The sequence below is a fragment of the Peromyscus leucopus genome, chromosome 6 (assembly GCF_004664715.2).
Source record: "Peromyscus leucopus breed LL Stock chromosome 6, UCI_PerLeu_2.1, whole genome shotgun sequence".
Classification (NCBI taxonomy): Eukaryota; Metazoa; Chordata; class Mammalia; order Rodentia; family Cricetidae; genus Peromyscus; species Peromyscus leucopus.
In genome coordinates this window covers 127,649,326-128,802,758 of record NC_051068.1, presented here as the reverse complement: position 1 = coordinate 128,802,758, position 1,153,433 = coordinate 127,649,326, and the positions used below count along the sequence as shown (strand labels likewise).

Genomic DNA, 1,153,433 nt, shown 5'->3' with positions numbered 1-1,153,433 from the left:
ATAATCACAGGTCATTGTGGGGATCTTATTTTCTTAGAAAAAATAGCAAACTATGTATCTTAAGCATTATATATTTATTGTCAGGTTTTTGTTTTTTTTTTTTTTTTTTTTTGGATGTGGAAAAGTTAGCACATACTATCTCTGCCTGTGATCTATGCTAGCTTCGAAAAATCAGAATTGTTATACAAAGTTACCCAACTGAAGGGACATTGATTCTGGGGTTTTGTACTGTATTTTTACTAATACTCCATGTTTTGAAGCATACACAGACACACACATATGTATTTTCCATGTTCAAAGAGATGGTAGACTTGAAATTATTTCTCAAGTGAAATGACATTGCAATCAACAATTGATCACTTTGAGAAGTTGGCTGTAATTTTAGTACTTCACACATATTTTCTTTAACAGTTAAGGTATTCAGGAAACTAATGGATACAGGAAAAAAGCTGAGACGATTAGGGCAGCAGAATGAAAAGTCAGCATTCTGAACATGTTTTGAATATATAAAAAAGAAAGGCCAATTATTCCTAAGATACAAACTCCAGGATTTGGCTTCTTGTTATGTGCATTTCCCAAAATGTCTAGGTGTTACGATCATCCTGATCCCAGAACAGAACCCCACAGTGCCTCCTGAGACAGCATCAGACCATTATGCACTGCGATTGTTTAACTGAGCTTATATTCACCAACCAACCTGCACTGTACCCTATTTTATGGGACACCAGGGCCTGATAGATTTCTCACACAAGTAAGGAGTTGAAAGTGATACAGTTTTGACATGAAATGTGTTTATATTTTGAGAGCCATCAAACAAGGCTTGCTGTGGGGTGGTCTGTATGTCAAATTGCTCTGATTGGTCAATAAATAAAACACTGATTGGCCAGTGGCTAGGCAGGAAGTATAGGCGGGACTAACAGAGAGGAGAAAAGAAGAAACAGGAAGGCAGAAGGAGTCACTGCCAGCCGCCACCATGACAAGCCACATGTGAAGATGCCGGTAAGCCACGAGCCACATGGCAAGGTATAGATTTATGGAAATGTATTAATTTAAGCTATAAGAACAGTTAGCAAGAAGCCTGCCATGGCCATACAGTTTGTAAACAATATAAGTCTCTGTGTTTACTTGGTTGAGTCTGAGAGGCTGTGGGACTGGCGGGTGACAAAGATTTGTCCTGACTGTGGGCAAGGCAGGAAAACTCTAGCTACAAAGACTTGTGTACTTATACTTTTCTAATAACATGAAAGTCCTTCTGTGGAAGGCCATTTAAAAAATATACCATAGAATTTTAAGTGTGTAGGTCTCATGACATTTTTTCCAATTTCCTTGTGACAGTTCTGGGTACTCACATGCCACTCAGGTTACAAAGGTTTGGAACTGACATTCTCCTCACTGTTGTTCTACTTTCCAGGGTCAGCTACTGCACATAATTCAGTTTTGTTTAATTGAAAAGGATAAAATTCACAAAGCTCAGTTTATTTAAGTTAATATGGTAGAAGAGGTTAGCATGACCTCCTGAATAGTTCACTAAGTGCTGTTCTCCCAATTTAAATCATCCTGACCCACACTTCCTACAGAAGAGACTTCCATCAGTTTTCAGGAAGATCATACAATTTGGGGTTTGGAAGTTGTGGTAGTTTTAATAAGAATGGCCCCCAAAGGCTCATATATTTGAATGCTTTGTCATTACTGGAGAGGAATTGAGAGGTGTGACCTTTTTGGAGTAGGTATGACCTTGTTAGAGGAAGTGTGTCACTGGGGGTGGGCTTTGGAGTTCCAAAAGCCCAAGCCAGGCCCAGTGGCTTTCTCTTTTTGCTGCCAGTGGATTTGGATATAGAACTCTCAGCTACTTCTCCAACACCATGTCTGCCTATGTGCCACCATATTCTCACCATGATAATAATGGACTAAACCTCTGACACTGTAAGCAAGGTCCAGTTAAGTTTTTCCTTTTATAACAGATGCCACAGTCATGGTGTCTTGTCACAGCAATAGAACACTGATTAAGACATAAGTGAAATTTAAAGGTACTCTCTCCTGAGTTAATGCTTATTTGCAGGGCTTTTCTCTTATGTATACCTGCATTTGGTTTTAAGAATATTTTTCTTTATTTAAAACACTTTTATAATTTGATAATTCCATACATACACACAATGTATTTTAACCATATTCAACTGTTCTCCTCCCCCTAATTCCTCCCAGATTATACCCTGCATCTCCCAATCCCCTCCAAACTTGGTGTACACACACACACACACACACACACACAACACACACACACACCACACACGCCACACCTTTGAAGAAAACTGACTCTCCCTCTCCAGAAGCATCAACTGTCAATAGTCCCTTAACTTGGGATGGAGGCTGGTGAGGCTCCTCCTCTATGGAATGTTGGCTGGTTTAAGCATGTAAAGATCTTGTGCAAGGAACCACAGCTGCTGTGAATTCATAAGTATTGCAGTCCTGTTGTATCCAGAAGACATTGTTTTGCTCAGGTTCTCCCTGACCTTTTGATCTTACAATTTTTCTACTTCCTGTTCCAAGATTATCCCTCAGCCTTTTTGGGTGGGTGTGTGATGTACTTGTCACTTTGTGGCTAATCACTCCACAGGCACTTATCCTCTGCACTTTGACCAATTGTCAGTTTCTGAGTTAACTGCCATTTACTGTGCAAAGAAACTTATTTAATGAGGTCTGAGAGCTGGACTAATCTATGGGCAGAGAGAGTTATGAATTTAATGGGTAGTATGATACTATGTCCACTGAGCAAATTAATAGAAGTGGGAGCCTACAATGTCCCAAACAATAAGTTATTGGCCAGATGTATAGTATCAGGTATCAAGCATGTATTTCTTCCTTGTACCAGGCCTCAAACCAATCAGAAAGCAAATTGTTGTCCCCATAACATTACTTTCACTATTGTACCTATGGCTGTGTCTTAACATGCTAGTTGTTATTGTAGATCATGAGTTCATATCTGGTTAAGACTGTTTATATATATATATATATATATATATATATATATATATATATATATATATGTCTTTGAGTAGCCTGCATAGCACCTTTTCATTCTAGAAAAGCTAGCCAGTAGGGAGGAAGCTTCTTGGTCAGTACCAACTTGATTTCTTCTTGGCCTGTGACCATTATATATGGTGTTTTCAGTAACTGGATCTTACCATCAAGTTCTGGTAGGCAACCAAGAGCAATGGCAACCATCTGTATTGTTTTGGGATTCTCTCAGACACCCATGACTAATAACTTGAGGGAAGGTATACCACAGTGGGTATGGGCCTTTTTATTTATCAAACTAAGGTCACTTGGGAAAGCATTGTCAGCTGTGTAGGGTAACTCAAATTAAACAAACATATGCATGTACTTTAATGTATATGCACACACATACACATGCACACACACAGTTTATATAATAGTAAACTTCCTTTGACCTCAGTGTTAGTGATCCCTCTGCCTCATCCTCCCACCTCTCTGCACACTTAAACTTCTTTCCCCATTTTTTTCTCCTTTACCCTTTGTATCATCCATCTTATATTCTCCTCACACCCTTAAGATCTTTCTTTCCTACCAATGGCCTATTTCTTCTTTCCTGTATTCTACAGTGCTCCAAGCTGCACACACAGATCTAAAGATTCCAATGGTAGGATCCACACATGAGTGATAATCATTGTTAATGTTTAATGATAACAGGCACCATTAAGTTACAGTTCCTTCATTTGTTTACTCATCTCAACAGACATTTATGAACCATCTCACATGCACAGCAGATTCTAGGAACCATGGCAGGGACTGTTAATGCACAATGAATACTTCAGTATGTGTATCTCTTAGGAGGATCTTAGGCCTGAGTTGGGAAGACAGACAAGTAAATTAATAATTATCCATAGGTGATAAGGGCTATGACATATTTGTATATACTATGGAAAAACACACAAGGGAGCAATCTGTCACTTGGGGTTCTGTGGTGACAACAAATTAGAAATCACATTTGAGTTGGGCCTTGGATTTGAGCAGGAATTCTCACAAGATAAGAGACAACTCAGGATGTAAGAAAGGCAATAGATGCAGAGGCAAAGCATGTGAAGCATGATAGTGTAAGACAGGGGAAGGCAAGAAAACAGAGACAGAGGCAAGAAAGCATGTGTAAGATGGGGGAAGGCAACTAGCTAGGACCATAGAAGACCATAGACATCAGACACTCAAGAGCTTGCAGGGTTTTTCTAGGAAATAGGGAGCTACTAACAAGCCCTGAAGGTGCTTCAAAGGATGTGGCCTGATACATACATTGAAGAAGTTATCCCTGGAGATGATATGAAAGTTAAACTGTTCTAGGAATGGGCAGCATGTGGTATGTTCAAGTCCTGTAGCATCACATTGGAGTGATAGTGAAGACAGACAAATGTTAAGATGTATTTTTAGAAACTGAAATGACAAATCTTGATGGTCAGTTGCTAGGGAGAGGCAGAAATTTAGGAGAAGAGAGAAGTCAAGATTACTTAGCTAGATCTAGGTCACATGATTATTACTGAAGTTTAGATAGACATTTACTGGATCATCTTCAAAAGCTTCTGAGAATCATAGCATGAGGCTCTCCAAAGTCATTGCCAATGGGAATGCTGTGGACTGTTGTGTCCTCAGACCATATGCTTAGTTCTAATCCCAACACAACAATGTTTGGAGATGGACTGTTGAGGAGGTAATTAGGCTTAAATATTGTCATGGCTTCTCACGAGGGGATTAGCGTCTTTATAAGAAGAGGCCAGACAGACAGCTCTTGCTCCAACATGTTAGGATCCAACAAGAAGGTGGCTGCCAAAAGAAGGTCCTTGCCAGAACTAAAATGTGTTGGCACTGTAACCCTGCATTTCCAGTCTCCAGAAGTGAGGTGTGTGTCATTTTGTCACAGCAGCCTGAGCAGAATAGAATATCAAATTGTTAGTAATTTATGGAGGCCACACATTCTCTGACTGATTGTGAAATCTAACCTCTTCACTGTTCTGCATTTAGTTCTGTATCTTGTCCAGGAAATATAGGAGGAAAAGCACACTTTCTGGGGAGGATTATGTGTCCTTTTAACATCTTGAGGTTGAAGGACCTTGTAGGTTAGGCAGTATATATATTCAGAAGAGAATGGGAAATAACCCGGTTTTGAATCTTGTGAAATTAACAGAGTCAGAAAGTTCAGGTTTAAGAGATAGTGAATAAAGTCAGAATAGTAGAATAGTGACCCAGAAGGCCCAGGAGGTAGACTTATATAGAGAAGAGAAGGGAAGAGAATTGCACTGAAAATTCTTGAGGCTGTGGAGCAGGAGGGGTCAATGGAGGAGAGACCTAGAGAGAACACATGGATTGGAGGAAAACTCCTTGTAACTGTGACACACATTCACACAAGGTTGTGAAGATTTACTTTCTCTTCCTTGAGCACATGTTGAGCAGAAGCTTGGACCAGAATCTTAATTGTCTACTATTTCTGTAGGAGCCTTATTATAACTTAAAACTCTCATTTACAGTCTCTCTTCCCATTGAGTTCACTCCACATAGATCTTATAGTCATTGGAGGCCACAAGCCAACACCTCTGTAACGTGAATTCTGATTGGTCTTAATAATATAAACCTGGAGTCAGATATCAGGGTAAATGCTGAAAGATCAAAGAAGTAAAGGAACTAGCCAAAGTCACCTCATACCTCTCCAACTCCTTAGACTAAAAAGGGCTGAGCTCCTGTCTCCTGCGCTTTATATTCCTCTCTCTGCTCAGCCATATCACTTCCTGTCTCTGCCTCCCTAGTTCTGGAATTAAAGGCATGTGTGCCTCCCAAGTACTGGGATCAAAGGCATGAGATCTCAAGTCCTGGGGTTAAAGGTGTGTGCCACCACTGCCTGGCCTCTGTAGTTAACTTGTGGCTGGTCTGCACTCTGATTTCCATGCAAGCTTTATTTTTTAGAACACAAGCAAAATGTCACCACTCACTTCTTCAATGGTCCTCCAAGCCTCACAGGAGTTACTTGGTTACATATGAGCTGGTTTCCCGGCCACCATTTTCACGTCTGTGTGAAAGCTCCACTTAGGAAATATTTGTGTTTGAAATTCCAGTGGCAGAGCATGGCATATCTCTTCCACTCCCCCACTGACTTCACTCAGAGTTAACATAGTTTAGATGAATTATTGATATCCTGTGACTGCAACCATGCCCCTCATCAAACATCTCACAGAACAAGAAGGAAACATACGTCCATGTGTGATTAATGAAACAACAGTGGTGTATTATAGGTGCTATGCTGTACAAAGTTTGAGTACTTGTACCCGAGTTAAAATGGGAACTGTATCATTTATAAGTTTATAGCTTAAAGTTTACGTGAAAATTTAATGGCTTGTCTTATTCTTAACAGTTCTGTAGCTGATTGGGATCCATCTTCAAGTGTTGGGTGTGGTTTTGGTGCTCTGTGTAGACTCCCTAAATCTTCTTGATCATATTCCTCCAGAAAGGCAAACATTCACATCTTCACTGAGTTAGGCTGGAACTGGAATTATGTCAATTTCACAATTATTATTGTGAAATTGTTTTTGTAAAACTGTTGGTTTGACCAGCATCATTTTTTTTTCTAGGATAAAGGTGTGTGTATATAGGAAGGAAGAATATTAGGAACTTTTCCTTCTCTCCTTTCTCACTCCTTCCCTTCCTGTTTTACTGGATGGCAGTTAACCACAGGGGCCTTTAATAAGGGAGGTCTTAGGTGAGTCTTGAAGGCTGAGACAGGCAGTAGGGAGTGGGGTTAAGGAAGGAGAAGTTCTTTAGCAGGAGGTAGCAGAGCAGTGGATTCGCCAGGACGTAGGAGGCATGGAGAGGAAGGCTAAAGATGCCCTCAGAGAGGTGATGTTTGGGAAGGCATCTGCTTCTCACCCTCCTGATTCTCCTCATGAGTGGGCTTGTTCTTAATCAATGAAAGTCTGCTTTTGTTTCCTTTCTTTTTAAGCTACACAGGCAACTGGGGGTCATTGAGTTAAAACTGTCGCTGGTACCCTTAAGACCCAGCACCATCTAGACCTCCCTCTCATTCTGTTGTCCTGTGGTCCGTTGAATAGCCACTCCACTTCTGTTCTGATCCTCAGAGCAGGCATTGAGCACTGATGGAGCAGGTCTTACTGTTGATGGCCTGTGCTGTCCTTATTCTTTCCAGCTTCTCTTGTGCTCTTAGAAATTTTTAATCAGGTCTTTTCACCCATTTTATCAGTAGATGTACAATCTCATCATGTTTTAAGCTTTGTGCGTGTAGACCATTTTTCTACCTCACCAAAACAGTCAGCATTACACGCTTTCCTTTACATCTCTGCCTCAAGGTTGTTTACTCTCATGGTTCTGCCCTGTTCCCTTTTCTCCTTGCCGACCTCATCACTGTGCCAAGGTGTATCTGACCTCCTTGCCTCCTTTGAGATGACTTGCAGCTCTCATCATCATTATCTTCTGCCCTCCTGACACAGTCACTCTGCTTTCTTGACTTTTGCTCTCATCCTCAAACTTCTACCTTTGGCTCGTTATTGCTCTGAAATTATGCCATTTATTATGTGCTCAGTTTCTTTTTACACCTTTCTTTTCACTCTAAAGCATGTAAAAGTATTCTCTATCCTAGAAACATCAATGTTCTCTCACACCCTTTGCCTATTCCTTCTTAGTTCATATTTACTCCTTAGCAGCCTGGCATTTGACTTAAAGTCTTGACTGAACACTAACTGATCCAATTCTTACACACAATGTACATGCATATGTGTGCAGTAAGGAACATTTTACAGTTGTCCATACTGTGGTAGAGCTTTTGTCCCCGTCTTACTTGTATTGGAGGGAGGAATACAAATTCAGTGGTAAGGAACCTGCCCCCGGAGCAGTGGGAATTTGCTAAACCATACTTACATGAGGAGTGAGGTTGGCAAAATGGATGAAATTTTGAACTCCATGGGTTTCTTTCAAAACTCAATTGCATTTCATTGACATTTGATTTTCAAAGCCTGTGCTGCATCATGGGTCAGTGAGTTGAATATCCCCGTCTCTCTCTTTGCTTGCTGCTGCTTCTCTTGGCATAGGCACACTTTGGGAATTGTACCACTGTGTACAAATCATCATTATTTTATGCCCTGTATGAAACATGGTGCTTAGTTGGTCCATGAGAATCAAAGACTTTTAGAGACTAGACTTTCCTCTACAACAGACAGATTTCCAAAGCAGAAACTTGGCACAGAGGAGGTGATCAGAGACTTTTTATGGGCTGTAGAGATGAATATTTTTTATAGATGACACAGGGAATTTCTTGCACACACATACAAAGTATATTTCTGATATTTTAAAAAGATATTTGTTATTATTTTAAAATTTTTTATGTGTCTGAATGTTTGTCTGAATGTATGTCTGTGCACCACCTCTGTATCTGGTGCCTGAAGAGGCCAGAGGATGAGTTAGATCCCTAGCACTGGAGTTAAAAGTGGTTGTGAGCCACCATGTGGATGTTAGGAGCTGAACCCTTGTTGTTTGGAAGAGCAGCAGTGCTCCTTACTGCTGAGCTGTCTCTCCAAACCCCATCTCAGATATCTTAAATCAAATATGCAATCCATTGTTATAGCTGAGAATGGTCTAACATCCTGACTATTGTGCTGTTGTTATTGAAAGGAAAATATAATCAACAAATCAGGACAGCAATTCACAGGATTTGTTTTCTCTGTTAAATCTCATGTGAGAATGTCGTTTAAATGCAGTCTCCCCATAAAACACACATAAACTCATGAGGAGTTTGAACCACAGCAATAAAATTGACTGGCCCTCACTGTATGTAACGTTTATCTTGTAGTCCGTGAGCTTATTTAACAGTAGGGGGGCTGGGATCTCAATCCCCCTTCCTGCATCCCTTTGGGAACTTGCTCTATAATGTTGCCATTCAATACAGCCAACCTGACACTAAAATGAGCCATTATCCAGCACCAGTGCCGTGTCTTCCATTCTCCTCACACTCCAGAGCCTGGTTGATGCTTCCTGTGGGTCGAGCATGCACACACAAAGCACTACATCAACAATTTTCTACATTTTCTGTTAAATTGGGTTTACTCTTCTTACAAGAATTTCCCCTAGGTACTTTTTTCAAATAATAAAGTATTTGAGGTGAACTAAAACTTTTTAATAAGAAAGTTTATGATTATAAAGACCGAAGAAAAGAATATTGAAGCACTTAGGAAAAATTGTAAAGCAAAAAAAAAAAAAATTAGTCTAAATATTAAAATAAAAATTTCCAAGAGCCAATATTACTTAAGTGTGACTTATACGTTGGTGCCTACTCCATAAAGTAGCTATCTTCCCATCAAAAGCATTAAGCAGAGGAGCTGGGGAGCTGGTTTGGCTGGTAAAGTGCTTGCCATGAAAGCAAGAAGATGTGAGTTTGAATCCCCTGCACCTCCATGAAGAGTTGGATGGAGCACTGCTCACCTGTCGTCCTAGAGTAGAGGGAGGCAGAAACCGGAGGTCCCTGGGGTTTGTTTGTCAGAGAGTATAGCCAGTCAGTGAGCTTCAGACTCAGGGAGAGACCTTGCCTCAAAAAATAATGTGCAGAAACAATTGAGGAAGCAAAACTGACCTCTGACTTTTAATGCATGCATACCCCAATACATGTTCATGGGCAAAACACACATGAGAGAGAGAGAGAGAGAGAGAGAGAGAGAGAGAGAGAGAGAGAGAGAGAGAAAGAGAGAGAGAGACACTAATGGTCTTTAGTCCTGGATATTTCAGTTTTTATAGAAATAATGTTATGCTTATTTACTTAGAATTCTCTCTCTCTCTCTCTCTCTCTCTCTCTCTCTCTCTCTCTCTCTCTCTGGTTTTTTGAGACAGGGTTTCTCTGTGTAGTTTTGGTGCCTGTCCTGGATTTCACTCGGTAGACCAGGCTGGCCTTGAACTCACAGAGATCTGCCTGCCTCTGTCTCCCGAGTGCTGGGATTAAAGGTGTGTGCCACCACTGCCCTGCTTGAATTCTCTATTTTTTTTTTTAAGGTTTCTCTGTGTAGTTCTGGCTGCCCTGAAACTCACTCTGTAGGCCAGGCTGAACTCAAAGTCAGAGGTTTGCCTGTCTCTGCCTCCCAAATGCTAGGATTAAATGTGTGCACCACCACTGCCTGGGGAGAATTCTCTATTTTTTTCCTTTTTTTTTTTTTTAAACTGAAAATGAGTGCTTCCTTTTCAAGCCTTATTCTGTTGCCATTGTAGAATTTTTGAGTTACCAGGAAGATTGAAGGGCAATTTCAAGCCAATGGAAAGCTTAGGATATTTTATTATTATAGATGATAACTTAATTAAAAATTTTCATGTTTGAACTTTAATGTAGTCCTTGCTTCTTTTTAAAAATTTACTGACAATTTAATATATATATATATATATATATATATATATATATATATAATGAATTTTAGCCATTTTCATCCCCATTACCTTCTCTCATACCCCCTTCTGCTGTAACATATCTTTTCCCCAAGAAGTCACCCTCCCTTCATGTCTTTTTGGTGTGTGTAACCCACTGAGTTTAATTATGTTTCATTCATTAATTAGTTTAATTAGGGTTGTCTGCGTGAGCATGGGTGGGGGCTATTTACTGGAGTGTGGGTAACTTACTGGAGTGTGGGTAACTTCTCACTCAGTAGCTTCACCACCAAGGAAAGTTACATTGTTTCCCTCAGATGTCATTAATTGCCAATAGTCCCCTAGGGCAGGGCGGTGCCTCATGAACCTTCCCCTCTGTGGTGAAATGTTGAGGGGCTCAATCTTGTCTGGTAACTGTAGCTGCAGTAAGTTCATGAGAGCAGAACTTGACACATCCAGAAGACTGGGTTTCACAGCATCCCCTCCCCCTGCAGCTCTCATGTTGGTTCTTCTGCAGTGTTCCTCAAGCCTTGCAGTGGGTGACAACAACAACCTGTTTAGGACCAAGCACTCCACGGTCCTGCACTTCCACTATGCAAGAGTCTCTATATTAACTGCCCCCAATAACAAGATGCTTCTCTGATGAAGGATAATAACTTTGTTTTGAGGGGTATCTAAAGTGCTGTTTGCCTTAAAATATATTCAGTCTTTAAGAACCTGTGAACTCTGTCATCATTTTGTTTTAATGCTCCTGTTTTCTTGAGTGATCTGATTACAATAAAATATGTATTCATAGGTTATGTGTGTGTGTGTGTATGTGTGTGTGTATGTGTGTGTGTGTGTGTGTGTGTGTGTGTGAGAGAGAGAGAGAGAGAGAGAGAGAGAGAGAGAGAGAGAGAGAGAGAGAGAGAGCCAATAAGAAGTGGAATCCTAGCTAAGTAAATGAGACTAATCAGAAGGATTTTGGTGTAAAATTGGAGTAAAAACATTGTCAGAAAAGCACATAATTCTCTGTGAAAATGGCTCAGCTATATATGTGAAGATTGAGCACTGCAGCTTTTCAGTTATGTATTCAGAAAGTCTAAATGAAATGTCTAAAAGTAAATGACAAATGCCTCTCCTAGTCGATACTCACAGTCTCCGTGACAGGCATCTGTTTCTTGCCTCTTGCTACTACCATCACCTATCCTTCTGTGTATTCCCTGATAGAGGATTCCTTTAGTGCTTTTGAGACACAGTCTCAGGAGAGGGTGCTACAAGATGTTATAGGAGGGACATCAGGACATCTGCTGGAGCTCTGCCTGTGCTGTGCGCTCAGGTCTGGTCCTTCAACAAGCTTGCCGAGTTATACTGGGGATGACCAGCCTGCTGTGCTCTTAATATGGGAACTGTCACTCCAAAGGTTTCCAGTCTTCATCAGCACCATGCCTTTTTAGATCTCTGCAAACCACATGTTCCCTGGAGACATCCAACCAAGCCCTCTGTAAGCCCTGTGTGCTATCTACAGTCAGAAAGTGCCACACACCCTCCCCATTGCTGACTGTCTACTTCTGACCTGCACTGGAGCCTTGCTTTTAGATTGCACAGCAGCCCTGGCTTGGGAAAATCCATTCCTTTTAGGGCCACATCAATTTATTTGTTTATCTATCATCTATCTATCTATCTATCTATCTATCTATCTATCTATCTATCTATCATATACCTACCTACCTGCATGTATCTGTGCTTCTGTGTCTGTCTGTCTGTCTGTGTCTGTCTATCTATCTATCTATCTATCTATCTATCTATCTATCTATCTATCTATCTATCATCTACCTACCTACCTGTATGTACCTGTGTTTCTGTGTCTGTCTGTGTCTGTCTGTCTATCTATCTATCTATCTATCTATCTATCTATCTATCTATCTATCTATCTATCTATCTATTTATCTTTTATCTTAACCACAGTTTCCTCTCCCTCTTCTCCTTCCAGTCCCTCCCCTACCCCAACTCCCCCATTCACTCCTGTTTCTTTTCAGAAAAGAGCAGTCCTCCCATTGATATCAAGCAGCTATGGCATATCACATTGCAGTAAGACTAAGTACCTCTTCTCCTATTGAGTCTGGACTCTGTTGGAGGAGCGGGTCCCAAAAGCAGGCAACAAAGTCAGAGATAGCCCCTGCTCCTCCTTGTGGAGGAGCTCCACAAGAAGATGCTACATAACTGTAACATGTGCAGAGGGCCTAGGTCAGTCTTAGGGCCACATCTTAAAGGGTCTTAAACACAGCCTTGGAGATGGGAGCCTACCCCAATTTGTCCTTGCTTAGGCACTCTCCTTCAACCCAAGGACACCAATGAAGTCTTCTTACATTTCATAGTTATTCTCTTATCATAGTTGACAATTTGTTGTGTGAAGCTTTCCTTGTTTGTCTTTCAGTGTGGCTTGTTTCCAGATTGGATCTAGACTGACAGATTTGATGTCAGGCTTCCAAATGTATTACTGAGATCAGTGTCCTCCTGGCTTTGCCTCCCTTGGGTTGTGGCCAGCTTAACCAAATGTGGTTTCACATTTATTTTATGCCTTTGAGGGGGTCAATGTTCCTATTTCACAGAAGCTACAAATTCCAACAGTTTGCTTTGGGTTCCATGCATATCACACACCCACTCTGTGAGCCAAGGACTGGACTTCTCCCTCTCTGCTTATCTGGGCTCCGTGAGAACCACAGTTCAGGCATGTTACTTATAATATACTACTTCTAGCATCAAATTTTCCATCAGTTTTGAGCTTTACTGTTTCAAGTAGCATTAACTCACCTTAAATCAAAGAGAATTTACTGGTTCATGACCCTGAGAAATCCACAGGTGAACCTGGATTTATATGCTGTTTGATTCTGAGCTCAGATGATATCTAGAGGCTCTTCTGGGCTGTTCCTCTTCTCATGCTGACTTTCCATATGAACACAAAGGACAGAACAGATCCAAGCATCTGAGCTTCAAGCCCAAAGCAGCCAAGTCAGAGTTTCCCTTTATTTGAAGTAGATGTCTTGAGGGTTGCCATTGTGGCTAAAATGTAGACTATTTGTGAATATTGCCCAAGTAGTGTGTGGAAATTGCATATACCAGTGTGTCAGTGTGTGTCACCCATGACAACTTTTACCAAATGAACTTTGGCTTCTTATCAGTTTGTGTGCCAAGTATTGTGGTCCAGGAGACGGAACATCCAGACTATTTTAGAATTTTCTTTCTAATCTAAAGAGTTCTGTGATAGCTAATTTTGTGTCAGCTTAACTCTACTGTAGGTATCTGGGTATCTGGTCATGTGCTAATTTTTGTGTGTCTGGTAGGATGTTTACTAATAGCCTACCTTTGACCTGGGGTAATAATAAAGCAGATTGCCCTCATTGTGAGCATCCCCAATACAAGTAACTAGTCTCCAACGGGATAAAAGGCTAGCTCTATGCTGGTAGGAAGGAATTCTTTCAAGTTGATGGCTTCAGTAGGGACATCAGCTCCCACTGTCTTTGGACCATAATTGAAACCGTAGTTTTTCATAACAAGCCTGATCCTAGGCCCAGACTCAGACTATAGGTGCTCTCTGGCTTTCTGCTACAGTCATGTGGGCTTCTCAGCATCTATAATGTGATTTAATTCCTCACAGTACATTTCTTTATATGTAGATATATCACATGTGTATGTACATTGTATAAGTGTGAGTGTGTGTGTGTGTGTGTGTGTGTGTGTGTACTCTTGTTGGTTCTATTTCTTTCTGAAGAATTTTGAAAAATACAGAAAATCAATAAATGCCCTTAGTAATCCCCTGAAAGTAAAAAGAAGAAAGGAGGGAGATAGAACAGGAATGGCAGTAGAGAGAGGCACAGGAAAGTTGAAGAAAAAAAAATGTACAAATTCATAATTTTGTCTTGTCCTGATAGTGTGCTCACCAGGTCCAGGCTTCCTGTCTTTTCTTCTGTCATCAATAGATCAGGAAAATAAGAATTGTATAGCTTTTCACTACTTGTCTAGTGGTTCATATGTCAGAACCAAGAAAACACTGGAGGGAACTTTTTGTACCTTTGGCTGGGATGGAATTCAGTCAAGATCATAAGGAAGTGCTGCCTTAATTAGCACTACCCATTTTGGATTCTGTATGCTTGTCAGTAGGTAGTGTATGTTATTAGAAGCTATGATCTACATCTGACTGAGGACATATGGCATTTGTCTTTCTGAGCCTGGATCACCTCAGCTAATAAAGTGTTTTCAAATTCTACCTATTGTTTTCCTGAGAACTTTGTAATTTTACTTCCTTTTAGTTGAAACAATTCCATACTGTGCATATACCATATTTTTATTATCTATTCTCTGTTTATGGACATGCAGCCTGACCCCATTTCCTGGCTACTGTGAAAGAAGCAGCAATGAATATGAATATGAATGAGCAAGTGTCTTGGTGGTAGGATAGAGTCTTTGGGACATGTTATTTTGTGTCATTGATGGTTAACCTTGATTGTTAACTTGATTGGATTAAAAATGCAGATTAGTGTGGGTAAGAATGCATTTACAGAGAGGATTAACGAGAGCAGTAGATCTATCTTGAGTGAGCTTGCTACCATCCCATAGGCTGGAGTCCCAGTTAAACTGGAAAGAGGAGGAAGCTGGCCAAGCACAAGCATGCCTCTCTGCTTCCTGTTAGTCATGGTATGAACTTGTCAGTTATGGTGTGAACTGCTTGATCCAGGGTGTCCAATTCCAATAGTTTGAAAGCTTTGCTCCAAAGCAAATGTCCCTCTCCCAGGTTGTTTTGATGAAGTCTTAATAACTACTAACAATGTTGCTTCTTTCAGTGCTGCTCAGGTTTCCACATACTCTTGAGAAATCTGTAAGTTCACTTCTTTCATTGTTTTAGAATATTGTGATATACAATTACACCACAGTTTATTTATTCAAGCATTTTGTGTGTGTGTGTGTGTGTGTGTGTGTGTGTGTGTGTGTGTGTGTTTGGAAATTATAGGATAAAGTGCATTATAGATACCACAAATCCACTTTTCAAAAAGATCCTATCCATAAACCAGCACCAGCAGTCTGCATGAGTTCTTACTGCTCTACACATTCTCAGAATATGATGTTTTCAGGATTTTAATTTTAAGGGTAGGAAATTTGCACTAGGTCTTGTATCCAACACCAGAGTTTGAGTTGGGAAGCCATGTGAACATGGCAGATGCTGCATTGGACTGAGGGGAAGATCTGAGGTAGGAGGTCATTTGGGATGCTGTTATGATAAGTTCATAAGAATAATATGGTAGTAGACTAGCATTAAAAAGAGGTACTAGAAATGGTGTTGAGATTAATTCTATAGCATGCATTTACAAAGATTGTCAGTGAGAAAAGTATGAAGTTAATGCAGTTTCATGCTTGTACTTAGACAGCAGTCGGGATAAAAATTTAGTTGACCCAAGAAGATGGAAGAAAGTTTATCGAGACTGTTTTGATTCTAAAAGTCACTACTTGGCATATTAAACCACTTACCAGCTTAGTATTTGAATTTGTGACCCTCCTTTTTTCCAAGACTTATTTTCACTGTTGATGTTGGAAGATCATTCTTGGTACATGTGGGGTCTTTCTGGGAAGAAAGACCTAGGGCAGTGATGGGCAGTTAAAACTCCTCTGCCTCAGTGAACTCAGTTAGAAGAGAAGCCTTGCTATTATCCAGACCTGATAGTCACAGTGTAAGGAGTGACTATGGCTTGGAATTACCTGGTCTGGGTGCTTTTTTCTTACACTGACATGAACTGTGGCTTCTCCTGTTTTTGCAGAGTACTCACTGTTTAGAGACAAATGCAGAGGGGAAACAGATCTGCCCCAGAACCAGCACCCACCTCTTACCTGAATCACATCACAGCACAGGTGTGTTATTGCTCTAGCTGCTTTGTTTGTAGACACTCCTGGGTTGCTTGTCTAGAGGAGCCCATAGAATCATCCTGTGGGTCTTGTGTGCATTTCAGTACAGCCTTTTAAGATAGAGGCTTGGTTTAATATCTAGTGATATTTCATCTGCCACTGTATCTGGAAAAGTATGACTACTCATTAAATTGTTTATATTGCTTCTTCCAATGGGATGGCTTTGACAAATGCTTCATCTTAAATTTGTACTTTCCAGGACTGTGACTATGCTTTCATAGCTCACGGGTGACACTAACAAGAAATAGAATTAATAGTATCTTATATTTCTAGCTACTTTAAAATTTACAAAGCACTTTTTACATCTATTATCCTTCATTGCTTTATGAGTGAGGTGTTATTACTTTGTTTCACAGATCAAGAAATGCAGGATCAAGGACATACACAGTGTCACAGCTACTGATTTGTGGAGATCAAATCCGATTTCCTAGTGTGAGGCTCAGTGCCATTTGGCAGTGGCTCTGCCCGGATTGTCTTTTGTATCTGGCTGCTGATTTCCCTATTATCCCTCCACTGTTAACCAGAAATATATTCTTGCCAGGTAAGGATTATGTGTATATTGAGTATATAGCATTTCACAACAACAGCAATTCTCACAATTAACAGGTTAATTTACTAACTGAAAGCAGCCACATGTTCACAAGGTTCATCTTCCGGCATAAGCTGTGGCTGTTATTGTCTTCCCATTTGCTTCAGTCATCCTTGGACAGTATCAGCATAACTCTCTGGGCAGCTAGGGTTTGGGCACCTGTCACAGCTTCTACATGGCACTGATAAGAGCTTTAACCACAGCCTGACTATGTAATTAAAGAGTTGGTTTTCATCCTAGTCTAAGAATGGAGTCAACACAAATGTAACAGTTTTTTTTTTATCTTTTTTTAAAAATTGAAAATAGATTCTTCTCTCATACAATACATCCTGATCACAGTTTCCTCTCCCTCCACTCCTCTTAGCCCATCCCATCTCCCCTCAGTCCAGGATCCACTCCCTCTCCATCTTCCTTCAGAAAAGAACAGACCTCCAAGAGACAACAATGAAACATGACAAAACAAAATACAGTAAGTCAAGGCAAAAGCTTTCACACCAAGGCTCTACAAGGCAACCCAATAGGAGGAAAGAGTCCCAGAAGCAGGTAAAAGAGTCAGATACACCTGTTCCCACTTATAACAGTTTTCTTGAGTGAACTAAAATTATTCTTTTGGTTTTGTTTTGTAGATCATGATATTGTATGAGTTTTTGAATATGCTGTCCATTAGTAAATAAATTAAAGATAATAATAATTTTAAAGACATAAAATGTCACAGAGGCAGGTGGATCTCTGTGAGTTCGAACCCGGCCTGGGCTACAGAGCAAGTTCCAGGACAGGCTCCAAAGCTACACAGTGAAACCCTGTCTCAAAAAACAAAAAAACAAAAAACAAACAAACAGAGGCATAAATATCATTAAGTGTCAGTACACATTTAATTAAGAGGAAAGACTGAGGTAAAGTGAAAAGTATGCTGTCTATCACTTTATGAGCAACTTGTGCTGCTTTCACCCTTAGGAGGCTTCTGAATAAGACAATGTAGTGGAACGCTGACGCTCTCTTGAGTGCTGTTTGAGGCTCTCCTAGTGAAAGGATATTTTTAGGTGATACTTAGATTCAGAGAAAGGCAGTAATGAGATGTCCTTTTCCAAGCACTGCTGTGTCCATCTGAAAGAACAATGACATGAAGAGGAAAAGGTAGACACACACACTCAGGTTCCTCAGCAGTGGTGTGGGCTTCTAGGTCTCCACTTACTTGGATGTTTTGCTAAGGTTTACTTCTTGGCTAAGTGGGAGCCTCTTCAAATTTAACATTGATTCCTAAATTTATGAGTGAAAGTAAACTTCCCCACTTGGATGGTGTGGCTATTCTCCTCCTCCTCCCCTTCTTCCTTCTCCTCCTTCTCCTCTTCCTCCTCCTCCTCCTCCTCCTCCTCCTCCCCCTCCCCTCCCCCTCCTCCTCCTCCTTTTAATAGGTTTTTCAAGACAGGGTTTCTCTGTGTAGCTTTGGTGCCCTTCCTGGAACTCGATCTCTAGACCAGGCTGGCCTTGAACTCACAGAGATCTGCCTGCTTCTGCCTCTCCAGTGCTGGGATTAAAGGCGTGTGCCACCACTGCCCAGCAGTTATGGCTATTCTTGGTGGTCAAATTGACTATATCTGGAATGAACTGCAATCCAGAAATGGAGGGCACACCTGTTATCAGGATCTTGAGGCTGGAAGAACAGGCTTTTGATCCAGACCTTCAATCTGGGCCATACCTTCTTCTGGAAACCTATATAAGAACAATGGGAGAAGGAAGGTTTGTCCATTCTTTGCCTGCTTGCCCCCACTTTGTCAGCAGTCCAGCCAACATTAACAAAGTGGAGACAGACATTTCTGTAAATGTCCAGCATTCCCCAGGACAGTTACAGAAATGCTGTTCCTGCCCTGGGCTGTGGGCAGCTGGGAGCCAAAGTCGGGATTGGCAACAGTAGACTTCAAACACCTTAGAGGAACTACAGGGCAGTAGGTTGGCTAAGCCAGCAATCGGGCAAGCCATTCCTGTGGTGAACAGTTGATCACTGTACTACCTCCTCCTTTGACAGTGCTCGGGAATATGAGTCAGAAAAGCCAAACGGGAGCTGCTGCCTGTGAGGTCCCAACCAGACAGATAATTACTGATCTTTTCTTAAATGGATGTTACCTGGTGTCCTGTCATCTGACACAGTTAAAAATGTTTAATAGCAAAAAAGTCGCAAATGCATTCAGTTAATTTCTCTAGAAGATTCCACACAATATTTGACAGACCTTTAAGTAGCTAAACCAGTGGTTTTGGGGATTAATTTGCTAATACAGTCATAGACTCAGAATAAGAAACATTTCAAAGTGGTCCTGCTACTCTTGGCGTGGGAATCCTCTCTGTCTTCCATGGTGTACTAGCCAGGTTCTCTTCTGTGTTTACTTAGAACAGTCCCTCATCCCACTCAGTAGCCCTCATTTATGATTTATTTATAGCAGCATTTGATCATTTTCTCTACTGCCTGAAGCTCAGTGTCACAGCCAGTCAAGGTCCTGGCCCCACCACCAGCAAGGGTGTTGATGAGACCCATGTTAGATCTAGTATAGTATTCAGCATTTTCCCCCGTGAGAGACTTTGCCCCTTTTTCCTCCTTTCATATTCTTTAAATGAATCGCCCCAGCTTTTCTTATTACCAAACCAATTCTTCATCAATTCTGTGCATGTCAATCAACTGGGGAATGTTTTTAGGAATGAGGATTCCCACTCGCCCTTTTGAAGTATGTAGTTTAGCCGCTTAGGGTGGGCACATGAAGCTAAATCACAGCACACTCTAGGTGGCATGGATGCAGCCACAGTCTGCATTGACCTGAAAACCACTGTTCAGATGCTAGAAATCAATCTACTGCAAGACCCAGCTATACCTCTCTTGGGCATATACCCAAGGAATGGTCAATCATATCACATGGACACTTGCTCAACTATGTTATTAGCAGCATTGTTCATAATAGCCAGAGCCTGAAAACAACCTAGATGCCCCTCAACTGAAGAATGGATAAAGAAAATGTGGCACATATACACAATGGAGTACTACTCAGCAGTAAAAAAAACAATGATATCATAAAATTTGCAGGCAAATGGATGGAACTAGAAAATATCATCCTGAGTGAGGTAACCCAGACTCAGAAGGACAAACATGGTATGTATTCACGGATGCTAGTATTCATGGATACTAGATGTAAAGCAAAGGATAACCAGACTGCAACCCACATCTCCAGAGAAGCCATCTAACAAGGAGGACCCTAAGAGGGATGCATAGATCACCCAGCAATGAAGAAATGGATGAGATCTACATGAGCAAACTGAGGTGAGGGGGTTAATGGAGGGCAAGGAATGGGGGATGAGAACATAAGGGAAATGGAGTTTCGAGTTGGAACAGGGACAGAGTGGAAGAGCAAGGAAAGAGATACCATGATAAATGAAGACATCATGGGAATAGGGAGAAACAGGGTGCTAGGGAAGGTCCCAGGAATCCCCAAGGATGACCCCATTTTAGACTACTAGCAATAGTGGAGAGGGTGACTGAACTGGCCTACTCTGGTAATCAGATTAGTGAATATATAACTGTCATCATAGAGCCTTTATCCAGTAACTGATGGAAGCAGATGCAGAGGTTCACAGCAGGGCACCAGGCTGAGCTCCAAGAGTCCAATTGATGAGAGAGAGGAGGGATTCTATGAGCAAGGGACATTGAGATCATAATGGGGAAACATACAGAGATGGCCAGCCAAACTAGTGGAAACTCATGAACTGTGGACCAATAGCTGTGGAGCCCCATGGGACTGTACTAGGCCCTCTGGATAGGCAAGACAGTTGTTTGGCATTTTCAACAGCCTTCAAAGTAAGTGGACTATTCTGTGTGTCTTTATGTTCCATATTCCTCCAAAGTTTACAATTTGGAAGTTTTTTATTATAGGCATGTTCCTTCCTATTGGTTAAAAGCAAAAGTAAAAGTAAAACTAGCAGTCTCAGCTCTCATTAGTTGTATTTAGGAAAATAATAATATTGAGTCATACTAATCTACTAGATTTGAAGAAAGATTTTCTTCCTGAGTTTTGCTTCTCACGTAGCTCACAGATACACATAGATACAGTAGGGCACCTGAGGGGCTGAGTAAGATGTGATGACATTCAGAGGCATCATTTTAGAGAGTACAGTTAAAAAAAAGTTTATGTGAAATTAGGCCCAAACTTCACGCTTTTGGAAGGTTATTTTAATATAAATCAATGATCTTAAATTTGAAGATATCCCTTATATCTCTTATTGACCTCTATAATTTCTCTTTCTAAAGTTAAATAATTTTAAAGTATACGTTCTATAGATGGTTTTAAGTCCTAACACAAAAACTTGATTATCTCTTAAAAAGAATCTGTTTAGGTTTAATCAAAGTCCAGACTAAAACACTTGAACAGATTCATCTGCAACAGGCATTGTATATTCCCTGTGCCTAAAAGTCCTTTAGGGATTTTCACCTTCCTGCTGTAGAAAATGTATGTCCATGAAAAAGAAATTAAAATTTGTGACCATGAGAATGTGGATGCTAACATTTCTTCGGAATTAAAACTTCAGTATACTTAAATAATACACAATATAAACCACATAAGTACTTTTGAATTCATATAAACATAAAAGTTTATTTCAAACATACATCCATTGTTCTGACAGTTGGGCTATTTTTGTTCAATAAACATATGCCTCTGAATATCACTTATTGCTAGAAGGAGACAATGACAGCATCAATCTACTCTGTTTCTTTTTATGTGGGTATAAGATCTGAGGAGATGCATTTCCATAAATAAGTAGCTAGGAGTGGAGCCTCGGTTTAGCAGAGCCACTTAAACAGTTGAACTCCTTCCAAGTCATATGCCCACAGTCACATCACTATCTATCATCAAAATTATTTTTAATGATCTACCAGCTGTCAGCTCAATTAGGACTTCTTTCAACTTTATTAAAGACAAAGAATTGAAACAATTTCAGAACTATTATTCAGTTATTAGAGTCGTTTTCTTTCTCAGCACAGTTCCAATATTTTGAGCTGTGCTACTGTTTGCAGCTAGAGATTTTTCCACTTGCTGTCAATATCCATTAGTAAAGTGGCCAAGTGTACAACAGATTCCATCCCCTCCCCCTTTTTTAAGTGTGACAAAGACAGGAGCAGCCAGAATGAGTATTCTCAGGAATGCATTTTAAGTTCAGAATGTAGACGTTATTTTTTGAAATTACTCACACATCTATAGTATACAGATCACAATTTGAAATACGCTGGTCTGAGTACAGCCCCTTAGAAGATAGTTATTACTCATACATGAAAACAGAGATACCTGGGAGCCTGTATATGTTCCTGAGGAGTCAAGATCTCCTTTTTCAGGCTCCTCAGCACGAACTGTTGCAAGCCCTTGCTGTAGAGAGGTAGAATCCATCCTTCCGTGCTTTGGATTTGGGTGTAGGTTGTCTGTGGAAGATGTGGTGCTGTTTGACTGGCTTGTGAGGCTGTCATTAAAGGAAAGTTCTGTCTAGCCTTGGAGTCATACTGCACAAAAGTCAGTCTGCACAGAAAGGATGCAAACAGGTCTGTTGAGTAAGTCTCCTTTGAGATGTGACACAGTAGGGGCCTCAGGGACTCGTTATAGATCTCCACAGACTCAGAGGACCTGAGCAAGGACCTCAGAACTAAAAATATATAGACATAAAATGATTACATTGTAAGGCATTACATTTTAGGATACCTTATTATGTAATGATAACAAAGACTAGACTTAATAGAATATACAATAACCAAAATAATTTCAATGTCGAGTATATTAAAACTTATAAAAGTTTTATCTACTTTTGGTTAAAATTTATTTGCACGTTATGTGAATTGTGAGGCACAGTTGTAAGGTATGGGAGCATATTGAGCAGTTGTTTTGTTTCTAAAGAAAAATACAGCTTGACCTTTACAAATTTCAGTGTATTATTGTCGTTATTTTATTGATTCTGGGGATGGCCAACAGCAGCCCTAGTGCTGCCCCGGCCTTCCCGACATGCTGCTCACAGTGTTTTGAACCTCAAACCAACATGGATTTTTGGTTTTTGACATGGTTTGTTCTATTTGTTGTTGGTTTGTCCTGCTTGTAAATTTTAGACACTATTTTTTAGTTACATCAAAACTCTGCATGTTTGGGAGTCACTTGGACTACCCTAATCAACCACTGAAAGGGGATTTTTTTTCATGCCTGGTACTGGGGTTTTCATTAGAAAACTGTTATCAACTGATAGTTCTTGGAAGGGAGCATTGTCAAGCCAAGTGACATAACATTATATATATATATATATGTATATATATATACACACACACACACACACACAGATATACAGATATACATACATATACATACTTATCCACAGTATATGTAGTTTTAGATAAATAAAAACAATATTGCTGTGGGATGGTCTTTCTGTATGCTATGAATATGTGTTGCTCTCATTGGTTGATAAATAAAGATGATTTGGCCTATAGCCAGGCAGAATAAGGCTGGGTGGGAAAGCCAAACAGATATAGGGAGAAGAAGGGCAGAATGGGGACAGACGCCAGCCAGCCACCCAAGGAACAAGATGCCAGAGAACTAGTAAGCCATGGACCATGTGGCAAGAAATAGATTATTAAGAATAGGTTAATTTAAATGTAAGAGCTAGCTAGTAGTAAACCTGAGCCATCGGCGAAACATTTACAATTTATGTAAGCTTCTGTGTGTTTATTTGTGATTGAGTGATCAGGACAGAAAGGCTGTACCTCTGGTTACACAATATGATTCCTTATGGCCTTTCCCAGACATCCTTAGTGTTACTTTACCTCCCTTTCCTTTTGCATTGACTCTCCCTTCTCCCTCACCAATTAAAGGACCCCTTTCCCTCTTTGTCCTTCATATTACTTAAATCCTGTTATTCCTCTGTTTATTGTTCTCCCCATTTTACTTTCCTGGTTTCTGCTGTTCTTCCAGGTTATATACTCACATCTGAAGGGTTGGAGCTAGGAGCTACAGATGAGAGAGAACATGCTATACTTGTCTCTATGGTTCTAGGTATTCTCACTCAATATGATGTTTTTTAGTTCCATTCACTTACCTGCAAAATTCATGATTTCATTTTTGCTGCTGAATAGTATTCCATAGTAGATATGTACCACATTTTCATTATCTGTTTCTTGGTTTTAGGACATTAAGGTTGTTTTTCCTTAATGTCCTAGCTATTGTGAATAGAGTACCAATGAACATGGTTGAGTAAGTATCTAAATCTTTGGGCATGTGCCATGAAGTGGTATAGCCAGGTCATATGATAGATTTATTTTTAGTTCTTTGAGAATTCTCTACACTAATTTCCATAGTGACTGCAATGCATCAGTTTGCAATCCCTTTAACAGCAAATGAAGGTTCCATTATCTCAACATCCTCTTCAATATTTGTTGTTGGTTGTTTTGTTGATTTTAGACATTCTGATTAACCTTAAAGTTATTTTGATTGCATTTTCCCAATTGCTAAGGACAGTAAACATTTTGTTGGATATTTATTAGCCATTTTTTGAGAATCTCTGTTCAGATCCCAGGACTGGTTTTTTTTTTATTGTTGTTGTTTTTTAGTATGTAATTTTTTGACATTTTGAGTTCTTTATATAGTCTGGATATTAATCTTTTGTCAGATGATATACAGCTGATGAAGATTGTCTCCTGTCCTATAGGCTTCCTCTTTACCCCATTGATTATTTCTCTAGCTGTGCCAAAGGTTTTTAGTTTTATGAAGACCCATTTGTCAGTTTTTGGCCTTAATTCCTGAGCAAATGAAGTCCTGTTCAGAAGGTACATCTGTTTCTTGTAGGGTATTACCTAGGTTTTCTTTTAGAAGTTTCAGCTTTCACATTTAGGTCTTTGATCAATTTGGAGTTAGTTTTTGTGCAAAGTGATAGATAACTAGTCAACTTTAATTGATTCTATGTTCACAACTTAATTAAAATGCATCTGGGGATAGAATTTTATATTAGAAATAATTTTTCTTTAGAATTTAGAAAGCCTTTTCTCTTAGCTTTGTCAGCTTTATATACCTACCGTCTAGGGAGGCCTAGATTAAGGAACTGTGGTTGTATCTATGGGGCAGTGTCTTGGTTGCTAACTAATTTAAGTGGACCCAGCCCACTGTGGGTGGCAACATTTCTTAAGCAGGTGGTCCTGGGCTGTAGAAGAAAGCTAGCTGTGCATGAGGCTTTGAGGGAGCCAATAAGTAGCATTCCTTCATGGTTCCTGCTTGAGTTCCTGCCCAGACTTCCCTGGGTGGACTATGACCTGGAAGTACAAGCCAAATAAATCCTTCCCTCCTGTAAGCTGCTTTTATTCTTGGTGTTTTCACAGCAAGAGAATGAAATCAGGACAACCTGCTTTTCTGGGTTCTGCCCATCTCTTCTTACAGTTGTACAGTCTGATGCTAACTTGGATATCTGATGATTGGTTTCCATATATGGAACTTTTTGTGTCTTATCTTTCATGTTTTGAAATTTTACAAGGAGCTTTGATGTTGGTCTTTTATATTTTTGGTTGTGAGCCTAGCCTTTAACGGCTGAGCCATCTCTCCAGCCCTGATGTTGGTCTTTTAATCAGGTACTGTGTTCAACTTAAGTGGTAAACTTTCAGTGTGAAAAGTTATATTCATTGTTTTTGAAAATACGTTACTTTTGTTAAGTTTGATAACTTTCTTTTTTCTTTCTAGTAAACTTCTAGTTGGATGTTGGGCCTCCAGCAATAATTACCAATTGCCTGACTTAAAAAATATATATTTTATTTTTCTACTTTCCATCCCCTTTCCTTTACAATTTCAGAAGAACATCCTTAATTTATCACCCATCTTTTTTTTTTTTTTTTTTTTTGGTTTTTCGAGACAGGGTTTCTCTGTGTAGTTTTGCGCCTTTCCTGGGACTCACTTGGTAGCCCAGGCTGGCCTCGAACTCACAGAGATCCGCCTGGCTCTGCCTCCCGAGTGCTGGGATTAAAGGCGTGCGCCACCACCACCCGGCTATCACCCATCTTTTTATTGAATATTTTCAATTATTTAAAAATTCCCATAAATACTTATTTTCTGCAATACTTTTCCTCCTCCTCATCATCTACTTTAAAAATCATTCTGATGCTATGGACACCCTCATTCCTCTTATCCCCCTAGAGACATTTGAAATTTAGAGAGCATTCTTGTTTTCTCTGATTTTTTTCATTCTTTTTCTTTACTTTGATTTCTGTATTTATTTCTAGAAACTTCTTCCTGGTATCTCTTCATGCTTTGGCATTTAAACCTGTTTGAGGTAGAAAGATCTGAATAAAAAGTTCTCTGTGTGTAGGGAGCTTGTAGATGACTACAGAGCCATCTGCCTGGGGGGCTCTAAAATGTCAGCTCAGTGGATATTTTCTCTTAGGCCGCTAAGTTTTCCTGTTGGAGCGTCTTCCACATCTCCCGGAGGGCAGAGCCCCACAGGGCTCATTCTGACAAATTGGTTTGTTGTCTGCTGGGGGTCTGGTGTGCCAGTGTGTTGTAGGAAACATGCATTTTATCACCACCTCCAAAACAGACTTCGTTCCTAAAGCCAGCTACACATTGTTCTCAGATGTGGAGATGCAGGCTCGTCTCTAACAAATGACACAGGCCTTGCGGCACAGCAGCACATGCAGAGAAGCAGGTCTTCCGAGCATGAGCTCTGTCACGGTAGCACAGCAGCACCTGGTTTGGAACCTCCCGGGATGTTTGGGAGTTCTCCATTTAAATCTTTGACTTCAGATGTCAGTACTTGGCTGTAGCTTTCCGCAGTGTTATGTCTCTTGCCTGCAACCTCCACTGCCTCATTCCCTCTCCTTTTCTTTGTTTTATTTTGTATATTCCTCATTCTTGTGTTTAATCATATTTAACTCATATTCTGAAGCTTTTCAGTGTGTGCCATTCCATTAATTAGATCTCTGTAAGTTGCTTTTTAAATCATAAGATTTTGAAGTACTCAGGAGTCAAACCTAACAGAAACACACATCTTCATTCTTGTGTCTTGATTCATTAGTCTTAAGAATGGTTAGAAAGATGGCTTAATATTCAAGAGCGTTTGCTGCTCTTGCAGAGGACTCGAGTTCAGTCCCCAGCACCCCCACATTGGGTGACTGACAACCTCCTCTAAGTCCAGCTCCAGGAAATCAATCTGTAACAAAAAAGAAAGTGATGGTGTCTTTTGAGGAAAATGGGAAAACGTTTAAGGAACTGTAATGACACCACTGGAACTGAAGGGACAAAAGGGAGGCTGTGAGCTTCTTTGCTCCCCACCAGTCCAGCTGGGTCACTCTGGACTGGGTTCCAGAGCTAGAGGTGACTGAGATCCTGCTCCCCTGCAGCTGTCACATCCCTTCCCAGGCAGCCACAGAAGTGCAGGGTGTCCTGTGACTGGGATTAGGACTCTCTTTGCTTCTGCTAGAGTCAGAGCCCAGGGCTTTACCATGCCTCAGCAGAAGGAGGTACCAGCTGCCTGAGAAGGAACTTCAACCTGTGCTTGCCCTGAATCTCAATGGTGCTTCTCTGCACTACCCTAAGCAGAGCACATGTGCACATGCATGCACACACTCACACACTAACACACATGAATACATACTTCTATACTCACATATACAAATTCATACAATTCACACTCATACATACATTTACACACACTTCCATATACAAACACTTTCACACACATACACATACTCACACATAAAACACACCCCACTATGCACACATACTCACACACATACACATACTCATGCACACTTATATATGCTGTCTGGGAAGGACCTGTAGCCTGCATTCTTCATCATCTTTCACAGCATTCGGAAGACACACATGCATTTACACATTCGCACACACAAGTACACATTCATACCCATTTCTATGCACACTACCAAACACACACTGCTCTGCACTCCATGGCAGAGCTCCATGGGAAAGCAGTTGGCAAGGAAGCCTGTCAGATGCAGTACTGGGGCTCCTAGCCCATACTGTGGTACAGAGGAATTCCAGAAGGCTGGGAATACTTCAGGGAGCCAAATGACACCTAGCCAAGGCAGAAAATTTAAAGGAAAAGGCAGCTACTGACTTGTGAATCTTACTTTCCATGGAGGCACGTCTACCTGGTGTTTCCTCCTAGTGAGACACATTTCTCAACACATTGTTTTTTTGTTTTTTGTTTTTTTCTCAAAGTCAGGGAGACTTTGAGAAGAAAGTCTTAACTGCTTGTGGCACATAGGTTTGGTACTTTTCCAATTGTGGAAAAAAATGTTACTGATGATGATATTTCATTGATTATTTTAGCATTTTCAACACTTTTCTCATACAGGCTGTTTTTATTGACATTTATAGGATTTGGAGCAAGCATATCAATTTAATAGGTTGTTAAATGGGACTTTCCCATTGTCTCAGATTTCAAGTGAGGATTAAAAATTGAGTTTAAGAGTTGCTATACTCAAGCTGGGCAGTGGTGGTGCTTGCCTTTAATCCCAGAACTTGGGAGGCTGAGGCAGGCGGATCTCTGTGAGTCTGAGGCCACCCTGCTCTACACAGCAAATTCCAGGACAAACCAGGGCTACCCTGTCTCAAAAAACCAAAATAAGAAAAAGAGAAAAAAAGAGGTGCTGAGCTCCTCATATTCTAAGATCACTGCGAAGGCAGCCAAAATTAGTTTCAGAAGTGGGTGGGTTCAGAGAGAGGGCCAGGTGAGGCCAAGGCTGTCAGCAACCCTATGCCTCTCCTGTCCCAGAGCGTCCTCCTCTAGCCTTGAGCACACAGATAGTGGAAAGTTTTCCCTTGAGTTTTGTTTTTGTTTATTTGAGGCAGGGTCTCTGTCTAGGCTTGTCTGGTCTTGAATTCACATATTCATCGGCCTCTACTTTCTGAGTTCTGGGATTATAAGTACCCAGCAGTCCATTTTTCTCTCTTAAACCTGTATATCAAGGCAAATATGTTTTTTTAGATGAAATGTGTGTATTTTTATTACTTAAATAGATGGTGAATAAAATCCTGTTTAACCAGTGTGTAATCTTAGAAAATAAGAGTATCAGTGTGGGTTCCTTGCATTCTGCCCTCAGGGAATTCTGTCCACCACCTTCCTGGTGAGAGGCTAGTGTTTTGAAAAGGCAAAGGGGGCACTCAATTTTACATATATTTTTTGATATTATAATTACAACATTTATCCTTCCCTTTCCTTCCTCCAAAGCCTTCCCTCTCATGTAGCTCTGTCTCCCTCTCTCTCTCCCTCTCTCCCTTTAAATTTCAAGATTTCTTTTACTAACTGTATTACTTCCATTTCTTATCCTTATGCTCTCAGCAAAGGAAGGAAGGCTGTTAAGAACTGATATCAATGTGATAAACTGGTGTGGTTTGGCCCAAGGCTCATGGTATCTATGTCTTACCTTGTAGTCACCACCCTTCCCTTCAGCATTCCCCCAAGTATTTGTCATACACTGGCTAATAAGGACAGCTAAGCTACACTTACCAGCTGCTAGGGCCTTATTTTCAAGCTGTACATATGAACCAAAGGGAACTAACTGGGGCCCCACAGCACAGGCCCTGAACTATATAGAGACCTAATGTCTGGGAACAAGGCCCAGGCACTGGTTCTGATGCACATTTGGACTAAGCACTCACATGTGTTGATATTCTCTACTCACTAGACTACATATGTGAGGCAGGAGGATGACTAGAGACAGAGTATGGTCAGCTGCCATGTGAAAGAGAGAATGTCTCCTTCATCCTTATTGCAGCCAGGGCATCTCACCAGGGGATGAGATCACATGTGTGTGGGCCTTCACCTCTTTCCATACTCTACTGTGATCCAGTTCAGAAACCAGAGTTTGACCATCAAGGCCAGAGGGGCACACTGTGCTCAGATTGGATATTAGAAGGTATTTTCTAAGCAACGCTACTGTCTGCCAATGGAGCAGTTGAAAATTCCAGGCTCCCCTGTACAGGGGAGTCCAGGGGTCAGTGGAGTGCAATCCTTCCTTCTCCCTACCATGTAGAGAATATTCCCACCTTGAAATTGCTGTCTTTTTGATGCTGCTTTGTCTGTTCTGTGACTTCGAACTTCCCATGCTCCAGTGTCTGCTCATGTCTGGCTGAGTGTCTTCACTGTGCAGTGTGTTCTGGATTTCTAGAAGCCACTGAGTCCCACTGGGTCAGGGCCCAGGAAAGCCTGGTGAGGATGTTGCCTGGTTTATGGTAGATACTTATGGGGTTCACTATGAGACTTTCCAATATCACTTAAAAAATGAAAACTGCCTTCAGATTCTTGTTTTGAAAAGGTTCCTTAATACTTTTCATTTTGGAAAAATTGATTTACTGTTTTTAATTGGATTAAGTACCTTCTTTGCCCTCACATTAGAACTGTAGACAGAAGCATCCCAGGTAATATCCTTTCTGGACTGACATGGTATCCAACCAAGAGGGACCACAAGCTTTTGTTTTAGGGAAATTCAGCCCAGGCCATTGAACCAGGATGACAGGCTGTGTCCTAGGAAGGTTCTCTCTGATGATTAGGTCAGTCTCCTAAGCAGTTTTGCAGAACTAAGCCTCTCTGCAGCAAACTCTATAGTTTTTTTGGGGCTCCAAAACCCACAGAAGTTAGCCACTTTCACATATTCCCCCATGCAGACGACTGGATCTTTTGTTTCTTTCCTCTCCTGGTGAGTTTTGGCTTTCCCTGGGTCCGTCCCCTCCTTGGGCTGTTGCCACACCGTCATCTGAATTGCCAGCAGATTTGGTGAGTCAACTAGGATTTCTTAAAGGGAGGAATTAGTTAAAAGAAAGTATTTTCCCACATAAAAAAATGGGAAACACTGTTGTGATGGAAGGCATTTGGTCTCTGTTTGACTGTACATTAAACGATGTGAAAATGGAACAATTAAATGAGAGGATAATTAATGTTGATGAGATAGATGTAATGTCAATTATAAATATTATTTGTTTGATCATTTTTGTTTTATCATTAGAAAAGTTGGTTAATATGAGTGCAAAGATAAAAGTTTTAGAAAAAATGTGTTAAGACAGATCATAGAGATATTCAGACCCAGACAGAAGAATTTAAAGGTGAACCAATCTCAGCTTTGCATTATAAGGTTACAGAGAAACAGTCTAAGGCTTTCAAACAGCCAACCTTAATCTATCCAGTAACCTTATAGGAACTACCCAGTGATAGATATCCTCAATGCTTTGTAAGAGCTGACTGGACTCCTGTGCAAATGTTAGATTTAAGAGATTCAAAGAAGCAATAGTCTTGTATGGCATTCACTCATCTTTCCTGAAGCAGATGTTAAACTTGTGGTCAATTTGTAATAGAATTATCCCTCAAGATTGGAGAGATTTGGTTAAAGCAGTTTTAGATGCTGTTCCCCAATTACAATGGAGGTCTTGGTTAAAGGATGAGGCTAAGACCATGAACAAGGAAGTAGACCTAGAGGTATGAAAATTTCCCAATATCAACTTCTTGGAGAGGGCAATTATGCTGATATGCAAAGACAATCTTTATATGATGACCACACGCTGGCTTTATGTCAAATGGCAGCCTTGAATGCTTGGGACAGAATTGAAGAAGTAGGAAAGAAAATTGAGTCATTTATAAGAGTTATACAGGGCCTGAAAGAAACCTTCACTGATTTTTCACAAAGATTGACTTCAGCAGTAGTAAAATGATTCAGAAGCTAGACAGATAATAATTGAATCTATGGCTTTGGAAAATGCTAACACACAATGCAAAAAAGATAATTAGGCCATTAAAGGCAAGATCAGCACCCTTGGAGGAATGGATATGAGATACAATAAATATTGAATCTCATCATCGTGATGATGTATGGATAGAAGAGAAAATTTCCAGAGATTTGAAGGAAAATAGTAATGTCAGATGTTTCAATTGTGGTAAACAAGGTCACCTAAAAAGGGACTGTAAACAGGGCATTCCTAGAAATAATGTTTTCTCAAGGAATAATTCCAACAGAATGTCCCTCCCTTCTGGATTATGCAGAAGGTGTGGAAAAGGTAGACATTGCACTAATTACTGTAGATCATCAAGGGACAGACAAGGTAATCCCTTGACTTTGCCATTGGGAAACTCCCTGAGGGACCTCTCACAGGCCCCCATGTCAAATTCAGTTCAGTCCTTTCCTGTCACCATGGAAGAAACTTCTTCCCAGAGCAATTAAAGAACCTAATGCTTATTGTAAAAAACCCTACTGCTTGGGATGATAGAAAAGCTATAGAAGAGAGAACAAAAATTTCAGAAGAAATCATACAGCGAATTTTTTGGCAAACTTCTATAAATGAACAAAGACCAAAATTAAGAATACAAATAAATGACGTCATTGAAGGTCTTGTTGACACAGATGTGAATGTAACAATAATTATACCAGAATTTTGGCATCCAAATTAGCCTCTTCAGGAAGTAAATGTTCAGCTTTTAGGGGTTGTAGCATTATCTCAAGTGAAACAGAGCATGAGATGGGCCAGAAGGACAGAAAGGAAAATTAAAGCCGTATGTGACTAATATAGCTGTGAATCTGTGGCAACATGATTTATTACAACAATGGGATACCCAGATTAACATTCCTCCAATCTCAGAAACAAACCATAAACTAACATATGTTTCTGAGAAAAATATTAGGAGATATTATAAAGAACATTCACTGACCATCTAGATTATACAAGAACAGGGCACAACAGCTGCTGTATCTTTCAAAGACACCAACAGTCCTACCTTTAAAATGGTTAACAGAGAAGCCCTATGGGTTCAGCAATGGCCTTTAACAACAGAGTAACTACAGTCCTTACAACAGCTGGTTACAAGAGCAGTTAAATGCTCAGCATATTGAAGAATCAACCAGCCCTTGGAATTCTCCTATATTTGTTATTAAAAAGAAATCTGGTAAGTGGAGAATGGTAATAGATCTAAGAGCTATTAAAAAGGTAATTCAGCCAATGGGCTCTCTACAATCTGGAATTCCCTTGCCTACTCATCTACCTAAAAGGGTGGCCTCTTAATAGTTATCAATTTAAAAGAACGTTTATTCTTAATACCTTTACAAGAAAAAGACAGAGAAAAATTTCCCTTCAAAGTGCCTATTATAATAATTCTCAGCCTGTTAAGAGCTATCAATGGAAGGTTCTCCCACAGGGAATGTTAATTAGCCCAACCCTGTGCCAATATTTTGTATGACGGCCATTAGAAGTAATACGTAAACAGTTTCCCCAATCTATAGTTTACCATTTTATGGATGACATTTTACTAGCTGATTCAAATGTAGAAACTTTAGAAAGAATGTTTGAAGAAGTAAAGAAAATTTTGCCTTGTTGGGGATTACAAATTGCTACTGAAAAGATACAAAGAGGAGATTCTATTAGTTATTTAGGATATAAAATAGGTCTGAAAAAAATTAGACCCCAAAAGGTGTAAATTAGGAGAGATCGATTACAGACTTTTAATGACTTTGAAAGATTATTTGGAGACATTTTCCATCCATGAACTGTTGTTGAGGTAAAAAATGATGAATTGAGTAATTTGTTCAAAACCTTAGAGGGTGACAAGGACTTAAATAGTCTAAGAGAATTATCAGCTGAAGCTGAGAGAGAATTGGCTTTGGTGGAAAAGAAAATGCAGGATGTATGTGTGGATCATTTGGATTCAAAGCTTGATTGCATTTTGGTTAATTTACCCTCTAAGCATTCTCCTACAGGAATTTTAATGCAGAGGGAAGATATTATGTTGGAATGGATATTTCTACCAAATAAACAGAGTAAAAAATTAAAAACTTATGTGTAAAAGATCTCTGAGTTGATTTTAAAAGGAAAATTGAGACATGGTTGTAACATGAATCTTAAATAGTCTTATTAATAAAAAACTCAGTGCCAGCTATTGGGGTAAATTCTGAAAGATCAGGGAGACAGAACAAGCCACAGCTAACCTCACCTCATCAACTTCTCAGCCAATCCTGTTTCCTCAAACTTGAACTCTGTGTCCTCATCCAAATGAATCTCAGCTGAACTGCTGCTAAAAGCCTAAGAGCTTAAAAGCCCCTAGTTCCCGGTCCTCATGCCTTATATGCCTTTCTTCTTCCTTCTGCTTCCTGCCATCACTTCCTGGGATTAAAGGCATGTGTTTGTCCCAAGCAAGACATGAGATCTCAAGTGCTGATATTAAAAGTGTGTCACCATGCCTGGCTGTTTCCAGTGTGGCCTTGAACTCACAGAGATCTGGATGTATCTCTGCCTCTGGAATGCTAGAATTAAAGGTGTGTGCTACCACTGCCTAACCTCTATGTTTAATATATGGCTGTTCTGTTCTCTGACCCCAAGATAAGTTTATTGAGGTGCACAATCAATCATACCAATTGTCAATTAACAGGAATAGACCCAGCAGAAATTGTAGTACCTTTAACTAATGATGAAATTGGCAAATTATAGGCAGAAAGTGAACCTTGGCAAAGAGCTTGCAATAACTTTTTGGGAGAGATTAACAACAAATATTGTAAAATTAATAGAATTAAACTTATAAAGAGAACTTACTGGATCCTACCTTGCATTGTATGGAAAACACCAATATCTGGAGCCCCTACATTTTATACAGATGCAAACAAACAAGGAAAGGCAGGTTACAAATCAGAAACATTAAGTGGTTCAATGTCCTTATAATTCAGTGCAAAAATAATAATTATATGCTATTCTGATGGTATTAATGATTTTTCAGAACCTCTCAACAAAGTTACTGACTCTCAGTATGCTGAAAGAGTGGTCTTACACATTAAAATTGCTGAATTTATCCCTGATGAGTCAGAATTAACATTGTTACTTATTCAGTTACAAGAAATAATCAGGAATAGCAATCATCTCTTATTTATAACACACATCTGATCCCATACAGGTCTGCCAGGACCTCTAGCACAAGCTAATGATGAGATCAATTAACTATTGATAGGAAATGTGCTGGAGGCCTCAGAATTTCATAAAAAACCATCATGTCCAATAGTAAGGGTTTAAAAATGGATTTTTCCATAACCTGGCAACAAGCCAGGGAAATTATAAGGAAATGTCCTACTTGTTCTTTATACAATCTAACTCCACTACCAGCAGGATGTAACCCAAAGGGTACTCAGAGGAATGAAATCTGGCAGATGGATGTGTTTCATATTGTAGAATTTGGAAAATTAAAATATGTACACCACACCATTGATACTTATTCAGGATTTTGATGGGCAACTGCTCTGAGTTCTGAAAAGGTTGACTCTGTAATCATGCATTTGCTAGAAGTTATGGCCATCATGGGCATACCTATACAAATTAAAACTGAAAATGTTCCAGCACTCTGGCAAAATAAAGCAGTTTTTTTGCTTGTTACAATATAAAGCATATTGCAGGTGTACCACACAATCCTATAGGCCAAGCAGTCATAGAAAGATCAAATCGAACTCTAAAAGATATGCTGAATATACAAAAAGGGGTAACAACCCCCCAGAAATAGATTACATAATGCTCTATTAACTTTGATTTTTCTCGATGATAATGAGAAAGGAACAACAGCTGCAGAGAGACATTAGATAATAGAAAAAGCTACAGAATTAAATCAGCCTGTATACTTTAAAGATGTGCTGACCTCTGAATGGAAACCAGGATATGTATTACATTGGAGATGAGGTTTTGCTTTTGTTTCCACAGGAGAAGAAAAGATATGGGTACCATCAAAATTGATAAAGGTTCGATTTGAACAAGAGAGACCTCTTAATTAGCAGAGGCAATAGTTCATCAACCAGCGTGACCATTCAATTTAAATTAACTTATATGACTAACAAAAGCTTTTCATTTGACCAGATATAACTTGCTGAAAGGGAACCTCCCCAAAGTTAGGGTTAGGGTAGGGTTTTGTTTTTGTCTTTCAGGAGAATGAAGTCTAAGGAATCTGAAGAACACTGGACAAATGAGACATCTGAAGAAAAAAAGACAAATAATCCAGAAAAAAATGTCCCAAGTAAAAGAGTAAATTGGCCTATTGGTATATCACACATAAAATTTCATAAGTTGTAGCATGAATCTTAAAAGGTCTTATTAATGAAACAAACCTGAAGCTGGGTATTGGAGTGAATGCTGAATGATCAGAGAAGCAGAACAGGCCACAGCTACCTCACCTGGCCAATTCCTCAGCTGGTCCTGTTTCCTCAGACTGGAAGCCTCTGAGTCCTCATTCAAATGAATCTCAGCCGAACTGCTGCCCAAAAGCCTAAAAGCTTAACCAGTTCTAGTTCCTCGTCTTCACACCTTAAATACCTTTCTGCTTCCTGCCATCACTTCCTGAGATTAAAGGCTCTTGTTACCATGCCTAGCTATTTCCAGTGTGGCTTTGAACCCACAGAAATCCAGACAGATCTCTGCCTCTGGAATGCTAGGATTAAATGCTTGTGTGCCATCATGTTCTGGCTTCTATATCTAGTGGCTGTTCTGTTCTCTGACCCCAGATAAGTTTATTAGGGTGCACAATATTTTGGGGAACACAATATCACCAAAATAAGTCTTCTTAAATGTTTGTTTCTGCTGTTCTCTACAGACACATAATGCAAATGGTGTTTATGTATTCCCAGTTCAATTAAAAATTAAAGCTGGCTTTGGAGTTCGAGCATGGCTCCCTCCTCCTCTGAACCCAAGCATATTTTTTAAAAGGAAAATGCAAAATCTTTGTATCATGTCAGAAAAGCCATCTGATATGGGACAGAAGAAAACCAAAATTAAGGGACTATTCTATTGCTATTAATCTCATGATCCTTTGGTTTTATTTTGACTCTTTAAAACTCTTTAAAACCTTTCCTTAAGGTATGAATTTCATGTCAAAATTTATAAGATTAATATATATATTAAACTTTTTTCATGATATTAATGGTCATATAGAGTACTAACTAATTCTAGAAAAAAGGCTTCATCTAGCTTCCTGTACATGATTTCAGGTTTGAGTCTCTATTAGTTTTCTGCAGTGAACCATGACCATAAATAACAGTGACTTTGAAGTCTCCAAAAAGATGAAGGGGCCCCACAACAACAATTCCATCAGGACTACGATAACACCACCAAGCTGACAAATACCACCCCCAAATTGGCTTTGGACTATAAACTGCTCAGGACAATTTCAAGATGGCTAGCTGAGATGATACAGCCTCACAGACTACTTAAGCAAGGACTTGAGACAAGCCCTGCATTTTCCCATTATGCAGACACTGGACAAATGATATGGCTAACTCTCCCAGGACTTGACAATTAAACCTAAATTTTTCTTGTCAGGATCTCCTGAAGATGCTTTCGCCCCTCAGACAGCAGGAAGTAATTTTAAGAACATGACGCCAACACTCTTAAGAGGTGGGGTGGGTGGCTTTTGGCCTTTCAATGGGTTATGGATAATTGTCATTGTTTTGGATGGTTGGTTACAAATTGTTAATTGATAATGGTCAGGAAAAAAGCTAAACAAAGGAGATTAGATTCAGGATTCTTATTTGAAAAAAAAAGAAAAAGAAATAAAAAAGAGAATATACATAAGAGGTAGATTATTGAATCTGAAAAAAAGATATAGAAATGATAGGATAAAAGGGTAGATTATTAAATCTATTCTGAAAAGAAAAAAGGGAGGATATGGATAAGATAAAAAGTAAGATTATTGAATCTACATTTAAAAAGCAACTACTAGTTTTAAATATTTTACATTGGATTGGATTTTTGTATATTGTATACAAATTATGTACATTGCTACAAATTTGAGATTGATTTATATAGATATGATAAGATAAAAAGATAAATTATTAAATCTACTTTTAGAAGGCAACTACTAGTTTTGAATATTTTACATTGGATTGGATTTTTGTATATTATATACAAATTTTGTATATTGATAAAAATTTGAGATTGATTTTGTTAGAAAATACTGTATATTTATTTCTAATCTTGTCCGAGGTGTTATATCTATATAGTTCATTTAACAATGTAATGTAATTTTCTAGTTCATGTAAATTATTACCAACTATTTAGGATAAAAAAAGAAATTCAGGTCAATAGTTAGTCATTACAATCAACTTGTAGTCATATTAGGTATACTTTCAAGGTCAAGCAGAGACATATTTTAGATAGATAGGTCATCTTCAAACACTTCAGAGATCTACAGAATATGGCATTTAAGATGTTCTAATAACAGATTTTTTTTATGACTATGAGACATGTCTGCTCCTGGCAGCGCCAATCTACTTCAAAGAAGATGATGGGCATTGAAGAAACTCCATATGGAGTTTACTCTCATTGTGGCAAAAGTTAGCCACTGGGCAAGAAAGTGCCATCACATTGACTGCTGACAGTATGCTGTTCAAATGAACAAGCAGGACACAAAAGAAAGGACTGATGAACCTTGCCAAGACAAGGTAGGAAAGCTCTTTAGAAAATCCTGCTTCACAGATGAGTCTGTCAGATATGCTAAGCCTTTAGTCCAAAGGTGGATGCCCCAACATTGCAGAGGAACCTTGGATGACTGTCCAGTCAGTTGTTTCTGTCATTTCTCACATTTTTTTGAAGTCACTTGTTTGTACTTCCTGCTTACTCAGTAAATATTATTTCCTTCTTGGGTCTCTGAGAGAGTTGAAGATTAGATAGTTATAATTTTCCTTATTAACAAATTCAGAAAAGAAACTCACTAAAGAGATGTAAAATGTGTAAGTTTGAAAGACATCAAAAGATATTATTTGATTTGTAATACAAATAGGATAGAAAGTGATTTAGGAACAATATTTTGGACTCACCAAAAATACAAGAGATAATGGAGTATTTTCTCTGAATTTGTCAAATGTTTATTGACTGGACATTGTTAATGTAATTCTTGACTGTATATATTGTATATAGTTATTGTACTTATTGTATATAGTTTTTCTTATATTAGTTATAACCTTTTATAATTTTAGACAAAAAGGGGGAAATGTGGTGATATATTGTGTACCCTAATATACTTTGCCCGAAGATCAGAGAACAAAACAAGCCACTAGATTAAACATAGAAGCCAGACAGTGGTGGCACACACCTTTAATCCTAGCACTCAAGAGGTAGAGATCTCTGGATCTCTGTGAGTTCAAGGTCACACTGGGCTACATGAGATTAACTCAATCTAGGAGAGAAACAGAACCAGGCAGTGGTGGCACACATCTTTAATCCCAGTACTTGGGAATCACATGCCTTTAATCCCAGCAAGAAAGGTATATAAGGCATAAGACAGGAACTAAAGGCTTTTCAGGCTGAGGATTCCTAGAGGTAAGAGGTGATTTGTTCCTTTGTCTCTCTGATCTTTCAGCATTTACACCAATATCTGGTACTGTTTTTTTTTTTTTTAAGACCACTGAGGAATTCATGTTAAACTAAGTGAAAAAAAAAAATAAAAGGAAAGATTATATGTTCTCATGGTCAGTATGCTATGCTGTATCACCTCATTTCACCCATTCTATTTCTCTGTAAGTGACACAATGTTATTATCTGTAGTTCATAGGCCAGATGACTGAGGCTCAGAGGATTTAGGGGTCTGTCCACCTCCCCCCATGCCAGTTATGGCAGAGGTACGATGTAAGCACATTGCACTTGACTCTCTGGCTCATAACCCTGATTATCTCCACTGTCCTCTGAAAGCTGAGAAATGTCCTTGGCAAGGAGAAATAGTGCTTTTAAGAGAAAGCATGGCCTTAGTTTCAGAGGAATTTTGGGAAATCTGAATCTGTGCTTTGCAAGTGGGGCTCACAGCTTTTGGAAGTTTGCTTATCACTCTGCACTCCTTTGGAGAGGTTTAGAAGCCCCTAAGACGGTACAGGCTGTGTGGTGGAGATTGACATATGCTTACTATTGGGCCTGATTTTCATTTTCTGGTGAGAAGAATGACTCACTTGAGTGTATATACACATATATACACACACTTGAGACCTATGATTGACTTATTGTTGGAAACAAATTTTAAACTGTTGTAATAAAGTCAGGCGTGGTGGTGCGCACCTTTAATCCCAGCTCTCAGGAGGCTAAGGAAGGCAGAGGCCAGCATGGTCTACAAAATGTCTTCAAGGATAGCCAAAGCTGTTACAGAGAAAACCTTTCTCAGAAGCCCTGTCACACACCCCACATATTGTAATAAATGGAGACAGTTTATTTTGAAGGGATTAAAAACCCTGGATCAAGTGCAATTCTACTAGGTTTTTTACATATATGTGTGATTTCATCAGGACTTTTTGTTTTGTTTTGCTTTGGAGTAATGAATGGAATTATTTTAACTGAATGCTAATGTGGTGAGTGCCAGGTGAAAAATCCAACTGAAATGCTGTCACAAGATTCTTTTGTTTTAATGACAGGAGGTGTCATGTTCTCTCAATTCCTGATGTATGGAGTGTGAACTGATAAATAGTTTAGAGATGAAGCCGTCAGTCACCATTATTACACTCAAGCAATTATCTTTTCTGATGGCTTGCAATGTTAGCCATGAAATTTAGGTTCTGAGTTGTGGAAGCAAAGAAAAAGTAAATAATAGTGATGATGTTGATGATACGGATGTGATCAGAAAATGAATAAGAAGGTAGGGAAATCAAGGGCTGCACAATAGGCAGAAGGACTTCCTGGTGTTTTAGAGGCCATTAAAGGAAACAAAGCAAGAAAAAGGTGGACTAGCTTCCTGACCTGGTGGAGACTGCAGGCGAGCCTGTAGGGAGACTAATGATGATGGGATTTCTTGTATGGCCACAAGCAACATCTCCCAGATTTTCCACTTTGGCTTCTCTCCCACTGTATTTCTCTTGCACTTTTTAGTCCTGTGGGAACCCCATGCATGTTTTTGAGGTGAAGTTAAGGATATGTAAGTGGAGTATATATCTTATTTGAGTTCAGTGGAGGTACATCTGTGTATTTCTCATCATCCCTGCCATATATTTAACTTACTACCTCCTCACCATGGCACAGCAATGCTTTCAGGCACATTCATATGGCCAACTTGATGAGTGCAATTACTCACTGGGATGTGGCCAAAGTGATGTAAGTATGTGACATTAGTACATCTTCAGGCTCTGAGCGAGCGATGAAGGCACAGGTGTAAGCAGTAGAAACAAGGTTTGAAATGAGCAGAGCTAGAAGCTAGTCTATGGAAAATCTTTCTTATACTTGGATATAAAAAACTGATTGGATTCATCAAATCCTATCAGTCAATACCCTCACCTGTCAGGCACATACTTAATAGTGAGCTATGAAAATTTATTGTATTCTTGGCTTTTGAAGGAGATAAGGATTTATATGAAATACAATCTGTCAGTATGGCTACAAGCCACCTTGACTCCAACCTGAGGCTGAAGACATCAGTTGGAACAGGAGTGGCAGAACTTTGGAGGTGCACAGTTGGGACCTGGCTTTCATCTGTGGAAGGCTGTCTGCACTTGAATTTGGAATGGGCCAGTGATAGAGTATTGTCAGCATGATGGCAGGAGGTGAGTTTATAGTTCTCAGAAAAATGAGCTGTGCACAAAAATACCTTCTCAAGGAAGTCAGGACAGGGGCAACAGCTTGGTGGAATGCAGAAATGGGAGACCATGGAAGAGAGCAGGAAGGGTAGTTCATATTTCCATATACTTCTGCCCCCATTTACACATCTCACTACTGAGAGCAGCCTTCCCAACTTACCTGACACTCCATCACCAAATCCTGACCTCGTGCTAGGAGGGATTCTCCCATGTTCACAGGCTACCTATAGGTTGGTCCCCATGGAAGCAAGGTTCAGTATGCAGCACCTTGACCCTTCTACCCTAGGCTTTCCCATACAGATTTAGACTCTATGTATACCCGAAAGCCACACCAACCCTCACTGACCCAGGCTAGATCCTCTCTAGGCCAGGACAGTCCTTGTGGTTAGAAGGTATAGGTTCACCCTTGAAGACCTGATAACCAAGCCTACAGTAGACCCATAATGGCAACCATAGCCCAAGGCTGTAGCCAGTTAGTTCTTTGTGGCCCTAAACTCAAGTGAATTCAAGGCTGAGCTGCTATGGGAGATTTTGAGTCCAGGCTCCAACACAATGGACTCCAGTGTACCAGGGCATGTCCTCCAGGACTAGGCTTCAGGATCACATATAAACTGCCTCCCTGCAGACCCCACCAGCAGCCCACGTAGACTCCTAGGGTGAAGTTGTAGGGCAGGCAATTCAGTGTTTGACCACAAAGTGATGAACGACACTAGCCAACTAACAGAATAAACCAACTTAAAAACATACTCCTATACTTTACCTGACAAAATCTACAAAAATATATTTTCAAGAAGCCTGGGGAGCTAGATAAGAACATTGACAACTAGGTGAAATCAGGTCAATAGTACACAAACATAGTGAGAAATTAAAAATGCTAAAATCATATGACAGGACCAAATGACTATTCTGGAGCTGAAGGTTATATTGCAGGGATTGAAACTACACAGAAAGTTATTTGTTGCCTACTCAATTGGCAGAAGAACCAATAACTTTGAAGACACATCACTTGAAATTGCCAGCCAGGAAGGAGGACAGAAAGAAAAAAGAATGAAAAAGTAAAGAAAACCCACAGAATATGTGTAAATATGGATTGAAAACAGACTTCACCATAATGGAACTCAGAAGTAAGGACAGAGAGTTTCAAAAGCCAGAGGAGAAAAAGTCATCACATATGAGGGAATGGTCAGCAAAAATCTTACCACCCACAGGCAGAGAGGGATGATATAAAGTACCTAAAGGAAGGGTTGCCAGGGAAGGCCACTGATAAAGTGGTCAATCCAAGACCCTGTCTTAGATAAACAAAAGCTAAGACAATCTATGGCTACTAGACCTGCTGACAAGAAATGCTAAATGGATCTCTAGTCAAAATGAAAATATGTTGAAGATACTAAAAACCATGAAAATAAAGAACTCATTTCAAAGGCCAGAGTCAAATCAAGTTCAGAGCATCCTGATACTGGAGGGGTGATGTCTTTATTTATTCAACTTTTAACCCTAATGCAAAAATTGAAAGACAGACATATTAAAATAACCAAACCCACAATAGCTTATCAATAGATATGCAGTATGTAAAAGATATAAATTGTCGGTTGGTGGGATGGCTCAGTGGGCAAAGCTGCTAACCGCTGGCCTGACGACCTCAGATCCCTGGGAAGGAGAGAGCCAATTCCTGCAGCTGTGTCTGGTGTGTCAGGAGCCATGTGCTTGTGAGGAGCTTGCAATGTAGCTCTGGACAAACTGTTCCTTTTGTAGTGGAGTAACACAAACATGCCATACAGTTTGAGGAACTATGTAATCATGTGTGCTTCCTGCTTAGAAGTGTGTCTTGAATGATTGTGAGGAGTTCAAGGAGAGTCAAAGCCTGGAGTTCATACACAACAAACTCTCCCAAACTGTAAATGGGGGCTGAATTATTTAGGAACTTGCCAATCCATTTAGTCAGGAAAATTGGATCTCTTCCTGTCACATTTAAAAGAAAGATCCTTACTGAAGGCATGGTGTCCTTTTTTTTTTTTTTCTTCTTTTAGTTGCCTAAGGAATTAAAAGAAAATCTAATTTAGGAAAGCTTTTTGACTTAAGAAAAATCAAACTCTCAGTATGTTGGAAAGCATCTTTGAAAAGTGATCTCTATCTGCATTACAATTTTATTGAAAATATCAAATATTGAGATTTTATGCATTTAATTTACAGTCTACCCACTCTATAGAAACAACATTACAATATATGTTAAATCTAGTGATTTGTTTTTCTTCTAGGGATGAATAAATTATCCTTGGGCAGTTGCCTTGTGGAGGGAAAACACCTCAACTTTGTATCAAAGCTATAGTTTAGAAGAAGAGTTCATTTTAAATCCTGTCTTTAAATTTGGTAGTTAGTTGAATGCTGTGATTTAATGGAATATTTCTAAAAATACTCAGAACACAAATCAGCTTCTCATTTTGTTTTGAGTGAGTTGCATGGTATACTAATGACTCAAGGCTTTGCTGTTTACATTCCCTTGAGATTTACAAGTTATAATGAGAAACTTCATATTCTCAAATAGCCTTTCCACTTGATAGTGGTGAGACTTTTGCTGATTTCACAGACTCCCCACTTGGTTGTCCACTGGAAGATATTTTGTTCTCTTTTTAATATTATTATTTTTTCTTCCTCATCTGAAATGCAATGTAGTGTTTTTATTGATCCATTTCCTAGATTACTCTTTTATTGACTCATCCTTTTCTTTATAAAGTAGAGAATTTCCTTTACCTTTCTCTTCTTGCCTGACTAGATGAGATTCCTCCTGCTTTGGCTTTTATTTTGAAAGGTGGTTGAACCAAGATAAGCATATCTGTCTTCCTTTCCCAGGTTGGTCTTCAGACAGTAGCTTCTATTCTAGCACCCTTTGCCTCCAGTCATATGATATAACTACAGTCAGTAGTGAGGCAGTCACATACTCTATCTTCTTACTGCTCTCCCCCAAGTGGTCCATCTAGTCACACAAACAGCTCACACCTCTGCATTGTTCCTCCAGTTTCACCTCAACTCATCCTGTTCATCCTGCATCATCATCAGCTCATTCCTCTCTAAAGGTGATGTTTTACAGAACAAGCTATAAAATAAAATAGATGAATTCCATTAAGATTCATAAGTACAATTGCTCTTTGAGAGACATCACTCATAAGATGAAAAGATAGCCTATTTTTCAAAGGACTTGTAGCTAGGACATATTAACAGTCTTTCAACTCAATAAAAGAAACACTATTGAACAAGAAAGTAGACAGACTATTTGATTATATACTTGACCAGAAAGATCTACAAATGACATCACTAATCATAAGGATAATGAGGATTAAGATCACAATGAGTTATTAGTGTGACTGGACATGCTTATATTATTATAAAAATGAAAATCATCAAGAGTCCTGAGTGTTCAGCAGTGGAGTGACTGGAATGCTCAGACAGTGTTTGATGGGAACATATATTGCTTAGTTCAGATTTGGAAAGCAACTTGGCAGTGTTAGTGAGTGCATGCCACCATACTGAGAAATTCCACTCCTAGTTTTCCACCCAAGAGGAAGATAAGTGCATCCCAAAGTTCTTACCATTTTTGATGATAGCAGAAAAAGAAAAGAAGAGGATTGGAGAAAAGAAAGTAGAGGGAGATGGAGAAGGAAGACAATTAAAGAAAATGATTCAAACAAACGTCTATTATTGCTGAGTAAAAGCACCGTGCTACCTCCATGCCATCCAGTCCTTCTGAACAACAGCAAGGAAGGCGCCTGGCCCATCTTAGGACATCTTACTGGGTCAAGAAGCCAGACAGGAATCTGTGCTGTGCAATCTCATTTACATCACATTTTTAGAGAAGGTAAAACTGTAACAATGGGAAGCAGATTCATGAGCAGGGGAACTGTGGGGCCCAAGAGCACTAGAGAGCTCTGGGGAGATGGAATATTGTACAGTCTGAGTGTGATCATGATCACCCACTTTATACACTTGCCAGAATCTATTCAACTATATCTTTAAAACAAGTAAGTTTTTTTCTACATTGCTCCTTCCTGAAGCTGTTTTGATAAAGGAATACTTATCATGGATTATTTGGGAAACCTGGAAATACAATGTATAAAAGAGAACTTCACTTTACTATTGTTTATAGGATAGAATAATAATAGAATTCTACAAGAAGTACAAAATCAGTTTGTGCAGCCCAGTAGATGCCCACACACCTGTGAGGTGGTGACTCAGATGGAGGACCTGAGCACAAAAGTATCACTTCCTCACCTGCCTTCTACCAAACACCCCTGTGATGTGACAACACAACTTTCAATTTTGGTTTTGGCTTCTCAATTTTCATTCTTATCTGTGGAATCACATGGAAGCTTCATTCAGTACTTGGTTCCTTGAGTCCCATACCACTGGGCAGGATTTGTTCATTTATTGTCTGAAAGCCCTCTTGTGTATTATTCATAGTATTGATTGCTGTTCAGTGCCCTTGGAATCAGTGCAATGGTCTTGCTTTCATCTCTGTAACCTGTTCTATCTTTCTCTTTCCCTTGCTTAGTGTTATGACTAGGGGTTTTTTTTGGCTTTACTGTCTTTAAAACTACATTTTGGTTTGTTGATTTATTTTTGCCATTGATCTATCATTTATAAGTTGTGTTTTCATTTTCATTGACTATGTATTTAAACTTTTGTTGAGATTTATCATTTGAGTCTCTAAGTGAGGCAATGCCCTAGCAAAGACTTTCCCTGCATGAAAAAGATTTCATGGTGGAAACACTCTCAATATATGATCAAAGTGATTGCCACAGTATTTTGAATTTAAACCCATATTGTTGGTGTCTCCAGGACTGTGGTCCAGGAGCTTTCCACTTTTGCTAGCCTGCACTTAATGGAGTTAGCAAAGTCATTTCTACCAGTGGACCAGCAAGGCTTCCAAGTTTATGCTCCAGGCAAGGAGATCTCAGTTGAGGTTCTTCCTACCCACTTGACTCTTTATGATCCTGGGACCATAGTTCAATGATGGGACAACAAAAGCCCATTGCTTTTGGTTTGGGTAGCTTCTCTCTTATAATAAGAATGGGATGAGAACTTTCAAGCTCAGCCTATCAGAACTGAGCTGGCACACACACACACAGTAATCATGCCTGCTGTCCTCTGTAAAGTTTAGACCACAACTTGCTTGTTTAGGTTCGAATTTATATGACTGTAGGTTTGCCATAAACCTAAGTTATGCAGAAACAAATGAACATCTCTGGCTTGTGTAGCTAGAGTTTTCCTGCCTTGTCCACAGTCAGGACAAATCTTTGTCACTCACCAGTCCTACAGCCGCTCAGACCCAACCAAGTAAACACAGAGACTTATATTGCTTCAAACTGTATGGCCATGGCAGGCTTCTTGCTAACTGTTCTTATAGCTTAAATTAATCCATTTCTACAAATCTATACCCTGCCACATGGCTCATGGCTTACTGTCATCTTTTCATGCTGCTTGTCAGGGTGGCGGCTCCAGGCAGTCTCCTGCCTTCCTGTTCTTTTATTTTCTTCTCTGTTTGTCCCGCCTATACTTCCTGACTAGCCACGGCCAATCAGGTTTTATTTCTTGACCAATCAGAGCAACTTGACATACAGACCATCCCCCAGCACAGCCAAGTGCAGACCATCTCAGACACCTGCACTCAGGCCCGTGGTCCTAATCATCCTCTATGCAGACCTGCTGGGTAAAACCATGAGGAACCCGAGAACGGGCTCCCACAGGACATACAGAACATCCCACAGCAGGCTTGTTCCAGTATCTCAAATGTTTCTGAGTTTGATCGGAATTCATTGCTGACCCTTGAAGTAGCACCCTTGGGGATGAAACTCTACCCACCCATCTCTGATGCTGATTTTCCTTCTTCTCTCATTCTTCTCTCCCTCCATTCCTTCCTCCCTCCCTTCCTCCCTTCTCCCTCCTTTCCTCCCTTCCTCTCTCTCTCCTTTCCTTCCTCTCTCACCCTTTCCTCTGCCCTTCCTTCCTTTATTTTTTCTTTCCCCTCTCTCTTCCTTCCTTTCTTCCCTCCCTCCTTCCCCCATTTTCTGTTTCTTTCTCTCTTTCCTTCTTTCTTTCTTTCCTTCTTTCTTCTTTCCTTCTTTCTTCCTTTCTCTCTTTCTTTCTTTCTTTCTTTCTTCTTTCTTTCTTTCTTTCTCTCTCTTCTTTTTTCTCTCTCCCCCCCTCCCTCCGTCCCTCCCTCCTCTCTCTCTCTCTCTCTCTCTCTCTCTCTCTCTCTCTCTCTCTCTCTCTCAACAGAATTTCATTGTGTAGCCCTGGATGTCCTGGAATTTGCTTCATAGATCAGGCTAACCTTGAACTCAGAGATCCACCTGCCTCTGCCTCCAGAGTACTGAGATTAAAGGTGTATACCACCACACCTGGTTCTTTCTTTCTCTATTTCTGCAGCATTGCCCCTCTTATTATTAAATTTCACTCCTGTTCTTTACCCTACAGAGATTCCTAGAGGGTAACTGCAGTATGTCATGCTGTGTCTATTGAGACTCTGAGGCCATCCAGCTAACCTATGGCATCATGACTCAGATCTGACAATGGGCCTGACTTAACTATTATTCCAGTATATTCTTATCTGGAATATATAGCTTATAAATAAATAAACATCAGTGTTTTCTCTAGGAAATTATTGATTGGTTCAGAAAAATTGTTACCTCATATGGGTAAAGTGTTTGCTATCTAAAAAGAGATTTGTTGTTGTTGTTTGGTTGGTATTTTGGGGCAGTCACTCTATATAGCCTTAGTTGGCCCTTGGAATTGCAGCAATTCTCCTGTTTCAGCCTCCAACATATGGGGATTGCAGGCATGTTTTACCATGCTAGGCTCCCAACAAGAGTTTTCATTTTATTTAAAAAATACATATTTTTAAGGATTTAATTTATTTTAATTATGTATATGTGCTTGAGTCTGCATGAGGACATGTGCATATGAGTGCAGATATTATCGGAGGTCCTTTGGAGCTAGAGTTACAGGAAGTTGTGAGTCACCTGACATGGTGTTGGAAATGGAACTCTGGTCCCCTGGAAGAGCAGCAAGCATGTTTAACTGTTGAGCCATCTTCTTTTTAAAGTTTTTAAAAAGCTCCTTTTAAGAGCCTTGCCTTATTGCTGAATTTATCAACAATTAGACTTGCCATTAATTAATTTGGCAAATCCTAATCATCTCCCTACCTGGAGAGACTGACTGAGGACCTCTACTTTCTATGTGTATTTTCTTTTCTGTCCTCCATTCTGAGAGTCACTGATTTTTGTGCTTGAACTTCTTCTTCTTCTTCTTCTTTTTCTTCTTCTTCTTCTTCTTCTTCTTCTTCTTCTTCTTCTTCTTCTTCTTCTTCTTCTTCTCCTCCTCCTCCTCCTCCTCCTCCTCCTCCTCCTCCTCCTCCTCCTCCTCTTCCTTTTTTGGTGTTTCGAGACAGGGTTTTTCTGTGTAGTTTTGCGCCTTTCCTGGAACTCACTTTGGAGACCAGGCTGGCCTCAAACTCACAGAGATCTGCCTGCCTTTGCCACCCCAGTGCTGGGATTAAAGGCGTGCACCACCACCGCCACCCAGCTGGCTTGAACTTCTAATACTATCAGAACTTCTACAGTAAAATATATTGATTATATTCCACTGTAATCTGCAAAAACACTCAATTCGTCTGAAAAAAAATCAAATAGAACAGATGGGTGAGATTTTTTTCCCCGAGTTGGATTTCACTACCTGCCTGTACCTGGCTAATATCCGTATTCTGAGTTCCATTATAACACACCACTAATTCTGAAACTTCTTATGAATAAGGACATTTCTTATCTCAACCCTACAGGTAAGGGAGCTAGAGGGACAGAGGCTGCCTGACTTGGTCAAGGTCGGTAAGTGAACTGAAGGTCTGGTTGGCTGGGATACAGCCCAGGTCTCTTGGTCATGGGTCCTATGTGCTAGCCCCACTCTGCCATCAGCAAGTTGTTGACCCCACTGTCACCATAGCTGGCAGAAGACTCCTGGGTCAATGTCATTTCTGTGGCTTTTATATGAATTGTGTTGCCATTTGGCCAACTTAGCAGCAGAGAAATATTTTCAGGATATGGAAAAATCTAGTATAAAATGCTAGTATAAAATAGATGGGATAAGAGAATCCATAAAACATATCAAGTCTTGCAAGGTGTAGCTTCACAATAACAAAATAACTCAAATGTGCTTCAAAATGGAGCTGAAAACATCTAAGATGTACACACTCTACCACCCATTATAGATTTTGTGAGGCCAAACCAATGTTTCTTCCGAGTGTGTCAATTATAAATTCTACTGTAAATATTATGTCCTCACATAAACTCATTTGGTTTAATGAAAATATTTATTATGGTCTCAATGTAAAATGTCTCTCTAGTGCTTGGCAAATTTGTTCAAAGTTGGTGGTGTTTGGGAAGTCTGTAGCACCTTCCTGATGAGGGGTGCTTCTGGAAGGTGTGTCACAGGGTTGGGCCTTTGAGGAATGTATCAGGCTGTACTCCTGGTCTGAGCTAGCTGCTGAAATGGGAGGAGCCTCAATGGACAGCTTCCTCTTAAGCTCCAAATCACAACAGTGTTATTCTCCCTCACCTTGTTTCTGTTGGGTATTTTGTCGCTGGAATTGCAGCTTCTGCCCATCTCCACCCTGCAGTGTCTCCAACAGTGCCACCAGCAATGATTGTTTATTGTAGGTTCCACTCTGTTTTGCTTTGACTTCTCATTCTTTGTAACTTAGGTTATTCACAACAATTCCAGGCCTAACTAAGCAGACTGCTGTTCAGGTCTACTGAGTATCTGACTGTCGCCACTCACCTCAAGTTAACAAGATGAAAACAGTCATTCTGAAGAAGTTTCTGAAGCTTCACAAGGGTGATGAGAAAGAGCTTTTAGTGAGCTACCAGCAAGGCTGTTAACCTTAAACAGAACTCCTGAGGGTCCTGGGTGGCATGGTTTAGCTCCCCAGTTAAACCAGATGTGGTGACAGCTTGATTCAGAGCTGAATGGAGACCCAATGACTGAAGACTTGTTACAAAATTTCTGGATTGTCAGAAGTTTAGGCCATAATATTCTCTAATGGAGAAAACTGATTTGTCCTTAGTCTTTCACTTAGTACTTCATGAAAAGCTTTTCTATCCCCTCCTCTTATCTATATCTATCTATCTATCTATCTATCTATCTATCTATCCATCTATCTATCTATCTATCATCTATTTATTTGTTTATCTATTTATCTATTTATATAGCACATGTATATGAAACACCACTTGTATGGAGGTCAGGTGGTAAGTACTGTTACCTAATGAGCCATCTTGCCAGCTTTAAAAGCTTTTCATTTACAACGTTTTTGTTATTTCTTTACAGAAGATGGGTAACATCTTTATACAGTGTCCATATGAATCAAATAATCTCTGGATGAAGAAATTTAGAAAATGGCCTCAGGAATAGGGAACAGGAAAGAGCTGGCCCTGAAAATGAATTCATAGGATGGCAACAATAACATGAGCCAAGAAGGAAAATGTGAATGGAGTGTCAGGGTAAACTAGGCACTGTACCAATTACGGTTGGCTTGGATTGGATGCTCTCAGAACTGTAGCATGAATCTTAAAGGTACTTATTAATAAAATCAAACCTAAGGCCAGTTATTGTGGTGAATGCTGGAAGATCAGAGAGACCGAACAAGCCACAGCTTCCTCACCTTGCCAGTTCCTCAGCTGATCTCATTTCCCCAGTCTGGAAGCCTCTGAGTTCTCATCTGAATGGGTCTCAGCTGAACTGCTGCTCAAAAGCCTGAAAGCTTAACCAGCCAAATGCTTCTAGTTTCTGGTCCTTACGCCTTATATACCTTTCTGTTATCTGCCATCACTCCTTGGGATTAAAGGCTCACTTGTTGGGATTAAAGACATGTGTCACTCTGCCTGCCTATTTCCAATGTGTCCTTGAACTCACAGAGATCCAGAAGGATTTCTGCCTCTGGAATGCTAAGATTAAAGGCATGTGCTACCACTGCCTATCCTCTGTTTAATATTGTGGCTGTCCTGTTCTCTGACCCCAGATAAGTTTATTAGCATGCACAATATTTTGGGGGAACACAATACCTCCACACAGAACCAATAGACTTATTGGACCTGGCACACCACTGCAGTGGCTGAGCAGTATCAGGACCTGCCGTCTACCAGGTGGAGACTTGGGAAAGCCAGTGATGTAATCAGCCTGGGCACCATGACCTGGAAACCAAAGAGCTAGTAATGTCACCCCAGTTCAAAGACAGGAAAAATCAGGAGAGTGTGATGTTATATCTCAGGCTGAGGGACAGGAGAATGTGGCAGGTGGTCAATTTTCCACTTCCCCTTTTATTCCACTCAGTCTCTCAGTGACCTGGGTGGTGCTACTTTGGAGGGGATGACAGTTTGGTTCTTAGATGTGGTGAAGACTTCGATCCTGGTCTCATGCTATTGGAGTGGGAGTGGAAGCTTTAAGAGGTGGGGCCTAGTGAGAGACATTCTAGTCATTAGGAACTTGCACTTGAAGAGAGTTTTAGAATTCTGGTGTCTTCTTCATTCTGTTTTCTTCTTTTCTTTTCCTTCCTTCCTTCCTTCCTTCCTTCCTTCCTTCCTTCCTTCCTTCCTTCTTTCTTCCTTTCTCTCTCTCTTTCTTTCTTTCTTTCTTTCTTTTTCTTTCTTTCTTTCTTTCTTTCTTTCTTTCTTTCTTTTTTTGGCTTTCTGGGCATGAAGAAGGGGGTGTTTGCTGTACACTTCTGCTATGATATGCTGCCTTTCAGAGACATGAAAACAATAGGACCAATCAGCCATGGACTGGAACTTCTAACAATCTGAATCAAAATAAACCTCTCTTTGTAAGTTACTTACCTCAGGCATTTTGTTATAGTAATAGAAAATTAACTAAGAGAAGCCACCAATTCAAATGCTTATCTCACCCAAGTATCTTCATAGATGTACATATGTGGTGATATTGTGTTCCCCAATATATTGTGCACCCTAATAAACTTATCTGGGGTCAGAGAACAGAACAGCCACTAGATATAGAGGCCAGAAAATGGTGGCACACACACCTTTAATCCTAGCATTCCAAAGGCAGAGATCTATCCGGATCTCTGTGAATTCAAAGCCACACTGGAAACAGCTAGGCATGGTGACACATGCCTTTAGTCCCAGGAAGTGATGGCAGGAAGCAGAAAGGTATATAAGTTATGAAAACCAGGAACTGGAGCCTGGTTAAGCTTTTAGACTTTTGAGCAGCAGTTCGGCTGAGATCCATTTGGATGAGGGCACAGAAGCTTCCAGTTTGAGGAAATAGGATCAGCTGAGAAGTTGGCAAGATGAGGTTAGCTGTGGCTTGTGCTGCTTCTCTGATCTTTCTGCATTCACCCCGATACCTGGCTCTGAGTTTATTTTTATTAATAAGACCTTCTAACAATTCATGCTACATACATACATAGAGATCATGTTTGATCTGGACACTCCACAGCCCACTCAAGTTGACATGTTACCTCACAAGCCCATCCTTTGTTAGACACACACACACACACACACACACACACACACACACACACACGCACACTTCTCTTTTAACCATACATAGCCCTTCAAGTTAATACAGTAAACTCATCGCTTCACCCAGATGATACAACTATCCTGCATGAGTTAAACACAAGGGACCCTTCTCGCAGAAGCAAAAGCAGAGTCCTCACATGGTGGTCACTTCTCTATTTGATGTCTGTTAGTTAGTTTTTTACAGTGTAGAATTAACAATACCCAGATGCTGTAGGCATAAAGCGTTATACATGCATGTTACATGATGATAGGCCAAGAGAAGACAGAAAGTAAAGACACAAGGCTGTACATAGCATCAGGGCTTGATCTGAGCAACTGGCCAACAGAATACTGCTCTTATTTCAGGCTACCACAAGAAGAACTTAATATGATTGTGTTTGGAAGTGTAAGGTGATGTGTGTAGAAAAGTTGACTGGCCTTCTCTCTCCAGAGGTCTCTTTCTTTGGCTTGTAGGTGGCCACCCTTCTGCTCTTAGCTTTCCCTCTGTGCACACACATCCCTGGTTTCTCTGTGTGTTCTGATGTGCTTGTCAGATTGAGTTAGGGTCAATCACCTCTCTAAACGGCCTGTCTCTGATAACAGCCATGTTTGAGGTATAGGGGTTATGCCTTCAGTGTTTGGATTTGGCGGGCAGCATGATATCCTCTAACACAGTGTGGCAGGTCTCTGTAAGATAACACAGGCGTATTCCCCACCAAGGGACTCTTTTCCTCTGTAGCTGAGAAAGAGTGACGCATGGCAGCTCAGACTGGGCCTCTGAGACCAGTAGCATGGGTTGATGTTGTCTACACTGCTCACCAGGTTTACATCCAAAACAAAAACCTCAGCTTCCATGTACAGGAACTAGAAGTGCCAACAATAAATGTCTCCATGGGTTGCTGAGAAGTTTAAGTGGGCAAATACATGTAATGTGGTTGAGGAAAGCACATAATGTATTCTCTGTCAGCATGAAGTTTAAAAAATAGCAAAAATTGGTCATAAAATTCTATAATTTGATACTCATACATGATAGTGCTTATAAATAAAGATTTGTATTCTGTAGAGTTGTCTCCATTTTTCATCAAATGTCATAATCAAAAAGGAAGATGTATAGTTCAAGATGAATACCACAGCTACTGTTTGTGTCACTCGCTGTTCACACACTCCCACACAGCGTACATCTGCCTGACCATCTGTGTTTCTAAAATAAACCCAGTGGTATTTCAGACACCTAATATTATTAATAACGAGAGCTCTTTCTTTTGCTTCTGTGATGATAACTCCAGGCTTTGGCCTGATATTTCAAATTCACCCTCCATGTAAGCCTTGGTTGCCTTGTCCAACCCCCTTACTAACACACAGCATTAACTGTGTGGTTGACTGGCCTCTAGGCACTTTCCACATCTTAAATCATTCAGCTCTTACCACAGTTCCTGACATTTTATAGATATGCAAACTGAGACACAAAGAGGTTAAGTTACCTGCTCTTCACATAGCGAGTCAACAGTGGGGCCATCAAACAAACCTATGTAATCCTGGTCCAATTTTAATTCTCGGTTCTCTATTTTCATTTGGCATATAGAATTCTACAGCCAAACACAACCTAAGGACGTTTTGGTCAATGACAGATCACACACACTGGTTCCTTAAGATCACAATGGACTCCAAAAGTTTTTGTCACCTGATGACATTGAAGTTGTATAGTAGCCTAGCACTGGGTATCATTCAGGCAGGTAAGCCCAATGTATGGTCAGGCTTTAAAGAACAGCATACAATAGTGATGGTGAATAACTGTGCTTCCGTTTAAGAGTAATTACCATATGTTTATCATTTCCTTGTAAAAGCTTGCAGTACAAGAGCAAGCCTTTTTTATGTAGGCTACAGCCATCCACATCTGGTCACCATCATCATCAGGTACATTGAGGTTACACTGAGTAGCCTGTAACACCCAGGATATGTTGCTGTCTTAATTTGGGTTTCTATTGCTGTGAAGAGACACGGTGATCACAGCAACTCCTATAAAGGAAACATTTAATTGGGGTGGCTTACAGTTCAGAGGTTTAGTCCATTATCATCATGGCAGGACACATGGTGGCACGCAGGCAGACATGGTGCTGGAGAAGGAGCTTAGAGTTCTACATCTTGATCTGCAGGCAGTAGATAGAGACTGTGTATCACACTCAGTGTAGCTTGAACATATGAGACTTCAAAGCCCACCTACACAGTGACACACTTCCTCCAACAAGGCCACACCTCCTAATAGTGCCTCTCCCTGTGGGCCAGGCATTCAAACACATGAGTCTATGGAGCCATCCTTATTCAACCACAAAGTTGTATATGCTATGATGCTTCCATGGTGAAGAAATGACCCAAAGATGGTGATCTCAGAGTGGTGTATCCCTGTTGCTAAGTTACAGGTGATGGTTCTCATTCATCCTTTCTCATCTCTCCTTAACCTGGCTTATTCTTCCTTTTTAGCCAAGATAGTTCTAGAACATTGGAGTAGCCCAGCACTCTACTCTTGAGAAACACATTTTCCTCCTCCAAGCCCTTTCCTACCAATTCTTGGGTGAGGCTCACTCTAAGTCCTAGTGGGTCTTTCATCTTTGTCTCTAGAGTTGACTTTTTCCTGAATTGAATATGGATTTAACCAGCTGTTCAGGCACCTCTTTGATGCAGAGCAAGCACAAAGCTGACCCCCCACATTGGCCTGCTTGTTCTCCATTGCTTCTTCTCTCTCCTCTACTTCTAAGCCTCAGATAGACTCAGGTGGATTCTGTTTTGCTCTTTTGTATGTACTCTCTGGCAAAAAGCACTAGTGATTCTTTCAGCAAGTAGCTCCCAATGCTGTGGTTAGCTCATCTACCAACACCAATGCTATAGCCGAGCCTGTCTAGTCAGATACTTGAAGGTTTTTCTGTTACCTTATCCACTAGTGATTTTTACTTGCTAATTGCTGTCACTGGAATTAGTTCATGTTAGGGAGCATTCCCTGCAGCTTGAGGTATTCAGTCATTGCTGTGAGATGTCTTTCTGTATGCTGTGAATATGTGTGGCTCCCACTGGATAATAAACAAAGCTGCATTGGTCTACAGCAGGACAGGATAAGGTTAGGTGGTACATTCAAACTGAAGACAAGATGAAGAAGGGTGCAGTTGGGCCCACTGCTGAAGAAGCAACAAGATGTCAGCAGACTGGTAATACCATGGCCATATGGCAACATATAGATTTATAGAAATGGGTTAATTTAAGATGAAAAAGTTAGCTAGCAAGAACCTGAAGCCATAGGCCATACAGTTTATAATTAATAGAAGTCTCTGAGCGATTATTTTATAAGTGGCTGTGAGACGGTGGGGCCGGGCAGGACCAGGAAACGTGTGGCTACACGTTGTTCCTGCTGCTTCTCCAGTGTCCCACACCAGAGGGACTTTGTCTTGGGAGCTACCTCTACTTTCTTGCTAGGAGAGAGTTCTGTTTCCATCTCATCTCAGTGATGTTTTGCACGAGTGCAGTTCTTTGAGGATCAAGGTTTTGCGAGTTTTAACAATAGGTGGATGTGTCATTTCCTCACTGAACCATCGCCAGTGCACAAACAGAGGATGGATTTACAGGAAGGACTAGCACCTTTTCCTTTGGACTGGTTCCCTCATCTGTGAAATCTCTCCAAGGAGCGTGTTAACCATATTGTCTGTTATCTCCCACTGCAACTCTCGCAGCAACCCCCAAGAATCTGTTTCTACTCTTAGCTCACCTTCAATACTATCCTCCTATAAATGGGGATAAAGGTCTGCTGCCAACATAGTAATCAAACATTTGCTGACTCAGGGAGTTTGACAGGTCACTGGACAACAACCTCTCAGACTCTATCTCCTTCCTAGCCATGGTGCCCAAACTCAAGTTCTTACAGCACACACCTCCACACATGTGTTTTTCTCTTTCTCTGATACTATATGTTTCTTTTATGTCTAACCCCCCCCCCCTACACACACATTTCCTGAATTCCTGGCCCTGATGACTTGTGGATAAAGACAAACATAATGACATTAACCTTTGACCATTTGTGTTGGGCTGGAACAACTTTGTCCTCCTGACCAGAAGCCTGGATGCTTCTCACAGCAGTGTGACCCCTCCCCCACTTAGGCTCCTTGCACACATGTTTTAATTATCATTTCCAATTCTCCAACTTCAGATTCTATGACCTGACTTTCTTTGCTAGTTTTTGGATAGAGTTTTAGTTCTGAGTATGTCCTTGGGGTTGTTGGGCAATCCCCACATAGGATAGAGCTTTGATTCCAGACTCAATCAGCTGTGCAGACATTTCTATCAGTCCAAAGGAGGGTACCAAATAGCAGAACTATGGGTCACTGCTTCCTTAAGGAATGCCTGGGAATCCTCTACTCATGCCTTCACTGTGATGTCTCTGTTTACATCCACTGAGTGCCTAAGGGCACAGAGCCAGAGTGAAGAACATGGTTTAACTTTTCTGAACTCTACTTTTCTGGGCAAAGTGAACATTCTTCCCAGTGCTTCCTGCATTTGTCTTAGCTCTGCTGCCCATTTGAGGTGTTGTGCTTCCCTCAGCCTGCCTGTACCTGACATTGTTTTCAAAGGATGCCATCAGAAGATTGGGATACTATGCCCAGAAGCCCATAGATCTAGAAATGCTTGGGAGTGGCTTTGATCTCAGGTGGCCCTCAGCCAATGACTGAACATCAGTGAGCATCCCCAGGCATAGGTCACTGAGGTTTCGGTTGATACTTTTTGTGGAACTTCACTTGAGGTTTTCTTGTTTCTTTTCCTAGCCTTGCTCCCCTTCCTTGGATATATCCTCTTAGAACCTTCCTAATAATTTAAATGCATTGGGAGCCTTGGCCAGGCTGGTCTTTGGAGATCTTGACCCAAGATATTGCTTACTCTCTATTTCAAGTATGTTTGTTCAATCACAGGAAGATTAAGTAAATTCTGAGTACATTTAGTCAGTTCAAATGTCATAGCAATCAATCCTGAGTTTTCTCCTTTAAGTCTGTCTCCAAGTTCTCTGTGATAGTCTTGATGTTGTTGGTGTTCTCACATGTCTTGAGGAGTGTGCCTTGGTGATCCCAGCTGTCAGATGTATCCTAATGGCTTACCATCCAGTTATGTATTTTCATGTTTGTTCTCATCATTATGAATGCTTTACAATGCTTAGGTCTCCTTTTCCTCCTACCCACTTCCCTTCTCCTTTTCTCCCATGTCCATCATCCTTAATTATATCAGCAAAATACTAACAAAGGAATAATAACTGATGGTTCAAAGAAATAACAATACACCATGGTTTTGAACTAGCATGAGTGTGCTAGTTTCATAGACTCACAGATAGTAAACAACTGAGGCAGAGGAAATAATTGGTTTAAAATAGCAGAACTTAAATATTAGTCTCCAGTTCCATGTGAATTTTCCCATATCACCCATCCTCACCATCCTAGATTTCATGGTTGCATCATTGTGCCTAGTATTCAGGGACTTCATGGTTTATGGAAATCTAAACCATGAAACCAATTACAGGCCTCATTTTCTATGCCTCTTAGGCAAGAGTAGAGTCATCCACAACCTTCATTACTGCTGGAAATGAAAGCCAGCACCCTCCTCCTTAAATATGTTCATCATCCCATCTTTCTTTCACAGAGGAACTTGCCGTGCTGAAGCTTTTACAGGAGGCCTTTCTAGGAGATGATTACACATCAGTTCTGATATCATTTTTATTTGTTGGTAAGTAATCTGCTGGGAGGGAGTGTTTCTGACACAGTGGAAGAAAGAATTTAGTCTTTAGAGAAGGTATGTGCTTGTAGCTTGAATCCACAAAAGCAATGGTGATTTATCCCACACTGGTGATGGAAGAGATGTATTCTGTGAAGGTTTGTATTATGGACAGTACTCCTAAATTATTGATATCACAATGAGCAAAGGTCTCAGCCTAGTACCTGTTCACTCTTAGGAGTTCAAGTCCTTTAGAACAGTATTGTCTTGAAGCATTTAAAGGGCATCTTAGACATCTTAGAGGAGTGGGGGAAGCATGACCTTGTGTCCCTGCATGTGTGCAGACTCTGGACCTTGGTTTTGAGTGCAGGAGCTATGTGAAGGACCTCCTCAGATATTTTGCCTGGCAGGAGGGAAGAGTGGTGATTGTAACGGCAGCATGGTTTAGTTAATATGCTGTTCTGTCTCTCAGGCACATTAGGGCAGGTCTTTTGTTATTCTGTTAATTTCCCCTGACAAGGGCGTGATGTGACAGTGTGGTAGGGAACAGCATGACTGTTTAGAAGAACACTTACCATTTTAAAACTTTTAACTTGAATTAATGTCATGAAGAGTATATTTGTTTTAACCTATTGACTCTTAGCACTTAAACACCGCTGGCAAGATTAATTTGCATATATAGAACCTGGAATCATTTGCAGTTTGTTAATGTGTCTCATTGCAGCATTTTGAATGCTATTGTGAATTAAACATGGTAGTACCATCTTATATTCCACTTTGAGATCTTAAAGTTGACATTTGTTTTTTGCAAATAAATTTCATAAAAAAAACTTGGTCAAGTGAAGAGTGCTTCTCTGCCTTGCACACCTATGATTCTCCACCATGCACATCTATGTCACTTTAATCTTCTACTTAAAACCCCAAACAGTAACTTGGGGACAATCCTTTCTTCATGTATATATGCCCGGGAAGAAGAGATGCCTGTGATAGGGAACTTTAAAAGGTAAATAGTAGTTGTCACTTTTAGGACAGCCTCCAGATAAAACTTTGGGCTTAATGACAATTGGTCCCAGCTGACTTATGTGGTGTTTCTGTGTTGCTGCTGTCCTCAAGATGGCTTGTTGCCTTGCCTCACAGCAATGTGGGTCTCCTCTGTGACAAGAAGAGGCATGCAGCCTCCTCTTTTAACTGTCTAAGGACTCCTACCTGTTGGAGCCTGTGCAGGAAGAACTGGGAGCATGTGCAGAGTGAAGTCCTCCCCTTCCAGTTCAGCACTTCACTCACGATAACATTAGTCTAGATGGGTCTACTTTAAAATTTTTAATTGCATTTGACACAGTGTTGCTTGAAAATTTATTGTCTCATTAATGTGTCTCTGTCCTGCTTTTATTTTTTAAACCAATAGAGTAAATACACAAGTTTGGTTTACATGCTGAAGGTGGATAGTACTACTGGTCTGAAGGCCAGGAGACTTTTCTTACCTGATAGCAGAATATAGATATATGTGTGCTCACTTGTGCACAAGTGAGTGTGTGCATTTGGATATACATGCATGTGGAGGTCAGAGGATAACCCCTGGTGTTGATCCTCAGGGAATTCTACCATTTTTTGAGACAAATCCTTTCATTGGCCTGGAATCTCATTGGGAAGGCTGCTCTGGGCCTCTGTTTTCCATCTTGCCTACTAAGGATTACAAGTATTCACCATTATTCCTAGGTTGAGTGTGACTCATGAGGATCAGAACTGAGATCCTTACAGATGGGAGGCAAGAGTTTTACTAGGAGAGTCATAACCTAGCCTAAAGTTTAGCTTTTGTTCTTGAGAAATGGCCTTAGGGAGTCCTGATTCATAGATAATCTTGATTCATTCTGTAAATTTAGAAAAGTGCCTACTGTGTGATTTGAACTATTTAAGGCATTTAAGGGGTAATGGTAAGCAAAGCATATTGGTGAAATTATTAAGGCCACTCAACGTAGTTAAAAGGGAGGTTTATTTTGTGGGGTAACTTAAAAGTGAAGGGATAGGTAACAGGGTCTGGGAAAGGTGTGGCGCAGTCTGGCGGTGTTCTCTGGAGAACTCTGCTCGGTCTACCTCCAATGTCCAGGGTCCAGGAACCAAGAGAGATGGCACATCTGGATTTCGGGTCTTCAGGGTCCTCTCTCAGCCCTGCCTTGTAGACGTGACAGTTACTGAAGCCTCAGTGGGGGTTGGAACTTGCAGGCCAAAGCTGGAATGGCTACCCACTACAAAAGCAGACAAGGTTCAAGCTCACACAATTTATACTCTGGTGGGGTTGGGGACCAGGTTCAAACTCACATACAGTCATGTGCTGATGGAGTAGAGAACCAAGTTCAAACTTTCATACAATGGTGTGCTGATGGGGTGAGGGACTAAGCACAAAACTTTGTGAGCAAAGAAGGAGAATATTAAGGAATATTAAGCACAGGGTTCAAACAGAGGCTTTGAGTATGTTTAGAGTTGACATTGGTAGTCAATGTGACAGGATCTGGATTCACTTAGGGAACATGCCTCTGGGTACATCTGTGGCAGAGATTCTAGATTGGGTTAAAGGTTTCTGACTGAATAAAGGGGAGAAAGTGAGCTGAGCACCAGCATCCATCTCTCCTGTCTCCTGATGGCAGACATGAGTCATCAGCTGCCTCACACTCTGCCTCCAGGACTTCCTTGCCATGGTGGATGTTGCCCTCAAACTGTGAGCCAGATAAACTCTTTCTTCCTCCTTAGGTTGCTTCTGTCAGGTTTTGTCACAGCAATGAGAGTAACTGTGACACCCACTGACCAGAGATGACCATTGTTTACATGAAACCTGCTTCTCACTAAGTCTCCACCATCACCAGAGCTCTGGCAACAGTGATGGGGGCACAGCGGCAGGCTATGAAGCAGTCTCTGAACACTCTCACTCCACTCACTCCCCACGGCAAGTCGTTAGCACTCGCAGTACAGCTGTCTTCAGCTGTTAAGAATGTCACCATCTCTGCCTCATACAAGCTCCTTAGATTTTATTAGGAAAAATCAGCTCTATTATAAAAACCATTTCTGTGGTTTGATTTTCCCATCTCCTGTCAATGCAACTATAAAAGCTATTTCACAAAGCTCATCACTTAAATCCTCACTTCTGAAGCTCATTCACCCACTGTATCCTTAGGTAGCTCATCAAAAGATGCCATGAATTGACCTGTAAAACGATTAGTGATATATCAGACCGTTGCCTCATACTTGGAAATCAAAGCCATTTAGAGTCAATTAATTATGATGCATATAAATACTGAAGTAATCTTACATTATGTGGAAGCTTCGTCGACCTTAGAAAAAAATATAATTTTATGGGCTTTAATTTTCAAGTTTATTTAAGCAAGAAACAATAACAAAAAAGCATATTTCAGAAGCAAGTTTGTTGCTGCAGCTGTAACAGTAAAGCCCACAGATAGCCAGTTGAGGCAGTGAGGCTCACATAGATTAAGGAAAGACAGTATTTTGTGCTAAACACCACCAAGCAGCCAGCAATATGTTGAATACTAAGAAGGGAGTGTGATCTAGTCCTCTGATCACAGGGTGAGAAGAGTCCAGGATAGCAATGCCTCCTAACTGCCTCAAAAGAAAAGCATTGAGTTCCAAAGCAGAGGGCAGGTCAAGCTAAAATGATTTTCTAGGGTTATGGACTTGAGATATTTTAAAATGGAAATTTTCTTAGGGAATGGATCTCATAGCATCTCCTGTGCACACGTGTGTGTGTGTGTGTGTGTGTGTGTGTGTGTGTGTGTGTGTGTGTGTGTATGTGTGTGTGTGTGTGTGTGTGTGTTTACAGCCAGAGGTGGGTGTCAGTTGTCTTCTTTGTTTCTGTTTCTTTTTGAGGCAAGGTCTCTCTGAACCTGGAGCTCACCTCTCAGATCCACATGCCTGCTTGACACTTGACTGAGTCATCTCCCCAGCCCCAGGAGTTCCTGTGAAGTGTGCAGAATGTTCATTCAAGAGTATGAGCTCCTATTTTTACAAGTATAGAATGAAAATACAGTACTAGAACCAAAAGGAGAAACCCTCTTCTACCTCCTGCCTGAAACCACTTGAGGAAATCTTAACCAACGCTGTAGAGGAGTGAAGAGGGCGCTGTAAGCTTCACAACCTGGCCCTTAAACTCAAGGGATGGGCAACTGTATATAAAAGAGAAAAACAGGAAAATCACTGGAGCCACAAAATACCATTAGAAATTTCAATGGGAAGAGAAAGGGTGAGAATTCAGAAAACCAAGTGACACAGACTTCTGTAGTGCCGGAGCAGCAAGATGAGGTGAGCATGAAAAACAGTGTGAGGTCAAGGAAGGGGTAGCAGGAAGTAGTATTTAACCCCAGAAATGATTGTGAGGGTTTACATGTCCAGATGTAGTGCTTAGAATAACTATAGCTGTCTCCAATAATAACCACATCCTGTATGTTCCACACTGGTATCTTTGTTGTTCTGGAACCCAAGGGGATGGTGTCATCACTATGGAGAAGGTCAAGGGACCAGAAAGAGAATGAGGTAAACATCAACTTCATGTTTCCGGTTGTGTCTTCTTCTAGGAAGTGACACATGACTTCATTTTCATTCTGTTGACCGAAGGAAGTCACAGGGCTGTGCCATGGGCAGCAAGAGCAGTCCCTGGTGTCTGGAAACAATAATTTCCATGGGCATGTTTAGAACTAGGCTAACCAGTTAATTGTCTAGTGCCAAAATGTTATCCCTGAAAATTTTACATATATGTAATGTTATATGGACTGAGCAGGTTATATTTGTGAATATACATGTATACACATACATTTATGCATACTGTAACAATTAATGAAAGAATAGGCCATGAATTTGAAGGAGAGGAGGGAGGGATGTATGGGAGAGTTTGGAGGGAAGAGAGAGAAGGGAGAAATGTTGTAATTGTGTTATACTCTCAAAAATTAAATAAATAAAAAAAGAACCAGGCTAACAGTTTGGGTGACTGAAGAAGGACTTAGCTTAGGTTCTGGATGTGTTTGGAATAGAAATTTAAAAGAAACATAATGATGCCAAGTGCCTCACGTGTCAGTGTGATGTTCAGGGGCAGCCAGGAGTGTTTAAAGTGTTTCCTGGGATGTGTGAGACAGCAAAAGGAAAGTATCTACTCACCACAGCTTCTGATGCAGTGTTCCTGCCCTCACATTATTCTGATTTGGTACAGGAAGTAGGCTGACTAATTTTTGCAATATGGCTTCCTACATACCCAGGGGTATGCACTCTAAACGTTAAAACTGTATGAACAACTTAGAAAGGCTGCCTGGCACCTTGCTTAGATCTGGATGTTGAAACAGGAAGGTGTGGTGGCTTGAGGGAAAAGGGTCCCCACAGGCTAAAATGCTTAGTTACCAGGAAGTGGAACTGTTTGAGAGGGATTAACAGATGCAACCTTGTTGGAGAAGGTATGTCACTGGGAGTGTTTGGAGGTTTTAAGAGCCTATTCCAGGCCCAGTCTCTGGCCTGAAGATTAGGATGTAAGCACTCAGTCCATGCTTGCCTGCCTGTTACCGTACATCTTGCCATGTTGATAATGGAATAAACCTCTGAGCCTGTAAACAAGGCCCCAACTAAATGCTTTCTTTATAAGAGTTGCCTTGGTCATGGTGTCTTTCACATTAATAGGACAGTGACTAAGACAAAGGTTTTAATGTATATCCAGGAACAAATGTCAATTCCCAAGAGTGGTTCTCAACATTGGTGCACATCAGAGCTGTTTGAACTCGAAAAAGCATACAGGTACTTGAGCTCTACTACAATATATTCTAGTGTATTCTATCAGATTTGCAGTGGGTATGGCATATGCACAGTGCTTTGGGAGGTTTGTGGGGCACATTATAATCAGCATTACAGTTTGACAGACACCAGTCTTCAGAGCATAGCATGGCTTAAGGTAGACAGAAAAGCCAGACCACCCCAAGAGGACCTGTGTTCAAATCTTCCACCCCAATACCAAGAAAGTAGGTATTGGCATATGGCCAGTAGAGAGTTCACTTCAATATGAATAAATAAGGAAAAGAACTTGGAGATGCTTGTAGTTCCAGTGAGTGCTCTGGGTAAAGGCTAGAATCAAAGAACAGTGTTTGGCATTATTATTTTGATGATAAAGATACAATCCATGTTTCTTTGTACTCTAATTCATCCTGGTTAGTCCAGAGAATAATTAAAAGTTAGGTGGGTGAGACAAAAGGTGAATTTGTCGTCTGAGTATATGCTCCAAAATTGGTACGTTTTAGGTAACATTTTGAAGGTAAATGGAGACTTTTATATGTAAACTTTGATGAGGAAATGTTAAAGGAAGCTGTTTAGAAACAGAAAGTGATGGTGTACAGTGCTAGCTTTTAAATGGCTCACTTTTCTGCCAGTCAGTGTGAAGCTCAGTGTTGCTTCCAACCTGGGGTAGAATGCAGCTCATCTCTGAAATAACCTTCTATTCCACTGCCATGAGCAACAGAGAATTCCTGACAGGACCAAATGCTGTGAATTCACTTTGAAAAGTGGTATAGGTCAGGAGTGTGAGCAGGACCTGCCTGGGGCTGAGGGAGCATATGCATGTGCCTCCGGTGACCAAGAGCACCCTGTGCTTGATGTGAAAGAGCAAAGTAGCATGGAATGATCTAGAATGCTCAGCTTTGGATTTGCCAGGGGCTTTATATGCAGCATCCCACTTAATCTTCATAATTACCCTACTGTGCCAGTGTTATTAACTCATTCTTCAAAAAAGAAAATCAAAGCAGAGTGATGAAATAAATGTCGCTGTTCTAGTAGCTTTAATTGTCAGCTAGACACAGCCTAGAGCCATCTGAGAAGTAAACCTCAGTTGAGGCATTGTCTAGGTCAGATTGGTCTGTCGGCATGTCTGTGGGGGATTGTCTTGATTATAAAAGAATACAAGAGGGCCAAGCCCAGGGTGGACAGCACCAGGCAGGTGGTCCTGGGCTATATAAGAAAGCCTAGGAGTGAGCGAGCAAGCAGAGCAATTTCCTCCATGGCTTTTGCCTCCATGTTCCTGACTGAAGTTCTTGTCCTGACTTTCTTCAATGACATAGCCTGGATGTATAAGCCAAATAAAAACTTTCTTCCACAAGTTTCTTTTGGTCAGAGTGTTTTTAATCCCAGCAACAGAATGATACTAGGACAGTCATGAAAGGAGAATTTGAACCCTGGTCTGAAAGCCTCAGGAGCCATGCCTTTGCCGCCATAATGCATTGTTTAGAAGAGAAAACGAGAATACACAGAATTTGACATCATGGTACTATTGTCACTAGGATTTGCCCAACACTATATGGTTTTATTAGATGGCATCAGCAGCATCAATGTAATGCACAACAGTTCCAGCTTCAAAATTATGAAGGTCTCTGAAATAGAATGTGCAAGTTTTCACTAACCCAGTAAGAAAATATGATAAGTTCTCAAGTCAGCTTTCATCTCCAGGCTGAAGTGAATGTGAGTAAGGGTGAGTAGATTCTGGAGTGGTAACCCAGGGAGAATGTTAGGACAATGGAGAGCACAGGTTTATTTGTAAACTTGGAGGTCCATCTGACAGTTAAAGTAGGTGGCAGAAAATACCCCTGCATGGTTGGTAAGTGGGCATGGCTACAGATACACCAACAGCTAGAATGTCCCTCTCCCCAGCTTTCCATGAAGACAGAGTTTTCTCACTAGACTTCTCCTGATGATATTTCAGAGCCTTTTATCCTCAGATGTGATGTATCACAGCCAGTATCACCCAAGTCCAGCAGAGACCTCTCACAGTTTAGGTTGCCTTCTGCACTAATTAGCTTTCTGTCATCATGAAAAATACCTGACACAATCAACTTTTAAGGAGGAAAGGCATTTCATGGCTTTAGAAATTTTGGTTCACAGACATTCATCCCTATCAGTTTGGGCCTATGGTGCTAAAGTCATCTTGGTGGGATTGTCAATGAGAGGAGGTCTGTCTACTTCATGGTTGTGAGGAAGCAAAAGAGAAAATGAGGGAAGGCTGAGAGTCCCAAATATCTACTTCATTGGCATGTCCTAAGCTCAGAACCTAAATCATGCTCTAAACATAGGACCTAAATACATGCTTCAGACGCAGGACAGTGACTACACTTACCTCTTATAGGTTCTGCCACCTCTCACTGGCATCATGAGCCAGTATTTGAGCCTTCAATATGTGTGTCCATCAAGAACAGTCCAGATCTAACCCATATCATCTTCTTTAAAACTTTCTTTTTTTTTGAGACAAGTTTTCTCTGTGTAGTTTTGGTGCTTGTCCTGGCTCTCACTCTGTAGACCAGGCTGGCTTTGAACTCATAGAGATCCGCCTGGCTCTGCCTCCTGAGTGCTGGGATTAAAGGTGTATCGCCCAGCTCCTTTAAAACTGTCCTTCCCATGACCTAGAGACCATGGCTGGTGGTGTCATTTAGGTAGGGTGCCACATGACTAGATGAGCCACAGTAACACAGTACCATTTTTACATTTGAGGTCATCCTCTCTGACCTATTCACTTGATAACTAGTTGTTCTGAGAAACTCTGGAAGCTATGAAATGAGACCATCTCAGAGTTGTGGACTGTATTCAAGGCCAGAATAGAGGCATGGGGAAAAATGCTCCTACTGGCCAATATACTGTTTTCTATAGGATCACATGACAATATGTGCATGGTTCTTATAAGTGCCATGAGATAAGTCCAAGCTATGGCTGCAGACAGACGTGGGTCCAACTCAACTCCTAGTTTTACTGCATATCCAAGTTTGTGCATCAGATCTTATACAACTGTGGCTCAAGTCTTTGACCTTCAGCACTAGAAGACTATGGGGATAGGGTAGACATCTCTAATCCTGTGTACACTGTATTCTCCCCTGAAAACCAGGGCACCCACCCTGGATGTCTGAGTGTTCTGCATCGAGTAACAGGCAGTCTTCCTGAGGCAACCTCCCTTACCTTTTCTGAGGGTTCTCTAATCAATGTCTGATTCTGGTCAGTGACACCACCATGTTCTCCCTAGGTAATCTTGGTTTGTACTTGCTCAGTGATGGCCATTCTTTTGATTAATGGTGTCATTCCTTTCACCTTGCCTGTAGGCTCTTCAGGTGATCTCCCTGTTGGTGGTATGTGGAAGGCAAAAGTGGCAAGCATCCAAGGAGACCACATTGGAAATACAGAAAAATGATGTAAGTTCATCAGGAGACATGGTTGAAAAAGTGTGTTCCTCCATTTATATTATAAAACTTTGAACAATGAATTTAATTATCAGACAATGAATTATGATACATATCTCTCTCAGAATTCTGGGTTAAAACCTCATCTGTGACCATCATCACTGAAACATGCTTTGAGAGAGTCACCGGAAGCCAATATTCACAGGTGGCGCGATGAACGATGGTGTTATTACATGACTAATGATATAACCAACATTAAATAAATGGCATTGGAGAGCTGTAGAGGCAAGAAGATCTATCATGTTTCACCTCAAAAGGCACCAAAGAGCCCAGCACTGTGAGAAATAACAGCATTGGTACATTTTTCTCCTACCTAGAGATGTGAAATTAACTTGGGTCAGAGCAATCAAAATAAGAAATACAGGAAGTATATTTCTGGACTTAAATAAGAAGACCTGATCCTGGACACTGTAAAGAATCTTACAATGCTTCATTGAGACAGAAATATATTTCTTCCCTCTCTGATGTTATGAAGATAAGTAACTATAGACAACATGGGCTTGCGAATTTCTAAACATATTTGAAAGTTACGTTGTTTTATTGTATATAAAGAGTATTTCACAATGGCAATACACAACTCAGGGCCTTCTGGAAGTGACCAAATAGTCCCACATAAAGCTGGAGGCATCACAGGAACTGATACTTGGCCTCAGCAAAATACTGTGATGAAGAGTACTTTATTGGGATAAAGGAGCCTAAATGTATCTATTTTGTTATAAAAACAAATGCTTTTGGAGAGAATCGGTGACACCTGATTGGTAAGCTTATGTGTGGTATGAAGAAAGTGCTGCCAATCATGCACCAGGGAAATTAAATGGAAGCAGGACTCTTAGTGCCAGGAATAAAAGTATAGCATCACTGTGAGTGTCTGGTATCCACAAGTGCTCATCTACAGCAGAAGTAGAGACAAGGTGCAGTAATAACCCAGACACTGCTTACTTTTCCCAATGAGAGCATGGAAAACTGACAATGTGAGACAATTCACAGTGTCACATTAGCTTTGTTTTTCAATCTCTTTCACAACTGGTCTTCATAAACCTGCTAATGAGTAGTAAATTTGACAAGTTTTACTCCAATCTGCTTCTTGTGCTAATCTTTAGAGAAATGGCCTAGGCTATGGTTGTCATGGACAGCACATCAGGGCAGGACTCAAGTGGCTCAGGTTAGTCTGGGATGTGTAGTCCATCATCTGTGTGGCTCTAGACAAGGAGAACAGAGGGGTTAGCTATTCACAGACATCTACTAGGTGCACTCACTCCAGATCTAGGTAGGACAGGTTGACAAAGGTCTAAGGCCTCGAAATTCCCAAAGACTGACATGTAAAGAGATAACTGAAAGATGTTCTGAGAAAGTCATTATAAAGTCATAAGTAGAGGACTGTGGGAGTACAGGACATGGAGTGATTATCACGCAGTGGGAACAGTGACAAGGTCATATGTCCTCATTGTTGTCCTCAGTGAACAGTACAAGCCACCCAAGTCAATTTCCACATTTTTAGGTAACACACCAAAAATGGAGAAAAGGCACAGATGAGATTAGCCTCAATGTGTTTTATTAAACCTTATAGGCAATGGATACAAATTGTATTTCAATGTTCAATAGATACCAAGTTCTTGATTGATGAGATAGCTTACAGTCATTTTTTTCCATTTATAACACATCTCAGATTGGAGGAATCACAAGTACTGCCAATAGCATATAATCAGAGAGCCTCCTGAGCAACAGTGAATCTACACATCTTTCCCAAAGGCCTCCAGGTATATGTGCGTGTTCAGCAAGGACCCCAATTTTAATGTGGGGAGTATACAGAGAAGGCCTGGAGACTTCAGTGTTTGGTAGTACTGGTTCCAGTTCATGCCTTCACAGACTGGTACTGGACAGACTTCAAGATCCTGGGGGACTCTGTATTATATAAAATAACTCTGATTATTCCAGGCATATCCAAATTGGGGATTATCAGTCAATCACCTGAATAGGAGTTATCTGTTGAAATCAAACCAGCCATTGTGCATCATGCTTCTCTCAGGAAGGTCTCACAATGCTGTGTCCTGGCTGTGTATCACTGCCATCTGTGCAATTGGAAGAACATCTTTCGTGGATTATTCTCAGATTTACTAACCAGAAGTTTATTGAAAAGGGCCCAGATCTCTTGTTTACATACCCCAGGAAACACTGTGTGTGGACAGACATTTGGAACACGATCCCTTGCAGATCCCTGATTTGACATGTAGGCTATGTTTTACCAAGTGTGTGAATTCATTATTTACTATGTCTGAGCCTGTTTCCTCATCAGAAAAATGGGAATTCAACACATATCTCTATCCACAGTACGCTGGAACCCATCTTTTGTTCTTCCTCATGGCCACCACTCTTCATGAGCTCAGCTAGTTTGTGGCTCTAAAAAGCCTCTACAGCAAATGACTCAAAATTAAGTCTCCAATTTTCCTTTCTTTCCTATCTTTGCTGATTGTGCCTACCTTTGTACATAGCATCTCACTGATGCCTGAAAGGGTCTCTCTCACCTGTCATGACTAACTAAACCCCAGTGTAAAAAGCCAGTTTATAATTCACTGCAGAAAACAGAAATGTTACACAAGCATCTGAACATTCAGGCCACAGGCTTGATCTTGTCTGTAGTCATAAGTTTCTCTGGTCCTGTCTAGCCCCACAGTCCCACAGCCACTTATAAAATAATCACTTGGAGGCTTATATTAATTACCAACTCTGTGGCCTATGGCAGGCTTCTTGCTAGCTAGTTCTTTCATCTTAAATTAACCCATTCCTATTAATCTATATATGTTGCCATGTGGCCATGGTGTTACTGGTCTGCTGGCATCTTGTTCCTTCTTTGGCAGCAGGTAGGTATCTTCTCCACTCTCCTTTCTTTTCCTCTCTCTCCAGCTCAAATGTACTTCCTAACCTTATTCTGCCTCACCATTGGCCAAATAGCTTTATTTATCAGCCAATCAAAGCAACATATATTCACAGCATACAGGAAGACATCCCATAGCACTTGTCTTCAGTAGTGAGTCTGAGGGGAGTTATACCACACAAAAAGCAAATATTTTAAGAGAATATTTACCTGGAATGTTGAATTCTTATTCCTATGGGACTTGTGCTAACTCAAATTTATGCTTAAATTCCCATTTTTCCAATTCTTAATTCTAGTGGACATTGTTGAACTTAACACTTGGTCTTCCATCTATAAGAATTTTCCCCCTCATGACTCACATGGTTATAGAAGAAGCTATTGTATTAGTAAAGATATGATCTTAGCCCTGTAAATATGCTGGGATTGGGGGTGAATTTCTTCATCACAACCACTGTTTTCCTGTATAGTTTTGACTTGGAGCTAAGAAAGCTGAATCAGATATATGCAGGAACTTCTTGAGTATATACAGGGACTGAATTATATCTGTAGAAATCCCTAACCTCTGACACCTACCAATGTGACTTAAATAGGAACTTCTCAAGGACAGTGAAATTAAACAGGAGGTCTACAGAATAGAGGAACCTCAACACAAGGAAATGATACTTCCAGGACAAGAGGAAATAGAACAGACCTGGCGGAAACCAGTTTATTTTTTCTTTAGCCATTACTCATAGTTCCTTGCCCTGACTTTTTCAAAAATCCCAAAGTAAGCTTACAGTAAGTCTCCAAATTAGTTTCAGTTGGATTTTGTTAGTTGCAATCAAAAGGATCTCAGTCAATGTATGCCTGTCTCAGAGAGACTTCATCTGTAGATAAACTTTTCCTTGAGGAATTTTCCATATTTAAAAATATAACCCTCTTGTACTGTCTGGATTAGCAAAACTTAAGCCAAACAGCACTGTTTTATATACCAAGACCCAGGACAGACCATCTGTGTGAAACTTTAATGCCTTTCCATTTGTAATACCTCTGCAGAGAGAGTCTGTGCCATCTGTAAACATTTTTTTATAAGTTGGTCATCATTAGAACTTCTCCAAGTAGCTCAGCTTCTTCAGAGGTGCTTGCACATAGATAAGGCACCATAGCTTTCTCAGGGATTTGGTGAGACATTCAAACAACACATTAAAAATTAGCATGAGACAGTCATGGGGCAGACGTCTAAAACTCACACACAGGAGGCTGAGCAGAAGATGGTGGAGTTTGAGGAAAGACATGGTCTAAAAACAGCAAAAGCAACACAAAATCATTTATAGCAAGAAAATAAAACAAGAGAGCAGGACTAAGTATGTGGACAGTACTGCCTCCAGTGGCTCAAGGGAGTAAGATTATGGAGAGAGTCACTGACTTTTGTTAGATGGAGAAAGCTGGTCTACCTAACTGCAGAAAGCCTAAGTGAGGTTTCCCTGTTGAGCACTCACCTGGCTTTCTTCTCTTATCTCCACTGGACTGTGGGGTCTGTGAGAGCAATAATCACTTTGAATCCTCAGAGCTTGCCATTTGTTTTGTTTGGTGGAGAGAAGTCAATAAACGTGTTCTGCATAAATGGACACACTCAGTTATGTGAGTATGTATCACATAGGATGGAGCAGGAGGGCCAGTCTCTATTTTTGTGATGTTAAAGGCTGTCAATAGACATTATTCTTACAACTTTACTCTTACATCAATGTAACTAGCTGGTCTCATGTTTCTTCTTGTCTGCTTTAACTAGCAAATTATCTCTATTGCTCTCTTTACTCCAACAAAGAAAGAATGAAAGAAATAAACAAACAAAAAAGAATTTGGCTGATTGGCCCATCTTTTCCCATTGGGCCACACAGTTCATTTAGTAGGTGGGTGTCAATCATGCAGAGCTACATGAATGTTCTGGAGTCCAAGCAGCATGATTTAGATTGAAATAGCTTGACTCAGAGAGACAATGAATGATCCTTCTAGACTATTCTTCCTCACAAGAGCCTATGTATAAGCAAAACAAAGCCAACCTATCACATTAGTTTTGGTCCATTAGAGTCTAGTAGAGAATCCTCAGTTAATCAGTGGATAAGCTGGCCAACCAGGATAGAAATACTAGTTGAGAGATCAATGTATTCAACATAAAACCTGGCTTTAAACCCCGTTCACTCTTTCTCACACACATAAGATATTTTCTTTGTGTTTAACCCATCTTCCATATTTTCTACTTCTTATTCTCTGAAAAGGGGATTTTTTCCCTCTGAAAAAGAACAGTTTCTTTCTAGATAAATATATTTTCATCATTTTGCATAATGATAAAAACATCAATGGCATTCTGAACTCATACATTAGTATATGTTCAGTCTTTTCCTTTCCTGGCTATATTTTGCGACATAAACACATGCAGTTTACACTCTGGTGTTTGTTTGTTTGTTTGTTTTTTCCCCGGAGCTGAGGACCGAACCCAGGGCCTTGCGCTTGCTAGGCAAGCGCTCTACCACTGAACTAAATCCCCAACCCCTACACTCTGGTGTTAATATGGTTCTGAGTATGAGGGAGTCCAGACATTCACATAAGTGACTGGAAGTCTCCTTCCAATACCACCACTGTGGGGAGGGACTCCAAGTGACCACTGACTGTGTGCAAGTCCCTATGGCTTTTAGTGATGCTTGTCTGATGCTATCATGAGGTGAAGAGGAAGCTAGGTTGCTGATTGACACACTGAGAAGCACTTGAAGTCCATCAGGCATGCTATTTCTGCCCCAAGTTCTCGGGTGACTTTTCTTTTGTCAAAAGTCTCATGTATCCCAAACTGGCTTCAGACTTGCTATGCAGACAAAGATGACCTTGAACTTTTGACCCTCCCTTTCTACTTTCTGAGTTCTGCGATTATAGGTTAATATGATGTGAGAGATTGAACATGTGCTAGGTAGCCACTTGGACAACTGAGCATCCTCTGTCCCTTTGAGTGATTTTTATAAATCACCTTGTAGCCTACTGCCAATAAGGAAGCAAAACCAATTTCCTTAACCTTGGCCTGAGGCAGCTTGGTCTGGAGTTGCAGTGTTTGATTGGCGGACGTTTCACAATTCTGTTTGACTGTGTTTGAAGACCGCTGCTTCCCAATTCTTGCTATGTAGACAGACTCAGGGTGAGATAATCATCTCTGTCACTTCTACTCACATAGACCATAACCACAAAGAAAAAACTGAGATGTAAAAGGTACAGAGTTAGGACTCTTCCCACTCCTACTGTAACTTGGGACAGTGGCACTGATAGGCTTAGGTTAAGCTTTTATCAGGATAATTTGAATTCCACTGACTGTGCTCTGTAACTATAGATGCCACACTGGAACAGTGCTGTGGAATTAATATATAGTTAATTTTTTTCAGTTGTTTTCTTCTATTTGATTTTGAGAGAGTTACAAATGAGGACATCAATGCATTTCTCTTCTCTGAGTTCCCCATTTCCTCTTGTCTCCAACATCTCACTAGACATAAGCTGAGCTGGATGTTTCTCTTAGACAGATATTTTAGTTAGTATTTACCCTTCAAAAACAGGTAGGACAGAGGAAGTTTTCTATGAAAACAAGGTCTCAGGTGATTTGTAAAATTTAATCTCATTTTATCCTCACAGGATATTTTTAATGTAATAGTGCTGGCTTTATTTTTGTACTAAATAGATTGAAAAGGAGGTATAAAAAATAAACTGTTTATTGAGATTATATATATATATATATATATATATATATATATCTGAAGTATATATATCATAAAGATACAATCTGATGCATTTTCACAGTGGAATAATCTATATAAGCAGTCCTACCTTGAACATAGAACATTAATTTGGTACATCAGAGGCCTGTTGACCTCTCTCTAGTCTCTGCTCTTCTCATCCCCAGTGACTACCCGCACATACCACAGAAACATTCCTGGCTGTTGTTCTTTCTCTATTGAACCTTAGAGCATATGCTGTTTGTATCATGGCTTTTTATCCAGTATTTTGTGAATTTTATCCATATTATTTCATGTGGTTTAAAATTTATTATTTTTGTTGTTCTATAGTATTTCATTGAATGAAATTTCTTATCAATTTCACCTCATGTTCTTTAAAAATGTGGCTTAAACTTCTGGGACTTTAGTAAAGGGACCTCTTCCACCAAGTACTGAAACATTCACACCCAGCCCTTTCTGAGGAGATAGAATGCAAGGTGGGATGTTCATCCTATATCTCACTGATTTTAAAGTTTCACTATATTTTTCCTGGACTGTTTTTTTTTTTCTGACTAAAATCTAAGTAATCATCTCCATGTTTAGGAGACAAGACCCTCCTTAGATATTACTTAAAGCCCATCTTTGTGGTTTTTTTCCTCCCCAGTGCTTGACTGGTTCCAGCTGCACAATTTCAATTTTAAAACCCATGAAAAAGCCCAGGAAAACCCTTGTAATACAGTGATGTCTTTGCTGTTCAGGAAAAGGAAGACAAGGCCTTCTAATTCTTAGAGGAATGGGATAGACAGAGGAGGGGAGGCAAAGCTAAGCTGTTACTGTTTTCTCTCCACATTCCCCAACTGCCTGATTCAGACCATTCTCAAGAGAGGGGACAGTTAAGTAAGTATAGAACATAGACTCTGTGGATGGTGTTGACATCAGAGCAGCTGGGACAATGTGGTGATATTGTGTCCCCCAATATATTGTACACATTAATAAACTTCTCTGGGGTCAGAGAACAGAGCCTCTAGATAGACATAGAGGTCAGAAAACGGTGCACGCACACACACACACACACACACACACACACACACACACACACACGCGATACCTCAGTAAAACCCCCCACTCTATCCCCTACAGACAAAGAGAAACTTAAACCAGGATTCCTAAGTGTAGATAAGAACTTAGACCCCTTTTCCCCAGGTGGCTGTATCTCTACAGGGACTTTGGAAAACACAGTCAGGATATTCGACCAAAAGACTAAAAAGGGAGGCGGGTTAAAATAAATTATATGGTCTGTGCCTTTAAGAACTAGCCTCACAAAGAAAGGGGAGCGCTCCTTCCAACCTCCCTGCTGTGAGTGAGAGATTTGGAAGAGCCTCCCTGGAGGCTTGTAAACTTAGAAAACACCTGTACCTAAAGTCTCCAGTGGCTCTGGGGATGTGATCTAGGCACAACAAGACCCTCACTCTATTGTTCCAAAAAGGGGGCCTTAGACAAAGATATCTCAATATAGATAGACCCAGGCCAGTTTCAAGTCCCCAGAAATGATGGCGCCAGCCCCAGGAACAAAAGAACAGAGTCAGGATGTCTGATGGTAACCAATTAACCATAGATGCCCCTCTCCGGAGATAACATGACCAGACCCCGGAGAGGATTGTAAAACTCCTGACAAGGCAAACAGACAAGCTAGAATAAGATAAAGTCCAGGCCCAGGAAAAACTGGACCAATCAAGGATGGACCCGTACTAACCCCCTCCCCTCTAACAAATTTTATGGGTTTTGCCTATAAAAACTAACTTCCCCAAGAAAGAGTAACTCTTCTCTGCCTCACTTGAGATGGCTTGAGTTGAGTTCCCTGTCATGACTTGTAACAGATAAACCTTGCTTTTGCATTCTGGTATGCTCGTCCTTGGTGGTCTCTTTGGGGGTTATGATCTGGGCACAACAACACACACCTTTAATCCTAGCATTCTGGAGGCAGAGATCCATTCAGATCTCTGTGAGTTCAGAGCCACACTGGAAACAGCCAGGCCATGGTGACTCATGCTTTTAATCCCAGGAAGTGATGGCAGGAAGCAGAAAGGTATATAAGGCATGAGGGCCAGAAACTAGAAGCTTTTGGTCTGTTAAGCTTTTAGGCCTTTGAGCAGCAGTTCAGCTGAGATCCATTTGGATGAGGACACAGAGGCTTTCAGTTTGAGGAATTGGCGAGGTGAGGTTAGCTGTGGCTGGTTCTGTTTCTCTGATCTTCCAGAGTTCACCCCAATACCTGGCTCTGGGTTTGTTTTTTATTAATAAGACTATTTAAGATTCATGCTATAGGACAACTAAACCCCACATCAACCTTGGTGTGTAAATGCTATGCAACATTATTTCTTGGGAGAAATGAATGTGTATCTCCTCTGTTCTCATAGTGAACTGGTGACAGACCAAAGTAAGGACACCATAAGTCTAACTTGGTTCTACTGAGTTTGTTGGGATTACTTACAGGGGTATAGTTGAGGGGTGTGCTGGCTTCTTTTTATGTCAACTTGACACAGGCTAGAGTCATTTCAGAAGAGAAAACATTGGTTGAGAAAATGCCCCCACTATATTTGTCTACATGAAAGGCTTTGAAACATTTTCTTAATTGATGATTGAAGGGGGAGGACCCAGTGTGGTGGTGTTATGTTCCCCAAAATATTGTGTATCTTAATAAACTTATCTGGGGTCAGAGAACAGAAAAGCCACTAGTTAGGCAGTGATAGCACACGCCTTTAATCCTAGCATTCCAGAGATAGAAATCCCTCTGGATCTCTGTGAGTTCAAGATCACATTGGAAATAGCCAAGCATGGTGACACACGCCTTTAATCCCAGAAAGCGAGCCTTTAATCCCAGGGAGTGGTGGTAGAAAGCAGAAAGATATATAAGGCGTGAGGACCAGAAACTATAAGCATTTGGCTGGTTAAGCATGTGGCTGGTTAAGCATTTGGCTGGTTAAGCATTCAGGCTTTTAAGCAGCAATTCAGCTGAGAGCCATTAGGATGAGGACACCGAAGCTTCCAGTCTGAGGAGACAAAACCAGCTGAGGAATTGGCAAGGTGAGATAGCTGTGGCTTGGTCTGTCTCTCTGATCTACCAGCATTGACACCAATAACTGGCCTCCGGTTTTATTTTATTAATAAGAACTTTTAAGATTCCTTCTACAACCCAGTCCATCATGGGTGGTGTTAAACTGTAAGATGAATTGCTAAATGGTCTTATTAATAAAAAACCCAGAGCCAGATATTGGGGTGAAAACTGAGAGACCAGAGAAGCAGAAAGAAGCCAGCCACACTATTACCCTCTAGGAAATCCTCAGCCCAAGAGAGACCTACATCCTGTATACCTATGCCTATATGCCTTTCAGTTCCTGCCCTGTTACATCCTCTTTCTGCCCAGCTACATCGCTTTATCTTTCTGCCCAGCTCTATCACTTCCTGCCTGCACAGACCTCCAGGCCTCCAGGTTACTTCTGGGATTAAAGGTGTGCACAACCACAACAGGCTCTGTTCCCAGTGTGGCCTTGAATTCACAGTGATCTGGATGGATCTCTGCCTCCCAAATGCTAGGATTAAAGGTGTGTGCTACCATTGCCTGACTTCTATGTTTAATATAGTGGATGGCGTTTTCCTCTGATCTTCAAATAAGTTTTATTGGGATGCACAAATAAAATATCACCACATTAACCCTAGACTAGTGGTCTGGGATGTATAAGAAAGCAGACTGAGAAAGCCCTGGGGAACAAGCCAGAAAGCAGCATTCCTCCATGCCTTCTGCTTTGATTCCTGTCCAAGTTCCTACCCTGGCTTCCCTCAGTGATGGGCATATAAACTGTAATATGAAATAAATCCTCTCCTCCCTTAGTTTATTTTATTCTTGATGTTTTATCATATAACAATAGAAAACTCTAAGACAAGGGGTTACTTTCAAGTAGCAGGAATGACTCAAAGAAAGATGCATCAGCCAAATTTCACCCCAGCATGGTGACTGCTCATGAAAGCAGGAACCCTGGAATGCACTGTATAACTTTCAGGCAGCGTAACAGGCTGGAGAATGCCTCCTTCAGATAGTTAAGCTGGTCTCTGCCTCTTCCTGGAAACTTGGTTGGTCTATGAGTGTCTCTGATGAGTCCTTCCTACTAATACAAGCATCTAGAGGGAGGGGCCTAGTGCATCTTGTCAGTTTCAGAACCTTCCAGGAGCTTTTGAGTTGTTTGCTTCCTGAGTTTTAAGGAGTTTCCCAGAAACATAAACTATTTCTCCTCCCTTTGGAAGAACATCCTGTGTCTTAACAAGCTTCCCTCTAAGATGCATTAAAAAAAAAAAAACTAGGAATAAATTTCTATACACTAGGAAGTGAGTACTATCTGAGAAAATGCTGGAGAAGTAGTATGTCTGTGTAGGGAGAGGCTGGAAAAGGGGCATTGATCTTGTTCCCAAATGGCATAAAAGAGCAAAGAAGAAGCTAAAAATAGAACAGTCAAAGAGAAATAGAAGCTATGGTGATATTTTAGTTGTACTGAAATGTGATTTTATTTGTATGTTAATAAATAAAGTTGCCTGGGGGTCAGAGCTAATAGCAAGCCATAGCAGAGCTGAGCGTTCGTGGCACATGCCTTTAATCCCAGCACTTGGTTGGCAGAGCTAGGTAGATCTCTGTGTGGTCAAGGATACACCCAGCATTGGAGACATACGCCTTTAATCTCAATACCATAGAAGACCTGGAGGGCTGTACAGACAGGCAGTGACGAGGCAGTCATGTGGTTGGGTTTACAACCAATGAGAAGGCAGAACAGAAATTCTATATAAAGACAAACAGACAAGAAGTTGGTCTCTTTCGGAGAGGTCTCTTGGCTGAAGAGGCTAGCTGCGGCAGGTGGGTAAGGCTCTTAGCTTTGATCTCTTGGCTTTCTTCTTTGCATTGGTTCTGGGTTTCTTATTTAATAAGACGGTTGGTTACATCTACAAGAAGCTTCAAAGAGAATGTGGCATGATTGGGAATTGGGATATGGGTGGAGTTAAGCAGGTAGATTCCCAGCCATTTAGAGATACAGCCCAAGTTTCACAAGCCATGAACATAGGCAGCTGATTCCAGAGGGGTTTACACAATCAGAAGCAAGGAACATTGTTGTGTAGGACTATACAGTTCAAGATACACAACCATCTGATTTCAGCTACTTTCATCCCTCTAACCATGATGATGTACATGGATATTTAGCTATGTTGGTTTGGAGACTGGATGGGAGAATATCTTGACAGATAACAGCAGAGACAATGGGAATCTCACCATTTAAAGGAGACATGTCTGAGTCACCTCTTACAAAATTTACATGTTACCTTGCTGTCTAGTGATATGGTGGCTTTGGAACAAAAAAGATCAGCAGTAGAAAGTGAGCCCATAGTTTTGTTTTGTTTTTTTACTTCCATTCAATGCTACATGGATGCCTAGTCCTCAATATGTATGTCTTGATTGTGTGGTTTCTAGGAAAAAAACCAGTTCTAGGAACACTAAACTTTGTCTCTAAAGTTTAATTTTATAGTTTTTGTCCAGTATGAGCTTTAGGAGTTTATCTAGGAGATTTGTTAGGGCAGACACAGAGCATCTGTGGTTAGTGGCAGGAAACAACCTTGAACAGGAACCTGTGTAGGGCACAGCTCATGGAGCTCTGCAGATGTGCTGAGAAAACCTAGGGACAGATCTGCGTGTGATCTGTTTCTCTCCTGTGGTGCTGAAGGGTGCTCTTTCCCTACACCAGTCCTCCTTCCAGGATGCTGGTGCAGTGGCTCCACAGCACATGGTAAGTTACAGTCTCCCTTTGCTGTGACAGGGCAGCCATCTACCTCTAGCTCTGAAAACCTACTATGGGAAGCTATCTCCCTATTTGTCACTTTTCTCTGTATGATGTTGTTAGTCAACAATATAGTTGTGTATCTTTGCCTTGTGCAAGGTGAATTCCTCATGCCTTCTCTCCTAGTAGCTATAATCATCAACTTGACACAACCTAGAGTCATCTGAGAGGAAAGCCTTGAAATTGAATAGTTTCAAGCTCAGATTGGCCTGTGGATATATCTGTGGGACAGTGTCTTGATTGTTAAGGCTCAATCTACTGTGGGTATCACATCAATAGGCAAGTGGTCTAGGGATGTATAAGAAAGCTAGCTGAGCTTTTGCCTTTGAGCAAGCAGCAAGCAGTGTCCTCCATGGTTTCTGCTTCAAGTTCCCTCCTTGAGGTTCTGTCTTGACTTCCCTCAATGATGGACCATGACATATATATATATATATATATATATATATATATATATGCTATATAATATATAATAACACACATATGTATCATATATATGCTAGATAAATCCTTTCCTTTCCTAAATTGCTTCTGGTCAGAATGTTTTATCACAGCAACAGAATGAAATGATAACACTCCTCATTTCAGAAATAGAATACACATTAACAAACATTACTGAATACTTACTTATGGTTGGTGTCTCCTTAGTCACAGAGGATACAATCAAGCAAGTGATGGCCACATTTTGAGGACTTCACATTTCAGTTGAATCAGATCTCAGAACATTCTGCAGAGTAAATTGAGCATAAAGGTAATAACGAGGGTCCATAGCACTAGTTTTTAGACTGCTCTGCATTTTAAATGTTTTACTGCTTGCTCTTGTGATGATTCATTTTTGTCCACTTGACACAAATTAGAGTTACCTGGGAAGAGGGAACCTCAATTGAGAAATTGACTGTAACAGATTGAGCTGTGTGTATGTCTGTGGGGGGCATTTTCTTGACTGATAGTTGATGTGAAAGGTCCCCGTGGGCAGGTGATATACAAAAGCAAGGAGTCATGAGGAGTACATCAACAGCATTCCTCAACGGTCTTATCATCAGTTCTTTTTTAGAGTATTATTTTATTTTATATGTATGGGTGTTTTACCTGCGTATACAATGGTGCATCACATGCATGCCTGATTCCCACAGAGGTCAGAAGAGGGCATCAGGTCTCCTGAAATTGGAGTTACAGATGGTTGTGAGCCACTGCGTGAATGCTGGGAACTGAACCTGGGTCCTCTGGAGGAGCAGCCAGTGCTGTTAACTGCTAAGCCATCTCTGAAGCCACCCCACTCTGCTTTAGTTCTTGCTTTCATAGTCCTGTCATGAATTCCTGCCTTGGTTTCCCTTGGTGAGGAGATGTGACCTGGGTAAACTGAAGTAAAACTTTTCTTTCCCAGGTTGGTTTTGATCTGTGTTTATTAAAGTGACAGAAAGTAACCAGGATGGCTCCTGTCAGGATCTTGCAATAACTTACTATTTGTTTGAATTTTAATTAAGAAGTTTACATTGTAGGCATATCTCATACTCCTTCATCCATTCCTCAGCTGAGGACACTTAGGCAGTTTTCACATCTTGACCATTATAAACAATACTGTGACGAACACAGGAATGTATGCATTTCTTTAATATCCTGCTTTCAGGGCCAGAGAGATGGCTCACTGCACAAAGGCACTCGATGCTGAGTTCAATCCCTGGAATCCATGTAGTAGAAGAAGAAAAACTGATTGCTCAAAGCTATTCTCTGATCTTAAAATGTTTCATGTGCACCTCAACACACAGATAAATGGAAACGGTGCTGGGTTCAGTTATTTTGGATGTATTTTCAAATATAATTTATGGATTTTTTGAAAATAGATTTTCTGTACAAGATATTTTGATTAGTTTCCCTTCTCTCAATTCCTTCCAGATCTTCCCTACTTCCCCACCCACCCAAGTCCACACCCTTTCTCTCTCTCCTTCATTAGAATACAAACAGACTTCTAGAAAATAAATAAAATAAGATAAAGTAAAAAAAAAATTCAGAATAGCATAAAACAAACAAAAAGAAAAAAAAGTGGAAAAAAAGCACAAGAAACGCATGCCAATGCTAGGACCCATACATACAGTCACTTGTCTGGGATGTTTTTATTTTATTTTATTTAACTTACAGATCTTTTGCTTATATATTATGGTTTCTGATTTCATGTAATTTTAATTTATTTTGTGGAACTTCAAACCCTTTTCCTAGTGGATGCACCATTTATATCCACATCCCCAGTTTACAGGTGTCTTTTTTTGCTCATGTCCTCACCAACACTCATGCCTTTGATGATGGCCATCCTAACAAGTGTGATGTGGCGTCTTGCTGTGGCTTTGGTTTTCATTCTCCCAATAACTGTAGATGCTGAGCATCTGCTCTGTACCTTCCAGCCATTTGCATATTGTCTTCAGAGACAATTCAAGCCACTTGCTCATGTCTTCTTGGGGCTTCGATATCATTTTGCTGTTGAGCTGTAGGCATTCCACATATGGTTTGGCCACCAATCCCTGACCATATACATGGTTTTCAGAGTTTCCACACCTTCTGGTGCCCTACTGTGTGTGGTTGTTTCCTCTGCTGTGCTGGAGCCTTTGGATTTAAAGCCATCCTGCCCACATAATTTTGCCTTTTCTATAACATCTCCATATTGTTTGTCAGCCCCATGTATGAAGCTTTTCACTTGCATTTTCTTTGAGGAATTTCACAATTTCCATTCTTGTATTTAGAATTTTTAATATATTGTTGTGTGTGACATAAACATAGTGTTAAATTTCATTCTTTTATATAAACATTTAATCTTCCCAGAACACACACAGTTATAAAGCAAAACAAGGTAATCCTCCCATACTTAATATGGTGGATGAACCTGGAAGACATTATGGTAAGTTGTTGTAGCCCAATAGGTTTCCTAGTGGCTGTACCCAGCACGACTGCATAAAAGGTTGACTGGACCATGGGCCTGGGTACCAGGTGTTTGTAAGGGTCTACACTTGACTGTAACTAGCAAGGGGGAGGTCTTTTGCTCCACCCCTTGGCATTGTTATAAATAGACTTTTGGGATAAAGTTCTGGGCCGGTGGATAAGGATCCAGGCCCACCCGAGTCTGTCCTGTGTTTTCTCTCTGTTTCTCTCCCCTCTATTTCTAACTAAGTCTCTTATTTCTCATTCCTCAAGAGTCTCTGGGGGTAAATAATGGTGGAGGCTAGTCCCCCATAGGAAGTGGAATAAGCCAACCCCAGAAGGATGAATACAGCAAGATTTACTGCATATGAAGTATCAGAACAGCCAAATCAAGAAACAAAGAGTGGAGACAGCTGGACTGGCAGTGGAAAGCAAGGAAGTGCTATCCATGGTGTGCGAGGTTCAGTTGGTGAGGTGAGTAACTTGTGCAGATCTGCTGGGTGGTGAGGTATTCTTTTTCAGCAGTGAGCCACGAATTTAAAACTTTAGGAGTTGGGTGTCATTGCTAGTGAGCTCACACAAAACATGTATGTTGAATGAAATAATTAATAAGTTAATTAATTATCCTACACTTAAAGATATGCATGAGGGTCTGCGCCTATAATCCAAACCCAAATATTATTGTTCTTACTGTAACTTATCCAACCTACCTTGAAAAACTAAAGCTATAACTCATAATGGAATGCATAGATCCATAGAACTCAAGGAAAACATATTAAAGAGACCTCACTGGGGTGGAGAACAGTTAGAATAGAGGTGAGTTTCCAAAGATCAGAAGAGGAGTTGCCCATGATGAAGCATTTGCTGCAGAGTTGGATTCGTGGCCCAGAGATGATGTATCTTCACGGGGCTGAGAGACATCATTTCTGAGCTCAGCCTATTGAGAACTTCATGGTTTCTCTGTCTTTCTTCTTAGATCTCGGAGTCCCATAGTGCCTACCCTCTAGACATTAGCACCGGTATAAGTGGTGAATTTATAGACAAATAGAAGCAATGCATACTAAGTAAACCAAACTTCTGTTTTGCTTTGTGCTTCCCAAGTACAGGGTAGAGTTGGATGCATACAATTATGTGTCCAGCAGGTGTCAGCATTGGGCTGCTTCTACTCATTCAGTTGACTCCATAGTATCTTCAAAGGACCATCAATATTCAGCATGGAGCATACTGAGATGTGAAATAGCAGGTGCAGCGAATCTGTGGTGAGGATGCATTTAATGGGTGAAGGATTCAATATTCCATCCACTAAGCAAACAACTGTATATAATATCCCATCTGTAGCTTTTTTTTTTAACTATGTCCATTAAAAAAAAATCAATTTATTTCAAAATACCAGTATCCTACTTTGTAGAAGATAGCTTTATACAATTAGGTGACAAAATGGATTAAAGCCATTGACAGAAATATAAATATTTGAGTAATTTTAGGTTGCATCTGCTACATCAGAAAGAAACACAGAAGGATAAAAAAAGTCTCTTTAAGATATAATTTCAATCATAAAGTTTTTGGCAAAATAGATTTCTTAAAGTCACTCTTCCCTCCCAATACTAAGAATCTCTATCATTTTGAGCAGATTAAAACCACTTCTGGTAATATGCATCAATGAAGCTAAACGGATGGTTGACCAACTTCAGGTGAAATGTTACTGGATAATTCAAACCCACTGGATTGTTTTGCAGGTAGTCAGCACATAGAACACAGCTGTCCTGGAACACATTTCAGTCCATGGCTGTGCAAGAAGGTCAGGCCTTGCACCAGATGTAAATTGACTAATGTGTTCCTTAACTGGTGAGTCTGATGGGCCCAGCCTCTGTAGAATCACTGTATATAAGCCTATAGCTGTGCATACAGCACCTTCATATGGACACCAAGAACCAAAGAGGCAGAGTGACTGGCGTGAGGCTCAGAGTGGGTATGGGGTACCAGTCTGCTTTCCATGGTCCCTTATTTTGGAACAAAAGATAAGACATGAAGAAATTCTACTGTTGGTTACAGGAAGAACTAAAAATTATCCTTGCACCCAAGGACCTTAGATAGAAGGATATTTGAGAAGCAGAAGCAGTTATAGTTCCTCAAATGACATTTTCACAACTCCAGGAGCCATGGTATTCCTGAGGTATAGACCAGGGACACTTGGTTATCAAGCACCTTCATAGCTCTTATATACTGAGCTGTTTCTTGTTTGAAAACTCTTTCAGGAACCTTGTGAGTCAAACTCAGAAACAAAGCTTCATGACTAAAGTCAAACTGACAGGTATACATTTACATATTTTGCTTTTCTTTTTCTTAAATTTGAGGATAAATCTATCTCAATATTTACCAAGTGCTAGTAGTGTTTGTATCACAATTGTCTAAGGGATTAGGATTCAGAAGATTTTGGGTGCCTAAAGAAAAGAAAAATAAACAACAAAAACATCAATTTCAGGCACAAAACCAAAGGGGCAGCTGATCTATCCTACAACTACAGTGTCTCACCATGAGACCAATAAAATGCACTCTGTTACTATGATGAATGTGACTTCAGCCTTGTAAGAGAATCACATTAGATAGTTCATATAGAAATCAAAACTGTAACCACAACACCATTTACAGTCTTTCCTCATGCACAAAACCCTTAACAATGTGCAATGACTCCATTCAAAGTGAGTGAGTGACTTGAGGCATCAGCAGTGTGTATCTACAGTCATATTACTATGTTAAAAATGACATTCAAAGCATGATCCACTTCACATTTTGTTAGGTGCATTTCAATGATCATGTAATATACTGTTTTCTAGAAATGATGGCTTTGTCAATCTTTCCCTTGCTTTTATCTGAATGATGGCAAAGAAGACCGTTTTTATGGACACTATGTAATATTCCCCACCATCTTTTTTCATCTCCTTGGGGCACTGCCGAGAAACACATTAGGTCATAACTCAGTACTGGAGGAAAATTCTGATGATGAACCTTACTTTTTCAAAGACTCACTGACATTAATCTGCCACATGTGATCACTGTGTGTGAGATTGAAGATGGTATTTCAGGTCTGTGTACCAGAACAAGCCCATCATAGGACTCCCTCAAATCACAGGAGAGGCCTCTCAAGGCCTCAAGTAGGAGCAGACATGTGGGAAGGTTCCAGGGATGAAAATTACCTGCTTTTCCAGTTCATTGTGCCAGGATCAGTGACAAAAATTATTTTGTATTTCCTGGATTTCTGTGGCCTGGATTTATCACATCTGTGGGAAGAAGAAAATGTGCTTTAGGATCCAAATATATTTGCATTTGGATTATCTGGGAAGCATTCAAAATGATACCTTTGGCACACATTCAACACTTTAGCACTTGCATGCTCAGGAAGAAGAGTGTGGGTGGAAAGACAGGAGATGGTTTTGTAGCAGTCACTACCCTTTGTGTGATGGGCTTTAGAAACAAACCAACTTCACGTTTGAATGAAATCGGGCAGATTTTTTTCAGACTTATTTTATAGGCTTTAAACATTTAACAGCTAGGTTTTCTGTATTTGAGTCTCCACTTATCCTTTCCAACATGTGTCAGTGTATGTGTGTGTGTTGTGTGTGTGTGTGTGTGTGTGCAGTCATGTGCCTGCAAATGTATATTTATGTATAGGTTTATGTGTGTGCTTGTGTGTTGCATGTGGTGTGTGTTTGTATAGGCCAGAGATCAATCTTTGATGGTGTCATCAAAATCTCTCACTGGGACCTAGGACTCACCCATTAGGCTAGGGTGGCTGGCTGACTGGCTGGCTGGTGAGCCCCATGGTTCCTCCTGTCTCCATCTCCCAGCACTGGGATTACAAAGGACAACTTTCATGTGTGTTCTGAGGAATGAACTCAGGTCCTCATGAAAACACTTTACCTACTGAGCCATCTCCCCAGCCACCAACACAAATTATTTCAAGAACTCCACCAGTCTTGTCTTGCTGCTTTTTATACAGGACACTTTCTTTGGAGTCAGAAACCCACAAATTGTCAGAATAATTAGAGACTTGGGAGTTAAGACTTCTGAAAATCAAATATTTTCTTACTTAGAGCATGAATTCCACTTTTTATATTAGATTTTGATCAGCTTCTCACATTCTTTCTCAATGGATATTGGATATTGATTATAAGGTTGACAGTAATGATGGGATGTAATAGATATAGTCTCATGAGAAGAATGTGGGTCAGTGCTCAGTGTCTCACTGTTATCTAGAGAATCATCTAGATACTGTTGTGCTGTTGGGATATATTCTGTAGGGTCAGTCTGTTGGGTTTTTACTGTTAATGGAAGTGGCCTCAGAAGATGGTTTTTGTTTTTGCTGCCATTCACTGAGGAATGTGTATGTGTGTATGTGTCTGTGTTTGTGCATGCATCTGTTTGTGTGCATATGTGTGGTGTGTGTTTGTATGTGCATGTGTGTAGGTATGTGTGGTAAGTGTGCATGTGTGTTTATGTGTGCATGCATTGGCCTTTGTGTGTGTGTGTGTGTGTGTGTGTGTGTGTGTGTGTGTGTGTGTGTATTTCTGTGTTGAGGCTTGGGGGGTTTAGGACATCTTATGTATAATATATTCATCATAAAAGCAAAAGGTACCTGCCTACATTTGTATTTGGCACTAATTTTTAAAAGCTTGATTTTCTTTGCAAATCTCCGATCAGTACTTCATAATAAAGATCAAGTGGCTGACTTCTGCACAACTGTCCAGATTGCTGTAGTGGATTGGTGTGGCTATGCCTTTATAATCCTGAAGACTCTACTTAGAATCATAAGGAAAATAAATAGATTTTAAATATATTTTTGCCATGTTCTTCAAATGTTGCTTTAAAAATGACAAATGATAAAATATCCACCTAGCTATGGCTGCTTTTGGTTCTGATAAGGTGCCCTTCTTTAATACCCTGCTTCTCTCCCTTCTCTCCCTCTGCTCCTCTGTTCCCCTCTACTCTCTCTCTGCAGAGCTCATTATGACAGCAGCCAGGAGACCTGGCTCTTGAAGACAGCACCGTAATAAGCACCAAAGGGCTGTTCTAAGAACAGTTCTACACAGTGAATACTGGAGTGGAGGCCTGTTCTGGGATTTTCCTATGTATATTCTTTTACATTTTTTAACATGTGGAGATTATTTTCTGTGTTTGAATGAGACCAATCACATCTCCACCTATGATGAACACATGATGATGATCATTTTGGAATCATTTTAATGTGAACATGAAATAATTATTTACTAAAAAGATAAACCAATGTTGCATAATTGTTATTATTATTTATTTAAAATACAAAGAAAAGGTGACTATATTTTTTTAAATAAAAATTAACAATTTCTTACTAAGGGGTAAACAGTGATTAGAGGTTTACAGTCAAGTCTAAGGCACTGTGTGTAGACTGCTTTCAGTCCCAGTCAGGGGATAAGCCCAGATGTCATTGTTGGGAAATGAAATATATTCTAGAGTCAGTCATGTGGTTGCCAAGTCATTAGGTTGCCAAGAACACTCCATGTCAACTGTCACACAGGCCTTCACAGCATGGAGGAGGTGAAGGAAGACCCCCCCCCCCAGCAGCAGGCAGTGGTGCTTCTTAAATACAGGAAGCAGAATTCAGACACTGGTGTGTTTGGTTCTGGAAATCTTTCTTAATAAACAACAGTGATAGCCATTAACACCCCTTCATTTTAAGTCAGTCTCCTCATCTGAGTAGTGTAAAATTCCATGGGAAACTTTACAAGAAGTGATAACTTTAGAGGAGATACACCATTAAGTACCACACATCCTTAATCATTTTATCCTTTGCAATAATAATTCAATCTCTCAAGCAACATTCATCAACATCAAAGACCCCTAATAGAGTTCTGTTTGCCCTGGAATTGTAATGGTCTCCTGTATGTTTCTTAATCATCTACCCTCAACCTTTCTGCCAGGAAACTTCTCTACTTGAATAGCTTCTTGAGAGTGAAGCTTTATTGAGATATAGATTTTTCTCACTAAGAAATTAACAGTAATTAATTTTGCTCATTAAATACTTTGCTATTCTGTCTATTGGGTTAATCTGAATGTATACATCAAATTTAAACTTTCTTAGCCCCAAAGGAGGCTCTATGCTTATGACTTAAGTTAGTTCATGAGCTATTCACTATTCATGTTCCACCCATGGACCAACAAACTTAAAATGTAAAATTTTAATTTTTTGAATACAAGAGACAGAATAGACATCCATGATTCTGTAGGAAGACGTGTCTTCTATAGTACAAAAAGCAGTCAAGCAGCCTCCAGACCTTCTCTTCCCAGGAGAATGTGATACCAGGCATCGAATAGAGCTGATTTCACTTACTTAAGCTCACATTTTGTGACACTGCCATGTTTAAAGTTGTTTATAGTTAACAAGCTTGGGGATGTTACAGAGGTTGTGTATACCTCAGTACACATGTTCTCTCACACATGTGGTACTGTAAACACTGCACCTCATGCTCATTTTCATTATAGCTGTTTTTAGCTTGATGCTGTGGATGGTGATTCTTTGTTCTGTAGTTAGGATTATTCTAAACGTAACTTTCTCTAGAGCCAAAGACTCAAGGGTAATTCGCTCCTCAGTGGATCCCAGAAAACATTCTATGGACATGAAAAAAGCATTAGACAAAGCCAGTGTATAAAATCCAGCTTCGTCAAGCAAGTTACCACTCTTTGTAGTTGGGTAACTGTAGGGACATGTGAAGCATGCACCCCAGAATTAGCCTCTTGTCTGTTCTGTCCTGTAGGTCCTTATTATCAGTGCCTCTGTGGTTCATTAATTCCCCTGTACATCTGGCCAGGCCCCATGCATAAGCCTGGGGTTAGGGTAACAGATGCTGCTGGGAGTGGACAGTGAATGTAGACCACATATGGGAGGTCACAGACAGCATCTGCTTCCTTAGGTCAGAGAGGTAAGGTTCAAAGACCTTGGCTCCATTTGGAATCAGGATAAAATCATGGTTTATACCAAGGTGAAGTCTCACAGCCAGATTATAAGGCGAATGTTACATAGAGCAGACTTAACTTTGGAAATATGTAAGGAAGATGTCTTTTTAGATATGGGAACACAGCTTTTTAACAGATCCAGCTTCTGGGTTCATGTTCAGGATGGGCACACTGTACTGTTTCTGTCCCCAAGTTTTGAGGGACTTGCCTTCCTTCCATATAGGAGCAATGTTATGTGAAGAAAACTATATTTGAACATTAAGATCACACTCATTTTTTGAGATGCCCATGAGACTTGAGACTGAAGAAACACCATAACTCTTGTTTTCACACTTAATTTAGGAGGTGCTTCTTGGGTGCATGGTGAGTGGAATCACCCTCACTGCTTAACTTCTTTCTCAAGGGGACTGAAGTAATTAGATGCAACTTAAATATGCATATGATGTGACTATATATATAAACAGACTTAATATATATACATATATATTATTTTTTATATATTGTATACACAACAAAAACATATATATACATATATATATATATATATATATATATATATAAAACAGACTTAATAGAATCATCAATGTTCACTCTTTGGATGTAATTGGAAATAGTTGTGTGCTTGGAAGTGGAATGAATTCTAATCACCTCTGCTATTAATAGCAATCAGTTAAAACTCTTTTTGACATCATAAGTTCAAGAACTAAACATGTATAATGGTTTAGCCATTAAGAGGTAAACTTTAGACTCTGCTCTTCACAATGTAGGAGAAGGATTAGGAATTCAAACAGTGCTCATTTCCAGTGAGATGTAGAAGCAACTGCAGGTTTTAAGAAAATCTTATTTTCACGAGTGGACATTACAGCAAGCTAACCAGACTGGAGTAGGAGTAAGAGAAAATGAAGAGAGACAATCAAAGAGAGAAAATACTTCAGATGCTCAACACCTCACAAGGGCATCTGTTGACCTGTTATTCAGAAGTGGAAACTAAATTGTTGTAAGGAGAACAAGAACTAATTGTTGTAAGATCCTCATATAACTGCCTAATAACTTTCACTGTCCTCAGCAGTAGACATCTACTCTGCTAGCTAATTTTACTCTGGATGGATTATTAGGATAACGGAGTGTGCTGGGACTCTGGGATGCACATCACCCAGAACCCTTTTGGTGTTCCTAGGTACCAGAGCAGTGTTTCTCAAAATGTGCATTAAGACACTTTGGGGGTTGAATGACCCTTTCACATGGGTTGACTAAGACCATTGGAAAACACAGATATTTACATTGTGATTCATAACAGTGGCAAAATTACAGTTATGAAGTAGGAACAAAAATAATTTTAAGGTTGGAGTCATCACAACATGAGGAACTAGGAAGGCTGAGAAGCACTGTACCAGAACAATGTCTGCTGTACAGGGGGAGTTAATAGTTAGCTTTTGGTTGGTGTGCTAAGGAGACACCTTGCTGAGTTCCTCAACTTCCAAGTTCTAGGGGCTGCTTTTGAAAGATGTCAGCACCTGGCCATAGAAAATGAGGTTCTGAGATCTTTAACCCAGTGAGTTAATGCAATGTGGAAAAGTATAGTGGAAGCTACATTGGGTCATGGAGAAAAAAATTCTGTGAGAGGAAATAAATGATTCAGTTTTCCAAATTCAGCACTAGTCTTGAGTGAAGATGGTTCTGCAAGAACGTGAGACAGAACCTGAAGGCATTTTGTACCCCTGGGTGTGTCTCTGGGCCTCTATTCTGTGCCATTCAAAATGTGTCACCCAACTGTCATTTTTAAAAATTCTCTTTATTTTTTGAGATTATAATATAATTACACCATTTCTACCTTTCTTGCCACCTGTCCCAATCCCCCTTCATACCCCTTCTTGCCCTCTTTCAAATTCATGGCCTCCTTTTCTTCCATTAATTGTTGTTACATGTATATGTATATGCTTGTATATACGTATATATTCCTAGACATAACCTTCCAATTTATATAGTGTTACTTGTATGTATGTTTTCAGGGCTACTTTTTGGTACTGGAAAACCAGTTGGTGTGCTCTTCCATGGAAAAGAATATTTCTGGGGAATGCCATTATTTTCTTGTATTCTTACTTTTGACTCTTGAGATAACATTCCAGGACCTGGGCACAAAGGAGGTGAGTGAGAGAGTCCTCTAGCCACTTTCTAGATTGTATATAGATACTTTCCATGAGGAGGAAGTGATAAACTTCAAGCAGGTTCTGCCTTAGCAGGTGCCCTGCTGCTGTGCTTCAGCTCTGCCCTCTGCCTGGGGAATGCAATGGCTCCTCTGTGGCCTCTCTGCCTTAGGACTTCTTCTTGGGCTCTGGCTGTCCACTGCTTACTGTGCTGTCCTGTGACACCATGCTGGTGCTTGGTGTCTCCAAGGCTGGTGGCCACCACACACCTTTAGATCCTGTGACAAATGACTCCCAGGCTCACTAAAGAATCCCCCACAAAGTGCTCCAGCACTCAGGTTCTATCTTATATGATATGCAAAATGGAGAAAGCCTTGGACTTGGGTTCAGGTTTGAGTATACGCGCTATCTGGGCACATGCCTTCATCCCTTCTCAGAAACCTGTATCCATGCCATCCCCAATTCACAGCATAATCTTTGCATGTGGCTTTTCTGGTAACAGTCCTTCTGCTTCTGTCTCAGCAGTAATGATGAGGACTAATGCTTAGAAGTACCTCAGTGCCTTGAAGCATTCATCTATAGAAATAAGAGCTATGGTTTCCTAAGACTTAAAAAAGGAGAAGTTTTCTGATCTTGAGCAAATGGTTACCTTCCATGTGTTACCTGGTCAATGCTAGTGGCTTGTTAAAAAAATAAAGGGCAAAGGAAGGTTAACAGTATAGAAAGGACAAGGAGATGCTCTGACTTTTCAGTCTTACTGCCAGTTGGTGACAGAGGCAGCGCCGGCCCATGAGCTTAGTTTCCTTTAATAAATAGATAATTAATTTTAACAGTTAGAACCTTTCTTCATTTCTTAATGGGTGGCAGGTTCTGTTATGAGTAATGCTAATATCAGATATGGTGGAGGCCAAAAGACAGGCCCAGTCCAGTTCTTAATTCCCTCTAGTTCTCTACTACATCCTGGTGTGACCTTCTTGTGGGAGGGGCTTGCTTCTCTACACTTGATTGTGTCTTTCCTTGGTCAGTGACTGGCAGGTGAAGAGGCCAGTGTACTGTCCCTAAACATAAACCAGAAAGGCTTTGAATGATTCTGTTTCCTTGGTGGTGCCCACCAGCACCACAGAAGATGCTCTTCAGGAGGAGTGACAGTCCATGAACCTGCATCCCCTCTGACAGCAGCCTTTAGGAGTATCCGCCACCACAGCTGGAATCAGGAGCACTTCTGCAACCAGACCAAGGCAGCAGCCCTCACTACTCACGATTTTCACTGAAGCCTAAGAGTTGGGATAGGCAGTACTGCATTGGTAATAGCTTATAGATGCACATAGGTCATGCTATTTAATATTTCTAGTTTATGGATCAGGAGACTTTGAGGCATGGAGGCCAGGCCATCTGCAGTTGCACAGTAGTGGAAAGTAGGTTCTAGGATTTGAATTCAAGCATACTGTCTCTATGGGGAAGAGTTCTTCATTTGTCATTTATTAAAATTAATTCTAAGCTAAATTTAATTGTTAAGGAAGTCTTTTTGATAATAGAAGTAGAAAGGCACAAAGGCACACGCTGTATAAAAAATCTGCAGGATTTTAAAGTTATGTGTTCCTGGATTTGAATCTCAACTCTCACACATTATGTGAATTTTCTGATGACTGCTAACTGCTCAGAAGAATGACAAGGACGTGGACTACTTTATGAGTATTAAATAACTCCCACCCATTGGACATCTGATCAGTGAGATGTGGCTCTAGATGCTCAGCATGCTGATATGAGTAACACTCACTAAAATTACACAGTCCAGAGCAAAAGCAGGTGGTGCCCAGCAAGTAAAGAAATGGAGAATGTGTGGCATCAGGGTCCTAATCCACGTGTTAGTTAGAACCTTGCAGGCAGCACTTTGCTTGCTTGCTTACTGTAGAGATTGGCTCATGTAATTGCAGGGCCTGAGAAGTCTGTACTCAGCCAAACTCGAGATGTAGAAGAGATGGTGGTGTGGTTTCACCGGAAGCCCAAAGTCCTGAGAACAGTGGGTCTCATGGTGTGAGCTCCAGTCTGCATCTGAGCCTCATGTTCCAGCTTCAGACACTGTCCCAGAAATCCTGTCTTATCCCTCTATCCTGATCACTCTGCATGAAGTCCCATTGCATGGAAGAGAGAAATATACACTGGTGAGTTTACAATTCAAGTGTGAGTCTTGCTTGGGCCTGGGCAGATGGATCAGTCAGCAAAGAACTTGATGTACAAGCTTGTGGACCCAAGTTAAGCCTTCCAAAACACTGAAAAATGCTGGATTGTCAGTACACACGTATAATCCCAGCTCTGGGGAGGCAGAGACAGGGAGATCCCTGGAGTTTGCTGGCTAGTAGGTCTTGCAGAATTGGTGAGCTCTAGGTTCAGTGAGCAACTCTTATCAAAAAATAATAAGAGGGAGCAATTGGGGAAAACACCTGATGATCAGCTCTGGCTTCCACACACAAGCATGGATACACATACACACCAAAACTCAAATACAAAAGTCAACCTTACAACAAACCATTACAGCCACATGCAGAATAATGTTTACCCTGACCCTCTGGCTTCCCTGTGGCCCATGCAGATTGGCATGCAGAGTGACATGTCACTCTTTGACTTGGGAAGTCGCCTGGAGAGGGTTTCCAGAGGGAGCTGAGAGTTATACTGAGTTTTAGAGAAGACAGCATGGATGAAATATTGGGTGGCATGTATTGAGTACTCAGTAAAGACTGGTTTCTCTCCTATCACCTTTACAGGTCATGAGAATAAATACTATTTACTGCCAAGCAAGAACTCTCTGGGACACAGAGCATGGATGATTCCCCTGCCTTCTATGTCAAAGGAAAGAATTGCTGATTCCTGTTGAGGGGGAGGTGACTTCTGTGGTTTGTTTATAATTGTTCAGCATAGTTCCATCCCAAACAGAATGCTTTCTGGTGTTTTAAAACCTCAAATTGCTTTTTACTTATGAAGAGAATTTACAGTGAGTTATGCTATAATGTAATCTAACCTGCTGAGGACATTCCCAGACACATCTTTGCTCCCTTGAGGGGAAGCTGTGAGGGTAGACTGGTAATTGCTGTAACAGGATCAGCATGGGGGAGATTGATCACACCTAGGAAAGTGACCTCTTCTAGGAACTTTGCAAAAGGCACACCTTTCCTGTTGATTGATTACACATCAGGGTGACCAGCCCTGGCTGAGAGGCTCAGTGTGTTACTCACCTTCTGCTGGCACATGCACTTTTTTTTTTTGTTGTTGGTGTTCATGCAAGATTGATGTGGAGCAGCTGTAGTTGGAAGGGCCCAGAAATTCATACCATGAAAACACAGCTAGCTTTGAAAGGAAAAAGGAAAAGAGATTTATTATCCACAAATACAATTACAATAAGCTCCATTTAAAATGATGATTAAATTTTTATACATCTATAGAGAGTGGTCCTCTTGCTGAGAAAGGGAGCAAGAGTGCATTCACGAAAGAAAGTCTGCTTCCTTCTACATCCTGAGTACACAGCTCCAAATCTGTGTCAATGGCCAGTCTTGAATCACCAATTCTCATTCCAGATCACAGCTCCCATTTTACTATGGAAAGTCTGTTTACTAAGGCTGCCTCTATCTTGTACTCCACATTGTGTCTCCCTCTGTAACTATCCGAAGATCTGACCCTGAAGTCCTCATGTCTAATCCATTTCCTCTTTTCCTTCTCTCTGTCAGCCCCTTTCCTGCTCCCAAACAATTTGTTGCTCTTTTTCTCAGATCCTTTGTTTTGCTATCCAACACCTCATCCATGTGAAAACCTTCAACTTTAGATCAGTCTGACACCACTTTCTTTCCCTCCTCTCTGCTTAGGAGCTGAGCATTAAAACTAAAAATCAAACAAACATACACCAGATTTCCATTCTGGAAATTAGCGTGATTTGCCTGTCATCAGGAGCAATGAACTCCATGCTTCCCAAGCTTCAGGGAGTGATGCCATCTAACTCCCCACCTATGGATTTCTCATCACCTGTGCTGGATAGTTTTATGTCAACTTGACACAGCTAGAATTATTTGTAAGAAGGAAACCTCAATTAAGAAAACACCTCCATAAGATCCAGCTGTTAGATCAAGTTCAGGCTGCCATGATAAAGTACCATACATGGAGTGGCTTAAACAACAAAACCTTTGTTCAGTGTGTGAAGTTCAAGGTTATGGCAGAATGTGCTGGGGGAAGGCTTTCTCCAGGCTTGTAGATAGCTACTATGTACCCCTCCCCCACCCATGGTCTTTTTTCTAAACACATGCACTTTTCCTCCTCCTGGAACATCATCTCTAGGTAAAAGTGCTACCTTCATGATCTCACTTAATCTAATAACCTCCTAGTGATGGCGCCACCAAAGACAGTGGCACAGGGAGACTGGAACTTCAACATGTCCGATAAGGGGCAGAGAGTCCAGTCCTCAGCAGATCCTAAGTTGAACCAACCAGTTGAGATTAAGTTCCAAATTCAATTAAAGCGAATACTTTACAAAGCAATATTACTTCTGAAATGAGAGAGAATAAGTTACATGTGAAGGTGGAGATGCCCCATGTGGTTGGTTCTTCAAGGAAGGCCCAGCTGCTGAGCGATGCTTGAAGATGGACTTAGTTTAGCATCAGTGCTTTTTCTGCTGAAAGCCTCTTGCTTTAGGGATACTCAATTCCTAGGGTGGTCAAAGTTCAGAAGCACAAGAGATGGCTATTTGGAGATGGCATATGATGGCTCTAGAGGATTCCCAGTGGGTTTATGATCTCATCTCAGCATCTGCTTTCTAAAGAATTTAGCCTGCAACTGGTTTAATCTAGTGTCACATGACTCATTGTCACATAATTATAAAGGGTGATCAAAAATGAAAGAATACAACCAGTTTTGCATCCTCAAAAACACGAGTGCTGCAGCCTGACTCGTTGGATTTATCATTGTTTCCAAGAATGTCTACATTTTTAGTGTAAAAACTCACAATCAAAATTTTGTAAAATTTACATGTGTACATAGCCATTTGTTTACATGCTCTGATTAATATTAACTTGTTTCTTACTCACTAGTGCATAGTTGCATGGTATGTAGACAGTTTCCATATTCTTTTTATTCTCCTCACTACTTTTTTAGCTTTGTCAATGTTAACTTGACAGATACAAATCTGTGTATATTCAGTGTATGCTACTTCATGTTCTGCTTCATGTATATGTGTGTAAGGATGATCATGTAGATTTATATCCCACCATCTCATGTCATAACTTGTTTATTTGTGAGTGATGAGGATATTTAAGATCAACTCCTCAGCCAAATTCAAGCACACAACATATTTCTACTAACTCTACACAGCAAATTGTCATAGGTCTGCATTAGTTATCCATCCTGCAACTGACAGCATGGGTCCTTTGATTACCACTTCTGTACTGTCCCCTAGTCCCAGATCCTGTACCTTCTGTTGTCTTTACTTTGGCTTCTTCAGATCTTTCACATAAGTGAGATCACACAGTGTATACCTTTCTGCTCAAGTTTTCACTCATCATTAGCACCTTCTGGGTTCATCCACATTGTCACAAATAACAACCTTTCTTTTTCTTTTCTAAGGCTAAAAGATATTCTATTGCATATACACATATTTACTTGTGATAGTTCTTTTATCAGTTTACTCATGGACTGACATTTTATCTTTCTCTACTTTTGTGAACAATATTACAATGAGCATGGTGGTGGAACTATTTCTTTGAGGTAACAGTCTTATTCCTTTGGACAGACATACACAGGATTGAGATTGCAAGATAATGTGGTATTTCTGTTTTCCAGTATTTGAGGAATTTCTCTATTGAAAGCATATATTGGCATTCATTGCACACATCCTTAGTCTTTGGGGGCAGTTTAATATTGCCCTTTATACTCTTCCCTAGGTTCTTTTGTCTTCTATGAAATTACCCATTCTTTAAAGTCTGAGACAAATTGTTTTGCAGAATGGAATTCAATTCAGATTTGTTTCTGGTTATTTCTTCATATTTAGTTAGTATTAATAGATAGCACTGTGTCTCTTTGACAATGTTAATGACTAATAGGTCTTTCCACAATAAAGGTTCTTTTACATGAAGCAGGTTTTTTTTTTTTGTTTTTGTTTTTGTTTTTTCGAGACAGGGTTTCTCTGTGTAGCTTTGTGCCTCTCCTGGAACTCACTTGGTAGCCCAGGCTGGCCTCAAACTCACAGAGATCCACCTGGCTCTGCCTCCCGAGTGCTGGGATTAAAGGCGTGCGCCACCACCGCCCGGCTACATGAAGCAGGTTTTGATGAAGATTTACAAAGATGGAAGCTCTTTCTCTCCTATCTGAAGAAGTTCTTTGCTTTATCTCTCAGTTTACCTCTTCAAGTCATTCCACCATCTCCTGACATGTGATGGGGACCTTATCAGAAGATCTGGGGTCAATGAACTTATAAATGGGCATCCATCCCCAATGGAAATGCTTATTCTTAAAAGTAAAAGTTTGTCCTTATCTTTATATTGTGGCTGTTTTTCATCTGATGACATGCAGTCTGACTTAAAATACTTGGACCTTTTCACCCATGGATTTGAGCATGTCTGACCTCTTGCAAACTGTGATATTGCTTGCATCTGTACGTGTCCTCCACAGTATTTAGGAAGTCAAAGGTCAGATGGGCATCTACATCACATAGATCCTTTGTGTCCCTAGAGACCTGTGAAGCAAACCTTAGGAGATGAGAGGCAACACAATGCAGATCACACCTATGGCCTGCACTAAGCTGGGGCTATAAGGATACTGCAGATGGTTGGCACTGATAGAAGAGATGGAAAGAAAAGGCACACATGGTATATGTGGACCTCGAGCTCCTGGCCATCCCATCCCAATGCGAGTAGACTATTTCCTTTTTAAAATTTTATTAAGTTTTTCATTTATTTTACATCCAAATCACAGTTTCCCCTTCCTCTTCTCCTCCTACTCCCACCCCTGCCTCTCCTCTGCCCCATCAATTCGCTCCTCTGTTTCTATTCTGAAACAGGCAGGCCTCCAATGGATGTCAAAAAAGCATGGCATATTAAGCTGAGGTGGAACTAAGCTCCTTCCTTTGTATTAAGGCTGGGTGAAACAACCCAGTATGAGGAATAGGTTCCCAAATGCCAGTCAAAGCATTAGAGAAAGGCCCTGATCCCACAGCTATGAGTCTGGCAGACAGACCAAGCTACACAACTGTCACACATATGTAGAAGACCTAGGTCTGTCCCATGCAGGCTCCATAGCTGTTGGTCTAGAGTCTATGAGTTCCTATTAGTTCAGGTGAGTTGTTTCTGTGGGTTCCCCTGTCATGACCTTGACATCCCTGGCTCATACCGAAGCTCTGGTCAGTACTTGACTGTGGATCTCTGCATCTGTTTCTATCAGTTACTGGATGAAGGCTCTCTGATTGCAATTAGAGTAGTCACCAATCTGATTACCAGAGATGGCCATTTAAGTCACCTTCTCCATTTTTGCTAGGAGAGACTGAATTGGACTCAGTCATTTGGGATTTAAAGTTCTGACTCCTTCCTTTTTATTGCTATTTGGAGCTGGACATAATACTTACTAATTCAGAGACTCCTTTCCTCATCCCCTAGACAAGGATAATAGCACCCACACTGTGTGGTTGGAGTACATGCTCTATTCCTTGTTCTAGTAAATATCAAACATGAACCAGTACTAAAGAACCTTTCTATGGTGTTTGCAATGTACAGATAATATTCACATCACATCACATTTAAATCTTGCAAAATCTATAGTGATGTAGTCATCACATTTAAGTTTTGCAAAAACTACAGTGGTAAGTGGATTAGTAATATTAGCAGATTGCCAAATCTTGTGTGTACAGAGGATCAGCTCTGACACTCATCCTGTTCATTAAACTCCCAAGAATTAGCTGAGTCATGGCATAGTGTCATCTTCCTGCAGGAAGTTGTTTACTATCCCTGAAGTAGATAAATGATTGCACACTTTATGCAAATGCTGACATCACTGAAAGGAAACCACCAACTCCAAATCAAAGAAAAACAAACCATTAAATGGAATTGTAAGAAACAATATTTCTTAGATGTAAACATATCAATACTGTATCACAGAGGACATGGTTTAAATAGGATAAGTAATGAAAAATTTTTGTCTGAATCTGTCAAATGTTAATTGACTAGACATTGTTAATGTAATTCTTGACTGTGTATATTGTATATGCTTATTTGATATAGTTTTTCTTGTATTAATTATAAGCATTTTTTATTTTTAGACAAAAAGGGGAAATGTGGTGATATTGTATTCCCCAAAATATTGTGCACCCTAATAAACTTATCTGGGGTCAGAGAATAGAACAACCACAATATTAAACATGGAGGTTAGGCAGTGGTAGCACATGCCTTTAATCCTAGCATTCCAGAGGCAGAGATCCATCTGGATCCCTGTGAGTTCAAAGCCACACTGGAAACAGCCAAGCATGGTGACACACACCTTTAATCCCAGGAAGTGATGGCAGAAAGCAGAAAGGTATATAAGGCGAGAAAATCAGGAACTAGAGCTGGTTAAGCTTTTAGGCTTTTGAGCAGCAGTTCAGCTGAGATTCATTCGGATGAGGACTCAGAAGCTTCCAGTCTGAGGAAACAGGATCAGCTGAGGAATTAGCAAGGTGAGGTAGCTGTGACTTGTTCTGCTTCTCTGATCTTCCAGAATTCATCCCAATACCCAGCTCCAGGTTTGTTTTTATTAATAAGACCTTTAAGATTCATGCTACATCATGGTCCTCCAGTGTATTTTCAGATGGAACTGCCATTCCTTTGTCTTTTCTAAGAGCTACAAGATAGTATCAGGAATGAGTATTAGGTATCCTAGCTTTGCTTGGCAGTTTTTCATGCTTATTACAGAATCAACTGTTCTACTTGGCTCAGTGGGCACTTGTTTATACAAAGAAGAATTAATTAATTATTCAAGCAATTATACAAATATTTCAATACATATATGCTGGCCTGCACTTCTGTAAAATTGCTTGTATCTATATGGCTTTTAAATCTATCAAAAGGCAAATAGATAAAAAATATAAATAAGTCAATTTTTAACCAAGCCTCTAACTGTGTTTTTGTGCTATGCTCAGCTGGAAGTGAAATGTAGCTAAAGTGATTGCAGCTCATCAAAGAAAATATGAATAGACAAAGGTGCTATGTAATGGACAAAGTACAGTGGCAGTTAACTCATGACATGTACCGTAGAGTAAGATGCTCACATTGCCTCAGGACTTTAGAGCATTGGGTTGGGTAGAGAGCTACTTCTACAAGTAGCTGTGGGAGTCAGTAACAGAGAACAGCCACTGTGTGAGGTGTGCTCTTTGGGTGCTTCCCTGCCTGTAGTCTTTTCTCTGTTGCTAGGAGTGAGTTTCCTGTGGAGAAAGCAGAAATGACTCTAATCCAGGCTGAAGCTGCCTTGCTTTATAGTCAGGAAACCTTTGGTTATGTAACTTCTAAAAGCTTCATCAAGTTACTCACCTTTGCATTGGTACCAAATAAGATAATTGTTTCCATAGCAAGTTTTAGGTCTCTTGATTTGCTTTTCAAATAGGATAAGGATGGTATTGGATGAAGGTGCTCACTGCATATGAAGTGTGTTCTGAGGGCTGGGGCTGCAGCTCAGTGGATGAACACTCAGCTTTTGTGTTCAAGGGAAGAAGGCATTCTGGTGTCTGGACAGAGTGATCCCTTCTGTATGATTTTTGTCCCCAGTCATGCACTTTGACAATCTGTCAAAAAATTAGGATTTATATGTTGTAGGTCTTAAGAGTTTATCAAGTACATTTGTGGATTACCCAAGCTGTCTAAAAGGGAGAATAGTATGTAGAGTTGATAAGATAAAAGAGTAGATTATTGAATCTACTTTTAAAAGAACTACTGGTTTTAAATATTTTACATTGGAATGTATTTTTGTATATTGTATACAAATTATGTACATTGCTACAAATTTGAGATTGATTTATATAGGTATGGTAAGATAAAAAGATAAATTATTAAATCTACTTTTAGAAGGCAACTACTGATTTTGAATATTTTACATTTGATTGGATTTTTGTATATTGTATACAAATTATGTACATTGCTACAAATTTGAGATTGATTTTGTTAGAAAATACTGTACATATATTTCTAATCTTGTTCAAGGTATTGTATCTATATAGTTCATTTAACAATATAAATGTAATTTTCTAGTTCATGAAAATTATTACCAACTACTTAGGATAATAAAGAAATGCAGGTCAGTAGTTAGTCATTAAAATCAACTTGTAGTCATATTAGGTATACTTTCAAGGTCAAGCAGAGATATATTTTAGATAGACAGGTCATCTTCAAACACTTCCAGAGATCTACAGAATATGGCATTTAAGATGTTCTAATAACATAGATTTTTTTTCTTTTTTATGACTATGAGACATATCTGCTCTTGGCAGCACCAATCTACTTCAAAGAAGATGATGGGCATTGAAGAAACTCCATATGGAGTTTACTCTCATTGTGGCAAAAGTTAGCCACTGGGCAAGAAAGTGCCATCACATTGACTGCTGACAGTATGATGTTCAAATGGACAAGCAGGACACAAAAGAAAGGACTGATGAACCTTGCCAAGACAAGGTAGGACAGCTCTTTAGAAAATCCTGCTTCACAGATGAGTCTATCAGATATGCTAAGCCTGTAGGCCAAAGATGGATGCCCCAATATTGCAGAGAAACCTTGGTTGACTGTCCAGGCAGGCAGCTGTTTCTGTCATTCTTCACATTTTTGTAAGTTGCTTGTTTGCACTTCCTGTTTTACTAGGTAATATTATTTCCTTCTTGGGTCTCTGAGGGAGTTGAAGATTAGATAGTTATAGTTTTCATTGTTAACAATTTCAGAAAAGAAACTCACTAAAGAGTTATAAAGTATATAAGTTTGAAAGACATCAAAAGATATTTTGGTAATGCGAATATGATAGAAGGTAAATTAGATACAATCATTTGGATTCACAAAAGTAGGATAGATAATGGAGTATTTTCTCTGAATTTGTCAAATGCATATGGACTAGACATTGTTAATGTATTTACTGCCTGTATATAGTTATTGTACTTATTGTATATAGTTTTTATTATATTAGTTATAACTTTTTTATTTTAGATAAAAGGGGAAATGTGGTGATATTTTATTTGTGCACCCGAATAAAGCTTATCTGGGGAGTCAGAGGACAAAGCCAGTCACTATATTAAATATAGAGGTCAGGCAGTGGTAGGACATGCCTTTATTCCTAGCATTCGGGAGGCAGAGATTTATTTGGACCTCTGTGAGTTCAAGGCCACATTGGGAACAGAGCCAGGCATGGTGGCAGATGTCTTTAATCTCAGCACTAGTTAACCATAGAGCTCTGTAGCTCTGTACAGATGGACAGGAAGTGATAGAGCTAGGCAGAAAGAGGGAGTGATGTAGCTGGGTGGAGAGAGGAAGTAAGATGGCAGGTCACAGAAAGGTAGTTGTGAGTATACAGGAAGTAGCTCTCTCTCTGGAGGCTGAGGAGTTGGTAAGGTAAGGTTGGCTGTGGCTTATTCTGTTCCTCTGATCTCTCAGTTTTCACCCTAATATCTGGCTCCAGGTTTTTTATTAATAAGACCATTTAGCAATTTGCCTTGCATAGAGCCTTTACTCTGATAGATGGGGAAATGGAGAAAAGTCTTATTAATTTCAATGACAACTACATAGAGGAAGGCTGAGCTGAGGACAAACCTCACTCAGGCTCCCAAACCCTTGCTCTTTCACCCCCACTCCCTCCAACTCACCCCTCCTTCCCTTACTCCCTTTCTCTCTGCTCTTCTTTGCCATCCACACTGGGTTCTTCATTGCCATTCCATGCTTGTCCTCTTTTCTTTATTCTCCTTCATGATCATCTGCTTGGGGTATTCGACTAGATTGCCACTTGCCAGATAAGGGCAGGGGCCCCATCAAGCTGTCCCACCCCATGGTTTGAATCAGGTTTCTAACTTACAGAAGCATGTGGGGTGGGGGTGGGGTCATGCTGTAAATAATAAATTAGCATATGTGAAACATAAGGCACCTTCTATTTCCATATCCATACTCTCTATCACTTTAAAATAAGCACTTGTTGAGATTTGTGTTTGACACTATTTTTGGAAATAACTGGTGCAGGCAAGAGCTTGAATAACATGCAGCCCCATCTCTCCAGAGTTCTGGAATCATCTCCCCTGGAGCTAGCAGCTCATCTCCCCATCTGTGCATTTGGTCCCCAGATACCAGTGCACTGCCAGGAAAGGAAGATTCACCTCAGGTACCTCTGTCCTTTTGAAGACTAAACCACTGGACACCAAGCTGGGAAAAGTATCTGGATTCTGAGTCCAGGTTGTGCACCCTCAGGTCCTGGATGAACAATTGTTTCTCAAAGATAAGCTTACTTCTAGGTAAAGAGCCTGGACTAAGACATGGCACCTTCTGATCTGGCCCTTGGGTAGATGTGAACTGTGTTCCTGCTTTTCTTTCACTGTCCTCTGCAACAACATTGTGAGAGAACAGATGTTTTCCCAGACTGAGGAATGACAGACCAAATTGCTGCAATAATATTGCTTTACCATTCTATCCCGGGCCATTAAGTGTCATTAAGCACACATGTGCCATGGGTTTTGCCCATGTTGTGATGCAACTGTCCAGGCACTGTTTCCTCCCCTGACAAAGCTTCCTCAAGCCCATCATTTGAGTCAATGGAAGTGTGAAATTTATTTTCAGGTCACTTCTGGAGGAGACCACAAGGTCATTAGCTGTCATGGAGATGCAAGCTGAGGAAATTGAGGCACAGAGCAGAGAGAGGAGAGGGGATGAGTCCCACTACATTTACATTTAAACAGTTCCCCGTGGTTCTACATTCAGTTCTGCTCTGCTTTTAATTTAAACACTCTCTAGCAGGTAACTGAGTTGTGCTTCTCTCTTGGGTGGTTTTCACCATCCTCTCCCCTTGTGTAGGCACTTAGCTCCCATTAGTGGTAATGGGCGCTGTGCATGTATAGCACCCATTAACAATAATGGAAGCACTGCCTGTGCATCCAGAGGCCGTGTGCCCTCAGTTCTGGAACATCTTCAGGAAGACAGCTCCTTCTCTGGCATTTGCTGTCATCAGGTCTTTACTGTGGTGACAGTTTGTGCTGTCAGGAGTGACCATGGTGTAAGACACTACCAGCTTTTCCATGGGAAACCTGCACAACAGACTAAAGAATCTTGGTTTATTTTATTTTATTTTTATTTTATTTTATTTGTGTGTGTGTGTGTGTGTGTGTGTGTGTGTGTGTTTGTGTGTGCTTGCCTGCATGTGTGCATGTGGACAGTCAAGCAAATAGTGTTAAGAAATATAAAACAGATCCAAATTCCTTAATTCAGGGCCAAGAGTGGGCTACATCGAAAACTTTAAGGCTGGGAATTAGGGCAGATAATATTGTCTCCTTCCAGGTAATAAATAGCACAGATTTGAACAGAGGAGAAAATAATCCATTAAAAAAATAACAGAGTGCTGTTTATGCAGTGGTAATGACTTCTCTGCAGATACAGGTGCCTCAACCCATAGAGACGATTTCTACCACAACACTTTGCTGAAAAATGGTGGGCAAAGGGTGATTTTACACGGGACATGAATCACCAGCTCATTACATTTAGAATGAGCTATGCAAAAAGAGGATGATTCATCACTGTTTGTAGGAGTGTCAGATGCACCAACATCAACACGTCTCAGTGGTCTGAGCATTCATCTCTGCTGCAGGCGTTTCCCCTGGTCTGGTGGAGATGGATCACGCATTGGGGTTTGGTGCTGGGAGACAGAGCTATGAAGAGCCTCTGAGTGATTAAGAATGCAAGCCCCGGGAGGCTCCCACCTGTGCCCACATGTCGCCCCAGCCTCAGGGGATCTTATTCCACTTCTGAACCCATGTCATCTTGTTTGTGAAATGAGGATTTTAATTCTCATCTTTTGGGTGTTGTGAGGATTAAATGATATCGAAAATTGCATTCACAGAATTGTTATCAGCAATTACTTATCTGGAGAGATAAACTTCTACAGTACTAGAAAGCCAGATCACATGAACACCAGTTGTTCTAATCTGTTGTAAATTTTAAACACAATTTTAATTTTTAATTGTTTAACCATAAACATGCCTGTCATAGCCCCTGCTTCTGTTTTCAGGGAAAGATCCTAGGTAAAGAATCCCAAAACTTAGGTTGATGCCTGTCCTCTACTCTACCCACTATGTTATTTCCAAGCTAGCCAGAACTTAACAATTTTGATACATAAGTGTTTTGAACGTGGTGAGAATTTGTATCTTCTTACTTTCCGTACTGTCATTGTGATACTGAAAGTGCAAGAGATTTGTAAACAGTGAGGTTTTTGAAAATTTGTTCCATCATTGCTCAGTCCCTGTGGAGAATGGGTACCAAGATTCCTCTCCCTACCGTGAAGATGCTCCCTTCTCTTATACAGAGCAAGACAGTATCTAAGTGCAACCCATACACATCCTCTGTGTGCTGTCCATCACCTTCGGTTTATTCATGATCCTGAATACAATGTCAGCACAGTGTGAATAGCTATCAAACTGCATTGTTTGAGGGAACAGCAACAAGAAAATATCTGTGCTTACTTAGTACAGATGCTCCTCAAAATATATTTTCTATCATTGCTTAGTTGAACTAATGGATGTGGAACTTATGGGAACAGAGGGAGCTAACTCGTGTGTGTGTGTGTGTGTGTGTGTGTGTGTGTGTGTGTGTGTGTGACATGACATGTGTTCTATATAATATATATAGCATATATATGTACATGTATGTACATGTTTAGTTACTGCCTTAGAAATATTGAGCTGTCATTTAAAAATATAGATTGAAGTTGGGCATGGTGGCACACAACTTTAATCCCAGCACTCAGGAGGCAGAGGCAGGCCTGCCTGGGCTACAGAGCAAGTTTCAGGATAGCCAGGGTTACACAGGAAAACCTTATCTTGATAAACCAAAAAACTATATATATATATATATATGAATATATATATGAATATATATATTCATGGAGATCCTTGTTTCTCAGCTTTTTGAAAATTGTGACTACAGGTGTGAGACATCATGCCCGGCTACTCAGACTGTTAGCAGTTGGCCACTGAGCATAAGATAGTGGAAAGTTGGCTACAGGCATGACCTTTGGTCTCTGTAAGCCCAAGTCTCTCAGCCTGCAATATGAAGACTATATGTCAGGGTTAGCTTGAGCAAATTCAATTCCAAATAATACAACAGTGTCCTTAGCAGTTCTGATTCTCTAAAGAAGCTCTTGAAATTGAAGCAAGCAGCCTTGATAAGGTCCCAGTCTCAGCTGCTGTGGAGGGAAGGGTGAAGGGATAAAGGGTTGTGAGGATGAGGAAGGCTCTAGAAGGTGGCAAAGGGCATGCATTTGACTGGCTACTTTTTCTTTTCTTTAGGTCATCATCATCAGCTGTAATCAGTGCAATCTAAATTTTAGATGATGCCGCCTGAGTTTCGAAGGGTGAGGCTTATCTTCAGAACTTCTCTGCTTGGTCCCATGATAGATGGTGAATAACTACTTTATCATGGCAATGCACATTAAACCCCTCAGTTTTGGAGAGACAGATTTTTTTCTACCAGGAAAATTGCATCTATTGGCAGTGATTGGGGTTTTTCCTTTTCTGACATGCCTATTTGTTGAGCAGGAGTTATCAAGTTCAAATATGACTTCTACATTTGATGCAGTCTGTTTTAAGATGTTTGCAAAAGAATTAGATGTGGGAGCCCAGCTGGGATACTGGCTCCCACATTTTACAACAAGGTACTCTTGAGGCAAGAGGGATAAGAGATATTAGATAGAAAGATAGAGGGGGGAGAAACAGAAACATAGGATAGCTTTTAGAGGGCCTGGATCCTTATCCACCAGCCCCTTCTGTCTAAAGGGCTATTTATAGAAATGCCAAGGGGTGGAGCAAAAGACCTGTCCCTAGCTAAGTCAAGTGTAGACCCTTCCAATCACCCAGAAACCATGCAAATGGTCAAGCAGTCCTCTAACGCAGCTCGGCTGGGTAAAGGAAGATCAGCTCTTACTAGGAAACCTTTGTGGATCTCCATGGTTAGAATTTTCTTTTAGGAAATATTCAATTTATGCTTTTCTGTTTATTTATTCATTGAAAACACTGAATGTAACTTTTGCATCTGAGAGTCCAGGCTTCTGACTACAGCTCACAGGTTTCTGAGTGTCATTGCTGTGTGTGCTGACCTGCTCAGGAGGAAACAGCGTCCCCCCAAGACAAATAATTGCTACCCCATCTCCTTGTATTACCTTTTGACTTTTCAAAATTAAATTTTGTTCAGACAAGGTCTCACTGTGTAGCACCTGCTGGCTTAGAACTTGCTGTGTAGATTAGGCTGATTTGGATCACTGACTAGCACACAGTAGGTGATTGGTTTTCTGTGGGGTTGTGTTTATATCATGGCACAAGAAACTGACTCAGTCCACTGGGCAGATGCAGGTGTGAGACTTGCCTTTCCCATGAGTGTGTAGATATGTCAGTTAAGCCCCACAGCCTCCTTCCTCTCCACAGCACTGACTTCCCAGGTCTCTACAGACTCTGCTGCTAATCTCAGTCTGGTGAAGCCTACATTTAACAGCTGCATTTATCTTATTCCAGAAGCTTTGCCTGGTTATGGCTTTGCTCTAGTGAAATTCACTGAATTACAGCACTTGCAAGTAGACAGCAAGTCCTGACGGCTTCATCTGATCTCATAAGTGTACACTGTTCCTTCTTTTGAACCATTTTAACGTTCACTTTTAGACTCTTTGGCACCAGAGCAAAGATTTTTTTCAACTTTACATGACTCATAGTAAATGTTGGAAACCTAATAAGTTCATATACAGTTCTCTATCTTTTGTTCTATATGCTATTTAACAACTGTTTTATTTCCTTTCTAATTTGTGAACATTGTATAGTTGTAGAATATTTTAACTATGTAAAGATGTGTTACATTTGTTTATACCTTGGAATATTACTTTAACTGTGTAAAGGAACATTACATTTGTTTATGCTGCATTTGTTTAACTATTAAGGATGTATGTTTCATTATGTAAAGATGTGTTGTATTTATTTCACCTTGCCTGCCTAAGGCACCTGATTCATCTAATGAAGACCTGAATGGCCAATAATAGCTAGGTAGACAGAGAATAGGCATGGCTGGCAGGCAGAGAGAATAAGTAGGAGGAGAAATCTAGACTCAAAAAGAATGGGAGAGAGAGAAGAGGAAGAGAACAAGGAGAAAAAGGAGGGCATACCCAAGGCAAGAAGACGGGCAGCCACTAGCAGGCCAGACATGAGAATCAGTGAAAGAAAGAAGGAAAGAAAGGAAGAGAGAAAGAAAGAAAGAAAGATAGATAGAAAAAAAGCAAAAGGCCCCAAGGCAAAAGGTAGATAAAGAGAAACAGGTTAACTTAAGTTAAAAAAAAAAAAACTAGCCAGAAATGAGTTAAGCATTCATAACTAATAAGAAATCTCCATGTCATGATTTAGGAGCTGGTTGGGGGCCCAAAAGTAAAACCCTGGTACATTTGGCACCCAACTTGGGGCCCAAATTTCCACATAGGGTCTGAGAAAGCTTAAAAAGATACGGCTTCTTTAAGAGTCTCTGCCTTACAGCGGAGCATTTAAAGAGCCTTTTTTCATGCAGAAACAGCAAGCTAAGTAAAAATGCCTGCTGCAGCATAGTCACAGGTATTCCAGAACTGAGGGGTTGAATGCAGTTCCCAGCCACACACCTCTGGACAGGTCTGCAAGCTTAAGGCTGGGCTCTCACAAACTCCAAAGCTGCAGCAGAAGACCCAGAAGTAGCTTAGCAGTTTTATATTTTGCCCATGCAGACAGAAAAGGCTAGAGATATGTAGAAAAGTAGGTTCCATTGGACAAAACCTCTAAGCAGGTTACATCGTGTTTTAAAATGTGCATACGCTTAAGAAAGAAAAGAAAATAGATATAGACAGTCATAGAAACAAGTATACAGTTTATAAATAATAATAAAGAACAAGCTACATAGACATAGGAAATACACAGCAAACTTAGATTGCTGTGGAATGATCCTCTTGTACACTGCAATATTTGTCACTTGAGTTGGTTTAATAAAATGCTGATTGGCCAGTAGCCAGGCAGGGGGTATAGGTGGGGCAAACAAACTAAGAATGCTCGGATGAAGAAAGGTGGAGTCAAGGAAGCAAGATGAGAATGTCATTTTGAGAAAAGTTACCAAGCCATGTGGCCAAACATAGATAAGAATTGTGGATTAATTTAAATGTAAGAGCTAGTTAGCAATAAGCCTGAGCTACCAACTGAGCATTTACAAGTAATATTAAACCTCCGAGTCAATTATTTGGGAACAGGTAGGTCAGAGAGAAACTTCTGCCTACACTGGATCCTGTATAGTGTTGTTCTATCTTTGGATGTTTTGAATGCTGATGAGAAAATGGCAGCTGCCGATCAACATGGAATTTTAACAGGGACTGCTAAATTAAATCAGCCTAGATGCTTTAGGAATGCTTTAACTTTAAAATGGAATTCAAAAAATTTATTGTTTTGGGGAAGAAGTTATGCTTTTGTTTCCACAGGAAACAAAAGGCTATGGGTTCATTCAAAGTTGATAAAGATCAGGTTTGATTGGGGAAGATTCTCTGAAAATCCAGGCTACAGATATAAAGAAATAAACCTAGAAAAAGTGCAATACAGCTGTTGTATATTTTACCTGCTAAAACATAACACACACACACACACACACACACACACACACACACACACATACACACACAAAAAAACCCCATCATTTTTGGCTGGCTTGTGTACAACTCACAGCCCATACTTGTGATAATACAGATATGTATGTTACCTTTGAAAGTTTGTGTGTTTTCATAGAAAGGGAATCAGACACCAATGAAAACAGATGGTCCAGGTGATCCAGCCTCTCAGAATTCTGCATCTAGGACAGCTTCGAGGCTGCTGGCTGAGATGGCCCAGCCTCACAGACTATTGTAGCCATGACTGCAAAGCCTTGTGCTTTCGTATTGCACAGAGATTGGACAGCAAATGTTATAGCAAGTTTTCTAAGGAATTGACCATTATTCCAATATTCTTGGGTTCACTAAAAAGATACCTTTGCCCACAGACAACAAGAAGCAATCTAGACAACACAACATTCACATTCCCAAGAGGTGGGTGATTTTTGATTATTCAGTGGATTTTGAATGTTTATCATCATTTAGGGGGAATATAGGAATATAGGCTAAAAAGACAACTATTAAACTAAAATATTTTTGCATTGGTATGGACATTGGTATATTGATACAAATTTAAAGTCATTTTTGTTAAACTGTATATATATTTCTACACTTGTTTAAGGTATTATACATATGCAGTTCATTTTAAAATGTAACATATAATACAGGTTAGTAGTTAGTCATCTATAATAAACTTATAGTCATATTAGATATGTTTTCAAGGTTAAACAGATATATTTAGACAGATTAGATAGATCATCTTCAAATACTTCAAAGACCTACAGAATATGGTATTTAAGATGTTTAATAACCTAAGGTTTTCATGAGAGTGAGACATGTCTGCTCCTGACAACATCAGTTTACTTCAGAGATGATGATGGGCATTGAAGAAACTCCATATGGACTTTGCTTTCATTGTGGCAAAGTTAGCCATTTGGGCAAGAAATTGTCCTTGTCTTAACTGCTAACAGTGTGTTGTATAAACTGGATAAGCAGGACACAAAGGAAAAAGACCGTTGAACTTTGCCAAGATAAGGTGGGATAGTCCTTCAAAATTTCTGCTTCACAGAAAGATCTACCAGACATTCTGCAGGATATACAGGAACGTGACTGCTGAACTTTGCCAAGACTAGGCAGGAAAGTCTTTCAAAATTTCTGCTTCATAGAAGAGTTTGCCTGATATTCTAGGCTGTAGGCTGAAGATGGATGCACCAACATTGCAGAGAAACCTTGAGTGACTATGGTGATATATTGTGCACCCTAATAAAATTTGCCTGAAGATCAGAGAGACAAAGGAACAAGCCACCTCTTACCTCTAGGACTTCTCAGCCTAAAAAGCCTCTAGTTCCTGTCTCTTTATGCCTTATATACCTTTCTCTGCCCATCCATCACTTTCTGGGATTAAAGGCGTGTGTGCTTCCCAGTACTGGCATTAAAGGTGTGTGCCACCACTGCCTGGCTCTGTTTTCTGTCCTAGACTGAGTTAATCTTATGTAGTCCAGGGTGACTTTCAACTCAGATGGATCTCTACCTCTCAAGTGCTAGGATTAAAGGTGTGTACCATCACTGCCTGGCCTCTATGTTTAATCTAGTGACTTGTCCTGTTCTCTGATCTTCAGGCAAATTTTATTAGGGTACACAATATATCACCACAGGTGACTGTCCAGATAGCCAGATATCTGAATTTTGGAAGTGGTTTGCATGGCACTTTCTGTTTACTCAGATAGTATTATATCCTTCTGGGGTCTTTGATGGAGTTAAAGACTAGGTAGTTATAGTTTTCTTTAGTTATAATAGAAGGTAAATTAGGTATAAAACTTTGGACTCACCAAGGTAGGATTAATAATGGAGTATTTTCTTTGAATTTGCCAAATACAAATAGACTGGATGTTGTAAATGTAATTCTTACTTGATAACTGCTCTTGTTGTATATAGTTTTACTATATTAAAATGAAAACATTTATTTTTATTTAGACAAAGGGAGGAAATGTTGTAGAATAGTATGTTACCTATGTAAAGATGTGTTACATTTGTTTATGCCATGGAATATTACTTTAACTGTGTAAAGGTGTGTTAGATTTGTTTATGCTGCATTTGTTTAATGATGTAAAGATGTGTGTTTCATTATGTAAAATGTTGCATTTGTTTCACCTTGCTTGCCTTAGGCACTTGACAAATCTAATAAAGAGCTGAACAGCCAATAGCTAGGTAGAAAAAGGATAGGCGGGGCTGCTGAGCAGAATGAATAAGTAGGAGAAATCAAGGCTTAAAAAGAATGAGAGGGAAAGAAAAGGGAAGGAGAAAGAGGGGGACATTCCCAGGGCAGCCAGGCAGCCACCAGCAGGCCAAATGTGAGAAGCAGTGAAAGTAAGACACACAGAAGGGCAGAAAAGTAAAAGCCCCAAGGCAAAAGGTGGATAAAGAGAAACAGGTTAACTTAAAAGAGCTAACCAGAAATGAGTGTAAGCTAGGCTGAGCATTCATACCTGATAAGAAGTCTCCATCTCATGATTTGAGAGCTGGTTGGTGGCCCAAAAGAAAAAGCCTGGTACATTGTATTTTTTACATTAATTTATTGTGTGTTGTATGTGGCATGCGCACCACTACATGTCTGAGGATGGCATGGGAGAATCTGCTCTCTCCTTCCACCATGTGCGTTCTAGGATGGCACTCATGTCAGACTTGGCATCCAGGGCCCCACCCCTGTGTTCTTCTCCAAGATTTCCTAGATGGGGTACACAGCCCACATTGCAGAGTGGTGTGTGTGTGTGTGTGTGTTGTATGTGTGTGTGTGTGTGTTGTGTGTGGGGGTCACCATCTTTCTTTGCTTACCACCATTTAACTCTTTTTCTGATAATTTTCGACATGTTCTGTTCATTTTGTCTTTAACTAACAAGGCAACCTCTTCCTCCAGGAAAGTGTCCTTAGTTCTTGATTTATTTAGATATAGCCACATCATTAGAGATTTTAAAAAATGAAACAATTATGAATGGCAATAATTTATGCTTTTTGTGGATTCCTTCCCAAGGTGGTGTTTCAAATATTTTATAGAATACATTTAAAGTCATTTCCTTAGATGTTTCCTTGAGTGCTTCCTAATCAATCTTAGTTAATTTTAGACATGAGTAGGATGAGACAAACTTTCATTTAAAGACTTTTTTTTACAGAAAAGTAGATTGTACAACAGCTGGTAGAAAAGAACCCAACATAAAGAATTAAAATATCACAAATAGAAAGATTGCTTGTTTTCTAATAACTTGTTTTGGTTTCAAAATGAGCTTGCACTTCTTCTAAATTCAATCACTGGAGGAAAAGACACCAGCTGCTTCAAGGGCTTCTGTATGCTGAAGTCAGACTCATCTCTGATTGTACTTATGTCGGTCCTTAAGTGGGCCACCTATTTAATATCCCTGTCCTGAGATTTCTCATTTGTGGAATGGGCTATCATAGCTGCATCTACTTTCTTGTGGGATTTCTGTGTTTTAAACAGTGTTTGGGGACAACAGTACCTGGCACAGGATGAGCATATGCTACACCTGTAGAGAGATCCTACCAGCCAGCTCCAAACCCACTCCACTTTTTTTTTTTTAAATGTTGAATAATGCCATATCAGCTGTGGCTCCTTCTGAATAAGGAGCATGAGTTTCATTAACTGCACTGTTTCCTGGTGTCTGCAGGGCTCTCTGTGAACTAGGGGAAAATGTGGGAGGTTTAGCCATAATCAACATCATAAGGAGGTCATGAGCTTGTGCTCTCTAAAGTCTTGTGTTAATTGCAGCCTTGTGCCTGCGTGTGGGGCAGCAGGTGGGTCTGCCTTAGCTCATAGTCAAAGACTCACGCACAATATGGTAACCAGATGCCATGGCTACAAGTGGCAGGGTTAAGTTTTAGAAGGAGACAGAAGTCTAGTACTCTTTATTTGTAGCTTATTTATTCATTTATCTAATGTTTGTTGGGGACCTTCTGTGTTCTAAGTGCTGTAGGTGCCTAGATATACAACTTAACAAAAAGGGGCAGAATTACCTGCTGTGGGAACTAAGATGTGTAAAGATAGGTAATCAGAAAGAGATGGGGGGTGGGGGGGTCAGGGAGGTGGGTGAAAAGCAGAGCAAGAGCAAGAGGGAGCACCTTAGCTACAGCCATGTGGAGTCTCTTTATTTTAAACAACATGAGTGTTATTTAAAATAAGTAGGGAGGAAGGAGGTAGAGCTGCTGTCTGTGGTGGCTGGCACAAGCACACTGGAGACAGGGCCCTGGAGGCATGCTAATATTCTGTCACCCCTTGGAATGGACATTTAAAAAAATGACTTGCTCAATATTTATTTCTGTGGGCCAGGGGGAAATTGACTTTTCTATTAAGAAAAATTATATGCAAAATGCATTCAGTTAGTAATTCGCCTCAGCTGGGTCAAAGCAGGGGCGAGTGTAGAGCTATTCAACAAAATATTCCTAGTTTTCTTCTCATTCTTCAGTGTGCATGCATTTTCAACTAGGGAACTTTTTGGCAGCTGCATTAAAAAATGAACAATTTGATAATGAAACATATTACTGGCCACTGATGAACACCACCATGCCACAGGTTATTTGGTTTTAAAATCCAGCTTAATGTCAGTTTTCACCAGTCACTCTAGGTTTGTTTTGCCGAAATACTAAATGAATATGTTTTGGGGGACTAGTGGGATAGTTTTATTGACTTTTATGGGTGCTGAAGCAACGCCAAAGTAAATTTTGCCAGTTAAATGCAAGTATAGACTCAAGTTAGCACTCCAGCTTGTCTTGACCCTCAATCAAGTTCTTAAATAAGGTTTAAGAACTTAAGGCCATAGTGGGAGCTGGGTAAATGGAGCCTGGCTACCAAGTGCCTTGTATGACGTATGTGGCTTTTACCATAAAAAACATGAGACCACTGAAGGGTGTGAAACAGAAATACTGAAACAAATCCTGTAGAAAGATCTTGCTTGCCTCAGAGTGGCCCAATCTCTGAAGGGAAGCTAGACTTTTAAAGGGAAGGTTCTTGAGAGGAACCTAGGAATAAAAGATGGAAGAAAGGACAGTAGGTGATATGTGGAATCCAGATGTGTTGATGCGTAGAGCGTAGGGCCAGAAGAGGGCCTCATCAAGTGAAACCACAGGCTGGTAGCAAAGCTTCAACTCTCACATGGGAGTTCAAAGCAAGACCCCTCTGTTTAGATATTCACACTGAGATGATAAACCTCCAGCTGGTTCTTATAGGAGCCCTGTAGTGGACTGGACACACCAGGTGAAGATTTGGTGAGATCTGGAATCACCTGGGTGTCAGGTTCCGAACATGCTGTGGGTGTCATTAGGTTAATTGAGGTAGGAAGAACTGTGCACTCTAGGTGGCACCGTTATGTGGGTGGGCTGTATAAACAGCAGAAAATGAGCTGAGTTTAGCATTTGTTTGGCCTAGGCTCTGGCTGTTGTACCTTTCCTGCAGTGATAGACCAGAATCTCACACTGTGAGTCTAAGCAACTCTCCCTTCCCTAGCTGCTTTTTTCAAGATCCTTTGTCATAGGGACAGAGACATAATCAAGACAGACTTTCAGGAGAAAGTGAGGAGGAAGCTCTAGGTTTGGAGAGGATACTCAGGGGAATCTCTGTCTGAGGACTTCATGGGTCACATTCTTGTATCAACAGTTTGAAAGAACCCAAGAGACTGGAACATTAAGAGCAGATGATGGTCAAGCATTGTATACACACAGTCTTTGCTTTCCTCCACAGAGCAGCGAGAATTGCTCAACAGCACCTGATTTTTCCCTTCCTCTGATCTAAATGACTGGGGGTCTCTGCTCCATCCATTGGGCTCAGTCCACAGTATGTTCAATGGCATCTTTACAGTTGGTGCCACTGTAAGATATTCTACATTTTAAAGTGTTCAGATGTGGTATTGCTTTGCATGTGTCAGAACCCTACTCTACCTTCTAAATGTCAGTCAAAATCCTGCCTCCTCAGGATATTCTCTACCCACAGCCCTCTCCACTTTCATTTATAACTCTTGGAGTTGTAATTAATCATTTTAGAAATGAGTCCTTCACATCTGTCTTCATGAACAGACTGTAACCCACTCTCTTGGTCTGTTTTCTAATCCTGTGATAAATACAATGACTGTGGTGGTTTGAATGAGAATGGCTCCACAAGCTCATCTGTTTGTATGCTTAGTCCCCAGTTGATGAACTGTTTGGGAAGGATTAGCAGGTGTGGCCTTGTTGGAGGAGGTGTGTCACTGCGAGTGTGCTTTGAGGTTTCAAAAGCTCACACTAGTCTCAGTCTCATTCTCTGCCTGTTGCCTGTGCATCAGGATGTTAAGCTCTCAGCCGCTGCTCCAGCTCAATGCTTTCTGCCATGATAATCAAGGGCTAATGTTCTGAACCTGGACTAAATGCTTTCTTTTAAAGAATTGCCATGGTTATAGTGTCTCTTCACAATAGAACAATAACTAAGACAATGACCAAAAGCAACTTGAGGAGGAAAGAATTTATTTCATCTTGCAGTTCATCTTGAAGGGAAGTCAGGAAAAGAACTGAAGGCAGGAACCTGGAGGCATGAACTGAAGCAGAGACCATGGAAGATGCCACTTACAGGCTTGTTCCCCATGGCTTGCTCAGTTTTCTTTTTCTTCTCCTTCTCCTTCTCCTTCTCCTTCTCCTTCTCCTTCTCCTTCTCTTCTTCTTCTCTTCTTCTTCTTCTTCTTCTTCTTCTTCTTCTTCTCCTTCTTCTCCTCCTCCTCCTCCTCCTCCTCCTCCTCCTCCTCCTTCCTCCTCCTTCTCCTCTTCCTCCCCCTTCTTCTTCTATTAAAATATATATGTATGAGTGTTCTGTCTGCATATATGTCTGTATGCCACATGTGTGCCTGGTTCCTGGGAAGGCCAGAAGAGGGTGTATGATCTTCTGGAACTATAGTTACAGATAATTGTGATATGTCATGTGGCTGCTAGGAATTGAACCCATATCCTCTGGAGGAGTAGCCAGTCTTTTCAGTAGTGAGCCACCACTCCACTCCCCCAGTTTGCTTTCTTATATACCCCAAGACCATAGGCCCAGGAGTGGGACCACCCTCATAGTGTGCTGGGCCCTTCCACATCAATCATTAGTCAAGAAATGCCTCACAGACTTCCTAGAGGCCAATTGACCAGACTAATTTTCTCAGTTGAGGTTTCCTTTGTCCAGATGTCGCTATTTTATGTCAAGCTGACAGAAAAACAACCAGTACAGTCACCATGAAGGACCCGTGTTTGCTTATTGTCAGCCTTTCACCAGGGTAGTGTATGGCTTGTGTCTGTCTCCAATAAATAATTCTTAAAGGAATAGCCGAATCCTTGTATATTTTTGTATACATTATAGCCATGCTTTTCCCTAGATATTCCTTTTCATTGACAAGGCCTAGGGCATCATCATCAAAAGCAAGCACTCTGGGTATGGGCTTTTCCCTGCAGACATTATTTTGGATCAGTGTCCAGCTGCTTATTTCACCTAAGCGGAATGTCTTCTCTGTTGCACAAAGAACAAGCAGATGGCTAAGATAGAAACGTACCTAAATCTAAAGTTACATGCTGAGAAGAGAGTGGGCAAGAAACTGTATTTCTTGTTTTAAAGTAATGATATCTCTAAATGCAGATATTCCTGAGCTGAAGAAAGGCTTTGGTCAGAGAGCTTGCTAGTATGGGTAATTTTTCCTGAGGTATTGATTTTTCCTTTTAAACTCCATGACTCTGTCCCTGACTCCAGTGGATGACAACTTCAGCAACTCCTTGGCAGGCTTTGGGCAATGGTTTCTGGCTTCAGCTTCCCAGAGCTTCCAGCTTGATCCACATAATAGAGTTTGAATAGAGGGCATTGATGTTCCTGTGTGAGGCCAAGAGAGACAGATGACTCCCCATGAGGTAAAATTGGAGCTTTCTCATGGTCTAGGTTCTGTGAGCAGAGGGGCCTCTTCCATGCCTACAGTCAGCAGACAGTCATGTGAGGAACATTGGGTAGTGAAGAGGAAGCCTTTGAAGGAGGAGGACTTTGTTTTGCCCATGAGCTACTTCAATCTTTGTCATAGATGTGTTTAGAATGAGACTGTTGCTGCACCTGATTAACTTGTCTGTCTCACATTAAAATGAGAAATGAATGGATGAAAATTCTGTAATTATTTTAAAAGTGATAGTAGAATACTTAAATAAAATTTAAACATAATATTGCACAAGCAATTGACCACAATCCAGTTTCCTATTATCTATTTTGAATCATGTCTCATGGAAAGGGACATTGTAGATTGTAGACATTGTTCTGCCTGATCTTTGTGGATTATAAAGCATTGTGGCCTATTTGAATACATCATCTAACTCTCTAATTGGAAAATCATACGATGCAGCAATACTGAGCCAACAAGTTTTTATATATTCTCATCACAATTTATTGCCTATCCTACCAGAGATAAAAGACAAATACTGACAAATACTCAGAGAAATGGGAAGTGAAAGGTTGGTTTTATCCAAAAATCCCATAGGCTTCTAATTACACAGAATGCCACATGTTCTAACTCATTAGCAAAGAGGTAGGATTTCATTTGCTCTCCAGAAAATTTGTGTTCTGGAATGCTTGTCAAGGGAACTACCAAGTAGAGAACTAGGTAGAGGGTTCTTGAAGCAAGAGATAAATTGAGCTCCAAAGGATCTTTATATTCAGAATATGGTTTTGGCCCAAATCTTATCTAGTTAATTTTGATGCTGATTAGAAATTTGTTCTGGTAATTCTGTGTTTTATTTGAGTGCTCTCTACTAAAGAGATTCCCCAAAATGCTTCAGGTTTCCTGTCTGCCACAGACCCCATTGAGCTTCAACCTTTCATGTTTAGAGCCTGATTAGCATGAAGACTCACTTAGGAAGACTCTGGCCTCCCAGGGTAGGACATACAGATTCCTCAGGCATTGCTTCCATAAAAGATTGTTCCCTTTACTCTAGGTTTCTGGGGTCCTGGTCTGCTGCCCATTCAGACCCCACTGTCTCCTTCCTGAAATTTCACTGACTTCACAGTTTTCAACTCTATGTATTTCCTTTTGTTCAACAATACCAGTTTTAAGTGCCTTCCCCATTAAGTCTGAGAAGGAAGATGTTTAGACAGAAAGAGCCTGAGAAAGTGATACCTGTAAATTTATTTATAGAATGAAGCAGGTTCCTGACAACATTGGATTGCAATGTCAACATAATTCATGCACTGGGGATAAATATCATTCCCACAGGTATAATGTTTCCAGGGTTGACTCTCTTGGACTAGGCTCAGCTGAGAGAAGGAGGCTGGCAATGTTATTTCTACCCACAGTCTACAAATCTTGGGAGAATAATTTTGTTTTATTATTTTTATTCATTTTTATGTGTTATTTTTAGATTTCAGTGCTGAAGATGCCACTTTTTAATAGGAAGAGAATGGATGTTTGTTCCCTTATAGCTTGACAAATTACAGGTAGTGGGTTAGCTGGTCTGAGCCTGTTTGTTATGTGGGAAGTGGGGGGACCTATGAGCTGAGTGCGATGTGTTCTCAGTTTTAAAGAAATCATACTTAGCATAGAAAAAAAAGTCTACTATCTAGTATTGTGCAGTTTGCTAACTTTTGCATTAAAACAACTGTTATAGGAATGGGGACTTTGTTCAAGGATGACATTTTGCCCAGCACATTCAAGGTTCTGGGTTAAATCCCCAGACCACCAAACAAATAATCAAAAGCCAACAATATAAAAATTTAACAATTTTCTGCACTATATGGGATCTCACATATATTTACTCAGTGAAACTTTATAAAAGCCAGTAAAATAATTAAAAGAGCCCCATTTTATGTATGAGAAAACCAGGATAGAAGGGGTTAAAATCATGGGTGTTCTGCCTGTCAGAGTCTAGGCACTGATTAGTCAGACATTTGTTTGTTTTTAGTCAGTGCCACCTTGGACATTGATCTTCACAGTCAAACTAGATAATAGTAAAATATTGCTCATGTGTGATATGAGCGACACATAGTCTTATAATCATGGGAAAGACACCATTACCACATACAAATGGGCAAAGTTATTCTGTGATCACAGCAAGGTTATATGCTGGGTAAAGAACCCCCACTCTGTTTCCTCACTCCTAGAAAGTCATCTGACTAGGTGGTGGCTCTTTGAGCCACTGGCCTTTACTCTCCCCAAAGCTTCATATCTTATGGTCCCTTATGAGTCTTTGCTATAGAAACTCATGCCTGGATGCCCAACATTTGAAATGACTATAATTGAAACTGCCCATTCCCAGAGCTGTTGGAGGACTTGGGGGGATTCAAGGTCAACTGTAGATCTGTCTTTCTTTTGTCAAGTTAAGGGCTCAGTTCAGTCTTAGGCATATTCCTGCTGTAGAACTATCTTTGTATATTGTAAATATGTATTACTCTCATTGGCTAATAAAAGGGCTGACTGGCCAGTAGCTGGATGGGTAGAGGTTAGGCAGGACTTGCAGACAAAAAGAGAGCCTGAAGAAGAAGAAGAGGAGGAAGAAGAAGAAGAGGAGGAGGAGGAGGAGGAGGAGGAGTCTAAGGAATCATGAGGAGACATGGAGAGAAGCAAGATGAATGTACGCTGTTGAAAAAAGGTACCACCATGTGGCAGAGTGTAGATAAGAAACATGGGTTAATTTAAAATGTAAGAGCTAGTTAGTAACAAGCCTGAGCTATCAGCCAAGCATTTCTAAGTAATAATAAGTCTCTATGTGGTTATTTGGGAGCTAGCTGGCAGGACTGAGCTGATCAGTGGTCCAGATGGAAAAACTTTCCCTACATATTACTGAATAGCCAGAGGGCTGATCTTCTCTGATAGCATTTCTTCTCTTATTGTCTGTGTTAGTTCCCTTCCTGTTGCTGTGATTGACAACACCCTGATAACAGCAACTTAAGGGAGAAAGGGTACATTTTGGATCATAGCTCCAGGGTAGAGTCCATCATGGCAGAGGAGTCCTGGATTAGGATCCCAAGGCAGCTGGTCACTTGGTACCTGATGTCATGGAGCAGGAGATTAAAGTGCTAAACTCCATTTCTCCATTCTCAGTTGTGGTCCCAGCCCATGGGATGGAGCTGCCCCCAGTTAGAATAGAGTCTTCCCTCCTCAGTTTATTAAATGTAGAAAACCCCTCACAGATGTGTTCAGAGGCGAGTTTCTCAGTGATTCTAAAAGCAATCAAGTTGACAAGCTTAACCATCACATGATTGATCTCTGCCTGCCCATTCAGTAAGAAATTGAGGTTTCTCATACAGAGCTTGCACCCTGCTACCATCTTCTCTGATGTCCCCAGTATATTTCTTTGTGAGACTGATTGATTTACCTGCCTTTGGTTTTTAGTTTTGTAAAAGCCTTTATAAATTCACTTTTTTATAGAGTTATTTCAAGGGCACTTTGGAAAGAAAACAGAAATAAACACATGTATACTATTGTTAATCTCAAAGGTGAGAATAAGACCACAACTGCAATTTGGATCAAACTTGAAGCGAGCTTGATTTTTATTGGAGTGTACTCAAGAGCTGGCCAGCAACTGCCTTCTAAGTCAGGTTAAAGAGCACACCCCTGAATCCATTTCTTGGGCCTCTTTTAAGAAGTAAAATCATAAGTAGTTTACAGAAAAGAGACAATTGGGCAATAAAGAAATACAGAAAAAACAATCTAAAAAAAAAACAACCAAAAAACCTAAACCCATCATGTAGTCACCATGTGATTAGGGAGGGCTTAGGGAGGGTCAGGGAGGGTAAGGGTATTCTCAAAAACAAACTAAGGTCATGTGTTGGGGAAGGTCAGGTTCCAGGAAACAGAGAGCAACTCAGCTCTTATAGCAAATAGAAACTTGTTTTTAACAATACAGTATAATGGCTCCTGCCTTCAAAAATGGAGTCAGGCAGGTTCCACACTATATCCAGCATTGGTGTTGCTAGAGTTTTCCTGCCTTGCCCACAGTCAGGACAAATCTCTGTCATCCGCCAGTCCCACAGCCACTCAGACCCAACCAAGTAAACACAGAGACTTACATTGCTTACAAACTGTATGGCCATGGCAGGCTTCTTGCTAACTGTTCTTATAGCTTAAATTAATCCATTTCTATACATCTATACCTTGCCACGTGGCTCATGACTTACTGGCATCTTCACATGTGGCTTGTCATGGCGGCGGCTGGCAGTGACTTTTTCTGCCTTCCTGTTCTTTCTTTTCTCCTCTCTGTCAGTCCTGCTTATACTTCCTGCCTAACCACTGGCCAATCAGTGTTTTATTTATTGACCAATCAGAGCAACACATTTGCCATACAGAACATCCCACAGCACATTGGTATATAGAACTCATTGAAATTTTTGTTGCCAGAAGATAGATATGATTATACCAGCAGGTTTCTACCAGTTGTACTTTATTTTATTTCTTCTCTAACACTTCGGGAGATTTTCCATCATCTCTGAAATTATGAAAATTAGAGTATGCAAGCAAGGGGCCATATGTAAAGCAGAAAACTTTTGGGAAGATACTGTTAGAATTCCTAGCCACTTCCCCAGCCATATGACTGAGCATGTGCTGTCCAGTAGCCAGGTAAGATGCTTAGTCATCCTAGGGCCTTATGTCCTATGTAATTCATGTGCTGTGTGATCATGTAATCTGCATGCAGCATGATCATGTGTGATCATGCACATGTGTGGTATAGCTACATAAGCCTATATGTGCATGTGCAGGGGGGAACCTATAAAAGTGGGTTCCACCTATTCCTTCTCTCTCTCCCTGCACGGTCATTCCATAGACCTATGCACATCTTTTCTATTCCCTTCCCTTAATAAACTCTTATAGTGGGTTTTTTTGTGACTTGTGGCTTCTCTCACATGATAAACAGCACCGCTTAATAAATAACAGATACTTTTTTTTTAAAATCAAAAATAGATAGAAGTCCGTGCAGTGGAAAGGGGAGAAGAGACATAAAGGGTATACCATGATGTCACCATCAGGCCAGTCTAGCATCTCCAGTGGCTAATTCCCTGGGGTTATAGGGACTTGTGGCTGAAGCTTGGCATCTTCAATCTCTGCTCTAATGAGTTGAACAGCTCTTCATAGTTTTTTTGTTTCATACCCATGAAGATTGCTCATGGGTAGCAGTCAGTAGGTGCTTGTGGATCTCTCAGAAAGGTTGGAGCCCTGAGATTTTGTTTACTTTTTAACAGATTCAGCCAGAGGAAGTCTGTAGTGGGTAGCTGTTCCAGCTTTGACCTTGAAGCACTGCCCCTAGTCAGGCAGCAGGTAACTGCTATACCTATCTATGATCTGCTACTGGGGCATGGCCTCTTTGGACCCTTAAGACCTGAGAGGTGTACATGCTTGCTCTCTTGGCTACCTTGTGATCCTAGATGCTGGATCGCAGACCAAGTCAGAGTTCTCCAGAGAACTGCATTGGACTGCACCTCACCTCTCCTGGATCCTGTAGCCAATCCCTTTGCTGGTTGTAAGTTTACCCAAAATAAACCTCTTTGACTATCAGATCAACTATGTGGAACTGCCTTGTTAATTGCCACTTTAGGAGTCTCCTTGTTTTCATGGCCCAGTGTGGGCTTTGTACTCACTAGAGAGCTAAAGTAAGTATAACCGTAGATCAGTGGCTTAGCAGAAAACAAGTGGTCCACTTAGGAGGTGAATATTTAAAGAGTTTTACACATTTTTGAAGGCTTGGACAAGCTTAGGAGAAAAAGTTCACAGAAGATAGCAGCAGCAGGCTTTACTATTGAAGAGCTGAGGGGTCAAGGGAAGGGGGGTTCCTGGGAACCTCAGGAGGGAGTCAGGGATCACATGACAACAGCTAGTTTCAGTAATCTGCCCACACTTTCCTTAACCCTCTGAACTTCCTAAAGTCAATTCCTGCCAGGACTGTTTATTTTAGGAAAGAAACATCACACAGCTTTAAACTCTCTCTCATAAGATTTGACCTAGAGAAGTCCTTCTTGTTGTTCAGTTTCCAACCCACTGAGGATGAAAGCCATTGTAAAATTAAATAAGAGAAGAAACAGGCACATGAACAAAGGCTTTGAGTGTTTTTCCAGTTTGCATGATTGGATTCATAGAGACAGAATCACTCTGAAAATATTACAAAACACACTCATGCAGCTTGTAAAGTCTGCTCTCGGGAACATTTGACAGATCGTACAGCAGGGCCCAGCAGTGGCATTTAGACAGGAGACCATAGCAGGATAAAACAAAATCACCAAAAGAGGGTCAGAAGCAGTGTCACCAAAGGCTGATGTTCACTTTCTTTATCAGTATTCTTAGAAACACAACAAATTCCTGGTTTGATATAAATACCACAGGTAAGTCCTTTTAAAGTCTACAGCAGTCACCTGTACAGCAAAGGTTCTGAGAAGTCTAGCATTGAAGAATTTTTGTTTAAAACCAGCATTTCTCAAACTTATGTAACTAATGCCTTTATTTATTTGTGTTTATTTTATGGAATTAAAACCCATTATGAGCTTTAAGAAATACCAGGATACACATACTCCTGCATAAGAAGGGAAACTAGGTGATTTCTCTTGGCAGTATTCCTAGTTTTATGCATCTATGAAATGTTCAGAATTAGATCTGTCATCAATCGATCGCCAATTTTTTAAAAGCAAACTTGTTTAAACTGAATTTTCCATTTCTTATTCTACACTTTGTATGCTTGCTATACTGGGAACGAATTGAGTCAGATATTTGTCAATGCAGCAATTTTCTAATTCCTCATTATCGTTTCTTTGCATAGGAAACCTGTGATTTAAATGACAGCTTCAGATATATTAGAAAAGGCTTGTCTGCTGGTGTGCTTCATATGTGTCCAATTCTGAAAATTTATCTTTTCATAAATATCTTGGCAAAACAGAACTGTCAAAATAGCAGTGAAGGGTAACTCATTCTCATCCAGCTAGACATACACCAGCATGTGGCTCACCTGCACAGAGTAAAAGCTCTCAGGTTACGTGGGAGCTCTCAAGTCAGATAGGAATGCTCAGGTCAGGTGGGAGCATTCAGGTCAGGTGGAAGCACTCAGGTCAGGTGGGAGCACTCAGGTCAGGTAGAAGCACTCAGGTCAGGTGGGAGCACTCAGGTCAGGTAGGAGCACTCAGGTCAGGTGGGAGCACTCAGGTCAGGTAGAAGCACTCAGGTCAGGTGGGAGCACTCAGGTCAGGTGAAGCACTCAGGTCAGGTGGAGCACTCAGGTCAGGTGGAAGCACTCAGGTCAGGTGGGAGCACTCAGGTCAGGTGGGAGCACTCAGGTCAGGTGGGAGCACTCAGGTCAGGTGGGAGCACTCAGGTCAGGTGGGAGCACTCAGGTCAGTAGTCAGGTGGAGCACTCAGGTCAGGTGGGAGCACTCAGGTCAGGTGGGAGCACTCAGGTCAGGTGGGAGTACTCAGGTCAGGTGGAAGCACTCAGGTCAGGTGGGAGCACTCAGGTCAGGTGGGAGCACTCAGGTCAGGTGGGAGCAGAGGATAAACCTTTGCAACCAAGTTCAGTCTGCTAATGCAGAGATGCAATCAGAGGATATTTGGCTCTGATTCTGCTAGTTACATCTTAATATCCAACTCCTCTGGGAATAGTCTTGGTTTAAAACCTTCAACACATTTCATCTTAAGTCTCTTTTGGGCTGCTGTAACTATTACTTCAGACTGAGTAATTTATGAGGATCATAAATTATTTTCTTACAGTTTTGGAATCTAGGTGTGGGCAGACTCTGTATATAGTAAGGATCTCACTCTGCTCACAGCTTGGCATGTGGAACACTGTACCCCTTGGGGGTTGTCACTGTTCCCCAACATAGCAGAAAGTGAAGAAAAGGAATACATTCTCAAAATTCTCCTCCCTTAAGACAGAGCGGGCATTAAAATGTTTTTAAATATATTTCCCCCATTCCCTTTCTTCCCTCCAACCCATGTAACCCATCCTGCTCTTTCAAATTCATGGCCTCTGTTCTTTAATTGTTACACACGCACACACACACACACACACACACACACACACACACACACACTACCCAAGCATGTTTTAAAGTCAAGAAATTACCTGAGATAGGTGGAGGCTTTATATTCTGTTCACTTAGATTTCTCTTACCTACTCAATGCATTTATTCTGGTGGCTGAATTTCAACATGAATTGTAGAGGGACAGATGGCAAACCATGGCAGTCTCCTTTGCTGTCTCTATCCTAAACTAGAAATTCTATTAAGATTTTTTAAATTTTGATTTGTTGTAGTTTGAATCCAAAATGTTCTTTGCAGGCTCATATTTCAAATTCTCAGTCCCTAGCAGGTAGTGCTACTTTGGGAGACTGTGGAACCTTTGGGATTCAGGGGTGTCTAACAGGAAGAAAATGGATCTCTAATCTGCTTTCCGTTTTCTGTCCCCCATGACATGAGAAGCTTTTACTACATGGTCCCACTGCCATGAGCTGCACATTGTCTCCCTGCCACGATAGACAGAGCTTTCTGAAGCCAAGACACAAAATGAATGGTTCCCCCTAAGCTTTCCATGTCAGGCGCTATGGTCACAGCAACACAAAAGAAACTGACATCGTTTTCAAAAATATCACATTGAAATGTCAGTTTCTCCCTTGCTCAGAAAGGCCATCTTAGGGGCACTGCAGCCACTTTACTGACCCCTATTAAGCCATGCTTTTACTTTATTTAGGCACCTGTAAGTCTGCAGGAAGACCATGGAAAGTATGTTTATTTACTTTAGTATGTGACTTATAAGGACGTGTGAATCCTTAGACCAAAGGGGTGAAAGATTATATGCAAGTTATTATTGTGGGAGAATTGTGCACACTGCAACCCTGCTGTACCAATAAAGTCACTTTGAATCAAGGATGGAATCAGCGGTAGTCTGACCAGGATCAACCATAGAGTTGTTGGAAGACTGAGGAAGTCAAAGAGAGGGACAGGAAGAGAGAAGGAGGAGCTGAGGGGAGATTCCCAGGGCTTTAGGATGGGAAAAACATGGAGAGTTGGCTTAAGGCCCTTATGATTCAGTTAAAAAATCAGAAGTATTTGCTATTCTCATGGTATTATTAGGTTTTCCAGAACCTCTTAATATAGTCACTCTCTCTCAGTATGCAAAAAGTTATTTTATATATTGAAACCATTGAACTTATTCCAGATTATTCACAATTAACTTTGCTATTTCTTCAATTACAAAAATAATTAGGAATATAAACCATCCCTTATATGTAACACATATCAGATCCCATATGGTTCTACCAGGCCCTCTAGCACAAGGTAATAAGGAACTTGATCAGCTGTTGGTAGGAAATGTCCTAGAATGTAACACGAATTGCTAAATGGTCTTTTTAATAAACAAAACCCAGAGCCAGATGTTGGGGTGAAAGCTGAGAGATCAGAGAAGCAGAACAAGCCAGCTACAAGTTCTTACCACTAGGAAACCCTCAGTCTCCAGAGTGTGAGTTCCTGTTTCCTCATGTCTTATGTACCTTTCTCTGCCCAGACATCACTTCCTGGGATTAAAGGCGTGTGTCCTTCCCAAGCAAAGACATGAGATCTCAAGTGCTGGGATTAAAGGTGTGTGCCACCATGCCTAGCTCTGTTGCTAGTGTGGCTTTGAACTCACAGAGATCCAGATGAGATCCAGACGGATCTCTGCCTCCTGAGTGATAGGATTAAAGGTGTGTGCCACCACTGCTTGACCTCAACATCTAATTTAGTGGCTGGATTTATCCTTTGATCCCCAGATAAGCTTTATTGGGGTATAAAATACATCACCACACTAGACTCCTCAAAATTTCATACCTCAAAATTTCATAAGAAACACCATGTTATAATGAAGGTTTGAAGAAAGATTTTTCTATCACTTGACAATAAGCCAAGAAAATTATAAGGAAACATCCTACTTATTCTTTGTATAACCAAACTCTACTACCTACAGGAAGTAGTCCAAAGGGTACTCAAAGAAATAAAATTAGACAAATGGATGTGTTCCATTTTGCATAGTTTGGAAAATTAAAGTATGTGCACCATACTATAGATACTTATTTAGGATTTCAATTGGCAACTGCTTTGAGTTCTGAAAAGGCTGATTCTGTAATTTCACATTTATTAGAAGTTATGCCATATTGGGGTAACTGTACAAATTAAGATTGACAATGCTCAAGCATATGTCTCTAGAATGAAACAGTTTTTTTCATATTACAATATAAAACATATTATAGATATACCACACAATCCTACAGGACATATCGTTATAGAAAGATATAATCTCTCTTAAAAAGAAATGCTTAATAAACATAAAGGGGTAATAAAGATCCCTAGAGATAGATTATACAATGTCTTATTAACTTTAAATTTTTAAATGCTAGTGAGAAAGGAACAACAATTGTGGAGAGATATTAGATAGTGGGAAAAACTGTTGAATTAAATCAGCCTGTGTACTTCTAAAGATGTGTTGACTGCAGCCAGAAGTTTTTCTCTGTCCTGCCAGGCCCCTGAAGTCCCATGGTCTGCTTATAAAATAATCACTCAGATGCTGTGGATATCACTCTATATAAATAAAACACTGATGGCCAGTGACCAGGCAGGAAGTATAGGCAGGACAAAGAGAGAGGAGAATTGGGGAAACAGGAAGAAGGGGGAGAGACACTGCAGCCACTGCCAGGAGAAGCAGCATGTAAAGATGCCAGTAAGCCACCAGCCACGTGGCAAGGTATAGATTTATAGAAATGGGTTAATTTAAGATATAAGAACAGTTAGCAAGAAGCCTGCCACAGCCATACAGTTTATAATAATATAAGTGTCTGAGTGATTATTTTATATGTGGATTGTGGGACTGTGGGGCTTGGTGGAACCTGAAGAGAAGCCCTCCAGCAACACTCAGAAGCTTATATTAACTATAACTGCTTGGCCATTAGCTCATACTTATTGACTAGCTCTTAAACTTAAACTCAGCCCATCTGTTAATATGTAGCCACATGTTCCATGGCTTCACCTGTGTGCCATTATATGCTGCTCCCTAGATGGCGGGCTGGTGTCTCCTGACTCTGTCCTTCCTCTTCCCAGAATTCTCCTAGTTGCTCACCCCACCTAAACTTCCTGCCTGGCTACTGGCCAATCAGTATTTTATTAAATCAATTTACAAGAGCATTATCTCACAGCATTTCCCCTTTTCTGTCTAATCAAAAATGAAGGTTTTAACTTTAACATAGTAAAATTACATATAATTGAACAGTTATTAAGCAGGAATTACAGTTACAATACTTGTATTTTGTAAAATTAAAGAAAATATTCTACGTATCCTATATTTGTGAGTCTAAGGTTTCAAATCTAATTCATCTTTTATCATAACCAAAGAAAATTATAACTATCTAGTCTTCAACTACATCAAAGACCTTAGAAGAATAATTACCTAAGTAAACAGGAAGTCATTGTAAGCACCTTTCAAAAATCTAGAAAGACAGAGACAGCTGGGTCCTGGACAGTCATCCAAAGTTCTTCAGCAACATTGGGGCATCTGTCTTCAGCCTACAGGTGTAGAGTCTTGCAGTTGCTTCTCTCTGTGTGCTGTAGAATGTCTGGCAGTTTTCTCTGCGAAGCAGGAACCTGAAGGAACATCTTGCTTTGTAAAGTTAAGTGGTCACTTTTCTATGGGTCCTGCATGTCCAGTCAATATAACACTTTTTCAAGCAGTCCGGGCAAGAACAGTTTCTGGCCCAAATGGCTATTTTTGCAAGAAGAAAATATACTCCATATGGAGTGTCTTTGGGGCTCATCATCTTCCTTGAAGTAATTGGTGCTACCATGAGCAGACATCTCTCATTGTCCAGAAAGTCTAAGTTTTTAAAACATTTTAAGTGCCATATTCTGTTGGTCTTTGAAGTTTGGGTTTGAAGATTACCTACCTAATTGAATTATATCTATGTATATCTAGAAAACTTAACATGACTATAAGTTTGACTATCATAGAAGACTAATTGTTAATCTGTATTTCTTAATTATCCACTATAATTTCAAATGAGCTGCACAAACATATCTTAAACATGAGTAGAAATATACATACAGTGTAACAAAATTAACTTTAAATTTATAATAAACTAAAATCTATAGCAATGTAAAACATTTTAAACAAGTTGCTCTTTAAAAGTAGATTCAATAATCTACCTTTCATCCTATCATATCTATATCTTATCCACCTTTTTTCTTTAGAAAGAAATTTCCTATGACTAATAACCATTTGTAACCAACAACCTAAACAAAGACAAATATCTATAATACATTTTTTTGGGGGAATGTGGGCATAGTTTTCTAGGCTACTTCCTGTGATAAAGGGTGCTGTATTCTTATGGGGATCCTGAGAAAATTCGAGATAATGGTCAAGTCCTGGGAAGACCAGCTATAACCATTGTTGATAGGTACCATCTGTTAAGGTTCAGGAGGTCTGGCTTGATCAAATCTGATCCATCTTAACCAGGAACAAATCCATAGCTTCTTGCTTCCTGTGGAAACAAAACAGAGTCTCCTTTCCAAAGCAACATATCCTTAGATCCAAATTTTGAAGTCAAGATATCTTTAAAATATACATGTTGGTTTAATTGAGCAGCCTTTACAACGAAATGTCTCTCTTTGTAGTTAAAAATCCCAAAGACAATATAATCCAGACTTTCTGTGTGATTTCCATCTTTAAATGGCTTATTTTTTTATATTTACTTTTACTTTCTCTTTAAAGACTTTATTTTTTTTAAATTTTCTATTTCTTTATATAGCTGTTTATATTCCTTTTCCTCTCTCTTCCAAGCCTACATACATTTTTATAATATTGTAAACCATTTAGCAGTTTATTTCATCTGAATCTATTTTATTGTGAATCTATTGCTTTAAACTGCAGCTATCTTTAATTAGCCAATCTCTGTGAGTTTGGCAAGTGAGTTAAAGCTACACAGAGGGCAGCATTACTAGGATTGAATTGGCAACTTTGCTGCTGACTCTGCCCACTTCAGCTTTCTAACATGGCAGAACTACATGCTCATTGCTGACTCTGTGAAGCAGTGGGTCTATGCTTCCATCCGGTAGTGTATTGCCCAAAACCCTTTTCTTCCTTTTTTTTTTTTTTTGTCTGTACTAGCAAAGACTAAATTCACCACGCACCACACTGTACAACTTGGAGACACCTCTGTGTACTGTGGCAGGAATCCGCAGCCATGCCGATTCCTTAGCTCATGGTGGCTGGAGGCCAGCTCCATCTCACATGCAGCTGTCAGGAGACGAGTCTGCACTCCTGCTGGCATGAGACTGTGAGACTAGGAAGCCCAGTGTGGCTCCATTTCTGTGCATTCAGAATCTTTAAACTTTCTCAGGTCTATATGGCTCAGTGCCTGATTGTGAGCACCAAATGTGGCCAGAAGTTTTTCTCTGGTCCCACCAGGCCCCTGCAGTCCCATGGCCTGCTTATAAAATAATCACTTAGAAGCTTATATTAATTATAACTACTTGGCCACTAGCTCAGACTTATATTGACTAGCTCTTAAACTTCCCCAGCCCATCTGTTAATATGTAGCCATGTGTTCCATGCCTTTACCTCTGTGCCATTATATGCTGCTCCCTGGACAGCAGGCTGGTGTCTCCTGACTCTGTCCTTCCTCTTCCCAGAATTCTCCTAGTTGCTTACCCTACCCATACTTCCTGCCTGGCTACTGGCCAACCAGCATTTTATTAAATCAAATTACAAGAGCATTATCCCACAGTAGTTGACCTCAGAATGGACATCAGGATATGCATTATGTTGGGGAAGAGGTTTTGCTTTTGTTTCCATAGGTGAAGAAAAACTATGGATACCATCAAGATTGATAAAGATTAGATTTGAACAGAAGACACCACTTGATTAGAAAAGGTGATAGTTCCATGGGCCATGGCATAGGATAGCAGATAGCAATTAATATTCAAGGTGTCCAGAAGATTAATTCTCTGATGGGAAACCTCATTAGGCATGGCGACAGGGCCACAGCCTCCAGAATTTCATTTGCTTCTGTCTTTAATATTCACATGTGCTGTTGCAATTTTTCCCTAAATGGCTATGAGAATTCCCCCATAGCCTGTACTATAATGTGATTCTCTCATGAATGCAACCCGATCTATTGGGATCCTTATCTGTGAAAATGACTCCTCCTTAAGCTGTATTGTCCATTTGATGGCAATAATGTTAGCTTACAGAGTTTTGATGAACAACTGAATACAAAGTAATGCTATATAAGTCAGGAATTGTAAGTCCCTGAGAGCTGTTTTATATCATAGCTCAGGTTGACATAGGAAAATAGTTGTATTTCCCCAGCTACTAAGACAGCTGTATACTACTGGCTGATTTAATTCTTCAAAGTAACTTTAGATTAGACCAGGTGTCTTGCTAGTGGCTCCTAAGATGAAAATTTCCCAGGAAAAGCAGTTCATTTCACAAGGACAGAATATCCAGCTGTCTGATTTGTTGAATCAAAGTTATAGTTCCAAAGCAGCCTAATTACTGTGCCAGCCTCTCTAAGTCTTGCTGACATCTAGGACAGTAATTAACTCTACACAAATCCTAACCTATGTTTTATGATACAGGCATGCAATCTAAAGTCTCAAAGTTCAGGCAAATAGCTGTTTTTCTTCTTTATGTTGGATCCTGAATCTGTGAATGACAGGGAATGATTTATAGAGTTCTGGGGACAAACAGTTTTCATTCAGAGACGACTTGGAATTTTTTTCTAACTGGCCTATACTAGAGTATAATCTGGCATCTTAGCCCTGAGTAAGAGTTGCAAGTTTCCTTTTTTATGGTCTAAAGTTACATGCAGGACAGAAAAATACATTTTAAGATTTAAGGACTTTTAGTGTCACTGTGCCTTTCGAGTGAGCTTAGCTGTGATCATGTCCCCCCACCCCCAGCACCTTACAGCTTGTACACTGGGGGGCCTCACAGCCATGCTGTGGCTGCAGTCTCCCTCTCTCACTGTAAACACTTCTAATTTGAGTAGTGCAAGAAACCCTGGCATTTTTACAATTGTTAATCACAAAATGTTAATTTAAAATGTTACTATACTTAGGAAAATGGAATATAATGCATGATTTCTTTATTTTTCTTAGACTCCTCAATAGTTGAGCTTTATAACTCTTATAACCCTTTATAAGATTATCTCTTTAGTTAGATAACATAATGATTTGTTTCTACTTTGCAGCTACAGCTGCACTTTACAGCCCCATCAGTTAAGAAGTTCAGATTTATTACAAGTGTGTTGTGGTGATATATTGTGCAACCCAATAAAACTTATCTGGGGATCAGAGGACAGAGCCAGCCACTAGATTAGACATAGAGACCAGATTGTGATGGCACACACCTTTAATCCTATCACTCTGGAGACAGAGATCTGTCTGAATCTCTGTGAGTTCAAGGCCACACTGGAAACAGAGCCAGGCATGGTGACACACACCTTTAATCCCAGTACTGGGAAGCACACATGCCTTTAATCCCAGGGAGTAATACGACAGGACACAGAAAGGTATATAAGGTGCGAGGAAACAGGAACTCGCTCTTTTTAGACTGACGATTTCCTGGCAGTGGCAGTTCAACTGAGACTCTCAGGGGTGAGGACTCAGAGGCTTTCAGTCTGAGGATTTGTGGAAACAGGATTGGCTGAGGAGTTGGTGAGGTGAGGTTGGCTGGCTTGTTCTCCTTCTCTGATCTTTCAGCTTTCACCCCAATACCTGACTCCAGGTTTCTTCTTCTTCTCCTCCTCCTCCTCCTCCTTCTCCTTCTTTTTATTAATAAGACCATATAGCAATTCATGTTATAGTGTGTTGTTGGGATGACTCCATTTCTTATTAAATGAAATGTGACCTGTAAATGGAACACTTGTATTTAACATGAAAGTTTCTGTTGGGTATATATAGCTGTGTAGAACAAAGAAAGAATATATTCAAAATGAGAGAATAAAGAAAGTAAACACCAGAATACATGAGAATTCATTCAGTCCTCCCCCCCCCCAAAAAAAAATCCCTCAGATAAAAGTCCTAAATTTTGCTACACTGTGGCTTTTTCTTTGAGCCCTTCTGCAGTCTGGAGCTGGTCACCACAGGCTGCAATACAATAGTTTGTAACAGAATTTGCTAAATGGTCTTATTAATTAAAAAACCCAGAGCCAGATATTGGAGTGAAAACTGAGAGATCAGAGAAGCAGAAAGAAGCCAGCCACATTCTTACCTCTAGGAAATCCTCAGCCCAAGACAGCTACTTCCTGTATACTCACACCTATATACTTTTCTGTGCCCTGCCATCTTACTTCCTCTCTCTGCCCAGCTATATCACTTCCTGTCTGTCTGTACAGACCTCCAGACCTCTATGGTTAACTAGCACTGGGATTAAAGGTATGTGCCACTATGCCTGGTTCTGTTCCCAATGTGGACTTGATCTCACAGAGATTTGAATGAATCTCTGCCTCGTGAATGCTAGAATTAAAGGGTGTGCTACCACTGCCTGGCCTCTATGTTTAATATAGTGGCTGGATTTTTCTTCTGATCTCCATGTAAGCTTTATTTCTTAGAACACAAATAAAATATCACCATAGTAGTTCATCAATCACATGGCCATTCCATCTAAATTAACTTAAAAGACTGACAGATGTCTTCCATTTGATAAGACATATCCTCCCACAAAAGGGAAACTTCCCAAAGTTAGGGTTGGGGCAGGGTTTTGTTTTTGTCTCTCCAGGAGAATAATAGCATCTAATTAAAGAATCTGAAGACCACTGGACAAATAAGGCACCTGAAGAAGAAGAACAAATCATCCAGAGGAAATGTCCCAAGAAAAAGGGTAAATTGGCTTAATGTTATAACACATTTCCAATAGGAAAAAATATCATGTCTTCCCAAATGTTTGTTTCTACTGTTTTCTACAGACATTTATGGCAAATGATCTTTTTGTCGTCCCAAACTTAATTAAAATTTAAAGCTGACTTTGGAGCTCAAGTATGGCTCTCTCTTCTAAACCCAAGTGTGTTTGTTAGAAGAAAATCCAAGGTCTCTGTCTCATGTCAGAAGAGCCACCTGGCATGGGATAGAAGAAAACCAAAATTAAGGGACTATTCTATTGCCACTAATCTCATAATCCTTTGATTTTATTTTGACTCTTTGAAACTTTTTGTAAGGTTTAAATAATATCTCAAAATTTGTAACACACATATGTATAAACCTTCTGTCATAATATTAATGGTCATATAGAGTACTAATTCTATAAATAGGCTTCATCTAGCTTCCTGTACATGATTTCAGGCTTGAGTCTGAAGCAGGTAACTAGGAACTAAGTTTTTGTACCCCAGATGTATTTAAGAGAGTGTGGGCCTTTAACCTCTCTGAGGTCTGCTGCATATGGCATTTAAAATGTCTACATTTTCAACAGTGAACTGTGACCACTCTTAACAGTGACTTTCAAGTCTTCAAAAGGATAATGGGGCCCCACAATGATGATTCCACCTGGATTGTGGTAATGCTACTAAGCTGACAAACAACACCCAAAGATCAGCTTTGGACTACAAACTGCTCAGGGCAACTTCAAGGCAGTTAGCTCAGTTTAGTCTATCATCATATACTACTCCAGCCAGAATTTAAGATAAACCTTGTACTTTCCCATCACATCAAGACTGGAAAACAGCCAGCTCTCACAGGACTTAATCTTTATCTCACTTTTTTCAGGGTTCTCTAAAGATGCTGTTGCCCCAGCCAACAGGAATTAATTTAAGAACATGATACCCACATTCCTAAGAGGTGGGGTGGGTAGTTTCTGGTCATACAATGGATGTTTGTCATCACTTAGGGTTATTGGTTACAAGCTGTTATTGATCATGGTAAAGTAGGAAACTAAACAAAGAATACTAGATTCAGGAATCTCATTCTGAAAAGAAAAAGGAAGGATATAGAAATGATAGGATACAAAGGTAGATTATTGAATCTGCTTTCAAACCAAAAAAGCAATTACTGGTCTCAAATATTTTACATTGCTATGGATTTTTATATATTGATACAAATTTAAGGTTATTTTTGCTATACTAATTATATGTTTCTATTTCTTGTTTAAGGTGTTGTACCTATGCAGCTCATTTAATAATATAATGTAAAGTTCTAGTCCTTGAAAGTGATTAAGGATAATTAAGAAATGCAGGTTAGTTGTTAGTCATCTCATACATCTTATACAATCAAACTAATAGTCATGTTAGGTATGTTTTCAAGGCCAAACAGAGACATATTTTAAGTAGATAGCCTTCCAACACGTCAGAGGCCTACAGAATGTGGCATTTAAAATGTTTTAATATCATTAGCTTTTCATGACAGTGAGACACATCTACTCCTGGCAGCACCAATTTACTTCAAAAGAGGATGACAGGTATTGAAGAACCTCCATATGGAGTTTTCTTTCTTTTGTGATAAAGTTAGCCACTGGGTAAAGAAACTGCCCTTGCCTCAACTGCTATCCAATTTGGACAAGCAGGACACAAAAGAAGGCAGTCACCAAACTTTGCTAAGGTAAGGTAGGACAATCCTTCAAAATTCCTCATTCACAGAGAAGTCTGTCAGATATTCTAGGCCCACGGGCTGAAGATGAATGCCACAACATTGCAGAGGAACTTTGGGGTGACTGTCCAGACAACCAGATGTCTCTTTCCTTTCTGAATTTTGGAAGTTGCTTGCTCTTCACTTCCTGTTTAATCAGATAATATTACATCCTTCTCCAGTCTTTGATGGAGTTGAAGCTTAGATAGTTATGAGTTTTCTGTAGTTTTGATGGAATATAAGAAAGGTATACAACACTTTGGACACAGCAAAATAGGATAGATAATGGAGTCTTCACTCTCATGGTCCTCTCTGGCCACAAAGAAGAAACAGACTCAGAAGCTCTGACAGCAATATAGTATAACTAGATACCTGGATAGTGATGTGCTTTTAGTATTTATTACCAACCTTTAACTTTTCGAAGTTAGCTCTGGATGTCAGACTCATGTCTTATAGCTAGCTACCGTGGCAAGCACTTCTACCAGCTGAGCCAACCTCTAGCCCTTCTTACATTTTTAATATGGCATTTAATTGTAGGCTTATATAAATTTTACTAACTGCTATGTCTGACATACACCCTGGAACATTCCTGAAAACAGTTTTCTCCAAAGGGGTCTTCATACATCATTGGGTAAGAATACAAGGCTGAGGTTAGACATGATTGAGACTCTGCCACTTGGTCCTGTGCAGCCAGGGGAAGTCTCCATTTCTTCTTTACAACTTAGTTTTCTTGTGTGTGAGATGAGAGCAGAAAGTGAGCCTTTGGGTTGTCCTGAGCATTAAAGTGCATTGATCAAACCTGCTCTTCCTAGAAAGTGCAGCTCCAATGCTAAATATTTCACATAGCCTGTGCTGGAACAGTGCTCATGATGCATCTTTTTCTTTTTTATTAATGAAGGAAGGAAGTCTTCATAGGCCTGTGCTCTGCTCTACATAATGATGTGATTTGCATAATTCAAGGGAAGAGAGGGTTTCTTAAAGGCTGGAGACTGTGTTATCTCTGAGAACAAATATTTTTCCTCAGGATGTGTTCAATTTGGTTCCAACAAGGTTTTCTTTTTCTTTTAGAGTTAGAATTGTAAAGGTCCTAATTATTGGAGAATTTACTGTTTGCTAAGACTGGAGACCCACAAGATCCTGCGCCTGCCTCCTTCATGAATTTATAGAAAATAATTAAGATCTGAGCAGGAACAATGATCACCTTAGAAAAGGAAAGGGACAGCTTGAAGTCAGGGAACAAGATGAGGCACATACAGTCAACACAAGAGGAACCCAGGGGAGTTTTCTGTTCCTGGGTGTTGGGTTATTTCCACAGTTACAGAGTGTGGTTTTCATAGGTGTTGGACTTGACTTGTAAAATCAGTAAATGAATATTCCTCATATGCTGGTGAGTTTGTGTATTGAATGATTCCCCTTGTCCCTCAGGTTTCCATCCCAAGACATAGCTAATGTGTCACTATTTGAAGGTACTGTGGATATCAAGGGGCATAATGGGAAGTCCTTGTGATTGTGAATGTACCTGGAAGGGGACTGGGTGACTCTGGCCCCTTCCTCTTGCTCTTTCTTCCTGGACATGAGTTGAAGTTTGTCCTGCTGCACACTTGCCATCATTGCCACCTGGTTCACCCACCACAGAAAAAAACTTAGCAGTTGCCTGACTCACTAAGTTGAACTGAAGCCTCTATACAATGAACTAATTAATATAAACCTTTCATCTTTATAAAGTAATTTTTACAGCTATATAATTATAATGACAGAAATTTGACTAATATGAACCTACTGTGTTTTATACATGGTGAATAGTAGGAAGGACACTTGATTCTAGTGAACAATGAATGACCCTCACTCATCTGCACTGAGCTTGAATATATTAGAAAAGTGGATTATCAGCAATTAATTTGAAAAATAGTAATTGCAAGCAGTATCAGGTGCTATGAAGAAGAAAGATTTTGTAAGATTGTGAATCATTTTTTTTCTAAGAGCAATGAAAGTCTCTGAACAGTTTTAAAGATGCCCAGGACATTGATATAGATGTTGTGCGAAGAATTGATTAGAGGGAGCATTGTTGGATATACAGAGGCAGTAAGAAAACTCTTGCTGGTTAATAAAGAATTGACTGGCTGGCAGCCATGCAGGATATATAGGTGGGACAGTGAAACTGAGAATGATGGGAAGAAGAAGAGTGGAGTCAGGGGAGTTTCCAGGAGGCACAGAGGGAGCAAGACATGCTGGAGGACAGGTAAAGCCACCAGCCACATGGCAATACATAGATTAATAGAAATGGATTAATTTAAATTGTAAGAGCTAGTTAGTAATAAGCCTGAGCTATTGGCCAAGCATTTACAATTAACATTAAGTCTCTGGGTGGTTATTTGACAGTGGCTTTGGGACAGAAACTTCTGCCTACACTTCAGGCATGAGCAATGGTTCTGGTGAAAAATTTCATGAATATTTACCAATAATGAAACATCCCCATTATAAGGAATATTAGTCTACATAATTTATCTTTAGCTCAATGCAATAGTGTCTGTTCCATAGAGAAATGATTTTACTTAACTCTGTATAAAAGTATAAAAATACATTTCAAAATTATTTCCAATAACTTACTAGAAAATCAAAGTCTAAATAGAACAGAGTGCTGCTCAGATATTTTGCAAACAATAGCTGAGATGATTATGGGCCCAGATTGGCTCTTCCCACAAGTAGAGGTTGCATTATTGTTGTGTTAAGGTTTCTTTAAAAATATATTTTTTAAGTTTATATGCATGTGTGTAGGTGCCTGTGGAGGCCAGAATTAAGCAAAGATTCCCAGGAGCTGGAAACACAGGCTTTTGTGAACTGCCTGATGCAAGTGTTAGGATCTGAACCTCATGATTGAGCAGTGAGGGCTCTTACCTGCTGAGCCACCTTGCCAACTCCTGGTTAAGCTGCTTGTAAGGACACAGGCCAGAGGGGCTTCCTTAGAGAGAAGAGCTTCCAGGCTAGATGTGTAGAATCAGAACCCTTGCGAGTCCCAGGGACTCTGCAGAACATATGAAATCCTTATTTACCTGGATCACAGGTAAATCAATCACAATGCCTCTCACCTCTTGCCTGTTTTGAATAATAGATAAGCAGGGATGAGTATCCTGTACAAGGATTAATACATACTAAAATGGTACACACCCTGCCAGAAGAAACAGAGGACTGGATTTCTTCAATTTAATAATTTTGATTCTGTTTTTAAATTCACAGTTGGAAAAATACCAAAATGGAAAAAGTAAATGTTACACACCCAACACAATTCAAGAATTATTAGTAATTATAAAAATATATATGAAATGAGCTAGTAAACATAAAGACACAAAATGTCAGGTCAGTGTTTCAGAACTGAACACAAAACTTAATTGTAAACTCCAACTGAAAAACTCTTGCACATGGAAAATGCCAGCAAAACAGGTGTTGCAGCTTACAAGTAGAGCTCACACCAGCAGGTGTAAAGCCTGGGTCATCCCTGCCCCACCGAGAAAAAAACAGAGGAAGAGGAGGAGAGGAAGGGGGATGGAGAAGAGGGGGGTGTTCTGTGATTTTAAGTTCAAAACAATGGACAAGTTAGACGCCAGCTACCAGCTGTTAGAGGCTGAGGGTGTAGTGGGCATCTAGGAAGCTGTTCAGAAAGGCGAGGGGTGGAGGGTCAGGAAGGGCTGGTTCCTGAGCAATCTGCAAGCACACTGGCATCCTGCTGCTCAATTCCTTCATCATCAGAGGTGAAAAGATAAAGAGAAGACCTTGTGATTTGGTCTGGAATTGCTGGTGGCTTCAGTTTTAAGAGTCATTCTTTCTTTAAAGCTTTACTTCAAAGATGCAGTATTTCAAGCAAGGAAACGTTTAAAATTTTATGTATGTGTTTTTCCCCCAGTAAGTCTCAACAAGGATTTCTGTCATTACCAAGAGGCTTGAGCTTTGCATGTTAGTTTTTAAAATCAACCTTTTTTTTTCCCTAAAAGTTTTATGTAACAAACTTATCTAAACAGCTGATGAAGCTTGATATGCCATTTTTACCATGCTGTTGAAAGCATTCTTGAATGTTTCAATAAAATAAGCAAGAAAATATAGCCTCTTGATTGGGGAGTATGTAAGATGCACCATATTTTACCATCTAAATTTTCTTTAAAATATTGAAAAAAAAATTCTGAAAAAGCTTCAAGGAATTTGACAATAGGCTGAAGGATGCCATTCACAGGTGATTCTCACACTGAGAGTAAAGATGGAGTTCCCACCATCATTCCAAGCCCTTTTGGCTCCTCTGCCATGCTCTACCTTTGAGCTATTTCCTCTCCCCAGCTCATCTCAAATGCTGGGGAAAATGAACGTAAGAGGTAATTACCTCATGATGGAAACTAATGTCACCTCTTTCCTTCCAAATGGTGACTGCCACAGTGCCAGCAGGACCCCCAGACACAGACTGAGGTCATCACCAGCCTGGCCAATTACTAACTGCAACTTTTTAGTCACAGACTGTTGAACTGTGGTCTGTAAGGAAGGCAGAGCTTACATGTCTCTGTGGGTATATGTTACCAAGCCTAATGCCCTGAGTTTGATTTCTAGGATCCATGTGGTGGAAAGGGAACCAACTCCTGAAAGCTGTCCTCTCACACAGCGAATAAATAAAATATAATCAACTGAAAAGAATTTAAGAAGTAGGTCAGTATTTGGGGATTTTTCTACCATATTATAACCCAGTCACACAGGTGTGTCACAGTATAGAATGACACCAGTGTGTTCTACATGGCACTCAGCCACTTGAAAATGGGCTGTGGCTCTGAATGTAACCATTTGTTTAATACTCTTTCTCTTGTTACTGCCCAACCCTTGCAGGTTAGTTAGCCTCTAGCCAAACTTAGGAAACATGTTTTATACCATGCTCCAGGCTCATACCAGAGAAATGGGGGAGAAACTGAAATTTCCTTCATCAAATTGAATACATAGTCTATAAGCAGAAATAGCTATGGCTAATTATAACTTACTTTGCAGTTAAAAATCAGTTTCTTCAATATTATAGAAACCAGGGTGCGTATCTGAGAGGGGGGAAAATGGGCTGCCATGAAATTCACGAAATGAAGATAATTCTGCAACTGAGGTGATCCCACCGAGTTCCCTGCTGTGATGCTGTCCTCAGGTATAGGAAATAATCAGGATTTCATATGCAAAAGCATTTGCAGACTCCTGGGATGCACCTGGCAGACTGAGGAAGTGTGAACTGAGCGCTTTGTTTCCTGAGTGCAGGAAAGAGCTTGATAAAGAGCCTGTGTGGTGTGGTCACGAAGTGTGAGAGGATGAGGTATGGGAGAGTCTTCACCACTTCATTCAGTCCATCTGACACACAGATGCTCAGTAAATGCAGGTCTGTATGTTGAACTGAGCTGTATTGATTGTGCCCGTATATGAGGCTTCAGTGACAGAGAGAGAATGCTGTGTCTGGAGGGAACTCTCTGGGGCCAACTTGTCATGTCACTGAACATACCTCCACTCAGACAGTTTACCAGTCCTCCCTAAGACTGAAATACGTGCCCCACCTCACTCTTTATACATAACTGGGTACTTTAATTTCACCAATTTGGTGAAAAAATTAGTCACTTGGTGCTTCCTGGGGAAAGGTGAATAAATGTCCATTTACCCAAGACGGGGTACCAAGGACAGAACAGAGAAATGCTTCCACTCCAATCTAGCTTGCTGGACCAAGGAGTTTACCGTGGTTACTTACAGGGCATTGATGAATGGGTCAGCTTCATTACCCAATCACAGAGGTTGCATCCCAGCAGTACAGCTTGCAGGCAGTTCTAGGGCAGACTCCACCCTCCCAAGTACTGTTTATATAACCTCTGGAGATGCCCTCTTGCATCTAGTCTTGATTTTAGTTTCCTGGATGAACCTCATGAGCTTCCCTCTTCCAGGAGGGAATGTTTCAATTCAGAGGAAAAAAGCTACAAAATATACTCAAAAAAGTTATATAACCTTACCTTTTCAATTAACATTTTGGATAATTAAAAAAAAACTTTAGCATTGGATATAACTGCATTTAATATTTCTGTATCCATCACTTTATAGTTATGCAAACCAAGACACATTTCTTAGTTTGCATATATCAAATTTTCTTTGTTACGTGACAATTTGCCACAAAATTAGAGGCTTAAAGAACACAGATGCCTATGGAACAAGTTCCTGTGGACAGAGTGGAAGATGAGGATTGCCAGGTAGGGTGTCTGGCAGGCTGTATGGAAAGTTTCAGCCAGGGTTGGGTTCTCATCAACCCTTCCTAGGTAGAGATCTAGTTACAGAACTTATCAGGTTTTAAGGAAGCAGTGAACAACTTGTTTGTAAAAATGAAATTAGGAAGAAGGCCCAGATAACCATGGAAAGGAGCTTTGCCATGTGCAGAAGTCTGAGGGGCTCAGGTCAATTGTTTTGTGTGGAGATTATGTTAAACACCGGTTAGGTCAGTGTTTCCTTTTTATTGTGATAAACAAGCACAACTTTCAGAAATCCTTAGGGACCTTTATGGGGGCTTCTGCCCTTGACATGCATGACACGAGGGCCTTAGATTGTCATCCCTAATGAGTGCATGTGGATTCTTTCACCCATTCATTCATCAGGTTCTTAATCTTTCCCTGGTGATGTCTCATCATGTGTAAACTAGGACCTCAGTTCTGACAAGGGGATCTCCAGAGTGTCAAGCAGCACTGCTCTCTCAAATTCCTCAGAATCTAAAGGCCTCTGTCTTGTCAACAGGACAGTAGTGAGGTGGTTAAGATAACATTAGTTGTCAAAACCTGTCTGATGTAGAACTCAGTATCTGAAACTTCTTACCACTTCTCAAGTTCACCAGTGTTCTAAGGAGACCAACCACGACTACCCCACAAGAATTTACACAGCTGTGCACACCCCACTTCCTCTCTAAGGGCTGCTGACCACTCTCCAGTTCCTCGTTAGCCTTTCTTGACCATGCTTCCCTACACTTCACCTGTCTGAGTCTATTCCTCCTTGGGACTCTTTGGTGAAACCTTTTGCTCTTGCTGCAAGATAACCCTGTGATACAGCAAGTGTTAAGTTCCTGCCATCACTTTTAGTGATGTTTTTATTCTTGGTCCTGGCATAGGTACAGTGACAAGAGTTAAATTTGCTGAGGAAAATAAAGCGGGGGCTTCTGCCTCTGTATGATTCTATGTGAGTTTAACTAGTGTGTAATTTCCACTTTATCTTCAGTTTTCAGGAACTTGAGAGCACAGTCTCCATGTTATATAGTTTTTAACACCCTTCTAAACTAGCGGCATTATATATTTATTAGCTAATGGATTTCTCATGGAATATTGTTCACCTTCTGCTGTCTGCTAAACCTTGCATAGGCTCCAGGGCTAAGCACTGTGGCTTGGGAATCAGAACCCAAAGTCATGCTTGGCCTGCATGTACTAGTCCCGACAGTGGTGTGCTCCCCTGAAAGTAAAGGTCTTCCTTACCAGCTGAACAGTAAGATGTGGAATCACTCCCTTACCTGCTGCTTGTCAATAACTTCTCATTGCTCTGTACATGGCATTCAAATCGCAGCCACCTTGGGACTCCATGAGGATGGTTCCAGAGTCCCTGGGTACCAAAAATCTATAGATGTTCAAGCTTTACATAAAATGGCACCCTATCTGCATATAATCTATAATCCTCTTGCATACTTTAACTTTTATCTGTATTATTTATAACATGTAATACAATATACATCCTATGAAAATGTAAAATGTAATATGCATGGTATATAAATATTTACTATGCCATATTGTTTATGAGATAATGTCCAGAATAGATCTGGACACTACACACATGTTTGGTACAAAATGTAGCCCCCTCCAAGCACACATATCTGTCTTTGGTGAATTGAATTCCAGAACATGGAACCTGCAGGTTAGAGGGCCATCTATGGGGTCTTTCCATTTCCATGTTGGCAAGTTATAGCTGGAACAATGTAGGTTTTATTTTTTCCACCAGGCTCTCCATTTTAGTGTATTAAAACTACCACCCACAGTGGTAGCAGGAGCCTTTTCCTTGCTGATCTCTGTGGTGATACTTTCTTTGTGCATCCCAATAAAGCTTATCTGAGGATCAGAGAAAGAAGCCAGCCACTATATTAAACATAGAAGTCAGGCAGTGGTAGCACATGCCTTTAATCCTAGCATTTAGGAGGCAGAGATCCATCTGAATCTCTGTGAGTTCAAGTCCACACTGGGAACAGAGCCAGGCATAGTGACACATGACTTTAGTCCCAGCCCTAACCATGGATGTCTGTACAGACAGACAGGACTGATGTAGCTGGGCAGAGAGAGGAAGTAACAGGGCAGGAACAGAAAGGCATACAGGCGTGGGTATACAAAAAGTAGGTCTCTTTTTGACTGAGGATTTCTCAAGGTGAGAACATGGCTGGCTTCTTTCTGCTTCCCTGATCTCTCAGTTTTTACCCCAGTATCTGACTCCAGGTTTTTTTATTAAGAAGATTGTTTAGCAGTTAGTCTTATAGATTTCTCACACTGGGAATGTGCACCAGCAGAAGTTGAATAAGAACTTTAATTTTATTTTAAAATAAGGAAATAGAGAAAACAATAGCCTGGTGTTTTGTAGATAATAGACTGCTGTTAGGGTGTGTATCATCTCTTGATATTTTGAGATTGTTAGCTTTGCATACATACTAGCTGGAAGATCACATAGAGTGAGGGTGATAGGACACTGTGACAGTGGCCTCTCTGAAAATGATAGCCTGAACTTGTAAGAGTCACAGAGAATCTGTGCTGGGACTCTGTGAGGGGTAACTGGCCACTTGAAAGAATGCAGGGAGAGGAAGGGCTGCATGAAATCTGGGTAAACAATGATTTCAATCAATTAACCTTTAGAAGAAGTGAGATCAGCCATAGCAACTTGGCCCTCTCAGATTATCAGGCAATAGATTTCCTATGACTGACTTCACAAAGAGTTCTTCTGCCTCAGAAGAAGCTTAAAAGAAAATCCCACAATAAGAGGACGTGTATTGCTGCAAGGCCAGATTTCAGGTAGTAATTACTACAACAATTACAACATCTTCTGGAGCAGACAGTGGACAAACAGCAATGTCGGAGAAGGTGAGGGGCTGGCAATGGTGGCTGAGAATCACTTGGTGTATAATGAAAACTCTCATGTTCATTATCTTATTAATTCACAGAACAAATGCAAAGGTAATGAGTATATAGCAGAGACAAGGGTGTGAATCAAAGGGATCCTTTTCTGAAGCTACATTCTGAACCACAATATCTGTCCTAGTTAGGGTCTCTGTTGCTGTGATGAAACACCATGGAAAGGAACTTAGGAAGTAAAAGGTTTATTTCACTTCCATTTAACAGTTCATTATAGAAAGCAGTCAGGGCAGGAACCTGAAGGCAGGAACTGATGCAGAGGCCATGGAGGGAGGCTGCTTAATGGCTTGCTCCTTATGGCTTCCTCAGTCTGCTTTCTTATGGAATCTGCGACTACCCACAGTGACCTGGGCTCTCCCACATCTGTCGTCAATCATGGAAATGGACCACAGGCCAATCTGAAAAAGGCTTTTCCTCAGTTGACACTGCTTCCCAGGTGACTGTCAGGCTGACATGGAACTGGCCAGCACACTGTAATATTTCTTCTGCCTGCCTGCAGCACTGGTTTTGGTGAAGTGTAGTTATCAACAATCAGAGCAACATATCTTCATAGCATGTAAAAAGACATTCCTCCATCAATGAAGGGGTTAAACTCTCCCACTTTCACAACTGAGTTTAGGTTTCAGTTCTCAGAGAAGGGCAAAACAGGTGTCTTTCCCATGAAGGGCCATTTATCTACAATACCCTTGCATTCAGGAGAAAACAAACCAAGGCCTAAGTCAGGTCAGCCTCATCATGCCTCAAGGATAAATCCAGCAGCCCCTACTGAGTCACATCCAGACTTGCCAAAGCTTTTGCAAGTATGTCCAAAAATAATAGGACTAAATCTCAGCCAATTGCCAAACACCCTAATAGTTGTGCCAGAAACCCCATCCAAGGACTGAGGAATCTAGATGCAGACATCCATGGCTAGGTGTAGCTAGAGTTTTCCTGCCTTGCCCACAATTAGGACAAATCTCTGTCACCCGCCAGTCCCACAGCCGCTCAAACCCAACCAAGTAAACACAGAGACTTATATTGCATACAAACTATATGGTCGTGGCAGGCTTCTTGCTAACTGTTTTTATAGCTTAAATTAATCCATTTCCATAAATCTATACCTTGCCACGTGGCTGGTGGCTTACCGGCGTCTTCACATGCTGCTGGTCATGGCGACGGCTGGCAGTGTCTCCCTGCCTCAGCCTTCCACTTCCCAGAAATCTCCTCTCTCCTTGTTCTACGTACTTCCTGCCTGGCCCCTGGCCAATCAGTGTTTTATTTATTGACCAATCAGAGCAATTTGACATATAGACCATCCCACAGCAGCTAGGCCCCGGGTAGAGCTCCGGGAGTCTAATTAGCGAGAAAGAGGAGAGTTTATATGAGCGAGAATTGTTGAAACCAAGGTTGGATAAAGCACAGGGACAAATAACCAAACGAATGGAAACACATAAACTATGAACCAAAGGCTGAGGGACCCCCAACTGGATCAGGCCCTCTGAATAGGTGAGACAGTTGATTGGCTTGATCTGTTTGGGAGGCATCTAGGCAGTGGTACCAGGTCCTGGGCTCATTGCATGAGTTGGCTGTTTGAAACCTGGGACTTATGCAGGGACGCTTGGCTCAATCTGGGAGGAGGGGACTGGACCTGCCTGGACTGAGTCTACCAGGTCGATCTCAGTCCTTGGGGGAGGCTTTGCCCTGGAGGGTGGGCTGGGGGGAAGGGGAGGGGGGCAGGAAAGGGGAGAACAAGGGAATCTGTGGCTGTTATGTAGAACTGAATGGTATTGTAAAATAAAATAAAATAAAAAAATATTTCATTAAAAAAATAAAAGTATACTAATGTAACTGCTGCTTGCTTAACCAATTATGTATGAGATGACTTAACTGTACCTGAAACTTCCCTTAGCTGTGCTTAAAAGGAGCCTACATGCTCCTGTTGGGGTCATTGCCATTTTGTGCTGTGGATATCGCTCTATATAAATAAAATGCTGATTGGCCAGTAGCCAGGCAGGAAGTATAGGCGGGACAAGCAGAGTAGAGAATTCTGGGAACAGGAAGGCTGAGTCAGGACATGCTGCCAGCCGCTGCCATGAGTACCAACATGTAAGATACTGGTAAGCCACGAGCCATGTGGCAAGGTATAGATTTATAGAAATGGGTTAATTTAAGCTGTAAGAACTAGATCGCTAGAAGCCTGAGTCATTAGGCCAAACAGTTTATATAATATAAGAGTCTATGTGTTTATTTTATAAGTGGGCTGCGGGACTGCCGGGGCTTGGTGAGAGCTGGGGAGAAACTCTCCAGCTACAATTTTGTATAGGTAAATGACTCTGCATATGCTGGTATAATAAACGCTCTTTGCTTTTACCTACTGTTTGAGTCTGGGGTCTTCCTTAGCGTTTTCTCAGAGCTTTACACTGGGTGATGCAAGCCTTTCCCCACTCTGCAGCTAGAGATCTTTCCCTTACGTCCCCTGAATCCAGCCAAGTGTGGAAATACATGCTCAAAACTAGAGAAGTCTGGTGTTTGGGTGTCCCACAAAGGAGAGGGCTATGATGCCTTATACATGGCACCTTTGAAAAGTCCTCACCTCACAGCTTGTGTCTGTCAATGGTAAGAACATTTAGGTGATGAACATAAGAGCCACCTACAGCAAACAGAAGAGAGTAGTCTCGAGAGAAACCCCGGAAACTTTCTTCTCAGGCTTACTCTGTGCCCATCAGTCACTTTGGGCAATCTGAGCCCTCAACTGTTAAAGACAAAGTCAATGTCTGTTCATATTATGAATCCCCTTGGGGTTGCCTGGCTGGGATGAGATTCCACTGACTGGCTCTCCCTCTGCCTTTGCAGCCATCAAGTCTAAGACACTGCCGAGAAATCACCATTCTAGATTCCTTCTTCCCTGGTTATTCATTCTTTCTCAGAGTGCTGGCCATCCTTCTGACCACTCAACATCAGTCCTGCCATGCAATCCATGTCTGTGTATATGTCCAAATCACAGTATGTATAGAATGGCAATGATTACAGATGTGTCTCACTCTGTGCCTTTGCCCACCTGTTTACCTGGTCATGTAAGCTGCTGTAATCAACTGGTGAGTCTCAAGATTTTTCTGTCCACAACTGGGCTCTGCTGATAGTATGAGCTCTACAAACTGCAATCTCACTGTGAGTTGGGGGGAAGGTGATTCCTTGAAGGAACAAAACTGAAGGGTGCCATATCCAACCCTCCCTCTTCCCTACCCCTCTCCCCAGTAGCTGAGATATCCTAGGTTTTATGGTTGGCAAGCTGGAGACACAGGACAACCAATGGCATAGAAACAACTGAACACCAGTAGTCTTGGAACATGACCTAGACAAATCCTGTGCTTCTTTGAATTCTAGATCAGGACACATCTCTGCCCTGACATAGTTAGACAGGAATAGCCCCCTTAATGTGCAGAAGGGCTTGTCTTTCTGTTCTCCCTAGGCCTTTAGCTGGCTGGCTGAGGCTTGCATATTAGAAAGGGGAAGATAGTGAATCTAATTGTGATCTTATGAAATTTCCTTCATAATATCTGACCAAACATCCGGGTACCCTGTGGTCTAATCAAACTGATGCATAAATCCACCCATTATTCGAACTATGTGCTCTGGTTCTCATCTCAAATGGATAAATTTGTCCTCAAGAGAAGGAAAACATTTCTTTAAATCCAAAGAAAACCTGCCACTTGGATCAAAGATGTAGAATGGCACTCCATCGTGGAATGTTAAAACCATGAAGCAGAGATTTCCAAACCAAACAAAAGCTCAGGTAAGGCGTAGTCATCCAGCAACAGATATGAGGAAATGGGATCTTCCAGGCTGTGCTGCTGTCACCACCAGGAGGTGTAGGATCAGGCTAGGCGCACATACGTGTGTTTGCTGGTTGGCCTTCCCGGAAAGGAGGCAACGCTCACACTTCCAGCGTCTTATGGAAAGTTCCTGAAAGCTTTTGCATGCTTCCCTTGCTGACTGCATGCAACTGTCAACACGTTGTAAAAATGTGGTCTGTGGAATGTGGGTGTATCCTGATCAGCAATGAATACAGTTTAATGTCAAGGCTTCTGTTACCACAGGAACAAATTGTGAGCAATCTGTTACAGAGAATCTCTCTAACTAACACTGATTTTTTGTTTTGTTTTGTTTTTTTGAGACAGGGTTTCTCTGTGTAGTTTTGGTGCCTATCCTGGAGCTCGCTCTGTAGATCAAGCTGGCCTCAAACTCATAGAGATCTGCTTGGCTCTGTCTCTCAAGTGCTGGGATTAAAGTCACTGATTTTTAAGGACAAACAATCCTGAGGCCATTCCCAAGGGAAATGGCACATTTTTCTACAGTTAACTGAATTTGTCCCTAGTACAGGGCATTTAACATATTTTAGGATAGTAAGATGCTAATATTATAGACAATTAACTAATTATTTTGTTACTATTAATGATACTATTATTAATAATTTATTATTACTAATTTCTTAAGTAGTTCACAATTTCTGCCATACCACCATGTGCATTATACATGACCTACTGGCCTCTGGACCACAGGAAGTGTGAAGAAGAAACAACTGACTTCAGGTCCCGAGGAAGGAGTCAGAGTTACCAGGACACTGTGAGTGGAAATCCACATCGTTAGAAAATGAAAATAAAACCAGCAACAAAGTAGTGAGAAGCTCATGCAATGAAGCCATTTAAGAATAGAATTAAGTTAAATAAAAGACCACAGAGAAGATGCCAGAGCAGCAGAACTGGACCAAAAGTGAGCCCCCACATGGGAGGAAGTGAAGCCAGACTCAAAACCCGGTTGTTCAAACAACTAAAGTTGCCACAGATGTGAGCGGAGCTCACCTGCACCAGGGAGAGCAATACGGGCATCCCCAGTGCAAAGCACCTGGTAAAGATACACGTGCATGGCAACGATGGATTAAAAAGCTCTGCAATTATTAATGATCAATGATATTATTAATGATTACATGTCATTATTATTAATAGCATATTGGTTTTATATAAGCAAACACATTCAGGGGTTAATTCAGGGTTGTAACTTAAAATGTAGAAAGTCATATATAATGCTTTCCTGTTTGCAGTATAATACATTGACTATATATTTCACACAGACAAATTTGGGGATATTTTGTGTCATATAGCTCTATTGAGGATATGAGGAGAACCACATTCCCTGTGGTTCTCAAATGTAGAGACTAACTTCAGAGGAATGAACTCCTTTTTGCCTTTTTAATTATTATTTTATATTTTTTGAAGAAACAAGCTTGGAGAGTGAAAGCTTGCATCATTTGACATTTTGAGGTTTTCTTTTTCTGACTCCATGTGAATAGTGAGCTACCATGTTAGTACTCTGAGATTCCAACAGTGGGCGAAGACCAGGGTGGGAGATGCCTGTGGCCTGAACGGGGACAGCAACCTCCTTGTTCCTCCTGACATTTTTGTCCTCCCACACCTTCCTCTCACTTTTCTTTAGATTACCACAAATGTCAAGGCACTCATGTATATTTAGGATAAACAAGTTACATTATTTTGCTGGCAGAAACTATTCTGAACAGAAACTTGTCTTGGTGTTTCAGATGCACCTGTTTGTCTATATGCATGTCGTTTATTCATATAATGGAAAAATATTTTGACACTGTTTTTCTCATTTTTTGACTCCTTGAATCATTTCATTACTAGGATGACTGTTCTCCAGGCTTCTATATAGCTCTTGGTGCCTGTGTTTTTCTGCTCCTGGGTTTCTATTTTTTTTTTTTTTGTAAATTGAAATAATATGGAAGTGACTTATTTAGTCTGATTTTCAAAGCCCATTCTGGATGGTTGATACATCTGAATGTTCAAATGCACATATTTAAGACAATCAAATTTAGACTCCTGTTGTAAGAATCAAATAAGCCAGTCATTTTCAGAGCTGAGTCAGGTCATTCAGCAGAACAGACTCCCTGGCCTATGAGATTCTCTAATGTGTTTTCTCCACCGACAAAGGATGAACAAAGTGAAGGAGGCTTCAACATGCACTCAGGGGTGGCACCTGTTCTCCCTCTCCCAGAGATTTTAGGTGGAGAAACAGCCGTCAATATGTGAACTTAGGGATAGATTTTAGAAGCTTTCATCTGTTAGGTCACTCACATTCAGAGGCTAAAATCAGGCACTCTCACCCAGGCTGTTTCCACTGGTGGAGATGCGGCACATCCTCACCCATTGTACAGCCTACGTCCTGTCCCGTCACCATTCATTCTGATGAAGTGCTTCTGCTTCATTTGTGTTTATGTGTTTTTGGCGGCATGTATTTTGTATGTCAGAGGTCAGAGGCCAACTTTCAGAAATCAGTTCTTGCTTCCCCTGTGGATCCTGGAATATTGATTTCAGGTCATCAGACCCAGAGCAAGTGTCTTGACATGCTGAGCCTTCTTATAGGCTTTGAAAAAGCTTCTGTCTAAAGGTACATTTAAGTGACTGACACAGAAAACTCCAAAGTCCTGTCTTAGTTACCTTTCTACTGGTGTGAGGAGACACCAATGACCAAGGCAGCTTATTTCTCAAAGTGTTTAAATGGGGGCTTACTTACAGGTTCAGAGGGTTAGTCCATGATCATTAGGATGGAAAACAGGCAGGCATGACACTGGAGCTGTAGCTGAGAGCTCACATTTGATCTGCAAGTTGGAGGCAGAAAGGGAGTAAGACTGGACCTGGTGTGGGCTTTTGAAACCTCAGTAACACATCTTCTCCAAGACCACACATCCTAATCCTTCTTAACAGTTCTATCAACTGGGGTAGAAAATATTAAAATATATGAGCCAATGGGGGCCATTATCATTTGAACTTCCACAGGTCCAGAGACTTTTGGTCTAATCAGTCTCCCACGTGGTCTTCCAGAAGCACCTTGGCAACCATTGCTGCTGGGGGACGTTCAGAGAGGCAATGGGGACAGGATGCTTGACATTTGGCCTATAGAAAATACAGGAAATGGAAGTGCAGAGAGATTTTTATCAGGCTTTATTGAAGCTGCATTTGCTATAGCTGCAAGATTTTAGAAGTATTTTCTAAGACATCGATCTTACACAGACGAGCCCATTTTAAATTGGACTCATTAAATCATTCCCTGTCACAGCCAACAGCTGTGTGGAGGCTCGTTAACAAATGAAAAATGAGCCTTTCGGACTTGTTTACTTTATATGGATGCTTTTTTTAAATTTAGTTTTTCTTTTTTATTGTTGTTTCTTCTTTTCTCTGATAACACATCTACACAGCGATCTTGTTACACTATTACCTGCAAGAATGAAAAGTGTGAACGTTGGAGATGCTCTCTCTGTTAACTTTTGTTTACAGTCTTGGCATTGCTTGAGATGACAGAGAATCTGAGCCTACCTTCTACTTTAAAGAAGGAAGCCAGTTGAAATCTCATTTACCTTGCTGAAAAACTCAAGAAACACAAGACCCTTGGCATAGGAAACAAAAAGTGATGATTCCGCATACATTTCTGAATTTTTTTCCTCCAAGACCTGGGCCTGGATCATTGCTGATCAGGGTTTTTGCTCATTGCCTCCTCCATTAATCAATGCTTGTGAGAGTTGTTTTTGATAGTGTGGTGTTTCCTGTTTCCCTTCACTACCTGTGATAAGTTAATCTGGTTTGATGCTAGCCTAGAAGGTTCTGCCGCCCTCGGGTTCTGGATCTTGCTTCTTCCCTCTGCTCTCTTAGAGGAAACATGTACTCACTTCTAGTTCCACTTCTCCTTTCAGGAGTTTTGCTTAAAATTTCTACTCAGCCTTTGCTCTCAGGTGGTTAGAAGGATATGGCCTCAACTCAGACATCACCTCTGGTTTTCAGTAGGAAGAGAGATCTTCTCCGGAACACTGGAAAAGTCTGGCATCCTGATCTTCAGGATATCCCACTTCCTCTTCTAGCCTCTATACTCATGTGCATGCCCACAAACACATATGCACAAAACTGAAGATAAATCTTAAAAGAGAACTGATGACCTCATCTTGGTTTTAAGCTCATATGGGTGGTTTAATGTACCTGGTGGTTGATAGGGCTGCTTGATGGCAGGAAGGAACATCCATGCGTGTGTTACTAACAGCTTGGTATGTGCAATGGTAGCAGCTTTGTTTTCTCTCAGTTAGCACTCCAACCCTGGTGATGCCAACCAGACTGAGTCCAAAGAGCTGGACATGAGGGAGATGTGTGTGTGTGTGTGTGTGTGTGTGTGTGTGTGTGTGTGTGTGTGTGTGTTTAGGGGTGATGAGGGAAAAGGTACCATACCCCGAGTCTCAGGAATGTTCTGGAATGATTAGCTGCCTCTGTGCCCTTCCCTGCATCTTGTTCTGGCTGGAGATGAGACACAGCTGGCTTGTTTTTCACAGTCCATTAGCCTTGCATGTTATCCTATCCCAGTCTTTCTGATCCAAACAGCTTCAAGGTTTGAGTCCTCTGTTCATTGGTGTTTGTGGTGATGAACAATAAGAACCCGCCATTCTGATTACATATTGTGGAGTGTCACCTACATTTGAGGAGATGCACTTTCAACTCCAATGTCACACAAACCCTCCTTTATCTCTCTGTTCCCAGTGCTTACCAACATTTCTGATGAAACGTGAGTGTTGCTGGAGGGCTTCTCTCCAGGTTCCACAAAGCCCCACAGACCCACAATCCACATATAAAATAATCACTCAGATGCTTCTATTACTTATAAACTGTATGGCCATGGCAGGCTTCTTGCTAACGCCAGATGTAGATGTAACCAACCATCTTATTAAATAAGAAACACAGAACCAATGTAAAAGAGAAAGCCAAGAGGTCAGAGCTCAGAGCTAAAATCTCACCCATCCTCCTGTGGTGGTCCTAGCTCTCTGAAAGAGACCTATTTCCTGTGTGTATGTCTTTAAAAAATCTTTCTGTTATGCCTTCTCATTGGTTGTAAACCCAAACACATGACTGCCTTGTCACTGCCTGTAAGTACAGCCCTCTAGATCTTAAAGGCATATGTCTCTAATGCTGGCTGTATCCCTGAACACACAGAGATCTATGGGATTAAAGGCGTGGGCCACCACCGCCATGCTCTTTCTATAGCTCTAATAGCTCTGACCCCCGGGGCAACTTTATTTATTAACATACGATTAAAATCACATTTCAGTACAAATAGAATACCACCATACGTGAGCTCACTGCTTGAATGACAAGTGGATCATACAGAGAATTTTTGTACTTCTCTATTGACTTAAAAAAGAAAATTTGTTTGAAAATGATAATTATAGACCACCCAAATAGTGTGAAGAGGAAATTGCCAGTTAGTCACAGCCTCTGGCAAAGGTCTTATGAGTGAAGATTTTGGCCTGTGTTTTTAAAGTTTGGATTCTTTTTGAATTTGAATTCTTTCACCTTCTGGGTTGAAAATAAACACTGCATTTCCTATGGCATTTCAGGGAATGAACTTGATAATTCCTGGCAGTGCTGTTTTGCTCTTTGAAGGCATTCAACAGCAAATACACGCCTGTGAATAAATGTCACCATGCTTAAGGTTTCTATCTGGATTCAGGGCTGGTGTCAGGAGAAGAAAGACTGTACCTGGCAGTTCTTCATTGACCTGCTTCATGATGCCACTTTGCTCATTTGATTCTGATGGTGCCAGCTGCCATGATGGCCTTCTAGGGGTTAACTGCTTAATTGAGATATCAGACAATGTGTTAAAAAAGGGTCAATGGTCCTCAACTCACAAGTGGATGAGAGAGGACAGAGCAATGGAGGCTATGTTCAGAGGAACGAAGAGATTGTGGGAAATGTAGCATTTAAAACTCCAGAGAATCTTGTTCCCCTATTTCAGTTCATTCTCTGTTGATGAAGGAGATTGGTGAAAGGAAGCATGGCCCAGGACACACCAAGACCAAGTTCTCAGCACAAAGGAGATTTATTTGCCCCAGGGGAAAAAGAGCAGGAAATAAGAGACAAAGATGGGAGCCTGGGGAAGGGGAAGAAGGGAAGGGAAGAGGGGAGAGGGGAAGGGGTATTTGTCCGGGAGGTGGGAGGGCAAAGGACTGCCTCTGGATAGAGAGGAGACAGCCATGGCCCACATGCAAATGACAGTTCATAAAGGAAAAAAGGGGAACCCTGTGTTAGGATGAGTTGGTTAATTTTATTTGGGCATATTAATCAGGATAGCCAAAAGGAGCCTTTTAATTGCTGGATTTGAATACTTTGATAGATCTTGGTAGTCATCCTCTGGAAGTGGCCAGATAAGGAAGTAGACCTTGGTGGCTAGCTTTAAGAATGTAACCTAATAGTTTGGCAAGACAAAGGCATGGAGAAGGATAAAAGGCAAAACCGTCAGCACCATGACATACGGGCCAAGTAGGGCCCTCCAATGGGCACTGTGCTTTGTTGTGTTTATTGGTGTTTTAAGGACCCTTGTTCTTTCTAGTCTGTCTGTCTCAGAGTGCTGGTGTCGAGTACACACACACATCCTTATGATGAGCACATTGCAGAGTCTACACAGTACATTTATCTGGATGAACATTTACAAAACTGATTTATAGCAGAACAGACACTGACTGATCAGAACAATAAGCAACAGCTTCACAGTTAGCAGTGGTCCCAAGGGCCCACAGGTGCGCAGCATAAATCACTACAGTGTTCCTTAAAGGACCTCCAAAACTTCTCTTACTGTCTTGTTAAAAAGCACCATTTACAATTCAGCAACATAATCAGAACACTCATTAATGAAACACTTAAAGAAACAGAAATCAATTAAGTGTGTGAATATGTGGAGTTAGTGATCAGCATTAAAGGGACAGGTTGTCCCTTCATCAGTACATGTTGAAGCTGGAAAGAGGACAATGTGGAATACTTGTAGGTGAGAAGGGGAACAGAAAGCCACTTGCTGACACATCTTGTTCTCGCCTGCCCCTGGGTCTGCATTTCTTGCTGGGCTTTGCTTCCATAAGGGACACTCAGGGGTGGGACAAGGGCCACAGAGTGAGGGTCACTTCACCTGCACTCTGTGTTTCCTTGCCCTTGAAGTTCCCCCCAAGGCAGAACCTTCTAAGAATGACTTTGGAACTATATTTGAACCATAGCCCAACTACTTATTAGTCCTGTGACTTTGAGCAAAGACCTTAAATTCGCTGACATTTGGTTTTTTTTTTAATCTATAAAACAGAAGTAATGATTACTATCTTGCAGAGAGTTTGTAAGGATTAAGTAGGATGTAAAAATTCCTTTTATATTATAAAGGTTGGACCCCAAAGAGAAACCATTGCATAGTGCATAATTACAGGAGTGTATTGTACAGGGAGTCAAGTTCAGAGACCAAAGTCTGAGTCAATTCTTGTTTTTAAAATGTTTTTTTTTTTAAATTCCCTATCAATTCTAAATGTATTCCTATGCATTTAATAAGACTTCAAGAACATTGGTTTGAAATTTGAAATGCAAATCTTATTTTAAAAATTATGTCAGTGTCTTAAAAATTGACTACACAGAATCACAACATTTTTAGTCTAAATTTAATATACACTTAACAACTTGTCTGTCTCTAAGTACAGAGGACCCACAGTGTCTTTGGTTATTATTAGAATGACAGAAAATGAAGAAGACATCTATTTAAAAGGCATTTCTGCAGAACTCAGGCTGAACTGGGAGCAGAGATCAGCAAACTGAGCAGGGAGGGTACAGAGATGGGGCCCCCAACAGCTCTTGCCCATGTGACCAGTGGTACATGAGCTTCTCAATGCCCTTCACCAATCCCAACACTTTCCCATGCATGGTACTGTGCTGAGAGGCTGGGTTTATGATTTCTGAAGATTTTGACTTCTTTGAGACCAACATGAATTTCAATATAACAAACATACTTTCTCATCATCATGAGGCTGAATGAGAACAGGTTTCTTCATCCTGTTCAATCTGTGGCTACATCTGTAGTGAGAAGAGCAAAGTAAATCCCCCCTTTCTGCATACAGTGCCCATGGCAGGCAGCAGCATGTCACAAAGAAAATGAAAACATAGGAAGAAACAGATCAGAGGTAAATAGCACTTGTTGCTTTTGCAGAGGACCCAGATTTAGTTCCAAGCATACACATGGTGGTGTGTCAGGCACAAGGACAGAATCTCTAGTTAGTGGAAAAATACAGACCCCCAATAAGACAGGGAACTAGATCATCTTACAGTCAGGTTGCCTAGCAACAGGACATTGAGTCAGAGCCCTTGACCCTCTCACCCTGTAAACATCCTATACACACATTCTGTTAGCTTGCCCCACCTTATGCAGATGACAGCTTCTTGCTCCCCCCCACCCTGCTGAACTATATAAACCTTTCTGGAAAAAAATAAAGTGGCACCTTGATCAGAATCTGGACTTGGTGTGTTTTCCTTTGTATCTCCTGTCCCTACATTCCCTCCTTAGGGTGGTCGAGAACCCATTGTAGCCCTACAGGCGGGGCAGTGGTGCACAATGTCCTGTAACTCCAGATCCAGGGGATCTGATGTGCTCCTGCCTCCATAGGCACCTGAAGTGGGGTGCACACATACAGACAAAAATCCACATAGATAATAAAATTAAAACTTTAAAAAGTATAGAAAGGTACAGGAATAAGTATTTAAAAAAAATTAAGCAAGAATAGCAGCCACATAATAGATACTAACAAATATTTGCTTAATAGGTGGTAATAATTTCTCCAAATCTAGACCATGATGATTATACATTAGTTAATAGTTATAAAATGACAAGAAAGAAGCATTAAGAACTAGTCAAGACCTGTAGTGGTGGTGCACACATTTAATCCCAGCACTTGGGAGGCAGAGACAGGTGGATCTCTGTGAGTTTGAGAGTTTGAGGCCAGCCTGGTCTACAAAGAGTTTCAGGACAGCCAGGACTACACAGAGAAACCCAATCTCAGGGGAAAAAAAGCTAATCAAAGTATGTGTGGGGGAAGTTATAGCATCTTGTCCATCACATAACACAACTAACACATTAAGTTACAGGAAGTTACTTACTTTTGTGTGGGTCTTTCGGTTTGCAGAAACTGGGCCTCATTTATGCTAGAGAAGATCCTACCACTGAGGAACATGCCCAGCCCTATGCACTGGGTAACTGGATGTTGGGATTGTAGAAGTACATTGTCCAAAGGCAATCAACAAACAGTCATGTATCTAGAGTTTTCCTGCCTTGCCCACAGTCAGGACAAATCTCTCTCATCCACCAGTCCCACAGCCGCTCAAACCCAACCAAGTAAACACAGAGACTTATATTGCTTACAAACTGTATGGCCATGGCAGGCTTCTTGCTAACTGTTTTTATATCTTAAATTAACCCATTTCTATAAATCTATACCTTGCCACGTGGCTCGTGGCTTACTGGCATCTTCACATGCGGCTTGTCATGGTGGCGGCTGGCAGTGTCTCTTTCCACCTTCCTGTTCTTTCTTTTCTCCTCTCTGTTAGTTCCGCCTATACTTCCTGCCTAGCCACTGGCCAATCAGTGTTTTATTTATTGACAAATCAGAGTAATTTGACATACAGACCATCCCACAGCAATTCCCCTTTTCTTTCTTCCTTCCTTCCTTCTTTCCTTCCTTCCTTCCTTCCTTCCTTCCTTCCTTCCTTCCTTTCTTTCTTTCTTTCTTTCCTTCTCTCTCTCTCTTTCTTTCTTTCTTTCTTTCTTTCTTTCTTTCTTTCTTTCTTTCTTTCTTTCTTTCTTTTTTAAAGAGGAAGGTTTTAACCTTTACACATCTCCAAAGCCAGCTTGGTATATTTGGGAATTTGGGCATAGCTTCTCTTACTACTTCCTGCTGGAGGGGGGGCACTGTATCTTATGGGGACATAAAGAAAATTTTAGGATTATGGAGTAGTCCGTGAGGGTGTATCATCTGAGCCAGTTGCCTTGAAACCATTCTGGATGTTGGATCATCTGGGCCATGGTGTCATCTGACACCTTTCAGGGGGTCTTGGCTGGTCAAACCTGATGTATCTTAATCTGGAACAAATCCATATCCTCTTGCTTTCTGTGGAAATGAAAGCAGAGCCTCCTTTTCAAAGCAACACATCCTTACATCCAAATTTTGAAGTCAAGGTATCTTTAAAATATACATATTGGTTTAACTAAACATCTTTTATGATCAAATGTTTTTCTGCAGTTAAAAATCCCAAAGACAATACAATCCAGATTCTCTGTGTAATATTCATCTTTATGTGGCTTATTTTTTATGTTAATTTTATTGTCTCTTTAAAGACTTTATTTTCTAAAACTATGTGTTTATATAACTGTATATATCACCTTTTTTGTCTCTTTCAAGCCTACATATATTTTACACACATTGTAAGCTATTACATCTGAATCTGTCTTATTGTGAATCGCTGGCTCCGCCCACCTCAGCTTCCCAACATGGTGGTGGTATGTTTACCACCAGCTCTGGGAGCTATCATGGGTCTATGCTTTTATCCAAGAAGTGTGTAGCCCAGAGACCTCTTTTTTTTGTTTTGTACTAGCAAAGGCTAAATCCACCATGCAGCTTAATGTGCCACTTGCAGAGGCCTCATTCCTGCCATATTCCAGGTCCAGCGAGCTAGGAACCCTGGCTAGCTCAAACTGGCAAGCTGCCGCTCATTTGAGAGAGACAAGTAGGAAGCTGTTTTTAGCTCCATTTTAGAATCTTTTCTCAGGTTTTAGGTGGAAACTCTTGCCAACTCATTGGGCGCCATTTGTAGCTAGAGTTTTCCTGCCTGGCCCACAGTCAGGACAAATCTTTATCACCCGCCAGTCCTACAGCAGCTCAGACCCAACCAAGTAAACACAGAGACTTATATTGCTTACAAACTGTATGGCCATGGCAGGCTTCTTGCTAACTGTTCTTATAGCTTAAATTAGTCCATTTCTATAAATCTGTACTTTGCCATGTGGCTCGTGGTTTACGGGCATCTTCACATGTGGCTTGTCATGGTGGCGTCTGGCAGTGTCTCTTTCCACCTTCCTGTTCTCTACATTCTCCTCTCTGTTAGTCCCGCCTATACTTCCTGCCTAGCCACTGGCCAATCAGTGTTTTATTTATTGACAAATCAGAGTAATTTGACATACAGACCATCCCACAGCACAGTCAAGACTTTAATTCCAGTGTCCTTTGTCCTCTCACCAGGCTTGCTCTACACACTCAGTGCTGAGTCGCCCTCTGAAGCCTGGCTTCATTCAGGATGAATGAATTCTCTACACATCACTGCATATGCTCATCTTCACGAGAAGAGTATGCCTTTCCAGCTGCAGATCATTGGTCTGTTCCCACTGTCATCACCACAGCACTGATGGTTACAAACTTTCATACAAAAGCATATTCAGATGCTTATGGAAAACAAGTAAGTTTGATAGACACAGGGTGCAGTTCTGTTTCACTTTACAGGTTTTCCTTTGCTGCTTTCATAATGATTATGCCTGGTTCCTAAAACTTCCATCAGACACCTGTAAAACAAGGGTCACAGAGTGCCTCTCATGTGGCCAGTGTGCCGGAATCACGCCGATCCAGGCAAGGTGATAGGGCTTAGGCGCGGGTAGCTACAGAGGGGATCCCGAGGATTCTAAGGTGCATTGCCCTGGAAATGTGTGGGAAGGTAGATCTTAGCTGTTTAGACCTTTGTAGATGTGGCTGTTGGGTGGTGACATTTCTGGAGTTTTCAGAGGCATTGTGCCAGTTGCTCCTTGCAGCTTTCATGATTATTAGGCAAAGGCATACAAGTAGTAGAACCAGGGCTTTACCTTCTGAGTGAGTCTCTAGGCGGTTTAGTGTGGTTTAACAGGAGAGGATATCGGAGCTAGTTGTACTAAGCCTAAACAAATTGCAGTAGAAATTGAAATGGTCATTCCTGGCTCCATCTGTGTCCCTGGATTAAGACAAAATATCACCAGTGTCCTGGGGAAGAGGACAAGAGAGTTGTAATCTCAGTTTCAACCAGTCTGCCCCCAGAGACCTCCATATGGAAAAGAGGGAACAGATATCTGCTAAGGAAATTCCAGTGAGCAATGAAACCCAGGGCAGCAATAAAATAAAGGATAGGGAAAATTATTTGCTATCTAAATCATAAAATTGTGAAAATCTGTCGTCAGGGAAATGACCCTCCTCACAGAATAACAAGCCTGTTTGGCTCTCTGTCACAGCTTGCACTGAGTAAGCCAAGCTCACAATGTTTCCAGAGACACATGTTATATTATTTATTTCTATGACTGGTGAGTAAATAACTTTTCCATAGTCTGTATGGCCTTATTTAGTACATATGTATTAATGCCTTAAATTATGTTTCTGCTGCATATTCAATGAGTACATTAATAAAGTTACAGCCTCTTCAGTGACCTTGAGTCTGAACCTCAGTCCTTCACTGGCAGAATCCAAAACTGAATGGAGGAAGCACGGGGAAGATGGCCCAGGAATAGCTGATTCAAGGCATATGCTTATCTCTGGGAATATATGCTCCTGAAATGTTCGTATTTAAATACACACTTTCTGAGAGAGCCACTCTCTAATACTCTGTCAGATAGGAGGGTTTTGCAAGCTGCCAATCTACCAGTTAGACCACTTGACTAAGCTAATGTTTGTCAGAATGACTGCCAATCCCCGGACCCTTGAGTCTCCGACGTGATTTCCATGTACAGCCAGGACCTTCATGTAGTCTTCTGAGTGCTGGTGAGAGAGGTAACAAGTGACACCGAGTGACCCGTCCTAGATCTGCAAAGGTGCACAAGGGCCAGGGCCAGGAAGTGAAAAACCAAGAAGCTAGTGTCAGAGAAGCCATCTTCGGTTTCTGGTCATTGAGGACTGGAGCAGACAGGTGGAAGCACAGATGCCATTTACCTGCCTTGCACTGCACTGTCTTATGGGGCTGCTCTTCATCCCAGGACCTTGAGAGGGAGGTGCCTAGGCTTGGTCCGCAGCTGCTGTAGCACACAGGAGGTCCTGCATTCAAGTCATGAATGTTACTCAAACCAAAACAACAGGAATAACAAAAACCAGGGCTAAGGAACCTCTGAGGTGGAGATGGATTTGTTTCTGCAAAATTCCGTCTAATGAACCCGAATCCACTGTCACTCGGCTCGCAGGAAACACTGGAAACAAAAGAACCACTCTGCAGATCCTCCTGCTAGGGAAGCAATGCAAGTGTGTGTGTGTGTGTGTGTGTGTGTGTGTGTGTGTGTGTGTGTGTGTGTGTGTGTATAGCACACGTGAATGCATCTGTCTGTCTGCCTTTGTATTAAAGCCAGCTATAACCTTGACTCCCTATCTTTCCCCAGTCCTAACACTTACACTGGGGAATTTTGAAAAGTGAGCAGACAAAAAAGTACTTTCTTGATAGTTGGTTTTATTCCATCTGCTGTTTTGAAGAAAATGACAACAGAACAAGAGAAAAGGATGTTTTTCAATTATTTGCATTTAGCTAAAACATTAAAAACTAAGTTATGTTCTGTTTGATTGAAGTAGACAAGATGGAAATAGAACAAGAAATAAATTAACAAGATCTATATTTGTCAAAGAGGAAGGAGACTGGAGAAAGAGTGAGCAGTTTGGGTACTAATGTGCTCTGCTTCTGGAAAATTCTGAACTGAAACCTCACTGACTATTTCAGACCTAAAAGGGGAGCAGATTTTGTATGATAGTATCTTCATTTGACCACAGGATTCACAGCTTTTTGAAACTCAGTGTTACCAATATTGGAATGTTGCCGACAATCAAAAATATCCTATTGACTTAATGTTTCAGATTTATTATAGTGATCTTGAGCATCATGAATGAGAAATCAGAATTCCTGGGGAAGAATGGTTAACCACCTAATTCTTATTTTCCCTATATGCTGATTTAAATAATGTTATATGACCACAATAATAATTAGTTAATTCTTTTTTAAATTATATTTATTTATTTACTGGTTTCATAAAACAAGTTTGGGGCCCTTTCTTCTTGTTCTACCCAATGGATAATGTGAGAAGTATTTGTTAATCCTTTGGGATCCATGTAGAATCCACGGAGTTCATCTTCATCTCATCCGGGCTTTTCTCTTACTTAGTTGGGAGATCTTTTATTGCTGCTTTAGTCTCATTGCTGACGATGGAACTGTTTAAATTATTTATAGCATCTTGGTTTAATATTGGCACATTGTATGCATCTAAAAATTCCTTCATTTCTGTTGGATTTCCAATTTCACAGAACACAACTTTTTAACGTGTCCTTATGAATTTCTGAATTTCATTGGTATCCTCTATAATGCCTCTCCTCTTCTTTTCCTTGGCCTTGTAAACTTTCTTCTTCAGTTACCTTCATTGTGCCCCATAGACTTCATTACATTGTATCCACTTTCATCAACTGCAGGAATTTTTAAATTTTCTCTCTTGATTTCTTCAGTGAGTCAGTTATGCTAACCTCCATGCGTTTATGTTCTTCCTGTAGGTTTTATTGTTGTTGATATCTGCTTTAATTCACTGTGGCCAGATAGCATATGGGAGGTTCTTTCAATTTTCCTATATTTGTTGAGAATTTCTTTGTGTGCTAATATGTGATCAATTTTGGAGAAAGTTCCACATGCTGGGAGAAAGATGTGCATTCTTCAGTGTTTGTGTGTAATGTCCTGTGCGTGCCTGCCAGGTCTACTTGCTTTATGACACCATTTGACTCCAGCATTTCTGTTTCGTTTTGTCCAGGTGACCTGTCTATTGGAGAGAATGGGGTACTAAAGGAGCCCATTAGAACCATATTTGGGTTTGTCTGTGTTTTTTTTTCTTCTAATAGATTTTTTTTTTTAAAAAAAAAAATTGAGTGTACATGTGTTTGGTACATAACCTCTTGGTATATTATTCCTATAATGAAATTAAGTGGATTACTTCTTATGCTTTTTGACTGTTTTTGGCTTGAAGTCCATTTTGTTAGGGATTAGAATGGCTGTTCCTGCTTTTTCACTAACTCTGGAAAACACCTTTCCATCATTTTACACTAAGATGGAATCTATTGGTGATGGTGAGGTATATTTCTTGGAGACAGCAAAAAGATGGATTCTGTTTTCTGGTTTATTTATTAGTCTGTGAGTTTTATTGAGAACTTAGGCCATTAATATTGAGTTATAATTTAAGTTGTATGTTATTTTCTATCATTTTGTTAATTTTATGGTGTTTTTTAGACCTCTGTTGGTGGAGTATCTTTTGTTATTTATTTATTTATCATTCATTCATTCATTCATTCATTCATTCATTCATTCATTCCCTGTGACCTCTTGAGTGTGTTTATCCTTCTCTTCTGACTGGTGTTCCTTCTAACATCTTCTGTAGAGCAGACTAGTGGTCATAAATACCTTCAATCTATTTTTACCTTAGGAGGTTTTCCTTTATCCCTCAATTAAAAGATAGTTTTGCTGATTATAATAGTCTGGGTTACAGCTGATCTCCCTGGACCCATCTGGCTTTAAAAGCTTCTGTGATAGAATCAGTTGTCATTTTGATGCATCTGCCTTGATAAGCGACTTGACCATTCTTGGCTTCAGCTTTTAATATCCTTTATTCAGCACTTCAGAGATTTTTAAATTGTAATATGTAGTAGGGACGTTCATTTCTAGTTATATTTGGAGTTCATACATCTATTAAACCTAGGTGAGTATCTCTGTAAGTATAGATACTTTTCTTCTATGGTTTCATTGAAAACAGAGTTCATGCTACTATATGTCAATTCTCTTCCTTCTTTTAAGGCAATAATCCAAAGATTTGGCCTTGTCATTGTATCCCAAAGCTCTCCCATGTTTGAAGGAGCCCACAGAGGTTTCCTGGTGAGATTTGAGCTTGCTTTACCCAGCAGAACTGCATAAGTGGATGATTAGACTACGGGCCTGGGTACCAGGTGTTTGGAAGGGTCTACACTTGACTGAAGGGTCTATACTTGTTGTATGTAGCAAGGGGGAGGTCTTTTGCCCCTCCCCTTGGCATTGTTATAAAAATCCATTTTGAATAAAATTCTGGGCCAGTGAATATTGATACAGGTCCTCCTGAAGCTATACTGTGTTTCTGTCTTTCCTCTTCTTGGCTAGGCCTATCATTCTATCTACAAGTTCCTTATTCCTCTCTCCTCCTCATAGAAACCCTTTAAAAGGTGGGAGCAGGCCTCCCACACATGTTCTGTTCATGGAATTTTCTACTATTGACTTTTTCTGAAATGTTAATTTCCTCATTTTGTCCTCTCAGTCCTATACCCTGCTTTCTACATGATCCTTCTACTGGGTCGGTTTTCTACCAAGATTTGTGTTGGCTTATTGAGTTTTTAATTCAAGCATCATCTCAGCTCTGCTTTAGTGAATTCTGTTTTCACAGCTTGTGCTGACATCCTTATTTCATGCATCTCTGAGTTGTTTGAACACAGTTGTAATTGTCCTTCTTTATTCTTTGGAAGTTCCTCCAGGTTGGCGCTGGAGCAAGCAATGTTAAAACTTTTCTAGCACCACAAGAACTGCCAGCTCTGTTCCAGCTGACAGTGGCATTTACACCGAGAGTTCTCTATGCCAGTGCCTGGCCGTGCTACACCACAGAGTTCTGCACTGATGAGATCTTAGTAAACTCTCATTCCCATACCATGGGCAATGAGGATGGCTAACAGACCCACTGATGTCCAGGGCAGATGTAATGGATGTGACCGGAACAGTTTACATCAGAATCTCATCACCTGGAGTTTTTTTGAAATGGGTGAGGACCTCAGACTGCAATTTAGCTCCTAGCCCAACATTCGATACAATGTAGAAAGGAAAGCTTGTAGCACGAATTTTAAAAGTTCTTAATAATAAAAAACAAACCTGGAGCTGGGTATTGGGGTGAATGCTGAATGATCAGAGAAACAGAACAAGCCACAGCTTCCTCACCTCGACAATTCCTCAGCTGATGCTGTTTTCTCAGACTGGAAGCTTCTGTGTCCTCATCCAAATGGATCTCAGCTGAACTGTGTTGCTCAAAAGCCTAAAAGCTTAACCAACCTAGTTCCTGGTTTTCATGCCTTATATACCTTTCTACTTCCTGCCATCACTTCCTGGGATTAAAGGCGTGAGTCACCATGCCTGGCTGTTTCTAGTGTGGCTTTAAACTCACCTAGATCTGGATGGATCTCTGCCTCCAAAAGGCTAGGATTAAAGTGTGTGTGTGTGTGTGTGTGTGTGTGTGTGTGTGTGTGTGCGCGCGCGTGCGCGAGCCACCATTTTCTGGCCTCTGTGTCTGCTTAGTGGCCGTTCTGTTCTCTGACCCCAGATAAATTTATTAGGGTGCATGATATATTTTGGGGAAAATAATATATCACCACAAAAGCTTTCTTTAAAATTTGTTTTTGTTACTGGTTGTATTTGTGAGTGTGTATTTGGGGCACATGTGCCTTCACTTGTGTGTGGGGTCAAAGGACTCGTGGAGTTGGTTGTTGTGGGTTCTGAGGATTGAACTCAGGCCCAGGCTTGTGTGGCAGGTTCCTCCACTAGCTGTGCCTGCTTGTAGACTCCCTTCCCTCATTTCTTCCACTCCTGGGTTCTCTTGTATTGTTTTCATTATTTTGGTTGAGCATTTTCTTGGGTAAAGATATGGATAAGGAATCAACTCTTAATGGTCAAATTTTGTTAATTGTGACCAAAACTTAAGAAGGAAAGAGTAGAAAAGAAGTGAGAAGAAACAAGGGGAGGGAAGGCTAGACCATGAGAGAGGCAGTCTGTGAGTGAGAGTCAAGGGGAGAAAGGTTAGACCATGAGAGAGACAAAGCCTGTGGACAGGAGTAAGAGGAGGGAAGGCTAGACCATGAGAGAGACAAAGCTTGTGGACAGGAGTAAGAGGAGGGAAGGTTAGACCATGAGAGAGACAAAGCCTGTGGATAGGAGTAAGAGGAGGGAAGGCTAGACCATGAGAGAGACAAAGCCTGTGGACAGGAGTAAGAGGAGGGAAGGCTAGACCACGAGAGAGACAAAGCCTGTGGACAGGAATAAGAGGAGGGAAGGAGTTCACATTGAAGGAAAGAAGGAGGTCAGTCTCTCTGCTTCGTAGGAAAGACTTAACTAACAAACAAGTGAAACTGCTTCAGGTGCTGTTTTATTGGCTCAGAAGACACTATTTCAGTGTCTATAGTGCTTCTAAAACATCTTGCACTAATTCAGAAGCTCTAGGAAACCAGTCTATATTTTGGAGGTTCAAACAGGAGCATCCCACAAAGAATGGTGGCTGGAATCCTGAGGCTAGGAACAGTGCAAAGATTTCATCCTGTTGCTGACTGTCATCAGTCGGTCACTCAGGTCCTCCACAGACAGTCACCTCTGGGCGTGGAGACTAAGCTTCTGGAGAGGGGGTAGGCTGCAGAGAGTCAGCTGACCAGGGGCTTAACCCTCTCAGGCAGCCTGTACCCAGCCTGAGGCAGGTCACTCTTGACAGGCAAATCTGTGAAGCTGTGTCAGGCTGGTATCTCAGATTCTGTCTACCCTGGATCTGTTTCCTCTTCATATCCTCCACATTGATCTCTAATTTGCATCCCATATCCACAGTTTCTAGAAACAGAGACTACCCTGGAACACTTGATCTGGGGAAATATCACTGGCTTTTGGCACCTGCAGTTTCAAGGATTCGCTTGCTTTTGCGAAGCCCATGGCATTCCTATTCAGGGAGAAATTTCTTTCTTCAAACTTTGAAATCTAATGTCAGAATAATTAATCATGTTCTGAATGTAAGAGTTAACATAAAAAAGAATATTGGAGTTGGCTGGGGAAAACACTAGAATATTCAGTCTTTTATTCCTTAAGCATTGATTGACATCAGTTCCACACCTACCTAATGCAGCATTCCAGGCAAACTATTAAAATGTAACTTAGTCACTACTATTTGAATGACTTTAACTGCAAAATGAAAGCCTCAGGAACAAAGAGAAGGATTTTGCTGAGAGAAACTGGGAGAAGAAATGACAGGGGCCCATTCATCCTGGGAAAGATTTGGAGGATTCTGGGTGCGGAGTGCAGGGTGCTCAGAGGCTCCAAGCTCAGACAGGGCGTTGCTGCCAGGCAGTAGCAGGCCACTGGGGATGATGAAGGGCAAGGGGAGCTTGGTGTGAGCCAGGTGGATGCCTTCTCCTGCCCGAGGGGAAGGTGGCTTGTTCTGCTCAGGAGCTGGGATTTCTCCAGCAGCTGATGGAGGTCCCACTTTTGCAAGGGGGACCCATGAAGCTGATATCTGAGTGCTAACTCTCAGGCAGTTTTTAGATTTTTTCTTCTGTTGCTGTGGATTCTAATTTTCCCTTTATTAATCATAGATTCTTTTCTCATACAATATAATCTGAATACTTTACCCTCTGTCTTAGTTAGGGTTTTTATTGCCATGAAGAGATGAAATGACCATGACAACTCTTATAAAGGAAAACATTTATAGTTTCAGAGGTTCAGTCCATTATCATCATAGCAGGGAGCATGGCAGCATGCAGACAGACATGGTGCTGGCTACATCTTGATCAGAAGGCAATAGGAAGTGGACTGTAACACTAAGCAAAAGAGACCTCAAAGCTTGCCCCCACAGTGACACACTTCCTTCAACAAGAAGGCCACACCTCCCAATAGTGCCACTCCCTCTGAGCTCATGGGGCCAATTATTTTCAAACGACCACATTCCAATCCCTGGCCCCTATAAGTTTGTTATAATATCATAATGCAAAATGTAATTAGTCTAACTTCAGACATCCCCATAGTCTATCACAGTCTCAACAATGCTTTAAAGTCCAAAGTTGAAAGACATTTCTGAGATTATATAATCTCTTAACTGTAATCCCCTGTAAAATAAAAATCAAAAAGCAGATCACATACTTCCAACATATACTGGCACAGGATATACATTACCATTCCAAAACTTAGGGAAGGGAGCATAGTGAGGAAATACTGGACCAAAGCAAGACTGAAAACCAGCTGGAAAACTCCAAACTCTGCATATCTAGGTCTGATGTCAAAGCACTCATCTGATCTCCAACTCCTTTCAGCTTTGTTGAGGGCAACACACTTCTTGTTTTTGGGCTGTTTCTACTCCCTGTTAGCAGGTCTCTTTAGCAGGTATCCTGTAGCTGGAGAGTTTCTCTCCAGCTCCCGCCAAGCCCCACAGTCCATAGCACACTTATAAAGTAAACACACAGAGACTTATATTGCTTACAAGATGTATGGCCACAGCAGGCTTCTTGTTATCTACTTCTTCTATCTTAAATTAACCCATTTCTATTAATCTATACTTTCCCACGTGGCTTGTGGCTTACCAGTACCTTACATCTCGCTTGTCATGGAGGCAGCTGGCTGTGCCTCTCTGCCTCAGCCTTCCACTTCCCAGAATTCTCTTCTCTGCTTGTTCCACCTATATTTCCTGCCTGGCTACTGGCCAATCAGTGTTTTATTTATTAACCAATCAGAGCAACACATTTGACATATAGAACATCCCACAGCAGTATCCCATGACTCTGGCATCTCTAACAACTTGGGTTCTCTAAGGCAATCCAGGCTTCAACTTCACAGCTTCACTCAATGGCCTCTTTAGGCCTCTATTCAGGAATGCATGCCTGGCTCAGCAGCTTTCTTTAGATTCAGATGCAAATTCCATAGCCCCTTTCTTCTATCCTTAACTCTAAAACAAGGACCATGTGGCCCAAACTGCCAAGTTCTGCTGCTTACTGGGGCAGGAAAATGGTCCCCTCATTCAATTACATCTTCATCAGCTTTCTGTCCTAAGCTTGGCTGTCCTGAAACTGGATCTCTAGACCAACCCGGCTAGTGTTAAACTCAGATTGGCCAGCCTCTGCATTCCCAGTGTTGGGATTAAAGACATGCACCACCACACTAGGCTCTCAGCTTTTCTTTAGTCCCTTTTCACAAGTTGGAAATTTAGCTGGGTGGGATCTTGCTCTGAAGTCACCACTCCCTTAATTCCATTTCTCTTTTTTTTTTTTTTCCTGAGAAAATTTTATTGGCCTTTTGGATAAAATTTATTTGCTAGGAAGGATGATCCCACCACACTTCTGCTGGAACCAGCGTATGGCCTCCTCTTTGCTGATTCTGTGCTTGGCCCCAATGCAGCCTGTCCTGCACTTCTTGTCTGCGGTGCTGAAACCTGGCCTACCCAGCACCACATAGAAGTCCAGGCCGGAGATCCCAATGCTTGGGTCATATTTGATGCCCAGATCAATGTGTTCTTGAATCCCAAAGACAAAGTTTCCAGTATCTGAGAAGTTATTTTTCCGTAACTCATACTCCCACACCTTCAGGCCTTTCTCCAGAATCTCTTCTGCCTTGACTCCACGGACAGTGCAGTGAACAGCAATCTTCTCATTTCTCTAGATGCCAAAGGACCTGATGGTGTATCTAGCTTTGGAAAACCGGGTGTCTGGCCTGTGAGCTGCTCCCACACCTTGGCTGCCCTGGTCAGTCTGTCTCTGTTCTCCCCAACACAGATATTGAGGCAGAGCTTGCGGATGCGAAGCTCCCACATGGGGTTCTCCTTTTCACCTTGATCTTGCGTCATGTAGAAAAAGGAACTTCTGGCCCCGTTTTATTCCATTTCTTAATCTGTTTATCTACTTGAACATGGAATTTAGCTCTATTCCACTTCCTGGCACCCCTTTTCTCAATCTGTCCATTTTATACTTTTATTTGCTCAGCTTGCTCCTTTTTATTATAAATTTTCATCATAATTAACACTAATAACCACATGACAGAGTCTATACTAAGCTGTTTTGAGATTTCCTCTGTCAAAAGAATTATATCCACAACTCTTCGCTTTAGCCTCAAGCAGACTGTTTGGACAAGAGCAAAAGGCCACTTTTACCAAAATGTCACAAGAAAGTTATCTAGGCAACATACTAAAATTATTCTTCTCTGAAACCTATTGAGACCCTACTCTTCCTCCTAGTTTCTCCTACCTCCTCTCCCATCCAGATCCACTCCCTTTCTGTCTCTCATTAAAAAAAAAAAGCACGCTTCTAAGAGATAATAACAAAGCATAACAAAATAAAGTATAATAAAACAAAGACAACCACATCAAAGTTGGACAAGGTAAACAAACAGAAAAATAAAAAAGCCCCAAGAGAAGGTACAAGAATCAGAGACTCACTTGTTTACACAATCAGGAGTCTCATAAAAGTACTGAACTGAAAGCTATAGTATATGCACAGAGGATCTGGTGTAGACTGTGTAGACCCTGTGCTTGCTGCTTTAGTCTCTCTGTGTTCATAAGAGCTTTGCTCAGTTGTTTTAGAGGTCCTTGGTCTCCTGGTGTCCTCTGTCCCCTCTGTCTCTCTCATTCCTTCTGTGTCTTCTTCCATGATGGTTCTTTCATCTCTGAGTGGCTTACAGTCCAACTAATCCAATAATGGCTCACTATGAATAGAGAGTCTAAGAATCCAGTAGTTGCTCAGTCCCATGAGGCTAGCTAGTTGTCTCAGCTGGTTTTCTGTACATGCTAGAGTCCCAAAGTAGGCTCCAATGCCAGTGAAGGAATGGATGTGATGGCAAGACAAGGGCAGGAAGGCAAAGAAGGAAATCTTTCTTCTTCCATTGTCCTGATATAGGCTTCCAGAAGAAGATGTGGTCCAGATTAAAGGTGCATCTTCCTGCCTCAAGACCTGGAATAAAAGTATGTGTCATCAAGACTCAGGATCTGAATCAAAAGCCTATGTATTCTAGCCTCAAGATATAGATCACAGGTGTGCCCTTTATTTCTGGATTGTAGTTCATTCCAGATATAGTCAAATTGACCACCAAGGATAGCCATCACAAGGCCCAAGAGTGGTTTAGCTGAATCTTGATGTAAATCGATTCCCATCTTTCTGAGGAACTGCCATGTTGATTTCCATAGTAGCTGTACAAATTTGCACTCCTACCAGAAATGGATGAGTGCTCCCCCTGTTCCACATCTTCATCAGCATGAGCTGTCATTTGAATTATTGATATTAGCCATACTGATGAATGTAAAATGAAATCTTAAAGTACTTTTGATTTTTATTTCCCTAAAGGGTAAGGATGTTGAACATTTATTTAAGTGTTTCTCAGCCATTTTAGTTTTCTCTATTGAAAATTCTCTGTATCTGCACCCCATTTTTAATTGTGTTATTTGGTTTTTTGATATCAAGTTTCTTGAGTTCTTTATATATTTTGGATGTTAGTCTTCTATCATATATGTAGTTGGTAAAAATCTTTTCTCATTCTGTAGGCTGCTGCTTTGTCTGAATGGCAATGTCCTTTGCCATGCAAAAGATTTCCAGTTTCTTGAGGTCCCATTTATCAATTGTTGATCTTAGTGCCTTTGCTATTAGTGTTTTGTCCAGAAAGTCCTTTTCTGTGCCAATGAGTTCAAGGTTATTCTCCACTTTCTCTTCTATCAGGTTCAGTGTATATGGTTTTATGTTGAAGTCTTTGATTCACTTGGACTTCAGTTTTGTGCAGGGTGGTAGGTATGGCTCTATTTTCATCCTTCTACATGCAGTCATGCCAACACCATTTGTTGAAGGTGCTTTCCTTTTTACATTGTATAATTTTAGCTTCAGTGTCAAAAATCAGGTGTCTGGATTTATGTTTGTGTCTTTGGTTAGAGTCCATTGATTCACTTGTCTGATTTTATGCCAAATACCATTCAGTTTTTATTACCATAGCTCTGTAGTACAACGTGAGATCAGGAATGGTGAGACCTTCTACAGTCCTTTTACTGTTCCAGATTGTTTTGGCTATCTTGGGCTTTTTGCTTTTCCATATGAAGAGAATTGTCCTTTCAGGATCTATGAAGAAGTACGTTGCAATTTTAATAGAGATTGCATTGAATCTGTAGATTGCTTTTGGTAGGATTGTCATTTTTACTGTGTTAAACCTAATGATCCATGAGCATGGGTGATCTTTCTATTTTCTGATATCTTCTTCAATTTCTTTTCTCAAAGACTTGAAGTATTTAATCATACAAGTCTTTTACTTGCTTGATTATAGTTACCCCAAGGTAATTTATATTATTTGTGACTATTGTGAAGGGTGTTGTTTCCTTGATTTCTTTCTCAGTCTGTTACTGTTTTGTTTTGTTTTGTTTTTTTGGTGTGAGTTAATTTTGTATCCAGCTACTTTGCTGAAAGTGTTTATCAGCTATAGAAGTTCCCTGCTGGAATTTTTAGGGTCACTTAGGTACACTATCATATCACCTGTAAATAAAGATACTTTGACTTCTTCCTTTCCAATTTGTATCCCCTCAATCTCCTTCAGTTACCTTATTGCTAAAACTAAGACTTCTGTATTAAAAAAGCATGGAGAAAGTGGACAAACCTTGTTTTCTTGTTCCTGATTTTAGTGAAATTGCTTTGAATTTCTCTCCATTGACGTTTATGTTGGCTCTGGGCTTGCTATATATTGTCTTTATTATGTTCAGGTATGTCCCTTGTATCCCTGATCTCTCTAGGACTTTTATCATGAAGGGGTGTTAGATTTTGTTAAAGACCTTTTCTGTATCTAATGAGATGATCATGTGTTTTTCTTTCAGTTTGTTTATATTATGGATTACATGTACTGATTTCCATATATTGAACCATCCCTGCATCTCTGGGATGAAGCCTACTTGATGATAGTCAATGATATTTTTGATGTGTTCTTGGTTTCAGTTTGCAAGTATTTTACTGAGTATTTTTGCATCTATGCTCATAAGAGAAATTGGTCTGTAATTTTCTTTCTTGGTTGGGTCATTGTGTGGTTTGGATATCAGGGTAAATGTGGTCTCAGAGAATAAATTGGGTAGTGCTCCTTCTGTTTCTATTTTCTGGAGTGGATTCTAATTTTTGTTGTCCTCTGGATTTGATAATACCTCCATGGTTCTTTAGATCCCTAAAGAACACATGCAAAAGTGTCTGTCACCTCAGGTACAGGCTCTCTGAGCCTCTCTTGATCTTGTTCCTGAATTGTAGTGAGGCTCCATATGTTTACTGGTCCTGAAGAGTGATGGGGAAGCAAGAAAAGCCCTCTGACATAAAGAAGCCACCTCAAGACAGGAGAGAGAGTCACCCATCACAGGTGAGCCACAGCTGGGAAGAAGCTTTGGAATCAATTTCCCTTTGCTGTCCTGTGACTTTAATGATGTATCTTCAGTTGCTGCATGTATCTGTGTGTCTGGGCTGAATAGTTCCCTCCCTGGGGCCATCTGGGAGACCTGAGACCTAGAGGCACCTGCTAGAGTCCTTCAACTGTTCTGGGAAGCTTCTTTCTTACTGCAACATGTGCTCACAAACCTGCACAGATGTTCCTCCACATCCCCCAGTTTGCCCATGTCTCAGAAGCCCACAATAAAGTCTATAAGCTCATCTACAATTAGGGCTCATTATGGAGGCAGATGATAGACTTGGGGCAGGGGCTGGCTTGAAGACATGGGGAAGAGTAAATGCTTATCAATACAGCATCTTTGGCAGAAGCCACATTCAGAGTGGGTGGACTCAACTGGACCAAGGGCAGCAAGGGTGCCAAATGATATAGGAAGGAAAGCCTAAAGTTCCCCCAACACTGCATGCCAGAGGTGTCCTCTTCCCAGAACTGTGAGGTGCTCAAACTAATATGGTCTTGTCTCAATTAATCAAAAGATCTGTCCCAAGAAGAGGTAGAGGAATCCACAGTTAGACCTAAGTGTGAAGCAGGTACTAGGAGGCCAGGGCATGGAACCACACTGGGGTGTCTGGGGAGACCCAGAGCATCTGAACTATGCTAGATGGGTGGATGCTGGAGCAGTAGAGAATGAGCAGATATGAGTGGCTACAGCAGGTCATCCAGGCAGAAAGCATGAGGAATAAGTGAGGCAGAAAACTCAACACCACTCTGCTGTTAGACAATGACATCATTGAGGGATGCAGGAAACCAGACCAAGGAACATGGGAGAGAGCTGCATTTGGGAACAGCTTCCTGGAGCAGGTTTCTGTGTTGTGTGGACTAGTATTGGTGTGGGAAAACACCAAGGGTGGTGGCTGATGAAGAGTTAGTACTGTAGATGACTAAGAATAGAAGCTGGGAGAATGTAGTTAAGAGTGATAAGAAGCCTGGGCATGAAAAGGATGAAGAAGATGTAGGGAAAAAATAAAGGGTAAAGCAGAGGGGGTGAGATCTGGCACTGTGTGCTCTGTGCTTTGTGCTTTGTGGAATTAGGAAATTGTATCTCAGAGATATTGCCCATTGAAGGGAAATCCTAAGAGCAGGGACATCACTGCCTGAGCCTATGGTCAGTAAGACCAGAAGAACGTAAATATCATTGCTGGTCCATGTTCATACACAGTATTGGAGAACCCAATTGAGTTTCAGAAACCATCACGCATGAAGATATTGGCCATGCAGTTGCTTGTCCTAGTGGCCCATAAAGGGGGTCTGCTCTTAGCATCTTGGACCAACCTGAAGAAATGAACACAATGATTAACAATGGGCAGTGGTGAAGTGGCACACCACAGCCACCCACCCTGTTCTTGACACTGTCTGAGGCAACTGCATGGGGGGTTCTGAGGGAGCAGGTGTGCAAAAGCTGTCCCAGGAGGCTTTACCATGCACCCTGTGGCTGAGGCTGAGGTATTCCTGCTTTAGGGCTGCAAAGCAGCCATGTCTGACATTTGAGGTGTGAGCACTATCAGGGCAGCTGGGACCCCAAGCAGCAGGGAACACTGGTGTCAGGCAGGACCTGTCTTGGGTGATGATCCCTTCAGCTTGGCTGAGAACCTTCCGGGCATGGGGCTCCCATTGGCCCACACAGCTGCATTCCTTTTTAGGAAAAGACCCAGCTTCTTCTCCTTGGTCCCTTTTCCAAGTCCTGTGTCGGACCTCCTGTGCTTCTGAGGAACTTAAGTAGAAAATCTGGGGACTTGCCTATGTTCATCTGCATCCATCCTTTCCTCGTAACACTCAGGCACTCAGTTGCTTCACAGAAATCCCATTCTGATCTTTGTTTTTGTCTTCTTGGGGTTTCAGGGAACAGCCCCATTCTGTGTGCTTCTTGTTCTATCAGGCGCACAGTAGGGACAAGAGTAGGCTGGGCTGAGGAAGGACGCGTACCTGTTTCTTGTTCAAACATGAGGAAAAGGCCACTTGTATTTTCCACCGTGTAGCATTTGAATAGCTTCGCTTTTCTTGCAAATGATGTTTTAGCCAGTTTTCAAACTGTACCATAGCAGAATTTATTAACATTTTCTGTCTTCTTTTTTAAATTAAGGCTTTGTTTTCAAACACAGATGAGACATCTGAATCTATTAATAACTAAAATATATAGATGCTATCATGAATGAGCACAATGTAAGCAAATCTGTAACAAATGACCCTAAAGATACAGGAGAACAGCCTGATAAAAATCAACCAAAAAAGGTCAGAAGTGTCACTCCTGAATGGAAAGAAAATCTAATGTAGCTGGTGATTAAAAAGTCATGGGCAGAGCAGCCAGTCTTTAGCTGGGGGTTTAGGCCCAGTGGGTTCTCTACAGTGTTTTTAAATAAGAAACTCCTTACCAAGTAAAAGAGACCCTAGGAAATATACAGAATTAGGTGGAAAAGAAAACAATTTCCTTGTTTATAATGAGGAAAGAGAAGAGTGGTCTTCCTGCCAGTTACTCACATTACTGGCTGCTTTCATTAAAACTGAGCTGATTTCAGTGTCTGCAAGAATTTTTCATTTGTGATAAGAGCCCTCTCTTCCTTCTCCAGCTCATGGGGGCACAATGGAATGAATGCTATAGAAATGCTTATACTGATTTTTAAAAAAAACGGTATTTTAACTTGATGTTCTATAAAAATGTTCCTCTGTAATTTCTCTTTTTCTTTTGTTGCTTCTCCTCTCTCTATGTTCCCTCTTTTCCTGTTCTCGTTTCTCCAGTTATTTTTTTAAAACATATTTATTTTTATTTTTGGTGATGCATGTCTGTGTTTGTGTGTATGTGCACATGAGTGCAGTTTGGGCAGAAGAGGGTGTCAGAGATCCCCTGCAGCTAGAGTTACAGGTGGTTGTGTGCTGCCTAAGTTGGGTGTTGGGAAGTGAATGCAGGTCCTCTGCAAGAACAGTCATGCTCCTAACAGCCTATCTATCTGTCTCACCAGACCCTTAGGCCCTTATTTCATGTTTTTAAGAAGGCTCCTGGGATAAAGCACAGGTTGGCAGGACCAGGGACTCATGAGCCCACTGTTAAGCATCAGGATTTTCACGTTCTTGTGTCTGGGTTCGGTTATTGAAGGAGGAGCTTAGAGGTGGCCAGGCCTCAAAGCCAAAGAGGGAAAAGGGCTGAAATGAAGTCCATAGTGACCTTTTATGTGCCATTAACACAGTACACCCTTCTTCAAAGTTCATATACCCACCACCGAGAGCTTTTCAGAGGGAGTTCCCTTGGCTGGATGAGTGGATGAAGCTCTGGTAGACTGAAGGCCACCAGTCCTTCCCGTTGCTGCTCCCTTGCCAACCTCTGGAACCTTCTCCTCTATGGTTCTGGGATCTCCTGCCTCACCGCTGCCTGGACACCTTAGTGCTGGAGTTGCACGTGCTAGAACCATTTCACTTGACTTCTTCACTCTACAGACGTTTGCCGGGGCTTCACGTTTTCTAGGCACTACGAGCAGAATTCAGATAAAAAATAAAAAAACAAGCAAAATAAAACCACTCTTTTGTTCTATGCCAAAAGCTACCAGTAAAGCAATTTTCCTGTCAAAATCGTGTGAGATTATAACTTCTTTCTATCTGCTTTTCCTGCTGAAATACTTTATCATAAACATATTTTCACTTTTGACAAAAGAAAATAGGTTTAATTCTCACCACTGACAACTCTGGAGCATCTTCTAAGGCCCTGGATTTGTTTGCATGTGGCTGCTCATTCTCACAGCATGCTTAGCTCTGGAGGGAAGCGCCTTGTCTTCCACCTTCCCCATGGCATTATTTTGTTTCTCTCTTTTCTAGACATTTTACTGAGACTTCACCTGGCTGAAGACAATCTTATTGATGGGCATGGGGCCAGGGTCTAAAATCTGTTGATCTCTCTAGTCTCTTAATCAGATGCCAACAACAGCCACAATAGAAACTGTGTAACCCAGTGCCTCCCGCGGACTGCTGAGGACTCCAGATACCTCTTTAGAATGTGCAGTGGAAAGAAAGCAACTTCAGTTTCATTAGGGGGAGGGGCTAACACACCAAGCTACATGCGGGCTGGCCATAAGAGAGGCCAACACAGTCCCATGGCAAGGGGTGGGCTTTTTTCTCAGCTCTGACCTCAGTGGTGACTGTTACACAAATATGAGGAAGCCTATTACAACAATTCTTCAGGAATGAAATGGCCCTCTAGGCAGTGGGGCTATTTTCTCTCCGCAGAATGCGCTAGTGTTGGGCTCAATGGGAAAGACAAGGAAATTGGACTGATTCTTTATTTTAGCCTCTGTTAGATGATTGCAATTCATTTTTGTTAGATCACCTGAGGGTGTACTTCATCAGCTGGGATGGGATGAATCACCAAGCAGAGGCTCTATCTCTGGGGATCCAGTTTCTCATCCTACGCCCCGCTTCCACCCCCTAAGAACTAGCACATGTCAATACTTAGATTTTATTAATAACCACAGAATTCAGGGTCCACTTCTTTTTCTAAATTTGTTGTTGTTGTTGTGTGTGGTGGTGGTTGATTGTATCTGCTGGCTTAGTCCTTCCACATCCGGCCTTTGTTCTGCCCCTCAGCACGTAGCCTTTAAAACCACAGTGCATTTTACTAGCATATTGAATAAAAGATAGGAAACGATGCTTGTTTTCTATTCTGCTGGGCTTACACAGGCAGCCTCTTCAAAACTCTGCTAATTTTCACCATGTCCAGCCAGATTTCTAGTTGTTTGTGTAATTATTTTCTACTGTATTAAAAAAATAAGTCAGATAGGATATGGATTTACCGTTGAAGACTTGGATACCCCAGAAAATACCATAATGTTCAGTCTCTCAATTCTCAGATGCAAAGTTATTTTACACACTGAGGATCCAAAGAAACAACCCATGTAGAGTATGTGATTTTCAGGAACACCAGGTTCTGTCTGGTTCTCATTCACAAACTAAAGATCAATGACAGCATTCTTCTGAAATATGAGCTGACAGACTTACAGGGCAAAAAGAAGGGTAGTTGCTTTCAGCTAATCTGAAGGCTTTTAGAAAACACTTATTTGGTTTAATTAATTAACTATTAATTAATTATTGTGTATATGCATGTGTGCCTGTGTGAATTTATGTGTATCACATACATGTGGATGGCAGTTAGAGGGTGTCTGATTCTCTAGAACTGTAGTTATAGCTGTTTGCAAGCCATGTAGGGTTGGTATTGAGAACCAAACCATGGTTTTCCATGAGAGCATTAAATGCTTTTAATCACTGTGTTCTTGGTCCAGAGGTTGGGGGTGGGTTTTTTAATGTAGTGAGTAGTAAAATGCAATCTGTACTGATGGCTATTTGAAAATGTTGTTTTACCTGAGATTTAGAGACAAGTTGTAAGATGATTAGAAATCTAGAGAAAGGTTGCTGTGCTGCAGAGCTGAGAATAGAACTCATAATTTCAGTATTCTGCAAATACTACAAATTGCTCATTGAAAATGATGTCATAGAAGGGTTCAGCTGTTGACCATGTAGCAGTTCTAAATAAAAAAATAAATAGCCGTGAATAAAGAACTTTAAGAGAATCAGAAGTCAGAGTGAAACACTGAAGGTCACTCAGTGCATGGTATCCCAAGCCTATTTTCTCAGAGGAAAAGCACAGCTGCATTTTGTAGAATTTCCTTTGGGAACAGGACCCACTAACTGTACCTGTGTGATGCTTGGGTTCTGATTTACTCTTCTATTGCTGTGATAAAATACTATGACATAAAAAGGCAAGAGTTTACATAGATTTGTAGTCCCAGAAGGTTAGAGTCCATGAAAGCAGAGCGAGGATAATGACAATAGAACCAGCTGAGAGCTCACATCTCAACTGCAAGCAGAAGGGGAAACACACTGGCAATGGCATGAATCTTTTGAAACCTCAAAGCCCCCTCCCTCAGTGCTACTCCAATAAGGCCACACCTCCTAATTCTTCCCAAGCAGTTCAACCAATTGAGAACCAAGTAATCAAACATGAGCCTATGGGGTGGGGCATTCTCTTCAAACCACCACAAGTCAGAACTGAGCTGTGAGGGAAACAGCACAGTTCAGGCCTTTGCTGGAAGAGGTAGCAAAGCTTAAGCAAACAGGAGTCAGCTGCTGTGGTGGTGACTTGACCCCTTGACTTCAGGACTCAAAATACCCATGACACCTTGCACCTGCACTGAGGCACTACTTGTCTAGAGTGGCTGCCACAGGGCCCGTGCTCTGCTGTGGTGGTGGCAGCATCTCTGTTATGTGTTTGGGCATCATCTATGTTCCTCAGCCAGGAGTTTCACTGTCAGCTTCTGCTGTGACTAGTCTAATGGAATTAAAGTTCCCTGTGTGCCACACGTAGTTGCTGGGAATTGAACTTAATAAAAAAAAAGTTCCCTGTGTGGGCCTCCACGGCAAAGCTGTGTCCTCCTCACCCCACTTTATCTACCAACAAGATAGTTTCTATCCTGATTTTAAAATTTATCATTTTCATAATATACATTTCAGTCTATGTATAGTTCCTTAAATACTCAGTAGATATAAATATTATCTTATATGGTGCTATTTATATATAAAGGACAGCATCCTCTAAGTACTCACTTTCTCCTTATGTTAGTATTTTTATGTGCTTAGTTTTGCCAACTCAATATGTACTCATGTTGTTTTATTTTATTGGACATTAGGTTAGTACTCTCTAGTGATTATTGAGGTAACCATCCAAGAGAAATTCTTGGAAAATATCCTATTTTATCCTTCATTTTTAATTTTAATGTTTGTGATTTTTAAATATTCTGGTATATATATATATATATATATATATATATATATGTAGTTTTCTGTTATATTTTGTTGTAAATATGTCTTCCAGCCTTCTCATCTTTAAATGTCTTTTGACTCATGAAAGTTTAAAAATTATAAAGTTACTAAATTTATCTATAACTTTTCTCTGGCTTTGTGTCCTTTAAAAAAGTTTTCTCCCTTGAAATCATGATAGCCTCTATATAACCCTCTGTAAATTCTACAGCTTTGGTTCTCATATTAAATTTGTGTATCTGTTGGTATAGTCGGAGAAGCAATGTCACTAAAAATGTTAGAGTAAGGGATTTATTTAGGGATCTTACCTGTGTCATTATGGGGACTGATAAGATAGTCTACATCTGATGTTGAGTCAAAAGTCACAGGACAGCCATGGATGAAAGGCAGGAGAGAGTGCGGGAGGAGGGGAGGCAGGAGGGAAGGGGAAAGGAGGAATGGGGAGGGAGGGAAGGCAAGAAAGAATGGGAGGGAGGGTGAGGAGAGGGAGGGAGGGAGAAATAGATGAAAGCTTTCACTGTGAGAAACTATCTATCATCTACCTTTGTTTCTCACTGGGTCAGCACTGGTTTTGCTACATCTCCAAGCCTCTAGTCTTATAGGTAAGGACGTCCTAAAGGAGATGTGATAGTCATCCCTCCACAAAGTTCCAGTGAGGAAGGTGGAGGGGGCCATCCCATGGGGTTTGGGGGCTACTCTGCTGATGGCCTTGCCTGTAAGGCTGGCCAGCAATTGCAGAGAATGGCAGGGACCGTAGGTGGACATGACTCATGGTGTCCTCTGGCTTCAGGCAGTGATAGGGCACCGCTGCTTTCCTTTTCTCTATAGTCCTTAGTGTCTAGACTTAACTACCAGGAATCTACAAAGAAGGAATTCTGGGGGATAGTTCAGCTTAGCCAAGTCTGGCTTTATAAAACCACCCATGAGATTTATCCTGTGTATTTAAATGCCAATTAAACTATTTTCCAGATATGGAATGTTTCATTTTATACCCAGCTCATCTGCAAGCCCATTTTTGTCTAACATTAACATTCACCTGTGGGCTGGAGAGATGATTCCAAGGATGAGTTCCCAGATTTACTTGGAGCCTCACAACTGAAATGGATGTGATGCTCTCTTCTGGCCTACTTGGGAACACATACACATACACACACACACACACACACACACACACACACACACACACACACACACACAGACACACACACACATCACAAATTTTAAAAGAAGAAAGTCCATTATATTTTTGCTCTTCTATATGTTTATTTTGGTTCATCCAATACTTGTTGAATTCTGTGCTTTTGAATCTATTCTACCTTCTTAAAAATATTTATTTTTAAAAATGTTTATTTATGTATATGTATGTCTATACATAGATATGTGCACCTGAATGCAGTGCTCACAGAGGTCAGAAGAGGGCAACCAATACCCTGGACCAGGAGTTCCAGGTGGTTGTGAGCCACTGACACAGGAATGGAACCGCGTCCTCTGGAAGAGCAGGAAGTACTCAACCCCTGAGCCATCTCTCCAGCCCCATCTGCGTTCCCTTTAAAATATTACATTATAAATGCAGCACTTTTAGTAGCAAGTACTGAATATTGATTTTCAAATATGTGCAACACTTTAAGTATGTAGAACAAATTGTTTCTAAGATTTTTTTGACCTTACAGAGACATATGTAATAAAAAGCAACAAACCATGTTTGTTATAAGTTTTACAAATTTTTATCCTAAAGTGTACTTTTATGCACTTTAATAAACAATTTGAAAATAATTTACAGTAAAGTCTATGTTTAACACTCACAGTAACCACTGGATTTGGAGACTGGCAATATTTTACCAATACCACATTATTTGCTGCTGAAAATACATGTTTATAAAAAGCTATATTTTACTTCAAGTTTGGAGCTGATAAATTGTACATGGTTCACTCAGTACATCCTTTTAAGTATTAAGCATCACTCTGAACACATGGCATGCTGACCCTCTTTGTATCTAGAGAAGCAATTAAAAATAATGGCCTAAATATTCAAGTCGTGGAGAAAGTTGCCAGCCTGACTCCAGCACTATCCATTTGACCTCGTTTTGTGGCTTGCAGAAGTACAGCTTGTTTTTAAATGGATGGTGTGTTTAAGATATGAAGTCATGTTGTTTTCCCCGACAATTATTAAGATAAAGAAGGAAAGTTTCATGAAGAGAGATTTCCAGCTGAGCTACTGTCCACCAGTCAATACCCCCCAGGCTCCCACAATGTAAATATGCTTGAAGCCCATCTCCAGGGACTGGGCCAACACTGACATTGCATAAGCAGAGTTTTGTATTGAGTAGACAGACCATGAAGAAAAAGTGTTCTGTAGTTCTTCACAGAGACTCTGGGGGTTGATATTGAGATTTGTAGATACAATTTATTAAAGATGTTAGAAGAGAGGACTTTGAATGTTTCCTTATAAGGATACCATACGTGTTTAAGAATTGTGCTAACACCCTGACACAATTATTACTCATTGTGAACGTGAACTGAAATGTCATATTGTACTTTGTAAGTATGTAAAATTACACATCCATCAGAAAACAAGAAAAAAAAAACCAAGCATGGTGGGTCATGGCTTAATCCCAGCACTTGAGAGTAGAGACAGGAGGATTAACTCAAGGGCATCTTCAGCTGTGTAGTGAAATGAGGGACAACGTGGGCTACATGAGGGAAGAAAGGTTGCCCAAGGGTTCTGTTACCCTAGAACCCTGGAGCATTCTGATTAAACATCTTCCATCACTCATGCATCTAAGACTTTCTGATCATTTATTTAATGTAAGCCATTTTATATTCTTATATCTTGTCTCTTTGTTTTACAGTTTACCATGATTTAAATGTATTTTTTGTTTTGTTTCTGATTATTTGAATAAAGCATACATGTATCTAGTTTATCTATCCATATAACTCCAAAAATTAGTAGAGTGGTTGATTAATAAATATATTGAATTGATGAAAAAGGATGAGTAAACAACTGGTGTTCTTAACTGAGAAGTAGTTTCTCTCATTGCACAAAACCCCACTGCAGGTGAACTTCAGTATCGAGGAAGGCCTTGTGTAGATGTGGAGCAGCTTCTAGAACCCTTGGGCCATGTAGCTCAGATGGGTGGCTTGGCTGGGCAGTTGTCCTCCTGCCTCAGCCTCCTCATGCTGGAATTACAGGCTTGAGCCTCCATGACTGGCAACCTGAGCTTTTTGAAAGGTTTGTTTTCTTTTCTTCCCCTCTCCCAATCCTCTTCTTGTCCCCTCCTTTCATCCCATTTTAATTTTGAGTGGTCCAAAATTTGATCCCATGGTCAAGAAGCCATTTTCCTAACCAAGTCATTGTTTGTTATTTGAAGAAACAAAAAAAATAGGAAGCCACTGAGTCCTGGTATGTTCTTTAGCATCCTCGTCTCTCTCCTGTCAGCTTTTACTAACAGCAAAGGACACTACTCTGTCTTAATTTCATTCCCTCACTTAGTTCTCAGACATATATTCTTCCTACATCAGAGATGGTAAAAGCTTTGCTGAAACTGCCTTCCATTGCAAGGTAGGAGCTCTAACCACTAACAGTTGATGCGTTTTCTTCTGTTCTTTAAGTGCCCATGCAGCCTCCTTAAAGCCATGCACACCCTCACATGTTTCTTGGGGCATTTGCATCTCATTGATACTGATGTTCTCCTCAAGGCCTCCCATCTCTCAGCTCCTCCTGCACAAGTACACGTTTGTACATGGTGTTTAGTGACTCATCTGCTTCACAGATTAATAGGTTAAAAGTAGCAGAAAATGAGCAGATATTATCTTGCTTCTCAGTAAATCTGAAGAGAGATTCATGTTGGGGCTTTGGAAGTTCATTACTGTGCTGCTGAAAGATATCTATTTATTTAATTCCTTTAAGGTAGTCCAGTAGGAAGCCTAGGCTGGCCTCAAAGTTGTGATTCTCCTGCTTCATCTGACAGAGTACTTACAATAACAGATGTGTTGCCCATGCCTGGCCTTAGGATGATACTTAAATTTATTCTGAGGAATTGGATTATTTTTAGCCATAGAGATATATGAATTATAATCAATTATTTTAGATCCACTTTGTCCATAGGAAGGAAGTCAGAGAAATGCAAAAGCATGTTTTGTTTGCCAAGAAGTAGAGAACCATAGGTATTATTGAAGATTAAACTTTATAACTTTAAGAAAGTCAGCATTCATCTTGTCTGCATGGATATTAGATGAGTTGATGACTGTGTTCCGTCTGCATTTGCTGAAGGAAAGCAGCAGGGATCATTTGATAAGAAATATCCAGTGGTTTACTGAGAGAATGACCAGGAGTTCAATGCAGCTTTTTGATTCTGGATTTGGTCATCGAAGATGAAGGCATGGATAGGATGGAAGGGAATGATGCAGCTCATCTAATTAATTAAATTTAGAATTACAGCAAACTCTTTGAAGAGTTAGTGCAATGCTGGTCTTTTGTCTGTCTTGATGCTGAGACACCCTGCAGGAACTGAATAAGAACAATAGGTAGTTCAGGCTCATCTCATCTATACTTCCATCTGATGGAACGGGAAGATTTAATTAAAGCTGGACTTCATTCAAAAGGAGGAACTATTGTAACAGGCATAATTAAGCTGCTTTCCCAGGGTGCACAGGTCAGGCATTCCTCCCTTTATTGTGTTTTACCTTTAATATTCCTGATTGCATATTCATAACAAACTATGAATTTTCTACTTCTGTACCAGGTGTTATTCACTAGCACCAGTAAAGATCTCTCTAATGATATTCTACCTTTAGAAACTTCTAGGACCTTTTCTTCCCTAATCATTCTTATTTTTTTTAATCAAGTAGTAGATAAGAAATCATTTTTTGTTGCAAAAAGCATGTGTTACAAAGTTAAATAATGCATTGTGCTTAGTTTTCTTTCATCAAAATAAAAATTAAGTAACCATGGATGTAACTAATTAATCCTCTTACTTTCACAATGAATAGTTACTAAAAACAAATAAAAATAAGGAGATGTATATTAAAAATTTGAGTTGTTTGAAGGTGTGGAGTACAACTGTAAAGAAAAATATTAGATAACAATACAACTAGATCAAATAATGATGTCTTTTAATTGAAGTAATCTTGTCAGAGCACATATGTATGAAATAACTCTGTGATGTGGAGCATGGCGTTCCATCTGGCTGCTGGTCTGGGGCTGGGAATGGGTTGCACTCCTGATCTTTCAAGGTCAATGTTGGTTGTTTATTATTTTCTTCTCTGTTCACAAGTCCTCTCCTGAAAGTCATCTTCATGAGAATTTCTTACTTCAAGTACTCAGGGGTTTTAATTATTTAATTTGGAGTAAAACAAGTTTAAAAAGATAACAGAAGATACTCATAGTCTCCCTAACTGCTCATCACATCCCCATTACTGTTTGACTCCCTCATAATCAATACAATGACGCCATTCTCAGTGAACATGGCTGTTTCAACCTTTGTAAATTTGGTACTTCTTTTTGGCTAGGAGTATTTCTTAGAAAATTAGAGTTATGAATGTTTGAAAAGAACATTAATGAGTACATAGTAATTGGTTTTGTTAGTTTAAAATTGTCTTAGCATTTGATATTAGACATGCTCCCTTGACTGCATTAAAATATGACAATTATTTCTCTACAACATACATTTTTATTGTGGAATGTGTGTGTGTGTGTGTGTATGTATATGTGTATGTGTGTGTGTGTGTATTTGTGTGCCTGTGTACCTGTGCCTGCATGTATGTTAAATGTAAATTAAAGATGGAGGAAGACATTAGAATTTTTTTCTGTTTAGAGAGATCCTGTCTTATTGACTCTAATGTTTAAGTAAGGAGGTCCCTCCTATGGACATGTCTGAAGTACATAGACAACATTTTAACATCTTTTGCCTTCCAGTGATGTTCATTGATTTGGCCAATAAGACATCAGCAGGATGGATGCAATTTAAACTTTACCTCCATGATGAGTTAGTAACCCAAGATGGCTGTCTTTGGGAGTTTGGGCACTATATGTTAAGAAAGTCTCCACTCGCATGGAAATGTAGTCCCAAGAGAGAGGCTTCCAATGAAACAAAACTGCACAGTGCCTTCCAACAATAAGAATAATTAGGGCCACAGGCTTCTCAGTGCCAAGGGCCTAGGTGTGAGAAAGAGCATCTGGAACCTTCCATCAGCTTGTTCTACACTCTATAGTCCCAGAGTGAGCCCAGTGCTCAGAGCAGAGCACACGCTACAAGAGCTTGCAGAATCATGAAAAATAACACATTTTTATTTTAAGTTTTGCGTTTCTTGTTATATGTAAAAATCCTGTAAAAAGAAGTTTATTTCAGGACACTAGGAAGATTTTCTTTCTCACCTAAAGTCATTATTATGTAGAAGCCAAAATGCACACTGCATTCACTCTACAAAAAAATTCATTTCCAAAGTATGTGAAAACCGACATTAAAGTGTGAGCTTGAGACCTTCTCCATACCCTTCCCTTCACCAAGATATATTAGTTGTAATGAAATCATTTGGCAGAGCTCAAGTCATTCTTTATATTATTAATTTGATCTATGTAAAGTGCTATGCAAATGTTTGCATTAACTCAGAATGGTCACTAGAGGATTTATATTCTAAACTGGAGGAATAATGCCAGACTGTGACTTGGGTCCATTAATGAAAATTTGATCTTTTGTAATCTTAAAAAAAACAAAACAAAAACAACCAAAGCCAAACCAATAGCAACAACAAAAACTTCTGCTCTTAGAAATTGTAACTATGTTGAATAATTTCTCAAATGGTGGAGGAATCCTGGACTGTAGGGTTGGCTACACCTGGGGTGTGCTCATTCTGCTGTGTCATCTTTCACTATTGAGTGGTTCATGGTAAAGCTTTGCCAGTGCTGTCATATAATTAAATTGTAATTCACATCATGTAAAGGCCACACATGTTAAATATACAAAAGCAAATGCTAGGTGTATTTAGGGTTCTACTCACTCAACACTGAAGCCCTCTAGAGCAATGAAGAAATAGTGTAAGTTACAATTAGTTTTTCTAGTACTGGAACAAGATTTTGTAGAGTTTTGTTATTCTAAAGAAATATTATAGAGTTTAAAAACATGTCTCTATTTCTTGGGATAACCCACTTAGCTATTTTTATCCTGTTCATGAATAAGATTGATTGCTCTAATTTGTATCTGTTGTTTTCTTATGAACAGTTTTCTCTATTCTGCCATTTTTTTTTGTGTGTGTATGATTTCTTGAACAGCAGAACTATTCTGGTAAACAGGTCTTTATATATCTTTGAATGGTTGTAGCTGATCAATTCTTTGAATTTTGTTTCTTAAGTGACATAATAGATTCAAACTGTTTGCTTTGAAATATGTCTCTCTATAATCTTGGAGCCTGGGTACTGAAGGGCTTACCCAGCTTGGAATTGTGTTAGGTGCTGTCAGGACAGTTACTCAAAAAGGGTCTTGTTGAGCTGGAGAGATGGTTCAGATCCTCAGCCATGTAAAGGCTAGGTGTGGTGAGTTGTGTTCCTGGGCTATCGAGTTCTAGATCAACTTGATACAAACTGGAGTCACCTGGGAAGAAGGAAGGATGCTCAGTTGAGAAACTACCTCCATAGGATAGTCCATGATTAAGCCATGAGGAGCAAGCCAGTAAGCAGTGCTCCTCCACAGACCCTGATTCAGTTCCTGCCTCCAGGCTCCTGACTTGAGTTCTTTTTTAAAAATATACCATTTTTATTGGCTGTTTTGGAATTTCACATAATGCACCCCAATCACCCTTACTTCCCAGTCCTTCCAGGTCCACCCCTGTCCTTGTGTCACGCCCCGCCTCCCCCCCAAAAAAAGATGAAAAGAAAAAAAAGTTCAGTTTGTGTTTTGTGTTGTCTATATAGTCACTCGAGTATGGTCAAATTTCTGGTGGCTAGTCTCTTAAAGAAAAGTGAGTCCTTCCCTACAAGTCGCCATCCATTGTGGAGAGCTACAATGTAGCATGAATCCTAAAGGTACTTATTAATAAAATCAAACCTGAGGCCAGTTGTTAGGGTGAATGCTGGAATATCAGAGAAGCAGAACAAGCCACAGTTACCTCACCTCGTCAGTTCTTCAGCTGATCCTGTTTTCTCAGACTGAAAGCTTCTGAGTCCTCATCCAAATGTGTCTCAGCTGAACTGTTGCTCAAAAGCCTGAAGCTTAACCAGCCACATGCTTAACCAGCCAAATGCTTCTAGTTTCTGGTCTCCACACTTTATATATCTTTCTATTTTTGCCATCACTCCCTGGGATTAAAGGCTCACTTCTTGGATGAAAGGCATGAGTCACCATGCCTGGCTGTTTCCAATGTGGCCTTGAACTCACAGAGATCCAGAGGGATTTCTGCCTCTGGAATGCTAGGATTAAAGGCGTGTGCTACCACTGCCTATCCTCTATGTTTAATATTGTGGCTGTCCTGTTCTCTGACCCCAGATAAGTTTATGAGTGTGCACAATATTTTGGGGAACACAATACTACCACACTACACTTCAGCATCCTTATCAATATTTAAGAGGGCTTTTCTGGGCTGTGACTTGAATTTTTATCTTGACTTCCTTACATGATGGACTGTGATGTGGAACTATAAGGAAAGTAAACCCTTTCCTCTCCAAGTTACATTTGGTCATGGTGTCTAGACACAGCGATAGGAACCCTAACTTGACAGTCTCTTCACCCCAGCACTAAGACATAGGAGCAAGAGGATCTATTAGATTCCATGGGCAATCAATCTAGCCAATGAGTGAGCTCCAGGATCAGTGAGAGACCCTGTCTCAAAAAAATAAAGTGAAGAGCATCTGAGGATGATTCCCAGTGTTGATATGTGCCTCTTGAAACACACAGATGCAACACAGACACAGACACACACACACACACACACACACACACACACACACACACACACACAGATTCTTGTTAAAATGTTGTAGTTTTTTTTTTAAAGAATATTCTGAAGTTGGCCAGATGCTGATACACAGTAATCAGGTGGCTCAAGCAGATCAGTGATCTAGAAGATCATCAGGAAGCTGCTTATCTGTGCATTTAGAACATGGTAATTGTCTCAGAGTTCCTTAATAGCCCAAGTACACAAACTTTCACTCAATGATGAGCATTTTCTATCAGAAGGTTTCCTAGCTAGGGAGTTCTTGATATGGCCTTCTAACTCAAAGTCTTAGGTACATATCTTCATATCTGAAAAGAATGTTCAAAACATCATGAAATTCTCAAATTAAATTATTAAAGTAGTTGACCTTCTACTCAAAGCAGATGTCAAATACTCCATTTAGAATGGCCTTATTCTAATAATTAGGAGAAACTGGAAAGCTCTGGTGGTTTGAATGATAATAACCCCTTTAGGCTCATATGTTTGAATGCTTGATCACCTGGTGGTGGAACTGTTTGGGAAGGATTAAGAGATATGGCCTTTTTAGAGGAGGTGTGTCATTGGGGGCAGGCTTTGAGCTTTCAAAAGCCCACTCCATTTCTAATGAGTTCCTGCTGTCTCCTGCTTGCATTGAGTTATGAGTTCTCAGATGTTCCTGATGCCACCTTCACTTGGCCATCATGGACTCCAACTCTCTTGAACCACAGCCCAATTAAGTTCTCTTCTAATTTCATCTCTGAGATTTATCACACCAACAGAAAAGTAACTAAGGCAGATAACTAAGGCAGAAGTCAAACAAACTGAAATCTACAAGTAGAGAAAACCTTTACATTCAAATAACTTTGAAATTGTTACAACTGTTATTGAGTATTATTCATGAAATTAGTGAAAAAGATTGAAAGTTGCAGAAATGTGTCAATCTATAGCATGACTGCATTACTAACTTTTTTCTCTTTAGCTCTAATTAAGATGGAGACAAAATGCTCTGTATGTGATCTTCTCAGAGGTTTTGTTTCACTGAAAGTATTTTATCACTGACTTATGGCTTAAAGATCACCACAAAAGAAGCCTCATCTGTATCACAAGTGATCTCATCGCTTGATCTCCTCTTGCTTTACTGCTAATGACAACTCTGGATGTTCATTTCTTTAGCCTCTTCCTTGGAGTCATTCAAGCTTCACCACAGACCCAACTTCTGCTGTGGGTACAGTAGTATCTGTAAGGCACATACCCCAGAAACATTCCTCTTCTGCCTTTAATCCATGTCTCATCACATTCATTTGTTCAGTGTGACCTCTCTCTTGGACCTTAGTGTTCAGGCAGAGACATAGTGCTGCCTTCTGTTGGCTGCTGTGAGCCCTACCAGCGTGATGCCGACACCCAGTACAGAAGTCCTCAGCCCAGCAGATTGATCCCTGAGCACTTCTGTTTCCCCTTGATGCTCCTGTTGTTGTAGAGAATATGACGACAATTTGAGTGGAGTATTTGATTTGAGAAGTCTGGGCTCAGCACTTTGGTGACAGATGGATCCCACCACTTCATGTTCCTCTAAGACATTCAAAACCAGGAGAAACTATCCACCATAACCTTGATTAATTGTGACCAAGGCATCAGAAAGCCATAGAATAAAATCTGAGCAACACCCATACCTAGAATAGCGTTTTCAAGTTCTTTGCATGATAGTTTACCAATTAGCACCTGATTAAAAGAAAGCCACAGCCTGTTTCTGCACTTCTCACTCACCACGTGGAGACTGTGCTGGACAGGGGTCAAATAGTGTTTCTAAAGGCTGAGGTCTCTGCCATGCAGGTAAGGCCATGGTTTGGTTAGAGATATCTGAAATTTTGCTGTGTTCGCTTGTTCTTTCTACACATTTTTATTTGAAGCTACACTTTTAATTAAATATAAGGATTAGTTAAAAATATAAAGCAAAAGGGACACAAGTAGATGCTAAAAATTATCCAGAAAATTCAAATGTATCATTTAAAAAGTATTAAAAACATCAAACCAATTTTATATAGTATACACAGCCATTTTTCTTGTTTTAAAGCTTCTCTAGGACACAACGCTCCTAGTAGGGATTGCTAGTGGAAGTGTATCTGTAGATGTGAAGCAGACGGGTTGGGGCTCACTCTTCTCTTCTCTGTAGCATTGTTTATGTCAAAATCCAAGCTACACAATTTTCAACATTTAGTGAAGAAAATATTCCACAAAATACTCTTAATTACTGAAATGTTTCTTTAAATGATGCTTCATTAGGAAGATTGAGTATTTCTGGGTCTTAAACAATTTTGGAGTTAATGCACTAGTAGTTTATATGGGAAAATATATTTATATGTAACAATGGGAATTTTGACAGAATATAAGATGGTATTTTTTGGATAGACAATGTCATCTCATACTAATATCAATATTTTGTAGAGACCTTCCTAACAACAATGTTCATAACAATTAATAAATGAATAAAACTTCAAGTTTAAATACACTTTCCTGTAAGACAGCAGCCCCTTTGTTGTGAAGTTGCAATATATTTCTGTTGATTTTCATGTTCTTGACATTTTAAATCTTTGTGCCTAAGCTAGGCAAACTACAGATTCACAGAAATTCTTCCCTTGCTTGGTAACCATTCTAACCATGCTGTGTATACAATGAGGGTCAGAGGGATGTGTCAGCGGAGGAGAGCATGGGGTGTGTGCACTGCTGACAGTCCTGTCTTAGAAGGTTAATATGAACTGAAAAACTGATGGTTAAAAATTAAGGCCTATGCCTAGAATAATGTCTTAAAGTTCTTTACAAAGCACTGCACTGTTTAATGCCCGATTTGAAGAAATCATAGCCTGCCTCTACACTACTGACATGGATTCTGTTTAAGGAACAGACATCTTTCTTTTTGAGCTGTTTCTGGAGTTAGGTGAGACATTTTTCCATCCTCTATTTGACAATGCAAGGAGGCTTGCTTGTTATGAACAGTTATTTCTACAGACAGAAAATTATTCCCATTGTTTGTCACGTGACTGCAGCCCTGAGTTCAGAAAGGTCGGTGTAGAGAGATGTAATAACAGCTATGATGAAGTGAGTGTTCCTTCTGATAACAACCCTGACTCTTGCTGTCCAAACTCATCAGCGGTATCCCACCCTAGACATATACTGTTTCTTATACAAAAAGGTGTCAGCTTGCCATGGTGGCCACCATGTAATAACCCCAGCACTCAAGCTATCCTGATTGAAGTGGATGATCCTGCCTCAGACCCTCCCCACAAATATAATAATAATAACTTAAAAAATTAGTCTTTTGATTCACTAATTAAATTGCTGTAAACTTCCAGAGGTGTTAATTAGTCATGATTCTTCCTTGTGAATTGTGAATCTCTGGAAATAGTGGGGTCTCACTCATATAAGAGGTTTCTTAATGCACAACCTACTCTGGAGGGCTTGGTCCTCATTGCTTTCATGCCTGTAGCTCCAGGTTCTGGCCCTGGGAGCTGGGGTTGAGGCTTGAGACTGTTTCCTACTTTACTGAGTCATCCTAATCCCGACTCTTTGCTTTATCTTCACTGTTACCTCATTCTTGGCTCTTCCTCTCTACTCTCCTTGGCACAACATAGGTGTTCATTCTGAACTGAAACACTCCCTCCTGGAGGAAGAAGGGAATGTATATGATTCAGGAAATGAATAAAACTCCAAATCTCCGGAAGTTCATGAAGTTACAAATTCACAGGGGCCCTCCCCCAGAGCACACTGAGAAAGCAATTGTAGGGAGAGGAGAGTCTCTGGTGGTGCTGCCTACAAGGTGAACAGTGTGGTGATATATTGTGTATCAAACAAAGCTTGTCTGAGGATCAGAGGACAGAGCCAGCCACTAGATTAAACATAGAGGCCAGGCAGTAGTGGCACACACCTTTAATCCTAGCACTCGGGAGGCAGAGATCTGTCTGGATTTCTGAGTTCAAAGACACCCTGGACTACATGACATTGATTCAGTCTAGGAGAGAAAGAGAGCCAGGCAGTGGTGGCACACACATTTAATCCCAGTACTTGGGAGTCACATGCTTTTAATCCCAGCATTTGAGATCTCATGCCATTGCTACCAGTATTTGGGAAGCACACACGTCATTAATCCCAGCACTAGGAAGGAGGTGGAATGGCTGGGCAGAGAAAGGCATATAAGGCATGAGGAGGCAGGAACTAGAGCTCTTTCAGCTGAGGACTCAGAGGCATTCGGTCAGAGGATTTGTGGAGTGGTGAGAAGTTTCTCTAGTGGTTTGTTCCTTTCTCTCTCCAATATTTCAGCATTTACCCCAATATCTGGCTCCGGTAAGATTTGTGTTACAGAACAGCTGTCCCAGGGCTGCAGCTTTTGTAAGTTGTCACCACTTTTAATCATCCAGCTGTCTGAGTCACACATGCTCCTGTAAGAAACCCAAACAAGCTTATTGGCTAGCCAAGCTTTGTCACTGGTGCCATGTTTGGGGTGAATAAATGTCCCTTAACATTTCTATTCCTGTCATTGCTAGAAGAATCTCACAGAACACACTCCTAAGTAAGTTACTACCTCTCTTATAAGTCTTGCATTAAAAACTCTCATGACCAGTCCATATTTTTGCTTAGGTAAATATCATCTTAAATAAAATTTTGTAATGAATAAAATATAAATCTACTTAGTTTCTGTAGTGTGACTTGGGAAAATATTGGGTGGGTCACAGTAACAAGCAAAGGTATTTGTTACATTAAACATATCTGTGGAGGAAAAATGTTGATTTTCCTTTTCAGTTCTTTAAGGAAGTGCAGCCACCATTTCGGTAAGATGGTAGCATGTTGTTTAATTTTATACTTGGCAAGGAAAACTGGATCTCAGTCTGGTTATCTGATATAAGCACTTGCAATATCCATTAAAAAGTCATTCTGCTAATGACAAGAAATGTGAAAATGCTACTTTGTTTACAAATGATGAAATGCTTGTGATTATCTCATTAGCTAGGACTCCAAGCAGTTTTTATTTCGTGTTCTTAAAAACAAAACAAAACAAAACAAAAACTACTGCTAATTCAAGACCAGTCTCTCCTGGACATCTGTGAGAATTCTACAAAAGGAAAGCTTTTATTGTCTTAATGGTGGTAATTAATCACCCTATTTAAGGTGTTCAACTCAGACTTGATTTTTACAATGGAATTGATGAAAATTAACATTATTATTGAAACATAAAAATATAACTGGTATCAATACTAACTTACAGCACACTGTTTCATTAGACCCTTTAGTAATAATAACAAAAAAGCAAAAAAAGTCCCTTAGTGTTCTTAATTCTTGTCATGACTTTAGTTTTATATCTGACTGACATGAAGTGAAAGTTGTCATTGCAAAGTAAAATGATCTTTATTTTTCTCCTATCTGCTTTAAAACCATGGACATTTGATACTGAGAGTTTTGGGGCTAGTGAAAAATATGGTGATCTAGGGTTGTGCCATGGTGCTGTGGGAATGGTAGCATTGAACTTCCATTTAAATTCCCAAATTTACATTTCAATTTCACTTGTTGATATATTTCCCTGTGTATCTAGAGATATAACAAAGCAGAAAGCATGCCACTCTAGCTGCCACACAGTCGCCACCTCCACCAATGTTCCTGAAAGAAGAAAGAACGGCGTGCGAGTTGACTGCTATTTATTTTGCCTTCCAGTTGTTGCACAAACAGTGAAAATCATACTATAGTTATGAAGGCATTTTATACAAATCTAAGCCTTACATCAATTCTCAGTCACATTTATAAAAGAAGACCATGAGTCTTAAAATTATATATATAAATATTTAATGTTATAATTACATGGTATTTACGTGGCATTTATTGCATCACATTTCCATTGTGTTCCTTTTCTTAAATGCTAATAGAAAATTGCACACAGAATACACAGCGGCAGCTTAGGAAGAGAGCAGAGCTCAGTTTGTGCCTTGGCAAGGAATTCTGTATTATTTTCCAGGTGTCTGCTCAAAATAACAAATGTTCAGTCTACTTTCAAAACTCTTGGTTTCTAAAACTTAATTTTAAGACAAAGAACCACATAATGGTTCATTTAGAAATGAAAACCACTGGGAGTAGACTGTCCACTGCTCAATTCAACCAAAGAAATTCTTTCTAAAGAACAACTAAAGAAACCAGGGAAGGAATGTGGAAACAAAGAAAGCTTGGCTTTCTGTCCCAGGGTGTAGGCTGTGTTGGTATGAAATCACAAAAGTGTCTCTGCTCATTTTTAAACATGAGTGGTCCTGAAAACCAGTAAGTTTCCAGCACTTTCAAGAATAATGGCTCAGGATAAGGTGTGCTCATGAATCTGGACCCTGCTAGAGAGGGGCCAAGACAGCTGAGCACACAGGGATACTGGTGGTGGTTGTGGTGGCAGTGATTGTGGTGGCCGCAGTGGCCTCTGTGGGTGTCCAACCTTGACAAGCCCAGTGTGGCCTCTGGAACTCAGCTGGTCTGAGAACCATTTGTCATCATTCTTAATAAGATAAGAACAGAGGTCAAGTGTGGGCACCCATAGCACCATAACTTTTTGGCAAAGTCTGAATGTGACCAGTGGGTTTTTTGTCATTGAAAAAAAATTGAAACATTTTAATCGAATAACTAAAACATCTATCTTACTTTGCATTTTCACTTCATTTGGTAGCAAGTTATTTTCATCACATTCCAATATAGTGGTTATCAGAGTGTTGGAAATGAAGAGAGACAAAAAGAGGGAGACAGAGAGACACACACAGAGTGAGACACAGAAAGTTCTTCAGTATAGACAGTTTGAGAAGAACTAATCTAATGCCAAATACTGACAATTCTGAAACTGTCTATTCATAGTCTAGTGGAAGTGTCAGGGTTGTACACTGAAACCTTGGCTGGCTGGCTTTATGCAAGCTGTTGCTATGGTAATAATGGGAATTACCAACCCTGTAGTTTATCATTTCTTCCCAGCTGATTTTGGGTAGAGTTTACCCTAAGTGATGGTGGGAAGTGCTGGATGGAGTAGGAGCCCCATAGTCCGGGCCAGCCCTCTCTTCCCAGTTTATTATTAAGGTTCCACATCTGTGGCATCACCTATATAGGGTGCAGTGAAGATCAAGGCAAGGATTTCCCAGAACCTGACACACAGCAGGGAGGAGGAAAACACCACTTTCTCCTCCTTTCCTGTTTTAGCATACATAGAATGGTCAAGGCTGAAACTGGCTCAAATAATTCATACTAACAACTTTTACAAATGCCATTGATTTCTCTTCTGGTAGAAATACTATATTTTCTTGTTTTTTTTTTTTTTTTTTTTTTTTTTAAAATGGCAGATTGCTGAGAATACACAACTGAGGGAAAGATTCAAATCTGTTAGACTTTGTTTCTACCTGCTGAGCCCTACTAGAAAGCTATGACAACGGACAGGGATAATGTCATAAGCCTTGGCTGTGATCTCATCAATGAAATGATATATAATGATTGTGGGCAAGCTGTGTACTAATGATGAAGTCATCCATGCAGCCTGTAACAGCCACATGTGGTGAGGAGCTGCATCCTACTGTTCTTCACCTATTTATAACTCAATTATCTGGTGTTGCTGGCAAGGGGGGCTGTTTTCTGATTGAGCAATAACTGAGCTATGCTGACGGCAAAAAAGAACCTGTAAAAATGCATTTATCTGTTGTCTCACGTTTGACTCTGCAGCTCATGCATTTGCTTCATCAATGAACTGGATTAAACAAAGTGTTTGATTTCCTTTGCTATTTGCATGTGAGAAGGATGCTGAAATCTGGTGTCACCAGTAACAAGTTGGGCTGCTTGATCTGGTCAAGGAATGATTAGGATCTGGAGGAAAAAAACACACTTTGTCTCTGGCTGCTGTCGTTACCACGGTTGATGCCCGCAGGAGGGTTGGTGCCTCAGCACAGTCCTCACTCACTTCTTCAGTGGCTCACTGGACATGGAGGTGGGCAAACGTTCACTTCCATTAGCTCCAGCATTGTATTTCCCTTTAGTCTATTGTAAGTCTGTGCACAGTGTAATACAGAGAAGTTTCATTCTTAAATTTTTTGTAACTGTAAAATCTAGGATCCACAAATGAGAAAAAACATGATGTTTATACTTCTAACACTGAATTTCATAATATCCCCAGGTACACTTATTTTCTGACAAGTGATGTGACCTCATTCTTCTTTAATGCTGACAAACATCCCATTGTGTGTATTTGTTTTCTTATCCATCCCTTTATTGATGGGCATCCAGGTTGCTTCCACAACTTAGCCCTTGTGAATGGGCAAGTGCTCCATGGTGTATTGACTTAGAGCTTTTTAGATGCATATGCAATGTGTACAGTTGGGTCATATAGTAGCTGATTAAGAAAAAAATTGACAACAAATGCTGGGAACAAATGATGTGGGCTGAAGAAAGTTCTCGCACCTGTTGGTGGGGATGTGAACTAGTTACTGTGAAGGGTCCTGAAAAACCAAAATAGGTTTCACACATTTAACAATAATTTAACAATACTAACTTTGAGCATTAACAAATTGATTTTTTTAAAAAACTGTCAGCTTTAATATTTTTCTATTCTATAAAATTATTTGGTGTGATGCTGAGCAGCAGCAGGGTATGTGAGAGATGGGAATGCCTGGAGAAGGCTTTTCTCAGAGAACAGCATGGTCACTCAAGTGCCTTGTGCTGACGGCACTCAGAGAAGCCATCTGTCACTGAGGCACCCAGTGCCACTTTGGTCTCATAGAACGTAGCTGGAGGAAATGCTATAAAGTTTGTCATACAAACAGGTCCCGGTGGCACAAGAGTCTGACCCAGAGAGGAAACTGCCCTAGTTGGGCCATTAACATCAGTTAACTAATGACTCATTCATCAAGCTTTAAATTAGAATACATTTAAATAATTTTGTGTCATGGAAGTGTTTAATACATTAAATAAATGATGTTTAAGTCCTTTAAAGTTTACTTAAAATTCCCCAAGAAGTAAAACACTAATAAGGAGCAAAGTTGGAAACCTGTACCCATTACCAAAATGATAAATGAATCAGCTAATCAAAAGTTCTAAAGATTTTAAAAACAAATAAATGACTTACTTTAAGCTTTGTTCTGCCAAACTCAAAGGGAAGGTCATCATTTGAAAGAACTAAAAAAGGTCATTTAATGTCCCCTAGACATTAATGGACCACATGTGAAGTCATGGCCTCAGCCAGGCCTCAGCTCAGGCCGATGGCAAGCAACTTCACAGAGGGGTCGTGTGTAGCAGGAATCTTAATAGTTCTTATTAATAAAATCAAACCTGAGGCAAGTTATTGGGGTCCATGCTGGTAGATCAGAGAGACAGAACAAGCCACAGCTATCTCACCTCGCCGGATCCTCAGCTGGTCTTGTCTCCTCAGACTGGAGGCCTCTGAGTCCTCATCCGGAATGGGTCTCAGCTGAATTACTGCTCAAAAGCCTGAATGTTTAACCAGCCAAAATCTTCTTGTTTCTGGTCCTCACGCCTTATAAATCTTTTTGATTTCTACCACCACTCCCTGGGATTAAAGGCTGGCTTTCTGGGATTAAAGACGTGTCACCATGCTTGGCTATTTCCAATGTGGCCTTGAACTCACAGAGATCCAGAGGGATTTCTATCTCTGGAATGCTAGGATTAAAGGTGTGAGTGCCACCATTTTCTAGCCTTTGTATCTAGTGGCTGTCTGTTCTCTGACCCCAGATAAATTTATTAAGGTACACAATATTTTGGGGAACACAATACCACCACAGTCGTGGAGTAGAGAAGAGGTACATCTGCCCAGGGCAGGGAATGGACTTGGTGTGAGGAGTGGCCGTGAATTTACCCCTTGGGTTCTTTCCCTCAATGTCTGCACCGTAGTTGGGCATCTGCTACAGTGACCATGGGTTTTGGAAAGCTCATGGTGACCTAGACCCATCTTGTAGCAGCATACCAAAGACCACTGCTGCCCTGAAGCTCCTCTCTCTGCCTGTCCCTACCAGCCTCTGGGACTTAAACATCTTCATGGGTTTTTTCTCCTGGACTCTATATGGTTAGGATCCATTACACTTGGCCTTTTGAGATTGGCTTCTTTCACTTGGCAATTTGTATTCAACTTTCCTCTATATCTTTTCATGACTGGGTAACCTGTGTGTGCTGTGTGTGTGTGTGTGTGTGTGTGTGTGTGTGTGTGTGTGTGTGTGTACATTTGGAGGGGAGAGGACAAAAATTGGATATGGTACCTCAGGAGCTGTCTACTAGCAATAGAGTCCAGGGGGGTCTACCTGTTTCTGCCTCCCCAGGAATGGGAGTATAGGCATGAGCCATCCCCAGTTTTGTTTGGTATTTTTAAATAGATGATTGTAATTTGTTAAAAATGATAATTTAGTCTTGAATTTTCACAGATAGCATTCAGCTAATGATACTGATTTGAAATACAGCACACACACAAAATTGTTCTAATTTCTTTCAAAAGTTTGCCCATGAAGTCTAAGCTATGCAACCTCAGCAAACATCATTTTAATTATAAACATATTGTTCTTATTAAACAAAGTACCTGATATCAACTGAAGTTTGGTGCACTAATGTGAAAAATGTGCAATCAGACAATGTGAAATAATTAATTGTCTCATACCTTGACTGGAAACAGTGGAGGAAAACAGCATTCTGTATTTACTCTTTCATTTGTGAAAAGGTTCATATTGGGTTAAAAATGCAATTACATTTTATAGCAATGAAATGATTTCAACAGGACTGTTAAATCACCTCACAATGTAACCAGGGCACTTTACTGCTAGCAACAGCTTGTTTTGCAATTATCACATGGGGCATTTTTCCTAAACTCTAATTCCAATAGATATTGGTTTAATTTATCAGAATTTCCCATTATAGAGCTTCCAGGTAGCTCGTCAAGTTATTACTCAGACACAATGGTGTCTGGATTCTTAAGTATTACAAACTGAATGAGCAGAGAAGAACAGGATCATATCTTATCCTAATGGAAGCAGCAAAGCTTTTCTTCTTTCTTGGCATCCTGAGGGAGGCCACAGTGGCCCGTGCTCTGCTCTCTATTTATGTAGTTAGTTAATCCAAAGGAAGCATTCATTAACTTTAATTTTTGGAGTCTGTCTAGCTTTAAAGTTCTCTCTTAAGATCACATTTTACTTAGAACTCAAGAAGTTGATGGAGAAACCAAATATGCACTTAAGAGGGCATCGATAAATATCCCCAAGTGTGGAGATTTGTACATTTCTCTCTTCCAAGTCCTTTGCTCTCTTTGGTTCTGTATATAATACAGGTGGGACAGGAAACTTATGTGATTGTTTGTAGTAGCTGTTTCACATCGACTACCCTGGGTGTGGTGGTGTAAATGATGCAGGTTTGTCTCTGTCTGTTTTTTACAGTTACAGAAGTCCAAAGTGACAAGTGGGTTTCACTGGGCCAACCTCAGGTACAGTTAGGGGTGTTCCTCCCCAGAGGTACAGGGAGGGAGCTGTTTATTAGATTTCTAAACAGCATTAAAGTAAGAACATAAAAGAAATTAAATGGTAACCTTTGATTTATTTTATTTTATTTTATTTTGGTTTTTGGAGACAGGGTTTCTCTGTGTAGTTTTGGTGCCTATCCTGGATCTCGCTCTGTAGACCAGGCTGGCCTACAACTCACAGAGATCCACCTGCCTCTGACTCCAGAGTGCTGGGATTAAAGGCATGTGCCACCACCGACCAGCTCTTGCCTTTAATTTTAACAGTAATTTTTTTTTTTTTAACCAGAAATCATGATCTGACAGAGTTTCAAAGATTCAGAAGTTGGACACTGGTGTTGTGGGTTCTAATGCAGAATAATTTTAGATTCACTAATGCAGATTAAGACAGTGTTGAACCCACTACAATTTGACATCTTGTGGGTGAGGGTCCACTCTTCATCTCTGGTCTCTATGAATGCTGACCTGGCAGTTACATATGACAAGTACCTTGTCATCTCGTGAAAAGCTCTGTCAGTGTCAGTTCCTAATATCTGTGACAGATTCCACCAGAGAGAAGAGTGGGTGACTCTCCTAAGAGTCAGGCCCTCCAAAGGTGAAGTTGCTGACAAAGTTCTCTAGGCGACATGGTGAAGCAGCAGGTTGGGATTTGTAGGTCAGCCTTGCAAGGTCTAATACCACCCCATCCACACTTGAATGAATTCTTTGCTGTGTGTTTGCCCACTACAGTAAGTTCATGAGTCCCCTGGAAGTAATAATTCTCACCAACCTGTGGCTGAGATGCCAGCCCTCAGCACAATAAAGTGAACTGGATCAGCCTCATGATTATCTTAGAAATGTTAGGATTTACAAATGTCTCTTAGGAATAAAACATAGATTAGCAAGATGGAGAATTGTTTTGCCTGCTTTAAATTGGATTAGTTTCCCTGCCCAAGCCTTAGAGTCTTTATATCTTAGGACTCCTCTTAGGAGATTGTGAGGAAAAGTGAAAGGAATTGCCTGTGCTTTGTAAGGACTTCATTCCAAAGGGTTAACTACTATTTCCACATGCAATTCAACATTATTCTGTATGTTTAATCTAAAACCAGACAATAATCAAACTTATGTTCAAGAAGAAAACAGTGTAAACTTTTCTTTCAGTTATAGAAACTCACAAGCCAGAAGTAGCTGTTATTTTTAAGACACCAGTGTTTAGGCAGAAAACCCCAAGAAGAAAAATAATAACCATGATTTTATTGTTAGAAGTAGGCAGAGAGACAAGATGTTCTTAAATTTCATTAACAAAATATGTGCATGGAAGAGTTCAAAATTTTAATTCACTAAACTTTGGCTTTCATACTCAAGTCAGCTTTTGCTTTTACAGAGTATAAATTTAAAAGATATTTGCTTACAGAAGTTGACTCTAATAGTACAATCTGTGTCATTTTGATGCCAGGTGCAGATACTTTTATGGTTAGTACTGCATCTAAGTAGCAAGTGAGATTCTAGTGGTGTGAACACTTGCAGATATGTGTCCTTAGCCAGATAATGGCATCAGGGAAGCAGAGGGAAATATGATGTGTGCTGTGGGATGGTCTGTATGTCAAATGTGTTGCTCTGATTAGTCAATAAATAAAATACTGATTGGCCAGTGGCCAGGTAGGAAGTATAGGTGGGACTAACAGAGAGGAGAATTGAGAGAACAGGAAGGTGGGAGGAGACACTGCCAGCCGCTGCCATGACAAGCAGCATGTGAAGATGCCGGTAAGCCACGAGCCACGTGGCAAGGTATAGATTTATAGAAATGGATTAATTTAAGATGTAAGAACTAGATAGCCAGAACTCTGAGCCATTAGGCCAAACAGTTTAAATAATATAAGTGTCTGTGTGTTTATTTTATAAGTGGGCTGTCGGACTGCTGGGGCTTGGTGGACCTGGAGAGAAAACTCCCCAGCTACAGATGTGAGGTCAGTCCAGAATCCAGATTGCCCTGAGGCTTGTTCATTTGTAGATAACCGTCATTTTTCCTCATCTTCCTGCCATGGCTCCCTTTCTGTTGCTGCGATTAACACCCCGGCAAGAAGCAATTCAGAGGGGGCAGAGTCTGTCTGGCTCATGATTCCATGTTACAGCCCATTGTTCTGGAAGTCAAGGTAGGAACTTGAAGCAGCTAGTACATCACACCCACAATCCAGAGCAGAGTGTAATGAATTGATGCATGGATACTTATTCATGAAGTTCATTTTCTCTCTTTTATATTCCAGTCTAGGCTCCATGAAATCATGCATCCACATTCAGGTGGACTTTCCCACTTCAATAAACACAATCAAGACAAATCTCCCATAGAATAACAAAATCTAGACAAATCTCTCAGTGAGTTTCTCTTCCACGTAATTCTAGATTGTGTCTGTATTGACAACTAAAACTCACACTAGAACTGTGCTTTCTGTGAGGTGCCTGGGTGCTGTCCTGTACCAGCCACATCTCCTTCCTTGTCCTTTTGATAAAGTAGAAAGGTCACTCTCAAGTTTGTCATGAAGAATGATTTTTTTCCATATGGCAAAGTCAGTTCAGTATCTTTTTATCATAATGTAATAATGCTGTTAAGGAAGATATGATGAATCCCATTGCTAATAGAGAGTGGCGCCCTCAACACCAAGAGCAAAGGCATCTGGGAAAGGGTGGCCTGTCTGTACAGAGCTGAGGTTTCAGACTGCTTCCACATGGTGCTGAGTTATACTATGCTCTTCAGACTCTGTTCCTTGTGGATAATGTAGCCATGGAAATTGATGTTTAGACAAAGAAGACATATGGGAGATGACATTCTTCTTTGGCAATAGTAGACTGCTCTGGAGAATTATTGCAGTATAAACCCCACGTGGAAAGAAAGTTATGGGTCACTATGAAGACACCTGTGGGTGTCTGTGAGTTTCTATCATAGGTTTTGTAACTACATATTGTGACTCTCTTAAAGCATAGTTATAATTTCTTATCTTCATAGGGCACAAGCTACACTTCTATTTGCCGTGACATATCTGGGCCTCCTAGGTGGATGGAGATCTTTGAATGTGCATCTTTCTGAGAAAATGCCTGCTGTACATCTCAAGTTTATGTTGTCCCCATTGGTAACTTTTAGTGACAAATTAAAACTTTCTAGAGAAAAGTTACCAGAAATTGTCCTGAACACTGATATCAAGTGCTTAATTAATGAGAAGCTGAAACTGCAGTGGGCATATGTCTGGTATTCCATTTTTAACTTCTGAAAAAAAGTTTTATGACAAGTTCTTGTTATACTTAGCTCACCACATAATTTCATTTCATCTGTAGTGATGTTTTCAAATATTAAACAGGGCTTGGCTTGACCCATGTCAGATAAATTTCACAAGCAGTACTCTAACAATGCAAAAAGCAGGCTGTCTCAATGTTTGTTCCGTCTCCTCCTTCTGGATACCCCTTCCTCTCCCCTTAGATACTGAATCTTGCCTAATTTTTTCCAGTATTGCATTTGAGTTGGTATATCTATAAATAATGTGCACATATGGTTCATGCTAATACTGAGATTTGTGATGATGTAGTTATTTATTCTGTAGTTTTCTGTTGAGCAGAAACCTTCCATGTTCACTTATTACTTCATCAAAAATAATCAGAAGATTATTTGGAACCTTGGCTATATGTGTTTCCCAGTAAATAGTCAAGTTATTGGTTTTGATTTGTATTAAAACAACTTGTCAATATTTCTACTTTCATCAACAAATTAATATCAGTTCTTGAACATAGTCATTGATTTTTTTTATATTTTATTTTATTTTTTATTTTACAATACTATTCAGTTCTACATAATGGCCACAGATTCCCTTGTTCTCTCCCTTCCTGCCCCCCTCCCCTTCCCCCCAGCCGACCCCCCATTCCCACCTCCTCCAGATCAAGGTCTCCCCCGAGGACTGGGATCAACTTGATAGACTCAGTCCAGGCAGGTCCAGTCCCCTCCTCCCAGATTGAGCCAAGCATCCCTGCATAAGTCCCAGGTTTCAAACAGCCAATTCATGCAATGAGTCCAGGCCCTGGTACCACTGCCTAGATGCCTCCCAAACACATCAAGCCAATCGACTGTCTTATCTATTCAGAGGGCCTGATCCAGTTGGGGGCCCCTCAGCCTTTGGTTCATGGTTCATGTGTTTCCATTCATTTGGTTATTTGTCCCTGTGCTTTATCCAACCTTGGTTTCAACAATTTTCGCTCATACAAACCCTCCTCTTTCTCACTAATTAGACTCCCAGCGCTCCTTCTTTCTCCTCCACATTGATTTAAAATCCCACCTTCACATTCTACTCAAGTATTTACATGTACACTTGGGATGACTCTTTCAAAGTTGGTGATTTGCCTTTCATGCCACTCACAGTGTCCACATCTGTGAAATTAGCAGAGCTGTGTGGTTCTGAGAATATTCTTCTTTGAATCTATCAGTAGGCACATAGGTACATCAGAGAAAAGCAACCACACAAGTCTAGACACTTGGTCAATTGGAAGTTCATGAGTGGTAGCACAAAGCAGATGTCTTCTGGTACCTGCTGTCTGTCAGGTGCCCTGGCGTTGACATCAATGGATTGGCTTGGCAAACAGGCCAGTGTGAGCTCCAGAATCTAGATTAATATGTTCTCCTGGCACCAGAAACATGCTATTTGTATCCTTTCATTTGGAGAACTAATTGCATAGACTAATTCTAGGTATTAGTTCTTAAAAGAACCTTCACGTATAGGAAACTGCCAAGCTATTCAGTTCACATGTCAGCCCTAATTAAGACCCATCTCAAAGTCATTAAAATCTGGCCCAACTGTTTAACATCTTTTTCAGTAGTTCACCTTTAGATGAAAAACATTGTGCTTTCTATTTTTTTGATTTTCATTTTTGTTGTCTAATTAATAGGAACCATTAGTTTGGAAAGATGAATTTAAAAATGGAATGAGTAGTATAGTCTTTGTGTAATTTTTTGAAGTTTTTTCCATGCCATGATCAAGGTGAAAAATGCTTACTGAAAATGTTCTGGATGATAGAATTATATATTTAAAACCATGAAGTCTGTGTTAACTAGTGAAAATAAAATGTATAGTGAGGATAAAATACAATAGACAGGGTTGGGGGCTTACTTAAATAAAATGTTTTCTGTGCAAGCATGAGAGCTGGAGTGCAGATACCCAACACCCTTGTACAAGATGAACAGGCATGGTGGCCCTCCTGTAACCCCAGGTCACTAGAGGCAGAGACAGGGCATTCCCAGAGTGAGCAGGATCGCTAACTTGTGGAACCAGTGAGATATCCCGCCTCAACACAGAACGTGGAGTGCAACGAGGAAGACAGCTGAGGTCAGCCTCGGTTATGAACATGCACACATGCATGTACAACACCACTCGGGGGCATGCACATATGCATACACACATGTACTCACACATATGAATACGCACAAACACATGTACACACAGACGTCAACTACACAACACACACACACACACACACACACACACACACACACACACACACGAGGAAAAAAGAATTTGGAGCCCCTTCCTGTTCTTCATTTTCTTTAGTCAAAAGGAACGAGCTATGTGTGTATAGGAAGAGTCTTCAGGACATGCATTCACTTCTTAGATTGTCCTGGTCATCTTTCACTAAAATGCTACTAGGCACTAGAAGCTAGACCCTCCCTTCTACATTGGAATCCATACAAGGACTCTAACACCCTGATACCCTGCAGCTCTGTTTCCTTCTCAGGCTACTCTCAGCCTCGGTTTCTTGTGTTGTATGGTGAAGGTAAGTACACCTTGTCACACTCAGTTTTTTTTTTCCTGTTTTCACTTTTTTTAAAATTTATTTTTCGATTATTAGCTTGATACAGTATAAATTCTTATCCTAATTGTGAAATGTTTCATTGAGGCTTAATAACAGTCAATGTTGGAGAGGATGCAGAGCAAAGGGAACACTCCTCCACTGTTGGTAGGAATGCAAACTTGTACAACCACTGTGGAAATCAGTATGGCAGTTTCTCAGAAAATTGGGAATCGTTATACCTCAAGACCCAGCCATACCACTTGTATACTGAGGCATATACCCAAGGAATGCTCAATCATACCACAAAGATACATGCTCAACTATGTTGATAACAGCACTATTTGTAATAGCCAGAACCTGGAAACAACCTAGATGCCCATCAACTGAAGGATAGATTAAGAAAATGTGGTACATATACACAATGGAATATTACTCAACAGAGAAAAACAATGACAACATGAAATTTGCAGGCAAATTGATAGAACTAGAAAATATCATCCTGAGTGAGGTAACTCAAATGCAGAAGGACAAACATGGTATGTACTCACTCATAAGTGGATTCTAAATATAAAGCAAAGAACTGAATGTATTATGAAAAGAAAAAAGAGAGAATATGGATATGATAAGATAAAAAGGGAGATTATGGAATCTACTTTTAAAAAGGAACTACTTGTTTTAAATAAGAAAAGTAATGAAAATTTTTTGGTCTGAATTTATCAGATATTACTGGACTGGACATTGTTAATATATATGGAGTTTTTATCTGAATGGAGTTTTTATCTGAATCTGTCAAATGTTAATGGACTAGACATCATTAATGTAATTTTTGGTTGTATATATTGTATATACTTATTGGATAGTTTTTCTTGTATTAGTTATAAGCTTTCTTTAATTTTAGACAAAAAGAGAGGAAATGTGGTGGTATTGCTTTCCCCAAAATATTGTGTACCTTAATAAACTTATCAAGAATAAACTAAGTTTATATTCTCCTAATTTGTATGTTGAAAACCTAATCCCTAAGGTTATAGTGGGTGATACAAGACATTGGCAGATGATTGGCTTAGAGGGAGAAGCCTTCTCTACCTACATATGTACCATAGAAACACCGAGAGACTTGTGCTTGCTGATTCCTTCATGAGAAGTCACAGTGACAAATGTATGTGAAGCCACCACTGCCAGGTCAGCCTTGATGGTTGCCAAGCCGTGAGGAATAAGGCATGGTGGCATACAAGCTCTCCATTTTACGATCCTCTGTTGCAACACTTCTGAAATAAGACAGGGCAGAAACATACGGTTGTAGAAATGACAGTGTTGTGTGCGAGGCCAACTACTGATGTCTATGTATTTTTTTCATTAGGGTAAGCAACGCTAATTAGAGATGTAAATACAAATGAAATGAGTGATTGATGAGGCTAAGCTGAATAAGGCTTTCCAGATGATAGAAGGAGAATTGAGAACATCTTTCATGGCAAGAATGCCGACATCTGTTAGCCTCCAGGATGGCTCTCTGCATGTCCACTCTCCAGCTGGAATTTCAGCCTGAGCAGAAAGTGCTGGAGAATTTACATTCTAAGGACTGCACTTTGTCATGTTGTAATTTCGAGAAAAATAGGAAACATTAAGAAACAAACAAACATTAAGAGGAATGATCAGAAAGATAGGCATGTAGGCTCCACGGGGGTCTTTGTGAGATTTGTCACAGGAGATTGTGAGCTGTTGGTGGCTCCTGCTGCTGACAGGTAGAAGAAGAAAGTCTAAGAACTTGCGATTGGATTGGAGATAATGCTGAGTTTTGCCCAAGCAATGATGACAGAAACCTGGCTGGAGTGGAGTCCGTGGGGATAAGGAGAAAGAAATAATGGGGGGTGGGGTGGGGCAGTAGCTTTGCATTTGATGACACGAGGAGTGGTGTCCGGCCATAAATTAAAATGAATTTCACTCTCTTGACACATGCTGGTCCAAATGAAGACTCCAGATCATGTTTACCAAATATTTATTATAGTTCACAGGGCCAGAAAACAGTTGTATCATAAGATCTAGTATTTAATGTTACCTCTTCTGTGAAACTCCTCCTGCCTCCCAGATGGTTGGTTGATCATTATTCTCTGTCCCCAATGCTTCATACACACATTTGCAGAGCTGTTTTGTGTTGGAATCATTTATTTATACATGGATCCCTCTGATTCCACACTGAGAGTCCCTCTTTCCACATCAGCCCAGTGTCATACAGTGTGGATTCTGCACTGTGGTGATGGAGGGAATGGATGAGACTCACATTTTAAGTCAGTCTAAGTGACACAGGGCAACACAGATGGGAAACTGACTGACAGAGTGTTATGGATGACAGGTAAGTGTGGTGTCCTCATTCACCTTTTCCAAGATAAAAATCTTGTGACTTGGGGAAACAGGGAGGCCTATTTTTCAAATGTAGCCTTGTGTTGTCTTTTTCAATATAAAACCAAGGCAAGAAGCTGCCACCCAACTAATCTTGGCTTTACATTACCAAGTTCACAATTGTCCTCTTCTCTTTGTGACATTTGTCCACCCCAACTCACCATACATAATAATGGAGAATCTAGATGAAGACATGGAAATCTGGAATTTGGCTCATACAAACTTTATAGACTTCTGTGTTTTCCAAATGCCTCAGCATTTAAACTAACATGTCTGTAACTTCACTTTAAAAAGACAATTGATTGGAAATGTGATGCTGCTGTATGAAGATACTTTTCTAAGGTGATTGTTTTTCTATGTTAATTTGAACATTGAATGTGACTTTTTCTTGCATGTGATTTTGTTAGGTATACAAAATTTTCTCTAATAAAACATAGTTATTAAATTTATGGAATCCTTTCTGAACTAAAAGCCAAACTGCTCCAAAGAAAGGCCTTTCCAGGGCCTCAGGGATGACTTAATGGTTAAAAATACTATCTACTCTTGCAGAAGACCTCGAGTTTCAGTTCCAAGCCCCCATAGAACTTCAGTTTCAGGGGACCCAATGCCCTCTTCTGGCCTCTGTGGGTACCAAGTGATGTATATAGTGCATAGATACATGCAGGTAAAACACACATACACACACTTACACGTACACACAAAACTTTTCTAACACTATGTTCATTCTGTCTGTTTACATATCTATATCTATCACTCTATCTATCATCTATCTATCTATCTATCTATCTATCTATCTATCTATCTATCTATCTATCTATCTATCATCCATCTATTCTCTGCCATTTATTAACTATATATTTTTGAAATTAAAATGTAAGTCTTTATAAGATGTTAACTTTAGAATTCCTATCAGTTTTGTTTTCAAGTTTATATCACATAAAATGTAACATTAGGATGAAGTGCTCAATGTATTTATTTGATGAGCAGTCAAAGAATTCATATGTAGAAAGCAGTAAGAGTAAGCATATAGGTATCATTGAATCTTTTTCTCCAAGTATGGTTTATAAAATTGTTACTAAATGATAGAAACGCAAATGTGTAGTGACTTTCTGTGTTTTTCTACTGAACAGCCACGTGCCTTGGGGATGCTGTAAATAGCTAAATATTAACATACGTGGACATTTTGGAAGTGTGTGTATCTTCTAGCAAGAAGGGCTACTATCCTCATCTCTTAACCTCACTGAAGAAATGGAAATTCGACCTCTTTCATTATTTCATGTGACACACGAACTGTCTCCATATGTCCTTTAGAAAGAGGTATGATGACTGACTTGTCAAGATCTAATTTAAGATGAATTATGAGACTTTCAGGAGACAAGGAGTGACAAAACAAAATAGTGACTAACAGCTTTTATTCATGTCAATTCATGTCACCACATTTACTGATTATAATCGTGGAAATTGAAGGCACTTCGCCAAGAGAAGCCATTGTTTTCCCTCATTCATAGCCAGGCCACTTAACACTCCCTCATTCCTCTGTTCCCTCCTTCCTTCCCGTCTCTCTGTCCCAGTCCCACCCTCACTTCCTCTGTCTTCCTGCCCTCTTCAGCTCGTCACTCTTCACTCTTTAGTCTTAAGATGAACTTGCATTAGAGAAGCAGTTGCTTTTGTCTTGATGTTTATAGCCCATCTGCCAGTCCACCAAATCACCTTTGATTGTCTCTGAGTGAATGAATGATTGCCACAAGAACATTCCAAGTTCTGAGAGACGTTAAGTCCATTTTCAGTCTGTTTGTCAGGGTTCTAGAGTAACAGAACTGATAGAATTAGTCTATCTGTCTGTCTGTTGGTCTCTCTGTCTAAAGGGGTTTTATTAGAGTGGCTTACAGGCTGTGGTCCAGCTAGTTCAACTATGGCTGTCCAACAGAAAGCCCAAGAATCCTTAGTTGTTAGGTCCACAATGCTGGGCATCTTAGTTGGTTTTCAGGCTCTAATGCCAGAGCAGGAGTGGGCTTGCTGGTGAGAGTGAGGGCGAGCAGGCAAAGAGCAAGCTTCCCTCCTTTATGTCCTGTGTATAGGATGCCAGCAGAAGGTGTGGTCCAGAGTAAACGTGGATTTCCCACCTCAAAAGATCTAGATTAAAAGTAGGTCTTTCCATCTCAAAAGATCTGGATTAAGGGAAATTGGTGTGTGTGAGGGTGGATACTGGGAAGAGGGGAGGTAGGTGGGATCTAGGAGAAGTGGAGTGAGGGGAAACTGTGGTTGGGATGTATTATAAGAGAGAAGAATCTATTTTCAATTAAGAAAAAAATCCCTTGGATTGGGGGATCCTTGATCTGGAGGAGGTGGGAATGGGGGGTGGGCTGGGGGGAGGGGGGGCGGGAGGGGGAGAACAGGGGAATCTGTGGCTATTATGTTGAACTGAATGGTGTTGTAAAATAATAAAAAAAAGAAAAAAGAAAAAAATCCCTCACAAGTGTATTCAGCTGCTTGGGTTTTAGTTAATTCCAGATGTAGTCATGTTGACAACCAAGAATAGCCATCATATAGTCTAACTTTTAAAAGAATTTCCAATATATTGGCAGAGTGTTTCTGAAATGATGCCGGTCTGGGAATGAGTTCATAATGACAACAGAACAGTTACAGGAGGCCTTGTGTTAGTTATATGCAAACTAGAAACCTTTGTTACCACATTGCAATAATTGAATTGTGAGAAACAAGAATTTTTGAGCACACACACTGCTTCATCTTGTAACTTAGATATATACATTTCCAGAAAAAAAGACCCCACTCAAAATATAATGAAAACACAAACTCAGTCTTCTTTCTTGACACGATTTCAAGGCATTAGACTGAAGATGTCCCAAACACAAGCCAGTTGTCTAACCAACAGGAAAGACATATTTCCAGAAATAAATTTGATTCCAATTTTTAAAAAGTCTGCTTTTCTCCACGTCAGTACTGACAGCAGGTGCTGCCTTCTGATTAATTAAGTCACAAGATGTTCCTAATGCTAAAATCTCAGCAAAGGAAAGAAAAACAGAAACTGTAGTTTGTGTGGTTGCAATTTCTTCTATTTATTTATTTGAAATTCCCCAGAATACCACATGTGCTGCTTGCAAGCTTGTCTTCCAGACCACCGAAGGCAGTGGGACTTTTTTGTGTATGAATTTTGTTTTGTAAAGGATAACAGCGTGAAACAGTTTCAAGTCTCCACCAATCATTTCTTAAGGAGACTATTAAAAAAGAGCTATTGACCCCATTTTTGCCAGGTGACTCGTCAACTGTGTCACAGGGAGGTGGGTTTCTAGGCAACCACTGTCTACATCAATGAAGCTACTTAGAAAGCTATTCAGGCGTTCCATGGCCCTATTAGGTGTTTTAGAACAATCAGAAAACCTTTTGTTCTTTATTGTTACCTTGTTACAGTCTTCAAAGATAACTTATTTGACAAGTTATTTGTCTAAGTTAAATCCCCACAATCTCTTAGGAATTCACTGGGCCTGCTGTACTTGTTTAAACACAATTCTGAGCTGCAGGAAGTGTGTCTTGGTTAGTGTGAAGTTAACATTTTTTTTTTTTTTTTTTTTTTTTTTAGTGTAAAAAGGTCAAAATTAATGAAGCTAGCAAATCCCCAGTTCCACCAAGTAACTCTCCCTCATGCTTTTAGTAATCCACTTGAAAGGAAGGAGATAAGCACTTGGGTGGACCCCATGTCCTCATGTGGCTCTCCCAACTTGGAATATGTGAGTTCATCAACCTCTTTAGCCAAGCAGCCTCTCAGCTCCTGTGAAGGAGGCTTATAATGTCCTCATCATTGCACTGGAATGTGGGTGAAGAAGTCATGTTATCTCATCTGTTAGTTCATGTTTCTTATTGATGTAAAATACCTACTTCATTAAGAACTAAACATCCCCAATACAAATGCCCCCAAATGAACTTACCTGTTGGTTTTTTTTTTTTTAAACAGAGCAGGCCCATGAAGTGATACAGTCCTTGTAGTATATTTTTAAACCCCTTTCCACATGCTCCAGACTGCTGAGTGGTGGTTTGTGAGATAAACAAACCAGAGTCCTTAGACTACAGAGATTATGAATGTCAGATATATGAATAACCTAGAGTTTGGTTTGTCAGTTACTGAAATAGAGATTATATTTTCAAAGCTCAAATATTGGCAATTTAATTCAACTGGTTTAACAATTTTTTTGAGCCAGAGTCTCACTATGTAGACCACTCTGGCCTTGAACTCACAGAGATCTATCTGCCTCTGCCTATGGAGTGCAAGGAGTAAAGGCGTGCGCGACCATGCCCACTTGCTTTAAAATGTCTTATATCTCATAACTTTAGGAAAAATTTGCTGCAGTGAATATGCCTGTGTTACTTAGTGATCACCACTTTGACTCACCCGAACTAAGATTTATGGGGTTTCTGAACCTTTCCTGGCATTTGAATTCTTCCAAGTTTTGTATAAAAGATGTTGAATCTCTGTTATATGTAGAAGCAGCTGCCCCTGCTGTGATCATGGTTCACGATTCACCTGGACTCTTTTCACTCCAGAAGAAGTAGTCTTTAGCATTCATTAGTCAGGCTTCGGTCACCAGCATATTAATTTAAGTAATTTTGACTATGGAGGTATGTTTTTGGACTGTCCTGTTATCTGGCTATAACTCTTCTCTATATCTCTCAATAGGGAATTAATATGCTCATTCCATACATGCATGGAACCATGTTTTGCATGACTTCTAAATAAAAGTGACATCTGTGGGATTTACATCACATTCATATTTTGAGGAAAAAACATAAATGTATTCCCCCACATTGCATATAGTATGTCTTTAAGCCTCAGACCTCATGAGAGCTTTGGAAAATGAAAGAATAGCTTGTAATCTATAGATGCATACACAAATAAATTTATATATGGGTGTATAAATAGGATATATATCTAGATGCTTGTATCTTTTCCTGTTCTGAGGCTATTGGGGAGTAACCTACATTGGAGAGATTTGCAATCCACATGTGGCTCTAACACTCCATTTAGTAGACAGTCTATTTCTAGCAACCTGAAATGATAATGGTGTTTTATACCTTAGATTATTTTAAAGCATTGTGAAAGCCACGGCATTGATGTCTGGTGAGTGTCCTTATAAGAACTTAAAGCTCACTAGAAACTTGCAGGTAAACAGGAAGCTGCATCACCTGTTTTTCCAGCAACTGCCTTGCCTGGCACTTCTAGCTTATCTAAGGGATGGAAATTACAGTCCTCCATGTGAAGTTATGAGATGTCTCAGAGAGATAAGGGGAATCTAGAGCTCCAGGTTACATATTAAATGAGGCTATGAGTTATATGGAGCATGGAACCCAGGTAAATTGTAAACTGAGTGACAGGGTGGAGATTTTGGTTGGGGGCTGTTGTTTATATGGTTATTTCACTGGGGGCTGTTGTTTATATGGGAATTTTTTTTCCCAAGACAGGGTTTCTCTGTGTAGCTTTGGAGCCTGTCCTGGAACTCGCTCTGCAGCCCAGGCTAGCCTCGAACTCACAGAGATCTGCCTGCCTCCACCTCCGAGTGCTGGGATTAAAGGCGTGCGCCACCACCACCTGGCCTTTATATGGGAATTTGACTAGAGGCTGTTGTCTTTATGGGGATTTCACTGGGGCTGTTAATAACAGGTGATCAGCAAGATGGTACCTCCCTCAAGTTCCCAGCCAATGAGGAAGAGGGAGCAGAGAATTATGATTAGCACTTTATCAGAGCTAGTGCCCAACAATGCAGTATGTTAAAATAAAATCCCCTGGTTAGACTACTGAGTCTCCAGAGCTCTTACTGTGAAGTGAGGATCTCAATTCTGACAACATAAAACAAAAAATGGGTGTTAGGCCAGTGGGTCTGTCGCTGAGAAGGATGAGTATTTTGTTCTTGGAGCAGGTGATTCTTCTAGAGGGTGGCATGGACCCTGTTTGTTGTGTGTCCAGACTCCTTTGGTTTGCTTGCCAGTTTAGTATATGGCTCCTAAATACTTTCTTAGGAAGGTCAGATAAAGGATGTCTGTCTGGTACTTGGATATCTTAGATGAACTATTCTTTGAACTGTGTCCTTTTGCTATCCTTTCTTACGTTTCTCTTGCTAGCTGAAGTGAGTTTTTATTTCCTGCTGTGTGCAGGCAGTTTTGGTGTGCAGGTGTTGTGAGCGGCTGTATTCTTCGTGGTGTGTCCCAGGCTTGGTGTTTGCAGCTTCCGTTTCCATTTTATAATTGAATTCAGGACAAATGTCCAAAGGGCAAACAAAACAAAGCAGAGGAAAATCAGAGATGTGAGTATTACTTTTCATGGGAGGAAAGTTTGGTGGTGTTTCTCCAGAACTGCAGTGATACCCATGTTTCTCAGTAGCCTATTAAACCAGGAAGGGTCTTTTCCATGATTTGATGTTTTGTTTGACCCTTTACACAGTTCCAATTTATCTTTAATTTTTTAAATAAGTATTTTATTTGTGTGTGTGTGTGTGTGTGTGTGTGAATAGGCATCTGCGCGTGAATTCAGTACCCAAGGAGGACAGAAGAGGGTACCAGATCCTTTGAAGCTGGAGTTAGAGATGGTTGTGAGACATCCATTTGGGTCCAGCCCCAACATTGCAGTTCAGTTGGTTGTGACCACAGATAGGCAGACATAGGCAGAGGGCTTAAGTCACTCTTGTGGAATGGCGTCATTTACATATTGTAGTATTCACAGACCAGGTTTTGTTTAGAAAGCAAGATGTGTAAAAGAAATTTTATTTAGATTCTCTGAAGGGTGTGCATACTCTCCACTGCTTTATACCCATATTTCTTAAGAAACCAGGTGAGCCTCTACAGGCATTTGGATTGTCAGGTTGCATGACTGTTGGATTTTATCCCCAGGCTTTTCTCCAAAAGCAGTGTCACTTCATGTAAAAACTCTAAAGAATGATATGTCTCTAAAAAGTTCTTTTTAGACAAATGTCGTGCATATTGTCAGACCTTTAGGGAATCATAACAGATCCAGTGTGGAGCCCTTGAGAGCCATAGCATCCAAGTTCTCCTACCGTGTTGGTATGCAGTGCAGGAGAGACGTGAGACAATGGAGGAACAGGCCTAAGCTGCCATGTTCTCTTAAACTAAAAGTTTAAAATGAATCAAATACATATTTTAATTGATAAACTGACTTTATATTCACCTATTGGAAACAGTACAACATATTTTACATCAGATTATGAAATATGGATGTTTTACTAAAGACAGGAAGGGCGTTTTCCAGTCTTTAAAGTAAGTACATTTCAGAGGATCTTAAGGCAATACCATTTATCCATATTCATATCTATTGAAATACTGTACACCCACACACTTCAATAAATAGTTAGAAACCTGACCTCTTTTTTTTTTAAATCATTTCTGGATTTCAAAAACAAAAACCATTTTTATTGAAAAGATTAAATAGGTAACTTTCAGCTGTGTTACAAAGCTAAGCATAATGGGTAAATTAACAATTATTCAGTAATTTGATCAATATCATTGATTGATTTTGATAGTTCAGTTGCTCAGAGTGTTCAGACTTCACAAATTGGTATACTTCTCTATATATGTGCAGTTTTGTCCTGAATTATCTGAGTAATTCTTAGCTCTCCATTCTACTTTCTAGACATAGCATAAATGTTATGAGAAGATAATTTTTCAGCCAAGTTATGAACCTCAAAGTGACTTTATGTTTGAAATACTCTCTCTCAAATATCAGTGTCTGCACAAAGCACTCGGTACTCTGGCCTGGGCAGTGTTGATCATTAAATGAATTTCTACCCAGCAGGACCTTAGGGCATAACAGGATTTGGAATAAGGTCATTGGGAAAATATTAGGCCATTTGCAGTTAAACCAAGAATGCAGACCAAAAGATTCATCAGCAGAAGTTCCAGCTCTTCCTCATTCCCCCTCCTGTCTCTTCCCTTTCTTAAATCTTTTTTCCTTATCTCCCATTATTCTTTTTTCTTCTCCTCCTTCTCCTTTCTCAATCACAATTTTCTTTCCTTCTTTCTTTGAAAATTTAGGGGCAACAGAAGGAATCCCACAAATGGGTATTGTGGAAAACATAACGCTGAAATGAACAGCTAAAAAATTGTATAGATCAGAAGCTAAATTAACTTCATAAAACTGCTATTCTGAAATTGCAACAATCTTGTACAGTCAGGACTGATAAAATGGAGTAATCAGACATTTCAGATGCCTGTAAATGTAAAATCACCTACTTGAACATTATATGCAATACATCCACACAAAAAAGCAAATACTGTAGCCTTATTTGAACAATACTGAACTCATAAATACTCATGATTTCACTCTGTCCAGGAGCCTAAGGACTATGCTGCTGTAATACAGAAAAACATAGCGGATGCCTCCTCTATTAAAATGTCACTCAAGAAAGTCTCTTCTAACATAAAGGCAAATACGTGTAGCTACTGAGCTATGACTGTCCTTTGTCACACTCTATGGAAAAACACTGGACTCCACGAATTCGGAATCATGACAACACTTAGAACTAATTATTTGGTTCATCTGTATTTTATACCTCAGTTTACCTCACATATACCCTACACACCTTACACAGAGGAGGCATTTTTAACTCTAGGGAAACGGTCACTGTATAATACGCATTCTCCATCTTCTTCTCTCCCCAAACAATGGTTCAGGTGGCCAACACTCCATGGTAGCACCGCTATCTCTAATAAGTAGGTTATTGTGGAGTGCGTTACTTTAAAGCTGCAATACAAAGAAAAAATTCCGTTGTTTGCTCACTAATTCCACAAAGAACATTTTTAGTAGCAAATCACCCAGAAATTCAAATGCCATATTTTTCAAAGCTTACTTTTAATATATCAGTCAAAATGACATAAATTTATTACAGCTACTAAATTTAATAGCATTATGCCACATTATTGCCATTTCATGGGAAGACTATGTATATATGTCCCCTCACTTATGATTCATTTTCCTAATTAAAATAGATTTGTGGTGTCTTTTGGGTCTAAATTTTATTTAGAAAAAAAATCACAATTTTAAAGCCATCCTTCTAGGGCAAACCATGAACTATCTAAAATAATCACTGTGAAAGTTCTTGCACGTGGTTTTGAGAGTAGGTCTTTAGTTAGTGTGTGCAGAAGGTCACTGTAGAAACTTCGGCGTGCTGAAAGTGGCAACTTCATCAGACCTGAAAAATGGCTTTCAAGGCTCAGGTCTTTCTTTGGTCAAAAGCAAGACCATGAGCCTATTCCTGTAATATAATAGTTAGACTAACAGCATTTTCCTTCAAAAATGTATTTTTGTTCTTTAAATAGAAAAAATGTAATATTCACAATCGTTTAGTGGTTAACATATCCCATGATGCCCTCCTTCTGGTGTGTCCATTTGACCACATCTCACATGTGTCTTGTAAGATGCAGGGAAGCATGGTGAGTCTTCAGTTTTGGCATCAGTTTAAATGGAAATGACTACCAAGATTTTTGGTGAAGAATTAGTTACTTCAGGGCAGATCTGTTGTGCACCATTGCACAATATTTGTTAAAATGCATTTTGGAATTTTAAAGAAAATAACATGCATTCCTATCAACCGAATGACAGAAAATCAGATGGAAAATCAGGGTTTCTGTCACACTAACTTACTGATGTCAAAACCAGATTCATCTGAGCACTCACCACCTCACATCTACTTGGTGATAGGACTGCAGGTCCATGTGGAGAAGCTGTCTTAGGACATCAGCTGCAATGGTACAGGAGACCGCTGCATTGCTGGGGTCTCTGACAGGCAGTGCTGTCCTCTAACAGCTCATGCTTTCCCACAGTGCACTAAGATTTAACCTCAGCCTCATCAAGGAGACTGAGATGCTGTGGGCAAAGTTCTCAGGCTTAGTTTATCAGTGTAAATTACTTTTGTTTCCAAATTGCAAGGTTTAGGAAAACATTATGTATTTGTCAGAGACAAAGAGAAGATTATTTTGTGAAGGCACACCCATGCTGAACTTAGAAGGAGAAGCACAGCGAGTTATATTACAAGGCTCATTTCCAAAACCTGGATGTCATGCGAGCAGGGACATCTAGATATGTGTTATATTTTGAAGAAATGATCTGAAGGCAATATTATTTGATTTTTTTTATCAAAAAAGAAAAAAAATGCATCTTTGTAAATGTGGGTTGACTCTTATTGAAATAGGGCACTGAAGCCTTGTATTGCAGCCTTAAAGAATCATGTGTTCACTGCAATATTTGTCATGTAAACTACAGCCGGAAGCCTGGCAGACCACGACTGAATGCTTTTGAAAAGTTGTAGATTACAAACATGAAATCACAATTAATATCCTCTAAAAGTAAGTTCAGAGCTTTCACATCTTAAAAAAGGACAATGTGCAGTGCTTCACAAGGTCGTGTGTCTAATCAAAAGGAGAGGAGAATGAAAGTATTTACACAACCAGCCATTCCAAGGACGGCATCACCCTCGTACGGACAGCCGAGTGTGTCCCGCGCTGCTTCCACCCAGCTGCACCAGGTTGGATCCAGCCATCAGCACTCTCAGAGACTCCTTAAAAGCCTTTCATGGGTCTTTAAATTCATTGTAGGATGGCATTCTTCAGGTAGAATATACTGATGATGGAGGACATTGTCAACACAAGGCTCCAGCAGGAGAAAAGGTCGCAGGCACTCCCTGTGATTCCATACTGGGCTGTGCTTGGAGCTGGAAATGAATGGAGGAGAGTCAGTCAAATATAATTCTCATCTTCTGATATCCTTAACAGTAACCAAATGGTAGTGGGTGTTATGGGGGTGATGTCGGGGGCAGGAAGGGTTAGGCTCTCAGTGCCTATTTGGATTAACCTCTTGAGATCTCCTTTCTCAAGGGCAAAAGATTTAGTCCACCTGGCAGAGCTGTGGTGTGAACTGCAGATGGAACATGCCACACTGGTGTAAAACCAGAGATGAAGGACATCACACTGGACCAGAGAGCTCCTGGACCCAACAAAAGCTACTGACATTCTTACTCCTCTTACATGTACTATAAGTATTTGCATTCATGGACAATGTTCACTTATGCACACATTTTGTGAAGCTTTCATCAATAGGCCAAATGCTACCATTAAATGCTGGAAAAATAAACAAACAAACAAAAATAGATTCTCCTTTCCAAAGACTTTGTTTTGTGTGTGTGTGTGTGTGTGTGTGTGTGTGTGTGTGTGTAAAGACAAACAATTGTAAATATCATTACAATACCGTACAACATTAAGCTTGCATATGCAAATTCTACAAATAAGACTTGTATCATATGAAGCTGCCTAGGCAAGGGAGAGTTGCTATAAAAAAGTTTTATCCAAGGGAATTGCTCTTTGGACGCAGTGAGTAACATCATAACAGTATGAAGAAAGAGACTATCGGCAAAATGCTGGAGGCTCGATATAGATTAGTCTTGCTGGGCTATGAAGTTCAAGGCCTGAAGGAGGTGGGACTGGAATAGTGCCTGCAATGACAAGGGCGCAGCACCACTGAATGTACACATTGGAGATGTCTAGGCTGCATAGACACATTAGAAAACACACGAGCCCTGAAGAGTCACCAGGCTTAGGGCATAGCTGTTGTCTACCAAGCAGGTCTATGCAGCTCCCAGGAAAGATGTTGCTGCTGGCTGTGTGGATCATGCTCTTCTTGAACCTGAGCATCACAACTGCTTGGACTGGCCTGGCACTAATTCTTGATCATCACAATTCAATAGCCAGAACAATATGCCTGCCAGTTTGCTTCTAAGTACCTTCTGCTAATGAAACCTGCATTTCAGGTTTTATGTTTCTGTTGAAATTGAATCCTGTAATAAAAACATACATTTCATCCCTAAGTCTACAGCTCAAACCCAGGAGCAGTTTCCATGGCTCTGAGTTTGAATCACCAGCAGTACAGTTTGAATGAAACCTTAATGAAGGTCTAGGTCACCATGTAACAAGAACAATAATTATGCTCTTATACTTTTAAGACACTGATCCCCAGAGAGGGAGCTAGGTGCAGCCAATGTTGGTTCTTGGGGATGAGTGTTGGAGCTGGAAGCAGAGGGCATGACGAGAAAGCAGCTACTGGGGTGAGCATGTCCATCAAGCAGGTGCTTTTAATGAAGAGAGGAGGAACACGGGTCTGCTGCTAACAGAGCTTTTCACTGTCTGATAACTAAGATATCGAATGTAAAATCATAGAAAACGTTATTTTCTCTTGATGAAGACCTAGAAGAGAATCTTAAAATATCAATATTTAATTGTTAACAGCTACATTAAAGGTTTTTTTTTTTTTTTTTTTTTTTTTAGAATTTTGAGTGTAATGAAACTACCAGTGAAGGGACAGTAATGAACAAACACAGAAGGTGGGTTTTGTAAACAAGAAAAGAATTTAAAAGCTAATCACACAAAGTAAAGGTAAGGTATTTTGTTATCATTACATGCTAAGGAAGGACCCGCCTAGAGTGTGAATGACCCTCAGAAGGCCTGTCTCCTATCTCGCATATCAAAGCTTTCTTGCTTGACGTTTGGCCACCCTTTCCATGTGGCATCATATACAGTCCTCTACAGGCCCACTGTCGTCATCATTGAAAATATTTGTTCATATATCTATTTCTAGCATCATTCATATTTCATTTATGTTTCTATTGCTTAAAACAAAATCTGGGCACATAATAGATGCCTCAAAAAATTTCAGTTTCAGTGTGTACTTTGGTCTTACAAAATGTGCTCTCTTCTGAAGCAGGAGACATGCCTATGTCCTAGATCATAAATAAATGTGCTTCCCTTCATTAATTCAGTATGTTTTTTTTAACTGAACAGGCACCAAAGAAAATATTAAGTGACTGGGATATAATAAAAACCGCTATAGACACAGCCCTGTGATTAGTTAACTCTATGGACTCCCATGTGCATTCCTATTTTGGTATCTGTCTGTGATGCCATCTTTCTTCCTAATACCCCTTCTCTTATTCAGCTCACATCACATTTTTCTTAAACATAACAAAATATTACCAATCATATAATTTTTAAATCAACTAGTTTACATTTAAAACAACATACTTTTACACACCCTTTATGGCACATAGCAATACATTTTTTACTTTGCTTGTGAATGAAATCATAACATGATTCTCTCTAGAATAAGACAGAGGCAATCCTCCTTGTCCTTTCAATCAGAAAGGCAAAAATGGAGGGCAGTTAGCCAAGGACTTTGAAGCATCATTCCTAACTGTACATGCTGATATCACCATTCACACCTTAGACTAAGCCCAGAATTTCTCTCTGTCTCTCTGTCTCTGCCTCTGCCTCTGCCTCTCTCTCTTCCTCTCCCTCCCCCCCTCTCTCTCTCTCAATTATGCTAGGATTGAGGCACATGAAGCAATGTGTACACAAAGATATGTAGACTCAATTCTCTCCTTCAAGAACGAGTGCCTTATTCTGGCCCTAGTGAGCTCAGAGGGTAAAAGCTCTTGCTGCCAAGGCTGATTACCAAGTTCATTCTCTGGCACACACATGCAGAAGGAGGGAACAGACTCCCGTAATTTGTCTTCTGATCTCCACACTTGCTCTATGGAATGGGAGTGCACACACACACACACACACACACACACACACACACACACACACACACATAAAAAAACCAAGCTTATTGCTATTGCTCATTGAACTTAAAATGTCTGCATAGAACACACCTAATTTTATTAATAGTGAGAGGATAGGTGTACTAGATGCATTTGGGGGGACACAGGCTTTGTCTTATGTAGACTCTCTTCTTCTAGAAGGTCACCCAGTCAATCACAAAGGAGGAAACCTGCACTTCATAAAGAGTTTCATTGCAAAAGACAGTGGGTCACCCAGGGCTGGCATTGACCTGGATTCTGTTGCGTCACCCGGGTGCCTCTGGTCTAGTGAAGGATACAGCAGCTTACTAAGGAGAGAGGTCAAGTGATCAGAGGCTGAGCTGGGCTGGAAAGAGGGCTCTGATTTATGTGAGAAGCCATGGGAGAGGTTATTCTGTTAAAAATGATGATTTTATGACTGAGGTTGGCAGGTTTACTGCAGGAAGCAAGAGCCCAAGGACACTTTAACTTAAAATCTCAGGATTCCCAGTGCCTCCCAGGAGAAGCCAAAACTTTTCCCTCTTTCCCCACCTCCTTTCCTTTTTTTCTTTCCCCACCTCTTTCTTTTTTTCTTGATGGTAAGTGGACAGGCTCTTACTAGGTCTAAGCCAAAGCTGTGATCCAGAATTAGGACCATAGGCCTCTGACACACATCCAATGCCTGTCACTCAAGCCTTTTTTCTGAATGTGTGGGCTGTCTTATCACCCCTTGCAATGTGCACAGGTTGCAGCATTAAGCCTGCACCTTTATCCCCTCCTCCACATTAAATACCAAAGGCCACCTCCTGTCCCCATCAGACTTTCTGCTCAGCTCATACCCTTCCTCAGAACAAGCACATTGCACTTCATTGCTAACCTACATGGGTTAAGTCAGTGTTTTAACAAAACTGTTCTCTGCTTTATCGTACAAAAAAACAGCAACCCTTTGAGTTTGTTTTCTTGGATTCTTTGGGTTTTGTGTTAAATGGTGCCCATTAGCCCAGTTAATCATCTCCCCACACTACAGGTGTGGCCCATTCTGCTCTGGATTCCCTGTTTGCTATAGATTCCAGCACATGGGCTTTTCAGAGAGTCACCCTAGGCTGGCAACTCTCCCAGGCAGGGGGAGAAGTGCCCAGCTTGTGTGGTATGTGGACTTGGGGGTCTCTCCTGGTGTGGACAGAAGACCTGATCTAGGTTCTAGCTCATCCCAACGACATATCTGATTTGAATGATCAGACACAATCAATCACTTTGTCTGCTTTGTTTTATTTTCAGCCTCAGTGGTTTTCCCTTGTATTGCTCTAGTTTTTATTTTAAGGAAAGAGCAGATGTAGGTATAAAATATTTAATTTTGGTTTAATACCAATTACTCACTTAGGCAATTTTTTTAACTTACTGAACTAGCTTTGAGTAGATGTTTAAGATTCCTGTGGTAACCTTAGGTAGGATTACTTAAGTCACATGAATTCAGCTTGTGCAAGACAAAACTGGTCTCAACCTATCTATTCCTGAGGAAGTTACAAGTTAGTGGGAATTGAACGATTTATACCTAATAGGATCTCATGCAAAGGAGAATGATTGATGGGTACCCAAAGTAGAGCATGCATCAGACACAGAAAAATCATACTCCATTGGGTAGGTCATCCTGACAGCATGACCCTGTCTCACCACACAGAGTGCTGTTTGCTCAAAAGATACCTTTCTCCTGTCCTAACCAATATCCATGCCTCACACCACCAGTGGGTGTGGGGATATCTGGAGGTTTTGATTACAACTGTTTGCCACATGCCTGGCTAAACAAGGCCTTCTCACACTTCACCTCACAGCTGTGACACAGTGACCTCCAGGGTCAACAATGCACATCCTGCACTGTAGAACCTCTGGGTCCTTCTAGATATTGATGTTTGGGAATTGTACCACTGTAAGACAGTGGCAGGGTGGTTGAGCAAAAGATGGCTAGATTTCCAGGATGGATTTCACCCAAAACACCATCATTATACTACTTCCTGTGCTTGGGCATGCAGAGGTCCACACACCATGTACCGCTTTGCAAACAACTCTTAATTTGTCAGAATATAGCCTAATTTACAATCCCTAGTTTACCACAGAGGGCTCCTCTGGCATCTAACAAGATAATTCAAGAAAGAGACATATGGTCAGTGATTCCCAACAGCCTCCTCTGGTGTAGAAGGAATTGGGATGACAAGGTAGTGCTGGTGTATTTTTTTTATATTAGGGGCCTCAGGTCATGGGAAAAACTTCCATAGATTGCCTATAAGATGCCTTAGATTTTTGTTTTCCAAGTGTCCATATGGCCAGTAGACAAATTTTCCTATAGAAATCCTCTGTATTAGTTACTTTTGTGTCTCTGTGACAAAATCTGAGGGCAACTTAAGGAAGCAGAGTTCAGCTGGTGGTGGAGGAGGGACTGGACTATGTCCGTGGGGGTTGGGAAGGCTGAGCTTAGCTCATGAATGGGGAGGGGCTCGGCTTATGGTGCAGGGCTGAGGGCCTGACTCAGCTCATGTGGACCAGAGATTGTGATGAAAGGCACGCACATGACAGCACATCAGAAAACAGGGAAAGGAACCAGAACCCGGGGAGTTTAACTTCAAAGACCTTCAGTGACCTAGCTCTGAAAGTGGCCAGCACAGCTTTCCACACAGTCTCAAAGTCAAGGGCCAAGTGCTCAGAGCAGCAGCCTGTGGGAGACATTCAGATTCACAAAGTACGTTCTCAACGCTGCACTGAAACGACATGGAGAAAGTTGGGGGAAATCATCCCATTCCTCTCTGTTCCCCTCTTCCTGAGTTCAGAATTGCCCCAGGCTTGCTCCTGGCAGTTTATGCATTATTGTGTGTCAGACCACTGTCCTTGAATCCCATTCTGCCAAAGTTCCTGCTACATCATCCTGTCTCCTGAACTTCAGTTATACTGTGGTTTTAAACACAAACTCATCTGCATTATTGCCCAATTTCAGAAATATGTCCATTTGTACATAAATACTTTTACCTACTCAGAGCCATAGGAAACTCTCTTAGTCCACTACCTCTAATTTGGGATAAAGAGGATTTTAAAAAACAACCAAACATCGACAGGTTCTGCTTATTCTATCTACTCTAGTCATGGAAATAAAATCTCAAGAGTTTGGATTTCTCCACAACATCGTCTATTTAGGTTGGAGTGTTTGTTTACTCTGCTTCCCCCAAACCAGAAGTAATTTATGTGGGCATGCCAGCTCTGATGTGAAGTGTCCGTCAGTGTGGATTGCTGTGCATCATCCTAAAGTGGCTCTGAAATTGGTGTGGTCTGGCTATGCAGGCTTATGCATCTCAGACTGGCTTGCAAACATCTTCTAACTATGCTGTACATATTTTGCAGTGTGTACATATGTGCCTGAAAAGCAGTCTTTATTGTGTAAAATGTACACATACAAAATACAATATGAATTGCCTTTAGTACTTCAGTACATAGGCTGGAGTTTGGGCCTTTAAGTCATCATCTTGCTGAAAAACAAAAACAAACAGAAGATGGCTTTACAGAGATAAAAATAGAAGCCCAGCTGTGTTCTTAAGGTCGCCGATCATCCTGCCACCAAGCTGTGTCTTCATTGCTTTTATGGGAAGAGTTGGTAGAAATTTCAAACTGGCAAAGAAATGTTCAAATTTAAGGGATTTTTGAGATTCTTTATATACTTATAGCTTTCTGGATGTGAAATTATTTAGGTTATTATATAGTGTTTCTGAACATGGAGTCTTGATCATGACATTGCCTTGTTTATTACGTTTTATCCTTGGCATCTCATAGTAGGGCTTTCCAATCCAAACCATGACCTGTTCAAGAGCTTCATAAGGTTTGATTTTGATAGTATTTTCTTTCTTAAAGTATCCTTTACTGTGGTGATATATTGTGTACCCTAATAAACCTATCTGAGGATCAGAGGACAGAGGATTAGACATAGAGGCTAGGCAGTGGTGGCACTCACCTTTAATCCCAGCACTGGGAAGCATACCTGACTTTAATCCCAGGAAGTGATGTCTGAACAGAGTAAGGTATATAAGGTGTGAGGAAACAGGAACTCTTCCTCTTGTGGCTGAGGATTTCATAGAGGTAAGAATGTGGCTGGCTTGTTCTGTTTTTCTGATCTTTCAGCTTTCACCCCCAATATCTGGCTCCATGTTTCTTTTATTAATAAGAGCGTTTAGCAATTTGTGTTACACTTCACCTTCTGTGTTACTTGTGGTTTTTCAAAATCCAGGAAGGGAAGTGACAGCCTGAGCTGTGGTTCTGATTTATTGTTCCCTTCCTCATGCTCAGGACAGACTTTTAGTTTTTCCTAATGATTTTGTAAAAATTTCAGAATCTTTTGGTTAACACAGTCCTAATGCAGTCTAAATGGCGTGTAGGGAATCTGAGGTCTAAACGGTGTGAGGGGGATTTAAAGTCACCTGGAATCTTCTGAAGCCACTTCTCCAGCTTGACCCCCCTGTCCCCTACCACATTCTACAGGGAACACACACTGGAAAACTCTCCACATTCCTTACAGGCAGCTTTTGTCTGGGTGAGTTTCTGTGTTTGGAACTACCAGCCCTCTCCAATGACACTTGCTAACATTGTTAGTATGTTCCAGAAGTCTAAGGAGTTCACCTGCTACAACTCTGAAGCTTTGCGGACAAGGCTGGGGGGTTCAGTTTGTGTCACAGGGAGGCACGTGGATTCCGTGTTTCTCCCTCTGCACATGCTCCGTGAGTCACACCTATGCTGACTGAAATCAGTCTGCCCCCCCCCCCTCGCGCTGTGACTTGTCCACATATCTCCTTTAGGAGAGAGCCTGTGTTTCTTGAAAGCAAGGGTCTTAACTTACTTTTGATCAATTGCTTGGTGATATCAAGCATTTATAACAGGGAACAGATGGTTTCTGCACCTCCATGAAGCTTTGCCACAGAGCTCAAGCAATGTTGAGAGCTCAGGGTTAGGGAGGTAATCCCCACTGAAAAGGAAAGTCCTGTTTTCTTGCTTGCCTGTAAGGCTGTCATACGCTAAATATACAGCAAATACTCACAGCAGAAACATTGAAGACTCACTCTGGCCTATGATCCTGTTTGATTATGTGAGTAAGGAGTGGAGACTTTATTTCTCAACCTCTGGGCAAGCCAGGGACATTCCATCTCTGCACCTGTTTTCTTGGCTGACTGCAGCAGACATAGAAATGGCCTCTGGTGTTGTGACAGTCAAGCCAGAAAACCGAGGACAGTCCTTAGCTAATGTCAGCTCTCGAAGTATATCAATATTTAAACATTTAAGAAGGATCCACATGCCCTCTCACAGCTCCAAGAGAGACATCTGCTTTTTGGAACAGAGTCTTTGTAGCAGAATGGTCTAGGAGTTTGAGAAAGAAGCAGTTGCACAACCATGGCCTTCAGAACTGTCCATACATCTTCTGTGTGACTGCCTTGCTCTCAGGAACCCAGGCCAGGCTTGCATCTGTGATCCTTAGTGCTTTCTCTGGAAGCATTCGCATCTCTGGCTGTCCCTCAATATACACTTTATGCTTTTTTTTTCTTCTTATCTTCGCTGGTGGTTTTGACAGTGAGTGTGCATGGAAAATAATAATAAATAACTGTTCTCTGTATGTCTGCTTTTACCATTTGCATCTTGCCTCAGTCTCACGGACTTAGTGCTTTAGCTGTTGCTATGTCAACCAGCTACATATGGCATGTGGGAGGGAGATTTGAAGTAAACTCACATAGTTCTTCAGAGACCCCAGAAGAATGGAGCCTGGCAAGCACCAGTCCAGCAACACAGATATGGAATGGATTTTATTCCTTCTCCATTTTAGTGAGTCCAGTTTCCTACCCACGTGGCTTAAAATTCTTCCCGAGTTGTTCATCTTGGGAAAAGTTGGAGTCAGCTCCAGCTGTCAGGTCTACACAGTCTAGAGTCACTTGAGAAGGGAGTCTCAGTGAGGGGCTGCTCAGATCAGATTTGGCCTGGGGTGCATCTTTCGGACAGTGTCTTGGTCATTGACTGATGCAGGAAGGCCCATCCCACTGTGCAGAACACCATCCCCTGGGCAGGTGGTCCTGAGATATGCAAGAAATCAACAGTACACGAGCCTGTGTGAGCCAGCAGTGTCCTCCACAGCTTCTGCTTCAATCTCCTGCCCGAGGCCTGTCCTGACTTTCTTCATTGATGAACTATGACCTGGATGTATAAACCAAACAAATCTTTTCCTTTCCTAAGTTATTTTTGGCTGAAATTGTTTTATCACAGCAACAGAATGAAACTAGAATAGGAACACTCAGAAAAAGACAACACTCTTGCATGGCAAAAAGTAAAATGATAGATTATAAACACTGTGTCTTTTGTAACTTCTTACCCTCCCCATGGTAAATTAATTTTGTTTAACTCAATCAATTGAAATAAACAATTATCTGCTCCTGGACAACAGTCTCATTGGCTAATGATAATCTTTATAGTAGTAACCTCATTTTTTATGAGGCCTACATTAACAATGCCCTTAGTGGGCACATGCTCTCAATTATGATGACAGAGTCTTAAAATTTTAATTAAATCTTATTTTTCCTCATAGTCTTTATCCCAAGAATATCACCCACTGTTTTACGCTGCATCTCTTTGGTTCCTGCTACCCCAGCAACATTGACTAATGAAAATCTTGTCTCTTGTTGTATTTCTTAAATATTTAAAGGTACTCGGTGGTTCTTATACTTTTTATGTCTTCAACCATAAAATGCTCCTTTCCCACAACCTTCAAATGCTGATTCTTGAAGGCTGCTTCTGCCTACAGGGATGAGACTTGTAAAATGGGAAATACAGTGATTAGGGAGGGAGCTTGGCGACATACACAGGAGTCATGTTAGGCAAGTCTCATCCAAAGAAGGGGCTGAAGATGAAGAGAAGAAAAGATTAAACTTATCCAAGACCTGCAGCAATGAGCAGTTCACACTGTGGACTGGAGCTGGTTCCAAGCATGCCCAGTAACTTCTGACAGAAAACAGCTTGTGTGCAGATCATGCTTTCCTTGGGCGATGGTCAGGATTTAGTAACGGTAAGAGAAGGGCCTGCCTTTCATGCTTTTGCACTGAGTGTCATTATTCTGAGTTGTCTTTGTGGATATTCAATTTGGAGGTTTACAATACCATTTAGAAGGCATTTGGCTGCATGTCCTACATCAGGTCTTCCTGGCTCCTGCCTTAAGCTTTGTAACTACAGTTCCTTTAGTCACAGACCATGAGGACAAACCATGATCTTTTAAAGGTTTGTTTCATTGACAGATGCCTCTACTTTAGGGTTTATTCAATTATCCTTCATCTAAATGTAATTTGGAAATGGGGCTTTTAGTCTTATACCAGAAAATCTTCCTTCAAAAAATGGCTGCTTTTCACACCTGTGATGGCACCATGTGTTTGGGAGTACTTATTGGACACACACTGTCAGGCTGTGCATGCTGTTGAATGTAGAGACAGACCAGATTCTTTCTTGGCTTTAAGGAACCTAAAGTCACTGGAGTAAAACACTCTTCACTAGAAGAAAAGGAGTCATTTATCCCAAATCATGTGTTCTCAGAATTCTAGAGTTGTAGTGGGTAGCTCTTCCAGCTTTGACCTTGAAGCACTGCCCCTAGTGAGGCAGCTGGTAACTGCCATGCCTGTCTATGACCTGCCCCTGGGGCATGGCTAAGATGGGAGCTCGTAAGACCTGGGATCCATACGTGCCAGTCCTCTTGGCGCCTTGTGATCCTGGATGCTGGATTGCAGACCAAGTCAGAGTTCTCCAGAGAACCATGCTGGACTGTACCTCACCTCTCCTGGATCCTGTAACCAACCCCTTTACTGGTTGTAAGTTATCCCCAAATAAACCTCCGTTTTACTACCGGATAAACTACGTGGAGTTGCCTTGTTAAATCCCTGCTTTATAGAGTAGAAATGAACTTTGAACCTATTCTTTGTCAAAATACAACTAGATCAGAAATCTAACAAGAGAAACATAATCTAGACATATGTCCTGTCCAAGCCATCCTGAGACCTGAAGTGGAAAGTTTCTGTCTGGACTTGGGGTTTGGAATCCTTTCCGGTCTGATGCACCTCCCATACTAACTTATTCAGTATCTTATTTCAGGCTTTCACAACTCTCATTGTTTTTAATATTAAATGTTAGTAAATAAATCTTAAAGTACCTCTAAATCTAATATGATCAAAGTAATTTTCCATCTTGTAAATTATCCATCAGATGCATCTTTAGAGATTTTTAAACTATAAATACAATATAAAATGAGTTTGTTCTGCATACTTATATCTTCCTGATGAATTTAGCTTGGACCTTTTAGCATCTCAAACACAGGAAACCAGGAATAAGTCTTTTCTGGTAAGGTAAAAGCAATAGCTGAAGAGCCATCCTACTGGATTTTTTAGATTCTCAATTGTCAGGAAGAATTTTCGTTGTGTCAGAGTAGGTCAGGGGCACAGTGCTGCGTGCCTTGACTGTCTGATTCGTCTGTCTGAAGCACAGCAACACATGATCCCCAAAGTCAGCATGGTGTGCGCGCCCCACACAGAAGATACAGCTGCTTTCCGTGTTTGTTGTTTTCAAGTGAAGGAGAAACTTTGTTTTATTATTCATGATGGAGGTCATGATGTGAGAAGCTGAAGAATGGAAAAGGGATTAAGGGAATGGTATATTCTGGGGAGGAGAACATAGGTGTGTCATTCTGGTTTAACTGCAGTACTTTCTACCTCCCAAGACAGCCACCTCTAAGGAGTGTCTAAGGGTAATCACTCCTGAAACCAGAGCCAAGTTAAAACACCTGTTTTAATACTCTCTTCATTTCCCATCACTTTAACTAAATTCATATTTAGAGGGGGCATTTGAAATCATAATTGTTGAAAGATATTTCCAAAGTTCCCTGCAAGTTTATTTGCAAGACTTAAAAGAAACAAACATTTCGGTATATTCTCGAAAAACACGTCGTTACAAAAAGGTTAGGATTACATCTTTGTATTTGAGTTAACTATTTTAAATCATGAAATTAGAATTTTTCTCCCTTCACCAGGAAGGGAAAAGATGTAAATGTTAGCATGTCATTGATTTAATCCCACCCCCACCAAAGATAATAGATGTAAGAAGGATACAATCTCACTCCTATCACAGGTACAGGATATAAGAAGGGTGAAAGACACCCTGGAAATTTCTTAACAATCTTCTTGAAATTTCCTTTGATATTAAGCTATTTTTTTTGTCTATGATATTTAAATCACTCTTTGGGTAGTCTCATAGAAATAGGGTGATTATGAATCTCTTGCAATGTTTAAGCATTATGGCACCTATCTGCTTAGAAAGAAATAGTGTCTTTATCCACAGGTATGAACTAGGAACAAAGTATCACCAATAACAGAAATGGAGTTTTTCATCAAGTAATATTCCTGCTTATACAGACCAACATTTTCTTTAAACTTCAATTTAACACTGAAAACGAATCCCAATTTCCCCCTCTCTTTGACACAGTTGGTGGTACTGTGCATAATGTGTAAAATATGGCACCAATGTCAATTGTTACTGAACTGCCTTATCTGTGTATAGTTCTGTTACACTTGGCATGGTTAAGAATGTTCAATGAGATGCACAAACTGACTAGTTCACTATCCTTCAATTGGCCATTATTGTTTTGTGTATTTTTCTTAAGATTTTCATAGAACAATTCCTTTCCCCCCCTTTTTTTCTGTTTTGTTTTTTGTTTGTTTTTGATCCTCTAGGAACAGGGTGAAATCTTACTGCTAAAATTGCTAAGGAAAGGCTCTAGTGTCAAGTACGAAGTCTTTTCTAGCATCAAGCAAATCACAGGTTGAGTCGAGACACAGCCGCTTAGGGTTTCGCCCGGGACAGACCCTGTATTACTGTCACTGACCCTGAAATGGTAGTGGGTGTGAGAGTGCCCGGGAAGGGTTGTGTTGCATGAAATATTGTGGCAAGAAGAAAAGGACGAGTATGGAAAGATTGGACTTGGGAATCTGGGAGACAGGAGATTCATGATTGAAAGCTCCATCCGAAACAACACACTCATTTTGTATCCCTGTAATTACAACCTTTCATGCTGGGCATTCTGTGTTCCTACTCATTGCTATGTAGGTGAGCCTACTAAGTGTAATAACTTTGGAAGTCCTAAAAACACCCCACTCTATTGAATTATACATGGATGGACATTGTAGATGTAATTATAAACCATATTATTAAATAAGAAACACAGAGCCAAATAGAGTTAAAAGTTCAGAGATCAGAGTAGTATCCAAGAGCTAAGACCGTCTTATCTTACCTCTTGCTGCTGTCCTCCCCCTGAGAGAGAGACCTTCTGCCTGTGTTCTTCTCATTGGCTCTAAACCCAACCACATGACTTCCTTGTAACTGCCTGTCTATACAGACCTCCACGTCTCTATGGTTGGTACTGGGATTAAAGGCATGTGTCACTATGCTGCCTGGGTCCTTGAACACACAGAGACTCTGCCTGTCATGTGATTGGATTAAGGGCGTGTGCTAGCACTGCCAGACTTCTGCTTATGGCTCGCTCTGACTTCTGATCTCCAGGTAACTTTATTAACATACAAATAAAGTCACATTTCAGCACAAATAAAATATCACCATATTTCCCCCTTCCATTCTAATATAAAGAAAAAAAGGAAAAAAGTTGTAACTAATGTAAGAAAAACTATATACAATAAGTACAATAACTATATACAATATATACAAGCAATAAATACTTAAACAATGTCTAGTCTATTTGCATTTGACAAACTCAGAGATAATTCCATTATCTATCCTATTTTGGTAAGTCCAAAATTTACCTGATTCACTTTCTATCCTAACTTATATTACTAACAGAACTATCTCGGCAGCGAGTGGTAAGATAAGGTGGTCTTAGCTCTTGGCTACTGCTCTGATCTCTGGGCTTTTAACTCTTTATTTGGCTCTGTGTTTCTTATTTAATAAGACCATTTAGAATTTCATCTACAGGACATTAAAGGTTTAGAGAGGAATTCTGATCATAATATAAACCTGTTTTTACATCTTCATCACTGAATCATGAAAATAAAACTAGATTCCAGCTATTTTAAAAATAAAAACAAAGCCACAAAATTCATAGAAGAACAGTGAATTTTCACTTCTTTGGTGCCAGTTTGTTTGAGGATGCTGCCTCTCAGGCACTTCACCATAGAGTAGAGCCTGGGGTCGTTTTCTCGGTGGTAAGACAAAGATGCTGAAGAAACTGGGCTCCTTTACTTCATATTATATTCCTGAGGAGACAAATTGTCTGTGTTGAGTACAGAGGTAGAACAGCTGCCACATTTAAAGTTGGGCCTGTAAAGCACACTGCAAAATAAATTATTCACTTCATTTGCTAGTTCTAGACACACACTCTCTCCTCTTCTTCCTCTTCCTCTCCTCCTTCTTCTTTGCCAAAATAAACTTATGTAGAAAGTTTTAAATATAAAATAATTAAGAACAATAATTAGCACCTTTAAGTTGCTCTGACTAGGGAAAGTATTTGTGTCCATTTTTATATATAAAGTATTTTATAAAAGAATCTGATCCTAGCCTGGCAGTGGTGGCACATGCCTTTAAATCCCAGCACTTAGGAGGCAGAACTAGGTGGATCTTTGTGAGTTTGAGGCCAGCCTGGTCTACAGAGTGAGATCCAGGACAGACACCAAAATTACACAGAGAAACCCTGTCTCGAAAACAAACAAACAAACAAACAAAAAGAATCTGATCCTAGTGTGAAATTCTCAGGTGCTTATAATTGGGACTTTGAAAGACAAAAGTCCTCCTCTTTAGTTTTTTTCCATTTGACTAGGGTTCTGGTTTCCCTTGGCTGTCCAAGGGGGCCACTTTCTGCTCCTGAGTCAACTGCATTCCTTAGGATCTGGTCTCCTGTCTCTCTGCACTTTTAGTCTTTAACTTTGGCTACCTAAGAAGGAAAGGTCCATTCTCAAAGTCACTCATGTAAGGAAGGTGAGCCCTCTCCTTGTTTTAAAGACAACTTAGATGTCTGTAATTACAGGGAAACCAGGACCCTAGTCCCACAACCACATGGAATTGGTTCCTGACAACAGACAGAGTGAGCAGGAAGTTGAGTCCACAGAGAGGAGTAGCCAGGCCTGTGGAACAAAGATCTGATCAAACTGTGAGCAGATGGCCTGTGGTGATGACAAGAACTGGACGTGATGGCACGTCTGGGGTGGAAGCAGAAAGGTCAGAAACTCAAGGTCATCTTCAGCTACACACCAAGTTCCAGGTCAGCCTGGACTACATGAGACCTCATTGCCACACAGCACACAGTAGCTCTTGGCCCTCAGAAGGAAGTTTTGCTACAGACTGCCAATGCTGAACAATTCTTCCTACACCAGAGACCTCAACACCTAAGGAAGTGTGGCATGGCAGATGTTCTTAAGACTTAAAAAATGCTCCATAGCCAGGACTTTGTTTAGATAACATTCTACAATTCTGGGCTGTATCAATCACTCACATTTTCTACAAACCTTTCCCCATCCATGAAAATGATAACCATGAAGGAATCTATCAGAGACTCAGATCAAGGCTGATGCTCTCCTGAAAAGAAACAATTATAAAGCAAAGCTTACTCTGGTCCCTCCCCAGGTCTGTGCCCTGGAAGACAGAATGTCTCCACATACACATAGTTTTTGTGCAGAATTCAGAGAGGAAGCTTGACTCAAACCTCGTGAACCCACACATGCCTGCTTCACATAAGATGCCCACATCTGAACTCTGCTCAATGAGGAACTAACTAATCCTGGTCAGGACACAATCATGTTTGTTTTTCTAACTCTTTTGTGGTCAGATAGCAAATACAGATGATACAAAAAATAAGGCACCATGGCAAATTTGTGCAAACAGAATTTAGAAAGAGTGACAGAAAGCTTAGTCAAGCATGGTGCTCACAATACATAAGGCAAAAATCAGGACAGAAATCAAACATTTCCCAGAGGCTCATGATTGAAAAAGAGGGTCCTGTGGATCCTCTGGTACAGCATTCTCTCCTTTTCCCAGCAATCACAAGCATACAGCTAAAAGGTGCTAGGTTTGGAGCACTTATCATTTACATAGCTACTAAAGCATCCGTATACAGTGTGAAAGAAATAAGCAAGTCCTCAGCTCCATCCTCCACCAAGGTTGCTATCTGATTGCCTTCTACCAGGGGGAAAGGGCACACACACACACACACACACACACACACACACACACACACACACACACCTGAAAGACCTGTTCTTTCTACAAAGGGGGAAAAGGGTGTACTGTACACACACACACACACACACACACACACACACACACACACACACCTGAAAAAAAAAAAAAAAAAAAAAAAAAACAACACACACCTGAAAGACCTGTTCTTTCTACAAAGGGGGAAAAGGGTGTACTGTACACACACACACACACACACACACCCTGGTATCTAAGCCATCTCTCTGTTTCCACTGCTCTTTGACACTTTCTGGCATGCATAGAACAGAGATGGAATGAAAGAATTAAGTTTGGTTCGCAGTGTTTGTGCCACGTAAAGTAACAGCACATAAACCTCACAGAGAGAAGGATGGAATCAACCCAAACCTTTTTGTGGTCTTCTTTAGAATTGTTGCTTTCGATTATCACAGTGATTTCTAAGTCACCGTGACAAATCGGCTCATAGTTTATTTTGAGAAGTTAAATTAGAAGACAATGCAGTTCTCTGTAGGTGGCATTTTCATCTCATCATAATAAACAGTCTTCCCAAACGTAAAAGATACTCTTGACAGTAGAGTTCTGTAAGCAAGCAGAAAATTATGTAAATCTGATTTTCTTACGGTGTGCTTGCTCTCTCTTTAAGCTTACTAAATCAGATCCAGGTTTGTAAACACAAAAGCACTGGATCCAAGATACATTTGCTTTGCAAACACTCAGAATGAGAACAGGTATTTTGTGAGGTATAATTGAAAAATTCCTATCAGTTTTCAAAAGCTAACAAATCAAGGGTTGTGTGAGATGGAAAAACAAAAACAAAAACAAAACACAACATCACCTCTTAACTTATCACAGGCTTAATTGCCTCTCATAATGGAGTGTGACAATGGAATTGCAGTCAGCACAGCACCTGCTTTGAAAACCATGATCAAAGAAATACAGGCAGGAGCTGCACTCGACTTCTCTCCAGATCCTGCACCCATTGGCACATATTCAACTGGGCCTTGCTGTCCTAGTTTATCTGAAATGTCACCCCTGCCTGGGCAGAGGCATATGTATGGAATCAGGTGTCTTTCTGAGTCTCCACTCATGTATGCAGTTCTCTGACGATACCCAAGTCCCTGCCAGAGTGGAGGGGATCGATGGAGAACCAGAGACACAAGCTTACACCATTGATCGCAGAGCAGAAGGGACTGTCCTCAGGCTCCCTTTGCCCTGGAGAAGGAAGTCTTTTGGTGCTTATGCTCATCCATTCAGTTTAATGCTATTTTAGGCCTGAACCAATATATTCTAGTTAATTGTGAAATTTGTGTCTTATCTTTTGTGTTCTTCTAACACTAACCTCTTCTATGTATTCATAGGAAGGCAGAGAAACCTTCACTTTTTCTATAAAGTGCTGATCAAGCACATTAATCAATTAGTTTAAAGCATCCTGAAACTACTAGCTTTATTTTAGTTAATTCAAATACATAATGTTTCTTGTTCCTGTGACTAGTGGGATAAGAAAGCAAATGTTCTAATTCCTGGTGTTACCAGTGTGATTAAGTGTGTGTTAAGGAAAACGTTCTTATTCAGTAAACTCAGGAAGCAATACACATAAATCTGGTTCTATTTTAAGCCATTGTGCCAACTATAAAATGAGACTATGACATTCTAATTTGAACATTTTGGAATTTAAATTAATAGACAGATAATGGCATGTACAGAACATGTAAAGACAGCATATTGGGCATGGTATGGTTTGAACTGCCAGAGACGGGAACCTGCAGACAACAGGACACAGCAATGAGAGATGGTTCCCATGCATGATGTGCACATTTGTACAGGGGACACAGGAAGAGCAACACCAGACAAACCCACATCCACACACATGCATGACACACATACAAACACACTCACAACACACACACACAGACATACACATATGCCAACTCTTCAGACACAGGCAAGGTGAAGACTGTGTCTTCAGACACAGACATGACTGAGGGCAAGATGGATCTAGACAGTCACAGAATGCGAGTCACAGGAAAGATCTCTAGAGCATGGCAAGAGCCTTCCATGTTCACTGCAGAAGGAAGGATAGTTGGAAGGTCTACCCTGATGCACAGCCTTCTGTCAAGGGGCTTGGAAGCTGAGGGCCATATCTGTTCTGAGGGCTTAAGGTTTCCCACTGGATACCCACACAGCCTGTGTTAAGTCCCATCTAATAAGTGTGTGTACACTGCCACTTTTCAAGTCAGTGCTTCACAAAACAAAACCCAGCTCATTTTCATTTGCCTGTAATATTGCCCTTATGCCAGGTCAGTGGGGATAAACTCTAACAAGCCTGGGTATCAGGCATAACGTTAGCACATGCTCAGTGAAAAGAAGATGTAGAAAGATAGATGACTGATTGGAGGCCGCTGGCACTAAGAACAGATTGACCAGGCAGTTCATCTTACAGAAACTATGTACTCAAATACTAGTCTAAGAATTCTGCATATATACATGCATTTATTCCTCAAAATCCCTTGTACAGACAGGGAAAATTGAGACATGTGGGTCTCAGATTTAATACATCCATTGTGGCTTTGAGATCTCTGTCTTTTTAAACCTCTTAATATGCTGATCTCTCAAGGAAAAGCAGAAAAGATAAAAACCTTAAAAAGTTAGAATGAGATTTTTTGTTTGTTCCACTCCTGTTTCGTTTGCCGTGATAAAGCACCCTGACAAGAAGCAACTGAGTGGGGAAAGGATTTACTTTAGCATACAATGTGGATTCAGTCCATCCTTGTGGGGATGTCACAGTGATAGGAGCATGAAGCTCTGGTCCCACCACAGCCACAGTGGAGAGCGGGAGAAATGCATGCATGCCTACTTGGTTGTGCTTGGATCGTTTCCCCACTCTACTGCAGTCCAGTATCACTTGCTTTGGGGATGGTGCTGCCTGCAGTGGACAGGATCTTCCCACGTCAATGAACTTAAGACATGTCTGTCCTCCACAGCCCGGTCTAGACAGTTCCTCATTGAGACTCTTTCCCCAGGAGACTCTGGGTTTTGTCATGTTGACAAAGATAATGACATTATTGGGTAATTTAGGGAAAGTTTTCATAAACAAAATCCGGTTATTTCCAATGAACTCAGTGAAAAATGGTTTTCTAAGTAAAAACAAGCCCATACTTTGTATTTAAATCACTGTATGTCAGAACCACATGGCTTTATGTGCTATAGTAAATTTTCTTAGTTTGCAAAAAGAACAATTAAGACCAAAAGGAAAAATTTAACAGTTAACTTCAAAGTCTAAATTGCATTTCATCTTAATTCAAATACTCTGTGGATTGCAGGATGAAATTCTCACCGATGAAAGGTTGTGTAAAACATCTCTTTGCTAGCAGCCTGAGCCACCACCCAGAGCCAGCAGCCTCTGAGTAGGTCTGTCCAGAGAGTCACCCATCAGAAGTTCTCCATTTGTTAGGTCCTCTTTACAGCCCCGTCCTTTTTCCTCACCCTGGGAACTTTCCAGCCTGTTTGCAATCAAAGCTTACTCTTCTGCAGCCAGACAAATGGCAGCAGGGATAGCACACCACGGTTCATCTTAAGGACCACTTCTTTGTGATAACAGCGTTTGGAGACATTTCTCTTGGGCTGAGGAGATGGCTCAGATGGTAAAGTCCTTACTTTGCAAGCACAAGGACCTGTTTGTCTCCCAGAATTTCCATTTTTTTTTTTTAAAAAAAAGGTTTCAATAAAAGCACTAGGAGTTATTCTAGAATCTCAGTGGGTTCTTATCACTGTAAATGGTTCAAAGGCAAGGAAAAAATGTGCTAAGGGTAGGGAATATATTTACCTGAAAAAGCTTAATCAGAAAGATCATTATGAAACCTTACAATTCCTTGTCTATGGAATGTGCAGTACAAGCCAATCTATAGAGGCTGGAAGTTAGTGATCTGTTGCTTAGGGCCATGAGGAATGTGGGGTTGGGGACATTTACAGAGAAAATAGTTCTTTTGCAGGTGATGTTCCAAATTAAATGCTGGGGATGTTTGCATAACTTCATGACTAAGTTCACTGAATTGTATTTTTTAGTGGGTGAATTATAGGCATATTATATCTCAATAAAACCACAGGCACTGAAAATGGAAAGCTAATAGATGACTCCTCTCGATCAGAAATCATAGTGATGGCACAAGCATGTGTTCTTAAGAGCTGGCACATGAGTCTAGTGCTTATACCAGATTGTTTAGAACACTTACAGACTTCCTGTCCACTTGGTGTTGGTGGATCATTGTGTCCACACATTCTCCACTTGAGGAAACATGAGTGTGAGGGCCCAGCCAAGCATGAAGTATTTGGAAAGAAGGAGGCTGTTTATCTAAGGTTTAATTAAAAGTTTTGTTCGACACATACTCAAAGCCACAGCCAAGCCACAATCACTGACTAAAATGAAGGATGAATTCCTATCAAGTTAAAGGTAGGAGAGTTAAATGGAATATGGACTTCATATTCTAATTATATTTTATTTCTATCTTTTTCTGCGGTACTGGGAATTGATACTTAGCTCTGTATATGTCAGTCAAGTACTCTGAACCAAATTATATCCTGAACAAGCATTTCATTAAGCAACAGTATTTCAAGGTGTGGGTAAGATTCAAGTCAGCAGGGTGTTCCTTTTGGAGAGATTTTTTTTTTTTTTTTTTTTTACAAAGGCTGCATGCCTTGCAGCACATGGCTGCTGAGTCCAGTTCTGGTAACTATGGTTACTGATCTGTGCTTCTAACCAGGCAGCTACTAAACTATATTATACAGTGAGGTTCATTGTTAACAGATAAAACCATGTAAACTGTTGGAGATATTTGAAGGTGAACAAGTGTTTCTTCCAAGCCTTTAGTCAAAGATTGCCAGGCTATCAGTGTACAAATACAATATTGCAGGTGTCCTCATATCTGGGGTTGTGCTCAAATTTGGCATGGGGGGGATTAATGGATCTTTTGCAAAGACACTTCAATCTGCATCTTATGAGAGAATCCATCAGCACTGAGACCTTTTCCCATCATGAAGCATTTCTACCCAGTTACAAGGGCACTTCAGGTGTGATGAGTTCTGGAACCTTCATTTTTTGTGTGGTGTTGAAACAGTACTTGGCATAATAATAAGTTCCCTAAGCAAACATAATCATCCTCATCCCACTGAAAAGAGGGATGAAGAACTACTTTCAAGGCAATAAAGAAAGACTTTTATGTGTTATGTTTTCCTTTTATTTTTTTTTTTCAGGTTAAACATAAACACAGTAGAATTATAGAGTGTCTTGAAGATCCAAAGGCCATGGTCTTGAGTTAACGGTCTATTGTAAACTTGTGAATCCCAAGCTTACAATTCTGGTTGACAAGAAAGCCTGCAATTTCCATATTATCTTTCAGAAGAAAAACGAAGCCATAAAGTCATGAGACAACCTGATACCAATTAGTGTTCTCTTGGTCAAAGCCTGAGTGTGTTGATCCCAAAGGTCAAGGGGTTTGGCTGGACAGTGATAGGACAGTGGAACAGAGCCCATCTGTGTGTAAAGGAGTGAGAAGCAGTGATGGTCAGAGACACACATGCATAGGCATGGACTCTCAGGTTCACTGCCCTTAGGCTATCACTCACAACAGATTCACAGTCCCCCACAGCTTTTCCAAGACAGCATATTCACAAATTCTACTTTTTCTGATCTTCACTCTTTATTGTGTTCCTATCATTTCTTTTATTCTTTGCGGACAACAAGAATCATATTTTCTAAGCAACACACAAGGCAGTAAGAGATTATGAGTAAGTTTCTCTGTATTCAAAGATTCAAACAGGTCCCCATATTTCAAAAGGCCCCTGGATGGGAGATGTTCAAGTGGGAGCCAAAATGGACATGTTGACTACAAACTATCATTGGTTTCTTGGGTCCAAATGAATTCTGAGGCATTGCCCATTCTTCAGTACATTTCAGTACATGAATGTACGCACCCAAGATGGCTGCACACACTTACCTTTGAAAGTTACAGAAGGGCTCTTCTCAGAGATTCTTGTATCAACCAACCTGTCAGCCACACCCATCACCCTCCAGCACTCACTTTGATTTGTTCTGTTTTTTTCCTCTTTCACTCTCTAATACTTTCTCCTTTTAGAATGTGTTTGAACTTCATTCTGAAGGGATCTGTGTGTCACCCATCCCTGTGTGAAAGGCAGCACTCTGCCCCAGTAAGTGCTCAACATTTAGTACCCTCATTGTACTACATCGTACCTTCATCCATGAATAAATCAATACACATTTTAATCAACACAGCTGACGATTTACTGTGAGTTGAGAAATTAACAACATATTCTATAAGTTATTTTGTACATTTATCTAATTGACTGTCTGTACATAATTCCATATTGCCAGCAATCAAATCTAAGATAAAGAATTAAAGTCATTGCCCTTGCATGAATATGATATCATTCTGATAAGTGATGTGTTCCCAGAATGCAAATTATACTAATTATCAGTAAAAGAAAGTATAGCTGGCCTTTGATACATCAACCATCTCAATAATAATATGAATGTTGTGGTCAGTTCTCACTTCTTTTTTCTTTTTTTTTTCTTTTCCCAACCTAATATTTTATTAATCATTTAGAATGTCATACAACATACCTCAATCACACTTGATTCAGGCAGGGGTTGGGTAAGAACTCCTTTTTAAAGGGCCGGCTACTGCAAGTTTGACCATGCTCCAATGAGTATAAGGAAAACACCAATTGGACTTGTTATATTGTATTTTTTTGTATTTTTCTCACCTATTTTTTCTTAAGTGAAAGTACTGTATGTCTCACAGACAGGAGCTCTCTTAAGAAAATGAAGCTACCCATTCCTTCAGATCTCATCATTCAGGATAGTCCAGGCACCAATAGCATTGGCAACAGTTGGAGCTTGTAGGAAGGGACAACTTCCAGGTCTCATTCAGATGTTTGCATAAGAATCTTCATTTTAACAAGATCCCTAGATGGTTCAAATGAACATCAAGATTTGAGAGAAATGACCATAGGTCTGCATTTCTGTTATTGGAATGAGAAATGCTGTATTTATGGAGCATAGAGTCTTATGTCTATTTTGATTGGCCTTACAACCTAATCAGCTTGGCTACTGCAGGTGGGCATCTTCATGAGGCTTTGAATATTAATATTCTCAAATGATCAGAATCATGAAAATCTGTGATTTAAAACAATCATCCACATTTTAAAGTGGCCCAAAGCAGTCAGTTAAATAGAAGCAACTATGGGTTGTTCACTTTGTGCACTCGGTCTGCATTACTGCACAAGAACCAGGCAAATGCATCGAGGACCTTCACTTTTGTCCAGGAGACATATTTCTAGAAGTTATCAGCATGACCATGTCTTAGCATGTGGTCACTCACAAGACCAGCATGTAGGCAGGTCAATAATTAGTTTAGGTAAAGTGAAGATAGTAACTAATTTGAAATCTATGTTGTTGAGAACACAGAAAACCAATCAGAAGCCAATAAAGTCACAAACATTCACATATGGTCCAGTGTGGCAGATGCTTGTAGCCTAAGCCTCAGTTCCCCCTTGGTCTGTGCTCTTCCCCATACACCTTTGAGGACCCTTCCATGGACAGAAGTGTGTGCTTTCTTGTCTCAGAAATTTAGTTTAGCCACGAGGCCTTCTTTGACTAAGGACATGAAATAGAAAGGACAATATTTACTTCCTCATCTGAGCCATGTGGAGAACCACAGTCTGGAAGGTCAACAATTCCATGAATTCATGTTTTTTTCAACCACTATTGAAAGCTTATTTATTTATTCATCAAATGCTCTGTGTGTTTTTCACACTTCAGATTCCTTTGTGAATTGATCCCCTGCAGGAAACCTTTGCTAAACACTTTGGGTCTTTGTGACCTACCTTTCCCCATTCAGCCCAATTTCCATCTTGCATATTTGACGCTTAACAAATTTATTCCTTCCTAATGTCCTGTATTCTAAGTCTACATGAATCCCCTTCCATTAGTTATAAGTGATTTCCTCAGTTACAATGTTGTTGGGGGCCAGAGGTCATTCCTTATACGTCTGCCATCTACGGTTCTCCAGCACTAGCATATAATAGACACTAAATGTTTATTTTTTTGGAGTGGGTGTCAAATGCAAAAGTGAGAGAATAGATGGAACTGTAGCCAACACCATTAATTCCTGAGTGATTAATCACTGAGTGTACAGACACAGATGAGCTGGAGGTCTGCTTTGTAGCTCAGATTCTCTCCAGACAAAGCTTACAATGGGCTGTACCTTGTCTAATCTTGATGGGACTTTCTTTGTGATAAAGATATATTCTTTTCCTAACAATCACAGGTAATCCCCATCTGACCTGTACAGTTTATAGAAGACGATAACCTACAGCAGGCTTGTGGTCGGCTCTTGTACATTTCTTAGTTTTTGTTGGCACATCTGACTGTCAGGATACAAGGGCTATGAGAGAAAAGTTCATTTTGATTTTTGTCTTAAAGCTGACAGAGATGAGACTCTTGGCCCCACTGATTCATACACATCTTTAATACCAGCTGTCAGCATCATTTCAGTGTTTTATTCTTGGATCAATAATTATAGGTAATTGATTCTCACTAAGGAGTATAAAATAATGTCTTTTTCTCCTGGATCATTATCAAATTTTGATATAAGATCCACAGTTTCCTCCAAATGAGGGTTTTGCTTTTTATATATTTTGAGGATATAAAGACTGTTATGACCAGAGAATATGAAGGAAGATTCCATGTCATCTGTAGCTACTTTGCCAATACCCAATTCTGCCATTACCATGTAAATGTATTCATAGGCAATATGTAAATGAGCAGGCATAGCTATGTCCAGTAAAATTTATTTACGAACACCGAAACTGTAATCTCATATAATTTTCAAATGTCATGGGATATTATTCTCCTTTTGATTTTTAAAAAGCATTAAAATGTAAAACCCATTTTTATCACAAGAACCATACAAATACAGAAGTGGGATGGATGGGTACCTGCCTGTTTATTCATTTACATGTTATCTGTGGTCACTTTGTGTGACCATTTCAGAGTTGAGTCTTTGCAGCAGAGTTGAATGTTTGTCATTGATACCTTAAGACCTGCAAAGTTAAGGTATTTGCCATTTGGCTTCAGAAGAAAAGTTTGCTCATTTCTGGTCTAGACACTGATGTCCATCAGTGTTCACCTGTTCTGCTGTGTGGAGTATGATGGAGAAGTAAAATGGTGAAATACAATGGTGAGTCAGTCTAGGGTCCATAGAATCCCCCCACCCCCAACAAAATTGTGGTCACAAACTCAGCTGGCTGTCCTCTGAGCTGCTGCATGGACCATGATCCCAGACTTTAAGGAGTCACAGCACAGTGTGGCAACATGTATGACTCTGCTCTCTTCCTGTTTACATTCTTTGACTGGAGTTTAGATACAGTTCATGAGTGTAACTCTCCACCAAAGTGACTCACAAATGCTCTGACTTCTGAACTAGACAAGAAGGAAAGGACCATGGTTAAGGGTGTCCACAGACACTAACATTTGACTGCATGTTACTGATCATGTTCTCAGCAACACCAACAAATTAAAGAGGGAGAATAATCTGTAAGTTAAAACATAGGCTTATTAAAAAGAATAATAATCTGGGTTGCCAACATTGTCATAAAGCAGTGACGATCAATGCCAGGTAATATAATTGCAAGGTCTGGAATTGTTTGAAGAACCCAGTGATAAAAATCTCAAATATTGTTTCACTCCCAGTTAGCTGAAGATTTATGGCTTCTGAGGAACAGGTTGTGGACTATAAAATCCTGAATTAGAAGTAATGATGGGAGGGAAAAGAAGCTATCCACTTGGTCCTGACACAGATTACAGAGAGTTTAGGGAGTTCTCCAAAGGCGACATTTTCATCTCAACTGTGGATCCTAATCAGGAAATAAATTTAAAATGCTGGGAGGAAAAGGCCAAAGAGATGCTCGTAAATAAAGGCAGAAAGCCCTGGTAGGCTTTTTCTTACACTGCAGCAGGCAGATCCAAAGTGAAAACCTGCTGGGACAAGCCCAGTGGCCAAGCCAGGCTCAGCATCCTGGAGTTGCCTCTGCTTCCCAAGCCTTGAGGCCACATCTTTCTGGTGTAATCCCATAGTGCAAAGCCACAGTCAGTGAAGGTCCCAGCCTTCTGTGACAAGAATCATAAAAGAAGAAAGAGACCACATCATATCTGAGTTTCAAATTCTCCCTCATATTTTTACATATTAGATTATCCATGCATAAGAAGTTGTCAAAATGACCCTGAGATGAAGACTCCTATTGTTTTTAAAAGTCAAAACAACTCAGAATACGAAATTTGAATTTCATTGCCACGTGTCAAGTATCAAACCCATTAGGAGACACTTTCCTTCTCCTACTAGAAGCCTAACTGCCTTGGTGGAGGCCAAAGTCATTGTAAATCATTTTTCAGAAGCCCATGTGGCAGAGGGGGCAGGAGGCATCCCTGGTTGCTTGTGTGCCAAATAGATTCTGTTTGTCCTGAGAAAACAGACAGAACACAGCTGGGGCTCTCCTGATGCTTTAGAAACGGGAAAAATACCACATTTTCTTAAATGTCAGAGAATGGTGAATTATTTCAGGGAATGGGGAGGCCATCCTGGGCAACAGGCTCATTATTTTGAGGTGAGAAGAATTGATTTTGACAACACTGGCTTTTAAGGCTATGGATTCCACTACCCAGGAGATGTAGTTTAGAATGGACATATGGGACATGGGTCAGGTTTTTAATGACCAATTTAAGGGGCTGTAGATTTAGCTGACAGGTTTAGATTTTAATTAAAGATAAAGCTATTGGGCTATTGTATATCTGTGAGAAAGTCTGGTCTCTTGTATTCTTTTATTCAAAATTTCTTTTTCAAGTTTTTAAAATATAAACTTTTAGTTGAAATATGACAGACAAGTACATACAGTGTAACAGTACAGCTTGATAATTGTCATAAGGGAAATGTTACCACAGACCTTCAGTTCCTTCTTCCTCTTCTAGTAACTTCTATTCCAAGAAGTAGCTGTGGAGCTAATTTTGTCACTGTTCAAAAAATCGGACCAACACTGTAACAGTTGATCTGCACTGAGGCATCTCAGAAGCTTTAGCTGTGTAGACTGCACTCTAACCACTCTGCTTAACTCTGGAGACCTCCTGTTGTAGGAATCCCAGGCATGGAGTCGCTGGTTCACAGGTGGGAGTCTGTCACCTGCTCACACAGGTAAAGGTTCTCTGTGGCTGTACCCAACCCCCCCACCCAGGTATGTGACATCATATCCCAGCCAACCACTGTAATACTCATTGAGGCCTTCTATCTCCAGACTGAGAGGGGCTTGAAATTAGCCGCCTATTAGATGTATAAAATTAATTCTAAAGTCATAAGATAATTCTTTCCTAGTACACTGAAAATAGTTGTAATTTAGCCGGGCGGTGGTGGCGCATGCCTTTAATCCTAGCACTTGGGAGGCAGAGTCAGGCGGATCTCTGTGAGTTCGAGGCCAGCCTGGGCTACCAAGTGAGTCCCAGGAAAAGCGCAAAGCTACACAGAGAAACCCTGTCTCGAAAAACCAAAAAAAAAAAAAAAATAGTTGTAATTTTATCACAAGGTAACAAAAGCCATGGTATCCCAACATAAGCCCCCTCAACGTGTGGGTCTGTATACAGCCTCATGTATATTCACATTTAATCGCCAGATCTACCCTCTGTTACTTTAAATATCCAATTGAATATCTATTTCTCACTCCCTTAGTCATCTCATGCTCTAAAGTGCATGGAGAGGGGCTCTCAAGGGATGGGAGATAGAATTTACTAGTATAAAAAGGAATAACTGAACAAGAAGGTTTAAATTGAGGTGGAGGGGTGGGGGACAGAGTAGAGTAAGGAATATGGAGAAGGATTAAAACCTCTAAAGAGATTATGATCACACACACAAACACACACACACACACACACACACACACACACACACACACAGCTAAAATGGAGTTACCATATACAGGCCAGTAATATCCCTATTAACCACCAGAAGTTAACAAATAAAAAGCCCAATATTAGGAATGGGTTAATTTTCTTGGTGCTGTTGGCCCATAAGATCCCATAGACCTCAAACAAAAAAAGTATTTTCCATTGGTCTTGGTTACTCTCCAGAACATGATGGTGTGAGACTCTACCATGTACTTGAGTCATAGAACATGGTAAAATCAAGACAGCACTGACCTGGAAGATTCATCCCTATGGCCAGCCTTCATAATGCTGGAAGGTGCTATGTACACATCTCTGGAGAGTGAAAGCAATCACTAATCTTACCCAGCTGTGAACTCTGAAGGCACAACAATTGCTGGCCTGGCAAGACATGCCCAACAGTGGACAAGCATCAGTGGAGTAAACAACCACTTTACAGCTGCATTTAAGGTCTGCTCTGCAAGGTGAAACCCACACCTGGCACCATTGTCAGGCAAGAACCTGTGACTAGACATGTCATAGGTCCCGGTGGAGAACATACCATTATGCTACTAAATATACATAGCAGTAAACTGACTCCTAATGACTTTGCATTGCAACAATAAATCAATGAACCTCTCAGCCTTCATCAGAGAAGATGCTATTTGTGGTGGATGGTAATTAACACAGAGACCCAGAACTGGCCAAGGTTCAGAAAACAACAGACTATAGAGTGCTCAGCTCTAAAGGGAAGACATATACAGTACCCTTCCCCAAGGCTTGAGATCATTGCAGAAGAGGGGGTGGAATGTTTAGGTAGCACAGATTGGTCTTGAAGGGATTTTTTTTAAAGAAGGGTTTAAAGTTGGGTGGGTCAGAAGTGGCTGGATCTGGGAGATACAATCAAAGCATACTGTATAAAACTGGAAACTCTCAAAGAACTAATGAAACTAAAAAATTAGTGATGTACACCATATTGATGCTTGGAAGTAATTTCTAACTTTTGTAACTAAAGTACCAACGATTTCCAGTGAATGCTCTGGACCTAGAAGGATTTGCACTAAAATATGCTAAATGAGTTGTTTTAAATGTGTTCAGAGAAGACCATGTTGTTCAGACACAAGTCACAGGTCTGAGTGGTTGTTAGAGCCATGCTCCTGCCTCAGGACCATGTGATGCGTAGGCACATTGCCCCCTCAGTGAGATTCAGAAGGCTTTTCTGGTTAACATCTGCACGTGAGTATTTCTTAGTTTGTGCATTAAATTATGAAATTTTGGGGGGATAATGAATTATTAATGATGAAAAATTGATCTCATTTACTCAAAATGACTAGGAAGTATACATAAAAATAATGGCAAGAGAAACACAATAGATAACAGTGCCGACTCTAGGTGCAATGTCACTTGTGCTAACAGCTATTATAAAAATGTCTGCAGCAGATTTATCGGGGCATCACAAGCACAGGAAGAGTCCTTTGACTTCCAAGAAGATGAAATAACATATAAGTTGTGAATACATAAGTTTTATTCCTATAATCGAAAGTATTTCACCAGTTCAAGAAGTATTTATGAGGCAAATTACTGGAAGAGTACAGAATTAAATTCAGTTTTTATGTGGCACCTTTCATACCCAAAGTATCTCAATAGCTTTTGGAAGTAGAGCAGTCTGCTGACAAGATGACCTGTAGAGGCCATTTCACATCTGACGGCAGGTGGTACAGGCTTACGCTCATAGCCTGGTTTATGGATACAGAATATTTTCTAATTCCTTTTTTAACAGTTCTATGGCATTGTTACAGTCCATGTGAGCTTCCACCATGGACAGACAGGGAGATGCCAGGCTTTGCACAGCACAGACTTGGAAGTGGGCTTCACAGCTGGCTTTTCCAGATCAGGTAACTATTTTTATGTACATATTATTAAAGATTTACTTTTTAATCATGTGTATGTATCTGTTTGTACATATGAGGTTAGAAGAGGAGACATTTGATCCTTTGGAGCTAAACCACATGGTGTGGGTTCTGGGAACTGAACTCAGTTCTCTGTAAGAGCAGCAAGTGCTCCTAACTTCTGAGCCATCTCTAGCCCCCTAAGCTTTGATTTAGATGCAGACTTTGAAATTATTCCATCTCTGGCCCTGTGATGAATGTATTATTTTACCCCAAGCTGATGGGTTTAATGTCAAATGCTATCCAAAGTCCAGGATATGAGGGAACTTGCATTTAATTTTATGAAAAGACAATGTTGAAGTGCTTATGCCTACATGATGAAGAAATGGAAAAGCCAAATGTGCACATACCCACAAAATACAAACACATCATCTTGTCTTTCCTGGTTGGAGAAGGTCCTGGAAGAATACCCAGTCACTTTTTCAATACAACTGTGGGTGGAACCTCAAACTGACCTGTATGGTATTTTACATCACAGACTCTTCTGCAACTGGAGAGTACCAAGAGAAACATGGGCTGAACAGGAACAGCACAAACACAGAGAGCTTACTCTCCGCAGGCAGGAGGCTGGAAACCAGGGCTGGGCCCTTCTCCCTGCCAATTTACCATGTGGTCTTTTTTTTTTTTTTCCTATGAATTTTTGATAGATTCCTGTTTTTGTTTTCTTAGGATTATGTGTGTTTTAATTAATTCCAGGTCCAACTTAATTTGTTAGTGGGAGAAGCCTGATACCACTGAGAGCAAGAGCTTACTTAGTATGGGATGGGGGGAGGGGTGGGGAGTTGTGCAAAGATCTTTGACTCTACAGTTGGTTGTTTTATCTGAACCACTCCCTTTTTCTTGGTCTTCAATCTTGTTGTCAACTTAAAATTTCTAGTTTATGATTTAGCACTGTTAAAAACATACATTTACTTTGATTTTTTTCTTTCCATGTTTTGTGACTTGCAAACCCCCAAACACAGAACTTTGGTCCACTGTCTGTGCATTTCACTGTTGCGATATTAATATCTTGTGTGTTGTTTGTTGGAAATGACAGTGCAATCAGAAGATATGTAGACAGGACTGATCAGATACAGTTTGCCTAGGACTTTGTCAAAAGCAACATGAAAGTCACCTGCACTGAGGAACCACTTAGACCTGAGCAAAGTGAAATGCCGGTCTCTGCCTTGCTGTGCCAGTGGAAACCATTGGAAAAATTTCCTCCTAATGCTTTGGAGATTTACTCCCTCTCACCCTCTGGTGATTTGAAAGAGAATGGCCTCCATAGGCTCATATATTTGAACTATTTGGGAAGGATTAGGAGAGGTGGCCATGTTGGAGGAGGTGTGTCACCAGGAGTGCGCTTTGAGGTTTTAAAAGCTCATAGCAGTCTCACCCTCTCTCTTTGCCTGCCTGTGGATCAGGATGTAAAGCTCTCAGCTATTACTCTGGTGCTATGCCTGTTTGCTTCCTGCCATGATGATCATGAATGAATCCTTTAAAACTGCAAGCAAGTGCCTATTAAACGCTTTCTTGTATAAGAGTTCCTTAGCCAAGCCAGGCAGTGGTGGTGCACGCCTTTAATCCCAGCACTCAGGAGGCAGAGCCAGGTGCATCTCTGTGAGTTAGAGGTCAGCCTGGGCTACAGAGTGAGATCCAGGATAGGCACCAAAACTACACAGAGAAACCCTGTCTTGAAAAAAGCAAAAAGAAAAAAAAGTTCCTTATCCACAGTGACTCTTTATGGCAACAGAGAAGCAGAACAGTAACTAAGACATCCCTTCCCTTGCCCTTCCTAGTTGTGACATCCAGGCTCTTTAAACCTCTTCATATGTCCATTGTATTCATAGGATAAATAAATAGTGCTAGAGCACTGGAAAAGGAAGGTCATGTCTAGGGACGTGTTTAGCACGCTCTTGCTTTGCAGATGCAACAAGGGAGTGAATGTTTCAGAGGTGGGAGGACAATGTTGTCTGTTCTCTCCTACCATGTGGGTTCTTGTCAATCAAACTCATGAAACTTGGGCTGTAAGCATCTTTATCTGCAGACCCATCTTGCTGGCCACACAATTTTTAATCCTTACAACAAATGTGTGGAATTGGATGTGGTTTTATTTTATGAAAAAGTAAATGAAAGTTTAGATAATCTACATTATCACCAAACACACAGACAATGCTGTTCAGTGTTTGCAGACTGCAGAGCTAGTATCCTGTTCTTGTCCTGTTTGCCTACTTACTCTAAAGAGTTCAGGCTTATTCCTGGATCAGGTGCCCTTATGTCTTAGATGATGAGAACCCAACAACTCCATCACATGGTCCAGCTAGAGGCCTGGATGGTCCCAGAAGCCTTTGCACCCTGTAAATGCCCCGAGTCCCCATGTTATCTGCACAGTCCTTTCGTCTCCACATTGCATTTTGCCTTGTTTTAATCTGCTCATGTCTTGCAGGCTTTCAAGTTCTTTGATGATTGCAACTGAGTTACATGTTTAGCAATAAGCCCCAAAATCCAGCACACCAGTGTTCTATAAACAGGTTCTCATTAAATATTTATTTTACTTGGCAAATGCTGTTTTCTACATGTTGTTATTCAGTTTCTTGCTCAGTTTTGATGTGGCTCTGATCACATGGAAGTCAGAAATGTCAGGGAGTTGGGACTTGGGGACCCAGTTCCTACCTCAGGGTGGAGTATGGGGGACAGGGCACAGTCACTAAGCAAAGGAGACTCAAAGGGATGGCCCCATCTTACTCCTAGTAATAAGGGACACATTTTTCCCAGGGCCAATTTCAAGTGTTAATCAAGCACATCTTTGTCATAGAATTATATTGGGCCCAGAGCTTGGTCATTTGTTACTTAAATGATTTTGCTTTTCTTTATCATGCCTCAGTATCTCCCAATGGCCATTGGCCCCATGTGTCTCTGACAGAGTTATCTTTTCTCTGCCGCTTCGAACAAGTCATCCCATTACTCAAAGCCTTCCCCTGACACACAGACGTCACCAACCCACAGACTTCAAGCCTCAAGTTCTTTATCAGCTCTGAACATTTTCTCTTTTGCCTCATTTGCTTCTTACTGTTTTGGTGCCATGGTTAAGTAAAAACCAAGCCCTGCCTCCATCTTTGAGTCCTTATCCTGAAAACACTGCCTTGACATGAAGATAATATTTTTTATCCTAAAAACTAACAGCTCTAAACATCAGCCCTGAGATCTTTGAGACCATGATTTCTTCTCTGACCCCCATGAAAGACAGCAGCAGCACTTTCACCCTGCAGACCCCAAGCTAGTCCGAGATGGGAGAAACCTCAGATTCCTTTTATAAGTTTCACACTTTTAAAGGTGTGGCTTCCGCAATCCAGAACAGAGGACTTTTCCACCCATGAACCTCGCCTGACAGTAACCACAGATGACTGACTGATCTGGTCTCAGTTTTGTCTTCTTGCTTCCCTTCCATGCTGTGGCCTAGGCAGCCCTTTCCGGAGCCCTGAGAGCTCATGTTCCCTGTGCCTGGAGGCCCCCCCCCCCACCCCCGCAGGCACAGCCAATCAGATGTCACCGTGTTCCCAACCCCAGTGCCCGCTGCTGGCAGCACTTTTTGCATCTGTGTTCACCTCATTACTGTAGTCCTTTCTTTTCTCTTGTTTTTGGGGATGGGGGTTGGTGCAGTGAACTTTCTTGATGATATTCAAAAGAGTAAGGCTCCCTCAAACTGTGAGAGGAGAGGGAGTTGAGACAGGGACCTCTTGGCAGCCAAGAATCCCTCTCTTCCTCTCTGTTCCTGTTGGGGTGGGCAGTTCAGGACTGCTTACTCAGCCATTAGGTCCACCACCCTGTGCTGTAGCTGAGTTTGTTGTCATACCAAGAAATGGTTTTGATGAGGTGGACCTGAGTCCCTTTAAAGTGCCACAGTTGTCATTGATGACCTTGTGTGTGTGGGGATGGCTATGTGTGTGTGGGGGGATGGCTATGTGTGTGGGGATGGCTATGTGTGTGTGTTGGTGTGTGTATGGCTATGTGTGTGTGGGGTGGGTGTGGGGGGATGGCTATGTGTGTGTGGGGATGGCTATGGGGGGGGGGGGGGGGGGGGGGGGGGGGGGGGGGGGGGGGGGGGGATGGCTATGTGTGTGTGTGGGGATGGCTATGTGTGTGTGTGTGGGGATGGCTATGTGTGTGTGTGGGGATGGCTATGTGTGTGTGGGGGATGGCTATGTGTGTGTGGGGGATGGCTATGTGTGTGTGTGGGGATGGCTATGTGTGTGTGGGGGGATGGCTATGTGTGTGTGTGGGGATGGCTATGTGTGTGTGTGTGGGGATGGCTATGTGTGTGTGGGGGGATGGTGTGTGGTGTGGGGGGGATGGCTATGTGTGTGTGTGGGGATGGCTATGTGTGGTGGGTGTGTGTGTGGGGATGGCTATGTGTGTGTGTGGGGATGGCTATGTGTGTGTGGGGATGGCTATGTGTGTGTGGGGGGATGGCTATGTGTGTGTGTGTGGGATGGCTATGTGTGGTGTGTGGGGGGGATGGCTATGTGTGTGTGGGGGATGGCTATGTGTGTGTGTGGGGATGGCTATGTGTGGGGGGGATGGCTATGTGTGTGTGTGGGGATGGCTATGTGTGTGTGGGGGGATGGCTATGTGCGTGTGGGGGAATGGCTAATCAGCTCTAGGTTGGAATTAACAAACTGGCTCAACTAAACTTTGAAAAGGACTCTCACAAGCTCTTACTGTATTTCTTAGAGGAGGCAGGACGCTGCTGAGAGAGGGACACACTGTGTGCTCTGTCTAATCTTCCATCTGACTTATCCAGGGTCATATCCCCTTCAGATGTCCTGGGAAGCTCCATGCTCCACCCTGGACTGACTAGAGAAGATGGGCTTCAGGTTGAAAGAACCTGTTTGTTGATGGAAGCTGTACCAGAATATGAAGAGAGCTTGGAGGAGAGTGAAATTCAGAGATGGGAAGCAGAACCTGGATTTCATCTGAACTGGTTGCTAGGCATGGTCAGGGAGACTACACACCTTCTAATTCTTCAGAGGCCCCTTTGGAGGAGGGAATCTATCTAAAAAATTCAAGTCATAGTTAAATTGCCACAGTGGGAAAAATGGCAGAATGAGATTTGGACTCTGGTCTGTGACACAGAATTCTCATTCTCCTGCCTCCACATCCTGAATTCTGGAATTATGAGCAAGTAACACCACACTTGGTTTATGTGGCATTAAGGATCAAACTTAGGCTTTGTACATGGTACATAAAGTGAACTCAACCCTGGCTCCCTTTACCCAGTTTTGGGGTGATAGGGGCTTTTTGTGTCATTCGTTATTTTCACTATTTGTGTAGGCACACTATAAATACATAGTCAATGATACCCTATAAATTAATACTCAAGAGGAAAGTAAGATGGCATTGCTTTCAGAGGTCACACATTTGGGACACACACAAAGGCTAGCTTTTTCTTTTTGTCAATTAGACAACAGACAAACCTAGTAAGAGACCATCAAGGGGTCCCAAGGCTGCCACAGTGTGAGGGCAACCTGCTTGCACCTGCCAGTTTGAGGAAGAAAGTGCCAAGTATCAAAACTGAAAGCTGGACACAAGATAAGACCTGGGTGCTCTAAGGTCCATCACTCATCATTTGTGAACTTCAAGTGACAATAATGCCTCAGGAGCAATTGCTAATTAAGTCCCTCATTTCTCAGCATCATGCTTTAGAAAATAATTTTTAATATGAGGAAATTTTAACTAATTGTTTGAATTTGTTTGAATTTTTGTCATTTGCATTTTGACAAATATTTGTGAGTAGTATGGATAATTAGAGGCTGAATTTAAAAAAAAATAGTAATTCTCAAGTAAGGATCAAACAGTTTGTGGCTTTTGACCATTTATAAAATATTCTCCTGTTTGAAGCAAATTGCTTGTCAACATCATTGCAGTCTGGGCAAGGGGGATCTCCAGTATGTCCTCAGGTTATTTACAGCATATCTGAATTGTGGTTACCATTGATGTCCTTGTAAATCAAGCTCATTGGCTTTTTACTTGTTAAATGGAATTGTATAACATACTGTAGGTAATACATTGTTACAATATTCTAGTAAACCCAGAGCCTTTCATCGTGCTTAGTTAGCATGCCTTTCAATCCATTTGAGGATGAAAATCTCAAGGTTGTTTTCCTACAGACAAAAACCAAAATAGGTTACAAAATAATACCATATAATTATAATCTTAACAACTTTAAATGACCTGGCAACATTTTTCCTTTTTTTTATATAACAGGAGAGGAGAGGTTGTATATATTTTAGTTGAGGGTTTTTTTGTGTGTGCTTTAGGGATTTATTTTTATTATTTTCACGTTGTGTATGTGTGTACATCTGCCTGTTTGTACAGTGTGTGAAGGTACCTAGGAGGCCAGAGACATCAACAAATGTTAAAAGTCTTAATAGAAAACCAAGCAAGGATTATGCTAAGATGGAGTCATCCCTGACATGGAGAAGAAATGTTGAGAAGAAAGCTGGGATGAAAAGCATCCCTCCCAGGAGGGTATGCGGTTCAGTTTGGAAGGGGAGCTGCACTGCATGCATTTCTTCTGTGTCGCAATAGACACCGAAGCAGAAGGGCAGCAGCTAAGTCAGAGCCGTAAAACAGGTCCACAGCCCGTGGCACATGAGAGTTCTCTAATTTATATTTTTTATGAAACTACCCTCACATTATGTGGTTGCCAGCATAAATAATAAAGCATGTTACTTAAGCAATTTTACATTTACTATATTGGTGAGTAAATGCAACGGCCACCCTTATTCTCAAACAATAAAACCTACCCGGCCTTCTCATGAACGATGATTGCATATGCAGTAAAAACCATAACTCATCAAAAGTTTAGCTATTTTCTCTTAAGATGGAAGAACATTTTGCTTGAACACTGAACGTGACATTAAATATTCATGAAGCTGAATAGAGTTTAAAGACTCACTGGAACTCTTAAATTCTTTTCAACTAGATTGAAGTTCTTTGAACCAGGTAGGTAAAAGCTGCCATGAACCCGAAGCCGGGACTAAAAGCGGAGGGTTGCTCAGTGCTCAGCAGGCTCTGGCCATCAGGATCGATCCTCCTGAAAAGCCCAACATCCTTTCAAAGTGATTCATGATAACAGCCTCCGTTTGGGTCAAACAGCATTTAACCGCTTGTAAATTTTAATTAAAAGATTTGTCACTTGCACACCGTTTGTCATCTTGCAACTAAGCGATGTGTCTTTATCAGAAAGTGACTCGGAGGAAAGCATTTGTCTAATTTGTCATCTGGACACCCATTAAGATAATTTGGTTGTTGCACAGGAATAAAGTTAAAATTTGCGAAATAGAGCCCACCACTGTTTGTAAGCAGAACGACAGTGGAAACTACTTAAAAAACATAATTTGTGCTCTAATTAAATTCTAATAAGCACCTTACTTCTGGTTATTTTTCATTAACAGATGTTTAACTTTCTCAGAAGAGAAAAATCCTTCAGTATCTGTAGGGAACAGGTGGCTGCACGAGCAGCAGAAAGCGGAATTAGAATTATCCAGAGAGAAGAAACAAGCCCGATCAGAGGCACTCGGCCCAATGCAAACCCAGCTGAAACGCCGCAGTCTGAGACACGCTCAGAGGTGATCGGATGGTCCACAAGGGACAGCTGAGGAACGAGTTGAAAATGCAATGGGGATTGATGTCTTCCTCTAAACTAGTGTATATGTATATGAGGCAAAAAGGAAGACATTAAAATGCATTAATTTCTGTGTTCGAAAGTAACACGAAAAGTCTTAGAATTTTTAAACCAGTCGGGCTAAGTCAAGTCAGCAATTCCTTATGTATAGGGCAGATGTTTTTCTCTTCTTAAAAATTAGATATAAAGTATGCATTTTCATGGAACTTTTAAATATTTGCTTTTGTTGCATCTCCAGCCCCAGTTCCCACCCTGCATGTCCTCTCCCACCAGCCTTCTGTCCACCGTCACACCCCGTCCTCTGGGCCCCACCCACTCTGCACCTACTCCACACGCACTCCACATGCACTCTACATGTACTCCACATGCACTCTACATGTACTCCACATACACTCCACATCATACACTCCACACACACTCCACACACACTCCCCATGCACTCCACATACACTCCACATGCACTCCACATCATACACTCCACACACACTCCACATGCACTCCACACACACTCCACATACACTCCACATACACTCCACATACACTCCACATCATACACTCCACATGCACTCCACATGCACTCCACATCATACACTCCACATGTACTCCACACGCACTCCACATGCACTCCACATGCACTCCACATCATACACTCCACATGTACTCCACATGCACTCCACATACACTCCACATGCACTCCACATGCACTCCACATACACTCCACATACACTCCACATGCACTCCACATGCACTCCACATACACTCCACATGCACTCCACATGCACTCCACATACACTCCACACATACTCCACATACACTCCACATCATACACTCCACACACACTCCACACACACTCCCCATGCACTCCACATACACTCCACACGCACTCCACATGCACTCCACATGCACTCCACATACACTCCACACACACTCCACATACACTCCACATACACTCCACATGCACTCCACACACACTCCACATACACTCCACATGCACTCCACATACACTCCACATACACTCCACACACACTCCACACACACTCCACATACACTCCACATGCACTCCACATGCACTCCACATGCACTCCACATGCACTCCACATACACTCCACACGCACTCCACATACACTCCACATGCACTCCACATACACTCCACATACACTCCACATGCACTCCACATGCACTCCACATGCACTCCACACACACTCCACATGCACTCCACATACACTCCACATACACTCCACATGCACTCCACACACTCCACATACACTCCCCATGCACTCCTCATACACTCCACATGCACTCCACATGCACTCCACATGCACTCCACATACACTCCACATGCACTCCACGTGCACTCCACACACACTCCACATGCACTCCACATACACTCCACACACACTCCACACACACTCCCCATGCACTCCACATACACTCTACATGCACTCCACATACACTCCACACTCACTCCACATGCACTCCACATCACTCACTCCACATCACTCCACATGCACTCCACATACACTCCACATACACTCCACATGCACTCCACATACACTCCACATACACTCCACATGCACTCCACATGCACTCCACATACACTCCACATGCACTCCACATCATACACTCCACACACACTCCACACACACTCCCCATGCACTCCACATACACTCCACATGCACTCCACATGCACTCCACATACACTCCACACATACTCCACATACACTCCACATCATACACTCCACACACACTCCACACATACTCCACATGCACTCCACATACACTCCACATGCACTCCACATGCACTCCACATACACTCCACACACACTCCACATACACTCCACATACACTCCACATGCACTCCACACACACTCCACATACACTCCACATGCACTCCACATGCACTCCACATACACTCCACATACACTCCACATGCACTCCACACACACTCCACATACACTCCACATGCACCACATACACTCCACACTCCACATGCACTCCACATACACTCCACATGCACTCCACATCACTCCACACCACTCCCCATGCACTCCACATGCACTCCACATGCACTCCACATACACCACATACACTCCACATGCACTCCACATGCACTCCACACACACTCCCCATGCACTCCACATGCACTCCACATGCACTCCACACACACTCCCCATACACTCCACATACACTCCACATACACTCCACATACACTCCACATCATACACTCCACACACACTCCACATACACTCCACATACACTCCATATACACTCCACATACACTCCACACATACTCCACATACACTCCACATACACTCCACATACACTCCACATACACTCCACACATACTCCACATACACTCCACACACACTCCACATACACTCCACATACACTCCACATACACTCCACATGCACTCCACATACACTCCACATACACTCTACATGCACTCCACATGTACTCTACATGTACTCCACTGGCACTGCACATGCCCTGCACACTCCAGACACTCAGCTTCTACCCTGAGACACTGGTGATGATCATTTGTTAATTTCTTACCAGGAAGAATGGGCCAAACATTAAAAGAGAGTTGACTCATAGTTCATTTTGGAAGCAGTGTTTCCATCCTCGTTTTTGTCAGAACGTCCTCAAGGGCTTGCAAGAAAGCAAACCTAGTTAGAATAACCCCCCTCTTGCAGGTAAGAAGCACTGGGTGGACCTGAATTCATTCCCAGGGACCACCATGAGGGAAGGGGAAAACAGAGTCCTGAAAATTGTACTCTCAGCTCTACACTCCCTCTGTGGCAATTACACACATGCATGCATAAATGTGTGTGTGTGTGTGTGTGTGTGTGTGTGTGTGTGTGTGTGTATTCATTAAAACAAAATAAAAATGCAGAGCAGCACAGGGCTGCCTATGAATGTCTGACAGTGAGAGTGGTGGTTGCTGACTGAATAAATTCACAGTATTAAATATATTAAACTTTCTTAAGCAATCTTTAGTTAAATCTGATGCCAAAGTGCAAGAGAATATAATAAATGAATGGAAATATGAAGTATATATAATTTGAAAAAAGAAACATTAGAAATTCAACAGAGGTCAGGTAAGGAGAAAGAAAAATAATTCATAAAGATTTAAAACACAGAACCTTCACACATACACTCTTCACAGGCAAATAAATACTGTGGGGAAGATCCTCCTAAACCCTTTTCAGGGTACAAGTAGCATGGAGACCAGGACAGTGGACTTCCGAGCCCCCAAGGGGAGAGATTGGAGGCACACACAGTCATCAGCAATAGTCCATAGGTATGTCTGGTGTGAACTTGGAATTTATCAATTATCCTTACACCTCTCTAGGTGATATAATTTTTTTTTACAGATGTGTGCATTTCTCACTTTTGATAGATAATACTATTTAAAAAGGTGATTTAAACTTTCCAGGTTATAGAACTTCCTTGAAACAAGATAAAAGCAAAGTAGACTCCGGGAAGACCTGCCCAACTTGGCACCAGGTTCTGGCCACCGGACAGCTCCCCTTCTAGCCCCACCGGGAAGGATCCCCTTTTCCAAACCCCCCGGCAGCCCCTGCAATCTCCGCGCCCTGCCCCCACGCCCATCTGCCCGCGACTCCAGCCACTTCCTGAGACTTAGAGACCGGCCCCCAGCTCCCAGCCTGCCCCCGACTTCCCTTCTGGTCCAGAGGTGAGTACCCGGGTCCAACCCGGACCCAATCCCTGGGTACCAGCCACTCCGGGAAGACCTGCCCAACTTGGCACCAGGTTCTGGCTACCGGGCAGCTCCCCTTCTAGCCCCACCGGGAAGGATCCCCTTTTCCAAGCCCCCCGGCAGCCCCTGCAATCTCCGCGCCCTGCCCCCACGCCCATCTGCCCGCGACTCCAGCCACTTCCTGAGACTTAGAGACCGGCCCCAGCTCCCAGCCTGCCCCAGACTTCCCTTCTGGTCCAGAGGTGAGTACCCGGATCCAACCCGGACCCAATCCCTGGACACCAGCCACTCCGGGAAGACCTGCCCAACTTGGCACCAGGTTCTGGCCACCGGACAGCTCCCCTTCTAGCCCCATCGGAGGGATCCCCTTTTCCAAGCCCCCGGCAGCCCCTGCAATCTCCGCGCCCTGCCCCCACGCCCGCGACTCCAGCCACTTCCTGAGACTTAGAGACCGGCCCCCAGCTCCCAGCCTGCTCCCGATTGCCGCTCTGGACCAGAGCCCGCCCCGGACTTCCCTTCTGGACCAGAGAGTAGGACAAGAGAACTCCCTTTTGGACAAAAGAGAGAGTCTTCCTGAATCTGTCAGCTATTTCTGAAACAATACACTGATAAGACGAAGAAAGAACCACAAGGAGATGGGCAGACGTCAAGGCAGAAGTACATACAGCAAAATGAAGAGCAATACAGCATCACCAGAACCTAGCCCGCCTCCAACATCTAGACCTGAACACCAAAAATTGGAAGAAGCAGAAGAAAGTAGCCTTATGAGTAACTTCATGAAGAAGGTAGAGGCTTGTGTAGAGGAAAAGACAAGGAAATTGGAAGAACGCTATAAACAACTAGAGGAAAGAGCAAACAAATTAGAAGAAAACAATAAAGCCCTCCAAGAAAAAAATAAATTCCTGGAAGAAAACATTAAAGTCCTGGAAGAAAACATTAAAGTCCTGGAAGAAAACAATAAAACACTGAAAGAAAATCATGAAAAAGCAATGAAACAAACAAAGGAAACAGGCCAAGAACTGAAAAAGGAAATTGAAAAAATAAAGAAGACACAAACAGAGGGAATGCTGGAAATAGAAACCCTGAGTAAAAGATCAGGAACTTCGGATGCAAGTATAACCAACAGAATGCAAGAGGTGGAAGAGAGGATTTCTGGCATTGAAGATACAGTAGAAGAAATAGTTTCATCAGTCGAAGGAAACACTAAAGCCAACAAAGTCATGAACCAAAATGTCCAAGAAATCTGGGACACCATGAAAAGACCAAACCTACGAATTATAGGGATAGAAGAAGGTGAAGAATACCAACTCAAAGGCACAGAAAATATATTCAACAAAATTATAGAAGAAAACTTTCCCAACTTAAAGAAGGAAATGCCTATGAAGATACAAGAAGCCTATAGAACACCAAACAGACTAGACCCCCAAAAAAAGTCCCCTCGACACATAATAATTAAACAACTAAATGTACAGAATAAAGAAAGAATATTAAGAGCAGCCAAGGAAAAAGGCCAAGTGACCTATAAAGGTAAACCCATCAGAATAACACCCGATTTCTCAATGGAGACTTTGAAAGCCAGAAGGACCTGGACAGATGTAATGCAGACACTAAGAAACCATGGATGTCAGCCCAGACTAATATACCCAGCAAAACTTTCAATCATCATAGACGGAAGGAACAAGACATTCGAAGACAAAGCCAGATTTAAACAATACCTATCCACAAACCCAGCCCTACAGAAAGCACTAGAAGGAAAATTCCAACCGAAGCAAGTCAGATACACACTCGAAAACACAGGCAATAGATAAAGCCACAACAGTAAACCCCAAAGAAGGGAAGTACACACACACTACCACCAAAAATGACAGGGATGAACAATCACTGGTCGTTAATATCCCTTAATATCAACGGACTTAATTCACCTATAAAAAGACATAGACTTACAGAATGGATACGAAAGCAGAACCCAACTTTCTGCTGCATACAAGAAACACATCTCAAATTCAAAGACAGACACTACCTAAGAATAAAAGGCTGGGAAAAGACTTTCCAATCAAATGGTCTTAAGAAACAAGCAGGGGTAGCCATACTGATATCCAACAAAATAGACTTCAAACTAAAATCAATCAAAAGAGATAAAGAAGGACATTACATATTCATCACAGGAAAGATCCACCAAGATGAAGTTTCAATTCTGAACATTTATGCCCAAACACAAGGGCACCCACATATGTAAAAGAAACATTACTAAAACTTAAACCACATATAAAACCCCACACATTAATAGTGGGAGATCTCAACACCCCACTTTCACCACTGGACAGATCTCCCAAATCGAAACTTAACAGAGAAATAAAGGACTTAACTGATATCATGACCCAATTGGATCTAATAGATATCTACAGAACATTCCATCCTAACAAGAAAGAATATACATTCTTCTCAGCACCCCATGGAACTTTCTCTAAAATTGACCACATACTTGGCCACAAAGCATATCTCAACAGATACAAAACAATTAGAATAACCTCCTGTGTTCTATCAGACCACCATGGGTTAAAGTTAGATCTCAACAACAACAAAAACTACAGAAAACCTACTTTCTCATGGAAACTGAATAATGCTCAACTAAATCACCAATGGGTTAAGGAAGAAATAAAGAAAGAAATTAAAGACTTCCTAGAGATCAATGAAAATGAAGACACCACATACCCAAACTTATGGGACACAATGAAAGCAGTGCTAAGAGGGAAATTCATAGCACTAAATGCACACATAAAGAAGTTGGAGAAATCTCACACTAGTGACTTAACAGCACACCTGAAAGCTCTAGAACAAGAAGAAGCAAAGTCTCCCAGGAAGAATAGACGCCAGGAAATTATCAAAGTGAGAGGGGAAATTAATAAATTAGAAACTAAGAGAATAATACAAAAAATTAATGAAACAAAGAGTTGGTTCTTTGAGAAAATCAACAAGATAGACAAGCCCTTATCCAAACTAACCAAAAGACAGAGAGAGAGAATCCAAATCAACAAAATCAGAAATGAAAAGGGGGACATAACAACAGACATTGAGGAAATCCAGAGAATTATAAGGTCATATTTCAAAAACCTCTACTCCACAAAACTGGAAAACCTAAAAGAAATGGACATTTTTCTGGATAAGTACCACATACCTAAGTTAAATCAAGACCAGATAAACTATTTAAATAGCCCAATAACCCCTAAGGAAATAGAAACAGTCATTAAAAGTCTCCCAACCAAAAAAAGCCCAGGACCAGATGGTTTCAGCGCAGAATTCTACCAGATCTTCAAAGAAGAGTTAATACCAATACTCTCTAAATTGTTCCACATAATAGAAACAGAAGGAACATTACCAAACTCCTTTTATGAGGCTACAATTACCCTGATTCCTAAACCAAACAAGGATACAACAAAGAAAGAGAACTACAGACCGATCTCCCTCATGAACATTGATGCAAAAATACTCAATAAAATATTGGCAAACAGACTCCAAGAACACATCAGAACAATTATCCACCATGATCAAGTAGGCTTCATCCCAGGGATGCAAGGGTGGTTCAACATACGAAAGTCCATCAATGTAATACACCATATAAACAAACTCAAAGAAAAAAACCACATGATCATCTCACTAGATGCAGAAAAGGCATTTGACAAAATCCAGCACCCCTTCATGATAAAAGTCTTGGAGCGATCAGGAATACGGGGAACATACCTAAACATAATAAAGGCAATATATAGCAAACCAACAGCCAACATCAAATTAAATGGAGAGAAACTCAAAGCAATTCCACTAAAATCAGGAACGAGGCAAGGCTGTCCACTCTCCCATACTTATTCAATATAGTACTTGAAGTTCTAGCCAGAGCAATAAGACAACATAAGGAGATTAAGGGGATACAAATTGGAAAGGAAGAAGTCAAGCTTTCCCTATTTGCAGATGACATGATAGTATACTTGAGTGACCCCAAAGATTCCACCCAGGAATTGATAAAGCTTATAAACACCTTCAGCAACATAGCAGGATACAAGATCAACTCAAAAAAATCAGTAGCCTTCCTATATACAATGGACAAAGAAGATGAGAAGGCAATTAGAGATACATCACCCTTTACAATAGCCAAAAATGACATAAAATACCTTGGGGTAACACTAACCAAGCAAGTGAAGGACCTATATGACAAGAACTTTAAGTCCCTGAAAAAAGAAATTGAAGAAGATGTCAGAAAATGGAAAGATCTCCCATGCTCATGGATAGGCAGGGTTAACATAGTAAAAATGGCAATCTTACCAAAAGCAATATACAGATTCAATGCAATCCCCATCAAAATACCAACACAATTCTTCACAGACCTGGAAAGAATAATACTCAACTTCATATGGAAAAACAAAAAACCCAGAATAGCTAAAAGAAACCTGTACAATAAAACAACTTCTGGAGGCATCACAATCCCTAACTTCAAGCTCTACTATAGAGCTACAGTAATAAAAACAGCTTGGTATTGGCATAAAAACCGACATGTGGACCAATGGAATCGAATTGAAGACCCTGACATTAACCCACACACCTATGGACATATAATTTTTGACAAAGAAGCCAAAAGTGTACAATGGAAAAAAGAAAGCATCTTCAACAAATGGTGCTGGCATAACTGGATATCAACGTGTAGAAGGCTGCAAATAGATCCATATCTGTCACCGTGCACAAAACTTAAGTCCAAGTGGATCAAAGACCTCAACATAAATCCAGCTACTCTAAACCTGCTAGAAGAGAAAGTAGGAAGTAATCTTGAACGCATTGGCATAGGAGATCACTTCCTAAATATAACACCAGTAGCGCAGACACTGAGACAAACAATCAATCAATGGGACCTCCTGAAACTGAGAAGCTTTTGTAGAGCAAAGGATACGGTCAACAAGGCAAAGCGACAGCCTACTGAATGGGAAAAGATCTTCACCAACCCCACAGGTGACAGAGGACTGATATCCAGAATATATAAGGAACTCAAGAAATTAGACATCAAAACGACCAACAGTCCAATTGAGAAATGGGCTTTAGAATTAAACAGAGAATTCTCAACAGAGGAAACCCAAATGGCTGAAAGACATTTAAGGAACTGCTCAACATCCCTAATCATCAGGGAAATGCAACTCAAAACAACTCTGAGATACCACCTTACGCCTGTCAGAATGGCTAAGATCAAAAACACTGAAGACACTTTATGCTGGAGAGGTTGTGGAGCTAGAGGAACTCTCCTCCACTGCTGGTGGGAATGCAAGCTTGTACAACCACTTTGGAAATCAATATGGCGCTTTCTTAGAAAATTGGGAATCAATCTCCCCCAAGATCCAGCTATACCACTTTTGGGCATATACCCAAGAAATGCTCAATCATACCACAAGAGCACTTGCTCAGCTATGTTCATATCAGCATTGTTTGTAATAGCCAAAACCTGGAAACAACCTAGATGCCCTTCAACTGAAGAATGGATAAAGAAATTGTGGCACATATACACAATGGAATACTACTCAGCAGAGAAAAACAATGACATCATACGGTTTGCAGACAAATGGATGGATCTAGAAAAAATCATCCTGAGTGAGGTGACCCAGACTCAGAAAGACAAATATGGTATGTACCCACTCATAGGAAGATACTAGATGTGGAACAAGGATGACTGAACTGCTACTCACATCACCAGTGAGGCTACCTGGAAAACGGGACCCCAAAAAAGACATGGAGAAATGGATGAGATCTACATGAACAGCCTGGTCATGAGTGGGAACAATGAAGAGCGACGGTCGAGGGAAAGAGAGTGGGAGATCCTAGCTGGATCAAGAAAAGAGAGGGAGAACAACGAATAGGAGACCATGGTAAATGAAGACCACATGAGAAGGGAGGAAGCAGAGAGCTAGGGAGGCCCACGGAGATCCACAAAGATACTGCCAGAAAAGACTGCTGGCAATGGACGAGAGACGGCAGGAACTGACCTACTCCGGTGATGGATGGCCAGACACCCTGTTAGTTGTGCCATAAACCCCATCCAAGGAAGGTCTGAGGAATCTGGATGCAGACATCCATGGCTGGGCCCCTGGTGGAGCACTGGGAGTCTAATTAGTGAGAAAGAAGAGGGTTTATATGAGCGAGAATTGTTGAAGCCAGGGTTGGATAAAGCACAGGGACAAATAGCCAAACGAATGGAAGCACAGATCTATGAACCAAAGGCTGAGGGGCCCCCAACTGCATCAGGCCCCTGAACGGGTGAGACAGTCATTTGGCTTGATCTGTTTGGGAGGCAGCCGTGTGTTAGTGCCGGGTCCTGGCTTGTTGCATGAGTTGACTGTTTGAATCGTGGACATATGCAGGGACACTTGGCTCGGTCTGGGAGGGGGGACTGGTCCTGGCTGGACTGAGTCTACCAGGTCGATCCCGGTCCTCGGGGAGACCTTGATCTGGAGGAGGTGGGAATGGGGGTGGGATGGGGAAGGGGAAGGGGGCGAGAGTGGAGAACAGGGGAATCTGTGGCTATTATGTTGAAATAAATGATGTTGTAAAATAAAAAAAAAAAAAAGAAATATATATACAATATACAATATAACAAAATTAACTTTAAAATTGTATCAATAAGGCAAAATCCATACTAATGTAACATATATAAGATTAATAGTTGTTGTTTGGATTAAAGTAGATTCAATAACATAAAAAAAAAAAAAAAGATAAAAGCAAAGTAATCAAACAAACAAAAAATCACTACTGGGGATGCTGTGAATGTGTTGCTCTGATTGATTGATAAATAAAATGCTGATTGGCCAGTAGCCAGGCAGGAAGTTTAGTATAGGTGGGATAAGGAGAGAGAAGGATTCTGGGAAGTGAATGGCTGAGTCAGGAAATGCTGCCAGCCGCTGCCATGAGAAGCAAGATGTGAAGGCAGAACTGGGAAAAGGTACCAAGCCACGTGGCTAAACATAAATAACAATTATGTGTTAATTTAAGATGTAAGGTCTAGCTAGCAAGAAGCCTGAGCCATTAGGCCAAACAGTTTTAATTAATATAAGCATCTGTGTGTTTATTTGGTTCTGAGCAGCTGCAGGAGCTGGATGGACACAGGAAAACTTCAACTACAAGCCACCACAAAACAATGCTTGAAAATAGTCCAAGCTTGAGTCTTTAAACAAATCTTCCCCAGAAAAAGGGAAATAGGAAGGGTTAGCAACATGAAACCAAGACCATCATGACAAGTATAAAAGATACCTGATTTTGGACTATATAACCCTGAATAACTTTTCATTGATGTCTTAGTTGGGGTTTTATTGCTGTGAAGAGACACCATGACTACAGCAACTCTTATAATTGGGACTAGCTTACAGTTTAGAGGTTCAGTCCATTATCATCATGGAAGAAAGCCTGGTGGCATGCACGCTGACATGGTTCTGGAGAGGTAGCTGAGAGTCCTACATCTTGACTGGCAGGCAGCTGGAAGAGAAAGTAAGCACTGGTCCTGGCTTGAGATCTTCTGAAACCTCAAAGCTCACCCCCAGTGACACAGTTCATAAGGCCACACCTACTCCAACAAGGCCACAGGTCCTAATTCCTTCAAATAATCCCAATCCCTGTGAGCCTATGGAGGCCATTTTCATTCAAACTACCACATTTGGGCAGATAATAAATTGGGCATGTAATATTGTTGATGTTTACCCAAGTAAACTATTGTGTAAAGTTATAGAAGTCAAACAACAGCAAGAGATAGGGTATGGTAGTCTATCTAAATACTTGCTCATGTATGAGTGTAGACTGTAAACATCAGTGTGTGTTTATGTTCATGTAGTATGGGTCATGGAGTTAGAAATGGGATCAATAGAGGTGTGATAGTTTGAATGAGAATGGCCCCTACAAGCTCATATGTTTGCGTGCTCGGTCCCCAGTTGATGGAACTACTTGGGAAGGATAAGAAAGCGTGGTCTTGTTGAAGTAGATGTGTCACTGGGGCCAAAGCTTTGGTATTTCAAAGACCACACCATTCCCAGTTAGCTCACTCTCACTCTCCCTCATTCCCTCCCCGCTCCAACTCTCATGGTTGTTCACTTCACATATAAACTTCACAACCTTGTAAACTTCATGATTCTTTACTCAACATGTAAGCTCTCAGTTACTGCTTCAGCACCATGCCACCCTGCCTGACATATACTCCTCTCCATTGGGGTGACGGACGAATCCTCTGAAACTGTAAGCAAACTCCCAATAAAATGCCTCCTTTTATAAGCTGCCTTGGTTATGGCGTCTCCTCACAGCAATAGAACAGTAACTAAGATAGAAGCTGATACCAGGACTGGCTATGTTGTGATAGGCCTGGACATGCTGCTGCTTGGTGGAATGTGGACTTTGGGACTTTGGACTAGAAAAGTGGTTGAATGCTTTCCATGGGGTCTAGCGGGCCATCCTAGTGGAGCTTGGAAGACAGTAATGCTGAGAGAGCAACGTGAACTGCTGTTTCCAGCTAAGAAACAATAGCAGCCAGGGTAGAGATAATTCTTGTGATACTTTAGTGAAGAATGTGACTGCCTTTTCTCTTTATTAAAAACCTGCCTGAGGAAAAATTGAAGTGTGTTTGGATTAATGTTATTGGCAGAGGAGATTTCAAGACAGCCTAGTATTGACAGTGCCATGTGGTTATTAGCGATCACTCTATGCAGATCTACAATGAAAAAGAGCAAGCAGGGCTAAGAGAAATGCAAAATGCACAGTTTGAGGAGGAAAGGAGCACCAAGGAATCCAAGGCTGGAGCCACGTTTTGTGCTCAAAGAAATACACAGTTTAAAGAAAGGCCTGATGTGGAACAGAACAACAACAATGACAAAAATGGTAACCTCAAGGAAAGACCCCACCCAGCTAACCCTGCAACTTGTGAAAGGAAAAGGCCGAAGAGATTTGTCTAGGCCTAAGTGATAAAGAAAGCTTTTGCAAATATAGTTTGAGGGGGCCAGGTTCCAGCCACAGCAGGCAAAATAAACCGGCATCTTCTGGCAAGTAGTTCTGGCTTTTTAAAGGAATATACAGGAAAGATTTGTGGAATCGGTCCTCTGTGGTTAAAGAAAGCCACTGAGGCCAGGCATGTGATAGAGGAGGCCTGAAGAGACCATGGCATGAAGCTCTGAGGATAAAGCCTGGATTCTGTTGGAGACCCCAGAGCAATGGGTATCTGCTAAGAATTGCTGAAGACCTGGAATGGAACCAGCCAAGAAAGTAAAGTGTGTAGGAGTTAGCAAAGCTTGTAAGAGTGAAAGATCTGAACACCAGGCACGGAGAGGCAAAGTTTGGAGTTTGCCCATCTGGATTTCCTTTTTCCTTTGGTCTCGGTATTTCCTCACTAGTTACTTTTGCTCTCTTTTGAAATGGTAATGTTTATTCCTTGCCATTGTATGTTGGAAGTATGTGATTTACTTTTTGACTGTGATTTTATTGGAGGTTGCAGTTAAGAGATTGCCTTGAGTCTCAGAAGAGACCTTGAACTTTGGACTTTTAAACAGTGCTGAGACTGTCAGAGACTATGGGGACTTTTGAAGTTGGACTGCATGTGTTTTGCATTATGATATGGCTACAAGCCTATGGGGCCATGCAGTGGAATGTGGTGGTTTGAATGAGAACGGCCCCCATAGGCCCTTGTACTGGAATGCTTAGTCACTAGGGAGTTGAATTGTCTGGGAAGGATTAGGAGGTGTAGACTTTTTGGAGGAATTATATCCCTTGGGGTGGGCTTTGAGGTTTCAAAACACTAGGCCCAGTCTCTCTCTCTCTCTCCCTGTCTGCAACTTTCAGATTAGAAGTAAACTTCAAGCTACTATTCCAGCACAATGTCTGCCACCACACTCCCTTCCACAATGACCATGGTAAGCGAATCCCACTGAAATGCTTTCTTTTATAAGTTGCTTTGTCATGGTGTCTCTTCACAGACATAGAACAGTCACTAACACAAAATGGGTGGGAAGATCATGCTTTTTATAGAAACAACCTTTTATAAATTCTTCCTTGTTTTGCCCAGTTCAACATGAAAATAGTATTAGGTGATGGACTGGTTTTCATTGTGTGGCAGGAAGAGAATGTGAAGAACATCTTGAAGTCTCTACTGATAGGAAAGACTGTATATCTGTCTTTTCTACTCTCAGCCATCAGTTTTGGCAATAAAAATTAAAGTTCAAGAAAATAAGAAATAGTTGTTGTTGTGCCAAAAGATGACTGGCTTTGATGTTGGGCTGTGCCATGTCTTTAACCACGTGTGGCCCACCAGCTCTCTGATACGGCAATCATGTCATTCTGGGGGAGGCCTGGGGTCACAATGTACCTGCATGACCTCCTGAAGGCTGGAAACAGGTCGACCATGCTGACAGTCATGAGGCTACTTGATGGAGTCTGCAATCATCATGATCAGGTGAGACACCAGGGTTGGCACAGCTCCAGGTGGGCTAGGAAGGTGACCCTGGGCTTGGCTTCAGGGGGAAGAAACAACAGGAGACTTTGCCCATAGAGTTCTACTGGATGAAGGCTGCTGTCCTTCCTTGGACTGATTTTACAGATTAAATTTTGTTTTTCTATTTGTATGTCTGTGAGTGGGTAAGTGCATATGAATGCAGGTGCTAGCAGAGGCCAGAAGAGGGCACCAAATCCCCCACAACTGGAGCTACAGGGAGCTGTTCCATCCATCATGAGTTCTAGAAGAGAACCCTGGTCCTCCAGAAGAGTAGCCAGTGCTCTTTACTGTGGAATCATCTTTGCAATTTTGCCTTTTAATGTGTGTTCATTAGCTGCAATAAACTGTACCCAGTGACCCAGCTTCCAGTGAGTCCTATAAAGCTTTTAGTGAGTTGCTAAAACCAATGGTCCAATAGAGATCCTTCAAAGTTGTTCAGGAAAAAAAAAATTAATAGTTTCTGCTCATGCCTTCAGGGAGACAGAGTCCCCTCACAGAGCTTGTCTATAAGGGGTGAGGGTTTCTCTGTACTAACTTGATACATATTGTGAAGGCCTAGACTTGACTTTACAGGCTCCATCTTAGAGAAAGGGCCACCATCTCAGACCACCTGCTGTACTCAGTTCCAGGAAGGACCTCGGGAATGTGCCCTGACAACTCTAGTGGATACAGAGCAGTATCCTACAGGCATCTTGTCTCTGGTTTATGGCCCTTGAAGATATCTAGATAATCTTGCTGATCAGTCCAGAAAATCCTGTTCAGCAGGTTGTGGTTCCCTGCCAAAAGTCTAACCCAGTGGTTTTAAATGTGGTTTCGCACCCAAAGTCTAGACCAATAGTTTCAAAAAGATCACCTTGCCCCATATCCCTTCTGCCAAATCCCAAGTTGCCAATCCCCCACTTGTTGTTTTTCCCTATAAAAACCCTCCACACCTGGGCTTGTGGCCACTGCCACATTTCCCTCCATCTGCCTGGTTGTGGCCCAGGTTGAACCTGAATAAAAGGACCCTTATGTGCTTGCATCAGAAACCGGCTCCTTGGTGGTCTCTGGGGGTTTCTCGAAACGGGTACAACAGTATCAATTTCAATTTTAGCTAAGCTTTTGGTGAACATTCTATATACTAAAAAATTGCTTGACCCATTCATTTTAAGAAATACTAAAAACAGGCAGTCCTGATTAATGGTGTTGATATCAGTAATTGGAACACATTTTCAAAACTGTTTTGTGTGGTTTTATAGTAATTTTTGTTGCTATTCACTGGAAATCCTATCTTTAGGGCAGAGAACTTGGCAGGTACTTCTGTTCATCAGGGTCCTTGACAACTGGGCATGAAAAGCTATTTTTTCGCTTTTCACAGGGGCTGGTGACAGTGCCTTAATTGTCTCCCTGGAGACTGCAGACCGCTGAAGGCAGGTTAGCAACTGCCTCCTCCAGAGTCATGCTCCTACTCCCTCCCACTGCTGCCTCTGCCTGAAGCCAACACCCTCCCTGTGCTTGGGCCAACTCCTCTCCCCACCTCTTACTCACTCCTGTCTATAGAATAGAGGTGTCTGGTCACTTCATTGTAATTGCTGCAGTTGGTGGCAATGAGCCTCAGGGGCTGGAGGACCAGCAAGAGGCTAAGCCCTCACTGGAATTTCAGAGCCTTCTGCTTGTCCTTTTGCTCCCCGATGGGTGACTGGAACCTCACTGCCTTTGTTTCCTGTATATATTTTGACACTTGTCACAGACATCTTAGAGAAAGATGTGGAAGCCACCTCATGGCCAGGTAATGATGGTATTTATAGAAAGTTCCTTTTGGAATCCACAGAGGTAAAGATCAACACCTGTAGGGAGCCCAAGGGTGTGAGAAGTGAAAGCCATGGAAGCTGTCAAGATCCTCGATGCTGAATCCCAGCCTTCACAGATCATCCCACAAGACAATGTATGCTTTTCCCCTCTGTCCCACTTGGCTTTGTTCTAGAAACCAACTCTCACTCCACTGATCCACTTTGCTATAAAAAGACACAATTACTGCAGCTAAGATGTGAATGTACAATGTTGTATGTGTGCCATCTGGGCTACTGCAGGTGGCCATGCACAGACCAGACCAGAGAGCCTGGGTGTGCTGTCACCTGGTGGACATCTTTCCAGATCCCCAGTTTGAAGCAAAACCTAGAAAGCAGAACCTGGAAGTCCTAGCATGATGTTTAGGGCATTTCATGATCTGGCCCATGAGGTCCCTTTTCAGACTGGAGAAAAATAATGTGCATCTGTGGAGCATCTGCAGATGTACTGACTCGCCACCACTGACAGCATCCATGGATATACTGACTTCCACTCTTGCTTGGGATGCTTTTAGAGGCAGTTAGCCTACCCTCCAAGGGCAGGTCTTTGCAGCTGTCTCAGTCCTGAGCTCCAGTTACTCAGAGTTTTTTAACACTTGCTTGGAAACTCAGCTCCCATGCTCGAAGGTTGTGCAGGAATGACCCTGCCTCAGTTCTCATCCCTGATATCCGTTTCCTCCGTGTGTGATAGGCAGTTAATGAGAAGAAAAACAAAGTGAACACCAGCACCTCACCAATGCTGGCTGGACATCAGCCAGCCATACTCCCATCCAACAGGATCAATCTGGAGAACAAAGCTATCATCAAAGTGGATCTCACCTGCTTGTTTGTCTTCCAGTCAGACTAGATATTTAATAGGAATCTAGTTGTTATTTATTCATTTTTATTAGCTCTTTCTGACATCCACCGCTGCATTGTGATGGGCAATTAAGATAAACACATGCTCAGGGAGGAACCATTCTTACATCAATCCTGGTCAAGTTGAGTGATAGCTTACGCAGCTCTGTGTGCAAGCTTTATTTATAGGATTTCCATGTGCCCTGAAGGATCTGTATCTTACCCAGGAGAAAATCAGACTGGTAGGCAGGGATTCCTCTTTGGTGCTCATATGCATTTAATCTTGCCTTTGGTTTTCTTGTCTACAGTGGGTTTGTGCTTACTAAAGTCTTAATGCTTTGCTTGGTATATTGTACATATTTGTAAGTGTACACGGATCATGTAGATTTAACTTGGATAGAGAATACTTCAGAAGGATTCACTCATAAATATTCTCATCCCTTTAAAATGGTCAAAATTAGGTAGGTAGAAATGCCTGAAAATAACAAAATGGAATCAAACACCTTTCAGACAATTGAATAAGCACACTGGATACATTCTGACTGACAATGATTACAGCCAATACCCACCGGGTTTCTGTGATGTGTTCAACATTGTTCTTTATTCTCTCCTCCCTTTATTTATGTATTTGTTTTGAGGCAGGGTCTCTCTATGAGCCTTGACTGGGCTAGAATTCACTACAAAGATCAGACTGGCCTCAAACTCCCAATGTCCCAATTGCCTCCCACTCCCAAGTGCTGAGTTAAAGGCATGTACCACCAAACTGGAGGCTTTTATCTTTTTGAGATAGGGTCTTACGCAGCACAGTCTATTGTATAACCCAAAATAACACTGAATGCCTGGTCCTCTTGCTTCTACCCTCAGAGTTCTGGATTTTAAACTTGTCCCACCACATCCAGCTTTTACTCGTTTAACAAAATGACACAGCCAGTATTACATTTAAAAGAAATCTGCAATCTAATAATTGTGGATATTTATGGTCTACAGTGTGGTGTTTCAATGCATGTGTACATGGTTTCACAATCAAACCATGGCCTTTTACACATGCCTCCTCACACCATCATTTCATCAAGCCTCTACTACGTATCTGGGAACAATTGTTATTCCTGTGCAATAGCAGGGCAGGAGCTTCCCATTAACTACAGCATTTGCACACATTTACAAAGTTCTTCTAGGCCCATCCCCACCTTCTGCTCCTACAACCCTGTCTGTGCTTCTATTTCAATGATACTGTATAAGAGTAAGACCACATCGCTGTTTCATTTCAGGTCCACAGGGGCACACAGCTGCCAGGGTGAATAACTGCACGGTGTATGCCCCACAGTTCCTTGGTCTGTTTGATACTGGTATCTTGTTGGCTCTGCTCCGGATTCTGGAAACTACAGTCCATTTATACGGTTTGATAACAACTAAGCAAAGTAGGTAAAATCACACTTACCCGTTGCCTTTATGTGATCCTCCTATTTCCCCTCCCTGTTCTCCAATAGTGCCTGCTGCTCCTTGCCTGATGTGGTCCTTCCTATTGTCTGGTAATCTCTGCAGAGTCCATGAGGGACCCCGTCCACATTTGCTGCTGTTATCAAAGTGTTCAGTGAGGTTGGCGCAGGTGGATGGCAGTGCCTGATTGCTAAAGGAATAAATGGAGTTGCAGCCCAGATAGTAAAACACCCACTGTCAGAAACAGGTGGATTTCCAAGAGTTCCAAGCCAGTCAGGACTATATAGAAAGACCCTGTCTAAAAAACAAAACAAAACAAAACAAACAACATGAAACAAACGACTCACCACACCCCCTAAAACAAATAAAACCAGGAGTCATGCCCACACTGGCAATACTGTATCTTTGGTAGCAGACCGCAGAGCCATTGGGAACACAGAAAGTGGAATGTTATTCCTAAATGCCAATGAATGAAGCAGGAGCTTGCAGAAGCCAGACAATGTACTTAAACATCAAATATTAGGATCAGATTAGAGATGGTATGTCCTTTCTCCCAACACAGCTTAATTCCTTTATTTTATGTAATAAAGTGGGCAATGTTTATTAAAGGACTGTCTTCCCCATAACTGTTTTGTGTGATTATTTCAGGTAACAAATTCTGCTTTATAACTGAATAAGGCATGAATTCTTGCTAAGTCTTTCTCAGACAAGAAAGATGGTGTGGCTTTAGCTTAGCTGGCAGAGCACTTGCCAAGCATGTACCAAGCCCTGATACAATCTCCAGCACACATACACCAGACATGGTGGGATACCCTGTAATCCCAGTACTCAGGAGATGGAGGCAGTGGATCAGAAATTCAAGGTCACCTTCAGCTACATAGTGAGTTTGAGGTCGTCTACATTATACCACGTCTCAAAAAAAAAAAAAAACAAAAAAAAAAAAAAAAACCTAAAGTAAAAGACACAACAGCCAAGCTAGCTGGGGGGACTCTTCCGGCCGGTGTCAGTGGAATCTCAGGAAGATGATGAAGACAACCCTTCCCATGTGGCCATGCTCTGCCTTTCCCTACCCTGGGAGTCTAGGCATAGAGGTGGGGTTCAGTGAGTGCTCATCTACCTCAAGTACTGAAGAAAAATCTGATGGGCAAAGCTCGTAGAGACAATCCCTTAACAATGGGCATCTTTCCTTCTGCTATAACAGTATATGCGCTGCTTCTTCTTGTCTGTCCATACACACCGAGGGCCCCTGGGAGGGAGCCTTTCTCTCCTCATGGTTTTTTTTTTTTTCCATTGTAGCATTAAACGAAGCAGCACTTTAAATAGCCCAGAGCATTGTTGACATAACTAGTCCAGTTATTTTTACCAGTGAAGAGGCTCTCTCCTGTCTGTAAACATTCTCTAGATACTCCCCCAGACACTGACTGTGTTTGTGTGGAAGGCTGTCTTAAGTGACCTCTGACTGGCTGGTCTCTTTATTTCCATCGTTTGTGTAGGGAAGACAGGACTCTCAGCAACTCTGAAGGCAAAAGCCTTAGTCATGCCTCTGGCTTATAGCACACCAATCTTCTCCACGTTTCTTCTTTTCACTCTCTGAGGTTTATTTTCTCTCTGCCTTTTGGGGTAAGGGGGTTGGCCAGACTCTGAAGCCCCAAGACCCAGTTTCTACAGTCAACCTCAAGTCAGGACTAACAGCCATTTAATGTCAGAGCATGATTTTTAACACAGGAAGGAAAACAAATGTCATAGATCATCTTTCTAAGCAAAATAGAAAAATTGTTAGGTACTGAGAGACAGCAAAGAAAGATTTACCAAGTTCTCCATCTCTTTTGTGATTAAAAATACTTGTCAAGCAGAAATCACCATTTTAAACAAATCTGAGAACTGAATGATAAGCCTCAGATGTTTTTATTTTTAATTTTCTATTTTTAATTTTCATTTTAGTTTTTTATAAAGGGATTTTTGTTGTTCCTGGAGGGTGTTTTGAGGTTGTAAATGAAAATTTTTGATGTATATGATTTTTAAGACTCAACTGAAGGATTGAAGAGGGGAAAGAGAGAGAAGTCGTGGTTTTATGGGATGGTGGTCTGGTGTCATGCCACACCCAGAAGGGTTATGCAAGCAAAGGCTTGAAGTACACAGGAGCTGGGCAGAGACTTGGGCATGTGCTGTAGGCTATAGGCAGGTGACAGAAAGTGGGAGGTCACAGAGCAGACTCAGGTGTGGTCTACCCCTGGACCTGTGCAGAAGCCACTCTGAGCATGAGGCAGCAGGCAAGGGGGAAATGACCACAGGATTTGTTGGTATAAGGCTGTTGCAAGGCCTCTGGCCTCTGTTCTAAGTGAAGTGAGAAGTTCTGGGGATCTGTGAGGCAGAAGTCGGGTGACAAATACAGGGTCCGTGAACAGGGACACGGCAGTAGAGGTCTGAGACCCAGTCAAGAAACATCAGACTAATAGCTGACAGATAGGAGACGCCACAGAGCATCCCAGCCTCCACAGAGGACTGGACTCCACCTCAAAATCATTTGTGGGTTGTGTGTTCATCTTCAGTGTGAATTGTGACCTATGGTGGAGTCTGCCAGGCATTGCTGGACAAGAAGGAGTGTGTACTCTCAGAGGGAAAGGGCCCAGTGTGATGACAGCACCACCATCTCTGCTCAGAGGCAATAGCCAGTACTCTGTTAGCCAGCCAATAGTGTCTGGCTTTGGGTTTTAACAGAAAAACTAAACAGAGGTTCTTCATTTTCAACAGTTCAGTTCCTGTAATGATGCTTCCAAATACCACTTTTATGTCGGACTTCATTCACTGTATGTTTTACTTCTTTGTATTAAAAAGAAAAAAATCAGAAATGTGGTGATATATTGTGTATCCTAATATACTTTGCATGAGGATCAGAGGACAGAGTCAGCCACTAGATTAGACATAGAGGCCAGGCAGTGGTGGCACACACCCTTAATCCTATCACTTGGGAGGCAGAGAACTGCCTGGATCTTTGTGAGTTCAAGGTCACACTGAAAACAGAGGCAGGCAGTGGTGGCACACACGTTTAATCCCAGTACTGGGAAGCACACACGCCTTTAATCCCAGACAGTGATGTCTGGGCAGAGAAAGGTATATAAGGCGTTAGGAAACAGGAACTCACTCTCTTGAGACTGAGGATTTTGTAGAGGTAAGAACTAGTGGTTGGCTGTTCTGCTTCTCTGATCTTTCTGATTTCACCCTGATAACTGGCTCTGGGTCTTTTTTTTTTTTTTTTTGTTAATAAGACCATCTAAGATTTGAACAACATAGAAAACTATAGATTATAATTTATACTCTCTGGGAAGTATCATAACATTGGAAATCATGTGAGTTTTCCTCTTTCTTTTCCTTCCTTCCTTCCTTTCTTCCTTCCTTCCTTCTTTCCTTCCTTCCTTCCTTACTTACTTTTTTATTTTCTTTCTGAAGAATTGATAAACTATTCCTGTCCCCTCTAGACCATGACTTTGGACTCTGATCTTTGACAGGAACTCTATAGTTTTCCAATATGAAGCATCCACCCTGTCTCAGCTTCCCATATAGAGATGTGGGCACTGATTTCCAGGGTGATTTGAGCCTTCTAAAGATGACTTTGTTTGGGGGTATGGATGAAATATGAGCCAGGTATTAACTTCTAGAACAATTCAGGTATAATTTGCCCTTCATACAATGTTTTGTTTTTCACACCCCAGTGGCAACTTCTTTTATTCATGGCTATTGTCTATAACCCTTAGAAATACTAGAATCTCCACAGTTCTGTATAAAAGATAGCCTTGAAATGCTTTTCTCAAAATAGTGATCATTTGCATTTAGTTGGCAGTGTAAATTTATCTTTCTGTATAATGCTTGCTCCATCTTAAAAAGGCAATATCATAAATGAGATTATCCCTTCAGAAAGCAATCCCAGACTGGAATAAATCAAGATCAGGAAACCTTACAAATGGCCTTTAGTATAATGAATATTACCAGAAAGTATGTGCAACTGAAGTGTTCAAAACAACAATTTATTGCTGGATTCTCAGTGTGGGTTTCTCCTGTAGGAATGTGTTATTCATCTCTACCCAGGGGTATTAATAATCTCCCACCATTTTGCAGCTGAGAGAGTTGGCAGAGGGTCTCACACACCTCAATCTCCCAGTTCAACTCCCTTCTCAGAGATAGGGGGACACTGAGGGCTACTGATACTCAAAAAATACAGTTAATGGGAAGAGGAAATTCTGAGAGTGTTTTGCTTCCTCTGTGACCAGGTCCACATTTTCCTGGCATTAACATATTTTTCTCACACTTCCTAGAGTGATTGAGTAGAACACAACAAACCACTCCTATGTAGACCTGACAACTTTCCTATAACATTTATGAAAATGGCTATACTCCTCAGTGTTTCCTAGCAGCAGGCACCACAATTATTGATTATGTGACTGTATAATGGTTGAAGTCTACCCAGGGAGGGAAGGCAGGCAAGTTGCCTTGGCACTAAAATTTTTGCTCCGTTGGTCCATAACTGGACATGGGAGTAAACCAAGAAGGGCAGGGAGTAATTGATCTTACATAGTAGCCTCTTGCCTCTACTTGCATTCTTTGCCATCAAATATTTTTCTTAACTATTTTGATGTTTTAACAAACTTTATATTTAAGAGAAGTTTCTTGCTTTGAAGCAAATCAAGTGGAAAATAAAGAGATTTCCCATGTCCTCCTCGTGCACACACATTCACTGTCCTCCCCATCAATATGCCTGTTCTGGTGCTTCACAGTTTATAGTTCCCTCATATGTCACGGTCACATCAATTCCAAACTTCCATCAGAAGTCATGACAGTGCAGCACACTTTGTAGGTCTGGGCAGATGGCAACAACATGTGTGATCACATTCACCCTCTATTATGCTTTCTCAGCACCGGTCCTTTGATGTTTGCATCTCATTTATTTTTGGGGGTTGATCAACAACCTACTGTCTGGGTGTGACATAGTTTATCATCTATGAGAGAATTCCCACTTGCCTCCAATTTTGGTTAATCATGAAGAAAACTGCCTCAGATGTGTTAAGGATGTCATGTAGGCAGTGTGAAAAGTCTTTTGTGAACATTCTGAAGAGAGCAGTGGATGGATTTTAATCTACTCTTATGAGGCGTTGCCAAGCTGTCTCCCAGGGTGGTCATGACATTTACACACTTCAGCCACCAGTGAGTGTTCCTGTTGGTCTGGTGTCTTGTTTACACTTGGAATAGCCAGGTTTTGAACCATGACCCTGGTAACTGATGCTCACCCATTGTACCTTTACTCTGCATTCCTGATGCCGTATAATTTGGATCATCTTTTCATACAACTAACTTCTTTGGTGTGTGTGTGTGTGTGTGTGTGTGTGTGTGTGTGTGTGTGTGTGTGTAGTGTTAGTCCCTTTTAAAGAAGCCGATTCTTGGAATCACTTATATATACTATCATATCATCTGCAAATAGCAAAAGTTTGACTTCTTTCTTTCTAATTTGTACCTCCTTGATCTCCTTTTGTTGTCTTATGGCTGTAGCTAGAACTTTGAGTACTATATTGAATCGATATGGGGAGAATGGAAAGCCTTGTCTTGTTCCTGATTTAGTGGAATCACTTTGAGTTTCTCTCCATTTAATTTGATGTTGGCTGTTGGCTTGCTGTATATTGCTTTTATTATGTTTAGGTATGTTTCTTGTATCCCTGATCTCTTCAAGACTACCAGGGAACTCCTACAGCTGATAAACACCTTCAGTAATGTGATAGGATACAAGATTAACTAAAAAAAAAGTAGCCCTTCTATATATAAATGATAAATGAGCTGAGAAAGAAATCAGAGAAACATCACCCTTTACAATAGCCACAAATAATTTAAAATACCTTGGGGTACCTCTAACTAAGCAAGTGAAGGACCTGTACAACAAGAGCTCTAAGTCTTTGATGAAAGAAATTCAATATATCAGATATCAGAAACTGAAGATATCAGAAAATGGAAAGATCTTCCATGCTCTTGGATAAATAGGGTTAACACAGTAAAAATGGCAATGTTACCAAATGCAATCTACAGATTCAGTGCAATCCCCATCAAAATCCAAACACAATTCTTCACAGACCTCAAAAGATCAATACTCAACTTCATATGGAAAAACAAAAAACCCAGGATAGCTAAAACAACCCTGTACAATAAAGGAACTTCTGGAGGTATCACCACCCCTGACTTCAAGCTCTATAGCTATAGTAATAAAAACAGTTTGGTGCTGGTGTAAAAACAGACATGTGGATCAGTGGAATTTAATTGAAGACTCTGACATAAATCCACACACCCATGAACACCTGATTTTTGACAAAGAAGCCAAAACTGTAAAATGGAAAAAAAGAAAGCATCTTCAACAAATGGTGTTGGCATAACTGGATGGTGGCATGTAGAAGATTGCAAATAGATCCATATCTCTCACCATGAGTGAGTCATGGGGGCGCTGACGCTGTGGTGACCAGTCTCTGGTTGTTCTTAATTGATTTGCTCTTGGAACATAACGGATGTGTTGGAGTGGGACCTAGTTGAGGGTCTTGTTCCAGCTTCTCCCCTCTTTTGTTGCTTTGGGCTGCTATGGGCTGAGTGGGGTCCAGCGCACACTCCTGTGATCTGTTCCCTTTCTGCAGGTCCAAAGTAACGGAGCCAGGCAACTATGGAGTGAAGCCTCTGGAACCAGGAGCCAAGGGAGCCTTCCTCTTTTCTAGTTGTTTCATACCAGGGGGGATCAGGTGAGTTCTCTTCTTCATCTGGGGTAGAGACATCTCTGCCCCATTTCCTCATGGTGTCCCCCAGGCAGAGGAGTTAGTGTAGCCACAGCCTCCAAGGCAATCTCTCTCTTCACTCGCGCTTGGCGTTCTGCAGCCTCTCTGGTCATTTTGTTTCCAGAGCCTTTGACACATCGTCATGGTAAACTCTTGAGCTGTTATTTACACAGCATCCCTGACTTTCAGGCTTCTGTGTGTTCACACACCATCCTACACTATTCCTATTTCTGTCATGTCAGCCAAACTGAATCAAAATGAAAATAATGAGCTGAAGAGGAAATATTACAGATTTACAAATGGCAAAGTTTGGCTTGAAAACTGAAAGTCCAAGTACTACTTTGTTGTGAACTACATATACCCAGCACAGGTTAAGGAATACATTTCCGTAAGAATGAGCAAAATTTCCTTTTGCAGGCATAAGGAAACTTATCTTGGAACTCAGGAAACTGTATTGATTCATTAATGTTTTTCATAATAAAATAAATTTGTAGTGACTGTTCTTCTATTCTACGTACTTGAAATAGCATTTTAATGAAATACATTCACATTGAAGGTACAGCACATACAACATATTAGCTAACTTGACATTTTATCTAACATCTTTCCGTGGTCATATTGTGTTCCCCAATATATTGTGCACACTAATAAACTTATCTGGGGTTAGAGGACAGTACAGTCACTAGACAGACATAGAGGCCAGAAAAATGGTGGCACACACACCTTTAATCCTAGCATTCTGGAGGCAGAGATCCAAACGGATCTCTGTGAGTTCAAAGCCACACTGGAAACAGCCAGGCATGGTGCCACACGCCTTTAATCCCAGCAAGTGATGGCAGGAAGGAGGAAGATATATAAGGAGTGAAAACCAGGAACTAGAGTCTGTTAAGCTTTTAGGCTTTTGAGCAGCAGTTCAGCTGAGATCCATTTGGATGAAGACTCAGAGGCTTCCAGTCTGAGGATTTGTGGAAACAGGATCAGCTGAGAAATTGGCAAGGTAAGGTTAGCTGTGGCTGGTTCTGTTCCTCTGATCTTTCAGGGTTCGTTCACCCCAATATCTGGTTCCCATGTTTTTTATTTAATAAGACCCTTTAAGATTCATGCTACATCTTTCTTCTGTTTTTCTTGTATTCTAGTCACTGGGAAATTAAAACAAAACAAAACACCATTTCTTTATTTTCTTGCAGTTATGTTTCTGAGCATGATTGATGTTCTACAAATCAGAAGTTCATATAAGATTCAAACTCAGGACTTAGAGAGGGAGGCAGAGTGCTGTGTGGCTCTCATGAGAATGGGATAGTTCTGGGATCACAGGGCTGGTTACTTCTCACTGTCTCAAGACTCAAATTAAGGCAGGGTCTTTCTAGAGAAAAGAGTTTTCATGATGAAATTCCTGAATCCGGGACCATCCTGATGTTGGCTGAGGAATGCATGGGTTTGCTTGGTGGGAACTTGGTCCTGTGGTGTGGGGTTGTCCTAGCCCAGCTTGGTCCTAAGTGGGCCGGAAGGCAGACCAGGGCCATGACAAGATCCTAGTAGCCCTGGCAGAGACCAGGCCTTAGTTTCGGTTTACTGGAGCTGGCTGGAGATGAGCAAGCAGTTCTCAGGGAAAACCACACCTTAGGGAGAACCAACCAGAAGGCACCCCATAGCCTTCTGCAGGCTAAAGACAGCTTTCCCCACTCTGCTGGAAGGTCTGTAACCACTAGAGCCACCTACCAATCCTATAACAACCTATAAACTTCTTGTTTAAACCTACCAATCCGCCCCCAGACTTATCACTCCTCCCTGGAATGCCCCTAACCCTGCTTAAAGGGAGCCTGCAAGGTTCTCTCGGGGTCGCCTTTTGCCACTTTGTCAAATGGTTAGACCCCAACATGCTGGTGATTTTTAATAAATGCTCTTCTGACTGCATATGCGACAGGTACCACCACAGGCCCAGGCAGCTTGCCAGATGGTCCCTGTAAACTGTCTTTCTGTTTGGGAGACAGAGCACTTTTGTAGTGATCATGTTCTAATTTGAGATTGGGGTCCTGAGTGACTGAGTCTTCTCAAAGTTATTTTATTCCCTGGAGCCCAGTCATTCTCAAACATGACTGTGACTTTTGACCTCATTGTCATTCAGTAGATCAGAGAAAGAATCAGATTGTTCATCAAATGTTTGTCTAATTAACCCAATCCTTCCACCACCTTTACTATGGCTTCCCATGAACTGCCTTGATTCCCGTGTTGTTGGGTCCCTTTGCCTTCAAACACCCTTCACATCATGTTAACTTATCCCAGACAACTGTCTTTTGTTTACAGTCATCGATGTAGCTAGAAATGCTGAGTTCAAGATTCACTGAAAGTAGAGGTCTTTTCCCCTGGCCCCTCCCCCAAAGATGGTATAGTACAACTGAGCAAAATCATAAGAGGCAGAAATAAAAGGATCCAGATTTAGAAACTGGCTTCACCATTGCCCCACGACATGAGGATATTTCCAGGCAAGAAACTGAAGTTTTTCAAGTTTGTTTTGTGACAGCCACAGGCTTTTGTGGAGTTTAAGTGGCATGCTGTCTATGAACACAGGCCACACTTCTGCAGGGAATTACTTCTCAATTTGTGTTACAGGAAGTAACGTTTTTCTTCTTGCTTATGCCAGTGGGGCTGGGTTTCTCCATTGTTTGCTGTCCATAGCAAGTGTTCCACAAAGCTCTGAGCCTAGTGTCTGGCCATGGCAAGTAGCCAAGTGGTGTTTATTAAAGGAGAATTACATGTGGCAACATTGCAGACATGAGGAAACACAAAGGAATCCACATTTATGTGTGTTTATGACAACAATTGCAGAGGGATGAGAAGGGGAGAGTTCCAGACCACTTCAGACTTGTGTGAGAACGTGAAGAACTCACTGTTCATCTTATTGAGAATGCCAGTCATCCCTGAATGACATAGCTAGGTCTGTCCATATTTCTAGCCGTGGTTAAATGTTTTCCATCTCTAAAAGATTGTATCTTCAAAATGAGAGAATCGGGTACCCATTAAACATGTAGGGAAACAGAAAAAAAATAAAAATAATCTGCATATTTCTTCCTGTCAACATTCTTGCAGGCAAAACATGTGTTTTGAAGGTCGGTTTCACAGGGCATTGTGATTTGAACACAGCTGTTCCTCTAAAATTCTAACTGCTGAGCCATGATCTCCGAGGGTGAGGCCTCTGCAGGGCTATGAGGATACAAGCTCAGGCCTGGAGCTAACGAACTAAAAGAAACCTCTGTGAGTGGCGCCCTCCCTGCCACTGCCACGTGATCACACAACACCGAAAGAATCCATCCACAGAGTAAGACCAGCTCTTACCAGATGCCAAAGCTGCTGGAACAGTGACTTGTTCTATTTGTACTTCACCTTGCTTGTCGTATTTTGTTACAGTATGGGATCAGGCTAACACACAGGGCAGAGATGGAATACAGACCAGTGTGCCTCGGGCTTTTCAGGTGTTAAGATGTCCCACTGGGTGGATACTTCTCACGGGAGGAACTTGTCTACCTCTGTGGGTATCTCTGTAATAGAACATTCTAAGTAATTTACAATATCAGTACTCATTGAAACCATCAGCAGAACTTCATCAGAACACTGCACGTCTTCTCTCTGTCCCGATACCACACTCATTGTCAGCCAGTGCCTCCCTCTGAGTGTCCCCAGGGGGCGGGACCCCATCCCACTCCTGCTGCCCCAGCTCCTGCAGCTCCATCGTCTCCTCCTGCTCCTTGGGGCTCTTGGCTCCCTGTGCTTATCTCAATATTCTCCTGAGTTCATATTCATGGATTGTCTCAGATTTTCACTTCTGAATAACTTAGTACAAAATATGTACTAAACAGGTGCAAGACAGTGGTTTTATAGATAAAAAAGGATTGCAAAATCTTGTCAAGAATTTCAGAGTCAGGTTTGAGTCAGACACTTAGACAAATCTCAGTTCTGGGGGAGGCTTTGTCCTGGAGGAGGTGGGAATGGGGGGTGGGCTGGGGGGAACAGGATGGGGGCAGGAGCAGGGAGAACAAGGGAATCCGTGGCTGATATGTAGAACTGAATTGTATTGTAAAATAAAATAAAATAAAATAAAATAAAATAAAATAAAAAAGACAAACTGGTAATAACCATAGCAAAAGTTTTTCAGCTATGGAGGCTAAGCAGCCACCTCCACGAGGGTACAATCTGAACTGTTTCCCACCTGCTGCCTGTCCATCTACTTTCCTTTCATTCCCACTATGCTCAGGAAAGAACTCACCATCTTCTCTGCAAAAATTATTCTCATTGTGGAAACCTGTCTCTGCTATCGGTTTCTGGGCTAGCCTCCTCACCAGAGCGTGGAGCTGGACGTTTCGGTATTTCCCACACATTTGAACTCAGGTGTTGCTATGCACCGAAGCTTAATCACTTTCCTTTCAAAAGAACCCTCATCTTGCCTGTCATCATTTTCTATTGCTGTGGATATCACTCTATGTAAATAAAACACTGATGGCCAATGACCAGGCAGGAGGTAGGTGGGACAAGGAGAGAGGAGAATGCTGGGAAGCGGAAGGCTGGGGGAGAGACACTGCAGCCACCGCCAGGAGAAGAGCATGTAGAGACGCCGGTAAGCCACCAGCCACGTGGCAAGCTATAGATTTATAAAAATGGGTTAATTTAAGATAAAAGAGCAGTTAGCAAGAAGCCTGCCACGGCCATACAGTTTATAAGTGATATAAGCGTCTGAGTGATTATTTTATAAATGGATTGTGGGACTGCGGGGCTTGGGGAACCTGGAGAGAAGCCCTCCAGCTACAAATGGCGCCCAACGGCTCGAGTTTCCACCTTAAACCTGAGAATATTTAATAACCAATTCTAAACAGAGCCAAAACCAGGTTCCTGCTTCTTGTCTCATACGGGCAGCTAGATGCAGCAAAACACAGGTTTGAACTACTGGCGGGTTCCTAGCGTGTGCCTTAGACCGGCGGTATGGCGGGAATGAGGTGTCTGCCAGCGGCACATTAAGCTATGTGGTGGATTTAGTCTTTACTAATATTTAAAAAAAAAAAAAAGAGGTTTCTGGGCTACATGCTGCTTTGATAAAAGCGTAGACCCACTATTTCTGAGACTTGATGACTCCCAGAGCTGGCGGAAAACGCCTTGTTGGTAAGCTGAAATGGGCGGAGCCAACAGCCACAGCGCCGTTTCAGTCTTAGAATGGTACAGTTTAAAGCAATAGGCTAAGGTAATATAAAAAATAAGCCACGTAAAGATGGCTATCACACAGAAGATCTGGATTATGTTCTCTTTGATATTCGTAACTGAAGAAAAACATTTGATTGCAAAAGCTGTTGAGTTATGCCAAAATGTATATTTTAAAGGTACCTTGACTTCAAAATTTGGATATAAGGATATGTTACTTTGGAAAAGAGGTTCTGCTTTTGTTTTCACAGAAAGCCAGAGGCTGTGGACTTGTTCCAGATTAAGATACATCAGGTTTCACCAGCCAAGACCCCCTGAAAGGACTCCGATGACACCATGGCCCAGATGATCCAACATCCAGAGCGGTTTCAAGGCAACTGGTTCACACAATACAGCCTCACGGACTACCCTATAGGTCTGAAATTTTCTTTGCATCCCCATAAGATACAGCGCCCCCCTCCAGCAGGAAGTAGTAAGACATGCTACGCCCAAATTCCCAAATATACCAAGCTGGCTTTAGAGGTGGAATTGGCTCACTCCCCCTCTAAACCCAGACATATTGCTTTAAAAAAAAATGGTTAAGAGATTCTTGTGTCCCAAATCAGAAGAGCCCTCTGGTGTGGGACAGAGAGAAACCAATATTTTTATTTAAAACAGGTTGATTATAAATGTGATCTCTTTCTAAAAAAGAAAAGGGGATATAATATAGATATATAGGAGGATATGGAGATGATAAGATAAAAGGGTAGATTAATGAACCTACTTTTAAAGAACAACTTGTTTAAAATGTTTTACATTGGTATAGATTTTAGTTTATGTTTAAAATGTTTTACATTGGTAAAAATTTTAGTTTATTAATACAAACTTAAAGTTAATTTTGTTATACTGTATATATATATTTCTATTCTTGTTTGAGGTATTATGTTTAACTCATTTAAAATTGTAATGGATGATTAAAAATAGATTAATAATCAGTCATCTATGATAATCATATTTGTAGCCATGTTAGTTAAGTCTTCTAGGTATACATAGATATATTTCAGATAGATAGGTAATCTTCAAACACTTCATAGACCTAGAGAATATGGCATTTAAATAACTTAAAATTCTGTTGATGTGAGACACAATTGCTCCTGGCTGCACAAATTGATCCCGAGAGAATGTTGGGCTTCTAAGACATTTCCATTTGGAAGTTTGTCTTTTTGGCACAAAATGGCCTACTGGGCAAAGAACTGCCCTTGCCTTGACGGCTGACAGTACAAATGCAATGCTGTCCTTTCTGGACAAGCGGGACACAAGGAAAGCGACCACTGTACTCTGCCAAGACAGGGTAAGATGGTCTCTCAGAATTCCTGCTTCTGAAAATGGTCTGTCAGATACTCTAGGCCTGTAGCCAATTTGAATGCACCAACAATGCTGAGAAACATTAGGTGACTGTCCAGGCTGCCAGCTGTCTTGGTCTACTCTTGCAAGATTCCCGAAAGTTGCTTGCATCCATCTACCATTTCTCAGGTACCATTATGTTCCTTCTCAGGTCTTTGATGTGGTTGAAGACTAGATAGTTGTAATTTCCTCAGTTATGATAAAAGATAAGTTAGCTATAAAACCTTAAACTCACAAATATAAGATAGATAGGACATCTTCTTTAATATTGTAACTATAATTCTTGCTCGGTAATTGTTTTGTTATATGTAATTTTACCATGTTAAAGTTAAAACCTTCCTTTTTAAAAAAAGAAGAAAGGGGAAGTGCTGTGGATATCACTCTATGTAAATAAAACACTGATGGCCAATGACCAGGCAGGAGGTAGGTGGGACAAGGAGAGAGGAGAATGCTGGGAAGCGGAAGGCTGGGGGAGAGACACTGCAGCCACCGCCAGGAGAAGAGCATGTAGAGACGCCGGTAAGCCACCAGCCACGTGGCAAGCTATAGATGTATAAAAATGGGTTAATTTAAGATAAAAGAGCAGTTAGCAAGAAGCCTGCCACGGCCATACAGTTTATAAGTGATATAAGCATCTGAGTGATTATTTTATAAATGGATTGTGGGACTGCGGGGCTTGGGGAACCTGGAGAGAAGCCCTCCAGCTACATTCTATCATCTGCCTCCCAAGCTGGATCACTCTGTGCCCATGTCCCTGCTACTGCCGCACGGTCCTAGTGGAGGTCTGCAACTCCAGACCCTTGTCCATGTGTCAGGCATGTCCACACTATGCATTCTGGAATACCAATGAATGCAGCCCAATGCAAAATCATAAACTTACAACCTTATACGATATTGTAAAATTTTAATTGCATGATTGTTTTTGAGTGTGACCTTTGTAGATGACAATAGAATGTCAAAAGGTTGGAGATAGCACAAAGAAAATCTCTACAAATCAGCCATGTGTGTAGAATAGCTGTACACAACCTGGGTACTTACTGATGGGAAGTCTAGTTTCACAAAGCTTCTCATTTAGTTACAGATGATTTTAACTGGTGGAATGTGCTCCTGATTGTGCAGTTCTGTACCTTTCCTGCTCTGCTTTTCTCCTCAGAAGCATACTAACATCTCTGAAGTACTAAACTTCACACTTTAAAGAAAACTAGCTCATGTCTTGGGGTCAAATTCAGAGGTGTCTTCTTCCCTGGTTTCCTCCTTGCTGTCTGGGTACAGGACCTCTCACTGTCCAGCTGTCAGAGTAGCCATCCTCCTGTCTCTGCTCTAGTACTGCAGCTGTGGGTATGCACAGCCACACCTGGCTTCTTACACGGGCGCTAAGGATTCAAACTAAGCTCCTGATGCTCGTAGGGTGAATGCTTTACCCACTGAGCCAGCTCCCCAGCCCCAAGACAATGAATTTTAGATCTTAGTCTCTGGATTGCCCCCCTTTGGTATTTTATACTTGCCAGTGTTGTTTAAGATGTGGTATCTGTGGGGCTTCCATGATGGCTCAGCAGGGAAAGGTGCTTGCACCTAAGTCTGATGACCTGAGAGTGATCCTTGGGACTCACATGGTAGAAGGAGGTAACAGCTAGCAAATTGTCCTTAGACCCACCTTCAAGATAGATGAATATAATTAATTTTTTTTTGCTATCAGGAAATAAAGGGGCCACTTCCCAGATTTTTTGTTTTGTCATTCTATTCACTTCCCAAATTCAACAGTCTTAAGCGTTTCTAGGTTTTTTGTCTCCCAAGCAAAACTATTTTGGCCGAGCTTCACTTAACTTCCTAAACCACCCAGCTCTGCTCTAGCTGAGCTCATCGTCTCTTCACTAAGCACATCTGACCTGGGCAGGGCTGGGGACATCTCCTCAGCTTCTCCTTTTTTCCATTCACTCACGTCCCAAGTGGCTTATCTGAAATGACATCCATCTCTACACCTTGCCTTGCTCCCTTTTATTTCCTTCACAACCTCACTTGAGAAGATAAAGAGAAGACTTTGTCTTCACCCGGAGGAAAGCCTGACTGCCCCTATGTCTGCAGGGAGGCATTCTCTGGTCCTCATGGACCCAACTTGACGGCGTTTTTATCAGGGTTTTGGCCTCCAAGCTAACATGTGGCTCTCATGAGCACCCTCACTCCAGCTGTATCAGCGTTGACCTTGTAAATAGTGTCGTTGAAGGCTGACCTTTATGAGGGGTGGAAACTCAAGGACAGCCACATGGGCCATATGCAACTGAGACTCAGTACAAATGCTGGACACTGACTCTGATTACTCATTTTCTGCATCTCTGCTCTGTAATAAATGGAGAGAGAAGCTTATGCTATGTGTCTGGAGAGTAGGGAGACTTAGTACCAGGCCTTCATGTGGCATAGGCAGCAACTATCCAAACTCATAGAGTAGATGCACAATCCCACTTTAAGCGTTAGGATGCTCCTTACATTGTTCATATTAAATTCCTACATTGTTGCAGAATATTTGTTTAACTGTGTAAAGATGTGTTGCTGTTTTGCCTTGCCTGCCTAAAGTACCTGATCGGTCTAATAAAAAGCTGAATGGCCAATATCGAGGGAGGAGGAATAGACAGTACTTCTGGGCAGGGAGAGTAAGGAGGAGGAGGAATTTAGGGTTGGGGAGGGGAGGAAAAAAAGAGGTAAGAGAAGTCAGGGAGACACCAGGGGCCAGCCAGCCAGAAACAGAGAAAGCAGGAAAGTATGATATACAGAATGAAAGAAAGGTAAAAAGCCCTAAGGCCAAATGTAGATGAACAGAAACAGGTTAAAATAAGTTAAAAGAGCTTGTGGGACAAGTCTAAGCTAAGGTTGAGCATTCATAACTGATAATAAGTCTTTGTGTCTTTATTGGGGAGCTGGATGGCAGCCTAAAGAAAATTCCAACTACACTAACTATCCATGTTATTATTAAATATGAACAACTATATTAATCTTATTAAATATCAGCAGCTTGATGATGTAGGTCATTGGAGATAAGTTATTAAGTAGAAATTACAATAAATGACCAACAAAGGTTTAAATTTAATAAGATGGAAAAATCATAATCTACTAATTTCTGAGGTCAGAAGTTTCATAGTTGACCTTGGTCATCAACTTGACAAGATTTAAAATCACCATGGAAACAAGCCTCTGGACATGTTTGTGAGGGAGTTTCTAGGCAGTTAATTGAGGTGTAACTACCTACCCTAACTGTGGCCAGTACTATCCCATGGTCTGGGGGCTGAATACAAATGAAAAAGCAAGGTGAGCACCAGCAGTCAGCTCTCCCTGCTTCCTGGATGTGGTTGCAGTGTGGCCTCAGGCTCCTTCCCCAATTGATGGACTGTGTGAGTCTACATATCCACCATGATGGACTGTGGCAAGAGTCTACATATCCAGTTGTGCTTGTGAAAAATAAGCATCATACTGATATCTTCAATCATATTCCCAAGAAGACCCTGTTTTAAATGTAAGTCAGTTATTCAGCCAGCATTCACTGAGCTCAAGCTACCCACTCTCCAGGGATGAATGCCTAATGGATATGTGTGAGCATCTCTTTGCCACTTGTGTGTATGTGACAAAATTATTCCAGAGACTTCATGCTTAGAAAGTAGATCTCTATTTTTCTGTATTTTACAGTTGTCTCTGACTAGAGGAGTATTGATAATAGTTCGTGGCTTGTGATTGGTAGTTTGCCTTGTAATTACAATTTTTCTGACTTCTTTTTCTGTAAACAGAGCTGGGCTCTGTTGATAGCAAGGGATAGTCCTAAGTCATGTGACACACCTTAAAACAGTTGGAGAAAACAAAGTGTTGTATGAGCCGAGCAGTGCAGACGCAAAGCTCAGGACCTGGAGGGAACAGAGGCTTCACACTGACCTCGACTAGCTCGGGGGACACTCACAGCACTTTAGGGTCTGGCTTCCATGCAGCAGCAATTGGGAGAGGAGGGGATGGAGAGGAGGAGGGTGCATGTGGACCAAAGCCTGACATCCTCTCCCTGGAAAATATATCCTGCCTTCTTGAAGTAACTTTGACTTTTTCATAGATGATGGATTCATAGTCCTTTGTCGCTTGGACTATGATTATGACTGCATTCTTTTTTTTAAAAAAAAAAATCCAAATTTAATGCTTTCAATAAAGAAAAGCATCTGAAGTAGGCATCCTGGGGGGCTCTGAAAGACCCTAAATTAGGATAGTTTTATAAAAAATGAGTATTTGATCATCTTCCAGTCTGTTCATATGACAGGGAGATGTGCAGTAACAAGGCATGAATTCATTATCTACTGCCAGAGTCCTGTGACAACCTGTCAGTGGAACCAGTGTGTAAGCCTCACTTTGCAGAAATTCCACATCACACCACCCTTCACAGCTCCTTAAACTGCCTGCGACTTTGCTAACATCTATTCCTAACACTGGAGAAGAGAGCCAATCAAAACAGTGCATCAAGACTCTATGTGCTTAATCTGGTTTTTCTTTAACACTGACTTTAAGGAATCAGAAAACCAAAGTATAATGTGTCTGATTTCCATGACTCTGGCATCCCATGTTATCAAGAACTGGTGAGAAAGCTTTTAATATTAAAAATGCCAATAAAAATGGAGTTCTAGCTAAAGATATTTGCTAGATGTTCCAACAGGGGGCCATCAACCAACTGATGCTGTCTCGTTCCTGTTCTCAAGTACACACACACACACACACACGCATGCAAACACAGGGAGGGGGAGGGGGGAGAGAGAGAGAGAGAGAATGATCCTCTTTCTGAACACAGTAACACAATAGTTGTATGGATGCTACACTACAAGAACTATTGGCCATCTTTGAAATTTCTTCTTCTTAGTCTTCTAAAATATTATCATATACATCATATGTATAGGAAATAATATAATAATATATTATTTAAATTTAATTATAATTTACATTTAATATAATAGTAATAATAATAATAATAAGACACAATGCCATTCTATCCTTCTAGAACATTTCTTTGGCAACAGGGTTATAAATCTATTCTTATGCATAAATTACTGTCAGTGCAGTTGATTTTGGGGAAAAATTGATTTGTTGTTTCTATAAATTTGGTCCTTTAAGAACTTGTGTTCTTTCTCTTACATATATAAGCCTTGGGTCATAAAAAACTAAATAAAGGATAAGATAGAATTATAAAATGTTTGGATGTAAACACATGCAGTATAGGGGAGAGGGTGACATGTAGACCCAACAAATATCTCAAGCTCCCAAACGAAAGGCCTGCTGTCCCTGAGTTCTGATCAGAGCATCCTTCACTATTTGTTAATATCTAGTTGTCTTCAAGTTGGGTGTGTAATTCTATATGTCCATGTCTTAGTCAAGAAAGCAAGCAGCCACCTTATAGCTCTATCCTTCACAGAGACAAACTGTAGTTAAAACCTGCTGCTAGTGAGCATGGGCTGTCACTAAAGCCAGACTATAAAATATAGGAAGAGAAGCACATGGCATCCTCTAACAGCCTAGAGGTGGTCCTCACCCCAGAGCCCCCTTCCTTGAGAGGGCTCAGCAATTCTCTTCTCCCATTTTGGTGAAATTTTTGGTCTTTAAACTCATAGCACTGTAAAACACACCATCACATCCTCCAGATTAAGAAGGTTCGAGCAAGGGAGAGTGTGTGCTGAACTAGTTGACATTCATGGGTCTATTAATTTACAAAGTGAAAATTAACATCTTATCGTCAGACATGCCTGGTCTCAAGTCACCAGGGAGCAGCTGCGCCTTCTCCCCACTTTGCTACTGCCCTAGAGGGACTGCTGGGGTCCGCAGCTCCTGCCTGCATTTGCACCAAAAACGAGAGATGGGAAGCACAGTTGTGAAAGGTCCAGGCTTGGCTTCGTTCGTCAGTAAATTATGGGAATGTAACTCCTCCAGCTGCTGTGGCTACCTGTCCTCTGCCAGAGCCCGCCACTTTTGTACCTTCTGCCCAATGGGTCTGGCCATTCGTCTCCAAAAGCTAATGTGTAGCTGATCATGTAATGTGCCAAGCCCAATCAGTGTGCTTACTCATGGCCACTCATGAGCTCATTTGCCGTAATCACAGGAGACCTTGGGGTCATTCCTCCACCACAGGAACACTCAGTGGAGAGAGTGGCGGGTGCCTCTACCCAGCTGCCTGCCAGGTCTCTTGGCTTCCATTGTCTCATCATTTGGATGTAGCTGGTTGTACTCAAAGTTGTTTCAAAGGCAAATGAGTTCCTCTCAGTAGAAGTCTCTGCTGACAGCTGCTTCGGAGGCAGCAGAATAAACAGAGACCAGAGACACCACGGGACCCAAACCTCCTTTGTTTCTTTGTCCTCTTTCGAAATCTATGCAAGGCTGGTTTTAAACAAGTTAGTTATTTTATGTTGGAGAAATGAACTTTCCTGGAGTGCCTTACAGAATAGTCGCTAAAATCGGGGCTTGATTGGACTTCTGACACTTCTCTGTATGGCAGTGTTTACTCTCTCTCTCTCTCTCTCTCTCTCTCTCTCTCTCTCTCTCTCTCTCTGTGTATGAGACAGAGTGCACATGTGTCTCTATATGTGAGTGTGTATGAATGTGTGTGTGTAAGAGTGTGAAAGTGTGGGAGTGTGAAAGTGTGTGGGAGTGTGAGTGTGTGTGTGTGAAAGTGTGTGGGAGTGTGTGTGGGGGGAGTGTGTGAATAGGTGGAGGTCAGGTGTTTTCCTCTATAGCTCTTCACCCTATTTTATGGGAAAGAGTCGCTTCTTGAACCTAGAACTTGTCATTTTGGTTATACAGGCTGGTCAGTAAGCCCCAAGGATCCTTCTGTGGTCCCTGTCCCCCAGCACTTGCATGACAAACTCATACCACCAGGCCTCACTTTCATGTGGGTGCTGGGGAACTGAATCCTGAATCTCATACCTGTGCAGTAGGCACATAGTCCATCAACCTGACATGTTTACAGTTTTTAAATTCTGAAATCTCCCTTCACAAATGAACTCAGTTGTTATAGCTCAACCACCAGTCAAGGATTGAGGCTCAGTAATTTTAAAAATTTACAATGATTCACATGAGAGAAGGCAAAACAAAATTTCTACCCCCAACAGGGCCTCCATGTGAGGGTGGTAAGAGCATCATTACAGCATCACCTCCCCACAGCCTTGCAGGACCCTGTGATACCGCTCAGCCTTTGCTGTAGATAGTCACTGTCAAAGTGTTTAGGCACAAAGATAAAATTTTGGCAATTTCTTATCTATCATCATCTACTGCTGAGAGAGAAATAACTAGCCCACAAAATAAATAATGCAGTGTGTTTTACTGAAATAAATAAAAATGAATCAAAGTATTTTTCCATAATAATACTTTGTATGTATGGACCATGACTGTCCAACATGTTCCTATAGTTTTATTAACTCAATGATTGTAGAATTCACAAATAATAGCATTCTTTTTATGGAATTAAGAATTTATTCAATTTGAAAACTTAACTTTGGCATCTTAATTGTTAATAGAGGAAATTGTGAGTCTAAAAACATAGAATCAAATCCACAGAGACTGTTGTGTGGTGATATTTTATTTGTATGTTAAAAAATAAAGTTTTCCTGGAGATCAGAGGTCATAGCCAGCCATAAATAGAAGTCAGGCAGTGGTGGCACACGCCCTTAATCCTATTACATGGCAGGCAGAGTCTCTGTGTGTTCAAGGACACAGCCAAGAGTGGTGACCTACACATTTAATCCCAGACCAACCATAGAGACCTGGAGGTCTGTATATAGACAGGTAGTGACAAGGAAGTAAGGTGACTGGGTTAAGAGCCAATGAGAAGGCAGAACATCAAGGCAATAAAGACACAGGTTAGACAGGAAGAGGCTCTCTTGGGAAGCTACTGCAATGTGGTGAGCTAAGGTTAGTTGGTAGCTATCACTTTGATCTCTATGGCTTTCACCCCTGTATTTGGCTCTGTGTTTCTTATTTAATAAGACTTTAGAAATTCATCTACACTGTTGGGCTGGAGTTAGGGCTCAGTCTGGGAAAGTGCTGGCAATGGAGGCCTCGCAACTGAGTTTGAATTTCCAAAATTCACATAAAAGCCAGATTCGGAATTTGTACGTGCGCGCGCGCGCGTGTGCACACACACACACACACACACACACACACACACACACACAGACAGAGAGAGATAGAGAGACAGAGACAGAAACACAGAGAGAGGGGGAGAGAGAGAGGGAGAGAGGGAGAGAGAGCGAGCTGCAGGAACAAGTCAATGACCTGAGCTAATACAAATGAGACATTTCAGTAATAACTTCCTCCTTTAATACCACTCTAAATGTCCCACCAGGGCCCTTGTTTTGCATTCCAAAGGTGAGTGATTGAAATTGTCAATGATGAGGGAAAGATGACTTTATTTGAATTTCAGGTTTATTATAAACTTGAATATATGGTTAGGTCCACACTGTTAGTAGAGCAGAGGTCAAGTCTCCCGGAAAAGAAGCACTGTGAGTGTCTGAAGGCTAGCTCACTGTGCACTCATTTTCTTAGGAATGTCTCCAGAGGCATAATTTAGTTGTAAAACTAACACAGCTTCCAACAATGTTAAAATGAGTCTAGGACCAAGGTTTGGACCTGGCAGGTGATTACAGATAGAGGCAAGGATGAACTTTTGAAGTGTGCCTTGGAGGACAGGGAATAAAATGAAGACAGCATTTTGATTATTCTGCAGTTATGTTTTAACTGAAGTTGACTCCGTCATGCACCAAACACATTGCCTTTGGAAAAACTAGTTGTTAGATAATACAAGGAGGGTTTGTATTTGCCATGTCAGTGAGCTTAGAGAATCCCAATGTAAGACAAAGTTCACCAGATCTCTTTATTTTGGGGTGTGAAACTTGGACCTTGAAGACAATGATACAGAATTCTAGGTCCCATAGTCTGTTTAACTAACAAAGCCGTATTTGTTAAAGTGCTCTACAAAGGAGGCATGTTTGTGAAATACATTAATTCTCTTATGCACTGCGTAGCATTTGCTCCATAACTGTGCATGTGCATTGCTTTCAATTGCTTATTGCAGGATCAGTACAACAGGGTGGGAAGTTTAGCTTGCATGTGCTCAGCAGCTTCAGTGGACCAGTCTGTAAGTTGAAGCAATCTTTTTAACATAGTTTTTCTATGTAGCTCATGGTTGGCTCTGTCGTAATAAATTATCTGATAAGAACTGCAGTTATGGCTGTGTTGAAAGTAACTGAAATCAAAGAGTGGCAAGTCCTTTTACAGATATCCCTATGCTCACAAAGTATCAGCAGCTGTGTTTTCACAGAGGAGACAGAGGCCTATCAACCCACTATTCAATAACAACACAGTGAGAAAATTAATAAGGATTCCCCTTCTTCCTATACCCTCAAACTTAAACTGGCTAGATTATTAGGGTTCATATTATAACTCCACAGTATGGTAATATAGTTAAGTTATTGGAAATGTGAAAAAAGTTGGCATTATTGAAATTTTAGATGAAAGCAAGTGATATAGAGAGGAACTCAGTAATAGCTAGCTAAGGTACCACTGTTGTTCTTTATTCTCAGACCCAAATGGTGATTTCCCTCTTAAAATACAGACATATTCCTTTTCTGGGTATAATCAAGTGTTAAAATAGTTTTTGATTACACTAAAATGTAGCTTTGCTGATGTAAATAATCTCTACCTAGAATATTAATGTAAAAATTGTATAAATAAGACTCTGGGAATAAATGTATGGATGCTAACATTTGACATGATTATCAATAAATTAGTCACGTTACTTATATATTTAAACTCAGATGAGAAATATCACATACATATTATACACTAATAAATATCACAGACTAATTTCTTTTGATAAATGAGTTTATAAATTCAATTAAAATATACAATTTAGACCCTCTGAAGTCAAATGAGTTTTGTAGGAATCTGCTGTATTACTTTGTAGACTTTATATGTTGACTGAGCTCTGCAGGTCTTCTGCCTCTGCTTTGACTGGGTATATTCAGTTTGCCAGCTGCTGAGTGGTTTTCATTCTATTGGACTTGTACATAAACTTACCCCACCCATCAAAGAATGTGAGCCACAAGGAACAGCTCACAGAATGGTGAGCATCTCCGTGTACCTGCCAGCTCCCCCTCAGTGTCACATGCATGAGTGTGACAGGAACAAAGCACAGATGGGGAAGTGGGAAGGTGGTCAGATATGACTGTGGAGGGAAGAAGCCAGCCAGCTTTCATTTTCACCATGCTTCTGCAGCCATTTCATCCCAGCTTGGCTAGAGTTGAAGGACTCACTGACCCGTGCTCAGATGGATCTACTGCGAATGTCCACGTGCGATCAAGACACGGGCTTCTGAAAACATGCCAGATTAGAAGACAATTTAGTTGTGATTTGTTATTTGTGTATATTTTAGTTAGCAACCCTGTAACATGGGAGTTTGCAGAATTCTGTCTTCTCTTGTGAGCTTGATTCCAGAGACTTTGATTAGGGGGTCAGATACTTGTGTTATTCCAAAATCCTAGATTCCATGCAAATCCCTTAGGGCACCAAAGTGTTCACATCCATCTGACTGGAAACAGTCAATTTTAGTAAGCTCATAAGAGATACCGAGGCAATTTCACAGCTGATTTAGGCTCACAGAGCTTTTACACCTGGTTTATAGGGCTCTCATAGAAATTAAGAGTTGAAAGCAAACTTTAAGATTATCTAGCCCCTCATTCCACTTTATGATGCCGTGTTCCCAGAGGAATAGGGGTTTACTGATAATGAAAGCTTTACACTTTGTTCTAATGAGTTTGAATAAGTTGTGGCATGCCTGAAGTCCAAACAAGACTGACAGACCTCAGAACGTTTGGATGACTAGCAATCCTACTCTCTGTGCTGTATTGCCCAAGTACAGCATCCTATTTCACTGAGACCAATACAAATGAAATATTAAATACAAACAGACTGTGGGGGCAGCTGCCTCCACAGTCAGGGAGGAGGACTGATCTTTCAGTTTTCGTTTGGCAGCGAGTTTGAACAGTTTCAGTATGTCACTATTACATTTATAGAAGTGATCCTCTCTCAAGGGATTAGTGCAAATCACAGGCTGGTAAAATAAATGTAGCTGCAGAAGCCGAGATGTTACCAGATCCTAAAGCAAACCAGTACTTACACAGAAAGGTTGCTTGTGAGTCTTCAGCAGGAGACAGCTCAGAGGCGCCACCTAGTGACTCTAGTCTTTTGGCAGTGAAAAGCAGAGAGATACCTTAGCAGAGAATGAGGCTTCAGGCCAGAGTCAAGGGCATAATACTAACAGGATTTCACAGCTTCCTCCGCCTGACCAGATTCAGAGGACACAGTGAGCACCAGACTACCAGCGTTTGAAAGACACATGGGCAACAACTAACTCCACAGGCTGCTCACTGAGGGTTTGCTCCTCACCTGCTCACATCTCTTCAGTTCTGAATAAATACAGCAAACACCACTTCTACATACGTGATGACCAAAAGGAGACAAAGCATTCCTGACTCCACAATCACATCTTCAGATTATTTTGTATGGCCCATGTCCTGGTGACTTTTCTATTGCTGTAAAGAAGCACCATGGCCGAGGCAACTTGCAGAAGTCAGAGTTTATGTGCCTTTACAGTTTCAGAGGGCACATCTGCAGCCATTATGGCAGGGAGCATGGCAGCAGGCAGGCAAGCCTGGCATTGGAGCAGTAGCTGAGAGCTTACTTTATGAGATACAACCACCAGGCTAAAAGAGCGAGCTAACTGGGAATGGCATGTTTCAAACTTTTATTTGAAACCTGAAGTTCAAATGAAACTCCAAGTGACACACCTTCTCCAACAAGGCCCCCTAATCCTTCCTAAACAGTTCCACCAACTAGTAATCAAATATTCAAACATATGAGGCTATGGGGCCGTTCTCATTCAAAGCACCACACAGCCCATCACTAAGCACATCGTAAATGCTGTGTGTGTGCAGTGATGAATAGATACTGTGTGTTTCCCTCAATTTAAGGAATGTCAAAGGAAGGTGTTAATTTGGATAGTGGACACTCTCAAATTACCCTCACTACCTATAAGCCGTACAAGACGACTGCCTGATTACAGTCTCATTTTAAAACCTGAGAGAAATCTGAAATCAAGGCGGTTTGGTGGCTCAAGTGGAAGACAGGGTAGAGAAATACACAAACCAAGAACCACATGCTACCATGTATGAAGAAGTGAAATAGATTCCCCTTTGCACCTGGCAGCAGAAACTGAATTCATAGGTGGATTCAGCATCATATGGAACCCGGTCACGTTGTCATCATCACTGGTGACCTGGGAACCAAAGACTGTCCCTAACACCAAGCAACACAACAGCAAAGATGCACACTCCCATGAATGCATGTGGTTGAACAGTGGTGGCAGCTTGCTACTGAGGTGATGGGTGCTGCTTAGGTGGGTTGGGACAGCCATTGAGCAGAGACAGAAGGTCCATGAGCCACTGATCAGCCAGCGTTCTTCTGAAAATCACTAAATGTCTCTTTAAAACATCTAGGGTACAAGGTGTGACCTTAATGATAGGTTCTGTCTGTTTGTTGAGAAGCTACTGATTGATGTGTCAGGGGGTTGTTTTTGAGAAGTATTTTAAATATTCAAAATAATTTAAAACTGTAATTTAGCCGGGCGGTGGTGGCACACGCCTTTAACCAGCACTTGGGAGGCAGAGGCAGGCGGATCTCTGTGAGTTCGAGGCCAGCCTGGGCTACCAAGTGAGTTCCAGGAAAGGCACAAAGCTACACAGAGAAACCCTGTCTCAAAAAACCAAAAAAAAAAAACAAAAAAAAAAACCAAAACCTGTAATTCAACTTGAAATATGGGCACAGATTCTATCACCTTGAAGCAAAGCACAGGTCTGTCCTGTCTAGTGGCCCCTTTAATGTCACTATAGTCTGTTTAGAAACATCAACAGGGTAGATGCAGGATGAGGACAAGAGCATCTGGTGATTGACGGCAATGGAGATTCCCCCCTGACAAATAATCTCTTACCTCAAACTACCTAGTTCAACAGTGTGACCCCCACCTTTGGGAATAACTTGGGGGACAAATAGGTAACTTATTTGAAAACATGAATACCCCTCGGCAGGCGCACACAGGGCGATTGTCACTAGGGCTGCTGCTGAAGCAGCTGTTTAACAAGTGATCAGCTGGGAACTAGGTAAGCATTGCTCAGTTCTGGCCACAGGCACCATCTGGGATTCCCTGCACTGCAGTGTGATCTGGAAGACTGCGTACCATCCCCTGAAATCACCTCAACATGGTAGTCGAAAGCAAACACGCAAGGGCTCACCTGGTCTTATTTTTTTAAATGTAAAATTTCAGTTAGAACGTATTTTTCCCTTTTTAGTTTGCTTTTGGTATTTTCACAGTTAATGCCAATTTAGGATCTTTGCATTTTTACTTAGAACAGCTACAGACAGGTGTCTGCTCACTGGTGTTTTAGAATCCCAAGTCTGGAAAAGCAACTGTTTCCTACATGTTCTATTGAAAAATGAACTAAAAAGTCATCAGCTCCAATCCTCTTAAAATTAGTTTGGTTTCTGGTTCCTTTCTCTAATTGATTTTGTGTTTCTATCTTAATATGGGCATACACGTGTGTGTGTGTGTGTGTGTGTGTGTGTGTGTGTGTGTGTGTGTTTGCGCGTGCATGCGCGTGCATGTGTGTTTGTGTATAATATAAGCTTATTTAGTTTATGAAATGTTGAAATATTATTGAAAATAATGTAGTATTACAAACATGATCTTTCTAATGTGTTTCGTTTTCTGCAGTGAAATGGTTGATCCTAAATAGAGAATATATAACTAAACACATAAATAATCTGGGATCTCAAAACTCATTACCTAAATACTGCAAAAGTCCAAGGAGGATTGGGTAAGTTCTGAGGCCAAATTTTAGAACTAGAGCTGAGTAACTGTCCTGTTATGAAAGGCAGAGCTGCAGTTGCCAGAGGCTGAGGGCCTGACTTCTGGAGTCTGTGGTTTCTTTGCCTTGGGTGGTGGAGAAGAATGATAGGTCCATTTGGGACTTCTAATCTACAAGACTGTGAGATTGCAAATTTGTGTTTTTGGATGTTTCTATGGATACAATCATTTCTTATATAACTGATGGAAAACTCGTACATTTGTAAAATCACTTGTTCATTTATCCATTCATTGATTCCCCTCACCTCCCTTCCAAAGAAACCCTTGTATATTTTGTAAATGTTAGGCACATTTCATCTACAGGGATGCTCCTCCTGTTGGCTTCTTGGCTACCCTGGATGGAGAATTATCTTGGTCACACATTAAATATCTAGTCAGTGTTAGCCTGGGAGAGCTGTCTTTTGTTCATCTTTACAGCAAAGTAGAAATGTTAATGTAATGAATAAACTGTTTCTTCCTCAGAGAGTTTTGGAAAAATTCTGTTTTCCACCTCTGGTCCCTTTTGAGTAGGATCATCATGAAATCACCCTTCTGGTGTAAGCTGCACTCTTTGCTGGATGTGGATCTACACTAAAAGTAAAGTACAATGTGAAGTACCAAGTCATGAACTTACGTAAAATACAGAGACATGAATTTCAACTGTTCTAATTCCTCACATTAACCTGCTCACTTATCAATGTATCAGGCAGCGAGTTCGTCCTTGTCACATTCCCATCAGCCTGTCAGATGTCATCATGAGAAAGACAAGAAGTGACAAATGTACAAACCCCTAAAGGGTCTTGCAATCTAGGGATGTAGCAAGACCTCTGCTTCCACATATAAGGTGTGAAGAGTGTGCTGGATGTGATGTAAGTGCACAATTTATCCCAGATCTCAGGGTACCTGGTAAGCACTTCATTGATATTCATCATCACAACTGTGTGTAGTTCGTGTAAAGAAAGCAGACACTCCAATCCCTTGCAACTGTGGCTTAACCCTCTCTACATACAACAGTGGTTTAACATACTAAGACACGTGATCAGAACATGGCATACTTCATGGCGATTGATAATACATTGATTGATAATGTTGGTGGTACTTAATATTGGAATCTAGACATATGCTGTGGGATGTCTTTTTGTATACTGTGAATGTGTTGTTCACATTGGCTAATAAATAAAGCTGTTTTGGTCTATGGCAAGGCAGCTTAGAGGCAGGCAGAAAATCCAAGCAGAGATATGGAGAGAAGAAAGGAGAGGAGAGAGATACTCCTAGCCACCGCCCAAGGAGTAGCAAGATGCCAGCAGACTGGTAACACCACAACCATGTGGCAAAACATAGATTAATAGAAATGGGTTAATTTAAGATGAAAGAGCTAGCTAGCAAGAAGCCTGCATAGGCCATACAGTTTGTAAATGATATTAAGCCTCCGAATGATTATTTTATAAGCAGGAGGGGCCATGGGACTGGGTGGGACTGTAGAAATCTACCATTACAGATATATCAAAAGACCAATAGCTTAAATCATGTTTTGAGACAGAGCTGAAGGTATGCCAACAAGGCAGGACACAGTGGTGAGAAGCATAAATTAGCAAGCACCCTAGTTTTTCATCTTCTTTAAAAGCCATCATGTGCTAAATTACATACTAAGATTTTTTGCTGTACTTCTATCTGGAAATTAATCAACTAATTATGGATAATTATAATTAATATCTGAATTCATTATTTTGAAGCATATTAATTGGAATTTGAAATATATTCTGAGTTGTCTTAAATTTCTCTCATGCTAACAATCAGCTTCAATAATGGAAGCTTGATTGTTTCAAATTAGGAAAAAAAACTTCCACAAATCTTAAAATAAATTTCAAAACAACACTATGTTTGTTAATGATGCTGTAAGAATCCAGCTCAGCTTGTAGGGAGGTGCCTCTTCATAAATGGCCATGTTCCTAGGAGATAGCATCAATCTGATTCATTTTACTTCCATGGACCTCATTGCTCCTTATCCTCATCCTTCATTTTCTTATGTGTGCAGAACTATATTTACAAAACACATGACACTATCCCCCTGTTTAAGGCAGTGGTTCTCAACCTTCCTAATGCTGCAACTCTTTAATACAGTTCCTCATGTTGTGGTGACTCCAAACCATAAAATTATTTCATTGCTACTTCTTACCTGTAATTTTGCTACTGTTATGAACTGTAATGTAAAGATCTGATATGCAGATGGTCTTAGGTGACCCCGTGAAAGGGTCTGTTCAATTCCCAGGTTGAGAAGCAACTGTTGGTTTAAAGAAAGACAAAGAAAAACAACAGCCTTTCCCCAAACTGAAGGATAGAGTCAAAGCACCCACATGATGTTGGAGCTGTCTGTATTGTATTTTCACCATCTTCAGAGAGAGCTGCAAATCATCCTGGTTCACCCTGTCCTCCACACCTCATCAGCACCATGGCAGGTTTCTCATCTGACAACTCTGAACTCTTCTGTTCCCTCCTTCCTTCTTGCACTGGCTGATACCACACATCAAGTCTTTGCCTCACCATCGATATATTGAGCAATCCAACAATCAGCCTGTGCCTGAGGTTTAATAGACTAAGGTTCCAGGCAAGGTGTACAACACCCTCTGCATGCAGTGTCATGGACTTTCTGAGTGCCACTAAGCTCTCTGATCAGTTTACACTCTGAGTATTCTTGTAGTTCCATCCAAGCATATTGTACTGGTTTATGTCTCCTGTGACTGTGTAGCAGGAATCTTAGAGAGTCTTATTAATAAAATCAAACCCGAGGCCAGTTATTGGGGTCAATGCTGGTAGATCAGAGAGACAGAACAAGCCACAGCTACCTCACCTTACTGGATCCTCAGCTGGTCTTGTCTCCTCAGACTGGAGGCCTCTGAGTCCTCATCCAGAATGGGTCTGAGCTGAATTGCTGCTCACAAGCCTGAATGCTTAACCAGCCAAATGCTTAACCAGCCAAATGCTTCTAGTTTCTGGTCCTCACGCCTTATATACCTTTCTGCTTTCTGCCATCACTCCCTGGGATTAAAGGCTAGCTTTCTGGGATTAAAGGCATGAATCACCATGCTTGGCTGTATCCTTGAACACATGGATTTCTGCCTCTGGAATGCTAGGATTAAAGGCGTGTGCTACCACTGCCTATCCTCTATGTTTAATGTTGTGGCTGCTCTGTCTCTGACCCCAGATAAGTTTATTAGGGTGCACAGTATTTGGAGGAATACAATACCGCATGACTGTGTTGAGTGCTCTGCATACATGGCTCTCCTCCCTTGCCTCCACACTTTACCGAAGTCAGGAATGACTTTGCTTAGAAAGCTTTTTCTGATATTCTTCAGGCAGGATCAGAGTTCCCAGTTCATGTTAGTTCTTTCTATTATATCACTCACTCATTATACAATCTTCTTTTACATCCCTATCTCACTCACCTACTAAAGTGTGAAAATGAAATGATAGTAGCGGGCAAGTTACCTTTGCATATCTACTGCAAGGAGTGATGTGTGCCTTGCTCAGATGCTCAGTAAATTCTTGGGAAGTGGAAGAAACACAAGCTGACCTGATTTCTGTTTCTATCAATTACATGGCCCAGCCCTATACTCCACATGGAAATCTGTCCTATTTTCATCCATTCAACCAACCATCCACCATCTATGTATCACCTATTTACTCACCTATCTACCAACTATCCACCCATACATCCACCATCCATTCTTCCATCTACCCACCTGTCCTTCCACTCACCCATCATTTATCCATCCATCCACTCACCCATCATTTATATATTCGTGAATCTATCTACTCATCTTACAATTATTTATCTATTTATCCATCTACTCACGTATCCATTCATCATTTTATCCATCCATTCATCCATCCATCCATCCATCCATCCATCCATCCATCCATCCATTCATCCATCCATCCATCCATCCATCCACTTTTGTCATTGGGCTCCCATGCATATTGTCTTCCATGGCTGGTAAGGCACACACATTCAATAAAGTCATTGCAATTTCTAACTTTTATGTTATTAATGAAATGGACAAATTACTCAATTTTCTTGCTAGGTTGATTTTTGATGGAAAGTTTTTGCTGCTCTCTACCTCTGGATGTTTTTTACTGAGGCTCCCATGAGATTCTTTTCATGCACTAACTTTAGCTTATATAAGCAACTTATTCATTTGTTTATTTCTCAAGGAATGATAATTTATTGATATTTGTTTTTTGCAGTATAGAGTTTGATGTTGTACTTTATAAGTTTATTTAATATCCTACTATAAATGCATATAAAATTCTAGCATAAACAGTATTTTAGGAGCTAATACAAGAAAGTGAGTGTTGGTTAGGCTGGTAATGAATTAACTTCAACTTTTGTTGTAATGACTACTTTTCAGATGAGTTTTTAAATGAAAAAGTTAGGTATCACCCACTGTGAAGCTAAAGGTGTTTGGTAGGCCATTGCAAGGAAACCTGTGATGTCTATGATCATGTGTTAGCTCAAATGCACCATTAAAGTGGCTCACTCAGTGCTTTCATTGACACCATCTGGTGTTTGTGAAGGACAGAGCATGGAATTAGCTCATATGGATGAAGAATTCAATTATCCACCACCCTCTGTCTTCTACAGTTACTAGCCATTGACTTTAAGCATCCTGTTTGCTTGATGTGTCTAGTAATACCCATGCTCTGCACACCCATTCCTAATTTGTGAGGACAGCTCACACATGTGACAACTCTCTCCAGGCAAAATTGTATGCTTCTCTCTCTACACTGAAATTATGGAATATATTATACTAATAGTCAATAATGTGTTGTCTCCTAAGTAGGCCCAACCACCCTTAGGTTATCCTTATGCTCTCCGCACTTACTTGGTGCCCAATACAGTTGTTATTCAATGAATGTTTGCTAAATGTTGGACTGTGTTGTTCAGAGGAAATGGGAAATGGGAATTCCTGGGGTAATGAATAAAGGCATTTTCTCTTTTAAGAAAACTCAGCCAGCAAAGTGAAGGTTGATTTGCCAAGTAGATGAATCAAACAGGAATTATTCAGTTTGGGAGTTTACACAACCTGGCATCTCCCTGTGAGTCAAAGCAATTCTGTTTACAAACATCACTTTTGATGTTTTCACAAATACTTGCCATTGTTTAGATGCAAGCACGCATACTTAATGGCAGAGTTTGGTTCTGCCACATATCTGCTGAGTTCCCTTTGGTAAATGTTTTCTTTCTCTCCTTGGCTGTCAAATAGAACTAGCTTTCATTAATGGATATAAATTCATATTTAAATACCAAAATACATTAAGTTTAATAATAGTCATTTTTAAATGGTGGCACTTTACAAAGGTAGTGGGAGGATTGTGTTGCTAAAAATACCAAGTGGCTGATCATTGCATGGAAAAATCATATTTTTACACTCTCCCATTTCTCTAAGAATAAGTAAATTAATTTTACTATCAATGGCATGCACTTAACAATTAAGTGATTTCCATAATAATGGTATCCATTTGATGACTGCTAAGTATTATTTCCTGGAGCCAAGTAAGGACAGTTTTCATGTGGGGCCTCACTGGTGCCTTGAACAAACACTACTTTGTTCTTTTATTTCTCATCTAAGTGATTGTTTTGAAAGATACACAAAGCCAAGTGGATGCTGGTCTGACTGAAATTTAATTTTTGAAGGGTGACTGTGTAAGGCATGACTAGTAAGTGTATAGCCAGTGTCAAGAACTCATGGTGTGTTGGTTCTGGGCTAGGAACTTCAGCCTTGAGCTGTCAGAACTGAAGTCACAGCAGAGAGCAGTGTGGGCTTAGATATTCAAGCTGCACTGGCAAATCGATCTTAGCATTAGGGACGGCAGCCTTATTCACTGCACTCCATCTTCTCCTTTTTTTTAAAAAAATAAAGTTCTACTATCAAAATATACTACAAAGATAATCACAAGATATGTGTGTGCTTTAAGAAAATTAAATAGAAGTGGTATGTGTGTTTGAATAGGATGCCGCTCTTCTCTGCCTAATGATGGGAATGTGTTAGCCTGGACCATTACCCAGAATAACACATTCCAGCCAGGCAATTATCATAAAAGGAGACTGAATTCTCAAATTCACCACACGTCTCCCTCATCATGAAAAATGGCCTTTACCTCTCCGACGCTGAGGCTGAGGTGGATCAAAGAAGAGTTTTCTTTTGTTCTTATTGCATCCTCTCTTTTGTGGCCTTTTCTTGAATAATGACGTTAATAATTCAGTTTCCACTCCCTTCAATTGTGACACATTTTGACTTTTCAAGAATATATAAAAATATAAGTTATGACTTCAAGACCTTCATTTCTTTAGACTGTTCTGAACATGACCGATATAAATCTGTTCTCTCCAATCTATCCTCAATGTGCCTCGTGTTCCTGCAACTATATCCACTTTATCTCTGCTTTAACTCTCTCGCAGTGATATCAGGAATTATGAAATCTGCTTCAATTCTGTTGCTATTCTTTCCTCTACTTATGTAGAAGCAGCAAATTAGATATTTCTGCTGAATCCTAAAGTGAGAATTTCCACTGTCTATTGTTCTTTGGATGGCATTTCTTAAAGCTTGTTTCAGATGGCTGGGATTCTCCACATTCGGCTTCATTTGTGAAAATCTTTACTGGACGTTTGCTGAGAGCACTTGTCACCAACCTTCCCACACCATGCTCAGCACATGCCCATACTTTTAAGATCATTTGTTTATTCTTAACACCCTGCCAATCCTGCTTAAACCACACACTTTTTAAATCCCTGCCCAACCACGCTGGTCCTAGGAGGCCTTTAATAAAGGAACAATTAATGGAGGCCAAGTTTCACTGATAGCTGTACTTGTTTTCTGTCCTTCAGTTCATTAATTCAATTCAATTCAACATGTATTTATTAACTTTCCCTATAATGAATTTTTTTAAAGCTTACATTATACTTTCAAAGGTCATACTGTGGGGGAATTCAATTTTACAGCAATGGTTTAAACCCAGGCAGCTGGTTGAAATTTGATGTTATTCAGCATTATATGGAGAGATAGGAATCGTTAAACAGATAGAAACATTTTCCTTGTTTACTTAAAATAGGCCTTTTAAAAAAATGAGTCCCTACTACAGACAGAGCATGTGATACAAAGTGTCTGCTGAGAAAGAATCTTGGTTCATTTGTCTTGTGCAGTTTCCACCAGTAAACATAGGAGCAAGTGTGTACTTAAATGCTACTAGACACCACTTTTCAAAAGAGTTTTCATCCCACTCTTTACTTGAGTAACTGAGAAAAGTACCTTAAACTTTTAAATTAGCAAGTTTTTATCCAAGAAATAAGGCCATGACTTAGGAAGGAAGCAGGTGCATGGTTTATCTACCCAGTAGCTGACTAAAACGTATGGGAATTACTTAACATCTTTTAGAATTGATAGAGAAAAGGAGATCAAAAGGTTCATTCATACAATTAATTCTAAGACCTCATACACCTTGGGAACATGTCACCCTGTGAAGGTTATGGGTACCCATGGCGTCAGATGTTTCATAAATTGTTATAAGGTAATGGGACAGTCAGGTTCGCATTTACTAAGAATGTTATGCTCAAACTTCAGGGGTTATTAGTCCCATCCAAAACAGAACACTGCGATTAATAGTGTCATGTAAACTTTGCCTACATCAGTGGTAAAATAGTTTCAGATGGTCTATCCAAATATGCTTCATTTTGAGAGGTTATGAAAATGTGTCTTAAAATCTGAGCAGAAAGTGTTGCACTGTGAGACTCTTTAATCATAAGCCTGATCTAGCTTGTCTCACTGTGGGGGTGGGGCATTCATAATCACCCAAGCCAATTTAAAGCGTTTTTGATTGATTACAATTTGAGATACATTTTTTTCCTTTCTAAACCTCTCAGTTTCTCAGATCAGCAAATCCCATTTTAGACTAAAATTCAGTGCCGTTTATGGAACAAGAGACAAACAACTATTTAACTAACTTACACCTCCTCATGGTAGGCGGCATCCAAAACCCTTTTACTCAGCTGTTATAGAAGTCCATATAAGTTTTTCAAAGCTAAATGGCTTCAGTAGATTTGACTTTCTTCTTTAAATAGCTGGCAGACAATGTTCAGAATGGGCCACTAAATTTCTATGTAACAAGATAAAGGTTGTTTCTAATATCAATAGCTTTTATCTTGATTTTGTGTGTGTGTCACTCAGAAATGTTCCCAGTCGAAAACAACTCTTAAAAACACTCTTATAGCAATGGCTTATCTTCACAGATGAATGTTTGCAGTTGAATTGGGAACAATCTGAAAATAAAAGCCAATAGCCAAAATCAGTCCTTTGCCTTGACAGTTCAAGAGATCAAAGTCTCCTACTGGAATGTAGAGAGAGTGGGAGAACTTGCCTTCCCAGAGGATTCTTTGTGGAAACACTAAATGGTTTCTTGTCTCATAATGATTTTATAATAATGTAATGTCATGCTAAAGTAAATAGTTTTTAAATAGCTACTCATAAACCCCTGTAAACTTTCTGAAGCTCTGTTTGTGAAGGCAGTGTAGCTAATTAGCTTGTAAGGCTTCAAATGTGACACAAACCCTATAACATGAAGTAACAATGTACACCGCCAACCAGGTCAGACACCACGCACAGGACCCAGAGTGAGAACACATCACAGAGAGACAGAACAGGTGATAGACACCAGAGCCACGCCCGTGCCTGTGGCCCAGAAACAACTGGTTGTGTTTTTGTGACAATGTAGAAATCTTGGTTGATGGAAAAAGTACCCAGACATACTTTGTAAATGTATGTGGATACTGACCTGGACTTGTGACAGGACTAGAGGTAGTAGGCTCAATAATTTCTACAAAAAGGGAAAAGGAAAGAAAAGAAAAACATTGTGTGTATTAATCATACATAGAGACAAACACCCATGAAGACAATCAGCAAGCATGCAACAGGTACTCAGCAGGACTCTGATGTGCAGCTTCCCTGAGTGCATACAACTGACGAAACCTTGTGTCTGAGGCTTACAAAGCCCTGTGATGCATGTGCTGTCAGCATTTCCTGTGCTGAGCTAACGTTAGGAGACATTTCTAGTTCACTTTACAGAATCACGTTTACCATGCCAAGGTTCAGGACCTGCCCTTAGAGTTTTCAGGCAATGAAGTTTGAAGGCTTTTCTTCTACTAAAATGCTAAAAATGACACACACATGTCATGTTCTGATGGGGGACACTGGCTCCTATACAGCGTTCAGTCAAGATTTGCTTAGCATGAGCTACAACCTCAAGTCATGGGAAATTTCCAAATGATCCCAGCTTGTCATTTTAAAGATTAAACCTCATCATTTACAAGCAAAGAACATGACTACCGAGCTGCCCAGTCATGTCTGCATTTATGTTTTGAAGTAAAAAGTAGGCATTTACACACATACCTGCTGTGGGATGTCCTGTATGCTATAAATATATGTTGCTATGATTGATTGATAAATAAAATGCTGATTGGCCTGTAGCCAGGCAGGAAAGATAGTGTAGGTGGGACAAGGAGGAGGAAAATTCTGGGAGATGGAAGGCTGAGGCAGGGAGATGCTGCCAGCCATGGCTATGAAAAGTGAGATGTAAAGTACTGGTAAGCCATGAGCCATGTGGCAACTTATAGATTAATAGATATAGGTTACTTTAAGATACAAGAACTAGATAGCAAGAAGCCTGAGCCATTAGGCCAAACAGTTTAAATAATATAAGCATCTGTGTGTTTATTTTATAAGTGGGTTGCGGGACTACATGGGCTTGGCGGGACCCAGAGAGAAACTCTCCAGCTACACATATCCATTGTGGTGGTCAGTGCTGTCCACTTGATTCAAACCAGAAGGGAAGGGGATCTTAGTGAGGGATTGTCTAGATTAAGTTGCTTATAGGCATGTCTATTGCTATGGTCTTAATCACATTAATTGAGGCAGTAAGACTTGCCCACTGTGGGTAGTATCATCCCCTAGACAGTGGATCCTGAACTGTATAAGAGCAGAGAATCTGAGCTGAGTACTAGCAGGCATGCATTGATCTATGGCTCTCCTGCTCTTGACCATGGATGTGTTTAGCTCCTTCAAATTCTTACCACCTTGACTTCACCTTCATGCTCTATAATCTGGAATTGTGGACCAAATAAATCCCCTATTCCTTGAGTTGTTTTTGTCAGCATTTTATCACAGCAACAGAAACAAGAATAAAACACCCGTACAATGTGCACATACACATAAAACACACACACACACACAGAGAGTGCCCGAATCCCATGGTCCTGTGGCCGGGTGCACAGATAGATTACAATGCAACCTTCTTGCAAGTGGCTAACAAACTGTATAGCTTTATAATCATTGCTATACCTTCATTCTAGATTTTCCTCTTTTTTAAATAAATATTTTTATTTTATAATTAATTTAATTTTACTTATCAGCCATGGGTTCCTCTGACCTGTCTTTGGTGCATGAGCTGGCTTTTTGGAATGTAGGGCCTATGCTGAGACATTTTGCTCAGCCTTGGTGCAGGGAGGAGGGGGCTGGACCTGCCTCAACTGAATGTACCAGGCTGGGCTGACTCCCCAGGGGAAACCTTGGCTTGGAGGAGGTGGAAATGGGGGGTGGGTTGGGGGGAATGCTGGGGGGTAGATTTTCCTCCTTTAATCTTCTTTTGAAGAAAGTCTTTTCAGTTGGCATGTGTTGGTGATAATGAAAATATTATTCAAAGGTCAGTGCTGTCACTGGTAATCTAAATGATAGCAATAGATCCTTAGTGACTATTGCTAAGGATGCAGAACTCAAATATTAGGACATCTTGCATTTTTGAGGAACTGTGGCCTGAGGAATCAGCCATGTTTTATTTCCACCATAGAACACAAATTTTCCACAGTATCAAGAAGACAGCACTAATGTTCAACTGAATACATTGAAAGTAACTGTGAGAGTAAAAGCAGAGACCCACATTCAAGACCTTATAGCTGAGGACAGTTGTGAAGGGCCCATGGGAAATGCTGCTGAGCAGAGGAAAAGTAGTGTCTGTGCATGCATGTGTGTATATGCATACATGTGTATAGGTGTGTGTGTGTTTAATGTACATGTGTGTATGTGTACATATGCATGCATGTGTGTGTTTTTGATCTGCTACTGTTTGTGGACTGTCTTTTTCTTATAGGGCAAAGCAAATCAATCTACAATTCCATTCACAGCAAGCACATTTAAATGGACAATTTCTACTAGTCAACTTTGACTGTTAGTTTTAATAATAAAAACCTCATGTGGCAGGAGCTATAAAGTCAGCCTTCCAAAGAAAACATTTTTGAGGTTTAGTTACTTGAGCAAACCTAGTGTTTGCCCCATGAGCAGGGTGATTCTCCCAGGTCATGGGTCATTTTCTGTTTCTGCACCAATAGATCCTACAAGAAATTCAGACAGTTAAAGCAGATGACAACCAGATCTGGGAGTGTTCACACCCTTCACCAGAGGTGTTCTCAGATGGTGAAAGATCGTAAGCTACAGTTAAAGTGTGGAATTCTAGCCATCTGTCTGACAGTGGGAGCCATGTTATTGAGAAGTTTTGAAAAATAAGAACATATAACAATTTCATTAAAATTCTATTGATCATAGAAATTAACAAAATCTTACATAAAAATCATAACAGAGGAAAGATGTTTTAGGGGAGATTGCTTTTTAGGTGATATGATAAAAATTAGAATATTTTCACGATTATTATGCTTTTAAATTTAAAATATTCTCTTATGACATCTTGGAAATGTTAGTTTAATGCAATAAAATAAATTCATCAATAGAAACTTACTGTATACACTCAGATGAAAGAATTCTTTAAGTCAAAAGATAAGGCAAATGTTACATGGATCAGACAACAGGCCTAAAGAAGTCTTCATGGCAAACTACATTCAGTGGGACAGTAGAAGAGGCTTCCATGTTCAGTGATTTGGTCAGGTGAACTTCACTTTCTCTCTTGTTCTGAGTGTGTAATGCTGATCTGTAAATTCCCTGAGAAAGACTAGTGACAGACACACAGCAAAGACTTCATCTCAATGAGAGGATGGGAGAAACAAGGAGCTGCTGAACCCCCTCACCCCTTTGCCATGTTTGCCTGTGTGGAACCAAATTGCTTATATAAAGCCACATTGTCTCACAGAGTGGGTGGTCAAAGAACAGAGGAATTTAGTACACAAAAAAGTGCTGCAGGCCAGCTCTAAACTGTGGATTCTGCTTCACAGCCAATTTGAGATTTGTTTGTTCTCAAATAGAGTCATACAAGTTAGATTCCCTTCTGAGCTGAGTTTATGAGAAAAAATATAAACAGAGAATTTACTTGAGTGTAAAAATCTAGAGGTCACATGTATGTCTGGGCATCATAAAGCCAAAGAGAAACCAGGGTGAGACAAAGTACTAGGAGAGGGAAACCGTGGTGCCCAGTCTGCGGCAGGTGAGACCTTGGGTAGTTCCTAGGTGTGAGAAAGTCCGTGAGTTACAAAAGACTCAGCTCATCTAGAAACAGTTCTCTCACCTGCCTCCATTCTTCTGTGTGACGACCAAAAGTTAATGAAACTCTGAGCCCAAATGTATCATTTGTGAAATTTAGCTAAAAGTCCCTGTTTTGTAGGTTGTGGGAGATGACAATGGGCACTGAATAAATGACCAAGCAAGGTGGGCAGGGTGGGGGATGTGTCACTGTTAGAAAGGAGTGGGGAAATGACTGGGAATAAGTAAAGTGTTTTGAAGTTCTGGAACTTAGGGGAATGTATTTGCTACACAGAAGACAAGCTGGAAAACCTGATCTGTGAGAACTACATAAATATAGTCTACTCAGAAAGTATGTAGGTGTTACTATTCCCAATTAAGCCAATGGACCTGGGCATTTTAACAGTTTTGACTGAGGTAAAGTTTACATTATAAATTTATAGATCGAGATCTAATCATTGTTTTAAAAAGAAACATATGCTTTAACGCTAAAATGGAAGTTTTGTGTCAAGTTATAGGCATACATTTCAACACATAAAAATGATTCAAAATGATACTCTCAGCTGGGTGGTGGTGGTACATGCCTTTAATCCCAGCACTTGGGAGGCAGAGCCAGGCGGCTCTCTGTGAGTTTGAGGCCAGCCTGGTCTACCGAGCGAGATCCAGGATAGGCACCAAAACTACACAGAGAAACCCTGTCTCAAAAAACCAAAACAAGTTTCTCAGTTTCAAGAGGTCCCATTGATTGATTGTTTCTCTCAGTGCCTGTGCTACTGGTGTTATATATAGGAAGTGATCTCCTATGCCAATGTGTTCAAGACTACTTCCTACTTTCTCTTCTAGGAGGTTCAGAGTAGCTGGATTTATGTTGAGGTCCTTGATCCACTTGGACTTAAGTTTTGTGCATGGTGACAGATATGGATCTATTTGCAGCCTTCTACATGTTGATATCCAGTTATGCCAGCACCATTTGTTGAAGATGCTTTCTTTTTTCCATTGTACACTTTTGGCTTCTTTGTCAAAAATTATTTGTTCATAGGTGTGTGGGTTAATGTCAGGGTCTTCAATTTGATTCCATTGGTCCACATGTCAGTTTTTATGCCAATACCAAGCTGTTTTTATTACTGTAGCTCTATAGTAGAGCTTGAAGTCTGGGATTGTGATGCCTCCAGAGGTTGTTTTATTGTACAGGATTCTTTTGGCTATCCTGGGTTTTTTGTTTTTCCATATGAATTTGAGTATTATTCTTTCCAGGCCTGTGAAGAATTGTATTGGTATTTTGATGGGGAATGCATTGAATCTGCAGATTGCTTTTGGTAAAATTGCCATTTTTACTATGTTGGTCCTGCCTATCCATGAGCATGGGAGATCTTTCCATTTTCTGACATCTTCTTCAATTTCTTTTTTCAGGGACTTAAAGTTCTTGTCATATAGGTCCTTCACTTGCTTGGTTAGTGTTACCCCAAGGTATTTTATGTCATTTGTGGTTATTGTAAAGGGTGATGTATCTCTGATTTCCTTCTCAGCTTCTTTGTCCATTGTATATAGGAGGGCTACTGATTTTTTTGAGTTCATCTTGTATCCTGCTATGTTGCTGAAGGTGTTTATAAGCTTTATCAGTTCCTGGGTGGAATCTTTGGGGTCACTCAAGTATACTATCATGTCATCTGCAAATAGGGAAAGCTTGACTTCTTCCTTCCCAATTTGTATCCCCTTAATCTCCTTATGTTGTCTTATTGCTCTGGCTAGAACTTCAAGTACTATATTGAATAAGTATGGGGAGAGTGGACAGCCTTGCCTCATATCTGATTTTAGTGGAATTGCTTTGAGTTTCTCTCCATTTAGACTGCTGGCAATGGCCGAGAGACAGCCGGGACTGACCTACTCTGGTGATGGGATGGCCAAACACCCTAATAGTTGTGCCAGAAACCCCATCCAAGTACTGAGGAATCTGGATGCAGACATCCATGGCTAGGCCCCAGGTGGAGCGCTGGGAGTCTAATTAGCGAGAAAGAGGAGGGTTTATATGAGTGAGAATTGTTGAAACCAGGGTTGGATAAAGCACAGGGACAAATAGCCAAACGAATGGAAAAACATGAACTATGAACCAAAGGCTGAGGGGCCCCCAACTGGATCAGGCCCTCTGAATAGGTGAGACAGTTGATTGGCCTGATCTGTTTGGGAGGCATCTAGGCAGTGGTACCAGGTCCTGGGCTCGCTGCATGAGATAGCTGTTTGAAACCTGGGACTTATGCAGGGACACTTGGCTCAATCTGGGAGGAGGGGACTGGACCTGCCTGGATTGAGTCTATCAGGTCAATCCCAGTCCTCGGGGGTGGCCTTGATCTGGAGGTGGTGGGAAAGGGGGGTGGGCTGGGGAGAAGGAGAGGGGGGCAGGAAGGGGGAGAACAAGGGAATCTGTGGCTGTTATGTAGAACTGAATAGTATTGTAAAATAAAATAAATTAAAAAAAACCAAAACAAACAAACAAAAAAACCTGATACTCTCCTTTATATCTCTAGTTTATGATAACTAGCTGCTGTTTTTAAAAGGGAAACAATAGTTTAGAAAATCTTGTTGAGTAATAGTTGAATTGACTACCTCTATTAAATCTATATTCAATAGATTTTCTTATGGGCCATTGATTCAATATTTCAGCAATTATTTATTCTGCATCTGTTATAGCAACAGTAATTATTGTTTTATTAATTAAAATTGGAAAAATTATAAATTCTTAGTATAGAACAGGCATAAATACTTGACATGTAGTATAATGTTCCACTCTCCCAACATTTCTGAGGCAGATGCTGTCCCAGGTACATACCCAGGTGAGGAAAAGGAGCTTAGAGAGGTTAAAAGTCGGGTCGTAGTCAGAACCTAATGAGATAGAGACAGGAGACATTGTGTCTTGGTTTTCTGTTTGCAACATTCAGCTGCATCTGTAATTACTGCAGTAGAGAGTTCACAGCAAGGGTTAGGCCACCACTAGGGCCTTTGTACCAATGACTTTTGTTCACCAACCTGGAAAACAGGCAGATTCACCCACTGCCATTTCAGGAGGCTTCTATAATAGAAGGCTTTTAACCAACAGAAGGATTTACCACGATTTTCCTTTTTACAGTTGCTGAGGCTTATATAGTTGGTGTAAGGCTCAGTGCCATAGAAAGAATGTTCAGCTAGTGTAGAGAATGTTATCAAAACATAAGCGCACGGCTGAGTAAGGCCTTTGCACTTACAAGCCTCCACTCAGCTAACAGTGGTTTACAGAGAGTGCTTAGCTTTCAAGAATGTCGCTGTTTTTATGGGGATCAGGTGGGAGCCACCATTCTGCATCTTAGTCATCAACTTGTGAGCAGAAAAATATCTTTCTCAAGGTGTAGAGTGCACTCTCCTGATGAGCCGCAGAGGCCCCAGGGGTCTTCTTTTAGCTCATTAGCTGCAGCATCTGAGTGAGCCTGGGGGGGTTAAGGGCTGCATGCATCATCAAAGTCATTGAGAAACTATGGGATCGGCTGTGGCAGAGGGACAGTTTTGATTGTACATAAAACAGGGTGAAGATAAGTTCACCCAGACAGACAGTTTAGACAGTTGTGTGGAAAACAAGACATGGTGTAAAAACAGGAAATTTTTCTTTATTAAATGTAATTTTGTTCAGGACAAGAAGAAATCTTAACTAAGAAAGCACAGAGAACCAGTGAGCCACTGACAATGAACCTTTCTGTAGACTATGCTAATTATTGTTCACTACATGGCCTAGTACCAGATTCTCTGGCACCTTCATGTCTACTTATTTTAGGTCCTATTTTGATCCTAGGATGTTATTTTATGCTTATACTGTGATGTAGTGGTGATACGTGTGTGCGCTATCTTTTGGACTGTGGAGAGATAACAAGACTGAGCTACAGAGACAAGGCAGAAATTAATCCTTCTGGTTGCCATGGTTTCACTGAAAGATCTGATTGCTGTTCACTGTGGTGCTGAGGCAGTAGGAAGAAGAGCATGCAGCTCTGTCACAGCCAAGGTTAGCATTGACTACAGAAGACAGGCTGTAAGCTGGACACAGAAGACCGAACAACCATCGGGACCCAATGTGAGCTCTGGGATTTCCCCTTTACACACACATGTCTGTAAAACATCAGCAGGCTTGACAGAGAAGCAGAGATGGTGTTGGAGCCACATCTTTGCCTCCGAAAAGAAATGCGTGAGTGATCCACATTCACGTGGTATAGCTGATGTCTGATGGCAGGAGCCTCTTTCCGGTACAGACTACAGTTTCCAGGCAGCCGGGAGATGTAGCATTCATCTTTGGAACCCTGAGGGTGTGGCACCACACCAGCTGTGCATTGCATAGTTCTGATATATCAATACCAGCTTCTAATAGCTGGCCTACCTATTTCCCCAGGTGGCTTTGTTTCTAACTCAAGGCAATTAAGGATGGACATTTGAGGGAACTGACCTATAGCCAAGTCCTAGATCCAGCACTCAGAAGCTTCCACTGTAGGTTTGCATTTTACAAGCATAGGTGGAGCCATTTTCCACCCAGCCTCAGTGGGAAAAGTAAACAAGAGCAAACACAAGCCACAGAGCACATTGACTGCAAATAGTTATGTCATTATAAATGGTAGTTTATTTGTTTACTTTCTACGTGTATACGTGTGTGTGTGTGTGTGTGTGTGTGTGTGTGTGTGTGTGTGTGTGTAGTATGCATGCCTGTGTATGCATGAGTGCATGCAGGTGCATGTGCATGGAACTTTGGGATGGATGTCAAGTGTCTTCCTCCACCATGCTCCACCTTATGTATTGAAGCAGAGACTCTCACTGGACTTGTAGCTTGCCAGACAGCTGTCTCTGTCTCCAGAGTGACAGGGTTATAGACAGCCACTGCGTCAATCTGGATTTTATGTAAACTCTGGGGATCTGAACTCCTATGGTCCTCATGCTTGCTGAGCCATCTCTCCAGCCCTCTAGGTTATTATTTCTAAAATTCAAATGATAATAGATGTCTTTAAAATCATTGTAGCACTATTAACACTTTATGTTGTTATAAATGAGTTGCACACAAATTCAACCTTAAAAGTACTTTTTCACAAGAAAACAATTTCTATTAATGAAAGACAAAGTATCACCAAAGTAACAAAGCCTCTGTGTCACTATCAGCTGCACTCAGCAACCAGAGTTTCATTATAGCTTCACACACACACACACACAACACACACACACACACACACACACAGTGTGTGTGTGTATGTGTGGTTCCCTGAGATTTAAAAGGAATATTGACACTGAAATCAGCACAGAAAATTGGGTTGCAAAGGAATATAATTCTTTCTAATCTAGAAGAAATCAGAGAGAATTTCTTTTCTATAAAACTTATTTGACAGTAACTGTGGAAGCCAGCAAAATCCTTCTGCAGACAGGCCTTCCAGCGATGGTGCTCAGCTGAGGCCCTGCAAATGCAGCAGGGTCCTTATCACTCCTCCCTGCAGAGCCCAGGCTGCACTGGGCACTGGCTGCATCCTTTCGCTGTGTTCTGTCTCTGACATCTAATAACCAGTAGTCTTGGTGGTGTGTGCTAACGAACAAAGGCTGCAGATGGAGCCAGATGACAGTCATCTGCTCAGACCTGGTACGCAGAACTCTGAACCCTTATCTCAGTGCTCATCCAGCTCCCTTTGTAGTGACTGGTTGGTTGGCTACTTGATGTTCTATTGGATGTGTGGGAAGACACAGCCTTGGAGGGGAATGTTCTCCCCACTGTACTTTCCTGTGTGCTATTACAGAGCAAACTGAACTTTGGTGGAATTAAAAACTATTCTTGATGCCATGTCAGCCTTATCTATTCAGACTTCTTCCCACTTACATCCCCCAAATCTTACATTATTGGCTGTCACTAGGTAGAAGACAATAACGATTGCAATCTTTGGTACACAATATACACGCAATCTATTACATTAATTATCTTTAAGATGTCCATCATGTACCAGGGACTGTACTCAGATCTTTAGAGAGATTATCTTGTTTTTACAATCACCTTATAAGGTAAGATGTTATTTTTCCTTCTTTGCAACTGGGTAAACTTAAGTTCAGAGGAGTTTAATCTACCCAGTGTCACCACTGCAGCATAAAGTAAGCAGCTAGAGTGTGTTCTTCTTCTTTATGTGGGGTGACAAGACAAGGCTCAAAGCATGTGTGACTTGGCCAGTTATGCTAAGCAAGTGAGCATGCAAGGTACACTCATACACAGAAACATCCATGCAAGACACCACACAAGCAGCTGAATCACAGGCACATACAGATGCTTGGCTAATGAGGACACACGAGTTGCTGAATGAAGGGTGCTTGGACAGTACTCACTGCCAAGTAGCCTTCCTCCTAGTATAAATTTTATTTTTTACCACCTATGACCTCTAGATACATTTGAATCAAAGCTGATGTTAATTTAGCAAAATACACACTATTAAATGGCTCAGAAAAAAATGAACATTAGGAAAATATCGTTTACCTAAAGGATATATGGTTGAAATATTTAACAACACAGAAGAGAGTCAGTCTGTGGTTAGAGGAACCTTGATGAGTCTCCAGTTTGGGCAGAAACTGTACAGAAAAAGTTGGTTCAACAGTTGGAGCCTCAACAGGTATACCCAATAGGAAAAGGGGATTTTCAACACCCACAGTGGTAAAGAACCTGCTTTAAGGGATTCTGAATATCAGCTCAGTCTGTATGGTGATGTCTTTCAAGCATTAAGACTTGAGTTTGAACCCCAAATCTACACATGAAGTTGAGTATGGTGGTAGGTACTGACAACCCCAGTGCCAGGGGTCATTGAGCCAACCTCTCAGCGAGTTCTAGGCTTGAGAGAGACTCTGTTTAAAAAATTTGAGGTTGATACAGAAAAAGATGGGAGGAGGGTAAAGGGGAATGATAGGACATGAGTGACCTGACAGAGGATGGGAGAAGTGGGTATTTAGGAAAAAGGGAGAGAAGTACATATAGAATAAGGAGGGGTGGATAAAAAACATCTGAGAAAGTCACAAGGAATCATCTATTAACTATTAGCAAAACAAAAGAAAACAACAACAACAAAATCAACCCTATAATATGTGTAACTTGACATGTAAATGCATATTTATAGTTTTAATGATATCTGGGCCAACAGTGCTCCCTACATGAGCCAAAACCCACCTAACAAAACCCCGATAGCAGACATGAGAAGCCCTCTTTTGAGTTGTTGGTCAGAGATGTCCATGAGACCCTAAAATCATACAGCCTATTGCTGTAGCCCTTGCTTACTCCTCACAGGCAGAAGGTAAGTCCCTATTGATGAAGACATTTCAGAAACAGGGTCCAGAAGCCCCTGAGCTGGATCTGACCTGAATGCCTTCTTCCTGAGGACTAGCTTTCATAGTACTAGAAAGTTACATGAAAGCTTTCAAAGGATTATGGCAACACCAGTTCTACCCATCCATGATTCCTATAAGCCACATCAATGAGCAGCATGGCACAATAACCTTAAAGATTCAGGATTTGCACCCATATCTTGGTGGTAACCAACTGCTCTCTAATTGGATTTAGGGCTAACTCAACAAGAGGAAAAGTAGTTAGTAGGGCTAACTACTCAGTGCTAATGAAATCAGGGTTTTGGAGGGGAATCTACAACCACTAACTTACTAAGCCAGTATAATCCCTAACAGCAATCTGTAAGTGTTTGTCCTTCACCCCCAACAAGAAAACTTCTTTGCAACAGAGACTACTACAGAAAACAATAACCAATCAAAATGCTGAGTTGTGGAGCCCAGTACCAATGGAGATACATACAAAACATTCCCATACCTAAGGCTCAGGGAACATTGTGGAAGAGGGAGCAGAGAGACTGTAAAAGCCAGAGGATGAGGAAGTTTACTGTGAGACTATGTCTCCTACAGAAATCAGGACCTACATCATAAAGTCTTCCCAGCATGTCCATCCAAACCTGAACTCAACAAGGACAACAACAGGCATGACCAAGTGGACAGAGAAAAGCCAACAAGGCTGCAACACCACAGAGAACTGGGTAACTGCGGGAAGCTGGGACTGAGGGAGGTGGTCTTCTCCAAAGAAGAGCATACTTATTGATTATCCAGTATCAAATTATCAGTCCTCAAAGCACATACACAAGGAAAATTTTACAGACTGAACAAGTTATATTTAGGAACACATATGTATATACATTTATACTTCTATACATACAATAACAATTATTAAAAAGACAAGGCTATGAATTTGAAGGAGAGTGGTGGGGGTTGTATGCAAGGACTTGGAGAGAGAAAAGGGAAAGGAGAAATGTTGTAATTAAATTATAATCTCAAAAAAAAAAAAAAAAGGAAAATAATCAAGGTGGACAGTTCCTGAAGAATGACACTGAGATTAGCCTTTGGCTGCCACACCCACATAAACATGCATGCCTGGGCTGGGTGTATATACACACAAGCCCCTGCGCACACATGTACCCTTGCGCGCACATACACACACACACACACAGAAACTGCTTTGACTTCTTATAAGATCTAAGATCTCATGGATGGTATTTTAGTTGTGAGCCTAGTCTTTTAATGGCCGAGCCATCTCTCCAGCCCAATCTCATGGTATTCTAAACATTACATTTAATTTATCCACTTGCCCTCAGGCCCCAGGAATTTAATTTTGTGTGCATAAGAAAAACTTGCTTCTTTGAAATACGTACTTTGGGTAAGAATAAATCGTAACTGATATCTTGCTCCAGTAAATTGTTTCTGGGATGATTAAAGGTCCTGGAATTTATGGCTTCTTGAAAGGATCCAGACCAAGGAAAATGTAGAGGTGCTGTATTTGATGGAGCTTGGTTCTCTGGGGTCCAGCTTGTCTGAGCTCATGTGTGTTGTCTGTGGGTCCCTATAGTAGCTTTGCAATTAGGCCAAGTTTATGTTCAATCTTTATGCCTCCCCCACATTATCTGCCTTTTCTCTGTTATAGCAAATCATTTTATAATTAACTGAAGGAGAATGGAAAAATTATGGTATGGTCAGAGCAGCAATTATCTCGGCTAGATGTTACCATTAGAATTTGCAAAGTAAAAACTGACTTATTCAGGTCCTTACTTTTAAAAGGCTCTTAAGAGATGCTCACATATATGTACATGGTGGCACACATGTGTTCCCACACGTTCATCTAATAAGTAGTCATCAAGTATTACTGTGTCCCAGGAATATTTTAGCCCCTGAGATTGTGGAGCTAAGTTCCTGACTTTATGAAGTTTACATGTTGTGAGAAACAGAATAATAAAAGCCAAAGTGATAACATTTGCCTAGGATTTCAGGTACACAGAACATGGTTACCTTCCACACTGGTGGAGAGGCGCATGCACAGTGTGCTGGTGCAATAGAAGTGAAAGAGAACACTTCCCTGTAGTTACGTATTTTCCAGTCACTGGGTTAGTGGGTCAGCAGAGTTCTGGACTGTCATCCGCAACCGTCATCCGCTGTCATTCCAGGACCTGGGAGGAACCAATGGCATTGTGGAGAGGGGCAGTGAGCTCATTGGCCCTGGTGTTTACCAAGGGGACTGGCACTAATTGACTTCATAGTTAGGCTGAGTCGTATCCTGTAACATGTGTCCTCTTCCTTTCTGTTGCCACCAGCCTAGGAATGGGGAAACAGTGTTTCTAATTCATTCCTGTGGCTTTCTGAATGCACAAGATGTAACTGCATCTGCCCAAACCTCACTATTATCATTTGTCAGAGGAATTGGTGGGCTCACAAGAGCCTCTAAAATACCTTTGGCACATCACTGATCAAACAGCATGTTGCCTCCTGCCTCTCAGTACCCCATACACTCCAGAGCTCTTACCAGTGCAGAATAGCTGAAGCCCAACTTTTCAGTAGGTCTGAATAACACCCAAACAGCATGAGTCTGCCTTCTGCTGTCTGTCAGTGCAGACAAGCATATTATTCAAACACAGACACTATGATACAGGAGGGTCAGTTTGGAAAAGTTTCCCTAACCTGTGGCCTCCTACCCTGGAGTGCCCTGAAGTCATTTCCCACAGTTCTGACTGAAGACAATTATGTCACTGCTTTATTCTTTGCAGTTGGTGCCTTTCTCTTTATGGAGATCAGAGGACGAGTCCTAGGCACTTCTCTAGCACAGTGTTGGAACGATGTGCATCGAAAGGAACAGAGATCCAAAGTCTCTGTGGCCATACCCACCCCACCCCCACCCCTTAGTCACCCTACTGCCTGGGGACTTTGTTGTTTTTCCTTAACTAAGCCAAGAGAACAGCTGTCCTTGGCAGACCTGGCTCCTGCATGCTGTGTCATGGCCCCATTGCTTCAACAAGAGCCCCAGGAGGCCTGGAGTGATACAAACTTGCCAGCTTGTCCTGTTCCCAGGGTTCCTCCTGGAATCTCTCCTTCTCTTGGCTCACAGACACTTTCCATGATGGAGCCGAACTTTCTGCTCTGAACCTATATGTCCTTGTATCCTGTCTTTGGTAAGAGAGTTCACCACCCAGTCTCACACTGGCCAGGAACTAGACTTGCTTTTCACAGTGGAAAGGGCATCTGGAATATTGGGTTTATTTTGATTTATAGCAATATGGGGTATGGCCCATGATTCAGGAAGAGGCTATATTCACTGTCAGGAAGCAGAGACCACTTGAATACTTGTGCTCAATTCAGTGCCTTCTTTTTATTCTCTGGAACACTATGTAGGCTGGGTTTTCACACAGTAATCAACCTAATCTAGATAATTCCCTACAGACATGCTCAGAAAGTTAAGTCTAGGTTGATTCTAAATCCCATTAAGTTGACAGTCAAGATTAGCCATCACATTGACCATAAGCTGACTTGTCATGTACGATAAGACGATACTTCACCACAAACCCCAAATACCTCCTAATACCTCACCACAGACCCCAAAACAAGACCAACCTGCCATGGACTAGAACTTCTAAAACTGTGAGTCAAAATAGCCTTTTTTCTTTGAAAGATGATTATCTCCCGTATCTATTATCATAGAAACCTGACTGACACATGTACTAACCACATGTTTGAAAATCATTACCTCATTTCCATTTATAAAATGGCATTTCAGTACATATATGTCTGCACCCTTATCTATCTACCTATCTAGAATCACTTTAAACAAAATTACAGCTGTCATGTTATATAATCAAATGCATCTGTACATTTGTCCAAAAATTAAAGACCTGCCTTGCAAACAACTATCAACATTGCACCTAACAAATAAACAATAATTTCCTAATTTATAATACTAGTACATATTGTTTGTCCCCTAATTATATTTTATAGATTTTTTTAAACAGGGCAATCCTGTTTACAATTTTTAATGGATGGCATAAGCTTAGTTTTACTTGCTTTTCACACTGTATTTTGCACTGTATGAGGTAGATCCAGAACCTGAAATATCACTTAGATTGTGAGAGTACATATAAATGAACAAACAAAATGGGATGGATCTGCCAAGAAGAAGTAACAAAAGAAAGGGCTGGAATTCACAAGGTCACAGTCTGAGGATCTGACCCATTCAAAATTGTAAGCCTAGAAATATTAAATCGACCATAAAACAAAAATGCTCACACGTGGTACTCACCTCTCCTTCACACTCCATGAGTGGTCCTGGGTGTTCTAACCAGATGTTAAGTGAAACAGCACACTGTGGCTGCTTAAAAAAAATAATTTCCTCTCTTCGCCATCCCCCACCCCCATCCAGGATTCAATTAGTCCAATTCAGTCAGCTCCTGCCAGACTCCACACCCTGGATGCGGGACCTCCTCTTGTTAACACAACTGCCCTGGAGGTGCTCTGAGAATATGAGATAGAAGCATGAGAAGAAGGGAATGCCATAGTTACAGTGTGAAAAGGAACTGGGAATAAATGGAACACAATTAAAAGTAATTCCCACTATTTGGAAAAAAAACTATGATGATTCTTAAAATGCCACTTATTTCTAGTTTTGAGCATTTGTTTTTATTCCTTAGTCATCTATAGTTCTACATCCCAAATGATACCTGGAGATGGTTGCACATTCAGCCTGTCTATGTGTCTGTGTATGTGTGTGCACATGCTATATCATTCAGTTACTGTGCTAGGTGTCTCATTTTAGTTACTCGTTACCAAATCAAGCATTTTAGACAGTTATATAGAAAAATGAAGGGTCTTGGAAAATAAGATTTTTTTGTTGTTGTTGTTTCCCAATGTAATTTTGCCCAGGACAAGAAAAAAAATCTATTAAAGCAAAGTAATGAGGAAATAGTCTTCTCTCTCTCCTCTCTCTCTCTCTCTCTCTCTCTCTCTCTCTCTGTGTGTGTATGTGTGTGTGTGTATGCTCATGAATACCGGTGAAGGCTAGAGGTCAATGATGGGTGCTATTTCTCACCACCTGTTTTTTTGAGACAGGGGTTTTCATTGGTCTGAAATTTGCCAACCAACCTTGCCTGGCTTGCAGGTTCCAGGATCCTGTCTATTCCCACATCCCCTGTGCTGTGATATAAGCCTTCATGTCTTGCTCTTTAGTGTGGGTGCAACTGATCATACTCAGGTCCTCACATCTCCATAGCAAGCACTTTACCAGGGGAGCGAACATCCCAGCCTATAACCTCATTTTCACAAGTAACACACTGCCTTCATTCTGTACAATTTCCCATTCCTCCTCCATTGCTCCTCAAGCTCCTCCCTTCCTCTCTTTAATTTTCTTCTTTTGTTCTCTCTTATCTTTATCTCTTTCTTTAGTAATATTCTTATTTTTATTTAAAATTTTATGTGGGTTATAATGCTTTGCAGAAACTCTCTCATGATGAATCTGTCCATATTCACATTTCATGTGGAGGAGATGAGTGGCATGGAGCAGGGAAGCCCAGACCCTGGAGAAAAAAACCTGAGCTGTACACAGAGGCCAGTGCAGCAAGTTCTTGTTTCACAGTGGATAGGATGGGATTTGTCACTTCTCCATGTACACATTTTTCATTTTGTATTCTAACCATGCATTTGAGTCTGGTTTCATTTGCTGTGCTCCTACCAAGTTGAGTATATGTGTAGTGGGTAGCCATTCCAGCTTGGATCTGGAAGTTCCAACCCCCATTGAGACTCTGGCAACTGTCACGCCTATGAGGTGGTGCGAGGGGAGGTGCTGGAAACTCGAGAGCTGGATGGGCGAGCACTCTCTCTGGGCGCTCTCTGCGCCTGGACCCTGGACGGTGGAGATTGACTGTGCAGAGCTCCAGAGAACACCGCTGGATTGCGATACACCTTCCCCAGACCCCCTCAACCTATCCATTCCTTCATTTGTAAGTCATCCACTAAATAAATCTTCCTTTTAACTACGTGGAGTGGCCTTTATAATTTTCCCCAATATATATGGTAGTCCAACCTGGAAATATTGTTAGACCATGACTTCAATGATTAATTGTATCTGTGAAGAGGAATTTAAGTCTTTTAAGTACACAAGAGGTAAACTACCAAAGGCAAATTATGATGGTATTGTGTTCCCCAAAATATTGTGCACCCTAATAAACTTATCTGGGGTCAGAGACAGAACAGCCACTAGATACAAAGGCTCAAAAATGGTGGCACACACACCTTTAATCCTAGCATTCCAGAGGCAGAAATCCATGTATTCAAGGATACAGCCAAGCATGGTGACTCATGCCTTTAATCCCAGAAAGCCATCCTTTAATCCCAGGGAGTGAGGCAGAAAGCAGAAAGGTATATAAGGCGTGAGGACCAGAAGCTAGCAGCATTTGGCTGGTTAAGCATTCAGGCTTGTGAGCAGCAGTTCAGCTGAGACCCGTTCTGGATGAGGACTCAGAGGCCTCCAGTCTGAGGAAACAGGACCAACTGAGGATCCAGTGAGCTGAGGAAGCTGTGGCTTGTTCTTTCTCTCTGATCTTCCAGCATTCACCCCAATAACTGGCCTCAGGTTTGATTTTATTAACAAGACTCTCTAAGATTTCTGCTATTTCTGGCACCCAACGTTCGTGGTACAAATTCATGAAAAAGTTGCTTGCCTGTGGCCTTGTGGGCCCCAGCTCAGGCTCGAACTACACTTGACAGGTTGTGGTGGAGCAAATTTTGCCAAATCAGTGAGTTTTGGGTTCAGGAAGAGACCCTACCTCAAGAAATAAGGTGGAGTGTGACAAAGCAAGATGCCTAACGTTGACCTCTGCTTCCATGTGCATATGTACACACGTGTACATGAACCTGCATGAACACACACACACACACACACACACACAGACATAAACACACGTGCACAGAGATACATAAACATACATAAACACACACACCGACATACATAAACATACATAAACACACGCGCACACAGACATACATAAACATAAACATATGCACATGCAGACATGTACACAAAACAAAAATAACCCCACCACAAATATATTTTAACATCTCTTTCCTGGAGTTTGGACTGCATCTATGGACCCCACTGGTTTTTCTACAGCAGGGGCGTCTCCGAGTATTGGCATTCTGTGGCTCTATGCCTGATACTCCCCTGCCACTGGTCACCATCCAAGTGCCACAGTGTATAGAGGATTGCAATATGGAGGTCTTAGGACCTCAGTTTCCAAGCCCCACATTGTGCCCTGCAAATCTCAACTTTCGGAGAAGATGACAGCTTTTCAGGGATCGGGCTCCAGTCTGGATTTGACTTCAGCTTTCTGTCGCTGTTGCAAAGGCATCTTACATTCCTGGATATTTTTGACGTTTGAATCATGTGTCAAGATGTTGTTGATTCTAGTGATGGCAACGCTTCCCCTCATATGCAGAGCAGATTGTTAAACATGCCCAGGCTGGGTGCTCCCTTCATTCTGCTGTTCCCGATTTTATTGTCACTTCAGAAATAAACCACAACACATAAAGGCGCCCTGAGAAGGCGGCTTTAAGAGCCCTGGGGTAGAGCTAAAAGCGGCTCTTGATTTTATGTTTGAGCATCTGGTGCTTACATCAGCTACCACTTGTTTTCAAATATATATTATTTGCGACTTTGTTGAGCTGAATAACATGAGTCCCTTCGGTACAGCAAATATTGTCAACGTACAGTGATTTAAATAAAAGAAGTAGCTAGTCATTTCACATACGTCTGCAGATCTAAGTAGACAGCGTCTGTGCACCCAGAGCAGGAGAGCATGGACACAGAGAAGTGTCTAAACCTCCATTCTCCGACACAAGTTAGGTCCTTCTAGAGAAGGCACTGAGTCTGAAATCAAGGCTGGCATTTGTGGAGTGCTTACTATATCCTAGGCCTTGGGATTAGAAACTTCAAATGTTGTATCTAATTTAGCCTATATTACCATAAATTAGACACAAATGGATCCCACATTTTCAGGAATTAGCCGAGCAGACATTTACTTATACACAGATCTCCCTTCAGAGGCGAGGTAGGCCACATTGCTACTGTCTCCTGTGGAAGATGTCAAGTTCCTGTCTTGTGTGGGAGAGTAAGAAGGCCCATGCCATGGCTCTTTCATGTTTCTGTCTAGAAATCCCCCATGTCAGAATTGCTCAAAGCATTATTGGTCAAAAGAGGTCACTGGATCTTACCTAAAATCTTTCCCAAGGCCTGGAAGACAAGAGCAACCAGAGAATGGAGGGTCTGTAGGATTCTTTTAATAGATTCTTTTGCAAGTGCTGCTCCTGTGGGGCAGAGGTAAAGTGAGTCTCAAGGCCATTACCACTGTTTGGTGTGACCTGCCCCACAGGTCCCAGCTGGGGCTCTTTGTGGGATGCTGTGGAACCTTAGGAGGTGATTTCTGTTGCCAGACGTGGGGCGCCGGATCTGCTCAGATGTGACCAGTCATGGACAGAGCTCCAGGCTCCAGGCTTTCCCAGCTGTGAAAGACTTTATTCCTTTAAACTATGAACCAAAATAAACCTCTTCTCCTAAGCTGCTTGTTGGGTATTTGGTCAAAGCAAGGAGAGTAACTAACACCCCTTTTTAACTGACATGTGCTAGAACTGTGTTAACCTAAAACACAAGGTCAGCAGTTAAGAGTGTGGGCTGCTCTGGCAGAGGACCCAAGTTCATTTCCTAGCACCCACATCAGGTGGCTCATAAAGGCCTGCCACTCCAGCTCCAGGGCATCTGATGCCCTCTTCTGGCCTTGATGGGCATCTGTACACGTGTTCACAAACTTACATGCACCCCCCACATTAATAAATTACAACTTTAAAAATCTCCAAATCTAGGGCTGGAGAAATGGCTCAGAGGTTAAGAGCACTGGCTGCCCTTCCAGAGGTCCTGAGTTCAATTCCCAGCAACCACATGGTGGCTCACAACCATCTGTAATGGGATCTGGCGCCCTCTTTTGGAATGCAGGCATACTTGCAGGCAGAACACTATACATAACAAAGAAATATTTTTTTCACTTTTCTTTACTATGAAATTTTCTACTCACTCTACATATCACCCACAGATCCCACCTCCTCCCTCCTCCCACCCCCAGCCCTCCCTCCCAAGCCACTCCACATCCCCACATCCCCCAAATCAAGGTCTCCCATGAGGAGTCAGCAGAGCCTGGCACACTGAGCCTAGGCAGGTCCAAGGCCCTCCCCACTGCACCAAGGTTGTGCAAGGCATCACACTACAGGCACCAGGCTCTGAAAAGCCTGCCCATGCACCCAGGATGGATCCTGATCCCCCTGTCTGGGTGCCTCCCAAACAGTTCAAGCCAAACAACCGTCTTCCATATCCAGAGGGCCTAGTCCAGTCCTATGGAGGTTCCACAGCCACTACTCTACAGTTCATGGGCTTCCACTAGTGTGGCCAGTCATCTCTGCATGTCTTCCCATTATGATCTCGACATCCCCCGCCTGCAGAATCCCTCCTTTCTCTCATCAATTAGATTCCTGGAGCTCAGCCTGGCGCCTGAATGTGGATCTCTGCATCTGCCTCCATCAGTCACTGGACAAAGGCTCTATGATGACGGTTAGGGTATTCACTAGATTGGTCACCAGAGTAGACCAGTCCAGGCACCCTCTAGACCACTGCCAGCACTCCAAGGTGGAATCCTAAGAGCCTCTCAGGCACCCTGCTTCTTCCTATTCCCATGATGTCCTCACTCTGGATATAAGTATGGAGGTTTCTTAGAAAATTGAGAATAAGTCTTCCTCAAGACCCAGCTATACCACTCTTGGGCATATACCCAAGGAATTCTCAATCTTACCACAAGGACACATGCTCAACTATGTTCATATCAGCATTATTCATAATATCAAGAACTTGGAAACAACCTAGATGCCCCTCAACTGAAGAATGGTTAAAGAAAATGTGGCACTTATACACAATGGAGTACTACTCAGCAGTAGAAAAAACAATGATATCATGAAATTTGCAGCAAATGGATGGAACTAGAAAATATCATCTTGAGTGAGGTAACCCAGACTCAGAAGGACAAACATGGTATGTATTCACTCATAAGTGGATACTAGATGTGAGGGAAGGGATGTCCAGACTGCAACCCACAGCTCCAGAGAGGCTAGCTAACAGGGAAAGACTCTAGGAAGGACACATGGATGGCTCAGTGAAGGAGAAGTGGATGAGATCTACATGAGAGGACTGGGTGTGGAGGGGTGGCGGAGGGCGAGGAGTGGGGCATGAGAACATAGGAAAATGGGAGGGTCAAACTGGAACAGGGACAGAGTGGGAGGGCAGGGAGGGCGATACCATGATAGACAAATAAATAAATCTTAAAAAACAAGTTGAACACGGTTCAAAAATACTGTAAAAAATCTCCAAATCCCACATTCTCCAATACCCTGATTGATTTGTTGCTACTAATTGTTTTAGTTGTTTTTGAAATAGTGGGTTTCTATAACATTTCAAACAGACATATTATACTCTGTTCATATTCTTGTGGTACCCACTCCCGAATTCCTCCTTCTTCATCTTGCCCTTAAATAATCCCTCTTCTTCATGCTTTCAAGAGCAAAGTGCATACAGTGGACAGGATCCCTGACTTTTGGGGTGTGGTGGGCCCCAACATGTCTACTGTGCCTGAACACGTGCTCTCTGAGAGTCTCTCGTGTACTTATTTCACAGCCCTCACTGAATGAGGACAAAGTCTATTTGGCTACCACAGGAAACTCCAGCTCCCAAGGTAGTGCCTGGACCTTATCAAGTGTTTGGTGAATCTGGTTGAAGTTGGCTGGATACTGCCCTTTTATAGTGTTATTTTGTAGTACCGTGTTCAGCGTGGTTCAGGGTACACAGTCTCTTTGTGGACAGTCAGGGTGTTTTTAATGACATCCTCTTCATTTCTCACTTACATGGTACAAGCTGTAAAGCCAACCTGTATGACAAACCCTTCTCCTTATGAATACATGGTGACACAATTATCTGTACTGTCCCAGGCAAGATGGCAGAGTCGCAATCTGAACCACCCGTGAATGGTGTTTGCAGCCTCTGTGCTCAGTGTTGTTGAGTTTACCCATCTGTGATATTTTTAGTCCTTTTCACTGACATGCTTACCTTGCAGCCTTTCACAGATCTTTTTCATTTACATTAATATATAGGTGACATAAGATTTTAAACACGCAGTTGAAGAGCCCTCTGTTCTTCTAGGTCCTGGTGTAGTCTCTTCCTAGAGTCATTATGCCTGCAAAGGACCCTTTCCAACTCCCTCTTGCTTCCTATTTCAATTATCGACCTTTTCCTATTTACTGCTGTGGAATTTTATTGAACCTGACTCTCCAGGCAGAAGGGTTGTGACCACAGGTATGGGGCATCCACACTGAAATCCAGGCTGAGACACACAGCTTACAATGTCTTACCCCTTCCTGTAAAGGAGTGTCTACCAACTAGATTTTCAGATTGCAGTGTAGACCTTGTGTAAGGGATGCCACCCCAGAATTCAGACCACAGAGTAGCAATCTGCTTGTTGGACAGCATTAGAGAAGCTGGTTCTTCGTGTGATATGGAATTGTACCACCTGATGATGAGTTGTGCCTGTTTGTCTATATGGACAGTACAGCTCTCTGAGCATGACATAAAATAGTGACGTCGTGGGCATTTATTCTGTCCCAAAGCCCAGTGTTATAAGGGAAACTATTGTCCCTCAGTGTTGTGCTCTATTTCATACCCCGGAGAGTCTTCATATATAGTGTTTATAGGTTCTTCACTGAATAATATTGCACTCCCCACCATCACTGCCAGCAGAAACATCTACCTTGAAAGAGAAACTTCAAGTATCATTCTTTTATAATATGCAAAATGTTACTCCATATACTGATAGGTACACATGTATGTACACGCATGTTCCTGGAGTATAGGTTTGTGTATAAAGACAGTTTAGGCAGTTTTGGTGTGGTATACAGGAGAAAGATTGTAAATCAGGCACCTCAGGGTCTTTACTTTCTGCATGCTTTTATTCAAGTTCTTAACCAAATGACTTTGTATAGCCAACTATTGAAAGTCAATCAGGGAGAAATACGTTTGTTGAATAAAACTACCATGGCACTAATCAGTCAGAGTACTCATTCCCAATGGCTTGGATATTGTTCTCAAAATGTTTTTGAACTTTGAACTTTAGACAGGTACTTCAACTGATTGGAGTTTTTGTTACTATAACTTTATGTGCATGTGTGTTGTGTATCGATGAGGTATGTAAGGACAGAGGTCAACACTGGGTGTCCTCATTAGTCACGATTCACTTCCTTTTTGAGGAGTTTCTCACTGATCTGGGTTTCACCTATTCAGCTAGGTTGGCCAGTGAGCTCCAGCTACCCACCTGCCAGTGCTGCCCCACAGGAGTGCTTTCACCCTGACCTAAAGTTCATCAGCTAGTTGGGTGTTTTCCTCAAGCTCTCTCTTAAGAATACACATTGATTAGCCGGGCGGTGGTGGCGCACGCCTTTAATCCCAGCACTCGGGAGGCAGAGCCAGGCGGATCTCTGTGAGTTCGAGGCCAGCCTGGGCTACCAAGTGAGTCCCAGGAAAGGCGCAAAGCTATACAGAGAAACCCTGTCTCGAAAAACAAAACAAAAGAAAACAAAACAAAACAAAAAAAGAATACACATTGATACGCAACGAATTTAGAGCCTGGAAGGACCCATTACCACCCACGTGCAGAACAACAGAACAAGTGTGCAAACTCCATTTGCTGAACAACAGAACAAGTGTGCAAACTCCATTTGCTGAACAACAGAACAAGTGTGCAAACTCTATTTGCTGAACAACAGAACAAGTGTGCAAACTATTTGCTGCCTTCATTTTTCTTCTCACTTTAGAATATAGCACACAGCCACGAGTTCTCTGGCTGACCCTTTCTAGTCTGGCTTCTGACACCTTCAGGTATCCACCTTGGCATCTATCCTTGTTGCAGCTGCATTGGTAGCAAGACTCTTGGGCAGTACTGAAGGTATCTGTTGATATCTAATGACTATCCATATCTGGCCAAATTCCTCAAACTCTGGTGTTATCTGACTACCCTGTCTACTTTTACCATGCATTCTGTGAGGCCAACTTAACCAGAATGTTCCTGGCCCAGCTGCTTTCCCCTGATAATTTCCAACCATTACTATGGTGCCCCATTTAAATGCCCAAGAGTCCTGGCTGTGCTCAGCAGCTACCCAGTTCCATACCGAGGCCTTTACTATACTGCCTGAACGAAATCTGTTTTCAGTGCTTCAGCAACTGCCAGCTCTGTTTTTTCTCCTTTGATGTATACGTAAGCAAAAATGCATTTTGCTTTACAGAAAATTCTCAGGAGAATTTAGCATTGAAGCCCCCAAATCTCCCCACACAGCAAGAATCACATTGCCAGAAAGAGGTAGTTCATTGCATTTGACCTGAATATGGGATGTGTGTTGGCCTTCTTAGGTTTGTATAACCTAACATTTTATTTACTTAGTATATATATTCCCACATGAGAATCATGTCAGCCAGCTTAAACTCCATGTACTTACAATGTAATTTCTCTTTTCCTTTTTCACCTATTACTAAAAATTCTACTTAGTATATACTTTCTAGAAATCAGATTATATTATAAGAAAAATTCTTTTCCAATATTATATGTTTATCAACTTATGTACCAGAGTATGTTAACTTATAATTTTTACTTATTATCCTTAGGATGACCAGTCTCATCTCTATGTTTTTCTGTCTTTAAATAATAAGGCTGTTTAAAGAATGTTTGAATGAATAATTAATCACCTAGTCTGGAATCTGTCTAGTACCAAAGTATTAACACCTGAATTAATTTTCAGCTTATAACTGTTTTCATTTACACCTACTTCCTTAGTAGTTATTTAAGGCAATTTCATCTTCCCTGTCTGGGGCTTATATGTTAATGTATTTCATTTTAATGAACACTTTTAAGCTGCAGAAGTAGGCCAGACGCTACCAGAATGTGTCCTAAGCGGGGAATCCGACTTAAAGATAAACCCTTTAGATGAAAGTTCTCAAAAGGAATGATACAGTGGAGGTATTTTAAATTAGTAGCTGAGACATTACTCATTTGAAATAGATTGCTGTCAGAGCTTCCATCTATTTCCTAGAATTAAACATAGGTGAGGCTTGGTGTCTCTTTATACTCAGGGCTCTGACAGCATTCAAGCAGTCTGTAAAAACAAAAAATATTTTCTAACTTAATGATTTTTAAAACAACCTTTTAACTGAACTTATAGTTTTATCTGAGTGTAGTTAGGACCAAGTGTTTTAATGCACTTAGCATATTAAAAATAATTATACTTAATTAATTCAAAAGGCTTTTTGTAGTGAGCAATCTTACTTTTGTTAATACTGAGTATCTTTCTTTTTTTCTTTTAAATAAATTTTTTAATAATATTTTTTCATTTATTTTACATACCGACCAGTTCCCCCTCCCTCCACTCCCCCACTTCCTATCTACCCCACTCCCTATCCACTCCTCCCCCATCTCCATTCAGAAAGGTCTCCCCTGGGCTTGGACAGCATGGCACATCAAGTTGAGGCAGGACTGAGCTCCTCCCCCTGCATCAAGGCTGGACAAGGTAATCCAGCATGGAGAACAGGTTCCCAAAAGCCAGCTAAACACAAGGACAGGTCCTGATCTCACTGCTAGGAGTCTTACAAACAGACCAAGCTACACAACTGTCACACAGAGTAACTTGATCTTAGGATGTTTATTTAATAGCAAGCTAGGCTTGTAGAGAAGAGTGTTTCCCTGTACAAATTTAGTCAGCATCCTATATGAAAACTCGTTGTTTTAATTAATATTTCAGAGGATTAATAAAAATATGTTCATTGTTTAGTTTCTTCTTTAAAAGCTTAAATTATATTAGGTACTAGGGAAAATGATTTATTATAATATAGATGACTTCAGTTGATGTTTTAGCTGTAAAGGAATTTAATTTTCAGAATATAAGTTTTTATTATTAAAAAGTTGTGCATTAAACAAGCATAAACGACACAAGTATCAAACAAGTGCTAATTGCATATACTATTTTGTTAATTAGACAATATTTACTTTGGTAATGAAATACAACTATTATTAGGGTGGAATGTGAATATAAAAATAAAACAATAGTATTACTCTCAAAGGTAATGACGACACTTAAACATCCCAAACGAGGTGTTCTGTCCAGCTTAGGAAGCTTTTGCTTCCAGAGGACACCTGCAGAGGGAGCAAGAACTAGTCACAGATGGCTCAAGGATGAGGAATTTGTGAGTACAGTCATGCGCTGTGCTGTAAGTTTTCTCCCTGTGCCCTCTTCTTGCCCCGAAGTATGGAGGACCCAGCACTGGGTACCGAGTCTCTCTTCCTGGACAGACATTAGCATAGGAACCACTGTGCTCATGTTTACTTTTGTTAAGAATATCTAGAGAATCTAGAAACAACACTTCAGGTCTGATTTCCACTTCTGTGGATCTGAGAACTGACCACAACATGGAGTTCTTGGTTTCTTCTTCTCAGTCACACACAGGCTGCCAGGGCTGTGGATGGAGAACCTTCTAAAAACCAGAGTGGGAACAATTTACATATTTCAAGGGGAAGCTTTGGGCCTGCAAACTCTCCATCCAGGGTGGCTATCAAGAAGCCCAGCACATTGTAGATGACATCAAACTGCAATGTCAAAAGCTGTGTGCTCCGGAGAAAGAAAAGTCCCATGAAACCAAATGCTAAACAGAGATTCTCTCCCAGTGGAAAAGCCCAAGAGGCTGCCTCAAAATACTCAGCTGTCTTGCTTTTCTCCACTCCTGCTCAAGGCAAACATATTAACAGGGATCTTTTCTTGTCTCTCCAATAAGTGAGTACTTGGCATCGTATCTCTTTAAGGGCAGACACTTAGAATTTCATTTCAGACTATTATTAAGTGGTAACCACCACAGAGCCTCCATTTGGATATCTTGCCACCTCCATCTCCCCAGTTACATATTGTTTATGTTTTACATGGTATCTCTGCCCTGGCCACTTTCAAAGCTGTCTAAACAGATAGGCATTCCAAAGATCAAGGGTTTGATTGCTTTGTAGTGAATATTGACAAGTGGGTGAAGCAGCATACAGTTCAGAAGTTGATTAGCAATATCTGCCTGGGTTGAGGTACAGGAGGAGGCTGTCCCCATGCTGTCCTCTGAACTTGCTTCATGATATAATTTGTAACCTAAATCTAGACAATTAAAACACTGCTGCTTATAGAAAACACATATAGATGACACAGATGTGGTCTTTGTTCTCAGGCATGAAGCACAGATTTCTAAGCAATCAATAAAAATGAGAGAAAGATGCCATCCCCTCTTACACATTACCACCTGTGGCAGGTGAAAGAGCTGGCCTAGGGGTCACAAGGGTGGGAGAGCTATCCCTGACCCTCCCTGGCTACAGCACACAAGAGAGCAGGCTCTGCACCTTGTCTAGGTAGCACACTAGAGCTGACCCTTATTTCACAATCTTAGGAGATGAGAATATCTTCAAATATTCTTCTCTTTTACTGAGGCATTAGCAATGGACAGGCTTGAGGAAGGCAAGCCTTTTTTCTTTCTCTCCCCCCCCCCAGATAGCTGTGTTTTTATTTGATAATATTCTTACCTATCAGCCAGGAAACTCAAAGATTTAAGTCCTAGGGAGCATATACAGCATAGTGGTAGAGTATTTGTCCATCATGTGTGATGCTTTGGGTTCCATTCCCAACACTGCTACATAAATAAATAATAAACAAGCAAGAAAATACATTTTCTATGATGTTACCTAATGCGAGAAAACATGAACACTGACAGTTAAGCAATGACTAGATCATGACATATAAAAAAAATCTGGCATGCTTACAAAATATTATGAAGTGTACTATAAAATGCCATTTTTCTACATCGTTTGTCTTTAAATGAAAATCAAATATTTTTGGATGAATTCTGAGAGCTCACATGCATCAAGCTTTAGTGCATGCTATCAACCCCACACTGATGAAAGTGTTTTCTCTGTTGGGCTTCAGGTTTTGGAGCATAGAGTTTGTATGACCACGAAATACACTGCAAACCTTCTTGCCATGAATGTCTGTAGTCATCTGATCACTTCCCAGTTAAGAGATTAACCAAGAAGTTCAAAGCACTGAAGACAGGTGCATTTAGTTTAGTTAGATACGGAGAATATGGGATTAAAGGCGTGCGCCGCCGCCGCCGCCGCCGCCGCCGCCGCCGCCACCACCACCCGGCACTTTATATGCATTTTATCTTATGTATAAACAACATTCTAATAAGGGTCATGAAAGTGTGAATTACTCTGCTTGGGTTCTGATAATGTTTTGAAGTGGCTTTCCAGCCATTGCCTACAAGTTCACAGACGTATTCACACTCACACACAACCACAAGTACCAGTAACAAAGCACAGAGGCAGAGAAAGGTAGAGTGGCATCCCAAAGCCAACCTTGTTGTGGAAGGAAGGATGTGTTCTGCTTTGAAAGTAGATATGAATGCTCAGTTCACCTGTTCGCCCCCTCCCGTTTCTGTGTGTCTGGTGTGGTGTGTGTGTGTGTGTGTGTGTGTGTGTGTGTGTGTGTGTGTGTGTGAGACTACATATGGTAATAAATACAACCAATAAGAAGGGCCTTGAGACAGCAGATGTGCAGGAAAGCAGAATATGCATGCCTTTTATTCTAATGAACAGGATGTGAAAAGTGCAGCAAACTACAAAAATGCCTTGCATTAGGAAAGGCATGGTTTGGAATGGTTTGCACAACATTGTATGGGTTCCTTTAAAGAACCTAGGAAAGATGTTCCTGAATACAGACCCTCAAATACTCTGAAGCCTGGCAGTCTTTAAAGAATTAGTCACTTAATTTAAGTGTAGTTCATTTTGCTTTTGGGACACAAATGCTTTTGGCAAGGACGTACATGAAGAATAACACAGGATAATCACAGGGGTTGTGGGAAGCCAGGGAAATTTAGCTCAGCGCCAGACAAAATTAGCTTTATAGAGTGTGGAGGGGAGGGGCATCAGGTGCAGAAAGATTTACAGAGTATAGTAAAGGTCCCCCCATGCATTTGAAGGAAATAATCAAAGAAAGGGAGAAATCCAAAGCTGGTACTTCTTATTTAGTGTATTTGGTTGAGTTGAGCTGATCATATGACGTGACATCAGACCCCAATACCAGGGTGCTGGTTGGTTGAGTCATTCTTGGTGTGACAGTGTTTCTGGGTGCTTCAGCAAAACTGTCAGGAAAGGTATATATGAACATTAGCCTATGAATAAACATGTCCTTTTATCACTACTCAGACATACGTATATAAGTGTAAACTCATATAGTTTCATATTTCTGTTTCCAATTCCAATCAAGTTCCCCTTGGTTCATTCCAGCATCTTCCATTGCTTATTTATAACTTTTAACATAATAGAAAAACTAGTCCTATATTATTTATACTATAGTCAGTTACTTATTTGTTCAACCTAATATACAGTTGATATTACTATCAAGCCTGGTATGGGGCTGAAGAAATGGCTCAGTGGTTAAGAGAACTGACTGCTCTTTCCAAGGCCACGGGTTTGATTCCCAGCACCCACATATAAAGTGGCTCACCACACACGCTTATGCCCTCTTCTGTCTTTTGTGGCCACTGCATTCATGTGGTGCACAGACATACACAGAGGCACTCATACATAGACATAAAATAAAAATAAAATAAATCTTTAAAAATTGCTATCCCTAATCCTATAAAAATGAATTTATCAACTGTGGTGATTTTTTTTGTCTTCAGTTTGACAATATCAAATATAAAGACAATTTCATCAAGCTGTTTAGGTCAGCTCCCATCTTTTTTATCTTAGTGCTACACAGCTGGGCAAATTTATCACGGTCTGCATTCCACCAGCATTACTCTGAGATCCTGCTTGATTTTTTGAAATTTGCATGCAATAAGGTTTGCCTTTCATGGCATCTGTGTCAGTGGGGTTTGTCAATGCAGGGTCTTGTGTGCCCACCTGCAGACTACAGCATTGGTTGTTTAGTTTTCAGTAAACACTTCTGAGAGAGAGAGAGACAAAGCAGACAGACCCACAACAGTACCTTGAGGTTTCATCATAGTCTGAAAGAGTGAAGAATGTGATACCATTGCCAGGGAGCACTGTGATTTGACTATTTACTGACCCCACAAACCGCATAGAATTTAATAGCCCCAAACTCTACCATACACAGTGAACACTAATACATCTTAAATTATAAGATCACCTAAATGTGTCTATTTCTTGATCCTCAAAACAGTCAAAAGATTTTTGAATGTACTTTACCAACCTCTTGTGTCGTCACCACCCCTCACTGGCCAGTCTCTCAGGGCTGCAGTATTTTCCTAACACCAGCTTTTCCTCCCGCCAGCCGCACCATCTCCTTTGAAGTCTGGTGTGCATGGTGGTCACCTATGCAGCTAACAGCCTAGTGACTAAGGGTCTATTTCGTTGATGATGAAAATACAATAACATCTATGTTTGAAAATCATCAGTCATAAAGTACCTTTATAGTCCTTCAATCATAGCTACAGTGGTCTTAAAGGACACTAAGCGCTCTTACATTATAATCTCTAAAGGGAAAGATGAGGAAATTGAGCCTCAGGTTATGTCAAGGCTAAAAATATAATAAATATCAGAGCTAGATTCAAATCCAATCTTCTCTTTCAGATTTCTTACTCTGCCCATCATGTATGCTGAAGCTTTCAGTGCTCTTGGAGGAAGAACACACTTATGACCCCAAAAATGTCCTAGGTGGTGTTATTTTCCCATTATATTTCTTAGTAAATTTGCTGTCATTCTTTAAGAAAAAAATACACCTACTCAGAGTCAGAACTGCTTCTCATATCTCCAGGCTTCAGAAGTTTGCTATTTAAGAACAAAGTCAACTTCTTTCCAATAAACCTGATTTTGGTTTTTGTTAATTTGCTTAGTGTATTTATCTCCAAGACCAGTGCTGTTTGATGCATGCAGTCACAACCCAGATCCTAACTTCACCAGCTTAGTGTGGACTTGCCAGGGAAAGAGTGAGCTTGGAACCCACCATCTCCCCTGACATAGGGAAGTGCTCTGAGATTTGCTTTCAGCCCCCAAAACCTCCCAAATGGGGCAATCTTGGGAGTTTTAGTGAGGAATAGACTTGAATCCCCATCCTGTTTGTATAGCGTATGAATTTGAACATGCCATTTAATGCTCTGAGGCCCAAAATTCAATTAATGCAAAAAAGAAAAAGAAAAAAAAAAAACAAAAAAAGAGAGCCTATTTCAGTAACAGCTGAAGGATTAAGTAGCAATGCCCATGTTTTCTGTATTGCATGTCTGCCCCCATCATGAAAGCATACCGGAGGGCAGAGACTCACATTCTATCTTCCTGTTGGCCCACAAGGGGACCTAAGGAGTTTTGCATGGGTCTTGAACATGCTGAGCAGACTTTCCACAGCTGAGGTACATCCAAGCTGGTGCTATGAATTCTGACTCAGCATTAAAATTCTACATTCTCCTATATTATAATACACAACCAGTATCATCACACACTTAGGTTGCTTTAGATAATCCTCATGTAAATTGATTGTAAATTTACTTATTAGTGGGGTCACACTATGATGCATGTGATGGTCAAAGAACAACTTGCATAATTTGGTTCTCTCCTTCAATCATGGGAATTCCATGTTGGGTCTCCAGGCTTCCTGGCAAACACTTCTAAACCGTGAGCCATTTCACTGGCCTCATATACAATTTCATACATTTTTAATTAAAACAGAATTGTATCACTTTCTCCCTTACCTTTCCTCCCTCTTGCCCCTCTCAGGTCCCCTCCCTGTAAGCCTCCTACTCTTCCAGTCTCAAATTGATGGCTCCTTCCTTTTGATTATTATTGTTACATATGTATATATATAAATAGATAAACACAATTTACTGAATCTGTTTTTGTTGTTTGTATATATGGTTTAAAGGCCATCATTCTGCATTGGAACAACCAATAAGGGAGCCTAGCCCCAGGAGAGCATAATTCTCCTTCTCCCAGCAGTCACTCATTCTTTGTCTGGGGTTGGGGCTGTGGAATTTTTGCTCTCCTCATAAAAATTTTGTTGGATTCTCATTTCCTTCAACATTCTTTCCAGTTTGGATGGTAAACCACAGGATAATGCAATTAAAAGGGGGACGTTTTGACCCTGAACTCACTAGCTCCACTGAATTTAACTTCTTAAAAGAAAATTAAAAAACTTACTGCATAAGGCTGTATACATGCTCACATTTATACAATACCAACCTTAAGCAAACTTGAATGGATAATCCTCATTTTTGTTTTGTTTAAGGAAAATTCTACTGTTAGAGTAATGGCCCCTTGAAACAGAATCATTTAAAGCTGGAGCATGTTTGCATCACGGTCCTCTGCATGACAGAAATCCCCAATGCACCGGCTCTGAGCCTTGTGTGGCCAGTGAGGTTGACGCCCAGAGTTTACAGTGTTACACAGATGGCATTGGTGTGCTTTTAGTTCCTGTTCTTCCCACATCAAAAATGGGGCGGTGGTGGTAATCAGTGCAAAAAAATCTTTTTAGGCCTTTCTTTCATGAATATGAATAAATATAGCACTGTGAATCACCCGGTGTAGGAGACTAATTGCATTTCTGTTAGTCTTTTAACACATGAGTAACCATACTTTTGAATTTAAGCAGTTTTACTTCCATCTTTGAGGTCATGTGTTTTGATCAGTTGCGTTGCTGGATTATAAATGGAAGGGAAATAGAGGTGTGAAAGACAAATCCTTGAGTTTCTTTCTGTGGCTGAAAAGCTTCCAGAGATCAGGTAGATGCCAAAGTTTGATTTATGTTATTAATAAACATCAGGCAGGATTTGGTAAGATAACAAGAATAAGGGGTGACAGTAAAAGGAAACACTTTTTCAGTAGAACTTGTTCTGCTGTGTCACCTTCCTGTCATTATCGTGACCCCCATTTCACAGTGTGAATTGCAGGAAGCAATGGAGAGATCTTATTTCTTTCTTCAAAATATTGTGCACACAGCATCATGTTACCTGTGACCTTTCTTGAATATAAGGCAAGGACATCAAGTATATTGCAGCATTTACCATGACCCCATCACAGACACACAGATATTAAGCTCCTGTCCTGCTGCACTGACACACAGTGAGGTCTGCCCAAGCACACTGACCTACTGACCCACATTCATCTCTACCCCAGAACCCTGACTTACTGACCCACAGTCATCTCTACCTCAGCACCCTGTCCTTCCTACTGACCCACAGTCATCTCTACCCCAGCACCCTGACCTACTGACCCACAGTCATCTATACCCCAGAACCCTGACCTACTGACCCACATTCATCTTTACCCCAGAACCCTGACCTACCGACCCACAGTGATGTCTAGCCCAGCACCCTGTCCTACTGGCCCACAGTCATCTCTACCCTAGCACCCTGACCTTCCTACTGACACACAGTCATCTCTACCCCAGCACCCTGACCTTCCTACTGACACACAGTCATCTCTACCCCAGCACCCTGACCTACTGACACACAGTCATCTCTACCCCAGCACCCTGACCTTCCTACTGACCCACAGTCATCTCTACCCCAGCACCCTGACCTTCCTACCGACCCACAGTCATCTCAACCCCAGCACCCTGTCCTACTGACCCACAGTCATCTCTACCCCAGTACCCTGACCTACTGACCCGCAGTCATCTCTTCCCCAGGACCCTGACCTAATGACCCGCAGTCATCTCTACCCCAGCACCCTGACCTACTGACACACAGTCATCTCTACCCCAGCGCCCTGACCTACTGACACACAGTCATCTCTACCCCAGCACCCTGTCCTTCCTACTGACCCACAGTCATCTCTACCCCAGCACCCTGACCTTCCTACCGACCCGCAGTCATCTCAACCCCAGCACCCTGTCCTACTGACCCACAGTCATCTCTACCCCAGCACCCTGACCTACTGACACACAGTCATCTCTACCCCAGCACCCTGACCTACTGACACACAGTCATCTCTACCCCAGCACCCTGTCCTTCCTACTGACCCACAGTCATCTCTACCCCAGCATCCTGACCTACTGACACACATTCACCTTTACCCCAGCACCCTGTCCTTCCTACTGACCCACAGTCATCTCTACCCCAGCATCCTGACCTACTGACACACATTCACCTTTACCCCAGCACCCTGTCCTTCCTACTGACCCACAATCATCTCTACCCCAGCATCCTGACCTACTGACACACATTCACCTTTACCCCAGCACCCTGACCTACTGACACACATTCACCTTTACCCCAGCACCCTGTCCTTCCTACTGACCCACAGTCATCTCCACCCCAGCACCCTGACCTTCCTACTGACCCATAGTTTGCTCCACCCCACCATCCATGAGCTCTTCCATCCAAGCTGCATTCATATTTTTATGAAATGTATATCCTTTCCTGAATGTTAAATTACTCAAGCAGAAGCCAGAATGTGTCTTGGGGATTCTCATTTACTTTAAAAATGGCTGTCGGGAATGACTTAATATTTAAGTAATTCACTGTATTTGCTGCAGGTGAAGGGCTTCCACCTCCCTTCTGTAAAGCCAGTTGTATGTGGACAAATACTGATTGGCCATCTGTAGCCAGACTCTTTTGTGGTGCCAATCAAAAATCTGTGGGTCCAACCACAAAATACATTTCTTGTTCATCTACCCCGCCCCCTCTGTGTTCTGGCAATTGCACTCAAAATCTCGCACATTCTGTTCAACTGCTCTACAACAGAGCTCAGTCTTCGGCCCTCATGCACCTTACTAATCACTGGTCAGGTGCAGCTTTGTCAAGATTCTGGTCATTTTGCTTTGGATACACATGTACCTTGTTGCATCCTTCTTATGGCAGAGGGGAAGTCTGACACACACCGTTAGGAGTTCTGATGGTTTCTGCTTAGAGGTGGCATGCATCACTTCTGTCATTTCATTGGACAAAACAAGTTCCCTGACCTCCCTGAGGTGGGAGGAGGGCATGTCTATGTTTGCAAGTGTGCAGAGATGTAGGCCTCCTCTTACAAGAAATGAAGTGATTCATGTTGGGTAAGACAGTCTCACATAGAACATGTGTTTGTTTGTTTATGGGTACATCATGTGCTCCAAGCACTGCATTCACAGCATTCACAGAGATACTCTGGGGCTTCCTGTCTATCCAGAGGATAGGTCTGAAAAATTCTACATCCCCTGGAAATCCCTCTCTGCAGGTCTCACCTGGGAGCTGGTAGACAAATGGCCTGTATGTGAACTCACAGAGGATTATTTCCCATCAGCGCGTGCAGCTTTGCAGCTGGACTCTCTGTGTTGGATCACAGAGAATCTGTGAAACATTTTGCAGAATAATGTCCTAAATGCCACATAATTTCAATTGCAGACTAAATGCAAATGGATAATTTAAAATATGCTCCAATCATACCAAGGGAGAGTAATTTATCATCAATTATTGGCTGACAGAAATGGTTGTTAGGTCTTTGCTATTATTTAGAAAAAGAGAAAGATAAAAGTAGTAAAATTATGGATATGGTAGCAATGGAATTTTTATTGTTACATTTTCTTTAAGCTTTAGTGTGTGTGTGTGTGTGTGTGTGTGTGTGTGTGTGTGTGTGTGTGTGAGTGTGTGTGTGTGTGTGAGACACATGTGTGGCTGCACACAGAGGCCAGAAGAGGGTATCAGATCCCCTGGAGCTAGAGTGAGCTAGAGGGGGTGGGTGCTGTTTTGGGTCCTTTACAGGAGCAGCCAGTGCCCTTACACATTGAGTTGTCTCTCTCCAGCCTCTGATGTTATATTTTCTTAATAAAGGAAAGTTTGAGAAAAAGAAAAAATAATTTTAATGGAAAATGCAGACTAGCATAGAAAGAAGTACAGAATTTAGTCAATATTTTCAGTTTTTCAATCTGGCATTGATGGCGAGAGAAAGAAAAGGTAGTGGCCTGCATTAGATCCTGGGATCGAGGACTGACTCTTGCAAGCTGTCATCTAACTGAGCTTTGTGGCTCGCAACACACACACACACACACACACACACACACACACACACACACACACACATCAGGCAACCAATCAATCAAATTTAAAAATTCTAAGGAGCAGCTCAATCAGCGGCTACTTTGCATATTGTTATAATGTGAGGAACCTTCCTGGGCTTCTCTTCTCAAAGCAGCCCACAGTGCTCATATATTGCAAGGAAACAGGCAGCAGGAAGGACTGGCCCAGGCACTTGAGGCTGTCCTGGGCGGAGCTGTACTTTTGCTGTTTTGAGCTTTTCCGTGAGTGAGTTTTATCCACGTACAGTGTTGGATCAGATTTCTGCTGCGTTGTCACTTGACTTAATCCTTGGCTTGGGGTGACTGGAGAATTAAGGCATATTTAGAAAAAAAAAGAAAGAAAGGGAAAATAAACAGCTGGAGTGTGTGCTTGTGCATGCGTCTCTGTATGTGGACACAATCGTTTAAGACTTTTATAATTCATGTCATTTCTTGTAAATAGACTCAGCAGTTTGAGGAATAAGCCACTTGCTTCCATAGGGGAAGTAAGTATCTCTCCCTGTGGTTTCCCAAATTGTGTTGGTCTCTGTACAGGCTGTTTCTTTTCTGTAGAACACAGGCTTTCTGCACAGGACAGAGCCGCAAGCATGGGCATGCAGACAGAACCCCACAGAGTGGCCGCTAATGCTCAGATTCTTCCCTAGGTGCAGAGGACAGACAGAAGTGACTGAGCTCAGCGGTGGCGCACAGGGCATGGCAGAGGACTTAGAAGTAAGATTGGAAACAGGAAATAATGGTGGTGTGAAGGAGCCATGTTAGGCTGGTGGGGATAATGGTTTTGGGGGTAGGAGAATCATTATTGATGGGTTTATAAAATTCTTCAAATAATTATATGTTTATTTAAAAAGCTCTGTATCATTTGATCATCTACTTTTGCTGATCTGTTCCCACGTAGGTGATAAATTATAAAACTATTTGCTGAGAGTCCACTTTGTGTCTGGGACACAGAAGAGAAGGCAGTACAAGGAGAGCCACAGAGATAAGATTGGTTTTGGCACAAACCAAAGAGCTCCAAAGATTGCTGGTGATCCCCATAAGCCAGGAGGGTTTGGACCAGTTCACTGGGGCTCAGAAAGGATCCAACTGTGCTTTCTAACACTGCCACTGAATTTTAATGTTTCTGAATTTTTATTATGGCATTTCACCATTTAAAAAGGTTATTAACAAAATAGGGCAGAATATTCTGCAAGGTTTTGTAGGTATTACAAACTTAGACACCAATAAAGCAGCAATTGGTTGGATCATTCTTAGGCTACTTTTAAAAATTATGTACTTAATGCTGTTCTCCATCTCACTGCACTGGAGGAATTCTTGCACCTTTTATGGCTTCCAAGGCACTCTCCTCTGCAAGATGTACTTTGTAAAGTGGACAACTGCTTGGATAGACATCAGGGAGAATATCACAGGCACAGCCTAGACTCCACAAATCAAGACATAGTTGTGGAAGAACCAATGGGCACAGAAAGACAGAGGTTTAGAAAACATAAGGTGAGTGGATGCTGGAGAAAAAACAGGAAAAGGCAAGTTGGAGGCTTCTGTGTAGAGTGGATGGAGCTGTGCCCTCAAAATATCTCCACCACAATTCAAACGAGGGGGTGGCACTCCTCCAGGAGGAAGGAACCACCCCTTCCTTTCTGATGATTCATACTTGGATCAAAACAGGACTAACTATAATCACACTTAAAACTTTAACTATGAGATGATCATTCTCACAGTAAGTCTTTTTAGTTGAGACACACAGAGAACATGATGAAGTAAGACATTAAAGGGGTAAGCATCAGGGGTTGTCTCAGTCCACTGGGCTGACAGAACAGAACCCCACAGACTAGACATTGTATAAGCAGCAGGGTCAACTTATTGCCATCTCACTAGGAGATGAGTGGGCAAGGAAACTTAGAGGACTTGTAAGGGTCATACTGGCAGGTAATCCTGACTGTGGTGAGGGCATATAGAACCTCTTTCAAAGGGGCATGGGTTCCATTTGGTATTTGATTGCCTGCTGAAGGCCAGGACTCCTGATATTGGTGCCTTGGAGCTGGGATTTTCACACATGAATTTTAGAGGGACATGAACATCACCTTAGTCTAGAATAAGTGTTCTGGTTCTTTGAGGACAATTGAAGGGATAGAAAGTACACCTTGATTTTATTTAGGCAATGTAGATCCATACCATCATTCTTCACTCTCTGTTTCTTTTTCTCCTTTTATCTGTACTTCTATCACATTCCCAAACTATGAGTTTGAGATAAAATTGATTGAGCACTGCAGAGTTTGGTGCAATTTCAGAAGTGTGTTTTTATAAAGTCTGCTTTAAATGTAGTTGCTGAGTTTTAGAAAAGTAGCTTGAGGGAAGATTGTTCTAAAAATAATATTCCTAGCAAAAGGCAGAAATGATACAGAAATTGATAAGCCTTCCTATTGCCTATACTTTAATCTAATGGTCTGCACTTCTTTTGAGCAGCTGAATTCTTTGGTTTATTTGTGACTGTTTTCTGGTTTCTTGATACTTAGAACAAATTTCAAGTAAACTGTGCACTTTCTCTACTGCTATTTTCACATGGTGAGAATATGTATATTATATATCATATGCATGTATTTTTGTGTAGGAATTCTGTGTATTGATTTCTAGATTCTTCTGTTTATTGATTACTTCACAATAAGAAGCATCAGTAATATAAACATCAAATATTTGCATCCCTCCACATTTATATGTTGAAACATCACATCTCAGTACAGAGGTACTAAGAGGTTTGGCTTGTTTAATAATGAAGTCATGAGTATGGGGGTCTCAGGAATGCGATTAGTGTCTTCCTTGTCTTTGGAGTACTACAGTCCAAACCCAGGAACTCATGTACACCAGGCAAGCACTCTACAGCCCTAGAAATCAAGATTTGTGTCTCTGTAGAAGAGACCTTGGAGAATTCTCTGTCTTCCTGCTGTGTGAGGACCCAGCTCAAAGAAGAGTCTGTAAGCAGGCAAGGACTTCATCAGAACCCAGCTGTGCAGCATCTCTGTCCTGGCCTTCTCTTGTTTCTCACCCAATCTTTGACAGAGCAGCTCAAACAAAGGTAATAAATTTAGATAAGATATAATTGCAAAGACTCACAAAATGATAGTATTCCATCCCCCATGTCTACCTGCACTGGATACCTAAAGAAGAGATTTCTTTTCTTCACTATCAGGTGAATTATTGATTTCTTTAGGTGTGAAGGGGGAGTCATTTTCTTTACTGGCCTATGAAATGGGTCTCTTTGAGGGAATGTGCATCTAAATCATTTCTGCTCTGTGTCCAGTTTATACTTCCCTCATCCTGTTCTTTCACTCTAGAGAGACCGTCTGGAAACAATATCCTGAGAAAATCTGGGAAGGAGGAACAGACCTGGGTTCCCAGGAGCACCAGAGGGCCTTGACAGTCACTGTATCCCAGATGAGCAGAGTCAGAACATAAGTAATTTGCTCATTTAGTCATTTAATGCCTATTGAAGTTACTAAGGGATGATTCCCAGGTAAGTGTTAAACATCATGGAAGTGGAGATGTGAGTCATCCATAATAAATATAAGAAAAAAATAATGTATATACATATATAGCCCCTATGCAAATATATACATGATATGCATATGTTTACATGTGTACATGCATATTCAAATTATATGTATATGGTTATCTGCATGGAATATCTTTGTTAACTATTGTTAAAGGGTAATATGCACATTTTAGAATCCTAGAAAAGTTAGTGAATCCCTTCATATAACAAAGGAATTGATTGGTGAAAACTTCCAATGATCTAGTGGTGAGGGGAGAGGTGAGTGAAAAGGAAGCAGTGGGTAATTGAGCCTGGAAACCCCTTCAGTCTGAAAGAGGGAGAAAAAAAAACCATATATGAATGGAAATAAGGATTGGTGTAAATGCAGGGAAACAGGTGAAATTTATTTCTGTTGCCAGGATAGTTTAGCATTACTCATGCATCCTGAAAAACTTCACTAATGAAGTAGATTGTGGTTTAAGGATTTTCATGTTTATATATTACAGCAAAATAATCCAGCTTTGCTGGAGTGACACACTGTTGTCACTCTCACCAAATACAGAGACATAGCAACAAATATATGGTACCTGAACTTTATTCGATCTGTTTATTGATTCTGGTTATTAAGAACAAGATGCAGCACTCTCTTTTGGCACAAGACACAGAAGGTATTGTTGAAGGTAGGCCACTGAGGGACTCTCCTGGCAGGGATATAGATGGGTGACTTGATGCACATTGTAAGTGATGAGCAAACAGCTAAGACACAGTGGGTGTCAGCACCGAGGTCTTCCCTTGCACACTACCACAGGGTTCTTTTCCAGTGGGAGGGGAGTGAGCATCACATTCGCCAAACAAGCTTCCACTTCAAGTTCCTGCTGATGAGTTTCAGGACATGGACAACTCCTTAAAAAGTAGTGGTGTGTGTTTGTGTGTGTGTGTGTGTGTGTGTGTGTCTGTGTCTGTGTGTCTGTGTGTGTCTTTGTGTTCGCTTGTTCATAGTTTATGTTCGCATGTGTACTTGTGGAGGTTAGACGTCAGCCTCCAGTGTCTCTTATTCATATGGAGGGTACTGCTAGGCTTGCTGGCCTTCCTGGCTGGGATTATAAGCATGTGCCACCTTGTGAGCTCTGAGTGCTTGTCAGCCCTTCATGCTTGCAAGACATACACTTTACCAGCTGAGCTACCTCTGCAGATCAGGAAGCTGTGTTTGCTGTTACAGACCTGGGCTCTTTAGACACAGGCTTTCTTTTTCAGGTGACACCAATGGCATCAGGTCCCATGGAATGGTATGTCCATTCTCAACACCTCAGACCACAGCTTGTCAACAGTCTCAGTTTATGCCCCAGCTCTCATCCATTAACTAGAGTGGTGTTTGATATCTATATGGCTTTAAAATAAATAAAACTGCCTACATTTAAAAACTGGGAAATGACATAAAGCTACCTCCTAGTAATTTAATATCCTCTTATTATATAAGATATAATATAAACTCAGTATACAAACATCTTTTGCATTTAAAAACACATGCTTCTTATGGTTAATTTTTTATTATACAGTAAAATATTTTAAAGGCTCTTATAAGCTTATAAAGTTGTTTACTACTTTTCAATGAAAATTCTCTGAGATCTTAGTGTACAGCTTTAGCCACTTCTTTTTAAAAATATATGAAGATGTTATAGTTAAGTCTGATAAGCAAGTCATTATGGGCCTCTAAAGAAACTAACCTACAGTTTAATCAGACTGATGATGATCCAACAGAATATTTGTACTACAGCTCAGTTTAAAACTCTAGTTATTATTCTTTTGTTGTCAATGTGTTTATGTTATTTTTCCAGTTCTCTTTGCTTTTCTTTTTTCCTTTCTTTTCTTTTTTATTTGAAAATAATTATTTTCATACAATATATTCTGTTCACAGTTTCTCCTTCCTCATCTCCTCCCTACCTCTCTACCTCCCTACCTAAGCAACTCCATGCCATCGTTCCCATTTTCATAATTTAGATAAAGATATCACAAGGTGACATATATTGCCTATTTTTCTTTTATCTATCTATCTATCTATCTATCTATCTATCTATCTATCTATCTACCTATCTATCCTCTATCTATCAATTTTTGATGCTGGGAAACCAGCTGAATCCAGGCCAAGGCTTTGATGGGCAAAGTCTATACTGCATCATTCCCAGAGCTGTAATCCCTGTCATTCTGGGCAGGTATGTTGGCCTAATTGCTAGATTAAACTGATGGTATGTCAAATAGTCAAAGGAGGCATCCATTTTAAGGCATGTATAAAATAAAATGGCTTATTGTGTTACGGCCTCATATATCTTGTGAAAATTAACAGCAAATAGGATACATTCTGTGGACAGAATATATCATCTCATCTTTCTTGTTCATGAATATATTATGAGACAGACTTATCTAAAGTTTTCTGAAAGTCAAGGTGAGAGAATCGTGTGTTTGGTTGTGGAGGAAAGCAGTTAGGCAGCTTGGCATCCCATCCTTTAGTCGATGCACTCTGACTTTGTAATCCTCTGAGGCACAAGTCCATCCACAGTTATTCATACTCTTGAGATAGTGTCATAATTTGGCATTCTAAAAAATAAAGTTAAAAAATTGGCAGGAGTTTTCTATATGATTGATCAATTGAGTCTGACAAGACCCATATTGAAGTAACTGTCTAAAACACACAAAACTACCAACAATGATGAGTTTCAGAATCTGAAGTGGGTGCTCATTATGCACAGATGGCATAATACATTTACATTTTCCAAAGTCAATGGTGTGAAAACAGCAGGAACTCTGCTGATCTGACTACCTCACAGCTGATTCTCACACAATTCAGGACAGGGCAGGGTGGATGATCATCCCACACTGAATAACAGTAACATGTCTCAGCCACACTTAGGGGCAAGACTTTTACAAATAAACTCTAAGGATCAGTCTTTTCCTTTTATATTTGAATATTGATCATTTCTAGGTTTCAATAGATGTGATTTTAGTCCTACTGCAAGTTATTCATTAGAGTTGAAAGCTCTCAGAAGCCATCAACGCATTGCTGACCTCTCCCACCTCCATCCCTTAGTCTTAATCACAGCTACTGAAAGTGCCCATTAGGCTCCTAACATGCAGCAAACTTCAACAAAGGCGAAAACAAGCCTTTGAGATTCTGAGAGATTCTAACTGTTCCTGGGGAAAAAGTCAGTAAACATTTAAAGTGTGAGACTCTGCTTGGATCCCAACCTGAGCAGCCTCTGCAGTGTGTAACTCGTAATTTGAGGACCAGCTTACAACACACATATCTTAAGCATTCTGAATAGGAGGTGAAGCAGTCCATAGAGCTTCTTCCTTGTACATTAACTCTTTCTCATGATCGAGAAAAGCAAATCCTCCAGAGCTTTCTACCGGCAGGTGTTCTAAATGGTTGCCAATCATATGCATTGATTTTTTTCCAACACAGAGCATGTGTGTTTGGGGTCGGATTGCTTTACCTAGCAAGCTTTTGAGAGGATGATTGTTGAAAAATATCTGTGTGTTCAAGCTTGTTTTGCAAATGCTAAGCACATTAAGCTTCCTCAGGGTTGAAGTTATTGCTATGGAAACACTGCCAGTTAATAACTGTGCCTGACTTCTTGTATCACTGTGTCAGATACTAGTCAATGAATAGAAACGTCACCTTTTGCTTTTGCTGTGTTATACATCCTCAGAGGGACCCCAGAAGAGAAGCTAGTGCAGAGCTGATAAAGAGTGACCATGTTGGTCTGTTTGCTGATATCATCTTAAAAGCAGTTTTCTATTACTGAGAAGCCTGGAAAAGAAAGAACCTTTGAGGAAGCCTGGGATAGGAATGCTCAGAGGCCATGTTTTTAGAATGAAAGAGATTCCAGACAATTCTCAAGTCCTGAGGTCTCACTCTCCTATGTATAAAATCACATAGTGATTATGCCTCTGATGGAAGGACATTTGGGTGTGTTTCATTGGTTATAGTCATCTACAAAGAAAGAGCACCTGATGTTTGGGTCCAAGTTCTGTCTCTGAGACTGACCTCTCATGCTGAATTCATAGACTGACTTCACACCATGGCATGACTTCTTCTGCAGTAGGCATTTTACAGACAGAATGAGCTGATGGTGCTCATATGTGTATCATACTCTGGGCTGACCTGCTTCAAACAACTAAATCAGTGTTCTAGGGGTTCTCTGCATGCATACTTTGCTCTTGTTGACTTTTTTAGGCTGGGCCAGCCCACTATTGTCTCCTAAATCCTAGGGAGCAGAAAAATAGACTCCTTGGACTTTTGACAAAGATATCCAGAATGGAGATGCAGAGCTTTCCTGAAGAGCCTGGCTGTGTAACTCAGTGTGGTTCTTGAATCTGCAGGGTTTCCTTCTTCAGGACTCCTCCAGCTCCCATGAAGAACTGTAGCATTAGTCTGCATTTTTCCTCAGGCTCCAGTGCATTGGAACGAACATCAGGTCTTGAGAACACCACCACCTTCACCTCTTCTGACTACAGGTGGTCAGGAGCCATTCTTTCCTGTCTTCCTGAAACTGCTAAATGCTTTATTGTTACTATATTTTGTTGGAAATGTCAAGTATAAAAAGTAAATGCTGTTTTTCAAGCTGCTTCTTGTAGGATGAAGTAATGTCCTGAAGACAAAGAGAAGACTCGAGCTGTTGCCCAGCCCTGGGTTCTCTAGATGCTGTGTCACCTAAGAGAAGCATCAGCCTGGCAGGTGCTCACCTAGGAAATCTTGCTGCCCCTATGGCATTTGAAACTAATGCAATAGGCTCATTCTATTGCAACTACTTTTGCTGTGAGATACAGTCTTGTGTCACTGACCCAAGGGTGTTGTGCTTTCTTAAGTATCTATGGGGCTGTGTCAAGAAGACATCACTGTATGAGAAGGGAAAACACTTCAGAGACTTCAGAGACACTGACACAGAGTTATATGGTCTTCTTAAAACACAATTATAAAAAACCAAGTGTTTGGAGAAAAGAGTTCCTAACCAAGTTCTGCCATAGATGAGTTACAACAAGAATGGTTGTTAATTCTTCCTGCAGTAATTTCTCCACATCTAAAATGAGGGAAGGATCTAGAAGGTGAACTAGATGATAGAGGTTTTATGGACAGTATCTTATATGCAGCATTCTTGTCTTACAAAGTCTTTGTTATATCCTTTCTTCTAAGAGTCAGCACATCTTGTAAATACTGGCAATATAAAATTTATATTCTACTTAGCCTGTGGGACTTGGGAATCTTTTAGCAAACTTTAATCATTTATTTTCCTTAGCATGGTCCAATTTTATATCAAAGGAAATGCATATGTTCTCTGTATGTGTGATGCCTTATTTAGTGATGATAATTTCTCACCAGATTCAAAATTCAGAACTAATTTTGAGTATCTCTAGGGTTAGTTCAATTTTGATAATTTTTATATCCTGATATTTGGAGAATTATATAATACAGACATACTTGGAAGATAAGCTATATCCTCTATTTACCACAAAATCCTTCTGAGATTAAGTCTATGATGTGATAATTTCTGAAGAAGGAGGATGTGTTCCCTGAGCTACTCCACTTTCCACTCATAAGCTAAGCGCTGGGTGTTCTTCAGAGAAGCTTTCTGCTGAGCCAATGCCACTGCACTCTACAGCCTATGCTCATGGGGAGTCCAGTAATTTATATATTGAAGCAATCAAAGCGCTAATTATTTTGTCTCCATCAAAACAATTAAGAAGTGTCCATAACACATAAACTTCTGTAAAATAACACCAATATATTTCCATTGTAATTCTGTGAGCTTTGAGGCCACAGGTAAGACCAAAGTCATCCTACCCCACCTCCATTGTCCATGATTTTGTTTTTTGAGATTTTTGTTTTCTGAGTTGCCCCCTAGTCACCCATGGTCTGAAAAGGAATTTCTAGAATGGAAAAATATTGAAAGATACACTCACATTTTACATTGTATATAATCCTGAGAGAATTACTTAAATTTGTGCTTTCACTCCATCTTCTTAAAGGAGTGTCCATATCATGTCCAACCGCTCATCAGTCACATAGATTCTCTTGGTTACCAGATCTCAAGCGCCTGTCATCCAGTAGCCCCTAGTTTAATTAATGGTGGTCCTAAAGTACAGCAGAAATGATGGGAGGAAGACACCAGGCACTTCCATGCAGCTAAGCCTGGCCATGCCATTGAAGATTAGAGACACATCATTGCTAATTGGAGAATATAGACCTTAAGAAGTATTTACAAAAGGAGGAAGAATTTACAAAAGGAACCCTCTTCTTCCCTCTTTATCAAGAAACATAGAAACAACATTTGGATGGTTATGGCCATCTTTGGCCTTGGTGTGACCTTGGGAGGGGATGCTTACTAATGGAATAGGAACATGGAGATGGGAGCTACTATATACTGTGATGATATTCTGGCATTCAGCTATCAACTGTATGTTTTCATGCATGAGGGACACAGAGCTGTCTTCTTAGGTCATTATTTCTTTTGCATTTTGTGACTTAAGACTCTTGCTAGTCTCAGGAAATAAAGATGTGTTAGAAAACTGGTCTAAAATGTTCTTCACTGAATTTTAACTTTGTCAGTTCTTTCCTCGTCTCTCAGGACTTCAGTATTAATGAATAAAATGATGAATTAGGTTTTGGAAAATCCCTGCCCTCTGCTTTACTTTGATAGAATCTTAGTGGTAAAATAGAATATCCATAATAATTTGCCTTTATTCCTAGACCTTTGGTTTAGACAGTGAGAGCTTTAACATCATTTTAAAGAAGACAAATGTTAGAATTTTAAAGCTGTACAGGATCACCCATGAAGAAGCCTATGGCATGGGCGCAACCATCAGAGAGCTGTGTCTGCACTCAGTCCTCAACCTAGCCCCTGTGAAGTAAGGTGCATGAGTAAGTCAGGAGGTGTGAGAAGGGGTGTCATCAGTGCACACAATGCTGTAATCAACATGGGGGACTCTCACAAGCATATGCACACACACACTGTTTCCCTCGGTGTGGTCATTGGCCCATTTCCAGCTGACATTGCACTCTCCTCTGTCAACAATACTGACGACAACAATATGACATGCTACCTCCTACCGAGTTCAGCTACTGTGAAGTTGCGAGTACTGCAGTGCTGACTCACAGTCCTTCCCTGGAGCTATCTGTCTCCCATTTGGATGTGCACTCTCTGAATTCCTGAAGCCATGGTGATCTGAGTCCAGGCTGTCATGATTATTCACTAACTGAGCTTAGATGGTGAAGCTGACTCTGAACCAGTTCACCCCAGCAGAGCCTTTACTTTTCCCATCTTTGTGTGTACACACAGGCATCTGCATTAGACTTACTAACAAAACAAAGCAAAAGGAACAACACAACAAACACCCTTTTGCCAACTTAAAAGTCTCTCTTGGTCTGGATCTAGTGGCAGTGCACACCTAGGCCAGAGAATTCCTTGGCTACAATAAACCGTAACTAAATAATAAATTATCTTTATGGACTATTTTCTGAGAGATATAAATAACATTTATTAGTCAGCTATATTCTTGTCATTATTAATCAGAGAATTCTTTAATCATAAGATAAGGTGTTATAAATCTACATATTGAGGTTCTCTCTTGATTTGTTCGGGGTCAGAAGTATTTAATTTTATTACATCACTCAGAGATGAAGACTTTTGTGCTTAAGTGTCTCTGGGGAGCTTTTTGCCACATCCTATATAATTTGAAAGCAAGAAAGATTGCCCCCAACAATTACAATATGAATTAGTGAGTAGATTAACAGTAGAGTACAAAAAAGTTGAAGAAGCATACATTAGTGAAAGGTTACATAGCTCATTAAGTAATGCAGTGTTAATTAAATCACTCTTTGATCAGCATAAGAGTAATATAATTAATTTCACAAAGAGGGAAGTGACTGTTCCACTCTCAGTAATAATCAATGAAGGTATACACATCTCTAGACCACTGCATGGCACAGGTGAGAGAGGATTGCCAGCGTGGGAGAGAAATGAAGGCAGAGATATTCTGCTGTGGAGTATCACAGCAGGGGATATCTTAGGAACCAAAGTATTAGAATATTCTAGCAATTATATTTTGCTCTATGGCCACTCACAGTTTGAAAGCTCTTGATAGTATATGAATAGATGTTTGGGATGTGAACATTTTCATAACATTGCTAAAAGCATCATTTCCTCTTAAGGTCATTCACTGCTTTCCTTCATCCTGGGGATATGGCTAGTGTACATTTAGTGAGAACCCTGCCATGCTCCAGCCTCACGGGGGGTTTCTGTCATTCACTCCTATAGAGGAAAATCACCATGACACTGGAATGGGGAAGACTATTTCTGGACAGGACCCTGAAAGCACGGAAAAGAAAGGAAAATAGAGAGATGGGGTTTTGTCAAGTGAAGAACCTTCTGTCAGCAAAAGAAACAACCAACAGAATAGAGAGACAACCTACAAATAAATGTGTTTGCAAACTACACTTGTAATAAAGGTTAGTAAATAGACTATATAAGGAACTGGAAAGCAAACAGCAGAGTGAAGAGAAAACCCACAGAGTGGGAGAAAGTGTTTGTAAACCACACTTCTAATAAGAGGCCAACATTACAATATATAATGAACTCCCAAAACTTCACAAGCAGAAATAAAGATAAATGGTGGTAGATATTATTTTCAAAAAAAGACATCTAAATGGCCAAGAGGAACATGGGGAAATACCCAACAACACTAACCACCAGGGAAATGAAAATCAAAACATAATGATGCACAAGCTCCCTCAGTAAGAATAGGTATTAATAAAGTGAAGAAGGTATTTTCAGAAGAGGGTATGCAGAGTAGCCCCCACATACAGTGAGATGATAACTTATTAGGGTGATATGAAAAAAGTAGGTAGTAACTTTGTAGCAGTAGAATGTGTGAGGCCATAGATTCCATACCTAGAAACATGGGTGGACAGGGATGGAGGGAGGAAGAGAAAGACAGGAAGAGAGAGAGAGAGAGACAGAGAGAGAGAGAGACAGAGAGAGAGACACACACACACACAGAGAGACAGAGACAAAGAGACAGGGAGACAGAGAGACACACAGAGACAGAGAGACACACAGAGAGAACAAGACCAAAAAGAAGCCATCATATGATCCAGGTGTCTCACAGTCACTAAGTATATATCCTAAATGAACTCTACTGGTTTTCTGACTGCTGCTTCATCCCTTACAGCAAAGAAATGAATAGAAATGCCAACAAACTGATAAACAGTTCAGGAAAACATGTTTCATACATGCAACAGAATAGTATCCAGCCATATAAAAGGTAGAATCTGTCATCTGTGCTCACATGGATGGGCCTGGAGGTCATCATGCAGTGGAGTTGGGAGTAGAGCAGTAGTCACCAGAGGCCTGGGAGAGTAAATGACACAAAGTTCCAACAGTGGGTCTAAGTTACAGACTAGGAGAAGCAAGAATTTACAGTAGGACCATGGAGACAACATGTGTATTCCAGGACACTATGGAAACGCAGCTTCAACTTATCACTAGACAACAATGTGTGACCAGGGAGGCAAATACACTTAATGCAATTGAAAATCTATGTTTCAAAATATTCTACGGTATCCTACAAACACACGTGACATTTATCAGGTAAAAGACACAGCCTTGAGACACTGGAATGCATAATTAAAGCCTGCTTTGCTTTGGAAGAATGTAAGTGACTGTTCCCTGTGACAATATCATCAAATGTTTGGGAAAGGAAGTGAGTGGAGTGTTGTCATGGGACAGGATTCTGCAGACTCCTGGGAGATGCTCTCGCTTCTATCACGGTAAGAACAACTGCAGCCTGCTTCTTGACCTGCGACCGCAGTTTGCTGTGGCATCTCCACTTGTGTGAGAACTGCACTGTCTTATTTTCCCACAAAGCTTCTTTCTCCTAGATTTTGGCACATACCTGGAAGGACTAGAAGTCATCTTCTCAAAGTCAGAAAACATTCTTAGGTGAAGAAAAGTTTTATTCATTCAAAACAAGCTTAGATATCAGCAAACAAAATACCCTCTGGGCAACCAATTCCATGACTAAGTGAGTATTTTTGAAAAGTAAGCCTGATTTTCCCCCAGGAACTTATGAGAAAACCTTCTGACACATTTGAAATAAAACCTAGTCGCTTCTCAAATTGGCCATTTGCACTCCAGGGCCAACACTGTGAAAATGCACGGATTGCTTGGGTAATTCAATTGCATGTGGGATCGATGCAGGTGTGAAGGTCCCTGGTCAAAGGTTGGCCCTTAGGCTGTAACTTAATCAATTTGGGGTAAGTCAAGTTTGATTACATTTTCAGTGATGAAGCTTTCGAAAGCAATTTTAAGCTTGCCTATTCTGAAGCTGTTTGGTTCTGTCCCAAATCTATATTGTTGGATACAGAGGCAGTTGTCCACCTGCCTGTCTTCTTTGGAGTTGATTTGGTCTTGGAGTTGAGGGAAAAAGAGAGAAAGGAAAATAATGGGGAAGATGCAAAATGTACCAAAATTAAACAAACAAAAGACAAAATAGATGAAACTTTTACTAATGGTATCAGAATGAGGGATGTTTTCATCCTCACCCCATTGTTTGATAATTTAAACAATGAGGATAAAGGGAAGGAAAAAGTGAAGGAATATAGAGACAAAGAAAAGTCTAGGGGAGGGTCCCAGAGGATGATACACACTGACACACATTGATTTTGGCAAAGCAATCCTGTTTCTTCAGGTGTAGCTGGCAGGTGGTTCTGTGTAACAAACAGTGTCCGAGAGGAGTGTCAGCAGGTGCCCTGCTCACCAGACAGACATAAACCCGTTCAACATATTTCTCCAGGAAAGTGAAATTTGTAAACTGTTGCTCACATCTCCTAAAATTTTAGGTAAGCCAAATTTGTGTCAACTCATAATACACCACTGGATGTACAGCATAAAATGAATTTGTTTTTGTTTATAGGCATGTGTGTGTCTGCTCACATGTGTGCAGGTGCCTGTGGAAGCCAGAAGAGGGCAGTGGACCCTCTGGAGCTGGAGCTTCAGGCTGCTGTATGTTGGTGCTGGGAACCAAAGTCCTCTGAAGAACCAGCGACAATCTTGACAGCTGTGCATCTCTCCATCCCCTGACAGCAGTTTGTGTATACTGCACAACACACATCTATCCACACACTGCAACACTCCTAAAGGACCATGAGTCTTAGAGAAAATACAAATGTCACTGCAGTTGTAGCACTGACCAGATTCCTATGAGTTTCCAAGGAATATGTTGTTAGTTCTTCCTTTAAAAGTTTCAGAAAACTAATTCCTTCAACGTGACTGATAGCGACCTGCTTGGCTCTGGCAGGAATCTTGGTCTGCCTCACTAATTAGGCAGTTCCACATGTGTGCTAATTGGATTGAGTCTTTAACAAAATCAAAGGAAGGAAGAGTATGAATCGATCTAAAACCATATCTCTGAGCTAGGAGCTCAGTTGCTTCTTTGCATTAAAATTGTTGAACATTGAAGCTTGCCTTTTCTTTTTTCTTTTAAAGGTAAAATTGGAAAAGAATCCAAGCTATATAAATGCTGGTCATAGCAAAGATGAAATAACATTTCTTGCTTGATGTATCACCTCTCACTGAAGCACGCATTGGCCAGGTAGCTAACGTGTGTCTGTAGATAGAGAAATTCCAATTGCACACCTTTGTGTAAGGAAGCCTCAGCCAGGCTGGATAGGCTCTCAGTGAGGAGCAGAGGTCTCCAGAAGCTGTAGGTACTACAAATGAATTCACAGTGCTTTGGAGAAAGTGTGTTCTATGGAGTTACCATCACTGTGGCAGCAGTTACCCCTTCTTGCTTTTATCTGGAAATTAAAATCATCTAAAGAAAAAATAAAAAGTAAATCCAATTTCACTCCACTCTGTCTTTTTGAGGAATGTCTAACAATTGTGCCTTATACTAACCAAAGTGTGGTTTTGGTTACAGGGGCACAGACAATGCTTTTGTTGGCATACATGCCTGGGTCTCTTAATAGGGTGCCACATTTCCATTTTTTCAGAGAAAGAAATGAAAACACAGAGGTCCAGGTTGACAAGCTGCTTGTCTGCTGCCTACTGTGTGTTGTCATGGTCTTTAGATCATGCTTCACATCTGGCCACAGCTGTAGGGAATTTTGGGGTGTGGTGGGGTGGTACTCAGAGATCTCTCAGAAATAACAAGAAAGGAATATGGCAGCATCCTCCAGAAGGACACCTGGAAGTGCTTGGCTGTGGGAAGGGTCTGGTCATAGATTGACTGTGGGCTCAAATACTGCCATGACTTCATTCTGCAAGAGTCCTCATAGCTGCAGGCCTCATGTTCACAGGGCTGCCTTTGGGTCTCATTTATATTGCAGGACTAGAGTTGTGTAAAATAACATAGAAAAACATTAGGTCCAAAGAGGGTCCTTTCAGATGCTGCACGTCAGCAGAAAGGAAACTCTGAATATGAAGAAAACTTCCCAGGGAACAGAATTCCATGGAGAGGGCAGAGCATCAAGATCAGTGAGGAAGCTGCCCTACAAACTCTGAAACTCACCACAAAATCTAACACACTGAAATGTAAAATATTTTCAGTCAATAAAAATAATTTTGAGTTCACTGATAAAAATAGTAGAGAAAATATTAGTATAAATATACCTTCAAATTAACCAATACATTCTACTCTTTCTCTATAATGTACAATATCCATAGGACCTTAGAACATTATGTCTGATGAATGCTCGGATTCACATAGTCTTCTCATTTTATAGATGAGGAGACTGAGACCACATAGGTGAGCATAAAAACCTCTTCACTTTAGGGCAGAATATCAATGATCTCAATAACAGACCTCTGGCTATATGGTGTGGATAAATTTTTACTTTTTAAGGTCCTTAATTCCCATAAGCTTGAAGCCTTTCATGGTTCATTGATGAGAGTGGCAAATATCAAAGTTCCTTCTCCCTCTCCCTCCTGACCCTTGGTCAGTTCTGGGCAGCATGTGTTGTTTACAGCAGATTGAAATGCACTTGTCAAACTGCCTATTAACCCAGGAGAAAGACAACGGTAGAGTAATTAATCTCCTACAGCCTCTCTAATCAACCTGCCCACTCCCTCCACTCAGTACAAGTGAATGCTTATGTGCATGGCTGATTAATTAATAATTCTAATAAGGAAGGTATCATCATGATATGCATTGATTCATTAAGAAACAAAGTGAAGAACCAGCTTGTTTGCATGGGTACCCAGAGAGACAAAGTTACAGCTGTTCAGTTTACATAGACTTTAGTCTGTTTATGATCATCCTTCCACATTTGTATAATCTATAACAAAAAATGGAAAAGGAGGTGGATGTTTCACGTACACTTATTTTGTAATAGGTAGTGTGGGGGCTACTGTGTGTGTTCTATTTACTTTTATTATTTATTTTTGTGACATGTGATGTGTGTGTGTGTGTGTGTGTGTGTGTGTGTGTGTGTGTGTGTATGCCTGTGTGCAGGTGTGCATATGCATGTATGTACTTGTTTATAGAGGTCAGAGGTTGACCTTAGGTGGCTTCCTTAGGTCCTCATGTTTGTACACCAAGATTCAATCAACTGAGCCATCCCTCAGCCTTGTTCTATTTAACTTTAGAACCCTCCATAAAAACAAAGTATTCTTTCCTCTTGCATAGGAGAGATGTATAAGACTCAAAGATTGAGAGAACTGTCCAAAATCCTCCAGTTCAGATCTGCTTAACTCAAAGCTTTAGATGCTCAACTTAGAGAGTGGGTAGGCGTTGGATGCTTATGTGTGAGCTCTGGCTCATCTCCTTCAGTTTCCTCTTCTATAAAGCAAAAGGTTTGTTCTAGAGCACAAGTTTTCAAATCAAAGGAACTTCTGGCATTTTGGCAGGCTTCACTGTCACAGTACCGTGTGATAGTGAGAGAGAATGAAAAGACCTCCCAGGTTTCATTCCAGACCAAGCAAAGTCGCTCCAATTCTCTTTGTTATACACACTCAACACTGCAACCTGTCCTCCAATGTTGGACCATAAGGGAGATGATTGTCCCATAGTTCTATAACAGTCCAGTGATGTCACGGCTATCATAGCATCATCACAGTTTTGCATTCTCACTGGCTCTTAGCAGTATGGACAGAAAGACTCCTGTTGCAAAGTGGTATAAAGGTGTCACAGTATAATGACAAAAACCAACCAATCCTTGAGAATGTTAATGAGTGACTGTGCTTCCTGCTCTCTTCCCTTTAAAAATGTAATGTGCACTGGAGTTTTGCCTGTGTGTGTGTCTGTCCACCATGTGCATGCAGTGCCCACAGAGGTCAGAGGAGGCTGTTGGCTCCTCTGGGACTGGAATTGATGGTTGTGACTTACTATGGGAGTGCTGAGTCCTCTGCAGGAGCAGACACTGTCTTCACCGCTAAGCCATCCCTCTAGCTCCTGTCTATGCCTCTTAAACATTGCTTAGAACTGACTCCCTCTACTTAGAAAAAATGACCTTAACATAAAGTATTCTGTAGCGTTAGCCTGGCAGTAACCTCATATACATCTCACAATTACTATGTCTTGATGGCAGTCTTAATTTCTTCATTTTTCCCTTGCTTGGCTCGATTTAACCTCGTGTTCTATTTATCATAGTTCTAGAACAACATGCTGTATCACACATGTACTACATAGCCTAGGTATGTCGTTCCTTATATGATTGATATTTGTGTGAATATAGCCTGTGATGTTGGTGAATATGATGCATTTCTCAGAATTTACCCCCATTATTAAGTTGTACATTACTGGACACAGCAAGAGATTGAAGAAGGTTTCATTTGGGAGAAGGAAGGATCCTCTTGCTTCACAAAGTGGCATCTGTCATGTCTGATCCTCCCTGTCTGTAGCTCTGCACTTCTACCCCTGGCACAAAGGGCTAGATTCTGGCAGCATCTGTGCTTGCTTTTGCCGGTGGCAAGCTGTCTGCAGCTCTGCACTTCTGCCCCTGCACAAAGGGCTAGATTCCGGCAGCATCCGTGCTTGCTTTTGCTGGTGGCAAGCTGGCAGCCTGGAGCACCCCAAGCTCCAGCAGTCTCTTCTGTTGCCTTGGCTCATGAGAGGCCATCTTTTTTTTGTGTGTGGTCCAGGAATGTTATATTTACCCATCTTCTTGAGAATTTACCCAATTTCTAGCCATCAGTTGGGGAGAGAAGATCTTCTTGCTTTTTATTCTCCATTCTCACAAAGTTATTGCACTCACTCTGTTGATCTTGTCTTCATGGATCCAGACAGGATGCCATTGCATAGACTCCTGTTGCTATATCAAAGTCCGTGAACAAATCCCAAACTAATTCTTGTCAACACTTACTTTGAGAACACCTAGGAAAGCCTTCCTATTAACATCTCAAAGCCACAAGGATAAAGGTCTTTGGGGTCATACATTGCGGTGTGTCCTCAGTAGTCTCCAAGGGTAGACTGATGACAATCTTTCAGCAAAGAAGAAATCCTATCCCTTTTAAGTTGTAGAAGCAAAGATCATATTGATCTAGAATATAAAACTTTTAAACTGGTGGTATTGTCATTGTCTTCCAGGTGGGACCAACCACCTACATCAGGCTAAAGCAATTGGAACTCACAGTAGCTTATTGGCATTTGGGGACATTTTAAGCAAGCGGAGAACTGAAGCATTATTATCCAATAAAGAATAATCTGAAGTTGGCAAACCAGGCAACAAGGGTAGCTACCAGCATCAGTCTAGACCTAGTTGTCACACTCTGTCTCTTTTCACCTTTATTACTTCTATGGAGAAGCTACCAACTGAGCTTTTCATTTCACATGAAGACATTTTCCATCAAATTATATAGGCTGAGAACAAATAATCTCTTAGAGGTTTTCTGGAGAGTGAAAAAGTAATTCTTGTGAAAGCATTTAATATTGGAAATTCATTTTGGTCTCCAGAAGGGTAGTAAAGGCAGGGAAGAGTTTTGTTGAGTCATTTGAGGTTTTAATGTATAATGCTGAAGAGAACACTGTGTGTCTTTGAACAGATATAGGCACATAGGCCAGAAGGCCCCATAACATTGTCAGGACTTATCTTCCAGCAAAAGATCCACAAGATACTTGGGATCATATTTATAGGGTGGTTGGCATCCATATATCACAGGGATGTCCCTATCTACTCTGTAACTGTAAACAGTTTCTCTGTTGGTTTTCAGGCTGGACTTGCCCCATGCATGTTCACACATTGGGTCTCAGGAGTAAGCTGCACTATTGCAAAGCTATGTGGATTATAAGCCCACTTGCTTCTGCAGCTTTCTTCTGTTCCAATCAATTCCTTCCTCAACTTCTCTATAGATGATGAACTTTTGGAAACATGTACCCTGAAGTTAACATACAGTTTTGGTGAGAAAGTAAGGAGCAAAGTTCTTGCAATGTGTAGTTTTTGCTACACAAAGATAGGATTGTCAAGATGGAGTCCCTTCTAACATTCAGCCAGCACTTGAGGAATGGGACCCATAGATGGCAGGGTGAGATCACTCTGTTTCCTTCCTTCAAGGAACAGACACAGAATAATTCTTGTGTTTCTCATAACACAGGTAAAAACCAACAATAAAATATAAAGCTTTGAGTCCCAGAGTTTGTACTTAATAAGGAATTCTATTATTGGTAGTTATCATGGTGTTATCCTTTATGAATTGTATTAAGAGCCTTTCTTAAGCCCTGAGCTACCCGGTGCTGCAGAGCTCTCTCTCTCTCTCTCTCTCTCTCTCTCTCTCTCTCTCTCTCTCTCTCTCTCTCTCTCTCTCCTGCTTTTCACTGTCTTTCTACCATCTATTTCCCCTCTCACTTGACAATGAGTACTCTTGTAGCAATTTAAAGTAATTTTATTGACAAAATTACTAAAAATCTCTGCTTAAAATTATAGTTCCTTCTACAACTGCAACCTAAAGCCTTAAGAGAAAGGGTTCTAAGGTGGCCAAATGTGGAAATCAAAGCCCTTCTTTGTTTCTTTCAGAGCCCAAATAGGAGGAAGAAGAAGCTTCAAGTGGATGGGGGTGGCCTGTATAAAATAGGACTGATGTCTGGTTAGGAAACTCACTGAGGCCAGGGCATCAGCTTGGCAGGCCAGGGAGTGACTGACAGGTACATGGACACTAGCCTGTTAGCCTAAGCAGACCAGGTGCTTTGTGGAAGCATCCAGAATGACAGCTCTGATTCTCCTTTATATAGCCTAACCTCCAGGAAGTGAGGTCTTTACCCATATCTCAGCTCCTTCATCTCCATTTAACTTCAGTCTATTGAAACTTGCTATCCATTCCCAGTTTTCCACAGAAATTGCTCTAGAGAAATCACTAACAACAGTGGCTCATCATTAGCCTTCCTCTGGATATCTTTCCTCCATGTGTTTCATGTTCCTGTTTTTATGAGCAATCTGACCTGTTCTTATCAATCTTCATCCTGTCCTGATATCTTCCAGAGTGTCTCTTTCCTAAACTCTATGTCCAACTGTCTACAGTATATTGTCTCAAATTAAAATGTCTGAAAATGAACCACTCATCTTCCCAAGTGCTAAAAGTGAGTCCTCTGTCAATGTTCCTCTTCTGGTAATGTCAGCCACACTAACCATCAGGAGTCAGCTGCTCCCTTCCCTTTCCTACTCTCTGCAGATTTGGCTACTACTTCACACCTCTCAGTTTTCATCTTGGCTAATTTTTTTGCATTATTTTTCTTTACCCAAGTTATTTAAAGTTTGTGTGTGGCTTTAGAATCCACACAGTCTAACAAAGTCTTCAGAATCCAGATCTGCTCATATAATTCCTTCCTTAAAACCATTCAATGACTCCAAGCACAAAGTTGAAACACCTGTTCAAGCCTGTTCCAATACTTGTCAGTTAGTCCAGACTTTCTTCACAATCTTGCTTTTCTTACCCTTTACTGTAGCCCTAGGAAAGGACAGCATGTCCTCAAGTGGGTCTGGTTGTTCCATTCTTCCCTGCCATCACATGAGCTGTTCTACATGACTATTCATCTTTCACCATTGCCTCCTACCCAAGACCAACCAATTGTGCCCCTCTCTCTGGGAATACAGACTCCTGTCTGGCTTCTGGTCATGATGCTATCATTTGGGCCATTGTACTCTGTGTTCATGATTATCGTCGAGTTGAACTTTTGAAAATTCTGCCTCAGAGAATGAAAAAATGATAGCTCAGGTGGTGTATTGAGATGCATATTGGTTGCTTAAAATTTAAATAGTGATTTCAGCTTTTCTAGGGTGACAGCCCCGTCAGGGCCCTTGAACCTGGATTGGGAGCCCTTCCCTGCTCCAGAACAGCATTGTTGACGATTCTGCACTGGACTCATTTATCCCCCTGGTTCTTTACTCTCACTTTTCTGAGCTCCTTGAAGAGACATTATCTATCTACTTACTCTGCTCTCTCTAATACATGGCCTATGGCTTTGAACATTGCAGGCTATCAGCATACATATTTGAAAAGTGGGAGCTACTACTGAATCAGTCACATGAGTGCCACATGGAATTGTGTGTTCATTCCGTCTTCACATTTGGAAGATCCCAGATGCCTGAATCATTGCACTGTGGACAGGTCATTTAATGAGGAATTAACATCCACAAATCCTGGTCACTGCAGTAAGAGAGGTATGAGGCAAGCTTATGAGTTAGATTTAGGAGATTATTTCAAGCCTGTTTTCCTCCATCTTTCATGCAAGTCGATTGTTTACCAGAGAAGCCCTCAGGCAAGCAGTAGATAGACAGCCATCAGATAAAGTCATTTATCCCCAGTATACCATAGTGTTCTTTCAGATGCATTGAACTAAGAGTTATATATGTAAGGAAATAGTAACAATGACTACATTTTCTGAATACCTCCTTTGCTCCAGAGTGAGGTGTATTAAAGGCATTATCAAATTCCTACCTTGTGAGGTGGGAACTATGATTACCCTCAGTTTACTAATGCATTAACTAAGGATTTGAAACCCATGTAACTTACATAAAGACACACATAGATGATGTGTAGTAAACCTTAGCTTCAAATAAGATCTGATTGACTCCCATGATGTAAAACAGACATACACACATTCCCACATGTTCTGTTTCTCCCTCCTCTGTCTCCCTCACACATGTTCATACCTCAGTGCACTGGCTTTCCTTATACATAGTCTTATCTTTGGCTCACCCTGAACTTACAGATTGCCCTGTATCACTTTGATGATCTGGAAAATGTGAGATTTTTGCTAACCAAAAGTAGACTGAAATAGTGGCGAGATTTATCCTAAAGACTACAGACAGTAGCTGATCAAACCTATGAGGGAGGCAGTTATACACAGAGATTATTTCTAAACCATGTTTCAAGTGACCATGATCATCTTTCATTCTGCGGGTGGTTTTATGCTCTTAGATTTAGGTAGTGAGGGAGAGTGTCTCAGAGCTTGAACCTGAGAGCCAGACAGCAGAGACTCAAGCTTTGGCTTTATCATGGTTGAATCTGATGGTCTTTGCCACCTACCATACTCTTTCTAAGTTTCCTCATTTGCAAAGGGGGGACTTGAGAACCTCATCTTTGAGTTATGTGAGGATTAAATGAACAAATTCCTGTAAGAACTTAGGATAGAATCTGGCCTAGGCTAAAGTAACAGTAAATGTCATTTCTGATGCCTGGGGCATCACCTGGTGTCTACAGAGGTTAATGAGGATGACCCACAGTTACAAAACAGCTCACCCTTCATTTACTCATCAGTCTATTCATTTTCCTACTCAGTGCTTAATTTCTTTATTTGTTAAAAATTTACTAATTATCTATTAATAGTAGGCACTGTGCTTGATGACATGGCAGCTAAAGTGATTGATGAGTCAATGATGCAGTTTGAAAGACCACAGGACTCAATAGAAAGATACAAGACATGTGAAAAATAAGTATAGTGGCTGGAAGTGTTGCTTCCTAGTATGCAAGGATCATGGATTTGATCTCTCTCACCACAAAAATGAAATAAAAGTTAAAGCAAAAACAATAATTATAGTACAGAATAGAAATGCTTAGTGTAAAAGAGCTTTGGATATTATAGGGAAGAGTTCTACATATATAGACACATCATCAACTATCCAGGACCAGTTCACAGATATAGAAAAGTCTGTCCTTTCTGTCTTTATTAACAAATCATGAAAACTATGTTAATAGTTAGGAGTGAGTGAGCAAGAGACTGTGTGTGAGTGTGTGTGCGTGTCTGCACGTGTGTTTGTGTGTGTGTTTGTGTGTGTGTGTGTTTGTGTGTGTTTGTGTGTGTATGTGTGTGTGTTTGTGTGTGTGTGTGTGTGTTTGAGAGAGAGAAAGAGAAAGATTGAGTCTAGCCTCGTTTTCACATCTTGAAACACGTTTTAAAATCACATACATTTAAATAAGTGACATTTGTTTCTAATTTGTCAGGCTATTATTACTTCGTTTTTGAACACAGGCTGTGATTTAAAAATTTTCTAGCTAGTTAACATGTTATTAACCCTCAGATTTTCTTTGCTTTTTATAAATTCATTTATTCTTCCAGATTTCTGAATATTTAAGTCATATAAAACATTTACAGTATGCTACAGAACTGTGAATAGTCACATTAAATTGGAATCACACTGCTCCCAATATTTTCAATGGCTTTTGTTACTAATCATGATGCCATATAAAATATGGAGAAAAACTTAGGAAGGATTTCACAGAAGGCCCTTACATGGCAGAGAATGTTTTCCTTTCAAAAATCAGTGCTAAGAAATACTAGAAAATATTGAGCTAAAATAATGAAAAGGTTGACATAAACTCAATTCAAAGCTCATAAATCATAACATAAATACACTGAAGTGTGGGTCTAAGTGAGATGGAACATCTTCATCCCATTTTGGTTTCTACAAAGGGGAAATGCCCCTGCCTGTGGTGAATGACACAGCACCTGCATTTCCCAGGTGACTTGTCACCACAGGCTAACAGGAGTATATGTGCCACATTACAGTAAGAACGTTAACTTTGGAAGAAGAACTCAGACAACCTTGTGGAATTGAGGAAGCAGTGCATCTGCATTCTTCTCTGAATATTTTGAAAAAGACTCAATTTTAAAATGAGTGGTATTTTATGGTTGTAACGATTTGTAAGTCACTCAGCTTCCAAAAGGAACTAATCGTAATTTTTGAGAAGAGCATTAGTGTAGATTTCCCCTCCTGTAGGTCCCCAGGGCTGCTGGTCATTCACTTCTAGTCCCTGAGATGAATTAGTGTGAGCTCTGAAGACAGGCAGGCACCTTGAGGGCAAATACACTAATATAGTTTCAAAGTATCCCTTCCTTTCATCTGCTAAACTTTCAGAGAAAATGGATCATGCCCAAAGGTGCTCATGTCTGCCTTTTCAGTCTTTGGAACAGAAGCCCATGACCCCGAGCTAAGCACATCCCCGATGGGCCTACCACGTTTCCTTTAAAAATCTATGACCTCAAGCTGAACATGCTCAAAAGTATTCTGCTCAGACATGGTGATCCTCAAATTCTTACCCATATACATAAATATAGGCTCTTTAAATAACAATCCCACACTTTGTTAGATAGGAGATGCTGCCGCTTTGTGAATGAATCCACACTCTATCTACAGCAGTGAATCCATCTTTCTCCCTTTTTGACTGATTGGCCCTGCTTACTCTTGGCTTAAACTCACCAAGAGACAGCCCATTGCATTTGGATGCATTGACAATGTAGCATTTATCTCAATCTCTACATAGTATTTCTAGATATAGGTTTGAGAAAACATGCTATGTAGGTAGATAGAATACTTCCTCCATGCTTACTAACTCACTATTTCATTTCATTTATAGCATGTGAATTTTTGGTGACTCCAAGATGAGTGTCTAAGAACAACCAAGAGTAAACTCAAGTCATGGTTATTCCATGCTGCAAGAAAGAACTTTAAAAAACCAAAAACAAAAACAAAGGCAAAGCTCCACTAACCATCTTCAATCAGAAGATGGTTTCAGCCATCTTCTGTAAAAACCCCCCTGCCCTCCATGCACGCAACTCTAAGACACTTTTACATATAGAAGTTTACAGGTATTATAAGGTTCTCAAACATCCAGATAATTTCAGAACAAACTTCCTGTTTCTAATGTACTGATTATATTAGGATAAGTCCTAAGGTGAGCATACTCCATGCTGGGGCTTCATTTCTGCTCATGCAGAGAAGCTTGGAAGTCCTGGAATCTGCTTTGTGACTTGGTTACTTACGGTTGAGGGGCAGGCTTGCGTTGGTTGTGCCCAATTTATTGGCAGCCACACAAGTATAGTTGCCGAAGTGCTCCTGTGTCACATTGGTCACTGTGAGGATGGACCTTGTGCTAAAATTCTGAATGATAATTCCTTGTTGGCCATTGAAGAGCCTAGAAAACAGAATACACTCTAGTAAGTATGGGTCTTGAACATCAGTTTTAAGTTCCGCTTAGGCAGAGTTGCCATGGAAACCTGCAGTCTACAGTATAGCTACGTCTACATGGACCTCAGCAAAATGGAATTAATTCTGTTCTATAACACTTCTCTGACTCTGGTGGATTTGAGTTCTGGATAGCTGTCCCTTGCACTGATGAATTAGCCTGCTACATGACAAGCCAGACCATGGTCTTCATGTGTGTTCTTACTAGTGTACAAATTAATTCAGCAGTGCAAATGCTTCTTATCTGTCAAAGCCCAGGAAGAAGAAAAAGGAAGTAGATTTAGACACTGGACCAAAAGCTGGGCGGATTGCTCCTGTGTAAGCTGGCTACTTTATAGGGCCTAAGACACTTTGGATGGCATTCATGGGTAATGCCTTTGAAATCATGTTACAACTGTGATAGAATTCAAGTCAAAAGTCAATGCTGTGTAGCTGTTGCCATGGACAACCAAGGCAGAGATGACTCCCTTTAACCTAGAGAGAGAAGTACAGTAAGTGAAGACAGCATTTAGAAGGCATCAGTACATCTGTCCCATTTTAGGAATGACTTCTACTTGATACTACTGACTTGATGAGTGTCTCTCTCCAGACACAGCAACTGAGGCCCTCATTCAAGTGAGCTAACATGGCTCCATGTTGTAGAAACAGGTCACATCTCTCCCTGTTCCTGCCTCTTCCTGATTTGACCCTTAGCTCTGACCTCCTGCTGTTCCTGTCACCCAGACCTCCTGCCATCTGGTTCATATTTTGCTATTGCTTCCAAATGACTCTCTTCCCTGTGTAACCTACTCTTGCATTGTTCTGTCAGTTTGCACACATATGAGGTTTTCTGGACAGATCGAATTGTTTGAATCTCCTAAGAGTCCAGATCACGGGGACATATTTTCTTTGACGTTGGAATTGTGTACCATTCACAGTGATGTTCCAAGTACACGGAGTATTATATAGGTCAGTGGAGTCAGATTAACCATGAGATGAAGCCAAATTGAAGAAATTTTCTCTATAAACATAAATTCCATCTCAATGAGGATAAAACCAGATTCTACTTTCTGCTTGATTAATCTCAGATTTATGTAAAAGAGACACAGTAATACAAGGTGGGTAAATTCACCCTGCAAATGGCCAGTTAGATTTTCCTCTCATGTATGTTTGTTTTAGTACCATACATGTCTGATCATGAAGAAGCTCATACATGGCCTCTGTGGAGTCTGCATTCACTTATGCTCTGTAGCTTGCACTGAATCATGACAAACCATTCTGCGTGTAATGAAAATCAGAAGTAGTGAGATATGATTACTCTGGGTATTATTTCAGTTTCCTTAGTGGTTGAATTTGACTTATTCAAAATGCAATTTTTAAAAAGATTAATAAAACTTTAGTAGAATAAAGACTAAACAAAATTTAAACTTCAGCAGTAATAATGGTCCCCAATTCTAAATGAGAAAATAGGACAAAAATATTTTAAACCTATGAACATGTGTGCTAAATTCCCAGTGCCTTATTGTACACCTTCATGCCTCATACTAATAACCTTTAACCAATTGATTAATTAAATAAGTAATATAATTTGATGCCTGAGATTGAACCCAGGGATAAGTGAGCACTCTATCAACTGGGAAACATCTGCATGCATCCCCTTAAATACTTTATTTTAAAAAGATTGCATATGCTACATGTACAGACCAGTCTCATTTCCCTGCCTGCTTTGGTACTGGGGTTTAAGTCACTGTGGCCTTACATGTTAGAGACACACTTTGCAAGGGCTCTGCAATTTCCTGGACTCCTGAATCCGTGATGTGCCCCAAACCAGAACTGTCTTGTTGCTACAGAACTGAGAAGAAATGATCTAGAATCTTCCACTGGCTGAGCTCTGAGATGTTCTCAAGGGAATAATACATCCAGAAGCTCTCTGGCTCCGTTGCTTAACTTTGTCACGGCTATCTCTCTGGGTGAGTTGGCTTCTACTTTCCGCTCTTCAGTGAGATGAAGCTGCAGATGTCACTGAGTCATGCATGCAGTGTGCCTACGCTCTATGCAGCTCAGGCTTTAACATCCCAGCAGTAGCATCTGCACCATTATCACAGCAGCACATCAGAGCACCCAACCCAACAGCCAGGAGATGATGAGGGCAATGACAGAGAGAAGTGTCTTTCCTCAAGACTGTCTCTAGGGGAAGCTACTTTCCTGAAATTAATGAAGTCTATAGCTAACTTCCTTCAACAGCTGAAAGTTTGAGATCTGCTGATCCCTTAAACACCCTTTAAGACATGTTCTTCTCCTGGAGTGTTTTGCAAAGCTGTCTTTGAAAGAGTACAACTACTGGAGTGATTTGTATGTCCAGAGGATGTGCCTCTGTGCTTTTTATCACATGTATCTTGGCTTGAGAATTTTATCAAATATTCAATCAATTTTGAAAACATTTACTAAATCATTATGAGGTGGGAGAGGGAGCCTTATGTCAAGTGGTCAGAGACTTAATTACCACAAACTCTGGATTTCTGAAGGCTGATACCAAGGAAAAGAACACTCCCCTAGTCACTGAATGCCAAAATATGAGCCTGCCTAAAAGCTGTAGCATGTATGCCATTAATGTGATCAAAACATATATATATATATATATATATATATATATATATATATATGTGTGTGTGTGTGTGTGTGTGTGTGTGTGTGTGTGTGTGTGTGTGTGTTTATGAAGAGACTTTCTTGGGTAAGGACATAGGTAACTTGGTAGAGTACTGCTCTAGAATGCAAACCTGGATTTGATCCCAAACATCTTATAAGTGTGATAGCATATACTTCTAATTAGGTGGTGGAGACAGGGCAAACATTCTAATTCTTCAAGGTCATCTGAAATCACATAGGAAGTTGGAGGCTAGCCTAGGCTACATGAGGTGCTTTAGATACAGAGAGAGCCGGGCAGTGGTCGCACACACCCTTAATCCCAGCATTGAGAGGCAGAAGCAGGCAGATCTCTGTGAGTTTGAGGCCAGCCTGGTCTACAAAATGAGTTCCAGGATATCCAGAAAAAAAGAAAGAAAGAAAGAAAGAAAGGAATGAGAAAGAGATAGAAATATAGCTAGATAATCATTCTTATATTGTTTTATATTGACTGATTGTTGGCTGCTTGTATCCTGTCTGAAGAGAATCTTTGCTAAACTAGGAGTTAATGCCATACACACGGCTTCTTGTTCTTTATAAGAGCAGCTGGAGCATGTGGAGCTTTACAAGGACGTACCTGGCCATTTGTCCTTGCTTACTTTTCCCGGGAGAACTTGGGGGTAAGGTCCTTCAATAACTGCAGACCCTGCTGTCCTTCCCTCCTGGCCCAGGTGAAGTTTGCTTCAAATTGAGGGCCATTGATCTGACTCTCCCTCTGTCTTTGCCTCATAAACGTGTGAGTGGCAGGCTGTTTGCTTTACCAGCATCTTCTTGAGCTACCGTGAGCACAGTCCCACAGGGAATTACTGTATTAGAACAGAGTCCTGTATTTTCTGGCACCAAAGGTAACACATGGAAACCAGGGATGCCTAGCTATCAAATGATCACAAATTGCAATCATCATTTCCTCTGGGCTATAGCTATCTAAGGTGACCAAGAGAGCCAGTAGCAAAGTCACCAGAGAAAACCCAACAACATAGTGTCAGCATCAATTGCTAAGACTGCAAATGTAACTGGGGCAGCAGCAGTGTGCCTTGCTTAGTCTCAGGCCTCACTCCACTTTTGGGACTATTGCTGGCTCTTTCTTTCCAGATTAGAATTAACAATAAATGCCATAGCCCCAGAATCATGACTATATTTCTATTCTCATTGTACACATATATGTGGAAGATGGTAGTTGTTCTCTAATACATTTATAACTGAAATTCTTCAGTATTTGTGCATGAATGTGTAGTGTTAAGTAAGACATTCATTCAGTGAACACCTGGTGAGAATATGAATGAATGTTCTTAGCAGCCCTGGGAGATAGGTGTGATTAGTCCTAGTTTAGAGATGAGGAGGCAGAAGTTTAGAAAAATTAAGCTAATTCATCTTCTACCATCCAATAATTAACAGAGCCTCTATTCAAATCTGGATCTCCTCTGATTGCTGGTGTCCAGGCAGCATAGCGGTTAGTGTTGACCTCTTCAAGCAGAAACTGGATGTTGAGTTGGATCTGCAGACAGGTGCTTCAGGAAAGTTGAGTTGGGCCATGGAAAAGCACCAGCAGAACTAAATATCTAGCTGACATGCTGCAGCCATGCTAGGAAAGCTGGGCTCAATCCAGGCAGTAAGTCTAATGGGGTAGAAAGTCAACTGAACAGCAAGCTTTCATTCTGAGAGCTTCCTGAATATCTTTCTGGACCTTGTGACTAATGCCGGGGCTTAGTTCTGCTGTGAGTTAAGCTTGGTACACAGCTGCCATTGGCCTCCCCTGGAGTCAGTCTCTCAGCTGCACATAGCCTGGGATGAGAGGCAGTGAATGTGCTCCCCCTGAATGTGCCCCAGCACACACACCCCCAGCTGGAGTCACTGCTTGTAGTTTTATCTGTTGGCCCATTATATAGTTAGAGGGGGAACAATCTCTCCTGTGCAGCATGGTCAAGACTGGCAGAAAATCAGCCATGGGCCAAAAATGTGACTTCTTTAGTTATAAAACTGTCTCCAGAGTCCAAGTTCTAGGGGAGTTGTGGGTCAATCACATCTCCTAACATGGATTACGTTGCACATCTTCACATGTTCATGTCCCTCTTGCCTGTGAATGTGAAACTGTTTAGTGAAAACATTTCACATGCCTTTGTTACTTAGTGTATCCTTAGCACATTGTAGAATAGTGCTGACAGCTTAAAGCATGGACACACAGTGACTGCCACACGCTCAGCTACATTAATTAGGCTGTTATATCCTTATAAGCCTTCATGTTTTCATCTGTGAAATGGGATAAACTAACCTAGTAGCCAACCATGGGTATAAAAATGGTTTTTAAATGACAATGTATATTCTTTAAGTATATGTACCTCAAATGAAGAGGCACTAGATTATGACAGGTGAAGCCATTGTTCAGTGATAGGGTCTATTCCTTAGAATGGATACACTGCTTCTCAGGCCACAGCAAAATATTAAATATTGAATAAGGAAATTATTATTTTATTATTACTATTTTTGGTTTTTTAAGACAGGGTTTCTCTGTGTAGCTTTGTACCTTTCCTGGAACTCACTCTGTAGCCCAGGCTGGACTCGGATTCACCTGCCTCTGCCTCCCAAGTGCTGGGATTAGAGGCATGCGCCATCACCACCTGGCAGTAAATTATTTTTAAAGCAAGGTGGGTGATGACAAAGATCACAGCACTGTGACTTCAAGACATGCCGAACTCCGTATCGGTCATATGCCCATTATCCATCTCATCCAGGCTTGGGGGGGGGGGCGGGTCCTCGGGGCAGGAAAAGGAAACCAAAGCGAAAGGAGGAGCGAGAGCTGAAGTGTGGATGTGAGCCCATGTGTGTGCTGCTGTAGCAACCTGTTAGTTTATTGTGTGGCTTGACACTGGAGACTGGAGGACAGGAGGGTAGCACTTATTCCTGGGAGCACTCTGAAGACTGTCATGCATCACGGAGCCCTAAGGGATCTCTATCTTTAGTTGTGCATTTGAATAAATTAATATTATTATAATACATTAGTGCACTTTAATGATTTTAGACTTTATTAAGCTATTTAAAATGTATGCCTTGCTTACTCTATCAATTTTAATGAAATTAATAATTTTAGATCAGAGACTTTGGGGCTGCCTTACTAGTGATAGCTTCATTTACACTGGGGGGACCCTTTAAGTCCCACATAAAATAATCAAGGCTACACTGCAGGGCCAACTCCTCCTATTAATAGTGGGTCCTGCTGACAACCTTGGCAACGACCGAATCTCTCCACTCTGTTTGAACTGTTTTCCTAATAACTGGGTGCCCAAGGGTTTAATGTTGAGTTTTATACTGAAGCATAACAATACAGACATACTTCTGAGCTGACAATCACATAGAAGGAAGCCACAGGTAAGCAACAGAAACTACGTTCCTTTTTCTCATCATGTTGGGGTTGGGTTCACGCTGATTAAGGCAAGAGGGTCAGTTGGATGTCCTCCCCCTTTCCCATTTGCAAGTGACTTTGGGGAGATGGATCACTGGGTGAAGTACTTGCCTTATAAGCACCAGGTCTTGAGGCTGATCTCATAAACCCATGTTAAAAAATAAAACCAACAAACCAAACAACAACAAAAGAGAAATAAAACCAGGCATGGTGGCATACACTTAGAATCCCAGTGCTGAGGCCCTGAAGACAGGATGATTCCTGAGGCTTGATGGCCATCTAAACTAGCCTATTTGACAAGATCCAAACCCCTAAGACATCTTATTTTTCAAAAAACAGCGTGGACAGTTCATTTCCAGTGACCAACCCAGGTAACCTCTTCTCCACTCACGTGTGCACACTTGTGTGTGGAGAAGTGCACAAATGTGAGCTTGGATGCACAGAGACAGGGGTGGGGTGGGATGAGCTTAGAATTACTATGACCATAACTCACTCATGCAACACATAGTTACACAAACATCATGTCAGGTGCCAGGAAAAGGGCAATGAAAGGATCCTGACTCGTACAGACTAGAACTTAGCAAGAGAAATGGATACACTGATGGAACTGAGGATGGGGTGAATATCCAAGAGTCCAGTTGAAGAACCTCCTCCCGGGGCAGGAGGTATCATTCCAGAGGTATCAAGGGAAAATGACTCACAGTAAAACACAGTAAGGTCTGAACAATAAGAGAAGCAATAAGAGGCCCTGAGTGTTGTGGCGGTTTGAAAGAAAATGGTCCCAGTAGGGAATGGCACTATTAGGTGTGACTTTGTTGGAGTAGGTATGGCCTTGTTGGAGGAAGTGTGTCATCATGGAAGTGGGCTTTGAGGTCTCATATATGCTCAAGCCATGCCCAGTGACAGAGTTCACTTCCTGTTGGCTATGGATCAAAATGTAGGACTCCCAGATCCTTCAGCACCATGCTGCCTGCATGCCACCAGTCATGATGATAACGGATTAAATTTCTGAAACTGTAAGCTAGCCCCAATTAAATGTTTCCCTTTATAAGAGTTGTCATGGTCATAATGTCTCTACACAGCAGTAGAAATCCTAAGACAGGTATAAACAAGGCTTGTACCCCTGTGTATGATAACTGAACTAGACAGATAAGAAGAGTCTCATAGTCCCTTTCTCCCTTGGGAAATCCTTACAACTCTTTGGAGCATCTCTTGCCTTTCCTTTTTGTCCTTATTGTTACTTTCTCTCAATTTTTCTCTTTTCTTTAATATTCTTATTAAAGCCTGCTTTTGCTCTGCATAAGGGTCTCTCATAAGGGTCCAGGTCACTAATTTTCTTTGGCATAACACAATAAATTTGGAAATACTTTCCAGCCTGTCTTTGATTATCTTGTGTGTCCAGCATTTTGGGCCCTTGGGTCATGCCCAACTGGGCCTTGAGGATTCTGCTCCATTCAGAAACCCTACAAAATCCCAATAATGAAAGACTCTAGAGGCTTTGCTGGGGACAGGGGCATCTTCAATGAGGCAAGAGACTGGGTAGTGAGAGGGAACACATAGGAGCATCAGGGGATAGAGCATGTTAGTGTGTGTATATATGTGCCTATGTGTGTATGGATATGGATACATGTATGTGTATGAGTGTATGTGCATCTGTTTGTGTGTGCATGTGTGTATCTGTGAGTGCATGTGTGCATATGCATGTGTGTTCATGTATATTCAAGGGTCTTTACTAGCAAAGGAATCAACTAAAGGAAAGGGTGGTGTTGGCTCAGGTGGTTGGAGGCAGAAGTGTGAGATTTGTAATCAGGGAAGTAAAGTGAGGCCAGAATGGGATGGCCTGCCATGTAGTGGAGACAGCAATTTGTTGAGGGAAAAATGAAGAAAGTAGTCAGATCAGAGCTTGACTGGGTTGACAGAGATGAACTGTGAGAGCACTGACACACTTGTTGACAGGGACGAATTGTGAGAGCACAGACACACTTGTTGGATGGTGGACTCTGCACAGTAGTGACACCTTGGTCCACCTTGTCGCTCATCATCCCACACACCACTCACAAACCTCTTTCCTGTGTTCCAGCCTCAGACAATGATGCCATATTTCACTGTTATCTGGGTAGGAAGCTCTGCTTAGCGTTGCATTTTATTCTTCAACCAAACTGTCTACTAAAATGTTTCCTCATGCATTCTCAATGTGTGCTCTGTCTCTGTCTCTCTTTCTCTCTGTCTCTCTGTCTCTCTCTCTCTGCCTTGTGGCTGTGGATGAAAATGTGAACTCTCCTTTCACTCAATCATCATGGACTCTGACTCTCTGAAACCACAAGTCAAACACTTTCTTTTATAAGTTGCCTTGGTCACAGGGTTTCATCAGAGCAAGAGAAAAATAAAACACTGATCCTATAAGGTCATCATGTATGAGGCTCATTTTCTGCATTTTTCTACACTGACATCTGCTCACATATATATGAATCTCTGTACATCTTGTGTGAGTCTCTGTACACATGTTTTGTGCATGGAGGTGACTCGTCCTTCACACAAATGCTAAACTGGCCACAATAGCTATTTTTATTCTTTGTGGGGATGTTATAAATAATACTTATACCTACACAGACTAAGTTGGGAATGTATTGCTTAAAAAGATTTAATGGTATAGTTCCTACAGTGTCAAGTCCAAATAGTACAATTTTAGCAGTACATTTGTTTTACCTTATCAACTGATAGTTTTAAATGTTTTAGTGTGAATTTCTTTTGAATTCATTAGAGTAATTTGTTTTGAGCTCATTTGTAACTTTTATATTCCTATCTTAAGTTATGGTGATCAGTTAGGAAGGACACAGTCTTGGAATTAAAGACTTTACCAAAGCATGGCTAGAATTAGCCTCTGTGCTAATGACTACAATTATATCTTTAAAATGTATTTATTGACTTACCATTCTGATAAATATGAATTATCAATTTGAGTACAGTAGCTATTTTGACATATTTATACATGTAGAATGAACTAATAAATATACCTACCACCTAAAAGCCTCAGGCAGTCTCAATGATCTAGAGAAATCAGAAAGCCTGGCTTTCTGGGCTTTGGACTTGAATTTCAGGAAATCTTGAAAAAGAGGAGAAATTATGCTATGCAATCATGCAAAAAATTATGATCTAACACAAGATGCTAATGCTATCAAGACAAGAAAGCTTAAATACTTGGTGCTTTATATCAATTATCTCAATCCCTAATTTTCCCAATACTAAAATGTATGTAGAATAAAATTAAGCTTATTAGGATTGTCCCTAGCAGGTGTGCTGAGAGTCTGCTGTTTAAAAATGACTACCTTATACCAATGGCTAATGATTCAGCAAAAGTGTATAAATGTAGTCACTCTCATGATGGTTGCTAAAAAAAACAGTGCAATAAGCTAATTTAAATTGGCAATATTTCTAGTATAAAACCCAATTAGATCATCAATAAGACACAGTGTGGGGGAGCCATCTTTGAAGATGGCATCTGATGATCTCACCTCTTGTTACCATATGCCTAATAGTTCCCTTCTATAGAGAGTAGGGCTGTCCCGTGCAGCTAATAAAACACTGCAGAAATGACAGTGTGAAGTCTAACACAAGGTCATGAGAAGTGGGGTGTCACAGCTTCTATCCTGCAGTTTCCTAGATCACTGGTTCTGGAGAAAGCCTGTTGCCATGGCAGAAAGTCACTCAAGCAGTCCTATGGAGATACCCACATGGCAAATAACTAATGCTATCTGCCAAGAACTGCCACCAACACCATCTCCCAGGCCATGTGAGTGTGTGTGTGTGTGTGTGTGTGCATGTGCGTGTGTACATGTGCGTGAGTGTACATGTCTTTGTGCATTTATCTGCATCTGTGTCTGTATCTGTTTGCATGTTTGATTTTGTATCTGTGTGAATGTATCTATATATGTGTACATGTGTATATGTGTTCATATGTCTCTGTGTGTGTCTGAGTGTGTGTGAGTGAGTGCATGTGTGTCTGTGCATTTTTGTGTACTTGTGCATGTGTGTACATATCTGTGTGTATGCAAGTACATATGTGCATATTTCTGTGTGAATGTGTCTGTGTATTCATGTGTGTGTGTCTGCATGTGTGCATCTATGTGTGAGTGCATGTGTGTATGTCTCTGTGTATGTGTTTGTGCATGTATGTGCATGTTTGTAAGTGTGTGCATATATGTATGTGTATGTATGTACGTGTGTTTATCTAAATGAAAATTTATCTTTGATAATCTTAGTATAAAAGACATGGACATTTGTAAGCATTTTCTTAAATACAAGTAAAGTCTTGTAGAGATTATCTCTGAATGCTTATGGAAGGGTCACAGATGAAAGCCCTCTGGGAAACAAAGAGCTTGCCAGAACTGTCCCATCCTGATGTGGTCTCTGACAGAAGCTTTCTCCTGGGTAGGGTCCTGGGGATTCAGAAGAAATTCTGAAACTTGATGTGTGTGTCCCTGTGGCATGTGTACCTAATTCCATCTTGTTTCTGCATCCTTCACTACAGTCACTGAGAGTGATGAGTAAGGTTCTGTGAGCCATCTTTTGTTCTGCGGTCAGTGATTCACCTGAAATGCTATTGCCCTTGGTGTTGTGACTGTTCGAGACATTTTTGATAGGCTGCAGAGCTATCCTGAGTGCCAGAGTAAAGGGGTTGACCCCATGGGCTCTGCATGAAGACTTATGAGACCCCAGCTCTGCCACCAACTGCCTCAACTTGTGCAGATGCTTAGGAAACACTTTGTTTTCTGTGAGCAGAAGGAAGAGAATCAGCACCTGTTGTCACTCTGTCTTAGGAACTAGCATCTATTGGCAGCTCAGAGTGCCACCTCTGCACAACAATGGGTGAGCTTCACTCTGAACAGCATAGGCCATCAGGGCAGATCACCTATGTGCAGATCCTCGGCTCTCCCAAGCTCCACATATGAACTGCTTTATGGTAGTTTGAGAGGAAATTATTCTAGCAGTGTTTGGGAGTTTGGATATTTCTTCAGCTATAACTCAAACAATGATAGATACACTGCTCTCTGGACTAACCATGTTCTTACCCTTCATATATGCATCTGATTTCGACATATTCTGCAGGTGTGTGAGTGTGTTTTGGAAACATTGGTGGGAGAATCAATTTACCTTCCTTGTCAGCAAGTGGTTCTGCAGCCCATTTCTTCAGTAAGGACTGAAGCTCCTTTCCTGCATTGACTGCCCCATTGCTACATGTGCTGCAGGCTGTGAAGGTCCCCAGGATCATTGTAGCTCTTTTGGCAATGCTTAAAGGATTTAGGAGAGAGTATGACTCCAGAGCATTACAGGCAATTGGAAATAAGGTAGACACTAACAAAGGACCTTGTATTTGGAGGACAAGTGATTCTTACTGTTAGCTTTTGGGAACTAAATGCCACAGATCAAAATCTGAGTTTGAAAGACAGGTAAGACAATCTTAATCAGTGTTTAACTGCCTGTTATGGAGAACAGGAGACTCAGAGCTCTTGCAGAGATGTCTTAATGGAAGGAAGATTTGAGGCCCCATTTACTACAAATATTGCCAAGATGTGCCTCATGCTCATAGATATTTCTTGGACAACCAGATAAGAATGTATCTGAGCAGAAAGTTTTGTGACTTTCAGAAAGTGGAGCAGCATTCTCCAGGATAATGTTCACAAAGATCACCACAAAGGAACTTTCCAACCTGGGTTTCCAGAACCTTACACAGACTATCTTGCTGGATGCACAAACTTAGTGAGTGGAATAAGGGGAACTACATGCCAGCTCATCTAACCCCACTGTGTTTAAACCAAGTCTCCTATAAAGTCATTAAGGAAAAGATTTAGAATTGTGGATAGCATAAGTTAATCAGCTAAATGATTGAGAAACTGAAACCTTCCCAGTTTCAAGAAGTGCATATAAAACATTTCCAAACATCGAGGCAAAACCATAGTAACTTAGAACAAAGCATGCTGTCGACAACCTTCATCACAAACCTTCTGTTGGTGTGGGAGGCTGTCTTCAGCATATTGACTTCTGATTCTGATTTCAAAAGCAGAAGGATAAAGAAACAGCTCAGGGGTAAAGTGCTTGCTGGTCATTAGGGCCCATGCTCATTCCCCCAGGAAAATTGAGGAGTGGCAGGAAATGTCTGTAGTCTTGGAGCTGGGAAGACAGAGGTAGGAGGACCTTACCAGCCCAGCCAAAGTGGCAAATTCTGGTTCAGTGAGAGGCTATGTCCCAGCAAGCAGGGTGGAGAGTTCACAGATACAGACTGTTCTGTGGAGAGGGAATGAACCTGGGCATGGATTTTTGACCTCCACATGTACTCCTGGGCTGAGCATGCCTACACATACACATACATGCATACACTATTCATGTGCAAATACAATAAAACAGAGACACCTGATTACATCATGTCCATGCTCGTTCATTGTGAGTCAATATGCAAGCTCTTGTGTGCTTTCACTGGCTTTCTTTACAGACATCAGCTGAAAGTAGTTATGATTATGATCTGAGTATATAAATCCCACACAATTTGTTCAATAGAATTGCAGACAGTATTTAGTTTAATGTTTAGACTTAAAAGAGGCAGTTTTACAAAGTTACACTTGACATTTTTCTTGGTTATATTCTTTATATTTGAAGGAAATACAAATCTATAGAGATAATCCACACACACCCCCTACCCCCTCCATATTGTAGCCTCCAGTCAACCCACAGTGGTCTTCATTTCTGGCTTGGTAAGAGCTGCTGGAGAGGTTTGAATGAGTCTACTGCTGGGAAATAAAGTGAAATCTGTTGGCTCATATCTTCCTTTGCTCAGTAGCTCTTGCCAAGATTTCTGGGACATCCCGAGGGCACAGCCATACTAAGCAGAAGTAAAAGCTTTGAAATCCCCGTGCTTAGTCCTGTTTTTGTGCATGACTTCTCCTCTACAAGCCTGACAACGAGGGAATATTAACATACAAGCCTATAAAATAAACCATTAAACTTTCTCATGGTAGAGTGAGGCAGGAGAAGGGTTCTGGCTTATTGAGGAAGCAGAGTTCAGACTGCAGCCCCATTGCTTTTGAAGTGTTCTCATGTAATCTGTGCTCAAGCCCTTGAGAGGAATGTTGCCTTTCAAGTATACATGGTTGCTAGGAAGAGAGAGACAGAGAAGGGAGTGGTATCAGCATTGGGGCATCTGCAGCCATCTCTGAGATTACAGAAACCAATGTGGACATTTCTTCTGCAAAGTTATTAGCTCGTCATCCTGTGTGAGCTCTCCATCCTGCTTGCCCATAGGAGGATGCTGAGGCTCATTCAGGCCACTTACAGAAACCTCTGAGAGTTGTATTGGAACACAAACATTAGCTCAAAGTGCTTGAAACACAGTGATGCTCACAAAGCCCTTACTTCTTCTCTCCTTTGTACCATTCGAAGGCCGGAGGCGGCACACCTGCACCCTCGCATCTTATCAGCCCACTGCGTCCGGGGGTTACGGTGCCAGATTTAATTTCCTGAATTGTAGGTGCAACTGAAAAAGAAACAAAAACACCATGGTGGGTAAAGAGAAGTAATCTTCAGCAGAGATGGCACACACACACACACACACACACACACACACACACACACACAAGTCTATTCCTTCTACATTCAAAGCAATCTCACGCCTGGCAGTCCAGTGCAGACCAGTCACTGTGTTTTATGCTTCAAACACCAGACCAAGTCACTTTGAGCTCCATTTTTCAAGTTGGACAATAGATGAATGTTCTCGGGGAGTACAGAGTAAATGCAATACATTTTGACTGGGTTTCTATTGGAAAAATAGCACAGTGAGGCAAACACCTCATCTGTATCCCGGTCAAACTGCGCTCCATCTAACCCTCCTTTATTGAGCAATCACAGCAGCTGGCACTTGCCAGCTGCTTCAGGTTCTTGATTTCCTCACATGGTACTCTGAGCTTGGAGGACATTATTCCTATTTTACCAATATGAAAACCTAAGTTAGAGACATCAAACACTGTATGAGGGTGAAACAGCTACTTTGGTACAGAATTGGAAGTCAACAATGGTGCATGAAGCTGAGGATCCTTCCTGGTCTTTTGTGATGAGCGACTTTGTGACATTGTCTTGTGTCTACAGATGCTCTCCATTTCCAAAGCTCTGAAGACTGATTTGGATGCTATGTCCTTCCTACTCCTCACTGTGGCTCCAGCTAAGGCAGGTTTCTCTTCACTGAGTGATTTACTGGGATGGATCAAACCATAAACTTTAGTCACCAAACGTCTGTTGAGCCTCCAGCATGTGGCAGGCAGTTCCCAGAGAGCAACATGGCCAAATTCCTAACATATGCATATAGCACCGGTCATGTGAGGTGGGTGAGCAGGAGATAGACTACAAACAGCAAATGTCATAGCTAAGTGGCTTAAATAAAATGCCCCGCATTAGAAAGTGACAAATGGACTGTGGTATATGTAGTGTACTTCTTAGGCCCTAAGTTTTACCCTCACAGCAGTATTGCCAGAAAGACATCAAGGAATGCAATGCAGTTTCATTTAGACATCTCAGGTGTTCTTCCTGGTGTGTATGGTCTGTACGTCCTCCCTGAGAATGAAGAATCTTGAAAGAATAGATGGGGATTGTGTGCTAGCTTTGTGGATATCTGGAGAAAGCCTCCCAGGTAGAGATAACAGCTGAGCTGTGAGACCCTGAAGCCACGGTAATTTTCATCTTGGTGAAACAAAGAGGGGATAGTGACAAAATTGGTGCAGGATGGAGAACAGGAGGGACCTTAAGGGTCCTTGGGAGCTAAAGAAATCATGTACCATAACCCAGGTATATCACTTGGCTTGAGCTTTACAAGCATCATAGGATGCTGTGCTGAGGAAGGGACTGTCTGAGGCCAGAAAGGAACAGGAGGGAGGCTTTGAGGATTGCTGTGAGGGGGCAAACTGTGCTGACACATGAGGATGGGAAAATGGGTTTGGTGCAAAGTGGCTGGAATCCACGAGAAGTTGGGGTCATCAGGACTTCTTTATTATTATTATTATTATTATTATTATTATTATTATATTTTGTTTTACAATACTATTCAGTTCTACATAACAGCCATAGATTCCCTTGTCCTCCCCCTTTCCTGACCCCCTCCCCTTCCCCCCAGCCAACCCACCATTCCCACCTCCTCCAGAGCAAGGCCTCCCCTGAGGACTGAGATCGACCTGGTAGACTCAGTCCAGGCAGGTCCAGTCCTCTCCTCCCAGATTGAGCCATGCAAATCAAAACAACCCTGAGATACCACCTTACGCCTGTCAGAATGGCTAAGATCAAAAACACTGAAGACACTTTATGCTGGAGAGGATATGGAACTAGGGGAACTCTCCTCCACTGCTGGTGGGAATGCAAGCTTGTACAACCACTTTGGAAATCAATATGGCGCTTTCTTAGAAAATTGGTAATCAATCTCCCCCAAGATCCAGATATACCACTCTTGGGCATATACCCAAGAAATGTTCAGTCATAACACAAGAGCACTTGCTCAGCTATGTTCATATCAGCATTGTTTGTAATAGCCAAAACCTGGAAACAACCTAGATGCCCTTCAACTGAAGAATGGATAAATAATTTTTTTTGGTTTTTTGAGACAGGGTTTCTCTGTGTAGCTTTGCACCTTTCCTGGATCTCGCTCTGTAGACCAGGCTGGCCTCGAACTCACAAAGATCCACCTGCCTCTGCCTCCTGAGTGCTAGGATTAAAGGTGTGCGCCACCATTGCCCGGCTCATCAGGACTTCTTGATAGAAGAAAGTAAGATGTGAAGGCACCATGAGGTGAGGGTGATTGGCTTAGAACACTGGAAGATTTGCTTGGATACCTACTTGGTGTGATAGGAATGGTTAGGCAGAAGAGGATATCCACATGGTGCGATAGGAATGGTCAGGCAGAAGAGGATATCCACATGGTGGGATAGGAATGGTCAGGCAGAAGAGGATATCCACATGGTGGATAGAATGGTCAGAAAAAAATGTGGATAGGAATGGTCAGGCAGAAGAGGATATCCACATGGTGGGATAGGAATGGTCAGGCAGAAGAGGATATCCACATGGTGGGATAGGAATGGTCAGGCAGAAGAGGCTTAGGGGGATCTTAAGAGTTTGATGAAAATGTCTTTTCATGAGTATTTGCATTTTGAGCAAGGTTTGGACATAACAGATTCTAAATGACACCACACCAGAGGAGTCCCTACAACTAGAAGCTTGATATACAAGTCATTTATAAGTATGTCCTGGGTAAGTGTGTACTAGAGATACATTGAGCAATAAGATGGGGAGGCTTTAGTGTTGATTCCAGTATCTTGTGAATACGGAAACAGTAACCATTCTTACAAGAGAATATTGTCTATCCTTTAAAAGAATCTGCTAAATTCATCATTTTTCTATTCCTGGCACTTCATTTTGAAATAATAACACCTCTATTATCTGCAGTAATTTTATTCTCAATAGTAAAGTTTAAGTTATACTCTAAGGAAAAAATGCAAGGTAATAATTTTAATTGCTCTAATAACTTAGTGAAAATAATGAAAGAATGTTTATCAGAAATGTTTGAATGAGAAAATAATATGAAGTAATATGTTGTACATGTAATTAAATATATGAATGTACATATAGAGACAGAAATACAATATAAGGAGGAATTCAATAATCCATAATTTTTATTTTGAATAGAGATTCATACTGCCTTGGAGAACGCAGCCAAAGACACGCGAGGCATCTACCACATAGCCGCTCACCCATAAGTTGCTATGTGTCTGCCTAATTGAGAGAGGCGCAGGCTAGGCGTCTTGCCTACTGTCCTGAGAGGCTTTCCTGACCCTCTCCTCGTCATGCTGACAGGGTGTAGTCTCTTATGATTTCCAACTATCATTGAAGACAAAATAACCATATGCAACAGGCCTCTGTCAGAAGCTTCTGCTGATGGTAGGGTTAGTGAAATTAGTCTCCCATTTGTCAAGGGGGCCATGACTCATTACAAACAAATGCATGAAATCCCAAACATTGCCTGAAAACCCAAGCGTAATGAACCAAAATAAAAACCTAATTCACCATTAAAAGGCTTTTATAACAGTCCAGTGTGCAGATGGCTGGGCACTGGGTGCTTGACAGCCAACATTAATGAGACAGTACCATATTTGGGAGCATGTAGGCAGCTCTGAAGGACAGTGACTGTAAAGACACATACCATGTCATATGGAATTGTAGACCAAAAATGCATCAATAATTAACAGAGATATGCATTAGAAAATGTCCCAAGTACATACTGTGTGGTAGAGAGACACAGAACTGAGGGCCGTGGGTTCTTAAGTATGGAGAGGGCTTCTCATGGACATTCCGTTTCATGTCCACAGCTATAAAGTGAGCTAACATCTCTATTGATTTTTCTTAGGAAAATGAAAATTCATATTACATTTTAATGCTATTGTACATCTTTTGCAAAGACATTATGGGGAATATTATTCAGCTAATTATTCATTTTTCCATAAGTACCAAATTCTTGAAACAATAATAAAAGTCCCCTGTACAGCTAGACACAAACCGGTGCATGTGAAGCAGTTTGAAGGAAGCAGGATCTCTTTTATGTGGATCAATGGCTGAGTTCATTACTTTTGTGGTAAGAGTTGAGTGGAGAATCAAACTGTGGGAAGAGTAGCCATGAGTGTGGTCTACACAAAAGTGGAACAGGCTTAAGAGCCAGAACTAGGTCCTCGAAGTCCAGAGAATGGTCAATGGCTTCAATGGGATATTTGAGAGGACATAGTGTGCATACTTCTGTGAGCCTGGTTTCACAGCATCCAAAAGGCCAGCATAGTGGCTTTGGATGCTGTGCCATGGAGGTGAGGGATGGCAGATGTTGTAGCAGAAGAGTGGCATTTGCCTTTAATCCATGAAGAGACATTGGCTGCTGTCTGGAATAGCATGCCAAAGGAAAGGAACAGAGCAGGCAGGCTTGTTGGGAGCTGGCCTGACATCCCTCAGAATGACAAGAAAGTCATAGGCCACTCCATAGGGAAGGTAGGATTTATGAAAAATAATTAAATAGATCTTTGGCCTATTTAGACCTAACTAGTTGGTCAGTAGCAGCTGGATGATTTAGGGAAATTCCAGGTTCACAGTGCTTCAAACCCTAGTCGTTTGTTTAGACCCCAGAAATTTCTAAGGATGCCAGGAAGGGTTCATCCCCATAGTGCTTCTCAGAGGACACACTGGAAACACAAGTATTATGACCATATAATTCCAGAAGGTTTTATATAGGCTATTTATGGGTTTCATATTTCTTAAGACATGATCTGGTCTACTAGGCCTATACCATGTCTTTTGTCATTTGACTCACAACTTGTAGCAAAATTGAGTTCCTCAGGCTTTCAGGTGCTTATGAACCATGTGGCCTTTAGTGACTCTGAGTAAGGAGGAAGTTGCAAGTATTTGCATTGAGGGGGTAGGGTCACCCACTTGCTTGACAACCATTATGCCCAATTAAATTTCCAACTGAGCTTATAACAGCTGAAATCATAAATATGCTAGGCCAACTTGTCTAAAATAGCAATTCTACACTAAAATGTTCTAAGTTTAAAAAAAAAAAAAACAAAAAAAAAAAAAACGGATTAGTCTCTGTCCTGGAAAATGATTAAATGGAGTGACTTTTCTGTGAGTTTCTACTCTGTGCCAGCCATATAAACTGTCTAAAGATGAGACACACATATTGTCAGGTACTTGTGTTTGAAGACTGTTTTTCTTTTCACAGAAACTGTTTGAATCCATTCAAATGCAACATTTTCAAAACACTAACATGGCAAAGAAAGTTAGTGCTTGAGCCCTCAAATTTTATGAGTACAATGGGGTGCATTGAGCACAGTTGAGCACAATGCTCTTTACCAAGTCATACCTGCCTGTGAACGGAGCAGAAGCACAGTGAAAAACAATTGATTTCAGACAATGTCATCAGACAGATGTTAGGTAAGTGCTAAGAGCAGATGTTGGGGAAAGCCAGCACAAAAGTCAACCAGGGGCCATTCAACACTCGTGTGATTAGATGTTCTGCAAAGAGGAGTCTTTCCTTTTCTTGTCTCGGTGGGGTTAGTTCCTTGTGTTGTGTAGCCAGTCATTTCAGGAAGATGGTAATGAAAGGTTCTTCGTCAAAACTCCAGGCTGTGCAGGTGCAAACAGCAGAAATGCTCTCCTTGGCACTTAAAAGCCTAATCAGACTCATTTTCCTGGTGACACAACAATAGCCCGAAGACCTTTTTGTCTTTTGCCATCCTTAGTTGGCGGTCTGGCTATTCACAGCCTTGTCATCAAAAATACATACATGCCAAAGAATCACTTTAGTAGATTTCCTAAGCCAAAGCAGGTGAAATGCAACTTGGGAGACTCATTCATTAAAAGCTGACAACTATCCACATACCTCAGAATGATGAACAGTGATAAGGGCAGAGCATTAAATAACTGTAAATAAGGAAGCATGCCCAAGTAGGAATGGGAAGTGCAGGTTTCCCAAAGAATAGGACAACAGGAAGAATCATCCTGACAGAAGCTATGTAGGTAAGAAAACAATGATGCCTTTGACTTGGATTCCAGAATTTATGGATTAAAATAAAGCAGTCTTTGAAAATAAATTAAAGTTTCCAGAAATCACAGAATAGAAGACAACAGGTCAATCCAGTGTGTGTGTGTGTGTGTGTGTGTGTGTGTACACGTGCATGTGTGTGCCTGTGTTCACTCATGTATACACACAATGGTGGAATTCTAGCTGAAGACTTGGACAATTAGCAACATGCTGTAACACACAACCGTATCATAGCCCATCACTATATTACAATCACAGATGAGGAGAATGATAATTGAAAATATTTTCTCTGAAGACAGTAGAATCTCAGTGCACAAATACCAACAATATTTCAGTTTATTGATTCACAGAAAAAGGACAGATCAGCAAACTTCAAAAGAAAATATGTCCTTGGTTTATAAACAAATTTAACTTCAAGGGGAGTCAAGAACTGAACATGTTATTACTGATGGGAAAAAAGGTGTAAAGAACTCATATCATCATAATGACAATAAACATCAAATCAAGATAGAGTTGAATCTTTATCTGCATGATTTGAGGACTCTAGCATTACATTCAATCTCTGGCCAGCATTCGCCTTCAGCTTTCTCCAAGATTAAACTTATAGATAGTGGTGAAGTGTGTGGCAAGAAGCCTCCACTTGCAGTCATGTGTGGTTCTAACACTCACTAAGTTAAATGTTTCTAAATCTCAGTTTCTTCATCTATAAAATAAGTTCTATCTACCTCCCCAAACTACTGTCCAGGCAATACAAGACAGTCCCTGAAGAGCTTAGCTAGTGGTTTGGACTGAGTTAGAAGTCAATAAAAGCATCTAAAGCAGGAGTTATCTCAGGGGAGCAAGCACCATGGCCACATACTCTCCCTGCGCACGGACTGTCAAGATACAGATGGAAAGCGAAGCTGATTTGTAAAAGTGTGTTTTCCTTACACTAGAGGCCAATAATTAACTCAACTGGAAGCTGGTCTAGGATATTATTTTTTACTTTCCCAGATTTCCACATGCATTCTGCTTTTTAGTAGATGGTTTATTCAGAAGCCAGACAGGGTAGATTTGCCTTACATTTGCCTGGCCAAGGAATAAGAGATCTGGGCTTCAAAATGAGATGGAACACGAAAAATACACGTAGCACAAGAGTACATCTTTTAGAAGGGCATGCATTGGACTGGGGAATCCTATGCTTGGGCATTTCAAAATCAATGCATTGATTCAGTTAAATATTTGATGAGGTCATTTTCTTTTCCACAGAAGAAAATTCTGGCACTAATTAATACATTTACAACAAAATCACTACACTTAAGCTTTGAGGAACATCCTGGAAGAGGATGTGTGTAGCTAGAGTTTTCCTGCCTGGCCCACAGTCAGGACAAGTCTCTGTCACCTGCCAGTCCCACCGCCACTCAGACTCAACCAAGTAAACACAGAGACTTATATTGCTTACAAACTGTATGGCCGTGGCAGGCTTCTTGCTAACTGTTCTTATAGCTTAAATTAATCCATTTCCATAAATCTATACCTTGCCACGTGGCTTGTGGCTTACCGGTGTCTTCACATGCGGCTTGTCATGGTGGCGGCTAGCAGTTTCTCTCACTCAGCCTTCCACTTCCCAGAATTCTTCTCCTCCTTATCCCGCCTATACTTCCTCCTGCCTGGCCACTGGCCAATCAGTGTTTTATTTATTGACCAATCAGAGCAACAGATTTGACATACAGACCATCCCACAACAGATGTGGAATGATTTGAAGAGCCAGAGGATCAGGACACTGGCCGAGAAACAGTCAAAAGGACACTAAGGAAAGGGGTGATCTCTGAGGACTGGGGGGATGAGTCAGAGATGAATATTATCAAGACGCATTGGATGACACTTCCTAAGAATTAACAAAAATGTTATAAAAGGATTTTCTGCTTATTGTTCTAAATAATACTATGTTTTTAAAGAAAGACTGATATCAGTTTCAAATTGTGGCTGTTTTGGACTTCACATGTCTAAGATTCTTGCTATCAGTCTAAATAATGACACCAGTAATATTGGTGATAGGTGGACTCCTTCTTTGAGCTCCTCATGGGTTTGTTTTCCACCTGACCTCAGCTTTACCCAAAGCATGACTGTAAACATAAAGAATTAGGGATGGAACTATAGGCTGGAGCTGGTTCTGCCCTCATAAAATAAGGATAGAATCAGTTTCTTGGTTGACTGAATGGTTTATTATTTCCTTTGGTTACTGTGGCCTTCAATAATCTTAAAATAGAACATTAAGAAGTTGATTAAAATTCAGTTATTAAATTGTTTAATTCTGAGAAATGAATAATTCATACTGCTAATGCATTTTAAAGAATCTTCTTCCACACATAGTCTTACAGGAAGAGAAAAGAAACCCTCTGAGTATCTAAAAAGAAAAAGAGAAATTAAAGAAAAATGTAATTTATATCATAGAAAGGGGTTGTAAACTATTCATTTCTCCATTCTGACCTCTATATCAAATGCCTGAGGGAAGAGGATAGAAATCTAACAAGATTACAGAAAATACGTCCCGTGAAGAACATCTCCCCAAACAAAACCACCAATTCCTTCGGGCATTGGTTGCTTTCCTCACTGCTGTGATCAGACACCTGACGAGAAGCCACTCCAGGGAGTGGAGGTCTCTGGTTCATGTTTTGAAAGGGCACCATTCATTAAGGAGGTGATGGTCTGGCTGCTGGTGGTAGCTACCACTTACACATGCAGGAATCCAGAAGCAGGCATAGACCATGCACATTGCAGGCATGAGCTCAAGGTCAGCTCCACAGTGACACATAAATCTACCCTCAGTAAGAAAATGAGCCTGTTAACCAGAACCACATTGACTCCTGTATTTTGAGGTGTAAAGTGTCCATCAGACCGCCTTTGTATTCTGGGGAAGCTGTGCTGTGGTGTCTCCACATGTTCAGGGAGCAAGGGTACAGATGTGTGTGCAGACCTGTCACAACCCCACAGATAAGAATCTAGTAGGAAGTGTGATCAGTTCAGGAGGAGCCAAAAGACAGAAGACAAGCAGGAGGTATGCCACCTACAAACAGTGAGTCACAGGAAACCAGGAGAGGCAGGAGGATGGTGGGGAAGAAAATTAGAATTTTTCAAAAGAAATGGTGTGAGTTTATTTGGGACTAGGAGTATTTCACAAGGAATAAAACCACTCTTCCTACAGTGATTAAATAAAAACATGACATGACAAAAACTGCCTGACGACAAAGTAATTTGGCAGCTGAAGAGTGTGTCAAAAAAGAAAAGGTCTGACTGACAAAAAAAAACCCTATGTCAGCAAGAACAACACACAAATAAGCTGCCAGGAAGACCCAGGCTCCACCCTCCACACATGTGTCTATTTAACACAGCTAACATCCTCTCCCTGGTCTCAGTCTCACGTGGTACCCTCACTGCAAATTCCTAGGTCCTGTGTGTTCACAGCTCCCACTCTGAAGAGCTTGTTCAATAGCAGCTCTACAACCAGTCCACGGCTGCCTTCAGAGAACATTGCCAAGTCCCGAGAGACTCAATTTTGTCTTTAAAATACAAGAACTGCTTTAAGCACACAATGGCAATGACACAGGAATGTTCTTCTTAGGTCAGAGAACTTGAGTTAGGACATCTTCCCAGCCTATATCAACATAACAAATATTTTATAGTATGGAGAACTGAATAGTTACTTAAAAAAAAAATCCAACTATCATGATGTAATAGGATTTTATCAAGCGCTTGATTTCAACCATTGCTATAAGGACATGAGATTGCATGAAGGGTCTCCCTTGTGGACTACATATTCTAATGAGGGGTGATAATTACCAAACTGTGATGCAGTGATGATTGGTTTGGGGAGTAAGACTTTTAAGACAGAAGAGGTCACGGATAGAAGTCATTGGGGTTCTTTTTCTGTATAGGGGGTGAGGGTTCTTAAAGAGCAGGGGCTACAAGGAAATGAGGAAGTCAGTCACCATGCAGAGATGCAGACAATCAACATTCCAGACTGAGGGGTGTCAAGAATAAAGGCCTTGAAGGGGGCTTCTCAAATGTCACAGTTTAAATAGACTTGGAGAAGGTGCAAGAAAGATGATACCCATGCTGTATCAACCCACAGCACTAGGGTTTCACAGGTCACTGGTGAATTAAACCCGAGTCTGAATAACAGAGTACTGTCATGAAGTCATGAACAAGATTGTGCTCTGCAGGCATGGAGGATTTGCCATGCTTTAATAGAAAAACTGGGGATGTTGTGTTGAGAACAACATGTAGACACAGCAAGGTTAAAAGTGTGAAGGCCTGTGAGAAGCTAGCCTCTCAAGCTGAAACAACATATATCGGAGGGGATGGTAATGTCTGGGTCACTACGCTCTGTGTATGTGGAGCTGTGGTGATATTTTGTTTTTGATACAACAAATAAAGCTTGCCTGAAGATCAAGTGTGGAGTTAAACCACTAGTTAGCCAGAGAGGTCAGGCGGTGGTGGTGCACACCTTTAATCCCAGCACTCGGGAGGCTGAGGCAGAAGGATCTCTGTGAGTACAAGGCTACCCTGGGCTACACAAGATTGATCCAATCTAAAAGGGAAGCAGAGCCAGGCAGTGGTGGGCATGACTTTGACCCAACCCTTGGGATCTCACACCTTTAATCTCCACACTAGGGGGGTGGAGACAGGAAATGATATGGCTGGGTGGAGAGAGGAATATAAGGCAAGTGGAGACAGGAGTTTGGCTCCCTTTTCAGGCTGAGGAGTTGGCAAGGTAAGAGGTGGAAGCTGTGGCTTGCTCTTTTGTCTCTCTGATCTTTCAGCATTTGCCCCTATATCTGACTCTAGGTTTTCATTATTAAGACCAATTAGGATTTGTGTTGCATTGAGCAGTTATCAGCATACTGTGTCCAGTTCACAACACAATTTTTTGTCAAATAAAATAAATTTTCAATAAAAACAATAGTGTTGGCCTTTGTGATAGCTTTGGGGTAGATGAGAAGCCATAAGAACCTAGATGGAAGACTTCTTAATGCCAGTCCTCTAGCCTGAGACAGACATTCCTGTGGCATCCTGTGCTTAAAGCATCTAGTGTTAAACAAAACAAATAAACAAAAACCCATCATTTCTCAAATTCTCTAGTATTGTGTGCCTCAGGAAGGACCAATGCAATGTTCACATTTTTGGTAAGTTTTACTGTACAATAATGTCTTACATTTTTATCTCTTTACACACACGCGCGCGCGCGCACACACACACACACACACACACACATGTACACACACGTATATAATTTAACATATTGAACATAGCATTTAGGTATGATATGAAACAGAACAGCTGACATTAGACTTTCATTATTGTGTTTTAGATAGTATTGCATGGAGCACTATCAATGTGGGTGTTAGAACATCACAGCTGGATAGCAAAATTCTAGACTCTTACATTTTGGTTTTTATATGTGGCCCCCACCGATATATTTCAAGAAGAAAAGAATCTCAGACAATGATATGGCTAAAGATGACTTTAGTCAGTTATGGTCACAATAATGTGACTTTAGTAGCAAATAATAACCAGAATCCTTCTCTCATTGGGTGTCTGTTCTCTTTTGCTGTAATGTTGTAGCTAACACAGTAGCATGGCCATTTCATCATTTGTGGAGCTGGAGAGAGAACAATTCCTACATGTTTGTGTGTGTGTGGAGGGGGGTGGAAGGACGATAATTACCAAGGAATTATCTATGTTTTCTGTAGGTAGAGGTTTCCAAAGTCACTCATGTTCAGTTATTTCTTCCACACCAAAGTCAAAGAGATGTGTGAGTCTGTCCTCAGAGTTTGCTTTATTTTTTGTTAAAGTGAAGCATCTAAAAGAAATAGTAGATTCCAGAGTAGTTCTGGGTGGAAAACACATAAGTGAAGATATACACAGAGAACAGACTGGTAATGGCATCAGGAATGCAGCGAGTGTGTGGTTTGAAAACCAGGGGTGGTGAGGAAGGGGTTGTTGAGGTCCTGATGAGACCCATCATGGGACAACTTCAGCTGTACAAGACCACGTGCATTGCACTTGGCAACTTAAACAGACTTTTATGCCTCATGTCACCCAGTCTCTCAATGTTTATTATGCCTGTTCTTATTGCTTTCTTCTCTCCACTTATTTCCTATGTGGTAAAAAACTAAAGCCATGACGACCGTAGAGAAGCTTGAGGTGCTAATGGAATGAGGAACTTCCTGGTGTGGAGTGATGGCTGCGGGGTCTTTCCAGGCCATGAAGTGCCAGTAACACTATAGACACGGTAGAATTTTGCTGAATAAGTGAATGAGGAAGGGAAGTGTCATCTCTATGAAGTACTGTCTGCCACTCTGGGTCCTTTTTATAATTCACCCCCTCCAGAACTTTCCTTTTAAAAATTATTTTACATTTAAGTGTGTGTACGTGTGAGTGCATGTGTGTGGGTGTGCGTGTGTGTGCGCCCGTGTGCGGTGCGTGAGTGCCCACACATGCACATATGCTAAAACCCCCCTTGCCAACACTCTGTTTGTGGATGTGGAGTCTAAGGTGTGAATTCAGGTTATCAGGCTTGATTAGCACATGGCTTCATTGTCTGATCCATTTCACCAGCCCCCTTACAGATCTTTTCACCTCAGTGCAGCTCAGTTCCCCAAAGAGTTCTGATGACTGTGGACTGTGTTCAAGGAGTAAAATAATAATCAAATACATTTTATTGTATGCTTTAATATATATAACAATGCCACTTTCTAATAATGTACATTCCCCAAAGATGTTTAACTAGTAAAGATCTAGAAATGGAATTCGTTTATTATTATTAGCCTATAATTTCATCTAAAGCTAAAGCTTTTCCTGACATTACGTATTATAGACACAGGGAGAAATATTATAATTAAATAAATGGATATGTTTGTTAAAGGTCTAATTTTGACCAAAAAGTCTTTTTATTAACTGAATCTGAATTATATTTTCATTTGGGTAATCTATTCACCTTGTGTATAAACTGAAGGGGGGCGGTTAAGTCCTGTCTGTACCTTGAGGATATTAGAAGCAATTTGTTTGCTTATCCCCAGGTGGGGATCTTGAAGCAGTGTGAGCTGTGGTGCCCTGCCCCCATGATTCCGCTCATGTCCCCAGTGTAGGTGCTCTGTCTGGGTTGGAGTTCACTGTTTTAGTGTGGAGCTCACAGGGTGAGGCATGTGTGACACGTTACAAGACAGTGAAGTTGGACTGGATGATGCTCATATCTGACTTCATCCACAAGTACTTTCCAGTGTGTCCCATGGTACATCTCATAGCCTCGTGGCCCAAGGAGGTTTTGCATTATTTTTCTTAAGAATTATTTCATTTTAAATATTGAACATTATGTCTTTCTGTGTTTGTGCATCTGTGTGGGTGCCCATGGAGGTCAGAAGAAGGCATTGACCACCTGAAGCTGGAATTTCAGGTAGTTATGAGCCATGTAGCCCAGAACTCATGTCCAGTCTTCTGCAAAAAGAGCCTTAACTGCTCAACTATATTCCCAGGCCCTAATTTTACATTCCTCATATTGAAGGAATCATATGAGGTGGACTGGCCATGTTACCAAATAATACATCTTACTGTGATCTAATGCAGTGTGTGTGTGTGTGTGTGTGTGTGTGTTTTGTGTGTGCATGTACATGCTTGCTTGCTTGTGTGTGTGTGTGTGTGTGTGTGCGCACGCGCGCACGCACACACGCACACACACACACACACACACACACAAATGCCCACACATGTCTTCTATTTCTTCCAAAGTGTAAATAAACCTGTATTTGCTAATGGAACCAAATGTCCAAAAGCATATTTCAAAAAAAAAAAAAAAAAAAAAGGAAATTCAGATTACCCAGCATTGGCTTATCTATACAGAATAAGCAGGAAGACTGGGTAGAACAGGTTTTGTCTTTTAATGTTTTAATGAGCTTTGGGACTTTCATGCACACTTGTTACGTTGCCCTAATTACTCATAATAATTCTAATGTGCATTTTATATTTAATTACAATGCTTATAAAGATTTGGTATGGACAGTAAGTTATTACAACTAGCATGTACATAATGATTATGAACTGAATTTATTAGCTTTTACACTAGCACTCAGTGTTGGTAACTTCCAACTTTACCTCCGTGATTAACCATATTGTCTGATTAAACAAATATTTGTGTGAAATTAATTACAAATGCCAAAGCAGTGCCCACATATTTCTGCTTTTGCCAAAGTTCATCAAGCTACATTTTCAGTTTCCAGAATATTCATTCCATTACCAGAAAAACTCATTTTACAATATTAAATACAATTTTTCTCAATTATTTAAAATACCATAGTCTTAAGATATTTCAGTAGAAAGCCTGAGATCAGATGGGTAACGTTTTGTGATATTAGCTATTTATATTCCTAACACAAAGATATGCAATTAAATAATCCTCCCACTTGGTAAACACTAAGAATAGTTCATTTCTATCAATAATAATTCTCTTTCCATCTGGCATAATGCATTTCTAGAAACCAGAAGGGATTATTTTTCTTGCAAAATTGTTCATATGAAAAGACAAAACAGAAGCCAACACAGATTCATTTTCTGCCCTTGCAAATTAGTGCAGGGCATGAGGCTAGTGGACATTCAGGACATGCTGTTCATAACTAGGATTGCCATATGATTTTCCTATGACAATTACCTAGAAAGAGAACTCTGACCAGAACTAGCAAGTGTGTGGCTATGACTTTCCTCAGGTGAGGTTTGCTGCTTTGTTCCGGATGGTCATGCTTGAATCAGACAGTAATTAACTTTGCCTAGCAGAAGCACATGTAAAAGACAGAAATAATACCAGAATTAACAAGCAGATTTTATCTGAAAAATCATGTATATTGACATCTATATAGGGTATCAGTTAGCAGCTTTGTATTAAAAATCAGTCCATTAGAAGGCCAGCTTAGGGCAGTAGTAAGGAGTGAGATGTAGCAGGAATCTTAGATAGTCTTATTAATAAAATCAAATCCAGGGGCCAGTTATTGGGGTGAATGCTGGAAGACCAGAGAGGCAGAACAAGCCACAGCTAGCCTCACCTGGCCAACTTCTCAGCTGATCTAGTTTTCTCAGACTGGAAGCCTCTGTGTCCTCATAGCCGAATGGCTCTCAGCTGAACTGTGCTGCTCAAAACCTAAAAGCTTAACCAGACAAATGCTTAACCAGATAAATGCTTCTAGTTTCTGGTTCTTACGTCTTATATACCTTTCTGCTTTCTACCGCCACTCCCTGGGATTAAAGGCTAGCTTTCTGGGATTAAAGGTGTGAGTCACTATGCTTGGCTGTATCCTTGAACACATGGATTTCTGCCTCTGGAATGCTATGATTAAAGGCATGTGCTACCACTGCCTATCCTCTATGTTTAATATTGTGGCTGTTCTCTTCTCTGACCCCAGATAAGTTTATTAGCATGCATAATATTTTGGGGGAACACAATACCACCACAGTGAGACATTACTCCCACTCATGTCCAGGCTGTTCATATAGATCTCAGCCATTTCTCCGTCATTAGGCGATCCCCATGTCTTTCCTGGGGTCCTGTTTTCCAGGTAGCCTCTCTGGTGATGTGAGTAGCAGTCCAGTCATCCTTGTTCCACATCTAGTATCCTCTTATGAGTGAGTATATACCATATTTGTCTTTCTGAGTCTGGGTTACCTCACTCAGGATGATTTTTTCTAGATCCATTCATTTGCCTGCAAACCTCATGATGTCATTGTTTTTCTCTGCTGAGTAGTATTCCATTGTGTGTATGTGCCACATTTTATTTATCCATTCTTCAGTTGAAGGGCATCTAGGTTGTTTCCAGGTTTTGGCTATTAAAAACAATGCTGATATGAACATAGCTGAGTAAGTGTTCTTGTGGTATGATTGAGCATTCCTTGGGTATATGCCCAAAAGTGGTATAGCTGGATCTTGGGGGAGATTGATTCCCAATTTTCTAAGAAAGCACCATATTGATTTCCAAAGTGGTTGTACAAGCTTGCATTCCCACCAGCAATGGAGGAGAGTTCCCCTAGTTCCACATCTCTCCAGCATAAGGTGTCTTCAGTGTTTTTGATCTTAGCTATTCTGACAGGCATAAGGTGGTATCTCAGAGTTGTTTTGATTTGCATTTCCCTGATGATTAGGGATGTTGAGCAATTCCTTAAATGTCTTTCAGCCATTTGAGTTTCCTCTGTTGAGAATTCTCTGTTTAGTTCTATAGCCCATTTCTTAAACCTCTATTCCACAAAACTGGAAAACCTAAAAGAAATGGATAATTTTCTGGATAGGTACCACATACCTAAGTTAAATCAAAGCCAGATAAACTATTTAAATAGTCCAATAACCCCTAAGGAAATAGAAATAGTCATTAAAAGTCTCTCAACCAAAAAAAGCCCAGGACCAGATGGTTTCAGCACAGAATTCTACCAGATCTTCAAAGAAGAGCTAATACCAATACTCTCTAAATTGTTCCACACAATAGAAACAGAAGGAACATTACCAAACTCATTCTCTGAGGCTACAATTACCCTGATTCCTAAACCAAACAAGGATACAACAAAGAAAGAGAACTACAGACCGATCTCCCTCATGAACATTGATGCAAAAATACTCAATAAAATACTGGCAAACAGACTCCAAGAACACATCAAAAAAAAACATTATCCACCATGATCAAGTAGGCTTCATCTCAGGGATGCAAGGCTGGTTCAACATAGAAAAGACTGTCAATGTAATACACCATATAAACAAACTCAAAGAAAAAAAAAACACATGATCATATCACTAGATGCAGAAAAGGCATTTGACAAAATCAAACACCTCTTCATGATAAAGGTCTTGGAGCAATGAGGAATACAGGGAACATACCTAAACATAATAAAGGCAATTTACAGCAAGCCAACAGCCAACATCAAATTAAATGGAGTGAAACTCAAAGTGATTCCACTAAAATCAGGAACGAGGCAAGGCTGTCCACTCTCCCCATACTTATTCAATATAGTACTTGAAGTTCTAGCCAGAGCAATAAGACAACATAAGGAGATTAAGGGGATACAAATTGGAAAGGAAGAAGTCAAGCTTTCCCTATTTGCAGATGACATGATAGTATACTTGAGTGACCCCAAAGATTCCACCCAGGAACTGATAAAGCTTATAAACACCTTCAGCAACATAGCAGGATACAAGATCAACTCAAAAAAATCAGTAGCCCTCCTATATACAATGGACAAAGAAGCTGAGAATGAAATCAGAGATACATCATCCTTTATAATAGCCACAAATGACATAAAATACCTTGGGGTAACACTAACCAAGCAAGTGAAGGACCTATATGACAAGGACTTTAAGTCCCTGAAAAAAGAAATTGAAGAAGATGTCAGAAAATGGAAAGGTCTCCCATGCTCATGGATAGGCAGGACCAACATAGTAAAAATGGCAATTTTACCAAAAGCAATCTACAGATTCAATGCAATTCCCATCAAAATACCAACACAATTCTTCACAGACCTGGAAAGAATAATACTCAACTTCATATGGAAAAACAAAAAACCCAGGATAGCCAAAAGAATCTTGTACAATAAAATAACCTCTGAAGGCATCATGATCCCAGACTTCAAGCTCTACTATAGAGCTACAGTAATAAAAACAGCTTGGCACTGGCATAAAAACCGACATGTGCACCAATGGAATTGAATTGAAGACCCTGACATTAACCCACACACCTATAAACATATAATTTTTGACAAAGAAGCCAAAAGTGTACAATGGAAAAAAGAAAGCATCTTCAACAAATGGTGCTGGCATAACTGGATATCAACGTGTAGAGGGCTGCAAATAGATCCATATCTGTCACCATGCACAAAACTTAAGTCCAAGTGGATCAACGACCTCAACATAAATCCAGCTACTCTGAACCTGCTAGAAGAGAAAGTAGGAAGTAGTCTTGAATGCATTGGCATAGGAGATCATTTCCTAAATATAACACCAGTAGCACAGACACTGAGAGAAACAATCAATCAATGGGACCTCTTGAAACTGAGAAGCTTTTGTAGAGCAAAGAATACGGTCAACAAGGCAAAGCAACAGCCTACAGAATGGGAAAAGTTCTTCACCAACCCCACATCTGACAGAGGACTGATATCCAGAATATATAAGGAACTCAAGAAATTAGACATCAAAACGACCAATTATTTTATATTATAGAAAACATATTCCAGAATTATGACCATTCCTGTACCATATGACTGCAGCACCATTATTAAAAATTAGAGCAATTGTCTCCTGAAATGCATTCTAACCTCTACGTTTGGGTTTAAGTCCTTATTGTCAGTTTCTGACAAACATTTATTGAACATTGCTGAATATCAATGATACAGAATAGGTCTTGCAACTGGAATCCATACACACTTGTCATATGAAGCACTCTGATGAAAAATTTTAGGGTTTCTGTGATTCAGTCTATTGACTTAAGGAAAGATTTTCCAGGGTTATTCTCTTTGGGAAGCTATGTCTGTGGTAAGATGGGATAAGGAAGGTATCTGGCGAAACTTCTCTTCAATCCACTCAATATTGTTACGAAAACATTCTTTGATTATTCATTTAGTTTCACCAGATGGCTAAATGCATGTTTTTATGTCACTCTACTCATATATTAGTGCTGCATCCAGCCTTCATCAGGGAGGCTTCTTACTGCAGTGGGTGGCAGTTGATGCAAAAGCTGTAACTATCCAACACACTGACAATAAGTGATCACAGAATGCTAAAATCACCCCTCCAAGACTCATTCTGGCCATCGCAGAAGAGGGCCAGAATGAATTCAAGAAACAGAAGATGGGGGGATTTGCAACCAAACGATGCCTTTTGAATATGACATAGTCATCACATGTATTGACTGAGTGCAACTGTGATTTCCTTTGCTAGACCTGCACAGGACAGCCCCTCAATGTTTCCACACGAATGGGGGAGGTGTGAAACCCTGCACACCTCTAGAAACCATTAGCAATTAAAAGCTGTTGGGGAAAGTGTCATTTTTTTTCAGTGGTGTAGACTTGGTAAACTGCCTTTACTCCAGTAAATAACCTTCCACCCTTGGTTGTGCAGGAAAATATAATTAAACTTGGGAAAGTAGGAAGATGAGAGAAAGAGGAATAGGGGTCAAAATGACAGACACTGTATAAATGCTTGACGCTGTTAAACAGAAGAGCAGCTGCACATCTTTGAAAACATTTCTGTTGAGTTCTGTTTTTAACCATTTCTTTGGCATTCGTGGGCTTCATCCAACACCTCCAATCCCAATGGTGAATTACCTGTTTCCATAGGTGGTTTGCACTTCCCTTTTTTTCTGTCAGGAAATGCTGCTGGGGTCCCTGCCACCTTTTTAGTGACTATATGGTAGTCCCTCAGGGGTCAGAGTGAATTACTACAGTACCAGCTTTCACTGAGTGCTTTCAAAGTTTCAATAAACTTACTGCTGATAATTTTCCTGTGGTCTAAAGTTAACTCTTCTGAGCTAACACTCTGGCCAGTTCAGGAACCCTGACAGTCTGAATAAAAATGAGAAATACCCAAGGAAGGTGTTTGCTGAACATGGGTCGAAGTATGGCTCTACCCCCACTGTATCTGAATTAGTTATGTGAATGTGATTTCTCACTGGTCTCTTGCTCACTCAAAAAGGAGGAATTACTGATGTCTGTGAACACAGGTTCATAGATGGACCCCTTTCTCCTGAGAAGAAGAAGGGCACATATTATTTCCATGAAGGAAATTCTACAAACAAATGCCCTGTGTGTCTGCAACTCACTAGAAGACAAGTCCACCTGTAGAGGGTGGCACAACCTAGTGCATGGGGCCAGGAGCCACAAGGCATACTGACAAGGTGAAGAATTATAACAGAAAACTAAGAATGCAGAGAGAGAGAGATTGGGGGAGAGACTGGGTCCCTCTGACTTGAGGTTGCAGGTATCATGTGAGGCATTCCTACAGTTGTTTGCCTGTCCAAATGGATCTGCTCACGGCAGTGTGTGAGCCCTGTAGGATTTTCACAGTATCTTCTGAAAGACTGTGGCTATTTTACGGGTGGACAGATGGACTCATTTTGTACAGGAGTGGCCTGAGCAAGCCTGTGGGGCATGCCTGACCTTAAGCAAACAGCAGGTGGACCCAGTGTGTGGCTTGGCAAATCACTCCTGGAAAAATTGTTCTGGCCAACTGTTTGTGAACACAGACAGCAGGGGGTGATGGTGGGCACTATTCACACTGGTTTTGATGTGCAGGCAACTGAGGCTTGACTTTGAACTTTACTGGCACCTGCCACCTGGTGGGTAGAGGAATTGGGATCATCCATGTTGTCGTTGTATTTTTCACCCAAGTCTGCAGATGGAAAGCCAGGTTCTTTCAATCACAATGACACTGGGTCCCCCAAGGACAAATCCTTCAGTTCAGTCGAAACCATTTCTGTTTATCTTTTGCTTTAAATTACTATGATAACTGAAAGAGGAGACGATAAAAGGGCTCAGTTAGAAGCATGAGGACACAGCTCTTCAAGGCATTGCTACAGGAGTCTATGCTTCTTGAGCTCCAAGAGAAAAAAACTCAAGACAAAAGAAGAATGCAGAATGCAAGATATACTAAAGCAATGGCATTTCTGAAAAGCTATGAGAGATCCATGGGAGGGAGGAGCCCATATCATCTGGGGGTTCCCCTACATCTATCCTGTCTGTTCTTATCTATCTTATGTCAACTTTCTTATTACTAGTGAATTTTAAATATTTCCTTCCTACTGTATGCTTGTTCAGAGCCAGTTTGACCTAGAAGCTGCCTTCTCCCTTTAGACTGCTCCTTGTTTGGGGTTAGTCTTAGCACTGACTTTTGGTTAGGACATTGTTGCCTCACTGTGAAAACACCCCATTATTTTAAAGTTGAGGGTTTGCAAGGAAAATTAGGACCAGAGATTCAGGAGTTTGTCAGGAACACAAACAGCAAACAGGGCTTATAGTGCCTTGTAGGCACCTCATCCCTTTCTCCCAGATCCACCACTCATGGACAACTTCTGCCTCATAACTCCACATTATTATGGTTTCCAGTTGGGTCTATCTTTAGTCATCACATAATCTTATGATGAATCTTGATTACTGAGATCCAAATGCAGCTTCATTCATGAGTTGGTCTGGATTTCACTAACAGACAGAATGAGGACCCTTATTATAAGGAGAACATCCTATGGAGGGAGAGAATCTAGTAACATTGCTGCAGAGTTAAAGATTTAAAGTCAGACAGACAGGACTTGGCAGAAGGAAGGAATCAGATTTGTTCCAGAGGTCAGTAAAGAAACACTAGATCTGTCATATGACTTGAGGAGCAATAGATGATCAAAATATAGAGAAACCCCAGAGGACAGGGGAGGAAAGAGACTGAACAAAGATGGCTGAAATTTTAGTAGATAGTCCAGGCAGACATTAAGGGGAACAGAAGACACTGAAAGCCAGAAGGCAGTAATGACAAGAAGAGAGTATCCATTTCCCACTGCTCTTAATCAGGAAATCAGAGAAGGGCAGTGCAGTAGGGCAGAACAAAACAAACAACCTCCCACACACAGCAAAAAATAAACCCACAGTTCAGCTAAGATGAAAAGGACTTTGGCTGCACCTCAGGACTGCTCCTGCAGGGGGGCTTGGAACAGTGCTAGGAGCAGCCGGGAACACGGAAGCAATGAGCTCCAAGTCAGGAGCAGGAGCATAGAGACAGGTATGCAAGATGAGAGAGGGCTTCAAGGGGGTAATGAGCTGGAAAAAGGAATGAGATGGTCGAGAGGAGGGATGAGAGAGAAGGAAAGCTGAGGATGTTATCATCGCTCCTGGGTTTTCAGCTGTGCAGCTGGGTGCTCATGCTGGACCACTGCAAAACACTAAGCCCTTCCTGACACAGCTTCAGTTTGGAATCTGACATGGCCTTGAGGCACCAGAAGTCAATATTAGATGAAGAGATGTGTAGAAAGGTCTAGAGCCCAGAGAAAAAGTCTGTCCTGGTGTTAAGAATGTTTGAGTCACTGGTGTTAATTGAAGTCATGGGTCAGATCTCAGGAGTGACACAGAGCTTTTAAAATTAAAAAAAAAATAGCATCTTCTATTTACTGGACACATTCAGACTGTCTCATAGTATCTGATTCATTCTTGAAAACTGATAAAGGTTTTAGGTTCTTGCACTGTCAGGCACATGATTCTATAAAATCAGAGAATGCTAAAAATTCTTTAAGCAAATGAGCAAACACCCAGTGATGAAGCAATGTAAAGATGGAATTTTAACGTGCTGTTAATTTTCATATAGTCATAATGATTCTGTTAAACAAATACTGGTGCTGTTTTCATATCTTTTAAGTCTTTTTTGGATAGTAATACTTAGAATGGGGATATTATGGTAGAATTGTCTTACTGTAAGTTCTGAAGAAGATATTGGCTTTGACAAAGGTGACATTAAATATGGAAGGAGTTTAAAAAGAGGTGTGGAGACAAATCATTCTTATTCTAATTAGTGGCAGGGAAATTTAGCATCCAGACATTGTGCCTAAGCCCTCCCTACTTCCATATTAATCCACTTTTATTCATTTAGTTTTTATTTTTATCATCAAAACTGTAGGACTGTTCTTGAATGGAAGGGTAAATAGAATTCCATGTGAGAAGAAAACAGAACAAAAAGAAAAAAAACTCTTGAGAGTTTAGCATCTCTACCAGGGCAAAGGTTAATCACAGCGTGAAAGACTGGCCAACTGACAGGAAGTAGCATCAGTCATTGCCATCAAAAGCAAGTGCTTCAGTTATGAGTGGCAAGCCATAACGGTCTGTAGACCTGAATGGCTATTTGCTAAGAAATATCACCAGATAATATCTTTTAGACATTTAGGGTCCATTTTGATTCAGCTTTATGAAAAGCCCACACCATCTTGAGTAATCATACTGTCAGTCATTTTTTAACTTGCAGAATGTTTATTTTCATAGCTGAATGCTGCTCAGTGCAAAAATTAATAAAAGCTATAAAACATGTACCTGAAAGGAACACATTCAGTGGCAAGCTACACGGTTCTCTCTTATATAACTTTAGGTCACTGGTTTTCTAACAATATTCCGGTAGCTCAAAGTCGAGGGGAGAACTGAATGAAGCCAGTGTGTAGACCCACACAAGGGTTTGTAGGGGAGAAAATGGAAAGCAGGGAGAAATTTGTTGTGTGAAATTCATAGCATGGTGAGAACAAGAGTGATATGTCTTCTCTCCTTTATCATGATGGAAAGCTATGGAAGCGTAGCTTACCATCACCTAGGGCCATGTGGCTCTCATGCTACAGCGGGTAAACTCTGTGTGTTCTGTGAATGAGTGATATTCCACTTATCCCGCTTCTCAGGCTTCTGCAGCACATCTATGTGTGCGTATTGGAGTTCATGTTTACTTGAAATGTATATTCAAAGAGAGGTATGTATGTTTAGAGCTTTAGGCCATTTATGGATAAATGAAATAGGTCTCTTCCTCCTTTCAAAGACCCCAGATTTTTCCCATTGTTCAATTATACGTTCAATTACATCCGTCGTGGAAAGCTACAGTTCGCTGTTCTAAGCTTGCAGGCCTTTTGCTTGTCTTATAAAATTCTATTTACCCTTGACATACAAAAATGTCTCCATAATATCAATGACAAAATAAAACCCAAAATATGTAGAAAATAATATAATGTAAAATTAAAGGGTGCTTAATTTAACCAAGGTAGGCAATAGAGTTGAGATTATATTCATGCAGTATGGTATTATGCAATGGGTTTCCTATATACTCTGAAGTAGCAGTCATAGGATAAAAGTCTAAATGGTTTTCCTTATTGAAGTCATATTGAATCTTCATAACACTTTCTGTGTTATTTAATTACAGTCTTACTGTGATGACAATAGAAAAGCTGTCTCTCATATGTCACAGTGGTTGGTCAGAATTTACCATGTATATATTTTTCTAAAAGCAGAAGAAAGGAAGAAAGGAAGAAAATGAAGAAGGAAGAGTGGAATCAGAAATTCTCCTTTTATGGGTTTGGGAGAGGCTATACTTACATTTCCACACAAGCACAACACACTGTCTTTGTACTCACTGACATCCCAGCTGAGAAGCAGCACTGGTAATTAAATGATGTGTCAGACTCAGCACTAAGTTCCTACAATGTCCTTTCTTAGGAGCCTGTGTGTCCCATGCTATTTATTTCCAGTTTTAAATGAGACATTAATGAGGTTAAGTAATCCAAGTTTCCTCAGCTGGTAAGATGGATTCACATCCAGTCTTATTTCCTCAATATATTTTCATGATCCTCACTAATGTGGTGCTGTTGATATGTGTTCTTTTGACAGGGCAACCCCTGCCCAGCCAATGCCATCTTGAGAGATACTCTTTTTATCTCAGTTAAGAGGACATTATTGCTTTGAAGCCCAGCAAAAGTCTCCCATAAAGTAGCAACCTTCCTTACAGTGCAGCTCATTTGAGACTTCCATGCTGACAGCCGGGTAAGCTTTTGTTTTAGTTATTTCTCTGTTGCTGCAATAAAACAACATGACCAAAAGCAACTTAAGGAAGAATTAATTTTGGCTTATAGTCCCAGAAAGATAGAGCCCATAATGGCTGGGAAGGCATGGCCTGGCATCAAGAGCAGGAAGCTGGCTGACCACATCTTTATCCACACACAGGCAGCAGAAAGAGAGAGAACAGGAAGTGGATTGAGACTTTAAGCTCCCAGTGATGTACTTCCGCCAGCAAGGCTTCATCTCCTAAACTTCAGGACCTAGAGGTTCTATAACCTACCTAAACAATGCCACCAACTAGGGACTCAGTCTTCAAATACATGAACTTACCAGGGACATTTCTCATTCAAACTACTATGGTTTTGGAAAGAAATTAAATGTTACTTGATACTATAAGCCTTTTCTATTACTATGACAATTCTGTTTATTCATTATCAAAAGAGGACGAAATTCTCTAAAGAGTGGTACAGATTATAGATTAGGGAGGAGGAGACATTTGAAAGTGTCTGGATCCAGAAAGAATTCAAATGAGAATAATATCTATTAGTGTTGATGCTCCGGGTGGGATATGAGCTACTCCATAAGAACACGGACTGAACACTTAGTCTATGCCATAGATCTATGTCTTTCATTTGTCGATTCACTTAGCGTTCACAATTTACCAAGTACTGTCATGATTTCCCCTTTGGCAGAGGCAGAGGGAGGTTCAGAGTCCAAGCTCTACTATTAGTTACTACTATCCTATGGATGATAAAGCTTTGAGTTTAATGACCTCACATTCCCTGAGGATAATGTTTCTAGGCATGTCTGTAGGGATAGCATTTGCATTTTCTAGAGCCTTCCTTCCAAGGCACCCTTTCCTTCTATATTAAATCTTTCAGTAATAATGTTATAGTGCTTCAATGTGGAGAGAAGTCTCCTACCTCTTAACAGATATGCTTATATTCATTTCATGAATCCAGAAAGAAGAATAAAATGAATTATCATAGATGAAAATAGGTCTATGCTCAAATGCAGACCCCTGGTAAGTGCCCAAGCTGCTTCACACAGCCTGTGTTCCTATGCCCATGCTCAGCTCTTCTACCACACATGCTGACGTCAGGGTAGACCCCAAGTAAACACAAACATCAGCCATCTCTGTGCAGATGAACAGATGTGCAGGAAAAATATAAAGGTCAGCATGCAAGTCCCCTGTGCCCAATCACAGGCTTTGTCACTAGGTGAGTTCATGCTTTATGGCTCTCAGCAGCTGTGATTACCAAGCGCTTCTCAATTCTTCAGTGTACAGCAACAAAGAGCTGGCTCAACAAAGTCCCTTTTCATCACAAATGTTTGTTACTGGTTCTTTTGTTGCCGCTCTTGCTGAATACATTCTGTCAATATTTTCTCAGTGTCTATCTGTCAGATGGCTTGCAAAAGACAGTGTATGATGACCTGGCCATACAACAGCAGGAAACACACACACACACACACACACACACACACACACACACACACACACCATATGTGTCTGTCTGTGTATACAGCTATGTGCATTAATGGAGTGAGTTGAAATATGGGGCAGTCCTTGGACACTAGGTATATTAATTTTTTTAAACCAATATAGTGCTCTGTTGAAGAGGGAGTTAGAATCACTGGCCATTATTCACTTGTGTTTGGGCTCCAGGCATCTATGAATTGCCAAATAATGTGGTATGGGCCCAACAGGCAGGCATGTGTCATCCATGAGCCTTGGTACCAAAGTCAGCATGAATGAGATGCTTTATTCAAGGTGCCTTTATGATGTGCAGAAGAGTGAAGGGAGGAGATGGACAGATATGAAGTCAATAAGATGTCCAAGGAGAAAAATTAGGTCACGCATTGTAGCATGCACTTCCTCTAAGTCACAGGGACCACTGCTCCTCCATCTACATGCAAACATCATGTATCAAGCAAGGCTGAACAACCATGCTTCATGTTCCGAGGGCTGATTCCAGCTGTTGTGTTCCTGGCTTCTGTTCACATTGTATTTTCATTACCAACTGTGGATCAAGGATATTTCCTCTACAATTACTCTAAGAATGAATAAAGTCTCTTCTGCAAATGATTGCTGTCCAGCCAGGAGTTTCCATATAGGTCACACTGCAGGCAAATTATATGATAAATGCATTCTACTGGGGATCTGCTCATATTTGATGTGTGGTATCACTGTTATCATGGTGAAAGGAGATCTTGGCCATGAAGAGAGCCATGCAGCGTGTAGGATTTGGGCTCTGTAGAGACCTGTGGTACAGACTCTCAACTTCCAGGAACATGGGGCTCCCTTGAAGTTGAAACAATGCCTTTGGCTTCCAAAAATTTTTGGTGACAGAGAAGATTTTTCAGTGTCAAAGTGAATAATTCTCCTTCACACCCTTCTCTAGTCTTCCAGCCAACTGAAGCTAGGGTGATAACCTGAACAGAATATTCTGGCAACAGTGAAGGGTAGGAAATTTCTCTCTTCTGAATTTCTGACTAGACAGTGTCTAACTGTGGTATGAGGTGTTCAAATATTTGCTCTATTGTTGAGTCCAATGGGTAAAACCAGACATTTTTTATTTTTTTTGTATCCATGTTTCCTAGAAGAGGGTTGTGTATGTCATATGAGCTCAGTCCAGGCTTGTGGGGTAGATGGCAGATGACTCACTTTAGAATAATTAACTAAAGTATCCACAAAATGAAATTCACCCAGAGTCTCTCTAGAAAGCCACTGTTTCTGCATGTTTTGATTTTGCAGAAACCTTGAAAGAAAATATGTAATTCACCAACTGAGATGTGGCTTCTCAGGACACTGCTCATTACCATCATGTAATAAACAGGAGTGCACAAGTCACCATTAGCACAGAAAAGATTGTTTGGGTAGCAGAGCCAGCAGCTGTCATGGTTTGAGTGTGTGCTTGTTTGTGAATCAGCTTTCCTGACAGCCACTGTTCCTGACAATGTGTTACAGTTGTGTGTGTGTGTGTGTGTGTGTGTGAAGAAAAACCAGACAGCTGTGAAGCCACAGCTCTGTGAACTGTGCTAGAAAGAGTGCTAAGAAGGATGCTGAGAAACACACACACACACACACACACACATGGACATACATATACAGATATGCACATATATGCATGCACACATATGTACACACACATATGTACACATGCATACACATATACATGTGCACACATATGCGCATACACACAGATGTATATATGTGAACATACATACACACATAAATATGTATACATATATATACACATGGGTGCATATATGTCTATACACGTGCACACAAGTACTCATGGACCCATATATACATGAACACACACACACACACACACACACACACACACACAAACCCCTGCACAGACACACACATGCACCTCGCCCACACGCACACTGGTGCATGTGAGATTGCAATGTGTGGTGCTGGCAGCTTTCTCTGTATGCTCTAAGTTGGTCCTTCTGTCTAAGGGCTTTTATTTGTAACCAAACGAGACTGAGGTGAACAGGAACTCTTGGGAAAAGAAAGCTCATCACACCTCTTAAATCTGCAGACTGTCACACATGAATCTCGAAGGCGGAGGAAATGCCACTCTCAGTTTTAATGCTGGGGTAGAGGAGCGAGAGCATGGTGTATGTGGTGGGCGGCTGGCTGACACCAGGAAGCAGCTGGTTCTTTGGAAGGCAGGCAGGTAGCACATACTTGACAGGGCCCTTCGTTGTGGAGAAGCTTCTGCAGCAGCAGCCACCACACAGGGCCTCTGCCTGAGCGGAGCCCTGGAGATAAGAATAGTTCAGATGCTCTTGGGTTACTTGAAAAGTGACAGGATGACATGCCACAGGAACAAGCTCGCAGCCTCGCTCATTTGGGCTTCTCTGCAAGGTTCACTAATTTGCACTCCCTGAGCTCTTCCTTAGAGTGATCCATATGCTCTGGGCTGTAGGAAACACAGTTAGTGAATGTGGTGCCTGGTCCAGGCTCCCATTTGTCATCATCATATAATTGGCAGCGTTTCTGGCCTCTATTCAAATGCGAGGCAGCAGCAGAATAACCAACCTGCCTGCAAGTCTGAGCAGCTCCAGGAAGACTGGCTGGGCTCTGGGCTCTGGCAAAGCTGGCCCTTCTTAGCAGGCATTGCTACTAATGGTGGCAGCATGGCCCAGCAAACAAGTGCCTGCACTGGCAGCACACTGCTTCAACTGTGGGGCAAAGACAGCCGGTGAGGCGCAATACGACCCTACCCAAACCCCGAGAGTCGCCTCCTCCTCCTCCTCTGACGACACTTCTTCAGCTCTTGCTATGACTTGGGGTTGTGAACACATGTGCAGGACAATGTTGTCAAAATATATTCATGCCATCAAGCCAGGCAGGGAAGCCTTGTGTCTTTGATCACATGGCCTTTTCCTGAGGTGACATTGGCCATGCAGTGGGTTCAGAGAACAGTGTAGGCTAGAAACAAAGGAATGTTCAGGAACTGGAAATAGAATTTGAGAATAGAGTCAAGATTCAGGCTGCAAAAGCATAATTGGACAGATATTTCCCCAACTTTCAGCTCTATCCTGCTGTTCTCTGAGAGACATGCGTTCCATTCGTCCATTACACTGTGGCAGTGTGTTCCCGAGATCATGTGCAGGAAGCAGGGTCGGCACAGCAGAGAATCAGAAGATAGAGAGGGAAGACATTTCTGTTTTTAAAATAGCCACTTCTGCTAGCATGTACTAAATACAAATGTCTACACACAAGGGTGGATGTTGTGGCTTGTAAACTCTGGGTTTCTTGAAATTGAGGCGCAGAATACATATTGTAATTTTCCTAAATTCAAAACGACCTCATAAGCAATCGAGAGTCATTTGAGGGCCAGCAGAAAGTCTCCAGGACTGATACTTGATGTGTTCAGGAATATAAAGTCAGTAGAAACGATTCCTTAGCTTTCCCCATGGATTTTTGTGGAAAATGGAATCAAATTTAAATGAATAAACAACTGGTGGCAGTTTCTATTACATATGGAAACACGATTGTAAGTTTCCTATGAAAACCGTGAAATAGCCACAGGAAACAGCAGCAAGCAGTGGGGTGTTTGTTCTTTTCTTCTCAGTTACAGGGTCTTCTCTGTCCAGCACTGATGTGTTCCCAGCCACCCAAGCCAATGCTACTTGGTGTTGGGAGCAAAAGCCGAACAGCCCCCCACAAGTTCCCAGTCCAGCACCGGCCCACGTATGACTGACAGCCTCTGCAGCTCTTTAGTCCTGTTTCATTCCTGTCCGGGTCACGTAGGTCACCCCTGGATCTTGGCAGTGAGGTATCCCTAGAGTGGGAATGGCTTCCCGAGACAGCCAGGCCACCAACTGCCTCACCTTGTTCCTGCTCAGACACACTGCTTTCTCAATGATTCTACACTGAGTAGTCCACAGCAAACTCTTTACCTAGCACCTTATGCTTTATTTTTCTATATAGCTTCTTTCTTTCTGTAATGCTCATTGCTTCCGAATATATAATTTACCTTTTGCTTGACTTCCACTGGCAATGCTCAGTGTTCTCCCCACCCTACGCCCTCCTTCCTCTTCTTCTTCCTCTTCCTTCTCCTGATAAAGTCAATGCTCCAAGAATCTAGATTGAGAGTTATTTCTTATTTATACCCTAATCTTCTATCAGGTGGTTCAGTAAGAACTTGTTGAATGACTATAAGAGGTGTGGTGGTCTTTAAAAAGGTACCTAAAACCCAGGCCTCAGTGCTTATATTGTTTGAATGATAATAACCTCAAAGTGATTCACCTCAAGCCATGGTTGCGATCATTAGAACTGTAATTTCCTGATGCCCCGCAGCAGAGAAGTCTGTATCAAGGAGGACTTTTGTTGACTTCTATAGACCATGTAGATACTGTCACTGAAGAATTCTGAATGATTCCCTATGATTTTGTATCTGCCCACTTGTTTTCCTGCTGACATTTGAATTTGTGTAGCTCTACTCTCTGCTCAGTGTGCTACCTTGACAGTCAGTCCAGAGTGTTCTCTCAGGCCCAAACCCTCATCCCAAGTTGGGAACCAGCAGATAGTAATTTGGGCTTATGTGGTATCCTAAAGTTTTTCATTCTTTTTTTTCAATTTGAGAAGAAGGCTTATATTCCAATTGGGGATTATTTTTAGAAAAATCACACTGTTGATTTTTGAAAAAAAAAAAAAAAAAAAAGCACTTAGAATGCTTCACAGTCCAGGACAGGAAGGTCCCTTGTTGAGGGTTAGATAGGCTGAGTCCTCCATTTTGAGCACAGCTTGGTGTCCTAAATACCTAGGACAATAATAATTCCTCAGAGAACTTTATCTTTGATGCCGAGAGCAGCTGGGGCTTTAGTGAATTGCAGTTGCCACCACTAACTTCCCCTTTCATGGTACCATCTTCAAAACACAATATGGTCCCGAACACCCTGGGTTTTCTTATTCTGAAAGCCTAAAAAATATTTATCTTTCAAGAATTATTTTTATAATGCAGCAACAAATGAGAGAAATAGATCTTTACCTTAGGTCTTTCTCTCTCTCTGTTTGTATGTGTTTTTAATACACAAAAGACCCATTTGAATCCCTTGGTAAGATTTAGCGTCTTTCAGAGGAAATGGCGGAATGATGCTTTTGGCTGTTTGAAGAATATACTAGAAATACGAGGCTCACATGTATTTCCATGATCTCCTTAGTCCTCTGACAGATTCCACAGAGCAGGATAAATAGATATTCAGTTTCAATCAGTGTCAATCAGCTGACACTGTGCTGTGGAGAAGTTCAGTAATGACCGTGAATGTCCGTGCTCAATCACTGCCTGGCTGCCTTGTGCCACATAGGTCATGAACTTTGGGTGTGCAATTTTGGATTGCAATATTAATAGGAAAGAAGAATTACTTCCCAGAATTTTATGACATTCTTTTATTCCATCCTCACCTTGTAGGGCGAAAATACAAGCAACAGTTTGCTCCTGGATGGAAAAAGTTTGCCATGGCAACATTTTTATTTTTCTAGACTATTACTGTACTCTTTGTTATTTCAAATCACACGTATGTGTGGGTGTGATGAACATATATGTAAATGATTATGGATGGTGTGTGATGACAGCTAATCTTTAGTAGAATTTATTTTTCCCCTGTGTTACTTTCTCAGATCTGTGAACAGGCATAACATCCCCTCCAAGAAAGGAGAAGGAGTAGTAACTCACAATGACACCACCTGGAAACTAACCAGAGCTCATTCCTCTGGAAGATCTGCTAGGAGTGTTCAGAATTAACTGGTATCCCCAGGTAAGATGAGTCTTAGGCCAGACGCCACGATGCTGGTCCGTTCTGTCTCACACATTACGATGCAACCAGACGATCTAAGAGAGAAGAAATGGCGACCAAGGGGTTTGAAGAGTCAGTTATCTCATTATGTTGGGAAATGCCTGTTAATCACAGGCCAGAAGTGGGGACAACTCCAGAGAAAATGCTCACCTGTTAGAGCAGTCACAGAGATGACGGGCTTTCTTACAAAGATCAAGAGCTTACGATGCCAGCCAAAGAAAGCCATTTCCAGACAACTGGGATGCCTTTTGAACTCATAACATAGTCCCTGATACATTAATATTTTAATAATAATTATTATTATAGAAACAGACTGTGCCTGATTTCATTAAGGCATGAATTAGCAATGACTATGATGCTCAATCCTGAACAAAAATAAGTATCATTTTCAGAATATGTTGGTTTTAGCCATGCCGTTCTAATGTCATTGGAAGAAGACAATTCAAGGGAATAGCTTATCTGACAAAGGCAAAACCAGCCGAATCGTCCATCAAACCTTTGTGTTCAGGCTACCTTTGGCTGAATTACTCTCTTCATGACTTCTGTCCAGTCTCAGATCTATGCTAAAGGTGAGTCAGAACTTCTTTGCTCAGCTTTTGAACACTCCCAGTAAGTCATACTCTTTTCCTAACATGGCCATTAGCCTATGTTGTGGAATATTAGTTTAAGATGTGTTAGATTCATTATGCTGTGGAGTATTTGTTTAATGATGCAGAGATGTATTGCATTTGTTTAACTCTGCAAAACTATGTTACTATGCTGGCTTAAGACACCTGATTGATCTAATAAAGAGCTGAACAGCCAATAGTTAGGCAGGAGAGGGATAGTGAGGGCTGGCAGGCAGAGAGAATAAATAGAAGAGAGAAGAGGGAGGAGTGAAAAAAGGAGGAGAGAGGGGAACACCAGGGGCCAGCCACCCAGCCCCACAACCACCCATGGAGTAGGAAGGGAAGAAAGACATATAGAATAGAGGAAGATAAAAGCCCAGAGGCAAAAAGTAAATGGGATAATTAGTTGAGAAAAGCTGGCTAAAAATAAGCCAAGATTTATTTCATAAATAAGAATAAGTATTTATTTGTGAGCTGGGTAGCTGCCCCCAAAGAGCAAAAATTAAAAAAAAGCCAATGATAAGTCTAGCTTTGGGGACAAGTCTTACAAGTTTGATCCTGTGAGTATCCTGAACTCAGACTCTGCAGTGGGGAGTAAGACACCCCCCACATTTGTGTCACACCACACATGGTCTACCCAGGCCTCTGCAATGTGCTCCTCATTTGCCTTTACAATGAATTCCAGAAAGGAATGAAACCAAAGGACAGAACCTGAATGTCCCATAGAAACCAAACTTATTAGCATCTTAAAATGAACAAGGGGATTATGTCTTGTCTACAAACAAATGATCTGCCTCTGAATGGTATGGGCACAGCACACAGCACCCTGTGGTGCACTGATCCACCTCCAGGAGAAAGAGTCTGTTGGGTTGGCTATGGAGCTCAAAGAGGAGAGGCTCCTGCATATGGGGTCTGACTACCTAGACACCATTCCCAGATCCCACAAGATGTCAGGAGAGAACTGACTCCTGAGTGCTGTGCTCTGACATTATGTGCTTGCCCCCCCACACACACTAAAATAAACACATTTTAAAAATTAAAACCATATTTTTATGGCATGGCTTCTTCAAATGTTATCTACAAAGTATGGGTTGAAGAGGTGTTACTAAAGTTCTTGCTTTACAAGAATGGAGACCTGACCTCAGTTCTTAGGGCCTGCTGCAGTCTCACTCCTGGAGAGAAGGAATAGGAGGCTCCAGGGGCTCTGGTCTCTACGTACTCATGAATCCATGAGCATGTATGTGTGCACACATACACGTATACATACACACCTACATAAAATAATAAATAAAAAGCTGAAAATATAAGCCATACATGGATGTGTGTGTGTGTGTGTGTGTGTGTGTGTGTGTGTGTGTGTGTGTTCACAGATATAGGTATATACACACACTTTTAAACTTCTAATATCTATGTGAAAAAACAACGGAAGGCCTTTCCATTCCAATGAAAAATGACAGTTAACATATTCTGCAGGATTTCATAGAGGAAGAAAAATATGTAGTCAGCTAGCATTGTCCCCATTCACAGATGTTTATGACTTTCTTAGAATGCTTTAGGGTCTAAAATATCTTATAAATCATTTTGGCCAAAAAATAGTATTGCTCAGAAAATTCAATTTAGGGCCCCCCAAAAAGATTGGTTTCTGAATCACCTGACTACAGGGTAGAAGCAAATGGTTCAACTGTCTAAAGCTGCACATGAAGGAAGCATAGATCTTGTTTTCCTTAAATTAGGATCAGCATTGCTCTAGAAACAGACAACTCAAGGGTGAAACTTTACACAGATGATTTCTAATATTTATGAGAGCAAAGAGTTCTGTTTATTCAGCCCTGTTCTCTCATTTTAAAGATGGCAAAACTGAGTTTCAGAGAAGGTAAATGATTCATTCAGGAGGCAAATGGAGTCTGCTCAGCCTTGTAAAACTCTGGCTGGAGAAGACCCCAGGTGGAGGGAGCACTCAATGGCTTGATATCTCCTGGGATGACTGCACAGCTGAGGAGCATCTGGATTCCCACTGAAGACCCCAGTGCACAAACGCCTGTGTGTCCCTCCATATGTTTTCCCACAAGTATTTTCCCAGTTTTGTTTTGCTTTCAGACAGTCTTGTGTAGCTCAAGTCTCAGACTCACCATGCAGCTGAGGATGACCCTGAATTTCTGGCCTTCCTCCCTCCACCTCCTGAGTGTGAGGGCCACTGTTTACTTGGTGCTGGGGGTCAGACCCAGGTTTTTATACATGCTAGTCAAGTTCTCTACAAATTGGTGCCTGTCCACAGACCCTCTAATGCCTTTAGTACTGCTATGAGCCTGACCTTTCCTGGTGTCACCCAAGGAACAGGGTTGCAAATGTTCCATTGTCTCTTGAACTCTTTACTGTGTATCTTAGCCACATCCAGTTTCTACTATTATCTTTTTTAATGAAACCAAAATCTCCTTTCCACTTCTTCAATTCACTTTTCCCACACTTATTCTTTGAGCTGCAACCAATTATTCCTATTATGTCATATATATGACACATACATACATATGTATGTGTGTATATTATGAGAGTTAGAAATTATACTAGGGGTCACACAAGTATTAGGTTTAGTCAGGATTATTATCAGAAAGACAATTTTGCAAATTAGGTGGTAAGAGTTAAAATGTACCTCTGATGACCCACAGATTCCAATCAGAAGAAGCTGCCCTAAGGACATAGACAGCAGTATGCCAAAGAGCAATGACTAAGGCTTGTCATGGAATTGCAGAAAAAAACTGGAGGTGACCTTTCACACGATGAAATGTGTTTGTAAATTCTAACAGTTACACAAACACTATTTAGCCACTTAAAAATGTGTTCATCTGTGAACAGGATATAAATGACATCCAAGTAAACAAGGTACCAAACCTTATGCATAAATGTATAGGGCCACAAAATCAAAAAAAATGTTTATAAGGATTGTTTAGAATAAATAATCTTTTTCTCTTCACCTTCTGCTTGCTAAGATGGATAGTGAACTTGCGTCACTAAGAACTGAGAATATAAACATGGAAGGATGAGTTCTTTTTCCCAGCAAACACTCCTTGTCTAGTCAGTCTGACCACTGGCTGGGAACTGGACGGTCTACACACTTCTGGTTCTCCTCCATGTGAGGTTAGGCAGTCAGACAGTTCCCCTGACTCTCAGTCTCTACTTCTTAAATTGACTTAGTAATGGATTCTTCTTTTACCTTGATAGCATTCTTATTTCTATTGTGAGAACTAAAGTTAAATTTTAAGTTTTAATTTCTGTGCCTCAGAGATCCATGAAACAAAACTACCTCTGATTCTCATGTCCCTTGCCCAAGAACAGATAGTTCCTGAAATGCTAGAGGCTATTGTTTACAGGAGAAAACAAGCCACATATTTCTACTCCCCTAACTATGTCTGTTTGACCCATCTGCATCAGATGTGCATGATTACATTGTGGGTGCAAGTTCACAGGCAGGAAATACATCAGGAGATATATATATATATGCTTGCCCCTGAATTGATTGGATGTAGGTTGGGTATATGCCAGATGTATGTTTGCTCCTGATTGGACCTGATGGGAAATGCAATGAATTATGGGTTTTCCTTCTTAAGCTGTTGCAAACCATGACTTGGGGCCATTTCCCAGGAATCTGGGTATGGATCATGCCAGAGCCCATTCACCTGGCCAATATTTAATTAAAGCTTGCTTGAAATTTGGCTTTGAATTGTGGTAGTAGTTTTATTCTGGATCAGTGGGATTAACATTTTCTGGAGGCCCTAGCAAGATTCAGAATACCCACCCAAATTCAGACCTTCACTCTAGACCTCTAGGGCTGAGGGACTGCTTCAGGAGGCATGTGCCTTGAGATGTTTCAAGGTTCTGAAGCTGCCTTCAGTTTTCAGACTATTAGAGTTAACTGTCATGCTGAGAAAAGCAGCAGCATCTATGGAGGCCTCCTGGTGAGTCATAGTCTGGTTCCATTTTGTGGAATTTCTATCTGGGATGTGAAGGGGGTTCAATGGGACTTCAACATTCTCCCATCCAGGGCATATAGCTAGATGCTACCTGCCCATCTGGTTCTGGTTCTGGTTGGACAGTTTTGTTTTCTTCAGAAAGTTTTGTTTATCTTATGGAAAGTTTTGTCTGTCTATTTCTCAAGAAAGTTGTGTATGCTTGTTTTGTTGGGACATTTTGTCTCTGCTTTCTGTGTGATCATATGTTTTGTTGCAAGCGTGGAGCTGAGACAGAAATGGTTCAGATATTTTTGCTGTCTCTGTGTGCCATCCGCCAGTGACCACATGGATGAATTCATAGCCAGAGCTCAAAATTTATCTCTGAGCTCTGGTAACTGGATCAGGTTAGCAGGAGTTTGGATGCCTTTTTGGTGTAGATAATATTAAATTTTTTATGCTATTCTATATTTTATTTGAAAGCTGGCTCTAGAGTTGGATTATGGCTTTCCCTTTGCTAAACCCAAGCATGTTTAAAAGTGCCCTCTATGTCTCTGTGTCTGATCCACCTGACAGGGTGACAGGGAAAAGAGCAAACCAGAACAGCCAAATAAAGAACTTGGTTTATGTGAGCATTCTGTGCCTCGAGATTTATAGGTTTATTTTGTTGGACATGATTAAAAATCAAGGGGAAAATTTAAAACTAGTAACATTGGTTTTATCTATATATGGGTAATTTTAAAGGAACCATGTGACATGATTCCATTTTGGATTGCTACCATCTTTAGGCAGCCACATGGCTGTCTGCCAGCTTTGCTAGGATTAGAGAAGGTAAATGTCAGGTGACTTCACCGTTTTTGGTCAGCCATCTGTCTGGTAGCCATCTTTGCAAGGGTTAGAGAAGATGGATGTCACGTGATTTCACCACTATCTTGATTAAAAGTGACCACATGTAGTGGGCCTACCAAGGAGACAACAACAGGCCTCTGAAATATCTTGGATTGGGATGGATTTTTGTATAATTCTGTCTTGTCCTGAAAACAAGGTTTACAAAAGATAGGATTTTAAAACAATGTTTGTTTAATAAGGTATTAAAGCTAAAGCTGTACCTCCAGGCTTTTATATGCAAGAATGTACCTTTCTCTGGAAGCCAAGCTTTGTAATTTGAATCACCCAGGTAATAATGGTTTCACCTCAAGGGATTATAGGGAACAGCTAAGGCTTGCAAATGTGTGGTAGGGCTAGAGTTCCTAAAGACAGCCCAGTTGCCATGGTGGACCTTAGCAGCTTGGGAAATGCTGGTGCCATGTGATAGTCCCCAGAAGCAGGAGCCACAATGAAGTGGAGCAGGCTGGGATCTGAAAGGCAGGCTATGTATGCTGCTGAGGAAGGGGCCAAAGCGGTTACCCAAGCCCTGCCAGAAAACCAAAGGATTGTGAATGAATCCAGATGCTGAGCTTTAGATTGTTTACACTATTGGAGCTTGTTTTTGCCATATGCAGATTATGGTTATGCCCTGTTTTCGCCCTCTTAAGGTAAAAAAGGGTACTTTATTTTTGATATTGCAGGAACACACAGATGAGAGATTTTTAGAATTTAAGAAGAAATTTTAGAGTTTTACAGAAATTTTTAAAAAACTGGATTTTTTAAGGAACAGTTTTTAAAATATTTAAATTTATAAGGCTATGGGATATTTTAAGTTTATAAAATGTTTCATATTATTAATGTTTGAACTTAAAAATATATAAGAGGCTAAAAATTAAGGCCACAGCTATGAGCATCAAAGACTAAGCACCAGAAACAGGGATGTTCCCATCTTATGACACAGTGAGACAATGATTGAAGCAGTCTGACAAGAAAACTTGAAGTACTTTCTCAACCTATGAATCTCGACCCTTTGAGGGTTGAAAGACCTTTTTAAAGGTAGTCTGGGACTACCTGCCTGTCGGATGTTTGCATTGAGATTCATAACAGTTGCAAAACTGTAGTTGTAAAATAGCAATGGGAATGATTTTGTGGTTAGGGGGTAACTGGGGAACTGTATTGAAGGGCCTAAGCATTGGGAAAGTTGAACCACTGGCTCAGAGAATGTCTCTCCTTACCTAAGGTCTATTCATACTTAAGATTGTACATCTAGCTATTGGTGGAAGTATTAAGGCAACTCTACATAGTTAAAAGAGAGGTTTATTTTGTGGGGTAACTTACAAGTGAACGGAGAGGTTGTAGGGTCCAGGAAAGGTGCAGTCCAGCGGTATTGTGGTGTTGCAGAACTCTGCCTGTCTCAGCCCCGCCTCGTAGGCGTGACAGTTACTGGAAGCCTCATTGAGGGTAGTACTTGCAAGTCAAAGCTGGAACAGCTACCAACTACATCTAGCCTCCTTGTCTTTGCTAACTTTGTTAAGCTTAAGCTATTTTGATAAACTGTTATATTCTGTAATGGTGTACTATAAAAGTTTCGGGAAATTTCCTAGTCTCTCTTTGGACTATGTTTATGAGTTAAAAGGTTTATTTTGATACTGAAGGAGCTTCAATTCAGAAATTGTTTTTTAAGCCTCAAATTTAACAGAGATAAAGCTATAAAGTCCTTTTCCCAAGGTCAAGCATTTAGACAAAAGTCCCAGTTCCCTCAAGGGTTTAATGAAAGTTCTTGCTTGCTAAAAAGGGAGTCATTCTCCTTATCTCTGCCAAATGGAAATAGTCTTTCCATTAGCACATGGCTGTGGTGTATTAACTCGTCAAGGGCAATGCTAGCCTCAGTTCCTGTTCACAAACCCTACCCCAGCAAGCCCTAGTCTGATGAAAGCTTGTAACTTATTGTAAACTATAAGGATGATTAAGGAAAAGCTAACTGTATACAGTTTAAAAATAACAAAGTAAAGTCTTTACAGAAAGAATAAAGTGTGGAGGGGCCCAAAACCACTTGACCACTCAGCAGCCATGACAGGCTTAGGAGCCTAGACACAGCTTCTGTGATAGGCTTACTGGTAGGCAACACCCAGATCCAGGAAAAGCCTTAAGCTGATACACCCAGGAATCCACCCAGGGATGAGGAAGTACCTGACATCCTAAACATTCCAACCACTAGATAAGGTGGCCAAATGCCCTTGAGTCTAGCACACAACTATTTTTGTTTTACAGACACCCCTAGACAATTGTCAGCCAATCAAGGTCCTGAATACTGGAAATCCCCTCACCCCAACCTCCGCTATGATAATAACTGTGCCCCACCTGAGCTCAGGACTCTCTGCTTTCACAGCTGTATCAGACAGACAGAGGGACCAAGCCCCAGAGCTTGAAATAAAGGCTCTTTGCTTTTACATTCGGGATTCAGTCTCCGCAATGGTCTTTTGGGGGTCCCTGAGATCTGGGCATAACAAAAGTAATATAAAAAAATAAACCACATAAGGATGGGAAATACACAGGGCACCTAGATCTTGTATGTTGTTTTGTTGACTCTGAATTTTTTAAATGCTGATGAGTGAACAACAGCTGCTGAGACATTAAATTGTAGAAGAAACTGCTGAATTTAACCAGCCTAAATAATTTAGGGATGTCTTGACTTCTGAATGGAAATCAGAAAATGTGTTGCATTGGGGGGAAGGTTGTCCTTTTGTTTCCACAGGAAATAAAAAGCTATGGATTCCCTCAAAATTAATAAAGATCAGATTTGATTATGGGAGACCTCCTGAGGATCTTGGCTACAGACATGAGGGAGGAAGGCAAGAGAGACTATAGGACAGGAAATGTGTATGCTGATCCCTCTACATGGAAACAGCTCTGAGACTGAATGAGACATGCAGTTGGCTATGGAGTTCTCATAACAGTTTTGTTGTACAATCCAAGCAAACTTATAAAGTTGACAGATTTTCTTTATTACCTGCTCAAACATAAAACAAATCATCTTTAGCTGACTTGTGCACACTGAACATTCCATATTTGTGTTAATACAGATATGCATGTTATTTTTAAAAGTCTGTATGTTTTTCAGAACAAAAGAACTGGACACAAATAAAGACAAGACAGGTAGCCCAAATGATTTAGCCTCTCAGAAGGCCTCAGTTATAATTTCCTCAAAAATCTACATCCAGAACAACTTCAAAGTTGTTAGTTGAGATGGTCCAGCCTCACAGACTACTCTAGCCAAGACTTCAGATAAGTTCTACACTTCTCCATCATACAGAGACTAAACAAAAAATAATACAGCTAGCTCTCCCAAAACTTGACCATTATCCCAGTATTTTAAGGGTCTCCTAGAGATGCCACCACACCAGATAACAGGAAGCAGTCTAGAGAACATGACACCCACATTCTCAAGAACTGGGATACTGATTTATAGTCATTTGGTGGATGTGTGTCAGTATTGGGTGGGGGGGGGGGTTGCAAGTAGTTATTGGTAATGGTCAGGAGGGAAACTAAACAAAGGAGGTTAGATTCAGGAATTTGTTTTAAGAGGGGGGACATTAGGAAAGGGTATATTATTGAATCTACTTAAAATAAAAATGATAGGATAAAAAGGAAGATTATTGAGTCCACGTTTAAACTAAAAAACAACTAGTAGTCTCAAATATTTCACATTGGTATAGATTTTTAAATATTGATACAAATTTAAGGTTATTTTTGTTATACTATATATATGTTTCTACTCTTGTTTAAGGTATTATACCTATATAGCTCATTTAAAAAATGTAATGTATAATTAAGAAATACAGGTTAATAGTCATCTATAATAATCAAACTTATAGTCATGTCAGATATGTTTTCAAGGTTAAGCCTAGATTTGTTTAGCTCAGATATACTTAATAGATAATGGTCCTCAAACTTGTCAGAGATCTGATGAATATGGCATTTAAAATGTTTAACATTCTTAGAAAAGCTTATTAAGACAGACAGACTCCCAGATCCTAGCACTGACCCCGAGGTCTCCAAAGAAGATGATGGGCACCACAATGTCTCCACCTTGATTGTGGTAATTATAACCACTAGGCAAGAATGTCCTAATGCAGCACATGCTGCCAGGACCCGACCCAAACTGTGGACAAGCAGGACACAGAAGAGTTGACTGACTCACTTTGCCTAGACAAAGTAAGATCAGTCTCTCTGATATTTCTCCTCTACAGGAAAGCTTCTCACCTTCTGGACATGGAAACCAAAGACTGGTGCTGTCCTGGTACATTTGCCCCCAATGCCATGGATACCACAGCAGCCTGGGATGATCATCTAGGTAATGGACTAGTCTCTGTCATTTTAATTGATACATAAGGCATTTAAATTATACTTCATGCTATAATTTATCCCTCTCAGATCTCTGATGGTATTGATAGTTAGGTTAACTAAAACTTTGTCAGTTTAGCAGCAGCAGCAGGCAACCAGGTTCTTCCCCAAGGCTGCAGCCAGCTTGTTAGGTTATTTCATATGTAAATACCAAACTTTGCTTTTTCTAGAGATACTAGATCTCCTAGAGAGAAAAGGCAGACAGGTTTGTCTTGCAAACAGACTTCATATTAAAAGATAAGCAGGTTTCAGATGTAACTTTCCACTTAAAGGAGCATGATGTGAAGTGATTGTTCTCAGTAATAACTGCTTGTATCTCTGGGAAATGATTAGATGGGGGAAAAAGGGTTAAAAAATATCCAAGTTTTGAAGATCTAAAAAAATGTTCTAAGGTATATGAAGGTCTGAGGACGTGAGTCTATGTAATTTCTGAGGGTCTGTGATATATAATGGTCTGAGGATATGAAAGTTTAAATAAGTTATGAGGGTCTCAGAAAGTGATGTCAGATGTATAAACGTAAGTTGTAAAGATGTAAGTAAATGACTGACAGCATATGAGAATGGTAATTCAGATTTCCTTCCCCTTCTATGCTGCTGTTACACCAAGACTTCAAAAGCTCAGAGTTTTAACACTGATCAATGGAGTTCTGATAAGCTGGTAGAGCAGTGACTACTTACTGTTCAGTCATAAGCTCAAGATTTTAAATTTCCTTTGCTTGTCTTTTAAATAAATACTTAAAGGTGCTTCTCATCAGGCCAAAGACATCTCTGTCCATTCTCTATATAACTGGACAGAGGAAAAAATGTTCATGCTTTTTAACACAAATCTATAGCCTTTTCTAGGACACAAATGTATGAGGTTACACCAGCTTTTTTCTAGACATATCACCTGCTTTTGCTACAATGTGGATTTCAGTACAGACTAGTGATGCTAATATATCTAAAACTTTTATGTCTTTTGGAAACTGAAAAATTCATGTAAGCTTCAGAGACTTGGATTCATTTTTCACAGGTCAAAAGGATTCCAGTACAGCCTATTTTTCCTCACCTTTCTACTCTTGAGGATGGGATCTCTCTCTCTCTCTCTCTCTCTCTCTCTCTCTCTCTCTCTCTCTCTCTCTCTCTCTCTCCTGGTCTTGGGGATGCCCCCCATCAATTACAAGGACTATGAGTCTGAAAATTCCAAATGTAAGATTTTCCTTTAAGTTCTTAAATTTTAATTTCTGTCTGTCTCTAGTCTATATGTCTCAACACATTTCCACTTGGCTGACAGTCACATCCAAGCCTCAGCCGCTGACTACATGCTCCAACGTGTAAGTCCTGGAGTTTCACCAGTCCAGCTGATGTGAATGCTCTCTGTCTCCAGCCAGGTCAGTGAACCAGATGCTTCTGATGAATGCCCAGTTGTATGAATCCTCTCCTTGCCTTTGACTAGCATTCTAACCTTCCTAGGCCCTGACAGCAACATCCTAGTTTCATCAGGAAGTATTTACAGAAGAGAGTACATCACCCCTTGTCCTCCAACAGGCTGGAATGTTAGATAAAAAGGAAACTCCTTGGCATAGGGGACAGAATGACTACCTATAGTGCCTATTGACATACCAGGAAAGGTACCTATTAAAACCAAATAGACCCCTATCTGTCAACAGGTAGATTCATTAGCTGAATTAGTTTTATAGGGCTATGATAGGGCACTCAACCTTCTCTATGTAAAACAGAGAAATTATTGTATAGCTTTAAAAGAAAATTGTTGTTTCTATATAAACCATTCAGGAATCATTAGAAATAATTTGGCTGTATTCAGAAAAAATAATTACAAAAAAAAGGGGACCTGAAATGAAGTAAATAGCTGGTCCACATTCTCATTTCTGTGTTCCTCTAGATAGTGACTCTGAAGTAAGTTATCAGAGGGCCTTTGGCTAATTGCTGTTGTTTCTTATAATCTTGATGCCTTAACTAAATGATAATCCCTGTCTGGATATCATTAAACTGATGGTTATTAGATCCCAATATAAACAGGCATCCATCACAGAGTCAAGGATTTGACTCAGGATACAACTCAAGGTGGGAATGTGAGAGCCAAAATTACATTTAAGTTTTTATTACTATGTCTGAAAAATCCACAAAACAAAAATGCCTCTGATCTCCAAGTCCCTTGACCAAGGTAAGATAGTTCCTGAAATGCCAGAGGCTATTGTTTATGGGAGATAGCAAGCCACATGTTTTCATTCCCCTAAACAAATTTATTTGACCCATCTGCACTGGATGTGCTTGATCACATTGTGGGTATGAGGTTCACAGGCAGGAAATACATCAGGATTTATGCTTGCTCCTGAATTTGACGTAGGCTGGGTATACATTCGAAACACAACTATTAAACATGAAGGTAGGGTTTGTAGCATTAGAAAAACTGCATTCTTAAATTCAGTACTTCAGATTTGTGTATGGGTGTATGTGTGTGCTCGTGCATGTGCACATGTGTTTGGAGGCCAACCTCAACTGTCATTCCTCAGTTTCTACCCACCTTGTTTTATATGACAGTGTCTTTCATTGGCCTGGCACTTGTTGAGCAGGCTGGCCATCTAGCCAGTGAGCCCCAAGGATCCTCCTACTCTTGGGATTACAAGTACATTCCACATGCCCAGCTTTTCCTGGTTCTGGGGATCAAAAACAGGGCCTTATGCTTGGGCAACAAGCATTTTACAGACTGAATCATCTCCCCATTCCAGCACTTCACATCTTAGCCAACTTCAAATAGAACAAATATACAGATGCATAGCTCAAAACCTTTATTTCCCTCTTCCTTGATGGGGAAATTGTAGACTTTGGAGTCAGACCACGTAAAATGCTAAGATGGTCAACAGAAACATCAGTGACCCTGAATAACAGGATCTATGGCTATCAGGGTTCTGGCTGCTGACTGGAAGTGAGAACTTACACTATTTACAGTGAAATGACTCCAGACAGATGGGGAAGTTGGATCAAGTGGAGTCAGAAGTTTGGGTTCTAATTAGATCCAGCTGTTACACACACACACACACACACACACACACACACACACACACACACACACACACACCAGCTCTTTATCTTTAGGACTTAATACTATTAAGAACAACTGTCACATTTTAAAACTCAGTTTGAACCTGTCATTGTGGAGATACAGAAACAACACGTCTTGAAATGTAGCTGTGTCTGCCTCATTACAAAAGAACCCATGTTCTTATCCCTGTTAGGGAGTGAAGGTCAAACAAGCTTTCTGCCTGCCGCTTGCTCCTGACCGTGTTTACTTTCTCTCCTTTGGGTCTTTGAATTTTTCAAAAAACAAACTTTGAACAACAGGGCTTTGCTTTTCAAAGGTCTGTTTCCCTCTGCTTTGATTTAGGTAAATGTCCTGTTATTGCTGTGTTCTCTAAAACAAAATCATATTTTGGGTAAGAGGAAAAGACCATTTAAAGAGTGGATCTCAGCTAACAGCAGCTGTGTGTGTTCAGGGTGTTTCTTAATGATTCCAGGCAGTCTCTGCTTAATATCTTTATTTAGAAAACTGGAGTGATAATTAGGTAAGAAATGACTTTGTTCCTCCAAGGGAAATATTAACATTGTCTAGCTAATGCATTTTTAGCTTGATCTTAAAAATACTTCTTCAAAAAACAAACAGAAACCCATAACTATGTGGTAAATATATTTATCCATTTCCTTTATTGAGATATATCAGTCCACACAGTGCCTGGACCACAGTTGGTGCTAAAATACTTTTGGGATGATAAAGGAAATGAAATTTAGGGCTAGGCTTTTGTTGGGGAATGAATCTGGGGCAAATATTTTGAGTAAAATAGAATGCCTGATCTCCTCATGGGGATAAACTTCACTAGTTTCTGAAGGCTCCTCTAATTTGCATGCCTCAAACCAACTTCAGGAGGAACTGAGTTCTATCTCTCAGTCAGCTCACCCTTCACATGACCTCAGCAAAGTCAGATCACCCCTCACATGACTTCAATGAAGTCAACTCACCATTCATATGACCTCAGCAAAGTTACTGATTCTTTGGGGCAGGATTGTTTTAATACCTGCATAAGATATGTATGAGTTCACCAGACAGAGTCATAGGCACACCCTTGCACACTCAGATGTGAACTCACTGATTCCCTTGTCCCACCATCATTTTGTCACTGTATGTGTGGTTGATATCTCAGATATCATTTCCCTGTGTGTCCTCTGCTTCCTGAGTCAAATGTATTACTGAGTCACTAAGTTAGGGCATTTGTTGTGTTCCAGTACTAGCCATATAGAATCCTTCATGAACACTCTACCCCATGCACTTCTCTTATTAATAACAGCCACACAACAGTGTTTAATATCCACACCCTGGTGCTAGGTGTCACCTACACATTATCTTATTTAATATCAGTCATTTTATAAGGTGGAACCAACACTTTTGCTTCATCTTTCTCTGTTGATATTTAAGTTCTCTAACAAGTAAATAATTTCCTGTAAATTCTTGGAGTATGGAAACTATGTCCCAGAAATTCTACTGCAGTTCTTAGAACTTCTCTCATTTGGAGTCAATAACACTTTCACGATATCAGCTGTTTTATAGACAGTGAGATGAGGACTTAGAGAAGATAACATACTCTTAGACTCCAAATGAAATAGGATGTAAAACAAAGCTTTTCTAACCTCAGCTCTAAGCCTGCACTCTTCCATTGTGCAGAAAACAGTGCTATCTTATTTCTACTGAGTTTTCAAGAAATAGTTATTTATGAGGCTGTATTTCTGCTAGGCTTGGTGGCTCATGGCTGTGATTATAGGACTTGGGAGGCTGAAGCCAGAGGACCATGAATTCAAGGTCATCCTTGAGTACACAGAAAAGACTCTGCTTCAAACAGCATGACAAGGAAGCCTATCTATATTATCATAGATAACCACTCGTTATATGCCATAGTATTATCTCTGTCATTATTTACATAATTAATTTGTCAGTATTTGGTAAAAAGTAGTGTCATTTGTCATTCATTTTGTAGAAAACCAAATAAAACATTTCCTGGTTAACTCCACTTTTTTTTTTAATGTTCTAAATCAAAAGTCAGCCTATGGTCACATGCAGCTTCCTGTGTTTGTCAAATGTCAATAAATTTTTTACTGAAACATAATACCCCCATCCACTTATATGTTTTCTGTGAGTACTTTGCTAAACAGTTATGATTTTACCAAAAGGCATACAGCACCTAAAATGGCCAACCATTTGGTCTTTGAGATGTTTACCAACCTCTGTTCTAAACCATTTCTGTGGAGACATAGACATACAGTGGGGGGAGATGCCATCATTAATTTTAGAACCTAAGTGCACAAACTTTTTAATTGACCACTTCAAAAACTTCCACTTTAGAAACTCTATCCAACAAGCTGTATTAAAAAAAGGACCTTTTCCCATCTCATTGCCCTTTACTTTTGATTGCCTGTCTCTTTGGATTCTTTGAAGTATTCTGAGTTTTCTTTATTGTGGCTTGTAGGGTGACTATACAGCTTTGCCTGACTGTGAGTCATCGCTGGTCCAACCTATGCACACTGCAATTGATCTCCCTTATAGTGCACCGTTGTCAGTCACAGGCAACACCCCTGAATACTGCATTCCAGTGCTGCTTCCTTACACATCACAGCTGCCACCCGTGATGCTGCTGCAAGGGAGCTGCCCTAAGTTTAGCATATGAATGTCTTACCGTGAACATTAGAGTCAGTTAGGAATACTTTCCATTTGATAGGTGACAACGTACAGGGTTAAGCTCTTCAGCAAATCACTCAGACCCACGCTGCTAAAACTTGCCAAGCCATTTTTAAACCCTGACTATCAGCTAAAACTTTACTCTTTCTAGTGCAGGACACTGTGGCTATATTTTATTTGCGCACCCCAATAAAGCTTATCTGGAAATCAGAGGAAAAAGCCAGCCACTATATTAAGCATAGAAGTCAGGCAATAGTAGCACACACCTTTAATCCTCGCATTCAGGAAGCAGAGATTCATCTGGATCTCTGTGAGTTCAAGGCCACACCGGGAACAAAGCCAGGCATGGTGGCACATGCCGTAAATTCCAACGCTAGTTAACCATAAAGGTGTGGAGGTCTGTACAGACAGGAAGTGATACAGGTGGTAGAAATAGGAAGTGGTGTATCTTGGCAGAGAGAGGAAGTGAGATGGCAGGACACAGAAAGGACATAGGCATGAGTATACAGGAAGTAGCTCTCTCTGGAGACTGAGGAATTGGTAAGGTGAGGTTGGCTGTGGCTTGTTCTATTCCTCTGGTTTTTCAGTTTTCACCCCAATATCTGGATCTGGGTTTTTTTTTTTTTTTTTTTTTTTTTTTTTTTTTTTTTTTTTTTTTTTTTTTTTTTAATAAAGCCACTTAGCAATCTGCTGTGGATATCATTCTATATAAATAAAACACTGATGGCCAGTGACCAGACAGGAAGTATAGGCGGGACAAAGAGAGAGGAGAATTGGGGAAACAGGAAGAAGGGGGAGAGACACTGCAGCCACCGCCAGGATAAGCAGCATGTAAAGCCGCTGGTAAGCCACCAGCCACGTGGCAAGGTATAGATTTATAGAAATGGGTTAATTTAAGATATAAGAACAGTTAGCAAGAAGCCTGCCACAGCCATACAGTTTATAAGTATTATAAGCGTCTGAGTGATTATTTTATACGTGGATTGTGGGACTGCGGGGTTTGGTGGAACCTGGAGAGAAGCCCTCCAGCAACAACAATCTGTCTTGTAGGACACTGTAGCCCCTCCTTTTCACTGTGGAACAATATTTACATAGATGTGTGTATACATTTAAAAAGGAAGCTCCACCTAGACACAAACAGGCAGAACAAAATTTAATGCATGCTACCAACTGCAAGGAACTGGTCTGAAAAGACTATATGTGGTTTGTGTTTGTCTACAGTATGTTCTTCAACACCCAGAATGATAGCCTATAAAAAGAGCTGCAAGTGGCATGTATGGTGGTGGGGATAAGGCTGAACATGTGGTTCTCAGAAGCATTGATGCCATTCTGTGCACACTGATGCTAGAAACTAGCATTATGCCTCCAATGAAACCTTAATAAGTACAGCACTAAACATGATTCTAAAGTAATTATGGGCTTAGCTACATTGGATGTCTGAATGCCAGTTTACTGATTATAACACATATGCCACACTGATTTGAGACCTAATATGCTGAGAACAAGGAGATAGGGTGAACAGGTCTGCAGAAACTCTGTAATTTGGGTAGAATTTCCTCTAAACTTACAAGTCCTAAAAATAAAGCATATCCAAAGTAAAATAAATAATACATAAAAACCATAGAGAGCCTGAATCTTCCCTTACCAACTGGTCCCATTCCTTTGTCTATTTGAGGTGTTCTGACTGTCATTTCTGTACCTTCAGCATGGCCAGTGTTGTGTGGAAAAGCAGAGCAAGGCTCAGGTGGGGACAGGGGACTTATTGCAGTTGGTATCAAGTAGGCCATGTGATAGTTTTCAAACTGGTTCTGACCAGAGATGACGAGTGATTCACTTAGAGCAAGTGGGTGAACTAAGCATTAGTTATGCACACTCTGTGATGCTGGCTTTCAGGGCAAACAGAAATTTCAGAGGGGTCCAACAGGCATGTTCAGAAATGGGATACTAAGGCTTTTCCTACTGACAAAATGCTCTCTCGATAGGCAGTGATTGTGAAGTATATGGCAGATTCTACACTGTGAAGTCTGATGTTAAAGTGGCAGTCAAATCATTCATCATCATCAGTCTACGTGTTCACAAATTTGTGTATTTATGTATCTTCAGATCTGGTTTTGGCCATGTTCAACTGAAAATTCACTCATAGAGGAAAAACTACAGGTCAGTTCCACTCAGGGAAGTGCATTTAAGTTCATTAAGGATGCTTCTGGTCACCTATTCTAAACTTATTAACTATCTTCATTAAGGTAGAATCCAGAGCTAATTACTCTAAAGAAATCACTCTGCTGTTATGAACCATTGATGAGTTTTCAAAGAAGCTGTGGATCTTTCACAAACAAAGAGGTGATAGATATCCAAGAAAGTGTGTACTCAAGAGAGGGACACACCCAAGATGCCGAACACAGGAGCCTATGAAAACGATGCCATCTCCAACCTCTTCAGACAGTGTTTCAAAGCACACTCAAAATCTCAGGCTCACTGGGGAAGGAGGTCAGAGGACATGAGTCCCAGCTGAGGAGTTTCTGGAGTTGATAGGTGCTGGAAAAGAACAGTCAGTTTTCTTCACGGAGGCAGACCAGGTAGGTTGAACATGCTGCAGTGAGTAACCATACACTTATGAGTATATGGACTTAGTGAGCTAAAGAATGGAGTTCGGAGGGAGACTCAGTTGGGTCAAGGTGTGGAAAGAGTTGAAGTGGGAGAGTGGTGGGGCTGAGTATTCAATAATGTCCAAGAAGGTAGATGCATTTCTCAAATGGTAAACTGAAGATGTACTTTTTAAAGAGTATACTTCCTATATGAAAATTTTGTGCAAATATCTCCTTCCACTTTAAAAAGTTTGATTATTCCTTTTCTTCATACTACAAAAAAACATACATTACTGTATACAATATGGAATTCAAAAGCTGCAAAGAGAATGCATAGATCATCCACATCATAGAACTGTCTACCTTCCCTATGGAGGAGGCACACCTGCTGAGGCTCCACTCCCTGATTTGGGTCTCGGGAAGGGTCCAGACTGGATGAAATCAGACTCCTCTGCCTAACTGGCCTTGCACTGAGAGTCAAAGTGTGTACCTATCTGCATCTATTAACAAGCTACCGTCATCACCATTTCAAAGCTTTGAAAGGAAGGATATAGTCTTACCTGAATGAAATTACCATCCATATATACATAGATATATATACACACACACATATAACACACACACACACACACACACACACACACACACACACACACACACACACATGCTGGTTCCTTTGGGAAGAATGTGATACTGAACAATCCAGGTCTTTGATCTTGTGGGGTTCAGGGACGTAAGTGTAGGAAGCACAGGAGAGGATTTCTCTAACAATTAGTTACAGCATGAATCACACCAAGAATTAGAGAACTAAGAAAAATGCTATAATGGTTTATTCCAGGGACTGAGGCTTAATCCTATACCAGATTTGTTACAGGGAATGCAGGAAGAGGCAAGAGTGTTGAGCAGGGATCCTGTGGAGCAGGGCAGTTTGATGAAGGAGATCTGAGACAGCAGTCCACAAAGAGCATCTTGAAATAGCTTCACACTCAGACAGTGAGTCACAACGGCATAAAGAAAGAGCAAATTCGTCAAAAGCCAAACACAAGCTGATGCTTCTTCACAGGGACCAGAGCTGAGATTGGGCTCCAACAATGGTTCAAAGGGATTCTATCTCAACCTTTACAAAAACTTTAGTAAGTGTGGGGAAAGCCTAGAGATCAAGAGCAAAATGACATTCTCTGCCAAACATCTGTTCTCTAGGGAGTTAAATACTTGGTTTTATCTATAAACACCACAAAATAGTAAGTAATGTGAGTACGTACTCTTTATTGCCTTGTGTTTCAGGGAAAAGCAAATCACAGGCCATGAGGATGTCCCTAAGTTCTTTGTCCATATTTAGGAAGAAATACTGCGTTTCATTCTCAGAAATGCTCAACACAAAAAGCTTACCCAGGAAAGCAGATTTTAATAATGGCAAAGATAAAAACAACTACTTGTAATGCTTAACCAATGCTTTCACAGTAAAAAATACAAAATGTTTTCAAAATCTGTAGCTGGGGTCAAAGTATATAATTAAAGCAGCATGGCTGACGTTAACCAGAGCAGTCTAGAGTTCCATTGGCAGACTGTAGCTAGAGTTTTCCTGTCTTGCCCACAGTCAGGACAAATTTTTGTCACCCACCAGTCCCACAGCTGCTCAGACCCAACCAAGTAAACACAGAGACTTATATTGCATACAAACTGTATGACCATGGCAGGCTTCTTGCTAACTGTTCTTATAGCTTAAATTAATCCATTTCCATAAATCTATACCTTGCTACCGGCTCATGGCTTACTGGCATCTTCACATGCTGCTTGTCCTGGGGGCAGCTGGCAGTGACTCCTTCTGCCTTCCTGTTCTTTTATTTCTCCTCTGTGTTAGTCCCGCCTATACTTTCTGCTTAGCCACGGCCAATCAGGTTTTATTTATTGACCAATCAGAGCAACTTGACATACAGACCATCCCACAGCACAGCCAAGTACAGACCATCTCAGACACCTGCACTCAGGCCTGTGGTCCTAATCATCCTCTATGCAGACCTGCTGGGTAAAGCCACGAGGAACCCAAGAATGGGCTCCCACAGGACATACAGAACATCCCACAGCAGTAGACATATCTACATATGTCCTTGGCAATCACAATTCAAATGTCACTCCTTCCATGACCTCTGCACAGCCCCATGTAATGCATAATTAATTGCTTTTTACTCTATGCATCCATGACATCACTGGCATACCCCACAAACCAATGAAAGTTATCAATGCCACCCTTTCCTCAATACTGAGAATGGGATGTTAGGAACAATAATTGTTTATTAATCATTAAATCCATGTAATATCATATTTAAAGATGCACAGAGAATTAGGTAAGTTGAAGAGATTGTTGGCTTTTTGAAATAAAGTGGATACGCTTAATGCTTAACCAAATAAGCCTTTCTGTAATGATATGTTCAATAATATAGCAGTAATTATCTTCCCTGTGCAGGAATAAACCATGTCTCACTTCCTGTGCTATAAAAACCTGCATTTTCAAGATTGCCAAAAATCTCTCCTGACTGTGGCATCTTTTCCAGGCTCTTAACATGGGCCACATGTTAGAGACTGGATTATTCACAAGGTCCAATGGGAGATCATACTCTCTATCTCTTCCATGGATACAATTTACTTTTATTCTGGAAAGAGCATTTTAATCCTGATTATGTAGGTCTACTCAATAATTTACAAATGATAATAATCAGAAATTAGAATAGATCAGAAAATTAAAAGTGTAAAATAGCTAGTGTCTCTAGAAAAAGAACAATCCTCACTTTATATGTGATATATACATGTAAAAAAAAAGCAAAACAAAAAACAAAACATATCTTTGGAAACTTTGTTTGGAGAAGTTCTGTGTAGCTTGAGTTTTCCTGCCTTGCCCACAGTCAGGACAAATCTTTGTCACCTGCCAGTTCCACAGCCGCTCAGACCCAACCAAGTAAACACAGAGACTTATATTGCTTACAAACTGTATGGCTGTGGCAGGCTTCTTGCTAACTGTTCTTATAGCTTAAATTAATCCATTTCCATAAATCTATACCTTGCCAAATGGCTGGTGGCTTACCAGTGTCTTCACATGCTGCTGGTCATGGCGGCAGCTGGCAATATCTCTCTGCCTCAACCTTCTGCTTCCCAGAATTCTCCTCTCTCCTTGTCCCACCTACTTTCTGCCTGGCCACTGGCCAATCAGTGTTTTAATTATTGACCAATCAGAGCAATTTGACATACAGACCATCCCACAGCAGTTCTGAGCACATTTAACTTCTTTGAAAGTTTTATACTTTAAAATGATACAAAAATGCTATATTGTTTTAGCATGAAAATATTGAAATTATTATGAAATTACTATGAAAATATTATTGAAACTGCTTATTGAACAAAACACAAATGTGAATTAAGAACTCTCATTTAATAAAAAAATATGCCGAAGCATTTGCAATCATTTTTATTAAGTGTACAGGCTTCTACCTTTTGAGTTTCTGCATTTGGCTTGGCCTGTTCTGAGGCCCCATTGTTGTGGTGACAGGTCATGGCAAGACAATGGCCAGCAGACGCTGGCCTTCTCCTGCAGGTCTTCTTTCTTACTTGCTAGTAGTTTGACCCAGATAAAGCCTTGGTATAAATTGCCAGAGACTTGTAAGCTTTAGTGTTATTAGAAAGGGTCAACCACTGTATGCTTTATACAGAGGCACCATAAGGAGGAAAGCTAATTTGAACAGCAGATTGTTCTTCAGTGGCCAAAGCACCCTTTTGGACTCCCCTACCAGGCACAGAAGGCTGATTTATTCTGTCTCCTTCTGCCTACTGACACTTACACTCAGGTCTATGTCTTTGCAAATGTCAGGATCACTACATCAGCCAGCTGACGACCTTATTATTATAAACATGACAAAAAAAAAAAAAAAAGATAAGAGAACTCTCCTGTTCCCAGAAGCCATAACTATAGAATTCTACATATACAGTACAGCTTTAAGCATCTTGACTTTTCTGGTACAGTTCATCACAGTGAGCATTACACAAACAGCTTCAACACAGCATGAGGCAGCTGATCACGCTTTACTCTCATTCAACAATGTAAATGATGGTAAGCCCATGGCTACTGCACATTGTTTTTTCTAATTCTGTAAATTGCTGAGTGAACAGTACAGATGTCTGTCCAAATGATGGGTTAGCAAGAATGCATGAGAAACTGTTACTGTGTACCAGGCATCTATGACAAACAGCAGGCTCCATGTAGCTGTCTTCAATGCCCATGAATATCTCCTTGGGTAGTTGCCACTTTTTCCATCTAAGAAAGGAACTGAACCTCAAAGAAAATAAGTAAATACTCATAGCCACATGGAGAGCATGTAAAAATGAGAAAATGAGAAGACTTGATGCCAAATTCTTGCCTTCCCACCCTGCCATCTCACTGAGCTGTTGCTAGATCTAAAATGTTTGTCTTTCCTTTCTGCTTTTTATAAGCTCTGTCGACTAAGGCTAGATTCATAGAAGGAATACAGCATGAAGCTTAACATTTTAGCATTGAGAATTACAAAGATTTGGATTAAAAGCCTATTAATCAATTGGATGGCCTTGGAAAAACCTGCAATCTCTTTCTGTAGCTCAAGGACAATGGGAATATTCACTTCTTAGATTTGTTGTGAAGGAAAAAATAAAATAATGTGTGTAGTGTGGCTAGTGTCTAGTTGGCACATAGTAGGTGGTCAATGTACATGTAAGTAACATCACAACCTGGTGTTGAACTGAGAAGGTCTGGGAGTTGCAAATATCTGTTTTAAATACACATCTAGCCACTGGCTGGGTGTGAATTCCTGTTCATGCCCCACACGACCCGATTGCCTTCTCAGTAAATGAATTACCCAATGCAACTAGCACACTACTGACTGTGGTCTGGGATGCTCCAAACCTAGACATGTTGACCATTTGCATTAGGTTCAATGACATCAGGAGAGAGTTAATATCAGCTATGTCTGTCACATGGGACTGTAAACCTCCAGCTGAGAAGGCCTCTCTCCCTGTTACTGTACATCTGCAGGTGTGACATGCCCCAGGCTAAATATTATTCTTCTACCTCTTACTAATAAGGCTTTAATCTTTAATTGGACAAGTGCAATAATAATGGGAGTATCATATGTAATTAGTCAACCACAAATGCCTTTTAGAGCTTTTTGCATTTACAACATGAATGTGATCATCTTTATAACTCCTGAAAATGTGCGATAATATTATATATTATATAATAAAAGAGAAATGTTCAAAGCCATTTGTGTAAAGTGGCATTCATCTGAAACCTCTCAATATCTCAGATTTTAAAGTATAAATAACACCAGTTTGGTATAGTTAAAGTTATACATAAGCACGATAAATTTCTTATCTATATGGAAACACCTCATAAGTATCAATGCTGTAACCTCATGTTACCTGCCCACTCTCTGGAATTAGTTACACCAACTTTGTCTTTTTATTCTTCTAGTGACTATATAAACTACATTAGTGCATTGCTTTATCTAGCCACACTTAAAGTTTTCATACCACTTTTGACAATAAAGAGTGAAATTAGCCTTTCCCCCCCTTTTCATTTCCTCTTTTTCTATTCTATTTATGTGTTTGGGTACATGCATGTATGTATGTGTGGATGTGTGTGCCTGTGCATGCATGTGTAGGTGTCAGGGATTGAAATCTGGTGTCTTCCTATACTGCTTTCCACCTTATTTGAATGTGCTTCATATGTATGTGTGTTGTGTGTGGCATGTTGTGCTTGTACTTGCTAGTGCAGATGTATTTGGAGTCTGGTGTGTGATGCTTCTAAACTTTGGAAGTGTGGGCACCTTCTTGTGTTTACTATTTTATCATTTTCTACTTTAACTTTATTTTTTCATTTCAAGTAAGGTTTGTTTGTGACCTCCAGCTTGCTTCTGCCCTCCTTTCCTTGCTGGGATTCTAACAATTATCTCATGTTACTGGTATATGTGACTTCATTTCTTTTAGTACTTTCTGTGGGAATTTAAAGAAGAAAAAAGTTAAATTGTGTTAGATCTGCTACTTTATAGTATATATGAAAGACATTGCATGATATGTTAATTCTGCCAAAACTAAAAATGTTTAGGTGTCCTAGGTGTCATCACACATGATTAAATCACATAAATTAGTGCCAGCCCCAGGCTAATGGAGGAAACCCAAAACACATTCAATAATTCAGCTGGATTCTTTATTGGACACAATGTCAATGTATTTTCAGGTCTTTCTGACTCTATAACCATAAGCAAATAGCATTCACAGATGACTCATAAGTATTAAATCTACTAAATTTCCTTTTGTATACATTTTAAATGAAACCTTGTAAGAATTTGTCAACTTCCTTTTCTTCTATATATCAAAACCTTGCCTGTGTTATTTAGCTTCTTAGGGAACAAAAAAGATCCTATCTCCCTGGAAGGCTTGGGTTTATTGTACACGTATCGCTTTGTGTTTCTGACACTTCCCTTGCCTTGATCTGTCTAGGCTGATCCCATTATTGCCACAGAACAGTGGCCTGCCATTTGGACTTACTTTATCTAGAGAAACGTAAGTTTCTAGGATAGATAACCTTTAATAAGAAAGTATAAACACACGCTTTCTATCAAACTCCTCTTTGTAATAACTACCTCAATGTGGAAATGACTTAAGTCCAACAATATCAGGCCAAAGTAAAATAACCGTCAAAGGTTAGGTCAGTAAAAGAAAATTTAATAACAGCATATCAAATATTTACCAAAGCTATTTGCAAAGTTAAATCATTCATGAAAACATATTAAACACTTTAAGATGGGCTTTCATGTGACAAATGAGGGACAATTAGCACAGTATTCTGTGGTAATAAAACTAATTTTTCTAAAACTATGCTTTCTTATAAGTATGATCTTTATATATCTTGATGATCGGGAGGCAAAAATTCGTATGAGTTCTGTTACAGCCTTAGTTCACAGGACTTGCTATTGACCTGAAATTATAGTGAGTTTGTGAGGCTCCTACAAGCAAAACAGCTGTGTAGATTAAGCAGAGGCCAATGAGTGGTGCTACAGCTTCCCAGTGAGACTCTAGGGTCAGTGCATGACTCATCCCATGTACTTGGTTGATTCCTTCAACACTGTCCTGTGGTGACAGAGGCAGGATGTTTAGTGTGTTTTTCCTGAGAAGAAAAACACTTCTGCTCACCTTGAAAATCTGCAGAGAAATGATCCTCAGCTCTGGAGTGTAGTCTGCTTCAGTGTGGAACAAATCTATTTTAGAATATTCTTTTCCTTGTTGGTTGAACTCTGCTGTTCTCCATTAAGGTTATGTTCTTGATCCTAACTCTTCTTTGGAACTAAACAAACATTTAGTCTTTGTTTCTTGTAGAAGAATCTCATTTATTTGGAGACTAGTTACCATTTTTAAAATCTCTGTTTTTCTGACAAATTATTCTGTGTGATTGAATTGTGGCCCTAGGATGTGTCTTCCAGAAGCTTGAACTCCATGCTCAGTCTTGGCACATGCTGCTTCACTTTTGAACATCTATGAGCTGGTTTCCTGGTGCCTCTGAGAGTTCAAATTCCTACACAAGGCTGTTATTTCAAGTTATTGAATGTGCTTATTTAGTTGACCTTCTGTCCTGAGTGTTTCAGATCAAATAGAGAATAGGAGGGAGTTTCTCCTCAATGAGTCAACAGTGGAGAACCTCGTCTTATTTCTTGTCATATTATAACACCATGAAGCAGTAACTCCAGTTCTAGTGCCAAGGAAACATGCAAATGTATCTACAAGAGACCCCGTTTTCCTAAACATCTTCACTCAAGGACATTACAACAGCTCTATCTTTTACACCTATTTCCTATTCTGAACACAGCGAAAACAATTTTAGAGTTTCCAACACTATTTCTAAGAATACTCATTTGCATTCAAATAATTGTTCATAAGCCAAAATAATTCCTTTATAAAACAACAGGCTGAGAAATCTCCTCAAGGGAGATTCATTTGTCTAACTCTGATCATTAAGGAATAGAAAAAAGACCCACCATGTAGATAGGAATAGCCAGTCCTTTTAGAAGCCTAAATATAGGAACCCAATCAGCAATGAAAATGAAATACACAAATTCTGTTCTGAATTAGTGATAGGATATTGTACATATGTACATGTCTGTCTTTAGAAAGACGTTCTGAACTCTCACAAATATCAGCTCCAGGTGAAGAGACCTTGCTGAAATTGCCCTTACATTAGAATTGATCTTAAATCTACTTACTTATAGGTCAGCGTTCTTCTTTTGTTATGCAAATTTATTTAAAATTGATAGCTCTGAGTGTGATGTTATCAGTTTGACTCACTAGAGGAAGTTCCTCGGGAGGGATATACAACCTCTGTGCTTCATCTTTCTCTAAAACGTAATTTTGAATGATTTTAAAAAATAATTTATTTTATGCCCCCATGGCAGTTTCCCCTCCATCCACTCCTCTCATTCTTTTCCCCCACCTCCCTTACCCTCCCAATCTACTCCTCTTTTTTCTGTTCAGAAAAGGGAAGGCCTCCCATGGATATATTAAAAAAAAAAAAAAAAAAAAAAGAAAACAAAACAAAAAAAAACCCCATAGCTTATCAAGTTGCAGTAAGACTAAGCACCTCCCCTTGTATTAAGGCTGGGCAAGGCAATCCAGCATTCCAGCGTAAGGAATAGGTTCCCAAAAGCCAGCCAAAGAGCTAAAAATAGCCTTCATTGTCACTGTTAGGAGTTCCCAAAGAAGGTCGAGCTACACAGCTGTAACATGTATGTACAGGGCCTAGATCAGTCCTGTGTAGCCTTCCTGGTTGTTGGTACAGAGTCTATGAGCTCCTATGAGCCCAGGTTAGTTGATTCTGTGGATTTTCTTATAATGTCCTTGACCCCTCTGGCTCCTCCAATCCTTCCTCCCTCTCTTCAGCAGGGCTCCTGAGCTCAGCCTAATGTTTGGCTGTGAGTCTCTGTAACTGTTTCATCAGTAACTGGATGAAGCCTCTCTGATGACAATTGGGGTAGGCAACAATCATGTTTGTCTTTTGGGGTCTGGGTTACCTCACTCAGGATATTTTTTAGTTCCATCCATTTACTTTCAAATTTCATGATGTCATTGTTTTTAACAGCTGAGTAATTCTCCATACATACCTAAATAGAGAATTCTCAACCGAAGAATCAAAAATGACCGAGAAACACTTAAATATTAAACATCTTTTGCCATCAGGAAAAATGTAAATCAAATGACTCTGAGATTCCGTTTTACACTTGTCAGAATGGCTAAGATAAAAAACACAAGTGGCAGCTCATGCTAGAAAGGGTGTGGAGCAAGGGGAACACTCCTCCACTGCTGTGGGAGTGCAAACTTGTACAGCCACTTTGGAAGTCAATATGGCAGTTTCTCAGAAAATTTGGTATTGATCTATCTCAAGACCCAGCTATACCACTCTTGGGTATATACCCAAAGGATGCTCAATCATACCACAAGGACACTTGCTCAACTTTGTTCCTAGCACCTTTATTTGTAATAGCCAGAAACTGGAAACATCTTAGATGTCCCTTAATTGAAGAATGGATTAAGAAAATGTGGTACTTTCGAATAGTTTTCTAACATTGACTTGTAAGCCACATTCCATTATGAAATTTAGTATGCTTCTGGGGCTGTTCCATCATTTCCCAACTACAGGAGCCTGTAAAAAAAAATCTCATCATCTCAAATTTAACAAATTCATTTGCAGTATTATGTAGGCATCTGTCATCAGGTATTAACAAATATTTGATCCACAATTAGCACTTGTAGGATAAACACACAGTACCTTTCTACAGCAAACTATTCATTATCATGCCTCGCCATAAATGAAGTCCACAAGGCAAAGAGGATGGGCATGGGCTCTTCAGTAAGCAGATTCCACTAGTTGAGCCATGTACCAGGTAAATAGAGTAAATAGAAGCTAAACAGACTCCAAGAATGCAGATTGCAGTTCATGAGAGGCCTTTACTGCTAAGGGTAGAGGGGCTCCATCTCTGATGTGACCCTTGTAAGTCAGCTAAAAAGTACATCCTGAATGTTTTGAGTAATTGGCCATGATGGCCATTGAAGCCAGTTTCTCAAGTTCCATGATAAATTTAGTATGTCTGTATCACTATGCTATAAAAACCAACGTCTGTGAAAAGCAAGGGCGAATGTGACTATCAACTTTAGAAATATTATACCAGACAGAAAAATTAGGACTGCTACTTGGTGGCTTGATTATGAACAGAGGTCATGATGAGGTCGGGATATCAGAGTTTAAATTCTGGTTTACATATCCGGGTCTGGGGTGGAGGGATAGCTGTCTAAATCTAAGGAGCGAGTCCAAGAACTCAGAAGATCTTAAATAAAATATAATTTTTAAAAAATCTTGCATTAGCTTGGAGTAATCAGTCTTGAGAGTTCATTTGACAAAAATCTTATAAAAACTTTTTACTTGCATTGACTAAGATCATGACACCCAAACCAGACTGCCCATATTAAATGCTTTATATTCACTTTTGTGGCCACTAGAACAATTTATTTGCCTTATTTATCTGTGATATAAAAGCAGCCTGAAAGGAATGAGCATCTGCTCTGTGCTCAAAGAAGTACTAGGTGGGCTCAGACACAAATGAATCTTAGATATTTCATTATGATTAAGCACATTTAGTCTCTAAGAAGTCACAGTGGGTTATAACAAAAACCATTGGGCCATTTTCAATGCTTTGCTTCATTTATTTATTTATTGCTGAGTTTTTAAATTCAGTTTTTATGTCTTTATTTATTATTCATTTATACTCCTTAAACTGTGTGGTAGGTATAAAGAGTTTAGTTCATTATTTCAACTATGGTTAGCCAATCAATCCTCCTAGATAGAAGGATGTGGGTGTGGATCTTCTGAGTATTTTGCAGAGCTCAGAACACCTCTGACAGGTTCATGCTGGTGGTCTATTACCACTTGCTCTTCTTTCTCAAGGGAGGACAAAAGATCCTCAATTGATGGCAGAAAGGAGAAACAGGCTGTGCTTTCTTTCTTGGAGGATGAGTAGTGAACCTGGGTGTTCCCAGGACAGAGTTGAAGCTCTATGGAAGCTGCCTCCTAATTTCTACTCTATTCAACTCTGGTTGCATTCTTAGTTGGTAACCTCTTGGTGCTCCATGAAGGACGTTAAAGTCTATTTAACTACTCTCTTGTTTGGCTGCCCAAACAAGACCTGAACCATTATGATACCAATAGACATGACATTATCTGTTTTCACTAAGTAAAATATAAGTATCTTGGAAATGGTTTGTTTTTGACTCTTTGTGGTCTTACCTGTGATATAACATTCTTAATTCACTGAAGCAAAGCTGAATTGAAGGAATTTGCAGCTCCTGTTTACATGTGTCCATGCACCTGTGGTCTAAAGCAAAAGGAGGGCCTAGTCCACTCAGTTAACATATGGGAACACTGAACTTCACAGTATTTAGAAAAAATTAAATGCTTGAGCCCAGTTACAGGGTGACACCTATCCCACCAGCTGATTTACATGTGAGTTTCTGGAATGCCAGGCCCAGAAATCCCTGAAAGTAAACATCCCACCTGTCTCAAGCCAGCATAAAGAGCTTGGATTCAGCACCAGGCCAGCACCACAGAGGGCTCTGTACCAGGAACAAAGTCTTTTCTTGATTCCTAACACTATGTGTTTGAACTTGAGTTGCAGCTCAAAAAAATTAGTAAAAGAAAACTAATGTTTGACACTAGGAAAGTAGCTCAGACACAATAAATACATCCCATGATGCCACTGGACCCAGATTTGAGTGCTATGTGTAGAGTGAGAAACATGGATTCTCATTCTTTGGAATCTCAGCACTGAGGCTAACAGCTGGATCATTTAAAATGATGCTAAGCCTTTAGAGTTGAGTTCTTCTATTCATAAAACAGGAAAATATTGCTTACAACAAAGTTTTTTATGGGTATTAAGATAGGTTAATGTGTGTGAAGGTGCTTTGTCAGGTTTAAATTTTAATGATTCTTATTTTCCTACCTGAGATGAGTGTCCCAAGCTACCAAGAATGTCTCTTGCACACATCATAGGTCATTACAGGCAGGAAGATTTGTAATGACAAAATTTTTTAGGCCTCTAAAGTTTTGTTTTTTAATTATGAAAATATGGGTAATAGATGTCCTGTAAGTCTTTTATCAAACAAATACTGCTGGCATCCGATCAGAAAAGTGGCCTCGGAGCTTCTGCTCCTGTTTCTCTAAGTCTAGGGAGGGCATCCGTGAGCTATACCAGGGAAAACAGAGACAACTCCAGGAGTGAATGGTTGGCAGGCAGGGACAAGAGCTCGGTGCAAGCAGGAATCCCCCTTTGCCCCAGCAGGGCCCTGCTAGCTGCTGCTGGAGAAACTCTCTCTTTGTCTCCCCTGCCCTTCTAGATGTCTAACAACACAGACCAAAGTATAAGATACTTCACTTTCCCAGACCACCCTGTCAGTCGTGAGGGAGAAAAGAGACTGGAGAAAATCCCCAGAAAGGAGGGTTTTTTCAGCAAGCGGCTGTTGGCAAAGAGGAGTACCAGACTGGAAGACACCTAATGAGTCAAGAGTAGGCAAGTTTGCATTTGCATCTCTCCTTCAATTATGCAGGGTAAGCTCAAGGCTGGTCCTCTCTGTCCTCACCCAGTACCTGCTCCTGGATGTGATTTGATGTGCGGCTACTTCAACTCTCAGCCCTTTATTCACTTCACCTGGGAGATGAAGACGACAGTTTTGACTGAAAGGTGCACTAGAAAATTTAATAAGGTAATGCATTGAGTGTAGTGCTGGCATGCCATGAGACTTCCCAGTGCTGTTCTTGGGAAGCCCTTGTCATCATCCCCCATCCTGCTGCTGCCCCCTCCCCAAGATGCATTGCTGATGGTCCCTGCTTACAATAAACTTGTAACCTTCCATCATGTGGCAGCCTCATCTTTACCATACACCTTTCAATGATTAACAATGAATTTCAGTATCATCTTTTAAATCCAACCCACTGCACTGTCAAATGATTATGTTCTATAATTAAATTAATGGTATTGAACTTTAGCGTTTGCTGTATGGCTGCCTTTATTTGGTGTCTGCTCTTTAATTGAGTGAGTACCGGGTGTTGGTGTGAAGTCACCATATTTATTTTACAGTTGCAGAGGAACAAGTCTTTACTATAATTTTAAAAGATACCTATGAACAGGGTTATTTTCACAGGATCCTATCATTTGCTATTCATTAATTTAGGATTAGACAATTTAGCATACTTTAGAATAGAAAGCCTGTTTCACGGACTGTATGTCCCAACCTTCCTTATCTCAGCTGGACCACAGGAACACTGATGTTTACTGATGTCTTAGACACTGTTGACAATCTGCAAAGCCAGTGAGGCCTGTGTAGATGCAGTCTTTTGTCCTGTGACATTAACATCTTGTTATTCAGAGACTAGAGATGTGAAGAAAAAAGGATCATCAAGAAGAAATCAGCATTTGCCTTATCAAATGTAGTAGAAAATGCTAATGTGGTTTACTGGTAATAGGAAATTAGATTATAACTTTATCTATTTAAGTCAACTTGAAAATCACCCTCACAAGTTCTTTTTTGACATGGGTGGAATCAGGTTCTAACAGACACTTCTCATAGAGTTCAAATGTGGGCAGGAAAGTTGATTTATAAAGCTCAGTAATGAAATTATGCAGACACTTCTAAAACAGTTTATGTTAACATGTGAGGGATATGTAGGCATTATTATATTTACACTATGAAGAAAGACAGGAAACTGGTTATTTATATCCAGCTGGAAATAATCAGGAGATAAGGGGAACTTTAAGCCAGATGATTTTTGTATATGTACCTGAAACACTGAGGGGCTGTGACATTGGTAAAATGAACCCTCACATTGAAGGCTTTCCTCTTTAGTATATCACTCTGAAACTCAGCATGAATTTCATTTGTCAATTACATGGTGTGGCAAGAATGTGATTTATTCTATAATGAAATGAGTATAATGCAGGAAGTAGTGAAGGGTTTATTCAAATGTGTTAAATGCCACACGTGAACACCTTCTGAGTGACTGAGAATCAACACATTTAATAGCAACTCTCACTCACTGGCTGTCAGTCTACCCACAGTAAGTCTCATACAGTGACCACATCAAAGGGCTCCGTGTTGAGTACATACTGTGCCTGCATGGCAGGTCTATTCCCCTCTGAACCAACTGCAGGAATGAGCCTCTTTGGACTTATTACTCCATTTTTCACAGGAGAGCTATTTACCAAGTGCTGTGCACAGTGCTGAGGGCACAGTACAATAGGAAAGTGCAAACAAAGTAGATTATTTAGCCAAAGGAGATTTTAGAAGCCTGCCAAGGGCAGAAGCCTAGAGCACCAGGTCAGCAGCAAGGTGAGGGGGCAGTAAAGGACATGGAGCAAAGGGGTCAAGCCAGTAAGGGACCCCGGTGTCTCTCATGGGAAAATATCTTAAAAGCTGATTGGGCAGGAGCAGGGCCCAGAAAGTATGTGGTAAATAACACTTCACAAATCATGCGAAGGGGTTGGAAATCAAGCCAATTCCAGTTTAAGTTTCTGTTGAAATTCCTGCCTGCTAGGTTTTTGTTTTGTTTTACTTTGACTATTTTTGAGCCGGGTTCATGCATCCCAGCATGGCCTCACACTTGTGGTGAAGCCAAGGATGATCTTGAAGCCCAGACCGTCCTCCTCTCGCCTCCTATGCACTTTAACGTGCCTTCTACCAACGCAGGAAGTCTGCCGACACGGACCACTCCTGGCTTCTGTCACAGCTCCTCCTTCTTCACGGTACCTTTAAAGGGAGTTGGTCAAGCTTAACAAAAACACTTGTGAGATCTTCATTCAAAGCATTCAATTTGCAGATTATTTTGACAGCAATCGATCATTTTAACATAAAGATTTTAATTCAGAACTTAGGCTTGCTTTATTTATTTTGTATAAGTTTTTAATCATTTCCACAAGAGATCTGGATATCCTCACTTTGTAGGAAGGTGTCAGGGGCTGCCTTGGTGCTCTCATAACACAATCATTCCCCTAAATGCCCTTAGTATCAGTACTGCCACACAGGGTTAAGTGCATTCTGCCGGGACACATCCAGAACAAAGACATTTAGTCTTTCTTTTACTTGCCCTTTTTTCTGAGAAATTCCACTGACATACTGCCTATAATGATGGGCAATTCTTTGGTTTCTTGATGTGAAAGGAAAGTTACCTAATTCTTCAATATTAAGTAACATGTTTAATGTAATTCTTTTGAATGGGTCTCATTAGGTTATTCTGTTTACACTTTATGAATTTATTAAGTATGGAGATTCACTAATTTTCCCACGGAATCTGTTAAAAATCTATGCATTTCCCTTTGATCTGTAACATAAATCAGTGTTCAGCTCGTAGGAAAACATCAGTCGGATCATGGTTTTCCTGCACTGCTGGTACCAACATGCTGTCTGATACCTAGTTAACAACCTCTGCTTTCATTTGAAACAGGTGGCTCTGCTGTGTCCATGGCTCCCGCCCTCCCTCTGTGATTCGGTCCTGAAGAGCTAGTGGGCTTTTAACTGTCCATTTCTTTTTTACTGTCTCAAGCTCTCTTATTCACATCTGAATTTCATACTGTCATTTAAGAAAGAGGTCCCAGTGACCATCCTCACTTTGGATCTTTACAATTCTCTCTTATTGCAGCTGTTTGTAAAATGGGATCTTTAGGAATTTATCCATCTTGGCTTTGCTGCATATTCTCAAGATGTCCTCAGGGGCAGCCTCCGTAGACCCTCAGAAGCCCAGCTACATCGTTTCACATTCTTTTTCCTTCTTGGTCTTCATTATGTCGTTTGATGGCTTCCTTCACTTTTGATTAATTTCCTTGGAAGTTTGTCTCTTATGTCAGCCCTCAACATAGTTCTTAGCTTGCCCTGTTTGATTACATGCTCCTATTTCATTAACTTTTCATCTATAATAATCAATAGGTTTGCTGTTTTCAATGACAGGGACTTTAGAAATGTTCAGACCACTGCTCACCTCCCGGTTCTCATGTTGTGATCTTATACTGATTCTAGTCTGTTTAATTCCACAGATTAGACAATTTGAAAAAGTAAAGTTGAGAAGCAGTGGGGGGCTTGGGAGGAGTTGGAGGAAGAATGTCGAGTGGAAATGATACAAATACAGTAATCATGCATGAAATTCTCAAAAATGATAAAGACAAATGCTCATATTTAATTAATATTTTAAGTTCTAATACATCTTCCAACAAAATCTCTTTACCCATTTATCTGCAGAATTGTCATGCTGCTGCAGTAATATAAATGTCCCCACTTTCAGTGGTTTATGTAACAGAAGCTTGTTCTTCATCTCCCTGAAACCATCTGTTGTTCAGGTAACTCTCATGAGAGCCTTCCATGCTGCACTATACCTGGAACTGCAGCTTCTGTCACCTCTGTATTGATACACATATTGATCCTATGATTATCAGCTTTGTTCAGGATAGGACTGGATAGTGGATGCCAGCATTTAATTGATTTCCTCTAGAGCAGTGGATGGCACTCATTTTCCTTCAGCAGTGATTCCACTAACCTGAGGGAGACAGGACAATCTCCCCTAGACATTTCTTCTACGCCTGAAGAATTGGTGTTCTTCAAATGCTCCTGTGAGACACTAGGGTCATTTCATGACAGTCTTGGGTATCTGCTGCTTCTCAGTTCCTCATGTATTGAGGCATTGTGGGTTCTAAGTCATCTCCTGGGACAACAGCACTATGATTTTCTCGTTGTCTTCTGACATCTGTTGCTACTGAGAATCAACCATCAGCTGGAGTCCTGTTCCTTCCTGGGTCATTGGTCTTCCTTTCCTTTGGTGTACTGTCCCTTCCATTGCAACATCTGCACACAGATGTGTTTATTTCCCATTTGTATTGATTTACACTGAGATGACTTTCATAAAGACTTTCTATAAAGATCTACTTAGTTTTAATGACTTGTATGCATGTGCATCTGTGGGGGGGGATAAATGCATATGAGTGTGGGGGCCCACACAGGCCAGAAGGTGTTCCATTCCTGGAGCTGGAGTCCTAGGAGGTTGTGAGTCATACAGCATAGAAGGTGGAATAAAATTCAGGTCCTCTGAAAGAGCAGTAAACGCTCTAAACCACATTTTAGCTTGAATATATCATGTATTTCCATCAATATTTCCCTTTTCTCCTCCTTCCAACTTGTCCTTCCAGGAACTCTTACATTTATGTTAGTGAAGAAAAAATAAATAAGTACCAATGAGGATGTTAATTAATACAGCCACTACAGAAATCATCAGGCAATGTCTTTCAACTATTATGTGTTAGATTTCTAGGGATTCTTCAGTTTGATAATTAGATTTTTATAATAATTCTGAAAATTCTGAACTATTATTTTCCCTGAGAGTTGCCTATTCCCACCTCCTTTTTCTATAATATACCCACATGGGATCATATTTACACATGATCCATAGTTACATAATATGCCTTGAATCTCTGCAACCCCTTCTCTGTACATTTTTGGGGATTGAACCTGGAACGTAATGCATTTGGACATATCTTCTATACCTAAGCTATGACTTAGCACTGTATTTCTCTTTCTAGAATTCTAAAGGTAGAATTCTAAAGGTAGAATTCTAGAATTGTTTTCTTGCTATACCTTCCACTTCCTTGATTCTCTGTTCAACTCTATCTAGCTCATCTTATTGCAATTGCTCTGATTTGCATTTTTGGAAAGTCTATGTGGACACATTTTCTCAGGTAACACCTCTACTCCTGCTTCTTTAAAGTTACATCTGTTAATTTTAGCATAAAAATGTCCAATTTTACCTTTTTCTTTGTGTTGTTAATTCTAATTTATTTATAATTTTTCAAGTAAAGTATGTGAATTTTGACTCCGAGATTTCATGGACTTTGCCAATAGAGAGTTTGCTATGAGTATAAAATTATAGTTCTCTAGAGATTTATTTATCTACTAATCTTCAATGGGTCCTACCTACTTAAGTGGATAATACAGATATTTAGAAAAATAAAACCAAAATGTCGCTCCATGTTCATTTGGGACTTAAGCTTCAGATTCCATGTTTCCTTCCTGTGAAATCAGAGCCCGGCTTGAGACAAGACATATTACACCTCCTCCCCCACCTGTGGCAGCCAGAGGTGCTGCATTCTGTTGCAGGGTTTCAGGGTGCATGATATTGTGGAAAGGGTACTGTACAACTGTTCATGACCGCCCCCTGCTCCCTACATCCCTCACTTTCATTGAAATGAGTGCTTGAGTCTCAGGCCTTTCATGGTGCATTTTGAGGAGAAAGACCAAGACCAGGTCTGCACTGCAGCACCTTGGAGAGGTTTCATGCTGATTAATTTTAGAGCTCAGTGTTTATTTTGTTTTAATTCCGTAACCATGTGGCGTTTTCACACATCTTAGTAATTTTATCCAGCTTCCTGGCTGTTTGAGGTCCGGGGACCTAAATTATCAAAAAGAAAAATCTCTGCAGGCTTTGGTTTGGACTTTTCAAGATGGACACTGGTTGTTTTCAAGAATTCTTTATCTTTTTTGGTACGAAAAGCTAATCAATTTACAGTCCTGCTCCTGCGTGCTCCCTGAGCAGCATGGCTGTGATTTGTCCCTACTGCCTAGCACCTACATGCTCCCTTTTTATTCAGGTGTGTCGAGTGTTTGCTTCCCTGATCCACAGGTGTGGGCTTTCTTGCTTCGCCGCAGTGTGCATGTTTTCCCTCATGTGTGAAGCTTTTAATTGAGAATTCATGATACTTGAATTCTATCTGTGCAAAAGTTTTGAACCCTGCTTTAAAGTGTAGTATATAAAACACGATGCTTTTCATTCTGTCAAACATCTAGGGACCAAGTCCTCTGCAATGCCTTCCATCATTACTGTCCCTGGCATCCTTATATTCTATAGATGGAGTGAATCCAGACCCAGGAAGCTTCATAGTTGGGAACTTCCAAAACGATTTTCCCTCACACAACCTCTCTTCCCTCAGCCTTATGTGTCAAGGTTGCAATGGGTGAAGTGGGGCGAGATATTGACTTTTACCCTGTTTTGCTACCTGATTTCCCCTCTTTATGACAGAGAGTGACTGAAGCCATCTTTCTTCCATACAGGGCCAATGCTTTGTCTCCAGTCTCCAAAAACTGGTGAGTTGAACACCCAAATCTGCACCTCTGCACAGAACAGCTTTAGAAGACGAGTTCCCCCAGTTTGTATGCTGTCCTGACATAGACCCCACCCAACGCAGTTCTCAGTAGTTCTGTGTTTAATAACATGAGAGTGTTGTCTGCATGTCTCATATGGACTGTGGTAGGAGAAAACACATCAGCTTTCTTGCCATCACAGTACATCATTTCAAATGTAATGCACTCCTGACTTTTCTGTAAGCCTTTCATCCCAGCCTCATTTTTTCCACTTTTCATGGCTCTGTTATATTTCTGTAGAAGAAATATCTCTTTGCTTAACACTAACTTTATTTTTAAATTCTGAAGGTCCTTCCCTTTGATGCAGTCAAATATGCAGTCAAAAGCTTCTAAGCCTTTAAGAGCCACACCCTTTCACTGTTTGGCATGTATGTGTGCATGTTTCCCTCATCCCTGCTGCCCTTTGCCTAGTCCTAGTTTGAATGGATACTCACCAGTGTGTAGCTCTACAGTGCATAAATACACCATCCTGCAGCTGGTTGGATGCATTTCCCAGGCCCAAGTACAGAGCAAATCTATGGCCCACACGCTCTTCTCTTCTGTGCCTAACAAGATTAATTAAGCAGCATTCACAGGACCAACTCAGTTCCTTATTTATCTCTGTTCCCAAAGCAGGAACCAATGAAAAGTCACAATTTCCAGCATGGTCAAAGTATTCCCCACAGAATTCAAAGGGACTGCGATAAAGGAGTTGGTGACAGTTGGATAGCCTTTGAGGCTGTGGTCTCACACAGGGGAAGTGGTTTTCTTGGCACACCGGAAGTTTCTCAGGCAAAAGAAAAGGAGCCGATGGAGAAGAATGAAGTTTTCTGTCTTTGTCAGAGGCAGGGCTTTCTTCCAGGAGGTAAATCCGGGTGGGTGTTTTTCAGTTAAACTCTTGAGCCTTTGACAGTTTGTCTGAATTCCTCCTGGACTCTGGTTCTGTGGGTCTGGGGTGAGCAAACACTGTTCTGTCCTCTGTGCTAAGGTTTATTTTGTCAGGAAAGTTCATCTCAGAGGCTGGGAGTCAGATGTTATTTTGAATCCAATTGTGCTTTGAACATACTTGGCTTCAAAGGCTTCCAAGACTCACGAAATCTGCAAACAGAAATTCAGTTGGTTCTGCTGCTCCGGGGAGGCAGAGAACCCATGTTCCTCGAAGCAGGCTTTTATGGTTTCTTGTAGGCAGACGTTTGAAGTAGGACAAAATGCATAAATGATACATTTTATCCAGGGTGTTCTGTGCCTGCATCCTCCATTACATTAGTCAGAAGAGGCTACATTCTGGGAACAAAGAGACCCGAGCAGACAATCAGTTGGTAAGACAGCTTAATGCTCACTCACCTGAAAGTCAAGAATACTTTGTGTCAGCACAGGGAGAGAAGCAAGACCGGTGGGGAGTGGCAAGAATCCACTTCTCTGTCCACTTAGGGCCTTGATGGTGGTCCAGTGTAACCATCAGGTCACCACTGTGGTAACTGACTCAGATCAGGAAGGAGAAAGAAAGCAGCAAGGCAGTGCTCTCAGGAAGTGATAAGAAGCCCTGCCTGGAAGAGGCCTCCATTGCTTCTGCTCAGTCTGAGTGTCAAAGGTCCTGAAGCCAGGACAGACCAAGTGGCCTGGGCGGCACGGACATAAAGGAACAAGATTCTGAAGGGTTCTTTGACGTTAATGTCATGTCATTGTAAGCATTCCTGCACAGTTCTGCATTCTTAGCGTTATACAGACTGAGCAGTAAACACTCATTGACTATGATGAGTCCTGTTCTCTCTGGCTGGACAGAAAAGTTAATGAGACAAAATTAGCAAAGATTGGATCTGCAGGTGAATCACACAGGGTCCCAAAGTCCTTTCTCATCCGCAGAGAGAAACAGAAGGGTTCATCAGACCAGTATGTCCCAAAGATGAAGCGGCATCCTGAGTGAGGCATGGGTGAACTTCCTCTGGTTAAACATCCTTCCACCGGCGGCCATGGAGTGCAGGCTAGAGGGGCGTGATCCATGCACAGACACTCACAACATTGCTCAGGGTACAGAGTACTCACTTGTTTAAAGTCAAAATAAGATTATTGCACAAAAATTCACTTGTGTGAAATTCATAGATCCTGTTGTATTACTCAATAACGTAGGGATTTTATCCAAATTACTAACCCTAACTTTGAAAGACGTGAGGGTGAACACACAGTTTTCTGTTTTACAATTGCCTCCAAACCACTCCTAAACAGATGATGCCTTAAGGCCATTGGAGCAGAGCAATGCTTTAAAACTCCTACTCTGGATGTGTTAAGTAGAGCTCTGTCATCTTTCATTTTACCTATGAAATCTACAACTGTTTTATGCTCCTGGCTCAGTAAGCATTTTTCTGAAGTTTTTATTTTATTTTGTTTTATTTTTCTGCACTGCTGTTAATTTAACTGAGAGGCAGCAGGCTGCGTGGTGCTGAGGCTTCGTCACGCTCCCCATCATGCAAAGGCTCTCGTTTCTGGAGCTACGTCAACAAAGCTGTTTGAGTACCACATGACTCCTCAGGATTATTTATTATGATTGTTTTCTTTATTCACAGAAAATCCTCATTTTCTCTCTCCCCTCACTTTTTTCAGCCTCAATCATTCTGGCAGCACCTGTGCCCACATGGACAACTCAAATCCTCTCACTGTCCTCTCCTTCCACCTTCATCCCCTAAAAGTCTCTGGAGTTAGCAATTTGTAAGAAATGATTAGGTTCCTTTTTCAATTTCCTTGGAGCCAGGGAGTTACAATGAAGGTAGCCACAGCCTTAAAGTCAGGCTTTTTAAGGCTTGGTTTCAAATCCCTCTGCTCCACCTGTGATCTGATTTTAAAACTATCAGAATCTAACTGTACCTGTCCATTCAATGGAAGAACTTAGCTAGTTTTCAGGAATGTACATTTTTTTTTTTTACATACGTATTTTTATTTAACCTATTGGTCAACAGGCAATTGTGTAACTACTTGGTGTTAATATATATTCACTAAGTCATTGTGTATGAACTCAGTCAATTCCCATAACCCCAACATCATAGTTGAATAAATTGTCACACAAAAAGATCAGTTAGTTCAGTTGGTTCCCATAACCAGCCAATGGAAGGACTTGGATTGAAGGCTGGGGTGACCTGCTACAGATCCTGTGTGCAGAACCCTGCACCTTACTGCCTCGAACTTGGGGAGATTAGGGTTGTCTCCATCCTCAGCTGTGAACCAATGACTCTTTTGTTTTCATATATTTTGCTACTTCATCCTCAAGAAGTCTCTAATATGGGCACAACTACCTCCATGTTTTTATGAAAGGAAGTCAGCTTTTTCCTGACTTAGCAAACAACCAAGTAGTGTTGGGTATAAGTTTATGTGACTCCAAATTCTGCCTTTGTAACCTCACACTTCACTATAATGACAGCTGTTCTAACTGTATTACTCGGAACTTTATTTCTGTTTCCATGAATTAGCATCAGAGAACAAACAGGCTGCCTAAGTTTGCTGACAAAGCATCAAAGAAGTAAATTATCACACTTAATTTCTCTCTAAAAGTCACCAAGCAAAATTACAAGATTAAAACACTGTGAAGTTAAACAGTTTTCAAAGCTTTGGCTTGCTACCTGTTGGGCACCGTCCATGCTTCCAGGAATGCATCAATAAGCCTCAAAGGGAGCGATCAGGATCTCAGTGCAGGTGACATCAGAAAAGGGCTCTATCATTTTTTTCATGAAAAAATGAATTCAGACCAATATGCTTAAATATTTCCCCTAAAAGTTGTACAATCTGTTAAAATACTAAGACAAAAATATAATTCAGATGCTTTATTTCTTTATCCTGAAATCCCCAAACTTAAGATTTTATTATGACTTAGTCAATATTCAAAAAGCAATTTCACTTGTTTATTATAGTAAATATAATAGAGTCAATAATTCAGTAATTAAAATAATGTACATTAAATATATTGTTATTCCTCACTGCAAAAATTATTTCTTGGTGCAGTTTAACATGTCTTCACATTTGGGAAGAAATGAGAGAAAAGGAAAGAGGAAATTTTTGAGAAGCAATTAAAAAAGAGTGTAATTTGCTAATGGTGGGGGAGAGAGAACGAGAATAAATAAATGCCAAAATAAGTGGGAAAAGGAGCATGCCAGCTTATGTGCATACAGGATTCTTCCCACAATGTGTTCCAAATTTCCTTCCAAACCCTTGTGCATATTGACGGTACTGCCACAGACTCTTCCACTGGTCACTCATTCATTTCTTCATACACATTCAACACAAGAATACCAGCCATTGTTACCCTGTTCAATTGCATCAATGTGTGTGAAGATTCAAGACTAACTTGGTGTCACTCTAGTCTACAAATGGCTCTCAGATGTTGAGTTAAAAGTTTCAGTGCTATGAATTCTATGGAATGATACATTTGCTGCCAGAGGGAACCACTGATCAGCTGGATTTGAATAAGTCCAGGTTTTTAGACAGTGGTTTTGTGTTGGCTGATGTGAAGTCTCAGGGAAGCCTGTAGGTCACCTGAGGAACATAGGTGAGGTGATTGGTGGTTTTCAGGGTCTGGCCCTCTGGCAGCTCACCAGGAGACCACACCTCTAGATGATAAACCACACTGTTGTGTGGCTGTTGTTATTCCTTTCTTAACTTTAATACTTCAATTTAGCATGGAATAATTTCTAAGCTCAAGGATCTTCCCCCTGTTTGAATTTTTTTTTTCTTACCATGGGTGTTTGTTCTGACGCTGTTACACTTATGATTTTATTTTCTGACTTATTTATGTCAACCTAGAAAGAACAAGAAATGAAACTGAACATGAATAATTCTCATCAAGAAGTATTTGCTCTTGTATTGAAGCAATAAAGTGGCTCCTGTCTTTTAGGTTCAGAAAATGGAAAATAATTTAAAAAACACACATTTAATGACCATAGAGGCATTCTGATTTATAGCTAAATGGAGAAGATACTTCACAGGCCTTTATCACTAAAACCCCTCCCAAAATTCACTTAAGGGTTTGGGAGAATACATTTGAGTCTTGGACTCACGTTTTTAAAGTCTCCTCATGCTCACTGCTAAGGACAGTTATGTTGAGTGTGTAAAACAAAGGGCCAACCATGTCTCCCTCAACAGGAGAGTCGTGTCCCTTAATCGTATAGTTAGTTGCATTTCAGGGATGTATGCACACGATGACCTTGGACCTCTCCCACTGTGAACTCCACAAGGAGAAAAGGGAAAGTTCAGTTCTAAATTCTTTTAAAAACTGTTCTTTTGGGGAGATTTATTGTTAACAATGTTCCCTGTGGGCGATTAGCCATTCACTGCCAAACCTTCTGCAGTTTGTCCCAGACCCCTTAGCTGCTCACAGCTTGCAGCCCTCCCTGTGTTTTGCTCTTAGTATTGCAATTTTACTCTGCTTTACCCTTGCAATGACAAACCAAAAGCCTCCCAAGCCTTCCCAACAGATGTAGGAAGCAAAAACATGTAAATAACTTACTTAATATGCAGATGTTTCTCTGAATAGTTAATCACCCCAAGTTATTCTTCCTTTGATAGCTGAGCACTGGATCTATGCATCCCTACTGAATGCACAAACTCCCAGCTGTGTCTCCTCTGAGGTTCCAGCTTCCCAGAGGAATCATCACCTTCTAAGGTACTCTGCCTGGGAGGTAGCTATCATGCTCTGAGGAAGCGGTTTTCCTCCCCACTGCTGGCTCCCTTCTGCGCTACAACCAGGTCATTGCAGGCTGACTGAAAGGGCACTTCCTGTCCTCTGCCTCCTGTCAGGCTAAGCACACGCTGCTGTTGCTGCTTTCACATGGTGGATCCTCCCTCTTGTTCTTAATAATAATATATTTTTTAATGTCAAGTTCAGTTTTGCCCTTCAGGGTCAAGGCTTCTTCTACACTCCAATTGTGGTATGCTCTTAACAGCCATGCCTAGCACCTTAGGATTGGTGTAGCAACACACTTGTACTGAATTATAAATAACTATTTATAATTATAAATATACCTCTCCTTTTTCCTCCACTTCCTATATAATTAACATCTTGAAGACTGGGTCTCAGCCTGAGCCCTTGACTGTATCACAGTAACCAGAAGATAAAGAATTAAGTGAAAGCATAGAAATATCAAGACACTGAGACCTTCATAATCCTTCTGGAGATGATGGATGAACCTATATTTTTATTGGGAGATATTCATATTTTTTATGTCCCAAATTGTGGCTGTAAAAAAATAAGTGTTCATTAGCTGTGAATATAATAATGTAAAATGGACATTCAATTTGGCCTAAATTATCATCAGATGGAAAAGAAGGGATAAATGAGTAGGGACTATTATAGAGGCAGAAATAAAAGCCAGAGGACTGAGCAGTAATTCAGACACCTCTCAGTGTCCTGCTGGAGGTGCCTGTAGTCTCCCCACTCCACTCAGCCTCTGAATGCTGAGTCCTCTCTGTATCAAGGTGATAGCTGTTGACAGATGCAATTTCTCCCAGTCATAAGTTTGACATCTGCATAAACTGTCCAAGGTTTTGGGAAGAACTTTATGACTAACCTAAGAACATTGGTTGCATTCCTCGGGAGCTTCTCCTACTGCCTATATCCTGTGGCCCCTTGCTTCTGGCTTTGGAGCAACTGTACTAAGTCAACCTAATTGGAACATTCTAGTCCACATGTTTGGAGCAAGTTATATTGGAAGATAAAGTGCACATTTCCATAAATGAATATGTAGCAGATGCAAAATTATGCACAAATATGCACCTTTGATATATTGGATAAAAGCTTGGTTCCCAGCATACCCAAAAATGTCTTTACAATTTATTTTGCAATAGAAAGGACCACTCAGTTCCATTTACTGAAAATTGTGAGCTAAATCATTCCAATACTGAGTGAAATGGTCAATGTGTGAATCCATCATTGCCAAAACTAAAGTCATATGCAGATATCTTTCCACTTTAATTTTGTTGAATTTTGTATTTTTACAGTCAATTAATGTATTTCTTTATCCATATATATTTTGTTCTTGGAGATGAGGAAAGGTATTAGATGTTTTAAACTCTCTATACTTCAATTGCCTTATCTTTATAAAATGGAATTAGTGTCCCTTCTCTCTGTACAAAAGCACTATGTAAATATCAGGGTATCTTTATTGGATCCATTTGAAAATACTGATACCAAAATGGTATCTTGGTATTCTTGTGGGACTCCTAACACTTGGAATGGGGTGTCTCTGACTCTTTTCCTGCTCTTGGGATCCTTTTCCTCCTACTGTGTTGCCTCACCCAGCCTCGATATGAGGGTTTGTGTCTAGACTTATTATAACTTGTTGTGCTATGTTTGGTTGTTATCCCTAGGAGGAGGCCTGCTCTTTTCTGAAGGGGAACAGAAGAGGAGTGGATCAGGGAAGGCAGGTGGGGACTGGAAGGAGCAGAGGGAAGGGAAACAGTGGTCAAGATGTGATGTGTGAGACAAGAATAAAAAATAAATAAATACATACATACTTTGGTCAATATACCATCTATGTAAAAGTTATAGGAAAACCTGATAATTCTCTTTTGCCTTGTAGAATGATTGGATTAGGAGAATCTAGTCTAATGATTAATTCACTCAGCAACTATGTTCAGTGTCTTTTGTTGGTTCTGTGCTGTGATGAGTGAGAAAGGCACTAGTTTTCAAAGAGCAAGAGGTTCACATAGACCTCACTTTCCACAGTCAACCAAACACCACTTCTTTCTTTCTTTTGTGGTGGTATTGTGTATTCTAATAAATTTATCTGGGGTCAGAGAACAGACAGCCACTAGATACAAAGGCTAGAAAATGGTGGCACTCACACCTTTAATCCTAGCATTCCAGAGATAGAAATCCCTCTGGATCTCTGTGAGTTCAAGGCCACATTGGAAATAGCCAAGCATGGTGACTCACGCCTTTAATCCCAGAAAGCCAGCCTTTAATCCCAGGGAGTGGTGGTAGAAAACAAAAAGATATATAAGGCATGAGGACCAGAAACTAGAGGCATTTGGCTGGTTAAGCATTTGGCTGGTTAGGTTTGGGCTGGTTAAGCATTCAGGCTTTTGAGCAGTAATTCAGCTGAGACCCATTCCGGATGAAGACTCAGAGGCCTCCAGTCTGAGGAGACAAGACCAGCTGAGGATCCAGGGAGGTGAGATAGCTATGGCTTGTTGTGTCTCTCTGATCTACCAGCATGGACCCCAATAACTCGCCTCGGGTTTGATTTTATTAATAAGAACTTTTAAGATCCTGCAATATTCTTTCTTTTTTTTTTTTTTTTTTTTTTTTTTTTTTTTTTTTTTTTTGAGAAAGGGTGTCTCTGTATAGCACTGGCTGTCCTAGAATTCACTTTGTAGACCACGATGGCCTCAAACTCACAGAGATCTGCCTGCTTCTGCATGCTGAGTGCTGGGATCAAAGGCGTGTACCACCATGCCCAGCTCTACAACCAAATTGCTGGGGAAGTCTTTCTGTGTATTGTGAATGTGTTGCTCTGACTGATTGATAAATAAAATGCTTCTTTGTCAGTAGCTAGGCAGGAAGTATAGTATAGGCAGGATAAGCAGAGAGGAGAATTCTGGGAAGTGGAAGGCTGAATCAGGAGACCCTGCCAGCCACCACCGCCATGAGAAGTAAAAGGTAAAAAGATACCGGTAAGCCACAAGCCACGTGGAAAGGTATAGATTTATAGAAATGGGTTAATTTAAGATGTAAGAACTAGATAATAAGAAGCCTGCCACAGCCATATAGTTTATAAATAATATAAGCCTCTGTGTATTTACTTGCTTCTGAGTGGCTGTGGCCCCGAGTAGGACTGGAGAAAACTCCAGCTATACTAATATTTTTTCTTTTATTAAATTTCAGTTTCTCCTCCCTCCTCTCCTCCTGTTCTCTCTCCAAACCCCCTTCTACCCTTCCCCATTCATTCTTCCTTGTCTCCATTTAGAAAGGGTAAAGCCTCCAATGGAAGTCAACAAAGCATGGCATATCAAGTTGAGGCAGAACCAAGCTCCTCCCTCCTTCATCAAGGTTGAGTGAGGCATCTCACTATAGGGAATAGGTTCCAAAAAGTCAGCTCATGTGCCAGGGACAGGTCCTGGTCTCACTGCTAGGGGCCCCACAAACAGACCAAGTTATACAACTACCACCCACATGCAGAGAATTAAACTCTTATTTACAAAATATGGATATAATTATATATATGTATATATATATACATTTATTCTTATCAGTTTTGTATGTATAAAACATTTACTACTTATTATACACACATATAAAATACATATCTTTGAGTTTACAGAAATAGAATTTGAAACTCAGATAGGTGAAGTAAAGCTTCGCTAGGGTGTCAGAGGTCAGCTGGTCATGGGAGGCAGTTTATCTGATAATGTTCAATCTTAATAAAATTTCATGAACTCTACTGGACTGTAAGGACCACATTTCCAAGACACTCTCCATTAGAAGATCCCCTCTAGTGGGGCAGATTTGGTCATTCCTGTCCCTGCTACTCAGTACCAGCATCACCAGTGAACAGCAGTGTCTTGGGCTTCTGTGCCCTGAGATCTGGGACCCAGCTTTTTTCACCAACCTCCATTGCAAAATCAGCTTCCCTCTCTCTCTATTTAGAGAATCTACTTTGCTGGTTTCCACATTTTGTTTTCTCTTCTCCTGCCCAGAACTTCCCTGGTTCTGTTCCTGTTTTTCCCCTTCAGGTCAACCCATGGGCTTTTTGAAATTCAATCAGCCTTCTACTTTATAATTAATAAACATAGGCCTGGAGCCTACTAAGCTGTCAGTGAGAATGGAATACAAGTGCCAATAAGAAAACAAACCTGTCCACACAGAAATCCATTACACCTGGGTTAACAGTGTCCCCACTCTCCCTGCCTCCCCAGTGGAGTTCAGTGCATGCACACAGTATGTGTGTATATGTGTGCCCTGTGTGTCAGTGTGTGTGCAAAGCCAAGGTGTGTGAGCAATCATGCATGAGAGGGCGCCTGCCGCCTATGCTACTAGGGGCATCTGGATCTTATTAGGAATGTAGGTTTCTGTGTCTGTTTGCCACACAATTCTGCTGGGTCTTGAATTTTGTGAAATGAGGGGCTTTGGCTCCTTTCCTTTTTGAAGTCAGCTCAGTAAAATCCACAGGTAGCTCTCAGTCTTTGGCATGTGAAGGGACAATTTCACAAGATTACTACTTTGAAACTTTATCACAACCAAGAGACACAATGCACATACTATACTGCACACACCTGCACCTCAAACAGTACTCAGATATGTGCAACATTGGCTCAGAAAATAATAAAATTCAACAAAACTGATGTGAAGCACATTGTTCATGGGATGTTTGTGAACTTCTGAGTGACTGAAACTATGATTTAGAGAGAGCTAAAAGACAAAACATTGCAAATGCAGCAAGGGTACAGGAAAGAAGATTTCTTATTCACACTCCCTGTGAGTGTAAACTGGTGCCCTACTGTGGAATTCAGTGTAGAGGACCCTCAAAAGCTAAAAACAGGTTGACCTTGTGACCCAGCCACCCCACACCTTGGCCCATGCCCAAGTATTCATCCACCGTCAGAGACACTTACTCATCCATGTTCACTGATGCTCTATTCACAATAGAAAGGACATGGAGTCAGTCTAGAGGTCCATCAACCAACGAGTGGAAAATGAAAGTGTAGTTCATATACACAATGGAATTTTATTTAGTTATAAGGAAAATGCACTTTTAGGTAAATGCTGAAAGTAGAAAATAAATGTCACATATTCTCTCATATATGTGGATCCTAGCTTCAGTTCTTTATATCTGTGTCTTTAACTAGAGAATCTGCAGAAGTCAGACATTAAAAAAAAAAAAAGCTTTATGAGAAAGTGATACCTTAAGGAATGGGAGATAGGCTAACACAGGGAGGGTAAGCAGGGTGAACCAAAACCAAGGATGCATGAAAAAGCCATGTGGAAATTGATTTTATTTTGTATTTAATTGCTCTGTAAATCAATAAAGATATATGTTTTAAAGGTTCTTGTCAGGTGCACTTTAAGGTTAAAGTGATAAGCATTATTTCCCCAGTAAAAAGTTTACTTGTTGCTATATCTATGTCAAATTAGTTATTTTAAAAGGAATTTTGTTGTTAATTAAAAAGCATTTCCCCACCTTTCTTTCCAATTCTCTGTTTCCATCCTGATGTGGCTTTTTTTAATGGTGATCAGTGATTTTTTTTTGTCCTAACTGTTCTGAAGTTCCTCACACACTAAGTAAGTCACTGACTCAGCTTCTACAGCCCGTGGACTTTTGCACAAATTCTCCCACTTCCACCTTATGGACAGGAAGATGGTTCTTCATGGCTTCTGTCACTTCTGTATGCATTAAGGGCAGAATGCTCATTTCTAATTTACTAACTGTAACCATATAATCTGGGGGACAGTGCTGTGGCCTCTGTGGAGTGAGGGGCAGATCTGCTTCTCTGGTGTAATAAGGACATGACTACTGATGCATGGGGAAGGTTTTCTTGGTGACTTGTGGTCAATCCTGTGTTCTGTGGCTGTGGTATGAAGCACTGTATGGTTAGTAATAACTCAGTCTTCAGAACTGGGAAAATGACATACATTGCCAGTACTCCTGCTGCCGTGGTGTGGTGGGCAATACATTCTCTTTGGTTACTGCTTCCTCCAGTGCCCATGAAGCTGTCATGGTATTAGTTCTAAGTTATGAGTCCTGATTGCCCATCTCTGCCCTTTTGCATGGACTGGATCCCTCTCCCCACACTGACTTTTAGGGGTAACATAGTGTTTGTTCACGGTGACACATTCACCAGCTTCTCTTGTCTGCTTTGTTATCTTCCACTCCTGAATTCCAGAGGGATTAAATAACAACTCTCTGCAATGAAAGTCAGTGGAAGTCTTCTGCAATAAAAAGTCCCAAGAATCTAGGAACTTATCAAAAAATTGACCTCCAAGGCATCAGCCGTGGGATGCTGATTCAACTGGGATATGGGGGTGCTGGAATGTTTGAGCTCCTCAAGGCTCTGTTTTTTCTCTTCACAGAATTCTGAACATTTCCTCCAGAAACTGCCTCCTGGTCAGGCACACTGTTCACTTACTCAATATTAGTGAGGTATTTCTCCCAAAGTGTGTAGATCAGCAGCTGACAAACATTGGCTGATGACAATGATCTGCTCTGGTAGTTAGCTGGATGCCAGGGCTGTTTAAAGTTAGCATTTGCCTCATAAGACTGAAAGATTCATTTTCACATAAAGTAACTGATGATTGCCATTAGTGTTTATAGACATATTTTAGAACAGTTCCATGTGATCTGGTTATCAATACTACACAAACATTATCAAAGGTCATACATAGAAAAGTACATAAATGGAATGAAAACATACAGGAGATATACCTTGTATATATTTTGGGTAAGATACTCTCATCCTCAAAGTACTTTCTTTGAAAAATTAAATAATAAAAATAAATTTGAAGGAAAGACTTAGGGTACATTGTGGAAAAGTAAAGACAACTTTATACACAGGTCAAGAATGTTTGCAGCTGTTGTTTTTTCCATTTTGAAAATGGTTGTGGTGTCACAGTGTTGATGACTCTATGTGCATCTAACTCAAACTTAACTTCAAAATGATAGTGTTTACAGGAAAATGATTTATTAATTTTCCCAGTATTTCCAAGCTCAATAGAATTTAATCATCCATCGGACCAAGCCTTACCACCCTACTCTTGTCTTTGTGTGAAATGCTTCCTATCTGTGCCTACCAGGTCTGATCAAGTACTGTACACTGGAGCTCAGGACTGGTGTCCAAGTGAGACTGAGAAGGGGCATAGCATGTGTGTACAGTGCTTTAGAGACAAGGGTGAGACCACTTAGAGTGATGAACATGAAGACCATACTGGAAAACTTCAGTCTGTTCATCACTCAAACTATTGCCAGGATCTGCTGAGGCCATTGCTGTGCAGATGTCTGACCTAAGTAAGAGGTACTGACCAGCAAGACACCTTGACGTAAAGCAGCCACAGCAAATTCGGACATTTCTCAATGGTTATGGTGAAAAACAGAAGAAACTTACAGTTCACGACCACTCTCACTTTCTTCACATCTGGGAATGACACGTCGTTCTCTGCGCTGCATTCATACTCCCCAGCCTGGTCCCTTGTAATTCCATAAATGTCCAAATATTGTCCATTTTCAAATGGTTTTGCTACAACAACAATAACAGAAGATATACAGCACATTTAATTGTTGCTACCACAAGCTTCGTTAAAAAAAAAACCAACAACCTTAGAAGTTCCTACCAGACATTGCTAACCAGACAATTCCACATGCAACAGTAAACTCAGCAGGAATAAAAAGCAACAGCAGGACAAGGGGCCCTAGAATACGATGACCACATGTTCTCCTTAATCAGTTGTGGTCTCTAAACCCTTCTCATGGCACAGCCCTGAACCATGTCCTTGCAGTGTAGACAGAATTCACCAATGTATTTTGACATTTATACAGTGTAAAATTGCAGCTGGACACTTCCCCAAACTTAATGTTACTTTTCTCTGGGGGAACCTTTCCTCCACTCATGGTTTCCAGCCAGATGGCTTGATGAAAATACACAGGTCTATAAAACCAGTGCCAAGAGCCCCCATCCAAAATTACCAATGCTCCCAAGCAAGTCACACTGTAAATGCTATATGCAAATCACCCAGTGAATCTCAGGCAAAACATTTAATGACTTTCATCTAAGAGTAAGTGGTTATATAAACAAACCAAATTATCTTTATTTTTTATTATTCTGGGGAAAACATTCTGTTTGACTAAAAATAACAGTAGATTAACAATATAAAGTCATAATCACAGATGGAAGAATATCCCCAAGTTAATGAGATTGGAAATCAAGACTCCTTTCTTCAGTAATGGGATTTGTACTCAAATAAAAACAGAGTCATTGGACAGCCAGGGTCCTGACAGTTAGAGTCTCTACAGAGAAGTTGTGGTGCTTAAAGTGGGGGTCCTCCCTCCCTGTCTTTAGCTGGCTGTGAAATGCATTCACATTTCAGTGCCTACAGAAGGGGCCGGCAATCAAGGAGCTCTCCCACTAACCAGCACTTCCCAAAGCCAAGGCTGCCTTTGTCTTCATGCTGCCATCCTTCCAGAAATATAATGACCCAGAAGTTAGGAAGTTACAGCCTTTAAAATCTAGAATGCATGTCAATTAATGTATCCCCCTGTGGGTTTTGCCTGGGGCAGTATTTGCCATCACAGTTTGCCCTCGAAATGACCATGACTGCCAATAAAAGACACAGTGTTTTAAATACACACAACTCTTTTTCTGTTTACCAGGTTGCTCTCAATTTGCAGAAGGTGAGAGTTAAGCCTCTGAAATGGTTAGTTGCCTGACAAACTATTTGTGGATGTAAGATTAAAAAATAATCGTTAACTCTACAATCCAAACTGCTGAGATCCAGTCATGTTGAGCGTTTGAAGACTGTAGCCCTGTCTCTCACTCTATGTACTGACACAGTGCTCTTTCCCATGGCTCCGTTTCTATCTTATTCTCACAACTCTAGTTTCAAAGGCTCAAATCCCTATCAAAAGCTCTATTACAACAACTGAAACTTGGAAGACAAATCCTCATCCACACTAGGCACACATTGCAACCTATCTGAATGGTCAAGGTTCATGCAATCATTAACCAAGTAATTAAACACATGCTCTTTAGTTCTTAGTGCTTAACCATATGAGGAATAAGAACACTAGCCTTTAAAGTATTGAAGGTTAGAGATAAACACAACAGACCTTTGATTTTCATTTTAATGGTTTTATTAGCATATATCAATTATACATGATAATGAGATTCATCACACACTTTTCTACATGTGTTTGATATATTTTGATCATATTCATCTCCTGTTACCCTTTCTTGCCCCTCTGCCATCCCTATTTATCTCCTTCCTCTTCCCCAGGAATCCTTATTTCTGTTTTCATGCTTTGTGTGACCTGGTGAATTTCATTAGGGTTGTTTATAGGATGTGGGTAAGAGTTTGTTTACAGGAGCATGTGCACATATCAGTGGCTGCACCACTGAAGAAAATGCTCCTTTCCTCATCATTAACCATTATCACTGTGTAAATTCTCATGGAAGGGTATGTCTCTTGAGCTCCCTGCCCTCCCAAGAGAAGATAACATTATAGCTTTTTAAAAAAAATGCATACCAGGATCAATAAATATAATAAAATGTGAGAAGCAATAGGTTCATAATAAATATTACAAACGCTGAGAAGAAATGTAGGCTGTCATGTGTGGAAATGTCACCATTGTACATTCCTCCAGAGATGCCATTCAAACCTACTGTGTGTATGTGTCCCTGGCATGGATATGGGGCACACAGTCTACAGAACCACTTTGGAGATCTTTCTTCATCCTGCCTCAGAGTGAGGTCTGAGTTGACAGCAGCCAGTGAGTGGATGCTACAGTCAGCCATCAGTCAAGTGACCCCAATATAAAACTGCCTTCCACGAGGAAAACACACCACAGGGTCATTTTGCCGTCCCCACCTGACTATTGGAACTTTAAATCTGATGTTGCTTCTACTCTCCATGCCATAATAGGTAGGCACAGGGCGTCTGCCTTAGGTGGGTAAGACATCTATTCTGAACTCACTTTTGCTCAGTTCTAGTGCTGATCTTTCTAGAACCGAATTCCAGATTAGAAAATAATGAGCTGTGTTTGTCAAGAAATAAACATTCAATGGGACATTTCAGTCCATCAATACAAATCAGCTCAACCCTCCCTACAGTGGAAAAGAAGGACTGAGCCCAATGGGTGTAAAGAGAAAAGCCAAAGACCATCACCCTAAACAAGACAGGGATCTGCTCAGTCCTTGAGCAAGTTCTACAGTGTGATGATCTTCATCTCCTAGTGAACTGCAAATTCAATGGGGATGCATATAAAGTACAACAGTAGTCCCCTGGTCACGATGCCTTCACTCCCAACAGTGAAGCTCCTGTTCTGCTCATTCTGTGTGCTGTCATGTCATCCTCACATAGTACATACTTAATAAATATTTATTGAATGAGTACTTATAACAATAAGTGAGAATAAAGTCCTGTGAACTAAAAATCCACATTTGAAGAAGTCCCCACTTTTCTTTCACAGTCAAGGAGAAGGAAAAGAATCTTTGAAAGACTTGTCAGGTTAATGATATCCTGACATGACACAAAGTGACTAGTTGAGAGCAAATCTTGTAGAGTTATTGCCAGTCCTTTATAAGATAATAAAGACTAGTAAAACATTAATACTACATTGCAAGATAAGAACTGACTATCAGGTAAAAAGTTTACTTTGCATATAATCTCTTACAAATAGGGACATACTTTTCTAAATAGTAAATAAATAAATAAATGGACAACTGGAGAGATGGTTTAGTGGTTAAGAGCACTGGCTGTTTTTGCATAGGAATTAGTTTAGTTCCTAGCATCCACATTGTGGCTCATGACTATCTATGTTCTGCTAGCTTTACCCCTAATGAATTCTCAAGCCTCTTGTGGGAGCCCCTGACTTATAACTCTCTAAACACACTTAGTATTGTGATATGACCATAGTTAACAACCACTCTTCAGAACCACTTTAAATGGTTTCCAAAATCTTTGCTCAGAAAGAGTTATTATACTTGTTCAGGGTTTCTTGCAGAAAGATGTATTGTTAGAATCTCACAGCCACTAGAACTCAATGGCACCCCCCCATTAATTTGTGAATATCTTTAGAATGGTTCATTTGCACATAAAGGAATGGCTATTTCTCAACAGTTTGTTATCCAACCTCATATTTGAGATCATGAAGCATCTCTTACAGACATCATCTCATGCTGTATAGTCAGGGATGTGAGGCATATTTTGTGGGCCAATATCCCAGCTCCATCATTCTTCATTATTAAATCTACAAACAATGTGTGAAGACAGTGACAGAGCCTGCCTTTTCAGGTCATTCTGTGGAATGAGGTATACAAATAAATCACTCACATCATTGTATGACACACAATGAGTGTAAAATACACATTATCTCTTATAATACATAGCTTTGGGTATGCAAGAGAGTTTAGTTTGGAGATTGGTTCCATACTGATGGGTTACTGTATTCAAGGATTCATTTCTGCCTTATTCAGGTCTTTAATAGACATGGAATTAAGAAGCTGAGCAGGAGACAATAACAGCAATGACCAGCCCTGTTCTCCTATCACCTCAGCAATTAAATAAACACACATCTTGTCTATCATCTGTTAATAGGACTGTAAGCTTATACTTCATTGGAGTTACTTCTCAGGGACAACGTAGTCTTCCCCGTTTCTTGTATGTGTATTTATGAGTTTACATATGCATACACACATATATGATGGTCTGAAAAGTTTCTAGTATAAAAACAGCACCTTAAAGCAAAACAAGCCTTGAATCATTATTTTTTCTGATAATACTGGTAGAATGATATAACAGGTAATAGGGTCCCCACTGGACACCTCAGCTAACAAATAATTAGCCCAATGCCAGGAATTGGCTTCATCATTTGTGGCTGTTGGCCAGTGAGGTTCTATAGATCATCAAATATTACAGGCTATTGCCATCATTCTTAGCTTCTATCCAGAACTGAATGGTAACTGAAGTCATTATATCTTCAAGTCACAGGACATGGAGAAATTAAGCTAGAACTGACCTGGAAACATCATCCCTTTTGTCTAGCTTTCATAGTGCTGGAAGGTGCTATTCATGCTTCTGGAAAAGAAATCACTAGTCTTACATAGCTGTGAACCCCGTGAGCTACAGTATAGACCAGATTGGCAAGTTATGCCCACTACTTCAACAGTGGCAGGAACATCAGAGTGTAACCAACCACTTCTGATTGGAATTAAGTGCTGCTTCACAAGATAGAACCCATACCATGCACCAAGAACTTATGGCTACACAGATCATAGGCCCTAGGGGAGAAGCTAATTTTATTATTCTGCTAAATGGACATAGTTTTAAAACAACTCCCAAGGATTTAGCAGATTACACTCATAAATACATCTCTCAACCTTCATGGGAGGAGCTTCTTTTTGCAATTAATGGTGATTAACACCAATCTGTAACTGGTCAAGGTGAAGAAAACATCAGACTGCAGAATGCTTAGCTCTCAGTGAAACATCTATACCACATAACTATCCAATGAGGCTCAAGGATCATTGCACAGAGAAGCAGGAAAGATGATAAGAGCCAAAGGTAGTGGATGACTACAAGGAAATAGTTTTTTCTGGACACAGCAGGGTGGCTGAACATATGACTCTCAATAATTGTGACAGAATGCACAAGTCCTACACAAGCTCAAACCAGACAAAATGCCAGCATGAAAAGAGCAGTGGGCACAGTCTCATCTCTAGCTGATGAGCTATTGGTAACTGGTAGCTGCTCTGAGAGGGACAGTTGGGTTTCTTTAATGATTGTGACCCCTGGTGAGCTGACCTCCAGCGGAAGGTCCTACATCCAAGAATGTATGGGCAGCACAATGTCTTGATGGGTTTGAAAACAAAACAACAAACATACCCAAAGGACACAAAATTAGGTGATTAGGAAAGGGGAGCTAGATCTGTGAGGAATTAGGAAGGTAAATATGATCAAAATACATTGTATTAAATTCTTAAAGAATGGGTGAAAATGAAGAACAGCAGACTGAGATGAACACTTATGGCCAACCTTTATGCAGTCTGCCTTTGTCTGCTACTATCCTGAACTCTTCTATCTACTCGGCCATCTGACGTTCCCAACCTTCAGTTCACACAAGATACTCAGAGGAGCCTTTTCTGATTCATTCTCTAGTCTCACAACCCACATTTCATCCTTAAAAAGCAAAAATAGCATAGAGAAACACAACTAAACAGAGGTAACTTGGCCCCTGTGTGGCATAGAAACATTCACCACCACTTACTTAACTTTAAGCAATTCCTTATATATTTTTCTTTATATTATACTGATGATCTATAAAATAAAAGGCTGTTCCTTATTCTACACCTCATATTAGGGCTATAGTTGTTGACTACATTTTCATGAGAAAACAAGAAAATATAAAGTCCTGAGCAGTTAACATTTCATTATAAAAGATGTTATCATCATTATTAAAAATATTGCGATTAATAATTAAGCAAAAATAATACTGTTTATCTTTCCTTCAGTCCTTTTTTTTTCCAAGGCATGATACTAAATAGCTCTCTGTGAATTAATTCCCCAGTGACACTTCAATTAACTTATGGGGTAAGACCCATTGTTTTGGCCCTTGGTGTCCATAGACTCTGAATGCATGGATTCAACCAGCAAGAACTGTTTTTTTTTAATTACTCTTTTTCTCTTTTTTCTTATTCTTTTTAAAATGTTTTTGTACTAAACATCTACAAACTGACTTTCTTATCATTGTTCCATAAACAGCACAACATAAGAACTATTTATGGAACATTTACACTGTGTTAGGCATTGTAAATAGTTTATATGGCAAACTACAAGAGGTGATCCAATTATATTCAAGCACAAACCTACTTTAAATAAAGAAAGTGGGGCATTTATAGAGTTTGACATCTGTGGAAGGTCCCAGAATCGGTCCTCCAAGCAAGGTGGACTCTCTTGATAGAACAAGGCAATGATGGCTAAGTGGTTAATCATTTTGCTAAGAAACTCTTACAGATGTGGAATCAAAAACCAACTCCTGAACCTGGGTTGGATTCACATGAGGCTCAGTTGCCTAACTTAAAAACAGGCAGTGGAATACTAATTAATCTCTTGTAACTGCTGTAGTACGTTAGCAAACCTGCTTGATTAAAATCAATAAATTAACCCAGCTGTCAATTATCTCACAGTTCTTTAGTGTCAAGGGCCCGTGTGTATGTGTGTGTATGTGTGTGTGTGTGTGTGTGTGTGTGTGTGTGTCCATGTGTGTTAATCAGAGCATTGTCTCCTCCAAAGAAAGCTTCCTCCTGGTCGTTGGGGTAATCAGGTCATACATAAGCAATGGACTTGCCAGTGGGATTGCACTAAGAACCTTAACATGGGGAATCAAATCACAGAAGTCGCAAGAGCAACAGAATCCTGGTCACAAACAGGGGCCTTGAAAAGGCCTCTACTAACCACTTCTGACTTAGACAATTGTGAAGTGAGCCATAAGCCACTTCAGGGGAAGTTGTGGAAGTCCCTCAATGACCAGCCAGGTCCTGATTCTCCATTAGAGTTTCTGCCTGGGAACATAACTGTCAATACCTGGCTTCTACTAGAGAGTTCAGTGCTAAACTTCTAACCTACAGAGCACAAGAGGATTCTTTGGTCCTACACAAGTTTGTGGCAATGTTTTACAGTAACAATGTAGCTGAAGTTTTCTTCAGTCCTGACTGGCCCACTGTCAGGACAAATATCTCTCACCTGCCAATCCCACGGCCGCTCAGACCCAAACAAGTAAATACACAGAGACTTATATTGCTTACAAACTGTATGGCTGTGGCAGGCTTCTTGTTATCTACTTCTTCTATCTTAAATTAACCCATTTCTATAAATCTATACCTTGCCACATGGTTCGTGGCTTACCAGTATCTTACATGTTGGTACTCATGGTGGCAGCTGGCAGTGTCTCCTGATTCAGCCTTCCTGTTCCCAGAATTCTCTTCTTTACTTGTCCCACCTATACTTCCTGCCTGGCTGCTGGCCAATCAGCATTTTATTTATACAGAGCGATATCCACAGCAGTAACAACATGGAACTTATGCCACACACTCAACTAAAATCAGCCGGGGCATTCTGGATTACAGCGTTGGCTTCATTTGTGGCCACCGTTCTGGCATAGTTTTCATTACACTTTGTGGATTTGCTTCCACATACACATTGTTCTTTAGATATAATTTTCAGAGACAGTAGGAGATAGAAAAGTTCTCATGGTGTAATTTATGAAGTTGCTGAGGTCATTAATCCTTCCAAATAATACAAGTGAGTTTCAGGGGAAAAAAATGAATTCAAAGAGAACCTTCTTTTTGAAGCGAAAACCTTTATGAGAACATACTAAAAATATATCAGTTAATGCAATTCTGGGAAGTGTTGTTTGAGGACAGAAATAATGGAATTTGAAGGTGCAATAAGAGAAGGGTTATTAGGAAAGATGAAATTATGGAAGTTACCCCCTGAGATGATTCTAACAGGGTTCAGAAACAAATAAAATAAACAGTAAATAAAAAGCTCAACTTTCCCAATTTTTTCTTTGACATTTTCATAGTCTACCAGAGAGTGATGAGGGAAGACCTCAGTTCGTAGTCGTTGATTTCTTTCCTGATTGTCACTTGCTGTTTATGCTTCCATCATGCATTCACTCAGATGACAGTGATTGCACCCCAACATCTGACTGGTAAACAAGAGCTTTTCTACTTCAGAAAGTGTGCAGTTCTTTGTGGAAACAAAAGAATTAGCAGGTAATTTTAATAAAGTCTAGTAAGTGCTGTATTTGGCATAAATGCAGGGTGCTATTCATCATCATGTGAGAAGGAATCATCCCTAAGCAAGACTCTGAAAATTGGATTAAGTCTGAACATTAGCTTCATGAGAGTGGGCAGGGGTGAGTCTGGAGTTATAAGCAGAAATCATAGGCCAGAGGGACTTTTACTCTGCAAAACAATTTGGATTCTAGCTGGGAGAAGTATTAGATCTGTATAGAGAAGAGTGCTGAAATATAATTAATATTCTAATTTTAAAATTCAGCTTCTGGAATTCCACTCAGAACAATGACCATGTGTATCATCTTAATATTTACCCCTCCATGAATGATCAAAACCAAGTCTTTTATACTTTAGACAACAGGAAGCACCAGGTTAGGATCTCTTTGGCACACACAGTTGTCTGTCTGGAGGCAGGGCTCTTCTCTATGAAAGCCTCATTGCCTCATTGAGGGGAAGAGGGAGAGGTGAACTCAGGCAGCATGAGTGACATGACGGTTCTGCTTTCCAATATGGTCATCAGATTAGCAATGCCTGTTTTTGAGAGCTCACCATGAGGCCTGAGGACCACTGGCATCCACTTAAGGAAGCAAAGATTGCAGAGGGTCATTGGACCCTCACCTGAGACCCCTTGTCCATGCCAATCATTCATAAGTGATCCTCTCCTGTTTTCACTTGGCCTTCAGGACTTGTAAAGTGCTATGCTACATAAACTGACTAGGTTAAACAAGGGGGACTCTGTGGTTGATATATTGTGCACCCCAATAAACTTATCTGGGGCTCCGAGGACAGAACAACCATAATATTAAACATAGAGGTTAGGCAGTGGCAGCACATGTCTTTAATCCTAGCATTCTGAAGGCAGAGCTCCATCTGGATCTCTGTGAGTTCAAAGCCACACTGGAAACAGCCAGGTGTGGTCACTCACACCTTTAATCCCAGGAAGTGATGGCAGGAAGCAGATAGGTATATAAAGCATGAAAACCAGGAACTAAGGCTGGTTAAGCTTTTAGGATTTTGAGTAGTAGTTCAGCTGAGATTCATTCTGGATGAGGACTCAGAGGCTTCCAGTCTGAGGAAACAAGATCAGCTGAGGAATTGGCAAGGCGAGGTGACTGTGGCTTGTTCTGCTTCCCTGATCTTCTAGTTTTAAACCAATACCTGGCTCCAGGTTTGTTTTTATTAATAAGACCATTTAAGATTCGTGCTACAGGACTCTATCTGTGCAGCTATAGAGAGGCCTTCATCCACATTGGTGGAATCATTGAGACCGCTAGGAGGATGTATGTATTGTTTATATCTCCCCCAGGGAAAGGATTCTTATAAGTTCTAAGGGAACAAACCTACACAGACAAAAAGTTAGAGAAATCAACAGGTAATTTGTGTTCCTTATCAAGTGCTATATTATATAGTCACTGGAAGGAATTCCTTAAAGTTGAGAAAAGAGAAAATTGGTGCCTTTTTGTAAAAACACAGAAATAAGAAAAACTTCAGATTGTTTGTCTGAAACTATGTAAGCCAATGACAATGGAACACCACCCAATAAGGACAAGATCCACTACCAGTGTGGTGAATTACAAATTAAAGCAACAAGAAAACAAGAACCCCATTCAAGAAAAATAGATTTAATAATGGAAATAATAAAGAGAGGTAATCAATAAAATCTAAATGGACAATCAGCGGGAAAAATCAATGAAACAAAAAGTTGATCCCTTAAAAGATCACTGAGATAGATAATCCTTGACCAGACTGGTAGAGAATAAAGACGGCCAGGTTATGCTCACTAACCACAAAGGAAACCAACACTGATGTTCCAAGAAAGGGAGTGGCTCATAAGCAAACAGATGCTGATGGACTTTGTGGTCCAGATCAAATGACAGACATTTTGAAAGACAAAAAGGAAGTAGAAAACCTGCATATTTAATGTGTTTCTAATGCAAGAGACCAAATTTCTAACTGAACGATTTTGGGGATATATATATATATATATATATATCCCCAATATATATATTCAACTTTTCAAAAGAAATAATACATAATTTACAGAAATTCTTTCTGGAAGCTCATAGGACCACTCCTTAATTCATTATATGAAAATATTATTACAAAACATCACAACAAATGACATAAGATGCCAACCATGAACAGAGATCTGAAAGCCTTTGAATAAATATTTGATAACAAATATAATATTGAGTAAAAATGATATTAACAGACTGTGGTTTATCTGAATGAAAAATTTGGACAGTGTGATTTACTAGACCACCACTACTACCACCAACAACAATAATAAATTTTCTATTTACATACAGAAAAATCATTGAATGAATTCAGTATTTAATTAAAAACATTCAGAAAATGAAACAAAACCTTCTGAACTTGATGGCTTCTATAAATAAATTATACCTCTGCAGGATGTAATGACAAAAGGATAAATGTTTCTCATCTACTGTGATCAATTACAGGGGTCCACTCTGAACCTACTCACACTCTAGATAGAGTAAGTGAACATTCAGTGTTGAACACTACTTGAATCTTAATTCTGGGAATGTCCTAGAAGAAAATGAAGGGAGATCACCATGCCTTTGTGAGAGGCATGGAGATCTCACTTAAACATTAAACACATAACCCACCTGAAATATATTGATAATTTGGATTCCATGACAATTAATAAAACTTGCTTTGGAAAGGGCACATAGGAAAGAAAATATTGGTAAGTCACAATGTCAGACAAATGTCAGAGCAATCACAAACATCAGGACTTGTATTCACAAATGTTAAAGAATAAGTCATGTAAGAAACCTTCAGAATTCAGTAAAAATAATATTGGTTTAGCAATGTGGCCATAGTAGGTTCTTGTTTAAGGTATAGGACCTCACTAGCCCTGGGCAGTGGGCTAGGTTTCCAGTCCTAGGAATCATTTATCTCCTATTAAGTAGGCCACAAGTCCAATTAGACAGCTGTTAGTTACCACCAACATGTACCACCTTTTGTTCCTTGACAGATATCGTGCCATGCTGGTCATTGTTACAGTTTATAGGCATTGAAGCTGGAATATTGATTCCTTCCCTCCCTTGGCAGTTTACACAGTATTTTCTACTTTCTCTATAGAAGCTAGACTACAGGAAGGAGGATTTCAGGTCAGATTCAGCTAAAAGCATTCAAGTCCTGTGTCTTCAGCATTAGGCAAGCAAGGAAAAAAGACAAAGTCTATACTATTTTGGGAGTCACTTGGACTATCCTGACTAAATATGCAAACGGACATTTTTCATGTCTGGTACTGGGGTTTTGTTAGTCTGTGACTCTTTGGTGAAGAATTGTCAACTCAAGTGGTTTAATTTTCTTTAAGGTACACACACACACACACACACACACACACACACACACACACACACACACATCATGCATCAATTTGGGCCAGGATATTTCTTTACTACACTGTAACTCTTATCTTTATACTACAGGTAAATGTAGATTCCACCACCGCTCACCAAAGTAGCCTCTCTTTACAGCAAATAGAGACCATCATAGATGACCTCAACTGGATTGAATGCAGAGATCGACAGAGTCTGGGGAGCCCAGCCCCAACAGGTGTATCTACATCATGGCTACTGCATCTATGGCTCAGAGAGCTTCTTAGAATAAAGGGCAGATATACTATAAGATCCAGAACACCAGGAAGTCTGCTTTGAAACAGTTTGTCCTAGAAAAAGTCTGCATCAACAGGACCAGAACAGTGGCCACAGCAATGGATAAAATTTTATGGGATCACTCTGGACAAAGAACTACAGGAAACTAATGAATGCTGGGAGAGAGGAGAATTAGCCTCTCTCAGGGGTGAGCCCCATTGTCTTGGTTATCCAATGCAGAATGATCAGTCCTGAAATTATGCACAAACAACAAAAATGGATTAGTCAGGTTGTATTTACATATGTGTGCATATTTATATGTGTAACAACTATAATGAAAGGGAAAGATGCTATGGAGTCAAGAGTAGAAAGTTATGGAAGGAGTTGAGGGGAGGGAACCTTCGAGGTCTGGGAGGAAAAGGGCAAGGAGAGTGATCTAATTGTGTTTTAATTAAAAATGTATAAAAACTCAATCTTAAAATAAAAGTAAATAAAATAAAAATTTAAAGTCTCAATAGAAACACAACCTGGTTGAGAAATGGATAAAATATTAGAATATTACACAACACATCAGATAGTAGACATTAGGATGACTAATCAATCATTCAGAAATCAAATATGGTATTCACACATCACATAGTAACTAGGTTTATCAATAGATGTTAGGATGACCAATCATTTTGAAATCACAGTGTCAAGGACAAAGAAACACTACTGCAAGTGGTTTGGAAGACTCAAATAGCAGACCAGAGTGATAATGCCCCCCAGAGAACGGAAGTCGTCTACATTGTTGGGGTGAAGTTACCTTGGAAGGTTGTCACTTAACAGGTAATCTAATATCTTCATTATAGTATCAACTGAAACCTTCAATAGTTAAACAAAACTATGTGAATGAATAATAACAACAATACTGATCATTGCTAACAGCACAAACTGCCCCAATATCCTTCAACCTGTATGTACAGAGGGAATTGTGTCGCCTCCTTTTCCTAGCTAACACACTATCATTAGCTATAAAATTATCCATGCATATACATGTATGGATGAATTGCTAACATACTTCACTAAATTGAAGAAAGTAGATTCCATGGGTTACATATGATATCATCTCATTTATATTATAATTTGGGAATTAGAAAAGTATCAGGTTGAAAACATTAATTTTCTGTCAGGTTTTGGGGGTAGGTAGGCTGACTGACACTAGGAGTGGATATCATGAGGGGATTTCATGACCGTGAAATTCATGTGTCTCCATCAGAGGGTGAAAGCATGCAAAGAAATTTAATCTGTGCCAATCAAACCTTGGCTGGAAAAATAGTTCAATGGTGCTACACTCATGCCAACTCCTTCTGAGTAGAGAGTGCCCTACAACTCCAGGTACTGACATCCCCCTGCCTCAACTTTCTTTGTGCTGGCGTGATGGACATGGAATGTACACAGTCCTTTTCTGGTTTGACTAAAGTGTCTGATCTATGAAATACGTTCATTGTAAGCTTTTCTGCTCCTAAACTTCCTGCTGTTCTAGTATTCTGTGGCTGAAAGCATCTTTTGTTACAAACACTTGTTTAACATGTCCTAACAATGACATTAACACTACAAGCCTACTCGAATACACTTCCAGTAAGTCCTGACTAAGAAAATTATTGACTTTATTCAACAGCTGGGATTTTTATCTTTGACATATTTGTTGTGCCCGAGGATCGATTAAGGAGAGAAAACATTGGATAAAAATGAACTAGACCCATATTTCTGATGGGTTTTTTTTGGTTGTTTGTTTATTTTTTCCAAATATATGTTTGGATGTTTCTAAACTTCAAGTTTGTTGTGATTTGTATGAATGTGAGCATAGTTATTCACAGTCTTTCTGCTTCTGTATCCTTTTGCTTCAGGAAATCAACTGTTAAAACTATTTCCTTAGACGTATGGGTTGGCTGCTAGTAAAGCATTTTCCATGAAAGCAGGAGAAATGGGTCCCCAAACCCACTTAAAACCCAGGCACAAGAGCACATGACTATAATGCCAGCACTGGTGAGTTGCAGATGGGTAGCCCAGCTTGCTAGTCAGTCTAGCCTAACTGGTGAGCTTGAGGTTCAGAGAGAGACGATGCCTCAAAATATGAAGAGCAAATAGGGGAGGATACCCGACTTTGCCCTCCAGCCTCTGTGTGCACACACGTGCATGCATGTACATTTACAAGTACACACACACACACACACACACACACACACACACACACAGACATAACAGGAGAGAGAGAGAGAGAGAGAGAGAGAGAGAGAGAGAGAGAGAGAGAGAGAGATATGCACAGAGAATTTTAGATTGTATAAAGAGGTTCCCCTTGCATTTAGCAATGGGGGTTGGCAGTTGGTTATCCAAAGGAAAAAATATCCTTTCAGTGTTGGAGGTGACAGGAAGCTAGCAGGTCGTGAAAAAGTGTTAATTTATTTATGGTATGACAGAAGGAAATCAGAGGCACTAAGATTTTACTAATTTACACAAAACCCCTGATCCTCTTACAGATTAAAGTAAGTCAATCTATCTTATTAGCTGTAAGAGAATTTCAGTAACAAAATATGTGCTTACAGCCTCCATCTTGCAGACTGCTGACCCCAGTATCTGCACTGACTTTCTTTAAAACCTTTTCCTTTGTTCTCACACCACACTTGGGGATTAGGCAGTGCAAGGGCACAGGAGAGTTGCACAGACTCCCTCTAGGTTGTACCTGACCTGACATGGTAGGTGTCAGTAAGCAATCTCAAAATACTTACCCATAAGCAATTTTGTCCCAGTTATTACTGGGGAACTTAGAATATGAGGCTGAGAAAGATCCCTGTGTGCTGTCAACACAGGCACAAAATAAACACGAGAGAAACATAGACACTTTACAGGGATCAGGGGCACATGTATGTGTGTCTATGTGGGTACATGCCTGTGTACTAGGTAATGTGTGTGTGAGAGTATTGGTATGTATGTGCATATGAATGTGTTTGTGTGGTTGTATGTAAGTGTATCTGTTTATGTTGTGACTCTGTGTGCACACGTGCATCTATATGTGTATGTGTGCATGTGTGTGCACTGACCTGCATGTTACAGTGCCTATAGCATTTTTGGCTTTAATGTGCCAGCGACAATCTTGCCTGTCTCAAGAATTCTGTCTCTGGTATCAATCGTGGTCCATGGCCTCTACTTTGTTGGAGATCTGAAGTGCCTTGTGAAGGCCACGGGGAAAGGGCTCAGAGAACTAGGCTCTGCAGAAGAGCAAGAAGAAGCATGGAAGGTCCATGAGTCATGAGTGGGTGGACCACAGTTCACATGCTGCTTCTACCAGGGTGAGAAGCTGTTTGCATGCTCCGTGTTTTCACTGGGTGACATGTAATGTATCTTTGATGGACATTGGTTTTTGAAATCTTCTTGGCTTTTAAATGCATTTAAGTTACTTGAAAACTGGCTTTTAAGATTTCATCCCCTTCCCCGCAGTGAGACCCACATAAAGGTCAATCTAGACCGAGGAATCCCCCCCTCCTACACAAAGTGACACAGTTTAGATCCTGCTGTGAGTTTCTTCTCCAGTCTTTGCCAGCAAAGGGGTCACTCTGCAGGTGTCCAGCTGTCCCCCTCAACCCCTGCTCCCCACCTCCACTCTGCTGTGTCTTTTCTGTGACTTTATCTGATGTCGGCTCCCCCTGGATTCTGCTTTCCCCCCAGAGTGCCCCAGAGGTTGCCTGTATCTCACTCCTTGCCTCACAGGCTCTCAGCACAGGAAGCTGTGGCCATAGGACTCTCATTTCTTCCCTACTTCTGTGGACCAGCATCCTCCATTGCTAAGTATCCAGCATCTTCCAAACTGCCGTTTTAGATGCTTGGCCAACTTTTCAGTCATTTGATTGAAAGATTATATGTGGTTTGGTTATTTCTTGGCTGAGAACACAAGTCAGGGTGTTTTGAAAAGACACAGCCTAGGGAGGCTTCAACCAGCCACAAAAGCTTCAATTCAATGTGGGTCAGCCAGTGTGCTTGGTCTTGGTCTAGAGGACACTAGGCTCTTTGTATCCACACTATTTTCCCCCAGTGTCCTATTCTCAGCACGATGGTTCTGATGGGAGCTCAGGACATGAATGGGCTTACCACTTGCCACTTGTCAGCTATTTCCATGACCCTTTTAGTTTTCCACTTAGTCTCTCGTTAGGAACATGTAATTGCACGTTTTAAATACATTAAAAAAAAACTTTGGTTTAATTGGTTTTTATTCCATATTAAATCAAAACAAATATTTAAAAACGCAATATTACGGGCTGGGGAGATGGCTTAGGGCCTAAGAGCATGTGATGCTCCAGCAAAGGACCAGAGATGTGTTCCCAGCACCAGATCAGATGGCTCATAACTGCCAGTAATGCCAGCTCCATATGATCTCATAACTTTGGCTTCTGTAGGCACCTGCACTCATATACAGATACACATTGAAAAGTAATAAAAATAAGTCTTTTAAATCACTGGTAGTTTGTCCAGGATCTCTCAAAACTTTACTTGTAGAGCTCATTCTCTGAGATCCACAGTTTGGATTTTGTTATTATTGTTATTTCTCTCTCAAGAGATACTGCATTGGTCAAAGTTTATCATCCTTTCTTTCTGATACATCCCTTAATTAGTATTGGCTACAGCACAGTTTTAATAGTTTTAAAGCTTTGGAGAATATGCCAAAAAGGCCAATGTCTCTGTTGTCACCACAGTGATAGGAGAGCTGACTATCTCTTCAATGCCCTCTTCTTCTAATAAATGGCATTTTCTCTAGTGTCTGTCACCTTCAAATTTGAAAAGAAAGTACCAGAAGTGCTGTCATCAGCAAGTGGACACGTGCTGAAGAATGTATGGAAGACAGCATCTGAGTACTGATGTCTGAGCATAAAGTCTGCTGTGTGGAGTTGGTATTCAGGAGACTCGAACAGTGCTCATGTGATCTTTATTGAACTACAGCTGCTACTGTCAGGCCTTAGCTGCAATGTGTTTTTGTTCCTTATGAAATCCAGACGCTCAGTGACTCTTTTGTGGGTTTTTGTCAGGAATCATAAGGTATGGGCTTTTTTACCTCTGTCTCGTTTTTGAGCCAGCAGACATTCTCTGAGCCCCTCTGATGGAGCTCTACTCATTCCAGAGACATGGCCAGTGCTTTCGTGAAGGGTGTGACTCCGGGAAGGGTGTGATGCAGCACCAGTTCTAACTACAGCTTTCTTCCTTTAAAGAAATATTTTATTTTAATTTTATTTATGTGGGTCTGCATCTATGTGTGCTCAACTGTGTGCAGTGCCCATGGAGGCCAGATTGATCCCTCTGGAGCAGAAGTTATAGGTAAGTGTGAGCATCCCGAAGCTTGCGCTAGGAGCTGAGCTCCACAAAAGCAGCATATGCTCTTATCTGCTGAGATACTTCTCCAGCACACACGATACTCTCTTTCTATGAAACAGAATCTCAGTTCAGATTACTTAATGGAAAAAGGCATTTGTTATTTTAGTAACTAATCAGAGCCAGAAGTTAGAAGCTTGCACCAGGAACTCAGACACTGGCCAGAGTTCACAAGGGCTGTTCTTTTTGGTAATGGCTTCTGTGTGTTACCCCTAGGTAGGTTTGTTTTGTGGAATGTAAAGGAAAGCTCCCATCCCTGGGCTTTCATCTCCTGTAATGGCTTTGACTTTAGAAGGACTCTGTCCCCACCTCTTTATGCTCTCTCTCCCTCTCTCATTTTTTTGTATGTATGTGTATGCACATGTGATGTGCATACAGTGTGCATGTAGGTGTATAGATCCTGAGGATCTTTACATTCAAGGCATGCTAATAGACTCACAAAACCAGTAAATTGTGGATCCACCTCTCTGAGGAAGGATTGGTCCTGCCCTTACACTATAGCCATCTGCTAAGGGTTTAGGAGGATCTAAATATAGCATTAAGCCATTGGGAGAAAAGCCAAGAGATGCCACTACCCACCTCACCCCCAGCATGATCACAAACATATCTGAAAGATGCACAGGCCTAAATGAAGCATAAGGCATGTATGAGAATCCTCTCAGTAATATGTGCTGTGCTGTAAGAAGGATCTGTAGTAAATTCATAAATTTATGCAGTTCTCATTGTGGGCCATTGTGGTAAGGGCAGCAAGGCTTGTCCAGCATGAAAGGCAGAGAGATACTCATGACACTTCTAGAATACAGTAGAGGCCAGTGGTCTTGCTTCACTTCTCTGCTCATTGGAAGCTCTGAGTCTTGAGAGAATTCTGGGTGCTTGTTAGTGTTTGAGGACCACCTAGAGGGCTTCTGGTAGAACATGACCCTTGTTGGTATGAAATCATTAGAAATGGCAGGCCTGGCCAATATTAAAAAGAGATACAGTGGAAAGAGGTGTGGATTGAAACATTGTCTCAAGCCCAAACAGTGAACTGAGCACAGACTCAGTCTCAGACCCTACACAGCACAAGCAAAGACCTCTCAGTGCCGAGTCAGTGCAGTTACATCCAGACCAGAAGCATCTAGTGAGGAGGAGGAGGAGGAGGAAGAGGAGGCACTGTGTGGGTGTTTGCAGGGCAGGGATCTGAGAAACCCACAGAAAGCCAAGCTTGGCACTGTTGATATTTGCCAACTGTGCAGCCAGGTTATGGACGGCACAGAAATGTGGAGGAAACCTGGAGATGGGGAAGAACGACAGATCAGGATCCAGGCAGCGTAGCCCAGGGATGAGATAGAGCTGAAAAACACAAGGCAAGGCTGACGTGTCCGCAGAGCTAACTGCCTCATGCCTGTTTCCTCTTGGTTCCCTTCTCCAGAAACGACCGTGGCTGTAGGAGAGCACACAGATCCCCTACATACTCTGCCATCTCCTCCTCATTCTCACTGATGCTGAGCGGAGCCAAGCAAGGTCCACGGAGGCCAGTTGCCCTTCCTATGAGTCTGTTCCTCCTCAGAGTGAAACCTGATAGAGAGATCATCCGGGAGCCAGGCAAGTTTTGAAGTAACAGTTGGTGGAGGGTGAGTGTACAGCCCGCATAGGGTGTAATGTAAGAGAGACAGGAAGGTTTTCCTTAAGACCCAAGCCTCATGATCAGCCTCCTGCATTCTTTTGGGTTACAGCTACTCAGGCTCTGTCCCTTCTCTTCTGTTCCAGCCTCATCAGCATCTCCAGCCCTTCCAGGTGCGAGGCTCCTGCACTGGGGACCATCCTGGCTGCTGACTATGTACTGAATGCTTCCTCCAAACTCCTGTGAGCCTGAGTCTGTTTCTGTCTACACTTATTCGGTCAAATGCCTCCTCCGAGGCCACGCAACCCTAGAGCCATGCTTAAATGTAGTTCTCTCCCACTCCTGCTGTCACTCTCCCTTCAAAACATTATCACATCCCCTTCTTGTCCCTTCTAACACACCACACGATTCACCAGCAGCCTTTCTTACAGCCATGAAATTTCCATGAGGAAGGAAGCTTTGCCCATTGTATTCACTTCACATACTGGACTTTGACTAGGTTCTCACACACTTCTTGCATTAATAGAAGATGTGATTAACTGGAGAAGTATGAGACCTTTACCTTAGCAACTTAACAAAACTCGTTAAGGGAAGAAATGAACAATTTCAATAAAAATTAAAATCTGCTTTTATTGATTTGGAGGTTACCCTTAAGAGAGAGAATCCAACACTAACTTCAAAATCAAATCTGATAAAAGCCAAGAGAGATGATTTCTAAGTGAGGATTTCTAAGAGAGGATAGTAGAGGGCCCAGGAGATTCTCTGGGAGATGGATAGAGACTCTGATGTCAAGGAGAGTAGCTTTACTATAAAGTGACACAGCAACTCTCAATTGTCAGTTGGAAAAGTAACTGCATTGTGCACAGTTTCCATCATGTATGGTTTCCATAGGATAAATACTAGTTGGTCCAACAATAAGGTGTTGATGGAAGTTGCCAGTGCTTGCTTTTCACAATGGCACTGTCAAGAGCTAGGGTATGATTTTGAAAGAGAGATAAAATCACAGTCTGTGGAAAGTAAGTCTACACATCTAAGCTGCAACTTCCTCTGCTGTGGTAGTGGTGGCAATGATTTTTCAAAACTTTTGTGAGTAAAACTTGTGGTCTGATTTTGTCTTCTGCTTGTGCCAGATGCAGATTTCACATAGCCACCATTTTTACATATATTTAGACACTATCTGGGAAATATGTAAGGCTTCTCAATCTTTGAAGATACACTTTTGAAAAGAATTTTAAGTTTTTCCAAAATGTTATGAAATAGACCAATTTATATATTGTTATTATGATAGGATATTAAACAGAATTAAAAGTTCTTAACTTTCACAAATGTTTTAGTATAGTTTATTATTTAATTATATTTAAATCTTGGTTTGATTGACTGATCACCAGCAGCTGTACAGTGGTGTGTTTGTGTGTGGGGTGTATGTGATTGTATCTAGGCATATGTTTCTGTGCTGAGTTTATGCAGGATTATGTCTATGTAAGTGCTTGTGTGTTGAGTGTGTTTGTTGAATAGTATATGTGATTATGCCTGTGCATGTGTGAGTGTTGAGTGTGTCTTTATAATATAATTATATAAAAATTGATCATGAAAAGAAAGATGAACAGTAATTAAACATGCTTTTGTCATGGTTAGAATTTTTATTTCTGTGTTTCTAAGAAACACTGGGGATCAGAAAATATGAAGTTTCTGCATTGTGTTCTTTACAAGGATTCATGTTTTCAGGAATTTAATGAATAAAAGATCAAGGTTACAGTTCATGTTAATGAAAGTCTAAGTCAGGAAGTGACTCTGCTCTTCAGTCTTTATGTGGTCTTATTCCAGCATCCTTTCCAGTTTTGCAAACAACTTGTTTGGTAGAATAGGGAAAGCATGCCCTTCCAGGGCAAGCAGGCCCTTCCAGGCACCCACCTGAGTTCTGAAGGCACATGTCCCCCAAAATCACTCAGGATCTTCTCTAAGAAGCAGAGAAAATGCAACAAATAAGCTTTTGTGGTTTCTTTTTCATTTAATACAATTGTTGTAATTAAGGATAATACTTTGGTTAGAACAATAATATACATAAAGAACAACGTATTTGTGCTACAGAAACATAAGCTCTTAGGGTTTTTTCCTTCTCATTTTTTATTTATATTTGTATTTATTTTTAGGAAGAAGTTTCATTTAAAAAATTACCCTGATTCTTTTTGGCTCCCACCAGTGGAGCAGGCAAAATTGGATTTCCCTATAACAATTGCTGCTGGAGTTGTCTGCAGGGACAGGTGGCTATGACATACTGTTTTCATATTCAGGGTCTTCTGGAGGCTTCTGCTCTGCAGCACACACAATGAGACAGCCCTAAGGTATCAGATCAGCTAGGACTTAACATCAGGGGGGCCTGAAAGTCAAAGCTATAACTTCTTTGATAATTCAGTGCTTTATTTTGCTTATATGTGAAAAAAGGTTGAGAAAAGGGAGACTCACTTTAGACAGTGATCAGGCTTCTGATCTACCCTAATCACAAAGGTATCAATAAACCAAGTTCCTGTCTCCAGTTTTCATGGTACATGAGTATACATCAGTAATTATAAAGAATTTAAACTTCATGAGTCAGGTGCAGTGCTCAGCCCAACGTGTATATCACCCACCCTCCTCCAAGGCTCAGGGACCATCACAAAAGCGGGGTAGAAAGATTGTAAGAGCCAGAGGTCAGGAAACAATGGGGTGAAACAGTGTCTCTGGACATGGTAGGACCTCTGAACTCATGGACTCACAGCACCTCTGGTTACCTGCACAAGATCAAGCCAGTCAGCATTCTGGCAGGGAATGGGAAGAGACAGAACTCCAAGCTGAGGGACTACAGACAGCTGGGAGCATCTGGGGATGGGAAAGCCTGTTTCTTTAGTGGTAGTGATCTCTGGTAGATTGATCATGCTCTAGTGTGTGACCTCACCTTCATGCATACAAGGGCAGCACAATTTGGACTTAGTGAGGTACAAAACTATGGGGAAGACATGAATTTTGAAGAGGGACATGAGGTAGGGGTCCAGAATTTGGAGGGGGAAAAGGAAGGAGGGGAATATGATCTAAATACATTGTATGTGTATGTGAAATTCTCAAAGCATAAACAGAAATAGTGTAAAAGACCCCCAAGAGGAAAAAAACAAAATAATATAACCATTCAAAAGATTTCATATTATGAAATTGATGATATCTTGGTCTTACTTTTAAATTATGATTTCATAAATGTGTGATGTACATTATAAATATGATGTAGAATTACTGAATCAACTATCTCCTATTTTTTTTGTTTCAGGAACTCAATGTTAACTGACAAGCTGGATCGTGTACTCACAATTTCCTGCTCTCATCTCACTAGCACCATGTGCAACACATTGTACTGACTGCTTTGTGTGTGTGAGATCCATGTTCTGTGTCATATGCTAGAAATATAAGATATGACACATTGCCTACTAAATTAATTGATAATTTGGAAATGCACGAGACCACCTAATGCAGCATTTCTCTATGAAATTAAAACTCTCAGCTTAAATTTTATTAAAACTTCTACTTGATATCTCTTTTTTGTTTTCGCAATATGGGTCTTACCCAGGGCCCTAGGATGCTAGTCAAGCACCTGAACCACTGAGCTGCACTTCCTGTCCACAAGCTTTAGGAGAAGCTCCCATGTCAGCACTGACAAGCTGTAAAAAAAAAAAAAAAAAAAAAAAAAAAAAAAAAAAAAAAAAAAAAAAAAAAACTCCTGCTCATTGTCCTCACAGGTCTCTTGGGATTTGCTGCTTTGGGGGAGAAATGTTTTCTGACAGACACTTTCCAAAGATTTATCCATATTCTATAGCTAAGGATGTACATTGATATGTCTGTGAAATACTACTGAGAACTGTTGAGTTTCTCTTTATGCACAGAAAGAGTAAAGACTGCAACAGGAGAGGCAGGATGAGAAAGTCAGCAGAAGCAACTGATTTTATAGACTGTTTCCATAGCAAGGTTTCAGAGGAAGCAATTCCCAGAGGCCCGAGAAACACTGGATTAAGGAGAAAAAAATTCACACATCATTATTGCTAAATTTCCAAGTCCATTAGAAGAAGCTACTGGGCCATGGGAATCTTGAGGACAGATATAGTGAGTTTCTCAAGTCTAATATCTCAAGACACTTTTTTTTTCTGTTTTGTACAGACCTGTTGGAATCATGGCTAAGGACTCTGAAATGCTGTCGAGTACTTCTAGCATTTAAGATTAGATGAGGACTTAAAAGGTCAGTGTACTTCCATTTAATACTCAAACATCTGATACATCTGGTCCTCTTTAGAAAACATCATCTTTGGGGAAAATGATTAAAATCAACAAGAATTCTGCAGGTGGGTGTGGATTCCATGGACACAGTCTACAGATGTGCATTTTAACATCCAACTCTGGATATTTTGACTGTGAAGCTGAATTGTGTGTATTAGCCAGAAGAGAGTGAACATTTCCTTGGGGTTTTAGCCTGTTTTCTGAGCACAGTTTGCTGTGGTCCAAACATTCCTTTATTCTTCATTTGGCCTCCCATGTGAGAGCTGTAAATGTCACTGGCTCAGATCGAGTGGAAGTTAGGAAAGTGGACCTGATCCATTACTGATGCTTCAGCTTCCTGTCACGCTTCCACTGGCAGGCCCAACGCTCTGAGAACTTGTCAATAAAGCAAAATTCCTATGAATTGTTTGCATGGAAAAACAGATGAAAGAGTCAGGGTCCCAGGAAAAGTTTAGTAACACAGACAAATCTGTAAGAATTCATGTGCTAAAAAACGAATGCAACCTTCCCTTCGAATGTCTCCCTCAGCTCTCCCAGATGTTCTTTCTCTACTCTTTCAATCTGAGCATCTCTATAAACTACATCTGACTTCTGGGATATCAACAGAAGCTTGTAGTAAAGTCACTAGCATTCACTTAACTTCCAATGCAATGGCCCAGAACAGTCCTGTCCCCAAGCTTCCAATGGTCTGAAGGCACACCCATGCTTGTTTCTCTTGTTCCCACTTCTTTTCCAGTAACAGTGCCTGACTTTTCCCCATAGTTATCCACTTTTAATAGTCATTTCCCCAAATCTCCCTTGGAATTTTTATGTTTAATCAATATGCATTCCACCATCTCATCCACTCCCTCAGCTTCTGAACTTGAATCACCAGATGCCAGATGCCTCCTGCTTCTTGGCTTTCAGTTAGATTTACATGAAGTTTCCACATGGAGACTCGACTGCTACATCCAGTTCAGCATGAGTTTACCCATTCTTGATATTCTGATTCATTCATTAAAATGATTAATTTATTTAGTTAGTTATGCATGTATGTATTTAATGTGTGATATGTATAGTAAACATATGTTGTATTGTGTGTACATGGTATATAGACATTAATGTGTGGGTGAACACTAGCTGTGCACGCCTATGCACACATATGCAGAAACCAAAGATGGACATTGGGTATTTTCCTTTACGATTTTCTACCATCATGTTTTGAGACACCATTGCTCACTAACCTGGAAGCTCACAGCTTTGGCTAGGCTGACTTGACAGGGATTTATCCATCTCAGCTGCCAATATTAGGGCTACGGGCACACAGAGCCAGGCATGGCTTCCTACATGGGTGCTCAGGATTTGAACACATGTCTTCATGCTTGCAAAGAAACCACTCTTAACTACTGAGCCATCTAGCCCAGGTCTAATGGTATGTCTTATTGTTCATGCTTCAAAAACACATTTCAATTTGAATCTCCATCACAAAGAGTCCTCAGTTTCAAGTTAAATATTATAATTACCACAAAATTTGCTTATTTATGGTTATTTTTTACCTGTGTAGTAATTTTAATCACCAGTAACTATAAACTGTTGAAAACTCAAGACATATGATGTAATTTCTGAAATACTTAAAAAATGAAGTGAACATAAATTTGATGTGCAATGAGAAGGTGTTGAATTAGATGAACAAATGAAGGAGACATCCTCTCCTACAATGATGGAGAAGATGCACCAATTACACTATTTGTGCAAAAACTGCACTGGAGCATGATAATTGCAGATATTAAAGTAAAAACATAAGCGAGATTTCAGTAAAGACTGCCAAGTGAATATTTTACATGGAATATCTACATAAAATTAACCATAAAGTAAACAAAACACCAATTAACAATACACACGCATGAGTGAATACATGTAACATTTAAAGCTTATTTGAGGTTGCTTAGCTCCAACCTCTGAACTATCTTTGAGAGCGTGGTGCCAGGAGCAGTAGCTAAATGTAGTTCACTGTACAGTAATGCTGTGAGCTCATAGCCATCTGAGAAAAATGATTCCAGGATTGATGCTATAAATCAAAGGACTTTGAGAAAGATAGAGAAATGCATCCATTTTGGGTTTAAGGTTCTTGCATTCTATTCAAATGTCCAATTCAGAGGGGAGGAGAGCCACAGAATGTCTTTGAATATGCCTAGCAGTCTACCTTCATTGTTACTATTTAAATATTTTCTTCATTCTCAGTATAGAAAGCTCAGAATCATCAAGAACGATGGTCAAAGCCAGTCTCGCTAATTAGACAAGGTGTCTTCTATTGCATACTAGTTCAGCTATCTATATAGTATTTTTCTTCTGTTTTTGTGTATCTATTGAAAATATGTTTATCTACAATGGGATCTAGGTTCTGATATTTAATAATCTCCATCTTCATGAAAGTTATTTTGTCTCTTTTTGTTTGCATAAAAATACATAATCAACAATTTGCTTTGAGTGAGTACAGTTCCTTCAATCATCATTTCACGTATATCCAACTCACACCTAACAGTTACCCTGGGAAGGCTACAACGTTTTGTGGTACTCAGTAATGAGTGAAAAGCAAAGTAATCAGCACAGTCTATATTTTCTTGAAGACTTGGATTTCCTGTGTGAGGAGCAACTGCCGCCTCACTGGGCAGGCTCACAGAATCGCTGGAATGAAGCCTGAATGGAGTGAGAGGTTCTTCTAGACCCAGGTTTCCCCAAGACACAAGCTATCATGGGGAGTCCCACTTTCACCCACAAGGCTCTTGTCAGTGTTAGTTAGAGAACTGAATATTTGCTGAAGAATTTAATGTATTTTTAGACATGAAGTAGAAAAAATATGGATAAATATCTGTCTCTTTCACAATTAAGAAAAACAAAATTCTACAATTCTACTCTAACCATGCTAAAAATGCCAAATGACATCCAACATCACAAAGATGCATGTTGAGCAGATCTTGTAAAAGGGGTCAGGTGTGAAGAGTGACAGAAGCAAAATGGTGAAGTTGGATGCTTCCTAAAATTGTCCTTAAATATAGGTGGGAAAAACCCAGAAGCCACTCATGTATGAATTAAGAAAAAAATTATGTGTGAAAACTAGTCATTTGGCTGTAATAACTCTTAAGAGAAGTTAGAGGAGAAACCTGAATTTTAAAAGAATTCCTTTTGATTTTTCAGTTTATGAGAAAAGAAATGAAACAGGCTGGACCAGATTACAACCCCAAATGACTGCTAAATCTTATCCTTTTATTTAACCAGCTTTTGATAGTTTTAGAATTTAAAACCCAGGTCTTGCTTTCCATGTGTATTTTACATACAATCTCTCCCTAGGATGGAGGTGAGAAAATGTTTTTTCCTTCTTGGAGGGGAATGCTAGGGAAGCTGCTGTTCTTCCCTCATGATGGACATGAAGTCATTGGATGTTACTGTGACAGAACCAGAGAGGCATGTGCCACAAGCAGACAGAAGAGTTCCCTCACACTGTCAGGGGCTTATTTATCTCATCTTTAGTTGGCTTTTATTTTTTAATTGGCAGGTATAAATATTCCAAGCAAAAGGGAGGGTAAAATATATTTTTCTGCATTCCAGTCTCTGTCCCCACAGATGAAGAAAAGGAAGAAATAATTTCCTCATGGGTCTGTGTTTCTGGAAGGTGCGGTTGGATCCAACCACAGGCCAGTAGCTGCCCCGTCCTTTTCTACCCCATTTTAGGCTCTTGCTGGCTCAGATTCTTGGGCCAGTGGTGACAGGGATTGACAGGACAGCCACTTAGCCAACTGAGCTCCGTCCCAAAGCCAAACTTGCTGAGCAGAGTCGATAACTGTCAGTCCCACAGTCACTCCCAGCTCCTGTCCCCACTCATTCTCCTCTGAAACAAACCTCTGAAAAGCATGTTTGGGTCACTTGTGCCCTTTATGAATTTTGGGCTTTATGATTACATGATACAATCTCTCTGCCTTTCTTATTCAATTCCAATTCTATCTATGTTTATAACTGAGGATTAAAGCCAGCCGCATACAACTGAACAGAGTACACACTTTTAAAATTATTCTTCATTCTCTCCACACAGCTGGCGATTCTCTCTCGGTCTACCTCCCCACAACTGCATTCCTCCCACGATTTATAGTTGTATCTCAAATAAAAGTTGACTTTCCTTGCATGGCCCTCACAAAACCAGGAAATTGATTCATTCACTCAATAAGGATTTTATTGAACGCCTATTGAGATATAGGCGACAGGAGAACAAGAGAACCAAGCTGGTAAAAATCACTGCCTTTATGAAGTTAATAGATTCTTGTCTTCAGGTACACATGTCCCTGCAGGTTTGATCTTTATAAAAGCATGGTTTTGCTAATACTATTCAATGCTCAGAAGCCTTTAATGGCTTTCAATCTTCACTGCATAAAAAGCAAAGTCTAAAATCTCCACCAAGCACTAAAATCCTCATGCTGTTCTCTAAACACTCCTATATCACTACTCCTCGTGGCTAGGCTCTTGACAGTCTGCCCTTCCCCATTACCAAGTGAACAAATTTTGTGATGCTAGACTTACACGTGCCCTGTCTGGACACGGTCCTCTCACCTGTTAGTTTCATTCAACAAGACTTAGAACATTCATTTCTACAACATAGGTACTTGTGATCTTATCTTGCTATTGAAACAATCAAGTGTGGTTTGCTTTCTTCCACATTTCTTCTCTCTATTTGGATCTCTGATGGAGAATAATTTTCAGCAAATTAATTCACTATTACAATGTAATATCTGAAGTATTCTTTAGACTTTTTTTGGAGGGGGTCCATCTGTGCCTTGTGCAAGTTAGTTATCTGACACTTGGGTGAACATAAATTTAAAAAGAAATAATGGAAATTGTAGAATTTAAGTATCTACTTGAAAAACATTGAGCCAAAATTGCATTTTGGACACATGACTAATTTGGCTTAGAAGCTCAGTGCTGGAGAGACTTTCCTCAGAAAAAAATCACACGTCAAGCCTTACTTATGTTTGATTAAAATCACATTTAGAAGGAATTTTGGACGTTAGACTTGAGAGTTGACCTTGGATCAATCAAGACTTTGGACTCTGCTGAAATGGAAGAAATGAATGTAGTTTCCAAGCATGAAGGACATTGGATTGAATAGCAAAGATGGAAAAATTTTATAACCAGATGTTTACTGGTGAGATTCCAAAGCCCCAATGAGGGTATTTCACAAGCTGCAGCACATGAACAATAACTAATCCTTGAAAATAGTGAGGAATATACAGGGAAGATCTCTCTACAGCATGAGAATCCAGCAAGAAGGTATCCTTGGAGAACTAGGAAGATTCCACCAGAAATCTAGTCAATCACACTTTGATTTGGGCCTTTCTGCTCTCCCAAACTCAGTCAGAATCTGTGGCTGAAGCAACTAATCTGTGACATGTGTTACAGTAACTGAAAGGGGCGGGGCACACCGCTTCTGACCCAGCAAAGGGGCGGGGCACACCGCTTCTGACCCAGCAAAGGGGCGGGGCACACCGCTTCTGACCCAGCAAAGGGGCGGGGCACACCGCTTCTGACCCAACAAAGGGGTGGGGCACACCGCTTCTGACCCAACAAAGGGGGGGGGCACACCGCTTCTGACCCAACAAAGGGGCGGGGCACACCGCTTCTGACCCAACAAAGGGGCGGGGCACACCGCTTCTGACCCACAAAGGGGCGGGGCACACCGCTTCTGACCCAGCAAAGGGGGGGCACACCGCTTCTGACCCAGCAAGGGGGGGGGCACACCGCTTCTGACCCAGCAAAGGGGCGGGGCACACTGCTTCTGACCCAGCAACTAGTGGGAAATCTGAATTACATAGTATGTGGTTACCTTTCCCTGAGAAAAATATAGCTGAATATTCATATAAAAACACAGTGGATGGCCAGCCTGAGCACCCTGAGTGGCTCTTGTTACCTGTCCTCCAGTGAGACTTCGAATTGAGTAGTCTAAAGCACTCAGTGATTTTCCCAAAGGCTTGAGGAAAATTCCAGCTAGAGTTTTCACAACATCAGCCATTTTGTTAATAAAGGATTTAATTTTAACTAATGCTGAGTACTTTGAATATGAAAGTGTCTGTCAGTATGTTGTTTTTAAAAATAGTTTCTTCCATGCTGAAAACAGAATCCTGTTTATAGAGAGCCTTGAAATGGCAGTCTTGTTGCCCTTATTGGTCATGCTATCGTCCTCGTAATCTGCAATGGAGCCCTCAGAGGGTCAGCTCTGCTTCCTGGTCTCTGTGTTGCTGTGGCGAAAGCTGAAGATCTCTGCTGTCATTGCAAATGCCCTTTGGTCTTGAAATGGGTCTCATGGCTGAGATTCTCCTCTACATAATCACTATGAAAACCTCATGAATCGAGTTCTCCTTCAGTCAGAAACTGAAGGCTTACATAACTCTACTGTTCCTTCCTTTACACTGGGAATTCAGTATAAAATGAATCTTTTCTGTTAAAAGTTGGAAACATGTTTGGCATTACTTAGATGCCTCTCTATTGAATTCTAAAATCTTCTTTTACTGCTGGTTTATGTGATCTAAACATTAATTATCAAAAAAGTGATGATAGTGTAATGTCTACAAATAAAGATCCAATGCTGTCAAAATATGGCAGGGAACATTCAAACTTTATTATTTCATTTTTTTTTCTATTCTCAAACTCTATCATGAAGTTTAAGAATACAGACTTTATACAAATAAGACTTAGGATCCATCACTAACTGTAGTCTTTGGCTTTCATTTTTTTCTCTAAAAGGAAAGATGTTCATCATATGTTCCAGGTGGTTAAAGAAGATGTCAGTACATAATTCCTCCAAATGTGCCCATACATAGTAATGACAATGAAAAGATGCTCTGCAAAATTAAAATTATAAAAATAAACAGCAGACACCCAAATTCATGGTGCACAAATTTTAGTAGGTACTTCACATTCTCATATTTTATCCAAATCTTTAAAATCTGGACCTGAAGTTTTCCATAAAGAGACAGAGAGTAAATGCACTAAAAATTTAATTTGTGGAATATGTGGTCTCCATTGCATCTACTTGATTAGGTTAGCTGTACAGTGAGAGCAGGTGAGAAGACTATCCCATACTGGTCGTAGATGCCCCTATGTGGAACTGGGTATGGACACCCAGCAGTGGGATTCTCTTGTTGGTGAGCCTCCAGGACATGATTTGCTGACCCTCTTCTAAATCACTGGACAACATCTGCAAAAATCTCTAGTGCACAAAATGTTCCTAGATCCAGTATATAAAATGGCTAATGCTGGTCCATTATTCTTTAATTACAGAAAATGAGTGAGGTAAGAAATTTATAATGCTTACTTTCAAAACATGAAATCATTTTTTGACATTTAACAATTGACCTCTGATAGATTCTGGGATATGGAAGTCATTATCTTCACTTGTGAACCTGCTGCTGGGCCCACCAGACACTAACTGATAACCTTTAACCCAGGCTCACATGAGCAGCACTGGTTAAACAGAGAGGCTAACAAGACCAATGAACGGACAGAAATGTGTGAGAGAGATTGGTGTGAGGCATATGAGATGCTAGCACACAGCTATAGCAGGGAAATTGGAAAGGGTAGAGGTGTAATGGCCAGTGTGTGTTATGTATGTATGCCAACACAAAAGAAATGAACTCAGACAATACATTTTTGGGGAATTATGGGGAGCTGACAGGACTGATGTGGATGAGAGAGAGCAGGGGGGAGGGTAATCAGAATACATTACTTACATGTATGAAACCATCAAAGAACAAAGTTAGCTAACTGAAAAATAAAGATTAGTTTTATAATGTTTTCTTTTGTATATCTTCTCTCTTTTTTATTCCCTTTAGTTAAAACATTTAACTGAAGAACTGCTTCAGATTATTTTGAACAATTTTACTTGGTCCCATAAACTCAGGCCCTGCTGTCACCATTGTTGGAAAAAGAAATCCATACAAATGTAGGGCCCACAGAGTACAAAATAATATTTGTCTCTCTGAAAGAAAAACATTTCATTACTAGGTGGTAGAGTCCTATTTCAGCACTGACTAGAGCTTGGAAGGACTTTCAGTTCAGCTTTTATGTACAAACAGTTGCTCTCCATGTGTCCCAGACAAGTGAGTTGCTCACCTGTACTAAGGGTGTTAACATAGAGGAGGGTTAAGGACCAGCTAGAGAAGTGGGAAACTTAGCAAGGGCATGTGAACTTGGATGATCTGTTTTGGAGAGTGTGAAATGCTTTCTAGTCTACTAATCTGACTGTATCTGAAAGCTATGAAATAGCCCAGATTCATCATTTTTAATGAAAGGAAATGTCCTTGTGCCCACTGCTCATTACTAAAGCCCATTGGTGACAGCCACCTGACATTAGTTAGATTTTAGCGTCACACAGACACCAATTTCCTGTAGAAATGTTCTCTGTCCTGTCTGTCAGAACCCAAACAGTGTCACTCAACAGAAAGGAACACACACACATGCAAATACATTTCTAAATTTCCTAGATTTAAATCTGTGAGCCTTTCATGCAGTTCCATTTCCCCTTTAATTGTAGAGCAAGTTCGGCCTCCCACGTGCCTTTCAGGCAGCCTGGATATTAGTCATGAGGAATGGAAGAGCCTTTGTCTCAATTACAGGGAGAGCTTATCTGATTGTAAGGGTCGCTGCAGTTTTCAACCCTCTTCTGAAAATAAAGGCTACCGCCGGTGTGAAGTTTCCAGCCGCATCGTCAGCTCTCACATGACTATTAAATCGAGTGTGTGAGGGAGGATCCTTCCTTAAGACTAATTCCTCCAGTGAGCAGTGAAATACCTAAGCTTTTTATCATAGGAAGGGGCAATTGACTCAGTGACAAATAGATACTCTGGAAGAGAGCTATTCAGAAGTCAGTGACATAAATCTTAGCAGCAACTAAGAGAGGATGGAGCGTTCCCTCAGTGGGCAGATATTTACTGGATGGGGTCAGAGACAGAAAGCAGATCAGTCAGCTTTCTCCCATTAAACCCACCTTGTGTACAGCTCAGAATCGAAAAGGAAACAGAAACAAATGTAGGATTTACCTGGTGTTTTTTTTCCGAAAGCAAACAATTTCCCAGAGAAAATTCTTAATAATCATTATAAAATAATAGAAGTAGAATACAAGGAGTGACAATGGGTTCCTTGCATCCACAAAAGAGTCTTGTTTTGCTTCCTATCACTCTGTACTCTTGTTATTCTATATTTGACCAGGAAAACAATAGTTTATAAAGTTTAAGGGGAGGCATGGAGGGTTGGCAAAATTAAAGGCTTGTGCTATTTTTTCAGGGCCTTTAAAATTTTAAATGCCATGGTAAGTATACTGGCAATGCTTTTAAGACAGTTAAAGACTCCTAGGTCTGGATGTGTGGTATAATACTGTAATCCTGTATGTACGGTCAAGCCTAAATAAAACGATTCATGATTTTATAAATGTATAGGTGTCTATTATGCCTGCTTGTCATCAAAACAATCCAGGTAGGTAAATGTGACTTTGCATTATCAGAAGATAAAACCTCAAAGAGCAACACCACAAAGATCACCATGAAAACCTGAGGAAGCTGCCTCCAGCACTCTCCTCACTTCCCATCTTTCCTAGTGAACAAGTATCCTTTACAGTCTCGCTCCAGTATCACTGATAAAGATTGTATTGATTCACAATGTAGTTTCTTTTCTGTAGGAACTATGAACTTCATTATTGATTAAAGCTACATGAGAGCCAGAACTGACCCACTAAAGTGCGTGTGTGTGTGTGTGTGTGTGTGTGTGTGTGTGTGTGTGTGTTCTCACTCTGTTCTAATTGAAAAGGCAGATTGTTAACTTCTTGTGTTTTAAACAAAGGCACATGTACAGGTAAAGAGAAGTGAGATGGCCCCACTCTCCCTTGTCAGTGACTTAAGACCTTTGTATTCTGGGAGGGAAACATGCAAAGTTCAGAGGCTATGGAGTATGGCTTGGTATCTCTGCTTTTTAAGTAGGCAAACAAAATATATATTTTCCACCTCTTAAAATACTTTATTATCATTTCCAGAAAGAAAAAATACCTATGTGCTATTTTATGTTCATGTGGTGACATAATTTAAAACAAATGAAATCAAACACAATTTCACTTCAGCATGAAAAATGGATAGTTGTGCCTGAAGCTTTGATACACAGAGAGACTGAGTTGTGCAAAGGCAGTAATATGTTTCTTACAATTCAATGCTGGAGAAGCAAAGAAAGCCATTTAGAGACTGATCAAAGAAAATTATCTAGAGAAAATGGAACAGAAATATTGCAGGTGGAGAATGGAGGCAGTGGGAAGGAGGTCTTTGTAAACACGGCAACAGGATTACAGCATTCTACACTTTCTGAAAACTAACCAGATTCATTTAAAATAAGAACAATACTTTCATTACACCCCCACCAACACACATGCTTCCACAACCATAAACTAACAAAATAATTTTGCTTATGACCCAGATTCAGGGAGTCCTTTGAGGCAGTATGTGGGGCATACTTAGTTTTGGATATTAGGGTGCCACAGCATTTATGGATAGATGTTTAGTTAATTTAATCTCGGGTACAACACTGAATGCAATATCTTCTCAATGAAAAACTTATTCAAAATTTATACAGGCAGGTACTACCCGGTTTCTGAGTTTAATGGTTTTACTTAGTCTTTATAAATACGGCTTATTTGTGAGTGGAATGGACAGAGGATAACCTACCATGCTTGTATACCAGCCTGTGGTGTATGCCGTTGGTAACTACCTACAGGCTGCCTCTTCCTGAGCCTCAGCGTAGGACTCTGCTGTGCAGTTAGTCATGTTCTCTGCTCTCCCCTGGGCCTCCATTGGGCTTTCCTATCCCATTCTCTCAGCTTGGCCAACTTTACTGAAGCAGCTACCCTAGGTAGGAATTCTCAGTTCCTGCTTGTGCCATGGAGTCTCCAACCTTACCTCTGCTTAGGGCTTGGTATAGACCACTGTTGGGTTAGCTTTTTGTCCCACAGTATATCAATGCACCTTACTGCTCACCCCTAGTGTCTACCAGTGATTCAAACAGCACACTCCATAACTCTTTGCTGACTGCTGAGTGTCCCTTGTGAAATGACTCTCAAACATTACACAAAAACCCATCTTTACTGATAAAATGGACAATACCACAATTGTATCACTCTGTGCTCCATGGAACAGTGTTTTGTAGTGAGCTTCTGATTGTCCTGGGAAATGAAATGTTACTTAATTTTGTATTTTAAAAAATATTTATATATACCTCAAATTTCTTTAAATGTTTAAGCCTCTGAGCACAAATGCACACAAATATAAATCCATTTCCATATTTACGACAATACACTGAGAAGCAATGCACATATAATATGAATTACATCATCATGACTAGAATTGAAGAATCATGACTGGACTTTGAAGTCCAGGATACCTTTGAAATTGTTTTATGTCTTTGTTTCAGGTGTGAGAATGTATTTGGTATAAATCTATCTACCTTTGCTTTGTTCTGACGTCCTGGGTAGGAAGCAGCACCCCCCTGACTGCAGAATTCAGGATCAGTTTTATGCCCTCTCCAATCAGAGGCAAACTCTGCACTGGGGTCAGCCCCAGATCTGCCGTATTAATCTGCCATTTCAAATTTATTTATACAGTTTACTTGTTTCACCCCCAAAGCGTGGAGACAGTGCTTCTTACAGGTTAGATTGCAGTATAATTCGAACACGTCAAGGGGAGTATCGAACTTGTGGAGCCGTGAGTGATGAACATTTAACACAATGGGTTCCTACGAAGGGTGTAAGCAGCTTTGCCGAGGACATCACTGAAGATCAATACTATTAAATCACACATTTTCCCATTGTTTGACTTCTCAAATCCCAGGCAGAGACCCTATTGATTTTATTTGACAGTTTTTCCCCCCACGGTTTGTTTCTTGTGCTTTCTCTAGCCAGTGGGTGTTGATCAAAGAGTGACTTTTATCTTACTTTGCAGGATCTGTTCAGCCCAGAGCTGCTTCGGTGGCTGTCACTCAGTGGAGCCGACAGGCCTCCTGGGCAAATGTGCTCATTCTCAGCTCCTTCTCTAGGAAAAAAACTAAAAAAACAAAACAAAACAAAACCTTCCTAACTCATAAGAGGCTATATAAATTGGCTCAGAGCAGTACTGTTCCTAGAGAGAGGTCCAGAGACACATTTTATCTATCAATAGAAAAATACAATCAAGGATGTATCCCTTCAGAATTGTGTTATAAAATCTATCCCTGACGTAGGCATGGAGAAAACTGTGTAAGAGAAATATTAAATATAATTATAATAACAGGAGAATACAAAGTCAGATTCAGAGAACTTGAGGGAAGTGGTCATTATTATTGGGTTTGCTAGTTAAGGTGAACTTGGCAAAATAAAATAATAATGATTTATTTAGTGGATTCGTTGTATAACACATGAAGAAACAGATCTTTGCTGGGATTACAAAATATAGTGGTAATTCTAACCACCTAAATATTGGCCTTGTCAGATGCAGTGAGAGTTCAAATACTGTGTAAAACCCAGATGAAAATATACTGAAAGTGGGGGTGGGGGAATTTTTTATCTGCAGGGCACTTTAGCAAACTGTTTTTGCAATTTCGGGACAGTAGATATCTTCAGATGTGCAGGTCCCTAGTTAGTGCTGTACTACATAACCTGCTGCTGCAACCTGAAGCACATAAAGACCTGGGAGCTTCACCCAGTGACAATGTTTACAAAGCAGGCAGGAGAAGGAATGTGTCCCACAGAGAACATTGTCCCCAATATACAAAAGATATACAAGATAAAGACAATCATCTGCCCTCTAAGGTCACTTCCATTTTGCCCTGGATTTTCTAACTGCATGGCCATTTCTCTTAGCCCTACTGCATCCTTTGTTCTGAAATGTCATAAGGAAATGGAGAAATTTTGTTTAATAAATTTCCTTGCTTGCTAATATGAAGTTTTGTCTCTCTATATAAGAAAATTCCAGACCTCTAAGTCACTGATGCACCCTCTGAGTTTCCTAAGCACCAGCATTCAACAAGGCAGCAGTTCAGACAGGACACAGGCAGCCTTCACTGCCACTTACAACAACAGTTCCCTGCTTAGCTGGATCACAAATCTGTTTTGCAGTATCTCTCTTGTTGAAAGCTTTAGACATCTTGGCTGCTCTGATGTCAGCATCAATTCACAATATTAAGTCCACAGGCAGGGATTCTACTTCTGCCAACTAAGGCTTGGATAAGGTTATCACCTGTTAAAACCCAACAGGACCTACCTGCACTTTTGTGTAGGTAGTGATTCACCTTCTGCACATTCCTCAATTGTAGCTAATGGCTTGTGCCTGAGATCCACCAGAGTTGAGTGTGAGTTCTAACTTACAAAGACAACTGCTGTCCTTGGGATTATGTTACATGCTAAGAGTCTCAGATGATTTGGCTCCAAAATAAATAATATCATCTATATTACAGGCTCAAGAAATGAAAATAAATTGCCTGGGGAATAGTAAGTACTTACCAAAAGTTTGGCAAAGTAGACTACTCTTGAGTCTACATTTCTTGGTGGAAGTAGGGAGAGATCAGGAGATGAATAATTCAAATCAATGAATGTGTTTTCTGGTGTTATTTTTCATTCACTGGAGGACTATGTGAGGGAAGCTGAGTACCAATTAAGGATCTTACAGTGGTGTGTGTGTGTGGTTAAGTCTCTGGAGTCATTTGCTCAGGTTTGAATGCTTGTCCAAAAGGACAAGGGTAGTCTTTGTCACAATATCAGAAACACACCCTTCCTCTCCACCACAGCTCCAGGACTCAGTGAGCCCCAGACTGGCCTTGACTCTAGGATGCTAACCCTGCCTGTCCAGGAATCTTATTTTCCTCTTTGTTTCTAGAATTTGGTGTGTTTGTGACTCCAGTATCACCTTCAATGGGGACATTTCAGATCTGTGAATGTTTGGAGATATAAATTAAAAATGTTTCAATAATGAGTATGAAAACCCATCTTCGAGAAAGCTGACGGTGAAGGACAATCTGAATTGCATCGTAATCTTGCTTAATGTTTAGTCTAGACACCATGATTAAAGATGATTATGTCAGGGCCTTAACAAGCTCAACATGTGTCCTTCCATTTTGTGGGTTTGTAGAAATCACACTCTATTCAACCCCATCACATCTGATTACCTCCATCTGTAGGAAGGAATCCTAGAGAGGACAATTTACAAACCGAAGCCCAACAAGGATTGAGAAGGGGTTATATTACCAAGCTACCTATGTCAGAGTTCCATTTCACCTTTATAGTTTCAGTTGTCACAGACCTGACACAGCACACAGAGGAAAACTCCAGGACTTTCAACATGATTTTGAAGGTAGAATGGAGACACCAGGTATACAATGACATCTTCCTTTTTCCAGGTATAAGAGTGAGTTGTATTTGGCTGAGAATTTGTCTTAGGGTAAGCAAGTTTTCTTGTACCTGCATACATCTGATCCCACAGGTGTGAGGCTGGTTGGACATAGTTCCCCTGGGTATCTAACTACAGCCACCTGCTTTCCCCCTTCTTCCTAGTTAGCTTTTTGGAATATTCAGGGGGAACTGATGGAGAAAGGTCTCTTCTTTGGGAGACTACACCTCCCATCATAGACTATAGGGAGAGAAAAGGGTGGAGATTCATGTGAGCAGTAAATTGACAGGTGAGAAGCAGTCACACCCCAGAGAGATGAGTTGGGCATAAAGCATGCACCTTATCAAGAAGAATAGAACCAGGAGCCTGGAGATGGTTCAGTGGACAAGAGCCCTTACAGAGGACTCAGGTTCGGTTCCCAGAACCTACAGGGTTCTTATATACCCACATAGCTCCAGTTCTAGGGAACATGAGGCCCCAATACATTCAGTGGCTCATTAAGCAAGACTTGAGTGTACTCGGTTCTATTGTCTGTCATCAGTGCCCTATCTGGTGTGAACACATCTGTTTACACCTCCCTAGGAGAACTCACAAAACAGTTAAGCCCTCAAAGTTGCCCTGTTTAGAGTCTGTAGTTAATGTGTGGGTGTTTTATTGTCTGCATCTCAAACATTATAAATTCTATGAAAATACTAGCTGGTTTTTCTTCTTAGTATTGTGTTCCTATCCCCTGTGGTGTAAGGTATATATTTGGCAGATAACTTTTGAGGAGAGTAGATGTTGCAAAAGTGTCTATAATATAACCTTTCTATGATGATTTGATTTTTTTTATAACTTAAGTTGTCTATTCTCACAAACTTGTAAATTAGATGGAAAGCTTTATGCTATATTTGTATCAGGATGAAATTAAGTCTCTCTGCTTTTTAATATACCAGAGGCATCTAAGAACAATTTTCACAAACAACAGGAGTTATTGATCACTCCTGACAGCTCAGGCTGGAATTAGCACATGGTTGGGGAGTGTCTGGAAAGAGCTGGTTGATTTGCTGCTGGGTCACATTTTAGTCATCTTTTGTCTCTCTTTCCTTATGTCTGGATATTTTAAAATGTTATTCAAGAAATTACTTTAAAAAATTTCAGTCCTTTCAATCCATCACATTTTAACACAGTAATCTGCTGGGCAACTGCAGAATATAGGTTTATATATTAAATATGTAGAATTGCTTGTACTAAATCAATTCAGTGTATCAGGCCTGCACTGAGTTACAAGCAGAGGTCTGAAAATTTTTTTTTTTTATCTTTCAGATGTGTCTTTAAAATCCACAATTATTTCTTATCATGCCACAGAAGGAAAATGGAAAAGGATTCTATGAGGTGCCAGCCTCACAGAGGCCATTGCTAGGTGGTCTTTTCTTCCCCTGGACTGGCTTTTGTGCCCTGTAATTGAATTGAATCTGCTTCTCCAGCCAATCCTTCCAGACAGCTTCTCATCTGAGAGCTCTGGAGATGTATTGCACTAATACATCGTCCAGATGACAATGTGATGGTGATACATGGGAAGATCCATCTTCAGAGTTCCAGGCCAAGACAAACGCCTGGCACCAGAAGGCAGGCAAGCCTACTCCAGAAAGAAATGTTTAAAAACGGCGATGGGAGGAAGGTGGAGGAACTCTAAAGAAGAGAATTCTTTTAATGAATCCCATGATCCTTTGCACTACCAAGACCAGTTTTCAAGACATTAATGTGGCTTGAAATTCACTGATTGGTGAATTTATGAAGAAGGAATGTGAGTTTTGTGATGAAATACAGCTATACACATACACTGCCACCCCCACCAAACCCCCACTCACCCCACCCACCTACCCACATCCATAGCCCCACACAAATCCCCCACTCTACTCCCACCCCACATACTCTCACCCACTCCTACACACTCACACCTAATCCCACACACCTCTATACCCCCACCTTCATATTCTCCCACCTGGGGGAGTCTGTGGGAGACCAGCTCCAACCTGCTCCCACCTATTGAAGGGTTCTTAGTTGGAGGAGAGAGGAATGAGAAAATATTAGATAGAAAGGTAGACCTAGACAACAAGGAGAAAAACAGAGATGCAGGATAGCTTCGGGAGTGCCTTGGGTCAATACCCAACAGCCTCAGGCATTTATTTAAAGGGGCTTTTTATACAAATGCCAAGGGGATCGGCAAAAGAATCCCCCCTTACAAGATCAAAGCACACCACATAGCCAAGTGTAGACCATTCAAAACACTTGGTAACCACGCTAGTGGTCAAATCATCCCATGATGCAGCCCTGCTGGGTAAGGCAAACCCAGATTTCTCTTACCCTGAGTAAGTTCTCACTAGGAAGCCTCTGTGGGTCTCCACACCCACCCACACCCACACAGCCATATACCCACACCCACCACACTCACCCATACACACACTGGATGTAAGAAATGCAGATTTATATATAAACTTTTATGTGCAATCAATGTTATAATTTAACTCCTTGGCCAGCCTGGTAAAATTAGTCTCTCCCCACTTCATGAAACATTTCATTTTGTTGGGAGATATTTCACTAATTTTGATCCTTTTGAAAAGAAAAAAATTCCTTTGTAACAATTGCAGAGGAGGTGGGAAAGCCATATCATCCTAGTAAACGCTCACTGTAACACCCCTGGATGTTTTGTCAAGCTGCAACTGTGTTGCATAGTAAACTATTATCAGATGACTGACTTCTGCTCCTGATACTCTTATCATCCTTTCACATTAGCTCTGTCTAGGAGGTTAAGGACATAAAACATAGGGAGACTTGGTTCCTTTATTCTGTTCTAATCCCTCAGGAACCTGTGAGCAAGAGTTTTTTCTTTATTTTATAATCTTTTTTTCCTACAATACAGAATAAAAGTAGGAAAATATTTTCAACAAAAATGGAAACAAAAACCAAAGCAAATCAAAGCAAACTCTGTGTCCCTCCTCCAGCGCATCAGTCTTGTCCTTCTTCCTCCTTACTCACAGGCCACTGAGTTCTGAATGAATAATTTAAAACTTATTTCTAGAAGCCAGTCTGGGCCTTGCTCAGTAAACATTCTCTCCTTTCATTTCTACTTAGAAAAGACAAAATTCTAGATACTACCTGTTGGTAATGTTGTGCTATATGCTGTGAATATGTGTTGCTCTGACTGGTTGATAAATAAAGCTGTTTGGCCAATGGTGAGGCAGAATAAGGTGAGGTGGGGCATTCCAACTAGAGAGAGAGGAAGGAGAAAGACAGAACAGAGGAGACGCTGCCAGTCACCACCATGGGAAGCAAGATGTAAAGTACCGGTAAGCCATAGACATGTGGCAAAGCATAGGTTTATAGAAATGGGTTAATTTAAGGTATAAGAGCTAGCTCGCAAGAAGCCTGACATGGTCATAGCTTTAAAATAATATAAGCCTCTGTGTGTTTACTTGGGTCTGAGTGGATGTAGGACACAGGCAAGCCACCCAAGGAAAACTTCCAACTACAACTACCTCACCAGCTTCTAAATGAAATTGCCACTTCACATTGATTTACTTTATCACAGAAGAGCATTGTATTTTATTGCTCCTCAAACAGATTCAAGAGAAAAATAAAATATATGAGAAATGTTAACAATGAGAGCTAATAGCATAGATCCTTAGTTGATCTAATTGTATTTATGTTGATGTGGTAAAATACACTGACAAGCAACAACTTAGGGAAAGGGGACTTATTTCAGCTTATAATTCCAGGTTATAATCCACCATGGTGGGGAAGCCAAGGAAGAAACTTCAGACATCTTGTCCTAACCTATCTGCCATCAATAGAACAGTGAAATTAATTCGTGCGTGGTTGCTTGCTTGCTTGCTTGCTTGTGCTCAGTTTTGCAGGGCATGTGGACCACAATGATAGCACCTAAAGAAAGTTGGACAGATGGAGCCCAAATTGTTTACACTGAGATTAGATTGGATACATAAATCAGGCAAGATGATGTCAGCACATAAACAGCTCCTGGACAAAGAAATAAATATAGGGTGCCTAAACAGGTGACCTTTAAAATGACTGGTTGGTTCCTTCCACCCTTTTCTAGGGTTCTGCAGTTTTCTGCTTTAAAAGATGCTTACTGCTTAATAATAAATGAGTTCCTGCTTGACTTGACTCCCTGAGGCGTCTAATTGTCTCCAGGACAAGAGGGAGGCAGGGGAATGGGTGAGCAGTGCACTTAACTTTCCTCGGACCAGTCCATCCTCATTTGGGGGGGCTAAGACCCTACACAGTTTTATTTTTTGATTTTTTTCCACTTTCATAACTTTTACCGGAACTCCTTGCCAAGGGAATGGTGCTACCCATAGTGGGCTTAGTCTTCCTACACCAATTAACATAATTAACACAACCACTCATGGGCCAACTGAATATAGAGAATTATTTATTGAGACTCTCTTTCCAGATTAGTCTAGGCTGTGTCAAGGTTGACAAAGTTGACATAAGTTTGGAATGAACATTCTTTTAAATTTTTTACTTCGGATATAATTGTCCATTCATGATATTATCATTTCCATTTTATAGATGGAGAAACTAAGGATACAATCTGCTTTAAAATCCTCCCTAAGTTCAGCCCTGTGGAGTGGCATAGGAGGGAACTGAAACCAGGTATCTAAGTATTAGCTAGGTCCTCTTAAGCACTGAGCTATGTTGTCTCTTTAAAAAGATCTTGATAATTACAAAAATGATGTTTGCTCTTTCTATAATTTTATTGGGAAGGATATAGTCATGTATGTTCTAAATGTAAAATTAACTCTCCATTACATTAGCTTTGAAAATATAAACCACTAAATGTAGGTTTATAAGTCAATAGTAAGACTATAGAGTCCTGAATTTTTATCTCTCAACAAATTCAATCAACAAGTATTTATTAAATGAGTTCTCTGCAACTATAACTTCCTGGACCGAGTCCAAACCTGAGTGTGAAAAGGACAGCATATATGCAAGCAAGGTTTATTAGAGTGTCAATAACCCAAGATGTTAGAGTCATTCTAATTTCCTACTAGTGTAGTGATTCTGAGTTGTGTTTAAATAAATGTCTCATTTAGAACATGTCACAGTATAGTTAAAATTCAGCACTGATGTATGTTCTTCATTTGGACTGAAGGAAAATGGACTTAGTTTTCTTCTCTGGAAAATTCCTCAAAAGATCCTTACTCCAAACTGATCATGTGACCTTTTTACATTGTCATCAACACTTTGGGTCTTGAGTTTTTTTTTTTTTATTTTAATAAAAATGCTTATTAAAATATTCTGTCTTTCTTAATCATGAAAATCTCAGTGTAGGATTTGGAATTCTGTAGAATTCCCTGACAATTCCATTGTTTCTTTACTAAAAGCAGCTTTGATGAACACACACTTACATTTATGGAGGTGAAGGACCAAACTGTATTTTCACTGATTGTGGGTTCGATTGATCAGCATACCCTGGGGTCAAATGAACAGTTTAGGCTCCTTCCTTTGTGAACATGGCCCATGATTTATAAGACTGTATGAAAATCAATGGACAAATGTTACACTAATGTGTTTGAGCTTTCCTGGAACCAATGGAGTAATGAATAACCATTGCTAAATATCAACACCATACACAGGCTTTTTGTAGGGTTACCCTGTTTACTCCTGTTCTCCCTGGATCTTTAGAATGTCTTTTCCCCATGGACTTTGACCTCAGCTTGAGTTATCATGCAATAGCCAACCACAGTAAAATTATATATTCTAAGATAATAAAATTTAACCAAGTTAATTACTTTTTTATACATACTTACCTATAACGTAAACATGTAATTTCTAATGCATATAACATGACATTAAACTATTGGGAGAAGACTCTGGAAAATGCTTAATTTTCTGCTGTAAATTTGCCATTATCTTCTCTTTCAATCCAGGAACTGAGGGGAGACATTACCTCTGATGTCTCTGTCTTTTTTATTGCCCTGCCTCTTTCAGACTTGCACAAAATCAAGTTCCACAAAAAGGGAAGAGAAGAGAAAAGAATGGAAAAGAAAAGAACAGAAAAGAATCTTTTGTAAAATGCTTGATGGGTTTGTTTTCTTCTATCATGTGGATAAGTCCTTTTCTCTGAGAATGGGGAATTTTTTTTATATCAATTCATTGTATCATCAGGCCCATTGTTTGGTTTTACATGTGTGTTAAAATACTAAAATTTTCCTGCTTGCTATATTTAAATAGCAGGCATTAACAGTTCTGAATACAAACAATTTTGCCCACCAATAGCCAAAGGAAAGTAGCAGGGACTTTGCAAACAGACGAAGTTAAAATTATAAAGAAAGTCTCAGAACAAAGAGGTAATTTTAACTGCATCTATGAATTATTGGTGTGCAATCTTATGGTAAAAGTTTAACTTGGCATCATTATGCAGATTCATTCTTTATATAATTATCCATTATGCAAAGCCATTATGGAAATTCACAGAAGCCCCACATCCAGGCTACTCCACAATGGAGCTGGAGCCACAGCCTGCAATCTGAAGATCTAGTATTGTTGAAATATCATCAGCATAAATTGCTAGTTTTACTGATTTTTTTTCTTCCTTTCTAACATCACAGAGCAAAGTGCAGTGTCAGGACTGCAAACCTGAAACGGTGTTTGGGTGACAGCTGCAGCCACACAAGGCTCTGTAGTGTGCAGTTTGCATGCTGTTGGCCCAGGACTCCCTTCCACAAAACAGAAACAACAGTGGATTGAAATGAAAACCAACACTTCTGGATTACACCTGTGATGACATGAGCTAATTCCACAATTATTTTAAACAATAGACTTCCACAGTGCTGTGGGATGTTCTGTATGGCAAATGTGTTGCTCTGATTGGTCAATAAATTAAACACTGATTGGTCAGTTGCTAGGCAGGAAGTATAGGCAGGACTAACAGAGAGGAGAAAAGAAAGAATAGGAAGGCAGAAGGAGACACTGCCAGCCGCTGCCATGACAAGCAGCATGTGAAGATGCCTGTAAGCCACAAGCCATGTGGCAAGGTATAGATGGATGGAAATGGATTAATTTAAGCTATAAGAACAGTTAGCAAGAAGTCTGCCACGGCCATACAGTCTGTAAGCAATATAAGTCTCTGTGTTTACTTGGTGGGGTCTGAGCGGCTGTGGGACTGGCGGGTGACAAAGATTTGTCCTGACTGTGGGCAAGGCAGGAAAACTCTAGCTACACCATAGTGTATATGGTTTTTAAGATTCACTTTCATTTCACTTCCATTTTTCTAATAGCATAATTAGCATTTTCTGTCTTTGGGTTTTATAATATACAAATTTGGAAGCTGATATGAAATAAACTGGAAAATAATATTTCATTTCCAAGTGTTTTCTAGTGTCAGAGTCAACAAATCTTTTCCTTTTTAAAGATTTATTTTATTTTTAACAATGACACTAGGTTCTATGTGCTATATACTATTGTGCTGGCTCATCTTATATCAACTTGACAAACTAGAGTTATCTGAAAGCAAGAAACCTTAATTGATAAAATGTCTCCATAATATGGGGCTATAGAAAAATCTGTGGGTCACTTTCTTAATTAATGATTGTTGAGGGAAGGCTCAGCCCATTGTGAGTGGTGCCATCCCTGGAGTGGCAGTCCTGGTTTCTATGAGAAAGCCATATCAAGCAAGCCAGTAAACAGCATCCCTCCATGGCCTCTGAGTCAGCTTCTGCCTCTAGATTTCTGTCCTGTTTGAGTTCCTGTCCTGGCTTCCTTCAGTGATGAACAGTGACGTGGAAGTGTAAGCCAGATAAACCCTCTCCTCCTCAAGTTGCTTTGGTCATGGTGTTTCATCACAGCAATGGTAACCCTAATTAGGACAACTATATGCTGTCTGAAACAGACTCAAAATAACATGTAAAATAGACACAATTCTTCATTGAAGATTTATTTATTAATTTTTATTTATTTTTGATTACTTTCATGTGATTTCATTTATTTGTTTTTTAACCTGTCTTAAATATCTTTTATTTTTATTAAGAAATTTTTTATTCATTTTTACATGCCAACCACAGATTCCTCTATCTTCCCTCCTCCCACCCCTCTAGCCTTTCCCCACAACCCACCCCTCATTCCCTTCTCCAACAAGATAAGGACTCCCACCCTCAACTGAAGAACTGAAGAATGGATAAAGAAAATGTGACACACACACACACACACACACACAATGGAGTACTACTCAGCAGTTTTCAGGCAAATGCATGGAACTAGAAAATATCATCCTGAATGAGGTAACCCAGACTCAGAAGGGCAAACATGGTATGTACTCACTCATAAGTGGATACTAGATGTAAAGCAAAGGATAATCAGATTATAACCCATAGCTCCAGAGAAGCTAACTAGCAAGGAGAACCCTAAGAGAGATGCATGCTTCACCCTGAGAAGGGGAAATAAATGAGATCTCAATGAGTGAACTAGGGGTAAGGGGTGGGCAATGGAGCATAGGGGATGGGGGATGAGAACGTTAGTGAATGGGATGATCGAGCTAAAACAGGGATGGAATGGGAGAACAATGAAAGAGATACCATGCTAGAGGGAGATATCATGGAAATAGGGAGCAACCTGGTCCAGGGAGGTTCCCAGGAATTCACAAGGATGACTCCAGCTTAGACTACTAGCAATAGTGGAGAGGGTGCCTGAACTGGCTTACCCCAGTAATCAGATTGGTGAATACCCTAACTGTCATCATAGAGCCTTCATCTGAAGATTTATTTTTATATGCAATAAATGAGAAAAAGCAAATAATATACAATACATGGTTAAAATTGAACCTGGAGCTCATGATTCATCTGGGCAGGTGGCTGAGTGTACCCTGAGGGCCTTCTTCCCCAGCACCAGGGAGAATCACAGCTGCTTTGATTACAGTTCTGTGCCACCATGTCTGGCATTATATGAGTTTAGGGTATCCCAACCTACATCCCTACACTTGTGGAGCAAGCATTTCACTCACTGACCCACTTCCTAGAACCGAAAGTAATTTTTGAGTTTGTAGTCTCATTTGGGTGAAACTATGTGGATTTCACCCAAGAGCCACCAATTGGTTCCTCAATTTTAGGAAGCTGATGGGAAGTTCTGTGTGGTCCAAGCCACAAACACATTTCAGTAGCGTATTAGCTATCAACCCTACAGAATGTTTTTGTAGGTTATGACCTCTGTCTTATGCTCTGAACTAACCATTTCACTGACTACTGTGAATCGGGTAAAAGTATTACCAACATTTTTTATTGGAAGCATAAAGAAGTTCACTCTTTAGCCTATAAAAGTAGTGTTGGTCAGAGGAAGTGCTGGTTCTCAAGCCCAGTGTTAATGAGATCAAAGTACAGAGTCTTGAGCTCCATGTTGCATGCACAGTGTGATCCTGAAAATTCTCCAGGAGTTAAGGACTTAGCTAAAGATGGGAGGAAGCAGTCACGTTCCACATAAGTCAACATCAAACTGTCTACAGGGTCAGCAATTACTTTCTCATAATTTCTTTGACTTCACAAAACAGTTTTTTTTCTGGTAATTTCACACATGCTTTACACACACACACACACACACACACACACACACACACACACACACACACACAATGAAGTCCTTCTTTAGAGCTATTCTATAAAACTAAATAAAATGCTTTTCTTTGTTTTCCTTTTTTATTCCTTGATTCTTTCCTTAATTTTTGTTCCTTCCCTTCTCTTTCTTTCTTTCTCTTTCTTCTTTCTTTCTTTCTTTCTTTCTTTCTTTCTTTCTTTCTTCCTTCCTTCCTTTCTTTCTTTCTTTCTTTCTTTCTTTCTTTCTTTCTTTCTTTCTCTCTTTCTTTCCTTCCTTCCTTCCTTCTCTCTCTCTCTCCTTTCTTTCTTTCTCTTTAGTTTGCTTATTTTATTTCATTTTTGTTGAAGGAAGAAGTAAATGCTTGGGTTTTGGCTGCCCTCCTCAACCTCTTCCTCTCTCCATCTCCTCTTCAACCTCTTCCTCTCTCCATCTCCTCCTCAACCTCTTCCTCTCTCCATCTCCTCCTCAACCTCTTCCTCTCTCCATCTCCTCCTCAACCTCTTCCTCTCTCCATCTCCTCCTCAACCTCTTTCTCTCTCCATCTCCTTGACTCGCAGCCCCATCTAATCCCTCCCTTCCGCAATGCTCTTTTCATTCCTTGTCCTAAAGTCATATACATTCTTGTGTTTACTAGAACTTCAGAGAAAGTCATCTGGACAGCTGATTTGCTGATTATTCTACCATAGCAGATCAATGGTGTCCCATGTATACACTGTCAGTTGCAATTAAGTAAGCAGTTCATTCCAGAGTTGGGGCAGGACATAGACAAGAGCCCAGCACTTTGTAATGCCAGATCACACAGATATATGGCAGGCAAATCATATAAGGTCATAGACTCACAGACACACCCCTTATTGACTAAGTTAAGAACAATTTGAACATCTAAATGATTAAACAGTAATGAATTACAAACAAGCAGGGACATTTTTCAAAATGTTGCTAATCTACTAACAAAAGTATTTTAATAAATAAATAAGGAATGGGGTGCTATGAATGTCTTGTTGGCAGCACACTATTAGGAACTAACTGGTACAGGAAGAAGTGTTGCTGAGCTACAAAGAAGGCATCCGTTCCATCAGCAGAGAAAAGTGGGGATGATGAAGGATTCACAGTGATCACCAAGAAAGGGAAGATTGACAGCAGAGGATGATTGCCTGTCATGTCATGAACTCTCCCTACTGTTTATTGGAAGCATGGTGTGAGGGAAGGAAGAAACCATACAGTCTAGAAATCAATTAGCTCCATGATTGGTGAGCTGAAATTAAAGCTGCCAATGAGGGAAGGGTGGATGTCATATGCCTCTCAGTGGGACACCTGAGAAAGGACACAATCTACTTAGTTCCTGATAGCTACAGCTATCTCATGGCCAGGAGGAAACAAGATATTACTCTGAAGTAGGAGCATGCTATTTTTTAAAAAGTGAACATTGTTGAAACCTGAAGCCAGAAGAATCCACCTCCAAAGTGGAAGGTGTTAACACTGACCTAGGGCTAAAAAACAGTTCAGGGTCCTGACTCCTTCTGTATTTGAAGAAAATGTCTGCTCAAGAGTACAGTGCTGTGTTAGGAGGGCAAAAACACTGGATTCAGTCATCAATGTAAGATTCGGTGTTAAATTTTCTGCCATTGAATAGCCTTGAAACTCACTCTGTAGACTAGGCTAACTTTGATCTCATAGCCATCCACCTACTTCAACCTCCTAATTGATGGACTTATAGGTCTGTGCCACCACATAAGGCTTGAAGCTAAGACCCTTGAGATTTTGTAAATTCTTTATAAACAAAAAGAAAAATATCTAGATATAAAGAAAACCAAGAAATAAATCATCTTATGAAAAAATATACACCCCCTGACTTAATTATAGTTCACTCTGAGAATTCTGAGTATACCATGCTGCAGAAATGATATATGCTCAGGGGAATTAGCTTGAATGTGGATACATAGTGTGCATTCTCATGAAATCTGTACTGGGACAGGTCTAGGGCAGTCACACTGTTGAGCTATGATACTGGGTGCACTAAGTGTACCTGGATGTAATGTGCTCTTTCTATGATGGGCTGATCAGGTTGTAATGCCCTCATAGATTTTAAGTTAGCCTTTTGTCAACTTGACATAGCTAGAATCATCTAGAAAAAGGAAATATCAATTGAGGAATTGCCTCCTCATATTGGTCTGTGGCCATGTCTTTGGGATATTGTCTATAATGATGATTGATGTGGAAAGGTCAACCCATTGTGGGTAGTACCACACCTGAGGAAGTGTTCCTGAGGTATATGAGAAAGTAGGCTGAGATGGGGAGTTCCTTCATGGTCTCTGCTTCAGTTCCTGCCTCTAGGTTCCTGACCAGTTCTTGCCCTGACTTCCCTCAGTGAAGGAATTTTGAGCCAAATAAACTCTCTTCTCTCCAAGTTGCTTTCAGTCATGTGCTTATCCCAGCAAGAGAAAGCAAACTAGGGCACAGGCTAAGCAGCTTGCAGAGAAATAAACCATGAATATAAATGAATTAAAGAATTCATTGATCCAAAATCTCAGGTGAAGCACACAGCAGACGGAGGTAGCATGAGTGTGGCAATTCCTACTTCCAGGGCTGCTTGGGGCATGATCATGTCAGGGCTTTACATGTCTATAGATTAGGGAAGATCAGAGTAAGCCACCATCTGAGACCTGCTAGGAACCACTCAATCAATCATGGATGAGGCACTAAGAATAATTAAAGAAACTGGTAAACAAAACAAAATGAAACAAATTATGTTGCATGTGTTCAGAACCCAACCATGGCTTCTGCTGAGAGCGCTAAACCTGTTCGTGTACTGACAGCTACTTTTAGGTACATATTCTTCCATGACATAGCAAAGGGGAACAGCAGATAATGCAGAACATTGATGTTTCTTAGGCAAAAAGTAAACGAATAAGTGAAATTCACAATTTTGCTTTCAAGTATAAATATATAAGTTAATAGAATTATCAGGCATGCTTCATGAAGCAGCATTGGAATGTAGACCTTAACACATTATAATTTGAAATTTATGAAAATATTCTCAGAGTCCAGCTATTCATAGATAATTATTAATGTTTATGCTAATTTTACTCATTTTCTTGGTATGCCAGGATCGGAAAAATGAATCTGTGCCATTTAATTTATAAACCCAATCTGTCTTCCTTCAGTTTGTGATGCTATCTGTAATCTTTATTCTAATAACTTCAGTAACTGGCATTCTTGTTATTTAATTAAACTAAAATATATCCAAGAATATATGAAAAGGCAAATGTGCGTGGCAAGCAAGCACAGTAAAATGGGAGCATTAGCTCCAAAATACTAATCTAAAATTATATGTAGATAGAAATTGTGTGCTTCATTCTCACAAAACTCATAATGCCATCAGATTTAATCCCTAGGAGATGATTAAGAATCATTGGTACATTTGAATATTACCTGATAATTCTCAAGGTACATTTACATCTATTATTTCATTCAAGTCCCATCATACCTGAGATGCTAAGCTGAAAAAAGAAAGCTGGTTACTGTGAGATGGGAGGCATAAACACAAGACATCTGCTGCACACAGTGTAACATATTAATGTTCTCACACCTTTCTTTGAATCGTTCTTTATTTTTTAAAATTTATTTACTTTTTTATTTGATGTGCGTTGGTGTTTTGCCTACAGGTAAGTCTGTGTGAGAGTGTCAGATCTTGGATTTACAGAGAGTTGTGAGCTGCCATGTGAGTGCTGGGATTTGAACCAGGTCCTTTGGAAGAGCATTCAGTGCTCTTAACTGATGAGCCATCTCTCCAGCCCTGGTACTGTTACATTCTACTCTTAGAAAATTCAAAGAGAACAGATTCTGAGGTTCTCAGGATGCAAACAGTGGCAACACACTTATTAGCTAGCTAGTTCTAACTGTTTGAGAGTGTATAGGCTTCAAGCTATCACACATCTTATAAATACACATGACTCTGTCAATCGAAAAAATAACTAGAGTAGGAGATAGCAGAAAGCCAGTCAGGGACTGGATGATTCCAAGAATAAGCATTTTAGCCCAGAAACCTGTGCATCAGATACCTGGCCTCAGTTTGTGCCACTACTGGCCTATGGAGAGCCTACCATGATGTAGGATGTTCACATATCAGTTTTGTGGTTTCTGTCAAGTGAGGTGTTGTCAGTCAACAATACACTCAAACTTCAGAACTGTTACAGGGGCATGATACTGCATAAGTGTACAATGCTGGTATATTGATTTTCTCTTCCATTAATAGCAATAGTTAGCACACAGTGTGGGTGATTCTCATTAGACCCACTGCGTAAATGAGGCAACTGGAAGACACTTAAGGACGAACAGTATTAAATAAAGCATTAGCAGATGAAGTAGATGTTCCAAGTGTGCTCTTTCTACGCCTACATAAAATGTTCCCTTCTGATTTTATTAACAGCAGTTTCATTGCTTGCTCCAGCTTTGTTGAAGTTTTTTCTTCCAAAAATAAAAGAAAAACAACTGAAATAAAATTGTATTATTCTGAGAAAGTGGTGTGATCCTAGACAATGAAATAACACCTTCACTTTCAAGAAATGCTCAAAGCTACAGGGTGAAAACTTTTACTTTATTTTGATTTATTTATTGGGGTTGGGCTGTATGCACAGGCATGTGTGCAGGTACATGCACCTGTGTGTAGACTGAGTCCAAAGGTGGACTTTTAGTGCCCTGCTCCACCACTGTCTTTATCATTCCCTCAAGACAGAGTTTTTCAGAAAAGCTAGAGCCCTGCCAAGGGCTTGCATACCTGGGGCTTCTCCTGTTACTTGCAAACTGCATACAAGCTTTGGCTTTGTGAATGCAGACCCTGGTCTATTTGCATGATGATTGTCACTAACTTGCTAAAATTGTCTTCAAGTCTTCTGGAAGATGTGCACACTGTGGTAGAAGCCACGAGTACCCAGAAATATGCCACAGACCTCATGTTACCAGTTGTGTGTTCTCTGTGTAAAAATCCCTTCCACGTTAGGACTTGTAGATCTCTTCATCAAGTAAATTTAATTCTAACCCCCAAGTCTTTGATTCTGCACAGCAGCTTGAAATCAGACCTAGCAACTCACAATCTGTATAATTCCATTCTCTCCTGATTACCTCAGCAGTGCATACTGGTTATCAACACGTGAATGTTGTTGAATAAGTTCCTCACACATTTAAATGAAAAGATTTTTTTCCTGTAGTAATAATTCCATTTGAGGCTTTTCTATTGATTTGTGATTACCCAGAATATTAAAATGTAAACAACCTTGTCTAGGAATCAAGAGGCCTTATTACTGATGGCTTGGGCCATTCATTCCTTCAGTTGTCTTGAGCCATGCTGTCTGTAGTCATAATCTCATGAAAGAGGAGAGAAATGAAAGGGCTTCACTCACTCTCTGAGCCAGCAATGCTGCAGCTCAGCACTCACCTGATGGGGAGATGTGCCTCCAGGAAATGGCAGGCTCTGGCTTCCCGGTGGCCAAACAAGTGAGAGTGACATTGGTTCCTTCATTGATGGTCATGTCATTTGAGATGTCATATATTTTCGGAGGAACTGAAAAGGCAAATATACAGTGATGAGACTCAGTATCTCTAAGACATTTTTGAAATACCCTAGAGTAATTCCATGACATCCTAATTGACAGGTTGCTGATAACCATTCTTCAGTCCTCTGGTCTTGCCTCCTGGAGAGCTCTGTAGAAACTCAGACCTCTGATAAATATTTGGTCCATTGGTTATATTTATTTTCTCCAATCATTTGATATGAAGTGCTTCAATATGAATACAATATTTAGTAATAAAGCTTTAGTATCTACTAAATTTGTACTATGAGTGCTTGTGCTGAGTAATTTACAACATGGACCTAGCTCCCCATTATACCTAGCATCATTGCTGTAATGAGGACTCTGCCATGAAAATGGTTCCTAGTATACCCACTGTGCCTGCTTGCTAACTCCTGAGCTTCATGAAACAGTGTAGGGGTGAAATGGAGGATTGTTTTAGGGTCACGGAGGTACGTGCAGCTTCTGCTTTATACCGAAGATAATGGGGCTGGACATTCTTGGAGTCAGTGTTCTAGGAGCAGAGGTAGTTTAGCAAGAACTCATGTTGGTAATAATAAGAAGCACTCCCTGGGGCAGATCACACCAGGGCTTGCCTGCCTGCCATGCTCTTGTATGTGGTGGCTCTACAAGGGTGAAGGGGAAACATCCTGGGAGCTTTCTGATACTTTAGACATGGGAAACTTTTATCCCAGACTTTTATTCTGAAATATAATTTGTTAAATGTTGGATAAAAAAACTCTAACTAAAACAGTAATTTAAAACATAAAATAAATATTCTAGGATTAAACTGTCCTATTCTGAAAAGCCAGTTGGTCTGATTTAATCCTCCACATCATGGGTCTGTGGTCTCTGCTGGTGGCCAGTCTTGTAGAACAAGCACTTTGAACTGTCTTAGCCTCAGAGTCTCCACTGAGGTGCAGAGACAAAAATTGGATGGATACTCCATGGCCACAGTGGTAATATGTGAGCCAGCACAGGCTCAGAGGTAAGAAAGGAACCTGGCATCAGCGTCCCTGTTCTAGTTGACCAGTGTGGTACACATGGGTGACACTGGGGTTTAGCTTCAGAAGTGTTCTCAAGCATCGTCATCCTGACAGTGATGTTATCACTCTGACAATGATGTCATCACTCTGACAATGACATCATCACACTGAAAATAATGTCATCACTCTGACAATGTCCTCACAACTTAGACGATGCTATTTTCACTGTGACCATGACGTCATCACTTTAATAATGTACACAGCTGGCATGTGGCAGCTTAATTTATGCTTGACTTTAAATAATTGCAATATTTTGATGATGCCAGTGAAATTTAAGTAAGAGAGAATTAGTCACCTTGATGGATTAGAAAACTGAACTTTCCTGAAGGGTCATTTGAATTATCCCATTCAGGTCTGTATTTTTCAATAGCTACTTTAAAGTCCTGTAGCTAAACATTGTAATTTTAGAATAAGTTATCTATTTTTATATTATCTTTGAATATTTTTCATAGAACCAGAGCTGTACCACAAGAAAATCAAGTTGATATATTTGTAACCATAGGCATTGGTTCATGTGAATGAGGAAGAACATGGCTGCTGAGTACCACGTGAGTGTCTCCAAATGACACATTTTAAATACATTATCATCAAGCTCTTTACTTAGCTTTTCTCCTGCAAACAACAACAACAATAACAGTTCTAAACTGAATTTCTTTTTGGTTTAACTGAAATAAACAGAAATAGAGAACTTAACATTCAGGAAGAAAGATATAGAGACTTTGGGAACAGAAGAGTTACTAAAAATGAAGTTACAACACCAGAAAAATATCATTTGGGGGGTCTCGAGATGGCTCAGCTCCAAAGAGCTTGCTATATGAACAGGAGGAGCTGAGTCTGCATCTCTAGCACCCATGTGAAATGCCAGGCATGGTGGTGTGCGTCTCTAATGCCACAGGAGACATGGGGCTCCCAGGGGTTTTCTGACCACTGCAGCGGAATTGTGAGCTGCAGTTACTGTGAGACACCCAAGATTGAGAGGGAGGGAGGAGGGCACAGGACATGAACTGCTGCCCCACCCCCTCTCTCTCTCACACACACACAAGAATACACACAAACATGTACATATACAAACAAACACACACATATAAAACATGTACACTATATATAATATGTAAGATATTAGATTTAGGCATAAGTCTGCTAAACTGTGAGATACTTGTACATATGTATACATATACATACCTACATACAGGCATAAAATGAATGCCAATGTCCACTACAGAAAAATGCTAGATAGTATTTACACAGAGTTTTAATCAACTAGGATAATTTCCTTCAGAAATTCAGATGTATTAACTGACTCAAAGGTGGGCAAGAGTATGTATATTTAATAAAAATACTGCCATCCTGTGAAAATCATGGACTCTTGTCCTCTACAGTGTCCCATTTTGTCAGTCCCATCGGAGCCTATATCCACTTCTGCTGCAGCATGACACTGAGTTCATGTTAAGCATTGGTGTTTGACTAGATGTGAAGCAACCCAGTCTCTTAGCCATGCAGTTTGACTCAACATTTCACACCTAGATGTCAGCTGTGAGAGGAGGCGTGAATGCCAAGGTGTCACCTGTCATTTCAGAGGTGGCAACCACCTCCTGATACATACTGCAGAGAAGAAATATCTGGAAAGAGGGTACTAGCAAGAAAAAACTCTCTGGCTGAGTTCTTTCCCAGGATGCATCAAATGCCAGCAGCGGGTGCCGTGTGGAAACGCAGGTGACCCCCTTCTGTGCAGTTGCTGTGGAGGTGAAAACATGTAAGCATTATTGCTGAATATTCAAAATCACTGCACATTCAGCTTCCAAGACTTCCAGTTTCTACCAAATGCAGTGGAAAGAATCATTCTTGACCTCCAGAAAATACAGGAAGTTAAAATGATAATCCTCACCCCTAAGATATTTAAAGGAGAGTGAGCAGGTAGGAAAGTAACTAAGAGAGATGCTTCCCAGATCACCTTCCACATCTTTGCCAAAGCTGGTTTTTATAAAGCCCGTTGCATAACCGTTTGTGTATCTCATGCTCGGCCTCTAAGGGAGGAGAACGTCCTACCCCAGTGCCCGGCAGCTAAGGGGATGTGGGGAACGGGTCAAATGGGTGAAAGCCATAGTGGTCTTTTGAGCTGAGTGCACAGAGCTCAGGAGCTTCCCAAGGTGCACCAGTTAAAGGGGGGGGTTGTTAAGACTCTACCATGACTGGAACAGGGCAGGAGATCACAATCCTCCAAAGTCAGCCAGAGCTCATTCCTCTAGCAGCTTGTGTGTCTCTGTAATGAAGGCCACATGTGGGAGGAATCTCGACCATTCGGAGTATTTGTGTGGCTCATAGTGAACTCAGTATTCTAAGTGTTCACATAGTGACACAGAAAAAGTAAATAAATAAAAGAAAATGCTTAATATTCTGTATATGTGTTCTTTTTATCAGAATTTTATTTAATTTTGATTTTTTTGTTCTTATTTACTTTAAAATTCTCTGGGAATTTTACAGTATGTGTTCCCATCCTTTATGTACCTAGTTTATACTCCCTCAGGTGGTTTCCTATTGATGCACTTAGTCAATTAATGATTTTTAAAGCATTAGCCAAATAGCTATAGGTTTTAAAAAGTATCTTTAATTGCTATGTACATTGTTTCTGTATTTGTGATCTGGAGCACAGAAATAATTTATTCTGTGCAAAACGTATACTTCTAAATGTGAACCATGGTGTGCAAGAAGTGTGTGGGTGTGCACACCCATTCCTGAGCAATGTGGAGACCAGAGGGCACCTTGTGGAAGTCCATCCTCTTCTTCCCCCATTTAAAGAACTCGTGTCATCAGGCTGAGGCAAGAATCTTATACATCTCTCAGGCCCAAGGTTAGCTACTTTCAAACTCACATCCATTTACATTATCCTAACCTGTCTTTGTCTCCATGTCGCTTGTGGTCCTGAAACCCAGCTGCTCATTTGCACCCTTTCTTCAAACATTCATTGGCCCCAGACAGGAGATGAGTCATGCTTAGATGTGTCTCTGGACTTAGATTCTCCAAAGGTAATTTATTTCCTCTTGTAGGTTTCACTTTACCAAAAAATGAGTCAGTCTGACTTGCTGCCACCTGGGCCATCTGAGCCATCTGTCAATGTCCCTAGCAGGACATTTGGCACCGAAGAGATTTCCAGCCTGCATATCCAAACTGGGAGGTCACATGCGTCACACTTTTGGGCATTGTCCCACTGTTTGTATTGAATTTGTGAATAGGTTTTTTTTCCATGTAATATACATATTTTTCTTATTTTCTCTCTCTTGGGGATTTGATACGGGACCCTCGTTTTATTTGTGACAGTGTACACGAGGCATGCTATTCATCCTCAGTGTCTCTCTTATGCCTCTCACACTCCTGAACCCTTTCCCAGCTAGTCCAGTCCTACTTCTGTGTCCTTGTTGTGACTAGTTGAGTTTAATTAGGGTGCTTATATAAACATGGGCTTGGGGCTTCTTGATGGGACCCACGCATTTCATTTCACATGTTCAATATGCACTTTGTAAGCTCGCTATACTACCAACTCATGTTTGTTGATACAGGAGTAAGCTTTCCTTGCTTTTGTAATGATCAGCCCTAAAAAGATCACTAGGGATTGGAAAACCCCCACTAGGGCGACCCCTCTGTGCATCAGCAGAGTGTTTGCAGAAGACATTACAAGTCCATGCAGACATTTCCTAGAAGGGACAAATTAAACGTTTTGCTCTGAGGCCAGGTTACATTGCAGATGAAGCTGAATCACACATGTTGCTGAGAACTCTTACTGAGCACATGAGATGGAGATTTTGACTGCTGGCATGTCATGGGGACCTCTGAGCTCTGCCTCATGGTGCTGGGTAACTAGAGCCAAGTCAATGCTCCATCAATCTCGTGCTGTGTGGTCACAGTTCTTCAAATCACTTCATTAAAGAATGATGGCATCCTAAGTCTAGTAACTACAGATTATCCTGGGACACTGTCCAGTGTTCACAGCAACCACCATATCCCCAGCATCAATACTGTGTCTCCTACTATTGCCATATAAAATCAGGGCAGTGTTTCACAAACACACTTCATATGCTAATTCTCTGAGAGTACAGACTCTTTTCCAAAATCCTCAATATCAGGGTCCCAATGCCCCTGTCGGGACTGCCAAAAACACTAGCTCTCTCATCCTAACTTGCTCACCAGAAGAAATAAGAATGATTCTGTCTCTTTACACCATAATTGATTTCATTCTCTCCATTTTTATGTCTTCTACCCTCAGAACTTGTCACACGAACAGTGACATGAATTCCTGAGAGAACTTTTTGAGTCCTTGACATAATAGACTTTCCTGAGTGTGTGCTCCTGACTACATGTTTTCCCCTTTCTCAGATCCACACAGTGAAGTCATAACTCCAAAGCTGATGGGCATAGGAGGCACTTCAGGAATAATGTGGTCATGAGGGTGATGGGGACCAGTATAAAAGAGACCCCTGTGCACTAGGTACACCCTTGTCCTCTAAGAAGATGTGACATCTGAGGAAGGGGCCCTTCCTACCACGTGTGTCAGCATCTTTGGCCTTCTGAACCTCCAGAACAGGAAGAAATAAATTTCTGCCACTTACAAGTGACTCTTTGCTCTCTGTTGGTGCCACTGGTGTTCATTTATATATATTTTTTTATTTTTATCTTCATTTTGTAGAGCAGAAGTTGAGGCCTAGAGTAAAACCCTCTTTACTCATCTGGAACTGGAAAAGCCCTGGCATCTGTGAGATGAATATCTGTAGTGTTCACGTGTATAGTAAGCTAATGTTTCTTCAACGTTTCTGTGAACATTCCCCATGAAACTGCTGGCAGAAGTTTCTGTTCTGCCAGAAGCTCCCAAACAATGGACACAGAGACTGATATTAATTATAAATGATTGGCTGATAGCTCAGGCTTATTACTAACTAGCTCTTACAACTTAAATTAACCTATTTCCATTCATCTACATTCCACCACATGACTCATGGTTTTACCTGTCCTCCAGCATGTTCTGCTCCCTCTGTGGCCCCTGGTGACTCCTCTGACTCTGCTGCTCTTCACCCCAACATTCTCTCTGTCTCAGGCTGCCTCACACAATCTCTTTGTGCCCAGCTATTGGCCAATTAGCTTTTCATTAATAAAAGAAGCAAGACATATTTAGAATGTACAGCAGGATTATTCCACAGCAGAAACCTCTAGCCACCATGAGAAGGACACATTATAATTTTGAGAACATGGTGAAGATGCCATTATCATTTCTCATCTTGTGGATGGTCTGAGCACAGGGTTCCCCTTCAACTCATCTGTTCACCTGGTTTCTCCTGATCAATGCCTGTCATATCTTTCTCAAACTCTGAGATGGAGCTGGACAATAATCATACACATTTACTTTAGCTGAATGGGATGTTGTATTTTAGGTAGTATTATGTGTGCTAGCTACAGTGATTTTTGTTTATTTGGTTTTATTTTTGGAGATGTGCAAAGGTAGATTAAAGAACTGGTTTTGGGCTGGGGAGATGGCTACATGGGTAAAATGTTAGCTGTGTGAACATGAGGAAAAAAGTTTGGATCTTCAGCACTCATATAAAAGGGGCTTCTATTCTCAGAGCTGGGGCAGATATTGAAGGATCCCCAGGGGCTTTCTGTCCAGTCAGCATACTGAATCAGCAAGGTACAGGTCCAAGTCTCAAAATCATAACCAGCCTAACTCACAAAAATGTTGGTGAGTGACAAAGAAAGACACTGACATTGACCCGTGCCCCCACATGTACACACAGTGCACAGCACACACATACTCCCACACAAGAGCACACCTATCACTTTCATTGTTTATTCCCTGCACAGTGTAGAGGCTGTAGTTCAGAAACTGTGTTTCTGAAGCCTTTCCAAACCACTTGAGTCAACAAGTTAGAAAGAACCATATATCTTGGGAGAATTGGATTTTACTTTTCGCTCTTGATCTAGCAATAGCTGGCAGTATCAAAAGAACATTCCTCCTTCCATAGAGCTGGCACCTCCCTTTCCATCCTGGCCAGTCCCCAGAAGGTACAAGCCCATCTCTGCTTCACAGTCAACCTTCTGTAAAGGTGCTGTTCTCAAGCTGAGAGAAGAAATTGCTTCATGATTTTTTTTTCTAAATGTGCTTGTGGGTGCTTGATGGTTTCGTGGCCCACATCTAAGCGGCAAAACCACTCTCCCAGCTGACAGACTGTAACTGACGTTATAGTTTATGGCATTTTAGAGATGTGTGTAGCTTCTCTCCTCATCCCATCACTCAAAGATAGTGAAAAGAAGAAAAAAATACCACAGCATACGTTATAGATGTAAGCTTGCCAGATTCATGAATTGACTACTGATGGAATATGCCAGAACAACTTAGGGGGTAAAGAACATGTTTGAGAGAAATACATCTTCCTCTTCTAGCTCCAACTTTGAGTTATGTTGCAAACTTTAGTATTTTTCCTCATTTAAAAGCTATGCCTAATTATTTCTCAATCTATTGTGTTCTTCAGCTATTAAACAGGACAACATAGTCATCACCTGTTAGCACCCAGATGGCCACCCATACACTCACTCATTATTTTCTAAGTCCCTGCTGCATCAGAAAGGTAGTCTCAAAAGGTCCATCTCTATAGATATAGAGATTCATAACATTACTAATTATAATATGGACTCACAACACCTACAAAGAGGTGTCCACACAATGTTTTGGGACTATAAAATTACAAACTTGTTTTTTTCTGAAGGTAAGAATAGGCAAGGGTGCTGATATTTGACCACATTTTTGAAACAGAAGAAATATGAGTGGGATGTGATGATTAAAACTGTATTTTCTTGTAGCCAGGTAATGGAGAGGTACAATCTAATGAGCTTTTCCAATCCTGGGTAGGAGGAGGGGCAGACAGAGAGCTCTTAGAACAGTGGGTATATGGTCTAGTAATGAGTATTTGATACAATCCTGTGACTCCTCCTTAAATTCTGTCCTCTGGTCAGAGACTCTCTGATTCCTCAGGTTGAGACTCATTTCTCTCTGATTCCTGCCACTGTGCCCTGTGGGGAGGGTGCTTAGGTGCTTGCAATTTGTTATTAAATGGTAAGATCAGCAAGGTGCGTGAAGAAGCGCTGCCACACTGGAGACACTGCAGCTTTTCCCATTAGGTCCTTTCTTCCTGAGAAGCCCCGAACAGGTTCTCTGAAGCCGTAAGACATTTAGCATGACAAGAAGTGTGGGTGGGGATGGGGGAGGGGCTCCCATGTAGCATGGAGTGGTGGGTAAACTCAACTTGGACATCACTTCCTCTTCCTTTCTTATCCTTATCTCTTGTCAGTTTAACATGGGGATAGAGAAACTCGGGGATAAGAACACGAGGAATCTTTTAAATTTAATGCATATTTCCTCATTGAAAATGTTCTTGCGTTATAGCTTTTCAATGACAAATGGAAACAAACAGGCTTAAGAGAAGGCTGACTATATATGAAAATTAAATGTGATCAAATAATTTAAATAGTCCTTTGGCCTTAGAGAAGGTCTGAAGCAGTGAACTAACAGTTTTCATATTTTTGTTGGGAGGCAAATTTCTTACTTGCTTTAAAACACTGAGGAAGTAAGATGCAACATTGCTGCATTAGAGTTTTCATATTTGGGTGGGTATAGGATTGTTATTTCTGTTTCATTTGGGCTTTGGAATCAATAGTTGCTGGCTCCAGCGGGGAATGTTTGCACACTGGAGTTCAGACCCCTGGTGCACCTCGGGTTGGCGTCAGCTTTAGTGTCTTGGATGTTCAGACATAAATGCAGGACTGGAATTACAGCAGCAGCAGCAGTAGGGAGGTCAAGGCATGCTGGGCAAAACTGGTGTCACAGGCTCAGGGAACAGCCTGTGGGTGCAGGCTGCCACTGAGGCTTCCCAGGAACCAACCCCACGTCTCCAAACCTGCTGAGATGGTAACATTTCATTAAGAATTGATAATGAGTGTTTTCCTGGAAACCATTTGGCAAAGTATTTTAAGAACTTTAGAAAAACCCACTGGGTAGCTACAATGTGTCCCTTTCCAGGAATTTAGATCAAGGAATGAAGGTGCCTGTTTTTAGTATGGTTATTCTTCCTATAAACCTGGTGACCAGCTTTGGAGCAGAGTGCCCTCTGCATAAGCTGAAAAGACTCCTTGCCTCCTGCTCCGTGCTTGGAGTGAATCATTTTCCTAAACCAGAGCAAACAGCACATCTATGTCAAACTGGAACCCAGATGCCTGTTTTGCAAACATTTCCCATAGCAGAGAGCTTGCTCCAGGCTTTTTAAAACCCAAGGGTCCGAATGCACCCTTGGAGCTGTGGAGTCCTTATGTGCCACCTGCCTTGATTTCATGAATGCCCACTCCACTTCACTGGGCTCAATGTGAGCAGTCAGTCCTCACAGGCCCAGGGCTCTGTAGCTGTTTTATTTTCACATTTTTAAAAAAATCAGATTTTGTGTCTAAAAGCTGCTGTGGTGTTCTTGTGCTTGCAAAGTAAATGTGCCATTTCAGCACCATTAGAAAAATAATGTCTTCTTTGAAGTACACTCATGCCTTTGTTCTTTGTAAATAATATTTATTATCCTAATTATGAAGATGATACCCATTTACTGAAATTAATGGGTGAAAAAAACATGTAAAGAATAAGAAGGAAAATATCATAGATTGTAGCATCTGAAATGGACTTTGGTGGTTAAAACAAAGTACTGCTGCACTGTCATGTGACTCAATATCATACCACCATTAGGGGTAATCATTATTAGTAGCTTAATGTATCTTACCTAGGTACTTTTAGGCATGCAGCTTTACATAGATCCTCAATATTTCCATGTAGTCCTAAAAGCTCACTGGGGATGAAGCTTTGGGTGGCAATAAACAATGTCTCCTCAGACTGTGTAGTTTTGAAAGTGAGTTGGAGTGGGGTTGTGTGGGAATTGAAGATGTTTGCCTTGGCTCTCTGCCTTTTTCTTATTGTTGGCAAAGTACCTGGCAGAGGATGCCTGCAGCAAGGGTGAAGGACTGGTAGCTGGTGTGGCATGTGCCACAGAACAGAGTTCTCAGCACCCAAGATCCCACTCCTACCCACTCCCAGGCCATGGATTCCTAACACCCCTCTCCTTAGGATGGGCTCCATCCCTCCCCACACTGCTTGCTTTGACTTGGGTTTGCTACTAATGATTCCAAAAGGAGAATCAGAAGCTGAATGACTTCCAAACTGGGTCATAAAGTAATGGCATTTGTCTCTTGCCCTGTTCTCCAGGAACACTCATTCCTGGAGGCGTAGGTGACTGTGTCGTTGGTCTGACCACCCTGGAGTCACCCTGTTAGAAACAGCACATGGAGATGCCACATGTGAAAGCTACATGATGAGATTCTGAGACATCAGGAGTATAGCCTGAGATGCTTTACAGTTTATAGGAGTCCTAATTAGGCAACTCATCCTGGTGAGACTGTAGATGGTGGGTCCAAATACCTCAGAGTATAGTTTCGCTTGCAAGGTAAATAAATGGTCACAGTTTGTACTTACTCAATTTTAGCATGATTTTCAGAGTAACAAAAGTTGAAAGGTTTATGCTGCTCGACTTCATGGCTTATGAAACTACCACAGAAAAGTGTTATCTTATAGACTTATATGGACAATGAGTGCTCAGAGGCAGCTTGATCAAAACTGATCACTAGTATTAGGAATAAAAATATTTTTAGTGGAGTAGATATACAGAAGTTGGTCACGCAGAGTTCATCTTCAGACTAAGCTATAGTTCCCCAGGGAACAGTGTTGCTCCGCAGAATACCCACTACTGATGATATCCACCTGAAGATGGAAATCTAACTAGGTCCAGGCTGGATTACTTTGCCCGGCCTTTATACAGGGGGAGGAACTCAGTTCTTACTCAACTTGATGTGCCATGCTATGTTCAAGCCCATGGGAGGCCTGCCTCTTTCTGAATGGAGATGGAGGAGGGGGTAGATGGAGAGGGAGGTAGAGGAGACTCAAGGGGAGGAAATGAGAGGAGAGGAGGGAGGAGAAACTATGGTCAGTGTGTAAAATAAGGAAAAAATGTTAATTAAAAAAAGAATTCACTCCATCAGATTGGCCTACAGACCTGTCTGTGAAGTAGGAGGACCAGACCACTTTGGGTCATACCATCCTTAGGCAGCTAGTCCTAGACTACATAAGAAAGCTGGCTAAGCATGATCCTGTTGTAAGCTGGAGAGAGAGTCAGAAAATAGTGTTCCTCCTCCAATTCTGCTTCCTTTAAGCTCCTGCTTAAGTGTCTTCCCTGGCTTTCCTTGGTGGCAGCTTGTGACATGGAAGCGCCAGACAAATAAACCCTTTCCTCTTAAATTGCTTTTTCGAAGTCACAGCAATAGAGATCAAACTAGAACCTCAGTGCTCTTCAGACTTTAAACTTTGTGCCATAAAACTCCATCACAGCATCTGTAGTATTAGCCTGTCATCACCTCAAACTGCACCTTCAAGGGTCCTGGAAGAACCTTGCTCTAACAGAAGACCCTCAGCCTTCAACCCTAGAACATTCCCCAATGCAGAATCTTTCTAGTTTCTGAGAATAAGCAGCACCTGTAGACTTATATGTAGAAAGTCTTCACTGTGTGCCTTGTATGGTCTAGATGCATCTGGGAAGTCATAGTCTTCCTAACTCACTTGAACTGGTGGAAGAGTTCAACATGTACTCTGGAAGACTCAAGGACCGACTTCCACATCACGTTGCTTGGCTTCTTACAAAAGCAATGCATTACCGTACTGCACACTAGTGTGTGGCTCACCTGTCACAGAGTGTGTGATTAGATCTCAGGAGTGACTGGAGGGTCGCCTAAGGAAGTGGTATGAGAATGGAATCTATTCAGAAACACGAGTGATAAAGTCATGATTCCAGTTAATTTTCTGCTTCTAAAAATAAGTATTCCTATACCATCTTAATGATCTTTCTTATCTTCTTTTCACAAAGATAATGAGTTGTATTTTTTCTTATGTTACAACCAAGGGTTATCAGGCAGCTCTATGCTGGCAGATGGCAGTGCTGGTGGATATATGCACAGGTTCGCTATGGAACTGGGTTAAAAGGCAATTTTCCATGCTACTGGCCTGAGGTCATTAGCCACAGTGGCCTAAGTGCATTCTCTTATAATTCAATATCAAAGAAATTGCTTTTCTGGCATTAACTGTATTATATTCAAAATTATATAAATTATTGAAATACTATGCCTCTGCCAAGATATAAGACAGTTCACATGGGAAAAAAAAGTTGAGTTTTAAATTATTCATTGGGGAAAAGTCAGTCTCCTGACAGAAATTGTTTTATGCTGGGGCCAGCTTCTGGGACTCACATTTAAAGATGAGTCACACAGCTGAAAGCTTCAGGGACTAATGATTTCCTTAGCCTTAAATAGGAGTCCCTGTGTTTGACTCCTTGGCTTCCTTGTGTGAGACAGTGTGACACAGATAGTCTTGTGTCTCAGGCTCTCCTAAGTGTAGCCTGTGGGACTGGCGGGTGAGAGAGATTTGTCCTGCCTGTGGGTCAGGCAGAAAAACTCCAGCTACACCTAAGAGCATTTTCATTGGTCATAAAATGCTTTGATGCAAACACTGTAAGTTCTGATTCAGAGCAGTCAAGGATCTGCCCAGAAATATTAAAATTTGGTGACTTTACTTTAGTATTTTGACTGGAATATAATTCACCTACATACATATGCCTATATAATTAATGAATTAAATATGTACACATAAATAAATGCTTAACATATCTGTAGTTCTGTGGACACATGTCTATGTATTAGTGACACAGTTGAACACAGACTGGAGTTAGTCTTTGTGCTTCTGTCTGATAAATGAAATATAGTATAGAAAATGCATTAGTCCTAAGAAATGTAACCTCGAAAGGGCTTTCTCCTCCAGACTTGTAACACATTCATTTGGGTTGAAAAATTTCATTTATCCCTTGGTATGCACTGGGGACTGCACTAGATGTTAGTGATTTCAAATTTAATAACACAAAGTTGTTGTTTTCTGGCAGGATACAGACTGTGGGAGGAAACAAACACAGAAACAGATTAAAATATAATTATACCAAGCTTTGTGAGAGGAAGGCATGTGAGCTATGCCCCTCTTAATGAAAATTCATCCAGACCATATACAGATGGAGGTACAGTTATGGTAGAGACACACAGGGCCATTTTGGAATAAGATACTGAAACCATCTAAATACAGAAGTGCACATCAGGTAGAGAGAGACACGTGACTGCTAGGAAACATCAGAAAACTCGTGACCCCTAAGATATCTGATGACCTGCCACACTTAAACTTACTTCTTTTTATATTATACTACTACAGAATTATATCCCTTTCAAAAAAAGAATAGATTTCTTCTCTTTCTGTCTGTCTGCAGAGAGCAGATGAACACAGTATGTTGATTCCTGAGTACTCAGTAGGGTCACACTTAGTACATAGTAAGTACTAAGTGTTGATGGGAAATATTGCCATCATTTGTAAATGGTCCTATTTGAGGATCTGGTTCTCAGTGCAGACACTAAAATGTAGTTCTCCCCATTTATTCACTACATTCTTAAGTGCAAAAGGTTTTGACAATTTTTCCCTTCTGAATAAAAAATGTATCATGTGTGAGGACTCTCCAGGGCAGTGGGATGTTTGGGTTTTCCTTCACTTCTCCAGGGTGCCGGGTGCAGAACCCATTTTCATACCTCAGCTGAAAAGCACCATGTGATTTTGGCTCTCTAGATACCACCACATGATACTTTTAATGACTTAACGTGAAGTTCAAAAGGAAAAGGAAACTCCTTTGGGCATGTTGCCGCATAACAGCATCCCCAGCCCACTGAGGCTTTTGGTTTTGAATATTCCAGTCTCCTTGATAAACTCTCCACAGAGAAAGTAAGTCCTTCGTTCTTTCTGGACCATTGGAATCCTAAATACATTGCTCTCCAGCTGTTCGTTTTCCTCTGCCTCCCAGTCTCATAAGCACTCAACAGCAGGCTGCACAGTGGCCACCCTGGTGAGAAGCTGGGGAGGCAGGAACCACAGAAATTCAGGGTTGTAGGTGAAGGCAGGAGAGTTTAAGGACTATGCCAAAATAACCCAATTTACCTTTTTATGGGTCGGGTCACTACTTAGCGACTAAATGGGATGCTGTGGACACATGGAGTGCATCTGATATCAGGGGCTTTGGGCAGTTGTTGCTGATTATCCAATGTAGACCACACAGCAAATGGAGTCATTTCTGATGTTTTAATATAAGCAGCACTAGCAGTGGGTGTTTCTTGGTGGTAAGGAAGACGTTAGAGACATTCCAGGGCAACTGTCTTTTCCTTCATCCAACTGTAACCAGTGTATGGATGTGTTGGAAACAGATTAACAGGATTACCCTAGGGGTTTGAGTTCATATTGAGAAGATGTGTAATTAAAGGCCATTCTCAATGGTAAAAGGTTTAGAGACAATGAGTCACAGGACACATATGAAGGAAGTGGGGGTATTGACAGAAAGAAATGCTCAAGGGTGATAAAGGCATGTGTACACCTGCGGGTTTGTCTGTGCTGACCTGGTAGGCATAACGAAGGTAGATGTAATGAGGCTTCCTGAATAAGAAACGACATTCTGGAAAGAGAGACTGTTATGAGGATGTGAACTCCCTGTGATCAAAAGAGTTTCAGATATAATGGAAGATTATATAAGTAGGGAAGTGATTGCTAGATGTTCCCATGAACAGTGATCTTGGAGATTTTCTACTGTTAGGTCCTCGATCTTGCTTTACTCTCTGGATGTGGAAAGGGGAAGGAAATTGGAATAAAATGTCACAAGCACATTACAGGGCCAGGGAGGTGAAGTGACTAGGTGTGACATGGGAGAGGTAAGTGATGAGAGACAGGGACATAAGTCATTGATGGTGGTTGAGTGGTGGGTGAGGAAGGGGAGAAAGAAAGAGAGGGGGAGAGAGGGAGAGATAGAGATAGATAGATAGATAGATAGATAGATAGATAGATAGATAGATAGGGAGGCAAAAGTGTAGAGCTGAAGCCCTTCACATGCCCCTGGTCCTTCCCCATGCAGTATTACCATCACATTGTCATAGCCCTGCAATTCTTCACCAACAGCACACTGAATGCAGTTGACATCTGCATCTAGAAGCTAATTCTTGGACTTTCAGGAATTTTGTGGCTCACATTTTAAGCATGCCATCTCTAAACATTAGATTGAATTATATTAAACTTAATACATATGTAATATATAAAATTATATTAAAGACAAGAGTTGTAAGCACTCAACAATTGGGAGATGGGGAGCTAGTTCAGAGGCTACAAGCACTGGCTTCTCTTGTAAAAGATCCAGGTTCAGTTCCCAGCACCCACATGGTGGCTCACAACTATCTCTGTACCTCCATTTCTAGGGGATCTGATGCCCTCTTCTTGCCTCCCTGGGCAGCGGGCAGGGATGTAGTACACATACACCATATGTAGGCAACACACACACAATTAAATAAGGTTAAAAGAAATTTTCAAAAATCCTGCACAGGTACTACTGCTGACACTATTACATTTTACTTTGTCTGCTCTCAGTGTTCTCTACATGTGTGAGAAATATGTGGTGGGAAACTCTTCACTATTTCCCTCCTCTCAGCTTTATGTTAGTGATGCCATGGTGATGGCTGTGGACTCGGTGGGAATTAGCATATGCTACACTTCATGACATTTGTTGAACTGCTTATTAAATATTGATCAACAACCTAATGACATTTACCTATCTATATGCAAAAGATACACCTTAATGAAGGTTGTTTATGTAATAGCTATCCAATTGTTTTGTAACTAGAACATTCTATAGTGCTACATCTCTTTCTTTCTGGTATTGAGGCTATAAAAAGGAATCAAAGATATGTTGTTGCCCTCAAACAGCTCTGGGCTTAGCTAAGGGGGATGAGAATGCCAACAACTGTAAAATGAAGTAGGAAAGTCCAAGGTGCTAGGAACGTATCAGAAATAGAAATGATGGCAGAAACAGCAAGGCTTTATGGGTAAGAAGAACAGGTGGAGTGGGTGATGGGAAAAACTTGGAATAGGAATCAAAACTTAGACTCGGCTTAGAAGGATGAAATAAATTTTGGAGTGTGGGAGTTATATGATCACTATCTGGGATTAAGAACATAAGGTACAAGGGCCACATTAGTACACAAGGCAGCTTAATTGTGAAGGAACATAAATGGAAATAAGGATGGGAACATCTTGGAGACAGGATGGAAACAACAGAGAGGAATAAATCATAGAGGACCTTGAGGTAAGCACTACTAAAACAGACAAGTGCAGATGCAGGCATCCTATGTGCATCAAGGGTGACTGACTTTGTTCTGTGAGAGGTTCAAACTCAACTGGCCCACAGATGTTCCTGCTGGATTCCTTGGACAGAAATACCATCTTAAAACTGGATTAATAAATTAATCAACTAACTTGTTAATTAATTGGTGTGTGTGCCTGTGTAAATGTGGCTTGGTACAGGTATTGAAGTCAGAAGACAACGTGCAGGAGTTGGTTCTCTCCTTTAACATGTGGAGCCTGGGATGGAATGAGGTTGGCAGGTTAGACACAAGCACTCTTACCTACTCAGCCATATCACAGGCCCACAAATAGCATTTCATTAATATCCTTATAGGGGATTATTTTCTGTCCTTTGAAACTCCACTGGCCACTTGTCATTCATCTATAACGTGAATCTCTTACCCTGTGTTTATACCTAAGAAAGTTGGAATTCATATAGCTCACAGTGTGTGAATCCAGATTGACATGTTAGTATAAACACGGAGCTGTGTTCCTCAGCTGATGAGCAACACATGGGGCCTTTCCGTTCTGCTTCTCCAGACACCAAGCCCACACACTTTCTGTCTCCTTTCCTCTTTTCCTCCCTGCTTGCCTTTGAATCATTTTGAGTCTCCAGGGGTGGGCGACAGTCTGCCTTGCAAGCATCTTGCAGAAACAGCACTGACCGCAGCTGCTTTCAGTCAGTTGCTTACTGTTCTGAAGAAAACAGTAACCAGAAGACAGCGAGTCCCCAGCCAGTGGGATCTGTTATGTCTGACAGGGAGGCTTTGCAGAGGGAGCTGGCAGAACCATGCTGTGAGGGTTCTACCTGCCATCACCATCAGGCTGGGGGCACTTACAGTTCAGGAGGGCCTTTGGGAAGAAAGCTCTTTGCTTGTTACTGACTAGTATTTTATTTTTAAAAGGATTAAATAGGTTATGGGGAAAGTGAAAACTTCTGCAGTAGATTTTGAAATATAGTCTGCTCCCTTTGGAGTAGAAGCACAGCTGCTAACTGTTCAAGCTCATTCCCTCTCTTTGGTGCACAGCTAGACAACTGGATTTTGTTTCTCAGAATTCTTTGTAGTTTCTCGAGTCCCAGTTTCAATCAAGGGGATTTGAACAGAAGTGTTTTGTGATTCCCCCTGTTAATTCCTATGAATTGTGAGCTTGGAAATCACATACTGAAGAGGGCAGAGAGCCAAATCAGAAGGGGTCAGTCTGTACAGCAGGCAGGCTGCCTGCAAGGAGCACTTATTCTGAATATTCTATGAGAGAGAAATATGTGTCAGAAATGTTGAAAGAACTAGTTTCTATACCATATAATCCATGTGAAAAGGAGTCAAGACTCAAAAATTAAGGCAACATTTATTATCTTATTAGCCTCTTCCCCAAAATATGAGGAACATACTCACTCATCTAAGGTAAAATATGTAATGTGATATTAAATAGGTAAAAAGACTGTAAATGAAAAGTAATTTCATTTGAGATTGCAGAAAAGTTATTTTCTGATCGAAGTCACCAACTGACTCTAGCAGTGTAGATAAGAATCAAGTCTAAATAAGATGCCTCATGTCAAGAGTGAGAAGAGTATTTAACAAGTTATTACCTTAATGCTTCATAAAAATTGATTGCAGGAAAACTATAAACATATGATCATGTCAACCTACAGAGGGAAGCATTAAATAAGAAAATATTGTCATTCATAATGAAATTGAAGATTGGCGGTAGAAAGTTTTTATTGTGTGATAAAGAGATATAAACTGCATAATGCCTGCCACCTGTGATTGTGGCGGTGGACAGACTTTATTAGAAGAAAGACAAGCCCACACTCACTGCTCTAAGCACTGAGGACTCAAAAGCAAGTCAGAAACTTAAGGGTCAGAAATAGAGGAGACCAGCAACTCAGTGCATAATGTAATTTCAATAGAAACTTCAAACCAACGTCAGGAGAATTCGCTTAGATCAGGATGTTAATTCTTCATAAAGTAACCCATGCAATTGATGTAATTATGATAAAAATGAATTTATTAACAGAATCAAACAAGAATAATTAATTCTGAAAAAAAGGATAAGGAGAAGTTGAGACTGCTCTAAAAATGAAGACTACAGAGAAGAATTATTCTGTGATATTCTGAAGACTAACACAGAAACCTCAGGCCTAAGGCTGGAGAGATGGCTGTTAAGAGCCCTTGCTGTTCTTGCAGAGAACCTGAGTTTAGTTCCCACTACCAAACTGGGCAGCTCACAACAGCTGTAACTACAGGTATAGGAGATCTGAAACTCCACCTCTCTCCTCCATGGCACCTGTATTCACGTGGGCATACTACCACTTAGACACACATGCATACACATGTTCTTTTTTTTTAATTAAAAATTAGAAACAACAGCAAGAAGATTCCCTCAGGTTAAGCACTCAGACTAGAATGAAACAGATCCACACAAACATCACCCACTGCTCACAGAACAAACCTCTTCCCACATCGAATGCAATGGTAGAGTGCAGACAGTAGGGACAAAGGATTCGGTCAACAGCACTAGACAACAGGTTGTCCTTATGGAAAATTGTAAAAGTGAATTCTAACCTCAAATTACACATAGAACAAAACTGCACATAAAGGCCCATATATCAAAGCATATTTGTAAACTTTTAAGTAGAATTGCTTCATGATACTGAAGTTAGTAAAGATCATGACACAAAACATAAGTCAATTTCAAAATAAAGCATGGGACTGTGTTAAATGTAAGCACAGATGTACTTGTGCATATTTGAGATATCAAAAAGCATTTTGGTAAAGACACAGATTTGTGGATAGTGTTCACAATGAATGTAAACTGATAACATTAGGGTCATGAGAACACACACACACACACACACACACACACACACACACACACACAATCAGCAAAGTCAACCAGGAAAAGAAAGAATCGGTCAACAAATAAAAATAATGTGAGTAGGATATGCAACAACAAGAAAATTTGATGGAAAATTACTTGAATACTTGAAATACTGGTAAGAAAATCTTTGCTATGAAAACACTTAAATATTTTTTTTAAAAACCTTGAAATCTATAATATTGCTAAAACTTTCAATATTAGATCATACCGAGCGAAAGATATCAGAAGACGGAAAAACAAAACAACAACAACAACAAAACAAAAACAAAAACAAAAAAAACATACAGTTGAAAGCAACATAAATCTTCAAATAACTAAAATCAGGAAATGAGACCAAAGACTCAGGTGTGACATTTCAATTTCACTTCTCAGTATTTGCAGAAATACAGCCTTGCTGCTTCAACAGAGGCTCAGTCATCCTTGTTAGACCAATTGTAACTTAGCAGCCTCTCCAGGTAAGCCCTTGCTGAGGTCTGACGAGCAAGGCCTAAGACTACAGCAGCAGGTCTCAGTGTGGACAAGATCACCTGGGATGTCTTTAAAATTGCCACTGGAGATGTCTGCTGCAGACAAATGGGGTTGTATCCACATACTTCCAAAGCTCTCTGGATGATTCCACTATGTACCCACATAGCAAAGCCTCACTTCAGTACCAGTATAACCATTTGTCACCTCAGGATGGGAAGAAATTCTGAAAGATGTGGGTAGAGAACACCACCAATATGTGAGCATCAGAGATGTGTGTGACTCTCCAATATAGACCTACAGGTACAGGACCTGAACTCTCAATGTCATCAGATGTGGTCAGCACGTTGTGGGTGGGGCTGCAGTTGATATTGCAGCTACTGCATTATAGTCAACATGCTTGTAAGTGCATGACTATGAATAGTGAACAAAAGTACCGGAGGGGAACACATAAACGGGGGGGGGGGCACTCACTCACAGTCTTCAGGTATTACAAAGCATTTTGCTCTGCACACAGCTATGTAACTGTGATTTCATCTGCCTGGCAGCCTGAGGGGTCTGGGTCCTCACCATGTATGCGATGAGGCCATTTTCCAATCACCACAGTTGTAGCCTCAGCGTGGAGACAGAGACTCAGCAACCCTGCTGGCACCTTGCAAAGCCAGTGTTGTCCGTGTAGCTTGTCCTTGTGACAGACGGCTGGATGACAGAGATTGCACACTTTGGAAGAATTGACACCTGCCCAATTCTAAACATCTGTGGAGCTGTACAGTGTCAGGTTCTACAACTAAATCCCCAAATGCAGATGCTTCTGGGCCAACTATTCTAAAAAGAAAAATGCTGAGAGTAAAAGCCAGTTTTGAATATTGAATATAATGTATGACAAAATTCTTTTAAGAAATGGCACACTCTATGCTCTAGGATGGATACCCAATCTTTTGTCCTTTCCTATCCACTGCACCAAACAAACAAACAAACAAACAAACAAAACAAAAAAACAAAAACCAACCAACCAAACAAAAAAACCCCACAAAACTTTTCTAGTGATGACTGTGTTTCTCTGTTCCCACAGCAGAGGGCAGCACAGAGCCTCAGCATGAGGCTGGTCACTCACATCACTGCAGGAGGTGGCCAGAAAGAGGGGACACTCTTCATGTGGTCCATGAGGTGTTTTGCGTTTTGAAGTCTTGGAGATCCAGACAAGGTTATTTTTTAAATGGCATCAGAAAGAGATTGTACTCCAGTGTGCTTCCACTGGGATCAAATATCAGAAGACATCATAGTATCAGAAGTCAAAAGGGTCAAACAATGTGGGTGCATGATAGACTGTGGTGGCCGGATGGCTCTGAATGGGGGGAGTTTTCAAAATGAGTTCAAGAATGAAAATCGCTTAGTAATTTTATCCAACAGAATGTCAGTAAATGTCTATGTGAACAAAATGGCACCATATTGGAACAGGGCCAGTGTCTTGTTCCTTCACTGTCCCCTTAAAGACTTAAAGAGAGACATCAGAAAGAAGCCAAGAAATTCAACAACTAAAAAGCAAGTAGAGAGTTTGTTCTGAAATAGTCCAGACAGAACTTTTGATTGGAGTGTCAGAAGGGTTTGAGCTGGGGTCAAGAAGATGAAGTTGTGGACTTTTCGTTTTTACAACAGGCACGAACAAAATTGTCAATGATTAATTATTCATCAAATGATAAAGAAAGGATTTGTACTATCAAGGAAAAGTTTCAGAGAAATCGCACAATTTCCAGAGAAGCAGGTATGAATACTAAAGGAGGAAAAGGAAAAATATTTCATGAGTATTATATGATAAAGCACTGTACTTCCTTGCTTAGATCCACCATCTCATTCAGCAACAAAACTCACAAAACCATTTTTCATGCTGTAAAAGAGGAATTATTGCCGGTGGTAGTGGCGCTCGCCTTTAATACCAGCACTTGGGAGGGAGAGCCAGGCAGATCTCTGTGAGTTCGGGTCCAGCCTGGTCTACAGAGCGAAATCAGGATGGGCACCAAAACTACACAGAGAAACCCTGACTTGAAAAATCAAAAGAAAAAAAAAAAGAGGAATTATTAAAGCCAGTCTAAGACAGGAAGAATCTGAAACCAAACAGATCCTGCGTAGCATGACCAGGCCATACTACAGTCTGTTTCCCACTGATATAGTTGGCATAACATACATGGAACCTCTCTCATGGGATCTCAGTTCTTTCCATCTGACAAAGTTCCCAGTGAACATGTGCTGTTGACCCAGAACTAGCTTCCTTGAAACTTCATTACATAGCATTCATACAGAGAAAATCAGGGTCCTTTTTTCAGCATTCTTAGGCTCATTAATAAAAGAATTTAAAAATATAAATAAAAACACAAAGACAGTTTTATCAGTTTGAAAGGAAAAAAACCCAGAGCAGGAAACCTGTAAGCCTCAGCTGCTTCCCACAGGAGGAGAAGGAAAGCAGAAGGAAAAGCTAATTCATGGAAGCAGGCATGGGGGTCAGACAGGCAGCAGGGTAGCCACAGAGTGGGGTAGGAGGGGGGCTTCAGAGCTGTGGTTCTCAACCTGTGGGTCATGACCCCTTTGGGAGTCAAAGGACCCTTTCATAGGGTTGCATATCAGATATTTACATCACAATTCATAACAGTGGCAAAATTACAGTTATGAAGTAGCATTGAAAATAATTTTGTAGTTCGGGGTCACCACAACGTGAGGAACATTGAAGTGTTGCAGCTTCAGGAAGGTGAGAAGCACTGCCAGAGAAACAGGAAGGAAATCCAGCGTAGAGACCCACAGAGGCTTCCTAGTGAGAACTTACTCAGGGTCCGAGAATCTGAGCTTGCTTTACCCAGGAGGGCTGCATAAGGGGATGATTTGACCATGGGCGTGGTTACCAGGTGTTTGGAAGGGTCTGCACTTGGCTGTGTGGTGTCCTTTGATCCAGCAAGGGGGAGGTCTTTTGCCCCACCCCTTGGCATTGTTATAAAAAGCCCTTTTGAGACAAAAGAGGCCATTGGGTTTTGACCCAGGTCCTCCCTAATGGGGCTATCCTGTGTTTCTGTCTCCTCTCTGCTCTCTTTCCATCTAAAAGTTTCTTATCCCTCTCTCCTCATAGGAACTCTTTTAAAATTTGGGAGCTGGCCCCTCACAGTCCAGAATTCTGGGGAATGGAGGGGCATATTAAGAAAAGTATGATTTAAAAAAAAAAAAGTAGAAGAAATTGAAAAGTTAGTGTGCAGACATAGGACTTGCATGGCTACAACCCCTGTAAGCGACTCCACTAAAAGTGGGGATTCTGGGGAGGAAAAGTACAGTGTCTCATCAGAGAACTAATTATCCTGCCTGTCTCTTTAGAATGGCTGAAGGTGAGCATGCCTTCTTAGGGGTGGTTCTTTGGCCAGGTGACTGACTAGGCCCAACTGGAATGTTGTCTCCACCCAGACCATGGATTCTATTTTTTTGACCAGGAGTTTTTTTTTTTGTTTTGTTTTGTTTTTGTTTTTCCCACTCCAATAGTATTTTCTGGTTCTTAATTTATTTTGTAAAACTTCGATAACTGTAGAATATATCATGACACTTTTGTGAAAATATGCAAAATAGAACATTGCTTGACATGAATTATGGGCGTGATAAATGATAGCTTTGTGGAGGCAGAATTTAAATACTCATTCATTAGAGAGTCACCGTTCTTTTTCTGGTTTCTAATTTTTTTTATAATTCACAACAGTTCTGAATAACCTATATATTTCTCTAAATCTATTTAGCTGTTTTTATTTCAATCACATTCCTCAGCAGATTCCACTCTTAGATTTGTCTTAAACAAGCATTTTCTATCTGTACTTATCATTTTTATCGAACACCAAATATGAACTATAAGCAGAACTTACTTTGTTTAGCCCAGGCCACTAGGACCTACCTGTAGAAGTTGATTGAGCAGAAAAATCTCTGCTGTTGCATTGGTATCTTTTCTTTTCAGAATAAAAAGCCCGGGTTCCCCAAAATAGCCAATCAATAGATGATGTCAAAGGATACAATAGACAAGCAGCTAGGAGATTTCTCCTCATATAGAATGAGGAACACTGCTGGATAGGAGAAAGCGGCACTAACGGAGGCCGCTGAAGCTGTGGTTAGCTTTTTGATATTGCCATTGACCCTAGTAGAGACTTAGGGTTAGTCAGAGAGCTGAAACTAGGTAACAGTTGAGTGGTTCAGCTTTAGGAAGGACACACATGTCACCCTCTTGCAATGCTCAGAAACATAGGAGATGCAGCTGAAAGAGCATGGGAACAGGACAATGGAGAGGAGGACAGTGAAATGCTACTTTAGGGACATGATATCAACAAGGCACTAACAATGTCATTGCAGCTGTAGCTGCTTGCATAGGCCATGCAGGAGACCAAGTCTCCACACGTGTAGTCACGACACTATTAAATTTCAAATACTTAACCTGTTTCGCAGGTTAAATTGAACCTGATCTCAGGTTGGTCCTAATTGGTGTCTCACCACGTCAGAATTAGGTTTTATGTAAATGAGACATTAAATTCAGAATTGATGTTAGCTGGAATGAGTTGATGTTAGTGTTGAAATGGGGTGAATGCCTTTGCAATGTGAGCACATGGAGTTGGTGAGGGGTGGGGAGCTGTGGGAAAGAGATCAAAGACTCAACTTCTGTACTTCCTGAATCTAGGTGTTAAGGCTCTCCTTCTCAATATAGTTTCTCTCTCTCTCTCCTCCTCTCTCTCTCTCTCTCTCTCTCTCTCTCTCTCTCTCTCTCTCTCTCTCTCTCTCTCTCTCTCTCTTTCAGTTTTGCATAGCCCTAGCTGGCCTGGAACTCACTCTGTAAACCATGCTGACCTTGAACTCACAGAGATCTGCCTGCTTCCCAAGTGCTGGGATTAAAGCATGCACCACCACCGCCCAGCCGCAGTATGGTTTGTATATTAAAGGCAAAAAGAGAAAATAAAAGACGAAGTCACAGGGTTGGGAACCTAAATAGAACATGAGCAGGAATCTTAAGAGATGAGGAGGGGTGTCAGAGCTTCTCAGAGTGCATGGAGAAGGTGATGAGCAAAAAGTCATTAAGACCAGGACAGCATGAGAGACCTGGAGAGAGATGTGCCAGGATCCATCTCTACATCCCTTTGATCTCAGACCTCCCTCCTCTGGAACTGCAAGAAAACAAATGCTTGTAGTCACAGCCCATGTAGAGTTGTATCACACCATAGTCAGAGAGAAGGGAGCATCCCTCCTGATGGCGCACTGTCTCTTCTCCCTCCTGTTCCTGTCAACACTCTTGTAACACCCCTCTCTCTTTTCAAGGCCCATTTGTGTCCTTTGCTTCTGGCATGGCTTTTCCAGGGCCTGCTGCATTTCCATAGTTTGGTCTCTTCTTTATGAGTCACTCATCATTTGTCCTCCAATTTCTAAAATGTCTTTATTCAAATGTCACTTCATCAAAAACTATTTCCCTGCTCATCCTATATGTGCATTTGGCCTTTCTGTGGTCCCCGATAAAGATCCTTTCTTAGAATTCACCAGCTTCTAATGTATCAAGATTATTATTTAACCATTTTTACTTTTTCTTTCCCTCCCATCAAAATAAATATTTCTTGAATCACAAATCTCACCAGCTTGGTTGCTGTTAGCTCCATTGCACACTCCAGTTTCTATCATTTATTGGGTAATAAGCCTGTGTTAAATCATTATGATGCATCTATTTTATTTCTCTAATAAAGAACAACAATCTTCATATTAGCATTGATGGCAGTTATTTCGTAAATATATAATGTGTTAGAGTTGTTAAACTTCTTACATATTTTAAATATAAATAGATTAAAATGAAATAATAAGCCATTAGCCTTAAATGTTAGTGATTCGTAATATGTGGGAGAGAAATTAGGAGTCTAAGACTCAATTCTACCATTTTTATCATTTTTTTCTATTTATGTGAACAAGTTTTTAAGAAGTAGTTGGAAATCATTGCTAGGAATATGGCACTTACCTTAGGCTGTGTTTGCATACACATGTGCTACAAACCTTGTGATAGACCACAATCAAAAGTCCTGCTGCCAATACCCCGACCACTGGGAATGTTGCAAAGTAAATTAATTAGTAAGAACAGATGTCAGACACGTTGTGGTTGATGCTGGCAGGGGTCCATTGTCTGGCCTCACTTACAGAGTATGTGCATTCTACACACATAGATGCCATCCAATTCATGTTCACATGTGAATTGCAGAGATGGCTTTGCTCCCTTTTAAAGCATCAGTTTCTAGGATAATAATACATAGCAAAAACTCAGAGATAATTGCATGTTCATGATGCATATTTCATGCTGGAGATTTCACTGGTGCTCATCAAGGTTTACAAACACATCTTTCAATTTCTCATGTTTTGAAATGTGCATTCACTTGGTGTATTTAAATGACAATTTTTTATGTATGTTCTAAGTAGCAGACATTGGAAAAACAACCAGAAATTTAATGGCTAACAACAAAAGAATAACAGAAGAATTATTTTTGCTAATATCTCAACTTCCCTTTATTCAAATAAAATGATAGAATAAACTCATTATGATATAAGGATTTGAATTTATTGCATTTTTCACATTTACCAAGAAATTTCCACTGTTGTTTCTAAAATCAAACAAGATATAAGTCAATAACAACAGCAATGGGATGGACCATGAATAACTCTGCAGGTTTGTGAAACACCAAGTCACAGGAAAGAAAGCTTTTGTGTCCTCTTGTGGCCAGACTGGGCTTTTTACTCTGTATTTTTTAGTCAGTTGTTGATTTATGCTGGCTACAATGATACTGAAATTCTTAGACAGAATATTTTTAAATATATTCTTACATATATTCTTACATTCTTACAAAATATGTAAGAATATATTTAAAAAATATAAATTCTAAGTTTCATGTGAGTTGTTTTGTTTTGAAATTCTGTCTTCATTAATAGAGCAGTCAGAGTTCCATGCAGCATCTTTCTAGTTTCACAAAGGAAAGACCTCATGGTTGTCTCTCAGTTTGTCCTGCTCCACCTGAAGACATCTCCTCCATCATGCACAAGTGGCTGAATATCACCCTTTGAAATATTTTAAAGATGTCACCTATTCATTCCAAACACATCATGACTTGAGTAAAGTGATGGAAATAAAAATTTTTGGGCCCTAACACATAAAATTATGAATAGCATGATGAAACACAACACCCACCCAAGCCCCAAGAATATGCCTGTAAACTCTAAAACATGGAATCTTTTAAGGGAAATTCACTGTGAGCCCTTCTGGAACCAAGGACTTGTGTCACCCAAAAGAAAAGATCTAGATATGGCATGACTTTTCAAACTTCATGAGACTCATTAACACTTTCAATTCTTCACCATCTATGAAGGCGTTTCCAAACTCTGTTAAAGATCTCATCACAGGTCGGTTCTCCACTTTTAGTCACCAGCTGGTTATGGTGGAGACAGCATATATCTCTCCATTTATTGAGTGATTTATGTATTCCTATAATCATAAGCTAAGCTCAAGGAGAGAGGCAAGTCTGTTGACACAGAACTCACTTCTTTAGGGACATGCTACAGTGTTTATTATACTTCCATGAGGTCACATGCCTTCAGGAAAACAAGAGAATGCACCACCTGCTACAATCCCAGGTAACACCAATCTTGAACTTCTAAAGCATCAAAGTGAAAATGAACAGGATTTTGTCTCCTTATTACATATTGTCATTTCAGAAAAAAATGGAGAACAGTGAAAAATAAGAGAGATTTCTTCAGAGTGGTACATGCCCAGAGAGAATATGTGCTCTTCCCCTCTTAAAGCAAATTATCTAAAGCTTTTAAATCAATGCTCAACAAATTAGCTCAAAGCAAATAAAAATGACAATAACAGCACCTGTCTGGCTGTCACTTGCTTCCTGTATATACCAATTCGTCACTGGCTTGCAAACCTAATAAGAGTCTGTATTTGGCTTTCTCCATTTCCATAATGAAATCTTTAACAGCACTGTGATTGAAGAGCATCCTTTAAAGATCTGCACCTATTGCTTATTAAACACACATCTCCATGTGTGTGAGGCTGCAGCAGAGGGCACTGACAAGATGAGTGATAACTACACAGAGAAGAAAAATAGCAATGCCTCCCCTCTCTAGTCTGTTTCCAATTTATCGGTGTTGTGGGAGCCCATGGGCCCAGGTAGAGAGGTGTGCTCTAAGAGGTTCTGATTAACCTGTATCACCATGCTTCTATTGTCATCATTACACAAGGCAGCTAAGTAAACAGATATAATAGACCTTGGTTTCATCTCTAGGAATTTACTGCCATGTAAATCCACCCAGCTCTCTCATTTATCTCACTTTTCAAAGAGTGATTTAAGGGCCACCCACGTGGCAAAATAACATAAGCTAAATTGCTTCCATCGTTCATTCATTCATAAAACAGTTTCCCCACATCATCTGTTTGCCAGGTTTTGTGCTAGGCACCAAGGCTATAAAGATAAACGTGCCTTTCAATTCCTTGCAATGTGATAAATCTAGATGATCAAAATATACTAATTAAAATCTGAAAAATTATTTTATTTATTGAAGGCATCTGTAGCAATAATAAGTAGCAATAAATCAATGGATGAAAATGTCACTATTAAACTCACTCTGTTCAAACATGTAACCTTCTGTTAACACAAAGCCAATGTGTATAATTTGATGTACACACGCACCTGTGTGTGTGTGTGTGTGTGTGTATGTGTGTGTGTGTGTTTGCATGCATACCTAAGACCTAGAAAGTACTGAGTAATTTGCATACAGGCTGGTTAAAAATAAACTACATGACATATGACTTTCCAAATTTTTTTTCTTCTTGTGATCACAAAGAGGTGTGTGGTTTGAGCAAACCAGGTGAACAAATACGAAAGTGTCCGATAATAAGAAACTCAAACCTTCTGAGACACAAGGTGATTGTCTTTTTAAAGATTTTGAAAAGGGTTTTGTCAGTTAACTGGGGTGGCTGAGCCAAACAGGTTGCTTATGAACCAAGAGCTGCTTTATGTCAGAGGAAACAAAACATCTTCATTTATCCAAACTTTGACAACACTGTTATTAGTTATAAAACACAACTGGAATCAGCAGCAGGAGAGAGTGGTGCCTCTGTGCGAGGGGAGAGGGTCCTGCACTCATGCTCAGCTTTTCTCTGCATTCAAGTCCCTCACAGCTACTCGCTTTAATGCTCGACTCCATTGTAGTCACATTTTAAAATCAGTTTTCCTTCCACCAAGAGAACACAACTGTCCACAAAGTACATGCTTCCCCTTCACTCTCCAGCTTCCTCTCTGCCATTTCTTGAAAGTGAATTTAGCTCAGTTCCCAACACAGGATCAGTATTCTCACTTGCAACACCATGTCAAAAATATAGTAAGGAAATTTATTAAACACTGAGCATGAAAGACTTTCATCAACATTCATGTTTTTGTTGTTTGTTTGTTTTCATGGGAACACATATAATGGACAAAGTTTCTGCTCTTGGCTCTGAATCTGTCCCATTGAAATCCCCGTGATGTGCTGGAAGAAGTGAGCAAGCAGACTGCTCAGATCTGTCTTAAAACGTCCCAAGGAACTGACAGGGACAGGAATCTAAGCTCCAGGGAACTATGCCACATGCCTTTGACTTTTTATAACAATATTTGGGGGGCATACTATCACTATTTATTAACGAATGAACAAAGGCACAGGAAATCTAAGTTCTTCACTGGGGAAGGCAGATTCCCCATGCTGCAACACCTAGTTGGCTTTGGAGGCTGCGTAGTGTCAGTCAGTCTGAGCACAACTGTCTCCTCTTTAGAGGTTACATGGCTCTGCCTGTTAGAGACACCTTGTTACAGTTAATTCAGCATTCAGTGTGTGATGAACCTGAGGTATTTCTGGCAGGGCTCACCGGTGTCTCTGTGGACTAGTGTGTGCACAGTTTGATCTGAGCTTGTGGTCACCACATGTGACTCCAATGAATGCTGCCTGCAACACCCACAGCAGACTCAAGACTACAGAATGCTTATCACACACAAAACTTGTTTCTGTTTTGTAGAGTCATATGGTCTAGCTCTGAAAAACAGGGATTTTACTATTTTCCCAGCATCCTCATTGCTCAGCACATAAGTATTAAATTACCATATATTTTATTGAATTGTGATAGAATTTAAATGGTAAAAATTGTTGTTTGGATTGTTGACTTGATTTTCATACAAAATTATTAAATGAATTTGAGTATGAGATTGAGATAAAATTTCCAGCTATTTATGAAGTGGCACTAAACACATGTGTGCTATTTTATACCACATATTTACATAGAGTGGCATTCCCAGCACAACAATTAGAAAATTGAAATATCAATCAACTATAAAAAAATACTGAAGATGTTCTGCATTGTTCAGCATCAAAATTCACCTGGGAATTAATTTGTTATATAAAGGTAAGCACACACTTCCACCTTAAGAATTCAAATGCCCTTTCATATGGTAAATTTCTATATATATATATATATGAATTGTTTCAAGATAAATTTATTCGTGATTTACATAACTATGTTATGTACTATTTTAACTGGGCTACATAAAAATGTCTGGGTCGTGGATTGATAGCTGAAAAGTTTAAGCAGCTCTGCTCGCCACTGAATACTGACACATCTCGTTCTCCACAAACTTCCTGTTTGTCACCTGCCGTTCCTTCATCCCTCTCTGCATCCACCTGCACTTTCGTTTTGGAAAACCTAACTTCATGTGTTGAACCAGGAAGCCTCTCCTGTCTGGAACACAAGACACAGACTTCTCCTCAGGGTGCACATGCTCTCTATCTTCCTTTTACCAAAAACACAGTATTTCTTTTCTCTATCAAAGTCTAACTTTTTAATCCTGCTTGTATTACATCCCCATGTCTTTTCAGAAACTCCTTCAAACAAGGAGCTTTACTTCAACCAACAGTGCTGCTTTTTTCTTATTCTTTAAAATTGGCAAAACTGCCCTGAAGTTGCCTCCTGTCTTCTATCTACCTCTTTTTATTTGCCAGAGTAAGCTGGCTTTCTGAGTCCTCTATAACTATCTCTTCACAGTCCACTTGCTCATATCTGGATCTCCTTTCCTCTAGTGAACTCCACATCTGAAGAGTCACTGGTCTCAGAGTCCACATGGGGAATTACTGTTTCTGTCCTACAAGCCTGGGCTCTTAGGCTTCACAGTTTTCATTACTGCCTTCCTCAAAAGCCCATGGCTAGTGACTAAGGTGGGTGGGAGTATAAAGTCCCAGATGTTTCACTGACATGGACTCATTATGGTGGCCACTGTAACTCTAGACCTTCAGCAGCAACTTGGAGGACCCTCAGCAGGCATTCATCACAACCTGACACCTTCCTCTTTTCTTCTTTCTTCCTCTCATAATGAACTTTCCTACTAAACATCTCATGCACACACTGACGGTCTGCTTCCAGAAAACATTCTGAGTCAGTTCCAGAGGCTAGAAGATGGGTTTTGCTCCAAGTTGAGAACATGTGCTACCTAGCAGGCAATGATGACCTCAGTGGTAAAGGTCAGCAAAGATAGCACCTGTGGACCGTAGTACATCATTGAAACTTCCAGCTTTGGAGTTCGGTGAAGCACAACCACAAACTCATGAAACGTCTTGCCCTATTAGCTCGAATGGCTATGGTTGTGGGATACAGAAAAAATGATGCCGATCAGGTGGACTGGCATGCATGGCTCCTGCAAAGCCCGCTGGTCCTTCATAACAATGCTGCACAATACAGTGCTCACCAGGGCAAATGGCTGGCACTCATTTGCAATACTGTAAGTTTAAGCTGAGGTACAAACCATGGCTAAAGCCACAACAGCTAATGGAGATTCAGGACAATAAATGCAAAATATTTCATTACATTTTATTCTATGTGCCAAAATGTTTTGCAATAAATAAATAAATAAAAATATCATATTTCTATATCATATTTTAAAATTTGGTTTTAAAAAGTTTGAACTTGAGAAATAACTTTACACACACACACACACACACACACACACACACACACACACACATGGCTAGGAATTCATTTCTAATGTAAAGTTTTGCCATATAGTAAAAAGCAAGACAAAAATCTCACAATTTAATTGCCCAGTGTGAGAAATGTTCAAACACCAGTGGCAGCCATGATTAGGATGGAAACACTGTGGTACACACCCTGAGGAAATTTTGGCTCCTTGAACCCTAGCTTTTCTGAGCCTGTGATTAAGTCCCCCTTCCCTGCTCACAGTTTGTGTTTAACTTGCTCCTGAGTGAAAGACAGTGCAGAGTTCTTTGTCTTCTAAGGTGACCAGAGTCTGATTCATATTCTCTGTGTTCCAAAGCAATAGATCATAGGTCATCCACATCATGGCCTAGTCTCCCTTCTGTGAGCATTGACTGAGGTGGAACAGTCCAGGAAGTATGAGATGATCTGTATTCAGTGGCTCCCCAGACACAAATAGAATGCATTCACTGTAGTTGAATATCTGGCCTGCCACTGGATTCCCAAGTTTATTTATTCAAATGAGGCTGAAACATAAAATGGAATGAGGAAAGATTTATTGACCTGGGTGTGTCTTCTTAAGGTACAAGAGTTAAAGAGTCAGGATCTATCCTGAGGGACAATGTGGATTCCATGTTAGGATGACTCCTAGAAACTGGGAAAATGATGGTGCACACTGAGCAAACATCAAATGCTGCCATTGCCACACAGACTACAGAGAAAGGAACCAGATGTTCAGAGACAAGCTGGCGTGGATATTAGATGAATCCTTGATACACTAGTAGGTAGTTTGTTCCACACAAAGCTAAAGGTCAGACCTAACAAGGGGATGTGGTATCTGCCAAGGGATGATGCCAGCACCAGCATTATGTGGTAGCTCTCTGGACCAGGAATAAAAGAAGCTGTTATATATTTTAAATCATTAAACTCACTGGGAATTATGACTTCAAGATACAAAGCAATGAAGTTTTGGAATGAAAGTTATATCTGAATGATAGCCAAAGAACTCTGACCCATACCAAGTAATGAAGACTTTAGCAGAACACAGCACCCACAGGAGAAATCACCAGGCTGCCAATAGAGCACTGTTCAGCTCTGCCAGAAAAAATCTTAAGCCTGCATGACCAGAACTATGAGGATTGTATCAATAAAACTCATCAAACCTTGCCAAGTTTCCAGAAGGAGTCAGCTTTCAATCAAGTCCTGCTACATTTGGCAGGAGAAAAAAAAAAATCTATGAGTCTAGTGCATCTAGTCAGCACAGGAGTGATTCCTGTAGTCTTCCTCAAGAGGACTGGACATTTGGTTTCAGAGGTTAAATACATAGTTATTCATGGGACTATTGGGCATAGGATTGAAACTGGTGTTAATATTCCAAAGACAATCATCATGGTCTCTCACATAGCTAGAGGCCATAAAGGGAGCAGAGGCTGATAGAGTACACAGGTTGTGGTTACTACCTATCTTACAGCTCATATAATGGTGACCATTTCTCTTGTTTTTAGATGTGCAATCAGGAAAAACACTAAGAACTCAGTTAAATACTTGTGTTGCTCTTAGGTCACTATCAGACAAGATGTGCTCTTGAAATGAAGGTCTTCAACTTCTTCCCTCCTTGATAAGTCAAGATAGAAAATCAAATTTAGCAATTCACCCTAGGAGTGGGAGATTTCGTGGACAGTAGTGTCTCCTTCACAAATAGAAATGCTTCAGAGGTATTTCTTCTCATTGTATCAATATTTAATTCACTAGTCTGAACTCCAGAGAAACAAGATGGGTCCAGGAAGATGGCTGCAGGCTTGCCCCATTAAGAGTCCCTCTGCAGCTGCTGTGCCAGATGTGGTACGTTTACCAGAGCAGATTAATATAGCCTCAGGATTTTGGGATGAAGCCATCTTTCTGGAAAAATCTGTTCTTTTCTATCTCAATCAGGAAAGACAATCAGAAACAGTTCACATATACATGGATTCAACAATATTAATTTACAGTTTTGCCCTGGGGCTATGTTAACACTTCTTCCCTCTGTCATGATGTAGTCTGAGGAGATCTGCACCATCTGCACAGCACTTTGCATCAGTCCATTCCATTGCTGGAGCTGTAATGATTGTGCCAGAGGAACATGGGGTAGCCAGCACTTTGGAGGCCTTGTTAGAACATGTGCATTCTAGAGTGTAGGAGACAAACCTGTGAAGGTTTGAAGCATGCCAGTCAAAGGTGAAAGGTTGCTTACACCAGTTTGTACAGCCAGATAATCATGGTGCCCTAATGGGTTTTCTTGGGTTCTAAAAATAAGCCTGTTGATCTCATACCTACAAGTATGCTACACTGCTTAGCATGACAATTTGGCTCAGATTCCAGAGAAGCTCTGAGCTGAAACTGTTTGGGTTGTTGTGTAATATTTCCACATGGTGGTCACATGATTGAATATATTCTGTGATAGAGGAGCAATTAGAGGTGGGGAAGGTACTACTTGGAATTTGTGACCAGACTACTGGGATAATCACAAAGCTGACTCCCAGTGCTCTGAGGAGATGCAACACCACTTTAATGGAAAGGAGATCACTACATTTCCCACTATTTTATAGAGTTCTAATATAGACAGAATACTTGGCCATAGTATACTAAGTGATGCTAACTAGAAATGACGTGATTATGAACTTGGTTCATCCAGACCCATGAGCCTTCAAGACTTCTGTTTCATCCCTTTCACAACCTTCATAAGAAGTAGTTCATCTCAGATAAAGGACGAGCAGGGCTGGAAGACACAACCAATCTGCATGAGCAGGACTAGAGTCTAGGGAAACATCGGCATCCCTCCCCACCCAACATCTAGGCTAGTTGTGAGACATTCAGATAGGGGAGGAAACAGCAATCTGATTTTTTTCCACAAGAATTCTAGCCCAAAACAAACAATCTCTGCAATGTGGGCCTGCTATGTGCCAGAGAAAATAGTAGCAAGGAAATGTTTGCTATCTTAATGAGTATGGCCTTCAGGCAGTGAGTGTGGCCATTCACTTCATACAGGAAAAGAACTGCTCAAAAAATGGAGAAGAGAAAGCCCAGACAAATGGCCTAGAAGTAAAAAACTAGAATGGTCCTCAGAGAAGCATGATAACACAGAGGCTCAAGGAGATGCCATGGGAATCTTTGAACAACAGGCTAATGTCCACCAAAGGACATATTGGTAGAAAGGCACTAAAGAACACAGTAGATAAATATCTGGCCAGATATTGCCAGCCAGCTCCTATTGCTAAATGACCCGATGAGAAATAAACAGAGGACCATGATGACAACAGGAATGCAACATAGGCCCATCAGCATCAGCATCACCTACCAAAACTAATCCAGCTCTTTTACTGTCAGGAGCTCTACTGCCCACAACAACTAGTGCTGAGCCCTGACTCTGACCCCTTGCTTTCAGAAACCATCACTACAAGGATGCCCTTGCATCCTGGAAAATCACTGGTTTATTCTCATAGGAACAGACACATGTTCCTAGGCTGGCTCTCTTGACCTTCCGAAGCATATTGACCATTTATCGTGTGTTTAGCCCACTACCATGGAACTCTACTGAGCAGGAATAATTCTTACGGCAAAATGGAGCTTGACAGCATCCATGGGTAAAACCATATGGTTCTTTCAGATCCTTTATCCAGACCTTCTGATATGTTTGAACAGCCTGCTGGGGCAGAGGAGAGGTGCAAATTATATCAAATATTTTTGGAGGTGAGGTGCCATTCCCCAGGACCCAGGATATAGTCTGTATTGAACACATTTGATGCAAAGTCACATATAGAAAAAAATGCATGGGTCTAAGAATCTTATACAGCATGTCCAAAACTTTGGCTTCATTTTCAGGTACTACCAAAATTAATTAATTAATTAAAGGTTAGTGGAGACATTTTCTCCCAAATCCAAATTCCTATGACATTTCTAGCCCTAGAACTAAGTATTTCTACATAGAATAATAGACAGTAAATATACATATTATCTTCTAAGACAAATATATGAAAACATATTTGCACTCAGAATAGTGACTCTAAATTATCTAATCTTGCATCCTCCCATCATGAAGCAATTGTGATAGATAATAAGAGTGTAAATAAACTTTTAATATTTAAGGGCTGTTTGCTTTTCCGTTGAAAAAAAAGAAAAGAAATCAGACACTGTATTCCAAGAGTGATTTTTTTGGTATGAAAACTGATAGGAAATGAACTGGCTGCTTTTATCTGTTCTCCTCCTGTCCTCAACCTTCTTTGTTCCCTCTATTTCCTAGAGTCTGACATCTCAGCCTGCAATACAAGGATGCACGACCTAAATTTTAGAAAGCTTACAGCTTGGGTTTGCAGGCTGTGTTTTGTTTCATCTACAATGTTTCCAGAATTTTTATTTCCTTAGGAAAAGGCTGAACAGATAAAGTGTTGAGGAAACAGTCATAATGATAGCAGACTTACACCTGCCCACGCTCTGTTGCAGATTTATGGCCAACACAGCCAATTTTGCCATCTGGGTCAAAGTCATATGTTCACTGGAAATATTTTGGTAAGTTATTGCTGGTGTTTTCCACATTGCAGGTGGTGATTGCATGGGTTTATGGCACGTACATGATGGTGTGCTTGCCTGAGGTACTCTGAAGTTGTGAATGCTTACAGAAGCTATTTGATTAAATGAAATGTGCTCTATTCATCCTGCTAAGCATCATGGGAGATGCTCCCTAAATATAAAATGTAATCCTAAGAAAGGTGCCAAGCCATTCTCCTTGGTTGTTTCCAGAAGCACAGGGCTGAGTACTCAGGGGGAAAAAAAAAACACTGGTTACTCTGGACATTGAAGTATATCTCACCTGAAAGAAGAATTCAGCTAGACCCTGGATGTCTGCTAGTACAGAAAAGCATCATAACTAGTTGAATTTGAAGATTTAGCCTTTAGCATGTTCTTAAATGTAGTATTTTTGTTACTGAAAGCACTATAGGTGTTTTTGTTATTTTGTTAATTTTACAAGTATATTTGGAAGGGGAGACAGGGTTACAGGAATAAAATTAAAACTAGGAAAAGTAAACACAGGGGCTAAGGATTCTGATGTAAATGCTACTACCCAAATATGCGTCTAAGCTTAGCTGCTGCTGTCTGCAATGGACAGAGGGGATGACAGCAGAAAACACACCTTTGGAAGTATAATTCAAAGAAGCAATTTTACATTGTTGGCTAATGAATTTTGACAGCTCCAAACTGCTGCACACCCACTACCCGTGATGAAGTTTGGAGAGCTCAGCAACTCTAGAGTCTGCCGAGGCTCTGTCTGTCTGGTCAGGGCCTGTCCTTCCACATACACTATGGCCAGGTTAGTTTTGCCTGCCCTTGCATTTGGCTTCAGTAGAATAACCTGGAGCCATTTCCTTATTATATTTGTGAGGGGTTTTGTTTTTTACAATTTAACATTTATTTATTCCAACTACTGAGTGGTATAATGATATGCAATGTGCAAGGATTTGCGCATCCCATCCCCACTGATGGGAATTTGAGTTTAGCTGTTTGATTCACTGTTACTTTGTCAGTATTCATCTGCAATGCTTTGTGGATACATATTTTCATTTGTCTTAAGGTGAAGTTTGTGTGGAAATTCTAGGCTCTGAGGTAGATGTCTGATGCTGTAACATGGGGCCATGTTCTACTCCAAGACAGGATTCTAGTTACTCTGATGGGTCTGTGCATCCGTTTTCCTCTGTTCCACTCTGGGATGTGTGGGACAATGCCTCCTTCTGGCACTCAAATGCACTTCCCAGATAACTTTTTTTGCGTACAAACCACAGCACAGAGGAGACAGGGCTAAGAATTTAGGAAGCAGCCTATTTCTTTTACCTGTTTTGCTTTCCAGAAACAATTTACAACTGACCCCTGTGGCTTGTGAAGCCCACACATGCTCCAGTGCCCCTTACATTTCAGAGGACCTAGGGTTGGACCTCCTTGAAATAAGATTCTGATTCAGAAATGAGCCACTGGCTTGTCCCAAAGATATCTGGCAGGTTTAGTACTAACATGTTTGCAGTTTTAAGGAATGGGAACACTGAACACTTGTGAAAAGTATTTGTTTTAAACTAAAGAAGACTAAATCCTAGCCCATGTTGAACTTGCAAGAGATTTTGGATGGATCTCTCTGACCCCAGCCTCTTCAGTTTCCTCAGATGTAGCTGTTGGCTTACAAGGGTTACCTCTGCATCTGGTGAACACCACAGACCCCTGCCTCTGCATCTAGTGCACACCACAGACCCCTGCCTCTGCATCTGGTGCACACCACACACCCCTGCCTGCCTCTGCATCTGGTGCACACCACACACCCCTGCCTCTGCATCTGGTACACACCACCCCCCCCCCCCCCCCCCCCCCCCCCCCCCCCCCCCCCCCCCCCCCCCCCCCCTGCCTCCACCACACCACACACCCAATGCACACCAGAAGAAAGGGAAAATAAAAAATTCTAATTCTAATATATTAATATATTTAATTCTAAAACATGAATATATTTCTAATTAGGGAAGTGGTTGCCACACAAAAGTCTAATTCTAATATATTAACATTTTTCTTTTAAAATTACACTCCCTCAAGGTTTTAAACTAGTCATGGACTCTGACTAGCCCTCAACAAGCCCTCCTTTCATCTGGTTCTTTCTCCCATAGTGTTTTCCTAGTTGCAGATCTTGACATTCTCAGATTTCATAAACCAAGTAGACAATGGGGGAGAAAACGTGATCTGACAGCTTTGTGAAAATGGGGATCTCAGGGTGGCCCGCCTTCCCTCGGTGGCTGTCTACTATTGCAGCCTCTGTTCTGGACGCCCCCTGACCCTCACCTGCTCCTGTCTGTTATGCAGCAATCCTCATCGTGGTATTTTTGATTTTGAACTTAAAACTTTTCTTACTGCAAAACCATCCCTCTGCTGAACATTCTTTTACTGAAACTTTCCTCAGCATTTAAATGAAAACGCCATTAGCGCTTCCTTCAGCGTTCCTCTCTTTGCTCTTTCTTGTTTTCTCATCAGCTGTAGTTTCTTTTTTTTTTTTTTTTTTTTTTTTTTTCAGACAGGTTTCTCTGTTAGCTTTGCGCTTTCCTGAGCTCACTTGTAGCCAGCTGCCTCGAACTCACAGCGATCCACTGCTCTGCTCCGATGCTGGATTAAAGGCGTGCGCCACCAACGCCCGGCCAAGCTGTAGTTTCTTAAACAGGCCTTCCCTGCTTTAATTGCACTCCCAAACCATCGCTATGCATGCTGTCACAGGAGAGGTACTGGTTCATTTCTGTTGCCTTCCCATCTCAGGAGACTGCAGAAGTCAGGGAGGAAGATGCCGAATGCTTCTCTGTGAAAAGGAGGGATGCGAGGCTTTGGATACTCACAAGACAGCACAAGGCCAGTCATCCTTATTAAAGGGATACATCTCAAAATGTAAATTGGTTTTGAGTTGTTGAAATTTCTGCTCATTGACAAAGAAAGGGTTAGCTGGTTTCTAATGTAACTGCATTCCCTCAATGTCAAAATAAAACGTCTCTTTCCATAGAATATTTTGACACATTTGTGAGACTAGGGATAATGACAAAGGTAAAGAGAATGCCAATTAAACTAATTGGACATTTGTCTACAAATAAGGCTTTATCGTCAATGACAGTTAACATCCCCCCAGTGGAGAAGGGTGCAAACACCCAGCTTTCGTTAGCAGGGACCTGAGCAGGCTTCCCCTCTGAAGCCCATTTCTGCCCGGAGCATTTGCTGTCCCTGGCTTTTCTCTTTGGACAAGGGTTTCTCAGAACACAGGGTGAGATGCATGGCGACTTACAGCAAATAGCCAATGGTTACACTGAAAAAGAAAAACAAACAAACAACAAACTTCTGTGCTCTGCTGTATCTGATTTTATGGACAAATAGAGCAGAGGAAATAAAAAAAAAAACTTCCTGTGGAAACACAGGATGCCTTTTACTCCTGATGGAGCCCCTCAACTTTCTCCATGTTGGGGAAGAGGGGAGAGATCTGATAGGCTGTTGGGAATCCTCAGGAGAATGGTCAGCTTTTTATTTTATAGGTGGATTATGGGGTTCAACACCAGGCAACAGCCATTCTGTCAAACATCCCTCCCACTTAGTAAAGGAGCTGGGACTCTAGGTGTAACTGCCCTTAGTTTCTGATTTCTACATTTTCTTTACCAACCATGATTCATTCAGTTTTGTAGCAGAAACCAAGAGAAGACTAGGGCTAGCCCTTGCCTAATGTTTCTTTAATTTCTCTTGTTTTTATTTCGTGTGTGTGTGTGTGTGTGTGTGTGTGTGTGTGTGTGTGTGTGTGTAGGAGGCGTGTATATGTGTGCCTGCAAGCACATAAGCATGCATGAACCACCAGCAAAACTCATAGGAACTCCATATCTTATTTTCTGAGACAGGGCCTCTCACTGAAATTGGGCTCCCCATTTGGCAATATTGACAGTCAGTGATCCCCAAGACCCTCCTCTGTCTGCCCTAGCACTGGGATTATAGGCATTAGCACCAGGCCTAACTTTGTCTATGTGTCCTGGGGACAGAACCCAGCTCCAGACACTTGTGTGGCAACTACTTTCCTAATGAGCTATCTCGCCAGCCCCTGGTTCTTAATTCATAACTCAGAGAGAGCAGAGATTGAATGCAAAATGAAACATTTATTTCAAGAGTAAATATCTGAAGATAAATAAAACAACAAGCAAACAAAACAAAAGTGAAACAAAACCCACACACAAACTTCTTCCCTTCTTTTCCCTCAGATCAGAAATTTTATGTAACCAAACCCAAAGATAAACAGGTATTTAAAATTTTTATCTTTGTTACAACTGACATAAGTAGAAACAGAAATTCTATTTCAACTATAAAGAGACAAAAAGAAAAGAAAAGAACATCTACAGAGTCAAATTAAAGCTAAATTAAAGAAGATAAAAATGGGTATTTTACTTTTGACAACAAATTCAGGAATTCACATTCCTTTGTAACATACCTGAAATCTCAGCATCAGGCAAAGGGCAGGGATCTGTGCAGCCAGAGGGCTTATGGAATTATGGGACTAAACCTGCAAGAGTGTGCAAAGAGCATGACGAAGATGATATGAGCAGAAGTGTGGTAAATCACACTGCCCCATTATTGTCAACCCTGCACACTCCTCCATGATGCCAGGGCTGTTCAGTCTAGGCTGCTCCTTGTGTCCAAATGTTCAGTTCTCAATGTTTACACACACACACACACACACACACACACACACACACACACACACACACACATATGGTGATGTTGTGTGCCCCAATATATTGTGCACCCTAAACTTAATCTCTGGAAGAGAACAGCCACTAGATATAGAGGCCAGAAAATGGTGGCACACATGCCTTTAATGCTAGTATTCCAAAGGCAGAGATTTGTCTGGATCTCTGTGAGTTCAAAGCCACACTGGAAACAGCCAGGCATGGTGACACAGGCCTTTGGTCCCAGGAAGTGATGGCAGGAAGCAGAAAGGTATTTAAGGCGTGAGGACAAGGAACTAGAGCCTGTCAGGCTTTTAGCAGCAGTTCAGCTGAGATCCATTTGGATGAGGACACAGAGGCTTCCAGTTTGAAGAAATGAGACCAGCTGAGGAATTGGTGAGGTGAGGCTGTGACTTGTTCCATCTCTCTGACCTTTCAGCATTCACCCCAATACCTGGCTCCGGGTTTGTTTTTATTAATAAGACCTTTAGAGATTCGTGATACACACACACACACACACACACACACACACACACACACACACACACGCCTTTGTTCTATTTTCACTGCTTTCTTGGTGATGTAAGAGAAAGGGATAGCAAGAAAGACTAGGAAGTAAGGAAGAGGGGTTAGTAACTGTATTTTGGCTCCAGTAGTGAGCACTAAGGAGCACTGTGCATTGTGACACAGGCTGTTTGTTGATCTTCTCCAAGAACACAGTTTCCCTGGCCCCTCTTCATTGTCCCTCTCCCTGGGGTCTCTCCTCTTTCCCCTCTCTCCCTCCTCCTACCTCTCCTCTTTGGTTTCTCCTTTCTCCCCTCCCCTACACCCCCATTGAGTCTGCAGCCTTCACAGCCCCCCACATCCTTCCCAAACACTGGTCATATCTGGGTGACACAGTGTGTCTTCCTTGTGTTTCCCTGGTAACCAAGGCTGACTGGCACCAGCCACAGTGTCTGAGCTTCTAACTTTCTAGTGCAGATCTGCTTCCCTGTCAGCTACAGAAGCTGTGGCTTCTCCCCATTTGGCACCACCATTTACCACAGTGGGAACTGTGCTCCTTCAAGGAAAAAATGTGTGAGGTTTATGTCTCCTTCCCAATCAAGGCACACTGAACAAAGAGGGGACGACCCATGAGACAAGAGTGAGCATAGAGAGATCTCTTCCCACTGGAGGGAAGGAAGCATGGTCCCAGCAGACACTGTGTGACATTAGTACTGCTAATCCTCCATTCCCACCTAATGTCTCTTGCTGATAGCTGGGGTTTGAGCCCCATGCAAGGCGAAACAAGACTCAGTATACTTTGTGATTCCCTCCTCTCCCCTCTCCTCTCCTCTCCTCCTCTCCCCTCCCTCTCCTCTCCTCCCCTCCCCCTCCTCTCCTCCCTCCCCTCCCCTCCCCTCTCCTCTCCTCTCCTTCTTCTCTCCTCTCCTCTCCTCTTCTTCTTTCTCTCTCTCTCTTCCTTCCCTTCCTTCTTTCTTTTCTTTGTCTGTCTGTATGTCTTTGTATGTCTGTCTCATTTTGACTAATGGTTCCTGAGTTATTTAGACACAGGAGTTTTTTTTTTTTCTTGACTTGGCAATTCAGTGAATTCAAAATGAAATCAATTAGTATTAAATCCCCAAAGATTTTTTTTTTGTCATATCATAAATTCCTTCTGGTTTTTCCTGAAAAATTAAACTGCACTCTTCATCTCTTTTGAGGTTTAACAGATATTGGATCCAGCAAATCTCTGGCATCACCAACCAGTAAGTAAGACTCGCTACATTCCCAGCAGTCCTCCAAATCTCAATGCAATAAGCTCCTATCAACTTGACGAGGCAGACAGCCAGTCCTTCTCGGAGATATCACACTCCAATTATTTCAGGCAGGGGCTCGGGTGTGTAATCAGGGCTGCTGTGTGCAGATCCATAGCCCCTCAGCTTTGTGGTCTCAGGTTCTGAAGACACTTTCTGTCTTAACCACTACACTCCAGCCTAAACCTTGATGATTTCCACCCAAGCCAGAAGCAATAGAAGCATTCTCTTCTCTGTCTAGCAAAGATTTCAAAGAACAGAGTCCTCAGAGTTGTGTCAAGGGTCTACCATGAAAGGTTAAGAGTCTTCCTCAAGGTGGGAGGCCTGGGAAATATAAGGCCAACCACCAGCCCTGTAGCTAGAGTTTTCCTGCCTTGCCCACAGTCAGGACAAATCTCTATCACCTGCCAGTCCCACAACGGCTCAGATCCAACCAAGTAAACACAGAGGCTTATATTGCTTACAAACTGTATGGCCGTGGCAGGCTTCTTGCTGACTGTTCTTATAGCTTAAATTAATCCATTTCCATAAATCTATGCCTTGCCACGTGGCTCGTGGCTTACCAGTGTCTTCACATGCTTCTTGTCATGGCGGCAGCTGGCAGTGACTCCCTCTGCCTTCCTGTTCTCTGAATTCTCTTCTCTGTTAGCCCCACCTATACTTCCTGCCTGGCCACTGACCAATCAGTGTTTTATTTATTGACCAATCAGAGCATTTGACATGCAGACCATCCCACAGCAAGCCCCTATAGGCTAGTGCCTCTTATAGTCTGTCTAACAGTATCAGATATTTTTACTCAAGGGGATTTTCTTGAAAGAAGGTAATTAACCATTTCTTCCAAGCTTTTCATTAGGACATGAGGACACTGTTAGAGGTTTATACAAATCAATTCAAAGTACAGGTTAAATTTTCTTCCATGGTCCTGGCCCTTTATACATCAAGAAATGACAATGTCTACCTCTGCATTTCTGAGCATTCCCACACACAAAAGACAATGGGGCAGGGGTGGTACAGTATCTGTCGACTTTTCTCAGACTCATTCACTTTTTATCTCATCCATCACTTACTGAATCTACAGGTGTGAGAGAGCGCTTGACCGAGACTTGAAGATTGTTTTCTTGAAGTGATTAATAACAGGTATTTTCAGCTCCATGGGGCATAAAATCATTGTAACAAGTATTCAATTAGGTCATTGCTGAAGGAAACAGCCACAAACAATATCTGAAATAGTAACAGTGATAATGTTCAATAAAACCCCAAGGAAAACAGAAGAGGCCTTGGTCAGTGCTGGTCCATAGAATCCTGCATTAGCCCCTGCTTTCTGTATCAGTGGTAAAGGAGTAGACATTCCTGTGATGTGGGCACTTGGCATCAGTTAAGTATTAAGAGAAAAGAAAATCACACCACGAAGGGGTCTGGAACCATGACTTCTCCAGGGCACCCTGTGCTTTGCTTCTGTGCTGACTCTGCCTTCTCTTGGCATTGTAAAGTTTTGCTCTCACCTATTATAATTTTGCCATTCACTCGGGGAACAACAACTTTGTATTCATCATGTGCAAGGCTCTTGTATTATGAGAAACATAATTACATGAGCCAAATTCACAGTCTTTAAAAGACCACACCATCAAGGCAGCAAACAGTATGTGTACCACTAGCATAATCTGGATCCAGATCTAGGGATGTATGAACCTGTTGAATTAAGAACAGTTTCTAAATGTTGATGTCTGTGCTCCCCACTGCAGCTTTAAACCCACATCCAGCACACAGAGTAGTAGAAATAAAACGTACCATAGTTTCCTTTGATTTGACAAATCTGCATATAAAAACGAAAAGCCTCACCTGGCTCTCCTAGAACCTTCCAGCTGCTAGGCTCCTCTCCTTCCTCCTCCCCAGGGCTGCCCCACCCTGCCAGCCTTTTCCTGGGTGCCTTGAGGAACCTGCTGCAAGTTTTGTGACTGGTGCTCAGCCCACAAGCTAGTCATAGCAAGGGACCAAACCTACCATCACCCTCCCTCTGCTTTCCCTACCTGGCTTACCCTGTCTATGCCCCCAGCTCTATGACATGGGACCTCCTCCCCCATCCTGGGCTTAGGACACTCTGCTGCTTCCCACTGTGAAAGGCAAGAGAGCTACTTGCTTTGGTTCCACCCCTCATAACACCCTTAAACTGCCCAGCCTACTGTCCCAGCTCAGGCTCTCTAATTATTCATGAGGTCCTGGTGAGAGATCTGCTCTACTAGCTCCAGGATGGCCTGCTACCCCACCTGATAATTCTGATATGATAGGTTAAAACTTCATATCAAAAGACACAACCAACAACTTAATTCCAGATGCCTGAAAAGAAAAAACCCAACAATCTGTAACTACTAAAGATTACAAACCATTAGTAATTGTCCCCAACTAGAACAACTTTGACAAAATTCAAAACATTGATTTCAAAAGAACAGTTATAAACATATTTGAAGAATTAAAAAAAAAATCAAGGAAGATGTGAAATAACATCTAAGTGAAATTAGAGAGGATAAGAATAAAATCAAGTCCAAGAAAACAAAAATAGATGGTTGAATGAATAACAGGAACAATTGAGGGCATAGAAATGAATTCGATAAAGAAAGAGACAGAAATACTGAAAGAAACTCAAATTGAAATTAAGTTTAAATGAATACTTCAGTGATATATTGAGAAACTCAGTGGAAAGCCTCACCAACAAAACAGATTATGTAAAGGACAGAGTATCATGTCTTGAAGCCAAGGTAAAAGAAGTAGAACATTCAATCAAAGACAATGATAAATTTAAAAATATCCTCATGAATGGAACATAAAATACCTTGAAAAAATAGAATCTATGAATTATGGGCTTGAAAGAAGAAGAATAATCTAAGGCTAGGGCAAAGAATGGATGGCCAATAGGGACATAGAAAAAAACACCCCAAATCCGGGGAAAGTCAAGGTACAAGCATGGCACACAATCATGTTCCCAGGGAGGCACAAACATTGCACACAAGCATGTGCCCAGGAGGCACAAACACTGCACACAAGCATGTGCCCAGGAGGCACAAACAGCATTGCACACAGCATGTGCCCAGGGAGGCACAAACATTGCACACAAGCACATGCCCAGGGTAGCACAAACAGCATTGCACACAAGCACATGCCCAGGGTGGCACACGCATTGCACAGGATGCTAAGTAGTAAGACCAGAAGATAAACTCCTCTTGTCGAAGTGAAAACACCAAATATAACAAAACAAGGACAGCACTGCCCACAGCAAGAGGGAAGCCCCACCTCACAAACAAGTGTGGTCTCAACAGAATAACTCCCAATTTTTCAATGGAAACTTTAGGACCCACAAGAGCCTAGGACTTTCAGATTCTAAAAGAATACAGATGCCCACCCAGACAATTTTGCTAGGGAAGGCTATACATTATAATTAAAGGTTAGAGAAACATTTTTCCATGATAAAAACAGGCTAACAGGAATTTACCAACACCAAACCAGCCCTACAAAGAATTCTAGAGGGAGTATTGTAGACTGAAGAGAAAGGTAAGTGCACCCAAGAAGTTGTGCTAAGATAGAAGCTATGCAAAACAGGACTATGAAATTTCAATAACCATTCAGAATGTTAATGATCTCAATTTTATAATCAAAAGATACAGGTTAGCTAACTGGATCAGAAAACATGGCCCACATTTTTGCTGTCTGCAAGAAATACACTTCACCCTCAATAATAGATGCTACCTTATAATGAAAAAAGGAAGGACAGAACTTTAAACCAATGAGAACTGTAAGCAAGCAGGTGTCACTGTTATGATATATACTCACTACAACTTAATATTCCACACATAGATATGGAAGGGAAATTTCCAAACTCTTTGTCCAGAGGAAGAATTACTTTAGTAATAAAACCAGAGAGAGATACAGCACAGAAAACTATAGCAAATATACTCAAGGAATATGGATACAAGTATTCTCCACAATACACTTAATAAAACAAAGACACACACATCATAAAAGTCATTCTCCATTATTACAGTGGCTTTATCCCAGAGATTCAGGGATGATTCAATATAAAGAAATCAGTAAGCAATAATAAATTATATACATGGACTTAAAGACAAAAAAAAATCATGTGATCATCTCAGTAGATAGAGAAAGGGCACTTGACCAAAACCCAACATCGCTTCATGATAAAAGTCCTAGAGAAAACAGGATTGGAGGGAACATATCTCAACACAGTACATTTATAGATGACAAACCCACAGTCATCATTCAGTTCTCCAGATACCAGGCTACCTTCACACTGCTAGTTTCTACCAATGAATCAAATCATGAAACATGGTTTCTGCCCCTAGATACTTTTAAAGAGTAAAAACTTTACAAAAGCTGAAAGTTTGCATGAATGAAAGCAACTTTCATCTGAGGTCTTGCTTGCTGTCTATTACATTCATTATCATAGTCACACAACATAAAACAAAGCCATTCCATTCTCTTTCAGAGGTAAGCATTTGCAAATGGGAAAATGTATCAAATATCCTGACACATTTGCAAGGAGAATATTCTGGGAATCAGAGGTCTCTTATTGAATGAAAGGCACAATTCTGTAAGTAAGCACTCACAGGATCATGTGACCTATGCTGCGGATGGTATGAAGCATGCAACCAAGACAGAGTGCTGGGATCCCACAGAGCCCTGTTCATAGACATGAGGAGGGTTGGGGCATGCTTTAGTCTCCAGGCACTTACAAGTTTCTGTCAGGCAGGGAAGACAAAGGAAATTTTGTGATGGTGAAAAAGCAGAACAAAAGGAACGCAGCAGAGGTGAGCATGCTGCTTTTGAGCGTGGCTGGCAGCATTAGACAAGTAAGAGCATGGTATGCAAGGACGAAGATATGAAGTAGGGATCAGTTCTTATCAATGGCAGAGCACATGGCTCTGGGTGGCAGAAATGGGAGCGGGTAGGAGCCTCAAAGGTCTGGATTGGTGTGAATGTAGAAGACAGGCTAGAATCACAGAGCACCATGAGAACAACTGTTCAGCCATCCTGAGCCTCCATGACTGTGACCACAGAGGAAAGAAAGAAGGGCAGGGGCTGAAAGACAGTTCAAAGGCAAAATGACAGAACTCGATGACAAGCTGAATAGCAGGCTTGAATGAGAGGGAAGAGTATAAGATAGTGTGGAAGAATGGTGACACCAGTGACAGGATCAACATAGCACTTTGAGCTGACAAGCAGATGATCAAAGTGACAGAGCACTCCCTCCTGCCATATGCCAGCGCGTCAGAGACACCCAGCTGAAAGGAGGTTTTTTTCCTAGAGTCTTCTTGCTGGGGAGTGCATGGGCAAATGACAAACTCTTATAAAAATAAGCTCTCTCAGGTGCTAGCTGATGTGACCTCAAGTGTCAAAACAAATTAAAAGCCCACAGAGTGAGGGTCAGCTCTGATGTCCACACAGTTTAAAACTGCAAACAGCCATCACTTTCCCCGGAGAACTTTCATGTAGCTCACTAGTAAGCCGTAGCAAAGCATCCAATAACATTTGGTTGCTTCTCAATGAAGATTTGCTGAATGGGTGTCAGGATAAGGGGGTTAACAAGAAGTCAGTGAAGAGCTAGTTTCTTCTCATGTGGCTCACCACGTCAACAGAGTAGAGAAGAAGTGTAGTAGTTCACAAAACCAAGGTACAATCATGCAAACAGAACAGCTACTTCTGAAAGTCCCATGCCAAGTATGGAGGAAATAAAACGAACAGAAACATGACTGTGGGCTGATGGCATTTGAGTAGTTACTATGAGCGTCGGTCTCTACCTGTGCCTATCAATACACACAACCACATCATACTGTCAGCATTTGCCATGGGTTGACAGTGGCAGTAGACTGGTGTAAACTAGCTGCACTCTATAAATGAGCATTTCAAAAACAAATGTCCACCTTATCTGGATTTGTTTCAGTTTCTGTGTCAATGGATGGTTTTGTGTGAGCTGTACTGACTGTAAATAACAGATTAACAACTAAAAACACGAGTATTAGTAAATAACTGCGTGTCTCCTTACTTGTTAGTAGAACTGAAAGGAACCAGCTATATCTTGGCCCTTGAAGCTGCAAAGATAATTCATGAGAAGCTGACTTGTGTGTCAGCAGAGGTGACCAACAGGAAAGGATTCTTACCATTTCAACTAACAAGGAATGCACCTGATTTCCTCAAAGCAGGTCACTGTTGAGATCAGCAAAAGATAAACTTATTGTTTGTTTACTGTGGGTTTAACTCCAGTAATATAAATGGAAGTCAAATATTGATCGAATTTTATTTTTTTATTTGAAAAAAGTACTTCTGTACCTGTCAGTGATGAGATGCTGGGAGTTTTAACAGCGAAATTAAATAAGCCTCATAAAATTCTGAGCCGGATAGTATTGTATAAAACAAACATGTCTAACTCTTCTCAGGGAAGCCTTCCCTTTTCCAGGTGCTAGGAACAAAGTATTAAACACTGAGAAAAGAACTGTTTTTTTCCACGGTTGGTCAAGCCTGGTTCTCTAGGGGGAAGTTTTTCTGGAGGAAACCTGTCTTTGTATGAGCCGGAGGCAGTGGGGAAGAAAATGACACTCAGGCTAGATTCAGTGGCCAAAGCCACTCTGGGCTAATCACAGTCTGGTCTCAGTGTGAGGCACTCTGGAGCCTGATTGATCTTTGATCTCTTGACTCTGGCTTACAACAGAATAAGGCCCAGTGCCATGGAGCAGCTGTTCTGATTTGTAGCTGGTTTCAAAAGGGTGCCTGAAGAAATGGGGATCCACACAGCTTTTTCCTATGGTGGATTATTCCAACATTTTCCTGGAACTTTGGATTTATTTTTCTCTAGATCTGTGTTTCCCTCACTTTGGTACATTTATAGAACCTGATCCCAGTTTCACTGTGATAATACACAATGACAAGGCATCTTATGGAGGGAATAGTTTATTTGAGGATTAAGTTTCCTGAGGGATAATAGTCCATACCACCACAATGGGGAAGCATGGCAGTCAATAGGAATGGTGACTGGAGAAGAAGCCAAGAGCTCACTTCCCTTTTCACAAGCATGAGTCAGAGAGAGATAATTTGAAATGGTATGGGCTTTTGAAAACTCAGAGCTGCCCCTCGCAAGGCCACATATCCTAATTCTTCCCCCAAATTTCCACTGACTGAGGATCAAGTATTCAAATATCTGAGACAATGGAGGGCATTCACATTTAAACCACCACAGGCAGTATTAGGTACATATGTTTGCTGGTCTCCAACATCAGATCGACAGCTGTGTGAGCCATTCTGCACTTGTCTCCTTGTGAAGTCTGCCTCTTTGGAGGACACTGACTATGAACAAATAATTGCTTGACCATTCTCTTCCAATCAGGACAAGACCTGGGCTTAAGAGTCAGACCACACGATGCTAAATACAGATGCCACCTGTTTGCTGTTACTCCAACAGAGTTTGCTTGTTTACTGAAAGGGTGATTGTAGTTAACCATCAGTGATGATTATGACCTCACAAGGCAGCAGCCACATCAGATGTTTGTTCCTAAAGGAAAAAGCACCAAGCAGAGCCACTCATCTGTATCTTCTCATGGCCAGCTTTGTAACTCTGAAGGTCTGAAGTTCTAGAGTAGGCTGGGTGACTTCAGCAAGGGTCCTTGAGGTCTTTTCTTATTAGCCAGTTTACTTACATGGCAGGTTTTGGGCTGTCTGCCAGATAGAGCCAGAGTGGTAATGGGGCCACTTGTTTCTATATTAATTTTTCATGATGTGGAAGAGATCAAGTCAAGAATGTGTAGATGCTCCTGACCCTCATAAACCAAGGGAAGTTGGTGTAGCTTTGCTCCTGGTGCCTTCTCTTGGTTAAAACTAGCCTCAAGGCAGGCAGGATGAAAGGACTGGGAGTCAGGCTCATGCTCTTGATAGTCGTGTTGCAGAGAACCAAGGGTAGGCAGACAGAGGATAAATCACACTGACACCTATAACTCACTATGGCACAGCACACACGCATTTACTGCAAAGCATTTGTTACCAGCACTGCTAACTCTCACTTCACTTTCATCTCTTTTAATGTATGAAGACGCACCATAAGGAGGGTGGTTAGGCTGGGGATTGCAGGATCGATGTCTGCCTGGGCTACAGAGTGAATCCTATCCCTCTGTAGTGGAATGTAGTGATGGGAAACTCATCAAGACCCTGCCTCCAGAGAAAAAAGAAAAAAGAGCATCGTTGGCTACATCTCTGTGGGAGAGCACTGGCCTCTCACATGTGAGGCTCAGATTCTATCCCTATGACTGCAAATGGGTCAGAGCTGTTTAAAGAAAAAGCTCTCTTCCCATCACTTAGTCCTCTGACAGCCAATTCAAGGAATAATTACTAGGGATTGCTTCTAGAATTTTCTTGAATCTGTGGTTTCTGAATATTCTGATTTATTATTGTAGACAAGGAAGACATAAAGACCTCGTAGTTGAAAAACCATTCCCTAGTATGATTTATTTGAGTTATAACCTGCCCAGTTATAACTATGGTACAGGCTTGTTGGCTTGTGTTTTGGTGCCTCAGTTTTCTGTTTGTTGCTTTTCCCTTAAATGCAGTTGTGAGATACTACAACTTTAAAAACCATGTGTGGCACACACTAACCATTTTTATGTGCCGTGGATCCCAGTGTCAGACAGTATGAGCTGTGGTAGAACCCGTGCCAATATCTGTCTGTCATCCATCATCATCTCATCTCTTAACTAGGAATCACAGGCTACCAACTTCTGAGTTACTGTGTGTGTGTGTGTGTGTGTGTGTGTGTGTGTGTGTGTGTCCATCCTCATGTTAGTTTACACATGTGTATGGGGATACCCATGAATGTCAGAATAGAGTATTAGCTCTCAAGGAGACATAGTTACAGGCAATTGTGAGCTGCCCTGATGTGGGCACTGGGAACAAAACTTAGATCTTTTTGCAAGAGCAGCAACTACTTCTAACCACAAAGTCATTGCTCCAGCCCCTTCTGAGATACTTTCAAGTAGAAAAAACAAACCATGAATATTAATCCTATACGTACCTTTTAAAGGGCACTCTGAGTACATAATGAACTTAACTCTCTTGTATTTTGTATTATAAATAATTTTGGTATCAATTATTGTTCAGATTCTGTTTTGTTTTCTATATTCATTGTCTTATATAACTCCTCTGTAAAACCACAGAAATGGATTAACTGTATAATTATACAGAAGATAAGTGTGTCTGCACAGCCAAAGCAACTTTGAGCAATTAATTAACTTCCGGAGTAGCAAAAGGAAATATTTACCAATATTATCTGAAGTAAACACTTCTTTGGCACACACAGTTGCAGAAAGCAATGCATGCTGGGAAATTATTATTTCTTCTAGTTGTTATCCAGAGTGACTGTGATGGAGAGTCAGTGTACCACTACAACCCAACACTTGGGAAGTACAGCCAGGCCCAGCTACACAGTGCCCAGAAGCCAGTCTGAAATACATGAGATCCTGCTGTGAAACAAAACAAAACAAAAATCAAGAAAAAATTTGGAGAAAAGGGATTGGAGAACTTTCAACTTTAAAAACAAATATTTAAAAATCATATTTGAAAGATCTCACTCGTGTCTAGGCAACACTGCACATACATTTGTGCCCACAGGAAAATGTTTACAGTGCTTTTTGCTGTCGGGCACGAAGAACAATAAATAAAACATAACGAGGTGGAATTCCTGGCTTGTTGCCTTTACTGCACATCTTAGAAAAGACAGAGTGTAAAGTTAGGATTGATAACTCAGTGCCCTGCAGAGTCCCATAACTGCATCAAGCAGTATTTCTAAGAAGGATGGAAGAGGAGAGGACATGGAGGGGCAGGAGGGAAGGGACCTGGTAAAAAGGAGGAAATCTAAGAAGCTACACATGATTGTCTTGGCCAAATCTGAATTGTGTTCAGTTCCCCCTTGTTCTGGCCTCGTCTGTTCCTCTGGCTTTCTCTCCTCCATCAGCACCAACCTATCCACAAGAAACGCATGGTTAATAATCCTGAGAGCTTCCTTGGATTTTGGCTCAGGAAGTACTTGTTCAAAAAAGCTCATAAAACCATAACTATGATCTTTTTATTATGCTAAACTCTATTTACTTGACGTTTAGATTTGCTTAAAATGTATTTACCTCATTCTCTTGTTTTTTTTTAAATTTTATTTTATTTAACATTTTTTTTACATACTGAAACAGTTTCCCCTCATTCCTCTCCTCCCCTTCACTCTCTCCAAATCCCATCTACCCTGTCGCCCCCCTCGCCCAACCCCTCCTCCTTGTCTCCATTCAGAAAGGCCTCCCATGGGCTTGAACAAAGCATGGCACATCAAGTTGAGGTAGGACCGAGCTCCTCCCCCTGTATCAAGGCTAAGCAAAGTAATCCAGCATGAGAACAGTTTCTCGAAAGCCAGCTAAGTGGCAGGGACAGGTCCTGATCTCACTGCTAGGAGCCTTACAAACAGACCAAGCTACCCAACTGTCACACACATGCAGAGGGCCTGGGTCAGTTTCATGTAGGTTGGCTTAACTGTTGCTTCAGAGTCCATGTGCTCCCAGGAGCTCAGGTCAGCAGTCTTTGTGGGTTTCCTAGTCATGATCTTGACACCCCTGGCTCATAAAATCCCTCCTCCCTTTCTTCAGGAGGATTCCTGGAGTTCCGCCCAGTGCTTGGGTGTGGATCTCTGCATCTGCTTCCATCAGTTACTGGATAAATGCTCTCTGATGACAATTAGGGTAGTCACCAATCTGATTATTGTAGATGGCCTGTTCAGGGTAAACAGGGTGGGGGGAATGGGGAATTGGAGGAGCCAGCTGGGAGTGCTGAACCTGGAGGTGGGTTGAGAGTGAGATGGAGGGGGAGAGTAAAGGAAGAGACATCTTGATGGGGGGGACCATTTCAGGATTAGGGAGAAACCTGGTGCCAGGGAAACACCAAGGAATCTACAAGGGTCACAACAGCTAAGACTCCCAACAATTGTGGAGAGGGTACCTGAACTGGCCAACTACTGTAGTCAGATAACTATGATTTAAAAGACAACTTCCAGCCGGGCGGTGGTGGCACACGCCTTTAATCCCAGCACTCGGGAGGCAAAGCCAGGCGGATCTCTGTGAGTTCGAGGCCAGCCTGGACTACCAAGTGAGTTCCAGGAAAGGCGCAAAGCTACACAGAGAAACCCTGTCTCAAAAAACCAAAAAACCTAACCATCATATTGCAAAGAGATCTCTCTTACTCCACTTTCAGACAAGAGAGGCCCATGTTGGCCTTGCTGAAAAGAGGCTCTGGGTTTCTTGAACTTTTGTTCTTTGCATTTGAACACTGGTGCTGCATTTCCCTTCACCCTCATTCTTTAGTCTTACCTAGAACATTTAGTCAAGCTTGTTGCCTCCTTAGCACTCTATATTTTTCTGTTGTAATAATGATTGGCTCTAATACTCTACTGCCCATCTATATTAATGGTGGGGAGATGGATTAGGCATTAAGAATACTGGTTGCTCTTCTAGAGGACCCAGTTTTGATCCCAGCATCTACAAGGTGACTCACAAATCACATGTAACTAGTTCCAGCGGATCCACTGTCCTCTTCAGTCCTGTACAAGTGTACAGATACATGTGCAGACAAACACTCATATATATAAAATAATACAATAAATGTTGAAAAAAGCAGGTAGCCTTTTGTTTCCTATAAGATTGCACTTTTTAATTCATTCATTTACTTTGGATTTAAATGAAAATAGAATTACATCACTTCTCCCTTCCCTTTCCTTATTGTAGCCCCTTTGAGCTGCTAATCTCTTTGATTGCTATTGTTACACACACACACACACACACACACACACACACACACACACACACACTCAGCACATACATCAATATATGGACAAATATATAAATACACCCTGATGAGTCTGGTTTTATTATTTGTGTGTGTATATTTCTAGGTTGACAACTTTGTATTGGATAGCCAATCAGGGGCTCATCCTGAGGGAGGCTAATTCCCTCCCCAGCAGTTATTAGCTGCCTATTTGTCTAGGGGTGGGACCCTGTAGATTTTCCCCTTCCACATTAGTATGTCCATTGATATTCTCCCTTCCATGTTAGTATGTCCATTGATATCCTCATTGTTCAGGTCTTGTTTATGTAGCCATTTCTGTAAGATACTGTTTCACAGAAGACTTCCTGATATTCTGGCTTTTATAAGCTTTCTGCCCTCTCTTTTGGGATGTTCCTGAGTCCATAGATGTAGGAGCTCTACTGTAAATGTATCTACTGGGGCTAGGCACCCCACAATCCACTGATCTTTGCATTATGTCCCATTGTGATTTTCTATAATATTATATATATATATATACATATATATATATATACATCTCCAAAATTATACATAATACATATAAGTCTATGTGAACACACACATATACATATATATGTACACATGCATATAGGAATATATATTAAAGGAAGTTAAGCCACATGGACTGACAGTGTTCCCCACAAAAAAACGACAGATTAACAAAATGCCCAGTAGCAGGCATGAGAAATGTTCTTTAGAGTGTTTGGCCAGGGTGGTCTAAGTGACTCCCAAACAATACAGACCATGGCTGTTTCTCTTAGTTGCCTCTCAGGGATTGGACATAAACCTTTATTGCAGAAGACACTGCACACTGAGGTCACAGGACTCAGATGATCTGATCCAGATCTGACCCAGAGGCTCATCCTTGAGGTTTAGCTTCCATAGTACCATAAAGTATAATGTAAGCTGCCAAGGGAGGGGAACAATTAAACAGTCCTATGCAGATGTAACCCCTATGAACCTCAATAGTGGCCAGCATGTCAAGAATCTATAAAAGTGCAGTAGTGGCGTTCAGATGTAGATGGTAACCAACAGCTGTCTAATTGCACTTGAGGTCCACGCAACGGGAAGGAAATCATGCCTGTTACTGTAATGTTAGCCCACGACCCAGGACTAGCAAAGCCATGAACCATAGAAAATCACCTTCTATGGCCATTTTGCTAGACCAGAGTAATTCCTTACTACATTCTAAATGCTATCCTTATATCCACAGATGAGTGTAGTTATCACCTCTAACCAAATAGACTTCACTTTCTAGTGATTGTTATTTTATTATTCCATATGCAACTGCAAATCTCCATCAACTCAGCTTCAGTTAACATCTTTGAAACCATGAAGCGAGGCCCATGGAAAAGATATGAGTTGTGAATAGCTCACAATTAAGCATTGTTTAGTTATAACTGACAATAAAATACAAATAGTGTTTCCTCTTTTCTCTGCTACATCAATGGGTAGCATTTTTTAAAACTAAGAGGACCTCAGAGTCTCTCTAATGTTCTAAAATAAGAATGTTAGCCAAGTCTTCTGAATAAGGCTCATTCTTCTAAAGGTTTTACACTCTAGATAATGATGTTTCTTCACATAATATGAAGTACCTTGATGAAACTCTATCAGTTTTCAATTGGTAGGGTCTATTTTTTTCTTTTCTCACCTAAAAAGAGTATAACTTTAAACTATGCATTGTGAAAAAAAAATGTCATCAGGAAAATCACAAATACATGCTTTTGAAAAATAACCTGAATTTCCAAGACACAAATAATCCAGGAGCTACATACCCAGAGGAAAACAGGCTACACAGAGGCCAAATGTAGTGTAAATCATTGTTAAAGTGCAAACATGCAGGAAACACAGGGCCGTGAACTCCGGGGGGGGGCTATAGATCATTTGAAAATTAGTGATGAAACTGTAAACAAACTATTTCTATAAATGAGTGCTCTGCCCTCTCCAAACTATTTTGGAAACATTGCTATATCACCAAATAAAGACCTCTTAGCTTTGAATAAAGCAAGAACATTTACATATCAGAGAACTGAAGACTCTTCTATAAAGAATGGAGGTCATAATAGAAGGTTATAAGTGGTAGGGTCGTAGGCCAGTTCTGTGGGAAATACAAAGGGATGCTGGGCGTTTATGGCAGTGGGCATGAGGTATTCTGTTTGCTCTTAGGGATCCTCAACTCTACTGTGTCAAGCATCTTCACATATGGTATGCATTTGGTTTGTTAATGACATTAATTAAATTCATAGATGAGATAGAATATCAAGTGAGGAGATACCATGTAATTGTACAAATAGCTTGGGAAAAATGGCTTGAAATTAATCAAACAAGATTTACTCTTGAACTTAACAGTCAAATTTTGATTTAAAAAGATCCAATAAAGGCTGAAGTACAAATAAAATTTATTTTGATAATATATATTTCAAATATCTAATATAAAATTGATTTGATATTCTGTAATGGGGTTGGAGAAAATGTAAATTGCATTAAAAACAACTAAAACAACATTTGAAATCCTTATAATTATTCATTACCCAAAACAACTCCAGTGCCTGGTTAACCAGGTTTTGAAAGGTGAAATGCTGTATCTTAAGAGACTATATTGTACTTAGATATCCATCTGATAGATGGAAGATGTCCACAGAGAACAGCAAATAAGACTGAAGAGGGAGAATATAGTTGGGCAAGAAGAAAAGTGACTTGGCTGTGACAATTTTTCACAAATTCTTTAGGGAGGCCAAATGATAAAGAACAGTAGTACTTAAAATTATGGGAAACAAAATGAAAACATCAAAACTCCGTGTCTTGGATGGAAGGAAACGATTGAGCCTGGGATCACACAGGCTGCATCTTCATAGAACTCGCCATTATTACTAGACAACAATTCAGAGGATTTGAGTCTAACGAGGGCATTTAAACTTTTCTCATAATGGAAACTTCATCCACATTTTTGTAAAACAGATCTATTCTATTCTCAAAGAAAATGCATTCCAGAAGGTTCTTCATAGTGCATCCTTTGCAACATTCCCTGAGTCCTTCATTGTTCTTTGAAGGAGATTCTGAAACTGGAGTGACATAATTACAGTTTGCAAAATAAGGCCACTATTCTGAGATTCTTACTAGCAATCTCTCCTTACTGGTATTAGAAAAACAGCAGCAGAATTTAGCTGCAGGTGACGATGTAAAAGATACCAAACAAGAATGTAATGAGGCTTTTCCATTTTTAGCAAATGTGATTATGTGTATTATCTCCAGAGTGGATTTCTCTTTTTCTGTAAATATAATTCCTGGAAGCGCTTGCTTTAGGGAAAGGTTATAGAAGCAGCTGAGTTGAGTTTCTCTATAATGCCTGATTTAAGAAACCCAGGAAACACTGTGTGTCAACATCCACTGGATAATGCACAGTGCATAAAATACCATTAAACAGATGCAAGTTTGTTAGGGATTTGCCTGGATAGCATTCAAAGATGTTCAGAATCATCACATCATTACAAAATGTTAAAACTCAGTACTTTTACATATCAACTAAAGAATATATTTTCAACAATTCACTCTGGTGCTGAAGATCATCAGAGGGATAAAGGCTCTCCTTAGTGACATGTATCTTTGTTGTTTCATATATGAAAAGAAAGGCTTTGTCTTTCTTATCTGTTGTATTGAAACACAAATACTTTGGCATTCACAGCTTATTTTGGTTGAAGAATGTAGCCCCTACTAAAATATATTAAATGAGCTCTGAATAACACCAGGGAATTCAGAAGATTGTGCATAGGTTGGCACTAACTACAAATAGTTAATTTGCTAGGTCAACTTGGCTGGGCTATGGTACCTACATGTTTGATGGAATAGTTCAGATGTTTCTAGAAGAGGGTTTTAGGTGAAAATCAATCATATTGATGGATTTTGAATAGCACACATGCTTCCCGTGCTAGTCACTTGAACGTCTGACCAGAACAAAAGACTGACACTTTTACTCTGGAGGGAAGTCAGCACATCTCTGAGACCCTGATAAGTGCAGGAACTCTTTCCTAAGTCTTCAGCCAGCCAGCAGTCAGTCTCTATAATCACATGATCAATCACTAAAAATCTTTCTGAATATATGCAGGCTCAACTGATTCTCTTTCTTTGTATAATCGTAACTGCCAAATGCTGCATAGCCATCAGACATCTGTACAATGGAATGAGCAATGGTTTAACTTAGATCACCTGGCTAGGACATTTATCTGGTCCATTAGCCAGTAACGATGGACAATATCACCAATAACTTTGTTTTATGACAAATGGTATGCTTCATCAGGTATACTTTTAAAATTCTCACAAGGTTGCTTTGAAGTAGGGCCCAATGTCCCCACCTGCATGAGGAAACTGAGGAGCCTTTAAGGGTCAGCACTGGAATGGCACACTGTGCCTACAACAGTGATCTCTTTGGACCCCATCTTAAGCATCTGAAGGGACATGTGAGGAATCCTTAGTGAGGTGAACAAAATATGATCACTCTTTTGCTTCTGTAGTATGGTAGGAACTTCAAATGTTAATTTAAACTTCAACCTTACACCATTTTCAGTAGACATGTATCTCCTTTGGGTGGGGAGGTAGGATTACTTATGATAATTATAGCATTCAAGGAAATGCTTTCAACAATGTAGCTCACACTTGAATTCCATTCATTAGTTCAATGAATACAATTGTATCAAATCTTGTGTTGATTAACAAATAGTTCCTCAAATTCTATCCTTTTCAGTAACTTGTACATATATCTTTGCAACTAGGGACAACTCACTGTTAAGTCAGTATGAAGTCTGGGCTCTATGGAACTATTCTGGGCATAAGCAATCCCTGAGTACCTGGGGTTCCTCATCTGCAGAATACAAACAAAGCACCCACTTGACAGGTCAACATGAATACACACACCACACTCAGCATCCCACGCTGCATGACTATACTCCCAGCTGTCAGCCTCCTTTCCAGGTAACTTTCTAGCTCACATATCACCTAGTTCAGGGATTTTTATCTGGTTAATTTGTTGATAATAGCTCCCAGCTATTGCATTCCTATAATACATGGAGTGAAACATTAATATTCTTTGTAAATTGTTTTGAAATAGTTATTAATACTCACTCTTCTGATTGAAGAACTTGAGATTATGAGAGACAGTAGAGACAACATTTAATTCAGGTCTCTATCAAAATGATTTGAATTTTCACTCTGCACCTGATTGCCAGTTTCCATTGTGTGAATTGTTGCAGGCATTTTCTTCTTGAGAAATTCTACAGGCAGGTGCCCCTTGTAATGGTTAATTTTCATTGTCAAAATGGAAAGGCCTACTCTGAATGTGCCTGGCACCATCCCATGGGATTTTGCCCTGGACTAAATTAAAAAGAACCATGAAGGATTCAAGCTAAGCTGCAGAATTCATCGCCCTGCTTCCTGGGTACAGACAAAGTGTGCCTTATGCTCCTGTGGCCATACCTTCCTCCACAAGGAATTGAATCCTCAAACATGAGCAAAAGGGTTCTTCCTTTCTTACATTGCTTTTTTGGTGATTTGTCAAGGCAATGAGAAAAGTAATGAACACACTACTGACCACAATGTTCTGCTCTTTCTCCCCTCTGCATACTGCTCAAGGGCTTCCTGTTGTCACAGTTCGGGAGCCAGACAGCAAATGGTCTGCTTCCTTAGATAGTGGAGCAGAATAAAATTGAAGGTTATGAAAGCCTGGTCCCTGCTGATTCTTGTGAAGGGAAAATGACTCCCTACCCCTTAAGCTCCATGACCAGTCATGGATAACATTTATCTCTCAATGCTTGTCTCCTGGAAAGATAAGATGGGCTGTTTGTTCTGAAGAGTCTTCCAGGCCCTTGAGTTTGAGATCTTAACCAAACCAGGAACCACCCAGAAACGTGCTTAAAATTGAAATGTATTTTATTATAGTATAGGTAATAAAACTTTCCTAAAATATGTTGACATTTGTCTACTGCAATAAATGTGTATTTCAATTTTTATATTATATTTTCTTGAATGCAGTTTTACTCATAGTATCATTAGAAATTTCATGTAAAACAAAAATACCAAAAGTGCTGTTCTATTTCTATTATTATAGCATGGAATGATTTCATACACTATCAGATACCCTCCAAGGTGACTTGAGCCTGCCATTTGAATTCTAGGAGGCACCTACCCTTGTGGTCACTTGGTGGCCATCATCATCCTCTGGTGACTCGGGACACGATGTTGTGGTATTACAGACTGATGCTCTGTGACCAACAAGGCAAGCCATTCTCAGGTATGGCACTATGCTGCTGAGCTAAACATGAAATTACCCTGATATCATCTGTGAGATGGAGGATTACTGCAGTCTTGGAAGCCCGGCCTAATACTGCTATTTTTAAAACTCTATGTCTATGGTCAGAAATTCTGCCTTTTTTATTTTGTAAAATTATTTGACATTTTTTAAAAGATAAAACAACCCCGCATTGCCTTGAGTGTCACACCAGGTGGGTGCACACAGCAAGTGGATTTTAGTGCTGCCCATTAGGAAACTCACTCTGACTAGAGGACATGCTGAGATAGTGTTGCTGTGGCTGAGAAGCATGCAAAGTCCTGTCCTACAGAACATAAACATGGGCTCTCTAATCTTGGGAAGGCATAGCTTCTGATGTGGGACTCGAACATTAGAATGTGAAGCCAAACAAGCAAGAGAAGTGCAAGCAAACAGAAAGGAAGCTGGCAGCTGGCTGGGAGAGCTCCAGATGAATCCACGTACTCCACGGCAGTACAAGCACAGACACTGTGGCATTGCCTCCCCAACCCTGGAATGGTGCCAGACGAAGTGATTTCAGCACCTCTATACCAGATGAGTGACAAGGCAAGAGGGTGCCCAGGCCAATCGTCTACCTTCTGTGTGTTTTGAGAATAAAGAGGACTCAGAAGCCTAACTACACCCAGAGATTGTAACAAACGATAGCCACCAAGGGTAGACGCTCTTAAAAATAGTTTTAAGCCCAAAAGAAGAGAGGGGAATCTCACTCGTGAGGTCCAAAGCCAACTTGAAAACTCCAGAAACCTCTTGCTGGAGATCTAGGTTTGACATTTAAAAGTCGGAAACTGGCCTATATTCGCACCTCATTGTTTGTCTAATTGGAAAGACAACTTGGAAACCTACCAGAAATGACACCATTCTGTTAGCACAATGTTCTGCGGGAAGCAGGACCTGTCTAATTGACAGGAGACTGGGAGTTTAAAAGTGGTGGCTGTGTGGCTGTGCAGGGATTTTAAACAGCCTCTCTGCCTTGCTTCGGTTTCTCCCTAAAGTCGGGCCATCTTTTTAATTGAACTGAGAGGGAGGGAAGAGGTTGTCTGGCTGTCTCCCCCGATGAGTTTCTTCTGTGGCTGTCACTCACTCCAGGGGGATTGGAATGGGGCTAAGGGGACAGGTTCAGTATTTTAAAAAATTGCCTGCCATGTATTTTTCCCCCAAATGTCAGGTGGCGGCCTCTATTAGAATTATACCATTCATCAAATTAATGGGAACTGTGGATGTAACCAGCTCCCCACAAAGATGTAATGCTGCAGTGAGGAAAGGCAGAGATTGGAGAGCCCTTATGTAGTAGCCTTCCCTGGTGGCCACTTGAGCTTGAGTCACGCCTCTGTGCACACCGGGGACCCTTGATTTTGTAGCCGTTTAGTGCTCTCTAAAGGGCAAGGAAAAGTTACCAAATCAAAGTCAATTTCACTTATGTTTAAGGGAAGAACATCCCACTTTCCTTTCCACAACTGGGCATTTTAAAGACAATCTTAATGATCATCACTCAATGATCAAAACCTCAGGTTCCACAGAGTCCTTTACAAAGAGGGGGAATCAGTAAAGGGAGCCACGAGATTATCCTTCAGCATTTGAACATAGTCAACACGTCTGAATTCTGCCTTAATATGATATAGACTAGCAGGGATGGGTAGAATGAGGACCCATGTTTTAAGACTGAATAGGACTAAGAAGTTCCTTGACAGTCTTTGGACACCTCACAGCAGCTTATGAGGGTTTTTTTTCCTTCAACATAGCTCCCTAGCATATAACTGCAATCATAGTATTCAGAAAACTGAGACATAATTTCCAGGATAGCCTGGGCTACATGTAAATTCCAGGCCAGCTTGGGCTATACAGGGAAATTTTCTCAAAACAGACAGACAAACAAACAAACACACAGAATTTTCTTAATATGATTACTTTTGGTTCAACCCAGATAAAGCTTCACTGTTAAGAATACTATAGAATGGATATTTTATTCAAATAAATTTAATGAAAATTGTTCTTATGAAATAATCACATTATTTTAATTGCAGGGTATTCAGCCATAGAGGAATAAATATGTGCTGTGTTAATTTCCAAATAACATTCAGAGAGGGTAGCTCATTTTCTATCCTATGTTTTGATAATTAATGACATGGTTTCATATATTTGCACAAAATAAATTTTACCCCATAAAATCATATTGTATATGAATAAGAAGCTATAAACAATAATATGATTAGCTAATAATTGAAGTGAAAATTACTGTTACTATAAAATTAGCAGCAGAGATGGCTGAAAGAGCATCTAAGAGAGGAAATCCTGTGTTAAGGAGCTTGTAGCTTAGGGAAAGAAACTAGGCTTCCCAGTTTCCTCACGGTTATCACAAAAACTAAGTGAAGTGCTATAAATAGTATGTGTCATGCATTCATCCTGTGCCCTACTCTACCTTACCTGCTTAACATTCAACAATTCCACCATGTTCCTGGGAATAGGCATTCTTATGCCATGTTAGTTAGCAAGTGAGGAAACTGAGGCACAAGGAGATGAAGCTGACCCAATTCTTGTAGGAAAAAAGGCAGGAGGCCAGATTCAGACAGCATTGTCCCCTCCCAGGACCCATAGCCTCATTCTCTTTGACATGGAGCTGGAAGTTGGAAATGTAATTCCTTCTTTTTCCCTGGCTCTCTTTGAATGTGGAGCTGAGTGGAAGGAATGTCTCTCCTAGTTGATAAAATTCTTCCCATAGAGATGATTTCTAATCCTCAGACATGAAGTGTTCCATAAGCCTTGTTTATCTAATTCAACAAGGATTTTTAAGAACTTGAACATATATCTGCTTTGTGTTTTGGACAGACAATGATCCAAGCCATAAGGCTGGCTATGGAAAAGATTGCACCCATGGATCTTTTCTAAGGGGAATACTCTTGAATAAGAAATGAGATAGGTCACTATTTATTTGTTATTACTTTTTTTAATTAAAGATTTTATTTATTCATTTAAAATGTGTGTATATGTATCTGTGCATGGGGATATGCACATGAGTGCAGTGCTCATGGAGGCCAGAAAAGGGCATCAACCCTTCTGGAGCTAGAGTTATATGAGGTTATGAATAACCCTATGTGTATGCTGGGAACTGAACTCTGGTCCTCTGGAAGAGCAGCAAATACTCTTCACCCTCAAGTCATCTCTACAGCCCATACTTCTTCTTCTTCTTCTTCTTCTTCTTCTTCTTCTTCTTCTTCTTCTTCTTCTTCTTCTTCTTCTTCTCCTCCTCCTCCTCCTCCTCCTCCTCCTCCTCCTCCTTCTTCTTCTTCTTCTTTTTGAGTTGAGGATCAAACCTAGAGCCTTGTGCTTGCTAGGCAAGTGCTCTACCACTGAGCTAAATCCCCAACAGCCCACACTTCTTATGTCTTACGAGCGCCTCTCTTTCTCATCTTCTTTCGTCAGTGTATCACACACCCCTGGAGAGCCTTGGACATCCACACAGTCCAACTAGCTGCCCATGCTTGTTTGTGGACACACACTTCATCATATTCTCTTTGGCCTGTTATAACAAAATACTTGGAGTAATTTACAAATAACAAATTTCTCACAGTTCTGAAATTCAAAAACTGCAGAATCTAAGTGCCAAGTTCCGTGGTGGAGAGCCTGTTCTTGTGCCCCCATCCGCTGCACTCTAACACTGGGCCCCTTAGAGGGCTCTAACTCCATACCATGGACAGAAACCTGTACCCTTGAAGCTACTCTTAGAGCTCAGGTTTGGAGAGGAGGATTCTATGACTGAGCTTTTGGGAAATGCTCATAGTCAGAAAGCACCATATTCTGGAATACATCAAACCCAAAGTGTTCCTCTGACCCAGTGCTCCACTCTCAGAAAATGAACTCCAGTTCCTTGTCCCCATACCCCTCCTTCTCCTCCTGACTTTTAGCATCAACAAAATCCCCCCAATACTTAGGACAGGACATAAGCTTTAGATTCCAAACCAACAGCATTAAGCCAAGAACAGTTAACTACCACAGGGAATAATATTGTGACCTCATTATCATCATCATCATCATTATTTTTTTTTTCGAGACAGGGTTTCTCTGTGTAGCTTTGCGCCTTTCCTGGAACTCACTTGGTAGTCCAGGCTGGCCTCGAACTCACAATGATCCACCTGGCTCTGCCTCCTGAGTGCTGGGATTAAAGGCGTGCACCACCATCGTCCGGCTATTGTGACCTCATTATGTCTGTTTAGATTGTTACTGAGAATTTATTGTTCACTTATTTGGGGGAGATTTTTCTCCCTGGGGAAACATAAACAACATTTAATTCCTTCTCATATGGCCCCAATTATAAACCAACATGGGATTTCACCAGCATTCACCATGGGTTTTGTTACAGAACATGAGTAAAGGTTTATTAGCTTGAGCATGGGTGATCCCAAGCAGCTACAGTGGAAGATCTGTACTCAGGATGGATGGTGTTTCACCATAGCCACATAGATGGAGCCTTGTCCCCTATCCTTCCCAAGCATATACACTGGAGTTCTTCTCTGAGACATAGAACCTGTGCAATTAGTATAGAATTACATGCTAATGGCTGTGAAGAGAAACTGAATTCTAGGTGGTAAGGGTCTAATGAAAGAGACAATGACATCAGTCACACGTCCATGATGGACTCTCAAAATTAGGCACAGCTGATCTCATGATTATCATCAACAGCTTGGTTCACAGAACAGTACTAAAGAACACTTGTTACATCTTAGTTGACAAAGATTCATATATATCCATATGGCAGAGCAAGACATTCTGATATCAGCAAGCCCAGAGGAAGAGCTGAGTCAATCTAGTCAGCATCAGCTGCCATGTGTATGGACCACTTATTTATGCCTGATGAGAACGCTGACAATATACTGCCTTAGCATAGAACTTGTTAATTATGCAAAATAAACTCCTACACTCCCCAGCTGGAGCACTCTGTACACAGCAGTTTTTTAGGGACCTCACGTGCAGATGCCTATATGGAACTTATTTACCTCATTCACACTGGAGCAGAACAGAATGATGTGGATTTATTTTAATTCTCATGCATTTGCTGTTATAATGATTTCTCCCTGTGTCTCTGTGTGTCCTCTGTCTTTGTCTCTCTCCCAAGAGAGTAGCAAAGTGGGAAAGAGTTGGCACCTAGTCATGAATTCAGATGTTCTGGCAGTTCAGATGGCCTAGAGGGCATCTAGGGGGTATAATTTTGCTTATTATCTGGGGTAAAAACCATGACAATAATTTGGAGATTTTTCCTGTGTAAAGTAAACTTCAAAATGAGCCCAGTGCTGAAGACCTCAGGCTGAGACTTCATAAATGCTCAGGGCACAGTTTAAAGTCACTCACTTGTGAGTCAAGGTTTGGAGAGGTGTTACTGGCCCAGGAGACAATCAGAACTTCAGTTTATCCCAACATCTGTTCCTGGGGGTTTGAGATGAACCTGGTGCCTGGGGGCTCTGAAAGTGCAGGAGAAGGAGCCCTCCTGACAGACGGCCTGGCCATCTGTGTGACAGCAAAGGAGGCTTTGGCAGGAAACAACAGCACAGCAAGGCACCCTGGTTTGAACAAAATGTTTTCGTGCAATGTGTTGCCATGGGGATTGTTTTGCAGTGACATTACCGCCCACTTGTCAGCCTGGGTTTACTTCCTGACCAAATGAAGTTCTTTGTTTTTCATTCCTTCTTAATATTTTAGAAATACATTGTGAGTCTGTTTTCTAAACGACTTAATGAACAATGTTGATGGATTATACTAGTTAAGACTTTCAGTCACAATCAGTCAGAGGGAGCTGAGGATGAAGTATTTTCTTTAAAATGCCTTTTATTTTTAATTAATATTTTACTACATTTAGACACAGCACACTGCTTATATTAGAAGAGAGAAGATGTTTAAGTCTTATATATTTTGTGTATCTCATTCACTACCATTTCGTCAGGCTCTGTGCACAAGCGTCTGTCCGTAGGCTAAGAAGCTGGGGTAGATCTGCATGTGTGTCTAGAGCACAGACTGAGAAGTCCAGGGGTGTTTAAAAAAAAAAAAAAGAGGCTCAGGGTGGGGAGAATCATCAAAACAGATGCTCTAGGCTGATTTTACAGGGTCTTGAAATCTAAGCAACAGCAAAGGGACTGGGACCACAAACCCAAGTAGCTGGCAGCCTGGCTTCCACATCCAGCTCTGTATGGACCACAAATATCTATGTATTTATCTCTTGCAAATGACACTTGAAAAATTAGAAATTTAAAAATATTCCTAATTTTTTTCACAAAAAACACCTATATAATTCAATACAAAAGCAATCAGTTTGAACTAGTCCCCCATGGAGATCTGAGCTGGCCCACGCCTATGGCTCTGTTAATCCCTATTGCCTGGGTTTACCTGATTCGCTCATTTTGTTACCATGGCCCAATTAGGTTCTCAACAATGGGCCTGGCCTGACTGCTCAGCATGAAAAGCAAAGGTATTTTCAGAAGTGCTGCTCCTGCACTGGGTGGATTAGATCACAGGGGACCTGGAGTGGGCAGGTAAACACAGGCTTCAAGTTTAAACACAGGCAATGCCAGAGAGAGTGGTGATATGAAAGCTGTTTCAGAGACAGACTTGAGAGGGAGAGACAAACAACCATTCAAGATGGGGTCCATAAGAGTGATAGCATGAAGATGGGGAGTCCCTAACAGCAATGGTGTAATCCAGAGATTAGGCATTTATGTCTCCTTTAAAAATAAGTAGATGCACACATAATGTGATGCTTTTGTATTATTCTCAGCCCATCATCTCTCACGTGGCTTGCATCCCTCCTCCCAACAGATCCATTTCCCATACTAATGTCTTCTTGTTTTATTTCATAACCATTGAGTTTAACCAGGGGAGTGTGGGGTCACACCTCACTCATGATCTATCGCTTTTTTGTCTTTTATGTGGATGCAAGAACTCCATTAAGTCCTCACAGTGAATGGATGAGGCAGGGACTTCACTTTGGGGTATAGTCAAACTGTGCATATCAACTTGAGGAAATTTCCAGTAATCATGAGTCATGGGAAAATCTATGCTGACCACTCCAAGACATTTGCCAGTGCTGATCAATAATGATAAAATGTGAATCTTGAGGAGAAAGATGAAAATGTGTCTGTTACTGTAATTGCAGAGCTTTGCAAAGATGCTGTCCTTGGTAGATGCTTATCAATGTAAATTTAGGAAACATGCATGAACCACAACACTGCATTTCACAGACCCTACTCTGAATGATTTGCAGCTTCCAAATCGAGAGCTTAGTGTATTCTCTGGTAAGACCATTCTCTTGTTCATTATCCCACATCATCTGAAGACTGGGAATTTAATGTGACTTTGGTGAGTGATACCTCCTTAAACACCAAGCTATGCTCAGAAGCCCTCCTGAGACACACTGGTGTTGAAAGTTAGTGTCCACCATAATGGGGTACACTTCCTCTAGATTCTGTCTTGGAAGTTCTAGAAGGTATGTAGAACGCCAGAGATTTAATTCATTCTGAGTGACCTGAAAGGAGGGGAACATAGGGGCATTCTCTAGAGAAAGTGGATGGCTAACTGCACACTCTATCTTGATTCTCTTTGGTTCATTCTTTGTGTCTCTGAATATACAGGCCTTGTACAAAAATAGCCAGATCCATAAAGGGCTTATGACTTTACAGAAGAAAATCAAGTAGGTTTATTAAAGGAAATTTCTTTCTGGAAACTACCAAAGGCTCCTGTGATTTCTGGAAATGACTCCTTGATAAGCCAGGTCCCTCTGGGCTGCCAGCACTGTAGGGCTGTGTGAATGTAGGGGTAGTGGTAAAATGTGCAAAGGGGAAGACCACGCAGGAGGGAACTGGTGGACTGGCCCCTCAGCATGAGTGACATGCTGACATGGAGCTGGCAAGAGGAGGTGAGGATTAGACTGCTCACTAGTCTGCTTTCTGGGAAAGCTGATCTATCCCAGGACTTTCTGTGTTTTCACGTTGTGTTCATTCTGCTTTGGCCCATCCTTGTTAACCTGGAGAACTCCTACCCATCCATTAAAAGCAGGGTCTTAGCACCTGCTTCTGTTATGAAATGTCCCTTAACTATTCCTACCAACATGTGTGGGCATTCCCCTATGGCCTTATTTGTGTATTTAGTGTGCTGAATTCTTGACTATTGATTTTCTCTCTGTGGGCTCTAGAATTCTAATTTTGGGCTTCCATAGTTCAGCCCAAGATTACATTAATCTTTATAATATCAAAATGGATATTAGCACCTTGAATAAATTCACTTGGAATAATTTAGTAAAATATATATGCGTATAAGCTCCCTATTTCTATATAGCACTTGATATTTAGGAGATATTAAATGTATACGAAACCCAATAACATACATACATTATAATCTTTTTTCTTAACTGTGTTCTTACTCTGTAGCCCAGGCTAAGCCAGAACTCACTATGCAGCCTAGGATAGCCTATGTCCCAAGAGAATCCTCTTGCCTCAGCCTTATGAATGGTTTACAGACATAAACTGTCAGGTCATGTGTGTGTGTGTGTGGTTATATTATTAAGTATCCATCTAGGAGTTTCCACAGACTGTGTTCACAGGCATCAAGTTTCAATAATTGTTGCATCGTAGCACAGGACTCCTTTATGAATCCTGGAACCCATAGAGTTCTGGATCTTGGACTTAAGATCTTCCACATTTACTTTTTTTAAGGTATGCTAGATCTCTTTAATAGTAACTGGTGTTATCAATTTTTTAAATTATTTTATTCATTTTACATACTAAGCACAGACACCTCTTATCCCTCCTCCTGCTCCCCTCAACCCACCACTCATCACATTTACCTTTTAAATTCTCTGAAGTGAATGCAAACTTAAGCACACAGAATTTCTAGAAATAGCTTTCCTTGCATTAATTCCCTATCAAAAAATGTGACTTAGATGTATTGTTCTCTCCTGTGTAGCCTGTCAGGTCATGTGGCAACCCATTTCATTTTCTCTCCATAAACTCAAACCCCTGACTTGCTAAGTTCCTCAGAGGGAGGTGCAGTCATCAGAAAGCAGACTCAGTTTTTCAATCCATACATAATTGCTGACAAACAATGTTAGGATAATCCCTGGCTTTCCTGAGCAGCCCATGATGGAACTTCCTTTTTCATCCATGGGTGAAACTATTTGGAAGACCTCAATATTTTTGGTTTTGTTCTTCTAAAAATGAAATCAATGAATATGGGGATTCCCTTGGTGCTGGAGGAAAAGCAGTTGAGTTATGAAGAAGAAATAGCCAACTCTACTCTGGAAGAAGCTGCCACAGCCATTTAACCTCTAAAAGAAAAAATAAAATGTCCTTTGTAAGATATGTGTATTGACATTTGAAAAATGCTAAAAAATTAATTGAAAAGACGCTTAATGCTGGGCTTGAATGTGTTAATAACAATAAGGTTGTGATTTTGATTATACCAATCATCTTTATGGTACAGTACCCACAGCTCTGAATTATTCATTTTTAACAGTCTTGAAATTAATAATGCTGTCTTAAATTAGCATTACACTTTTCTGTTAAGGTCCTCTAAGCATTTTAGAGGACACAGGTAATACTTGTGGCACAATGAAAAAAAAATCGCTGTTCTAAAGGTGAGGGAAAGTGTCTAAAGTCATAAGATCGGCTTCCAGGAACCTTCTGGAGGGAAGTGTCCTGCACATTACTGTGTAAGAAGGGCCCCGATTCAGTATTCAGGTCTCACAGCACCACTTTCCAGCCTCAGAGGGGCTTCACAGCTCCATGCACTGTGGTACAGGTCAGCGTCTGACTTCCAATCTCACAAGGCTCTCTGGCCGCAACTAAGCTGGGACAGAACAAAGGCTCATGTTTATGAAATGTGTATTCAGAGCACTGAGCCCCAAATCTTCAAGAAATAGTAACTCCAGTCAAAAAATGCTTGATCTCAGGGAACGCTTTGATGGGTGATAGAGCAAAGCACTCCCACTCATAAGGAAATGCCCTCATACAGTTTCGTAGGGAGAGAACACAGAGGACCCCATGACGGTTGTAGATAGAAGTGATTATCAGTTATAATTTACTCCTCAATCTCATTATTTTATCTGCTTATTTGCTGACTTAACCAACATTTCTTTACATTGTGCCAGACAGCGATCAGCAAGACTTAACTCCCTCTTTAAAGGAACTTACAGTTGAATATCCCTCACACCTTGGACATAGCCTGAGCCTGGCAGCTGCTGGTTTCTGCGGGGAGGTAGTGACACAGCAGTGAGACAGACAGAATCCCCAACCTGTTACAGATGCCGCCACACTCGTCATTTACTCTTTTGGGCATTTAATGATTCTTTTCACCACTGTGCCAATTCTTGTAGAAAAATATAAATCTACATGATCCAGTTTTGGTTTTATTTAGGGGAATTGTGGGGCTCAAGGGAGATTTTCAAATCAGTAAAGAATGTTTTCTATTTTGTTAAAGTTGGTGTATCTTGGATACCTGCCATACATGACAGGCATCTTAGGAGAAGTAGGCTGACACAGTTTTTTTTTTTTTTTTTTTTTTTTTTTTTAATGTGTGGTTTTCAGGTTGGAAGAAGTTGGGCCTTTGAAGTCAGAAAGCAGAAAGCCAGAATCCCAAGCCTCAGAGAACGTTTTGGGATAGAAGAGGGAAGAACTCAAGAGCTGGATGACGGGGAGGAGTGCTGTTTTCTGGGCTTGGCATAGTCACTGAACTCACAGCAGCTGTGACCACCTGCACAAGATCAAACAAGATAAGCCAGCATTCCAACAGGAAACACTAACTAGACTCTCTGGGTTACAAAAAAGAAAAGAAACGAGGAGGGAAGATAGGACCTGGAAGTGGGGAGGGGCTGCTAGGGGCAGCCGTGGAGGTGTGGGGAAGAGTTGGGGCTCATATGATCAAGGTGCATTTCTTACGTTTGGAATTGTCAAAGAACCAATAAAACTGTTCTTTAAAAGGATAGAGCTGGACTCCCCTCTACTCCTGAGAGAGCACCAAAGGATTTTCCCACACTGTAAAATGAACAGAGTCCATGCAATATGTGAGGATGCCTGGAAACAGCATGCCAGGGAGTCAAGGACATTGCCAACCCATTGCTTCTGGGTAGTTGCAAAAATACAGTACTGAATATTAACATGGCAGGGTTCTCTGATAGGAAAGAGAACATAGTACTGGAAGTTATCTGACAGTGGGGTCTTCCAAAATTGGGTTCTAGGACTCAGTCCAAAGCTATCTCTCAGACCCTTGACACATAAACTTCTCATGTTAAAAATATCCTGATGCACAGATTACTTTGGATTCATCAGGTATCCTATATGAAAAGCTGTATAAATTATAGAGCTCTACAGGAATACACGGGACAAGTGTTTGTCTTTTGATAATGACACACCATCTCTACAAAGCTTAGGTTCCACATGGTATATACTCTCAGACTATCTCAAATGTTTATAAAGCTCTCTACCACCCTATAATTTTAGGAGAATAATTGATGGTTTTAAGGATTTCTGGGCAAAGCCTTTCTTCCCTCTTTCTTGGAAGACAGGTGAGTTTTACCAGGATCCTTCTCCTGGGACTTGAGCTAGATAACTGAGTTTGGTAGTTTTGTTTTTCTTCAGTTTTCTTCCACCAAGTGTTGTTCTTGGTTTCTGTTGCTGGAGGGCTTCTCTCCAGGTTCCACCAAACACCGCAGTCCCACAATCCACATATAAAATAATCACTCAGATGCTTATATTACTTATAAACTGTATGGTCGTGGCAGGCTTCTTGCTAACTGTTCTTATATCTTAAATTAACCCATTTCTATAAATCTATACCTTGCCACATGGCTGGTGGCTTACCGGCATCTTGACATGCTGCTTGTCCTGGCGGTGGCTGCAGTGTCTCTCCCTCCTTCTTCCTGTTTCCCCAATTCTCCTCTCTCCTTGTCCCGCCTATACTTCCTGTCTGGTCACTGGCCATCAGTGTTTTATTTATATAGAGCGATATCCACAGCAGGTTTCCACTTTCTTGTGGCTGGCTTTCATCTTTGTAAACATTTCCCCCAGTGTATGACTGAAGCAGCCCTCATAATGGCCATTGTGGCAGTATAAATACACTGATGACTTGTTGATCCCTCATGGCCACAGTCTGGAGAGCATAGCTGAGGTCTCCTTCAGTTTCTCCAGACAGAAGATGATATTCTCCATTTTCATTTTCTTTTAAAACATTCTTTTCTGAAACTCTGGACCCTGCTGCTCAGACTGAAGTTTCCAGCAATCCTTGCAGGCAAACATTAAAAGCCATAATGTCTTCTATACAGGATAGTTAGGCTGCCCACAGAGTCAAGCCTTTGTGTAGCACATCTCTGAACCCATCATGTAAAACCTGGAGGAGCCTGCAGGTTCTAATGGGAAATTATTACAGTCAAACCTTGCTAATTTATGTCAGATACAGAGACTCCTACTTCAAATTGCTGAATTTCTCAGAGATAATTGAATAAATGGAAAGAACCTAAAGAAACTGAGCTGACATTTCCCACGTTTCTAGGCTGCCTGAATCCCTCAGTGGGTGTTCCTATTCCATGATCCTTAAGGAAAACAAATGAACAATTAAAGCATTTTAAAACCCTGGAAATACCTGATGATGGCTAGTCCAGACGTGTGTATATACACACATGCAAATATATGGAAGAAAACTATATATGAGATATATTACATTAAAATAATAATTACCACATTCAAAATGTCATGATTTAACTAGCTGAGTTGAATAAAAGTCACATTTAGTTATTTTTTATTTGTCTTTCTGCGTGTGTTCAATAAAAAAAAAATGTATATGAAATGTAGCAGTCTTCACTACCTGGGCTTCTACTATCCAGTCCAGGATCACCCAGGACCTGATTGCTTAGACTTTTGCTACTGCATCTCCTACTGCTTCAGGCCTCCAGCTGAACACATTTCTTTCTCTCTTTTTTCTTTCTTTTTTTTTTTTTTTTTTTTTTTTTTGTTTTTTTGAGACAGGGTTTCTCTGCATAGCTTTGTACCTTTCCTGGAATTCACTCTGTAGCCCAGGCTGGCTTTGAACTCACAGAGATCCTTCTGGCTCTGCCTCCTGAGTGCTGGGATTAAAGGTGCATGCCACCACTGCCCAGATTTCAATGACTGCATAGCTCCCTGGCAGCACAAATCCAAGAAACTATGATGGCCCACAAGGCTCTCGGGCAAAGGTCTGACTTCTGCTATCCACCCCTATTTCTCCATCCCTCCCTTTCTCTGTTCCAGAGACAGTGGCCTTCTTCTGGATATATAATACTCTGAGCATTTCCCTGTCTCAGAACTATGAACCCACCTTGCCTCCTTTACAGTTTACAAAGTCTTAGCTCTCAGTGGCTTGTCCACTGACCATCCTATCTCAGTATTACACTCTTTATGCATTTTATCCACACTATGCCCTATCACTGCATGCAGAGGCCAGCAGAGTACACAGGTGCAGCCATGTGCTTTCTGTTGGTTATGTTCTAATAAAATTTCACTTACCCATGCTTGGGGTATATAGATTTGGCCCATGGTTGAATTTGCTGATCTCAGATCGGACATAGATAACTTCTTATCTTTCTTATTGCTACTCACATTTTTAATGCAGATTCCATAAGAAGAGTTTGGTTCTCTGCAACAGCACCTAAATCATAGCTGCTACTCAACAAAGTGGCACACACACACACACACACACACACACACACACACACACACGACACATTTTAAAATTGTTCCATTTAACATCAACACAACAGACACACTGCCAGATGAGGATATTAGACAGGATCCGTCTCCTGCACCGGCTTCCCTTGGAACATAGACAAGGGCCATCTGCCACACTCACAATGATTAACAAAGGAAAACAAGCTGCCAACATTCTTTTTCCAGAGCCACCACCTTCTGTGTGATCAGGACTGAGAGTTCTCTTTCAAGTTCAGCCCCTCCAGGACACACATGGCCCTGAGTCCTTACAGGTACACCAAGAAATTCCAAGATCTGTGGAAGATGCACTAATGTGCAGAGGGTGTGAAAGACTCATCTCCCAAACAAATATTCCCTTTATAGGGTCTACGAGAGAGACAGAGCATGCCTGTTTTTACTGCAGTTTCATAGCTGCTTCCTCCCTGTTTCCACCAGATTCATGCTTGTTTCCTGTTACGTCCTATAGGCCTTACCAGTGAACATATGACTCACAAGCTAGGAAGGATAGTTACACACTAAAACTATTCATTCTTTTCTATTTTATAAACTGTTCATTATAACTGTAAGTTAGTGGAGTAAAAATTTATTTTATGACTTACCAATTCAAAGAGAAATGCTTAAATTGAGCTGTCCTCACTGTTAGTCTCTCTTGATGGTATGTCTTATTTATTTTTTCTTCTTTTGTGTGTTTATGTTCAGAGGGCCTGCCTATTAATGTATATTTGTGTGTGTGTGTGTGTGTGTGTGTGTGTGTGTGTGTGTGTGCAGGCCAAAGGTTGACAATGGGTATCTTCTCAGATTGCTCTGCACCTTAGATGCTGAAGTATCAGCTCATGGACTTGGTAGTCTAGTGGCTAACTCACTCTGGAGAATCTCATCTCTCTCTCCTGAATGCTGAGATTACAGGTAGTGGTTTCCACACCAACCCAGAATTGATGCAGGTGCAGGACCTTCACCCACTGGGGCATCAGTCCAGCACTCAGGAGGCACTGTTAACTCAGTCCACTCATATTATTTGCCCAGGAGATTCTGCAGGGCAGCTGATTTTGCCCATAACTAGTGGAGAGTGTGTTGCTTTAGGTCATGTTATACTTCAGGAAATTATTACTGGAAGCACTGTGTGCACTTCACAATGACTTATTAAATTTAGTGATTAATAAAGCAGTGTTTCAATAATAATTATACTAGAATTTATATTTTGCTAAATACAGTGGCCATAAGTCTTAGAATATAGTGACCCCATTTACGATTATGAACTTGGGTTTTGAGGATGTGTGACATCGAAACTTACAGCACAGTCCTTAAGACCCATTGTGAAGAGTGATAGAAATAAAGCATGTTACTGCTGAAAAGTCTACAGGGATTTAATTAAACCTGTCCTTTTTTGTATTTAAATTTTTAAAATTCATTTTACATATCAACCACAGATCGCTCTCTCATCCTTCCTCCCCCCACCATGTCTCCCCTCTCCCCCCTCGCCTCCTCCAAAAGGGTAGGAGCTCCCATGGGGAGTCAGCAAGGCCTGGTGCATTCAGTTGGGGCAGGACCAAGCCCCTCCCCTCTGTACCAAGGCTGAGCAAGGCATCCCACCATAGAGAATGGGCTCCAGAAAGCCAGCTCATGCACCAGGGGTAGGTAGATCCTGATCCCACTGCCAGGGGCCCCTCAAACAAACCAAGCTACCTGTCTTTTATGTACAGATGGAAAATGAAAGTCGTTCCCCAGAAAGGATGAAGAGTCGTTCCAGTGGCAAAGCACTCTGGGGTTAGAACAGTAAACATATGGAAAGGAAGAGAATGGAGATTACTGCACAGACATGTTCAGGACCAAATAAAATAGTAATCCATGACATTGCCTCATTTTTCTCTCATTCAGCAACAGTTGTCTTTTTGTCTGATTTTCTGAATTGTCATTGTATGAGAATCCTCTTCTGGTCAGGAAAATAAATAAAAATTGTAACTTTAATTTTTTTCAACACTCTGAAAAACCTTTAGTAAAGCAAAGCTGAACCAAAAGTAAAAAATAAACAAAAAACAAATAAAAACAGATATAAGTAGGAAGGGAGGATTACCTATTGCTTGCCCTCCCAAACTCTTCTTCCTCATAACAAGGCCGGCTAAAGAAGCTTCCCCAGGAAGTGGGTGCTGTGTGAGTCACCTGCATGCCATTCTCCATGGGGGGGGTCTCTTCTATGCTCTGTGCACTATGGATTGTATTTCATTTAACTCAATCTATGATGTCTCTCTGAGGACCAGCCTAGTGCCTCCATTTTTGAAACCCATCATTTGCCCCCCAAATCCTATTTGATTATAAATATATTATAAATAGACTGAAAGACAGACTATTATTTTACTGTCTCTCTCCCTTTTCAACTAGATCTCCCCTACACCACACACAGGTGTTTTCAGAGCAGCTAGGACACTTCTCAACTGAGCTATGAAAGTACCAGTTTCCCAGAGCACCCTCAGAGAACACAGCTTTGAATACTCAGGACCAAAGTGATGGTTATCCACAAAAAACCAGAGACTGTGAACTAATAGGACATTAAAGTATCAGTTTAACACTGATATATTGAGCATTTTATAGCTACAATATTTTTCTTTTAAATTTAGCATTTTATTTTGTGTGTATGAGTGTCTTGCTTGCATCTATGTGTGCATCATGCAAGTGTCTGGTACCCATGCAGGACAGAAGAGAGTTCTGCATCCCCTGGGACTGGAGTTACAGGTAGTTGTGAGCTTCCACATGGGTGCTGGGAACTGAAATCAGATCCTTCACAAGAGTAGCTGGTGCTCTTAACCACTGAGCCATCCAACCAGCCCTATATCTATAGTCTTATGTAATATTACCCAATGTATTAATGTAACATTGTTTTGATAGATGTGATTGAAACTAAGAAAAAATAAGTGACTTTGCTCGAAGAGACAGAACAGTACTCAGAAGTGGTGACACACAGTTTTGGCAAGAAAGTTTGGTAAAGAATCACTCTGTTCTGTCCTCTTTTGATTGCCAGTGCTGACAGGTGCCACATGGCTGTCAGTCCCAGAAAACACAGATGCCTCCAGGGTGCTCTGGTTTTAGACTCTTCCTTGGTCTCACTCATGGTTAGCGACTTACAGTCATGGAGACTACAGATCATCCCATGTGGAGGATAAGGCATGAAGCTCCTTCTATTGACCATCCCAGAAGTTGGGCTTGTTTTTTCCTCTCTCTCAAGCTACCCAACACTCCAGCGAGTACTCTGTCATATTCCAAATGGTTTATCATGCCTGGATCTTGAGATACTATGTGTATATTTCTGGATAGTCTGATGACAACCAGAAATCAGAAGGCCATTAGAGGAAAACACAAAAATAAATTTTTCTGTGACAGAGTGGTAAGTAAAATGACCTCCCTCCTCAAACCACTGATGGATGCTGTATTCCAGGCAAAAAAGTGGCAGGTGGCATTTTTCACACCTTAATTTATTGACCTGGTGCCCTCCAGCCTCCACAGCACCTTCATTTGACAGAAATTAAAGAAAATTTCAAAGCAAAGGGCAACACAAGACTGGAGCTATTTCCAGTCTGAGCAAGAACGGCGGTCATAAAGAGAAAGCTCCCTCCTAGAAAACACAATAAATAAAACATCAAAAGCACAAACAGAAGAACTCAATTAAAATATAAAAGTTTTCAGCCTTTCCCCGAAGGACATGGGTGTTATTATTTATTATTTATACACAGTTCCAGGTGTAGATCCCTTTCTGTTCCACAATGAAAGTCACCGGAGAAACAAAACAGTGTCTTGAAGGGCTGATTCAGGGGAACAGCCAGGACAAGAATGTTTGACTATTTCATGAAAAGACAGGAAAATGCATACAACACTTCTGTTTTTACAAAGATTCGTTTTTATTTTTAATTGTGTGTATGTGTGTGTGTGTGTGTGTGGGGGGGGTATGTGTATGTGAGTGCAGTTGCCAGCAGAGGCCAGAAGAGGGCTTTGGACACTCTGGAGTCTAGATATAGGTAAGCCACCTGGTGTGGGTGCTGGGCACTGAACTGGGTCCTCTGAGAGAGCAGTGCACATTCTTAACAATTGAGCTCTATCCTGCTGTCAACACTCTTATGTGATAGTCTTTAGGGAGAATATTTTCTGGCAAAAGCTCCAACAAAGAGATGACCGTGGTCAGATCAGGACTAGATGTGTGCATTACTTTGACAACCAAACACATGCAGAATAAAACAAGATTGACAAGAGCTAAGGTTTTTGACTTCCATTGTAGCCTCCTGATGCCTGGCTCACTTATTCTCAGCTTTAGTTGTCTGGTGGGTTAGATCTGAAATGTTCTCCTAGCTGTGTCTGGAAGACTAGTGGAGAATGTATAGCACTGTTTGAGCTCTGAGGACCTATATAAGAACCTGTGAGTGGCAGGGTGCTTGCCTCTATGCACAAGGCCCTGGGTCTATCTAGAGCAAAAACTCTTCTTACTAAAAAGAATAAAATAATAGCTTTAATTACAAAGTACCTTGAACAGTTTCTGTTGCCATTCTCAACAACATACACATACATCACATGTCTTATGAATATGTACTATATTGTTCTTCTTTACTTTTATGCATGTATATGCATGTAGAGATCAGAAGCCAACCCCAGCTGTCATTCATACATCACAGTCAATATTGGTTTTTGTTTGTTTGTTTGTTTGTTTTTGCAACAGGGTTCTTACTGGCTTGAAGTCTTAAGTAGGCTAGCTGGCTGACCACCAAACTAGGGATTCATCTATCTTTGTCTCCCAGCACTGGGATTACAAATGTGCTATATGGCACCTAGCTTTTTAGATAGTTTTGGGAGTTGAACTTAGCTCTCCATGCTTGTCAGGAAAGCAGTCAGCTCAGTGAGCCGTTCTCAGGCACCACTGCTCCTATTCCATCAGCAGGTATTCTTTAGGATGACAGCATTTAGCTACCCTCATCCCCCAACTGTTGTAGTCTGCCTTCTAAAACCTCATGGACTGACAGCAGCATTAAAAATGTCAACCCTAATTAAAAAAAAAAAGAGTGGCCCTCTGAAGAGGAGTACATTGACTCCCCAGAGAGTGGGAAGTTACAAAGCTAACACACCCTCAGTGATCAAGTCTTCTGTGCACTTGACATTTATCTCCCCACACCTTTGCAGTCTTTTAATTCAACAAAGAAAACTTGACCAAAGCCAACAAGCAGCTAATCTGATTTGGGCTTTCAGCTTCTAAAAGTGTGAACTATACAACCTCTTTTTCACTAAGTGACAAGCTAAGGCATTTTGTGACATCAACAGAAAATGGACTAACTTGACAACCTGGTTTGAAATATCTTCATTTTCTGCCATGGGAGTGTGTGTGCATGTGTGTGTGTGTGTGTGTGTTGTGTGTGTGTGTGTGTGTGTGTGTGTGTGTGTGCATATATGTTCACAAATAGAAACTTGTCATCCCAGTTAATATAAAGAAAGTTGAAAAAGAGAAAATGGCTGAGGAGATGGCTCAGTAGGTACAGTACTTCCAGAGCAAACATTAGAATCTGAGGTCAGATCCCAGGACCCAAATAAGAGCCCATGAATGCTGGGTTTGGGGACCTTGTGCATATAGTTACAACACCAGGGAGGTGGAGAGAGTACTGTCCACTGTGCATGCTGGATAAACTCCATGTTCAGAGAGACACCTTCTCAAAAGTGATGTGAAGAGTGATGAAGAAGACACTGTCATGGACCTCTGGCTGCCATTCAAAGATGCACACAGCCACCTGAATGTGCACATATACACACACACACACAAATTCCTATACTAATACACATAAACACATACATAATAGCCCATTACACATGTATACCAAAATAATATGAGTAATACATCTGGAATATTCAATTGTGTGTTATGAAATCTATTGGAGCCATTTACAAATCTGCAATTGAACAATAATTAAAACCAACATAAGGCTAACAAAGTAGCTCCTAAGTTGTCCAGTGGCAATCAGGAACTGGGCTTCAACCAGTGTTGCCATGGTTTCTGATATTGCTACATAACCTATCACAGTTGTCCATCATGATGACAGATGGAATGACCTAATGAAATCAAGACGACATGCCTCCACCCGCTTAATTTTTTTAGTATTTCAATACTTGAAAACTGATAAGAATCCACAGCTGTTGTGACTAATGTCAATTGGACTTTTAATGTCAGGAAATTTCACACATCTTCATTAAGATGACTGTGATGCTAAATTATTTCATCACATATTTTCTGCAACATTATTTTAGAAAGAGTCTTATGTAGCCCAGGCTAGCCTAGAATTCTTCATATAACTGAAGATGATCTTTAATCTTGGGCCTCAGCCACCACACTTGGTTTTGCTCAGATAATGATCAAATCCAGGACTTACTCTTCCTAATCAATCACTTTGCCAGCTGAACCCTTCCTCCACCCCATTTTCCATCATGCTGGTCTTTAAAATATCACAAAGGGTAGTTAACTTCCCTGAAGTTACAGGGCGGCGGTGTCACAGATCTGACCCAAGAGGAAGGAGTGACCTTGTTGTTTAGTTCACAGGGGATTTTATCTTCTGCAAATAATGGGGTTCACTTTCAGAAGGGAAGTCAAGGTATCTCATCATTCAATCTCTCTGCACAGCAGGTGTGCTCTGAAAACAGAAATACATATGCTCGTGGACATGGGACCAGGGAACATCGTGGAAGAGTGCAAGAGTCAGAGGAGGGAGATGAGTGCTCTGAACCCTGCCTTCTGGACATAACATGACATAAGAACTCACAGTATGTGTGGTTACCTGCACAATACCTATACAAGATCAAGCCAGTCAAACATTCCAGCACAGACAGGAAAGGGGCTACTGGAGCTCCACCCTCATGAGGAGCTATTTGCCACTGAGGGAAGCAGAGTCATTGTTCGTCAGGGTTTGGTCACCTGTACATTGACCATGCCTTAGTGGAGGACCTCACACCCATGTGCACATGGATGGCACTAATTGGGCTCACTAGGTTATTATTATTATTATTATTATTATTATTATTATTATTAAACATGTTCATTAAAGTAAGTGAATAAAAAATCAATACACAAAATTCAGTAGCATTTCCATATACAAATGACAAACACACCAAGAAAGCAATCTGGGAAACAACTCTATTCATAATAACCACAATAAAAATACCCTGGAATAAATATAACCTGGAATAATATATAACCTAGAATAAATATAACCAAGCATATGAGAGACTTGTATAATAGAATTGGGAAAAGAAACTGAACAAAACAGAAGATGTAAACACCTCCCATGATTGGTAGGGTTAATACTGTGAAAATTGTTATTCTACCAAAAACAGATACAATGCAACACTCATTAAAACTCCAAGATAATTCTTTAAGATGATTGAAAACATGACCTTCCCTCTATTTTTAACAATAAAATATAATAAGATAAAGCAAGAACCATCACATTGGAATTATACAAAAAAAAAAAAAAAACAGCAGGAAGAGGACCCAGGAGAAGGCACAAGAAATAGAGGTCCACTTGTTCACACACTCAAGAATCCCATAAACACACCAAACTAGAAGCCATAATATTATATGCAGAGGACCTGGTGAGAACCCATGCAGTCCTTGTGTATGCTTCCAGAGACAACTACTCAACCATGTTCATTGCTGCTTTATTCACAGAATATAAACTAGAAACAACCTCCATATCTCTCAACAGGGCATATTTTGTTTTCCTGGGTTTTTGAGTTTTTTTTTTTTTATTTTGAGACAGAACTTAAATGTGGGTGGGTAGGGAGAAGGAGATGATCTGGAAGAACTTGGGAGAGGGCAAGACTATGATAAAATATATATTTAAGTTTATAAATTATTTTAAATAAAAAATAAAGAGGTACATTTATGAGTGGAGTATTACTCAGCTACTAAAAGATGAAGTCATTGGCTTCTTAGGTAAATAAAAAAAAAATCATCCTGAGTGAGGTAGCCCAGACCCAAGAAAGACAAATATGGTATGTATTTGGTTATATGTAGATACTGACTGTTAAATCAATGGAAATCAAGCTACATCAATGGAAGCACAGAAGTTAGGTTAATAATAAGGAACTGCAGGGACAGATACAGAATAGATAGTTGTGGATGACTGGGGGGCTGCGGGAACCGGAGGATCAAGCAGGGAGTAGGAAAGGAGAGGGGCCAAGGAAGGCAATAATGGGGAAGGAAGCTAGAAAACCAAAGGCCACTACAGTAACCCTTTTCAGAGGGTTATTAAAAAACACAGCAAATTTGGAGGTCCATGTGGTAGGAAGTCCAGGAAGAACTGGATGTAGAAAGTGGGTGTGATAAGTTATAAGGATACATAGATGGTATTTTCAATGAATAACAAAAAATATGGTGCTAAACATCTAAATGAATGTCAGTCAACTCCATATAACAAGATTTTACACCAATTAGAGACAGACTAATTGATTATGATAAAAAATGAAATCATGACATCTGAAGGAAAATGGATAAAACTGAATATCACTGTATTAAGTGCAATAAGACTTGGGATGACACCTGGTGCATTTTCTCTCACATGCAGAGTGTGCATTTATATACTTAGTAACTAGGATGTGAAAAAGGCAGGGATATGAAGGAACCTGAAGAGAGGTGGTGTGGAGAACAAGAGAGGAAAAAAGAATTAAAAAGACAAAATTAGAAAGACAAATATATGGTTTTGCACTTGTAAAACCTAGAATTATCTAAACAAACATTAGTATATTAAAATTAAATAAAATGTGAGCAGAGATGGAGGAAGAGGAAAATGAGGGTAAATATGGGTTAAGTATATGAGAGATATCTATGGATGCTTCATAAGGAAGGCACTATTTTGCATTATAAAATACTAATTAAAAAAGAGAAAATTATTTTCTCCTTGTTTATTTCTAGCATATAGGAAGGCCATTAAACTTTTTATATTGACCTCTTATTTGGAATAATTTTGGGATTTTCTACATATATATTCATGCTACCTATGAATAAAGATCCTTTAACTTCTTGCTTAAAAATAAGGTAATTCAATTTTCAGAGTCATGAAGGTGAAATGATGATGCTATTTATTATACAATTTTTGAATTTAACAAATGATTAAAGGGGTCAGCACTCAGAAGACACAAGTGGGATTATGCTGCAAGCTCAGAACTCACAGATCAAAGCCTAGTGTTGGCCAGCAAGGGCTGCACAGTAAGACCCTTGTCAGACTAACAAACAAGCAGATACCTTAGGTTTCCTTTGAATGGAACTGGTGGTTAAGTCTATTTCAAATAGCATTTTAGCATAGGTAAATATAAGATTAATCAGCAGATGTGAGGAAAGTATATTACTGACTTGCAGGTCTATCATCTATCTGTCATCTATCACCTGTCTATCATTCATCATCTGTCTATCCACCCACCCATTCACCCACCCACCTTCCCACACTATTGTCTGTCTGTCTGTCTATCTGTCTATCTGTCTGTCTGTACGTCTGTCTGTCTATCTACCATCTATCAATCATCTATATGTCTCACTACCTACCTGTTTAGCTGTTATCTATATATCTACCTATCTATCATCTATCAGTTATCTGTCTATTATCATTCCTCTGTCAACCTCTACATATCTATATGTCCATACTGCTACAGGACATTGTTCAGAGCACAGTGTGCCTCTAAAGCTGAGCTGTCAGCAATGCTACAGCAATCCCCACTCCTCAGGGTTATAACAGAGATTTCTAGCTCATTGATCAATGGACTTGTTTCTGGCTCATAGTGTTATATTCCCCCTCACCTGTGCATGTACCTCACATTCTTCCTTTCTTTACTCTCATCCCCCCTCACCACTCCCACTTTGCCTTTGGCTCAGTCTATCTTGTCCTTCATATTTTAAAATAGACATCAGTTCTGCTCAAACTGTACCCTCAGTTCTCCACCCGAGTTAAGACAACTGCTAACACTGCCACCACAAACCTCTCCTGGCACCCCAAACTGGGGTGTTCTTTTTTTAAACCTCCTTCCTCCAGAAGTTCAAATTCTACTTGGACAGAATTCCTCTGTGTCTTGTTCATAGATGGTATTCATTATTAAGTGCTTCTCTAGAATTAAAATCCTTGTTCAGGTAAACATTTGCTAAATGAGTAGATCACTGACAGGAAGGGATGCTCATTAAAATGAAATAAATTAATATCAGGTACACAATTACAAATCCTCAGTATTGATTATATGAAGAGTTAAGTAGGTACATATTAAAAAGAGTGAACCCACAAATTAACCTCATGCTATAAAATAATTAGTGAATACTCATGAAATAAAAACATAGAATATGGCTAACAGCTACAAAGTAATCCTAATGGGAAATTTTGTAGGCAAAATTGTCTGTAGCTAGAGTTTTCTTGCCTTGCCCACAGTCAGGACAAATTTCTGTCACCCACCAGTCCCACAGCCGCTCAGACCCAACCAAGTAAACACAGAGACTTATATTGCTTACAAACTGTATGGCCGTGGCAGGCTTCTTGCTAACTGTTCATATAGCTTAAATTAATCCATTTCCATAAATCTATACCTTGCCACATGGCTGGTGGCTTACCAGCGTCTTCACATGCTGCTTGTCCTGGCAGTGGCTGGCAGTGTTTCTCTCAGCCTTCAGCTTCCCAGAATTCTCCTCTCTCCTTGTCCCACCTACTTCCTGCCTGGCCACTGGCCAATCAGTGTTTTATTTATTGACCAATCAGAGCAATTTGACATACAGACCATCCCACAGCAATTTTCTGCTTGATTTGAAAGGCTGGAAGGCAGAAAATAGTCCAAAAATGGAAATGCAGTTACTCTCCTTCTTATTTATTGTGAAGGATACCAACTCACTAAGGACAGGCACACTATGTGAAGATTTTCATCATGGAAAAGGTAGATGAGTGGAGCAAAGGCTGGGAACTTTCCAGATCACATTTGGGTAGATAGAGATCAAAATTTGATAAAACAAGGAAACATATGGAGTTAATACGGAAACATTTTCTATAAAGAATAATTAATCCCTTTCCTGTCACCTAATGATTCTGAAAACTATTTACATCCTTACAATACTCTGTAATATGTCACAGTGACCTTGCATGCTACTGGATTGCTCAGACTTATTCTGATAGTTTTTATAGCATGTTTATAAACTCCATTTTTAACTTATTAAAACTCAAATCATACAAAATTTTGGCCATAGTAGTCACATTGACAAAGATTTGTTTGAAACACTATGGTTTTATAAATATTAATTGTTTAATGCAAAGGATTAAAATAGTTAATGCACAGATATATTAGGAATGTCATTAATAGAGATGATTGATATATTCTTCCCTGAGAAGGGGTGAAAAAGCCAACATCAGTTTGAAATAGCCACCACAGATCAGAGCAAAATCTATCAACGAGCCTGAAAACCCTGGACTGAAACAAATTCATACTTCATTTGTGTCTCAATTAAAACTAAGGTGGAGGCAGGCAGGGATTGCTACCCGATTCTTAATTCCAGAATTTGATATTGTAAGATCTGAAGGATTAGGTGGTAATTTTATCATCCATTCTGTTACACAGTGTGAAACTATACTGGCCTGGAGCGAGGATGAAGAACCAGCCTATGAATGTGGCTATTACCTGGTCTGCAAGTGCCTTTTTATGCATTTAAATCTGTGAGTGCAAATGTGAGCTCATCTCAGACTCATGAGATGTTTTGTAATGAATTGCTAACCTGGAGGGGTGAATGCTCAATACACTGCAGAGGCAACATGTGCCCAAAATGCAATAAACTAACACATTTTTGTATGTGCCTTGCCTAAGCAGGATTTTGAAAATTCACCCTGGAGGCTGGACTGTTCTGTTTATAGGAATCTTAGATTGCCAATGAGACCTGGGGATAAGAGAGCTGTGACAAGTAGGCCTAACAGAAGCTAAATTCTATTTCAGGGTTGCATTGAGTAGAGGGCCCTTGGAGAAGTTGTATTTCTGCATTTTTTTCTCCATCATGTTACAAATATCAAATACTCTATCATCAATGTTTTGGTAACTCAAGGGTGAAGAAATATCTTATAAAAGCCACATTTTCAGGCTTACTAATGCAGGTGATACATTCATTATACCAAGAGAAAAATCACAACACTGTAGGGGCCACTCAAAAGAGAGTGACAGTCATTATCATATCATATCTAAGCCTTAGATCCCTGAAATGTCAGTATTTCTGTAGATGCCACATTGATGAAGTAGTATGTTTGGTAGGTTTTGTGATGTAGTTGGAAGAAGGTTGAGGATAGTTTTGCCTTGTTGAAGAACCTTTAATGGCAGAATTTTAAATGAAGTCAATAAAGTTACTGCTTTGGCCAAGTAACAGAGTGGAAGTTAGTGCAAAGGATGGCAGTCATTAGCAACTTTTAAAAAGTTTCTAAATGTTGTAATAGAATATTTGCATGCTGGCTAAAATTCACATTAAAAGAGAGACATTTTCTTGAAGATTCACCATGTGGTGACTGCTTTTAATGCACTTTACTAGGGTACAGCAATGCCTACTATATTTAATCTCAAGATCCTCACTGCAGGCCTCAGACTGTCAGCAGTCTTGACCTGCTACACAGTGCTTCCCATCTCCACTGGGCACTGAACACACACTGAAGCTGTGACTTGTGCATTTGGGGATATAACAGCAAAACTATTATGGATTATTTTTTTGTTCTTTATGATGTCATGAAGTATCACCATTACAGATGCTCTCAAAAGTTCTAAGAACATGCTCATTTCTTCATTAAGTAAAGAACTTGTCCTTTTTCTGTTATAGGAACCCATTTTGCACTTCTCTTTGTAAGCCCCTAATCACTAACATCTCCACTGCTGTGTTTTGGGGGTCATTATTAAGCAAAGGAAGGGTGACCTGAAACAAATGCTGTGACACCATGAACAACAGCCTGTGAACTGAGGGTTAGGAGTGTGGACAGGCTATCCCTTCCAAAAGATTAACCCTGCAGGCTTGACAGAAATGGGGGTCCCAGCTAAAACCATGAATTCTGATATCACAGGCAACAAACTTGAACAACCCTCCTCATTTTTAAAGTTCTGTGTGTTCCAACACATGTTTGTTCCAGCTGTTCCGGGAACACCAGTGGCTTTGCTGGGCTGTAGTCACTGGCTCTGTTTGCATATTCCATGGAAAGCCAGTAACTGGGAAGTTGAGATTAGATAACACAGGTGAATGATGAGCTCTTTCTCTCTTTTGTTGGAGGATTCTAAACATTCTTTCCTTTGCCTGTAGCAAGGTGATGCTCAGGACAGCTGCATCTTCAGTACTCAGAAGCTCAGAAACACTGATGAGTCCTTTGTGAACTGTGGTCCCAGCACATTCCAAGTAACACTGAGTATGAGTCCAGCCTGTCAGACAATGTCAAACCTCAGTGCTGTGCTCCTTTCCACAAAACTGAGAGTGGCATGTGGGGATGATGGTGAACATAGCAGGTGACCCATGGTACCACACTCTTTTCTATGTTTCTCTGTCTTTACTCTATTTTGTCTTTATCTTTTATCTTGTTGATAGTTAATGGAAACTGCAGTGTCCATGGTCCTCAATGATGTTTCATGTTCAAAACAAAAATAATCTTCTCTCATAGGTCAGATTCTACTGTTTCTCTGTCACTATAATTTACAGATGAGGACTGAAGTACATTGAATTTCTAAATAAGTGGAGAATACAGGATGAATAGGATATGCTATTTTTATTTTTCTTTTTTCTAATGCAAGAGCTCATATATCCACATACACAGAAGAACAGCTGTGTCCACAAAGTGATTTGGGCTTCAAGTTTGAAAAATATTTAAATATTTGAATAAATATACAGAGCTTATAAAGCCCATGGCTAAGCATCATATCTTCATTTTGCTTTCCAGTGTAGAGATATCAAGTATATATACTGGTAAGAAAACATCGCTGCCAAATATTTTTAAAAAGAAATTTCACTGGACAATGTTTTATTTAAATGTTTGGGATGCAAATGTTTTGTTAAAGTTTTATATGTATTGGCAGCTGTGTCACTAAGAAACCTTGAGCCAGTTAATTAAGGTTTATAAAATGGTTTCCTTCTTTGTATGATAAGGAAATGGCATCCAGCTATTAATAAGTATAGTGAAATAAAATGAAGACTGCATAGAAACTGTGTTCTAAACAATCTGCATACGCTTGTGCAATTGTGTCAGTGTGCTGCTGTTGTGAGTAGCTTCTGTTCTCACACCATCCTTCTCACACATCTTTCTCTTCCTAAATCAGTGGAAAAGCCTGAGAAGAAAGGGATGGGTGAAGCCGGCAGTGATGGAGCTGCAGTGGGTGTTGCTGTGGTGCCGTAACGGTGGCGTTCATCATCATCGCTATGGTTGAGAATATGCATTTAGCTGTGGCTGAATTGTTCACATCAAAACAAAACCTCATCTGTATTACAGAAACTCTGCTGTGTTGGGCTTTGAACATAATCCAAGACACTGAAGATGGGAACAGAATTGGGCATTTGGAAAAACCCGAGTGAGAAAGGCGTTCTTCATTTTTTGTACTTATTTGCTTCAAAGGGTGCTCTGATTTTGCTAATTGCTCAAAGAGCGCTTCGATTTGCTATTTTCTGCAAACAGTATTCTAATCCAGTTTAGCTTCTGGGTTGCAGCTGTGTTCAAGTGGCCTAATAGGTTTGCTGCATGCTGCACTACATTGCAATTAATTCACTTGGGTTCTTCATGTGAAATGATTTACACCTATTTAGAAGTAAATTGGAAGCCATTCCACTATTGCATCTGAAGTCATTAACACAGCTTTTAGACGACATTAATATGCACTTAATCCTTTTCGGATAAGGATCTCAAAGCACTCCAAGCTCATTATCATTAATGCAGGGAGAGAGACTGAAAGCTGTATTCAGAAGTGACTTGAAAGGTAGGAAATAAACAGAAATTCATTTTTAAAATTTTGACAGTTATGGTTAATTTTATTTTCTACAACTCTCAACTTCTTGCTTTCTTGAAACTTGACTGTCTGGGTTTATGGGTATGCTTCTTCAACCAACTCTTAATGTTCGAATCATACTTATAGGCCCAAATTATCTGAGTCTTGAACCTTATATCTTCCTCAGTACCACTTCCTGACTTACCTCAGCTGAATATTATAATATTAAAATTATCATGACTGCACTGAATATCAACAGGCTGAGATGGGCTGAAGTGGGCCAGCCTGCTTCTTATGTGTGCTGCTATGACAGTTACTGAATAATTTAGAATCACTGGTAGACAAACTCTGAACATGTGCCTGACTGTTTCTAGAGTGTGATTGGAAAAGTTATTAAATGTCATTACTCAAACCTTTGAGGAAGGACTCTGGTGCTGCCTACATTTTGGAATGTAAGCTGCAATGGGAAGAAGCTTAGAACAAGCAGGCCCTGCAGGAGGATTCTTACACTGGCTAGAAGAGATGCGGATTATGTAAATTTGACACAGATGGAAGTGACATACCCTTTGAGCAATGGGCTTAACTCAGGCTAAGGGTGGAGTGTGAGGGCCAGGTGGAGTGTGAGGGGCACCAAAGAGCTTTACAGTGATGACAGGAAGTGCATCAGAAACAAGAAGCCTGAGAGTAAGCAAGCCATCAGGAAGCAGCCTTGCATAGCCTAGACCAAACAGAGACTCCAGAGTCCAAGGGAGGGAGAACATTGGTCCACTAGGGCTGACTGACACATAGCACGTTTTCATTCCATGTTCCAGAAGGTTACAAATCTGAGATTAGGCCATGAGGACAGACTTTGGCTGAGGACTGACTGTCTCTCAGGCTTGTAGATAGCTATCTTTTTTTCTCTGTGTCACATAGCTGTCCTTGTGTGTTGGTGCATGTCCTCATCTCCTCTTACAACCTTACTGTCATACTGATTAGAGTCCACTCGTATAGGCTCCTTTAACATTAGCTATTAAAGAGCCTATTTCCAAACACAGCCATATTAGGACAAAAGGGGTTAAGACTTTGCCATATAAATTCAAGGGTGGCACAATTTACAGTGGCCAACAAAATCAAATGGAAAAAAATAGAGGGGCTGTGGTTTTAGTTTTGTTAACTTACTCTTAAGTTCACATCTTATACGAACAACAAGAATCTCACTGGGGTTCTTGGCCAACAGTCCCCATCTGAAGATAGTGCTCATTCTGCCTAGTTGGGAGGACCAACTCCTTTGTCCTTGAATGATATCATCCTGGTCATTTCATATCATAATTTTTTAAGAACTGCAGCAAAATATGCTACTGCTTGCATGGCCTAAGCTCCATTCAGAGACGGCAGCGTAGGACAGGAGTGACTCTGAAGTCACCCTCACCTCATGGAGACACTTCAGGAAAAGGGGGAAAGCCTTCTCTCACCATTTGGGTTTTGTGTTCTGAACATCACATGTTCTTAGCTGCTTCAGAGTGAAGGTGATGAAATTGATGAAATACATGTATCTCTTAGTGAATTTTTAAATAATATATGTGGAGAATAAATGGCTGTTCCTAGAATTGATGAGATTGAAAAAAGGAGAAAACTTGAAAAAAATAGTGGACCACATATTGCCAGTTGTCCATCCTTCATCAGCAAAATGATAAAAAGTGCATGACAGATAGTGAGAGGTGAGACCAAAGACCAAGGTGAGGAAATTAGATGTCCCTCCTCTCCCTACCCACATAGGACAGGGGAGGCTGGAAATGTCGTTTCAGCAGGCAAGTAAGTCTGTGTGTGAAAGGGGCAGCATTTCCAGAGACTGGGGTGCCTTTGGGAAGTCTAGGTCTACCAGCTAATTAGATCTGTGGGATGAGCTCAGTGTGTGTAGCTGCTGACTTGTTGACAAGATAACGTCAACACTTAGGCAATATATCCCGACAGTTACACAAGAAACTCCTAGATTTAAGAGTCTGAGCTCCCTAAACTTTCACAGACTTTCAGTTCATATACAAGCTATGAGGAATATCTTCTTTTTACTTTGGGAAAAACAAATTCACTTTCTCTTTACAAAAAATTCACATGAAAACATCTTAGAAATGCCAGTGTTTTCACATGACATTTGCAGCATACCTTGAGATTAGATGCTTTTTGTCTCCCTCTGTATTCAGTTAGATCATTGAACAAAGCTATTTCTAACTTAAATATTAATTTATAAGCAATAGAGGTATAAACCATTAAAACTTTCTTTGCTGATGGCCCACTTTAGAAAATTAGTCTGACTAAAAAAACTCCATTGAGGAATAATTTTCAGCATGGCTTTAGAACTGAGGCTTTCATGTGACTTCTGCAGGAAATCTTACCAGGAGAGCTAATGATGTAAATACATTTCCTTCTCGATATTTTCAGAAGCATATGCTTTCCTTCAACTTAACCTCAACATGAAGAGATATTTAAGGGCTTATGTTTGAAAATACCCCATATATGAGGGAGGAAATCTTGATTATATGCTTCAAAATATAATAGTTTTTATGAACAAAGCTGTGTGTAATTTTAAACATTTTATTGATATATTTTATGAAAAATAGACCATTCATATTTCAAAGACGTAGCCTGAGTTTTAAACTGATACTTGGTGCCATCCCCTTATAATTGACAAAAATATTATTTTTAATATGTTTAAAGACTTATTTTTCTGCAAGCCAACATCAGTGAGTGGAAAGGCACCGAGTTCACTGTTTTGTTTGTTTCTTCATGTTACAATTTAAGACATCTCTTTCTTCTCTTCTGTAAATGTTTTTAACTTCTTTGAAATGAACTCAAAGCACTTTGATATAGAAAGAGCTTTATAATTGAATGGTCCTTTGCAAAATATTCTTTCACCCTCTGGTAAAATATTATTTTTCTGGATTATATGATGATAACCCACTGCCTTCAATCCTGCCTGCATGCATAACTATTTTTCTTCATACTCTTAAATGCAACATTTCAAAGAAGTTAAGAGCTGTGAACACAGAGTGCCTGCTTACAGCTGCTTGAATTCTCTTTAAGATTGTACATATCACCAAAGCTAGGGATACACAGGTGGAGGGGATTAATATTTATTTAATTATTGACTAGTATTTTTAGATTCAATTTATGGTTTGGAATTGAGCTTCCTGGAATTCTGTAAGAGTGACAGGTGATTTATTTAGTCAGCGCAATAATAATGTCAAGCATGGGAGCCAAGGATGAGCTGCTGCCAGGTTCTTATGTAGGAGAAATTTATTTCACAGACTCACACTTCCCTGGAGTTTCACTCACAGTTTTTACCTAAGAAGGATTTTTCAAAAGAGTTCTCATTAGTCAGAATCCCTCTATCGTGTGGCATATTTCTAGCCTCAAGGGAATCCTTTCTCTAAAAAAATCTAAGGTAATAGGATCTTGAAATATGCAGATGTTTTGTGAGAAGCTTTTGTTAGGGACAAAAGGGTCTGATTCAAAAAGGAGACAGGAAAGAAAAGAGGAGATAAAAGAGAGTAGTGGTTCAGGGAGGAGAGTGTCTGCCCTGTGGCAAATTCAGCTTTTGATAAGAATACTATTGATAATTCCTTTTTCCTTGTGCCAGTGACGTTACCAACTCTTCTGACACATGCACAAAATGATGTAGTCTTAAATATCACTCTAAAATAAATCTTGTCTGTTAGTTACTAAGCAATTAGCACTTCCAACCAATTCTGCATCTATATTTCCCAACTAATTTCCTACTGTGCTCACTTGTTTTAAAATTTACAGCATGCTTAAAAGCAACACTATGAGCAAACCACTTCAGACAAAGGTTCTGCATGGTGGTTTGCTCCATTTGGTTAATCACTGATACAGTTGTTGGTATTTTCCTGAAGATGCTGTCATGTGACTTTTCTAATTTGAAATGATAAGCCAGACAACTATATATAAATACGTGTGTGTGTGTGTGTGTGTTTGTGTGTGTGTGTGTGTGTGTGTGTGTGGTGTGTGTGGTGTGTGTGTGTGTGTGTGTGTGTGTGTGTGTGGTGTGTGTGGTGTGTGTGTGTGTGTGTGTGTGTGTGTGTGTGTGTGTGTGTGTTAGGTCATATATTTTCCCTAAGTATCTGTCCTCCTGACTGCTTTTCATTTGTGCTTTTAAGGGCACACACTTAATTTGTTCCTTTGGCTACAGCTGTTTACAACAGGAAGCAATAGTCTCTTGCCTGCCTGATAAGCTTGTGGACCACTGTAATCTACATTTCAGAGATAATGCATTTCAGCTATAGATGCTTCCAAAGGTAGAGAATGTGTGGAGAAAATTAATCTGTACCCAACAGATGTGATCATATGAACACAGTTGAGAATGCTCCCTTAGAAACCTGTGCTCCCGATGCAACCCAACAGCTCTGTCCTCTGACCCACTGCCCAGTGTGGACATGAAGACAGTGTGCCACCAAAGCAAGTGGATGCAAGCCTGGCTTTACTTGTAGGGCAATTTAAATCTGATTTTATACCCTCTCCTTTCTATTTAATGGTGTGGCTGATGACAAAATATTCCTCATCCCTACACAGGGCATCAAGTTATCCATATCTAAACCCAGAGGAAATATAATCCTTGGCTGAGGATTCCATCCTAGAATAGCATCTTTGGAATAGCATCTTCGGGAATGGTTTCTCCCCACAGGACTTTTATTATTAATGGGAACTGCCCACGTGTTTTGAGGGAAGAATAGACTTTCTCAATTAGAAGACCTTTCAAGAGAGTTAACAGAGAATTTATTCTTTCATTTAGGGAGGAGAATGCTTCCCATGAGAACCCTGAATCTTTCATGGCTGACATTCTTGCAAATACAACGTGTAAAACTTTTAGTTCCTTAAAAATTAAACTGATACTATGAAATTTAATAAGGCTTAAAGGAGACCTGGCTTTAGCATCCCTGTGTTCTCACCACCCAATTCTCTTGATAACAGGGTGTGGACTTCGTAGAATAAAAGATCTTCATCTTCAGGGGGACAAACATGCCTTGAACACTCCTAATGATTTCAGACTGTGTCTGTCAGGCTAGTGAAGGCTGTGGGAAGGGATGCCTTTTGCTTGGATTTACTAACTATGGGATTTGTGTACAATTTCCTTTGCTGTTAGAAGTTCTAAAATTCCATTTGGGAGGCAAGTTACCTGCTCTGTAGGCTGAAAGATTAGAGAAAATATATGTAAAGTACCTGGTACATATGTAAGTATTTACATGAACAGTTGATAATCATGTGCTTGTTGGAACAATGTTTGCTTATATTTAATATAATATAGCATATGTAAACAAAATGCTGTAATCTGTACTTTTTTACTATGCAGCAATTTCCCCTATCTATAGAGTATTATATGAACAATCAAAAAAAAATCACAGATGCTCAACTGGTAACCACCACTGTTGTCAGATTTAGTAATTATGGACATATGTTTTCTCCCCTGTGTTCTATTCTGACACAAAACTCCCATCTTGATTTTGCAGTGTTTGATATTATAGAAAAGAAAATAATTTTAACATTTTCCCACACACTGAAAGGCCAGTATCTGTAGAATTGATTAATATACCACCACTGTCTGATTAGCTTCATGTTTACAAATCTTGGAATTTTTGTTAATAGAAAAGGAAAATAGGAATAATTTTGCACTTGACAAGAAATTATATTCCAGGCAGACGACTCACACTGAAATCCCCAGCAAAGGTATTGCCTGACTATCAGAGAAATAATGACAGGTTAAAGCACATAACCAAATTTTTTTCATAAATCAACTTAAGGAAAAGCTTTCTTTTTTTTTTTTTGTTTGTTTTTTTTTTGTTTTTTTCCGAGACAGGGTTTCTCTGCGTAGCTTTGCGCCTTTCCTGGAACTCACTTGGTAGCCCAGGCTGGCCTCGAACTCACAGAGATCCGCCTGGCTCTGCCTTCCGAGTGCTGGGATTAAATGCATGCGCCACCACCGCCCGGCAGGAAAAGCTTTCTTAAAGCTCATGTCAGAACAGTCTGATGAGCACAAACAACACAGAAGACTGGAAAGGCTGCTGGGAGTGAAGTTCAAGCAAGATCAATGTTCTGAAAAATACTTGGCAAAGAAGTTAACGTAATTAAAATGATTTTCCCTCCTCTCTCAGGTCTGTAACTCTTGTGTGTCCTCAACCACAACGCACTTCTCTCTAAATTGTTCAGTTTATCTATCTGCAGGGCCCCTAAAGTTCACAGAAAGTGTGAGTCCACCCCTTCCTGCTCTGTACCTTTCTCTAACATTGTCTTAGTTAGGCTACTGTCCCCATTTCCCCTGGGTCATCTGTAATTGGACCTTGCTTTTCTTCTTTATTATTTTGTTTGTTTGTTTGTTTGTTTGTTTGTTTTTAGAGACAGGGTTTCTCTGTGTAGCTTTGCGCCTTTCCTTCAACTCACTTGGTAGCCCAGGCTGGCCTCGAACTCACAGACATCCGCCTGGCTCTGTCTCCCGAGTGCTGGGATTAAAGGTGTGCACCACCACTGCCTAGCCTTCTTCTTTATTCTTATTGTTGTTTCAAGATTGATATTTCCTAGGATAGCAAGGTATGAAAATTGGAAATTCCATTGTTTGTAAAGTTACTGTGACTATAGCACACTTTATACATCCATGTAGACATGCGTATTCTGAACACAGCTTAGCAGGCCACTAAACATGAAGTTATTCAAATACTGGCTCATTTGATCAGTTTGCCTTTAGTTTACTTATTTTTGATATTGGGTTACTAGCTACAAAAATAAATAATTAAACATACAGATTTATATATTTGGAGGAGCAAAATTAAATATCAGTAATCAGTATCAATATTATATGTCTCTCCACATGAAAGGCTTGGTTTCTTACTTATGATCTCTAGTACCCAAAATATTGGCATGTGAACCTGCAGTCAAGTGACATTCTCTTCGCTTTCAGGACAATAACTCAGTGACATTGGAAATGGCATTTAATGACATTCAGCAGGGACAGGAGACTTGTCACCAGTCCTGATACTTGGGGTTCCACAGCAGTTGCTGAGAGGTATTCCAAATTCACAGACAGGGGTTAGAATCTCCCTTCATTTCCTCCTGTTGACACTTCTTTTTGCATCTGAGACAAGAATGTGAAGGACTCTGAAGCAAATTCCAGAGACTTCCCTGTTTTAACAAGGTGGGTCCCTGCCAAGCATTAACCTTAACCTTTTTTTTCACAATCCTCTGATGGCTTTGAGCCCTGCCTTGGTCAAAACCGACTCACAGTATTGCAACGGGAATTTATCTAAGCAAAGGTGTTGGTGATTTCAGTCTGACATCCCCACCTGCTTGATTCTAAAGATGTCACTGATAACGAGCACAGCAAACAATTAGCTTCATCCAAGAAACAACCCTCAAATCGTCCGCAGCATCTGTTCGTCCCAGCTCACAGCTAATCAGAGCCAGGACTCCCCAAGGCACCTTCCTTCTCAGCTTCAGGTCTAATTATGCTTCCTGAATTCCAACCCAGTGAGGTGCTTATGGCTTGATCAGGAGAAAACGCCCATTATTCATAGTAGAAAAAAAATTGAGAATCCTTGCCTAAGTGGGAAGAATGCCACTTGCAATTCTCCCCAAAGACCTGAGGTACAGAAACCATGTTTCCTGTGGGATTTCTACTTGTTCAGACCCCCTGCCCCAGTTAATGTTTTATTATTTTAAAAAAAATCTGCACATTAGCTGTTTTTAAATTTCTATACTAAAAAATAATATTAGCAATTCAAGTAAGAGAGTTTCAGTGAATTAAAAACATAAAATTCACACATGAAAACTGAAATACTGAATAAAATGTATAAATGTCCTAGGGAATGGTTCACAAACAACTAATTAATCTCATGGACAGAATGTTTCTTGTCCACACACAGAACACCAGAGAACAGAGTGCTCATATTTTAAGAGATTCTTTTGGCTGATTACATATATTAGCATTATTACAATTTATCCAAATATCTGGTAAAATAGTATAGCTTTCTTTTCATTTGTGTCTGTTCTGGAGTTGTGTGAAGAGTTTTCATTACAAATAAATATCTTACATATAGTCATTGTGGAAATGAAAATAGATAAACCACGTTTTCACAGAAATGTCTTTATATGACAAGGCATGTAGTATACAGAAAGGCTTTTAATAAGCAGGTCAAAGACATAGATGAAAAGATTTATACTTAAAATCATAATTAAATCTTGCCATAGGTTTCTATATCAACAGATGGCAGCTTTTTCACTTACATGCTTCTGGGAAAACACTGCTAAGCACTAGCAGTCCTGGGACAAGCATGAACCCTAACATCTGTAAGCTTTCAAGACAATTGATAATTACACATCAAGCAACAAAAGTTGCTGAGGTTGAGAAGAAAAGGGCTGAGAGTGATTCAGGGACCTCCCTGGCTTCCCTTGAGAATCACCGCAGTTCTTTAGGCTCTGATAAGAATAGCCAATGACAGTCTGTTGGCTTGGGTACTGCCAACCTAAGAACAATGAGACAGATCAATTCTATTTTCCTTTCTTCCCATAGTATTAGTCTGACTTTACTATGAGAATAATTGCACATTGTCCTCCTTGGAGGAGTCCTCATATCAAAGAATTCATGTTAAATTAAAACTTATTGAAAAGTGGGGAAAGATAGGGAGAGATAGAAACAGAATGTAGTTGTCAACAGTGGATTGGTCTTTATTTCCTCACATCCAAAGAGGCAAAGATTTCATCATATCTTATGTTGTTGTTGTTATTACTATTATTATTATTATTATTATTATTATTATTATTATTATTTTATTTTGTCATGTTTCATATAGCCCAGGCTCCCTCAAACTCACTATGTAGCAGAGGATACTCATGAATTTTTGAGTATTAACTGGGGGGAAAAGACTCTCTCTGAATGGGGACAGCACTATCCACTGGGAAAACAGGAGAAAGCCAGCTGAGTGTCAAATATGCACTATATACTTGATCTGTGCCAATGTGAGCCTATGGTCTCATGCTTCTGTCACCAGCCAAAATTCAGGCCCACTGTCAAGCGGTCCCCACTCTGATGGACTGTGTCTCCTGAACTCTGAGCCAAAACAGCCCCTTCTTCCTTCAGGTGATTCCTGTCAGGTGTTTGGTCAGAGTAACGGGGAGAGTAACTAATGAGGTGTGTATATTTCCTACAAAGCAAACTATTACTATTCATTATACTGGTATTTTTCTTGATTTCCACTTACAAAGCATGTCTAGAAGCAAACACAAGCCTCCCCCTCCTCCCCAATATAAACAGCTTAGAAGGAAGCTTACCATGACATGAGCATCAGAAGAGCCTATACAAACAGAAGCATTCTTAGCTGGGTGTAGAATCCAACTCCTTTCCCCTGGTTTTGTTTTTTAAAAAAGAGTTCTGAGAAATGGGGAACAGCAGGGCCAATGAAGTGTATGCCATGAGTGGAAATTTCCATGAGAATGGCCATTATAGGCACATATGTTTGAACGCTTGGTCCCCATTTGGTGGAACTGTTTGGGAAGGATTACAGGATATGGCCTTGTTATGGGAGGTGTGCCACTGGAGGTGTGGTTTGAGGTGTCAAAACTTCATGCCATTCTCAGCCTTTGCTGCCTCACACTTGAGAATCGGCTGTAAGCTCTCAGCTACCACTTCATCACCATGCCTGCCCACCTGCTTCCACACTCCCTGCCATGGTGCTCATGCACTCTATCCAACTCTCTGAAATTGTAAGCACCCCCTCCCCAAATTCCTTTTCCTATAAATTTCTGTGGTCATGGTGTCTTCGCACAGCAACAGAAAAGTAACTCTGACATCATATAAGCATGAGGACCTAGAATCCAAGGGGAGACAAGGAGGGCAAGTTCCTGAAGATCACTGGCTAGACAACTCAGCCTAATCAGGAGATCTGGGTCCAGTTTGAGACCCCGTCTCAAACAGTGACAACACACGAGGAAGGAAGCTGATGCTGACTAATGCCCTCCACATGCATATGCCATATATGTGCAGCCATACACACATGTATAGTACCAACATGAACACAAAAATACCACATGCACACACACAATAATTCTGAAATATTTAATATCTACTCTTTATTTTTAACCCTACAATTTTAATGGGATTAACTCAGTCTTTAAAACACAGAATGGCTGCACTGTCCAGTGTGGAAAATTGTAATTGACACAAGGAAAAGTGAATCTACAAATAAAGGCACACGAAAATATACTAAAGTATTCACTCACTGTTTTTAATGCAAAATTTTGTCAAACTTTTTGTGATAAATCCCTATAAAGTTTGGGGGAATGTTTATTTACAGACATATTTAAGTGAAAGTTTCATCCAACAAATTTTAGCACTACTGAATTTCCAGAAACTTTAATCAATATTGTATTTTAGAGAATTAGCCACATTTTTTTCATGAATCCAGGTGAAAAAAATTCCAGTGTAAGATTTTTAAGTTCATAGTTCCAGTGGGAAGTCAATGGGCAGAATTTGATGGAAAACAGTGTCTTTTCAATGATCTGATGTGTAAGTTCTGGAATGTCACAGTCTTATTGACTCCTGGCTTATGATGGAGGGCATTCACTGACTAGGTCTCACTGACGCTGTCTGAGTAGACAAGACACTCAGTCTGACATTGTAAAATCATCCTGGTTTGTTTAAAACTTTCATCTTCAAGGAAGTTAGTAAGTGCCCTCTCAGTAGAACAGCTGTGTCTTTTAATTTTTCATTCCTTGATGCATTTTTACCCAGTCTGTCTAAAATGGGATCATCTCATAAAACGTTTATAGTCATCAAAATCACAGACTTTCCTCAAAGTAACAACTGTCAGGTAGCTTTTGTAAAATTATAGGTCTTTATATTCTAATAAGTTTTTGAACACTGTAAACATTTCTTACAATAATTGAGACTAAAAGTTCTACTGTACTGAAAAATAAAGAGCAATCTCCTCTCTAAATGTCCAAAATACACAAAAAAAGATGCCAATGACCCATAGTCCCCTGGGTAGGATATTCTACAGCTTTCAAAAAATTGAGACATGAAAGCTTTGCCTCCTGCACTGATGCTTGCTAACCGTACTAAGTGCTAACCTATTTCTCACTGACTATACAGATGTAAGACATGTAACAGACAGACATACAGATGGTGCATGACATAGAGACAGGTGATAAATGATAGACAGATAAATGATAGATAAGATGATTGAGAGATCAGGGAGAGGGAAGATAGATAAATGAATATATTATACAGATCCCTGCTGTGGGATGGTCTGTATGGCAAATGTGTTGCTCTGATTGGTCAATAAATAAAACACTGATTGGCCAGTGGCCAGGTAGGAAGTATAGGTGGGACTAACAGAGAGGAGAACTGAGAGAAAAGGAAGGAGGAGGGAGACACTGCCAGCCACCACCATGACAAGCAGCATGTGAAGATGCTGGTAAGCCACGAGTCACGTGGCAAGGTATAGATTTATGGAAATGGATTATTTTAAGATGTAAGAACTAGGTAGCTAGAAGCCTGAGCCATTAGGCCAAACAGTTTAAATAATATAAGTGTCTGTGTATTTATTTTATAAGTGGGCTGTCAGACTGCCGGGGTTTTGGTGGGACTTGGAGAGAAAACTCCAGCTACAAATGGTGCCCAATGGGTTGGCAAAAGTTTCCACCTAAAACCTGAGAAAAAAGATTCTAAAACGGAGCTAAAAACAGTTCCAAGTTGTCTTTCTCAAGTTAGCAGCAGCCTGCATGTTTGAGCTACTACGGTGGGTTCCTGTGTGCTCAACCTGCAGTATGGTAGGAATGAGGCCTCTGCAAGTGACACTTAAGCTGCGTGGTGGATTTAGCCTTTGCTAGTACAAAATAAAAAAAGGGTTTCTGGGCTTCAGGCTGCTTTGATAGAAGCATAGACCCACTATTTCTGAGAGTTGATGGTTCCCAGAGCTGGCAGAAAACATACCACCACCATGTTGGGAAGCTGAAGTGGGTGGAGCCAGCAGCCACAGTGCCAATGCTACAGTTTAAAGCAATATGCTCAAGGTAATATAAAAAATAAGCCACGTAAAGATGGCTACCACACAGAGAATCTGGATTATGTTCTCTTTGATATTCGTAACTGAAGAAAAACATTTGATTGCAAAAGCTGTTGAGTTATGCCAAAATGTATATTTTAAAGGTACCTTGACTTCAAAATTTGGATGTTAGGATATGTGGTTTTGGAAAGGAGGCTCTGCTTTTGTTCCCACAGAAAGCCAGAGGCTATGGATTTGTTCCAGATTAAGATACATCAGGTTTGACCAGCCAAAACCCCCTGAAAGGTCTCTGATGACACCAAGGCCCAGATGATCCAACATCCAGAACCATTTCAAGGCAACTGGCTCAGACGATACACCCTCATGGACTACTCTATAATCTTAAAATTTTCTTTGTGTCCCCATAAGATACAGTGCCCCTCTCCAGCAGGAAGTAGTAAGAGAAGCTATGCCCAAATTCCCAAATATACCAAGCTGGCTTTGGAGATGTTTAAAAGTTAAAACCTTCCTTTTCTTTAAAAAAAAGAAAAAGAAAGAAAGAAAGAAAAGGGGAAGTGCTGTGGGATGGTCTGTATGTCAAATGTGTTGCTCTGATTAGTCAATAAATAAAACACTGATTGGCCAGTGGCCAGGCAGGAAGTATAGGCAGGACTAACAGAGACGAGAATTGAGAACAGGAAGGAGGAGGGAGACACTGCCAGCCACTGCCAGGACAAGCAGCATGTGAAGATGCTGGTAAGCCAAGAGCCACGTGGCAAGGAATAGATTTATGGAAATGGATTATTTTAAGTTATAAAAACAGTTAGCAAGAAGCCTACCACGGCCATATGTAGATGTAACCAATCGTATTATTAAAATAAGAAACACAGAGCCAATGTAAAAGAGAAAGCCGAGAGGTCAGAGCTCAGAGATAAAATCTTACCTCCTGCAGTGCTCCTAGCTTCCCCGAGAGAGAGCTACTTCCTGTTTGTCTGTGTTTAAATAGTCTTTCTGTTCTGCTTCTCATTGGTTGTAACCAACACATGACTGCTCATCACTGCCTGTAAGTACGCCTCCAGGTCTTAAAGCGTATGTCTCCAATACTGGCTGTATCCCTGAACACAGAGAAATCTACCTAGCTCTTCTAACCACCACGCTCTTGCTATGCTCTAATAGCTCTGACCCAGGCAACTTTATTTATTAACATAAAATTAAAATCACATTTCAGTACAAATAAAATATCACCATATTCATACAGTTTGTAAGCAATATAAGTCTCTGTGTTTACTTGGTTGGGTCTGAGCGGCTGTGGGACTGGTGGGTGAGAGAGATTTGTCCTGACTGTGGGCCAGGCAGGAAAACTCTAGCTATAGATCCCAGATGGACAGGAGAAAATATGGATTTAAGGCTCAGATGACACAATGAATTTCAAGATATGGAGGGGTTAAGTAATCAAATGGTACAAGCGGGAAACCTCAAGTGGCAAGGTCTGCAGATGGGGTCAGCTCTTAGAAGTTCTTGCATACTAGGCCAGATCAGGAAGACTGGGAATCAAGGCCAGAGTTTCACCTGGAAAGACACAATGACTGTGGTACTGTCCAAACAGACTGAGAGGGACACTGAGGCAAGCTGTATCAGCACACATGCACTGCAGGCCCCAGCTCCTCGAAGGGCGTGATTACAGCCTCAGTATCTGCAACGAGCCCAGGTTACCCAAATTAAAACAATAGGTATATTCTAATTAAATGTAATAACAGTTTCATGTCTGGGAATGTTTTTGACTTGTGTGGGAGATATCTTTTCTGAGGTCAGGCTACTCATAGTTAGAAAGGACAAAATCCAAAATCCAGTTTAAGTAGAAAACTTACATTCACAAAATGTTCCATATTTGCCTTTTAATCTTATCCAAAAATTAACAAAGATGAAGCATTTCATTAAATGTCCAAATTGTCAAGGACACTGGTTTAGGAACCTCTAAGGAGCCTCTTAAATCTTAAGATTTAAGTTGATGATTACTTCCTAGTCTGCGTTTCTCTCTATCCTTCAGATGGAGCAGTGATGGGAGCATTCACAGCATAAACATGGCTAGGGAGCAACACACTGGAGGTGCACACAACCATTAAACCCTAAGACTGATCACCGGCTGCTCAGGTTTCCATTTCTTCTCTTACAGATGAACAGTACAGTGGCCCACTGTGTGTGAAACCTGCTTAAGGAGGCTGTGGTATGGCTTCTCTGGTCTGATACATGGGAATTTCCTCACATGATACATGAGGTATTTGTGATCACACATGGATGCCAAAGTGGGACGAGCCAACTGAGGCAGAGTAAAGTGCTACAACCCATGAAGTAGAAGTTAAAAGCACCATAATCTCTTTTTCACCACGAGTCTGTCTAGTATATATACAATCTATTCTTTATCACAGCCACACAAATAATTTCATTACTTATTGTTATTATGAATTAAAATTGTTTATTTTACTCATTTCATTATATTGAATTGTCCAATTATTTGTTGAGGCAATTTCACAATGTAAAAATCCCTCAGCATATTTATTTAGTTTTTTGAAACAGAAATAGTTCATTTTCATTTAATAATATTCAAATCATCTTAATTGCATTCACTGATACATGTAATGTTTTGAATCTTAATAATTAGAGTTATTTAACTTGCAGGGTAGCTGACTATGCACTGGAAAATGAGGGCAGGCCTCTAATTAATGGAGGAGAAGAATGTTTGCATGTTTTAATAACTTTTAAGAGGAAACATAAGATTTAAGCTGTCCACCCAATTACAGATGCTAGAGACAGAAGGCGCATTTCTTTGCTTAACTTGTCTTTAAACATGCACAGAATTATTCCATATAAAATAAGGTTTTGTTTAATTAAAAATAGTTAAATATTGTACCAGGGAAAGGTACAGTGAAGAGAAGGAATCTGTAAAACAAGAAGGAAGATCTATAATGGGCTATGGTTATACTTAGTTACACAATTAAAATTAAAATGAAGCAGATACACACTACCACAGTCACTGTATTGGCTAGCTGAGCAAAGATCGGGATCCAAAAACATTACTTGTTTGGTCAAGTCATGGGCTAGTACATGATTCAATTACAGATCCATCTGAACTCAATACTCATTTTTTCTTTTTTGTACAATAATTTCAACTGTGATGATAATGTTGGTACTTGTTGAGGTTTTGCTGAAGAGCCATGTGGAATCCACCAAACATGTTTCAATTTCCTGATGGAAGTTTGAAAACAACACTTGTGTTCAAGAACAAGTAGGCAGAACTAAAATGATCCAAAAACCAGGAATAAACTCTTCACTTTGCTCTAAGCCAAGCATTCCTGACACTGTTGGGGCTGCTAACCTCTGTACCAGCATTTGCTACAGGACAAGAATCTCTGCACATTTTAATAGCTTTTCAGAGAGCAGAAAAGATTTAGGCCACCCATTAGTTACAGATGCTAGGATGGAAGGCACATTTGTTTGTTTAATAAGTCCTTTAATATGTGCAGAATTATTCCACTTAAAGTTCCAATGTCCTAAGGCAACTGCTGCAAGCTGATTTCCTGTTTGTCCTATATCTATTGCTGCTAGAATATACATCCAGGATAAGCAAGCTCCTGGGGTTTTCCTGTAGTCTGCTGAATTAACAGCTTTCACACTGCACAGGGTACATAGTAAGTGCTAAAAATATGGTTATTGACATCTTGGTGGATCTACAGCATAAATGACTGGATTACAGAAGCTCTGAAGATCATCAAGATGTCTCACCAAAATCACAGTCCCTCCTAAACATAATACGATGGTAGGGTTGTGATGACAGCCTGTGCATAGGTTCCTTCCCTAGGAATGAGGTACAGATATCTTATATGTAATTCTTGCACACAACACATAAGAATGGAGAAGAAAATTCAATAATGGTGTATCTTCCTTCAAAGTAATAATTATTCATCTTAACAATTACATTTCTAGGGAAATATTAAGCAAGAAAAACCTTATTTTATCTCACAGACTCAGAATGCGACTCAGGCACAGGACTGGCCAATGTTCACAGGCCCAGAGGATGATTGTCCACTGCTGCCACCGCCCATTGCTGATCTACTCAATGATAAATGGCACCACAGTGCCTGTGACTGTGTGCTTTGATGTTGGACAAGAATCAGGACATATGTTAACTGAAGCCTATTTGAATACAAGATACCTTTTAGTTTGTGTATTTTATTAGCTCTAAAATGTTGAAAAATCAACAAAGTTGGACTTTTTTTTTCTATAAGGCTTGCTTCTTAAGTTACATTTTAATTCACCGTTATATAATATAATGTGACTGGTACATTATAGCCAGAATATTTATATCCACTGGCATATTTGTAGAAATATTGACAAATTTACCAAATATTTACCAAGATTTTATGCTCATAAATTCATGTCTATTAAGTATCTACACAAATTTTCAGTTACATTTAAAATAAACATTGTAATTTTAAATTTTATTTCAAGAATACATCATTGCCTCCTGATAAGTTAATACTAAGCAATCAGCCCTAAACATACATACATACAAGTAACATTAAATGCACTCATCAAGTTGTATCTATATCAATATCTATATCCATATTTTTCTAATGTCTCTCTCTCCGTCCCTCCCTCCCTCTCTCTGTCCATCCGTCCCTCCTTCCCTCCCTCACTCCCTCTCTCTCTTTCTCTCTCTCTGACAATATTAGTTAAAGAGGAGGTTGTAAATTTGAGATAGAGTAGGAGGGGCATGGAAGGAGTTGGAGAGGGAGAGGGTAAGATAGGAATCATGTAAATATTGTATTCATGTATGGAGTTCTCAAACAATGAGTCAGTCACTTCAGCACTTCCTATATTCTATTCCTGTGTATGTTTCATTCAGTGCTCACAGGCTCAGTGCTCCAACTGTGATCACATTTGAAAGTTTTCAATGCTAGTTATTTAAGCCATATAACTTGTATTATTTCAACCTGTTAAATAACATGAACAAATGATTTTATCAGTAATTTAAAACTATAAATTGAAGTAAAAAAAAGCTGTTAATGTTTTCTGGATTAACTTTGTGCAGAAGTTGTGATATTTTTATCTTATTTACTCACTAGCTAAGTTATCAGGAGTATTTGTGATGATGAATTACTGAAATATTGGAAACCCCTCTTCTTATTTTCTATTTTTAATTTATTTATGATCTTCGGGTCTTAAGTGTAGGGATTTTCAGATTTGATGAAAATGAAGACACTTGTTCTAACATATGTAAAACTACAAAGCAACTCCAGTTGAAAGATCAGAAAACACATCTTACTTCAGGTCACTTTGACTCAAATCCACTTATTTCTGTACACCAGCACAAGTGTGGTTGACTTTTGAGGCCACTCTGATGGAGTCTAACCAACTTTTTCATGTCTGTTTATGCCACTAGTATGCTTTATAAATAAGAAAAAATTATATGCTTTTGTCTGAAAAACTATAGAAGGGACTTTAGTTTTGACACTAATTCTATGTACTTCACACTGTAAAATATTAACTAAACTTAACAAAAGTTTTCTACAGTGGTGGCAGCCCATTAACTTAATATGTCTGATACTATTAGTTTTAAATCAGCCAAAGAGCACTGGTGTGACTTCAGACTTTCATATAGAAATATCTTAGAAGCTCATGGCTAGGGTGAATATTTAATTCTTTAGTAAGAGTCACCAGCTTTCTATTTTGGAGTGTCCAAATTCATTGCCATTAGACATATTCATTGGTTTTGGTACATAGAGTCATATCTCAAAATGTGTGTGTGTATATATAAAATCTCTAAGTATATTTACATGTGTGACTCTCTAATTCCCAACTCTTTCTGTATCTATCTATACATTTATATTTATGTCACCTTTCTCATATACAATATCTTCTCTCTGTATGCCTGTATATACACAGCATTCATTTTCTTTCTAATAGTCAGGGAAACATATAATCTGCATGCTATTATTTATTGACTTTAATGTTAGTCCACAAAGCAGATTTCTGCACTTATAATTTGCATGAGTCTCATTCTTTCATTTAATAAAAATTGATTTATTACTTTGCTGTTCCTATCTGCACAGGATGAGAGCTCACAGCGATCACTCCATGTCATCGCTTTGCTGTATATTATATTACAGTCCTTTAGTGTATCTTTTATCTAGCCAAAATGAAATCCACTCTGAAGCTGTGCCTCAGGGAACAAAAGCAATTGTGGCTTTGCTGAGGGGAGCAATTGTATCCATCAGCATATACAAAACCAGGGAGATGGAACTTTTTTTTTATTATTAATAACTGGGTCTCTAGTAGATACTGTTTAATGAAATTAATTTATATTGTTAATCAAAAATTGCATTATAACCCTGTAGGGCATCAGTATTAATAACTCTGACATGCCAATTCCACCCAAAGGACAGCAATATTTGATATTTTTAGTCTTATTTCCAAAATACAGTTGCTTGCTTTGTGGTATTAAGCATCTCTACAACTTTAAATGAAAGATAATGTGGTTGCCACAGGAGAAACAAAGTCTGATATAAATTGATGTGAACTTAGTACAGTAGAAATCTTCCTCAAACATCCAACTGCTGTCACTGGGGTTTTAGCACCCCTCTCTCCAAATATGGGATCTGGCAAGAGAGATGAGGTATCTTCTCCAGAAGATATGTGAATGTCTGCCCCATAAAGGGGTCTGGAGCCATAATAGAGCATCACTGTACAAGCCATGACTGACAGGTAGCCTGGTACTGCAACGGCTCACTACTGGATTGTTATTGGAAGCTCAATGTATTTGTTACCCATCCTTCAACTCTGCTTTACAAAGAATTCAACACCAGGATGCAGTTGAATGCAACGATTTACTACTGAGGTACACATTTCACAGGACACAGAAATAAGATCTGACAGCAGACAGCATTTAGTGTTTCTCATGCTCAGTGTCCCATCTTGGGGCTCCTTCCCTTCTGATCTCAGTCAGTTCCTCTCTATTGCAGCCATTCAAAGAACACAGCAATGGACAACCCAGTTCTCTATAACATGAGAATGTTCTGGAAAAACCAAGAGGATTTTCCCTATAACCAAGGCATTTTTCAATTCATTGAAAGGTGTTTTTCATTTTCTGTGTTGTGAGCATAAAGATATAGAAACCAATATTTTGTTTGAGATGTTTGAAACAGTACTCATGTGGATCAAGTACCTCAAGTATAATGCTTATTGATGCACAACTCAAAATGTGCTTCAACTTTTCTTTCCTCTGTGTATGTATAGACATATTTCATTTATATTAAAGTATATTTTCAAAAAGATATATCATATGAGCCAAAACATAAAACTCCCCATGTCATAATATTCTAGGTAAAAGATTTTGCTCATGTTTATATATTATTCAAATCAAGGAAATTGTTTATTTAGTTGTAATTCTCTTCTTTCATTGGGCCATTATAAATTTAATCAATAGAATTGAAAATCAGAACAGTTATTATAGTTACATCATTCATGCACTTTGACATCCAGCTGACAAAAGTCTGTGATTCAAGCTGCTCACTGGGAACTCTGAAACTTCATAAAGATGCTGAGTTGACAAATCCTTCTCTATTCAATTAAGCACTATCAAATTTAATTTGTCTAAAGATTTTCTTTTTAAGCATTTTCACTGGAAGTATCATTCCTATTAATTCTTTCAAGCTTACCAAGAAACACAAGAAGAAGAGAAGTGATTCTTTCACATTCTGCTCCCTTGGTTGCGTAGAGTCAGATGCTTTGGCTATGAGCTTTTACCAGCTCCTCCTTATACCTTCCTCATGTCCACCCTGACAGGCAGTCAACGAGGATGGTCAGAAGGCCAGCTGTGAAGATGCTCCCTTTCCCCTGAGGGGCAGTCACGAGGATGGTCAGAAGGCCAGCTGTGAAGATGCTCCCTTCCTATCCATTTTAGGAGCTGCCAGCCTTGTCCTTTTGCATTCGCTCACCCATCTCAATTCAGATGAGCACATGGCCTAAACCCAACATTTCTAGGAAGATTTTAAAGTCTGGGTCTGGCTTCTGTTTTCTTGCTTCTTGTTCTAGAAATCACAGGGTCCTAACTTAATCCCAGCCAATATGTTGGTATAATTGGTAAAAAAATATTGAATTTAACCATTATCAGAAGCATCAAATAATATATTTGGAAGATATGTAAAATCATGGGCAGAGAGAATTTGAAAGAGCTATCAATTGGTCCCACAGGGAGCAGTACCTTTGTGTCATCCACAGAAGATGCCTCAGCGCCTTTCCAGAGTGACCTATACCCCAGTATAATGCAGTCTTCAGAAAGTGAAATCAGGCTACAAACCTGGATTATGGCAAAGTCTGAACCTCAGCTGCTGAACCAAGAACAGAAAATGTGTCACAATTAAAAGATGCAATTCCAGAAAAGAAAACAGTGAGGGGAGGGAACTGCCTTGGGTTAAAGGGACTCAAGCAGTGTTTTCTGGATTGTCATGGAATCCTCCATGAGACTGGAGGAGGCAAAGACTAGGAAAGGACCACATTCTTGACTTCTTATCTTGTTAACTCTGAGAGCCACCAAAGTCAGTCAACTGCAATGGGACCCCCTCCAAGTTTAAAACTGTCCATTAATGAATTATTACAATTATTAACTACCTGTAGAATCGTATAGATGATTAGTACTCTCTATTCAAGATAAATTCATATGTTTTTGTTGTTATCAATTAAAATATTAGTTTCATTTATTTTCTGTTTCCGTTATTTTCTCTCAGCAGGTGAATGAGCCATTTTTTTAAAAAAATAATGTGTGTGTGTGTGCATTCATGTGTGTGTGTGTGTGTGTGTGTGTGTGTGTGTGTGTGTGTGTGTGCACATATGTATGTGAGTATTTGGGGGCACATGCATGCAACAGCATACATGTGGGGATCATAGGAGCAGAGGGGTTACAGACAAACGGCTTGACACCTGGCCGTTTACATGTGTTCTGGGACTTCAAACTCAGGTCTTCAAGCTTGTACATCAAGTGTTTCACCCACTGAGCCACCCCAACCCCTCCTCATTTATTTATTGTACCTATATTTTAAAAGAATGTTAAGTTTGAAATTGTTGGTGACAGGATAATCATTAAACAATTCAAGTTTTTAAAAACATGCAAGTCTCAGTAGAGTAAATGGCTCAGGACTCTGACATAGAGAGACACTAGAGATTCCTCTAGACAGCTTCCTGGGCTGTCAAAAACAACTAACTTTTTGCTACAAGTCTCCAGAGGCACAGTCCTGAGGAGAAGTAGACTGTTAAGAGTGCACTTTGCAAAGGTGCTGCTGCATGCTGGGTAACATGCAAGCATGATCTCTTAAGGATGGCTGCTTGTTTTTCTCCCTTAGAGAATCTTCCAGGAGACTGGAAGAGGAAGAGTATGGAGAAACAAACTGGCCAGGGTCCTGAAAGTTCCATTTTCAAAATCTTCACAAACACACCCAACATTAAAACCACAATTAATGCTCATCATCTTCATCGATAATGATGATAGCATTGTGATTGGTTAATTGCCACAAAACACTTCTGAACTTAAGAGAAATTTATTCTCTTTCTTTTGTGTGTGTGTGTGTGTGTGTGTGTGTGTGTTGCTGTTGTTGTTCTGAGAAGTTGGACAGGATAATAGCTGTAACTAGAACAGGTGGGTAATTTTATAACCAAAACTGACATCATATTCAAGAGCTGGCAGTTTAAGAGAGTAATAATTGCCAGTTTTAACTGGAAAGGGAGATGCATGCATTTAAAAGTCTTTGTTCCACTTTGCACAAACGTTCACATGATTTATCTTGTTAGTTCTAAATGTAAGTCTCCTTTGGCCAGAATTTGAAAATAAATTAGACTTCACAAATATTATAAAGACTGAATCAATATATTAATATTGAGGAGGCATTTGAAAGATTTATTAACTACAAAAAGACAGCAAATATTATATCAGAAATATTGAATATGTTAAGAGGTGTCATCAAATGTAGTTGCGCGTAGAAGTAGTTCAGTGGTTTGCTATGGAATCAGTCTAGTCCATGATGGGATAAGGCCTTAGAGAACAGCAGAAGGGGGATGGAAGTGAGTTCAGTGGATGGAAGAGGACAGGAGCATCTTTGTAAAAAGTTTTTTCCTCCCTCATTGATTTTATTCCATGTAACTCCATGAACTCAGACACAAAAAGCTTCCCAGCTGACACTCAGTGGAAGCTCTCACTCATTTTGTGAACACTGAACAGGCCCTGGAGGTCAGACACCATGCTAAGTTCTGGTGAGGCTCTTCACATACAGCATTAGTCTCAATATTTCACAGACATTGATTCTGGTGCTGAGGACATTTACAAGCAGAGATATTTTAGAAAGGCTTTTGGTTTAAACCAATTTTGCAATTCTGGAGTCAATCAAGTACTTGTATCTTCATGGAGAGCCAGCAGCCCACGGTCAACCAGATTATTGTCAGAAGAATGAACAAATCTGATTGATGGTGCTAATTCTAATTGTTTGCTAAAGATGATGGTGTTAGCCATGGTAGAATGAAATTTAGGTCCAGACATTTTAAGTTGAAAAATAATTATAAAGTTTTACAACCATGTCTACCATTTGGTTCATTTAAAAGTTATATCCAAAGTTGTATTTGGATTATCTAGCAAAGTCCTAAGGATTCTAGAGTAGGCTGAGAGATCTTATATGAGGACTTATTGGAACTTAGGATAATAGCCAGAAGTTTCAAACTTTGAAAATATACACACAACTTTAAACATCTCTCTGGAGAGAAAATTTATTCTGTGACTTTCTTAAGAGAAGAAAACCAAGACTGTCATGCTGAGAAGTGAGAGTTCTCCAGTGCCTCTGACTGAATTGAACTCTGACTGTTGTATGTTCTCACACTTAGGTAGACAGGAATAAGGCCTTAGTAACCATTGTATACTATCATGCTGATTATCATATAATTATATAGAGCAGAATAAAATGAGCTGCACGGGAGGCAGAGGCCTCCCAGACCAGGATCTTCTCTGCTACTTCCTACTTTTCTGTTTGGGTGAAAAGCCTGGCTTTGTATTTATTGTTATCTGAAAAAATGAGAATACAATCCTTACTCACAATAAGTGTAGATAGATGATATATAAACATAGATGATAGATCATAGATACATCATAGATGATAGATAGATAATAAATAGAAGATAGATAGGTAGATACATGGTACTTAGATAATAGGTAAATAAGGATATAGTAGATAGATCAATGATATATGGATATATAGTTGAGAGATAATTGATCAATAAACAGGTATGCCATATGCATGTATCCTCTGTATCAGTTTACTCTTGGATTGAACATCTTTATATAGTTTATGATAATTCTCATTTTTTTTCTGCTTAAAATCATTTTCTCTAACCTTTCATTAGAACATATTTAACTGTTTGATGTTTTTATAGTTTTATAGTTTTCTTGTCTGGTGGTTTGAATGAGAATGGCTCCCGTAAGTCTCCCACATTTGAATGCTTGGTCCCAATTGGTGGATATTTGGAGATTAGGAAGTGTAGCCTTGCAGGAGGTTGTGTGTCACTGGTGATGGGCTTTGAGGTTCCAAAAGATTGATGCCATTCCCATGCCCTCTCTTTGCTTTCTATCTGTCACTCAGATGTGAGGAATGTTGAGTTCCCAGCCACTGCTCTAGTGCCATGCCTGCCTGCCTACCTGTGGCTATGCTCCCTGTCTTGACGGTGACGGAATCCCTCTGGAGCCATAAACCTAAATAAATTCTTCCTAGTATAAAGTGTATTAGTCTTTGTGTTTTATTACAGCAACAGCAAAGTAACTAATACACTTGTGACTTTGAACAGTGCACATCAGAACGTACATTTATGCATTATAACTTCATAAAATGTGAAGGCAACACTTTTCTGCTGTGGTTTACTACTAAAAACAAAAGAAAAGCATCCTGCATGCTGTCACCTCTAAACTCACAATTGAGTCTGACATTCTGATGATGTTCTTGCATGGACCATTGGAATTTTCCTTCTATTATCTTATCTTGACTTAAATTCCAATTGTTTTCTTTCTAATTGTTCAGCACTTTCTAATCTTCTCAGAGAAATGAATGGATAATATACACGCAAAGTAACAACAACAAAAGAGCTGGCATTCCTAAGGCTCATTGTTCTTGAGTCATTAATGCATGGTTGCTAAGTCTAGTAACACAAAGTATTTCCTTTGAGGAAACAGAAACGAAGGCAGATGGATTCTTCAACTGCACCCCTTGGTGTTTGCAAGACAGTATTTTCCCAACTTGTCCCAGGGTCTCTACTCCCTCAGTGCCAAATGCTTCCTTGTGAAGAGTTGATCACAATACCATCATCCTCTGCCATTAACATAAGAATGGCTAAATTTGAAACAATAACATTCTAATTTCAACAATGTAAGAAGATTGTGAGATATTTCTAGCCCTCAGGACTAGTGCTTATGGTCAACCTACAGCATAATTTGGAAATGCCAAACCTGAGCAGCAATTAACTCTTTCCATGCCAGACAAACTATGCCACATTCTGTGTCCATGAATGACAGTGGCAGAGCCGTCAGGAGAACAGGAACATATTGTTTTCCTTTCTTCAGAACAATCCTGGGTCTAGTCTCATCACAGAAATATTCCATCCATCCTTGATTTTAGCCATCAAAGTTGAGCTGATGTGTTACTAATTTGGCCAGATAAATGAATCCCTTTTTGTTTCACTCCCACACTGAACAGAAATGAAGGAAACGTGAAACTGTTGGCTGTCACCGAGGACGTTAACTGCAAACTCCACTTGCAGGAAATTATAGTGTGTCAATAGGCAGTCTTTCAGAAGAAGCAAGAACTGATGACATTGTTCACAACGACACCTCAAAACCCACATATGTTTTCTGCCATGATGAAAAAATTCATGAAAATCAAATCTCTGTATGTGTACACTTTATATTGCGTATGTACTTGGGCACACTCTACCGTGGTTGCACATGCTCTCCTCATCTGTTAACTTCTCAGGAGCATGTGATACTACACAGTCATTCTGGTCACTAAGTACTGCCATCCTGTGATCATCCCACCTTTCATGAAACTTCCCTTAGGTACCCTCTTGGTGCCACTGCTCAGGCAATTTACTGTCCTCCCAATTTACTTTTCATGCCCTTTACCTTCTCCACAGAAGTATGGAGGTGTCCCCTTCCTCAGATCCCAGTATAGGTCCACAGCAAGCTATTAACTACATACAGACCCAACAATCAATCATACCATACTTTGGGAGCAGCACTATTGAATAGTTAGGAAGACTTCACTGCTGTGTACCTTAACAGAGGAGCACATTGCATACATAAAGCCACGAAGGCCTTGACCTTATGTCATGTAAACTCAAGCCAAATCTTAAAGAGTAGGACTTTGTCTGCTCTAGAGACCAGGAAAAACACTCCTAGGAGTTCACAGCAGACCATGCTCCATACAGCAGGTGAGTGCTGGGAAGTCTGCTGTCTGCTGGTAGGTTCACAAGCCCCTTCTCCCTGCTGCCTGCTTACTGGTCTGATTGAACTGCCTGGTGGTCAGTTCAGAAGACAACTTCAGCTGTCTACTCCATTCTGTATTCGTGAGTGTATTTCCTCAATTTATATATTAATAAATCCCTATTACCCATTAAATAGACTCATGTGGATTGATCTTAATAATTCAATACATTGCATCTTTATTAAGCCAGGGTAACTGACTCCCGCATAACCTAATCCAGAAGAATTTTTCTAGATGTAGCAAATTTGACAAAAATCATTAACTTTGTATAATTCCAGAAAATTACTAGGTATAACTGAGACATTAGTGTTTACTTTAAAAAAGTTTTTATTCATCTATTGTATGTATGCAGACACATGCATGCCATAGCAGGACACATATGTGAAAAGGAGATTGCATTTTTGTAGGAGTCGGTTCTCTCCTGCCATGTGGGGCCTGGGATGGAGCTGGACTCAGCAGGCTTGGCAGTGAGCATGTTTCTTTACTGGCTGAGCATCATTCTAGCTCTCATGTTCTCTCTCAGAAGTTACACATCTTTGCCCTGCTCCCGTTCCTCCACTTCCATGGTCTATACACTGGTTCTCACACTACTGTGCTAGTGGTTGGTCAACTGGGACCCATTCCTCAGGAACTTCCAGCATATACTTTTTCTAACCAAATCAAAGAAATTGACATACTGCTTCTATTCTAGGCTCCTGTGAACAAATGTACATAGAAGCACCTTTAACCCAAAGTTCACTCTTTGTAAGAGAACTGAGGCAGGCAGTGACCTCACCTGTCCCGATAGCTCTGTACAGACACCACAACTCCTGAATAATTCGTTAACTGTTAACAAGTTCTCTCTGAGCTGATTTTCTTTTCTTCCTTCTGAGCATAAAAGCTTTCTATTGAATTTACTGCCAGAAGGTTAGTAAATATCTCCCTCCTCCTTCTCCTCCTCCTTCTCCTCTACCTCCCTTCCTCCTCCTTCTCCTTGTCTTCCTCCTCCTCATCACCATTAAAACCATAGCCACTTATTTATGGAGAATCGAACTGTATATATAAAAATCTACACTGCTATTTACTTTAACATATTTTTTGGCTTAAGAATCTATTAATTTCAAGTTAAATTTCCTTATATGGACCAACATGTAACTTTTCCTTGTGGTAAAACTTTTTCTCATTATCTATAATAAGATACAACAACAATCAAGTAACCTGTTTGGGTTTGAAAAAGTTGTTTACAATCTCAGGTCTATATTGTGACCCTGCACCTTCTCATCAGAGTCCGTCAGACCCTCACTAGCATCCTGATGTCCTGGGAGCTGTGAGCATCCCTTTAGCAGTGATCTTGTACATACACCACTCATGCTGCTGTTCCCCACATCTGAAGAACCTTCCTTGTCCCCACTTGTCCTCAAGCCCCCATCCCCTTTGACAGTGGATGTCACACTTCCAGTGGTTCCTTAGCACCTGTGGGATATTAAATTCATTGCCCATTCTGCTCTGTACTACCTATTATCTCTAACGGTGACTTCCAAGAAGAGTCAGGACTTCCTTTTTTGTAACTAAATTTCTCTCTCCACTGATTATTTTACCACAGACATTGGCTATGACTGTTTTATTTCACTTCTGATGCTGTGATAAAATACCTTGACAGAAGTAAGTTAGAAGAGACAGAGTTTACTCCTATTACAATTCCAGGTTACAATCCATCATCATGGGGGAAGGATCTTAAGCATCCCTTTACAGTGAGGAGCATAGAGAAATGAATATAGAACTACTACCCTGATGGCATCTACTCTTGTAGAGTCCAGGGGATGCTGCCGCCGCCTATGTCCTGTCTGGGTCTTGTCACATCAGTAAAGGCAGTGAAGACAATTCTCTCTCAGGTAGGTCCACAGACAGGCGAACCAGATCCACACCATCTTCTTTGAGACTCCCGTTCCAGAAAATTCTGGGTTGTCTGAAGTTGACAATTAACCTAACCACCATGAAGACCCTTCAGCAAAAAGTGGTCTACCGCTTGTCTCCATCCTGCTGTTATATGACCTGGTCCCTTTGTACATTCATTTACTTCTTTATCTCCAACTCTAGGAATCACGCCTGAGTTTAAGCTCCTTGAAAAGAAATATTTATTTTGTATGTCGTGTTTCAACACCTGCAGCAACGCCCAGCAGAGGAAAACGTCCAGAGAACACGCAGTGACAGAGCTCCTGCCCAAATTCACTTAGTCTCTTTGCCAGAGAAAAGTCCCCAGTTGCTCTTAACTGCTCTACCCACAAGGCACAGGTGCAGCTGTAAAAATCATGGGCCAGAATACTGCTGGTCAGCCCCTAGTTCTCAGGGTAACAGACTCACAATCATGGTATGTGGCCTCATGGGGGATTTTTCCTAAATTGCAGTCAGGGTATATAATGGAAGATTTCTTTTACTATTCATACCACATTATATTTGTAGCTCAAACATTCATTAAAGATGCGACTGAAATGCTAATGATAATTACCCCCAAAAAGGTAATAAACAGAAGCCCAAGGCTCACATAAATGCCAGCATTTAATAATTATGCATACTTTTAGCTTTCCTCCTACATTTATCTTAATTTCTGATAATTAGTTTAGTAAATCTGAGTTCTCAACATATGTGTACTTAATTTTAAGATTTGTTTTTAGGTTTGCTTATTAGACCTAGGAACAATATATATTTTTCATTAACGTGAGAAGGTAATTATCTTTACATAGAACAGATGCCTATATAGAAGGTTTAGTAACGTGAATGTTGAAGACAGCGACAGGAAGGAGATACCGAAAAGATCACTATCAACCACGAGTCATTAGCCAATAGTAACAACCCAAGTATTAATCAAATAGGAGCTGTTTCTCAAATGAGTAAAATCTACAAAGACAGTGTGGAAGGGAAGGGCAGCTTGGGCTTGCTGACAGGACAACCCTGAACACAGGCAATCTCCCTGGAGTCCAGAGGGGTAGGTCTGCCCAGGGGCTCCAACCTTAGCTCCAACATGAGCTGTGCCCAAGGCAAGATGGACTGTCTGGTCAGAGCTGGAGCCCAACTCGGCACAACCAGGCAGGAGCAGGAGCTCTGGGTGAGACTTCCAAAAACCAGAAAGCATATAATATAGCCAAGGATAGCTCAGAGGTCTGACTGCTTGGGAGAGAGACAACAGGGCAAAAGAAAGAAGAGCAATAGGTGGGTCTGAGAAACAGACTGAGGTCAGCGCACAATAGCTTTCTTTAATTTTAGAATAGTAATTTGAGTTTAAAAATATGGAATTATTTCCAGTTACTCTAGCTCAAAACCTTAACATTAGTTTACATTTATTACATTCCCCTTTTACATAAAATTTCCCCAGGAGAAGAGAGAGTAATTAATTTTACTAATATTTTAGTTTAACTTTATTGTCTCTTCTGGTAAATGGAAATCCTTAGGAATCAATGGGAGCAATATCAATTGCATCCTAATTCACAGAGAAAGAAGGGACTTGTCTGCACAAGGCTTGCTCTTTGGACAAAGGGCACTCATAACATTCTTTGAATGTGTTTTATGAATGAAAAGCTGCTAGAAATGTCTTAATGTCCAGCTGTTTCTGACCTTTCCACAGAAAACATGCGCACTGGCTTGTGTTTTTCACCCTGGAGAGATAGGCACTTACAGGCAGGGGGGGATGCATGCATGTCACCTCACACAAAGTTATTTGTGTTCTTCAGATATCCAAATGAAGAGGCATGATTTGAGTGCCTACTAAATTAAATACATTTTCCTGGGAACTTCTTGGCAGGAGCAGGGAGCAGGGTAATCACAGAATGAACTGGAAGTAGGGCCTGGTGATAAAAGTTGTGGTCCTTCTTACAGTGAGACTCCTGCTCCTAAACCTTCTCAAACTGCACCAGCAGCTGGGGACTGACTGCTCAACACATGAGGCTGTGGGGACACTGTACGTTTAAACCATAGCAGTAGCAGTGGTCATTTGGAAGCCACCTAAGTAGAGGAAACGCAGACAGCAGTGCAAATGTGACAAATGGATTTCTATAGTGACAAATGGCTCAGAATTCTGTCCCTTTGGTCTTCAGCATCCTGTCCCCGGCTTTTTAATGCATTCTTCCCTCCATGTGCTCACATGAAGCCTGCAAGAATGAGTAGAACTGAGAGAAATTTTAATTGTTTGCTTTGGCCCCTTTCCAATGTAAATCTCTTCTTGTGTTTGGTTCTAAGGCCCTTGGCTGTGACCTTTCAAACTAACTCTGCTTTATGTAAAGCACTTTTTTTTTAAAACCTCAAAACAGCATTGCTAGGACATTTTGTCAGATGCTGGTATCTCATTTATTATTTTTTTACTTCAATGTGCAATCACCAGTCTGTATTTGTGAATAGCTAAGGATTAGCAGAGGATAAAGATGCAGGACCCGGAGTGAAAATAAGCAAGCCAAGTCATAAATGCAAGGCTAATCCCTTGAATTTAAATTTTTCTTGTTATGTCAGCATTCCTGGTACTAATGCCTTAAAGATAGAATCTCTACATTAAGTCAGCTTAAGAAATGGGCTGGCATAATGCCATCCAAGGAGGAAAAAAATGTACCTGTGCCCAATCAAAAACCATGGCTGAATCCTAGTGTTCCCAGGCCCCATTCTGCACGTTTGTGAATTAAAAAAGCTCAGAACCATGGTTCCCACCCAACAGTTCAGTCAAAAGACAGAGTAGGTCATTCTTGAGCTGTATGGTGATGCAACATTTGAAATGCTAAGAACAGAGAGAGAAGAGCCACAGTTCTTTTCAGATTAGTTCATGACCACAGAGTGCCTGGGACCCACCAGGTGGGAGAGTTGGCAGCTGGGTGCTGGCACAGCCCACTTTCCCTGAGTCTTTCCACTGCTCTGTCCACATCATTAATCAGAAGACACTGAGGACATGAATGGAGCCAACAGACCCTGAGGTAGAGGTCCCCCTGACTCTGCAAAGTAAACTCTGACAGTTGACATTGGTCACATCTCCCTTTTAAAACTGTACATGATAAATTCTTATTTATCACCAATTACAAAGATAAACTATATAATTAACAGATTCAATTTTTCTCCTCTCATACATTTTATTTTGGTTCCCCAAATATAAATTATAGGTGATCTGGTGTTTAAAATTTAACTAAAAAAAAAAAAAAGCAAAATTCTAATCACCTCCAGTAACAACTTAATTATACATATTACTTGAAAAAGAAAGATAATATTTCAGAGATGAAATCATGTTACAATGATCCTAGGAAAAGGTAATTTATTCCACCGACTTTGGTTTTATTTGCAGAGTTTCTTGAAATAAGGGCAGGTAATGTTTGGTAATGTTTTATTTATGTAGACTTTTCATAGCCATAGTGTACTTTGCATTGGGATTTGACAGGTATAACATAGTCATTTTCCTTTTTATTTCAGAAAAATTAAGATATTACAAAATAAGTGAAAAAATAACCATTGTAGAATAGAAATGCAAAACACAATCAATGGTACCATACATACAGATAGACACACCCATATACATACATGCATACATGTAGACACACACAGACATACACATAGACACAAAGACACACACACAGACACAGACACACACACAGACAGACAGATACACACACACACATGAAGCCATGTTTTAAGCCTTAGATACTTTCTAAACCATGAGTCTCAGGAATTGTAATAAATACCCATTTGCTCTCAAAGGGCTTTTAGTGGCAGAAAATCTTTCTTGAATGTTTAATTTAAAATTCATTAAAATTTTTATTTAAATTCTATTTTATTTTATGTGTATAAATGTGTGCCTGCATGTATGTCTGTGCTCACAGCTAATGGAAAGCAGAAAAAGTATGGGATCCCTTGGGACAGGAGTTAAAGGCAGTATGAGCCACCATGTGGGTACAGGGAACTATGTCCTCTATAAGAGCAAAAAATACTTTTAACTCCTGGGTTCTCTCTCCATCCCATGTTGAATTACCTGAAAATATTTTCAAACTTCATTCTGAAGTATATGTTATCAGAAATAACAACACTGTTTTTCTTGGTCTCTAGATGAATGAAGGATTCTGCTGTAGAATGTTTTTCTGTATGCTGTGAATGTGTTGCTCTGGTTGGTTGATAAATAAAACACTGATTAGCCAGTAGCCAGACATAAAGTATAGGCAGGATAAGCAGACAAGGAGAATTCTGGGAAGAGGAAGGCTGCATTGGGAGTCACCAGCCAGACACAGAGGAAGCAAGATGACAAGGCAGAACTGGAAAAAGTTACCAAGCCATGTGGCTAAACATAGATAAGAATTGTGGGTTAATTTAAGTGTAAAAGCTAGTTAGTGATAAGCCTAAGCTAATGGCCATACAGTTTGTAACTAATACAAGCTTCTGTGTGTTTATTTGGGTCTGAGCAGTTGAGGACTGGGTGGAACACTGTAGAACTTCCAGCTACATTTGGTGTACCAATATGGGGCTCTCAAATTTCCATAAGGCCTAAAAGAGTTTAAAAAGGGCTTCTAAACACACGAGAACAGAGCCCAAAACAGCTTTCTACTTTATGTCTCATGCAAGTCAAGATATAGAGACACCAAGGTACAGAGAAACCGTGGCATGTGGACTTGAGCTACAGTATGGTGGGTTCACAGCATATGGGCTTGAGTGCAGCATGGAAGATTCCCGCTGCAGTACATAGTGGCATCTGCAAGCCACACAGCATGGTACATGGTTTATATAGCTTTTGCTAGTACAGACCCCCTGCCCAAAAAGGAAAGTTTTTGGCTACACACTGGTGGATAGAAGCATAGACCCACTGCTTCCCAGAGTCTGTGATGAGCATGGTCCCCCGCCCACCCCAGAACTGGTGGTAAATATAATTCTGCCAAGTGGGGAGCTGAGGTGGGTGGAGTCAGCAGCCAAAGCTGCAACTTCAGTACTCGCCATGCTGCAATTTAAAGCAATAGACTCACAATATGGCAGATTCAGATGGAATAAGTCTTTAAATGGCTTACAGTGTGAATAAAAATGTATGTAGGCTTGGAAGAGAAACGAAAATGAATATAGACAGTTATAGAAAAAATAGTTTTAAAAAATAAATTCTTTAAAAGGGACAGTAAAAGTAATATAAAAAAATAAGCCACATAAAGATGGATAACACACAGAGAATCTGGATTATATTGTCTTTGGAATTTTTAACTGCAGAGAGACATTTGCTTGTAAATGCTGCTAAATTAAACCAATATGTATATTTTAAAGGTACCTTGACTTCAAAATTTGGATCTAAGGATATGTTGCTTTGGAAAGGAGGCTCTGCCTTTGTTTCCACAGGAAGCAAGAGGCTATGGATTTGTTTTAGGTTAAGATGGATCAGATTTGATCAAGCCAGACCTCCTGAACCTTAACAGAGGTACCCATAAACAAGGTTATAGCCGGTATTCCCAGTACTTGACCATTTTCTCAATTTTTTTTCAGGATCCCCATAAGATTGCCAGCACCCCATATCAGCAGGAAGTAGTATGGGAAACTATGGCCAAATTCCCAAAATATTGTGTATTTTTGTTTAAAGCAGGTTGATTATAAATACAATCTTTTTCTAAAGAAGAAAAAGGGGTAGTATAGATATAATAGGAAGAAAGTGTAGATTACTGAGCCTACTTTTAAAGAGCAACAACTTGCTTAAAAATGTTTTACATTGCTATGGATTTTAGTTTATTGACACAAATTTAAAGTTAATTTTGTTATACCGTATGTACATTTATACTCTTGTTTAAGCTAATTTGTACAACTCATTTGCAATTGTAGTGCATAATTAAGAAATACAGATTAATAATAAGTCATCTATGATAATCACACTTATAGTCATGTTAGTTAAGTTTTCTAGGTATACACAGAAATATTTCAATTAGGTAGGTAATATTCAAACACTTCAAAGACCTACAGAATATGGCATTTAAAATGTTTTAAAAACTTAGACTTTCTGGACATTGAGACACATCTGCTCCTGGCAGCAACAATTTACTTCAAAGAGAAAGATGGGCATCAAAGACACTCCATATGGAGTTTATCTTCTTCTTGGCAAAAATAGCCATTTGGGCAAGAAACTATTCTTGCCTGGACTGCTTGACAAAAAAATGTTGTATCGACTGGACATGCAGGATCCATAGAAAAGGTGACCACTGAACTTTGCAAGGCGAGATGGTCCTTCAGGTTCCTGCTTCACAGAAGAAACTGCCAGATATTCTACAGGACATAGAGAGAAATTACTGAGAGACTCTAGGCCTATAGGCTGAAGAAGGATGCCCCAACATTGCAGAGAAACTCTGGGTAACTCTCTAGGTAGCCAGCTGTCTCTATCATTCTAGAGGTTTTGAAAGTTGCTTACAATATACTTATTTATTTAGATAATATTATATCTTTCTGGGGTCTTTGATGTAGTTGAAGACTAGATAGTTATAATTATGGTTTTCCTTGGTTATAATAAAAGATAAATTAGATATGAAACTTTAGACTCATAAAAATAGGATAGCTAGAATATTTTCTTCAATTTTGCCACATATAAATAGACTAGATATTGTAACTGTAATTCTTGCTTGATAACTGTTCTATTATATGTAATTTTACTATGTTAAAGTTAAAACCTTCCTTTTTGATTAGACAGAAAAGGGAAGTGCTGTGGAACGTCTTTCTGTATGCTGTGAATGTGTGTTGCTCTGATTGGTTGATAAATAAAGCCATTTGGCCAATGGTGAGGCAGAATAAGGTTAGGCAGGACATTCCAACTAGAGAGAGGAAGGAGAAAGACAGAGCAGAGGAGACACTGCCAGCCGTCACCAGGAGAAGCAAGATGGAAAGTATCGGTAAGCCATGAGCCACATGGCAAAGCATAGATTTATAGAAATGGGTTAATTTAAGATGTAAGAGCTAGCTAGTGCGAAGCCTAAGCCATTAGGCCATATAGTTTAAAAATAATACCAGCCTCTGTGTGTTTATTTGGGTCTGAGTGTCTGCGGGACTGGGAGGGACACAGGAAAACTTCAGTGACAGGCTTCACCATGACCCTCCTCTTTCTGCATACCTACTCCCAGATACTATCACTTCATTCACCTCAGTCACACATGGCTATGTGACTGAAAACTTAGAAAGAAGGAGGACACTGGCAGAACTTCTGATCAGTCCTAATTACAAATGATACAACTCAGTGGCCTCTGCCTGTCACTTCCACAATCTTTATTCAGTTTGTAAAAGTGCCAAGGCATTGAAAAGTGACCTTCCTTATTGGGACAATTCCTAGTTAGCAAATGAATTATTTTCACACATTTTTCATTTCCTCCACTTCCTTCTATAAAACACACCTCAGATGGGAGCTTCACTGTGTGTTGTCTAGCCATACAGTTTTGATTGCTCCATTCTAATGTCTCTTGCTCTCAAATGATCATGAAGGTATGTAACAGATTCTTGTGCTCTTTACAGAGACAACTCTCCACCTGAGGAACTTTTAGACAGCTCTGGATATAGAGGTATGTAAAGTAACTATATAATCGAACATTACTAATGATAAATTATAAAGAAATTTATTTTAAACTAATTATTAGTATGATTATAATTTCATCAGTTTTAAGGACTAAAGATTATATACTAATGAGGTAGATGTGTTGTTTATTTTTGCAGAAAGAATTAAAATTCAACTGAATATTTTATACTCCAGAATGTAATGTCTTCAACTTTTGTCAGAGTTGACTGATATTTTGACTCTGATTATACTCTCCTCCTCATGTAAGTATGTAGTACAAAATGGCAACACTATAAGTATAGAATTTCAGAAGGTTCTGGAGATTCTATGCAAATTGCAAGCTAATATTCACCTATCTAATGACTATTTATGAAGCTCAAGTAGGCAACACTAACAGCACTTTTAAAATGAAATATTCTAACAAAGTCCAAGCCAAACAGACAGTAATTTAGCACTTACATTCTGAAGCATGGGGTAGTGCTGACTGAGCCACACGTGGACAGCTCAGCAGGTGCATAGTGTGCATGCTGGGTGCTGGCAACCAAGGCCGCAGTGATGCATGTGATGCAACACAGGTGAGAGGTGCCCCAACCTTAGATTCATCGCATGATTTGTTCTAGAATTGATCTGTGGTCACTGCACATTCAGATCCTTTTGAAGCCTGCCAAGTTTCCTCTGCCCCCACATTCAATCACGTGACTGGAGATGGAGCATGGTACATGCCTCAGGAAGCCGAGCTTGTAAGAAATAACACCAACACGTGTTCACTTTGTGTGTAAAAATGGTTCTCAACCCATGGGTCATGACCCCTTTGGTAAATCAACCTCTATTTCCAAAAATACTTACGATTCATTACAATTCATAACAGTAGCAAAATTACAGTTATAAATTAGCAACAGATATAATTCTATGGCTAGGGCTTACCACAAAATGAGGAACTGTACTAAAGGGTCACAGCATTGGGAAGGTTGAGAGCCACTGATGTATAGTAATGAGTACATTACAGATTTTTAGCAAAGCTTTTCTTATATCAGAGCTTTTGTTAGTATTTAAATTCTTACAAACTAATTTTTGAGTGGGAAAATATGATCACTGCACCTACAGAGGAAAAATCTTTGTAAAAGAATAATATCAGCCATTGATATAAATCCTCTCTTTCAACTTTGTTCTTTTATCTCAATTACAGAAAACTAATACCTAGTAATCCTACTTTCAAAAACATAAAAGAAATAATACCTAAGAGAGAAGAAAATTTATGTTGTGGATAAAACAAATATTTAAGGATTTTACTAAAAATAGTTCCATTAACTTTTTTGTGTACTGTTCTAGTTAAACCAACAACTTCAGGGATGTGGGTGCATTTGAATAGATGGAGGAGAAAATTTCCGAGAAGCTGGTCTGGGCAATCTGCCTTACAAGCATAGCTATTCTCACAGGGTGGTTGTGTGAAAGGGAAAGCCATAAATGCCAACCAAAATGCTTTAAATTTTAGTAGTTACTCAACATGCCATTGCCTAAAAATGCTAGCTCTTCACAGTGAGGATGATAGACCTGAGTTTTAAATGTACTTAAAAGACATTTTACCCAAAGATTCATAAGTGAGGCATCATGTTCTGAACTGTATTGGTATGAGACATGACCCCAACAAATACAGCCCCAAGTATTTAAAGGAATTAGATATTTCATAGGAGTTAAAGTACCTAGGAGGGGAGGTGGGGAGGTCGTTTAACTCTACTGCTTTATTATTATAACTAAAGATGATGATGTGATCACATTATAGGAAAAGGGCATGCACAGGCCACCACCAGCAGTTACTGGTACAAAGAAAACTATATACAAATACCAGTGTGCCATGGCAGATGCATCCCCAATGTTCACTTGGAGTTAATCCACCAACAAGTCACCTTTGTCTTGTGTCTAAGAGCCCCACTGTGTAACTACTTGATCTTTTTGGCATGCCATGAGGTTACATTACTTAAAGGGAAGGGATCTGGGGATAAAGAAATAGCATTCAGCAAAGTATTGAAATAATCGTTTTTTGTAAACTTTTAGCTATTTACTATTCGCTTTTATACTGAATATATTGTCTTGTTTTAGAGAAGTTTTAGGAAAATATGTCCATTTCTTTGTGTTTCAGGTCATATCCAAACCTGGGCTTCTGGGCATGAATACCCCTTTCTCCATGTATATAAATTAGACTTCAGAGTGGGGCCATGCAAGTGCCATCCATGAATGTGGAATCTCTAATATTTTTCCTCATGCTGATAAATTTTCTCTGTTTCTCCTTGTTATTTGTAGAAAAGTTTGAGATGTTGGCTGCTGCAGAGGATGGGCTGCCATGTCCTGATGCATCCAGTGTCTACACCTGTTGTTGGAGTGCAAGGAGTCTCTTCCCATTTCAGTCTCTTGGGAAAGGCAGGCCATGGCTCTCGGTTGCTCTTTATGTATCTACCCAACCTATAACCCAAGTGTGCTGTCACTCTTTCTGGTGTGTACAGTCAAGCTTTTAACACTCACAAAAGGTCACTAGCATTAAGTTAAGAATGGTCTGTCTTTAAACAATATGGGTTTATACCATGTCCACATATAATAATGCTCTTCTGATGCTCAGTGGTTAAGGATAATTTTAAGACACCTGCACTTGGTACATGAAAGGATCAGTGAGATAAGTGAGCTGCTGTAAGGTCATCTGGAGAACACTATGTTCTAAGATTTATTTCTAGGTTAAGACAATAACCAAAATATGTGTTATTAAAATGACATCTTATTGAATTTACTTATTTAACTTTTTACTTTCATTCAATGAATGGCCCAGGGGCTGACACTGTACATCCTGTATTGCTTACTGCTAACATGGTCCTGACTTCATGATAGTCTGAAAGAGTCTCTGAGATGCTGCTTTCTCTCTGAGTATTAGGATCCGGGCACCAAGGAGGTGTTTGACCTTATGGACCATGAAATGAATAACTGATTTTGTTTTCCTCCTATATTGACTGCTAGGAATCTCAGGGCTAAATATTTTATGAAACTCTGAATATGTGTAGGCTCACCTGTGACCATGTCTTACTCATACTTTCTTTATCTTGGCTCCTATTTCTTCTGTTTGTTTTGGAAGGATGAATATTTATTTATAAGCCACTTAAAATCTCTTCCATAATAAAAGTATTAATAATACATGGTGTTTGAGTTTTCTATCATTCCACTTTACAAAGGCATTTTCAAAACATTGTCACAGTCAAGTAAAGACCTCACTGTTGTTGTAGTTTTGGATCCCAGTGTAGAAATCTCTGAAAGAAGAGAGTCCATGGTTTCTAATAGGAAGACCCTTGCACCTGACCACTGTGACAAAAAGGAAGACATAGACAGAACTGCAGGGATAGGAAGTAGAGCGCTATGTGCATTGGACAGCAGCCAGTTGCTTCAGAAAGAGCTCTGAACTAACACTGCCAAGGTAGTTATCTCACAGTGTGCTGCAAGCAAAATGTATTGTACCCACTGCCTTAAACCAGGAATTGACTCCTGGGCTTTCTAAGCAGGCCCAGATGACTGAATTGGAAACTATCTTCAAAAGTGCTCACCAGTGAGTGCTGTCTGCTGACTACATTCCTAGAAGCTAGGGAAGGCCATTTCAAGTGTCTTATGTCATTGTAATATAGAGTTATGTATTTTTATGAAGATGCCTAGTGTGTATCTCCCTGAAAGGGCAAGTGATTATTAATCTTTTGGGACGGTTTGGTCAGATTGACAAACACCCAGGTGATTAGCAAAGCATGTGTCTGGTTGTGGTTGTGAAGGTATGTAGCCAGAGTTTTCCTGCCTGGCCCACAGTCAGGACTGACCCGCCAGTCCCGCAGCTGCTCAGACCCAACCAAGTAAACACACAGAGACTTATATTGCTTATAGACTGTATGGCCATGGCAGGCTTCTAGATAGATGTTCTTATATCTTAAATTAACCCATTTCTATCAATCTATAAGTTGCCATGTGGCTCGTGGCTTACCCGTATCTTAACATCTTCTCATGGCGGCGGCTGGCAGTATCTCTCTGACTCAGTCTTCTACTTCCCAGAATTCTCCTCTCTCCTTGTCCTGCCTATACTTCCTGCCTGGCTACTGGCCAATCAGTGTTTTATTTATTAACCAATCAGAGCAACACATTTAATATACAGACAATCCCACAGCAAAGGTATTTTTTAGAGATGATTAGATCATGAGTGCTTTTATCTAATGGATAATTCAATTCATGGATGAGATATAGCATTATAAAATTCTTGAGAGATGATGAGACCTACTTGGTGGATATGAGTCAGTGGGTGTGTCCTGGTGGAATACATCTTATCCTGCACACTGTTTCAATCCATGTCCTCTGTTTCTTGAATTCCATGATGGGAATGGCTTTGTTTTATCAAGACACCCCACAGTGAGACATTGCTCAACTTTTTGAAAACCCAAGTAATCCCCCCACAAGGTTTTCTTTGGTCACAGAGATGAGTCACTAATGTGTAAAATTGGCTCCAGGAGTTAGATTATTGCTTTTTCAGAAGATGTATAGACTACTTTGTGAGGGGAATTTAGAAAAGCTTGGAGGAACAGGCTAGATCAGGCTTAGAATGCTGTATGTAGAGATAATAGGTGATTCTGGGAAACTCAGAACCCAAAATGCTGACAGTACTGTGGCCAATAAAGGCTTGTGCTAAATAGATAGCCAAAGGTTTAAGACATGCACTGGTCTTACAGAGGACCTAAGTATGGTTCCCAGGACACATGGGGCAGTGAACAACCACCTGTAACTCCATGGGATCTAATGTTTCTTATCTCTGTAACACCCCCACTCACACCGTTTAAAAACAAGTAAATAAGTTTGTTCTGATGGGGCTTTGGACAGCAATAAAATTGTTGAGAATTAAACAAAAAGTCCATATTACAATAGGGAACAGAAATTGTCTGTTTTTCCATATCCTAGGGTGTTTTTTTCTATTTTTAATTAAATTGAATTTAAATAAAGAACTCGAGAAAACATCAATTTGAATAGAATTTGGGACTTGGTATAGTTACTGCTCTCACAGTTCAGCCATGTTTATGGTGATAATTGGGTTTAAAAAGTAGACATGAAATGAAAGACAAGTAGTGTACGCAGAAGATGGATGGTTGGAATCTGTGGACAAAGAGGTGATGGCTGACAAGGAAATCAGTTCCACCAAGGAGAATCTGTGTCCTTTTCTTGGAAGTACAGTAGAGATGACTGAGGTGCACTCAGGACCTGGCCAGACCCCATCTATTACAGGCTGCAGGGTGCAAAATTGTCACTTAATGTGAAAGTTTTTCCCTTGGGAATGCAGACTGCCTGGAGTGCCTTTCCTGGCAAGGGGCTGCCTTTACATGAGTTTTCTAGGTCTTACACTCAGGTATTCAGAAACTGATGTAGCCTTCATATAAGTGGCACTGGGGTGATGTCCACATTGGCAAGATTTTGACATTACCTCCACAAAGTCAGCTTTGCAAATGTGAAACATGTCAGCGCTGTGGGGTCATGGAAGCTTTTACTCAGATTTCAAAGCAAGACCTAAGAGCTTAATCTAAGTATGACAGGGCTTGTGTCCATGTAGACAGCCTTTAAGATAGATATGCATATGATAGCAAGGCAAATCATTAATGTCCAAGGCAACCTCAGGAAGTTAGACACTGGAAACTGAATGTCTTCCAAAGATGACCATAAGAAACCAGTGCATACCCAGCCCAGAAGCCACATGTTCTCCAATTACTACACCACTGAGCAAGGGCTCTCTGTGACCACTGACCATAGTACCATGTACCCCAGACACCTAGTGTTTGCTCTGCTCAGTCCAAATCTAGCTTTGTACTAATTCTTCTTTGTTATTCTCCCACTCCTCCCATATGGAATAAAAATATCCACTCTGTGACATGCATACAATTACATTTTAGTTTCATTAGGATTTACAACTAAGAATTTTCCTTAAGTACCACAGAAGTCATTGGACCCTGTCTTAATTAGGGTTACAACTGCTGTGATGAAACACCAGGACCAAAATTGAGTTGGGTTGGAAAGGGTTTATTCTGCTCACAGTTCCACATCATAGTCTGTCTTTGGAGGGACCCAGAGTCAGGAGCTGACAAAGAGGCCAAAGGGAGTGCTGCTCTCATGCCTTGCTCAGCCTGATTTCCTATAGGCCCAGGACCACCAGCCCAGGGGTGTCACCACCACAGTAGGATGCACCCTCCCCATCAACCACTAATTAAGAAAATGCTGTACAGGCTTGCCTGCTTCCAGGCTGATCTTCTGAGGCATTTTCTCAATTGAGGTCCACTTCTCTCAGATGACTGTAGTTTGTGTCACACTGACATAAAACTGGGCAGCACAGACTCTAATTTTGAACCATTAGAAAAAAAATTAGAAAGAAATTAGAGAAACAACACACTTCACAATAGCCACAAATAATATAAAATATCTTGAAGAAATTCTAACCAAGCAAGTGAAGGACCTGTATGATTAAAAACTTCAAGTCTTGAAGTAGGAAACTGAAAAACATAGCAGGAGATGGAATGATCTCCCATGCTAATGGATTGGTAGGATTAACATAGCAAAAATGGTCACCCTATCAAAAGCAACCCCATCAAATTTCTAGCACAATTCTTTACAGACTTTGAAAGGGTAATACTAAACTTCATATTGAAAAACCATCAAACAAACAAACACCAACAACAAAAAGGATAGTCAAAACAATCCTGAACAGTAAAAGAACTTCCAGAGGTATCACCATTCCTGATTTCAAGCTGTACTATATAACTGTAGTAGTTAAAAAAAAAACTCATGGTTTTGGAATTAAAAGAGGCATGTTGATCAATGGAACTGAATTGAAGACCCATACATAAATCCACAGAGCTACGGACATCTGATTTTTGACAAAAGAGCAAAAAATACACAATGGAGAAAAGAAAGCATCTTCAACAAATGGTGCTAGTCTAACTGTATATCTGTATGTAGAAGAATAAAAATAGATCTGTATTTATCACCCTGCACAAAACTCAAGTCCAAGTGGATCAAAGACCTCAACATAAAACCAGATACACTGACTCTGATAGAAGAGAAAGTCGAGAATAGCCTTGAATGCATTGGTACAGGAGACAACTTCCTGAACAGAACACCAACAGCACAAGCACTAAGATCAACAATTAATAAATGAAGCATCATTAAACTGAAAACCTTCTGTAAGACAAAGGACTCAGTTAATAGGACAAAAAGGCAGCCTACAGAGTGGGAATGATTTTTACCATATTCACATCAGATAGAGGGCTAATATCCAAAATATATAAAGAACTTAAGAAACTAGATATCAAGAAAACAAATAATACAGTTTAAAAATGGGTATAAGTTTAAACAGATAATTCTTAATAGAGGAAACCTAAATAGCCAAGAAACACTTAAGAAATGTTCATAATCCTTAGTTATCAGGGAAATGCAAATAAAAACTACTTTGAGATTCTATCTTATACCTGTCAGAATGGTTACGATCAGTTAACACAAATGACAGCTCATGTAGGTGAGGATGGAGAGCAAGGGGAACAATCTTCCATTTCCTTGTGGAAGTGCAAAATCATACAAACAATATGGAAAGCAATATGGTGGTTCCTCAAAAACTGGGAATTGATCTACTCCAAGACCCAGCCATACCACTCTTGGGCATATACCCAAAGGATGCTCAGTCATACCACAAGGATACTTGCTCACTGCTCTATGCATATAGAGGCTTTATTCATAATAGCTAGAAACTGGAAACAACCTAAATGTCCCTCAAGTGAAGAATGGATAAAGATGTGGTACATTCACACAATGGAGTATTGAACAGTTGTTTAAAATGACATCATGAAATTTGCACATAAATGGACAGAACTAGAAAAAAAATATCATCCCGATTGAAGCAACTCAGACCCAGAAAGATAAACCTGATATTTACTCACTCAAAAGTTGATATTAGCTGTTAAGTCAATGATAATCATGCTATAATCCACAGACGCAGAGAGGCTAAGTAATAAGGAGGACTCTAAGAGGAACACATGGATTTGCGTGGAAAGGGAAAATAGAATAGATTTTGTGGGTGGACTGGGGTGGGTGTAGATGAGAACAGGAGGGAATCGGAGGGGGGATGAAAGGAGAGAGTACTGAGAGAAACAAGTGTAGTAGGTCATTTGGTGGGGATGATGTGGAAACACCGTCCAGTAGAAACTCGGGATTCTATGAAGGTGATCCTAGTGAGGATGCCTAGTCATGGAGCACCTGGAGCCTGAATGAGCCATCCTCTGCAGCTAGGAAAGACTTCCAGAGGGAGGACTGGGACATCAACCCAGGCACAAAACCTTCAACCTATCACATGCGGTGATATTATGTTTCCCAATATATTGTGCATCCTAATAAACTTATCTGGGGTCAGAGAACAGAACAGCCACTAGATAGACATAGACGCCAGAAAATGGTGGCACACACACATTTAATCCTAGCATTCTGAAGGCAGAGATCTGTCTGGATCTCTGTGAGTTCAAAGCCACACTGGAAACAGCCAGGCATGGTGACACAGGCCTTTAATCCCAGGAAGTGATGGCAGGAAGCAGAAAGGTATATAAGGCGTGATGACGAGGAACTAGAGCTGGTTAAGCTTTTAGGCTTTTAGCAGCAGTTCAGCTGAGATCCATTTGAATGAATACACAGAGGCTTCCAGTCTGAGGAAAGAGGATCAGCTGAGGAATTGGTGAGGTAAAGTTAGATGTGACTTGTGTTCTGTCTTTCTGGTCTTCCAGCATTCACCCCAATACCTGGTCCTCAGTTTGTTTTTATTAATAAGACCTTTTAAGATTCATGTTACAATAATCTGTGTCACCTGCAAGATAAGCTGAGGTAATGGTAGTGCAGAACTTGTGGGGGTGGCCAACCAATGACTCCTCCACCTTGAGGACCATGCCATATAGAGTAAGCCTACATGTGATGATGCCGGATGACCAGGAATCAGAGGTTGGATAGCCCAGAGTCCTAGGAAAGAATCAAACATGACTAGCCAAAACTAACCAACCAACTAACCAAAAAACAAAAACAAAAACAAAAACCTGTTAATGAAATGATATTCTGCTATATTTATAGATAGGTGCCTATCACAATTGTCATCCAAGGGACTACCACCTGCAGCTGATGGACACAAATGCAGAGACCCACAGCCAAACATTAGATGGAGAGAAAGCCCAAGTTGGAGATCTCTACTGGGTCTCTACTCTTGGAGCTCTGGAACCCAGTGGAAGAGGGGGAGAAAGAAATATAGGAGCCAGAGGGATTGAGGACATCTTTGCCTTAACATGTCACATACTTCCCACCACAGTCGTCTGATGCCTTTGAAATGTTGAAACAATGTCAGTTGTCCTATCAGATATGTTGTCATGGGGAGGAAAGTAATTATGTATATGGCCCCTGTTGGGCGATCAAATTCCATAAATGCTTATTTAACATGGAAAATTTTTGAGAATCATTTTGCACCATGAACAATCTTCTCTTTGTGTAACAGGGTGAAAGTAATTGTCTAGGGGATTGCTGAATTCACTCCTTTCCAGGAAGAACTGAAATGCCATGAAAAGAAGAGCTCACAGTAAGGAGAAAGGGAAGGTAACAACTTTACCGCTCCTGGATAGGAGAGGCCCAAGACTAGAAGTCCCTTAAATAGTCTGCACTGGCTTGGGTGTTTTATTAGGGTCCTTGGGTCCTTCCCTTTCCCCCCATTGGCCTTTTGGGAACAAGAAGCTAGCATTTCAGGTGGCCTGCTTTCACTTTCTTGTGTTCCTCTACGACCCCTTCATTTAAGCATCTTGGAATGTTCAAAGTAAAAAATACTAAGTCATATTTCCAAATGAGCACCTTTTGGATTTCCCATTACCCAGAATTACCACTCTGACTTGAAGCCAATCTTCCATTCCTATGTATTTTCATTCTTAGTTAGCATTACTTCACATGGTTAAAAAATCCACATGATTAGAGATTTCAATTTATCAGCACTATATTGTAGATAAACAATAAAAATTATTTTCCTTATTGAACACATTTTCCAGTTTTTCTACATCAATGCCATCTATGATATATCACATTCTTTGAATTCCATGGGTGCATGAGTTTAACTAAGGTGGCTTGAGTAGTTTTTCAGGTAAAAAATCCAGTAGTCATTCCATTATCCACTTCATCAGGGAATTCAAGATTAGATTTCAGATGTGCTGATTTTTATCCCTGTGGTCATCCTTCTCTATTATTCTATTTGTTAGTATAAATAATTTAAAGTCATAAACAGCAGCAATGAATTCTTCATGTAGTTCCTGTGTTTATAATAACCTATCTTTGTTAATCTACTTTCTAAAATAATTTTTTAAATCTAGATCCCCTAACAAGGCTACACAATGAAAATGGGCTTTGTTGACAGGGGTGTGACAGAGGCAATGGATACATTTTTGCCTCAGTTGCTCAGTTTCTTTATCTTGGTGAATGAAGGATAGACAAATCATTTGGCAAAGAGCACATCCTTCTAAATTATCCAGATTAGCCCAAGTGTGTATGCCTATCCATTTATTTTTGCTCATTGAGAAGAAATGTAACTTAAGTAGGATTAACATTTTATGGCATTTATTTAGTTCTTGAGTTGACTGACAAGCCTATTAATGTATTCCATGAGCCTTATTACTGTAATTGGAAAATGGCCCACATGCCAATCAACTTATAATAAGTAATTATGTTCATAAATACTGTAAAATTATTAGCTTTTAATTTGATCTCATGACATACCTTCAAAACAGTTGCATGGATTTTCTATTTCTAAAGGAACAAAATATACTGACAAGAATTTAGCAAGCACATTCTTAACTGCTCAGAAGTTCATGATCATCAGATGACCTTCAGAAACTATCTGAGAAGGCATGCAATTTCTTTAAAAGTGCTTAGCAGTGTAAAACAGTCTCTGCAATAAAAAGTTGAAAAGAAACACCTGGAGAATTAAGCAGATGCTAGAAAAGGGTATGTATCCCACTGTCCAGTTTACATGGGGCGATGTGACATGGGAAGAGAGAGAATGAAATCAGGATGCATTTCATATTGAGAAATAGAGCATAGAAACCTACAGGTTGTAAAGGACAAGCCAATGTCACATCTTGACTGGCTCATACATCGTCATACAAATACATCCTCTTAGTAAGAAAGGCTTGCCACCACCACCCCCTTTTTTTTTTTTGAAAATTCAGATAAAAAGGAAAAGGGGAGAGATTTTGAATAGACCAGAAAGGAGATTGTGGTGGTAATCTAATTGTACTGAAATATTATTTTGATTTTTTTAATAATTGTCCGGGGTCAGAGCTATTAGAGCCATAGCAAGAGTGTTGGTGGTGGTGGCACACGCCTTTAATCCATAGATATCTGTGTGTTCAGGTCAGAGCTATTAGAGCCATAGCAAGAGTGGCGTGTGCACACGCTTTATCCATAGATCTCTGTGTGTTCAGGATACAGTCAGCATTGAGACATATGCCTTTAAGACTAGGTGTACATTCAGACAGTGACGAGGCAGTCATGTGTTTGGTTACAACAATGAAAGCAGAACGACATACTATAAAAAAACGAACGACAGAAGTAGTCTCTTTCGCGAAGCTGGACAGCAGAGGAAGGTGAGATTTTAGCTCTGAGCTCTGACTCTTGCTTTCTTTTACATTGTTTCTGTGTTTCTTATTTAATAAGACGGTTGGTTACATCTATAGGAGATGTATCTGAGCTCTGCAATTTCATGCCCACTTCAAAGCCAAATAAAACTTTGTCCTCCAGATTCCTGGGATAATCTATGTAAAAAGGTGGACACTGTACTGGAGATGCATGTCACTGAAATTCCTGGGCTCAGACAGGCGTCCCACAAAAATCAGGTAGAATCTTGTGAAAACTTTACTTTGAAGAGCACTTATCACCATATGGAAAACAACAATCTACAATCTAGTGATTTGGTTTTCATTGTAAACTGTCTCCTTAGAGCAAATTGTGTAATTAAGAAGTTTAATGACCATGACTGAAATATTTAATAATAATTAAAGTTGTTTTTGCATTGAGGTTCTTATTTTATATGAATGAATAGCCATCAGTTAGGAAGGTTAGATATCAACACTGTTATAGAGTTAACCCGAAAACTAAATTCAAATCAGGCCTTGACTTACTGAAGGAGAAACTTGAAGATAACAACACCGAGTCTCCCATTTAGCTCCATCAGGCACCAAGTGCCCATGGGTATTGTAGAATAGAATATTTGTTTAACTAAGTAAAGATGTGTTACATTTGTTTGTGTTGCAGAATAATTGTTTAACTATGTAAAGGTGTGTAGCTTTGTTTATGCTCCATTTGTTTAATTATATAAAGATGTGTGTTGCTATTTTACCTTTCCTGCATAAGGCACCTGACTGGTCTAATAAAAAGCTGAATAGCCAATAGCTAGGAAGAAGAGGAATAGGCAGGGATGGTGGACATAGAGAAAAGGGAAGCCAGCCAGCTAGCTGGGCCCAGTTAGACACAGAGGAGGCAGGAAAGCAGGATGGACACAGTACACAGGTAAGGTAAAAAGTTTTGGGCAGCACATCGACTGATACAAATGGGTTAATTTAAGTTAAAAAAGAGATAACTAGAAACAAGCCAAAGCTAAGGCTGAGCATTCATAATTAATAACAAGTCTCTGTGTCATGATTTAGGAGCTGGTTGGCAGCCCAGAGAGAAATCCTGCTGCATGTGAGTATGCAATGCCAGCATTCATTTTGTTACTACTTTTACTCATGGTTATCACAGCATCATTTTGAGATCCAGATAGCAAAGTATTTTCATGCAGCCAAAACATATAAAACTTGAGGACCAGTACATTATATAAAGTGCAAAACTATGCATTTTCACCCTTCTCAGATTATGGTCATATGTTTTGTTGAAGTATACTTGCATTGGCAAACCTGGGCTCTCACAGTTAAGTGTGAAAGGGCAACAAATACGTGTTTAAAGATTACTAGTTGACTAGCACTGTTTTGTTTGAAGTTCAATCAAACAAAAGGCACTGGAAAATACCTTTCCAATTATTCTGTATCTATATCTAACGAGTTATTCTAGAAGGCTACATTTTGCCTTGTCACTCAAATGCAACTGGGGAGGCAATATGTAGGAAGGTTGTGGGAGGTGACTTTTAGAGTTACCACCCACAATTCACAAGGCTGTCACTTTTCAACTTATCTGCTCTGGGTTTTTAAGTATTTATTTTAATGTATCAATTATGGGTTCTCCGAGATTTATCTTAGAGATGACTCAAGGGAAGATATGTAATATATCATATACAAAAATCGTAATGTGGCATTAATGGCCATCGCTCGTTCTTGTAAGTGGGGATTCCTGGATCTAAATAGTCATTATCCTTTAATGGAATCTAGAAGATAATTCAGAGGATAATGACAACATGTTGAATACTGGTAGTTTTCTCTGACTCATCTCAATATTAGTGTTAAATATTTTACACAAAGTTTCACAAGGATCTTTCTGGAAACATATAAGGTACAATTTTTTTGGTATCTTACTAATAGAGATTTCAAGCTCAGCCCTCTCCAGCAATTCATCAGGAAACACTCACCTTGCACAGTGAGGTGAACCTGCATTGTCCTCGGTGTGTGTTGGGTCTGCACAGAACAGGTATATGGGCCATCATCTGTCACATCAACATTCTGTATCTGGAGGCTGTAGTCTCTTTTATTCAGTGTGGAAATGGAAACTCGAGGATCCACTGACCACTTGTCACCTCCAGCAAAAATGATACTTGACCTGTTGAGCCAGGCACCCTTTGAAGCTCCATCCTCCAAGTAACACCTAAACAGGGAGGGGGTAGAAAAGGAGGGAGGAAAGGAAGATGGGTAGGGAGGAAGCAGGGGGAGAGAGAGGGAAGGAGGGAGAGAGAGAGAACTGTTAATCAAAATGAGAATGAGTAACATCATCTTTGTTCTGTGTGTCCTTTCTACACAGTGAATACCAGTAGAACATCAGATGTAACATCACATATTCCGGAGATGTGAAGCTACTGATGCTCACCAATCCTTGATGCACTGTGTACTGATGCTCAGTACAATTCTCAGTGCCTATGGAATTAATCATGCATGTATATGCCTGTGTTTCAGTTCAGATCCTAACTCATCCCATTCTCTTCGTTTATATAATGATTACTAAATATAAATAAAGTCCACACACTTCTACATGAAATAACGCTTCTTTGACACTATAGGAGGAAAAGAGGTCCGAGTGACACAGCTTTGAGCTGGTCTGGCTCTGTACAAAATGTGCCAGCTATGGAAAGCATAAGATCACCACAGAGCTGATAATCCTAAGAAAATCTGCCAAGTAGCAAGCTTGTAAAAATCTACTATGACCTTCAATTTACAAGCTATAAGCTACTTTTACCAAATGGCTGCTGTCATCAGTGTATGGCTGACACTAGACTTCAGTGACAAGACTGTGTTGTCTTTTCAATAAAGTGTTGACTAAATTAATTTTTCCCCATGAGACATTCACTTATCAACAAACTGTTAAAAGACCCCTATTTATGGCTGGGAATGTGCTTGGTTCTTGTTCTCTAGAAGTTGTCATCTGGTAATAAAGACAGGCAAGGAATTTTTTTGTGAGTGTACAGAGGAGAGGATGTATAGATGAAATCAGACGAGGGGCATGAGAAACCTAGGGTTCTCAGGCCCAAAGAGGGTGTCAAGGATGGATATACCAAGACTTTTTGGAAGATGGGCTGAGATGTACAGAGGGGTGTGGAAGTCATGGGTTGTAAGGTGAAAGCCAGCTTCACAGAAATGTAAATAAGCAAAGGTGTGGAGTAGGAGAGAAGAATAGGACTGTGGAGACAATCTGGAGATGGCCAATGAGAACAAGCTTGATGGTAATGCATCATATGTTGAAACCTAAAGCTAGTTACTCAAAGTGAGACTCTGGAACAAGACTTAGAAACACAGTCCTATATTCAATAGAAGGCAGCAGGAAGAGACAGGAACAGAAGACTGAGGTCATATGCCAGTGATTTTGCTGAGGCCTGAAAATGTTTCATTTTGAAAAAGTTCTGTTACAAATTAAAGACTAGTTTTCTTAAATGAGTACAAAGCACTGCTACGGAAGGAGAACACATACATCTGAACAGTCTGACAGCATTTCCACAGAACACCTTGGGGGATTGAACACAAGAGTCTGAGATTGCTACAAAATTGCAAGCTGAAGGCAACTGGCAGCCACAACCAAGTTTATGAAAGTAATCAGGGGGTGAACAAGGAATAAGGTTCCAGAAGAATCTAATTTGCAGTCAGCTTCCCCATCTACAGAATCCAAAGTGGCAGGGGTTGTAAAGGTCATTTTTTAATTGAAAAGCTTTTCCTTATGTATTTAATGAAGAAAATAAAACCTCTTTAATGCTATAATTAAACAATTGCAGCATGTTATTAATTCTTAATAATATACAGAAAGAAGATAGAGGGAACATATTTCTCATTAAACGAGATCATATCCATGCTGGTGTCAGGTTGAACTCTCTACATTTATTAAGTGGATCCATCAAGTGCTCCTTGTGTGACCTCTGCATTCCTTGCATTTATATAGTAGGGTGCTTATCACAGCCCTGGAGGCTATGGCTTGCAACACCCTTTATCCCTAGAAAATAAATCGAGATGTCAAGGTTCAAAGAGTTCCCCAAAATAAGGCATTGGTGGGAGGATTGCATTTGCAATCAAATCTTTTTTTTTTTTTAAATACACATCCGATGCCCTTTCCACAGCAATGCAGATCAAAGACTTAAAAATTTCAGAAATGGAAAGATGATTAGAATGTTGCAGATGTTACTGCGAGTAATTTCTTATTTACTGAACGTGACAGATTGCTTAACCTGTCTATTCTAAAGGAAGCAGAAAATTAATTAGGGATGGGTATTTTGCATGGAAGTCTGATTTGGTGACTCTTGCTGGGCAGTTCCCTTTCTCTAGAGACAGGCAAAGCTTTGCTTGCATCTGGGGTCAAGGGGACTCCCCACATTAGCTGGCAAATCCAGTCATAAACTTCATTGCTTATTCTGGTGCTACAGAGGACACCACAGAAAGACAGACTGACCTTTGCCAAGGAGAACAGGGAAATAATGTTGTATGTCCATGGTTGGAAGAGCAATCGTCCGTAACTATCATTGGCTCCAACCTAACGCTCCTCAAGGCACATGCTTAGGAAATTGTTCAAACAAGAATCAGACACAAATACAGATTTTGATCAGTTCCATGCATTTCTACCCTTTTCTTCTCAATCACACGTAACAGAGCCTCAGCAACTAAAATTACGGTATGTGGAATTTTACAATTTGGGGATAATCAGGCTTAGGCACAGCATGGGGCTTTCTAGAGCCACAGTATGTGGGTATAGAATGCTTGTAGCTTTAAGGTTAAGGCAATGGCTGCGTGAAATCCATTAAGGAGGCCAAGTCCACACACACACACACACACACACACACACACACACACACACGTATGTATTTTGTTATTTTTAGCATTATTATATGGAATCCTTGAGAATATCAACATTTCCTAGTCAAGCTTGTTTGCATTCTTCCTCCACCAAAGCATTTTCCTTTACAACATAAGGAGCTACCTGATATGTTAAGAAATTCACTAAGGAGTGGAAGTACTTTAGGTGTGGTGGGATGGGAGTGACAGCCACATGAGGGACAGTTATAAATACTTACTTTTCTGATCTTTAGGTAACCAAATCTTTTGATGTTGCTGCTACTTTGTTTTATATCTGGAGCCCACAATAAAAATCTCCATTAAACCTGATCTATATAGGATTCATTAGTGTGAATGGCATAGCACATCCTGAGTTGCCTAGAAAAGGAAGTGGGAAATATCATTCTGACTGTATATCCCTGCCCCCAACACCTGCAGCCAGGTCCTTTCTTCCTACAAGACACGGGGAACCTTTAACACTCACACCAGGTCAAGTTGAGGCCTCCTATTTCACTCTAAAGAAAAACATGATTCCCCGTGGGGCTCCAACACATGCTGTGTAGTGAGGTCCTCCATGTACTTCTGACCTTGTTGGCTGTGTTGGTTGTTTTTCTGTGGCTGTTCCCTGCCCGCCAGGACTGCCTGTCTTGGGAAGTTTGCAAAGTTTGTTTATTTCCCAGGGAGTCTCTTCCGCTACCATTCTCTGTTACTAGTTCCCTTTTGTTTTATTATTTTTTTTAACTAGCGTGATCACTAAATTATTTAAACTAATGATTGACTATATAACTCATCACTGTTCCAAGCATCCTCCTTGGACATACTATTTACCTGACTGAATGAACAGAGAAAGGTTTGAAGTGATGGGCAGAGGTGGGCAGATAGTATATAAAGGTCTAAGCCAGAGGTTTTCAACCTTCCTATTGCTGTGGCCCTTTAATAAAATTCCTCATATTATGGTGACCCCCAACTATAGAATTATTTTGTTGCTACTTCATAACTGTAATTTTGCTTATGTAATGAATTGTAATGTAAACATCTGATATATAGGATATCTGATATGCAAACCCCAAAGGAGTCATGACCCACAGGTTGAGAACTACTGCTCTAAGTGATCACATACTTGAGAATCTGAATTAAGACACAACTGCACTGTTTGACCTGAGGAGTTTTTCCAAACCATGAGATGCTATGCAGAATGTTCCAGACACTACACTATCAGATGTGTGAGTTGGATGTTTCTATTATCTTTGCTTCACAGATGCAGAGAAAGAGACAGATGGATTGTGACTTAAACAAATGAACCATGGGCCACAGTAGCATACCCTGGGGCATTGTGGACAGCTCTGGTTCATTCTTCAGGGATATTCTTGCAAAGGACAGATTGATAAAGTGAGAACGCTAGGGTGTTGGTGGGATGAGGTAAAGCCCATTCATTCTCTGACCAAAACCCATCATTTTACCTCTCTATTTGTAGTCTCAGGATCTCTTTGAAGTATAGATAAATAATCCAAATAAAATTATATATATATATATATATATATATATATATATATATATATATATATGACAGCAAGTCTTTTCTAGGAAAATGTTTTTCTGTTTAAAAGAAAACCTGCTAGACAACTGGCTTTGTCAGGAGATGAAGAAAGAGGGCCCCAAAATACACTCGTCAGCACAAACTGTGTTCGTGCCACACCGGACACCACACAGAGGCTTACATTCCCAGTCAGTCATCTGCATATTTCATATTCACAGTGACAAACATCTGGATATTGGAAAATGTACAAAAACTAGCTTGAAATATTTCACTTTGCCTCACAGTTGTTAATTGTACAAACCTAGGCTGAGGAAGGCAATTCTTCCTTCCTCTGAACTCTTTCAGGAAGTTTCCTTGTAGCTGTTAAGATAGGAATCTCCAGGCTGGCTGGGTATGAAACCCTGGCTGATCCCACTGGTGTAACAATTCTAACATATTCTTCTGGAGATACCAACCCTGTGGGGATCAAATCCTGAAGGCTGACTCAGGGAGCTCACAGGAAATTAGCTTAATATGTTGTTTATTACTTTCCAAAATTCTGCTAAGGAAAAATGCTGTTGCTGCTGAAGAACAACTTTGCCAATTTAGGTCTTTAATCCTGTCTCACAGTGTCACGATGAGGCTTCCCATCTCATGGTCCCATGTAGGAAAGCCGACCAGCTCTGGGAAGACAGGTCAGTTTCCCCATAATGTGTTAATTAATGAGGGCATCTACTAAAGACACTAATTAATAAAAGAAAGAGGGAACAATTCTCTCCAATTCAAATCTAAGCTATGTGAAAATGACTTTCTAATGAACGGGTATACAGTTAACTACATCATTCTCTTTGTGGTACCACAGAATGCCTGCCACATAAACATCTCCCTATGTCTTTATCACAAAGTCCATGTGTCAGAGAATTTTCAAAGGCATACCAAAAATTTCAGAACCCTATACAATCTCCATGTAACCTTTCTCACATGCAATCATATTTTAATTAAAACTAAAGTAAATTAATGAAAAAAGAATGTATTGATATTATGACAACTGGGCCAAACTGGAATAAGGGAAATAAAAGGGAAATGAAATACAATAAATTCTAACCTCATTCCTATTTAGGCATCCTTTTCCTAATGTCTTTCAAAATCACATATATGTATGTTCATGTAAGGTTATACACATTTGTCTGCCTATCTTTCTATCTATCTATGCAGAATTTACCTTTAAATTATCTAGAATGCAATTCTTAGACAATAAAATCACAGGATTGGTTGCGGATGTTGAGATTTCTACAACTGCTCTCTGATATCACCAAGTGACAGATACTTTTCTAAGCATATTATGTATCTTTTTTCATTAAGACCTGACAAGTCCTTGAGGTATTTAGGTCTGGCCAAACACTACCATTACGCCCATTCACAATGAGTAACATAGTCACAGAGCCAGCAAGTGACTTCTGGGTGGCGTGTGGTCACAGATCAAGCAAGTAACTTCTAGATGGCATGCACATTGAAATTTGTGATGCATAAAAGCACCATTAACACAACACATGCATATTAAGTCTCCAGTCCCATACTTAGTGTTGTTGATGGGATCTGCACACTTATTGTTCATGGGAATTATACCACATTTGTGATGTGCTTGCTTTTCCTATAGTATCAGGAAAGAAAAAATATATACTAACACCAATAACATTGATTTCTTGTTCTGTGAAAGAAGAAAATTTATCTCCTATATATTTTATTCAAGATCTTCTTTGTGATAATCTTTTAAGTATAGGCTGAGCAAAGGATTGAAAGCTACCATCTATAAGAGAAAGCAAATTTCCAAATGTCTAAACTGCTTCCCATTAGACATTAGAAGTGAATATGAAAAAAATAAAATTTTGTAAGTTTTTCTGGATTTTATGTCATTTAGAACTTTATATCTCAATCTTCCCTAAAAAATTATTTTTAAAATAATGAGAAAATAGATTTGTAATCTTCTATATCATTGAAATGTACAATTTAATCTGCTTATAGGTATTTTGCAGGTAAGCCTGTGTTACAGTATTTTAGAATTTTAAGTATTTAGAGGATCACTGAAGTTTTACTATGGATTAAACCAAATTTCCAAATATTCAATCTATGTTCACCTAGAATTAACCTACATGCTTTTGCAATAACACATATTGATGTATTTTATCTTAATTTTTCTGAATCTAAAAGTGATAATGCCGATGATGATAATGCCGATAATTGCAAATAATTAACACAGCATTGACTTCCCTTAAGTAAAACGGCATAAGTGGTGAGAGAGATGCCTCATGTACTCAGAATAAAGAAATCAGGCAACGCCCAATGAGCAAATGCATGCCCTTTCATTTTCCACCTGTGACAGAGAAAGCATCTTGTCCTGATAACAAGGATGTATTTCATCAGGTAGATGGCCACTGTGAGCGAAGACACACCAAGAAAGCCTTGCATATTATTTCATTTGACACTTGTGAACACCCTGAGAAGGGAGTCTTAGCACCCCAGTTTTCAGATCTGTGTGCACAAGCACAGGAAGTGATCTTCTAGAAGGGGAGGCCTCACATACGGGAGAAGCCCATTCAAAGCTCCTCCTTCTGATGGCTTTAAACAAATCTCATGTCAGAAATACCTGTCATTGCCACATTTTAAATTTTGAATTCAGTGAATCGAGCTTGCTTTCTCCCACATGGACTCAAATGTGAGATACTCAAATCTGGAAGAGTGTCCAGTCTTTTCACTAACTGGCAGGTGCTCCAAACCTCTGTGGGGATTTTCGCCTGCACTGCTGTCTTCCTGACAGACACCTGCAGAAGAAATTGGACTTCCACCTCACGGGCTACAACGGGGATGAATGCTGCATTCACAATGCCTACAGGAGGGTTTAAGGTACCAGGGCCCGGCAGGGAGGTGGAAACCCAGAGAAGGACTGAGATTTAGTTGTGGTTGCAGGGCAGCCTTGCTGCCGCTCTAGCCCCCTGTGTGGACCTCACTCCCGAAGCAAGGAGCGAAAGTAGAAGAATCACTTGCAGCAGATTCTCTCACTCCCATCAGACACCTTTGTATCTAAACCATTAGATGGGCTGTAATTGCATAAAAACAATGCTAATAAAACAAGCAGCTTGCTGTGCATGTACAGCAAGAGAACTCTTCAGTATCTGTGAATATTGATGTTTGAATAACAAAATGAATTCCTTTATCCTCTCCTATAATTTTTCAAGGAAAAAGTATTCTGAGTACAGATTTCACTTTATAAATAAGAATGGCTCACAGCACAAGTGATTAAAGTTAGCTTTGTAACTGATAACTAATGGGTCATTAATCCATATTTATCTGTCCTTTCAAGAAAATTAAATAAGCCATAATTCAACATGAGCTATACTTTAACATATAAACCATGGGAAAAAGTGAATGTGATTTTCTTTATTATCTCAGACATCTTTCTAGAAACAATTTTAAATTGATAATATTCCCTCCCAAATTAAAAAAAAGTTGAAAACAAATCCAAGTTTAAAATTTATTAGAGATTATTTTTTGACAAAGGCAAACTATAGTGTCTTTTGCTAACATTGAAGCTCAAGCATCTTTCCTATATTTTAACATAGAGAAGCTAATCTTCCCTAGTTTTCTCACCTGTGCAATGGGGTTATGAAGTATCTCTACCAGACAATATTGTCATGAGGACTAAGTATGTCAAGATGGAGCTAGGTGTGTATATGAATACAATTAAATATTGTTATACTGCCTTACTGTTCCTAACTTTAGGCTTCAGATTAAGACAAACAGGACTCTATAAACTGAAAGAAAAATGATATAAATATGATCAGAACAAAGGAGGTCATGCACAGAGCGAGACTCAATACCAGGACATTTGCTCATTTCCACTGGGCACAGGTCTGTCTGGTTTATATTTAAACACACTCTTAAAAGCATTGCTTGTTCTTAAAATCCCGAGGAGAGCACTTTTGGTGCCTTTCCACCTTCTAAGCTAACTACATGGACAGAGGCACCATTTTAGCCTCCTGGAGTTCAAAGCTTGCATTAAAGAAAACAGCACCTGGTTTATAACCAATTGTTTTGGGCAAATAATAATGTCTGTAAAGCCTTTGTTCACAAAATAGAGATAACATACCATTTAATAAATGACTTCTCATTTGAAATGAGGTTCTCAGAGTCATGAAGTCAGAAAATGAGTTATGAGCATAAGTACAATGTCAGGCTTTGTGATCTAACTCTTCTTAAACCTCAGGCTATAGTTAGGAACTTCCATCTGGAAAGGGGATGGACAGAGGAATCCCAAATACCTGGAGGTGAGCCTAAGAGTTGACTGCTTCTCTCTTGATTCTTTGACACATGGCACACGTTTGCAAGCTGTGCACAACCATGAATGTGACATTTGTAATGCTTACCCCATGCTTTGGTTTTTTTCAAACCTCTAACTTCATGTTACTGTAAATATGTCCATTTAAAAAATTCTTTTTTTTTTTCCAGCTGTGGAGCCTCCATGGCACTGGACTAGGCCCTCTGCATAAGCAAGACAGTTGTGTAGCTTGATCTGCTCAAGAAGCCCCCTGGCAGTAAGATCAGGATCCATTCCTGGAGCATGAGCTGGATTTTTGTAGTCCACTACTTGCTGTGGGACACCTCACATAGCCTTGAGGCAGCGGGAGGGGCTTGGACCTGCCTCTATTGAATGTACCAGGCTCTGCTGACTCCCCATGGGAGGCCTTACCTTCTTGTAGGAGGGAATGGGAGTGGGTTGGGGGAGGGGAGACTGGAGGGGAAGAAGGAGGGAAGAGGGGGATCTGTAATTGGTATGTAAAATAAATAAAAAAAAATTTAATTAAAAAAATTCTTTTTCTCACTTTAAGTGAATCCAAAGAAATCTGGATAACAGTGATTTGATGTTTATTTAACAGCTATTTTAAAAAGTATATAGATAATTCTAACTTCCAAAGGAAATGCTAGATGGTTTATGTTTTGCCTCAGACTGAAATGACTTCCATTTTTAGCACATAATTCATTACTAATTTAATTTTTTGGGTATTTAACATCTTCTATTGATATCCTATCTTCTCTTCTCTAAAATTAAATACATAAGCCAGCATGAAAATAACTCTGTGATCATAAAAAATAAGACAATATTGCAAGTAAAATTAATGTTTTATTATTAATAGTATGTGACTAATCAATATATTATGGTAAATATTTATTAAATATATTTGTGCTTTAAGAAGTTAATAATGTTTGTATTAATTAGAACATTTATCTAGATATATGGAAAAAAAAAACCCTAAATTTTGCTTATGTAAAAAAGGACTCAGAATCAAATCTTCCTGGATTTTACATTTGTTATTTGGAAACTAGGAGGAAACCTGCTTTTAATAAATCTCTGGCTATGGGTAAACGTGTCATGATAACTTCTCACACCTTCTACCTCCTAAAAGCAATGAAGTAACAACTCTGTGGTTGGTGCCCATTGCATCAAGGGAGCTACTCTACCAGCTGAAGATCCCATTGAATCTCCAAATGGATTCTTGCTAAAATTATCCATAGTAAAATGCCTCACAGTCTAGGGTACTTACTATCTTATTGTTCTTACTCTTTTTTGTTTGTTTGTTTTGTTTTTTGAGACTGGTTTCTCTGTGTAGCTTTGGAGCCTGTCCCGGAACTCTCTCTGTAGACCAGGCTGGCTTGGAACTCACACAGATCTGCCTGCCTCTGCCTCTGCAGTGTTATGATTAAAGGCGTGTGCCACCGATATTGACTCTCGCACTGCCAGTATCTCAAGTAGTCTCTGCTACATGTCAACCTGTTTTTCTGGCACCAGAATCTGAGACTTGACTCTTCCTGCTCCAGAGGTTTTATGAAAAGTGACTCTGAATAACATGTGGGAGCATGAGTTGCCACTCACAGGTGGATTTCCAGGCGGGCTGTGCAATTTAGGGTCAAACCTACCCTTTGCCTCTTCCCCTGCAGTGGTTGGCAAGGTGCCCACGCCTAAGAGCATTTGGCATTCAGGGCACACTAGTTTCTTTTTCTACATTTTTCTGTCTGTATATTTGCCTCTAGACTTCCTCCTTTTAGGGTTTAGTTTCTGCCTACACAGGTAGTTAAAGAGCCATGCGTGGGAATTGCCATGATGTCTACCCACAGACCAAAGCTGTGCCCAGCGACACTGCGAATGGAAAACACGGTAACCCTCTATTCATACCATTCTGAGTTAAGCTTGTGTTGAAAGTTGCATTTTTCAAAATTAAAACACAACAAATGAGGGTCATGCAGTCTGAACTGTAACTGCCCATGCTCCAGCTACTAAAACTCATCTATTTGGATTTATATTTGATTCAGGCAATGTGATATTTTTATTGTTTTCCCTTAAAACATATTGTTATGACCTCAAAAAACTGCACCTTGATAGAATAGTCTTATAGTTGTGTCCCTCAAGAATCCCACCTCAGGGGTCAAAATTCAGTTATTCATGAGAAAAAGTAAGTTTGTCACTCAATGTCTTCATGTTCACCCTCTTTCCTTGCTAAACAGACTGATAACCACTTTCAGCATAATTTATAGTTAGTATAACACACATTGGAGGAATGTAATTAACTGTAAAATGGCAAATAAATGATAAGTCAGGGAAGAACAATGGAAACGGTAGGCTTTTTAAAAATAAAAACCACAAAACATCATTACTTAAATTGAAATTCTTTTTTCCTTTGAAACATTCTCATCCACAAATGCTGTTTTATTGTTGAGCTGGTTTCCCATGTAAAGGGTCCCATACTATATTCTCAACAATTCTCTACCTCGGTCATTAATCTCTCCTGGGAAGCTGTCAGAATCCTTTATGAAAATCGAAATGTATTATATCCACTTTTCTTATCTTTCACAGTGTGTTATTTTGAGCAGCCTGGCAAGTTGGTTAAGCACAAACTGCGGTGTGAAATCATGTTAGGAATACAGCCACATTCCGACTCTGTTACTACACCCATGATGGTTTCTACGATCGATACCAAGCATGCAGGTCTATTGTTTCTTGCTTTTCCTTGTCTCCTGGGCTCCTTCATTCATGATTTTGTTCTAATTCAAAGGGCTCCATGGATGCCAAACTGTTTAGACACATTCATCTTTTTTCTGTCTCTAATTGGCCTCTGTAATTATGAGCTCTTGGAAGAAACAATTGTATTTTCTTCTCCTTTTTCCCCATTAAATCATTAGTTAATAATCTCTATATGTTCAGGATTTCTGATCAGCTGTGTCCAATTCTTTCAAGTCCTACCTTCTTTTTGTGTATCAAGTTCAAAGGAGGGGAGGGATAGGTTATAAAATATAGACTTTATGGACAGCTAATATATTTTAAAGAGGCATTTTATTGAGTTATAAGTAAATGGATGGATGAAATTTTCATTTTAAATCCACACTAGTCCAATAATTAAAGGAAATGGATTTTGGCAGACTATACTTTTGATTTTGCCAAATGCCAAATTGTCTTACACATAATGGGAAACATTTGCTTGCCATCTTTAGCAATGGCCGAAAGTCATCATTATCTAGCAGATGCTGTGTGGCTGTGGCAAGATGGGTTGGTCATTACAGTGAGGATCTGTGTGCAGAGATTGTCAAACTCCATTTTTATATTTAAACAGAGAAAACGGGGTAAATCAGATGTGCTTTTCTAATCTCACAAAGAAAAAAACATATTTCAAAATGAATGAAATTGCTCTCTGAATCCATTCCCACTTCAATTCCCTCACGTACTTTCCCTTTGAGCTCTATGAGAAGAAACCAGAAAATTAAAAGAAATAAGAACACACTTTATTTCCAATATACTGGCAATCTTAAAAGAGCCTAACCAAAATATCCCATATGACCACCATGATAAAAGAAATATCCTAAGGTGTTCCATGGTTGATGAGCACCAGGAAGATAGCTCATTTGTCATGGCAACAGAATGCAGAAAAACTCACTAAAGAATGAACCATGTGAGGTGGCTTATTGTAGGTAGGAATCACTTCCAGAAATACAGATGTGTGTGTGTAAGAGTGAGGGACCGACAGGAGCACAGAGGAATGGGGTAGGAAGGGTAGTTGTGTGATTGCATTATGACTGCACAGGACTGTGAGGGAGGGGAAAGGAACCAGTGTCCAAAACACTTCTGGGGGTGAAAGCTGGATGAGCGCACATGTCAGGCTTAAAATACTTTCAGAAGGCAATGACGATGTTTTCATAATAGATAAGAGACAGTCTTGAAAAGCATTTATGAAGACAGTTTTTAAAAAGTATATCCAGAAATGGGACAGTAAACTAAATGAAATTTAAATTTTATAAAATCATTAAATGTAATATTATTGTCTGTTTTCTATGCTTAAAGAAAAGAAGTCTCCAGAGCTATAAGGAACTTCTCCAGTATAGGAGAACCACAAAATATTCATGTTGTAGATGTTTTCTTCACCCACCTGACCAGCCATCCATTCATCTACCCACCCACCCCATACATATATTCATGGCTACACCTATCCATTCAGTCATCAATCCACCTACTCACACATACATCCATCTATCCAGTCATCCATCAATCATTATTCATTCATCCTCCATCTACTGAACCACTCATGCATCATGCATGCATTCATTCATCTACCCACCTATCTACCTATGAATGCATCCATTCATCATTCATTCAGGCATCCATCCATCTATTGTATTATTATTTTTACCAACAAGTTACTTAAATTCCTATTTGATGAAGTTGAAATTATCCCAGAAAAGCCAGGAAGTCACAGAATAAGGAAACATATAGGCATAAATGTATCATAAGAACACCTCATTGAAACAGTATAATTTACACAGGTCCACATATAGTCTACTATGAAATTAGGATTTTAAAAACAATTGACTTAGAAGAAATGTGATCATTTCTGTCAGTACTCATGACAGCTTGGATCACTTTGTCAAAAACAATACAATTAAAAGAAGCTAAAGTTAGAAAGGCATAGTCAATATTCCAATGGTTAGTCCTGAAAGCATGTGGAGGTCTTTCCAATGAACCATGTGTAAAAATGCAGAAGACACCAGTGCTCCTTTAGTCAGCATACGCCAGTGGGGTGGGTACCAGGCACAGACAATGGCTTTCTTCTAAAGCATCCACTGTGAGATATGTGTGGCATCACCAAAGGAAACTGCCATCTAGCAATTATGGATTCAGTCTTCAGTAAAGAGGAATACATGGGATTGCCACGCATAGACATTAGCACAGTGTGGTTGCATATTAGAAGCTTTACAAACAGAAACTTGAAGATTCAGCATATTTTATGTTGAGAACAGGAAAAGTATTTCAACATAAAATCCAAGTTTTAAGAAGGCACCCTGCTCCTCAGTGCCTTCTGCAGCAGAAAAGCCAGGAGATTGATGGCATCAGCCATGAAGGATTCTTTTTGTTCAGCTACCCAGAGCACTCCCAGTGGACAGGTGACAGAGTTAGAAGGTAGACTTCCAGGGAGAGTATGGAAGCAGGGGCAGCAACAGCAAGACTTGCTATCATCACTTATCAAGCCTCGTCTTTTTAAAAAAAGAGTAGACTTGTGTACAATATAAGGTTTTAATAGCTTCCCAACCTGGGGTGATCTCCTTGCATTCTAATGTTTCTAAGTTTGCTTCCTCTGGTGTGTTAGTTGATACAACAGGTATTATTTACAAATAAAACCAGCTGCTGAAATGATCTGTATGGTTTGTAGTATTTGAAATCACACATTTCAAAAGTCCTGTTTGCCTTCTGTTGAGTTGACAAGTATCATTTGATTCTTGAGACTTTCATGTTAAATTTTTTTGTTAACAGTTTGTCTTCCACACCTTATATTATTTGTACTAAAGTTCTTTATATTCTAATTGATATTTTGTTATCAAAATACAGTTAAGGAATGTTTTATTCTCCTTTATCTTAGTTTAGGTATATAGAGGCAGGAAACCATTTGATACCACGGGATCTTTCTGAAGGAGAAGTGCTGCATTTTGGCTGGGCTGCTTTTCAAGCCAGTTCTTTAAATCCACCTGTCTCTACCCTGCAGTGCCAGAATTGCAGGTGTCCACAGCCAGGCAACTGGAGGAATCAAGATGTTAAAAACAAAGCCTATATCAGCACATTTTTGTACATAGTGCAATTATAAACCAATTCTAATAATTCTAATAATAATAAAAAAGCTTCAGTCTGGTACCTGTCCATCACACATGATGACTGAATAAAGATTACCATCAATTTCTCTACCATTTATTTTATAAAATGTACTTAGTAATTCTCTAGACAGTATTCAAATATACAAAAGTACTTTATAAAGTTACTGTTGTTGCCAAATTTTACAAAAGAACACATGCCTCTCAAGAGAATTAATAGCACAAAGAAACAAATTGGGTAGAGCTAGAACAGGAACCTGAATTGGAGTATAAAGGAATCTGAATGACTGGTGTTTTTTTTTTCTTTTTAACCACTGTCCAGAAGAGAAGAGGACAATGTGTAAGGAACCCTACCTACTTTCATATCACCAAAAAACTCACTGTCCTGAGTAACAACTACATAAAAGATTCTAGGAATGAAACTGTACTCTTCCATGGGTGAGGTCAGTTCATGAATGCCATGAAGACAGTGCACAAAAAAACAGGAGAAGACAGGTCAGCATGGGAGGTAAACTTTGATATCTTCAACATCCCTTTCCACCTACAGATGTACCTCTAGTCAGGTACAGAAGTACCTCTGACCCTGGGCTCCAGGTCTTTTTAAGGTAACAGATCTCAGACTCCATGAAGCCTGGACAGAAGTTCTATAGTCCCTGAAGAATAGACATGTCTACACATGTGCATTCACATGGATATGCAAGCTGCTTGCCTGTTTACCTGAAATCTAAGATGCTGCAGGCAGGATTCATCCTGCATCTTCTCCAAGGGACAGTCATCAGTGATAGTGTGGAGGTCTGGCTTCAGCTTTAGCATTGAAAGAACAAATTTCAGACATTTGCAACTACACTTCTGTGTTCAATTCCCTCAAAGAATTAACAAATGAAATTATCAGTATCCTGTCTGTCGGAACATTCCAGAGGCATATCAGCAACCATACTGACCATCATGTACAACTTGCTAAGGTTCCTCAGGTCCCATTATGGCTGAGGGTATGAAATTATTTTTCACAGAACCTGCCACCTGGATCCATCAACTGTGGGCATATCAGGTATGGTGTGGGGTCTGTGCAAAAAAACACTGAGCCTGAGTCACTCACTGTGAATAAATATGTGGAGGCAGCACTGGAGCAGATCCATTCAGTTCTTTTCATTAGTGTTTCCCAGTGAACCAATGTGTTGGAGAAAGAACTAGGGTCTCATAGCAGGCTCTCTAGTGTAAATCTAAGTCTTCTCAGACATAATAATAGTAAACGATGGAATAAATTCATAAGTAAGGGTGAACGTTAGAGATGTCAGATTACTCACATACAATTCTGATTTTTTTTACTTAATGGTCACATAAAAGCAGGCAGTCTAAGGTATGGCTATAGGGAAGGAGAACTCACATCGACACAACCTGTTATAAAGTAGCTCAAAAGTTGAACCTGAAGATGAGGACTCTGATTCTCATTCTGGCATACTGGAATTCTTACTAGAGCCTAGGTGTTTGCCAATGCTCAACAGCTGAATATGACCAGTCTTCCCCAGAGGGAGTCCATGGAGACCAGCAAGCATCACTTTGAATTATTCTTTCATGTAGATATGCGAATTGAAATGATGTTTCCTCCTTACAGGAATACTCACATCACACAATAGGAGAATATTCATGAGGTCTGTAAAAGAAATAAATAATACAAAGGTACCCCCTTCCTTCCTAGACTTCAAACTCAGCATCCGAGGTCAATCTAGAATTAGTCAATGGGGTGACTGTACCCAGCATACACTCCAGTTACACTCTCATCTTGTCCAGTATGCTTCATTTAGAGACTCTGGCTGGAGAGAGGAGTAAGTGGGGCAGTCACTGCATGAGGACTAATGCAGGTGAGCTGCCTGCCATCCCGTGTGCTCCACCAGGTCAGCTTAACTCTAAAACCTGGTTTCATAAGCACTGACATAACCCCAAGGCAAAGTCTTAGCTCATGATCCATGAAAAAGAACTGAGCCAAATTGTGCGTTATTGCTTGTTTTATTAATTAATGCAAATTAGTGTAAGGATTTATGATAAAATGTAAAATAAACTTGGGAATAAAACTCAGTGGTAAATCAGTGGTGTTGTAAGGGTGAGCCCCTTGGTTCAATTCCATGTACTGTGTGGTAATCTGTGTTTGTGTGTGTGTGTGTGTGTGTGTGTGTGTGTGTGTGTGTGTGTGGTGTTTGTGTGTTATGAGGGCTAAAATTATGTTTTCAGTTTAAATTAATGTACTTAAGAGATGTATAAAATGCTGGGCAGTGGTGGTGCACTTCTTTAATCTCAGCACTCGGGAGGCAGAGCCAGGTGGATCTCTATGAATTCAAGGCCAGCCTGGTCTACAAAGCAAGATCCAGGACAGGCACCAAAACTACACAGAGAAACCCTGTCTCAAAAAAAAAAAAAAAAACAAAAAACAAAAAAAAAAAAAAAAAAAAAAAGAGAGATGTATAAAACAAAAATGCATCTAGCCTGTAACAGATCACTTCCACAATGCTGGGGCTATTGCTCATGTAAGTAACAACCCACATTCCACTCCTCAAACAAAGGTTGGTTGCCCCAACTGCACAGGATGTGCTTGATCACATGTAGGCAGGAAGTATAAATGTAAAAAGTATATCAGGATGTATGCTTGCCTCCACTGGACAAAGGGAGGAAATACATAGCCTTTTCAGTTTTGCCTTTATAAGCATTTAACTATCATAATTCGATGCCATTTTCTGGGAATCCTCAGTATGGACCTGGACCTGGCCAGTATCCATCTTCCTAGCCAGTTTTTTATTACTTGTTGCAAATTTGGTTCAAAAATTGTGGTAGTCATCTTATTCTCACCTGGTGGGATAAACTGTGTGTGTGTGTGTGTGTGTGTGTGTGTGTGTGTGTGAGAGAGAGAGAGAGAGAGAGAGAGAGAGAGAGAGAGAGAGAGAGAGAGAGAGAGAGAGAGAGGAGAAAGAAGAAGAGAAGAAGGAAAAGCTTTAAACACAAGTACAGAGTCTGTAATACATGTGTCCCTGCATCCCTCTCTCCCTCTCCTTGCCAGGCTTGGCAGCAGGCACTTGTGCTCGCTAAGCCATGCCACCAGCCCCCGATTCTATGATCTAATATAATAGCTGTATATGAGCGACATATAACCAGGAAGTGCTTGTGCCTCGGCAGCTGAGCAGAATAAACTATATACTTTAAAAGAGACTTAGAAGAGACTGAGAATACTAATATATTGTCACTGTATGTGGTTAAAACTGTTCTAAATAATTATGCTCAAACAGTAATCACATTGAAAATGTTAATTGGGTTTGAAACCAATTGAACATATCTACTTATCTCATTGTTAATACAAAATTATTTAGCATGGATCAAACGTCCATGTGAATAAAATATTTCTGGCAAATCCTTTCATGTAAACAAAATGGTATGTCTGGCTCTGCTGAGCTCAAGGGGAAAATTCACAAATAAGATACAGTTTTCATAACAGTTCCTCTCACCACCATTCTGCCCACTGATTAATTATCCTGAAATTCTACTTTGGTTGCACAGTTCCTGCTATCCATCAAACAACTCCTCATAGCACAGAGAATCAAATTCAAGGGCATTGTCCTGGAGTTGACGATATTTTATGACCTGACTTCTATTTACTTCTGATCCATTTTACCTTAGAACCTTTCACAATGACCTTTATATAACAGGCAACTCAGTTTTGCATAATTACCACACTTGAGCCATTAATGATGGATTTCCCTGAAACATCCACATACTAGTTACCACACTTTAGAGTTTCCCTGATCCTTTAATGTCTGTTTTAGATTCCTCTTTGAAGTTCTCCTTGCTTATTGTGCTGTAGGAACAGCATTTCTACAGAAGTATGTGTAATTAGTGTAGGTCATGGAAGACCTTTCTAGAAAGTCTCTATCCCCCCACATCCACATAGCATACACAATCAGGACATTTTAAAAATGAAATTGTGAGATGGGTACAATGCTTGCACATTCCTCTCTCCTACATCCCCCTTTGTTTGGGCCACCACGCTTTTTAGTAACCACAGTGCTGTGGCATGATGTGAAACAGCTGCTGTAGACTTGCGTGTTTGAACACTGCTCCCCAGAGGATAAGATGTTTTAGAAGACCGTGGAACCATTCCTGGAGAAGTGGACCCCTGGGGTGGGGCTTGAGATTTTATAATCCAGCTCACTTCCTATTCACTCTCTGCACCCTGACAAAGGATGATTGTGACCGGCTTCCACCCTCTCGTGCCATCATGCTTGCCGGAAGTTGAGCCAAGCCCTTCCTTCTTCCAGGAGTTTTATGTCACATAATTTGTCACAGCTATGAGAAAGATAACTAACACACAGGTCTTCCATTTTCTCATCTCTTATGAGTTTGTATGTTAGCCAGACATTTGCTATTTATGCCCAATGTCTAGATGGAAATAATGTATACACGGAAATAAAAATTTTGATTTCCCTAAAAGAGTCTAGATAAAAAGAAAGAGGTAAATGAGAAGAAATAAGGAGAGACTTGAGTTCCTGACACTCCCATGGTGGTGACCTGAGCATCACCCTAAGTCACCATTCCCAGCATCTGGATGAGCAGAAACATCAGGAACTTGAGTTCTTCCAGCACGGCCTTTTCCTCAGGGCTGCTCTCAGCTGACAAGTTCCCTTTATGCTTTAGATGCAGACTCTTGGATGAGAGGCTGCTATCTGTGTGAGACCATCCTTGACCTCCACTCTTGAACTAACTCTCAACTGGCATTGCCACAATACTGTTATTTTTGTCAATAAAAATCAGTTCCATTATGTCAATAAAAATGACAAAACTCTCTCCTCTGTTATTATTGATAACATGTTGGTCTCCAGTCTGTGCTTGCAACTAAGATCCTCTTCAGTTCCAGAGCCCTAGAGATGGGCTCTCAAGTCACAAGCAAAGTCTGAACATCACACTCACTGTTTTTGTCCTATATCGCTTCAAGAAAAGTCTGTCGTGTTACACAGCACTTGTTCTTAATTCTGGTTAATTCTTAATAAATTACAAATGTCAATAAATCTAAATTCTAAATACTTTCCTTCCCCAAACCTCCTCTTTCTTTGGCAATCTTCTTTACTGGAAAAAAGTATCTTTTTAAAAAGAATGATAAATTATTTTAATACAACCATTAGGTAAGAAGGCACTAGATAGAGTTTTATGTTTTTCTTTAGTCTGATCTATGTTAGGTCTAAATAAACTAAAGTGACCATTTAGTTTTGTGATTATTTTTAATATGTATGTGTGTGTGTGTGCGCGCACGTGCGCGCGTACGCACCTGAGTGTATGCCTGTGCACCATATGCATGCAGGAAGCCTGCAGAGGCCAGGAAAGGGTGCTGGATCCCCTGGAGTTACAGGTGGCTGTGAGCTGCCTTCTGGGTACTGGGAATGTATAAAATCTGTTGCTAAAAGGGACACCATGAGTGGATCCATCAGACACACCTCTAAGTGAATCTACAACAGATTTTAAACTTTTTTTCCAATCCCTATACTTACACAGTGCCCTTCATTGTTTTTCTCCCACCATGTGGATCCCAGGGACTAAACGTGGGTCTGTAGGTTTGGCTGTTGGTGCCTTAACCACTGAAACACATTACCAGCCCCCAATTAGTCAATTTTTAATTCAATACTTCTGCAAAAAATGTCACTATTAACAAGTACCTTAAATAGTTGTGACTTAATGAGATGATGTCCACAAAAATTTTCACTAAACTACAACTCCCCTCCTAATAAACTGTAGTGAATAGCAGAAGTTTGAGTTCCAAAAATCCAGATTGAAATCTTATTTTGCCAATTATCATTCCATGAATTAGAAAGTCATATGACTTGCTGAGCTCCATTTTGTTGTTTTTGGAACCATACATTGGGCTAACTTGACATAATGCTCCTGATGTCATGACCATCTCTACTTTGGGGTGCTTATATATTTATTATTCATAAGAAAGCCATGAATACTGAAACAACAAAACTGACTCATCAAGTCAAAGCAACAGTTCCACAAATGTGGGGTAAATTATCTTAGAAAGTGATCGATGCCAAATGTCTGGACAGACCGAGGGAAGTATCTGTCATTACCACACCTTTCCTGAGGTCTGAGTCTAGTGCTCACTTGTCAACACTAGAGGATAGTGAGGTTATGGGCATCCTTTAAAAATGCTATTAGGAACAAATGAGAAAGCATAATTTTGCTCCAGCTTTACATGGTTATGTTGGGTTTTTTTGTGGGGGGAAGTATATAATCAGTATGATGGGAATCCACAGAGGTTGCCTTTACATATTCTCTCCTTAAAATGATTTCTTCCCTTATTAAACTACCATTTTACATTCTCTCAAGTAAAATGAGCAGGAATGAACATTTACAAAGGAAATTAAACCCTCTTGATCTAGCCTGGTCAGTGGTCAGGCTGTATAAGTGGGGAATTAGCCTGCAATCATGGATATAATGATACCACATTATAATGAAAATCTGCCCTGGTTGGCTCCATTCAATATACTTAAAAGTCCTTTAGAAATTAAGTTGCACCTATCTCTTGGATAATGATATGTTAAATCAGATCTGATTATTGCATTTACAGATGCTAATTTAGGAGAATAAAAGTGGCTCCTATGTATTTTTCTCAAAGGATCCACTGTTAAAAAGTCTTGATTTTTAGTCTGCTCTTTCCAGATTTCCCACGTACTTTTTCTAAGTCTGTCTTTTACATTCTCTCACTTTTAAAATGTTACATCACTAATCCCAGTCCTGAAGGGACATGAGAATCATACACAGCTTAAATAAGACTCACCACAAAGTAGCCTATTGAGGGTCTGGTTAAAAAAGGAATGCCTGGGGCTGGGGAGATGGTCGGTAGCCTGTAGTACATGCTGTTCTTGCAGAAGACCTGAGTTCTTTTCCTAGCACTGAGTTGGGCAACTCCCGACCTTTAAGGAATTTTCTGCCTCCATGGACACTTGTGTGTTGATGTAGACATGCACATATGCACATACATTTTAAAATCTTTGGAAATGGTGAATGCTCATGATAAGAAGAAATTATGTAAGCATAGTCATCAGTTAAAACTTTCAGTGTCCTTTCAATGAATTGTTTACTATTACTTGCATATATTCTTAAAATTATGTGAACAAAACATTCTTCCATGTGCATACTCATTTTAAATTGTTAACATAATAAGAACATCTCATGTGTAATGGACTGTAAACAGCTCACTTTTCTCCCTGATACATCCAGCACAATGATGATAGCCATCATTCTGAGTGGCCTGCATGTAGGGGTCCTTCCTTTAATGTTTCTGAGTGTTCACCCACAATCTAAATGCAGGAGCAGACTTAGATAATCCATTTATTGAGCAGGGTGCACTACCAGGAGGCAGCTGGCACTGAGGCTATCCAGAGTCACTCTGCCTAATACGGAGAATAAAAAGCACCAAGAACCTTCATTCTGCTGGTTTGAGACTGGTTAATGCGCTGTAGCAGTGAGGTGACCCTGCAGCCTAGTGCAGAGGGTTAGGGCTGCTGTCTGAAGGCTGTGCAAATATTTTCCTCTCTGAACCGACTTCTCAAATGGTATGCAGTTAATAGTCCTGCCACCTTGGTACTTCTTGGAGAAATTTATGTAATTTATAAAGGTATGAATACACATATATGTACTATATTGCAATTAAATAGTTTTGTGACTTGTTATCTGAATATTTAGATTTGTGTGTGTGTGTGTGTGTGTGCGTGTGTGAGTGTAACAACAATAAAGAAGAGGTAATGAACAGGAGAGTGTGTGAAGGAATTGGTGGGGTAAGGGGAGGGAATGATACAAACACAATACGATGGTTTGAATGAGAATGTCACCCATAGACTCATGTATTTCAACATTTAGTCCCTGTTGGTGGTGTTCTTTGGGGAAGGGTAGGAGCTGTGGCCTTGTGGAGGAAGTGTGTCACTGGGGGTTGGCTTTGAGAGATTCAAGCCTTGCTCTACCCACAGTCTGCCCCTCTTTGTGCTCAAGGTTTCAGATGTAAGCCCCAGTTGATTGAAATTTTACATGTAATATTCTGTGCTATAATATAAAAATTCACCTGAAATGAGTAAATATTCAATGTTATAACAGAATCCAACATAATAAATTAGGGAGAATTTGGAAACTTGCATTTGGGAAATGTCTTAAGTTCAGCTCAATATATTCTGAAGAGTGTATCAGGATAGTAATCTTTATCAAGTAGCAGGGAGAGAAAAGAAAAAAAATTAATATATTTATGGAGTAAAAGGTCATGGCAGTATGGAAATGGAAGGTTCATGTATATGTAACATGATAAAAATGTCCTTCTGAGAACAAGGTATTGCATTTGTCAACATATTAATTCAATAGCCATGCACAGCACTACACAGAACGCTAATATGACACCATCCAAAGCCAGGACTCAATCTCAGCCACCCAAACGTTGGAGTGTTAGAAAGTAAGAATAATGTTCCAGGCCTATGTATGTGTGCTTGTGTGCTGGGTATTTTTAATTTCAAAATGAACACTTCTCATTATACCCAGGCCAGTTACTCCTTGCAGCCTGTCAGAAACAACTTATTTGAATGACAGCTATAAGTTGAAGTAAATTTATTCAATTATTACCTTATTAATACATATTCTCTAATGCCATAATTTAGATTTTATGTGTATACAGGGCTGGAGAAACAGCTCAGTAGTAAAATGCTTGCTGCATGAGCATGAAGACTGAGCTTGATCCTAAAACACATGTTAAAAAGCTGCATGTGTGGTGGCTACTTGCAGTCCCAGAACTGGGGAGGCTCCGGGACCGGCCATAGACAAACCAGGTATCCCAGGTTCTGGTGAGAAACTCAGACTCAAAAAACACAGTGGGAGGTGTTCTCAAAGATGCCACACAGGCTGTCCTCTTGCCTCCACATACATGCACACACACACACACACACACACACACACACACACACACACACACACTCACACACATGCATGAACACACATATACATAAGCACACACTCACACGAACGTAAGCATGCACACATACATACATATACACCATGTTTATAGATGAAAATTTCTTAGATAGTATGGCTAAAATATCAGAATAAGCCCTATTTCCTCCTCTCGATCTCTTATTCCTGTTTCTGCCATGTGCCTGCTGGACCACATTTCTAGTTCTTCAGAAACTGAAATCCAATTGTGAATCCCCTGTTTGGATTTCTAAATGTGAGCTCTGCTTGTCTCCTGATTTCCAGCACAGGCATTACAGGTGCCACTACCATACCCAGCTTTTCTTCATGTGTTCTGCGTAGTCAAACAATTTACAGACTGAGCCATCTCCTCATCCATATGTGTATATATAAAGCATTTTACAAATTATAAATACCCAATTGTTTCTAACTTACATAAAATAATCAAGTGGTTCTTTTGTGAAAACAAGATCTCAAGGCTAAACTTCATGTGGAACAAAGGCATCTTTTATAGCATGCTGAAAGTCAGTCCTGCCTCAGTCACATGGGAGGGAAAGTCAAAAGTTCCTGCCAGGGGTACCACCTGATGCAGATTGTAGATTCTCAGTCTGACATTCCGCACTGTGGTAGAAGAAGCAGAAATTAACGCAGGTAAAAGTGACATATGGTTTGAAAACTAGAAACACAGCTGGACATGTGTAAAGAACATGGAAACGAACAGGCTTTAAAATCTACATGGTGGGCTGGCAAGATGGTTCAACAGGCAAAGATGGTCGCCCCAAGCCTGACAATTTGAGTTCAACCCCTGGGACCTAGATGGTGGAAAGAGAAAGTTAACTTCTGAAAGTTGTCCTCTGACTTCCATATGCATGCTGCAGCATGCACATAACCACACATAATGGCATCCATGTGCCTGTGTACATATGTGTACACACAAATAAATAAACAAAGAATTGAATAAATAGGACCCTTCATAATGTTTAATGTGATCATGCTAGCAGAGACCATGCAAGTGATTTTTATTATAACTTTATATTCTGTAGGCTAAATCAAGGCTCAGCCAGCTGGGTTATTAATGCAGGTCTTGAAATAATTGGTTCCATTTGTTTCTCTTTCAGGAAATCCAGATAAACTTGGAAAATGTTCAGAGCTGAGGAAGAAACACAAATTTCTTCACTGGTGTAACAGGGTATAACAAAAACACAAGTACAGAGAGTGGCCGATTGCTGTGGGAGATGCACGTATGACAAAGCAGTGATGGATAACTGATATAACACTCAAACAGTTCAAACGAGTGCCACAACCCTGTAGAAATGTATGACGATGGCAGGGGAAGGCCACGTGTGTGTAGGGTTCTTCATCACAGCATGTAGTCAGGAAAAAGTAAAGAGTTCAACCATTATCCTCCGCTGCCAACTCCTCCCCCACGTCACTCACAGGAAGGCTACATCCACATTTTATATACAGCAGAACTCCACGGGAAAGAGAAACTTAAATTTTTACTTTTGAAGAATATGAACATATTTTCCTTTGAATTAATTTGGAAGACAGGCCAGTTGCAGAAGTGACAGATGTGCATGATAATTAACAGAAAAATTAATAGTTTATAAAATAAATAATCACATTTCTCAGTAACTAACAAGCCTAGCTTGATAAATTCCCAATAAAACAAAAATATAGAGAAATGGTGACTCTATTCTGAGAATGTGCTTGCCAATATTCCTCCTTGGTGTACACAATTCACTTCCATGTAGATAATTCCTAAGTTTCTTATTTTTCCTGAGTGTTTATATCACACATTTGATGGTGCACCGTGCTTTTGTCCTCAGACCACATGACAGATAAATCCTGTACCGACAACCAAATGAGAAATGACACCAGGGACACCAGGTAGTGCTGAAGGTTAGTGCTCTCAATATCACATAATAAGCTGGTGTCACTCAGAGATCCATAGGCTGAGATGGAGCCACTCTACAGAACAAACGGTAGTCAGCTGCAGAGACGACACAGCCAAAGACTTGAACATGGAGGGCGGCCTCAAGCAAACATGGAGGATTTCTCGGGTTGTTATGATCAAATGTGTTTCTCACAATGCCTGGTTCTCTCACCAGCCTAATATTTTACTTCCGTGGTCTGCTGCCCTTAGTAACCATGAGACTTTACTGGCACTCACTTCAGAAATTAAGTGGGTATAACCATACATCACACAGCAAGGGACTTAGACGCACATCATCAAGACCATCACATTTCAACAAAGACCCACAGAAGAACCCTCCCATGCCACCATCAGAAGGACCCTCCCATGCCTACTCATAGGTCAAGCAAAAACACAGGCTAGTTTATGTAATGCATAATGTATGCTGAATATTAAATATTAAATGATGCTAGGATAACAAGTTCACTGGGTTTTTGAGTGACTTAGAAATCTCAGTACATTTATTCTATATTTACTTATTTATTTTTAAATAACTTCTTTTTCAAATTTTATGTGTATTGGTGTTTTGCCTACATGTAGGTCTGTGTGAAGGTGTCAGATCTCCTGGAACCTGAGTTATAGAGAATTATACACTGCCATGTGCATGCTGGAAATTGAACCAGGGTCTCTTGGAATAGCAGCCAGTGCTCTTAACCTCTGACCCAATTCCAGCCCTCCCCATAATTATTTAATTAATAAGAAATATTTACAGGGGCTCATTAAATACCCAGTTTGAACACTAAAGGCAGAATCATGGGACAACACATAAAAATGCAATGGCATTGGCACTCCACTCAGAGATTCCTAATTCATATTACAGGGAAATAGTCTTGATATGTTCCTCAATATTATTAGGTAGAGAGACCTAGCATATTGAAAAACTATTATGAAAATAGTCTAGAGATAAAAAGAGAGACATTGTGCTTTTTGTTGCTATTTGTTTGTTTTGTATAGAGGAAGTTTTACAGATTTTAGTGCTAACACCAGACTAAACATTGTTTAGATAATGTTCAGGAATGTAGATTGTCTCTATGCAAGCTTATCTGTTATTTTCTAATTGGAAATATCTCTCAATATGTGTAAATTGCCTGTTAGACCTGTGGCCACTCTGCAGTTTGGTAAAGCATCTTATATATTTATTTTTTTGGCAAGAGATCAATGAATGGCAGGCCATGTTTGGGACAAATAATTGTTTGCTCATGAAAATCAAGCTTGCTGAGTTGAAAATACCATATTTTAAAATGATGCTCTTTAGCACAGAAGAAAGTGGCTTCCTGAGAAGATACTTGGAGAAATTCGCATAAGCTGCTATACTTTGAGGATCTGAAGCTCCTATGGAAGGATGTGCGTACCATACTGTTGTAAGAACTGAGATTGTCTCATTGAGCTGTGTCCTATATACCTGTGTCCTTCTTCATACGACCTGGGTGAGTACTCCAAGAAGCATATGCCATATATGGCGCTTCTGCACAGTGGGATGTGGGCCAGGAGGCTCAGCCAGTCAAATTCTTCCCTTACTGCTCTTCCATGAAAATCCATTTCTTACCTGTATGCTCTAGGTTTGGTGTTTCAAAATGCTCAGTTGGAATGGATTCATTCAGCATGAGAAAACAGCATTTCCCCATAATTCCTGTAGCCTGATTAGGAGACTCTGAGTTTGTGAAGAAGCAGTGACTGGTAGATGAGCCTATAATTCTCAGCTGTTCCGTAGGAAGCGCAGATGCACTTCCTTCTTGAGGAACAGAGAACCAGAGATTCAGAATAAGCCACTTCAGCACCAGAATGAAGACGTGAATCACGCGCTACTAGGAGCATATATAGAGATATTATTCTGGCTTCAATAGGTCTTTCATTCTGATCATTCTTTATTCGATATGTATTCCAGTGGCAGCTGCCGCTCTGCTGCACAGTATATATTGAAAACGTATTGAGCAGCTATGTTAAGAATGAAGCTGAGAATGCAGGAGTTTATTCCCATGCATTAGAAGGCCATTGCACATGGCAGACTACCACGATGGTGAGAACAGGTACTGCCTTCACTACTGTGTGAGAACAAAGCCCACCCAACAAACCTATTGCAAAACACCAGAAGTGGCAGTCCTGTTGAAAGCATTTTGTGAAGAGACAGAGAAAGGAGTGTTGAGGAAGAGAGAGCATCGCGGCAGACAGCTTGGAGGCCAGGGTTGGCAAAGCACAGACTATACTTGGGAGGAAGGACAAAATCATAGCACGGGAGGCCAGCAGGAGCCAGATTTTCCTGGGCCCCAATGACCACCCCATGCTAGCACATGATGGTCCTAACACATCCAACAATCCAGTCAGGGAGCAGAGGTTATGCTTTGGAAAATTCACTCTGAATTTAACAATATTGCCCAAGTCACACGATCTCAGACATTCCTACATTTAAAGGGAGCAAATTCACCTAGGTCACTGGAATAATTTTTAAGTGAAATGTATCCTGGAACATTCACAAACAGAGAGCAAACAGATTCAGAGACAGTTCACATTTGAATTTAGAGCCCACATTCACCCTTGCAGTGAGGTGAAGCAGGCCACCAACCTTCACACTGGATGCTGCTTAGATCTTCAGGTGGGCATTTAATATAGAAATAGGTTCTCATGAGATGTAATGATTGCTTACATTTTCTGAGATAAAATGATTCTGGTTTTCCAAAGGACAGGCACCATAACACAGATGTATAAAGACTAAGGGAGAGATCAGAATTCTGCTTCCAAAAGGGAGGGGAGCCTGGGACCACAGACGCAGAGATGTGAGGGAATGCTTGTTCTCCTGAGCCTTTGGGAGCCACCAGGACGATGACCTCTGCTTTGCTCCTCAGGCCCCAGAACCTCAGTAAACCCAGATGCTCCTGGTGTATGCTTGAATAATCTAATACCTTTCTGTGCCACACTACCATCTTTGTAAAACTAGAGAATGACTTCATCCACAGTGAGTGGGGCTGTTTGGTGAATTGTGAGAGCATGCACCTGTAAGGTGCACAGGGCATGAGTCTGTAACGCACGTAAGTAACATTCCTTATGTTGGAACGTACAGGCAGGGAGAGAACAGAAATGATCAACAACTGTGCTCAATCCTAGCCAAAACGCCAAGGCATGGCAGAAAAGTTCAATGATTCAACACATTGTTGTTTATAATCCATCACATCTGGCCTGATACTTTTTAATTAAGTTCATTTGCCAATGACACATTCTGTATTATTGAATGTGGGAATATGTGGTTTTATTGTCAATTTAATAGATAAAATATTTCTAGTCTTTAATTAAAACATGACCATGCATTTTAAGAGAGAATCATTAGCCCTCACAGCTGTATATTGAGCCTCTATGGCCACACTTCCTACAATGTCTGTTAACACTAAATCAGTTGACTGCTTTGCTCTCTCTACCCTGTAAGGGCAGTTCTCACACAGTATCACATCACAAAAATACTCACACATCTCTGTAACGCTCTTGAGGCTGTTTTTAGGGAAATAATAGCATAGATGACAGAAATGAACTACCCACTGCAGCACAATTTGCCATGGAGTGTTGCATGTCATTACCTCAGGAATACGCAGTATGGCAATCACTCTGAGCAGTGATAAGGCATAATTGTATGCTAGTCATAAATTATAGGTGAATGGCAGCTTGAGCTAACGAGTGCCAAGCCTCAGAGCAGGCACTGTAGTGATTAGAGGAGATGCGGTTACGAACACATTAATTACTGATGGATTACAAAGCTTTTCAAATTAAAAATGGCAGGTTATATAAGTAGACACCAGGCTGGGTGGACGCTTAGATCAACAAAGTGTCGCACCTCAAGAAGCCTTGTCGTCCTGCAGCTCAGAGGGGCTAACAAAGTGAGGGGGTGTGGGGGAGAGAAAAGTGGCAGCTGAGATCCAAACACTCCATCTGTGGAGACATTTTCTTCAAAAAGATTTCTGCCAGATTTAATTTATTTTGAATCAGTTTAGAAAGAATTTGGTTATATTTAATCTCACTTCTGTTTTTTCCTTCTTTTACATCTTAAATTTTATTTATGTTGTTCCTGATGTGGAAAAGATCATTCTTCATTGACTGGCAGTCAGTAGATGTCCCTGCAGAGGAGATTTCAAAAATCTTTTTAAAAATACTATCATTTTATCATTTTATTCCTTGTTCCATAGATATAGTATATACAACTGGCATGCTCAGGGTGCTGTGAAATTTCTGTTTATCCTGAAGCAGCTGAACTCCAAGGAAATTTATGAGTTAGAACTGAGACTAATGGTCACATGACTAATCTCTCCTCCCCAGTAGATGCTGCACAGTTTAGCATCTTATTGTTTGCTTTTGCTTCGAAATCGGAAACACAACTGCCTTTTCTTAACAGTGAGATTTCAAATGTCTTCTCCAAAGTCTCATAGTCAAAGTTATCATAAGATGAGTGGCATCTGGACACAGGCAGAGCCAGGCACACAAAGTGTTGGGAATGGTTCAAAGTGTCTCTAATGGTGTAATAAAACAGGAAGTGTTCATAGGCACATTTAATCGCCCTGAGTTGTCCGTCATCAGGTGACATTTCCTACCTGATTCTTATAAAGTGATTTTCTGGGACATTCAGATTCTGTCTAGTAATCATTTGTACAATAAAAGGTATATGTTATGGTAATAATGGCTTTCCTGGGAAGGAGAGGCTTCCTGTTTCTGTAAATTAGCTTTAAGTCTTCAAAAGTCATCACCTCTGTATGACCTAGCTGAAAGTGCTATTTCCATTAGTCATGTTTTTATCAAAACACAAGTTGGAAACCTTTACTCAATGTTTCCTTAATCATAAAATACGTAAGAATGCTATCGTAAAATAACTGATCATTTAAATAATTTAGTAAAATGATTTTTCTTCTGCTTCGAGTTTCTGTGTGTCAAACCGATCATATCTTCCTGTGTTCTTCTCTGTGAATGTGGCTTTCTCATCACCAGCCCTTTAAGGGCTTCATTACCTGAGTGCCTTTCTCAGTGGAACACAGTATCTTCAGCAGCTAGTGTCTCTCAATTATTTATGGGACAAAACATTTAAAGTACAGCTAATGTTTAACAAACACAGAATTCCCCACAACTGACATCTTATGAAGCAGGAAGCTGTCCCCTCTTTTCATCTTACACCTCACAGACTAATGTTTAAAACTCTTCCTATCATTCAACAGTCACTGAGAGTCTTCTCCAAAGTAGAACAGGAGAATGCAAACATTTACATCACCTTAGTAACATACTCAGACCATATATTAAGGTATTTTGAATGGTTTAATAGAAATCAATATACTGGTGATAGTACATTAATAATAAATGCTATGCCTTGGAATATGTTATACTGACCAGCTTGTCTGGTAGACATGGTACTAAGATCTTTGCATTGGTTCATTTAATGCTCACGATCATCTTATGTTACGAGGAGTTGAACACATCCAATGTCAGGCCTGTTTTCATGCCGGATCACACATAGGGAAAATACAGAGAACTGTGCGATCAAGAAATTCCTTGAAGCCATCACAGATGGTAAGATTTGCACCAGAGTCTACAAGTGTATGCTGTATATGCATACACTGGTATATGCTGGTGTCTGACAGTGCACTGGTTGTCAGTGAGAGCATCACTCACGGTCTAAAATGAATATTTTCAGCTGTTTTTTTTTGTTGTTGTTTTTTGTTTGTTTGTTTGTTTTTTAATCACTGCCTTCTAAGGTATATTGATGGCATCTCATTAGCTTGGATATAAGAGGAAAGATTTCAAATAAGAAATCCAAATGTTGGTCCCTCAGAAGACTTAATTCCCAGACTATAGGAATATTATCTCATTTGGACAAAGATTCCTTGCAGATAAATTAAAAAGTTTGAGACACAAAGCTCATCTCTCAGTATCTGACAGACCCAGGAAGGAATAGAAGCACTTTAAGGAATGGGTTCTCTTCTTGCACCAAAATGAAACTGAAGAGAAGCAAAGACTGGTTATTTGACAGAGCAGAGGAAGGAAGTTTGAGGGAGGCAAGACCAATGCGTAGAGGCCACAGGCCAAAGTACAAGGAGGGCAGCAGAGGGAAGAGGGACAGGGGCAGAGTGGGGAGGGAGCAGTGCTCTGGCTTCACTTTGATTTTATACAAAGGAAGTACAGTTTGTTCTTCAAGTGTGATCTTGCCTAAGGCTTCATTAGTAGGAGGACTAATGAGGAAATTCCCTCCACAGCTCTTCTCTGTTCCTTTCTTTCTTCCCCCTCCTTCCCTTACCTCTTTCTTTGTCTTCCTTTTTCCTTTTTCTCTCTCTTCCACTGTAGTAACTGATTCTAAACTTCATGCCGTATTTTCGTTCAGCTCACTTATTATGCTAAATAAATTTTACTATAGGAATTTAGCCTTGATAAGAAGGCAACCGAGGCAGTGGACTTAGCAAAACTGTTCTCTCTCCTCACCATTTTATCTCCTCCCTGCAGACACTCACACCTCTGCCTCAGCAAAGCCTCCTGAAGAACAGCCCACACCTCAGGCAGATTCCTCCCAAATATGCAAAGTGTTGGTTTCCACACAGTGATTTTTCTCTTGAAAATTACCCATTACCTGTTTTCTTGTTCAAAATAATTTTGGGCATTTTCCTACCTCAACAATATTTCAACCTAATTAAATTACCCCCTGATGCATAACAAATATTCTTATGTGAATAAATAAAATGAATAAAGTAACAATTATGTTTATTTACTTTGAGAATAAAAACACACTTTTGTATAGATTCTGAACTACATTATTCAATTTGTTTTTCTTAGGATTTTAATAACTATTAAATATAACTACTTTAATAATAGTAGTATTCAAAATAAAAAATATTCTACATACTGATGAGGTTTAAATTATAAGCATACACCACTTACTAGCTTTGAATATGGCACTAATGAAACAATCACTAAAATTTATAAAGTTAATGGTGGCATATCTTGATCTGCCAGCAATATTTAATAATTATTCAAGAGCAAGGTGTTTCTGAATCTTATATAATTAATAGTTATTTTAAAAAGAAATTAGCCTGTTTAATATGCAATGGTAGAAAAATCATTTTAGTGAAGTTCTACATCTGATTTCATTAGAGATCAGTATCTCTATTCTATAAATATGACAGACTAATACTGTGACATATTGAGCAGTGTACACCTGACTCATTCTGCTCTAACCATGCTCAAGATCTCACTGAATCAATGGCTGCTTTAGTGAGCATCAGAACAGCCCTGGCAGAGAGTATCAGATCCCTTTGTGTGGACACCGCCTTCACGATATTCTTAATGTTCAGGGTGGAAAGCAAAGAAGAGACATCAGATTTGTGGAGCTCCAGTGGAATGCCTGACATTAGAGAGCCCATCTCCTGCCTTCATTGTCTGTTATTCCCTAAATGACTGTTTTCTAAGAGATTTAGCTTGGATCACTTATTACACAAGTGTGGTGATATATTGTGTACCCTGATAATATTTGCCTGAAGATCAGAGAGACAAAGGAACAAGCCACTGCCACATCTCACCTCCAGGACTCCTTGGCATAAAAAGCCTTCAGTTCCTGGTCCTCATGCCTTATATACCTTTCTCTGCCCAGCCATCACTTCCTTCTTAGTGCTGGGATTAAAGGCATGTGATTCAGAAGTATTGAGATTAAAGGTATGTGCCACCACAGCCTGGCTCAGTTTTTCTCCTAGACTGAGTCAATTTCATGTATTCCAGGGTGGCTTTGAATTCACAGAGATCCAAACAGATCTCTGCTCCAAAGTGCTAGGATTAAATGTGTGTGCCATCACTGCCTGGCCTCTATGTTTAATGTAGTGGCTTGTTCTGTCTTCTGATCTTCAGGAAAATTTTATTAGGGTACAATATGTATCATCACACTTAAGAATTATGAAATTTAGTTAAAATGGATTTTATACTTTTTCTAGAGAAGCACTTAAAATATTCCAAATGTTTTTTGATGGCAGAGTTGTAGCACGTGGTCATCATAATTTCAAAAGCAGAAAACCAGTGGGTCTTTATTTGGAAGGCACTAGGAGGCCATGGAAAGTTCCTGTCTTTTCAAGTCCTGTGCCTTCGTAGATACATTTCCTTGTTCTTCAGCCATGGAGTGTGTCCCACATCGTAAGGGTGTGCCTAAGGACCTTAACAATGTAGAAACACAAGAGTGCAGGGACCCTATTGGTAGGATAGAGGGCATGGTAGAGGCCTGGGGCTCTGCTAGAACCACAGACGGTCCTTCTGTCCTGCTCCTCCAGCAAACTGTGGTAATCTGCACCACTCTCAAAGCTCTCCAAAGTGCAGAGGAAGCATCCTGGCTCTCCCACACTCTACACACTGCAGTGTATGAGCTGTTGGTCATGTTCTTTCCAGTTTAGTTTCTTTTCTATAAAACAGATATTTTAGGTGGGGTATTTTTTAAGATGACTTGCTGCTCACATCTTTGAAAATACACACACACACACACACACACACACACACACACACAAAACCAAGGTCACTTGTTTGGAGATAAAGATGAATGACTCAATGGCATTCCTTATTTTTTAGGAAAAGCAAAACTAATTTCTAGGTACAGAACTGTTGATTTGTCTGTAAGATCCATGCCAGACATCAGAGAGGATACATGTTGGATCAGGAAACACACACACACAAAATCCAAATCTGCCAGAAGGAAGTTGATGTTTTCATTTTTCTTTCTGTTTATTTGGGTTTTTGTTTGTTTGTTTGTTTGTTTGTTTTTTTCTAAGACAAGGTATTTATCTATGTAGCCCTGGCTGTACTGGAACTCATTCTGTAGACCAGGCTGTCCTGGAACTCAGAGAGATCCACCTGCCTCTGCCTCCCAAGTGCTGGGATTAAAGGCATGCACTGCCCCCAGCAACCTTGAAGACTTAAAACAATATATACTGCCTTCAAGTTTTTTTTTTTCTTGGTATGTTTGGCATGCTATAATAGAAAGTTTTTTGTGGACACCTCATGCCCTCCACCCCTACAGGACTCTCTTTGTAACAGTCCTGGCTGTCCTGGAATTGGCTCTGTAGACCATGCTAGCCTTGAATTCAGAGAGATCCACCTGCCTCTGCCTCCCAAGTGCTGGGATTAAAGATATACACCACCACTGCCAGGCTTGGGAAGTTGATATTTTTATTCAAACATTTTTTTTTTAACTGTTCTCGTTTTACTTCTGGAACTCACATGACCTCAGTATAAACTCAAAACAGCTAAGAGTCAGCAACTCTGTCCTTGTCTATTTATGGGAGGTACATGGGAGCCCAGAGAAGAGTGGTGGGGGAAATCCTTCTCACTCTGAAATCTCAGCTCCTTTGATTTATAGATAAATTTACTGGAAGGTTTCCTGTGAATATGTAAAATCTAAACACGGGGTCTTCTTCTTCTTTTTTTTTTTTTTTAAATACCTGATAAGTAAATTAAGTTGAAGAAAATTGGTATGATACTGGAAATGCTGGCAGAATTGTGTGTGTAAGGGGGTGTGGAGGGTGTTTGTTAATATGTATATATGTCTGCATGTGTGGTTTTGTGTATGTTTGCTCCTTATGTTATCTCAAGTACAGACAACTATTTATCTTTCAGTGTTTGGATAGGGGCCATTTTAAGTTTCTTCTCAGACATAATTTCTCTATGATTTGCTATGAAATGTAACTGCTTTCAGATCTGCCTGTGATGGATTCTGGTTTGTGCGGTTTTACTGGGAAGCCTTTCCCTTCAAATGTTCTAACTGCATTTCCTCTGAGAGCAACAGATATATTCTGAGTGAAAAATCACTAAAATAAAAGGAAACTTTCAATGTTTTCTAATAGATTTGAAGTAGAAAGTTTGCACAAATACTTAAAAATTGAGGTCCAAAGTTTGCTCAGATTTTGTCTGGTAAACTAACTCTGCAACCTATTTAGAGATGCTAAAAATTGAGTTTACTATGGAGATTTTATAAGATAATTATAGATGGCTAGGTCAGTGAGATATAATGGCTAAAACTATGAGGTTCCATTTTCCCCCTGAATTTCAAAGTCTCTGGGATAATGCAGGCACACTCTGCTATCACTGAGATAAACTCACTGCCTGAGGGGAATCTGGGAACCTTCAAAACGGTCCAAGAGTGAGTGTCACTTACTTTGTAGTTCATCTCTACAAAAATTTCCCCAAAAAGCTGATCCAAAATGACCTTCACTTTTTAGTTATCATTGTTTCCTGTAATGAAACACATCCACATGCCCCACTACCACACAACAGAGCATATATCAGGTTGTATAATTTTCTTGTCTTATTAAAAACTTGAAAGAATATTTTCTTTGTAAAATTTGTAGTGGAAAATATTACAGAAAATAAATGCAAGGTAAGAGAAAAAATAAAAACAATTCTTAGCAGTAGAATGAAACAGAAGAAAAACAACAAAGGGTGCAGTGTCCTCAGAGCACACATTTGGCCTGAACACACTTCTCTTGGCTGTTGCTGTTTGGAGTGAGGTGGGGCAAATCTGAGTGGTGAGTTCTGATAGGAAAGTTCAGGAGAACCATCTAAACTAACCTATTGACACAAAAGTACCTTCAGCTGCTTCAGTAGTCAGGGCCTTTTTGTCGTGGTGATGGAGGAAGGACCAGGCATATAAGTGATGCGAGAAACTATATGGAAAACAATGACCAATGCTTACGTATGAGAAACATTTTGTGTTTTCTTTAAATAAATGAGGATTAAATGTAAAATTTAGATGAAGTATATGGTATCTTTGCATTTATGAATCTTTCATTTCTTCCTTACGTTAAATTCTTTTCACCCATTTATATAATTGTTTAGTTATAAGTTCACAAAAACATGTCTCTGTTTTCTACCCTGGCTTCTATGATACACTTTAAAGAGAAGTGGAGATGAAATGAAATGTCAGTTCTGAGTGTGTAACTAGCACCCACCAGCCTCAGCCTGAGAAACTGCTTCCTCAGTTCATAGTGGAGACAGTGTCCACTCGGTGTGCTAAGCAGGGATGAGCTTCACATCAGACAACCCCAGCAAAAGGACTATGAAACTTTTCAGTTTAGGTTAGAATTCTGGACTTCACATGGTCATGTTTTTAATTAATCTCAAAATTAGATGAAAATGTTAATAAAACAAACAAAAAGAATAAGAGCAAATAGAACAACATGAGCAGGACAGCCCAAGTGTGATGGTGAAGCCTGACCTATAAAATAGATAAATTAAAATTTAAAAAAATGCTCTCAGGGTTAAAAAGAGATTCTGCATCCATGATGAAAAGTTACTGGATGATAACAATACAGTGTTTCAAAAAAATAAACAAAATATGCACAACACAAGTAGAAAAGCCAGAAGACAATTTAAAATAATCTATAAATAATAATGCATTTGAAAGTGGTGCATTCATTAACCACAAAGGTTTAAAAAAGCTTTAGTTTAGTCATAGTATCCTCTGTTTATGACAAGTTGTTTTCAGGAGCGATACTGAGGAAGCTGACATCTGACAGCAAATGGGGCGGGACATTAAGAGACAAGACAATCAAGACAGTACAATACAAAACCAAAAGGGCCATTGGGAGAGTAGACATGTCAGTTTTCATAGCTGTAGCACACAAGAAATGGTTGAATTGAAAAGTCCCTAAATAGCACATATGCTAATTATTTAGAACAAGGTGTCACATGCAGGAAGAGACAGAAACAGATGTTGCAAGAGTAACTTCTGAGGAGCCCAAAGTAGTACTGGGAAGGCTTTGATTAATCATTGACTTTTAAGTAATGCATGTGGCTTGCTTTGATAAAAGGAAAAGTCTATCTAAAAATAAAACAAGAATTCAGATGTAAGCTGTTACTATTTGTGACTGTTCATCATGGGAGCTGTGCTACTCTACATAACACTGTGGTTTACAAAGATTACTGTAAATGCTCCGTGTGTTAAAATTTGCTCTAAATTATAGCAGGGAAGATACTATCTAAGTACCAACCAAAGTGTATTGTAACCTCTGTGTGACCTCATTCAGCTCTCCTAACAGTGAGTTAAAGACTATGTAGTGTGTTTGAAAGATGGTCACCTCCTCACCCCAGAAATGGAGCATGCAGAAAGTCAGGATATCAACCCACCTGCCCTACAAGTTCTTGTATGTCATTTACAAAATGAGGTCCAAATCCCTTGTCTCAAAAGAATGTGTGATGAGGCTCAACTTCCATAATCCAAATACCCAACTCCAGGTTCAAACTTTAATGTACTGTGATCCAGTTCCTCCACCAAGTACTTAATTCTATCAGTACTAAACAACCCATCCCAAACTCAATGCCTTTGCACCCCAGTAATAATCCTATGCCATTCCTCACTCCGAAGTGCTTTCCTGTCCTTTACTTGGCTCTCTTGCTAACTCTGTAACTTTTAGACATCCCTTCTAAGATCCTCCTCACTTTCAGACTGAGTTTCCCAACCTGCTTCTTTTAGCAGCACAAGATATTAAATCTAGTGTTGTCCCCCAAGAACTTCTGTGTACAAACACGTCTTGTTCTGTGCTGGAGAGAACTTAGAATCCAACAGAGAGCACAAAGATCACAGGTATGCTGCCATTCTAGACAGCCATAAGAAGTCCCACAGGAAATGGAAGCTGCTCATTCTTTGAGAATGTGTAGAAAGAGGGTGTTACACAGGAGCTTCCTCAGGAAGGCTTAGTGGTTTATTAAGCAGTGAAATCAGAGGATGCACAGCTCAATGGAAGAGACAAGGAGGTCATAGGCAAGACCACCATAAAGCATGGGGGGGGTGGGGGGGGCTCTCACAGGGGAAGTTCAGCTGCATTCCGATGCTAATGTAATCAGACACAGCAGAGAACATCAGAGGAAGACTATAGAAGACCCACTCACTGGGTGAGAGACTTGTTAAGATTTGGAGAAAGTTGGGGGTGGAGAAGTTACCATGGCTACAATGCCTGAAGGACACAGCATGCGGCTAAGAGCATGGTCAGTGTCCAGTGGCTCCAATCTCAGCAGGAGTTTGTGGTGGTATTGTGTTCTCCGAAATATTGTGCATACTAATAAACTTATCTGGGGTCACAGAACAGAACAGCCACAATATTAAACATAGAGGGTAGGCAGTGGTAGCACACACCTTTAATCCTAGCATTCCAGAGGCAGAGATCGGTCTGGATCTCTGTGTGTTCAAGGATACAGGCAAGCATGGTGACTCACGCCTTTAATCCCAAGAAGTGTGCCTTTAATCCAAGGGAGTGATGGCAGAAAGCAAAAAGATATATAAGGCGTGAAGACCAGAAACTAGAAGCATTTGGCTGGTTAAGCTTCAGGCTTTCGAGAAGCAGTTCAGCTGAGATCCATTTGGATAAAGATTCAGAGACTTCCAGTCTGAGGAAACAGGATCAGCTGAGGAACTGGTGAGGTGAGGAAGCTGTGGCATGTTCTGCTTCTCTGATCTTCTAGCATTCACCCCAATACCTGGCTTCAGGTTTGATTTTATTAATAAGAACTTTTAAGATTCCTGCTGCAGGAGTTAGACAGTGTCTGCAGAGATCTGGAAGGTGAGAGAGTTTTGTAGAGCACAGGAATGAGGCACACTCCTATGCTTGTTCATGGAGCACACATGAGACATGACCATTCAGGCTTCAGGTAGATTAACAAGTCATGTATGTGAATCTTCTTTACATTGGGGGTCAGCAAAAATATTTAATATATTTCTTCATGAAAAATGTCCTATAATATAGTGAATTGTGGCATGATTACCATCTAGTTCTTTCTATTATAAAATGTATACTTTTAAACATTAAGAAACATGTAAAAAAATTCAGGATAAGTCAAATATTCAATATTTAAAAACTTGAGTTCCCAAAAGTGAAACTTTGTTTCTTCAAGCATTGAAACTAAATTCCAAATTGAAATTATGGGTTTATTGTCTAGCTTTGAACTTCTAAAGTCAATAATGAACTCACAAATACTTATGTGCTTTTTTTCTTCTCAGCGACTTCCATCAAGCAGCACTACAATCTCTTTCACTCCCATGTTCTTAATCACGCCACAGTTCCTTTACTCTAGAACATGGTGTGGGCAGTGAGCAGAGCATCTTTACATTCACTATAACCAGCCTAGAATTCTGACTTTGTTCACTTCAGCTGAACACTCTTCCTGCTTAAACTCACACAGCTATTAATTTTAAAATGTCTGACTGTTGTTTCCCGTTGTCTTTCTAGCTCTGAAAAACTAGCCATGGCATCTTTTATTTCCTTCTAACAATCCTAAAACTCCTTCATCAAGGCTTAGTGTTTATTTGAATTTCATAAATGTTGACTGATGAGCTTGGAACAGGCTGCACAATGTTTGGATACAGTTAAATCTCCAAGTGGTTTCATACATTCAAACAGAGGAACAACAGGAACCAGACAGAACTACTAACTGAACTTTGGTAGACAGTGCCTGTCACTGAGATTAATTTAGGAATATAACAGCAATTATAAACAAAGTATAATTTACAAAAGTGTGTTTCAAGGGGAGAAATCCTTAAAGGGATTAAATAAATTTAAAAAATGAAAAAAAAAGGGATTAACATCCATACACAAGAAAATTGTCATCTTCTATTAGTACAGATGGGAAGATGAGTGTTTCTATCTTGCTTGTGAGCAACTGGCTGGCACACTGCCTTCAAGGGACATTCATTTATGTTCCTGGGGATATACATGCAGTTCTCATGGATTCCAAGAATACAACAAAACCCAAGTGCAAGCTACAAGCACTTGATAAATCTGATAGAACTGTTCCATCATTCAAGAAACATGGGTCATGATCCTCTGATGATCACTAAAAACACTTTACAGTAACAGTCATTTCTCCTGCTCTTCTTAGGAAGTATCTGCAAAATCTAAGCAAAATTGGATTTAAAATTATAATTATTTTAAAACAATAAGTAAGTCACTATTCTACATTGATGAAGATATGGACAATTTGGCACATGTAGCCTGAAAGACAAAACAGCAGAAAATATTTCTTACCATTCCACAGAGGTAAGATAAACTATTCAGATTTAAAATCTCAGTAGAGACTCACAGGAGTCTGTGTGGACGGAGTTTGTCCCTTTGGATCATGGGCAAAGGGCGTTCTTCCTGCTTAAAGAGCACAGCACAGTTCACTGCCTCCAGGAATCTCTGTGCCTGGAAGTTCAGTCAAGAGTTATACCCAGCAACATAATCAAAAGCCAATGCTGCCATCCCCAGTTGCCCTCACAGAAGTTTTGTCTGTACTGTGAACACATCATGCTTCAGAAACAAAGATCTGGGTAGAAGTCTCACAGTGGAAAGTGAACAATGGGGAATGTGTGTAATGACAGGAATGTCTCCACACGTGGTGGAAGATTACCTCAGCAGTGGTGCTTACTCAGTACACAGATGCAGTGGGCATGCACTGTATGGTAATGCACAGGAGTGGGCTACATTTCCACCACGTTTGTTTATGATCAATTAGCTTTTCCCTTCTCTGTAACTTCCTCCTATCTCTAATTTCACCTCAGAAACTTCTCTGTCATGTATTTTAACTGAAAATAATAAATGATTCTTCAAATGGCTGTCACTTAAAGCATTCATGAAATTGTTCTATGACTCACTATGTCAATACTCCCATGACTCCACCCCATTGAATAGGTTGTGCTCTTCCACTGGGGTACAAGTCTAGCTTACAGGTAAACCTTTGATGGGTCAATCATTGCAGCCACCACCTGTGGTTTATGCTTCTTCCTCCTCACCTCTGACTTCATCCTTTTTCCATTCAGTAATCTGGGTCATCCTTTTGCTCCACGACATTCCTTAGAATATCCCAATTCCCCAGGATTCCTTGCCTAGCAGAATAATCAGCCACACTCACACACACACACACACACACACACACACACACACACAACACACACACACATACACATACACAGATATAAACCCACACATATTAACGTATATACACATACAAACACACACACACATGCTTAAAAAGTAACATATATCCATAATAAGCAGCTCAGAAGGGAAAGAGGAAAAACAAAATTAAGATTTGCATAATTATAATGGCTGCTTTGGGCTTGGACCAGTTTGAGTGGAATTTGGGGAGCTTTGGCAAATGGTTCAGTCCTTTTCAGTCTCAGTGGGATTAAATGAGCACAATGTCTCATCTCCCATATCTTCAAAGAAAAAAAACTCACAGAATTCACACAAAACATATGAGAAAATGCCTAGTGTGAACTTAGGAAAATTTCTGAACACTGATATTTCTGAACATTAATACTTTTCCTAGCAAAGACATGATTAAAATTCTTACCCATGCTCTATTTTATAAACATAAGTATACTAAATAATAACAATAATCATATAAAATTAAAAGGTGCATTCTAGAGTAACCCAACCATTACTATAAGCCTGTAGCATGTTCTTAACTATTTAAGCTCTCCTAAAAATCCTGTCTTCTCCTATCATTGTACAGGAAACCTCTGGAGAGAGTAGTTTGGTTACCCAGAACTCCCATCTAATGAGTGCCATGGCCAAAATGAGACCCAGGCCGTTTGTCTCCTAGATACAAGCTCTCAGTACTGTGTTAACATTGTGAGGGGATCTTGGGTCTCTTCTTCAAAATATAAGAATAATATTTTCTTCATAAGAGAAAGCATAACCATCCCAGCACATCAGCGTGAATCCTAATTGTCTGGGAAGAACCAGCTCTGCTAAGGTGTTCAGAACACTACAAAATACAAGGCATGCTGAGTTTCCCTTAAACTGTCTCCATTCATTTCCCTTTTATCTCTTGAAAACATTTCCCTATGAGTCTATGAAATAAAAAAATGCTCAAATTGATGTGGTGAGCACTTTACGTGGGGAAGCTCTTTTAATCTTCATAGGGTTACTATATAAGAAAACTGGGGACTACGGAGGTTAAGTAACTTGCTCAAGGTAACACAAACAGACATTCCCTTAATTGGAATTTAAATGTGGGCAGGCTAATTCTGGATTCCACATGACTATTGTATTTCCCAGAATTTTTACAGTAATGAGGAAGAATGTTCATTTGTGAGCTTATTCAAGGAAGAGCTTTGAAAATGTATAGATGTATATAGTAAATCATACATATATTCATTTTTTAAAGTTTTTTTTATTTCCTATATATGAATGTCCTGCCTTTATGTAAGTCTGTATATCACATGTGTGCCTAGTATCTTTGGAGACCAGAAGAGGGAATTGGACCCCAGAACTGGAGTTACAGGTGGCTGTGCACTACCACGTGGGTGCTGGGAACTGAACATGGGTTCTTCTACAAGAGCAGTCAGTCCTCTTCAATGCTGAGCCACCTCACCAGCTGTATGATGGTGTCTAGACATGGTCACCATGTTGCAATACACACGGTTAAAAGCAAGAAAGACTATCTTGAATCTGTCAAGAATTCCATTTATTTTATACCAGCGCCTCCCAAGACCGTCTAGGAACAAAAGTATTTATAAGTTGCTTAATCACTTTCTAATTGGTAGACAACTGGCACTGTTTTAACATACTTGTCAGTGTGATATACTCAATAAAATAAATGTCTTCAACCACCAGAGTTTCTTGTGTTTGAACCGGGGTTATTTTCTGTACAAGATGGAAATTAGAATGGGAAACAGTTGAAACACATTAGCTAAGATAGAATAGAAAATACTGTAAAAGGAGACAGTGGGGAAATCTGCAGGACATGGGAATCCTGAAATACTTGTATATATTTTTATTCTTTCACCTCAATCTTATCTGAAAAGGCACAGCTAATTAAATTTGTTTCAGTGTGTGAGAGTTCTGCATGTGGAAAGGTAATTGTTTTTTATCATTTCATAAAATATAGCTCAGCTACAAAAACATTTAATCCTCTAAATCCAGGATATTTATCACTGGCTTAAAGTTGGGCTCCAGGCCTTCCCCACAGCTGGCCATTAATCTCCCAGATATGCTCCACACAATAGTGCATTATGGGACTTTAAGAGAAGCATTTGTCTTGGCTGAGTGCATGCTAAAATGAGGCTTCCCTCTGCAGTTCTTCCAAGTCCTCTTTGCGCTCACTCCACTCCCATGTCACCTGGTTCCCATTTTTTTTTCACTTTTATTTTTATATTTCCTTCGTGGAACATATGCCATGAAGGGTTTTCAAATTCTAGACACATGTGGAGAGCTCTAGGATTGTGCTATTGAGATGGTCTAGGAAGAAGGATGCTTCAAAATATCCCATCCTCTCAATTTCCTGAGCTACCTATAGTATGAAAGAGACACATATCCCCAGCACTCTGATGCTCCAAAGATGCTCGCCTGGAGTGTCCAGAGGTCCATTATCACCACTGTCCTCTAGCATCATGATTCTGCCATAGATAAGTCAGAACCCTTCGGCAGCTGCAAAGGTCTGAGGAGCAGAAAGGGTATGTAGGACCTGCAGCAGAGTGGGTAGCAGGAACTGAGTCAGTACATTAGTCAATATAATAGTCTATAAGAGTGAAATCGACAATATATGTTCTGATATTAGTATGAGGCAGAAATATTTCGTGAAGACGGGGGTCAAGGAATTTCCAAAATGAGACAATTTTGTTGTCTGGGAGTCACACCAGATGCAGCAGTGCTCTCATTTTACTAGAGAAGCCTTGTTAGTCTCAAAGTCCCAAAGAGTTAAAGTCCAGTTCATCCCCCCACACCCACCCCCAATCTGCTTAATCCAGTGTATTTTTCAGCCTTAGATGGCTGAATCCAGATAAAACAAACAAGATGGGGAGGACAGGCACTGAAAGAGCTGCTTGAGGGTCTCAACTGAGGCCTGGCTAGTTTCATATCTGGCACCCACAGGAGATAAAGAGGCAGGAGAGAGAGAGAGAGAGAGAGAGAGAGAGAGAGAGAGAGAGAGAGAGAGAAGAGAGAGAGAGAGAGACAGAGAGAGAGAGACAGACAGACAGAGACAGAGAGAGACAGAGAGAGACCAAAATGGAAACACAGAGAGAGACAGACAGACAGAAAACTATCAGCAAGGACTGTGAGGAAATGTAAATGACTCACAAGACAGTGGTCTGGGGATGGACTTGGGAAGGGGGCGGTGTGGACATGACACTGAATGATTCTAATCAATGACTTCACAACTGACCATAGATGGAAGGTGCAGAAAAACAAGGAGTCTCTGCAGAAGCAGAGATGTGCCCAGAGCATTCTGTGATCCCCTTTGACTGAGCAGGGACAGCGTACATTGGAGAAGGTACAGATGAAGTAAGTTCCCTATCACATTTCAACTCCTGAGCATCAAGAAAATAAACAGACCTGTTTGTGACACAAAAAAGAAGAAAATTACATCCATTCCTGGCCAAGGGAAAATCTTGAATGTTGGGATGAATCAGAGAAATCAGGAGATTTTTATAAAATCTGTTTTATCAAAGCCATTTATTTTCTAAGTCTCTTAGCTGCTTTTCTGTGTAATTAACTCTCTCTGAGTTTGTTTATAACATAATCAGCTTTGCCACATGGAACTTGAAAGAGTAGTTACTCATTCCAAAAGCATGCATCTTGGGTATTTTAAAATCATTAGGAGATTCTTTTCAGCCCTAAGCTGCTAATGAGAAAAGACTCATTTCTTGTTCACTAAGGCCACTTGATTCTGAAGGCCACAGATGAACATGAACAAAAGAGCAGTCTGACTCCTGTGGACGTTTTCCCTGCAATAGCAGAGGCAATCATGGTCCACCCCACAGAGCATGTTGGGCACCCAGGCATCAGGTGTCTGCTGATCACTGAGATGCTCTCAGGTCAACCCCAGTGCTCAACCCAAATCACAGTACACAAAGAGGCCAGAACTCACAGCTTTGTCAGAAAAAGAGAAATTAAAAGTGCATAAGTATAATGTAAAAGGAGAGAACAAGAGAGAAGGAGAAAGGGGGGGTTTCATATAAGGATAGTATAACATGGGAGGGAGCACAAGATTAAAGGGGATAAATTGGAAAGGCCGACAGATACTACTACATTTAATATGTGTACAGAGTTTGCCATGCAGCACACAGAAAACGTGCCCATTATAAATTTTTGAGTGTCTAGAGAAAGCAAAGGGAACACAAATCTGTGGTAAATGAAAATAACAGAACAGCTGCCCAAGGCTAGTGACATCATGGTCTCAGAGGAGAACCAACAAATGACACTTTACTCAACCACAGACTCCTGAACTACTTCCTAAACATTTGCCCTTGTACCCACAGGTGAGTGCGGTCCTCACCCCTCATCACCAGATGGAGATCATTACAGAACCAGAACCGATAAAAATGCAAAGTTATAGGCCCAGTCCCAGTGGATACAGCCACAAAAACACTCTTACACCCAAGGATCAGGGAATATTGCTGAAGAATGGATAGAAAGAGTGTAAGGGCCACAGGACTGGGTGGTTTTCTATTAGATTGTGACTCCTACTAATGTTAGAAATTACACTCATGAAGTCTTACCAACTGTCTAAACATGAGCTGAATGAAGACAAAAACTATTATGCCCAAGTGGACTGGGGAAAAGCCTACTAGGCCTCAACCCTACACCAAATGGTCTTCCCTAGGGAACAGTGTACCAAAGCCATGCTTCAATATCTAGTTATGTTTCCCTGAGCTGTTCCTGAAGGAAGTCCTCAGAGGTGGACAAGTCCCCAAGTGCACAGAAGCCCCAACCCGTGTTTGCCAGCTTTCCACGCACAGATGTTCAATGAGAACAACATAAATTAGATCTGCGTTTTAAAAATGCTTCCAGTAGCTGTTTGCAGAGGGAAAGCAGACAAGTGGCTATTTTGAAAGCTGATGTACTGGGTCAGAGTACTCAACATATGATAAAAATTAATGAGCCGCCAAGATCCAGCTGCAGGTTCGATCAATCCAACAGCAGCGTTTTGTTTCCTGAGTAGTACAAATGAGTAATGACAGTCCATGGCTGGCATGTTCATGACTGCAAGTGTTATTAATGATTTTAATACATCTTTAAAAATGACCCAAGTCCATTAAAAATCCTACCAGCTTGCTCTTTAAACTTCTGGAAAATAAAGTTTACAGCTGACCATATATTGCACCAGCAAATACATTACAGAGAACATTTAATTGTATGTTCAGTGGATGAATCAGTATATTCCCCATAAGCCTAAGGAGGAGTCCCTACTTTTCTTTTGCAAAACACCAAAACAAATAATGAAGACATTGAAAACATTCTCTGATATAGTGGCTACATTGGGATTTCTCAAGCAAGTTTGGTTTTCTCATTTTTATACTTTTATATTTGAAACTGTTTTCCAGACTCTGGCCACACGTAAGTCCTAATAGATGTCTAACTATTTTAGCTGTTTTCTCTCATGCCTTCTGAGCTCTGATGTATACGCTGAGGCCAATAACCCTGGCTTGTGCCCACCCCTTGTGCTGTGTCTGCACAGCACAGTGTGTCTGCCGACAATGGGGATACAGTCAGCACTGGTCTCCAGGGTGTCTACAGCACTCCTTTTCTGTCAGAGCCGAATAGCTATGATGTAGTTGCAATGGTTTTGTTGACAAACAGCACATTGGCTATCCAGAAGTTGTTGGTGTCATATAGAAAAAGAAATTAAATCTGTCGTGAATACTGGAATACAATGAGTTTGCAGAGAAAAAGATGTTACTGTTTAATGATGATAAACAAAACTGCTGCTCTTGCCTCGTGAATTGTGTGCAATAGTTTTATTCATAGAGTTTTGGCAGGAATTGTTACAACCTGAGTGCTATATATGTGCTCACCCTTCCAGTGAGTCCATCGTCTTTCCCAATTGCCTCTAAGGGCATCATAATATATGTTGCTCATATTCATTATGGTATTCTGCAAAAACTTACTAGTCATAGACTGAAAAATACTGCCAAAATGAATCTTTATAGTTGATTTACATAATTTTGAATAATATTGTATCTCTTGTCATTTATCACTCCTAAAATGATGATAATTTACTAAAATTATATTTAAAAATATGTCTTTTAGAACATCCCTGTTCTACATGGTCAGAGCTTATATTTGTAATTTGGTAAGATATACAATATGCGTTCTGACTAAATATGTCATTAATACTCTTTTATTTTCACCAGGAGGTTTGGTCCCCAGTCTTGTCAGGGTTGCTGACAGGGGGGTCAGTCACAGTCTCAGCTACATAGTATGTCTTGTCTACACAGGTCCTGCCTGAAAAACCCAAACAAGGAAAGAAAAAAACTTAGTCCCAGGCTCCTTATTCCTCCTCATTTTCATTTTGATGGTGAGAGAGTTCTCACCACATCACCTTCATGTGACTTCTTAGATACAGTGAGGATGCTTTCCTTTGGTATGCCCAGGCCATCTTCGGAAGTCAACCAGATGGTGTTCATACATCTTCCTTCATTTCCCCAACAGTGTTCCCTGGAATCAATATTGCTTAATTCCTTGTGTTTCTTGTGTTTCGAGCTGTTGCCATATTAGAGAGACAAAGAGCTGGATGCCCTCTCCATTACACTGTGTATTGGATTGATCCTGCCCCAGTCCTAAGATAACTCAGACTCCATAATCGCTATCTGAGCTACTGTAACCTCCTGTGGAATTTGTTCACCTCTCCCCCTCGGCCTCCCCCTTACTCCTCAGTTGGAGTTCACATAGTCATGTAATCAGCCTCATATCAACTTTCACTTCTCTTACCTTCTTTAGTTTCTATCTCCTCCTTTGAGGACCCAGAATACACCTTATTTACACCATACAGAAGATACTCACTCTCCACACATCGTGTTCTGTACCTCCTTCCCTGAGACCTTCTATACCTGGACTGCCTGTACCTGCCCATGTGATGGCTTTCAAGAATCCTCAGACCTCTAAGTACCTGGGTTCTTCTCTTTTGAGTTTCTTTGTTCACTACATACACTCTCAGGATGAGTTACGTAGAACAGAATGCATTTACCTGCACTCTATTTCCTCATTAATTTAATCCAAGAAATTACAAATTATTTTAAATAACAGCCAAATATCAAACTTTATATTCCAAAATGTACCTATTATACCTGAATGTCAATTGATTTAAAAATACAGGTTGAATTACTACATTTATAGCATTATTCATCAGTTACTATAAAAATAACTGGCTTAGGTTTCATTTTTGGAGATTATTAAAATCATAGGTTCTATTAGTTAAATATTATAGGTGCACACCTCTTAATTTTATTGCAGAAACTGAATTCACAAATATGAAGAATAATATAAAATATGAGATTTCACAAACTACTGCAATATCCAAAGATTTTACCATTAAAAGCACTTTAAATATATGAAGGACACACTAACGTGTGATAGTCTTGAAAATGCCCATAATTATAGGTTGAGAGAAGTACTGCCCTATATAAATGTCAGGAGTCATATTTATAATTTTAAATTTTCTAGTAGTCTCAGCTAACCCACAGACAATGAAAAGATTCAGGTGACATTAATTTTGACAACACACTTTCTGTAGCTCAGTATATCTAAAACACTATTTCAACATATAATGACATAAATTATTAATGAATTAATGAACTAAGTTAAAAAACACTTTTACATTAGTTCCCTGAAATGTAGTGTGAATTTTACTGACACAGTGTAGCTCAGCTCAGAACACACACATATTTAACATTCAGTCATCACAAGTGGTCAGTGGTGGTTTCAGACCACATGAGCAAAAGAGTATTGTCAACTACATTCCCAAAAGCAGCATGTGTCAAACATATGAGATCTATAGGATATTAAAAGCAATAAACAAAAGTCACCACATTCAATTGTGCTAATGTCTCAACCCCTAAGTCTATCTTTCCCCAAACTGTTCAGTGTCAAGGGGTATGCAAAAAAGCTTTCTGTTTTTATAGAAGTTTGGGGGCAATTATTTTTCCCAGAAGGCTTCTGTCCACATCCTATTGAGGGAAGACAAGTGGCAGCAGAGTTCCAGAGTCACGTCCAGTGAGACTGAGTGCCTATCACAGTGTTTGGGCCCAGAGCAATGACCTCTGCTGTAGATTCCCCATTGAAAAATCAAGTCTCCCCAGAAGGAGAAGTCCTTGTTCTCTTGTTTTCACACCTGTCTATGACCTTGGTATCTGGCACCTTTCTCATGTTGCATGCCATGAACTCACATGCCAGAAGGCATCCAGAACAATGTAAGCCCTGGAGAGACAGCAAGACACCCAGAGACACCAAATTTATAAGAAGAATCTGCTTTGCTACTTGTGGCATCCCCTGGAAGAATGGTCAGTGTCTAGAAGAGCATCATTAAAGTCAGAACCAACACATGAACTCAATGAAAGTAGTGCATCCCAGAATGCCATGGCTCAGGATAAAACCTTCTCTGGTCACAACAGAGCCACACCCAGATCAGACTAAAGAGCTAGGATCAAGCCTTTGCAACAGGATAGATGTAGAAGGGTTGAATATCCCATGAGGAGGCTCTGTGACTTAATTGTGAGAGGTTGTGGAGAAGTGTTAAGATTCATCAGAAGGTGCCACAGATCCAAAGACCATGGAGTCTCTGCTGAGAAAAGCAGCAGGCATGCAGTGTAACCTGACTGTAAGACAGTGCATGTCTTTTGAAGCAATGGACCATGTACAGGGCTACCCAAGTGCACCTGAGCCCAGCTCATACCACTATGTCCTGGATGTTGGGGATGGGGCTTCACGGTGTATTTTTTCCTGCTGCATTCCATGATTGTTTTTTATGACGTCTTTTCTTACAACACCCTTCATGCCTTTCCAGTTTACATTGTGGTTTGGTTTTATAGGGCTCATGGATAAGTAATTATATCTAAGAAAACACTGAAATTTGAATATTGCTTAAACTGTAAGGATATGGATACTCGAAGTTAGATATTAAATTGGCAATGGGTAAACTTGTGATGGTTGATATTAACGGTCAATGTAACATGGTTTAGAATCACCTGGGAGGTTGATGCAAACCTCTAGCTGTGTCTGTGAGGCATTTCAGAGATTAACTGAGTGTGAGGAAGGTCCACTCTAAATAAGGTGGCTCCATTTCATGGGCTGGGGACTTAGATATAGTAAAAGAATGAAAAGGAGACAGTCAATAAAATATATGAAGTTGAGTCCAAGGGTGTCAGGTAGGTGGGATGGTGACCATTGGGATTTTCCTCACATTGTGCACCTTCATGATCTCGTCAGGTTAATGGGGAATTGATGATTTAACCCCCCTTGGGAAGTGTCCCCAAAGAGAAGTCCAGAGAGGCTGTTCTTGGGAACACCCTATGATTGTAATCACACCATGAATAACATTGCTGTTACACACATCTCAGAGATGTGTTACCTATGATCAGGGAAAGATTGTCAATAATTTTTGAGAATAATCAGGATATAAGCAAATATATTTGCCAAATAATTAAGTAATTATGTATCTGAAGAGGTGGGGATTACTATATTTATTACCTTTTCCATTGACACCTCCACCCTACAGAACCAATGGAAATCAGTTCACAGCATTAGAAGCCTTAAGATGTAAATCTGTATGTGATGGTGCCCAACTTCCAGCATTTGAAAGAAGTAAGGTCATCCTCTATCATATAATGAATCAGATGCCAGCACAAGCTACATATGACCCAACTAGAAAAATCAAAGGCTACCAACAAAAACATAATTTAAAGCGTTTTTATTTTGCCTTTTAAAAAATCTGTTTGATATTTCATGCTGATACAATCTCAAAAAAATATACTGGAAAGATATAATGCCTGCTTTCTATATGTGACTAATTATGCCAAGAAATCTCATCTCAAAATTTTCTAATGCCATTGACAATCAACAATTTCTTTCTCTGATCACTTCATCAATCACCAATTACAATTCTAGCATAAGATTCTAGAACAATTTTCTAAATAAAATTAAATTGAATTTTTGTTTTAATGGTATCTCTGAAATTGTAATTCTTTTTCCTGTTCCTACCAGCTAGCTTTGATCTTTATGGTTTGACAGTGATTTAGAAAATTTTCATCAGATTAGGAATATTTCTGCATGTACATCAGTCAGCTTTGCAAGTTATAAAAAGTGGGGAATAGATATTAACCTGAGGAAAGTGTAGCATCCATATGAACCACTGAGGAAGCTCTGTGGACAGGAGGCTCTTCTATGTGGTCTTAGGAGATGGCTTTGGTTGGGTGTGTGTAATAAGTGAGTGAGCTGTAAGGTCAGCAGAAGAACAAAGGTGGGAGCCTTTAGACAGCAACCAGTTTGCTCTCAAAGTATGTGCTGTATTTGTTTAGGTCAGGATCTTGAGATTATACTCTCAGTCAAATTAGCTATAAAAGGTAAAAGATACAATTCCATTTTTGTTGAGATGTTAGGACCACACTATTCTGCAATGACTGGGTTTTGCTGTTTCTTCTAATGCAGTGGTCCTCAACCTTCCCAATGCTGCCCCTTAATACAGTTCCTCATGTTGTAGTAACCCCCAATTATAAAATTATTGCCATTGCTACTTCATAACTGGAGCTTTGCTACTGTTATGAATCATAATGTAAATATCTGTGTTTTCAGATGGTCTTGGACAAACCCTGTGACAGGGTTGCTATGTCTTCAAAAGGGGTTGCGACCCACAGGTTGAGGACCACTACTCTAAAGACCTTCTTAGAATCTAAGGTTTCACTTTGCTTTCCTTAGGCTTTCTCACAGTGATGATTTGAGGCTTACCCAAGACTCCTGTGGACCGAATCACCAGTCACAGAAAACATTATAGTCCTTAAATTGACCACCACTCCCTTTCCAACCACCTCAGAAACTTCTTGGTTTTTCTCACAAGCTCCCCTTCAGTAGATAGCCCCCTCTTTTCCAAGGCTGGGGCAATCTCACCCCCATTATCTTTTTCCTCCTCGCCAGTCTTTACCTGGGTGAATCTTTAATCTTTTATCCCCACAAAGTTCCAGGAACTATAAAAGGATCAAGAGATAGAACAATAAATAAGAGCATCTTGGCTTTCAGAGGGGATCCTGCTGTGCTACACACATCCTTCACTTGTGAGCTTTGACCCGTGAATTCTCGGTAAGTGTTTTCCAGAGCTGAGGCTGGGCTCTGGGCCGACCTTTCTCCAGTCTTTGTTTTCCTTGATCCTTTTAAAAACTTGTTTCTCCTTTTATTCCTGTAAAACTGCATTTTCTAAATGATCACTGCCTGCTTCCTCCAAGATGATTGTGGTCTGTTTCCCCCTAACTCATTCTGTTTCTAGATGATACTTGCATGCAGCAATGGCTCCTCTACTTGACATCTCTCAGAATGAAACACTCTGTCCTTAGCCTCAGTTCTACATTTCAAATAACTTTCCATTATCAGTCAATATGGCTAAAACTATATTACTCCAAAATTTCTTTTCTTTTCTTTCCTTCCTTTCCTTTCCTTTCCTTTCCTTTCCTTTCCTTTCCTTTCCTTTCCTTTCCTTTCCTTTCCTTTCCTTTCCTTTCCTTTCCTTTCCTTTCCTTTCCTTTCCTTCCCTTCCCTTCCCTTTCTTTTCTTTTCTTTTGCTGAGACAGGGCTTTTCTGTATAGTTTTGGTGCCCGCCCTGGATCTCGCCCTATAGACCAAGCTGGCCTCGAACTCACAGAGATCCGCCTGGCTCTGCCTCCCAAGTGCTGGGTTTAAAGGCGTACGCCAACACCACCCGGCCAAAATTTCTTTTCTTTTGAGATCTCCAAATATCAATATTGTCCCAGTCACACAACCTGGAAATTTTGTAGTATTACATGACTCTCTGGACTTTGAATCTAAAACTTGGTCTCTATAAAATCTTGCTGCTTTCAATGTTGTTTAACACTTCTTTGAACTTTTATTTATATTTCTAATGCCCATTAAATTAATTTTTTATTTTTTATCTATTTATTTTGAGATCATAATATAATTACATCATATTCCCCTTCCCTTTCTCTTCCATCTAACCTCTCCCATATACCTCCTTTGCTTTCTTTCAAATTTATGGTATCTTTTTATAATTGCTATTACATAAATATGTGCATATATGTATGTATATAACATTGCTAAATATATAAATACAACTTGCTTAGTCCACATTATCTTTAATTTCTTTTCTCGTACCATACATTCTATACACACTGACAGCTGACCCCTGAATCTTCTAATCAAGAGACTTGGAGTTCAATCTCTTCTATCTAATCCTTGGAAGGAAATCCAATCCGATTCTGCTGCTACTCTAGTTTTTTTTTTTTTTTAAACCATCTGAATTTAAAGTCCACTCTCCCACACACCCCACTTTTTATCCCCACTATTCTTGCCAAACTTTAGGCATAATAGCCTACTTGGTATATTCCAAACTGCAGCATTTGGATCACCTATTGGAGAGCAAGGTACTTCCTATCCTCATGTGCTGTTAAAACTTTACAATCACAAAATGCAAATGTTCTTTCCCATAGAGACTTACAGCACTTTCAATGACACCATTTTTACTCCAGACCAACATCGCCTCTTCTATCCTGCCATCTATTTGTAGTTCCTGGAATATTCTACTCTCCTATGAATTTTCTGAAAACAGAAAACACATCAGTTTTATTTCTTTCTAATAATCCATTACAGTATCTTTTGGTGTGTTTTTAATGAATGTACTATTTCTTAAAAGCAGAAGTCATGTATTAACAAGCGCTATCTTTCTCTCATTTTCTTTCCACTTTATAAATTTCTTGTGAGTTTAATTGAGAGTATCTAATGATCTAGGTCCATTTTGTAACTATCCACAACAATTTTGACAGTGATCAATTTTCAAATCTTTACATAAGCTCTGACACCATGCTTCTGCTTCTCTATGGTTATATCAAGTATTACTTTTTAATTAACATTCTTACATTGAAATGTTTATTTCATTTGTAAAACTTAACAATTTTAAAATAAGTGTTTAGTATCCTTAAATTGAGAAAAAATATCAGGGGCTGGAGGGGTGGCTTAGGTGTTAAGCGTGTATACTGGTATTGCAGCAGACATAGATTCAGTTCCCAGCACCCACATGGTTGCTTGCAACCAGCCATAACTTCAGTATGGGATCTAGCACCCTTTTCTGCTTCCCCATGTTCCTGAGTGAATGTGGTGCACTTGTATTTATAAGCCTCTCTCTCTCTCTCTCTCTCTCTCTCTCTCTCTCTCTCTCTCTCTCTCTCTCACACACACACACACACACACACACACACACACTAAATACACCATTTAAAAAGCAGAAAAGAAAAAGAAAATGCATAGGCAGCAGTACTTGTAGAAGAGTCTAAGGGTTTACATCTAAGGGGTAAACACTAGGATGATGTTTTCAGTGGAGTTTGAGCCCAGGCAAAAGGCTCTGTGTAGCATGAATCTTAGAGAGTCTTATTAATAAAAATCAAACCTGAGCCACGTATTGGGGTGAACTGGAAGATCAGAGAACCAGAACAAGCCACAGCTAACCTCACCTGGCCAACTTCTCAGCTGGTTTTGTTTCCTCAGACTGGAAGCCTCTGTGTCCTCATATCCAAATGGCTCTCAGCTGAACTGTGTTGCTCCAAAGCCTGAAAGCTTAACCAGCCAAATGCTTAACCAGTCAAATGCTTCTAGTTTCTGGTCCTCATGCCTTATATACCTTTCCACTTTCTGCCACCACTCCCTGGGATTAAAGGCTCGCTTTCTGGGATTAAAGGCGTGTGTCACCATGCCTGGCTGTTTCCAATGAGGCCTTGAACTCACAGAGATTCAAAGGGATTTCTACCTCTGGAATGCTAGATTAAAGGTATGACTGCCACCATTTTCTAGCCTTTGTATCTAGTGGCTGTCTGTTCTCTGACCCCAGATAAGTTTATTAGGGTGCACAATATTTCGGGGAACACAATAACACTTCAGCTCTGCAACTGAGCTGCATCCCATCTCTACTTCAAACCTATCATCCTAGTGTGTGTTATGCTAGATAAGGAAATAAACAGGCTGCATCTCATAGTAATACTGCAGTTTCCTTGTAACTGATTTTTTGTGAGCAGTAAGTTATTAAAAAGGAAGAGATCTTCTAGGAAATCAGCATGGCCATCTGTGAGTTCTATGTCTTCATCCCCAGTGCCGCAGATGCAGCATCAAGTGCTCCCTTTGCAGCATGATCAACTGAAATGGCCTTCCAAATATGGCCAGCCTCCCTTCCTGTTACCACCATAGTGTGTTTCTAACACAGCCATGGCTGGGTCTTCTTCTCACTTAGGATGACCCTATGTCTTCTATTGCTTAAAAATAAAATTCCTCAATGCTTGGGCTGTAATTTAATAGTTCCTGTAATAGAAGTCTAATCTTAGTCTAGTCTTATAATACTAGTTTATCTCATGCAAATGGATGACCAAATAAAAGAAATTTCTTGCATTTTTAAGATCCTAGGTTTTCTTCTCCATGTAAGATACTCTTCCTATCTTTTCCCCACTTTCTTCATAAGTGATTCTTATTCATACATCCAATCTTCATTTAACTAAGGATACACTCTTTTTAACATGTTTATTATTATATAGGTTTTCATTTTCACTAATTATATATTTATATCTATATTTAATCCCCTCATACATACATAAACTTTACAATATAAAGTGTTTAATATAGACCATATGAAATACAGTTTGTGATTATTATATAGAAAATACATAAATGCCATACCTATTATATGCATATATATGGTACATGCATATCCCAGTACTATATATTACTCCATGTATATAAGAAGCGTATACAGCAGGGAGGATAAAATTCAGAGGAATGATTTTTCTATTGTTGTGCTCTGTGAGACTAACATCTTAATACATGACCTGGAACATGACATGATCAGGATAATTTTCTCAAAAGTGGAAAACCTGACTGAATGGGTTGGTTTTTGTCTTCCCATCTAGGAAGCACACAGATGGCAAAATTTTATCTCCTTTTCAGTTTTGCGTCACTGGCAGATATCAATTTCTAAAACATTCTTTCTGAATCCCAATTATTTTGACATCACAAAATTACAGTGCTGGAAGGCATAAGAATGCCCACTCGAAGATTCAATGAGGCCATCTTTACTTGGGGAAATCTCTTCTATTTTTAAGAATTCAACTTTGAACAGGGTTTCACAGCCTGCCCTATTCCTTCAACTTTTCAAGTTTAATAATGCCCATCATTAGTTCCTGTGGACAGTTTGGAGATTACTTTTCATGGTAATTGAACCATTACCTCACCCTCTTCCAATACCATTTTTTCCTTTCTTTTCTGAAAGATAATATAATACCAGAAATTCTAGGAAATTTGTATTGGTCAGAATATGCGGCGGCTGGGACAAGTGGGTCTCAGCTCCAACTCAAATCTGTGGCTGTGTCTACAAGCATCTGTTTCACTCACACTTCTTAATTCTACCTTCTGAAAATGTTTAAGGTTTACTTTTTCAATTTCCATGGGCCTAATCTCTAGATTGGCTTCCTCTGAGACCACTTGGTCAACAGACACTGATAACTTCCTTGTGTATGGAATCCAAACCATTCTCTCCAAGCTTCAGGCATCAGCTTTAAACCTGGTATGCTGTGGGTCATGACTGGCAAGTCTGCTTTCTTTGTGTCTCTGTGTCTGATTCAGTCTGTTTTCTTACAAAGTCTTCTGCTGCAAAAGTCAACTCCACGACTGAGTTGCGTATTGGCCACTGTTCTGTGATTTGTACGTACTCTGGACCCTTAAGCTCTCATGGTGTCAAATTAATATGAAGCCAGGCAGCACTCAGAGGACTGTGCAACACAGCCTAGGTCCTAAATGTGCGTCCAAATCTGAGCTTCAGCCTATGATCCTAAATTTCTGGTTTATTTTGAAAACTTGAGCATCATGCTGTCCACTCTTTGAGAATGATTGTGATATGTGGTCATTTTCTTAAATTGTCTTTAGTTTCCATGTAACTTTGAACTTTGTGTAAAGTTAATAAGTATTAATATAATTAAAACAAGTATCATTTATTTGGTCTTTACTTGATATTAAATGCATATAATAATCATGTTTGATTCTCTGTAATAATGTTTTCATTTACAGATAAAGTAGATTTGGGGAAATTGTTTAGGAAATTTATACCTGTTTAAGCTTTATCAACTTACAAAGTATAAATCTCTCACCATAATCAATAATACAATTTGAAACTTTATTTCCTTCTAAATATATTGCCTTGCTTTTAGATTTAAAAGCACTTTTTGTTAAGGTAAATGGTTACCATCAAATATCAGAAGGGGAATTGCATTTAATTTAATCACATCTTAAGTTTGAAAAATTACTTTATTAATTTTTTTATGTTATATGTCACAAAGTCAATTTTCTATTTAAATAGCCCCTAACAATGAATCAATGAGCAATTTGTCAGACCACATAGAGGTGATTTTTTTCTGCAGCATTTGCTGTTTGCTTTACTGTTCACTTTATTCTTGGGCTCTCTTAGTTTTGGTACATTCAGCCTCTGAGACCTGACCTGCTATGAGACCAGAACCTGAGGTTTCATTCTGGAGTGGAGTCGGCACTGTAGCAAACCTCTGAAAATTTGTGCCTGTTAATGTTGAAAAGCTTTCTTTCAGCTGTGGTATTTTGCAAGATCACAGCACATGGTGTTCTACAAACAAAATTCAGGAAAATGTTGAAATAAAAATATTAATAGCATGCTATCCAGGAGAGGACAACAGAAATAAAAATCAATGAAAAGCAGGTACTGGGCACTTGCCAGCTCTTTGGAAGTGCAGACGTTTATTGCAAAGACAGCTTGTAGTTCCTGCACAGAGCTGTGAGCTCTCTGGGGCCTTGACAGAGATGGAAGCCAGCTTCTAGTGGCTAGAGGGAAGAGGGAGGGGAAAGTTCTAGATTCTGTGGAGTTGCCATCCATGGAAGATGTGGTCCTCAAAATATAAACATGTCTTTTTCCCAAATGTCCTCAACTCAAAATCAACATTAGAATCCATACTACAATTTTCCTAGTTGCAGAGAATATATAGCTTTTTAATTTTTTTTGTTTGAAATTAGGAAAATATTTAAAAAATTGCATCCTCTCCTAGTTAATGTCTTTTTTCTTTTTGTCACAGCTTTTCTAAGATTAACATGGTGTTTTTAACTATCTGTAAAACAAAACTAGCTTCTCTAGGAGAAAATTAATTTGAGCCTGCACTTAAACGCTTTCTGCCCTGACTTCACATCGTTTTATGTGGGAGGTAAACTGCATTAGGAATAATTAAAAAAATCATTCTTATCAATTACTAATATCATCATTTTAGTGAAACATTTTCTTAAAGTGTGGGAAATCCCCGTATTTTAAAATTGCCTGGTGGGATGGCTGCTCTCGACTTCTCCAGTTCACACCATCCTGTCATTTCCACCCAGTTCTGAGTATTGTCCACCTTGCTATGGACGAGTAATGCCACCCTAAAAAGAAAAAAATCCTGACTGAGAGGAACAGGCACCAGTCACACACCTGTTCATGCTCTTTCCAGGAGCCTGTGGTCTAGGAAGATCCACAGATGTTGTTTGTTAAGGAGCAGAAAAGCATATGCAGAGTGCCCATCTTGGAATAAATGCTCCTCCATAGGTGCTTAAAGGATTGGGTAGCAAAGTGCTGGAGTAACAGAAACACATAGGATAAGGAAATAATATAAAAAATTCATAGTTTTATTACTAATCAATAATGCCATATTGATTGTCTACTCAAGTGTAAATCGATACCAACTTTTAAAAATGCAACTCAGCAATCCATTAATTATTCTTTGCAAATGGCAACAGAGAGTTTACCACAGATCTCTTGTGGCTTCCACAAGCCAATGCAAAGGACACAGTCCAGTGCTGTATGTCCCTAGGCTTGCTAGCAGTAATGGCTGCTAATGGGTCCCAATCTGAAAAGCACATGAAGAAAAAATATTGAGGAAGTTGCACCTGTTACTCGCCCATAGAGTGGTTTAAAAGCAGCACTTATGAAAAGGCAGAGTTCAAATAGCTGCTTGTGAGATTTTCCTCTCTCTCTCTCTCTCTCTCTCTCTCTCTCTCTCTCTCTCTCTCTCACACACACACACACACACACACACACACACACACACACACACAAAGAGATAGATGAGATCTCTGGAATAAACTGGGGATGAGGGAGCAATAGAGCAGAGGGGATGGGGAATGAGAACATGAAGGAACTGGATGGTCTAGTTGGGGGAGGAATAGAGTGGGAGAGCAGTGAAAGGGTTATCTTGATAGAGGGAGATATGATGGGGCTAGGGAGAAACCTGGTGCTAGGGAAATTCCCAGGAATCCACAAGGATGACCCCAGCTTAGACGACTAGCAATAGTGGAGCAGGTGCCTGAGCTGGCCTACCCTGGTAATCACATCAGTGAATACACCAACTGTCACCATAGAGCCTTCATCCAGTAACTGACAGAACAGATAGAGATCCACAGCCAAGCATCAGGCTGAGCTTCAGGAGTACAATCGAAGAAAGGAAAGAGGGATTTTATGAGCAAGGGGCAGCAAGATCATGTGGGGAAACCTACAGAGACAACCAAACCAAGCTAGTGGGAACTCACGAACTTTAGACTGACAGCTGTGGAGCCTCTATGGACCAGACTAGGCCCTCTACATAAGTGAGACAGTTGTGTAGCTTGGTCTGTTTGAGGGGCCCTGGCAGCGGGATCAGGATCTATCCATGGTGCATGAGCTGGCTTTTTAGAGCCCATTACCTATGGTGGGATGCCTTGCTAGGTCTTGATGCATTGGGGAGGGGCTTGGTCTTGCCTCAACCTGAATGTACCAAGTTTTGCTGACTTACCATGGGAGCCCTTACCCTTTTGGAAGAGGAGAAGGGGGTGGAGGTGAGAGGCTGATGGGAGGAGCAGGAAGAGGGATGAGAGGGGATCTGTGGTTGGTATGTAAAATGAATAAAAAATTTTCTTAAATTAAAAAAAAGAGAGACAGGAACTTAGATCTGCACTCAGATATTCATGTGCACAGAACCTTTGTCAGATTTAGTAACAACCTATGCAGCACACCAAAAAGTCAGAGGTTCCTTCTTTGGTGTGAGTGTCAGGCTGGCAGGTCAGGCTTGACAGTCTGCTGGGTACAATATTGACTTCTGCAGGGTGCCTTGTAAATATCAGCACTTGTGTACCCAAACCCAAGTTGAAGCAACATGGAAGCATTCAGCCTCCAGCAGACACAAGAGCCACTGTGAAAGCACCCAGGTAACACTTAATTAGAAAGGGCTGAGAATTGGTTGGAGACAACAGAAAACACAAGGAAAGGAAGCAGGATCAGTGTATCAACCAACCTTGACATTAAAATCTAAAAGCTAAGGTTTAGCATTTTTAAGGAGGTAGAAATAGGATGCCTAGGAAAGGACTAGTCTAACAGGGGGAAGTGATGGCTGCTGTGGATATCGCCATGCATGCTGTGAATGTGTGCTGCTCTGATTTGGTTGATAAATAAAACACTGATTGGCCAGTAGCCAGGAAGGAAGTATAGGTGGGATAAGCAGAGCAAAGAATTCTGGGAACAGGAAGGCTGAGTCAGAAGTCACCAGCCAGACACAGAAGAAGCAAGATGTGAAGGTAGAACTGAGAAAAGGTACCAAACCACATGGCTAAACATAAATAAGGATTATGGGTTAGTTTAAATGTAAGAGTTAGTCAGTGGTAGGCCTGAACTAATGGCCAAGTAGTTTTAATTAATATAAGCCTCTGTGTGTTTACTTGGGTCCAAGAGGATGCAGGACTGGTGGGTGAGAGAGGTTTGTCCTGACCGTGGGCCAGGTGGGACACAGGAAAACTTCAGCTACAGATGGCTGAGTTGGAGGACTGAATTTTCACTTGAGCACAAGGATCTCCCCCTTATTGGGGGCTGGTTCATATAAGCCTGGTGCAGAAATGACATGAAACCAGTATACAAATGAATAAATAATCAAAACCGTGTAATCTGTGGAATTTCCCAGACTCAATTTAACACACAGGAAAACTGAACTGTAGGAATGCCAGAATGGAGTGTTTTATTCTGTTTCATGATCATCATAAAGCCTATAATTGACATTTTTCTTTAAAAAAAAAAAGTCTTATCATTATCCTGGAGCTTGAGTCCCTTTCATGGAGTAACAGGTCAGTTCACAGACCAATGAATCAGAAAATAATGGGTAGAAAATAAAGGCTTATTTTCTTGCATTTATTGATTCTTGTGTGATACTGGAGAAGCAAGGAGTAGAGATGACCATTGGGTGTCCAAGCTTCCCCTAACCAATGGCTGCTTTACACAGCAACCTTAGTGCTCATTTTCCATCCTGTGTCCATTATGTATTGTATTCATACTTATGTATATTATAGCTTATTACATATACATGTTATATATACACATGCATTGCATATGCACATATCATATATACATACATAAAAGGATAGAAAGAGATGTATGGATTCTGGACAGCAGATAAAGGAAGACCATTTGTAGCAACTGGAAGAATTTAAACCTGCACTACAGAAAATTTTCATGACATTTGCAGATTTGTGATGTACACATATACCATAGCCTCTTTGGTATGGTAACATTAAAAATGTTTTAATATCTAGAAAAATCATAAATAATGCTTGGATTTAGAATATGATAATTAGGAAAAATGTGACTCCATAATCATTTCAATGCCTCAGAGATCTGTGTGCCTTGAGTCTAAGAACTCAGTGTTTTATTAATAAGGAAACAAGGACTGGTGTCACAATGTGTCTACTGTCTGTGGTATACCTAGAAACAGACTCCATGGTGGTCACATGAAGGGTAACTCACAACCCAGTCTTCCTCCTGGATTCTGGGCTTCATGGAGGTGATTGAGATGAGTGAATTCCTAGTAGTCTCACTCACTGGCTGCTCTTCTCAAGCCAAGCCAGGGTGGCTAAGGCAGCTATTATTATATCGTCTGGTCACACCAGTACACAAGAAAGGATCTTAGTACTGACAGCGAGTCACTGTACTTCTAAGCTCTGTTTAGTTGACTGTGATACTAGTTTCCTATGGAGAACTAAGGAGACAACATGCATATAGTAAATTCAGAATATCCCACCCTATATCAAGACAAAAGGGAAGCTGCCAAAGCACAACCAGGAAGCAGCTGCAGGACTGTGCAAACCTAAGCCTAAATGCACATCCTAACTGAAGAGATGCTCATTAAATAGTAAAGTGATCTGTTCTTTGTCCTACAAATTAGTTATTGAAGACCACGATAATCAACATTATTAATGATTTTTAAATTTGATAATTCATGTTTTAACCTTAGATATTATCTAAATTTTCCTTTTTCAGAAATATATAAAGGGTTATCTTTAAAACACAGAAGCTGATTGTTTTATTTTTTGATTTATTTTCCATGTAGTTCTGTAAACCTTGATCATGATGAATGATGAGTAAATCAGGATTACATATTCCCACCATTTAAAAAGCATCTTAGTGGCCTGTAGATGCTTTTAGTGATGCCATGAATTCTGAGCTTTTGTCAGAAAACAATCACCCATACAGACTCAGGAAAGATGTTTAGAAGACGGAAAATCACCGAGGAAACTCAATGCATCACTAACCACCTGCATTTTCACCACTTCCCTGTCTCCATCATATGTTCCCTCATTGTGAGTGCTGCATACACAGTTTTTCAGTCATGCCTTCCAGTTTCCCAGCCATCTCCTGTGCCCTGGCATTCATTTTTACAGGGCAGATGTCATTATCACCAAACATATCAAAGGTTTAAATTCCTTTGGAAAGCTAAATTCACAATAGGCTGCCACGTTTGCCATCAGTATGTCTGCCATTTAATCGTGTCATTTATTTAATTTCAAACCTCTCCTAGTGAACTCACATATATTGAAATAAAATATGCAAATAAATTCCATCGCTGGAGAAGAGTAAATTCACCCGTGAAGCAGAATGGATTTCCATTTCCCTAATGCACACTGGCACTTCTGGGCGTCCACTTACATTAGCCTATAAAAGTGTCCCAGCTCTGTCAGCACCAAGAGCCTGTGAAGATGATAAGCTTGCCTAGAAAAGGACTTGCAAGCCTCACAGGCAGAGTAGAAACACCCAGTGCATTTAAAATCCTAGAATTAGAATTCTCTACCACAAATGTAATACATGTTCTACTAAAATAATTACTTTCCTTCTTGAATGTTAGTGCCACAAGCCCAGTGGCCTGCTCATGTTCAGTCCTGGGCAATGCATGGCTCAAGAGAGCCTCCTCTGTGTCGGGGAGGAAGGATAAGGCCACATGTCAGGTATGTTATATGTTTTGACGTTAAGCTCTGGATAATTAGCCAGGAATCTAAGTGCATAATGAGATGACAATTACTCACAGAAAGCTTTTAAGAAGAGTTCCACTGAAAATGGTAACATTAGCAACCCAATCCTGTGTGGTCAGTCAGTTCCTATTCTCCTGACTTCCTCCAGGCAACCTGACAAGGCGTGTCGTGGGGCAGCTTGCCGCAGCTGAGCCAGGCTGCCTTTGATGGCTTCCTGCAATCCTGCTTGAGAAGTCCCTGTAGCATCCCCACCTCTCACAGTGACTAAGCATGAACATGGATGACTGTTCCTTCATTAAAGCACAAAGTAAGGCAAGATGGTAGAGGGTTGTGATGGCTGATCTTGAGTGTTAACTTGACCATATCTGAAATCAACTAAAATCCAAGCAGCTGGGCATATTCTTTCTTGATTCAATCAATTGAGGTGAGAAGACCCACACTAAATCTGGCCCACATCTTCTTGTGGCAGCCCACATAAAAGGACATGGAAGAAGGACGCTTCTGCATTTCTCCTCTTTGACCTCATTCATGCTGGTAAGTTCATCCACCCTGACACCAAGGCATTCTTTGCTGGTGTTAGAACCTAAGTTGAAAATTCCACCCCAATAGACTGAACAACTATCAGATTCTTGGCCTTTCCATCAAAGATGGCCATTGTTGGACTAGTTGGACCATAGCTTATAATCTACTCCAAAAAAAAAAATCCCCTTTTGATAAATATATTCTGATATTAGTTTTGTTATGATTCTTAGTTCTGATATATTTATATATGTTCTCTAGAGAAACAGAACTAATATATAATATATATAAAATTATACAAGGGTTAGGGTAAATTTTTGCTTTAGTTTTAATGACCTTCTGCCTCTCTGTGTTTCTCTTCACCATCATAGGATCTAACACCATTCCCTTCAATGTTCACAATGCTTTCTCTAAATAAGTAGCCAGCTCTTTGCACCAAAACAGGCTGGATGCTCTTGCAGAGGACCTGGGTTTGGTTCCCAGCACTCTTACAATGGTTCACAACCAGGGATCCACTGCCCTCTTGTGGCCTCTACAGGTACTGCACACACATGGTGCACAGACTCATGCAGGCAAAACACCCACACATAAAAGAATAAACTAAAACAATGCAGGGGCTTTTTAAAAAGATGCCATTTTTAAGCAGAAGTTTAGGCTGGAAGCAACTAGTTCACATCAGCTCTCACTCACACTGGTTCTGGTCCTGGGGCTTAAATATACGACTGGCTATTTCCTTCATAACTTTTTACACATTTTCAGTTTGGAGTTCCTTTTTGAAATGAATGTCTCAAAGTGAAGACAGGCATTAAATCCCTTTAAAACTTCTTTTGCTCTTTCTAAGTCCAAAGAGTGAAAAAGTGCACGTAAGAGCGGAGGCTAGTCAGGGCGCAGGAAGAAATTTTCTCTTTTCCTGTGTAACTGATTTTCTGGGTCAAGCTCAGTGTGAGCTTTGCTGATTGGCAGCAGGGAGGCCAAGGTGCGTGGAGGAGGCTCTTGTCTCCAGCCAGCCCAGCTTTCCTCTGCCTGGGACAGCTAAGCAGCAATTGTCTGTAGCCACTGGCATGCAAAAGTCAAGCAGAGAGAGGGGAGCAGGTCTCTACACAAAAGTGAGTTTTTAAAGAATTTACTATTATTTCCCTTTTGTTAAAATCCTGTATGTTTGGAATTGATAAGCTTAGAATAATTCTGATTAACTTGTTCAGGGCATATTTTGAAGACCTCTGTCATCATCTATCCATCTAGGAATACTTTTTGGCTCATTCTTCATAAAACACACTAACAACATTAACATACTCTGTGCTTTGTCACCTTTTTTTGTTTGTTTCTTTTTTGAGGCTTACAAGTCCAGTGAACCATTTATCATTCAGCCATATGAGTTTTGGGGTCAGAGGGAAAGCATTGGGGTGTTGAGGAGAGATAATGAAGGAAGTGTACTATGTAGGTAAATGTTCTAATTGTGTAAATAAATGGAGAGATTTTTCCCTATAATTTCACTAAATTAACTCCAACCTCACCCTAGGTTAAATTGTGATGTAGATGCCCGAGTTCATTGGTGGTTTGAATGGATGTCAACTGTTATGAACCACCTTTGCAAATGAGAATAAACTGCGTTTGGCAGACTTACTATGCCCAGGTCTCATTTTTAAAACAGACTTGTTAGAAACTTCTTTGCAGTGTCCCCAACCCAAAGATGAAACTTTCAGAGCATCTCTACTTCTCTTGCTCTTAGTACCTTTTTGTTCTAACAAATCACTTCCATTTTCTCTTTCATGGGCCACCAGTATATATCAGTACATCTCATGTGTTCTCTGCAAGAGTCTAAGGCACAGGCCAAGCTGCTTAACTGTAGAAGGCTCTAATTTCTCATTTACAAATGCTTAGGTAGCTGGCATCTTCCCTACAGGGTTGTTTTAAGTAAGATGCAATTAGATCCCTTATCACAACTCTGACTCTGAATGATATACCATGGCTTTGTGTTTCTGTAAGATCTGCATTGTGAAGTCACTAAAGCTGAATGCTGGTCACTATGTGGCAGTGTGTATGATTCTGTAATTAACTTGACACAGCATAGCTTGTCTGGAGTAAGAGGTTCGTGGTAATGCAGAGAATAAACTATTTCACTCCTGGGCCATTCTCAGTAAAACCACCTACAGTATCTGCAAGAGTGACCCACTAGGCTGAGTTTTGGAATCTCAGAAAACACTTTGAGTAGAATATAGAAGTAACAAATCTGCACTAAAATCTTATCTTAGGGCAAACCAGTGTTAGGAACTGCTAACCCACCTGATCTGCCATGCTGTGTAACAGACCATCGGCTTGTTACAATTCCCTGTTGCTCCCATGAGAAAAATAACCGGAACTCAAATACACAATCCCTTCATCAGCAACACCTCAGCCATCAAGATTGTAAGATTTTATGTCTCCCTCACATGTTAGGGACGTCTCCCTTCCTAAGTGCTCTATGAACAATCACATATGGGTTCTTACATAAGATTCTAATTTTAGTTTCATTTATATCCAAAAGAAGCATAGTTTTCCCCAACTTCTGTTTTTCTTCCTTCTTTTTTAAAATCATTCCACTTTTAAATGCTGTTTTGCTATATTTATAAAAAGCACAATCTTCAGATAAAAAAAAACTCTCGATAACATACTCCTCAGAGTGCTTACCAGCTGCCATCTGGAGATGGACATATGTGTCCTAAAGTCTAGGGGTACTGCAAGCAACCCATGGGGCTCTATATTCAAGACCTTGGGTTCTGCTTCCCATCACAGCCCATTAATATTTTGGATTTAGGAGGCACTACATGCCAAGACACTCAATGATGGCAATCAGGTGCTTTTCCTTTATTTGGCTCCAGCATCTGCCAATACAGTCATATCAAAGGCATTGTGATCTTATCGAATGAATGAAACAGATTCAGATATTGTAATTTAAGGACAGATCTAATTGTGAGGTCAGCCATAGCAAACTACTGCTAGTTAAATCAGGTAAGTGAAAAATTCACATCTCCTATAAGCATAGACTAGATACACAGTAAGAAAACACACAGAGGAATGACGAGAGAGAGAGAGAGAGAGAGAGAGAGAGAGAGAGAGAGAGAGAGAGAGATTTAAAAGTATTATGACTGAAAACTAAATTCCTGATGCCACTGACTGTCCTGCCAACCTGTCAGTTGTATTTGCCACTGGACAAAAGGAAGGAGCAAGAGTCAAAAGATGTGTTTTCCATTTAATGGCAACAAATCAAATGAAAGCCAGTTTTCGGCAGCCATTAAGACATCTACGCAGTCCCATATCCCTCACTTGTACATCAGGTCAGACAGAGTAAAAAATGATACAAGGTACATGGAGCAGAGAAGACAGGGTTTCTGGGTAGAAGCAGAAGAGGAAAAAAAGAACAAATGGTGTCCATAAAATTTCCAATTTCAAAACACCTATTTTTGTCTCTATTTTCTAATTAGTATAAAGTCATACTCTTTCCTCCTTCTGTTCCCTGAAGAGAATGTGATGGAAGTGGATAAAAATGCAGTTTCTGCCTTATGCACAGTACACAGCTCTATGTACCTGCCAGGCTCAACTAAAGCACTGTGAAGTTCTCTCCTGGCTATTTATATCCCCTCTCTCAGAGGATGACAGGGGATTTTCTCTGCAAGCAGGGCTATGTGCAACACTAAAGACACATAGCTTAGGCTAAGGGAGCCAGTCTTAGGCACAAGGGGGGACTGAGGCTTGGCATGGCAAATCTTGAAAACACATTTCTGTTTTGTGTTTCATGCCTTGCCATAAGGAGGCACTAGACACAAAATCCCAGTGCAACAAATGAAACAAACAGAACAGAGGACCGTGGAGTCCGGAGACAACAGTGAGAATCAAGAGGATATTGTGAGCTTAGCATGTCCAAGATGCTCATTACAGGCAAGAGCCTAGTAAAATGCAGTGGATATTAGAATAACGAAGAAAATGGTGGGTGGGGAGACAGCTTCAGGAATGGAGAGTTTAAGTTTATGTAATAACACCAACTTTACTTAAGGACTTAGCAGCTCAAACACTCTCAGAGACTAGGTGGTAAACCCAGAAAGCTCCCAGATCTTCAGGTTAATCCTCTGGATGGAAATACTTCTAACACCGTGAGGTCATCACAGCCAATAACAGGAGCTCAAGCAAGAATCCACAGACATGCCAGGAATTAATGAGCTGCAGTGTTTACCCTCAAACATCTGACACTTCTAGGCATAGACAGGCATTCCTACAGATGACTGTGTATAGTATGTGTCTGCAAACCATAGAAATCAGAGCAGAAATGGGGCATGGTGGAATTGTATGGCATCCTGGTTGGGATGCAGGGTTTAGTAGGGACAATGACGTATCCTCCGTAGGCAAGACCGTGGGACTCAGAAGAAATCAACGTTGGCTCCAAATCTAAGGAGTTTAGAAGCTTCCGGAACTGGGAATGTTGAAGTGGCACCCTGAGCGTGAGTTAGAGTACACAAGAGCTCACAGAGGAATGGGGTAAATCAAATGTCTTGAGGTGTGCAGGGACCCACAGGACTCAATGTAGAAAGGGAAAAATCTGAGGTATTTCAGTGCCTTTGGAGATGGTTTGGAGCATAGAGTGTGCCCAAGGCTTTGCTGTGTTAATGAACTTGGAGCTACATTTATAGAAACAGCTGTCCATAATTCACTTTTATAGTGAAGAAAGTATGTTTTCCAAAATTACATTAAAAACAGGACAGACATAGGTAGGCTTGTGAAGAGAGCTCACCACTTGGTTTTCTCTGAACTGAACTCTGACCATGGGAAGAAAGACTGACACCTTCAGCATATGTGGAAAGACTTTGGTCCTAAAGAGAACCATTCGTGAATTCTAGTATATTCATGAGGCAAAACAGACTTGTTCATATTTGGTTATAGACCTATCTTTTCCTCATTTAATCACTTCCTGTTCCCATCACCCTCACGATTCACCTTTCGTGTACAGAAGAAGCCTGTAAGTCTCTGAGTCATTCTGAGGTAAAGGGCAATCATTCTTTAATGACACTCCCTTATACACAGATTTTCCACGTTTGATTGTTAATAAATTGGTCTGTCTTTTCTCACACAATCTTTGTCCTTTTGTCTATAGTGGAAGGGAAATTTCCCTTGGTAAATGCCAATGCTTAAGCATACGGTTTTTGATAATATAAAATGCTTGTAATCAAACAGATCTATAAAACCAACAGTAGCAGTTGGTAATATTACAAGTTAATAGTTGGAGGTTATTCTATGCTTTGCTAGAGCATCTAAAATGTTCTAAGATATACTGATTTTGATGCAGTTAAATTTTTCCCTAAAATAATCTGATTACCTAATTGAAAACATCATCACCAATCACTTGTGAATACCCTCTACTCTCATATTTGATAATTAGCCTATATGTTCTGTTTAATTCAAGCAGTTGAAAACTAAGCAATCTGAGTTTTGCAGGCATTGTGATTAATAGGTACGTGTTTTCCTAAGAAACCACTTAAGCATTATGTGGGGGGAGTGCCAATCCCAAGAGATGTTCTGTGTGAAAAAATGAGTGCAGGGGTTTCATAGTTAAACTTTGAAACTGTAGAATTTTGAGAGATTCACAGTGCACATTAACATTTCTAAAGCTCCGGGAATCACTGAAAAGGGTTTTAAAGAGCAGTTCTTCTGTTCTGTAGGCTGCATTTTCTAGATGCAGCACTTACACCACATTTCCCTCGGAAGTGGTGCTTGTCGATACTGTCATCATGATAACTGGTGTTTATTGATTGCTTAGTGTACACTGTTCAGTCCGTACTATGAACATGACACTGGTTGGCATTTCTGCTACATTATTATACCTTGTCTCATCTAAAGAAGCCTTTGCTATAACAGAAGCCACTAGAAAGCCCCTAACTTGAAAAATGATAAAGTTTGAATCTATTAGGAGCTTCAAGGTCAACAGCTATGTTCTTAGCCAACAAATACCATTATTATACTCCACACTTTCTTTTCCCTTTTACCTCACCAACACATTGAAAGATGTAGAAGAGATGATGTCAGGTCTTGAAGACAAGTTAGAAGAAAGATCCCCCAGTCAAAGAAAATGTTAAATTTAAAAAAATCATGCACAAAACATCTAGGAAATCTGGGACACTATGAAAAAACCCACATCTATGAATAACAGATATAGAAAAAGGAGAAGAAACCCAGGTCAAAAGGTCAAAGACACAGAAAATATTCTTAATAAAATTATAGGAGAAAAATTCTCCAGCCCAAATAAAGTGATGCCTATCAAGGTACAAAAGGCACACAGAACAGCAAATAGCCAGGGCCAGTAAAGAAATTCTCCAAAATGCATCATAAACAAAACACTGAATGTATGGAACAAAAAAAAATAGTAAAGGATGAAAGGGAAGAAGTCTTAGTAACATATAAAGAGTGACCATAGAAGAAGACCTGAATGGGGCTGGAGATATGGCTAGAGGTCAAGAGCACTGATTGCTCTTTCAGAGGTCCTGAGTTCAATTTCCAGGTACCACATGGTGGCTCACAACCATCTGTAATGAGATCTGGTGCTCTCTTCTGGCCTGCAAGGACACATGCAGGCAGAATACTGTATATATAATAAATAAATAAATCTTAATAGAAGAAGAAGAAGGAGGAGGAGGAGGAGGAGGAGGAGGAGGAGGAGGAGGAGGAGGACTGACTTCTAATGGAGACTGAAAGCCAGAAGGGCCTGGATGGATGCTCTACAAACACAGACCCAGCCCAGACCACTACACCCAGAAAAACTATTAATCTTTAATTAACAAACAAAGTAAAACATTTCATGATTGAAACAAATTTAATTCACGCACACAGAAGGTGTTCTTAGACACTGACACCGTAGTCTTTAGCTGTCATTGTGAGTACTATTCCTAACTTGATTTCAAGCTCCTGAAGACTATTTCTGTTACTTAGTTCATGTCCATAAAATATTACAGAATTATTTTAAAATGTATGAATCCTAAATTTCTTAAAATGCACTACAATATTACAATATTACACCTTGATAACAAAATTCAATAAAATATCATGCTTAAATATTCATTGATACATTTTAAAACATCATATAAAAGTTACATTTTCACTAAACATTGAGTTTTTACAAATAATTCTTAGTCAGGTGTGGTAGCAAATGCTGTGATCACAGCACTCAGGAGGCAGAGGCAGGATCACTTTCATTTTACATACTATTTTCGAAGCCAGCCAGGGATATCCAGGAAGATCCCATTTCCAAAACCCACAAATGAATATTTAAAAAATACCTGCCTTCTTATGTTAACTATGATGTCATCTTTGCACAGGAGTACCTACTACATACAGGTAGTCTAACATGTATCAATTCTTCCTATTAACCTGAGCTTAAACTATCTAGAATAAGCCACAAGGATGAATTCTTTCATAAACTCAGGCCCAAAGCATTGACATTTAGTTGTCATTTTCGTGGTATTACAACATTATTTTGTAAGGATGTATTTTGAGAAATGCAAGTTAGTTAGACTGGGCTTCACATAATACTTTAAGTTCTCAGCACCACTGATACCCACAGAGTGATCTCAAATGATTGGATCAGAGGTTTTGTTTTTCTTTTTTAAACAAGTAAACATAATTATATACACACGTGTGTGCATATGAATATAACATGCATAGTGAATTTGTCATATGAACATACTCAGAAGCAACAGTGACTGCATGTAATTACTCATTTGGTGTTCTTATGAATGTAAGTGAAATTAGAAATACATGTTGCCTTGAAAACTGTATATAATATGCAGTGCAGTATTTTATCTATCTTCTTTTAAAATAAACACATTTAAAAATATATGATCATAAAATATGTCTTTTATTATCCTATCAGCCTGAGTGTTCACATACAGAATGTTCTAAAAACTTGTGATGGGCAGCCAGCACACTGTGAGTACTGCTCAGCCTGTCTGCTCCTCCCACCATGAGCAAGATGACCAGGGGTTCACAGCACAATGCTAGAGAACCAGTATTATGGTGGTGTCCTGCTGAATAGTGCAGATCAAAGCTGAGAATTTGTCTGGTTCCCAAAAGAGCAAAATCAGCAATTGGGGCTTTTATTTTAAGCCAATTTTCTCAATTTAGGGAATTAGTCTTCATTCTGGATCACTTCATCTTACAGTCTTATATTTAATGTCTATTTAAATTAAGCAAGTTTCTTGATGTTTCCCTGGCTGATTTGGTTCTGAACTTACAGATAATAATAACCAAGCTGACCTAATGAGAAGAATACAAATTTAAACTGAAAGTAAGGAATAAAATTCAAGGAAACTAAGCATGATAGGAACTCATATTAGCTGTGTGAAAAGCCCAGCAAATATTTTATTGTAGTCATTAGAGATCACCCAGTGCATGACTGAGTTATGGCAGACCATCACTGTCTACCATATGTATGCACCTGTCACAGATAGAGAAACTGTTTTCGAGAAGTTGACTTGGCCGGGTGGTTCAAGTTTGAGAGTGATAACCAAGTTACAGACTAAGGCTTAGGTGCCTCTGCTATCCCTTCCCTCCTAAATTCATAGGTTCCCCAAAACACAAAAGGCTTGATGTCCACCTGGAAGATGACACACAGGGGAAGACTGTGCAATTTAAGATTTATGGAACTGTCCGTAACACTTTCAAGATGAAGGTAGCATAACCAAGATACATGATGGCTTAACACTTACGTGTTCTCACCTATGGGGACAGTAGCACTAACACTGGGAAGATGATAACAGATACTTACAGAAGCCTGCACTCCTAACCTTGAGGTGTTTGGGTTCAACCAAAGAGTGTTAACTATATGCTATAAGTGGTTTGGACTTTATGGAAATTCTAATTTTGTTCCATTCAATTCTAACTGTTGTTTTTTGTTATTGTTGTTTTGTTTTGTTTTTGCAATTAACTAAATTATCAACACAATCATTCATCATGGGATATAATTAGTTTCTTTTTTGGCTTTAAATGTGAAGGAATAAATGGTCATTATTGAATTAAGCTTTATATGTTGCATTGCTGTATGTGTCCTATAAACTCACATTCTATATCGTTTCATTTTATAGGGAGATCATGAACTGTATTCCATGAGTCATGAATACATACAGCTGTAAGTTTAATCTATACATTGACATAAATATGTACAAGTCAAGGGGAGATGAAAGGAGTGGAAAATATGGATAGATCACAAGAATGAAAGCAGACTATGTCAGGTGATCAGATACAGCTTGAACACTATAGAGAATCAAAGCATGGTGGGGTCTGGGGAACTGCAGGGCAGACAAGAGCCCAGCTCTTGAATTTGACTTGATTTTGTCATTTTTTTTTTAAAAACAAACCTGGGTACCTATGGTAGAAGAAGCCTCACAATGGCACCAAACATGTACAAATACCTTAGGGCTTGAACGTGTACCTAAAAGCTTTTCGCTTAGAAGAATGTTTATTGAGAAAATGTGTGAAAAAAAAAAAACCCTGAAGGATCACTTTTTGAAAAATTCAAATAAAGTTTTAAACAATCCAACATTTTTATCTTCTAAGATATCTTAGGAGTTTCACCTCAGCAGGATTTTTTTTTCCTGTGGAAAAACTCACAGCAGAAAGATGCATTGAGTATTTCTAGTAAATCTAATATAATCTAATTATTTTCTTTTGCAGATAATTGGTTTTCTTTTATTTAGCCATAATTTAAAAAAAGAAAGTGTCTTCTGAAATGACTTTGGGATGTTATTTTAAACATCACCACAAAAATAATAGTTTCAATGAAAAGGAATTAAAGAATAGGGATTATTTAATTTCATGATGATTCCCAGATTGGCATAGTTATTCCTATTTATACAGCAACCTACAGGAATTGACCACTAAGATGAGAATGAAAGCCTCCGAGGATAAATTTGTTTGTTTGATCCACTGACTTTTGAAAATCTACAATTGTGTCTAGCTCACTAACAGCATTTGATATATATATATTTCTATAACACATGAACAACTGGATGTACAGAGGCACAGATTTCAGAACTGCCCACAGCTAATAACAATGCTATAGATTTTGTTTGTTTGTTTGCTTGGGGTATTGTGTTCCCCCAAATATTGTGCATCCTAATAAACTTATCTGGGGTCAGAGACAGAGCAGCCACAATATTAAACATAAAGGATAGGCAGTGGTAGCACACGCCTTTAATCCTAGCATTCCAGAGGCAGAATTCCATGTGTTCAAGGATACAGACAGGCATGGTGACTCACGCCTTTAATCCCAGGGAGTGGTGGTAGAAAGCAGAAAGGTATATAAGGCGTGAGGACTAGAAACTAGAAGCATTTAGCTGGTTAAGCTTCAGGCTTTCAAGCACAGTTCAGCTAAGAGCCATTGGGATGAGGACACAGAAGTTTCCAGTCTGAGGAAACAAGACCAGCTGAGAAGTTGGCCAGGTGAGGTTAGCTGTGGCTTGTTCTGTCTCTATGATCTTCCAGCATTCAACCCAATAACTGGCCTCAGGTTTGATTTTATTAATAAGAATTTTTAAGATTCATGCTACAGTTTGTTTTTTGTGTATATATTCTGTATGGAAAGGAATAATTGAGGGTTTAAAATTGTAAGCAACCTGTAGAAAGTCTACTCTAACACAGACACTGTTCAGGGTCTAGGAATAGATAACAAACATTCATGAATATGGTTTGCTGGATGTAGAAAAATTAACAAAACAAGTTGATCATTGAACTGTACTCCAAAGGCTTTAAACAACTACTGAAGGCTAAGTTATCTCTCTCTCCTTTCTATTGAAAGGTTATTATTGAGGTTTTCTGAGAATAGAGTACTGAAATAGTCTACTATGTTATATGTGTACACACACAGACACATACATACATACATACATACATACATACATACATAATTTCCATAACTTTTCGGGTAATTCTGATGTACAGTCAATCCATGAAACATCTAAAATAAACAACATTAAAATCAAAGAACATAAAGCCCAAGTATGGCAACTGTCATAAAGAAGCTAATGTAGAATAAGGGAAGCTTATCCCGAGTGGCTGAAGAGCAGGCAGAGTTCTGCCTATAGTAGAGGGAAATCCTGGAATCCCAGGAGGCTGCATGGCTGATGTGGGTCATGTTTTGTCAGGAGTTCAGGCTCTCATTGTGCATGATAAGAGGGCAGAAGTAATCTAAGTGGAGAACAGGTAAGGTAGCCTCAGTTCCCAACACAACCACTAGTTGCAAAGAGCATGAACTGGGAGTGGAAACAAGAAATCCCATTGGAAAACACAAGCAACAGGAGTCAGTAAATAGTTTGCTTACAGAGGGCTGCATGTCATCATGGACTGAATATGATGTAGGAAAGTGGAGGACCTGATGTTGATTCTGGGGTCCTCATTCTAGCAATGAGGGAGCAGGTGAAAGTGACACACATGTTGTCTAAATGAAGAGACAGAACACGGGTCTTGGTGACTAAAGCACCACATGACAGGCACACATTGAGGGTTGTGTCTTTCCTTTCTCTGCATGTGCAGCATTGATCACACGGACACAGGATGATGCAAGCCCATCAGCATCACCAAATGCTCATCTACAAATCACCCCCACACATAAGGTGCTTCATACTAAGAACAGAGAAAGTAGAATAGAGGACAGTGGATGACACCTGTATTGAATTCACTAAGAATAACTAAACTGGCTTTTTTTTTTTACAAGTAAAAGTACCATTGATGAAAAAAAATAAATCATTTGTTGCTAAATGAATACATCTCTACCAACAGGGAGCTTTCAGATAGCAAAGGCATCCCCAAGCTGACTTTGTCTTAACTCTAAAGATGTCATTTCTTTCACTTTTTTGGATCAGTGGTTCTCAGTCTTCCTGACACTATGACCCTTAAATACAGTTCCTCATGTTGTGGTGACCCCCAGCCTATAGCAGTGGTTCCCAGCCTTCCTGACACTGTGATCCTTAAATACAGTTCCTTGTGTTGTGGTGACCACAAACCATTAAATTATTTTTGTTGCTACTTCATAACTGTATTTCGCTACTGTTATGAATCATAATGTAAATATTTTAAAAGATAAAGAGTTGCCAGTGGGGGTCACGATACACAGGTTGAGAACCACTGATTTGGATCACTGTTCAGATTCATCACTCAGCTAAGAGGCATTAAATCACATTTCCCCACATAGTCCCACACCTCCCCATAAATCTGAAAGTGAATGTTCCTATCTAAAAGTACCCCCGGTACCACCAGTTTGCTTCATCGTGATAGTCATTCTTTGCATAAATATAATAACTACTTCTCTTTGAGGCTCTGTGTGGATGTGAGCACATCACTTCAGATACTGATGCTAAGTCACAGAATTAATGCAGCAGTGGATGTGTGGAACTTTACTTCTCCAGTGAGCACACAGAAGGACTAACACAATAGGAACCAGATCAAGGTACTTACAAAATGCATTTAACTTGGATGCTGTTACTTGAAGGTTTCTTTCAATAGTCCCTATTTGTTTTCAGCAAAAAATTATTATAGATGGTGATGAAAACAATCCCAAAATAGAACACCTGAAATATTTTAAGTGTAGTTTAGCAGGAGGAAAGGGAAGGAAATTCTCAGGGGGCAAAATCACAAAGCTGTATAAACCAAGGTATGTCTCCTAATTTTGAGTATCACATGGTTCCTAGGACCTGGGAAAGATAGGTGGCTTAAGTAATTAACTCCCATGATAACACAATTCTAAAAAGGAGCACTCGCATTATATGTCCAGAAAAAAGAAAAAAAAAAAAAACTTCTTCCAGATGAAGGGATGGTGTGAGTATTTTGCAGCATCACTCACAATCAGAAGAAACAAAACTGTAATAGATAAAAATACACATGTATATGTCCCAGCCTTACATGATCATAGAAGACAGAAACAAATGTGAAGAAAAAAGGGAAGGGGTTAAGGAGTTACTAAGGGATGGAAAGGAGGGAAGGGGAGAGGGGGAGAGAGGAAAGAGAAAACACATAAGTCAAGGTAAGAAAAATGGTAGATAAATTATTAAGAATTAGTCTTCCATAGTTAATACCAAATAAATCAAAGTTTAAGAAGAAAATCAAACCATCACATTATCAACAAAAAAACCAGAGAGATTGAGTTTCTATTTCTAGGTCTACAACACAAAAAATATATATAAAAGGCCTAATTGTGTATGGAATATAACACAGCGGAGACACATTTAAACATAAGATTGGCACAGCTCCTAGGATGTGATAATAAACATCATGAAAGCAGTGGGTGTCTCCACACTTATTTTGATAATTACCAAATTAATCAGATTTGAAAAAAATCAGGTAAGTACACAAAGATGTGAACAAGTTAAGTAATTAAAAAGATTTAGTCAATGGTTATAATTGACCAGTGCTTCAAGAAGAAGAAAACAAATCCCCAAGAGCCAGTGAGATGGTCACAACTTCAGGATACCGTCTCCTCAGGATGTCCACAGGAGGCTGACAATGGGAAACACACTGGACACTCAGCTCCAAAGATGTTCAAATCTCTTACATAAAATGACATCATGTGTGACTGTCACCTGTTCACACCCCACACACAGCTCTACATCTCATAGTCCACAGTGTAATTGCTGTGCAAATAGAACCAGCCCATAACATCCTTGTGCTGAAATCTACAATTGACCTTGCACACACAGATATGCAAATAAACACCCCAGAAAGTTCCCAAGCAGGACCGGGACTGCACTGACTTGAGTGAGTGCAGTGGCAGAACACAGGAACCATGAGATTCTATGCTGCAGTTGGCAATAATATATGCTTAGGGCAGTTACAGCTCCAGAGAGCATGACAGGCTATTTTCTCTGTTATCATTCCCCACACAATACAATGTTCCAATGACTTGCAAAGCAGTCATGTAGCGGTATCAAGAGCAATAGATTACCGGGGATACTTGGGAGAGTGGGCAGAGGTTGTGTGATAACATCAAACTATTACATATGTGGGGGTTGCACTTTGGAGTTTGGCACCCACAAAGTTCCTGAACCACCACCACCTCCCCGCCCCCTGCCACAGGCAGCTGGGTACCACTGCAGTTGTTGCAACGGACAACTGTTCAGAGCTCAGATGACCCTTGTAGGTCTAACTGGGCATCACAGTGTGATAACAGCACCAAGCTTTCTTTTCCTCACAAGAACACTGTGTGTTTAACCTGGTGCTCAGAGTGTGGCAAACTCAAGTTTTCAGTGTCAGAACCTTGTACGTAATTAGCTTTTTTGCAGATTGAAACCCACAACTGGTTGAGTTAATAATGTGCAGCCCAGAGTGACTAAGCGGCGACAGTACTAAGACTCAATGGATTCTGCGATGAGTATATTCTGGTAACAAATAAATTTCAGATAAAAAAAGCTACATTTTAAAACCTCTTTTACATGGAAGTGTAATAAAAGAGTTCTAACAACACATGACTGAAGAAGGAACCATAATGAGAATTTGAAATAAATAAAGTGAACTCAGTAGTCAAATATATATAGAACCTTATTGCATCTGAACTATATATTATTAAACAGAATACCTTGAAAAAAACAATTATTCACTAATAATGACTGAATACTGAAAAGTGATGGCCCAATATCTATATCCAGAAAAAACATAAAATAATAAATTCAAGGGAAGTGGAGAAGTGATTTCAGTAGGAGCAGAAAAGGAGGTATTAGGAATTCAGAAATAACAGTATTGTAACATCGCAGAGCTCAAGAGACACATGAAGTTCATAAAAGGAAGAAGTTTTCAAAACTATATTGCAAATGAAAAAGGAACTCAGAGATACTAGAAAAATTAAAAATAAAATATTTTGACAACTTCAGGAAGATACTTTAAGTATCTATTTAAAATGGTAGTTGTCCTATTTTTTTTTACTCAAAAAATGTTCACTAAAAAAGATGATGTAGAAACTCTGATAATTTTCCTGAACTGAGGAAATTAAATCACAACCAGAAGTCATGCTGCAAGACTAGCTGGCTCAGTGACTTATGGGAAAATTCCATCCACTATTTGAAGAACTCTAATCCAATATTAAATGCATTCAATTAGATATAGGCACAAAATTCTGGACTTCTGCTTTGTTTAACCATAATTTGGATACCCAAACCAAACAAAGAAGCAATAAGAACAGGAAATTATAAATAATTCTTTTTAGTAAAAGTAAATTCAAAAATTCTAATGCAAAGTAATTCAAGCAGTATAAAAAATACAATTTAAATATTTTATACCTAGTTCCAGGATTCTTTTTAGATTAGTAATGTGTTAAAGGAGAAAACAAAAAATTGCATTCAGCAATTCCTAATTATTTACAAGAAAAGATGTGCAAACTGATGGGGTCACACCGTTGATGGACAAAGGCATTTCCTCTGGAGAAGGAGTTGATACCTGCCACTGCTCCTTAAACATTTGAAGAGTTCCATCCACAGCAACAGGGCAAGAAAAGGAGACGGGGACTATGGGCTCCCTCAGCATGCAATTTGTTGTTAACCGTTACCCGTTTTGAGGAATCATGTGAATAAATATTTTCATAGTTAAATTAAATGATTACTTCATAGGGGTGTTGGTTATGCAATCAGTGCAAAAGAATTCAAATAGCTTTTGTACAGTGGCCAAAATATATAGATTATGGTTAAAATGTGACTTAGGTATTAACAATGACACAAAGCTTCTGAGAACAATTTCACAAGATATCTAGGAAACAATGTTCTTACATTTCAAAACTAAACACTTAAGTCCACTGAACTTGCAAGGTTCTTGGCATGTACCAACCACACCTAGGTCTTTAAATTTTACCCGGATATTTGAAACTGTAAAGATAATATGAGGTGACATAAATATATAAAGTAGTAAGAATATATTGTTTGTATATCCCTTTATTAATTATTTCATTTCCACAAATCATTTCCTCTGGTTTGTGATGCCCTGAGACAATAGAAACACCTGAAGATATAAGAATGAAATAAGAAATAAGGCAATTTCTGTTGCTAATGGAATTCATGGTCTGTTATATTTGTTCCGCCCATGTGTACCGTAGTTTCTCTGCATAGAAATCAGCTGTTGTACCAGATCCCTGTGCAAAGGCCTCTGGTTTCATCTTTCTTGCAGAGGTATTGGAGCCTGAGAAGGGAGGCACATGTCTGATTCACATTAAGCCCAAACCCTTCACACAAATAGAATTACCTCACTTTATTTGCTCATGTGTCTGTAACCTCTGAGCTAAGTGTTCACAGCTTCTTCCCACGTCTATCTGCTGGATGAATCCTAAAAGTTGATTTATCAGGGGAATATTAAAGAGGCTTAGTGGTCTTTAAAATGCAGAAGCACATTTCTCTACACAGAGAGGCGAAGAGACTTGTTTTTGAGTAATGAGAGTCATTGCACTAAATCCCCCATAATGAGATTAGAAATATCTTGTAAGTTAAAGCAGAAGGTTTTTAAAGTTAATGTAAGGCTTCCATGACAGATTATACTTCATGTTTAAAACACTACAATGAAAAAATCGTAATAAATAACACAACAATGGTTACTAGAATAACAAATTAAAGAGTTGAGCCATGTAAAGCTTTGATATACATAGAGGATCAAGAAACATTAAAGCAAAAGAGAAAACCATTTAATGAACCAACAAAAAGCGCATCCTTGGAGTATTAGCGTCTACTACATGCTGTTCTGCGTTATCCTATTTTCCTATCAGATCACAAAGTGCTCTCCTATCCTGACACACTGAGTTGCATGAAGAAAACGATGTGCTCAGTCCAAGACAGAAACAGAGGCAGGAGGATGTTTGCTGACAACCAGGGTGCAGACTTCTTACCTTCATCATGTTACAAGTGATCCCTCAGCGGACACAGGCACTTGCTGCCAAATCTGGCAACCAAAGCTCAATCTCTTGGACCCACATGGTAGAAGGAGAGAGCTAACCCCTGCAAGTTGTCCTCTGATCTCCCTACCAGGTGCTCTGTGACACATGCACACCCATCCTTACATCTACATATCTACAGGCACACACATATGAAATAAGAAAAAAAAGAAGAAAGGAAGGAAGAAAGAAAAAAAGGATAAAAGATGTTAAAAATAATCTTGAAAAACACTAAATATGCTAACATATAACCTAAGACATAATTTATAATGAGCTCTGATATAAATGTATTCACTTTTATTGAGAAATTACCATTGTAAACTTAGATTCAAATATTTTATTCATGTAGGTGATTTCTCAGATGAACAATTAGCTGCATTTACTTGTGGACGCTCAATTCTGAAGGAAGTTTTTTTTTGATAAACTACTGATGAACAATAGAAGCAAAGCAACAAAATAATAATGAGAAATAAATGAACTAATTAAATAAAAACTACTTGGTAAATTGTGTCACAAAAGAAGCACAACACTGTAGTCCATTAAGGATATGTCCTTGGGAAGATTTTAATCCACTGGTCCATTTTCAGGCCACACAAGCAAAGTGCTTCTCAGCTAAGCTCTTAATGAGCATGTTTCCAAGTAATTTCCCCAGGTTGTTATGAACTTTGTATTGTAAATAAAGAAACAAACATCAAGATCCTTTCTAGAACGTTCCCAGAGCTATGCTGCATTATATTAAGACAATTTCCACACCTATTTCTGTAGTTAGTCAAGGGGAAATGTCTGTCATCCTGAGATGTAAGACACTTCATATGCCCTGAACCTGACAGTTACAAATCTCAGGAACTTCTCTTCGTGCAAAGCCTGACAGGTGTAAACTTACCTCTTAGAAAGACACTCTGTGCTTGTGTTTCAGAATGGAAAATACCAGTTTGTAAGCACCATATCCACACGAGCATGATATAATTAGTTCTTCCTTCAGGGCAACCAATCAGCTTGTGTGAAAATGCCTATCCATAGTCTCTTAAAATCGTAAGACTTGAAAGATAGAGTGAAAAATTTAATACACTTTTCTACAGATGAACTATGGCCTAAATCTCCAACTATATAGACTTGGCTTTTCAAGCAAATATGCCAGTTTAGACACAAAATGCCACTTGTTACCCATTAACATGAACTTCTCTGTGTCATATTGACTTTACCACAACAGCCAGAAGGTACTTGTAATCTATGTATGTTTAACATTTAAAAATATTACTCTAAGGAAAAATACTTTTAATACTGAACTAAAATGATTATATGCAAATACAATAATTTATTGTATGATTCAGTAAATATATAGGGAATGCTTTCCTGTTCCCAGGTTCTATGGTAATCAGTGGGAATAAAAAGTTAACAGAATCAATCCCAGACCAGTCAGAACACCCTACTAACATGTTACTGAAGTTTGTTTGTTTGTTTTAGCCATGGTTGAAATTCTGCGAATAAAGTGAAATTTGACTCCCTCTGTCTACCTGCAAACATCTGCCCACTTCTGACTCCTACTAAAAAAATCCTGCAACAAATTACTGATGAGAAAACATATTGAGGATCTCATAACTTTCTGCCAAAAATCATGGTTGAGTCGTGAGGGGTGATCTCCCTGCAAGTCCTGATACACAAGTCTGTGCAGTCACTGAATGCTTCTAAGTCTTCAAAGCTGTGTCTCCCTCTCCTGCTTCAGTGAGGGGACCACACAGCCTTCATTGCCTGTCACCACTGCCATCCCAGCAGCACTCAGATCCACACTGTATCTCGCTTATTTTAGTTTAGCTTCCACACTCTATGGAATTATTTCTCAGAAAACTTGAATATTATTTTTGTTCTTTGGAGAAAGGATTTTGTATGGGATCTATTGTGACATAGAATCCATGTAAAATGTGTAGTTGGTATACTCAGAGGCTGATGGCTAGCTGAGCATGAGTAGATGAGCATAATTATTATTTTTCTCTGCCTATAGGATAAAGATGAAATTACAATCCATCTCTTCACCCCTGTCTACCTCCCTGACCGCTTCACCCCAAATTACAGCTTCCTGAACACATCACACTGAGTTCTCGTCATTAAGTGATTTCAGGTCACTGTCCTTATCCATACAGACACCTTTACCTAGAGCAACTTCTGCCCTCTTACATCTGCAATGCCTACATAACCTTCATAATTCTCCTCAAAGAGTTCTGACTTTGCCAACTGTTCTGACCTTCTCCAGTCCAACCTGGACTTTCATCTTTGTGTCTCCCTTTTCCTATATTATCCTTTTATACCAGTTTGAAAACTGCTAAATTCAAAGTTTCCATTGAATGAAGCAGCTTTTAATGGTATGAATCATGTCTATCTGTAACTCAGTGGGTTATAACAGAAATATTTAGTAAATGAGGTAAAATGAAGAATGTAATAATCATAAAAATATAAAATGTTAATAGGAGCACCTCTGAAACAGCAACTAACAAAGAAAATTGAATCAAATGATTGATTAAAGATTATCCAACTATTTACATTGATGTGCAAAGATTGATGCTTATAATTCACATATACAATTTGAAAATACAGAAAAAAGGGCTAGTGATAAAAGATAAAGAATTGAAACCTGAAACATTCATTTGGAACAAACGAGGAAAAGAAAGGGTCAGAAGCACCTTGGGGGCTGAGCCGAGAAGAAAGAAAGCAGAGGCCAAAGCTTGGGCCACTGCAGCATGTCTGCCGGCTGGCATGGAACTCAGAGCAAGGACTCAGGGACTTACTACAGAGTCAGCATGGCGGCGTATTAATTGACAAGTAATGCTGTTTCTTATAGAACAGCACATTAGAAAAATGTGGCTATTTCAATAGAAAAAATGTGTTAAATTGAAAAATTATTCAAATCATTACTCTATGTACCAAAAACTAACAAAATGGAAGAGAATGTGACTATGAAGGTACAAGGACTATAAGGTGAGTTGGTGTCAAGAGATTGCCAACAATCTGTGGAAAATTAAGGCTAAGTATTATCTTGTTAAGGAATTAAAAATACCTAAGAAATAAAGAAGTAATAAAGTCAAATTAGAACAATTCTAGTCCATCTCTACTGTCTACTTGTAAAATAGCATATGCAAATAAAATACATTTTTCTTACTGGAAAGTGTAAGTCCCTCTTAATAATTGATGCTGGTTTCTTTCCTACCCCTGAGAACTGTGTAATAAGACATGTTTTTAAAATCTGAATTGTGGGGAAGGTGGTCAGCCTGGCCCAAGGCACTGGGGTCAAGATTTCCTGCACTGGGGAAGGAAGGAAGGAACACAGACACAGCAGGGTCACAGAGCTTTGGCTGAAAAGTCTACAGGCATTCTGCAAAAGAAATCATTGTGTAAAACCAGAAGAAAGAAAGAAACCCGGGAAGAGACAGCATTACCCACAGTTTGTGTATAACTTCATAAAACTGAGCCTTTAAAAAAAAAAAAAACCCAAAAAACTCAAGTGCTTTCATTACTGAAATGAGTTATCTACAGACTCTTCTAGATGACTGTCAACAAATCACCAGAGTAGTCAGTCCTGTATGCAGTGGGACCTAGAGAATATCAATTGGCACCTGCACAGTCACAGCCTTTCCTGGCCTTGAGCTGCTGCAGAGAGCCGTCTATGTCTTTTGCCTGAGAGATTGCAAGATTATCCTTAAGAAGTAGGACTTGGCTTTCTGCAGTGGTTTTAAAATTTTATCTGTGAATTTCAAGTCTTCATAGAGCTACAGGAAGAGGTGTGGGCAGAATGGATCTGATGTCAAGAAAGTAAGCAAGACAGGCCAGCAGACTGGCCCCCTTAGTCCCAACCTTGTTTATTCAGGGACCACTCTATTACACATGGGTTACTTGTTAAAATTCTGCTTCAAATTTTGTTTGAAATTGAATGCACAGTCTACTGAAAACATGATCCTCAGAACTGTCTGCTGAAAGTTACTCCTGACAGGAAATGACAACAAAGTTTGGAAGGGATAGTCATTGCTGCATGAACATTACTCAGGGCTTCAGAGGCAGCTGGAAAATGGGAAAGAGTCCAGCCAGTGAGTAAAAAGCAACCCAAATTTTCAAATATGAAAAGAGACAGAAGAATTAATCTTGTGAAATCTATTTTAAGGTTGACCAGGGTTTAAAGTAATTTGGGGATTTGGAAAGGGCTATCTAAGTCAGGCCCAGTTGGATACAGAGGTGAAGCAGGCACATGGAGACATGGCCTGGACAAGGTTGGTGGAAGGGAGTGCCATATCTGAGAATTCTATGGAATGTACTTTTGATGGAATGACCTAACTCACAATGTGACCTGGCTTCCACCATAGGAAATATTCAAGAAAGGCTGGAGGATTTTCTTACCAAGTATCTGTGATACATCAAGCAATTCACAATCAGCTTTAACACTGATGTCCACAGATCAGTTAGCTATGAATGTGTCTTCACTCCTCACTTCCAATTTTATATAACTGACAAGAGCATTTTTAGGGAGCTGGATGTGAGAGCGCTCAAACCTGTAAGGTCAGGACTCAAAGACTGTGTGCTAAGTGTAGTGGGCCATTCTTTATACCCCAAAGAGTGAAAATGCAGATGGTGATAACACTAAGATCAGACAGAAGGAAGAAGGGCTGAGGAGAGCACAGTGTGGCGAACATGGAGAAGAGTATGAAGCTGAAGGGACTATACATACACCCTGCCAGCTTCAAAAATCATACCCATCTCCTCCCTGATTGTCCCCAGGGTACAATCTTAGAGAAGAAGCTACAGATAACACATTTCAGCCATTCTTCAGCTTCTCCGACTCTACTCATCATTAAAGAGTCTTTCGTAGACCATGTAGAACCTGGTCTGAAGCAGAGTACCTGGATTTGAATTCACAGCTATAACTTTCATCATTTCCTTTCAGTGTCTTGGAAAGACAGGGAGTGTACAGGTCACTCTTGGGAAGGCTGGGAGTATACTGGTCACTCACTGCCCAAAGTGCCAAGATCCACACTTGATCAAGTCTCACATCTGAATAGTTCCCTGAGACAAAGTTTCCTTCTTAATTCATATTTATCTTCAGCAAATATTCCTGATCACAGAAGAGCCCAGGCTGTAATTTCTGCACAGATTAACATTAACCTGGACTTAGTCATTGTAACATGGTGTGCCTTCATGCACAAGTTCCTCATTTAGATTAGTGATAACTGTGTTTAGTCATGGCATTGAGGTACAGCCTCATGTGTACTTTCCTTATTTACAGAGTAGAAATAAGTATAGAATCTGTTTTAAAGGCTTGTTGCACAGTGTTTATACAGAGCTTTGTATATGATGTTCACTGCAAGTTAGCACTCTCATTCAACAACTTATTCCTAAACTTGTATCAGTATTTCCAGAAATCACAAAGAAAACTGCGAAGTTTCTGAATTTAAACAACTGGCACAATCAAGATTTAGTTACCACCTCAGAGGTAGTCTGAAAATGATAGCAAGGGCATTTCCATAAGCACTAAATTAAACCTCAGGCTTTGGCACCATTATAAATTAATATATTTACTTAGCTTAAGTAACTATGAAATCTCTTAATATATGTGTGGGGCCTGCCTGGCATGAAGAGAGGAATGTTGCTGTTTCAGAATCACATATTTTATTGAAGAGCCTTTGGGTTATTTTAATATTCAAATCAGATGCATATTAGCAACAATAATGTAAGATTAATATTTGTGCAGGCACCTGCTCCTCTAACAGCGTGCATTATAGTCAAGCTATTACCCTAGGATAATGGAGGGAGGTTTAAAAGCTCTGCTAAAGGGAGATTTTTGTACAGGTCGGACTTTTATTCTGCTATGAGTGTTCTGTTAATGACACCGTGTCTTCAGGTAGAAAACACACGTTGCAGCTTTTTTAGTATTTCAGGTACAAGTAGATTCACACCGCTTAGATTGTGACCACATTAGTGGAGATAATCACTTCATAATCGACTGTTTAGCTTTCATCTTTTAATTGGTTGCAAGAAATCTATCAAACTTCTGATACATCAAAAATACACGGCATCTAATTGGGTTTATGAGCAAAGGAGCTTCCAAGAGCTGGTATTTCAAGATGCTATTGACACAGCGCTGAGGATGCAATGTGTGCTACCTCACAGAAGCCTGCACCAACTCGGGTGCCTTGATTTGTGAATTCCACTTCAAAATACTAGTACAGCCATTCCAGGCACCAAAGTCCAGACTGTCCCATGTCACTAACGTGAGTGGAGCTGCTTGGACTCAGCTTAAAAACATACCCTACACTGTGCTGTAGTTACCCAATATCATCGGCTGCCCAGAGATAGTTGGCTTTTGTTTTTTGGTTTTTTTTTTTTTTTTCTTTTCTTTCTTTCTTTTTTTTTTTTTTTTTCTTTCTTTCTTTCTTTCTTTCTTTCTTTCTTTCTTTTTTTTTTTTTGAGACAGGCTTTCTCTATGTAGCCTTTGCTGTCCTGGAACTCACTCTGTAGACCAGGCTGGCTTGAAATCCAGAGATCCACCTGCCTCTGCCTCCCAAGTGTAGGGATTAAAGGTGCTCACCACCACTGCCATGCTCAGAGTTAATGTTTAATTTTAACATTTTTCTTTTACTTTAAACAAGAAAAACAACAAAATAAAATTCTTCCACTACAGAATACACATTTCAATCAGTGTGAATATTTCAGAAGGCTTGGATAAAGCTGATTTCCTTCCCCATACTATTTTTGCTATTTAGCTGTGAGGCTGAAGGCCTCTGAGAAGCATGCAGGATGGAGAGGCTTGCCTTGGTTTGTACGTAAAGTTAGATTCAGAACACTTGGTTTGGAATACTTGGGCACCGAGTACACAATGGTCATGGCCAAAAGCTCACAGGTGCACCGCCTCCATCTCTTACTGTTTTATGTCTTCCATCCTCAAAATCACTAGAAGGGCTCCACTGTGCATGCAGGTGTGACCACCCACTGTGGTGTGTGAACTGCCGCTCTTCTCAGCCGAGCAGGACAGGAGATAGAAAAACGTTTTCCAATATTTACTTCTTGCCTTGCTTCTAATTAACTGGTGATAACTTTGGAGAAACACGTGCTGTAACTCTCTCTCTTTGGAGAAAATCACAGGCTACAACTCACTCACTCTCTCTCTCTCTCTCTCTCTCTCTCTCTCTCTCTCTCTCTCTCCTCCCCCATCTCTCCCTGTGAAAACTTCTTCATCCCTTATGTTATTCACCAGATCTTGCTATGTGACAGCCTTAGACAGAATGAGCTGAGAATCTGAACACTGGAGGGTACCTGCTGCTCCTCGCACAGCTAAAAGGGCCTAGGAAGAGTCAGTGCAGGCACTTTGCACACTGGGCCTTACTGCAGAACAAAACTAAAAAGTCAGTTAGGTTACACTTTACCAACAATTTTCACAAAATAACCAGCATCAAGATTTGCTTTCACCTATCACCTCCCTGGCCTATATGTTGCTTCCCTGTTTCCAGAGGATCTCAAGTCTCAGCAAGCCCAAACACAGCATTTTCTTAAACTCAGGTAGTCAGCAGATGTGGAGTTCAAACTCAAGCAGCTTATCGTTCCACCATGTCTAGAAATTTTCCCACACAACATAATACTGATGTGAGGATGGGTGAACATTGTGGGGACCCACTGACAGACAGGGGAGAAGCAACTTGCCTCAGTCAGAACACTTGATAAGAAGAGAAATCTTTGTAGGACCTAACATGTCTATGAACCCAATGTATGCTGGGTGATTCGTCTATGTTTCTTCACAAACCTCAGCTCCCTTTTTGTCTCTGTTTTACCCAAGAGCAAAGGTAGAGCCTGAAGGAAAAATAATCTGGGAAACAGCATGAACATGGAGCCTGTAGAATCAGGTACCTTCATCACCATGTCCTATGAGCTTCAGATCACACACATTTAGACATGACTTTGAAGGGAAGAACTACATTGCAGTTAAGAATGTTAAAGGTATTTGACTCGAGACTTGTTCTTTGGGGTCCAGAAGGGGAGATTCCTTCAAACAGTAAGCCAACAGCTCATTATTTCCAAACTGCTTTCAGGCTTAGTGTACTTGTTGAGGAGGAGCTGTGAGGAAGGTGCTGTCCCCAGCAGTCTATCTTCCCTGATATGATGGTCTGTGTAGCTTCTTCATATACTTAGGCACAAACTTAGCTTTGTAGATCAAATGTCCATAGAAAAATCAGGAGAATTCTTAATACATATTTAACATTTGTGAATTTTACAACTGTTTGGATGGCTCTGTGCCCATCTAGGCTATGGTAGAAAAAAAATATATCTAAGTCACTATTAAAACAATACTAAAGTTAAAGTGTGAAAAATTAAAGATCATATTTTAAAAACATGTTTCTATTGTGGCATTATAATATTTAAGGAGAAAGATGCAGGTATTTCTCAATTGACCACTCACCTGGAAAACTCAATACTAGAAGATAAAGCCTCCCATAAATAAGACAAATAATTCTAAATAATTAATGTGACTTTTATTATTTTAATTTCTGTAATAAGATGACTTCAAAGTGGACATAAGTGTGGAAAGACCATAGAAAACAGAGATAGAAACAGGAAAATCAAAACCTTTAAACCAGAGTGATGTTATTTGTACTTATAGGGATAATAGTAAGCCAGCTCAGGGCTCCCAGTCATAGCCACAAAATCCATTGCTCACATTCCTGACTCAGGAGGGGTTACTGCAGCCATGCATACCATCTGTCTGTCCCAGTCCTGCTTCCCCAACCTGTGCAGAACCGCTCACACTGGGCTCTGCCCACGTTGCAAATCAAGTGACCCCAGAGTCTTTGACCTCATGTCCCTTCCATACTTATACTTAACATCTAATAAACAAAGAGACTGACTTTGAGTAGACAGGTTGCAAATATATGTAGGAATAGATATTTAATATGAAAAATGAAATACATTTTAAGACCACATTTAAAAAGAATAATAATCATATTTTATTCAGTGTTTTCAAAATCCCAACACTGTTAACAAGTATTTTGTAGCTTTCTCATTAATAGCTACACACAGTCCCAGCAGAAAATCAATAGCATTGTTATTGTCATTTCACAAATGAGGAACTGTGCATGAGTCACACAGCTAGTAATAGATTCACCAGTGGACCAACCCATGGACTCGGCCAGGGCCCTCTGTAGCCTGCACACCCAGCTGGCTTTCCCAAGTTCTTTGGAAGGTCCTGGCTTTTCTGTCTGTTCTTTACCTGCTTAGTGACCCTCATCTGCCAGGTTTTTGCTTCTTACTGACACCAGAGACAAAAACAATAGAGTGAGATAACTTAAATCAGTCAACCATTTCCTGAATCTGTATAAGACTGCCTCACTCCATTCTATGGAAGAATCTAAAAGTAGCCTCACCATGTGTGGCAAGGATGTTCAGCACTGCATAGGAAATATCAACAGAGTAGACCCTCGCTAGTAAATGCACATCAGGATAGACGTTCTCCAGGGCATTAATTTTATTTACTCCCTAGATGCTCCATAATCAACTGCTCTCACCTGTGTTCTGGCAGCCCCACAACATCATGACCATCTGCTCTGTTCTGCATCCCATTTTGCATCTTTAGCCAATACTGGTCATATTGATCATTTTCCAGATACTATGCCCATACATACCTAGTTTATCACAGCGGACAGGTAATTGATAAGTAGCCAGATTTAAGTGGTTTGATCCAAATTTAAGCAAAATTGCACCCCAAGTAACTCGGGGGTCTCCTGCTGTGAAACTGTTTTCATCTCATGGGCTCCCACACTTTCCAAAGCTCCCTCTGAGGGCGGGAGCAGGCTCTCACATACCTGTGGGATGACTGTACCTGAACATCACTCAGAGAAGACTCCAGTGATAGATATCTACTTAAGTGCAGCTGTGGTCACCCAACAAACCAGGGATTAATACACCCGGGGCTGGAACAAGGTCCTTTCCCAAGTAAAGCTCAAGTGCCTTTCACTGAAGCCCAGGGCCTTGAAGAGAAATCGCCCAGGTCAGGGCTGCAGAGTGAATCTGCACACAGCCCAGACACTGTGCTTGACACAGACAGAAGACACATCGTTTCTAAATCTCTTTCCCACAGGGTCACCATTTGAATACTGTTCTTGGTCATAAAACATCAAGGACAAAGACTAGGAGGGAACATCCCAGCCTTCTGGAAGCTTGATACCTTTTAAAGTAACACTTTCCTGTAGCTGGAGTTTTCCTGCCTTGCCCACAGTCAGGACAAATCTTTGTCACCCCCCAGTCCCACAGTCACTCCGACCCAACCAAGTAAACACAGAGACTTATATTGCATACAAACTGTATGGCCGTGGCAGGCTTCTTGCTAACTTTTCTTATATCTTAAAGTAACCTATCTCTACAAATCTATACCTTGCCACGTGGCTCGTGGCTTACCAGCATCTTCACATGCTTCTTGTGCTGGCGGCATCTGGCAGTCAGTCCTTCTGCCTTCCTGTCCTTTTATTTCTCCTCTCTGTTAGTCCCGCCTATCCTTCCTGCCTAGCCACAGCCGATCAGGTTTTATTTATTGACCAATCAGAACAACTTGACATACAGACCATCCCCCAGCACAGCCAAGTGCAGACCATCTCAGACACCTGCACTCAGGCCCATGGTCCTAATCATCCTTTATGCGGACCTGCTGGGTAACGCCACAGAGAACCCAAGAAGGGCTCCCACAGGACATACAGAGCATCCCACAGCACTTTCCAGGTGGGCAGTGCCAGCCAAGTGACATCAGGATGCTGTAGGGAATCCCACAGTCTTCTAGGCACAAAGCAGAGGGTGTGCAAGGCTTTCCTCTCCTGTTTGTTTGCCGTGCAGGGGTGAAGTCACGTTGCTGGACACGCACTTTACCCAGGAGTCCATCCCCAGTGCCAAGAATGCTGCCTGAGGAATGCACGCTCCAGTGCATGGGGCTTGCTGACTGACACAGCACTGGTATCTAACTTGTACATCAGCCACACTATGATAACTTCTTCCTTAAGCGTAAAGAGAATGTGGAGTTAAATGAAAGATAAATTTTCCACTAAAGGGAAACAAGGAGAGAAGGCAAAGCTGATCCAGGGAACCACCCTGAGGTGACAGAAGAAATGGCTGTCTTCGATGGACAGCAGAGAATGAGTCAGGGTACCAGCTGGGAATAGATGGAGAATGAGGGAATAATAAAACCTGCAGTGTGCTTCTGACACAGTGATTCCTAAGAGCCCAATGGATAATGTCATAAAAACTGCTCGTTATGAAGGAAGGTGAACTTTAGTCTGTAAAACCTTTCAGAAGCAAGAATAATTCATTGGGGTTTCTGATAAGGACATAGGCTTGGACAGTTCCAAGACTCAAGACTGTGAGGTAAACAATGTACCAGATAGAGTAGATGCAAGGCATACCTCTTCTTGGAAGACAAGACTGACTCCCCATCACAGATGAAGAACCAGCAAGAGAACAGCCACATCAGCAGAAGTCTCACACAGGAAGTAATAGCATGAAGAATTATGATTCTCTGGCTGTAATATCCCAACATTAATCTACTCTGCATTAGCAGTAAGAACACACTGAATACTGGAGAGAAGAAACATGAAAATCCTTTGTGTTACCAGATACAGCTCAACACTGTGATCAAGACAGTGAGGAAGACTGTAGGAACGTGACTTTTCAGAAAGCCGGGAGGATGTGAAGGACGCAAGAGATATGCTGAGCAACTGGGCAAGGGAAGCGAACACTCAGGGCAAATCCTGTGGGGCAGGAGGAAAAACCAGCGGTTCTGCAGCTTCCCCCAAATCCAGGCCTTTGAGGAGCCCACAGTCCAGTATTCACTAAGAATTTACTAAAACTGATGACTGGTGACATTTCTAAAATATTTAAGAAATTTATCACAAGATACAACATTGATATCATGTACTTTGTTAAAAAGAGCATTTCCCACATATTCCAAAATGAAAGAAATAGGCAGATTAAGTGCACACAGCTGTATAAAATAGTAGTTTATGCCTTATGTGCAGCTGAGAAGACACTGAGAGATGTTCAAAACCTCCAATAGTTTCAAGTCTGAAAAATTAAAAAAAAAACTATTTAAACATCTGTGTTACATATTATTTAAAGATGTTGGGATTGCATACAAGTCTCTGTTATATTACGTGTAATTTCAAGCCCCAAATGCAGTAGAAGGCCCTGATAGCAGCGACTTTGTCACAGCCATCACCCAAGTCCCAGATTGGAGCTGGCAAAGTGCTGGGTAATGTAAGCCAGATAAACACTTGTCACAGGAGAGGTCTGACGAGTCTGCAGAGGAAATGACAAGAGCTGGAATCACAGGAGAGGACTGTCCTCAGCATTCACCCAGTGCAGAGCTGGAACTTAAATTCCACTTACATAAAAACACTTTCTTGAGTGAATTGGTGACAATAGATCCTGAGTATGAGATGGAAATGGAGTAGATGCTGATTATGATGGACCTGTCAGCCTGCTCTAACCCTTAGCAGTCAAACTGTGAAGTAAGAGCTCTGACAAGAAACCAGAGAACAAAGCCATCAGCTGAAAGGAAGGAAAGAGTGTGGGTGTGTGTGTGTGTGTGTGTGTGTGTGTGTGTGTGTGTGTGTGTGTGTATCCATGCATGAACATTTGTGCAGGAGCATTACAGACAAGAAAAGGAATACCTTACTATCACAAAGCTCTTACTGTAAGGTATGCACCTGAGTGAAACCTATGATAAATATATAAAAGAGAATTCCCATAGTGGACACTATGAAAATAGCATTTTAAATTTGGTCAAGAATAAAATCCAGCTCATATTACAGCTGGAAATCATTTCCAGTACATGGATTTTGCAATCTTTAATGTAATATTTCTCCAGTAAAGACTATGGATTAAAAGTAGATAAAAATGGAAGGGATCTAACCCTCTCTGGCCATTACATTATAAACTGGGTTCTGTTTGGGTTTCTCTATATGTAAGTACCATGTTCCAGGTACCAGATGCCAATGATACCAAACCGCCACTCACTACAGAAGAAAAATGTGTTTTAAATGATGAATTTCCCCACAGACAGGGTATTAATAATTTAATCTAAAAGTTAACTTATCCATAGGACATTTTAAGGATGCCTTGAATATGTCATCTTAGTGTTGGGCACTAGATCTTTTTCACACTCATTTGTGATGTGTTGACTCTTGTTCCTAACACCCTAGTCATCTGTTTCTGGTTTCCGTCTGAAGGCGTTTCAGGTCTCAAATAAATGCTTTTCTTTTTTATTTTTTCACACATGGTTACAAAAGTTAATATGTATCAGCAGTACTTACACTTTGATTAAAATCTCTAAGATTTTTAGGCTTTATTTCCTTTTATAAATTTCCTGCCCCATAGCTTCATATTCCCTCTGAAAGATTTTTTTTTGTCACCTGAAGTGCATATTTTAATGAATTTTTTCCATCTTGCATTTCTTGTGTCATCAAAGTGTGGAGACTAGAGCATGGCTAGTTAGGGTACCCTGATTTCCACTGTGAGAAGCCGACCTCCCCTACTCACCAGGCAGATTTTCGTAAGGAATATTCTAGTGATGTTATTATAAAATGTCACATGTCTCACTTAGGGTCAATAGAGGGTTGATGGGGATAAAGTTGGAGTGCTTGGCATTGATGGACAGTCTCCACCTCAGGTCAGGGGACAAAGCCTTCATTTTTCAGAGCACAAGGACCACAGAGCCACAGAGACAAAGAAATGCTATGCTGCCACTCTGTTCTTCAAAGGCAGCAGACAGTGTGGTTGCTCCGTGCAGTTCTTCAGGTTGAGTTTACTTCAGACCGCCCTCATGTAGATTGGATGCAGAGGAAGACAGCCTGGCATGGCAATGATGTTCTTCCTCAGAAAACTGCCCACTGAGTCATGGAGAAGCTACAGAAAATTCATGACACAGAGAAGCTGCAGGAATCCAGCCAAGAACACACATCCTGCACATGGAGAAAGGCAATGGAGTATTTCTAGCACAGATATGTCCAATAAATCAAGAAGTGTGCACTTTGGTTGCCTGCCAAGAACAGAGCACTCACATGCTGCACAAATGCACAGATTTGAAGTTCTTGCCTCTTTACTCAACTTGACCTCTGACCTCTCCCCTGGTAACTCTGGAAAGTTCAGAGTGCCAGTCACCAAGAGGAAAAAAAAGGCAAAGCTGTCTCCCTTCTTATGCACACTGCAGGTTTTGAAAGAGACCAAGCTGGGCATAAAGATGGGAATTTAGCCCACTGAGCTTTGCATAGCTTCATGTTGCCGACACATTAGTTCTGTCCAACTACTGCCTGCTCTCACTCTCCTACACTGTCCAGAAAATCTCCACCTCAGCTTCCCCTCACACTCCTGATTCCTGTGGCACTTTTAGACAGATGCAGACAGAACCTTTTTTATGTTTTGGCCTACAGACATTGTCTCTTTCCAAGCATGTCCAGTTATATGCAGAGATTTGCATTTCTCATTTTGGGTCAACCTCACAGACTCAAACTCTTAAAAGTGGTATTAGGCACCAATTTACTCTGGATCAGTGAAGCAGGTGCCTCCTTTAAGGGCCTTAGGTTAAGGCTGCATACATCCACATACTTTCTTAACTGCTTCACCTGGAATTAATTGTCCTTGTGTTTCTCCTCTTTCCTGCTCTAGTCTTTTTTAATTAAAAAAATTAACTTATTTTACATACCAACCACAGTTTCCCCTCCCTCTTCTCCTCCTGTTCCCCACCACCACCACTTCCTTTCTACTCCCCAATCCACTCCTCAGAAAGGGTAAGGCCTCCTCTAGTCTTTTAATACTAATAAAATATTGAACACTTCCATCTTTTCTCTGTTTCTATTTTACTAGTAGATCCATGGCTTAAATGCTCGCTAACTCTGGATCACTCATATTTGAGTAACAGTCGGTGCTAGAGAACACAGTTTATAAAAATTTATTGAGAATTTTTCCTTAAAGATTACCCACAAACAATTTAAAATGACTTCAGGATAAATTCCAAAGACTAACTTTAATTCACCCTAAAATAAATAAAAATCACATCATAAGCTACAGTCTCTGAAATGAATTGTATAATCTATAATAAAAAGATGGAGTCATTGTGTTGGCACTGTACAAAACCAGATGGCTATGTGTTTTCAATTACATTCTATTTGAGGTCTTTATATGTGAGTCTTCCATCACATTCTGAAATGGCCTGAATGGCACTGGATAAATGAGTCATGTATTGACTTCCTGGGCAAGGTGCTTATAGCATACAGTGGGATGTGCATTCTTCAGCTCCCTGTGCTACAGCTAAATCTGGCAGGGTACCATGGCCCCGAGAATTCTGTGTTGACTTTGTAGTTTTTCTTTCACCACGTACTAAAGTGAAGCACCTTGAGGAGTCTCTGTTTCTTAAGTTTCCAAAGCTAAAACTTAAGATTGTAGTAGTTAGAGTTTGAAAGATACAGAAAAATCTCCAGAAATAAATGTCTTGTCCTTGTGTGCTGTGATGTCCCCTACAGTGATTGGTACACAAGAACAGCTTCACGGTGGGTGCTTTAAAAAAATTGAATCTCTCTGAGCTTCACTTCATGCACTTTGGTCAAAACTACAGTGCTCACTGGTTATACGCAGGTTACTTGGTCTATAATGGTTAATATGGACAAGACTTGACTATTGAGCATGCATTGAAAAGAGAAGGAAAAAGAACAATGCCCTCAGAAGATAACAGGGCTATGGTGCTTTCTACAATACAGGTTTCCACAAACACACGCTGATGATATATGTGATGGTAGCACATGCCATATGTATCACCTATAGCATTAGGCAGAGATAAGTTGTGTCCATGGCCACTCAAATTACTGAATTATAAGCAAGGCACAGAATCATGATCTCGCTCACTAAAGAAGCATAAACCAATATTGGCTGCTGAGCAAATTCCTTACATTCCCAGGGAAAACAGGTCCTTGTGGTAATCACTGATTAAGCACCATACTGCTTGGTGACAGAGGGAAATTATTAGATGCATATGGGTCTTTCAGTCTTTTGACAAATGGCTTCTGAATAAAGTCACTTAATTCAGGGTTTTCCACCAGAAAGAACAGCAGAAGTAAAGAACTATTTCATAATTGTACATGATGTGCCATCCCGTGGTATGCAAAGTCAGGGTAGGTGCAGAAATTTTGGAGTCCAGGAGTCCTATTGTTCCTCTAACAAGAACCAACATACTTGTTGGTCTTGTTAGTCTCTATAATACTTCTGCTCAGAAGGACTTTCTAGCCTTGTCTAACACAGTTCTGACCTCATGCAGCAACATGTAGCTCTGTTAGTATTCTATAACTCACAATTAAGCTGGGAGGTCTTCAAAGTCTCTTCAATTGTTAATAGGTAGAATGGAGACTATGAGCTGGAATTCCCATAATGGTAGCAAGGCACCTATCATCATGGCATCCAGGAGGGGTCTCTAATTTTTTTCTGGTTTCAGAGGCTCAGCATCCAGTCCATGGACCACACTTGGGTTCAGTCCAGGTTCTATGCCTGTGGTAAGGATAAACATGAGGGAGGCTGGAGTGTATGGAAAAGCCCATTCACTTCACAGTGGCTAAGAAGCAGATAGAGACACAGAAAGAGCCTGTGGACAAGACACCTTGGAGGACTTCGCATAGTGAGCCAGTGACCCAGTTCCCTATGTCCTGCAGTTCTAAAGCCCTAAACCATCATCTACAGCTGGGAACCTTGTCTTCAATACACAGACTTTGTCCAGAACAAATACCATACATGAGACATAACCTACAGCCCACAGCCCCCTCTTCATAAGTGAGTGCTCAGGTCTATAGTTTATTTTCCATGGGAGCGATAAACTCAGAGCCAGAAATCAACTCCAGAGATAATGGTCCTTACTATAGTTCAGTGACATTGAGTCTGGAATGTTCTGACTCTAATACAACAAATAAACCACAGGCTGAAAACTGTCCCCAGATACATGACCTAAAGCAAGAGGCATCTATTTCAGGACAGATTAAAGCAGGAAAGTGATCCACATATTCATCAAGAAATGGAATAATCTTAGCTGTTTAAAAGTTTTGCCATTAAAGAAAGTATATCAGAAGCAGGTAGAAATACACCTTGTGTGGAAAAGAAAGTACTTTTTACAGAAATCTGTAGGCAGTGTGCCCACTTCTGAGCCATCTCTCAGTTTCCAGGGTGTCAGTCAATGAGAAAGTGGGCCACTTTCAAGCCTAAGGAACGCCACTCAATTTTAGAAGGGTGATCCATCCTCTAGAACTGTACTGCATCTGTGATCTTCAAACACAGGAATTGATAATTAAGAAAATATACCTTTAACATAATATTCTAATAATTTTATATCATTATTACTGGGATATTAGTGAACAGGCATTTCATTAGTTATAAACAAGCAACTAAAATGTTAAATGCCGCAGATTATAACAGTAAATTTTCCTGGGGTCAGGCCAAATGTTTCATCAGGTATAGGTCCTGGTTGCCAAGCCAATAACCTGAGTTTGTTCTCCAGGACCCACGTGGTGGCAGGAGAAATTATTATCAGAAAGTGATCCTCTGACCTCCACAGGCATTCAACAGGATACGAGCCTTCCCCAACCCTACTCCTTCCCACCACAGATAAATAAAGGAACATCACATTCTTTAATTCTGAAGTATAACTCATAATTCTTTTTAAAAGACCAGTCTTGGTCAGTGTTTATTTTAAATCCACAAACATTTATTTCTGTCTTAACCATCATTCAAATTCATGAACTAGCAACATGCAAAAATCCAGAAATAAAATTTTCAACTTGAAAAGTCTTTATTTCTTACTGTGTGAAAAGTTCTTATTTCTTGGTAAGGGTTTCTTTTCATATTTTGAAAGCACTTTTTTTTATCAATTTATATCACTGAGGTTCTATTACATTTTGGTGTATGTAAAGTCTTATATTCTTCAGCAGGTGAAGTAAAATGTAGTATTTTATTTATACATAAAGAAAGTAACTCTTTTCTGTGTTTCCTCGCTGTTCTCTCTCTCTCTCTCTCTCTCTCTCTCTCTCTCTCTCTCTCTCTCTCTCTCTCTCTCTCTCTCTCCTCCTGCTATCTTCCTTTCTCTCCAGGCCTGGTTTCTTTCTAATAAAGTTCTTTCTAACTCTGGATAAAAAAGAAAGTAAAACCTATTCTGAGCTTGAATTTCTCTGAAATCCAGTGTTGTATGTAACACAGAATCAGGCCACAGTGAGACAACTAATGCTTGGACTCTTCTGTTCCTCTCACACAAGCTCATATCACAGCATGAAATGGAAAATTTGAACCAAGTTCAGAGTTCATGACAACCAGAAAATCAGTCTTCAAAAGTAAATTGCTAGAGCATGTCCTTAGAGTAAAGGGGACTCACTCTATCCATTCCATCTGCTCACAGCCCCTTCAACCTTGTGTTTTAAAGTAAAACAAAAAAGTGCTCATGTGAGCGTGAGCACACATGAGTGTAGCTGTCCACGGAGGCCAGAAGAAGGGGCTAGACACTTTAAAGTTGGAGTTACAAGTTACAGAAAACTGTGAGCTCCACGTGGTTGGTGGGACTGAACTTGTCTCCTCTGCAAGAGCAGTAAGTGTTCTTAACTTCTTAAACACTGAGCCCCTCCTGCCATGTATGTTGAATAGAGTCTGCCTATAATCTATCACTGTTTTAAATGCTCAAGCTCCTTCAGGTTTCACGATACCTCAATGCATGTTACAGAGTGACATTTTCACAGAAGGACAGCAGTTGACAAATAGAATGGAGAGAAACTACAGCAGAGCCAGCCCCGACTCCACTGCAAAAGACGGACCAAAGAATTCTCTGTGGGGCCAACAGAAATCAGTCTTACATACAAGATGCTCTCCTAGCCTTCCTGAAAACATTGGATCTGAATCCTAGAACATCTTCAAAGTAAACACGTACTCACTCAGAAGTCCAGTTCTTTTCTGCCTTGTCCATATTCTGTAGACATTGAAAATCAAATCAAACAATTAAATAATTTTATAGCAGCAAACCAAAAATTCTCAGAGTAAGGACTCCATGGTAACCATCTTTATATGGCATGCCCCAATCCTAAAAGCTAGTTTTACTCTCTAAGGAAGAAACCAGCCAAGTGCTCACTAACTAAACAATAGCACAGTTTATATCATTTTATTAAACATATGCCTGATAATTAAATAACACACTACTATGGGTCTACTTTAGATAGAAGTTTTACTAAGTGACCTCTGAGGAACATGCTTGAATGGACACTGGAATATGAAAGTCCCGAGTCTCAGGGCACAGATGAGGAAGCTGCGTCAGGGAGGAAGAAATAAAAACTGATAGCTTTGTTCAAGTGACCACAAGTAACAATGTGGGCTTGACAAGAACCTGAGGGTTGCTAGAGTCTGAAATGAAAGAAAGAAACCACATTACACTGTGGTGGTAATCTAATTGTACTGAAATATTATTTTGATTGTATGTTAATAAATAAAGTTGTCCGGGGGTCAGAGCTATTAGAGCCATAGCAAGAGTGTGGCGGTGGTGGCACACGCCTTTAATCCCATAGATCTCTGTGTGTTCAGGGATACAGCCAGCATTGGAGACATACGCCTTTAAGACCTAGGGGGCTGTACATTCAGACAGTGACGAGGCAGTCATGTGTTTGGGTTTACAACCAATGAGAAGGCAGAACAACATACTATAAAAAAAACGAACAGACAGGAAGTAGCCCTCCTTTCGCGAAGCTGGGACAGCAGAAGGAAGGGTGAGATTTTAGCTCTGAGCTCTGACCTCTCGGCTTTCTCCTTTACATTGTTTCTGTGTTTCTTATTTAATAAGACGGTTGGTTACATCTACATTACACTGGGAGTGTCAAGTCGTCCACACACTCTCCGACTTGGAAGGGGAGGCAAGCCTTTCCTCCATCTCCTGAGTGAACAGGCCAGCCTGTCAGTCTCCACCGAGGGTGAACTTGGGCAGATCGGCACCATCTCTTCCTGTTCTTTGCAGTTCAGGTCTTGGCAAATTGTGTCATTAATAAAAGCTGAATTGTTTTACTCTTCATGTAGTGCAGTCTATTAAATATAGAATGGTTGAGCCTTTCAAAATAGCAGTTTTGAAAATCTGAATCAGTGTCAGCTGCTCGATGGGGTAGACTGAAGGGAAGGTCTACTGTGTCTTCTTTGTGTCTTTTGTTAATTCATATGTAGTTGGACTTTTTTTCACTGAGATGGAGAAAACTGACTGTTAATACAGGATTAGAAATTAAATGATAATACTTACTCAGATAAGATAATGTTTTCAATACTAAGATAAAAAGTAATAGTTTCAGAAAGTAATAAAAACTCAAAATTAAATGGTGTGCACTATGTAAGACTAAATTTGTCGATAAGGCTGAATATTAAAAATCATCTCAGTCAGGCATGATGCTGCACACCTGTGATCCTAAAACTTGGGAATCTGAGACAGATGGACCACGAGGTCAAGGCCAGCCTGAGCTACATATCAAGACGCTAAGGAATCATCCGAAAAATACATTAAAATCCTTAGCAAATTAAACTACTGCAGAAGAACTAGCACTATACATGCACGTAATTCAGGCATTATTTTATAGTAGTAATTTTATTTTTTCTGTTAGAAAGTTAAACCAGAACCTTGTCCATGTTATGCAAGCCTTCGTGCACCTCAGCTGATAAGTAAAAAATGTCATTTAAATTTATTTAAGTTACAACTTGAGGTTAACCAGTCTGTCCACACATCTTCATAATAATAACCAAATAGTTACTTGGCTGCTCCTGTCTCTGCAAGTTCTTTTCTAGTGCTTACTTAACTTGAAGCTTAAAGAACTGGATTATCCTCTGGGGATGCATCTTCTGTCCATTTCAGTTGTAGTTGACGTGGGAAAAAGAGCATTTCCTACCTTCCAGACTTCCCTCTAGCTATGGAATTGCATACAGGCAGCATTTGTATGTCAGTCATGTGAACCCGGCTCCCAAACCTCAGCAGCACATGCCTTCCAAGTCCATGGCTTTCTGTCTCACCCCATCTCCACCAACACAGCTGGTGGTGACATACAGGATATTAGGGCAAGGACCACATTTAACTTTGGAAGCTGTTGAACAAGAGACATTGAGCTCTGTGTTGCTCTGTTGAGTTGCTGGACTGTGGGGGGAAGCAAGGGCCACAGAGACATAAAAGCTGCCACGAGGAGAGGTCAACACAGAATAGACTGGGTGCCTTCTATGAAGATAGCACCTGCCATGTATGAGTCACTTGGGGATTACTTGGACCAGTCAGACTTTGAGCTTGGGAACTACACTAAACTAACTATTCTCAAAATATACAAGTGGAAACAGAATAACATCCTTGCATAATACAAACCCAATAAAGAAAGTAAAAATACATACTTCACGTACAGGTCCTTGGTTCACAGATTTCAGAAACCTTTTCGCTGAGCTCTGATTCTTATGATTTCTCTTTTGTCCATTTCCCTTGGGATGCAATTTTCTACTCCACCAGACTTCTTGCTGTCTTTACATTCCCAATGTACTTTTCTCTTCTCAGTATTGATTGTGATGTTACCTAAGTGTGTTCAGCTTGGGTCCCTCTGACCAGACACTCATCTGTCAACTTCAGAGAACATATTAGCATCAACGCTCAAAGGTCACCTTTGCTTGTTATGAGTCTATAAATAAAACCTTGAATGCTATCAGAACAAGACCACTTGCTTTGAGAAAGGTGTATTTATGCCTGAATTTACCTCTTTTTATTTTTAGAATCTAAAACATTTTTGTTCTCAGCATTATATTGACAAGCAAAGGAAGAAATAACTCTTCTGGTGTGATCATGACAACATTGTGATTCCTGCTCATTATTTCATTTTACTGAAGATTTCATACTTTCTAGGGACCCTTTGAAAATTATCTGTCACTGATATCCTTGAGCATTTAAGAACTTTCTTGGCCAAGGAAGAACCAAGCTTGGAAGCAGAAGCCCTGTAACTGGGAGCTGTAGCAGAACATTCTTGAGGCTTGGAGATACCTATAGCTCCCCAGCTTTGGAGAAGAAAGGAACTCTATACCAGATCAGAGAATACTGCCCACAATGCTGAGGGACTTCAGCCTATGGTCCTGAGGGATATTGGTGATGTGGGAGCCAGCCTCTTGAACAATAATAGTTCAGGAACCATTTCAAAGCCATAGAAAGAGAATGCAGAGTGCTCCCATCCTACGTAAGTGTTAGCTTCCAAGAGCTTCCCATCAAGGCCTTGGTTCACCTTCAGCAAAACATCCAAGACATGAAATCACCTTGGAACTATCTCTAGAACTTGTTTGTGCTGGGAGCAGAAGTGGCTCCATTATAGTGAACAAAGCTTCCTAGAAAGAAGCTGTGACTACCAAGGTCAATGGACTAATTACAACATCTGTAATTCTGCAGAGCTGGAAGTGTCCAGAACCAAGGCATTCTGAGCTATTTTTAGGCCCCTACAGAGCCATAGAGTCTAACTCTGCGTGTGAAACAATGTCCTTGTGACTATTAGGTAAGTCCTTTGGAATATGTGACAGATACTTAGCTTCCAACATCACTAAATCTAAGAACCTCACCAGTTAACAACAGCTGAGGCCCATAGCAGAGATGACCTGCTTTGGTATAACATCCTGCCTGGTGATCCCACCAATGTGCTAAGAGTGTTGATTCCCGAGTTTCTATGTTCTGTTTCCATCTCAATCATGGAGTTAGTAGCAAAGTAAATCTTTATTCTGGACCTGTGGTCACTCAAACTTTGATTGTAGAATAAATTATGTCCTCTCCTCCTCTTATCTCCTTTGAGGTGAGAGCTGTTTTTTTTTTTTTTTTTTTTTTTTTTTTTTTTTTTTTTTTAATACTGGCAAGTGCATGCCTGGCATGCAGGAAGCCTTGGTCTCAGTCTCTAGCCCCACACTGATCAGGGTCCACATTATCATTACCAAACTCAACAGGTGGAAGCAGGAGAATAGAGGTTCAGGAACGGAGTGAGTTTTCATACTAGCCTAGACTATATGAGATCCAGTCACAAATGCACACATATACATATATGTATGTACATATCTGAATATATACATGCATATATGCATTCATATATGTACATGCAAATACATACATGCATATACATGCATGCAGTACATATAAATAAATAAAATAAAATAAATACAAATGAAGAACTTCTTGCTGTTTTAATTTACTTAAAGGTTTTTCTGTATTTTACAAAGAAAAGTGATGTCATTGGCTCAAATCTGATCCCAGTCACTGCTCAATGAATTAAAATGAAAATAATCTTAGAGAATGCTTGTGTCCTAGAGAAATATCCAACCCACCAGAGACATAATCTCCTTCAGAAGGGCTGACACCTGGGCATTTCCTCCCGGGCTCATGCATTTCCAACCCAGGCCAGACAAGTACACAGGCGTCAAGATGATGTATGCATGATCAGTGTCCACAGTAGAGCACAGATTCAAATATAGAAGAAACTTATAACTCTGTAAGTGATAGAGAAAATTAACTTTAAACTGAGTTAAGGTTTAATTTATTTTTAATTTGCACAAGTTTGATTTCCTGTGTTTTCATCTTGTTTTTTGAATTGGGTCATTAACTTTTGCAGAAAATAGTGCGACAATATTTGAATAGTTTAACTTGGTATAGAGCTAAGCTAAAGTGTGTGCTAATTCATCACACAAATTTCATCAATAGTCTTGCATTTCTGCTTAGGTTTCCATCTCTCTAGTGTGGGGTCTCCACAGTGACTCCACCAAAGCCCTTGTGGGTTTGGAGGTGGTGCTAATTAAGAACATATGTCTTACTCTTTGCAGCATTTGCTTTCTTCCCAGGCTGAGCACACATGGCCCATCTTTACATTTCTATCACTTTCTCCTTTTGCCTCTGACACCACTTTTCTTACTGTATTATAGTTTCTTTTTTTAATGTCACTAGATTGCGGTTTATTCAGGACTAAAAGTACTTATTTCTGTGTTGGTTCATGCATGTGCTAATGAGTGCTTCCTGGAGATGTACAGGCTCACACAGCCGACATGTGGATAAACACAAGTTAAAAAAAAAAAAAAACCCTCTTCTTTGTTTTGATATTTTTTGGGGAGAGCTCCTCTGTTTAAGACAAATAGTTTAATGAAGGAAGTAGTTTCCATCTTCTTTGTTTGGTGAAGAAAATCCAACTGGAACTCAAGTAGAGCCTGTATTTACAAGCAATGTGCTTGAGGTAGTTTAAGTTTTCAGTACATAATACCAGGTAAACTATAACTTCTAAGAAAAAAACTCTACTTAAAACGATTTTTAAGTAAGAGCCAACAGCTCATATCAAATATAAACAGTGCTCTTACTATTGCAAGTTAAATTAGGACTCTGAAATGTCCTAATTTAAATTAAAATATCTGAAGATGTTTTAAAATTATCTTTTCATTTTAACATCATATAAATCACACTTGGCTCTGGATATAGTTGATTTGATCAATTCTTTGAAAGCAATTGCCAAGAAACATGCAAAGTAGTTAACATTAAACTCAAAGGCCATGCATCCTCAGCCAAATTCTATCTGTAATTGGGGAACTCAGATAAATTAGTGAAAATAGAAATGGTTATTTTTTGCCCTCATCTATTCAGACTCTTCTAATCAGATGTTAGTTCTGTGCTTCTATTTACACCAGAGTCCCCATGTCAGAGTGTGTCAAGTGATTCTAAAATTAACGTGAACATTTTTCTAGTTTAATTTTACTTAAGGATTTCTCCACCTGAACCATATTAAAACCTCAACTAAATATTTGTAGAACTTGATTGAACAGTCCAAATATTCAGAATGAAGCCATTTCTTTTGACAGAAGGCGTTGTTCAAGCAATTAGAAGAATATGAAGCCATAAGGTGACAGGAAATGATCTAAGCCTACTGAAGTTAATTAGCTCTGGGGAATAATTTTGAAATAGGTACATTAGGTAGAGAAAATTACAGTGAAATATCTCTTGTATAAAAATAAAGCTTGTGCAGCAAAAATAAAGCTAAAGAAAACTGCCTTTCTGTCTTACGGGTGACCACCAGTGCCATGGTGTTGACGCTTAGGTCTGAAGAGGGCAGGACAGGACCTATGGAGGCTAGCCTCCACTTAAGCATCCAATTCCAGCTTCAATGTTCAGATCTTTATGTCTCTTTTTCTCTTGATTTGGTAAAAAAAAAAAAAACTTTGGAGCTTTAAGTTTTAGATATCAGACTCTGGAAGAGATGATTCCTTCCCTGGCTCAAGTCTACAAGCTGCAGATTGTAATTCTAGACATCTCATCTGTCTGCTTGCTTTTTTGTAGCCTAGGTTAGCCTTAAACTGTCCATGTGGCTAGTCAGCCTTGGCCTCCTGGACCTCTTCCCTCAACCTCCCAAGCCATGAGGTTTCAGGTCTTCCTTAACATCATGGTGACTATGCTGCTATTGAACTTCATCTAATATTTGACTTCTCATCTGTGGCAAGCATTTAAAATAGTTTTTAAGTACTTGTCTCTTTCCTTATCCATTTATAAAATAAAATTCCCCCTACTATCCACACAGAGAAGAATATACACAGCACATAGTTTCTCTACAACAGAACAATGGACTCTTGTTATAAACTAAGGAGTTATGGTTTACAATTTCAGGAGGGGGCAGGTGGACACTAATTATCCCCAGAGATCAAAGAGATGTCCTTATCATCACAAATTCATTCAATTCAAGGTGACCATAGTATACAATAATGATAAAGCATATGGCAGCACTCATCTTCAAAGGTTTTTCCTAACACTAAGCAATTAGCAAGATTGCACATTCTGGGGGTGACACATGAACTTCATAGTTTTCTCTATAAAGTGATTTGGCTATGGTAATGAGTGTATATACAATTTTCATTATTGGAGACCAGTACTTGCTAAATATTTTTCTCTATTACTTGTATTGAATAGTTGTTCAAGTTATACAAACTGGAAGAATATTTAAAACTAGAGATTTATATTGAAGACAATGTTTATATCCTATCCTTGATGGCATAGACTAGTTATTTTGAAGCCACTTTTAGCTAATTGAAAACGTAAAAAAATCTTTCCCATGACAAATAAACAAGTGATTATCACCTGTGCTCATATCTGTCTTTCCCCCATCTCTACTGCTATGTGCATAACTTCCTCTAGAATTCATTACTGTTTAAATACATTCTTTCTCTCGGTATATTGGAGATAAATGTAATCTTTTTGTAACTATGTGGGAAAATGACAATAGGCAAAGCATGACTGATTATATAGATTGTGCCTTGTTTTCTACATTTATAAACAACATTTACAAAGAAATCTTGGATCAAACTGTACTAGCCTATCTCTAAATGCATTAAAGGTATATGTGAAACTCTTGGGAACTTGGAAAACAAATACCAATTTGGATGTGTTGGGGAAGTTTTAAATAGAATTGGGTCAAAACCTATTTTTCAGCAGTATTCACATTATACATCAAACCTCCCCTTTTTTTAAACCCTCATTGGAGACATAAAATACAAGTACAGAAAGAAAGATTAGGAGCTCAGTCATGCCTCATATACCTTCTGGGTTCTAGTTCTAGAATGGCTGCCCCCTGCAAAAGCACCTGAATACCTCTGATCTCCACTTCTATTGTTCCTAAGAGTGTGAGTTAATTCTACTGTGTTCTCATTTGAATTCCTCAATATGTTCCATGCGTACTATTCTTGGCAACTGGGTGCACCAGAGAGTTCTTTGAGGGCTAGAAATGGCTGATAGGGGTCATGAATCTCCTGGTTCTGTCTGAACAAGGACATGTCCCTTTAAGATAGGTGACACTTTTCAGAGTCCAGTCCCACAGTCCAAGAGATCAGGCCACATGTCTGTAGCTCTTTCTGGAATAGAGTTCAGAAATCATCTATGTTATAGCCTGGCAGCAGTTTCTAATTTGTGACAAGAACCTGGTTGTTATATGTTTTTTTTAAACATATGCTATGTTAAATTAAATCATGTGAACAAAACTTCCTGCTACCCCAAAAGTTATAGAAGTCTAATATGTTCATGTTCTTTTGGATTGTTCTGAGGATTTCTCAGAAGGCTGATTCTCTGCATACACCTCTGCTTCCCAGCATGCATTTAAGGTTCCTGTCATGTTTTTCACACACACACACACACACACACACACACACACACACACACACACACGAGTGAGAGAGACCTTCATTTGCACATTTCCAAAGTAGAATTAGAAATGTATCGATTGATACTTTGTCAACATAAGGAAGCTGACTTTGCTGATGACTACACAGAATTTGATTTGATTGGGGTAAGAATCTAAAAGAGCTGTTTCTCCATCTCACCCTCCCAATATCCTCCTCCAGCCCAGTGTAAACCAGGGTGAAGCAGCTGCCTGTCAGTGAGGCTTTGCAGAACCCACAGTAATGGGGGGCGGGAAGCTTGTCAGTTTTGAGGGCAACATTAGCTTTTCACCACATTACTATATTAGAAACAAATGTTCCCTTTGTTCATTAATAACATTATTCCCACTGATCTATGTCCTTGGATTATATTTAAACTATAGCTCAGTAGCCAGTAATTTGTTTTTTATCAAATTAGTTCCTTTTCATTACACACAACACTGTTTTACATATGAACTAATAGATTGTGAAAGTTAACTTTTGTTTTGAAATCTGTTTACACTCTCCTTCCTCTACTTGCCATGAATAAGTTCAATCAATCTCCACAGTGATGCCCTGATTCAGGTCACACATGGTTCTTCCCATGTCCATTAACTACAGGACTCACAGGCCATTCTGTGCCTACCCTCTCACCAACTACCATGAGAAGGCAGATCCACTCTCTCTTACATCCCAAAGCTCTGGGCAGGGAGCATTCACATCAGTAGATTCTATCCTGATTCACACATGCTTCAGCTTTCCCTCAGTTCTAAGATTTCCCAACAGCCATACCAGTGCACTGTTAGCTTCCCATGTGCTCTGGGGAAGATTCTCCCCGGCCTATAATTCAGTTATTTAATGATAAAATGAATGAGAAAATAATGAGTGTCACCATCCAAACTAAGAAGCAAATTCCTATTTTAATACTGTAGCTGGAGTTGGAACGAAGGCTCATTGATTAAGAGCACACGCTGTTCTTTCAGGGGACCCAATTTACTTCTCAGCAACCACATGGCCGCTCACATCCATCTGTAACACCAGTTCAGGGGATAAGATGCTCTCTGGTCTCTGTGGTCACTGCATGCATGTGGTGCAAATGCATGCATACATACATACATGCAGGCAAACCCTCAGATACAAAAATAAAAATAAATCACTTCACTATGCCATTTAGGCGACACATTATTGGAGCATTTCTTATGCTTCTATTTTCCCATGTTAGATTGGCATGGATGCTACTCTGGTAGCAGACTTTCCTCACAGGCTATTCTTACACCCATCATAACTTCACAAAATTCTGAGGTCCTGATATGAGTAAGAAACAGTTTGCAACTCACTTAGTTTAACGTTTGGAAGAAAGAAAAAGAACACATGTTCTTCTATTCTCAAGCTACTTTACTATCAGGCCAGCCTTACAGGATGAGCCTGGAGAGGATGGGAGAGCCATTGCTGAGGGCCCCACAGCTCTGAAGTAGGCCTCCATGTCTTGGTAGTTCTTCACACAAAGTATGAAGTCACACAGTCACATAGTATCCTGGACTTGGTGGGGGTGGAGGGAGAGGTTTGACTCTACACTTTTATTTCCTCACTGGGGACTGGGAGGCCTTGAGGGGATAGGTGCTTTCCCTCAGGCGGACGGCCACTGATAGAAGTGTCTTCCATCTTGCGTGCTATGTAAGGTTGCCACCCTTCTGTTAGGACTCCACTTTGCTGACCTTATGAGCAGTCACCGCTTCAGTGTCTGGTCTCAGCAGTCCTACTGGGCCAGAAGTATAAAGGACAGCTTTTGATAACAGATGGCCCCACAGATAATGCTCTACATGTGTTTTCCTGGATGTTCTCAACTTCTCTGGATAGACCCACAAACTATCAGCCTAAAGAACACAAATTCATGTTGCCCAGGATGCCTTTCTCATCAGTGCTGGGGTCCTTGTGAGTCTACACGAGGTGGAAGTCATCTCTAGCAGAAGCCTCTCTGTGATTTGACTGTTTATAGCTGGGTAACACACAAAGAAATGAAAGAAACATTAATCATGGTGCATGGTGCGGTGTGGGTGATGTTTGTCTGCTGAGGCCTCATCTGGTTTCACATGGGTTATGCTGAAGGCTGCCTTAAGCATCAAGTCTGGAACTGAGGCCCTTCTCACTGGCATGACTACATGAATTCAGCCCCCAAGACACCTGCTTAGCATCAAGCTGAAAAATTCAAGATTTTCAGTTGGTCTCTAAAAACAAACCAGTAAGACTTTAGATTCACTGAGCTTAGAAGGAATATTTCAATGGCATGTTTGGTTCTGTTTAGCTTAGTTCAAGTGGAAACTTTAAGGATAGCACTCACATCAAAATCCTGACATTCTGGTGACCTGGGTAAGTCCTGCAGCCCTACTTCTGGTTCTGTTATTAGGTTTATAGCTGACTTGCCCATGCAAGGTGAACTCTGAACACCCCTAGCAACACTGTCTAATTTTCTCAAACAAACCAGTATGTGTTTCAAGTTACACATGTAATTGTTTTGTGTTTTGTTGCCTGACTCTTCTCCTCAAAATGCATGAAAAGAATTAAAATGTTTAAATTGTTTCCTTTAATTTCCTCTATGTACTTCAGTGGGAAGAATTAACCTAAGCACTCTTAAAGGGACTGTATGTGTAATATTGAAAACAGAACATCTCATTTCCTTTTTATTTCTATTGTGGGGATAGTGAACACCAGAGGTTCTAATGAACGCTTTGCTTTCACAGCAATGCAGAGTGAAAAAGGCAGACTGGAAACAGAATCGGAAGCTTGCCTTTAGATTGGTCCCAAGGTCTCCTGCAACACAACACTCTTAGGCTTTCATTTTTCTTCTTGCCCTCACCTCTGAGGTTATGAGCAAAGACATCAAGACAGCTGCATAGAGACTAATGTCTTCCTCCAGCCTGGGCCTACTTCAGAATCCTCCTCTGGTCTTCAGGTAAGGGGGGTGGACACAGCTGAAGCCAGATGGCTGATTGAAGGCAGGATCAAGTTCAGAATATGGTCATAGTATCGTGTCCATTGTGGGTTGTGTGAGTCTGTAAACTGGTGTTCTAAGAGGGACAGAACTAGCAGGATGGATGCTCAGCTTCGAGTGAATCGTTTAACTTCCACAGCTGGGCATCCACCAAGGGCTGTCACACGTGACAGAAGCCAAGATGCTCAGGCCAGAGCAGCCCCAGCCTGACTTGAACCTGGAGGATGTCCAGGGAGGTCTTTAGCCCAGACTAGGGACTCGAAGAAGCTGGGCTCTGACATCAGTGAGGGGATGCTATGTCAGCAGGGGAGACAAGTTGCCAGCCAGAGCGAAGACAGGCAGACAAAGAAAATGGAGGCTTTTTCTACACTTCCTTTCATTTGGACTTTTATTGTGCCTTTCTGCACTTCAAAGGACTGATCAAGAAAATCCCTGACAGGAGCATCCATGGCTTGTCCTTCTGCTGACTGCAAATCTAGTTACATTAACAATCACGGAGAGGCTCCACTTTCTCTTTACCTCCCTCCATCCTTCTTTATGCCTCCCTTCCCCCTCCTTCTTCCACCCTCCCCCCTCCCCCCTCCCCCCTCCTCTGCATCTCTAAGACAGGGGCTCACTTTGTAGGGCAGGCTAGTTTCAGAATATTGGTAATCCTCCTGCCTCATCAGACCAAAGATGGCATTGCAGATATGTAGCACAACATCCAGCCACACATCCATCCTTTTTCCCTGCTTGTGGACTCACAGAGCTCTCAAAGTTTTGTGGGCTGTGATCAAAGGTCATTCTGTTACATATTAGATCTTCTTTCAAGTGAAACCTTATTTTCTGGAGTTTAAAAACTGTGGAATTTAGTCAGGTATTCCTTACACAGTTGAACATTATATGTGTTTTTATAGTTTAAATGAGAGTGTATAGGACCAAGTAAAACAACAGCCTTCTCTATTTGATTTTTGTCTCAGTCACATACTAGGCAGAATTTTCAGCTTTAGTCTAAAGCAGATCAAAAATTTCATGAATGTTTACTCAACAAACATGCCTCAATAATTAGGAAATCAAGGACTAATACATTCATATATTATGAATGTTAAATCATAAATCATATTTTACCAATGGATATTCTACATATATAAACTAATCTGCAAAAGGCACATGAAGGAGAGAAGGGATATCCCTACTAGACTTGAAATCTTTGTTTCCTGTGTGGCCTGTGGTCTCTCCAGGACAACAGCACCTCAAGGATTTCAGATTTTATCATGATTTAGTCAGAAAGACAGGCTTAAAGAATCTATCTTGTAGTCCACTGACAAAGTAATTGGCTGGAAAAATTATAATAAAATTTTCATAAAGTTCACATTCATGAAGTGGCAAAAATTGCTTTTAGGAAATTACTATATTAATAATTTACACCCTTGTCAATAGCGCTTCCCAGATAACCCAGCTCTCTACCTCCAAGACTAGCAGCTACCTTGACCTCCACATACACAGTTAAATATACTGAGGCACAGTGAGATCTGCATCCAGATTACTCATTTAAGACAGCTCCTTGTTTAATTAGAGATTTATCATCTTAACTAGCCATACCACTGCTCAGAATTAGTTTTCCAGGGTTTGTGGAATTAAAGATGGTAAAAATTGATGAGCACTGACTGCATTTCCCCCCAAAGGGTACAAAATTTTATTACATTTCAGATGCAAAACACAATTAGCCTGTAACCTAACCCTGTTAATCTCCTCAAGTTGGGTTTATGCATTTCTGCTTGTCTCAAAATTTTTAATGCAAGATCTATGACTTTTACAGGCAATTTTAATAACCTCTTTATTTGCACCCCTGCCCTTGTTTGGAGGAATTAATACAACAAGATCATGGATTAGAGAAAACTTTTAAAATCGGAGGTAAGTCAAACACTGTGACATTCAATTGGGGAGAAGTAGTTAGCTTAAGACAGACATGAACAAGGAACATCACTCTGTTTCCAGAAGCATCCATGTTATTAACTAAGGACAGAAGAATTATCTGTTACGTTCCATGCTGCAGACTGCAGATGTCTGGTCTTTAAGCTGGACTCATGCTAAAACTATATTCAAAAAGAGAATGGATTCACTTCCTGCATTAGAATCTCTTTAGAGGCTGAAGTTTCCTTTCTTTTCCCAATCACAAACTAGAGGCAACTTTGACCTAAATGTGTCCATAGACCAATACAGTCCACTCGCAAATGGTCTATCCTCTCTTCTTTATTGTTAGTGTTTTCTGTGTGTGTGCACCTACCTGTCCAGCTACTTTTTTTCTTGTTTGTTTGTTTGAGGCACTGTCTTTACATTGCCTAGATGAGGGCCCGGGATCCTCCTGTCTTGGGCTCCCCAGAGCTGGGGTAACATGCCCTTCACCACTTAGCATGTTTTACATGGTTTGGAAACAGGTAAGCACTTTACTGACTGGCTTATCCTCAGGATTTTAACTCTACTTTTCTGTCGAATAGAAATTGTGTTGAGCTAAGAAGATACCCCAAAGTTGATAAAGTCACCTGTGTATGTTCAGCCAGGGTGGGATGTATGACGTCCTTGCACCCAGTGAATTGTCTAAATGCCATCTTTGGCAATCAAGTTTATCTTTTAGCAATTATTTAAGTCTAAAGAAAGAAAATAAAAAAATACCTTCTCTTCTTACCCTAGATTAAAGATTTCAAAGTTGGATTTGTGGTCTAGAACTGCCTATAATATATACAATATAGGAACACAGTGACACATGTAACCTCTCTCTGACTGTAGTGATGGACTAGTAACAATAACAGTTTCATTATACCTTACATATATATATATATATATGTATGTGTGTGTAATCCAATATATAATGTTGAATATATTATTTAATATATTCAATATATTATTAATAATCACATCTTTATTATAAGCAGGGTATAAACATTTAATGAAGTGAAATAGAGAAACTCTGCCTCAAAACTGCATTTAAATGGATTACTTTTGGATATTCAATGGAATTTTTTCCTGAAATGCCAATTTTAAACATAGAACCACTATGGTTTATCCTAATATACATTACCTTTTCTACTCAGTTCACAGTGAGATGCTTAGGCAGGTCTGGTGCCCAGCACACTGTGTGGTATCTAACACATAAAGATTCAGTGAACAAAATCAAATACAGAGTTGAAGCACAGGCTTTACCCACTGACATACATATGAAAAAGTAACTCAAAAAGTAGGCACAAACCATTGGGTGCTCTGCCCTGAACTTCACATGCAATCCACCCTATCGAAGACTCACAGAGAAGAGGGTAGAAAGAGTAAGAAACAGGCAGGGAGAAGGGCTGTGAATGCTGTGTCCTGGGCATGACACAGCCAATGACATCATGAACTCAAGCTGCAGGCACTTGTACAACAGTCAATTGTGGATGGGGCAGAACTTATGGGGCCCTTCCCCTTCTTCCTGAACTACTGGCCACTGATAGGTTCTGCAGTGGAGAACACCATTATCTTCAGTTGTATATCCACTGAAGGGCCCACTGGGCTCCAATGGATAATTCTAGGCCTATGGTCTCATAAATGATACTGGTTAAACTCAGTAAGTCTCAAAAGCAATCAAAAGCGTGAATGTGGGAGAGAACTTGTAGGAAGGAGAGAGGAAGGAGGGGAGAGGGTGTCAGTGAAGTGTTATAATCAGAGTATATGCTGCACGCACACAAAACCAGCAACAGACACATTTAACAGTTAAATAAATGTCAGGAAGTCTAGTCTCATTGAATACCTTAAAATCTATTTTCAGAGCTATTGTTGGTGTTCTTTCTGGTAGTGATTCTTATGTGCTTCTGTCAAGACGTCTTGTTCCATAAAAGCAGGTGCTCTGTGATTTCGCCTGAAAGTCCTGGTATTTTGCCCTCCTTTCTCAGAATGCTTTAGGATTTTTATCCTGGGGCCCTTTGCCCTCAGTCTCTTTTCAATCTAACCACAGCGTGAGTTGTTTTCCAGTGATAATTTTCTGCTGACTACACTCAGCCTTGCTGTTCTCTAATGTCCGTTTCCAAATAGCTCCCATGTCACTGCTTCAGAAACAGAGCCCAAAATACGGTGTGTTATTTGGGAATGTTTTTTCCAAATGGCTCCTGGAATTTTCTTCATGAATTACCACTCCAAGTGAGACATCTTATGTGCTTATAAGAGGATGGCCCAACCATGGCTTTGGCATGACACTGCTCTTCTACTTTTAGTAAGTCTGGGAAGCATTTTTTTTTTCTTTTTACATGTTGCAAACCTCTTTCAAGGTCATCCATTCTTTAAAGGCTTTTAGAAGATCACAGCCTGAGTTCATCACTTAATTCTGTAATGCCATAATATATACTAGGTCCTTTTATGAACACAGCTTTGACCTGAATTATTAGCATAATTTAGTGGATGTTACATTGTGTACATTTGTGTCTTGTCCTCTTAGGGGCATTAAAAGTAGATATTTATTTTACTTTAAACACCCAACATGCAGAGTAGTGTAAGGAAGCAGAATTAGTTCAATAAATGCGAACAGAGAATGAAATAAAGTTGCTAGGGAGAACTCTGGGGACGGAGTGACAAGCCACCCAGATGTCTGCCCACATTCTTCCACCCCAAGGCCTGGGTCAGGAGAACGTGGCTCAGGTCTCCTCACTTGCTCACTGGGAAGATATTTTGATCTGACTTGCTGATTCTTCTACATCCAGGGAGTGGTCTATGAACGGAAGTCACCAAGATGGCTTTTGCCTGTGAGATTCCATATTGTTCTTTGAAAAACTGCAGAGATCAGTCCTACATCAAGATACATTATCTATGTCAAAAGAAATAAAATCTACTTACTCTCAGACCACTTATCAATATTGTATCAGTAGAAATTGTTTCATCCTATCAATTTGTGCATTTTGAAGATAAAAACCTTCCTCTTCAGGTCTCTTATTCCAGTGGCACAACAGACACTATTTTACATACGTATTCTCTAATAGATGAGGATTCGGGGGCTCAGATAACTTAGTAGACACGTCCTATATCAGACACACAACTTCATCATACATTTCACTTATTTTGAAGCCTTTTCCCCCAAACATTCTGAAATGAAAGCATGGTATCTGTTATGAAGCTAGCTGCATAGACTTAACCCATAGATTAAAATTTCAGCTTCTCATGAAAGTTTCTCACAAGGGGGATACCTCACCCAGAAAAGTCCTACCTTGCAAATCTGAACCCCAGAACCCACATGAGAAAGCTAGGCATGGTGGCAGACATTTGTAATCCAAATACTGGGGAGGCAGAGACAGGAGAGTCCCTGGGATGCACTGTGCAGTAGGCTTAGCCTACTTAGTAAGTTCTAGACCTATGAAAAATCCTGTCTTAAATATCCAGATAGACACTGCCCTAGGAACAGCAGCTGAGGTTGAACCCTTCTTTCCCTGTGCATATGCAAACATGCATGTGTGTACACATGAATGTGTGCACATTAAGTATCACATAGCCCATTCCAAAGAGGAACCTGGAACTAGCATACCTTGCATATCACTGTGTGCTTTTTCCTCAACTGTGAACTCAGTCTGCAGTGTTCATTATACTGGCTACATGTTCTTCCTAAGACTTAATTCTCACAGAATCCCCCTCAAGATGGAGTCTGCAGAGAGTGAGCTTTAATGTAGTTTTTGACAGCTACTGAACTGTAAAGTAAGGCTTGGTGATAAGATGGCTTATAGACTCAATTTCAGCTTAAAGAGCAATCCAACAGGCACATTTTTATAAATTTTCCCATATTGGAGCAAAAAGACATGTCTGAAAAGTATATAAAAAAGAAAGGATCATTCCTTCTTGCATTTGTTTTACTCAAGTTGTGCTAGATGGAAGAGCAGGGAGGGCTTTGAGCTGATGTTGAGGGCTGATGGGTAACTACAGTTCTCTCATCTATTTTGTGGAGAAAAGAGTTTATCAGAAATCACACTGCTTTTCCAGGCTCTCAGGAAGAACAATTTTACCATGTCTCATTCTTCTTCAGTTATTAAAAATAAACCCTCCAAATACAGGAACCAGAGAGTTACCAAAGAAAAGGAGTCGTCTAATCCTCTCTTGGTATGTGGAGGAAGCGAGTGCATTTTGCCTCCCAGCTTTGTAACTTCACCAATAACCGGAACAAGACAAACTCGGACTGCACTCGGAGTGTGTTGACAGTGTCTAAACAAACCTGGCTCAGCCAGGCGGGGTGGACCCACAGCGCACTGGTCCTGAGCTCAGCAGTGCTTTTCACACTGGTCCTAAATTCTTCCATCACTCATCACATAGGATCATTCTTGCCAATGTAACAAAGGAAGTATTTAGTTTAAATGTCTTTCCAGAATATACTTTTAATAGGCTCTGTGTTGCCAAGACACAGTTCTATATAAAATAAATAAATAGAGTAGTCACCAATACCCAGAATAAGAAAAATGACAATATTTTCTGCTTGAAACTTAATCTAACACCTGATATTTGGACCATTCTTTAAATTTTTTGAATCAGTTTTGTTTTTTTTTCCATCTTGCATGATTCCCACAGCACATTTGAGGTATTGAAAGAAAGGATGACTCATGTTTCCACGGCACACAGAGAGTGCACAAGCCTGGTCTGTGGTGAGGGCACTCATTGGTACCACTGATGCCAAGCCCATGTCATTACTGTTAACATTATTGTAATTTTCATATCCAACTGTATATAATAACTCCAATATTCCCAAGGAACACAAAACCCAGATATCTCAAGGTGGTCAATGTTATTTTAGTGAATGTTGGTCTATATATGTATATATATATACATATATATATGTGTATATATATATATACATGTATACACAAAATATAAGCAAGCATATAGAAACTATCAGTTTGTACTAGGCTTCTTCACACATGAACTCACAATAGTTGTGACACCATATGCCAGACATGTGCAAGACCAAGACAGACCAAGTCCCAGCATGGAGAGAAGTGGACATAGAAACCTCCCCCTGACCATGAAGATATTGGCAACTACTGAGTTCTGATAGAAGGAGAGACAGTTTTTATCCTGAGAGCATGGCCTTGGTATGTCAACCACTCTCCAGTGGAAGACTACACATCCAGGAATATTTGTGCAAAAAATTATGGACATAAAGTTCAGTGGTTAAGGAGTCCGGGGAAATCTGAGAAAAAGATTGACGTCTGAAAGAACTAATGAAAATTAATGTAAAAAATAATACCAGTATACATGAAATTGTGTAGAATAAGTAGAAAACACTCTAATAATAATAATAATAATAATAATAATAATAATAATAATGAAGAAGAAGGAGGAGGAGGAGGAGAAGAAGAAGAAGAAGAAGAGTTTCTAAGGAACTTAGTCTTTCCAGGTGATGACTGGGTCATGGGCTACTTTCTAAAGTTTGACTCTAACAGGTTTACACATAAGATTGAGGAACCACAAATTCAGACAATTCTCCTAAGACATCTCAGCGAATCGTTGATGGAGCTGGGGTACAAACTGAGGTACTCTCACCTTGATCCATGTGTCTGTCCTTCCTTACATTAACTTCACTAACTTCAATATATAGGGGCATCTGTAAAAAATGATGTTCCAATTATACAACAAATCCCATTTATTCCCCCAGGTCTAGACAGGCTGCTGTGAGCAACCTTTTCTACAACTATACTCAGAGTTGCTCTGAAAACACAGATCTGGAACACAGCCATAGCATTGGGAACAGTGATTCAGAAACAGATGAGCTTCTTGAAAAAGCTAAGCCATGGCTGAGGATGGACTTACATTTATGGATGGACAAGGGAAATGTTAAATAATAATTGACTGTTTTGGAGTGAATTGGGTCCTTTCAAGATTTATGTTGAAAACCTAAACCCACTGGTACTACAATATACATACTGTCTTCAAGGAAGTAACTAAGGTTAAACAGACAGGATCATAAGTTTGGGGCTGTGATCCAATAAGATGGGTACCATTAACAAGAAGAGGGTCAGACACCAAGGAAGTGGGAGTGCAAAGGACAGGACCAGTGAGAACACAGCAACCTCCCAGCCAAGCAGAGAGCTCTCAGGAGAAATCCTCCTTGCTACTATGCTGATCATCAAGCTCCAACACATGGGCGCAGAGCTGTGGAACCTGAGCAGAATCTGCTAAGCACAGGAGATGACGGCAGGACATGAACCAAGAAGTTTACTGAGAACAGTAACCTCTGTTGTTCCAACCACTCAGTCTCTGGCTTTGTTACAGGTCCCGTAAATGACCAGACATTGACAAACATGATATATAATTGCACTTAAAAATAGTTAAAGGGCTAGAGAGATGGCTCACTCAGGGGAGATGCTTTCTGTTAGGCCTTAAGATCTTGTGAATGGTTAGATCCCCAGAACCTACATGGCAGAAGGAGAGAACCAACTCTTCCACTTGTCTCCTGACATCTACAAACAATGCATCATGGTGCCTGAGAACCTGCATGTACACACACATGAAATAAGTGAACAAACGTTAAATATATGTATGAATGCATGTATGTACTATGTATGTATGTATGTATTGTGTATATATGCATAATGCATGTATTGTGTATGTATTATGATGTATGCATGCATGTATGTATGTATGTATGTATATGTTTTAGGGAGAGGTGTACAGAAAGAATGCTTAAAGACAGATAAAAAGTGGATAAAAAATTCATGAGCAGGTGAGAATATGCTTTCAGTTTCTCCAGGACCTACTCACACCTCAGAAGCTGTTCATCAAGCTCGAGTGCTGGGTGATGGGCATCTGCAACAAATGCTACTTTGTTAATTGAAGCAACATTTTGGGGTAAAAATAACAGTTGCTACAGACACAGGAAAGACTTCTTTGATTTGTAAAATAAATCGCATACCTTTTTAAATTCTCATCTCATGAGTCTTTGATGTTCAGTAATACATTGCATATTAGAGGTTTACATTTTGTTGAGCTCTGACAGCACTTGGATGTGCTCAACCCCATTGCTCTTAATGAAGGTGGAGTTCAAACTGGTTCATAAAAAGTTCACAGTGTGAATTAGGTTTAGATTCCATGGAAAGATGAGATTCATCTCACTGAACCTCCACCATCAATCAGAAGATAAAGCAATATTTTAACAGCATGACCATTTCTTACTGCATGAAAAAAATCTTTCTTAGATGTCAACTCCAATTCTAGAAATTACAACTTGTTCAACTTATAAAAATTTGAATATAGGTGCTATAATTTGCAGTTGATTTACTAGCTGCAGATCCCATGTGAACTAAGGTTTTAAACCCAGTGATTTTTCCCTCATCTTAGTTCCAGCTTGTCAATTTTGTTGTCCATTCTAACAAGAAACATACTCAGTGATGCATAGTAATATCAGCTTGGTGGATTTGAATAGACTTCACATCTGAGGGGAAAAACTGTTCTTAGAATGTTTCATTTCCATAGACCTGTTAACTTGTGTGTTTCCTCTTCAGCATAGGAATAAATAACTGATAGGTACTTTCAAATTTTCTTGAAATGGATATAATTGCAATAAATAATTATATCATCCTCAAGATTATCTTCATCATAAAATGTTTGGTGCATACATCTTCACAGGGATGAACTACTACATGGCTTCCTTGTGTCTTAGGTAAACATCTTGGCATTTGTCTAGAATGTGAAAAGGTTCTTTAAAAGTGCACAATTCAAAGGAAATGAGCTTTTACAGGGAAGATTGTCTATTTGCAGTTACTTTAAAAGCATAATTAAAGGCTCACTGACAATCGTTCAATGTGCTGTGGCATGTGGATGGATAGGTGGGTTACGAGAGTGATGGCCGCGAAAATGCACGAATGTTTAACATCCGTGCATATACATCAACGTTTCAAAAAGATCTCATTTGACAACACAACTTCTTAAACAACTCACTCTAAGTGAGCATACCCTACTTTAGCACAGTGGTGGCCAGTGTGAAAAGACTGACCTACTTCACCTGAACTGATCAGTTCTGATAGTCATGTCCTAACAATTACGTGGTCATTTTCTTAAACAGCGCATCTCAAAATTCCAGCTTGGCATTGTCATTTAAAAATGTTTATTACAATTATTTGCTTGGGTCGGGAGGAAAAGGGAAAAGGAGAGGGGAGGAAAGGGAGAGGAGAAATTATGGATACATTCACACAGGCCATGACACAAATACAAATCTGGGGATCACATGACAATGTGTGGTATATAGCTCTATTATCTACTATATGGGTCCCAGAGACTGAATTCAGGTCTGCAGGCTGCACAGCAAGTCCCTATACCTACTGGGACATCTTGCTGTTCCCATTTGGAATTACTCTTGAGGGATTCACTAATTGAAAATATATATAGGCATCTAAATAATTATTTTAAGTGTGAAACAACAAATGTCTGTTTTCAGAATTATATTATTTAATAGTTAAAGCTAAATATATATTATTTTGAAATAATTATTTTGCATAGAAAAACCACTGTATTTCCTAATAAAGAAAGATGAATATTTTAACCATAAATTAAATAATTAACCTAAATAATCCCCTTGTTTCACATATTGTTGAAGGACATAAAATATATTTTTTTTCCTTGAGGAGAATTATTAACTAAAGAATTTTATGTGGTGCTGGACCTACAACTCATCCAGTGATGCTCCTAGCAAATCATGCCTGTCTGTGTCCCTTCTTCCAGTGTACACAGCATACACAGCCTCTGCCCTTTCTGGTGCCTTTTGCTCACTCTGCGGAGAAGCCTTTCCCAGAACTCACCAAAGTGACATCCTGGAGGCAAGGACAATGATGTCCAAGTAATATTAACTGCTTCTGTGCCTATATTTGACCCCACTGTAGTGACCTTGAAGCTCCTGTAGACAGGCTTTGATACTTCTGGAATTCATGTGGGAGTACATGTCCCAGAACAATCCAGTCATGTCAGAATTAAATGTATGTCTTTCCACATGTACCTCAGCAGTTTTGACCAACTATTCTTTCTCTAGATGGGATTTCAAAACCTAGAAGATAAGTTCAAGCACCTTTCTCTTTATTTTTTTGATCCATTCAAAATAGATTTCTACTAAATTTTCATGACCATATGTAATTTTTGGTAGTAATATGATTTATTTATTTCATAATCTATATTCCATGACAATTAAAACTAAGTCTCTTGTCACAGATATAATTTTAAGATTCTTCTTTTATTTCATGGGAAAAGTATAGAGTTTTAAAAATACACATTGTAAAATACCATAAACATTGAAAGCTGATTCTCAGGTTATGGATTTTTTCCTTATTATATATACCAAAAAGTGGATTGTATTAATTAAATTGGCTTCAAGCTTTCTGAGTCTTTAATAACTTTTGTAATTATCACTTGATGTTTTTCCTTGCACTTGCAAAATTGAAATCTCGTTCCTGATGGTTGCTGCTTGAACCTGGTCTCAGTTTTCCCCCAAGAGTCATAGGACTCTCATTCCAAGATCTGTCAGCATTACCTATCAGTAGTGCCTTACTCAAATGTGTTTTTCTATTTTAACACTTCAATTTCCTGTGCTTTGATTTTAGTGTGCTATATGGTGGGAGTCTGGGATGTCATAAAAAAGAAAGAACTTTACTGTAAGTAATCAAATATACAGGTTCAGACATCAACAGCTAAATATTGAGTTGGGAACACTAAATCACAGGTATTTTTATTAAGTCCTATGCCACTGTGAAGTTAAAAACAAACTAATGCTTAGTGTAAATGCTGGCGTTGGTGTTCATGGACTCCATCAGGAAGAAAAAAATAGGTATCATATATTACACACATACATCCACACTGCAGTATGGCTGTTTTTGTTCAGACATTTGCAATTTTCAGGAAATACTGAATAAGACAAAATTATTTGATAGCATAGTTAACAGTATATATAAAAACTTAACATATCACCTCCAGAGGCAGAAAGACCTCTGTGAAATCATGGCCAGCCTGCTCTACACAGTGAAGTACAGGACAGTCAGGGCAACATAGTGGAACCCTTTTTAAAATAAATTTAAAAAAACCTAAAAACATATCTCAAAACATAAGATCATATTCATTTTTACCTTAGCATTTGATGTAAAAGCCATGGTATCTCCATAAATAAAGTGTCCTTTCTAATTCTCTCAAATTTCCCCTCCATGTGTTTTCTAACAAGTAACTGCAAATGACAATTATTTTAAATGTTGTTAATATAATGTGAGATTAATGGATGTTTCTTTTGTTAAGCAGTTGGGAAGAGCATCCAGAGCTTGAAGATATAACATTATACATATGTCCACATTTTCATCAACAACTTGAGAAATGGCCCCAGATGGAAAAGCTATGGCAGGTTTGACTTCGTTGTTCTTTTAGGATAAAAGTACAAAAATCTAGAATTGTAGTTATTGAAGCGAGAAAAACATATGCACTTCATATATTTGAATATCACATTAAATTCAGCTGAAGAAAAATCATATAAATTTAAAATATAGTTCTAAAGAAATTATCCAGGGATCATCAAGAAGAAACCAATGGAAAAAATTACAGTGAAGCCAAAAGACATGGAGGAAAGGGGTATAAAATCCAGGAGCATAAGGACAAAGGGTGAGAGAGGTTAGAGGAGAGGCAACATGACCAAGTAATGATCTTTTCCATTAATTCCTTAGCAGATCATTAACTCCTAAGTTCAAGACATGCAACATATCCCAAATGCATAGATAGATGCAAACATACCTATATCCAATACTGCCATACCAGAAGACACCAAACACATGTTTCAAGAAAACAAAAGGGAAAAATTAACTCAACTATTTAGTTTTTAACTCCATCAAAGACCCAGAAGGATGCAATGTAGTTTTACTATGATAAAGTTAAAACCTTTCATTTTTATTTAGACAAAAAGGGGGAAATGTTGTGGAATATTATTTGAAGATGTGTTACATTTGTTTATGCTGTGGAATATTTATTTAATGATGCAAAGATGTGTTGCATTCTTTTGATTAAAAAAGAAAGAAAGAAAACATAAGGGTAAGATACCATCAACGAAGATGCTGAGAAACATTCACATTCAGAGAATGTGGCAGAATAACTCCAAAAGCCTGACAGAGTAAAGCAATACTTTACAATTCTAAGAACCAGCTCATTACTTACACTAAGCAAATATCACATAAAGACTGCTTAGGTCCAGATGATTTAACATAAAGTGATTTTGTTGGGGGAAAAAAAAAACTACAAAGAGTGACCTTTAAGAAGAATATCCTAAAACTGTATTTATCTTTTGCATTTGTCTTATTTCAGTTAAAATAATAAAAAAAACCTCATCATCCTACCATCCACATCAGTAACTGACTCATGGAAAAAGGAAATATAGCACACGCAAACACTAAGGTTTTATTTAGCCAAGAACAAAAACAAAACCAAAAGATGTGCTGGAAAGTGAACTGAAAACCAGTCATTCCACACAAGGTGTCTTTGTTAGGAGTTTGAATTTCTTCCAAAGGGTCTTGATACTGAGATTGGGCTCATGATGGAGTTGAGAGGTGTTGTAGCTCTTTAGTAGAAGGGGGCAGGGGCATGGCCATGGTGGGCACTGTGGGCTCTGTAACATTCCCTTCTACTGTGTTTCTGGTCCTGAGGTGAGTCTATCTGCTATGCTATGCTCATTTTTGATTGTCTCTAACCATAGCCAGAACCTCATCATGGATGAATCTCTACAGTTATAAGCTGGGGAAATCTTTCTTCTTATGAATTAATTGTCTTAGGTATTTCATTATACTAATATAAAGCTTGCTACATAAGATAAAGCTAGGATTTTGACTTTCACTATTTGAGACTTGTATGGTTAAATAACCACCAATTTTATTAATTATTACATATGTTATTGCTTTCCTAAAATACTTTTATTTTTTAATTTTATAATTTCAAATTATTCAGGGCTTTGTGGATAATAGGCTAAGCTACATTTTGAACTCCTTATAATTTTTATTACTTCTTTTATTTTTTTAAGATTATAATATAGCAGAGTGGCAGTGGCATTGGCGCACACCTTTAATCCCAGCAGTCAGTAGGCAGAGGCAGGTGGATCTCTGTGAGTTCGAGGCCAGCCTGGGCTACAGAGTGAGTTCCAGGAAAGGCACAAAACTACACAGAGAAATGCTGTCTCGAAAAACCAAAAAAAGAAAAAATTATATATAATTACATCTTTCTATCCTTCCCTTTTCTCCCTCCAAATCCTCCATAAATTCCTCCTCACTCTCTTTCAAATTCATGTCCCCCATTTTTCATCAGTAACACTCCAATAATCAAGTGTTATTTACATATACAAAATGTACATATACACACATATATACTTCTAAATGTAACCTGCACAGTCTACATAATGTTAATTTGTATGTATATGATTTTAGAGTTGATAATTTGTTATTGGATAATCAACTAGTGTGTTCTTCCACCATGAAAACTAATTCTCTCACTCCCGGCCTTCCTCAGCTGTCTATAGTTTCTCGTGCAAGGCTGAGGCCTTGTGAGCTTTCCTTCATCCACTTTGGCAAGTCTACTGGTGTCCTCCTTGTTCAGTTCCCATTTCAGCAGTCATGCTGGTGAGACTGAGTGTCAACTCTGACATTACTAGGACATATAATCTCACAGCAGACTCCCTGACCCACTTGCTCTGACAGGCTTTGTATCCCCTTTGTGAAATGTTCCCTGAGACTTAGGTGTGGGTGCATTGATTTGTGCATCCAGTGGACTGGGCTCCAAAGCTCTGCGGTTTGATTTGTTGTGGTTTTATGTAATAATCTCCAGCTGTCGCAAACAGAAGTTTTCTCGAAATCTGAACATTTGGGGCTAGCTTCTTATACACTATGCGATTTACAAGAGATTAATATCCACATATTGTAAAATTCAACAAATAAGATTTCTCCATTTTGAGGCTTACAATATTTTATTGAAAATTTAGCTATTTATAATTCCCATGCAGGTCTTTCTGTTTCTGGAAGAAAATAATCTGATAAAAGCAACTCAAGGGAGAAACGTCTTATTTAACCTCACAGTCCCAAACACAGCCCATCATGACAAGGTAACAGGAGCCTGAAGCAGATAGTCATAGGGCATCCACAGTTCGGAAGCAGAGAGTAAGGAATGCTGATGCTCAACAGTCATCTTCCATTTCATAAAGTCCAGGATTCCCACACAAGGAATGGCCCTACTCAACTTCAATTAACCTCCTCAACATAATGTACCCAACAACACTAAACTGTTTACAGGCTATTTTTATACATTTACACACACACACACACACACACACACACACACACACACACACACACACACACCACTGAAAGAAAACAGGGCATGAATTTATGAATTTGACAGGGATTAGGGGGAGACCTGAAAGGTTTTGGGGGAGAGTACAAGAGAGGAGTTGGAAGGAGGAAGGGAAGGATAAAAATGCTGTAATTATTTTTGAATTAAAATAAAATTTTAAGAGATAATCCTTCACAGCCACCAGAGGTTAACTTTAATCTAAATAATCACCCCCAGGTGTGCCTGGAGGCTTGTCTCTTGGGTGAGTCTAGATTCTGTGAAAATGACAATTAGCAGTAGTCACCACTCCTCCTAATGTTTCTAATTTAGGTGAGAGTTTATTATTACCAACTATGTATCTAAGATATCTATTTTACCTGACATTCTTATGTTTGCCTTTAAGGACATAAATTCAAATGAACTTCAGCTTAAAACGTTGGAGTTTTAATTCCATTACTAAATATAATCCCAAACCACTAAGCATGTTAATATTTTTCTATGAATTATATTAAAACTCTGGATATTCTTGAAATTATTAAAATACTATAGGCGACCAAACAGATGCAGAAACATTGAACAAGCATTTAGTTTTGCAAATTAGAGAGCTATATGATTGCAGATGAAGTAGAAGAAGCATCTAGGTAGCAAATGAGTTTTCCTGGATTTATAAGGAAGCTTGTGTCCTAGCTGCCTGCCAACAAAAAACAATAACTAATTCAAACAAGTTGGTCAGGTGAAGTAGACTGTGTTCATTTAAATTCTACTGGACACATCTCCTATACTCCTGCAACTAATGTTCTGGGAGCATCGCAGAAGAGGGAAAATGTTGTAAGAGCCAGAGGATCAGGTCATTTGGTATGTCTCCTAGTAATGTCAACTGCTACACCCATATAGCCTCGCCAACATGAACTTGAGCTGAACAAAGATAACAATAGACATGCCAAAGAGGATGTGGGAAAGCCCATGAAGTCTCAACCCAATACAAAGAACAACAGGAATTAGGGAATGTTGAGAGCAAACAAAATAGTTCTCCCACAGAAGAGACCACTAACTGGCTATCTAATACCAAATGCTCAGCCCTGAAAACATATATATGAGTAACATTAGCAGATTGAGCAGGTCATATTTATAAATATATGTGATAGACATACATACATACATACATACATACATACATACAAAAATGATTAATGAAAGAAGAAACCATATGAGAGGGTTTGGAGGAAAGAATCAGAAGGGAGAAATGATACAATTATAATATGATTTCAAAAACAAAAGCTTAAAATAATAGTCTGCTAAGCATCATGCAAGGAAATCATGAAGAATATTCACTGGAACTAAAAAAAAAATAGAACAGTCTAGCTTTTCTCTGTTTCAAAACCATAAAAACTGTGAGCTGCAGGCATGATTTGTGAAATTACTTTAGCAATGTCAAGCTGTGAACCTTGTATAGATCATCTGCATACCCTAATTTTCATCCAGATTTTTATGATGCTGACCATCTGGAGGGATGAACATGAGTGGGGAACACCCAAGTCCTTTACACAGAGGCTAAAGGCATGCCTAGTACTTGTAAACATCTATCTCTGTTGAGCCTAAGGAAGTGTCCTTAGGTGTATTCTGTGCAGCATCCCTCCTCTCCATATTAAACCGTGCCAGCTGCATGAACAAGAGTAACAGCTCCTAATTACTGACAACAGAGATCAAGAGACCAGGATGGGGTCAAGGTGCTAGTTTTTGGATGACATTATGAGGGTTTTCCTGATACTGACTTTTTGAATCTTAATTGTAATGAACTCTCATTTTTACTATTATTCATTCATTATTATTCATTAATTCATTATTATTATCACTTGTAAGTGTGATAGTAATAAAGATTTAAAGTGACTTATTTTAAGCACAAACAGAGAATACTATAGACAAATTTAGTATCCAGAAGTGGATATGAATCTTACATCAACTGCGCCAAGTGTTCACACTTGCTTAATGTTAAATTATATGCCTCAAGTATATGACATTAGTTTTGTTTAAGTGGTTACATAATTTAAGCAAGAGTAATCGTAGAAACAAAAATGTCTACAAAATATATGAGTAGCTGAAGTAATCATCCATTCATAAACATCTAAGTAGATTTTGGGTGAAACAGTCATAAGCAGCAGTACCAATTCAATTATCCAGGTATAATTTCCACACTCTCTTCCAGGTTAACACAAGTAAGTCCAAAATTTTATGGACTCGGTCCAAAGTACAAAGACTATTTTTCACAACTCTCTCTGAGAGAGAAGTCCTGTAAATTTCCAGAATACAGAATTATGAATGGGTGGCTTCTCTCCTGTCTGCCAGTTCCTGAACATCCAGCCGCCGCTTCCTGAGTAACTGACTCCAGCACACAGAAGGGTCCTCTCACAGCACAGAAATCACACGGTAAGAAGACAGGGCCCTTTCTTGTTAAGGATACAAAGTGATTGGCTTGGTGAACCACAGGCACTGGTCCGCCATAGGCACTTTGCAAATACTAAACCACATTGGAGAAAAGTGTAGAAAGTGTAAACTTTTAAAAAGGTGAAGACAAAAAGAGAAGGAAAGGCCCCTCACCCAAACAGCACCACTGAGGTTCTAGCCTTCCAACCAGATGTCCACCCATAGATAGCCTTCTTTACTGATTCCTCTTCCTTGTTGCGGGAACCGTCTAAGCCAGTGTAACCCAGGGAGCTCCTGCTGCTCCGGTGGCTTCGGGTCTCTCATAGGGCGACTTAACAACACTCTTTGCAAGGGGCCCTGACCTGCATTATCACAGCACTGTTCATGATAAACAATTTGACAGAAGTCTGTCCAGTGGGAACATCCCTATAAGTTTTATTTACTTACTCTCACCAGAGAACTGTTACTATCCAAGTGATCTAAATCACTCTGCCTTAGTGTACTAGAATTGAGTCCAGTGACAAGGTTTCTGTTTACTCAAGCCGTGTAATCCCAGCGAACATGGAAGCTGATGAAATCACTTCATGATTTGGGCTGCTCTGTGATCTGAGAAGAAACATTCTTCCACATCTGATGGAATCTTGGACAGCTGTTCATTTCCCTTCAGCAAGGCCAGACATAGACTCCACACACTCCCATCTTTTCCCTCACAATGATTAGAAGAATGGTTAATCAGGCCTCGCCAGCACACAGTCCCCCACAGTGATCCTCCAGAAAACAGGCTGCCTTCAAGGAAAGAGATTCTCCTATGTTGCTCTCTCCCACTGTCATTCATCCCATGCCCCACACTATGTCTTCTAGCTTTATTTATTCATTCCTATTAGAGAAAGTCTTTTGTCTACTTACATGTTGAGATACTGGAAGGTGTAACAGCCCATGTGCATTTTGGAAAAGTCCCTAGACCTTTAGGGCATGGCTCACATGCCCCATGTTGAAATGATCATTTGATCATCTGAACTCAGGTTTGCCTTTCCTCTGCTGTCTGTCACAGAAACTGCCTTCCCCCTTTCATGCCTCTCTGTTTCCTAGAACCTTCAGTTGTGAAATTTGAACTTTAGTCTATATTTCTTATCATCTCTCACAACTAGCAGTGTCAATATACAACAGATTGGATATTTATGTTCTCATCAACTCTTACAATGAAATTTTAACTCCCAAGCTGAAAATATAAGGTGGAAGAAGAAACTTTTAGGAGGTCATAAGGTTATGAGAATATGGGTCTCATTATATGACAGGGCCCTTCTAGAAGACACCAGAAACTAGACAGTCCCTTCCATCAAAGGAGGAGAAACATAGTAAAATAGAAAACAGGCTGTCACCAGATAAGAAATCTGTTAGCATCTTGAACTTAGAATTTTTGGTGTCTAAAACTGTGAAAACAAGCCTCTTTGTAAGATACATAGTTTGTGTTATTTTGTCATAGCACATCCAATACACAGAGGAAGAAAGATGACCTGTTTTTCCCTCTCCCACACAATGCTCAGGTGTGATTGACAGTGGCAGCTATTCCAGTTTTCCATGTGGTCAGCTGACCATGACATTCTCCATGAATGTAAGCAAAATAATTATAATAATAGCATAGATATCCCATCATTCATATATGTACATATAACATGAACATATATTCATATTTACAGGATATGCATGTAAATGGATGACAGACAATTGATAGATAATAGACAAGTGATAGACGTTATGCAGGTTGATAGACGGATAGATGATAGGTAGGTAGATAGATTGAATATAGCTTGAGAGGTAATAGATGACACACATGATGCTTGGATGATAGAAAATGACAGATAGATAGATAGATAGATAGATAGATAGATAGATAGATAGATGATAGATGATAAAAATAAATAGATGATAGATAAATAGATATACAGATTGATAGACATATAGATAGTTGATATATAGACAGATAGATAGCAATAGATAAACAAACTGTATTTATTCCTTTTCTTTTGAAATCAAGACTAACATATAATACAACAAATGCTGATCTATGAGAGGTAGGCAAAGTTGGTATTCAAGATCCAGACACTATGAATCAAAGGAAATGTACACTTTTCTCGTATCTTTTTCTTTTCTTTGTTCATAGCCCCAGAGTGTGATGTCTGCATTTGAAGCAGCCTCACTGGACACTAAGATACATTCCCTGTGTGTGGACAGCGAGGCAGGATGGAAAGGATGGAGTAAGACTCCAGGGAGTAGAACTAATGCTGTGGCAACACATAATTTCCGGTCTTCTTTCTCCACATAAAATCACTACTAAAGTGTTATGAAGAAAAAAAAATATATCAAAGCTCCTATCACCTCAGGGTAAATCTCACTGACTCATACTGAAAAAAAATTTTAAAGCTATTCTTTCTCAAACTGAGTATAAAACAAATAAATGGAAGTTGTCTAAATAGTGTATAGTACTTGGAAATTAAGACAAAGCGGCAGTTCTTTGAAGTCTTTTTCTGTAGTTCTGATGTGGCAAATGATTTCAAATAACCACAGCTTGAGTACAGATATGGGACAGACACCTGCCCTGTTGAAAGTATGTATTGCTTATTGGCTCAAACTTGCATGGTCTGATTCATAATAACAAAGTCCTGATATCTCTATCCATTATATCTTGTTTGTTTTTATTTTTGGAGACAGGGTCTTGTCATGTAGCCCAGCCTGGCTTCAACCCATGGTTCTTCCCCAGCCTCCCAAAGGCTGACGTCAGGCCCATCTCCACATCTGGGAAGTTTTGAACTTTAAGGTAAAATCTCACTATAATGCACATATGGTATTTTGAAAAGTTCACATGCACAAATATATGTACACACCTATACATATGTACGTGTGTGTACATATATACTTATATATCCTCATATGTGCAGGCTCATAATACATATACAATCTTCCTAGATTGAATGTTATATATTTAGGACTAAAAGTACATAAACTAAAATATGCTATTCATCACCTTATTTGATATTATAACTGATTTTTGGGTGACTTTATGTTGTTCATAATCAGAGTTAGGATTCACAAACAACTACACATTGTCATTCTAGCTGCAGAAAATTTTGTCTAATTATTATACCAGTGGGAGCAGAAATCTACCAGTTAAGCCACTGTTCCAGTCATTGGATGTTCATATGAAAACAATATGCCAGGTGACTTTTAGTATTTAAACCAGTATCAGATATAATAACGAAGCTCTCCTATTTCAAAGTCTAAGTTTAAAGATGAAGGAAGGAAGGAAGGAAGGAAGGAAGGAAGGAAGGAAGGAAGGAAGGAAGGGAAGAAGAAAGGGAGGGAGGAAGAAAGGAAGGACTCCAGAAAAGTAAAAGATTTTCCTGAAGACTGTGAAAACATAACAGAATCAGACTTAATAATCAATATGCATTTCATGTCTAGTATTCAGTCAATACAAATATAGGTTGAATGGGTCACCTGTGAGCTATTACAGAAATAATGAAAATTCATTCTGCCCACTTTTCTTTCATATTTAGAAATAATGCAAGAAAAATGGCTGCTATATATCTCTGTGATCTTTCTAAATTTGTCTTTTAGATAATAAGAGACGTTTCTGTATTTTTAAATGCAATCCTTAATGGTTTCAAAATTAAACATAAAACATTTGAACTATTAGGCTTGTATTGATGAATAATATCACCCCATACCTACTATGGCTCCTTTCCTCAAACAGAAAACCATTGCTACAAAGTAAAAAAATAAAATAAAAACAAATATAAGGTTTCACCGTGCTCACCATTGACCCCATATTCCTGGGTACAGATAACTGTCCTCTAAGGCACCTCTGCAGAACCTCCCACTGCACAGGGGTGGGGAGAGGGTCAAGGAAAGAAGGAATGTGAATTATAAATAGTCTTCCCTTGGAAAGTGGTGGTGATGAACATGCACACACACTACTTGGCGACTGATATAGCATTCCTAAGAAGATGACAAAAATGAATAACATTAAGGCATGGGATAATGATGACAAAGCCTTTAGCTTCCCATAACCACAACACAGACATGGAGACTCTAGCCTGTAAACACAGTTATGGAGACTCTAGCCCATCCTGCTTGATGGCCATAGGGCAGCATACCAGAGTGGAACTCCTGATAGAGTAAATCTTCTCTCTTCATAAAAGAGTGATCCAGGACACCACCACAGCCTTCACATGCCTGCATCTAAATGCTAAGCACCTGCTATGGGGTGCCAGCTCTCAGAGATTTCCCAATAATGCCACCCTGGGGACCAAGACTTTAACACATGGACTTTTGGAAGACATTTACAGTCAGAATTACCATCCAGTTGTTGTGATTCAAATGTTATTACTAATTTTTTTGGAACAGAGATTGCTTATAATTGCTGTATCCATATGCAGATACACATTCAGAGTAAAGACACAGCCATTATCCTCAAACAACCCTACCTTAGCTACAGAGATGGCTCGGTTAGCAAAATGCTTGTTACACAAGCAGGAGAACCCAAATTCTAATGGCCAGCACCCACAGAAAAGCCTGGCTCAGCCTGTACTTATGACCTTAATTCTAGGTGCACAGAGAAAGGGAGTGCCTGGTGGTCAATGGACAGGAAGTCTAGTGAGTAGATGAGATCCAAGCCCAGGGGGATCCTGCCCCAGATAATAAAGAGAGGGCAATGTAAAAAGATATCTACTGTTGGTCTCTGGTATTGATATGAGCACTCATCCACAAAAGGTATGCATGCCCACACACAAGCACACACACACACACAACCTTCTTATCTGAGGACATACCAAAAAAAAATCCAGAACAAGAAACCTCACATCTATTATACCAATGTTTCATTTTCTCAAAGAAATGCCTACCTGGGTTAACCTCAGACAGGAATGGACTCAGGAACTTAAATCAGACTCGCACAATACAGAAAAACAATATAACTAAAGCATCACAGTGCAGGAAATTCAATTCTCAGTGCCTCGTTGCACTCTCGCGTAACATATGGCTTTCCTAACGTTTTCTTAACAAAATTTGGCATTAACTTCAAGCCTAACATCCCTCATAGACAAAAGGAATGGCCATCAAAATCAAGCATATAAGCTGAGGGTGGAAATTCAGGCTTCCACACTGGCCTGAGGGAATGTAGCAGCGCTGTGCAGCCTTTGAGATGTGTGACCTTTGCTTCTCTACCATAATCAGCTCATCCCAAACACAGAACAACTATGTGTTTCAGTGTTAAAAGTAAAGCAGAATCAATTGAAATATCAATAGCCCACGATTTAAATCTCTAGGGTCAATATATCTGTGTTACAGAAACAATTCAAAAGTGCTACTCTCCCATATGCTATTGATTATGGCTAGCATAGTTCATATAAATTGGAAATCAAGCAAAACATTTACAGAATGACAGATCCCATGTTTCCTTCAAAATAAATTCTACAGTTAAGATCAGAACTAACTATGTGAACCAGATTGGACAAACTTAGCTTTGTCCTTTTTTATTTAACTGATTACCATGCAAGGGTTGCTCCGGTGCCCCTGCCCTCCACATGCCCCACTCCAGCCCTCAGAGCAGAACATTCTTTGACTCCATGAACCCGCAATGTTGTCCTTATCTATAAAGGATGGTGTTCTCACTGGGGTACACTCTTGGTGTACATTCCCTGGGTTTGGTGAAAATGTATAATCCACATGACAACTTTTCAGATGATTACACAAAATGATAATACTTATGTCAGATTATTTTATTATTATCAGAATGTTTTAAATAAATTCTGTGCACTCTACTAAATAATATATGTCATGGTTAGTCATGAGTGTGTGCACATAGTCACAGATATTTAGGTGAATAGTATTTATTAGTAGTACTATTTATTAATAGTATTTAGATACTAATGTATTTATTATGAATGTCAGAGGTCATCCTTCAGGAAAAATAGAAATCACTGGACAATACAACTCTTATTGTATGTTTTCAGTATGGTTTTAACTAAGTTATGAAAAATAACATATCTCCTACAGAAAAAAAAATGTCTAGTTTAAAATTAGTAGGACAATAAAGTTTATTCCTTCATGGGAATTTGTTTGACTCCAAACTCAAACCACATATTCTCAGCTCTTCTGTATCCATCAAAAATAATGTGTGAAACTTTGACACACCCCTTTTTTCTTTCCAGATATTCTTTTCTTTTCTCCAATTCTTGTTAGTTATTACCTGTGTCTACTTGGAGTGATTTAAATAATACTCTGCCTCAGAGACACATGATTAAATTATGGACTATTAAATGTATGAAGCTAATTAGCCAAGTGATTAATTTTAAATTTGGTTGAGATAAGAAACACTGAATTATATCTAACCTCAGGGATATGCACTATGAATATTCTCCTAATTTCTTAAATATAAAAATGATTAGTATCACATTTTGTGGCCAGTTTCATTGTGGAATTGGTTAAAATGTAAATTAAAGCTGGGCTGGCTAGAAGACCAAGAACAATTAGGTTTCAAATTCTACCCCACAATTAGAAATGTAAAATTGGTAATGATTTCTCCAAACAACTAACCCACATGTTATTCAAAAGATGTCTATAACACAGACATGGTGAGTTACACTTGTAAGCTCATTGCTTGAGAGGCTGAAGCAGGAGGATGATTGTGAGTTGATGCCATTCTGGAATACAGAGTGAGTTCCAGACCAGATTAAGCTAAACAGCAAGACCCTGTCTCAAAACACCCAACAAAGAAAGAGTGGGGGATGAAGAGAAGGAAGAAGAGAAAGGGGAGAAATGGAGATGGGTAGGAGGAGTGAGGGGAAGGCCCGTACAATGTTCAAATACACCTATGAACAAATCTCCCCCAAGGCTTAGTCTGTTCCCCGGGACTTGCCACAGAGCCCTTCAGTTTCACGGTAATTGTTACCAGGATGCTGACAGATGAACTTCATCAAAGAAAGTTCTGTAGCTGAGGCCAGACGGGGAAAAGACAAGAGGAATATAAGTATTCTCAATTCGGTTTATAATATTTTTCTTCACTAAAAAGCACAAGCTTCCATGATGGACAAGGCAGAGAGGGCTTATCCCGTAATTAATATGCAGGGAAATCTACACATTAATTTACACCCACATTTACAGGAATTACCTCTAGCTCTCATATTGACAGAAGAGGTTCTTTAGTTTTATGAGCCCAAGACACCCATCTATGTATCTAGCTTTTCCTCCATTGCCTTTAATTAAAATAATTCCAGGATCATCTACCTGATAATTTGGATGATTTTTTTTTTTTAAACAGGAAGCAAGCTTGCTTACTGTATACACTCCTAAGCTTTTCTGACACCAACTCATGGTGCTCGAAAATAAAGTAAGCATACTCCCAGCAGGCCAAGGGCCCACCTCGGAACACTGGAACATTTAGACTCCTGTGCTTCCTTGGTAGTCAGGAGAATTGCAGGGTTTTGGGCAAGCTGTGCAATCCCCAGATCTAATTTTTACTCTGAAAAGTGGCTGAGTTCTCCACAGAGACATCAGGCTGAGATTCCACACTGCAATACTCCCTCTGGTCAAATCTGAGAGATTGTGTGGGATGTTTTAAGAGGTTTTGAGCAGTGTGTTGGAAAGCATGCATGTCCCATGCCTCTGATGTGTTATTGTGGTTCTGACTGATGGGTCAATTCTCCCGCCAAACAGCAGACAATGGTTCAGTCAGTCTGACCAGTACTCTGGAAACTAAGAAAAGAATTCCTCCCTGTACCCAGGAGCTCTAGGTTTGCTCACTGACTGTTAATTTCTCCTCATTGTCACACGTGATGTGTCTACATGGAGGGTGATGATGCTCACGACCTCCCCCTTCTCAGCCCTGCTTATTATTTTCTTCTCCTTATGCCCCCATTCTTCTTCTATACTCTTCCCTTTTCCTTCATTTATGTCCATGAGACTGACAAAAAGCTTGATATTGTCAAGGACATCACAAGAGGAATGAACAAATAACCACAATGATCACTGTGCATCATCACACTGTTTTCATTCAAGCTCCACAGGGGTGCAGAGTACAGAAGAGCTCCCTAGACTTACTGCATGGTGGGGAGGGGTCTTTAAGCTTTCAGAGAAGCTTCATCCCATTCTTCCCAGAGATTGAGTGATAATGTCAGTCCTGGGGAGACAATGTACCACAGACTGCATAGACTAAACAAATTCAACTCTCTTCCTCCTAGAGATCAACTTAGTGAAGTTTTGGTCTGCTGGGAACTTTACAAAATACCACAGTTCGAAAGCTGAAATAACAAAACTTACTTCCTGAAGTCAGGATGCTGAGCAGTCCTGTCAGGTCTGACTGCAGGTCCTTTGGTGTAGCAGGAATCTTAAAAGTTCTTATTAATAAAATCAAACCTGAGGCCAGTTATTGGGGTCCATGCTGGTAGATCAGAGAGACAGAGCAAGCCACAGCTATCTCACCTCGCCGGATCCTCAGCTGGTTTTGTCTCCTCAGACTGGAGGCCTCTGAGTCCTCATCCGGAATGGGTCTCAGCTGAATTACTGCTCAAAAGCCTGAATGCTTAACCAGCCACATGCTTAACCAGCCAAATCTCTACCAGCCAAAAGCTTAACCAGCCAAATTGCCTCTAGTTTCTGGTCCTCACGCCTTATATACATTTATGCTTTCTACCATCACTCCCTAGGATTAAAGCCTTGCTTCCTGGGATTAAAGGCGTGGTCACCATGCTTGGCTATTTCCAATGTGGCCTTGAACTCACAGAGATCAGAGGGATTTCTATCTCTGGAATGCTAGGATTAAAGGTGTGAGTGCCACCATTTTCTAGCCTTTGTATCTAGTGGCTGTCTGTTCTCTGACCCCAGATAAATTTATTAGAGTACACAATATTTTGGTGAACACAATACCACCACACTTTGGTCCAGAGGAATTTCTGTTTTCTTATCATTGGCTGCTATCTCCCTGTGCAAACAGGACCTCGTGTGTGTGTGTGGGGGGGGGGGTAAGTATGTGAATGTGGACATGATCAACAATGAAAATAATATTGTGGTGTTTTGTCTCATATTCAATCCATAATGAAAGGATAAAAGCCCAGATTTTGTTCTTTTGATCCCACAATGCACCATTTCCTCAGATTCCTATCAGCACTGATGAGTGTTTAATTTTATTTGGGACCATTGAAAAGGCTTGTTCCACCACTAAAGTTCCTTAAAGCAAGTGGCTCAAATGTAAAAGCAAATAGCTAAATATCTTAATATTATGCATCTAACCATTTTGCATGACACATCTCATAAGAACTTACAAAATTGGCTTTGCATCTTCTGGATTTGTGGGAGAATTTATTTGCAAGTCTTATTACCCATCATCCAGTGTTTACAAACGTGTAAAGCCAAGATTATTCTGTGGCCATTATGTTTTATAATGTCAGGTGTTTATTATTCTGAATGCAAACTTTATTTACATATCAAAAACTAATGAGATATGAGAACGTCCTGACACAGAGTTATACTGGTAATGTGTTTTTTTTCTACCTAGAAAAATGTTTGCAAATGGGAATCTCATTTAGGCCATTACTTATAAATCAGTATTTTACTAAAACTATGGCTTGGTTAGATCAAATTTATAAATCTTGTCAGTAAATATTCTCAGCACAACCTTCTGATTTCTTAATGAGCTTCTTGCAAAAGAAAGACTTAGATAATTAGCATGCTGCTGCTCAGGCAACAAGCCTCCCAGTGTTTCCAGGATGATGGACTTCAGGCTTCAAAGTAGAAAGACATGCGGGTAGATCATAAAACCAAAAAAAAAATTAGCAATATAATGCATTTTATAGAAGCTTGCTGAAAGTTGGTATTCTAACACATCGAGTTTTAAGGAATTTTGAGTTCTTTCTTACATTTGCCTTGTATTTAGTGATCAGTGGTTACATCCCACTAAATAAAGATAAGACAGTGCTATAATTCAAAACAGTGTATGCCAGCATTTCTGAGGCTCTCCTAGTGCTCACAATCCACATTTCTAGTGATTCCATAATTACAGGTTAAAGTAAAGGGATATAGAGGACAATGTCAGAAAGTTGTAAAAGAAAACAAGAGCTGACATACCTGTGGTGAGGTAGGTATTAGGAGTGAATAGACAGTGCTCCGGATTGAGTGGGTGAGGAGGCTCCTCTTCTATCTCAAAGAAACCATTGTAGGGTGCAGAGACTCTGTGTGTGCTGCGGGTTTCCATAATGTGAGTTGGCAAACATTACACTGATTAATTATGGAATGTACTTTCATGATGGAATGTAGCCCTCATTTAGACTGACAAATGAGGGTCCCAGACAAAGTTATTAGGCAGGCATCTCAATTATTTTGTCTGGGTAGTTGTTTATTTATTGGTGATGTGGATTTTAAGAGAAAAGGAACTGATGCAGTCTAGAGCAAAGATGTGAGGGATGAAAGGCCATTGCACTGGAGGGGAAGCCATGCCTAGGATCTGGGGCATTTACTCATGACCAGTTCTAGATTCATGATGCAGTCTCTTCATTCTCAAACTCCCTAGGGAAGAGAATTTGCAATAGCAACTCTGAGAGGTCGTGGATGCTTTCTAATTGCATCTTCCTCATTAAGAGAACAGCTTCTGAAAGTAAAATTTAATATCCTAGATTCCTTAGAAACATGAACACTTTTATGTACAATTGGTATTCAGTCTCAGGATAGTCTCTATTAACTTAGATGACACACCATAATAAGATCTAAGACACTTCCCTGGGTGAACCATGCTTTCTACTGGCTGTTTTCTCGCCTGTTCTCCAGAGTCATAAGTTTATACTCAAGAACCATGGAGCATCCATACACTAGTCATGTGCTCCTCTTAGCATCTGCTTTTCAAGGATTCTATGCGCCTTGGCCCTCCTCCTCTTGTCCCAGGAAACTGTAGGTGCCCGTCCCCCACCTCCCCTACCGTGGCTACTTTCTAACGCCTGACAGATGATCATTTTCCTGACAGAGCCCACCATGCCCATGCCACAGCAAATGCCATCATGAATTGTTCAGTAGTCAATCAATTATTGGTAGCTTTAAAAAAAATCAAAAACCAAAATATAAACCTAAAATAGGCTTCTCAAGATACAGGACTATTCTTTCTTAAGCTAAATTATTATAAAGTAACAAACCAGTCAAACTGATGGCAACTTTGAAAGTACCCCATGTTGACTAAGAGCCAATAACAGTAAAAATCTTTGTGAGCCAGAATACAAATGTGTTTAATTGCAGTGCCATGCATGCACCACAATGTCACAGAGTATCTTCAGCTGATGCTCATTCTCTGTCTCTGTCCCCCACCCTGCTCTCCCTGACAGGATCACACCATGTTACCCAAGATGACTTCACAGTTGTTCAGTGCCTCAGATTGCCCTTTTCCTTAAAATCCTCATACCTCAGCTCTTAGAATGCCAAGACTAGTTCAGTAATAGTAGTTTAATAATAATTCATGTTTATTTTTACCCCAGAATGTAAATACTGCCTTGAAAATCTATTTTCTGCTGCTTAGAATAATTAGACTGTAGTCATATTTTCTTCATAAATGATTTCCTACTTGCTACTTTACTGGGCAAAATTATTCAACTTTTCAGAGTGTAATTACAGTAGGAATCAAAAGGAATATTTAAGAACACTTCTCCTAATTGAGTGGAACAGTATATTTCCTTTGAATACTTTATATTAATTAGCAGACTCTTGCTCAGTACTCATCCATGACTAACAATGCTCTAGATCTAGTCCTGGCTTTCTGTGAATGCTAACTTTAGCACATTGGTTGTATTTCTCAAAATCAGAATGTGTTTGTTTCTTGTTGTTTCCCAGAATCTTAGTCATAATTTTACAACTAGGAGTTAAAAAGAAGCTCGTTTATTTCCTTGGTCCTTCCTTAGGTAAATATTTCATATACTAAAGTACATTAGGATCCTACTGTTTTGAGTGCTCTCTACAGTCCTAGCCAGCCTCAGCAAATGACATCTACACAGGATTGATTTTAATCAACAGGACTTGGTTCTTTCCAGGCCATGGAAGTATTTTTATTTCATATTAGTCTTCCACTTCTCATTCTGTTCCTACAATCTCATACTTACTTTTAATGGCCAAACTAATGGATTTAAATGTCTTTTTACTTAAGCTTTGATCTTAAGTGTCTGATTTTCCAAGTATCTGGTCATATTGTTAAGAGGACACATAGCATAGGACTTTCTTACCTCTGTGGATCCTATTTATTCACAATTCAAATAGGAGTCTTAAGTGATCAACTTTCCAATTAAGGCTGAAAATACACCAAATTAGGAGAAATGACGTCTGACATTCCAAGATAAACCTGAACATTTCATTATAAATATTTTCAAAGAAGCAAATGCCTCCATTAATTTCAATTTTAAAACCTTTTAATTATTTTACTCTGAGCTAATATAGGATCAGAGGTTTGACAAAATAAAATTTGAGTGGATAAAACAATAAAGCAAATGGTTACCTCAGGGCAGTTAACTAAAACACATATACAGCAATGAAGTATCACTGGTTGAAGGAAAAGAATGACTCTAATGTCACTTGGGCTGAGAAGACGACACAGTGAGTAATTTACTCACCCCAGGACTATGACTTCATACTCTTTCAGGCAGATGCATAAGAAGCTGGGCAAGCAAAATGTGCCTGTAACTCCAGCTCCGGGGAGGCAGAGGCAGGATGATCATTGGCAGCCTTGCTGGCAGCCTGGGCAGTCAAATCATTGACTCTTTCTTCAAAAATAAGATAGACAATGATATTAACACCTGATACCAACCTCTGGCTTCCACATTCACATAAAAACATCTGCACACATACAGAAATGTGTACATGCATACAAACTACACACACACACACACACACACATCACTATGACTGTACTTGTTGCAAATTGATACTTTTAAATAATATTTTATATAGTTTTCCACAGGTGTTCAGTTGTAACTTTCATTTTTGTGTAAGGCCCTGCCCACATTCGTGTGTTCTTATTTTATAATAGCTAAAAATAAGTGCTCTATTAGACTGGGCTTGAAACCTGCTACAGTCATCTTGAACCTAACAGGCATCTAGAACTTAGTGAGCCTCTCTATTTAAGAAGGCAGGGCCTACAGCAGCTTTTCTCTCCTACAGATTCCGTACAGATTGACATGGAAAAAGAGCATCCACATCTAGTGGGAGCAGTGGACCATGCCAGGTGTCACCAATGTGGCAGCCTACCACAGTGAGACTGGGGACACTCTCTGTGCTTCACCTGACCCCTGACGGCATAGGCCTCCAAGACTTAGCATTGGAGTTTCTGATCTTAAGATATCTCTACTTGAACTCATCAAATCTTTTCCCAGAAAGCCAATCTCAACTACTTAATAGGAAAGCAGGTAAATTTGGTCATAAATTGAGCTCAGTAACTTTAATCACAGACGGAAATTCCAAGTGGTCTCTTTGCTCCCAAGACTTCCTGCTTTGTGCTTTACAAAAGGCTCACAATGTGAGGAAACTGTCACTGGCTTTTGTGAAGACTATGGAGGGACACCAGATGATTTCTCTAAGACCAGACCAAACCTCCCCAGAGCCTGTCCTCAGATCCACCAAGCTGCTCTACACCTGACAGCCAGGATGTTGCGCCACCACCCTATGGAGGTCTCTAGGATCAAATACATGGACAAAGAATGAGGGTCCCTTGGACAGTACCTCCTTTCTTCACAAGCCTCGCTGTTGGTAACAACCTATGCATCTATTCATTTGTAGCAGGATTTACTGGTCTGAGGCTTGGCCTAGCATGCTCTTCCCATCTGCCTGTACTGTAGGGCCAATGTGACTCTACTTATAGACACCACTGTCTTGTAAAGTGAGGGCATAATTGATCTTTTAGCAGGAGAAAGAAGAGACAGGGAGCACAGTATCTTTAGAAAACCTATCTGTGACACTGATGTATCAAACATTAAACATCTGGTACCTGGGAGTGTCCTGTGTGAGACCTGATTGGCTCTTTATCCACTTCATCTGCAGCCTGGAGAGGCTGTCACTTCTTCCACGTGCAGGTATTAGGGTCACATGACATTGCTCCTTTGTGCCCACTGACCCAAAATTTTATACCATAACTCCACCTGACCTATCTATCACTTGAGACTTAATTATCACTTCACTCAAACCTATGTTAAGTGAACAATTCCTTTGTAGGTCCTTTTTTATTTTCTTATTTGGAATCATTTCTGTTTGTATTTGAAGAAATCTAAACTTTAGCTTTACCTGACTAACAATTTCCCTAGTAATTCAGATGGACATTAAAAATGTAATAATTACAGGTAAGTTGAGAGTTCTAACCAGCCCAGTTTCACATGAATTCTAGAGATCTGAGCTTCAGGGATCACACTTGCTCATTAAGTACTTCACTCTCCATACCATCTCCTAGAGCTCTGCTTTGTTTTGGAATCAACCTACCTTTGAGGCTGTCTTATGGATGCTCAAATAATCTCCAAGTGCAGAGACAGGAGAAAGTTCATCTTTTGTGAAAGAGGTGGCATGTTCTTTTCATGTAAATCAAAATTTGAAAATTAAATCTAAGACAACTAAGTATTTCATTAAATTCTCCCACAGTATTTCAGTTTAAAATTGGCAGCAAGATAATAATCAAAATTTCAAATTTTACCATTCTTTCCAACTCTTTTATATTATTATATTTATTATGGAACACTTAATTACATAATACATCTTCATTATTACATTGATTCTGAACTAGAAAGTTTGCAATGATAGAATGATGTCTTTAATTTTATTTTAAATTTTAAGTATTAAAGTTTTATCAGATAATTTTCAGGAACCTTGGGATATTTTGAGTAATGAACTTCTTAGCATTTCTTCTCTCCCTCCTCATTTCTCCCTAAGGCAGACTTCAAAGTTCTTTTGTTATGCTTAAGAATGATTTTCTTTCAAAGTATAATTGTCTTCTTAACCTGGCATACATTTGCTGTATACTATGATATAATTTTTCTTAAATACGGTGAGTGAGATGTTTAAGATGTGTCTAGTCCATCATTTGTAAGGTTTTGAGGTTGAGGTTTTTCTTTTCACATGGAAAATGCAAAAGGCAGATGTCAGTCTACACTTTGGCCATGCTTTCCAAACATAGTGATTTGAAAGAATGGCTGCATAAACCTTCTTGTACTCATGAGTTGTCTTCCTTATTAGTGTAGAGAGGGTTCTTCACCACTCATTGTGGTCTCTGTTAACAGAGTTGGGGAAATTTTTAATTCACTGTATAAAATTAGCTTTTGCTTTGTTTTCTTTTTAAACAGGGATTTGGCATTCCTATCCTTTTAACTTTCATTTTCTGATCTATGTAATTCTTGTTGATAAAGTTAACATTCAACTTCTGTGTAAATTCAGGTGTTATTTTAAAATAACAATGTCTTACTGTGTTTCTGAAAATGGTCCTAATCTCTTTTGGTTGATATTGCATTAAATAAATAAAAAGACTGAGTATCTATATGTAGCCATAACACTAGAATTGGGTGTCAATTTGACAGTGTTTGTGTCTGCAACTGCATGGGAATGAAAGATAAATAAAACAGAAATAGTGATCTCTGAATTGCCAATAAAGAATAATGAAATTTAAGTAGTATAGTGCCAAATATAAAGCAATTTTATTTTCTTCTAAGGACTATAAAAACTTTTAAAAATACACTTGTAATTTCCATCTCATTGATTCTCGATTTTGGAGAAATATAAAGAGTGATTTGGAGCTATGGCTATGAAAGGACCCAAGAACTGAGCTAAACACCAAATCAATACTTAATTTCCAAACATCCACAGGGAAAGTTAACAAATTCGACTCAAACTTTCCACAGCGGCCACAGCAGAGAAAACCACACACTGGTGTCCTTGTTTAACTTTAAATTGATTTTCTCTGACTTCACTACTCCTTCCTTTTCTATTACCACAATTACACCACAACATTGACTCACCTTAAACTCATATAAAACACCTACAGGCTCTTGTTAGCTCCAGGTTCATTCAGTAATTCAGGACTTGTATAGAACTCACCTAGTATGTATGCGTTCATTTGAATCACAGTTCATTGAACTCCAGTTGTCAACACAGCCTGACATGGTCTCCATCATAAACACAAATGAAGCAATTGTAGGCTATTTGTAAACATATCCATTAATGGTATTCCATATTGTGTGAACATACCATACCACTCTGAGAACCAAAGGGGCCGCGGAGGGAAGTAAGTACCGCCTTTGTTTTCATGTTGCAGCCTCACACTAAGTGGTTACTGTTGTAACAAAGCAGCAGAGATTAAGCTACTTAATAAAAATTATTTTCTCTTAGTTGGAACCTGTACACATAAGGTCCTGATGCTCTGCTGGGCTCACAAAAGCCACTCTTCTCTGGCCTCCCTTGGCCTTGTCTCTGTTCACATATGAAGGGACAGTAAGATGCTACTGCTTTTCCATCAACCGCACTGTGGCTATCTAATTCCAATTACTTCTTCAAGGCTCTGTTCTATGAATAGCACTAGCTTGGGGTTTAGGACTTCAGCTTGTGGATTTTTAAGCACACAATTCATCCACAATGGTCCTTAAGCACAGTTTATGAAGGTTTTGTTTTCCTGCAGTGATGGGACTTGGAAGTTACCTTCCGCTGCATGAGACCCTGTCTGAAGGAAAGAAAGAAAAAACAAAAAATGGGAGGAAGAGGGAGTGAAAAGGAAGGTGGAGGAAACAAAAGAGTTAAATGAAGCTAAAATTTCTTCAGCCCTAGTGCTCTAGTTTTCTCAACAGTTTTCTATGAATCCTGCCCTATGATGACACCCACAACAATCTCCTAACAGCAATCTCAGTGGGGTAAATCTACTTAGAAATTTGATGAATCTGATGCCAATGGTGGTATTTCAAGCCCCCTCCAAATTCAATTATGTTCTAAAATATTCAGAAGCCTAATGGTAAGAAAGTTCCATGGTCTTTGTGATTATGACCTTTAAAATTAACATGCTAAATACAAAAAAACATTGATTTGCATAAATATTGCAGTCTAGCTATTTCATAAGAACTTGGCAGCAGGCAGCAGCCTTCCATATAACTGTGGCCTTTGCAGCTGCAGTATGAAAATATCTCAAGTTCGATGTACACTCACACTTGCAGACAACTGAGATCAACTTAACTTTGTGGATACTCTGCTGTGTAACTGACAGCTGGTGAGAGCTCAGAGAAGAGCTATGCTAGTGAGGGGTTTGGGTGGCTTTATGAATTCTCAAGCAAACTAGAGAGTCCTAGGTTATTATGTAGCAAATAATTTAAGATGTAGTTAAAATACCATCTACTGCTCTGTCTCCTACTGATTCTTTTAGCTTGATTATGGAAAACTGTCTAGATGTCTATTCATGGGTAATGGACATAGCCTTGGATCTGAATGTCACATGCCAAATGCTGGTCATGAATCTGTGCCAGCCTCAGTGCTGCTAACTGTCTTGGCTTTAGACTAGCTTCAGTTTGAAATGTCTAGAATGGGGCATAGGAAACTGAGGAAGTTCTTTCTATTTCTGAGGTGTATATTATTCCTCTTTTCTGCTCTCCCAGTGTGTGATCCAGCCCTGAGAGAGGTGAGGGTTATACTAGCACAGAAAATGAGAGGAGAAGCCAGGGGAAGATTCTCAAAGCAATTTAACCTCTGAGGATGCAGATCATAATCACAATTCAACAGAAAATTGTTCCATACATAAGATATTTAATGAAATTTTAAAAGATCATATATCTTAGGAAGGAATGCAATATATTTAATTTTTAAGTTACAGCATATGTGTATTTTGAAAAAGGATTAATAATGACTTTGAACATCATGGTGGTCCCCAGAACTGACATTTGGTCTATAGTTGCTCTTCCCATTCCATTATTCCATCCTTTCTTTTCTCCATCTTCCTTCTCTCTATCCTTCCTTTGAACCCTTTTTCATTCCTCCTTTCCTCTACCCACTCCTTCTTCTTTTCCTTCTTCCCCAGCCATGGTCACTCTCATTTGCTCCTTTTAAAAACCTGGTATAATTTCAGAAACAGAAGCTGTTTTGAAAGAAACACCTTAAAATTTGAGTTTATACTTCCATGGAGGAGCAATGACCCTCCAAAGAGATCTGTGTTCAAATCCTCTGAAATTAAATGTGGATAGAGTAAATGGTGGAGGCGGTTAATGTAAAAAGTCTCCAGACTTCGAGTTGCTCCTAGATTGTGTATTTGGACCCAACCTACTTACAAAAATATGTGAAATGAAAGGCCAGGGGCAAGACTCGAAGCAGCAGATGTGGCCACTAAATAGAGACTCAGATGGCCTGGTAGTTTTGAAGATTTAAAAACAAAAGGCCATCAGACAACACATGGGTAATTTTCCAACATTAGAAAGTACAAGGGCTTTCCTGCTTCTTAGAGTGGTGCCCTTCTGCCCTTGAGCTGTTCTAGGCCTCAGTACCTGACCAAAGATCCTGATAGCATAACTATACCTTTTATTCTGAAGCCACACATTTGTGGTTGTATAATGAGGGGGCTCACCACCGCAGCCAAATGCACAGTTATTATAGCTGCAAAACTGATAGATTCTTGACAGAGCCCTAAATTCTTATTTCTCAAGTGTTCCATTTAGTTTTATAGAAGAACACTGTCTCCTTTGTCTTTATATATCCTCATTTAAGATGATTTTAAATTAAGTTTCCTAATTACAAAGATAATTAAATTGGCATCTGTAAACAAATGCAACTATTCTTTCTAAACACAACTCAACCACATAGAAAGAAATATGTCTGAATTCATTAGGAAGAAGCTGCTTGCCCAGGAATAATATCATAGCAACACCCACGATGTGTATGAGAGTAGGGAATACCACTCATCCCTTGGGAAGACCTTACAACAGCCTTGTCAAAGATACACTACTCTGAATTAGTAATTATGAGATACAGTCAATGTTCTGTTTTGTTATCATCTATCTATCTATCTATCTATCTATCATCTATCTATATCATCTACCTACTCATCTATCATCTATATACTTATCCACCCATTCATCCATCTATCTATCTATCTATTACCTATCAATCATCTATCTCTCTATTTTTCTTTTTACGACACATTTCATCTTTCTAGATTTCAAACTCTTTCCCACACTCTTTCCAGAAGTCTTTCTGGACATAGCTCTGATCTGTTTTGTTGCCATCTCAAATCCCTTCAATTAATCCACTTTGAGACTCCCACTGGATTTGGATTTTATAACATAGCCGTTCCTCCACAAACACACCATCCTCCAGGTCTCCCTTGACATACAGCGCCTTGTCCTTGCTGGGGTCCCGAACATCTCAGAATGGGCCTCTTCCTACAATGTCTTTTAATCCTGTATATTTTATAGCTAATGCCTTACTCCTTGAGTCATACATCCCTTATTCAGAGGGTATTTATGATTTTCTTTTTAGAATCTTTAGCCAGCCTCATCCCAGGACGATTCCTACCATGAGCCATCGAGTTTTAAGTTTACTCCCCACATTCAAGGGCAATAAACCTCAAGGCTGGGAGGCCAGAGCTCCTGCTTTTGCTCAGGACCAATCGAAATGTCAGTCAACATTTTTATCAATATATTAATTCAGTATATTTACATGAATACAAATGTATTCCACTAGATCTAACAAATATTTGACAATTTTCATTCAAACTAATTTAAATAAATAAATGTGTTCTGCATATTTCTTAATAAAAGCTGGCATTATAACTCTGCACCCTTCAAAAGCATACAGTTTCTCCAGAGAAATATATTTTCACTATGCCAGTTTCTGTTTCTGAACAAGATAATGCTATTTTTAAAACTCATAATTTCTCCATGAATAATTATTTCAATATAATTAATTTATTTTCATTAACAATGAAATGTGTGCTTGTCTTCTACCAGAAGTAACACCAGAGTCAGAGCACTGGAAACATTTTAAATTACATGCAGCAGTTTTTGTTCAAGAGATATTTGTCATCAATACATGCCAAGCATTCACAGGAGGGGAACACCCACAGGCAACTGACAGTTAACCTAATGACAAGCTATAGTTTCTATTTGAATTTCCTTCATCTCATCTTAAGTCTCAATTAGCCAAATTCAAAGCACTCAGAGCATAATACCCCAAATTGCAAAATAGAGAAACAACAATTATGACCACAAAAGCTCTCATTGTGAACTTTGATAGTTTTTGTGTGCACAGTCCCCACTCCTGGGAAAAATGTACTAACTCTATGAGTAGGAAATATTCAAGGTAAATTCAATATCTGAGCAAATGCTTTTATCGATAGGAATTCCCACAATAAACCTATAAGTTAGGATTTTCAAATACAACTTCTTAGGTCTTTTAAACTTCTTCATGGTAGTTTGCAGAGCATTGTACATAAGAGCCGGTAACTGATACAAAGATGCTCCTTTCCTCACATTCAGCCTTGCAGTAAGTTAGAGACACAGTCCCTGCCACAGAGAGCAAGCAGAGTGCCTTCACTCAGTGGATGTCATAGTAACAGGACTGTTTACTTTACCCTGGTTGTGGTCAGTTCAAACCTTTGGCTTTCCTTTTCAGACCAGGTCCATGAGCCCTCTAGATGTAGAATAAGAGCCTTAAAGTCACATTTTAAAGGGCAAAACTGTCAGAAGAAGGTTTGTGATTACCTCAGAATTTCACTAGTGAAGTTATAAGATCTTAAACATGTTGAAGACTGCAGAAATGCTAAGCATTGACTGATACTGGACAGTCATTGAAGACAAGATAAAGAAACGAGGAAAGAGCAACCACTACATGATTATTCTGTAATTTAAGAGTAGCATCTAGATGGCAGGCAACATGGCTCTCCAGGTAAAGGAACTTGCCACCAATCTCAGGACTTGGGTTTGAGCCCTGGGACCAATATGGTAGAAGGAAAGAAGTGATTCCTCTACCTGTCCTCTCACAAGACATGTTCTGTCTGTGGTAAGCATGGACACACACACACACACACACACACACACACACACACACACACACACACATTGAAATGTAAAAATTAACAGAGTAGCAGCTATAATAACAGTTCCACTAATCACAGCTTTCTAGGGCAGAAGCAGTCACATATATCAATCAAATATCCATCAGAGCTGTAACAGTAGTGATAGAATGGCATGGTGGTGGCCTGCTGAGACAGACTGGCTACAGAGCACAAGCTCGGAATGTACTCGGCAGCAGCACAGGGCACATCTCTGAGCACACTGACCACTCTGGCCTGCCTGAGACACAACTCACCAAGCAGCCCATGTGCTCTTCACTCTTTTTAAATAGATAAGGTCACATGATCTCAGCAAGACAGCAAATGTCTAGCCTTGCAGAATCCCTGGTTTACATTATGAAAATCTGACAGCTCAGCTCCAGTGTGTCTTCTCAGGCATCAACTGATGTGCCTTCTGTGTCAGTTGACATGACTGTGTGGTGACAGATCCTGTTTCAGCATGGATGCTGAGCAGAGCACCGCCAACCTCAGCAAGTAAAGCTGAAACTCGACCTGTGTTAAAGCCAGGGCATGAGATACCTGCTTCTATGCCACAGTTGTCTGCGTGCTAGAGGGTAGCACATATCAGAAGACTCATTCAAGCCCATAATTTTATAGGAAAAGAAGATCCACCCAGACTGCACTGAAGATGAGTGGGCGGAATTAAGGCGCAGCACTTGGTATCCAGAGCAACTAACAGCAGAGATAACAGGTGAAACCTGACTGGAGATGAGTGATTGCATGGCTTTGGAAGGACGCGGGTTGCTTATTTCAAAAGTCTTCAAATGAAGGAAATACTCACAAAAAGAATAACTCTACCCACTGGTATCACATAACCAAGAAAGAATACTATATAGGCAGGTCCATGTTAAAGATCTTTAAATGCCTTAGCAGAAACTTGCTTTTCAAAACTGAAAAGGGAAGGTGTTTTTACATGTATTGAGGACAAAATAATTCAGAAACATCTAAAGAAAACACAATCTAAAATTCACCAGAGATGCCAGATGGAGGTTCAAACCTAAATGTAACTAAGAAAAATATGACTGCTCTAGAATAGGTAGGAGCTAAATTAATTTCTGAGCTAAAGAAAAACAAATTAGTTCACTTCTTTTCTAAAGTTACTTTATTGTTTTGAAAGAAATGTTAGGATGGGTGAAGATGAGTAATTACTGGTAAAATAGTTTCAGCCATAAGGAGTTAGTACCAGCAATGGTAAGGAATGTTTAGGAAACATGACCCTTGCATACAGTCAGAACAACCTCCTGATAGAGCATATCAAATGGTGGCCGCCAGGCTAGGGCAATGGACACTTGATGTCTGTGTAAAGATTGGACTTCAGTCATTATTCGCCATTACTCTGTTCTGTAGCATGAAAAGGAACAATGGGCACTAGGGTCCAATTAGGGAAAGCACTGATATGAGAACATACAACATGGACATTTTACTGTCTGCTGCCCAAAGTCCTTCCTTCACAGACATGCCTGATTGCATAGAAAAAATTCAGTGGATGTTGCTGACTACATTCACTTAAGTTACTCACAATATAGTTTAGATAGCAGCTCGTAATCTCAACTATGAAATAGGCTAGGTGAGAAATAACATAGACGTAAATAGCGAGCAGTTGTTTTTCAGGATGTTTGGATTACTCCTCCACACTGACAGATTATAAATGCCTTCCATGGAATGGAAAAATGCAATGGAAATGTGACTAAGGAAGATGGTGATGAGTTCTGAAGAATAAACCAATTGATATTTTTAATAGAGAAGAACTGCGGACCCTGGTTTATGAGAGATTGGAGATTAATTTATTGATTTTAAGTTCTGGATAAAACCTTTGATATAATTTGTAAGCATCAGCACTTACTTAATGAACCCAGTTTCCTGATATCTTTGATGAGATTGGAGGGGCCTCAGGCTGAGACACATTTATTCCAAGCACTCAGACTTGGGGAGTGCCTCATTTTCCCAGAAACTGAAAGGCACACCATATCCCAAGAGCCGAGGTCTCTAACCTGAAAAACCTATAACATATGCCTCTCAAAGCAGCTGACCAGGAAAAGAGGATTCCCTGTGATACCTGGCTGCTCTCAGTAGCACTGTTGTTCTCTCTGCCAAAAGGTTAGATGGATAATCATTCCATGTTTCCTATTCCTTTAACACCAGGTGAGAGACTCATAGAGACTTAACAGAAACCTACAGAGGTAGGGTCCAAGTTTATCTGTAATACTCTCAAGAAACAACTTTTCAGATAAGAAATGTTCTCTTCTGAAGTCTTGGACCTCATGGGAGGACCTATGCTCACAATGTCAGTCTGAAGCAGAGGGAACACATACGGCAGGCATGGAATCTCATGTCACTTAGACATTCTATGCTGTTGCCTGTGTTTTCAGTTTTCCAGTTTTCATTTGCTCTAAGGAGTAGGAGCCAGAGGCTGGTATGCAGACTGTGATTATACATGTCAGTATGTAGACTTCTCAAGCACTAGGATGCGCTAAGAGTCAGTGAAGACTTGGGATGGTACTCAGATCTCCCCAACCTGATTTGTCCTCCCCAAAGAAAAGGGAGCGACCTTGATTTGTAGTGAGGATTAAGTTTCCTAAGTGATGAAGAGTTTAGTGCAGGAAAGTTAAAAGTACTATTATCTTATTATTATCATCATTATTATTACTATTACCATTATTATTTATTGTAGAACATTGTACATTATGGAGATAAATGTATTCTTACATATTCTAATATAAATATGTCTAAGAATATAATTAAAATTTAATTTTAATAAAAATAAAAATAAAAAATTAAATATAAAAAATAAAAGATAAAATATTTTATCATCTCATCCTAGGTTTTAAAAAAATTAACACTCTACACAAGAGAAACCCGTCTCGAAAAACCAAAAAAAAAAAAAAAAAGAAAGAAATTAACACTCTAATCTGGGTGCTTCTTTTCTCTCCTCAAAGTAAGGCAGTACAGGAAGCGAAATCATGAGAAAATAAATCTTTAGCGTGATGATGCCAGCAAGTCCGTGTAATGCTCTGTTGATTAACTCAATTTATTTTAGACATGAGTAATTATTGAGCTTGGTGTTTCCTGCAGTGTAATGGGCAGAGCCTGGGGCGAAGGCACTTGCCCACACCTACTACCTGTTTTCATCTGGAAGTTCTCATGGGCTGCTGTTCCACAGATAGACCTCTTATTCTCGCTCCTTGTAAGAGGGTAAACAAGGGTCTTAGTGGGAGCCCCTGGGAGAGGTATGGAGCTGGGAGAGGGGAATAGGAGGAGGAACTCTGCACACAGCCCACAGGAAGGTGAAAAGATGAACCCTGACCTTCTCCAGCTGGTGCTTTATTTGGCTTGCCCACATGCACAGTGACCCTGGGGAGAGACTGGGTCACATCCAGATGTGAGCCTGAGGGTGTGAGTGCCCACGTGGCTGTGTGAAACAGAAATTTATGTCCGTTTTAGTACACATCCCAGGATAGTTCATAGTACTGGGAAGCTCAGGCCATTTCTCCACTTTCTCCTCCAACTGTTAGGAAAAGCAATCTATTTCTTCACACCTGCCTCCTCTGTCTCTGTTCACCTCTTTGTCTTATTTTCCATTATATTATACCATCTAAGTACCTGAAAATTCAAAATGATTATGAAAGTCCATCTTCATTATATCTTCATTATAATTTATCTCTTCTTAATCTTTCCCCTAATTCATAACCATTTTTTGTAATGTACTCATTCATGTTTTATTTTGTGGTATTGTTTTCCTCTCCTGCAGACTCACCTGTTTTCTCATAATTGACTGACTCATTAGGACTCTGATAATATAGCATGGTAATGATTGCTATGTTCTTCCTTTTCTGGAGGAATTAGCCAATGACGTCAGGAAAGGTGAGGCCTGGCCCACAGCACAGGGGGGTTTCTTTTTCCAGGCTTTGAAGTGTTTTTCTCAGGGCTTTAGGGTGAAGAAAAAAATGATGTACAAAGTGAGGGGTCTTCAATAAATATGGATAATGGTTCTTTTCTGGCTTCCTAGAGGCAAGAGATACCAAGACTTCATCTCATGTAAATAAAATAGACCTCATTTTATTTGTTTCTTCTACAGGGACTGCTCTTCAGCCTCAGTTCCCTGATTCCTCCATCCTTCACTAGAAAGGTCCTCTAGCAGGAGGGTGTACTTTGAAAATTATACGAAGATTTCAGATCTCAGCTGTCAGCAAATGTTGGGTTTGGTGTGACTGACTCTTTACGTATCGGCTGTCTATACTGTGGCTGCAGTAAGGCTCCACTTCACTCCACGATCCTTTTCTCATCTCCCCCTCAGTGCAACTGCTGACTGTGGCAGGGTGAGACAATGCAGACTTCCTCCTAGATGGATCTAGCATTGTTCTCATGATCCCCAATGCACAAATTCCTTCCTTTTGTGGATCTGCTTTGATCCTCTCTTGAAGATTTGTTTTTTGGCAACCTATCTCCACCCTCATTCGTATTTTGGATTTGAATAGACTTCTGGTCTACAGTCTCCAGAGTCAGCATTGTGAACTGTGCCATCATGCATCGAGGAAGAGGCACAGTGACAAGGTCAAGAGTCCTGCTGTGTCTGGAAGACACTGTCTCCTCCATGTCATCCATCCCCACTCAGAGAAGATAACCCATAGACCTATGAGGAGTTGACCGTGCCCAGAAACCCATGGCTCCACAGGACCCTCCAAAACTGTAAACCAACTCAAGGGCTGTGGTACCCAGGGAAGTTGTGGGCCCGGTTTGTTGTTAATATGTTTGAATAGAAATGCAAAATCTGAGAATGAAATAAGTGGAGAAGGTAAAGAAAGTAAACTTGTAGGTCAATGAGGTGGTGTTGTAACTGCTAATCATAGCAAGAGGGGCTGAGAAAATAGAAACAAACCTTCATAGGAAAAAAAGGTGGGCTTATAAACTATAAAAAATTTATTTAACTATAAGGTTGTTAGGATATACATGTTTATAAGGAGCTTAGTGTGTGTGCATTTGCATGTGTGCATATGTATATACATGTTTGTGTGTATACATGTATATATGTGTATTCATGTGTTTTGTGCATGTATGCTTTTTGTGTTTGTGTGTTTACATGTGTGTTAGTACATGGGTGTGAACATGTATAATGCATGTCTGTATTTCTACAAGTGTTTATATGTATATTTGTGGTTTCCTGGATGTGTGTATGTTCTTTGGGTATGTGTATATGTGCATCTCCTTGTTCATGAACGTATATGTGCATGAGTGTAGGTTTGTGTGTTTGCATGTGTGTATTCATGCATATATATGTGCATGCGTGCGTGCATGTGTGTGTGTGTGTGTTTGAGTGCTCTCTAGAGAAGAAGAGAAGCATCATTGGAAGGGCAATAGGAAGTGACAGACAGTAGATAAGTTGTGGGGGAGTGTGGGAGAAGGTGGGGGAGGTGGAGGACATGGACCTGCTCTGCAGCGCATTTCAAATGGCTCTTCCTGCTCCGATTCAGACTGATATTTCTCTCTGTAATCCAGGATTTAGTGTGGAATTTGTCCTCTTGCGGTGAGGCAGCTTCATGCTCCTCAAATACCAGCAGACTGTCAGTTTCTAAGTCAGATACTGCACAGTCCAGTTCTTATGATCATATTTAACTCTTGCGCGTGACAGTCCCACACACTGCGTTATCAACCAACCCCTGATGCTCATGGGTTCTCCATGCTGTTTCCATGCACTAACACTGTACTACTATCTGCTCACCTGATCATCATAAATACATGACTGTATCTAACAGTACTTCACAGTTTTCAGAATTGTGTGTTGAAGCAGGTGTTTATGTGACAGATGCACATACACACACTCACATAAACATGCACATACACATGCACACACACAGGTATACAGGCACATGAACACACACACTTGCATACACATGTACTCATATGGACACACACACACATAGGCACACATATGCACACATGCTTACACATGTGCACACACATGCACATACACACTCATACACATGCACACCCACCACATCATCACACCATCACACATGCACACATATTCACACCCACACTCACACATGCATATGCACACACACTCACACATGTGCACAAACACATGCTCACACACATGCACACACATTTACACCCACACTCACATGCATATGCACACACACTCACACATGTGCACAAAAAAAAAAAAAAAAAAAAAACAACACTCACACATGTGCACAAACACATGCTCACACACATACATTACTTCTGCTTCTCTGGACCACCTTCCCTAAGATGCTGAACATGACTTGGAGGACTCAGAATGATTACCCAAATAAAAATAACAGGCTTTTGGTTGGCATTTTGGAAGAGCCTCTGTTTGTCTTTCCAAAGAGAACCCTCGAAAGGTGAGACCAGGCCCTTTATTTAGTTCCAACTCCCCATGCAGGAGAAAGACCAAGCACATACTTCCTTGGAGCAAACTTCACACAAGAGTCAAGCTTTGAGTTGACTTTCACTGAACCTGTAATCTGTCAAAATTAAAATCATTTATATGTGTTAATGAATACTCTGTGCTTCTGAACAGAGCTGAATCTTTTTAAGGGAATACTTGTTACTTTTGATTTCTATGTCCACTTGGGATCCATAGAATCATGAAGTAGCTGCTTTTCAAACATGAATCATTTTATTGTGTTGACATAACTCAAGAGTTCTACCTCATCTCTGAAGTGGGAATGGCTTTGGTCAGGGCCTGAGAACATCCCATCAATCTGGATATTAGAAATGCTTTTACATGTTGTCTAACTTTAAATACATGTGGAAATTGATCAGCCTCAATAAAACAGACACACACAAACAAACACACACACACACACACACACACACACACACATGCAAGGAAATCTGGAGAGTTGATACTAAGCCTGTAGCACGGAGGATCAACAATAGGGGAAATGAGTTTTTCCATTCTCAAAATATCAATCAGAAGCTCCCCTCTGGGAAGTGTGGGGTGGTGGCAGTAAAGGATTTGTCTCCTGGCGGCTGTGGTGGTGCACGCCTTTAATCCCAGGACTCCAGAGCCAGAGGCTGGTGGATCTCTGTGAGTTCGAGGCCAGCCTGGTCTACAGAGCTAGTTCCAGAATAGACAAGGCTACACAGAGAAATCGTATCTTGAAAAATAAAAAAATAAACAAGAGAGGGAAGAAAAAAGATTTGTTTATTGTATGTTGTGTGAACGCGTTGTCTGAATGTTTCTGTGCATAACTTGCCTGCCAGGTACACCGGGGGCCTGAGAGGGTGTTGGATCTCCTGAAATTGGAGTTACAGATGTTGTGAGTCATCCTGTGGGTGTGGAACTGAGCCTGGGTCCTCTGCAAGAGCAGCCAATGCACATAACTGCTGAGCCATCTCTCTAGCCCAGGATTTTTACTTTTTATGTAACGACATTATGTTGTCTTGTAGTGCCCTAATTGTGCACATTAAAAGATACAGAGAAAGTAAGGCCATAAAAAAAAATATGTATTCATCTAATCTCTTTGTAAAGTACCTGTGATCTGCAAGGCTACATACACATTGGAGCTACATTTGGGATCTGCTTTGCAAATGAAGACCTCTCTCAACTGTGAACAAAACCATGTGATTTACAGCCCCAGATTTAGCAATCTGGATTCCCTGAAAGCCATAATGATTTAACTTTGTACTCATTAACACAATTGTAGTACATATACAATATAATCAATAAATATTTGTTGAGTAAAATGGGCAGAAGTGGTTCTCAGCTAATTACAGCTAATTTAATCCCTACTTAATGAAAATAAAGTTTCCCAACATGATTTCCATGGTGCACTTCTTACAAAGTTGTTTTAATTAGTTTGCTTTATGCAGAATATTTATGCCGACTTTTAGATAATAGCTTAATTAAAAACACATTTAAATTACATAAATAGAGATAAACACTTAAATCTTCAAATGAAATAGTTTAGAAAAGTGGTGTTGTATTATTTATTTTTTCCATTTCTTTTGGCACAAAATTGCTAATACTAACTCTACCCTGATATTCACATTTGCAGATCTTTTCACTGATTTTTATAAGAATATTAATTTAAGTATATTAAGAGACATTAAAATAGTTCACTGATACCTTAGTTTTGAGAATGTGTTTGATGATTGCAGGGCTGGAAACTTTTGTTGTTTTCTATGAACTTTGGCTTAAACAGAAGAAAAGGGAAGGAAAAGCCATTTTAGTTGAATGTTTTTTCTTCCCTCAATCTTTGTTGCTTTATCTTAATTGATGAGTTTGATTAATACTTACTAAGCATGGGCAACAAGGAAGACACATTTTCTACACAGTATAGCAATGCTCTGGCAGCATTGTATGCCTTCTTCACAGTAACTGCCGAATTAAATCTCCTTTTATTTAAGCTAAAGCTGTTTATTCGTGACTTCTTATGCATGACAACCCCAACCACAAGGTTTAGGGATGTTTTTGTGCCCCTGCTATTCATATCAGCAGGCTTCGAAAACATCAGAAAATTACCTCTTTGGAAGTAAAGACTGAATGGAGAGAAAGCAGAATTTAGCAAGGCAAGTGGTTAATTCTGTCCTGAAATTTGTCAGCTTTCAGTGCACAAAGTGAGCAGCTGAGAGATTTCTACACAGTGAGGGAAAAGTCAGGAACCCATGGACATTCTTCACCCCAGTTAACTGTAGCACTGGGGACAGACTGTCTGTTTGACGCAGGATGACCCTGACCTGGCCACATTGTAAGGATAACTCTCTTTGCCCAGTCCCAGAAGCCAAAAGCACATTCCCTGAGAACAGGACAATTCTCCTGGGGAGGGAGTTGTAGACAGCATGTGCTGGCTTCCTGTTCTTAATACAGGCCAGGCCATAAGCAGGATGCTCACTTGCCTTGAGGTATTTTTGATCCCAAGTGCCACCTGCTCTAGAAACTGCAGCCAAGTGTTTAAGAGACACAGCAGAAAGTACAGCAAGGAAACCCCATACTGCGCAGTGGTGTCTAAACATGGTGGCTGCTCACACAGAAGGACATCTGCGCTCTTTTCTGGGACTAGGGTGGATGGCATAGTGGCAGGCATGGGACAGAGCTGGGGGGTCTCTTGAGTCTACCCTCTCCTCCCCTCCCTTCTCCCCTCCCCTCCCCTCCCCTCTCCCCTCTCCTTCCCTCTCCTCTCCTCCCCTCCACCCTTCTCCTTTCCTCCCCTCCCTTCTCCTTCTTCCCTCTCACCTCCTCTTCTCCTTCTGGAACTCATTCCCCCACCACAGGCACTTGACAGTCATTTAACCCCTCTGTAGTTGATGAGTTTTTAAATGCATATTAAACACAATGGCTGATTTTTTTTCCCCACAAACTATAAACACTGAACTAACCAGGCAATGAGTTATTAGATAGGTTAGCTGAGAAGGTTATTAGAAACTTAAAAGAACAGTGAACATTGCATTAGTTCTTCTGTTGCTGGGATAAATATCATGGCCAAGGTAACTTACATAAGGAACTGTTTATTGGGCTTAAGGTTCCAGAGAGATAGCAGTCCATCCTGGCAGGGAGGGGTCCCAGCAGGGTGCAGACACCATGGCTGGAGCAGAAGCTAGAAGGTCATATCTTGAACCACAAGCAAGAAGCAGAGAACACACTGGGAATGGCACGTGGCGTTTAACCTCAAAACCTGTCCCCCAGTGGCATACTTCCTCCAGCAAGGCATTACTCCTAACATCCCCAGATAGTGCCACCAATTGAGAACCAACAATTCAAACATCGGACTCTATTCTATGCTGGAATTTCTCCTGCAAAACACCACACATATCGATTGCATTTGCTCCTTAATTCCCTGCTACTGTCAACTGCCATCCATGAACTGATTCAGATTTGCCTCACTATATTATGGGATCTGTAGCAATAACTCAGTAATAGGGAAGATATTTCATCTTTGTGTGCTCAGTGCATTAAGAATGGTAGAAAATAGTGGGGGAAAGAGGAAAATGTACTCTTGGAGCACAGAGGAAGTGGCTATGCATTTCTCTACGATGTGTAGTGGGATGGGAGAGGATAACACCTGGTTTTGATGGATGGACAGGAGTGTGATACAAGTGAATTAGGAGATAAGTATACATGTTAATTCAGAAAAACAAAGAATACAGATGTGCAGTACAGGTAAAAGCCATGAATTCAATACAAATTTTAATAGATCACCATCTATTAAAATTGATGTTCAGAAAGTGACTAGGTAACTTGAAGCAAAAATAATAAAATAATTATCATGTATTTTTCATTTATAGTGATGGCCTAAATTTGTTAAGAAATAAAAGAAAAGGTTCACTAATAGATTGATGTAGATTAAATAGTTTTCAAAACTGCCTTTTAAATAGAAAGGAAGACACCATCTCAAAATGTAATATGTGCCTGAAAACATAAGGGTAAGAAAAAGAAGTAAAGGCAAAGAGGTCTCTTTCTGTTTGGGCAATCAAAGAGATAGCCTGAGGTATCATCCTGGAGGATATGCATCACTAGGCACAGTTTACACTGCAGTGAGTCTCCGGATAGTCCCATGGTCCTCAACAGGTTACAGTGAGCCCTGTCACACTGGGGGCACCTGGCAGCATATGGGGGAGGTAGTTTAGGCTACTCTAAGTAGCTCTGAGCTTGTGGTGGTAACAGAGATGGATGCCACTAATCATCCTACAAGATACAAGACATCCCACTAACAAAAGCTTTCCAGCCTAAGAGATAGCTAAGGTGAAGCAGTCTGACATGGACAGGATCCTCTGAATTTTACATAATTTAGACACATATACCTTTAAGTTTGTTTCTTGGATTCCCAAATACTAAAGGAATAATGAAGATAAACAGTCCAGATGAGGGAACACATTGGATGGGGGACTGGAACCAAATTTATAAATATAATACGGTTCAAGAATATTAGTAAGGGAGTGAACTGTGCATTCTTCAGATACAAAATCAACTTACTGCTTTGCAGAAAGGTAAAATCTAAGGTACAAATATATATTATGTTGGCAAGAATGGTTCAGTTCACTGATAAAAGAGAAAGAGTCCTTTAGAAAACTCTACTACTCAAGGGTAAAGCTGGAAAGATAGAAAATGTATATTTTGTAAATAAACTTAGCACTTACAGGTGAAACTCACCACTGATGCAAAGACTGCATTAATGCTTCCTCTAGCTGCATGTGATCTAACAGTTCACAAGATGCCCATTTAACAAAATCGACATTTTAAAAGATGAAATTAAAGTCTATTATAAATTCATTCCATTCCACCTCATACTGGGTAGTTTTCAGTGACTGCAGTATCACTTGGAATGTGTATGATTTAAATAGTTACAGTTTGCTTTAGTGTATGACGGTATAATACAAATTTTTGTGAGTTTTTAAATGATGGGTAATGAAGGGAACAGCCTTGAAAGTTCAACTTACTGGGAAGGATTTGGACAAGCTGCTAAGGCAGTGCTGACACCAAAACTACACTTAAGTTTAAAATTGGTGTGATGGGATCACTTTCCTTCCTTATTAAAGCTATTTTTTTTTTTTACATTTCTTTTATATATACTGCTCAGGGTCTGCCCAGTGTTGTGACACATTCTTATCCTGACATTTCTAAACAAACCCCAACTCCTACCCATACCTTCCCAAAGCAAAGGTCAATCTTTGGGGGTGTCATCACACATCTAAATCCTTTCTTGCTTTTTCTTTCATTTTTGGAGGTTTAAAATTAATTGCATAGAATTCTCAGTTGACATTTAAAAATATAACACAAGCAGGGCTGGGGTGATGACTTAGTTGTTAAGTCTGTGACTTCTAAGCATGAGAACCTGCATCTGATTCCCTGAAGTCTAAGTAAAGGCCAGGTGGGTGTGGCTGCCAAGCGGTAACTCCAGGTTAGGAAGGCTGAGATGAAATGCCTGGAGCAAGCTGGCTAGTCAGAGCATATGTCTGCAGCTCTAGGCTTGATTTGAAGAGCCTGCCTCATGGAGTAAGCAAATGAAAAAATATATTTCTGGCATCAGCTCTGTCTTCCATGTACACATACAAGAGCTCCACACACGTCACATGCCTGTCATACATGCATCTCACACAAACACACAAATACATGGGGAAATACTATAAGCATACTATTTATGCTCTAGTATACTCAAGCTTGTACAATGAACAAATACAAAAGTATAATGATACAGTCTTCTTACACCCAGTGCTCTTTATCCATTCACCAGAGAGCAGATGAATCTGGGACTCAATTTTCCTCCAAAGCTGGCAGAAAATATCTTCGAAGAAGGAAATACCCTGTGACTGCTACCAGTGGAAGTTCACAGACACAAAAAGCAAAATATGCTGGCAGGTAAAGTCCAGTGGACCTTCCTTCCAGAAAACAAAACAAACCAGTTCTTTTCTAGATATTTGCTCAAAATCTGTCATAGCAGTAGAAAAGAGATAAGGAAAATTTTTAAAATGATCCATGGTAATCAAAAACTTATTATCTTGGCCTCTTTCAAAACAGCCATTCGGATTGCAGACTTGTGTGTAACTGCTGCTCACAAGAGTAGCGAAAGAGCCCAGATGTGCCTGAAGCTGGTTTGCTGTGACCAACACGGAACTCTGTGAGGTCGTAGCCATCCCAGGCCACTGCAAGAAAGACACTGAAGATCTGAACCCTAAACGTCCAGCCTGAATCCGCTCCCAGTTGAAGATAGGAACTGAACATGTCCTCATCCATTTCCAGATGTGAGCCGCAGCCCTCCACGAGCTGCAACGACTTGTAACACAAAGCATTGGCAGTGCCAACCAAGGGGCCCCGCACATGAGTGAAGCTCCCCCCAGCGCTACCTCACTGGGACCCTGTGTGTGAAGCAGCCCGTGTGCCAACACCCAAAGTGCAAGTTTCAAACCTAAGAAAGAGAAGTAACTTGTGAATTTTACTCCCAACGCATTCATTAACTTCCAGTGCTTTTTTACAAACACAGGTATACAGAATCTGTGGCCTTGATTACAACAAGATCATGTGTGTGTGTGACATGTGTGTGATATGTGATACATATGTATATGCAATATATTTAATTCTCTTTAATCCTATGTGAAACAGTGAAAATGTGCAGGGTTTGCTATGGCAGCCGTTTTTAGAAGACAATTCTTCAGACTGCAGTACAGTTCCCTGACCCTGGCAGACATGCTGAGCCTAACAAACTCTTTTTGAGGCAAAATGACTCAAAAGCCCATAATGGAGATGTGAGTTCTAGACATCCTTTCATGTTCTCTAAGCGTGGCCCTTGACCCCTCCTGGGAATTTCTATTTAAAACACCCATCAGTTGCTCTTCATGTCACTTAATAAGCCTCATGCTAGATCATTTATTTTGGGACCACTGTTCAATCTCTGTGTAAAAATCTGTAAATTCTCAACAATTCTTGCTCATACAATCCTCCTCTTTCTCACCGATTAGACTCCCGGAGTTCCTACTGGGGCCTGACAGTGGATCTCTGCATCTGCTTCCATGAGTCATTGGATGACCATGATTGGAAAAAGCACAGGGACAAATAGCCAAACTATTGGAAACACATGAACTATGAACCAATAGCTGAGTAGCCCCCAACTGGATCAGGCCCTCTGGATAAGTGACAGGTGATTGGCTTGAACTGTTTGGGAGGCCCCCAAGCAGTGGGCCTGGGACCTGTCCTTAGTGCATGAGCTGGCCTATGCAGGGACACTTTGCTTGGCCTGGGAGGAGGGGACTGGACCTGCCTGAACTGAATCTACCAGGCTGAGCTGAATCCCCAGGGGAGTCTTTGCCCTGGAGGAGATAGGAATGGGGGATGGACTGGGGGGAGAGGGGGCGGGAGGAGGGAGGACAGGAGAATCCGTGGCTGATATGTAAAACTAAATTAAATTATAAAATAAAAAAAGATTCTGATCATAGTAAAAAAAATCTGTAAATTCATGTAAATTTGAAATTAAAGATTCTATGACCTTTTCTGAGATTGTTTACTGTCTTTACCATGTCCATCCAACTCATTACAATGAACATTTTAATTTAAAAGCCAGTATGACACCAGACAGAATCAGTTGTATGCTGCAGTACAAGATGGCATTGCTAGGGTCCCTATGACCACAGCTCTTTCAAATTTCCCATGCAGTCAACACAATACAGAGAAGCATTGCTATTTAAGAAATGAAATGCCCTCATGCATAACATGCACTTGAACATCTAAAAGAACTTCCTCTCCCCATCCATGCTGTGAGTTTAGGTGCCTTTGTCTTATGCAGATCTTGTACATGCAGTCACAGTCACTGTTAGTTCACAAGTACAACATCCCTGCCTGTCATGGTGGACACTACTGTTCCCTTGTAGCATCTTGCTCTTATAATCTCTCCACCCACCCATCCTTTCCACAATGAGCCCTGGGCCTTGGGAAAGGGGTCAGAGTGGTGTGTGTGTGTGTGTGTGCCATTTAGAGATGAGCACTGCACATTCTCTCATTCTCTGCACACTTGTGGTTCTGTGTAATAATCATTAACTACTGAAAAAGTTTCTCTGATGAGGGTTGAGAGATGCAGTAATCTCTATATACAATTTATATGCCTTCAAAATATGTTGAGAATGTAATCAGTTTTCACCATAGAGCAAGAGCCAATTGCGAAATGAGTCAAGATATTAACCTCCCAGTGATGGGGGGAGGGAGGGCTTCAACAGAAATGAAGTCACCAAATGATGGCAGCCATTATTACAGCAGCCACCTCTTGCTTCTGCCATGCCTTCACAGGCTGTCCTCACCACCTAGTTCCAGATAACCAGTGACTCAGATAGTCTCTCTTCTGCTTAAATATCCGGTGTTTCCCATTTTGTTCAGACACAACTCCCTGTCCCTACGCAGTGGTGGGGAGCTGGTGCCTCATCCCTAGGTCACTCTTTCCTTCTTTGTGCTAAAAGGAGAGCACTGATTATCAGGTCTTCTCCGTGGCCCTTCAGGCTATGCTTTTTTCCCTGAAGACTCAAACCTTGAAAATTCCCTCTGTATCGATGACTCTGTTTGAGCTGTTATGAAAAACATTGCAGGGTCAAACTGTTGAACATACAGAAACTTAACTTTAACCAGCATCCTTTAAGTTCCATAAAAACTATACATAAGGACATGCTGGGTACAGCACTTCTCTTCTGTCGGGGGAACACCGATGTCCTCTGACTATGAATTCCTTTACTGAACACTTTAGACAGGTGCCTGGTGAGCCTGAGTTGGGTGGTTTGGGAAGCCTCTTATGCTGCCACTTCCCTGCTGAGGACAAGAGTCCAACACTAAGACTGAACTCCTCAGTCTTCAGTGCTTTTGCTCTTAGGACTTAGTCCTTGTACTGCTCTGATGTCTCCAGTAAGCCTCAAATTCCCTAAAGACTCATCTGTTGTCCACAGTGTGGCATAAGCAGTGTGAGCAAATCTCATGAGTTACATCTTGGGCATCTTGATTTTTTTCTTTTTCTTTTTTCTTTTTGGTTTTTTGAGACAAGGTTTCTCTGTGTAGCTTTGATGCCTTTCCTGTAACTCACTCTGTAGCCCAGGCTAACCTCAAACTCATAGAGAGAGATCTGCCTGCCTCTGTCTCCTGAGTGCTGGGATTAAAGGCGTGAGCCACCAGCATCCAGCTGATGATTTTCTAGAAAATGTCACACATTCACTGCTGGGTGCAGAAGCAAATTCTTGCAATCCAAGAAGATAAGCATTTGAAACAAATGAAACATGAATTTTCAGAGTTTGAGGCCAGTTTAGGCCACATGGTGAGTTCTGCTCTGCCTGGCTACAGAGACAGAGACGCTGTTTCTAAAACAAAATAATTGATAATTAACAAATTTAAAAAATCCAAACATTGCAGAAGAGGTGGCAAGATGACTGTAAAAGCTAGTGGACTGGGACATCTGCTACTAGACAGTGTCTTCTTGACATAACACTGATGCTTCACCCACTAGGTCTCAACAAAATGGCCACCTCAACAAGACCTGAATCATGACCACACCAGTTAGCACAACAGCTCAGGTATGAAGACTTTCAAGGCACCAACCTAGATGAAGAGCTATAGACAGTCAATGGTCACTGATGAGAGGGAGAGCCCTGTTCTCCAGGAATAGATCCATGATAAGTGATCAAAAATGGTCAGCTCCAAACATGTGCATGCACAAGCAAGAGTGAATAGACTCAGCAGGTTTTACATATGTGTGTAACAATATTTATAGAAGAACAATGCCATGGACTTGAAGGAAATTATGGGAACATGGGAGGAGCTGAAGAAGGGAGACAGGTTTATAGATGATGTAATATGGTATTCATGTATGAAAATCTCAAAAACCAAAATAAATAAATTACAAAACCACAAACCTGTATGCTTAAATCTTATTTAGATTCATAGATTGAAGGGAAAGGGCAGATGGATCATAAATGTATAACTGACAGAAGAAAGAAGGAAAGATAAAGAAATAGAGAAGTAAATTGAGCATGAGCTACACGACCACAAGGACCTGAATGAAGCTGTCTGTCATACTGACATCTTCTAATTGACAGACACTTAAACACTACAAGCCCTGCCTTCCAAGAGTGATAACTGAATGGGGAGAACTTGGTGCCCATCCTTTATCATGCTTAGATTGACTTTGTAAGATTTTACTTCTGGAAACCAATGCAGGCATATTGGAATAATATACTGGAATACTGGAAACCATACTGGCATATGCAATAATACATAATGGTATGCTTGTTATACTTTGCCAGAAATTCTGTAAATGAAATCAAGAATAACACCCTTTCCTTGGCTTTCTCATCATATGACAGGGAGAGGCACATGTGCAAACATTGAGAAAGTTCAATGAAACAATCAAGATAGAGAAGAAATAAATGCCATGTTGAGTACATTTAGATGTATCCAAACAAGGTAGTTAGAAAATGCAATATTCTAGTTAATATCTCATTTTTCAAATGACATATTGAAGAATTTGTGGATTTGAGGGACTCAAGAAAACCAAGGACTTGTGAAGACAGCACACTTACATTTTTATTCATAAGGAAGAATTTCAAAGAATGCACAGTAATTAATATTTTTCATAAAAAAATACTTGACTTGAGAGCAAAGCACCTTTAATATATGTATTTTTCAACACAGTCTTGCTGTGGGATGGTCTGTATGTCAAATTGCTCTGATTGGTCAATAAATAAAACACTGATTGGCCAGTGGCCAGGCAGGAAGTATAGGTGGGACTAACAGAAAGGAGAATTGAGAGAATTTTGGGAAGCGGAAGGCAGGGGAGGGAGACACTGCCAGCTGCTGCCATGACAAGCAGCATGTGAAGACACAAGTAAGCCACGAGCTACGTGGCAAGGTATAGATTTATAGAAATTGATTAATTTAAGATGTAAGAACTAAATAGCTAGAAGATTGAGCCATTAGGCCAAACAATTTAAACAATATAAGTCTCTGTGTTTACTTGGTTGGGTCTGAATGGCTGTGGTACTGGCGGTAGCCAGAGATTTGTCCTGTGGGCCAGGCAGGAAAACTCTAGCTACACAGTCTTATTTAATGAAATGTGATAAACTGGGAGCATTTTACACCCATCCCTTTGCTGGGTTGTAGAAGATGGGATATATTCTATATTAGTGGCTGCCCTTGAGAGTTCACTTGACCCCAGAGCTTATGAACAGAAAGAGGACACACCTGGAACTGTGACCTGATGGACCCTCCACAGGCCAGACCTTGACACAAGTACTGGAGAGTTAAAATTCATACATATTGCACTGGCCAAATGGATCACTGAGTTAAGGGCCTTTACCACCAAGCCAGATGATCCTGGTAGAGCCCTGGTATCCACACACTGGAAGAATGAACTCCCTCCTGAAAGTGGTCATATGATATCCACAAGTGCACTGTTGGGTTCAGGGCCCCTATATTAATAAAAAGGAGATAATATACAATAAAGTGACCTCTTAAAATCATATTTGTTGACCCATTTTTACCAAGAATTACAAGTATGGAGATCTGAAACAAAGGGGGATTTCACCTAACAATTCCAAGAATCTGAACCTTGTTAAAATCCTTGAAAGATTTGGCCCAGAGAATGTTCTGCACATTTGGGGTCAGAAAGGAATTCAACATGATTATGTTGTGATAACATGTCTGGAATTCTGTTTCTTTACTTACTATTATTATATTCCTATCAGCATTTTATCAACATGGGGCAAAATTAGTTCCAATGCATAATAAGAGTCATCATTTTCTCATTTTGATGATAACCAAGAATAAAAATAAAATATATGCCATATACTAAAGGCAATTTTCTACCTTAACTGTGAATGATAAATGTTTGAAAGAAAATGGCTTCCAAAGGGAGTGGCACTATTAGGAGGTGAGGCTTTGTTAGAGTAGATATGATCTTACTAGAGGAAGTATGTCACTCTGAAGGTGGGCTTTGAGGTCTCATATATGCTCAAGATATCCCTCAGTGTCTCGCTTCACTTCCTGTTGTCTGCAAGATGCAGAATTCTCAGCTACCTCTCCAGCACCACGTCTACCTGCATGATGCCATGTCCCACCATGATAATGGACTGAACCTCTGAAACTGTAAGCCTCCACCATAATTAAATGTTTCCTCTGTAAGAGTTGCTGTGGTCCTGGTGTCTCTTCACAGCAATAGAAAACCTAAGACAGTGAATAAATTTCAAATATGGTATTTTTAAACTGAAAGGGAAAGACAAATATGTAGTGAGTGAACAAGAGTTATTTATACACCCATTAACAAGGAGAAGAAAAGAGATGTGAAGGTACCTGGGTTGGTTCCTGCTTTGAACACTTCTGACATTTACTTCAGTTTGGTGTCAAAAACACAGATGTGTCACTTAGTAAAAATTGAACAATGATTTTGTCATGAACAAGGTCATTCCAAAGGTGGATTTTGTGACTGGAGTTACTAGCCAATCCATCTCTACAAATTATCTTATCTGTCACTCATAAAAATGTAAGGAACATTTATAACAAATTTGTCAACTTGAAGTATTGTGTCCCCACTTTTCTACAATTACTATTCAAAAATACAATCTTTTGATAGACACTGATCAAATGCTATATTTCCTTCCTTCAAACTGTACTTTCTGATGTACTATGACTATCTGTAAATAAATCCTAAGAAAAATTTATATAACAACATAAATAATTATCTATAGGTTTTTCCATGAACTATTTAATAGTGTTTATCAATTCCTAACTTCTTACAAAAAACTAGTTTAATTTTTAAGTCTACAAAAGCCTATGTTTTTATAACAGAAAACTCATCTTAAGAAATTCATTCAAATTTCTTCTTAAGAATATGTGTGATTATCAGTGTAAAATTTATGAGCTGCCTTGAGATGCAACTGAATTTGTCAGCTACTTATCTTCACTAAAATATATAATTAAGGCTCTAGGACCCAGGTCCTGGGACACAGCCAGTCTCCGGGAACCCCTACCCAACTCTGCCCCAGTGGCCGGCCAGCAGGGAAAACTCCTGCAGGCAGGCTCCACCACCAACTCCTGCCCCAATCAAACCCTGCAATCTACAAGTTCCACACCCTACCCCAATACCCATCTGCCTGCAACACCAGTAACTTCTTGAGACACGGAATCTGCCAGCTTTCATTGGACCAAGAGAGGCCCTCCTGCACCTATTGGAGGAAGGAATGGGTAGATGCCAGTGCAAAAATTCATACAACATGAAGAACAATATGACATCACCAGAACCTAGCCCTTCTACAACAGCAAGACATGAACATCACAATGTAGAAGAAGCAGAAGAAAGTGACCTTAAACATAATTTCATGAAGATGCTAGAGGTCTTTAAAGAGGAAATGAAAATTTCCCTTAAAGAAATTCAGAAAAGGCAAACAAAAAAATTGAAAGAAATCAATAAAGAAATAGAGGAAAAGACAAACAAGAAATGGAAGAAATTAATAAATCCTTTAGAGAAAGCGAAGGAAACCATGAAAAAGCAATTAAATATGTGAAGGAAACAGTTCAAGACCTGAAAAGTGAAACAGAAACAATGAAGAAGACACAAACAGAAGGAATGCTGGGAAAAGAAAATCTGAGTAAATAAACAGGAAACACAGATGCAAGCATAACCAACAGAATACAAGAGAGGGAAGAGAGACTCTCTGGTGTAGAGGATACAATACAGGAAATAGATTTGTCAGTCAAAGAAAACACCAAAGCCAAAAAAGTCATAACAAAAAATGTCCAGGAAATCTGGGATAATATGAAAAGGCCAAACCTAAGAATAATAGGGCTAGAAGAAGGAGAAGAATACCAACTCAAAGGCACAGAAAATATATTCAACAAAATCATAGAAGAAAACTTTCCCAACTTAAGGAAGGAAATACTCATGAAAATACAAGAAGCTTATGGAACACCAAATAGACTAGAACCCCCAAAGTGCCCCCTCGCCTCATAATAATTAAACCACTAAGCATACAGAATAAAGAAAGAATATTAAGAGCAGCAAAGGAAAAAGGCCAAGTGACTTATAAAGGCAAACCTATAGAATAACACCTGACTTCTCAATGGAGACTTTGAAAGCCTGGACAGATGTAATGCAGACACTAAGAGACCATGGATGCTGGCCTAGACTGATATATCCAGCAGAATTTCAATCACCATAGACAGAGTGAATAAGACATTCCAAGACAAAACCAGACTTAAACAATAAATATCCACAAATCCAGCCCTGAAGAAAGCACTAGAAGGAAAATTCCAGCCCAAGGAAGTCAGATACACCCACAAAAACATAGGCAATAGATAACCCCACAGCAGTAAACCACAAAGAAGAGAAGTACATACACACTACCACTAAAAGATAACAGGAATTAACAATCACTGGTCATTAATATCCATTGATATCAATGGACTTAATTAACCTATAAAAAGATACAGGCTAACAGAATTGATACAAAATCAGGACCCATCCTTCTGCTGCATACAAGAAACACATCTCAAATTCAAAGACAGACACTACCTCAGAGTAAAAGGCTGGGAAAAGACTTTCCAATCAAACAGACTTAAAAAGCAAGCTAGTATAGCTATCCTAATATCTAACAAAATAGACTTCAAACTAAAATCAATCGAAGAGATTGAGAACCACATTACATACGCATCACAGGAAAGATCCACCAAGATGTAGTTTCAATTCTGAACATTTATGCCCCCAATACAAGGGCACCCACATATGTAAAAGAAACATTACTAAAGCTTAAATTACACATCAAACCCCACACTTTAATAGTGGGAGACTTTAACACCCCACTCTCACCACTGCACAGATCTGTCAGATCGAAACATAACTGAGAAACAAGGAACCTAACAGAAGCTATGACTCAAATGGACTTAACTGATATGTACAGAACATTCCACCCTAACAAAAAAGAATATACCTTCTTTTCAGCACCCCATGGAACCTTCTCTAAAATCAACCACATACATACTCACCCACAAAACAAATCTCAACAAATACAAAAAAAAAAAAAATGGAATAACCTCCTGTATTCTATCAGACCACCATGGCTTAAAGTTAGATTTCAACAACAACAAAAAATATAGAAAGCCTAAAAGCTCATGGAGACTGAATAATGCTCAAATGAATCACCAATGGGTCAAGGAAAAAATAAAGAAAGAAATTAAAGACTTCCTAGAATTCATTGAAAATGAAGGTACTACATACCCAAACTTATGGAACACTATGAAAGCAGTGCTAAGAGGAAAATAAAGAAGTTGGAGAAATCTCACACTAGTGACTTAACAGCACACCTGAAAGCTCTAGAACAAGAAGAAGCAAAGTCACCCAGGAGGAATAGATGTCAGGAAATAATAAAATTGAGAGCTGAAAACAATAAAATAGAAAGAAAAAGAACAATACAAAGAATAAATAAAACAAAGAGTTGGTTCTTTGAGAAAAATCAACAAGATAGACAAACCCTTATCCAAACTAACCGAAAGGCAGAGAGAGCATCCAAATTAACAAAATCAGAAATGAAAAGGGAGACATAACAACAGACAATGAGGAAATCTAGAGAATCATCAGGTCATACTTCAAAAACCACAAAATTAGAAAATCTAAAAGAAATGGACAATTTTTTGGATAGGTACCACATACCAAAGTTAAATCAAGACCAGATAAACAATTTAAACAGATCAATAACCCTTAAGGAAATAGAAGCAGTCATTAAAAGTTTCCTGACCAAAAAAAGCCCAGGACCAGATAGTTTCAACGCAGAATTCTATCACATTTTCAAAGAAAAGTTAATACCAATACTCTTCAAAGTGTTCCACACAATAGAAACAGAAGGAACATTACAAAACTCCTTTTATGAGGCTACAATTACTCTGGCTCCCAAGCCACACAAAGATGCAAGAAAGAATGAGAATTATAGACCAATCTCACTCATGAATATTGATGCAAAAATACTCAAGAAAATATCGGCAAACAGACTCCAAGAACACATCAAAAAATTATCCACCACGATCAAGTAGGCTTCATCCCAGAGATGCAAGGTTCAACGTATGAAAATCTGTCAATGTAATATACTATATAAACAAACTGAAAGAAAAACAAAACCACACGATCATTTCATTAGATGCTGAAAATGCCTTTGACAAAATTCAACACCCCTTCATGATAAAGGTCTTGGAGAGATCAGGAATACAAGGAACATACCTAAACATAATAAATGCAATTTATAGCAAGCCAACAGCCGCCATCAACTTAACACTGGAAACTCAAAACAATTCCACTAAAATCATGAACAAGATAAGGCTGTCCACTCTCCCCATATTTATTCAATATAGTACTTGAAGTTCTAGCTAGAGCAATAAGACAATAAAAGGGGATCTAGTGGATACAAATTGGAAGGGGAGAAGTCAGCCTTTCACTATTTGCAGATGATATGAATATATATATATATCCCCAAAAATTCTACCAGAGAACTCCTACAGCTGATAAACACCTTCAGTAATGTGGCAGGATACAAGATTAACTCAAAAAAATCAGTGGCCCTCCTATATACAAATGATAAGTGGGCTGAGAAAGAAGTCAGAGAAACATCACCCTTTACAATAGCCAAAAATAATATAAAATACCTTGGGGTAACTATATCTATAACTAAGCAAGTCAAAGACTTGTACAACAAGAACTTTAAGTCCCCAAAGAAAGAAACTGAAGAAGACATCAGAAAATGGGACCACCATGGTTTAAAGTTAGATTTCAACAACAAAAATCATAGAAAGCCTACAAGCTTTCTAGTCTTGACATGACATGAAATTTTATGAGGAAATTAAAATAATAGGCATCATAACCCCACGCTCAGTAAATAGTATCTTCCATTCAACTTTATGTCATGTAGCATTCTGATCTACATTTGGAAAGGTTATTAAAATTTGAATATGTTGCTCAATTAAGCTGAAACTACAATCGGACATAAATGTCCTTCAATTTATTGGTACATTTTATTAAGCTTCACTTTATTAAGTCGCTAACAAGAATATTGGCCAAAGTGTGACAGCTTAATTCAAGTAACATAGTTCACCAAGAATGACTAGCTAAACTCTATGCACAAATGATGGTAAAATACCCTAGACAACAACAATATCCCCTTGAGTTGAGGCCACAAAAGCAAAGGAGCTGTTTCTCTAATGCACTGTTCTATGTGGTTTATGCCATCTACCACGCTAGGTTGCAAAAGTAAATCCTCGTAACTGCTAGTCAAACAAGGACAGTTAATAGAAGCTTTACCAGAACCATCAAGGATGTAATTAACAATTTACAGCAGAAAGGAAAGCACCATAATAAAAAAGTCAGCTGCTAATAAAAAGGCATGCAGTAAGCACACCGGCAGCACATCCTGAGGAGACTGTGATGAGTAGAGACCCCTCTCAGGAAGCATCCCTGAGGCTGAAGGGATGACTCTGAGGTCAAGAGTGCTTACTGTTCTTGCAGGAGACCTGAGTCTGGCTCCCAGCACCCACACCTGGAGGTGCACAGCTGCCTGTAACTTCAGCTCCAGGAGATGAACACTCCCTTCTGGTCTCCTCAGGTACTGCACTCACAGGTGCACATACCCACTCCTATAGACACACATTTAAAAGGAATGTAAATCAATCTTTAAGAGCATCCTTTGATAAGAGGCCATGCACAGATGAGAAGAAATGCACTCCTCATTCACTCTGCTTTTCCACATTCCAGCCCCGGGCCCTCCTGTCTGGAGAGGTAATTAGTACTTAGATTTCATAATTTAATGGTTCGTTAGGCAGGGTTCTAGTCTGTCAGGATATGCTATTTTTTATTTCTTTCTAAGCAAAAGGCAATTCTGAATGATTATCAGAGACATTTAGAAATTAAAATACATGACCAAAAAAATGTGATTCTGGCCCCATCTACAGCACTGGTAACTGCTGTTCATTCACCAGACAGTGGGTGGCATAAAGTTCACACTTCCAAAATGTGGCCTGTATTTTTGCAAGAGAGAGAATTGCCCAGGATAAACACTGCAGTTAGTCCTTGCGCCGTGAGCATTTGTTCACTGGGGTGAGCCATGGTTTGGAAAGGTGTTCCTCAAATTGTATGTGTTAAAGACCCTCTCCCCAGCCCTGGAACAATGAGAAGGCGGGGCCCTTTGTAGCAGGGCTAGCTAGATATCCCAGCCAGGTTCAGGCAACCCCATGGTGTTTCCATACCTCCTCCTTCTGTTCTTTAGCTTTCAGGATGATTAGCCCATTTCTTTCCAGCTCCTGTAGATTGCTATGATATGCTCACTCTAGCCAGGCCCAAAATCTAAGAGGAAAATTAGTCATGGACAATAATCTCCAAAGAAATGTGGATATCAGTAAACCTTTTCCCTTCAGAAAATTGAAGGGTCTCAGATATTTTATTACAGTAACAGAAGGTTGACTGACAAGAGACAGGGAAAAGTTAGATGATTAGACATCAGAAGCCTGTGTTATTTTATACATGAAACACATCATGATTTGTTTTAACTGGTTCTGTGTTTAGTCCAAGTCTGCACACACGGGGCGTATAAGTTGCATATGACCTCAGTGCATCTTCCTGTATAGTATAAACCATCTCTCGATTACTTCCAATATGAAGCAATCATCACTGTATATGAAATTATCACATTGTATTCTTCAGAACACAGTGATGACAATTACTTTCCTGGATTCAGTACCAGTGCAATCTAAAAAGGTTCAATCCACTTTACTTTGTCAGTGTCTTTAGATCATACAGGAGACTGTAAGTAGTAATTATGATTTGTTTTAATACATGATTATTCTTCAAAAATGAATGAAAACCCAATTCTTTGTATATTCCTCAAATTTTGCAGTACACTTACTCAGCACCCTTCTTTGCCCTCTTGGTCCACACCCTCTTGGTGAGCAGACTGAGAAGAATGTCTGCAGGAGCCATGTGGCTACAACTGGTTCTGGGCAGCTACATGCAGCGCCCTACTTGGAAGTAAACACTTCTATATTAGCCATTAAAGACTATCAAGAGAATACAAATAGTCCTAAAAAAGATCCCAAAACAGAAAACAGAAACAAAAAAATGAAAACTAAAACAAGGAGATCATTCCTCTCCCATGACTGTGACCTTGTATTCCAAAGGCTTTTCAGGGCAGCCCTGTGTCATGTGTTGCAGGCACAAGTCCAGGCAGCCTGCACTGACAGACATCCCACCACATTCAGTGTTCTGTGACTCATGTCAACTTATTAACCTTAATGTGGCCTCTGCTTCTCTCATCCAGATTAAGAGGTGCCTAATTTAAAAAGGGGATTATGATAATATCTGTCACAGATTTTCAGAATTATTAGAGAGATAATATGGAGGATTTATGTTCAGCCAAATAAAGATTTATTCACAATGCATAGAAGATAATATGGAGGCTTTACCAAGGGTACTGGTGAGGCCACTGAGCTTCAGCGGTGACTAATAAGATTAGTTAATTCTCACTATGGATTAACAATAGAGTAAATTTTGTCATTGTTTGTTGAAAATGTCTTTTCATTGTGATGTTGTCTGTAGGCTGACAGACTTGCTCTCACATATGAATTGAGAAACATAACTACCATACCAGAAGATAATATTCCCATTTACAATCCTGGGAGAGAAGTGAAAAGGTAATGGGAGGGCCACAGCACCCGTGATGCTAAGGACACTGCTGGAGTGACCCTGCTGCAGTAACAGTCACCCAGCTTCCTTATCCCATGTCTTGTCGTGTCATTGTGCCCATAAACAATCCGTGGTTTACAGAAGTGTTGAGAGTGGACTTCCCTGCATTTAAATAAACATATTCTGATGGCTAATCATGGACTTGAACCAGAGAAATCATTCTGTCAGCATTTTTAAATAGCCTTTTAGACTTTCATCAGCTCAGCTGCAATGAGAAGGTATGCTGTATACTCACTTCCCACAGTGAAAGGGTATAGTTTTGTGAGATGTGAAGCCAGGAATGTTGCAGAAAGGCAACCTTTCTTATTTCTCTTTGGCCAATGCAGCCATGGCCATTAGCATCTGAGAAAGACACAGGCACACTTCATGCATGAACTGCAAATCTGAGCATGTGCGTGTATGTGTTTACTTTGAAACCCAATAAGTAATATTCATCAAAGTTTAATAAAAAAATCTCTAGAAGTTAAATTGAAGCCAACTTGTTACATTTGCAAATAATTATGTTCTGATAAAAAAATGAAAAATAAAATTCTTAAAAATTTGTAAGTGTTGGCAGGTTTTTGTTGGGTGGTGAGGGTCCTATTGCCCTTTTCTGATTCAGTTCTAAATCACTGAACAATAGTCGCAGTCATGGCTTGGATCAAAAACTCGTTTTTTGTTTTTTTGGTTTTTTTTTTTTTTTTGGTTTTTCGAGACAGGGTTTCTCTGTGTAGCTTTGTGCCTTTCCTGGAACTCACTTGGTAGCCCAGGCTGGCCTCGAACTCACAGAGATCCGCCTGCCTCTGCCTCCCGAGTGCTGGGATTAAAGGTGTGTGCCACCACCGCCCGGCCAAAAACTCATTTTTAAGGCTGACTTTGAACAAATGTTTGCTCATATGTAACAGCAACATACTCTCAATCTGAAAGAACCAGGGTCTTTATACATCCTTCCTCCCTACAGGGAATAGTCCTTCACTCACAAAGACCCCTTCACCTCCCCAGATGCAGCCGGACCACCCTGTATGAGGACAGAGGTAGGAGCCCATAGCAGCCTCCTGTACCTGGAGGGAACAGGGTGGATAATATTTCAGATAAAAGAAAAGACGTTTAGCTTTTAAATTTTGTATAATTCTTAATGACTATACTAATGTGTGAATTTTATGATTAACTTACTTACAGGTCTTTTAAATACTATGATTAAATATTCACTTTTTTTCATATCCACAGGAGAATACTCTCTGAGGAAGATATTTTTCATCTAATGGCAAATATATTTTAAATCATTATGGAAAGGAATAGAAAATGATTCCTTGCCTACATATACAGACAGATATTTAGTAACTCTCAATTATAAATTGAGGTCACTGTCTTTATACTATAAAACTGCCTTGACAACTGAGAAAACCACTTTAAATACCCATATTCAGTAATTCAGGAGGCCAAGTGACTAGAGTGGACTTGCAGATGGACTGAGAGTTTTCTCCACTCTTCTCTTTTTGCATTGATTTTAGTTTTGGTGCAAATCATATTCCTCGGTGTTCTGAAGATTTAAAATAAATAAAAGACCACTATCACCTAAGGGAAATGGGATTTTGAGGAGGCAGAATGTGATGTGATGGACAGTATCCCTTAGGACAAGCTTCTAGAACACCTGTGAGGAGGTGGCTCTGGTATCCTGGGTGGGGCTGATGGCTGAACTGAGATCAGGCATGAAAAGCCTCCCAGGAACCATTCTCTTCCTCCCCACTGCAGGCGTGAGGTGACCAAAGACACCTGGCTGCTCAGAGAACCTGTTGTCTGACTCTACATTGCAGCAAACTCTTCCTTCCTTGTGTGGCTTTTGTTAGGGTATTTTATCACAGCCCCAAGTAATATAACAAAGACAATAGCACAATCAAGTATGACTGAAATGTTCTAGAAACACATGTGATTTTCCAGCTCATCATAAAGCACATGAGTTTACCAGAGAGTGTAAGTTATAACTTATTTGTGTATTGAGCTGACAGACACACATGCCCAAGGGGAACACCTTATATTTAGTGGTTCTAGGAAAACATGATCATTCAATTGGACCTTGAATTTCAGCATTATTATTTTTTGAGTTTTTTTTTACTCATATGAAGAAGATATAATCTCAAAACTATAAGCAATACCGTTATAAACAGGTCAGCAGTTAGTCATATTTGTACATAAAGACAACCTGCCATGGGGTGTGAGTGGGAAGTTCAGAATCCTGCAATTATGTACACAGCAAGGGCTCAACTTTAGGCAGACAAACATTCCACATGTGATGGAACAAACAGTAACATTGTACAGTTTATTCAATTAATCCTTTAAGTCCTCACTGAGTAACCAGCACTTAAATTTCATCTTGCCGGCCTCTCTTCGTGAGTATTAAATGTCTTCTTGCTTCTCTCACTGCCCCTCCAGCCCCCCTCCAAGAACCAACTGCCTGTCCTTTTCCTGATTTTTGTTGTCACATCTCTCCCCTTAGCAAATTACAGAAGATGTAGTTCTGGTCTTTTGTGGCCCAGCTGTGCATGGCCCTTTTACAATTGGTTACTCTCTCAACACACCAGATATACTAACTCCCATGGAAAACAGGTGCCAGCTATGTGGTCACAGAGTGAGGAAAGTCACCAATGCGTCTCTCACAGCTGTGAATCTGAGTTTATAAAGAGACACAGGGTGTGTACAAGGTCGTCAGAGAAAGAACAGAGAGAAGTAACTCAAGACAAGAATGTAGCTACAGTTTTCCTGCCTTGCCCACAGTTAGGACAAATCTTTGTCACCTGCCAGTCCCACAGCCACTCAGACCCAACCAAGTAAACACAGAGACTTATATTGCTTACAAACTGTATGGCTGTGGCAGGCTTCTTGCTAACTTTTCTTATAGCTTAAATTAATCCATTTCCATAAATCTATACCTTGCCACGTGGCTCATGGCATAGCGGCATCTTCACATGCTGCTTGTCATGGCAGCAGCTGGCAGTGACTCCTTCTGCCTTCCTGTTCTTTCTTTTCTCCTCTCTGTTAGTCCTGCCTATAATTCCTGCCTAGCCACTGGCCAATCCGTGTTTTATTTATTGACAACTCAGAGCAATTTGACATATAGACCATCCCACAGCATAAGAACCTCTTCAGTCTCATGAGATAATGGTGAGAAAGACACTTGGCAAAGGCATCTCTATATCCACACCAAAAAAAGCCATGCTGTGTGTTCCTCTGGGTTGGTGAATGTAGCCATGTCATTCTGATGTTATTCTGATTACTTTAATCATATATATTCAGACCAAGGGAGGTGTGAGGAGGCAGCATCTACTCCTGTTACAGGAACAGAATGTAGCGTGTGCAAGGCTTCAGGAAGCACAGGGTGCTGAGCAGGGAATGGAGGGGTCACATGAATGCTTCACATGGAAGAAACCCTGTTTCTCCAAAATGTATGTTTTCTCGCTTCCTCGATGCAGTGGATGGTTTTGATGCCAAGTCTGGGTGCAGCGGGGTTGCACTGTATATCTGTCTCCTAAGTAAAGAGGCATTTTTGACACATGATAGATACATCACCCGGAACTGTGGACTTCCCAGGGGAATTCTGCATTGATATTGTGTTTTCCTCTGTGTCCAGGAATGCTTCTCCTTAGCACCATTTGTTTGCTTGGATATCATTCTCCTCAATTAGTATAAACACACCATAATGCTACTAAATTTTCATTTGATTACAAAAACAGTATTATTTCCCTTGATGATTATCAGTCCAGTTGGGGGAAGGATTTAATCCCAATTCCATCCACTATTCCATATTCAAATAGGACATCACACACCTCATTTCATTTTCTACTCAAATGTTAGATTTCCATCTCTTATGACCTATGTTACCTTTATTTTGGAATCAAGATAATTCAGTTCAGCTAGGAAAGTTGGACACTTTTGAGAAAAATGGTATAGGAGAAAGCTGAATTCTTATTACATCATGAGGTGCAATCACTTGTGAATTTACGGGGTCCTAGTTTTCCCCAGTGAATGTGCTGTATGATTGGAGCTTTGTAATAATGCAATCTCTTATATTGTAAGGAATAAGTATTATGTGGTGTATGAGCATGTGTGTGTGCATGTGAGTATGCACGTTTGTGTATATGCAGAAATGTATGCCTGTTTGTGTATATGTGTGCACATGTGTGCATTTGCATGCATGTTGCAGTCATTTGTGCAATAAAATCTGTATTTTCAAAGTTCATATTTAATACACATGAGTTCATTATAAAGAATTGTCATTTGAGAGATACTTAAATTTAAAATCAACATGAAAAAAATAGTGTATTTTTCCACACAAACTTCTGGGGGAAGTATGAGTCTATTATCTCATGTTAATGGGTTTAACCCTCAGATAATCATTTGAGACCAGCTAGTGGTCTGCCTGTCATCACTGCTCTCCAAAGGCCTACGATGTGTCTCTCTCTGTGATTCTCTCCACACACCACTGCTCTGAATGCCCTCATGATTTACCTAGTAGTAATTCATTTTTATGGTCATTAAAGTTCCAGGACTGAGTGTCTTCGACCGAAAAACTTTGCAGACTTCCTCTGCCTCTCCTTTATTACTTTTTAGTATTCATCTGAGCCACCACCAACCCTGACAGCTGTCAGGAGCCAAAGTCTTTCAAGATACAAGAGCACTATGAATTTGTACCTGACACACATTGACTTGGAAGGAAGCGCCATTAATCACTTCTTTTAAAAGAATTTATAATAAGAGTTGAAACTTGGTTGAGATTTCCCATTAACCATGTGAAGTTGAGGAACTACCAGAGAAGATAAACTTAAGCACTGCAAAAATGACCTAAAAGAACTTTGAAAATGTTAGTACAGCTACTTGAAGATTAATAAATGAAACCAAGTGAGATAACTAGAAATGCACGGAAAACCAAACACAGGCATCAGAATAAACTGTTTATTTAAAAATCTGAAAGTTCAAACAGTGACATTTGGGGTATTTTTGGCTATTATTTACATCATGGAAAATGGGGTCATGGTTTTAAACAAATACCTTAAAAAATAAGAAAAGTTGTCACAGGCAATTAGTGTCTGACTTAAGAAGTAAGAAAATTATGCTATCCATTCAAAAAGGCTGAAGGGAAAGTGAATCTACAAAAAGATAAAACAGTACCCAAGACTCTGTGCAGACTGTTGACAACACCAGCAGATTCCTCAGAAGTCTTTCCAGTGGACAAACACAGGAGCATTTTTAGAAAGAGTGAAACACACATCACATCAAAAAGTAAAGGAGAGAGTCATACATTTCTGAGAACACACATGACATTATTTTGGACCTATTTCATGGTACATAATATTGTCTGAGAAGAATCACGTCCTGAGACAAATGATGGTTGAATGCTCAACCCTACAGAGGGTATTTATGCTATACCATCTAAGGCCTGGGGGAACATCATGAAAGAGACAGAGAAAAAAATCTAAGAGCCACAAGTTAGAAGAGATGTGAAACACTGTCACCAGGGCATCACAGCCATTGCAAATAAGATCCTACAGTTGCTGAGCTTGTCTGCATTGCCCTGCCTGCTGAGACTGGACCTGTCAATAGTCAGTCATGGAGCTGAGAGGGACTCACAGGGATCTACCCCTCCCTGTGGAATACAGGCTATTGAAGGATTCTAGGGAAAGAGCAATCATTGGCCTCAGTTATGTGCCCACAGGTGAGCCCACCAGGCTGTTCAAAAGTCATAGTCACACAGAGAGCCAAGGTTAAATTCAGTGGGTCTAAAACAGCAAAAATGCACTAATGTAGGAAAGTGACTGTAGGGAGGAAGGGGCTTTCTGGGGGAGGGGATGGGGGAAGGTGGGAGTAGCAACGGTGTATTATATGCACATGTGGAGTTGTCTAAGAGCACATTTAATGTACATTATAATTATAAAACCAGTTTCTGGGGACACTTTATTATTAATACTTAGACACATTCAAAATGATGTCTTGTTTTGAATGAATATTTCAAACAATATTAGGCATATGTAAGTGGAGGATCAAACTGAGATAAAGCATAGAGATGGCAGATGACCAGTGATCCTCAGCCTGTTTGTGTAAGGTGAGAGGTGTGACTGGAGTGTTCACATAGATGTGTTTATGCCTCAGGTTTCCGATAGTCATTCAAGTGAGCAAAGACTTTTTGTCTAAGCATAGAGCTTATGTAGATAATAGATACTAGGAGACGGGTAAGCAAAGATAACATTGTGAGCACCCAAGCACTAAGGAGAAGTCACAGGATGAACTTACTAGAGGTCAAATATGTGAGTGACTGACAGCTGTCCATCAATTCACAAAGGGAGTGTGGCCATATTTTAAATTAGTTTCTGTAAACTTATGGATATCATCTTGTAAAATCTTCGGTCCCTGCGTGTGAATGTGTGGTGACAGAAAACTGAAATGTGCTACTTACTCCTGGTCTTGTGGTTGGAGGTCATGCTGAGTTGGGATAATTGTGGACTGAGAGAAGACTGGGTAGGCATATTTGGGATGTTTATAATTCTGGCAAGTGATGGCAATCAAACATGCAGGTGGCTTTGTCACAATGGCGAGGGAGAAGACTCAGACACAGGAATAAGCATTTTAAGGGATAAAGTGTACTCGTGAAAATTTTGCTTCAACCAAATTTAGCAGACACTCCAATTATAAACTCCTATGTTTTACTTCCTTGCTTATAATCTCTGGATCCTGGCCCATACGCAGGCTCCTAATAATAATCCTTTTCTCCCAGAGTTTCCCAGCATCTGCTTCTATCATCATATTAACTCAGGAAGCTAAGTTTTCCTCAAGTCACAGGAGATACAGACATAACAGGAAAAAGTTTATAAAATGATTCTTTAAAAATTATTTGTATGAGCTTACTCCTCGTTAGTATAGTGGTGAATATCCCCGCCTGTCACGCAGGAGATCAGGGTTCAATTCCCCTATGGGGAGAAGCCAAGTACGGTTAGGTTGGATAAAGCACAGGGACAAATAGCCAAACGAATGGAAACACATGAACTATGAACCCAAGGTTGAGGGGCCCCCAACTGGATCAGGCCCTCTGAATAGGTGAGACAGTTGATTGGCTTGATCTGTTTGGGAGGCATCCAGGCAGTGGGACCGGGTCCTGTGCTCATTGCATGAGCTGGCTGTCTGAAACCTGGGGCTTATGTAGGGACACTTGGCTCAGTCTGGGAGGAGGGGACTGAACCTGCCTGGAATGAGTCTACCAGGTTGATCTCAGTCCTTGGGGGAGGCTTTGCCCTGGAGGAGGTGGGAATGGGGGGTGGGCTGGGGGGAAGGGGAGGGGGGCAGGAGCAGGGAGAACAAGGGAATCCGTGGCTGATATGTAGAACTGAATGGTATTGTAAAATAAAATAAAAGGAAAAAAATTATTTGTATGTATGTATGCATGTGTGAATGTGTGCCTGCTTTCTTTATGTGCACAATACATGTGCAGTTCCTAGAGAAGACCAGAGCGGGCACCAGATTCTCCCAGAGCAGGATATGGAGGTGGATGGAAGCAGCCATGAGTGTGCTGAGAACTTAATCTGTGTTCTCTGAAAGGCTGGCAAGTGCTTCTAACCACTGAGCAGTCTCCCACGGCCTTTGAAAATCTTCCTGATGGGAGTATTGCAGGAATGTTCAACTCATGTTAAAACTCACTAAGTCTTAAATAAACCTGCAGTGGTTTAAGACATCAAAATAACATTGATGCATTTTACAGGGGGGAAAAAAACTGACCAAATTCAGAATCTGAACTTTCAAAGTGACAATGGATGCTTGCAGTAACATTAAAGTCACATCCTAAAAAGACCTTTAGGATAACAGTTCTCCACAGGGAAGATCTGAGCCCTGCTGCATTAGCAGTTACCATGTGTCTACAGGTCATTGAGTACATTAATGCATTAATAAATTAACCTTGGGATGAATGTCAGCAGACCATGTTCAAACAGGAAAAACTAAAAAGGCTGCTGGAAGAGGACAGGCTGGTTCTGCATGGTTTGTACATGGTGAGAAATAATAAACTTTATTATATGCAAGGATAAGAACTCATTAGGGAAATAAAATGCCAGGATATAAAATACTAACACTTAATTCAATTTTGGTTTTTAATTATCTCTGTGTGTTTTTGAGTGACATGTTCATGTGTGCACGTGTGTTCATGTTCCTATGTGTGTTGGTGCACACAAAGCCCAGATGTCCACATTGCATGTCTTCCTAAGTTACTGGCCAATGTCTGTTACTCAACCATGAGTTCACTGATTTGGCTGTATGGCATGGCCCTAAGAATCCTCCTGACTCCACCCTAGCACTTGAGTTATGGGTGAATATTGAGCATCAGTCCTGGCTTCTCTTGTGGGTGCTGGGGTCTAAACTCACCCCTCAGAAACACTATTCTGAGGGAACACCCACCAGTGACTACTTTTCTTTTTATAAATATTATTCCACTTTTCCTGTAGCTGTTTAAAAGTTTTAGGATGTTCCAAAAGAATCACAGCTCTCACTTATGCCATGAGAACTTTCTAATTGTTCTAACCTTTCAGTCATTGCTAAATCCACTCCTTGCCGTTGTGGCTCTAAGAGTACCTCTCAGGACTCAGAGTGCTCACTTCAAATGTGAACAATTAAAGGATGCTGAGAGGTGAGCTATCCACTTCAGTGAAAGACTCCATCCCTAATGAAAGCCCCAAGTCACCATTTAAGGGAAGAAATGTCAGGAGCATCCAAAGTACGTCACCTAGTGGTTCAGTCATTATCCTAAAAATAATCCCAATTTCCATTTTGAAATAATTAACATTTTGGCAAAGGTGGTGTCTCTTTATAGCTAATCATTTCATTGTGACTTGGGTTCTTTTAAAATGAAATGTTAACTATATGGCAGTTTTATGCAATTTTTAGTATTGTCACTAATTCAGGGTATAAATTCAAAATACAAAACTTATCTCTATCTCCCTATTCTATTAAATACTTTAAATATAGTTGCTAAGCTCACCATAACAGATTTCACACCTCTAAACCTGGCTCAGGCATTGACTGTACAGTAAGACCTGGCTCAGATGTTCTCTGTACAGTAAGAACAGTACATCAAATACAAGAACATAGACTTTTGCAAAATTCCATGTCTACTCCAATCCTGTTTCCCTGTGCACCTGATAAAGAAAACAGAAAGCTTTTAACACACAATGAAGGAAGTAACAAAGCTATGTAACTGTGGTGTCTTACATAAGAACATGTCCAAATGAGCAGGGCGAGGCAAAAAACCTCAAACATGAACTTGATAGAGAGTTGGAGAACCTATGAGGAAACAGCTCCAACTATATTGCCACATTTGACCCATCTGGGAGCTAGTAAAGTCCACAGCAGCTTCAGCAGGACATGGAAAGCACTTGCAGTACAGCTCCAGCTCACGGACCTGGTCCTCGGCACTCTGGGTCATTAGGCTATTCACTGACAGAGAACCTAAAGCTGTCCTATCTTCTTCCATTCCCTAGCTACCAGGAAATTCTAATCCAGAGGCAGGATTTCATTCTACAATTTACAAACTATGGGGTAAATATACATATCCTGAATATCCAATACATTCAAAAAGTTTCAAAACATGTGGGTTTTAATATACAATCAGGCATGGAGAGTAGAAACGTCTGTATAGATACTTCAGGAATGAGTAAAATCCCTGAAAGCATGGGTTCTTCTGACCCCAGAGGATTTGGATAAGAGATATTCAATATTAATGTTTTGTGCAAGCCTGCCATGCTGGGGGATATCTTTCTGTATGCTGTGAATATATGTTGTTCCTATTGGTTAATAAATAAGCTGCTTGGCCCATGGCAAGGCAGCTTAGAGGCAGGTGGGAAATCCAAGGAGAGAGACAGGAAAGAGAAAGGCAGAGTTTAGGGGTACACCAATCTGCTGCCAAGGAACAACATGCTGGCATATCAATAAGCCATGTGGCAAAACATAGATTAATAGAAATGGGTTAATTTAGGATATAAGAGCTAGCTAACAAGAGGCCTGCCACAGGCCATACAGTTTATAAATAATATTAAGCCTCTGAATGATTGTTTTATAAGTGGCCGAGAGATAATGGGGCCAGGCAGGACTGGAGAAACCTTCTGAATACATTTTTCCAGGCTATGTGAGGTAGACACAACCTTAATCCTTACCTTTAGCTCTTAGGAGCTTAAATAAACTGCAGTTCTTCGGTGTTCCTTCATTTTCACATCCTCTTCAAACCAACTTAATCATCAGGTTGCACTAAGAGCATCAGGAAATGGGTAAAGGGTTGGGAAGTTGAAGTAGAATCATAGGTCCTTCAAGAAAGAATTTCACACATAAGAGAAGTACCTTCAGCCTGTCTGAATCTTCATATATGTGTTCAGAGGCGGCACGACACTGGATATGCTTATACTACTATGGGTAAGTGTTTAAAGGACCTCACAGATAAGGTCTGTCACTACTTTTATTCTGTCTTATATTCTGAACAATCAGATTTGTACTGTAAATTTCCATTAGCATAAAAACCACTCCATCCTTTGGCTGTTTGGGGCTTTTGGAACCAAGGAAGTCACTTAACTCTGTTGCACAAGCCTTCAAAGGAATTGCCTCACATGTCTGAAGCAGAAAAAAGACCACATTCCTTTGTTTATTTATTGAATGCAGTACAACCTTCATCTTATTTCTACCAAGTGTGTAGTTTTATGTTTAAAATGGACTTTGTTGTTAGCATAATGTCATTTATTCCCAGGGTAAGTTTGGCTTTTCTTGATAGAACTGTGCATCCTGGAGACTTATGAGGCACAGACCAGCTCTTAAGGAAACTCTCCTGCTCATCATGTGTTTTTTCTCATTGTTTTAACCATGGTATTCTTGTTATCCAAGAACTGCAGCAAATCTGTGACAACTCCACCTTCATTTTATAATTTATGCCCACTATGAACTAGTAAAATCCAGTTAGAAGCATTAAAGGACTACAATGTGTAAGAGCATAAAATCTCACACTTCTAAGTAAACATCATGGAAATACTTCCCCTTTTAATTCTGAAAATTTTTATTTCATTTCATTGGGTATTTTAAAACGTATTTATAATGAAACATTTTCTAAATTTCAATTCTTGTACAATGTTCTACCTTTTAATTGCTTATTTTCTTCATGTAACAAAGTGCTTAGATGTGTGCTTTAATATTGTATTGATAAATGGCACTGGCTTCCAAAACAGAAATATATTAGATAAATATATCAATGGTAAAGTGTGTGTGTGTGTGTGTGTGTGTGTGTCTGCGCACACGTGCATGCGTGTGTGCAGTTGTGTAAGTGCATGGTGTGTGAGGAGGTCAAAGACCAACTTTCAGGAGTGACCACTCTACTTCCTCCTTGTTGACAGGAGTCTCTCTTGTTTCTGCTGTACTGTGTACTCCAGAATAAATGGCCTGGACCTTACTGTAAATTTTTTTTTTATCTCTTCCTCCCAACCCCTTCTTCAGGAGTGCTGTTTACATGTTTACATGAGATTCAGGGCCTGTAGTTTGGGTCCTTAGGATCAAAATGCAAGCACTTTGCCCACTGCACTAAGCCAACTTTCTGGACCAATATTAGCTTCTCATAAAGAACATTTAGTGTACAAGCTCATCAATACCAGGCTTTGCTACCACAGTCACTGACTGTGTTATGTTTTCCAGATTCTGATGTATGGCTCTCAAGTTTCCCACATGTGGATTTGCATGGCAGACTAGAAAACTGAGCCTATGGCCTCTCTCAGCCCTCACCCTGACAGCTGGTGTATATTCACAAAGTGCCTTCTTCTTATGCAGAGATATTTCTCTGAATTTGGGCTAGAATGATGACGTGAGCATGCCAGCTAGGCGTTCATGATGAAGACACTGACAAGGAAACTTTGGCATCGGCATTGGGGCAAGAGCAACTGCTTGCCACAAATCCATGGTGTTGTGGGGATTGTGGCTTATTAACACTGACATACGGGATAGGAAATTCTGTTTGAAGACAATTAACACTGGTACACACTTAAAAACAAAGCTGCACATACACAAGGTCCTGAGAGAATAGGAAGTGGTCACCTAGGAGAGAATGTCAAAGGTAATTTGCTTGAACAAATCTCTTTATTTACACTATCTGATCATGGTAGAACTGTGAAAAGAGACAAAGGTTCCTCAAACACATGTGAGGGTCACTATATGGAAAATCATGTGAAACCAGACAATGGAAATGATTAGTGATTTTGGAATATTGCTCCAATAGCACATTTGAGAAATCACTAAAATCCAAGCATTCTACATCACCCCAGAGACTGAGCTGCTGTCCTTGGTGGGAACTAGGGACTTAGGGAGACTACAGGGTTAGTGTTATATCTAAAGACATTCTAGAATTATTTTAATGAAGATTATACTCTTCAACATTGGTCGTGCATGAGGATTCAATACAATGATGCATTACGTGCCGGGCGGTGGTGGCACATGCCTTTAATCCCAGCACTCGGGAGGCAGAGGCAGGCGGATCTCTGTGAGTTTGAGGCCAGCCTGGGCTACCAAGTGAGTCCCAGGAAAGGCGCAAAGCTACACAGAGAAACCCTGTCTCGAAAAACAAAAAAAAAAACAAAAAAAAAAAAAAATAAAAAAAAAAAACAATGATGCATTACAGGAAGGAACATATTTGTTGGACACTGATACTTCTGTGAGGCTCTGAGATCTAGTGATACCTCTGCCAAGCTCTCCCAAGCAGACAGAAGTCACCTGGCTGTGATGCTGCTGAAGGTCATGGTGGCCCAATGACCTGGCTCGTGTGTGTGGTGCCTACTTGATGACTCCTGCCGTCATCTTCCTCCTCCTCTTCCTCTGCTAATGCCTTTGCTTCTAATGTTCTGAGACAGAGCTTCAAACAAGTCATACAGAACTGTTAAGAGAGAAACCTCTAAAACATCAGAAAGGAAGCCTGAGCTCTGTCCAGGCCACCACACTGCAGACTGGAAAACAAACTGAGCTACTATTTGAAAATGAACAATAGGAAGGACAGTATGTGCTCCTTGACTGTTTCATAGTTCATACTTTAGCTGTATGAAATGTGAGATGATCAACACAATGAAGATATTGCTGGTTTTAAATAGTTAGTAGCCTCAAGTGTCTGAGAACTCAACTGATGAAAATGAGACCTAGAGAAATCCAACTCAATAGGATAAATGAACCTACAATCAAATGAAACACAGGTGTAAGGTGTTGAAAACAGGGCTGAAAACTATCAGGTGCATGTGCAGGTGGAGATAGCCTACTGTGTAATGTGATCTTAGCCAAAAGCTTCCTAAACAGCTGCTAAAGGTCAGACACAGTCACCTCCTGTGCACTTGCAGATAGCCAGGGTCCTCCAGGTCCAGTAGTTTGGTGTAAAAATCTACTAAGTTATAGGCTCAGCTGTGATTTCTTATTCCTGGCAAATGTCAGAGGCTTTAAGATACTGAAGAGTCCCCTTACTGTTTTTCACTTTCCATCCTTCATAAGAACTCTAATCTCTAAGAAAATGAGGCCAAACTTGGTTGATTAAACACAACACTTTGAGCATTGCACTGAGGTACAGCAGGTGCATGGAACATCGGTGCAATATTGGGTTCACATCTATAAGGACATGGGTCACTGGTTTCTGTACAACACAGAAGTTTTCCATTCACTTCAAGGGCAGTTCTGGCATCACATGTATCCAGTACTACAGAACTTCAGGAAGGAGTACTGCTGGCTATCACCAAGCGATAACATGGTAGGGCCATATACCTATTCTCTGCAACCTGACACTTGGTGTCCACAAGTTAAGATACAATGGAATAATTCAAAGTTTGTGCTTTTTAATTCTTCTCTCCCTGATACTTTATTTGAATATAATTCTGATATTTTGAATATAATTTCTGATTGAATGTAATTCTCAACTCAAATAAGTTGTTTGAGTACAAATTATTTCCTGCCATATATATTTTGTAAGAACTTTTCAGTGTTTTGGTGAGATATGATTTGGGGCAAAATTTAACTTATGATGCAAAATGAAGATATGAACAAGTCAGCATTATCTATGAATAACACTGGATTTACTTATTCTATGTGTGAATGAATTTAGTTTTAGAATTAAAGTAAACACATGTTAAATATCTAGAACAGTTTAAGTCTCAAGAATATTAGACTTTCAGGAAATATCTGGAGTCTAATATACAGTAAGTACTTTAAAAGCATAGTTAAATTAATTGGTTTATAATCTATTCATTTTTTATTTTGAAAACTTATCTTCATGTTTGTAGCTTTTTAAACAAGTGACCAAAATTTCTGCAAGCAATGCTTCTCCTCTGAAAGAGAAGTGGGACTCTCAGATACCGGATTAGCTGTTTATACAGCAGCACTGAGTGTAAAGGTATAAAGATCTCATTCCCCTTTCCAACTCTTGCACCTGCTACCATCGCCGAAGGAGCAGGTGTCCAAGTGTGAACAATATTAGCACTAAAAAGATCAGACTGCTTGGTGATGAGGGCTCTTCTCAATGGAATATTATATCAAAATACTTTTAAATTCCCTAAAGAGCAAAGGTGGGAAGGCAAATGAAACTCTAAAAACTCTAAAACTATAACTACCTCTGAAGTTTTATTAGTTCACATTCACAATACAAATGCAATGTGAGATGTGGAGGTATTTATAATGTGAGGTTGGATTTGTATAGGACACTATAGGAAATGTTTTTAAATAAAGATGTTCACTTCAGCAGTAATCAGACCTCAGAAGCAGCAAGGATGTAGATAATCTAACTATTAAAATCTGAATTTTTAACTTTTAAATAACCCACATTTTAATGATATATTCTGGTTTTATTAAGGCAGAATCACTTAAAATACTAGGCAAAGCAGATTTCACTTGCACTTTCTATTCATGCAAAGAGGACTAAAAATCCATTTGGGGGACTTTAGAGAAGATTCATTGTGAAAAGGCACTTGCTGCCAAGCCTGATGACCTGAGTCCAAGTCCTGGGATCCATGTAACAGAACAGAAGGAGAGAATCAACTCTTTTAAGTCATCTGTCCTCCATACATGTGCCCTCCAAACACACACTGAATAAAGCTGCCATGATGTAGACACCACACAAGTTGCTCCCGGTGCTCTGTTTGGTGTTTCATGGTAAACAGAACTCTGGGCAGGGACCAGGAGAGCTGTATGTGTTCAGTGATGTCAGCATGGACCAGAACAGCTGTATGTGTTCAGTGATGTCAGTGTGGACCAGAACAGCTGTACGTGTTCAGTGATGTCAGCATGGCAAGTGCTTCTGTCCCCTCACAGTAGAGTGCCCACTATTGATCCTCAGACTGGTGCTCAGAGGACACTCTTAGTTCCACTTTTTGGAAGCTTTTACCTACACATCCAGACTTGCATGTGTGTGGTGCAGCCTGAGTATTAATCCTGTTCCAAAATGACTAGACAAGTGCACCACAACCTGGCTGGTACTGATCCAGGGGGAATTTGAAAATGTCTTGAGACAGTTTTGGTTGACATGACTTGACATATAAAATGGGCATCTAGAAGGCAGAAGCCAGGCACACACCTCTTCACACTACAGTGTAAACATGTTCACCTGTTCAAAGAATGAACAGCACAAAAATCAGCACTTCCAATACACTACCAGTCTGGATCACCCTTATATTCGCCTTAAGTTTCATTTAACTAGGGTTATATATTACACATCTGTCTCAATGGTGATATCAGAAATTCTGGAAAAGTTAGCCACCACAAGTAGGCTCAGGTAATTTAATTTGGTTAAACTAAACAGTATACTGGGCACACAAGGAAAAACCAGAGAAATAGAAAAGCATTCTGCAGTGTCCCAACTCAAGCAACAGCCTTCAGTGAAAAATGCTTTGATCAGCAAACTAATGGCACCCTGTGTGACTCAGGCAGGAAGCAAAGCTTTTAGGCCATGGAAAATGCAGTAAAGAGCATAAGGAATATATCCAGTACATCCCAGAAATCATGAAGAGATAAGTTGAGCCCTTTCAACAAGTGTCTTCACTAATGATTCAGGCTGGAACCCCACCAAATGTCATCATATAATCCTGCACAGGGCACAGTGACTACAAGCATTAGGTAATACCACACTTGGTAACTAATATTTATACATATATTCCTACAATATAAAGTAAAATAATAAAAAAGGCAATTCTCTGAACCCTGAGAACACAGTGGTTTAAAATCACTGTTTCTGCTCTCTTGGAGATAACATTAACAGGCCATTGCAATAATGAACACCTAAGTGTTTTAACAGCTTGTCATACTTAGTGAGGAAATTATTAGTGAAAATCATTATTGCTGGAGGAAGACACATTTTTCTGATAAGACAGGAGACTGCTATTTCCCGGGAAGGTTACAAGGAGTAAGTGGTTAGGAAACATGGATTTACATTGCCTTCAATTTTGATATTCGTAAAATATAACCAAATTATAATGTTTAATAAAACTTCACTTATCTTTGGGAAAGAATTAGAAGGCCAGTATGAGAGTTCCTGTGGGGCCCAGCACAGTCTTGTCCTGACTGTAACTAGATGCTCATCATTCCAAGCATGTCTTTCACCAAAGCAGATGAGGATAAGCACCTCTCTTGGGTACTCATGAAATTACCATTTAATTATTGTACTGGACAAACACAATAACTTAGTAGGTGAAGTCTATGTAGGATTGAGACTGAGGTTCATCTCCAAATGTTCATGTCCAAAGCAAATAGCACATGATGGGAAGTTAACTGTGAAGCCTTTTGTTGAATGAGTGTTTGCCAAAACTCATATTTATGCTCATACTTCTGTTTGCCCCCACTATGTCTGAACCATAAATACACAAACATACTTGGGAGAGATTAACTACCAATATCATGAAGCTAGAAATATGAACAAAATGTTAACTAAATAGAGATAAGAATCATAATTGCCCAAAGATTAAATTCTTAAGGGAGGATTCACTATATAGGTAGAACATTTTATCTGATTTAACTACAGTACCTCAAAGGGGTGTTTGAAAAATCCAGGTCATTTTTTTCTGAAATATGAAGCCATATGGAAAGTTACCATCTTATAGCCCAATATAAAAATATAATTTTATTTAAAAAATTTTGGGGGGAGATACCATATAGAGCTTGAAGAAGGAATTCCTAGGAACCATGGGTTATTCCATTAAAAGCACAGTGCATATGCTGGATTCCTCCTTATGCACTTTTGGTCATGGAAGCCCTACAGGCCCCCAATAGTACATGCTCCGCCATTCTTCTCAGATGCCCATCACAACCAGGTGATGGGACCCTATTGTTGAAAATACCATACCTCTTGGTTACACAATATAGACATATAATTGAAAATAAGGTAGAAGCTTCCTTCCTGCTGGCTAGTTTAGCTACTTATGTTGGAAGATGCTATTCAGGCTCCCGAAGGGAAAAGGCATCAACTGTTTTGTCCAGCTCTGAACTCCATTAACTATGACACCAACCTGACTGGCAAGATAAGCCATCTGAGCAATGGTTAATCCTGCACTATAGGGGTGACCAACCTCTTTCTCCACTGGAATGAATTCATGTTTGGTCATTAAAACCTTGATGGAATGGTCATAGGCCCCACAGGGGTACTTAATTCTTTCCCTTAACTAAATTGATATAGCATTCCTCGTATGTGTTTATACTCATCGATAATTGCCGCTCTCAGCCTCAGTCAGAGAAGTCCCTCACTCCAGTTAGCTGAAGGAGGGCGACAATTCTTGATTGCACATGTGGCTGAGAATAGTCATGAGTAAGAGCTTAGTCCTAAACAAGACATTCATTCCCCTCTGTATTTTTTTCCTGTGTCTGCAGAAAAAAAGGAGAAGGAAAGACTGCAAGACTTAGAAGAAGTAGAGGCCTGGGAATGCAATCATTTGGAAAACTCACAGTCATTACAAATCATGAACTCTTAACAGCTGTGGATGCCTTAACAGCTGGGGCTGTGCAAGATTGGCCCATTAATAGTCAGGCATGAGTGGAAGAGAAGACCATGGACCCTATCCAGAGTGCTGAACTTTTCATATAGACAGATTTGAGAAAGGGAGTCATTGTCTTCAATATGAATCCACTCTCACTGGGGATCCCTGTAGCTTGAGTTTTCCTGCCTGGCCCACAATCAGGACAAATCTTTCTCTCCCACCAGTCCCACAGCCGCTCAGACCCAACCAAGTAAACACAGAGACTTATATTGCTTACAAACTGTATGGCTGTGGCAGGCTTCCTATTAACTGTTCTTATAGCTTAAATTAGTCCATTTCTATAAATCTATACCTTGCCATGTAGCTCGTGGCTTACCGGCACTTTACATCTTCCTTGTCCTGGTGGCTGCTGGAGGCAGTTTCCTTCTGCCTTCCTGTTCTTTTATTTCTCCTCTCTGTTAGTACTGCCTATACTTCCTGCCTAGCCATGGCCAATCAGGTTTTATTCATTGACCAATCAGAGCAACTTGACATACAGACCATCCCATAGCACAGCCAAGTGCAGACCATCTCAGACACCTGCACTCAGGCTTGTGGTCCTAATCATCCTCTATGTGGACCTGCTGGGTAAAGCCACGAGGAACCCAAGAACAGGCTCCTACAGGACATACAGAACATCCCACAGCAGATCCCATCAGGCTCTAATGGAGAGTCCTAACCCAGCAGTCATACAGATGGCCCTGGTTAAATTTTATGGACCACAAGTCAAAACCAAAAGCCATGAATCTGAGATTCATACAGGTATGGAGGAGGGGGGGTGATAGAGGTAGGAGGAAGGTAAGATAAAGTTGTAGGGGAAGTGATCAGAATGCCTTGTATACATATCTGAGATTTACAAAGAATTGACTTAAAAATTACTTTCTAAAATGAATTCTGTCCTCTGACATAACATTAGGACAGAGGCTGTGGCTGTTTTCTTGACTGAAGGTGATAGAGAGATGACAGATAAATGACAGATGATAGATTATAGATATGTAGACAGATCAAATACAGAAAAAGGAAGAAATAAGATAGGTTTATGATAGATGATGACAGATGATAGATTGTAGATAGCTATATACATGGATGACAGATCGATAGATGATTGATAGCTTATATATTAGAGATATATAGATGAGTAATAGATGGTGGATTATAGACTACAGATGATGTATAGATGATACATAAATTGATTGTTACATAGATACATAGATCATAGATGATAGGCAGATGGTAGATGATATATGATATACAGATTAATTAGTATTAGCAGACAGAAAAGTCAGAGATTTAGTTATATATGTACATATAATAGTAATTAGAAATAAAAATGTGTTAATTAACTGTTGCTTGCTAGGTCATGTTTCTAACAGAAACTGGAAAATAAGAACTATAAAAAAGTAGTCACTCAATATATATATATATATATATATATATATATATATATTTGTGTATGTATGTATACATATATGTAACATTATATAGATTGAGAAGAATGTATTTATATATTTAAGAATGAATATATATGTATATATGCACACACACACACACACACACACACATATATAAACATTTAAAGAAAAAAGCCAGAGGCCACGAATTTTAGAGAGAGCACATGGGAGGGGCTGGGGGAGGGAAAGACCGGTCAAAGGTAAGAATGACAGTACAGAAAACGAGAAGAACACTTTATATTCAGACCATGAAAGTGCACACTCTAAGGACAAATGAAATATATAACTCACTCCTTAAAGTTTCAAGCTATGAACAAAAATAGGAGGTCTTGTCTAAAGAGGCTTCTGTCTGCACCTATGAGACAAGCACATGGGAGTCTTAGGTGGGTTCAGTGTGTCAATTTGCTCTTTACCTGAAGCTTGCTTTGGGGTGAACTGCTGCACTGAGACCTTAATGACCATTAAAAAGGAAAAGAAAAGAAAAAGTAATAATCTAGAAAGAAAACAGCTTCCATTTGGAGCAGAGTCAATTGGAATCATTTTTCTTTTCTTTTCTTTTTTCTTTTTCTTTTTTTTTTCTGTCTGTGGCAAAATCAGGCCTCTCCTTGGCTAACCTAAAGCCAGGGATAGCAATCTGTCCATCTTACCGTCTTTGGGCCTGTCTCCAACTTTAAGATCTGCCGGCCTCCAGTGCTTACTGCACACATATCTTGGACCAGATCTGATATTTCTCCCAATGTCTCCTTTGTTCTCTGCCCCCATTTCAGGTGATCGCCTTCTTTCTTTCGGCTTTCTCTGCCCTCCTACTAACAGGGAGGCTTAAGGGTAAAGGTAAACCCTTGGGAAAGCAGGCGTGGGATACAGTTCAGGGAACAGCACTTTCCTGACAACAGATAAACAAACAACAAAGGAAACTAAACAAAACCAAAAATAATCTACATTCTTTAGAATGCTCAATAGTTAGGCATTTTAGAGTGCCAGCGTCCTGAATGTCATTCACAGCTGTGTTTATTTTCTCATCCCTCCTCTTTGTATTACATAAGAAAACCAGGCTTGAGAAACCAAATGAAGTTTATCTGCTTGGATTTGTTAGTCTGACAGAGGAGCTATACGGACAGATACAACACAAACAATCTGAGAACGAAAGACATGTTTTACACATATTCCTGGCCTGGCAAGATGGCTAGGTAGGTAAAAGCACTTGCCAGGTAAGATTGACAACCTGAATCCAATCTCTAAGAACCACATAAATCATTTACAGACGTCTGTAATCTCACCAGTTATGAGATGAGAAAGGGAGACAGGTGGGTCAGCTAGCCTGCAGTTTGCAGCTTTGTGGCCCAAAGGAAAAGAGAACCTACTTAGAACAGGGGAGGGGAGAAACCCAATCATCAACAATTTTTCCTGACCTCTAAAGGCTCACCATCACACACATAAGGTCTCACACACATGAGAGAGAGAGAGAGAGAGAGAGAGAGAGAAATAATATGTAATGAAAAAATCCTAGTGTGTGTAAAATATCATTAGGAAAACATCCCAATCAAATGCAAATCTACTCTTTTCTCTACTAAAATACCTTTCCTGGGTCCTTCATCTATTATATGTTTCCCATAGTTCATCACATTAAACAGCTAATGGCTGTTATGAAGTAATTAAAATTTATCAGAACATCTCTCTGTAAAATCTACCATTAAGAAATCAACCTCTATAAAGGGAATGAGGGGACAATAACAGTTGTCTCCAACTATAACATTAAAGCCCAGCAGGGTAAGTTCTAATTAGAACTCAGCCATGTTCAGAAACAGTTCAGAGTGAACCATATTTGAATAAACAGAAGATATCCTGTAGGTAGAGGAAAACACTTGGTCCTAACATTCAGTAAATACACTGACTGACAATGAATAAGATTTCACAAAGACATCAGAAAGAGAGAAAACAGAGTTCATGACTCTACAGCAGCTGTGCTATTTAGTTTCTGAGAGCTTTTGTCCAGCAGCACCCAGAACATTCTAGAGTGTAAAGCAGTCCAGAAGGTGCATCTGTGATGCCCTGTGTATCTGTTGATTCAGTAGGCTAGGTGCCAGCTTCCTGTGCATAGGACACCAACACATCCCACTCTGCCTTCTAGCCTGGCCATAATCTTCCTGGTCAGTTATATCTCCTATCTCATTCCTCATCACATACATGGCCCCACCCACCACAGCCCCAGCTTCTTGAAAGAAGAAATGAAACATGTTTGTATCCAGACATGGTTCTACCACGGAATTAACCCTTACACTGTGGCTTTGGGAGTAAGCACCGTCTCTGCTCTGAGAAGCATCCCTCCTCCTAGATACCAAGTCTTCAGTGCCTGAAGTTACCTGGGTGCTTGCATGGGCATGGATGAAAGTGTGATATTTCTTTTTGACTGGCTCATGATACTTGACTCCCAGTGTCATGGATTGCATTTGGACAGGCATGCCAAAATGCCCACCCTGTGCTAGGGAGGGTGTGTGTAGAGCTGAGTAAAATTAGATATATTCTTCCTACATTTATTTCTTTTCTCAGTATTTTTTCTCTCTCAAACAATATCTCAAAAAAGAGGAATGGCTTCAGATATGAATCTGGTGAAGGTTTGAGCTTGTAGCATCAGAATTCTCACCACAAAACTGGACCCCTGTCACTAGACTTTAGGTTAAGAAACGGTATTCACTCACATGTAAAAACAGCTACTGTTAAAATGATGAAAGATAAGTGTGGGTGAGGAACATGAATTAGCATAGCCCTCAGAAAACTAAATCTAGATCTACTGTCATCCTAGTCTACATTGGATATATAAATATATGTGTATGCATACATACCCACATACTTACAGACAAGAGTGTAAGCACATATACACATATATGCATATGTGTATATTGTCTTTATGTCTATATCCATATCTATATATCCTAAGATGTCTTTAAATAGAATATGACTTGTGGGTCTGGAAAGATGACTCTGTGGGTAAGAGCACTGACTGCTCTTCCAGAGAACCAGGGTAGAGTTCCCACACCCATGTGTTGGCTCCAGATAATCTGATGCCCTCTTCTGTCTCCACTAGTGCTACATACAGGTGGTGTGCTGACACACATAAGGAATTTGAGTTATTTGAAAAAGTGGAGAGCACTGAGCTAAGAAACAAGCCAGGCAGAGAAAAAGTCCCACATAATCCCTCGTCTACGCAGCATATGAAACAGCTGATATAAAGAGAAAAGAATCAATGCAGACAAGGAAGAACTCATGGAAGACGGAAATGTGAAACTATTCTTAGATACATATAACAGAAAGCCAGTTGGAGGTAGGTTGAAATCATTGTGGGAACATTGTAAATTTATGAAACCATAACAAGTGAATGAGAAGCAACATTTTTACATGCTTTCTGTGTTTTCTAAATACACGTTTGGAGAATGAAATGACATAGCTCTACTTTTAATGATGAGCTCATGTTAGCTGCACTGATTCACTGCATTGCCTGGTATTTGCATAACACATGTCTTGTGTGGCACATTTCCACCCACATCCCTTTTCGTTTCTTTCTTCCCACCAGACTTCCCAGTCCCAGTGAACAGTAAAACAGGTAGCTTCTGAACACTTATATTTTTGGTTCTGAGTCTAGGCTTTAATGGCTGAGCCATCTTGACATAAGGGGGACACTCAGCCTTATGACAACCTAATATGCCATGTTCTGTAAATATCCATGGGAGGCCTGCCCTTCTCTGATCGTGGAGGAGAAGTGGATGGGCAGGGCCAAAGGAGGGAGGGGGACTGAGAGAACAGGACGGGGAGGAAATTACAACTGTGGTCAGGATGTAAAACAAATAATAAAAAGGAAAAAGAAAAGAAACTTAAGAAATCCTGGTCCTAACCACTTGCTGGGAGGGCATGGCTGTGGACATAAGACTAAAACTCAATAAACTGAATGCCCATACCATAGTGCTTCCGTTAAAAAAACAAGCAAACAAACAAACAAAAAAACAAAAAATAGATGACTCCACATGATACACATGGTGGTTTAGTATATAGGAGAAATTTCCCAATACCTTTAAATCTCTAAAGCAAACAATACAAATTCAAGAATTTTTAATTTGTCTGTTTCTTGTCTCTGTATAAAACCTCTTTTTAATTTGAAATCTTTGCATCTTTTCCTTAAGTTTACTTTTTTCTTCTCAAAGCCACAGTTTATTTTAATTTAGCTTTCTGGATAAGGTAAGATTTAAATAAACCTTGACAGAAGGAACTCATTTAATATTTTTTTAAAGAAATGTCAAGGGTTCCATGTAGCTCTCCTGTGTAGTTGGTTTATATGAACTCATTTCTAAAGCATCAACTTTCCAATTTTACAAATGAAGCTTAATGAAAGTGTTATTCCAACGTCTGAGCTGGAGATAAACAGAAAAAGTCCATCTCTTGGAAGCAGATGGGGGAGTAAAAGGAGAGTTAGCTTCTTTGTTTTGTTTGAACACACAGTGTTGACGCACCCACACAGCACGGAGAATGGAACAGACAGGAGGATGTCAGTCTGTGAAGTTCACACCAGCTTGGGTAGAATAATTAACAACATATTTCAGGAGACGGAGGGATGCACATCTGTCTAGACCTCTTTAGAATATGGACACGTTCACTGTCCATAGGGAAACTGAAGTAAAACCAAAAATTTTAGAAGATTTAGAAGATCTGTGGAAAGATTTTCAATTTCAGAAACTGTATCAAAAGCAAATAAGAGAAAGATTAGCATAAGTCTGAGTTATAAGAGATGAAGAAGAGAGCAATGGACATAAAAATAAGTTTTAAAAATCTATCATGAGAAAAACTACTACTATTATTCTTCTCAGTCAAACAAATGAGGGAATTAGTAGGAAGCTGCAAGGAATGTCTTGCAAATTCAAAGCTCATTAACAGGGGAGGATATTAACTGTACACTTCTCCTTATCCACATCAGGAAGGCGGTGGATGTAATGGATGTTTAAATATCATTTACATTTTCATATCATCTTAAAATATCCTGTTTCAGGAAAATAATCAAGGTGTGTCTGTCAGTACATTTTATTCAATATAACCACACTGGATTTTTTTTACAAAAGCTTCAGATATTCACAATTTACTAATTAATAATTTGTTGTATTATACACTAATTTGATCATACATATACTACTTTAAGTAATTTTCATTTCAATTTTAATCTTATCTACTATATGCTAACTTGCATCAGGCTTAAACTTACTATATAATCTCATAATTTAGGAATTAAGCAAATTATCTCCACTGAGTCCTTTATGGTTTTTAATATTATTTCTGCCTCTGACCTTTTCCAAGATTCAACAGGTTAATGAAGTATAAATTCTCCAGTGGAAACCGCTATGCAAACACTGCTTTACCTCCTGCAGGGCTCTGTACGAGGCCAGCACTTCAGTGAGTGGACTAGTCCTGATGGTTCCCTCCCCCACTGTTCTTAACATAAAAATATGCCTGAAGCTTCTCAATCCTGGAGAAGTGCTTCCAAATTTAGTGAACTTTAGCAAATGTCAGTTAAAGGTTCACTGACAAATCAGAGGCGAGTGGAAGACAAATTAAATACTTCCGCAACTGCTCAGCAGGGGAGAGCACAGGTGGGTGCTTGAGCCCCATCTTGTAAGGCATGTAACTGTGTGACCCACTCACACCAGTTTTCAGGATTCACGGATTCCAAGTGCCTGTTTGTTCATGACTCGCAATAAAACAACTCACAGAGACTTAAGACTCAGAACGGACTGTGTGTTTTCAGCTTTCTAAACCTCCTACCCAGTCACAGCCTAGGCCTTCATATAGGCAGAAGCATCCACCCAAGGCTCAGAGAGATGAAATACTTTTGTTCTCCCCAAATGCCCAGGGCTCACATGTCAGAGGCATCTGGCCATTTTTCTAATAGATGGATGTTTTCTACATCTTTGTTGCTTTTTGTATGTGTGTGTGTGTGTGTGATGTGAATCCACATTTTCACATAAATATTTTGATGCAGGCACTCCTGGTGGACCTCTTTGAGATTGCGGTTCCTCAATTATTCTTCCAGATTCATTTCATAATAATACACATTTCTATCTGACATGATATGTGCTGATGTGTCTGTCATTTACTTCTCTGTTTTCTGTCTCCTATCTAGAAGTAAAGCTCCATGAGGGCTGGGACACAGGATGCTGTGCTCTGCAATAAAGCCTGTGTTTAGCATCGAGTAAATAATCTGTGTTATTTATTCAGTGAATGGGATTGGGGAACCCATAAATCTTTCAGCTCAATGACTGCTGTTATCGATTGGGATCATTTTAATTATTTAATAAGATAACTAATAACTCCAGATCAATCTATTTTATTTATGCTATTTTCTATTCCATTTCATCCACATTTTCAGAGCAGAATATGTTTCTCATGTTACTAATATACATATTCCAAATCACAGTCAAAACATTCATTGCACTAACTTCAAAGTTTTTATATCATCGGATTAGTTGTGAAGAAATAGAAAATGTAACTGATTCTCCGAGGTTTTCCCTCATAGTAAACAAGCTAATGAAACTGCCCTGTGTGCTGAAAGGGAGAAATAAGCCTCTCCCTAAATGTTTATAATATCCTACATGAGAAATGTTTACAGAGAGATTAGCTATGCTTGTTTTATTTATTTTTGTTTTTATTCTTTTGAGACAGTCTCATGTAGGGAAATATTTTTTTGGATCATATTACCTTGTTAATAGAACCAGAATCCAGGGCTGCATTTCTATAACAGCTCTGGGTACTTCCTACAATGGTGTGAGGTATAAGAATTTGTTTATGAAACCATTAAAGTAGGCAAAGTCTAATTCTTGGGACAAACGTCACTAGAACTGTAAAGACCTCATGACAAAGGTATTACCATGCTGTAATACCTTTGGGAGTCTTGTGAGAGTAGACAGAAGACAGCTGGCAGCCTGGACAGTCATCCAAAGTTCCTCTGTAAATTTGGGGCATCTGTCTTCAGCCTACAGGCCTAGAGTCTCTCAGTCACTTTTCTCTGTGTCCTGTAGAATATCTGGCAGTTTCCTCTGCAAAGCAGGAACCTGAAGGACCATTTTGTCAAGCAAAGTTCAGTGGTCACCTTCCTATGGGTCCTGCATGTCCAGTCGATCAAGCAAACTGGGCAAAAACAGTTTCTTGCCCAAATGGCTATTTTTGCCAAGGTGAAGATAAATTCCATACAGAGTGTCTTCAATGCCCAGCCTCCTCTCTGAAGTAAATTGGTGCTGCCAGGAGCAGACATGTCTCACTGTCCAGAAAGTCTAAATTTTTTTAAACATTTTAAATACCATATTCTGTAGGTCTTTGAAATGTTTGAAGATTACCTATCTATCTGAAATATATCTATGTATACCTAGAAGACTTAACTAACATGGCTACAAGTTTGACTATCATAGGAGACTAATTATTAATCTGTATTTCCTAATTATCCATTACAATTTAAATGAGTTACATAAACATAATATCTTAAACAAGAGTAGATATATATGTATATATATATATATATATATATACAGTAGAACAAAATCAACTATAAATTTGTATCAATAAACTAAAATCTATAACAATGTAAAACATTTTATACAAGTTACTCTTTAAAAGTAGGTTCAATAATCTACCCTTTTAACCTATCATATCTATATCCTATATTTTCATATCATATCCCCCTTTCTTCTTTAGAAAGAGATTATATTTATAATTAACCCATTTTAAATAAAATATTGGTTTTTCTCTGTCCCACACCAGAGGACTCTTCTGATACGGGATAGTAGAATCTCTTAACCTTTTCTTTTAGCAATACGCTTGGGTGTAGAGAAGGAGTGAGCCAATTCCATCTCCAAAGCCAGCTTGGTATATCTGGGAATTTGGGCATAGATTCTCTTACTGCTTCCTGCTGGATAAGGGTGCTGTTTCTTATGGTCGGACATAAGAAAATTTTAGGATTATGGAGTAGTCTGTGAGGGTGTATTGCTTGAGCCAGTTGTCTTGAAACCATTCTGGATGGTGGATCATCTGGACAATGGTGTCATTGGAGACTTTTCAATGGGTCTTGGCTGGTGTATCTTAATCTGAAACAAATCCATAGCCTCTTGATTTCTGTGGAAACAAAAGCAGAGCTTCCTTTCCAAAGCAACAAATCCTTAGATCCGAATTTTGAAGTCAAGATACCTTTAAAATATACATATTGGTTTAACTTATCTGCCTTTACAATCAAATATCTCTCTGCAGTTAAAAATATCAAAGACAACACAATCCAGATTCTCTGTGTAATATCCATCTTTATGTGGCTTATTTTTATATTACTTTTACTTTTTCTTTAAAGACCTAATTTTTTAAAATTATCTATTTCTTTATATATCTGCATATATTACTTTTTTGTCAAGCCTATGTACATTTTTACACATATTGTAAACCATTTAGAGTTTTTTCCCATCTGAATCTGTCTTATTATGAACCTCTTGCTTTAAACTGCAGCTTTACTAAGACTGAAACAGCAGCTATGGATGCTGGCTCTGCCCACCTCAGCATCCCAACATGGTGGTGGTACATTTTCTGCCAGTTCTGGGTCTGAAAGCCCTGTGTACTATCAACTCTCAGAAGCAGTGGGTCTATGCTTCTATCAAAGCAGCGTGTAGCCCAGAAACCTCTTTTATTTTGTTTTTACTAGAAAAAACTATATCCACCACACAGCATATTGTGTAGCTTGGAGATACCTCTGTGTATGATGGTGCAGGTCAAGCCCTCATGCCATGATCCTGCCATAGAGTAGCTCAAGCACACAGGCTGTTGATAACTTGAGAGAGAAAACTAGGAAGCTGTTTTTAGCTCCATTTTAGAATCTTTTTTTTTTTTTTTTTTTTTTTTAGGTTTTGGGTAGAAACTCTTGTCATTGAGCGCCATTTGTAGCTGAAGATTTCCTGACCCTGCCTGGCCCACCATCAGGACAAATCTCTCCCACCTGCCAGTCCTGCAGCTGCTCAGACCCAAGTAAACACACAAAGGCTTATATTATTTACAAACTGTATGGCCTAATGGCTCAGGCTTCTTGCTAGCTAGATCTTACATCTTAAATTAACCCATTTCTATACATCTATACCTTGCCACTTGACTTGTGGCTTACTGGTACTTTATATCTTACTTCTCATGGTGGCGGCAGCTGGCAGTGTCTCCTAACTCAGCACTTTATTTATTAACCAATCAGAGCAACACATTCACAGCATACAGATATCCACAGCAATTTTCAGACTGTAAAATAGTCATTGGGAGTGGGTGGCAGGGAGAAGTGGTCACTGTTTATGACTCTATCAATTTTTACATTGAACCAGCATGATTGATTTCCAATAAGAGCATCCCACATGTGCCCATTCATAAGATTTCCAGTATGATACCCATACTGGGTCTTTCACCAGATCAAGGATTTCAACTGTTTTATTATTATAATCAAATGTCACAGAAAAGTTTCAGCAGCTAAGACAGAAGTTTCCCACACTCCTTACCACACTCACATAGCCACATTCACTGTTGACACCCCACACAAGGAACATGTAGAACTGATGAGCTGCTGTGCTCTGGTCCTCCCTGCCACTCAGACTCAAGTCTTCATTCACTTCACTGTTACGATTGCACAATCATTCTCCTGGGACAAATAGATAACGCCACATTCACCATCACAGTACCACAGGGATGCCTCCAAAGGCCCGGAACTCTGACCCCTGAGAGTTCATCCCCCATCCTCCTCACACCAGCCATCAGTGACTTTTGCTCCCTCCAGAGTTTGTTGTGCTTGATAATTTTAAACCCTGTGACAAGTGCATTCACAGGCCTTTCTTGAGCCACCTAGTTAGTCAAGTAATGGATCTGAGTTTAAACAAAGATTTTCTCTTACCACATGCATTTTTAAATCACCATCATCCATTTGCTATTGATTTGCTTACATCCTTATGCTGATGGATATAAAAGAGACTTATTTTTTTGATAAGAGCCTAAAAAACAAAAGAAAGAGTGTTTATGCCCTAAGCTTTATTTTGTTGCATTAATATGGTCTTAGAGAGGCAATGTGGAAAGTGGAGAAGGAAAAAAGGGAAAACACTCAGAATTAGAAGACAAAAAACTGCCCATCATTAAGGGAATGTGATTAAAGACAGGAATTATTCACTTAATCTGACAGGTGTACAATATTATCAGTTACCAAACACTGTGCAGACCAAGTTCAGACATCATAGACTGAACTCGTGTCCAAATCGTAAACTTCTTTCAGCTGTAACAGAGCACTTCAATTACCACATGGTTGACAAGAAGGAACTTAGAAGGGCCAGGGTTTATTTTGATTTACAGTTTAAGGAATCTGCAGTCCACTGTATCAGAGAAGGCACAGAGGCTGTGTCTACCCACAGTGAGGCATCATCGAGTGGGCAGAAAGTGGGGAGAGCTTATTTAATCCCAAGACCCACCCTTAGGACTCACTTCCTCAACCAATGCTTTACCTACTAACGCTTCTACAACAGTACCACCATCTGGGAAACAAATATTCAAGCATTTCACATTCAACCAGTAACAGGTGTACATCCTCAGCTGGAAGCAGTCATCAAATGAAGACAATGCACGACGTGATGGTCAGGTGTCAATCATTATTTGACGCTCGCCATGATAGACGTTAATTCCTACCTTGAGCTTCCCAGGGTCTCCTAACTCCAGATAATGCCAGGGTCATCAGCTGTTCCTCTGTCTGTGATAGGGATTAGATTAATAGTCTAATTGGACTTTCAAATGCAGCTCTCAGCTATCACTTAGGTGACAAAATCTTTGTGTTTCTCTACATAGAACTTTAAATTTTATTTGAAAGATATGGATGTTTGTGCTTCTGCAATTGAGATATCTCAGAGAAGCATAGCATTGTAGCATTATTTTGAATATACAATCTTAAAAAAAGCAAAGAAATGAAGGCTTCTGTATGCTCTAGGGAAATCTGTGAGCATTAGAACATTGCCATTCAACACAGGCCAGGACTAAATCCCTCTTGAAGATTATCTAAGAAAACACATGAACTGCACTAGTACTGAATTCATATCAAATATCTCATTACAAATTAATTCAAAATTCAACATAAAATTATCCATAAGCCAACTGTCATTTTTTAACCAATGTTTTCTATTTTAAAACAGAAAGTGGATCATGGTGATTGAAAAATGCATGTGGTGAGAGAAAATCTTTGTTTAAACTCAGATCCATGACTGGCTAGATGGCTCAAGAAAGGCCTGTGAATGCACTTGTCACAGGGTTTAAAATAACACTCTATTGATGCTATGAGGAACTTTCTATACATTTTTTCTTCTATCTGTGTCATCTCTTAGGGCATCACAAACATTGGATTTTATAACCATCCTTAAAATCCCCCAGTACTACACCTACTCAGTGTTTTGTGTTTGTTTAAAGCACTTGTAGACAAACCAGCAAGTTCTTATCACTGTGCCAAGCCTCAGAATGCACAACCTATATCCAACACCAATGAATTACTCTACCACCGTCCACACAGGAAAACCACAGGAGCGGCCATGTACTCACAGAAAAGAGCACAGGACTGTGAGTGTCCAAAGAACAGACACCCAAGTAAGACTGCCTCCAAAGGAAGCCAGTTTCACTGAGATAAAGCGCTAATGGACAGATAGTCAACATATAACGTTAGTGTTAGTTACTTGTACTGGCAACCAGAAACAGATCCTGAGAGGAGAGGCACTATCATGGGGAGACCACTGACAGGCCACTATAGGGAGTGAACTGGCCAGGTGTCAGAGCAGGACCTGGATGTTAATGGAGACAGAATGCCTCACATGGGACAGTGAGAAGTCTTCTAAAGCTGGATCAATGGAACATTTTCTCATATGCCACCATCACTACCGATCTCTGAGAATCTATTGTTTGTGTCTTGGCTAGCTGTGTGGTGGTGGCATCCCTTCTTACTACTTTCCAAACAAAAACTTTGATGCAAGAAGGTGAGGAACTTTCCTCATGCTACCACTTAGCCATTGACAAGTCAAGATTCAAACCCAGGCAAGTACGAAGGAGTCTGTGGGGACAACACAACATCCAGTCATTATTGTTTGCTGGAAACCAGTGTCTCCCTATAAAGCAACACAAGATGCTCATCTCAGCCATGCAGCAGACACTGCATACTCTAAGCTTCCCTAGTACTGGACTTTCATTTCATATTCTTATATTTAATTATTCTAATATTACATTGAATATCACTGTGTATATTCACTCCATGTTTAATTTCACTATTTAAATGTTTATCTGGACAGTAGACTTAATTAATAATTCTTAAAAACCCTTTGAATTCAAGTGTTTACTTCTGTCCTTCCCGTAAACGTTGATAATCTGTCTTCCTAAAAGAACTAAACAATAGTATTTAAATGTAATAGCATAGTTGCTTTTTGTTGGTTTTATTTTTTGTTTCAAGCTTTCTAAAAACTTGAATGTATTCATGGGTTATTTTTACAACTTACAAGTGCCTCACAGAGAGTGAAAGAAGCAGTGAACTTCCATCAGAGAAGCTGCCTGATGCACACTCACCAGGCTGTTTTTCCTCTCCACGTCCTAACTATGGGCTTTGATAATTCCACTTGCCAGTGCAATATAATATTACAAACTAATGATGATACTAGCTTATGATTATTCAAAATAGAAAGATCATTTAAAAGCTCCCATGCAAAGAATTACACAAGAAAGCTTGTAATGGAGGATATTAAATTGTATTTTTCTCAGTCTGTTTCCATTGTTTGGAGAGAAGGGCTTAGACCCTAGGAGGCAGTTTATCCATGTGGTTGAAACAATGGCCAATGCTTTTCTTTTTGTTTCATCCTCACTTAATTTTACCCTCAAAATAATTTTACTAAAAATATTACAGCTGTTGGATTTGTCATTACCTTTCGTATTTTGTGACTTATGAGTCACTCACCATGTCACATTATCCTGTTAACCCCTCCCTTCTCTGAGTCTCAGGTGCCCACTGGGTGACCGAGTCCTAATTAGCTCTTCTCAGAGGCATCTGTCAGGGTCCTCCCTTGTCCTCAGCTGATTCTGTTTGACAGTCTGTATGACCCAGCAGGCTGAATCTAGACAGCAGTGACTCATGGAGACCTCTTTCAGCTTAGACTGTTTCTCTCTAGGAATCATAGCTCTCCCCTTTTCCTGAGGGCTAAAAGAATTCTAAGGTCTTGGCATTACCTGCACATTAGATCTTTTGGGTACATTTCTTATTTTCCTTCCTTTCCTTCCTTCCTTTCATGTATCTGTATTTTCAGATACATGAAAGAATGATATAAAATTGATCAGATAATTTCCTGAAGGTTCAGGAACTGAATGTAAATATTCTGATTTTTCTCAACTTTTTTTATGTTCCCATAATAATTTTTGAAAATTCCTTTCTACTGTGCCATGATATTTCCACACTATGTTTAGGCTGGAGTCATTTTTGCAATGTTTTCAGCCAGGCATAAGACTTCTTGTGAGCTATGGGAGGCTTTCCATTTTCTCGTGCCTCAGTTTCCACTTTAGAATGAAAAGTGACTGCTGTCATTGTGTTTGTACACTGAGTTGCTCTTCTCCATGAGCCGTCCTTCCTTCTAGACTGCGCCTGCAGGAAATCCCATGGTGGACACAGGTGCACAGCACCCTGACTACATTTCCTTGCTCTGACCAGTTATAGTCGAATGTGTGATACTTTCAAACCTAACAGCTAAATAGACTCCATTGTTCTGATTTGGAGTCTAGCAATCTTGAGATCACCAAGGGAACCCCATTCCTAGCTTATTTTCTGTAAGATGCCCAATGAAGGAACCTTAATCAACTTCACATCCATAGCTAGGAAAAAGCCAAACTGAATTGGCTTATTATAATTCCTGGTCAGAGCTGAATTGACTATTATGAATTTAAAAACATATTTTGAAGGTATGTGGCCTAAAGATATGGCAATTTGGAATGTCTCTGGTGTGTGTGTGTGTGTGTGTGTGTGTGTGTGTGTGTGTGTGTGATTTTGCCATTAACATGCCAAGTAAGTTCATCTTCAACTAACAGCAAATAGACATGTCATCATTAAATGTTTGACACTTCAGTTGTAGAGACAGGTCTGTGTTTATAGAATAGCTATTTTCTGGAAATGGTTGTTGTACACAGTATTTTGGAAAAATCCACTAGTCTATGTGAAATGCTCACAGTGAGGCAAGGTTCATGGAGTACTGAGTACTCAGCACATGAAAGGATGAAGCGGTTGATAAAGTGCTTGCCATAGTCATGGAGATTTATTTTATTTTTATTTTTTCCTTTATTAAGAAATTTTTTATTCATTTTACATACCAACAACAGATCCCTCTCTCATCCTCCTCCTGCTCCCCTCCCTAGTCTCCCCACACACAACCCACATCCCCATCCACTCCTCTGAAAAGATAAAGCCTCCCATGGGGAGTCAGCAAAGCCTGGTACTTTCAGTTGAGGCAGGTCCAAGCCCCTCCCCTGCATCAAGGCTCTGCATGGTGTCCAACCATAGGTACTGGGCTCCAAAAAGCCAGCTCATGCAACCAGGGATAGATTCTGATCCTACTGCCAGGGGCCCCTTAAACAGACCAAGTGACACAACTGTCTCACTAATACAGAGGGCCTACGCCAGTCCCATGGAGGATCCATAGCTGTTGGTCTAAAGTTTGTGAGTTCCCACTAGTTTGGTTCAGTTGTCTCTGTAGATTTCCCCATAATGATCTTGATGCCTCTTGCTTATATAATCCCTTTTCCTTATCTTCGACTGGGTTCCTGGAGTTCAGCCTGTTGCTTGGCTGTGGATCTCTGTATCTGCTTCCATCAGTTACTGGATGAAGGCTCTAGGATGACAGTTTAATTTCTAGAACCCACATGGACTGCTTGGAACAGTGTCAGGTCTTTGTAATCCTAGTGCTTGGGGGCAAGTACTGGGAGACAAGCAGGTTCCAGGGCTCTCTAGCTACCCAGCTTAGCTGTCTTGGTGAGATCCAGGTCACTGAGAATCCCTGTCTCAGGAAGATTGAAAGCTCAGGAAGATCAATACCCAGGGTTGTCCTCTGGTATCCACATGTGTGCACACACTATTCTAGCCAATGTCTGGGCATAGGATGCAGGTTTGGACTGGAGTTGGTGATACTATTTTGGGAGATTCTGGAAACTTCAGGCATGGTACCTCACCTGGAGAACTGGGTCACTGAGGGCATGCTCCTCAAGGGTGTATTTCATCCATGGTCCCTCTCTCTCATTTCTTCTCTGTGTCCACATGAGCTGTGGAGCCTCTGCCACAAGCTCCAGACTCTGTGATATTCTGGTTCACCACAGGGAAACATGCATGTATCCAAGGTCAATGGCAGAGATTTCCAAGCCAAGGAGTCGAAGTCAATAATTCCTCTTTGTAAGATGTTCTTTTGGTGTTGTGGTGAGAGCTCCAGGGGGCTCCTGTCTGAAGTCTGTCCTAGTCATCCCCTCTACCTTTATCTAAGTTTCACTTACAAAGATTCTGCATCCAATCCCAGAACGATGACCAAGTCTTGGAAGATCTAAGCAAAGCAGCTATAAATGATCATCAGTGTCTGGTTAATATCAGGTGTGAAGAACATGACAGGAGAAACACCTTTAATGTAACATTTTAGGATTCAGTCTTGGTGATGACTGAATCACCCTCAGTGCACATCTCTGTGTCCTATGATTGAGGAGATCTTCGAGGTAGAGAAGAACAGGACACTACACTATTAATTCTGCCAGAAGAGTAACTATGAGTGAATTTACAAATGAGATGACATTTGAAATTAGAGTTCAAGAACAAAGAAAGAGGAGGTTGATAGATAGTATTCCCAAGAGGAACACCAGAATGGACATATCCAAAGCTGTGTGTAACATTAGAGGGATGTTCAGGGGATCTCCTGGCACCTCAGCAGTCTGACCAGTTGTAATTAAGCCATTGTGTAGATGACACTTCTGGGGATAAACTTGTGTTGATTCTGTTTCTTTCAACATTTAATTGCCTTGACAGATAAGTATACTGCCTTTCTGTCTGGGATCATTTCTACCTAGACTTGGTGGGAGGGGAGAGCACAGTGGATAAGGCAGCACTTGAGAAGATGTCAGAGCTCCTCATGCCATGGTGGCCCTGGCAGAAACTACGACACAGGACATCTGAGTTCCTTGTGCTCATGGAGTTGGGGAGCAGCAGAACTCCACTGGTAGCATCAGAATACTCAGACATTTAATGCAGATGCTGTTCACAGGGGCAACAGAAGGACACAGCGGAGGACAGGGCAGATAAGTGAGCTGCAGCGGCGTGCAGTCAAAGGGGCAGAGCCCAAGAGAAAGGGTAAAATTGGTTCCAAAAAACAACTAAGTGATGAGACAGGACATGTGGTTGGACACCCACTGTCAGGTTCACAAGCCTCACACAGTGCACTGAGAAAGACAGAGACCGGGTAACACATCCTGACCACAGCCTCTGCTTTTCTCTCTGGGTTTGTCTTATTTGCCCATGCTTTATGCATGGCTAATGCCATTTTCATTGGCTTTTTCAAGGACACTGGAGCAGACATCTTGATCCTCATGTCCATTGGATCCTTATATTGAGGGTCAGTACTGAGGATCTTCAAACTGACACAGTTACTGAGTTCACGCCCCCCCCCCCCCGAATTGCTGTTGATTCCTTGGTGTTTGTCAAAGTTGTCAATCCTTTAAATCCTTCATATGGTGTTTCTTTATCACAGGTGCATAGAAACAACACCCCTTCACTCAGAAAAAGTACTATCAGTACTTCTATACACAAATCACAAGTATGTCTGTAAAATGTGGGATCTGGACTCCCCAAGTCAGTCATTCAGAAGCCAACACACTTCATGCAACTGACATCATAAATGTAGCAATTACATGGGCAGCTCTGAAGATTGAGAAACAACAGGCTTCCTTCCCCAGGTGAACGGCAGAATGGCTGAGTGCTAAGTCAGGGGGAAAAAAACTGCACAGATGGAAATGGAACTCATTGGAATGTTTCCATGCATTAAATAGCATTTTCTAACATTAAAATGATATTTTCTACTTTGGGCCAACAACTTGGGGAAGAGAAAAAATGAAAAATACAAAAATATACCTGGTATTTTAGTCGGTGAGACCCTGAGAAGAAAAAATTCTGGTAGAATTATTCTCTAGGACAGTGGTTCTCAACCTTCCTAATCCTGTGACTCTTTAATACAGTTCCTCATGTTGTGGTGACCCCTAACCATAAAATTACTTTGTTGCCACTTCATGACTATGATTTTTCTACTGTTATGAATCATAATGTAAATATCTGATATTCAGGCTATCTTATATGTGACCCCAACCCAGATGTTGAGAACCCCTGCTCTAAGGCCTATTCGCATGCATCTCAATCAGCTGTTCAGCTTTATTTGTAGAAGACCGACATGTATGCTGTCTTCCTGAACACAATGCAATTGAATAATAAATACAATGAGAAAATACATAAAGGCTTATATCATGGTCAAATAACATGCTACACACATCTTCATTGACGCTGGCGAAGTCAGGATTGTTCAGCTTTTACTTGGATATGTTATGGTTCTCTAGATCTAATTTTAAATGAAAATTTAAATATCACAAATAAGGGTGTTTTATTAAATGTGTACTGCACATTAATTTTAACCTTCAGAATAATCAGATGTCATTAGTTATTAATCTCTGTAACTCCTCAATCCAGGCATTCTGAGAAAGGAAAATGGCAGATATACCTTCATATAATGAACAGAGGTCTCTCCTGTCAAGGCAGGGTATTATAGCATGCCAGGACACTCCCAGATCAATTCATCTTGATACCTGTTGGTCCTTCCCAGGCCAACATGCTATTTTGACAGTTTCCTAGATCATTTTCAAACATTAACCATAATGTTTCTAGGAATTAACTGGTGCAGATTAATTTTTTTCCTGAGGCTCACACATCCTTCCCAGGCATACATAGTCTCTCTTTCATGTCTGTGTTCTCTTCTCTGTTCAGTAGATTTAATTTTGTCCCATACTTGTCTGCTGTGGATATTTCATGACTCCTCATCTAAGGTTCTGTATGTATACTAAACCACTAAAAATGGTCAGCATGGTAGGGGAATGAGAGGGTAGGACCACATAGCACAGGTGTGAAAGCCTATGTGTAGATGCTAACAGAGCTAGCACAGGCTGAAATCAGTTTATAATATAATGGGTCTGAACACAGCATCCAGATTTGTCTACCTCATTTACTTAAACTTAATAAACTAACACAATTAGTCCTAATCTTAAATCCTACAACCGAGTCTTCCTGTCACATAATGAATTACTCATGGAGTTGTAGTGTGCTCTGTCTTAAGAATCTGACACATAATTTCAACTCAGAAATGACAAACTCTCAGCGAGATCTTTGAGAGTGCAACAAGAGTAAGATTTACAAGAACGAGCAGACACCTCTGAAATACCCATAGAGATCCACCCAGTGATGGAACTTCACTGCAACTGCACGAGCTTAACTCGCTGCTAGAGGGCAGTGACACCCGCAGTGTTCTTTCTGTTACAGCTGAGTGCCAAATTTTGTCAATAGAAAGGAAAAGAAAATCTGGGTGAGTTTTCTCTCTTTTCTACACCTTAAGCATTCACCTCCTATGCTAAGACAGCAGAGACAGTTACTAGAGGTATGGCTGTGGGAGGCTGTGCTGTGTGGATCCCTACCAGTGTTTAGGGTTTCTGGGACTTCACTTGGGGCTTGTCTTCACCTCTTCTATGGAGCTCATCTATGTGGAACATTCTTAACCCTTGAAGGCTCATCTGGCAGCTCTGCAGCTTTCTTCATCCAAAGATCACTTGCTTACTTGACATTCCTGTGAGACTCTTTACAGAAACAACCTACTGACATGGTGGAGGAAATCCAGAATCGTACCTGAGAGATCTTCAGTATCAAATGTTGGTTTTTTAAAGCTAATTCTAAACTTGTTTATCTTGACCAACTGAACCAAGGATTTGGCCTCATGCCTTAAGTGAATGATACTTAAAATATTCAATCACTTATTGATTTAAGTTAACATGTTCTTTTCTACAATTCTCTTCAATAAAAATGTAAGATTTTGAATGTCATTCATTCCTTTTGTTGTTGCTGTTAATTAATGTCCAGAACCAAACAAAACTGGGCGGGTGGTGGGGGGGGAATCAAACAAACAAACAAAAACCAGTAACACAAAAAGCATAATATTAACAAATCAAAACTTGCAAATATTACTTTTAAAACCACCATGCAACTTGCTATCCTGAGCTAAGTACATTTTTATTTTTATGTCTCTGCATGTGCCTGCTTGTCTGCATGGGCACTATATGCATGCAAATGCCTTCAGAGGCATCAGATTCCCTGGAGCTTGAGTCACAGGGAGTGTTGAGAAGCCGTGTGGGTTTAGGGAACCAAACTGAAGTCCTCAGCAGGAGCAAGCAACTCCTGTGAACCACAGAATTGTTTCTGCAATCCCTTTTCAAAGAAAAAAATAAAATAAAATAACACCAAAAGATGGGTGGAGTACTGTGAGCTTTATATGCACAGTCTTAGCAAATCTGTTTCTGTTAGCTTAAGCATCATCTTTAATTCCCAGTTTGAGGACCAGTTAAGGGAAGATAGATCTACATATCAAAGTCAAGCATATCTGGCTGTGGCATATTAAATGTTACACAGCTTGTTAAATGTGTCCTTTGTGCAGTATTGTTTGGATTGTTCCATTGTGGTCAATTTAAAAATGCATAAGGCAGAGCTTAATGCCACCACACTATTTAAATTGTTCTAAGCATTAGATTTGTGTGGGTTCATGAAGCCCCTGGAGTATTTAGATAGTGGGAAATGCTGACTGACTGTCTTGAGAAGAATGGAGCATCAGGAGCACCACCATGGTTCCCATCTGCACCTGTGCCTCAAAATAGACTGGTTCAAAGCCAGTCTGTCCTAAAAGATGGAAACTTCAAACTAGAAGTGAGGAAAGCTCCCTCTCTCTCAGTATCTCTGGAATTTCCCTTTCATTGTGTCCATCAGTGTCACTGCTTTTAAATCTCTGTATCGCTGTAGCCTGCAGACACTAACCATTACAAGATGGGCATTGTTTAATTTGGGGCTATAGTTCATTAACTGGAGTAAAATAAATCAAATTGGTTTTTTGTTTTTTGCTTTTAGCACTGCTTGCTTTAAAAATGAGTTTTCTTTCATATTTCTGAATCAATAGAATTGATTTCTGTTGAATATCCAAGATAAGATTTATAGCCTATTCCTAATGAAGTGTCTTTTATAATTACTATAACTCTCTTGTTTGTAAACTGTGTGTTATTTGCACACAAAACACAGAAGTCTCAAGATTTAATGGTTTAATTCAACAGTTCCTCTTACAATCCCATGTCTGTCAGCAGCTGAAATTGACTCATAAGCTCTCAAAAAAAAAAAAAGAAAAGAAAAAGAAAAAGAAAAAAAACCCTCAAAACCAACAAAGCCTATTTAGCTTTGTCAGCTGAAAGTGGTCACCACATGAAATAAGATTTCATCTTTCTGCCTTGTACCATTCAAAACAATAGTTTTTTTACGTGTTATAATCTTATTTAAGCAAAGATCAATTGTCAAATCAGGATGGGCTCTTCAGTTGAATGGTATAAAGGTAGCTGTGGATAGCAGGCACAACAAAACAAGAAATAAATTCACCCACATTTGCTTTTACACCAACATCTTCTCTTAAACACATCAATACATTTTCATTAGTCTGAATCTTGAGACATGTTCAATATCTAACCTTCATTTATTTGTTTAGCTATATAAAGATGTGTTGCATTTGTTTAACTATGTAAAGATGTGTTGCATTTGTTTAACTATGTAAAGATGTCTTGCTGTTTTGCCTTGTCTGCCTAAGGAACCTGATTAATCTAATATAAAGCTGAATAGCCAATAGAAGGGGAGGGGGTATAGGTGGGACTTCTGGGCAGGGAGAGTAAGTATGATGAGGAATTTAGGATTGGGGGAAGAAAGAAAAAGAGATGTCAAGGAGATGCCAGTAGCCAGCCATCCCAGCATAGAGAAAAGCAGAAAAGTAGGACATATAGAATGAAAGAAAAGTAAAAAGCCCTGAGGCCAAATGTAGACAAATAGAAACAGGTTAAATTAAGTTACAAGAGCTAGTGTGACAAGCCTAAGCTAAGGCTGAACATTTGTAATTAATAATAAGGCTCTGTGTCTTTATTTGGGAGCTGGTTGGCAGCCCAAAGAAAAATCCAGCTGTAAATGGTGCTCAACATGGGTCACAAATTTCCACATCGGGCCTGAGGAAGATGAAAGAAAGGGGAGTGGTGGGAACAAAGAAAATGGGTATGGCTGCTCTAAGAGGCTCTGCTGTGCAGCAGAGCACTTGAGCTGCCAGCGTGTTAAATAGAAACAGCAAGCTAAGTCAAAACTCCTGCCACAGTGCAGGTACCAACATCCTAGAGCTGTTGTGGTAAAATGCAGCCCCCAGTTAAATGTAGCTCTTGGCCAGGTCTATGGGCTTAAGGCTCAGCTTTCGTGGACCCAAGGAGGAGGCAGAGCCAACCACCAGAGTCCCATGCTGGAGGGTTAGTTGCCACTTAGCAGTCTAGAGTTTTGCTCATTCAGTCAGAGAACACCACAGGTGCACAGTAAAACAGGTCCAGAGGTTCAGATTAGAAAATCCTTTAAATAGGTTACAGTGTGTGTAGGTGCTTAAGAAAGAAAAGAAAATGGGTATAGAAAGTAATAGGAAAAATAACAGTTTAAAAATAATTAAGTCTTTAAAGAGAGAGTAAAGTAATATAGAAAGAATAAGCCACATAAAGATGGGAAATGAACAGGGAGTCTGGATCCTGTATGGTGCTTTGTTGGTTTTGAGGGTTTTTTTTGTTGTTGTTGTTTTGTTTTGTTTTGTTTGAGAGCTTATGGGCTAATTTCAGCTGCTGAGAGACATGGGATTGTAAAAGGAACTGTTGAATTAAACCAGCCTAGATACTTTAGGAATTTCTTAACTTTAAAATGAAGTTAAGAAAATTTATTGCATTGTGGGAGAGATTATGCTTTTTGTTTCCACAGAAAATGAAAGGCTGGGGATTCCTTCAAAATTAATAGTGATTAGATTTGATTGCGGGAGACCTCCTGAAAATCTTGACTACAGACATAAAGAAATAAACCTAGAAAAACTACAAGACAGGTAATGTATGTGATGATCCACTGACATGGGAACAGTTCTGATACTGAATGAGACATGATAAATCTTACTATTTACAGAGTCCTCATGACTCATACTTTGATATGGCATGGATAGAGGTTTGGTTATACAGTCTAAGCATACTTAAAATCTTGACAGATGTCTTTTACCTGCTCAAACATAAAACAAAAAGTCATATTCGGCTCGCTTGTGCACAATGCACAGTCCATACTTGTGTTAATACAGACAGGTCTGTTACATTTGAAAGTTTATGTGTTTTCAGAGCAAGGGGACCAGACACCAATGAAAATCAGTACACCAAGTGATCCAGCCTTTCAGAGTGCCTCTGTTGCAGTTTCCTCGGTGTTCTGTGTTCAGAACACCTTCAAGGCTGCTGGCTGAGATGGCCCAGCCTCACAGACTGTTCTAGTCAGCACTGAAGATAAGCCTTGCACTTTCCCATTACACAGAGACTGGACAACAAATGTTATAGCTCATCTTCTTAGGAATTGACCATTATCTCAATTTTCTCTGGGTCCCATGAGGATGCCCTTACCCCTAGACAATAGGAAGCAGTCTAGTGAACACAATACCCACATTCCCAAGCAGTGGGGTGGGTAGTTTTTGGACATTTGGTGGGTTATGGATGCTTGTCATCATTTAATGGGGATATAGGAATACAGGATGAAAAGACAACTGTTCATCTTAAATATTTTACATTGGTATGATTTTTTTATATTGATGCAAATTTAAGGTTATTTTGGTTATTATATATGTTTCTACTCTTGTTTAACATATTGTGCCTATGCAGCTTATTTATTTATTTATTTATTTATTTTTTATTTATTTATTTATTTTGGTTTTTCGAGACAGGGTTTCTCTGTGTAGCTTTGCGCCTTTCCTGGAGCTCACTTGGTAGCCCAGGCTGGCCTCGAACTCACAGAGATCCGCCTGCCTCTGCCTCCCAAGTGCTGGGATTAAAGGCGTGCACCACCTATGCAGCTTATTTAAAAATGTAATATAAACTTCTAGTCTTGCCAGGTGGTGGTGCTGCACACCTTTAATCCCAGTACTCAGGAGGCAGAGACAAGCGGATCTCTATGAGTTCAAGGCCAGCCTGGTCTACAGAGTAAGATCCAGGACAGGCACTAAAACTACACAGAGAAACCCTGTCTCAAAAAAAACCAAAACAAACAAAAAAAAAATTCTAATCCTTGAAATCTATTATTACAAACTGTTTAGCAAAATTAAGGAATTCAGGTTAGTAGTTAGTCATCTGTAACAGTCAAACTTGTAGTCATGTTAGTTATGTTTTCAAGGTTAAACAGATATATTTTAGATACATATGTGATCTTCAGTGACTGGTCAGTGGCTGGGTTGGTGACTCCGTATGTGATCACCTAATTAGAGCAGGTTTTACACTGTGTCGGTGGCATTCCTACATTGGATACTTCTTCCGTTCACCAAGAAAATGTCACAGATGCCCATAAACAAACACTGTGTGACTCACAGGACCTGTGCAGAGTAGAGAGGTAGAAAAGCAGAGTTTGCTCACCTGGCACAAGGGCCTTACCTGGGACATCAGTGTCCACAGTTGAAATGTACAGTACAATGTGTTCATCTTGTCCTCCTTTAAAACTTCTCTAATCTCCACAAGTTTCTTCCATTGTATATTAGCATTGAGAAGCCATTGCCTTAGAAGGTCTTGGTCTAGTAATTATCTATAATATTCTGCTGAAAAAGCTGGCACAATGACCAAACAACATATAAGTGAGTAGTGAATGCGACTTCTGTTTCAGATGTAACTATATTAAGAATAAATGATTCTTCATTTAGTATTTATTTTGTTATATTGAACCTGCTTCTTGATTTTTATATTTCCAGTTTAAACTGAATCAATTAATTTTATAATGGTCTGTCATTTTAAGAAATGATAATGTAGAATAAAAGTTGGATATGATGACTCAGAAACTGTAAGCCTTCCTGCCTGCACAACGTTTCTTTTCAAATCATAAATACACATACAGGCTGCCCATACCTGATGAGCAAAATCCGCTAACAAAGTGAGGCCACAACATCCCTGTGTCCACCTCAGACCATGTTTATTAATGTGCACATATGCCATCAGTTGCCTTATAACTCTAGATTTTTTTTCAGTTTTCACAAGTACTTTTTATTTTACTTTATATATTTATTGTGTGTATGTTCATGCGTGTGTGTACAAGTGTGTACATGCATGCCACATTATGTGCAGGAGTCAGAAGACAACTTCAGGAGTTGGTTCTCTCCTTCCATCAGGTGAGCTGTAGGGACAATGTTTTGGTCATGAGAGCTGCTGTTATTATCCACTGAGCTTTGTCTAAGGCCATACATTCATTTTTAGCTCACAATATTTTTCTCTGTGGCCAAAAGTTCAATAACTATGTCTTAAAAGAAAATGTTGTTGTTATAAAGTGTCACATGTTGGATTCTGTTGAGAATCTCTGAAAGGGCTGGTTTACCCATTACACCAGCCTCATTTCCTCTGGTTATAATTGGGCTCAGACACAATGATCATTTCATAAAGAATTTTCTTTCACAATGAGAGGCAAAGGCCATGTTTAAACAGCACAGCAATGTAGAAAGGAACTTTTTACCCCCTTCATATCAACTATCTTGCATCCCAGACTGCCTTGGCCATAGGAGATGGGGACTCAGGAGTTTCCAGGCAACCTCTATCATGACACAGGCGAGGATGCTGCCTTACTTTCTCCATTTTTGGGAACCCCTATCTAGCCCCATGGTTTCTTGTGAAATCCTCCATAAAGATTGCTCTGGTTATCAGTCAGTGCAGATATGATTTTATGACACTTGAAATTACAGAGTTTGCTTGTTTTATCTTAAGAAGGTGCATTTATAAAATAGTTCTGGAGCACTACAGATATTTTATTTAAATGGGTGACTCAAGCATGTTGGTTTAAATTAAACCACATGTTGGGGATATTTGTAGAGCTGTGCGAGGACTATATTTTATGAAAATGCTGGGTGCTGAGCAGAAAAATTTAATCTGGAGGGCACTTGTCCTCAGTCACGCGCAACAAGATATATTAGCCCTGAATGACTGCAGCAGCACACTTGAGTTTCTTTAATTTTCTGAACCAAGATTGTAAAAGTCGCAAAACAGATTCCCACCAGTTGTGGCAAAGATGTGCTCAGAAACAAAGAACAATTAATCATCCGCTGTGAAAGAGCAGTGTTGGCAGATAGTAAAATACATTTCAGTATCATATACTTAAGGAAGAGTATTACAAAATATGGATTTTTTTCTCTTAAAATTTTAAGAGAGCCAATTAAGTCTACCTCCCCAAATAAAAGGTAATGATGGTGCTAATTGCAAACTACAAATTTTAAAAATGTAAATTACAGTCTAGGAGGGCATGTGCATATGTCTCCAAGAGACATTTCCTAGCAGTGATTCAGTAAGGAGAATAATATTTCACCTAGGGAACTAAAAATACTAATTATGCTTCAAATATTCCACCTATTCCTGTTGTTACATCAGATGGGGCACTGCCAGATAACAGCAGCATGGAGTTTCTTCAGGTCCTTCTGAGCTACAGGTCTCATCAAATTCAGATTTTCACAAATTCCTGGAGACTCCATCCTTGCATGGTGGGATGGTTTCCACACAGTCAGAAGTCCTAATTTTAAAGCATTTTGACTTCTACACTGTCTATAACAAACTAGTGGTTTGTTCTTATAGCTCTCAGTACACTTTCTCTGTTCTATATACTAAAGTGTTTTAACTATAATATGCTGCAGGAATTTTCTTTTCTGGTGTTATCTATTAGCTGTTCTGTGTGCCTCTCATATCTGTATGGATATTTTTCCTCAATTTGCGGAAGTTTTCTTCTCTGATCTTGTTGAAGGCTGGTCTACGTCACTAACCTGGTATTCTTCTCTCTCATCAACACCTGTAATTCAAAGGTTTGGTCTTTTCATGGTGATCCATATTTACTGTGTGTTCCTTTCTGTGTGTGTGTGTTTCACATTCCTTGCTTGTTGGGACTAGAACTTCCATATTTGTGACAAGACAGTCTGTCTTCCACTTGATCCACTCTACTCGTAAAGCTTGCCTTTGAGTTTTCTAGTTGGGAGACAGGATTTTTAAATTCCATCTTCATGTCATCCTGAGTCCTCCTGCATGTTTCTACCCCTTCCCAAATTTCATTCTCAAGTCCTGGATTGTCTTTGTTGTTCCCATCACGTTTGTGTTTTCTTTGGCATCACTCAGTCCTTCATTCTCCTTGAGCTCTTTCCCCCTAATTTCAACGAGCTGTTTCTTTGTGTCTTCTTTAAACTCCTGAATTCTTTGATGAACTTTGTGAATGTCCTTTTAGATTCTGTGTCCTGGAGTTCATCTAGGTAATTTTCACTGGTAAACATTTTTTACTGGACTGAGAGGCTTTGGACAGGATACACTGGCTTGATCTTTCCTACTGTTTTTTATTTTTAGGTTGAGATCTGGGCATGTGGGGTTCTTTTTTCAGCTCTATGTCTGATATGGACACCAGGTTGGTTCTGAAGAGGGGATGTGCTGGTGGGTTTGTCCTATTTGGGAATGATTTGAAATGGTTTGTGTGGAATAAAGTCACTTGGACAGAGGGTAATAGGATGGTATGAAGGGTGTGTTTCTTGCTCAAAGATTGGAGTGTGGGGGAATATCCGTCTAGGTGGAAAGGATGGACATTGCCTGGTAAAGACCTCTGGGTTGGGAGCTAGGCAAGGCAGGTCCTAGAGGAAGCCTAGTGGTTGGTTATAGCATAGGCAGAGATAATCAGAATAGGACCACACACTGGCTGTGGAACCCAGGATAAATCTGGCAGGTTGGAAAAGGTGTGCAGCTGGGAGTTTCAGGCAGACTCACCAGACTAGACCCTACATAGGAATGTGGGAGACCTGGTTGGGTGGAGAAGGTGGATGTGAGTCAGGTGCACCATTTATAATAGCCCCAGGATCTTGTGATTCAAAATGAAAAATAATTGGATGATGTTACTCAATGGAGTTTTCACTGATGTCACAAAGCTACCTGTAAGATAATGATGGATATCTGTGGTAACATGGACACTGTCTCTCTTTAAACAGCCATGGGGTTTTATAGCTCAATTTATGTACTGCAATTTTATATCATACAATTTTTTCAGATTATATGGTTTTTTGAAAATAGAAAATGTGTGTATATGCTATAAAATATTTTATGTTCAATTATATTATTATGTATCTCATGTCAACTTGTAACTGTGCAAAAATTAATATATTCTAATCCCTTGGGATTCAATCCTATGCATCAACTCTAGGTATCCACATAGTCATAACAGGTACAGAAGGTATAAAAGGCCAGGTGAAATATAACTTAATTATGATACTAGTCTAATATATATCAATAAATGACTCTCATCTAAAGAGAAGCATTTCCATACAAAATAAGGGAAACAATACAAAGAATAAAAATATAACTATAAAAGTTAGAATAGAGTTGATGGATCCATACAAAGAAGAAAACTAAATTAATAACTTGAATTTATAAAATTATTTGCACACAATTAAAGGCATAGTCATGATTACATGTGCATTTCTCAGCAGCTCATATCTTTGGTATAAGGACAAGAATATTGTGAGCCGGCTAACTGTGTTAACTCTCATTCAGGGCTTGTGAGAAATCACACAAAGACATAAAAGAAAGGCATATATATATATGGATCTAGACACATCATATAGATACATATACTCAATGATAAAGGATGAAGTGGGGATAATATATCTTTGTGAAAATCTGGTTAAAATATTAACCAATGAAACAAGAAGAAGGCTTTCCTTGCTATTGTTAGTGGTGGCATCTTGCTCTAAATAAGTGTTTTATTTAACGTTTAACTATCAAGTGTTTGGGACTTTTAACAAGAAAAAATAATCTTTGTTTACTTAAAATGGAGAGTAGATGTTCAGGGAAGGTGCAAAGATACCCCAGCTAATGCTCTCAAAACTCAAGCCACAGTCCTATAAATAAAAATCCCAGCCCCTGGTGTGGGATTTCTCTGGTGAGGTGCTGAGGGAGATGTTGGGGGCTCCCCCAAAAACTCAGGCTTTGTCAATGCACTGGGACACTCACTAGATATAGAGAGTAGAATGCCATTATTGAAGATACCACGTACTTTGGCTGCAGCACACAGATGCATCAAGGTACAATTAAGCTGGAAGCCTCTTCCACAATGGCTGGTATGTTTGTTAGGATTACCATTGCTGTGTTGAAACACCATTATCAAAGCAACTTAAGCTTTTTGGCTTACGGCTCATCACTGAAGGAGGTTAAGACAAAAACTCAAACAGGGCAGGAACTTGGAGGCAGGGGCTAATGCAGAGGCCACAGAAGAGTGCTGCTTACTGGCTTGCTCTCCAGGACTTGATTCGCCTACTTTCTTGTAGAACCCAGGACCATCAACCCAAGGATGGCACTATCCATAATGGGCTAGGCCTTCCCTCACTAATCACTAGTTAGGAAACTGCTCTCCAGGCGTGCCGACTGCTTCATCTTATGGAGGCATTTTCTTAACTGAGGTTCCCTCCTCTCAGATGACTTTAACTTGTATTAAGTTGACATAAAACTAAGCAGCAAAGCTAGTTCTCACAGTGCTGAAAGTGAGAGATGGGGGACATACCCACAATCACCCTGCTTCCCATCTGGAATCCTAGGATACCGACTTGTGAGGCCAGATGACCCCACTGGTGCAATAGTAGGACGATAGTTTTGGGGGTAACTGACTACGTTCTGAATGGATGTGAGGCTTGATCCACAAGAAGAATTACATACCTGGCCGCAGGATAAAGCACACTACTGATATTAAGCTAAATAAAATGGTAGCCAAACTGCTTTCTCAGTACTTATGTTTATGCCTTTAGACTACAACTACTCTCCCCCCAGATGAATAATCTCTCTCAGCAGCACATGAAAATTAGTACAGACATTCAAACATAATCAGAATGTTGACAACGGATGACTGTTGAATGACCAGCCCCACACAAGACCAAGGGAACTTCATAGATAATGAGGTGGGAATCTCCTAAGAGCTGAGGGCTGGAAAGTTCTGAGAAATGTCTTTTGGATGTGGCATGGCTAATGCAATAATGAAACAGCAGCAGCGGCCACCTTCACAAACCTGCACACGCACAAGCAATACACGAACGTAGGGAGGAGACTAGTTAGGAAATAGGTCTATACTTTTATTACAAGGCATGAAATTAATCTTAGCTAAAATTATTCCTTTAAGATACAATAATCCAGTTTTTTCAATTACTATGCAATTTATTTTCTTAGCTTAAACAATAGCTGCCCCAAGTAAAGCCAAGTTTTAAGCTGTGTATCTAAAACCAATGGCTTTTACAGATGTGAAATATGTGTTTCCATTAGAACTCAGCTTTTTCTTTCTTCTCACTTTGCACCATCATTCCCAAATCTAATGCCTCAGCATAGTTGACTTAAAACTCAGGGGACATAAGCAGAAGGAAGAGTGATTGACAGCCCCCATTGATATTGTGTGATATCACATCTCATATGTAGCATTAAATTACACGGTGCTACACTGTCCTAAAACCCAACACGAGTTGCTGTTCTTCTCTCTGTTGTGTGGTGGTGATTTAATTTGAACAATCCTTGACAGCATTTCAGACATTAGCTCTCAGTAAATTAGTGCTTTCTCAGTGTCCCAGTCTCGCTCAGCCCCCTGCTTATCTCGCATCAAATGATTAAGTTGAATATTTGAAGAAGTAACACAGCCTGTTAAGAACAAAGGTCTCTGAACACTAAATGCTGCTTTGAGGATGTGAACTGAGCCACAGGAAATTTCTAATAATGACATGTTTAAGGTGCAAGCCTTATTTTTGTCTTAAGGCATGCTAAAATCCTGAATTGAACATGATAAAGAAAAATCATTCCATATTTAGGAGTAATCAGTGTGAGAGAGAAAATGACACATATGTAACTACAAGGGAAAGATTTCTGGCAAATTGAGACAATAAAACATTGTCCTACGGGGAGACATTTTAAAAATTGGAAATGAAATTAAAAATTTAATGACTGTTTCTCAGTCCCTGTGCGCCATATAAAAGCGGCATGAACACAAGAACATCCTTACATGGAATTAGAAATAATTAATCAGCAAACTTAGCTGGCATGAAATTTCTATTTCAGTAGAATATTCTATGCTATTGCTTAGTTTATGCAGCTAAAATTACTGAAAATCTGGGTGATATTCCTCCATCATAGGTAGATGAGGGAAACAGAGATACACTCTTCAGAGCCAGTATTTTGTCAGTCTTCCCCCTAAAGTGGAAAGGGAGCCAAAGATGAGAACAGAGGCCCTCAAATTAATTTAACCATGCTAGTACTAGAAATAGAAACCAATTATTAGTATAAAAGATTTTATTTTTGTTATTAAAAATTTCACGCTAGGAAACCCCTTATAGTATCTTCATTCATTCTGTTCAATAACTATCAAGTAGAAATGTTCAAGCTGAACTTTAATTAATGTATGACAGGTGGCCATCATTTTGCTTTTTCAATTCAATGTAATATATGGTGTATACAGAACTTTGCAAAATTGGTTTTAATCATTGAACTAAATTAACAGCTAATGAATTATCAGCTACTTAGAACAGAGATCACTGTACACTAAAAATCAAATTCTTAAAAATGTTTCCAAAATGACCAACCATCTAGATGGAACAATTCCATCCACACAGGAGTAGTGTCCACCCAGTCCTGATTTATTGATCCAACCATTTACAATAAAAATTAACCATCACATCACCTCTTGCTTAGGTAAAAAATGTAACATAAACTACACAATTACAATGTGTCCTGAATATTTAGGAGATAAAACTGGATGAAGATTTTGACATCAATGTAAGATCTAAGTGCTACTGTGAGTTATACGAACTTTCAACTTAAAGTCAATAAAGAATAACTTTAGAAGTGCATTTTATTTGATAAGTTACATGAATTTTCTAGATTATCTCATTGATAAATTCTAAGATGAATTTAATTACAAGATTTAAACACTGGTAGAAATCCTTTCTGTGTATCAATACAGGATAAGAAAGAAAATGTATTTGATATAAGACTGGCAAGCTCTACTTTCTTTGAATGAATTGGTAGGTACAATTGCTTTTTACTTATATTTCATGGAAACAATATATAAATTTTGATAAAATTGTTGCCCAGGCCCATAATCAGGGTTATAACTTGGCCTGCTCCAACAGCCACCTCATCTATGATCTGTTGGAGCACGTGAAGGGACTGGTCCTGCAGATCCAAAGCTACAGGATCTCTACAACACAGGGTAACAACAGGATAACCAAGAAGAGTCCCAGTAAGGGCCCAGCATCAATAGTGTATCAGAAACCTGAGGCCTTGAACCAGACCAATGACTCTTTACAATGAACACTTGCAAGTAGAGATATATGGACAAAGGGGTTTACTGTGTGACTCACTGTGTCACACTGCAGCTTCCATGACAAGATTTTTAATTTTCCTGATATTTTCTTTTTTTTTTCTCTCTTAAATTTTGTTTTACTTCTCTTGCAGGGAGGTTGCAAGGGCAGAGGGCAGATGTGAAGGGATGTGGAAAGGAATGGGATCAAGATGCATGATGTGAAAGGCACACAGAATAAATAAAAAGAAAGTAAAAAAAAATAGCATGTCTTCATTTGACAGATTGCCCTTAGCTAAGTTTCTTAAGTATCTATGTATGTATTTGCTACCAGCACTCACAATCATCACTTGCTGTGTTTGGTTAATTTCACTGGGAGGTTTCTCATGTGAGGGGTGTGGCTTTGCTCTTATTTTCCCTTGGAGCTTCCAGAAAATGAGATTCTACACTTTCATTGACCTATTAGTTGGACATTTGAGAGGAATGTTGAGTTGTTGGCACATTCTTTTTCTCAGTACTGGAGATTAAACCCAGGGCATTGCTCTCACCATCAGAGACTCTCCCATTGAGCTATAACCCTCTAAGGGAAAATCAAATGGGTGCTTAGCTGTCTCCTACTCAACTGAAGGAAAGGATTAAACTATGAAGCACTATGAGGAAGCCAATCCACATATCTTCTGTGCATCAAGACCAGGTTTTTTGTTTGTTTGTTCGTTTGTTGCTTGAATAAACTGGAAGTGTGAGGTCACAAGGATTGTAATGTGTCAATATTTCAAAGATTTTTTTTTTACTTTTTTTTAAAAATTTTACATCCTGATCACAGTTTCCCCTCCCTCATCTCACAGTCCCTCTCCCCACCTCCCCTGTGCCTCTATGCCTCTCCCCTTCACTCCTCCTTTTCTATTCAGAAAAGGGCAGGCCTCCCACAGATGTCACAAAACAGGGCATATCAAGCTGTAGTAAGACTAAGCATCTCACCCTGAATTAAGGCTAGTATTTTTAAACACAGGAAGAGTAGAGAAAGTTTCTTAAAATTGATGATATCCAGGGAATAATTTTTCACAAAATGATTGCCTCATTTTATGCACAAATGGTAATTGAATATATTCTGTTGAATCACCTAATTGTCATAGAAATGTGTGGAAAATGAAGTGGGAATGGTCATAGTCTTGGAGTTTGTTGACCTTACTGTGACCCTGGCATGGTATTACAAACATTCATAAAGACAAACCATAGGGGGAAAAATGATCAAATTTCCAGACTGTAAACTGTACAAAGCAAAGCTACACAGTGGAGTCTGTGGTTATTTGAATTCAGTGTATGACCATGTAATGCATTTCTTGACTAAAATCACAAAGGCCAATTGGTTCTTTGTAAAGATCTAAACTCCCCCCCCATTTTAAAAATTTTATTTATTCTTCTCTCATACAATACATACTCACTGCAGCTTCCCCTTCCTCCACTCCTCCCACTGGCCCCACCTCCCCTCTCCCCCCACCCATCCCTTCCCCATCTCCCCTAAGAAAAGAGAAACCTCCCAGTGAAATTAACCAAACACAGCACAGCAAGAAACAGTAAGACTGGTCACTACTGGGTGATGCAACCCAGCAGGGGGAAAAGGGTCCCAAAAGCAGGCAAAAAATTCAGAGACACCCCACTCCCACTCCTGGAGTCCCACAAGGACACCAAACTACACAACCATATCAAATACAGAGGATGCAGCTCAGATCCATGTAGGCTCTGCAATTGCTCTGCAATTGCTGCTTCAGTCTCTGTGAGCCCACATGAGCCATGCTTAGTTTATTCTGCAGGGCTCTCCCAATGTCCTTGACTCCTCTGGCTCCCAGTTATTTTCCTACCAACCATTTCCACATTTTCCATAGCAGTATGTGCCAAATGAAATAAAAAAAAATGATTTCTAAGAACAAAAGACTCATTATAGAGGAGAGCCGCAATAAATGCTAATGCATCCAGTCTTTTTAGGCTCTTGATCACTTATCAGCAGAGTCCTTGTGTTTTTCGGTTCCTTGGACAGTGATATCTTTTAAAATTGAAGAATTCTGGGCTTCAAAAGGAAAATCCGTTGATGCCTGCCATCTTTCCCCGCTCCGTGAATCCCTTGGAGTTCACAGCATGTGAAACAAGGCAATCTGTTTTCATATAGCCACACTAATTACATGTTGACTTCCTTCCAGTATTGTTATAGCTTGGGTTACAAGGACAACAGAAAAGCAATATAAAATAATTGAGACCATGTTAATGAGCTGTAATTTATACATACAACCAGATACGGATTTTCTTTTCTACTTCAAAGCGATTGTACAGAACAATCAAGAAGCTATGTTTAATTTTCCAGTGAGAATAAGTGTTACATAATTAAAGATGTTAGTGGGTGACAGTTCCCAGTTCAGATTCATGATCAACAAAACATTGTCTCCAGGTTCTCTTCTACAACTTGTTGTGGTAAACTGAATCGGAATGTTAGATCTGTAAGGAAACAAAGTGCTGAAAATGCGATGAGGTAGCCTTGTGTGATAAAGCAGAAAGCAATAACCAAATGTGAAATGGTGTTGATGGCAGTTGAAGGTTCACATCTGAAGATTTGGAAAACTTATTCAAGTTATATTTAGGTGAAATTTATTTTGTAATAGAAAAATAACCTTGTGGGGCAAATTGCTAAGGGTGATTTTAAGTCTAGCTCAGTGTGGAGAGGCCAGGCAGCTCCTTTAACAGCCTATGATTCTCATTCTTACCCAACCCAACCAGTAGAATCTGATCCCTCCCCTCTGTAACCATCAACTATTTGGGTTTTCAGGATTAGAGAAAATGAATGAGGTTGATAGTAAAATTCTAGGAGCCAAGAGAATGAAGGGCTTGCTCTCACCTCATCGACAAAGTGCTTCTGTAGATTTACCCAAATCCCTGATAAAGAAACAAGTTCATGGTGAGCAATGTTTGCAGTAGAGGGGGGTACTAGAGTTAGATTCTCATTAGTGTTCTGGGATTCTCTTACATTCACAATCCCGTGGGGCATTTTAGTAATTTAAGCATTAGAGCCTGATCAGTAACCGGTGATTTTTGTTAATTAAAAACTACTTCCATTCATTTCCTTGATGGCTTTTCAAAACAATACAGATTTTGTCTTGCTGAATGCCCATTACATGTCAAATACAATGCCAGTTGCTGGAGATATGGAGACGAAGGAGACATTTCTACTCTCGGGGGCCTGGGGTTTGGTGGAGAAGACAAGGAGTTACATAACAAATTCTAATAGGATGTGATATAGTAAATGTTATACTAGACATGTAATTAAATCCTATGTGAGCCCAGATGGGATGATTAATTCTGTGGGGAGGAAGGTTAGGCAATTTCATATGTGTGCATAGAAAATGCTATTTTTAAAAACATCAAATACACATTATTAACAGATGATTTTATTTGAGTCTTGGCACAAATGCATTTCAAAATCCACAGAAAAGCATAAGAAGAAAGCAAATAACCTCAACATTTATGATACTGTCTTCACCAATGGCTGATCCAAGGTATTGAAGAAACCAGTGTCCTGATGCTCATAGCAAGCATACACCCAGATAGAAACTGCACCAAGAGACCATTGTATTTAACTCTGCTAGGTACCTGGTCTGGTGTAATCTATGTTTGTACAGTGTGGTGCTAAGGATCAAACCCAGAGCCTTGTGCATGTTAGACATGAGTTCTACCATTGAGATACATGCCTGGCCACTTATTCATGTGATGGTAATGCCCTTCTGAATGTGTTGCTCTGATTGGTTAATAAATAAGATGCTGATTGGCCAGTAGCCAGGCAGGAAATATAGGCAGGAAAGGCAGAGAGAAGAATTCTGGGAAGAGGAAGGCAGCAGAGTCAGCAGTCATCAGCCAGACACAGAGGAAGCAAGATGTGAAGGCAGAACTGAGAAAAGGTACCAAGCCACATGGCTAAGCATAAATAAGAATTATGGGTGAATTTAAGTGTAAGAGCTAGACAAAAGTTAGCCTGAGCTAATGGCCAAACAGTTTTAATTAATGTAAGCCTCTGTGTGTTCATTTGGGTCAGGGTGGCTGAGAGCCATGGTGGGACTGGAGTAGATTCCAATTACATTTATGACCTTGAATTTATTCCATGAATAGTCCTCAAAACACTAACCTACACCTTTTTTCATGCTCATTATCACAGACAATGCTCCCCGACTCCACACACTGTTATTTTGAGACAGAATCTCATTAATTACTCTGAGTTTCTCTAGACCTGAAACTTGTCCTGCCTCAGCTTTCTGACCATGAGAATTGTAGGTGTTGACACCTTGCCTGGCTTCAATAGTTTCTTTCTTCAGCATCTGGGGATGATTAACAAGCAAGAGGCCAGAGACCAAATACCCACTGTTATAATATTCATTAAATCTGGAAGTGAAGTTAGTTGCATTATGTTTTATGACCTAAATTTTCCATTTTACTCATGGGAACTGTAATAGTCAGGGCACTCCAGGAAAACAGAATTAATGGGATGAATATAGATATATATGCATAAGAAGAGATTTATAGGATGAGCTGGCTGCCATGGTCATGAAGCTGACTGAACACAGGATATGCTGTATTCAAGCTGAAAAGCCAAGGAAACTTAGTGTAATTCAGCCTGAGCCTAAATGTCCAAACTGCAAAGAGGCCATAGGAATATGGACATTAGGCCCAATTAACTGATAATGTATTTGGGATGTAAATAGTGAACTAGGGAAAAATGATAAATTATACATAAAGAGTGATTTAACAATTAAGTTGAAGTTAGTAGCTAACATGTGAAAGTACAAAATGAAAATAAATTTAGTTCAAATTATACTTTATGCTCATTATTCAAAACGATTATATGAAAAAAGGAAAACATTAATATACGAAATGTTTTAATAATAGTAAGAACATATAATAATAACTCAACAATTAACAGAACATAATAAGTATGCTAGTAGCTTATGCTTATATCAACTACAAGTTATTAGGCCGAAATAAGAATTCTCAAAATATGTATCTACAATTTCTGAATGACTCCATCTATAAAATCTGTTTAGAAAAATATTTTATGTTATGCTAGTACTAGTACTTTGAATACATACTATTTGAATCTATGTAAATTTTTGCATGCATTCATTTTCTCATGAGATTTTTAAAATGTCAGTAATTTCAATATACATTCTTTTTTTTTTTTTTTTTTTTTGGTGTTTCGAGACAGGGTTTCTCTGTGTAGCTTTGCGCCTTTCCTGGAGCTCACTTGGTAGGCCAGGCTGGCCTCGAACTCACAGAGATCCGCCTGCCTCTGCCTCCCGAGTGCTGGGATTAAAGGCATGCGACACCACCACCCGGCTCAATATACATTCTTAAGTGATCATTAAACACTAAATGTGTTTATATAGAAAGCAAGAGCTTTTGTGACTGATATCAAATGATACATTTTTCTTAATTAATGTGTCCATCTTTACACAAATATCCAGCCACCAGGAACAAAACTCCAGACAGCAGGCCTGAAGTCCACATTATGCTGCTTACTATCTCATCTGTTTTCCAGGGCCTCCAAGTGCCATGCCCCTTCACTGAGAAGTGAGGATGCAAACATTCTGGAGAAAATTTTTGGACATTTAAGATGACAAGACTGTCATTCACTTGGAATTGAGTACCTGTTTAACAAAACAATTATAATCCAAAAATACAGAGTTCCTAAATATCAATATGAAAGAGAACTTTAAACAGCTACTCTTGCTAGAAGTGAACATAAGGTTAAAGATGAGAATTTGGAGCTACCTAGGTTAATGATAGAAGTGGGGAAAATACAGACAGAGTGAGTTTCAAAGAAGACAGACATGGAATGAAACCGGGGAGAACTCATGAAATGAATGATAAAGGAATATGAGGAAAGGACAAGTTTATGAAGTGTAGAAACCAGAAGAGCAGGTCCAAGGAGAACTGGAGACAAGTGCTATGAAAGGCTGTGTGGGTCAAGCCATGCATAAACAGAAGCAAGGAGAGTAAAACACCCCCCAAACAACCAGCTGTCAAGCAGGGAAGGTGTAAGCTGGATAGAAGACATAAGCATAAGGAAAAAGAAGCAAACAAAAGCAGATACAGAGAGCTACTTCACTCTTCTATCATCCAGTGGAGGGAGAACAAAAGGCTTAAAGAAGAAAACGTCACAGGAATGAGACCATGGCTTAAACTTCTTTCACACAAAATTCATCACCAGCAAGTGCAAGAAAGGGTGCTCTTACATGGAGGCCCATGATCCTATTTTTAAATTCAACTCCTTTTATTTAAGATGTAAAATTTGTAAAATGTACTAAGTTGGCGAATTAAGATTTTGAAGACATTTATAGGTGGACCATAAAAAATTGCACAACAAAGTTTTCGTACAGAGCATTGATAAGCAATGATGGTTGAGACCTCACTCATAGTACAGTGAGGTATTTTGCATAATATTCCATACAGAAATTTTATAGATACTAAAAGTCAGTGGATTGTAAACTGCACAACACATCCACCGTTCACTTGCTGTGGAAAGTTGGCTGATGAGGAAATGAGAAGACAGAAAGTATTTATGTCTTACGCTGCTAATGGGAGGGTCAACCATAACAGAGAACATAGGAAGACACAAGAAACATGTGCTCCAGAAGCTAATTTTAAAAATCCTTAGAAATAAAAATCACTGCCAAGAAAGATGCAGTTTCCAACCATTAGCTGTCATTGTTTTCTATAAGCAGTTTTCTACTCTGTCTTCTTGATGTGCTTTAGAGAAAGTCTAACAACTTCCTTTATTTAAAAAATAAAAAACAAAACAAATACAAAAGTATCACAGTAATTTCATTACTAAATAAAAAGTAGAAATTAAACCAGGCATGGTGCTGCATGCCTTTAATCCCAGCACTTGGTAGGCAGAGGCAGAAGGATCTCTGAGAGTTCATGACCAGCCTAGTCTACAAAGTGAGTTCCAGGACATGCAGGGCTGTTGCAGATAAACCCTGTCTCAAAAAGAAAAAAACGTAGAAATTTAAAATGATAGTCAAAATAAAGTTAATTAAAGAATGTTTGTATCTCCTAAGAGTAGAAATAGTTCTACATAATCTCTGAACATCTGAGAACAGGTGTGGTTACCAGGGAACAATTTACAGAATACAGTAACATGGTAATAAGATGGATGTGTGCTTTTAAAGACCTGCACAAACTATACAACTTATATAAATTTCAAATATTAGTTTATGAAAGTTTAAATTTCAGGTACAAATAAGTCATATGAAATACACCTGTAGCTTTGTGTGAACCTATTTCTGATAAACTTGTGATAAGATTATTGCTGTTGACTGAGAAATAAAGGGTTTATATTCACATTCACTTTGTTCATTTCAGGAACTAAAGTTAATGAAGATTTCAGCTCTACACTTTCCAGCATGCATTTATTTGAAGGGATTTTTGTATCTAGAAAAATAATTCACAAAAAGGGTTCATTAGAAAGGTAATTCCAATATATTTTTTTAAAAGATTTATTTATTTTATCTCATGGATATAAGTGTGTAGTTGGAGGGTTTTGCTAGTCCTGCCAGGCCTCTGCAGTCCTGTGGCCCACTTATAAAATAATCACTCCGAAGGTTATATTAATTACCAATTGCATGGCCTATGGATCAACCTTCTTGCTAGCTAGCTCTTATAACTAAACTCAGCCCATTTCTACTAATCTATATGTTGCTACGTGTTCCATGACTTTACCTGTGTGCCATTACATGCTGCTTCCTGGATGGCAGGCTGGCATCTCCCCTGCCTCTGCCTCTGCCTTTCTCTTCCTGTCTCTCTCCTGGATTTCCTGCCTGTCTCTAAGCTGCCTTGCCATAGGCCAAATAGCTTTATTTATCAACCAATCAGAGAAACACATATTCACAGCACACAGAAACACATCCCACAGCATGAGTGTTTGGCCTGAAAGTATGTACGTGCACTACATGCATGCCTGGGACCCTCAGAGGTCAGAAAAGGGCACTGGATCCCCTAGAGCTGGAGTTGTGATGGTTATGAGCCACCATGTGTATACTGGGAACTGAACCCCTCATGTGAACCCTTGTGCCTATTCTCCAGCCCAAGAGAAATTTTTAGTTTTTAAAAATGACAGATTTGATATAATAAATATTGTTATTATTTTAAGTGTGGCAAGAAAAAATATGTTTAATTTAATTTGTATTAGTTTTCTGGTAGTGACCTTATTTCAAATATAGAAGCAAATTTTATTTTGATCCTCTGCAAAAATCTACAGGATTTTAATCTCTTTTATATGACCATGTAGCCAAACATATTGAGGTATTATTTATAGTCAATATTATCCTACAGGCACAAAATCATGCAGTCAATTTCAATTTAGCTTTGAAGTACATATTACCAGCATGTTAAGAAGACTATATAATCCATTTTTAAGTCAGGTTTTGTAACCTGGATTTTTTTATCTGCCCCTCTCAGTTTAAAACTATACTAAATCATTTTTATTAAGGTCTCACTTAACATGTAAATTCTATTGCTATTTATAAAGTATTGTTAAAAATCTCATTAGTGAAAATGGGATAAGACAAGGCTATGAGTTCCCCCACCACAAAAACACTTCACTCTTAAGTGATTTCTAAATGTTCCTTTCAAGTTGTATCTTTGCATCAATCTTGTGATGCAAAAAACAGAAGAAAATAAGAATGCACTTGTGAACTTAGACATTTATTTTAGGCAAATGTGTAGAAACACTGTGAATCACTGGGATTTAGGACCCTGCTATGTGCCCTTCTCACTTCCATCTTGTAATTCTACTTAACTGTTTAATTTTCATCAAGGAAAGTTGGCCGAATTGTGAGTTAAGAAAATAGTCTTTGACATTTTTCTCATAAAACATTTATAAGAAACCATCCTCAAAGCTGAAAATGCCTGTAATTTTCTTAACTCCTAAAGTCCATCATATTCTTTCTTTTGCTTCCTTCACCAGGATCCTCACTGCTAATGTCATGGTCACCATCAGACTCCACAGTAGCCTTCCAATCACTGTCCTGCTGGAAGTGTCCCCTTCCACCTACTCTATTTCTTGAGTAGGGTTTTCTCTCATATCCTGTTAATCAATGAAGCCAAAAATATTTCTAAAAATTTGGGTATATTCTCCTCCAGTTCAGTGAAGATCCACTACAACAATGAAGGCAGAAATTTTTCAACATTACTTGAATCAGTACAAACAGTACTTTGATGCTTGCACGACACTTTGACAATAATGAGGTATTCACATTTTAACCATCTTAAATATGCTTCTAAGTATTAATTTAATATTTTTAAGCAAATAGTGAGTGCATGACTTTCTAGGTAATCTCTCTTCCTTAGTCTTTTACCTGTCAAAGTGGGATGATAGTGATTCTTGTGTGAAGGGTTATTATAAAGAAACAGTTGATATTTTAGTATTAGGTCATGGTGTCAGACATGCTAAGTACTCCATTCAAATAGGTACAGCTGTTATAACTACTTGTCCTTGCTTAGGATATTTTCCTGTCCTAATCAAAATACGTAAATGTAATATATATATATATATATATATATATATATATATATATATATATTCTTTTGAACTTATATATTTACTCTAGGAATATAAAATGGAGATAATAAAGAATGAAACTAAGTTTTAAAACATGTTCCTAAACATATGCTAATATAGAAGCCCACAATTCACAGTGTAGCCATTCTAAAGTATGATCCACATTAAATACCAGGGCCCTGGGTATTCATTTACCTAAGTAATTTCACTTACATTCTTTTTGAATATTGAGAACATGACATGGTTGTCACAATCATGAACTCTCAGTGGTTGTGGTTACCTGTACAAAACCTGCACAAGGTCAAGCCAGTCCAAATCCTGGCATAGATCAGGTTGTTGAATTCCGCCCTTTGCTTACAGCCTATTGGCAGTAGATGACTGGGGGAGGGTATGGCCATTGGTAGTTTTCCCATGCTCTAACAGATGTTCCACACCCATGCATATGTGGACAGTAGTAACTGGTTTTAGTGGGTTGTCCAAATAATAATAATTATTATTAATAATAATAATAGCAGTGGTCACTTTGGTGTTATCACTGAATATGACAGCATTCTAAAAGCTGACTGTTCTTGTTTCACTGTCCACAGAATGAACAGAACTAATAGGCATGTTATGTTAGTTACCTTTCTCATCCTGGAACAAAATATCTGATAGAAGTAAGTTGATGAAGAAGAGATATATTTTGTCTTGAGGTGTGAAAGGGTGCAATTGATCATGGCAAGAAAGCCTGTGGAAGGGTTTCTGTCTATGCTGGCAAGAGCTTGTACCTCCACACATTTCTGTATCATGAAGCAGCATGCCACACTGGAAGCTGGACCAGCCTGTAATGTTCAAGCCTCATGCTTAGAGCCTAACACCTGCCAGCAACACCCTGTGTCCAAAAAGTACAAAAACATTCTGTAGTATCAGCAGCTGGGGACCAACCGTTCAAACTAGAGGAGCTATGGGAGGTATGCACCTGATATATACTTCCTTTGCACGTTTAAGTACCGTGATGACCCTGAATTAAGCCCCTGGGTGACTGAGACAAAAGCTGAATTAGCCACATTTTGCAAGATCATCAGTTTTCCTTGAAGGAATAACTGAAAGAGAAAAGATAAATTGTGGTTGATATATTGTGCACCCCAATAAACTTAACTGGGGGTCAGAGAACAGAACAGCCATAATATTAGACATAGAGGTTAGGCAGTGGTAGCACACGCCTTTAATCCTAGCATTCCAGAGGCAGAAATCCGTCTGGATCTCTGTGAGTCAAACCCACACTGGAAACAGCCAGGTGTGGTAACAAGAGCCTTTAATCCCAGGAAGTGATAGCAGAAAGCAGAAAGGTATATAAGGTGTGAAAATGAGGAACTGTAGCTGGTTAAGCTTTTAGGCTTTTAGCAGCAGTTCAGCTGAAATCCATTTGGATGAGGACTCAGAGTCTTCCAGTCGGAGGAAACAGGATCAGCTGAGGAACTGGTGAGGTGAGGTGGCTGTGGCTTGTTCTGCTTCTCCGATCTTCCAGCTTTAATCCCAATACCTGGCTCCAGGTTTGCTTTTATGAATAAGACCTGTTAAGATTCATGCTACAATAAATTAAATAAAGACAAGTACTTGGGGCGTATTAGTTTGTAAATAGACCTTTCATGGGATTTCTTTTAAAAATTTGTAAACTGGTGACAACTTAAATGTCTGACATCTTGAGACTATGAACCAGTGAATTTTAAGGTGACAGAGCAGAAAACAGTTACTGATATGTTTCACATTATATTACATATCTATCTATATATAATCTAATCATTGAAACATCATTGAACATTAAAGATGAATTAACTTATTATCTTGATTGTGGAGATTGGGTCACAGCTGTATGCAATTCAAAATTCAGGGAATGGGATCCATTCAATGTGTGAAGCTTTTTTAATTAAATATCATTACATAACTTACCTCTTCCCTTTCCCAGCCCATTCCATTATGGCCTCTTTTCTTTTATTATTATTGTTACATATATGTTCATAAATATATATGTACAACCTGCTGAGTTTGTTTAGTGTGGTTTGTGTATAAATGACAAAATATATGAATTTTAAATGTATAAATTATACCTTGATAAAGCTGTTAAAGCCCCTAAAACATTCACAGTGTTCTGATAAAGCTTGTAACAGACTCCTTTTTCAAACCAGTAAAATAAAAGACAAGAACTCCTTTCTGTGCTCAAGTCAACATTGTATTACCACAGGTAGAACACAGACAGGGTCATAGCAGCATTTATCTGTCTTCTATGACCACAGACACTTGTGGGGTGGACAAAAGACAAACCAACAGCATTTGATGACAGACATGCATGACTGCTTTACAACATGTTAAAGAGGAATTGTTTATTGTTTCATTTATAGGTTAGTTGTGGATACGTTCAAATGTCTAGATTCTGATCTCTAAGGTATGTAATTTATGTAGTGATAAATAGAATCTACACATTTTCTGTGTGTCTAAATGTGTTTTAAGAATGTGAACAAATCCGCAGACATCACTCAGCACAAACTGCTCACTTTAGATATGCACAAGCAGTGATGGACAGTGCCTCACAAAAATAGCTCAGTTTCTCACCACCTCCTAAGGAAGGTGTTTGTTAAATGATTCATCTGGGATGAGGAGTGGGAAATCGGCCTGGTGCAGCTTGAGGACTCTTTTTTCAATCAACCACTGCTTTAGTGAGACATAAAAACAAGGGATCCTCCAATGACATGCTTATGCCTAGACAGCATGGCTCATCAGATACGTGTTCTGATGCCTATCATTAACTAAGTGGGGATTTTGTGAAAAATTCTTTATAGAGTTTTGACTCATCCAACTTCAAGTGTAGTAAAGTATGATGATTATAAGTCTACAGAGAAAACAAGATTAATGATTTGTATTGAGGTCTTCTCTGTCAATTTGTCATTGAAAATCACAATCACACCACCTAACGATGTATTATTCAAATGTCCTGCAAATTCTATAATTTCTCTTCATTATGTTATGCTTTGAAATAACTTTTTCACAGCCTTTCTATGTTCAGAGTGGCAGATGGCACACTGGGTAGGTGCTATCCTGAAATGGACAGGACCAACTGAACACATTTGGCTGGAATTCATCTCAGGAAGCCAAGCTTAGTGGTGGGCAGCTGGACACAAAAGTTATCCAAACTTTAACAACACCCTAAGTCAAGACTATATTGCAGGACACAAATGTTCCATTTCTAAGGATGATCTCATACTTTGGAACACTACTTATATTATGCATAACTGTCATCCAAATCCAGAGAATATCATTGTTTATATATTTTCTTATCTCAGTACATGGAAAAATCACAAAGGCTGAACTCTCTCTTTATACACAGTAGGATAAACTGTTTGCCTTGTGCCACAAAAGAAAGAAAGAAAAGAAAAAGGAAGAAATTGAAAATATCATATTGCCTAAAGGTAAAGACAACATAATAAAAATAACACTTGCATACTTGCCATTAAGAACATAAAAGAAGAGATCTATAAAAGAAAAGAAGCCATGCTGTGTATCAAGTGTTGAGTACAGTACTGGTACCTTTGTGGAACAGCCAGAGAAGAACACATGAGAAAAGTCAACTGAAGAAACAGCAAGGTAGCGGTGTGAACGGGGTGAGGAAAGGCACTGGGAGTACCTGGGCAATGACATAGACACAACAGTAGTTCTGGGAGAAATCAACACCTCGACCCTTGTCACATCATTCTTCTCACACTGTTGAGATGTGGAGGACATGGATGCAAATTTGTGCACTGTGGACTGAGAACCAATGTCCATATTGTTCATGACCACATTTTGGGGCACCATACAAGTCAGCATACTGAGAAGGCTAGGCATAATTGACATAAGCAAAAATGTATCCTGTGTTTCTGAAGCCAGATATATTTTTATCCTGCTGATTTCTACAAAACATTTGCAAAACTTACTCAGTATTTCCATATGCTTAGAGGATTTATTTTTGTTGTTTTTGTTCTTTCCAATGAAAATATACATGGACTTGACATGGTGGTAAATTATGCACTTCAAAAAATCTTTAATAAAATGTTCATGTTGGGTGGCTTGAAGATACACAACAAAAGTAATTCACAGAAAGAGAAATCTGTTTACAAGCATATCTCTGGTGCACACCAAATCTTAAGTCATTTTTTTACCAGGAAGAATCAACTACAGTGTTGAGGGGTGGGAGGAGTTAGTTACTTGTATAATTAGTATTGATATGTAAATTGATTTGCTAATACAGTTTCACTAAACATTTTAAAACAAATTCTTTATGTGTAGTATTTCAGATATATCCTCCACAAAACTGTGTTTCCAAATAAAATAACAGTAGCCTCAATTTTGTGGATTTGACGTCACATGTAGTGTACACATCTGAATATATCTGAATGTGATTAATGGTAACTTTTAGGCACTATGAAACCATGTTATTAAGTGTAAGGCCAACAAACTCTTGGGGCTGTTTTGCTCTAACAGATATAAAATCTGATTCTGATACTTTAATTACTGTATTTAATTGTCCAAACTCAAAATTACTGGATACTTTTTCACATTTCAAACTAAATATTTTTCAGCAAAATAGTTGTAACTTCTATATGGCTTATCTTTAGCTTAAATATTTATAATAAAAAGTCAATTTCTCACTCCTGAGACGTTATTGGCTATTATTAAAGTAATAGAATTAATAAAAGCTAAGTATTTTTAGAGGTAGGTTAATGTCAATGAGATATATTTGGACCACATTATTAATACTCAGTATTGAGGAGAAAGAATAAATTATTGGAGAACAAATATATTGGATTGGGTTATTTTTCTAGTTTTGTTTTGTAATAAGTTTTTAATTGAAACATAATTGCCCCTTTGTTTCCTTCCTCCAGTCCCTCCCAGCTCTCCCTGGAACCCTTCTTAGTAATTTAATCTATTTATGCAATGTGTGATGATTACATTCACCTCACTCCCCTCTTGTACACCCTCCCACTCCTGCTGTCTGTTTTATTCTCCCCAGCTTTCATTTCCTTCTCTCTGTGTGCGTATCATATATGTGTATATGTTTGTGTGTGTGCACATGCAGGTGGCCTTTTAATCATAAAACAGTTCACATAAATTTGTAAAATACCATGCACAGTTTGACCTGTTTATGTCACAAGGAATCTTGGTAGTCTTTTATTTTGTGCAACACAATGAGATTGAAGTAGAGATAGCTCCTAGTTTGGTTGATTATTTTAAATTATTGCACACACACACACACACACACACACACACACACACACACACACACACAGTTTTCACACCCCACCAGGTTGTCCCCTCTTCTCCTCCTAATAACTTTCATGTTATTGTTGTTGTTTCTTTTCCCCAAGGAGTTTAATCACAGTTGTTCACATGACATGGCTTGGGTTATTTTCTGGAACTTGGGTTAAACCTTAACGACTTCATTTTGTGCAAACAGTGGAACAGTCTGGGTAACAAGTAAACTCCCTGAGGGAAGTAACATTTTCTTCTAACACTTAAGATTTGTTAGGCTACCAGGAATAAGCACAAATTTGTTTTATAAAATGTTTTCTACTAAAGTATATGCTAAGAAAATATGATTATATTTTAGCCTCCAGTTTCTCCAGCTAAGTATAACCATTTCAAGAAAATCAATGAAGAAGTATATGATGATTTTCTTAAGAGATTTATAATTTTGGTAAATAATAAGTTAGTTACAGAAAATTGGTGAATTTTGAAATCTAGAGAGCCTTCATGATGTCACAAGATAGTACAGAATAATGTTGTCTTCATCAACATTTTTTAGACAACTTACTTTATTAAACTACATTTAAAATAAAATTCATGGTTTTATAATTTTAGTTTCATTGACACAATTAAAAATTAAACTGCAAGAAAAATTTAATTGTATTAAAAAGTATTCACTACTATGTCAAGTTTAATAAAGTACATTTTTTTCTTTTGGTTAAAGACACAGTATTTCACAGAATATAAAAGCAGAAATGAAAGTTGACTGAGGAACCAGCATCTCAGTCATTACCAGGGCCAGGTCAGCTCCCCACCTGCTCATTCTTTGCTCATCTCTTGTAATGGACAGTGTGTGCATGGTTCTCTGGTAAGGGAAAGTGTGTGCATGGTTCTCTTGTAAGGGAAAGTGTGTGCATAGCTCTCTTGTAAGGGAAAGTGTGTGCATTGGTTCTATTGTAAGGAAAAGTGTGTGTGATCATTCTCCTGTAAGGTAAAATGTGCATGCTTCTCTTGTAAGAGAAAGTGTATGCATGGTTTTCTTGTAAGGGAAACTGCATATGCTTCTTTTGTAATAGGAAGTATTGCATAGTTCTCTTGTAGTGGAAAGTGTATGCATGCTTCTCTTGTAATAGAACATACTCAGTGAGCAATATCCTTACTGATATTTTAAGACTGTGCTAAGAAAATACTGGGAGAATATGATGAACACAAATAACAACAGTGGTTATGACTTCCCTCAGTTTTCAATACAATATTTCCCAATTGAATATAGATATGTTATGAGTCTTAAACACTATTATCACAGTATTATAGAATTGTGATACAAAAATGATTAAAAATAATTGAACAATAACCCAGGAGCTCAAAGCAGCTAGATTTTCAACCAGAAAATTATTAAAATTTCACAGAAAGAAAAGTGTGAAAAATCAAGGACTAAATTTCCTTTAAGTATCACACATCCTATGATTCTCAGTTGTCCTTTGTTCCTGAAAAACTATTAATTACATTTTAATTTAAATTTAAGTTAATACACTCTTATGAAAGATTGGCTTAGCCCTGGGGATCCAGATTTCATATGTTCTCTATAGATTCCACTTCTATCCAGCAAGGATTCATCCAGCAGCCATTGTCCACAGTCTGTCTTATAGGCTTCACCCATAGCCTTGGTCATCACAACAACAGGTGAAAGCACAGCCCTCAGTCTGACCTGTGCAGATAAATGATTGTGACCAATCCAATGTGACTAAGCCAATGCTGGACCAGCCCTTGTGCAGCCAATCAATCCACCTACCCAAGTGCAGATGTCCTTCAGCTATACCTCTGCAGTCCCATGCAACAGGTTAGTTTTCACAAGGATTCCAATAGCAATTCCACCCATGGATCATGAGATGTAGGTTCCAGGTCTGCTTGCTGGTAAGTTCTTCCATAAAGAAAAGCAGTTTATAGCGGCTAAAATAACCTCTTCTTCAAATGCCCAGGCACAACTACAAACAGGTAAGATGGACAAGCTGGGAAATACACCATGAGCAAAAGGAGACAAGAAACAGCAGCTACCACCCCTACAACAATGGATATGAGAGATCTACTTAACAAAGAATTCAAAAAATACATATTTTGTTAAATTCAGCAAAATGTTTAAAATGAGGTTGATATCCACTATGTCACATATTGGGGGTTGTCTCATTATCATATTTATGGATGGGTTTGTTATTTGTCCAATAAAGTATGGTGAGATAGCTTTATGTGCCTTTTGCTAATTACTAGTGAACAGGTCATTTCAACTAACTTATCTCTTGCAATAGAGGTCTCTGAGATTTTCCCTCTTATATCTCAGTTTCTAACACTCTCCAAAAGTACATTATGTGGTGATAAAACTCTTACGTCTATTTGTACTCTTTAATAAGGAATCCCCCTATATGTTCCTCTTAAGCCTCTAAATTGTAGTTGGTAAGACTAAATGTCTTAGTTTCTAGCACTGTAATAAAAGCAACTTGGGGAGGAAAAGGTTTGTTTCATCTTATGGCTTGTAGACCATCATCATGCAAAGTCAGGACAGGAACTCAAAGTTGGAACCTGGAAGCAGGAGCTGATACAGAGACCATGGAGGAATGTTGCTTACTGGCTTGCTTCTCTTGGTTACTTAGAACTCAGGACCATCTACTACAGTGGGCTGGGCCCTCCCACAGCTATCATTAGTCAATAAATTTCCACACAGACTTTTCTAAAGCTAATTTTATTGAGGCATTTTCTCAACTAAGATTCTCTTTTCTTAGGAATGTCTAGGTTTGTGTCAAGTTGGCAAAAACCAATCAGGGCACTAAAGAATTAGTTTAAGTATGTCCAGTTTTGCTCCTTCCATAGCTGTCTCAGTCTCTGCTAACTTGCTATGATCAAGAAGCAAAGACAAGCAGCTTTGCTTTGCCTTGTCCAATTTTATAACCTGGAGCACTTATATGCATGTTCACATCACTTCACAGCATTTGAAGCAATTTCTTATGCAAGAGAAGTTGACTGTAAAAAATTCCAGTCTCTTAAAATTAAACAAATGAACTCCAAAAATGTATGCTTTGTCCAAATTTGTCTATAAAATTTATAGAAAATATACAATTCAGGAGAGATTTTTAAAATCCTGTCAGGTGCTTTGGCTGGCTTCTGGCAACCTATTCCTCATACTGGGTTGCCTTACCAAGCCTTAATATGAGAGGAGGAGCTTAGGCCTACCTCAGCTTGATATGCCATGCTTTGTTAACACCCATAGGAAGCCTGCCACTTTCTGAATAGAAACAGAGGAGCAGTGGATTACGTTGGGGGAGAGAAAGAAGCAGGGGAGGAAATGGGAGAAGAGGGAGGGGAAACAGTGGTCAAGATGTAAAATAAATGAATAAATTTAGTTTAAAAAATCCTGTCAGAAATAGATTTTTCTGGCCACCAAGTATTAAACTTAATAACTAAAAACACAATGAACATGGCAGTTCCTTCCGATGTGATTCATCCCTAGAGGAAGCTGGTTAAGCGGCCTTCAGAGTGACTAATGCTACAGGTCAAATAAAGATTTTGCCCACTTTATAATACTTCCACTGGTTAAAATAAAAATTTTAGGAAAGCATTACTTATACAGAAATTACAACATTAAATTCCTAAGTTATGTATATTGGCTAAACATTGACAAAAACCTAGCATTATAACATCTCCTTATACTTCCTAATGTACCTTCTTTCTACCTTTTAAAAATTTGATTCATTTACCAATTAAGTTTAGTTTAATAAAATATCCTTTCTATGTTGACGCATTCACTGAGTAAATTAAAGGTATCATAGAATCTAAAGCAGTAGGAGAACCGGAAGATCAGTGTCTCCTGGCATCTTAACAGTGTTGTTATGGCATGGAGTCCCTTAGGGAAGCCTCAGCCCTGAGATGCTGATATGCACCACTGCACTTTCTGACCAGTTATTACGAATGCTGTCCCTCCAGCTTGTCAACACCCTCACAGTAAGATGTGCCTTCAGCTTCACTTCGTCATGGTGACAAGTGGCAAGATCACAGCTGCATGACAGTTGTTTTAATCAAAAATATTTTTGAGGAAGATAAGAGAACTATTGCAAGATTAAGTAAACGACTACAGAATTATCTGTGCACAGAACGCATGCTTTTACTGAATATGTAGTCCAACATTTTCTGCATTCTGAAGAGGAAAGCCCCCCTTTCATAACATTTCTCTTGAGAACTATGCTCGTGGAAATGGCCCTGTGAGAAAATTGATTAAGGAAGCTGTCAAATGCCTTGGCTCTTTTTCCTAACATACAACCATACTATTTGAGATGGAATGAGAAGAGGTGGGAAAGAGGTGGATGTTATTTTAAATGAGGTTAGTAAAATTCTTTCTTATGAATATCTCTGGGTGGTGTGCATATGGAAATTCAAGTGCTTCAAATTGTCTGCTCTTTGCATATAGTGTTTAAAGGAACCTCATAACCTGTGATCCTCTTGCCATTCTTTATTATTATTATATGTAGGATGTCCAGGGGGATATTCAGGCCTATATAATTAACCGAAATATTACCCAAGGCTACATAGGTAGTGTATTTCAGAGTCTCTACTGAATTTTTTTTTTTTAATTTCAACTGAGTTCATTCTACTAAATTCAGAACAGTACTACCAGAGGGTGGGGGTGCTGACTGTCATATTCTATGTATACTTCAATATTTTGACCTGGTAAGAGAGAGATTTTTATTTCTAAAAATGTGACAGAATACACATGTTCAGCTAACTGTATTATATAAAGATCTCATATAACTATTTTAATTGTTTCATAAATTAATTTTTTACTTATACCCTAGGTTTTAAGACATATGTAAAGTGCCATCTTTTGGAGATGACAGAGATATCACACTCATGATCTCACAGCCTCTTTGTTACCTGTGCAAAACCAACTGGCCCAAATCCTGGTACAGAGTAGATATTCTCCAGGCCCAACCCCTTACTGGGGAGCTACTGGCAGGGACAGTTGCAGGGGAAGAATCATTCTCTTATAAGGTTGAGGCCACTGGCAGGCTTCCCATGTTCAGTGGATGACCCACATCCATGCACATGTGAGCAGCACTAATTGGATTTAGTGGGTTAACAAAACAAAGAAAAATAGACGTGAAGTTGGGAGGTGAACATGTAGAGGGAATGTAAGAGGAGTTGGAGGTGAAAATAGGGGTAAATGTGATTAGAGGTTATTGTACAGATACAAGAAAATTTCAAATATAAAGAAAAACATTAGAAAATAATTTTAACTTGTTTTAGGATACAAGAAAATTTCAAATATAAAGAAAAACATTAGAAAATAATTTTAACTTGTTTTAGGATTCATAGTCTCCAGTGAGGGAGTGAATATAAAGACATGAACATCTAAGGGAAGGCTTCTTAAGGAGAATCTCACAGCCCTTCCTACATCACTTAGGCCACAGATGTGTGAGAGATATCCATTGTAAAATGAAAGAATGATCACTCATATAGATATATACTGTTGATATTAAAAAATTATCTCAGGCCAGAATCCATGTCAAACTGCTCAGAAAACTAATTGTTCCTTATTGGAATTATAAGAACATTATTTAATCTTTTGAACAAGATTACATGGTTATATGGTAAGAAAATATATAGCTACTTCAATGTTTTGAAAAAGAAACAAAATACATAATATATTCAGGCATCACCCATTAACATGCATATTAAATAAATTACCTGTCTTTATTAAGAACCTCATCTATTAAAATGCCCTAAAATTCTATTTCAGTAATTCTCTCACTAGGCTCCAGAACCATATACACTTCAGGGTCTCTTTTTCAAAGTTATTATTGATATGTACAGAAAGATTTACTAACTAGCAGAAGTCACTTATAACAGTTCACTCCTTCATGAGTAAAAAACAGCAGAACTTTATCCAAGTCCATGCTTTTCATTTACATGCCAATAAACTATTATTTATATGACAATCATTCCCCAGAGCTGAGTCATTTGAGGGTGGGTTAGATCTTAAAATGAAATTAGTTCATGAGCATCACATCTAAGTAAATTATGACATCTGCTGTTTCTTGCTAGAATTCATAATTCTTAAATATAAAAATGTACGCTCAGTGTTTAGGCATTCTGTTATTATGAAACAATTGTTATGAAGTATCAACTCTCCTAACCCAGTTTAACAGCCATTCCTAAATTTTGACATATAGATATTTCCTTGAGCAAAAGTAATTAATATAGGATTAGCATACATATTTAAGTGACTGGAAAGATGGCTCAGTGGCTGAGAAGACTGGCTGTTTTTGCTAAGGATCCAAGTTCAGTTCCCAGCATCCATACCAGGTAGTTCACAACTATAGTTCCAGTTCCAGGAGATCCATTGTCTGCATCTGGCCTATGCAGGCCCTGCATGCTCACAATGTACATATAATTAGTACTACACACAGATGTGTAGACATAAATGAAGAAAATATGTGAGAAACTAAGATGAGTATGGTGAGTATAAATACCTTTGCCCCTCACAAATATATACATTAGGTACACATTCAAAAACTTTAATTGATATATAGTATTTTTTCTCTGAAAGCATAATTAAATTTTAATGAATTATCTAACTGGATTACAGGTATAAACCATGACTCCTAGCTTAGAAGCTCACATTCTCATCACATAAACAGCATTCAATATTGACCAAAGTATAACTACAAGTTGGAAGATATACTTAAACCAAATTTTAAGACATTGAGTATTGAATTCATGTTAGTCAACATGTATTTTATTCATTTTTAAAAATTAACTTATGAAGAGAACTAATAATCAAAGTTTCTAATATATTTCTTTAAAAGTGCAGAATTGAAATTAGTTTAGGGAATTAGACTCATCTTCTAATTTCAAAGATGTTTTCCCAAATAAGTAAAAGCTGTTCAAACAAGCAATGAAAATCATACTTCTGAATCCCACATTCTTCTAGGACCCTCTGCTGTCATCAGAAGGCAGACTGTGCACAAGGATGGAGTGCCGGGTAATTTCTCCACTCGGTCCCTTCAAGAAGTTAGAGGAGTGAACAATCAATCCACATGCTCTTCGCACAGTTGCCCAGTGTGTTAGAATATATCATACAGATAATCACTAGAACGGTAGGGGTTCTCTGATTGCAGAGGAGTGAACTGTTTGAGCAAGCATATTGGGTAGACTCCTCTTTAGACCTCTCTGCTGGATATGTTACTGATGAGTCACTTCTCAATTGGATTCTAGCGAAGCAGGCAGTTCAGAGTTCATATTGAGAGTGAAAGTCTTGTCCTTAAAACTTATTTATATTGCAATCAGAAACTTTATTTGGTTTAATATGACAATTGATTGCCAGAAATTATTTGCACCTAATACCTAAGTTAAAGAGAAATGCAGTGCTGATTGGTCCAGTGGGGGTGATGAAGTGGTTTTTTGGGGGCTTTGTTATAAATGGATTTGCTAGTAGAAGTAAACCTGCATAGATTTCAAATGCATTTACAAATTGTCAAATACGTAAATTGAAGTATGATATTCTTCATTACAAATGTAAACCTTGATGCCTGTCTGATGCACATAAAGGAATTACTAATGACCACTAGTAATTGTGCAGCCTCAGACTTCTCTATAGAACTTGGCTCTTGGCCAGCCATTTTCCACCTTTTCACTTCTCTTAAGCTAAAGTACAACATATATTTTCCCTGTTCATCTAATATAAATCTGAATATTTATTATTGTCTGATTTCTCAAAGGTAATCTTAATTCTAACTCTATCATCTGAAAAATTCTATCAGACATGACCAACATCCTGTCATCCACAATTTAATATGCCCATTTTTGTTGAACCATCTCAACTGGTTAACTAGATGAAATAAAGCAGATTTATAGCAAAATCTTGCCAGCTATCATTTAGCATGGTCATTTGGGTTAACACTGGGTTGTCCATAAACATACATTTATTAAGTTATTCTAGTAATTCTTAACCATCCTCAGTATTTCTGAATTTTTTCTCTGTCATCCATAAAGGGCATGGGAGGAGTCTAAAGGCAGCCAGCAATGCTTTGGCTCTGCCTAGCATTACATGATAAGTTCTAATCAATGTATGAATATTATTGGATAGAGAGTCAGCCGACAAAAGTCATAGTCAGAAGAAAGCGATGTATTTCATGGTGTTTATGCCCATTTCATATTTATCCCTTCAGATGAACCCAGTCCATCATGCCCACAGCTTCTTTTCCCTTCACATTCTCTGTAGTTGTGGTACAGATGCCTGTCTTACATACCCAACCCTCTTTGGAAAGCATTAATAACATATTTATATACAAGAAAGTGGAGAAACATGAAACAGAGAAACACCCTACTATTCCTTCCTTCTGTATGACTTTCCCATTCATCTCTCCACCAGATAAAAAAATAACTGTTTTTCCATGAAGGAGTTTGATTAAGCACAAGTTCAGGACTAGGGTTGCCTGACATTATTCCTTTTCCATAATTAATGAATTATGATCAGGTCCAAGTGTTTGACCTAGTTTAGGCCCCATCTCTTCACATGTAAAATGAGGTACTTCGGTATCTGAGAAGATCCTGACCAATTGAATTAACAATTAAAAGGCACTCTGCATGCTGGTAAGTTCTGTGACAAAATAGTTTTGAAATTTTTAGATTATTTTAAGTGTATGAATGCTTTGTCTGTGAACCATGTGTGTGCTGGTACCATAGAGGTCAGGGGACACTGTCTATTCACCATGAGTTGGAGTTAGAGATGGTTGTGGGCTACCATGTGTGTTCTAGGAATGAAACCTGGGTCCTCTGCAAGAAGAGCAAGTGCACTTAACTGGGCCATCTCTCCAGCCCCATGGCTGCTGTTATCGCAGTTACTGATAACGTGTGACATTTTGTCACCTTGACAGAACTCTGTATAACCTTTCTTGACAAATGACTTTTAATCTATTCTGGAATACACCCTTTCATAATTGTTGATAATTTGTGTACTTCTTCGTTGATGACATGGTGAGAACAGTAGCCATATTATATTTATGACATGACCTTTGAATGTCAACGATGCTTACTTAATCAGATAATTTCATTTTTTTAAGAATGAAAGTTTAAGAAATAAACATGGTAGAGTTTATAAAGTAATTTAGAACTTGTAACTGTTTCTGTAACACACTAAGGAAGATTCTTAGATAACTCACCATGGTACTTTCCCACTCACAGACACATGAATAAAAGTAGGACAGGGTGTGAATACACCAAATTAGGACCTCTTGGCATTATCTTTTAGCCTTCCTTTGAATAAGCTTCTCATGTCTACGCTGTGTACATTCATACTCACCACATATCTCCTCATGTTAACCCTTTTGGCTAAGTACATTTTGATTATTTATAGTAAAGAGACAGGAAAATCATTTTAGGCTGATATTGAGCCATGTTATCATGACCATAACTGTTTTATGATCTGGCCCTGACAGGCAATGCCTGAAAATGTGCTCTAAGAGGTGACAATAATACCTTTCCTGTAATGTAATAGGACATGGTTTATTGCATTATAGGGTCCCATTTATCATTTTTATCAAATATTGCTTTTTTGTGTGTAAAAATACAAGTAAATTTCCTGCGTTTTGTCAGCCCAGGTAAAGGAAACACGGGGAACATAGTTGACTAAATCAGTACAGGTCATCGCAAATCCACAAATCTGCAACTACACCATTTTTGTCTCACAGGATTGATAAATTTCATCCAACCTCCTTTTATGCCTTCCAGAGAAGTCACTCAAAGTGTATGAGATACATAGGAGAGGGAAAGATGGTGTCAAATTAAAGTAGCACACGGTGAACTGGCCATCTGGCTATGGAGCGCTAATTTCCCTTCACATTCTGTACAGCCATGGGGCAGATGTCGGTCTTACTCACCCAACCCTCTTTAGAAGGCATCAATAAGATATTCATATACAAGAAAATGTAGAATCATAAAACAGAAAAACAAAATATAGTCTACATCTCCAAAGAACTGGAATCTACAGAGCAAACAAAGCAAGCACATGGTTATGTACCAATGTGGAAAAGGCAACATCTAAGGGCTGACATGGCATGAGAAGAGAGTAGAATCCCATCATGGCTCTGCCAGCAGAGAAACTTTGATGAATGAAGTCACTTTGACTCCTGACTGGGAAGAGTGTGCTGAATATGAAGAATATGGAGAAAGGGTGGAGGAAGAGAGCACCACTGCACTTTCCAGCAGAGGGAAGGCTGCATGGAAACTGAAAAGCAAGGGTTTGGTTTTGGTTTTGGTTTTGTTTGTTTTGTTTGTTTGTTTTCAGAAGAGTGAGAGGGAAGTGTGCTAGCCAGAGTACCATGAAGTCTGTTATGAAACAGTCTCTCTTAGAAATGTGCAAGACAATGACAGGAACAACTGACACATTCATGTGGAAGGAGGAATGCTTGTGGAGTATCACCTCGACAAAGGCAACCAGTGACTACTGGGAGAAGGACAACAGCCTCTCACAACTGCTTGTTCAGTGTAGAGTTGTCGGCCTTGAACCCATATACAAACTAACAACAAAAATAAAATCAGCTTGGTGATTGTGTTTGTGTGTGTGTGTGTGTGTGTGTGTGTGTGTGTGTGTGTGTGTGTGTTTGTAACAAGTAGAATTGTAGAGAAAGACACTATCAGCTTGAGAATGATGGGGGGGGGATGAAGGACCTGGAGAAACAAAAAAGAGAAGGACAAGATGAAAGGATGTAAGGGTGGAGTGAGTTCTAATTTCATTTCAGTTGAAAACATTTTACAAAGGAAGCTGACATCATGTACTTTGGCTGAAACACTGGAGAGTATATGAGGGCTACTTTGTGAAGACAGATTTGGAGAAGCTGAAGATAGAGGTGAGGTTCTTTGCATGTGTAGCCTAAGAAAATGTATATCTTGTCAGGCAATGGAAACTTAATATTTTTTGAATGGGAAAATAATAGTAGGAAGAGGGCATTTTAAAGGAGTTTCTGGAAGGAGGAATGAAATTGAAGATGGATAGAGGACACACAAAATGCAACTGTATTTGTGGACACTTGTGTTAAATGTGAAGCACAAAGCACACATAAAATTTGCTCATTTTTACAGTAAGGGGTAAACAGTGAGCATGACCTAGAGGCAGGAATTTTGGTAAACAGAACTGTAAATTACTTACCAAGGATGAATATGGCAGCAAAGAATGCTGGGAGATAAGAATAAAGTGAATTCTGAGCCCATGAGTCATTTTATTCATAGTAAAAAAGCCATTCCAGTTCATACAAAAATAATGTGATTAATATTATATGTTGAGGAAAAAAAGTTGAGTAAAAATTAAAAAGCCAACTAAACCAGTAACTAGAAAATAATTGCAGTTACAAGGCCATGAGAATTTAAGATGACATAAGCCTTCTCAAGTGAGTTTGAGTGGTGACTCAAAGGCCAGTTATGAAGACACAAACTAAGGACAATTTCAGTGTGGCACGGGGTACCCAGAGCCTCCCTGGAAATAATCTTATTGGTTTCCTATGTGTTTTGAAGTATACATAGATATTATGATCTTAATATTCCAGTGTCAACTATTGGCTATGGGCTACCGCTTGCTTCGAAAGTGCCATTTAATATGGTGATATTTTATTTGTACTGAAATGTGATTTTATTTGTATGTTAATAAATAAAGTTGCCTGGGGGTCAGAGCTATTAGGAAACCACAGCAGAAACTGGGCGGTGGTGGTGCACGCCTTTAATCCCAGCACTTGGTAGGCAGAGCTAGGTAGATCTCTGTGTGGTCAAAGATACAGCCAGCATGGAGACATATGCCTTTAATCTCAATGCCAACCATAGAAGACCTGGAGGTCTGTACAGATAGGCAGTGACAAGGCGTTCATGAGGTTGGGTTTACAACCAATGAGAAGGCAGAACAGAAGGTCTTTATAAAGACAAACACACAGGAAGTAGCTCTCTTGGCTGAAGAGGATAGCTGCAGAGTGAAGGGTAAGGCTCCTAGCTCTGACCTCTTGGGCTTTCATCTTTGCATTGGTTCTGTGTTACATATTGAATAAGATGGTTACTTCTACAGTTTATGCTGAAGAAGAGGATGGAGGAAAACATTAATAAATGTATCTTTGTGTTTGCTTTACTCTAAAATGAGAATATCTGAAGGAGTCACTCTCAGTAGCCTGGGTCATCTGTGAAGAGATAATATTCACTTTTGTAATATTTCAGAACATGCTAAATATATAAAATAATCTTAGGAGATTAATGTTATAAAGAAAGAGCTATTAAGATTCAAGCAACATTGTGTGCTTGAACGCTAAGCCTGGGTTGAAATATTTTATTAAAGTTTCATTTTCTGTTTGCTCAGGATAGTCAGAAATTTTCTCTATACTATAGGATTTTTCATTTAAAATGCATTATTGACTTTAATTAAAAAGTGAAAGAGTGCTTTTTTATTCCACATTTTCTTTTTCCTTGCCTCAAATTTCAAAAAATTCTTCACATTTTCACACACTATGTATATTAAAATAGGGAACATCACTATTAACATATGTGTTTATCAATGTTCTGTTCTCTAGTGTCAAAGAACTACTGGGGTTTAAAACCTATATGGAGATTCAAAGAGAGCTGCAGGATGTTAAACCCTGATCCAAGGTATACATTCATTTCTCCTGCAGAAGGTGCTTATAAGACTCAAGGTTAAGTCTAAGATTATAAATGTTATAAAACAAGTGTGACTTCATCATTTCCCATGGAACTCATGCTTTCTCAAAGTAACTTATTCTCTCAAATTTGATGATTTTTTTAATAGATCAGCATTTATCAACCTATGAATCGCAACCCATTTGCTAAAGCTCTGTCTACAAAAATGTTTACATTACAATTCATAACAGTAGCAAAATTACAGTTATGAAGTAGCAACAAAAGTAATTTTATGGTTGGGGAGTCACCACAACATGAGGGTTTCAGCATTAGGGAACTTGAGAACCACTGGTCTAGACAAACCAGCAATAAATGAAGATACAAGGCTATGAGTGTGGGAAAGGGGCTTGTACCGAGGAGGGGTGGTTGTAGGAGTTGGAGGGAGATAAGAAAGGGTGGGAGTTTACAGTGCTCAAAATGTATTTTATACATGTATGGAATTGTCAAAGAACAAATTCAGTAAAATTTACATGTGAAAAAGATAATCTTAAATCCACCTAAAGCAGAGTAATACAACCTTCTGAACACAACATTGGGTGCATTGCATTGGCCATTCACTATCATGGGGAAGAATCTAGAAAGCCCCAACTGAAACACACCAGGAAACACTTCGTGGACTCTGGCTTGGGCAGTGCAAAGCTGATTTTGAGATATGATATCATGTTCTTGACTACTTGCAGCATTGATTTCACATGTTTACTTGCAGTGATAACTGCTGGATTTCATGAATATGCTATTGTAAAACTTGCTTTTATTATCACGTGATTATTAATATAAATATGGTAGTTAAGTGAGTCCTTTGTTTTATCTGACGTGCATCCCCTTCTATATAGATGAGCACAAGTGATCCTGATATCTGTAGTCTGTCTTTGGGCTTTTTCATAATGAGTAGCACAATAATGTTAATCAGAGAAAAGTACGTCTCAGGTTTGTTACTCCCCCCCCCCTGATTTGTTACTTTTTAAACTAGACAATTTACTACTTAGTTTCAATGTTCCCATGAACAGCTCAGCAGAAAGATTTTAGTGTTTTTCATTCTTGATATTTTTAAGTACCACCCCAATCAATTAAAGGTATTATTAATTACATGAACTCATCTTTGGGGCAGCTAGAATTAAAGACATTAAGGATCATGATTTTTTGAAATTTAAAAGACTTATTTGATAAAAATTTTAAAAGATTAACCAGTGGAGTTTGTAAAGCCAGAAAATCACATTATTAAACCAACTATTCTATACGTTTGGCCAGTATAACAAAATAGAATAAACTGGGTGGTGTCAGAACAAAACAATAATAACAAAAACATTAGCATTTTTAAAACTGATATATAGCCTTAGACTATATGTCAAGTGTCAAGATGGCTGCAGATTTGGTACAGCAGGGTCTAACTTACACTTGGAACCTTCTCAATGCCCCCTTCTTTTTGTTACTTGACAACATTGCTTTTGGAGGATCTTTTATAGGGTCACCAACCTCATTCATAAGAACCCCATGTTCATTGCTTTGTGACCTTCAAAAAGTCTTCACCCCAATCTCATTGCATGAGATAGCTGTTTGATACCTAGGACTTATACAGGGATGCTTGGCTCAATCTGGGAGGAGGGGACTGGACCTGCCTGGACTGAGTCTATCAGGTGGATCTCAGTCCTCAGGGGAGGCCTTGATCTGGAGGTGGTGGGAATGGGGGGTGGGCTGGGGGGAAGGGGAGGGGGCAGGAAGGGGGAGAACAAGGGAATCTGTGGCTGTTATGTAGAACTGAATAGTATTGTAAAATAAAATAAACAAAAAAAAAGAATTAGGATTTACACATATTGGCTGTGGAGCAGCTAAAGCATCAATTACAGATTGAGTGCCCTAAGAAAATGTGATTGACACATTACAGAATGAGAACTGTGAACCAAAAATTCAGTTCTGCAGCTTTTTTTTTAAGAGACCACAAAGTTTGTTTCACACAGTAATTCAGACTAAAGAGGATAAGCTTCCTATGTGTGTTGAAAGGATTCTGAATATATACCTTGGTTAGCGATCTGCACCAATATCATGCATGATTCTCCAAAGGAAGTTATTGCATGCTTGAACTAATGTGAGTGCCCAAATCATTTCCCCTAAATATGTCACCTTACCTAGAAAGCACTCAGGATTAGAAATCCCTTTTATCATTAAATGCTGAAAAGGAAAATGAGAGCACAGATCTAACAGGACATCAGATTTTCAATTGATTGAGAACTGGTTTAAAATATTGAATAAAATAATAACTAAGTAGTTTAATAAACCCTGAATCTACAAGATTAACCTATCAAAATTATTAAGTAACCTGTGATATTGGTATTTACTGTGTTCTTCACTCAATGACAGATAGGCTGTATGTCTGGTCTTTCTCCTCTTTTAGGGCTTTACATGGTGAAAGGAATTTAGAAGGGAATTCAGCTCAAGCCTGAAGCATCCCAGTATTCCCTGGGTGACATGAAGTTCGACAACATCATTCTGTGGCGACGACATGGGGAGGATGAACCCTGTGGGTGAGCTCAGCAGCTGCAGGTAGACCACCTCTGTTAGCTGCAAACTCCACACACCTCATTATGCTTCCTTGTCCACCTGCTGACATTTTAATAATATCCAATGAGAAAGCCATTGTGATTTACAAGGATGACTCCTGAAAGTACTGAGAACAGTAATTGACATGCACTAAGCATTCAAAACACAATCAGACCACACTTCTTATGTGAAGCACTTGCATATAGGTGCGGCTTCTGATGACAGTAATAAGGATGATGATTTCCACCCCAAATAGGACAGACAGTGTAATGATGCATCTTAACACATAAGTTATTACTACAGAAGTGGTGATAGAATAACTGTAAATGCATGATCTCTTGCCATCAATCAATAAAGTGATTTATGAATTAAATATCCATTCTGTTGAATATCATTCATTTATAAATCATGTTTTTCTACATGATTATTTTTTAAGATAACAAACTGATCCTCTCAAAGCTCAGTGATAATTGGCCAGAGGTCAAAGATGACTACAAGAAAACAATGACTTTCAGACACAGCAGGACCACTGTACGTATGAAATCACAATGGTTGAGACAACATGTACAAGACTTGTGCAATCCCTGGCAAGACATGGAATGGAAAAGCTCCACCCCTAGCTGAGGAGCTATGGGAATCTGATCATGGCTGCTGGGAGGGGAAGTGTCAGTTTTCTTTAATAATGGAGTCTTGGTAAGTTAACTACATTCTAGTGGAGGCCACACGCCCAAGGGTACATGGGCAGCACAAAATAAATTTGATAGGTGTTAAAACAAAACTGTGGGTGGAGAAGAGGAAATAGGTCTGGGAAGAATGTGGGAGGGGTAATATAATCATAACAGTGTATCAAATTCTGATAGATCTAATAAAAATGAAGGGATAAGAAGTTGAGGTGTGAAATATTCCCATTCTGTTATGGGAATACTAAACAACAATAATGAGCAAGGGGTACAGAAAAGTTAATATTAGTGAAGGCAGTCAATTAGTAATAAAGCTGTAGCACAAATCTTAAAAGGTCTTATTAATAAATGCAAACCTGAGGCCAGTTATTGGGGTGAATGCTGGAAGATCAGAGAAACAGAACAAGCCACAGCTTCCTCACCTCGACAGTTCCTCAGCTGATCCTGTTTCCTCTGACTGGAAACCTCTGAGTCCTCATCCAAATGGATCTCTGCTGAACTGTTGCTCAAAAGCCTAAAAGCTTAACCAGGCTCTAGTTCCTGGTTTTCACGCCTTATATACGTTTCTGCTTTCTGCAATCACTTCCTGGGATTAAAGGAGTGTGTCACCATGCCTGGCTGTTTCTAGTATGGCTTTGAACTCACAGAGTTAGGGATGGATCTCTGCCTCTGGAATGCTAGGATTAAAGGTGTGTGTGCCACCATTTTCTGGCCTCTATATCTAGTGGCTGTTCTGTTCTCTGACCCCAGATAAGTTTATTAGGGTGCACAATATATTGGGGAACAATATCACCACATAAAGCTGAGAATTAAACTCTGGCCCTTTCTTCTTCAGCCTGTGCTACAGGATCACAAAATACAGAAAAGGGGCATTACCCCTTCCTGCCACCATGAGACAGATAAATAAATACTTTACAACATATTGGTTCCTGGTAAGTTATTATGTTCTATAAATAAAATTGCAATTTCAATATAAATAAAAGTTTGCTTTCTAGTAATACCTTTGAAAACCACCATGTAATAGGATTCCTAATGGTTATGTTTAGGTAGATGGAGTGGTTCATACCTGAAATCCCCATCAGTAGGGAAACTGAGACCTGTGGATTTGCAGAGTTCCAGACTAGTGTGAACTACAGAATGAGATTTTTGTCTCAAAAGCAAAATACACAAGTATTCTACTCATATTAAACATGGTTCATCTGAAATTAATATATTTAGCTATAAATTAGGAAGATAAATAATAAAAGTAAAATATTATACAAGGTTTATATTTATTAAAATATTTCAGTACTGTGCTCTACATCTTTGTGGTTCTGGTAATATTTAATGATTAAAGTTTGTTAATCAGCATAAGTCATTTAAAGCATTATCTCTACAAACTAAATGTGAACATTTCATCTTGGAATCACTCTGTCATAAAATACTAATCTTAAAAAAGCTATTTTATCTCCTTGGAAGGTAACCATCTCAAGTCAAATGAATATATCTTTCTTCTATATGAGAGAGAAATTAGAATCTTACCTTTCTTGCAAGATCATTTTGACATATAAAGAGACAAAAATATTGAATTTATGCACTCTTAATTCATCTATTTTATTAATGGCTTTAAGTCAAATCTAACAGAATGGAATTGCTGTGTTTCTCTCCAGGAAGTTGTGAGGCTGTAGACAGTCCACTCTGGGTGAAAAACCAAAGATCTAAGACCAGAATGGTATGTAGCAGCACATGCAGCATATAAAAATATACATTCAGAATAAGAACAGAATACCATGCAGGTGGAAGAACATTCTCCCAACAGAGTGATGTCAACATAAAACTGCACAGGTTAGGAAGACTGAGTAAAACAAATAATGAGACAGAATTTCCTCGGGATCAAGGACTAAACTTGGTGAACTGGAAAATCTGATTAGGATGCTATTCTTAGATAAATCTGAAAGGATAAATCTGGCTTTCTCTATAAATCACCTATTAACCCAAAACAAAGAGAATTTGATTTCCAATTCAAATTGAAATTTAAAACCTTGCTCAAATATATTCTAATGGAAAACTGCTATTTATGTAAACTGCACATGACACAGAGAAATTAATGTGTATAGTTTTGTAATAATTTAATGTCAACTTACAATATAAATAATCTAAAAATCTAAATAAATGGGCTAATAATTGTAATACGAATAAACCAGCAAATGGGGACATCACAAGTTCCATTCATCTAGGCTCTTATGACTTTGTCACCAAGGAGCTTTATTGTTATATTGTTTCTCAGAAAAATAAGATGTATGCATTTAGAAAATAACTACACTACTTCTTTGTGGCCACACTGTCTTACTTGACCCTGGGCAGGTCTTGCTCATGCTGTCACAAGCATAGTGAGTTCCTGTATACACCTGCTCTGCTGTATATCGAAAGCATTATTTCTCTATATTTGTCCACTGCCTCTGTCTTTTCCCTCTCTTCTATGAAGGTCCCCAGGCCTTGGAAGGAGTGTGTGTGAGACAGACATCAAACTTAGGGCTGAGCACTCTACTGTTTCTTCTACTCGTATATTGGAAAGCTGTGGATTTCTGTCTTGTCATCTACTACAAAAAGAAGCTTCCTTGATAAGGGATGAGAGATGTACTAATATATGGGTATAAAAAAATTTAGCTATTGGGAATTGGTTTAATACTATGGCCAAGTAGCAAAATAATAGTACCAGACTCTCCCCTAGGGCCTATGACCTGCATAAGCCACAGGTTCTTTGCCTTGATAACAGCACCAGGCATAAGTTCTACCTTGTGAAATGAGCCTTAAGGTTCATCAGAAAGTGATTGATTACTTCCACAACATCTGTTCCACTCTTGTACCAGTAAGCATGTCTTGCTAGGCAGGTCATATCTTTACTCACATGGTTCACAGCTACATAAGACTGTTAATCACTTTTCTTCCCCAATAATGTGCATACTATCTTTCATCACTATACAGGCTAGCCAGTATAGTGTTGAAAAGCTTCCAGGTCTGTTCCACCTTGTTTCCTTCATGATCTATATATATATATGTGTGTGTGTGAAACATATTGTGTGTATGTATGTGTGTGTGTGTGTGTGTGTGTGTGTGTGTGTGTGTATGATATATTTATGCATATATGATATATATATATTATAAAATATATTATGTATATTTTGGGAACCTTCTACAAAAAGTTTCTATATGGCATTTCCTGTGTGTTTGTCTTTATATAGTCTTTCTGTTCTGCCTTCACATTGGTTGTAAACCCAAACACATGACTGCCACGTCACTGCCTGTAAGTACAGCCTTCCAGGTCTTAAAGGCGTATGTCTCCAATGCTGGCTGTATCCCTGAACACACAGAGATCTACCTAGCTCTTCTACCAAGTGCTGGGATTAAAGGCGTGTGCCACCACCACCACCACCACCACCACCACCACCACCACCACCACCACCACGCTCTTGCTATGGCTCTAATAGCTCTGACCCCCAGGCAACTTTATTTATTAACATACAATGAAAATCACATTTCAGTACAAATAAAATACCACCATAACTTTGGAAAAGATTTCTTAATATTTGAGACTAAATACTTCTTACTGGATCACATTAGGAACTATTAAACTGTGTTACATCCTTTCGGTGATTGTTTCACATGGCCCAGTGTGCACAGTGGATCTTAGAAGAGAAATCTTAAGTTTTATTGATAGTGTTCACTATGATGGTAGGATTTTCCTAAAGCTATTTGTGGATGACTTGATATGATATGACCTTTCAAACATTTCATCAGGAGGAAATTCACATGTGCATACAGCTCACAAAGCTTGCAAAATATGACTCATTACCGAGGCTGGTAATAAACCTGAGAAAGTTAACTAGATTATTTTTAATATTTGAAATAATACCTCAAAAAGTGTAATTATTAAGTGTGGATTTTAAAGAAAGGGAGTACTTGAGAAAAATCTTCTGTTATAAGACAAAATAATATATTTTAAGTCCATAGTAGTCTAACTAAAATCAATGTTAGGGTTAAAAGCATAGGGATCAGAGCACTAGGAGGCTGATAAGAAAGCTTTCAGTCAGATAGGAGCAGCAATGCTCATAGATAAGAGGAAGGAGAGAGTCTGGGAAAAATAACCAAGCCAGCTGTGGCTGGTTCTGTCTGGTGCCAGGAAGAAGACTTGGGGTCGCCAAAGCTCCCTTCTTCCTTCCCCTGGTAATCTCCTCAGCCCTGTGGGCAACTTTATCTTTACACCTATTCTCTCATCTAATGCATGTAATCGCCAACAGACTGAAATGTAGGTAGGATGGCATCTAGGGAAGTCTCTGTCTACTCCAGGAAGGAAATCACCCTGAAGGACCATACAGATGAGGAAACGGTAGACCAGGATGCACAAGTCCAGACGCTAGAAGTATCTTTCAAGGTTGCCACTCAGCGTGGTCCCATTCAACTCTGAGAGGTGGACTTTACTTTGGTTTGGTAGCCTCAAACTCTTCTTTGGGGTACCAGTGCCCTATATGAATTCTTCCCTCAGGGACAGCAGACCAAGAGTCTGCTCCTGTGGTTGAGAGGGGAGGGAATGTAGTAGAAGGTATATCTTTCCATGCATAGTTATTGGGACTGCATGTGTGTTCAAATAAAGCAATTAAAGAAACCCTATGTTAGTGTTTGATTTTAACTCACAAAAGAAGAAAAGTCCTCCAGCAACAATATCAACAAAACAATCAGTAAAACTTACACTGAAATTAACCCTTTCCATGAGTCCATTGAGTAAATGATTAACCAAAGGATCCAATCTTAGTGTTTCTGGCCTACCATGTCCAGATGTAAGGCATACTGTGTCTTTACATCTTGAGGCTGGACGAAGGTGTGTATTTACTGTATTTGAGAAAAACACAAACTCCTCAGTAGGGTACATGATGTTCCTGAAGGACAAGTTTCTTGTGTGTTCTTTTACTAATACTCACCTTTGTGATGTTCAGGGCTTGCATGCTGGTGAATTTTATTCTATTTTGTAAGTGCTTCCATAAATTTCTATGGTCTGTGTGGATGACACATTAGAAATGCAGGTCAAGGGGTCAGCACCATTACTTCCTCTGAAGGTGGTTTCAGAAGGATCTGCCAATGCTTTGTGTGACACACGCTGGCTCTCCCAGGCTACCTTTTCACCCTCGTCCACCGTCTCTCTTCCCACTGGAGAACTCATAGCTATGTTGCCACTGTAACTGTACGCACCTCAGTAAAAATGGGGTAGGATCTACTCAACACAGGCTTTTCAGGGCATCAGAACTCAAGCTGTGAGCATACTCAAAACTTTTCCTGGAAACATCACAGTTTAACACTGAGGATGCCATCACCTGTGACTGTAGTCAGCTGTGAACAGACTTTTCACAGTGGGCGTGGGGGAAACATTTTATAAGATGGCTTTGCTTTCTTTCACCCCAACTTACAGGTCATTTCCTTCATCCTTTTATATTGGTGAGGAGAGGAGTGGGTATAAAGTAAAGCCTTATATGAACGGCATTTCACTAGTGATACCTAGCTTACAGGAACAAAATGGATGAACATTTATTTTCATTTTTATTTTCTCTAAAGTTATTCCAGATTACTTTCTCATGAATTAATATTAATACAGCACAACCCATTGCTAAGATCTGGATGTTAATGTATCCCAAATTTCTTATTTTGAAGCTGAATGACTGATGTAGTAGTATTGCAAAGTGGGGTCACTGAGAAGGAAATGGCTGAAGGAGAGATCTGTCCCTCCATACAATAAGCCTCACAGAATTCTTCCCTGTGTACAATGCAGTCCCTCTATACAACAAGCTTCCTCCCCAGGCCATGTGAAAACACGGCTTCCTGTCACTGAGACCCAGAAAGCCAGAAACCAAATGCCTGGCACCTGGACATGAAACTTCCTGCTCATCTTATGTACAAGAAGTAAATTTCTGTTGTGCTTGTGTTTCTTAGCTTGCTTTGATTACTCAGTTCATGGTACTTTCACCATAGCCCAATGGGACTGAGAAATGACATTTTCTTGTGATCAGTTTTAGTATCCTTAATAGGTTGGTAAAAAATCTAACACACACATTTTCTGGTTGCTGGCTATGAACTTGGATAAACCAAGGCACTATACGGCTCTAGAAAAAGTATGAAACAAAAATCCTGACATGAAAGATTTCCCATTTTACCCAGTAGATTATACAGTAAGTAAATTTTTTATTTCTTTCATTTTTTGAGGTTATATTATAATGATATCATTTCCCCCCCTCTTTCCTCTGTTTTCTCGTAAATTCAGTTTCTTTCACTAATTCTTGCTCTGTGTGTGTGTGCGCGCGCGCGCGCGCGTGTGTGTGTGTGTGTGTGTGTGTGTATGTATTCCTAAATACATGAGTACAACCAGCTCAGTCTGTAACATTATCTATATAAGATTCTATAACACATAATAAAATTTGTATATTATATAACACTATATATTATGACCATTCATATTATATATTATTCAAATAATACATTTTATTATATATTCATGTATAATTTATTTTATATTTACATGAAATTATGTATAAATGTAGCATATATTTATATATAGCATATAATACACAATTATACATAAAATATTATAGTTGTTTAATTATATATTATATATGATTTATATGTAATAGATATAATGTACAATGAAAATATATATGATATTATATACATATGTTTTCAGGGCTGACCACTTGGAAAGACCATAGGAGCCAGAGGATCAGGAGTTTGCTGTGAGACTCTGTATTCTGGGAATGTCAGAACAGACACTTCACCCATAAAGTCTCACCAATATGACTGCACAAATGTGAGCGGAACAATGATGAAAACAATAGACATTGCAAATGGGGCCTGGGAAGAGCACATGAGGCCTCATTCAACCCTACACAGAAAACTAGAACTATAAACAGTTAATGAGTGCTGAGAGCCGAGAGCAGGACAGTCTTCCTCAGGGAAGAGCACACCTGGTGTGGGAATTTGTTCCGTTCAGCCAATGACCTTTGGCCTATCTGGCCCGATAAGCTTGGTCTTTTCTGGGTACATGACAGGTTAAAACTGAGGAGGGGGTGTGCACTGGCTTTCTTGGGTGGTCAAGATCCAGTCAGTGGCATGGAGCCCCTTGCGGTTGGTCCCCTTCCCGCCCAGGGCAGGACAGGACAGCTGAAGCTAGACTGGAAGGATCAGTAGTGGCAGTGTCTTCCTTGTTCTGTATTAGTGAGTCTGTTTGCCCATTGCATCCTGTGAAGGTCCACAAAGGTTTCCCATTGAGATCTGAGCTTGCTTTACCCAGCAGGGCTGCATTAGAGGATTGTTTGACTACCTGTGTGGTTATGGTGATTGGAAGGGTCTGCACTTGACTGTGCTAGGGGGAGATCTTTTGCTTCACCCTTTGGCATTCCTATAAAAGGCCCTTTAGAAGATACAGGAGGGGCTGGTGTATATTGATCTAGGCCCTCCCGAGGCCATCCTGTGTTTCTATCTGTTTCTCTCCCCTCTATCTTTCTATCTAAATATTTCTCACTCTTCCCTCCTCAAGAGTACCCTGGGGGAAAAGTGGGAGTGGACCTCCCACAGAGAAATAGATAGGCCTCCCATACATCCCGCAATAAATGTGTAAATATATATATTTAAGTCTTTTAAAAACCAAGAGCTGAGGACTAAACTCTGTGGCAGAGTGCAGTTGTTACTTGGCTTCTGAAAGAGATGAATGTAAGCAGAAAACATTAACTGAAACTCAGCTACTACACCAACACTTAAAATGGTGGAGCTTACAGAAGCTGAGCTGAAGGAAGAAGAGATGTCCTTCCAGACAGAACCAAACACAGAAGGCTAGAACACGGCAGGGCCTGGAGAGGGGTACTCTGATGTCTTCCTCCTCAAACGCTCTGACTTTCCCTTGACACTTCCTATAAACACAACAGGTCTTACTTCCGTGCTTGGGGGATCTGTAGAGATAGGAGTAATGATGTCAACATAGCTTTTATTAGCAAGTGAGAGCTAACTCCCTGTCACTTTGGCTGGACAGGTACCTTCCAGGCATTATGAAGCATCAGTCTGGTCTGTTGTGATGGTTTCTCAGATTATCCCCTCCTACGCAGATGACCCAGCATGGCGTGCATGGACCTCCTTTATCACCTCCGATCAGGTTAAGGCCATAACAATTAAAACAGAAGTGTCCTGGAGAGGGAATCTTCCTCTGCACTAGAGAGACAAATGCTGTTGACTGTCCAGCTTGCCTGCCACACTGCACACTGTTGAGTGGTCAGCCACAATGGACACATTCCCTCCACAAAGCTCTCCACTTTTGTCATCCTCCTCGAGTGTGCCTGTGTAAGTGCATATGTGCACATGTGCACATGTGTGTGCATGTGTGTGCATGTGTGTGTGCATATGTGCATGTGTGTACTTGTGGGTGCATGTGTGTGTGCATATGTGCATGTGTCCACGTGTATGCATGTGTGTGCATGTATGGGTGCATATGTGCATGTGTGCACATGTGTATGCTTGTGTGTGCATGTGTGTGCATATGTGCATGTGTGCACATGTGTATGTATGTGTGTGCATGTGTGTGCACATGCGCATGTGTGCACATGTGTATGTATGTGTGTGCATGTGTGTGTGCATGTGTGCACATGTGTATGTATGTGTGTGCATGTGTGTGTGCATGTGTGCACATGTGTATGCATATGTGTGTTGCATGTGTGTGTGCATATGTGTATGTGTGCATGCACATATGTGTATCTTATTGAATCAGTTTTCCTGAAGAATTCTGATTAATGTGTCTCCTCTACATACCTACCTAATTACTTTTTTCCTAGATCCTTAGAAAAATATTTCTTAGACTTCCCAAGTGCATGCACATTCAAATATCATGATAAATTATTATAGAAATAACTCAATGTAGCTGCATTTTAAACTGGGGACAGGGAAATACACAACATTCCCTTCACATAACAAATCATTGAACATAAGAGCACTTGTAAGATTTGGTGAGGACTTCCCTTCCATTCACGTTTACCTAATATACAGTGCACATAGCATGAACCACTTCCTAATAGTCTCAGAACCCATGACACCTTCTGATGTTAGTGGGCTTTAATAGGAGCAGTCCTACACTAGCCTATGAAATCCCTTCCCTTTGTCCACTTTTATTAGAAACTTAATAATGATCACATGTGCTCTCTTGACATAATTAAATAAAATCACGGCCATTGAAACACATTCAAATGCTATAGAAACCAAAGAGTGTGATTTTCCATGCCAGCAGCAAGCTGTAACAGGCCATTATCTACAGTCTGAAGAGCTCTCCCCACTGGGAAATCGCCACAGCCCAGATATGGAGATGTCATTATTTCCAAGATGACCTGCTTCTTGTACTGCTATCCAGTATGCTGGCCAGAAGTCTCAGATAAATTCAAAGGACCTAAAGATTTATGAACTCACAAATGCCTTCATTGTGAGGAACCCTGACTGAAATACTCGATGGTCTCATGCATATGAGAAGATCCTTCTGCAAAAATAAAAAAGTATGTGGAGTAATGGTACATTAAAATCAACCCTTATTTACTACAAATTCTCCTATGAGTGGGTATAAAAGCTGAAGCCTGAGAGCACATTATGCCTTGTGAGGCCATACTATCCCTTAAACAGACATTTTTTTAGGTAGCTGAACACTATGCACTGTCTATAGTAATTTATGCTTGTGTTTTTTAAGCAAGGTCTCATTTTAGACAAAACATGCTTTATGCATCCTATAGAATTTTACCATGTTTTCTATGAGTGTTAGTCCAGTATAATTGTAGATGATCACAAAATACATTACAAAAATATATGTCAAAAGACAAAACCAAATTCACACTTTTTTGAGTTCATTATACCTGCACATTATACCTTCTATAATTTATGAATTAATTTATCTTTAGAAAAAGAGAAGTTTCCTGTATATTGAAAAATTAAAAAGAAAACAGATGAAGATGTGTGGAGTGGGTAAGTTAGAGAGAAGGAAGAAGGTGAGTTGGAGGGGGGGGAAGGTCAGACATGGTAGGAGAAATGAGTTAGAGATGGAGATGTTTGACTTAAACATCTGTGGGGGTTTAATCATTTAAGATGGATGCTCACTCAGGGTCTTGTGTTCTTTGCTGAAAGTAATATGTAATTTTACTAATGACTGATTTGCAGACCTTGTGGAAGATAATACAGCTTCACATCCACCACATCACTGGCTGAATATGAATGGTCAAAGTCAAGGAAAGGTGACATTTTCCAGGATTAGGAAATATTTATGTTGCTATGGAGCAATAATTGGTGTTACCTACCTAAGAGGTGCATATATTTTCAGTTTCTTTTTGTTGTTTTAATCTAGGAATTTTCTACACCAGACTAACTAACAAGCATATTATTGAAGTTTCTCAAAATGGGAGTACTGGCAATGGAGAAGATGAAAAATGTGGGAATAGTTCAATTTATTAAACTCATTTAATTGGCACTCTAGCCTCAGAATTTATATTGAACTTGACAGCAGTGATTTTTGCTTACAATATTGAGCAATACCATTCCATTACTCATCTGCGTTCATTTTCTCTCTTTGGGAAACACTTGAAGAATTAGGAGGCTTATGTTAAGACACTAGGGGACTTTTAGGAAATAGTTCCATCTCATTAGGCGAGATGCCCAGAAGTTCAGGCAGGAAAGTCAGACAGTGAATTTGAGATCAAGCTACAAAAGGAGGATATTTTTATGGTGTGACAATGAGCCTGAATGGGGGCTTCATGATAAATCAACACTCACACATATTAATCTTTCTGCCATCTCTTGGGTCATGGCCAAGGGTGATCTTTTTCATTCAGCTACAAGGGAAGGGAGTATGAAGAGAGAAGCAGGAAATGCAACAGAAAGACACTCCTGTGAAGAGGAGGGACAAACCTAGGGGGACTGTCAGAGTTCACACCCACTGTTCACTGAGGGAAATGCAGCTCAGGGAACAGTAATCAAGCTGTTTGCATCCTCACCTGAAAACAGCTTCATGTTGACTTCAGAGCACAACAGTGCTGACATGCTCACGCTAACATGGCTTTTTTCAGCAAACTTGAACTCTGTCAGGGAAACTTAAAGACTTAAGTTGAGATTCAAGATCAATTCAGTAAGAAAATTTAAAAGATATTTTTAATTTCCCATTACTTAGTGTTTTTCATTTTAATTTAAATTTTTGATAATTTCATATATAAGTACTGTGTTTTACTCATAAAAATAAAGCAAAACATAAAAATTCTAAAATGGTTGTAGATGAATACTCATGTCTAGAAGACAGAAATGCACTGAGTGATTTTCAAGTAACAAGTGGATGTATAAAATACTATAGATTCTCGGGGGATCTCTTTACTTTTGAAGGGAGGGGAAATGGCTGTGAACAACCTTCCCAAGACAGTTTCCCAAGCAGGCTTAGATGACATTCTACACATGTCCTAGGTTGGCACACCTTCCAACCTAAACCAAGTTCATCACAGGACCCACCTTCCACCTTAAATCTTCCAACTATTTTGTAGTCTCCCATCATCTAACTCTACAGCAACACCAAAACCAACTGAAAACATAAACACCACTTAGGTAGGTAACACCAGTTTATTATTACTTAGCAATGTAAATATTTCCTAGTCCTGGAAAATGTCACTTTGCCTTGATTATGAAGATTCATACTCATCAGTGTGACTTGGTAGTTTGAATTTGCATTATATTCTAGTAGACCTGCACATGGTTAGTAAAATAACATATAACTTTTAGGAAATGACTCCTAGTTATCAGCATATAAGAGTTGTATTCCACCTTTAAAACCTATTTGATTTACAATGCAACTCTTGGCAACTCTTCCACACATAGAAAATTTGCTGATGCTACAGTCATGTTGTCTTCTAATAGCACAATCTTTATAATTTTCCCTCAATACCTAGTGGAAATGAATGATTTAGGATATAATCAAATTCAAAAATAATGAGTGACAGATACTGCTGCCATCCCAGTCCTCCAGCAGAAGTTCTGAATGCTGCTGAATTTTCAGAATGATGTCTTAGTTCCTCCTCTATGCACAGCACAAGAAAGCATTTTATTAACAAATAAAATATTGATAAATTCCATAGATGTGCTGAAGACAAGAAACAAATCCTTGCCTCTTTAATAAATTATCTTTTTTTATTTCTGAATCCCCCAATATCTCACTTCCAAAGACTTGTTAATCCCACTCTACAGAAGTAGAAACAAATGATATGTCTTCTAGGATGTTTACCCCATTATCCTTATTCATTTTTCAGTCTACAGAGTTCTAGATAACCTGTCATTATGCCATCTGCCAATACTACATGAGGTTCATCACAATAGTGTGCCCTTTGTGAGATTACTTATCAAGGAAAACAAGTCAGTGAACAGAGCCCCTTCTAGAGAAAAAACAAGTTGAAATCTCCCTGGTGCAATAATTCAGCTCCTGCTCTTATGAAGGGCCCTACACTGACTGTGGGGTAAATTTCAGTCACTAGCAACTAACAAAGAACTATCATAGTAAGCTCTGGCTACCAACTTAACACAAACCTACAGTCACCTGGGAACAGGGACACTTAACTGAAGAATTGCTCCATCAGACTGTTCTGTGGACATTTTCTTGATTGCTACTTAAAGGAAGAGCCTCATGTTCACTGTGGGTGGTGCACACCCTAGGCAGGACGGTCCCAGCTTTGTAAGAAAAGTAGCTGAGCAAGCTAGCCAGCAGCTTTCCTCCATGGGCTCTGCTTCAGTTTCTGCCTCCAGGTTCCCCTCCCGGCTTCCCTTGATGTTGAACTGTAAACTGTAAGATGAACAAGCCCTTTTCTCCCCAGGTTGCTTTTGGTATTTATTCTAGCAAGAGAAACCTAACTAGGACAAGAGCATTAGTGATGATTTGGATCAAATTCATAAACACCTGTTATTTTACTTCTGGAAATGTGAAAGGGGAGTTGAAATGTCTAAAAAAGAATAGGTGCTGGATCGATATTGAATAGAAAAATAAATAAACAAGTGTTCATGGAACAATGAAATCAGGACATCTTAACTTGCCCTGGATACTAACAACATTGCTGAAATGACAGCAGCTAGGAAATGAGACAATCAATGTCACTCAGTCTGAATGAGAAAGCTGAGAAACATGTACTCAACAAAGGGTGTTGATGGAGTGCAGAGACAACCTCTGTCTTTGGTTTCATCCAAATCTGAGATTTGATTTGCTGCTAGCAAGCATACTGTGCGTGAAAGACATCTTGGAAAATGAGCTCTCCTCTCACTCATTAGGTGTTATGTTCAGTGTGAGCAAGCACATCCTCTGTGCAGCACTTACAATTTGCTTATTTAAGCATGCCTGCCATCACTTATCAAAAGCACATCTCTAGTTTAAACAGTTGAAACTTCCATGGAAAAGTGGCCAACATGTATAATCTTTTCTCTAAAGTGAGAACTCAAAGTTACCTTGAAAAACAACCTAGAAATATGTATGTATGTCTTTTTACTGCACTTCAAATAGCAATCATACAATTATATGAACTGTACAGAAGGAAGATGAAGTCAATAAAAATAACAGACATTGGAACTCCACCACTGGTTCACTTGGTTTAGAGAACAATATGTTGTGGTCTTTGCTGCAGCTGTCCTATCAAATACCAAAAATATTCAGGCTTGGTAGTTTGCTGTTTAGGTTAACAATGACACACACGTTGCACACACTGAATAGATTTTCACTTTTTTGTTCTGAATGAAGGATGCTCACCAGATAATGATTAGTATCTGCTGAGTGCTCTTCAGACTAGCATATCATGAAGAAATGCCACATGTTGGCATTATGTTCATCCAGCTGAGCTCCCAACAAGTCTATTCCCACTACCTTTCACTAAGAACTCTAACTGTAGAACCACTGGGCAGGCCCTTTTCCTCTCCCCTACTCACCACTAGAAAACAAAATTGTGCATTTGTTGGCTTCTTTATCTAGTTTATCTAGCTTAAATTGATGATGAGGTAGAAAATACATATTCAGAATTTAAATCAAATTATGAATTATAATGACTCCAACTATGGAGTATACATATATACACATTATACACAACAAACATAATGTTTCCCAACATCTATTTCATTGTTATAGTTCACAGAAGGAGAAGAAAAATAATGATCTGCAATTTATGTAAAAATATAGAATATATATTCTGTGGAAACACAAAATTTTAGTTGTTTTACTGTCATGCATCAAATTTTGTTTACAAGATTAAAGAAACATTACAGTTTGGCCATAAAAATTGGATTTACCTTAAATGATAAGATGTAAAATGAATGTGAAATTGGTGTAACAGAGTAATTAACAGAGCAGTGTGCAGGGTAAGGCAGTGACCCAAGGTCCATGTGAGAGTCTGTGCTTAACCAATTCATGTACATTTTCCAAATAACTAGGAATGGTTCATACAGAGACCATTATAGGACTGTGTGAGAACTGACAAATTGTAGAGTCTGAGAAAATGCTGAAGGAAGACCCCATACTCAAATAGTATGTAAGAGCAAAGAGTGTTTATTATACTAGCATTTGCATGGGTCATTCACCTGTACAAAATGGCAATGACCCCAAGAGGAGCATCCAGGCTCCTTTTAAGCACAGCTAAGGGAGTTTAAGGGACAATTAGGTCATCTCATACATACTTGGCTAAGCAAGCAGCAGTTACACTAGTATACTTTTAACTGGTTGAGGCTTAGTTTTATTATTTTGGACATACTTGCACAAGCTAGGGCAAGTCCAGATGTAGCTCAGAAGAAGGATGCAGGATTTGTCCTTGAGACACTGTAAGCCTCACTTAGGCCTTGTATTTGTTCTCTCCCTCATCCCTGAATGCAAGGGTATTGTGGATAAATGGCCCTTTGTTGGGAGAGACACCTGTTTTGCCCTTCTCAGAGAACTGAAACTAAATTCAGTTGTGAGTGAGAGAGTTTAACCCCATTCAGAATAGCTAGGAATGGCATGTAGAGGGACCTTCTAGGACTGTGTGGTGGCTGAAGAAAAAGGACATATACATGATAAACATGCACATCTATAAATAAGGTTGATGCTAAACCTGTCCCCTTCCAGGCATTTGCAGGTGTTCTCATGTGCTCATTCCAGCCTGTTTCATGCAATATAGTGTTTTCTCTCAATAGTAAACAGGAGGGATGGAGTGGGGAGGTGACTCAAGGGCTAACTCTCCTGAAGTGCATTATCTGAGGGTCATTCACCTGTTTTGTGTCCTCTTCTAGCTCTTAATCTATGGCAGTTTCTTCACCATGCTTCCCTGAATCCAAGGCAGCAAAATCCAGATGTCTCAGAGTCATAAAGAACAAAAAAGTCCAATTGTTACACATTTAAATATTATTTCTCTGGATGTTCAACTTCCCACAGTGTTATTTGTTAGTATTTACCAACTTGATACAATGACTATCAGAAAATTACAAAGTCCCATGAAGCATTGTGTGCTCTAACCCATGATTGGTCAAGTTTACCTTATCAGAAATCTGGCAATGCCTGGGTGCTGCAGATGGCTGTGATGTGATGGCATCCCAGAGCAATGGCTGCAGAGCCCAGAGTTCCAGTCAAAACAACACCCCATTGGGTCAGACCATCTACAGTCCCTGTCTTCTCTCATAATACAGAGGAAACGTATTTATTATTTGTAAAATTTGTGTGACATCTGAAGTCATAGTTTGGGGACCATTAAGCCATCACCTTAACTATCGTTCTAGTCTGTACTATTGTATTTAAACAATGCATTTCAAAACTAGTTTCATCCAAGAGGAGACCAAAAGTGTTTACTCTTTACTTATTTTATCATTCAGACAGACTGAAGTCTCCTGCTGTATTAAACCTACCATAGAAAGGGATCATCCATGTTTCCTCTTTACATCACAAATCTTTCCTTGGTCTCTGTTTATTCTTGAAACAGGGTCACAGGTACACTAATCTGGCTTCAAACTTGCTTTGTTGCTGAGGATGACTTTGAACTTTTAATCCTCCTGCCTCCACCTCTATGTGCCTGCATCAATACACCTTGTGCAAGGACTTCCCACATGCAGATTAATCAGTCAACCCAGTGAGCCACATGCCCAGGTTTTACCATTCCTTCTAAGGAAAACCTTTATCTCCATTCATAGAGCATTATCAGTCTGTGACCACGAAACAGACGAGTAAGCATCCTTGACAATAATGAAACACAAAGAACCCTTTTCCTGTACGTGAGTCATTCACCTATTTTATTATTTTTATTTTTCATTCCTTCAAAAATTTTATTCATACAATTATTTTAGTCAAAATATTTTAGTCATACAATTTTTCTTGGTACATGTGCTTCTATTTTAAAGGAAATTATTTATAAAATAGTTTTAATGAAAAGTTTTGAAATAACAAGTGGACTGTTTTCCATGTACAGCACAGTAGAGTAAGGACCCAGACCTTTTATCCTCCAGAATCCCCCGGCCTCATCCCTGCTTTGTGGAAAACTGATTTCGAGAAGCCAAGTGAATGGCCTAAGGTCAGAATGTGTAGGAAGTGACAGTCTCTGCCTCTCTACACAGCAGCTAAATGCTGAAAAAAAATCCCACCCCACAAAAGGTATTTATGTGATAAACAGGTGTCCTCCATCCAAATCCTAGACTTGATTTCTACTGCTAAGCCTGGCTTGCCTGACAGATGTTTTCTTTTAAATACATACTTTCTGTTCACTTATTAAGTGGGTCTGAGCTCAAACACATAACAATGAGCCAGACACTGACCTTCACAGGTGCAATGTATGTGATACTATGGAAGGAGTAGAAAAGAGGTTTGACTGCAGACAAGACTGAATCAAAAGCATTTTACCACAGAGACACAGCATACATGCTTGCCCCATCACCTCTGTGAGGGGCTCTTTGAACCAACTGTCCCAGATGAAAGGCTCTGAGTCTACAGCCAGGAATGGTACAAAGTAACTGATGGAGTCAGAAGATGCTATATTGAATGAATTCTAATCTGAATTCAATAGTCCTTCATACTTGAGTACTCCACCATAATGGGAGGGAATCAGTGAAGTTCCGAAAAGATGGCATTTATGAACACATTGAGTAATTACTGTCTGTTCTAAAAAGTAAAAGAATTAAAAACAGCCTAGAAGAAAATCATGTCATGTATATTTTGAAAATGAAGATTTAAGTAGAAGTTTAAAAATAAAATGTTTGGGCATGTCAACACAAATCTTCCTGAAATATCTGAGATATGATTATAAGATGATTTTATCTGTATCCTATAATGAGATGCAGTTTAGAAGGATCACCAACATGGTATGAAAATACCATTGTAATGTTTTAAGTCAAGGAAAAAAGTGTATATATTATATATAATTTGCATTTGTATATATTATATAAAATATATAGTTAATTTATATCACCAAGGGTGTGAAAAGTCAAAAAGAGTGTTTATAATCTGAGAGTAAAGAAGACTAGAGAATGGGCTAGTCTCCGGTTAGTCATAAAGGTGAGAATCAAGAAATGTATACCCTTCTACATATTTATATCCATGTTCATTAAAATTCACTATGAACTTCAGAGCACAAATACTGAGGATCCTATATTGCATGTTATACACATTTCACATTTATGTTCTTAAATTTAAAAATTATAGGCAAATATTCAAATGTATGTATAATCATATTTCTCTATCTTATGACTATTGAAGATATACTTCTCAGTTAAAAATCCAACACAAAATGTGTTTGTTAAAAGTATGTATTTATTCAGCTATATCTGGCAAAATGAATATTCAACATTGTCGTATTAAATGTGGAGAAGTCCTACAATTAAACATTTTCTTTTCTGAAATTTAACTTTTTCTCTCAATAAAATTTCATCGGCCACAGATAATGTGGCAAGCATCAGATCATGCCTGGCGCAAAGCATGCTGGTCTCTGTAGTGACCTAAACAGTAGGAAGAGGCAGGCAGGGAGCCATGGGGAAATAATGTGACTGTGATCTACCTGGCTGATACATGGAGAGTACCCAAGGAAAGCCACTGATGCTACTTACACAGCCCAGGCTGGCCTACAACTGCTGACCCTCCTGCCTCAGCCTCTCCAGTGCTGGGTCTTACTAGGTTCTTTTGCAGCACCAAGTATCCGGCTGTAGCAGGGATCAGACTACCCACTCCTGCCCCCCTTGGTTGTTATCAACCTTGCATTCTGTTGTTTTGCATTGGTATCATACAGATAGGTTAGTGTTTTCTAGATGGAAAATATTTCAAACATCCTTAAACAGAAGAATGGTCAAGAAAATGCAGCATGTATCTACATTGAAGTTCTATCTAGCAGCAAGGAGGAATGTCATTTGCAAGAATATGCACAGAGCTGGCAATCAGCACAGGAAAGGTAACTGATGCTCTCACAGACACAGCAATATGGCTGTCATTTGTCTGTCATCTATCCATCTTGCCACACACCTACCTCACTACCCACCTATATCTATATATACACGGAAGTAGATGGGGGCCATAAGGGAAGAAGCTGAGGTCTGAATGGAAGAAGAGAGGGAAATGAGGGAGAACAGAAGTGTAAAGATTATATCGTTCACTCACATGCAGAACACTGATCCACACACATGTGTGACACAGAACAAGACGCTGGTGAAAGTGAAGAAGGGGGAACAGTGAGAGGAAGGAAGTGAGGATGGTGAGAACAAGGTGCACCAATGCCAACATCAGTAAGCAAGACGGGCTCTGACTATTTGAGTGTGCATTATTCTTTCATAAACCCTTGCCCTGTTTTATTATAAACATGTGATATTTAACTAAGACATCACAAATATATAACTTTAAAAATGAAAAATTCAGTAGTATGAAGGAGCAATTAGGATTTCAAATTCACAATTAATGAGAGACATAAACCGGATTTCTCCACATCCATTTTCATGTGTTTATCTACAGTTGGCTACTGAATAGTGAAGGGCTTCATACAGAAGGTTGCTGAAAACAGAAAAAAGAGTTGAAAGGGATCAAAAATATTTTAATAATTGTGTCACTTTTGTGTGTGGTATTCCTAAAATACATGATAATTATTCCAAGTAGAATATATACGCAAACTAAATAGTCATCACAGAATTAAAATAGCATGGATTAATTGAACAATATACTGAGTTTCACTGTGACATCATTATGAATGCACAGAACATGCTTGCACCAATTTATTTTAATTATAACTTATGTCCTACTCAGATTTATAAAATTTTGGCAATTAGAATGCTTTCTCATCAATGATCATTTAAGTTTCAATATTTTATTTCTTACAAACGTCTCTTCAACATAAAAAACAGTAACTTGTAGAAAAGGTCAGCTCTTCTAAAGCTGAGGAACAGCAATAGAGCACTGCATACCTGCTTGCTCTTCATGAGGACAGCATGGCCAATGTACAGTTGGGGCTGGAGAGAGCTCAGCCGTTAAGAGTGCCTGCTGCTCTCCCAGAAGAGAGGAGTTTGGTTCCCAGCACGCACATCTACTGCCTATAACGCCCTACAACTCTAGCTGGAGAAGATATGACACACTTTTCTGGACTCTCCAAGCACCTAAAATCATGTGCCTATACCCACTTTCAAGTTCGCACACACGCTTGCACACATACATACAATTTTAAAATAACACCAATAAATCATCAAGATTGAATCTCCATTTCTCTGCAACCATTAACTGCCTATAGCTCTCTACCTATTGGTGGGCCTTGAAATATACATGAGGGTATATATGGAACAATATTTATTAAAGAAAAAGTGGTAACTGATTTGATAGGGAATGGAGAAAGAGTGGAAGAATTTGGAGGGAGGAATAAAGCAATTATGGTAGTCATGTGGGAAATTATCCAAAAAGGTAAATAAAAAAATCATAACACCAGAAATGCAGAATTTATTGTAAAGTACTATGATGAAAACATTTTAAGTAGGTATTCAATTTTTACTTCTTCACTAAATCATTGAAAACATACTTGTGTATATGTACATATGTGTACACATGCCACCATTCCTTCTAAATGAAACGTTTATATTAGTGCCATAAAGTAATATGTATTTGCATGTTAGGTTTTTTAGACTCTATTCCTGCTAGCATCTCCAGCAATCATCTAATCATGCAGGACTTAAGAGAGCTGTTTGCCTGTTTGACTACCAACATATTTGCTGATACCAAATGAAGATAATTTAAAATAGATAACAAATTGAATCTTTCATTAAGAAGAGAGTTTTGTCATTCTTTAATTTTAATTAGTTTTGTGGTTATAATGTGCATTTCCACTTAATCTTCGAACACATCCAACTTCCTCCTTCGCATTTTTCTCTAAGGGAATTGCTTGAGATGCAAATGCCAGTTTTAATTGGACAACTAAGAATTAATTTCCATCCTGCAGCATGTCACCGCTTGCTGTTCAACAACAAGTCAGGGGTTAAGAGTGGTTCAAACATTCAAGGAAATTCAAAGCAATCAATCACAGAATTGTTTATAGACTGTCTTGCAGAATAGCAGTACATACTGCAGGGCTCCCAAACTAGAATTTTCTTTGTCTTTGAAACCAAACTAAGGACATTTTGTCTCTCAAGCCACTAAAACACTTAGTATTAAAATGTTAATCAGAAACATGCAAAAAAATCTGTAAAATCCACAATGAGATGTCTTTTTAATGTTATGAATTTGAAAGTAATTGTCTTAGGTTACAGAAAATACACATAGTAAGACCACGGCATTTCACATTATTCAAGTTAATTTTTCCTTCTAGGATGCATTTGATCAATCCTTTTGAATACGAGCTTACATTTCCCTTCTTATAGGTGATATCTTATTTTATGACCCTTTCTCAACAAAAGGTAGAAATATGATCAAATTCTAGGCAATTTGTTACTAAACTAAGCCAGAAATAATGGCACATTACTATAATTCCCACACTTGGGAGGTTGACACCAGAGTATCAGAGTTAAAGTCTCTGATATAGATATAATCTATATTATAGACATATAATCTCAACAAACAATCATGCAAACCAAAATAAAAAATGCGATTTTATCAAAAGCTGAGAAGGCTCCTATTTACCATTGAGTAAACAGTGCATTGATACTTCTTGGGATCATCCTGGACAAGTACAATTCTGATCCCTGTTGCTGTGCCCTAAGAATTTTATTGACATTAATATTTTATTTTACATTGGAAAGAAATTTAAAAAGGTTTTTATAAAAGATGATGTGTGACTTACAGAATACCAGAATTAACCAGAGATGTGGAAACATGCATTCTGAATGTGTCTGTGTAAAAAAAAAAGAAAATGGAAATCGGTAACAACACATTTAAAATGCACTTGTTCTAGGTACATAGACTCTCAACCATATGTGTTATAAGATGCATCCTGAAACTACTGAGCAAGGTTCCTTGGCAGTAGGTCAGGAGACATCTTTCCAGGTTTGTGGTACATGCCTGAAACCTCTGCAGATAAAGAAAAACAATGTATTTAAGAGTTGTTACTCTGAGTTTTCAGACTACAAAGTGGATTATATACTATACAGCATGGATTCACTGAAACAAAGGAGCAGGACTGTGTGAAAGGTCATGCATGACACTGTGCAGAAGGGTGCAGTTTAAAACTTGTGAATTGCTCACTCTGGAACTATTCATTAAAGTTATTGAACAGCCATTGATCATATGTAGCTAAAGCACTTAAAGTTGTGGAGGAGGGAATCTTCTCTATCATTGTTCTAAGCATAGAACAATGACATGACCCAAATCTGGGCTTTAATTGCTGTCAGTTAAATCAACACCAATGAGGGTTTATTTATTAAAATCATGATGATCTACATTTATTCATTGTTCATTTGGGGCCAGGTATGATGTTAAGGTATTTATAAATGTTTTCTATTTTCATAATATATAGGTTAGAGGCTATCATTAATCCATTTTACAGTAAGGTAAAAGAAATGTGAATCCATTTTTGAAGATATTAAAAAAAATTTCAAAGAAATATGCAACGGTTTTTAAGAGTTATATCTCAACTATGTATGAAGAGGGAGCTGGAAATAGACAATGAATTCATTGAAAGTTTGATTAGTGATATGAAATACCACAATATTCTTAAGTAAAGGAAGAAAAGAAGAATGGATATATTAACATGAAAACATTATCAGGAATTGACATTTTGAAATAATATTATTGTTAAAATTAAATGAGCACTGTTGCTTAAAGTTAAATTGATACAGAAAAGTCTAAGTACCATCTGCCAGAAACCATGTAAAGTGTGTCCTAAATATGAAGAGATATTTTATAAATGTCAGAAACTCAACTAACCAACTACAGGGAGTAGGAAGAGAATAATTTTCATTGCTCAGAAGAGTACAGAACTACAGTGACAAAGGTTTGTTCTTGCTATTTCAGTGAACAATTGTTTGCCCAAGAATTGCAAATTCATTTGCTTGGTAGTTCAAGGAATCATGGGGTGCAATCTGTGAGATCCACCTTATACTAACCATTATCCTACCCAGGAAGAAAGATGATGTATGCAGACAGGGTAAGTGCAAGGTTTTAGAAGTGCATCACACTGGCAGATTTTAGTGCTAACAGAAGAAATAATGAGGATGAAAACAGAGTCTTCACAGACATACAGAACAGTTCACAGACTGGAGACAAATTTGTTTGGAATATATGGGAAAAGTTAACAACAGGGCATGTAAAGGTACATCCTCCCAGATACAGAACAAATTAAGCCCCCAAAATGGAAATATGACAATAGCAAGGTCACCACATGTCCAATGGCCTCTGCTCATCTCACTAGCAAAGAGAAACCTCGGATGTAAGAGCTCTAAACATCATGAGTTACCAAAAAGCAGATATCACACCAAAGATAAAAACAGATTGTTCTCATTGCACATTCCAGGATCGGTTAACATAAATATTGGATATTGGGGAATGAATGTCTTAAAGAACATGTGACCTATGAAAGAAGCATTAAATGTGTACAAAAATAGATGGCCAGATGAAGAAATTAGATATTGATGTGTGATTCTGTTGAAGGTTTGCAACTATTTAGCTCTAAACACCCACACACCACCATATGAAAATGATTGAATAAACATAAAAGGGAAGAGTGGAAGAATGCAGAAAGAAAAGATATAGAGTTGAACTTGGAAAGACTGGGAATGTTCTCAAGTAATTTGAGATTTTCTGACAGGACTTTGGACCCACAGTGCCTTGGCTCTGCAAGATAGCATGTATTAAGACATCGTACTCCTCCTAGATGCCATGTGGTCTGCAATAAGTAGACATGGAAATGCAGTATGTGACAAATATCCCCAATATAATAAAATCTGAAAAAACAAGCTTTATTTGATCAGTTTAAACAATGAACATTTATTTCAGTAGGTACTAGAAAAAGCATGTTTGTTTGATGGACATAGCAGTTGGACATAGAACTCTGTAAACTATTATGCACATGCTAAATGAAGCCAATGTAGTTAAGTTTTATAGATCCAAGATATTGTTTCACCTCTTTATCTGTTGTAAAATCTCACAGTGTTTCAACCTGAGATGCTTTCCATGATGATCCAGTTGTTGTGAGAGCTACGAGAATCCAGTTCTTTGAAGAACTGGAACCTGGCACCTACATCACATAGAGGCTGCTTCTCCTTCAGAAACTGAGAATAGATTTTGGAGCTCCACCAGCCAAAGATGAAGCCCAGCTTGGGCAATTACTTCCCACAGAGTACCTCTAGAATGTTCCTTAGCATCTCTGTGATGCTTTTCCACTCTGTAAAGCAGAAGTAGATGCTTTTGCAAAGATGTGTCGAAGTTTCTAATATATAGCAGTAACTAATATGTATAAGCAAAATTGAATACTGGTATCTGTTAGAGAAGCATCCCACTATACATATTTATATAGAGATGTGGCTCAGAGGTTAAGAGCACTGACTGCTTTTCCAGCTCACAACTGTCTGTAAATCCATTTCTTAAAGAATTTGGTGCCCTCTTTTGGCCTCTGGGGTCACTGCACACAGAAGGCACACAGACATACATGCAGGCAAAATACCTGCCCAAATAAATAAATAAATCTAAAAAAAATTTAACTGAAATGTTATATACAATGCCCTTTTTGTAAACATATACCACCAGAACAGCCACTGATGACACACCAAAAGAAAATGTTTTAAAAATAAACATAAGCAGATCTATAACTTGAAAGAAAGATATGTACCTAAATGAAAAGCATGAATTCATAAATATAATGTATGGCACATGCCTCCCTGGATCAAAAGGGGGATGCAGACTTTGGGTAATGCATAGTATTTAATTAAGTCATTCCCTCTCACCATAGCTCTAAACAGCACAACTGCCAAGCTTCATTTATGTCATTCGTAATGATTTAAGTTTTAATTAGTATGATTTTAAGCAAGTTAAAATACAGATTGTATTTTCCCCTTTCTTTCTCCATTCTTTCTACACCTCTCCTTGCTTTTCTTTACACTGTATTCAGAGTACAGATACGAGCAATGGGACAAAAACTGTGCTTAGCAGCAGAGCTAACAACTTTAAACAAATGATCAATCCTTCAAATCATTAATTTTGAACAAGATTCTACGCAAATCAAATATATTTTCCTGTGAGAAATATTGTGTACATAAGATCAAAGAACTGTGACTTTTAATATCCCATTGAAAGAGTACTGTTTGTCAGGACATACAAGCATGGCATTTTATTGGGCCCTTTTATTTTAAATAATTATTTAGAAAGCTTGTCTAGAAAGACTCAAGCATTAAAAACAAAGCAGGGGGATGTTATGACAGACACACTTGCAGGCAACAGCAGCTGTAGCATCGCAATTCAAGGCCAAGTTCACTTTATGTCTCCCTGTATCCCATGTCCTTTCCTTAGCCCTGGTGCTTTGAAGCAAATCCAAGACCTCACACAACTTCACCAAGACCATGTGACTTGATAACAGTTCCTGGATTGAAGTTCACAATGGAGCAAGAAGGAAGACAGGAAGAGGCTGACTGAGGCTGACCTATGCCTGTTTTCACTTTAAAGCCTCTGCCAATAAGAAAGAGAAAATACATTAATGTAGACCAGCTAGCCTCCAGTTCCTATGGCTGTTCTTTGGGAAATGGGTTACTGATAGAGTTCTAAATGATACCTCTTAAGTCTTTTCACCATTATTAAATTCAACATAGCAGCCCAAGAGAAAATGATTTCTGAGACAGGGTCCTTTCCCACAAAGTTGTACTAGACCACAATCTGTAAATGGTTCAAGGAAGTGTCTATAACTAAACCTTTTCTTTAAAACATCAAAATACAAAGCATAAAAAAAAAAAAAACAAGAGCCGGGCATTGGTGGCACATGCCTTTAATCCCAGCACTCGGGAGGCAGAGGCAGGCGGATCTCTGTGAGTTTGAGGCCAGCCTGGTCTCCAAAGTGAGTTCCAGGAAAGGCACAAAGCTACACAAGAGAAACCCTGTCTCGAAAAACCAAAACCAAAAAAAAAAAAAAAAAAAAAAAAAAAAAAAACAGAAACTTCTCAGTCCTTGAAACTGAATATGTGTTCAAAGACTTAATGAAATTCCATAAAGAACAATTTAGTTCTGGACTGAGAAGAGTTAAAAAAAAAATCTTCCTTAAATTGAGCGAATTTACTAGCTATTTGGAAAGTACAGTGTGTTGGCGTCCATTCAAAAGCGCAACACTTAATGTTACCAACACTGCCAAGTCCCTTCTTTGCTCTCTCCTGCTTTCAGAGAAAGTGATTAAGACCAATTCCCCTGCCAGCTGGATGCTGGAGAACATCAAAGGTTCTCCATCAGGACGCAGAACTTGATGTGGATTGGAAAGCATGATGCTGATAGATAACCCCTTGGCATCATAATCAAAGCCTGTGACCACACTAAAACCCTATCAGCTCCTATCACTGCCTTGTGGTTTACAGAGAACTGCCAGCCTACCTCTGAGAAAGGGCTAGTATAACACTAAATGCTGGTATTTGGGGTGCATAGCTACTTTTCAGAACTGAGAACTACTCACCTATTACAGCAATCAAGTTGCTTTGCTTCTGTTGTGTCCATTGATTTATTTAATTGTTGCCTTAGAGGAAAGGAAGAGCAAGTTCCATGAGTTGAGTCAAAACGTGTGTGTGTGTGTGTGTCTATATATATATAGAGAGAGACACACACACACACTCTGAAGAGTTCCTGCCATCTGCATGGTGTAGTGTGAGTACAAGGAGAATTCTTCTTGTATGTGTGGTTAGTGATGGGGGACAAGGACATCTCCTACCATGTATGTGGTGTAGTGTTGAGGATAAGGAGGCCTCCTGGGTTACCCAAATCCCTGGGTCTTCTTCAGATTATAAATACAGCTTAAATATCTTAATAACTAGACCCCTATAATTTAAGAGTTTTTCTACTGAAATGTACCTTAGAAAATATGTATTAAGTCTTGACAGCACATACATCCATCAATGCACAAATACATAGTTTACTAAAAAAGAATTTGTCATTATTGTGTAAAATGTCTTAATATATATCTTACATAGGCCATTTTATCTAAAATGTATGGTAAGCTATTCCACACACTTTTCTTCAGAATGCTCTTATATATTTTTCCTTGTAATTAAAAAATAATTCTGGAAAGTGCTATGCTCGCTACAGGAGAGGAAAGTAATCATCAATCACTCAGCTTTGAAGCCAGCAAGCTACAATGATGACTGGCTTGAAAAGATTCGTTGTTGATGCAACAGTGGCATGAACATCTTGGACATGACCAGTCATTTCTTATTGCATTTAAGGCCCACTGCACAACATGAAACCCATACCTGGCAACACAATTGAGCCAAGAAACTATGGCTAGATAGGGAGTAAGCACTAGGCAAGAATCTGCTACTATTATTTTGCTAAATGGGCATACCATCAAACAACCCCTAACGGCTTATGATTGCACCCATACGTTAGGACATATCTCAACCCTCATCAGAGAAGTTTCTATTTGGTGATTAACACAGAGATTCACAATTGGCCAAGATACAAAGAATAAGATACTATAGAATGTGCAGTCCTATGTGGAACATATATACCACCCTCTTCCTCTAAAAGGCCACAGATCACTACAGAAGAAGGTACAGAAAGGGGAAGAACCAGAAGTGATGGGTGACTACAACCACATCTTCTGGACACAGCAAGGCAACTGCACATATGAACTCATGGTGACTGCAACAAAATACACTGTAACCCGAGTCACACCAAATCCCAGCCTGAAGATGGAATCAGGCACACAATACCACCCCAACCTTAGAGACACTGGGAATTGTTAGCATCCGGGAGAATGAGAATCCGTTTGTTTTCTCTAAAAGTGTAGTCCTGGCGAGCTAAGCATGCCCCAGTGGAAGACAACACAGATTGGAATATTTAGCAGCATAAACTGCTCTTGATATTCTAAAAGAAAGGATAAAAAAACACAAGGTTGTGTGTATAAGAAAGAGGCGTGGATCTGGGAAGAGGTGTGGGATGGGAGTGAATGTAATCAAAACGTACAAACTCTAATAACTATAAACAAATTATTTTAAAGATTCTGAATTTTAAAAGCTAACATCTGTTTATTAGAGCAAATGTACAGTATTTAATTTTCTGGGCCTGGGTTACCTCCCTCAGGATGATTGTCTTCTAATTTTATCCGTTTACCGGTGATTTCATGATTTTATTTTTCTTACCAGCTGGATAATATTCCATCTTGTAAATGTATCGCATTTCCCTTATCTATTCATCAGTTGATGGACATATAGGCTCTTTATAATTCCTTGCTATTATGAATAAAGCATCACTGAACATGGATGAACAAATGTTGTTGAGGGAGGGCAAAGACTCCTTTGAGCAAATGCCCAACAGCAGTACAGCTGGATATCAAACACTCCTCTCGTCTTCCTGACGAACTGCTCATTGAATCCATAGTGGTTGTACAAGTTTGCACTCCTACCATCAATGAATGAGTGCTTCCCTTATTACACATCCTCACCAGCCTGAGCTGTCACTTGTTTTATTTGATCTGGTTGGGTGTAAGATGACATTTCAAAGTAGTTTTGATTTGCATTTCCCTCATGATTAGGAATGTTAAACATTTCTTTAAGTGTTTTTCAGCATTTGCGTTTCTTCCTTTGAGAACTCTTGTCTAGTGTTTTACTTCACTTTAATTGGGCTACTTGATTTCTGGATGTTCAGTTCCTTAGTTCTTTGTATAGTCTAGATACTAACTGTCTATCAGATGTGTAGTTACTAAAGAAATTCCCTGGCTTGTAGGTTGACAATTTTCTTGAATAATGTCATCTTTTGCCACACTGAAGATGGTCAGTTTCATGAGGTACTAGTTGTTATTTGTTGGTCTTTGTGCCTGTGCTCCTGCTAGTCTGCTCAGAAAGTCATTCCCTGCACCAATGCATTCAAGGCTAGTCCTCATTTTCTCTTCTGTCAGATTCAGGGTGTCCAGCCTTATGTTGAAGTCCTTGATCCATTTGGAATTGAGATTCATGCAGGGTGATAAGTAGAGGATCAATTTGCATTCTTCTATGTGCAGCCAACTAGTTTGACCAGCACCATTTGTTGAAGATGCTGTCTTCCAGTGTGTATTTCTGGCTTCTTTATAAAAATCAGATGTCTACATATGTGTGGATTTATGTCTGTGTCTTCATTTCTACTGCACTGACCAATATATCTGTTTTTGTGCCAATACTGTGCTCTTTTTATTATTATAGCTCTGTAGTACAACTTGCTATCTGGGACAGTGATACCTCTAGCAGTTTTTTTTTTTTTTTTTAGTCATTCAGCATTGTTTTAGCTTTTAAGCTTTAGATATGAGTGTTTCAATCTGAATAACTACATAGGTTAGGTAGCTAGTAACACAGGGCCACAGATGACTGACACAGACCAAACTGTCACCATTCTGATACACTTTCAAAAACATAGTATTAATTCTTACTCCATAGAGTAAATGAATTATTTTAAAAAAACAGTGTATTTACAATGAGTTCATTAATAGGCTTATATGCAAAAATTATACAACGGAAATAAATTCTTAACTAATTCAGTTGGTCCAAGACAGTTATCTGGAGATTTTTAAAGGCACTCTATTGTTCTGTCACTTACATATTTTTTAGACTAATATGCCATGGAGTATGCCTAGCATCACCACAGAGGACACTCCACCACTGTTCAGTTCTGTGCTGGGGACCCGTTTTCCCAGCTCATTAGACAATCCATTATCCCTGCAGCTCTGGTTCCACACTGTTGCTGTGATACAACAGTGATCAAGAACAACTCAGGAGAAGACATTTGGCTTCCCAATCGCAGTTCATCATGGGACTCCAGGCAGGAACCTGGAGGCAGGAACTGAATGAGGCACAGACCACAGAGGACTCTGACTACTGACATTTCCCCTGGCTTGTTTGGCTACCTTCCTTTACACCCCAAGCCCACATGCTGAGGGGTGGCACTACCTAGTGTGGGCTGGCCCCTTTCTTATCAATTAGCAGTCAAGTAAAATTGCCCACGAACATCCCCATGGGACAATCTGAGGGAGGCGATTCCTTCATGGGGGTGATTCCCTATTCCCAGGTGAATCAAGTGAACAATTAAACCCAAATACGGCACCTTCATTCCTGAAGAAGAAATCAACTGAAGAGCTTTGAAATTATGTTTTTAAGGACTCTACCAAATCAGAACATAAAAATTTACACAATATCTAAATGTTATAAATTGATTACCTCTGTACTGTGGGGCAGTTTACTGGGAGAATATGGTGCCTTGGTGTACAGGAGGGACTCAGTTTACAAGAAGACATCCCAATCACCTTCCCAAAGGATGAGGTAATTGACTTTTATTTATTGGTGATTCCACAGTCTCATACATAAATCATTTATTGTAACCAACAGCATGCATTTCAAAGGATACTACTTAATGTTGAATAAAAACAGCAAATGTGTTGGCCTGCAGGAATAAATACTCAAAGCACCATTTCTAACTCTACTGGCAAGTGTGGTATAGTGGGTTTCTTTGGACCTTCTGCATAAGTGTGGTTCTGCAGAACTGTCTCCTGTGGAAGCACATACACAGTACACGTGCATGACCTGCCCTTCTCACAAAAGTCATAATGTGCTACCTAGTGACTAACAGTCAAGTCCAGTGCATAGAATGGCTGAGTTGTGTTTATTTTGCTAAAGAGAATGTATCACTTATTAGGGAAGACGTTTCCCTTCCTTCCTTTGATTAAAGCATGAAAGACACAGAATAAGCTATCTTGAATTAATATAAGGAAAGTGTCTGAAAATGTACAAAATTCATGCAGAATGGTTGAAAGAGAAACAGACTGGGGGAAAAAGTTGAAAATGAAATGTGTTTTAAAACTGCACTATTATGAAGAGGCTACAAATGAGGATTTCATGATGCTGTGTACTTAAGTCCATGAGATATCTTCAGCCTGTTTACCCAACAACATTTCCTAAAGAATAAGAATAGAGCAATTGGTTGGTGTTTTAGTTATCACAAACACTGAACAATACACTGACTTGCATGTAAACTTCAAAAGCGTGCCCTGCTCTCCAGGTCCAGCAGCCCTGGGACCTAACACATGGCCACTGATGTGCTTGCCTTGATTGCCCTCTGCTTCATCACCAAATGACACTATGGCTCAGATCTACCACAAACCACAAAGCTCAACCTGAAGGCTGAAGAAAAAGTGTTCCTTCCCATTTACCAACTAACACATTTTGTTAGGAATAGAATGATGCAGGTAAATTTCGTAAGGATTGATTTCTATATTGGCACAACTGATATAAATGTATTTATAGAGAACTGCAATGTACTATGGAAACCATGTGTTTTTTTAAATCCAAAGTTTAGATAAGACTTACTCTGCTGAACACATGCACCATTAAAAACTGTACAAGAAGGTTCAAACAGTTCTACTTAATGGTTCACAGAGTCTGCATTGCATAGCCTTCACTGGCCTGAAAAGGCAGAGGAAAGGGCTGAGACCTTGGCAGATTATGTATTACTCATTGTATCTCCTGTAGGTAACCTAAATGGTGATCGACATTTATAAGGTGACAGATGGTAGGAAGTGACAAAATGAATTCCCTTTGTGCTACAGCTCCACTCAAGGGAAGTTTCTTTTGTTTGGTTGCTTTCATCTATCTATCTATCTATCTATCTATCTATCTATCTATCTATCTATCTATCTATCTATCTATTGTTTTGTTATTCTCTTTTTAAAAATGGACTCCCTGGCACTTTGGAGACAGAAGGGTATCAGCTGACCTTCATTAACAACCACAAGAACCAGCATTACTGACTGGCATGTTTGAACTGCCAGGCTTTAGCACTCCAAGATATTTGATAACTGTTACTTCACTATTCTCTTTCTATGAGATGCTTTGAGGAGTGTGCTGTGATAAAAATAGATCATCACATTGTCCTATTAGGTGTTTCTTGGGTATTCAGTTCACACACTTTGATAAGAAGGGAGTGTGTGTTTGTAGGATAAAGTTCTGTTTTTCTAATGAGTTATAGATAGCAACAAGAATAATTTGAAATACGTATCTTCCTATGGATTTACTTCTAATGAAAACATGCCCCTCAAGTTGGCCCCATCTGCTGGTCCCCAAGGCTACTGGTATCAGTTTATGAGCAAATCAATACCAGAGGCTGAAGAAGTCACAGAACCCTGAGAGCAATATTCACCATTTTAATGAAGATGCAATTTCCTGTAACTAAATAATAAATCATCCCCAAAACTTGTATAATCTAAAAGTTCAATAACTGGAGAATTCTTATAGTTATAAAATTAATATTAAAAAGTAAAGCAGATAAAATGTGCTTCAAGCGACAAAAAAGGACTTTGAAAATTGGTTAATATCAATGAGAAGTTTTGAGAGTCAAGAGTTCTGTAAAATATTATGAAGCTCAGGACATGTCACAAAATGGATGGGGTCTGAAGCTTGAAAGTAAGCAAGGACCACACCAACCTCAGCATGGTAGGCATTATCCCCACAAGCTGGAGCTCTACCCTGTCAGTCTCCTGGAAGTTGAGCATGATCCCCACACTTTAGTCGACCATACCACTTATTAAATTGCTCATTAAGAAAGGAATTGCCAAGATATATCACCAGAATGTGAGTGAGGATCAGATCCTTCAGGCTGAAAATGGTGCTGCTTGCCACATGTTAGCCATTTGTTACTTCAAATAGAAACGTTTTAGTTTCCGTAATTTGAGATTGTATCTAATGCTGCTGCTCAAACTTCTAAAAGAAACCAACATCACAAGTAAAGGGTGGAGATTAATTTGCATCTGCTCCATGATAAAATGCCCATCACCTTTGTCAAAAATAAAAAGTTATTCTACTATGGTGTGATCTCAGATTCACAACAAGAATAATATATCATTGAAACACGTTATTAACATGTATTAGAATTTATCTGTGAAATTGGCCTCAAGAGAATTTAAAAGCTACAAATCATAGTCCAACTCACATTGTGAAATGCAAAACGTCACTGGTTAAGAGGAAATAGGTGCCGTTTTTTCCCACCTTCGACATGCATGGATTATACTGGCTCTGCAATCTGTACTCATAAGCAAACTACCACCCAGTGGAGAGAGTGAAGATCTTTCAGGAAGACTGGAGAAGCAAACCGGGGGTGGGGGGGTGCCAGTGTAGGTGGGTCTACGGGAAGTGGAGGAAGAAGACCGGGCAGTGAGCCCTGTTTAGCTCTAAGCACTACTGGTCATCAATTTATATCCAATGGGAAAGGAAATCTTTCCCAGGCACACTTGGCAGTGTGGCTGGCTTATGGGGAAAACCAGGCTAGGATAGCCTTTCATGGCAATCACGCTGCTGTCAAGATTAGTGAAAATAAGGGGAAGAGAAGAGGTGTACCACTGAAGACAGAGAGGAGAGAAGTGGGGGCAGGGGTGCACGTGTGTGGCGAGTGTGGAGTGTGCACCTTTTAAATTCCAAGGGAGAATCTGAACGTGAAGTGGTCCTTACAGGATGGAAGTGCCAGTGTGTGAGAGGATGGGAGAGCTGAGAGGGAGTGTGCTCATAACATCGAGATTTATGAGGGTTTGGAAATGGTACTGGAACACGCATGTGGGTGTGACAGAAAAGTGCATGGGAGATGAGGCTCTATATGAGAGTCTGGGAGGGGAGATATAAGGGCTATGATGAGGACCAGAAATTGGGAGAGGGAGAAAGCTGGAGAAAGGAGGTGAATCAGAAATGACAGTGGTAGAACTGAGAATGAGTGTGAAACAGTACCAACAAAACAGAATAGAACAGGGAGGAACGGGAGAGTGAAGTCAATGAGGGGTGAGTGGAGGGGGATGGAGACATGGGAAAGGAGAAACAAGGAAAGAAAACCGCTAAAAGAAAAAAAAAAGGAGCGGAACTGGGAATATTTGGATCTTACTGTTCAAGCGAGAGGGAAAATAGATGGAGCTCGGAGGCAGCAGTTGGGAAAAGTCGCTTACGGAGTGAACAGAAACAAACCCTGTAAACTTGTCAGACTCCTGGAGTATCGCTGGCAGCAGAGCAGAGACCCGTTTCCAAAGTGGCACCTGCCCCTCCTTCAAGACCCACACTCCTCACCCGGACTGCCCAAAAGTGTCTCCCTCCCTCCCCAGTCCAGTCAGCCCCCTGCCCCGGGGTCGGAGGAGCCCAGGAAGGGTCATTCGTGGGTAGCCAGAGGTGTGGTGTTTTGCTAGTGTGCATCAGCAGGATTCACGCCGGGTGTAAAGCAAGAGAGAGGCAAGGGGACAGAAAGATAGACTGAGGCAAGTGTGGAGAGGGCGCGCGGTCCCTACCTGAGCACCGCCGTGTCACCTTTCCTCACCAGCATGTTGTCCACGGCCGCCCAGGGGAAGTCCACGCTCTGCCCAGCCGGGAGGCAAGAGCACAGGCTCAGAAGCACCGCCGCCAGCCACTGGTTCGAGCAACAAGCGCCCTGCGCCAGGAGCACCATGTCCGTGCCTGCCAGGCTGCTCGCTCTCCGGCAGCGTCGGCTCCCACCCCCTGCTGCTGGCGAGGCTGCCCTGTAACCAGGCGGCGCGCCACACGAGATTTTTTTTCCTCTTTTCCTTTTTCTGAGTGGGTGGGTGGGTTTCTTCTCTTTCTCGCCCCCTCCCTAGTTGTCGGGCGTAGTTTCCCTCTTTCCCCGGCCTCGCCTCCTTTCTGCTCGTCTGCAGCTCGCCTTCCCTCCCTCCCCTCCCGCCCCCTGGCACCGCGCTCCACCTCCTCTGGGGCGCCTAGCCGCGTCCGGAGCGTGGCTAATCCCCGGCGGCCGCACACTGTCCTGCGAGGCGGCGAGCAGAGCGCGGGAGGCGGCGCAGGCAGCGCGGGGCGCAGCAGCGGCCGGCGGCCCCCGGGCTCGCGCGCGTTGCCAAGCGGCCGTTTCCGTAGCAACCCCGCCCGGGGATGGAGGACCAGGCAGGGAGGGGGGCCGAGAAGCGAAAGAGATAGATCAAAAAGAGGGAAAGAGAGGGACAGGGAAGCTAGGGCGACGGGGGTTACGCCGAGGTCTGGTCCGGCTTCGCAGCACGAGCAAGAGAGCTGTGCGGGCTGCTGGGCTGGGAAGTCAGGGCATGGGGGCCCGGCCTGACCTTCGGTGCGTTTAGCTCCCGGGGCCCCCCAGGGCCCCCGACTTTAAAGTGCTCAAGTTGGGGTCGGCGCCATCATGACGCCCGAGACTGTGAGTGAGTTGGCTTTTTTTGTTGTTGTATGTGTGTGTGTTTTTTTTTTAAATCCTGACTAGCTAACCGCGCTGTTAATAAAACTGCTAGCTAGTTCTCTCTCTCTCTCTCTCTCTCTCTCTCTCTCTCTCTCTCTCTCTCTCTCTCTCTTCTCCTCCTCCTGCTCCTCCTCTCGTCTTTCTCTGTGCGTCTCTCTCTTTTCCTACCTCTGTTATTTGTCTTTAGGGGTATGTCTTTTTACCCTCCTTTGGAGGTGGACAGGGACAGTGGCGGCGCTGCGGCTTTGCAGGGACAGTAGAGTGATACCGGCCTTACTGCTGAGAGCTAGCGCGTCTGTGGGTCCGCCAGTGCGGACTGGAGGACGCCTGCCCTTCTCTGTGCGTCTTGATACTAACTTGTGCGTGAGTGTGTGTGCGCGAATGAGAGGGAGATGGAGTGTGCAGGGCGCGTGCAGGGCCGGGGCGCGCGCAGCACGCAGGCGCACTGGGAGGGATGGGCGGGCCTTGCTGGGATGCAGAGTTGGAGAAGGCTGCAATCAAGTGTTTTAATTGTGTGGAGCTAGGCGGTCCTGTTATGTAAGAGGCAGTTTAACCCATTTGAGCCTATTGGGTGGAAGGCTCGCACATTCGGGTGAAGCCAAGACATTCCTCGGCTTTAAGGAGTCCCAGTTGTATTTTTTAAACAACCTTCCAGCTGGGGTGGACTCGCATTCTTTGAGCAGCACAACCTCATCTCCCCAAGCAGCATCCTGCTAGCCGACGCCCAGGTCAGGGCAAAGCAGGGTCCGTGGCATGGAGTCACCCCACAGTCCACTCGTTTTATTTATTTTTAATTTTCTTCCCTTTTGGCACTCATTTTCAGCCTCTCAGATCTCTTCCGGGCGATTTGCAAATCAATGAGAGAATCTGAGTCCAAGGCAGCGGCTCCAGTCTCCGTGAGGAGTTTGGGAGCAAAAATGGAAGTGGGGGGAATGGGTAGTTAGAAATAACTGACTCTCCCCACCTGGCTTCCCCCACCCTCCGCCTGTAGCGGTATTAAAAACAAAACAAACAAACAAACAAAAAAAAAACACCACGTTCGTCTTTCACTGATGCTCATTTGAACTCCTTTTTCTGAACGCCAGCAGGGCCCCGCGGCAGAGCGCACTGAAGCAATGATCTCTACAGGGGTCACCATCCGGCTTCCTTCCCCAAGCTGAGCTCTTGACGAGGCAGGCAGGGAGTCATAGTTGTCGGTGGTACCCAGGGCGGCTTTTTAATTTTTATTTTTATTTATCACGATGTCAAGGATAGATGGGGTAGGGCTAGCAATTTCCACCGCCCGAGACCACCCAGACTGAATTATCCCGGAGCCTCTAAGCAACATCACCTCCCTGCAGAAGATTCCCTGTGAGGCTCAGCAATTAACCGCGGGGTTTGCAGCAGGAACTACTGAGGTGATTAGTATTCAAGCTTAATTCTCAGAACCCGCTCGGGAATTGAAAGTGCGGTAGTATTCAGCCGCATTTCGAAACATCAATAAAATGTTAGTCATTTGCGGATGAATGAAAACATTTTTCTTTACCGTCTGCTGTGCTAGGGAAATAATTGTCGAATGGCAGCCTCCCGCTAATACTGATGCCAGAAACCTAGAGAACGCTCTCCTCTCGTGGACTTCATTTAACATTCTTGGCGGTGCACTCTGGATAAAGCCTAAAATTATCGAGGACAAACGAGGTATTAGAAGACCTGACTTCCCACTACGTGGCCCGTTAGGTCCATGCGGTATTATTTCGCTATCGATAAACTAGACGCCAATGAAAAGAGGCAGAAGGATCAGCTTCTGGCGTTGGGCCAAAGTTTAACGATACTGTATGCAAGGATGGGAGAGCCTGCTTTCCCCAGAGACTGACATCCTCAGTGCGCGCGGGGGAGTGGGGTGGGGGGTGGGGGTGGGGATGGGGGTGGGGATTTCTGTGGCCCAGGACTCAGCTCTGCAGCAATTTTAATATGTACAACAACCAGGCAGGCTTGTAAACCGAAACTGGAGCCACTTCTATTTAAAGGCAACCAGTTTCTTTTCCGTGTTTCTGGTTTCTATCTCGGCTTCTATTCGATAATCAGAAAACAATTAACTCTTACAGAACCTACCCAGATAAAAGCAGAACGGATAGATGTGCGGGTATTAGAGTTTTTTATAGGTCTGTCACAATTAAGGAGCACAAGAATGCACCTAGGTAGCTGCTCTTGCCCCGCGCATTTCTGCTAATTATCAGCTTGTAATGGCCGGCTTTCACCTGGACCCTTCTGAGGGTTCATATCTGAGAGGATTTTACATCGTTTCCATCATTTACTTCTGAGGTCCCAGAATTCTTCCCAGCAGAGATATAAATCCTGGAATTCTTGGCTCCTTTTGAGGGAACTCTGGAGCAAAACCAAGTTAGAAAGTGAAAATGGTAGAGAAAACCTACCTGTAAAATAAATGGAAAGCCACCACGCTGACTTGAACATTTTGGATGGTGAAGCCCTGACTGGGTATCATGGAATACAGCCTTGGCCAGAGGTCTTAGAAATGGACAGAAATTGTATGTCTTACTTTGTAATCATGTGCTTTGCTATTTCTAAATCTCAAGCTCTCACATTTGAAGACTCATAATGACCAATATGGAGTTGATTTGGAACAGATGTGGGGCCAAACAGTGATGACAAATAATTTACCATTGATTTACACTTTTTCCCCTCTGACCTACATTTTTAAACACTCAATGGTATAGGAAAAAAACTGTTATAAAACTTATTTGGAGTCTTCTTTTAGAATTCAGTGGTGCAAATGAGATTGCTACTATGAAAACATAGGATAGAAATTCACTGTTCTATTTGCTTTTGTTGATAGCTGGTAAAGCCAGCTTCAGCTCCTAGATCATTACTCCCTGTGCATGAAAAATTTTAGGCAGGACAGGACCTAGGATCTAATTGAAAGAACTAAAAATAAGAACACTTTGTAATTCCTGCAGGAGTCAGTCAGAGACCTGCTTGGCCAGGAAATAGGCGAACAGATTTCTGACTTGCCTAGTGATTCGTTTTGAGTTAAACCAGTTTAAGTTCGAAGCATTTTCAAGTCATTGTGAAACGGAAAAAGAAAAAAAAAAAGCTTTAGGGATTATTTTCTAAAGATTCTCAGCTTAGACTCTGAACGTTTTGAAATTAGGTGACTGGGATTGCTTTGGCATCCCAACCTCAGCAGGTAAATGCTAACAGCACCAGGAGATGGCAACTGTGCTGCCATTCCCTGCCATTACTAAACATCCTGCCATACAGAAGCAAATCCCTGCAAGCTAAGGACTGGCCATTCGGCTAGAGTTCGCAAGTATAAACATCTGTTTGCTTTCCTTCCTGCTCTCCGATATCATGGAGGCAGAGCTGTGGCCAACACCTCACACTGCTCTGAAGCTCTGTGGCTCCTCATTACATCAGACTCCTCACTTGGCTCTGATTCATTGAGGAGACCTGATTAGGACAGTTGGGATTTAACAGTTAGCACAGAAGGATTTAAAAGTTAACCCTAACTGAACACCTTCCCATGACCCCACATGGACTGTGCTCTGACCATATACAGTGACCACCTCTCCTCGGTGCTGGAATGTGTGTTTTGCTCCTGTGTGGTTCTGCGAAGTAGGTTTGTGGAGACACTCTTAGATTTAGGTCGGAGTTGAAGTGACAAGTCTCAGCTATAACAGAAGTTCGCATTTTGTGGCTTCTTTAAAAAAAAGGAAGTGTATTTGAAGTGAAGTAATGAGCTTCCTTCCAGGATGAGCCGCCCCGGGCCTCTGTGTGTCTCACGTTGGACCAACAGTTACAGGGTGGCAGCGTGGGAATGAACGTTGAATAAAGGGGAGGGGAGTTATTGACCTGTGGAGGCATCTGATCTAAAGAGTGAGTCAGAGCACAGAGGTCTATGTGCCGATTCTGTGGGTGGGGATGATGAGCAGGCCCTTCCCAAAGTGTTCCAGAACATTCTCCAGAGAGACTCCACAAATGTCACCAAAGAGCTTAAACTGAAATCTTCTAAGTGTGAAAGAAAAAATTCTCAAATGCTAAAATTTTTATTCTTTTGGCTTTTAAGATGAGAGATATTTAACTTCATATTTAATTTAAATTCACATATAATTACATATTTTCATGGGTTCTACAAAATCGTAACTTTCATTTAATAATCTTAATGATATTCTCATTTCCAAAATTCTATATGAGCATCCAATATATGAACTAAAACAAAAACAACAAATTTGATGTTTTTAATTATTTTTTGAAAAGCAAAAAAAAATATTTTCTCAAATAAGTATGTTATGTTACTATTCTATTTCATACTTTGTCAAAGGGTTCTTACTCAATGTAGACATGTTTATTCTGTGCATTTTCTGTCTTTACAATGACTGTTTCCTTCATCTTTTTTGGGGGGGGAGATTTCTATATTTTTGTGCATCTGTAAAAGAGGACTGCTTACTGAGGAAACTTAAGGCATTTTGATTGGAATTTGAAATTTCATCTGCAATAATTGCTGCTCCTAATTTCATAAAAGGAATAAGGAAAAAAATGACTGCTTTAACTAGGTTCAAAAGTAAATAACTGTGGCCTTTCAACATAAGAATTCTAGAAACTTCTGCATTGTTATGTAGCATGAATCTTAAAAGGTCTTATTAATAAAAACAAATCTGGAGCCTGGAGCCAGCACCACACACCTCCCAAGAACTTTGTCTGTATTACCTCCATAGTTTTACTCAAAATAGCCCAGTGGTGCCCAGTCCTAGCAGTGGGGGCAGAGCTCTGCCGTGGTGATGCTGAGGGCACCGGGAGGCAGTGAGGTGGCACCACTGCTGCCATGGCGTCACCTTTTCCTCTTCTCCAGCATCCAGGCCTTCAGCCTGTGGATCCTGCCACCTGCATTCAGGATGGGTCTTCCTCCATCAGCTGCTCCTCTCTGAAATACACATCCCTTCGTCTCCCATGATTCTATACCAAGTCAGTTGACAGCAAGGGTAAACATCACAACTAATAAATATTGGGCATAGAAACAAAGTTGTGTCCTGGCACCTTCCAATGGGAAGTTATAGGCTTGTGCCAGTGAAAACAGTACGGTGCAGTTACGTGCATTACATGATGCAACAGTAAAGTATCTAGAAACAAATGTAAACAAATACACCAAGTTAAGTTTCAGCAATGGTACCCCAAAATTAAATAGATACTGCTGGGAACACTGAATTCCCACATCCAACAGAATAAAGTTGGTTTTTTTTCTTACAGTTTGCAAAATATCAGTTCAAAAGGATGAAATATCTAAATATAAGATCTGAACTCATCTTTATCCCTAGTAAAGAACATGGAGGGAGACATCCTTGGTACTTACTTTGACATTAATTGAGACAGCACACCACAGTCTTAGGACAAATCAAAAGTACACGCTGGCAGGATATCACTCTAAAAAGCTTTCAAACTGAAAGTTATCAAAATGGAAAGTAGTCTACAGAATAAAGTATGTTCAAGTTGCATATTTGATGATGAGCTGATATTCAAAATGTAAACTCTTACAAGGCAATGGCAGGAAGAAAATAATAGATAAAGCTGGACTCTGGGTGAGCAGCTCAGATCTTTCTCCTAAGAAAACATGACTGATACTGTTGTTATATTCTACTACTTGTTTCTGTCGCTCTTGTTGCTTGTTTTGTGTCCATCATAATAGCTCTAGCTCACTCTAGCTCAACTCTAACCATGTGTCTTCAGGAAAGGCCCACAGCAGAGAAAGACATGAAAAAGTACAAGTTCTGAGTGGTGAACCAAGTGTTACATCAATACCTCCAGGACGTAAGGTCTCCATAGCTGACTGTGAGCCTCCATTCCCATAAGCCTCAGCAGCTCTGTGATGGAGAACCAGTGACAGCTGTGGCTGTGGGCTCCCTTTAACTCTGGCAAGACAAAAATAGGATACTGTGCAATCTATAGGGTTCTTCCAGAATAATCTGATGCACCCTATGTTTAATTGCTAAATATTTAGGATTGCCACTGCAGGTCATGGTCAGTGTAGGCCTCATCAACAGAGGAGGCTCATTCCTGGGCGGTCAGTACTAACTCTCTAGCTTCCAGTTCTTCTGGATACAGCTCCTAAGCACAGGCAATCTTGAAAACTGCTTCTTGTTTCATTACTGTAAAAATATTTTGCATCTATGTGACCTCTGGATTTATGTTTTTCCTGTCAATTAAAGGAGAATTTTATTAGAACTGTAACATGTGAGTTTGTATATAATATATATGGACAAGTTAAAGATAATAAAAGTGTCAGAAAAGGTTTTCAGAATGAGAATACTTAGAATTAACTACAATTTTAATTTTAGTAGAAAATATAAAACTTTACTTTTCTGGTACATATTTTCTTGAATAGTCACACATGCTATTTATAATGTATAATATTTAGACTTACTATTTTTGGGCTCAATAAACTTTTGTGTTATACACATTGAAATAGTTTCATATGTGACACAAGCCCTCACTTTATGAATATTTGCATAGAACTCACAATTTCTGCATAAGGCATATAAAGCATGACTTTGGACAAAAAAACTAATGTTCTTTATTTCTGTAACTATTGACATGAAGTTACACTCATTCTGGCCTGTCAGTTATATTTAGATTCGTGAGTTATCACTGATCTTCGATCACTGGTGGGTAATGTAATTTGCAAACCCTGACGCCATCAGAACTTGGGATGCTATTCTGTCCCATGTCCTCAGAGACAGCAGAGAATGGATCAATTTACTAAACGCTCTTTCTGTTCCAGGTTATTGTTTAAAAACCAACCTTGGCTTTCTCAAATGACTCCCTTACTTGGGAAATTTATATACAATTGCATTAGTTGTCAGTGTGGCCTCATGTGGTTTTTGAAGATTAGAACTAAATTTTCAGATGAATTATTTTCACAAACTTTTCAATGGGCAGTGGAGGGACAGCAGGGGAGTAGAAAATGATCTGCTTCCTGACAAGAGCTACATTTATGTTTTTGTGATTCAGTATCACCTGTGTACTTATTCAATACAGCTTGCTACAGATGACCAGCAAATTCTCTAAATCATCTTGTGAACTATAGAACAATTGTCACCATTTAATTATAGAAGCAATTAGAAGTATAATCAGGTGAGAAATAAAGAGGATTTAAGCCAAATCAGATACAAATGTTTGGAAAAATTTCAAAACCACTACCTCCTCTGACAACTTATGTACCAAACTCTAAATTTTACTTTGCTTAACTCGTTTGAAATATGTGTTTGCATACAATAAACATAAGTAACAAATGTATTTAAATACATTTGTTAGTCACATCTGTGGCATAAAGTATTTTAAAGTTACTTAATAAACAGGATTTGGCTTAACATCATATTATACCCAATTCATTTCTTCCTGTTGAAATCAACAGTAAATTATCATTAATTGATTTATCTACTAATAACAAACATATTTCAAAACATTGTTTGAAATTGTTGAGGGTGGTGGTGCTGCAGTTGGGTCTCATGTAAACAAGGCTAGCCCCAAAGTTGCTGTGTAGTTGAAGATGACCTTGAATATCTAGCCCTCCTACTTCCACTTCCAGAGGAATGCTAAGCACACAAAGGGGTACAAGAGATCAAACCCAGGGACCTGTGTCTTGGTAAACACTCTAGAATGAAGCTCATCCCTAGCCCTAAGCTTGGAAATACTTCATTGATACTATATTACATCCTAAGATTTTTTTTAAATTTCATTTTTTGTTTATTTTGGTGTGTGCATGTGAGCGTGTGGACCTCAGAGCACAACTTTGTGGAGTCAACTTTTTCTTCCACCATGTGAGTCTTGGAGATCAAACATAGACCATCAGCCTTGGTGGCAAACTCCTTTAGCTACTGAACCATCTAGGTGTCCCATGTCCTAAGTTTTCTTCTTTAGGAAGAAAATAATAAATCCTTGTCTGTATTCTTTTAATTTTTACTTCATTTTGGCAAGGGGTAAATTGAAAATTCAGCATTGCTTTTAAATAGAGATTCATTTCCTAACACCCCTTGCCCACATACAGTCTACTATTTCAAGAAAATCTCTTCAGCACACAAAATTATTCTGCCACATACATATCTAGCCCCACACAGTATTGGGAGGAATGACCCAAATCATCAACATGTATCAGAATCCAGGATCTGACTGCTCTCACCCATATTAGCCCCTCAACCATGGGCTAAGGTATTTGTTTTCTAGTGTGACTGTAACAAAGTTGAAGAAGCAGAGAAATGAGTTTGTTTTTCATGGTTTTGAGGCTGAGAGTCAAAGACACCAGTCTGACAGGGTGAGTTTCTCTTGTCTTCCTTTACTTGCTGGCAGGTAGCTGCCTTTGACTTACTGTAGGGACAGATCATATTGCTTAAGGAGTCCTGATTATTTGGAGCCCTTTTGGTGGCTCTGTGGACAAATACAGACATTGAAGTGAGGCTTCAGCATAGGGATTTTGAGAGGACAACTTTCTGGCCAGAATAATCTTCCTCCCTTAAGAACTAACCCATTATATTCACTGCTACTCCATACCCCCAATGTACACACAAGAGAAGGGGCTGGGAATACTCACTGAAGTAATTAATGTAACCAGCATGTCTTGCGTATGTCTGAACATTCTGAAAGAGTTCAGAAACTGAAAAGACACAGCTCCCATTTTCACTGTGACCTTCCCATCCACATGGCATGTTTTCTTTCCAACACTCTTCATGCTACATTCTTCCACTTTCCATCCTTCCTTCTCCCCATTCCGTTTCTCCTAACTTCAAAGTTTGTATTTTGTTTTCATTGCACCTTTATATTGTTTATTCCTTTTACAATTTGATGAACATAATTACCTACATATCCATTTTCCTGAAATGACAAGATTCTTTTCTTCTGTACCCTTGAAAACTACTCTACCATGCCTGTGCATCACATGATCTTCATGTGTTTATCTCTGATGGGCACTAAGGTGGGGGGGGGTACTGAAAAACGTGTAGAGACAATGTCTCATCACATATACAGATTCTGAATATTCCTTGAAGGATTTCTCCTCATATGGAAATGAGTGATATGTTCTCTTCTAACTGAATTTGACTTGAGTTCGGTCTTAATGGTTATGGGCATAGCTGCCCCATCTTGCTTTGGATTCCATTGTTTATTTGTCATCCTTTCACTTTCTGTCATTGTATGTCTCAGACTTGTTTACTGAGGTGAATTTCTTGTGGGCAGCATATGGTTGTGCCATTAAAAAATAAAGTCAGCCAGCATGTCACTTCCTTCCTTCCTTCCTTCCTTCCTTCCTTCCTTCCTTCCTTCCTTCCTTCCTTCCTTTCTTCCTTCTTTCCTTCTGAATATGAAGGGGCTGAAGAGATGGCTTTTTGGTGAAGAGTGTGTACTGCTTTTGTAGAGGACCAGAGTTCAGTTTCCAGAACCCACATTCCACAGCTCATAACTATCTGCAACTCCAGCTTTTCCCTTATAGGTTGATTGCGGTATATCACACAACTTGTAGCAGATTGTGACCTAGTGAGTGGTCAATAACCAGCATGTATTATTATTATTATTATTATTAGGTAAATTCTAGTCAAATACATAGTGAAAATTGACTTTTGCTGTAAGCAGGGTACCAGAGAAGGAACTGACCAGCACTATGCACTTACTGTGTACCAGGCACCACTCCAGCACTGTAGCAAGAGGTATCTTACTTAATTTTTGTCTAATATTGCCTCCCATGTCTTGTTTTTAAAAGAATAAAAATTTAATTACAAATGATATAAGAACTCACTCAAGAGCCTGCAGAGAGGAGCAGAGCTTCTGATGGAAAGCTAGGAATGCCTCATTGCCAAGGAAGTTCTCTGTCCATTTTGATCAGAGGAAGGCTGTACTTGAATCATGTATCTTGTTTGGATTCTGAAACATCTGAACCCAGTGTGGGAAATCAAGTGGAGACAATTGTCAGAAACCAAAGAGCAGGAATTTCTACAGGGTGAGATTTAAACATGGTCTAATTCTCCAAGTCCTGTGTGTTCTGCTGATAGGTTTGTGTGTTTTAATATCTTATGTTAGGAGCATGCATTACTTTTAATAGTACATCTCATTTCCTCTCTAGGGAAAACAGGAGATATGTTTGTATTCTGCAGAACCACAGCAACTGCTTTCCAGGCATTGCCTAGTGATCTTGGTAATTGTACAATCACAGAGCCAGAGAAAAGTCTACTCAGGGTCTTGATAATGGCTCTACAGGATCACAACAATGCTCTCTCATACGATGTCCTTTTAAAATAATACATATTTTATGTCCCTGTATGTAAAAATGAAGCTGTCCAAGACAGACTAAATCCTGATGACTTTGTTAATTATATATTGGGGTATGGCAGAACTCAAGCATAGGAATAAAGCCAGGTCTCAGCCAGAAACACTCAATTAGAATATGGGACGTGGTCAGCAACTACTGCCCTTGCTTTCTCTTCTGGTATTGATTTTTGTCAAATAACTTTCTACTGAGATATGGTGGTCTAAAAAGGCATAAATGTGTCTATTATATTTTATAATAAATAAAGCTTTCAAAGCCACCCATTAAAAATCCTGATACTAATTCTGAAAAATAAGAGGGGATAAATACTTTACATTAATGATCATTTGCTTGTCACTGTGAGGTCAGGTAAGATATAAACCATATGAGCGGTATAAGCTTTGGGTAGTGGGAGTGTCTCATAATGAAGCAGGCCCCCAGACTTTAATAAGCCCCCAGACTTTAGCACAACTGACTCCACGATGGAAATATCATTCAAGTCATAAAACTCAGCACAGAGATAGCACCACCTGCCGAAATGAAAACAAAAACTTAATTCATCAAAGTCCATAATTCTGAGAAAGTCTCTAAAGCTTTTTGACTTCTGCAGTTCCACCTCTTGCTAACTGTTCCTGTTAATTGAAGTATGTCAGCCCAGGATTCTTTTTTGTGTGTGTGCTTAAGTATGATGATATTTTATTTGTGCTGAAATGTGAATTTATTTGTATGTTAATAAAGTTGCTTGGGGGTCAGAGCTAAAAGCAAGCCATTTAGCAGAAGTCCCATGGTGGTAGCATATACCCCCTTAGTACAATCCCATGGCAGACAGAGTCTCTGTGTGTTCAAGGACACAGCCAAGCCGTGACCCGAACCTTTAATCTCAGTATGAACCATAGAGTCCTGGAGGTATGAATAGACAGGCAGTGATGAGGAAATCATGTGGTTGGGTTTAAAACCAATGAGAAGGTAGAACAGAAAGGCAATAAAAAGATGGGTCACACAGGAGATCTCTCTCTCTGAGGGGAAGGACAGCAGTGACTGGTAAGCTAAAGGCTTCCCTAGTTCTCTGAACTTTTGGGCTTTTAACTCTGCATTTGGCTCTGTGTTTCTTATTTAATAAGACCGTTTAGATTTCATCTACACTTAAGAGCTAACCCTGAGAAAGGCTCATGGCTACAGTGGGATCCTGAACACCCATTGTATTTGCTAACCCCTAGACAGATAATAAAAACGTTCTATTGGCTTAAACCTGTGTCCAAGTTGTCTTCTCTTGTGGATACTCCGCAACAATGAAAGTTGACTACATCCTATGTCTACACATCATGATTTACATATTATAATTTCAGGGGATTACTAACTACTCGTATGTTCTAATTAAAATCATTTTCATATTAATATCTATTCCCACTAATATCTCCTCCCCCTCAATAATTTGCTTCAATTTACAAAAGTGGGATGAATTGCTGTAAGTAAACTTTGGCAGAACATTTGTCTCCTGGAATGTACCTTGTATTGACACTCGAGGTGTTATCCCTGCACATGGAGCTCAGTAGTCTACAGTACTGCCATTCATTTGAGGATGGCCCCACCCTGTTTTGCTGCAGTGAGCACATGCATGCATGCATGCTTTAAAGCAGTACGTACCAGAGATGCTGTGTGAGGCTGGTAATGGGATGCAACCATGCAATGGTACTTGCCTTCTTCTCTGGCCTTGCTGATTGGCATTTGCAATGATGCCTTACAAGGATTGCTAATTTGAGTTTGGTTCAATCCATTGATAGATAGTTGATCTACCAGAATGTTTATACACAAGCCCACATGCTACTGTTCAACAAGAAGGAACTGTTAGATATATATTTTAGTACATGAATTTCTGGAAATGTTTATTTTTCTAAATTAGTATGTTTTACTATTCTATGCAATTATCCTAGAGCTTTAAGTCAAAATATTAAATTACTAAAAAGTAAATTATTTGTCACATTAAAAACTAAAATGGCATGTTTTTAATGCTACATATATCATGAGGGCAAGATTAATTTTATGAGGGTAGCTCCTGATTTTTCCATGAAATTAGTTTTACTCAACCATTAAATATGTATATATATATGAAAATTTAGTTTATAGCATAAATAGATGCTAGATTTCTTGTTTAATTTTTAGTTATAAGGTAATATACATTTACATTTTTTAAAAAATTTACATATTTTTTAAAAATTTAACTAGGATGCTGTAAAGGTAAAAGTTTGACACAGGCTTTATATTTTAGAATAAAACTGTAATTTTTTTCCCTATCAGTCACACTAATAATCTCTGAAATAGTTTTTCCAGCTGTTGAATGACAAATATGTTTTGCAGGAACTAAAAGTTTTTGGCACATACTTGAGAATCAATGAACATGCTGAACATTTCACATGTGATTTGCAGTGTTTCTTGTTACTAATAAAATTAATAATGTTCATATTCATAACTTAAAAAAATAGGATGGTATTAGCCAATAATTGGTGATAAGCTAATAATACAGCCAGGAATAAAATAATCAGAAAGAAATAATATATTTTAGAGAGCAATGCTCCTCCAGCTAATGTATTCCTTTCTATATACACCTCATTGCCTAACTGCCATCTCAAAATTAAACTAATTATTTTACTAATGAACATAACTAGAATCTGAAATAAGGATATCTATCTTTTGTAAATTAGGAATGCTTGCAGTTTGAATAAAAAAAAAAAAACTTGTTTTAGAAACAGCCCATTTATCCTGGAGATGTTTAGTGAAATTAGAGTCAGAAAAACAAGAAACAAAATTGATTTCACATAAGTGTAGGCATTTTTAAAAACAGAAATAGAGTTCATAGTTTGACTTCTGCATGAGGATATATCATTTTGAAATTCATCTTCTTATCTAGAAGAGAATAGCTAGTTAAAATGATTGTTTTATTGAAAGAAGAAAGTAAAGATTATTCTAGGATTATAATTTTTGAACTTTGATTTTTTTTTCTGTAAAAGGACAGCATGAGCTGGAAATGATTACATCATTGGGAAGTGTATTTTAGCCACCGAGTCCTCTATGAAAGCAACAGTAAATTAACACAGAATTTCAGGGTCAAACAACTCACAATTGGATCAGTAATTTGTTGTGATGATCTATTCATTGACTTGACTGTCCTGAAGGATACACAGACAGTTGGGAAAACGTGGATTCTGAATTTCTTTTCAGGTTGCCTGAGGAAGAGGCTAATATCTGAATCAGTAGGATGAGGAAAGAGACCCAACCTTACCAACATGAGTGAGTGTCAGCACTCCATGTAGAGACCCCAAGCAGTAAGAGGTGGGAGAAAAGATTTGAGTAAAGGGAAGTTTCTGTCCCGCCCAAAGACCCAGTAGCTGCTTTCCAAACAATTGACTTGTAGGCTTAATGTTACTTGTAAATGATCAGGTGGTAGCTCAGGCTTATTACTGACTAGCTCTTACACTTAGATTAACCCATAATTCATATTTATGTTTAGCCACGTGGCTTCTTACCTATTCTCGGTATGTCATTCTTATCTTGCTTTCTCTGCATCTGGCTGGCCTCTCCTCAACTCGGTCCTCCTTCCCATCATTCACAATTTGGCTTTCCTGCCTAACTTCCTGCCTGGCTACTAGCCAATCAGCATTTTATTAAACCAATTCTGAGTGACAAATCTTTTCAGTGTACAATAGGATTATTCCACAACAGATTTGCTCTTCTTCTGGTGTCTCATCTTCTGACTTGGGACTTGTGCCAGCACCTTGCACTCCCCTTCCACCAGGCTTTCAAACCTTGGACCTCAAAATTGGTATCAGATCAGTAGCTTCCCTCGCTCGTGGGGCTTTAGGCTTTGACTCTCTTATGTTGCTAGTTTCCCTGGCTCAGCAGCTTGCAAACAGTAGTATGAACTTTTCAGACTGTAAGCATGGTGCTAACTTTATAGTAAATCCCCTCTTTGTTGTCTGTCTGTCTCTCATCTACCTATCATCTACATACTCAATCCTTGCCCACTCTATTGACTCAATTTCTTTGGAGAAATATAACAACCATATATAAGGAGAAAATATACACATCAAAACTCAAAATTATTTATTGTGTCTGAGCATTGTTGCAGACTCTTGGATATCACCTATAACCATAGTCCCTAAACACTAAATGATACAAAATTCAATTAAATATTTCCCCAAACATGAAAGAATCTGATATCTTTCCTCTGCATGCAAAACAAAGGGAAGGACACTTGCCACCAAACGTGACCATCCAGGTTCTAGCCTTTAGTCCACATGGTTAAGAAGAGGACAGATTCCCATAAAGTTTCCTCTGGTTTCCACACAACCTCCATGGTGTGCATGTGCCCACACACATACACATACACAAAAAATATTAATTAATTAAATTCAAACAGAAAAATCTAGCAGTGAGCATGCCACGAGAGCAATGTGGGCACAGAATCGGTGAAGGTCAAGGTTCAACCTAAGTGCAAAGCTGCCCATAGCAATGTGTGTGCTGATATTGTGTTCCCCAAAATATTGTGTACCTTAATAAACTTATCTGGGGTCAGAGAACAGAAAAGCCACTAGATACTTAAGATAGGCAGTGATAGCACACGCCTTTAATCCTAGCATTCCAGAGACAAAAATCCATGCGTTGAAGGATACAGACAGGCATGGTGACTCATCATGCCTTTAATCCCAGAAAGTGAGCCTTTAATCCCAGGCAGTTGTGGTAGAAAGCAGAAAGGTATATAAGGTGTGAGGATCAGAAACTAGAAGCATTTGGCTGGTTAAACATTTGGCTGGTTAAGCATTCAGGCTTTTGAACAGCAATTGAGCTGAGAGCCATTCTGGATGAGGACTCAGAGGCCTCCAGTCTGAGGAGACAAGACCAGCTGAGCATCCAGCGAGGTGAGGAAGCTGTGGCTTGTTCTGTCTCTCTGACCTTCCAGTGTTCACTCCAATACCTGGCTCAGGTTTGATTTTATTAATAAGACTCTCTAAGATTCCTGCTACATCTGTGCCCAACGTTCTTGGTACGAATTCACGAAAAAGCCTCTTGTCTGTAGCCTTGTGGGCCCCAGGCTCAGGCCTGAGCTACACTTGGCCGGTTGTGGTGGCGCAGGCCAGTAGCATTTCCTGAAGGAGGCAGAGGCAGGTGAATCCCGAGTTTGAGGCCGGCCTAGGAGGCTTGCTAAGGAGAAGCTTGGCCGGGGCTGAACCACAAACAGTGGTGGGACCATGGAGGCAGTGGCTGCTACTCCGAGTTGCTGACTTCTTCTCATCATGTTGATGACTGCAGTGATGTTGCCAAGAAAGGTTTATTGCTGCTTGTTCAGAGAAGAATTGCCAGGACCATCGTGTTACAAGAAAGCATCAGCAAAGGTCAGTTTGGAAAAGTTTGGCAAGACAAGTGGTGGGGAGAAATTGCTATGAAGATTTTCTCTTCTAGGGAAGAACATTTGTGGTTCTGAGAGACAGACATTTATCAGACTGTGATTACTCCAAACCACAGAGGAGGCAAAAAAAAAAAAAGTCTGCAGTGATGCAGTGAACCATGACCACACCTAACAGTGACTTTGAAATCTTCAAAAAGATGACAGGACTCCACAATGATGATTCCGCATGGACTATGGTAAAAAACATTAAGCCAATTAACACCACCAAAAGATCGACTTTGGACTACAAACTACTCAGGAAAATTTGAGATGGCTAGCTGAGATGATCCAGTCTGACAGACTACTCGAACAAGGACTTGTGACAAGCCCTGAACTTTCCTATTATGCAGAGACTGAACAAATGATACAGGACTTGACAATTAACCCAAAAAAATTCTTTTCAAGATTCCCTAAAAATATCTTCACCCCTAGAAAGAAAAAAGAAAAAGAGAATAAGATATGAGATACATCATTGAATCTACTCTGAGAAAAAAGATAAAGAAATAATAGGATAAATAGGTAGATTACTGAATCTACACTGAAGAAAAAGGGGAAGATATAAAAATGACAAAAGGTAGACTACTGAATGTATTATGAAAAGAAAAAAAGAGATAATATGGATATGATACAATAAAAAGGGAGATTATGAAATTTACTTTTAAAAAGGAACTACTTGTTTTAAATAAGATAAGTAATGAAAAATTTTTGGTCTGAGTTTATCAAATGATACTGGACTAGACATTGTTAATATATATAATGGAGTTTTTATCTTCATGCTGTGTTGGCAAAGTGTAGACTTGGGGTGTGACATGGCATTTCAGCGTTGGTGGTGTCAGATCTACACTGGGAGGTGGGACTTATCCCCCCAGTGGCTTTGTCTAAGCTGGTAGAAACTGGAAGGGTGTGACCCCCTTTGGTGAATGTGAAAAAGGTTTCTGTGAGAACTCTAGCCCCAGGGAGAGGCAGGCTGGCACACAAAACTTTTATTTGATGAACAACCGCAGTCCAGTTCATGCTGAAGAGTATGTCACCTGTAGATTGGGAGCAAGACATAGGCTTGCCTTACCGTCTACTAAGACATTCATAGAAACATAAGCAAATCAGACTTATGATACCTCTATCATAAATAGAAGTGATCACAGTCTTTTAAGACTTGGGACACACATAAAGCCCTATGATAACTGGAAGCATGATTGTTTTATGGAGGTAAGACATACTGGATTCAAAACCCACCAACATCAGATGTCAGAAAGTGACCTTAAGCAATCCTGGAAAACTCTTAGATGTGAAAATCAAACTGTTTTAAAAGAAAATATTATGTACATTAAGGAAACATAGAAAAATCATTCAATTCAGATATTTTTCAAGAGAAGTAAAGGAATTTTAAAAATACCAAACAAAATCCTTGAGTTGGAAGCTGCACCGAGCAAAATTTAAAAAGTATATGCTATAAATAAGGCCCCAGAAGTAGAAGAAGTTGAGATCAGAAAGGGATTGTTCAAAGACAGATTGCTTGTTTGTTCTCCAGTGATGGAATAAAGCGGGGACATGAATGGGAAGGGTAAGGATTTCTTATCTGCTCACAGGGACATCACTGAGAATAAAACTGTGCCTCATTCTTGTGCAAGAGGAACTCAACAATATCAAAGGTAGAGGAATGCTCTTCAAAGAGACAGACAAGTTTCCAACGTGCAGAAGACAAATATCCAAGTACCAGGAAGATTAAAGTCACAGTCATTTTTATCTCATCCAAGTCCACACCAAGACAGGTTACAATCAAACTCTTATGGTAAGTATGCAGAGAAGACTCTACAGGTCAGAAAAGATAGGCATATGCATAAAAGGGCACACAGAATTGTCAGCAGAAACAGGTAAGTATGCTAACCAGCAAAACCATCCCTTAGGAAACAGGAGAGATGAAGACACAGACAAAAAGGAAGGCATCCTCACCAGATCCCTGTTACAGTCAGTCTGAAAGTAATTTTTCAAAGGTAAGGAAACAGACATTAACGAAAAGGAAGGCCTTGGGCGATGTTAGTTACTGGTCAGAGCAATGACAGACAATCTCAGGATGTGCAGGTAGCATGAACTTCCTGTTAAACTTATACATTTGCTGTGAAGACAATGAAGCAAAATACTGAACTCAATCATAACCCAAAGAAAGCTACTTGGTGCAAATGGATTCAGAAAATGCATTTGGCTAATTCAATGTTTATTTTATAAATGAGTCTCAACAAACCAAGAATAGGGAAACTTGTGGTGATATTGTGTTCCCCAATGTATCGTGAACACTAATAAACTTATCTGGGGTTAGAGAGCAGAACAGTCACTAGATAGATATAGAGGCCAGAAAATGGTGGCACACATGCCTTTAATCCTAGCATTCCAGAGGCAGAGATTCATCCAGATCTCTGTGAGTCCACACTGGAAACAGCCAGGCATGGTGACTCACGCCTTTAATCCCAGGAAGTGATGGCAGGAAGCAGAAAGGTATATTAGGTGTGAGGACCAGGAACTAAACTGGCTCTCTTTTAGGCTTTTAAGTAGCAGTTCAGCTGAGACCCATTTGGATGAAGACACAGAAGCTTCCAATTTTAGGAAACAAGATCAGCTGAGGAATTGGCAAGGTGAGGTTAGCTGTGGCTTGTTCTGTTTCTCTGATATTTCAACGTTCACCCCAATAGCTGGCTCTGGTTTGTTTTTATTAATAAGACCTTTTAAGATTAGTGTTATAGAAACTCCCTATAAAAACTAATAATCACATCTGAAGATATCCACAGAGTACTCCATAAACATACCCACACAATACCCGCAAACACACATACATTGGGTCCTCCAAAGACAAGGGCAAATGATGTTTTTATGAATCAGCCAGCCTCAGATATTTTTTTGCATAGCAAGACAAGATGGACTGTGATAAATATATGTTAAACATTTTGAAAGCCTCTGCCACTACTTAAGATTACATAGCTGGTTAGAAAAGAAAAAAATGAAACTTTTTAGTTGATTATGGTATGACAGTCAATGTAGAAAATCTGAAAATATCAACAAAAACACTATAAAATCGAAGGACAGGAGTATAACACAGGGAAATCAATTATTTTACTATCTTGTAGCAGTAAATAAGTAGCATTTGAGCTAAAGATCCAATACCATTTGTATTAGCACCTTCCAAAGTGAAATACTTAGGCATCAATCTAACAAGCATGTATAAGAGCTAATGAACAAAACCCTGAGATGGTACAAATATTTAAAAAGGAAAAATTGAAGAAAGTTCATCTTCACAAATGGAAAATGTTGATATTACACCATATCTTCATGGCTTAATCTACAGATATAGACAAACTGATTTTAATGTTAACATGCAAAAGCAAGAGTTTGGAATATCCACATGGTGTGAAAAGGAGAAAACTAAAGTTTGGAAGCTGAGCTGTTCAATATTTAGAGATATTTGGGTAATTAAACATTAATATGCAAATTTAAAAATGTAAATCAATTTTAAAAATCAACTCAAAACTTATACAGATAAGTATCTGAAAACTTAGATAAAACTTCAAAATGGAAAAAATAAAAATTCTGGGTCTGTTTTCTGTTTTTATATACCTGTTTCCACTGAATTTGGTAGAACTTTTTCCTCCACCTTAGAAGCAACTTGATATGAATAATGAGACAGTAACTCATTGTGTCCTTGAGTACCATAGTGTATACTAGTTTAATTCTCCTACATGACCCTAGTTGTGTCTATTCCCACTTCCTTGCCAATTAATTAAAATAAGACATCTTTAAAACACAACTTGGCATTTTTTTCTGTTTCTTTTATTTGGAAACTAGATATGACTTCTTGATTCCTTTAAAAGAAGAAGTCATAGAGTCCGGGTTAGGAAAGCCATCAGAAAGTAATAATCACTATATTAATGGCTTGACATATTCAGGATGTCCCCTGCATAGTGGATATTATAAGTGATTTCTACTTACTCCTATTTTATTTAACCCTCAGAGAGGGATCTGCAAGATTTGCACCAGTTGAACAATTATGAATGTTTTAGTGGAAAATTTGAACCTCGTGCTTAGGCATCACTGGTATGTTGCCTGGCTAGTAAGTGACATAGAGACAATTCCAACCAATGCACCCTGATTCCAATGGCAGTATCATTTCCATTCACCTCACTTCAGCTTCTGCTGGGAAAGGTAGAATCATTTTGAAAATGGCAGCATTAGTGAAGAACATTTGCAGGTGTACAGATACTTAAAAGTACCAATCTCTAAAGTACGCCAATAAAATGTGTCTTCACAGACTACGTTGTGCTCTTTGGACAAGATGGAGAATGGGGCATTTCCTCAGTACTGACACTGAGTACTAAGTACTAAGTCAAGACACACCTGACAGTATTTTAAAGGGTTGCTCATTGCATCAGAATCTGTCATGTTTAGACAACAATTTCAGAGGAACAATGTAGTATATGGGCCCCAATCTTACAATGCAGAATAGGATAATTCAGTACTTACTAAATAGAAGTTTGCTTGTCCTAGGATTTTTTCAATGACTATTACTGGATCCAATGATACTAATTTACCTCCATTCTGTATATGTGTTGTTTTGAGTATGACAAATGCAAATCAGGATGAAGGTGAGTGCTTCATGTTCCAGCCCTGACTCCTACAAACAAAGCTTATCAATCACGAGTAATTACATTGTCAATTCCTAATTTAGCAAGAACTATTCTACTCTAACCCAGCAAATGCAAATATCAAAATAAATGAAGTTTTGGAAATCAGAACACAATGCAGATGACCTCTATTTCAGCTGTCAGTCTAAAGTAAGGGTTGCTGTTCTCTTGTTAGCTTTCAAAAATGTAAGAAATAGGGATGGTATTAGCTGCAAGAGCTAGTGTGTCTCATGCCAGCCATTTACATTGAACCTGGGAAGGCTTATGTCCAGCCCTGCTTGGCACCAATATGAATATGATGCTGATCATTGGAAACGACATGGGTGCCCCTGACCATGCTCTCGAGCTGCTCTCTTCTAACACACAGGGATGAGTCAAACAATTGGAATAGACATTTGTAGCCACACAATTAGATGTAGTGCTTTTTGGACTAGTCAGATTATGGAATTACTTTCATTGGCTTAACCACTGTCAGTTTAGAGCTTTGAGATAGCATGATTACTCCATATGTAGCTGCTAATTCCTTTTATATCATTGTTTATGCAACATCAAATGACAAGAGTGGGAACTTCACTAAACCCCCCTCAAAATCACCTGATATGAAGTTTGAGGATGTTAGAACTTTTCCTCTAAGGGCACTTTTGACGCATGTAATTTTTTTTCAGAATGATTTGCTGAGAAAGGCAGGCAGACAAGGTATAGCATGAAGGAAATGAGTATGCTTAATCCACTGTCTAGAATAAGCAGGATTGGAGATAACAAAAATCTCCCAAATATGTAGAGACTACTCCATAAAAATGAATTTTTCTGTGTTGGGGGTGTGGTCTTTAATGTCAAATATTGACTCTGTATTGCAATTGACTGTTGAAGAAATGGAAGGATTCAAGCCAGGTGAGAAGCTGTTTATTGCAAGCTGAGAGGGGGCATTTGATAAGAGCAAAGTCATCACTTCTGAAGGATATTAACAAAATATAAGAAAAAATAAGAGGTGAAAAATTGAAATGGTGGAAACCAGGAGACCTGGTCTCTGTTAGAATGACAATCACTTGTTCCACTCACAAAGGAGGATAACAGAGGATAACAGGCCATGTGATGGAGATGAGGCTGAACAGTGTCTAAACTTTAGAGGAACTTATGCAGAATTTGTCAGAGCTGCACAGATCTTCCCTCCATCTCTGTGGAGCTAAGCATCCATAGGAGCTCCGATGACTAGTGCATCACACACAATATCCCCGTGTTGCTAGGGAGGAAGGAGGAAGACCTGAGAAGCTGCTGCTTCCAGTTGGTTTCATCCCAGGAGACTAAATTTTCTCAAAATTGGTAAGATTTAACCATCAAGGCAAAGACTTTTCAAGTTTTTACAAATGTCATTTCTACCGACTTAACTGAAAAAGGTAGCAGAGAAACAGCAGCCTGAGCCTTCCTCATCAAAGCATGCAGTACTAATTTCCAGGTGTGCAGGGAAGCGCGTATCCCATAGTTACTGTATGACACTTTCTAAGACAACGTTTTTATGACAGAAATTCATCTGGTAGACATATAAAAATAATGATGGGTGAAATCTGTGCCTGACATAAAGATGTTAGTTGCTTCATAAATCTGTGTGAAGCTTAAGTGTATTTGAACTGCAATCAAGGAAGCAACATAAGCTCAAAATGAACCCAGAAATATGGCCTTCCTGTCATAGTTCTAAATCTGAGTTAGATAATCCTTGGAAAAAGTCTGTCTGAGCCTTGGAAAATTTCAATAGTTATGCCTTCATAACCATCAAAACTATTTTTTTCATTTTATTCAGGACATACTTGTTAAACATAAACATATATAAAGATCTATGAAAAACTCAAAAATTGTGTATATATTCATGTGCATGTGTGTTCCAGTGTCTGTGTGTTCATGTACAGAAGCCAGAAGTAAAACTTAGCTGCCATTCCTCGGGATCTATCTTCCTTATTTTATGAGACCGAATATCTCAGTGCCTGGCATCCTCCAGTTTCTACCTTCACGGCATCAAGCTTTCAAGTGCACACTACAATGCACAACTGTTACATGATTTCTGGGGCTCAAACACAGGTCTTTGTCCCTTGTGTGGTGAATGCTTCACCAACCGAGCAGTCTCCACAGCACCATTAAAACTCTTACTGTGTCCCCTCAAACAGTTTTAGTAGGTCTGATGGTATGTGTAGAATCAGGTCTTGCCTTGGACAGTGAGGTCACAGGGACTTAATGGTCTGAGGTTAGGTGTCTGGTTAATTAGGAGTAACATGTACTAAGTTTAGGGATGGGACATAAGGCCCACATGTGGATAAGTAAACAAAACAAACAGAAACCCCTGAGTTCTTTTTCATTCTTAAATTTTAACTTCCTTTCTTCCCACTGTACATTTGGTCACCTGAAGCTCGGTAGTAAGTAGATCAGGGAGATACACAGAGTTTAAAGTGATGGAATGATGGAAGCTAGGTCAGTCACTGAGACTCAGCTTCAAACGGACAATATTTAGGTTCACAAAGGGCATCCTTTATCTAAATATGTCTGTTCATAGGCTGGCTGTGTATGTGGGGGTTTCTATGTTTAACTATTTGCAACTTTATCTTTTTAGATATGTCACTTTTTGCTCAATACATTGACAGATAGTTAAATTTTAGTAGGAAAAATATGGCTGAGTATCAATACGTAATTATTTGTACCGACTATGTATTTGGTTCTGTGTAAGATACTGAACATTGAAGCATCAAAGACTGGTATGGCCACTGTAGATATAAACTTCAGGTCTTGCTGTGACAGACAACAAATAAATACACCAGCAAGTAAATACATAACTATAAACTGAAATGCATGGTATGGATGGAATACAGATGGTAAATGTGTAGCATACAGTACCAAGGTATCAGCTAAGGAAGTGTGGTCAGGGAAACTTATAGCCTGAGAAGGAATTTTGTGGAAATCCATCTACTCTGTGGCTGCTTAGTTATCAGGAAGCGGATGTTCTGTTCATAATAAACACTCTGAAGAAGAGTTTGAGGTGGTAAATGGTTGCTGTATCAAGACCTGAGGGGCAGGCTCTGTTAAAGTCACAGTGATGGAGCCTTTCAATGAGTGACTACCATGTACTCTCTAGTTCTCAACTATTGACAATAACAAATTCCCATAACTTAGAATGGAAATCGTTTTCATTCATTTAAGGCACAAATTCATTAAAACATGATTCTCACACCTAAAGCTACCTCTTTTCCTCCTCATTCTCAGCATAGTTTGGGCTGTTTGAAGTTGTATAGTAGAAGGTGGAGTGTGGGAGACAGAATTCTAATATAGCCCATCGAGACTCCTGGGCTCTGCTTGTTCATTAAACCATCAATCCAGATGCTCCTCCGAGGCGACCTAGCAGGTGTGATTACAGCCCTTGCTCTATATAATTTCAGATTGCCTCAGTGGGCTGTGCTGACTGTAGGAGGTCTTTATCGAGAGAGGTTTCTTTGGCTGGTTGCAGAAAGAGTTTTGAAGCCCGAAAGGACTCAGAATTCCTCTTATGTTTGAATACAGACTTGAAAGTAGACTATAGGATTTAGGAGTGACCATGAGTCAACGGTCAACCAGGAAACAGAGCCTCCACTGAACAATCAAAACAGAGCATATTTTGCCTACAACAATTACCTCAGCCCCAAACTGTACCACCACCAGCCAGAGATTTTCCATAAGCTAGTCTGTTCAAATCCTGAATTTCTACCTTGTGCCAAAGAAAACCAGAGAACTAATCACAGTCTGTGTCAGATTCTATCCACAACACCTTGAGCTAACACATAGGCATCGCTGTTGAAGTTGTATGGACAAGCAGATACTCTGTTGCTTTTGCTTTGAGGCAACCTCGGGCTTTCTCACTTCTCCAGAGCAAACTGCTTTTGACTTTAAAGGCACTAGACTGAGGAAAAGAAACATAGGGAAATCAAGAAAACAGATGAATGATTTTAAAGTAGAGCCAGGTTTAGACACTCCCAGATTGACAAGGGAAGCAAGCCACTGTTTTGTTCTGCCAACTAGTGTTACTTTTTAAGATGAAACGTTATTCATTATTTCTTCTCTGAATGAGAACTAAGCATCTTATTGTATGTTGTTGTTGTGGATGCCATGCTTGCTTCCAGGGACTCATGCCAGATCTCACCATTGTTTTTCTTTGTCTTTTCTCTATACTGTTAATGGTAAAAATGGTGGTTAGTGCTTTTTGGTATGGTGTTGTTTTTCCTGAGGCACTTCTGACTTTTGTTCAACTTATTTTCTTTCTTTCCATTTTGTTTCTCTTTTCTTCTTTTTCTTCCTTCCTTCCTTCCTTCCTTCCTTCCTTCCTTCCTTCCTTCCTTCCTTCCTTCCTTCCTTCCTTCCTTCCTTTCTTTCTTTCTTTTGGAGATAGGGACTCATGCAATACAGACTTGCCTTGAACTCACCATGTTACTGAGGCTGGCCTTGAGTCCATAGTCCTATTGTCCACACTGCTCAGTGCTAGGATTACAATGATATCAGATGAGCTGAGCAGATCTCTTGGATTTTCTTCATGTTGCAAGGAAACAGAGCAATTCCCAATTAACTCCAGGAAGAGTTATCTGTGCTTCCCTGTGTTTTCTTAGCCTGTAGTTTAAAGCCAAGTGTTCAAATTCAGTTCTTAAGAACACTGGAAGGATCAAGGCAAGTCTCAATGACTCTCAGAGATGTGTGGAGCTCTCCTGTGACACTGGTCTATTTATCATCTCTGGCTTTGTAGTCAGCTGTGAATCAAAAATAAAATACCATTTAAGTCTTGCTACAAATATTTTTGTTGACAGAGTCACATGACCTTGATTGTGACTTCTAAAGGTTCTTACAAGGTGGACAAATGCTTGAAGGAGCATGAAACAACACCTACCAAACATTAGGAGTGTGGGAAATGCAGAACATGCTGTTTAATGGTCCCCTTAGTTAGGGTTTCTATTACTGTGATAACAGCATGACCAAAGAAACTTGTGGAGGAAAGGGTTTATTTGGCTTACACTCCATATCACTGTTTATCATCCAAAGAGGTCAGGACAGGGACTCAAATAGTGTAGAAACCTGGAGGCAGGAGCTGATGCAGAGGCCATGGAGGGATGCTGCTGACAATCTTGTTCACTGCTGCTTGCTCAGACTGATTTATCATAGAATCCAGGATACCAGCCCATGTATCTCACCACCCACAATGGGCTTGACCCTTCCCCAACAATCAGCAATTAAGAAAATGCCCTACAGCTATATCTTGCATATGCATTCTAAATTAAAGTTCCTTTCTTTCAGATAACTCTAGTTTGAGTCAAGTTGACAAAAATCAAATCAGCACAATTGACCCCATGTCATTTGACACATGAACTGTTAAGCCATAACCTTTCCTTTCTTCTTATTCCCAAGATCACACATTAATATAAACATTACATTACTAATATTTCAAATTATTAAAGTCCCACAGTCTTTAAAAATTCAAATACTTAAATATTCAGTCTCTTTAAAATAGTTTCTTTTAAAATCCAGTCTTAAAATTTAAAATATTTCAACTGTGGGCTCCTGTAAAATAAAAAAAAAAAAAAGTACTTTTTTACTTCAAGAAGAAAGAACCAGGCCATAGTTCCAATCAAATCAAAGTGAAACCCAACTCCAACTGTGGAAATATCTTGTATCCAATGTCTGGGATCCATTCACAATCTTCTAGGATCTGCTAAAGGATTTGTGTCACTTCTCTGGCTCTGTCCTCTGCAACACACACAGGTTGTCTCCTAGGCTTAGTTAGAGTGGCTCCACTCCATTCCTGCTGCTATCTTTGGTGGTCATGCCACTATATTGGCATGTTGCTGGATATTTGAGCAAACTGTGTAAAGATGTGCTGCTATTACCTACTTGCCTAAGGCACCTGATTGATTTAATAAAGAGCTAGCTGTCCAATAGCAAGGCAGGAAACACTAGGCAGGACTTCTGGACAGAGAGAGGACCTTGAGATGAATCTAGATTTGGCAGCCAGACCCGGAGGAGGAAGTGGGATTCATGGAACTGAGCACGTAAAAAGCCACGTGGCAGAAGGTAGAGTAATAGAAACAGGTTAATTTAAATTTTAAGAGCTAGATGGGAACAAGCCTAAACTAAGGCAAGCTTTCATAATTAATAACGGTCTCCATGTCATTATTGGGTGGTTGATGACGCCAAAAAAAAGAAAGTCCAACTACGTTTCCTGCCCAGTGTCCAGCTTGTGTAACCACATGGGGCCTGAGAAAGCTGAAAAAAGTTTCCAACACGAAGTCAGAGGTGGTTTCCTGCCAACCATAGTCTTTTGGGTAGGCTGGGTGCTCTCAGCATACAGAGTTATGGCTCCTTCAAGAGGCCCTGCTGTACAGCCAGCACTTGAACAGCTGGCACACTATGAGTAGGAGACTAGGTAAAAATGTATACCACAGATGGGCCAGCCAACTTCCCAGAGCTGGGGCGGTTAAATCTAGCTCCTGGCAGATACCCGTGGGCATGAGGCTAGGCTCTCAAGGAACCAAGGGGCATGGAGCCAGCTGCCAGCACCATGTGCTAAACTGAGCCTTGCATCAGATGGTCTAGATGTTTAAGGCTTGGGTCACGTTGCCAGAGAATGCTGCAAGCAATTAGTAAAGCCAGATCCAGACCAAAAAACAAAAAAAAAAAACTCTAAACATGTACAGAATTCCTTAAAATGTGTGCTTAGATGCTGAAAATGGGTATAGACAGTCATAGAAAGCAAAACAAATACTTTAAAAATAATAAAGTGAAGTCTTTAAAGAAAGAGTAAAGTAATATAAAAAGAGTAAGCCACACAAGGATGGAAATATACAGGGCATCTGGATCTTGTATGGTGTTTTGTTGACTTTGAGTTTTTTGAATGCTGATGAGCAAAGGATGCTACAAAGGGACATTGGATTATTAAAAAAGAAAAGAAAAGAAGCTAGTGAATTAAACCATTCTTCATATTTTAAGAATATCTTAACTTTAGAATGGAAGTCAGAAAATGTGTTACATTGAAGGAGAGGTTATGCTTTTGTTTCTAGTAGAAACAAAAAGCTATGGATTCTTTCAAAATTAAGGGGGAGACCTCCTGAAAATCTTGGCTATAGCCATGAAAGAAAAACTACATGACAGGTGACATATAAGCTGATCCCTCTACTATGGGAACAGCTCTGAGACTAGATGACCCGTGATAAATTTTATTGGCTACAGAGTCTTCATGACTTAGTATTGTATGCTATCCTTCCATATTGCATGGATGGAGATTTGTATTACAGTTTGGTTATACAGTCCAAACAAACTTAAAAGTTGACAGATACCTTTTACCTGCTCAAACACAGAGCAGAGAATAATCCTTAGCTGATTTGTACACACTACATGCTCCATACTTGTGTTAATGCTGATATGTATGCTACCATTAAAAGTTTGTGTGTTTTCAATAAATAAAAAATGAACCAGACACTAATGATAAAAAGTATCCCAGGTGATCCAGCCTCTCAAAATGCCTCTGTTGTAGTTTCTTCAAAAATCTATATCCAGAACAACTTCAGAGCTACTAGCTGAGAGGGTCCAGCCTCACAAAATACTCTTACCAAAACTTTAGATAAACCCTGCACTTTCCCACCACACAGAGACTGGACAACAAATGATACACTTAGCTCTCCTGGAACTTGACCATTATCTCAAATTTTCAGGGGCCCCTAAAGACACTGTTGCACCCAGAGAACAGGCAGCAATCTATAGAACATGACACCCACATTCCCAAAAGTTGGGGTGGGTGGTTTTTGGTCATTCTGTGGCTTATGGATGCTTATCACTGTTTAGAGGGGTTAGTTGCAAGTTGTTACTAGTCATGGTAAAAGGAAACTAAGGAAGGGAGGTTAGATTCAAAGGTCTCATTCTGAAAAAAAGGGGGCAATAGAGAAATTATAGGAAAAAGGGGTATATTATTGAATCTGCTTTTAAACAAAAAGTAACTACTAATCTCAAATATTTTATATTGGTATGGATTTTTATATATTGATACAAATTTAGGATTATTTTTGTTTTAACACACTGTATATATGGTTCTATTCTTGTTTAAGGTATTGTACCTATGCAGTTCATTGAAAAATGTAATGTATAATTCAGAAATTCAGGTTAGTGGTTAATCATCTACAACAATCAAATTTGTGGCCAAGTTAAGTATACTGTCACGGTCAAACATGTATTTTAGATAGAAAATTGGTCTTCAAACACCTCAGAGACCTACAGAATATGACCTTTAAGTTGTTTTAATAACATAGGGGATTTAATGAGAGACATGTTGCTCATGGCAGCATCAATTTACTTAAAAAAAAAAAACACCGATGATGGGCAGAGAAGAGGCTCCATAAGGAGTTTGCTTTCATTGTGATAGTTTGTCAATAGGCAGAAACTGCCTTGACCTTTACTGCTTGTGCAAATTGGACAAGAAGGACACAAGAAGCTGACTGCCAAACTTTGCCAAGACAAGGAAGGACAGTCCCTCAAATATTCCTGCTTCACAAAAATGTCCATCAAATATTCCAGGCCTGTAGGCTAATGATGGATTCTATAGCATTGCAGAGGAACTTTGGGTGACTTCCTAAACAGCTAGATGTCTCTGTACTTTCTATAGATTTGGAAGTTGCTTGCTTTTCACTTCCTGTTTACTCATGTAATAGTATATCTTTCTCAGGTCTCTGATGGGGTTGAAGACTAGATATTTATAGTTACAATTTTCCTTGTTACCAAATTCAGAAAAGAAATTCACAAAAGAGATGTAAAGTATATAAGGTTGAGAGACATAAAACCTTAAGTTGTTTATCTAAGAAAATGTTTTAATGTCTACAAAATATTTTTGGAATGGTAATACAAGTTATGATAGAAAGTGATTTAGGTATAAAACTTTGGACTCATCAAGATATTGTAGATAATACAGTGAATTTCTCTAAGTTTGCCAAATATAGATAGATGCACTGGACATTGTGAATGTGTCTTTACTTGAAAATTGTTCTTATTGTATGTAGGCAAAAAGGAAGAAATGATGCAGGATATTTGAGCAAACTGTGTAAAGATGTGTTACTGTTTTACCTTGCCTGCCTAAGGCACCTGATTTGTTTAATAAAGAGCTGAATGTTCAATATCTAGGCAGGAGAGGTTAGGCAGGACTTCCTGGCAGAGAGAAGAGCTTGTGATGAATCTAGGCATGTAAGATATTCAGCAGCCAGATACAGAGGGGGGCCACATGAACAGAGGTAAAAAGCCACATGGCAGAATGTAGTTAGTATAAAGTGGTTAATTTAAGTTATAAGAGCTAATTGGGAATAAGCCCAAATTAAAGGCCAAACTTCATAATCCAATAATAAGTTTCCATGTAATTATTTGGGAGATGACTTTCCCAAAAGAAAGAAAGTTCATCTACATCGGCATCTCCAAAATGCTGGGTTTTCTGCTGCAGCTGAGCAAACTTTCACCAATAGCCTCTCCTGGCTCCCTTCTGGGACACCAACCCTGTCACAGTGCCAAGCCTCAGCTGCTCTCCATGACCTCTTTATACCTTCAAAACCAGCACCACCTGGGTTACTCTTCCACTATCCAGTTTAGTTTCCAGCATGAGGTACAATTTTGGCTACTTCAGGAACACAGCTTTTGTGTGCTGACCCCAGGGAAACACTTACCAGAAGACTTACTTCAGTGATGCTGGTCTCTTGATAATAATAGCTGATTCTTCAGTTCTATCTGACCAGGCAGCACAGCTTCTTCACATAAAAGGCTCTCTAAATTCTGTCCTTTCTCCTGAAACTTCACAAGCAAGGCCCCCATCATCTTCACTGCTTGCAACATTCTTATCTCCCACATTCCTATAAAACAGCTGAGCTCTCAACATTCAATGCCTTTTCGAGCCCAAAGTTCAAAAGTCTTTCACAATTCTCCCCAAACAACATGATCAGAATGTCATAGCAATATACCACTATCCTGGTAACAACTTTCTTAGTTAGGGGTTCTAGTACTGTGATAAACATTATTACAAAGTGATTTTCAACCTTCCTAATACTGTAACCCAGGACACCAGCCAAGGATGGCACTACTCACAATGAGCTGGGTCCTTACCAATCAATCACTAATTAAGAAAATGCCCTACAGCTAGACCTTATGAAGGCATTCTCTCCATTGAGGCTTCTTTTTTCAGATGACTTTAGCTTGTGTCAAGTTGACATAAAACTAACCAGGGCAATTACCATTGATTTAACAGCTAACAACCACATAGAAATGAATAGTTAATATATTTGTCTCTCTGAATCTGGTTTACCTTACTCAGGATGATCTTTTTATTGTTCCATCCATTTACCTGCAAATTTCATGACTTTATTTTTTTTATCAGTGGAGTAATACTCCACTCTGTAAATGTGCCACATTTTCTTTATCTACTCATATGTTGAAAGACATCTAGGTTGTTTCCAGTTTTTGGCTATTATGAATAGAGCAGCAATGAATATGAATGAGCAAGTGTCTCTAGAGTAGGATGGAGCATCCTTTGGATACATGCCCAAGAGTAGTATAGCTCTACTGTTGGTTGATTCCCCATTTTCTGAGAAATTGCCACGCTGACTTCCAAAGTGGCTGTTTAAGTTTATATTTCCACCAACAATGGAGGAGTATTCCCTGCTCCACATCCTCACCAGCATGAGTTCTCATTTGATTTATTGATCTTAGCCATTCTGACAGGTGTTAGATGAAATATCAAAGTAGTTTAGAATTGCATTTCCTTGATTACTAGGGATTTTGAAGATTTCTTTAAATGTTTCTCAGTAATTTGAATTTACTCTTTTGAAAATTATCTATTTAGATCTATAACCCATCTTAAAATCTGTACCCTATTTTAAATTTATTTATTTTAATACCTAATTTTTGAGTTCTTTATATGTTTTGGATATTAGCCTTCTATCGAGGGTGTAGTTGGTAAAAAAAAAAATATTTTCTCAAGTCTGTGCTTCCTTCTCATGATATGATGGTGTTCTTTGCTCTGTTGACGATTTCCAGTTTCATGAGGTCCCATTTATTAATTGTTTGTCTTAGTGCCTGTGCTAACAGGGTTCTGTTCAGAAAGTCTTTTTTGTCCAATGATTCTAAGACAATTCCCAACTTTCTATTCTATCAGGTTTGTGCATCTTGTTTTATTTTGAAGTTTTTTTTTTTCATTTGGAGTTGAGTTTTGTGCAAGGTAATGAGTAATGATCTATGTGGATTCTTCTCAGTTCAGCTATGCATTTGACCAGTACCATTTGTTGAAGAGGCTGTAGTTTTTCAGTGTGTATGTATGGCTTATTGAAATTTAGGTGTCTATAGGTGTGTGGGTTTCTTTCTGGGTCTTCAATTTCATTTCATTGATCAATATGTCTGTTTTTGTGCCAATACCATGCTGATATTATTATAGCTCCATAGAACAATTTGGTTCAGGATGGTGTGTTAATTAGGGTTACTATTGCTGTGGTAAAAAACCATGACCAAAGAAAATTAGGGAGGAAAGGACTTATTCAGCTTATATTTCCACATCACAGTCTATTGTCAAAGGAAGTCAAGAAAGAACTCAAACAGAGCAGCGACCTGGAGGCAAGAGCTGATGTAGAAGCCATGGAAGAGTGCTGCTTACTGGATTGCTCATCCTGCTCTTTTATAGAAACCAGGACAACCAGCCCAAAGATGGCACCACCAACAGTGGGTTAGATCCTCCCCCATCAATCACTATTTAAGTAAAGGCCTTACACCAGATCTTATGGAGGTGTTTTCTCCATTAAGGATCCTTACTTTCAGATAACTCCATCTGTGTCAAGTTGACATAAAATTACCTAGCATTTCTTCTATTATTCAGGATTATTTTAAAAAATTTTAAGTTTTTTTGTTTCCGCATGAAGCTTAAAACTGTCCTTTCAAGATCTATGGAGAATTGTCTTGGACTTCTGATAGGGGTTGCTTTGAATATATAAATTACTTTGGTAGGTAGAATGGCCATTTCTACAATATTAGTAAATCTATGAGCATGGAGGATCTTTTCATCTTTTGATATCATCTTCAGTTTCTTTCTTCAATGTCTTAAAGTTTTTAAAACATTTTATTCTATTTACTTACTTACTTACTTACTTGCTTGCTTGCTTACTTACTCATTTATTTTATGTCAGATTCCCTGGAACTGGAGTTAAAGGCAGTTGTGAGCTGCCTTGTGGTTGCTGGGAATTGAACCCTGGTCCCCTGGAAGAGTAGCCTGTGCTCTTAATCACTGAGCCATCTCTCCAGCCCCATTTAAAGTCTTAAAGTATTTTATCATAACAGTATTGCACTTGAATGATTAGAGTTGTCTCAAGATATTTTTATATTTTATATTTATTGTTGAGGCTATTGTGAAAGCTTTTTACATGATTTCTTTCTCAGTTCATTTGTCATTTGCATATAGGAATTTTTATGCATTAATATTTATCCTGATACTTTACTGAATTTGTTTATCAGCTGTAGGAGTTTCCCAGTGGAAGTTTTAGGGAAACATATACACATATATATAGGCCCTTCTGGCTTTTAGAGTCTTTATTGTGAAGTCAATTGTTATTCTAATCAGCCTACCTTATATGTTACTTGGTCTTTCCCCCTTGCAGCTTTTACTATTATTTCTTTGTTCTGTACATTTTGTTTTTCAATTATTATGTGCTAAAGGGACTTTTCTGGTCTAGTCTATTTGGTCTTCTGTATGCCTCTTGTACTTTGATAGGCACCTCCTTCTTTAGGTTATGGAAATCTTGTTCTATGATTATTAGCTAAAAGGCAGAAAGATAAGCCAAATTAACACAATCATAGATGAAAAGGGAAACATAACATCTGTGTGATCTTCTGGCTATGGCGGTGTAGCGGTGGTCTGTTGCAGGGCTGGGCGTGAGACTGGGGATTGATGACTTAGATTTCTTGGTGAGTAGGACAGTGGTAATGTCCATGAAGCTTCCAAGATAAAATAATTGGCTAAAGCAAAAGAAAAAAGGTTCTGATTTTGCTACAGCAACCTAAATCTGTCAGGAAAATTCCTTCATGTTGTGTGCTAGCTTTTCCAGCTTCATGTTGCCATTAGCCTTTCCCTTTACTGTCTCTTGCTTCCCCTTCACTGAAGAAAATGTGATTTCACACTATTACATCATTTTATTGGATCTTCTATTTTTGATGTTTTATCATTTTTAATTTATTCTTTGAAATTTTATGCATATATACAGTGTGTTTTTGTTATGTCCATGCCTTATTCCTTTCCCTCTATATAAAAATGTGTGCTTAAAAATATCTTTTTATTTTTTTCCTTATTGCTAATTTTATTCCTAATAGCATTTAGTTGGTAGTTATAATTTCACCCATTGCTTTGCCATCTATAAAAAAATTCTCCCCAACCTCAAAAAGACTGTTTCAAAATTATGTTTTAATGAGCATTGTAATTTTAATAAGAAAATAACCAGGTTATTGTGAAAAAAGGCATAGAACACAAAATGGAAAGCAAGCCCTCTGTGTCCCCTGTAATCTCCGTTTTCACTCCAGTCTTCAGAAGCAGAAGTAACAACACAAGACAGTCCTAGATTTGAAAGGGTTAGTTGGTAATTTGTGAATACCCACTGGTGGATGTGGGTGACCCTCTCTAATTGGAATATATTACACTGTACATCTTTTTAATTGCTATGTGTTTTCTGGTTTCCTGGTCAACAAAGCAGAGACACTGATCTAACACCCAATGAACAGAATCCATCACCATTGCCAGGGAGATGTCACTGGGATGAAGCCCCCGGGCAGGGCATCTTAAAGATTTGTGATTTCCATGGTGACTTAGGGAAAATTAAAAAGAGATTCTCTAAGGTGGGATGAGAAGGCTAAAACTATTATTAAAGGCTCCGTTCTGTATGCAGCATTTATTAATGCTGTGCCTTTAATGTGCTTCCCTCCATGGGCTCAGCAGCCCTTGTTTAGAATTGCATGAAGAGCAGCACAGATGGCAAACTTGGCTTGAATAAACTGGCCACAGTCGGTCATGATGTAATGCCTTAAATGATTGCATTCAAAGATGAATTTTAAAGCACAGTGTAGCATCTGATATTTATAAAAGTATTATTTGTATTCTAATCTTCAGACAGGTAAACACTTTCAATGGCCTAAACACCAAGATCATCCCATATACAAGAAGCCAAGTTGGAATTGAAAACTTCTCCCCTTCCATCCTCCCTCCAACCTTCCTTCCCTCCTCTCTCCCTCATTTCTTCCCATCCTCTGTTCCCTTCTGTCTTCGTCCCTCTTTCCTTCCCTTCCTATCTTCCTCCCCCCTTACTCCTATCCTCCTTCCCTTGACTCTCTCCTCTCCCATCCTTTCTCCCTCCCAACCTCTTTCTTGTTCTGCCTTCACAAAGCAGGTACAAAATAATTTTACTAATGTTACAAAATTTTGTTCCTTTTAAAATGTTCCCTGATTTGCATGTCACATTAGATCAATTTTCTTGATTATATGTCTTCCTGTCACTCTCTCTCCCTAGCAAGTGACTTGCAAATACATACAGCTAGCATGCTTTGAAATTTTATAATGAGGTCTTATGCCTATGATCATGGCTTAATGATTGTAAATAATATTTATGGCTATTCCTAAGAACCTTATCTTTTGATTAGGTACAATAAAAATCTCTGTGAATATTTTGGCTAACTAATCTCTACTGTAATGATTACTGGATCTGTGGTAGCAAGGATAAAATACAGTGATTTCCAATAGTTTGGTACAGTTTTTCTCTTTTGCATCATGTTTTCTAGAACTCTTAAGAATACAAAATATAGGCTGGTTCATTCATATTAAGAAAATCGCCTTGGAATAGTTACTGAAATTCGGGACTATTTTCTGTCTCCAAACCCTGCCCTGTATTCAGTCTTTTTCCAGCAGTGCTGCAGTGGGAGAGTTCCTTAGTTTGTACACAGGGCAGTTAGCATTAGTCTGACTTCTGTATACCAACACAACAGACATAATAGATTTAGACATTAATAGAGGAGTCATTGTGTTGATTTACACAACCTGTCTGGGTAGTCCAAAAATAACTGATTTTACACTGGACAGGCCAATAACCCAGTAGCTACTCAATCCAAGATGCTGGATGCCTCAGCCTTCCTGATCAGGGGCTGAAGGCCTAGAAGATTCCTGGAGAGTCCCTATTTGTAGCTGAAAGTTTTGCTGTGTCCTACCCGATCTGCAGCTGCTCAGACCCAAGTAAACACACAGAGGCTTATATTAATTAAAACTGCTTGGACCTGTCCCTAGTGCATGAGCTGGCTTTTTGGAGCCTGGTGCCTATGATGAAACACTTTGCACAGCCTTGGCGCAGGGAGGAGGGACTGAGACCTGCCTCAACTGAATGTGCCAGGCTCTGCTGACTCCCCAAGGGAGACCTTGCCTTGGAGGAGGTGGGAATAAAGGGTGGGTTGGGGGGGCTGGGGGTGGGAGGAGGGAGGACAGGGGAATCTGTGACTAATACATAGGATGAATGGAAAATTTCTTAATTAAAATAAATAAGACTCTCTGCCCCTCTGGGGGAAAAAAAACAAAAACAAAACAAAAAACTGCTCAGCCATTAGCCCAGTCTTACTACTGACTAGCTTTTACATTTAAATTCAGCCCATTTCTGTTAATCTATACATCGCCACGTTTTCTGTGGCTTTACCTGTGCCCCATTACATGCTGCTCCCTGAACAGTGGACTGGCATCTCCTTACTCAGCCTTCCTCTTCCCAGGATTCTCCTTGTCTGCTTATCCTGCCTATACTTCCTGCCTGGCTACTGGCCAATCAGCATTTTATTAAACCAGTGTAAAAAAGCATTATGCCACAGCAACTATTCTTTGTCTTCAGGCCACAATGGGAGCCTGGAAAAGCTAGATTCTGCTGTCTATAATGAAAAGTGTCTACAGAAGCCACAGGAGTGGCAACAAACCAAACAACATGGCAGACTACCTCACAGGTTAGACTTGAAGGTAATGAGTTTAAAGCCAAAGCTCTCTGTTCACTAACGTCCCCTCCGTTCCTTCTTCACACACACCAGACCAATTTGCTCATTTCACAGGAAACTCTCACCAAGGGGACAAGGATTTGACAAGGAATGAAAAGAAGCCAGCACTCAGCCATTCTGGTCCGCAGGGCATGTGTGGACAGCCACCTTTGAACTGCAACTCATTGGGGTAGGCTCTTCTTTCCCGTTAGTTGGTTGTGACAAGAGGGGGTCAATGAAATGTTCCATCATCTTAGAGCCACAACAGAAGGCACAGATCTAGCTCGCTTGTCCAGGCATTTGGTGGACCATCCCCCCTGCCTGGGCCCCTATCTGGAATTGTTACAGCTACAGCTGATGTCCATTGATCATTTTCAAGGGAGAAGGCTGGGAAGTATGATTCTTACTAATTTCTTAATTCTTATAATTAAAGGGCAGTGGTGTTTTGAGCTGTAAATATTTTTATTTGTGTTCTGAAAACTATAGAAGCCTCCAATTATAATTATAATTTAAAGCAAATCCCTTAAAACACAATATATTTCTTAATATAATCTGAAATTATGTGTGATTATAGGTGTGGTCTTCCTCATGGTGAAGTGATCTTGAATATGGCACTTAAGGCAGTTGCTGTTGATACATTTTACATTAATATTAAGAGACAATGCACCAGTGTTTCATCATTTCAAACTACTGCTGAATGCTTCTTAACTTTTTCATGTATTAAGTATGTTTCCTTCTGTTGGTACTGGTCCTGACAAAGAACCAGAGTATATATTCAACATTTGAAATATTTGGATTTGTCTTTAGGCTTCAGACTTGACGTACAAATGTTGCCTTCTGTGGAACTACTCTCCTGTCTTGCATTCATCTAATTCCGGTTACTAAGATGTCTAAGTCCCGTGTAGAAAGGATACATACAGGCCTGCATTTGACCCACAAGACTTCATTATGTGCTTTGGAACTGTTCAGAATTCTTTATAAACAAATTGTTAAAAGATGAAGTAATAATGGCTCTAGAAAACAAATTGCCAATAGAAACTGCTATTATTGAGGGTGAAATGTAATATAATCTGTACACTTCCCAGAAGCATTAATGATTAAATAGTTTTTAAAATTAGAATCACCTTATAACCAAAACTACCTCTTTTAAAATATATTTTATTATAGAGATGAAGATATGTCTTAACAATTAAGAACATTTGGATTTCATTCTCAACATTCACATGGCAGCTTACAGCAATCCACAATTCCAGTTCTGAGAGATACAAAACCCTTTACCAGGTGTGCATGTGGTACACACATATATATATACAGGCAACACACCCATATATATAAATGTATATACTCTTTGAGAATGTCATAAAATGTATTTGATCATGCTTGATCCTCCCCCAATCCACTCACACTCATTCTCTGTACTTTTACCTTTCTACTCACCCAACTGTGAGTTTTCTTTTTCCCTCCATTTAGTCTAGTTTGTGTTATGGAGTGGGGCTTTCCTAAAGCATTGTCAACCTACCAGGAGACACATCATTAAAGAAAATGAACTCTTCCTTTCTCAGAAGATATCATATGTCAATAGCTTCTTAGCTGATGGTGAGATTTCATGCTCACTTATCCTTTATTCCAGGATTCTGTCTCGTGTGAGCTGGAGCAGGGCTTGTGCATACTGTTAAGATTGCTGTGAGTTCATATGGGTAACTGACTCTTAAAATTTTTTCCTTCCCCTCTTCCATGAAAATCTATGAGCCTTCATAATAGGGATTGGATTTAGCTGGCCTATTTAGGGCTGAGCATACCATATTTTATTTTCTGCACTTGGCCAGTTGAAGGTCTCTGTGCTAATTGTCAGCTAGTACAAGGAAATGCTTCTCTGCTGAGAGTTGAGAGACACACCAACCCATGGCCGAAGCCACCTCTTTAAAAAGTTTTGACATAATCTCTACTGGAAAGTTTATAATAGAACTTGATGGGTTCATGACAATTCAGCTTATAAAATGCATTTGTTGGGATGTGTTTATATTTTGTTATGTTTCAATTACAGTGAAGCAGTTAAACTCCTAACAGTAATGTCAACAAAGATTGTATTAGTTTGCTTGTTTCATTTATCATTGACAAATCTGTAAGTACTTTAGGAAATACTTACTTTAAACCAGCATCATTAATTTGTATGAGGATGTATATTTTAGTAACACTGCTTTATTATTTTAATTTTTAAAGAATTGCAGTCATGTTCTGGATATTGAATAAATTAATGGAAAATTATATTGTTGTCTATTCATGTTCCTGCTAAAGCAAATTTGTGAGCACATCAAAAATTCAAGTGGTGTTGTTGCCATGAGAAGAGCAGTTGTCCTCTGTACTCAGTAACATTCTTACTCTGTCCTTGTTGCATGTCCTATCCTCACACACTTCGACATGTCGGAACCTGAACTTCACTGTAGATGTTGGCCTTGTTCAGAGCTGTTTTCTTCTAGCTGAGTAATAACAAGCATTAACATCACCTAAGAGTTCCTCATGCAAATCATTAGCCTTTTTTAGAGACCACATTTACCCTTTTCACAAGGTTTCTTGGGGACATAACTAATGCTTTAACCTTCAACGTACTGTTACATGCCAGGCACACTCATTTACATCTCTGCCCTGAACAACATGAGCAAAACAGAGTAGTCTCCAGAGTTAGACACACTTTTTGTCATGAAAGAACCCCTAGGTATGACAATACACAAGAATCTACATCCTAGCAATGACAGCTATTTCTCAACTAGCCTAAAACAAGACCATTTTCTAATAGTATTTCAACTGGAGACTGTCCTACTGATATGACTAGCTCATAAGTCTTGGAGGTTTAAATGAAAAACCAAGAGCCTGTGGGGATCATACCAATAGGCGTTAAAAGGAAACAATAGTCATGTAGGCTGTTGCTATGCTATAGTCCTTAAGACTGAGGCATTTAAAATGAAAATATAGTTTATTTTTTTTATAATTTTAGGAGACAAAAGGTCCAAGATCAAGACGCCAAGTGGGTGTGGTATGTCTAGTTGTATGAGAAAATGAAAAGTGTGGAAAGTGGGATCCCATAGGCTATGTTCATTCTTTTCTGCTTTCCTATATTGCCTATTCCTATCATTACAATTCTGCTCTCAGGAGCCAGTTAATCCTAATCACTACCTTAAGACCCTGGCACCAAACTCCAGCGACAGATGAATTTGGAGGGGTAAGTTTCTAATGCATAACTTTTAGGGAGTCCATTTTCAGAACAGCGGGGGAGGAGCAGCAACTCAGGTCTGGCATGATCTAGAGAGTCATGCATTAGAGAAGGGAAAGCTACAATGACTGATACTGAGGCTGGCTGGCTGCCCCAAAATTTCTGCTTCCTGAAGGGCAGGGGAGTCATCAGAGAGTCCTGCCATGGTGCTTTCTTGGGCTCAGTTTTTTTCTATGTGGCTTTATAAGGCCTTCTTCCTATAAATTAACCTCCTCAAGTCTATCCTATCATGTTCTCTGAAATCTAAGCAAAGAAAATACTACTTTATGCTCTATTCACAAATATGATGTCTTAAAGCACTGCCTGTGCAAATGCTTATGAGTTTACTCAGACCTCAGGAGAACCTATGGATGGCTATGGTTTCCCCAACTTATTTCATAGACTTCATGAGTAATCTTAAATTCACAGGCCTGGAATCTTTGTATTTGGGACTGAGGGTTTTACTTTCTTGTTTTACCTAAATATTATCAATCTAAATGCACAAATCAAGAAAAAAATATTTGTATCTAATGGTGCACTTTACCTATAGTAAACTCAAGTGTATAGGTGAGTTTTTTCTCTTTGAACGTAGGCATTACTGGTAGTTCACTTGCTGTTCTGTCTGTGACACCACCCACCCAGAAGTACCACCAGAAGATGTACATTGTAGACATTTGATTCTATACTTACAGAGAGTACACAGAGCTCACATGATGTTCCTAATTGGGCAGACCTGTAGCACAGGAGGTAGTGCCTGACAAAAACCTCTGCTGACTCTTTTCGCTAAAGCAGTCAGGTGTACCGTGTCACAAGCTGGGGTGGGGTGGGGGCGATGGGAATTACTCAGGTGCTAGGCACAATTTCATCTCTGGAGTATGTTGTATTGGCTTCTGCAGTTATGAGATGAGCAGATTTTATGAAAAATCCCCTTGTACACTTTTTATTTTTTAAATAAAAAGGCAAAACAATGTTATATAGAGGTTTTTTTTACAGTACATCAGGTTTCAAACATTTTGTGTTATTTTGTTTTTGTTTGATATAATTTTGTCTTTTGATATCAGTATAATCTCACAGTCATAAAATAAATGAAAAAATGTTCATTAATTTGTAAATCTTGGTGTAGATTTAAACTTGTATGTTCTTTACTCACTTGGTATAATGTACTAATGAACATACCTATGTTAACAGTTTCTTAGCCAGAATGTTCCCATCTACATGTTTAATAAGTACCCAGATACTTAGTCTTACATATAATTTCAAATTTATTTCATCATGATTATTCTGACCTATGCTATTTTGATTTGATTCCATGTTGTATCTTTACTTAGTTCCTCCTATTCATGATATATTAGGCTCAAGTCTTATTAATTTAACCATCTCAAAGACAGACTTTTTAAAATTTCATTTGTTTTCTATGTTCTTTAAATTCATCTTCTTCATCTGTTTTATACTCATGTTTTCTCTAAAAGTCACTGTGAGATTTAAAGTGCTTTCTATGTTTTTCTTTAACATTCTTAACAGGTATATAACAATGACAATTCAGTGGCGTTTACTCTCTCTAGAATCTGTGTTTGTCCTGGGTAGATTTTCTCCCACTTTCTGCAGGCTTTATAAGTGTTCCCTTCAGGGTGTGGGCTAGCTTCATATTCCTGTAATTGGTTTCAAACTTTTGTCTATGACGCAGTTTTGTAACCTGAACACAGTTGAATCTTTTCCATCTTTGCTTTTATGATCCGTTCAGAAGATTGGCAGCAGCATTCAGTATAACGTACTTGAAGATCTGTATATATATATATGTGTGTGTGTGTGTGTGTAATTATATATAGTTTTTCATGTTTCAGTTAGTGGTAATTGGCTTTTCCCCCTTTATTTCCAGCTCTTTGAAAATAAATGTTCTATACACTTTGTCTGGCATGCTTTCAACAGGTAGGCAAACCTGAACATTGCTAACCCCTTTTGCTTTGAAACAAAATTCTGTAGCATACTTAAAATTATCATTTATTCATAGAATTTAAACTCAAAGTTTTAAACTTATATTCAGAGATCTTTAGTTGTTTACAAAGGTGCACTTAGAAAAATAAACAATATAAAAAAATCATGAATCTTACTCATACTTTAAAGTAGCCATGCTGTGAAGTAGCGTTTTATATTACATTCAATTAAATGTTACTATTGTTACTATTAAATTATATGATAGTGTGAAAATTTGCTTTGATACTTTTTCTTTATTCTCACTTAAAAATTAGTTCTTTACATCTAGTATCCACTTATGAGTGAGTATATACCTTGTTTGTCCTTCTGAGTCTGGGTTACATCACTCAGGATGATTTTTCTAGTTCCATCCATTAGCCTTCGAATATCATGATGTCATTGTTTTTTACTGCTGAGTAGTACTCCATTGTGCATACGTACCACATTTTTTTAATCCATTCTTCTTTTGAGGGGCATCTAGGTTGTTTCCAGGTTCTGGTTGGGTAGGGAGAGGCTGGAGGAGTGGGAGAAGGGAAGAGAGAGGGATCTGTAGTAGGTATGTAAAATGAATAAAAAAGTTCTTAATAAAAAATTAGTTCTTTGATAATCTCCTACAATATATTTTGATTGTATTCATCCCTATTGCAACACTTTCTAGATCCATTCCTCTTCCTTTAACATCACATTTTGTGTCCTCTTTAAAAAAAAAAATCAAGTTCAAATTGTGCTGTCTATATACTCTTGGGTTTGTGTCCATCCACTAGAGATTGGGTTATCTACCAAAGGGGTTGCATCATTAAACACAAACAAACAACAAAGAAAAGAACAGACTCTCCTCTCCCAGAAGCCATGGATTTCCAACAGCAACTCAGCTGAGGGTAGAATTTCCACCTCCCCTCTCCATGCTGGGATTTTGTCTGCTTTACGCTTGCACAGACCTTGTACTTGGTGTCACAGCTGCTGTGTATTCATATGTATAGCGGCCAAGCTGTGTCCAAAAAATGCCATTTCCTTATAGTCATTGACTGTCTCTGGCTCTTACAATCTTTCCACCTCCCCTCCCACTGAATGTTGAGTTGAGGAGACATGAAATAAACATCCTATGTAAGGCTGAGATTCCCTGTCTTCTCTTCTCTGCAACTTGAGGACTTCTGAGTCTCTGGGTTAATTGCCATCTACTGCAAGATGAAGCTTTCTGTGATGAGGACTGAGATGGCCACTTATCTGTGCATATAATGTTAAGTCCTTAGAAGTGGGTTTAATATTCTGTCCTTTTAGCAGAATAACAATAGTAGGTCCTTCTTCCATGGCCAGAGACCCATGTAGACAGTCTCAGAACTATAACTACCATTATGGAAATGTAAGAATAATAGCTGTGATTATGAGAAATGCATATAAGCTATATGTTTACTAAAACATTTGTAGATTTACATATAGCAATTTTGAAAATGCCTTCTTTCCATTTAGCTGTCTTTGTTAAACTTGCTTTTATATGGTATTTTTTTCATAATGAGTAGTTTTAATACATGCAGAAGAATTCAGCTAGTAAGGACCTCCCTTTCAAGTCCTTGGTGACAGGTAACATATAAATACTTCATCAAGTGTTGACAGTTAGCCTTGTAGATGTGTGCCCATGTTTCTTGTTTGAAACATGATGTTGCTCAGAGATGTGTTTGCTAGCTAGAGCAGTTTGATATGTGTGCTTTTCTTTACTGCCTGCAGTAATATAAAGCATCGAATTTAGACAGGTAGAACATGACATCACAATAGCAAAATATGAGAATGAGCATTCTAATAAAAATACCACATTCGTGTCTCATTTTTTAAAACAAATAATGCCAACAACTTGCTCCATTATTTTGCTCAAATTGAAAAGCATGCAGTGAAAAATGCTTCCCCAAACAGTCTTATTTGGGAGAACAATATTGCTGTAACTGAGAAAGCTGAAGGTAACTGTCAGATTCTGACAGCGTATTTTCTAATATATCTCTTCAAAGGCGAAATCTAATCATGCCCTCTCGTTCCCCTGCCATTTAATCCCTCTCCTCAATGCTTCCTGCCTCCCAAAAGCTGTAATGAAAACCCTCATTCCTGGAAAAGCTCTCGGCTCCCTCACCTCTCATTAGCTGAACCCAGCTCTGTCAAGTTTTATTTCTTCAGCTCTCTCCCATGGCCGAAGTGAAATTTTATATATATATATATATATATATATATATATATATATATATATCTCAAAGGAAATAGTAGTGGGGTATTTTTTCTCAAAGGAAATATATTGCAATTTAATAAGATGTTGGGAACAAGTAGCCAGGTCAGCCTGTTATTTATCCTCTCAGTTAGGGTGTTTTGTTTAGAAGTCAGCAGAAATGAAACAACAACATTCTACATAGAGTCACCAACTGATCCATTATGAGTGTCAGTATTATAAAAAGGAAGAAGAAAAAGAAAGCCTCACAGAAATTTTGTCACACTTTTACAATTTGATATTATTTACCTTTAGTTTTCTTGATAGAAATTAGGAATATGATGGAAGATATTTCTCTAAAAACTGAAGTCAGGTCTCTCATATAGAAAAAACTAAAATGTACTTTCTAATAATTAAATTTCTCCATAAACAGAATAAGCTTATCTGCCAAAAATAAAATCTGTCAAAAGAATTCTTAAGCAACTTCCATGGGTTCTACACTAGTCAATTTGGCACAAGCCAGAGTCACTTGGAAAGAGAAACCTTAACTGAAGAGTTATGCCCATAATAGGCCCATGGGCATATCTTGGGGGTATTTTCCTGATTAACAACCCATGTGGGAGGGCCTAGCTTACTAAGGGCAGTGCCGGCCCTGATTAGTTAGTCGAGCTGTACAAGTACAGTAGCAGAACAAGCCAGGGTCAAGGAGAAGTAGTGTTTCCTCGTGGCCTCTACTTTGGTTTCTGCCTCCAGGTTCTTGCCTTGATTTCCTTCCATGATGAACTGTGATGTGAAATGAAAAGCAAACTAAACCCTTTCTTCCCCAAGTTCTTTTTGGTAGTATTTTATCACAACATCAGAAAAAACAGCCTAAGATGCTGTGGTCCCCAGCATAAGTGGTCACTTCTTTTTTTCACTGTTTCTTTAGCCTATAGCCGCCCTCAATCTAGACATTCAATACAAATATTTATTTTATTAACAACAATATAACTATGTAGAAATTACCAAATAGTATTCAATATTAATTCTTAATATGTAATAATGATTTTTCTCATTGAATGTTTGTAATATCATCACAAAACAATACTGTTTTCCCTATGTTCGTTAAAGAAAATTAACACATAAATGATTTTAACTAAATGTATGCATGTGTGCATAATAAACATACATTAGCCAATGAGTAAAGAAGAAATAAATATAAGGATAAATGTATATATAAAAGGGGAAATTGGGCAGGGTAAAACGTGAAATGCATTCTTTGTCAATGACTATAGACATTTTGCACCCATGTCTATATATTTAAAAGCTACATATTAAAGATAATATAATCATATTTATTGCTGTTCTGGCTTGCTTTTTATTAATGTGACATGCCTGGGAAAAAGGAACTTCAATATTTGAATTATCTTCATCATATTGGCCTGTCTATGGTGGGTTTTTTGTTTTGTTTTTTTTTTTTATTAATGATCAATATGGGAGAGCCTACACACAGACTATGGACAGTGCCACCCCTAGAGAGTTTGGTTCTGGGCTATATAAGGAAGCAGGGAGCAAGATCCAGAGCAAGCTATTCCATTTTTAGGAGCATTTCTCCAAGGTCTCTGCTTGAGCTCCAACCTCTAACTTCCTGCTTTTGTTCCTGTTACAACTTCCTTCAGTGATGGACTATGATGTGTAAGTATAAGTTAAAAAAAAATCCTTCATCCACAAGCTGCTATTGGCCAGTGTTTTATCAAAGCAGCAGAGGAGTAAACCAGGATAGCTGCCATTGACATCCATTTACCATTTTTCTAGGCACCCTTTGCCATAGTTTTCTCAGGTAGCACCCATCAGTCATTTCGATTGTGTTGCTATGAAAACAAGAGGAAAGGAAAAAAAAAGATCTATTGTGTATAAACTCATTCACTTACAAATTTAATTTATCAGTAGACTTTGAGTTCACAATTAAACTTCTTTCAGTAAATAGTGGGCCTCAGCATGAGCAAGGAACACAATGAAGCATTCTTATTCCTAGGACACGAAAGCCACACGCTCACTGAAAGGGCCTCTTCCTAGCTTTATGTGATATCCAGTGTTCCTACTGATATGTTTTACAGCAAATTGCCAGTTACATGGTATTACTAAACAGCTAGGAAATGATTATCTACTGAGACCAGTGTGATACAATGGAGAAATACAGATTATAGTGTGTAGATCTGCCCCTGAGGAGACTTTAGATGTTATACTTTTGTTGTATTATTAAGATTGTGTTTTGATGATTTTATACCTAGGGATTGAATTACATATAATTTTTGAAGGTTGTATTTTGAACTTTGAATATTCCCCATTTATATAATCCCAGAACAAAATATGATTGGGGAAAATATATTTAAAGTACCAGTTATAATTAAATAGAGGCATGTGTTCATAGAACACCAGTATTTATGAGAAAACAGACATTTTATTAATTCAGTGCTACAGTATGACATTCACAAGACACTAAGCACTGGTTTTGAATCTGTCCTGACGTCCTTAGTAAACTCAGATTATGTGGCAATGTAGATGGTAACATCATGTAGTAAACACAGATACAGAAATGAAGAATAAAGGTAGAAAAATAAATAAAATTAGACAGAAAATGGAATGAGAATAGCTAACCACTTAGCTTCAGGTGTGTCCTTCACCACCCATGTGGTGACAGTAAGGTATTGTTTGCATGGATTTGCAGCTCAGCCTCCAGAAGGAAGGCGATGCGAAGAGCCTGGGGTGAGAAATGAGTGATCCCACCCTCATCTGCCTGGTGTAGTTTTGTTCACCTTGACTTCTTTTTTGCTATAGATTTATCCTGTGATGAATTCATGCATGTATGTAATACATTGTGGTCACATTCATTCTTTTATCTTCTTCTCTTTTCCCCTCCCACCCCAGTACTCCCCCCATCTCTTCCCTTCAAGTTCGAATCCCCCGTCATGTCTTTTGTTCTGCATTTGCACTGTGACCACATCTTAGTTAAACCAGTGGCATGAATGTGGAGCTACTGAGGACAATAGCCTTCTCTCGCCATCTGCTCTGCCATTGGTTGCTCTGGGCAAGGTGATTGAATGGTTTTGGATCCAGTCTCATGCAGACCCTGTGCAGGAAACTGCAGCTACTGTGAAAAACATGAGTGCCATGGCCATATCATGTACAGAAATCAGGATTTTACAGACCTCTTCCCCATTGTTTGTTATTTTGTTTGTTTGTTTGACCTTTTCTCATCCTATCTTTTACAATGTTCTCTGAGCTTTGCAGGGGATTCTATGGGACAAGGCTAATCATTCAACAGCCACTTGCTATTAGCACTTTGGTCAGATTTGAGTTTCTCTGATGAACATTGGGCATAATAGAAATTTCCTTGATCAGGGCAGATGCCAGCACTAGTGTGGATAAAAACATAAAGATTTGAGAAGCAGTTTGGCAACACATCCATTTAGCAAAACAAAACCACTTGCAACTCTTACTCAAGCTTGCTCTCACCTCCATGTTGCTACCTATTAATTCTTAACCAATTTTACCACTGGACTCTCTCTCTAAAATCATCTGTAGAGAATAGCTTACATAAGGCTCACAAGATTCTGACAGAAAGTAAGTTTCATGCATTTTACAAGGCAGCATGAAAGTGGCTTTAATTAAAATCCTGGAGGAAATATAGAGTTTCACAAGCCATTAAAATATATAAAACTCTGTGGTAAGTAAAAGAGATGTCACTTGCTGTAATTTTAAGTATCTGAAGACATTGAAAGAATAAGAGTTTACTAGAGAATAGTAGTACATTGTACATGATTTCTTCAACTGTAGTACTGAGTTTATCATGTAAAGAAAGTATATTTAATTAGTTACTTCAATGAATATATCATTATTAGATTGTTATATAAATTTTTTATAATGATTGTGATGTTGTGGCTCATTAGAAGTTACAATTGGCTATAGGCAGATAATGAAATAATTCTAAAGGATGTATATTTAACCCCCATTTTTATAGCTGAGCCCAGCTTGGCAAACAGCACAGAACCCAAAAGATTATAATGTTAAAAATCTTCATTTTATTATATATCAACTAGTGGGTGAATTCTCTGCTCATATTCATACATTTACTTCCTAAATAGTTTCTCATATATCTTGCATATTCTGGTCATATTACTATTATTATTTTATATTTATTGTTATTAGAAATCTGCTACGCCCACAGCTGTGACACCTGTGTAGCTGTAGCAAAGCATGCCACTGCGCTGGGGCCCAGCAGCTGAAGGGTTGAGGTTAGAGCTTCCTGGAGCGAGGCCTCAAGCGGTTCCCCCACAATCAGCAGTCGCCATGCAGCCTGAGGATTCCAGGAGGCCCTGGAGGACAAGATGGCCTTGGCGACAGTCCTTGTTTGCACTAATCATGCTTTTTCTCTGTATGTCTTTTCTGTGTTCGGGGGCGTTGGTGGACAGCCCCTAGGTGGACCCCTGAGAGTGGAAATTACCTAGAGCCGCTCCCATATACGGGAGGCTATGATGAAGTTGAGAATAGATAAGTGAATCATGAAGGAAAGAAACAACTTTGGAGTGATTTGCCTTTTATGGAAAGGCTAGCCAGGACTAGAAAGCCTTGGTGCCTTTATAGTAAGGAAGAAAGACAGCAGATCATAGAAAATATGAAGCCAGCCCTAAGGTATTGGTATAGAAGGGTATATGACAACTGGAAGGATAAGTGGATATATAGGAGTGAGGAAAAAATAAATGAAATTATACAAAAAGTATATAGAGGGTGAGTTAAACCTTGGCTGGTAAAAATCTGGTTCCCACAGATGTGGTCTTTGGCGCGAGACAGATTTCACAAAATTCTGAGATCATGCCCTTAAGCAACAACCGCAATGAACTCCAAGCTGCGGAAGTGATACACAGAAATAGATACTGATGTACTTTGTTATTGTCTCTTGCACTACACAGAAATAGATACTGATGTACTTTGTTATTGTTTTTTGCTGATTCTGAGTAATTGTAAAAGTTAAAAGTCTGATGTAACCCCCTGCCAAGTTCCTTGATTGTAAAAGAATATAAGCACTGGTTTAGCAGAAGTAAATCCACAGCAGCACATCAATCCATCGTGTGTCTGTCTGTCATTTCCTCGCCGATTCCTGACTTCTCCTCGAGCCTTCTCCCTGGTTCTCCCGCAGTGGTGGTCTCCCTCTGGGTGGTCTGCAGCAGAAATCAATTTGGATATTTCTCAAAAAATTAACAAAATAGAACTACCATATGACCAAGCTATTCCACTCCTGGGCACATAGCCTGAGAGCTTCATATCCTACCACTGAGATATTTGTATCCCAGGTATATTGCTGCTCTATTCATTGTAGCAAAGAATTGGAATCAGTATAGCTATCCATCAACAGATAAATGTTATGCCCAGATTGTGACCCCCCAAAGAGACCACCAGGGATCTTGGATGTCCAGAATGCAACAGCAAGGTTTATTCTGCAGATACAAGTCTAGACAGGGACTCATTTCTACACCCAATACAGTGAGGCAGGGAGGAGTGCCTTTTTCTTGGGGAAGTTAGTTTTTATAGGCAAAACCCATAAAATTTCTTAGAGGGGAGGGGGTTAGTATGGGTCCATCCTTGATTGGTCAAGTTTTTCCCGGGCCTGGACTTTACCTTATTTTATCTTATCTGTTTGCCCTGTCAGGAGTTTTACAACTCATCTCCGGGGTCTGGTCTTGTTATCTCTGGAGAGGGGCATCTCGTGGTTAATTGGTTACCATCAGACATCCTGACTCTGTTCTTTTGTTCCTGGGGCTAGCGCCATCATTTCTGGGGACTTGAAACTGGCCTGGCCTGGATCACAGTCCCCAAAGCTGCCACTGAATACTTTAGGTACAGAATGCAAAAGTAAGGTGTTTTCTAAGTCTCCAGGGAGGCTCTTCCAAATCTCTCACTCACAGCAGGGAGGTGGGGAGAAGGAGCCTCCCCTTTCTTTATGAGGCTAGTTCTTAAAGGCACAGACCATATAATTTATTTTAACCCACCTCCCTTTTTAGTCTTTTGGTCGAATATCCTGACTCTTTTCCAAAGTCCCTGTAGCAGATACAGCCACCTGGGGAAAAGGGGTCTAAGTTCTTATCTACACTTAGGAATCCTGGTTTAAGCTTCTCTTTGTCTGTAGGGGATAGAGTGGGGGGTTTTTACTGAGGTATCACAATAAACATATAATGAGTATATATGATAATGAGTATTCATACATATAGACAATTTTCAAGAAAAGGATAGACTTAGAATGCATAATATTAAGGGAGGTCATACAAACTCAGAAAGAAAGAAAAATGATCTCCCTAATGTGTTGAACCTAAACAATAATATATGTACATTTGGTTATATCCCATACCCAATGTATATATACATATGTACCATATGTACAGTATAACAAAAAAGAGAACAAGAAAAGCTAAATACTAGGAAGGACAAAATACAGATAATATACACATGTTATGAAGGAAGGATATTAAGCAAATTTTTACCTTGTTCTCTGTGATGATTTTTCATTTTGGGTAGTGGAAAGATGAATAAAAATGTACTTGATAGTGAAAGTGTAAAATCCACAGCTTCAGAACAGGTATTCTAATTGTATAGAAATTGAGAATCTATTTGTATAGAATAATTGAGAAGTATAAACTGGATCTGCTGAATTTCATTGTGATTTTTGCAGGAACTTTAGAATAAAGTTTATTTTAAAAAATAGATAAGACAACTCTAAAATAACAGTTCATGGGATCTATTTCCAGCCTCTGACTTTAGATTCCATTCAGTTAGTTTTATGGGTGATGTGTTCCAATGAGGGTGTTTCTTTATTTGATAAACTCAGTTATTATTTCTGCAATTCATCTCCTATATCCTATATTGATTTCCTTTTTTCATTCAGATATTTGTATCTATTCCCCTTGAGCTCATTAAGGAGTTTGTGTTCTCTTCAGTTTTGCTCAGTGTTCTTATGATCACTCTTTTGAATTCTTTGTCTGGAATTTAATCCAGTTATCTTTCGTTGTCATCCATCACCACTGCATTAGTAAATTTCAGAGGTTATATCATCTTGGTTTTCTATGCTTCCTGAATTTCTGCATTGGGTTTCTGTATAGAGTACTTGACCTCCATCAGTTTTGCTGTTCTTAATCACCCTTAGTATTTCAATTGCCGGTCCAAACCCCTAGAGATCACTTTTGATTAAGTTTTTGGTTTCCCTTGCAAAAGTAATTCAAATTGATTTCTGTGCTTCCACATTTTACTTTACCTTTCCAGGCAGTCCTGTCTACAAAATGCAAAAATATTTAAATGTTAGATCTTTTCAGTTTCCTAATTAAATTCTCACAGATGCCCATTCTAATCCAATAAATGCTGGATTCCTGCTTCTTCTTACCAACAAGTTCCCTCTAAAGGTACTTATGAGGGCTCTTAGAATATACTTGGTTAGAATTGGCTCTATGTCTTTAGAACATCTTTTCATCAACCCTAGTGCTCTACACTTAGTCTCCTTGCTGTGTTTGGACCCAACCTTCTGGCTCAAGGCCTTTGTACCCATTCCTTCTTCCTGATCTGCTCTTCCAGTGGTCTAGTTATTTGTGTGGCTTATCCATTGTTTCTTTCTATTATTTTTCAAACTCTACCTTTCCAGTAGCTTTTTTCCAGGCATCATAAATCACACCATAATGAAGATCATTATACATCATTGATGAGAATTTAAGCAAAAATTTAAACTATGTACCATGTATTAAAGTGCATAATAAGAATCAGTATTTTATAACAATTTTCTTTTTGTAACTGTTATTGGTAAGAAACTTTCCTTATGTCTCTCCTGTATGTCTGGGCCAGTGAAAACTGGTAACTTCTTTTCTAGAACAACTATCAGCTCTATATTGACACCCTACATCTGTTCCCCTACATTTGATTATTCTCCAAATTTCTTATATCACACATTTTCATTTGCCTCTTGCTCTTCCTTCAGAATGTGTGTAAGTTCTATGTGCCTGGACTCCTCTGTATTTAGTTACAGCCATGGAGCCTGAAACATCAGCATAAGAGTGTGGTAAATGTTTGCTGGCTGGGCAGCTTTCTTGGCTCACTCTGTGTAGTCTCTGTTATAGTGGCATCACCCCATCTCAGTTGCTTCAATTGCTACTCCACGATATTTTGAGAAATTTGAGTATTTGCTTTCTGTGTCTTAAACACACCTGCCCCAGAATGTTAGGTCCCATTCAGCTTCACTCCATGTTCATGCTTGTGTGCACCCGTGCCTCAGCTTTGGTGCACTTGCCATGTTGTAAGTGTTCCACAGATGCACCGTGATAGCACATTAGCTTCCTGCATTCCTCTCTCTTTAAGCAGTGTCTTCATGTCTTCTCAAGTAGGTAAGCACTCACTCACAGTTAATCAAATGGATGAGACTGATAATAATTGAAAAAGGACCAAGTATAGGAAAAGTTTTGTTCTGCAACATTAAAATAAACTGACCATTTGCTAGAGGATTTTTCTTTAATCTTAAAATTCTTCTCAAGGAGGCTGCAGCTGGGTTATAAAATAAATAGATGAATAGAAAATATTTTTTAAAAAGAAAAGGAAAAATAGACTTCAAAAAATTCTTCTCAAAAGTTTTTGGGTAAATTATCTATAAACAAAAGGTTAAAATGTTTCTAAAATCCAGTGTTTTTTGGTATTACGATCCCACATGCATTTTTCTTTGTATTCCTATGTGTAGAGTGTAATTTGGTTAATGGTGTTAATTTGAATGAGTCTTCACTCATTAATTTAAATGTCATTAAATAAGAGTATCATTCAGTAATCATGAGTTGGTATAAACCATCATTTCAAGGGTCAGGGATCATTGAGGAAGAGGAGGTTGAAAATTTGTAAGAGCCAAAAGTTGTGGATGACTATAATGAAACTGTTTTCTATACACAGCAGGGAGGTTTCACTATGAACCTACAGTGGGTGACATCATGCACAGGACCTGAATGAGCTTAAGCCCAACAAATACTAGCATGGAGAAGAGAAGTGGATATCAAGTCTCAACCCTAGCTGAGGAGCTATTGGTAATGAATGGCTGCTGGGAGATGGAAAGTCAGTTTTCTTTAAAGATGTGGCCCCTGGTAGTTCTACTAAACTCCAATGGGAGGCCCCACACCAATGAGTATATAGGCAATACATAATTGATAAATTCAAAAATTAAAAAAGATAAAAGAACAAGACAAGCAATTGGGTGTGGAGAGATGGTGATATGGATCTGTGAGGAATTAGAGGAAGAGGGGCAGATATAATCAAAATGCATCACATGAAATTCTCAAAGAAGAGATAAAATAATAAATAAATGAATAAAATGATAACCTGTTATATAAAAATCTAACAGCATCACTTGCTAAGTTATGTTTGAAATGTTTTCTTTCTAGTCTCTAGGTTCTGTCTGTAGAGCAGTGTCAGTTGCTGGGAGAGTTCTGCAAACTTTTCATTTATGATTTGTTTGAAATTGCTAACTCAATGCAAGTGAAAGAAATACACTCTCATTTATCAATCAAATTTTATGAACAGAGTATACTGACCTACATTTAACTTCAAATATGAATAAATTTATACTACAGAGTAAGAGTATTGAAATGACAATTATTTGTTTGACTTCTCAGGGTTATTAAAGAAGTAGTATTTGCTCCTTCTTAGTATTTTTTGATGAACTACATTAGAAGTAACAACCGAGGTTTCTTCATTTAGGCTGCAAAGCTTTACCCAAATGCAAATGCAGGGGGAAGAGGAAATAATGACCTCAAATATAAATACAAGCAGAAACAATACGATGTTAGTTTGTCCCCCATTTCTCCACACCCCTGTCTGTGCAGAGAGGACTCAGTGCATTGTGGTCATGATTACGGTCTGCAGTGGCTCCATGCACTGCTGTTCCTCTCAGCAGCTCTGGCATGCTCAGTAGGACTCTGTGTGTAGCTGCATTTTGAGGCCACCAGAGAAAAAAGACATGTAGGTGACCCCAAGCATAATCCCATATTGGCCTCCCCTGTTTTTATTTTTCCCTGAGTGACTACCCTTTTCTTTTTGGATTAAATCAAAGATGTCTTTGTGAACAGATGGACACTATTACACTCTGGTATTGGGAAACGGAAGTTTTCTGCCTTTCTACTTTCTTTTCCAGTGTCCCTTGTGGTTCCGATGTCACTCAGCGATCTCCAATCCCTGTAATTAGATACAGGATGCAGACTAATACTTCATACAAAGAATCTATCCTGGCTTCCTTAAAGGACTCTCATATTTAGAAATAGATGTATCCTAAATAGATTTGGTGATACTTGTTTGCACTTGATGGGAAGTGAATGTGAAGACTTTGTCCTTCATCTAAAGAGTTATTTCCCCACTAATTATGCATTTATTGAATATTCACAATGTTAGATACATCAGTACCAACACTGTCAGGAGTATATCTATAAAGTTTTATATAAATCTATATAATAATATAGTATATCTTATATATATTTTAGTATATAATATATGATATACATTACATATATTTTCTATATTCTCTATATAATAAATGTATCATTATATATAAATACATATATAAATATATATGTAATATAATTCTAGAGATCATAAATGATCCTACAAAAAATAAGAAACATCCAGGTAGGTGGAAAGGCACCAGACTTCCCAGACTTCATTTTAGATGTAGAATGATTCAGCTGAGGAGAGGAAATGCACCAGCCACAGTAGACGACCCAGACCACAAAGAAACTCAGAATAAAAACCGAATTCAGGGTGAACAGCTAGTGCATATGAGGGGACCCACTTCAAGGCTTGGGTTGATATGGCTTTGGAAAAGAAAACTCAGAACTGAAACTTAGTGGTGGATGCAGAAGCCATGTTAGCTACTGTGCCTTCACCGGTTAACAGGTTTCATATTTAAAATTCAGAACCCAGGGCTGCTCCTCCTCTGCCTGAGGTCATGAATGGGACAATATGCAACAGTACAAAGGAGCCAGTCACTGTGAAGTAGCAAAGCTCCCCGAGAGGTATTTTAATTAACTGTCACTTAATTATTATAATCAGACTCAGAAACATTTCACAGACTGAGTCACTGTGAATTCATTTATTATTGGCCAATAAATGCAAAATTTTGTACAAAAGTCAACTAAAGGTTTTCTTAGAAATTATCACATGATCTTCATTTAAAAAACTGTAATTCCCTAGTGTTCACATTTTATAAATTATTTATACAACACACAACACCATGCAGACCATTTCAGGGTAACATACTTTGTAAGGTGCTCTAGCTTTTAACTTAAGATGACAGGGGGATCTTGTCAAGCTTTGGAATCTTTTTTTTGAGACAGGGCTTCTCTATGTAGTCCCTAATGTCCTGGAACTAGGTGAGAGACCAGGCTGGCCTTGAACTCACAGATCTACCTGGCTCTGCCTCCCAAGGACAGGTTTAAAGGCAGGTGCTACCACTGCCCAGCCAAACTTTATTTTTTAGTGTAGGTTAAAGAAGAGTATTTTTATGATTGAGATCTTTTTTTAAATATAGTCTTAAAATGCTTTGCAAATAAATTCACAAATCTATTCAGAATGTCAGCCAAATGTAAATAGCAGTAAGGGTTAAAGTTTGGTAAGTTTACTCTCAGCGAACATAAAAGTTTGAAAGGTGTACACTGACAAACAGTATCTAGATTCTTCTTAACCCTCATTTTCACAGTTTCATGAGATGAAATGAGTTACCTGCCTCGTCAATCCCAAAGTACATGCTGTAAATGGAGAGGGCATGAGCATCACTGAATATAATCTGAATCTGGGCAAATTGTAGGAAATAAAAGCAAACTTCATTTTATATTCTAATAGTTCTCCCCTACAGCTTAGAATATTGGTCATAAATAACACCAGGACAAAACTGCTCAAAAATAAAGTTTGAAACTCTAACCGTTGGCACCATTCAAGTGTCAAAGGACACTCATGTTCTGCCAAACAACTTTCAAATTCACAGCTTCCTCCTCACTTAAAATCCCCTCTGTATTTTGCTGTAAACTTCTGCCCTCATTTGCTGTGGCCACTATTCTTCCAAAAGGTTAAGTGGAGGGCACAGCATCTTTTTCATGTAATTACACTGATTGTGCTCACCTGCTGCACTTCTAAAGATAAATTTGCCAATACGCTGGTTTTGGAGCATGAGGAAGACACTAAAGCCAACGTTTCTCTTACCCAAGGAATGTAACTCTTCTTTACCACACAGTTGACATAGTCAAAAGTCTTAGCATTTTGCAAACACAGCAATCTAAACAGTATAATTAAGGTTACACTGTGCATGGTGTGTGTGTGTGTGTGTGTGTGTGTGTGTGTGTGTGTGTGTGTGTGTGTGTGTTGTCTGCAGATGCATGTACTCACCCACGGCTGGTCTGACAGGTGCATGCCGCCATGCCCAGCTTTTACACAGGCACTGGGATTCAGAACCCAGGTCTTCATGCTTCACAGGGTCAGTTTACTCACTGAAGTATCTCCCCTGCCAGAGTAGTTCCCTTTTACACTTATGTCAGACTTTACATGACATAGAATAAAATGAAGATACTGTATGACCAAAAAAGTAAAATTTTCACTTGTTTTTAAATTTTTGTTTGTTATTTAAAATGCATTCCAATTTGTTTTCTTTTTTTAAATCAATTAATTGCTTTATAATCAATGATGTGATATAAATCAATGACTTACCTGTAAGAAGCAGTGAATCACTATAGCATAACACCAGCATACAGTAAGTCAGCTACTTCATACCAACTAAAGCCATTGGTCTCCTCTTAAACCAAGAAACAGATTTTGTTTGGCTGAGTATACTTTAAGAATGGTGACTGATTCTCAAATAGATTTATTTCATGGAAACCCCTCCTCCCTCCCTCTCATTTGTTGAGACATGTCTTATTGCTAATTAATGGAGGATCCTCTACAATTCTTGATTCTTCTAACTATCATGTAGGTCCAACACACCCAGGCATAAACATCTTTTCAGTCATGAATTTAATAATAAAAAATGCATATGTATAAAATGATTGTTAATTTATCTCCTCAGGTGTTCTCAATACTCAGAATATGGTGTTTTTTATTTATTTTTGTAGGTGTTCAATATATTTAGATTAGACAGATTAAAATCTAAATAATAGATTCTTTTATTATGATTTTAAATATTTTTTCCAGAAAGTATTTTTATTTTTACTTTTACTATGTTGAACAGGTCAAAATAGTCTATATTTAAGATTAGCAGACAATTATGAATCATGCTAGGAATGTTTTTTCAAACAATATTAACAACTCTTCTGAATCAAGGCAATGTCAGTTTTAGGAAAGCAACATCTATCTCCATATCCCACACAGTGATATCAGGAATACAGCCAGAAATTCTCCTAGCTTCTCTGTCATTCAACACATTCTCTAAATGTAAAAGCCTCAGAATTTCTTGGCTACTTGGTTGTATTTAAATATGTCTTCTTAAAAGAAAATCTTGGTTTAGGATCTTATTTAATATTCACTGTAGTACTGTAAAATGTGTGTGGATATTAATATGAAATATAATGTTACTACTTACCTCATGGAAACAAGCTGAAAAACGGGGCCTGGCAGACCAAGATCCATTATGATGATGCCCTTAGCTGTTGTTCTGGAAAAATAAAATAAAGAACTAAACATGCTAATGACAAATGTATGCCTCTGCTTTACAATTATTAGCAACAGGTAATATGCAAAACTTTTCTGAAGTAGGGTACACTGTCTACTTTCCCCGTGGTGATGGAGATCTAAATTTAGCCCTTTGGTTACATTTTATATGACTGCATTATAAGTGGGTGACATTGCATGTTTGTGATCTATTGGTTTTTATTTAAAATTATATTTTTTAATGCTGAATGCCTTTTTCATAAAGAATGTGATTTCAATACTTGTCAGATGCATATTCAATGAATATTTTTCCTCAATTCTGTAGGCTGTCGCTTTGCTTGAAAGATGGAGTACTTTGCCACACAGAAGCTTTTCAGTTTAATGAGATCCTATATATTAGTTGTTAATTGTAGTGCTGCGCTCTCAGTGTTCTTTCCAGAAAGTCTTACCTGTGCCCATGAGTCCAGGACTATTCCCACCCTCTCTTCTCTCAGACTAAATGTGTCTAGTCCTGTGTTGAGGTCTTTGACACATACACAGTTGAGTTTTGGGCAGGGTGATAAGTATGGATCTGTCTTCATTCTTCCATTTTATTCATGCAGCCCATCCAATTTGACCAGCACCATTTGTTGAAGAAGTTGTCTTTTTTCCTCCCAGTGTGTATTTTTGGCTTCTTTATCAGGTTCTGTAGGTATATGGACTTATTCCTGGGTCTTCAATTTGATTCCATGGATCTATGTGTCTGTTTTTATGGCAAGACCCTACTGTTTGTATTATTATAGCTCTTTAATACAACTTGAAATCAAGGACTGTGAGACCTCCAGCAATTTTATTTTATCATTCAGGACTGTTTTAGGTATCCTGGGTTTATTGTGTTTCCATTTGAAGTTGAAAGTTGCTTTTCAATTTCAGTGAAGAGTTGTGCTGAAATTTTGATGAAGATTGCATTAAATCACACACACACACACACACACACACACACACACACACGAAATTTCAAAATTATATACAGCTTACATAGAGGAACTTCTATATCATGTAAAATAATGAATATAACAGATTTCATTTTGTGGAACAGAGGAAATTTTAAATCTTGATTAATCAATTACATTTCTCTGTGTAACTTAGGTTTTTCTCAAATCCTAGCTAATATTCTTTACTAGTTAATAATCTCTAACAATTAAGCAGTTTTCCATTATAATTTGTATTTATGTCATTATTATGCTTTTCTTAAGTGCTTACTATTGTCTACTGCATTTCAGTATTACATACAGAAAAACATGAAATACTGAGAAATAATTATTTCAATTTTAAAATATGCATATCATGTATAATATATCTTACTTGACAATCAGACTCTTACTAGTGGTTCTACAGGAGCTTATGTTTGCTGTCTTCAATACAGTAAAATATGTATTTCCTTGTAGGTTTTATGGTCTTGATCTCATTGCTACAGCCTGCAGGTTTCCACTGCAGAGATATGCCATCTGGGCAAGGAGAAAATGATCTTGTTGGCAAATTATACAGCAGCTAAAGATAAAGATTTCATTCTGTTCTCTCTCCAGATTTAGATGGCACCTGCCCTCCCCGTTACCGTAGCCACATGTACCTGCCCTCCCTGTTACGGTAGCCACATCCACCACATTTTTTCCAGGCAATTTTGGGAAGACATTTGTGCTCATTCTTGAGACAAAAAAGGATATAACTGTGTATTTGTAATAACAGATCTACATATTACATGCAAATTAATAGTCCTCCAGGTTTATTAACTAAAAATATGAATATTTATTACTAAGTCAATTGTGCTTTTCATACCCAAATGTAATACACAAAGAGAAAGGGACACAAACAGACACCACATGAAGGATAAATGCCAATTTTCACCCAAAGGACCAAACAGAAAATTTCAGAGTACAATGTACAATCAGGAAACCAGAACAAAATGTGTTTTCATTATAGAGAAACAATGTAAACCCTCTGCATTTACACAAGCAGGGGCAAAACACTAAGCTGACTGACTCAGAGAAGAAGTCCGTTTATGAATGAGCAGATCTGGGGGATTTTAATGACCCATCTCCTTCCTTTCTAATGGGCTGCATCGGTGTATTTGTGTTAACAATGAAATGAATTCAGGGAATCCTGAACTCAAATCCTAATTTTAATTTCTTGTGTTTATGTTAAATTGCATCCTGTGTCTACATAAACATAATATATTTTTCTACCAATTTTATGCCTGCATTATTGGAATAAGTAGAGCATGATAAATACCATACAAATAGTGCATGATCCATATATTTATCATGTTCCTCTCTAGGGTGTAGGATATTAAAATACCAAGACTGCTGAAGCTTAGTGTGAAGGTCGTTTCACATGCACTCCAAATATTTACAGAACTTTGAAATCCAGAAATGTATATGAAGAATTATTTAAAAGCCAAGACCTGACGGATATATGTGCATACCTGTAATCCCTACAATCAGAAGCTGAGGCAGGAGAATTTTCAGTGTGAGGACAGCCTGGACTATATAGCAAGATAGAAGACAGTAACAAGGATTGGGCTGTAGCTCAATTAACAGAGTGCCTGATTAGTTTACAGGAAGCCCTGGGTTCAATCGCAGGCATGGCACAGAGGATACATGCCCATAATCCCAGTGCTGGGGAGCTAAAGGTGGGAAGATCAGAAGTTCAAGACCACCCTTGACTATATAGTGATACTGAAGCCAGCCTGGGATTCATGACAGCCTGCCTATAAGTTACTTAATTAGTTAAGTAAATAATAATAATAACAATAATAATAATAATAATAATAATAATAAAGCCATGCTACCAATTAGCTATGTAAACTGTAAAAACATTTGGTGCTGTGGGATGTTCTGTATGTCCTGTGGGAGCCCTTCTTGGGTTCCTCGTGGCTTTACCCAGCAGGTCCGCATAAAGGATGATTAGGACCATGGGCCTGAGTGCAGGTGTCTGAGATGGTCTGCACTTGGCTGTGCTGGGGGATGGTCTGTATGTCAAGTTGTTCTGATTGATCAATAAATAAAACCTGATCGGCTGTGGCGAGGCAGGAAGGATAGGCGGGACTAACAGAGAGGAGAAATAAAAGGACAGGAAAGCAGAAGGTTGAGGCGGAGAGACACTGCAGCCGCCGCCATGACCAGCAGCATGGATCGTAAAGACAAAAATAATTAGAAGAACAAGAAGAACAACAGACAAAAATAATGTGTGAAGACTCCACGTACTTTACCTACATTGTAATAGTCAGATTTCTTATCCACAATACTGTATTTAAATTGCTAAGCTGTGTTTGCCAATTTAATCTTTCTAAACATGCTCAGGGAACAGTTCTAGCAGACAGTGCAAACCCAACCCCGAAGATAAAAAGGGTTAAACTTTATGCAAAGGGCTTAGTGTCACAAAATTCCTAAGACACTTTCACATTCCCTCATGTGTGACTTTGAATGGTTTTAGATAGCCTGAAGGGCAGTTCAGATTTCCAGGGCCACTTATTTCTCTAGCAATGTGTGAATGGATGAGAGTTTCAGCAGTCACAACCTAAATGGTACAAACTGTGATTATTGCTGTGCTTCTAGCTAAAATTTTTGAAAATAATCTTAAGTCTAAGTAATAAGACAAACAGAATCCTTGTTACAAACTTACAGAAACACCCTGATTTGATCCCAGTGTCTGTGGGTGCAAGGATATCTCATTTCAAATCTGAGACCTCTGATGGCTCAGCTGCTACCAAGGGTGCTTTTAGGAATGGGAAGCTAAGATTTTTATCCTCATTTCAAACCAAGGGGAGAACTGGGCATTTCCAACCTTCTACCATCTCACACTTTCACAGAATCAAAACAAAGCCATGTCTTAAATTACAGTTCTCCCATCCAGAAGACAGGAAGTAAAGGAGAGTTCAAAGAGTTCTCAGCGCTTGCTGGAATTTTCTAGAAGCAGAATGCTGCCAGCACTGAAGGCATATCCTCTGCTATCCCTGGATGATTAACAACCACAGTAGTTTTTGGTGTCAATCCAAAGATGTTTGATCATAGCGCAGATCTCTGTGATTCTCACAGGATGACAGTCCTCTAGAAGAGTGGATCCAGCACTAGCAAGGCATGCCCTGATTAGAGCTGAAAAACAACGTATCGCACTGACAGCCCCCCACGTTCTCTGTGCATTAGTTTGCTGCCACAGATGTATGATTTGGTTAGCACTACGTGTTAAAAACTGATTCTTTTCAGAGAGCTTAGGTGGTCAGTAAATCATCTGAACTGATCTTAACAGACTTCCTGAGATCATGATATAAAAATGATTTCGGAAATGTATATTATAATCATGTTTATAATAAAAGCAAAAGATTCAACTGTCATTTGGCTTAGGGTTACAAGAGGTGACAAGACGGCCTGGAGGCCTGGGACGTGTTTCTTTAGTGGCTGTCATAGACATAATAGAGAAAGAGGTATGTTTCATGCTCCAGTATAACAGGAGTGTTCGGGTGCTGAAGCTATTAAGGGCACTTACTGCTTTTCAAGAGGAACAGAGTTCAATTCCAGCACCCACATCAAGCAGCTCACAACCTCCAGCAACTCCAGCTCTGGGGATCCAATGACCTATTTTGGCTTCCCTAGGTATCTCGGGTGCCAATCTTGCCAATGGGGGAGTCTAAGTTCAGTGAGAGGCCCTGTCTGAGAAAATAAAGTGTGGAGAAGGGACACATGAGGTTTACTGGTGGTTCATGCATGCATATGCTCACATGTGTGCACACGTACACATACATACACACAAAGAATAAAAATAATTCTTATTAAAGTATGACACTCATCAAGACAGTTTTGTGAAAATATTAACAACACAGTTACTAATATTCACAATGATTAGATTTTGGTAAAGGTTGGAACTGATTTCATATTGTTGACACTGGATTGTATAGAAATATCTAGGTTAGAAGATGTTTTATTTTGTATATACATTTCATTCCTAATTACCTTTAGACTTATTCACCTATCCTATCCTGGGTTAACCTTCCAGCTGTGGGATGTCTTTCTGTATGCTGTGAATATGTGTGTCACCCATTGGATAATAAATAAAGTTGCATTGGCCTATGGCAGGGCAGGATAAGGTTAGGTGGTACATTCAAAGGAAAGAGGAGATGAAGAAGGGTAGAGTCGAGGGAGCCTAGGGGACGACAGAACATCAGCAGACCGGTAACACCAAGGCCATGTGGCGACATATAGATTCATAGAAATGGGTAATTTAAGATGGAAGAGCTAGTTATCAAGAAGCCTGAGCCATCGGCCATACAGTTTATAATTAATGTAAGTCTCTGTGTAATTATTTTATAAGCGGCTACAGGACTGTGGAAGGGAGAGATTCTTCCAACTCTGAGGCTGGACGGGACACAGAGAAATTTCCCTCTATGCCATCCCTTCTGTTTAATGCTGTAAACAGAGTAGAAGGCCTGTGTTCACTTCTTCCCAGTCTGCATGCCACTTTTTCTCCTTTTCCCATCCTGTGAAGGCAACAAGGATGACCTATTGGGCAGTGACAAGTGGACCTGGCTTCTGCTCCTGAGCCATCTGGCCATCATCACTCAGGTCTTTTCCTCTTCTTCCCTAAGCCTTCCTCTCTGGCTCTCCTGACTCTCCTTCGCCGCAGTCTCTGTAATTACCCAAGACCCAAACATATTACTATGGAGAACCAGAAGACCCTTCAGTGAGTCACGTGAGCAATGCCCCTTAGCCATGTAGTGTAAACTATCCACCTTGTTGATCCATTATTGCATCCGATGAGGGGAGGGAGACACTGAGCAAAGGGCCTAACATAAGAATGAAGATGCCAACAGCTTACACCTGCATATGTAGATTTGTATTTCTATTATGTAAAGTCATTTAAAAGTTAACTACAAACATTTTGTAGATTAACTCCATTCCATTTCATTTTCAGTCTTTGGAAAACTAGGATAAATAGTGGGGAAATACATAGCTTTCATGGATTTTATTATAAATTTCTCTAAGGTAATAAGCTTCTCTTGTTTTTACAGTCGTGGCTTTTAAAAGAATAAGAGATTTCCTTCTACCTTCAGTGTGTTGTGGTTCTATGACTGTGAACAGTACTGTTTTAGTTTAACACAGGGGTTGCTTCATTCTTCATATAGCAGAGAAAGGTGAATCTTTATCAGCCTCTACACCAACTGGATGTTTACATTACAATCTACTTCTATGCTGTCCACAGTATAAACAATGAGAGTCATGCCAGAGGATGAGTGCTACAGAAGAATGTCCAACTGTTCATAGTTTCATTTCCCAAATATATAGATTTTTGTGCATGTCTTATCTTTGTATAAGAAATGGAGGAAGTAAGCAAAAAGACACCTATTTTGTCAATGACATGGGATAGCAAAGCTCTCCCTACATGCCAGACTATAGAATTAGAAAGCTCTGCTCATCTACACATCTAAGCTTAAGAGCAAACACACAAGGTAGACTTTCTCTTTCTTCTCTTTAAAAGTGGGAGTGTAGAAAGTGAGAGAACTAAAACTCAAAAAACTTCCCTATAGACGCAGAAAAATGATTTATGCCAAGTCACCCAGTTTTTCACATCCAAACTCACATTTCTTGGTCACTTTATCTTTATTAATGGCCATACTTGAAAGAATTTTCCTTCTTATGTTGTCAGCTGGCTATCACAGTGACACATTTTGCCAGAGTACCCAATTCTCAAAGTCTGAAGCATCACTTTTCAGCTTAGAAGCACAAAGAACTTAAGATGTCCCAAGGAGATGCCCACAGTTTAAGGTCAACATGTCTTCACATTGCCAAGTCTGCAACTGCTTCAGTCCACTCAAGGGCTCAGAGCGGGTTGATTAACAGTAAAGGATGAAGTAACCTCATCGCTGCTTCTCCAGGAAGAAGCCCCCCTGTGCCAGCAGGTCTGAGCTAACTCATGAAAAATCTCTTCATAGTATGAAATGATTTTGTTTATAGTGATTGGTTCCAACATTTCATTGTCCAAACCACAGTGTCATTCCCCTAGATCTGAGGGGAAAAGGGAAAGAAATTCTCTGCAAAGCTGTGGGATAAACCATAACACAGCCCTTGCACTGAGTGGTGCCTCTGTCTCACCCATTCCCTACATAAGAAATTTAAATTCTCCCCTATTATTTTGTACTTATATATTTTAAAATGATATTCCAGTTCATGAATTACTAAACTGATCCTGCAAGGATGGCTCAGTGGGCAAAGGCTCTTGCTACCAAACCTGATGTTCTGAGTTCCATTCTGAGGGTCAAGATATTGGAAGTGGAGAATCAGTTTATATATTCCTCTAGCACACACACACACACACACACACACACACACACACACACACACACACACAAATGTGAAAAAGCAAAACACAAAATAAATTCCTAGAGATGAGGGGTACACCTCAGTACTCCCAACGCTCCAGAACTAGAAGAGTGGTCTGAGAGGCACACTGCCATGTTGGGGGGCCCTTCCTGCTCTCGGTCCTTGGTTGGCTGTGCTGTCTTGCTGAGCACTCTCTTTCTCAGTGAGTGGTGCCACCCTCTGACAAGTGCAACCAAATTCAACCCAACCAGCATTTACTGAGTGGAAGGTGACATCAACTGCTCTGTCTGGTGCCTAGTGTTGACTCCTTATTTATGTGCTGTGTGGCATAGATGCAATTATTAACCCTGGGTTCTAATTTGTTCATCTGTATGAATACAGCAACAATTAGGAAGAAAATAAGAGAATCAGCACCCTAAATACGGTAGATATACATGATCTTATACAGGCCCTAAAGTTCTACAGATTCATACATCTTCCCTGTGGGGTTTGTCCGGATCTGGAAACAAGGGTCCATTGTCTGGCCCAGAAATATTTTAAATCACAAAGGACAGAGAGGAAGGCAGCCAATGTTGGGATTGAAATGATAATGTTGGGGGAAAACATGGATAACTGTGCTCAAGATACTTGTCACAAAAAAGACAGGGTTGGAAGCCAAGTTTAGTTACCAATAAAAACAGGCAAGTTGAGAAGGCCCACCTGAGAAAGGAATAAGTGGAGCCACTGGGTGCCAGCTAATAGCTTTGCCTAGAGCTGTGTTTAATAAGGTGAGGGGCTATGGCTTTGGACTCTTCTGGCAGGAGCCAGTTAACATGATCTTCTGCACATACAGAGTCAGGGTGCTAAATTCTTGAATGCAAAGAGAAAGTCATAAAATCACAGAAATTCTTTCATTTTCCTTTTACATTGATGGACCAATTTCTATACTTCAGGGACACATTTCATTTCCAGGGTGCTGAACATTTTAAGACCTATTGTGAGACATAAATAACAGGGAGTTTTGATCCACGTACCATCCCTTAGTTGAGATACATTCTACCAACAAATGACAAGAATGGTACATTTCTAGTTCTCCTTGAAAAAACTAAGAAACACATTGCTGAAATATAAAAGAGATGAGCATTTTGTACAATAGCTTTCATTACAATTCATAGAAACAGGGTCAGAATCTTATCTTACCTCATGAAGGTCAAATGTTCTTTTTATTATTACCAGTAATACCAATTTTAGACTGTGAGCATATGACTACATCTTTTGTAAAAAGTATGTAGAGGAGATATGAGAGTGTAATTTAAAATCTCGCCACTTAGATGTGGCACTCAGGAAACAGGGAAGATTGAAACAGTGAGAGTAGACATGCGGGCTCCCCACAGTCCTCAAGTGCGAAGCCAAACCACCCAAACTTCTGAAGGCTACTCTGGAGCATAAGGCAGTGAGCTTCATTCAGGACTCTGTTTTATCACAAAATCAAGTAAAATATCCATGCAGTGGCTGGAGTGTGGGACACATTAGGAGTGATTAGCTGTATTCATGAATCCACAATCACACCTGCAAATGAGGAGGAATCTATAGAAATAGGAAGCTTTTCAGAGCCATGAATATGCATGCAGCATGTCCTTCCAGAAATATCATAATAAAAATAGTTTGTGAGTCTTCAGGATCCATCAAACTGCTTTTATTTTCCAGATGTTAGAACTCAGCTATTTTGACAAAAACATAATAAAACTGAAGTTCAACATTTAGAGGTCAGTACTCTTCATTTCAGAATACTTTGTTTTAGATGTGCTGGAGAAACCCAGAAAACCTCAGGTGACTGTACTCCTGAGGGCCTGTGAAAAGGGGAAGTGAAAGGGGAGAATGAGGGAACAGAAGACTGGAGAGAGGAGGGGGCGAGGGGGAAGAAGAACGGAGTAAAGGAAGGAGAGAAGTAAGAGAGGAAGGAAAGGAAATAGGAAGGAACCCTGGAAAGAAAGAGGGAAAGAAGGAGAGAGAGGGAGAGGCAGCAGAGGAAGGAAGGGAGAATGGGAGGGAGGGATAGAGGAGAGACAGAGGAATCAGGAAGGAAGAATGAATGAATAGATTATTAGCAGTGCCTGGGCTTCCCTCATTATGGCTGTAAGTTTATTAATTCCTTTTTAATTTGAGGAAAAGCATATCTACAAGCTGTTTTAAAACAATCATTTGAATCTTTTATCCTTTAAAAAAAATGAATTGCAGATCTGTTTTCAGAGAAATTTTCCATTGAGAGTGGTAGTGTAGTGTCTTTGTAGGCTGGGACCGCAGCAGTCAAATGTAGGTTGGCAGTATCACCATTCATTCTGAGCACATGTCTTAAGGATTCTTGGAGACCAGTAGCATTTCCAGATCCTCCACAGTCCATTCATATGATGGCAAATACCTCCACCATTTCCTGCCTAAAAGTAACAGAGAATTAGAGGTGTGGAAAATACTAGAGCCTTCTCAGAGACGAACAGGAGGGCAGTTAAGACAGCACAGACATTGACAAGTTAATTTTATCTTTGCTAATCGCATTGATTTCTTCTTTCTAGATTTAGAACTTATATTACCAGCTTCTTTGTGTGTCATACATCCATGTCATCCATACTCATTAGCTTTACAAACCTCTGGGGCAGAGTGGTTGCAATGATGCCTGAGATGCATGCTGCTTTCTGGGACAGTGATTAACCCAATAAATAGAAGCCAAAGGGGAAGACCTCATTGGTTTCATTAAATGTTGTCTCATTACCATCCATACTTTGTAATCTATTGCATCACCTCGCTATCTGGAGAAGACATGCTAATTAAAATAACAGGAATTCTTTCATCCCCTTAACAAGTTAGCTGTTTTTTAAAGAAGACGTGTGTGTGTGTGTGTGTGTGTGTGTGTGTGTGTGTGTGTGTGTGTGTGTATATACACCTTCATTTTATTTTGTCTAATTTAATTGGTGGTAGAAACTTAGGTAATGATCTAATATGGTTCAAACACTGTAATGCTGAGATGTTGGGTAAACCTTCTCAAAATGACATCATAGGTGAAAAGGGTGATGTACTGGTTAGTTTTAGTCATTTAACACAAACCTAGATACCTTGGAAGAGAGATTGTCTCTGTCAAATTGCCCTATGGACACATCTGTAGGGCACTTCCTCGATTGATGATTAATATGGGAGGATTCATATGGACAGTGTCACCCATATGGTCCTGGGATGTATAAGAAAGAAGGCTGAGCAAGCCACTTGGAGCAAGCCAGTAAGTAACACCCCTTCATAGACTCTGCTTCAGTCTCTGCCCCTAACTTCCTGCCTTGAGCTCTTCCTTGACTTTCCTGCAAAAAGATCTATAAGCTGAAAGAAACCCTTTCCTCCCCAAGTAGCTTTTGGTCATGGTCTCTAGCACAGCAATAGACAGCAAACCAGGAGAGATGACAAGCAGTTTAAGGAAACCATCGTTTTGTTTGTTTGTTTCATTTTACATGTGAGTTTATTATGTGGAGAAATAACTTTATTATTCTGACAATTTTCCCTGAGTAAATCATGATCCTTTGTCCTTCAGTCCTTGCACTGAGCTCCTCACACATGGTAGATATTTCACAAGGAATTTTCTAAGATGTTATTATTAGAGACCTAGTCTGGACTGTTTGCTTTACTCAGAGATGTGCTGCACTGAGAAGTCAGTGGCAAAGGTAACCTGATTATTCACTGCCTGTTCAGGAGAGATGGCCTGTGCTTTGAATCCACTCTTTTCTGATGGACTCCAATGAAAAGACCAATCTCTACAGTCCTGACAAGCTTGGGAAAATATGAAATCAGGCCAGGAATATTTCCCAAGGGTTTCTGGATGTTCTTTATAAGTTATTAGTAAATAAAAAGTGCATTTTGGGAAAAAGCATCAAGAATTTGGAAGACAAACATAGGGTGTACTATGCATAATTTCCAATCGGCATATTCGACTGATCAGTTCATGAATGATTCTAGCAGATCCCATGTGTTCCCATGACAATAGACATGAACTCTAAAAGCTGGTTTCTCTGCCTAGTCTGGCAAGAGCAGAGGATAACATGTCCCCAGCAATGCTTTCCTGTTGTGAGTTTAGGCCACCTCCAGGGCAGTGCTGACTGCTTCACCTTTTCACTCAAGTGATAATTCATATTTAGAAGAGTCCAAAGCCTGTGATGATCACATTCATAGAGGGTATAGCTGAGTGTGCCTTACTGTGTTATCCTCACACAGGTTACAACACATCAAAGCATGCATGTCAGGAAAGGCCAAGATGTGCATGTTAAGGGTATCCCTGGCTCTTGCTGTGTGCCCTGAAGGAGGAAATGGTCATTTGAAAGTCAAAGTGTAGTAGAGCCTGTAGAAGAAACTCTTTACATTTACACTGGAGGACAAGGGTCAAATAGATTATTGTTTTCTTGTGTTATTTATTTTGAGGTATGAATTTATCCTGAAAAATGTATTCAGTACTCACTTGCTGTATATGAAGCATAGGGATCAGAAATAAAATATGTCCTTCCTTTCTTCAAGGAGCACACAGTTCAGCATATAGAAGTTCAGCCTGGAAGAGCATGATCTCACTGCTTCTGGCATCATTCAAGATGTATTTACTCAACATTGACATTTTGACAATAAGGGGGTAACAGTTCCAGGGCTACTGACAAGGGGCAGAATTAATTAGTATTTATTATTTCATATTAATAAATAAAAATGCAAGACACTCCAAGACAAGGGACAGGTACCAGACCTAGAGTAATAGTGTAAAACTGAAGATTACATCAAACTTTGACATGGCTTCATTTGCTGGCCACTTTGGTGAAAGCCTGTCTTTAGTGTAAGAGACAACAGGCTCATCTAAAATGTTGTGCCCATCAGTGATAAATGGTCAAACACAGCAGTGAAGAAAGCTAACCTACCATCCTTCAAATTTAACCTGCTGACATCTGCCAAATAACATATCATTTAATCCAGTTAGATACAGTGGGGCTGCTTTCCTCTCTTCTATTTTTTTTAAACTAGAACTAATATAAGGAATGATTGATTGGTTTCAAATGAAAAAAATGAAGAAACCAGTGCAATCTCAACTTGTACCATAGCATAACAACTTAAATCATTAATATACCTCAGCTATATTTTTTTGTAAGTGTGCTGAGAATAGGATTTGGTTGAGATTTCAGAGAGAAAATAGTTTCTATGATCCAGACAGTAACTATATCTAGATGCTAAAAATAAAATGAGAATATTTAAGTTATTGCATTATTGTGTGCAGAATGACAAAAATAAATCTCAAACTGTTATCTACAAGTAATAAATTAGGAAAACTATATGAACATTTATTACTTACAGTTAATTTGATCATTAAAACCTTCAGAGTCAGAAGGAACAATGGTCAACTATATGCATTTGTGAAATTCTCAATAAATGAGATATTCATTTAAAATGTACACTCAGAATTATGTAGTGTTTTGCATAAAAGGCAATAGCCAATAACTTCTCTTTTCTAAAACCTCATTGTATGCTGTTCACATGACTCTGTGCTTTACAAGTGCACATACTGACATTTCCAGGGACCTATAGGAAAATTATCACTGTTATCTTTATTTAGGAGGTGAAATGAAACAGAGACCAAGTGTCTTATCCAATTAGTCAGAACTTTAATTTGGCCATGGGCTTGATTTTAACATTAACACCCTCTACAGAGATGTTGCTCAGTGAGTTTTGTTTTTTCTTGGGTTGATTGCTGTTTCTCCACACTTTTTCTGACTCCTAAGAGTACAAAGGCACTGCCGCTGCCTGGTTTCCAGTTGTAACTGCTAAGCGTTGCTTCTGTATGTCACGATAGCTAATCCCATGACCAGAAGACATCCAATCAATGCAATACCCGTGAAAGCACATTCTGGAACAGCACTCATGAAAAGAGTTAGTGTTATAGGATCATTTTAAAAACTTTTTAAATAATCAAACTCCAGTCTGACTTGACTTTCATTTTAATCAAATCTGAACTCAGATTCCTTTTTTACTTTCCTGAGATTAATTGAATTATGATGAATTGACTTTCCGTAGGATAGTCTAAGCATCTCAGAAGAGCTTCTGCATCTTTTCATTCCACTTATTAACAGCTGGGCCACAGCTCTAGCTCCGTCGATGCTCTGGTTCTGTGCTCTGTGCTTTAGAGTGTTTTGATGTCTCTCCATCTTTACTGTTTGACCACCATAGCTCTCCCTGCTTAGTTAGAAACAAAACATTAAGGTCTGTATTTCTAAAGCGTTTACGTATTGAAAACTTGGATATTTTATTTTATATTTTCATAATTAAACATATATTATAAATTTAAAGGTGAATTTTATACTCTTATATTTTAAAAACTAATTGCATAATTATCATATAGAAACAACTGTATTTTTACTAAGCATAACTGCTTCTAAATTGTTTTTAACATGAAACCAACAATAATCAAACACTAATAATTACCTAATTTTACTTATTGGCGTTTGAATATTTGCATTTGAATTTATACTCCTATTTACACTGAGTAATGTTTAACTATATTTTATTATTTTATGTAATTATATATAAGTTGCATAATACATAATTTTCCTTCTTTAGTTCCTAGTTACAAATATTTTTAATTTTTATTCATTTTACATACTAACCACAGATTCCCCTCTCAGAACTCCTGCTCCCCCTGCCACCTTCCCTCCCCTCCAAACCCACTCCACCCCTCACCCCTCCTCCAAAAGGGTAAGTAGCATGAACTGTATCATGAATACTGTTATTTTAGCTTTACAGATTCAATTATCTCACATTTAATTTATTTTAGATATTTATATTTATTTAATATTTATCTGTTTTTTTAAATGTCAAGCATTTACTAAAATTCATAAATAATTTTAACTCTTTCCTGGGTTGGGCAATTTAAGAGACTAGCAATGCAGTTTTAATGAAAAAAATTTTAGGTGAGCAAAGAGTATCTTTTTTGAGAAAGTAGAATTTTGAGAATTGATAACACATATTCGCAAATACATCTCTACAACTAATTAGCTAGTCCGTTGTTAAGAGAATGCTGTTGAAGTCAGTTGGGTACTTCATTTTTGTTTGTTTTTTGAGACAGGGTCTCACTTGTGGCCTGGAACCCAGAGACCCTCCTGCCTTTGCCTTCTGAGTGCTGGCATTAAAAGCATGGTGGCAGGTCCAGCTCTGGATCCTTTGTCCAGCGTCAAACAAGGGCCTCTCGGGGCCTCCTAGCAAGGAACTTTGCATGGTGTAAGAAACTCTGTGGAACCTTGGTGCAGGACTCCGCACTTTACAGAGCCAGTCCCTTTTGCAGCTGCTGCTGCAAACTTCTGTGGTAGCTTGAGGCCCGTTCCCCTCCCGGCATAGACGGCCTCCATGTGCCTTCCCTGGAAAACCATGGCCCTTGGCAGCTGTTTTCCAGAGGAGAAACTCAGCAGCTGAATTCACAGCTCAGGTATCTCCCTCCAAATGAATTTGCATTTTTTACTGGAGCTTTTGTTTGGTGGGTCTCATTCTCAGGGCAGTTTCTCTTGTTCCAGGACCCAAGGTTTCAGGTTTTACCCTACCTGTGCTAATCACCTTTGTGTATTGGTCATTGAATGTCATTGGAAAGCCACTAGATTCTCTTTGTATTTTCTCTCTATTGACAAATACTGTAGAGTCACAGTCCAGTGAGAACAGAATCTCAGCAGTGGTTGGTACTAACATCCACTCTGCTGCTTCTGGCAAAAAGCTGTCACTATAGCTAATCTCAGGTTCACTCTGGGACTAAATCAGCTTTTTCCTCTCTCTCTCTCTCTCTCTCTCTCTCTCTCTCTCTCTCTCTCTCTCTCTCTCTCTCTCTCTCTCTCTCTCTCAAGAAACTGCACCCCCCACGTGAAGAGAATCTTACAAAACTACATATCTTTTCCAAATCTCTAATGTTCTGAAATTCAACTCTAGCAATTGACCTTTTAAGACTTGAAAGTGGTACATCTAGTTGTGTTGTTAACAAACTGACAATACTTAATGGAAAAAGGAATATTAAAAGTTGTAAACTGGGAAAGGAAATGGTTGTGTTGTAAACCTGAGGGTGACTTAAGTATTTTGAAACAAGTTTTGCCCATAATTTTATTCAAAGGAGTGAATTATGGTAAACATATATGTCCATATAAATTTAAAAATATAATTAAATAAAAACAAATGTTCTACATCAATAGAATATTTTTATTGTAGTTTAATTGGCAGTTTCCCTGTACTGGTAGTTGGGATATACTGTATTGCAGTTTAATTGTTTTTCATGTACATGCTGCTTCATAATTACAGGCATGATTTATAATCTATGCCATTTTAGATGCTGTAACACCTAAAGGTGATGTCTAAGCCCATCTAGACATGATGGCTCTTGAGAGACAGGTTAGCAGGTAAGAGGACTTGCTGTTTTTGCAGAGGACTTGAGTTCAGTTCCCAACAGTAATTGGGTGGTTCACAACTACCTGCAATCTCATCTCTAGCTTCTGGCATCTGTGGACACACACACACACACACACACACACACACACACACACACTTAAGAATAGATACAAATAAAAACACAGACATTTCCTGCTGGTAAACAGAAGGGATGACTAAACATGGAGACTAAAAGCCAGCAACTAACTTGTAAAAGTGCAGGTGGGCGATGAAGTTGATCTAAGTGAGGTGCTATAGGGATTGAATTATGGAAAATGCCCATCAGAGGCAACTCAAAGGAAGTGAAAGACTGTTTACCAATGTGTTCATCTGTCATGGGGAGACAGAAAGAAAATTATAAAAACAACTGCCAAGGCTGCCAATGATTACTGGTTTGTTTCTGAAGAATATTGTGATTGAGATGTTAAGGATTTGTGGGGATGTAATATGAGAAAATGCTCATAAGATAAAAATGAAGGGGGATACAAAATATTTTCAGATACATATGACTGTGGATCCACAAATGTCATGTGATCTGAGTAAATTTAGGAAGCTCTGTACATTCTGCAACGTGTAAAGTACTGAAATAAGAATGAATTCACAGAAGAGCTACATTCTTCACCACATTTTATATGTGTAGGTGTTTATGATGTCCTAAACTGAAAATTTTTTTTTGAAAAAAATAAATATTCCCCCAGTCTGAGTTTAATGTCTCTAGTCTTGTTTCATTAGTATATGGGAAGGGTGCACACAATTGCTCTGTTAGAAGACACTTCCTGCCATACACACACACACACATACACACACACACACACACACACACACACACACACACACACACACACAAACTTACCAACCAGATACTCTCATCCAGGGATTTTCTTGGTATAACTGTCCTTTGATGATAATATATGATTTATTTACCATGTGTAGAAGTAACCATCTTATTAAGTAATAAACACAGACCAATGGAGAGATGAAAGCCCAAGAGGTCAGAGCTAAGAGCCTTACCCTTCACTGCTGCAGCTATCCTCTTCAGCAAGAGACCTACTTCCTGTGTGTTTGTCTTTATATAGACTTTCTGTTCTGCCTTCTCATTGGTTGTAAACCCAACCACATAACTGCCTCATCACTGCCTGTCTGTACAGACCTCCAAGTCTTCTATGGTTGGTATTGAGATTAAAGGGATATGTCTTCAATGTTGGCTGTATCCTTGAACACACAGAGATCTACCTAGCTCTGCCCACCAAGTGCTGGGATTAAAAGTATGCACCACCACCGTACAGCTTTTGCTATGGCTCTAATAGCTCTGACCCCTGGGTAACTTTATTTATTAACATACAAATCACATTTTAGTACAAATAAAATATCACCATAACCATGTCCATCTGACTGTGAAGTTTGCAGACTTCTTTGTGGTTGAAACTACCTGTGGCTGATTTATTGCTTTTCCTTACAATAGCCTCTCACAGCAGCTCATGCTGCAGAGCAGAATATATGCCCACTGCATGCTAATACGTGAATTAAACATGGATTTTCCTAAGGTAATAATATGTGGAACCTGAGAGGCACCACCTGTTTCCACGTGTGTAACTGGAGCCAGGTGATGGTGAAAACCTGTGGTTGGTGTCAGTACAACTCTTTTTCATAATATACCTTCTCCAGTCTTAGAGAAAATTCCTAACAGTGTCACATTCTGAGTTTAGTGTTTTCCTCTTCCACATTCAAACCTTTTCCCCTGAGAAGAACCAGAAGTATATATATATATATATATATATATATATATATATATATTCCAAATAAAAATAATGGATAGTGAGCCTGGGTTTTGCTTTGATTTTGAGGATATCAGTGATATGTACCAGACTTTCCTTTTTACTATATGATTGAAACAAACTATCCAAGATTGATAATTTTGAGGAACTGCAAAAAATTTCTATTACTTTTAAGTTCCACAGAAAATGTTTTTCAATAATGATATCATTTATTTAGATTTATTGACAGCAAAACAAAACCTTTTTTATTTCCCTTTAAATACAAAACTTTTTAAACATCTGTACTTATGAAAATTATTAATACATTATATTTCTGAGAGCTTCAATTTTGATTACAACTTCTAAGAAATTATTATGGTAATTTGAATGTAATTGGTTCTCATAAGCTCATAGGGAGAGGTACTATTATGTGGTGTGGTATTGTTGGAGTAGGTATGGCCTTGTTCAAGGAAGTGCATAACTTTGGAGGTGGATTTGTAGGTCTCATATATGCTCAAGCCATGCCAGTGACTCAGTTCACTTCCTTTGCCTGAATATCAAGTTGTAAAACTCTCAGCTCCTTCTCCAGCACCATGACTGCCTGCATGCCATTGTGTCCCACCATGGTGATAATGGATTGAAGCTTGGAACTGTAAGCTATCCAATTAAATGTTTTCCTTTATAAGAGTTGTCATGGTCATAGTGTCTCTTCACAGCAATAGAAACTCTAACTAAGACAGAAGTTGGTATCAAGGACTGGGATATTGGCCTGACCATGCTCTTGTTTGAAGGAATATGAACCTTGGGACTATGGATTATAAAAACAACTGAATGCATTGAGTGCATCTTAAAAGTCCATCCTAGTAGGATCATGGAAGACAGTGGTGATGAGTGTGATTTGATGAACTATTGGAGCCTGGTTCAAGAAGTTTCAAAGGAGAAGAATATTAATATGTGGCCTAGAGATCGTTCTTGTGATATTTTGGTGAAGAATGTGGCCTTTTTTTTTTTGTCCTTGTCAGAAAAGTCTGCCAGAGGGTAAAGTGAAGAGTTTTGGATTAATTATATTGTCAGAGGAAATTTCAAAACAACCTAGTATTGAGTCTGTCCTGTGGTTGTTAGTGTTAGGTCTAATGAAGATTTATAATAACAAAAAGGCTCAAGCTGAACAAAGAAAAATACAAAATGTACAATTTGAGAAGAAAAGGAGCACCAGGAAGTAGAATGGAGCTAAGTCTTGTGTTCAAGGGGATAAACAGATTTAAAAATGAAATAAAGGGAGTAGTGACCTCAGGGCACCATCCAACCCAGCTAAGTCTCCTACTTGTGAATAGGAGTTAAAGAAAAGCTTAGAGTCATGTGTAGTAGTTTAATCCCTTTAATCCCAGCATCCAGCCTTTAATCCCAGCATTCAGAAGGCAGAGTTGGTGGGTCTCTGAGTTTGAAGCCATCTTGGGCTACAGATTCAGTTCCAGGACAGCCAAGCTTAGGCAGGGAAGGACACAATGGTAAACAGAAAGTTGGTGAAACTATAATTGAATGAGAAAGCCATCTTCCAGCTCCAGCAAGCAGCAGAACTTAGCACCTTCGGCCTCATGGTTCTGGCTTTAGAGTCAAGGATAGAAGAAAGGGGATATGGACTATTCCTGTGTGACTGAGTAAAGCTGCTGAGGCCAGGAATATGTAAGGGGTGTCCCTGAATGGAGATCCAGGGAGGCCATTGTATGAAGCTGTGAAGGTTAACCCTGAATTTCTTTGAAGAATGCAAGATATTAGAGATGCCAGAGTCTTGGTATACCTGCTGAGGAGAGCTGCAAAGAGCGAGTAGGACCAGCCCAAGAGAAAAAAGTAGGTTGCAGTAAACAAAGATGAAGAGAGTTGGCTATCTGAAGAGTGCTTTGACATCTGACATGGAGATGCAGCATTTGGCGTTTGTCCAGCTGGTTTTTGGTCATGTTTTGGTTCAGTATTTCTTCGTTATGCTCTCTTCCTTACATTTCAGAATAGTAATTATATCCTGTGACATTATATGTTGGAAGTATATGATATGTTTATTATTATTGTTTTAATTTTACAGGGACTACAGTTAAGAGATTGCATGAGTCTCAGGAAGGACTTTACAGTTGAAGAAGGAGTGAAGATGGCATACAGGTGTGTGAATGAATGTTAAACCTCAGAGGTTTTTCTTTATGTAAAACAGCACAGAAATCGGAGAGTAGAATTTGGGGAGCATGTTAAGTAATGACCTTGTTTATGGCCACAATTAAATTATCTTGAAATGATCAGTAGTAGTCACTAAGTTTGATCCTCTTTTATTTTTTGAAACTGGGACTTCAATGTTAAACGCTCTAATGTCATAACATGAAAGTGTTCCCCTAAAGTTAAAAACAAACAAAAACAAAAGCCAACTTTTTTTTACACAGGTTTATTAAAAATCTAGAGTGGTGTTCATTGTTTTATCTAAGATTAAGGTGTGTCAGACTCCAGTTAGGATTAGGGCTAGGGTTAGAGCTGTATCTATCCTGGGCTACCAATACTTCAGATCAGCCCACTACTACACTGATTCAATTACTTTAAATTAAAATGTCATTTTATTGTGTTTTTAGGAGTGTTTCCCTAATAACAAAGAACTTGTTTGGGTAATGTTATGAAGTAATGTGTTTTTGTTGTCACATATGCCCTGAGGCTGAGCATGAGTGTGCATGTGGCACCAGAGCTGGGTCGGCTTACACAAGCAGTGCAGTGGCTGAGTCCTGTAGGAAAACACTACTTGAATAGCACAACAGGAAAGGAAGGGGAAATGGCAAGCACTGGGCTGATCGATTGCTTGGGTGTGAAGCAACACCTTTCTTTTCTGCCTGGTAACAGAGCTGATACATACACGCCTTCTTATCAGAGGGAGGCAAAGCCTCAGCAGTTACTTAGAAATTGCAGAAGTGAGGTCTAAGTATTCTGTCCCAGAGAATACAGGGTAGCCTCAAAGACTCAGAGTAGTTAGAATACTTTAGGAAGAAACTATGAATTTGAAAGAGGGAACTCAAAGGATCAATCTATGAAAAAAAGTACAACTAGAATTGAAAAACAGTCAAGTAGAGATATGGAAGTCATTGGAAAGAGGACAGAGGGCCAAGCAAGCTGTGGAAAATCTGAACATTTCCTTAGCAAGACTTCTCATTGTATTGTAAGTTGTAATGTGTCTCTTTGTGCAGAGTGTGAACAGATGATGGTTTGGCCTGCCAACATCTCTCACATCTTCCCTCTATGGTGCAGCCACCTGAGGTTGATGCTGCTGACCACACTCTTGTTCCTTGCAGCACTGATCCATTCCAGCCTTTTGGGGCTAAATCTTGGCACCATTTTAGCCTTTTCTCTCTATCCACCTAGAAATGTTCAACACTCTGTTTGCTTCTCGCCTCTTAACGTTTTCCTAACTATTCTAGACTACATTCATCCATTCCTTCTTCAAACATCTAAAAAATTGGATTTATTTAGTAAATTTATATGTCTATAGAAATTATGTGTGCCATTTGTATCCATGTCTGTTACTATATCCTATCAGTTATCTATCATCATCTATCTGGCATTTGTCAGTTCATTTATTTTGTAATCTCTTGTCTATCTATCATCAATGTATTTATGTCTATAATCCATTCTAATCATTACAATCTATCTGTCTGCCACCTATCACCAACTTGCCATCCATATATCATTAACTTATTTGTCATCTATCAACTATCATGCATCTACATTTATCATCTGTCTACCATGTATCTATTTCTACCACCTTCTCTATTTCTCTATATCAATCTTTATCTCTCTCTCTCTCTCTCTCTCTCTCTATATATATATATATATATATATCATCTAGCAATCTATTATCTATTTATATATCTATCTCTCTATCATCTAGCAATCTATCAATTTATCTATCATCTATCTCTCTATCATCTATCTATCTATCTATCTATCTATCTATCTATATCTATTTATCTCTCTGTCATCTAGCAATATATGATCTATTTATCTATCTTCTATATCTATCTATCTATATATATATATATATGTCTTTATCTATCTATCTATCATCTAGCAATCTATCATTCATTTATATATCTATCTCTCTATCATCTAGCAATCTATCAATTTATCTATCATCTATCTCTCTATCATCTATCTCTCTATCTCTCTATCTCTCTATCTATCTATATCTATTTATCTATCTCTCTATCTGTCATCAAGCAATATATCATCTATTTATCTATCATCTACATCTATCTATATCTACCTATCTATCTACCATGTATCTATTTCTACCATCTTCTCTATATCAATCTTGTATCATCTATCTGTCTATCATCTATCTATCAATCATCTATCATCTATCTACCATACTGGTATCCTTGCCATGAAAATAAACTGATTTTGTGTCCATTGCAAGCCTGTTCATATTCATATTAAGACACTGGGTAGATGTAGACAAATTCACCTCAGGGGAATGTATGCATATACATTTGAAAGAGAACATTACTGATTGACCCCAACCCAAAATTTATGGCTTGAATAAGCCATTTTCCTAAAGTTCAAAATCATATTCATATTAAATCTACTGATGTACTGGACTGAGATGCATTGCTTGGCACCTATAAGCATCCTTCCAATTTTGCTGCTTGGATACATCTAAAGGGATGAAGACCAAGACCCACATTAGGGCCAAATTAGTGTTCCTCTAAAGCTTTTTCTATTTTATGATATTCTGATGCACTTTAAAATGAAGTAAATTTGAAGAGTTTTCCAGTGTTTCTGATTGTAAAGATGGATAGCTAAAGCCAGCTCTCAATAGAATTATGGTGGTGAAATAATCGGGCAATTATATACTGCTTGCGTGCATGTATTTCCATGTTCTTCACAAAGGTTGCCTCTGAAAAATAGGCACTTAATGAAATTCTTAGCTCAGGCCACAATGACTTCTTTGACAGAGTGAAGCTGTTAGGGAGATGTAAGCATAGCCATTATAAGCTGGTCATGATTAATAACAGTGTCTGATGAATACGTAGTGGCTCTTTGCTGAACTGATGGTGGGTGATTATACACTGGGGCTGTTGTCGAACGCTTCCGTATAAATTAGATGAATGAGTTCCTTGTTAAGAATTTTAAAAGGCAAATGATATTGACTACATTTATATGGCTAGAGGCCAAAGAAATATTATTCAAATTCACAGCTAATGGGATATTCTAAGAGCAGTACATTTCTATATGGGCATGTGAATTTTGAGCCAAGTTTTATTATTATTATTATTCTTTTTTGCCTTTGAGGCATCAGACAGAGATTTTTGTCCTGAGTCACAAACAATGCAAACTACAAAACAATCTATGGAAATACATTTAAAATGTCAGTCACATGACACATGAGCTTACAAAATGCCCTTCTATTTTCATTTCTTTAAACTAACTTTCTTAAGTTAGCCAAAAGAGCAGCGGGCTTCATTGTTTCTTCATACTCTGTTCTTACTCAATTGTCTCCTCCATGGCCGCCTCTATACTGTGGTCTCCTCTTACTGCCCCACCCCCATGTAGCTCCTGTCTGCTTTCATTTTACACAAACAGCTTCATCCATCTTTTCCTATAATGGCTTACATTCTGGTGCTGTGATAAAACACCATGACCAAAGAAGGCTTTCTTTCTTTTTTTTTTTTTTTTTTTTCAATCTTACAGTTTCAGAGGAATAGAGTCAACAATGGTGGGCAGCAGAACCAGGTGGCTGAAACATAGAACAGCAAGTGAGTGAGGCTACAAACCCTCACAGCTCACCCCTAAAGATGCACTTCCTCTCTCCCATCCCAACAATGAACTTCCCCTGCCAGCCTCCACCTCCTAAGGGTTCTATAACCTCTCCAAACAGAGCTATAAACTGAGGGCCAAGGGATCAAATATTTGAGCCCCTGGGGGATATTTCTCAACCCATTTCACCCCCCAACTTAGGTAAGATTTTTCTTTCCCTCCAGTGGTCCTGAGAACGTGTTTCCTGAAACATACACAACACGCATACACACACAAACACTTACTTAATAAGGCTCCTCACATAAGCAAAAAAATGCACTGTTGTCTTTCTGAATCCAGCTCAATTTACTTAACATAATGATCCTAAGTTGCTCACCTATCACTGTAATTGCAGTGATTTCATTTTTCTTTGCAGATGAATAAAGTTTTATTTTGTATACACCACATATCCTTTATCCACTGATATCAGACCGCCTCTGTTTCCTAGCTATTGTCAGAAGCCATGGATATACACATGTGAATGAATATCTCTACCATCGACTCACATTCTTTGAGCAGCATCTAGAACAGCAGGGCTAGAATCATATGGTAGTTTTGTTTATAGCATCTCCAGAGGCCTCCAAACTGGTTTTCCTCAGTGTCCACACAGTTAACATTGTCATCAGTAGTGAACAAAGATCCTCCCTGCCCACTTCTCCACCAGCATTTGTTGTCCTTTCTTTTCTTGGTCTGAGTCCCCATGAAGTGAGATAGATATTCAAGGGTGTCAAAAATGATACAATGGGAAACGACAGCACCATTTACAACCTGGGAAGACATGGTATCCACATGTAGAAGGCAACAACAAAACTGTGACCAGAGTGAAGAAATAGCCCAGGAAGTAGGAGGAAAGTCATTGCAACTACCCACAAAGCATCAGGTTGAAATCTGGAATCTATATAGAACTGCAACGATTAACCACCAAAAAAGCTTCCAGTCCCAAGTAGGTTGATGAAGTGAGCAGACATTTTTCAAAAGAAGAAATACTAATGACCAATAAATGCTTGTAAACAGTGTTCAACCTCCCTAGCGTCAGAGGAATGAAAATTAAATATAGACTTTTCTTTTTTAAGGTGATGATTGACTCTCTAGCTGCTGAGTCTCCTTGCTGCAAGGCTTACAGAAGAGCTTGCCTTGCAGATCATGTATGTGACACATCCTGCTATTTCCCAATAAGCAAATCAAGAGAGATGCTTTTTACCTGGGCTTTGGAGATCCAAAGAAATTCCATGGACCTTTCTTCATAAAGAAAATAATGAAAACCTTTCACAGGTGTGATTGACATGAGGACGTTGCTCTGTTTTTGTAAGCGTGAGCATCTCACATACTCTTCTGATAACTCTCTCTGTCTTTGGGGATGCCAATGTGCACCAAAGTGCTCTTAAAGGTATCTTAGTAGGGAGAGAGCAAAATCCCAGGAAAATAACCTCTACCCACAGATGATACCATAGGATCTGTGATGCACATTGAAAGGAGGTTAAACCATTAAGATTTCAAGCCTTCCTACCTGCTCAAGTGTTCCTCCTACTTACACCCTCTCCCTTCAAGGCTGGAGGCACATTTTAAGATCACTTCTCAGCTGCGGGTGAAGCCTGAGCTCCCTGCAGAGGTCCACAGAGGCTGCTCTGGCTCTAAGGCACCTCACAGGCTTCTTTCCCCTTCCCAGGCCGGTAGGTCTAGCTTGGGTAACTTGTGTCATGAGAACAGCTCCAAAGCCCTCTCCTCCCAAGCCAGCGTTGCCTGGCGTTCTACTTCAATAGCTATCATGTTTTATTCTTTCTAAAAAATGTTTCCTGTACTTTTCTGAAATTCAAATTCTGTCAAGTATCCTGATGTAAAAACATTCAACCTAACGAGCTTTAGAGCCTAAAAGGAACATTTTCCTAGATGGCTTCTGAAAACTTTTTTTTTTCGTAGCCGGGTTCTCAATAAGCAAGAGTGGCGGTTTCTGTAGCACCAGGAGGTTACAGGTTTATCTAGTTAATAATCTGAGCTTAGGAAAGGAACAGATATTAAATCTTCCTTCCATTTATTATGTAAGGAAGTTTCCAGACTCTGTTGACATTTAGATGAAATAAACAAAATGGAAGAGAATCAGGTGAAAAGCCTGCTGGGTAAGGCTATATCCAGGCATTCAGGGGCAAGCATGAGCCCTAATTTTACATTATTGTTTTGTTTCCTTTAAAAAAAACAAAATGCCAGACATAAAGAACAGGAATAAATCAAGGGGAGAGGTTAAGTTTCATCATTATGTAGGAACGATGCAGGGTTTTTATTGTGTTTACTAACCAAACAGCAACATCCGTCTATTGCCTAATATTATTCTTGCCAAATTGTGTGGAACCTAATTGCAGCTGTAGGTAGGCCGCCTACCTCTTCTCCTGGCACTAATGAATGATACTTAGATGGTTGAGCAGCTCCCATCATTTTGCTGTTTTTAATTTCCTAGCCTACTTTTCCTCTAGTATTGCAATAGAACACTCATTGTCTAATCTGGTCTTTATGATCTGGTCCACCTTCGCTTTGTACATGCTCTGGATGGAGAGGGCACATTATATTGTGTGAGCAGATGCTCTATCATGGGAGGAGAAGAGCCTGGTTACACCCCATAGTTGGCCCTAGATATGGGCTCTTCAACAGCTTTAATCAAAGGTGTGACCACCCTCTGGCTCTAAGGACATACAAACAATTTTTAATTGGTCCTCTATCTTCATGATTCATTCAATACAATGTAGAGTCATTTTACTGCAGTTAGTGATGCCCTGAAAGGTCCAACTGTTACATGGATGCTGTGGATCTTATGTTTGCTTGAGACTGGGCATTCAAAGCCACACCTCGAAGGGAAGCTAGAGCTAAGAAATAAATACAGGGAGTTCCTGAAAACTAAAGTAGAGGGAGTGGGTATTTAAATAGCTGTCTAGACAAACAGAAGCCAGTGGTAATAAATCTATAATGAACAGCTTTTAAGAATTACAACTGTGTTTTGCATAATAGATAAGTGCAAAAGCTGTTTTCCTAAATTGACAAGAAAGAATTCTGCTAAGCTACATTAGGAAGAATGGCTGCTGAGAATGAAATCGGCAAGAAAATCTCACCAAGTGTGCTGCATTCTGTGTCAGAAATGTAAGGAACTAGAGACAGTTGCTCTGAGTATTCTTACTCAAAAGCAAGGAGAAAATGGATTCCTGTTTTATTAATGGTATGCTGTTTAAATTAATGTGCCCACTAATGAAGTAGCTTTCCATTTGAAAGCACTTTCTTTCCTGTTATCTTTTAGTCCTTCTGAACACAGAAATCAACATTTTTTTTAAATATCACTGTAGGTTAAAAAAAATGAGTGTTTTAGTAGTTTATATATGATTTGAGTATGCACTCTGCTTTCAGTTAGACTCCTCTACAGTATGCATAAGAAACCCTCCTGAAAACTCCCTTCCAGAACTCTTAAGCAATTATGAAAGTCTGCTTTTGCTGTTTATCTGTCTGGGTAGTATATTCCACTTCAGGTTCATTAAAATTATAGTAAACACCATCTACCATTTGCACTGCTGGAGGAAGAGATGACAAGGAAGAGACGTTCATGCATCTGTCACTGAAATGAAGGCTTATAATTAGTAAGGACCATCTAGGAAGGAAGTTGGACTTCCATATACACTTCCTCAATTTTGATGAAATTATTCCTTTAGATTTTATTATTTTTTTATGTATGTGTATACAGTTTCCTTTGGTGGACATAGAAGGGTACAGATCACCTGCAGCTGGAGTTACAGGTGGTTGTGGGCCACCTCAAGTGGATGCTGGGACCTGAACTTGGGTCCTCTGGAAAAGCAGGAAGTGCTCTTAGCCACTAAGTCATTCCTAACTTTGAGTAAAATTATGCTAAAATTAACACATTGGAAATGCATAAAGCTTAACAAGATATCAGAAAACAGTCCAATTTAAACCATACCTTCAGGCTTTCATTGATGAATCTTCAAATTTACAAGAAATGCCTAGAGGAATTTCATCTCTCTTAAATATCCTGTGATTATTTAGGGACATGTTCATTATTGTTCTTTCTCTAGAGTCAGTCATGGAATCACAGAATGCTCTGATGTTTGAGAGCAGCCCTCCCCCACAGATGCTCCTCATGATGGATGAATTCATCACCAGAGCTCTTCTGTGTGACAGCAGCTGCCCATAGTTACTGAGCAATCAGGGCATGTCTGGAGGTGCCTAGGATGTGAATTTCAGTTTTGTTGATTATATTTAGTATAAATGCTGGGCTGGAAAGATGGCTCAGTGGTTAAGAACACTGACTGTTCTTGCAGAAGACATGGGTTTGATTCCCATCATCCTCATGGAAGCTTCCAACCATCTGTAACCCCAGTTCTAAAGTTGCTCTTTTCTGGCCTTCATGGACCCCAAGGACACACATGGTATCAAATATTCATGCACACAAACACCCTACACATAATATAATTTTTAAAAGTTTAAAAATGAACATAAAAATTAAGCATCTCATATGTACAGTGGGTACAGTATTAAATAGTGCAGGTTTAAGCTGCTTATCTTTACACAATCTACTTCCAGCTGGCAATCAGGAATTACTTTGCTTTCATGCTTCAAGACTTGGAACCAAGTGCAACAACCATCCTCAAATTTCAACTTCACTCAAAAGGTTGTTGACTGACTTAGTCAATTGGTCCCTATTATCTTGTACTCAAAATACTCCACGAAAACAACATACCATACTCAGTATGTTAGCTGAGGTCGAAATAGCTCCTGACAATACCAGCTGTTAAGTGATTTTATTTGTGCATGCATCAGACACAGACCAAGACATGACAGCTTCATAGCTGGACTTGGCAGTTAGAGCAAGTAAAGTCAACAATGGCTATGTCTGGGGCTGCTGCCAGCACAGCACTCTGAGATGTTATAGGAAATATACTTCACATGTTAAAAAATAAATGATTATAATAAAAGTATAGAGTGGTTAATATGTAAACTAGTAACATACTTATCACCATAGTCAAGTGTTCCACACTGCAAGGCATTATATGTGTTATACACTCTTCTTACATACCAGTAGCTTAGTGGGCTTGCTCATACCAGCGTCAACACTAACACAGATATGACAGAGAGTGCTGTGTGATGCTGCATGATGGCTGCATGCTGGCTTTGGTGTCACAGTATGACAGCCACTTCTAGCTGATTATTATCTCCTGGGAACCACCATTGCTGCACATTCCATCACTGACCAACATGTCATTATGTGGCTACACAGACGAAGAGATGTATTATAAGCCACCAGCTCACAGACTACAAAACTGAGCATTTTGTAATCCACACTGGACATCAGAGACTCAGAGAAACTGATGCCTGAGGTCTAGTTCAAATTGGGACCCAGGTAACAGGATTCTTATGGGGGTAAATCGAGTTCATACTGAGTCCTGAGCTGGAGAAGACTAAAGTCCTAGTCAGAATGGGGCTAGAAAGGCAGAGCAAACCTCTCCTATTCATGAAGCTTTTGTAATTCTAATCAAGCCTTTCAGGGGTTTGATGAATGAGAGAGACTTGGGTGATTATCATCTGGTAACAGCTCCACAGGCAGATGGAATGACAGGTCCCCAAACACGTGGACAACCCATAACCAAGTCTACACAATGTTTACCATTACACCTGGCATTATGGCATTACACAGTTTCCTGTCCCTATACATACATACACACACTCCTCCCTGCCATGTGCAATGATTAATATTAAAGCTGAAATGTCCTATTTATTTATTTATTATTTTGTTTAATTAATTATTTTTATTAGTTAAAATTTTTTGTTTATTTTACATACTGATCGCAGTTTCCCCTCCCTCCTTTCCTCCTGTTCCTTCCCCTCCATCTCCCCTCTACTCCCAACCCATCCACTCCTCCTCTTTCTCTATTCAGAAAGGGGCAGGCCTCCCATGGGCATTAACAAAGCTTGACACATCAAGTTGAGGCAGGACCAAGCTCCTCCCTCTGCATCAAGGCCAGGCATAAAATGTTCTATTTAAACCAGTGAAATTTCTCTTAACCCAATTAAATTTCACAAGCACTTTTCTGTTATTCACTTTCTTTTTAATTTTTTTAATTATTTGAAGTTAAAAAGGAAGTACGTAATTCCACACCTTCCTTTCCCTGACTCCATCTCCTCACATTAACTTCGATGCTTGTTCCCTTGAGACCATGGCCCTCTTTTTCTTAACTGTTACTGCTACATCACACACATATTAATTTGTAAAAACTTCAGTGTGTGTGTGTGTGAGAGAGAGAGAGAGAGAGAGAGAGAGAGAGACATATGAAAGAAGAATTTGTGATCCTGTTAACTCTTTTTGAAGAATTTATGTGATCCTTGTTAACTCTTTTTTCTTTTTTCTTTTTTTTTTTTTTTTGTTGCTGCTACAAAATACAGACAGAAGCGGCTTAATGGAGGTAGCTTTTAAGTAAGCTCATGGTGAGGAAGTCATGGAAGAGTTCCTAGAGGGGTGAGGGATACAGGTGGCCCTGAGGTCCCCCTGGCGTCAGAAGAGAGTATAACCTTCAAGCTCAGGAGCCCCCTTCCTCCACTGGGCCCAGGTCCCCCAATGGTACCAAACAGTACCACCCACTGGAGGCCCACTGTCCAAACATTTCATACTTGAACTGTCGCATGGTCATAGAAAAAAGTTTGTAATTTGAGAAGATGAACAGCTTAGAACTACTGACAGACGGTAACGTGGTTGAGCTGCGTCGGGGTCTCCTGGTTGCTGCTCATGGGGAAATAGAGTCACAGGACGTATTCTGCTCCTTTACAAACTGGAATGTGGACAGCCATGTCTGATGAGAACAGCAAAAGTTACAGAGCCAGCACAGCTGCTTGACAAAGATCCAGCAGAGCTGAGCCACGTGAGGACTGCAGAGCCACTTCTGGTTTTAATTTCCACATGTTGCATGCTTGGGGCTTCTAATTGTACAACTTGAGAATATTGGATTGATGGGAAATTTCTTATGAACCATTTATGCCTTCTTTGAGGAATGCTGCTTCTAAGCTTCCCCAGGAAAGTCATCCCTCCCAGTTTTAGGGAAATATCCTTATCTTGAAGAACTTCTGTATGCATTGGGGTTGTGACACACATAAAGATGCCAGAGATCTCTTTATGAGGCTTTGAGATATTATTGAAACATCTGTTCCTGTTCTTACTCAGGAACAAGATAATTACAGCAAAATAAAAGCCTCTTCCTTCTGTATCTTCAGACAATTACATGGTATACACAACAACAAAGTCAGATCAGGGGGAGTTTCTCTGCCTATGCAGAGACTTATATTGATTGGCAAAGAATGGTGTGAAAAGATGATAAAAGAACGAGTTGTCAGATGGGAGACCTAGATTTGGGGGCTGTGGGGCTGTGGGGTGGCTTGGGAAAGAGGACTGGGGGATAGGAGGAGGGAGCAGGGGGCATCTGTGGATGGTATGTGAAGTGAGTAGAAAATTTCTTAATAGAGAAAAATGGAAAAAAAAAAAGAATGAGATATCAGGACCTTTCTTTCTTAGAAGAGCCACTGTGGTGTCATATAGCCAAAGAACAAAGGATGCCAGGATTAGACATATAGACAAATTCTATAAAGATATAAAATGTAAATATTGTACTGTGCAAGAAATAGAACAAAAACTGCGACATCTTTGGCCTGACCACTGAGAGTTAATAACACACTCACTGCTTGGAATATGACAATCTGCCCGCACTGGATTGGAGATTCTTTATAATGTGCTTGGAACATCAAGAGCTGCCCTAAAGTTGGGTAGCTATTTTGTCATGGTTTATCAATAATATAAAATAAAATAATAAAAAATATTCATTCGAGAGGAAGTGAAACACGTGTCCAAAAACAGAAATGATATGCTTTATGTTTCGGAACAACATGAATCTATCCCTGCCTACTGAATTCTGTATAAATGAAGAAGAACTCTGACTGCCAATTAGTCAGGCTGTGAGATCCTCTGGCCTAGCTCAACCTCCCTCACTGAATCCTGACCTCCTCTCTGGACCTGGCTATTGCCAGGGCTGGGCCCCAGCAGAGAAACATTGTTGGAATAGATGAAGAGGGTGAGACCCTGAAATAGAATTTTAATTTTATTTGTCCATTGCTATTAATTATTCATTATAAATTTCTCTTGACAGGAACTAAACCTATGTAAACGAGAGAGAGAGAGAGAGAGAGAGAGAGAGAGAGAGAGAGAGAGAGAGAGAGAGAGAGAGAGAGGACATAGAACAAGACATGTAAGGATCTTTAGGGTCATGGTGATAAGAACCACAACAGTAAGCTGTCTTATTTAGGCACAGTACAGGAAAATGTATGTGACACATGTTGGGAAAATGTTATATGCTTATATATAATTGTAATGTACGGACACTTTGTAGCTAGTTATTAAGAAAAGTAAACATGTTCACCTGATTTACCAACTGAGCTTTTATGATTTCCTGTATAAAGGTCCAGCTTGAAGCAGCAGTGGCCTTCAGCACTTCGAATTTTCTCAGGCCCAACTTGATAAATTTATTCTGCAGTAACTATTCCTATTTATTCATTTATTTGTTTATTTGTTTGTTTGTTTATTTATTTAATCCCTCCCTTCATCCTGTCCCATTCCTTTCTTTTTTTTCCTTGAGATATTCCAGGCTAGCCTGAAGCTCATGATATCCTGATCTGAGCCACTGCACCCAGCTGCTTTCTTGGTCTGAAGAAAGAACAGCCAAATCCATAGCAAGACTAACTTTCAAACAAGTCAGTTTCCAAAGCAGAGGCTTCCTCAGGCCTGTGATGCTCTTTCTGCTGTTGTGGCTTTTCCTTCTGGACTCCTGGTGCTGACAGCTCCTGTAGATTGATGCTTGTGGTGGGTATTTTTCTTACCTTTCTGAGCTTTATTCATTTTATTTTACTTCAGCCTAATTTCAGTTACTATGAGAAATCGCCCTCTCCCAGCCCCATATATCTCTCAAACATGGGAACACGATGTCCTTTAAAATTGTATGGAGCTCATTCTGGAACCATGGAGTTTTCAGGCCATGTGTACTTTTAGACACTGGGATAAATTTAGCAATTGTGTGAAGTTTATGTTCCAGGCTTGCTTACTACATTCCTGGCAGGCATTTATAGAATATCGTGCTTTCACACATAGCTTGTGTGGAAAGCCTGGATTCCTTGACATGATTCTTGCAGCATTCTCCAACATGGAGTCAGAGTTATACTCCAGGCTGAACATCATTTTAGCAACGATCAGAATGAGCACCCCAGGAAGGCAAAATGCACGGTAGAAGCACAGTTCCCTTGTCTTTGGCAAACATTTCTACAATGCCACATTTTCTCAGCAGCAATTTTACAAATAATAAAAATAGGGTAAAATGCTTGCAATCACAGGTATTCTTATAAAAAAAATCCTGTATTAAAAATAATCCAGTATCAGACAGAAGACACAAGAAAGAATTGAAACTAGATGAGATCAGCAGGTGCTGAAGGTCATTGTGAGCAACTTGGGAGAACTAGAGAGTGTGGAACACCAGACAAAGGATGAGATGGATTGTGCCAGTCTAGACTACGATGAGCCTGAACAGTAGAGGGTGGAGGAAGACAGAAGAGCCCAGAGAGTACAAGCATCCTGGGCCCAGTCCTGTGCGGAAGTGTCCTCAGGAGAGCTCCGTCACTTCTCTGAAGCACTTGTGGGATTTGGGGACTATAGCTAGAGTTTTCCTGCCTGGCCCACAGTCAGGACAATCTTTGTCACCTGCCAGTCCCACAGCCGCTCAGACCCAACCAAGTAAACACAGAGACTTATATTGCTTACAAACTCTATGGCCATGGCAGGCTTCTTTCTAACTGTTCTTATAGCTTAAATTAATCCATTTCCATAAATCTATACCTTGCCATGTGGCTCATGGCTTACCAGTGTCTTCACATGCTGCTTATCATGGTGGCGGCTGGCAGTGACTCCTTCTGCCTTCCTGTTCTTTCTTTTCTCCTCTCTGTTAGTCCCACCTATACTTCCTGCTTAGCCACTGGCCAATCAGTGTTTTATTTATTGACCAATCAGAGCAACTTCACATACAGACCATCCCACAGCAGGAGACACCTTGAGCAGTTTTCTCTGGAATTGATGGTAAGAGAGTCTAAGGTCCCATCACTTTTCTCTCTCAGGAACCTTTAGCAAATGCCAGTGAACCAAATATCAATGAGGCAGCTGACATCTGCTCGAGAGCTCTTGAGGCCATGGAGAGAGATTCTGAAATAAAACCATGAGAGTCTCCCATGCTAGAAGAAGGCAGTCTGATATCTGAGGAAACCAAGGTCACTTTAATTTTAATACAGGGAATGCAGAGGCAGGGGAATGAATAACCTATTTTCCTGGAAGTGACCGAAGCATGACACATGCATGTCTAGAAATGTCACTAAGGAATTTGTCAATCTGCACTTGTAGCATGAACTAATAATTTAATAAAATACCAGGGTCAAAGTTCGTTCCAACTGATCCATTAGAGACCTCTCTTTTTCTCCTTCCCTCTCATAATTCAGCAATTATTATTATTTTTTTGTTGAATCTTCATTGTACTTCCATCTAAATTGCAAACTCATTCAAGACAGGAAAGACACTAGAGAATATCTGTTACAAAAATAGACTCAAAGGCAGATCAAAAGACATGATTTTGATTAACAAAAAAAAAAAAGTCGAAAGAAATTGGTGTTTGAGAACCATGCAGAAAAATGCAAATTTAGCCATTTTTTTACTCACTATTGACAAAAATTAGGTAAACAGTGCTTTCCCTGTGTTGCAAGGATTACACTTCAACATCCCAAGCCTTGCACAGCCCTGACCTTGTGATTAGTGCCTGTTTGTCTGAACCAGACATTCATCACATATAACACCCCTGCCTTCTGCTATCTGAAGTGAAACCTGTTGGCACACATTTCTTTTTTCTCTTCATAATTTCATGAATGGATTTGTGTTGATTACAGATTTTGTCAATTTTGTAAGACATGGCCCTTCCTTCCTTCCTTCCTTCCTTCCTTCCTTCCTTCCTTCCTTCCTTTCTGTCTGTCTTTCTTTCTCCCTTTTCTTTGAGACAGCATCTCATAGCCACAGTTTAATCTGGCTTTGAACCTGGAACTCCTGATCCTTATTCCTCCACCTCCCAAGTGTTGTCAGTACAAATAAGAGACTCCATGTCCCTTCTTTTCCTTATTAAATAGACTGCTTTCACCTTCTCCCTTAAATGAGCACTCCATGGCTCCCTGTGGGCATATCTGAATTGCCATCACTGCAGTATTTGGTCACTGGAGCCATTCTTATGTGCAGTCGAGTTTGCATGAATGCCAGCAGGGTGAAGGAAGGACTGTTGATTTGGTTTGAGCATGGATACTCTGTAAAGGGAATGATTTGTGACCTCAAAGGAGAGGCCAGTGGGGGTGGGGTGAGAGTGTTTTATGTCAGACAAAATGGCATAACTGATGAGATGTTTATTTAAGTATTTTGGAATACTAGTAACAGAAACTGTGGCTAGTGAGACTATAAATAAAGAGATGTTCTGCTCAGGTATATGGGCATGGAAGTGCTATGTCTGTGTCTGAGATGGAGTGACCAAACAAAACCAACAAACCAAAGCTTCATTGAACCAGAGACCTTTCTTGTTCCAAGCTACTTTTCCTGTACTTACAGACCTTGCTTTGTTTACAGACACAAATTCTTTCTCCGCTAAGAAAACACATTTCATAGCCATGCCATATTCACAGATGAAATGTGAGTAACAAAACATCTGCTTGTTGAAAACAGTATTTATGTAGTGGGGCAATTATCTTCACATCATTTAAATCTCCTGCACTCATTTTACCTGTCTTCATGACTTTTGTTATTATGCCAAATCTGGAAGTTGGCAGGCTTAGGATAACTGTGTATCTTTCATATCTGAATAATTTTAATTTCTGTTCGTTCTCTCTCTGCATGTAAATAAGAGAGACATAGTTTTATAAAATATTAGAATATTAATTCATTTATTAAGCACAAGACTCCAGCACTGTATATTTTGATTGAGATATATTTTTGTCTGATAGATTTCAGTCAAATGCCAAACTTTCAAGGTCAGGAAGCCATATTTTCCTCTTTAAAATATAACACCTTTCAAATTAACATGAATGCCTTTCATGTAGCCTAAAACCTACAGCAAACAGCTCCATTTGTGGAACCTTTACAGAGCATGGTCCTCCCCAGAACATCTCTAATAACAGGTCCTGAGTAGGAAGTGTCCTTAGTCTGTCTGCTAATGTGAAGTAGCACTGGAACATGAACCCGATACCCTTATTTTAGTCTGAGCTCAGACTGTCACACCTGATCACAGTGATACCTGATGCCCACACCTTAGAGAAGGTTCAGGGACAGACATTTGATTTATATCAGTCACTCACCTGCCTCTTGGCACTTGCAGAAACACCTTAGCAGTCCCATTGTCTACTATGTCCTTACAAGGGTCACTGTTGGCTACAAGAAGACAGAAGGCAAACAGCCACAAGGTGCAGCTTCCACACACTCCCGTGGTACTGCTTTCCCCTCAGCTACAAAGGAGCAAGGATAGAGCTGAGCGCTAAGCAGCTCATTGTGTTTCATTGGCTTTAATGTGAAGTAGGGTGACCAGGGGGCTTTGTATAGGCAACCTTCAGTCTGAAAAGCGAGCTTGTTGGAACACTGTTTATGAGCTACAGAAATGATTTCCCTCCCAAAGGAAACACACGGTGGGTGTGGCAGGGTTTTGCATTGCACACAGAAAGACAGGATTGCTTACAATGGATTGTGATGCACTGAAGGCCTCCAAGACACAAGGGATGTCCTCCAAAATTGTTTCAATGTGTAAAATATTTCCTTGGCACTTCTTTTTTACAGGTAACATACCCAGTTTCCTGATCTAAATACTTACATAGAACTTTTCTTCCATAGGTTGACCTCAGCTTGCCGTCTTCCTGCCTCTGCCTGTCAGCTGCTGGGATTGCAGGCATGCACTGTTGAACAGAGCCACAATTCACCTTTATTTACAAGTTTTTCATCTATTGATGTGGAAAGCAGGCTAAAGGAAGAGCCCACCTATTTGGCATTGAATACTAAATATAAGGATGTTTATTAAAAGGGCTGTTTTCCTGAGATTTCTTTAGGGCATTTGAGAGGAACATTTGGGAAAAGAAAAACAAAGAGCAAGAAGCAGATGCAGGATGTCAGAGGCGTAGTAGGGTCTCAGTCTTCCCAGACGGCTGCACTGACAGAGCCACAGTCAAGTTGTTATGTGGAAAGAGCATCATTCTGTTGTACCTCACCAAGGTGACAGACACTCACAAGCAAGGACTGGTAGGGTTGTGCTTCCTCAGAGAGCTACTTTGCTAAGTTCAACCCTTGACTTATGATAGAGTGCTTCCTATTTCTCCTTATATAGAATGTTTTGTGTTTCTTTCTTTGTGTGTCCCCTAAAAATCTCACTCTTTTTCCTGGTGTCTCCTTCTAAATCCCAAGATTCATTCATAAGTTTTTTTTTTTTTTGATATTTAACATATTAGAAGTAAAAAGTCTCCACTTCAAATTAAGGTCACACATCTACACACAAAGTATGATTGTGGTGACTTATATATTAGGAAGGATCTGTATTTTATATTATATAAAGACATATATATATATATATATATATATATATATAATTGATTTCTTTTCAATGATTTTACTTTTTGTGATGGACATATGGAAAGCATATTCTAGAAAATAAAAAAACAAAAAACAAAAAATCCTCATTGTGGTCATAGAGATCAATATCAAGCCAATCATGATGGACTGTTGCTATGAATAGAGTCAGGTGAGACTCACCATCCAGTAAGAACTAGAAGGTTCTAGACACAAAGGACACTCCACAGCTCCTGCCATAGCTCTGCCCCTGTGACAGAGGCTGACCATAGCCACCAATTGAAAGAACATGGTGGAAGCCAGTCTAGAGGCTCCTATGCAGAAATCCCACAGGAACATATTACAAACAGTGCAGTGTTTCCTCAAGGCTGAGCCCTGTGTCCTGCCCCTGCAGCAACTTTGTAAGAGTCATAGGGAAACGGTCATCATCAGTTCTTAGATGACACATATTAAAAGATTGTGGCCATTTTATTAGGTAATAAAATTCAATTACAGTTTAATTTAGGTTGCTTAAAAGGGTGGCCCTAGTACCTTGAATTTCAGTTAAAAAATATGCTACATAGGCATAATTTATAATAACCTTGTTAGATAGCAGTTTAAAATATGGACATGCACAGACATGTTGACTCACATTTTTAGGAGTAGTCAAAGCTGGGACATAGTCCTCAAAGTAAAGACTTACCACTGCTACAGGGAGAGTCCAGCTCTCGAAGAAGAGCAAGGGCTTTAGGGAGAGAAACCTATACTATTGTATTTCTCCATAGGAAAGTAGCAAGGCACATTTTATAAATTTCCCTCTACTTTCCTAACAAAACATCAAAGATAGAACTAGTCTATTTGTCAAAAAACATTTATGCAATACATGTGTCATTTTGCACCCAGAGATTGGTCATATTATGCTAAATACACAATAAAGAGAGTACATACAGATTTAATAAACTGTAGTGATTGTTTTGACTATTTTTGAGATGGAGATTTTGAAGAATGTGATACTAGAGAGTGTAGCTGTTGGTTTGCACAGGCAAATGTCCATCGGACATTTATGGCAGATATCTTTAGATTATATACAAATCTCAGATTCTACAAGTTCAACAAATAAAACAGAATTTTAGTTATTTTGTGATTTCTATTTCGCCCTCGTACATAAGACAATGGAATTTATAAAACAGTTTGCCACCAGAGGCAAAAGCAGATGTTCTTTATGCCAATCTAATCTATGAGGCTAGTACTGGCATGCAACGTACAATCCCAGTGAACAGAAGCTGTTTTGCCTTCACTAAGAGAGAAGGGATTAGGGGCACAGCTACTTGAGGCAGAGCCTGTGCTGGGGCCTGGCCTTTTTTGGATTTTTAACAGCGATGGGGAGGCTGACACACTCCCTGCTGGCTAGACAAAAATAATGTGAGAAAGGAGCACGTTTCATTTGGTTCCAATTCACAGAAGCAAAATACCAGGAAAAGTAGATGATGGGCAACCATTGACAGCTTCAAATGTTTTTGTTTGTTTGTATTTTTACTGTCAAAAACATGGATATGAAAACGATAAAAAATATAAACACAAGAGTCTTACCATGTGACTCACCATAGTAACAATGATAGATACTTCTAATTAGATAACTTTATGGACAGTTATATAACTAAATTGAAAATTTATTTTTTAATAAAGAGAGTTATTGTTTTAGTTACATTTCCATTTCTGTAATAAGATGCCATAGCCAAGACAACTTAAAGAAGGGTTTATTTGAGGCTTATGGTTTCAGAGGGCTATAATCCATGAATGTCATAGCAGGAAGCAAGGCAGCTGCCATGTAGGCATGGTACTGGAGTAGTAGCTGCGAGCTTATATCTGATCCTCAGGCATAATGTAGAGAGCAGAAGGGCCTGGCATGTGCTTTTGAAAGCTCAAATTCCCCTCACCCCCAGTGGCATACCTTTTCCAACATGACCACACTCCCTAATCCTTCCCAAATGTTCCATCAACTGGGGACAAGGCATTCAAAAATATAAAACTATGAGGACTATTTTTATTCAAACTACCATAAGTATTACCAAGTATCTGCTATAAATACTTATTGAGTGACTGCTGCATGAAGATTGCTATGTCTGCTCTTTGGGAAGTAAGGTCTATAATTGGTAATATTGTCACAAAAGTATTAACAATTGTTTGTTAATTAGATTGAAAGTATAATTAAACATAAATGTATAAGGTATAAAAAAAGGAGGCACAGGCATGATATTCTCAGGTAGACACTGAAAATGATGTCTGAAGTCAAAAGAAAATTTGTCTAAAAATAGAAGAATAGCATTTTAATGGAAGATATTATGAGGATCATCATATCACAAACACAGTAGCATTTATGCAGGCCCCATGATAAATAAATACCTTTAGAGAGGGAGAAACTGAGGCAGGAAGAAAGAGACCAAACAGCATACAGTCATTTTAGGGGAGTATCAGTAGAAGATTTGGCAGAAGTAGAGAATTACCTCACCATAAATTGTGCTTCTACCAATGATGGTGTCATTTTAATGGAAAGAGAGGCAATAAGCAAACATGTTTTATGTCAGATGATCATAAGCATTCTGAAAAAAAAAATAAGATAGGCCTTACAGAGAAAGTCTGAGCAACAACAACAAAAAGAGTAAAAATCCATTTCACTCCTAGATGTTGTGAGGAGCCACCAGGAGCCTAGACTAAAGTGAAGTAGGAGTGAGGGTCCACGGAGGTTCCGGTGATGGAGAGTCCAGGCGCAGGGCATCTAGTGCTGACTTGAGGGCAAGATGGAACAAGAATCACAGTCACTTCAGTGAAAATTGCAAGAGATCATCTCAGAGACACAGGGCTTTGGAGGATCAAGAGAGATGGGATGCAGAATTATACTCTGCTATTTACCTTTTAAATGTACTGAAATGCCCAAATGCATGTATATGTATTGGGTAAGAAGTTAGGAAGTCAGACACTACAGGTTCCCAGAGGAGTCAGGACTGTGAAACTAATTCTTTAGCTTATTGTAGTGTTGAGAGTTATGAGCTCTGGAATAAAACAAACAGAACGAAGCACCTAACGTTCTGTGCAACTTTTTCAGTTTGGCCAAGGATCCTGCTTAACCATTTGAAAAATAAAATTAATTTTCCCTAAAAATTAATCAGACCAGATAAATTAATTATAATACTTCCCATTGCATAATGTTTATGACTTTTATTAATTGTTATTATGAATAAGCAGTGATTAAAGTCATTGCATGATATGAAAAAATCTAAAAATTAAGTACAAATAAAAAAGAAATCAGCATGTAAGAATCAAAATCTTTTATATTTAGAAATGGAGTAAAGACAAAGGTGAGGGATGGGTGTTTAGAAAATATGGAACAAAGTCAGGGTGAATTACCTTTGCAAAGTCAAACAAACCTTCCTGAGATAAAAGGCATACCTGCTATGAATGGTTAGGCAGGTGGGTGCCCTGAGGAGTGAGAATGTTGGATGCTGCTGCAGGATCAGGTTGACTTCACAGCCTCTGTGTCAGAACTTTTGGGTTATGTGGAGTGACAGACTAGAGGCAATACAGTGTGGTGGTGGTGGTGGTGGGGTGCTTACCTATGACTTTCCCTGATGCTGTGTAGCTTAAGCACTTGAGGGAGAGGGAGTTTATTTTAGGTCAGGATCCATCATAATGAGGAAAGCATGGCAGCTAGAGTTTGGGGCAGCTGGTTGCTGTGGAATAATCCTCTTGTATACTGTAAAGATTTGTCACTTGAATTGGTTTAATAAAATACTGGTTGGCCAGTAGCCAGGCAGGAAGTGTCGGTAGGGTGACTAAACTAAGTATAATGGGAAGGGGAACAGCAGAGTCAGGCAGTCATCAGCAAATGCAGAGAAGAAATATGAAAATACATACTGAGGAAAGGTACCAAGCCATGTGGCTAAATATGGGTTAGTTTAAGTGTAAGAGTTAACTAATTATAAGCCTGAACTATTGGCTGAGCATTTATAATTCATATTCAACCTCTGAGTCAGTTATTTGGAACCAGGAGGTTGAAGACAAGAAATGTCCAATTACATATTGCACCCAATGTGGGGCACCAGATGATAATCAAATCTGATTAATCCTATCAATAAAACCAAGAGTCAGATATTGGGGTAAAAACCTGAATGATCAGAGAAGCAGGGAAGCAGTCATCAATGATTTCCTACCTCTTCAGCTCCCCTGACCAAAAGGGGCTGAGATCTTGTCTCAGCCCTGCCTTACCACTTCCTGTTCCTCTCTCTACAGTCCTCCAAACCTCTATGGTTAACTAGTGGCTAATTCTGCCCTCTGACTCCAAGCAAGCTTTATTTGCCAAAATGCAAACAAAATATCATACAACAGCTGGTCAATGTAATGGTTGTATCAACAGTGAGGAGCAAAGAGTGATTAATACTGGAACTCAGCTCAGTTTCTCCTTTCCCTCCAGTCTCCAGCTCCATTCACAAAATGTGATCTTCCCACCTCAATTATCCTAACCTAGATAATTTCTCACATGCATGCTGGAGGCTAACCTAACCTAGATAATTTCTCACATGCATGCTGCAGGTCAATCTAATCTAGATAATCCCTCAGAAATGTTCCTGGAGGCTCATGCCCTCAGTGATTCTAGATGCTATCAATTGATAGTCAATATTAATAATCCCCAAAATTCCTGCATGGATGATGTGCAAAGAGCAAAGATGAAAAAGTGGCCTGTTGTTTGGCTGCTTGTTTCGTTTGACGATGTGAGTGGGAATGGTGGATGTAGATGGTTCATAAACAACAGAAACAAGGTTACTGCATGCTGATGGTTAAATCTGACCCAAAACTCAAGCAGAAGGCTTGAGTTTAAGTAGAAATATAATATGTGTACTGTTAGCTTGTGAACGTGGGTAAGTGTGTGGATACAGACACTGTTGGTAAACTGGTGGTAGAAAGATGTTCCTTTTTTGTTCATTGCTTGCATTTTCTTAGTAAAATGAGGATTGAGGCAAAAAATAGAAATTTGAATAGAACAGATGATTAGAATAATAGGTTTTCTCTGAAATTGAGTCTAAACACATTCTCATAACTCTCTTGAATATTGCTATTATTTTTCTAAAATGTTATGGAGTGTAGAGGGAAAGAAACTTAAGGGTTAATATACAATGCACATGCAGATCTAGTGTTAAGACAAACATACTCTTTAATTTAATGAGTGTGGAATAAATGAGAGAGATGACATGGGAAAGATGCCAACTAGCTCATCCATGTGAGTGTATCTATCCACAGATAGGATGTCAAGAGAAATGAGGAGAGAGCTAGATAAAGCCCTACACAAACACAACAGAAGAAAAGTGAAACGTGGCGAGGGCATGAGAGTAAGAAGAAGATGATGCAGTTAAATCATAAATTAAGAAAGAAATTTCATATATGGTTCCCCAAAATATCTGGCTTCCAAAGTAGGTCAGATGGTAAAGACAGTGCATACAGTTATTCAAGCCATAAGAAAAACCTGGAAATAAATAAGATCAAGTCATATCACCTGTATAGTTCTCTGGAATTTTCAGTAGTCAGAAAAAGTTGTCAGTTGCTGAGCTTCTGTGAAGACATAAGGGAATGCTAGATGTCAAGGAAGAGTCATTAATCAATATGATGGATGGATGTAGGATCTTCAGTGAAGGCCATGGTCACAAATGTGCTCAACAACAAGAACAAAGTAGTGATATGAATAAAGGCATAAAATGTTTGGGGTCACCATGTAAATATTACACTCAAATTTGTTTGCTGTCAAATTCTCAGGAAGACAACTTTTACAAGAAATCCTGAAATTAATCTGAATTCATGACTATATCTAAAAATGTCTTCTAGCCTTAAAAATCTAGACTCATTACCCTGGAAAAGTACCTGTCTACCCATTTTCTTTTTAAATGAATGGCTTTGGTTGACATACAAAACAATGGGTCCATTATGGTATCGTCATGCACCTGCATCTCAAGTTTATCCTTCTGTAGCTGGGAACCTGTTCCAGTAAGAATAGATAGGAACAGTCTGCATATTGGTAACATTAAAAAATGAAGAGTAATCTACTAGACACCATCCAGGAAAGGAACCCACAGAAATGTGGTTACTATAACTCACCCTTAAAATAAAGAGGACATATTATGTTAGGTTAAATGTACTTACGAAGTTCAGGAAAACATAAAATCAGGAAGATATTAAAAATTCCAGTAAATCGATAAGAAATACTGATTTGAGCTAGTCTGACCTTATAAATTACTTCCTTAAAACTCTGTGGTAAAAGTTCCATCTTAAAATTAAATAATATCCTTTGAAAGAAGCTAAAAGGGAGTGCTTTGATTTGTTACATAGACGTTAAGTGTCATAAGCAAGCATGATGTTTTAAAATATGTATCCCAAAGAAAATTATTAGCATGCCATCGATGATTTCAGCTGCTCTTTTCTGTGGAGTCTTCACACACACACACACACACACACACACACACACACACACACACAGGAGAGAGAGTGGGGGGAGAGAGAGGGGGAAGGAGGAGGGGAGAGAGGGGGAAGGAGGAGGGGAGAGAGAGAGAGAGAGAGAGAGAGAGAGAGAGAGAGAGAGAGAGAGAGAGAGAGAGAGAGAGTTTAAATTTTGTGTTCAGCTAATTCAAGTAGAGTGAAAATGCAGGAAACAAAGTGACTTCTACAAATAGATTCAGAGTGTATAATATATTGTCCCAGGTTGTGCCATACACTTTTTAAGGACTATTAGGGCATTCTGAGTTCACATTAAATGGCAAGGCGTTTAGGATCAGATTTGTAACATGTCATGTATCATTGTAGTCTGCCCACTTTTGTGTTTCTGTGGGAAGCCAATGGAGAGATGTGTGAGTCGGACCATTCAGTTTTCAAAGTGGATGTATGTGGATGGTTGAAAGTGAGATCTTGTGAAGCCATATACTTTTGTGATTAATGTGCCTACTTCAGGTAACTGTCAATTTATTGCAAGACTTTTGACTCATCATTTTACTAACTGGTTATAAGTAACTATTGAGTTCTCCACTACAATAGGGACATTGATATCATCCTCTTCAAGAATGTAGTACGACTTGGAGGAAGGGTAAACATGACAAGAGGGGTGAATATGACTGGAAGAGAATGTGGAGGGTGTTGTGAAATGTCTTCCAGAAGTGACAGTGCTATTGCAATCATAGAAACATAACACCTGTGGATAGCAGGGTAAAATCTAAAGTATTCAGTCACATGAGAGGGACACATGAGGCCATACTTCTCCCTGAGGAGCTTTTGCTGGTTAATATATTCTGAGAGAGAGGTAGTCCCAAACCTCGGTCATATAGCTGCCATGTTCCAGTAATAACCACACTCTTGCTCATGCAAGTGTTGGATTCTAGTTGATAGGAAACACTCCATTTTTGTCCCAGTGTGTTCTGCTCTGAGCTGTTACCCACAATTTCCTGAGAATAGGCTACAACCCCCAACCATACATAGGTATCAATCCTCTTCTTAGAATGTGGCCAAACCACAAATGTTAAATCCCCTTCGGAGTGTCCTGGGCCACCAACCTGATAGGTTAAAAGTGTACCACTATGGAAAGTCCCCAACTCCCTTCCTCTGTATTACACTATGATTGGATGGAAATTTGGAACTTCCTTTTTTTGTGTTTTTCCCTTTAAAACTGACAACTGTCCATGCCTCAAGGATGCAGTTTTGAGCCCCAAACCTGCCACCTCCCTGATATCAGTTTTTCTAAGTAAAATCTTTGGTTGCTCAAATCAGGCCATTTGTGGTGGATTATCCCCAGGTTCTTGGGCCCTAACACAAGTAAGACGAATGCAGAAAATTAAAAAAAAAAAAAAAAAAAGACACAAGAACGGGAAGAGACTAGTTGGGGAGAGAAGGGACAGTAGGAGTCAAGAGGGTGTGAGAGACAATAACCGTGCGGGACATGATTGAAGTGTGTTACATACATTTATGTAATCGTCAAAAATAAAGGAAAGAGAAACAAAGAGAAAGGAAAGGTGTGTGGGTTCATCAGTGGACTAAATAACCATATTTGCACCGATCTGAGAGTATCTCTGTATTACTAGGATATTGTTTTGATTTGTATCTGTCTAATAATAATGAGAATTAGAAACAAAGGCTCTCTTATGAATCAAAATCAACCTCTCCAATAACAAACTAGAAGAAAGCCAAGGAAGGAAGAAAATATATATCATACAGCCAAGCCTGTGAGACCTTCTGTGAAGGGTCCTGTAGTAGATGTCTAGGGCTACAGCTGTGGGCTGCATGCTGTCTGTGCAGGTGTCAGGGAACAAAACAATACAGCAGAGTTGACTTAGCTCCACAGCATTTGTAGCCGAGACACTGGTGAATTATCCACGTTATTTTCATTAAAGATAGTAACAAAAAGTTGTGAACAATGCCACAAAAAATATTACACCATTTGTCCAAAGCCATAGAACTAGAGGTGATGAATCCCAAGACCTTCCTGATACCACAGAAAACTGAAACACTGGAGGTCAGCTCTGCTCCTCATCTCTTGCAATAACCTGCAGGTTGCTCAGATATGTTTGATGTTATATTATGATATAAAAATTGTTTCTCGTCAACTAAAGACTCTGTAGTGGTTTGAATAGGAATGCCTCTCCCCCATAGACTCTTAGGGAGTTGCACTATTTGGAAGGATTAGAAAGTGTGACCATGTTGGAGTAGGTGTGGCTTTGTTGGAGGAAGTATGTCACTGGGTTTCAAATACTCAAGTCAGGCCCAGTATCTCTCCGTCTTCCTGCTGTCTGCAGATCCAAATGCAAAACTCTGGGCTCTTTCTCCAACACCACATCTACTTGTGTGTCACATATATCCCACTATGATAATGATGGACTAAATCTCTGAATGTGAGCAAGCTTCAATTAAATTATCAATCATTGCTCTTACTTTTGAACCTGTTACAAATATCAGGTGAATCACCAGCTTAACTGCCAGGAGGAAGTGTGTGATTGATAATTTACAGGTCAGTCATTTTAAGTACCCTGTCTTTATCTGAAGAAGTGGAAAGAGTGCAGGTAGAAATCTCTAAATGCTGTTATGATGGTGGTCCCCACTGAACCTACCATATACTAAGGCAACTTGTTCATGTTCTATCAATCAGACTGGCTAATGTTCATGTGCCCTCATCACTAATGACATTAACCCATCGAAGGAATCACACTTGCACTATGCAAAGTCTTCAGAGCAAGTTTTAGATAGAACTGATTGCTGTGCCAGTGAACAAATGAGATGTGGTGACATGAGACCTGATACCTCTCTGGAGTGCAGAGGATGGATGGTCCCAGCAACAGAGACAGAACTGAGACCACAAACCTTCTCTTGTAGCCAATTAAAGGCTTCCTAATGAGTGGAGCCTGTGGTTCAGAAAGGCAAAGTGAGTAACAACTGCAGCAGAGTTACTGAAGAATCAATATTGTGTGCCCATCCTATTAGCTGATCACATACAACTAATATGTGTGTATTTATAATTTATATATGCATACTAGTAAAACAGAAGAACATCCAGGCATGAGTAAACTCTACAATCTACTTTATCTGCAAAAAAAATGTATCTTGGTCTGGAACCTCCTGGGTGTGATGTAAAAATGTAACTACTTCTCAGGAGCCTGTGGGAAAGCCTGACATTTTTAGATATTATATGGTTTTTAATGTACGGGGTTTGTTTTGATTCAATATAAAATAAAAATTATTTTAAACACTCAGGAAAGTTGGAATAGATAATACCAACATGTTATGTGTTTAATCAATGCAAAATACCGTCTTAACCACTTAATATGCATGATCTTTAATTTTTAAAGAGGTAAGTTCTTCATTATTCCCATTCTAGTAACAGAAAAAAAATCTGAGGGTGATGAAGCTGAACTAACTTCTTCAGGGTACAGAGCTGGTATCAAGGGCCAGACTGGGTACTACACCCAAACTTATCACATCATCCTGCATTCAGTGGCCCATTGTCTCAGCCCTGTATTCTCCTGGATACTCCAGTGACTGCCGTTACATCTGCACAGGTACAAGTAAAGTAGAATTCTGACCAAACCAACGCAGTAATTCCCTCTCAGCTGGTGTGAATGACGGACACCAGCGAGAGCTTATTTATGCAGATATCGTAAGTGATTATAACGGAAATTTGATTTCTATTTGGCAAAAAATACTACTTGGTTTATATATGTCTGGGAAAAAACTATTAAAAGATGAGTTATTCACTAAGAGAACGTTTTTTCCTCACTGTCCTCTTTTAACAAACTGTCACGCTAAACTTAACCAATCTCCAAAACATGAAACTAAGCCTTTTTGAGCAATTTCAAACATTTCCACAAATGAATAGACACAGCAACATGTCATGAAATATTTCCCAGTTATAGTGCCTACACAACTTCACAATAATATATTTCTTTATTTAAAAGCTATTTTATTGCTTCTTTACAATGTTCAACATGTCTTTCTCTCCTTGTTACAAAAAGCAGTAATGTGAGGGAAGATATGTGAGCTGAAGCGCAGACTGCAAGGCTTCCGATTCCCAGAGAGCCTGACAAACCACACCGATCACAGCTTTCTATGGGGAAATGCTCTGTAAAATTACTTTTTTGCATGTGTTTAAATATTACTCACAATGGAAAAAATTTTCTATAGAAATGCTTTAAAATAATATGCCTGCTGTTACCATGTGGATGCTTTTTTTTTTTAAACAGAGACTTTTATAATCCCATATACTCTTTATCCCTTTCCATTTCAGTTCTATCATGGCAGAAATGAACAAAGTAGAAAATTCAGTATAATTTTACCACTCACATTAGCAAGAGAACAATGGTGAGGGGCTGTGAACTGCTCTTCCATCTGGCGTCTTTGCAACTGTTTAGATTAATAGGTACAATAGCATTTGAAATTTTCTGGGCTAGGGTTCAATGGGGTTCAGCACCCCCTTGTGAAAGAACGCATCCACCTGTGGACAAAGACTCCCGCCTGTTACCATGGCTTTGACCAGAGGGCCTGGTATAGTACAGAGTCTGACTCAAGTTGCAAAAAGAAAGACAAATAGTCCAGTTAACCGCACTGTCTGCTTCCAGCACAAATTATGCCAGCAGAGACAGTCAGTGACTTAGGAGCTTGCAGAGAGCTCCTTATCATGCTGGCAGTCAATGGCAGTGTTCCACCATATGAGTTTAGTATATTCAGCTCAAAAATAACAAAATAATAATAACAATTCTCATCTCACAAGATATTAAATTGATGTTCACTAATGTCATGATTTATGAAGTCTATTCTATTAGTAAAAATAAAAACACATCTTGTTCATCCTAGATAGGGAAGGTCCAGAGGCTCCACCCTTCCCAGAGGTACTAAGGCAATTATCAGTCCTTGGGGGAGGGGTGTTATTTTCTTCAGTGGTGTAACTGCTCATAAGGACCCTTCTTCATTAAATAACACCCCGTTCATGCTCAGGTAAGTAACTCTTATTAAACTCAGAGGGTCACACAGAGAAAGAAGGAAGACGTGGAAGTGGGAGGGGCTTGTACGAGAATGTGGTAAAGGAAGGGGTAATGGAAGGGGTGTAGCCATATAAATCTTTCCCACCCTCTGGTACCTGAATAACCAGTCAGAAGTTTAATATTAATTACAAACTGTATAGTCTATGGCTCAAGCTTATTGCTAGTTAGCTATTACATCTTAAATTAACCCATTTCTATTCATCTATGTATTGTCATGTGGCCGTAGCATTACAGGTCGGCTGGCATGTTGCTTCCTGGACAGCTGGCTGGTGTCTCTTCTGACTCCACCCTTCTTTATCTCCATCTCTTCAGTTTGAATGTCCCGCCTATCCTTATTCTGTCTCACCATTGGCCAAACAGCTTTATTTAATCAACCAATGAGAGCAACACATATTCACATCATACAGAAGGACGTTCCACAGCAAGGGGGTAGTGAAGGGGCACAATTTCTCTTCTAATTTGTTTTCTGTTGCTGTGATAAAATACTGTGACCAAAGCAGCTTGGGAGGAGAAAGGGTTTATTTGGGTCAGTCCAGGTCACACTCTTCAATGAGGAAGTCTGGGTAGGAACTCAACAGGACCTTGAAGTAAAACTGGGGAGCTGATTCAAACCTTAGGGCGAGATAAGTTCCTGAAAGATGCAAACCCTATTTGTCTTCCTTAGGATTTTTATTGTGGTGAGGAGACACCATGACCACAGCAACTCTTACAAAGAAAATATTTACAGTTTCAGAGGTACAGTTCATTATTGTCATTGTGGGGAGTTTGTTGTCATGCAGGCAGATGTGGTGTTAGCTACATCTTAATCAGAAGACAACAGGAAGTCATCTGACAGTCACACTTACCCTCCCCCACAGTGACACACTTCCTCAACAAGGCCACCCCTCCTAATGATGCCTCTCCCTTTGGGGCCATTTTCTTTCAAACCACAACAGCATTGTTCAGGAATGGTGAACAAAACCATATTTTAAAATAAGTTCTGGGAATATAATTCCAGAAAAAAAAAATGTTGCTAAACCATCTTAAAAGTTATTGGATCTAAGCTTCTTAGATCTTCTACACCTTCTACATGCTGAATAAGAAACATGAATAAGAAAATCACACAGTGACATGAAATCAGTTCAGTTGGATGTGTCTGAGATCTAAAAATTCTCGCTCTGAGTCCCTCTGCGACAGGGGCAAAGTTTTGCACCTGGTGTCCAGATATTAACTAAATTTCTGTCTGTCCTCGACTTGTACTGCTGCGTGCCACCTTAAGAAAGAGCAGCTGAGAGAAATAACAGAATGCACTTCTCAGTATGATCCTGCTTTGGGACTGTTGTGTTGCATCTGTGGGATTAAATGTTTTAAGAAGTTGTCAAGTTTAATTGGTGAGTTTGCACAGTTCTGGTTAACTGGCGGCATCACACTACCAAGATTTCTCCTTTTATCACTTTATGTTAACTCTGTGATTTAAATATTGCCATCTGTGAACAAAGCCTACAGAATTAAGACAACAGCTTCAGTAAATTAAAATCCTAACTGATGCATAATTTGAGGATTTCAGCAATGTTGTTTGACTTTTGGTGCATTCATTGTTCTTTCCCTAAGGCAATCATCCTGTCTGGTTGCGCATGCTCACTGGAACCAGGCACCTTCTACATGCTGAGAGGCTTAAAGATGACAAAGAATGGCAAAATCGAAAACATCAGCAATTAAATACAGCCATTTTAAGAACAATAGATATAACTCAAAATATAGGACCCGAAGGACTTAATTGTTCCCCCAAGAAGCTCACAGATCTGCAGTCGCACACCAAGATCTCCCTCCAGGACATGCCTCTTTCTACTTGCTGTCATATACACTCTCCTGTCCATTTGTTTGTGTTTTTCTTTACTGGGCTTTTTGTCTGGGTACTGACTTAAATATCTCTTAAAAGCCACAGAGGGCCTTTTAACACATCTTGAGTTTTCCCCTAGTTTTCTTCTTTATTCCTACAAAATATTTCTCCTTCAAAAAGTTATCAAATTAATACAATTATTTAGTAGTGCAAAGAGCACATCTTAAAGCTAACATTTTCTGAACTATGCAAGTCTGGCTCCCATAATAAAAGGCATGTTGTGCCCAGATCGCGACCCCCACAGAGACCACCAAGGATGAGCAAGCCGGAATGCAAAAGCAAGGTTTAATTCTGGATATCCAAATGCAATACAAGCCTAGGCAGGGACTTCGTCCAACAGATCCAAGGCAGTGGAGGCTGGAGGAAGTGCCCACCTATCTGCAAGCCCAGTTTTTAAAGGGAAAAATCACAAGGTTACATCATTTAGGGGTGCTAGTATGAGTACAATTCTGATTGGCTTGTGTCTAGGAATTCCAGAAATCACAATTCAGGTTTCCTTCTAAGGAGGTAGTTGCCCACCACCATTTCTCATTGGCTGCCTCCAGATGGGGGCATCTGGTGATTACACAGTCACTATGGAAACTAGGGTTGGGACAGTCTATGGTCAAGCAGTTGCCTAGGGGGCCAGCCATTACCTCCTGACTATCTTGTGACTCTGTACTTTTACACTTCCCGGTTTCTGGAATCTGAACTGACTGGTTTCAGTAACTTCTGGCCTGTTCCAGTAACTTATGGCCTGTAGCTAAAAGGAGCAGTCTTAGGCCTTTAGTTTTGGGGTGAAAGCATTTTGGTCTTATTTTGGTTCTACAAGGCACACTCCCTCATTTGTTCTTAACATAATCCTTGATGATAGATGCCACTGTTATCTGAGATTGGCCTGGCCAGGGCTGAAGCTCAGAGATTAAGTAATTTAGGAAGTCACAGAATTAATTATTTTGGTGCCAGGATTGAAACCTAGAATATCACACTCAACAACCCAAAGAAAAAGAGCCTGTTAGAAATTGTCATGAATAAGGGGAGAGATGAAAGGCAGGGGAAATGAAGCCAGGAGAAGGAAGGCAGGGACAAGGGAAGGATGGAATGCTGCCTATGGAAACAGGTGACAGGGTAAAACCTTTATTGTGTTTCTGGCCATTTCCCCCTCAGTGATTTATCCTGTACTTTGAACTGTATCTATTGTGTTTAAAATGACTGCATTTAATACCTGATTTTTCGATTTTGCCATTCTTTGTCATCTTTAAACACTGCATTTGATCACAGAGCTATTTCTCTCAGCCAAATGGGATCATACTGTGCACAGGTCTTCCTTTCCTGATGATGTCCTACTGTGTGGCCAGACACAGAATTATAAGACTGCAGGACAGCAGGACTGAGAGTCTGGACTCAGATGGAAGTTCACCACTTTGGCCAAGTGCCTTTTAAGTCTCCAGAGGTCATGGGTCATCTCTGAGTAAAGATTCAAACTGTGGAGTTAGGAGAATGATGAACTGTGAAATACAGAAGAGTTTGTCATGCTCATGGGTTTGCCTGGGTGAATCTTCACAACTTGAGATTTTTCTATATGACCAGGGGAAGAATGAAACTCATACAGTTGTGTGAAAATTTAAACAGCTGGTAAACTGTAGGGTCAGGATTTGATCCCAGGGTAGCACATTGAATCCCAAAGGAAGTAGACTCAGGATGTGCTTGATGCAGCTCCTGGTTGCAGTGATTCTGCAAGATACCGGCATGTTCTGAAAAACTGTTGGTTGGCTATCTTGCACTCGGAAGGGTGATTGCTTTCTTAGACTCAACATATACATGTTAGGAGCTATGATGTGACATTGGGGACTCAGTTGACAACCTCGGGAATGGTCTCTGGTGCAGGATGTCAGATTACAGCTGAAATGGACATCAGAGCTTCCTTTGAACAGGGTGATACCCACAAAGGCATTTTAACTGCAAAAACCAGATATTTGCACATGACTGTCAGTCAAGCACCATGGACCTGTAATATTATTGAGTGGACATATCATTTCTTAAATAAATAATGAGCTATTTTTTTTTTCAGCTGTTCACAAGATACTCTTTGCAGGATGACTAAACACAGAGACTCAGCCTTTCATTGTTTTAGGATATTTAGTGTAAAAATGTTTATTGTAAAAAATGAAATGTCATTACCTGGATTCACATATAAAGACTGCTTCGTGTGAACTATGGGAACTCCCATGCTTGGGGCTGAGGGGGAAGTGGGGAAGGGAAACATCCAGAGTATCCAGGTCCTTTATTGCTTCATCTTCAACTATTTCATATGCAAAGTTAAAAGCAGGTCTGGTGAGCAGCTCCCAGAAGCCCATTGTGATTCCAAACCTGGAAGGGCTCTGACTGCAGTCATTGCCCTATTGTGTAATGGAGAACTTAGATTCCAAACCTGGAAGGGCTCTGACTGCAGTCATTGCCCTACTGTGTAATGGAGAACTTAGATTCCAAACCTGGAAGGCTCTGACTGCAGTCATTGCCCTATTGTGTAATGGAGAACTTAGATTCCAAACCTGGAAGGCTCTGACTGCAGTCATTGCCCTACTGTGTAATGGAGAACTTAGATTCCAAACCTGGAAGGCTCTGACTGCAGTCATTGCCTATGATAGATTCACTCTATGCAGTCATTGCCTATTGTAATGGAAATAATTAAACTGAAGGCTCTGATGCAGTCATTGCCTACTGTGTAAGAAAAAAAAAAGCTGACGCACACATGGATAGAACTAGATACTGACAGCCTAGTGTCTTCAGCTATCCTACAGAACAATGTGACTGCACAAAAAGACTGACATAGAGCCAGCACTCAGTTAACAGAAGAGCTTATTAGAAGTACTTTGTATTTTCTTCTTTGGAAGCTTCCCAACACTATGAGAAGTGCAGGCAGAATTCGTGTTTTGTTTATCCCTGTACTCTCATGTTTTGAGACTGTCAGAAATTATTCAGTACAGCTTTGTATAGTATGGATATACAAGGAAGAAATTCAACTAACTTCAGAGTCAAAGGTCAAAGGTGGCAGTATTTTAACCATACTGCTGGCTGTCCAGCCAGCAGCAGATCTGCCTTTCTCTGGATGCCAGTGAGTGAATTTTGCTTTCTCTGGTCCAAAGATGAGATAGTAAAGGGAACTCTCAAGCACTTTCCTGCAGAAGGAAGTTGGGAGGTCCTGCTCCCCTTTTGTCCTCTTGACTGTTGATATAAAGATGGAGAATCCTTGAGGAACCCCTCCCTCCTGCCATTAACCCTCCTAGTCCATGACAGTCTTGTATATAAGCCGTGTTTCTCTTCTCCTCTTAGACTAACTCTCATAGATGGCTTTCTTCTCAGAGGCTGTATAACCTCTGCAATTAGCAAGGAGCTGTGAACGTCAAGCCTTTTCAAAGGTACACAACACAGCACATTCAAGAGAAGCGTCAAATCCAGAGTAAAGGTGAATGTTTTCTACAATGCTATTTGACACAGGAAGGTCTTTGAAGTCCCAGGAAGAGTATAAAGAGAATTTGCATAGTGACATTAAGAGCAGATACTTAGAAAGAATGCTCCCATCCTTCAAAGGGAGGAGCTGAGTACAAGCTTGCTAGTTTAAACTAACAAATGTCAGTCACTTAGGTAGAATTAAAGATCTTGTAGATAGGAGTGAGGTTGATAGGGATGGAAGAGAGATATGAAAGGAGGGGGAAGGCCAGTCAGAATGCAATATACGCACACATGAAGTGCACAAAGCACACACCTAAAAAGAAATTATTTATGAACTTAAAAAAAAAAAACTAATCTTGATTTCTGGCTCAAATCATCTGCAACTAACTATTCAAGGCAGTCTTAAAATTTATTTAAGACAAGCCAGGCTTTGTGGCCATAACTATAATTCCAGCGCTCTGAGGCTAAGGATTGGGGCAAGTTGGAAGTCATCCTTGGCAACATAATATATTCCAGGTCAGCAAGGGCCACACAGTGAGACAATATCTCACATTAAATAAGTAGAGGAGACTTAAGGCTGTGTAGATGATCAACCTCACCGCCTGCTTTTATCAGTCACATATAGATGCTTTTAGCTTGGTCAGAGATGTCTGCGCTTAGAATTCTCCAATTCAGCTCTGTCTGAAGACATCAACAAGTGCTGTTCTTGCATGTTCTTACCTTTTTCTTTTTGCAAATCTTAACCAAGGTATGGAATGGTAATTTAGAGTTGGTTTGGTTTGTATTGTAAATCTCTATATTAGAATGTACTTACCTGGAAACAGGAGTAAGATGAATTTCACAGTTTCTGGTTGTCCCTTTCGCTCTACTACTATTTTCATAGAAGAGTGAAGCATAACTGTTAAGTCAGAAAGCTTTGTGGCTGGTGAGATCCTCTAAGCCAGATTCAATAAGGGGACATGCCCATCTTCACAGACCTGCCAGGAAACTTACCCATGAGTGATTCATCTCCTAGTGTCAGGTTCAGAAAGCGTGCTCAAGATCCAGACCTCAATTCCATATGCTTTGGGAAACTGAACTGACAGCAGAGAATCTGACTGGCTGTCAGTGCTGAGAACAGGGGCATGCTGGGTGTTTCACTTCCCTGCCACAAGTACTGTGCACTCAACCTTCCTCCATTCCTCCTCAGGCTAACCTTTCAGGGATAGCAAACACGACATGACAGAGGGCCCAACATAAAAATCACACAACCTTTGACCTGTTCGTGGTTTATGACAGGTATGGGATGCTTCTGGACTAACCCATTAGGAAGGGAAAATATCTAGGAAATCATAATATGACAGCAATCTTTACACTTAGCCATATGTTTGTGCTTCATTCCTTAGAAATAAATATAAATAAAAGAAAAGGAAAGAAAGATGTCTAAATGAAAGAAAGGTATTTGCTTAAAGTAAAAGAAGTATCTCTTGTCAAATGAAATATAGTAGTAGACCAGATAGTGCTTAATGTTTTAAATGAAATCAACTAGAATAACTGTTTCAAAATTCAATCATATGTTTCTGTTCAGGAGTATTGTGTGTGCTCTTGTGTGAGGGTATGAGAGTATATATGTTATCACTGAGATAGCAAACAGTGTAAGCACCTGTGGAATTTAGGAATTTTCAAATATACACCAGAGTAAGTACATAGACACTGCTGTGGGATGGTCTGTATATCAAATTGCTCTGATTGGTCAATAAATAAAACACTGGCCAGTGTCTAGGCAGGAAGCATAGGCAGGACTAACAGAGAGGAGGAAAGAAAGAACAGGAAGGCAGAAGGAGTCACTGCCAGCCTCCACCATGACAAGCAGCATGTGAAGATGCCTGTAAGCCACGAGCCACGTGGCAAGGTATAGATTTGTAGAAATGGATTAATTTAAGATATAAGAACAGTTAGCAAGAAACCTGCCATGGCCATACAGTTTGTAAGCAATATAAGTCTCTGTGTTTACTTTGGTTGGGTCTGAGCGGCTGTGGGACTGGCGGGTGACAATGATCTGTCCTGACTGTGGGCAAGGCAGGAAAACTCCTGCTACAAGACACTCTAGTGCTTTTATAGGGTCTCAACGGTTCTCAACCTTCCTAATGCTTTGACCTTTTAATATAGTTCTGAATGCTGTAGTGACCCTCCCCCCACAAGTATAAAATTATTTTCATTGCTAGTTCATAACTTTAATTTTTCTACTGTTATAAATAATAATGTAAATATCTATGTTTTGCAATGGTCTTAGATGACCTCCAAGAAAGGGTCATTTGACTGCCAAAGGGGTTGTGACCCACAGGATGAGAACAACTGCTATAGATGAAAACGTTCTCATTAATGCAGATCCATCATGCATGTAACAAGCAGTAATTTCTCTCTCCCTTAACTATGAAGTTACCACACATGTGTTTATTATTGTGACTTCATAATACTCTTGGTGGTGAATAAATATCACACACAAGCCACTTAGTGATGTGCTATCCAGTGGTCATGAAGAAATAACATTTTTGTAGATATATTCTACCTGCCTAAAACAAATCACAACCACATTCCTTCTGACAGCTTCATGCAGATTGTCTTGTTACTGTCTATAACAGAATTAATGGAGGTGCTGACTAAATGGCTGAGTTATCTTTAAAAGTTCCTCTACACCCATTGTCTGACATTTATTTAAGTACAGGTTTAGGCTATTTTGTAATCCAGAGCCTTTGCTCAGATGTTTGTAAAATGCTTTTAATGAATAATTATTTTAGACCTCAGACTATATCACTCACATTCAAATGTAGCCTTTGTTTTGAGTCTGATTTTCATCTAATATCAAACACCTGTAAATTACCATCTCAGTGCATGCTATGATTTCTAAACCAACATTTGATTTTTCAGAGACTTTTATTCTGTTTTATTTGGAATTAACTTATAAAATAATGTACTGCTTTCTTTTTTATATAAAGTTTCTTTTTCCATTTTACACACCAACCACAGTTCCCCCTCCCTCCCACTCACCTTCCACCTTCCCCTCACCCAACCCTAATCCACTCATCAGAGAGGGTAAGGCCTCGTATGGGGAGTCAATGAAGTCTAGCCCAAGCCTGTCTCCTCTGTATTGAGGTTGAGCAAGGTGTCCTCCTTTAGGGAATGGGCTCCAAAAAGCCAGTCCATGCACTAGGTCTAAATACTGATACCCTGTGGTGATATTGTGTTCTTCAAAATATTGTGTACTCTAATAAATTTATCTGGGGTCAGAGAACAGACAGCCCCTAGATACAAAGGCTAGAAAATGGTGGCACTCACACCTTTAATCCTAGCATTCCAGAGATAGAAATCCCTCTGGATCTCTGTGAGTTCAAGGCCACATTGGAAATAGTCAAGCATGGTGACACACGCCTTTAATCCCAGAAAGCCAGCCTTTAATCCCAGGGAGTGGTGGTAGAAAGCAAAAAGATATATAAGGTGTGAGGACCAGAAACTAGAAGATTTTGGCTGGTTAAGCATTCAGGCTTTTGAGCAGTAATTCAGCTGAGACCCATTCCGGATGAGGACTCAGAGGCCTCCAGTCTGAGGAGACAAGACCAGCTGAGGATCCGGCGAGGTGAGATAGCTGTGGCTTGTTCTGTCTCTCTGATCTACCAGCATTGACCCAAATACCTGGCTCCGGGTTTGATTTTATTAATAAGAACTTTTAAGATTCATGCTACAATACCCACTGCCAGTGTCTCCACAAACTGCCCAAGCCACACAACTGTCACCAACATTCAGAGGGCCTAGTTTGGTCTCAGCTTCATGACCTCTTATACTTTAAATGTTTACACACACACACACACACACACACACACACACACAAACACACACACACACACACCTGCTGAGTCCATCTAGTATTGCTCCCATGTTTTGGGACTGACCACTTAGGACTGAATGAATAGCAGAAATCTGGTCCCTGGGGAGTACTGACTGACTTCCTATCTCCCAGGAGCCATTTATGACCTGTCGCTCTTCATCTAGGGGTCCAGGTTCATGAGATTTGCCACACCCATGATAGTAGGATGTTTCATTGCTTTTCTCCCCTGGCAGCTTACATAGCACCTTCTTGTCCTATGAAAACAATTTTCAGAGAGAATTTTTTCAGTACAGCTTGATTCCTCCAAGTTCTATGTCCAAAACATGTGGGTCTTCAGCAACAGTGTTTTAACCTTCACATTCTCGGAGGCAACCAAGCAGAGTGCCGATGACCTGTGTTGTTTTAGAAGTGTCTCAGACTCCTTTGACCAGTGATTCAAAGGAGGATTTCTCATGCCTGGCAGTGGGCTTTTTGTTAAAGAGTCTATGGATCTTGGAGGTAGTATTAACACTGCAAATGGTATAATTTTATTTAAAATATTCATATGTATATTCATACATATTATATATGTATTTTAAAGTACACATACACTAATATGTCTCCTGTAGCATTTGGCTTTAGAAACACCCCATGTGGGCCTGGACCATTGCTTCTGGGTTCTAAATCCAGTCCAGAATTCCACACTGAGTCATTAATAGGAGTTTCAGAAAGGGGTAATTTAGTATTTCACTAATGTCCTCTGTTACTGCTATTAGACATTTTGAGACAGCCAAAATAAATAGAATAAGTAAAAACTAGCATTTGATCAAGCATTTTTTACAGTGGATATTCTTATTTAGACCAAAGTCTCCTTCATGAGAACTTTAAATCTTTCAATATTGCTGTATAGTAGGCCAAGCAACATTTGTCAGTCACATAAAAATGTGAATACATGTATATGGTGATATTTTATTTGTACTGAAAAATGATTTTATTTGTATGTTAATAAATAAAGTTGCCTGAGGGTCAGAGCTAATAACAAGCCATAGCAGAAGCGGGGCAGTGCACACCTTTAATCCTGATCACCCTTTAATCCTGATCACATGACAGGCAGATCTCTGTGTGTTCAAGGATACAGCCAGCATGGAGACACATGCCTTTAATCTCAATACCAACCATAGAAGACCTGGAGGTCTGTTGCTGGAGAGCTTCTCTCCAGGTTCCACCAAACCCCACAGTCCCACAATCCAAGTATAAAATAATCACTCAGATACTTATATTACTTATAAACTGTATAAGTGGCAGGCTTCTTGCTAACTGTTCTTATATCTTAAATTAACCCATTTCTATAAATCTATACCTTGCCACGTGGCTCGTGGCTTACCGGCATCTTTACATGTTGCTTGTCCTGGCAGTGGCTTCAGTGTCTCCCTCCCCTTCTTCCTGTTTCCCTGATTCTCCTCTCTCCTTGTCCCGCCTATACATCCTGTCTGGTCACTGGCCATCAGTGTTTTATTTATATAGAGTGATATCCACAGCACTTCCCCTTTTCTTCTTTTTTTATAAAGGAAGGTTTTAACTTTATCATGGTAAAATTACATATAACAAAACAATTTTCGAGCAAGAATTACAGTTACAATATTAAAGATGTCCTATTTATCTTATATTTGTGAGTTTAAGGTTTTATATCTAACTTATCTTTTATCATAACTGAGGAAATTACAACTATCTAGTCTTTAACCACATCAAAGACCTCAGAAGGATATAATATTACCTGAGAAATGGGAGAAGGATTTATGTAACGTTTGGGAGTCTTGTAGGATAGACAGAGACAGCTGACAGCCTGGACAGTCACCCAACGTTCCCTTGTGAAGCTGGGGCATCTGTCTTTAGCTTACAGGGCTAGAGTTTCCTTGTCATTTTTGTCAGTGTCCTGTAGAGTGTCTGGCAGTTTTCTCTGCGAAGCAGGAATCTGAAGGACCATCTTGTCAAGCCAAGTTCAGTGGTCATCCTTCCATTGGTCTTGCATGTCCAATCGATCAAGCAGTCCAGGCAAGAACAGTTTATTGCCCGAATGGCTATCTTTGCCAAGGTGAAGATAAACTCCATATGGAGTGTCTTCGATGCCCATCCTCCTCTCCAAAGTAAATCCAGTGCTGTCAGGAGCAGACATGTCTCACTGTCCAGAATGTCTAAATTTTTAAAATATTTTAAATGCCATATTCTGTAGGTCATTGAAGTGTTTAAAGACTACCTATCTATCTGAAATATATCTATGTATACCTAGAGGAATTAACTAACATGGCTATAAATATGATTATCATAGGTGACTAATTATTAATCTATTTCTTAATTATCCATTACAATTTTAAATGAGTTACATGAACATAATACCTCAAACAAGAATAGAAATATATATACAGTATAACAAAATTAACTTCAAGTTTGTATCAATAAACTAAAATTTATATGATTGTAAAACATTTTAAACATAAACTAAAATCTATACCAATGTAAAACATTTTAAACAAGTTGTTCTTTTAAAAGTAGGTTCATTAATCTACCCTTTTATCTTATCATCTCTATATCCTATATATCTATATCATATCCCCTTTTCTTTTTTATAAAGAGATTACATTTATAATCAACCTGTTTTAAATAAAAATATTGAGCTTCTCTCCAGGTTCCACCAAGCCCTGCAGTCCCATAATTCAAGTATAAAATAATCACTCAGATGCTTATATTACTTATAAACTGTATGACCATGGCAGGCTTCTTGCTAACTGTTCTTATATCTTAAATTAACCCATTTCTATAAATCTATACCTTGCCACATAGCTCTTGGCTTACCGGCGTCTTTACATGCTGCTTGTCCTGCAGGTGGCTGCAGTGTCTCCCCCTCCTTCTTCCTGTTTTCCCAATTTTCCTCTCTCCTTGTCCCACCTATACTTCCTGTCTGGTCACTGGCCATCAGTGTTTTATTTATATAGAGCGTTATCCACAGCAGAGGTCTGTATAGATAGGCAGTGATGAGGAGGTCATATGGTTGGGTTTAGAACCAATGAGAAGACAGAACAGAAAGTCAATAAAAAGACAGATACACAGGAAGTAGGTCTCTCTCTCGGAGGGGAAGGACAACAATGGCAGCGAAGGGTAAGAAAGGTTTTTTAATATCAGCTCTTAGCTATTGCTCTGACCTCTTGGGCTTTTAACTCTGCATTTGGCTCTGTGTTTCTTATTTAATAAGACAGTTACATCTACACATGTGTAATTTGGTTGTAGGCCAAACTTCAGACTCCTCATCTGAAATATCTACTGTAACTACTATGCTTTCTCAGTGGTCTGCCATAAATGTAAGACAATGGTTCACTCATACTGTTTTAGTAAATGTCTAGCAAATGTCAGCTCATCCTTTTGGAATGAATTAGCAGATATGGTTTGTCATGCTCTCAGTGACACAGTTTTTAGATGTCATCACAAAGGAGAAATGAAGGTTGGACCAGGAGACAAATGTTAGTGTCATTTGTTAGCTGAGGGGAAGCTGAGGTGTGTGTGAAAACTCTTCATTTTCTGTGATCAGATGATTCCCTACCAAAAAAAGGGATAAAAACAGTGCTGGCATGTACAAGAGGAAGAAATAGCACACTGTCAGAAAAATGTCCTTTTCTATGTTTGCAAAATGGTAAATTTTGGGTGTTAGACAGACATGGAAAGTAGGAGCAGTATTCTCCCATTCTATAACATTCTGTAACTTTCACTTATTTCTCTTTTGTTGAAATGGAGCAATCAATTTTGTCATTGGCTGGTTGCCTGAAGAAGTCATCAAGGTTGTCTTAGATCTGTTGTCATTTCTTGACATTGGGCAGTTCTAAGTTATCTGACTTATTTTAAACCTAAGTGTTTGGCTTGAAGGTTTCATTTTCTGCTCAAGTTCCCTCCAAAGTATTCATCTAGAGGGTGATACCTGTCTAAGAGCATGAAATGACATCATAGAAGTCTGTTTACACTTCAGACTTACTCTTTCTGGTTTTAGACTGAAAACACTGGAGTAGGAGCAGAAACTTTGACTTCAGTTCTGAAGGTGAATGTAAAGGTATTAATTAATTCTTCACTGGGTTTCCTATGGCCAACTGCTGCAAGCCGCAGGAAAATGTAACAGAATTCAGCTACCTTCACAAAAACTACTACTTAGAAAAGTCAAGGACTTCTCCAAAAGTCAAGCCATAGCTTAAGAAGTCTTGGTGATATTTTAGCTTTTGCATATATATTAGCTGGTACCTACAGTGATTTTCTTGTAATTCTATGCATGCTTCCAAGAACTGCTAACAGTGTATTTATCTAAAATACCTATCAAGCATCCAAGGTCAAAGGAAACAACACCTGTCTCCTAAGTCAGGAGGACAGCTTTATTTCTTGTACAATTTAGGGTGAGGCCCACCTTCCTTACAGCCTTACTAATAGACTCCTAATTTCTTATCTAAGCACTTCTAGGAATGTAGATTGAGCACATAATTTCCCTTCTTGATATAAGAACTGATGATTAGCTCCCTATTGACTTCCTCCTTTATCACTTCCCCTTTGGGTTGTAAGAAAGCTTGATGGTCACTGCCTGAGGAAAATTCTTACCTGCCTTTATGACCCCATAAGAATTCATGCCTGGTGACCTTGCTCTGCAAAAGGATTGCTATTGCTTGGGTTTATAACTGATTCCTGAGAGACTTAGAGAGAAATGAGAGAATAAGGAGAGTGAGAGGAGAAGAGAGAGAGGAAAAAAGAGAACAGAAGAACTAGATGGGTAAGAACTGGAGAGGAACGAACTAGATGGGGAAGAACTAGATTGAAGCGCCAGAAGAGAGTACTAGAGGAACGAGATGGAAGATGAGGAAGAGCCAGATGGGGAAAAACAAGATGAGAAAGACGGAAATGGGAAAGGAGCTGAGATGGGATGGAACTAGATGGATGAGAACCTAGATGGGGAGAACTAAGATGAGAGAATTAGATAGAACTTAAAAGCGACAGCAGATAAATATAAAGGGAATTAACAGAAAGGAACTAGGCTTGAGTACAGAACTGAAGCTATGTAGATAGGATTTTATCCCAGAGGAATAAAGTAGACGGACAAAGAGTTTGATGTACTTGGATTTATTTCCAGAAACTATTTCTCACCCGTTCGTAGTTTCTCTTCTGAGTCCCTGGGAAGTATATTATTAAGGCTGGTCTTTTAATAACATACAAGAGCCAACCACTTTAGAATTTCTAAGGCTTAATATAAGGCCAAATTAGTTGGCAATGACTGAGATATATAGGCCGTAACAAAACTTGCCACAATGTAAGCAAAGACCTGTAAAGGCTGGTGCACCACCCCCTTGCTAGTTTAGTTTATTTCATGACTAGTAAAGTATTTATTTTATAATCCTGCTATTAGTATTTTCAAAGAAAGTTTTATATTTTATAGCTCCATCCAAGGATGCGTTGATTGACTAGACTTAGGGTATTTACATGGATTAAGCCTGATTGTCTCAATAAAGCTTTTTATTTTATTTTTAAAATTTTATTTCTTTACACCTACCACAGAGCTAAGCATGTGATTAGAGTCTGAAGTTCAATGATTAGAAATGTCTTTCATTAACCATTCTTGAAAATTGAATGTATATTTCAGTATAAAGATGAAATTAATGAATTAAGAGTTGATGGAGGTTGAATTATTTAATTCAATTTTTTTCTAGTGCAAAAAGGAGGAGACAAGGGAAACAAGCGTTATAAATGGAAAAGTTGTGAGAGCTTCTTCCTCATCTCCTCATTGCTCCTCAGAGCCTTAGTTACTGCAGCCACTACTATTGGGGAGTGTTTGATAACCTCCTCGAGTCATTTAAAGAATAGTCAGACTTTAATTCCTCTAAAGGGGTATTCCTGTTTTTATGTAATAGTTTCAAAATGCATTCACTGTGAAAGTGAAATTACCAGTTCACTGAGACTCACCCTTGAATGCAGGCACCAAGACCACAGTAGTCTACTGAACACAAAGGCACATTTGGGAATAATTCTTACAGAATTTTATCAAGAATATAAGGGCTGTTTATCAAGCAAGGAGTTGGCTCTGGGCTGAAGCTGACAGGAGACTTAAACAGCAAATATCAGGGAAAATGTTAAAATCAACTTTAACAAGTTAAAAAAGAAAACAAAAAACAAAACTCTGTTGAAACATCAAAAGTGTATAAGTCAAAATAGACACAAAGTTTAGAATGCAATGTTGGTGAGACAATTTACTAGTTATAAGTGGGTTTGTGGTTTCTTTGTGGTTTTCTGCATGTAAAATCACACCATCTGCAGACATACACCTTGACCCCTTCCCCAGTTCATATAGCCTACATGTATCTCTGCCTCAGGATAGCTCTGACTTTTATCTCCAGACACTCCAGGAACAAAATTTTTGAAAGTCAAATCCTTCTCTTATTCCAGATGCCAGATAGACCACTTTAAACTCTTCTCACTACTCACAATGCTCTCTATTGATTCAATGTAAGCAAATTTTCTTAGGTACATTTTCCCCCCTGTAAATGACTAGTTGCAGCTTCTTATTTTGAAGGGATTGTGAATTTTCTCAAATATATTCTTATCAACTGAGATGTTTGCATGTTTTTTTACTCCTTATTCTGTTAGTATGGTATTGTGCTGGTTGATTTGCATACCTTAAGCCATCCTTGCATTGTTGAGATTAACACAATTTCACCATATTAAACAATCATCTTTAGTATACTTCTTGATTTAGTTTGTGAATATGCTTGTTCTTCAAGGATATAGGCACAGATTGGTTTCCCTCCCTTCCTCCCTCCCTCCCTCCCTCTCTCCCTCCCCCCTCTCTTCTTCCTTTCTTCTGTCCTACCTTGCCTTGTCAATACTGTCAGTTTTAGATTTTGAAATATTTCAAAATAAAAATGAAAAAACTAGTTCCATATATCAATAGCAATTGGAAATAAAAACATGTAGATTACAGTTGCTTCGAAAAGTGAAATACTTCACAATTAACTTAAACAAGAGGAATACAATTTCTAGTCAGGGAGGAATAGGTGAAGGGCATGTGCAGGGATGATGACTCTGGGTATCACTTGGGGGTGATCAGCATTTTTAAAATGCTACATTGTCAATGAAATCTATAGCTTCTGTATAATCTCATCAAAATACCTGTGACATTTCTCCAGAACTGCAGAAAACAACCATGAATGTAATGAACCACAAAAAACTGCTTCTTCTAAGCTGAAGAACAAATCAAAAGGAATGTGAGCAGAAAGAACCAAGAGAGTTTCGGCACTGTGGGACTTGAGTCGGAGCCTGACTACAACAGGAGCAGCCAAACAGCTGTCAGTCCCAGCGATGCACGCAGAAATGCCATTGACCCAAATCATCATGGCCAAATTAATTAAAGCAAGCTTTTTCTTTTTCTTTTTTTTTTAAGTTGTGTACATGGGGGCTGCTTCTCCCTCAGGTGGGCTTCAAGAGATTAGCATTGGACATGGGGAAGACAAGGTTTTTATAGCTCAGGAGAAGGGGGTTTCCAGTGGGGATGTGGCAGGCAAATAGGAGGGGTTACAGAAGCAGCACTTAACAAGGGGGTCACAACAACAGTCATAATAGTCTTTAGAAACAAATAGGGTGGCAAGGTGGTCATAACAACTTTTTGAAACAAAAGCATGGCTGCCATTTCCTGGAACAGGCATTAAAAAAGCATTTGTAGGGAAGTTTACAGGTAGGGCATAGCCCAATCCTTAAGAAATGGAGATTTAATCATAAATAGGAATGAACCTGGTTTATCTTTACTATAAGTTAGCTTTCATGTCTAATATGGAGTCATGCTGGATCATCACAGCCATTTGCTGACATTTAAAACAACAACTGGACAAGGGACTTAACTTTCAGCAAAGGTACAAAAAACACACTTTGGGAAAAGGACACAGTTTTCGCGAAATGTCTTATGAGAAATTGGTGTCTGCAGGTGGTGAAATGAGACTGGGTCTTATACCAGTTGCAAGACTCAATCTTCAATGTTAAAGACTTAAATGAAAGCCTGTATGTGGTAGTTTGGGTGTAACTGGCCCCAATAATCTCATAGAAAGTGGCACCATTAGGAAGTGTGACTTTGTTGAAGTGGATATGGCCTTGTTGGAGGAAGTTTATCACTGTGGGAATGGGCTTTGAGGTTTCCTATACTCAGGATACCACCAAGTGTCTCAGTTGACTTCCTGTTGCCTGCAAGATGTAGGACTCTCAGCTCTTACTCAAGCACCATGTCTCCTGCACACTGCCATGCTTCCCATCATGATGCTAATGGACTGAACCTCTGAAACTGCAAGCAAGCCACCCCAATTAAATGTTTTCTTTATAAGAGTTGTAGTCTCTTCACAGCAATAGAAACCTAACTAAGACACTCTATGAGGACACTGCAAAAACTCACAAGGAGGACATCCTAGCGGTTGTCATGACTAAGTTTTAGAATGAGCCTCTAAAAGCACAAGAAACAGAAGGGAAACAGGCAACCTAAAGGTGTTTGAAAAGCAGAGGAATTGAGTGACATATGGAAGGGAAGCTATAGGATGGAAGAAAACATCAGCAAACAGTATTGCTTTCAGGGAATTTTAACCACAATATAGAAAGAGCACCAAAAACTGAACAGCAAGAAGGCTGTGTGATCAGGGATGTGGCTGCGCATTACAGCTCTTGCCTGGCATTCCTCACTGAATGGCACAATCCTCAAACACACTGCACCAACCCCTAATAATCTCATTAAAATGGCAATGGATGAAATATTATTCATTAAAAGAACACTAGTAGATAGTCAGCGTATATAAAAATACCATCCCACCACTGGTCATCAGGGCACTGTAAATCACAGTCACAATGTAACCATCTTACCCCAGCAGGAGAAGCTATTATGGAAACACAGAAGAGAACAAAAGCTGCAGAAAATACATACAGGAGAGAAGCTCTGTACAGTTCCACAGTGACAAGGTCTAGGACAAGAGTTAGGGAAGCTATCAAGGAAGTGTCTCAGAAATTAAAAATAAACAGCTCTGTGGTTACAAACACTTGGTGCTCTTCCTGAATAGGAAGAACCAGGGTTCTTTGTCCTCAGCACCCACAGAGTGGCTCCCAACCAAATGTAGCTCCCATTTCAGGGCATCTGATTCCCCTTTGTGTACTCAGACACTAGGCACACATTCAGTACACATACATCCATGCAGGCAAAACACCCATGCAACATTAAAAAACAAAACAAAACAAAACAAAAAACCCTAACAAAATTAAATAACTATAAATGGAACTGCCATATAACCAAGCAGTTCTACTCCAGGGAATGTATTATGAGGAAATCAGAAGAGTAAGAAGAACCTTGCTCTCCCTCCCCACTACAGAAGTTGGATGACATGGGGTTGTAGGGAACTGTTGACTAGAAGGAATAATTATACTCAGAAGCACAAAAGGGTGTTCTTTCTAGCAGTCTCAGGAGGGTGACTACTGATGATAACACATGTGTATATCAAGAAGAGAGAAGAAACTACTTTTTTTTGTTGTTTGTTTTGTTTTTGTTTTTTCGAGACAGGGTTTCTCTGTGTAGCTTTGCGCCTTTCCTGGAACTCACTTGGTAGCCCAGGCTGGCCTCGAACTCACAGAGATCCGCCTGGCTCTGCCTCCCGAGTGCTGGGCTTAAAGGCGTGCGCCACCACCGCCCGGCAAAGAAACTACTTTTAAATTTTACTTTATAAATTTTATTTATTTTTAGAAATTTCATAAACATATCAAATGTGTTCTGATCAAATAAGTCCCAAATATGTCCCTGTCTCCTAACTCCTGACAGCCCTCACAAACTTAACCCCACAACTTCGTGTCCCTCTTCTTTATTTTTACTTGGTGCTGCTAATGCACCACGATAGTGCAGGCAGATTAAAAAACAACTGTCTTAAAATTTTTTCACACCAAAAATGATAAATATTAGAGAGGACAGGTACATTTTAACTTGCATAAAAAAACACCCAATGAATATAGCCCATAAAAATATATTGCCTTTTAACAGATATATTTTTAATTTTTTGTAATTGTTGAAAAAAAAATTTAAGTTTTTCAAATATATTTAGCTTGTTAGTTCTTGTGATTTCACATGTGGGGTGTGTGTGTATGTGTGTGTGTGTGTGTGTGTGTGTGTGATGTATGTGATATGTGATGTATGTGTGTGTGTATGTGTGTGATGTATGTTTGTGATATGTGTGATGTGTGTGTGGTGTGTGAGTGTGTATGTATGTGTGTATGTGTGTGTGATGTGTGTGATGTGTGTATATGTTTGTGTATGTGTGTGGTGTCTGTGTATGTGTGTGTATGTGTGTATGTGTATGGAATGTGAGTGTGATGTGTGTGTGTCTGTGTGTGTGATGTGTGTATATGTTTGTGTATGTGTGTGGTGTCTATGTGTGTGTGTGTGTGTGTGTGTGTGTGTGTGTGTGTGTGTGTGTTTGAGATGACTGTGGAGGTCAGAGGAGAACCTTGCAGATTGGCGTTTCCCTCTACCTTCACATGGTTTCCAGAACTGAACCGGGGTGACCAGACTTGCCCTACGAGCATGTTCACCCACTGAGCGATCTCACTTCTCATAACAATAGATTTAAATTAAAAATATAGTTAAAATAGGGATGATACTTAGGTATAACTCAATATAACTGGCTTATTAGTAAACTTGCCTTAAACAAATGGTCATGGCATTCCCAGGATTACTGAACAGAAGCCCTGTTCTGCAGAAACAACGGACATGGGGAATTCCCACTGTCTACCAGCCAGGAACAGAGACTACACCCAAGGAGTATCAGATACGATGTGACAGTCCCAAGGCACCGCAGGCTGTCTCAGCACTCAGCATGGTATGTACGAAAGTCCCCACTTACATCAGGAAGCAAGAGGAAGGCTTGAGATGCACAATTTCAAGACTCAGGAGTGAGAAGTTGACTGATTATTTCAGAAATACAAACCTAATCCAACCAAAATTTCCTTCAGCACACGGATGCACACTGTGGTGAATCCAGGCAAAGAGAAGACACTATTAAGTAGGAATGATTGATTAAGCCACAGAAAGATAGAAAGGGAACAAGAATTGATATCACAAAATGATAGCAGCTGACCTGAAAGAACAATACATTGCTTGATTCTAATGATAAGATGTTCTGGAAAAGGCAAAAATGCATAGACGTTAAAATAAATCCACGGTTTTCTGGGACCAGTGAGAACAGAGAGAAGGCAAATAAGGAGAACAGAAATTTCAAAGTAGTGAGTGGATTGTACAGAGGTGAAGTAACCCATCGCACCTTTCCTCAGATCCCAGAATGCACAGTAAAATGTGAGGCTCCAAGAGGACTATGGGCATGGATGACTGTGGTCTCAGCAGTAATAGCCACTCGTGGTGCCTTGGGGATTGATAAAAACAAATAACATTTATTTCCATGTCAAAAAGGGCCAAGAAGGAAGTGTGGACCTTTGGCTTATTCTTCTGTGAACATAGAAAAAGAAGGAACAAATTCTAAACAATTAGAGTGTTTTAAGAATATATATATATATGAAGGGGGAGAGAGAAAATGATGGAAGCCTGGAAGCCAGCACATTGGAAAGATTGAGAAGAAATCAATTCTCATAGATGAAAAACAAGACACTGGAAAGATTATTTACAGCTGTGAGGTCCAGAAGCAACCTTGTCTGGAGTCAGCAAGTGTGGATTTTACCTTCTTCAGTGGTCAGTAGTGTGTGTGTGTGTGTGTGTGTGTGTGTGTATGTGTGTGTGTGTGTGTGTAACATTTTAAAAGAATTTTTTATTTTAAATTATATGCATATGTATATGTGTGTATGTGGGTGTGCCACACGTATATGAGTATGGAAGCCCTTGGAGACCAGGACCTTTGGATGCCCTCAAGCTGGTGGTTTTGAGCTGTCTGATGACAGTGTTCTGAAAGAACAATATGTACTCTTAACCAGTGAGCCATCTCTAGCTCCAGCCAGCAATGCATAATTTAAAATTCTTTCTGTGTATGATATGAAACTGTATTACAGGTGAAAAGACTTTACCAAACTTATTTACTTATACTTCCCTCATTTATTTTTATGTGACAACTAATATATATCATTTTAGCATAACATTGTTTGAAGCAAATAACAAAAAGGATTCTGTATGTTATTATTAAACATTCTTCTGATGTCCTATTAAAAGGACAGACAACAAATGGACAGTAACTAAACATATGCAGTATATTTCATAATAAGGCTGTAATAAGCATATATAGAGAGCCTTTGTGATTATCAGAGTGGGTGGTGGTGGTGGTCTGCCATTGTAAAGAAGCAGAGGAATGTGAGGGAGGAAGGGAACCAATCTTTAGAAAACAGATTTGAATAGACAGTGTTACTTACAAACAGAGACAAGGGTAAAGGCCAGAGTGGCTGGTGCAGTTGGATGGAGAATGTTTTGAGATCCGGTGGGGAGATAAGCAACAGAGCAGAGCTTGTAAGAGCATGATAAAGCGTTTGGATTTCTTCTGTCATAGAGATTGTGGTAGGTCTGAGGAGTGCTTAGGCAGGATGTTGACACAATCGGACTCGTGTTGTTTAATAGACGACTCTTCCTGCAGCTTGCAAAAATGGCGATAGGTAGATGAGTGAAATCAAAGGATAGGGACAACTGTGGTGACCGCTGTGAGGTTTTCCAGTTATTGGATGAAGAAGCTGATAGAGACTGGCAGGTTGGTTTGTCAGAGTTCTGGGAGCTGGACTCATGATTCTCTCAGATGGAATGGGTGGAACATAGAATGATCATTGTGTTTTATATTAAATAAACTGTGAGTAGAAGAGCGATTTCAGATGGAGAACAATATGAAGTATACTGAAAAAAACTGAGTGTTATGTTTTGGAATGCTCTGCTCACAAAGCAGGTTCCTGCCCTCAAGTATCTGTCAAACAGACTGAGTGAGAGGGAGGACAGGGTATGCTGGGCAACATGGACTTAACTTTCCATGAAGGGGAGTTGATTTTTGTTTTGTTTTTGCTTTTGTTTTGTTTTTTTAGAGGTTTCTCTGTGTAGCTTTGTGCCTTTCCTGGAACTCACTCTGTAGCCCAGGCTGGCCTTGAACTCATAGAGATCCACCTGCCTCTGCCTCCGGAGTGCTGAGATTAAAGGTGTGCACCACAACCGCCTGGCCCCATGGAGGGAAGTTAAAACCTCAAAGAGAGCACTCACTCCACACACTCACAATTATCAAAAGACAGCTGGGTTATGAAAGATTCTGGAAATTAGGATTCAAAATGAACAATAATTGAGACAGTGACTTAGAAATTAATACAGATATTGGTGATTCTGTAGCATGAATCTTAAAGGGTCTTATTAATAGAAGACCTGAAGCCAGGTGTTGGGGTGAATGCTGGAAGATCAGAGAAGCAGAACAAGCCATAGCCACCTTACCTTGCCAATTCCTAAGCTGATTCCGTTTCCTCAGACTGGAAGCTTCTGAGTCCTCATCCATAATGAATTTCAGCTGAACTGCTGCTCAAAGGCCTAAAAGCATAACCAGCTAGTTCCTGGTTTTCATGCCTTATATAGCTTTCTGCCCTCTGCCCTCTCTTCCTGGGATTAAAGGCTCACTTTCTGTGATTAAAGGTGTGTATCACCATGCCTGGCTGCTTCCAATGTGGCCTTGAACTTACAGAGATCCAGACGGATTTCTGCCTCTGGAATGCTAGGATTAAAGGCGTGAGTGCCACCATTTTCTAGCCTTTATATCTAGTGACTGTTCTGTTCTATGACCCCAGATAAGTTTATTAGGGTGCACAATATTTTGGGGAACACAATACCACCACAGGATTCCTGAAGTCAAACTAGGGCCCGTATCTGTGACCAATGGTATGGTCCACAAGGACAGGTTTACCAGTGTTCCCCTAGCAGGAAGCTGGTGTGCTGTTGGGATAATGCTCTTGTACACTGTAAAGATTTGTCACTCATGGTGGTTTGATAAAAGGCTGATCGGCCAGTAGCCAGGCAGAAAGTATAGGCTGGTGACCAGATGAGGAGAATTCTGGGAAGAGGAAAGGCAAAGGGTCGCCAGTCAGATGCAGAGGAAGTAAGATGATACTGGACTGAGAAAAAGTACTAAGCCAAGTGGCTAAACATAAACAAAAATTGTGGGTTAATTTAAGTGTAAGAGCTAGTTAGTAATAAACCTGAGCAATAGGCCAAACAGTTTTATAATTATTGTAAGCCTCTGCGTGTTTATTTGGGACTGAATAGCTGGGGACCAGGCAGGACAGAAACTTTTGCTTATAGTGATGACACTTTGGAGTATGTCCCTGTGTGCCAGCAAAAATACGTGAGCCACCGCTCTCACGTCCCTCCCTTCCTTTCTTATCTGACAATAACATGGTGTATTTTCCCTTTATACTATTAGAATTTTAGTTAGATGGAAGTTGTGAAGGCTGAACTCCTTGAATGCCTTTATTCCACCTCCCCAGGTGTCCTAATGTGCAGAACCACGGTGTAATATCATACAGGAAGTTCACATAACCCAAGTGTGCTTGACAGTAACACTTTTAAATGTTTGCTGTCTATATAACCTCTAATTTAGAAACCAATCTTGATAATCTTTTATCTTAGATTTGCCTCTGGAATCCAGACAGGAAGCATAATTCTTGCTCATGACAGGTCAACAGATACTACATTTATGTTAAGACAACTGCATCTAGTGTGTAACCCAATCTGAACTATCACAGTAGATATTTTTGAGTTACTGTATCACTTGTGAAATTTCTTTCTAAAATCTGCCTATCAAAGAGAAGTGGAAGTAAGAAAGACTGTCATGGCCCCTTCCCACTTTCAGGGAAAATATCCTTCTGGTCATGACCGTGGTGATGAGTAACTGTGATTACTGTTGGTTCGATAGTAGCAGATGGGCTCTTTTTGTTGTTTTATTTTCATTTTTAGGTGACATACTTCAATCTGTATCTTTTTAAGCTTTCCAATAACTATAACTTTGGAGCATGCTTTATTTAAGCAAAGCTCTCTGAACAGAAATATTTGTTCCCACCTTAGATTTGTGTGTTGAGTTTATTCACGCTGTCCTTATTGACCCCATATCCAGAGTTTCTTGCGTTTTTTTTCACCCCCCTGATTTAACTTTTCCTTGCAATGTTGCACAGTGTTGTACAGTGGTTGTGAATACCTATTCTTAGATTGCTTGGGAAATGTGATCCCAGTGTTTCTTAAGTAATCTTGGCTGAGTCAGTTTCTGTGTCAATACTATGTTTTTTTTTCTTCTGTAGTATTATCATAAGGAAAACCACTTGAATTCCATGTTTCTACATCAGCTCTTCAATGGTACAAGCTGAGAATCTGTAACCAACAACTACTGCTTTTGCTCTCCTACCTCACAGCCAGTTTTTTGGCTCAGTGTGGTGAGTGCTTTTTACTAGTGCTCATCCTTAAATTACTACCATAGAATTCCTTTGACATCATATGATACCTGCATTGGCAAGTGATAAGGTGTGCCTTGTGCCTCTCTACCTCAGGACCAAATAATGTGCCAAACAAAAATGATTGACCCATAGCATTCATGGGAAGACATGGTATTATATCATTTTGCAACTCAAAACTAACTTAGCATTATTGCATTCTTCTGGCAGAGGAAGAAAACAAGATGAGGAAATCAAATCAAATGATCTAAGTCAAGACTTCCTAATCTGAACTCACTTTCATGCTTGACACCCCAAATGGGTAATGTCCCACATAGGCTAGCAATCAAATAGACTCAAGGGAGGGGAAATGTGACCTTGTGTTCATACCTTTCCTTACTCACGATGTGATATTGACAACCATATTATTTACATTTTTACTGTCACTTTATATGGATGACACTCTGTAGATGTTGAATCATTCCCTGGTAGAAATAGCACGTACTTTGTCTATTAAATGATGTCTATCATCTGTAACAGTCTCTGATGGCCTCTGTGTTCCAGCAGAAAACACCATTTCTGCTAGATTTTGCTTTGAATCTAGAAAGCTGTTTGTGATATTGTGTACCATTCTGGCCCAAAAATAGCAGCAAAGGGTTGACATCTAAGGGGTTTGTGTGGAAAGCAGTTTGTCACTGTTAAATGGAAGCTCATTTCCACCATTCATATTTTGGTTCCATATCTATATTATAAATAAGCAGAAAGATGCTTTTTCTAACAAAAAATGTTTCATGTCAAATTCTTCCAGCCGCATTTGGGAATGTCATTGAATAAAATAATAGTAGGCTTCCAAGCTAAGAGTAATTATGTTGCATTGCTCTTTTTTGGCAGGCAGCTATTTTTCCTTGTAAATGAGGCACTTTAACACAAGCTCACGTTCTCACTGAGAAGTGGAGGAGGGTTTGGTGCAGATGTCGTTCAGCTAGGTACAAGAACATATTCTTCCCACATCCGTTTAATGTAACAAAGTGATCAATTGTCTCATTAATCAATCCCTTGCTTTGGTGATGATCTCTGTAGCAGATAGCAGTTGGCATTAAAAGAAAAAAAAACAGGCTTAAAGTGGGGCTGATTCTTTATGCCTGAACATTGCACAATATTTTTATGCAGAAAATACATTAATATGTTCTTACTAGCATATTCTATAAGTAAAATTTTGAGAAAATCTAATTTCTTCATGCCATTTTTAGAGATGCAAATAGTCCATCTTTTTGAGCATAGGCTACCATTAAAGATGCCCTAACTTCATTTTGCATTTTTTGATAACAAAGGCATATGATGGCATGATGTATTTTATGGAATTTAAGTTAGACAATCTGAGCGTCAAGAAAAATCAATGATGTAAACTGATATCTTTGTAATGTTTAAGCTATGTCTAGAAACATCTAATATCTATAGATGAGGGAACTGAGTATTTTCAATATTTATTTCAAATATGTAAATCTTTTGAAAGCTACATGCAGGAGGAAATTCATAGATTCTCTTCTATGAAGACTTGCTGCAGCTAGCCCACATTGACAGTTCCTGAGCCTGCTACATGTCAAACAGTCTCACTTGTCTCTCATTAAACACTGAGGTAGTGACATCATGCTTCCTGAAGCTGAAGCGACCAAGAAATACATGATTTCATAAGAGTCACATAGAAGAGTCACATTATCAAGGGTACCAGGTAGATGTATTTGTTGCTGTTAAGATTGTACATTTAAGTCCCTTGTGATTGTGTATCTCTCTGCATTCTAATGAGTAAATAACATCCCGTGCCAATGCTGACATGTATGAAAAAGGTGAAAAACATTTAAATATTGTCTTTGCAAAGAAGATGCTAGTTTGCATTCCTTGATGATTATTTAACCATATATAAAATAGCAGAGAAATTCTTGACAAAAATGTATTCAGAGCATAGTGTTTGAAGGATAGTTGTACATTGTTGCAAAAATGACACCTCAAAAGAGGCAGTCTCCAATGTCAGACATAACTCATTCAGGAACTATTGGGCATAACACCACACACTCAGTATTTAGCTCCATAAAGGGAGAACTGAGTCTCAGGAAAGATGTTCCCTGCTATAAGAACATTTCCAGTTCTTCTGTGGGAGGAAGACAAATTCTCATTCAGAGTTTTCTCTACAGTACCCTTTCCTGATTCCTAGCACATCATCAGTTACCAGATTCAAAGACAATTTTTACACTTTGAATTGTGGTAAAATTCTGAAGTACATTTTTGTAAAAGTCTTCTGTGGAGATTCTGAGTAAAGCTGTTAGTCCTCTAGGAACCACAGTGAGTGCTGAAATGACACTGAAAGCTGGGACTGGTGGTGAAAGCTAGACAGCAACCCAAAGGCTGTTGACGCCACACCTGCCATTTTATCTTGTGGGTAATTTCTTAGGTTATTGACAGCTGGTAGAAAAGTAAGGTAAGTACTCTCTATGGTGCAGACAGGAATGCCCTCTAAGGGAGGACCTTCATACAGTTTATCATTTTATAGGTATCGAGAGATCTTTCAGTGATTAGTGTTATGAAAAGCAATGATCTACAAAAATTCCATTGTAAGGGCTGGGGGGCCTCCCTCTGGCCAGGGAGGCTATGGAGAGCCCCACAACAACACAGGCCAATGTCACTCCCACTTGGATTGCCCACTACAACCAGTCAGCAAGACCCTGGTGCTGAAGATGCCATGTGGTGTGGATGCAGAACATGGACTAATTCAAGCTCTAGCTGACTTAATGATGACTCTTCCTCTCTGCTGTCATGTCCTCATGGGGCCAAGAGTTGACATGCAAGTTAATGTGGAGAACTATCAACTGCTACTGAGGGATGGACCTGTGTGTAAAGTACCAGTGTGTCAGGAAGAATTCAGTCCACTGGTGAGATAATGAAAAGTCCATTATGAGGACAGCCAACTGTTTTCTGATGAGAATCGAGGCTCCATCCATAGGAAGGAATTTCCATTTGGTACTGTGACATGGGAAAGTGTATCAGGAATCTTAAAGGTTCTTATTAATAAAATCAGACCCGAGCCGAGTTATTGGGGTCAATGCTGGTAGATCAGAGAGACAGAACAAGCCACAGCTATCTCACCTTGCCAGTTCCTCAGCTGGTCCTGTTTCCTCAGACTGGAAGCCTCTGAGTCCTCATCCCAATGGCTCTCAGCTGAACTGCTGCTTCAAAGCTTGAATGCTTAACCAGCCACATGCTTAACCAGCCAAATGCCTCTAGTTTCTGGTCCTCACGCCTTATATATCGTTTTGGTTTCTACCACCACTCCTGGATTAAAGGCTGGCTTTCTGGGATTAAAGGCATGTCACCATGCTTGGCTATTTCCAATGTGGCTTGAACTCACAGAGATCCAGAGGGATTTCTATCTCTGGAATGCTAGGATTAAAGGTGTGAGTGCCACCATTTTCTAGCCTTTGTATCTAGTGGCTGTCTGTTCTCTGACCCCAGATAAATTTATTAGAATACACAATACCACCACATTTCCTCTCTTTTTGTCTAAAATTAAAAAAGCTTATAACTAATACAAGAAAAACTATCTTCAATAAGTATATGCAATATACAGTCAAGATTACATTAACAATGTCTAGTCCATTAACATTTGACAGATTCAGATGAAAACTCCATTATATATATTAACAATGTCCAGTCCAGTAACATCTGATAAACTCAGACCAAAAAATTTTCATTACTTATCTTATTTAAAACAAGTAGTTCCTTTTAAAAGTAGATCTCCCTTTTTATCTTATCATATCCATATTTTCTCTTTTTTCTTTTCATAATAGATTCAGTAGTCTACCTTTTGTCATTTTTATATCTTCCCCTTTTTCTTCAGTGTAGATTCAATGATCTACCTATTTATCCTATTATTTCTTTATCTTTTTTCTCAGAGTAGATTCGATGATCTATCTCATATCTATATTCTCTTTTTATCTTTTTTCTCAGAGTAGATTCAATGATCTATCTCATATCTATATTCTCTTTTTCTTTTTGCTTTCTAAGGGTGAAGATATCTTTAGGGAATCTTGAAAAGAAAATTTTTGGGTTAATCATCAAGTCCTGTATCATCCAGTCTCTGCATAATAGGAAAGTTCAGGGCTTGTTTCAAGTCCTTGTTCAAGTAGTCTGCCAGGCTAGATCATCTCAGGTAGTCCTCTCGAAATTGTCCTGACCAGTTTGTAGTCCAAAGTCGATTTTTCCATGGTGTTAATCGGCTTAATGGCTTTACCATAGTCCATGTGGAATCATCATTGTAGGATCCTGTCATCTTTTTGAAGATTTCAAAGTCACTGTTAGGCGTAGTCATGGTTTCCTGTGGATTTTTTTTTTTGTTGTTGTTGTTTTTTGTTTTTTTTTTTGCCTCCTCTGTGGTTTGGAGTAATCACAGTCTGATAAATGTCTGTCTCTTGGAACCATGAACATTCTTCCCTAGAACAGAAAATCTTCACAACAATTTCTCCCCACCATTTGTCTTGCCAAACTTTTCCAAACTGACCTTTGCCGATGCTTTCTTGTAACACGGTGGTCCTGGCAATTCTTCTCTGAACCAGCAGCATTAAACCCTTCGTCCCAGGTAGCAGCATCACCGCAGTCACCAACATGATGAGAAGGAGCTGGCAACGTGGAGCAGTAGCCACTGCTTCCATGGTCCCACCACTGTTTGTGGCTCAGTCCAGGCCAAAGCTTCTCCCAAGCCTCCTAGGCCGGCCTCAAACTCGGGATCCTCCTGCCTCTGTCTCCTTCAGCAAATCCTACCAGCGTGCGCCACCACAACCGGCACTTTTTCGTGAATTCGTACCACAAACGTTGGGCGCCAGATGTATCAGGAATCTTAAAGGTTCTTATTAATAAAATCAGACCCGAGCCGAGTTATTGGGGTCAATGCTGGTAGATCAGAGAGACAGAACAAGCCACAGCTATCTCACCTTACCAGTTCCTCAGCTGGTCCTGTTTCCTCAGACTGGAAGCCTCTGAGTCCTCATCCCAATGGCTCTCAGCTGAACTGCTGCTTCAAAGCTTGAATGCTTAACCAGCTACATGCTTAACCAGCCAAATGCCTCTAGTTTCTGGTCCTCACGCCTTATATATCGTTTTGGTTTCTACCACCACTCCCTGGGATTAAAGGCTGGCTTTCTGGGATTAAAGGCATGTCACCATGCTTGGCTATTTCCAATGTGGCCTTGAACTCACAGAGATCCAGAGGGATTTCTATCTCTGGAATGCTAGGATTAAAGGTGTGAGTGCCACCATTTTCTAGCCTTTGTATCTAGTGGCTGTCTGTTCTCTGACCCCAGATAAATTTATTAGAATACACAATACCACCACAGGAAAGTCAAAGGGGCAACTGGACAAGTTATTGTAGGTTTTGCTAAACAGATATAGTGTGGCTAACAGTTGTGTTTATGTCATAGAACAGGCTGCTCTCAGCTTTGGTCAGTGACACTTTTTTTTTATTTATTTATTTATTTATTTATTTATTCATTCATTCATTTATTGGTAGCAGTCAGCATTGACTGCAGAAACATAACTGTGCCTGCAGACACATAACTGTTCAAGGCACAGATAGTTAATAACTGCAAACTCTGCAAACATAAAAAAGACATCTATATCTCCATATTCACAGCATAGGGAATGTCATGGAATCAAGGTCAGAACGAACACCAGAGCCAGAGCCAGAGCGAGGGAGAGAGTGGTGTGGAACACTGACATCAGCGAAGACATGGTCTTTAAAGTCTTGAATCCACAGCAGCCATGATTGCCTGCATAAGATCTGATCACCAACATCTGATTAGCAAAGGGAGATGGGTTCATGAGATCCCCCCACACTCCCTGGGGATGTATACACAGATCCTGGTGGGGAGGGAGAGACGTTTTCCTCAGTGGTGTAGACACTGACAACGGGGAGCATGCTCCTGTAAACAGCTCGATGAAGCAGAACGGTTCACATACACACAATAAATGAAGTAGAAGGGAGGCTGTCTGGAAAAACAAAAAGAAATAGGAAAGTGAGACAGGAGACAAGAGAGGGCAGTGGTGGTGAATGTACTTAAAACACAGCATGCCCATGCATGAGAAAGTCATAATGGAAAGCATCATTAAGTATAAATATCTGATGAGAAAAGCATTTTGAGAGATTCATATTGAGGGCTACTGTCTGACTTTTTTTTCATATTCCGAGAAGAGGAAATAAAAGATGTACTAGAATCTTCATCGACAGAATTAATCTCATGAATCTGTGTAGGTGCATATCCTCAGCTATGTTGGGCTGTATGATACCAAGGCAAACTCCAGCCAATACCTGATTGCTTTCTTGTTGATTCCACGAGCTGAAATCTCAATTGGGATTCATTTTTCTATTTAAATGCAGATGCGACTTGCCACCTGAAGGGGAAAGAATCATTTTTTGAATGAAATACTAAGGGCTGGATCATTTACATGAATACTCCTTCTCCACAAGGGAGGCCTTTCCTGTGCTATCTCAAATGTTCTTTGCAATAATTTTATAACCTTTTCCTATTTGTTTCATTATTATACATTAGAACCTTATGAAGACAAATACAAATCAAGCTTTCAGTGAGTGACAGAAAGATATAAGAGAGTTTTTAAATTAGAGGGGGTAAAACAGCACCAACCAGCAAAATCTAAATTGAAAAGATGTGTGGTGACATATTGTCAGAAAAATATACGTCGAGCTATCCTACATCTTTCCTTTCTGTTGCCTTTTTTAGTCTTTAAAATTTCAATCCCACAAAGAGTGTTTTAAAATATAGAGCTTTGGGCTATACACATTCCTGTCATATATACCTGAAAGGCTTCTACACCCTCTGCATTGTGGGTATTTATAACATAACAAATCACCTCTAAAGAGTAGTGCAGACCCCTATTAGATGATTCCATTTTTCCTTGATCATTAGCTGATTATAGCTCCACTTCAGAAGAAATGCATGGCATTTTCAGTATGTTCAAATGCTAAGAAAATCTATCAGATTAGATATATGTGTGTTGAATTAAATATAAATATATAATAGCCACATGGCTTAGATAATACACATGAACAAAATTTAAAGCTAGGAAATAGCATTCACCTCAGACCTTTAATAGAAAATACCACAAATTTATTTAAAATCTATCTTCTCCCTCAGAACTCCATTTGAAATTATTCCCTATCATTCATGATAAATAACACATCATTACTGAGACTTAAACATTTGTGCTCATTTGTCAAACAAACAAAAACAGAGCCAATATAAACACACAAAGAAGACATGTTTCCTATGCCACATCATTGAGACCTTGAGGCTAAGTAGCCAATCTCTGAAGCTCATGGCCTTACAATTGAGTGGAGAAGCAAATATTCAGTGTTTTATAAACTTTAATTTGGAACATGTAAATCTGAAGCAGTCTAACCCTGGTTTCTCTGATGTGTTTCTTGTTATTTTGGGGGGATTTTTTTTTCTGATAGTTCCTTCCTAACCTCCCTAGAGACCTGAATTCTTTTGTTAGTATCCATACCATCCAAAATCTGCCCAGCAGTCACACCATTCTGTCCCCAGTGGTACATCCCTCATCCATCATCTATCAGGGATTATCACACTTCAGCATATTAGAACTGTGCAGGTCTAATTTGGGATGACATCAGATTTAGCAGGCAGCCTGGCTCCAGAGACTTCTAAGTAATTCCAGGTAATCTTAGCATGGGTCATCTGGAATCTAACCTCAGGAAATATTCACATGAGAGCCATGATGAGTCACTATTTCTTGCTAAGATCAGCTCCTCTGAGAGTCAGTGGCATTTAATCAACAACCTAGTGAAAATGATTCTAGGTTGCATCAAATACTCTGTTGTTCCCCACATCTCAAGCACAGGTCCTTGACACCCCAAGTGAGTCACATTCAAGGTGGTACCTTTGACTTTCCCCTCAGTTTATTCCTTTTGCCTGTTCAGAGACCAGATCCTCAAACACCAGCCCGTGTTTGGCTCCTCTCCTCTTATCCCCTCTTTTACTCACCTCACTTCCACTTCTCACCACCACAGTCTTCAGGTCTTGCTTTCTGTCTATATATTGATTCAAGAATTTGTTCTGATCCACTCAAATTAAATTTCCACTCCACACTGTAATCTGAGTGGCATTAGTATAACGCTATCCCACCGGAAAAATGCTGCATCCTCACCGTGGCTATGACTCCACCCTGTCATGTTGCCCTCCCTATGCTCCTGGTAAATGTGGTGTAGCCATCAAAATTCATTGAGAGTAAAAGAAGAGATGCCAGGGCCAGTGTGTCTTAGAAGGAGACACTGAGTTCGTGGCCCCTCCTTTCTCTTTGCTTCTTGGTTTCCATTTGGTAGGTTTCTTCCACCACCTTTTTGGGCCAAGAAGCACTCCCTGACCCAAAGTCACCAGAGACCAGCCATCATGGATCAATCCCTCTGAAAGTGTGAACTCCCAAACATTTCTACCCTTTGAGCTGATTTCCTCGGGTGTTTTGCTACTGTGGTGGAAAGCGGACAGAGACAAGAGAAGATGTCATGTGTCGTTCACACTCTAACACAGTTGGAGCTGATACTCTGATCTCTTCCTACTCATTTATCTCATTGGCCGAAACATTGGGTGCAAACTTCTCTGCATTTCTTTTCTGTCCTGTCTCCATTCTTACGGATGAGAACATTTGGTTTCTTCATATCTTCCCCTGTCAAGGTGAACAGTGCTTTGATTTCTTCTTTGTCAGTTTTGTTCTGTAAGACAAGCTTCCATCACAGTTTCTAGCTGCCATTATCTCTGCTGCTTGGAGTTCTGTATTGCCATTTTCCTCTTCCATTAGACTTCTGTTCTTTTAGCTCATCTGTTTAATGATGGATGACTAAGTTCATAACACTGACCTTGCTGTGCCAATCACATGGCCCTGGCCTTCTACAATCCCTCTTGACCTTATGTTTTTTCATCCTTCACCAGGATGTCGTACAAACTTTGTATTCAGCTTTGCTTGCTGGTTACTTTCCCCTCCTCGGATATTCTACATATTCAATAAACTGCATCTGTTTGTAAACAATAATTCCATGATTTTTTAAGCATATAGTGTAGCATGAATCTTAAAAGTTCTTATTAATAAAATCAAACCTGGAGCCAGGTATTGGGGTGAACTGGAAGATCAGAGAACCAGAACAAGCCACAGCTACCTCACTTCGCAGGATCCTCAGCTGGTCTTGTTTCCTCAGACTGGAAGCTTCTGTGTCCTCATCCCAATGGCTCTCAGCTGAATTGTGTTGCTCAAAAGCCTGAATACTTAACCAGGCCAAATGCTTAACCAGCCAAATGCTTCTCGTTTCTGGTCCTCATGCTTATATACCTTTCTGCTTTCTACCACCACTCCCTGGGATTAAAGGCTTGCTTTCTGGGATTAAAGGCGTGATGAGTCACCATGCCTGTCTGTATTCTTGAGCACATGGATTTCTGTCTCTGGAATGCTAGGATTAAAGGAGTGTGCTACTACTGCCTATCCTCTGTGTTTAATATTGTGGCTGTTCTGTCTCTGACCCCAGATAAGTTTACTAGCATGCCCAATATTTGGGGGAATACAATATCACAACATAGCATCACTTTGAATTTACCAAAATCATTGTGATGTGCACACACATGCTGTTTCCCTTCTTTATAATAGCTATCTCGGGCACAAAATGTATGAGTGAAAACTGGAAACACATTTACTTAGATCTCTCCTGTTTCACTTTCACCATTCTATTCAATAAATGTTTACCCCTAAATTACCAACACTCCCCCTAATACACTGATGAGGCTAAGCACAAAGTTGTTACACTGTATTGTTCAGGGAATAATGATGGAAACTGTGTACACATGCTCTGTACACTCACAGTTATCAGAAGTGTGTTTGATCTGCACCAGGTTGAACACACAGATGCACGTTTCAAGGACATGTGATGCCTGTGTTTATCACATATATCTGTATAGAGCCACTGAATGTCCTGAGACTTTCTATCCAGTTGGCCTTCTCTGGGTTATTATATGTGGTTCTATAGGACTAGAGGACACTCATCCTACTGCAGGACAAAGGTGTATTTTAGTTAAGCATTTTTTTCCTTCACACACTGTGTAATAAATTGTACATATGTGTATGTGTACATACACATCTAAGACTTTTTTTTTTTTTATAAAAGATTTACTTATTATGTATACCTTGTTCTGCCTGCAGGCTGGAAGAGGGTACCAGATCTTATTATAGATGGTTGTGAGCCACCATGTGGTTGCTGGGAACTGAACTCAGGACCTCTTAAAAGAGCAGCCAGTGCTCTTACCTCTGAGGCATCTCTCCAGCCCCCACATCTAAGACTTAATAACACATGTGTAACATAGAGAATGAATAATGTGAGCCAGGCATGTAAATAACAGACATTATTCGTGTGTGTTCTTATAATCTTAATCATCCAGCATTATAGAAAAAGCATGTTTAGAAGGTGGGATGGATCAGTGTGAAAAGTACTTCTTACCAAGCCTGAGGATCTGAGCTTGGTCCCTGGAACTTGCATGAAAGAGGGAGAGTATTAACTCTCAGATGCTGTCCTCTGACCTCCATATGCACATGCCCACACATACATCCAAACACACCGCCACTCACAAAATAATTTTTTAAAAGAAAAAAAGAGAAAGGACAGTGTCTGCCTTAACTTGAAACACCAAGACATTTCTTTGTTCAACTCCTCTCTCTCTGCTAAGAACAAAAAATGTCATTCAAATGAGTTCTGAGTTTTACTATGAAATTCAAGTCTAGATGCCAAGATAGAACAAAATGTGGGAAATAATTGACAAATATTTTAAAGGAAGAATCTTCTCATGTTCATGACATTTTAAACAAATGTTTTCTTTCAGAATATTTAAAATGCAAAGTAGATAATACTCTTCAACATTTTGTTTTAAACCAAATACATTTTCAAAGGAGTCTCAGTATGTTTATATTTTAATGCCTTTTCTTCCATCAACTAATGCTGCTTTTTGTAGCCCAAAGCAGCTTTGGAAGAGTGTAGTGTGGTAATTGCTTTCCTCCGACAGCAACTCCCATATGCTGAAGATGTGAACATCCTTCTGTGATTGGCCCACTCAAATGTGAACATGCCCAGCGGGAAAACGAGTTCAGCTTGTTAATCATTTTGGAATATTTTTTTGTTTGTGACATTGTTAATGAGGTTGTACAGTTCCTCTCCTCATGCCTCTCAGAAATACCTAGTCAGGGTCTGATGAAGCTGTAGGATAAGACAACCCCCCCCACTCGCCCCCACACTTACTGCTGTCCCTGGGCAAGGAGGCTCTTTGTCAAGTTTTGATGTCACTCCCATTTCTTCAGGCCACTGTCAGCTGTGCAGTTTCCAGGCCAACTTGGCTTTTCGTGACGGACTTCTAAGACCCAGAGGCTTTGGGAATGAACTCACATTTACATCCAAACAGCTCCTTCATTAAGCTCTAACTCTGATATTCAATATATTAAATTTGCGTGTTGCACAAAGCAATAAAATGATTTCTAGCATTCTTTTAATTGGCTTTGTTCATATAATTATTAAATTAAGATTGCCATGAGTGTTTCTTCATCTGGAATGATAATTTCAAAGATGGCATTTTATAAGCAATTTCAGAAGAGTGGAGTTTTAAGCTCAATTTTGTTAAATAGGTTCTTTTTTTTTATTACTGTAGGATATAGTAAAACTGAATTGAATAAATAAAATCAAAATGAACTCATAAAATGTGCAAAGTGTTGGATATTTTAAGAGAATTAGGTTGAATTTTAAAGATAGGCTGAGGGAGTTCATAGCTTTCCAAGCACCAACTGCAACACTAACCAGTGGCTAGTAAAATATTGTTACCAATTTAAGGAACTTCACTCACACTTTGGTGTGCTCTGAGCAATGTTGGGACCAAACACTTCTTTCTTTTATAAGTATATATGACCCTTCTAAATGGAAGAGACGGGGTTTCTTCTTGTAAGTAGGTTTGATAATGCAAATGCTTCATATATTTTAAATTAATAAATGGACATCTTTCCCATGCACAAAGAGCAATCCAACTATGGATCCCAAACAACTGAAAAACATTGAGTTTGTCTGTTTGGGTATTTATTGTGGCATTTCAATAAATAGTACAGAAAATAGAGTTCTATAGTTTAGTTTATATTGCAATAATCCCATTGATAATACATTTATTACAAAAGCAGAGAGATTAAATTTACAGACAAAACTAAAACTATGGTGAAGTTAAATGCCTATTTAAAGGGAACCTACCTCTGATGAAAGTTAATGAGGTATACAAGGTCTGTCTTCCATTATCGCTGGTATGAGCAGAGTTTTGACCTTCAAGGTCCCCAGGAACCTGAGATAAAATGGCGTTCTTCAAGTATGCAAGATAAGAGAACAGCTTATGTCTCCCAATTCATCTTCTGTGACCTGTCAGAAGTGGTCAATTCAGGATTATTAAGGACTCATTTTAATCTTGATTTCAATTTCCTTTCCCAGATGCATTTGCCACAGAAAGCGTAAGTAGCAAAGATTCCTGATAGGATTTGCAATTTGAATCTCATTCTCTCTTTCTCGTCACATCCAGGTTAAGGAATAAATCTCGAAGTCCTTGGAATTACTGCTCAATACTTTCCATTTCCAATGCCCTTTGGCATGAAAAGAAATGGAATAGAAGACCACTAGTAGAGCACGCAGCTCTCCAAGGTAAGATGACTCAACAATCCCAGATTTCTGTTTGGAAATCAGTGATTTCTAACTTTGAGGCCACCGTGTGTGATTTTTATTAATAATATTTTTTTTTATATTTTCCTTGAGATGTCTATGCAGTACTCCATTTGGGAACACCCAATGTGCTGGCACCCTTGCTGAAGGCCTCCATACTTAGTGTTGCTGACTGTGGTGGTGCTGACAGTTTAGGTGATGGGGTTATCCTCTGAAAAACCTCCAGATGGCCCTTGACAATCCAGAACACAGGCCTGGGAACTTCGTCCTTTTTTCCAAGCAAGTTATTTGCATTTACTGTCTAGCTTTTGTGAAATGCCAGGGAATTGGCCTCTTCACTGTGCTGCCTGCTTCCCACTTCTGTTCTTGAGATGACCTGAGGTGCTATGCTTTCACACTGAAGCAGAGCACTCTCCCTTCACCCTGAGCTCTCTTTAACCAGGGATCTCCCTCCTCTAGCAGCTCCTTCAGGCCATACCACAACCCTGTTGCTGCACATTGAAGGATTGCCTGTCTAGTCTTCCACCTTCAGACTTTTGCTGAAGTTTGTGTTTGTGACTGTCTCTATGCTTGTGTGTGTCCATATTTGCACTGTGTGTGTGTGTGTGTGTGTGTGTGTGTGTGTGTGTGGTGTGTGTGTGTGTGTGTGTAACTGTGTCTATTGTCTGTGTGTTTTCTTCCTGGTTGCACATTGCCTTAACATTTAGAGCCATCTTTAAACTGTTGCTTATAAATTTGGGGCAGTTGTCTATTAGCTTTGAGCACATACCCAAGCACTTTGACTATTTGACTAAGTATTTTCAACCTTGCTGCGGTCTTCACTCCTTCCTGCCCCACCTGCTACTCATTGGCATTTGAGCTGTTTTCCTCTGCAGTGACTTGGACTTTCTAAAGCTCTCAGTGTTATTCATGTCTCTTAGTGCTCTTGTCTCCATTGTAAACTGGAGTTTGCACAAATAAACACCTACCTTACCAGTGCCTCCTGCTCTACTTAATGAAAACAAAGGCAGCAAAGAGAGCCATCTGGTAGAGCCTCTCCACTGTGTGTGAGTACCCAGCATGGCATTCCTTGATGTGGTTTGTGTATTTGCCAGGCTGCTACTGTGTTCATACATTGATTGTCCTTTTCTGATGAGTGCCCTTGTTTCTTCAAGTAGCCTAGCTCCTTTCTAATCTCCTCAGAGATCCTAATAGTCACAATTATTTAAACAAATAAACACAAATCAAAAACAATTTCCAAACAGAAACTGAATTCTGCAGTGCATGTCTTTCCCAGCTATGGCTTCATCTCTCTTAAGCCAGTGAATCAGCATCACCCAAAACCACCTACAAATGCCATGGTGCTGACATACTGTTCCATTCCTTCAATACGGATTTTACCATCATTTTGCCATGACATAATTCTATGGGTTACACCAATAATTTCATACTGATAAATCATGTCAGTATTAATAAGTACATGTCACATTTAAGACACTGCAGAATTTTGCAGAGTTAATATAGTTCTATTAAAACTTTTTCTGCTGCTTTTTTTGACATGCCATCTTCTTGGCTTTTCTTTCCATCTATGGCTTCTTCCTTGAAATTGTTTATAGCTTGATATTTGTATATCTCCTCAATTCTCAACCCAAATCTCTCCTCTTATTTCATATTCTCTTCCTCAGATATCCTCAGCCACACCCAGGGGTCTACATAAACTATGCTTATCTCTGTCTCATTTCTCCCCGAGTTAGGCCTGGAACTTTGAATTTCCAATTTCTTTCCTACAGAGATGTAGAAAAATTCCTTAAATGTGGGCAGATATTGTTAATGTTCACACCATAGATTATCTAACTAGTAACTGTTTCTTTCTAATACTGTTACAACTTTTTTACTCCTTTGTTTTTTTTTGGGGGGGGGATATAAATCCCAATATCTACACAAAACTTAATGTAAGAGCAGATCAACAAAGATGCATGGTAAAGGAATGAATGAGTAGATGATAAATTCCCCTTCCTGCACCAAACATCTTTACAACCACATTCCACAGAGAGGGGCAAGCTGATTGAGAATTGCACCACTTTGATTGAATCATAGTTGAAAGAAAATAAAAATAGAATAAATCTGCAATTTAGAATAACACATTTATATTCAATTCTACTCTGTTCTTGATTCTTTTCAGACTGTTTGATCTGGCATTTGAACAAGCCAGGGCAATTCGTTTCTGTGTAGATTAAGAAATATGGCACATTGTCGTTCAGCTCATTCATTAGATCCTTTGATCACAGTTGGCTACTCTAGTTTCAGGTGAGATTGGAGTGTCACTTGGCTGTACTCTTGTGTCTGACCCAAACTGACTGATCGTTTACATTTTGTACTATATTAAATTCTGGATCCTTGGAATTGAAAAGCTTGCCATGTCCTCGGGAGTGTGGTACTGATAAGTATATTTTTCATATTCCACACAAAGAGAAATGGTTATAAATGATATAACATTCACTTTCCTCCGGTATTCTACAACCACTTCTTGAAGGTGGCAGGCAAACAGAATCTAAAAAAAAGTTGTTCTTAAATGATGATTCATTTTAACACATTTTAAAGTTATCATTAGCTTGTGACCTGTCATTATTAGAGGAGATTAGAAACCATAAGCATTAACCACTAATCACTAATTAAAGTCAATGATGGGAGAAATTTGGAAGAAACACTGTGTATTTTTGCTTTGGAAGAAAATTCAAAAGTATGGCAAGTCTCTCATTAAGGTTCTACATTTTATCTAGTTCAGGATGACTAACACACAGATTGTGCACTCTGTATTAATTACTACTTCCGATTCAAACTTGAAAATACATCATTGCCTTTTCATTAAAGAAAGCTGGATGCCAATCCCCATTAATTAAAAGAAAACACATTATCACAGGATGGGATTACAGAAAGCCCTTAAAAATTGTCACATTGATTTTGAAATAAATATTTTAACACAAACATCAATGAAATTATATTAAGTAATTAAAGACAAATTGGGAACTACAAACACTGCTCCTCATGCTGTGTAGAGTTACCATCTCTGGACTCATCTAACTAGCCCCCATATGGCTGTCAGAGCTTGGTATGTTCAGCCTTTTAGTCTCTCTCATCCATTCAGTATCCGGTTCTTCCATCAAAGGTGGCAGCTACTCATGATCTTGACAGACCTGCCTATTGCTCTAGCGTTCATTAAGATAATTAAGGAAAACTAATTGTCTTTGGTCATGCACGATGACAAACCTTCCATACCACACCTGCCTCACCTTTCGGTCGTATACCACAACATATCATTCACAGATTTTATTTTGTTCTCTTTTCCTGGCAAGACACCTGCTTGTAGTCTATGAGCAAGTTTCATCATTTCTTGACTGAATTCCTGCTTAGTTTTCAAAAAGTTTCCAATATTGAGTAGAGTTATAGTCTGTTAATGCCAGTAATGCCTGAGTACTGACTTCTGATGTTTCTTTAAGAACTCAGAGTAGCTGGCAGCCAATCCTATCCACAGATCATGATTGTACTGTCTACCTTGGAAAAAACCTTTATTCTTTGAGAAATAAATTTTCTGTAACTACCAAGTGGGCTCATCACACTGGATTCCTTTTTCAAGCATCTACCTAGTCATAGGTACAGTGCTATTGTCATGTCTGGCAGCCATGGGCATACTGCTCCATCTTGAATAAGTTGGGTCAGACATGAACAGAAGCGGGAGAGAGGAAACTGTTGCTAATTCAAATAATATAGAAATCTCACTTTCAGAATTACTGATGGAGAAAGTTGAGATCAGCAACCACAAACCAGTGGCTGCAATGGTAACTCTCAGTTGGCCGCTTTGCCTTTATTTCCATATGTATGGTTTCAGTCTATCATAGTCCAAACAATTATTGGATTCCAGAGGTAAATAATTCCTAATTTGAAACTAGGCACAGTTCTGAGTATGTTGACAGCTCTGGTGCAGCCCCGCTCCCTCTCTGAACAATGGGATTCATCAATTGGCCATGCATCTTCAGTCTCTATGTGACCCTGCCGTGGGCACTCAGCAGCTGTCTCAGTTACCAGATGGATGGTGGGGGGGTTTGCCTCAATTGTGGTGATGTGACCCTCATGTCACATGTCAGTGTGAGAGCACTGTGTCACTTTACAGCATCACAAGACAAATACAGAGAGAGACAGAGAGACAGAGAGGACGTAACTTTTACAGTAGTGTGTGATTATAATTTTGTTGTATTATTATTGTTTTATTTATAAATCAAATTTTATAATGAGTATAAAATTTTGTAACTTTAGAAAAAATATGTAAGATTTAGTGCTATGTGATATTTAGATATCCAGGTGTCTTGGAATGCATGTTCTATGGGCATGAGAGGCTATATATAGTATTACAGTTTAATGTGTTGCAAAGCATGTACAATCTATGCTTTGCATCTTACACATTTAAGATAATTCCATGGACCAAGTGAAGCTCAGTCCTTTTCCTCTCTGTCTAGTACTAATCTTGATGACAGTGTAGCACATCAACTATAATGCTAATTGCAACTTTAGTTTTAAACATTAGGACACAACCAGTTACTTTGAAAACCTCATGAGGCATTTAATGAGGTTACAATTTCTGGCAAGGAAATACACAGCTAGATGGCCTAATTGTTTGTGAAAATCAGTAAGTGTGCAAGCACAAATGATGTCCTAGTGGTCCAGCATACTACACACCAGGCTATATACTATTACAAGGCTACCATTTTATATGGGCCTGCTCTGCGCATAGAAGGTGAATTCCTGCTCAGGAACCATTTTCCTGTATACTAAATATTCCTAGATTGAAATTTTATCTTTAGAACAATAGGGTCCCACTGCCAGGAGACATCTGTAATGTGCAAGAATCTGCATGAGAAGGCAACTCAGTGAAAGATGAGGGAATGTTCTGTGAGTGCTACCTGGTTATTTAACACAATCAATTTCCCGTCCTGGACTAAAGGGAAAGACAATTGATTTGCCCCACAAACATCCTGTAGAAGCCCATTGATATGATTACCTTGCTCCAGAGGGAAGGCATGTGCTAATGTGTCATTTCCTAATTTTATATTTAGTTCAAATAATTCTCTTATTATGTAATTCAACTCCAGTGGTTCTTCCACCAACTCATTCAACTGGGTGAGCACAGGATGTAGGAATGGATTTCTTGACACAGTTCAACATACAGAAAAACTTGTGAAAATACTACTATAAGAGAAAACTAGCTTAGAAAAATTATCTCTCCTATAAATCTCATTTCTTATATGGGGTTTTCATTGAAATTTTGAGGTTTTTTTTCTTTGTTCATTTTTGGTTTGCAAGGACTATTACAACACATGATTATTTTGAGCTTCCTTGTATGTTCATACAAAATGATTCTAATCAATGTTCCTGAACTATGTGTCAAAGGGTGTTGAGGGTGTATAGTTGAATAACTACACAGACTAGAAAGATCCTGAATGAAGGAGATTCCATGACACTGTATTTTCTGAAAATCTGGCATTGTTCCTGGACTTCTTGGTTTTATTCTCACTCATGAAATCCCCAAGATAGATGAAGAGTCTCTATGTCATGCCTGTAAATGAATGACTTGACTCACACAAGCAGTACTGAAATCTCCAGTTGGACATTCTGACAGGAATGATCTCTTGCTAGGGAAAGATCATGAAGATAGTGAGCAGCAAGGAAGAGATGGCAGAAGGCTGATGTTTGTTCACTGCACTGAGCACCACTGCAGGAGCGTGACTCTGAGACACTACCAGAACTATGTCCAGAGAAGGCTTGTCTGACTTTCAGCTAAGCAGTTGGAAATCACACTAATAAGGTGACCATCTCTAAAGACAACTCTTTATTTTGAGGTTTTGAGTTATTCAAATCACAGTCCAAATGTTTTATTGTACGTTATGGCTCTTGAAAATAGCTCAACTGGAATTACTAGCTAAATTGAAAATGAGCTGTTACTAGTTTTATTCTCAAGAAGAAGCCACAGGCCAATTAGGAAGTGCACAGGAATCACTAACATCTTGGCATCGAGTGTACCCCAACTCCATCAGCCTGTGCAGACATTAAATCTACCTTATATAGAGATCAATATATAAGATGTCTCAATTGAGCTCAATGATTTGATTCGCTATGGACCAGAGATCCTTTCTCTGACTCCCAAATTCTGGAATTACAGGTAGGTATAGCCACCTGCCTGGTATTTGTATGAGTGCTGAGGATTTGAACTCTGGTCCTCACTCTTGAATGTCAAGCTTTTTACAAGCTGAGCCTCTTCTCTCCCATTGCTATACTCTCATAACTCCCTTTTTACTTCATGACTGACTCTCTAGTATGGTAACTTTACCATTGATACGTAATTTCTCACATTGCATTTGTATTGTTTGTTTATTGCTTGTTTCAGTTGGGTAATAACTTCCAAAAAGACAGAAATTTTGGATTAGTTGGAATTGTAACTCATAGTATTTCACCTAGTATTTCAGCAGTTGTAGATGAGTATATTATTGAAGTTATACATGAGTGCCTACAACTGTTATGAAAATAGTTCTGGCTTGGGATGTCTTTCAGTGTTTGGGTACTTGTGTAAAATGTATAACACTTGGGTCTGATGCCAAGCAGTACACAAAAGCAAGAACAGAATATAAACCCTGATTTGTATACTATACTTGAAATAACACTATTGTTTTTTATGGTGAGACAAAATAGTTGGAATTAAATATACATTTTTAAAAATAATGATTTCAATATATTTTCTGGATGAAGAAAATTTAATCATTAAGAAGTGACCATTTTAGCGCTCATTGGTGCTTGTATATGTGAAAAGTATGTGTTTATCATCTATTTTTATATCATATATACATATACCAATCAAGCATATGTACTAACATGTGTGCATGTTTGTAAGCCATAAGAAAATAAAGTATGATTTGAATCATATTTTATTTTATCCTAAGATTAAACATGGAACTTTTAAAAGATATGTGTTTTAGACACAAATTATTATCCAATTAAGTAAAAAACAGCTCTTCAAACTCATCTTGAGGCATAACCAGGGGATTTGATTGTTTTCTTTGGAGATATTTGCTTCATGAATGTAAAGGTAAATATATATCTTTCTTTTTCCATCTAACATTGACATTTGTGCTGAAAGGTAAAATTTACTTTTGTACCAAAGGTTGTAGCATCGGTCATAACATATCCAATGATTTCTAAAAGTATCTTGGTAGCCCAAGCTTACACTGTTTTGAAATGTTGGGAATGCACTTGACACTAAGTGTATAAGTACCATCTGCACTCCACTCAGCACCTATGAATATGTGTATCACAATGCTGCCCACTACAAGTGGAAAGCCATTTCTCTTGGGCAGTAAGTTCTTGTCCCAATGGCTTTCATTCCTCTGGAAATGTCATCTCAAGTCACTTTTAGAAATATTTATTTTCACAGACTAGTTTCGGGTGATACTATACACGCTAAAGTACATTCAAAAGAAATGCAAGACATTTATTTAACCCCTATTTGCTCATTCCTGTGGTGTTGAAAATAATGTCTTTTTGAGAACCAATCCAAGTTGTGTGTTCATCTGTGCATATCACATGACTGCAAGTCAAGAGCTTAATTGCTCAATAAAGTGTCTGTGAGATAATAAGGTGTGTGTGCAATTCTAAGAACCTCTAAATATTTCAGGTCTGATTTAACATTGGTCAAATTTGGAAACACACCCCTATATTAGCTTTACAATGCAATTATTATATAATTAAAGCATTTTCCTTTCCTTGACCATATCTTTGTTAGTCAAGTAGACCTGCAATGGCATAGACACACTGTGTAGACTTTGGTTAAAGATAGAGACTGCAATGTACTTAACAAGATTGGTCTTTAAATCTGGAGACTTCTGCACTTTAGGATGCATCAAGCAGTAATTTGTAATTGACAGTTTTCTTACCTAAAGCCTTCTCAGTCAAGAGATTGTTCTCCAAAGACAGTCAGCTGGGTAAATGTCAGAGGCTCAAAAAGTAAATTATAGGGCAAACAGCGTTGATATTTCTATGAAATGGGAGAAAGGCATATTTATTTTTAAAATATAGAATTTTATTTAAAACAAGTGAAAACCTTCTCTCTGTGACCTTTCTAAGATTCCAAACAGTGACGAATTTGGTCATTACAAATAACCTTTTCCACAAAGGACCTAAGCAGTCAGTACTTCCATTTGGTAATGTACATGAATTAGTTTCCTTTCTACAATATGACTCTTGACATTAAATTTTTGTATTTTATCCCTGATAATACAATTTTAAATAAACCTTGAAAGGGAAAACATGTATGAAAACAGCTACATGGCAATCCATTGTTTTAACTACTATAGGGTTAATCAGTCATGCCCCTCAATATAGATGATTTTGTTTGTGTAAGTTTGTGGGGCTTAATGCTCCCTAGTTTTGCTTGCAGATATCAGAATTCTACTGGGTGGCTCCATGGAAAGCAGTTTCCAATTCAACAAACAGTTTATTATAAGTTTGTTGATTGGTCATTTATTTGAAATCTAAAACTCTTTTTTACAAAATGAATGTTGTGATTTTTCAGATTGCTTCCCAAGTTAATCTTTACTGGTTTTAAACTCTTGGGGAATTAAAAGAGAAAGTGAATGTAATATTCATGTAGTACATAAATACTGTTTCTGATTGTTTATATAAGATCATGAACATAGATTAAATAATTGTAAAACACTGTTACCCAATCCTGAAATGGTCTTCTGTTATGACATCTCCATTGGAATACAGGCTCTAAACTCCGTGGAGTCCTAGGCCACACCCCATTCTGATGCCTCTGCCCAGAATGCCTTCTTCCCAATCCCTCATTTTGAATCACCAAAAACTAAGAGGACCTGGATTCCATTTTACTCATTGTGGATTCTTTGACTTCTCTGAATATGTCTGAATGGTAGGATGCTCACTGAAGCCACAAAAAACGTTGAGGTTTTGAACTTTCTTTGGTTATGACAGGGAGTGAACTTGCTTGACTACATAAAAAGTGTCAAACTATTTTTCCATTATGCTTAAAATTTTTAATTAATAATTTTGTTAGGTTAGAAGGTCCTGTGGAATAATCTTTGTACACTGTAAATATATATTGCTCTCCTTGTTAATAAAAAGCCAATTGGCCAATGTCTAGGCAGGATTTTGGGAGCAGAGAGAATGCTCAGAAGAAGGAAGCTGTCTGTCTGGTGACTCCTCTAGGAAGCAGGACATGCAGGAGAGGCAAAAGTCATGAGCCTTGATGCAGCACAGAGATGAACAGAAATGGGTTAATTTAATTTGTAAGAGTTGGTTAGGAATAAGCCTGAGCTATCAGTTGATCATTATAATTAATAATGTTCTCTGAGTGGTTATTTGGGAAGTACCTGCCAAGACACAGTGTAATGCTGCCTACAACAAGGTCATGGGATTCACTGACATTTTCATGCACATAGGTCTGCTCTTCTTTGGTGGTTGCCACCCATAGAGCATGTACTCTATCCTGAACATAGTCATTTACCAGGTAGTGTTTCTTCAGCTTTCACTTACTCCACAGGAGTGAATGCACCTCTGATGTAGTCATTTCCTGTGTTCCTTCTACCCCTCAGATGCTAGGATTAAGATTGGCCTGGAAGAGATTCCATGGTTGGTATTTTTAGAAGAGTGAGGGAAGGAATGTATGACAGGATGCTAAAATAATGACTTAATTTCAATTTGAAGCTTGCTTCGCCTTAAAATGAATGTTTATATTCATTTTTTTTACACCTTGCAAAGAACAAACTAATACTTTTTCATTTGAAGAACATTTTAGAGTGCTGATTAATGATTGGCAAACAAAACATTTATGATCTAAATTAGTTTTGCCTTTTCCAACTCTTCTTTCAGAAAAGAATATCTGTGTGTTCTCTCATTCTGTACCTGAAAAAAAGGCCACTGCTCACATTTAGGCCTCCTGTTTCCCTGCTTCACAAATCAGGAACTACAGATATTCTTCACTGGTGTGCAAGGAGATATACTGAAATAAAATACAGTGAAGGAAGGAAAGCTATTGCAAAGCCTTTTATTTACTTTGCCAAGAGAAAAATGTCTCAAAGAATAAAATTAGAATATAGCATAAACTGCATTGCAAAAGGGGATTGTTCTTACAAAGAGATGAGAGGGATCTAAATACATCAATTCGTGCCTGAGTATGTCACGAAGAACAGGGTGAGCTGCCGAGTGTTCTGGTTTGGAGGTGACATGCTCCCCACAGGCTCCTTGCTGAATGTTTGGTTTCTCAGCTGGGTCTGCTTAGTAGGTAGGATCTACCTAGGATATGCCAAGGGTATGTGGCTGTAGATTTTGTTTAGTTTCCAGTCTTATCTTTGTTTGATGCCTCCTTTCTGCCTTTTTTGGAAACTCTCAATACTAAGTGCCTTACCCAGTCCAGGAGGCCAAATACCCAGTGCCTGAAAGCTAAAAATTCATGAGCTAAAAAGGACAAATATTAAATACAGAACTCAAATTAAACTCAGGTTAGTTACATGTCTGAAACATTTATTAATCACCAGTTAAAAATAAGAAAGAACTCAGTGAAAGCATCTAGAATGCTTCACCCATTAGAACATGATGAAAAGATTTCAAGAAAACTACCCTAAGACATAGAGAAGTACTCCTACAGGGAACATTCTTCTTTTCTGTGTTAATTCTTTTCTGCTTCTTGAATCAGTTTGCTCTTGTACTTTGAAATCATTCTCTAGCAGTGAGGTGTTGGGCATGTTTAGTGTCATATACTGGCTGAACAACTCAAAATGACACAATGCCACAGTTCTAATTTCACTACACACACGTGTAGTTTTTGCATGTAAAATGATTCAAACTTATCAAATAGTTTGAGATATTTTATGACAATCTACTTTCTCAGTCTTCAGTGAATATGGTGTGTGTGTAAAGTCTAGTAAGTGAAACATTAACAAGAAAAACAAGAAAATAATGGTGTTTGTCAGTCACAGATATATCAGAGCAAATAGCTAATAAGCAAAACCTCACACAGTTGGATTTAGAGTGGGAATAAACAATATGTACTTTTCAATGAGAGTTAATTTTATGTCAATATATTCAGCAGATGATTGAAGTACCTATCTTTAATCCTACAGACATTTCAGGGAATAAGTCGTATTATTTGTGCCTATAAAACATACATTAGAATTACAAAGGCTGGACATTTCTGAAATTGAAGAAACCAGCAAGTTTTGTTTTTAGTTCTATGGGTGTCTTCAGTAGTCTGTAGTCTTATCTTTTACTCTTTCAACAAAACTATGATGATTCAAATCATAATTGATTGAACTAATCATGAGTGACACTCAAAACCAAATCACTTAGAAGTACTCCTTCAACAATTGCCTTAATGATGCTGAGGCTCCCCATCAGATGTGACCGTCCTACTTAACAATTCACATCATTTTAGAATCATTGTCTCTCACACAAAGTTTATTTTGTGGAATTATCTGTTCCCTGTCTTGGTTCTCTTACTAAGTTGCAACATGCAATGATCTCATAAAAATTAAGAATGCATTAGAGTAAAAACCAAAGAAGCTCATTTTACTGTTCCATTGCTGTGATGAAACATCATGACCCAGGCATCCTATTAAATGAAGAATTTGACTGAGGCTTGCTTACCATTTCAGAGGACTATAGTTCATGATCATCATGCTGAGGGGTATTGCATTGGGCAGGCAGGGATTTGGAGCAGCAGCTAATTCCACATCAGATTTGCAAGTTGCAGGCAGAGTGAGATGGGATCTTGAATGGGCTTTTGAAACCTCAAGGTCTACCCCAGTGACACACCTCTTCCCACAAGGCCTTAACTCCTAATCCTTCCCAAATGGTTTCACCAACTGGGTACCAATCTTTCACACATAGGAGACTATTGATGCCATTTTCATTTAAGCCAACATAAAACCCATATAGGTCTGCAGCACAGCAAACTGCCCACGTAAAGTGCATACACATGTTTTTGTAACTGGAAATAGGCTAATTATGTAATCTTAAAGGCCATACATTTCTCCCAATTGTTCCAAAATCACACATTTCATAATGATGTTACATGAATCCCTCTGATCATACTTGGTCTCACCTGTAGACTCACAAGTTCTTTAAAAATGAGATCCTGTATGGTAGCCAGAACACTGGCACCCTCTTCATCAAAGACATATGCATTTTAATTCTAGAACTTAGCAGTATCTTGTGTTGTCCTTGGGGCAGAAACAGGTAAGAAATTCCTTTTAATGTCTCAAAAAAATCAAGAATTTATTCACTCTAGTCTTGTGGATTGTTTTAGGACATCTTTTGTTTCTCTAAGTTCATAGCCCCCATGCTCCATACACCCAATCTTATTTTCAATACATGCAAATTTTTTATATTTTTAGTAAAATGTCCATCATAAAACAAATGACTCCAAGGGATATGAGAACACATTTCTTGTAAGTGCTGCCTTAAATGCCCGACTTTCAGCTGTCCGATTCAGGATCCATGAGTCTGCATACCTATTTTTCTCTAAAATGGAAATAAAGTGATGGATTACTCTCTCATTGGCCACACTACAGGCAAAACAAAGCAAGACAATAAGACAAAAAAAAAGTCATTCCCCTGCCCACATTCTGAATAATTTCAGAATGAATCAGATCAAGAAAATTCTAAGCCTTGGACATGTACATCATACTCAGGTAAATCAGACACAGACAAAAACATTTTCAAAGACCTCAAATCTGATGAACTCTGAACTGATGGGTTGTGGACAGCCTTGGGAACTTTAGAAAGATATTTTCTCAAATTTCTCCATATCTGAGCTGAGAATGCTTTTCAGTTTGTGAAGATGAGGAGGATGACAGAATACTGGAGACAGAACACAATTAAGTTTTATTGACAAATATCTTATTTTAAACCAGTTATTTTGAAATGATATTTATTTTTTCTGATTTTTATAAATACAGAAAAAAGAGAAAGGGCAGAGATGGAAGAAAAAGAGTTAAGGATGAAAAATACAAAATTAAAGCAGATTGGCTGCCTAGTGAATGGAATGTGGAAGGGCTTCGGAGGGCCAAGGGGACCAATGCAGATAGGCTGAAGTAGACAAAGAAGCATTTGCTGGCCTCAGGCTAATACAACAGCAGAGAAGAGAAATGGGGATGTCACATGACCCCTCAGCTTCCATATAACAGGAGACCCATCACAAGCGTCTGGACTCAATTGTTCAACAGAGGGACCCTCATCTCCCCCTATGTTTGTGTGTGTGAGTGTTCCATCTCAAAGGTTTCTGATTAGGCTTGTTCTTGGCAAGCTCTCTCTCTCTCTCTCTCTCTCTCTCTCTCTCTCTCTCTCTCTCTCTCTCTCTGTCTCTGTCTCTCTCTCTCCTCTCTCTCTCTCTAGTAGAATGCTAATGCCTCTGTTGATTGACTGCCAAAATCACAAAAGTACAACAAACTACCACACCTCTCATTGACAGCTTCTTGTTACTTAAAAATAGAGATGAGACAGGATTTAAGAAAGAAAACAGACATGGGGCAGAGAGAGAATGGAAGTCGTGACTAGTGACCGCATGGGATATCCATCTTGTATGGGGGAAATTAAGAGTTGGGATATTGTTAGAAAAGCTGGAAAAGAGAGTGAAAGGTGAAGACTAAAACAACAGAAGCACTCGATAGAATCCTGAGGTCTCAGATGGCACCATCCTAAGGATCTTGTTATTTCCTGTGATTTATTATGTTTCCCTCCCTGGCATGTGTTTAGTTAGCTCACTGTGAGGGTTGAGACATCAACACAGGAGCCACTGCATAGAGCTGTAGAAACCACTGTTAAATCAATGAAATAATTAAAGTCAGGTTAAAAATCCCGCTGTTTCTCAACAGGTGTTTTCAGAAGGATTCAACACATATGCTCATGTTTCAAGTCTTACATATTTTTGTTGGCTTAAAATTATACCTTTCAAGAAAGTTAGTATTGACTTTTTTCTTTTATAAAGGAATTAAAATCTATATAGGCAATTTAGTAGAAACCTGGCTTTTAAAAATACCAATCCCAAATAGGGAATGAGTTTTATTAGGGCAATTTCTGCTCAATATGTAGTGATATGATATGTTACTGCTGCTTATTGCCATGGAAAAAGAAGTAAATCAACCCAGAAAAGTCACTAGTAATGAATATAAAAGGCAAAGGGGCCCAGCCTAGACGCTGTCTCACATCTGCCTCCTTAATGGGTATGAATTATTGGTTTTGATGAGTGGGCTTTTTTTTTGTTACTAGTTTATGCCCTAGTGTTTGAATTAGAGTCTGCTTGGGTTCCTTCAGCTAGTTCTAATACCTGGCCTGACACAGGCAATTGCACTTTGTTTGTCTATTGGTTGGCTAATTTGTTTGTTTTTGCTTTGTTTTGTTTTACAATCCCAGAGGAAGAGTCCATCTCTTGTGACAACAAATGGGGAAAGAAAGAAGCATGGAGGCAGAAACTGGAAACACACTTCTGTTATGGACATCCAGTATGCACAGAGGTAGGGAAGGAGAGGGACCGAGGGAGGGAGGGAGAGAGATAACGGGATAATTCCACAGAGTTTATTTGATGGTCAAAGGAATTTATTCTGGGTTTAACTCACAAGAGTATAGGAGTTGGTCATGGAATCCCGGAGGGGTGGGGCATGGTCCAATCCAGTTTTCGGGAGAGCTCTGCCTTGACTCACAGCACTAGCATCCAAGATCAGGAGGTAGCAAAGAGAGAAGAGGGGCACACATAGTGCATTCCAGGTCTTACAGGTCCCCATCTGGGCCACACCCAAGGGGGCAGGTACCTAGCAGCTACCTGCTGCCTCACTAGGGGTGGTGTTTTGGAGTATGGCACAGACAACCACCCCTACAAAGAGAGAGAGAGAGAGAGAGAGAGAGAGAGAGAGAGAGAAGAGAGAGAGAGAGAGACAGAGAGAGACAGAGAGAGAGAGACAGAGAGAGAGAGACAGAGAGAGACAGAGACAGAGAGAGACAGAGAGCCCCAAGTAGCTTCAAAGCTGGATGGTGGTGATATGCATCCTCCATGTTCCCTTCTAAAGATTCTATAACCTTCCTACAAAGCCCTACTAAAGGAACACTAGCCCACTCAAGCATGTAGCTCTGGCAAGGCTTGTCCTTATCTGTATTCTCTGTGTCTTGCTAAAAATCATTAAATTACATTTCTAATGCTAGCCACCAAAGTCTATTTCCTTACTTGGCCACTTCATCCACTTGAGGCTGACTACCAAGGTCCAGAAGTTGAATGTTTAAGTCCAGCAATATAAAGCCCTCTTTGGTTCATCTAATTAACATGCCCAATTCAAATGAAACAACTCATCCTAACATGGGGTTTCCCCATTACCTCTATAAATCCCCTATGTGCCATGCCTGTCTCCTCTCTATCCAGAGGCAGGCCTTTGTCCCTCAGGGAAAAATACTCCTCCCCCTTTCCCTTGTCCCCTGCCTCCCTTACCACCTCATTCTAGCCCATTCTCACACAGATCTCCCCCTTCCCTCCTCTTAAAAAATACACATGCAAGGCATTTGCTGCTGTTTTGTTTATTTGTTTGTTTTTTGCCTGAGTCAGAAATCAGCCACTTTAACTTTTCTTCCCTGCTTAATAAAGGGTCTCTCTGTGCAAAAAAATGTGTTTGGGTATGGTTTGTGTCTAACCTCGGGTCCAGGAGGAAGTTCCCACTGTTCAGGGTCACCTTCCACCATCTACTGGGGACCAATTTTTTCACATGGGACCAGTTTTTCACATATGTAAGCTTATGGGAGACATTTCTCTTTTAAACCACTACACACACAGGGATAGAACTTGCCAGAAAGGACTGGAGATACTGTGGTGGTATTGTGTTCCCTAAAATATTGTGTACTCTAATAAATTTATCTGGGGTCAGAGAACAGACAGCCACTAAATACAAAGGCTAGAAAATGGTGGCACTCACACCTTTAATCCTAGCATTCCAGAGACAGAAATCCCTCTGGATCTCTGTGAGTTCAAGGCCACATTGGAAATAGCCAAGCATGGTGACACACACCTTTAATCCCAGAAAGCCAACCTTTAATCCCAGGGAGTGGTGGTAGAAAGCAGAAAGATATATAAGGTGTGAGGACCAGAAACTAGAAGCATTTGGCTGGTTAAGCATGTGGCTGGTTAAGCATGGGCTGATTAAGCATTCAGGCTTTTGAGCAGTAATTCAGCTGAGACCCATTCCGGATGAGGATTCAGAAGTTTCCAGTCTGAGGAAACAGGACCAGCTGAGGAATTGGCAAGGTGAGATAGCTGTGGCTTGTTCTGTCTCTTTGATCTACCAGCATTGACCCCGATAACTGGCCTCGGGTTTGATTTTATTAATAAGAACTTTTAAGATTCCTGCTAAAAGATACAGTAAATTAGTGGACCTGATCTCACACCTACTCAACAAGAACCTCTTGTGGGGATCCCATGTAATGTCTACTTAAAGCTCTCCATATGGCTTTCGTGTCCATTCTGGTTTGAGAACCACAGCCTTAACCAAGAGTTACTCATTTGTCTGTAAATATAATTTCCTTCAGAATAGTCCTGAGAATGCCTGACCTTTATAAACCCAGCCCCTACCCCAAAAGCTAGAATGACTGTTACAATTCTGCTGAGAAGCTCTAGGCTGTTTATAGTTGTGATGTAGTTGTGTAACAGTTTCCTCAAAAATTCCACCCTGCAGGGAATTTCCTTAAGCAGGAAGATAAACAACTCAAAATAGCTTCAGGAAGTCCCTAAAGCTGAGCAGATTTACAAGGCCCACGCCCTGATAGAGGAAGCATTGAAATCTGCAAGTCCCTCTCAGATAGGGTGAAACCAAGCTGCAAAGAAGACTCTCAGACCAAACCAGCCGACTAAGAGAGACAGAAACCAGCTGAGCTGCTTGGAAGAGGCTCAGATCAGACTCTCAAACAGGACACTCTGCAAATGGTTGAGCACCCTGCAGGCTATGCACTGCACTCCAAGTTCCGTTTCCCAGGTTTGTAAGCTGGGGTGGGTTTTGGAAATGCAGCTATCTTTGAGTCGTTTCTGCTTCTGTAAGCAACTCCTCACCCATTGCCCTGTAAATAACTGCAATAAAATGCATCAGTTCATCAAATTGGAATTTGGTGGTATCATACTTTGGTCTGTCATGGGTTCCCAGTCTGGGGTGAGTAGACGTGTGTTTCGTCTCACCAAGCAAAGTTTTGACACAATCCACAGACTGGGGCTTTGCAGCTGTCCTTAGTAGTGGCTTCCTTGCTTCTTGCTTACAAACATGACTTATTGAAACCACATTATACTGTATAAATTTGTACATTTGAAAAAGGAGTTATTTGGCCTATGGACATTTTCTTTGCATAATTTGTTTCCAAGTAGCAATAAAGAGAATATTTGCTTGTGGTACAGGGGATATGTACCAGATGCACCATGACATTATTGAAAGCATGACTGTTGCATATAAACTGCTGCAGGGGTTCCTTGATTTGGATGGATGAGAGGTATCAATTCAGTCAGATCATTTTCAGGATTTGATTGGCGATTGTAAAGGGATGGGATGGGATTAGTTTGTTTCTAATTACCAGAAGGAGCAGATAAGGAAACTGGGCTTCAAAGTCAATGAGGGTTTCAATAAACAACTCAAAGTTAACTACGGAAGTGAATCGCCCATTTTTTGGCAAGTAGAAGCAACATGAATACACCATTAGGCAAATGCCTGTGCATACACAGATGGAGGTGTACTCATGGTAAATGCAGGCTGGAAAGCTGCATCTTGCTTTGCTGAAATCTCTTAGAGTCTTTTAGCTGGAGAAATACTAAGAACAACTACACTACAGGAAGTTTCCTTGTATTGTTTACTGATAGCTGGCTGGCACCAGGCAACTAGACCATGGCTATTTCAATTTTACTTCCAGTCTCTTCAAACACATCTTTTTGATCTGGCAGCAGTGCGCAGACCAGAAGTTATTAAAACATCTGGCAGAACTTCCTATTGCCCCATTTAGTTAACAATTGGTGCTCTTATTGGTTACATAGCTAATATTTATTCAAAAATCACAAAATTATTTAAATGTGGTCCCTGTCCTGATTTAGAAGTATGTATTAATTTGACATAAATTTATGTATAAAATGCAGTTTGATAAGCTTCCTGTTTGTGGCATGTATTAAATTTCTGCCAATGACTCAACTGCATTATGACAACTCCAGAAGAAGGTATTCAGCAAATATGCCCCAGAGTATGTTCTTGTCAAGAAGGATGCAATCACTTGTTAAATTTCTATTATTTTTCAAACAATTCTGTGCAACTTAGAAATTAATTGGATGAGACAGTGGGCTTAGGAGTGTAGTTCATCAACACTCACAATGGTGACACTCCCACAAAAGGTTACAGTCTTGTTTGTTTAATTTGGTAAAAGTGGGAAGAGCAGGTCAGTCCATTAACTAATCCTGTAATATAAATAGGAAGCGTTGTTCTACCTCCTCTACTGTTGTCAACCATTTTATTACATAATTAAAAGAAAAGGAAAACAGGCATTGCATAATAGTTAGATATAATTTAAAGCTATGAATTAATCAAAGTAATTTATCAATTTCTCTAATTGTGCAGACAAGAAGCTTGAAGGCTTTTGCATAAGTTGTTCAAATGTTTCTGTATTTGTCACATCGAGTGAGAATGTTTAGCTTAGGGTGGTGGTGCTGGCTTGTAATCCTAGCACTCGGGGTTAAGTCAGGAAGTCATGGAATTCATGTCCAGTTTGGGGTTGCAAGGAGAGTTTCCTGCTAGCGAGGGCTGTATTGTAAGAGCTCAAGTCCCTCCTCTACACAAAAACAGTAGGGGAGTAAGAAAGAGTGTGATAGCTTAGTTCTTTGGTCAAAGAGCTGAAAAGGAGTAAACCATAAATTGCAAGTTATGGAGAAAAGGTTCCATAAATACTGATTCAAACAAAAATTTAAAATCATGAAAGATCTTGTCTATGGGTATTATGATGAAACTTACATGTCATACTATTGAAGCTCAGGTTCCTCCTATATGCCTAATAAGATGGCTATGATGATGACTATATGAATAAGATGTATCAATAGTATTGTCCGTGTGTATCAATAGGATAGAAGGGGGAAACAAGAAAGAGATGTTACAGATAGTCATACTGAGTTCATCTTAAATCAGTTCCCAGAAGTTATGCCAGCGAGCATCTCAATGAGCTTTGTCACTAAAGGCAAACAATGAGTTGAAGTAAGAAACTTTAAAAAGAAAAGAAAATTATTATAGAACCTAGTTTGGATGTTTGCAAGATTATTAATTATTTGCTTATGTATTCATCATCTTCTAACCTGTGTGTGTGTGTGTGTGTGTGTGTGTGTGTGTGTGTGTGTGTCATGGTGGCTGTGTGATGATCAGGGGACAACTTTCGAGAGTCGTTTCTCACCTTCTGCCTGGTTGAGGCAAGGTCTCCCTGTGCTGACACTACACTACAGCTGGCTTGTGAGCGTCAAGGAAACCTCCTTTTTCTGTCTTACACCCCTCTGTAGGAGTGCTAGTGTTACAGATGTCCATCATTGCATCCGGCTTCTTACATGGAATCCATGGATCCAACTCAGGTTTCCAGGCACATGTGGCAAATGCTTTTATCCCCTGAGCCATTTCTCAGGCCTGGTTTGCATGGTTATTCAGCATTGTTGCTGCTGGGTCTGTGGTGGAGGCTATATAGGACATCAGCGCTCTTATTGCAAAGGGAGCCAGATTAGCTTATGAAGGGGAAGCAAGAAGAAAGTACAGTCTGATAGTGGCGTCCCATTGCCTCTTTTGTGATCACATTACCAAGACTGCTTCCTCCCACAAAGCCCTGCCTCTTCAATGTTTCACTACCCATCATGGCTAGAGTGTAAGCCTTTAACACAAGCATTTGGACATATAGTATCTAACCTGCAATAGGCAAAATACAGTACAGTAACCTGCAATCTAAGCAAACACATGTAGCTAGAGTTTTCCTGCCTGGCCCACAGTCAGGACAAATCTCTGTCACCTGCCAGTCCCACAGCCGCTCAGACCCAACCAAGTAAACACAGAGACTTATATTGCTTACAAACTCTATGGCCGTGGCAGGCTTCTTGCTAACTGTTCTTATAGCTTAAATTAATCCATTTCCACAAATCTATACCCTGCCACGCGGCTCATGACTTACCGGCATCTTTTCACACTGCTTGTCAGGGTGGCGGCTGGCAGTGAGTCCTTCTGCCTTCCTGTTCTTTTATTTCTCCTCTCTGTTAGTCCCACCTATACTTCCTGCCTAGCCACTGGCCAATCAGGTTTTATTTATTGACCAATCAGAACAACTTGACATACAGACCATCCCACAGCACAGCCAAGTGCAGACCATCTCAGACACCTGCACTCAGGCCCGTGATCCTAATCATCCTCTATGCGGACCTGCTGGGTAAAGCCACAAGGAACCCGAGAACTGGCTCCCACAGGACATACAGAACATCCCACAGCAAACACAGAATTTAATGACCAAGATAAAAGCACTGGATCTTTCTAAATTTTATTTTCCTCTAACGTAGAAATTTTCTTTCTTGCAGTTTTTAAAGCTTTGGGGGAAAATATCCTTTGACTAAAGTGAAGGTTGTTCTCCCTTTCCCTCAGCCCTGTCTGTATTCCTGTCTCTCCAGAGTCAACTATCACCACGTGTTCCATGTGGTATTAGCTCTGTCTGGTGTTAACTTTGGTCCTGACTCCAGTATGGAGGGTATTTAAGGAGATACAGACAACAGTTGGGGGGAAGGTCAGGAGAGTGCTGTTCTGATGTGACTCCAAACTTGTACCTCATCCTGAAGGCCGGGCTTCTGCCTCTCCCAGCTGCCACATTCCCCTGTCTCCTGGTGCATTTTCTTGATGTTCTCCCTGCTTTCGCTGCTGACGATTCTGGTTGCTTTATGATCAGAGGAACTTTACAGTTTCACTTTTCATGCTTGCCTTCTCCACACCTTCCTCTCACCATTACTGTTCGTAACAGGAATCTCAAAGCTAAACCCACCAACTGCCAAAAGAACCTTAATCCAAGTGCTTGCTTTACTGCCCTTGTGCTCTTGCAAATACCTGCTCAGATCTACACACGCCTACACCAGGAACCAGCATACCACAGTCAACATTGCTTGTCTGGGTTATCCTTCTAAACGGAACTCTGAAATGCAGGCACAGACTATTTCATCATGCTGAAAACATCATAGAAAGGGGAATTCCCAGATTCACACACTAGTTTCATTTCCTACAATGGTTAGAAAATAGTATTTGTCTTATATCTTAAGTAATTTTATTCATAAATTTATTTGACACATGACAGAGTTAGTAGCTAGACTAAATTCAAAATACGGAGAAACACAGAACCATTAAATTTCTATATTTGAGGATGACGTAGGCTAGCTGCAGAGGCAAAGAAAACACAACAAACATACCTAAGGAGGCTTAGAGAATATTTGATAATAAAAACTTAAGGTCCTTCATGTTGATGAAAGAAGACACATCATCATGTTTGTACGAGGGTGATATGAACGGTGGCACAATGTTCAAGATGTAAACAAATGGCCACGACCTTCTTATGACTTACTGCTTTAGTTAAACAGACTAAAGAGACTGGCAGGCATCTCTTTGCTTTTGTTGTCTGTGGACTTCCTATCTCCTATCTCAGCACCGGGACCTTTACAGAGAGTAAAACAAGGTTACTACCCATACCCAGTGTGCGCCATCCATCTGAAATGTAAGCTCTCACAGTCAAAGCACTTGGGCTAACCTGGTCATCTGTGTTTCACCTTCAGTACCTTACATCTTGTAACTCAGGCAAACAGCATTTGCCTAAACTACAAGAAGCAAACATTGCACACATTCTGGCATCTTGAGACCTCAGGAAGCAAACACTACTTACTTGGCAGCACTGTGTTCTAAATACTGATGATAATGATAAAATACAGCTGGAATGACATAATTAGGGTGAGTACTATAGTGACATCTGTAGAACCAAAGTGAGACCATCAGTACCTGTCAGTGACACTTGCTTCCCTCCTCCAGGTGCAGCAATTAATAAGCACCCTGCCAAGACTCCACATCAGTGTCTGCCATAGCAAAAAAAATAGCAGAAAAGGAGGCCTGGGAAGCCAGTTGGTAGGTGCATCACGGAGAGACCAGCCGAAGTTACAATCCGAGAAGCATGTGGGGTCCCAAAGAAAGAAGCACAGATAGATCCCTGGGAGGAGCAGTAACGATTCAACACTGCAGTGCATAAGCAAAACACCTAGACTCTAAGTACAGCGAGTCTGTTGAAGAGCTCAGACAGGCCACAGTGGATCTTTCCCTGCTGGAGTTGAGTTGGTGCTTATTTCCTTATGGTGGACCAACTAGTCTGCATGTATGGTGGTGTGAACAAGCCTCCCAGAGGCTCATGTATTTGAACACTTGGTTCTAAGTGAGTGGAGCTGTTTGGGGAGGTTATGCAATGTTTAAGGGGTGGAGCTTTTCTGAAGAAAGTATGTCCCTGGGGTCTGCATTGCGAGTTCATCGTTAACCCACTACCAGTTCACTCTGTCTCATCACCGTGTTGAGGATCGATCTCTCAGCTCCCTGCTCCTGTTGTTTCTGTACTTGATTCTTGCTGCTGTGATTGGCTCCTACCCCACTGAAACTGTAGGCCTAAATAAACTCTTTATTTGATGGGTTGCTTTGGTCATGACATTTTATTACAGCCACAGAGAAGTAACTGATAAATCTTATGAGCTTCCCACACAACAACACTCCAAGGACCCGGTAGAGGAGTGATTCTGGCCCACCAACCTTCTTTGATACTTTTCTTCTAGTAAATAGGGCAAGGAAAAAACACTGTGTTTCAGGGTGCTGTGATTGTTAAATGGGTGACTGGATGAAATGCTTACTATGCTGCATAGCCTGAGGCAAATACTTAGGGATATGCTGAAGTCATTACCAGTGTGGAGGTAGAGCATGCTTACATAGGAAGTGGACATGAAGGGATTAGTACAAAGCGCAGCCTTGCTCTCTTTAAAACTCCAAGTGATCTTGTAAAATAAACATCTAGGTAAAACAAGACAGTATTACTTGACTACTCTTAAAACCGTCCTTCTCTGTGAAAAATTGAAAAAGAAATGATGCTTTGCAGTCTAAGTTTTGTAACATTATGCTCAGAAAAGGCTACAATCACATGGTAGTGGGTTACTTAATTTCTTATTTATAAATTGAAATTATTTGAACATAAAGTAAAATTTATACTCACAGCCATATATTCAAACATCAGTCAGAAACTGAATGAGTGTGGGCCATGTCTGAAGCAATTTAGTATAATTCATAGAAGGTCTTATAGATCCTCATACCTAATAGTTTGGTGTTATTTAATCAATTGACATAAACTATTAATATATTCAATACCTTAATAAATGCTTGATTTATGACTTAGTAACATGTTTTGAAAATGACCACAAGAGGTGACCAGCATCTACGTCATGACACTTATGAAATAAACACTCCCCAAAACATTCCAAACTCCTTCCTCAACGATAGGCCAATCCTAGAGGTGGTCATTTTTCTGATTTCCTCTCATGTTTGAGGTTCTGATCAGCATGTCTATGAGGGTGTTTTTGTTTGGTTGGTTTTTTGTTTTTTGTTTTTTGTCTTTTTTTTTGTGTGTGTTGTGTAGTAGTTCATTAGGGGAAAGTGTAATGTATTTAGCTACAAATGCTTCCTGTTCCTGGATACTAGAAAACACACTGGATACACACACTTGTTCTTTCTACACTGTATTTAACAGCTTGTCTTAAGAATGTGGTCCAACATGAACCATGTGGTATGGTGCATTTGGTTACAGAGGCACTTCCCACCACTTAAAATACCAGGCAGCAGTTTTCATCTGTGTCTGGGTGTGTGTATAAGTGAGTGTTATTAAGTTGTATCTGTTTTGGTTGTAGGCTTTGTTAGAGTCACTTACTGTTGTTTTCATTTGGATTTTTCTGGTGATTATTACATTAACTACCACTTTATAATGTTTACCAGCCACTGCATTTCTTCTCTTGTAAAATCCCTGCCCAGGTTTTCCCTTTCCATTCGGGAAAGCTTCCTGTTTCTTACTACTTTGTTTTATTTATTGAATATGAATTGCAATATGAATACTCTCTGGATAAATATTGCCTCCCTTTGGGGGACATTTAAATTTTGAATCCCTTATGTTTTAATAATTAGGAGTTTCCTACTCTGAAAAAAAATACTATCTTTCAATTTCTTCTAAGCTATAAGTTGAGTTTTTAAACCTTTTATAAGAAACTCCTGTGAGGTTGTATTTATATATTTATGAGTATATTGAAATACATCTATGAATATATTCACGTATATTTACAACACACACACACACACACACACACACACACACACACACACACACACAGTTAAAGAAAAGAGGCCATGAGTTTGAGAGAGCTTGGGAGGTTTTGGAAGCAGGAAAAGAAAGTAGGAAATGCTGTAATTATATTTAAATTTGAAAAAATAATAACTTAAAAAAAAGAAACTTCTGCCAGTATCAAAGTCTTAAGCATCAACCCATAATGCTTGCCAAGAGATTTCCTCATCACCTTCCGCCTTCCTTCTGGAATCTTCCCCTAACTGATTCTCCAGTGTGCAGTTTCCAGTATCGATTGAGGTTCACTTTCTTTCATGAGAATACAATTGTAAAGGATTTATCAAAGTCCAGTCACATCTAAAGGCAGTTTCCCACTATCTTTCTTTTGAAAATTCTGTCCTAAATTCTTTTATGGTTTTAACAATATACCTCCTGAAGATCTTCTATACAATGTGCAGTTCCAATTACTAAGATTATCAATTTAAGATATCCTTCATTTAATCTACTCATAAAAAGAACTTCATTCAGGTTTGTTAAACAAATGCAAGGAGAAGAAAAAAATCATGGTCATTGTTTTATCCTTTCAGCTCAAATGGTACAATAATTATTTCAAAGGGATGGCTCAGCTTTCCTCCAACAGGAGAGATGAAGCTCTTCTGTACCTAATGTACCCTAATCAGTCTTGGGTATATACGTACTTTGCTAAATATTATTAACCACTCTTATTGTGATCATTTATTTCTGCATTTAAAGTTGATAGCAGGGTGTATCCCGGCCTTAAGCAATAACAGTTTTCTGGCTTTTTGATTTGTTAATACCGTCACCTATGCATTGACTCCGCAAACATATTTTAAGGACTGGCACAGTGTCAGACTCGCATACATTATACAACAAATACAGTACTGCTTTTTGCTTCAGGTTACAGACTATAGAGTTCAATATCGCTGAGTGGCTTTTCATACATAATTTATAGATTACCTTCTTGTAATCATTGACTAGCCAGAGATTGGTTCTCTATTTTCATGTAATTTTGAAATATAAATAATTAATGAATCATGACATAGCAAATCAATAGTATCATAAAAATTTGACAGCTTTTTCTTGTTACTGTTTGTTGTTGTTGTTGTTGTTGTTATTTTTCAAACAAACAGTCCTTTCCTGAGGAAAAACACCAACAACCTGCTTAGTTTTTTGTCAACTTGACAAAAACTAGAGTCACATTGGAGGCAGGAACCTCCATTTAGGAATTACCTCCTCAGACTAGCCTGTAAGCAAGATTTGGGGGGCATTTTCTAGATTGAATATTGATGTGGGAGGACCCAGAGCACTGTGAGTGCCAACCCTGGACAGATGGTTGAACAGCCTGTGAGGAGCCAGCCGGTTGACAACATCACTCCATAGCCTTGGTTTCAGTGCCTGTCTCCAGTTCCTGCCTTGAGTCCATATGCTGACTTTATTGAATGGTGTCATAGCAGTATAAGAAGAAACAGGCCCTTTCTCCTCAAGTTGGTTTTGGTTAGTGTTTTGTCAGTGACAGAGAGCAAAGTAGGGCAGAAAGGTCTGCAATGTCTGCTGTGATTCTCTGCACACATTTGAGTTCTGTGTCTCATGACCGAGCTGTTCTGTGTTAACTTGCTAACATTATCTATGAGAACAGGATAGATATTCCATTCAGGAATAGAGGGATGCAGGATTTCTTTTAACTGTGAAATAAGTGTGATAACAACTGAAGTTTCAGTTTCTCAACTGTAAATGTGCAATGCTGTCATCTAGTGATACTACTTTATAATAATGGCCAGAGAAAGAGGGTTAAACCTTATATGCAAAGCAGAGTACTCAAAATAGGAAATAGAGATTAGTTTAATATTGCAAAGCATATTACAACAAGATACTTAAGTAGGTAAATCTTTGCTTAATTACAGCTTAGCCAATAATTCCTCTTAGTTTAACCAAATAATATAGCTTGAGGGAAACTGGAAATATTTATTCAGTTACTTGTTTTTGATTAGCATGCATTAATTGTATCTATTAGTAGGACTTAGAGGAGTGACTCATGTGTGCACACTGTATCCACTCCTCAGTCCAGCCTCCTTTTATTTGCCATTGTTGCCCCTCACCACCCAACAACCCCTGCCAATTATTTGTCTGATTTTAGGTTGACTCTTACCTTTAATTTTCTTAGAGAAGAAGTGAGCAAGGGTTAGCTTTCTGTGTCTGGTTCAGTCCACTTAATGAAATGCCTGTGTGTCCTACTTGAAGCAAATGACAGAATTAATAAATACCCCATTGTGTAGGGGCCAAAGCAACTTAAGAGAGAACAATTTCCTTGATGAATGGTGAGGACTGTACTTTTTGGGTATAAGGACCACTGTTTAGAGTGAAGCTAGGCATTATGTTAGTTTAGTAAAGTGGTGGTTGTAAGTTCTCCTCCAAGATCTGTGGCTTCAATGGTCCTTTGTCATTGTCAAAGTTTCCCGTACTAGGCACGGTTCCCTCTTGTTACACAGGTCTTAAGACCAACTAAAGAGCAGTTGGTTACTGTTGAGGTTTGTGTGTCACCACTGTGCCCTTAAGGATACTGTGTCATGTTGGTTGTTGTGGTGGTTCATAGGCATCCCAGCTGGATAGGACTATTGGCTGCTTCTCTCCTTTAGAAGTTTGCATGGTGCCCCCTTGTATCATGAAAGCTAGTCATCAGGGTGGAGGCTTTTAGGACAGATCCAGCCCAGGGACCCTCTGGGCTCTGTGTCTGAAGGGCATGGTATCTTCAACAATAGGGACTTACCCCCTACCTCTGAAGGGCAACCAGGGGCAATAGCAATAGACTAAATGTTTTGAGAATCTCTAGAACAACACTGACCAACAACTCAAAATGACAGGCTCTTCATGCCTGCTATTGGGATTTTGTTTGATGGTTTTTGTTTGTTTGAGGGAGCATTACAGAAAAGGACAGCCAGTCAAAATACAGTTTTGGAGCCCATTCCCAATGCATATATCTACAACAGACTCCTATACTTAAGGCTCAGATGTCAATGCAGAAGAGGGGGGCAGAAAATTTGTTAGAACCAGAGGATCAGGGAGTTTGCTGTAAAATTGTGTCTGCTAGTATTATACAAGCTATACCCATAGACTCTCACCACCATGTCTTCCTAAACATGAGCTGAACAAGGATGAAAACAATAGACACGCTGATGTGTACTGAGGAAAGCATAGGAGGCCTTAGCCCTTACACAAAGAACTACTAGCAACTAAAGACTGCTAAAGGGAGGAGAACTAATGTTCCCTAGGGAGTAACACACCAACTGGTTAGTGTCCTAGTCACTGTTCTATTGCTGTGGTGAAACATTATGACCAAGGCAACTGATAAAGGGAAGCATTTGACTGGGACTTGTTTACAGTTCAGAGAGTAAGTCCATGATCACTATGGCAGAAACTGTGGTGATTGACAAGCAAGTATGGTGCTGGAGCAATAGCTGAGAGCTCATATCTGGTTCTCCTGTTACAGGCAGAAGAAAAGATAGACTTGGGGCTGGTGTGGGCATTTGGGAACTCAAAGCCCACTCTTAGTGACACACCTCCTCTTACCAGGCCACACTTCCTAATCCTCCTCAAACACTTCCACTCTCTGGTGACTAAGCATTAAAATATATGAGCCTTTGGGCACCATTCTCATTCAAGCCACCACAGTTTTCTGATACCAGATGGTCAGTCCTGAAAACATATATGCAGGTAATGTTATACAGACTGATTAAGTTGTATTTATGAATGTATATGCAACAACAATTAATGAAAAAAGAGGCCATGAATTAGAAAGAGAGCAAGGAGGGGATATATGGGAAGGTTTGGAGGCAGGAAAGAGAAGGGAGAAATGATATAATTGTATTATAATCTCAGAAATAAAAGAAATGTGTGAGAGAGAGAAAGAGAGAGAGAGAAGAGTGCATTTGACCCATGCTTCAGAAGGTTGATGTCTGTCATGGAGGGAAGATGTGGCAGACAGGGGCATCATGGTCCTCAGTGCCATCTAGGAAGCAGAATGGCAGATGCCAGTAAAAACCAGGCAAACAGACTGCTGTGTTTCCTCTTTTTATTCATCCTAGGACTCCAGCCACATCCAGGTGTATTTGGTGTATTTTTCTAGCTCAGTTACATGTCCCTGGAGACCCCTACAGCAACACATTTTATACCATGTATATATTAGCAGGATTATTGCTCTATTTCAAACAAATGAGGGGGCTTTCCAATTTCCATTTCTGTGACTTCTTCAGGTTATTTCATTAGAACATTGTAATATCCATTGTAGAGGTCACAGGCATCTTTGGATAAATGTATACCCAGATGTTTTACTGCAGCGTCCATGAACAAGATTGCCTTCATTAATTCTTTCTTAGCAATTTCCTGTTGATGTATAATTTGCACTGAGTTTTGAACTTTATCTCAGAAGTGGAGACATTACTGAATTTGCTCGTTAATTCTACTGACCTTGTGGTAGGGTTTTTGGGACTTCTTTGACATTGTACCATACCTTTTGAAAAGAGAAAGCTTATCTGGCTTCCTTTTTTGTATGAACTGTTTCTTTTCCTTCTCTGACATCCCTCACTAAACTTCCAGTATTGACTGGACAAGAGTACTTAGAATGGACATCCTCTCCATGTTCTAGAGAGTATACAAAATGTGTTTAGCTTTTACACATTAGATAAATGGCAGCTGTAGTGTACATTGCGTGTTATTTCAGCTCACTGATATGCTGGCTCTGAAAGTGGATTTGCCCTTCCCTCCCCAACTCAGACCTGAGAAATTTCCTCTCAAAGTGTCTTCCAGGACTGCCTAAGAAGCAAGCGGGAAAACAGAAAGAAAGGAAACCAGCAAGTAGAATTAACAACGTTGTGCAATTGGGAACAACTGGAGGAGGGTGAACAATTTCCTAAAGATGTTACTGAGTGGGAAGAGAAGCTGGAAGCTCACCTGTGCTGAGAACTGTTCTGTTGGCAGCTCCTGGCAGGGAACTTCAGTGTTACTGCTTCAGGGCTTCCCTGTCAACTTCTGCAGTTGTCATCTTTGTTGAGTCTCTTGTCTGCTAGACACTGTGGACTCAGCTGCCTGCTGTTGATCTGTCTGAGGCTTCTGACATCATCTACTTTCTGTTTATTCTCTTACTTTTGCTTGCTCTATGCCTAATAAGCTTTCTTGTTCTAAACCCACAACACAGTGATTATAAATCATTTTCTGTACCATCTACAACAATGGCTGTGGAATATTGATATTTAGTATGATTTCTAATCTTGATTATAATCTTGGCATACTTGGGAAGAGAGAGCCTGAACTGAAGAATTGACTCCATCAGATAGCTAGATCGATGATTGATGATGAGTTTATTAAATGTTTGTCTACATCTAATTCAATGATCATTTGATCATCATCCTTCATCCTGTTGATCTTGTTTATTATAATTATGGATTTCTGGCATTGAGCTATCAATAAATTAGGGGGAGTCATATTTTTGAGAATAATTATTTTGACTTGTTGAGGGATTCAGTTCACTAGTATTTTGTTCTGAGGTTCTTTTTGTTTGTTTGCTTGTTTCTTTTTTTTCTTTTCATTTTTTTAAATTTGTGTTTAACAGGGATGTTGGCCCATAATTTTTGTTTGTGGACTTTGTTTTTTTTTTTGTTTGGGTTTGGTTCCAGGTAATACTAGCCTCACAGAATGAGATTGCAACGGTCCATTCCCTTTTAATCCCTTGAGTAGTTTTAGGAGACTTGTAAATTCTTATATTTTGACTCATTCTGCAACGAAGACAGCTGGTCCTTTCCTTTATTAGGAGTTATTTTATAGTTGCTTTAGTCTTGCTCCTCATTGTTGATCTGGTTAGGATTCCTGTGTCGCCATGTTTCTATTTCAGTAGGCTATTTGTATGTAAATATTCACCCATTATTCCAGGTTTTCTGAGTTGGTATGAACTAACTGCCTATAATTGTCACTAATAGTCTTTTACATATTTGTGGAATCTTTTGTGACATTTCCTCTTTCATCACGGATTGTGTCTATTTGGATCTTTCTCTTTTCCTAATTAGTCTACCTAGAGTTTTGTTAATATTTTATCTTTAAAAATCAACTTATTTATTAATATTTCCTACATTACTTGGTATTTTGTTCATTTCTTTTATTTTTGGGCTTGCCTTTCCTAGATAATAGAATGGACAATGAATTTGTTACTTTAAAACATTTTGGTTTAGGGACTTTTGAGACAATGTCTCTCATTTTGTAGCCTCAAACTCACAGAAATTTTGCCTCAGCCTCCCATATACTTGGATTACATGACCTAATTTTTGGCATAGTTCTTTATTACTGTTAGCATTTAGACCTGCTCCCTGGTGATCTGTCCAATACGTAGGCAACACCTTGGCCCACTTGGTGTCCTGACAACATCATGTGTCTCAGTGCATGTGCTACCTCCCCTCATAGAAGACCCCACTTCCCCCCTTTCTCTCTCTCTCTCTCTCTCTCTCTCTCTCTCTCTCTCTCTCTCTCTCTCTCTCTCTCTCTCTTCTTTTCTCCTCTCTCCCCTCTCGATTCCCCCTCCTCTCCCCTCTCCTTCCCTCCCCCCTCCACTCCTCCCTCTACTCCTCTCTTCCCACTAGGTCACATCTGCATCTCCTCTCTTCCCCCTTTCCCATCTCTTTTTCTCTTCTCTTCTTTCTCTTCTCTCCTCAGCTCCCTTCTCTACCTTCCCTCCACAATAAAACTCTCCATGTGAGTGCTGTCAGCATGCCATGTCTCTCACCCTCCTTGGGCCCCTGGACTCCAACCCAAACTCTCTTGCCTGCCATTTTTAAAATACAACAATTACTACAAACTTACAGCTTTTTTTTTTCTTTTTGCAGTTTTCTGTAAGTTTTAGGATTTTGTTTTTACATTTGTATTTAGCTCAAGGATTATGCAGTTTTATCATTTGTGGCAATAACTTGTTCTGTTGTACAGGATGATCATGACCTCTCAGGCTCAGACAGGACCCATGTCTCAGGATCCCTCACTGGACATATAAGTCAGCTTTTATTTCTATACCTGCTGTTTTTCAAGAAAATTTAAAGTTTTCCTTTGGAATTCTTTGGAGTTATCATTACTTTTGTTTATGAGCATGGTCTTAAGGATCCATGGATGATAGTTTCTGATGTTTTGTTGTTATCTTCAAATTTTTTTCCACTAAGGTCAGAGACAAGATTTTTTAATTTATCAAGCCTTGTTTTTAAGCCTAATATATGACCTTTGCTTCATCATGTTTGATGAACTGCAGAGAATGTTCATTCTGTAGCCACTGGACTTGATGCTCTGCCATACTGTTGAGCCTTTGACCTACTGTAAATGTTAACTGGTCTTTTTCAATGAACCAAGAGCTTTGCCTTGTCAACTTACTATTTAGTTCCCACCAAATGTGAATATGGTCTTTCTCACCAAATCATGGAAAGAATAATGGCATTTGATCATTTTCCTACGTTATTGAAAACCAGCCTATACAAACACACTAAATATATATAAAAAAAAAATCTGACTCCAATCTGGAATTATTTAGGACAGATAGAAATTCTGCAGACTATACAACGAAGAAACTGTAGAGAAAACAACAACAAATATGTCAGTTGGTGAAACCACCGGGCACAGAACTAAGTGATTGAGAGTAACTTGTGTGGCACAGATAGAGAATGACTTGGTCATTCTCTAAGTCATCCACATTGTCCTGTTGCTGACTAATCTTAAAACCTTGGTAAATCCCCAGCTTTTGTTCTTTTGCGGATCCATCAACAAGTCTTCAGCAGAGGCCCTCAGGAAAGTATTTTTAGAGACTATCTTCTGAGTTGTTGAATGGGATGTGAGGATTGCCCCTGCCCTCCTTGAGCCCAGTCCTTGTCTCTTACCATTTGCTCTGAATTCACAACAGTTTGAAGGTTAAGTTCTCAGAGGAAAAAATTGTCATTTCCTGTCTCTCCTCTGCAGCGCCCACCTTGCTTTCTTGTTTTATTTCCCAACGATTCTTCTGACTTTGCTGACACGTGGTTTCTATTAAGAACATGGCCAAATGACTCTTTCTTCTACATCATTCATAGAACTGATCAATTTTGCTACGGATTAATCTGCTGCCTTTAGGTGATTATGGTGTCTATTGATTCCCCCTAATAGCATTTCACTGTGAAATGTTTTTTTCCCCCAAACAAATTTTGTTTTATAATTATTCAAATATAATGTTTCTTAAGTAGGTACTGCCAATTATTCTTCAGTACAACATTTTTATTGTTACATTTTCAGAAATAATAGCAATTGATTTCTTGTGTAATAATGTATCCCGGTCCGTTAATGCATCTTTATTAGATTTCCTGCCCTATTTCACATGCAACTCTCCCCTTCAGTCTTCATCACTTATAAACTTCAGTTTTGTGTCCATTCATTTTACTGGAAAGACATCATAGACTTTCAGATGGAACAAGGCTCTGTCGCCATAACTGAAGCTTCACTGTGAATGTCACGGGTGAGTCACAGAACAACCACTCTCAAAGGTACACACTTAGTTGTACTGTGTTCCTTTCCTACAATTTCCTCAACACAGCACGGCACACCAAATAATGCATAAGCAAAACAAGTCACTTATGAAGATTTGAATACTGCTCAGATATAAAAAATAATGGAATCCTATTTTTCGTGACATGATAAATATGACAAACACATAAAGGTGGGTTTGTCATGATTTCTCAGATGAGAAACCTAAAAATGTTCATTTTATAAAATTTGATAGTAGGATGGTGCTTCTCAAGACCTGGAGGGAAGAGCGGGAGGGATGGGGAGAGGACCACTGATGGGAACTAAGATGTTATCGGCTGGAAGCAGGAAGCCCTGTGTGCTTCTGCACAGTACATACTTCATATGATTGTAATGCATTTCTCAAACAGCAGAAGTTTTGAAATTTTGTACACAAAGAAAGGATAAAATTTGAGGTGATAGACACATTTGAGCTGATTTAAGCATTGTGTGGGGTACACAGTATTTAAACATGGAATGGCTCTCACTGTAATGCTTATACTTGATTTTTTTAGGTGACATTTATATTAATTTAATTTTAAAAGTCTAACCAAATAATAAACCAAAGCACACATTTATTTTATCAAATATATGTGTGCTCAGACACAGTATGGTTTAGCTGGGCCTTTTCCTGAGGTTGCCACAGGAGAAAAGTCAGAGGATTAACGAGGCCAGAGGAGTTCTACTTCTAGCCTTACATAGCTGTTCTGACAATTCCACTACTTGGATACTCTGACTAAATCCCCTTTCCTTGGTGCTTCATCTTTAAATCAACAAAACATTGAATTCTTCTGCTTCAAACATCTGACTTTTTCTTATGTTGCCATCAACAGAGAAATCTCTGTGCTTCGGTGAATACCAGCCATTGTACTGATCCCAACGAAGCAATATGAAAATATCTTTTTAATTTAGGCTCCTTCATTTTCCTGTGCAAAGCTATCTTCTGGGCAATGTAACATATCCAGGGAAAGATCACAATGGAGCAAATACCACAGAATATAAAATTCTACCTCACACACTTATAAACGTTAAAGTTTGTGAGAATACTTACTATATCATTGTTTACAAGAACAGGAATTTAGAAACAGCACAGATACTTACATATTGGAAAGCTATGGCATTCTGACACAGGAAAATGTAGATTCTACCCTTATTTATTGAGACTCTCTTACAGGTGCTTCTAGGTTGTGTCTGGATGACAGGTAACCCAGGTGGGTGCACAGTGTTCAGTTGCTGAGATTCTTCCTACTATTTTCTCAAAGACTAAGGCCCTGGCCTTGTTTCCTGCAGCCAATATGGCTGTGACAGAGCAGATCTACCTTCCAAGTTTTTAACTGTCTTACAGAGGTTTTCCCACATATTTTGCTAATATAATGTGGTAAAATTATAAAGTAGTGCTTATTGGAAAAAGTTACAAATGGAAAATACAAAATCCTCTGTGTATTTTCCAAAAAGAAATTTTATTATTGTCCATTATCCAAGGTTTTTATTGGTCTCCATTATCCAGCAAGAAGTGTACTTAGACTAACCATATCTGTGGTGATGGCAGGCTCCAACAGGGAAGGCATGCTTTCCTGAATGTCTGTTTATTTTTAGGGAAAGAACTCAGTAGCCTCTAGTTGAGTTCTGTAAGTGGGACCCTACTTGTCAATGAGACTTTGGCACTAAGCCATTGATCTGAGCTTGCCTTTCTTCTGGGATGGCTAAAGTCTGTTTGCTGTCAGCAAGCTACCTCCTGACAAACTTTAGATACACTTTGTTTTATTATGTAAACACTGTCTCCAGGCCAGAAGTGCCACACTTGCTCCCAGGGAGCTTCAAGCTGTGCTTTGGGCCAGTGCTCAGTGAAGCTGGGGCTAAGACTCCAAGCCATGCTTTCTGTTTTGTCTCCTGGCTTCCTTTTAAGGTCTGCCTGCCCATGTGAGGAACATGGTGACAGAAGAGGAAGAGAGATTTACTTTGTTCAGTTTTGTGCCTGAGTATTTCCAGAATACTTCTCATTCCTGTGGACCTCATCCTACAGACATTAGCAGTTTTCCTCACAGCAGCAATGTGGCATACGGCAGCAAGGTTTCCAAAATATGGTACACCTACCCCTGGCCCTGAGCTAGGAAGTACCAGCACCCTCCCTGAGGCCTGCTCCTCAGGTCTGCATCTGATCTTTCTGCTTGCTTCTTGCAGATGAAATGTGACCTCCATGCTTCTTTCTGGTTGTCAGGCTGGCTGATTGTGTTCCTGCTACGTTTCCACCATGGCCCATCTGGAACAGTAAACTCAAATAAGCCCCTTTCCTTCTCTATGTTGCTTTTAGTTATGGTACTTTACAACAATAGAAAAATAACTAAGAGCTACCCCACATTACATTCTAGATTATAAAAGAACTATATCTGGGTATTTCAAGACATGATTTCTTAATTCTGTCCTGTATTGAAAGTAGTTTTAATTGGAGAACATGTCCACTCCTCTAGGGTGCTAAATATTGAGTTTTATGTCTAAGTTAATATTTATAGGCATCAATTTTACTTGTTTAGTTTTCAAAATATCTAACTTCAATTATTTTTGTGGGGGACAGGAAAAATACTTAATTCAAGATTTCCTTGAACTTTAAATTTAATTGGCTTTAACACTAGAACAAAGCATTTTAATAACTCAGATTTGAATTTAATGTATCTAAATTCATTTTTCCATGGAAATTTTTTTACATTAAATATATTGCCACAAATTAATTTGTATTTTGATTAATGTTGCCAGTACATTAAACACTAATAGTATCAGATCATTCCCAACAGGTATTTTCATCAAATAAAAATATGCTTTAGAAAAACATGGCTTTTAGAATATTATCTAAAAATAAATCTCAGCAAAGGTAGTGCTCCGTGATGTTGACAAATGAAGCAAGACACAATGTCATATACCAAAATATACATAACAAGATCTTCGAAATGTTCTCTATATGAATTACAGTTAAAAATCACTTCTCTCATGAAAGATTTCTTGATTCCAGAAATAAACATTGAGTCTCCTCTTAGCCATGAGACAGCACTGCTAGCCTAACTCTACCTGAGTCTACTGATGTCTTCCCAAGTTAGAGCTGACACAATTAAAAGTACCATTTAAACATCGTGGATTTAATATGTCAAAAATTATATTCAAAGGTATTTCTAAGCTAAGTAAATTTTCAAAATGTAGCTTAATAAAAATAATTTTTATCTTCACATCTATAAAGCTATCAAGACCATGATGCCTAAATGATACTTTTGGTGTATTCCCAATGTCAATATTTTGACACCTATTTTAAGTTCCTACTGAACTTAAGTAGCTGTGTCAAAGAAACCAAGACATCTCCTTTGATTAAAATTTTGCAAACATGTTCTCTCTTTCCCATTTCTGCACATTTATCCATGCTCGCTTCTCTGGCTGGACTATTTTTCCCTGTCTCAGGTTATCACATCTTTTAATCATACTTCAAGAAATAGTTTCCATGTGACCTCCTGAGTGAATACTTTTATTTCAGCATCAGGGATAGCCTATTATATCCCACAGCTTGAATGGATCCTAGCCTGTAAGCCCTTACATACAGAATTTGGCAAATGAGTATCCATCAGTATTGAAAAGTAGCCATGTGAAAAGCTAAAAACAGAAGGGCTGTGAGGTGTCAGAAGCAGAAGTTTTGAGGAGTATTATGAGAATATTGTGTATTTACTCACACAGACATTGGCTCTTCTTGCAATTTTTGTCTTCTTTTATTGCTGTTGCAGAGAAGCTCAGCTATACATCTAAGCTTCGTGTTGGCAAAAAGACAGAGTTTTCTGAACATCTGAAACACTGGAAAAGGAGGCAATATTCACATTTTCACATTCCCCCATCCTAGGTCTCCCTTTGGCCCAACTGCTTTCATCTGTGTTTCTAGAGACCAATATTCTTCTAATTTCTCTACAACTCACCTTAAAACCCCTTTATATTAAGTAAAATATAAGTAAAGCAAGAGTAACTTTGTGAAAATAGGTAAGTTTATTTGGAGCATGAAGTTACAGGTCTGCAGTACAGAAGAAAATAATTTAAGAGGTATGAAAATATGTTTGTAGTCTGTATTTCTTATTTTCAAAGTAAAGAGAAATTAAACTAAGTTCATACAGAAAATTTAAAGTTAATATATGCATGTATAAATTCTTCCAAGTTAAGTGAGTGGTCCTGTTTCAATATGACAGACAGAGGATAGGTGCACATACCTGCACATATACGTGTGTATGCATTACACCCCCTACAAATATACCACACCCGTATACCAAAACCGTTCATATACATGCACATCATGCATACTAAACTCTTCCATACACACACACACACACACATACACACACACACACACACACACCATTTACACTAAATTACACACAATCATAGACACATAATACATATGTGCACAAACACTCCAAACACAGACACAACACACATATTCTTATATGTGCACATTCATACACACATACACAGGCTCACACACACATGTTCACAGAGAGACACACACAGAAAAACATACACACACAAAGTCTTTAATCACCCTGTTTTGTACACTTGATGCTTAAAGATGCTACTTAATCTGTATGAACCATACATATAATACGGAAAAATAATATACTTATTCTGTGATGTAATTGATGACAATCAAATCATAGACCAAAAGTTTCTTGATTGGAGTATAATAAGCCTATTATGGTGGAGTATAATAAGCCTAAATGACTCTGTAAACCAAGGAATGTGAGTTTATAATCCAATACATTTCACTTATTAGGTCACAGTTGTGTTTAGATGCATGTTCTGGATAACCTAACTATTAGAGAAGTATTCATGTAAACTTTCATTAAAGGGAAAAGACGGTGTCTTCACCCTAATGAGAATGTGGCATTCTTTTGGGTTGTCCAGATACATGTCATGTCTTTAAGTGCCCCCCTGTACTGCCTCTTAGCAAAGCTGTCACGGTTTTTCTAGTTGCCTTCTGCAAACTTTCCCAAAGATTTCCCACCTCTAAATAGAAAGTCCGCTATCCTAACACCTTCCTAATAGCCCCAGAACCTAAGTGTGGGCTTTCAAGCTGATATTACCAAGGATTGGGCAAAAGTAAACAAACCTCCATAATCTTATGTCTCTCTTTTCAGTGATTTGCTTCTGCAGCATGAGGTAGCCGCATACAATGTTGGTCCTTTACTACGTCATACATTAAGGAAGTAATTTTGTATAAAATATTAAGTGCAAGAATTACAACTCCAAGAAGAAAAGCTCACACAAGTTTTCAATTTTAACAGTTTCAGGATACTGGACTGGGAATACAGCTCAGCTCTTAGAGCACCTGCCTGGTTTACATAAGACTCAGAGTTCAGGCTCAGAACCATCCAAACCTGGTGTTTGGTGCACACATATACTCTCAGTGCTCAAGAAATAGGTGTAGTAGCATCAGGGTTCAATATTATCTTTAATTACAAATGAGTTTGAGACCAGCCTGGGCTATGCCACATTGTCTCAAAAGAAAAAAATTGCAAAATTCTATTAAAAGTATTTATTCCTTTTTGTTGTTTTCAATGCTACTATCAATGCAAATCTCTCTCTTTTATTTCACAAGTGTGCATAAGATATATCATTACCCAAATACACACTCCCCACTCGTTCCAGACACTGTCTTTTGGTTGACAGGGGAACATTACTTTTATACAAATCCTCTACATAGCTTGGTCAATTCTTCACTGAGTGAGATGAGGTGAGCTGTACTGACCACCTTTGAAAATGAGACAGAAGTCATAGGAGTGTTTTTCTCTTAGGGTCTCAAGAAGTTCTCCTCCTAGTCTCTATGATAACTGTTGTAGAGAGAATCCCTACCTCAAAACAGAAGAAGATACGAGTGTCTGCATACAAGGGGTCCTTCAGAGTTCTTCATTGCAGGATCTTGTGAGGGTCTTTCTGGAACAGTGCTGCTAAGATCACTACAGCACAGCACAACACTGTGATAGCTTCGGACATTACTCTTTCTCCAGGGCAGAAATGCAGACACAAGACTACTGGCAGAACATTGATCTGCAAACTGAGGCTTTACCCAGGGGCCCTGGGCCCAGTAAAAATCCCTACTTTCTAATGGAAACATGTATAGAATTTTGAATGCAAATATAAACAAAGGAATTATGCATTGAATTTTTGTTTTCTATAGAAATTAATATTTAAGGATGTTTATTTGTGTGATGGAGGGGATATTCTCTTGGTGTATTTCCTTCACAAATGTCTTGGTACACACTTTTTAAAATCACTTAGCAGCAGACATTTCTTTAAACAATGGTAGGCAGGAGATGAATAATCTACTAAGGGAAAAATGGCATTTTAATTTGTTATAACTATGTATTATTCCTATTTTAAATTGGCCCATCTTTATAAATGAATTCAAAATGACAAACCTGAAAGCATTTGGAAAGAGATGTTCACACGAGGAAGTCTCTGTATGTTTTGGTTTGTCAGCTGTGGAAAAGTAAGTTCAGTTAAGTGGCACATAGGGTAATTGTCTTCTGAGTCGTGGGTGTCTAAGCTTCATCAGTACCCTCTTCAACTTTTGACACTGGAGTGCTGTATGTAATACCCATGACCACAGGCCGAATGAACAGCAGAATTCACATATCCATTGGGGGACAGACACGTTAGCAGTGCAGAGGAAATGCTGTGGGATGGTCTGTATGTCAAATTACTCTGATTGGTCTATAAATAAAACACCGATTGGCCAGTGTTTTAGGCAGGAAGTATAGGCGGGACTAACAGAGAGGAGAAAAGAAAGAAGAGGAAGGCGGAAGGTGTCACTGCCAGCCGCCACCATGACAAGCAGCTTGAGAAGATGCCCTTAAGCCACGAGCCACGTGGCAAGGTATAGATTTATGGAAATGGATTAATTTAAGCTATAAGAACAGTTAGCAAGAAGCCTGCCACGACTATACAGTTTGTAAGCAATATAAGTCTCTGTGTTTACTTTCTTGGGTCTGAGCGGCTGTGGGACTGGCGGGTGACAGGGATTTGTCCTGACTGGGCAAGGCAGGAAAACTAGCTACAAGGAAAGGCTTTTTCAGGAACAGAAATGAACATGACATCCCCACCAAAGGAACTCAGCAGCAAACGGGAGACACAGGGCACATGAGAGTGGTGTTTCCTTATGCAGAAAATCTACAAGGAGACAATAATATTAAAAGTTTCTTCATGATGTTTGGCAATTTGTTCCCTGGCTTCCTTATTAGATAAATGTTTATTTTGATGGTTGGGACATCCAGGTGATGGATAAGCACTCAGAAACCAGAGTGTTCAGGTGCACTTATAATTCTCCCAGAGAAAGCAAGTATTTTTATGAGGAACAAAGGCAACATTGTATCTGTAACTGCTTCAGGAATTTATGGCCTCTGACAAAGACTCAAAGTAACAGTTATAAACCCACTCCAGCACAGACAAAGAAATTCAGAAGGAACATACCTTCACGGGGATATTCAGTTCAGCTTTTCTCTCTTAGGGATTTCAGAGTTCTCAGAATAAAAAGAGTTTTCACATTGTGAAGTCCTACTTTGTGTTTTCTGAGCTCTTTGTTAAAGTTCTGGTCATCGTACCTGGCCAACTTTATTGGTCATCATAAAAAACTAAATTCACAGGTAAGATACTAATGCAAAGCCTGGGACACAACTGTTTTCTAAAGACAACAGTTATGTAAACAATTGTGTTTCTGTGAAAATGAAATATCAGTCTGTGCATCATTCATACTTGTAATTTTTGGGCATATAACTTTTCTTTTTCTCTAAGATTGGCATGATTCCAGGAGATGTGTAGACAATTGTTTTGTTTGTTTCTTTGTTTGCTGTTTCCATCAAATGGAAACCCATATAAAGCTAGAGCAGGATCATATCACATTTCTATAATAAGAAGGCAGTTGTCAATGCCAACTTACAGCAGTATTCATCACCAGGGAGACACAGAGGTCCATACCATTTCAATAAAGAGTTTCAATATGGAAATTGGATCCTGAGCTCAAACTTAAGCTCCTTCTAGATTTTTCTTTTTAAGAGGAGAGAGTGGACCATCAAATATGATCCATCCATTTTACACTATTCACTTGTTTTTGCAGAGTTTGTGTTCTTTACAATCACTTTGGTAGAATATCTTCTCAACAGACTCTTCGGCTGCCCTAAAGTAATTATTGATTGGTTTGTTGTTGGGTCATAACAAACACAGGAAAGAAAGTTATCATTAAAAATACAGTCACACTCAAAAGATTTTGACTTCTCTGAATGAAGAAATAATACTATGTGCTTGACACTGCACTTTATAATTTAACACCTCAGTGACTTTAATGTAACGAATGGCAGATGTGTAATTTCTACTTTCAACTTCAGTAAGAGATGGGTTTTCCTCTGCCACTTAGAATTTACGTTCATGTCTGTTGGCTCCAGAAAGGCAGTTCTAATACAGGAAGCATGCCAGTCATGAAAGCATTCCAATTTATATGTGATAAACTGCGGAATTTTGTTCTATTTAGGGTGTTTATTTTCTTGGTCAATGTCAAGTTGTCATATAAAGTTCCAAAAACATTCTCCTTAATGTTGATTGACAGGATTTATTTCAATAAACAAAGAAAGTCACTTTTCTTTTTCTTAAAAAAATTCTTCACCTTATTTAATAGGTATTGCCTATAAGGATTAATTCTCAAAATGAGGTTTCTAAAATTAGCAAATTCATATCAGAGAATTTGTGAGAAGTGACAAGTCTCAATGCCATCCTCAAGTATTGCCTCACTCATGTGGCCTTGGATCCAAGGTTATGGTTCTAATGAGATTTCTGGGTAATTCTTGGTCTACTTTGGGAGTAATTATTATACAAATACAGTATGACAAAGATTAGCAGTTCAAGAAGTAGACAATACAACAGAAATAAGAAGATGCCAGATAAATACATTATTTGTGGCATAGTAACTGTAAAATTTCTTTGCATGGTGGTATATGCATTTGTAGTCTACTGAAATTCTCAAGATGTTTTCATCCCATAGCTCTTTCATGAGAACCCTCAGAGTTAGATGCCATGGCCAACTATAATCTCCTACTCAACATTAGAACACTCAAGAGTTCAAGATTGATTTCCCCCCAAAAGTCACTCAATGTAGATGGTACTTGACATTATTTCTTGGCTACAGATTATTTATAAAATTTATGATATATCTTGACATTATTAAAAGGCCCATGGAAAAGGAGTACTAACTAAAGGTATGACTTAGGGGTCTGTGAAATGGCTCAGAGGAAAAGAGCACTGGCTACCTTGGGAGAGAACCCATATTTAGTTCCCAGCATCCACATGATGGCTCTCACTCTGCAGACACCAGTCACACATATGATGCACCAACATACATGCAGGCAAAACACACCACAGCAGCACACATGAAATAAATAATTTAATTTTTTAAAGCATGGTGTGCTTGTTTCAACTGCAGCGATGCTGTGTCTCATGGTAGTCATTGTTCTCAACACTAAGTGACAGAGTATTCAGAGAAAGGCCACTTTCTCACATCAAGATCTCTGTGGTGTGAAGTTATCAAATGTAACCTTAGCCTCCCAGTGCTTCTTCACTTACTGTGCTGAGGTATTAAAATATTGTAAACCTTAAAGAAATTTTAGTTTACCCTTCTTCCTTCCCCACATTTAAATTTTAGTCAGGATCTCCCCTCTTTTGTTTACTCATGAGGCCTTTTTTGGTCCTTTCCAAAGAACTTTCAACATTGTCGAACACCTGTCACTCCTCAGGGTTTAGTATCAGACAGTGCTCTAGCTATCTGCTCCTGTTAATCAATATGTTCAATATTTGCTCACCTCAGGTCCTCTGTCCTGGATGTTTTACCCCTGAAATTTGCATAGCTAATTATGTCATTCCACTATGTTCTGTTTTCAAATTCACCTCTTCAGTAGGTTTCACTGACTGATTGTAAAACAGCAACATATCCCCTACAACACTCAAATCCTGCATCCTTGCCAAATGTGAAGTTCAAAGTACTGATCAATACTTGAGCACATGGCATTTTTCTATGTCAATTTATGATTCTTTCTTCTCATTTCACATTTTATTGTATCCACCATTAGGTACTGTTTTTTAACTTGCTCTCATTATCTAGTTCTACTAGAATCTGTAAAGTTACATATTTTTGTCTTTTAGTATTCGAAGTTGGGGACAAGCCAAAAAATGCATTAAAATGATCAAATTCTTTTGTAATGAGAGATTTGATAATGCAAATGGCATAGTCGTCCCTTAAGTAGCTTTAGTATAAAACTTAAGCATGGCGTGTAGATAGGTTTGAATAAGTAACCCACACCATTACATATCCACAGAGCAGAAGATTGCCACATTCAGTTGTGGACGTGGCACACGTGCATCTGGTAATTAAAGAAGATATGGGGAGGTGGAAATAGGCAACTAGACTTCGGAAGAAGTAAACTACACAACAGGAGATATCCTTCCTTATTCAAATGCACCTGTATTCATTGGCTGTTGGTGAAAAGGCATAACTTTAAGATATTATCAACGTTCACACTGTTTTCATGACTATAAAGGAATGAATGATGGGTCAGATTATGTATGTGTAGAAAGAAAAGAATTTTGTGGATTTGCTCCCATTCTATTGTAGAATATGTTCGTATTTGGGACTTGTATGTAATACCTGCAGTGAAGCAGAGCTATTTTACTGTTCCTAGTTATACTCCCACAACAGATAACAGGCTATTTTTCTTGGTATGAAGCATTTAATACATAAATAAGCAAATGGCCCACATGTGTCTGCCTTTTCCACTTTGCTCTGTGCAGTTAGCTACTTTCTGTCTTTCTTCCCACCAAGGCAGTTCTCACTCCAGTTTACCGTTCCAGAGCTGTGAGTCTGAGGTTTCCTTAGCCATCATTTTCATTTGTTACAGTTATGCAGTGTGGGTGTGCATCCTGCGAGGCTGAACGTGAGCCTGCTCATTGCAAGTGTATGAAGAAACGTCTAGAACTCTCAGCCCATGGGAGTTTCCATTATAAAATGGTGGGTGAATAGACATCTCCTGACACAGCTCACTTCTCTTGTTGAGAATCTGTGCTTCTTAATATTCTGTGTACATGAATCAATGAACATTGATTGAACTGTTTTTTTTTTTTTTTTTTTTTTTTTAGAAACACTGCACCATATTCAACATCACCCATTTGTATGTGGATACAGACAAGAAGTAATCTGTGATTGTCTTGAATTCTGGTAATCTACATGGAAAACAAAAAGTCAAATTCATTTTAATTTATGGTGGGCAGAAATAGAATATGAATATTGGTTTATTTCAAAAAGATGAGAGCCCATACATGTGAACAGAGAAAGAGAAAAGAAAAAGATATTTATATTTTCCTCTTCTAGAGACATAGGCATGTTTGACAATATTTTCAAAGATCATAGTTTGAACTAGTAATGTGAAGTATGCATTTGAATGTTCAAAGTTATCATATAAAATAGAGATACAATATCAGTGAGTGATAGTGGTAGTTATAGCTAAACTAATATTTGTGAATGGATTTGAGACATAGATTTCCTGACATACTTTAGCATATTTACCATGGATAAAATTTAATATGAACTAAGTTTTACTTAAGTCCCTGAGTAAGTAGTACATCAAATTTATTTCCCCCTTTCCAAGCCCTATGAAGTTAGAACATTGTAAGCAATGAAATGCAGCATGCAGAAGCAAAAAAATAAATAAATAAAAATAAAAGTGTTTATCTTTGGAGGAGCATTTCTATAATTTTACCATCTACTTGGTATGTTGTAGTCAGACTTTCTTTGGACCTCCAGCTTCTAAATAATGACATTCTTATTAAGTATGAAAGCTTGCCCATAGCTTAAACTTTTCCCCAACTAACTCTTAAAACTTAAACTAACCCATTTATATTAACTGACATTCTGCCAGGTGGCTTGTTACCTCTCCTCCATACTGTATGTCTGTCTTGCCCACATCTCACTGGTGAACCTCTGCCTCTCAGATTCTTCCCTTGAGTTCCTCTCTCTCCCAGGAAGACCCAACTATCCTGTCCTGCCTAGCTATTGGCCATTCAGCTCTTTATTAAACAAATCAGAAGGTACCTTAGGCAGAAGAGGTACAAAGATACATCTTCACAGTGCACAAAAGGATTATCCCACAACAGTGTATAATTTTCAACACTCCAACTCAGTGCAGCCTTTATAGTGGTCACATGTAAGCTAAGGGTCACAGTTTGCAATCGTAGTTATTAATAATGGCAATAGCTTCTGGTGTTGGATGAAGAACATACATTTTCAGTTGTGCCAATGATTTTATGTATGTTGTCCCAATGGTCTTCACTAGCTTGTCATCTGATTACTGGCAGCTTCATTTCATCACCAATAAGATTTTCATGATGCTCAGAGAGGTAACTGGACCCTTAAAACAGACAGGTGAAATGGGATTAAAACCTTGGCCTGTCTGCCTCCAGTTCTTCTATGGTTCTCACATTGTCAGGCTGGAGGGTACTGTAAAGACTCCCTGTTATGTTAGCATTTTCTTCCCTCTCTTTGTTTCATTGAGTGATTTATTGTACCTTTAAAACTCAGAGGACCCCCTTGCCTGTTGTTGGAAGCAATAAGGTAGGACAGTAAAACTATGTAGCCATTTTGTTAGGGGATCCAGCTCATAGCTCAACTCCAGAGAACCTAATGCACCATGGCAGCTAGGAGGGAGTGCGGCTACATGGGTTTTCTGATAGGAACTGGTTGATGTAGTATTGAATTGAGTAACAGTTGCCTGGATGAGAAACAACACCCCATCTACCCACAGATACTACTGTGTAACCATCTGAATGGAAAATGGAAGCTGAGGTACTGCCTTGATTTGTCTTTATCTGGGTATAAAATCAAAGTGAAGGACTTGAGGCAGGGGAGGTGGTCTTTGTTCTCTACCCTTCACCAATCTGAATTCTTCAAGGAAACAAGGGATGTTTTCCTGTATCTTTCTTATATCTTATCTTATCTATTTATTTATCTATCTATCATCTATCTAACTAACTATCTAACTAGTTTAGATGATGTCTTCTCTCTTCAGTGAACATGCTTAGGTATAATTCACCCATTATCTGATAGTATAGGTTACCCATGATCCCAGACATGTCTGTTATCTAATGAAGAGGGAATCTTGGGTAAATGTCACTCTGCCTGCTGGTCCAGTGCGAGGATGCTACCTAAGGATACACAGGGAGATTCTGAAGAGTCTAATGAAGACCAAAGTGCCATTGGCCCTGTGCACTTGTGTGGTGATATATTGTGTACCCCAATAAAGCTTGCAAGAGGATCAGAGGACAGAGCCAGCCACCAGACTAGAAATAGAGGCCAGACAGTGGCAGCATACACCCTTATTCCTAATACTTGGGAGGCAGGAATCCATCTAGATCTCTGTGAGTTCAAGGCCACACTGGAAACAGAGCCAGGGAGTGGTGGCACACACCTTTAAACCCTTTACTGGGAAGCACACAAGGCTTTAATCCCAGGAAGCGACGGCAGGGCAGAGAAAGATATATAGGGTGTGAGAAAACAGGAACTAAAGCAGTTCAGCTGAGACCCTTTTTGGTGAGGACTCAGAGGCTTTCAGTCTGTGGAAACAGGATCGGCTGATGAGTTGGTGAGGTGAGGCTGGCTGTGGCTTTCTCTGCTTCTCTGATCTTTCAGCTTTTGTCCTAATATCTGGTGCCAGTTGTTTATTATTATTATTATTATTATTATTATTATTATTATTAAAAGACCATCTAAGATTGGAACAACACATGTGAACCCCAGTTCAATATCCATGCATGTTTATTGCTGTTCCGTTGACAATAGCAGGCAGAACCAACCCTACATGTCTGGCTGTGGATGGACAAGGATAGTATTTCTTACTCCTTGTTAGTGCCGAGTGTCCATTTTTGTGATTTTTTTAAAACTCCTCTAACTTCACACTTTTCTAAACTGACTTTTAAGGGACTTCTCTATAGAGACAGCTCAATGTTTCAAGCATGAATTAGTTTCCCTGTAAATAGTTACTAGATTTGTTTGACTTACTTTTCTTTTTTCTGTTACCTCCATGAAAGTCAAGCCAGCATTGATAAGATTTAATGTGAGTCATTGCATCTGCTCCCAAGGTGCATGGGTTTTCTGACCACAAGATTAGAGAAGCCTTTATTGAGAGTGAGCTTTAGGAACTAAGATGTAATGGGTCTCCATAAAGAAATTCTGGTAAACTTTCTCTTCCTATTTGGCCATGTTGAAAAGAGTTATGATGTCCTGAGTACAGCACTCTGTTGGCCCTATTTTCTTACAGGGAGCAAGTATTTCTCTTTAGACAAACAAAATTCCAACAATAAAATAAATGCAGGAATCTTGGTAACTTTTGTTAAAATATAAATTTTGGAGTTCATTCTCCTGAAAGTAAATATGTATGCATATGTATTTGCACACAGGGCGTGTGTGAGAATATATGAATGGGGAGGGAGGTGAATGAGCTTTGAATGAAACAAGGCTTGGAGACAATTGGGCACTAAAGTGAAATCCTCTGTGGTGGACTATACAAATCGGCAGTTGAACACGTGGCCACATGACTCACAATCTGAATTCCATTTGTATTGTGAAGAATCATCTATGAGTAACGTATTTTACCTGCTACTTGTATTTATGGATGAATTTCTTGGCCACCCTGTTCTTCTCCAAACACGTGAAAATACATACTAAGCACTGTAGAGTCATGAGGGTCAAATGGTGTCACTTCTGATTCAAGAGGGAAACTGGTGTCCAGACAGTATTCCAAACAGCAAAGCCCCGCCCAGCCCCCAGCCCCACCCTGACCCTTTAAATCCCCTCCAGTTCTCACTGTTCCCTGGCTGATAAGAAGTCTTGTGGTGGAAAACGCATTGTCTGTGCTTTTATTAGCTGTGCTTCACTCTTTTGTATCCACTCAGTAAAAAACTATGACAAAATCTAATCAAAAGAGTATTAAAGGGAAATCGTCGCCCTCTTTTCTATAAAATCTGAAACAATTGCTCCTGAGTTGTGCAATGATTTATGGTATATCTAAGTGAGTGGGCGCACTGGAAAAAAGATGTGTAAGGGTGATAAATATTCATGAGCATAGTTAACACTAAAACATTTCTTCTCTGCTATGAACCCCACTTTTCTTATTTCCTCTTGCTACAGTGGGAGACATATTAAAATATTAATTTTCCGCTTTGCTGGAATGATTTCGGAGTCGAGCGCCATTAAGATTCTGAAAGTAAATATGAGAACTCGGGGATATTGCTCACTCCAACAATCCTCCGTGCTTTTTAAACCTATTTGTTTTCTTTTTTAAAAGGAGCCATTTCAGAAGTTCTGATTGCTCTGTGAGATGTATACCTCGGCCAGAGCAAGCATCAAAGTCCTGTGAAATAGTGTGCCACTTGGCAAGCATCACCAGCTTGTAAATCAAAGGCAGTGTTCTGCAGGCCGGCAGTATGCGGTGGGCAGGCCCCATTCTGCAGCCATAAAGAGAGTCTGCTAAAGTAGTGCATACTTCTGCTAAAGGAACGAACTGCTGGAAACTGCCACGCAGGTCATGGCTGTATGAGGGAAGCAATTGCTCAGGGTTAGCAGGTGACTGGCACACAGCCATTATAGGGTTAACTGCTCTGAAGAGGTTTGCCCTTGGTATTGGTCAAAGGTGAGCTATAAACTGTGAATTTGCCCAGCCTGTGAAAAAAGACACATAACAGTCCTCAAAATTGTTTTATTTTGATTTTTCTTCACTTTTAAACCCAACTTAATGGGTTTTGAATTTAATTACATGTGGAATCGATTGTTTAAACCAACATTCATAGAATTATAGATTACTGTATTTTATTATTTTAATTTTACACACACACACACACACACACACACACACACTCACATACACACACATTCTACTTTGTTCTTATTCTACACCACTAGCCCTTCCCTTCCCTCATCTCCCTCTTTGGCTGGCCACTTGCTCCCTACAAACAATCTCCCTTTCTCTATTCTTGCTGTGTGTATCCCACCAACTTCTCTTCTCTCCTTTGAGCTTGAACTATTCCTTCCTTCTAATTGTTCACTCTCTGCTTTTCATGAGCATAGATGTGTGTATAAATGTAATCTGATTTTGTGTCTCTATGAGATTTCAGTGTATGTGTGAATTTGTTTGTCTTTAGATCTATATGTGTGCTTCTTCTATTCTTTTTTATTTCATTTTGTTTTTAGATGTCTATTTTCTAGTGAGAGAAAGAAGAAAGGGTGTATATTTGTATGGGTAGGGAAGTGGGGAGGATCTGGGAGGAACTGGGGAAGGGGAAATTATAATCATAATATATTGTATTGGAAAATATATTTTCAATAAAAAAACAAAATAAACACAAAATAACTAGCACAAAAATCTCCTGCTTTGGTAGCAGCCCTGAGTCACCTTAGAGTGTGTATCCACCACAGACTGCTGAAATGCCTTTGGCTCAGTGGGAAACTACCAAGCTCTGAACTAGGCCTGGCCGAGGTAAGTCTTAACAGGAATCCACAGCCTGTTAGAACACTTGGATAAGAAGCTTCCTAGGGAAAGGCAAGCCCAACCCTGCTCTGGGCAGGATCTGGGAAGTGCTAACAGCAGCCTTTGTGGGCTTCCTCTGCTAGAATTTCCAAAACACAGGAAGCAAGAAGGAATTCTCCATCCAAGAGATTGATGGAGAAATTACTAGGAAAAAAAAAAAAAAAACAACACTGGAGAAAGCCAGGTAATAGAAAACCACAAGAGTTCAGTGCATGTCTTTTGTGGGAGGGAAGCAGAAAGATAAGCACACAGGTCGGGACAGGGAGAGAGGGAAGGAAGGTTGTATGTTGACTGTGGTGGCTGTAATCCCAGTTTCTGAGAGGGTGAGGCAGGAGGATTAGGAGTTCAAGAGAGAGGATGTTCTCTTAAGTAAGCCTTGTTCTCTGCTGCACCACAGGACCCAAAAGAACTGAACTCTATATCATTTTATCACAGTGGCCAAGCTCAAATAATAGTAGGAAGCTTTGTAATCAGTTAACTAATTAAGCTGTGTTCAGGCACCTGTCTTTACCTCTCAGTCCTGCGTTCTGCCAGTGTTGTGGGAGGGAGGTCCTGGAGCCTGCTCTGGTTCTGTGGCTGCCTGATTCATAAATTTGTTCTGTTTTAACTTTGATGTATGCCATTACTCAAATGAACTATACTAAATTGTTCTAAAGAATTTTCTACTTAGCAATGCATTAAGGAATTAACAATCATTAAAAAGTAATAAATAGCTACTGTTATTAGCATATAAACTCATAACAAAATTTGCTCATCTTTCCCTATTTACTGATATCTCTTATTAATGAATATTCTAGAGTACCAGAGAAACACCCAACTATGTGCCTTGAGTTCAGCTGCATGAAAATGATGTTGTTCCCATGTAGCATCCTGCCATACAATGGGGCAATTTAATTAAACTTTTGTCAAATAGTTTATTAATACTATGAAAAAATGTTCCTGTATTATTGAAATAAGCAGTGCCTTGGAAGGTCACTACAAAACAACTTTACATACTGATTTTGAACAAAGTATGAAAGAATGAAGAGATGCAGGAAAAATTACAGAACCTTGGATTTTCAGTTTGAAATTTTTTAGAAACATGTTGAATTTCTTACTTCCCTTTAGCAAAATGAATTACACCACATGAAGTGTGTTCTAGTTGTCTTTGAAAAAACTGGAGACCCTAGTGCTCCATGTTCCAAGCCTTTGTCCCAATAAAACATTTTCACTTAAAATCAAGTTTTGAACATCTATCACTTTGTATTATTATTTATAATGGCAATCTATTTTATAATTTTAGTTATTTATATAGTTGTCTTGTGTGGTTTTCACTTTGATGCCTATCAACATAGTAGCTACGTGACATCTTTTATGACAGAATCTTGTAGAATTGCAGTTAGCCAAGACTGACAGTCATAGAGCTGACTGCCCCAGGTGCCAGTGTAGGATTAACAAAGATGTCCATGTAAATGCCATGACCACCTCACTCCCCTGAGTGTCTGGGGCTGGGAATGTGTGTAAACTCATCTTTATCCTGATTGCTCTTTTGATGTTTTCTCTCTTTCATATTTTCATCTTCCTAAATGTTGCACAGAATACTTTTCTTCCTTTCTAGATCTCTCACAGTTATACCAAAGTATTAATAGGGAACTTGTAGTTTCTCTAATAATTTAATTTCCTACCTGAGAAGTGGGGATCCTAAGGAAGAGTTGATTAGGTCATAGTGCGATAGTGATTCACAATTTAAAATTATATATATATATATATATATATATATATATATATATATATATATAATTTTATTCATTTATTTCCTGCTGGTGATTCACACTGCCAGGCAGGATGGCTCATTGGGTAACAGTGCTTGCCACCAGACCTGATGATCAACGTTTGAATCCTGAGACAATCATAAAGAAAGAAGAGAACATCCTCCCAGGAGTTCTCTGTCTTCCACACAGGAACTCTGGGAATCGTTTGTGAGAGTATATGTGTGTACACACACATAAACCTATGTATATACACATGCACATGCATGAACATACATGATAGATAAATTCATTAACACAACTAAAATACTTTTAAAATTATATAGAAATTCAGGGCTATTTGTTGGTGCATTTAGGGGCATAGGATACAGAGCATCAATTAATTGTATTTTTTGTGCTTTAGAACTACATAACAAAGTGATAATCTGCATTTATAAAGTCCTGTTTGGTAGCCAAAAGCACTTCTTTAGCAATAAATTATAAAATTAGTAACAAGTTTGATTTCGTAGAAAATTGATGTATTTAGGACATTCATAGTACAATTTATTATCTAGGTTTGAAGAAATCAAGTCCATTCACAATCTGCTGAGATAACTGGTTGAGAGCTGACATTTGACAAACTTGGCTTCATCAGTACTAAAAAACTTTGCAAAAATCAGGTTGAAACAAGAGCACCTAGAAGGAACTCAGACACACAGGTCAAAGAAAACCCAAGCCACTTGTCTTGGCTGCGGTCACATTATTGGGATGTATTTGGTCGTAAATGCTTGGCTGTCAGCAGAGATTGCATTTTCAGTGCATACAAGAGGCTTTTTTTCTGAGCTAAAAATCCTATCATCTTATGTAATAAGGTACTTTATGAATTTTATGGCTGATTAAGATGTATTTATGTGGCTTATGTGATTGCGTTAAAACCATTTTGCGTAGTGATGGCTTGAGCATTTTAAAGGAGAAATTCCCCAACAATTAGTTTATCCAAAGAGGTATGCTGCCGTCAGTTTTAACTTCCATTGTGTTGGGTTTCTATTGCATTTTGCCATTAAAAAGCCATTTTCTTTTTATGATTCTGTGGCTCTTAATAGACAGATATTGAGATATTTATCTACCTGGCAATTTCAGTAATATGTGTCTGTCTTAGTCTGCACAATCACAACATAAAAAGATTAGAAATGAAGGAAACAAATAGAACAGATCCCAAGAAAAGCAGCTGTGTGCTACAAAACGGGATGTTTTCCATTTCCTGTGCTTTTCTGCTTACTTCAGGTGTTCCTTTCACACAGCGATATTTCTTATAAATAACCACACAGTTTCTTCACTTGTGTGCAAGATTGT

The 1,153,433-nt window shown here is 39.8% G+C and overlaps 1 protein-coding gene, 3 long non-coding RNA genes and 1 pseudogene across 11 annotated transcripts; 3 read left to right on the top strand and 2 right to left on the bottom strand.

Moving 5' to 3' along the window:
• The first annotated feature begins 62,603 nt into the window (after positions 1–62,603).
• LOC114702489 lies at positions 62,604–98,633 on the top strand. The gene is made up of 9 exons (XR_005091869.1): positions 62,604–63,079; positions 67,882–67,971; positions 81,135–81,237; positions 83,667–83,867; positions 85,130–85,704; positions 88,390–88,519; positions 92,390–92,524; positions 94,459–94,686; positions 95,287–98,633. It is a non-coding gene; the product is annotated as an uncharacterized LOC114702489 (long non-coding RNA).
• A 73,432-nt stretch (positions 98,634–172,065) lies between these two features.
• LOC114702488 lies at positions 172,066–172,627 on the bottom strand (annotated as a pseudogene).
• A 45,757-nt stretch (positions 172,628–218,384) lies between these two features.
• Positions 218,385–956,883, bottom strand: Negr1 (neuronal growth regulator 1). Of its 3 annotated transcripts, none has more exons than XM_028882947.2 (7): positions 956,315–956,883; positions 664,023–664,255; positions 525,468–525,593; positions 472,713–472,844; positions 390,168–390,288; positions 376,504–376,655; positions 218,385–222,324 (listed from the first exon to the last, which is right to left on the bottom strand). In XM_028882947.2, exons 1-7 carry the CDS (start codon positions 956,470–956,472, stop codon positions 222,200–222,202), a joined length of 1,047 nt encoding a protein of 348 aa, XP_028738780.1. In that variant the 5' UTR covers positions 956,473–956,883; the 3' UTR covers positions 218,385–222,199. The 3 variants fall into 3 exon arrangements, with proteins under 3 accessions (XP_028738780.1, XP_037063181.1, XP_028738781.1); XM_037207286.1 differs by lacking the exon at positions 956,315–956,883 and adding an exon at positions 943,697–946,424; XM_028882948.2 differs by lacking the exon at positions 218,385–222,324 and adding an exon at positions 366,695–366,762.
• Positions 659,926–666,035, top strand: LOC119088249. Of its 2 annotated transcripts, XR_005091884.1 has the most exons (5): positions 659,926–660,019; positions 661,217–661,408; positions 662,204–662,298; positions 663,109–663,145; positions 664,409–666,035. It is a non-coding gene; the product is annotated as an uncharacterized LOC119088249 (long non-coding RNA). The 2 variants fall into 2 exon arrangements; XR_005091883.1 differs by lacking the exon at positions 659,926–660,019 and having other exon boundaries at positions 661,067–661,408.
• Positions 956,884–956,987: 104 nt separating the features above from the next.
• LOC119088248 lies at positions 956,988–1,124,951 on the top strand. 5 transcript variants are annotated; one of them, XR_005091882.1, is made up of 9 exons: positions 956,988–957,198; positions 993,529–993,854; positions 1,034,361–1,034,434; positions 1,046,761–1,046,984; positions 1,100,589–1,100,707; positions 1,100,819–1,103,011; positions 1,106,393–1,106,561; positions 1,115,174–1,115,274; positions 1,117,471–1,119,210. It is a non-coding gene; the product is annotated as an uncharacterized LOC119088248 (long non-coding RNA). The 5 variants fall into 5 exon arrangements; XR_005091879.1 differs by lacking the exon at positions 956,988–957,198 and adding an exon at positions 1,122,832–1,124,951 and having other exon boundaries at positions 993,419–993,854; positions 1,117,471–1,117,767; XR_005091880.1 differs by lacking the exon at positions 956,988–957,198 and having other exon boundaries at positions 993,419–993,854; positions 1,046,770–1,046,984.
• The last annotated feature ends 28,482 nt before the right edge of the window (positions 1,124,952–1,153,433 follow it).

Coding starts and splice junctions, on each gene's coding strand:
- Negr1 (XM_028882947.2), bottom strand. CDS start 956,472: ATGGTGCTCCTGGCGCAGGGCGCTTGTTGCTCGAACCAGTGGCTGGCG. Junction 376,656..390,167: donor TGGTACAAAGGAGAGAAGAA/GTAAGGGCTTTG, acceptor TCTGTTTTCTAG/GCTCTTCAATGGCCAACAAG. Junction 222,325..376,503: donor CGCAAGCCTGCCCCTCAACC/GTAAGTAACCAA, acceptor ATTCATTTCCAG/CTCCAAGCACAGCCCAGTAT.